At 46.7% G+C, this 1,153,433-nt stretch overlaps 3 protein-coding genes, 1 long non-coding RNA gene and 1 pseudogene across 5 annotated transcripts in view; 3 read left to right on the plus strand and 2 right to left on the minus strand.

Moving 5' to 3' along the window:
* Positions 1-11,167: 11,167 nt before the first annotated feature.
* LOC144807017 (uncharacterized) lies at positions 11,168-514,029 on the minus strand. 2 transcript variants are annotated; one of them, XM_078673060.1, is made up of 4 exons: positions 513,975-514,029; positions 503,117-503,236; positions 501,808-501,927; positions 11,168-14,774 (listed from the first exon to the last, which is right to left on the minus strand). In XM_078673060.1, exon 4 carries the CDS (start codon positions 13,399-13,401, stop codon positions 11,854-11,856), a length of 1,548 nt encoding a protein of 515 aa, XP_078529186.1. In that variant the 5' UTR covers positions 13,402-14,774; positions 501,808-501,927; positions 503,117-503,236; positions 513,975-514,029; the 3' UTR covers positions 11,168-11,853. The 2 variants fall into 2 exon arrangements, with proteins under 2 accessions (XP_078529186.1, XP_078529187.1); XM_078673061.1 differs by lacking the exon at positions 503,117-503,236 and having other exon boundaries at positions 513,975-514,028.
* Positions 53,829-70,483, plus strand: LOC144807043 (uncharacterized). The gene is made up of 3 exons (XM_078673062.1): positions 53,829-53,950; positions 66,811-66,979; positions 67,075-70,483. Exon 3 carries the CDS (start codon positions 68,062-68,064, stop codon positions 69,574-69,576), a length of 1,515 nt encoding a protein of 504 aa, XP_078529188.1. The 5' UTR covers positions 53,829-53,950; positions 66,811-66,979; positions 67,075-68,061; the 3' UTR covers positions 69,577-70,483.
* LOC144804802 (uncharacterized) lies at positions 332,192-333,964 on the plus strand (annotated as a pseudogene).
* A 159,268-nt stretch (positions 514,030-673,297) lies between the features above and the next one.
* On the minus strand, positions 673,298-739,178 carry LOC144807127 (uncharacterized). The gene is made up of 2 exons (XM_078673068.1): positions 739,109-739,178; positions 673,298-676,089 (listed from the first exon to the last, which is right to left on the minus strand). The coding sequence occupies exon 2, from the start codon at positions 675,371-675,373 to the stop codon at positions 673,523-673,525; it is 1,851 nt and encodes a 616-aa protein (XP_078529194.1). The 5' UTR covers positions 675,374-676,089; positions 739,109-739,178; the 3' UTR covers positions 673,298-673,522.
* Positions 739,179-784,945: 45,767 nt separating this feature from the next.
* Positions 784,946-1,153,433, plus strand: part of LOC144807988 (uncharacterized) — a 398,457-nt gene continuing 29,969 nt past the window's right edge. Inside the window, exons 1-2 of the long non-coding RNA XR_013606553.1 lie at positions 784,946-785,024; positions 1,138,986-1,139,055. This is a non-coding gene — a long non-coding RNA (uncharacterized LOC144807988). The remainder of the gene's footprint in view (positions 785,025-1,138,985; positions 1,139,056-1,153,433) is intronic.

Raw genomic sequence — 1,153,433 nt, forward strand, 5'->3', positions numbered from 1 at the left:
AGCTGAGGCAGTTGATGTCCTCCATTGGCATTGACATTAACATCATTTTATTTCTGAGGGATCTTTACCGTGATAATAATCACTAGGGGATTCATTTACAGGGTAGCATAGTATCCCTCACAATAACTCCAGGAGTCACAGTCCACACAATGTACATGCGTTGTTTCCCCCTAATTCCAACTTAACATGTATCCCCAACCACCTGCTCAAACCTCTCCCTGCTGATGCCAATGTGGTCCTCCGTCATCCCACAGACCATATTTTTGGCCCCTTTGAAACTGACCCATACTATAAAAATGCTGCAGTTGTAAATACATATCAACTACCATTTGTTGTGTTTGAAACATTTTATTGAATAATAAAACCTAATAAACATAAGCTGATTATTAAAGCAAAACAAAACATCAGTTGCCATACACATAAGAGACAAACGTTGTACATAGAAGTCAACAAACTGTAACACAGAAAAGTTATGTAGAGCACAATTCTTAATTTCGGGCAATCTTTAAAGTTCAACAATAGAAACGTTCACAAAGAACAGGAAAGGAAACAAAGAAGGTGGGATACAGTGGTTTCATTAATGTAATGCTTCCTACATATAGAAAAACAAATACTAATTATTTTCCTTAAGCAATAAAGTCCTCACATTAAAATACTAAGAGAAATATATTGAACAATGAACATTTCAGGTGTAATTAGAATTCAATTTGAATATTTTAACCTCCTCAGCATTATTTGACTCATGATTACAACCTGAAGGCTTTCTGGAAAGGAACCGCCTCATGGGGTTAAAAATCACATATTTTCCAACAATAGGATTACAATGATAAACATGAATTTCAATTCAATTTATTGATTTAGGCCTTTTTGGAGATCAACAATTTTAAATAAATTTTAAATCAAGCGCACGATTACCAAAAAGGCGTCCTGGCACTAGTTGAAACCTGACAGTACGGGATATAAAATACCTAAACATTGGCCTAGCAGTTAGATGAGAACATTAAACTATGGGCTGAAAAGAAAAGACTTATGTTCCTTCCTGAACTTCAATAGTTTAGGCTGACCTCAAATGATTGGATAGAGTTCCACCATTTGGAGGCGGAGTAGGAGAAACGTCTCCCTCCCCAATGAACACTTTTTATTCTGGGTACACATACATGCCTTGTATTGCTGTACCATAGAGTACGAGAAGGGGCATATCATTTGAACATCTTGTAGGAAGCGAGGGCCAACCTGATGCAGTGCCTTATGGGCACAGCATGAGGCTTTGAATTTAATTATTTCCCTAATAAACAGCCGATAGAGGTCTTAAATGGATTCAAAGGCTGAGCAGAATTTGGGGAGGTTCTTCAGCAGTCTTGCTGCCACATTTTGGACTGTTTGCCACTTATTGAGAAGACAACTGGGAGCCCATATCAAGTTCAATAAAATAATCCATTTTAGATTCGACAAGAGTCAGGATGACACTTTTCCTAAGCTCCATGGGAAGGAAGGCCAAGATTTTCTTTGAATCTTTTAACATAAGGAAACAGGAAGAGGTTACCTGATTGGAGTGGTCAATGAAAGTGAGTTTTGAGTCAAAGACGAATACCCAAATTTCTAGCCTTCCGGGCTGGGAGTGGAAGGGGCTCGAGACTGTGTGGCCACCAAAAGGTGTTCCAGAAGGAGGAATCCTTACAAAATAGCACTAACTCTGTTTTTTCCGCATCTAATTTTAAGAAATTCTTCTGCATCGATTAGCGATGCTAGTCATACTCGTTCTAAAATCTTTTGCCACTTTTCAGGTTCTGCAGTAACCGATACCACTATTTGGGTATCACTGACATAAAATAATGTAGAGAATTGTAATTTTAATACAATTCATGTTCGCAAGCACAAGGATAGGAAAAAAGCTTTCTAAATATACAAAAGAAAATTGGATGATTTTGAAAAACGCTCCGGGCCACACCCATCCAAATATAGCAGGAAGGATACACTGTGACTGCAATATTCTCTATGGAAATGTGCGCCTCTACAGGAGTTATATCTGAATTATCAAAAACATACCTCCTCCCAAAATGAAAATGTTACTGGGCCAACTGGAAAGTAAATGTAAAGTAATAAATATGCACTGTATCAATACTGAAGGCATTTTGGACAAACCGGGGTTAAATGTTTCAGAAGGCAACAATTCGATGAACCAGGCTACCAAAGCACAGGAATGCGGCGGGAGCCCCCAGCTCTGGGTCGGATTCCTGGAATGATGAACGCGCCGCAGGGAACAGATGAAAGGGGCACGCAGAGTTCTCGTAAACTACCTTGACTTATATGGTGCAAAAATCTAGGCGCTTTCATTATTTGGTATTACAACGCATAGATATAGAAGACAGATCCAACGCTCCTGACCTCAAAAGAATGGTTTCTTTAGCATTCAGAATTTTTTTTGTGCAAGGAGGGATTTAAAATTAACTATGTCGCCTGCAGAGTGTGCATGATTTGGTTCCCATTACTCCTTGCAAGAAGGAGCTCGTGAATTTGAGTCTCCACAGAGCTGCTGTGGGATCTCTGACGGGTCAGTTCATCTCGCCAAGCTATAAAGCAATTTATTTCTTCTTGGTTGATGCTCAGAAACCGGCAGACGAGGTCCATTTTTCATGGGTTTGTCGTAATCCAATCTGCCATAGCTTCCAGGCACAGGGTGATAAAAAAATAACGCCTTATTAAAAGAACAAAGATCGGTCAGCAGGTTTTACAGTTTTTTGTTAACCATTGAAAAAGTCCCAAAGAAAGAGAGAGGGAAAGGCAGAAAAGGGGAAGGTGATAAAGAGAGACAGCAAGGATAAACAAGCACAAGCGTGTGTTCAGAGTTTAAAGCCTTTACTACAAGCCTCGCACAGCAGAACATCCGCGCTGGTCCAGGCGAGACCTAAAAATGGTGTACGAACCAATATAAGTATAAAGTAGGGTTTTAATATACAAAACCATCCAGTGATCATATTAATCTTCATAGAGTGGTGAATTCACTGGTGGTACCTAAACGAATACATACATAGGAAATATAAGATGGGTTTGAAAAAAATCTAGGTCAGACATTTGAACAACTGTGCTAGCGTTACATTTCAAAGCTATTCAGTCCAGGACATACAAATCTGTCCGAACGCGACACAACCATATACTGTTTAGTCAATGTCTGTTATTCTTAGTATAGGTGAAAAATAAAATAATTTTTAGACAACATTCACTACAATAACAATATACTGTAGAAAGATTAATCCGCTGACGTCGGGAAATGTGCCTCAACTCACCGTGGCATGCGGCTCATGGTGACTCTCCGCCCAATAAAAGAATTATATGAAGTGGAGCATGGTAAGAAAATAAGTCTTCTGGAAGGTTGTAACAGTTCTAGGCATTTCAGAACAAGTGTAAGGATAAAGTGTGCCCATGTAGATTAAAAACCTTCCAAATACTCATAGGCGGTGTCTGCAATAGTGATTGACGTATTTTTGTATGGCTGTGAAGTCCCTAATAGGTTTCCCAAGCATGTTCTCAGTTGTCACTAAGGTTTATCGAGACAAGCGGGCAGCGTAATGGTGTTTAACACTAGGGGGAGACACGCCAAGACAATGGAGGCCGTTGTGTGTCTGCCTTGAAGTTTGTGTATCAATGCTTTTGATGGCTCTTGCCTCATAACAGGCGTGTGTTGCGGCAGCACAGGGTGAACAAAAGCAGAACCTAGTGCAGAAACTTCTATAGGAAACATGTGGTGTTATAGGGAAAAAAGACTCTTAGAGCTAGTTGGCCTAACACACAAGTACAGCATGCTTAGATTTCAGAAGCGACTGCCCCATTAAAATATGCAGCGGTAAGGCACATGATAACACGGCTTAATTTAAACATAGATGCAGCATTCTTCAAGTTGAAAACTGCGGACGTGTTTGATGTGCACTGCAATAACAAAGCTGGTAGAGTGGGTGCACAGTCCTACTGGAGGTTCCTTTTTAGCCAAAGAATAACAGATCTTAATGCATAGGACGACCCATCGAGAGATGGTACCTTTGTGCACTGCCAGACCTTTCTTGGTGCCCACATAATCCGCAAAGAGTTGATCTCCCACCCGGAAGTCTTTAGTGCGGTCAAGGTAGAAAGAGAGCACACGTTTTGGGTCCAGACAGTGGAATCTACCCTCCTCTTTGGAAGGGTGCAGAGGAGGGAAGAAGGTGGGCAATGTGATGGTCTGACCTATGTGGAAAGAGGTAATCACTTTGGGCAGAAAAGAGGGTTTAGTACAGAGGACTACATTGTCCGGATGGACTGCAAGAAAGGGAGGTCTGGAAGATAAGCCTGAAGCTCACTCACCCTGCGAGCAGAGGTGATGGCAAGCAAAAAAGCAGTCTTCAAAGGAGGCGAAGAGGACAATTATGTAGGGGCTCAAAGGGAGCACACATAAGATAAGTGAGGACAACAATAGGATCGATGGCCATGCTCAAGAGCTTGGGGTACCAGACTCTTTGTGCCCAGTCCGGAGCCACAAGAATGACTTGGGACCGGACGGGTTTGATCTTCTTAAGCAATTTGTGCAGAAGTGGTACAGGCGGAAAGGCTTACAGGAGGTAGCAACTCCACTCGTGACGAAAAGCGTTGCCGAGCGAGAGCCGCCTTGGAGACTCCAACACGCAGAACTGCTGACATTGCGTGTTCTCTTCGGTGGCGAATAGATCTAACCAAGGCTCTCCCCGCTGCTGAAAGAGACCTTGCACCACCTTTGAGTGAAGACACCATTTGTGATCCATCATGCACCAGCGGCGGAGTTTGACCGCCCGGGCGTTCAGGGAACCTGCCAGGTGTTGAACCACCAGAGGTATGCCCTGATGATCCAGCCATGTCCAAAGGAGGACAGCCTCTTGACATAGGGTTTGTTGCAGTACCACATGGCGGTGGTGTTGTCCCTGAACACCTGCACTGTCCTTCCTTTGACAGAAGGAAGGAATGCCTTCAGTGCAAGACAAATCGCCCGGAGCTCCAGAAGGTTGATGTGGTGCCTGGACTCTACCGGAGACCAGAGGCCTCTGATCTCCGCCTCTCCCATATGGCCGCCCCATCCCAGGAGTGACGCATCCGTCACTACTGTGAACTCAGGTTGGGGAAGGGAGAGGGATCTGCTGTTGACCCAATCCTGGTTCATGAACCACCATTGCAACTGACGTGCAGTCCCCTCCGAAATCTGAACGTCATCGGAAAGATTCCCCTCGTGCTGCACCCACTGGAACTTCAGGTCCCACTGCAGAGCATGTATATGCAATCTGGCATGATGCACCAGCAGGATGCAGGAGGCCATGAGGCCCAGCAGCCTCAGTGTCATTCTCACCGAAAACCGGGATGGAGGCTGAAACATCGGTATCATAGCCCGAATATCCTGGACTTGCTGCTAGGGAGGATAGGCCCAAAACTGCGCTGTATCCAGAACCGCTACGATGAAAAGGAGCTTATGGGAGGGAATCAGGTACGACTTCAGCACGTTAACTGTGAACCCCAGCGAATGCAGGAAGTCTGTCGTAGTCTGGAGGTGGTAGACAACAGTCTCGGCAAGCCCGCCTTTAACAGCTAGTCGTCGAGATAGGGAAAGACTGGAACCCCTGATCTGCGCAGATGAGCTGCGACCACCGCCATCACTTTCGTGAACACACGGAGGAGCTGGTAAGGAGAAAGGGGAGAGTAGTAAAGTGAAAATGCGTGTGGCCTACCGTGAACCGTAGGTAATGCCGGTGGGCAGGCAAGACGGGGATGTGAAAGTAAGTGTCCTGCAAGTCCAAGGCTACCATCAAATCTCCAGGGTCGGGGGCAGACGAGACCTGAGCCAAGGTTAACATCTTGAACTTCTCCTTTCCGGTGGAAGCGGTTGATGTCCCTGTGGTCTAAGATAGGACGCAGGCCTTTGTCCTTCTTGGGTACCAAGAAGTAGTGGGAGTAGCAACCACGACCTACTTCTGGCACAGGGACGCGTTCAATAGCTCCCTTGGCAAAGAGATCTGTAACTTCCTGGCAGAGAAGGGCAAAATGATCCTCCAACATGGGATGGAGTGTTGGTGGCATGGAGGGAGGGGTAGTCTCAAAGGGGAGGGAGAAGCCCTTTTGGACTATCTGCAAAACCCACCTGTCCGACGTGATGTTGAGCCAGTGGGGGACGTGATGGTAGATCCTGCCACCCACTGGAAACTTGTGGCCCTGGAAGATCGGACTAGGAAGGTTTGGAGGCTACTACAGAGGGGTCTTGGTGGACTGGCCTGCCCACTGGCCCCCAGACCCATGACGCCGGGTCCCATGTCCCCGACCATGCAGAGGCTGGGTAGCTTGCACAACCCTGTGGCTCTGGGTGGAACGCGGTGAGGCACTCCTTCTGCAGCCACGAAAGGCAGACTGCATGGGGTTTGAAGTTGTCGCGAGGCCCAAGGATCTGGCCGTAGCCCTAGAGTTCTTTAAACACCCGAGCGCCTTGTCACCAAACAGGCGACGGCCATCAAAGGGCATGTCCAAAAGGTTAGATTGTGTTAAATTGGGTGGGTCTGCACACCTATTTACTCAAACTATTGGTAATGTAAAATTACTCGATATTTTTTGCGTGCAGTGCTTGTGGGAGAAGGCACCTATCCCCCGGGAAAATTGTTTATAAGTGAGTCTAGAGGAACCTCGAGACTACAGCAGTGCACAGCTTTAGAGGCACTAAGGCCTTATGCTATTAAACAACATTCTTAAATGAAGATTTCAAAAGTTTCACAAACAATTTCACAAAAATGTTTTCACTGTTAATAAGCACATTTATTCACTCCAATGTACTCATGAATCTTGAATGCAACTCAGTATGTAAATGCAAACTCAAATGTAGATACATTTCTTGAAAAGCACATGTCGCAAATCAGTGAATTAAACATTTATACAACAACCCAATGCATTTCGGGTTCAATCTGAACCCTTCATCAGGGGAAAGGAACATATTTATACATATATATGATGTAAATTCCTCGGAGTCAGTCAGAGAGCGAATCTACAACAAAAAGAAATTTGATACATTCAGTAGCAGTGTAAAAAATATTCATAAATATAAATGTGCTTATTAACAGTGAAAACATTTTTGTGAAATTGTTTGTGAAACTTTTGAAATCTTCATTTAAGAATGTTGTTTAATAGCATAAGGCCTTAGTGCCTCTAAAGCTGTGCACTGCTCTAGTCTCGAGGTTCCTCTAGACTCACTTATAAACAAAAGGTTAGATTGGACATCACCAGAGAAGTCAGACGTTCTCAGCCAGGAGTAGCGCCTCAAGGCTACAGACGTGGAAACCGTTCTACCCAACGAGTTGGCGGTATCCAGCTTACACCGGATGGTGAACTTTGCTGCGTCTTGACCCTCAGCAACAGCTCGGGTGAGCACTGCCCAGGCCTCCTCTATGCACTGCGGCAGCACCTAAGCAATCAGTAGGGAATGCGCCCTTTGAGGATGAGACTTTGACCACCAAGCTCTCAGGGGTAGAGTGTTAGGAGAGGAATAATGGGTCGCCCAGGGCCGGGTGGTTGCATTGGGTAATCATCCTGTCCACAGAAGCTGCTGGGCTTGGACCAAGTTCCCAGAAGCATGTCAGTGAGGGGCTCATTAAAAGGCAGCAGGGGCTCCGAAGAGGCTGCTTCCGGATGAAGCACCTCAGTCAGAAGGGTTGTCCGGACAGCCACCGTAGGAAGCTTGAGGCCCAAGGTTTCAGCTGCCCTACGCAACACTACAGCGTAGGAGGCTCTCTCCTTTGTAGCCACGGTAGAGGGAGAAAGCATACCAAGGTCTGGGGAGGTATCCAGACCACTGGCATCACCCAACTCTATCTTGCCAGTCCGGCTCCTCAAGTTGGTCTGCTAGAGGGTCAATAGACTCCTCCCAGTCCCCCACAGGCTGCCACTCAGGGGGGTAGGGAATGCCACTGATGAACAGCAATACAAAAGTCTGGCACCGTGTCCATGTCGGAGTGAGGTTGGGGTTGATGCCAGTTGGGAGCACAATCGGAGTCTGGGTCGTCGCCACTGGAATCGGTGCCGGGGAAGGTACTGTGAGGCGACTAGCACCAATCCGGATCCAGGCCTAGATCCTTCGGGACCCTGCAGCGCCAGGGCCGGATCCGCCGGCATCGAAGGCCTACAGCCCCCAGCCGAGTCTGTGGGGCCCGAAGGCACGTCTGCGGAGTCGGGCTGCCCAAAGATGCTGTGCAGTGCTTCGTTAAATTGACGAAGCTGGGCAGGGGACACTCTGGGAAAGGTAGTGAAGCGTGGAGTCGCCCCATCGTGATACGAGGAAGGAGCCAGAGAGCGACAATGCTCCGGGTCCAGCGTCGCGTTGGCCGACGGACAGAGAGAAGGCGAAGAGCGACGATGAATCTTTGCCTTCTTTTTGTGCATCAAATTACTTGAGGAGTGCGAAGACTTCGAAGAGGAATGGTGATGACTCAGTGACTGGTCCCGCGACCTTCCTCTTGATGGGGACTTAGAGCTGACCGGAGCGGACTGCCGGGCCTTTAAATGCTTTTGGGACCGCTCCAGTAAAGACTGCAGGTTCATGGCTGGGCAGTTGGAGCACGACTTCAGCATCGTGGTCGCGCTCCAGGCACCAAAGGCACACGAGATGCGGAGCGGTGACTGACATCAACTTGTGACAGAAGTCACAGGGCTTGAAGCCGGTCCGACAATGGGACATCCCTTGTGCTACCAGAAGTCAAAGACTCAAAAAAAGAGGTCGACTAAAGTCGAAAAAGGGTTTAGTTAAAAACTGAGTAAAAGGCCCACCCTCTCCGGATCTGGGTTGGCTGGCGCAGAAAAAGACAGACGTCAGCACGCAAGTGTGGCGTCTAAGTAGACACTGTGACATCATCCTGGCGACTACAACGCCGGACACGGAGTCGACCAACCCCACCTACTGAAGCACAGGTGTACTGCTAAGAAAAAATATCTCTGGATCCAGTCTGAAGCCTGGGGGTAATTGTAAGGTAAGGAATCTATAACTAATAGTCTCTTTCAGATACAAGCATACTGGGACCGGTTTCGGGGTAAAACCCCTCATCGGCCAGGCTAGCTTGAATCCAGTGGCAAAGTAAGCAAGGGACCCATGTCTGGGCGTACCCTGCCGCCTTAGGGCAAACAAAGCAAACACAAGGAGATGATTGACGAACGGCTGAAACTTTTCAGACACTCGCCCCCAGTCACAGATCTGGGTTGAATCCATCATCGTTCTTAAGCTCACTTCTCCATCCCAGTTCAGGCCCAGCCATATAAGAATCAGTCTTAACCCTGTCAAAGTCAGACTTATTGAAGATCCCCGAAACCACACAAGGAAATGAAAATGGAGCAGAGGTAAAATCTTCCAAAGATACCAATTGTTCTCTGTTTGACGAAAATAACCTGATCAGTTTGAGAGCAGTACCGTTGATGCTTATACTTTCTAAACGGCTTACCAAAGAGAAATGGTTAACCGTATCAAATGTGGCCGAAAGATCCTATAGGATCAAGGCTGCATTAATCTCCTCTATCCACAATGGATCTGATCTCTTCAGTTACTGCCGATAAGGTTGACTCTGTACGGTAGTAGGGTCTAAACCCATGTTGAGCTGGTTCCAGACAGTCCGTATTTTCAAAAAAGATGGTGCTCTCCTGATTCATGGCCTTTTCTAAAATTTCGTCAGGAAGAGGAAGGACCAATCTGGGTCTGTGGTTCTTTACATCTGAGGGATCGAGGGAAGGAGTCTTTAAAAGGGGCAAAATCAAAGCCTTTTTCCAAGCGTCTGGAAAAAAGCCGGACTTGAGCACCATTGTAATAACAAACTGAGATGAGCAGAAATGGTAGCTGAAACTGAATGGAGGGCAAGAATCTGCAGAGTCCAAATTTCATAGTGTTGATAAGATTAGAGACTTTCTCTTCAGAGAGTGGGGTGAATGTACTCATTACCAGGAAATGGTAAGTTAGTTTATTCACCGTACGATTACTACACTGTATCTGTCCCTAAGGATTATCAGGTGTTATCTTAAAATTCAGGAATATTTTTTTTACTTTGGAAAAAAGAATTCGGTTAGTTCATCACAGCTTTTCGGCTGGGAGTTGCTACATTTTTATAATCAAAGGATGAAAGTGATTTAATTGTGTTGAACAATAGACTGTAAGTCTTCGTCCCAAATTGTTATTGCTGCCTACATTTTCTTTTACATTTCTTGAGATCATAGGAGTACCATGGCGCGGAAGGCGCAGGCAGATCATTAGACTTCAATCTAAAAGGCCGTACTTGACAAACTGTCTGGTAACAATGCGCGAGATGTTTAGCCTTAAGTAGCTCAAGATTTTCACTGATTAGAAGTAGCACTCAGTACAGAAAAGGTTGAAGACGCCTGTTGTAAACACTTAATATCCCCAAAATCAAATACTTTGAAAAATGCACACAAAAACCCCAGAAATGTGCTAAAAAACAAAGAGTTTCCATTGGGCCAGTCCTGTGAAAGGGGGCTCAACAAACGCCTCTCGTTCTACGCCCCGACTCGCCAACTCCACTCAGCCAGCCTCACCCTCGCCACCGTACCACGCACCAGAAGAACAACAACAGTCCGCAAATCTTTCTCCTACCTCGCTGCCAAGACGTGGAACTCCCTCCCCACCCACCTCCGACGGACCCACAACCTTCTCACCTTCAGGAGACACCTCAAGACCTGGCTGTTCGAGCAGTAGCAGCACCACCACCCCCCCCCACCCTCGGCGCCTTGAAACCCTCACGGGTGAGTAGTGCGCTCTATAAATGTACTGATTGATTGATTGATTTACACTTGCAATAATTGTCTAGGATAGATAGGACAGGCATGATGCAAATTGTGAAAGTGAGATGGGCACACATGTTACCTCCACCCTTTTCAAGTGGGAGTTCAAAAATATGGATCCAGCCCACAAGGTTCTGAGTTTCCAGAAGTGTACTGAACCCCAGACCGACCGGAGCCTTGAAGCAGCAAGAGTATATTGTAGTTATCAGACAGCTCAAGAGCTCTAGAACCAGCAGAATCTACCTTCCAAGACTCTACACAAGAACAAAAAGGAGTTAGAATAGCCTAGCCCTTTTGCATGTCACCCTACCCCACAGCACTGCCACCAACCCCCCCCCCAATAGCCTTGAAAACCATAGGCCCTTTCCCCAAAACACTGCCATCATCCGTTCCCACAAAACACTGGCCATTTCTGCTTGCCCTAAAATACTCCTCCACACTGACCCCTACCCTCAAAACACTACATGGCTACACTGAGATCTCTTTTCTGAGTATAACGTTTCTGGCTTTCCCCTCCTGTATAAGGCTTTATTTAGTCCAGTGTAAATTCTCTCATGTGAAATTACATTGTATTCAAGACTAAGGAGTTTTGTCCCGTGTGAGTTCGCTCATGTCAAGTGAGAAGTAATTTGTACCCAAAACTTTGCTTGCATTTCGAGCACTCATAAAGTTTTTCCCCAGAGTGAGATCGCTCATAAAGCATAACACTGTCTTTCAGATTCAAGCTTTTATGGCATAAGGATTTTCTCCAGTGTGGAGTTTCTCATGGTGAGATAGCGTTTTTCTCTGCAGCTTTTCTGGCATTCAGAACACTCATGAGGTTTTTCATCGTATGGAGTCGCTTATGGTTAGTGAGGCTGTGCCTATCAAATAGGAATTTCTGGCATTTACCGCATTGGTAATGTTTTCCCCCTGTGTGCGTCTGCTCATGTAGAGTGAGATTGAGTTTAAAATTGATGCTTTTCTGGCATTCGGAGCACTGAATTATTTTGATGGTGTGTTTTCTTATGGCGCTTGTAACCATCTCTACCTCTGAATCTTTTCGGACATTTAGAGCACTGATAGAAAAAATTCTCCAGTGTGGATTCTCACATGTTCAGTGAGATGAGATTTACGGCTGAAACATTTTTGACATTCGGAGCACTGATAAGGTTTTTCCCCAGTGTGGATTCTCATATGATGAGTGAGACTGTTTTTTCCAGTGAAAAATTTGTGGCATTCAGAGCACTGATAAGGTTTTTCCCCAGTGTGGGTTCTTATATGCCGAGCGAGATTCTTTCTTTCACTGAAACATTTCTGGCATTCAGAGCACTGATAAGGTTTTTCCCCAGTGTGGGTTCTTATATGATGAGTGAGACGGCTTTTTTCAATGAAACATATCTGGCATTCAGAGCACTGATAAGGTTTTTCCCCCGTGTGGGTTCTTATATGATGAATGAGACTGTGTTTTGTACTGAAACATTTGTGGCATTCAGAGCACTGATAAGGTTTTTCCCTAGTGTGGGTTCTTATATGCTGAGTGAGATTGCTTTTTACACTGAAACATTTGTCACATTCAGAGCACTGATAACGTTTTACCCTAGTGTGGAATCTGACATGTGCAGTTAGAAGTGATTTAAGTTTGAAATCTTTTAGGCATTCAGGGCAGTGATAAGGTTTTTCCCCAGTGTGGGTTATTATATGTTGAGAAAGACTTCTTTTGTCTCGGAAATATTTTTGGCATTCAGAGCACTGATAACGGTTTTCCCCAGTGTGGATCTTCATATGATGTGTGAGACTCCTTTTTTCACTGAAACATTTGTGGCATTCAGTGCACTGATAACGGTTTTCCCCAGTGTGGATCTTTATATGATGTGTGAGACTCCTTTTTTCACTGAAACATTTGTGGCATTCAGTGCACTGATAACGGTTTTCCCCAGTGTGAATCTTTATATGATGTGTGAGAATCCTTTTTGTACTGAAACATTTGTGGCATTCAGAGCACTGATAAGGTTTTTCCCCAGTGTGGAATCTCAAATGTTCAGTTAGAAGTGATTTACAATTGAAATGTTTTGGGCATTCAGAGCACTGATAAGGGTTTTCCCCAGAGTGGATTCTTCTATGCAAAGTGAGATTGTGTTTGTAAATGAAAGATTTCTGGCATTCAGAGCACTGGTAAGGTTTATCCCCAGTGTGGGCTCTTCTATGCTGAGTGAGAATGTTTTTTTGACTGAAACATTTCTGGCATTCAGAGCACTGGTAAGGTTTTTTGCCAGAGTGGGTTATTACATGTCGAGAAAGACTTGGTTTGTTCCAAAACCTTTTCTGGCATTCAGAGCACTGATAAGGTTTTTCCCCAGTGTGGATTCTCATATGAATAGTGAGATAAGATTTACGGCTGAAACTTTTTTGGCATTCAGCGCACTGGTAAAGTTTTTCCACAGAGTGGGTTAATGCATGTCGATATAGACTCGCTTTGATACTAAACTTTTTCTGGCATTCAGAGCACTGATAAGGTTTTTCCCCTGTGTGGATTCTCATATGCTCAGTGAGATAAGATTGACTCCTGAAACTTTTATGGCATACTTTGCACTGAGAGTGGTTTCCCCCAGTGTGCATTCTGTCAAATTCTGTGAGATAAGATTTATAGCTGTATCTTTTTTGGCACAAGTAACTTTTTTCCCCAATTTCAGTTATTTTGCCTTGATTGAGGCGGGTTTGAACACTGAATTTGTTCTAACAGTCCGTGTTTTTAGAAGGTGTATTCCTAGGGTTAATATCTCTATGTTTAGTTTTCTCTTACTATTATGCCACGGTAAGAGTGAACCTGATTTTAGAGTCGGGCTTGTTTAGATAATGTTCAGCATTTATCTCTAAAAGAAATTGCGTGTAATCTTCTTAACACTTGAATTGAGCAAAATATGTCTGGAAGCAGCCCTGTAACACCTGTTGAAATTGTTCTAGTAGATAATAGTCTTTAGGTAATAGCCTCTCCGGCAGTAAATTATTTTGTGACTGATGTTTCTCTCCAATCTATTTGTATAGGTTCCTAGCAATGCAGTAATGAGGTGTTGATCTGATATTTAATGATTAAACTGATAAGTACCTTTTTGCACTGACGTAAAGGTAGTAACTGAGGGTGTTAGAACATGCACAGTACTATTGTGGATCACCAGTCGCAGAACATCAGTTCCTTTTACCCTTTCTATGTTTGATGTAAGGTTAAGGTTTGTAGTTCCGAAGACGAGGATTTATTTACATTACCTATAGCGCAACGGTGCTCATCTAATCCATTTTTATAATTAACAGTTTTACATATCACTCATGCACAGCAGATAATGTTGAGGCGATTTACATAGAATTACAGAACAGTACACAATAAAAAGGAAACAATCTGAGATGGTCATGAACACAATAAAGTGGTGAATTTTTAAGGTTTTCGCAAGAGTGAGCAGAGTGGGCCGTGGTGTTCTATCCAGAGGCAGATAGTCTCAAACTTGTGTAACTGGTTAAAAACGGTTGTTGAACAGAGGTGATTTTTCAATCTTTTGCTTGTCAATGTGTCAGCTTCAGAGTCTTCTTTCAGCGTCTTTTCTTTGATGGTTTGCAGAAGATACCTTTTGTTATAACTTTCTTTTATGTAGTGTGTGCTTCCTCTCTAGAATTACAAGATGCTTTAGATGAACGTTATTCTGCCATGCTGAGGCAATTTGTCTTTCTGATAATATTTCAGATGAGGATGCTGAAGTGGTCTTTCTACATTATTTCTGATGCTGTGTGCACAGATATGGTTTTGCTCTGGGTTAATGAAATGCAAAATTAGAGACTTCACTTACAGGTATAGTACTTTCTTCGCCACACCTAGATTTTTGGAAATTATTTAAACGTAGAATGCTGGATGTCCTTCAATTTTTCAAAATAATCCTTCTTATGGCACAGACTTCAGTTGCCTGGTGCTAAATCTTGCTTTCTTCGTCCGTAATTTCAATCACCTATAGTATTAAAATGAAATAGTTAATACATGTACATTTCCAAACATATAATTTACAAGCCAAATTAATGCAGAATTTGGAAAATGTTGAGCTGTTTTTCCAGACAGAGCAGAGTGTAGAATGGTAGCATGAGAGTACTTGGATGTAGGAGGGAGGATTTGTAGAATTTTCAACATTTTATTAAGCTCACAAAGGATACATGTACCCTATGAAGTTGTAACATAGAATCCCAAAGGCAGATATTAAAGTCATATGGACTGGCACCAAACAGCTAATATAAAAATATATACTATTAATTAATTTGTAATGCAGATTTCTGGGACTGGAATGACTCCCCCACGGACAACAGGTGTTTTCCCCTGCCCTGAGTTACCACCTACTTGTATCTGGTATCCTGACTTTTGAGTTTTGGCCTCAGCCTCAAGCAAATCTATTGTGTGCTGCGAGGACTATGCCTAGACCTATCCCTCAACTATGGTCCAGAGTATGAATCAACAGCAATGAAATGAAGCCGTACTTTCATGTGTTCATTTTATTTCACTGGATTATCAGTTGTTAGGTTTTTCTGCACCTGGATTTACTGTGTGCAGAAAACCAGGACACAATTTTTTTCCAGACAGAAAAATTAGATTGCAAAGACGCATAAGACTCTGGGTGCAGCAGAAGCAGCCAAGACTTATGCTGTGTTTTTTTGCTAACTGGGAGAAACACACAATTCTTCCCTCTGTTGGTGTTCACAGTCGTTGTCGGCCTGTGATTCGGCATTGAGTGGAAAGCGTACCGAGTATTGCTGAGGGGCCGAGCCGAGGGGGAGTTGACGAGCAAGCGGAGCGGAGCCTGGGACGACTGCCCGCATTTGCTTTGTGACCGGTTCCTGCTCCCAAAGGTTTTTCCCGCTTCATTCGCGTCCTGTTATGCGGGCGCTTTAAGTTCTATGGATCTGCTGTGGGGGCAGGAACGGCCGCTGCCGGCACCGCGGTGCTAAGGCGCTGCTAGTGCTGCTGGTGCGGCGGCCGCTGCAGAGGTCAAAGGAGCCTAGGCCTGCGGTGCTGCTGGTGCGGTGGCTGCAGAAGGGCACAGAGGAGAATAGAGGAGCACAGAGGAGAATAGAGGAGCACAGAGGAGCCTTGGCCTGCCGCCTGATTTTACGTATTTACTAAGCATTGAGCAGAGTAGACAGAGCTGAGCCGAGGAGTGGAGGGAAGTGCCCACATCTGCCGTCTGTAGTGGGACTAGCTCTGGATTCCGCTCTTGCTCCTGAACGATTGCCAGCATTCTCCCTTGTACTCTTCTCAGAGATGAATAGCAACGAACAAGCAATGAACAGTGAGTGGTGAGTGACAAGTGGCAAGAGGTGTGTGGCGGGTGGCGAGTAGCTAAGATTGATCGGTCCCTAAGTCGCTGAGCCATTGGAGTCTGTAATAAGTCTGTAATACAAAATCTGAGAAATTATAGAAAGAGGAAAGTGACAATAGACTTAGACCCTCTTGAAGCACCCCTCGGCCCCTGAATTACTCCGCATGCCTAGACTACAGCCCTACCCGGTGCCCGGATGTTAATCAATCGGTTAATTAATTAATTAATTAAGTAACCAGCAGTACCGGCAGATTCTGTACGGAGGTGTGATTTTTGGGTGTTTTCCCTTGGAGGTGTTTGGTGGTGTTTTTGTCCTATGGTCTTGTCACTGGCCCGTTTGATTCTCTGACAGAAGCAAGACTTCTTTACCTTAGAGGGTGTATTATGAGCTCAGGAAAGGAGCAGCCACCTTTCCCTCCTATCAAAAGGAAAAGAAAAATACAACAAACACCAATATTAGATACGTTTAAAATAGAACAGGCAGGTGACATATAGTCCTTTAAATCATCTAAGGTCTATACATTTCGGGAACTGGGAAAGTCGCTGTCAAAGTTTGATTTTATGAAAGATCCAACTGGTGCTATGCTAACATTGCTAACTAACCCATGTGTTCTTCAAACTCCAATTAAACCACTGAGTAGAACAAAAATTATATCCCCTAAGCAAGGAGTAAGTGAACGAGGCCACCCTGAGTCTGAAGCTGAAGTCGAACGAATGTCAAATTCAACTAAGGACCAAGTCAACCACTGGGGTCGAATAATGGACCTAGAGATGTTAACTATTCCACTTACTGGTCATTCACAACAAAAGGACACAAAATGCACAAATATAACAATGGGAGATACTCAGCACTTACTACCAACTAGGCAGCCAATGCCAATAGAAGTGCAAGTAAAAATCAGAAAAGCTAACGGTATAGGGGAACCATCTAATTTGGGCCAAATAAATCAACGAGAGCAAGAAGCTCCAAATGAACTAAATGGTGGGGTGAAAATCATAAGGGAAGCCAATACCCCACTGAAATCAGATCTTACTCGTCTAAAATAAATTCAGGTAAAAACAGGACCAGCCGAAATGTAATCAAATGTAATCAAAATAACGGATCTCAAATTAATAAGGACGAATACAACAGCAACCCAGAAACTCTGCAGCGTTGGAGTACTCCGTATCAAAAAGACGTTTTCAATAGTAATTCACAATTCATTAATTCTTGTGACGAGGACATGATTTTCAAGGACAAGAAAAAGAGGAGTATAAGGACCTATCATTCATAAATGGGCAACATCATAGCCCAGGTACTCAGGTACCAGGAAGTGGGAACGAGGGAGCAATTTGGGATTTATTCTTCAAAACCTCGCAATTAACTCTGGAAGCTTTCACATATCAGTCCAACAAAAAGGAGGTCCAAATAGATCTTGAGTGCTACGGCCTCCTCTGTTGCCGGAATTGAGCAGAAGATAACAACGCAAAATAATCTAATAGTAAGGGCACAATCTCAGCCAATATCTACGTATGCAGAGTGTAGTTGTGCCCCACTAATGAGCAAACTAGCTACCATTCCGGATATTTAAAAAACAATAATTGACGATGTAAAAGGGAATTTTCCCTTGTATGCGCCTTGTAGAAAGCACGTTTGAATGAAACATGGAATGCATTGCAGCCAACAATCTATGCAACATCATAGCAGAGTGCAAGATAACTTGTGTTATTATTCCAGCAGAACGAAATGCCATTCCTAATGTGTACGTCATTTTAAAGACAAACCCAGAAAAATGTATGGTCAGTGTTGTTCTTCTGCCTGTTAAAAGACAATCTCCATTAATGTGTCAGGAAATAAAATACTATGAGAAATCCTACTCTATGGTAGGGTGCTGCCTGCCACCATATTGCAGGTTACTTCCAACATAATCTGATTTATACATACATACTCCAGGGTGCTGCCAGCTATCGGGTCTGCACACAGCAGACTGGAGCCACTCTGGGAGGAGGTAAGCTCTACATTTCATCTTAAGCCCTTAGGTTACAATCACAGCCTGAGGGGTCCAGAGAACTTTATCCGCGCTCTAACTGTGCCGAGCAGATGGACGTAGCCCAACATAGGCTGTGTTGTAGGCTGGGTGATGCCTGGCATCTTATTATCGTTGGCGGGAGGATGAAGCTCTGATAGGAGCTACTACAAGAAGAGCAGAAAAACAGGACTACAGATAGCCACAGAGTGACAACTGCCCAGAAGCTGAAGAAAGAACTCTGAAACAGCAAACCTCCAGGATAAGCAAATGATGGGAATGAAATGCAAACTGCAGCATTAAGGTCACACACTACAACATCATTCCCTTTAAACCAAAGATAACAGCCTACAATAAAAAACTAACCAAAAAGCAACAAAACTAGAAAATTCATTTCCAAATGCTGCAAAAGAGAAACAGTTAATACAAATGAACAATATTAAACTTTGTTGGTACCTTAGGAATGTGCTTGCTTCTGGCTTCACTCCATCTGCAGCAATAACGCTCTGAAAGGAGAAATTACTGCTATGAGTCTCAGAGTCTTCAGTATTACTGGTCTCAGTCATGAAGACTGTGGTGTCGGAAGATAACTTTCTCTTATTTGGCTTTATAGTTCCACCAGTCACGCCATCGCTTTTAGCAGACACGCTACTGTCAGCAGCATCATAACTTCAGGCAGATCAGTAAAGCGGATATCACCACTCACATTGGGTGAACAGACTCGTCTCTGCTACATACATGCACTCTTTTTTCGAATTTGCTTGTGGCTGTCAAAATACAAAGAGCTGCAATATATTCGCCACACTTTCCTGACTACCTTGTTTTAAAAAGTTATGAGATTCAAGCGCGATTCTTGGTTAGCCTGTAAACTGAAGTTTTTTAGAGGTTCTATTGCCACACAATACTCGTCCCATATTCCAATTTGTCCACAGGGTGCTTCAACCCTGGTAGGTTATCAACTGCCTGTTTTGCAGATAATTTTAGATAGTTTCTGTAAGAAAACTGAATTATTATTTGCGATAGATGAGGAACAATCACAACCGTTGTCAGAGTGAACTTTCAAAGCCATTTAATTAACCTAGGATCAACCCCTGGTACTTAAGCACCGAACAGGCAGGCTTAACTTAAGGTAGTATGTAAAATATGTATGCAGAAACCAAAAAAGTAAAAGTCAAAATGCAAAACAATAAAAAACCCAAACCGAAATAGAAAAATAAAGTAAAGTGTATTGAACAAAATGACACTAAAATGACAAAATCCAATAAGGAGAATGAGATATGAACTGTAACGCTGTAAGAATCACAAGGTGCCAATGGATGAGGGGCCCGGGCATGGATTAGTCTCTCTGGAGCTGACTGCCAAGTCAGAGGAAACCGGAGGCCACGAGCTGCAAGCACATGGTGCAGGAATTAGCCGCAGTGGTCTTAGAAGACATCTAGTGCTCCAGGCTCAGATAGGGGATTCACAGCAGGTTCGGGCGCAAAGTGCTTAGAGAATTGAGAACAAGCAGCAGATGCCCAGCAGGGCAATAGCAGACGGTCGAACGCAGCAAGGCCCGGACTAGACTGAAAGGAGTGACACCTCGGGCCCTCACCATCAAGCAACAGCATAGTGGAGCTCAGCGGGAGGTCAACCCGGTGACTGCCACCCACTGGGGCTGTGACCCCCACGAAAAGGTAGGCCGGTCTGGTGATGTGGTAAGAGATATAGCAGCCATGTCCTCAGCGAGAAGCAAGAAGGATCAGAATCTAAAAAATATGCTGACCAAGCTCCAGATGACCGGCAGCGGAGAAGGGAGGCTCTCCCCAACGACACAAATCAGCCAAGATGTAGACACCTCTGAAGCCCCAGTTACCCACGCCTTTTTAGAGTCGCTATTCGGTGCATTACAAGGCGACTTGCAGGTGCTGAAAAGGGAAATAGCGGGGGAGATGAAGGAGATAACCAATGGAGGCCACACGTTCCCAAACAGCATCAACGTCCCGCCTTTTGATAAGGCGCGATGCTGATGCCGTTGGGGACCGTATGGCCTCCATTGAGGATCAGAAGCAAGCCCGGGAAGAGGAGGTGGAGCATCTACAGCAAGAGATAGTCCGGCTCAAGGCTCAACAGATCGATCTCAAGGCACACACAGAAGACCTGGAGAATCGGTCTCGGCGAAACAACATTCGCGTGAAGGGAGTTCCACCTAAAGAAGAAGGGCCAGACATCACACAATACTTGCAGGGTCTCTGGGCGCCCCCACCGGATATTTTGGCTTACATTCCAGACTTTCAACTAAAAGAGTGTATGCTACGTGCTGCCAGGGACAAGCAACCACTAAGATATCAGGACCACTCCATAGCTTTGTACCAGGACCTGGCACTAATACCCCTTCAAAAGTGTAGGGAGTTCCGAGTGGCAACCCCACGTCTTCGAAATCAAGGAATACCGTATTTTTTGGGTCACCCTTTCCGGATGATTTTCATATGGCAGGGCAACCTCCTCCAGCTCAGATCCATGCAGGACACTTGCCAGGTGCTAGGCATCGAGAATCCAATCCAGGAGGAGACAGAGGGCCCACAGACCAAAACTCCTCGAGAAAGATGACATAAGGTCTACGGGAGGCGTAGCACAGAGCGAGCAACGAGACCGGACCCCAAGACCATGGCACAAGAAAGACTGGCAGTGCTGGAGACATTGTCGAAGGAGACATTCCCCCATGATGACACCGTGAACGACTGAGGGACAAACAAGTGACATTTGCAAGCCTGGGTGGGCAGTGAAGAAGTCTGCGGGGAGCGTAGAGACACGGGGAGTATAGAGACACAGGGAACAGGCCACACACGGCCCCAACTATTCCGACTTCCAAGGACGTGCACGCACGAATGGCAGGCACTGGACAATTTGAGGTTAATGGGTTTCTAAGTTGGGGTTAGGGAGGGGAGGGTGGAGAACTGGTAAGCAGGTTAATGGAGTTGAAGAGAGGATCACAGGGCAATGGAGGCCGGGCAGACGTTGGGAGCTCCGGGGGAAGAGGGATAACAGGGACCCAAATACAGGCCAAAGCTGATGCACTCACTATGACATGCTATTTCCCAGCCCACACTGAAAATTCTCACTCTCAACGCGAGAGGTCTCAACAATCTCAATAAAAGGAGGTCCATCCTTTCCTACCTGGATAACATGGAGGCAGATGTGTGCTTCCTCCAGGAGACACAGCTCCTCTCCAAAGATTGGCATAGAATGAGGTCACAACTCTTTCCCCAGCAGTTCTTTTCATCTACCCTGGATAAGACGGCGGGTGGCTATTTTAGTAGCCAAGCGTTTGAAGGGGACAGTAGGGGAAAAGGTGGCCGAAATCAAAGAGGTTGATGGGAGCAGGGCCTTCGATAGCGTAGGTGTTGGTATGAGTATTTTAGATGCCGAAATTGTGTCGCAAACTGGCAGATACTGCTTCTGCAATCACCCTTCACCTGATATACGATCAATCCAGGGGCTGCCTCAATTGCCTATAGATATAAACGGGTCCTCCCCCACCCCTCTATACCAATAACCATTTCAAATACCAACCCCACAAGGCATGGTGCTAATAGGTTAAACAGGCCCAGGGGATCGAATCAGAACAGGTTGTCTAGTACCTCGTGCATTAATGTTCCTGCCGCCCCAAGTATGAATGGCTAATCAGGATGTCCTGAGTCTGCCGCCCGCTGCTTGCCCTATGTGTTGGTACTGGCAGGAGTACCTACTTTAAAGAGGGATCAGCATGAGTCATGAGACCAGCTACGCATGAAATGTGCGGACTGGCTATCAAGGCATAGAAGCGTCCATGTATCCGAAATAAAGGATATTATTATGGCACGCAGAGTTGGGTGAGTCAGTGCATCTACAAAAAATATCAAAGGGGACAGCATTATAATTAACTTTCACAGACCTTCTTTGGTGAGACACCTACTAAGGGGTTGCAAATTCATAACACCTAATAGCACTAAAATATGCGCACTACCCCTTGGTTATTTCCTCAAACCAAGTCATGCTCCTTTCACAAACAATTTCTCTTGAATTACTACCTCTAATAGGTTCCAGGCCTTGTCTGGATTAGAGACACAAGACTGACTATGAACTTTTGGGGAAAATACTGATCCTGCTATTAGGTTACCTCATGCCCTGCCAGTAACTGACTGTACTATTCCCACAACCCACTTATCCCCCCTATGCAAACGAAGGCCTCAGCAAGTTCAGACCTTCGTATCTTAAGCTGGAATGTTGCAAGGTTGTACTCTAAACTTCACCAGCCAGATTGGGTACAACTCATTGAAGACCAAGATATCCTGTTGTGTTAGGAAACATGGGCCACACAAGAATTGCATATTGAGGGGTTTGAATGCCATATTATCCTAGCAACAACCCCCAAGCAGGGGGGGGGGGACTTTATCAATCTGGGTCAATATTACGACAGGAGGATGCATAAAAACTGTACATACAGATAACAATAATTTTCTAGGCATATTATTTAATAGGGGAATTTCCTTTTGGATAATTAATTTTTATAACAATGATTTTCATTCTGTTCCAAATATGCATTTTATAAATGTGATTACATTTATTGCATCTATTGGAAAATCCAAAGACTCTTTCAAGTCAGTAGGAATCTGTCTGGGTCAATTTTAATGCTAAGCTATCTTACTCATGGTCAAGCGAATATTCACACAGCAGCAGACAAACATGCAATAGGGGTAGAGAGCTAATGGACCATTTGAACACCCTTAACTTAATTATTGTTATAGAAATTGATGCAACTACAAAAGATAATGCTCCCTCCCCCAAACGACTTTCAGAGGGAGGGGCTGCTCATCTGCAATTAATAATGTTTTTTAGGCTCAGATAAGATGTTTACGTATTTGTAAAGTGCATAGCTGCCCGTAGGCTTCCCAGCGCTAAGAGAAACATAACTACGGTGGACTAAGTGAAGTTGCCTGAGATCGGGAGTTTTTAGGGAAAGAGCAATGTTTTGAGTCTTTTCCTGAATGCTAATTCGTTGGTTATCATGCGCATGTCCCTGGGTAGTGTGTTCCACATTTTAGGAACCAAGTGCTTGAAGGACCTTTCTCCCTATCTTGCTCTTTTTATTCTGCTGTGTTGCATAAGAAGATCCTCTGATGACCTTAGGGTCCTACTCGGGTTTGCCCTACCCAGACTTAACAACCCCACTGGCATCAGTGCGGCCCGCGGCCTTCGTTCGCACCATAGACCAAACTTTGCGCCCCCCAGGAAAATGTGAGTATCCGTGATCTAGATCAACAAAAGGCGGGAGTAGTTAGACACGAGGAGTAAACAGAAGCATGCATCTCTAAACGGCACAAACAGGAACCAATGAAAACAAGCATTGGCACAGCCAATAGGTCTTGTCTTTGGGACCTTATAAGTATTTACCCATGCAACAGTTGATGTTATTGCACCAAGGATATTGTGCTGGCTAACTAAACACTTATAAGGTCCCAAAGGTGAGACCTACTGGCTATGCCAATGCTTGTTTACCTGTTGGGCATTGGCTGACCGCTACCTGGTTACTGCGGCACTAGTGAGGTTGAGACATATTTGGTGGAGTTTTAGCCAAATCAGATTCTGCCGTGCATGCCCAAGCCTAGGTAGCAATGAAGCACAGTTGTTAGTGCTGACTGAGTGTGTTCTTTCACTGTGGGGAGAGGAGTTGGCCTAACGGCTAGGGCGCTCAACCTCGGACCTGGGGATCTGGGTTCGAGTCTTGGTAACGACGCTAAACATCCTGTGATTCTGGGCAAATCACTTAATCTCCCCGTGCCTAACAAAAATGAATGTGTGCCCACATGTAACGTAACTGGTGCTATGTAAGGCGCTCTGATACCTGATTTGGGTCAAGTTCGAGTTATATAAAACTCTGCACATTTTTTTTTTAAACTGTGCTACTTTTAATTGACGGGGCTGACCCCGTTTACTCTGGTGAAAGCTAAAAACGGAATTCAAGTCGATCTTCTCATCACACAGACTTTTCAGGCAAAAAAAAGTCAACGTTTGCTGAGGCCTTCAAAATAGTTACCCAACCACACCAATGAGTGTCAATGAACATTTTTGATACAAAATAATCATGTCTAATGATCGATGCAGGCAACAACAAAAAAAAATGAATGCCGTGACAGCACGCTCGAGACCCAACCAGCACCAGACAATCGTTCTCAGGTAATGCGGTGAGAATCTGGAACTCGCGTCCCTAGGGACCCGATTCCCATCAAAATCATTAAACAACTTGGTGACGGTGCTTTGGAGATTGTTACTAACCTTTTGAACTCCTCCCTTGATCTCGCCACTGTCCCAGCTCTATGGAAACATGCCATGGTCACGCCGCTTCTAAAAAAACCTACTGTAAACCCGGATACCCTTGCCAATTATAGACCCATATCCTTGCTTCCGGCCTTCTCTAAATGTTTGGAGAGACATGTGCATTCTGCTTTAGCCATTTTTGCAGAAGAAAACTCCTTATTGCACCCCTCTCAATCCGGCTTCAGGACCGGTTTCTCTACGGAAACCGCCCTGCTCAGAGTCACGGAACATATCCGAAAACTACTTGATCATGGTCAGACGGTCGCGCTCGTGCTATTAGACCTGAGCGCGGCCTTCGACACCATTTCCCACGAAACACTCGTTAAAGAACTGTACAAATACGTGGTAAGGCACTGGATTGGATCCGGTCCTTTCTGACAAACCGCACCTTCCAGATTACCTCTTCACGAGCCTCATCAGAGACCCTGTCGGTACCCCATGGAGTGCCTCAGGGGTCTATTCTTAGTCCTCTGTTTTTTAATTTATATCTCAGACCCCTGGCCGACCTTGTTGAAAAATCGGGTCTCACTCTTATGAGCTATGCCGACGACTCCCAAATCATTTTCTCCCTATCCGAATCCTGTCCCAATTCCCCTTCTCTACTCAAAGAAGGACTCCTATACCCACTCCAGTGACCCACGTTCGAAATCTAGGATTTATTCTGGATAACTCCTTATCCATGAATCAACAGGCCAGTAAAGTTACTGGTCTATGCCTCACCATAGTCAAATGGTTGAGGAAAATCCTCTGGATGCTGCCTGTTTCCACACAAAAGACCGTAGTCAATGCCCTTATTACATCTAGGCTTGACTACGGCAACATTCTATATCTGGGCGCAAATAAATCTGTAGTAGGTCGACTACAGGTGGCGCAAAACGCAGCAGTTCGCTTACTATGCAATATCCCCAAATTCGCCGGAGTTTCGAACCACCGTCGGGAACTCCATTGGCTCAGGATTGAAACCAGAATCCGCTTTAAAGCATTGAACTATATGTTCAAAATTAAAGCGGGCACTGCACCTAAATATCTTCTGACCCTCGCCCACCCCTACACCCCCAAGCGTAACCTCCGGTCGCAGTCGGCAGCTTTTTTCTGTGTACCGAGGTTCAAACGGGCAAGAGTAGGTGGTAGATCCTTCGCCCATCTGGGACCAGCACTTTGGAACACGCTGCCCCCCTTCATCCGAAAGGAGGAAAATTACGCCAGGTTCAGAAAGTCTGTTAAGACCTGGCTATTTGAACAATAATAACTTTATAGCCATCACCCCTCTCCTCTGTCCTCATACTAGCTGTGTCTAGGCGCCGGGAAACCCTTCTTGGGTAGCTGTTGCGCCCTACAAATGGATAAAATAAAGAAATAAATAAATTCCTCCTTCGCTCCGTGCCATCACCTCCATCCAGATCTTCAAAGCAGACCTCAAATCTCTTCTATTCCAAAGACACTTTCAGAACTAATTCTCTCCTTCAGACCCCGCCAGGAAGTTCTTTAGTCATTGTAATTTGTCATACATATGTATATTTGTGTTTGTACATCCTGTGCTTGCTGCGTTTGAGAGTGTGTTCCTTTTGCCTGCGTTGTTTTGATTCTATGGCATTCTATTTTTCGCCAAGAAGTTCTTTAGTCATTGTAAATTTGTCATATATACTCATATATTTTAATTTGTACATTCTGTGTTTGTTATTGTCTTCCTTTTGACTCTATGGCTTTGTTTGTTCTATTCCTGTAACGTAACTGGTTCTATTGCACAGAGCTCTGACACCGTCGGGTAAAGTCCGTGCTTTATAAAAATGCATTCAATAAAATAAGTAAATAAATAAATACCTCACCTGTGCTCCCTGCTGAGCCTGAGGCCAGGACCGAACCATGAGCACGGGGTTAAAAGGAGGCCTGTTCATGGACAACTGCGCATGCGCTGGGGTTAGACACTGCTTCCCACAGCGCGGGTTAAAGAGGCCTTGAATTAGCTACGCATGCGCTGAGGACAGACACTGTTTCTTGCAGCGGAGGGCTAGTTAAAGAGTGCCTAATGGATGAACAAGTGCGCATGCGCTGAGGAGAGCGTTTGCCTCCCACGGCGGAGCGCGGAATAAGGAGGGCCTATTGCATTATCAACTGCGAGCGCAGATTAAAGGAAGGCCTTGAATTAATTACGCATGCGCTGAGGACAGATACTTCCCTGCAGCGGAGCGTGGGTTAAAGAGGGCATGATGGGTGAACACCTGCGCATGCGCAGAGGACAGACAGCCCGTTAAGACAATTCAATGACAGTGTCCGCTCGGGGACACAATGAATGAGATACAACAACTGGCTCCCGCCGCGGAGCACGAGGCGCCTCGCGCCACAGCACAGGGTGAGAGGTATTGAAGTGCAAAGCTCCTCGGTTCGGCTCCTCTATTGGGGGTAAGTGTCTTTCCTGTGCGCAGGCGCAGTGAGACTGAGCGTCCTCTGTCCAGGGCAGTTCACAGTCTGTTCCCCGTGCAAGACCCCAACCCTCTGTGATTGCTCTGCGATAGGAAGTAGTGTCTTCGTTCCGCACATGCGCAGCTGCGACGCGTGGTCCTGCGCATGCATATCTGTGATGGATGTTTTGTTCTCGCGCGCGATGGTGGCTCGTGCAGCGGCGTGAGCGCGCGCGTCACTCGGGAGGGAAGAACACACCGGGCCCCACTCCTCACAGGCAGCCGGACTCAGGCGGGCCCCCGGTGCCCCTCGGGCCCCCGGTGCCCCCTCTCCCCCAGGCCCTGCAGCCCCCACTGACCAGCGCTCAAGCAGAGGTGAGGAGACCTCAAAGCGCCCAACCATGTGTGTGTGTTTTTTTAAATAATATTTTTATTGGATTTTAAGGTTTTTTTAAAAATATTTTTTGTTGTTTTTTATGAACAACAATAGGAGACAATGAAATCGCCATAGTCAAACAATTCCACAAAATCCCATTCCCCATGGGTGACGGCTGGTGTCTGATTGCTGGTGTTCGTTTAGGCCAGTGGTTCCCAAACTTTGTCAACCCACGGCTCCCCTGCCTTATTGGCCCTTGCCTGCGGCTCCCTTGCCTTATTGGCCGTTGGCTGCGGCTCCCTCGCCTTATTGGCCCTTGCCTGCAGCTCCCTTGCCTTATTGGCCTTTGGCTGCGGCTCCCTTGCCTTATTGGCCGTTGGCTGCGGCTCCCTTGCCTTATTGGCCGTTGGCTGCGGCTCCCCTGCCTTATTGGCCCTTGCCTGCGGCTCCCTTGCCTTATTGGCCGTTGGCTGCGGCTCCCTCGCCTTATTGGCCCTTGCCTGCGGCTCCCTTGCCTTATTGGCCTTTGGCTGCGGCTCCCTTGCCTTATTGGCCGTTGGCTGCGGCTCCCTTGCCTTATTGGCCGTTGGCTGCGGCTCCCCTGCCTTATTGGCCTTTGGCTGCGGCTCCCCAATATGGTATTTTTTTGGGGCGGTGGGTGGATGTAAACCCAGCTTCCATTTTTCTCCCTGAAAATAATTGGGATGAAGCTGACAAAGGTATTATAATGATTGATGTGGGGCACACTCTTGGAAACCAAATTTGGGGAGATGGGCGAGGGATAAAAAAACGTTTTGTCATTGGCACCATTTGCATGACCGCTAGGTGTAAGAGTGCCGCTGCTGTGAATCATTATTTTTCAAGGTGCGTTGTGTGTAAAAGCAGGTTCTCTGCAAATGTTTTGTTTTGCTTTGAGGGCTACAGGACATTTTATTTCCTTCTTAAGCAGTGCTTTATTTGTGCTACTGGTTTCCAATGCTCAGCACCGGCACTTAATTTATAGGGCCGGAACTATGCATTTTTAGGTCTCGCTGGTGTTAGCAGCGCATAGCGCTACTCCAGCAAAAAACCTATTGTTGTGGGTTTCCTGGGAATGGCTGAGAGAGGGTGTATACACGCATTACCTCGGCGATTTAACCTCGAAGACGGGCTTTGCTGGCGGGCTGACTCTCCTGGGCGCTCTCGCTCACACACCCGCTCTCCCACACACACACGCGTGCTTACGCACACTCACACACCACTCACCTGGATCTTTTGTCGCGACTACCCTGGTATCTCCGCCGCATCACCTGGCCTGGATTGATATGTTATGTTACTAGAAATCCAGTGTAAGTATCAATGGGGGCTAGCTAACTTTAAGAGGGAGAAAAGAAGTGACTCAGGTACGTCAGACAATACAAGGAAAGCGCAATGTTTTCCTTTGAAAGCCCTCACCCACCGACCTAGTCGGTGGCATGCTTCATCATCGGGCCCACCACAGTGGCACCGAATGTGCCCCGGGTGTGCTGCAACGCCAGGAGACTGCGGAGCTGGTATATTGCTGAGTGTGCAGTGAAGGGGTGAGAAGTGAAAGTTTAAAAAGCCATACGAGTGGTCCCAGCACCCGAGGGTTAACAATTGTTTAATAAACTGGGCCTTCGTTGGTTGTTTAAAAAGGCGAAAGGACAAAGTGGAGTGGTTAATGATCTCCCATGTCCTGTGTGGTCTACATGTTTCTGCCAGTGCCTTTTCTATTATAAGCTGGCTTTCCTCAGGACCAAAGAGATAGGTGAAAAAGTGCAATTAAATGATAGTCCTTCTGCGGCGCCCGGTATGAGCAGAAGGACGAATAGGTCCAAGGAGGAACCAGACCGAACTACTCGGTCTCTTTCTCTGCCAGGCGACCCATGAGGCTTTTTACAGTGAAATAACAGAACAAGCCTGAGGGAATCCCCCTCTAACAGCTACAGCGCCTTAGCGAGCGCAACACATAGCCAACAAAAACACAATCACTTAATATAGTTTATTTGTTTATCATTTAATTGCACTTTTTCACCTATCTCTTTGGTCCTGAGGAAAGCCAGCTTATAATAGAAAAGGCACTGGCAGAAACATGTAGACCACACAGGACATGGGAGATCATTAACCACTCCACGTTGTCCTTTCGCCTTTTTAAACAACCAACGAAGGCCCAGTTTATTAAACAATTGTTAACCCTCGGGTGCTGGGACCACTCGTATGGCTTTTTAAACTTTCACTTCTCACCCCTTCACTGCACACTCAGCAATATACCAGCTCCGCAGTCTCCTGGCGTTGCAGCACACCCGGGGCACATTCGGTGCCACTGTGGTGGGCCCGATGATGAAGCATGCCACCGACTAGGTCGGTGGGTGAGGGCTTTCAAAGGAAAACATTGCGCTTTCCTTATATTGTCTGACGTACCTGAGTCACTTCTTTTCTCCCTCTTAAAGTTAGCTAGCCCCCATTGATACTTACATATAAACCCAGGGGATACGGGCTAGCATATCTAGTCCTCTCTCTCTCCTTGATCTGAATACTAGAAATCCAGTAACATAACATAACATAACATAACACCCAACAGCCATGCGCCGAGACCGAGTGGAAGCGGACGCCGCGTCCCCAGCGCCTGTAGCAGCCGCCTCTGCTGACCCGGAAACACTCCAGCAGGCTCCCCACCCCCGGTACCCGGATGTGGGATTTAGCCATGGGTACGTCATTGTTCGAAGACGGGGACGCATTGTAATAGGATGAACTGAATGGGGGCAAATCAAGGTAATATCTGGGTTTTACTTGTTTCTTTTAGTTACAAGAGGATGAACTAAGGGAAGCTGTTCTGCTGGTCTTTGCTAACAAACAAGATTTGCCCAATGCCATGGCCGTAAGCAAGCTGATGGACAAGCTGGGACTGCAGACACTCCGTAGCCGAACTGTAAATAGCTATAAATTGCACATTTTAATATTCCACTATTTATTTGTTCAATTTCGTGATAGTTTTTGATCTTTGAACTCTTTGGTATCTGTTTATTTTGACCTTTTAGAGGCCTAGTTCTGCTGTCTGCCCTGAGACTGTACGGTCTTCGTAACATGAGATCGTGCTGAGCTTATTATGTCTGTGAATGCTACACAATATAAATGCAGTCTTAGTGTTTTAAAATCAGGAGCAGAGTCAGTGCAGTTCGTGTAACTTGAGTAATGGCACTTTTGTTGACTGACTGATATTGAATTGAAATACAGTTTTGATGTATTTGGCTGTGCTGGTAGAGCTTCTATGGTGTTCTGCTTTCATGATACCATGTAGCTCACATAATTAATCTGAGTGGGCTGAGGAAAGTCTCTGAATGCAAAGGTGCTTGTGTGTTTTTAGGTGTGTGTGTGTGTCTGTGTGTGCGAGTGAAATCTAAAAAATCCTTTTCATACTACTCTCCCCCCTCCACCCACACTCTTTCACCTTCTCTATGTGTGCATGTAAGAGAGCCGGATTCCTCTGTGGTTAATGGGGAAAATATGAGATAATCCTTGATAATCCTTAATCCTTGTAAATAACTTCTGTTTTATCTTCTTTCACGGTACATTTCATGTAGTGCCTTATGCTAACGTTCGTGCACTCTGCTAAATTAGTGTCTAAGACACAAGTCTGAATGTTATGCTGCCTTATGTAAAAGATTTTTCATGTCTCTCTTCAGTGTGAATGGGGTTTTGTGGAATGTTAGAACTGGTGGATGGTCTAGCATTTAGTTTGAAATGGGCATGTTGCAATAATTTCTAAAAATAAAATGGTGGTTGGAACTCATTCATAACAGCATGATCTCATAATGGTAGCTCTCCATAGCATCAAGTTTTAGCTCATCTGAGTGATTAATAAATAGTGCCAACCATATATCTAGAATTCTACAACCTACAATGACCTGAAAAATGATAGGGCTGGTTCACAAGCCTAAACTGAAAAAAGTCTTTCCTCTACAACAATCCTACTACCTTCAGCCAAAATCTTAAAATGGCAGGGAAGGCTGGTATGTGTAGGGTCAGTACAAACAAGCTGGCATGGCCCGTATTGTTCTTGCCACTTTGATGACCTCAGCACATCTGTCTTAGTACTTCACTGTATAAACGTCATTTGAAAGCGAAGACTGCATAAACTGTGCAGTTTGTCTCTATTAATCCATAAATGCAGATTGAAAAACAAAGACAAAAACTTGAATACTTCTTTTGTTTTTAGGTCAAGCCTGGGCAGCGCATGCGCAGCTCTTCGAGGCATACTGTATTAGAGTATGGACTTGAAGCTCCAGCTGTATTTTTCATTGGCTTGTCATTGTTTTGTAAATGCGGCCTTCTGATTCATCAGTAGGCTTGCTAGTCCCTCCTTAGTACCGCCTTGTCTTCATTTGTAACCTCCTACGAGGACTGACCCTTTTGCATCTGTTACACGGTATGTCTTATTTAGTCTGTAAGCACTAATTTCTTTAATGAGTTTTTCCTACTTCAGGCACGACATGCTTTCCTGCAACGTTCAGCGTGCCATGCGCACTTTCACTTTACAAGCTGCTCAGGACAATGGCAGTCGCTTCTTTGAAGTGAAACAGATCTTGCATTTACAAGAGTTTGAGCTATTGGCATTGTTAATGACAATGCCTTTTATTTGTGCTAGATAACAAAACCGATCAATAAAAGGTATTATCCTTTACAATGCCAATAGCTTAAACTCTTGCATATGCGAGACCTATTGCATTGCAAATGCTTGTTTCTACTCACTCCAGCAAGCTCAGCATCACCCCGGTGCCAGCTGCTGCATGTGTTCCAGTACTGGCTCCCAGTCGGATGACGGTTACTAGGAGCAGGTGGGGGATTCCATCAGACTGGTGGCTGCGCTAGACTGACTGCTGGCACCGAGAGGCCTGGCTGCATGAAAGCGCCACCGTATGGCCCCCTCGTGCAACTGAAGTGTGCCCCTTCTGCTTCGCATTGTCTGCACAGGGCCTAGTTTTACCTGTCTGAGGAGATGTGAGGTGCCTCTTATAACCCCACAGACCTCCACTCCGCTGTGTACAGTTGTGATTCCTCCCACGTCCCTGCTAAGAGGAGATTCCTTATACTGAAGCTGTGTCAAACTACACACTCTGTCTTGTCACTGCAGTCAGTGATCAAGTTTGACATCATAGTGAACTTATAGTGCAGAGGATGTCCACTCTAGTTTTCACAAGTGCACATTCATATTTCACAGGCTTCTCGCGCAGAAGTTACCAAATGTGCATTCCTGTCGCCTGCCTCGGTGATAGAATAAAATGGGCACAAAACAGTAATGGTAGTGCGTGAGAGCTGGGCGCAAATTGTGTCTGCTTAGATATTGCAGATTTTAGCATTTAGGTGTTGGCGATAGCTCCCAGTACATATACAATGGTAAAATCAAGGGCGCCACTTATGCCGTTTTTGAACACCAGGACTTAATGTTCTACACATTAAACACTGTTCTTAAGTAACACCTCTAACCTAAATCCTGGCAGCCCTGTCTACCAACTTGCTGACCTTGTGTGCCCCACGTAGGCCCCATCCTCCTCCCCTGAATGGCTCTGCCTGAACTCCTAATCACGCTGCTGCAGTGCTTACACATTTCCGTGCGGAATCTGAACTCCAGTTTCTCAGCTCCTGAACTGCATTACTGAAAGAATAAACAAAACTGCCACAAACACAAATCAGTGTCTGAAGCATCTTGCCCTTCACTGCAGGTATTACTTTTATTGTGTATCAGTCAGTGGTTCCCAAACTGTTTGCGGCGCCCGTGGCTACTTTTGATGGCGCACCTGGGTGCCGCGGCGCACAGATTGGGAACCACTGGTTTAGGCAGTCACACAGTCCTGTCGTTCTGCCACATACAGTCCGTGAGTGCGCACAAAATCAGGCTCAGCTGCACGGCGCGTGAGCCTGGCTGCAGCAATCCCCGTTTCCACGCTCCATTGGCATGATATTTACCTTCTACTATGTATGTCGTGCGCTTTACAAATGATTGATTGATTAGATGGGTCAAGAGAAGTAAAGAGAGATCAACAATGTGTATTGTCACAAAGAGGCATGGCAGTCCTAAAATAATTGGCGGGAGGGGAATTCCTCCTTTCGGAACTAGGGCCCTCACACCCCCAGCCAGCTAGGTGAATGAATAAAACTTTATTTGGTTACTCAAAACCATTAAATAAGACGTCAAACTTTAAGTAAACATTGTTATCATGTCAGAGGTAAAATAATGAAAGATGAAAAAGGAAAACACTTAAAAATAAATAAAAACATGATTAAAAAACTAAGTTCATTAGTCCGTTTCTTCGTAAGCTGAAATGTCTCATTGATTTAGCAGTTAGCGTCCGCTGGCCTAATTGTGCAGGGCCATCAACTTCCGGCGTGTCTGTTGAATAAATTTGCTGAACACAGCCATGTCTTTCACTGTTTCCATTGTGAATAGATAGTTGACCGCCTCCTTTATCGTTCTAATTCCTTGTCTGAGTAGAATTGGCTTTAAATAGCGGTTACGCTCAGCGGAAAGCCCCGGGCAGCAAAACAGGATGTGAGCGAAGCTTTCTTGTTTATACTTGCATAAGCGGCATTCAGAGTGCGTTGTCTCAAGTCTACTCGTGGAGTAAAGCTCTTTAAGGGGCAGATGGTGTAGTCGGAGCGCTAAAATCCTATTAACTGCCGCCTTGCCCACTGCTTGGATAAGGTGCGGTTTCGAGGTCTGTGCCAGCTGCGGGAGTATTAGCGATTCATGGAAGCCTCTTAGTTCCAATGCTTCCAGGTCAGTGATCCGTGAGCAGAGCCGGACTTGTCGTTTCGTTGCGCTTTTAATGGCGGCATAATTGAGTAACTCAGGGTCCCAGTTATCCACAGCAAGGTTCAGAGTTTCTTTAGCGGAGGAGAGAATATTTGACCACGGATCCTTTTCTTCTAGGAAAATGCTCTTTATGCTAGATTTCAGCGAGTTTTCTGGGGCCACGTTGTGAGATAAAAGTATTTGCTAATTGTGGCCAGTTCCTCAAGCTTTTGTTGTGTCAAGCCGAATTCGAGCCGCACCAGAGGGTTTCTGGTGCTAGAGGGTAGGTGGAATAGTTTTTTTATAGGTCGAGCAGCGGATTTTTTCCAGGGTGCTTGATAGTTTACCTGGAAAGGCCTGCTGAGCGTAATTTAATGATGGTATTAGCTTCGCCCTTAATACTCTCTGAATTGCTGTTGTCGTTGCTGTTGTCGTAGGGCTATGTAGAGTTGCATGCAGCTTCCCCAGGGCATACGAGATACTTTTCCCTTTTGCCCGTATTTTCTCTAGGTGTATTCCTGGCCGCCCTGTCTCGCAAAGCCAAATTCCCAAGTAAGTGTATTGTTGTGTGCAGTCCAACGTCCGTTGTCCTATCTTCCATTTTATCATTTTTTGTTTCGGAAAAGGACCAAATATTATTATTTTTGATTTGGCTGCATTCACGGTCAGTTTGTTTTTTGCATTGTAGATTCCCAAGGCCGTTAAGGCTTTTTGAAGCCCAATTTTAGTAGTACCAGATCATCAGCGTACTGCAGTAATTGAATCTTGGTATGCCCAAGACGGGGAGTTGCTAGTGATGCTCCCATCAAGGCTTTGCCCATGTCTGCGCTGTATAAGTTGAATAACATCGGGGCTAGTACGCATCCTTGCTTCAAGCCGCGATTGGTGTAAATTTTCTCTGAGGCTGACGTAGTTGACAGTTTAATTCTGACCCATGTGCTTGAATATAGGGATATAATTGATTTTAGTAAATGTGTGTCGATATTCCAGGTAGCCAGTTTCTGCCAAAGAATAGAGCGGTCGACACCAAGGCCGCAGTGTAGTCAATAAAACAGGCAAAGATTGGGAGAGATTTTCGTGCCACTGCCTTGTAACTTAGGTATGAGAGCGCTATGATGTTATCCACTGTTGAAGCTCCTGGTCTGAACCCTGTTTGATAGAATGGCAGGAGGCCTTCCTTACTGATCCAGTTTGCGAGTTCCATTAATAGGGTGGTGGCGTAGGCCTTTCCCTCAATATCAAGGAGTGCAATCATGTGGTAGTTTTGTGGATTTGATTTCGACCCTTTCTTATAAATGGGATGCAGGAGCGACCCACGCCAAGAATCCGGTACGTTCCCTGCCAATCGACATTCGGCGTATAACACGGACAGATTTTCGGACCAAAAGTCTGTGTCTTGCCTGAAAAGGGAGCCCGGCAGGCCGTTGAGTCCTGGCGCTCCATTGGGTGTGATTTTTTAAAATATTGTGTTGACTAACTTTTTTTCCATGTGTATGAATTTTTTGGGTTAGTCAGTTGTGTTACATTGTATAATTCTGTGTTTGAATGATTTAGGATGCCTTCCTCTTTGTATAAAAATGTCACGTGGGCTATCCAGATGTCGGAGTCAATTGAGTTCTCTCTCTGCATGTTCCCTTGATTTAGAGTATTAAGGTATTGCCAGAACTCTTGTGTTTTACTGGGACTTAACAGTCCGAAGATCTTTAGCCACTTTGCTTCAGTTTGTTTCCGTTTTTCCGCCCAAACTTGCTTTGAGTGTGATTTTGCTGTTTCCTGCAGGAGTTGTTTACCTTTAGTTTAACCGGTTTACAGGTAAGTCTTTTGTTTGATGCGCACTAGTTTTGTGCTTTCACGGATTGCAAGTATATCACCAAGGTTGTGCCTCGGGTAATAGTTAGTTTTACTTCTTTTCCCTTCTTGTAGGAGTATTACTAGATTGTGGGCAAGCTGGTCGCATTCTTTAATTATGCCCCTGTTTGTTTCCTTTAATGTGCCGTCCACCCATGCTTTTTTCCATTCCTCAAACTTATGTATAGGGCCTGCGTCCCATTTAATCCTTCTTATCAATATGTGCTGTTCAATACCGGTTGTCGATCCCAGTTGTTTAAGTGTGTAGTGGTTGTCTGCTGTCAGGTTTAAGGTTGTTATTAGAGCCACATGATCACTTTCCTTCGGCTGTGCTACTTTATACCCTGGCATTAGGCTCTGTAGCCGAGAGCTTAAAAGGATATAGTCAATTGTGGTAAGATTGTTGTAAGTTGGCGGACAGGGGTTTCCTGGAGAATCCTTTCTGAGTAGGGAGTGGGCTGATGCCAACCGATAGGCATGCAAGATAGCGTTGAATGCTTCCGTCGCGGGGGAACTGTAGCTTTCTACTGATTTATCTCCAATGTTATGTGTGTTGAAATGCCCGAGAATTATTGAGTCCATCTGGGCAAATTGTAAGAGGAGATTTTCGATGTCTTCTAATAACTCTGAGAGTTTTTCCTTTTTTCCCCGTCCATTAGGGTTATAATAAACATTGATCAGTAATATAGGCAATGTGCCCTTACTTGATGAAAGGCATTTCAAAAGGCCGGCCATATACAAATTTGACGTTGTTGTAATTTCCCTAAATTGTATCTTCTGTGAGAGCCTGATATATATGGAGATGCCGCCTGACGGTCTGCCGAAGATGTTTTCTTTAAGAGCTGGTTTGTGATAGTCCGCAAATCCCCTGATCGAAACTGGTTTAATAGCCCACGTTTCTTGCATGCAGATTATATCTATATCTGTGAAGAGTTGCGGGATATTGTGTTAATTTTAGTATCCCGGCTACGTTCCAGGACATAATAGATAAGTTCTGTTTCCCAGTTGTCTCCCTTTTCTGTTTTATACCTGGTAAATCTGCCTGCCAATGCGGTGGTGTAGTCTTAATTGCAACAGTGCGGAGTTTAGGAATTATGAGCTAAGGCTCGAGGCACCCAAGACCAATCTTCATTTGAGTTGTTCTGAATTGAGCGGCTCCGGGTACCTTTGCTAATGTTTGTAGTGACCTTGAGTAACCCATTGCTTGCCAATTTTGTATTCGTTCCACTTTCACTCTCATGGAGTATAGAGAGTGTTTTTAAGGGTGGGAGTGGCAACTCTGCTTTTGAGTTCTCTCTTTGTATGTCCGGTGTTCTAGGGTCAATTTGATACTGCAAGTGGGCATATTTCAAAGGCATAGGGTATTTTATTGTCGGCAGACTCGTGATCTTTATGCCCCAATCTTCCAATAATTGGTAGTTTCTTTTTAGTGTATGGATTATGTCTGGGTTTGAAAAAAGCAGTTCTGTTGATTCGTTAGTGTCACCTGGTCCTTGCATGAAAAAGGAAACAGTGTCGATGTCAGATGACTTTATATTTTCCAGGCCTGGAATGTTCGCATAGAGTTTTAGTAGGTTGCTGCGGTTGAGTATGTCCCACTTGCCCTGTGAGGCATATTCTGGCTGGAGATCATCCTGTGTATGTGGGATATGTGACTTATGTGTCCCTTTTATGGATGAATCTTGTCTAATTAAATCCTGACGGGTTTGCCGTGACACAGCATTGACTTCGTCATTTGCATAGTTTGCGGTGCCCGTTTTTGTTATCGGCAGCAGAACTTCGCTTGTTTCGTTTACTGCTATCTTGTTGAAGTCATTGGAGTCCTTCCAGCGTATTCTCTGGTTGTCTTCCTTTGGTGAGGTTCTGGTTTGGCTATGTAAGGCTTTATCCATTGCGTTGATTGGCGTTGGGCTGTCTCGATGTGGTACCTGGAATTCAGGCAGTGTCTGGCTGCCTGCCCGAGTAGTTTGTTCCTCATGAAGTTTGGGATGCCCGCTGGGTATTGCGGCACTTCTATCCCAATTTTTAGAGCATTGGCCTAGGCCTTCGTGCGTATTGCCAAGGGGTGGGTCAAGATTGATTTTAGTTGAATTGTTCGGCCAAATAGCTTTTCCGTCTAGGGTTGGAGGATTTTGTTGTGTGGTAGGCACAACGTTGTTTATACTGTGCATAGGGTTTTCATTCGTTTCCGGTAATAACCACAGCCTAATTGAGCTGTTTTGGTTATGATTGCTTTTTTTTTGTTTATTTAGCTTTTTAAATTTTTTCTTATTTTTCCGGGATAGGTGGCCAGTTTCAAGGCTTGTCACCTGCAAGCTGTTTAAGTTTGCTTGTTCTTTGGCAGCGGTGCTGCATTTGTCTGTAGTTGTTTGTAGTGTCCTGCTTGCTTCAGCTGCCGACATCTTTGTGATGTCCTGCTGGGGGTCTTTACCATTAGAGTCGACAGTCGTCTGTGTCCCGGATGGAGTGTTATCTGTATTTGCCGACTTCAAATTTTCGTTGCTACTATGCCTGCTGGATTCTGCTTTTAGATCTTCAATCAGTGTATTCATTATTACTGGCAGTTTTTCCAAGCAGAGCAGCACCGGACTACATCCACAGTCCTGTGGCTTGAATGTGGCTGTGGTATTTGCTTGGGCGCGTTGAATTAAAGAGTTCAAGGCTTCTAGTTTGGAATCTATGCCTGATATCAGGCCGGCGACTGTGTGAAGTAGGCTTATCTGGACGTCTAACTGGTCAGCGTGCATTATGGCTGCATTTACCATTGAGGACAAGACGTCATTAATCAGTACACGGTGATGATCCAGTTTAGCCGGCTGCTTCTCCGTTATGTGGTCCGCCCCCTGGTCTTGTTGATTGTATCTAATGCCGTTATGGTCAAATCCAGGCCTAACTAGGGTTGAATGGGATGTTGCAGAGTTTTGGAGTGGCTCTGCGTATGCACTGAGCGCTGAGGTACGAGTTTCGCCAACCCCCTTATTGTGGGGCAGCCCTGTTGCCTGCTGTGCTTTAGTCGAGCCATCGGCTGGAAAAACCCTTTGGGTGTCCCAGGTTTGTTGAGTTACTAAAGCCGGCGTTGTTGTTAGGCAAGGTCGGTGTAGTTTTTGTATGAGTTTTTGTATGAGCTGGTAGGCCACCCGGTGCTATGATTATTTTGGTGATAGCGGGGTTGCTGGGCCCTGCCAGACTTTTAGTATTTTGGAAAAAACTATTTCAGAATTCTAAAGGCAATTAATGAGTTCTGTCGTGTGATCAGATGGTAACCAAGTAGTCCAACAAATGCAAGTTTGTATCCCACCGCTGATCCACCACTGTGAGAAAGTGGCTCTATATATACTGGACCAGAATAAGGTACAGTGTGTATAGAGTCCACAGACCCCAGAGGTATAATGTAAATGTAAATGTAATTTGTACTTGTAAAACGTACTAATACCCCAACTGGGGTGTCCTGGCGCTGTAATTCGTACCACTGTGGAACCCTTCCTGTCTTTTCCCTGTTAAATGTCCACTCCTGGGCACCCCCAAGGTGAAGCCAGGCATCCGAGCGCTGTTGGGGCCGTTGCGGAGATTTGCAGAGTTGGACCCATGATTAGAATAGGCACAGAGGCGTGAATTATCAGGTCTGAGGAAATTGAGCCCAAGACCCGCGAGGCGGGAATTGAACCCTGGTCCCGGGCCAGACCTCTGCATCAGGGTCTGCCGCTCTAACCATTAAGCTACACTTCTCCTTAACAGAGGTTAAAGCCAGGTGTGACCTTACTCTCTAAAGTGGTAGCTGGGTCGAGCAGAAAGGCAGTACCAGAGGACAGTGTAAAGCATTTGTTGTACACACTCAGTCAGCAAGGGGTTTCACACACTCAAGGACTGAACTCCAGGCCAATTGTTTTTATATCAAAAGATATAGTTGTTTTATTTTTAGAACCAACAGGTATAAAAATATACTTTTCTCGATATGTGTTCTCTCATGTAATTACTTTGCAAAGAGGCAATAAACTTGGTAGACACAATAGGTACAGGGGTTGCAGTAGGCACCACAATTCTAAATACAATTTAGCATTGAGCTCAATGGGTTTTTCTACATAAATGCAGCTAATAACTTTATCGATTACTTTTGTAATCCCAGGACTGGATCCTAGATTCAGTCTTGGGGTCTAAGCTGGAAACAGTTTAGCAAAAACGATTTGGCTATTGCAATGATTTTGAAGAAATATAAAGCTATTTAAAAAGTTTACACGTAGAAAACTTTCAATGAAAATCTGGCAATGTTATCCAATGGGAGTAAAATCAAGTTACTTTTGTAATCCAGTACTGGGCTCCTAGGTACAGCACTGGGGTCTCAACTTCAAACAGGTAAGTAATTAAGTTTCAGTATTCGGTATGATTTCTAAAGAATATTTCAAGTTTTCAAAAGTAGACACTTAGAAGAAATTTAACAGAAAAGCACACAATGGAGTCCTATGGCGAAAATTCAAGTTACTAGTAACCCCGGCTGGGATTACTTCTGCGGTTCAGTACTGGGCTACAAGATGCAGTACTGGCTTCTCTCCTGAGCACAGGTGAGTACATCGGAATTCGGAATGCAGTTGATTTTATGGGAATATTTTAAGTTTCCAAAACTTCACACTTAGAAAATTTCTCGAGTCAACCCAGTCTATGTTATCCAATGGCAGGTAAGTTAGTTACCGGTTTCCAGGTGAGTACTCGACTGGTGAGGTTAGGGTTCTGGGCATGGACTCGGGGGTCCACCAGGGTCAGGTAGGTTCAGTTGGTTCACCCGCAGCGGCACAGGGGCGGCCGGGTGCAGGGGTAGTTAGGCTACCTCAGGTTGGTGGCTTCTGACTAGAAGGCCACGCGACTGTGGGAGCTGGGCTCCTGGTCACTTGCTCAGGGCAAATGGGGAAGTAGGATAGGGTACAGGTTGCACTGTCAGGGGCACTCGGGCAGCTGGGTGCTTTTGTTCCAAAAACTCATGTTCTTGATTGTTCATGTTTGTCAGTAGTTAATTAAACACGCCCAGGGGTTTTATCTCTTCAGTGACACAAGCTGCAAAAAAGGTTTCTTTGTCAGTGCAACAAAATATGAATGGCCGACGAGCCTCTGTCTGTCAAAGAATGGAAGGGCTGGGGAACTGTCAGTCATCTCACTGCTAAGCAGAGCAGTGTCATGCTTCACCCTCCGTCAGGCCTCTGATTTTAACCAACATTGCTTAGAACACTGGGACTTTAGAGCCCACCCTTTTAATGAGAAAAACAAAACTACAAGTCCCATAGGCAATAATGGTGGAGTGTGTCACACATGACCTGGCGCAACATCCGATTCAGCATATCCAGTTCCATTTTGACACAATATTGAATTTATATCCGTTGTTTTTATGGCAATGAGTCAACAGAATACTAAAAACGTGTCTTTTATTTTCAGGGTCAATTAAGTAATCGTCTCCAGCTTGGAAGCTCAGTTAATTCTTCAGTATTTGTCATTGATCTCCACGTGTGGCTGGTTTGGGTCTGCCCCTGCTTCATTCCCGATAACTCGCACAGGTAAGGAGCTTGTAGCAGCAACATGATAACCCCATACTCGTCTGTAAGAAGTGCGCTCTGAGGCAGGTATTCGATCATTTTTGTGAAACAAGCAAGCACCAATATTTACTATGTACATTTGTTAAAATAAAACACAATCAAATCACAGTATACTGTTCCAGAGGTTCAGTCCCAGAGACATTATCTGTAACTGAACGCAGTCACCCTAGGAAGCATGTGCTTTTAAGTCAAGTTGCGTTCACTCACCTGAAGGTGACATGCTTCATCATTGGGCAATACTCCTCACCAGGCCGGCGCTACAATGCCTGGTGGGCACCACAAGAGGGCACTTTGTCGGAGATCTTTTATTAAGTACGCCGGAGGAGCATAGTACAACAGAGGATGTTTGTGTCATAAGATGTGAGATTGGTGAAGTCTGAATATAAGATCAACTATCAGCCAGTTGCCGCAATATAGTTAATGTGATCATCCTGGTCCATGTTGAGATTAAAAACAGTGGCAGTTAAATTGAGGAACTACTTGCCCCTATCACTGTGTGAAAGTGTCGATCACCTATGGACCTGCTGGTAAGCTGGGGTCTATACTTCAGTTAAACATTTTCATGCCTTGTGTAGTCATGGAGCAATCTGTTGGCATTTCATCAACACCAAATATGGGAAAACAGGTAAATGTGACCTAATCTTCTCCACAGCGTGAGGAGCTCTGTAACTCAAAGCCCTGCACTGTGCATAGGTGATAAGGTGCCTATTAACATCTTACTGCCACAGGTGAGCGCTGTCTTACAGGGTGCACTAGATACGGTAACCCTCTTAAACTTCAGGACATATTGACTTATCCAATAGCAAGGACGCCGCATCAGAGGGAAACTGGTTTGAAAAGCACATGCTTCCTAGGGTGCCTGCGTTCAGTTAGAGGTAATGTCTATGGGACTGAACCTCCAGAACAGTATACTGTGAGTTGATGTATATGAAGAATGTTTATACTGGACTGTCATTTTCCTGGACTTTTCATGTGATATGTAAAATAAAACACAACACACCAACAAATCTATCATACATTTAATGCAAAATTAGCAAAAGGCAGGGGGTCCTGATGTTACCTGAGCCCAGGCGTTGCCTGTTAAACATATGGGAACCAAATGACCTTACACGTTCAGGGCAGAGTTGGGCTACAATGGGTATGATGGTGGCCAAGAGAAATATAGCACAGAGGTGAGGAAGAGCAGAAAGACCTGCTCTAACAGCATGGAGTAACGACATGGACGCAGCCATGATTGCGGAGAGGGTGGTGTTCAGTAGCAGGGGTTGTCCAAGAAAATGGACCAAAATTTGGGGGGTGTGGAACAAATACAGAGGAAATATTTGAGAGCCGCTACCGGACCAAGATGACAGCAGTACGGATTCAGAAGAAGACTGAGGTCCATAGTATAACTGTACAAAGTTCACTCCCGAATGCTATAAAAATGTACACTTCTGAATTTATCTTAATAGAAAATGTCTCTGATGGTAAGATACAATGCTCAGCTATATGTTTGTGCTTGAAACGGTTACACTGTGCTAACAGACAAAAACAAATTCAATTTTTGTTTGCAAAAGGCCAAGTAAACTAACAAGTGACAATTATCTTTGCAATGGACGAGAGCATCCACCTTAAAGCAAGTTGGAGTATATAATGCTAATGCTACACAATGTATTTTTTATAAACTTTTCTCCTAATACAAGTCAGTGAAACATGAACACATGATAGAAACAGTTACTGAAACAACACTAATGAGTAGGAGGCAGGATCTTCTCTCGAGTGGATTGTGAGGAGTCTGTGAGGTGCAGATAAAAGATAAAATGACAAGCTGCAGAATTCACTGTTTTCTAGAAATAACACTTCTGTTTGTCAATATTCAATTTACTACAAGATGCAGGAAAGTGTGCAGATGGACATACCTAAATAAAATGGTTCTGGGCCCTAATAGAATCATGTAACTTTGCAGGCATATTAAGGCGAACACTCACATCAAATTAATATAAGAATATTGTGTAATTTGGTAATGTAATATATCAATGCACGTTATAAATTTCATGTATAAACAATTATCGGTATTAAAGAAACCAGTATATCCAGTTATGCTTTCTCAATTCCTTCTTCCTAGAGGCCACCACTGCTGCTATCCAGCTGTATTCAGCAGTGTCACCTGTGACCTGGAATCCTGCACTTAATCAATACCAAAGGTCGTCAATGCTTCTAGCCAACTCTGGTCACTGGTGCCACTCGCACCCACACCACCCTTGGACCTGTTATTCTTTTAGCTAGCTCCAGTCAGTAGTGGCCCCTTTGACCTGTATGTAAGCCTACTAGCCAGCTCCTGTTAGTACTGGACACTGGGACCTGTTATCATTCTAGCCAACTTGAGTCATTAGTAGCACCTTGGGACTAGTGATCATACTAACCAGCTTCAGTCAGTATTGGCCCCCTGAGACCTATTATCCTGCTAAGTAATTCCAGTCAGTAGTGACCCCTGTACCTTAAATCCTGCAAATATTCAAAACCAGAGGTTAACTCTACTGCCAACCAATTCCAGTCAATATTGACATGTATTGTTACCCTGCTTGTAATAAATAACAGAGGCGAGCGTTGTTGCTAGCCAGCTCCAGTCACCAGTGCCCATCACATATTATCCTCAATAGGATCAATGCCCAAGGCCTGTGCAGCTGCTAACCTGCCCTAGTCAGTAGTGACCTCCCAGACCTGTTATTCTGCATATAATCAGCAAGGCTTTGGCCCTAATAACACTCACCCCACGTCCTTATGGTATATTAGCAATGTAATTTATTTACATCATACGGTAGGTACCGCACTATTTCACACAATCCCAAAAACAAAGAAAATCAAAATTTGTCTAACCATTCAGCACTCCACCTTGTCAAAAATGACCAAATCACACCAAGAACTATAGCCTGCCACATCACATGGCACACTCAGCCACAACATGACAAGATACCACGGCAGGGATTTGGGGCCATTAATCCTCTGTTCGAGGCATGTATGCTGTAGATGCACATGCTTTGCATACTCCTGCCATCTTGTGTTGGGTCTGGATGTTTGCAAGTTGTTTTTCTATGAAGAAGTCTTTCCAATCACGAGGAAAGATGACTCTACCTTTCGGTGATAGTGGGCATGGACATCGACTCCATTGTTAGATTGTTTTTTACCCCAAATTGGTTCGGATGTGTATTGCTGCGCTCCGAAACCGCTCTTTGGGTTTCCCGCAGTCCACTCTACCCTCAACTGTATTGTTTCAGTACCCGTTTTCCTGTTCTCCGTGTTTCAAATAGATCAACAAACTCTCCATGTTCGATAGAAAACCTCATGGGCAACCGTCGGGCCTTGCTGCTTAGGGCCAGTCAACTGCAAATGGAACGGACTCCATTCCATTTCTGTCCTGGGTGCCACGCCAAGTACCCTCGCAAAACATACATCAAGTTTGTAAATTGTGCCTCTCTCCAGCGCACAAGGAGAAAGACTGCGACACTTGTAAGTCGTTTCGGTCCAAGAGGACTCTAGCTGATCATCAGGCTCGACGGCGAGAGAGTCAGCATCAGAGCATTCAACACACTCTGGATATCTTCTGGGAAGAATCTGACCAAGACGAGATAGAAGCGTCTGCCGTAGAAGAAGATGCCCATCTCTATGCCAGTATGGTACAAAAGGGGGTGGTGATGAACGGAACATCTGAACCAATCAAACACTCACCCCCAGTCAACTGATCTGGGTTTAATCCATCACCGTTCTTTAGCCCTCTCTGCCACCCCAGTTCAGACATGGCCATATGCAAATCAGTCTGACCCTGTGCCTCATGGGAACAGTCCAGCCCGAACTGCCAAGCCATGCCTTCCCTGGACCGGAAACAAGCTTCGGAGGACCGGTTTCTGGCATTCTAGCCGTCTTCAGCCCAGCTTGTTTGCATCCAGTGGCAAAGTGAGCAAGGGACTCACGTCTGAGCATACCCTGCCAACATATGGTGAACAAAAGTCTTGTGGGAAATTCTGGCTTCATTCCGAAGACCCCAACAAAAAGTGTATCTACTGCCTCCACCCTGAACATCAGGTGAGAGATTGTAAAATCTGCAGGACTTTTCCTCAAAAGACTTTAAGAGACGGAGAGGGAGGTCAACTTCTGTGGTTACAGAAACTCAAGACTAAGGATATCGGATGTTGAGAGTGATTCCTCTCTCAGGACTGTCATCTCTAAGAAGAAGGCTTGTGAGGTGGAGATGATATCTGCTAAGGCTAAGGTGCTCAAAAAGACCACACCTCTACTCATGAAGGCCAGACTTCTTCCTCAAAAAGGGCTCCTGTTCCTTCTAAGTGACTACTTATGCCCTCTACGCCTCCGAAATCTAAGTTTCAGACGTCTAAGTCTCTTCTTGAGACAAATTTGCCTAAAAAATGGGTTCCTCATCGACGATGATTTCCGTCGCCACTGCTACAACGAAGACTTCCACCTTCTCTTCTCCTCAACCTACAATGATTATGTTGTCAGCGTCCTCTCCGTCGACATTTGTCATGGTGTCGGTGAAGCCTCGCTCGTCTGCCACCTCCTTCACTTCGTCATCGACAAAAAAGAGGTCTGTCTCTGGTCAGTCGTCGACGGATGCCTTCTCGTCGACGAGACGGTCGATGGCTCTCAAGGATCCACCTGCTTCGTCGACGGTTGCCTCGTCGACAGCACAGAAGCTTTTCCTTACGGAACTTCAACCCCTCTCTTTGTCGTCGACCGCTGAGTCGGTGGCGGCATCCTTGGTTCCACCTTCAGCTTTGATGTCTCTAGTCCCCTTGAAATCTTCAGCAACACTTTTGCCGCCTTCAGGAACGTCGGATGTTTCCTTTCTTCAACGTAGGAACTCTTCTTTGGATCTATTGCCGATTCAACCATCTCCAAATCTTTCTGTGGAGCTTTTTGACTATGGGGCTAATGAGGAGGTTTCGGAAGAGAATGACCGGTTCCGTGCTGCTTGTACTCCTTCTGAGCTTCTCATCAAATGACAAGATATTGATGATGACCAAGGATATGATTATTACCCTGAGCCAATACTCAACCACCACTTGTGAGCCAACTGTGCAGATGCCCATGTCTCTCATCTCTAATTTGCAACATGTGCTTGAGGACTACTACTGCCGATTTCCTCCCTGGGAGTCGGCCTCATCTGTCCCACAGATGCCTCTTCCTCTGCCTTCATCGATCATCAGGCCGCCACCTCCGGTGGCATCGATGTCTCATCTCCCTGAGGACGCACACACAACTGACGATGACAGCGAAGAAGGGGAGTGGGTGATAGATCCCTCCTTACTGAGTGGGACAATTATTAAATTCAGACTGCGTCATCTACTGACAAAACTGAAGAGCCGACCTGGCACACATCACTTTGTGCCATTCCCATGAACACTGCTCTAGGGATGTCTTACGCATATCTCGGGCAGTGAGTTAAAATTCACAGATTTATATATTGCGGCTCATCACCCGTGATGATTTCTAGATGCTGTCTATGGTCACGGGGTGATAAAGTGATTTGCCCAGAATCACAGAATGTTGCACTGAAGCAGAGACTCAAACCCGTATCCCCAGTTCCCAAGTCAGGGGAGTGTGCCTGCGCACTCTGTGGCTGAGAACAATGCCTTTCCTGGGTGGAGGTGTTCACTTCTCCCCTGGACAGGAAGAGCCATCCGTGGTGGCGAGCTTCAAAGGTCTTGCCCCCTTTGTAATGCGACCCCAGCCTCTCCTGTTCGAAGGAGCGGGCCTCCGTCGCGTCCTCACCCCCTTTTTGGCGGCAGGACAGGTGGGAAACCTTTGATAGAATAGGAGATGTGCCCCCCCTCTGTCAACTCCAGCCCTCGGGTGCTGGAGGCTAGGTCAAGTACACTTTTCAGTGCCCACCATCTTGAAGATGGTGGGGCATGTTCAGTTATGGCTAGGACTGTGGCCTCCTCTCACACAAGGTGGGCATGTTAGAGGACCTAGACACCCAGGCAAAGGGCCCATTGGACACTACTTGTCACTTTCTTGCATCGCCCTTAAATCAAGTTTTCAGGTGGCATCCCCAGTCCCTGAACTTCAGTTCCTGACCACCTAGTTCCCCTAAGCCGCTGTTACCTACTTGTAAGGAGCCTCTGTCCGATTGCCCCAGACCCCCTTCATTTGTATTGGGTTTCCAACCTTGAACTTGCACCTGCACCCGGGCTCCCACGTGCCGTTGGTGGTGTACTGTTGGTTCTGAAGTGAACCTTGTCCAATACTGACCTTAACTTATGAAGAATGGCCTTGTAAGTAGATGTTGGCTATACGTTTGTTGAATATTTTCTTCACCCCATAGGTTAACATTGCAAAGTCTGAAAATTGCACTAATTGTCCACTTTTTATATTGACCAGAATTTCTATAGCAAAACTTATTTACTCAAGATGAAATTCTGTGGTTCCGCAAAATAAATCTAACCAAGTGTCATTTTATAAATTGATCTTATATCCTGAATAATCTCTAAATATGTGAAAAATGTGTAGGATTCATTCACTCGAGAAGGCTGATTACGTGTCTTACAGCAAAACGTCAGCGTAGGGGGAGATTCTCTCATCCCACTCCTGATCAACTGGAATACCCCATATGAGAGGTCCTGGCGAACGTGAGAAGAACATAGGAGACAAGGAACATCCCTGTCGGACGGCAAAGACTCGGGAGACTGTTTTATTGGCGCGCATGCGCGCTAGAGGGGCCACATACAAGAGCTTGACAGCAGCGCAACTGGTTCAGCAAAGGATTCCCCTGTTGCATGTGGTATGCCATTAATGTGTCGGAGATATAAGCGCGTTCCCTGGTGTGGCATAAATCCCGATTGATCAGGATGAACCACTGTTGCAATTACTGTCCGCAGGCAGATCGCCAGAGCCTACGCAAGGACCTTAGTCTCAAAATTAAGCAGGGAGATAGGTCTATAAGACCCACACTCAGTTGCTGCTTCATCGTTTTTTGGGATGAACACCACCTCAGACATTCTTTGGTCCTCTGGGAGACACCCTTATTTTCAGGCAGTCTGAAACCTCCTCTGGAGGCACTCCCTGCTTTTATCCATCATGCTTTTATATAATTCTATGGGGAGCTCATTAGGCCCCGTCGCGTGCCCTGTTTGCAAGGTTACTATTGTTTTATTTATTTAGTCTACTGTCAGGTCTTGGTCTAGTGCATCTCGGTCCTCATTCGTTAGCATTGGCAGGGTCAGGTCTTTCAGGAAGTCTCTCCCAGTATTTCCGTCCCCTTGTTGTCAGTGTCCTCAAGGATCACTGGCTTGAATTCATCCTATAGCACGCAAGCTGATTCAACAGGCCGCCCGTTCACCTTAAAATAGAAGTCTGCTCCATCTCTCATACGAGCTTTGAACATCTTGTCGGGCACAGAGGAGGGAGTCGAGGGGGGGGCGGGCGTCGACAGAGTGCGAGGAGAGGTGAGGCGGGGGCAGCAGGCGGGCGGCGGCGCGGGGCTGGGAGAGTGAGGTGCAAGGAGGGGGGCTGGGAGAGTGAGGCGCAAGGAGGGGGGCTGGGAGAGTGAGGCGCAAGGACAGGGGCGGTGGGGGCTGGGAGAGTGAGGCGCAAGGAGGGGGGTGCGCGCGTCGAGGGTGCGATGCAAGGAATGTTAAGAGCGGGCAGGAGAGCAGCATCGACAGAGGGCACAGAGGAAGGTTCTAGACGAACATTGACAGTAGGGAGGCAATCCCCTTATGTTATTCAACAAGAGGGGGACAGAAGGGCTTTTGGAAGGTCCAGCATACATGCCCAGGCCATCACTAGAGAAGAGGGGACGCAGTTCCTTAGGTGGGTCAAGAGAAGTAAAGAGAGATAAACAATGTGTATTGTCACAAGGAGAAATGGCAGTCATAAAAATAATCGTCGGGAGGGGAATTCCTCCTTTCGGAACTAGGGCCCTCACACCCCCAGCCAGCTAGGTGCCATGCTCCATCATTTGGGCCTGCTCCTCGTTGGGCCGGCGCTGCAATACCTGACGGGCACCCAAAGAGGGGCTCTTTGGCAGAGATCTTTTGTTCTTTGGCGTTTGGTACAGTGGAGGTAAGTGACCTATAATGTGTAGATGAGATGTAATGGTAAGTGATTCAAACAGGTTGGGTAGTCCAAAGACTGACTTTTATTCAGGTTGGCTCACCACCTGGTTAAAAGGAAGAGTGGCGACTCTGAATTAATGGTTCGGGATAACTGCGCTCTACTCCTGAGGGGTCGACATGTTTGTTGCCTCATAGTCTGGAGGATCAGTGGCGATTCATCAGGACCTAGTGAAAAACTATCAGTTCGTATGTTACATGCATATTGTGCTGTGTGTTATGTAGTTGGCTCCTCATATGCAATGCATTATTTCGCTCTTCTCATTGAGTCCATAGTCGGTTGTGCCCAGACGTAGGATCGTTTTTACTTCGAAGCGCGATAGTATGGAATCAGTGCAACATCCTTTTACGTGTTTTAGGACTGTCCATTTTATGTCTTGTGTCCCATGTCTTTATTTCTTCGCAATGTCGTACCATGGGTGCATTATGGACTTTGCATTTAATTCTTGATCTGTGTTGAGTGATCCTCTTTTTTACTGCCTGAGTTGTTTTACCTACGTATGCAACCAGTCATAGGCATATTACACAATATATTAAGTTGGTACTATTGTAATTTGTGAATTCTTCATGTATGATACCTTTGCCTCAGTATTCAAATGTATCTCCTTCGATGGTACTCAAGCATGAGATGCAATTTCCACATTGGTGGTGTCCTTTAATGTGAGGTAGTGCTAGAATGGTCTGTATGAAACCTTTGGTCTCTTCACCTGTGTATTAGCACGTACCAGTTTGTCTTTGATGTTTTTGCCATCTGACAGCTGTCAGGGCCTCTGTTGGTTGCTGTCTTAATTCACAGAGTTTACCATGGGTTGGGAACAAAAGTCTGATCCAAGGGGTGTACTGAGCCAGATTACTTTTGTTTGCCATGGTGGTACTGTCTGCCACCTGGGATGTATCTGTGAACAAGTTTTTTTATATTTATTGTTTTGCATTTTGACTTTTACTGTTTTGGTTTCTGCATACATATTTTACATATTGTCCTATGTTAAGCCTGCCTGTTCCGTGTCTTAGGTACCAGGGTTTGACTCCAGGTTACTTTTAATGGCGTTGAGAATTCACTCTGACAGGGGTTGTGATTTTTCCTCTTTCACCACAAATAATAATTCAATTTCTTGCAGAAACTAGCAGAGTTTTTAGAAATTATCTGCAAATAGGCAGTTGATAACCTACCAGGGTTGAAGCACCTGGAATATGGGACGAGTATCGTGCGGGAACAGAACCTCTACAAAATTCAGTTTAGAGATAAACCAAGCTTCACGCTTGAACGTCACAACTTTTTAAAACAAATGTATTGCAGCTCTTTGCATTTTGACAGCCCCAAGCAAATTTGAGAACAGAGTGGATGTATATAGCAGAGACGAGTTTGTGTTTAACTGTTTATCTAAGAATTTGCAGGAGAGATTACTGAGCTGCAGGAACCCAACTGTCCCCGAGAGGTGAACATTCCTAAAAGCAGAGGGCGCTCCACGCTTTCATCTAGAACATTGACCTCTGAGGAGGGTGCATCACCAGTGAGTCTCATTCTTGGGACTGCTCTGGGTTGTTCTGTGAACTCCAGAGACCGAACAAAAAGGAATTGGGCTGGGAAAGCTCATTATGGCAGTTGTTACAGGTGTGGGTTTAAGGCACACGCGGGAAGTAATGGGAAATGCCCGGATCAAGGACAGTGTTGCAGTGTTGGGGCATTTTCAAGCAGTATGAGTGTATGCACTACTGTAAAAGTCTGCACAATTGATGTTAATGAGGAAGAACGTCTCCAGAGGGAATAACGTAGTTTTAGCAATTGATTCCATAGTTCGTTCCACCTTCATGCGACAGGTAATGTGTCCCTTGTGTATGGTTCATGCTGGTACGGTGTTGTTAAATGGAATGGCGGATTCAGGACTACCCATCAAGATTTTGTGTGATGTAGCCTTTGATAAAACTAGAGCTGTGAGAAACAGCTGACCAGCTCAAATATAAATCCTAAAGCCTTAGGTGAGCAGGATATCGATATATACTGGATTACTTTGTTAGTCTGCTGGAATGATTGGGTAAAAAGATTCACTCAAAAATGTATGTATCTATCAATGGAAGGTAAGGGTCGAGATGGCAGAATCAGACTAAGTTGGTTTCGCTATGAGGCCGGTTCCTGATAATCCAGCGGTGTTGAGTGACATGCCTGTATCGAATGTAGATTTTGATGCCAATGACATTAAGAATACTTTACTACATTCTCCTGATGTTTACCGAGTGGGAGCAGTGAATGGGTTGAGCATTGTATCAAACTTAAAGCTCAGGCAGTACCTCTCATTCATAGAGTGCGCTCTGTTTTTCTGAGGGTAGAGAGTGAGCTTACTGAACTCTTACATGATTTATGATACCAATTCCTCTGAATGGTTTTGCCAGTTTTTATTGTCCAGAAGAGGTCTGGGGGCATGCATCTTTTAAAGTTCACAGACCACAGCCCTTTGCTTTGAACCCTTAATGGTGTCAGTAAGGCCCCTGTAAGGTTGCTAAGGCTGTTTTTAAAATTACAACTTTGGCATCAAATTAGTACACAGAGACAGACACTACAGGGCTGGCTGCTTATCTAGAAAGCCACTTTTGGGTAGTTTGGGTGACGAGGATTTGGATGTTGATGAATGTTTGTGGTAGCGGTGTTAGACGCTTTCCATGATGTTGTTTGTGCTGACCCAGGAGTGGTGCAAGTTAACAAGGACTTCACACATGGTCTCCCCTGGGACTGGTGCTTAAGTGCTGAGGTGTTTGGGTGTGCTCAAGTGGCGGCAGAGCTAACTGTGACTCTGGGTATGGCTATGAGACCCGATTCTTTTGTTCTGCTTGGTAAGCCGAGACCGTACTTATTAATATTCACCCAATGTGAGTGGTGAGATCCGCTTTGCTGATCTGCCTGAAGTTGTGATGCTGCTGATAGTAGCGTGTCTGCTAAAAGCAATGGTGTGACTGGTGGATCTATGAAGCCAAATAAGAGAAAGTTATCTTCCGACATCACAGTCTTCGTGACTGAGACCAGTAATACTGAAGACTCTTGAGACTCACAGCAGTAATTTCTCCTTTCAGAGCATTATTGCTGCTGATGGAGTGAAGCCAAGAAGTAAGCACATTACTAAGGTACCAACAAAGTTTAATATTTTTTCAATTGTATTAACTGTTTCTCTTTTGCAGCATTTGGAAATGCATTTTCTAGTTTTGTTGCTTTTTGTTTCGTTTTTTCTTGTAGGCTGTTACCTTTTGTTTAAAGGGAATGATTTTGAGGTGTGTGACCTTAATGCTGCAGTTTGCATTTCATTACCATCATTTGCTTACCCAGGAGAATCTCCAGGGTGGAGGAGTTTTGCTGTTCCAGAGTTCTTTCTTCAGCTTCTGGGCTGTTGTCACTCTGTGGCGATCTGTGGTCCTGTTTCTCTGCTCTCCTTGTAGTAGCTCTTATCAGAGCTTCATCCTCCCGCCAATGATAATAAGATGCCAGGCATCACCCAGCACACAACACAGCCTATGATGTGCTACGTCTATCTGCTCGGCGCAGTTAAAGTGCGGATAAAGTTCTCCGGACCCATCTCGCTGTGAATGTACCCTACGGGCTTAAGATGAAATGAAGAGCTTACCTCCTTCCTGAGTGGCTCCAGACTGCTGTGTGCAGCCCCGATAGCTGGCAGCACCCTGGAGTATGTATGTATAAATCAGATTATGTTGGAAGTAACCTGCAATATAGTGGCAGGCAGCACCCTGCCATAGAGTAGGATTTCCTGGGTGTGAAGGGCGGCTGATTCCGATTGGGTGCTTGATAGTTTTCCAGAAACTCATGTTCTTGATTGTTCATGTAGTTAATGAAACATGCCTAGGCGTTTTATCTCTTCAGTTGACAGAAGCTGCAATAAAAGTTTCTTTGTCGTTGCAAAAAAATATGAAAGGCCGACGAGCCTCTGTCTGTCAAAGAATGGAAGGGCTGGGGAACTGATAGTCATCTCACTGCTAAGCAGAGCAGTGTCATGCTTCATCCTCCGTCAGGCCTCTGATTTTGACCAACATCGCTTAGAACACTGGGACTTTAGAGCCCATCCTTTTAATGAGAAAAACAAAACTACAAGTCCAATAAGCAATAGTGGTGGAGGGTGTCACACATGACCTGGCGCAACATCCGATTCAGCATATCCAGTTTCATTTTATAAGTATTTGACACAATATTGAATGTATAACATTTGTTTTTTATGGTCATGAGTCACCAGAATACTAAAAGCGTGTCTTTTATTTTGAAGGTCAATTAAGTAATGGTCACCAGCTTGGAAGCTCTGTTAATTCTTCAGTATTTGTCATTGATCTCCACATGTGGCTGGTTTGGGTCTACCCCCTGCATCGTTCCCGATACCTCGCACAGGTAAGGACTTTGTAGCAGCAATATGATAACCCCATACTCGTCTGTAAGAAGTACGCTCTGAGGCAGGTATCCGATCATTTTTGTGAAACAAGGAAGGGCCAATATCTGCTATGTACATTTGTTAAAATAAAACACAATCATATCACAGTATACTGTTCCGGCGGTTCAGTCCCAGAGTCATTATCTGTAACTAAACGCATACACCCTAGGAAGCATGTGCTTTTAAGACAAGTTGCGTTCACTTACCTGAAGGTGACATGCTTCCTCATTGGGCTATACTCCTCACCAGGCCGGCGCTACAATGCCTGGCGGGCACCACAAGCGGGCACTTTGTCGGAGATCTTTTATTAAGTACGCCGGAGGAGCATAGTAGGACAGAGGATGGTGTGTCATAAGATGTGAGATTGGTGAAAGTCTGAATATAAGATCAACTATCGACCAGTTGCCACAATATAGTTAATGTGATCATCCTGGTCCATGTTGAGATTAAAAACAGTGGCAGAGAAATTGAGGAACTAATGGCCCGTATCACTGTGTGAAAGTGTCGATCACCTATGGACCTGCTGGTAAGTTGGGGTCTATACTTCAGGTCAACTTTTTTCATGCTTTGTGTAGTCATGGAGCAATCTGTTGGCATTTCATCAGGACCAAATATGGGAAAACGGGTAAATGTGACCTAATCTTCTCCACCGCGTGAGGAGCTCTGTAACTCAAAGCCCTGCCCCGTGCATTGGTGATAAGGTGCCTATTAACATCTTACTACCACAGGTGAGCACTGTTTAACAGAGTGCACTAGATACGGTAACCTTCCTAAAATTCAGGACATACTGACTTATCCAATAGCAAGGACGCCGCATCAGAGGGCAACTGGTTTGAAAAGCCCATGCTTCCTAGGGTGCCTGCGTTCAGTTAGAGATAATGTATGTGGGACTGAACCTCCAGAACAGTATACTGTGAGTTGAATTATATGAAGAATGTGTATACTGGACTGTCATTTTCCTCGTCATCTCTTGTGATATGTAAAATAAAACACAACACACCGGGAGGCCAACAAGTCTATTATGAATTTAATGCAAAAATAGCAAAAGGCCAAGCAAACTAACAAGTCACAATTGTCTTTGCAATGGACGAGAGCATCCACCCTAAAGCAAGTTGGAGTATATAATGCTAATGCTACACAATGTATTTTTATACACTTTTCTCCTAATACAAGTCAATGAAACATGAACACGTGATAGAAACAGTTACTGAAACGACACTAATGAGTAGGAGGCAGGATCTTCTCTCGAGAGGAATGTGAGGAGTCTGTGAGGTGCAGATAAAAGATACACAGACAAGCTGCAGAATTCACTGTTTCTGGAAATAACACTTCTGTTTGTCAATGTTCAATTTACTACAAGATGCAGGAAAGTGTGCAGATGGACATCACTAAATAAAAGGGTTCTGGGCCCTAATAGAATCATGTAACTTTGCAGGTTATCATTCTAGCCAACTTGAGTCATTAGTAGGACTAATGATCATACTAACCAGCTTCAGTCAGTATTGGCTCCCTGAGACCTATTATCCTGGTAAGTAACTCCAGTCAGTAGTGACCCCTGTACCTTATATCCTACAAATATTCAAAACCAGAGGTTAACTCTACTGCCAACCAGTTCCAGTCAATATTGACATGTATTGTTACCCTGCCTGTAATGAATACCAGAGGCTAGCGTTGTTGCTAGCCAGCTCCAGTCACCAGTGCCCGTCACATATTATCCTCAATAGGATCAATGCCCAAGGCCTGTGCAGCTGCTAACCTGCCCTAGTCAGTAGTGACCTCCCAGACCTGTTATTCTGCATATAATCAGGAAGGCTTTGGCCCTAATAACACTCACCCCCACATCCTTACCGTATAATAGCAATGTAATTTATTTACATCATACGGTAGGTACCGCACTATATCACGCGATCCCACAAACAAAGTAAATCAAAATTTGCCTAATTGTTCAGCACTCCACCTTGTCAAAAATGACCAAATCACACCAAGCACTATAGCCTGCCACATCACATGGCACACTCATCCACAACATGACAAGATACCACGGCAGGGATTTGGGGCCATTAATCCTCTTTTCGAGGCTTGTGTGCTGAAGATGCACATGCTTTACATACTCCTGCCATCTTGTGTTGGGTTCGGATGTTTGCAAGTTATTTTCCTTTGAAGAAGTCTTTTCAGTCACGAGGTAAGGTGGCTCCACCTTTCGGTGATAGTGCGCATGGGCATCACTGCATTGTTAGATTGTTTTTTACCCCAAACGGGTTTGGATGTGTATTACTGCGCTGTGAAACCGCTCTTCAGGTGCCCCTCAGTGCGCAGTCCACTCTACCCTCAACGGTATTGTTTCAGTACACGTTTCCCTGTTCTCCGCGTTTCAAATCAATTGGCAAACTCTCCATTTTTGATAGAAAACCTCGTGGGCAACCGTCGGGCCTTGCTGCGTAGGGCCAGCCATCTGCAAATGGAACGGACTCCATTCTATTTCTGTCCTGGGTGCCGCACCAAGTACCCTCGCACCGACCGACATCAAGTTTGTAACTTGTGCATCTCTCCGGAGCACAAGAAGGAAGACTGCGACGCTTGCAAGTCGTTTCGGTCCAAGAGGACTCTACACGATCATCAGGCTCGATGATGAGAGAGACCACGTCAAAGCATTCAACACACTCTGGATATCTTCGGGGAAGAATCTGACCAACACGAGATAGAAGCGTCCGCCGTAGAAGAAGAGGCCCATCTCTATGCCAGAGCGCAATCGCTGGGGCATGCTGGGGCAGCCATGTGATTGCACTTCTATGTCATACCATTACCATAGGCGGCTGACCAAATGTATAGGTTATCTTGCGCCCTTCTGACATCTAAACAGGCCTAATAAAAAGCATTTGGGTGTCATCTCAATACTTAGTTGTGTGGCATGCACCAATTCTTTGACAGCTAGTTTGATCTCACATCAGAGTACTGGCTGATAGGTCTGACGACTCCAGGAGCAAAATAAATATCTGCATTTCCAACCCCAGATGGGTATTATCAGTTCACTGTAATGCCCTTTGGTTTGAAAAATGCATCTGCCACTTTTCAAAGGTTGTTGGACTAAGCCCTTGCTGGATTGGAATCCTTGAGTGCAGCATATCTACACAATATTGCTGTCTTTTGCTCCACCTGACAGGATCACCTGATTCACCTTAGGAAAGCACCGGGGACTCTGAGAAGTGCAGGCCTCGTTATCAAGGCATTCAAGTGCCAGATAAGGCAGGGAATGGTTGCATACTTGGGTCACTTTGTGAGTGGAGGCCAGGTTCAACCTTTGCAACCCAAGATCTAGACCATTCTGGACTGGGTGGCTCCAACTACCCAGACTCAAGTGAGGGCCTTCCTTGGCTTCCCTGGATTATGTCAAGCAATTAATTGTGCAGACTGATGCCTCTGAACATGGTATAGGAGCAGTGCTATCCCAAAAACATGACCACAGTCAAGATCAGCCACTGGCTTTCATCAGTAGAAGGCTAATCCCCAGGTAACAGCGTTGAAGTGCCATTTAGATGGACGCCTTTGCTATGGTTTGGTCCCTTGAGAAGTTTAGGTCAAACCTCTTTGGCTCCCCGCCATTCCTGAGGCCGCGGTGTTTCCCGGAGGAGCAACAGGTCCCCCACTCTTCGGTTCCTCCTTCTAACTTCCAGGTCTGACCTTTGCCCGCCCCGCTTGGCTTCGGTGACGGCCGCCTTAGTTTACAGCCGTCGCCCACAGAGGACCTGCTTTCTCCACTGTGGGGCCCTACGGAGGCGGGTGCGGCCTTCGCTCACGCAGTGTCCACAGCTCTGGGCTTTCTGCGCATGGGTGACCCGGTTGCTCATTTCCTGGCAGACCATCTTTTGGAGGTTCTCCACCAGGGCTCTGGTGGGAGTGGGCTATTGCTACCCTTTGAGGGTTCGCTCCTTTCTTCCCTGATGGAGACCTGGGGGCGTCCCGCCACAGGCGATCCGGTGCTCCAACACCTCCTGCACCGGCACCTTCCAGCGCCATGTGACCTGGCATGTCTTTCCCTCCACCCCTCTGCCTCCAGTCCACTTTTGCGGACTTCTTTTCCCTCCTTGCCGCTACTGTTGTCTCCGCCATCGCGGGAGGCCTGCTGGCTGGACTCTTGGGGACACAACATGTTCGTCTCGACCAGCGATGCTTTGCGGGCCCTTAACACCTTATGTGTGTTGGTTAGGGCCACCTCTTCTTTTTGGGACTCAGCTGAGTCCATGGGATTCGTCGCTTCACAGGAGACTGTTTAGGTCGACTTACGGCATCATGCGTTGGATGGCCGGGAGCTAGCAGCGTTTATTCTCCGCTCCGCTCTGGACATCTCGGAAGTGCTGGGCCATGCCATGGCTACCTCGGTCGCCCTCCATCGGCATGCTTTGCTTCGGGACAGTGTGTTCCCTGAAAATGTTCAGGAGCGGCTGGTTGATCTTCCATTCGATGGCACTCTGTTATTCCATGCCCCGGCAGACTCCGCCATCCAGAGGTTCTTGGCAGGGCTTCCTCCTCCTCCTCCTTCTCCTCCTCCTTCTCCTTCTCCCCCTCAGTGACTGCTGAGTTGATCTGGTTCTTGGACCTTCTTTTGGGCAGGTTGCCCTGGCTGTGAAGTGGGTTTTATGGCCACTCGAGTCCTCCTTGCTGAGACTGTTATCTGCACAGAATTGGCCCTGAGATTAGGCCTTCTGTTTTTCTCTTGGGCTGCTTGACAAGCTTCTGCGAGCTTTTCTTTTCCCCTCGTTTTTTCCTCTGCTGCGGAAGTTTCTTCCAAAGAGGGATCCCATGTCTTGGGGCTTAACGTACCCTATGTGGGGTAGTAGTAGCTGTTATATAGCTTGCGCTCTACTAGGGAGCTATGGTCGCCTTCGGACCTCTGCTCTCCATGGCATTTATGTATGTTGCTGATGCTTCTTTAGGTCGTGTGCGTGGCATTTCCTTGCCTTCATGCTCCTATCCTGGAGGCTGGGTTGGTTCTGTGTTTCTCCCTTTGTCAGGCGTAGCCTGCCCGGTCCTCCTGGGGCCCCGGGCTGTTCTTCCTGCTTCTGGTGGCTCATTAGTGCTGGCACCGCTCTGTCTGATCTGTTGCCTTCCGTCTATGGTGGGCTTGCCTTCTTTTTCCTCGTTTCCTTGGGCCCTCTAGGCTTTTCTTCTTCCTCTTCCTTGCCTTGGCATTGGATGGAAGCTCTGTTGCCTTGTAGGGGCGTGGGGTGCTTCGGCCTCCCTGGCCTTGCCCTTGGTTCCTCCGTTGAGAGTGAACAGGCTTTCTTCTTCTTTTTTCTTCTTCCCACACCGCTCTTGGGTTCGGTGGTGTTCTGCTTGTGGGGGGCTGGGAAGACGGGGCTCTTTGCCCTGTCCATTGGATTAGTCCCCTGTGGGACCCTCTGTCTTGTCCAGGCTGGTGGGGTCCTTCCGCAGACCCTCCTTTCCCTTGGGTATGGCTAGGGTATCTATTCTACGTTAAGGAATCTGTGGCTAGTAGTCTCTATCAGATGTACGAGTTACTTACCTTTGGTAACGATGTATCTGGTAGAGACGATTCTAGCGGCAGATTCCTTCACGGCCCGCCCTTCCTCCCCGTTCTGCGAGGACCCTTTGGCTTGCCCTTCTGCACTCGCCTCCCGGTGGATGGCTATGATGAGTGAGTGCATTCTTTCGATCTCTCGCCAAGACGTTGTCTTGCTTTGTTCCTTCCTCTTCCTTGGCAATGTAGAGACTGGGTCTATAGGTACTCCTGTGCCCCTCTGCTCTGGTTGCTCCAGGATTGAGGCTGGCGTTCTTTCGTCCCTCTTGTTCCTGAGGGTCCTGGCCACTCTGCTACCCTCTGGGTTTGGGTCATTTGGCCGTGCCCTGCCCTGGCTCCCTTGGGGGGGTTGTCGCACTCTATGCTGGGGTTGCTTTGGACGTCTGTCGTTCCCTGTTTGTCTTGGAACTTGCTCCCCTTCATGGGTCTTGGTCGGGGTTGTAGTCCTGCTGCATGTTGTCATGACATTTTGCATATTTTCCTTGTCTTAAGGGGGGTACTGTTTTCATACTGGCAGGGTGGCTGCTCAGGGCTGTGCTCTGTTCTTTCTTCTTTCCCTGTTTTGGGTACTGCAGTGTTGGCACTGGTCCTTATGGTGTTCTTCGACACCATTCCTTCTTTTCCATTTTTCTGCTGTTTCACACACTGGTCCCATGCTCCCACAGTTTCTCTGCTGGCTCCACGTTGTGGTGCGGAAAAGTTCTCCGAACAAAACTGGCGTTGGCGCGCCGGGGTGGGACTTATGTGACCTCGCTGACGTCACGTACGCGGACGACGCCTGGTCAGAGTCGCGTGATGCTGTCCCCCCGGCGCACAGGGATGCTGTGGCAAAATGTTTTCCAGATCCAGTTTCACGCCTGAGGATAATTCTACGTTAAGGATTCTGCGGCTAGAATCATCTCTACCAGATACATCGTTACCGAAGGTAAGTAACTCGTACAACAGGTACATCATAGAAAGACTGATGGACATATTGAAGCGGACCTAGAGATATATGCATAACACAGAAAATATAGAGGTCTTGATTTAGAGTTTGATGAGCAGGGTACTCCTTCACAAGCGCGTTGGAGTATCCTGTCCAACAAACGGATGGTCTGCCTGACCTAGTGCAAGTCAGGTGGATTGTCATGTGTGCAGCCTTACTCGGGTGCCGTCGGTGTAAATACATCGGACGGCCATTCCTTTTTAGATCAAACAGTCTGATGTATTTTTCTCTTATTCAGGACCACCAGAGAATACCTGGCAGTCGTGATGAGAATCTTTTTTTAAATGAACCCCACTTCCTGGGATAAAATTAATCAGGGAGAAAGTTCCAAGGGTGTGAGGGTGATTAGTTATTGGTTTTCAAAATCAAACTCCAGCTTTGGAAGCTTGTTTTTGAAAAACACAAGTTGGTGAATAGCCGCCTGAAACATGGCAGCCGCTCACCACCCCTGCAGTGCCTTCAGAGGAGCCACCATGGCTGCTGCTGCTCTGAAGGGCCAGAGAGCGCCACAGGGCCAGCAGAGATCTCTAACAAGTCGGGTGACCCTTTGGACTTTAAATCAAACCCATAGCTTTGACAAATGACAAATAGAGGAGTGGAGAAAATAGAGAGTTAATTAGAATGCTGCCGATATGTGATTTCTTGTATGTGAATAAGTAAATGACAAGACGCTGCTGTGTTCCTTACCTTAACGCAGACTTTTTTTAAAAAACCTGCTATATATGTCGCATTGGTTTATCTCCGCAATGTCAGCTGAGCAAGTTGCTGGTTATCTTAAATTATGTCATACTGGATTGTGGTCTAGAGAACTTACAAGGACCAAATGCTTCAGCTTGACAAAGCAAGGCAGTTTCAGTGCCGCCTCTATGTTCAGTGGAGTTCCGGGGCCACGGGATAGGCAACGGCTACTGGGTTGAGGTCACTTTCCTTTGATGTCATGTGACTCTCAAGTTAGCGAGGGCGAGCAGTCACAATATTCTCAGCCTTGTAATGTCGACCAGCTTGAACTCAGAGCTCAACAATAGATCAACAGACTTGATTTAATAAATGACCAGCACGCTGCTTATCTTGCCAAGACACAGGTACTTTTAAAAACTATTTTTATTGAACTTGTGCTCAATCGATGGTGTTGACAACGAAAATACGGTGCACATTAGTAAGAGTGATTAGAACGAAAGGGCAAAGTCTGCAAAAATGGAGTGAGTAACATAGCTTGGCTTTTCCTGATACTCCCTGGCCAAATCCCACTACATAAAACTAGATCGCAAGGATGGTACATATTTAACTTTCACTACTTCATGGCGCGTCACATGGCCCGGTAGCTCTACCATCCCTCCCATATCTTATCCCATTTACAAGGGCAGCCCCTGCTGAGATACACCCTGTGTCCACCCGTTGACAGCAATCAAGATCTGCTTCCCAATCCTCCACCCTGGGTGGGAGTGGGGGGTGTGGGGGTGTGGTGGTTGGCTGGCTCCCCAACCCCGTGCAATGTTACGCTTGCCAACCGCTGAAGCCAGGGCCAGTCATATTCTGCGAATACTATGCCATGTCACCTCACTCGTGATATTCAGGAGGTGCCATTTGGCCCCCATGGGGATCGCTAGGCCCATGACCTGGGACTTTATTCTCATGATCTCTACCCAGTAGCATTGAATTACCGGACAACTCCACACCGCATTAAAAAAGCCCCCCCCTAACATTCCCTTACACAGAGAGGTGGCCGCCCACCCTATTCGGTGCAACAAAGTTCTGGAGTAGTAGGTCCTATGTAGGATCTGTAGTTAAATTAGACCAAAACGAGTTCTAATTGCCACCTCCCTGGCACCCTGAATGGCCTCAACCCAATCGCCATCTCCAAGCGTGCCTAGATCCCTCTACCACACAGCTCTCCGCGTCCCCAAGGGATCCAGAGAACTGTAGATCAACTTCCTATAGATGGGCTTTTTCGGTCAGGGGATTAGTTAGTAGCTGGTCCTCCAGTGGGGATTCTTCAGGCAACTGACCCCCTTCCCGGATGTGACTTTGCAGAACGTGATCCACCTGCAAATATCAGAACCGTTTTTAGTCACCTAATTCATACTTTTGTTGTAGGATCGTGAAGGTCACAAGCGCCTGTCCCCTCCACACATCGCCCGGCCGTTCTAAGCTAATCAATCCCCATTTTGTGAAGCCCTGCAATCCTCCCACTGCACTTAAGAGATCACCATCATACAGTGGAGTAATTTCAGTCAGCTTACCTTCCCAGCCTAAATACCTGGTACCCTCTTTCCACACCTTTACCAATGTTTGGGTATGAGTAGGCAGGGTGCACTCATACTTTGTTTGATACAGCACCGGGGTGGGGTAACCTCTCTTGCCCATGGCCAATCTATCTACCCGGTAAGCAGGATCCTCACAGTCCGCAAAAACCCAGTTGTTGACTGCCACCAGCTGCGTGGCCCAGTAAACTTGTGAATGCTCCGGACCGCCAGTCCACCTTAATAAACTCCCCTCTGCACCTTACTCAGCGTGAAGTGCCACCATCCCACAACAGGAGCCGAAGTTCTCAGACTACCTTTTGAAAAAAAATGTCTGGTGGTATCTTAAAGGACGTTTTTTGCACAATGTACAGGAGGCCCTGGAGGGTCATCACTTTAAATAGGACCACCTGGCCCAGTAAGGAAAGCGGGAGAACCCGCAAGTGTGGGGGATCCCAGCGAAGACGGTCTAATTTCGGGAGTATGTTCCTGCCTGTGCTCTCTTGTAATTAACACAACCAAATATTTAAAGCCATGTAGTGCCACCCTAACTGTGCACCTAGAGTGCAGCCGCAGGGTCCCTGCCACCAGCAGGAATATTAAGGACTTCTTCCAGTTGATATTATCTCCTGAATAATCTCCAAGTATGTGAAAAATGTATAGGATTTGTTCACTCGAGAAGGCTGGCTACGTGTCATATAACAAAACGTCTGAGTAGACGGAGATTCTCACATCCCACTCCTGATCAACTGGAATACCCCATATGAGAGGTCCTGGTGAACCCAAACATGTGTGAAGAGCATAGGAGACAAGGAACATCCCTTTCAGATGGCAAAGACTCGGTAGACTGTATTATTGAGGCGCATGCACGCTAGAGGGGCCACATACAAGAGCTTAACAGCAGCGCCACTGGTTCAGCAAAGGAATCCCCTATTGCATATGGTACTCTATTAAGGTGTCGGAGATTTAAGCGCGTTCCCTGGTGTGGCATAAAGCCTGAATGATCCGGATGAACCACTGTTGCAATTACTGTCCGCAGGCAGATCGCCAGGGCGTTCGCAAGGACCTTAGTCTCAATATTAAGCGGGGAGATAAGTCTATAAGACCCACACTCAGTTGCTGGTTCGTCCTTTTTGGGATGACCACCACCACAGACGTTCTTTGGTCCTCCGGGAGACACCCTTATTTTCAGGCAGTCTGAAACCTACTCTGGAGGTACTACCTGATTTTATCCTTCATGCTTTTATATAATTCTAAGGGGAGCTCATCAGGCCCTGTCGCTTGCCCTGTTTGCAAGGTTCCTATTGTCTTATTTATTTAGTCTACTGTCAGGTCTTGGTCTAGTGCGTCTCGGTCCTCATTCGTTAGCATTGGCAGGGTCAGGTCTTTCATGAAGTCTCTCCCAGTATTTCCGTCCCCTTGTTGTCAGTGTCCTCAAGGATCCAGTTCCGTCCTTTGTCTTGTCTCTCTAACCATGTAAGCAACTCATTGGCTTTATCACCGACATCATAGAGACAATACTGGGTAGCCAGCGCATGAGTGCACACTATTTTCCATTAGTGCTCTTAATGTGTGCTGCTTCAGTTGATGGTGTAATGGGAGAGAAATTGATTCCCCACTTGCCAACCGAACCTCCAGGAAAGCACATTCCTTGTCCTGAGCCTCGCACTTCAATTTACGTTCCTTCGACATTCTCCCAATCAAGGCTTGTGTCTGGCCTCGAATCACTGCCTTAAATTCACCCTATAGCATGCAAGCTGATTCAACAGGCCGCCCGTTCTCCTTAAAATAGAATTCTGCTCTATCTCTCATACGACCTTTGAACGTCTTGTCTTTTAAATATCTCGGATCAACCCTTGGGGGTAGGATGAAGTCCACAATCGGCCCATCGAGTTGCACCTCCACCAGCGAATGGTCTGAGATTCCCCCTGCTATGTGCGTAGCAGCTCTAAAATCAACTTTATGGACAGTCTGGGTGAAAGGATGGTGCAGGCATGCCAGACTACTATGTGCTGTAGACAGGTGCATCCGGTTCTGATACCCTCTTCCCCTCTAGGGGCATTTAGGAGTATCATGAATATAGTATATGTGCAGTTCTGTCACCCCAATGCGTACATGCTCTGTCGTAAGCGTCTTATCCTTCCACAGGATGAGTCAGTCTTGCTTGGGTCTCTTTCCTGTTTCCCGGCACTTGACTGGCACGCCCGAACACTCGAGAGAGCAGTGACCCACCAGCAGGCTTTTGTGGAGAGCTTTTGTCCTGGATGTAGGGCTGCATACAGTAGGGCACCCACTCTGTCTTTTCTTTGCCTTTGCCTGAAGATCAGCAGTCCCAAGGTAGCAGTCACACCTGGCCTGTCGGTAAGTGCAAGCCCTCTGGAGGCCCGACCGTCAGCAATTAAGCCCACACTGTGGCCGGCTGGACCACAGGCGTAAGCTCAGACAGGGTGTTCGACACTGGAGCAGTTGTAGTCCCTCATGGGCCTCTGCCACAGAGTAGTCATAAATTCAGCAGCTAAAGGCCCAACACATGCTCTCCAGTAGATTTAGACCCTGTTGTGTTAGGAATTTGGCAAATGCAACCTTGAATGGGCCTGTTGGCAGCACACAATCGTCCAACTGGGCCTCAACAATCACTTTGTCGTAGAGTTTTATTTTTTGGCTTGAACTGTTGGGAGAGTCTTGGCGGGGCTGGGGGGGGAGTCCCTCAGACTAGCTGGTCCTGCTGGATGGCTTTCCGGCCTGCCCTACAGATAACGAGGATGTGTCGAACCTTGCCTCTTCCAGGACAGCCTTGTCCTCCCTTCCCTTTCTTACCAGACAGCCAGGCTTCTAGGCAGACTGACTTCTAGGCTCTTCAGGACAGGTACACAGCTTCTCCATTAAGTAATTCAGCCTGCAGGTGATGTCCCTTCAACTTAGATAAACTGTCAGGCTGACACCATCCCTGGTGTCACAGCAGGCACCTGAATACGTTGTAGAGCATTTTATTCCTTGGTAACAGAGGACTTTGAACTAGGGTATAAAAAGGGATAGATGGTCCCACTTGTATACACAAATGGCAGGCAGGAGATGCGGTTTACTCTGTCGCACTCTCACATTGCATTTATACTACGCACACCAACACCCTAAACACACACTTGATGTTAGCGCAAAATCTGGGCACAGGTATAGAAATGGAACATTACATGGGTGTGTCAGTAGGAAGCCACTACACTGACCATGATGCAAAGATCTCATCAGGCTATTGATCCTTACAACAGGGTGCATTGCCACCACCGCTCTATCTGGTAAACCCATGACAGTCCTCTAGCTTAAATAAGGGCACACTTGGTGTGACCCTCCAGGTCACAGGACCGGTCCAAGACCTCTCATAGTCCCTTGTTAGAAGTTGCACAATACTGGGGTGGCAGAAAAATTCAGTCTAATTTTCCTGTCTGGAAAAAAATGGTGTCCTGTTTTTCTGCACCCGGTACATCCAGGTGCCGAAAAACCTAACAAAGGATAATCAGATGGAATAAAATGAACACATGAAAGTACGCCTTAATTTCATTGCACTTGATTCATACTCTGGACTATAGTTGAGGGATATGTCTAGGCATAGTCCTCGCAATACACAATAGATTTGCGTGCGGCAGAGGCCAAACTCAAAAGTCAGGATACCAGATACAAGTAGGTGGTAACTCAGGGCAGGGGAAAATGCCTGTTGTCCGTGGAGGAGTCATTCCCTTCCCAGAAATATGCATTACAAATTAATTAATAGTGTATATGTTTTTAATATCTGTTTGCTGCCAGTCCATATGACTTTCATATCTGCCTTTGGGATTCTATGTTGCAACTCCATAGGGTACATGTATCCTTTGTGAGCTTAATAAAATGTTGAAAATTCTATAAATCCTCACTCCTACATCCAAGTACTCTCAGGCTACCTTTCTACACTCTGCTCTGTCTGAAAAACAGCTCAACATTTTCAAAATTCTGCAACTCTGCATTGATATGGCTTGTAAATTATATTTTTGGAAATTTTCATGTATTAACTATTTAATTTTAATACTATAGGTGATTGAAATTACTGACGAAGAAAGCAAGATTTAGCACCAGGCAACTGAAGTCAGTGCCATAAGAAGGATTATTTTGAAAAACTGAAGGTCATCCTGCCTTCTACGTTTAAACAATTTCCAAAATCTAGGTGTGGCGAGGAAGTGGGAGCTGAGTAAAGTACTATACTGTAAGTGATATCTCTAATTTAGTATTTCATTAACCCAGAACAAAGCCATATCTGTGCACAGAATAACGTTCATCTAAAACATCATGTAATCCCAGAGAGGAAGCACACACTGCATAAAAGAAAGTTATAACAAAAGGTTTCTTCTGAAGACCATCAAAGAAAAGACGCTGAAAGAAGACTCCGAAGCTGACACGTTAACAACCGAAATATTGGAAAATCACCTTTGTTCAACACCGTTTTTAACCAGTTACGCAAGTTTGAGACTATCTGCCTCTGGGTAGAAAACCACGACCCACTCTGCTCACTCTTGCGAAAACCTTAAAAAGTCACCACCTTATTGTGTTCATAACAATCTAAGATTGTTTCCTTTTTATTGTGTACTGTTCTGTAATTCTATGTAAATCGCCTCAACATTATCTGCTGTGCGTGAGTGATATGTAAAACTGTTAAAGATAAAAATGGATTAAATGAGCACAGTTGCGCTATAGCTAATGTAAATAAATCTTCGTCTTCAGAACTACAAACCTTAACCTTACACCAAACATAGAAAGGGTAAAAGGAACTGATGTTCTGAGACTCGTGATCCACAATAGTACTGTGCACGTTCTAATGCCCTCAGTTACTGCCATTACGTCAGTGCAAAAAGGTACTTATCAGCTTAATTATTAAATATCAGACTAACACCTTATCACTGCATTATTAAGAACCTATACAAATAAATTTGAGAAAGTCTTCAGTCACAAAATAAGTTGCTGCCGGAGAGGCCATAACCTAAAGACTATTATCTGCTAGAAACATTTCGACAGGTGTTACAGGGCTGCTTCCAGACATAGTTTGCTCAATTGAAGTGTTAAGAAGAATACACACAATTTCTTTTAGAGATAAATGCTGAACATTATCTAAACAAGCCTGACTCTAAAATCGGGTTCCCTCTTACCGTGGCATATAAGCAAGAGAAAACTAAATGTAGAGATATTAACTCTAGGAATACACCTTATAAAAACACTGGCTGTGAGAACAAATTCAGTGTTCAAAACCGCCTCAATCAAAGCAAAATAACCTAATTTGGGGGGAAAAGTTACATGTGCCAAAATAGACACAGCCATAAATCTTATCTCACAGAATTTGACATAATGCACACTGGGGGAATCCACTCTCAGTGCAAAGTATGCCAAAAAAGTTTCAAGCGTAAATCTTATCTCACTGAGCATATGAGAATCCACACTGGGGAAAACCACTCTCCGTGCAAAGTATGCCAAAAAACTTTCAGGCGTAAATCTTATCTCACTGAGCATATGAGAATCCACACTGGGGAAAAACCTTATCAGTGCTCTGAATGCCAGAAAAGGTTTAGTGTCAAAGCGACTCTATATGAACATGCTTTAACCCACTCTGCGGAAAAACCTTACCAGTGCGATGAATGCCAAAAAAGTTTCTGCCGTAAATCTAAACTCACTGAACATATGAGAATCCACTCTGAGGAAAACCCTTATCAGTGCTCTGAATGCCAGGAAAGTTTTTGTAACAAACCAAGCCTATTTCGACATGCATTAACCCACTGTGTGGAAAAACCTTATCAGTGCTCTGAATGCCAGAAATCTTTCAGTGACCAAAGGAGTCTCACTCTGCATATAAGAACCCACATTAGGGAAAAATCTTTTCAGTGCTCTGAATGCCAGAAATGTTTCAGTGTCCAAAGCAGTCTCACTCGGCATATAAGAACCCACACTGGGTATAAACCTTTTAAGTGCTCTGAATGCCAGAAATGTTTCAATTACAAAAGCACACTCACTGAACATACAAGAATCCACACTGGGGAAAACCCTTATCAGTGTTCTGAATGCCCAAAACATTTCAAACTTAAATCACTTCTAACTGCACATTTGAGATTCCACACTGGGGAAAAACCTTATCAGTGCTCTGAATGCCCAAAACATTTCAACCGTAAATCTATTCTAACTGCACATTTGAGATTCCACACTGGGGAAAAACCTTATCAATGCACTGAATGCCAGAAAAGGTTTAGTTTCAAAGCGACTCTATATCAACATGCATTTACCCACTCTGTGGAAAAACCTTATCAGTGCTCTGAATGCCAGCAATGTTTCAGTACAAAAAATAGTCTCACACGGCACATACGAATCCACACTGGGGAAAACCGTTATCAGTGCTCTGAATGCCAGAAATGTTTCAGTGAAAAACGCTCTCTCACGGTGCATATAAGAATCCACACAGGGGAAAAACCGTATCAGTGCTCTGAATGTCAGAAATGTTTCATAAACAAATGCAGTCTCACTAAGCATATAAGAATCCACACTGGGGAAAAACCTTATCAGTGCTCTGAATGCCAGAAATGTTTCAGTGACAAAATAAGACTCACTCAACATACAAGAATCCACACTGGGGAAAAACCTTTTCAGTGCTCTGAATGCCAGAAATGTTTCAGTGTAAAAAGCAGTCTCACTATGCATATAAGAATCCACACTGGAGAAAAGCCTTATCAGTGCTCTGAATGCCAAAAATGTTTCAGCCAAAAATCTCATCTCACTGGTCATGTGAAAATCCACACAAGAGAAAAAAATGTATCAGTGCTCTAAATGTCAGGAAAGATTCAGAGGTAGAGATGGTTACAAGCGCCATAAGAAAACACACCATCAGAATAATCAGTTCTCCGAATGCCAGAAAAGCATACATTTTAAACTCAATCTCACTCTACATGAGCAGACGCACACGGGGGAAAAACATTACCAATTTCTGTGAATGCCAGAAATTTCTATTTGATAGGCACAGCCTCACTAACCATAAGCGACTCCATACTGATGAAAAACCTTAAGAGTGCTCTGAATGCCAGAAAAGCTGCAGAAAAAACGCTATTTCACCATGCGAAGCTCCACACTAGAGAAAATCCTTATGCCATAAAAGGTTGAATCTGAAAGACAGTGTTATGCTTTATGAGCGATCTCACTCTGGGGAAAAACCTTATGAGTGCTCGAAATGCAAGCAATGTTTTGGCTACAAATTACTTCTCACTTGACATGAGCGAACTCACACGGGGGAAAAAAGCCTTATGTGTGTTCTGAATGTGAGATAAGGTTCAGTCTTGAATACAATGTCATTTCACATGAGAGAATTCACACTGGACTAAAGCCATATACAGGAGGGGAAAGCCAGAAACGTTATACTCAGAAAGGAGATCTCTCTAAACATGAGAAATGCATCCACACCAGGTGTAAAGTCAGGCGTATCTTGAGTTGCAGAAAAGCTTCTAGCAATCTGACTTTACATGAGAGAGCACATATTGTAGTTTCAATAGAATTCATCAAGAAACTCTTGCAGGATAACTTAGGCTGCCCGCATGCAACCTCCAAAGAAATTTCAGGCCTGGAAATATTTTTAATTGCAACAGAATCCACAATTTGAGTATCTGAAAGTTACAAAACTCTCAAGGTCTTTACTTAACACAGAGAAGTGTTAGTGCTTGCAAAAATCAACTAATTGCCCAACAAATCACAATAATAATGTCTTAAATTTTACTCCACCCAAAAGGTTTCTACTCACCCTTGTTTCTTAACATATGACTGATATCTATATATTCATGATAAGATTAAGCCTATGCGGAGATCCCTCACCCTTCTCCAACCTGCGTCACTCCTGGGTTGGGGCAGCCATATGGGAATGGCGGAGTCCAGGCACCACATCAACCCTCTGGAGCTCCGGGCGATTCGTCTTGCATTGAAGGCATTCCTTCTTTCTTTCAAAGGAAGAGTTGTGCAGGTGTTCACCTCCACCAGATTCCTGTAACAGACTGTTCGTTGGACATGGTCCAAACATCCTACACTTATCCATACAAGATTGGGCACTCTGATTCAGGTGCACTGACCTCTCTATACCCGTATACATATGGGACTGACCGCTTGCAACAGGATACATGCGTAGTACAAGGGACATGGTTTACACACCCATCACTCATTTCTACTATGGGCAATCTGGTTTTCGGGTGTGCTGATTTTCCTAATGGTTCTTTCGCCCTTGGGTATACAGCGCTGACCCTTTAAAAACACATGCCAGTACATCGTGGTATTTGCATTTAACTTCGATGGAGGCCCGTCTTTAGTGATTCTATTCCACGTGAAAAAGTGGCTGTGTGTGACAGAGGCAAGAAGCCTTCAGCATTTAGAGCGCGTTCATTCAGATTCATGCTGCCGGCATGGGACTACATTTCCCAAGTACTCGTGGTCACGTGACTGCATCAGAGCAATGCGATTATACAACCTGAGTCAGTTGCCACACACCAAATTCGGCTTTAGCTAGCTCCGGATCCTCTATTCGAGCAACAGCGATTACTCTGGACACCGTCCTCCATCTGCTGTGGTATAACGGATTGCTGGCACACTGTATACAGTTATGGGTCTCTGACCCTACGTTTGTTATATCTGTAATTTTTTCATCATCGAGTTCCCTGTATATAGAAATGGGTCCCTGAACCTACCTTTATGTTTAACTTGAATCTTTTGTGCATCAAGCGCGTCTTTTCATTTTTTTATTGTTATGAAAACGTAAAGAATGCTGCATTCCTGTTAAAGATATGGAAGTGTCAAAGCACACTCTCTCATGTCATAGGAAAGTTCTCAGTGCACATGTGGCAGGTGTTGTGTCTTGAAAACAAAGCACGCTGCCCCCATGCAGAGGTCAACTATTTAAAGCCCATTTACTCCATTGCATCGCAGCCTTGTTATTGCAGTGCACATCAAACACGTCCGCTGTTTTCAACTTGAAGAATGCTGCATCTATGTTTAAACTAGGCAGTGTTATCATGTGCCTTACCGCTGCATATTTCAATGGAGCAGTTGCTTCTGGAATCTAAGCATGCTGTTCTTGTGTGTTGGGCCAACTAGCTCTAAGTGTCTCTTTTTGCCCCACAACACCACATGTTTCCTTTGGAAGTTACTGCACTAGGTATTGCCTTTGTTCACCCTGTGCTGCCGCAACACAAGCTTGTTATGAGGCACGAGCCATCAAAAACATTGATACACAAACTTCAAGGCAGACACACGACTGCCTCCATGATCGTGGCGTGTCTCCCCCTAGTGTTAACCACCATTACGCTGCCCGCTTGTCTCGATAAACATTAGTGACATCTGAATACATGCTCGGAGAACGTATTAGGGACTTCACAGCCATACGAAAATACCTCAGTCACTATTGCAGACACCGTCTATGAGTATATGGACAGTTTTTAATCTACATGGGCACACTTTTTCCTTACGCTTGTTCTGAAATGCCTAGAACTGTTACAGCCTTCCAGAAGACTTATTTTCTTACCATGCTCACCTTCCTATAATTCTTTATTAGGGCGGAGAGTCACCCTGAGCCGCATGCCATGGTGAGTTGAGGCACATTTCCCGACGTCGGCGGACTAACTTTTTTTACAGTATATTATTATTGTAGTGAATTTTGTTGTCTATAAATTATTTTATTTTTCACCTATACTAAGAATAACAGACATTGACTATACAGTATATGGTTGTGTCCCGTTTATATGTATGTCTTGGACTGAATAGCTTTGAAATGTAACGCTAGCACAGTTGTTCAAATGTCTGACCTCGATTTTTTCAAACCATTCTTATATTTCCCATGTATGTATTCTTTTTGGTACCACCAGTGAATTAACCATTCTATGAAGATTAATATGATCACTGGATGGTTTTGTATATTAAAACCCTTCTTTATACTTATATTGGTTCATACACCATTTTTAGGTCTCGCCTGAGCCAGGCCGCATGCGTTGCTCTGCGAGGCTTTTAGTAAGGGCTTTAAACTCTGAACACGTGTGTGTGGTTAAACGATGGATTTGGGCTCAGATCTTTTGACTGGGGTGAATGTGTGACATTGATCCACATTCTGTCCATCATTGTTGTTTTTGCAGTAACCGCTCTAAGTGTACTGGGGATGCTCAGACGTGAGTCCCAGGCACTCCACACCACTGGAAGCAAGCTAGCCGGGCTGATGAGAGGTGTTACCTCGAAACCGGGCCGGTCCTCGGATGCTTGTTTCCGTTCTGGGAAGGACATGGCTTTTGTAGTTCGGACTGGACTGTTCCCATGGGGCACAGGGTCAGCGCTGATTTGCATATCGCCATTGTCTAACCCAGGGTGGTGTGGAGTGGAGTGGAAAAACGATGGATTTGGGCCCAGATCTTTTGACTGGGGTGAATGTGTGACATTGATCCACATTCTGTCCATCATTGTTGTTTTTATAAAAAAAAGGAGTTCTTTATCTATACTAAACCTCCAGAAACATTGGATTAACCAGTTATAAAGTCACGTCTAGCTTAGTTATTTTATAGTCTTCTTTTTAAGAGAAATTATTTCACATTGTTACTGGATCTGCATGGCTAAACACTTATAAGGTCCCAAAGGCGAGACCTATTGGCTATGCCAATGCTTGTTATTGATTGAGTACAGTGAGCAGCAGCACTTTTGATTAGGTCCCGAAGAAAGCCGCAAACACCTCTTTGGAGGGTTAATAGGCTGAAACATGTTGACCTCTTATTAACTTTCACTCTGCTGCCCCCACTACCCTGAGCTCATTTTTGTGGTATTTCGTATACCATTCTCTATAACAAAACATGCCTGAACTCCTCCCTCTCAGTGAGGGGGCTGTACCCTGTACTTTAACTAGGTATAATGGTGGGAGGAGGTTCTGAATGAGGAAGCATGCCAACTATGGTGGGTGAGGGAAATCTTCCCTTTAAAGGGATATTTCATCTTAGCTAGGTTTTCATTTGCAACAGTAATCCTCATAGACCCAAGGGTTTCTTGATTGTGGTGGAAATACATTTTTACCCCTTCATTGTACGTTTAAGCATAGACCATTGCTTGAAATGTTGTGATCAATGTAGGAAAAATACTCTGTGCACTGAGAAAATGTGTTAAAATAACGGAAAGTTGATAATTGCATTTAATACCTTCTCATACCTGGATTTATCTAGAAGAGAAGTCTGTTAATTCATGCAGATTTTTAATACCACAAGGTATAAGAAATTAGGGGATCTTTATCTGATATCTTTATCAGTAAATTATCTGAAATTATTGCACATATACTTTTGCAAGTATTATTTCTAAAGATAAAGGAAATTCTATATTTGTCTTTTCTAAACTAACTCCAGTGCGTTTAACTACAATAACCACCTCTCTCAAAGCAATATTGTGCTTGGTTTAGTGAGAAAGCTAAATGATCTAGGAGAAACCAGGACTGCGCGTCAGTATTTTTCTTAGGAAGCTTTAAGTTAGAGAGTGAAAACACTTTTTAGAATGCCCCAAAAATTGTGACAAAGATATTTCAGTATGTTTGACAAAAAGAATAGGTACATTTCATGACAATATGGAAATGGAAAATAAAATAATAGAAACAAATATTTACACCACATGACAAAAACATTAGAGATTACATTTCAACAATATATAGGAAATACTGAGGTTCATGTATTAATAATCCATTTGGTAAAAGTAGTTGCTTGTAGAGTCAGCACACTACTGTGTCTGTGATGGCTTTTAAATAAAGGCATTTTAATGCACCCCATTTTACTTTCAGGTACACAAATGTCCCCTTGGGTTACTACCTCCTGTTACTGTTTTTCAGCCCACGTATGGTTTCAAAGCTTAATACATACCTTAAGGATGTATTACGTATTTAGAAGGGACACTATTAACATTCCCCTTCCAAATTCTTAATTGTTAAATGGGCTTAGTACATTTCAAAAAGCGGTTTAGCATTTGCAAACTCTGGGAATTACCGAACCAGTGGATTTTTTAACAATAAAACCCTTGGTACATGAGTCAATTGTTCTCAATTCCCTCCAAATTAAGTTTGCTAATAATGTTAGTTGAATGATAACCGGTGCACGTACCTATTTAGTGTTAGTGTTGCTTCAGATCAAATAAAAACAATCACACATAACTCTTACACAATGCTTAAAGACAGAATTTCTGACATCCAGCTTTAATGTTTTCTTAAATATATTTGCAAATGTTGTCACTTAAACAGGAAAGCATCTAAACCGGTCTCTGGACATAAAATAGGTTGTAATCATAATCTTTCGATACATTTTCTGAGTTCCAGGAACAATGTGTGTTATCTGTGTTTACTCTAAACCACTATAATAAACATTTTCAATGCTTTTATATTTGATCTGTTTGTACAGGTTTCTATTGCAGACAATAATCTAGATTTAGACCAAGGATCTATTCCACCCATGGCTTTTAAAACCTAATTATTATTGATCTCTTTTAGTGTTATTGCAACTAAAACTGGAATAGAACTGATCTGAGAGATGGACCTTCAAATTCAATTTATTGAACAAACTATGGAGTTAAAATCTGAATAGATTAGTTCCACAAGCATTGCCTGACCACTGTATTTTATTTACATCAATAGATTACTAATCAGCACATGTTGTCTAAGTACAATTCACTCATCTTCAATTTTTCACGGAGCTCATGCTGTGTCTGTGTGAATTCTTTTAAAATATGACATTTAAATGTCCAAAAGTTTAGGAATTCTAGTTTCAAGCCTGGTCAAACCTTAATGAATGCTATACCTAAAGATGCCCTTCTGTTCCTACATTTTATTGTGCACCATGATTCAGAAATAGCATGTTTTTGCTTTCGGAGGTAAAGTTCTAAACATATTTATTGTTGTTGCCATCTGAAACATGATCACTAATTGGGAAGATAACAACAAGTGGTCCTGTGATGCTTGCTGGAATGGGAAGTGTTTAATCAAAAGGTGGATTGAATTCAAGTTTAGGTGACAATTTTACAAAAGTGTATGGATTTTGTATATATTTAAAATTGTTGATCTCTAAAAAGGCTTAAATCAAAAAATCGAATTGAAATTCAAGTTTATTATTTTAATCCTATTGTTAGAAAAGATGTAATTTTGAACCCCATGAGGTGGGTCTTTTCAAGAAAGCATTCAGGTTGTAATCAAATAATGCTGAGAAGGTTAAAATATTCAAATTGAATTCTAATTACACATGAAATGTTCATTGTTCAATATATCTCTCTTAGTATTTTAATGTGAGGACTTTATTGCTTAAGGAAAATAATTAGTATTTATTTTTCTATATGTAGCAAGCATTACATTAATGAAACCACTGTATCCCACCTTCTTTCTTTCCTTTCCTGTTCTTTATGAATGTTTCTATTGTTGAACTTTAACCCCTTCCACGCTCATGACGAGCTGGGCTCGTCATGAAGTAGCCTGCTGCTACACTGATGACGAGCCCAGCTCGTCATGAATGCATGAGGATCCCGGAATCCCAGCACAGCAGGGGAATTCCCATAGCATTCAAGTGGTTAAAGACCGCCCGAAATTAAGAATTGTGCTGTTCCTAACTTTGCTAAGTTACAGTTTGTTGATTTTTATGTACACCTTTCGTCTCTTATGTGTATGGCAACTGATGTTCTGTTTTGCTTTAATAATCAGCTTATGTTTATTAGGTTTTATTATTCAATAAAATGTTTCAAACACAACAAATGGTAGTTGACATGTGTTTACAACTGCAGCATTTTTATTGTATGGGCACTTTCAAAGGGGCCAAAAATATTGTCTGCGGGTTGACGGAGTACCACATTGGCATCAGCAGGCAGAGTTTTGGGCAGGTGATTGGGGGTATATGTAAGGTTGGAGTAGGGGGAACAAAGCATGTACATTGTGTGGACTGTGACTCCTAGAGTAATTGTGAGGGATACCATGCTACCCTGTAAATGAATCCCCTAGGGATTATTATCAACAAACTTTATTCGGTTTTATGAAAGAAAACCATAAAAGTCATACATAAAATGATAAAACATTTTCCAAGTTACAGATTGACAAATATAATATGTACAAGTTAATCAAAACACAAGATAAAAATTCATGAAGTACAGTACAGAAGTTAATCGCTGCTTGACCTGAGTCTAACAGCGAACCGTAAAAAGTAAAGCGTATGCAAAACAGTGTCATTAGAGAGCAGTTGTAAAAAGATAAGAGCTGGTCTCACCCTCCTAAAACCTGTTTTTTTGAGAATGGGAATAATAAATAACTTTCTAGGGACAGCATAAAAACTACAAAACATTATAAAGTGCATCATGTCCTGACGAGCCTCACTGTTGCAGCTACAGGACATGAGGCACTGGCCTCTGTGGAGGACGCGAGGGTGTGCCATGTGGTAATGGAAGAGGCTGAGCCAAAACCGGGTCATTGAAAATGATTATGGATGCTTTTAAGCCCTAGAAGATAAGGTTCGCTGGTTGGTACGGTTTTTAACACGATGTACATACGCACACTAGGCTTACACAGCTCATTTCCCTCTCTATCACAGTGGCTTATTCCTAAAAAACACTCTTTGACCAGAGAAAAGTCACTCTTACATCTGCGCTCAGGGTTAGCGAATAGTTCCTACCTACCCTGGAGAGGCCAACTCTTATATACTGGAGCTATCGGATGCGTGAGACACAGTCAAGTGAAAGGCATTCCCGTAGGATGTCTTTGCGAAGTGTATTTTCTTGCTTAGCCCAAATATTAAGCCACAAAACCAGGGGACGGAAAGCCAGTACATTTTAGAGGAAAGGCATTCTCAACTCTTTGTGCACGACATAAAACAAAGTGCTTTGTGGGACAGAAAGCGCCATTTGGAGGAAAGAGTTCCCAGTACTTTGCACTGCTCCTACCCCAATGTGGCCCAAAATCTCACTCCCATAACTAACCTTTGAGATATATTTGTCTTCATATGTCTTCAAAAGAGCCCCATTGGCTTCCCTTCCCCTCTGCTGGTAAAGTTAAAAAAAGCTGAAAAAGCTTTCACTAGATCCCCTTTCTTCAAAGTAAGCAAAGGGCACCAACTCAAGGAATTGTCAAACTCCCAAATAGGAGAAAACATTGGTCTTCGGTATTGATGAAAGTCAGAGTTTAATAGTGAACTGCTTAGCTTTACGAGGTCCCACCTGCATAATGAACGACTTGGCATGATGAAACAACAGATCCAAGTCCTCCATAAAAAGGGCAAAAGAATTCAGAAGAAGTTGTAGGCCCCTAGCTGTCCTTGCCAAGAGGATTGCGTTGTCCGCGTATAGGACTGGCAGGCTATGCTTGCCTACCTGGGGACAATCCGCATTTGTGGCCAAAAGGGCTTTCTCTAAGCAATTAATAGATAGGTTAAAAAGAAAGGGTGCTAAAATGCACCCCTGATGCACCCCTCTCTTGATGTCAAGCTGACTGGTCACTTTCAGGTCCTTTGAATAGCGGACAACCGCAGTTTAATTACGGTGAATAAAATGAAATAAAAGGCGGATATGGCGAGTGGACCTCTTACGGTGCGAAAATCATAAGCATCGTTCATTCGGACATAATTGTCGATCTGGGATGGCATTTACTGATGCTTCCTGCTCTTAACCTACTGTCAACAAGCAGCGACATACACAGATAAGGAGGCTTCCGTTTGATATTCAGTACTGACGAATACACTACATCTTATACCCAGCCACCATAAGGCTGGGACGGAATTATAACCAGTCAGAAGGCTTATTGACAATCTTCGATATTTGCAAGCCCTGAAGAAGTCATGGGTATTCCCAGTACGACGAAACAAGTGTTGGCGTGAAGTATTCCAAGATACCACACATTAAAGACCTTTGGAACCATCTATTTTGTTATTATTACGATATAACTGTACATGCAAACTGTATATCAATATTTTATATTGGTGTGATAGAGATTTGTAGAAATTGCTAATGATCCATGATCATATCTGGGGTAATTTGGATGATTAACCCTACTCTAGGCACCCAATACAAATATATTACTGCAGAACTACCACCTGAATAACGTGAAGCGCCACAGCTATCCAGGACATAATCATCCTACTTTGTACATAGTGAATAAAATGATGTTACTGTCAATGCCAATGGAGGACATCAACTGCCACAGCTTGGACCTATTGACACAGTTGAATGCTGAGGACAGGTCCATGAAGGCTAGGTATATGGGGCTGGAACGAGCCACAGTGTATTTGTTCAGAACCATGTGCAGGTTTAAACACTGTTCCACAGTGGAACGACCTGGGCGAATGCCGTTTTGGATATCGGATAAAAAGTTGTTTTCATCAACCCATGATGCAAGTGTGTCAAGTACCATGTGGCCGACAACCTTCACCACAGAGTCCAGCAGAGAAATGGGCCTATAACAGTAGGTACTGTCCTGTTATCCCTTTTTAAATGCTGGTACTATAATCGATAAAGCCCAAGAATCTGTGCGGCCAATCTGGACTGCAGTATTGATGACAGCTGTGAGGACAGGCACCCAGGTTTTTAAGTGGGCGATGTAGGGATCTGGTGGGATCCCATCTGGCACAGGGGCCTTGTTTTTAGATAGACCCAGACTACCGGCAATCACCTCTTGCGTGGTGAAAATAAGTTCCGACTTGCCTTCCACCCTTTCCTGCCCCTCAATTGGAGGGGTATGCGACTGGTAGATACCCTCGAAATGATGTACCCAATCGTCCTCTGTGATTTGGGCATCCAGTAAGTTAGCATTATTTCCAGATAGAAATGGGCTATTAATAATGCCCCAGAACTTTGAGCTATTACGCTCCACTAAATCGATCCAGGCCTCCTCCTTCAGGACAGACTCGCGAGTTGCTAGAGCAGTCTTATATCCTCTTCGTAGGCCTTTGACCGCCACCCGGTCTCGGGGTTTAACACCCAAGGCATGTCTCAGGTTCCTGGAAGCCTGGGAGCACGCCGAGTCAAACCATCATGGACCTGGTTGCTAACGGGCCCCGTAGAAACTTCCTTATGACAGTAGACATGGATCCAAATGCACCCATGATGTCCAGAGCACTTGCCTCATCGTCGAGGCAGGTGGCTAACTCGCTGCGACACCGAGTTAAAAGGGACTCGTGGAGTAGCTCTGGGACAATACACCCTCACTTTACGCTCCTTCCCGCTTCCACCTCTTTAAGGGGGACACCAGCCCCCCCGCCCACCTTGGTGTGTCCGTGTGTTCGGGTCTAGCCTGTTAAGACACAAATGGGGTTGTGGTCACTACATTCACTCGCCTGCACAGAAAAATCGGTAACCAGAGAGTAAAAGGGAATAGATACAAAGGTGAAATCAATAAAGGTCTCACACCCTCTCCCCGGAGGCAGCTTATTCATTACAGATGTTAAATCAATTTCAAGCAAGATGGAGTTAAGCTCAATACCCTGGGGAGTATTTTCCATGTGTAAGCCTGCTTGTCGTGCACAGCCCATAGCTTCCACTCCACCTTTCCTGATGTCCCCACACATATGAGTGTTAAAATCCCCTGTTAAAGTTTTTTTGTGATAACTCTGACCCTTCAAGATGCTATCCTGAAGTACAGACCCCAGCAGAGTTATATTGCCCTCATCGGGTGTGTAACTCCCGCGTTGTAAACGTTTACCCAGAAGTAGCTTGCTCTTTCCACTGGACAACAACATCACATTTAAATTGGGAGAGACATATAGAGCCAGAAGTAGGTAGCCTAATTCCGGTTGGTATCGGCCGAAATTACCGAATTTCGGTCGTTACCGACCGGAATTAGGCTACTGAGCTGTAGGTGGCCCAAATTACTAATTCGGTAATTTACAGATTCGGTATTTTAAGGAATTGGTAAATTACCGATTCCTTAAAATACCGAATTGGTAAATTACCGAATTAGCAATGTAGGGAGCACTCAAATGAGTGCTTTCCCCTATTTGAGATTCGTTATTTACCACCAACTACAAGTTGGTGGTAAATAATGAAAACCTTTGAAAAAGCATATTTTTTGCTTTTCCAACAGTGCCATGTTGCAGGCATACATACCCGTAGGGCATATATGTCTGCAACAGGTGCACACATACACAGTTGAGGGGTGCAACAGGGTGTCAAAGTGACACTCTGCCACCCTTCAATGTTTCCCCCTTTTACCGAATGAGTATTTACCGATTCGGTAATTGGCATTCATTCCTATGGGCCTCCAGGCCCATAGGAATGAATGGCAATTACCGAATCGGTAAATACCGATTCGGTAATTACCGACACTTACTTTAAAATACAAATTACCTACATCCCATTTACCAATTCTTAAATACCGAATCGGTATGATTCGGTATTTAAGAGTAGGTTAATCGAGATTACCTACATCTGGCCCATAGTGAGGTAGTGTAAGAAACTGGCTCTGTATACTGCACCAAAGTGAGGTACAGTGTGTATAGAGTCCAAGGGTCTCCTGAGGTAGGCAGAGGTTAAAGTTAGATAGAACCTTACTCTCTAAAGTGGTAGCTTGGTCGAGTAGTGAGGCAGTATCAGAGGACAGTGTTAAGCATTTGATGTACACACTCAGTCAGCAAATGGATTCACACTCAAGAACTGAACTCTAGGCCAATTGTTTTTGTATAACAAAATATACTGTTGTTTTATTTCTAGAACCAAGCAAGCCTGGCACAGGTAAGCATAAAAATACTTTGCAGTAATAATTTACTTGTATGAACACAGTTCAAGTATGCAGTAGAAATTGTTCTTTGTTTGATTTACAGGGGAGCAGTAGTATCTAACACTTAGCAAATACAGTACATTGAAATGAATAGGCTTTTTCAGTAAATTGCAGGTAAGTTACTTTTTACGTTGCTTTTCTAACTCATTGCTGGATACCTAGATTCAGAACAGGTACATTTCTTAGAAACAGGTAAGTAATTATGTTTTGGATATTCACATGATTTTTAAAGAATATTTTCAGTTTTCAAAACTCTACACTTGGAAACTTTTTGGAGCAGCACATTGAAATGAATGGGCTTCTACGATAAATTGCAGGTAAGTTACTTGTCGCATTACTTTTCTAACTCAATGCTCGATACCTAGATTCAGCACTGGGACATTCCCTAGAAACAGGTAAGTAAACACGTTTTGGTTATTAGTGCAATTTTTAAAGACTATTTTGAGGTTTCAAAACTCCACACTTTTATTTATTTATTTATTTAACTTTATTTTTGTTATTACAAAATATGAACATTCCCCCCACAGATGGCACCATATAAAAACTGTTGCATACAGAACGATAACCTCATTAAGGCACTGTCGGGTTACAAGTATCACAGGGCGAGAATCGGCCATGAGGAATACAATAAAAAACATACATTGCAATCAGGAGATAACGAAAATGAACATGAGGAAGTAGCCGATTGCCACCGACAATTCAGATCTAACAGTCCCCGTCACCCTCCCCCTCCCCATCGGCTCCTGATCCCTCGGCCCTGAACAGTTCCTCACTAGTCCCCTCAGAATCACTCAAGGTCAAACCGGCGGTACACATGACTCTCCAGGCCAGTAAGTCTTCCTGCAGTCTCTCATCCCTTCGCGCATGTTGCATATGAGTCTCCTCCGCCAGTGACCACTCCCGAACAGCCCTTAGCCATGTGGCAATCTCTGGAGCCCTCCGCCTCATCCAGGTAATGGCCACCCTAGGTCGCGCCAGGACCAACATAAGCTGCAATAGTTTGTAGGAGAGGTTCCTTTTCTTAGGCCTAGGAACCAGAGCCAACAGACAGTGGATCGTTGTCAAGTCTATCCTAAGGGCGGTAGCGGCGGCTATACATCCCACCACACCGCCCAGAAACTCCTCACTAAGGTGCAATCCCATGCCAAGTGCAAGAACCCCACCCTTTCTGCCCCGCATCTGGGACAGGTGTCCTCCCTATCAGGTGAAATGCTCTGCAACGAAACTTGGGTCAAGTAGGTGCGATGCATCAAATTAAAGTGTGTGAGCTTGAAGCTTGCATTGCATGATACTTTACGAGTTAGGCTCCCTATACGCTTGCGCTGACCGGCTTCCAGGGCCGCCCCAGATCTGTCTCCCAAGCGCTCCAAGCGGGCTGGACCGGGGGAACTGAGTCCTGACGCATGGCAGAATAAAGCAAGGAAATCAATCTACGACCCCTACCACAGGAGAGAATGATGTTCAGTGTATGGGAAGTCTTGGGCGTCTCGGGGAATTGGGGCCATGTCTCCCTCACCACCTCCTGAATGCCACAGTAGTGTAAGTATTGTCCCCCTCCCAGCCCAAAGGCCTCCGTAGCCTCTTCATATGAGACAAACAAATCGCCTGGGTAGACGTCAGCCAAAGTCGTGCAGCCTCCAGACCTCCAGTCCCTAAAGGACATGTGCTCCTCCATGGCTACTATGGGTGCCAGGATCCAAACCGGTAACTCCCTATGAAAGGGGGCCTGTCTCATCACCCGTTCCACAAACCTCTGCCAGATTTCAGCTGTGTGGCGCACCACATACGGTAGGGTCGAATCCGCTCCCCTCCCCTTCATCAACGCTACCTGTAGCATACGTTCGGTGGCCCTCCCAGCCAAGAGTTGCATCTCCCACCCGTCCGCGTCCGCGAACCACCTCACAGCCGGCAGCAGATGCGCTGCGTAATAATATAAATCAAACCTCGGAGCTTCCAGACCACCTTCCTCCCAGCTCGGAACCAAAGTATGTAACGCAACCCGGCTATGACGTCCCGCCCAAAGCAGTGACGTTAGCAGCGTATTGAGCGTGCAAACTATTCGCGGGGGAATAGGACAGAGTGAATTTTGTAGGACATAAAGCGTCCTGGGAAGCATCACCATCTTTGCGACAGCGAGCCGTCCCATGAGGGAGAGCGGCAAGGTATTCCAAAAGGATACCGAGCGCTGAAGAGACGTAAGGATCCGATCAAAGTTCCAAGCCAGCACCTGCGAATCTGACGGGGCCACCTGAATTCCAAGATACCGGAAGGCCTCCCGTTTCCAGCGCAGTCTAAGGTCCGGGAAGTCCGATACCGGTCCCACTCCGTAGCCCGCCAGGGGAAAGACCAAGGACTTACTGCGATTGATCCTCAGTCCCGAGGCTTCCCCGAAGCGGTCGAGGTGGTGCAACAATATGGGTAACGAATCACCTGGCGTCCTCAAATAGAAGAGGGAATCTTCCGCGTACAGACAGACCACATTACACGTGTCCCCCACCTGGATACCCCATTGCGCCATCTCCGCACGGACACGGACTGCCAAAGGCTCAATCGCCAGGGCAAAGAGGAGCGGCGAGAGGGGACACCCCTGCCGTATCCCCTGACCCCACATGCCACTCCTCCGAGCGCCCTGCAACCAACCTCACTCTGGTACAGGGGGCCGCATACAGTAGGCGGACCCAACGACAAAAATTGGGACCCATGCCCACCACGCGGAGGACCTCAGGAGGTACCCCCAATCAACAGTGTCGAACGCTTTGGCTATATCAATAGACACTATAACCAAGTGCTCCTCCCGATCACGGACTTCATGAAGAATGTGGTTCAACCGCCGCAAATTCATGGCAGTATTGCGTCCCGGGATAAACCGACACTGGTCAGAGTGTACCAGGTTTATCATATGCGGCGCCAACCTGGCCGCCAAAAGTTTTGTCAAAATCTTGACATCAGTGTTAATCATGGTGATGGGTCTGTATGCCGCCGGGTCACATTTGTCTCCACCCGGCTGTAAAATCATGCAGATCTCGCCCTGATTCATACTAGGCGGCAGGGCACCCCTCTCAAAAGCTTCAAGATACACTTGCAACGGGCATGGGGCAACGGTATCACTGAATGCCTAGTAAAATTCCGATGGAAAACCATCGCTCCCCGGGGATTTGGCCCTCGGAAGGCCGGCCATAGCAACTCGCACCTCCCCCAACGTCAACGCTGCATCCAAGTCCTCCACTGCATCCCTGGACAGGGTCTGCAAGGGTAAATCCTGCAAGTACGGCAGGTAAGAGTTTTCGGTGATTGCGGGGTCGGCCGCATATACCGTCCGCAAGTGTGACTGGAGGACCTGGAGGATGTCCTCCTCAGAGTGTACCACATGCCCCGCAGCGTCCCGTAGTGCTACTATCCTCTCCGGGGCGATTTCCCGCCGCAGAATCCAGGCCAACATCCGACCCGCCTTATCACCCTCTCCATGGAGACGCTGCCTGAATTGGCCTAATGTGTATTTATCGAGCCGATCTAAGATGTCATGAACACAGGCTGGGGACGCCCGTTCCGTCTCCCGCTGTGCCTCATCCGGGTCTGGCAATGTTTACAGCTATAATAAATTACCCTCAGCTTCCCGTAGGTCTCGGAGAAGCTGCCTCCTGACCCCATAGATGAGGCCCATACACTCACCCCGTATGACCGCCTTCAGGGCATCCCACTTGGTGGAATAGGTAAGGGACCCCTCCTGCCAGTTCAACTCTAAGTAGCTGTTGAGTGCATTTTGCACATGGTCTCTCGCTATCCGGTCCTGCAAAAGGTCCCCCGGCATCCTCCAGGTTCGGGGGCGGGAGGGTCGCCCCTCCCACATTACCGTGCACGCCACCGGGGAGTGGTCAGACATAAAGCAAACCTGATGAGTGAACGCCAGTGAGATGGAAGCATCTATACTGGAGACCAAAACCCTGTCTAGCCTTCTATGTGTGTTATGAGTCGGGGAGAAACGTGTATAGTTTTAGGGTCGGGTGTCGCTGGCGCCAAATATCTATCACCCCCAGGTTCCTCATTAGCTCGCTGAGCTGCTTTGTCATACGCGGCTTCGTGCCCACGCGGGGCGGGTATCTATCCATTACGGGGTCCAAGACGCAATTAAGTCCCCCAGCCAAAACAGAGGGGCCTCCATATCCGGAATCAGAACCTCCTAGAGGGTCAAGAAGAACCCGGGGTCATCTACGTTAGGGGCGTATGAATTCAATATTGTGAGGTCTCTCCCATCAAGCTTCGCCCTCAGTAGCAGGTATCTACCCTGTATATCTGAATAGCAAAGGGGACCCCGGGCGCCACCCAAATAAGTACCCCCCTAGCATAGGTAGAGAAGGAAAAATGAAACAGTTGGCCCGCCACTTTCTCCCCAATTCATCATCTAAATGGGTCTCCTGGAGGCATGCAATAGAGACCCCGTTTCTACGGAGGAATGAGAGGACTCTATGCCGTTTTGCGCACATGCCCAGCCCCCTCAAATTCCATGTTAAAAACTTATATCCCATGACCAGTCATCAGGCCCCTCCAGGACCCCAGCTCCACGTCCTGCAACCCTCCCCGTCTGTGCCCGAACTGTCATACAACTGATGCCTGAAACAGATCCCTCCAACAGCCCCCTCCACGAGCAATATTCCTTCAACAACTAAACATGCCGAATTGCCACCCCAACAATACTAAGGGAAAACCCACTCCCCCCCAGCAGCCCCCACCACAGTCAGCCCATTGAGCATACCTTGCGCCACTCAGACTTCCAGGTATTAAGGACTGGCGCCCAGCTGAACCTCAACCCCTCCCGAAGGCCACCCCCCACACAATCATTCCAGACCAGACACGGCACCCAATGCCCTTAAACAAATACAGATACAAGGACCAGCCAGCAAACAAGGATATGTCCTTCAGGGCCGGATCCCCGCCTCAGCGGGTGCTTCGCCAAGGGTCTCCGTTATCGTGTCGACTGTAGGCGGGAGAGCATCCAGAGGCGGCATCAAGGTGACCGGCACCAGCACATCGCCCTGTGGGTTGTCCGAACTGGCCGCCAAAAGATCCTCGGCTTCCCTAGATTCCAGGTGGAGGGCTCTGTCGTCCCCCACCATGACTCGTCGTAGTTCTGCACCGCCAGAGGCGCCAGTGGATCGCCTTCGTGTGGACCGTCGTTTCCTCGCGAGGCGCGTCCCCCACACAGTCCTGGATCGACCTCTTTCCTCCGGCGGGATTGCGTCGCCCCTGATTTCAAGCCACTCCCATACCTCTTCAGGCCTCTCAAAAAAGTGAGCTTCGCCTTGGGAGAGGACCTTAAGTTTTGCGGGATACAATAACATGTATTGGAGGCCCATGGTTCGTAGCTTCTGTTTAACTACCAAGAACGATTTACTCTGTTCCTGGACCTGGCGGGTGTAGTCCGGATAGACAGACACCTTAGAGTTTTCATATGTGACGTCTGCCGTTTCTCTAGCCGCCCTCAGGATACAGTCTCTGTCGCGATAATCCAAGATCTTCGCGATGAGGGCTCGTGGTGGAGCCCCAGGCCGCGGCGGTGGTACCAGCGCTCTATGGGCACGCTCGATCACGAATACGTCTTAAAGTCCAGTCGGGCAGAGCGTTGAGTGGATCCAGTGTTCCAAGAAGAGCTCCGCATTCCCCATCTCCGCCCGTTCCGGGATGCCGAGGACTCTGATGTTGCTGCGGAACGCCCTTCCTTCGGCATCCTCCGCCCTGCGCTCCAGCTCCCCCGTGGTGGCCGAGAGACGCATCACGGTCTGCTTAAGAGATGCCACCTCCTCTTGCAACTGAGCTATGTTCCCCTCCGCCTCAGTAACCTTATCGGTAACTTTGCGGAGATCCGCCCTCAGCAAATTTACGTCTATCGACACTGTCTCGATCTGCCGTTCCAGGGCGGTGTGGGATCCCGGTATGGCTATCAGCAGCTCCGCCCTGGTGGATTCGGCGGGTCCACCGGACATGTGCCCCCCGTCCTCCTGGCCGGTCTGACGCGTGATGCGCTGCGAAGTGAGGCGCGGTGTGGTATATTGGGTGATGGTGTTGGGCTGCGAAGCGCGGGCCATCCTGTCCTTGCACATCGTGCCCGTACAATATTTTTATGACTCAGAATACACTTAGGCTTCAGGTCAATGTGTTTTCGTTTGGGGGAGGGGCCCAGGGAAAAAAACACCTTTTTTTTTCTCGGATTGGTCAAAGGTCAGGCTACCAGCTTGACTCTTGTTGCACCAGTGCTGCTTCGGCTGCACCAGTGCTGCTTCGCCTGCACTGGTGCAGCTTCTCAGACTTGAGGCGTTGCACCAGTGCAGCATAGAAAAGAAACTTTTTAATAAAAGGATTTAAAACTAATTCAAGATATACATTATCTAAGGAATGTTATAAAAACTCAGATATGGAGAATAATTTTCATTTTCGTCCATTTTTGACCGTTTTGGAGCACTTTGAAGCACTGATGCAGCTTTGGGATTTTTATGGTTATTTTGATCAGAGATGCTCCTAATGTGTTTAAAATTCATGTGGGATGTATCCAAGACACTGCCATCACACCTATATAGTTTTTTTAATGATTTTGATGTATTAAAATTTTGACCTCCATAAGGGGGGAAAGGTTGAACTTTTACCCCGCTCGGAGTTCCATGACTTTCGTGACCTTGTCCCCCTGAAATTTAAAATTGCATTTTCAAAGTAATGTGTACAACTATTCATTCTGTGTCATTCATTGTGTGTTTAGCATGCTATTGAGCCACTGTAGCACTTGTTTTTTTTCATTTTTATGCCGTTTTGACCGTTTTTGAACACTTTGATGCTCCAAATGGTCTTTGGACTTAGTCACTTTTTGCTTCATGGAGACTTCAAAAGTGTTATAAAGTCATTTTGGAGGCACACAGGACAGTGCAAATGCACCTATATAGCAACCAGGACACTCCAATCACACCTATATAGTTTTTAAATGATTTTGATGAATTAAAAATTTTGACCTCGATGAGGGGTGGAAAGTTTGAACTTTTACCCCGCTCGGAGTTCCATGACTTCTGTGACCTCGTCCCCCTTAAATTTAAAATAGCATTTTCCAAGTAATTTGTAAATATATTCATTCTGGGTCATTCATTGTGTGTTTAGCTTGCTATTGGGCCAGTGTAGCACTTAGTTTTTTTCATTTTTATGCATTTGTGACCTTTTTTAAACACTTTCATGCACCAATGATGTCTTTGTACTTCGTCATTTTTCACTTCATGGAGACTTCAAAAGTGTTAGAAATTCATTTTGGAGGCACACAGAACAGTGCAAATGCAGTTACATAGCATTCAGGACACTGCAATTACACCTATATAGTTTTTAAAAGATTTTGATGTAATACAATTTTTGACCTCCATGTGGAGGGCCCTTAAGCTGAACTTTTACCCAGCTCGGAGTTCTATGACTTCCATGACCTTGTCCCCCTGAAATTGAAAATCGAATTTTCAAAGTGTTTAGTAAAACTGTTCATTCTGTGTCATTCATTATGTCTTTAGCCTGCTATTGGACCACTGCAGCACTATGTTTTGTTAATTTTAACCCAATGTTGACCTTTTTTGACCACTTTGATGCACCAGTGAAGTTTTTGGACTTAGTCATTTTTCACTTCATGGAGACTTCAAAAGTGTTAGAAATTCATTTTGTAAATACCTAGAACGGTGCAAATGCAGCCATATAGCATTCAGGGCACTACAATTACACCTATATAGTTTTTAAATGATTTTGATGCAATAACATTTTTGACCTCCATGGGGAGGGCACTCAAGCCAAACTTTTACCCCATTCCGAGTTCCACGACCTCGGGTGGAAAAAGTGACTTTGCCCCCTTAAACCCAAAAACTTCAAAAAGTCACCCCTGGAGGCCAGAAATGGGTCTTAGACACTCTTGGTATGTCATCTGAGGTATACTATGGTGTTCTTGGGTCCAGAACTAGAAATGTGATGTGACTCTGATATCTAGGGCCTATAATGGAAAAAATGAATTTGACACCAAACACCTCAAAATGTCTGAAATAGTACTCAGACATGTACCTGGAGGCTGGAAATGAGCCCTAGACACTCTTGCTATATCACCTGAGAAATAATATAGGGTCCTGGTGGCCACAGGGACCCAAAAACAGTCAGGTGGGTTGATACTGAAAATTAGCAAAAATCGTCCAAAAATTTTTTTGGACAAGATTTGCTAATTTTCCAAATAGCTCAGAATGGATATCAGAGACACTGTTTGAGTGCGCAAGATATGAATACACTTGTTAGAAAGGTCAGCTCTGATGCTTTCATGTGATATATATAACTTTGATATTATATAAAGTTTTTTTTCCGCTACCAGCCAAGGGAAACACCTGATATCGTACCCGATTTTGAGAACATTGGGCTGGGTGGAAAAAGTCACTTTGCCCCCTTAAACCCAAAAACTTCAAAAAGTCACCCCTGGAGGCCAGAAATGGGTCTTAGACACTCTTGGTATGTCATCTGAGGTATACTATGGTCTTCTTGGGTCCAGAACTAGAAATCTGATGTGACTCTGATATCTAGGAGCTATAATGGAAAAAAATGAATTTGACACCAAACACCTCAAAATGTCACAAATAGGAGTCAGACATGTACCTGGAGGCTGGAAATGAGCCCTAGCCACTCTTGTTATATAATCTGAGATATATTATGGGGTCCTGGTGGCTACAGGGACCTGAAAACAGTCATGAGGGTTGATACCGAAAATTAGCAAAAATCGTCAAAAAAAGTTTTTTTGACAATATTTGCTAATTTTCCAAATAGCTCAGAATGGATATCACAGTCACTTTGTGAGTACCCAGGACCTAAATATACTTGTTAGAAAGCTCAGATCTGATGCTTTCATTTGATCTATCTACCTTTGCTATTATCTGAAGTTTTTTTTTCAGCTTTCAGCCATGGGAAAAACCTGACATTGTACCCGATTTTGAGCACCTGCGGCTGGATGGAAGAAGTGACTTTGCCCCCTTAAACCCCAAAACTTCAAAAAGTCATCCCTGGAGGCCAGAAATGGGTCTTAGACACTCCTGGTATGTCATCTGAGGTATACTAAGGGGTCCTTAGGTCCAGAACTAGAAATTTGATGTGACTCTGAGCTCAATGTGATGTGACTCTGAGCTATATGGCCTATAATGGAAAAAATGAGTTTGACCCCAAACACCTCGAAATGTCACAAATAGGAGTCAGACATGTACCTGGAGGCTGGAAATGAGCCCTAGCCACTCTTGTTATATCATCTGAGATATATTATGGGGTCCTGGTGGCTACAGGGACCTGAAAACAGTCATACAAAGCAATTTGAATCCATACGAGGCAATTTTTAATTTGCGGCCATCTGGTCACCCTTTGAAATGGATAGGATATACTACAGAGGATGTAGTGCACTCTATTTCTTGAAGCATATGATGTACTGACTTAATTTCAATTGCAGTATGTAGCTAAGACATTTACAATTCATAGTGGTAACTCTCATGGTTGTGGCTTATAGGGACAAGGTACAAATCAAGTGTAACCTTCAGGTAAGTTTTTATTTTTCACTTTCATGTGTGTTGTAGAACACTTTATACTTTTGGCTATAATTCATAGTCTGTACATTATAGAGACATAATTTAAACAGCACTTTGTTCCTAGTGATGTGCATCTTACCCATGTGAATTATTATGTGTGTGGCGTATTGTAAAGTTGTCAAAATTTGAGGTTGAATGTATGACGTTTTTCAATACCGTCGCATGTACGAAAAAGTATGCCTTACATTTTGTCCCATACTTCTAAAACCATACAATCTGGATCCATAATTGGAAGTGCAGCATTAAGCTAACATGATGCCACTGTCCTGTGTTCATTTTCATGCATGTGGAAAGCTTCAAAGTGGTGTGAATCTTTCAGCGATTAAACACATATTTTAAAAAAAATTCCTCCAGCTTTTGCAAAATGTGTCACGTATGTTATGTCATCAGTCAAGATCCATATTAGATAGAGCTTGATTTCCAACTGCAACACATTCTATAACATAGCCTACTACAGTGTGCCATTTTATATGCATGTGGCTCACACACAAGGTGCATACAAAGCAATTTGAATCCATACGAGGCGATTTTTAATTTGCGGCCATCTGGTCACCCATTGAAATGGATAGGATATATTACATAGTATGTGGTGCACTATAAATCTTGAACCATATGAGGTACTGACCTAATTTCAATCACAGTATGTAGCCAAGACATCTACACTTTATAGTGGTAACTCTCATATTTGTGGCTTATAGGGACAAGGTACAAATCAAGTGTAATCTTCAGGAAAAGTTTTTATTTTTCACTTTCATGTGTGTTGAAGAACACTTTATGCTTTTGGCTACAAAATGTGAAGTTGAATGTATGATGTTTTTCAATAACGTCACATGTGTGAAAAAATATGCCTTACGTTGTGGCCCATAATTCTAAAACCATACAATCTGGATCCATAATTCTGAGTGCAGCATACAGTTACCATCATGCCACTGCCCTGTGGTCATTGTCATGCCTGTGCCATGCTTAGAAGTGGTGAGAATCATTCAGTGATTAAACGCATGTTTTATAAAATTTGCCTCCATTTTTTGCAAAATGAGTCACGTATATTGTGTCATCAGTCATGATCCATACTAGATAGAGCTTGATTTCCAACTGCAACACATTCTATAGCATACCCTACTACATTGAGTCATTTTAAATGCATGTGGCTTACACGTAAGGTACATACAACGCAATATGAATCCATACGACGCGATTTTCAATTTGCGGCCATCTGGTCGTCCCATTGAAATGGATAGGATATTATACATAGCAGAATGTGCCCTATAATTCTTGAAGCATATAAGTTAAAGACTTAATTTCAATTGCAGATTCTAGCTAAGATTCGTATGCATTATTGAACCAATTCTTATGCATGTAGCCCACATAGAAAGTGCACGAAATGGAAGTTGAATCCATACGAGGCGATTTTCAATTTCCGGCCATCTGGTCACCTGAATCTCAAAGATTATTGTTAATAATTCAGTGTGTTTTTATGCTATTTAGCTAATAATGCATGAACCTGTTTATTAACATGTGCATAATGAGATACCAAAGAGAAAATAATGAAAATGTATTGGTAAACCGTATTTTGGTAGACTTTAAAAAACCCCATTGAAAAACACATGCATCACCAATGCTGCTTTTTGCTTGTGCCTAAAACGAAAATGTGTTATTAAAAAGTGAATATAACACATAGAGATGTTTTTTCTTTTGTTTATGAAGCCTAATGTGAAGGCAGGTCACACCTATGTTTTACTTTGAAAAAATCTCTTTTCTAAAATTTACGGCGTTACCTTGTTTTTTAATATAGCTAAAAAACTATTGTTAAAGTCGCTTATAAAAAAGTGATCGTAAATGCTATTTTTTTTTTTTTTCAGCTTGAGGTTCAGTTTAATATGAGTCTTAATTTGATGTATCACTTGCCCTAGTAAACAATCCCCAAAGTCTATTTTTTTTTCAATTTTCCCAAGCTCAATGTTAAACACATGCATCACCAATGATGCAAAAAGTCAAGTCAGAAATTTCAAACAGCAATAAAAAAGTGAGAAAAACAGATATTTGAAAAATTCCTTTTGTTTATGCGGCCTTATGTCCAAAGCCATCCAACAAGAGCATTTTTTTTAATTCGGTCGATTTAAAAAAAATCTGCGAACTATTTTATTTCTCTCAAAAAAGTGCCAAAAAGTGACTTTTTGTGCAAAAAAGTGCCCGTATAATATTTTTTCATCTAATAAACTTTTTATGACTCAGAATACACTTAGGCTTCAGGTCAATGTGTTTTCGTTTGGGGGAGGGGCCCAGGGAAAAAAACACCTTTTTTTTCTCGGATTGGTCAAAGGTCAGGCTACCAGCTTGACTCTTGTTGCACCAGTGCTGCTTCGGCTGCACCAGTGCTGCTTCGGCTGCACTGGTGCAGCTTCTCAGACTTGAGGCGTTGCACCAGTGCAGCATAGAAAATAAACTTTTTAATAAAAGGATTTAAAACTAATTCAAGATATACATTATCTAAGGAATGTTATAAAAACTCACATATGGAGAATATTTTTCATTTTCGTCCATTTTTGACCGTTTTGGAGCACTTTGAAGCACTGATGCAGCTTTGGGATTTTTATGGTTATTTTGATCAGAGATGCTCCTAATGTGTTGAAAATTCATGTGGGATGTATCCAAGACACTGCAATCACACCTATATAGTTTTTAAATGATTTTGATGTATTGAAATTTTGACCTCGATAAGGGGGGAAAAGTTGAACTTTTACCCCGCTCGGAGTTCCATGACTTTCGTGACCTTGTCCCCCTGAAATTTAAAATTGCATTTTCAAAGTAATGTGTACAACTATTCATTCTGTGTCATTCATTGTGTGTTTAGCATGCTATTGGGCCACTGTAGCACTTGTTTTTTTTCGTTTTTATGCATTTTTGACCGTTTTTGAACACTTTGGTGCTCCAAATGGTCTTTGGACTTAGTCACTTTTTGCTTCATGGAGATTTCAAAAGTGTTAGAAAGTCACTTTGGAGGCACACAGGACAGTGCAAATGCACCTATATAGCAACCAGGACACTCCAATCACACCTATATAGTTCTTAAATGATTTTGATTAATTAAAAATTTTGACCTCCATGAGGGGTGGAAAGTTTGAACTTTTACCCCGCTCGGAGTTCCATGACTTCTGTGACCTCGTCCCCCTGAAATTTAAAATAGCATTTTCCAAGTAATTTGTAAATATATTCATTCTGGGTCATTCATTGTGTGTTTAGCTTGCTATTGGGCCAGTGTAGCACTTTGTTTTTTTCATTTTTATGCATTTGTGACCGTTTTTAAACACTTTCATGCACCAATGATGTCTTTGTACTTCGTCATTTTTCACTTCATGGAGACTTCAAAAGTGTTAGAAATTCATTTTGGAGGCACACAGAACAGTGCAAATGCAGTTACATAGCATTCAGGACACTGCAATTACACCTATATAGTTTTTAAAAGATTTTGATGTAATAAAATGTTTGACCTCCATGGGGAGGGCCCTTAAGCTGAACTTTTACCCAGCTCGGAGTTCCATGACTTCCAATACCTTGTCCCCCTGAAATTGAAAATCGAATTTTCAAAGTGTTTAGTAAAACTGTTCATTCTGTGTCATTCATTATGTCTTTAGCCTGCTATTGGACCACTGCAGCACTATGTTTTGTTAATTTGAACCCAATGTTGACCTTTTTTGACCACTTTGATGCACCAGTGAAGTTTTTGGACTTGGTCATTTTTCACTTCATGGAGACTTCAAAAGTGTTAGAAATTCATTTTGTAAATACCTAGAACGGTGCAAATGCAGCCATATAGAATTCAGGGCACTACAATTACACCTATATAGTTTTTAAATGATTTTGATGCAATAACATTTTTGACCTCCATGGGGAGGGCACTCAAGCTAAACTTTTACCCAGCTCCGAGTTCCACGACCTCGGGTGGAAAAAGTGACTTTGCCCCCTTAAACCCAAAAACTTCAAAAAGTCACCCCTGGAGGCCAGAAATGGGTCTTAGACACTCTTGGTATGTCATCTGAGGTATACTATGGTGTTCTTGGGTCCAGAACTAGAAATGTGATGTGACTCTGATATCTAAGGCCTATAATGGAAAAAATGAATTTGACACCAAACACCTCAAAATGTCTGAAATAGGACTCAGACATGTACCTGGAGGCTGGAAATGAGCCCTAGACACTCTTGCTATATCACCTGAGATATAATATAGGGTCCTGGTGGCCACAGGGACCCAAAAACAGTCAGGTGGGTTGATACTGAAAATTAGCAAAAATCGTCCAAAAATTTTTTTTGACAAGATTTGCTAATTTTCCAAATAGCTCAGAATGGATATCAGAGACACTGTTTGAGTGCGCAAGATACGAATACACTTGTTAGAAAGGTCAGCTCTGATGCTTTCATGTGATATATATAACTTTGATATTATATAAAGTTTTTTTTCCGCTACCAGCCAAGGGAAACACCTGATATCGTACCCGATTTTGAGAACATTGGGCTGTGTGGAAAAAGTCACTTTGCCCCCTTAAACCCAAAAACTTCAAAAAGTCACCCCTGGAGGCCAGAAATGGGTCTTAGACACTCTTGGTATGTCATCTGAGGTATACTATGGTCTTCTTGGGTCCAGAACTAGAAATCTGATGTGACTCTGATATCTAGGAGCTATAATGGAAAAAAAAGAATTTGACACCAAACACCTCAAAATGTCACAAATAGGAGTCAGACATGTACCTGGAGGCTGGAAATGAGCCCTAGCCACTCTTGTTATATAATCTGAGATATATTATGGGGTCCTGGTGGCTACAGGGACTTGAAAAAAGTCATGAGGGTTGATACCGAAAATTAGCAAAAATCGTCAATAAAAGTTTTTTTGACAAGATTTGCTAATTTTCCAAATAGCTCAGAATGGATATCACAGTCACTTTGTGAGTACCCAGGACCTAAATATACTTGTTAGAAAGCTCAGATCTGATGCTTTCATTTGATCTATCTACCTTTGCTATTATCTGAAGTTTTTTTTTCAGCTTCCAGCCATGGGAAAAACCTGACATTGTACCCGATTTTGAGCACCTTAGGCTGGATGGAAGAAGTGACTTTGCCCCCTTAAACCCCAAAACTTCAAAAAGTCATCCCTGGAGGCCAGAAATGGGTCTTAGACACTCCTGGTATGTCATCTGAGGTATACTAAGGGGTCCTTAGGTCCAGAACTAGAAATTTGATGTGACTCTGAGCTCAATGTGATGTGACTCTGAGCTATATGGCCTATAATGGAAAAAATGAGTTTGACCCCAAACACCTCGAAATGTCACAAATAGGAGTCAGACATGTACCTGGAGGCTGGAAATGAGCCCTAGCCACTCTTGTTATATCATCTGAGATATATTATGGGGTCCTGGTGGCTACAGGGACCCAAAAACAGTCATGAGGGTTGATACCGAAAATTAGCAAAAATCGTCAAAAAAAGTTTTTTTGACAAGATTTGCTAATTTTCCAAATAGCTCAGAATGGATATCACAGTCACTTTGTGAGTACCCATGACCTAAATATACTTGTTAGAAAGCTCAGATCTGATGCTTTCATTTGATCTATCTACCTTTGCTATTATCTGAAGTTTTTTTTTCAGCTTCCAGCCAAGGGAAGAACCTGACATCGTACTTGATTTTGAGCAACGTAGCCTGGATGGAAGAAGTGACTATGCCCCCTTAAACCCCAAAACTTCAAAAAGTCATCCCTGGAGGCCAGAAATGGGTCTTAGACACTCCTGGTATGTCATCTGAGGTATACTAAGGGGTCCTTAGGTCCAGAACTAGAAATTTGATGTGACTCTGAGCTCAATGTGATGTGACTCTGAGCTCTATGGCCTATATTGGGAAAAATGAGTTTGATCCCAAACACCTCGAAATGTCACAAATAGGAGTCAGACATGTACCTGGAGGCTGGAAATGAGCCCTAGCCACTCTTGTTATATCATCTGAGATATATTATGGGGTCCTGGTGGCTACAGGGACCTGAAAACAGTCATACAAAGCAATTTGAATCCATACGAGGCAATTTTTAATTTGCGGCCATCTGGTCACCCTTTGAAATGGATAGGATATACTACAGAGGATGTAGTGCACTCTATTTCTTGAAGCATATGATGTACTGACTTAATTTCAATTGCAGTATGTAGCTAAGACATTTACAATTCATAGTGGTAACTCTCATGGTTGTGGCTTATAGGGACAAGGTACAAATCAAGTGTAACCTTCAGGTAAGTTTTTATTTTTCACTTTCATGTGTGTTGTAGAACACTTTATACTTTTGGATATAATTCATAGTCTGTACATTATAGAGACATAATTTAAACAGCACTTTGTTCCTAGTGATGTGCATCTTACCCATGTGAATTATTATGTGTTAGGCGTATTATAAAGTTGTCAAAATTTGAGGTTGAATGTATGACGTTTTTCAATACCGTCGCATGTACGAAAAAGTATGCCTTACATTTTGTCCCATACTTCTAAAACCATACAATCTGGATCCATAATTGGAAGTGCAGCATTAAGCTAACATGATGCCACTGTCCTGTGTTCATTTTCATGCATGTGGAAAGCTTCAAAGTGGTGTGAATCTTTCAGCGATGAAACACATATTTTAAAAAAAAATCCTCCAGCTTTTGCAAAATGTGTCACGTATGTTATGTCATCAGTCAAGATCCATATTAGATAGAGCTTGATTTCCAACTGCAACACATTCTATAACATAGCCTACTACAGTGTGCCATTTTATATGCATGTGGCTCACACACAAGGTGCATACAAAGCAATTTGAATCCATACGAGGCGATTTTTAATTAGCGGCCATCTGGTCACCCATTGAAATGGATAGGATATATTACATAGTATGTGGTGCACTATAAATCTTGAACCATATGAGGTACTGACCTAATTTCAATCACAGTATGTAGCTAAGACATCTACACTTTATAGTGGTAACTCTCATATTTGTGGCTTATAGGGACAAGGTACAAATCAAGTGTAATCTTCAGGAAAAGTTTTTATTTTTCACTTTCATGTGTGTTGAAGAACACTTTATGCTTTTGGCTACAAAATGTGAAGTTGAATGTATGATGTTTTTCAATAACGTCACATGTGTGAAAAAATATGCCTTACGTTGTGGCCCATAATTCTAAAACCATACAATCTGGATCCATAATTCTGAGTGCAGCATACAGTTACCATCATGCCACTGCCCTGTGGTCATTGTCATGCCTGTGCCATGCTTAGAAGTGGTGAGAATCATTCAGTGATTAAACGCATGTTTTATAAAATTTGCCTCCATTTTTTGCAAAATGAGTCACGTATATTGTGTCATCAGTCATGATCCATACTAGATAGAGCTTGATTTCCAACTGCAACACATTCTATAGCATACCCTACTACATTGAGTCATTTTAAATGCATGTGGCTTACACGTAAGGTACATACAACGCAATATGAATCCATACGACGCGATTTTCAATTTGCGGCCATCTGGTCGTCCCATTGAAATGGATAGGATATTATACATAGCAGAATGTGCCCTATAATTCTTGAAGCATATAAGTTAAAGACTTAATTTCAATTGCAGATTCTAGCTAAGATTCGTATGCATTATTGAACCAATTCTTATGCATGTAGCCCACATAGAAAGTGCACGAAATGGAAGTTGAATCCATACGAGGCGATTTTCAATTTCCGGCCATCTGGTCACCTGAATCTCAAAGATTATTGTTAATAATTCAGTGTGTTTTTATGCTATTTAGCTAATAATGCATGAACCTGTTTATTAACATGTGCATAATGAGATACCAAAGAGAAAATAATGAAAATGTATTGGTAAACCGTATTTTGGTAGACTTTAAAAAACCCCATTGAAAAACACATGCATCACCAATGCTGCTTTTTGCTTGTGCCTAAAACGAAAATGTGTTATTAAAAAGTGAATATAACACATAGAGATGTTTTTTCTTTTGTTTATGAAGCCTAATGTGAAGGCAGGTCACACCTATGTTTTACTTTGAAAAAATCTCTTTTCTAAAATTTACGGCGTTACCTTGTTTTTTAATATAGCTAAAAAACTATTGTTAAAGTCGCTTATAAAAAAGTGATCGTAAATGCTATTTTTTTTTTTTTTCAGCTTGAGGTTCAGTTTAATATGAGTCTTAATTTGATGTATCACTTGCCCTAGTAAACAATCCCCAAAGTCTATTTTTTTCAATTTTCCCAAGCTCAATGTTAAACACATGCATCACCAATGATGCAAAAAGTCAAGTCAGAAATTTCAAACAGCAATAAAAAAGTGAGAAAAACAGATATTTGAAAAATTCCTTTTGTTTATGCGGCCTTATGTCCAAAGCCATCCAACAAGAGCATTTTTTTTAATTCGGTCGATTTAAAAAAAATCTGCGAACTATTTTATTTCTCTCAAAAAAGTGCCAAAATGTGACTTTTTGTGCAAAAAAGTGCCCGTACAATATTTTTTCATCTAATAAACTTTTTATGACTCAGAATACACTTAGGCTTCAGGTCAATGTGTTTTCGTTTGGGGGAGGGGCCCAGGGAAAAAAACACTTTTTTTTTCTCGGATTGGTCAAAGGTCAGGCTACCAGCTTGACTCTTGTTGCACCAGTGCTGCTTCGGCTGCACCAGTGCTGCTTCGGCTGCACTGGTGCAGCTTCTCAGACTTGAGGCGTTGCACCAGTGCAGCATAGAAAAGAAACTTTTTAATAAAAGGATTTAAAACTAATTCAAGATATACATTATCTAAGGAATGTTGAAAAAACTCAGATATGGAGAATATTTTTCATTTTCGTCCATTTTTGACAGTTTTGGAGCACTTTGAAGCACTGATGCAGCTTTGGGATTTTTATGGTTATTTTGATCAGAGATGCTCCTAATGTGTTTAAAATTCATGTGGGATGTATCCAAGACACTGCAATCACACCTATATAGTTTTTAAATGATTTTGATGTATTAAAATGTTGACCTCCATAAGGGGGGAAAGGTTGAACTTTTACCCCGCTCGGAGTTCCATGACTTTCGTGACCTTGTCCCCCTGAAATTTAAAATTGCATTTTCAAAGTAATGTGTACAACTATTCATTCTGTGTCATTCATTGTGTGTTTAGCGTGCTATTGGGCCACTGTAGCACTTGTTTTTTTTTCGTTTTTATGCATTTTTGACCGTTTTTGAACACTTTGATGCTCCAAATGGTCTTTGGACTTAGTCACTTTTTGCTTCATGGAGACTTCAAAAGTGTTAGAAAGTCACTTTGGAGGCACACAGGACAGTGCAAATGCACCTATATAGCAATCAGGACACTCCAATCACACCTATATAGTTTTTAAATGATTTTGATGAATTAAAAATGTTGACCTCCATGAGGGGTGGAAAGTTTGAACTTTTACCCCGCTCGGAGTTCCATGACTTCTGTGACCTCGTCCCCCTGAAATTTAAAATAGCATTTTCCAAGTAATTTGTAAATATATTCATTCTGGGTCATTCATTGTGTGTTTAGCTTGCTATTGGGCCAGTGTAGCACTTTGTTTTTTTCATTTTTATGCATTTGTGACCGTTTTTAAACACTTTCATGCACCAATGATGTCTTTGTACTTCGTCATTTTTCACTTCATGGAGACTTCAAAAGTGTTAGAAATTCATTTTGGAGGCACACAGAACAGTGCAAATGCAGTTACATAGCATTCAGGACACTGCAATTACACCTATATAGTTTTTAAAATATTTTGATGTAATAAAATTTTTGACCTCCATGGGGAGGGCCCTTAAGCTGAACTTTTACACAGCTCGGAGTTCCATGACTTCCATAACCTTGTCCCCCTGAAATTGAAAATCGAATTTTCAAAGTGTTTAGTAAAACTGTTCATTCTGTGTCATTCATTATGTCTTTAGCCTGCTATTGGACCACTGCAGCACTATGTTTTGTTAATTTTAACCCAATGTTGACCTTTTTTGACCACTTTGATGCACCAGGGAAGTTTTTGGACTTGGTCATTTTTCACTTCATGGAGACTTCAAAAGTGTTAGAAATTCATTTTGTAAATACCTAGAACGGTGCAAATGCAGCCATATAGAATTCAGGGCACTACAATTACACCTATATAGTTTTTAAATGATTTTGATGCAATAACATTTTTGACCTCCATGGGGAGGGCACTCAAGCTAAACTTTTACACAGCTCCGAGTTCCACGACCTCGGGTGGAAAAAGTGACTTTGCCCCCTTAAACCCAAAAACTTCAAAAAGTCACCCCTGGAGGCCAGAAATGGGTCTTAGACACTCTTGGTATGTCATCTGAGGTATACTATGGTGTTCTTGGGTCCAGAACTAGAAATGTGATGTGACTCTGATATCTAAGGCCTATAATGGAAAAAATTAATTTGACACCAAACACCTCAAAATGTCTGAAATAGGACTCAGACATGTACCTGGAGGCTGGAAATGAGCCCTAGACACTCTTGCTATATCACCTGAGATATAATATAGGGTCCTGGTGGCCACAGGGACCCAAAAACAGTCAGGTGGGTTGATACTGAAAATTAGCAAAAATCGTCCAAAAATTTTTTTTGACAAGATTTGCTAATTTTCCAAATAGCTCAGAATGGATATCAGAGACACTGTTTGAGTGCGCAAGATACGAATACACTTGTTAGAAAGGTCAGCTCTGATGCTTTCATGTGATATATATAACTTTGATATTATATAAAGTTTTTTTTCCGCTACCAGCCAAGGGAAACACCTGATATCGTACCCGATTTTGAGAACATTGGGCTGGGTGGAAAAAGTCACTTTGCCCCCTTAAACCCAAAAACTTCAAAAAGTCACCCCTGGAGGCCAGAAATGGGTCTTAGACACTCTTGGTATGTCATCTGAGGTATACTATGGTCTTCTTGGGTCCAGAACTAGAAATCTGATGTGACTCTGATATCTAGGAGCTATAATGGAAAAAAATGAATTTGACACCAAACACCTCAAAATGTCACAAATAGGAGTCAGACATGTACCTGGAGGCTGGAAATGAGCCCTAGCCACTCTTGTTATATAATCTGAGATATATTATGGGGTCCTGGTGGCTACAGGGACCTGAAAACAGTCATGAGGGTTGATACCGAAAATTAGCAAAAATCGTCAAAAAAAGTTTTTTTGACAATATTTGCTAATTTTCCAAATAGCTCAGAATGGATATCACAGTCACTTTGTGAGTACCCAGGACCTAAATATACTTGTTAGAAAGCTCAGATCTGATGCTTTCATTTGATCTATCTACCTTTGCTATTATCTGAAGTTTTTTTTTCAGCTTTCAGCCATGGGAAAAACCTGACATTGTACCCGATTTTGAGCACCTGCGGCTGGATGGAAGAAGTGACTTTGCCCCCTTAAACCCCAAAACTTCAAAAAGTCATCCCTGGAGGCCAGAAATGGGTCTTAGACACTCCTGGTATGTCATCTGAGGTATACTAAGGGGTCCTTAGGTCCAGAACTAGAAATTTGATGTGACTCTGAGCTCAATGTGATGTGACTCTGAGCTATATGGCCTATAATGGAAAAAATGAGTTTGACCCCAAACACCTCGAAATGTCACAAATAGGAGTCAGACATGTACCTGGAGGCTGGAAATGAGCCCTAGCCACTCTTGTTATATCATCTGAGATATATTATGGGGTCCTGGTGGCTACAGGGACCTGAAAACAGTCATACAAAGCAATTTGAATCCATACGAGGCAATTTTTAATTTGCGGCCATCTGGTCACCCTTTGAAATGGATAGGATATACTACAGAGGATGTAGTGCACTCTATTTCTTGAAGCATATGATGTACTGACTTAATTTCAATTGCAGTATGTAGCTAAGACATTTACAATTCATAGTGGTAACTCTCATGGTTGTGGCTTATAGGGACAAGGTACAAATCAAGTGTAACCTTCAGGTAAGTTTTTATTTTTCACTTTCATGTGTGTTGTAGAACACTTTATACTTTTGGCTATAATTCATAGTCTGTACATTATAGAGACATAATTTAAACAGCACTTTGTTCCTAGTGATGTGCATCTTACCCATGTGAATTATTATGTGTGTGGCGTATTGTAAAGTTGTCAAAATTTGAGGTTGAATGTATGACGTTTTTCAATACCGTCGCATGTACGAAAAAGTATGCCTTACATTTTGTCCCATACTTCTAAAACCATACAATCTGGATCCATAATTGGAAGTGCAGCATTAAGCTAACATGATGCCACTGTCCTGTGTTCATTTTCATGCATGTGGAAAGCTTCAAAGTGGTGTGAATCTTTCAGCGATTAAACACATATTTTAAAAAAAATTCCTCCAGCTTTTGCAAAATGTGTCACGTATGTTATGTCATCAGTCAAGATCCATATTAGATAGAGCTTGATTTCCAACTGCAACACATTCTATAACATAGCCTACTACAGTGTGCCATTTTATATGCATGTGGCTCACACACAAGGTGCATACAAAGCAATTTGAATCCATACGAGGCGATTTTTAATTTGCGGCCATCTGGTCACCCATTGAAATGGATAGGATATATTACATAGTATGTGGTGCACTATAAATCTTGAACCATATGAGGTACTGACCTAATTTCAATCACAGTATGTAGCCAAGACATCTACACTTTATAGTGGTAACTCTCATATTTGTGGCTTATAGGGACAAGGTACAAATCAAGTGTAATCTTCAGGAAAAGTTTTTATTTTTCACTTTCATGTGTGTTGAAGAACACTTTATGCTTTTGGCTACAAAATGTGAAGTTGAATGTATGATGTTTTTCAATAACGTCACATGTGTGAAAAAATATGCCTTACGTTGTGGCCCATAATTCTAAAACCATACAATCTGGATCCATAATTCTGAGTGCAGCATACAGTTACCATCATGCCACTGCCCTGTGGTCATTGTCATGCCTGTGCCATGCTTAGAAGTGGTGAGAATCATTCAGTGATTAAACGCATGTTTTATAAAATTTGCCTCCATTTTTTGCAAAATGAGTCACGTATATTGTGTCATCAGTCATGATCCATACTAGATAGAGCTTGATTTCCAACTGCAACACATTCTATAGCATACCCTACTACATTGAGTCATTTTAAATGCATGTGGCTTACACGTAAGGTACATACAACGCAATATGAATCCATACGACGCGATTTTCAATTTGCGGCCATCTGGTCGTCCCATTGAAATGGATAGGATATTATACATAGCAGAATGTGCCCTATAATTCTTGAAGCATATAAGTTAAAGACTTAATTTCAATTGCAGATTCTAGCTAAGATTCGTATGCATTATTGAACCAATTCTTATGCATGTAGCCCACATAGAAAGTGCACGAAATGGAAGTTGAATCCATACGAGGCGATTTTCAATTTCCGGCCATCTGGTCACCTGAATCTCAAAGATTATTGTTAATAATTCAGTGTGTTTTTATGCTATTTAGCTAATAATGCATGAACCTGTTTATTAACATGTGCATAATGAGATACCAAAGAGAAAATAATGAAAATGTATTGGTAAACCGTATTTTGGTAGACTTTAAAAAACCCCATTGAAAAACACATGCATCACCAATGCTGCTTTTTGCTTGTGCCTAAAACGAAAATGTGTTATTAAAAAGTGAATATAACACATAGAGATGTTTTTTCTTTTGTTTATGAAGCCTAATGTGAAGGCAGGTCACACCTATGTTTTACTTTGAAAAAATCTCTTTTCTAAAATTTACGGCGTTACCTTGTTTTTTAATATAGCTAAAAAACTATTGTTAAAGTCGCTTATAAAAAAGTGATCGTAAATGCTATTTTTTTTTTTTTTCAGCTTGAGGTTCAGTTTAATATGAGTCTTAATTTGATGTATCACTTGCCCTAGTAAACAATCCCCAAAGTCTATTTTTTTTTCAATTTTCCCAAGCTCAATGTTAAACACATGCATCACCAATGATGCAAAAAGTCAAGTCAGAAATTTCAAACAGCAATAAAAAAGTGAGAAAAACAGATATTTGAAAAATTCCTTTTGTTTATGCGGCCTTATGTCCAAAGCCATCCAACAAGAGCATTTTTTTTAATTCGGTCGATTTAAAAAAAATCTGCGAACTATTTTATTTCTCTCAAAAAAGTGCCAAAAAGTGACTTTTTGTGCAAAAAAGTGCCCGTATAATATTTTTTCATCTAATAAACTTTTTATGACTCAGAATACACTTAGGCTTCAGGTCAATGTGTTTTCGTTTGGGGGAGGGGCCCAGGGAAAAAAACACCTTTTTTTTCTCGGATTGGTCAAAGGTCAGGCTACCAGCTTGACTCTTGTTGCACCAGTGCTGCTTCGGCTGCACCAGTGCTGCTTCGGCTGCACTGGTGCAGCTTCTCAGACTTGAGGCGTTGCACCAGTGCAGCATAGAAAATAAACTTTTTAATAAAAGGATTTAAAACTAATTCAAGATATACATTATCTAAGGAATGTTATAAAAACTCACATATGGAGAATATTTTTCATTTTCGTCCATTTTTGACCGTTTTGGAGCACTTTGAAGCACTGATGCAGCTTTGGGATTTTTATGGTTATTTTGATCAGAGATGCTCCTAATGTGTTGAAAATTCATGTGGGATGTATCCAAGACACTGCAATCACACCTATATAGTTTTTAAATGATTTTGATGTATTGAAATTTTGACCTCGATAAGGGGGGAAAAGTTGAACTTTTACCCCGCTCGGAGTTCCATGACTTTCGTGACCTTGTCCCCCTGAAATTTAAAATTGCATTTTCAAAGTAATGTGTACAACTATTCATTCTGTGTCATTCATTGTGTGTTTAGCATGCTATTGGGCCACTGTAGCACTTGTTTTTTTTCGTTTTTATGCATTTTTGACCGTTTTTGAACACTTTGGTGCTCCAAATGGTCTTTGGACTTAGTCACTTTTTGCTTCATGGAGATTTCAAAAGTGTTAGAAAGTCACTTTGGAGGCACACAGGACAGTGCAAATGCACCTATATAGCAACCAGGACACTCCAATCACACCTATATAGTTCTTAAATGATTTTGATTAATTAAAAATTTTGACCTCCATGAGGGGTGGAAAGTTTGAACTTTTACCCCGCTCGGAGTTCCATGACTTCTGTGACCTCGTCCCCCTGAAATTTAAAATAGCATTTTCCAAGTAATTTGTAAATATATTCATTCTGGGTCATTCATTGTGTGTTTAGCTTGCTATTGGGCCAGTGTAGCACTTTGTTTTTTTCATTTTTATGCATTTGTGACCGTTTTTAAACACTTTCATGCACCAATGATGTCTTTGTACTTCGTCATTTTTCACTTCATGGAGACTTCAAAAGTGTTAGAAATTCATTTTGGAGGCACACAGAACAGTGCAAATGCAGTTACATAGCATTCAGGACACTGCAATTACACCTATATAGTTTTTAAAAGATTTTGATGTAATAAAATGTTTGACCTCCATGGGGAGGGCCCTTAAGCTGAACTTTTACCCAGCTCGGAGTTCCATGACTTCCAATACCTTGTCCCCCTGAAATTGAAAATCGAATTTTCAAAGTGTTTAGTAAAACTGTTCATTCTGTGTCATTCATTATGTCTTTAGCCTGCTATTGGACCACTGCAGCACTATGTTTTGTTAATTTGAACCCAATGTTGACCTTTTTTGACCACTTTGATGCACCAGTGAAGTTTTTGGACTTGGTCATTTTTCACTTCATGGAGACTTCAAAAGTGTTAGAAATTCATTTTGTAAATACCTAGAACGGTGCAAATGCAGCCATATAGAATTCAGGGCACTACAATTACACCTATATAGTTTTTAAATGATTTTGATGCAATAACATTTTTGACCTCCATGGGGAGGGCACTCAAGCTAAACTTTTACCCAGCTCCGAGTTCCACGACCTCGGGTGGAAAAAGTGACTTTGCCCCCTTAAACCCAAAAACTTCAAAAAGTCACCCCTGGAGGCCAGAAATGGGTCTTAGACACTCTTGGTATGTCATCTGAGGTATACTATGGTGTTCTTGGGTCCAGAACTAGAAATGTGATGTGACTCTGATATCTAAGGCCTATAATGGAAAAAATGAATTTGACACCAAACACCTCAAAATGTCTGAAATAGGACTCAGACATGTACCTGGAGGCTGGAAATGAGCCCTAGACACTCTTGCTATATCACCTGAGATATAATATAGGGTCCTGGTGGCCACAGGGACCCAAAAACAGTCAGGTGGGTTGATACTGAAAATTAGCAAAAATCGTCCAAAAATTTTTTTTGACAAGATTTGCTAATTTTCCAAATAGCTCAGAATGGATATCAGAGACACTGTTTGAGTGCGCAAGATACGAATACACTTGTTAGAAAGGTCAGCTCTGATGCTTTCATGTGATATATATAACTTTGATATTATATAAAGTTTTTTTTCCGCTACCAGCCAAGGGAAACACCTGATATCGTACCCGATTTTGAGAACATTGGGCTGTGTGGAAAAAGTCACTTTGCCCCCTTAAACCCAAAAACTTCAAAAAGTCACCCCTGGAGGCCAGAAATGGGTCTTAGACACTCTTGGTATGTCATCTGAGGTATACTATGGTCTTCTTGGGTCCAGAACTAGAAATCTGATGTGACTCTGATATCTAGGAGCTATAATGGAAAAAAAAGAATTTGACACCAAACACCTCAAAATGTCACAAATAGGAGTCAGACATGTACCTGGAGGCTGGAAATGAGCCCTAGCCACTCTTGTTATATAATCTGAGATATATTATGGGGTCCTGGTGGCTACAGGGACTTGAAAAAAGTCATGAGGGTTGATACCGAAAATTAGCAAAAATCGTCAATAAAAGTTTTTTTGACAAGATTTGCTAATTTTCCAAATAGCTCAGAATGGATATCACAGTCACTTTGTGAGTACCCAGGACCTAAATATACTTGTTAGAAAGCTCAGATCTGATGCTTTCATTTGATCTATCTACCTTTGCTATTATCTGAAGTTTTTTTTTCAGCTTCCAGCCATGGGAAAAACCTGACATTGTACCCGATTTTGAGCACCTTAGGCTGGATGGAAGAAGTGACTTTGCCCCCTTAAACCCCAAAACTTCAAAAAGTCATCCCTGGAGGCCAGAAATGGGTCTTAGACACTCCTGGTATGTCATCTGAGGTATACTAAGGGGTCCTTAGGTCCAGAACTAGAAATTTGATGTGACTCTGAGCTCAATGTGATGTGACTCTGAGCTATATGGCCTATAATGGAAAAAATGAGTTTGACCCCAAACACCTCGAAATGTCACAAATAGGAGTCAGACATGTACCTGGAGGCTGGAAATGAGCCCTAGCCACTCTTGTTATATCATCTGAGATATATTATGGGGTCCTGGTGGCTACAGGGACCCAAAAACAGTCATGAGGGTTGATACCGAAAATTAGCAAAAATCGTCAAAAAAAGTTTTTTTGACAAGATTTGCTAATTTTCCAAATAGCTCAGAATGGATATCACAGTCACTTTGTGAGTACCCATGACCTAAATATACTTGTTAGAAAGCTCAGATCTGATGCTTTCATTTGATCTATCTACCTTTGCTATTATCTGAAGTTTTTTTTTCAGCTTCCAGCCAAGGGAAGAACCTGACATCGTACTTGATTTTGAGCAACGTAGCCTGGATGGAAGAAGTGACTATGCCCCCTTAAACCCCAAAACTTCAAAAAGTCATCCCTGGAGGCCAGAAATGGGTCTTAGACACTCCTGGTATGTCATCTGAGGTATACTAAGGGGTCCTTAGGTCCAGAACTAGAAATTTGATGTGACTCTGAGCTCAATGTGATGTGACTCTGAGCTCTATGGCCTATATTGGGAAAAATGAGTTTGATCCCAAACACCTCGAAATGTCACAAATAGGAGTCAGACATGTACCTGGAGGCTGGAAATGAGCCCTAGCCACTCTTGTTATATCATCTGAGATATATTATGGGGTCCTGGTGGCTACAGGGACCTGAAAACAGTCATACAAAGCAATTTGAATCCATACGAGGCAATTTTTAATTTGCGGCCATCTGGTCACCCTTTGAAATGGATAGGATATACTACAGAGGATGTAGTGCACTCTATTTCTTGAAGCATATGATGTACTGACTTAATTTCAATTGCAGTATGTAGCTAAGACATTTACAATTCATAGTGGTAACTCTCATGGTTGTGGCTTATAGGGACAAGGTACAAATCAAGTGTAACCTTCAGGTAAGTTTTTATTTTTCACTTTCATGTGTGTTGTAGAACACTTTATACTTTTGGATATAATTCATAGTCTGTACATTATAGAGACATAATTTAAACAGCACTTTGTTCCTAGTGATGTGCATCTTACCCATGTGAATTATTATGTGTTAGGCGTATTATAAAGTTGTCAAAATTTGAGGTTGAATGTATGACGTTTTTCAATACCGTCGCATGTACGAAAAAGTATGCCTTACATTTTGTCCCATACTTCTAAAACCATACAATCTGGATCCATAATTGGAAGTGCAGCATTAAGCTAACATGATGCCACTGTCCTGTGTTCATTTTCATGCATGTGGAAAGCTTCAAAGTGGTGTGAATCTTTCAGCGATGAAACACATATTTTAAAAAAAAATCCTCCAGCTTTTGCAAAATGTGTCACGTATGTTATGTCATCAGTCAAGATCCATATTAGATAGAGCTTGATTTCCAACTGCAACACATTCTATAACATAGCCTACTACAGTGTGCCATTTTATATGCATGTGGCTCACACACAAGGTGCATACAAAGCAATTTGAATCCATACGAGGCGATTTTTAATTAGCGGCCATCTGGTCACCCATTGAAATGGATAGGATATATTACATAGTATGTGGTGCACTATAAATCTTGAACCATATGAGGTACTGACCTAATTTCAATCACAGTATGTAGCTAAGACATCTACACTTTATAGTGGTAACTCTCATATTTGTGGCTTATAGGGACAAGGTACAAATCAAGTGTAATCTTCAGGAAAAGTTTTTATTTTTCACTTTCATGTGTGTTGAAGAACACTTTATGCTTTTGGCTACAAAATGTGAAGTTGAATGTATGATGTTTTTCAATAACGTCACATGTGTGAAAAAATATGCCTTACGTTGTGGCCCATAATTCTAAAACCATACAATCTGGATCCATAATTCTGAGTGCAGCATACAGTTACCATCATGCCACTGCCCTGTGGTCATTGTCATGCCTGTGCCATGCTTAGAAGTGGTGAGAATCATTCAGTGATTAAACGCATGTTTTATAAAATTTGCCTCCATTTTTTGCAAAATGAGTCACGTATATTGTGTCATCAGTCATGATCCATACTAGATAGAGCTTGATTTCCAACTGCAACACATTCTATAGCATACCCTACTACATTGAGTCATTTTAAATGCATGTGGCTTACACGTAAGGTACATACAACGCAATATGAATCCATACGACGCGATTTTCAATTTGCGGCCATCTGGTCGTCCCATTGAAATGGATAGGATATTATACATAGCAGAATGTGCCCTATAATTCTTGAAGCATATAAGTTAAAGACTTAATTTCAATTGCAGATTCTAGCTAAGATTCGTATGCATTATTGAACCAATTCTTATGCATGTAGCCCACATAGAAAGTGCACGAAATGGAAGTTGAATCCATACGAGGCGATTTTCAATTTCCGGCCATCTGGTCACCTGAATCTCAAAGATTATTGTTAATAATTCAGTGTGTTTTTATGCTATTTAGCTAATAATGCATGAACCTGTTTATTAACATGTGCATAATGAGATACCAAAGAGAAAATAATGAAAATGTATTGGTAAACCGTATTTTGGTAGACTTTAAAAAACCCCATTGAAAAACACATGCATCACCAATGCTGCTTTTTGCTTGTGCCTAAAACGAAAATGTGTTATTAAAAAGTGAATATAACACATAGAGATGTTTTTTCTTTTGTTTATGAAGCCTAATGTGAAGGCAGGTCACACCTATGTTTTACTTTGAAAAAATCTCTTTTCTAAAATTTACGGCGTTACCTTGTTTTTTAATATAGCTAAAAAACTATTGTTAAAGTCGCTTATAAAAAAGTGATCGTAAATGCTATTTTTTTTTTTTTTCAGCTTGAGGTTCAGTTTAATATGAGTCTTAATTTGATGTATCACTTGCCCTAGTAAACAATCCCCAAAGTCTATTTTTTTCAATTTTCCCAAGCTCAATGTTAAACACATGCATCACCAATGATGCAAAAAGTCAAGTCAGAAATTTCAAACAGCAATAAAAAAGTGAGAAAAACAGATATTTGAAAAATTCCTTTTGTTTATGCGGCCTTATGTCCAAAGCCATCCAACAAGAGCATTTTTTTTAATTCGGTCGATTTAAAAAAAATCTGCGAACTATTTTATTTCTCTCAAAAAAGTGCCAAAATGTGACTTTTTGTGCAAAAAAGTGCCCGTACAATATTTTTTCATCTAATAAACTTTTTATGACTCAGAATACACTTAGGCTTCAGGTCAATGTGTTTTCGTTTGGGGGAGGGGCCCAGGGAAAAAAACACTTTTTTTTTCTCGGATTGGTCAAAGGTCAGGCTACCAGCTTGACTCTTGTTGCACCAGTGCTGCTTCGGCTGCACCAGTGCTGCTTCGGCTGCACTGGTGCAGCTTCTCAGACTTGAGGCGTTGCACCAGTGCAGCATAGAAAAGAAACTTTTTAATAAAAGGATTTAAAACTAATTCAAGATATACATTATCTAAGGAATGTTGAAAAAACTCAGATATGGAGAATATTTTTCATTTTCGTCCATTTTTGACAGTTTTGGAGCACTTTGAAGCACTGATGCAGCTTTGGGATTTTTATGGTTATTTTGATCAGAGATGCTCCTAATGTGTTTAAAATTCATGTGGGATGTATCCAAGACACTGCAATCACACCTATATAGTTTTTAAATGATTTTGATGTATTAAAATGTTGACCTCCATAAGGGGGGAAAGGTTGAACTTTTACCCCGCTCGGAGTTCCATGACTTTCGTGACCTTGTCCCCCTGAAATTTAAAATTGCATTTTCAAAGTAATGTGTACAACTATTCATTCTGTGTCATTCATTGTGTGTTTAGCGTGCTATTGGGCCACTGTAGCACTTGTTTTTTTTTCGTTTTTATGCATTTTTGACCGTTTTTGAACACTTTGATGCTCCAAATGGTCTTTGGACTTAGTCACTTTTTGCTTCATGGAGACTTCAAAAGTGTTAGAAAGTCACTTTGGAGGCACACAGGACAGTGCAAATGCACCTATATAGCAATCAGGACACTCCAATCACACCTATATAGTTTTTAAATGATTTTGATGAATTAAAAATGTTGACCTCCATGAGGGGTGGAAAGTTTGAACTTTTACCCCGCTCGGAGTTCCATGACTTCTGTGACCTCGTCCCCCTGAAATTTAAAATAGCATTTTCCAAGTAATTTGTAAATATATTCATTCTGGGTCATTCATTGTGTGTTTAGCTTGCTATTGGGCCAGTGTAGCACTTTGTTTTTTTCATTTTTATGCATTTGTGACCGTTTTTAAACACTTTCATGCACCAATGATGTCTTTGTACTTCGTCATTTTTCACTTCATGGAGACTTCAAAAGTGTTAGAAATTCATTTTGGAGGCACACAGAACAGTGCAAATGCAGTTACATAGCATTCAGGACACTGCAATTACACCTATATAGTTTTTAAAATATTTTGATGTAATAAAATTTTTGACCTCCATGGGGAGGGCCCTTAAGCTGAACTTTTACACAGCTCGGAGTTCCATGACTTCCATAACCTTGTCCCCCTGAAATTGAAAATCGAATTTTCAAAGTGTTTAGTAAAACTGTTCATTCTGTGTCATTCATTATGTCTTTAGCCTGCTATTGGACCACTGCAGCACTATGTTTTGTTAATTTTAACCCAATGTTGACCTTTTTTGACCACTTTGATGCACCAGGGAAGTTTTTGGACTTGGTCATTTTTCACTTCATGGAGACTTCAAAAGTGTTAGAAATTCATTTTGTAAATACCTAGAACGGTGCAAATGCAGCCATATAGAATTCAGGGCACTACAATTACACCTATATAGTTTTTAAATGATTTTGATGCAATAACATTTTTGACCTCCATGGGGAGGGCACTCAAGCTAAACTTTTACACAGCTCCGAGTTCCACGACCTCGGGTGGAAAAAGTGACTTTGCCCCCTTAAACCCAAAAACTTCAAAAAGTCACCCCTGGAGGCCAGAAATGGGTCTTAGACACTCTTGGTATGTCATCTGAGGTATACTATGGTGTTCTTGGGTCCAGAACTAGAAATGTGATGTGACTCTGATATCTAAGGCCTATAATGGAAAAAATTAATTTGACACCAAACACCTCAAAATGTCTGAAATAGGACTCAGACATGTACCTGGAGGCTGGAAATGAGCCCTAGACACTCTTGCTATATCACCTGAGATATAATATAGGGTCCTGGTGGCCACAGGGACCCAAAAACAGTCAGGTGGGTTGATACTGAAAATTAGCAAAAATCGTCCAAAAATATTTTTTGACAAGATTTGCTAATTTTCCAAATAGCTCAGAATGGATATCAGAGACACTGTTTGAGTGCGCAAGATACGAATACACTTGTTAGAAAGGTCAGCTCTGATGCTTTCATGTGATATATATAACTTTGATATTATATGAAGTTTTTTTTCCGCTACCAGCCAAGGGAAACACCTGATATCGTACCCGATTTTGAGAACATTGGGCTGGGTGGAAAAAGTCACTTTGCCCCCTTAAACCCCAAAACTTCAAAAAGTCACCCCTGGAGGCCAGAAATGGGTCTTAGACACTCTTGGTATGTCATCTGAGGTATACTATGGTCTTCTTGGGTCTAGAACTAGAAATCTGATGTGACTCTGATATCTAGGAGCTATAATGGAAAAAAAAGAATTTGACACCAAACACCTCAAAATGTCACAAATAGGAGTCAGACATGTACCTGGAGGCTGGAAATGAGCCCTAGCCACTCTTGTTATATAATCTGAGATATATTATGGGGTCCTGGTGGCTACAGGGACCTGAAAACAGTCATGAGGGTTGATACCGAAAATTAGCAAAAATCGTCAAAAAAAGTTTTTTTGACAAGATTTGCTAATTTTCCAAATAGCTCAGAATGGATATCACAGTCACTTTGTGAGTACCCAGGACCTAAATATACTTGTTAGAAAGCTCAGATCTGATGCTTTCATTTGATCTATCTACCTTTGCTATTATCTAAAGTTTTTTTTTCAGCTTCCAGCCATGGGAAAAACCTGACATTGTACCCGATTTTGAGCACCTTAGGCTGGATGGAAGAAGTGACTTTGCCCCCTTAAACCCCAAAACTTCAAAAAGTCATCCCTGGAGGCCAGAAATGGGTCTTAGACACTCCTGGTATGTCATCTGAGGTATACTAAGGGGTCCTTAGGTCCAGAACTAGAAATTTGATGTGACTCTGAGCTCAATGTGATGTGACTCTGAGCTATATGGCCTATAATGGAAAAAATGAGTTTGACCCCAAACACCTCGAAATGTCACAATTAGGAGTCAGACATGTACCTGGAGGCTGGAAATGAGCCCTAGCCACTCTTGTTATATCATCTGAGATATATTATGGGGTCCTGGTGGCTACAGGGACCCGAAAACAGTCATGAGGGTTGATACCGAAAATTAGCAAAAATCGTCAAAAAAAGTTTTTTTGACAAGATTTGCTAATTTTCCAAATAGCTCAGAATGGATATCACAGTCACTTTGTGAGTACCCATGACCTAAATATACTTGTTAGAAGGCTCAGATCTGATGCTTTCATTTGATCTATCTACCTTTGCTATTATCTGAAGTTTTTTTTTCAGCTTCCAGCCAAGGGAAGAACCTGACATCGTACCCGATTTTGAGCAACGTAGCCTGGATGGAAGAAGTGACTTTGCCCCCTTAAACCCCAAAACTTCAAAAAGTCATCCCTGGAGGCCAGAAATGGGTCTTAGACACTCCTGGTATGTCATCTGAGGTATACTAAGGGGTCCTTAGGTCCAGAACTAGAAATTTGATGTGACTCTGAGCTCAATGTGATGTGACTCTGAGCTCTATGGCCTATATTGGGAAAAATGAGTTTGATCCCAAACACCTCGAAATGTCACAAATAGGAGTCAGACATGTACCTGGAGGCTGGAAATGAGCCCTAGCCACTCTTGTTATATCATCTGAGATATATTATGGGGTCCTGGTGGCTACAGGGACCTGAAAACAGTCATACAAAGCAATTTGAATCCATACGAGGCAATTTTTAATTTGCGGCCATCTGGTCACCCTTTGAAATGGATAGGATATACTACAGAGGATGTAGTGCACTCTATTTCTTGAAGCATATAATGTACTGACTTAATTTCAATTGCAGTATGTAGCTAAGACATTTACAATTCATAGTGGTAACTCTCATGGTTGTGGCTTATAGGGACAAGGTACAAATCAAGTGTAACCTTCAGGTAAGTTTTTATTTTTCACTTTCATGTGTGTTGTAGAACACTTTATACTTTTGGCTATAATTCATAGTCTGTACATTATAGAGACATAATTTAAACAGCACTTTGTTCCTAGTGATGTGCATCTTACCCATGTGAATTATTATGTGTGTGGCGTATTGTAAAGTTGTCAACATTTGAGGTTGAATGTATGACGTTTTTCAATACCGTCGCATGTACGAAAAAGTATGCCTTACATTTTGTCCCATACTTCTAAAACCATACAATCTGGATCCATAATTGGAAGTGCAGCATTAAGCTAACATGATGCCACTGTCCTGTGTTCATTTTCATGCATGTGGAAAGCTTCAAAGTGGTGTGAATCTTTCAGCGATTAAACACATATTTAAAAAAAAATTCCTCCAGCTTTTGCAAAATGTGTCACGTATGTTATGTCATCAGTCAAGATCCATATTAGATAGAGCTTGATTTCCAACTGCAACACATTCTATAACATAGCCTACTACAGTGTGCCATTTTATATGCATGTGGCTCACACACAAGGTGCATACAAAGCAATTTGAATCCATACAAGGCGATTTTTAATTTGCGGCCATCTGGTCACCCATTGAAATGGATAGGATATATTACATAGTATGTGGTGCACTATAAATCTTGAACCATATGAGGTACTGACCTAATTTCAATCACAGTATGTAGCCAAGACATCTACACTTTATAGTGGTAACTCTCATATTTGTGGCTTATAGGGACAAGGTACAAATCAAGTGTAATCTTCAGGAAAAGTTTTTATTTTTCACTTTCATGTGTGTTGAAGAACACTTTATGCTTTTGGCTACAAAATGTGAAGTTGAATGTATGATGTTTTTCAATAACGTCACATGTGTGAAAAAATATGCCTTACGTTGTGGCCCATAATTCTAAAACCATACAATCTGGATCCATAATTCTGAGTGCAGCATACAGTTACCATCATGCCACTGCCCTGTGGTCATTGTCATGCCTGTGCCATGCTTAGAAGTGGTGAGAATCATTCAGTGATTAAACGCATGTTTTATAAAATTTGCCTCCATTTTTTGCAAAATGAGTCACGTATATTGTGTCATCAGTCATGATCCATACTAGATAGAGCTTGATTTCCAACTGCAACACATTCTATAGCATACCCTACTACATTGAGTCATTTTAAATGCATGTGGCTTACACGTAAGGTACATACAACGCAATATGAATCCATACGACGCGATTTTCAATTTGCGGCCATCTGGTCGTCCCATTGAAATGGATAGGATATTATACATAGCAGAATGTGCCCTATAATTCTTGAAGCATATAAGTTAAAGACTTAATTTCAATTGCAGATTCTAGCTAAGATTCGTATGCATTATTGAACCAATTCTTATGCATGTAGCCTACATAGAAAGTGCACGAAATGGAAGTTGAATCCATACGAGGCGATTTTCAATTTCCGGCCATCTGGTCACCCGAATCTCAAAGATTATTGTTAATAATTCAGTGTGTTTTTATGCTATTTAGCTAATAATGCATGAACCTGTTTATTAACATGTGCATAATGAGATACCAAAGAGAAAATAATGAAAATGTATTGGTAAACCGTATTTTGGTAGACTTTAAAAAACCCCATTGAAAAACACATGCATCACCAATGCTGCTTTTTGCTTGTGCCTAAAACGAAAATGTGTTATTAAAAAGTGAATATAACACATAGAGATGTTTTTTTCTTTTGTTTATGAAGCCTAATGTGAAGGCAGGTCACACCTATGTTTTACTTTGAAAAAATCTCTTTTCTAAAATTTACGGCGTTACCTTGTTTTTTAATATAGCTAAAAAACTATTGTTAAAGTCGCTTATAAAAAAGTGATCGTAAATGCTATTTTGTTTTTTTTTTCAGCTTGAGGTTCAGTTTAATATGAGTCTTAATTTGATGTATCACTTGCCCTAGTAAACAATCCCCAAAGTCTATTTTTTTTTCAATTTTCCCAAGCTCAATGTTAAACACATGCATCACCAATGATGCAAAAAGTCAAGTCAGAAATTTCAAACAGCAATAAAAAAGTGAGAAAAACAGATATTTGAAAAATTCCTTTTGTTTATGCGGCCTTATGTCCAAAGCCATCCAACAAGAGCATTTTTTTTTTAATTCGGTCGATTTAAAAAAAATCTGCGAACTATTTTATTTCTCTCAAAAAAGTGCCAAAAAGTGACTTTTTGTGCAAAAAAGTGCCCGTACAATATTTTTTCATCTAATAAACTTTGTATGACTCAGAATACACTTAGGCTTCAGGTCAATGTGTTTTCGTTTGGGGGAGGGGCCCAGGGAAAAAAACACCTTTTTTTTTCTCGGATTGGTCAAAGGTCAGGCTACCAGCTTGACTCTTGTTGCACCAGTGCTGCTTCGGCTGCACCAGTGCTGCTTCGGCTGCACTGGTACAGCTTCTCAGACTTGAGGCGTTGCACCAGTGCAGCATAGAAAAGAAACTTTTTAATAAAAGGATTTAAAACTAATTCAAGATATACATTATCTAAGGAATGTTATAAAAACTCAGATATGGAGAATATTTTTCATTTTCGTCCATTTTTGACCGTTTTGGAGCACTTTGAAGCACTGATGCAGCTTTTGGATTTTTATGGTTATTTTGATCAGAGATGCTCCTAATGTGTTTAAAATTCATGTGGGATGTATCCAAGACACTGCAATCACACCTATATAGTTTTTAAATGATTTTGATGTATTAAAATGTTGACCTCCATAAGGGGGGAAAGGTTGAACTTTTACCCCGCTCGGAGTTCCATGACTTTCGTGACCTTGTCCCCCTGAAATTTAAAATTGCATTTTCAAAGTAATGTGTACAACTATTCATTCTGTGTCATTCATTGTGTGTTTAGCATGCTATTGGGCCACTGTAGCACTTGTTTTTTTTTCGTTTTTATGCATTTTTGACCGTTTTTGAACACTTTGATGCTCCAAATGGTCTTTGGACTTAGTCACTTTTTGCTTCATGGAGACTTCAAAAGTGTTAGAAAGTCACTTTGGAGGCACACAGGACAGTGCAAATGCACCTATATAGCAATCAGGACACTCCAATTACACCTATATAGTTTTTAAAATATTTTGATGTAATAACATTTTTGACCTCCATGGGGAGGGCCCTTAAGCTGAACTTTTACCCAGCTCGGAGTTCCATGACTTCCATGACCTTGTCCTCCTGAAATTGAAAATCGAATTTTCAAAGTGTTTAGTAAAACTGTTCATTCTGTGTCATTCATTATGTCTTTAGGCTGCTATTGGACCACTGCAGCACTATGTTTTGTTAATTTTAACCCAATGTTGACCTTTTTTGACCACTTTGATGCACCAGTGAAGTTTTTGGACTTGGTCATTTTTCACTTCATGGAGACTTCAAAAGTGTTAGAAATTCATTTTGTAAATACCTAGAACGGTGCAAATGCAGCCATATAGAATTCAGGGCACTACAATTACACCTATATAGTTTTTAAATGATTTTGATGCAATAACATTTTTGACCTCCATGGGGAGGGCACTCAAGCTAAACTTTTACACAGCTCCGAGTTCCACGACCTCGGGTGGAAAAAGTGACTTTGCCCCCTTAAACCCAAAAACTTCAAAAAGTCACCCCTGGAGGCCAGAAATGGGTCTTAGACACTCTTGGTATGTCATCTGAGGTATACTATGGTGTTCTTGGGTCCAGAACTAGAAATGTGATGTGACTCTGATATCTAAGGCCTATAATGGAAAAAATTAATTTGACACCAAACACCTCAAAATGTCTGAAATAGGACTCAGACATGTACCTGGAGGCTGGAAATGAGCCCTAGACACTCTTGCTATATCGCCTGAGATATAATATAGGGTCCTGGTGGCCACAGGGACCCAAAAACAGTCAGGTGGGTTGATACTGAAAATTAGCAAAAATCGTCCCAAAAATTTTTTGGACAAGATTTGCTAATTTTCCAAATAGCTCAGAATGGATATCAGAGACACTGTTTGAGTGCGCAAGATACGAATACACTTGTTAGAAAGGTCAGCTCTGATGCTTTCATGTGATATATATAACTTTGATATTATATAAAGGTTTTTTTCCGCTACCAGCCAAGGGAAACACCTGATATCGTACCCGATTTTGAGAACATTGGGCTGGGTGGAAAAAGTCACTTTGCCCCCTTAAACCCAAAAACTTCAAAAAGTCACCCCTGGAGGCCAGAAATGGGTCTTAGACACTCTTGGTATGTCATCTGAGGTATACTATGGTCTTCTTGGGTCCAGAACTAGAAATCTGATGTGACTCTGATATCTAGGAGCTATAATGGAAAAAAAAGATTTTGACACCAAACACCTCAAAATGTCACAAATAGGAGTCAGACATGTACCTGGAGGCTGGAAATGAGCCCTAGCCACTCTTGTTATATAATCTGAGATATATTATGGGGTCCTGGTGGCTACAGGGACCTGAAAACAGTCATGAGGGTTGATACCGAAAATTAGCAAAAATTGTCAATAAAAGTTTTTTTGACAAGATTTGCTAATTTTCCAAATAGCTCAGAATGGATATCACAGTCACTTTGTGAGTACCCAGGACCTAAATATACTTGTTAGAAAGCTCAGATCTGATGCTTTGATTTGATCTATCTACCTTTGCTATTATCTGAAGTTTTTTTTTCAGCTTCCAGCCATGGGAAAAACCTGACATTGTACCCGATTTTGAGCACCTTAGGCTGGATGGAAGAAGTGACTTTGCCCCCTTAAACCCCAAAACTTCAAAAAGTCATCCCTGGAGGCCAGAAATGGGTCTTAGACACTCCTGGTATGTCATCTGAGGTATACTAAGGGGTCCTTAGGCCCAGAACTAGAAATTTGATGTGACTCTGAGCTCAATGTGATGTGACTCTGAGCTATATGGCCTATAATGGAAAAAATGAGTTTGACCCCAAACACCTTGAAATGTCACAAATAGGAGTCAGACATGTACCTGGAGGCTGGAAATGAGCCCTAGCCACTCTTGTTATATCATCTGAGATATATTATGGGGTCCTGGTGGCTACAGGGACCGGAAAACAGTCATGAGGGTTGATACCGAAAATTAGCAAAAATCGTCAAAAAAAGTTTTTTTGACAAGATTTGCTAATTTTCCAAATAGCTCAGAATGGATATCACAGTCACTTTGTGAGTACCCATGACCTAAATATACTTGTTAGAAAGCTCAGATCTGATGCTTTCATTTGATCTATCTACCTTTGCTATTATCTGAAGTTTTTTTTTCAGCTTCCAGCCAAGGGAAGAACCTGACATCGTACCCGATTTTGAGCAACGTAGCCTGGATGGAAGAAGTGACTATGCCCCCTTAAACCCCAAAACTTCAAAAAGTCATCCCTGGAGGCCAGAAATGGGTCTTAGACACTCCTGGTATGTCATCTGAGGTATACTAAGGGGTCCTTAGGTCCAGAACTAGAAATTTGATGTGACTCTGAGCTCAATGTGATGTGACTCTGAGCTCTATGGCCTATATTGGGAAAAATGAGTTTGATCCCAAACACCTCGAAATGTCACAAATAGGAGTCAGACATGTACCTGGAGGCTGGAAATGAGCCCTAGCCACTCTTGTTATATCATCTGAGATATATTATGGGGTCCTGGTGGCTACAGGGACCTGAAAACAGTCATACAAAGCAATTTGAATCCATACGAGGCAATTTTTAATTTGCGGCCATCTGGTCACCCTTTGAAATGGATAGGATATACTACAGAGGATGTAGTGCACTCTATTTCTTGAAGCATATGATGTACTGACTTAATTTCAATTGCAGTATGTAGCTAAGACATTTATAATTCATAGTGGTAACTCTCATGGTTGTGGCTTATAGGGACAAGGTACAAATCAAGTGTAACCTTCAGGTAAGTTTTTATTTTTCACTTTCATGTGTGTTGTAGAACACTTTATACTTTTGGCTATAATTCATAGTCTGTACATTATAGAGACATAATTTAAACAGCACTTTGTTCCTAGTGATGTGCATCTTACCCATGTGAATTATTATGTGTGTGGCGTATTGTAAAGTTGTCAAAATTTGAGGTTGAATGTATGACGTTTTTCAATACCGTCGCATGTACGAAAAGGTATGCCTTACATTTTGTCCCATACTTCTAAAACCATACAATCTGGATCCATAATTGGAAGTGCAGCATTAAGCTAACATGATGCCACTGTCCTGTGTTCATTTTCATGCATGTGGAAAGCTTCAAAGTGGTGTGAATCTTTCAGCCATTAAACACATATTTTAAAAAAAATTCCTCCAGCTTTTGCAAAATGTGTCACGTATGTTATGTCATCAGTCAAGATCCATATTAGATAGAGCTTGATTTCCAACTGCAACACATTCTATAACATAGCCTACTACAGTGTGCCATTGTATATGCATGTGGCTCACACACAAGGTGCATACAAAGCAATTTGAATCCATACGAGGCGATTTTTAATTTGCGGCCATCTGGTCACCCATTGAAATGGATAGGATATATTACATAGTATGTGGTGCACTATAAATCTTGAACCATATGAGGTACTGACCTAATTTCAATCACAGTATGTAGCTAAGACATCTACACTTTATAGTGGTAACTCTCATATTTGTGGCTTATAGGGACAAGGTACAAATCAAGTGTAATCTTCAGGAAAAGTTTTTATTTTTCACTTTCATGTGTGTTGAAGAACACTTTATGCTTTTGGCTACAAAATGTGAAGTTGAATGTATGATGTTTTTCAATAACGTCACATGTGTGAAAAATATGCCTTACGTTGTGGCCCATAATTCTAAAACCATACAATCTGGATCCATAATTCTGAGTGCAGCATACAGTTACCATCATGCCACTGCCCTGTGGTCATTGTCATGCCTGTGCCATGCTTAGAAGTGGTGAGAATCATTCAGTGATTAAACGCATGTTTTATAAAATTTGCCTCCATTTTTTGCAAAATGAGTCACGTATATTGTGTCATCAGTCATGATCCATACTAGATAGAGCTTGATTTCCAACTGCAACACATTCTATAGCATACCCTACTACATTGTGTCATTTTAAATGCATGTGGCTTACACGTAAGGTACATACAACGCAATATGAATCCATACGACGCGATTTTCAATTTGCGGCCATCTGGTCGTCCCATTGAAATGGATAGGATATTATACATAGCAGAATGTGCCCTATAATTCTTGAAGCATATAAGTTAAAGACTTAATTTCAATTGCAGATTCTAGCTAAGATTCGTATGCATTATTGTACCAATTCTTATGCATGTGGCCCACATAGAAAGTGCACGAAATGGAAGTTGAATCCATACGAGGCGATTTTCGATTTCCGGCCATCTGGTCACCCGAATCTCAAAGATTATTGTTAATAATTCAGTGTGTTTTTATGCTATTTAGCTAATAATGCATGAACCTGTTTATTAACATGTGCATAATGAGATACCAAAGAGAAAATAATGAAAATGTATTGGTAAACCGTATTTTGGTAGACTTTAAAAAACCCCATTGAAAAACACATGCATCACCAATGCTGCTTTTTGCTTGTGCCTAAAACGAAAATGTGTTATTAAAAAGTGAATATAACACATAGAGATGTTTTTTCTTTTGTTTATAAAGCCTAATGTGAAGGCAGGTCACACCTATGTTTTACTTTGAAAAAATCTCTTTTCTAAAATTTACGGCGTTACCTTGTTTTTTAATATAGCTAAAAAACAATTGTTAAAGTCGCTTATAAAAAAGTGATCGTAAATGCTATTTTGTTTTTTTTTTCAGCTTGAGGTTCAGTTTAATATGAGTCTTAATTTGATGTATCACTTGCCCTAGTAAACAATCCCCAAAGTCTATTTTTTTCAATTTTCCCAAGCTCAATGTTAAACACATGCATCACCAATGATGCAAAAAGTCAAGTCAGAAATTTCAAACAGCAATAAAAAAGTGAGAAAAACAGATATTTGAAAAATTCCTTTTGTTTATGCGGCCTTATGTCCAAAGCCATCCAACAAGAGCATTTTTTTTTTATTCGGTCGATTTAAAAAAAATCTGCGAACTATTTTATTTCTCTCAAAAAAGTGCCAAAAAGTGACTTTTTGTGCAAAAAAGTGCCCGTACAATATTTTTTCATCTAATAAACTTTTTATGACTCAGAATACACTTAGGCTTCAGGTCAATGTGTTTTCGTTTGGGGGAGGGGCCCAGGGAAAAAAACACTTTTTTTTTCTCGGATTGGTCAAAGGTCAGGCTACCAGCTTGACTCTTGTTGCACCAGTGCTGCTTCGGCTGCACCAGTGCTGCTTCGGCTGCACTGGTGCAGCTTCTCAGACTTGAGGCGTTGCACCAGTGCAGCATAGAAAAGAAACTTTTTAATAAAAGGATTTAAAACTAATTCAAGATATACATTATCTAAGGAATGTTATAAAAACTCAGATATGGAGAATATTTTTCATTTTCGTCCATTTTTGACAGTTTTGGAGCACTTTGAAGCATTGATGCAGCTTTGGGATTTTTATGGTTATTTTGATCAGAGATGCTCCTAATGTGTTTAAAATTCATGTGGGATGTATCCAAGACACTGCAATCACACCTATATAGTTTTTAAATGATTTTGATGTATTAAAATGTTGACCTCCATAAGGGGGGAAAGGTTGAACATTTACCCCGCTCGGAGTTCCATGACTTTCGTGACCTTGTCCCCCTGAAATTTAAAATTGCATTTTCAAAGTAATGTGTACAACTATTCATTCTGTGTCATTCATTGTGTGTTTAGCGTGCTATTGGGCCACTGTAGCACTTGTTTTTTTTCGTTTTTATGCATTTTTGACCGTTTTTGAACACTTTGATGCTCCAAATGGTCTTTGGACTTAGTCACTTTTTGCTTCATGGAGACTTCAAAAGTGTTAGAAAGTCACTCACTTTGGAGGCACACAGGACAGTGCAAATGCACCTATATAGCAATCAGGACACTCCAATCACACCTATATAGTTTTTAAATGATTTTGATGAATTAAAAATGTTGACCTCCATGAGGGGTGGAAAGTTTGAACTTTTACCCCGCTCGGAGTTCCATGACTTCTGTGACCTCGTCCCCCTGAAATTTAAAATAGCATTTTCCAAGTAATTTGTAAATATATTCATTCTGGGTCATTCATTGTGTGTTTAGCTTGCTATTGGGCCAGTGTAGCACTTTGTTTTTTTCATTTTTATGCATTTGTGACCGTTTTTAAACACTTTCATGCACCAATGATGTCTTTGTACTTCGTCATTTTTCACTTCATGGAGACTTCAAAAGTGTTAGAAATTCATTTTGGAGGCACACAGAACAGTGCAAATGCAGTTACATAGCATTCAGGACACTGCAATTACACCTATATAGTTTTTAAAATATTTTGATGTAATAACATTTTTGACCTCCATGGGGAGGGCCCTTAAGCTGAACTTTTACACAGCTCGGAGTTCCATGACTTCCATAACCTTGTCCCCCTGAAATTGAAAATCGAATTTTCAAAGTGTTTAGTAAAACTGTTCATTCTGTGTCATTCATTATGTCTTTAGCCTGCTATTGGACCACTGCAGCACTATGTTTTGTTAATTTTAACCCAATGTTGACCTTTTTTGACCACTTTGATGCACCAGGGAAGTTTTTGGACTTGGTCATTTTTCACTTCATGGAGACTTCAAAAGTGTTAGAAATTCATTTTGTAAATACCTAGAACGGTGCAAATGCAGCCATATAGAATTCAGGGCACTACAATTACACCTATATAGTTTTTAAATGATTTTGATGCAATAACATTTTTGACCTCCATGGGGAGGGCACTCAAGCTAAACTTTTACACAGCTCCGAGTTCCACGACCTCGGGTGGAAAAAGTGACTTTGCCCCCTTAAACCCAAAAACTTCAAAAAGTCACCCCTGGAGGCCAGAAATGGGTCTTAGACACTCTTGGTATGTCATCTGAGGTATACTATGGTGTTCTTGGGTCCAGAACTAGAAATGTGATGTGACTCTGATATCTAAGGCCTATAATGGAAAAAATTAATTTGACACCAAACACCTCAAAATGTCTGAAATAGGACTCAGACATGTACCTGGAGGCTGGAAATGAGCCCTAGACACTCTTGCTATATCACCTGAGATATAATATAGGGTCCTGGTGGCCACAGGGACCCAAAAACAGTCAGGTGGGTTGATACTGAAAATTAGCAAAAATCGTCCAAAAATTTTTTTTGACAAGATTTGCTAATTTTCCAAATAGCTCAGAATGGATATCAGAGACACTGTTTGAGTGCGCAAGATACGAATACACTTGTTAGAAAGGTCAGCTCTGATGCTTTCATGTGATATATATAACTTTGATATTATATGAAGTTTTTTTTCCGCTACCAGCCAAGGGAAACACCTGATATCGTACCCGATTTTGAGAACATTGGGCTGGGTGGAAAAAGTCACTTTGCCCCCTTAAACCCCAAAACTTCAAAAAGTCACCCCTGGAGGCCAGAAATGGGTCTTAGACACTCTTGGTATGTCATCTGAGGTATACTATGGTCTTCTTGGGTCTAGAACTAGAAATCTGATGTGACTCTGATATCTAGGAGCTATAATGGAAAAAAAAGAATTTGACACCAAACACCTCAAAATGTCACAAATAGGAGTCAGACATGTACCTGGAGGCTGGAAATGAGCCCTAGCCACTCTTGTTATATAATCTGAGATATATTATGGGGTCCTGGTGGCTACAGGGACCTGAAAACAGTCATGAGGGTTGATACCGAAAATTAGCAAAAATCGTCAAAAAAAGTTTTTTTGACAAGATTTGCTAATTTTCCAAATAGCTCAGAATGGATATCACAGTCACTTTGTGAGTACCCAGGACCTAAATATACTTGTTAGAAAGCTTAGATCTGATGCTTTCATTTGATCTATCTACCTTTGCTATTATCTAAAGTTTTTTTTTCAGCTTCCAGCCATGGGAAAAACCTGACATTGTACCCGATTTTGAGCACCTTAGGCTGGATGGAAGAAGTGACTTTGCCCCCTTAAACCCCAAAACTTCAAAAAGTCATCCCTGGAGGCCAGAAATGGGTCTTAGACACTCCTGGTATGTCATCTGAGGTATACTAAGGGGTCCTTAGGTCCAGAACTAGAAATTTGATGTGACTCTGAGCTCAATGTGATGTGACTCTGAGCTATATGGCCTATAATGGAAAAAATGAGTTTGACCCCAAACACCTCGAAATGTCACAATTAGGAGTCAGACATGTACCTGGAGGCTGGAAATGAGCCCTAGCCACTCTTGTTATATCATCTGAGATATATTATGGGGTCCTGGTGGCTACAGGGACCCGAAAACAGTCATGAGGGTTGATACCGAAAATTAGCAAAAATCGTCAAAAAAAGTTTTTTTGACAAGATTTGCTAATTTTCCAAATAGCTCAGAATGGATATCACAGTCACTTTGTGAGTACCCATGACCTAAATATACTTGTTAGAAAGCTCAGATCTGATGCTTTCATTTGATCTATCTACCTTTGCTATTATCTGAAGTTTTTTTTTCAGCTTCCAGCCAAGGGAAGAACCTGACATCGTACACGATTTTGAGCAACGTAGCCTGGATGGAAGAAGTGACTTTGCCCCCTTAAACCCCAAAACTTCAAAAAGTCATCCCTGGAGGCCAGAAATGGGTCTTAGACACTCCTGGTATGTCATCTGAGGTATACTAAGGGGTCCTTAGGTCCAGAACTAGAAATTTGATGTGACTCTGAGCTCAATGTGATGTGACTCTGAGCTCTATGGCCTATATTGGGAAAAATGAGTTTGATCCCAAACACCTCGAAATGTCACAAATAGGAGTCAGACATGTACCTGGAGGCTGGAAATGAGCCCTAGCCACTCTTGTTATATCATCTGAGATATATTATGGGGTCCTGGTGGCTACAGGGACCTGAAAACAGTCATACAAAGCAATTTGAATCCATACGAGGCAATTTTTAATTTGCGGCCATCTGGTCACCCTTTGAAATGGATAGGATATACTACAGAGGATGTAGTGCACTCTATTTCTTGAAGCATATAATGTACTGACTTAATTTCAATTGCAGTATGTAGCTAAGACATTTACAATTCATAGTGGTAACTCTCATGGTTGTGGCTTATAGGGACAAGGTACAAATCAAGTGTAACCTTCAGGTAAGTTTTTATTTTTCACTTTCATGTGTGTTGTAGAACACTTTATACTTTTGGCTATAATTCATAGTCTGTAAATTATAGAGACATAATTTAAACAGCACTTTGTTCCTAGTGATGTGCATCTTACCCATGTGAATTATTATGTGTGTGGCGTATTGTAAAGTTGTCAAAATTTGAGGTTGAATGTATGACGTTTTTCAATACCGTCGCATGTACGAAAAAGTATGCCTTACATTTTGTCCCATACTTCTAAAACCATACAATCTGGATCCATAATTGGAAGTGCAGCATTAAGCTAACATGATGCCACTGTCCTGTGTTCATTTTCATGCATGTGGAAAGCTTCAAAGTGGTGTGAATCTTTCAGCGATTAAACACATATTTTAAAAAAAATTCCTCCAGCTTTTGCAAAATGTGTCACGTATGTTATGTCATCAGTCAAGATCCATATTAGATAGAGCTTGATTTCCAACTGCAACACATTCTATAACATAGCCTACTACAGTGTGCCATTTTATATGCATGTGGCTCACACACAAGGTGCATACAAAGCAATTTGAATCCATACAAGGCGATTTTTAATTTGCGGCCATCTGGTCACCCATTGAAATGGATAGGATATATTACATAGTATGTGGTGCACTATAAATCTTGAACCATATGAGGTACTGACCTAATTTCAATCACAGTATGTAGCCAAGACATCTACACTTTATAGTGGTAACTCTCATATTTGTGGCTTATAGGGACAAGGTACAAATCAAGTGTAATCTTCAGGAAAAGTTTTTATTTTTCACTTTCATGTGTGTTGAAGAACACTTTATGCTTTTGGCTACAAAATGTGAAGTTGAATGTATGATGTTTTTCAATAACGTCACATGTGTGAAAAAATATGCCTTACGTTGTGGCCCATAATTCTAAAACCATACAATCTGGATCCATAATTCTGAGTGCAGCATACAGTTACCATCATGCCACTGCCCTGTGGTCATTGTCATGCCTGTGCCATGCTTAGAAGTGGTGAGAATCATTCAGTGATTAAACGCATGTTTTATAAAATTTGCCTCCATTTTTTGCAAAATGAGTCACGTATATTGTGTCATCAGTCATGATCCATACTAGATAGAGCTTGATTTCCAACTGCAACACATTCTATAGCATACCCTACTACATTGAGTCATTTTAAATGCATGTGGCTTACACGTAAGGTACATACAACGCAATATGAATCCATACGACGCGATTTTCAATTTGCGGCCATCTGGTCGTCCCATTGAAATGGATAGGATATTATACATAGCAGAATGTGCCCTATAATTCTTGAAGCATATAAGTTAAAGACTTAATGTCAATTGCAGATTCTAGCTAAGATTCGTATGCATTATTGAACCAATTCTTATGCATGTAGCCTACATAGAAAGTGCACGAAATGGAAGTTGAATCCATACGAGGCGATTTTCAATTTCCGGCCATCTGGTCACCCGAATCTCAAAGATTATTGTTAATAATTCAGTGTGTTTTTATGCTATTTAGCTAATAATGCATGAACCTGTTTATTAACATGTGCATAATGAGATACCAAAGAGAAAATAATGAAAATGTATTGGTAAACCGTATTTTGGTAGACTTTAAAAAACCCCATTGAAAAACACATGCATCACCAATGCTGCTTTTTGCTTGTGCCTAAAACGAAAATGTGTTATTAAAAAGTGAATATAACACATAGAGATGTTTTTTCTTTTGTTTATGAAGCCTAATGTGAAGGCAGGTCACACCTATGTTTTACTTTGAAAAAATCTCTTTTCTAAAATTTACGGCGTTACCTTGTTTTTTAATATAGCTAAAAAACAATTGTTAAAGTCGCTTATAAAAAAGTGATCGTAAATGCTATTTTGTTTTTTTTTTCAGCTTGAGGTTCAGTTTAATATGAGTCTTAATTTGATGTATCACTTGCCCTAGTAAACAATCCCCAAAGTCTATTTTTTTTTCAATTTTCCCAAGCTCAATGTTAAACACATGCATCACCAATGATGCAAAAAGTCAAGTCAGAAATTTCAAACAGCAATAAAAAAGTGAGAAAAACAGATATTTGAAAAATTCCTTTTGTTTATGCGGCCTTATGTCCAAAGCCATCCAACAAGAGCATTTTTTTTTTAATTCGGTCGATTTAAAAAAAATCTGCGAACTATTTTATTTCTCTCAAAAAAGTGCCAAAAAGTGACTTTTTGTGCAAAAAAGTGCCCGTACAATATTTTTTCATCTAATAAACTTTGTATGACTCAGAATACACTTAGGCTTCAGGTCAATGTGTTTTCGTTTGGGGGAGGGGCCCAGGGAAAAAAACACCTTTTTTTTCTCGGATTGGTCAAAGGTCAGGCTACCAGCTTGACTCTTGTTGCACCAGTGCTGCTTCGGCTGCACCAGTGCTGCTTCGGCTGCACTGGTACAGCTTCTCAGACTTGAGGCGTTGCACCAGTGCAGCATAGAAAAGAAACTTTTTAATAAAAGGATTTAAAACTAATTCAAGATATACATTATCTAAGGAATGTTATAAAAACTCAGATATGGAGAATATTTTTCATTTTCGTCCATTTTTGACCGTTTTGGAGCACTTTGAAGCACTGATGCAGCTTTTGGATTTTTATGGTTATTTTGATCAGAGATGCTCCTAATGTGTTTAAAATTCATGTGGGATGTATCCAAGACACTGCAATCACACCTATATAGTTTTTAAATGATTTTGATGTATTAAAATGTTGACCTCCATAAGGGGGGAAAGGTTGAACTTTTACCCCGCTCAGAGTTCCATGACTTTCGTGACCTTGTCCCCCTGAAATTTAAAATTGCATTTTCAAAGTAATGTGTACAACTATTCATTCTGTGTCATTCATTGTGTGTTTAGCATGCTATTGGGCCACTGTAGCACTTGTTTTTTTTTCTCGTTTTTATGCATTTTTGACCGTTTTTGAACACTTTGATGCTCCAAATGGTCTTTGGACTTAGTCACTTTTTGCTTCATGGAGACTTCAAAAGTGTTAGAAAGTCACTTTGGAGGCACACAGGACAGTGCAAATGCACCTATATAGCAATCAGGACACTCCAATTACACCTATATAGTTTTTAAAATATTTTGATGTAATAAAATTTTTGACCTCCATGGGGAGGGCCCTTAAGCTGAACTTTTACCCAGCTCGGAGTTCCATGACTTCCATGACCTTGTCCCCCTGAAATTGAAAATCGAATTTTCAAAGTGTTTAGTAAAACTGTTCATTCTGTGTCATTCATTATGTCTTTAGGCTGCTATTGGACCACTGCAGCACTATGTTTTGTTAATTTTAACCCAATGTTGACCTTTTTTGACCACTTTGATGCACCAGTGAAGTTTTTGGACTTGGTCATTTTTCACTTCATGGAGACTTCAAAAGTGTTAGAAATTCATTTTGTAAATACCTAGAACGGTGCAAATGCAGCCATATAGAATTCAGGGCACTACAATTACACCTATATAGTTTTTAAATTATTTTGATGCAATAACATTTTTGACCTCCATGGGGAGGGCACTCAAGCTAAACTTTTACCCAGCTCCGAGTTCCACGACCTCGGGTGGAAAAAGTGACTTTGCCCCCTTAAACCCAAAAACTTCAAAAAGTCACCCCTGGAGGCCAGAAATGGGTCTTAGACACTCTTGGTATGTCATCTGAGGTATACTATGGTGTTCTTGGGTCCAGAACTAGAAATGTGATGTGACTCTGATATCTAAGGCCTATAATGGAAAAAATTAATTTGACACCAAACACCTCAAAATGTCTGAAATAGGACTCAGACATGTACCTGGAGGCTGGAAATGAGCCCTAGACACTCTTGCTATATCACCTGAGATATAATATAGGGTCCTGGTGGCCACAGGGACCCAAAAACAGTCAGGTGGGTTGATACTGAAAATTAGCAAAAATCGTCCCAAAAATTTTTGGGACAAGATTTGCTAATTTTCCAAATAGCTCAGAATGGATATCAGAGACACTGTTTGAGTGCGCAAGATACGAATACACTTGTTAGAAAGGTCAGCTCTGATGCTTTCATGTGATATATATAACTTTGATATTATATAAAGGTTTTTTTCCGCTACCAGCCAAGGGAAACACCTGATATCGTACCCGATTTTGAGAACATTGGGCTGGGTGGAAAAAGTCACTTTGCCCCCTTAAACCCAAAAACTTCAAAAAGTCACCCCTGGAGGCCAGAAATGGGTCTTAGACACTCTTGGTATGTCATCTGAGGTATACTATGGTCTTCTTGGGTCCAGAACTAGAAATCTGATGTGACTCTGATATCTAGGAGCTATAATGGAAAAAAAAGATTTTGACACCAAACACCTCAAAATGTCACAAATAGGAGTCAGACATGTACCTGGAGGCTGGAAATGAGCCCTAGCCACTCTTGTTATATCATCTGAGATATATTATGGGGTCCTGGTGGCTACAGGGACCTGAAAACAGTCATGAGGGTTGATACCGAAAATTAGCAAAAATTGTCAATAAAAGTTTTTTTGACAAGATTTGCTAATTTTCCAAATAGCTCAGAATGGATATCACAGTCACTTTGTGAGTACCCAGGACCTAAATATACTTGTTAGAAAGCTCAGATCTGATGCTTTGATTTGATCTATCTACCTTTGCTATTATCTGAAGTTTTTTTTTCAGCTTCCAGCCATGGGAAAAACCTGACATTGTACCCGATTTTGAGCACCTTAGGCTGGATGGAAGAAGTGACTTTGCCCCCTTAAACCCCAAAACTTCAAAAAGTCATCCCTGGAGGCCAGAAATGGGTCTTAGACACTCCTGGTATGTCATCTGAGGAATACTAAGGGGTCCTTAGGTCCAGAACTAGAAATTTGATGTGACTCTGAGCTCAATGTGATGTGACTCTGAGCTCTATGGCCTATATTGGGAAAAATGAGTTTGATCCCAAACACCTCGAAATGTCACAAATAGGAGTCAGACATGTACCTGGAGGCTGGAAATGAGCCCTAGCCACTCTTGTTATATCATCTGAGATATATTATGGGGTCCTGGTGGCTACAGGGACCTGAAAACAGTCATACAAAGCAATTTGAATCCATACGAGGCAATTTTTAATTTGCGGCCATCTGGTCACCCTTTGAAATGGATAGGATATACTACAGAGGATGTAGTGCACTCTATTTCTTGAAGCATATAATGTACTGACTTAATTTCAATTGCAGTATGTAGCTAAGACATTTACAATTCATAGTGGTAACTCTCATGGTTGTGGCTTATAGGGACAAGGTACAAATCAAGTGTAACCTTCAGGTAAGTTTTTATTTTTCACTTTCATGTGTGTTGTAGAACACTTTATACTTTTGGCTATAATTCATAGTCTGTACATTATAGAGACATAATTTAAACAGCACTTTGTTCCTAGTGATGTGCATCTTACCCATGTGAATTATTATGTGTGTGGCGTATTGTAAAGTTGTCAAAATTTGAGGTTGAATGTATGACGTTTTTCAATACCGTCGCATGTACGAAAAAGTATGCCTTACATTTTGTCCCATACTTCTAAAACCATACAATCTGGATCCATAATTGGAAGTGCAGCATTAAGCTAACATGATGCCACTGTCCTGTGTTCATTTTCATGCATGTGGAAAGCTTCAAAGTGGTGTGAATCTTTCAGCGATTAAACACATATTTTAAAAAAAATTCCTCCAGCTTTTGCAAAATGTGTCACGTATGTTATGTCATCAGTCAAGATCCATATTAGATAGAGCTTGATTTCCAACTGCAACACATTCTATAACATAGCCTACTACAGTGTGCCATTTTATATGCATGTGGCTCACACACAAGGTGCATACAAAGCAATTTGAATCCATACAAGGCGATTTTTAATTTGCGGCCATCTGGTCACCCATTGAAATGGATAGGATATATTACATAGTATGTGGTGCACTATAAATCTTGAACCATATGAGGTACTGACCTAATTTCAATCACAGTATGTAGCCAAGACATCTACACTTTATAGTGGTAACTCTCATATTTGTGGCTTATAGGGACAAGGTACAAATCAAGTGTAATCTTCAGGAAAAGTTTTTATTTTTCACTTTCATGTGTGTTGAAGAACACTTTATGCTTTTGGCTACAAAATGTGAAGTTGAATGTATGATGTTTTTCAATAACGTCACATGTGTGAAAAAATATGCCTTACGTTGTGGCCCATAATTCTAAAACCATACAATCTGGATCCATAATTCTGAGTGCAGCATACAGTTACCATCATGCCACTGCCCTGTGGTCATTGTCATGCCTGTGCCATGCTTAGAAGTGGTGAGAATCATTCAGTGATTAAACGCATGTTTTATAAAATTTGCCTCCATTTTTTGCAAAATGAGTCACGTATATTGTGTCATCAGTCATGATCCATACTAGATAGAGCTTGATTTCCAACTGCAACACATTCTATAGCATACCCTACTACATTGAGTCATTTTAAATGCATGTGGCTTACACGTAAGGTACATACAACGCAATATGAATCCATACGACGCGATTTTCAATTTGCGGCCATCTGGTCGTCCCATTGAAATGGATAGGATATTATACATAGCAGAATGTGCCCTATAATTCTTGAAGCATATAAGTTAAAGACTTAATTTCAATTGCAGATTCTAGCTAAGATTCGTATGCATTATTGAACCAATTCTTATGCATGTAGCCTACATAGAAAGTGCACGAAATGGAAGTTGAATCCATACGAGGCGATTTTCAATTTCCGGCCATCTGGTCACCCGAATCTCAAAGATTATTGTTAATAATTCAGTGTGTTTTTATGCTATTTAGCTAATAATGCATGAACCTGTTTATTAACATGTGCATAATGAGATACCAAAGAGAAAATAATGAAAATGTATTGGTAAACCGTATTTTGGTAGACTTTAAAAAACCCCATTGAAAAACACATGCATCACCAATGCTGCTTTTTGCTTGTGCCTAAAACGAAAATGTGTTATTAAAAAGTGAATATAACACATAGAGATGTTTTTTCTTTTGTTTATGAAGCCTAATGTGAAGGCAGGTCACACCTATGTTTTACTTTGAAAAAATCTCTTTTCTAAAATTTACGGCGTTACCTTGTTTTTTAATATAGCTAAAAAACAATTGTTAAAGTCGCTTATAAAAAAGTGATCGTAAATGCTATTTTGTTTTTTTTTTCAGCTTGAGGTTCAGTTTAATATGAGTCTTAATTTGATGTATCACTTGCCCTAGTAAACAATCCCCAAAGTCTATTTTTTTTTCAATTTTCCCAAGCTCAATGTTAAACACATGCATCACCAATGATGCAAAAAGTCAAGTCAGAAATTTCAAACAGCAATAAAAAAGTGAGAAAAACAGATATTTGAAAAATTCCTTTTGTTTATGCGGCCTTATGTCCAAAGCCATCCAACAAGAGCATTTTTTTTTTAATTCGGTCGATTTAAAAAAAATCTGCGAACTATTTTATTTCTCTCAAAAAAGTGCCAAAAAGTGACTTTTTGTGCAAAAAAGTGCCCGTACAATATTTTTTCATCTAATAAACTTTGTATGACTCAGAATACACTTAGGCTTCAGGTCAATGTGTTTTCGTTTGGGGGAGGGGCCCAGGGAAAAAAACACCTTTTTTTTTCTCGGATTGGTCAAAGGTCAGGCTACCAGCTTGACTCTTGTTGCACCAGTGCTGCTTCGGCTGCACCAGTGCTGCTTCGGCTGCACTGGTACAGCTTCTCAGACTTGAGGCGTTGCACCAGTGCAGCATAGAAAAGAAACTTTTTAATAAAAGGATTTAAAACTAATTCAAGATATACATTATCTAAGGAATGTTATAAAAACTCAGATATGGAGAATATTTTTCATTTTCGTCCATTTTTGACCGTTTTGGAGCACTTTGAAGCACTGATGCAGCTTTTGGATTTTTATGGTTATTTTGATCAGAGATGCTCCTAATGTGTTTAAAATTCATGTGGGATGTATCCAAGACACTGCAATCACACCTATATAGTTTTTAAATGATTTTGATGTATTAAAATGTTGACCTCCATAAGGGGGGAAAGGTTGAACTTTTACCCCGCTCAGAGTTCCATGACTTTCGTGACCTTGTCCCCCTGAAATTTAAAATTGCATTTTCAAAGTAATGTGTACAACTATTCATTCTGTGTCATTCATTGTGTGTTTAGCATGCTATTGGGCCACTGTAGCACTTGTTTTTTTTTCGTTTTTATGCATTTTTGACCGTTTTTGAACACTTTGATGCTCCAAATGGTCTTTGGACTTAGTCACTTTTTGCTTCATGGAGACTTCAAAAGTGTTAGAAAGTCACTTTGGAGGCACACAGGACAGTGCAAATGCACCTATATAGCAATCAGGACACTCCAATTACACCTATATAGTTTTTAAAATATTTTGATGTAATAAAATTTTTGACCTCCATGGGGAGGGCCCTTAAGCTGAACTTTTACCCAGCTCGGAGTTCCATGACTTCCATGACCTTGTCCCCCTGAAATTGAAAATCGAATTTTCAAAGTGTTTAGTAAAACTGTTCATTCTGTGTCATTCATTATGTCTTTAGGCTGCTATTGGACCATGGCAGCACTATGTTTTGTTAATTTTAACCCAATGTTGACCTTTTTTGACCACTTTGATGCACCAGTGAAGTTTTTGGACTTGGTCATTTTTCACTTCATGGAGACTTCAAAAGTGTTAGAAATTCATTTTGTAAATACCTAGAACGGTGCAAATGCAGCCATATAGAATTCAGGGCACTACAATTACACCTATATAGTTTTTAAATGATTTTGATGCAATAACATTTTTGACCTCCATGGGGAGGGCACTCAAGCTAAACTTTTACCCAGCTCCGAGTTCCACGACCTCGGGTGGAAAAAGTGACTTTGCCCCCTTAAACCCAAAAACTTCAAAAAGTCACCCCTGGAGGCCAGAAATGGGTCTTAGACACTCTTGGTATGTCATCTGAGGTATACTATGGTGTTCTTGGGTCCAGAACTAGAAATGTGATGTGACTCTGATATCTAAGGCCTATAATGGAAAAAATTAATTTGACACCAAACACCTCAAAATGTCTGAAATAGGACTCAGACATGTACCTGGAGGCTGGAAATGAGCCCTAGACACTCTTGCTATATCACCTGAGATATAATATAGGGTCCTGGTGGCCACAGGGACCCAAAAACAGTCAGGTGGGTTGATACTGAAAATTAGCAAAAATCGTCCCAAAAATTTTTTGGACAAGATTTGCTAATTTTCCAAATAGCTCAGAATGGATATCAGAGACACTGTTTGAGTGCGCAAGATACGAATACACTTGTTAGAAAGGTCAGCTCTGATGCTTTCATGTGATATATATAACTTTGATATTATATAAAGGTTTTTTTCCGCTACCAGCCAAGGGAAACACCTGATATCGTACCCGATTTTGAGAACATTGGGCTGGGTGGAAAAAGTCACTTTGCCCCCTTAAACCCAAAAACTTCAAAAAGTCACCCCTGGAGGCCAGAAATGGGTCTTAGACACTCTTGGTATGTCATCTGAGGTATACTATGGTCTTCTTGGGTCCAGAACTAGAAATCTGATGTGACTCTGATATCTAGGAGCTATAATGGAAAAAAAAGATTTTGACACCAAACACCTCAAAATGTCACAAATAGGAGTCAGACATGTACCTGGAGGCTGGAAATGAGCCCTAGCCACTCTTGTTATATCATCTGAGATATATTATGGGGTCCTGGTGGCTACAGGGACCTGAAAACAGTCATGAGGGTTGATACCGAAAATTAGCAAAAATTGTCAATAAAAGTTTTTTTGACAAGATTTGCTAATTTTCCAAATAGCTCAGAATGGATATCACAGTCACTTTGTGAGTACCCAGGACCTAAATATACTTGTTAGAAAGCTCAGATCTGATGCTTTGATTTGATCTATCTACCTTTGCTATTATCTGAAGTTTTTTTTTCAGCTTCCAGCCATGGGAAAAACCTGACATTGTACCCGATTTTGAGCACCTTAGGCTGGATGGAAGAAGTGACTTTGCCCCCTTAAACCCCAAAACTTCAAAAAGTCATCCCTGGAGGCCAGAAATGGGTCTTAGACACTCCTGGTATGTCATCTGAGGTATACTAAGGGGTCCTTAGGCCCAGAACTAGAAATTTGATGTGACTCTGAGCTCAATGTGATGTGACTCTGAGCTATATGGCCTATAATGGAAAAAATGAGTTTGACCCCAAACACCTTGAAATGTCACAAATAGGAGTCAGACATGTACCTGGAGGCTGGAAATGAGCCCTAGCCACTCTTGTTATATCATCTGAGATATATTATGGGGTCCTGGTGGCTACAGGGACCGGAAAACAGTCATGAGGGTTGATACCGAAAATTAGCAAAAATCGTCAAAAAAAGTTTTTTTGACAAGATTTGCTAATTTTCCAAATAGCTCAGAATGGATATCACAGTCACTTTGTGAGTACCCATGACCTAAATATACTTGTTAGAAAGCTCAGATCTGATGCTTTCATTTGATCTATCTACCTTTGCTATTATCTGAAGTTTTTTTTTCAGCTTCCAGCCAAGGGAAGAACCTGACATCGTACCCGATTTTGAGCAACGTAGCCTGGATGGAAGAAGTGACTATGCCCCCTTAAACCCCAAAACTTCAAAAAGTCATCCCTGGAGGCCAGAAATGGGTCTTAGACACTCCTGGTATGTCATCTGAGGTATACTAAGGGGTCCTTAGGTCCAGAACTAGAAATTTGATGTGACTCTGAGCTCAATGTGATGTGACTCTGAGCTCTATGGCCTATATTGGGAAAAATGAGTTTGATCCCAAACACCTCGAAATGTCACAAATAGGAGTCAGACATGTACCTGGAGGCTGGAAATGAGCCCTAGCCACTCTTGTTATATCATCTGAGATATATTATGGGGTCCTGGTGGCTACAGGGACCTGAAAACAGTCATACAAAGCAATTTGAATCCATACGAGGCAATTTTTAATTTGCGGCCATCTGGTCACCCTTTGAAATGGATAGGATATACTACAGAGGATGTAGTGCACTCTATTTCTTGAAGCATATGATGTACTGACTTAATTTCAATTGCAGTATGTAGCTAAGACATTTATAATTCATAGTGGTAACTCTCATGGTTGTGGCTTATAGGGACAAGGTACAAATCAAGTGTAACCTTCAGGTAAGTTTTTATTTTTCACTTTCATGTGTGTTGTAGAACACTTTATACTTTTGGCTATAATTCATAGTCTGTACATTATAGAGACATAATTTAAACAGCACTTTGTTCCTAGTGATGTGCATCTTACCCATGTGAATTATTATGTGTGTGGCGTATTGTAAAGTTGTCAAAATTTGAGGTTGAATGTATGACGTTTTTCAATACCGTCGCATGTACGAAAAGGTATGCCTTACATTTTGTCCCATACTTCTAAAACCATACAATCTGGATCCATAATTGGAAGTGCAGCATTAAGCTAACATGATGCCACTGTCCTGTGTTCATTTTCATGCATGTGGAAAGCTTCAAAGTGGTGTGAATCTTTCAGCCATTAAACACATATTTTTAAAAAAATTCCTCCAGCTTTTGCAAAATGTGTCACGTATGTTATGTCATCAGTCAAGATCCATATTAGATAGAGCTTGATTTCCAACTGCAACACATTCTATAACATAGCCTACTACAGTGTGCCATTGTATATGCATGTGGCTCACACACAAGGTGCATACAAAGCAATTTGAATCCATACGAGGCGATTTTTAATTTGCGGCCATCTGGTCACCCATTGAAATGGATAGGATATATTACATAGTATGTGGTGCACTATAAATCTTGAACCATATGAGGTACTGACCTAATTTCAATCACAGTATGTAGCTAAGACATCTACACTTTATAGTGGTAACTCTCATATTTGTGGCTTATAGGGACAAGGTACAAATCAAGTGTAATCTTCAGGAAAAGTTTTTATTTTTCACTTTCATGTGTGTTGAAGAACACTTTATGCTTTTGGCTACAAAATGTGAAGTTGAATGTATGATGTTTTTCAATAACGTCACATGTGTGAAAAATATGCCTTACGTTGTGGCCCATAATTCTAAAACCATACAATCTGGATCCATAATTCTGAGTGCAGCATACAGTTACCATCATGCCACTGCCCTGTGGTCATTGTCATGCCTGTGCCATGCTTAGAAGTGGTGAGAATCATTCAGTGATTAAACGCATGTTTTATAAAATTTGCCTCCATTTTTTGCAAAATGAGTCACGTATATTGTGTCATCAGTCATGATCCATACTAGATAGAGCTTGATTTCCAACTGCAACACATTCTATAGCATACCCTACTACATTGTGTCATTTTAAATGCATGTGGCTTACACGTAAGGTACATACAACGCAATATGAATCCATACGACGCGATTTTCAATTTGCGGCCATCTGGTCGTCCCATTGAAATGGATAGGATATTATACATAGCAGAATGTGCCCTATAATTCTTGAAGCATATAAGTTAAAGACTTAATTTCAATTGCAGATTCTAGCTAAGATTCGTATGCATTATTGTACCAATTCTTATGCATGTGGCCCACATAGAAAGTGCACGAAATGGAAGTTGAATCCATACGAGGCGATTTTCGATTTCCGGCCATCTGGTCACCCGAATCTCAAAGATTATTGTTAATAATTCAGTGTGTTTTTATGCTATTTAGCTAATAATGCATGAACCTGTTTATTAACATGTGCATAATGAGATACCAAAGAGAAAATAATGAAAATGTATTGGTAAACGTATTTTGGTAGACTTTAAAAAACCCCATTGAAAAACACATGCATCACCAATGCTGCTTTTTGCTTGTGCCTAAAACGAAAATGTGTTATTAAAAAGTGAATATAACACATAGAGATGTTTTTTCTTTTGTTTATGAAGCCTAATGTGAAGGCAGGTCACACCTATGTTTTACTTTGAAAAAAATCTCTTTTCTAAAATTTACGGCGTTACCTTGTTTTTTAATATAGCTAAAAAACAATTGTTAAAGTCGCTTATAAAAAAGTGATCGTAAATGCTATTTTTTTTTTTTTTCAGCTTTAGGTTCAGTTTAATAAGAGTCTTAATTTGATGTATCACTTGCCCTAGTAAACAATCCCCAAAGTCTATTTTTTTTCAATTTTCCCAAGCTCAATGTTAAACACATGCATCACCAATGATGCAAAAAGTCAAGTCAGAAATTTCAAACAGCAATAAAAAAGTGAGAAAAACAGATATTTGAAAAATTCCTTTTGTTTATGCGGCCTTATGTCCAAAGCCATCCAACAAGAGCATTTTTTTTTAATTCGGTCGATTTAAAAAAATCTGCGAACTATTTTATTTCTCTCAAAAAAGTGCCAAAAAGTGACTTTTTGTGCAAAAAAGTGCCCGTACAATATTTTTTCATCTAATAAACTTTTTATGACTCAGAATACACTTAGGCTTCAGGTCGATGTGTTTTCGTTTGGGGGAGGGGCCCAGGGAAAAAAACACTTTTTTTTTCTCGGATTGGTCAAAGGTCAGGCTACCAGCTTGACTCTTGTTGCACCAGTGCTGCTTCGGCTGCACCAGTGCTGCTTCGGCTGCACTGGTGCAGCTTCTCAGACTTGAGGCGTTTCACCAGTGCAGCATAGAAAAGAAACTTTTTAATAAAAGGATTTAAAACTAATTCAAGATATACATTATCTAAGGAATGTTATAAAAACTCAGATATGGAGAATATTTTTCATTTTCGTCCATTTTTGACCGTTTTGGAGCACTTTGAAGCATTGATGCAGCTTTGGGATTTTTATGGTTATTTTGATCAGAGATGCTCCTAATGTGTTTAAAATTCATGTGGGATGTATCCAAGACACTGCAATCACACCTATATAGTTTTTAAATGATTTTGATGTATTAAAATGTTGACCTCCATAAGGGGGGAAAGGTTGAACTTTTACCCCGCTCGGAGTTCCATGACTTTCGTGACCTTGTCCCCCTGAAATTTAAAATTGCATTTTCAAAGTAATGTGTACAACTATTCATTCTGTGTCATTCATTGTGTGTTTAGCATGCTATTGGGCCATTGTAGCACTTGTTTTTTTTCGTTTTTATGCATTTTTGACCGTTTTTGAACACTTTGATGCTCCAAATGGTCTTTGGACTTAGTCACTTTTTGCTTCATGGAGACTTCAAAAGTGTTAGAAAGTCACTTTGGAGGCACACAGGACAGTGCAAATGCACCTATATAGCAATCAGGACACTCCAATCACACCTATATAGTTTTTAAATGATTTTGATGAATTAAAAATGTTGACCTCCATGAGGGGTGGAAAGTTTGAACTCTTACCACGCTCGGAGTTCCATGACTTCTGTGACCTCGTCCCCCTGAAATTTAAAATAGCATTTTCCAAGTAATTTGTAAATATATTCATTCTGGGTCATTCATTGTGTGTTTAGCTTGCTATTGGGCCAGTGTAGCACTTTGTTTTTTTCATTTTTATGCATTTGTGACCGTTTTTAAACACTTTCATGCACCAATGATGTCTTTGTACTTCGTCATTTTTCACTTCATGGAGACTTCAAAAGTGTTAGAAATTCATTTTGGAGGCACACAGAACAGTGCAAATGCAGTTACATAGCATTCAGGACACTGCATTTACACCTATATAGTTTTTAAAATATTTTGATGTAATAAAATTTTTGACCTCCATGGGGAGGGCCCTTAAGCTGAACTTTTACACAGCTCGGAGTTCCATGACTTCCATGACCTTGTCCCCCTGAAATTGAAAATCGAATTTTCAAAGTGTTTAGTAAAACTGTTCATTCTGTGTCATTCATTATGTCTTTAGCCTGCTATTGGACCACTGCAGCACTATGTTTTGTTAATTTTAACCCAATGTAGACCTTTTTTGACCACTTTGATGCACCAGGGAAGTTTTTGGACTTGGTCATTTTTCACTTCATGGAGACTTCAAAAGTGTTAGAAATTCATTTTATAAATACCTAGAACGGTGCAAATGCAGCCATATAGAATTCAGGGCACTACAATTACACCTATATAGTTTTTAAATGATTTTGATGCAATAACATTTTTGACCTCCATGGGGAGGGCACTCAAGCTAAACTTTTACCCAGCTCCGAGTTCCACGACCTCGTGTGGAAAAAGTGACTTTGCCCCCTTAAACCCAAAAACTTCAAAAAGTCACCCCTGGAGGCCAGAAATGGGTCTTAGACACTCTTGGTATGTCATCTAAGGTATACTATGGTGTTCTTGGGTCCAGAACTAGAAATGTGATGTGACTCTGATATCTAAGGCCTATAATGGAAAAAATTAATTTGACACCAAACACCTCAAAATGTCTGAAATAGGACTCAGACATGTACCTGGAGGCTGGAAATGAGCCCTAGACACTCTTGTTATATCACCTGAGATATAATATAGGGTCCTGGTGGCCACAGGGACCCAAAAACAGTCAGGTGGGTTGATACTGAAAATTAGCAAAAATCGTCCAAAATTTTTTTTTGACAAGATTTGCTAATTTTCCAAATAGCTCAGAATGGATATCAGAGACACTGTTTGAGTGCGCAAGATACGAATACACTTGTTAGAAAGGTCAGCTCTGATGCTTTCATGTGATATATATAACTTTGATATTATATAAAGTTTTTTTTCCGCTACCAGCCAAGGGAAACACCTGATATCGTACCCGATTTTGAGAACATTGGGCTGGGTTGAAAAAGTCACTTTGCCCCCTTAAACCCAAAAACTTCAAAAAGTCACCCCTGGAGGCCAGAAATGGGTCTTAGACACTCTTGGTATGTCATCTGAGGTATACTATGGTGTTCTTGGGTCTAGAACTAGAAATCTGATGTGACTGATATCTAGGAGCTATAATGGAAAAAAAAGAATTTGACACCAAACACCTCAAAATGTCACAAATAGGAGTCAGACATGTACCTGGAGGCTGGAAATGAGCCCTAGCCACTCTTGTTATATAATCTGAGATATATTATGGGGTCCTGGTGGCTACAGGGACCTGAAAACAGTCATGAGGGTTGATACCGAAAATTAGCAAAAATCGTCAAAAAAAGTTTTTTTGACAAGATTTGCTAATTTTCCAAATAGCTCAGAATGGATATCACAGTCACTTTGTGAGTACCCAGGACCTAAATATACTTGTTAGAAAGCTCAGATCTGATGCTTTCATTTGATCTATCTACCTTTGCTATTATCTGAAGTTTTTTTTTCAGCTTCCAGCCATGGGAAAAACCTGACATTGTACCCGATTTTGAGCACCTTAGGCTGGATGGAAGAAGTGACTTTGCCCCCTTAAACCCCAAAACTTCAAAAAGTCATCCCTGGAGGCCAGAAATGGGTCTTAGACACTCCTGGTATGTCATCTGAGGTATACTAAGGGGTCCTTAGGTCCAGAACTAGAAATTTGATGTGACTCTGAGCTCAATGTGATGTGACTCTGAGCTATATGGCCTATAATGGAAAAAATGAGTTTGACCCCAAACACCTCGAAATGTCACAAATAGGAGTCAGACATGTACCTGGAGGCTGGAAATGAGCCCTAGCCACTCTTGTTATATCATCTGAGATATATTATGGGGTCCTGGTGGCTACAGGGACCCGAAAACAGTCATGAGGGTTGATACCGAAAATTAGCAAAAATCGTCAAAAAAAGTTTTTTTGACAAGATTTGCTAATTTTCCAAATAGCTCAGAATGGATATCACAGTCACTTTGTGAGTACCCATGACCTAAATATACTTGTTAGAAAGCTCAGATCTGATGCTTTCATTTGATCTATCTACCTTTGCTATTATCTGAAGTTTTTTTTTCAGCTTCCAGCCAAGGGAAGAACCTGACATCGTACCCGATTTTGAGCAACGTAGCCTGGATGGAAGAAGTGACTATGTCCCCTTAAACCCCAAAACTTCAAAAAGTCATCCCTGGAGGCCAGAAATGGGTCTTAGACACTCCTGGTATGTCATCTGAGGTATACTAAGGGGTCCTTAGGTCCAGAACTAGAAATTTGATGTGACTCTGAGCTCAATGTGATGTGACTCTGAGCTCTATGGCCTATATTGGGAAAAATGAGTTTGATCCCAAACACCTCGAAATGTCATAAATAGGAGTCAGACATGTACCTGGAGGCTGGAAATGAGCCCTAGCCACTCTTGTTATATCATCTGAGATATATTATGGGGTCGTGGTGGCTACAGGGACCTGAAAACAGTCATACAAAGCAATTTGAATCCATACGAGGCAATTTTTAATTTGCGGCCATCTGGTCACCCTTTGAAATGGATAGGATATACTACAGAGGATGTAGTGCACTCTATTTCTTGAAGCATATGATTTACTGACTTAATTTCAATTGCAGTATGTAGCTAAGACATTTACAATTCATAGTGGTAACTCTCATGGTTGTGGCTTATAGGGACAAGGTACAAATCAAGTGTAACCTTCAGGTAAGTTTTTATTTTTCACTTTCATCTGTGTTGTAGAACACTTTATACTTTTGGCTATAATTCATAGTCTGTACATTATAGAGACATAATTTAAACAGCACTTTGTTCCTAGTGATGTGCATCTTACCCATGTGAATTATTATGTGTGTGGCGTATTGTAAAGTTGTCAAAATTTGAGGTTGAATGTATGACGTTTTTCAATACCGTCGCATGTACGAAAAAGTATGCCTTACATTTTGTCCCATACTTCTAAAACCATACAATCTGGATCCATAATTGGAAGTGCAGCATTAAGCTAACATGATGCCACTGTCCTGTGTTCATTTTCATGCATGTGGAAAGCTTCAAAGTGGTGTGAATCTTTCAGCGATTAAACACATATTTTAAAAAAAATTCCTCCAGCTTTTGCAAAATGTGTCACGTATGTTATGTCATCAGTCAAGATCCATATTAGATAGAGCTTGATTTCCAACTGCAACACATTCTATAACATAGCCTACTACAGTGTGCCATTTTATATGCATGTGGCTCACACACAAGGTGCATACAAAGCAATTTGAATCCATACGAGGCGATTTTTAATTTGCGGCCATCTGGTCACCCATTGAAATGGATAGGATATATTACATAGTATGTGGTGCACTATAAATCTTGAACCATATGAGGTACTGACCTAATTTCAATCACAGTATGTAGCTAAGACATCTACACTTTATAGTGGTAACTCTCATATTTGTGGCTTATAGGGACAAGGTACAAATCAAGTGTAATCTTCAGGAAAAGTTTTTTTTTTTCACTTTCATGTGTGTTGAAGAACACTTTATGCTTTTGGCTACAAAATGTGAAGTTGAATGTATGATGTTTTTCAATAACGTCACATGTGTGAAAAAATATGCCTTACGTTGTGGCCCATAATTCTAAAACCATACAATCTGGATCCATAATTCTGAGTGCAGCATACAGTTACCATCATGCCACTGCCCTGTGGTCATTGTCATGCCTGTGCCATGCTTAGAAGTGGTGAGAATCATTCAGTGATTAAACGCATGTTTTATAAAATTTGCCTCCATTTTTTGCAAAATGAGTCACGTATATTGTGTCATCAGTCATGATCCATACTAGATAGAGCTTGATTTCCAACTGCAACACATTCTATAGCATACCCTACTACATTGAGTCATTTTAAATGCATGTGGCTTACACGTAAGGTACATACAACGCAATATGAATCCATACGACGCGATTTTCAATTTGCGGCCATCTGGTCGTCCCATTGAAATGGATAGGATATTATACATAGCAGAATGTGCCCTATAATTCTTGAAGCATATAAGTTAAAGACTTAATTTCAATTGCAGATTCTAGCTAAGATTCGTATGCATTATTGTACCAATTCTTATGCATGTAGCCCACATAGAAAGTGCACGAAATGGAAGTTGAATCCATACGAGGCGATTTTCGATTTCCGGCCATCTGGTCACCCGAATCTCAAAGATTATTGTTAATAATTCAGTGTGTTTTTATGCTCTTTAGCTAATAATGCATGAACCTGTTTATTAACATGTGCATAATGAGATACCAAAGAGAAAATAATGAAAATGTATTGGTAAACCGTATTTTGGTAGACTTTAAAAAACCCCATTGAAAAACACATGCATCACCAATGCTGCTTTTTGCTTGTGCCTAAAACGAAAATGTGTTATTAAAAAGTGAATATAACACATAGAGATGTTTTTTCTTTTGTTTATGAAGCCTAATGTGAAGGCAGGTCACACCTATGTTTTACTTTGAAAAAATCTCTTTTCTAAAATTTACGGCGTTACCTTGTTTTTTAATATAGCTAAAAAACTATTGTTAAAGTCGCTTATAAAAAAGTGATCGTAAATGCTATTTTGTTTTTTTTTTCAGCTTGAGGTTCAGTTTAATATGAGTCTTAATTTGATGTATCAGTTGCCCTAGTAAACAATCCCCAAAGTCTATTTTTTTTTCAATTTTCCCAAGCTCAATGTTAAACACATGCATCACCAATGATGCAAAAAGTCAAGTCAGAAATTTCAAACAGCAATAAAAAAGTGAGAAAAACAGATATTTGAAAAATTCCTTTTGTTTATGCGGCCTTATGTCCAAAGCCATCCAACAAGAGCATTTTTTTTTTAATTCGGTCGATTTAAAAAAAATCTGCGAACTATTTTATTTCTCTCAAAAAAGTGCCAAAAAGTGACTTTTTGTGCAAAAAAGTGCCCGTACAATATTTTTTCATCTAATAAACTTTTTATGACTCAGAATACACCTAGGCTTCAGGTCAATGTGTTTTCGTTTGGGGGAGGGGCCCAGGGAAAAAAACACCTTTTTTTTTCTCGGATTGGTCAAAGGTCAGGCTACCAGCTTGACTCTTGTTGCACCAGTGCTGCTTCGGCTGCACCAGTGCTGCTTCGGCTGCACTGGTGCAGCATCTCAGACTTGAGGCGTTGCACCAGTGCAGCATAGAAAAGAAACTTTTTAATAAAAGGATTTAAAACTAATTCAAGATATACATTATCTAAGGAATGTTATAAAAACTCAGATATGGAGAATATTTTTCATTTTCGTCCATTTTTGACCGTTTTGGAGCACTTTGAAGCACTGATGCAGCTTTGGGATTTTTATGGTTATTTTGATCAGAGATGCTCCTAATGTGTTTAAAATTCATGTGGGATGTATCCAAGACACTGCAATCACACCTATATAGTTTTTAAATGATTTTGATGTATTAAAATTTTGACCTCCATAAGGGGGGAAAGGTTGAACTTTTACCCCGCTCGGAGTTCCATGACTTTCGTGACCTTGTCCCCCTGAAATTTAAAATTGCATTTTCAAAGTAATGTGTACAACTATTCATTCTGTGTCATTCATTGTGTGTTTAGCATGCTATTGGGCCACTGTAGCACTTGTTTTTTTTCGTTTTTATGCATTTTTGACCGTTTTTGAACACTTTGATGCTCCAAATGGTTTTTGGACTTAGTCATTTTTTGCTTCATGGAGACTTCAAAAATGTTAGAAAGTCACTTTGGAGGCACACAGGACAGTGCAAATGCACCTATATAGCAATCAGGGCACTCCAATCACACCTATATAGATTTTAAATGATTTTGATGAATTAAAAATTTTGACCTCTATGAGGGGTGGAAAGTTTGAACTTTTACCCCGCTCGGAGTTCCATGACTTCTGTGACCTCGTCCCCCTGAAATTTAAAATAGCATTTTCCAAGTAATTTGTAAATATATTCATTCTGGGTCATTCATTGTGTGTTTAGCTTGCTATTGGGCCAGTGTAGCACTTTGTTTTTTTTCATTTTTATGCATTTGTGACCGTTTTTAAACACTTTCATGCACCAATGATGTCTTTGTACTTCGTCATTTTTCACTTCATGGAGACTTCAAAAGTGTTAGAAATTCATTTTGGAGGCACACAGAACAGTGCAAATGCAGTTACATAGCATTCAGGACACTGCAATTACACCTATATAGTTTTTAAAAGATTTTGATGTAATACAATTTTTGACCTCCATGGGGAGGGCCCTTAAGCTGAACTTTTACCCAGCTCGGAGTTCCATGACTTCCATGACCTTGTCCCCCTGAAATTGAAAATCGAATTTTCAAAGTGTTTATTAAAACTGTTCATTCTTTGTCATTCATTATGTCTTTAGCCTGCTATTGGACCACTGCAGCACTATGTTTTGTTAATTTTAACCCAATGTTGAACTTTTTTGACCACTTTGATGCACCAGTGAAGTTTTTGGACTTGGTCATTTTTCACTTCATGGAGACTTCAAACGTGTTAGAAATTCATTTTGTAAATACCTAGAACGGTGCAAATGCAGCCATATAGAATTCAGGGCACTACAATTACACCTATATAGTTTTTAAATGATTTTGATGCAATAACATTTTTGACCTCCATGGGGAGGGCACTCAAGCTAAACTTTTACCCAGCTCCGAGTTCCACGACCTCGGGTGGAAAAAGTGACTTTGCCCCCTTAAACCCAAAAACTTCAAAAAGTCACCCCTGGAGGCCAGAAATGGGTCTTAGACACTCTTGGTATGTCATCTGAGGTATACTATGGTGTTCTTGGGTCCAGAACTAGAAATGTGATGTGACTCTGATATCTAAGGCCTATAATGGAAAAAATGAATTTGACACCAAACACCTCAAAATGTCTGAAATAGGACTCAGACATGTACCTGGAGGCTGGAAATGAGCCCTAGACACTCTTGCTATATCACCTGAGATATAATATAGGGTCCTGGTGGCCACAGGGACCCAAAAACAGTCAGGTGGGTTGATACTGAAAATTAGCAAAAATCGTCCCAAAATTTTTTTTGACAAGATTTGCTAATTTTCCAAATAGCTCAGAATGGATATCAGAGACACTGTTTGAGTGCGCAAGATACGAATACACTTGTTAGAAAGGTCAGCTCTGATGCTTTCATGTGATATATATAACTTTGATATTATATAAAGTTGTTTTTCCGCTACCAGCCAAGGGAAACACCTGATATCGTACCCGATTTTGAGAACATTGGGCTGGGTGGAAAAAGTCACTTTGCCCCCTTAAACCCAAATACTTCAAAAAGTCACCCCTGGAGGCCAGAAATGGGTCTTAGACACTCTTGGTATGTCATCTGAGGTATACTATGGTCTTCTTGGGTCCAGAACTAGAAATCTGATGTGACTCTGATATCTAGGAGCTATAATGGAAAAAAAAGAATTTGACACCAAACACCTCAAAATGTCACAAATAGGAGTCAGACATGTACCTGGAGGCTGGAAATGAGCCCTAGCCACTCTTGTTATATAATCTGAGATATATTATGGGGTCCTGGTGGCTACAGGGACCTGAAAACAGTCATGAGGGTTGATACCGAAAATTAGCAAAAATCGTCAAAAAAAGTTTTTTTGACAAGATTTGCTAATTTTCCAAATAGCTCAGAATGGATATCACAGTCACTTTGTGAGTACCCAGGACCTAAATATACTTGTTAGAAAGCTCAGATCTGATGCTTTCATTTGATCTATCTACCTTTGCTATTATCTGAAGTTTTTTTTTCAGCTTCCAGCCATGGGAAAAACCTGACATTGTACCCGATTTTGAGCACCTTAGGCTGGATGGAAGAAGTGACTTTGCCCCCTTAAACCCCAAAACTTCAAAAAGTCATCCCTGGAGGCCAGAAATGGGTCTTAGACACTCCTGGTATGTCATCTGAGGTATACTAAGGGGTCCTTAGGTCCAGAACTAGAAATTTGATGTGACTCTGAGCTCAATGTGATGTGACTCTGAGCTATATGGCCTATAATGGAAAAAATGAGTTTGACCCCAAACACCTCGAAATGTCACAAATAGGAGTCAGACATGTACCTGGAGGCTGGAAATGAGCCCTAGCCACTCTTGTTATAGCATCTGAGATATATTATGGGGTCCTGGTGGCTACAGGGACCCGAAAACAGTCATGAGGGTTGATACCGAAAATTAGCAAAAATCGTCAAAAAAAGTTTTTTTGACAAGATTTGCTAATTTTCCAAATAGCTCAGAATGGATATCACAGTCACTTTGTGAGTACCCATGACCTAAATATACTTGTTAGAAAGCTCAGATCTGATGCTTTCATTTGATCTATCTACCTTTGCTATTATCTGAAGTTTTTTTTTCAGCTTCCAGCCAAGGGAAGAACCTGACATCGTACCCGATTTTGAGCAACGTAGCCTGGATGGAAGAAGTGACTATGCCCCCTTAAACCCCAAAACTTCAAAAAGTCATCCCTGGAGGCCAGAAATGGGTCTTAGACACTCCTGGTATGTCATCTGAGGTATACTAAGGGGTCCTTAGGTCCAGAACTAGAAATTTGATGTGACTCTGAGCTCAATGTGATGTGACTCTGAGCTCTATGGCCTATATTGGGAAAAATGAGTTTGATCCCAAACACCTCGAAATGTCACAAATAGGAGTCAGACATGTACCTGGAGGCTGGAAATGAGCCCTAGCCACTCTTGTTATATCATCTGAGATATATTATGGGGTCCTGGTGGCTACAGGGACCTGAAAACAGTCATACAAAGCAATTTGAATCCATACGAGGCAATTTTTAATTTGAGGCCATCTGGTCACCCTTTGAAATGGATAGGATATACTACAGAGGATGTAGTGCACTCTATTTCTTGAAGCATATGATGTACTGACTTAATTTCAATTGCAGTATGTAGCTAAGACATTTACAATTCATAGTGGTAACTCTCATGGTTGTGGCTTATAGGGACAAGGTACAAATCAAGTGTAACCTTCAGGTAAGTTTTTATTTTTCACTTTCATGTGTGTTGTAGAACACTTTATACTTTTGGCTATAATTCATAGTCTGTACATTATAGAGACATAATTTAAACAGCACTTTGTTCCTAGTGATGTGCATCTTACCCATGTGAATTATTATGTGTGTGGCGTATTGTAAAGTTGTCAAAATTTGAGGTTGAATGTATGACGTTTTTCAATACCGTCGCATGTACGAAAAAGTATGCCGTACATTTTGTCCCATACTTCTAAAACCATACAATCTGGATCCATAATTGGAAGTGCAGCATTAAGCTAACATGATGCCACTGTCCTGTGTTCATTTTCATGCATGTGGAAAGCTTCAAAGTGGTGTGAATCTTTCAGCGATTAAACACATATTTAAAAAAAAAATCCTCCAGCTTTTGCAAAATGTGTCACGTATGTTATGTCATCAGTCAAGATCCATATTAGATAGAGCTTGATTTCCAACTGCAACACATTCTATAACATAGCCTACTACAGTGTGCCATTTTATATGCATGTGGCTCACACACAAGGTGCATACAAAGCAATTTGAATCCATACGAGGCGATTTTTAATTTGCGGCCATCTGGTCACCCATTGAAATGGATAGGATATATTACATAGTATGTGGTGCACTATAAATCTTGAACCATATGAGGTACTGACCTAATTTCAATCACAGTATGTAGCTAAGACATCTACACTTTATAGTGGTAACTCTCATATTTGTGGCTTATAGGGACAAAGTACAAATCAAGTGTAATCTTCAGGAAAAGTTTTTATTTTTCACTTTCATGTGTGTTGAAGAACACTTTATGCTTTTGGCTACAAAATGTGAAGTTGAATGTATGATGTTTTTCAATAACGTCACATGTGTCAAAAAATATGCCTTACGTTGTGGCCCATAATTCTAAAACCATACAATCTGGATCCATAATTCTGAGTGCAGCATACAGTTACCATCATGCCACTGCCCTGTGGTCATTGTCATGCCTGTGCCATGCTTAGAAGTGGTGAGAATCATTCAGTGATTAAACGCATGTTTTATAAAATTTGCCTCAATTTTTTGCAAAATGAGTCACGTATATTGTGTCATCAGTCATGATCCATACTAGATAGAGCTTGATTTCCAACTGCAACACATTCTATAGCATACCCTACTACATTGAGTCATTTTAAATGCATGTGGCTTACACGTAAGGTACATACAACGCAATATGAATCCATACGACGCGATTTTCAATTTGCGGCCATCTGGTCGTCCCATTGAAATGGATAGGATATTATACATAGCAGAATGTGCCCTATAATTCTTGAAGCATATAAGTTAAAGACTTAATTTCAATTGCTAAGATTCGTATGCATTATTGTACCAATTCTTATGCATGTGGCCCACATAGAAAGTGCACGGAACGGAAGTTGAATCCATACGAGGCGATTTTCGATTTCCGGCCATCTGGTCACCCGAATCTCAAAGATTATTGTTAATAATTCAGTGTGTTTTTATGCTATTTAGCTAATAATGAATGAACCTGTTTATTAACATGTGCATAATGAGATACCAAAGAGAAAATAATGAAAATGTATTGGTAAACTGTATTTTGGTAGACTCTAAAAAACCCCATTGAAAAACACATGCATCACCAATGCTGCTTTTTGCTTGTGCCTAAAACGAAAATGTGTTATTAAAAAGTGAATATAACACATAGAGATGTTTTTTCTTTTGTTTATGAAGCCTAATGTGAAGGCAGGTCACACCTATGTTTTACTTTGAAAAAATCTCTTTTCTAAAATTTACGGCGTTACCTTGTTTTTTAATATAGCTAAAAAACAATTGTTAAAGTCGCTTATAAAAAAGTGATCGTAAATGCTATTTTGTTTTTTTTTTCAGCTTGAGGTTCAGTTTAATATGAGTCTTAATTTGATGTATCACTTGCCCTAGTAAACAATCCCCAAAGTCTATTTTTTTTTCAATTTTCCCAAGCTCATGTTAAACACATGCATCACCAATGATGCAAAAAGTCAAGTCAGAAATTTCAAACAGCAATAAAAAAGTGAGAAAAACAGATATTTGAAAAATTCCTTTTGTTTATGCGGCCTTATGTCCAAAGCCATCCAACAAGAGCATTTTTTTTTTAATTCGGTCGATTTAAAAAAAATCTGCGAACTATTTTATTTCTCTCAAAAAAGTGCCAAAAAGTGACTTTTTGTGCAAAAAAGTGCCCGTACAATATTTTTTCATCTAATAAACTTTTTATGACTCAGAATACACTTAGGCTTCAGGTCAATGTGTTTTCGTTTGGGGGAGCATTGGTGATGCATGTGTTTTTCAATGGGGTTTTTTAAAGTCTACCAAAATACGGTTTACCAATACATTTTCATTATTTTCTCTTTGGTATCTCATTATGCACATGTTAATAAACAGGTTCATGCATTATTAGCTAAATAGCATAAAAACACACTGAATTATTAACAATAATCTTTGAGATTCGGGTGACCAGATGGCCGGAAATCGAAAATCGCCTCGTATGGATTCAACTTCCATTTCGTGCACTTTCTACGTGGGCCACATGCATAAGAATTGGTACAATAATGCATACGAATCTTAGCTAGAATCTGCAATTGAAATTAAGTCTTTAACTTATATGCTTCAAGAATTATAGGGCACATTCTGCTATGTATAATATCCTATCCATTTCAATGGGACGACCAGATGGCCGCAAATTGAAAATCTCGTCGTATGGATTCATATTGCGTTGTATGTACCTTACGTGTAAGCCACATGCATTTAAAATGACACAATGTAGTAGGGTATGCTATAGAATGTGTTGCAGTTGGAAATCAAGCTCTATCTAGTATGGATCATGACTGATGACACAATATACGTGACTCATTTTGCAAAAAATTGAGGCAAATTTTATAAAACATGCGTTTAATCACTGAATGATTCTCACCACTTCTAAGCATGGCACAGGCATGACAATGACCACAGGGCAGTGGCATGATGGTAACTGTATGCTGCACTCAGAATTATGGATCCAGATTGTATGGTTTTAGAATTATGGGCCACAACGTAAGGCATATTTTTTCACACATGTGACGTTATTGAAAAACATCATACATTCAACTTCACATTTTGTAGCCAAAAGCATAAAGTGTTCTTCAACACACATGAAAGTGAAAAATAAAAACTTTTCCTGAAGATTACACTTGATTTGTACCTTGTCCCTATAAGCCACAAATATGAGAGTTACCACTATAAAGTGTAGATGTCTTAGCTACATACTGTGATTGAAATTAGGTCAGTACCTCATATGGTTCAAGATTTATAGTGCACCACATACTATGTAATATATCCTATCCATTTCAATGGGTGACCAGATGGCCGCAAATTAAAAATCGCCTCGTATGGATTCAAATTGCTTTGTATGCACCTTGTGTGTGAGCCACATGCATATAAAATGGCACACTGTAGTAGGCTATGTTATAGAATGTGTTGCAGTTGGAAATCAAGCTCTATCTAATATGGATCTTGACTGATGACATAACATACGTGACACATTTTGCAAAAGCTGGATGAATTTTTTTTAAAATATGTGTTTAATCGCTGAAAGATTCACACCACTTTGAAGCTTTCCACATGCATGAAAATGAACACAGGACAGTGGCATCATGTTAGCTTAATGCTGCACTTCCAATTATGGATCCAGATTGTATGGTTTTAGAAGTATGGGACAAAATGTAAGGCATACTTTTTCGTACATGCGACGGTATTGAAAAACGTCATACATTCAACCTCAAATTTTGACAACTTTACAATACGCCACACACATAATAATTCACATGGGTAAGATGCACATCACTAGGAACAAAGTGCTGTTTAAATTATGTCTCTATAATGTACAGACTATGAATTATAGCCAAAAGTATAAAGTGTTCTACAACACACATGAAAGTGAAAAATAAAAACTTACCTGAAGGTTGCACTTGATTTGTACCTTGTCCCTATAAGCCACAACCATGAGAGTTACCACTATGAATTGTAAATGTCTTAGCTACATACTGCAATTGAAATTAAGTCAGTACATCATATGCTTCAAGAAATAGAGTGCACTACATCCTCTGTAGTATATCCTATCCATTTCAAAGGGTGACCAGATGGCCGCAAATTAAAAATTGCCTCGTATGGATTCAAATTGCTTTGTATGACTGTTTTCAGGTCCCTGTAGCCACCAGGACCCCATAATACATCTCAGATGATATAACAAGAGTGGCTAGGGCTCATTTCCAGCCTCCAGGTACATGTCTGACTCCTATTTGTGACATTTCGAGGTGTTTGGGATCAAACTCATTTTTCCCAATATAGGCCATAGAGCTCAGAGTCACATCACATTGAGCTCAGAGTCACATCAAATTTCTAGTTCTGGACCTAAGGACCCCTTAGTATACCTCAGATGACATACCACGAGTGTCTAAGACCCATTTCTGGCCTCCAGGGATGACTTTTTGAAGTTTTGGGGTTTAAGGGGGCATAGTCACTTCTTCCATCCAGGCTACGTTGCTCAAAATCGGGTACGATGTCAGGTTCTTCCCTTGGCTGGAAGCTGAAAAAAAAACTTCAGATAATAGCAAAGGTAGATAGATCAAATGAAAGCATCAGATCTGAGCTTTCTAACAAGTATATTTAGGTCATGGGTACTCACAAAGTGACTGTGATATCCATTCTGAGCTATTTGGAAAATTAGCAAATCTTGTCAAAAAAACTTTTTTTGACGATTTTTGCTAATTTTCGGTATCAACCCTCATGACTGTTTTCGGGTCCCTGTAGCCACCAGGACCCCATAATATATCTCAGATGATATAACAAGAGTGGCTAGGGCTCATTTCCAGCCTCCAGGTACATGTCTGACTCCTATTTGTGACATTTCGAGGTGTTTGGGGTCAAACTCATTTTTTCCATTATAGGCCATATAGCTCAGAGTCACATCACATTGAGCTCAGAGTCACATCAAATTTCTAGTTCTGGACCTAAGGACCCCTTAGTATACCTCAGATGACATACCAGGAGTGTCTAAGACCCATTTCTGGCCTCCAGGGATGACTTTTTGAAGTTTTGGGGTTTAAGGGGGCAAAGTCACTTCTTCCATCCAGCCTAAGGTGCTCAAAATCGGGTACAATGTCAGGTTTTTCCCATGGCTGGAAGCTGAAAAAAAAACTTCAGATAATAGCAAAGGTAGATAGATCAAATGAAAGCATCAGATCTGAGCTTTCTAACAAGTATATTTAGGTCCTGGGTACTCACAAAGTGACTGTGATATCCATTCTGAGCTATTTGGAAAATTAGCAAATCTTGTCAAAAAAACTTTTTTTGACGATTTTTGCTAATTTTCGGTATCAACCCTCATGACTGTTTTCAGGTCCCTGTAGCCACCAGGACCCCATAATATATCTCAGATTATATAACAAGAGTGGCTAGGGCTCATTTCCAGCCTCCAGGTACATGTCTGACTCCTATTTGTGACATTTTGAGGTGTTTGGTGTCAAATTCTTTTTTTTCCATTATAGCTCCTAGATATCAGAGTCACATCAGATTTCTAGTTCTGGACCCAAGAAGACCATAGTATACCTCAGATGACATACCAAGAGTGTCTAAGACCCATTTCTGGCCTCCAGGGGTGACTTTTTGAAGTTTTTGGGTTTAAGGGGGCAAAGTGACTTTTTCCACCCAGCCCAATGTTCTCAAAATCGGGTACGATATCAGGTGTTTCCCTTGGCTGGTAGCGGAAAAAAAACTTTATATAATATCAAAGTTATATATATCACATGAAAGCATCAGAGCTGACCTTTCTAACAAGTGTATTCGTATCTTGCGCACTCAAACAGTGTCTCTGATATCCATTCTGAGCTATTTGGAAAATTAGCAAATCTTGTCCAAAAAATTTTTGGGACGATTTTTGCTAATTTTCAGTATCAACCCACCTGACTGTTTTTGGGTCCCTGTGGACACCAGGACCCTATATTATATCTCAGGTGATATAGCAAGAGTGTCTAGGGCTCATTTCCAGCCTCCAGGTACATGTCTGAGTCCTATTTCAGACATTTTGAGGTGTTTGGTGTCAAATTCATTTTTTCCATTATAGGCCTTAGATATCAGAGTCACATCACATTTCTAGTTCTGGACCCAAGAACACCATAGTATACCTCAGATGACATACCAAGAGTGTCTAAGACCCATTTCTGGCCTCCAGGGGTGACTTTTTGAAGTTTTTGGGTTTAAGGGGGCAAAGTCACTTTTTCCACCCGAGGTCGTGGAACTCGGAGCTGTGTAAAAGTTTAGCTTGAGTGCCCTCCCCATGGAGGTCAAAAATGTTATTGCATCAAAATCATTTAAAAACTATATAGGTGTAATTGTAGTGCCCTGAATTCTATATGGCTGCATTTGCACCGTTCAAGGTATTTACAAAATGAATTTCTAACACTTTTGAAGTCTCCATGAAGTGAAAAATGACCAAGTCCAAAAACTTCACTGGTGCATCAAAGTGGTCAAAAAAGGTCAACATTGGGTTAAAATTTACAAAACATAGTGCTGCAGTGGTCCAATAGCAGGCTAAAGACATAATGAATGACACAGAATGAACAGTTTTACTAAACACTTTGAAAATTCGATTTTCAATTTCAGGGGGACAAGGTCATGGAAGTCATGGAACTCCGAGCTGGGTAAAAGTTCAGCTTAAGGGCCCTCCCCATGGAGGTCAAAAATTGTATTACATCAAAATCTTTTAAAAACTATATAGGTGTAATTGCAGTGTCCTGAATGCTATGTAACTGCATTTGCACTGTTCTGTGTGCCTCCAAAATGAATTTCTAACACTTTTGAAGTCTCCATGAAGTGAAAAATGACGAAGTACAAAGACATCATTGGTGCATGAATAGTTGTACACATTACTTTGAAAATGCAATTTTAAATTTCAGGGGGACAAGGTCACGAAAGTCATGGAACTCCGAGCGTGGTAAAAGTTCAACCTTTCCCCCCTTATGGAGGTCAAAATTTTAATACATCAAAATCATTTAAAAACTATATAGGTGTGATTGCAGTGTCTTGGATACATCCCACATGAATTTTAAACACATTAGGAGCATCTCTGATCAAAATAACCATAAAAATCCCAAAGCTGCATCAGTGCTTCAAAGTGCTCCAAAACGGTCAAAAATGGACGAAAATGAAAAATATTCTCCATATCTGAGTTTTTATAACATTCCTTAGATAATGTATATCTTGAATTAGTTTTAAATCCTTTTATTAAAAAGTTTCTTTTCTATGCTGCACTGGTGCAACGCCTCAAGTCTGAGAAGCTGCACCAGTGCAGCCGAAGCAGCACTGGTGCAGCCGAAGCAGCACTGGTGCAACAAGAGTCAAGCTGGTAGCCTGACCTTTGACCAATCCGAGAAAAAAAAGGTGTTTTTTTCCCTGGGCCCCTCCCCCAAACGAAAACACATTGACCTGAAGCCTAAGTGTATTCTGAGTCATAAAAAGTTTATTAGATGAAAAAATATTGTACGGGCACTTTTTTGCACAAAAAGTCACTTTTTGGCACTTTTTTGAGAGAAATAAAATAGTTCGCAGATTTTTTTTAAATCGACCGAATTAAAAAAAAAATGCTCTTGTTGGATGGCTTTGGACATAAGGCCGCATAAACAAAAGGAATTTTTCAAATATCTGTTTTTCTCACTTTTTTATTGCTGTTTGAAATTTCTGACTTGACTTTTTGCATCATTGGTGATGCATGTGTTTAACATTGAGCTTGGGAAAATTGAAAAAAAAATAGACTTTGGGGATTGTTTACTAGGGCAAGTGATACATCAAATTAAGACTCATATTAAACTGAACCTCAAGCTGAAAAAAAAAACAAAATAGCATTTACGATCACTTTTTTATAAGCGACTTTAACAATTGTTTTTTAGCTATATTAAAAAACAAGGTAACGCCGTAAATTTTAGAAAAGAGATTTTTTCAAAGTAAAACATAGGTGTGACCTGCCTTCACATTAGGCTTCATAAACAAAAGAAAAAACATCTCTATGTGTTATATTCACTTTTTAATAACACATTTTCGTTTTAGGCACAAGCAAAAAGCAGCATTGGTGATGCATGTGTTTTTCAATGGGGTTTTTTAAAGTCTACCAAAATACGGTTTACCAATACATTTTCATTATTTTCTCTTTGGTATCTCATTATGCACATGTTAATAAACAGGTTCATGCATTATTAGCTAAATAGCATAAAAACACACTGAATTATTAACAATAATCTTTGAGATTCGGGTGACCAGATGGCCGGAAATCGAAAATCGCCTCGTATGGATTCAACTTCCGCTTCGTGCACTTTCTATGTGGGCCACATGCATAAGAATTGGTACAATAATGCATACGAATCTTAGCTAGAATCTACAATTGAAATTAAGTCTTTAACTTATATGCTTCAAGAATTATAGGGCACATTCTGCTATGTATAATATCCTATCCATTTCAATGGGACGACCAGATGGCCGCAAATTGAAAATCGCGTCGTATGGATTCATATTGCGTTGTATGTACCTTACGTGTAAGCCACATGCATTTAAAATGACTCAATGTAGTAGGGTATGCTATAGAATGTGTTGCAGTTGGAAATCAAGCTCTATCTAGTATGGATCATGACTGATGACACAATATACGTGACTCATTTTGCAAAAAATTGAGGCAAATTTGATAAAACATGCGTTTAATCACTGAATGATTCTCACCACTTCTAAGCATGGCACAGGCATGACAATGACCACAGGGCAGTGGCATGATGGTAACTGTATGCTGCACTCAGAATTATGGATCCAGATTGTATGGTTTTAGAATTATGGGCCACAACGTAAGGCATATTTTTTCACACATGTGACGTTATTGAAAAACATCATACATTCAACTTCACATTTTGTAGCCAAAAGCATAAAGTGTTCTTCAACACACATGAAAGTGAAAAATAAAAACTTTTCCTGAAGATTACACTTGATTTGTACTTTGTCCCTATAAGCCACAAATATGAGAGTTACCACTATAAAGTGTAGATGTCTTAGCTACATACTGTGATTGAAATTAGGTCAGTACCTCATATGGTTCAAGATTTATAGTGCACCACATACTATGTAATATATCCTATCCATTTCAATGGGTGACCAGATGGCCGCAAATTAAAAATCGCCTCGTATGGATTCAAATTGCTTTGTATGCACCTTGTGTGTGAGCCACATGCATATAAAATGGCACACTGTAGTAGGCTATGTTATAGAATGTGTTGCAGTTGGAAATCAAGCTCTATCTAATATGGATCTTGACTGATGACATAACATACGTGACACATTTTGCAAAAGCTGGAGGAATTTTTTTTAAAATATGTGTTTAATCGCTGAAAGATTCACACCACTTTGAAGCTTTCCACATGCATGAAAATGAACACAGGACAGTGGCATCATGTTAGCTTAATGCTGCACTTCCAATTATGGATCCAGATTGTATGGTTTTAGAAGTATGGGACAAATGTAAGGCATACTTTTTCGTACATGCGACGGCACATCACTAGGAACAAAGTGCTGTTTAAATTATGTCTCTATAATGTACAGACTATGAATTATAGCCAAAAGTATAAAGTGTTCTACAACACACATGAAAGTGAAAAATAAAAACTTACCTGAAGGTTACACTTGATTTGTACCTTGTCCCTATAAGCCACAACCATGAGAGTTACCACTATGAATTGTAAATGTCTTAGCTACATACTGCAATTGAAATTAAGTCAGTACATCATATGCTTCAAGAAATAGAGTGCACTACATCCTCTGTAGTATATCCTATCCATTTCAAAGGGTGACCAGATGGCCTCAAATTAAAAATTGCCTCGTATGGATTCAAATTGCTTTGTATGACTGTTTTCAGGTCCCTGTAGCCACCAGGACCCCATAATATATCTCAGATGATATAACAAGAGTGGCTAGGGCTCATTTCCAGCCTCCAGGTACATGTCTGACTCCTATTTGTGACATTTCGAGGTGTTTGGGATCAAACTCATTTTTCCCAATATAGGCCATAGAGCTCAGAGTCACATCACATTGAGCTCAGAGTCACATCAAATTTCTAGTTCTGGACCTAAGGACCCCTTAGTATACCTCAGATGACATACCAGGAGTGTCTAAGACCCATTTCTGGCCTCCAGGGATGACTTTTTGAAGTTTTGGGGTTTAAGGGGGCATAGTCACTTCTTCCATCCAGGCTACGTTGCTCAAAATCGGGTACGATGTCAGGTTCTTCCCTTGGCTGGAAGCTGAAAAAAAAACTTCAGATAATAGCAAAGGTAGATAGATCAAATGAAAGCATCAGATCTGAGCTTTCTAACAAGTATATTTAGGTCATGGGTACTCACAAAGTGACTGTGATATCCATTCTGAGCTATTTGGAAAATTAGCAAATCTTGTCAAAAAAACTTTTTTTGACGATTTTTGCTAATTTTCGGTATCAACCCTCATGACTGTTTTCGGGTCCCTGTAGCCACCAGGACCCCATAATATATCTCAGATGCTATAACAAGAGTGGCTAGGGCTCATTTCCAGCCTCCAGGTACATGTCTGACTCCTATTTGTGACATTTCGAGGTGTTTGGGGTCAAACTCATTTTTTCCATTATAGGCCATATAGCTCAGAGTCACATCACATTGAGCTCAGAGTCACATCAAATTTCTAGTTCTGGACCTAAGGACCCCTTAGTATACCTCAGATGACATACCAGGAGTGTCTAAGACCCATTTCTGGCCTCCAGGGATGACTTTTTGAAGTTTTGGGGTTTAAGGGGGCAAAGTCACTTCTTCCATCCAGCCTAAGGTGCTCAAAATCGGGTACAATGTCAGGTTTTTCCCATGGCTGGAAGCTGAAAAAAAAACTTCAGATAATAGCAAAGGTAGATAGATCAAATGAAAGCATCAGATCTGAGCTTTCTAACAAGTATATTTAGGTCCTGGGTACTCACAAAGTGACTGTGATATCCATTCTGAGCTATTTGGAAAATTAGCAAATCTTGTCAAAAAAACTTTTTTTGACGATTTTTGCTAATTTTCGGTATCAACCCTCATGACTGTTTTCAGGTCCCTGTAGCCACCAGGACCCCATAATATATCTCAGATTATATAACAAGAGTGGCTAGGGCTCATTTCCAGCCTCCAGGTACATGTCTGACTCCTATTTGTGACATTTTGAGGTGTTTGGTGTCAAATTCTTTTTTTTCCATTATAGCTCCTAGATATCAGAGTCACATCAGATTTCTAGTTCTGGACCCAAGAAGACCATAGTATACCTCAGATGACATACCAAGAGTGTCTAAGACCCATTTCTGGCCTCCAGGGGTGACTTTTTGAAGTTTTTGGGTTTAAGGGGGCAAAGTGACTTTTTCCACCCAGCCCAATGTTCTCAAAATCGGGTACGATATCAGGTGTTTCCCTTGGCTGGTAGCGGAAATAAAACTTTATATAATATCAAAGTTATATATATCACATGAAAGCATCAGAGCTGACCTTTCTAACAAGTGTATTCGTATCTTGCGCACTCAAACAGTGTCTCTGATATCCATTCTGAGCTATTTGGAAAATTAGCAAATCTTGTCAAAAAAAATTTTGGGACGATTTTTGCTAATTTTCAGTATCAACCCACCTGACTGTTTTTGGGTCCCTGTGGCCACCAGGACCCTATATTATATCTCAGGTGATATAGCAAGAGTATCTAGGGCTCATTTCCAGCCTCCAGGTACATGTCTGAGTCCTATTTCAGACATTTTGAGGTGTTTGGTTTCAAATTCATTTTTTCCATTATAGGCCTTAGATATCAGAGTCACATCACATTTCTAGTTCTGGACCCAAGAACACCATAGTATACCTCAGATGACATACCAAGAGTGTCTAAGACCCATTTCTGGCCTCCAGGGGTGACTTTTTGAAGTTTTTGGGTTTAAGGGGGCAAAGTCACTTTTTTCACCCGAGGTCGTGGAACCCGGGTAAAAGTTTAGCTTGAGTGCCCTCCCCATGGAGGTCAAAAATGTTATTGCATCAAAATCATTTAAAAACTATATAGGTGTAATTGTAGTGCCCTGAATTCTATATGGCTGCATTTGCACCGTTCTAGGTATTTACAAAATGAATTTCTAACACGTTTGAAGTCTCCATGAAGTGAAAAATGACCAAGTCCAAAAACTTCACTGGTGCATCAAAGTGGTCAAAAAAGGTCAACATTGGGTTAAAATTAACATAACATAGTGCTGCAGTGGTCCAATAGCAGGCTAAAGACATAATGAATGACACAGAATGAACAGTTTTACTAAACACTTTGAAAATTCGATTTTCAATTTCAGGGGGACAAGGTCATGGAAGTCATGGAACTCCGAGCTGGGTAAAAGTTCAGCTTAAGGGCCCTCCCCATGGAGGTCAAAAATTGTATTACATCAAAATCTTTTAAAAACTATATAGGTGTAATTGCAGTGTCCTGAATTCTATGTAACTGCATTTGCACTGTTCTGTGTGCCTCCAAAATGAATTTCTAACACTTTTGAAGTCTCCATGAAGTGAAAAATGACGAAGTACAAAGACATCATTGGTGCATGAAAGTGTTTAAAAACGGTCACAAATGCATAAAAATGAAAAAAAACAAAGTGCTACACTGGCCCAATAGCAAGCTAAACACACAATGAATGACCCAGAATGAATATATTTACAAATTACTTGGAAAATGCTATTGTAAATTTCAGGGGGACGAGGTCACAGAAGTCATGGAACTCCGAGCGGGGTAAAAGTTCAAACTTTCCACCCCTCATGGAGGTCAAAATTTTTAATTCATCAAAATCATTTAAAAACTATATAGGTGTGATTGGAGTGCCCTGATTGCTATATAGGTGCATTTGCACTGTCCTGTGTGCCTCCAAAGTGACTTTCTAACACTTTTGAAGTCTCCATGAAGCAAAAAGTGACTAAGTCCAAAGACCATTTGGAGCATCAAAGTGTTCAAAAACGGTCAAAAATGCATAAAAACGAAAAAAAACAAGTGCTACAGTGGCCCAATAGCATGCTAAACACACAATGAATGACACAGAATGAATAGTTGTACACATTACTTTGAAAATGCAATTTTAAATTTCAGGGGGACAAGGTCACGAAAGTCATGGAACTCCGAGCGGGGTAAAAGTTCAACCTTTCCCCCCTTATGGAGGTCAAAATTTTAATACATCAAAATCATTTAAAAACTATATAGGTGTGATTGCAGTGTCTTGGATACATCCCACATGAATTTTAAACACATTAGGAGCATCTCTGATCAAAATAACCATAAAAATCCCAAAGCTGCATCAGTGCTTCAAAGTGCTCCAAAACGGTCAAAAATGGACGAAAATGAAAAATATTCTCCATATCTGAGTTTTTATAACATTCCTTAGATAATGTATATCTTGAATTAGTTTTAAATCCTTTTATTAAAAAGTTTCTTTTCTATGCTGCACTGGTGCAACGCCTCAAGTCTGAGAAGCTGCACCAGTGCAGCCGAAGCAGCACTGGTGTAGCCGAAGCAGCACTGGTGCAACAAGAGTCAAGCTGGTAGCCTGACCTTTGACCAATCCGAGAAAAAAAAAGGTGTTTTTTTCCCTGGGCCCCTCCCCCAAACGAAAACACATTGACCTGAAGCCTAAGTGTATTCTGAGTCATAAAAAGTTTATTAGATGAAAAAATATTGTACGGGCACTTTTTTGCACAAAAAGTCACTTTTTGGCACTTTTTTGAGAGAAGTAAAATAGTTCGCAGATTTTTTTTTAATCGACCGAATTAAAAAAAAATGCTCTTGTTGGATGGCTTTGGACATAAGGCCGCATAAACAAAAGGAATTTTTCAAATATCTGTTTTTCTCACTTTTTTATTGCTGTTTGAAATTTCCGACTTGACTTTTTGCATCATTGGTGATGCATGTGTTTAACATTGAGCTTGGGAAACTTGAAACAAAAATAGACTTTGGGGATTGTTTACTAGGGCAAGTGATACATCAAATTAAGACTCATATTAAACTGATCCTCAAGCTGAAAAAAAAAACAAAATAGCATTTACGATCACTTTTTTATAAGCGACTTTAACAATTGTTTTTTAGCTATATTAAAAAACAAGGTAACACCGTAAATTTTAGAAAAGAGATTTTTTCAAAGTAAAACATAGGTGTGACCTGCCTTCACATTAGGCTTCATAAACAAAAGAAAAAACATCTCTATGTGTTATATTCACTTTTTAATAACACATTTTCGTTTTAGGCACAAGCAAAAAGCAGCATTGGTGATGCATGTGTTTTTCAATGGGGTTTTTTAAAGTCTACCAAAATACGGTTTACCAATACATTTTCATTATTTTCTCTTTGGTATCTCATTATGCACATGTTAATAAACAGGTTCATGCATTATTAGCTAAATAGCATAAAAACACACTGAATTATTAACAATAATCTTTGAGATTCGGGTGACCAGATGGCCGGAAATCGAAAATCGCCTCGTATGGATTCAACTTCCATTTCATGCACTTTCTATGTGGGCCACATGCATAAGAATTGGTACAATAATGCATACGAATCTTAGCTAGAATCTGCAATTGAAATTAAGTCTTTAACTTATATGCTTCAAGAATTATAGGGCACATTCTGCTATGTATAATATCCTATCCATTTCAATGGGACGACCAGATGGCCGCAAATTGAAAATCGCGTCGTATGGATTCATATTGCGTTGTATGTACCTTACGTGTAAGCCACATGCATTTAAAATGACACAATGTAGTAGGGTATGCTATAGAATGTGTTGCAGTTGGAAATCAAGCTCTATCTAGTATGGATCATGACTGATGACACAATATACGTGACTCATTTTGCAAAAAATGGAGGCAAATTTTATAAAACATGCGTTTAATCACTGAATGATTCTCACCACTTCTAAGCATGGCACAGGCATGACAATGACCACAGGGCAGTTGCATGATGGTAACTGTATGCTGCACTCAGAATTATGGATCCAGATTGTATGGTTTTAGAATTATGGGCCACAACGTAAGGCATATTTTTTCACACATGTGACGTTATTGAAAAACATCATACATTCAACTTCACATTTTGTAGCCAAAAGCATAAAGTGTTCTTCAACACACATGAAAGTGAAAAATAAAAACTTTTCCTGAAGATTACACTTGATTTGTACCTTGTCCCTATAAGCCACAAATATGAGAGTTACCACTATAAAGTGTAGATGTCTTAGCTACATACTGTGATTGAAATTAGGTCAGTACCTCATATGGTTCAAGATTTATAGTGCACCACATACTATGTAATATATCCTATCCATTTCAATGGGTGACCAGATGGCCGCAAATTAAAAATCGCCTCGTATGGATTCAAATTGCTTTGTCTGCACCTTGTGTGTGAGCCACATGCATATAAAATGGCACACTGTAGTAGGCTATGTTATAGAATGTGTTGCAGTTGGAAATCAAGCTCTATCTAATATGGATCTTGATTGATGACATAACATACGTGACACATTTTGCAAAAGCTGGAGGATTTTTTTTTAAAATATGTGTTTAATCGCTGGAAGATTCACACCACTTTGAAGCTTTCCACATGCATGAAAATGAACACAGGACAGTGGCATTATGTTAGCTTAATGCTGCACTTCCAATTATGGATCCAGATTGTATGGTTTTAGAAGTATGGGACAAAATGTAAGGCATACTTTTTCGTACATGCGACGGTATTGAAAAACGTCATACATTCAACCTCAAATTTTGACAACTTTACAATACGCCACACACATAATAATTCACATGGGTAAGATGCACATCACTAGGAACAAACTGCTGTTTAAAATATGTCTCTATAATGTACAGACTATGAATTATAGCCAAAAGTATAAAGTGTTCTACAACACACATGAAAGTGAAAAATAAAAACTTACCTGAAGGTTACACTTGATTTGTACCTTGTCCCTATAAGCCACAACCATGAGAGTTACCACTATGAATTGTAAATGTCTTAGCTACATACTGCAATTGAAATTAAGTCAGTACATCATATGCTTCAAGAAATAGAGTGCACTACATCCTCTGTAGTATATCCTATCCATTTCAAAGGGTGACCAGATGGCCGCAAATTAAAAATTGCCTCGTATGGATTCAAATTGCTTTGTATGACTGTTTTCAGGTCCCTGTAGCCACCAGGACCCCATAATATATCTCAGATGATATAACAAGAGTGGCTAGGGCTCATTTCCAGCCTCCAGGTACATGTCTGACTCCTATTTGTGACATTTCGAGGTGTTTGGGATCAAACTCATTTTTCCCAATATAGGCCATAGAGCTCAGAGTCACATCACATTGAGCTCAGAGTCACATCAAATTTCTAGTTCTGGACCTAAGGACCCCTTAGTATACCTCAGATGACATACCAGGAGTGTCTAAGACCCATTTCTGGCCTCCAGGGATGACTTTTTGAAGTTTTGGGGTTTAAGGGGGCATAGTCACTTCTTCCATCCAGGCTACGTTGCTCAAAATCGGGTACGATGTCAGGTTCTTCCCTTGGCTGGAAGCTGAAAAAAAAACTTCAGATAATAGCAAAGGTAGATAGATCAAATGAAAGCATCAGATCTGAGCTTTCTAACAAGTATATTTAGGTCATGGGTACTCACAAAGTGACTGTGATATCCATTCTGAGCTATTTGGAAAATTAGCAAATCTTGTCAAAAAAACTTCTTTTGACGATTTTTGCTAATTTACGGTATCAACCCTCATGACTGTTTTCGGGTCCCTGTAGCCACCAGGACCCCATAATATATCTCAGATGATATATCAAGAGTGGCTAGGGCTCATTTCCAGCCTCCAGGTACATGTCTGACTCCTATTTGTGACATTTCGAGGTGTTTGGTGTCAAATTCTTTTTTTTCCATTATAGCTCCTAGATATCAGAGTCACATCAGATTTCTAGTTCTGGACCCAAGAAGACCATAGTATACCTCAGATGACATACCAAGAGTGTCTAAGACCCATTTCTGGCCTCCAGGGGTGACTTTTTGAAGTTTTTGGGTTTAAGGGGGCAAAGTGACTTTTTCCACCCAGCCCAATGTTCTCAAAATCGGGTACGATATCAGGTGTTTCCCTTGGCTGGTAGCGGAAAAAAAACTTTATATAATATCAAAGTTATATATATCACATGAAAGCATCAGAGCTGACCTTTCTAACAAGTGTATTTGTATCTTGCGCACTCAAACAGTGTCTCTGATATCCATTCTGAGCTATTTGGAAAATTAGCAAATCTTGTCAAAAATATTTTTGGGACGATTTTTGCTAATTTTCAGTATCAACCCACCTGACTGTTTTTGGGTCCCTGTGGCCACCAGGACCCTATATTATATCTCAGGTGATATAGCAAGAGTATCTAGGGCTCATTTCCAGCCTCCAGGTACATGTCTGAGTCCTATTTCAGACATTTTGAGGTGTTTGGTGTCAAATTCATTTTTTCCATTATAGGCCTTAGATATCAGAGTCACATCACATTTCTAGTTCTGGACCCAAGAACACCATAGTATACCTCAGATGACATACCAAGAGTGTCTAAGACCCATTTCTGGCCTCCAGGGGTGACTTTTTGAAGTTTTTGGGTTTAAGGGGGCAAAGTGACTTTTTCCACCCAGCCCAATGTTCTCAAAATCGGGTACGATATCAGGTGTTTCACTTGGCTGGTAGCGGAAAAAAAACTTTAGATAATATCAAAGTTATATATATCACATGAAAGCATCAGAGCTGACCTTTCTAACAAGTGTATTCGTATCTTGCGCGCTCAAACAGTGTCTCTGATATCCATTCTGAGCTATTTGGAAAATTAGCAAATGTTGTCAAAAAAGAAATTTGGACGATTTTTGCTAATTTTCAGTATCAACCCACCTGACTGTTTTTGGGTCCCTGTGGCCACCAGGACCCTATATTATATCTCAGGTGATATAGCAAGAGTGTCTAGGGCTCATTTCCAGCCTCCAGGTACATGTCTGAGTCCTATTTCAGACATTTTGAGGTGTTTGGTGTCAAATTCATTTTTTCCATTATAGGCCTTAGATATCAGAGTCACATCACATTTCTAGTTCTGGACCCAAGAACACCATAGTATACCTCAGATGACATACCAAGAGTGTCTAAGACCCATTTCTGGCCTCCAGGGGTGACTTTTTGAAGTTTTTGGGTTTAAGGGGGCAAAGTCACTTTTTCCACCCGAGGTCGTGGAACTCGGAGCTGGGTAAAAGTTTAGCTTGAGTGCCCTCTCCATGGAGGTCAAACATGTTATTGCATCAAAATCATTTAAAAACTATATAGGTGTAATTGTAGTGCCCTGAATTCTATATGGCTGCATTTGCACCGTTCTAGGTATTTACAAAATGAATTTCTAACACGTTTGAAGTCTCCATGAAGTGAAAAATGACCAAGTCCAAAAACTTCACTGGTGCATCAAAGTGGTCAAAAAAGGTCAACATTGGGTTAAAATTAACAAAACATAGTGCTGCAGTGGTCCAATAGCAGGCTAAAGACATAATGAATGACACAGAATGAACAGTTTTACTAAACACTTTGAAAATTCGATTTTCAATTTCAGGGGGACAAGGTCATGGAAGTCATGGAACTCCGAGCTGGGTAAAAGTTCAGCTTAAGGGCCCTCCCCATGGAGGTCAAAAATGTTATTACATCAAAATCTTTTAGAAACTATATAGGTGTAATTGCAGTGTCCTGAATGCTATGTAACTGCGTTTGCACTGTTCTGTGTGCCTCCAAAATGAATTTCTAACACTTTTGAAGTCTCCATGAAGTGAAAAATGACGAAGTACAAAGACATCATTGGTGCATGAAAGTGTTTAAAAACGGCCACAAATGCATAAAAATGGAAAAAACAAAGTTCTACACTGGCCCAATAGCAAGCTAAACACACAATGAATGACCCAGAATGAATATATTTACAAATTACTTGGAAAATGCTATTTTAAATTTCAGGGGGACGAGGTCACAGAAGTCATGGAACTCCGAGCGTGGTAAAAGTTCAAACTTTCCACCCCTCATGGAGGTCAAAATTTTTAATTCATCAAAATCATTTAAAAACTATATAGGTGTAATTGCAGTGTCCTGAATGCTATGTAACTGCATTTGCACTGTTCTGTGTGCCTCCAAAATGAATTTCTAACACTTTTGAAGTCTCCATGAAGTGAAAAATGACGAAGTACAAAGACATCATTGGTGCATGAAAGTGTTTAAAAACGGTCACAAATGCATAAAAATGGAAAAAACAAAGTTCTACACTGGCCCAATAGCATGCTAAACACACAATGAATGACACAGAATGAATAGTTGTACACATTACTTTGAAAATGCAATTTTAAATTTCAGGGGGACAAGGTCACGAAAGTCATGGAACTCCGAGCGGGGTAAAAGTTCAACCTTTCCCCCCTTATGGAGGTCAAAATTTTAATACATCAAAATCATTTTAAAACTATATAGGTGTGATTGCAGTGTCTTGGATACATCCCACATGAATTTTAAACACATTAGGAGCATCTCTGATCAAAATAACCATAAAAATCCCAAAGCTGCATCAGTGCTTCAAAGTGCTCCAAAACGGTCAAAAATGGACGAAAATGAAAAATATTCTCCATATCTGAGTTTTTATAACATTCCTTAGATAATGTATATCTTGAATTAGTTTTAAATCCTTTTATTAAAAAGTTTCTTTTCTATGCTGCACTGGTGCAACGCCTCAAGTCTGAGAAGCTGCACCAGTGCAGCCGAAGCAGCACTGGTGCAGCCGAAGCAGCACTGGTGCAACAAGAGTCAAGCTGGTAGCCTGACCTTTGACCAATCCGAGAAAAAAAAAGTGTTTTTTTCCCTGGGCCCCTCCCCCAAACGAAAACACATTGACCTGAAGCCTAAGTGTATTCTGAGTCATAAAAAGTTTATTAGATGAAAAAATATTGTACGGGCACTTTTTTGCACAAAAAGTCACTTTTTGGCACTTTTTTGAGAGAAATAAAATAGTTCGCAGATTTTTTTTAAATCGACCGAATTAAAAAAAAAATGCTCTTGTTGGATGGCTTTGGACATAAGGCCGCATAAACAAAAGGAATTTTTCAAATATCTGTTTTTCTCACTTTTTTTTTGCTGTTTGAAATTTCTGACTTGACTTTTTGCATCATTGGTGATGCATGTGTTTAACATTGAGCTTGGGAAAATTGAAAAAAAAATTAGACTTTGGGGATTGTTTACTAGGGCAAGTGATACATCAAATTAAGACTCATATTAAACTGAACCTCAAGCTGAAAAAAAAAACAAAATAGCATTTACGATCACTTTTTTATAAGCGACTTTAACAATTGTTTTTTAGCTATATTAAAAAACAAGGTAACGCCGTAAATTTTAGAAAAGAGTTTTTTCAAAGTAAAACATAGGTGTGACCTGCCTTCACATTAGGCTTCATAAACAAAAGAAAAAACATCTCTATGTGTTATATTCACTTTTTAATAACACATTTTCGTTTTAGGCACAAGCAAAAAGCAGCATTGGTGATGCATGTGTTTTTCAATGGGGTTTTTTAAAGTCTACCAAAATACGGTTTACCAATACATTTTCATTATTTTCTCTTTGGTATCTCATTATGCACATGTTCATAAACAGGTTCATGCATTATTAGCTAAATAGCATAAAAACACACTGAATTATTAACAATAATCTTTGAGATTCGGGTGACCAGATGGCCGGAAATCGAAAATCGCCTCGTATGGATTCAACTTCCATTTCGTGCACTTTCTATGTGGGCCACATGCATAAGAATTGGTACAATAATGCATACGAATCTTAGCTAGAATCTGCAATTGAAATTAAGTCTTTAACTTATATGCTTCAAGAATTATAGGGCACATTCTGCTATGTATAATATCCTATCCATTTCAATGGGACGACCAGATGGCCGCAAATTGAAAATCGCGTCGTATGGATTCATATTGCCTTGTATGTACCTTACGTGTAAGCCACATGCATTTAAAATGACTCAATGTAGTAGGGTATGCTATAGAATGTGTTGCAGTTGGAAATCAAGCTCTATCTAGTATGGATCATGACTGATGACACAATATATGTGACTCATTTTGCAAAAAATTGAGGCAAATTTTATAAAACATGCGTTTAATCACTGAATGATTCTCACCACTTCTAAGCATGGCACAGGCATGACAATGACCACAGGGCAGTGGCATGATGGTAACTGTATGCTGCACTCAGAATTATGGATCCAGATTGTATGGTTTTAGAATTATGGGCCACAACGTAAGGCATATTTTTTTTATATGCATATTGAAATTAGGTCAGTACCTCATATGGTTCAAGATTTATAGTGCACCACATACTATGGAAATCAAGCTCTATCTAATATGGATCTTGACTGATGACATAACATACGCGACACATTTTGCAAAAGCTGGAGGAATTTTTTTAAAAATATGTGTTTAATCGCTGAAAGATTCACACCCCTTTGAAGCTTTCCACATGCATGAAAATGAACACAGGACAGTGGCATCATGTTAGCTTAATGCTGCACTTCCAATTATGGATCCAGATTGTATGGTTTTAGAAGTATGGGACAAAATGTAAGGCATACTTTTTCGTACATGCGACGGTATTGAAAAACGTCATACATTCAACCTCAAATTTTGACAACTTTACAATACGCCACACACATAATAATTCACATGGGTAAGATGCACATCACTAGGAACAAAGTGCTGTTTAAATTATGTCTCTATAATGTACAGACTATGAATTATAGCCAAAAGTATAAAGTGTTCTACAACACACATGAAAGTGAAAAATAAAAACTTACCTGAAGGTTACACTTGATTTGTACCTTATCCCTATAAGCCACAACCATGAGAGTTACCACTATGAATTGTAAATGTCTTAGCTACATACTGCAATTGAAATTAAGTCAGTACATCATATGCTTCAAGAAATAGAGTGCACTACATCCTCTGTAGTATATCCTATCCATTTCAAAGGGTGACCAGATGGCCGCAAATTAAAAATTGCCTCGTATGGATTCAAATTGCTTTGTATGACTGTTTTCAGGTCCCTGTAGCCACCAGGACCCCATAATATATCTCAGATGATATAACAAGAGTGGCTAGGGCTCATTTCCAGCCTCCAGGTACATGTCTGACTCCTATTTGTGACATTTCGAGGTGTTTGGGATCAAACTCATTTTTCCCAATATAGGCCATAGAGCTCAGAGTCACATCACATTGAGCTCAGAGTCACATCAAATTTCTAGTTCTGGACCTAAGGACCCCTTAGTATACCTCAGATGACATACCAGGAGTGTCTAAGACCCATTTCTGGCCTCCAGAGATGACTTTTTGAAGTTTTGGGGTTTAAGGGGGCATAGTCACTTCTTCCATCCAGGCTACGTTGCTCAAAATCGGGTACGATGTCAGGTTCTTCCCTTGGCTGGAAGCTGAAAAAAAAACTTCAGATAATAGCAAAGGTAGATAGATCAAATGAAAGCATCAGATCTGAGCTTTCTAACAAGTATATTTAGGTCATGGGTACTCACAAAGTGACTGTGATATCCATTCTGAGCTATTTGGAAAATTAGCAAATCTTGTCAAAAAAACTTCTTTTGACGATTTTTGCTAATTTTCGGTATCAACCCTCATGACTGTTTTCGGGTCCCTGTAGCCACCAGGACCCCATAATATATCTCAGATGATATAACAAGAGTGGCTAGGGCTCATTTCCAGCCTCCAGGTCTGACTCCTATTTGTGACATTTCGAGGTGTTTGGGGTCAAACTCATTTTTTCCATTATAGGCCATATAGCTCAGAGTCACATCACATTGAGCTCAGAGTCACATCAAATTTCTAGTTCTGGACCTAAGGACCCCTTAGTATACCTCAGATGACATACCAGGAGTGTCTAAGACCCATTTCTGGCCTCCAGGGATGACTTTTTGAAGTTTTGGGGTTTAACCCTTTAGGTGTTGCCGTCGGCCAACGGTCGTCACAGGCACTACCTCCCCAGTGCTGCGTGCGACCGTTGGACGTCCAGTTCAGCACTGGATAATGGACAGCGCAGCACTGGGGAGGTATGTTTACGAGCTCCTAAGGTGTTAAGGGGGCAAAGTCACTTCTTCCATCCAGCCTAAGGTGCTCAAAATCGGGTACAATGTCAGGTTTTTCCCATGGCTGGAAGCTGAAAAAAAAACTTCAGATAATAGCAAAGGTAGATAGATCAAATGAAAGAATCAGATCTGAGCTTTCTAACAAGTATATTTAGGTCCTGGGTACTCACAAAGTGACTGTGATATCCATTCTGAGCTATTTGGAAAATTAGCAAATCTTGTCAAAAAAACTTTTATTGACGATTTTTGCTAATTTTCTGTATCAACCCTCATGACTGTTTTCAGGTCCCTGTAGCCACCAGGACCCCATAATATATCTCAGATTATATAACAAGAGTGGCTAGGGCTCATTTCCAGCCTCCAGGTACATGTCTGACTCCTATTTGTGACATTTTGAGGTGTTTGGTGTCAAATTCTTTTTTTTTCATTATAGCTCCAAGATATCAGAGTCACATCAGATTTCTAGTTCTGGACCCAAGAAGACCATAGTATACCTCAGATGACATACCAAGAGTGTCTAAGACCCATTTCTGGCCTCCAGGGGTGACTTTTTGAAGTTTTTGGGTTTAAGGGGGCAAAGTGACTTTTTCCACCCAGCCCAATGTTCTCAAAATCGGGTACGATATCAGGTGTTTCCCTTGGCTGGTAGCGGAAAAAAAACTTTATATAATATCAAAGTTATATATATCACATGAAAGCATCAGAGCTGACCTTTCTAACAAGTGTATTCGTATCTTGCGCACTCAAACAGTGTCTCTGATATCCATTCTGAGCTATTTGGAAAATTAGCAAATCTTGTCCAAAAAATTTTTGGGACGATTTTTGCTAATTTTCAGTATCAACCCACCTGACTGTTTTTGGGTCCCTGTGGCCACCAGGACCCTATATTATATCTCAGGTGATATAGCAAGAGTGTCTAGGGCTCATTTCCAGCCTCCAGGTACATGTCTGAGTCCTATTTCAGACATTTTGAGGTGTTTGGTGTCAAATTCATTTTTTCCATTATAGGCCTTAGATATCAGAGTCACATCACATTTCTAGTTCTGGACCCAAGAACACCATAGTATACCTCAGATGACATACCAAGAGTGTCTAAGACCCATTTCTGGCCTCCAGGGGTGACTTTTTGAAGTTTTTGGGTTTAAGGGGGCAAAGTCACTTTTTCCACCCGAGGTCGTAGAACTCGGAGCTGGGTAAAAGTTTAGCTTGAGTGCCCTCCCCATGGAGGTCAAAAATGTTATTGCATCAAAATCATTTAAAAACTATATAGGTGTAATTGTAGTGCCCTGAATTCTATATGGCTGCATTTGCACCGTTCTAGGTATTTACAAAATGAATTTCTAACACTTTTGAAGTCTCCATGAAGTGAAAAATGACCAAGTCCAAAAACTTCACTGGTGCATCAAAGTGGTCAAAAAAGGTCAACATTGGGTTAAAATTAACAAAACATAGCGCTGCAGTGGTCCAATAGCAGGCTAAAGACATAATGAATGACACAGAATGAACAGTTTTACTAAACACTTTGAAAATTCGATTTTCAATTTCAGGGGGACAAGGTCATGGAAGTCATGGAACTCCGATCTGGGTAAAAGTTCAGCTTAAGGGCCCTCCCCATGGAGGTCAAAAATTGTATTACATCAAAATCTTTTAAAAACTTTATAGGTGTAATTGCAGTGTCCTGAATGCTATGTAACTGCATTTGCACTGTTCTGTGTGCCTCCAAAATGAATTTCGAACACTTTTGAAGTCTCCATGAAGTGAAAAATGACGAAGTACAAAGACATCATTGGTGCATGAAAGTGTTTAAAAACGGTCACAAATGCATAAAAATGAAAAAAACAAAGTGCTACACTGGCCCAATAGCAAGCTAAACACACAATGAATGACCCAGAATGAATATATTTACAAATTACTTGGAAAATGCTATTTTAAATTTCAGGGGGACGAGGCCACAGAAGTCATGGAACTCCGAGCGGGGTAAAAGTTCAAACTTTCCACCCCTCTTGGAGGTCAAAATTTTTAATTCATCAAAATCATTTAAAAACTATATAGGTGTGATTGGAGTGTCCTGATTGCTATATAGGTGCATTTGCACTGTCCTGTGTGCCTCAAAAGTGACTTTCTAACACTTTTGAAGTCTCCATGAAGCAAAAAGTGACTAAGTCCAAAGACCATTTGGAGCATCAAAGTGTTCAAAAACGGTCAAAAATGCATAAAAACGAAAAAAAAACAAGTGCTACAATGGCCCAATAGCATGCTAAACACACAATGAATGACACAGAATGAATAGTTGTACACATTACTTTGAAAATGCAATTTTAAATTTCAGGGGGACAAGGTCACGAAAGTCATGGAACTCCGAGCGGGGTAAAAGTTCAACCTTTCCCCCCTTATGGAGGTCAACATTTTAATACACCAAAATCATTTTAAAACTATATAGGTGTGATTGCAGTGTCTTGGATACATCCCACATGAATTTTAAACACATTAGGAGCATCTCTGATCAAAATAACCATAAAAATCCCAAAGCTGCATCAGTGCTTCAAAGTGCTCCAAACGGTCAAAAATGGACGAAAATGAAAAATATTCTCCATATCTGAGTTTTTATAACATTCCTTAGATAATGTATATCTTGAATTAGTTTTAAATCCTTTTATTAAAAAGTTTCTTTTCTATGCTGCACTGGTGCAACGCCTCAAGTCTGAGAAGCTGCACCAGTGCAGCCGAAGCAGCACTGGTGCAGCCGAAGCAGCACTGGTGCAACAAGAGTCAAGCTGGTAGCCTGACCTTTGACCAATCCGAGAAAAAAAAAGTGTTTTTTTCCCTGGGCCCCTCCCCCAAACGAAAACACATTGACCTGAAGCCTAAGTGTATTCTGAGTCATAAAAAGTTTATTAGATGAAAAAATATTGTACGGGCACTTTTTTGCACAAAAAGTCACTTTTTGGCACTTTTTTGAGAGAAATAAAATAGTTCGCAGATTTTTTTTAAATCGACCGAATTAAAAAAAAATGCTCTTGTTGGATGGCTTTGGACATAAGGCCGCATAAACAAAAGGAATTTTTCAAATATCTGTTTTTCTCACTTTTTTATTGCTGTTTGAAATTTCTGACGTGACTTTTTGCATCATTGGTGATGCATGTGTTTAACATTGAGCTTGGGAAAATTGAAAAAAAATAGACTTTGGGGATTGTTTACTAGGGCAAGTGATACATCAAATTAAGACTCATATTAAACTGAACCTCAAGCTGAAAAAAAAAACAAAATAGCATTTACGATCACTTTTTTATAAGCGACTTTAACAATTGTTTTTTAGCTATATTAAAAAACAAGGTAACGCCGTAAATTTTAGAAAAGAGATTTTTTCAAAGTAAAACATAGGTGTGACCTGCCTTCACATTAGGCTTCATAAACAAAAGAAAAAACATCTCTATGTGTTATATTCACTTTTTAATAACACATTTTCGTTTTAGGCACAAGCAAAAAGCAGCATTGGTGATGCATGTGTTTTTCAATGGGGTTTTTTAAAGTCTACCAAAATACGGTTTACCAATACATTTTCATTATTTTCTCTTTGGTATCTCATTATGCACATGTTAATAAACAGGTTCATGCATTATTAGCTAAATAGCATAAAAACACACTGAATTATTAACAATAATCTTTGAGATTCGGGTGACCAGATGGCCGGAAATCGAAAATCGCCTCGTATGGATTCAACTTCCATTTCGTGCACTTTCTATGTGGGCCACATGCATAAGAATTGGTACAATAATGCATACGAATCTTAGCTAGAATCTGCAATTGAAATTAAGTCTTTAACTTATATGCTTCAAGAATTATAGGGCACATTCTGCTATGTATAATATCCTATCCATTTCAATGGGACGACCAGATGGCCGCAAATTGAAAATCGCGTCGTATGGATTCATATTGCGTTGTATGTACCTTACGTGTAAGCCACATGCATTTAAAATGACACAATGTAGTAGGGTATGCTATAGAATGTGTTGCAGTTGGAAATCAAGCTCTATCTAGTATGGATCATGACTGATGACACAATATACGTGACTCATTTTGCAAAAAATGGAGGCAAATTTTATAAAACATGCGTTTAATCACTGAATGATTCTCACCACTTCTAAGCATGGCACAGGCATGACAATGACCACAGGGCAGTGGCATGATGGTAACTGTATGCTGCACTCAGAATTATGGATCCAGATTGTATGGTTTTAGAATTATGGGCCACAACGTAAGGCATATTTTTTCACACATGTGACGTTATTGAAAAACATCATACATTCAACTTCACATTTTGTAGCCAAAAGCATAAAGTGTTCTTCAACACACATGAAAGTGAAAAATAAAAACTTTTCCTGAAGATTACACTTGATTTGTACCTTGTCCCTATAAGCCACAAATATGAGAGTTACCACTATAAAGTGTAGATGTCTTAGCTACATACTGTGATTGCAATTAGGTCAGTACCTCATATGGTTCAAGATTTATAGTGCACCACATACTATGTAATATATCCTATCCATTTCAATGGGTGACCAGATGGCCGCAAATTAAAAATCGCCTCGTATGGATTCAAATTGCTTTGTATGCACCTTGTGTGTGAGCCACATGCATATAAAATGGCACACTGTAGTAGGCTATGTTATAGAATGTGTTGCAGTTGGAAATCAAGCTCTATCTAATATGGATCTTGACTGATGACATAACATACGCGACACATTTTGCAAAAGCTGGAGGATTTTTTTTTAAAATATGTGTTTAATCGCTGAAAGATTCACACCCCTTTGAAGCTTTCCACATGCATGAAAATGAACACAGGACAGTGGCATCATGTTAGCTTAATGCTGCACTTCCAATTATGGATCCAGATTGTATGGTTTTAGAAGTATGGGACAAAATGTAAGGCATACTTTTTCGTACATGCGACGGTATTGAAAAACGTCATACATTCAACCTCAAATTTTGACAACTTTACAATACGCCACACACATAATAATTCACATGGGTAAGATGCACATCACTAGGAACAAAGTGCTGTTTAAATTATGTCTCTATAATGTACAGACTATGAATTATAGCCAAAAGTATAAAGTGTTCTACAACACACATGAAAGTGAAAAATAAAAACTTACCTGAAGGTTACACTTGATTTGTACCTTATCCCTATAAGCCACAACCATGAGAGTTACCACTATGAATTGTAAATGTCTTAGCTACATACTGCAATTGAAATTAAGTCAGTACATCATATGCTTCAAGAAATAGAGTGCACTACATCCTCTGTAGTATATCCTATCCATTTCAAAGGGTGACCAGATGGCCGCAAATTAAAAATTGCCTCGTATGGATTCAAATTGCTTTGTATGACTGTTTTCAGGTCCCTGTAGCCACCAGGACCCCATAATATATCTCAGATGATATAACAAGAGTGGCTAGGGCTCATTTCCAGCCTCCAGGTACATGTCTGACTCCTATTTGTGACATTTCGAGGTGTTTGGGATCAAACTCATTTTTCCCAATATAGGCCATAGAGCTCAGAGTCACATCACATTGAGCTCAGAGTCACATCAAATTTCTAGTTCTGGACCTAAGGACCCCTTAGTATACCTCAGATGACATACCAGGAGTGTCTAAGACCCATTTCTGGCCTCCAGAGATGACTTTTTGAAGTTTTGGGGTTTAAGGGGGCATAGTCACTTCTTCCATCCAGGCTACGTTGCTCAAAATCGGGTACGATGTCAGGTTCTTCCCTTGGCTGGAAGCTGAAAAAAAAACTTCAGATAATAGCAAAGGTAGATAGATCAAATGAAAGCATCAGATCTGAGCTTTCTAACAAGTATATTTAGGTCATGGGTACTCACAAAGTGACTGTGATATCCATTCTGAGCTATTTGGAAAATTAGCAAATCTTGTCAAAAAAACTTCTTTTGACGATTTTTGCAAATTTTCGGTATCAACCCTCATGACTGTTTTCGGGTCCCTGTAGCCACCAGGACCCCATAATATATCTCAGATGATATAACAAGAGTGGCTAGGGCTCATTTCCAGCCTCCAGGTCTGACTCCTATTTGTGACATTTCGAGGTGTTTGGGGTCAAACTCATTTTTTCCATTATAGGCCATATAGCTCAGAGTCACATCACATTGAGCTCAGAGTCACATCAAATTTCTAGTTCTGGACCTAAGGACCCCTTAGTATACCTCAGATGACATACCAGGAGTGTCTAAGACCCATTTCTGGCCTCCAGGGATGACTTTTTGAAGTTTTGGGGTTTAACCCTTTAGGTGTTGCCGTCGGCCAACGGTCGTCACAGGCACTACCTCCCCAGTGCTGCGTGCGACCGTTGGACGTCCAGTTCAGCACTGGATAATGGACAGCGCAGCACTGGGGAGGTATGTTTACGAGCTCCTAAGGTGTTAAGGGGGCAAAGTCACTTCTTCCATCCAGCCTAAGGTGCTCAAAATCGGGTACAATGTCAGGTTTTTCCCATGGCTGGAAGCTGAAAAAAAAACTTCAGATAATAGCAAAGGTAGATAGATCAAATGAAAGCATCAGATCTGAGCTTTCTAACAAGTATATTTAGGTCCTGGGTACTCACAAAGTGACTGTGATATCCATTCTGAGCTATTTGGAAAATTAGCAAATCTTGTCAAAAAAACTTTTATTGACGATTTTTGCTAATTTTCGGTATCAACCCTCATGACTGTTTTCGGGTCCCTGTAGCCACCAGGACCCCATAATATATCTCAGATGCTATAACAAGAGTGGCTAGGGCTCATTTCCAGCCTCCAGGTACATGTCTGACTCCTATTTGTGACATTTCGAGGTGTTTGGGGTCAAACTCATTTTTTCCATTATAGGCCATATAGCTCAGAGTCACATCACATTGAGCTCAGAGTCACATCAAATTTCTAGTTCTGGACCTAAGGACCCCTTAGTATACCTCAGATGACATACCAGGAGTGTCTAAGACCCATTTCTGGCCTCCAGGGATGACTTTTTGAAGTTTTGGGGTTTAACCCTTTAGGTGCTGCCGTCGGCCAACGGTCGTCACGGGCACTACCTCCCCAGTGCTGCGTGCGACCGTTGGACGTCCAGTTCAGCACTGGATAATGGACAGCGCAGCACTGGGGAGGTATGTTTACGAGCTCCTAAGGTGTTAAGGGGGCAAAGTCACTTCTTCCATCCAGCCTAAGGTGCTCAAAATCGGGTACAATGTCAGGTTTTTCCCATGGCTGGAAGCTGAAAAAAAAACTTCAGATAATAGCAAAGGTAGATAGATCAAATGAAAGCATCAGATCTGAGCTTTCTAACAAGTATATTTAGGTCCTGGGTACTCACAAAGTGACTGTGATATCCATTCTGAGCTATTTGGAAAATTAGCAAATCTTGTCAAAAAAACTTTTATTGACGATTTTTGCTAATTTTCTGTATCAACCCTCATGACTGTTTTCAGGTCCCTTTAGCCACCAGGACCCCATAATATATCTCAGATTATATAACAAGAGTGGCTAGGGCTCATTTCCAGCCTCCAGGTACATGTCTGACTCCTATTTGTGACATTTTGAGGTGTTTGGTGTCAAATTCTTTTTTTTCCATTATAGCTCCTAGATATCAGAGTCACATCAGATTTCTAGTTCTGGACCCAAGAAGACCATAGTATACCTCAGATGACATACCAAGAGTGTCTAAGACCCATTTCTGGCCTCCAGGGGTGACTTTTTGAAGTTTTTGGGTTTAAGGGGGCAAAGTGACTTTTTCCACCCAGCCCAATGTTCTCAAAATCGGGTACGATATCAGGTGTTTCCCTTGGCTGGTAGCGGAAGAAAAACTTTATATAATATCAAAGTTATATATATCACATGAAAGCATCAGAGCTGACCTTTCTAACAAGTGTATTCGTATCTTGCGCACTCAAACAGTGTCTCTGATATCCATTCTGAGCTATTTGGAAAATTAGCAAATCTTGTCAAAAAAAATTTTTGGACGATTTTTGCTAATTTTCAGTATCAACCCACCTGACTGTTTTTGGGTCCCTGTGGCCACCAGGACCCTATATTATATCTCAGGTGATATAGCAAGAGTGTCTAGGGCTCATTTCCAGCCTCCAGGTACATGTCTGAGTCCTATTTCAGACATTTTGAGGTGTTTGGTGTCAAATTCATTTTTTCCATTATAGGCCTTAGATATCAGAGTCACATCACATTTCTAGTTCTGGACCAAAGAACACCATAGTATACCTCAGATGACATACCAAGAGTGTCTAAGACCCATTTCTGGCCTCCAGGGGTGACTTTTTGAAGTTTTTGGGTTTAAGGGGGCAAAGTCACTTTTTCCACCCGAGGTCGTGGAACTCGGAGCTGGGTAAAAGTTTAGCTTGAGTGCCCTCCCCATGGACGTCAAAAATGTTATTGCATCAAAATCATTTAAAAACTATATAGGTGTAATTGTAGTGCCCTGAATTCTATATGGCTGCATTTGCACCGTTCTAGGTATTTACAAAATGAATTTCTAACACTTTTGAAGTCTCCATGAAGTGAAAAATGACCAAGTCCAAAAACTTCACTGGTGCATCAAAGTGGTCAAAAAAGGTCAACATTGGGTTAAAATTAACAAAACATAGTGCTGCAGTGGTCCAATAGCAGGCTAAAGACATAATGAATGACACAGAATGAACAGTTTTACTAAACACTTTGAAAATTCGATTTTCAATTTCAGGGGGACAAGGTCATGGAAGTCATGGAACTCCGATCTGGGTAAAAGTTCAGCTTAAGGGCCCTCCCCATGGAGGTCAAAAATTTTATTACATCAAAATCTTTTAAAAACTATATAGGTGTAATTGCAGTGTCCTGAATGCTATGTAACTGCATTTGCACTGTTCTGTGTGCCTCCAAAATGAATTTCTAACACTTTTGAAGTCTCCATGAAGTGAAAAATGACGAAGTACAAAGACATCATTGGTGCATGAAAGTGTTTAAAAACGGTCACAAATGCATAAAAATGAAAAAAACAAAGTGCTACACTGGCCCAATAGCAAGCTAAACACACAATGAATGACCCAGAATGAATATATTTACAAATTACTTGGAAAATGCTATTTTAAATTTCAGGGGGACGAGGTCACAGAAGTCATGGAACTCCGAGCGGGGTAAAAGTTCAAACTTTCCACCCCTCTTGGAGGTCAACATTTTTAATTCATCAAAATCATTTAAAAACTATATAGGTGTGATTGGAGTGTCCTGATTGCTATATAGGTGCATTTGCACTGTCCTGTGTGCCTCCAAAGTGACTTTCTAACACTTTTGAAGTCTCCATGAAGCAAAAAGTGACTAAGTCCAAAGACCATTTGGAGCATCAAAGTGTTCAAAAACGGTCAAAAATGCATAAAAACGAAAAAAAACAAGTGCTACAATGGCCCAATAGCATGCTAAACACACAATGAATGACACAGAATGAATAGTTGTACACATTACTTTGAAAATGCAATTTTAAATTTCAGGGGGACAAGGTCACGAAAGTCATGGAACTCCGAGCGGGGTAAAAGTTCAACCTTTCCCCCCTTATAGAGGTCAACATTTTAATACATCAAAATCATTTAAAAACTATATAGGTGTGATTGCAGTGTCTTGGATACATCCCACATGAATTTTAAACACATTAGGAGCATCTCTGATCAAAATAACCATAAAAATCCCAAAGCTGCATCAGTGCTTCAAAGTGCTCCAAACGGTCAAAAATGGACGAAAATGAAAAATATTCTCCATATCTGAGTTTTTATAACATTCCTTAGATAATGTATATCTTGAATTAGTTTTAAATCCTTTTATTAAAAAGTTTCTTTTCTATGCTGCACTGGTGCAACGCCTCAAGTCTGAGAAGCTGCACCAGTGCAGCCGAAGCAGCACTGGTGCAGCCGAAGCAGCACTGGTGCAACAAGAGTCAAGCTGGTAGCCTGACCTTTGACCAATCCGAGAAAAAAAAAGTGTTTTTTTCCCTGGGCCCCTCCCCCAAACGAAAACACATTGACCTGAAGCCTAAGTGTATTCTGAGTCATAAAAAGTTTATTAGATGAAAAAATATTGTACGGGCACTTTTTTGCACAAAAAGTCACTTTTTGGCACTTTTTTGAGAGAAATAAAATAGTTCGCAGATTTTTTTTAAATCGACCGAATTAAAAAAAAAATGCTCTTGTTGGATGGCTTTGGACATAAGGCCGCATAAACAAAAGGAATTTTTCAAATATCTGTTTTTCTCACTTTTTTATTGCTGTTTGAAATTTCTGACTTGACTTTTTGCATCATTGGTGATGCATGTGTTTAACATTGAGCTTGGGAAAATTGAAAAAAAATAGACTTTGGGGATTGTTTACTAGGGCAAGTGATACATCAAATTAAGACTCATATTAAACTGAACCTCAAGCTGAAAAAAAAAAAAATAGCATTTACGATCACTTTTTTATAAGCGACTTTAACAATTGTTTTTTAGCTATATTAAAAAACAAGGTAACGCCGTAAATTTTAGAAAAGAGATTTTTTCAAAGTAAAACATAGGTGTGACCTGCCTTCACATTAGGCTTCATAAACAAAAGAAAAAACATCTCTATGTGTTATATTCACTTTTTAATAACACATTTTCGTTTTAGGCACAAGCAAAAAGCAGCATTGGTGATGCATGTGTTTTTCAATGGGGTTTTTTAAAGTCTACCAAAATACGGTTTACCAATACATTTTCATTATTTTCTCTTTGGTATCTCATTATGCACATGTTAATAAACAGGTTCATGCATTATTAGCTAAATAGCATAAAAACACACTGAATTATTAACAATAATCTTTGAGATTCGGGTGACCAGATGGCCGGAAATCGAAAATCGCCTCGTATGGATTCAACTTCCATTTCGTGCACTTTCTATGTGGGCCACATGCATAAGAATTGGTACAATAATGCTTACGAATCTTAGCTAGAATCTGCAATTGAAATTAAGTCTTTAACTTATATGCTTCAAGAATTATAGGGCACATTCTGCTATGTATAATATCCTATCCATTTCAATGGGACGACCAGATGGCCGCAAATTGAAAATCGCGTCGTATGGATTCATATTGCGTTGTATGTACCTTACGTGTAAGCCACATGCATTTAAAATGACACAATGTAGTAGGGTATGCTATAGAATGTGTTGCAGTTGGAAATCAAGCTCTATCTAGTATGGATCATGACTGATGACACAATATACGTGACTCATTTTGCAAAAAATGGAGGCAAATTTTATAAAACATGCGTTTAATCACTGAATGATTCTCACCACTTCTAAGCATGGCACAGGCATGACAATGACCACAGGGCAGTGGCATGATGGTAACTGTATGCTGCACTCAGAATTATGGATCCAGATTGTATGGTTTTAGAATTATGGGCCACAACGTAAGGCATATTTTTTCACACATGTGACGTTATTGAAAAACATCATACATTCAACTTCACATTTTGTAGCCAAAAGCATAAAGTGTTCTTCAACACACATGAAAGTGAAAAATAAAAACTTTTCCTGAAGATTACACTTGATTTGTACCTTGTCCCTATAAGCCACAAATGTGAGAGTTACCACTATAAAGTGTAGATGTCTTAGCTACATACTGTGATTGAAATTAGGTCAGTACCTCATATGGTTCAAGATTTATAGTGCACCACATACTATGTAATATATCCTATCCATTTCAATGGGTGACCAGATGGCCGCAAATTAAAAATCGCCTCGTATGGATTCAAATTGCTTTGTATGCACCTTGTGTGTGAGCCACATGCATATAAAATGGCACACTGTAGTAGGCTATGTTATGGAATGTGTTGCAGTTGGAAATCAAGCTCTATCTAATATGGTTCTTGACTGATGACATAACATACGTGACACATTTTGCAAAAGCTGGAGGAATTTTTTTAAAAATATGTGTTTAATCGCTGAAAGATTCACACCACTTTGAAGCTTTCCACATGCATGAAAATGAACACAGGACAGTGGCATCATGTTAGCTTAATGCTGCACTTCCAATTATGGATCCAGATTGTATGGTTTTAGAAGTATGGGACAAAATGTAAGGCATACTTTTTCGTACATGCGACGGTATTGAAAAACGTCATACATTCAACCTCAAATTTTGACAACTTTACAATACGCCACACACATAATAATTCACATGGGTAAGATGCACATCACTAGGAACAAAGTGCTGTTTAAATTATGTCTCTATAATGTACAGACTATGAATTATAGCCAAAAGTATAAAGTGTTCTACAACACACATGAAAGTGAAAAATAAAAACTTACCTGAAGGTTACACTTGATTTGTACCTTGTCCCTATAAGCCACAACCATGAGAGTTACCACTATGAATTGTAAATGTCTTAGCTACATACTGCAATTGAAATTAAGTCAGTACATTATATGCTTCAAGAAATAGAGTGCACTACATCCAAGTCTTGGCACCCAAGGTGGTTCTTCCCTACTTTCCGATCTGACCATCCAGGTGGCGCCGGTCTTCGACTGAGATCTCTTCTGCTGGTCTGCCGTGCAGTGACAGTTTGGTCGAATTTACAACTTGGCAGTTGGAATCTGGACAGCCTATGATTGGTAAGAGCCGTTTTGCTGCGCCTATTGTAGGTTTTGGATGCCCTTGTATGGTAAGGTAGTCTTAGGAACACTTACCGTGGCATATTTGTGAAAGACTTGTCTACTTTGGATTTTGTTTGACTTTTGATTTGAATATGGGAATATATGTGTTGCAACTTGTTGGACCTGTGATAGGCAAGCCCAGCACAAAGGGGAGTAGCTTGGCTTGAGTGACAAGGCGGTAGAAGGCTGTTGTGTTAAGCCGGCTATGACCAAATAATAACTCCCTGCACACCACACAAAAAGAAGGACACCACACCACTGTTATAGAAAAATACGTTTCGTTAATGTAAAAGTTCTCTGGGTTTTAAGGAAGTTCACTTAGGTAATCACATTCACATTTCTTACATGGGTTTGATTAGCTGTGTACTGGTTTCTCAGGAATAAATAGTTGGACTCTAATAAATAAATATACTGGATAAATATCAGGATTCAATACATTAGAATAAATATCAGCAATGACTGGAATAAATATCAGCAATGACTGGAATAAATATCAGCAATGACTGGAATAAATATCAGCAATGACTGGAATAAATATCAGCAATGACTGGAATAAATATCAGCAATGACTGAACAGTTTCCTAGCAGGTTAGATACTGATCGTTTCACATAAATATCACAGGGTCATTCTGGTATCGCTGCCACCAATTAATCACTTTCAGGGTAAACACATTACGTTTGTCATTCAATGCGTAATGCGTGCTCTTACAGTTTTTGAAGTGTTCACGGGTTCGGGCTCTCTGGCACAAGATACGCGTGATAATCCCTTAGTTGCACTCACAACTCATTGCGCATATATCTGGAAGATAAAGGCATAAAATGACTACGGCAATTACACTCCGCGGCCAGCCGGTTCAATGCTACTGCTGCCGGAGGAGTCTGTGCGCTTCTGTCAGCGCAGGCGGGGTTTCCGAAGGCGGCTCCAGTTCACGAGTCTTGGGACCGTCGAACGGGCTGCCGGAGGGACCAAAACACCTGCGCGCACAGTTCAAAATGAGACCGCATCACAGTTCCACAACAACGCGGCAACTTCAGGGGTAGAGACGGCCCACCTCACTTCGGCGGTGCCGGTAAGCGCTCCAGTCAGTATGGCACTTCTCCCAAGGGCGAAGGGGGGTTCCAGGGGCTCCGCGATCCTCCCTCCGAGCTCACTCACGGGGGGTTCCTGCCCACACACCAGCTCCCAAGTCACCAGGGCAGGGCAGAGACAGTAATCTCGCCCAAATGAAGGCCAGCCTTTCCCCGCCCCAGCGCAGCACCTCACCTTCTATCCACAAACAGCGCGTCGACGGCGGTGGGTTCGGAGACGTCCGAACACCCGCCAGGAGGCACTTAAGTTGAAGGTGGCACTTTTAAGAGTTGCAGTTGCGATCTCACCACTGGGGGGCGGGGAGGCTCTAACTATGGCCAAAGTCTCTGAGGGGCAATTGGGCACTCGCTGACCAGGCGCTGAAGGCTAGAGGTCACTGCTCACGCTTCTGACTGGAACGCCAGTCAGGGTCCACGCCAGCAACCTCTGCTGCTCTTCTGCCTGCGCTATCAGCTGCCTCAGGGGGTTAACAGGGCAGGTGTCAATCTGGGGTCAAGTCCTCTTCTTCTGGTGTTCTTTGATCATTCTCTATCAAATCTAAATCTAAAATGGCCGCCAGGGACTGGGCCTTATATAACCCGTGCCCTAGGATGCCAGCACGAGCCAGAAGGTTCTAGAACCTTCTCTGGCTATGTCAATGACATGGCCCTTTCAAGGTATCTTTTTGGTCATTAGGAGCCACCGTACTGGGCTTCCTAAGGCAGCCATTTTGTGTACTTGTAACTCCTGAGGGGATTCCTGTCAGGTTTGCAGGTTACACAAAGTGCGCCAAAACCTTCAAAGGGTCAGAGGTCAGAGGGGCTCCAATGGGAGTCACTCTCATAGGGGACAATGGTGTCCACCATTTTAGGGTTGACAACCCCAGTTGGTTATGCCACTGGTTCCGTCAGGCGCCTTGTACATAGGTGCCAGGAACTTGGTGAGCAACTGGGCATCAAAGAGCATCTAGCCCCATGGGACAACACACAAAAAGGTCCTGGTAGACAAAGAAAAAGCGACAAATTTTAGGAGGCACGGGGGAACAAAATAAATCATAGTGTGAGGGGACACTCAGAAGCAGACAGGTCTAACACGCGTCCCCCCCAGCTGAAAGTGGGGAAAGCTACCCAACCCCTTGGGAGTTCTCAACACTAAGGCGGAAATACCTGGAGAGACCGTCTGCATTGGCGTGGTCAGCTCCGGGCCGATGTTCCACCCGAAAGTCCATTCCCTGTAGGGAGATAGACCACCTCAACAGTTTTGGGTTTTCCCCCTTCATCTGCATGAGCCAACGAAGGGGTCGGTGGTCTGTCTGAACCAGGAAGTGCGAACCAAACAGGTATGGTCGCAGCTTCTTCAGTGCCCAGACCACCGCAAAGGCTTCCCGCTCAATGGTACTCCATCTCTGTCCCCGGGGAAGTAGTCTCCGTGACAGGAAGACCACGGGTTGATCCAGACCCTCTTCATTGAGTGTTGGATCCATAATTGGAAGTGCAGCATTAAGCTAACATGATGCCACTGTCCTGTGTTCATTTTCATGCATGTGGAAAGCTTCAAAGTGGTGTGAATCTTTCAGCGATTAAACACATATTTTAAAAAAAATTCCTCCAGCTTTTGCAAAATGTGTCACGTATGTTATGTCATCAGTCAAGATCCATATTAGATAGAGCTTGATTTCCAACTGCAACACATTCTATAACATAGCCTACTACAGTGTGCCATTTTATATGCATGTGGCTCACACACAAGGTGCATACAAAGCAATTTGAATCCATACAAGGCGATTTTTAATTTGCGGCCATCTGGTCACCCATTGAAATGGATAGGATATATTACATAGTATGTGGTGCACTATAAATCTTGAACCATATGAGGTACTGACCTAATTTCAATCACAGTATGTAGCCAAGACATCTACACTTTATAGTGGTAACTCTCATATTTGTGGCTTATAGGGACAAGGTACAAATCAAGTGTAATCTTCAGGAAAAGTTTTTATTTTTCACTTTCATGTGTGTTGAAGAACACTTTATGCTTTTGGCTACAAAATGTGAAGTTGAATGTATGATGTTTTTCAATAACGTCACATGTGTGAAAAAATATGCCTTACGTTGTGGCCCATAATTCTAAAACCATACAATCTGGATCCATAATTCTGAGTGCAGCATACAGTTACCATCATGCCACTGCCCTGTGGTCATTGTCATGCCTGTGCCATGCTTAGAAGTGGTGAGAATCATTCAGTGATTAAACGCATGTTTTATAAAATTTGCCTCCATTTTTTGCAAAATGAGTCACGTATATTGTGTCATCAGTCATGATCCATACTAGATAGAGCTTGATTTCCAACTGCAACACATTCTATAGCATACCCTACTACATTGAGTCATTTTAAATGCATGTGGCTTACACGTAAGGTACATACAACGCAATATGAATCCATACGACGCGATTTTCAATTTGCGGCCATCTGGTCGTCCCATTGAAATGGATAGGATATTATACATAGCAGAATGTGCCCTATAATTCTTGAAGCATATAAGTTAAAGACTTAATTTCAATTGCAGATTCTAGCTAAGATTCGTATGCATTATTTTACCAATTCTTATGCATGTGGCCCACATAGAAAGTGCACGAAATGGAAGTTGAATCCATACGAGGCGATTTTCGATTTCCGGCCATCTGGTCACCCGAATCTCAAAGATTATTGTTAATAATTCAGTGTGTTTTTATGCTATTTAGCTAATAATGCATGAACCTGTTTATTAACATGTGCATAATGAGATACCAAAGAGAAAATAATGAAAATGTATTGGTAAACCGTATTTTGGTAGACTTTAAAAAACCCCATTGAAAAACACATGCATCACCAATGCTGCTTTTTGCTTGTGCCTAAAACGAAAATGTGTTATTAAAAAGTGAATATAACACATAGAGATGTTTTTTCTTTTGTTTATGAAGCCTAATGTGAAGGCAGGTCACACCTATGTTTTACTTTGAAAAAATCTCTTTTCTAAAATTTACGGCGTTACCTTGTTTTTTAATATAGCTAAAAAACAATTGTTAAAGTCGCTTATAAAAAAGTGATCGTAAATGCTATTTTGTTTTTTTTTTCAGCTTGAGGTTCAGTTTAATATGAGTCTTAATTTGATGTATCACTTGCCCTAGTAAACAATCCCCAAAGTCTATTTTTTTCAATTTTCCCAAGCTCAATGTTAAACACATGCATCACCAATGATGCAAAAAGTCAAGTCAGAAATTTCAAACAGCAATAAAAAAGTGAGAAAAACAGATATTTGAAAAATTCCTTTTGTTTATGCGGCCTTATGTCCAAAGCCATCCAACAAGAGCATTTTTTTTTTATTCTGTCGATTTAAAAAAAATCTGCGAACTATTTTATTTCTCTCAAAAAAGTGCCAAAAAGTGACTTTTTGTGCAAAAAAGTGCCCGTACAATATTTTTTCATCTAATAAACTTTTTATGACTCAGAATACACTTAGGCTTCAGGTCAATGTGTTTTCGTTTGGGGGAGGGGCCCAGGGAAAAAAACACTTTTTTTTTCTCGGATTGGTCAAAGGTCAGGCTACCAGCTTGACTCTTGTTGCACCAGTGCTGCTTCGGCTGCACCAGTGCTGCTTCGGCTGCACTGGTGCAGCTTCTCAGACTTGAGGCGTTGCACCAGTGCAGCATAGAAAAGAAACTTTTTAATAAAAGGATTTAAAACTAATTCAAGATATACATTATCTAAGGAATGTTATAAAAACTCAGATATGGAGAATATTTTTCATTTTCGTCCATTTTTGACAGTTTTGGAGCACTTTGAAGCATTGATGCAGCTTTGGGATTTTTATGGTTATTTTGATCAGAGATGCTCCTAATGTGTTTAAAATTCATGTGGGATGTATCCAAGACACTGCAATCACACCTATATAGTTTTTAAATGATTTTGATGTATTAAAATGTTGACCTCCATAAGGGGGGAAAGGTTGAACTTTTACCCCGCTCGGAGTTCCATGACTTTCGTGACCTTGTCCCCCTGAAATTTAAAATTGCATTTTCAAAGTAATGTGTACAACTATTCATTCTGTGTCATTCATTGTGTGTTTAGCGTGCTATTGGGCCACTGTAGCACTTGTTTTTTTTCGTTTTTATGCATTTCTGACCGTTTTTGAACACTTTGATGCTCCAAATGGTCTTTGGACTTAGTCACTTTTTGCTTCATGGAGACTTCAAAAGTGTTAGAAAGTCACTTTGGAGGCACACAGGACAGTGCAAATGCACCTATATAGCAATCAGGACACTCCAATCACACCTATATAGTTTTTAAATGATTTTGATGAATTAAAAATGTTGACCTCCATGAGGGGTGGAAAGTTTGAACTTTTACCCCGCTCGGAGTTCCATGACTTCTGTGACCTCGTCCCCCTGAAATTTAAAATAGCATTTTCCAAGTAATTTGTAAATATATTCATTCTGGGTCATTCATTGTGTGTTTAGCTTGCTATTGGGCCAGTGTAGCACTTTGTTTTTTTCATTTTTATGCATTTGTGACCGTTTTTAAACACTTTCATGCACCAATGATGTCTTTGTACTTCGTCATTTTTCACTTCATGGAGACTTCAAAAGTGTTAGAAATTCATTTTGGAGGCACACAGAACAGTGCAAATGCAGTTACATAGCATTCAGGACACTGCAATTACACCTATATAGTTTTTAAAATATTTTGATGTAATAAAATGTTTGACCTCCATGGGGAGGGCCCTTAAGCTGAACTTTTACACAGCTCGGAGTTCCATGACTTCCATAACCTTGTCCCCCTGAAATTGAAAATCGAATTTTCAAAGTGTTTAGTAAAACTGTTCATTCTGTGTCATTCATTATGTCTTTAGCCTGCTATTGGACCACTGCAGCACTATGTTTTGTTAATTTTAACCCAATGTTGACCTTTTTTGACCACTTTGATGCACCAGGGAAGTTTTTGGACTTGGTCATTTTTCACTTCATGGAGACTTCAAAAGTGTTAGAAATTCATTTTGTAAATACCTAGAACGGTGCAAATGCAGCCATATAGAATTCAGGGCACTACAATTACACCTATATAGTTTTTAAATGATTTTGATGCAATAACATTTTTGACCTCCATGGGGAGGGCACTCAAGCTAAACTTTTACACAGCTCCGAGTTCCACGACCTCGGGTGGAAAAAGTGACTTTGCCCCCTTAAACCCAAAAACTTCAAAAAGTCACCCCTGGAGGCCAGAAATGGGTCTTAGACACTCTTGGTATGTCATCTGAGGTATACTATGGTGTTCTTGGGTCCAGAACTAGAAATGTGATGTGACTCTGATATCTAAGGCCTATAATGGAAAAAATTAATTTGACACCAAACACCTCAAAATGTCTGAAATAGGACTCAGACATGTACCTGGAGGCTGGAAATGAGCCCTAGACACTCTTGCTATATCACCTGAGATATAATATAGGGTCCTGGTGGCCACAGGGACCCAAAAACAGTCAGGTGGGTTGATACTGAAAATTAGCAAAAATCGTCCAAAAATTTTTTTTGACAAGATTTGCTAATTTTCCAAATAGCTCAGAATGGATATCAGAGACACTGTTTGAGTGCGCAAGATACGAATACACTTGTTAGAAAGGTCAGCTCTGATGCTTTCATGTGATATATATAACTTTGATATTATATGAAGTTTTTTTTCCGCTACCAGCCAAGGGAAACACCTGATATCGTACCCGATTTTGAGAACATTGGGCTGGGTGGAAAAAGTCACTTTGCCCCCTTAAACCCCAAAACTTCAAAAAGTCACCCCTGGAGGCCAGAAATGGGTCTTAGACACTCTTGGTATGTCATCTGAGGTATACTATGGTCTTCTTGGGTCTAGAACTAGAAATCTGATGTGACTCTGATATCTAGGAGCTATAATGGAAAAAAAAGAATTTGACACCAAACACCTCAAAATGTCACAAATAGGAGTCAGACATGTACCTGGAGGCAGGAAATGAGCCCTAGCCACTCTTGTTATATAATCTGAGATATATTATGGGGTCCTGGTGGCTACAGGGACCTGAAAACAGTCATGAGGGTTGATACCGAAAATTAGCAAAAATCGTCAAAAAAAGTTTTTTTGACAAGATTTGCTAATTTTCCAAATAGCTCAGAATGGATATCACAGTCACTTTGTGAGTACCCAGGACCTAAATATACTTGTTAGAAAGCTCAGATCTGATGCTTTCATTTGATCTATCTACCTTTGCTATTATCTAAAGTTTTTTTTTCAGCTTCCAGCCATGGGAAAAACCTGACATTGTACCCGATTTTGAGCACCTTAGGCTGGATGGAAGAAGTGACTTTGCCCCCTTAAACCCCAAAACTTCAAAAAGTCATCCCTGGAGGCCAGAAATGGGTCTTAGACACTCCTGGTATGTCATCTGAGGTATACTAAGGGGTCCTTAGGTCCAGAACTAGAAATTTGATGTGACTCTGAGCTCAATGTGATGTGACTCTGAGCTATATGGCCTATAATGGAAAAAATGAGTTTGACCCCAAACACCTCGAAATGTCACAATTAGGAGTCAGACATGTACCTGGAGGCTGGAAATGAGCCCTAGCCACTCTTGTTATATCATCTGAGATATATTATGGGGTCCTGGTGGCTACAGGGACCCGAAAACAGTCATGAGGGTTGATACCGAAAATTAGCAAAAATCGTCAAAAAAAGTTTTTTTGACAAGATTTGCTAATTTTCCAAATAGCTCAGAATGGATATCACAGTCACTTTGTGAGTACCCATGACCTAAATATACTTGTTAGAAAGCTCAGATCTGATGCTTTCATTTGATCTATCTACCTTTGCTATTATCTGAAGTTTTTTTTTCAGCTTCCAGCCAAGGGAAGAACCTGACATCGTACCCGATTTTGAGCAACGTAGCCTGGATGGAAGAAGTGACTTTGCCCCCTTAAACCCCAAAACTTCAAAAAGTCATCCCTGGAGGCCAGAAATGGGTCTTAGACACTCCTGGTATGTCATCTGAGGTATACTAAGGGGTCCTTAGGTCCAGAACTAGAAATTTGATGTGACTCTGAGCTCAATGTGATGTGACTCTGAGCTCTATGGCCTATATTGGGAAAAATGAGTTTGATCCCAAACACCTCGAAATGTCACAAATAGGAGTCAGACATGTACCTGGAGGCTGGAAATGAGCCCTAGCCACTCTTGTTATATCATCTGAGATATATTATGGGGTCCTGGTGGCTACAGGGACCTGAAAACAGTCATACAAAGCAATTTGAATCCATACGAGGCAATTTTTAATTTGCGGCCATCTGGTCACCCTTTGAAATGGATAGGATATACTACAGAGGATGTAGTGCACTCTATTTCTTGAAGCATATAATGTACTGACTTAATTTCAATTGCAGTATGTAGCTAAGACATTTACAATTCATAGTGGTAACTCTCATGGTTGTGGCTTATAGGGACAAGGTACAAATCAAGTGTAACCTTCAGGTAAGTTTTTATTTTTCACTTTCATGTGTGTTGTAGAACACTTTATACTTTTGGCTATAATTCATAGTCTGTACATTATAGAGACATAATTTAAACAGCACTTTGTTCCTAGTGATGTGCATCTTACCCATGTGAATTATTATGTGTGTGGCGTATTGTAAAGTTGTCAAAATTTGAGGTTGAATGTATGACGTTTTTCAATACCGTCGCATGTACGAAAAAGTATGCCTTACATTTTGTCCCATACTTCTAAAACCATACAATCTGGATCCATAATTGGAAGTGCAGCATTAAGCTAACATGATGCCACTGTCCTGTGTTCATTTTCATGCATGTGGAAAGCTTCAAAGTGGTGTGAATCTTTCAGCGATTAAACACATATTTAAAAAAAAATTCCTCCAGCTTTTGCAAAATGTGTCACGTATGTTATGTCATCAGTCAAGATCCATATTAGATAGAGCTTGATTTCCAACTGCAACACATTCTATAACATAGCCTACTACAGTGTGCCATTTTATATGCATGTGGCTCACACACAAGGTGCATACAAAGCAATTTGAATCCATACAAGGCGATTTTTAATTTGCGGCCATCTGGTCACCCATTGAAATGGATAGGATATATTACATAGTATGTGGTGCACTATAAATCTTGAACCATATGAGGTACTGACCTAATTTCAATCACAGTATGTAGCCAAGACATCTACACTTTATAGTGGTAACTCTCATATTTGTGGCTTATAGGGACAAGGTACAAATCAAGTGTAATCTTCAGGAAAAGTTTTTATTTTTCACTTTCATGTGTGTTGAAGAACACTTTATGCTTTTGGCTACAAAATGTGAAGTTGAATGTATGATGTTTTTCAATAACGTCACATGTGTGAAAAAATATGCCTTACGTTGTGGCCCATAATTCTAAAACCATACAATCTGGATCCATAATTCTGAGTGCAGCATACAGTTACCATCATGCCACTGCCCTGTGGTCATTGTCATGCCTGTGCCATGCTTAGAAGTGGTGAGAATCATTCAGTGATTAAACGCATGTTTTATAAAATTTGCCTCCATTTTTTGCAAAATGAGTCACGTATATTGTGTCATCAGTCATGATTCATACTAGATAGAGCTTGATTTCCAACTGCAACACATTCTATAGCATACCCTACTACATTGAGTCATTTTAAATGCATGTGGCTTACACGTAAGGTACATACAACGCAATATGAATCCATACGACGCGATTTTCAATTTGCGGCCATCTGGTCGTCCCATTGAAATGGATAGGATATTATACATAGCAGAATGTGCCCTATAATTCTTGAAGCATATAAGTTAAAGACTTAATTTCAATTGCAGATTCTAGCTAAGATTCGTATGCATTATTGAACCAATTCTTATGCATGTAGCCTACATAGAAAGTGCACGAAATGGAAGTTGAATCCATACGAGGCGATTTTCAATTTCCGGCCATCTGGTCACCCTAATCTCAAAGATTATTGTTAATAATTCAGTGTGTTTTTATGCTATTTAGCTAATAATGCATGAACCTGTTTATTAACATGTGCATAATGAGATACCAAAGAGAAAATAATGAAAATGTATTGGTAAACCGTATTTTGGTAGACTTTAAAAAACCCCATTGAAAAACACATGCATCACCAATGCTGCTTTTTGCTTGTGCCTAAAACGAAAATGTGTTATTAAAAAGTGAATATAACACATAGAGATGTTTTTTCTTTTGTTTATGAAGCCTAATGTGAAGGCAGGTCACACCTATGTTTTACTTTGAAAAAATCTCTTTTCTAAAATTTACGGCGTTACCTTGTTTTTTAATATAGCTAAAAAACAATTGTTAAAGTCGCTTATAAAAAAGTGATCGTAAATGCTATTTTGTTTTTTTTTTCAGCTTGAGGTTCAGTTTAATATGAGTCTTAATTTGATGTATCACTTGCCCTAGTAAACAATCCCCAAAGTCTATTTTTTTTTCAATTTTCCCAAGCTCAATGTTAAACACATGCATCACCAATGATGCAAAAAGTCAAGTCAGAAATTTCAAACAGCAATAAAAAAGTGAGAAAAACAGATATTTGAAAAATTCCTTTTGTTTATGCGGCCTTATGTCCAAAGCCATCCAACAAGAGCATTTTTTTTTTAATTCGGTCGATTTAAAAAAAATCTGCGAACTATTTTATTTCTCTCAAAAAAGTGCCAAAAAGTGACTTTTTGTGCAAAAAAGTGCCCGTACAATATTTTTTCATCTAATAAACTTTGTATGACTCAGAATACACTTAGGCTTCAGGTCAATGTGTTTTCATTTGGGGGAGGGGCCCAGGGAAAAAAACACCTTTTTTTTTCTCGGATTGGTCAAAGGTCAGGCTACCAGCTTGACTCTTGTTGCACCAGTGCTGCTTCGGCTGCACCAGTGCTGCTTCGACTGCACTGGTACAGCTTCTCAGACTTGAGGCGTTGCACCAGTGCAGCATAGAAAAGAAACTTTTTAATAAAAGGATTTAAAACTAATTCAAGATATACATTATCTAAGGAATGTTATAAAAACTCAGATATGGAGAATATTTTTCATTTTCGTCCATTTTTGACCGTTTTGGAGCACTTTGAAGCACTGATGCAGCTTTTGGATTTTTATGGTTATTTTGATCAGAGATGCTCCTAATGTGTTTAAAATTCATGTGGGATGTATCCAAGACACTGCAATCACACCTATATAGTTTTTAAATGATTTTGATGTATTAAAATGTTGACCTCCATAAGGGGGGAAAGGTTGAACTTTTACCCCGCTCAGAGTTCCATGACTTTCGTGACCTTGTCCCCCTGAAATTTAAAATTGCATTTTCAAAGTAATGTGTACAACTATTCATTCTGTGTCATTCATTGTGTGTTTAGCATGCTATTGGGCCACTGTAGCACTTGTTTTTTTTTCGTTTTTATGCATTTTTGACCGTTTTTGAACACTTTGATGCTCCAAATGGTCTTTGGACTTAGTCACTTTTTGCTTCATGGAGACTTCAAAAGTGTTAGAAAGTCACTTTGGAGGCACACAGGACAGTGCAAATGCACCTATATAGCAATCAGGACACTCCAATTACACCTATATAGTTTTTAAAATATTTTGATGTAATAAAATTTTTGACCTCCATGGGGAGGGCCCTTAAGCTGAACTTTTACCCAGCTCGGAGTTCCATGACTTCCATGACCTTGTCCCCCTGAAATTGAAAATCGAATTTTCAAAGTGTTTAGTAAAACTGTTCATTCTGTGTCATTCATTATGTCTTTAGGCTGCTATTGGACCACTGCAGCACTATGTTTTGTTAATTTTAACCCAATGTTGACCTTTTTTGACCACTTTGATGCACCAGTGAAGTTTTTGGACTTGGTCATTTTTCACTTCATGGAGACTTCAAAAGTGTTAGAAATTCATTTTGTAAATACCTAGAACGGTGCAAATGCAGCCATATAGAATTCAGGGCACTACAATTACACCTATATAGTTTTTAAATGATTTTGATGCAATAACATTTTTGACCTCCATGGGGAGGGCACTCAAGCTAAACTTTTACCCAGCTCCGAGTTCCACGACCTCGGGTGGAAAAAGTGACTTTGCCCCCTTAAACCCAAAAACTTCAAAAAGTCACCCCTGGAGGCCAGAAATGGGTCTTAGACACTCTTGGTATGTCATCTGAGGTATACTATGGTGTTCTTGGGTCCAGAACTAGAAATGTGATGTGACTCTGATATCTAAGGCCTATAATGGAAAAAATTAATTTGACACCAAACACCTCAAAATGTCTGAAATAGGACTCAGACATGTACCTGGAGGCTGGAAATGAGCCCTAGACACTCTTGCTATATCACCTGAGATATAATATAGGGTCCTGGTGGCCACAGGGACCCAAAAACAGTCAGGTGGGTTGATACTGAAAATTAGCAAAAATCGTCCCAAAAATTTTTTGGACAAGATTTGCTAATTTTCCAAATAGCTCAGAATGGATATCAGAGACACTGTTTGAGTGCGCAAGATACGAATACACTTGTTAGAAAGGTCAGCTCTGATGCTTTCATGTGATATATATAACTTTGATATTATATAAAGGTTTTTTTCCGCTACCAGCCAAGGGAAACACCTGATATCGTACCCGATTTTGAGAACATTGGGCTGGGTGGAAAAAGTCACTTTGCCCCCTTAAACCCAAAAACTTCAAAAAGTCACCCCTGGAGGCCAGAAATGGGTCTTAGACACTCTTGGTATGTCATCTGAGGTATACTATGGTCTTTTTGGGTCCAGAACTAGAAATCTGATGTGACTCTGATATCTAGGAGCTATAATGGAAAAAAAAGATTTTGACACCAAACACCTCAAAATGTCACAAATAGGAGTCAGACATGTACCTGGAGGCTGGAAATGAGCCCTAGCCACTCTTGTTATATCATCTGAGATATATTATGGGGTCCTGGTGGCTACAGGGACCTGAAAACAGTCATGAGGGTTGATACCGAAAATTAGCAAAAATTGTCAATAAAAGTTTTTTTGACAAGATTTGCTAATTTTCCAAATAGCTCAGAATGGATATCACAGTCACTTTGTGAGTACCCAGGACCTAAATATACTTGTTAGAAAGCTCAGATCTGATGCTTTGATTTGATCTATCTACCTTTGCTATTATCTGAAGTTTTTTTTTCAGCTTCCAGCCATGGGAAAAACCTGACATTGTACGCGATTTTGAGCACCTTAGGCTGGATGGAAGAAGTGACTTTGCCCCCTTAAACCCCAAAACTTCAAAAAGTCATCCCTGGAGGCCAGAAATGGGTCTTAGACACTCCTGGTATGTCATCTGAGGTATACTAAGGGGTCCTTAGGCCCAGAACTAGAAATTTGATGTGACTCTGAGCTCAATGTGATGTGACTCTGAGCTATATGGCCTATAATGGAAAAAATGAGTTTGACCCCAAACACCTTGAAATGTCACAAATAGGAGTCAGACATGTACCTGGAGGCTGGAAATGAGCCCTAGCCACTCTTGTTATATCATCTGAGATATATTATGGGGTCCTGGTGGCTACAGGGACCGGAAAACAGTCATGAGGGTTGATACCGAAAATTAGCAAAAATCGTCAAAAAAAGGTTTTTTGACAAGATTTGCTAATTTTCCAAATAGCTCAGAATGGATATCACAGTCACTTTGTGAGTACCCATGACCTAAATATACTTGTTAGAAAGCTCAGATCTGATGCTTTCATTTGATCTATCTACCTTTGCTATTATCTGAAGTTTTTTTTTCAGCTTCCAGCCAAGGGAAGAACCTGACATCGTACCCGATTTTGAGCAACGTAGCCTGGATGGAAGAAGTGACTATGCCCCCTTAAACCCCAAAACTTCAAAAAGTCATCCCTGGAGGCCAGAAATGGGTCTTAGACACTCCTGGTATGTCATCTGAGGTATACTAAGGGGTCCTTAGGTCCAGAACTAGAAATTTGATGTGACTCTGAGCTCAATGTGATGTGACTCTGAGCTCTATGGCCTATATTGGGAAAAATGAGTTTGATCCCAAACACCTCGAAATGTCACAAATAGGAGTCAGACATGTACCTGGAGGCTGGAAATGAGCCCTAGCCACTCTTGTTATATCATCTGAGATATATTATGGGGTCCTGGTGGCTACAGGGACCTGAAAACAGTCATACAAAGCAATTTGAATCCATACGAGGCAATTTTTAATTTGCGGCCATCTGGTCACCCTTCGAAATGGATAGGATATACTACAGAGGATGTAGTGCACTCTATTTCTTGAAGCATATGATGTACTGACTTAATTTCAATTGCAGTATGTAGCTAAGACATTTATAATTCATAGTGGTAACTCTCATGGTTGTGGCTTATAGGGACAAGGTACAAATCAAGTGTAACCTTCAGGTAAGTTTTTATTTTTCACTTTCATGTGTGTTGTAGAACACTTTATACTTTTGGCTATAATTCATAGTCTGTACATTATAGAGACATAATTTAAACAGCACTTTGTTCCTAGTGATGTGCATCTTACCCATGTGAATTATTATGTGTGTGGCGTATTGTAAAGTTGTCAAAATTTGAGGTTGAATGTATGACGTTTTTCAATACCGTCGCATGTACGAAAAGGTATGCCTTACATTTTGTCCCATACTTCTAAAACCATACAATCTGGATCCATAATTGGAAGTGCAGCATTAAGCTAACATGATGCCACTGTCCTGTGTTCATTTTCATGCATGTGGAAAGCTTCAAAGTGGTGTGAATCTTTCAGCCATTAAACACATATTTTTAAAAAAATTCCTCCAGCTTTTGCAAAATGTGTCACGTATGTTATGTCATCAGTCAAGATCCATATTAGATAGAGCTTGATTTCCAACTGCAACACATTCTATAACATAGCCTACTACAGTGTGCCATTGTATATGCATGTGGCTCACACACAAGGTGCATACAAAGCAATTTGAATCCATACGAGGCGATTTTTAATTTGCGGCCATCTGGTCACCCATTGAAATGGATAGGATATATTACATAGTATGTGGTGCACTATAAATCTTGAACCATATGAGGTACTGACCTAATTTCAATCACAGTATGTAGCTAAGACATCTACACTTTATAGTGGTAACTCTCATATTTGTGGCTTATAGGGACAAGGTACAAATCAAGTGTAATCTTCAGGAAAAGTTTTTATTTTTCACTTTCATGTGTGTTGAAGAACACTTTATGCTTTTGGCTACAAAATGTGAAGTTGAATGTATGATGTTTTTCAATAACGTCACATGTGTGAAAAATATGCCTTACGTTGTGGCCCATAATTCTAAAACCATACAATCTGGATCCATAATTCTGAGTGCAGCATACAGTTACCATCATGCCACTGCCCTGTGGTCATTGTCATGCCTGTGCCATGCTTAGAAGTGGTGAGAATCATTCAGTGATTAAACGCATGTTTTATAAAATTTGCCTCCATTTTTTGCAAAATGAGTCACGTATATTGTGTCATCAGTCATGATCCATACTAGATAGAGCTTGATTTCCAACTGCAACACATTCTATAGCATACCCTACTACATTGTGTCATTTTAAATGCATGTGGCTTACACGTAAGGTACATACAACGCAATATGAATCCATACGACGCGATTTTCAATTTGCGGCCATCTGGTCGTCCCATTGAAATGGATAGGATATTATACATAGCAGAATGTGCCCTATAATTCTTGAAGCATATAAGTTAAAGACTTAATTTCAATTGCAGATTCTAGCTAAGATTCGTATGCATTATTGTACCAATTCTTATGCATGTGGCCCACATAGAAAGTGCACGAAATGGAAGTTGAATCCATACGAGGCGATTTTCGATTTCCGGCCATCTGGTCACCCGAATCTCAAAGATTATTGTTAATAATTCAGTGTGTTTTTATGCTATTTAGCTAATAATGCATGAACCTGTTTATTAACATGTGCATAATGAGATACCAAAGAGAAAATAATGAAAATGTATTGGTAAACGTATTTTGGTAGACTTTAAAAAACCCCATTGAAAAACACATGCATCACCAATGCTGCTTTTTGCTTGTGCCTAAAACGAAAATGTGTTATTAAAAAGTGAATATAACACATAGAGATGTTTTTTCTTTTGTTTATGAAGCCTAATGTGAAGGCAGGTCACACCTATGTTTTACTTTGAAAAAAATCTCTTTTCTAAAATTTACGGCGTTACCTTGTTTTTTAATATAGCTAAAAAACAATTGTTAAAGTCGCTTATAAAAAAGTGATCGTAAATGCTATTTTATTTTTTTTTCAGCTTGAGGTTCAGTTTAATATGAGTCTTAATTTGATGTATCACTTGCCCTAGTAAACAATCCCCAAAGTCTATTTTTTTTCAATTTTCCCAAGCTCAATGTTAAACACATGCATCACCAATGATGCAAAAAGTCAAGTCAGAAATTTCAAACAGCAATAAAAAAGTGAGAAAAACAGATATTTGAAAAATTCCTTTTGTTTATGCGGCCTTATGTCCAAAGCCATCCAACAAGAGCATTTTTTTTTAATTCGGTCGATTTAAAAAAATCTGCGAACTATTTTATTTCTCTCAAAAAAGTGCCAAAAAGTGACTTTTTGTGCAAAAAAGTGCCCGTACAATATTTTTTCATCTAATAAACTTTTTATGACTCAGAATACACTTAGGCTTCAGGTCGATGTGTTTTCGTTTGGGGGAGGGGCCCAGGGAAAAAAACACTTTTTTTTTTTTTCGGATTGGTCAAAGGTCAGGCTACCAGCTTGACTCTTGTTGCACCAGTGCTGCTTCGGCTGCACCAGTGCTGCTTCGGCTGCACTGGTGCAGCTTCTCAGACTTGAGGCGTTTCACCAGTGCAGCATAGAAAAGAAACTTTTTAATAAAAGGATTTAAAACTAATTCAAGATATACATTATCTAAGGAATGTTATAAAAACTCAGATATGGAGAATATTTTTCATTTTCGTCCATTTTTGACCGTTTTGGAGCACTTTGAAGCATTGATGCAGCTTTGGGATTTTTATGGTTATTTTGATCAGAGATGCTCCTAATGTGTTTAAAATTCATGTGGGATGTATCCAAGACACTGCAATCACACCTATATAGTTTTTAAATGATTTTGATGTATTAAAATGTTGACCTCCATAAGGGGGGAAAGGTTGAACTTTTACCCCGCTCGGAGTTCCATGACTTTCGTGACCTTGTCCCCCTGAAATTTAAAATTGCATTTTCAAAGTAATGTGTACAACTATTCATTCTGTGTCATTCATTGTGTGTTTAGCATGCTATTGGGCCATTGTAGCACTTGTTTTTTTTTCGTTTTTATGCATTTTTGACCGTTTTTGAACACTTTGATGCTCCAAATGGTCTTTGGACTTAGTCACTTTTTGCTTCATGGAGACTTCAAAAGTGTTAGAAAGTCACTTTGGAGGCACACAGGACAGTGCAAATGCACCTATATAGCAATCAGGACACTCCAATCACACCTATATAGTTTTTAAATGATTTTGATGAATTAAAAATTTTGACCTCCATGAGGGGTGGAAAGTTTGAACTCTTACCACGCTCGGAGTTCCATGACTTCTGTGACCTCGTCCCCCTGAAATTTAAAATAGCATTTTCCAAGTAATTTGTAAATATATTCATTCTGGGTCATTCATTGTGTGTTTAGCTTGCTATTGGGCCAGTGTAGCACTTTGTTTTTTTCATTTTTATGCATTTGTGACCGTTTTTAAACACTTTCATGCACCAATGATGTCTTTGTACTTCGTCATTTTTCACTTCATGGAGACTTCAAAAGTGTTAGAAATTCATTTTGGAGGCACACAGAACAGTGCAAATGCAGTTACATAGCATTCAGGACACTGCATTTACACCTATATAGTTTTTAAAATATTTTGATGTAATAAAATTTTTGACCTCCATGGGGAGGGCCCTTAAGCTGAACTTTTACCCAGCTCGGAGTTCCATGACTTCCATGACCTTGTCCCCCTGAAATTGAAAATCGAATTTTCAAAGTGTTTAGTAAAACTGTTCATTCTGTGTCATTCATTATGTCTTTAGCCTGCTATTGGACCACTGCAGCACTATGTTTTGTTAATTTTAACCCAATGTAGACCTTTTTTGACCACTTTGATGCACCAGGGAAGTTTTTGGACTTGGTCATTTTTCACTTCATGGAGACTTCAAAAGTGTTAGAAATTCATTTTATAAATACCTAGAACGGTGCAAATGCAGCCATATAGAATTCAGGGCACTACAATTACACCTATATAGTTTTTAAATGATTTTGATGCAATAACATTTTTGACCTCCATGGGGAGGGCACTCAAGCTAAACTTTTACCCAGCTCCGAGTTCCACGACCTCGTGTGGAAAAAGTGACTTTGCCCCCTTAAACCCAAAAACTTCAAAAAGTCACCCCTGGAGGCCAGAAATGGGTCTTAGACACTCTTGGTATGTCATCTGAGGTATACTATGGTGTTCTTGGGTCCAGAACTAGAAATGTGATGTGACTCTGATATCTAAGGCCTATAATGGAAAAAATTAATTTGACACCAAACACCTCAAAATGTCTGAAATAGGACTCAGACATGTACCTGGAGGCTGGAAATGAGCCCTAGACACTCTTGTTATATCTCCTGAGATATAATATAGGGTCCTGGTGGCCACAGGGACCCAAAAACAGTCAGGTGGGTTGATACTGAAAATTAGCAAAAATCGTCCAAAAATTTTTTTTGACAAGATTTGCTAATTTTCCAAATAGCTCAGAATGGATATCAGAGACACTGTTTGAGTGCGCAAGATACGAATACACTTGTTAGAAAGGTCAGCTCTGATGCTTTCATGTGATATATATTACATCCCACATGAATTTTAAACACATTAGGAGCATCTCTGATCAAAATAACCATAAAAATCCCAAAGCTGCATCAGTGCTTCAAAGTGCTCCAAACGGTCAAAAATGGACGAAAATGAAAAATATTCTCCATATCTGAGTTTTTATAACATTCCTTAGATAATGTATATCTTGAATTAGTTTTAAATCCTTTTATTAAAAAGTTTCTTTTCTATGCTGCACTGGTGCAACGCCTCAAGTCTGAGAAGCTGCACCAGTGCAGCCGAAGCAGCACTGGTGCAGCCGAAGCAGCACTGGTGCAACAAGAGTCAAGCTGGTAGCCTGACCTTTGACCAATCCGAGAAAAAAAAAGGTGTTTTTTTCCCTGGGCCCCTCCCCCAAACGAAAACACATTGACCTGAAGCCTAAGTGTATTCTGAGTCATAAAAAGTTTATTAGATGAAAAAATATTGTACGGGCACTTTTTTGCACAAAAAGTCACTTTTTGGCACTTTTTTGAGAGAAATAAAATAGTTCGCAGATTTTTTTTAAATCGACCGAATTAAAAAAAAAATGCTCTTGTTGGATGGCTTTGGACATAAGGCCGCATAAACAAAAGGAATTTTTCAAATATCTGTTTTTCTCACTTTTTTTTTGCTGTTTGAAATTTCTGACTTGACTTTTTGCATCATTGGTGATGCATGTGTTTAACATTGAGCTTGGGAAAATTGAAAAAAAAATTAGACTTTGGGGATTGTTTACTAGGGCAAGTGATACATCAAATTAAGACTCATATTAAACTGAACCTCAAGCTGAAAAAAAAAACAAAATAGCATTTACGATCACTTTTTTATAAGCGACTTTAACAATTGTTTTTTAGCTATATTAAAAAACAAGGTAACGCCGTAAATTTTAGAAAAGAGATTTTTTCAAAGTAAAACATAGGTGTGACCTGCCTTCACATTAGGCTTCATAAACAAAAGAAAAAACATCTCTATGTGTTATATTCACTTTTTAATAACACATTTTCGTTTTAGGCACAAGCAAAAAGCAGCATTGGTGATGCATGTGTTTTTCAATGGGGTTTTTTAAAGTCTACCAAAATACGGTTTACCAATACATTTTCATTATTTTCTCTTTGGTATCTCATTATGCACATGTTCATAAACAGGTTCATGCATTATTAGCTAAATAGCATAAAAACACACTGAATTATTAACAATAATCTTTGAGATTCGGGTGACCAGATGGCCGGAAATCGAAAATCACCTCGTATGGATTCAACTTCCATTTCGTGCACTTTCTATGTGGGCCACATGCATAAGAATTGGTACAATAATGCATACGAATCTTAGCTAGAATCTGCAATTGAAATTAAGTCTTTAACTTATATGCTTCAAGAATTATAGGGCACATTCTGCTATGTATAATATCCTATCCATTTCAATGGGACGACCAGATGGCCGCAAATTGAAAATCGCGTCGTATGGATTCATATTGCCTTGTATGTACCTTACGTGTAAGCCACATGCATTTAAAATGACTCAATGTAGTAGGGTATGCTATAGAATGTGTTGCAGTTGGAAATCAAGCTCTATCTAGTATGGATCATGACTGATGACACAATATATGTGACTCATTTTGCAAAAAATTGAGGCAAATTTTATAAAACATGCGTTTAATCACTGAATGATTCTCACCACTTCTAAGCATGGCACAGGCATGACAATGACCACAGGGCAGTGGCATGATGGTAACTGTATGCTGCACTCAGAATTATGGATCCAGATTGTATGGTTTTAGAATTATGGGCCACAACGTAAGGCATATTTTTTTTATATGCATATTGAAATTAGGTCAGTACCTCATATGGTTCAAGATTTATAGTGCACCACATACTATGGAAATCAAGCTCTATCTAATATGGATCTTGACTGATGACATAACATACGCGACACATTTTGCAAAAGCTGGAGGAATTTTTTTTAAAATATGTGTTTAATCGCTGAAAGATTCACACCCCTTTGAAGCTTTCCACATGCATGAAAATGAACACAGGACAGTGGCATCATGTTAGCTTAATGCTGCACTTCCAATTATGGATCCAGATTGTATGGTTTTAGAAGTATGGGACAAAATGTAAGGCATACTTTTTCGTACATGCGACGGTATTGAAAAACGTCATACATTCAACCTCAAATTTTGACAACTTTACAATACGCCACACACATAATAATTCACATGGGTAAGATGCACATCACTAGGAACAAAGTGCTGTTTAAATTATGTCTCTATAATGTACAGACTATGAATTATAGCCAAAAGTATAAAGTGTTCTACAACACACATGAAAGTGAAAAATAAAAACTTACCTGAAGGTTACACTTGATTTGTACCTTATCCCTATAAGCCACAACCATGAGAGTTACCACTATGAATTGTAAATGTCTTAGCTACATACTGCAATTGAAATTAAGTCAGTACATCATATGCTTCAAGAAATAGAGTGCACTACATCCTCTGTAGTATATCCTATCCATTTCAAAGGGTGACCAGATGGCCGCAAATTAAAAATTGCCTCGTATGGATTCAAATTGCTTTGTATGACTGTTTTCAGGTCCCTGTAGCCACCAGGACCCCATAATATATCTCAGATGATATAACAAGAGTGGCTAGGGCTCATTTCCAGCCTCCAGGTACATGTCTGACTCCTATTTGTGACATTTCGAGGTGTTTGGGATCAAACTCATTTTTCCCAATATAGGCCATAGAGCTCAGAGTCACATTACATTGAGCTCAGAGTCACATCAAATTTCTAGTTCTGGACCTAAGGACCCCTTAGTATACCTCAGATGACATACCAGGAGTGTCTAAGACCCATTTCTGGCCTCCAGAGATGACTTTTTGAAGTTTTGGGGTTTAAGGGGGCATAGTCACTTCTTCCATCCAGGCTACGTTGCTCAAAATCGGGTACAATGTCAGGTTCTTCCCTTGGCTGGAAGCTGAAAAAAAAACTTCAGATAATAGCAAAGGTAGATAGATCAAATGAAAGCATCAGATCTGAGCTTTCTAACAAGTATATTTAGGTCATGGGTACTCACAAAGTGACTGTGATATCCATTCTGAGCTATTTAGAAAATTAGCAAATCTTGTCAAAAAAACTTCTTTTGACGATTTTTGCTAATTTTCGGTATCAACCCTCATGACTGTTTTCGGGTCCCTGTAGCCACCAGGACCCCATAATATATCTCAGATGATATAACAAGAGTGGCTAGGGCTCATTTCCAGCCTCCAGGTCTGACTCCTATTTGTGACATTTCGAGGTGTTTGGGGTCAAACTCATTTTTTCCATTATAGGCCATATAGCTCAGAGTCACATCACATTGAGCTCAGAGTCACATCAAATTTCTAGTTCTGGACCTAAGGACCCCTTAGTATACCTCAGATGACATACCAGGAGTGTCTAAGACCCATTTCTGGCCTCCAGGGATGACTTTTTGAAGTTTTGGGGTTTAACCCTTTAGGTGTTGCCGTCGGCCAACGGTCGTCACAGGCACTACCTCCCCAGTGCTGCGTGCGACCGTTGGACGTCCAGTTCAGCACTGGATAATGGACAGCGCAGCACTGGGGAGGTATGTTTACGAGCTCCTAAGGTGTTAAGGGGGCAAAGTCACTTCTTCCATCCAGCCTAAGGTGCTCAAAATCGGGTACAATGTCAGGTTTTTCCCATGGCTGGAAGCTGAAAAAAAAACTTCAGATAATAGCAAAGGTAGATAGATCAAATGAAAGCATCAGATCTGAGCTTTCTAACAAGTATATTTAGGTCCTGGGTACTCACAAAGTGACTGTGATATCCATTCTGAGCTATTTGGAAAATTAGCAAATCTTGTCAAAAAAACTTTTATTGACGATTTTTGCTAATTTTCTGTATCAACCCTCATGACTGTTTTCAGGTCCCTGTAGCCACCAGGACCCCATAATATATCTCAGATTATATAACAAGAGTGGCTAGGGCTCATTTCCAGCCTCCAGGTACATGTCTGACTCCTATTTGTGACATTTTGAGGTGTTTGGTGTCAAATTCTTTTTTTTTCATTATAGCTCCTAGATATCAGAGTCACATCAGATTTCTAGTTCTGGACCCAAGAAGACCATAGTATACCTCAGATGACATACCAAGAGTGTCTAAGACCCATTTCTGGCCTCCAGGGGTGACTTTTTGAAGTTTTTGGGTTTAAGGGGGCAAAGTGACTTTTTCCACCCAGCCCAATGTTCTCAAAATCGGGTACGATATCAGGTGTTTCCCTTGGCTGGTAGCGGAAAAAAAACTTTATATAATATCAAAGTTATATATATCACATGAAAGCATCAGAGCTGACCTTTCTAACAAGTGTATTCGTATCTTGCGCACTCAAACAGTGTCTCTGATATCCATTCTGAGCTATTTGGAAAATTAGCAAATCTTGTCAAAAAAAAATTTTGGACGATTTTTGCTAATTTTCAGTATCAACCCACCTGACTGTTTTTGGGTCCCTGTGGCCACCAGGACCCTATATTATATCTCAGGTGATATAGCAAGAGTGTCTAGGGCTCATTTCCAGCCTCCAGGTACATGTCTGAGTCCTATTTCAGACATTTTGAGGTGTTTGGTGTCAAATTCATTTTTTCCATTATAGGCCTTAGATATCAGAGTCACATCACATTTCTAGTTCTGGACCCAAGAACACCATAGTATACCTCAGATGACATACCAAGAGTGTCTAAGACCCATTTCTGGCCTCCAGGGGTGACTTTTTGAAGTTTTTGGGTTTAAGGGGGCAAAGTCACTTTTTCCACCCGAGGTCGTGGAACTCGGAGCTGGGTAAAAGTTTAGCTTGAGTGCCCTCCCCATGGACGTCAAAAATGTTATTGCATCAAAATCATTTAAAAACTATATAGGTGTAATTGTAGTGCCCTGAATTCTATATGGCTGCATTTGCACCGTTCTAGGTATTTACAAAATGAATTTCTAACACTTTTGAAGTCTCCATGAAGTGAAAAATGACCAAGTCCAAAAACTTCACTGGTGCATCAAAGTGGTCAAAAAAGGTCATCATTGGGTTAAAATTAACAAAACATAGCGCTGCAGTGGTCCAATAGCAGGCTAAAGACATAATGAATGACACAGAATGAACAGTTTTACTAAACACTTTGAAAATTCGATTTTCAATTTCAGGGGGACAAGGTCATGGAAGTCATGGAACTCCGATCTGGGTAAAAGTTCAGCTTAAGGGCCCTCCCCATGGAGGTCAAAAATTGTATTACATCAAAATCTTTTAAAAACTTTATAGGTGTAATTGCAGTGTCCTGAATGCTATGTAACTGCATTTGCACTGTTCTGTGTGCCTCCAAAATGAATTTCGAACACTTTTGAAGTCTCCATGAAGTGAAAAATGACGAAGTACAAAGACATCATTGGTGCATGAAAGTGTTTAAAAACGGTCACAAATGCATAAAAATGAAAAAAACAAAGTGCTACACTGGCCCAATAGCAAGCTAAACACACAATGAATGACCCAGAATGAATATATTTACAAATTACTTGGAAAATGCTATTTTAAATTTCAGGGGGACGAGGTCACAGAAGTCATGGAACTCCGAGCGGGGTAAAAGTTCAAACTTTCCACCCCTCTTGGAGGTCAAAATTTTTAATTCATCAAAATCATTTAAAAACTATATAGGTGTGATTGGAGTGTCCTGATTGCTATATAGGTGCATTTGCACTGTCCTGTGTGCCTCCAAAGTGACTTTCTAACACTTTTGAAGTCTCCATGAAGCAAAAAGTGACTAAGTCCAAAGACCATTTGGAGCATCAAAGTGTTCAAAAACGGTCAAAAATGCATAAAAACGAAAAAAAAACAAGTGCTACAATGGCCCAATAGCATGCTAAACACACAATGAATGACACAGAATGAATAGTTGTACACATTACTTTGAAAATGCAATTTTAAATTTCAGGGGGACAAGGTCACGAAAGTCATGGAACTCCGAGCGGGGTAAAAGTTCAACCTTTCCCCCCTTATGGAGGTCAACATTTTAATACACCAAAATCATTTTAAAACTATATAGGTGTTATTGCAGTGTCTTGGATACATCCCACATGAATTTTAAACACATTAGGAGCATCTCTGATCAAAATAACCATAAAAATCCCAAAGCTGCATCAGTGCTTCAAAGTGCTCCAAACGGTCAAAAATGGACGAAAATGAAAAATATTCTCCATATCTGAGTTTTTATAACATTCCTTAGATAATGTATATCTTGAATTAGTTTTAAATCCTTTTATTAAAAAGTTTCTTTTCTATGCTGCACTGGTGCAACGCCTCAAGTCTGAGAAGCTGCACCAGTGCAGCCGAAGCAGCACTGGTGCAGCCGAAGCAGCACTGGTGCAACAAGAGTCAAGCTGGTAGCCTGACCTTTGACCAATCCGAGAAAAAAAAAGTGTTTTTTTCCCTGGGCCCCTCCCCCAAACGAAAACACATTGACCTGAAGCCTAAGTGTATTCTGAGTCATAAAAAGTTTATTAGATGAAAAAATATTGTACGGGCACTTTTTTGCACAAAAAGTCACTTTTTGGCACTTTTTTGAGAGAAATAAAATAGTTCGCAGATTTTTTTTAAATCGACCGAATTAAAAAAAAATGCTCTTGTTGGATGGCTTTGGACATAAGGCCGCATAAACAAAAGGAATTTTTCAAATATCTGTTTTTCTCACTTTTTTATTGCTGTTTGAAATTTCTGACGTGACTTTTTGCATCATTGGTGATGCATGTGTTTAACATTGAGCTTGGGAAAATTGAAAAAAAATAGACTTTGGGGATTGTTTACTAGGGCAAGTGATACATCAAATTAAGACTCATATTAAACTGAACCTCAAGCTGAAAAAAAAAACAAAATAGCATTTACGATCACTTTTTTATAAGCGACTTTAACAATTGTTTTTTAGCTATATTAAAAAACAAGGTAACGCCGTAAATTTTAGAAAAGAGATTTTTTCAAAGTAAAACATAGGTGTGACCTGCCTTCACATTAGGCTTCATAAACAAAAGAAAAAACATCTCTATGTGTTATATTCACTTTTTAATAACACATTTTCGTTTTAGGCACAAGCAAAAAGCAGCATTGGTGATGCATGTGTTTTTCAATGGGGTTTTTTAAAGTCTACCAAAATACGGTTTACCAATACATTTTCATTATTTTCTCTTTGGTATCTCATTATGCACATGTTAATAAACAGGTTCATGCATTATTAGCTAAATAGCATAAAAACACACTGAATTATTAACAATAATCTTTGAGATTCGGGTGACCAGATGGCCGGAAATCGAAAATCGCCTCGTATGGATTCAACTTCCATTTCGTGCACTTTCTATGTGGGCCACATGCATAAGAATTGGTACAATAATGCATACGAATCTTAGCTAGAATCTGCAATTGAAATTAAGTCTTTAACTTATATGCTTCAAGAATTATAGGGCACATTCTGCTATGTATAATATCCTATCCATTTCAATGGGACGACCAGATGGCCGCAAATTGAAAATCGCGTCGTATGGATTCATATTGCGTTGTATGTACCTTACGTGTAAGCCACATGCATTTAAAATGACACAATGTAGTAGGGTATGCTATAGAATGTGTTGCAGTTGGAAATCAAGCTCTATCTAGTATGGATCATGACTGATGACACAATATACGTGACTCATTTTGCAAAAAATGGAGGCAAATTTTATAAAACATGCGTTTAATCACTGAATGATTCTCACCACTTCTAAGCATGGCACAGGCATGACAATGACCACAGGGCAGTGGCATGATGGTAACTGTATGCTGCACTCAGAATTATGGATCCAGATTGTATGGTTTTAGAATTATGGGCCACAACGTAAGGCATATTTTTTCACACATGTGACGTTATTGAAAAACATCATACATTCAACTTCACATTTTGTAGCCAAAAGCATAAAGTGTTCTTCAACACACATGAAAGTGAAAAATAAAAACTTTTCCTGAAGATTACACTTGATTTGTACCTTGTCCCTATAAGCCACAAATATGAGAGTTACCACTATAAAGTGTAGATGTCTTAGCTACATACTGTGATTGAAATTAGGTCAGTACCTCATATGGTTCAAGATTTATAGTGCACCACATACTATGTAATATATCCTATCCATTTCAATGGGTGACCAGATGGCCGCAAATTAAAAATCGCCTCGTATGGATTCAAATTGCTTTGTATGCACCTTGTGTGTGAGCCACATGCATATAAAATGGCACACTGTAGTAGGCTATGTTATAGAATGTGTTGCAGTTGGAAATCAAGCTCTATCTAATATGGATCTTGACTGATGACATAACATACGCGACACATTTTGCAAAAGCTGGAGGATTTTTTTTTAAAATATGTGTTTAATCGCTGAAAGATTCACACCCCTTTGAAGCTTTCCACATGCATGAAAATGAACACAGGACAGTGGCATCATGTTAGCTTAATGCTGCACTTCCAATTATGGATCCAGATTGTATGGTTTTAGAAGTATGGGACAAAATGTAAGGCATACTTTTTCGTACATGCGACGGTATTGAAAAACGTCATACATTCAACCTCAAATTTTGACAACTTTACAATACGCCACACACATAATAATTCACATGGGTAAGATGCACATCACTAGGAACAAAGTGCTGTTTAAATTATGTCTCTATAATGTACAGACTATGAATTATAGCCAAAAGTATAAAGTGTTCTACAACACACATGAAAGTGAAAAATAAAAACTTACCTGAAGGTTACACTTGATTTGTACCTTATCCCTATAAGCCACAACCATGAGAGTTACCACTATGAATTGTAAATGTCTTAGCTACATACTGCAATTGAAATTAAGTCAGTACATCATATGCTTCAAGAAATAGAGTGCACTACATCCTCTGTAGTATATCCTATCCATTTCAAAGGGTGACCAGATGGCCGCAAATTAAAAATTGCCTCGTATGGATTCAAATTGCTTTGTATGACTGTTTTCAGGTCCCTGTAGCCACCAGGACCCCATAATATATCTCAGATGATATAACAAGAGTGGCTAGGGCTCATTTCCAGCCTCCAGGTACATGTCTGACTCCTATTTGTGACATTTCGAGGTGTTTGGGATCAAACTCATTTTTCCCAATATAGGCCATAGAGCTCAGAGTCACATCACATTGAGCTCAGAGTCACATCAAATTTCTAGTTCTGGACCTAAGGACCCCTTAGTATACCTCAGATGACATACCAGGAGTGTCTAAGACCCATTTCTGGCCTCCAGAGATGACTTTTTGAAGTTTTGGGGTTTAAGGGGGCATAGTCACTTCTTCCATCCAGGCTACGTTGCTCAAAATCGGGTACGATGTCAGGTTCTTCCCTTGGCTGGAAGCTGAAAAAAAAACTTCAGATAATAGCAAAGGTAGATAGATCAAATGAAAGCATCAGATCTGAGCTTTCTAACAAGTATATTTAGGTCATGGGTACTCACAAAGTGACTGTGATATCCATTCTGAGCTATTTGGAAAATTAGCAAATCTTGTCAAAAAAACTTCTTTTGACGATTTTTGCAAATTTTCGGTATCAACCCTCATGACTGTTTTCGGGTCCCTGTAGCCACCAGGACCCCATAATATATCTCAGATGATATAACAAGAGTGGCTAGGGCTCATTTCCAGCCTCCAGGTCTGACTCCTATTTGTGACATTTCGAGGTGTTTGGGGTCAAACTCATTTTTTCCATTATAGGCCATATAGCTCAGAGTCACATCACATTGAGCTCAGAGTCACATCAAATTTCTAGTTCTGGACCTAAGGACCCCTTAGTATACCTCAGATGACATACCAGGAGTGTCTAAGACCCATTTCTGGCCTCCAGGGATGACTTTTTGAAGTTTTGGGGTTTAACCCTTTAGGTGCTGCCGTCGGCCAACGGTCGTCACGGGCACTACCTCCCCAGTGCTGCGTGCGACCGTTGGACGTCCAGTTCAGCACTGGATAATGGACAGCGCAGCACTGGGGAGGTATGTTTACGAGCTCCTAAGGTGTTAAGGGGGCAAAGTCACTTCTTCCATCCAGCCTAAGGTGCTCAAAATCGGGTACAATGTCAGGTTTTTCCCATGGCTGGAAGCTGAAAAAAAAACTTCAGATAATAGCAAAGGTAGATAGATCAAATGAAAGCATCAGATCTGAGCTTTCTAACAAGTATATTTAGGTCCTGGGTACTCACAAAGTGACTGTGATATCCATTCTGAGCTATTTGGAAAATTAGCAAATCTTGTCAAAAAAACTTTTATTGACGATTTTTGCTAATTTTCTGTATCAACCCTCATGACTGTTTTCAGGTCCCTTTAGCCACCAGGACCCCATAATATATCTCAGATTATATAACAAGAGTGGCTAGGGCTCATTTCCAGCCTCCAGGTAGATGTCTGACTCCTATTTGTGACATTTTGAGGTGTTTGGTGTCAAATTCTTTTTTTTCCATTATAGCTCCTAGATATCAGAGTCACATCAGATTTCTAGTTCTGGACCCAAGAAGACCATAGTATACCTCAGATGACATACCAAGAGTGTCTAAGACCCATTTCTGGCCTCCAGGGGTGACTTTTTGAAGTTTTTGGGTTTAAGGGGGCAAAGTGACTTTTTCCACCCAGCCCAATGTTCTCAAAATCGGGTACGATATCAGGTGTTTCCCTTGGCTGGTAGCGGAAGAAAAACTTTATATAATATCAAAGTTATATATATCACATGAAAGCATCAGAGCTGACCTTTCTAACAAGTGTATTCGTATCTTGCGCACTCAAACAGTGTCTCTGATATCCATTCTGAGCTATTTGGAAAATTAGCAAATCTTGTCAAAAAAAATTTTTGGACGATTTTTGCTAATTTTCAGTATCAACCCACCTGACTGTTTTTGGGTCCCTGTGGCCACCAGGACCCTATATTATATCTCAGGTGATATAGCAAGAGTGTCTAGGGCTCATTTCCAGCCTCCAGGTACATGTCTGAGTCCTATTTCAGACATTTTGAGGTGTTTGGTGTCAAATTCATTTTTTCCATTATAGGCCTTAGATATCAGAGTCACATCACATTTCTAGTTCTGGACCAAAGAACACCATAGTATACCTCAGATGACATACCAAGAGTGTCTAAGACCCATTTCTGGCCTCCAGGGGTGACTTTTTGAAGTTTTTGGGTTTAAGGGGGCAAAGTCACTTTTTCCACCCGAGGTCGTGGAACTCGGAGCTGGGTAAAAGTTTAGCTTGAGTGCCCTCCCCATGGACGTCAAAAATGTTATTGCATCAAAATCATTTAAAAACTATATAGGTGTAATTGTAGTGCCCTGAATTCTATATGGCTGCATTTGCACCGTTCTAGGTATTTACAAAATGAATTTCTAACACTTTTGAAGTCTCCATGAAGTGAAAAATGACCAAGTCCAAAAACTTCACTGGTGCATCAAAGTGGTCAAAAAAGGTCAACATTGGGTTAAAATTAACAAAACATAGTGCTGCAGTGGTCCAATAGCAGGCTAAAGACATAATGAATGACACAGAATGAACAGTTTTACTAAACACTTTGAAAATTCGATTTTCAATTTCAGGGGGACAAGGTCATGGAAGTCATGGAACTCCGATCTGGGTAAAAGTTCAGCTTAAGGGCCCTCCCCATGGAGGTCAAAAATTTTATTACATCAAAATCTTTTAAAAACTATATAGGTGTAATTGCAGTGTCCTGAATGCTATGTAACTGCATTTGCACTGTTCTGTGTGCCTCCAAAATGAATTTCTAACACTTTTGAAGTCTCCATGAAGTGAAAAATGACGAAGTACAAAGACATCATTGGTGCATGAAAGTGTTTAAAAACGGTCACAAATGCATAAAAATGAAAAAAACAAAGTGCTACACTGGCCCAATAGCAAGCTAAACACACAATGAATGACCCAGAATGAATATATTTACAAATTACTTGGAAAATGCTATTTTAAATTTCAGGGGGACGAGGTCACAGAAGTCATGGAACTCCGAGCGGGGTAAAAGTTCAAACTTTCCACCCCTCTTGGAGGTCAACATTTTTAATTCATCAAAATCATTTAAAAACTATATAGGTGTGATTGGAGTGTCCTGATTGCTATATAGGTGCATTTGCACTGTCCTGTGTGCCTCCAAAGTGACTTTCTAACACTTTTGAAGTCTCCATGAAGCAAAAAGTGACTAAGTCCAAAGACCATTTGGAGCATCAAAGTGTTCAAAAACGGTCAAAAATGCATAAAAACGAAAAAAAACAAGTGCTACAATGGCCCAATAGCATGCTAAACACACAATGAATGACACAGAATGAATAGTTGTACACATTACTTTGAAAATGCAATTTTAAATTTCAGGGGGACAAGGTCACGAAAGTCATGGAACTCCGAGCGGGGTAAAAGTTCAACCTTTCCCCCCTTATGGAGGTCAACATTTTAATACATCAAAATCATTTAAAAACTATATAGGTGTGATTGCAGTGTCTTGGATACATCCCACATGAATTTTAAACACATTAGGAGCATCTCTGATCAAAATAACCATAAAAATCCCAAAGCTGCATCAGTGCTTCAAAGTGCTCCAAAACGGTCAAAAATGGACGAAAATGAAAAATATTCTCCATATCTGAGTTTTTATAACATTCCTTAGATAATGTATATCTTGAATTAGTTTTAAATCCTTTTATTAAAAAGTTTCTTTTCTATGCTGCACTGGTGCAACGCCTCAAGTCTGAGAAGCTGCACCAGTGCAGCCGAAGCAGCACTGGTGCAGCCGAAGCAGCACTGGTGCAACAAGAGTCAAGCTGGTAGCCTGACCTTTGACCAATCCGAGAAAAAAAAAGTGTTTTTTTCCCTGGGCCCCTCCCCCAAACGAAAACACATTGACCTGAAGCCTAAGTGTATTCTGAGTCATAAAAAGTTTATTAGATGAAAAAATATTGTACGGGCACTTTTTTGCACAAAAAGTCACTTTTTGGCACTTTTTTGAGAGAAATAAAATAGTTCGCAGATTTTTTTTAAATCGACCGAATTAAAAAAAAAATGCTCTTGTTGGATGGCTTTGGACATAAGGCCGCATAAACAAAAGGAATTTTTCAAATATCTGTTTTTCTCACTTTTTTATTGCTGTTTGAAATTTCTGACTTGACTTTTTGCATCATTGGTGATGCATGTGTTTAACATTGAGCTTGGGAAAATTGAAAAAAAATAGACTTTGGGGATTGTTTACTAGGGCAAGTGATACATCAAATTAAGACTCATATTAAACTGAACCTCAAGCTGAAAAAAAAAAAAATAGCATTTACGATCACTTTTTTATAAGCGACTTTAACAATTGTTTTTTAGCTATATTAAAAAACAAGGTAACGCCGTAAATTTTAGAAAAGAGATTTTTTCAAAGTAAAACATAGGTGTGACCTGCCTTCACATTAGGCTTCATAAACAAAAGAAAAAACATCTCTATGTGTTATATTCACTTTTTAATAACACATTTTCGTTTTAGGCACAAGCAAAAAGCAGCATTGGTGATGCATGTGTTTTTCAATGGGGTTTTTTAAAGTCTACCAAAATACGGTTTACCAATACATTTTCATTATTTTCTCTTTGGTATCTCATTATGCACATGTTAATAAACAGGTTCATGCATTATTAGCTAAATAGCATAAAAACACATGAATTATTAACAATAATCTTTGAGATTCGGGTGACCAGATGGCCGGAAATCGAAAATCGCCTCGTATGGATTCAACTTCCATTTCGTGCACTTTCTATGTGGGCCACATGCATAAGAATTGGTACAATAATGCTTACGAATCTTAGCTAGAATCTGCAATTGAAATTAAGTCTTTAACTTATATGCTTCAAGAATTATAGGGCACATTCTGCTATGTATAATATCCTATCCATTTCAATGGGACGACCAGATGGCCGCAAATTGAAAATCGCGTCGTATGGATTCATATTGCGTTGTATGTACCTTACGTGTAAGCCACATGCATTTAAAATGACACAATGTAGTAGGGTATGCTATAGAATGTGTTGCAGTTGGAAATCAAGCTCTATCTAGTATGGATCATGACTGATGACACAATATACGTGACTCATTTTGCAAAAAATGGAGGCAAATTTTATAAAACATGCGTTTAATCACTGAATGATTCTCACCACTTCTAAGCATGGCACAGGCATGACAATGACCACAGGGCAGTGGCATGATGGTAACTGTATGCTGCACTCAGAATTATGGATCCAGATTGTATGGTTTTAGAATTATGGGCCACAACGTAAGGCATATTTTTTCACACATGTGACGTTATTGAAAAACATCATACATTCAACTTCACATTTTGTAGCCAAAAGCATAAAGTGTTCTTCAACACACATGAAAGTGAAAAATAAAAACTTTTCCTGAAGATTACACTTGATTTGTACCTTGTCCCTATAAGCCACAAATGTGAGAGTTACCACTATAAAGTGTAGATGTCTTAGCTACATACTGTGATTGAAATTAGGTCAGTACCTCATATGGTTCAAGATTTATAGTGCACCACATACTATGTAATATATCCTATCCATTTCAATGGGTGACCAGATGGCCGCAAATTAAAAATCGCCTCGTATGGATTCAAATTGCTTTGTATGCACCTTGTGTGTGAGCCACATGCATATAAAATGGCACACTGTAGTAGGCTATGTTATGGAATGTGTTGCAGTTGGAAATCAAGCTCTATCTAATATGGTTCTTGACTGATGACATAACATACGTGACACATTTTGCAAAAGCTGGAGGAATTTTTTTAAAAATATGTGTTTAATCGCTGAAAGATTCACACCACTTTGAAGCTTTCCACATGCATGAAAATGAACACAGGACAGTGGCATCATGTTAGCTTAATGCTGCACTTCCAATTATGGATCCAGATTGTATGGTTTTAGAAGTATGGGACAAAATGTAAGGCATACTTTTTCGTACATGCGACGGTATTGAAAAACGTCATACATTCAACCTCAAATTTTGACAACTTTACAATACGCCACACACATAATAATTCACATGGGTAAGATGCACATCACTAGGAACAAAGTGCTGTTTAAATTATGTCTCTATAATGTACAGACTATGAATTATAGCCAAAAGTATAAAGTGTTCTACAACACACATGAAAGTGAAAAATAAAAACTTACCTGAAGGTTACACTTGATTTGTACCTTGTCCCTATAAGCCACAACCATGAGAGTTACCACTATGAATTGTAAATGTCTTAGCTACATACTGCAATTGAAATTAAGTCAGTACATTATATGCTTCAAGAAATAGAGTGCACTACATCCAAGTCTTGGCACCCAAGGTGGTTCTTCCCTACTTTCCGATCTGACCATCCAGGTGGCGCCGGTCTTCGACTGAGATCTCTTCTGCTGGTCTGCCGTGCAGTGACAGTTTGGTCGAATTTACAACTTGGCAGTTGGAATCTGGACAGCCTATGATTGGTAAGAGCCGTTTTGCTGCGCCTATTGTAGGTTTTGGATGCCCTTGTATGGTAAGGTAGTCTTAGGAACACTTACCGTGGCATATTTGTGAAAGACTTGTCTACTTTGGATTTTGTTTGACTTTTGATTTGAATATGGGAATATATGTGTTGCAACTTGTTGGACCTGTGATAGGCAAGCCCAGCACAAAGGGGAGTAGCTTGGCTTGAGTGACAAGGCGGTAGAAGGCTGTTGTGTTAAGCCGGCTATGACCAAATAATAACTCCCTGCACACCACACAAAAAGAAGGACACCACACCACTGTTATAGAAAAATACGTTTCGTTAATGTAAAAGTTCTCTGGGTTTTAAGGAAGTTCACTTAGGTAATCACATTCACATTTCTTACATGGGTTTGATTAGCTGTGTACTGGTTTCTCAGGAATAAATAGTTGGACTCTAATAAATAAATATACTGGATAAATATCAGGATTCAATACATTAGAATAAATATCAGCAATGACTGGAATAAATATCAGCAATGACTGGAATAAATATCAGCAATGACTGGAATAAATATCAGCAATGACTGGAATAAATATCAGCAATGACTGGAATAAATATCAGCAATGACTGAACAGTTTCCTAGCAGGTTAGATACTGATCGTTTCACATAAATATCACAGGGTCATTCTGGTATCGCTGCCACCAATTAATCACTTTCAGGGTAAACACATTACGTTTGTCATTCAATGCGTAATGCGTGCTCTTACAGTTTTTGAAGTGTTCACGGGTTCGGGCTCTCTGGCACAAGATACGCGTGATAATCCCTTAGTTGCACTCACAACTCATTGCGCATATATCTGGAAGATAAAGGCATAAAATGACTACGGCAATTACACTCCGCGGCCAGCCGGTTCAATGCTGCTGCTGCCGGAGGAGTCTGTGCGCTTCTGTCAGCGCAGGCGGGGTTTCCGAAGGCGGCTCCAGTTCACGAGTCTTGGGACCGTCGAACGGGCTGCCGGAGGGACCAAAACACCTGCGCGCACAGTTCAAAATGAGACCGCATCACAGTTCCACAACAACGCGGCAACTTCAGGGGTAGAGACGGCCCACCTCACTTCGGCGGTGCCGGTAAGCGCTCCAGTCAGTATGGCACTTCTCCCAAGGGCGAAGGGGGGTTCCAGGGGCTCCGCGATCCTCCCTCCGAGCTCACTCACGGGGGGTTCCTGCCCACACACCAGCTCCCAAGTCACCAGGGCAGGGCAGAGACAGTAATCTCGCCCAAATGAAGGCCAGCCTTTCCCCGCCCCAGCGCAGCACCTCACCTTCTATCCACAAACAGCGCGTCGACGGCGGTGGGTTCGGAGACGTCCGAACACCCGCCAGGAGGCACTTAAGTTGAAGGTGGCACTTTTAAGAGTTGCAGTTGCGATCTCACCACTGGGGGGCGGGGAGGCTCTAACTATGGCCAAAGTCTCTGAGGGGCAATTGGGCACTCGCTGACCAGGCGCTGAAGGCTAGAGGTCACTGCTCACGCTTCTGACTGGAACGCCAGTCAGGGTCCACGCCAGCAACCTCTGCTGCTCTTCTGCCTGCGCTATCAGCTGCCTCAGGGGGTTAACAGGGCAGGTGTCAATCTGGGGTCAAGTCCTCTTCTTCTGGTGTTCTTTGATCATTCTCTATCAAATCTAAATCTAAAATGGCCGCCAGGGACTGGGCCTTATATAACCCGTGCCCTAGGATGCCAGCACGAGCCAGAAGGTTCTAGAACCTTCTCTGGCTATGTCAATGACATGGCCCTTTCAAGGTATCTTTTTGGTCATTAGGAGCCACCGTACTGGGCTTCCTAAGGCAGCCATTTTGTGTACTTGTAACTCCTGAGGGGATTCCTGTCAGGTTTGCAGGTTACACAAAGTGCGCCAAAACCTTCAAAGGGTCAGAGGTCAGAGGGGCTCCAATGGGAGTCACTCTCATAGGGGACAATGGTGTCCACCATTTTAGGGTTGACAACCCCAGTTGGTTATGCCACTGGTTCCGTCAGGCGCCTTGTACATAGGTGCCAGGAACTTGGTGAGCAACTGGGCATCAAAGAGCATCTAGCCCCATGGGACAACACACAAAAAGGTCCTGGTAGACAAAGAAAAAGCGACAAATTTTAGGAGGCACGGGGGAACAAAATAAATCATAGTGTGAGGGGACACTCAGAAGCAGACAGGTCTAACACGCGTCCCCCCCAGCTGAAAGTGGGGAAAGCTACCCAACCCCTTGGGAGTTCTCAACACTAAGGCGGAAATACCTGGAGAGACCGTCTGCATTGGCGTGGTCAGCTCCGGGCCGATGTTCCACCCGAAAGTCCATTCCCTGTAGGGAGATAGACCACCTCAACAGTTTTGGGTTTTCCCCCTTCATCTGCATGAGCCAACGAAGGGGTCGGTGGTCTGTCTGAACCAGGAAGTGCGAACCAAACAGGTATGGTCGCAGCTTCTTCAGTGCCCAGACCACCGCAAAGGCTTCCCGCTCAATGGTACTCCATCTCTGTCCCCGGGGAAGTAGTCTCCGTGACAGGAAGACCACGGGTTGATCCAGACCCTCTTCATTGAGTGTTGGATCCATAATTGGAAGTGCAGCATTAAGCTAACATGATGCCACTGTCCTGTGTTCATTTTCATGCATGTGGAAAGCTTCAAAGTGGTGTGAATCTTTCAGCGATTAAACACATATTTTAAAAAAAATTCCTCCAGCTTTTGCAAAATGTGTCACGTATGTTATGTCATCAGTCAAGATCCATATTAGATAGAGCTTGATTTCCAACTGCAACACATTCTATAACATAGCCTACTACAGTGTGCCATTTTATATGCATGTGGCTCACACACAAGGTGCATACAAAGCAATTTGAATCCATACAAGGCGATTTTTAATTTGCGGCCATCTGGTCACCCATTGAAATGGATAGGATATATTACATAGTATGTGGTGCACTATAAATCTTGAACCATATGAGGTACTGACCTAATTTCAATCACAGTATGTAGCCAAGACATCTACACTTTATAGTGGTAACTCTCATATTTGTGGCTTATAGGGACAAGGTACAAATCAAGTGTAATCTTCAGGAAAAGTTTTTATTTTTCACTTTCATGTGTGTTGAAGAACACTTTATGCTTTTGGCTACAAAATGTGAAGTTGAATGTATGATGTTTTTCAATAACGTCACATGTGTGAAAAAATATGCCTTACGTTGTGGCCCATAATTCTAAAACCATACAATCTGGATCCATAATTCTGAGTGCAGCATACAGTTACCATCATGCCACTGCCCTGTGGTCATTGTCATGCCTGTGCCATGCTTAGAAGTGGTGAGAATCATTCAGTGATTAAACGCATGTTTTATAAAATTTGCCTCCATTTTTTGCAAAATGAGTCACGTATATTGTGTCATCAGTCATGATCCATACTAGATAGAGCTTGATTTCCAACTGCAACACATTCTATAGCATACCCTACTACATTGAGTCATTTTAAATGCATGTGGCTTACACGTAAGGTACATACAACGCAATATGAATCCATACGACGCGATTTTCAATTTGCGGCCATCTGGTCGTCCCATTGAAATGGATAGGATATTATACATAGCAGAATGTGCCCTATAATTCTTGAAGCATATAAGTTAAAGACTTAATTTCAATTGCAGATTCTAGCTAAGATTCGTATGCATTATTTTACCAATTCTTATGCATGTGGCCCACATAGAAAGTGCACGAAATGGAAGTTGAATCCATACGAGGCGATTTTCGATTTCCGGCCATCTGGTCACCCGAATCTCAAAGATTATTGTTAATAATTCAGTGTGTTTTTATGCTATTTAGCTAATAATGCATGAACCTGTTTATTAACATGTGCATAATGAGATACCAAAGAGAAAATAATGAAAATGTATTGGTAAACCGTATTTTGGTAGACTTTAAAAAACCCCATTGAAAAACACATGCATCACCAATGCTGCTTTTTGCTTGTGCCTAAAACGAAAATGTGTTATTAAAAAGTGAATATAACACATAGAGATGTTTTTTCTTTTGTTTATGAAGCCTAATGTGAAGGCAGGTCACACCTATGTTTTACTTTGAAAAAATCTCTTTTCTAAAATTTACGGCGTTACCTTGTTTTTTAATATAGCTAAAAAACAATTGTTAAAGTCGCTTATAAAAAAGTGATCGTAAATGCTATTTTGTTTTTTTTTTCAGCTTGAGGTTCAGTTTAATATGAGTCTTAATTTGATGTATCACTTGCCCTAGTAAACAATCCCCAAAGTCTATTTTTTTCAATTTTCCCAAGCTCAATGTTAAACACATGCATCACCAATGATGCAAAAAGTCAAGTCAGAAATTTCAAACAGCAATAAAAAAGTGAGAAAAACAGATATTTGAAAAATTCCTTTTGTTTATGCGGCCTTATGTCCAAAGCCATCCAACAAGAGCATTTTTTTTTTATTCGGTCGATTTAAAAAAAATCTGCGAACTATTTTATTTCTCTCAAAAAAGTGCCAAAAAGTGACTTTTTGTGCAAAAAAGTGCCCGTACAATATTTTTTCATCTAATAAACTTTTTATGACTCAGAATACACTTAGGCTTCAGGTCAATGTGTTTTCGTTTGGGGGAGGGGCCCAGGGAAAAAAACACTTTTTTTTTCTCGGATTGGTCAAAGGTCAGGCTACCAGCTTGACTCTTGTTGCACCAGTGCTGCTTCGGCTGCACCAGTGCTGCTTCGGCTGCACTGGTGCAGCTTCTCAGACTTGAGGCGTTGCACCAGTGCAGCATAGAAAAGAAACTTTTTAATAAAAGGATTTAAAACTAATTCAAGATATACATTATCTAAGGAATGTTATAAAAACTCAGATATGGAGAATATTTTTCATTTTCGTCCATTTTTGACAGTTTTGGAGCACTTTGAAGCATTGATGCAGCTTTGGGATTTTTATGGTTATTTTGATCAGAGATGCTCCTAATGTGTTTAAAATTCATGTGGGATGTATCCAAGACACTGCAATCACACCTATATAGTTTTTAAATGATTTTGATGTATTAAAATGTTGACCTCCATAAGGGGGGAAAGGTTGAACTTTTACCCCGCTCGGAGTTCCATGACTTTCGTGACCTTGTCCCCCTGAAATTTAAAATTGCATTTTCAAAGTAATGTGTACAACTATTCATTCTGTGTCATTCATTGTGTGTTTAGCGTGCTATTGGGCCACTGTAGCACTTGTTTTTTTTCGTTTTTATGCATTTTTGACCGTTTTTGAACACTTTGATGCTCCAAATGGTCTTTGGACTTAGTCACTTTTTGCTTCATGGAGACTTCAAAAGTGTTAGAAAGTCACTTTGGAGGCACACAGGACAGTGCAAATGCACCTATATAGCAATCAGGACACTCCAATCACACCTATATAGTTTTTAAATGATTTTGATGAATTAAAAATGTTGACCTCCATGAGGGGTGGAAAGTTTGAACTTTTACCCCGCTCGGAGTTCCATGACTTCTGTGACCTCGTCCCCCTGAAATTTAAAATAGCATTTTCCAAGTAATTTGTAAATATATTCATTCTGGGTCATTCATTGTGTGTTTAGCTTGCTATTGGGCCAGTGTAGCACTTTGTTTTTTTCATTTTTATGCATTTGTGACCGTTTTTAAACACTTTCATGCACCAATGATGTCTTTGTACTTCGTCATTTTTCACTTCATGGAGACTTCAAAAGTGTTAGAAATTCATTTTGGAGGCACACAGAACAGTGCAAATGCAGTTACATAGCATTCAGGACACTGCAATTACACCTATATAGTTTTTAAAATATTTTGATGTAATAAAATGTTTGACCTCCATGGGGAGGGCCCTTAAGCTGAACTTTTACACAGCTCGGAGTTCCATGACTTCCATAACCTTGTCCCCCTGAAATTGAAAATCGAATTTTCAAAGTGTTTAGTAAAACTGTTCATTCTGTGTCATTCATTATGTCTTTAGCCTGCTATTGGACCACTGCAGCACTATGTTTTGTTAATTTTAACCCAATGTTGACCTTTTTTGACCACTTTGATGCACCAGGGAAGTTTTTGGACTTGGTCATTTTTCACTTCATGGAGACTTCAAAAGTGTTAGAAATTCATTTTGTAAATACCTAGAACGGTGCAAATGCAGCCATATAGAATTCAGGGCACTACAATTACACCTATATAGTTTTTAAATGATTTTGATGCAATAACATTTTTGACCTCCATGGGGAGGGCACTCAAGCTAAACTTTTACACAGCTCCGAGTTCCACGACCTCGGGTGGAAAAAGTGACTTTGCCCCCTTAAACCCAAAAACTTCAAAAAGTCACCCCTGGAGGCCAGAAATGGGTCTTAGACACTCTTGGTATGTCATCTGAGGTATACTATGGTGTTCTTGGGTCCAGAACTAGAAATGTGATGTGACTCTGATATCTAAGGCCTATAATGGAAAAAATTAATTTGACACCAAACACCTCAAAATGTCTGAAATAGGACTCAGACATGTACCTGGAGGCTGGAAATGAGCCCTAGACACTCTTGCTATATCACCTGAGATATAATATAGGGTCCTGGTGGCCACAGGGACCCAAAAACAGTCAGGTGGGTTGATACTGAAAATTAGCAAAAATCGTCCAAAAATTTTTTTTGACAAGATTTGCTAATTTTCCAAATAGCTCAGAATGGATATCAGAGACACTGTTTGAGTGCGCAAGATACGAATACACTTGTTAGAAAGGTCAGCTCTGATGCTTTCATGTGATATATATAACTTTGATATTATATGAAGTTTTTTTTCCGCTACCAGCCAAGGGAAACACCTGATATCGTACCCGATTTTGAGAACATTGGGCTGGGTGGAAAAAGTCACTTTGCCCCCTTAAACCCCAAAACTTCAAAAAGTCACCCCTGGAGGCCAGAAATGGGTCTTAGACACTCTTGGTATGTCATCTGAGGTATACTATGGTCTTCTTGGGTCTAGAACTAGAAATCTGATGTGACTCTGATATCTAGGAGCTATAATGGAAAAAAAAGAATTTGACACCAAACACCTCAAAATGTCACAAATAGGAGTCAGACATGTACCTGGAGGCTGGAAATGAGCCCTAGCCACTCTTGTTATATAATCTGAGATATATTATGGGGTCCTGGTGGCTACAGGGACCTGAAAACAGTCATGAGGGTTGATACCGAAAATTAGCAAAAATCGTCAAAAAAAGTTTTTTTGACAAGATTTGCTAATTTTCCAAATAGCTCAGAATGGATATCACAGTCACTTTGTGAGTATCCAGGACCTAAATATACTTGTTAGAAAGCTCAGATCTGATGCTTTCATTTGATCTATCTACCTTTGCTATTATCTAAAGTTTTTTTTTCAGCTTCCAGCCATGGGAAAAACCTGACATTGTACCCGATTTTGAGCACCTTAGGCTGAATGGAAGAAGTGACTTTGCCCCCTTAAACCCCAAAACTTCAAAAAGTCATCCCTGGAGGCCAGAAATGGGTCTTAGACACTCCTGGTATGTCATCTGAGGTATACTAAGGGGTCCTTAGGTCCAGAACTAGAAATTTGATGTGACTCTGAGCTCAATGTGATGTGACTCTGAGCTATATGGCCTATAATGGAAAAAATGAGTTTGACCCCAAACACCTCGAAATGTCACAATTAGGAGTCAGACATGTACCTGGAGGCTGGAAATGAGCCCTAGCCACTCTTGTTATATCATCTGAGATATATTATGGGGTCCTGGTGGCTACAGGGACCCGAAAACAGTCATGAGGGTTGATACCGAAAATTAGCAAAAATCGTCAAAAAAAGTTTTTTTGACAAGATTTGCTAATTTTCCAAATAGCTCAGAATGGATATCACAGTCACTTTGTGAGTACCCATGACCTAAATATACTTGTTAGAAAGCTCAGATCTGATGCTTTCATTTGATCTATCTACCTTTGCTATTATCTGAAGTTTTTTTTTCAGCTTCCAGCCAAGGGAAGAACCTGACATCGTACCCGATTTTGAGCAACGTAGCCTGGATGGAAGAAGTGACTTTGCCCCCTTAAACCCCAAAACTTCAAAAAGTCATCCCTGGAGGCCAGAAATGGGTCTTAGACACTCCTGGTATGTCATCTGAGGTATACTAAGGGGTCCTTAGGTCCAGAACTAGAAATTTGATGTGACTCTGAGCTCAATGTGATGTGACTCTGAGCTCTATGGCCTATATTGGGAAAAATGAGTTTGATCCCAAACACCTCGAAATGTCACAAATAGGAGTCAGACATGTACCTGGAGGCTGGAAATGAGCCCTAGCCACTCTTGTTATATCATCTGAGATATATTATGGGGTCCTGGTGGCTACAGGGACCTGAAAACAGTCATACAAAGCAATTTGAATCCATACGAGGCAATTTTTAATTTGCGGCCATCTGGTCACCCTTTGAAATGGATAGGATATACTACAGAGGATGTAGTGCACTCTATTTCTTGAAGCATATAATGTACTGACTTAATTTCAATTGCAGTATGTAGCTAAGACATTTACAATTCATAGTGGTAACTCTCATGGTTGTGGCTTATAGGGACAAGGTACAAATCAAGTGTAACCTTCAGGTAAGTTTTTATTTTTCACTTTCATGTGTGTTGTAGAACACTTTATACTTTTGGCTATAATTCATAGTCTGTACATTATAGAGACATAATTTAAACAGCACTTTGTTCCTAGTGATGTGCATCTTACCCATGTGAATTATTATGTGTGTGGCGTATTGTAAAGTTGTCAAAATTTGAGGTTGAATGTATGACGTTTTTCAATACCGTCGCATGTACGAAAAAGTATGCCTTACATTTTGTCCCATACTTCTAAAACCATACAATCTGGATCCATAATTGGAAGTGCAGCATTAAGCTAACATGATGCCACTGTCCTGTGTTCATTTTCATGCATGTGGAAAGCTTCAAAGTGGTGTGAATCTTTCAGCGATTAAACACATATTTTAAAAAAAATTCCTCCAGCTTTTGCAAAATGTGTCACGTATGTTATGTCATCAGTCAAGATCCATATTAGATAGAGCTTGATTTCCAACTGCAACACATTCTATAACATAGCCTACTACAGTGTGCCATTTTATATGCATGTGGCTCACACACAAGGTGCATACAAAGCAATTTGAATCCATACAAGGCGATTTTTAATTTGCGGCCATCTGGTCACCCATTGAAATGGATAGGATATATTACATAGTATGTGGTGCACTATAAATCTTGAACCATATGAGGTACTGACCTAATTTCAATCACAGTATGTAGCCAAGACATCTACACTTTATAGTGGTAACTCTCATATTTGTGGCTTATAGGGACAAGGTACAAATCAAGTGTAATCTTCAGGAAAAGTTTTTATTTTTCACTTTCATGTGTGTTGAAGAACACTTTATGCTTTTGGCTACAAAATGTGAAGTTGAATGTATGATGTTTTTCAATAACGTCACATGTGTGAAAAAATATGCCTTACGTTGTGGCCCATAATTCTAAAACCATACAATCTGGATCCATAATTCTGAGTGCAGCATACAGTTACCATCATGCCACTGCCCTGTGGTCATTGTCATGCCTGTGCCATGCTTAGAAGTGGTGAGAATCATTCAGTGATTAAACGCATGTTTTATAAAATTTGCCTCCATTTTTTGCAAAATGAGTCACGTATATTGTGTCATCAGTCATGATCCATACTAGATAGAGCTTGATTTCCAACTGCAACACATTCTATAGCATACCCTACTACATTGAGTCATTTTAAATGCATGTGGCTTACACGTAAGGTACATACAACGCAATATGAATCCATACGACGCGATTTTCAATTTGCGGCCATCTGGTCGTCCCATTGAAATGGATAGGATATTATACATAGCAGAATGTGCCCTATAATTCTTGAAGCATATAAGTTAAAGACTTAATTTCAATTGCAGATTCTAGCTAAGATTCGTATGCATTATTTTACCAATTCTTATGCATGTGGCCCACATAGAAAGTGCACGAAATGGAAGTTGAATCCATACGAGGCGATTTTCGATTTCCGGCCATCTGGTCACCCGAATCTCAAAGATTATTGTTAATAATTCAGTGTGTTTTTATGCTATTTAGCTAATAATGCATGAACCTGTTTATTAACATGTGCATAATGAGATACCAAAGAGAAAATAATGAAAATGTATTGGTAAACCGTATTTTGGTAGACTTTAAAAAACCCCATTGAAAAACACATGCATCACCAATGCTGCTTTTTGCTTGTGCCTAAAACGAAAATGTGTTATTAAAAAGTGAATATAACACATAGAGATGTTTTTTCTTTTGTTTATGAAGCCTAATGTGAAGGCAGGTCACACCTATGTTTTACTTTGAAAAAATCTCTTTTCTAAAATTTACGGCGTTACCTTGTTTTTTAATATAGCTAAAAAACAATTGTTAAAGTCGCTTATAAAAAAGTGATCGTAAATGCTATTTTGTTTTTTTTTTCAGCTTGAGGTTCAGTTTAATATGAGTCTTAATTTGATGTATCACTTGCCCTAGTAAACAATCCCCAAAGTCTATTTTTTTCAATTTTCCCAAGCTCAATGTTAAACACATGCATCACCAATGATGCAAAAAGTCAAGTCAGAAATTTCAAACAGCAATAAAAAAGTGAGAAAAACAGATATTTGAAAAATTCCTTTTGTTTATGCGGCCTTATGTCCAAAGCCATCCAACAAGAGCATTTTTTTTTTATTCGGTCGATTTAAAAAAAATCTGCGAACTATTTTATTTCTCTCAAAAAAGTGCCAAAAAGTGACTTTTTGTGCAAAAAAGTGCCCGTACAATATTTTTTCATCTAATAAACTTTTTATGACTCAGAATACACTTAGGCTTCAGGTCAATGTGTTTTCGTTTGGGGGAGGGGCCCAGGGAAAAAAACACTTTTTTTTTCTCGGATTGGTCAAAGGTCAGGCTACCAGCTTGACTCTTGTTGCACCAGTGCTGCTTCGGCTGCACCAGTGCTGCTTCGGCTGCACTGGTGCAGCTTCTCAGACTTGAGGCGTTGCACCAGTGCAGCATAGAAAAGAAACTTTTTAATAAAAGGATTTAAAACTAATTCAAGATATACATTATCTAAGGAATGTTATAAAAACTCAGATATGGAGAATATTTTTCATTTTCGTCCATTTTTGACAGTTTTGGAGCACTTTGAAGCATTGATGCAGCTTTGGGATTTTTATGGTTATTTTGATCAGAGATGCTCCTAATGTGTTTAAAATTCATGTGGGATGTATCCAAGACACTGCAATCACACCTATATAGTTTTTAAATGATTTTGATGTATTAAAATGTTGACCTCCATAAGGGGGGAAAGGTTGAACTTTTACCCCGCTCGGAGTTCCATGACTTTCGTGACCTTGTCCCCCTGAAATTTAAAATTGCATTTTCAAAGTAATGTGTACAACTATTCATTCTGTGTCATTCATTGTGTGTTTAGCGTGCTATTGGGCCACTGTAGCACTTGTTTTTTTTCGTTTTTATGCATTTTTGACCGTTTTTGAACACTTTGATGCTCCAAATGGTCTTTGGACTTAGTCACTTTTTGCTTCATGGAGACTTCAAAAGTGTTAGAAAGTCACTTTGGAGGCACACAGGACAGTGCAAATGCACCTATATAGCAATCAGGACACTCCAATCACACCTATATAGTTTTTAAATGATTTTGATGAATTAAAAATGTTGACCTCCATGAGGGGTGGAAAGTTTGAACTTTTACCCCGCTCGGAGTTCCATGACTTCTGTGACCTCGTCCCCCTGAAATTTAAAATAGCATTTTCCAAGTAATTTGTAAATATATTCATTCTGGGTCATTCATTGTGTGTTTAGCTTGCTATTGGGCCAGTGTAGCACTTTGTTTTTTTCATTTTTATGCATTTGTGACCGTTTTTAAACACTTTCATGCACCAATGATGTCTTTGTACTTCGTCATTTTTCACTTCATGGAGACTTCAAAAGTGTTAGAAATTCATTTTGGAGGCACACAGAACAGTGCAAATGCAGTTACATAGCATTCAGGACACTGCAATTACACCTATATAGTTTTTAAAATATTTTGATGTAATAAAATGTTTGACCTCCATGGGGAGGGCCCTTAAGCTGAACTTTTACACAGCTCGGAGTTCCATGACTTCCATAACCTTGTCCCCCTGAAATTGAAAATCGAATTTTCAAAGTGTTTAGTAAAACTGTTCATTCTGTGTCATTCATTATGTCTTTAGCCTGCTATTGGACCACTGCAGCACTATGTTTTGTTAATTTTAACCCAATGTTGACCTTTTTTGACCACTTTGATGCACCAGGGAAGTTTTTGGACTTGGTCATTTTTCACTTCATGGAGACTTCAAAAGTGTTAGAAATTCATTTTGTAAATACCTAGAACGGTGCAAATGCAGCCATATAGAATTCAGGGCACTACAATTACACCTATATAGTTTTTAAATGATTTTGATGCAATAACATTTTTGACCTCCATGGGGAGGGCACTCAAGCTAAACTTTTACACAGCTCCGAGTTCCACGACCTCGGGTGGAAAAAGTGACTTTGCCCCCTTAAACCCAAAAACTTCAAAAAGTCACCCCTGGAGGCCAGAAATGGGTCTTAGACACTCTTGGTATGTCATCTGAGGTATACTATGGTGTTCTTGGGTCCAGAACTAGAAATGTGATGTGACTCTGATATCTAAGGCCTATAATGGAAAAAATTAATTTGACACCAAACACCTCAAAATGTCTGAAATAGGACTCAGACATGTACCTGGAGGCTGGAAATGAGCCCTAGACACTCTTGCTATATCACCTGAGATATAATATAGGGTCCTGGTGGCCACAGGGACCCAAAAACAGTCAGGTGGGTTGATACTGAAAATTAGCAAAAATCGTCCCAAAATTTTTTTTGACAAGATTTGCTAATTTTCCACATAGCTCAGAATGGATATCAGAGACACTGTTTGAGTGCGCAAGATACGAATACACTTGTTAGAAAGGTCAGCTCTGATGCTTTCATGTGATATATATAACTTTGATATTATATGAAGTTTTTTTTCCGCTACCAGCCAAGGGAAACACCTGATATCGTACCCGATTTTGAGAACATTGGGCTGGGTGGAAAAAGTCACTTTGCCCCCTTAAACCCCAAAACTTCAAAAAGTCACCCCTGGAGGCCAGAAATGGGTCTTAGACACTCTTGGTATGTCATCTGAGGTATACTATGGTCTTCTTGGGTCTAGAACTAGAAATCTGATGTGACTCTGATATCTAGGAGCTATAATGGAAAAAAAAGAATTTGACACCAAACACCTCAAAATGTCACAAATAGGAGTCAGACATGTACCTGGAGGCTGGAAATGAGCCCTAGCCACTCTTGTTATATAATCTGAGATATATTATGGGGTCCTGGTGGCTACAGGGACCTGAAAACAGTCATGAGGGTTGATACCGAAAATTAGCAAAAATCGTCAAAAAAAGTTTTTTTTACAAGATTTGCTAATTTTCCAAATAGCTCAGAATGGATATCACAGTCACTTTGTGAGTACCCAGGACCTAAATATACTTGTTAGAAAGCTCAGATCTGATGCTTTCATTTGATCTATCTACCTTTGCTATTATCTAAAGTTTTTTTTTCAGCTTCCAGCCATGGGAAAAACCTGACATTGTACCCGATTTTGAGCACCTTAGGCTGAATGGAAGAAGTGACTTTGCCCCCTTAAACCCCAAAACTTCAAAAAGTCATCCCTGGAGGCCAGAAATGGGTCTTAGACACTCCTGGTATGTCATCTGAGGTATACTAAGGGGTCCTTAGGTCCAGAACTAGAAATTTGATGTGACTCTGAGCTCAATGTGATGTGACTCTGAGCTATATGGCCTATAATGGAAAAAATGAGTTTGACCCCAAACACCTCGAAATGTCACAATTAGGAGTCAGACATGTACCTGGAGGCTGGAAATGAGCCCTAGCCACTCTTGTTATATCATCTGAGATATATTATGGGGTCCTGGTGGCTACAGGGACCCGAAAACAGTCATGAGGGTTGATACCGAAAATTAGCAAAAATCGTCAAAAAAAGTTTTTTTGACAAGATTTGCTAATTTTCCAAATAGCTCAGAATGGATATCACAGTCACTTTGTGAGTACCCATGACCTAAATATACTTGTTAGAAAGCTCAGATCTGATGCTTTCATTTGATCTATCTACCTTTGCTATTATCTGAAGTTTTTTTTTCAGCTTCCAGCCAAGGGAAGAACCTGACATCGTACCCGATTTTGAGCAACGTAGCCTGGATGGAAGAAGTGACTTTGCCCCCTTAAACCCCAAAACTTCAAAAAGTCATCCCTGGAGGCCAGAAATGGGTCTTAGACACTCCTGGTATGTCATCTGAGGTATACTAAGGGGTCCTTAGGTCCAGAACTAGAAATTTGATGTGACTCTGAGCTCAATGTGATGTGACTCTGAGCTCTATGGCCTATATTGGGAAAAATGAGTTTGATCCCAAACACCTCGAAATGTCACAAATAGGAGTCAGACATGTACCTGGAGGCTGGAAATGAGCCCTAGCCACTCTTGTTATATCATCTGAGATATATTATGGGGTCCTGGTGGCTACAGGGACCTGAAAACAGTCATACAAAGCAATTTGAATCCATACGAGGCAATTTTTAATTTGCGGCCATCTGGTCACCCTTTGAAATGGATAGGATATACTACAGAGGATGTAGTGCACTCTATTTCTTGAAGCATATAATGTACTGACTTAATTTCAATTGCAGTATGTAGCTAAGACATTTACAATTCATAGTGGTAACTCTCATGGTTGTGGCTTATAGGGACAAGGTACAAATCAAGTGTAACCTTCAGGTAAGTTTTTATTTTTCACTTTCATGTGTGTTGTAGAACACTTTATACTTTTGGCTATAATTCATAGTCTGTACATTATAGAGACATAATTTAAACAGCACTTTGTTCCTAGTGATGTGCATCTTACCCATGTGAATTATTATGTGTGTGGCGTATTGTAAAGTTGTCAAAATTTGAGGTTGAATGTATGACGTTTTTCAATACCGTCGCATGTACGAAAAAGTATGCCTTACATTTTGTCCCATACTTCTAAAACCATACAATCTGGATCCATAATTGGAAGTGCAGCATTAAGCTAACATGATGCCACTGTCCTGTGTTCATTTTCATGCATGTGGAAAGCTTCAAAGTGGTGTGAATCTTTCAGCGATTAAACACATATTTTAAAAAAAATTCCTCCAGCTTTTGCAAAATGTGTCACGTATGTTATGTCATCAGTCAAGATCCATATTAGATAGAGCTTGATTTCCAACTGCAACACATTCTATAACATAGCCTACTACAGTGTGCCATTTTATATGCATGTGGCTCACACACAAGGTGCATACAAAGCAATTTGAATCCATACAAGGCGATTTTTAATTTGCGGCCATCTGGTCACCTATTGAAATGGATAGGATATATTACATAGTATGTGGTGCACTATAAATCTTGAACCATATGAGGTACTGACCTAATTTCAATCACAGTATGTAGCCAAGACATCTACACTTTATAGTGGTAACTCTCATATTTGTGGCTTATAGGGACAAGGTACAAATCAAGTGTAATCTTCAGGAAAAGTTTTTATTTTTCACTTTCATGTGTGTTGAAGAACACTTTATGCTTTTGGCTACAAAATGTGAAGTTGAATGTATGATGTTTTTCAATAACGTCACATGTGTGAAAAAATATGCCTTACGTTGTGGCCCATAATTCTAAAACCATACAATCTGGATCCATAATTCTGAGTGCAGCATACAGTTACCATCATGCCACTGCCCTGTGGTCATTGTCATGCCTGTGCTATGCTTAGAAGTGGTGAGAATCATTCAGTGATTAAACGCATGTTTTATAAAATTTGCCTCCATTTTTTGCAAAATGAGTCACGTATATTGTGTCATCAGTCATGATTCATACTAGATAGAGCTTGATTTCCAACTGCAACACATTCTATAGCATACCCTACTACATTGAGTCATTTTAAATGCATGTGGCTTACACGTAAGGTACATACAACGCAATATGAATCCATACGACGCGATTTTCAATTTGCGGCCATCTGGTCGTCCCATTGAAATGGATAGGATATTATACATAGCAGAATGTGCCCTATAATTCTTGAAGCATATAAGTTAAAGACTTAATTTCAATTGCAGATTCTAGCTAAGATTCGTATGCATTATTGAACCAATTCTTATGCATGTAGCCTACATAGAAAGTGCACGAAATGGAAGTTGAATCCATACGAGGCGATTTTCAATTTCCGGCCATCTGGTCACCCTAATCTCAAAGATTATTGTTAATAATTCAGTGTGTTTTTATGCTATTTAGCTAATAATGCATGAACCTGTTTATTAACATGTGCATAATGAGATACCAAAGAGAAAATAATGAAAATGTATTGGTAAACCGTATTTTGGTAGACTTTAAAAAACCCCATTGAAAAACACATGCATCACCAATGCTGCTTTTTGCTTGTGCCTAAAACGAAAATGTGTTATTAAAAAGTGAATATAACACATAGAGATGTTTTTTCTTTTGTTTATGAAGCCTAATGTGAAGGCAGGTCACACCTATGTTTTACTTTGAAAAAATCTCTTTTCTAAAATTTACGGCGTTACCTTGTTTTTTAATATAGCTAAAAAACAATTGTTAAAGTCGCTTATAAAAAAGTGATCGTAAATGCTATTTTGTTTTTTTTTTCAGCTTGAGGTTCAGTTTAATATGAGTCTTAATTTGATGTATCACTTGCCCTAGTAAACAATCCCCAAAGTCTATTTTTTTTTCAATTTTCCCAAGCTCAATGTTAAACACATGCATCACCAATGATGCAAAAAGTCAAGTCAGAAATTTCAAACAGCAATAAAAAAGTGAGAAAAACAGATATTTGAAAAATTCCTTTTGTTTATGCGGCCTTATGTCCAAAGCCATCCAACAAGAGCATTTTTTTTTTAATTCGGTCGATTTAAAAAAAATCTGCGAACTATTTTATTTCTCTCAAAAAAGTGCCAAAAAGTGACTTTTTGTGCAAAAAAGTGCCCGTACAATATTTTTTCATCTAATAAACTTTGTATGACTCAGAATACACTTAGGCTTCAGGTCAATGTGTTTTCATTTGGGGGAGGGGCCCAGGGAAAAAAACACCTTTTTTTTTCTCGGATTGGTCAAAGGTCAGGCTACCAGCTTGACTCTTGTTGCACCAGTGCTGCTTCGGCTGCACCAGTGCTGCTTCGGCTGCACTGGTACAGCTTCTCAGACTTGAGGCGTTGCACCAGTGCAGCATAGAAAAGAAACTTTTTAATAAAAGGATTTAAAACTAATTCAAGATATACATTATCTAAGGAATGTTATAAAAACTCAGATATGGAGAATATTTTTCATTTTCGTCCATTTTTGACCGTTTTGGAGCACTTTGAAGCACTGATGCAGCTTTTGGATTTTTATGGTTATTTTGATCAGAGATGCTCCTAATGTGTTTAAAATTCATGTGGGATGTATCCAAGACACTGCAATCACACCTATATAGTTTTTAAATGATTTTGATGTATTAAAATGTTGACCTCCATAAGGGGGGAAAGGTTGAACTTTTACCCCGCTCAGAGTTCCATGACTTTCGTGACCTTGTCCCCCTGAAATTTAAAATTGCATTTTCAAAGTAATGTGTACAACTATTCATTCTGTGTCATTCATTGTGTGTTTAGCATGCTATTGGGCCACTGTAGCACTTGTTTTTTTTTCGTTTTTATGCATTTTTGACCGTTTTTGAACACTTTGATGCTCCAAATGGTCTTTGGACTTAGTCACTTTTTGCTTCATGGAGACTTCAAAAGTGTTAGAAAGTCACTTTGGAGGCACACAGGACAGTGCAAATGCACCTATATAGCAATCAGGACACTCCAATTACACCTATATAGTTTTTAAAATATTTTGATGTAATAAAATTTTTGACCTCCATGGGGAGGGCCCTTAAGCTGAACTTTTACCCAGCTCGGAGTTCCATGACTTCCATGACCTTGTCCCCCTGAAATTGAAAATCGAATTTTCAAAGTGTTTAGTAAAACTGTTCATTCTGTGTCATTCATTATGTCTTTAGGCTGCTATTGGACCACTGCAGCACTATGTTTTGTTAATTTTAACCCAATGTTGACCTTTTTTGACCACTTTGATGCACCAGTGAAGTTTTTGGACTTGGTCATTTTTCACTTCATGGAGACTTCAAAAGTGTTAGAAATTCATTTTGTAAATACCTAGAACGGTGCAAATGCAGCCATATAGAATTCAGGGCACTACAATTACACCTATATAGTTTTTAAATGATTTTGATGCAATAACATTTTTGACCTCCATGGGGAGGGCACTCAAGCTAAACTTTTACCCAGCTCCGAGTTCCACGACCTCGGGTGGAAAAAGTGACTTTGCCCCCTTAAACCCAAAAACTTCAAAAAGTCACCCCTGGAGGCCAGAAATGGGTCTTAGACACTCTTGGTATGTCATCTGAGGTATACTATGGTGTTCTTGGGTCCAGAACTAGAAATGTGATGTGACTCTGATATCTAAGGCCTATAATGGAAAAAATTAATTTGACACCAAACACCTCAAAATGTCTGAAATAGGACTCAGACATGTACCTGGAGGCTGGAAATGAGCCCTAGACACTCTTGCTATATCACCTGAGATATAATATAGGGTCCTGGTGGCCACAGGGACCCAAAAACAGTCAGGTGGGTTGATACTGAAAATTAGCAAAAATCGTCCCAAAAATTTTTTGGACAAGATTTGCTAATTTTCCAAATAGCTCAGAATGGATATCAGAGACACTGTTTGAGTGCGCAAGATACGAATACACTTGTTAGAAAGGTCAGCTCTGATGCTTTCATGTGATATATATAACTTTGATATTATATAAAGGTTTTTTTCCGCTACCAGCCAAGGGAAACACCTGATATCGTACCCGATTTTGAGAACATTGGGCTGGGTGGAAAAAGTCACTTTGCCCCCTTAAACCCAAAAACTTCAAAAAGTCACCCCTGGAGGCCAGAAATGGGTCTTAGACACTCTTGGTATGTCATCTGAGGTATACTATGGTCTTCTTGGGTCCAGAACTAGAAATCTGATGTGACTCTGATATCTAGGAGCTATAATGGAAAAAAAAGATTTTGACACCAAACACCTCAAAATGTCACAAATAGGAGTCAGACATGTACCTGGAGGCTGGAAATGAGCCCTAGCCACTCTTGTTATATCATCTGAGATATATTATGGGGTCCTGGTGGCTACAGGGACCTGAAAACAGTCATGAGGGTTGATACCGAAAATTAGCAAAAATTGTCAATAAAAGTTTTTTTGACAAGATTTGCTAATTTTCCAAATAGCTCAGAATGGATATCACAGTCACTTTGTGAGTACCCAGGACCTAAATATACTTGTTAGAAAGCTCAGATCTGATGCTTTGATTTGATCTATCTACCTTTGCTATTATCTGAAGTTTTTTTTTCAGCTTCCAGCCATGGGAAAAACCTGACATTGTACCCGATTTTGAGCACCTTAGGCTGGATGGAAGAAGTGACTTTGCCCCCTTAAACCCCAAAACTTCAAAAAGTCATCCCTGGAGGCCAGAAATGGGTCTTAGACACTCCTGGTATGTCATCTGAGGTATACTAAGGGGTCCTTAGGCCCAGAACTAGAAATTTGATGTGACTCTGAGCTCAATGTGATGTGACTCTGAGCTATATGGCCTATAATGGAAAAAATGAGTTTGACCCCAAACACCTTGAAATGTCACAAATAGGAGTCAGACATGTACCTGGAGGCTGGAAATGAGCCCTAGCCACTCTTGTTATATCATCTGAGATATATTATGGGGTCCTGGTGGCTACAGGGACCGGAAAACAGTCATGAGGGTTGATACCGAAAATTAGCAAAAATCGTCAAAAAAAGGTTTTTTGACAAGATTTGCTAATTTTCCAAATAGCTCAGAATGGATATCACAGTCACTTTGTGAGTACCCATGACCTAAATATACTTGTTAGAAAGCTCAGATCTGATGCTTTCATTTGATCTATCTACCTTTGCTATTATCTGAAGTTTTTTTTTCAGCTTCCAGCCAAGGGAAGAACCTGACATCGTACCCGATTTTGAGCAACGTAGCCTGGATGGAAGAAGTGACTATGCCCCCTTAAACCCCAAAACTTCAAAAAGTCATCCCTGGAGGCCAGAAATGGGTCTTAGACACTCCTGGTATGTCATCTGAGGTATACTAAGGGGTCCTTAGGTCCAGAACTAGAAATTTGATGTGACTCTGAGCTCAATGTGATGTGACTCTGAGCTCTATGGCCTATATTGGGAAAAATGAGTTTGATCCCAAACACCTCGAAATGTCACAAATAGGAGTCAGACATGTACCTGGAGGCTGGAAATGAGCCCTAGCCACTCTTGTTATATCATCTGAGATATATTATGGGGTCCTGGTGGCTACAGGGACCTGAAAACAGTCATACAAAGCAATTTGAATCCATACGAGGCAATTTTTAATTTGCGGCCATCTGGTCACCCTTTGAAATGGATAGGATATACTACAGAGGATGTAGTGCACTCTATTTCTTGAAGCATATGATGTACTGACTTAATTTCAATTGCAGTATGTAGCTAAGACATTTATAATTCATAGTGGTAACTCTCATGGTTGTGGCTTATAGGGACAAGGTACAAATCAAGTGTAACCTTCAGGTAAGTTTTTATTTTTCACTTTCATGTGTGTTGTAGAACACTTTATACTTTTGGCTATAATTCATAGTCTGTACATTATAGAGACATAATTTAAACAGCACTTTGTTCCTAGTGATGTGCATCTTACCCATGTGAATTATTATGTGTGTGGCGTATTGTAAAGTTGTCAAAATTTGAGGTTGAATGTATGACGTTTTTCAATACCGTCGCATGTACGAAAAGGTATGCCTTACATTTTGTCCCATACTTCTAAAACCATACAATCTGGATCCATAATTGGAAGTGCAGCATTAAGCTAACATGATGCCACTGTCCTGTGTTCATTTTCATGCATGTGGAAAGCTTCAAAGTGGTGTGAATCTTTCAGCCATTAAACACATATTTTTAAAAAAATTCCTCCAGCTTTTGCAAAATGTGTCACGTATGTTATGTCATCAGTCAAGATCCATATTAGATAGAGCTTGATTTCCAACTGCAACACATTCTATAACATAGCCTACTACAGTGTGCCATTGTATATGCATGTGGCTCACACACAAGGTGCATACAAAGCAATTTGAATCCATACGAGGCGATTTTTAATTTGCGGCCATCTGGTCACCCATTGAAATGGATAGGATATATTACATAGTATGTGGTGCACTATAAATCTTGAACCATATGAGGTACTGACCTAATTTCAATCACAGTATGTAGCTAAGACATCTACACTTTATAGTGGTAACTCTCATATTTGTGGCTTATAGGGACAAGGTACAAATCAAGTGTAATCTTCAGGAAAAGTTTTTATTTTTCACTTTCATGTGTGTTGAAGAACACTTTATGCTTTTGGCTACAAAATGTGAAGTTGAATGTATGATGTTTTTCAATAACGTCACATGTGTGAAAAATATGCCTTACGTTGTGGCCCATAATTCTAAAACCATACAATCTGGATCCATAATTCTGAGTGCAGCATACAGTTACCATCATGCCACTGCCCTGTGGTCATTGTCATGCCTGTGCCATGCTTAGAAGTGGTGAGAATCATTCAGTGATTAAACGCATGTTTTATAAAATTTGCCTCCATTTTTTGCAAAATGAGTCACGTATATTGTGTCATCAGTCATGATCCATACTAGATAGAGCTTGATTTCCAACTGCAACACATTCTATAGCATACCCTACTACATTGTGTCATTTTAAATGCATGTGGCTTACACGTAAGGTACATACAACGCAATATGAATCCATACGACGCGATTTTCAATTTGCGGCCATCTGGTCGTCCCATTGAAATGGATAGGATATTATACATAGCAGAATGTGCCCTATAATTCTTGAAGCATATAAGTTAAAGACTTAATTTCAATTGCAGATTCTAGCTAAGATTCGTATGCATTATTGTACCAATTCTTATGCATGTGGCCCACATAGAAAGTGCACGAAATGGAAGTTGAATCCATACGAGGCGATTTTCGATTTCCGGCCATCTGGTCACCCGAATCTCAAAGATTATTGTTAATAATTCAGTGTGTTTTTATGCTATTTAGCTAATAATGCATGAACCTGTTTATTAACATGTGCATAATGAGATACCAAAGAGAAAATAATGAAAATGTATTGGTAAACGTATTTTGGTAGACTTTAAAAAACCCCATTGAAAAACACATGCATCACCAATGCTGCTTTTTGCTTGTGCCTAAAACGAAAATGTGTTATTAAAAAGTGAATATAACACATAGAGATGTTTTTTCTTTTGTTTATGAAGCCTAATGTGAAGGCAGGTCACACCTATGTTTTACTTTGAAAAAAATCTCTTTTCTAAAATTTACGGCGTTACCTTGTTTTTTAATATAGCTAAAAAACAATTGTTAAAGTCGCTTATAAAAAAGTGATCGTAAATGCTATTTTTTTTTTTTTTCAGCTTGAGGTTCAGTTTAATATGAGTCTTAATTTGATGTATCACTTGCCCTAGTAAACAATCCCCAAAGTCTATTTTTTTTCAATTTTCCCAAGCTCAATGTTAAACACATGCATCACCAATGATGCAAAAAGTCAAGTCAGAAATTTCAAACAGCAATAAAAAAGTGAGAAAAACAGATATTTGAAAAATTCCTTTTGTTTATGCGGCCTTATGTCCAAAGCCATCCAACAAGAGCATTTTTTTTTAATTCGGTCGATTTAAAAAAATCTGCGAACTATTTTATTTCTCTCAAAAAAGTGCCAAAAAGTGACTTTTTGTGCAAAAAAGTGCCCGTACAATATTTTTTCATCTAATAAACTTTTTATGACTCAGAATACACTTAGGCTTCAGGTCGATGTGTTTTCGTTTGGGGGAGGGGCCCAGGGAAAAAAACACTTTTTTTTTTTTTCGGATTGGTCAAAGGTCAGGCTACCAGCTTGACTCTTGTTGCACCAGTGCTGCTTCGGCTGCACCAGTGCTGCTTCGGCTGCACTGGTGCAGCTTCTCAGACTTGAGGCGTTTCACCAGTGCAGCATAGAAAAGAAACTTTTTAATAAAAGGATTTAAAACTAATTCAAGATATACATTATCTAAGGAATGTTATAAAAACTCAGATATGGAGAATATTTTTCATTTTCGTCCATTTTTGACCGTTTTGGAGCACTTTGAAGCATTGATGCAGCTTTGGGATTTTTATGGTTATTTTGATCAGAGATGCTCCTAATGTGTTTAAAATTCATGTGGGATGTATCCAAGACACTGCAATCACACCTATATAGTTTTTAAATGATTTTGATGTATTAAAATGTTGACCTCCATAAGGGGGGAAAGGTTGAACTTTTACCCCGCTCGGAGTTCCATGACTTTCGTGACCTTGTCCCCCTGAAATTTAAAATTGCATTTTCAAAGTAATGTGTACAACTATTCATTCTGTGTCATTCATTGTGTGTTTAGCATGCTATTGGGCCATTGTAGCACTTGTTTTTTTTCGTTTTTATGCATTTTTGACCGTTTTTGAACACTTTGATGCTCCAAATGGTCTTTGGACTTAGTCACTTTTTGCTTCATGGAGACTTCAAAAGTGTTAGAAAGTCACTTTGGAGGCACACAGGACAGTGCAAATGCACCTATATAGCAATCAGGACACTCCAATCACACCTATATAGTTTTTAAATGATTTTGATGAATTAAAAATTTTGACCTCCATGAGGGGTGGAAAGTTTGAACTCTTACCACGCTCGGAGTTCCATGACTTCTGTGACCTCGTCCCCCTGAAATTTAAAATAGCATTTTCCAAGTAATTTGTAAATATATTCATTCTGGGTCATTCATTGTGTGTTTAGCTTGCTATTGGGCCAGTGTAGCACTTTGTTTTTTTCATTTTTATGCATTTGTGACCGTTTTTAAACACTTTCATGCACCAATGATGTCTTTGTACTTCGTCATTTTTCACTTCATGGAGACTTCAAAAGTGTTAGAAATTCATTTTGGAGGCACACAGAACAGTGCAAATGCAGTTACATAGCATTCAGGACACTGCATTTACACCTATATAGTTTTTAAAATATTTTGATGTAATAAAATTTTTGACCTCCATGGGGAGGGCCCTTAAGCTGAACTTTTACCCAGCTCGGAGTTCCATGACTTCCATGACCTTGTCCCCCTGAAATTGAAAATCGAATTTTCAAAGTGTTTAGTAAAACTGTTCATTCTGTGTCATTCATTATGTCTTTAGCCTGCTATTGGACCACTGCAGCACTATGTTTTGTTAATTTTAACCCAATGTAGACCTTTTTTGACCACTTTGATGCACCAGGGAAGTTTTTGGACTTGGTCATTTTTCACTTCATGGAGACTTCAAAAGTGTTAGAAATTCATTTTATAAATACCTAGAACGGTGCAAATGCAGCCATATAGAATTCAGGGCACTACAATTACACCTATATAGTTTTTAAATGATTTTGATGCAATAACATTTTTGACCTCCATGGGGAGGGCACTCAAGCTAAACTTTTACCCAGCTCCGAGTTCCACGACCTCGTGTGGAAAAAGTGACTTTGCCCCCTTAAACCCAAAAACTTCAAAAAGTCACCCCTGGAGGCCAGAAATGGGTCTTAGACACTCTTGGTATGTCATCTGAGGTATACTATGGTGTTCTTGGGTCCAGAACTAGAAATGTGATGTGACTCTGATATCTAAGGCCTATAATGGAAAAAATTAATTTGACACCAAACACCTCAAAATGTCTGAAATAGGACTCAGACATGTACCTGGAGGCTGGAAATGAGCCCTAGACACTCTTGTTATATCTCCTGAGATATAATATAGGGTCCTGGTGGCCACAGGGACCCAAAAACAGTCAGGTGGGTTGATACTGAAAATTAGCAAAAATCGTCCAAAAATTTTTTTTGACAAGATTTGCTAATTTTCCAAATAGCTCAGAATGGATATCAGAGACACTGTTTGAGTGCGCAAGATACGAATACACTTGTTAGAAAGGTCAGCTCTGATGCTTTCATGTGATATATATAACTTTGATATTATATAAAGTTTTTTTTCCGCTACCAGCCAAGGGAAACACCTGATATCGTACCCGATTTTGAGAACATTGGGCTGGGTTGAAAAAGTCACTTTGCCCCCTTAAACCCAAAAACTTCAAAAAGTCACCCCTGGAGGCCAGAAATGGGTCTTAGACACTCTTGGTATGTCATCTGAGGTATACTATGGTCTTCTTGGGTCTAGAACTAGAAATCTGATGTGACTGATATCTAGGAGCTATAATGGAAAAAAAAGAATTTGACACCAAACACCTCAAAATGTCACAAATAGGAGTCAGACATGTACCTGGAGGCTGGAAATGAGCCCTAGCCACTCTTGTTATATAATCTGAGATATATTATGGGGTCCTGGTGGCTACAGGGACCTGAAAACAGTCATGAGGGTTGATACCGAAAATTAGCAAAAATCGTCAAAAAAAGTTTTTTTGACAAGATTTGCTAATTTTCCAAATAGCTCAGAATGGATATCACAGTCACTTTGTGAGTACCCAGGACCTAAATATACTTGTTAGAAAGCTCAGATCTGATGCTTTCATTTGATCTATCTACCTTTGCTATTATCTGAAGTTTTTTTTTCAGCTTCCAGCCATGGGAAAAACCTGACATTGTACCCGATTTTGAGCACCTTAGGCTGGATGGAAGAAGTGACTTTGCCCCCTTAAACCCCAAAACTTCAAAAAGTCATCCCTGGAGGCCAGAAATGGGTCTTAGACACTCCTGGTATGTCATCTGAGGTATACTAAGGGGTCCTTAGGTCCAGAACTAGAAATTTGATGTGACTCTGAGCTCAATGTGATGTGACTCTGAGCTATATGGCCTATAATGGAAAAAATGAGTTTGACCCCAAACACCTCGAAATGTCACAAATAGGAGTCAGACATGTACCTGGAGGCTGGAAATGAGCCCTAGCCACTCTTGTTATATCATCTGAGATATATTATGGGGTCCTGGTGGCTACAGGGACCCGAAAACAGTCATGAGGGTTGATACCGAAAATTAGCAAAAATCGTCAAAAAAAGTTTTTTTGACAAGATTTGCTAATTTTCCAAATAGCTCAGAATGGATATCACAGTCACTTTGTGAGTACCCATGACCTAAATATACTTGTTAGAAAGCTCAGATCTGATGCTTTCATTTGATCTATCTACCTTTGTGTAGTAAAGAACCACTACATTTAGGGGTTTCCAAGTATGACTTTATTTCATCATAAGTAATAGGTGCTCCCAGCTTGGCGGCAGTCACGACTCTCACCAACGTTCTAACACACACTCCAGGAAGCAGAGTGGGCAGTACCAAGAGGGAGAGAAGGAGAGGGGTGTGAGAGGGGCAGGGAGGGAGAAGTTACAACACACCTTCCCCCCTAAAGGAAACAGAGGAGAGGAAGCTGAGAAGCTCCAGACGTGGGAGAGGGAATGACAGCGGGGGGTGCAAGGAGGAGGGGTGAAAGTAGGAGAGGTGGGAGCAGAGTGGGGAGGAGGCGGGTAGGAGGGAGAAGGACAAAGAAAGCAGGATCTAATAACAGCAACCAGAAGACAAATAACTGTGACACTAACACTAAACTAAGTGTGGAACTGACAGGAAACAGTCTAGAGCGTGTGGACCCTTTGGTCCGCTAGGATCCATAACGGGTCCTGACCTTGCCCCCCTCCCCTTAGGATGAACACCTTTTATACTACGGTAGGTGTAGCCGGTGGGGCCGGTCCCTTAAAGTCCACTTCTGCCACCCCGCCTCAGCGCCCCTATAGATAGCGGGATGAGTCTGGAGGCAGGGGTGGGAGGCAGGAAAGAGTGCAACCTCCATGTTTCCCTTAGACTCCTCTGAGTGTGAACATAATGTGCGGAAAATTCCAACTTGTAATTTTGTGCCCCTCCACAGGTCTTCATGTATCCGTCAGGAAGGGTGCCTAGGCGGTACCACTGTATTAGTCCTTGGAAGTAACTGGGGCACCGACACACCCCGCCTGAACACTCAGACCTGGTAGAGCTCTCTCTCTCTCTCAATGTCATCCGCGTTGACTGGTCTGGTCCCTCTCCTACCCTCCTTACCTTTGCCGTAGGCAGAGTCCAGACCTTTTCTTACTCCGTTTCAAACAATTCCAGATCATTGTCATCAGCGTCAGCTGACCTCAGTCTCTCATCCTGCTCACTTCCTTGACTCCCCTGGAAGAACTCTGTTGTATTTCCTGGGCCACGGCATTCCCTCTTGCTGTGATTGTTATCGAGTGGACCCTTCTTCCCTGACATGCCTTTTAGTGAGATACCTTTTAGCAATTCCTGCCTTTTCCCACTCTCACCCTCCATCTCACTGCCATGATGCCATGGAAAATATTTAGCTTTATCCTCATCCTTTTCCTCCAGCCAACTTAAATCCATTACTCTTTTCTGTCCACCATAGTCCACAATTTCATCCCTTGTTTCAATAATGAACTCATCCAATGTGGAACTCTGCCTCATCTCATTGCAAATAAAGTGGTTACTCCTACATTTTATTTTCCCTCGATCGAAAGTTTCATTTTCTGTGGACTCTCCCTTTCTCTCGACTTCTCCGTTTTTCGCAAATTCACTTCCTCCGCCTTTCCTCTCGCCTTTCCTTCGTATTTCTCTTTCATCCACCCAGCTTTGGTCCGTCTCTATTTTTCTTTTTAGTACATCCTCTACTACTACTTTTCTACAACCTTTATTGCCTGCCGTGTGGGCGATCCATGTTTCACCATTGGTTGTAACCATGCCGGCCACTCTCCCTTTAACTGTTTTAATTCGTCCCTGTCTGTGGAGGTCAATAACTCTTTCTTGTTCACATTTGTGTTCATATTCCTCCATCATTTTGTTCCTGGACTCTGACGATGTGATTCTTAGCCACGTCCCTTTGTGCTTGAATAGGTTACCCTTACATTCTATCCTTTGCCGTTCATTAGTTTTAGTGATTACACTTTCTCCTTTTCTTTTGAGATCTCCTTTTTCCCCACCTATTCCTTCTCTGTCATTGTTCTCATGTCTCTCAACTTCTTTTCCATACTTTTTATTATATGCAGCTTCCTCCATGTCACACGAACCCTTAGATGTCGGCGCATGAGTCTTCTGTGCTTCACTTTTAGTTCCCTGTACTCTTTGGATAAGCGCCCGTTCAATCTCATGTTCTTTTCTTCTTCCATTACCTTTTATTTTCAATTTCTTTTGATCCTTCCACCCTGGTATGGTGGATCCTCTTTCCGTTATATGTAGGGCACTCCAAGTATCCTTTCCCTCGTGCATTAAATCCTTTACTGTGTAACCTATTACGTTGAAGTTCTTCTCAGAGTATGTTTTTACGGATATGTTGGTCTCCTTAAATTCTTCCCCATTTCCTTTTGCTAATTCCCTATTCCATTCTGTCTTGTTAACCAACTTATATTGCTTTCCTGGAACTGAGACCTTTTCTGTCTTCACTCCACCTAGGGAGGTGGTACACTCCGGGTTTATTTTCCTAGTGTTAACTTCTTCTTGGCTATCCTTGATCACTTCAACCCTTTGTGCCTTTACCCACGAGACTTGTTTACCATAACCATCCCATGCGCACGAGATGTCTTTATACACATTTCTGTGTGGCCCCTTCGTAAGCATTTTCCTCGTTTCGCAGTACTTCTTCCGTCCTTCGGTTTCTAGACTGTGAAATGCTGGTTCAGCCCTTTCCTCTGGTATGAGAGCTACATCCTCTTTCTCAACAACTGATATGTGCATCTCAACATACCCTTTCCACTCACCCCATTCTGCCATGTTCCTTTTGTTTCCCTCCATACACGGCGCTGAGGGCGGAAAATTATACCTTAGGGCTCTCTCCATGTTATTTTCTACACTATATCTGGGGATTCACGTGGAGATATGATGTCCACCTTGAGCAGATAGGTGACGGTAGAAATGCACCTTGACGAGTTCTCTGTCGCCCTGAACCAATTAATAGTAATGCATTGGCTATGTGCGCTGGGGGTTGTAAAATGTGAAGGTCAAGTTACCTACCCCACCTTCTGTTGCCCTTCTAGTTCCCCTTCTCTGGAGTCACTGAAAAAGTGTTGAACGCGCCGTCAGTAGATCTGTGGCTCTTGAGAATTCACTGTCACATATACAAGGAGTTAGGGTGTCCCTGGGAGGACGTGCCGCCTCTAGTCAGTATTGATTCTGCCACAGAGGTTCCTTGCACAACCCTCATACAGCTCCATGCACAGCTGCTGTCCAGCTTCTTATGACTACCACTTAATGTGATACGTTCCCCGCTCCTCCCAACGTTTCCAAAGCTTTATGCGACTGTGAAGTAAAGCTACTGACCCGTGGCGATCCCTTTTCTCCAAGGTTTCTCACAAGTGTACTCTCCTCATTACTCCAATAATTGCTAGAGTACTTTCGTAGTCTTAAATTTCCAGGAAGAGGGGACTAGCTCACCCAGATTACATCTTCATAACACCTTTATTTACTAGTACCAGTGGCGATCCCTTTTCTCAGAGGTTTCTCACAAGTATACTCTCCTCATTACTCAGATAATTGCTAGAGTACTTTCGTATTCTTAAATTTCCAGGAAGGGTGGACTAGCTCACCCAGATTTCATCTTCATAACACCTTTATTTTCTAGTCTCAAATTTTTCTCACAAAGTCTTACCTCAACCGACAGGCTCCTTCCATGGAATAGATTCTGTCTGAGAACACTTCTCGGAGAGGTGCCGAGCACACCGTCTCCTCAGCACAGCTCACAGCAGAGGCCGTGTTCCAACCTTTTCCATTCCTCTGAAGAATTCCCCCGAATCTCAGCTGGCCCTCGTCGTCCGCTGGGCTAGGAACTGCCCTGGCTTGACCTACATGGCTATCCGCATGTCGCCTCTAACCTCTTTATCCCACGGCGGCGTGCCTCCTTTGAGAGGTTAGGTACACACCCCGGATATTCCGCCCCCTTCCGCAGCCTAAACTCCGCTGCTACACACTCAGGGACGTTTACACTTGTCCTCTTTCTTTGTCTTCGTCCTGCTTCGTGCTGTAGGGAAGTGACGCGATGCTCGGAAGAATGGCTACGATGTTCTCGGGCAGGAGTTTCTATCCTCAGGTGAGGACTTTGGCGTTTTCCTGAGCTCAATGTACTTTTTTTTTTTTTTTTTTTTTCTACTATCACCAATGTCGTCCACCGCTGAGCCCAGCTCTTCACATGCGCTTGGACGGCTCACCACACAGGCTTCCGCCGCATACTTGGGTCTCACTCCTTCCCCTTACACTCGGACCTTCACCTTATCCTGTGCTCCGCTCAGCTTTTATCCTTAGTACCAACTGCTCTCCTCACGATATTTCGCCAATTTCAAAGCTCCGCATATCGGGTCTTACTCCTCTTCACCGCCTCACTCTCATTGGGACGCCCAACCTAGATCGTCACTTCATTCGCCTCAGTTGCTCAACGTAACGTACTTTCACCTACTACCTCCTAACCAAGGCTCATATTTTCACTTCAATACGCGGTGAGAACGATATCAGCAATTTCGTCTCCCGCTCCTTTCAGCTTTCCACAAAAGCTTCAGCTGCTCACCTGACGAACTTTCTTTCCTTTCATAGTTCATCCACTCGGGTCTTACTCCTTTTCAGCTTCAGAGTCTCCTTTGAACGCCCGACGCAGCTTGTTCACTCATTTCATCATCTTATTTTCTCCAGAAACTGGTTGTACGAACCAGAAATACCAGCAGACATCAAATCAGGAAGAAACAGTTATTCCTTCACCACACAGCACCAGTTCGTTTACCCCAAACTTCACACCCGACTTCCATTTGCTTTACGGAATCGAGAATCTGACGTCCCCCGAACGGGAACACTTTAGTGGGTACAGTCTGGTTTACCGGTCTGCTCTCCAGTGAACTTCAAATTTAATCGATGAGTCCTTCATTTCAATTAACCACTCCGCTCAAGCTTAAAATTTGTCCAGGGGGGATAGACACCCAGCTGACCCTGGCTCAGCATCCCGCCCTCGTCGCCAGAAAATGTAGTAAAGAACCACTACATTTAGGGGTTTCCAAGTATGACTTTATTTCATCATAAGTAATAGGTGCTCCCAGCTTGGCGGCAGTCACGACTCTCACCAACGTTCTAACACACACTCCAGGAAGCAGAGTGGGCAGTACCAAGAGGGAGAGAAGGAGAGGGGTGTGAGAGGGGCAGGGAGGGAGAAGTTACAACACTTTGCTATTATCTGAAGTTTTTTTTTCAGCTTCCAGCCAAGGGAAGAACCTGACATCGTACCCGATTTTGAGCAACGTAGCCTGGATGGAAGAAGTGACTATGCCCCCTTAAACCCCAAAACTTCAAAAAGTCATCCCTGGAGGCCAGAAATGGGTCTTAGACACTCCTGGTATGTCATCTGAGGTATACTAAGGGGTCCTTAGGTCCAGAACTAGAAATTTGATGTGACTCTGAGCTCAATGTGATGTGACTCTGAGCTCTATGGCCTATATTGGGAAAAATGAGTTTGATCCCAAACACCTCGAAATGTCATAAATAGGAGTCAGACATGTACCTGGAGGCTGGAAATGAGCCCTAGCCACTCTTGTTATATCATCTGAGATATATTATGGGGTCCTGGTGGCTACAGGGACCTGAAAACAGTCATACAAAGCAATTTGAATCCATACGAGGCAATTTTTAATTTGCGGCCATCTGGTCACCCTTTGAAATGGATAGGATATACTACAGAGGATGTAGTGCACTCTATTTCTTGAAGCATATGATTTACTGACTTAATTTCAATTGCAGTATGTAGCTAAGACATTTACAATTCATAGTGGTAACTCTCATGGTTGTGGCTTATAGGGACAAGGTACAAATCAAGTGTAACCTTCAGGTAAGTTTTTATTTTTCACTTTCATCTGTGTTGTAGAACACTTTATACTTTTGGCTATAATTCATAGTCTGTACATTATAGAGACATAATTTAAACAGCACTTTGTTCCTAGTGATGTGCATCTTACCCATGTGCATTATTATGTGTGTGGCGTATTGTAAAGTTGTCAAAATTTGAGGTTGAATGTATGACGTTTTTCAATACCGTCGCATGTACGAAAAAGTATGCCTTACATTTTGTCCCATACTTCTAAACCCATACAATCTGGATCCATAATTGGAAGTGCAGCATTAAGCTAACATGATGCCACTGTCCTGTGTTCATTTTCATGCATGTGGAAAGCTTCAAAGTGGTGTGAATCTTTCAGCGATTAAACACATATTTTAAAAAAAATTCCTCCAGCTTTTGCAAAATGTGTCACGTATGTTATGTCATCAGTCAAGATCCATATTAGATAGAGCTTGATTTCCAACTGCAACACATTCTATAACATAGCCTACTACAGTGTGCCATTTTATATGCATGTGGCTCACACACAAGGTGCATACAAAGCAATTTGAATCCATACGAGGCGATTTTTAATTTGCGGCCATCTGGTCACCCATTGAAATGGATAGGATATATTACATAGTATGTGGTGCACTATAAATCTTGAACCATATGAGGTACTGACCTAATTTCAATCACAGTATGTAGCTAAGACATCTACACTTTATAGTGGTAACTCTCATATTTGTGGCTTATAGGGGCAAGGTACAAATCAAGTGTAATCTTCAGGAAAAGTTTTTTTTTTTCACTTTCATGTGTGTTGAAGAACACTTTATGCTTTTGGCTACAAAATGTGAAGTTGAATGTATGATGTTTTTCAATAACGTCACATGTGTGAAAAAATATGCCTTACGTTGTGGCCCATAATTCTAAAACCATACAATCTGGATCCATAATTCTGAGTGCAGCATACAGTTACCATCATGCCACTGCCCTGTGGTCATTGTCATGCCTGTGCCATGCTTAGAAGTGGTGAGAATCATTCAGTGATTAAACGCATGTTTTATCAAATTTGCCTCCATTTTTTGCAAAATGAGTCACGTATATTGTGTCATCAGTCATGATCCATACTAGATAGAGCTTGATTTCCAACTGCAACACATTCTATAGCATACCCTACTACATTGAGTCATTTTAAATGCATGTGGCTTACACGTAAGGTACATACAACGCAATATGAATCCATACGACGCGATTTTCAATTTGCGGCCATCTGGTCGTCCCATTGAAATGGATAGGATATTATACATAGCAGAATGTGCCCTATAATTCTTAAAGCATATAAGTTAAAGACTTAATTTCAATTGCAGATTCTAGCTAAGATTCGTATGCATTATTGTACCAATTCTTATGCATGTAGCCCACATAGAAAGTGCACGAAATGGAAGTTGAATCCATACGAGGCGATTTTCGATTTCCGGCCATCTGGTCACCCGAATCTCAAAGATTATTGTTAATAATTCAGTGTGTTTTTATGCTCTTTAGCTAATAATGCATGAACCTGTTTATTAACATGTGCATAATGAGATACCAAAGAGAAAATAATGAAAATGTATTGGTAAACCGTATTTTGGTAGACTTTAAAAAACCCCATTGAAAAACACATGCATCACCAATGCTGCTTTTTGCTTGTGCCTAAAACGAAAATGTGTTATTAAAAAGTGAATATAACACATAGAGATGTTTTTTCTTTTGTTTATGAAGCCTAATGTGAAGGCAGGTCACACCTATGTTTTACTTTGAAAAAATCTCTTTTCTAAAATTTACGGCGTTACCTTGTTTTTTAATATAGCTAAAAAACTATTGTTAAAGTCGCTTATAAAAAAGTGATCGTAAATGCTATTTTGTTTTTTTTTTCAGCTTGAGGTTCAGTTTAATATGAGTCTTAATTTGATGTATCAGTTGCCCTAGTAAACAATCCCCAAAGTCTATTTTTTTTTCAATTTTCCCAAGCTCAATGTTAAACACATGCATCACCAATGATGCAAAAAGTCAAGTCAGAAATTTCAAACAGCAATAAAAAAGTGAGAAAAACAGATATTTGAAAAATTCCTTTTGTTTATGCGGCCTTATGTCCAAAGCCATCCAACAAGAGCATTTTTTTTTTAATTCGGTCGATTTAAAAAAAATCTGCGAACTATTTTATTTCTCTCAAAAAAGTGCCAAAAAGTGACTTTTTGTGCAAAAAAGTGCCCGTACAATATTTTTTCATCTAATAAACTTTTTATGACTCAGAATACACTTAGGCTTCAGGTCAATGTGTTTTCGTTTGGGGGAGGGGCCCAGGGAAAAAAACACCTTTTTTTTCTCGGATTGGTCAAAGGTCAGGCTTGACTCTTGTTGCACCAGTGCTGCTTCGGCTGCACCAGTGCTGCTTCGGCTGCACTGGTGCAGCTTCTCAGACTTGAGGCGTTGCACCAGTGCAGCATAGAAAAGAAACTTTTTAATAAAAGGATTTAAAACTAATTCAAGATATACATTATCTAAGGAATGTTATAAAAACTCAGATATGGAGAATATTTTTCATTTTCGTCCATTTTTGACCGTTTTGGAGCACTTTGAAGCACTGATGCAGCTTTGGGATTTTTATGGTTATTTTGATCAGAGATGCTCCTAATGTGTTTAAAATTCATGTGGGATGTATCCAAGACACTGCAATCACACCTATATAGTTTTTAAATGATTTTGATGTATTAAAATTTTGACCTCCATAAGGGGGGAAAGGTTGAACTTTTACCCCGCTCGGAGTTCCATGACTTTCGTGACCTTGTCCCCCTGAAATTTAAAATTGCATTTTCAAAGTAATGTGTACAACTATTCATTCTGTGTCATTCATTGTGTGTTTAGCATGCTATTGGGCCACTGTAGCACTTGTTTTTTTTCGTTTTTATGCATTTTTGACCGTTTTTGAACACTTTGATGCTCCAAATGGTCTTTGGACTTAGTCATTTTTTGCTTCATGGAGACTTCAAAAGTGTTAGAAAGTCACTTTGGAGGCACACAGGACAGTGCAAATGCACCTATATAGCAATCAGGGCACTCCAATCACACCTATATAGATTTTAAATGATTTTGATGAATTAAAAATTTTGACCTCTATGAGGGGTGGAAAGTTTGAACTTTTACCCCGCTCGGAGTTCCATGACTTCTGTGACCTCGTCCCCCTGAAATTTAAAATAGCATTTTCCAAGTAATTTGTAAATATATTCATTCTGGGTCATTCATTGTGTGTTTAGCTTGCTATTGGGCCAGTGTAGCACTTTGTTTTTTTTCATTTTTATGCATTTGTGACCGTTTTTAAACACTTTCATGCACCAATGATGTCTTTGTACTTCGTCATTTTTCACTTCATGGAGACTTCAAAAGTGTTAGAAATTCATTTTGGAGGCCCACAGAACAGTGCAAATGCAGTTACATAGCATTCAGGACACTGCAATTACACCTATATAGTTTTTAAAAGATTTTGATGTAATACAATTTTTGACCTCCATGGGGAGGGCCCTTAAGCTGAACTTTTACCCAGCTCGGAGTTCCATGACTTCCATGACCTTGTCCCCCTGAAATTGAAAATCGAATTTTCAAAGTGTTTATTAAAACTGTTCATTCTTTGTCATTCATTATGTCTTTAGCCTGCTATTGGACCACTGCAGCACTATGTTTTGTTAATTTTAACCCAATGTTGAACTTTTTTGACCACTTTGATGCACCAGTGAAGTTTTTGGACTTGGTCATTTTTCACTTCATGGAGACTTCAAACGTGTTAGAAATTCATTTTGTAAATACCTAGAACGGTGCAAATGCAGCCATATAGAATTCAGGGCACTACAATTACACCTATATAGTTTTTAAATGATTTTGATGCAATAACATTTTTGACCTCCATGGGGAGGGCACTCAAGCTAAACTTTTACCCAGCTCCGAGTTCCACGACCTCGGGTGGAAAAAGTGACTTTGCCCCCTTAAACCCAAAAACTTCAAAAAGTCACCCCTGGAGGCCAGAAATGGGTCTTAGACACTCTTGGTATGTCATCTGAGGTATACTATGGTGTTCTTGGGTCCAGAACTAGAAATGTGATGTGACTCTGATATCTAAGGCCTATAATGGAAAAAATGAATTTGACACCAAACACCTCAAAATGTCTGAAATAGGACTCAGACATGTACCTGGAGGCTGGAAATGAGCCCTAGACACTCTTGCTATATCACCTGAGATATAATATAGGGTCCTGGTGGCCACAGGGACCCAAAAACAGTCAGGTGGGTTGATACTGAAAATTAGCAAAAATCGTCCCAAAAATTTTTTTGACAAGATTTGCTAATTTTCCAAATAGCTCAGAATGGATATCAGAGACACTGTTTGAGTGCGCAAGATACAAATACACTTGTTAGAAAGGTCAGCTCTGATGCTTTCATGTGATATATATAACTTTGATATTATATAAAGTTTTTTTTCCGCTACCAGCCAAGGGAAACACCTGATATCGTACCCGATTTTGAGAACATTGGGCTGGGTGGAAAAAGTCACTTTGCCCCCTTAAACCCAAATACTTCAAAAAGTCACCCCTGGAGGCCAGAAATGGGTCTTAGACACTCTTGGTATGTCATCTGAGGTATACTATGGTCTTCTTGGGTCCAGAACTAGAAATCTGATGTGACTCTGATATCTAGGAGCTATAATGGAAAAAAAAGAATTTGACACCAAACACCTCAAAATGTCACAAATAGGAGTCAGACATGTACCTGGAGGCTGGAAATGAGCCCTAGCCACTCTTGTTATATAATCTGAGATATATTATGGGGTCCTGGTGGCTACAGGGACCTGAAAACAGTCATGAGGGTTGATACCGAAAATTAGCAAAAATCGTCCAAAAAAGTTTTTTTGACAAGATTTGCTAATTTTCCAAATAGCTCAGAATGGATATCACAGTCACTTTGTGAGTACCCAGGACCTAAATATACTTGTTAGAAAGCTCAGATCTGATGCTTTCATTTGATCTATCTACCTTTGCTATTATCTGAAGGTTTTTTTTCAGCTTCCAGCCATGGGAAAAACCTGACATTGTACCCGATTTTGAGCACCTTAGGCTGGATGGAAGAAGTGACTTTGCCCCCTTAAACCCAAAAACTTCAAAAAGTCATCCCTGGAGGCCAGAAATGGGTCTTAGACACTCCTGGTATGTCATCTGAGGTATACTAAGGGGTCCTTAGGTCCAGAACTAGAAATTTGATGTGACTCTGAGCTCAATGTGATGTGACTCTGAGCTATATGGCCTATAATGGAAAAAATGAGTTTGACCCCAAACACCTCGAAATGTCACAAATAGGAGTCAGACATGTACCTGGAGGCTGGAAATGAGCCCTAGCCACTCTTGTTATAGCATCTGAGATATATTATGGGGTCCTGGTGGCTACAGGGACCCGAAAACAGTCATGAGGGTTGATACCGAAAATTAGCAAAAATCGTCAAAAAAAGTTTTTTTGACAAGATTTGCTAATTTTCCAAATAGCTCAGAATGGATATCACAGTCACTTTGTGAGTATCCATGACCTAAATATACTTGTTAGAAAGCTCAGATCTGATGCTTTCATTTGATCTATCTACCTTTGCTATTATCTGAAGTTTTTTTTTCAGCTTCCAGCCAAGGGAAGAACCTGACATCGTACCCGATTTTGAGCAACGTAGCCTGGATGGAAGAAGTGACTATGCCCCCTTAAACCCCAAAACTTCAAAAAGTCATCCCTGGAGGCCAGAAATGGGTCTTAGACACTCCTGGTATGTCATCTGAGGTATACTAAGGGGTCCTTAGGTCCAGAACTAGAAATTTGATGTGACTCTGAGCTCAATGTGATGTGACTCTGAGCTCTATGGCCTATATTGGGAAAAATGAGTTTGATCCCAAACACCTCGAAATGTCACAAATAGGAGTCAGACATGTACCTGGAGGCTGGAAATGAGCCCTAGCCACTCTTGTTATATCATCTGAGATATATTATGGGGTCCTGGTGGCTACAGGGACCTGAAAACAGTCATACAAAGCAATTTGAATCCATACGAGGCAATTTTTAATTTGAGGCCATCTGGTCACCCTTTGAAATGGATAGGATATACTACAGAGGATGTAGTGCACTCTATTTCTTGAAGCATATGATGTACTGACTTAATTTCAATTGCAGTATGTAGCTAAGACATTTACAATTCATAGTGGTAACTCTCATGGTTGTGGCTTATAGGGACAAGGTACAAATCAAGTGTAACCTTCAGGTAAGTTTTTATTTTTCACTTTCATGTGTGTTGTAGAACACTTTATACTTTTGGCTATAATTCATAGTCTGTACATTATAGAGACATAATTTAAACAGCACTTTGTTCCTAGTGATGTGCATCTTACCCATGTGAATTATTATGTGTGTGGCGTATTGTAAAGTTGTCAAAATTTGAGGTTGAATGTATGACGTTTTTCAATACCGTCGCATGTACGAAAAAGTATGCCGTACATTTTGTCCCATACTTCTAAAACCATACAATCTGGATCCATAATTGGAAGTGCAGCATTAAGCTAACATGATGCCACTGTCCTGTGTTCATTTTCATGCATGTGGAAAGCTTCAAAGTGGTGTGAATCTTTCAGCGATTAAACACATATTTAAAAAAAAATTCCTCCAGCTTTTGCAAAATGTGTCACGTATGTTATGTCATCAGTCAAGATCCATATTAGATAGAGCTTGATTTCCAACTGCAACACATTCTATAACATAGCCTACTACAGTGTGCCATTTTATATGCATGTGGCTCACACACAAGGTGCATACAAAGCAATTTGAATCCATACGAGGCGATTTTTAATTTGCGGCCATCTGGTCACCCATTGAAATGGATAGGATATATTACATAGTATGTGGTGCACTATAAATCTTGAACCATATGAGGTACTGACCTAATTTCAATCACAGTATGTAGCTAAGACATCTACACTTTATAGTGGTAACTCTCATATTTGTGGCTTATAGGGACAAAGTACAAATCAAGTGTAATCTTCAGGAAAAGTTTTTATTTTTCACTTTCATGTGTGTTGAAGAACACTTTATGCTTTTGGCTACAAAATGTGAAGTTGAATGTATGATGTTTTTCAATAACGTCACATGTGTCAAAAAATATGCCTTACGTTGTGGCCCATAATTCTAAAACCATACAATCTGGATCCATAATTCTGAGTGCAGCATACAGTTACCATCATGCCACTGCCCTGTGGTCATTGTCATGCCTGTGCCATGCTTAGAAGTGGTGAGAATCATTCAGTGATTAAACGCATGTTTTATAAAATTTGCCTCAATTTTTTGCAAAATGAGTCACGTATATTGTGTCATCAGTCATGATCCATACTAGATAGAGCTTGATTTCCAACTGCAACACATTCTATAGCATACCCTACTACATTGAGTCATTTTAAATGCATGTGGCTTACACGTAAGGTACATACAACGCAATATGAATCCATACGACGCGATTTTCAATTTGCGGCCATCTGGTCGTCCCATTGAAATGGATAGGATATTATACATAGCAGAATGTGCCCTATAATTCTTGAAGCATATAAGTTAAAGACTTAATTTCAATTGCAGATTCTAGCTAAGATTCGTATGCATTATTGTACCAATTCTTATGCATGTGGCCCACATAGAAAGTGCACGGAACGGAAGTTGAATCCATACGAGGCGATTTTCGATTTCCGGCCATCTGGTCACCCGAATCTCAAAGATTATTGTTAATAATTCAGTGTGTTTTTATGCTATTTAGCTAATAATGCATGAACCTGTTTATTAACATGTGCATAATGAGATACCAAAGAGAAAATAATGAAAATGTATTGGTAAACTGTATTTTGGTAGACTCTAAAAAACCCCATTGAAAAACACATGCATCACCAATGCTGCTTTTTGCTTGTGCCTAAAACGAAAATGTGTTATTAAAAAGTGAATATAACACATAGAGATGTTTTTTCTTTTGTTTATGAAGCCTAATGTGAAGGCAGGTCACACCTATGTTTTACTTTGAAAAAATCTCTTTTCTAAAATTTACGGCGTTACCTTGTTTTTTAATATAGCTAAAAAACAATTGTTAAAGTCGCTTATAAAAAAGTGATCGTAAATGCTATTTTGTTTTTTTTTTCAGCTTGAGGTTCAGTTTAATATGAGTCTTAATTTGATGTATCACTTGCCCTAGTAAACAATCCCCAAAGTCTATTTTTTTTTCAATTTTCCCAAGCTCATGTTAAACACATGCATCACCAATGATGCAAAAAGTCAAGTCAGAAATTTCAAACAGCAATAAAAAAGTGAGAAAAACAGATATTTGAAAAATTCCTTTTGTTTATGCGGCCTTATGTCCAAAGCCATCCAACAAGAGCATTTTTTTTTTAATTCGGTCGATTTAAAAAAAATCTGCGAACTATTTTATTTCTCTCAAAAAAGTGCCAAAAAGTGACTTTTTGTGCAAAAAAGTGCCCGTACAATATTTTTTCATCTAATAAACTTTTCATGACTCAGAATACACTTAGGCTTCAGGTCAATGTGTTTTCGTTTGGGGGAGCATTGGTGATGCATGTGTTTTTCAATGGGGTTTTTTAAAGTCTACCAAAATACGGTTTACCAATACATTTTCATTATTTTCTCTTTGGTATCTCATTATGCACATGTTAATAAACAGGTTCATGCATTATTAGCTAAATAGCATAAAAACACACTGAATTATTAACAATAATCTTTGAGATTCGGGTGACCAGATGGCCGGAAATCGAAAATCGCCTCGTATGGATTCAACTTCTATTTCGTGCACTTTCTACGTGGGCCACATGCATAAGAATTGGTACAATAATGCATACGAATCTTAGCTAGAATCTGCAATTGAAATTAAGTCTTTAACTTATATGCTTCAAGAATTATAGGGCACATTCTGCTATGTATAATATCCTATCCATTTCAATGGGACGACCAGATGGCCGCAAATTGAAAATCTCGTCGTATGGATTCATATTGCGTTGTATGTACCTTACGTGTAAGCCACATGCATTTAAAATGACACAATGTAGTAGGGTATGCTATAGAATGTGTTGCAGTTGGAAATCAAGCTCTATCTAGTATGGATCATGACTGATGACACAATATACGTGACTCATTTTGCAAAAAATTGAGGCAAATTTTATAAAACATGCGTTTAATCACTGAATGATTCTCACCACTTCTAAGCATGGCACAGGCATGACAATGACCACAGGGCAGTGGCATGATGGTAACTGTATGCTGCACTCAGAATTATGGATCCAGATTGTATGGTTTTAGAATTATGGGCCACAACGTAAGGCATATTTTTTCACACATGTGACGTTATTGAAAAACATCATACATTCAACTTCACATTTTGTAGCCAAAAGCATAAAGTGTTCTTCAACACACATGAAAGTGAAAAATAAAAACTTTTCCTGAAGATTACACTTGATTTGTACCTTGTCCCTATAAGCCACAAATATGAGAGTTACCACTATAAAGTGTAGATGTCTTAGCTACATACTGTGATTGAAATTAGGTCAGTACCTCATATGGTTCAAGATTTATAGTGCACCACATACTATGTAATATATCCTATCCATTTCAATGGGTGACCAGATGGCCGCAAATTAAAAATCGCCTCGTATGGATTCAAATTGCTTTGTATGCACCTTGTGTGTGAGCCACATGCATATAAAATGGCACACTGTAGTAGGCTATGTTATAGAATGTGTTGCAGTTGGAAATCAAGCTCTATCTAATATGGATCTTGACTGATGACATAACATACGTGACACATTTTGCAAAAGCTGGATGAATTTTTTTTAAAATATGTGTTTAATCGCTGAAAGATTCACACCACTTTGAAGCTTTCCACATGCATGAAAATGAACACAGGACAGTGGCATCATGTTAGCTTAATGCTGCACTTCCAATTATGGATCCAGATTGTATGGTTTTAGATGTATGGGACAAAATGTAAGGCATACTTTTTCGTACATGCGACGGTATTGAAAAACGTCATACATTCAACCTCAAATTTTGACAACTTTACAATACGCCACACACATAATAATTCACATGGGTAAGATGCACATCACTAGGAACAAAGTGCTGTTTAAATTATGTCTCTATAATGTACAGACTATGAATTATAGCCAAAAGTATAAAGTGTTCTACAACACACATGAAAGTGAAAAATAAAAACTTACCTGAAGGTTGCACTTGATTTGTACCTTGTCCCTATAAGCCACAACCATGAGAGTTACCACTATGAATTGTAAATGTCTTAGCTACATACTGCAATTGAAATTAAGTCAGTACATCATATGCTTCAAGAAATAGAGTGCACTACATCCTCTGTAGTATATCCTATCCATTTCAAAGGGTGACCAGATGGCCGCAAATTAAAAATTGCCTCGTATGGATTCAAATTGCTTTGTATGACTGTTTTCAGGTTCCTGTAGCCACCAGGACCCCATAATATATCTCAGATGATATAACAAGAGTGGCTAGGGCTCATTTCCAGCCTCCAGGTACATGTCTGACTCCTATTTGTGACATTTCGAGGTGTTTGGGATCAAACTCATTTTTCCCAATATAGGCCATAGAGCTCAGAGTCACATCACATTGAGCTCAGAGTCACATCAAATTTCTAGTTCTGGACCTAAGGACCCCTTAGTATACCTCAGATGACATACCAGGAGTGTCTAAGACCCATTTCTGGCCTCCAGGGATGACTTTTTGAAATTTTAGGGTTTAAGGGGGCATAGTCACTTCTTCCATCCAGGCTACGTTGCTCAAAATCAGGTACGATGTCAGGTTCTTCCCTTGGCTGGAAGCTGAAAAAAAAACTTCAGATAATAGCAAAGGTAGATAGATCAAATGAAAGCATCAGATCTGAGCTTTCTAACAAGTATATTTAGGTCATGGGTACTCACAAAGTGACTGTGATATCCATTCTGAGCTATTTGGAAAATTGGCAAATCTTGTCCAAAAAACTTTTTTTGACGATTTTTGCTAATTTTCGGTATCAACCCTCATGACTGTTTTCGGGTCCCTGTAGCCACCAGGACCCCATAATATATCTCAGATGATATAACAAGAGTGGCTAGGGCTCATTTCCAGCCTCCAGGTACATGTCTGACTCCTATTTGTGACATTTCGAGGTGTTTGGGGTCAAACTCATTTTTTCCATTATAGGCCATATAGCTCAGAATCACATCACATTGAGCTCAGAGTCACATCAAATTTCTAGTTCTGGACCTAAGGACCCCTTAGTATACCTCAGATGACATACCAGGAGTGTCTAAGACCCATTTCTGGCCTCCAGGGATGACTTTTTGAAGTTTTGGGGTTTAAGGGGGCAAAGTCACTTCTTCCATCCAGCCTAAGGTGCTCAAAATCGGGTACAATGTCAGGTTTTTCCCATGGCTGGAAGCTGAAAAAAAAACTTCAGATAATAGCAAAGGTAGATAGATCAAATGAAAGCATCAGATCTGAGCTTTCTAACAAGTATATTTAGGTCCTGGGTACTCACAAAGTGACTGTGATATCCATTCTGAGCTATTTGGAAAATTAGCAAATCTTGTCAAAAAAACTTTTTTTGACGATTTTTGCTAATTTTCGGTATCAACCCTCATGACTGTTTTCAGGTCCCTGTAGCCACCAGGACCCCATAATATATCTCAGATTATATAACAAGAGTGGCTAGGGCTCATTTCCAGCCTCCAGGTACATGTCTGACTCCTATTTGTGACATTTTGAGGTGTTTGGTGTCAAATTCTTTTTTTTCCATTATAGCTCCTAGATATCAGAGTCACATCAGATTTCTAGTTCTGGACCCAAGAAGACCATAGTATACCTCAGATGACATACCAAGAGTGTCTAAGATCCATTTCTGGCCTCCAGGGGTGACTTTTTGAAGTTTTTGGGTTTAAGGGGGCAAAGTGACTTTTTCCACCCAGCCCAATGTTCTCAAAATCGGGTACGATATCAGGTGTTTCCCTTGGCTGGTAGCGGAAAAAAAACTTTATATAATATCAAAGTTATATATATCACATGAAAGCATCAGAGCTGACCTTTCTAACAAGTGTATTCGTATCTTGCGCACTCAAACAGTGTCTCTGATATCCATTCTGAGCTATTTGGAAAATTAGCAAATCTTGTCAAAAAAAATTTTGGGACGATTTTTGCTAATTTTCAGTATCAACCCACCTGACTGTTTTTGGGTCCCTGTGGCCACCAGGACCCTATATTATATCTCAGGTGATATAGCAAGAGTGTCTAGGGCTCATTTCCAGCCTCCAGGTACATGTCTGAGTCCTATTTCAGACATTTTGAGGTGTTTGGTGTCAAATTCATTTTTTCCATTATAGGCCTTAGATATCAGAGTCACATCACATTTCTAGTTCTGGACCCAAGAACACCATAGTATACCTCAGATGACATACCAAGAGTGTCTAAGACCCATTTCTGGCCTCCAGGGGTGACTTTTTGAAGTTTTTGGGTTTAAGGGGGCAAAGTCACTTTTTCCACCCGAGGTCGTGGAACTCGGAGCTGGGTAAAAGTTTAGCTTGAGTGCCCTCCCCATGGAGGTCAAACATGTTATTGCATCAAAATCATTTAAAAACTATATAGGTGTAATTGTAGTGCCCTGAATTCTATATGGCTGCATTTGCACCGTTCTAGGTATTTACAAAATGAATTTCTAACACTTTTGAAGTCTCCATGAAGTGAAAAATAACCAAGTCCAAAAACTTCCCTGGTGCATCAAAGTGGTCAAAAAAGGTCAACATTGGGTTAAAATTAACAAAACATAGTGCTGCAGTGGTCCAATAGCAGGCTAAAGACATAATGAATGACACAGAATGAACAGTTTTACTAAACACTTTGAAAATTCGATTTTCAATTTCAGGGGGACAAGGTCATGGAAGTCATGGAACTCCGAGCTGGGTAAAAGTTCAGCTTAAGGGCCCTCCCCATGGAGGTCAAAAATTGTATTACATCAAAATCTTTTAAAAACTATATAGGTGTAATTGCAGTGTCCTGAATGCTATGTAACTGCATTTGCACTGTTCTGTGTGCCTCCAAAATGAATTTCTAACACTTTTGAAGTCTCCATGAAGTGAAAAATGACGAAGTACAAAGACATCATTGGTGCATGAAAGTGTTTAAAAACGGTCACAAATGCATAAAAATGAAAAAAACAAAGTGCTACACTGGCCCAATAGCATGCTAAACACACAATGAATGACCCAGAATGAATATATTTACAAATTACTTGGAATATGCTATTTTAAATTTCAGGGGGACGAGGTCACAGAAGTCATGGAACTCCGAGCGTGGTAAAAGTTCAAACTTTCCACCCCTCATGGAGGTCAAAATTTTTAATTCATCAAAATCGTTTAAAAACTATATAGGTGTGATTGGAGTGTCCTGATTGCTATATAGGTGCATTTGCACTGTCCTGTGTGCCTCCAAAGTGACTTTCTAACACTTTTGAAGTCTCCATGAAGCAAAAAGTGACTAAGTCCAAAGACCATTTGGAGCATCAAAGTGTTCAAAAACGGTCAAACATGCATAAAAACGAAAAAAAACAAGTGCTACAGTGGCCCAATAGCATGCTAAACACACAATGAATGACACAGAATGAATAGTTGTACACATTACTTTGAAAATGCAATTTTAAATTTCAGGGGGACAAGGTCACGAAAGTCATGGAACTCCGAGCGGGGTAAAAGTTCAACCTTTCCCCCCTTATGGAGGTCAAAATTTTAATACATCAAAATCATTTTAAAACTATATAGGTGTGATTGCAGTGTCTTGGATACATCCCACATGAATTTTAAACACATTAGGAGCATCTCTGATCAAAATAACCATAAAAATCCCAAAGCTGCATCAGTGCTTCAAAGTGCTCCAAAACGGTCAAAAATGGACGAAAATGAAAAATATTCTCCATATCTGAGTTTTTATAACATTCCTTAGATAATGTATATCTTGAATTAGTTTTAAATCCTTTTATTAAAAAGTTTCTTTTCTATGCTGCACTGGTGCAACGCCTCAAGTCTGAGATGCTGCACCAGTGCAGCCGAAGCAGCACTGGTGCAGCCGAAGCAGCACTGGTGCAACAAGAGTCAAGCTGGTAGCCTGACCTTTGACCAATCCGAGAAAAAAAAAGGTGTTTTTTTCCCTGGGCCCCTCCCCCAAACGAAAACACATTGACCTGAAGCCTAGGTGTATTCTGAGTCATAAAAAGTTTATTAGATGAAAAAATATTGTACGGGCACTTTTTTGCACAAAAAGTCACTTTTTGGCACTTTTTTGAGAGAAATAAAATAGTTCGCAGATTTTTTTTAAATCGACCGAATTAAAAAAAAAATGCTCTTGTTGGATGGCTTTGGACATAAGGCCGCATAAACAAAAGGAATTTTTCAAATATCTGTTTTTCTCACTTTTTTATTGCTGTTTGAAATTTCTGACTTGACTTTTTGCATCATTGGTGATGCATGTGTTTAACATTGAGCTTGGGAAAATTGAAAAAAAAATGAAACTTTGGGGATTGTTTACTAGGGCAAGTGATACATCAAATTAAGACTCATATTAAACTGAACCTCAAGCTGAAAAAAAAAATAAAATAGCATTTACGATCACTTTTTTATAAGCGACTTTAACAATTGTTTTTTAGCTATATTAAAAAACAAGGTAACGCCGTAAATTTTAGAAAAGAGATTTTTTCAAAGTAAAACATAGGTGTGACCTGCCTTCACATTAGGCTTCATAAACAAAAGAAAAAACATCTCTATGTGTTATATTCACTTTTTAATAACACATTTTCGTTTTAGGCACAAGCAAAAAGCAGCATTGGTGATGCATGTGTTTTTCAATGGGGTTTTTTAAAGTCTACCAAAATACGGTTTACCAATACATTTTCATTATTTTCTCTTTGGTATCTCATTATGCACATGTTAATAAACAGGTTCATGCATTATTAGCTAAATAGCATAAAAACACACTGAATTATTAACAATAATCTTTGAGATTCGGGTGACCAGATGGCCGGAAATCGAAAATCGCCTCGTATGGATTCAACTTCCATTTCGTGCACTTTTTATGTGGGCCACATGCATAAGAATTGGTACAATAATGCATACGAATCTTAGCTAGAATCTGCAATTGAAATTAAGTCTTTAACTTATATGCTTCAAGAATTATAGGGCAGATTCTGCTATGTATAATATCCTATCCATTTCAATGGGACGACCAGATGGCCGCAAATTGAAAATCGCGTCGTATGGATTCATATTGCGTTGTATGTACCTTACGTGTAAGCCACATGCATTTAAAATGACTCAATGTAGTAGGGTATGCTATAGAATGTGTTGCAGTTGGAAATCAAGCTCTATCTAGTATGGATCATGACTGATGACACAATATACGTGACTCATTTTGCAAAAAATTGAGGCAAATTTTATAAAACATGCGTTTAATCACTGAATGATTCTCACCACTTCTAAGCATGGCACAGGCATGACTATGACCACAGGGCAGTGGCATGATGGTAACTGTATGCTGCACTCAGAAATATGGATCCAGATTGTATGGTTTTAGAATTATGGGCCACAACGTAAGGCATATTTTTTCACACATGTGACGTTATTGAAAAACATCATACATTCAACTTCACATTTTGTAGCCAAAAGCATAAAGTGTTCTTCAACACACATGAAAGTGAAAAATAAAAACTTTTCCTGAAGATTACACTTGATTTGTACCTTGTCCCTATAAGCCACAAATATGAGAGTTACCACTATAAAGTGTAGATGTCTTAGCTACATACTGTGATTGAAATTAGGTCAGTACCTCATATGGTTCAAGATTTATAGTGCACCACATACTATGTAATATATCCTATCCATTTCAATGGGTGACCAGATGGCCGCAAATTAAAAATCGCCTCGTATGGATTCAAATTGCTTTGTATGCACCTTGTGTGTGAGCCACATGCATATAAAATGGCACACTGTAGTAGGCTATGTTATAGAATGTGTCGCAGTTGGAAATCAAGCTCTATCTAATATGGATCTTGACTGATGACATAACATACGTGACACATTTTGCAAAAGCTGGAGGAATTTTTTTTAAAATATGTGTTTAATCGCTGAAAGATTCACACCACTTTGAAGCTTTCCACATGCATGAAAATGAACACAGGACAGTGGCATCATGTTAGCTTAATGCTGCACTTCCAATTATGGATCCAGATTGTATGGTTTTAGAAGTATGGGACAAAATGTAAGGCATACTTTTTCGTACATGCGACGGTATTGAAAAACGTCATACATTCAACCTCAAATTTTGACAACTTTACAATACGCCACACACATAATAATTCACATGGGTAAGATGCACATCACTAGGAACAAAGTGCTGTTTAAATTATGTCTCTATAATGTACAGACTATGAATTATAGCCAAAAGTATAAAGTGTTCTACAACACACATGAAAGTGAAAAATAAAAACTTACCTGAAGGTTACACTTGATTTGTACCTTGTCCCTATAAGCCACAACCATGAGAGTTACCACTATGAATTGTAAATGTCTTAGCTACATACTGCAATTGAAATTAAGTCAGTACATCATATGCTTCAAGAAATAGAGTGCACTACATCCTCTGTAGTATATCCTATCCATTTCAAAGGGTGACCAGATGGCCGCAAATTAAAAATTGCCTCGTATGGATTCAAATTGCTTTGTATGACTGTTTTCAGGTCCCTGTAGCCACCAGGACCCCATAATACATCTCAGATGATATAACAAGAGTGGCTAGGGCTCATTTCCAGCCTCCAGGTACATGTCTGACTCCTATTTGTGACATTTCGAGGTGTTTGGGATCAAACTAATTTTTCCCAATATAGGCCATAGAGCTCAGAGTCACATCACATTGAGCTCAGAGTCACATCAAATTTCTAGTTCTGGACCTAAGGACCCCTTAGTATACCTCAGATGACATACCAGGAGTGTCTAAGACCCATTTCTGGCCTCCAGGGATGACTTTTTGAAGTTTTGGGGTTTAAGGGGGCAAAGTCACTTCTTCCATCCAGCCTAAGGTGCTCAAAATCGGGTACAATGTCAGGTTTTTCCCATGGCTGGAAGCTGAAAAAAAAACTTCAGATAATAGCAAAGGTAGATAGATCAAATGAAAGCATCAGATCTGAGCTTTCTAACAAGTATATTTAGGTCCTGGGTACTCACAAAGTGACTGTGATATCCATTCTGAGCTATTTGGAAAATTAGCAAATCTTGTCAAAAAAACTTTTTTTGACGATTTTTGCTAATTTTCGGTATCAACCCTCATGACTGTTTTCAGGTCCCTGTAGCCACCAGGACCCCATAATATATCTCAGATTATATAACAAGAGTGGCTAGGGCTCATTTCCAGCCTCCAGGTACATGTCTGACTCCTATTTGTGACATTTTGAGGTGTTTGGTGTCAAATTCTTTTTTTTCCATTATAGCTCCTAGATATCAGAGTCACATCAGATTTCTAGTTCTGGACCCAAGAAGACCATAGTATACCTCAGATGACATACCAAGAGTGTCTAAGACCCATTTCTGGCCTCCAGGGGTGACTTTTTGAAGTTTTTGGGTTTAAGGGGGCAAAGTGACTTTTTCCACCCAGCCCAATGTTCTCAAAATCGGGTACGATATCAGGTGTTTCCCTTGGCTGGTAGCGGAAAAAAAACTTTATATAATATCAAAGTTATATATATCACATGAAAGCATCAGAGCTGACCTTTCTAACAAGTGTATTCGTATCTTGCGCACTCAAACAGTGTCTCTGATATCCATTCTGAGCTATTTGGAAAATTAGCAAATCTTGTCCAAAAAATTTTTGGGACGATTTTTGCTAATTTTCAGTATCAACCCACCTGACTGTTTTTGGGTCCCTGTGGCCACCAGGACCCTATATTATATCTCAGGTGATATAGCAAGAGTGTCTAGGGCTCATTTCCAGCCTCCAGGTACATGTCTGAGTCCTATTTCAGACATTTTGAGGTGTTTGGTGTCAAATTCATTTTTTCCATTATAGGCCTTAGATATCAGAGTCACATCACATTTCTAGTTCTGGACCCAAGAACACCATAGTATACCTCAGATGACATACCAAGAGTGTCTAAGACCCATTTCTGGCCTCCAGGGGTGACTTTTTGAAGTTTTTGGGTTTAAGGGGGCAAAGTCACTTTTTCCACCCGAGGTCGTGGAACTCGGAGCTGTGTAAAAGTTTAGCTTGAGTGCCCTCCCCATGGAGGTCAAAAATGTTATTGCATCAAAATCATTTAAAAACTATATAGGTGTAATTGTAGTGCCCTGAATTCTATATGGCTGCATTTGCACCGTTCAAGGTATTTACAAAATGAATTTCTAACACTTTTGAAGTCTCCATGAAGTGAAAAATGACCAAGTCCAAAAACTTCACTGGTGCATCAAAGTGGTCAAAAAAGGTCAACATTGGGTTAAAATTTACAAAACATAGTGCTGCAGTGGTCCAATAGCAGGCTAAAGACATAATGAATGACACAGAATGAACAGTTTTACTAAACACTTTGAAAATTCGATTTTCAATTTCAGGGGGACAAGGTCATGGAAGTCATGGAACTCCGAGCTGGGTAAAAGTTCAGCTTAAGGGCCCTCCCCATGGAGGTCAAAAATTTTATTACATCAAAATCTTTTAAAAACTATATAGGTGTAATTGCAGTGTCCTGAATGCTATGTAACTGCATTTGCACTGTTCTGTGTGCCTCCAAAATGAATTTCTAACACTTTTGAAGTCTCCATGAAGTGAAAAATGACGAAGTACAAAGACATCATTGGTGCATGAATAGTTGTACACATTACTTTGAAAATGCAATTTTAAATTTCAGGGGGACAAGGTCACGAAAGTCATGGAACTCCGAGCGTGGTAAAAGTTCAACCTTTCCCCCCTTATGGAGGTCAAAATTTTAATACATCAAAATCATTTAAAAACTATATAGGTGTGATTGCAGTGTCTTGGATACATCCCACATGAATTTTAAACACATTAGGAGCATCTCTGATCAAAATAACCATAAAAATCCCAAAGCTGCATCAGTGCTTCAAAGTGCTCCAAAACGGTCAAAAATGGACGAAAATGAAAAATATTCTCCATATCTGAGTTTTTATAACATTCCTTAGATAATGTATATCTTGAATTAGTTTTAAATCCTTTTATTAAAAAGTTTCTTTTCTATGCTGCACTGGTGCAACGCCTCAAGTCTGAGAAGCTGCACCAGTGCAGCCGAAGCAGCACTGGTGCAGCCGAAGCAGCACTGGTGCAACAAGAGTCAAGCTGGTAGCCTGACCTTTGACCAATCCGAGAAAAAAAAGGTGTTTTTTTCCCTGGGCCCCTCCCCCAAACGAAAACACATTGACCTGAAGCCTAAGTGTATTCTGAGTCATAAAAAGTTTATTAGATGAAAAAATATTGTACGGGCACTTTTTTGCACAAAAAGTCACTTTTTGGCACTTTTTTGAGAGAAATAAAATAGTTCGCAGATTTTTTTTAAATCGACCGAATTAAAAAAAAAATGCTCTTGTTGGATGGCTTTGGACATAAGGCCGCATAAACAAAAGGAATTTTTCAAATATCTGTTTTTCTCACTTTTTTATTGCTGTTTGAAATTTCTGACTTGACTTTTTGCATCATTGGTGATGCATGTGTTTAACATTGAGCTTGGGAAAATTGAAAAAAAAATAGACTTTGGGGATTGTTTACTAGGGCAAGTGATACATCAAATTAAGACTCATATTAAACTGAACCTCAAGCTGAAAAAAAAAACAAAATAGCATTTACGTTCACTTTTTTATAAGCGACTTTAACAATTGTTTTTTAGCTATATTAAAAAACAAGGTAACGCCGTAAATTTTAGAAAAGAGATTTTTTCAAAGTAAAACATAGGTGTGACCTGCCTTCACATTAGGCTTCATAAACAAAAGAAAAAACATCTCTATGTGTTATATTCACTTTTTAATAACACATTTTCGTTTTAGGCACAAGCAAAAAGCAGCATTGGTGATGCATGTGTTTTTCAATGGGGTTTTTTAAAGTCTACCAAAATACGGTTTACCAATACATTTTCATTATTTTCTCTTTGGTATCTCATTATGCACATGTTAATAAACAGGTTCATGCATTATTAGCTAAATAGCATAAAAACACACTGAATTATTAACAATAATCTTTGAGATTCGGGTGACCAGATGGCCGGAAATCGAAAATCGCCTCGTATGGATTCAACTTCCGCTTCGTGCACTTTCTATGTGGGCCACATGCATAAGAATTGGTACAATAATGCATACGAATCTTAGCTAGAATCTACAATTGAAATTAAGTCTTTAACTTATATGCTTCAAGAATTATAGGGCACATTCTGCTATGTATAATATCCTATCCATTTCAATGGGACGACCAGATGGCCGCAAATTGAAAATCGCGTCGTATGGATTCATATTGCGTTGTATGTACCTTACGTGTAAGCCACATGCATTTAAAATGACTCAATGTAGTAGGGTATGCTATAGAATGTGTTGCAGTTGGAAATCAAGCTCTATCTAGTATGGATCATGACTGATGACACAATATACGTGACTCATTTTGCAAAAAATTGAGGCAAATTTGATAAAACATGCGTTTAATCACTGAATGATTCTCACCACTTCTAAGCATGGCACAGGCATGACAATGACCACAGGGCAGTGGCATGATGGTAACTGTATGCTGCACTCAGAATTATGGATCCAGATTGTATGGTTTTAGAATTATGGGCCACAACGTAAGGCATATTTTTTCACACATGTGACGTTATTGAAAAACATCATACATTCAACTTCACATTTTGTAGCCAAAAGCATAAAGTGTTCTTCAACACACATGAAAGTGAAAAATAAAAACTTTTCCTGAAGATTACACTTGATTTGTACTTTGTCCCTATAAGCCACAAATATGAGAGTTACCACTATAAAGTGTAGATGTCTTAGCTACATACTGTGATTGAAATTAGGTCAGTACCTCATATGGTTCAAGATTTATAGTGCACCACATACTATGTAATATATCCTATCCATTTCAATGGGTGACCAGATGGCCGCAAATTAAAAATCGCCTCGTATGGATTCAAATTGCTTTGTATGCACCTTGTGTGTGAGCCACATGCATATAAAATGGCACACTGTAGTAGGCTATGTTATAGAATGTGTTGCAGTTGGAAATCAAGCTCTATCTAATATGGATCTTGACTGATGACATAACATACGTGACACATTTTGCAAAAGCTGGAGGAATTTTTTTAAAAATATGTGTTTAATCGCTGAAAGATTCATACCACTTTGAAGCTTTCCACATGCATGAAAATGAACACAGGACAGTGGCATCATGTTTGCTTAATGCTGCACTTCCAATAATGGATCCAGATTGTATGGTTTTAGAAGTATTGGGACAAAATGTAAGGCATACTTTTTCGTACATGCGACGGTATTGAAAAACGTCATACATTCAACCTCAAATTTTGACAACTTTACAATACGCCACACACATAATAATTCACATGGGTAAGATGCACATCACTAGGAACAAAGTGCTGTTTAAATTATGTCTCTATAATGTACAGACTATGAATTATAGCCAAAAGTATAAAGTGTTCTACAACACACATGAAAGTGAAAAATAAAAACTTACCTGAAGGTTACACTTGATTTGTACCTTGTCCCTATAAGCCACAACCATGAGAGTTACCACTATGAATTGTAAATGTCTTAGCTACATACTGCAATTGAAATTAAGTCAGTACATCATATGCTTCAAGAAATAGAGTGCACTACATCCTCTGTAGTATATCCTATCCATTTCAAAGGGTGACCAGATGGCCTCAAATTAAAAATTGCCTCGTATGGATTCAAATTGCTTTGTATGACTGTTTTCAGGTCCCTGTAGCCACCAGGACCCCATAATATATCTCAGATGATATAACAAGAGTGGCTAGGGCTCATTTCCAGCCTCCAGGTACATGTCTGACTCCTATTTGTGACATTTCGAGGTGTTTGGGATCAAACTCATTTTTCCCAATATAGGCCATAGAGCTCAGAGTCACATCACATTGAGCTCAGAGTCACATCAAATTTCTAGTTCTGGACCTAAGGACCCCTTAGTATACCTCAGATGACATACCAGGAGTGTCTAAGACCCATTTCTGGCCTCCAGGGATGACTTTTTGAAGTTTTGGGGTTTAAGGGGGCATAGTCACTTCTTCCATCCAGGCTACGTTGCTCAAAATCGGGTACGATGTCAGGTTCTTCCCTTGGCTGGAAGCTGAAAAAAAAACTTCAGATAATAGCAAAGGTAGATAGATCAAATGAAAGCATCAGATCTGAGCTTTCTAACAAGTATATTTAGGTCATGGGTACTCACAAAGTGACTGTGATATCCATTCTGAGCTATTTGGAAAATTAGCAAATCTTGTCAAAAAAACTTTTTTTGACGATTTTTGCTAATTTTCGGTATCAACCCTCATGACTGTTTTCGGGTCCCTGTAGCCACCAGGACCCCATAATATATCTCAGATGCTATAACAAGAGTGGCTAGGGCTCATTTCCAGCCTCCAGGTACATGTCTGACTCCTATTTGTGACATTTCGAGGTGTTTGGGGTCAAACTCATTTTTTCCATTATAGGCCATATAGCTCAGAGTCACATCACATTGAGCTCAGAGTCACATCAAATTTCTAGTTCTGGACCTAAGGACCCCTTAGTATACCTCAGATGACATACCAGGAGTGTCTAAGACCCATTTCTGGCCTCCAGGGATGACTTTTTGAAGTTTTGGGGTTTAAGGGGGCAAAGTCACTTCTTCCATCCAGCCTAAGGTGCTCAAAATCGGGTACAATGTCAGGTTTTTCCCATGGCTGGAAGCTGAAAAAAAAACTTCAGATAATAGCAAAGGTAGATAGATCAAATGAAAGCATCAGATCTGAGCTTTCTAACAAGTATATTTAGGTCCTGGGTACTCACAAAGTGACTGTGATATCCATTCTGAGCTATTTGGAAAATTAGCAAATCTTGTCAAAAAAACTTTTTTTGACGATTTTTGCTAATTTTCGGTATCAACCCTCATGACTGTTTTCAGGTCCCTGTAGCCACCAGGACCCTATATTATATCTCAGGTGATATAGCAAGAGTGTCTAGGGCTCATTTCCAGCCTCCAGGTACATGTCTGAGTCCTATTTCAGACATTTTGAGGTGTTTGGTGTCAAATTCATTTTTTCCATTATAGGCCTTAGATATCAGAGTCACATCACATTTCTAGTTCTGGACCCAAGAACACCATAGTATACCTCAGATGACATACCAAGAGTGTCTAAGACCCATTTCTGGCCTCCAGGGGTGACTTTTTGAAGTTTTTGGGTTTAAGGGGGCAAAGTCACTTTTTCCACCCGAGGTCGTGGAACTCGGAGCTGTGTAAAAGTTTAGCTTGAGTGCCCTCCCCATGGAGGTCAAAAATGTTATTGCATCAAAATCATTTAAAAACTATATAGGTGTAATTGTAGTGCCCTGAATTCTATATGGCTGCATTTGCACCGTTCAAGGTATTTACAAAATGAATTTCTAACACTTTTGAAGTCTCCATGAAGTGAAAAATGACCAAGTCCAAAAACTTCACTGGTGCATCAAAGTGGTCAAAAAAGGTCAACATTGGGTTAAAATTTACAAAACATAGTGCTGCAGTGGTCCAATAGCAGGCTAAAGACATAATGAATGACACAGAATGAACAGTTTTACTAAACACTTTGAAAATTCGATTTTCAATTTCAGGGGGACAAGGTCATGGAAGTCATGGAACTCCGAGCTGGGTAAAAGTTCAGCTTAAGGGCCCTCCCCATGGAGGTCAAAAATTTTATTACATCAAAATCTTTAAAAAACTATATAGGTGTAATTGCAGTGTCCTGAATGCTATGTAACTGCATTTGCACTGTTCTGTGTGCCTCCAAAATGAATTTCTAACACTTTTGAAGTCTCCATGAAGTGAAAAATGACGAAGTACAAAGACATCATTGGTGCATGAATAGTTGTACACATTACTTTGAAAATGCAATTTTAAATTTCAGGGGGACAAGGTCACGAAAGTCATGGAACTCCGAGCGTGGTAAAAGTTCAACCTTTCCCCCCTTATGGAGGTCAAAATTTTAATACATCAAAATCATTTAAAAACTATATAGGTGTGATTGCAGTGTCTTGGATACATCCCACATGAATTTTAAACACATTAGGAGCATCTCTGATCAAAATAACCATAAAAATCCCAAAGCTGCATCAGTGCTTCAAAGTGCTCCAAAACGGTCAAAAATGGACGAAAATGAAAAATATTCTCCATATCTGAGTTTTTATAACATTCCTTAGATAATGTATATCTTGAATTAGTTTTAAATCCTTTTATTAAAAAGTTTCTTTTCTATGCTGCACTGGTGCAACGCCTCAAGTCTGAGAAGCTGCACCAGTGCAGCCGAAGCAGCACTGGTGCAGCTGAAGCAGCACTGGTGCAACAAGAGTCAAGCTGGTAGCCTGACCTTTGACCAATCCGAGAAAAAAAAGGTGTTTTTTTCCCTGGGCCCCTCCCCCAAACGAAAACACATTGACCTGAAGCCTAAGTGTATTCTGAGTCATAAAAAGTTTATTAGATGAAAAAATATTGTACGGGCACTTTTTTGCACAAAAAGTCACTTTTTGGCACTTTTTTGAGAGAAATAAAATAGTTCGCAGATTTTTTTTAAATCGACCGAATTAAAAAAAAAATGCTCTTGTTGGATGGCTTTGGACATAAGGCCGCATAAACAAAAGGAATTTTTCAAATATCTGTTTTTCTCACTTTTTTATTGCTGTTTGAAATTTCTGACTTGACTTTTTGCATCATTGGTGATGCATGTGTTTAACATTGAGCTTGGGAAAATTGAAAAAAAAATAGACTTTGGGGATTGTTTACTAGGGCAAGTGATACATCAAATTAAGACTCATATTAAACTGAACCTCAAGCTGAAAAAAAAAACAAAATAGCATTTACGATCACTTTTTTATAAGCGACTTTAACAATTGTTTTTTAGCTATATTAAAAAACAAGGTAACGCCGTAAATTTTAGAAAAGAGATTTTTTCAAAGTAAAACATAGGTGTGACCTGCCTTCACATTAGGCTTCATAAACAAAAGAAAAAACATCTCTATGTGTTATATTCACTTTTTAATAACACATTTTCGTTTTAGGCACAAGCAAAAAGCAGCATTGGTGATGCATGTGTTTTTCAATGGGGTTTTTTAAAGTCTACCAAAATACGGTTTACCAATACATTTTCATTATTTTCTCTTTGGTATCTCATTATGCACATGTTAATAAACAGGTTCATGCATTATTAGCTAAATAGCATAAAAACACACTGAATTATTAACAATAATCTTTGAGATTCGGGTGACCAGATGGCCGGAAATCGAAAATCGCCTCGTATGGATTCAACTTCCGCTTCGTGCACTTTCTATGTGGGCCACATGCATAAGAATTGGTACAAAAATGCATACGAATCTTAGCTAGAATCTACAATTGAAATTAAGTCTTTAACTTATATGCTTCAAGAATTATAGGGCACATTCTGCTATGTATAATATCCTATCCATTTCAATGGGACGACCAGATGGCCGCAAATTGAAAATCGCGTCGTATGGATTCATATTGCGTTGTATGTACCTTACGTGTAAGCCACATGCATTTAAAATGACTCAATGTAGTAGGGTATGCTATAGAATGTGTTGCAGTTGGAAATCAAGCTCTATCTAGTATGGATCATGACTGATGACACAATATATGTGACTCATTTTGCAAAAAATTGAGGCAAATTTGATAAAACATGCGTTTAATCACTGAATGATTCTCACCACTTCTAAGCATGGCACAGGCATGACAATGACCACAGGGCAGTGGCATGATGGTAACTGTATGCTGCACTCAGAATTATGGATCCAGATTGTATGGTTTTAGAATTATGGGCCACAACGTAAGGCATATTTTTTCACACATGTGACGTTATTGAAAAACATCATACATTCAACTTCACATTTTGTAGCCAAAAGCATAAAGTGTTCTTCAACACACATGAAAGTGAAAAATAAAAACTTTTCCTGAAGATTACACTTGATTTGTACTTTGTCCCTATAAGCCACAAATATGAGAGTTACCACTATAAAGTGTAGATGTCTTAGCTACATACTGTGATTGAAATTAGGTCAGTACCTCATATGGTTCAAGATTTATAGTGCACCACATACTATGTAATATATCCTATCCATTTCAATGGGTGACCAGATGGCCGCAAATTAAAAATCGCCTCGTATGGATTCAAATTGCTTTGTATGCACCTTGTGTGTGAGCCACATGCATATAAAATGGCACACTGTAGTAGGCTATGTTATAGAATGTGTTGCAGTTGGAAATCAAGCTCTATCTAATATGGATCTTGACTGATGACATAACATACGTGACACATTTTGCAAAAGCTGGAGGAATTTTTTTAAAAATATGTGTTTAATCGCTGAAAGATTCACACCACTTTGAAGCTTTCCACATGCATGAAAATGAACACAGGACAGTGGCATCATGTTTGCTTAATGCTGCACTTCCAATAATGGATCCAGATTGTATGGTTTTAGAAGTATTGGGACAAAATGTAAGGCATACTTTTTCGTACATGCGACGGTATTGAAAAACGTCATACATTCAACCTCAAATTTTGACAACTTTACAATACGCCACACACATAATAATTCACATGGGTAAGATGCACATCACTAGGAACAAAGTGCTGTTTAAATTATGTCTCTATAATGTACAGACTATGAATTATAGCCAAAAGTATAAAGTGTTCTACAACACACATGAAAGTGAAAAATAAAAACTTACCTGAAGGTTACACTTGATTTGTACCTTGTCCCTATAAGCCACAACCATGAGAGTTACCACTATGAATTGTAAATGTCTTAGCTACATACTGCAATTGAAATTAAGTCAGTACATCATATGCTTCAAGAAATAGAGTGCACTACATCCTCTGTAGTATATCCTATCCATTTCAAAGGGTGACCAGATGGCCTCAAATTAAAAATTGCCTCGTATGGATTCAAATTGCTTTGTATGACTGTTTTCAGGTCCCTGTAGCCACCAGGACCCCATAATATATCTCAGATGATATAACAAGAGTGGCTAGGGCTCATTTCCAGCCTCCAGGTACATGTCTGACTCCTATTTGTGACATTTCGAGGTGTTTGGGATCAAACTCATTTTTCCCAATATAGGCCATAGAGCTCAGAGTCACATCACATTGAGCTCAGAGTCACATCAAATTTCTAGTTCTGGACCTAAGGACCCCTTAGTATACCTCAGATGACATACCAGGAGTGTCTAAGACCCATTTCTGGCCTCCAGGGATGACTTTTTGAAGTTTTGGGGTTTAAGGGGGCATAGTCACTTCTTCCATCCAGGCTACGTTGCTCAAAATCGGGTACGATGTCAGGTTCTTCCCTTGGCTGGAAGCTGAAAAAAAAACTTCAGATAATAGCAAAGGTAGATAGATCAAATGAAAGCATCAGATCTGAGCTTTCTAACAAGTATATTTAGGTCATGGGTACTCACAAAGTGACTGTGATATCCATTCTGAGCTATTTGGAAAATTAGCAAATCTTGTCAAAAAAACTTTTTTTGACGATTTTTGCTAATTTTCGGTATCAACCCTCATGACTGTTTTCGGGTCCCTGTAGCCACCAGGACCCCATAATATATCTCAGATGCTATAACAAGAGTGGCTAGGGCTCATTTCCAGCCTCCAGGTACATGTCTGACTCCTATTTGTGACATTTCGAGGTGTTTGGGGTCAAACTCATTTTTTCCATTATAGGCCATATAGCTCAGAGTCACATCACATTGAGCTCAGAGTCACATCAAATTTCTAGTTCTGGACCTAAGGACCCCTTAGTATACCTCAGATGACATACCAGGAGTGTCTAAGACCCATTTCTGGCCTCCAGGGATGACTTTTTGAAGTTTTGGGGTTTAAGGGGGCAAAGTCACTTCTTCCATCCAGCCTAAGGTGCTCAAAATCGGGTACAATGTCAGGTTTTTCCCATGGCTGGAAGCTGAAAAAAAAACTTCAGATAATAGCAAAGGTAGATAGATCAAATGAAAGCATCAGATCTGAGCTTTCTAACAAGTATATTTAGGTCCTGGGTACTCACAAAGTGACTGTGATATCCATTCTGAGCTATTTGGAAAATTAGCAAATCTTGTCAAAAAAACTTTTTTTGACGATTTTTGCTAATTTTCGGTATCAACCCTCATGACTGTTTTCAGGTCCCTGTAGCCACCAGGACCCCATAATATATCTCAGATTATATAACAAGAGTGGCTAGGGCTCATTTCCAGCCTCCAGGTACATGTCTGACTCCTATTTGTGACATTTTGAGGTGTTTGGTGTCAAATTCTTTTTTTTCCATTATAGCTCCTAGATATCAGAGTCACATCAGATTTCTAGTTCTGGACCCAAGAAGACCATAGTATACCTCAGATGACATACCAAGAGTGTCTAAGACCCATTTCTGGCCTCCAGGGGTGACTTTTTGAAGTTTTTGGGTTTAAGGGGGCAAAGTGACTTTTTCCACCCAGCCCAATGTTCTCAAAATCGGGTACGATATCAGGTGTTTCCCTTGGCTGGTAGCGGAAATAAAACTTTATATAATATCAAAGTTATATATATCACATGAAAGCATCAGAGCTGACCTTTCTAACAAGTGTATTCGTATCTTGCGCACTCAAACAGTGTCTCTGATATCCATTCTGAGCTATTTGGAAAATTAGCAAATCTTGTCAAAATAATTTTTGGGACGATTTTTGCTAATTTTCAGTATCAACCCACCTGACTGTTTTTGGGTCCCTGTGGCCACCAGGACCCTATATTATATCTCAGGTGATATAGCAAGAGTATCTAGGGCTCATTTCCAGCCTCCAGGTACATGTCTGAGTCCTATTTCAGACATTTTGAGGTGTTTGGTTTCAAATTCATTTTTTCCATTATAGGCCTTAGATATCAGAGTCACATCACATTTCTAGTTCTGGACCCAAGAACACCATAGTATACCTCAGATGACATACCAAGAGTGTCTAAGACCCATTTCTGGCCTCCAGGGGTGACTTTTTGAAGTTTTTGGGTTTAAGGGGGCAAAGTCACTTTTTCCACCCGAGGTCGTGGAACCCGGGTAAAAGTTTAGCTTGAGTGCCCTCCCCATGGAGGTCAAAAATGTTATTGCATCAAAATCATTTAAAAACTATATAGGTGTAATTGTAGTGCCCTGAATTCTATATGGCTGCATTTGCACCGTTCTAGGTATTTACAAAATGAATTTCTAACACGTTTGAAGTCTCCATGAAGTGAAAAATGACCAAGTCCAAAAACTTCACTGGTGCATCAAAGTGGTCAAAAAAGGTCAACATTGGGTTAAAATTAACATAACATAGTGCTGCAGTGGTCCAATAGCAGGCTAAAGACATAATGAATGACACAGAATGAACAGTTTTACTAAACACTTTGAAAATTCGATTTTCAATTTCAGGGGGACAAGGTCATGGAAGTCATGGAACTCCGAGCTGGGTAAAAGTTCAGCTTAAGGGCCCTCCCCATGGAGGTCAAAAATTGTATTACATCAAAATCTTTTAAAAACTATATAGGTGTAATTGCAGTGTCCTGAATTCTATGTAACTGCATTTGCACTGTTCTGTGTGCCTCCAAAATGAATTTCTAACACTTTTGAAGTCTCCATGAAGTGAAAAATGACGAAGTACAAAGACATCATTGGTGCATGAAAGTGTTTAAAAACGGTCACAAATGCATAAAAATGAAAAAAACAAAGTGCTACACTGGCCCAATAGCAAGCTAAACACACAATGAATGACCCAGAATGAATATATTTACAAATTACTTGGAAAATGCTATTTTAAATTTCAGGGGGACGAGGTCACAGAAGTCATGGAACTCCGAGCGGGGTAAAAGTTCAAACTTTCCACCCCTCATGGAGGTCAAAATTTTTAATTCATCAAAATCATTTAAAAACTATATAGGTGTGATTGGAGTGCCCTGATTGCTATATAGGTGCATTTGCACTGTCCTGTTTGCCTCCAAAGTGACTTTCTAACACTTTTGAAGTCTCCATGAAGCAAAAAGTGACTAAGTCCAAAGACCATTTGGAGCATCAAAGTGTTCAAAAACGGTCAAAAATGCATAAAAACGAAAAAAAACAAGTGCTACAGTGGCCCAATAGCATGCTAAACACACAATGAATGACACAGAATGAATAGTTGTACACATTACTTTGAAAATGCAATTTTAAATTTCAGGGGGACAAGGTCACGAAAGTCATGGAACTCCGAGCGGGGTAAAAGTTCAACCTTTCCCCCCTTATGGAGGTCAAAATTTTAATACATCAAAATCATTTAAAAACTATATAGGTGTGATTGCAGTGTCTTGGATACATCCCACATGAATTTTAAACACATTAGGAGCATCTCTGATCAAAATAACCATAAAAATCCCAAAGCTGCATCAGTGCTTCAAAGTGCTCCAAAACGGTCAAAAATGGACGAAAATGAAAAATATTCTCCATATCTGAGTTTTTATAACATTCCTTAGATAATGTATATCTTGAATTAGTTTTAAATCCTTTTATTAAAAAGTTTCTTTTCTATGCTGCACTGGTGCAACGCCTCAAGTCTGAGAAGCTGCACCAGTGCAGCCGAAGCAGCACTGGTGCAGCCGAAGCAGCACTGGTGCAACAAGAGTCAAGCTGGTAGCCTGACCTTTGACCAATCCGAGAAAAAAAAAGGTGTTTTTTTCCCTGGGCCCCTCCCCCAAACGAAAACACATTGACCTGAAGCCTAAGTGTATTCTGAGTCATAAAAAGTTTATTAGATGAAAAAATATTGTACGGGCACTTTTTTGCACAAAAAGTCACTTTTTGGCACTTTTTTGAGAGAAATAAAATAGTTCGCAGATTTTTTTTAAATCGACCGAATTAAAAAAAAAATGCTTTTGTTGGATGGCTTTGGACATAAGGCCGCATAAACAAAAGGAATTTTTCAAATATCTGTTTTTCTCACTTTTTTTTTGCTGTTTGAAATTTCTGACTTGACTTTTTGCATCATTGGTGATGCATGTGTTTAACATTGAGCTTGGGAAAATTGAAAAAAAAATTTGACTTTGGGGATTGTTTACTAGGGCAAGTGATACATCAAATCAAGACTCATATTAAACTGAACCTCAAGCTGAAAAAAAAAACAAAATAGCATTTACGATCACTTTTTTATAAGCGACTTTAACAATTGTTTTTTAGCTATATTAAAAAACAAGGTAACGCCGTAAATTTTAGAAAAGAGATTTTTTCAAAGTAAAACATAGGTGTGACCTGCCTTCACATTAGGCTTCATAAACAAAAGAAAAAACATCTCTATGTGTTATATTCACTTTTTAATAACACATTTTCGTTTTAGGCACAAGCAAAAAGCAGCATTGGTGATGCATGTGTTTTTCAATGGGGTTTTTTAAAGTCTACCAAAATACGGTTTACCAATACATTTTCATTATTTTCTCTTTGGTATCTCATTATGCACATGTTCATAAACAGGTTCATGCATTATTAGCTAAATAGCATAAAAACACACTGAATTATTAACAATAATCTTTGAGATTCGGGTGACCAGATGGCCGGAAATCGAAAATCGCCTCGTATGGATTCAACTTCCATTTCGTGCACTTTCTATGTGGGCCACATGCATAAGAATTGGTACAATAATGCATACGAATCTTAGCTAGAATCTGCAATTGAAATTAAGTCTTTAACTTATATGCTTCAAGAATTATAGGGCACATTCTGCTATGTATAATATCCTATCCATTTCAATGGGACGACCAGATGGCCGCAAATTGAAAATCGCGTCGTATGGATTCATATTGCCTTGTATGTACCTTACGTGTAAGCCACATGCATTTAAAATGACTCAATGTAGTAGGGTATGCTATAGAATGTGTTGCAGTTGGAAATCAAGCTCTATCTAGTATGGATCATGACTGATGACACAATATATGTGACTCATTTTGCAAAAAATTGAGGCAAATTTTATAAAACATGCGTTTAATCACTGAATGATTCTCACCACTTCTAAGCATGGCACAGGCATGACAATGACCACAGGGCAGTGGCATGATGGTAACTGTATGCTGCACTCAGAATTATGGATCCAGATTGTATGGTTTTAGAATTATGGGCCACAACGTAAGGCATATTTTTTCACACATGTGACGTTATTGAAAAACATCATACATTCAACTTCACATTTTGTAGCCAAAAGCATAAAGTGTTCTTCAACACACATGAAAGTGAAAAATAAAAACTTTTCCTGAAGATTACACTTGATTTGTACCTTGTCCCTATAAGCCACAAATATGAGAGTTACCACTATAAAGTGTAGATGTCTTAGCTACATACTGTGATTGAAATTAGGTCAGTACCTCATATGGTTCAAGATTTATAGTGCACCACATACTATGTAATATATCCTATCCATTTCAATGGGTGACCAGATGGCCGCAAATTAAAAATCGCCTCGTATGGATTCAAATTGCTTTGTATGCACCTTGTGTGTGAGCCACATGCATATAAAATGGCACACTGTAGTAGGCTATGTTATAGAATGTGTTGCAGTTGGAAATCAAGCTCTATCTAATATGGATCTTGACTGATGACATAACATACGCGACACATTTTGCAAAAGCTGGAGGATTTTTTTTTTAAATATGTGTTTAATCGCTGAAAGATTCACACCCCTTTGAAGCTTTCCACATGCATGAAAATGAACACAGGACAGTGGCATCATGTTAGCTTAATGCTGCACTTCCAATTATGGATCCAGATTGTATGGTTTTAGAAGTATGGGACAAAATGTAAGGCATACTTTTTCGTACATGCGACGGTATTGAAAAACGTCATACATTCAACCTCAAATTTTGACAACTTTACAATACGCCACACACATAATAATTCACATGGGTAAGATGCACATCACTAGGAACAAAGTGCTGTTTAAATTATGTCTCTATAATGTACAGACTATGAATTATAGCCAAAAGTATAAAGTGTTCTACAACACACATGAAAGTGAAAAATAAAAACTTACCTGAAGGTTACACTTGATTTGTACCTTATCCCTATAAGCCACAACCATGAGAGTTACCACTATGAATTGTAAATGTCTTAGCTACATACTGCAATTGAAATTAAGTCAGTACATCATATGCTTCAAGAAATAGAGTGCACTACATCCTCTGTAGTATATCCTATCCATTTCAAAGGGTGACCAGATGGCCGCAAATTAAAAATTGCCTCGTATGGATTCAAATTGCTTTGTATGACTGTTTTCAGGTCCCTGTAGCCACCAGGACCCCATAATATATCTCAGATGATATAACAAGAGTGGCTAGGGCTCATTTCCAGCCTCCAGGTACATGTCTGACTCCTATTTGTGACATTTCGAGGTGTTTGGGATCAAACTCATTTTTCCCAATATAGGCCATAGAGCTCAGAGTCACATCACATTGAGCTCAGAGTCACATCAAATTTCTAGTTCTGGACCTAAGGACCCCTTAGTATACCTCAGATGACATACCAGGAGTGTCTAAGACCCATTTCTGGCCTCCAGAGATGACTTTTTGAAGTTTTGGGGTTTAAGGGGGCATAGTCACTTCTTCCATCCAGGCTACGTTGCTCAAAATCGGGTACGATGTCAGGTTCTTCCCTTGGCTGGAAGCTGAAAAAAAAACTTCAGATAATAGCAAAGGTAGATAGATCAAATGAAAGCATCAGATCTGAGCTTTCTAACAAGTATATTTAGGTCATGGGTACTCACAAAGTGACTGTGATATCCATTCTGAGCTATTTGGAAAATTAGCAAATCTTGTCAAAAAAACTTCTTTTGACGATTTTTGCTAATTTTCGGTATCAACCCTCATGACTGTTTTCGGGTCCCTGTAGCCACCAGGACCCCATAATATATCTCAGATGATATAACAAGAGTGGCTAGGGCTCATTTCCAGCCTCCAGGTCTGACTCCTATTTGTGACATTTCGAGGTGTTTGGGGTCAAACTCATTTTTTCCATTATAGGCCATATAGCTCAGAGTCACATCACATTGAGCTCAGAGTCACATCAAATTTCTAGTTCTGGACCTAAGGACCCCTTAGTATACCTCAGATGACATACCAGGAGTGTCTAAGACCCATTTCTGGCCTCCAGGGATGACTTTTTGAAGTTTTGGGGTTTAACCCTTTAGGTGTTGCCGTCGGCCAACGGTCGTCACGGGCACTACCTCCCCAGTGCTGCGTGCGACCGTTGGACGTCCAGTTCAGCACTGGATAATGGACAGCGCAGCACTGGGGAGGTATGTTTACGAGCTCCTAAGGTGTTAAGGGGGCAAAGTCACTTCTTCCATCCAGCCTAAGGTGCTCAAAATCGGGTACAATGTCAGGTTTTTCCCATGGCTGGAAGCTGAAAAAAAAACTTCAGATAATAGCAAAGGTAGATAGATCAAATGAAAGCATCAGATCTGAGCTTTCTAACAAGTATATTTAGGTCCTGGGTACTCACAAAGTGACTGTGATATCCATTCTGAGCTATTTGGAAAATTAGCAAATCTTGTCAAAAAAACTTTTATTGACGATTTTTGCTAATTTTCTGTATCAACCCTCATGACTGTTTTCAGGTCCCTGTAGCCACCAGGACCCCATAATATATCTCAGATTATATAACAAGAGTGGCTAGGGCTCATTTCCAGCCTCCAGGTACATGTCTGACTCCTATTTGTGACATTTTGAGGTGTTTGGTGTCAAATTCTTTTTTTTCCATTATAGCTCCTAGATATAAGAGTCACATCAGATTTCTAGTTCTGGACCCAAGAAGACCATAGTATACCTCAGATGACATACCAAGAGTGTCTAAGACCCATTTCTGGCCTCCAGGGGTGACTTTTTGAAGTTTTTGGGTTTAAGGGGGCAAAGTGACTTTTTCCACCCAGCCCAATGTTCTCAAAATCGGGTACGATATCAGGTGTTTCCCTTGGCTGGTAGCGGAAAAAAAACTTTATATAATATCAAAGTTATATATATCACATGAAAGCATCAGAGCTGACCTTTCTAACAAGTGTATTCGTATCTTGCGCACTCAAACAGTGTCTCTGATATCCATTCTGAGCTATTTGGAAAATTAGCAAATCTTGTCAAAAAAAAATTTTGGACGATTTTTGCTAATTTTCAGTATCAACCCACCTGACTGTTTTTGGGTCCCTGTGGCCACCAGGACCCTATATTATATCTCAGGTGATATAGCAAGAGTGTCTAGGGCTCATTTCCAGCCTCCAAGTACATGTCTGAGTCCTATTTCAGACATTTTGAGGTGTTTGGTGTCAAATTCATTTTTTCCATTATAGGCCTTAGATATCAGAGTCACATCACATTTCTAGTTCTGGACCCAAGAACACCATAGTATACCTCAGATGACATACCAAGAGTGTCTAAGACCCATTTCTGGCCTCCAGGGGTGACTTTTTGAAGTTTTTGGGTTTAAGGGGGCAAAGTCACTTTTTCCACCCGAGGTCGTGGAACTCGGAGCTGGGTAAAAGTTTAGCTTGAGTGCCCTCCCCATGGACGTCAAAAATGTTATTGCATCAAAATCATTTAAAAACTATATAGGTGTAATTGTAGTGCCCTGAATTCTATATGGCTGCATTTGCACCGTTCTAGGTATTTACAAAATGAATTTCTAACACTTTTGAAGTCTCCATGAAGTGAAAAATGACCAAGTCCAAAAACTTCACTGGTGCATCAAAGTGGTCAAAAAAGGTCAACATTGGGTTAAAATTAACAAAACATAGTGCTGCAGTGGTCCAATAGCAGGCTAAAGACATAATGAATGACACAGAATGAACAGTTTTACTAAACACTTTGAAAATTCGATTTTCAATTTCAGGGGGACAAGGTCATGGAAGTCATGGAACTCCGATCTGGGTAAAAGTTCAGCTTAAGGGCCCTCCCCATGGAGGTCAAAAATTGTATTACATCAAAATCTTTTAAAAACTTTATAGGTGTAATTGCAGTGTCCTGAATGCTATGTAACTGCATTTGCACTGTTCTGTGTGCCTCCAAAATGAATTTCTAACACTTTTGAAGTCTCCATGAAGTGAAAAATGACGAAGTACAAAGACATCATTGGTGCATGAAAGTGTTTAAAAACGGTCACAAATGCATAAAAATGAAAAAAACAAAGTGCTACACTGGCCCAATAGCAAGCTAAACACACAATGAATGACCCAGAATGAATATATTTACAAATTACTTGGAAAATGCTATTTTAAATTTCAGGGGGACGAGGTCACAGAAGTCATGGAACTCCGAGCGGGGTAAAAGTTCAAACTTTCCACCCCTCTTGGAGGTCAAAATTTTTAATTCATCAAAATCATTTAAAAACTATGTAGGTGTGATTGGAGTGTCCTGATTGCTATATAGGTGCATTTGCACTGTCCTGTGTGCCTCCAAAGTGACTTTCTAACACTTTTGAAGTCTCCATGAAGCAAAAAGTGACTAAGTCCAAAGACCATTTGGAGCATCAAAGTGTTCAAAAACGGTCAAAAATGCATAAAAACGAAAAAAAACAAGTGCTACAATGGCCCAATAGCATGCTAAACACACAATGAATGACACAGAATGAATAGTTGTACACATTACTTTGAAAATGCAATTTTAAATTTCAGGGGGACAAGGTCACGAAAGTCATGGAACTCCGAGCGGGGTAAAAGTTCAACCTTTCCCCCCTTATGGAGGTCAACATTTTAATACACCAAAATCATTTAAAAACTATATAGGTGTGATTGCAGTGTCTTGGATACATCCCACATGAATTTTAAACACATTAGGAGCATCTCTGATCAAAATAACCATAAAAATCCCAAAGCTGCATCAGTGCTTCAAAGTGCTCCAAACGGTCAAAAATGGACGAAAATGAAAAATATTCTCCATATCTGAGTTTTTATAACATTCCTTAGATAATGTATATCTTGAATTAGTTTTAAATCCTTTTATTAAAAAGTTTCTTTTCTATGCTGCACTGGTGCAACGCCTCAAGTCTGAGAAGCTGCACCAGTGCAGCCGAAGCAGCACTGGTGCAGCCGAAGCAGCACTGGTGCAACAAGAGTCAAGCTGGTAGCCTGACCTTTGACCAATCCGAGAAAAAAAAAGTGTTTTTTTCCCTGGGCCCCTCCCCCAAACGAAAACACATTGACCTGAAGCCTAAGTGTATTCTGAGTCATAAAAAGTTTATTAGATGAAAAAATATTGTACGGGCACTTTTTTGCACAAAAAGTCACTTTTTGGCACTTTTTTGAGAGAAATAAAATAGTTCGCAGATTTTTTTTAAATCGACCGAATTAAAAAAAAATGCTCTTGTTGGATGGCTTTGGACATAAGGCCGCATAAACAAAAGGAATTTTTCAAATATCTGTTTTTCTCACTTTTTTATTGCTGTTTGAAATTTCTGACTTGACTTTTTGCATCATTGGTGATGCATGTGTTTAACATTGAGCTTGGGAAAATTGAAAAAAAATAGACTTTGGGGATTGTTTACTAGGGCAAGTGATACATCAAATTAAGACTCATATTAAACTGAACCTCAAGCTGAAAAAAAAAACAAAATAGCATTTACGATCACTTTTTTATAAGCGACTTTAACAATTGTTTTTTAGCTATATTAAAAAACAAGGTAACGCCGTAAATTTTAGAAAAGAGATTTTTTCAAAGTAAAACATAGGTGTGACCTGCCTTCACATTAGGCTTCATAAACAAAAGAAAAAACATCTCTATGTGTTATATTCACTTTTTAATAACACATTTTCGTTTTAGGCACAAGCAAAAAGCAGCATTGGTGATGCATGTGTTTTTCAATGGGGTTTTTTAAAGTCTACCAAAATACGGTTTACCAATACATTTTCATTATTTTCTCTTTGGTATCTCATTATGCACATGTTAATAAACAGGTTCATGCATTATTAGCTAAATAGCATAAAAACACACTGAATTATTAACAATAATCTTTGAGATTCGGGTGACCAGATGGCCGGAAATCGAAAATCGCCTCGTATGGATTCAACTTCCATTTCGTGCACTTTCTATGTGGGCCACATGCATAAGAATTGGTACAATAATGCATACGAATCTTAGCTAGAATCTGCAATTGAAAGTAAGTCTTTAACTTATATGCTTCAAGAATTATAGGGCACATTCTGCTATGTATAATATCCTATCCATTTCAATGGGACGACCAGATGGCCGCAAATTGAAAATCGCGTCGTATGGATTCATATTGCGTTGTATGTACCTTACGTGTAAGCCACATGCATTTAAAATGACACAATGTAGTAGGGTATGCTATAGAATGTGTTGCAGTTGGAAATCAAGCTCTATCTAGTATGGATCATGACTGATGACACAATATACGTGACTCATTTTGCAAAAAATGGAGGCTAATTTTATAAAACATGCGTTTAATCACTGAATGATTCTCACCACTTCTAAGCATGGCACAGGCATGACAATGACCACAGGGCAGTGGCATGATGGTAACTGTATGCTGCACTCAGAATTATGGATCCAGATTGTATGGTTTTAGAATTATGGGCCACAACGTAAGGCATATTTTTTCACACATGTGACGTTATTGAAAAACATCATACATTCAACTTCACATTTTGTAGCCAAAAGCATAAAGTGTTCTTCAACACACATGAAAGTGAAAAATAAAAACTTTTCCTGAAGATTACACTTGATTTGTACCTTGTCCCTATAAGCCACAAATATGAGAGTTACCACTATAAAGTGTAGATGTCTTAGCTACATACTGTGATTGAAATTAGGTCAGTACCTCATATGGTTCAAGATTTATAGTGCACCACATACTATGTAATATATCCTATCCATTTCAATGGGTGACCAGATGGCCGCAAATTAAAAATCGCCTCGTATGGATTCAAATTGCTTTGTATGCACCTTGTGTGTGAGCCACATGCATATAAAATGGCACACTGTAGTAGGCTATGTTATAGAATGTGTTGCAGTTGGAAATCAAGCTCTATCTAATATGGATCTTGACTGATGACATAACATACGCGACACATTTTGCAAAAGCTGGAGGATTTTTTTTTAAAATATGTGTTTAATCGCTGAAAGATTCACACCCCTTTGAAGCTTTCCACATGCATGAAAATGAACACAGGACAGTGGCATCATGTTAGCTTAATGCTGCACTTCCAATTATGGATCCAGATTGTATGGTTTTAGAAGTATGGGACAAAATGTAAGGCATACTTTTTCGTACATGCGACGGTATTGAAAAACGTCATACATTCAACCTCAAATTTTGACAACTTTACAATACGCCACACACATAATAATTCACATGGGTAAGATGCACATCACTAGGAACAAAGTGCTGTTTAAATTATGTCTCTATAATGTACAGACTATGAATTATAGCCAAAAGTATAAAGTGTTCTACAACACACATGAAAGTGAAAAATAAAAACTTACCTGAAGGTTACACTTGATTTGTACCTTATCCCTATAAGCCACAACCATGAGAGTTACCACTATGAATTGTAAATGTCTTAGCTACATACTGCAATTGAAATTAAGTCAGTACATCATATGCTTCAAGAAATAGAGTGCACTACATCCTCTGTAGTATATCCTATCCATTTCAAAGGGTGACCAGATGGCCGCAAATTAAAAATTGCCTCGTATGGATTCAAATTGCTTTGTATGACTGTTTTCAGGTCCCTGTAGCCACCAGGACCCCATAATATATCTCAGATGATATAACAAGAGTGGCTAGGGCTCATTTCCAGCCTCCAGGTACATGTCTGACTCCTATTTGTGACATTTCGAGGTGTTTGGGATCAAACTCATTTTTCCCAATATAGGCCATAGAGCTCAGAGTCACATCACATTGAGCTCAGAGTCACATCAAATTTCTAGTTCTGGACCTAAGGACCCCTTAGTATACCTCAGATGACATACCAGGAGTGTCTAAGACCCATTTCTGGCCTCCAGAGATGACTTTTTGAAGTTTTGGGGTTTAAGGGGGCATAGTCACTTCTTCCATCCAGGCTACGTTGCTCAAAATCGGGTACGATGTCAGGTTCTTCCCTTGGCTGGAAGCTGAAAAAAAAACTTCAGATAATAGCAAAGGTAGATAGATCAAATGAAAGCATCAGATCTGAGCTTTCTAACAAGTATATTTAGGTCATGGGTACTCACAAAGTGACTGTGATATCCATTCTGAGCTATTTGGAAAATTAGCAAATCTTGTCAAAAAAACTTCTTTTGACGATTTTTGCAAATTTTCGGTATCAACCCTCATGACTGTTTTCGGGTCCCTGTAGCCACCAGGACCCCATAATATATCTCAGATGATATAACAAGAGTGGCTAGGGCTCATTTCCAGCCTCCAGGTCTGACTCCTATTTGTGACATTTCGAGGTGTTTGGGGTCAAACTCATTTTTTCCATTATAGGCCATATAGCTCAGAGTCACATCACATTGAGCTCAGAGTCACATCAAATTTCTAGTTCTGGACCTAAGGACCCCTTAGTATACCTCAGATGAGATACCAGGAGTGTCTAAGACCCATTTCTGGCCTCCAGGGATGACTTTTTGAAGTTTTGGGGTTTAACCCTTTAGGTGCTGCCGTCGGCCAACGGTCGTCACGGGCACTACCTCCCCAGTGCTGCGTGCGACCGTTGGACGTCCAGTTCAGCACTGGATAATGGACAGCGCAGCACTGGGGAGGTATGTTTACGAGCTCCTAAGGTGTTAAGGGGGCAAAGTCACTTCTTCCATCCAGCCTAAGGTGCTCAAAATCGGGTACAATGTCAGGTTTTTCCCATGGCTGGAAGCTGAAAAAAAAACTTCAGATAATAGCAAAGGTAGATAGATCAAATGAAAGCATCAGATCTGAGCTTTCTAACAAGTATATTTAGGTCCTGGGTACTCACAAAGTGACTGTGATATCCATTCTGAGCTATTTGGAAAATTAGCAAATCTTGTCAAAAAAACTTTTATTGACGATTTTTGCTAATTTTCTGTATCAACCCTCATGACTGTTTTCAGGTCCCTGTAGCCACCAGGACCCCATAATATATCTCAGATTATATAACAAGAGTGGCTAGGGCTCATTTCCAGCCTCCAGGTACATGTCTGACTCCTATTTGTGACATTTTGAGGTGTTTGGTGTCAAATTCTTTTTTTTCCATTATAGCTCCTAGATATCAGAGTCACATCAGATTTCTAGTTCTGGACCCAAGAAGACCATAGTATACCTCAGATGACATACCAAGAGTGTCTAAGACCCATTTCTGGCCTCCAGGGGTGACTTTTTGAAGTTTTTGGGTTTAAGGGGGCAAAGTGACTTTTTCCACCCAGCCCAATGTTCTCAAAATCGGGTACGATATCAGGTGTTTCCCTTGGCTGGTAGCGGAAGAAAAACTTTATATAATATCAAAGTTATATATATCACATGAAAGCATCAGAGCTGACCTTTCTAACAAGTGTATTCGTATCTTGCGCACTCAAACAGTGTCTCTGATATCCATTCTGAGCTATTTGGAAAATTAGCAAATCTTGTCAAAAAAAATTTTTGGACGATTTTTGCTAATTTTCAGTATCAACCCACCTGACTGTTTTTGGGTCCCTGTGGCCACCGGGACCCTATATTATATCTCAGGTGATATAGCAAGAGTGTCTAGGGCTCATTTCCAGCCTCCAGGTACATATCTGAGTCCTATTTCAGACATTTTGAGGTGTTTGGTGTCAAATTCATTTTTTCCATTATAGGCCTTAGATATCAGAGTCACATCACATTTCTAGTTCTGGAGCAAAGAACACCATAGTATACCTCAGATGACATACCAAGAGTGTCTAAGACCCATTTCTGGCCTCCAGGGGTGACTTTTTGAAGTTTTTGGGTTTAAGGGGGCAAAGTCACTTTTTCCACCCGAGGTCGTGGAACTCGGAGCTGGGTAAAAGTTTAGCTTGAGTGCCCTCCCCATGGATGTCAAAAATGTTATTGCATCAAAATCATTTAAAAACTATATAGGTGTAATTGTAGTGCCCTGAATTCTATATGGCTGCATTTGCACCGTTCTAGGTATTTACAAAATGAATTTCTAACACTTTTGAAGTCTCCATGAAGTGAAAAATGACCAAGTCCAAAAACTTCACTGGTGCATCAAAGTGGTCAAAAAAGGTCAACATTGGGTTAAAATTAACAAAACATAGTGCTGCAGTGGTCCAATAGCAGGCTAAAGACATAATGAATGACACAGAATGAACAGTTTTACTAAACACTTTGAAAATTCGATTTTCAATTTCAGGGGGACAAGGTCATGGAAGTCATGGAACTCCGATCTGGGTAAAAGTTCAGCTTAAGGGCCCTCCCCATGGAGGTCAAAAATTTTATTACATCAAAATCTTTTAAAAACTATATAGGTGTAATTGCAGTGTCCTGAATGCTATGTAACTGCATTTGCACTGTTCTGTGTGCCTCCAAAATGAATTTCTAACACTTTTGAAGTCTCCATGAAGTGAAAAATGACGAAGTACAAAGACATCATTGGTGCATGAAAGTGTTTAAAAACGGTCACAAATGCATAAAAATGAAAAAAACAAAGTGCTACACTGGCCCAATAGCAAGCTAAACACACAATGAATGACCCAGAATGAATATATTTACAAATTACTTGGAAAATGCTATTTTAAATTTCAGGGGGACGAGGTCACAGAAGTCATGGAACTCCGAGCGGGGTAAAAGTTCAAACTTTCCACCCCTCTTGGAGGTCAACATTTTTAATTCATCAAAATCATTTAAAAACTATATAGGTGTGATTGGAGTGTCCTGATTGCTATATAGGTGCATTTGCACTGTCCTGTGTGCCTCCAAAGTGACTTTCTAACACTTTTGAAGTCTCCATGAAGCAAAAAGTGACTAAGTCCAAAGACCATTTGGAGCATCAAAGTGTTCAAAAACGGTCAAAAATGCATAAAAACGAAAAAAAACAAGTGCTACAATGGCCCAATAGCATGCTAAACACACAATGAATGACACAGAATGAATAGTTGTACACATTACTTTGAAAATGCAATTTTAAATTTCAGGGGGACAAGGTCACGAAAGTCATGGAACTCCGAGCGGGGTAAAAGTTCAACCTTTCCCCCCTTATGGAGGTCAACATTTTAATACATCAAAATCATTTAAAAACTATATAGGTGTGATTGCAGTGTCTTGGATACATCCCACATGAATTTTAAACACATTAGGAGCATCTCTGATCAAAATAACCATAAAAATCCCAAAGCTGCATCAGTGCTTCAAAGTGCTCCAAACGGTCAAAAATGGACGAAAATGAAAAATATTCTCCATATCTGAGTTTTTATAACATTCCTTAGATAATGTATATCTTGAATTAGTTTTAAATCCTTTTATTAAAAAGTTTCTTTTCTATGCTGCACTGGTGCAACGCCTCAAGTCTGAGAAGCTGCACCAGTGCAGCCGAAGCAGCACTGGTGCAGCCGAAGCAGCACTGGTGCAACAAGAGTCAAGCTGGTAGCCTGACCTTTGACCAATCCGAGAAAAAAAAAGTGTTTTTTTCCCTGGGCCCCTCCCCCAAACGAAAACACATTGACCTGAAGCCTAAGTGTATTCTGAGTCATAAAAAGTTTATTAGATGAAAAAATATTGTACGGGCACTTTTTTGCACAAAAAGTCACTTTTTGGCACTTTTTTGAGAGAAATAAAATAGTTCACAGATTTTTTTTAAATCGACCGAATTAAAAAAAAATGCTCTTGTTGGATGGCTTTGGACATAAGGCCGCATAAACAAAAGGAATTTTTCAAATATCTGTTTTTCTCACTTTTTTATTGCTGTTTGAAATTTCTGACTTGACTTTTTGCATCATTGGTGATGCATGTGTTTAACATTGAGCTTGGGAAAATTGAAAAAAAATAGACTTTGGGGATTGTTTACTAGGGCAAGTGATACATCAAATTAAGACTCATATTAAACTGAACCTCAAGCTGAAAAAAAAAAAAAATAGCATTTACGATCACTTTTTTATAAGCGACTTTAACAATTGTTTTTTAGCTATATTAAAAAACAAGGTAACGCCGTAAATTTTAGAAAAGAGATTTTTTCAAAGTAAAACATAGGTGTGACCTGCCTTCACATTAGGCTTCATAAACAAAAGAAAAAACATCTCTATGTGTTATATTCACTTTTTAATAACACATTTTCGTTTTAGGCACAAGCAAAAAGCAGCATTGGTGATGCATGTGTTTTTCAATGGGGTTTTTTAAAGTCTACCAAAATACGGTTTACCAATACATTTTCATTATTTTCTCTTTGGTATCTCATTATGCACATGTTAATAAACAGGTTCATGCATTATTAGCTAAATAGCATAAAAACACACTGAATTATTAACAATAATCTTTGAGATTCGGGTGACCAGATGGCCGGAAATCGAAAATCGCCTCGTATGGATTCAACTTCCATTTCGTGCACTTTCTATGTGGGCCACATGCATAAGAATTGGTACAATAATGCTTACGAATCTTAGCTAGAATCTGCAATTGAAATTAAGTCTTTAACTTATATGCTTCAAGAATTATAGGGCACATTCTGCTATGTATAATATCCTATCCATTTCAATGGGACGACCAGATGGCCGCAAATTGAAAATCGCGTCGTATGGATTCATATTGCGTTGTATGTACCTTACGTGTAAGCCACATGCATTTAAAATGACACAATGTAGTAGGGTATGCTATAGAATGTGTTGCAGTTGGAAATCAAGCTCTATCTAGTATGGATCATGACTGATGACACAATATACGTGACTCATTTTGCAAAAAATGGAGGCAAATTTTATAAAACATGCGTTTAATCACTGAATGATTCTCACCACTTCTAAGCATGGCACAGGCATGACAATGACCACAGGGCAGTGGCATGATGGTAACTGTATGCTGCACTCAGAATTATGGATCCAGATTGTATGGTTTTAGAATTATGGGCCACAACGTAAGGCATATTTTTTCACACATGTGACGTTATTGAAAAACATCATACATTCAACTTCACATTTTGTAGCCAAAAGCATAAAGTGTTCTTCAACACACATGAAAGTGAAAAATAAAAACTTTTCCTGAAGATTACACTTGATTTGTACCTTGTCCCTATAAGCCACAAATATGAGAGTTACCACTATAAAGTGTAGATGTCTTAGCTACATACTGTGATTGAAATTAGGTCAGTACCTCATATGGTTCAAGATTTATAGTGCACCACATACTATGTAATATATCCTATCCATTTCAATGAGTGACCAGATGGCCGCAAATTAAAAATCGCCTCGTATGGATTCAAATTGCTTTGTCTGCACCTTGTGTGTGAGCCACATGCATATAAAATGGCACACTGTAGTAGGCTATGTTATGGAATGTGTTGCAGTTGGAAATCAAGCTCTATCTAATATGGTTCTTGACTGATGACATAACATACGTGACACATTTTGCAAAAGCTGGAGGAATTTTTTTAAAAATATGTGTTTAATCGCTGAAAGATTCACACCACTTTGAAGCTTTCCACATGCATGAAAATGAACACAGGACAGTGGCATCATGTTAGCTTAATGCTGCACTTCCAATTATGGATCCAGATTGTATGGTTTTAGAAGTATGGGACAAAATGTAAGGCATACTTTTTCGTACATGCAACGGTATTGAAAAACGTCATACATTCAACCTCAAATTTTGACAACTTTACAATACGCCACACACATAATAATTCACATGGGTAAGATGCACATCACTAGGAACAAAGTGCTGTTTAAATTATGTCTCTATAATGTACAGACTATGAATTATAGCCAAAAGTATAAAGTGTTCTACAACACACATGAAAGTGAAAAATAAAAACTTACCTGAAGGTTACACTTGATTTGTACCTTGTCCCTATAAGCCACAACCATGAGAGTTACCACTATGAATTGTAAATGTCTTAGCTACATACTGCAATTGAAATTAAGTCAGTACATCATATGCTTCAAGAAATAGAGTGCACTACATCCTCTGTAGTATATCCTATCCATTTCAAAGGGTGACCAGATGGCCGCAAATTAAAAATTGCCTCGTATGGATTCAAATTGCTTTGTATGACTGTTTTCAGGTCCATGTAGCCACCAGGACCCCATAATATATCTCAGATGATATAACAAGAGAGGCTAGGGCTCATTTCCAGCCTCCAGGTACATGTCTGACTCCTATTTGTGACATTTCGAGGTGTTTGGGATCAAACTCATTTTTCCCAATATAGGCCATAGAGCTCAGAGTCACATCACATTGAGCTCAGAGTCACATCAAATTTCTAGTTCTGGACCTAAGGACCCCTTAGTATACCTCAGATTACATACCAGGAGTGTCTAAGACCCATTTCTGGCCTCCAGGGATGACTTTTTGAAGTTTTGGGGTTTAAGGGGGCAAAGTCACTTCTTCCATCCAGCCTAAGGTGCTCAAAATCGGGTACAATGTCAGGTTTTTCCCATGGCTGGAAGCTGAAAAAAAAACTTCAGATAATAGCAAAGGTAGATAGATCAAATGAAAGCATCAGATCTGAGCTTTCTAACAAGTATATTTAGGTCCTGGGTACTCACAAAGTGACTGTGATATCCATTCTGAGCTATTTGGAAAATTAGCAAATCTTGTCAAAAAAACTTTTTTTGACGATTTTTGCTAATTTTCGGTATCAACCCTCATGACTGTTTTCAGGTCCCTGTAGCCACCAGGACCCCATAATATATCTCAGATTATATAACAAGAGTGGCTAGGGCTCATTTCCAGCCTCCAGGTACATGTCTGACTCCTATTTGTGACATTTTGAGGTGTTTGGTGTCAAATTCATTTTTTTCCATTATAGCTCCTAGATATCAGAGTCACATCAGATTTCTAGTTCTGGACCCAAGAAGACCATAGTATACCTCAGATGACATACCAAGAGTGTCTAAGACCCATTTCTGGCCTCCAGGGGTGACTTTTTGAAGTTTTTGGGTTTAAGGGGGCAAAGTGACTTTTTCCACCCAGCCCAATGTTCTCAAAATCGGGTACGATATCAGGTGTTTCCCTTGGTTGGTAGCGGAAAAAAAACTTTATATAATATCAAAGTTATATATATCACATGAAAGCATCAGAGCTGACCTTTCTAACAAGTGTATTCATATCTTGCGCACTCAAACAGTGTCTCTGATATCCATTCTGAGCTATTTGGAAAATTAGCAAATCTTGTCAAAAAAATTTTTGGGACGATTTTTGCTAATTTTCAGTATCAACCCACCTGACTGTTTTTGGGTCCCTGTGGCCACCAGGACCCTATATTATATCTCAGGTGATATAGCAAGAGTGTCTAGGGCTCATTTCCAGCCTCCAGGTACATGTCTGAGTCCTATTTCAGACATTTTGAGGTGTTTGGTGTCAAATTCATTTTTTCCATTATAGGCCCTAGATATCAGAGTCACATCACATTTCTAGTTCTGGACCCAAGAACACCATAGTATACCTCAGATGACATACCAAGAGTGTCTAAGACCCATTTCTGGCCTCCAGGGGTGACTTTTTGAAGTTTTTGGGTTTAAGAGGGCAAAGTCACTTTTTCCACCCGAGGTCGTGGAACTCGGAGCTGGGTAAAAGTTTAGCTTGAGTGCCCTCCCCATGGAGGTCAAAAATGTTATTGCATCAAAATCATTTAAAAACTATATAGGTGTAATTGTAGTGCCCTGAATGCTATATGGCTGCATTTGCACCGTTCTAGGTATTTACAAAATGAATTTCTAACACTTTTGAAGTCACCATAAAGTGAAAAATGACTAAGTCCAAAAACTTCACTGGTGCATCAAAGTGGTCAAAAAAGGTCAACATTGGGTTAAAATTAACAAAACATAGTGCTGCAGTGGTCCAATAGCAGGCTAAAGACATAATGAATGACACAGAATGAACAGTTTTACTAAACACTTTGAAAATTCGATTTTCAATTTCAGGGGGACAAGGTCATGGAACTCCGAGCTGGGTAAAAGTTCAGCTTAAGGGCCCTCCCCATGGAGGTCAAAAATGTTATTACATCAAAATCTTTTAAAAACTATATAGGTGTAATTGCAGTGTCCTGAATGCTATGTAACTGCATTTGCACTGTTCTGTGTGCCTCCAAAATGAATTTCTAACACTTTTGAAGTCCCCATGAAGTGAAAAATGACGAAGTACAAAGACATCATTGGTGCATGAAAGTGTTTAAAAACGGTCACAAATGCATAAAAATGAAAAAAACAAAGTGCTACACTGGCCCAATAGCAAGCTAAACACACAATGAATGACCCAGAATGAATATATTTACAAATTACTTGGAAAATGCTATTTTAAATTTCAGGGGGACGAGGTCACAGAAGTCATGAAACTCCGAGCGGGGTAAAAGTTCAAACTTTCCACCCCTCATGGAGGTCAAAATGTTTAATTCATCAAAATCATTTAAAAACTATATAGGTGTGATTGGAGTGTCCTGATTGCTATATAGGTGCATTTGCACTGTCCTGTGTGCCTCCAAAGTGACTTTCTAACACTTTTGAAATCTCCATGAAGCAAAAAGTGACTAAGTCCAAAGACCATTTGGAGCATCAAAGTGTTCAAAAACTGTCAAAAATGCATAAAAACGAAAAAAAACAAGTGCTACAGTGGCTCAATAGCACGCTAAACACACAATGAATGACACAGAATGAATAGTTGTACACATTACTTTGAAAATGCAATTTTAAATTTCAGGGGGACAAGGTCACGAAAGTCATGGAACTCCGAGCGGGGTAAAAGTTCAACCTTTCCCCCCTTATGGAGGTCAAAATTTTAATACATCAAAATCATTTAAAAACTATATAGGTGTGATGGCAGTGTCTTGGATACATCCCACATGAATTTTAAATACATTAGGAGCATCTCTGATCAAAATAACCATAAAAATCCCAAAGCTGCATCAGTGCTTCAAGGTGCTCCAAAACGGTCAAAAATGGACGAAAATGAAAAATATTCTCCATATCTGAGTTTTTATAACATTCCTTAGATAATGTATATCTTGAATTAGTTTTAAATCCTTTTATTAAAAAGTTTCTTTTCTATGCTGCACTGGTGCAACGCCTCAAGTCTGAGAAGCTGCACCAGTGCAGCCGAAGCAGCACTGGTGCAGCCGAAGCAGCACTGGTGCAACAAGAGTCAAGCTGGTAGCCTGACCTTTGACCAATCCGAGAAAAAAAAGGTGTTTTTTTCCCTGGGCCCCTCCCCCAAACGAAAACACATTGACCTGAAGCCTAAGTGTATTCTGAGTCATAAAAAGTTTATTAGATGAAAAAATATTGTACGGGCACTTTTTTGCACAAAAAGTCACTTTTTGGCACTTTTTTGAGAGAAATAAAATAGTTCGCAACAGCTGTGGAAGTGAAAGAAGTGTGTGTAAGGAACTCAAGGTGAAGGAGAATATAGAGAACAAACAAGTGAAAAACAAGGTGTACTCTGATATGGTAAATAGAGCTAAAGACAAGAGCATAGCACCTGGAGACTGGGTATTAGTAAAGAAGCCTGGGTTGGTAAGTAAGGGGGAATCCAGGCTCAGCAAACCCATGAAAATTGGCAGAGCATCAGGTGGTGCAGTTTTCATAGAAGGAGAAGGATGGCGTAGCAAAGACGATGTGGTGAGACTCAAACATGGGCAAGAAAAAATTATAATGAGGAATATGGAAGAAGGAGATACGAGTCTTAATGGAAGCGTTCTGGAATGGGAAGACATATCTAGCAGCACAGAACTGTTGCAATCATATGACAGCCAAGAGGGTTCATCTGCTTTGAGAGACAGTTCTAGAAATCGTTCTGATGGCAGTGGGAATACCTTTCTGGCTCAGGATGACCCTGTGCTAGAAAACAATGTAGAGGTAATTGGATCCTCTGTTACAGGAGTGAAGGACACAGAAATCAATCACACTGGGGGGTTGTCTTCCAGGGTGGGCAGAGTTATCAACTTGCCAACAAGGTTTAAGGATTATGTTATGGAATAAAACTTTTCCTGTTTTTTGATGGAGAAAGGGAGATGTTGTACATGTTATATTGTTCTGGGGGGTAATAAGTTTGTGTCCTCAGTATGTTTTCCCTTTCCATTAGGTAGCGTCACTCCGCGTCACTTGGAATGTTCTTATTTGTATTTAAGTGACGTCACCGTTATCTGTGTGACAGATGACTGCTGACTCCCGTAGTGACTGCCATTAATTCCCGCTCCCTGCGGGCCCTTGTAACTACAATAAATAATTCTTGTTAACAACACTTCTTCTTCTGTCGTGCTGTTACGCTACACTACCTCGGTCGATTTTGGGGCTGGGAGGCTCTCCCTCGAATTGGCAGAAGCGCGGCGGCCATTTTGGGAAGGGGAAGCGTTCAGTCACCAGCATAAAAGGCACTCCCCTCGCAAGATTTCGCCCTTTTCTGAGTGAGTGTGTGAGTCCCTCCTGAGGCGGAAGCCGGGAGGTTGCTGTGCGCTGTGACTCTGTGACTATTTAAAATATTTTACTGCTCCTATTAGCGCCGCATTTTAAACAAAGCGCTTGATTTCTTTGCACATTGCACATCGTTTTTACCTGCTCATAATTTTATTCCCGACGTGGTATCCTACCTAAATTGTTTTTCCCCGCACTGCCTTGCTCCCTGAGCCTACCTCGGTCGATTTTGGGGCTGGGAGGCTCTCCCTCGAATTGGCAGAAGCGCGGCGGCCATTTTGGGTAGGGGAAGCGTCCAGTCACCAGCATAAAAGGCAACGGTCATGACTCCGCGCAGCGTACGCGGTCAGCGGACGCGCCGGATCTGCGCCGGAGTCATGCCAGAGTCCTGCCCGTCTGCGCCCGTCCGCGATCAGGACGCGGCCGAGGCCAGGTACTCTGTGGATACCCCAACATCTTGCCTCAACACATATAGTAAGGAGTCTCTTTTATCGCTACAACACAAATGTTGTGCTCTCACTGTTTCTCTTCAAAGGGACTTAGCCCTATATCCAGAGTTGGGCATACCTTGCAATATGCTGAATGACACATTGGTCCCTTGCCCCTTTCATCAGCCGCCGTCTCAGGCCCCTAAATACACCAGCAATTTCTCCATTAAGGCTGGCCTAATTAATTGCCGCTCCCTGCCTAAACATTCTCTCGATATCGCCCAGTCTCTGATGGACAATAACTGGGATTTACTTTTTCTTACGGAAACATGGCTGGAGGATGAATCTAATCCGTCTTTATGCCTGGCCATTCCCCCGTAATATAATATCCTATGCGCCAATAGAGCGGGTCGCAACCGGGGAGATGGGGTAGCTATTATTTATAGATCCCAATGGACTATCTCTTCCTTCCCTTACACACAAATTGAACTGATTGAAGCCCTTCCCTTCTGTATTAAATTTTCTGAACACACCACACTGACAGGGCTACTGGTCTATCGCCCTCCTAAATCTAAGGCTTCCTACTTGACTATATTTTTGGACTATGTCCTTCAGGCTAGCTTACGCTATGCCAATTTTACCTTATTAGGAGACCTAAATTTACACGCAGAGGACTCTTCTGACAAGCTTTGCCTTAACTTTCTTTCTACTTTGAAAGATGCTGGATTAAGCCAACTGGTTTCTCAACCTACGCACAAAGCTGGTCATACTCTTGATCTTGTTTGCTCGAATTTCTCTAACATCCTGATTGAGGATCCCTATCCGGTGATTTGGTCGGACCACTTTTTTATCCCTTTTACTATTCACTTTTGCCAGCATGTGAGACCTAGAATTCCCCCTAAGGTGGTAGGACGTAATTGGAGTAAGATCTCCCCTGGCAGTGTTGCCCTACATCTTGTAAATACCACTCCCAAAGACGCCCCTGATTTAGATTCACGCCTGACTAACCTCAACTGCTGGGTCACCTCTGCTATTGACTCGCTCGCTCCTATGCGACCGATTAAAACTTTTCGAGCAGCTCCCTCCGCCCCATGGTACTCCGACGAGCTTCGCAAATATAAATCTTCTTGTAAGCTGTTGGAGCGCCGGTGGAGGTCATCCTATGCTACTGACACAAAATTTAAATATAAACTGGCCCTCAAAGAATACCGTAGGAAAATAATTGAGCATAAAAAACGTTACCTGGAGGAGAAAATTAATAAAGCGCATGGCTCGGCCAGGGAAATTTTTAACACAGTGAAGACTTTCACAGATCCCTTGGCTCTTAAACAGTGTCTTCCAGTCTCTCAGGCCCTTTGCTCCCGCCTCTCCGACTTCTTTGAAGACAAGATCGCGAAGATCTATGACACCTTCCCCAAGAATAATGATCTAGGGAGTGCTACGTCTTTACTTGACTGCATCGAGTCTTCCTCCACCTTTTTAGACTTTGAGGCAATCTCACTGGAACACTCACTGATGGAATTGTCTAGATGCCGCTCCGGCTCACCACTTGACCCTTGGCCAGCCAAGCAATATAAATCATTGGCCTCTTTTCTTAATCCCTTCCTCAACTACATCTGGAACGACTCGCTCAAAACCGGAATTTTCCCGGAGTCTTGGAAACATGCCCAACTGGTCCTGATCTTAAAGAAAGCTAATACAGATCCTAATGAGCCGGTGAACTATCGACCCATCTCTCTGCTCCCAGCCCCTGCCAAGGTCCTTGAAAAGCTAGCGCAGCAACAACTGGCAGGTTTCCTTGAATCCCACGGTCTACTTCATGAATCCCAACATGGTTTTAGAAAGTGCCATAGTACTGAGTCGGCCCTTATAGAAATGGCCGACTCTGTGCGGTCGAAACTGGATGGGGGTTCAAGAGCGGTGCTGGTGCTGTTTGACTTGTCGGCAGCATTCGACACCGTCTCTCACCCCATCCTGATTGACCGTCTTCGGTCAAAGGGCATTCAGGGGAAGGCCCTGGAGTGGCTGACCTCTTTTTTGTCTAATCGCACCCAGGCAGTCTATACTCACCCTTTTACTTCTGTTAGCCGTACCCTGAAATGGGGTGTCCCTCAGGGCTCGGCTTTGAGCCCACTATTGTTCAATGTTTATTTTTCTCCTCTGGCCGAACTCATTGCTAGGTCGGGCATTATAGCTACTTCCTATGCAGATGATATTCAGCTGCTTTTCTCCTATGAGAGTGCCACACAAACTACTTTTGATCCTTTGAAGAATTGTCTGCGGGACATTTCAAAATGGATGGACCATAACTGCCTCCGCATGAATGCGGCGAAAACGGAGGTTCTCTTTTTCCATCAACCCTCCCCTCTAGATGCAACTCTCTGGTGGCCACAGGAATCAGCCTTCCCCCTGTCCCTAAGGACTCTGTAAAAAATCTAGGGGTCAAGTGGGACTCAAATCTTTCCTTTAGTAACCAAATACGGACCGTTTCTGCCGCTTGTTTTTCCAAGATCAGGATGATTAGGAAATTCATCACCTATCTCCCCAGTGACACCAGGAAAACCATAGTCCAGGCATTGATTACATCTCACCTGGACGATGCGAACGGCCTGTATTTAGGGTTGCCCGCGGGCCTGCTACATCGGCTCCAGACAGTCCAGAATGCGGCGGTTCGGCTGGTCTGTGGGGTTTCCCTACGCACCCATATTTCGCCACATCGCAGAGCATTACATTGGCTACCAATCCATCAAAGAGCTGCATTCAAAGCCATGACCTTAGCCCATCGAGCAACTAGGGGTAGGGGATCGGCCTACCTCTCTGTTAGCATCCGTCCTTACTGTAACTCTCGGAACCTCCGTTCCAACTCCCAACATCTGCTTTCCATACCAAGATTCAGGAAAGCACGTTCTGGAGGTAAAACCTTCCAGGTCTGTGCCACAACTCTCTGGAACAAACTCCCGATCGCAATTAGGATGATCCAGGAAGAATTACCCTTCCGTAAGGCACTAAAAACTTTCCTCTTTTGTTAACCCCCCCAGGATTATCACTCTGCTTTCATTCAGAAGCGCCGGGACACCCCGTTGGGGTAGCTGCGCGCTATATAAAATACACAATAATAATAATAATAATGACTATGGTAAGGAGTCATCTGGTGTCCTCGGAGCAGGTGATGCCAGGCGTACTTCATGCCGCCGCAATGGCTGACGGCAGAATGGGTCACTATCCTGTGGCCGAGGTTCCCTTTGAGTGGGGAGGGGTTGCAGGTCCACTTCGAGTCGCCGTAAGCCCCGCCGTGCCAGTCGATTGTTTGCTGGGCAATGATATGGAGCACAATGCTTGGAAGGAGGTGGAATACCGGACTCATTCTGAGATGCTGGGTACACCTGATTGGGCCTGTGTGAGTACCAGGTCGGCGACTGCTCGAGAGGAGAAGTCGCAGGGGTCGGAGTCTGGAACAATGGCCCGCCCCGTAGTTGCTGATGAGGGAGCATGTCGAGGACAGGAGGAGCCTGCCTCGACGTCCGTGCCCTGTGAGGCGGATAGGCCACCTGCGGAGGAGAACCTGGAGTCCACGGAGGAGGACATGGTTCCGTTGGAGAACTTACCTATCCCCGCTGATTGGCGAGTGGAGGGAGGTCCGTCCAGGGAGGAACTGAGCAAGGGACAAAGGGAATGTCCCTCCCTCGAGGGTCTGAGGCAACAGGCTGAAGCCCAAGCAGCGGGTAACGAGTCTGGGAACTATCATGTTTACTGGGAGGATGGCCTTCTCTACAGTGAACCCAGGGCGCCAGTGCACGGATTGTCACGGGCCCTGGTAGTCCCACAGTGTTACCGAGCCTTCCTATTAGAGTTGGCTCATGAGATTCCCTTGGCAGGATACTTGGGTCAGGACAAGACCTTTGCCAGGCTTGTCCCCCACTTTTATTGGCCTCGAATGAGGGTGGCGTCCGACACATACTGTCGGTCGTGTGTGTCATGCCAAGCCAGTGGGAAAACAGGGATGAAGCAGAAAGCTCCCCTGGAACCACTTCCCATCGTTGGCACCGCCTTTGAAAGGGTGGGCATCGACATTGCTGGGCCCCTAGATCCACCGACAACCTCCGGTCACAGGTTTATCCTGGTACTGGTGGATCATGCCACAAGATATCCAGAGGCAATTCCTCTGAGAACCATCACTGCACCGGTGGTGGCAAAGGCCCTGATGGGGATCTTTACCCGAGTGGGTTTCCCCAAGGAAGTTGTGTCTGATAGGGGGACCAACTTCATGTCAGCATACATGCGGGTAATGTGGAAGGAGTGTGGAGTGACCTACCGGTTCACCACTCCTTATCACCCACAGGCCAATGGCCTTGTGGAAAGATTCAACAAGACGTTGAAGGGTATGATCAGAAGTCTACCCGAAAGCCTGCGGAGGAAATGGGACGTCCTCCTACCCTGTTTACTTTTTTCTTACAGGTAAGTGCCGCAGAAGGGAGTGGGCTTTAGCCCCTTCGAGCTTTTGTACGGGCACCCTGTACGTGGACCTCTCAGCCTGGTGAGGGACTCCTGGGAAAAGTCTCCCCGGAAAGTTCCCCAGGATGTGGTGAGCTACATGCTGGCCTTCCGGAGCCAAATGGCTAAGTTGTGGAAGCAAGCTTCTGACAACTTGGAAGCCAGCCAGGCAGTGATGAAAGCGTGGTACAACCACAACGCCCACCCAGTGGAGCTGGAGCCTGGACAGAAGGTGTGGGTGATGGAGCCGGGAGAGCTGAGCGCTCTTCAGGACCGTTGGACAGGCCCCTATGAGGTATTGGTAAAGATGGGCAAGTCTACCTACCTGGTGGACGTCAAGACCCCACGGCATCCCCATAGGGTGCTGCATGCCAATCGCCTCAAGCCCCACTATGAGAGGCCCGAAGTCATGTTAATCATGGTGACTGATGGATCGGAGGAAGAGGACACTGAGCCTCTCCCCGACCTGTTTGCGTCTCAAGAGAAGGATGGGTCAGTGGGGGGAGTGAAACTCTCACCATCCCTAACTCTGGAGCAGCAGGAGGAATGTCGCCAGGTCTTGGGGTCATTCTCTCCTCTGTTCGCCCTTGTCCCGGGTAAGACCCATCTGTGTGTTCATGACGTGGACACCGGTGACAGCCCACCTGTGAAGTCTAAGTCTTACCGGCTGTCGGACAAGGTGAAGACCAGCATCCGAAGCGAAGTAGCTAAGATGCTGGAGCTCGGAGTCATTGAACCTTCGAATAGCCCTTGGTCTAGCCCGGTGGTTTTAGTTCCCAAAGCTGCACCACCTGGCACCACGCCAGAATTGCGATTCTGCGTGGACTATCGAGGACTCAATTCGGTCACGAAGACCGATGCTCATCCGATCCCTCGGGCGGATGAACTAATTGACCGGTTGGGAGCTGCCCAATATCTGAGTACCATTGACCTCACAGCAGGGTACTGGCAGATTCCCATGACTGATGGAGCAAAGGAAAGGTCAGCCTTCTCCACACCTGATGGACACTACCAGTTCTGTGTGATGCCCTTTGGGCTCAAGAACGCTCCTGCAACATTCCAGCGACTGGTGAACACGATCCTCACTGGGAAGGAATCCTTCTCTGCTGCTTACCTGGACGACATTGCCGTCTTCAGTAGCAGGTGGGAGGATCACTTGCAGCACCTGCAAGACGTTCTCCAGGCCCTGGAACAAGCTGGTCTGACAATCAAGGCCAGCAAGTGTCAGATTGGGCAGAGGTTGGTGGTGTACTTAGGTCACTTGGTGGGCCGGGGAATGGTGCAACCCCTTCAGGCAAAGATTGAGGCAATCGTGGCCTGGGAACCCCCCAAGACCCAGACTGAGGTCCGAGCCTTCCTGGGCCTCACAGGTTACTACAGACGGTTCGTGAAGGGGTATGGCACTATCGTGGTTCCCCTTACTGAACTCACGGCCAAGAAGCAACCCAGGAGAGTCATCTGGACCGAGGCTTGCCAACGAGCCTTCGACACCCTGAAACAAGCATTGTGCAACGCTCCAATTTTGAAGGCTCCAGATTTCTCAAAGGAATTCATTGTCCAGACAGACGCATCCGACATTGGCATTGGGGCGGTGCTATCGCAACTCAATGAAGAGGGTCTGGATCAACACGTGGTCTTCCTGTCACGGAGACTACTTCCCCGGGGACAGAGATGGAGTACCATTGAGCGGGAAGCCTTTGCGGTGGTCTGGGCACTGAAGAAGCTGCGACCATACCTGTTTGGTTCGCACTTCCTGGTTCAGACAGACCACCGACCCCTTCGTTGGCTCATGCAGATGAAGGGGGAAAACCCAAAACTGTTGAGGTGGTCTATCTCCCTACAGGGAATGGACTTTCGGGTGGAACATCGGCCCGGAGCTGACCACGCCAATGCAGACGGTCTCTCCAGGTATTTCCTCCTTAGTGTTGAGAACTCCCAAGGGGTTGGGTAGCTTTCCCCACTTTCAGCTGGGGGGGACGCGTGTTAGACCTGTCTGCTTCTGAGTGTCCCCTCACACTATGATTTATTTTGTTCCCCCGTGCCTCCTAAAATTTGTCGCTTTTTCTTTGTCTACCAGGACCTTTTTGTGTGTTGTCCCATGGGGCTAGATGCTCTTTGATGCCCAGTTGCTCACCAAGTTCCTGGCACCTATGTACAAGGCGCCTGACGGAACCAGTGGCATAACCAACTGGGGTTGTCAACCCTAAAATGGTGGACACCATTGTCCCCTATGAGAGTGACTCCCATTGGAGCCCCTCTGACCTCTGACCCTTTGAAGGTTTTGGCGCACTTTGTGTTAACCTGCAAACCTGACAGGAATCCCCTCAGGAGTTACAAGTACACAAAATGGCTGCCTTAGGAAGCCCAGTACGGTGGCTCCTAATGACCAAAAAGATACCTTGAAAGGGCCATGTCATTGACATAGCCAGAGAAGGTTCTAGAACCTTCTGGCTCGTGCTGGCATCCTAGGGCACGGGTTATATAAGGCCCAGTCCCTGGCGGCCATTTTAGATTTAGATTTGATAGAGAATGATCAAAGAACACCAGAAGAAGAGGACTTGACCCCAGATTGACACCTGCCCTGTTAACCCCCTGAGGCAGCTGATAGCGCAGGCAGAAGAGCAGCAGAGGTTGCTGGCGTGGACCCTGACTGGCGTTCCAGTCAGAAGCGTGAGCAGTGACCTCTAGCCTTCAGCGCCTGGTCAGCGAGTGCCCAATTGCCCCTCAGAGACTTTGGCCATAGTTAGAGCCTCCCCGCCCCCCAGTGGTGAGATCGCAACTGCAACTCTTAAAAGTGCCACCTTCAACTTAAGTGCCTCCTGGCGGGTGTTCGGACGTCTCCGAACCCACCGCCGTCGACGCGCTGTTTGTGGATAGAAGGTGAGGTGCTGCGCTGGGGCGGGGAAAGGCTGGCCTTCATTTGGGCGAGATTACTGTCTCTGCCCTGCCCTGGTGACTTGGGAGCTGGTGTGTGGGCAGGAACCCCCCGTGAGTGAGCTCGGAGGGAGGATCGCGGAGCCCCTGGAACCCCCCTTCGCCCTTGGGAGAAGTGCCATACTGACTGGAGCGCTTACCGGCACCGCCGAAGTGAGGTGGGCCGTCTCTACCCCTGAAGTTGCCGCGTTGTTGTGGAACTGTGATGCGGTCTCATTTTGAACTGTGCGCGCAGGTGTTTTGGTCCCTCCGGCAGCCCGTTCGACGGTCCCAAGACTCGTGAACTGGAGCCGCCTTCGGAAACCCCGCCTGCGCTGACAGAAGCGCACAGACTCCTCCGGCAGCAGTAGCATTGAACCGGCTGGCCGCGGAGTGTAATTGCCGTAGTCATTTTATGCCTTTATCTTCCAGATATATGCGCAATGAGTTGTGAGTGCAACTAAGGGATTATCACGCGTATCTTGTGCCAGAGAGCCCGAACCCGTGAACACTTCAAAAACTGTAAGAGCACGCATTACGCATTGAATGACAAACGTAATGTGTTTACCCTGAAAGTGATTAATTGGTGGCAGCGATACCAGAATGACCCTGTGATATTTATGTGAAACGATCAGTATCTAACCTGCTAGGAAACTGTTCAGTCATTGCTGATATTTATTCCAGTCATTGCTGATATTTATTCCAGTCATTGCTGATATTTATTCCAGTCATTGCTGATATTTATTCCAGTCATTGCTGATATTTATTCCAGTCATTGCTGATATTTATTCTAATGTATTGAATCCTGATATTTATCCAGTATATTTATTTATTAGAGTCCAACTATTTATTCCTGAGAAACCAGTACACAGCTAATCAAACCCATGTAAGAAATGTGAATGTGATTACCTAAGTGAACTTCCTTAAAACCCAGAGAACTTTTACATAAACGAAACGTATTTTTCTATAACAGTGGTGTGGTGTCCTTCTTTTTGTGTGGTGTGCAGGGAGTTATTATTTGGTCATAGCCGGCTTAACACAACAGCCTTCTACCGCCTTGTCACTCAAGCCAAGCTACTCCCCTTTGTGCTGGGCTTGCCTATCACAGGTCCAACAAGTTGCAACACATATATTCCCATATTCAAATCAAAAGTCAAACAAAATCCAAAGTAGACAAGTCTTTCACAAATATGCCACGGTAAGTGTTCCTAAGACTACCTTACCATACAAGGGCATCCAAAACCTACAATAGGCGCAGCAAAACGGCTCTTACCAATCATAGGCTGTCCAGATTCCAACTGCCAAGTTGTAAATTCGACCAAACTGTCACTGCACGGCAGACCAGCAGAAGAGATCTCAGTCGAAGACCAGCGCCACCTGGATGGTCAGATCGGAAAGTAGGGAAGAACCACCTTGGGTGCCAAGACTCGGGTCTTCTCTGGCAGCGATCGCGTCCAAAGCGAAGTTCCAAACCTTCGTCACGACCAATCCTTCGGGCATCCGAGTCGTCGATGAGCCCCACGTGCCGGGCGCCAATTTGTCGTGCAGGCCTCAGCCAGACCCGCTAGTGCAAGGGGTTCGCCCTTCTGCGCACGAAGTCCTCAGACCCAAAAGGAAAAAGTTGGCACGGAAACTGGAAATGCAAAACATAATGTTTATTACACCTCATGAGGTGGTGCTAAAATTCAGACAGTACCCTTCGGCACTGCGAGAAGTAGCACACAGGGCTACTGAACGCATGGTTTATTTATACCCACACAGGTGCTCAGAAGAAGGCGGTACAAAGCATAAGAGCACATTTTATGTCCATACAAGGTAATATCGAGAAGCACAATCTATCAGTGGGAGGAGCTAACAGTCTTGGGGTCTCGGCTAACATATTTCAATCTAAGGCTAACCATTAACAGATGCGGACCCTAACGGTTAGCGGCAAAACACAGAGATGCTATTATTAGCCTGTTGCCAGGCAGATTCAAAGGCCATGAGCAGAAAGGTAGGACAACGCACATGGTCGGCACGAGGCAACGTGTGGCAGACAAAATGGCTGCCGTGAATCCAAAATGGATGCCGCTAAATGTCAAGATAACGGCCAGAACTAAGATGTCTTTTACTAACGCTCAATTTAATCGCTGCTAAATTACAACATCCTGCCGATTCCCCTCTCTCCACTTAATGCTGGCAGCAAAACGGCCAACTGGTAACAGGTGACTGTGAATATAGGAGGGGATATGAAGGGATGGCATGGCACTCTTTATCCTCTAACCCATCGTCTACTACAGGGCCTTCCTGACACCCGTTTTGCTCACAGGTTAGACATCCCTCCTCGCAGAGTGATTGGTAAGCAGCTGAGTTGAGGTTTTAGCAGGGAGTGACCTTGCAATGACAGAAAGTGCTCCTCTGCCCCAACCCAGAAATGCTTGTTTATTGATAGCAAAAAGCATTCTTGTTTCCAGGCCGAGACCTTAGTCAGGCCGCCTTTGTTCATGATCTATTGATAGCTGCTTCGCCTCATGGACGAATAACAAACCGTCTCATCTGCACAATGTATGTTCAGACCTTATGAGTTGGTCAAGGTGTAGTGATAGTGTTCTTACGAAGTGGAATTCGTAGGCAAAGTAGTTTCATGGAAACTAATCCTTCACTTTCACAGATGCAAATGCGTCAAAAGTCATCATGTTAAAATGGCAGCGTTTCTCCCTGGGCCTAACTGAGCCATGTGACAAACCGTCACAAGTAAGATTTTGAGAAGGGATAAAACAATAGTAGTTTTGAAGCAGTGAGTAGATAGTAGTTAAGCTGGAGAGATTTAGTAGTGAGGTTCAGCCGAGAAATGTATTTAATAAGGTGTTTAACATTCACGCCCATGAAGAGGCCAGATGTTGTGCAAGATGGATTGGCTGATTTGAGAATTGCAATGGGTTCTCAAGGTGAAAAAAAAAGAATTAAAGTGAGAGTGTTCAGCAAAGAGATAAAAGAGAGATGAGGGGCAGTAAGTGAAGTAGCGGGGTGCTCCCCAAAGTCGTGATCTTAGAGGAAAGTACGAAGTAAGGTTAGTGGTAGAGAGTGTGGAGTGAATGATGAGTGGGCTTAGTGATCAGATGATCAGGTGATCAGTGATCTTGAAAGTATGTGCACTTGATATTAGCAGCAGCTAGAGACTGTGTGTTTAGTGCATTTATGTTAGTGACAAGATTTTCTTGGTAAATTTGTCGGGAGGTCAGTAGAATGAATATAGAATTTTATAATGGTCTGGCGTAGGCCATATTAATTTGCTGCATGTGCAGTAGCCTACACATGTTTCTGTTTTCACCCTGGCATGTGCAGGTTGTCAGCTCATCTAGTTCTGTTTACTGATTATGTCAAATGCAGATCTAAATCACTTGTTGATTGGTCCATCCCATATGGTAGATCCTATTTTTTAATCCTCTCTTTTCTCCAGTGAGTTTGGTCAGTAACATACCAATCCAGGTACAGGAGAGAATCCGCTTTAACGCTCTATGCGTCGCCCATAAATCTCTGAAGGGAAACGGTCCACCCCTCATCAGGGCCCTGTTTAGACCTTACAAGGCCTCCAGAAGCCTTCGCTCTGACAAGCTCCACCTGGCCGAGGTTCCTAGAATAATGAGGGCCAGATCGGGTGGCTGCCTCTTCTCATACAATTCGGCCAAGCTTTGGAATTCCTTACCACTCTCTCTCCGGAAAGAATTGAACCACCTGGCTTTCCGGAAACAGCTGAAGACCTGGCTCTTCCCCTAAGGCCCTCCCCCCCACCCCCTTTAGTCCTGCCTCTGGGTAGCCAGGCTCTATATAAAAGCCTTTTTCAGTTCATTTCAATCCTGCCCCCTGCCCGTGCAGTTTCTTTATTACTTCCACTCTCTGTTTGTACTAAGGGTTTCAACCGAGATCTGTGTAACTTTGCAGCTTGTATAACATTTTGCCGACCACGGGTAACTATCAGCTACTCATCGCTAGCCTTAAAATAGACGCTTCCAATGCTGAGAAAGTGCCCTATTTAGAGTTTGGAGGACAGGGGACTCCTTCATAAGTGTGATGGGTCTCCCACCTCCCATGTTTGAAGTTCTATTAACGTTAACGATGTCCAAACTGCATGAGCAGATATGCCCCAGCAATATCCTTGTCGATTCTTGGATATTGCAAGTGACCAGGGAAGCTCTATAGTAAGTACATTGGCTGGACACTTGTCATTACGAGTTCCCCAGCCTCATGAAGGTTTCTCTGAAATACGGGATATTTGATACCAAACATCTCAGCATATTAAACCTGCATTGATTGCAGTGTCTGATTTATAAAAAATTGCACACAGAGTGCCGCGTAGAGGGGTCTCCTAAGATCTACCAATCCTTAGTGTGGTCATTGACTGGCCTGAGCCAGCCTGCTACCACCAGACAGTGTTCTGTCCTCATGGGGAGAGTGCCTGCACATGCCTTTCCTGGGTTGAGGTATTCACACCTCCCCCTGGTCAGCCAGAGCTATCTGTGGCAGGGATTTTCAAAGGCCTTGCCGCCTTGGTAATGCGACCCCAGCCTCTTCTGTTAGAGGGAGCAAGCAATCTTCCTGTCCTCACCCCCTTTTAGGTGCAAGGACAGGTGGGAAACCTTAGATAGAACAGGAGGTGCGCCCCCCGCCCCCTCTGTCAACTCCGCCCCTCAGGTGCTGGAGGCGAGGTGAAGTACACTTTGTAGTGCCCACTATCTTGAAGATGATGCGACTTATCCAATCAGGGCTAGGACTGTGTCCCCTTCGCACAGGAGGTGGGCATGATAGAGGGTATAGACACCCCAGGAAAGGGGCTCATTAGCCTCTACCTGTCACTCCCTTGTAACACCCTCCGGGATTAGTTAGCAGCAGGTCCTCCAGTAGGGATGCATCAGGCAACTGCCCCCCTTCCCGGATGTGACTTTGCAGAGCGTGACCACCTACAAATGTCAGAACAGTTTTTAGTCACCTATTTTATACTTTTGTTGTAGGATCGTGAAGGACACAAGCGCCTGTCCCCTCCACACATCGCCCAGCCGCTCTAAGCTAATCAATCCCCATTTTATGAAGCCCTGCAATCCTCCCACTGTACTTAAGAGATCACCATCATACAGTGGAGTCATTTCAGTCCGTTTACCTTCTCAGCCTAAACACTTGGTAGCCTCTCTACACACCCTTACCACTGTTTGGGTATGAGTAGGTAGGGCACACTCATACTTTCTTCGATACCGCACCGGGGTGGGGTAACCTCTCTTGCCCTTGGCCAATCTATCTACCCGGGAAGCAGGATCCTCACGGTCCGCAAAAACCCAGTTGTTGACTGCCACCAGCTGCGAGGCCCAGTAATACTTGAGAATGCTCCGGACCGCCAGTCCACCTTAATAAACTCCCCTCTGCAACTTACTCAGTGTGACGTGCCACCATCCCACAACAGGAGGCGAAGTTCTCAGACTACCTTTTAAAAAAAAATGTCTGGTGGGATCTTAAAGGAAATTTTTTGCACAATGTACAGGAGGCCCTGGAGGGTCATCACTTTAAATAGGGCCACCCAGCCCAGTAAGGAGAGCGGGAGCGCCCGCAAGTGTGGGGCATCCCATCAAAGTCCCTAATTTCGGGAGTATGTTCCTGCCTGTGCTCTCTTGTAATAAACACAACCAAATATTTAAAGCCATGTAATGCCTCGCGAACTACACACCTAGAGTGCAGCCGCAGGGTCCCTGCCACCAGCAGGAATGTTAAGGGCTTCTTCCAGTTGATATTATATCCTGAAATATCTCCAAGTATCTGAAAACTGTGTAGGATTCGTTCACTTGAGAAGGCTGGCTACATGTCATATAACAAAATGTCTGAGTAGACGGAGATTCTCACATCCCACTTCTTATCAACTGGAATACCCCATATGAGATTTCCTGGTGAACCCAAACATGTGTGAAGAGCATGGGAGACAAGGAACATCGGCGCATGCTCTCTAGAGGGTCCACATACAAGAGCTTAACAGCAGCGCCCCTGGTTCAGCAAAGGAATCCCCTATTGCATATGGTACTTCTTTAAGGTGTCGGAGATTTAAGCGCGTTCCCTGGTGTGGTATAAAGCCCGATTGATCAGGATGAACCACTGTTGCAATTACTGTCCGCAGGCAGATCGCCAGGGTGTTCGCAAGGACCTTAGTCTCAATATTAAGCGGGGAGATAGATCTATAAGACCCGCACTCAGTTGCTGGTTCGTCCTTTTTGGGATGACCGCCACCTTAGATGTTCTTTGGTCCTCCGGGAGACACCCTTATTTTCAGGCAGTCTGAAACCTACTCTGGAGGTACTCCCTGATTTTATCCATCATGCTTTTATATCATTCTAACGGGAGCTCATCAGGCCCCGTCGCTTGCCCTGTTTGCAAGGTTCCTGTTGTTTTATTTATTTAGTCTACTGTCAGGTCTTGGTCTAGTGCGTCTCGGTCCTCATTCGTTAGCATTGGCAGGGTCAGGTCTTTCCGGAAGTCTCTCCCAGTATTTCCGTCCCCTTGTTGTCAGTGTCCTCAAGGATCCAGTTCCGTCCTTTGTCTTGTCTCCCTAACCATGTAAGCAACTCATTGGCTTTATCAACGACATCATAGAGACAATGCTGGGTAGCCTGTGCATGAGTGCACGCTATTTTTCATTAGTGCTCTTAATGTGTGCTGCTTCAGTTGATGGTGTAATGGGAGAGAAACTGATTCCCCACTTGCAAACCGAACCTCCAGGAAAGCACATTCCTTGTCCTGAGCCTCGCACTTCAATTTACGTTCCTTCGACATTCTCCCAATCAAGGCTTGTGTCTGGCCTCGAATCACTGCCTTAAATTCACCCTATAGCATGCAAGCTGATTCAACAGGCCGCCCGTTCTCCTTAAAATAGAAGTCTGCTCTATCTCTCATACGACCTTTGAACGTCTTGTCTTTTAAATATCACGGATCAACCATTGGGGGTAGGGTGAAGTCCACAACCGGCCCATCGAGTTGCACCTCCACCAGCGAATGGTCTGAGATTCCCCCTGCTATGTGCGTAGCAGCTCTAAAATCAACTTTATGGACAGTCTGGGTGAAAGGATGGTGCAGGCATGCCAGACTACCATATGCTGTAGACAGGTGCGTCCGGTTCTGATACCCTCTTCCCCTCTAGGGGCATTTAGGAGTATCATGAATATAGTATAGGTGCAGTTCTGTCACTCCAGTCACCCCAATGCGTATATGCTCTGTTGTAAGTGTCTTACCCTTTCATAGGATGAGTCAGTCTTGTCTGGGTCTCTTTCCTGTTTCCCGGCAGCTTGTTGTGGAGCGCTTTTGTCCTGGATGTAGGGCTGCATTCAGTAGGGCACCCACTCTTCTTTTCTTTACAGTTGCCTGAAGATCAGCAGTCCCAAGGTAGCAGTCACACCTGGCCTGTCTGTAAGTGCAGCCCCCTCTGGAGGCCTGACCATCAGCAATTGAGCCCACATTGTGGCCGGCTGGACCACAGGCGTAAGCTTAGGCAGGGTGGTCGACACTTGAGTAGTTGTAGTCCCTCATGGGCCTCTGACACAGAGTAGTCAGAAATTCAGCAGCTAAAAGCCCAACACATTCTCTCCAGGAAGTCAGTAGATTCAGACCCTGTTGTGTTAGGAATTTGGCAAATGGAACCTTGAACACGCCGTTGGCAGCACACAATCTTCCAACTGGGCCTCAACAATCACTTTGTTGTAGAGTTTTATTTTTTGCCTTGAACTGTTAGGAGAGTCTTGGCGGGGCGGGGGGGAAGTCCCTCAGACTAGCTGGTCCTGCTGGATGGCTCTCCGGCCCGCCCTACAGATAACGAGGATGTGTCGGACCTTGCTTCTTCCAGGACAGCCTTGTCCTCCCTTCCCTTTCTTACCAGACAGGCAGGCTTCTAGGCAGACTTCTAGGCTCTTCATGACAGGTACACAGGTTCTCCATTAAGTAATGCAGCCTGCAGGTGATGTCCCCTCAACTTAGATAGGCTGACACCATCCCTGGTGTGACAGCAGGCACCTGAGTACTTTGTAGAGCACTTAATTCCTTGGTAACAGAGGACTTTGAACTCGGGTATAAAAGAGGGACAGATGGTCCCACTTGTATACACAACTGGCAGGCAGGAGATGCTGTTTACTCTGTCGCACTCTCACATTGCATTTATTCTACGCGCACCAACACCCTTAACACCCAGGCATAGAAATGGAGCATTACATGGGTGTGTCAGTAGGAAGCCACTACACTGACCATGATGCAAAGATCTCATCAGGCTATTGATCCTTACAACAGGGTGCATTGCCACCGCCGCTCTAGCTGTTAAACCCATGACAGTCCTCTGCCTTAAATAAGGGCACACTTGGTGTGACCCTCCAGGTCACAGGACCGGTCCAAGACCTCTCATAGTCCCTTGTTAGAAGTTGCACAATACTGGGGTGGCAGAAAAATCTCATGTAATTGTTTTGTGGTAGATTTATCCCAGTAACATGCAGTTCGAGGCATGTGGGCCGCTAAATTCATATCTTGTGCATAGATCGCCGCCTAGTGTTGGGTCCGGATGATTGCACCTTGTTGTCCTGGAAGAGTCTTTTGAGTATCACGAGATAGGTGGCTCCTCCCCTGGACTACAGTGCGCATGGGCATCTTCTCCATCCTCAGATTGTTTTTTTCCGCCATTGGGTTCGGATGTGTTCTGTGACTCGTGTTCGGAACCTAAGGAAAAACGTTAGTTTCTACAGGCCAAAAGGCCTTTGAAGCGTCGGTATTGTTCTTCGTTCGGTGCTGAGTTATATTGTCCGGTTCCCGGATACCTAAGCACGTGTGCTTTTGATGAACTTTTTAGGCCCGACCGAAGTTCTGACATCGGCGATGGAAACTGGGACCCCGTTCAAACGTTGTCCACTTTGTGACTCGAAGTACCCTTCATCAGACGTGCACCCGGTGTGCAGCGATTGTCTATCTCCAGACCACGACGAGGAGAGTTGCCGGGCTTGTGCGAAATTCAGGTCGGAAGGGGCGCTCGCTCTTCGACGTGAGGCGAGACCACCGGCGCGAGAGGCGCTAGAACCGGAGAATATCTTCGAGGCTGGGGACGACGAGGGCGTCCAAGAGGAGGAACCAGAACAACTCTCCGATCCGGCCTCCTATCAAGACTCTTACTACAGAGAGGTAGAAAATGTAGAAGACAATGAAGACGTCGAGGTAAGAGACGTCGTTATGAATATCGGAGTCGCGGAGGGCGACTCGAGTGATGAACAAGAACCTACCGACGTGTCGGGGGTCGAAAGTGACACTGTCTGGTCAAAGGCTCAGGTCGAAGCATCGCCGCAAGGACTTAGCCAAGATCTTTCTACTCATTCTACAGCCCCGCTATCTTGCCCGGCTAAGAATATATCAGAGCCATCGGTGGTTGCGCCTTCGAAAACGAAACTGAAACTGACTAAGGACAAATCGAAACTGAAACTGGTTCCTCCAGGATTCGTTTCTCAAAGCTTCGATCTTCCGGATTGTACTAAGGCTCAGAGTGTCATTGACCTTTCTAGGTCACATAAGGGTGCCAACCCGAAGATCGGCATGCCCAAGAGGGTGTCGAAAGCCGAAACAGACGGATCGTCGGCATCTAAGGCAGCCCTGAGGGGCGTGAACACTGAAGACGGACTCGAGTCGCAGCAGCCCCTCAGTCCGGAGGCATACAGGGATATGCTGGTGAAGCTTCTCGACGAGAAGGAGAAAATGGCCGCGTTGGAACGTGACGCATCAAGCCACCGCCATTTTGGGACACAAGGCGCCCCAACTAGATCGAAGTTGGAGACGGCCGCAAAGAAGGTCAAACAGACATCGGGGCACCCACCGATAGTATTTGGGTTGCCTCCGACCGCAAGACCCAAGATGTCTAAGCCAGTGCAGGGCCCCGACCCTGCGAAAACGATGTCCAGCTTTAAGGAACGGTACTGCACTCCTGAAAGCGCTAGTCTTACCCAACCCCCCTCCGAGGGGTCGAAGGGTTTGTACATTGACTCTGCAACCAGAAGACTCACCCTCGTGAAACGGAAGATCTTACCGGAAAAGGGGATGGAATCATATCGAATTCTCCTCAAAAAGAAACGAGGCTCTGCTGCCTCGCCAGTACTTTTCGAGCCTGTATGGCCTTACGAGCAGGCCTTTACGCATTCCCCCGCACTCACAGACGATGGTGGGGGTGATGGACAAAATGATGAACAATTTAATTACCCTGATGCATCTCAAGATGTGGGTCACGACCAAGGCACGTCGGACACACAGCAGTTCCAAGTGAAGACAGCACCCATGGAGGGTACTGCGGCCTTCAACGCCCTTATTGAAAGGGCGGCGTTGAATCACGATGTGGTCATGCATGCAGACCCGATTGAAGAGGACTTCTTGTTTGACACTTTCGCTACATCGGAAAGATCAGTGAAGACACTACCGATGCTCAAGGGTATCCTCAAGCATGCCACTGACATTTTCAAGGACACAACCAGAGCAAGGGTGGTGAACCCCCGTATTAGAGGAAATACAGGCCTGCCCCTGTGGACCCTACGTACATAAAGGGTCAACTGCCGTTGGACTCGCTGGTGGTGTCCAATGCCCGGAAGAGGGCGAACTCGCAGACGAGTGGTGATGCTCCTCCCCCCGAAAAAGAGTCTAAAGTGCTAGAGGCTTCTGGGAAGCGGGTTGCTGCGCATGCGGCTACCATTTGGAGGATAGCTAATACACAGGCCCTACTGGCCAGATATGACAGGGCACACTATGACACTCTAGAGCAACTATTACAACACTTGCCTGACGAGTATAAGGATGGGGCGGACATGTTGATTCAGGAAGGGAAACTGATTTCAAATGTGTCCATCAAGTGTGCGCTAGATGCAGCAGACACTGCAGCCAGGGCTATCAACACTAGCGTAATGTTGAGGAGACAGGCGTGGTTGAGGATTTCAGGTTTTAAGCCAGAAATACAAACAAGTCTACTGAATCACCCCATAAACCCAGATTCCCTATTTGGGCCTGACGTTGATACCATCCTTGAAAAAATAAAGAAAGATAATGAGACGGCTAAGTCTATGGGAGCTTTACAGTCTCAGCAGTTCAGGGGTGGTTCCTTTCGTCGCTCAAATAACAGAGGAACCTCGAGGGGGCAAACGTCTCAGCAGACACAGTTCAATAAAGGCGCTACACAGAACACCTTCAATAAGAACAAGAGGGGTGGATACCGTGGTAACAGCACCAAGGGCAGAGGACGCGGTAACAATAACGCCAGGTCCTCCGCAAATAACAAACAGTGACGTCTTGTCACTGCCCCCGGACCACATAACACCGGTCGGGGGGCGACTTCAACAGTTCCTGCCAGTCTGGGAAGGCATTACCACAGACAGGTGGGTGAGAAAACTTATCCAGTTCAGGTATTGTTTAGAACTGACATCCACTCCACCCGACATACCACCAAGACACCATCCTATGTCCGCAGAGCACATACTCTTATTACAGCAGGAGGTGCAAAAGGGGGCCATAGAGCTGGTGCCTTTAGAGGAGCACGGAACAGGGGTGTACTCTCTCTATTTCTTAGTCCCGAAGAAGGACGAGTCTCTCAGACCCATTTTAGACCTGAGACCCCTGAACCTGTACATCCTCTCAGGGCATTTTCATATGCTGACTCTGCAGCAGGTTCTGCCCCTGCTCAGTCAAGGGGATTTTCTGGCAACCTTGGATCTGAAGGATGCATATTTCCATATACCTATATATCAGGCACACAGGAAATACCTCAGGTTCACTATACAGAACAAACACTACCAGTTCAAGGTACTGCCTTTCGGAGTGACCACTGCTCCCCGAGTGTTCACCAAGTGCTTGGCGACGGTGGCGGCACACCTTCATAGACAACATAATCATGTTTATCCCTATCTGGACGACTGGCTTGTTCAAGCAAAGTCGCCCGAACAGTGTGTCGACCACGTGTCACGTACAATTCATCTTCTGCACAGCTTGGGATTTTCTCTAAACTATCCCAAGTCGCATCTGCAGCCCGCTCAAGTGCAACAGTACTTGGGAGCGACACTGGACACTGACAGCGTCAGCCCAGCCAACTCAGGTGCGGATCAACAGCATGCAAATGCTGATTCGCAGATTCAGACCTCAGCACTCACTTCAAGCGTGAGTGTTTTTGCAGTTGATAGGCATGATGGCCTCCTGCATATTCATAGTCTCGCACGCGAGACTGCACATGCGTCCGCTCCAAGAGTGTCTAGCACGGCAGTGGAACCAGGCTCAAGGACATTTGAAAGACCTAGTGTTGGTGACCGGTCGTGCATACAACTCTCTGCATTGGTGGAACCCACACAACCTTTGCAAGGGACGACCATTCCAGGAGCCTGTACCACAAATAGTGCTCACGACGGACGCATCCCTCCTGGGATGGGGGGCGCATCTCCTTCATTACACAGTGCAGGGACTATGGTCGGACCAACAGAAGAAGATGCATATCAACCTGTTGGAACTGATGGCGATCTTCATGGCGGTGAAGGCTTTCAAGATGCATCTGTGCTACAAGGTCGTGTTGATCCGGACGGACAACATGACGCAATGTATTACATTTAGAAGCAGGGAGGCACTCACTCTCCACAGTTCTCACCTGGCTCAGAGCATGTGGAAGTGGGCCATTCAGAGGAACATTTTCCTCATGGCGGAGAACCTCCCGGGACAGGACAGCCAGATGACGGATCTGCTCAGCAGGCACAGCCATCAGGTGCACGAGTGGGATTTTCATCCCTCGGTACTGCAGCCGTTCTTCCAGCAGAGTGGGGAAAACCAGAGATAGACCTGTTCGCCACAAACGAGAACGCAAAATGCCCAAGCTTCGCCGCCAGGTTCCCACACCCACGGTCTCAGGGCAATGCGATATGGATTAACTGGTCAGGCAGATTTGCGTACACTTTTCCGCCAGCCCCTCTCATACCTCTGGTGGCGCAGAAACTGAGACAACACTCGATGACCCTCATCCTGGTTGCTCCAACGTGGGTGAGGCAAGCATGGTACACCACGTTCCTAGAACTTTCCGTGGTGCCTCATCAAAGACTGCGTCTTACACCCAGTCTTCTCACCCAGAGCCATGGCGAGGTTCAGCACCCAGATCCGCAACAGTTAAACCTTGCAATATGGCTCCTGAAGTCATAAAATTTGGGTATCTAAATCTGCCCCCTGATTGTATGGACATCATTAAGGAGGCGAGGAGGCCTACGACTCGAGCATGCTATGCCGCCAAATGGAAACGTTTTGTCATTTATTGTTCCAACCATGACATTAACCCGCTAGATGCATCCACGCAGAACATCATTTGTTACCTGTTACACTTGTACAGATGCAATCTGGCGTACAGTTCCATCCGTATACATTTGGTGGCAATAGCGGCTTACTTGCAGAACAGACAACACCTGTCACTGTTCAGAGTTCCTGCCATAAAGGCTTTCATGGAAGGACTCAAAAGAGTCATTCCTCCCAGAAGACCACCTTCTCCAGTCTGGAACCTTAACTTAGTTCTGACCAGACTAATGGGACCTCCTTTCGAGCCCCTCCACTCTTGTGAGATTCAGTTCTTAACGTGGAAGGTGGCTTTTTTAATAGCGATTACGTCACTAAGACGGGTTAGCGAGCTGCAAGCCCTAACTGTTCAGGAACCTTTTATTCAAGTGCATGCTAATAGGGTAGTTCTACGCACCAACCCTAAATTCATGCCCAAGGTAGTCTCTCAGTTCCATATCAATCAGACCATAGAGCTACCGGTTTTCTTCCCTAATCCAGACTCAGTTGCAGAAAGATCACTGCACATGCTAGACGTGAAAAGAGCTCTCCTGTATTACATAGACAGGACAAAGGATTTTAGGAAGACTAAAATACTCTTTGTAGCTTTCTCACCACAGCACAAAGGCAAACCCATTTCCAAGGCAGGAATAGCCAGATGGATTGTGAAGTGTATTCAGATTTGTTATCAGAAGCTAAACGCACACTGACAGTCCTCCCGAGAGCGCATTCAACACGCAAGCTAGGGGCATCCATGGCTTTCCTGGGGAACATTCCATTAGAGGACATATGCAGAGCAGCCACATGGAATAACATACATACATTTACAAAACACTACTGTGTAGATGTGCATTCCAAGCAGCAAGCTTCTGTAGGACAGGCTGTTCTGAAGTCTCTTTTTCAGGCTGCTGCAGCTGGCTCGGGCAACCACCGCTAGGGGAGAAACTGCTATCCATTCTATGCACAAGATATGAATTTAGCGGCCCACATGCCTCGAACGGAATATGCTACTTACCAGTATGCATCTGTTCTTGGCATGTAGGGCCGCTAACATTCATATCGCCCTCCCATCCTCCCCGGTGCCTGTCGCAGCTGTAGCAGTCAGAATTATTTGCAAGCATGGTCATCAATTATGATATTTAAAACTCCATCCCTGCCACAATGGCGAAAAACAATCTGAGGATGGAGAGGATGCCTATGCGCACTGTAGTCCAGGGGAGGAGCCACCTATCTCGTGATACTCAAAAGACTCTTCCAGGACAACAAGGTGCAATCATCCGGACCCAACACCAGGCGGCGATCTATGCACAAGATATGAATGTTAGCGGCCCTACATGCCAAGAACAGATGCATACTGGTAAGTAGCATATTCCATTACCAGTTTGACGCAATTGATTGGGGAGTTGCCACAAGGAACAGATTCTTCTGCCTGTTAAACCGCATGCCATTCATTATTTCACAATGTTTTGGGGCTTTTATTTACCACTTGATTTAAGCAGGTGGTAGATATATGCATGTGGTTGGTTGGGGGGCGATGGGTGAAGCAGGGGAGGGAAGGGTAAAGAAATGTCTAACAAAGGGAAGAATTGTGTGTTTCCCCCAGTTAGTAAAAAAACAGCATACGTCTTGGCTGCTTCTGCTGCACCCACAGTCTTGTGGGTCTTTTCAGTCTAATTTTCCTGTCTGGACAAAAATGGTGTCCTGTTTTTCTGCACCCGTTACATCCAGGTGCAGCAAAACCTAACAAAGGATAATCAGGTGGAATAAAAGGACCACATGAAAGTACGCCTTAATTTCATTGCCCTCGATTCATACTCTGGACCATAGTTGAGGGATATGTCTAGGCATAATCCTCGCAATACACAATAGATTTGTGTGCGGCAGAGGCCAAACTCAAAAGTCAGGATACTAGATACAAGTAGGTGGTAACTCAGGGCAGGGGAAAAATGCCTGTTGTCCATGGAGGGGAAATTCCCGTCCCAGAAATCCAGATTAAAAATTAATTAATAGTATCCTTTTTAGGTCTCGCTATTCGATGCACACGCATTGAGCTTGCGAGGATATAGGGCCTTAACCAGAGTTTAACCAAAAAGCTGATTTGATACAGTGCACGTGGCTTTCAGGCGTGGCCTAAAGCACGTGCACAGCATCAAATCGGCTTTTTGTGTAAACATCTGTTACTTAGCTCCGCCAGCAGCTCTTCCCGCTCCGCCCCTTGCTCTCCGCCCCCTGCCTCCCCAGCCGCCAGCACCTCCCCTCATCCGTTCCCCAGCAGCATCTGTTCCCCAGCCTGCCGAGAGCAGCTCTTCCCGCTCCGCCCTCTCCCCACTCTCTCTCCCCTCACGACGCTCCTCCCGCTCCGCTCCGCCCCCCTCCCCACTCTCTCTCCCAGCACACCTCCCCTTCTAGCATACAGCACGGTATTCAGGCATCAGCTGGACATGTGGAAAATGTCCTAGATTCTTATAGTGCAACTTGTAGAGATTGCATAAACTGCTCGACACTATTTTGTTCTGTGATGTTGAGATCACTCACACTGACACATAGACCTTGGTCTACTCTTAGTCAATCAGCCTATAATCCACTTTACAGCAACACATCGCCCATAACAAGGATGCTCCGCCAGCAGCTCTTCCCCTCCCCACTCTCTCTCCCAGCACACCTCCCCCCGCTCCGCCCCTTGCTCTCCGCCCCCTGCCTCCCCAGCCGCCAGCACTCCACACTGACACAGCCTGCCGAGAGCAGATCTTCACGCTCCGCCCTCTCCCCACTCTCTCTCCCCTCACAACGCTCTTCCCGCTCCGCCCCCTCCCCACTCTCTCTACCAGCACACCTCCCCCTCCAGCATACAGCACAGAATTCAGGCATCAGCAGGACATGCGGAAAATTTCCCAGATTCTTATAGCGCAACTTGTAGAGATTGCATAAACTGCTCGGTAAATAGAGAAAGTTACACACTATTTTGTTCTGTGATGTTGAGATCACTCACACTGACACATAGACCTTGGTCTACTCTTAGTCGATCAGTTTATAATCCACTTTACAGCAACACATTGCCCATAACAAGGTTGCTCCGCCAGCAGCTCTTCCCGCTCCGCCCCTTGCTCTCCGCCACCTGCCTCCCCAGCCGCCAGCAACTCCCCTCATCCGTTCCCCAGCAGCATCTGTTCCCCAGCCTGCCGAGAGCAGCTCTTCCCGCTCCGCCCTCTCCCCACTCTCTCTCCCCGCCCACTCCCTTTCCCTCACTTCCCTCTCACTCTCTCCTCACTCCTCTCTCCTCCCTCACCCTCTCCCTCCCTCTCTCCTCTCTCCTCTCCCCCTCTCTCTCCTCTCTCCCTCTCTTTACCTTCCCTCTGCTCTAATTTTTCTCCCTCTCCCCATCTCCCCCTCTGCCTGCTCTCCTCTCTCCCTCCCTCCCCCCTCTGTCCTTCGCTCTCGTCCTCCCCCTCTCTTCTAAACCCTCCCTCTTTCCCTCTACCCTCTCTCCTTTTCCCTCTCTCCCTTTCCCTCTCTCCCTTTACCTCACTTCCCTCTCCCTCTCTCCATTTCCCTCTTTTACCTCTCCTCTCTCCCCATCTCTCTCTCTCTCCTCTCTCCCCCCTCTCTCTCCCCTCCGTCCTTCGCTCTCGATCCCCCCCTCTATTTGCTAAAATAATCACAAATCTAAAAACAAAATTAATACTTTTATTTAGAAGGGAAAAAAACGTAACAAAAAAAAAAACCTTTTCCACACCAAAAACTCTAAACTATCCTATGGCGAGACCTATTGCATTTCCAATGCTTGTTTAAATATCTGTTTGGTGCCAGTGCATATGACTTTAATTTATGCCTTTGGGATTCAATGTTACAAGTCTATAGGGTGCATATATCCTTAGGTGGCTTAATAAAATGTTGAAAATTCTATAAATCCTCACTCCTACATCCAAGTACTCTCAGGCTACCCTTCTACACTCTGCTCTGTCTGAAAAACAGCTCAACATTGTCAAAATTCTGCAACTCTGCATTGACTTGGCTTGTAAATTATATTTTTGGAAATGTTCTTGTATTAACTATTTAATTTTAATACTATAGGTGATTGAAATTACTGACGAAGAAAGCAAGATTTAGCACCAGGCAACTGAAGTCAGTGCCATAGGAAGGATTATTTTGAAAAACTGAAGGACATCCAGCCTTCTATGTTTAAACAATTTCCAAAATCTCGGTGTGGCGAGGAAGTGGGAGCTGAGGAAAGTACTATACTGTAAGTGAAGTCTCTAATTTAGTATTTCATTAACCCAGAGCAAAGCCCTATCTGTGCACAGAATAACGTTCATCTAAAACATCATGTAATTCCAGAGAGGAAGCACACACTGCATAAAAGAAAGTTATAACAAAAGGTATCTTCTGCATACCATCAAGGAAAAAAGACGCTGAGAGAAGACTCCGAAGCTGACACGTTAACAACCGAAAGATTGGAAAATCACCTTTGTTCAACAACCGTTTTTAACCAGTTACACAAGTTTGAGACTATCTGACTCTGGGTAGAAAACCACGACCCACTCTGCTAACTCTTGCGAAAACCTTAAAAATTCACCACTTTATTGTGTTCATAACCATCTCAGATTGTTTATTTTTTATTGTGTACTGTTCTGTAATTCTATGTAAATCGCCTCAACAGTATCTGCTGTGAATGAGTGATATGTAAAACTGTTGAATATAAAAATGGATTAAATGAGCACAGTTGCGCTATAGGTAATGTAAATAAATCCTCGTCTTCAGAACTACAAACCTTAACCTTACACCAAACATAGAAAGGGTAAAAGGAACTGATGTTCTGAGACTCGTGCACGTTCTAACGCCCTCAGTTACTGCCATTACGTCAGTGCAAAAAGGTACTTATCAGTTTAATTAATAAATATCAGACTAACACCTTATCACTGCATTGCTAAGAACCTATACAAATAGATTTGAGAAAATCTTCAGTCACAAAATAAGTTGCTGCCGGATAGGCTATAACCTAAAGACTATTATCTGCTAGAAATATTTCGACAGGTGTTACAGGGCTGCTTCCAGACATAGTTTGCTCAATTCAAGTGTTAAAAAGATTACACACAATTTCTTTTAGAGATAAATGCTGAACATTATCTAAACAAGCCTAACTCTAAAATCGGGTTCACTCTTACTGTGGCATATAAGCAAGAGAAAACTAAACATAGAGATATTAACTCTAGGAATACACCTTAAAAAAACACGGACTGTGAGAACAAATTCAGTGTTCAAAACCGCCTCAATCAAGGCAAAATAACCTAAGTCGGGGGAAAAAGTTACATATGCCAAAAAAGATACAGCCATAAATCTTATCTCACAGAATTTGACACAATGCACACTGGGGGAAACCACTCTCAGTGCAAAGTATGCCAAAAAAGTTTCAGGCGTAAATCTTATCTCACTGTGCATATGAGAATCCACACTGGAGAAAAACCTTATCAGTGCTCTGACTGCCAGAAAAGGTTTAGTGTCAAAGCGAGTCTATATCTACATGCATTAACCCACTCTGGGGAAAAACCTTACCAGTGCGCTGAATGCCCGAAAAGTTTCGCCCGTAAATCGAAACTCACTGAACATATGAGAATCCACTCTGGAGAAAAACCTTATCAGTGCGCTGAATGCCAGAAATGTTTCAGTGACAGAAGAGGACTTACTATACATACAAGGACCCACACTGGGGAAAAACCTTACCAGTGCTCTGAATGCCAGAAATGTTTCAGTGACAAAAGAAGACTTACTGAACATACAAGGACCCACACTGGGGAAAAACCTTACCAGTGCTCTGAATGCCAGGAAAGGTTTTGTAACAAACAAAGCCTTTCTCAACATGCAATAACCCATTCTGTGGAACAACCTTATCAGTGCTCTGAATGCCCGAAAGTTTTCAGTGTAAAACGTATTCTCACACAGCAGACAAAGATCCACACTGGGGCAAAACGTTATCAGTGCTCTGAATGCCACAAATGTTTCAGTGAAAAAAAGAGTCTCACTCGGCATACAAGAACCCACACTGGGGAAAAACCTTATCAGTGCTCTGAATGCCAGAAATGTTTCAATGACAAAAACAGTCTCACTCATCATATAAGAACCCACACTGGGGAGAAACCTTATCAGTGCTCTGAATGCCAGGAAAGGTTTTGTAACAAACGATGTCTTTCTCAACATGCAATAACCCATTCTGTGGAACAACCTTATCAATGCTCTGAATGCCAGAAATGTTTCAGTGTAAAAAGTAGACTCACACGGCACATACGAATCCACACTGGGGAAAAACCTTATCAGTGCTCTGAATGCCAGAAATGTTTCAGTGTAAAAATTAGACTCACACGGCACATAAGAATCCACACTGGGGAAAAACCTTATCAGTGCTCTGAATGCCAGAAATGTTTCAGTTTAAAAAGTAGACTCACACAGCATACAAAGATCCACACTGGGGAAAAACCTTATCAGTGCTCTGAATTCCAGAAATGTTTCACTGACAAAAGAACTCTTTCTCAACATACAATAACCCACACTGGGGAAAAACCTTATCCATGCTCTGAATGTCAGAAATGTTTTAGAGACAAACTCAGTCTCACTCAGCATATAAGAACCCACACTGGGGAAAAACCTTATCAGTGCTCTAAATGCCCAAAAGATTTCATACTTAAATCACTTCTAACTGCACATGTGAGAGTCCACACTGGCGAAAAACCTTATCAGTGCTCTGAATGCCCAAAAGATTTCACACTTAAATCACTTCTAACTGGGCATGTGAGATTCCACACTGGGGAAAAACCTTATCAGTGCACTGAATGTGACAAATGTTTCAGGGTAAAAAGCAATCTCACTCAGCATATAAGAACCCACACTGGGGAAAAACCTTATCAGTGCTCTGAATGCCAAAAATGTTTCGGGCAAAAAAACAGTCTCATTAATCATATAAGAACCCACACTGGGGAAAAACCATATCAGTGCTCTGAATGCCAAAAATATTTCTGCCAAAAAAACAGTCTCATTAATCATATAAGAACCCACACTGGGGAAAAACCATATAGGTGCTCGAATGCCAGATATGTTTCAGTAAAAAAGGCAGTCTCACTTACCATATAAGAACCCACACTGGGGAAATACCTTATCAGTGCTCCAAATGCCAAAAATGTTTCAGCCTTAAATGTAATCTCACTAAACATATGAGAATCCATACTGGAGAAGAAAATTATCAGTGCTCTAATTGTCAGAAAAGATTCAGAGGTAGAGATAATTTCAAGCGCCATAAGAAAACACACCATCAAAATATTTTAGTGCCAGAAAAGCATCAGTTTTAAACACAATCTCCCTCTACATGAGCAGACGCACACAGGGGAAAAACTTTACCAATGCTGTGAATGCCAGAAATTCCTATCTGATAGGCACAGCCTCACTAATCATAAGCGATTCTCCATACTGATGAAAAACTTTATGAGTGTTCTGAATGCCAAAAGAACTGCAGAGAAAAACGCTATCTCACCATGAGAAACTCCACACTGGAGAAAATCCTTACGCCAAAAAAGCTAGTATCTGAAAGTCAGAATCTGAAAGAAACACGTTAGTGTTAGATTCCTTACCTAAGAATTACCCCCAGGCGTCAGACTGGATACGGAAAGTTTTTCGTCAGCAGTACCCCTGCACGTCGGTAGGCGTCGTCTGCGGCTCCGTCGTCGGTGTCGTGATCGCCGGAATGATGTCGCTGGAGTACTTAGACGCCGCCCTCGTGCGCTGACGTCAGTTCTTCTTTTTTCCGCGCCAGCTAGCGCAGATCCGGGAAGAGCACGTAACTTTAGTCATTTTTTTACTAACTTTTTGGACATTTTTGTCTATCTTTGTCGAGTCGACTCGACTCCTGGTGCCAGTAGGGATGCCCGGTTTCAAGCTGTGTGACGCCTATCACCGACTGATGTCTGTTACCGACCCCCTCCGCCGGTGTTCCTACTGTTTGGGGGCGACCACAATGACAAGTCGTGCTCCGACTGCCGGGCCTTGACGTCGAAGGCTAGGCGGGAGCGTTCCCGTAAGCTACTTGAGCTCCGGCAGTCGACTCTGTGCCGCTTGAGGTCCCAGTCGGGGAGGAAGTCGAGGAACTGGTCGCGGAGCCGCAGTCATCACCGATCATCCGGATCCAAGTCCTCGCACTCGGGTAAGCCGAGGCATGTCAAAAAGAAGCAGTGAGGACTCCCCTCGCCACTCACGCGGCTCAGGAGTCGCATCCTGTCCCACACTCTCTGGTCCCTGGACTGAATGCGACTCTGGGCGATATTAGAGACTTCCTCGTGGCCAAGAGGACTCTCTTCCCGCCGTCGACACCTGCCGGCGTGGCTTCGGGCCCGCGGGTCCGACTGGGAGTCCTAACTTGCTGGCGGCTTCGGCCCCGGTGCCGTCAGCAACTTCGGTCTCGGCGTGCAGGACCCCGTGGGATCCAGGCCTAGATCCCGGTCGACGCCAGTTGACCTTATGACTCCTCCGCTGGTGCTGACCCCGGCGCCATCCTCGGACAACACTGTCTCTGGTTTTAGCCCCAGTCCCGGTTCGGCGTCGGAGCAGTGCCGTCCCCGATGTCGATGGGTGAGCCCTTCACCTATGACCCGGCTCTGTCATTTATGCAAGTGTGGCTCACTGGTTAGAGGAGGCAGACCCTGAAGCAGAGGTCAGACCCGGGACCAGGGTTCAATTCCCGACGCGGCAGGGTCTTGAGCCCAAATGTCCACGGACTCGACAATTCTCGCTTCGGTGCCTACTCGAATCACGGGTTCACACTCTGCAACTCTGGGCAATAGCTTGCTTAATCTCCACTACGGCCTCCCAGCGGCGGGATGCCTGGCTTTCACCTTGGGGATGCCCAGTAGGGATTATCTCACAGGGAAAAGCCAGGACGGGTTCCCAAAGCAAGCGCCTTGAGACCTATCGGTGATAAGGCGCTATATAAGAACCTTTGACATTTGACATGCCTGTTAATCAGGACACGGATCAAGGGGAGGACTGGGAGGGGTCTGAGGACCCTCTGGCACAGCAGTGCCAGTTAAGTCAGGACTGGGATGATGAGCTGGGGGATGCCAGTGGTCTAGACACTTCGCCTGACACTGGTTTTCTCTCTCCTCCCTCCGTGACTACGGAGGAGGGGGCTACTTATGCTGTGGTGTTGCGCAGGGCAGCCAAGGCCCTAGCCCTTGAGCTCCCTGCAGCAGCGTGAGGACTAACTTCCTCACCGAGGTGCTTCAACCGCCAGTCGTATATATATGGGGGGGTTTACCCAAAAATAGTCACTGGGACCTGGGTTGAATGAGTACTGAGAGAAAGGGGTCCCAGTGTGGAAGCAACAATGATTTTACCATTTCACACAAAAAAAATTCAAAAACAACAAATGAATCCACATTGTTTTAATTCACAATGAGGATGGGTATAACGAATATACAAAGTATCGTAGGTTGTACAGTGCCCAAGGGGGGAAGGAGGAAGTGATTGAGTGAGGATGGTGTGGTACGGGAGTTGTGACAGTAAAATCAACCTGAGTAACAAAATTACATTTGTATGTTAATTCAAATACAAAAATAGGACCAATGGTTCAATGCAGCAGTATATACATGTCATACTCCAGAAGTGCAATTAATGTCAAATTAGGTATGGAGTTGACAAATATCGGGTCAGTTGTCGACGTTTCGGCCCTCAATGTAACGCAGGGATTAGTGCAGCCCTTGCAGCAGGGTCTTCATCAGGACATGGAACTGGGCGGGCAACCTAATGAATATATATAAGTTCTATTAATAGTTCAGGCCCCAGTCCCTTTCTTTAATTATCAAAACTACGGCTACCAGCAACATCAATATAACCCTTTTTTAGGACAACGCCAAGCACCATGGCGTCCATCCCGTGGCAGAGGCAACAACCGGCGAGGTGGCCAGCAACGCGGCCAACAGAATACGAACAATTGGGACGGAGGACGAGGCCAGGCCCCGAAGCAAGTGCACTTTCAACCGGAACAGCATGGGGAGAGGGTAACCCGCAACAAAACCTACCGATGGTAGACACTCCTGAGATCCTGAGCCCCGTTATCAACATATCTCAACACAACTTGAGCGAGGATGAAATCAAAGTTCTAAACAAAGGGTTATCATATGTACCGACCCACAGACCTGATAACTTTACAATACGAACTGAACTCTTCAAGTTCTTTCGAAAAATACGGCTGAAACATTTTTTTCGCAATTCTGATGCACGGTCCAACCCTTCATTGACAGGATTACGAACACCATCTACCTTTGTACCGCACGCCAGTGCCATGTCACACAAAATACTGGCCTATGAGACCGTTGTTTGGAGAGATGTACAACAAATTCTGGATACAAAATCATTCACAAAGTACAACATCAGTAAAACTGAAAAGTTGGCCCTGCAATCACTCGCCCGCAACAACGATGTGGTGATTAAGCCAGCGGATAAAGGCGGCGCAATTGTGATCCAAGACATGTCCGACTACGAGTCCGAGATCTTGCGCCAATTAAACGATGGGACCAGTTACCAACTACTAAGATCGGATCCATCAAAAGCCACCGCCATTGAAATTCAGCAGCTGACGCAAGCTGGCCTGGACCAGAGTTTTCTGTCCGAACACGAATTTTTATATCTTAATCATTAACATCCACGACTGGCAACCATTTATACTATACCCAAAATACACAAAAGCATGGACCACCCCCCGGGACGCCCCATAGTCTCTGGCTGTGGGTCCATACTGGAACCACTTGGGAAGTATATCGATTTCTTCATTAAACCTCTCGCAGAGTCTACTCAATCATACCTGCGTGACACCATGCACACTATAAACATTGTCGAGAATCGATCCTTCGACCCACAGTGTCAAGTACTAGCTACATGCGATGTGGTATCGCTCTACACCTGCATCCCTCAACAGGAAGCTTTAGCTGTGATAACCAGGTGTCTAAACCAACGACCTGCTCCAGTGCAAGTTCCAACAGAGTTCATTGTAGCTCTTCTGACGATTGCAATGACAAAAAACCTTTTTATATTTAAAAATCAATTCTATCTTCAGATCTCTGGCGTAGCGATGGGGGCTCCCTTCGCCCCAGACGTGGCAATTCTATACATGGCGGCATTTGAAGATGATACTGTACTAAACAACTCCAATCCATTCAGAGACCAACTCAGTCTCTGGATGCGATATATTGACGACATACTGTTAATCTGGAGTGGCGACACTGAGGTATTATCATCGTTCTTCATATGGTTGAATCAACAATCACCCCATCTCAAATTCACAAGCCAATCGGACAACAAAACTATAAATTTTCTGGACATTACCATCTACGAGGAGTCTGGAACCTTATTCACTACACTCTATCGCAAACCTGCTGAGAGGAATTCACTGTTACAATATACCAGCCATCATCCTCGCGCACTCCGTGACAACTTGCCATTCGGACAGTTCCTCCATATCCGGAGGAACTGATCCAACAAAGATCACTATTTCAAGGAATCTGAGGACCTTGCGAACCGTCTTCAAGAACGGGGCTGTCCTAGACGGCTAGTCAAGAAGTCAAGGAAACGTGCCTGGTTTTATCTAAGAGATGAACTACTCACTCCAAAAGACAGGACAGAGGAACAAAATAACAGGATTGTGTGTGTGACAACGTTTTCGACTAAAAGCAATCAAATCAAACGCATTGTAAACCAACATTGGCAATTAATATCCGACGATGTCAATCAAATGGCTACACCATTACATGCTTTCAAAAAAGCCAAAAGTGTGAAGGATTATGTAGTGCGGTCCTTTCTACCAAGTCCTGATGACCCCACCATTACCTCATTATGGAATCTTCCACCAGTTGTTGGCCACTTCAGGTGTGGCCACTGCAAGGCCTGTGACACCACCATACCAACAAAGGAATTCGTACATCTCCAACACAGAATCAAACTCAAATTCCACAGCAATTGCAATACATCTAACATCATCTATGCGATAGTATGTCCATGCAAATTGATTTATATTGGCCAAACCCAACAAAAGGCTAAAGTAAGAATTCTCCAACATATGAGCAGGATCAGATGTGAGGTCCAGGGCGCCCCACTTGTAGACCATTTCAAACTCGCGTCACACCCCCCAGATAGTCTCCGGTGGGTGGTACTAGAAAAGGCAGTTTTGGGACCACGAGGTGGTAACATTGCTAGTATTCTAAATGTACGCGAAGTAAAGTGGATGCTTCTTTTTAATTCTATCCATAATGGACTCATGGAACAGGATAGCTCTTTTTCCCAGTTAGCAATATTACCCTAATATGTTCCTATGTAACTGACTACCCTGGGGTGGTAGCATAATCCTGAACTGATCTGACTCAGAACTGGCCTATACCCTCATGTGAGAGGTACGCCAAAAATAGCTAAAATCAGTTAGAATTAGTTAGATCCTTAAAGATGCTCCTCTTTGATTGGTTGTTACGCACTGCAATGGCTTCACCAATGTGTCTGGGGAATTCTATATCTAATCCTTTTTGCAATTATTGTCTGTGGTTTTTCTATGTCTGATTAATCATCATTTCATCATGTCAATGACCTTTTCGGCTATTATAGAGCACTTCAAACGAACTCCATTAATTGCCGCTAAAGTATTATAATCGTACTAAACGTGCAGTCTTTTTTCAATGTCTATTCATGACCCATAGTCACGTGACACCGTTCCCTAGGTTACTAACCTAACCAGGAAGCTCGTCTTGCGATTGCAGACGCAGACACGAGCGGGAGTACATGCCCGATTAAGTCGGCGTTCGGTGAGTTCCATCCGCCCTGCCACTCCAACTTTTGAGATCGTGATCTCCGATGAGATCCTACATTCACGATCATTTTTTAACTTATTGCCTCACAGATACCACGGAGTGATCCCCTTCAGACCACCTCTGGACTTATTGCCGAGCTACCGCATTAGGTAAGCGCCCTTTTCTCCACACGTCTCCGGTGTCGAGTCACTCCCACGGGACGGTGCTCGGTGAGCCTCATCCGCCCTGCCACTGCAGTCTTTGAGATCGTGATCCCCGATGAGATCCTCTATTCACGATCATTTTTTAACTTATTGCTTCACAGATACTACGGAGTGATCCCCTTAAGACCACCTCTGGACTTTTTGCTGAGCTACCGCATTACGTAGGTAAGCGCATGTTTCTCCACACGTCTCTGGTGCCGGATCACTCCAACAAGACGTTGCTCTGTAAAGTCTAACTCAATGTCTTGTTCCAGATACGGCCAAATCCACCGCCCGCGGGCCGGTCTCGACCTCCACCGCTCTCTCAATTTCACAAAGTGAGTACACAACGCTTGTGTATATGATGACCGGTAATCCATTTTGAGCCTCTGAAAAGAATAACAGTATGTTTATTCTGCTGCTCTCAGAACCTTCGGTTCCCACAATTCTAATTTAATTTGTCTCCCACCCTTAGTAATGAATATGACCCACGGCGACGAAAGCCCCTCACAGGAAGAGCAATAATCATAACGGTATGCTCTTTGTTGATGTGTGCTTTTTGTTACAACTCACAATTAAGTTGTGTCCCACGATTATTTTGAACTATTAATAGAACATATATATATTCATTAGGTTGCCCGCCCAGTTCCATGTCCTGATGAAGACCCTGCTGCAAGGGCTGCACTAATCCCTGCGTTACATTGAGGGTCGAAACGTCGACAACTGTCCCGATATTTGTCAACTCCATACCTAATGTGACATTATTTGCACTTCTGGAGTATGACATGTATATACTGCTGCATTGAACCATTGGTCCTATTTTTGTATTTGAATTAACATACAAATGTAATTTTGTTACTCAGGTTGATTTTACTGTCACAACTCCCTTACCACACCATCCTCACTCAATCACTTCCTCCTTCCCCCCTTGGGCACTGTACAACCTACGATACTTTGTATATTCGTTATACCCATCCTCATTGTGAATTAAAACAATGTGGATTCATTTGTTGTTTTTGAATTTTTTTGGTGTGAAATGGTAAAATCATTGTTGCTTCCACACTGGGACCCCTTTTTCTCAGTACTCAACCGCCAGTAAATGTAAATGTAAATTGATACTTGTATAGCGCACTACTCACCCGCAAGGGTCTCAAGGCGCTTGTACGAATACCGCTGTGGAACCCATCCTGGCTTTCCCTGTGAGGTGTCCACTCCTGGGCACCCCCAAGGTGGAGGCCAGGCATCCTTAGCGTTGTGGGGGCCATTGTGGAGATTAAGCAAGCTATTGCCCAGAGTTGCAGAGTGGGACTCCATGATTGGAATAGGCACCGAGACGAGAATTATCAGGTCCGTGGAATTTTTTAGCACAAGACCCGCCGAGGCGGGGAATTGAACCCTGGTCCCGGGCTAGACCTCTGCATCAGGGTCTGCCGCTCTAACCATTGAGCCACACTTCTCTGAGCCAGTCAGCTCTACGAAGCCTCTGCTGCCGTTTAATGAGGCCCTCACTGACTTTCTGATGGGCACTTGGTCCAAGCCCTCCACAGTTCTCCCTGTGGATCAGTACGTGGACCGACGCCAACGCCCGGCTCCGGGCGACCCCTGCTTCCTGTCCACCCACTCCACCCCCGAGAGTCTGCTTATCCAGGCCTCCACGTCCCAGACCGCATTCCCGACCGCTCTGCCATATCAGGAATCCAAAAGGCTAGATCAGTTTGGCAAGAAACTGTTCTTCTCGGTCAGCCTAGGATTGCGGTCCATTAACACTTCATGCCTTTTGGGCTGTTACACGCTCTCTCTGTGGGATACGGTGGCGGACGTGCTACCCCAGTGTCCGGCGGAGGCCCAGACACAGCTCGCCCAGGCTGTCGCTGACGGCCGAGACGCAGCACGGTATTCCATCCGATGTGGACTTGACACCACGGACTCGCTGGGCAGAGCAAATTCAACGACTGTGGCGATTACTCGTCACGCCTGGCTGAGGTTCGCCAGTTTTTCAGGGGATGTCCAGAACACACTCATGGACATGCCCTTTGATGGCCGTCTCCTCTTTGGCGACAAAGCAGATAGCGAGCTTGAGCGCTTTAAGGACTTCAGGGCTATGGCCAAGTCCTTGGGCCTGTCGGGCCAGCGCCAGCAAACTTCTGCTTTTCGTCTCTTTCGTGGCCACGGAAGGGGCACCCCCACACGTTTGTACAGCCTCAACGCGGTCGCGGACGTGCTGCCCGCCGTGGTGGAGCAGGGGGTCAGAGAGCCAGTCAGTCCACATCAGCTCCCACTTCTTCTGCCTCAAAGCCTTCCTAGTCTGAGCTTTCAGGCTCATTCCACGCCAGTCGGAGGCAGGATTTGCCATCATGTACTCCACTGGCGTTCCATCACTTCGGACAGGTGGGTGCTGCAAATCATCCGAAGGGGCTACTCCCTCCCCTTTGAGGCGACCCCTCTAGCCATGCCACCACAGTACCATGTCGGGGGATCACTTGCAACTTCTGCGAGAGGAAGTTACGGCCCTCTTGGCCAAGGGGGCCATCGAGCGCGTTCCTGGTCCAGAAGTAGGACGTGGTTGTTATTCCCACTACTTTCTGGTTCCAAAAAAGGGCAAAGGGGGCCTGTGCTCTATCTTGGAACTCAGGAGCGTCAACGGCTCCCTCCTGAAGGAGAAGTTCAAGATGCTGACTTTAGCTCAGGTTCTGGCTGCCGTAGACCCTGGAGACTGGATGGTAGCGTTGGACTTGCAGGACACCTATTTCCATATTCATGTCCTGCTGGCCCACCGGCGTTACATGCGGTTCATGGTAGGCCACGAGCACTTTCAGTTTACCGTGCTCCCCTTCGGCCTTACCAGTGCCCCCCGGGTATTCACTAAAGTGATGGCAGTGGTTGCAGCTCATCTGCGCAGATTAGGGGTTCCAGTCTTCCCCTATCTCGACCACTGGTTGTTGAAGGCGGGCTCGCCCCAGACAGTCATCTTCCACCTCCAGAGTACGGCCGGCCTCCTGCACTCGCTTGGGTTCTCCATCAACGTGCCGAAGTCACACCTGAGTCCCTCTCAGAAGATCTTCTTCATCGGAGCGGTTCTACACTCGGCGCAGTTTTGGGTGTATCCCCCCGAGCAGCAGGTTTGGGATATTCAGGCTCTTTCCAATCTTTCAGCCTATATCCAGAGTTTCGGTCAGAATGACCCTGCGGCTCCTGGGGCTGATGGCCTCCTGCATCCTGCTGGTACATCACGCCAGGTGGCGGATGCGGGCTCTCCAGTTGGACCTGACGTTCCAGTGGGCACAGCATCAGGGCAACCTGACTGAGCACGTTCTGATCTCGAAGGGCACTGCGAGACAGCTGCAGTGGTGGCTCATGGACCGCGATTGGGTCAGTGGCAGATCCCTCTCCCTTCCCCAACCGGAGCACACAGTGGTGACGGGTGCGTCCCTCCTGGGATGGGGTGGCCACATGGGACAGGCGGAGATCCGAAGCCTCTGGTCTCCGGCTCCATATCAACCTTCTGGAGCTGCGGGCGTTCCGACTTGCACTGAAGACATTCCTTCCCTCTGTCCAGGGAAGTATAGTGCAGGTGTTCACGGACAACACCACCGCCATGTGGTACTGCAACAAACAAGGCGGGGTGGGGTTGTGGACCCTATGTCAGGAGGCTCTGCGCCTCGGGACATGGCTGGAATATCAGGACATCACCATAGTGCTTCAACACCTGGCAGGTTCGCCGAACACCAGGGCGGACAAACTCAGCCGCCGGTGCTTGATCAATCACGAATGGCGTCTGTACTCGGACGTGGCGAAGGTCTCTTTCAGCAGTGGGGAGAGCCTTGGTTAGATCTATTCGCCACCGAAGAGAACGCGCAATGTCTTCAGTTCTGCGCGTTGAAATTTCCAAGGCGGCACTCGCTCGGCGACGCTTTTCGTCACGAGTGGAGTTGCGGTCTGTTGTACGCTTTTCTGCCTATCCCACTTCTGCCCAGAGTGCTGAAGAAGATCAGGCGCGACCGGGCCCAAGTCATCCTTGTGGCTCCTGATTGGGCACAAAGATACTGGTATCTCGAGCTACTCAGAATGTGAATCGATCCCCAGATTCGACTGCCTCTTCAGGAGGACCTTCTGTCGCAGCAGCAGGGAACGGTCCTCCAACCGAACCTGTCCAGCCTCCACCTCCATGCGTGGAGATTGAGCAGCGACAGTTGAGGCCATTTGACTTGCCTCCTGAAGTCTGTGATGCTATTCTGCCAGACAGACGTCCCCCCACAAAAACGGTATATGCCTGCAGGTGGAACAAATTTGTGGCATGATGCACAGCAAAGCTGTGGATCGTCTCTCTGCCCCTCTTTCAGAGGTTTTCCTCTTTCTTCTTTCTGTCGCCCAGCAGGGCTCTGTCCTGGGCACTATCAAGGGCTATCTTTCGGTCATTTCAGCCTTCTTGTGGCTTCCTGGTCAGCCTTCTATTTTCAAGTTCCTTGTTGTAAATAGATTCTTGAAAGGCATCACACACATGTTTCCTCCTGTTCCTTTCGTGATGCCTCAGTGGGACTTGAATCTGGTTCTTACCTTTTTGATGTGCGCTCCCTTTGAGCCACTTCATAATTGCCCTCTCTGTCTTCTGACCTAAAAACTGCTTTCCTGGTTGCCATCACCTCGGCCAGAAGAGTGAGTGAGCTCCAGGCTCTTAGCCTGCTTTCCTCTCTGTCCATCCGCACAAAGTTGTTCTGAGGACTCGTCCTTCTTTTCTACCCAAGGTGGTTACTGCCTTTCACATCGGACAGACCATTACCATGCCCACCATCTTTCCGCCTCCACATCTCTCGAAAGAGGAAGAGAGGCTCCACCGTCTGGACCTAAAACGCACGCTCTCCTTTTACCTGAACCGCACACAACAGTTCCAGGTGGACGGCCAACTCGTTGTTGGCTACGTGGGAGCTAAGAAGGGACAGGCAGTGCACAAGCGGACCATCTCTCGTGGGTCGTTTTGTGCATCAAGATCTGTTATTCCTTGGCTAAAAAGGAACCTCTTGTGGGGCTGCATGCCCATTCCACTCAGACTACAGCGGCTACTACTGCTTTGAGACGGGGAGTCCCTTGCAGGACATTTGTCAGGCAGCTACGTGGGCCTCGCTGCACACGTTTGCCAAACATTACTGCCTGGAGAGCCAAGGCCGGAGAGACTTATTCTTTGGCCGTTCTGTTCTCCAGGACTTCCTGGTGTGATTTTGGTTCGCAGACCCACCACCGGGGTTGGTATTGCTGGGGTATCTATTCTAAGGTAAGGAATCGAACACCAACGTGTTTCTTTCAGATGCACAATTTACTTACCATCGGTAACGATATATCTGTAAGAAACATTAGTTAGTGTTAGATTCCTTACCGCCCCACCCATCCTCCCCGTTTCTGCGAACCGATATCTAGGGTTCAGGAATATCCCTGTTAGGGCCCTAGTTTCATGGTACCAGTGTCTGCTTCTTGCATGGCTTTGCGTTCCTGGCGCGGAAAGCTATGTACAGAACTGACGTCAGCGAGGGTGGCATCTAAGTACTCCTGTGACGTCATTTCGGTGATCACGATGACGGACGCGGAGCCGCAGACGACGCCTACCGACACGCAGGGGTCACGAAAGTCAAATTCCACCAAGCAGCTCCAGCGCCTGTTCGTCGTACCAAACAACTGCAGCCAATGAATCCTGGGCTCGCTGTCAAACAAGTTCAAGTGTGACTCCTGATGAGACCATCACCATTGACTGTCTTGTCTGTGAGAAGCTGCTCCAGCCCTCCTGTGATGGTGGGCCGGAAGACCTTCACCGCCAAGTGAAATGCTCGCAACTCCAACAGCTCTGTCTCCCATATGGCCTTCCCATCCCATTCAAGAAGAGATACATGCGTCCCTGTTCCAGAAGTAGGTCGTGGTTGCTATTCCCACTACTTCTTGGTACCCAAGAAGGACAACGGCCTGCGTCCTATCTTAGACCTCAGGGACATCAACCGGTTTCCCCAGAAGGAGAAGTTCAAGATGTTAACCTTGGCTCAGGTCTTGTCTGCCCTCGACCCTGGAGATTTGATGGTAGCGTTGGACTTGCAGGATGCTTACTTTCACATCCCCATCTTGCCTGCCTACTGGCGCTACCTACGGTTCATGGTAGGCCACAAGCTTTTTCAGTTTACCACGCTCCCCTTTGGCCTTACCAGCGCCCCTAGGGTGTTCACGAAAGTGATGGCGGTGGTTGCAGCTCATGTGCGCAGATCAGGGGTTCCAGTCTTCCCCCTATCATGATGACTGGCTGTTGAAGGCAGGCTCGCCCAGGCTGTCATCTCCCACCTCTAGACTACAGCAGACTTCCTGCATTTGCTGTGGTTCACAGTTAACGTGCGGAAGTCGCACCTGATTCCCTCCCATAAGTCCTTTGAATCAGAGCGGTTCTGGCACAGCGCAGTTTTGGGTCTATCCTCCGGAGCAGCGAGTCCAGGATATTCAGACTATGATACCAAAGTTTCAGCATCCATCCCGGTTTTCTGTGAGAATGACACTGAGGCTGCTGGGCCTCATGGCCTCCTGCATCCTGCTGGTGCATCATGCCAGATGGCATATACGGGCTCTGCAGTGGGACCTGAAGTTCCAGTGGGCGCAGCACCAGGGGAATCTTTCCGATGACGTTCAGATCTCGGAGGGGACTGCAAGTCAGTTGCAGTGATGGCTCACGAACCAGGATTGAGTCAACGGCAGATCCCTCTCCCTTCCTCAACCTGAGTTCACAGTAGTGACGTATGCTTCACTCCTGGGACGGTGCGGGCATTTGGGAGAGGCGGAGATCAGAGACCTCTGGTCTCCGGCGGAGTCCAGGCACCACATCAACCTTCTGGAGCTATGGGCGATTCATCTTGCACTGAAGGCATTCCTTCCTTCTGTTAAAGTAAGAGTTGTGCAGGTGTTCACGTACAACACCACCGCCATGTGGTACTGCAACAAACAGGGCAGGGTGGGGTCGGGGACCCTATGTCAAGAGGCTCTTCACCTTTGGACATGGCTGGAACATCAGGGCATATCTCTGGTGGTTCAACAACTAGCAGGTTCACTGAACACCAGGACGGACAAACTCAGCCGCCGGTGCATGATGGATCACAAATGGCATATTTACTCGAAGATGGTGCAAGGTCTCTTTCAACAGTGGGGAGAGCCTTGGTTAGATCTATTCGCCACCAAAGAGAACATGCAATGTCAGCAGTTCTGCGTGTTAGAGTTTCCAAGGCGGCTCTCCCTCGGCTACCCTTTCCGTTGCGAGTGGAGTTGCGGCCTCCTGTACGCCTTTCCGCCGGTCCCAAGTCTTTCTTGTGGCTCCTGACTGGGCACGAAGAGTCTGGTACCCCGAGCTCTTGAGCATGGCCATCGATCCTATTGTTATCAGATTTCTGAAGTGCATTACTCATCTCTTACCTCCTTCTCCTTTCGTAATGCCCCAGTGGGACTTGAATCTTGTCCTCGCTTATCTTATGTGTGCTCCGTTTGAGCCCCTACATAATTGTCCTCTTTGCCTCGTTTGAAGACTGCTTTTTTACTTGCCATCACCTCTGCTCCCAGGGTGAGTGAGCTTAAGGTTTATCTTCCAGACCTCCCTTTCTTGCTGTGCACTCGGATAAAGTGGTCCTCCGTATAAGCCCTCTTTTCTGCCCAAAGTGATTGCCTCTTTCCACATAGGTCTGACCATCACATTTCCTACCTTCTTCCCGCCCACTGCACCCTTCCAAAGAGGAGGGGAGGTTCCACTGTCTGGACCCAAAACGTGCGCTCTCTTTATACCTTGACCACACTAAACACTTCCGGGTGGACTATCAACTCTTTGCTGATTATGTGGACACCAAGAAAGGTCGGACAGTGCACAAAGGTACCATCTCTCAATGGGTCGTCCTATACATTAGGATCTGTTATTTGGCTAGAAAGGAACCGCCAGTAGGACTGCGCTCCCACTCTACCAGGGCAATGGCAGCCACTACTGCTTTGGGACGTGGAGTTCCGCTGGTTGACACCTGTCACACAGCCACGTGGGCAACCCTGCACAAATTTACTATGCATTACTGCCTGGACAGCCAAGTCCGGAGATATGGCTATTTTAGCTGTTCTGTTCTCCAGGACTTCTTTGGGTGAACTTAGTTCCCCGGCCCTGCCTACAGGGTTGGTATTGCTGGGGTATTTATTCTAGGGTAAGGAATCTATAACCAATAGTCTCTTTCAGATGAACAAGTTACTTACCTTCGGTAACGATGTATATGTAAGAGACATATATTAGTTATAGATTCCTTACTGCCCCACCAATCCTCCCCATTCTGCACACTGACTTCTAGGGATAGGGATTCCCTTGCAGGGCCCTAGTTTTGTGCACCAATGGTCAGTGTCATGCATGGGTCTACGCTTCTGGCATTGACATTGTGTCAGAACTGAGGTTAGCGCTCTGGAGCGGAGTCTAAGTAGACACTGCGGCGTCATCCCGGCGACCACAGCGCTGATGACGGACGCGGAGTCGACCGATGCCACCTACCGACACGCAGGGGTACTGCTAAGAAAAAATGTCTTCGGATCCAGTCTGGCGCCTGAGGGTAATTCTAAGGTAAAGAATCTATAAATAATTTATGTCTCTTACAGATACTTCGTTACCGAAGGAAAGTAACTCGTTCTTTTTGTGCCTGCCAGGTATGGTGCATCAATTGAGGGCAGATAATGAACAACATTAAGATATAAAAAAAACTGGGTGGGTGCCAGTGCACAGCCTTGGCAAACACCTTAATTGATAAGAAATCGTTCAGTCACCTGGCCCTGGGTTCTCCAGAGAACCTGGGCATAATCGTGGATATCTTCTTCCTAAAGCCTGTCTGAAAGGAGGATACGTTGGCCTTAGCAGCAGTCCATTCCTCAATCTTGCTCAAGATCAGTTGGGCAGAATTTGTTTTTGCACAGTTGATCAAGCTGATCAGCCTGTAATTGGCTGGGTGGAATCTATCCCCCTTCTTATATATCGGGACGACTTCCGCTCCCTTCCAAGAGTCTGGTACTGGGGCACCACTGATAATGACATTAGTTAAGAAAAAGTTATACTAAGACAATTTATCTCTTTCTAGCAGAAGGATATAGGCTGGAATGCTGTTTAATCCTGGAGCTCTACCTCTGGTTATTACATCCAGAGCTGAGGATGTCGGCCAGGTTAAGGAAAGGGCCAAGTATAGCTATAAAGTTGTCTGTTTGCACAGTCCCCAGCACAGTGTCCGGCTCATTAAATGGAGTTATTGAATAAAGATTGTAGAAATGATCAACCCAGGTCTGGGGAGAAATGTTATTTTGCAGAGGTGAAGCAGAGACCTCTCTCCCCTCCACTTTACAAGTGCCCGAAACCTGGTGAAGTTCTTAAGAGAGCAAGCCAATTTGAGTTCCTGCCATCTTTCTTCCTCCCATTCTTTCGTAGCCCGAGCCTGGGCCCTTTTGTACCTCTCTCCACCCAGACTGATTTCTGTGATGTCCTTTGTGCAAAGTGCCTTACTCAGATATCTACTTGATAGTCTGAATTCCTTATTAAACCAATTGTTTACTTTAGGAAAATTTTATTTGTGGCAGTTAATAGGGACTATAAGGTAGGACAATATTTTCTTGGAGTTGTTGTGGAAGAAGTCATTGGCATGCCACACTCTTCGTTTTTGCAAATCGATTTTCCGAAGGTAGTGATAGATTGATCTTCACGTCGCCAGATGACCAAAATATCATTGATACACACATATAACTGAAATCCCAATTGGCACAGACAAACCATGGGAACAAAAGCAGTGATTGGTATAGGACCGGGCCTGAACACCATTTTCCCTTGTCCATGTAGGATAGTCCCAAATCTCGATTGGTTGCTATAGGAACAAGGGAGTTGTCCCTTCTCTGGCGGAGGCGGCCCCATTAGACTTGACCTTTTCCACGTGAGCAATTCTTCAGGGTGTGTGGTGCAGTGCCACAGGTCACCTAACATACAAGAGAATACGTATGGCTAACCATATAGAACTATGGCTTCTGATAACCAGGTGCCTTAGAATATGTGCCAGGGACACTGCCTGTTCTTTCCTATATTTTCCTATATATATTTTTTTATTGTCCTCTCATAAGCTCAGAAGAAGATTACCACCACCAGATACCTGTAACAGACTGTCCGTTGGGCATGGTCCAAACATCATACACTTATCCATACAAGATTGGGCACTCTGATTCGGGTGCACTGACTTCTCTATACCCTTAGACATATGGGGCTGACCGCTTGCAACAGGATACATGCGTAGTACAAGGGACATGGTTTACACACCCATCACTTGTTTCTACTATGAGCAATCTGATTTTCGGGTGTGCTGATTTTCCTAATGGGTCTTCTGCCCTTGGGTTTATGGCGCTGACCCATTAAAAACACATGTCAGTACATCGTGGCATTTGCATTTAACTTCGATGGAGGCCCGTCGTTAGTGATTCTATTCCACGTGAAGAACCCTGCTGCATGTGACAGAGGCACGAAAGCTGTCACCATTTAGTGCGCGTTCATTCAGATTCATGCTGCCGGCATGGGACTACATTTCCCAAGTACACATGGTCACGTGACTGCATCAGAGTGATTCGATTATACAACCTGAGTGAGTAGCCACACACCAAATTCGGCTTTAGCTAGCCCCGGAACCTCTTTTCAAATTACTCTGGGCACCGTCCTTCATCTGCAGTGGTATAACGGATTGCTGGCTCCTCGTATATAGGTATGGGTCTCTGACCCTACGTTTGTTATATCTGTAATTGTTTCTGCACCGAAGCAGCATGTTCCTTGTATGCATAAATGGGTCCCTGAACCTACCTTTTTGTTTAACTTGAATCTTTTGTGCCTTGAGCGCGTCTTTTCTTTTTTTCTTGTTATGAAAACGGAAAAGAATGTTGCATTCATGTTAAAGATATGGACGTTTCAAAGCACACTATCTCATATCGTAGGAAAGCTCTCAGTGCACATGTGGCAGGTGTTTTGTCTTGAAAACAAAGCACGCTGCCCCCATGCTGAGGTCAACAATTTTAAGCGCATTTCCTCCATTGCATCGCAGCCTTGTTATTGCAGTGCACATCAAACACGTCCACTGTTTTTATTTGAAGAATGTTGCATCTATGTTTAAACTAGGCAGTGTTATCATGTGCCTTACCGCTGCATATTTTGATCTAAGCACGCTGTACTTGTGTGTTAGGCCAACTAGCTCTAAGAGTCTTTTTTTCCCCATAACACCACGTTTGCTATGGAAGTTACTGCACTAGGTTCTGCCTTTGTTCACCCTGTGCCCCCTTAACACACGCCTGTTATGAAGCACGAGCCATCAAATGCATTGATACACAAACTTCAAGGCAGACACACGACTGCCTCTATGGTCCTGGTGTGTCTCCCCCTAGTGTTCAACACCATTACGCTGCCCGCTTGTCTCGATAGACCTTAGTGACATCTGAATACATGCTTGGGGAACCTATTAGGGACTTCACAGCCATACGAAAATACCTGATTCACTATCGCAGACACCCCCTATGAGTATTTGGATGGTTTTTAATCTACATGGGCACACTTTATCTTTACACTTGTTTGTAAAATGCCTAGAACACTTACAGCCTTCCAAAAGACTTATTTTCTTACCATGCTCCCCTTCCTATAATTATTTGATAGGGCGGAGAGTCACCCTGAGCCGCATGCCATGGTGAGTTGAGGCACATTTCCCAACGTCAGATGATTAACCCTTCTACAGTATATTGTTATTGTAGTGAATCTTGTTGTCTAAAAATTATTTTCTTTTTCACCTATACTAAGAATAACAGACATTGACTATACAGTTTATGGTAGTCCCGTTCAGATGGTTTTTTATGTCCTGGACTGAATAGCTTTGAAATGTAACGCTTGGACAGTTGTTCAAATTACTGACCTAGATTTTTTCTTATATTTCCTATGTATGTATTCTTTTAGGTACCACCAGTAAATTCACCACTCTATGTAGATTAATATGATCACTGGATGGTTTTGTACATTAAAACCCTTCTGTATACTTATATTGGTTCGTACACCATTTTCCGGTCTCGCCTGAGCCAGCGTGCATGCGCTGCTCTGCAAGGCTTTTAGTAAGGGCTTTAAATTCTGAACACACGCCCGTGCGTGTACTTTTTGTTTTTTTCATCACTAGCTATCAGCCTTTACATTTGTCTTTCTTAGAAAGACAGCATGCAATTGGCCAAAGGGGGGTGCATGTACCGCCTTCTCTCACCCCTGGACTAGGCAGCTCGGGAGCGAGCAGCAGCGCCATCTTTTTCCAGTTATACTGCCCGCGTCTCGCTGTCGCGTTAATTGGAAACAGATGGCGGTCGCGCCGGCCCTGGTGCACTTTTGCTCCAAATGTGGCGCTTTCACTTTCGCCGCCGACCTGGCGCGCGCGGCCTCGCTTGTTCATCCTTGCTGTCTCTCTTTGTCACCTTCCTCTTTTCTGCCTTTCCCTCTCTTGCTTTGGGACCTTTTCAATGTTTAACAAAAAGCTGTAAAACCTGCTGACCGATCGTTGTTCTTTTTTTTATCACCCTTTGCCTGGAAGCTATGGCAGATTGGAGTACGACGAACCAATGAAAAATGGACCTCGTCTGACGGTTTCTGAGCATTAACTAAGGAGAAATGAATTGTGTAATAGCTTGGACAGATGAACTGACCCATCAGAGATCCCGCAGCAGCTCTGTGGAGACTCAAATTCTCAAGCTCCTTGCAAGGAGTTCTGGGAACCAAATCATGCACACTCCGGAGCATGTCGTGCCCTCTGACCTTTTGCAGGCGATGTAGTTAATTTTAAATCCCTCCTTGCACAAAAATTTTTAGAATGCCTAAGAATCCATTCTTTTGAGGTCCGAAGCGTGGGGTCTGTCTTCTATATCTATGTGTTTTAATAACAAATAATGAAAGCGCCTAGGTTTTTGCACCATGTAGGTCAAGGTAGTTTACGAGAACGCTGCGTGCCCCTTGTATCTGTTCCCTGCGGCGCGTGCATCATTACAGGAATCCGACCCAGAGCTGGAGACCGCATTCCTGTGCTGTGGTAGCCTGGTTCATCGAATTGTTGCCTTCTGAAACATTTAACCCCCGTTTGTCCAAAATGCCTTCAGTATTGATACTGTGCCTTTTTATTCCTTTACATTTACTTTCCAGTTGGCCTTGTAACATTTTCTTTTTGGGAGGAGGTATGTTTTTGATAATTCAAATGTAAGTCCTGTAAAGGCGCACATTATTATTGTATGCTGTTTTTTATCTGCCTGGCACACAACATATAGACTGTTCACACACTTTCTGTAGTATGATTCGTTCTGGGCAGATAAACTCTAAGCCCCACTCTACTGCTATCCTCGTGTTAGTGCAGCCTGATGTAAACAGTAATTGTAATGTATTTGCATTTACATAACGCTTACTACCCGTGACGAACTTTGAAGCGCTCTTTCGGTGAGTAGCACGCTACTCCGGGATCCAAAAATGATTAGTGGTGAATTAGTATAGGGAAATATAGAAAATATTTTGGGAGCTGGACATGTTGGTCTGTTAGTTGGGTTCAAAAAGATAGTGGAGGGATAGAAGAGGGGAGGTTTTGCATTTATATAGTGCTTGCTACCCCTGATGAAGTGTTGAAGCGCTTTTCGGCAAGTAGCATGCTACTCCAGAACCCAAAAAGATGAATAGATAGATCAATTATGGTAGGTAGGTTGTTTTATTATATACAACTGAATGAAAATTAAAAAAATTCTGTTGTAAAGTTGTATCCAAGAGACAAGTATGGTCTCTGATAATAATGTAAACAATACGGATAAGTTTTAAGTTGGCTTGCCATCAAGGCTGATGCCTAGTAATGTTGATGCAAAGTCAGTTGCGCTAGACTATCTTAGACTCTTGTTGAATTGTAACATCCACCTTGTAGGTACTGCTGTTTGTATCAAGTCCACGTTGTAGGCAGACACAAACGCCTACATTGTGCACTATTTATATTAAGCATAATGTAGGTGAGCAGATGACAATAACCACTGTACAAGCTTGCTGGAATGGGAAGTGTTTAATCAAAAGGTGGATTGAATTTAAGTTTAGGTGACAATTTTAAAAATGTGTATGGAGTTTGTATATATTTAAAATTGTTGCTCTTCAAAAAGGCCTGAATCAATAAATTGAATTGAAATCCAAGTTTATCATTTTAATCATATTGTTGGAAAAGATGTGATTTTGAACCCCATGTGGTGGTTTCTTTCCAGAAAGCATTCAGGTTGTAATCATGAGTCAAATAATGCTGAGGAGGTTAAAATATTCAAATTACACATGAAATGTTCAGTGTTCAATATATTTCTCTTAGTTTTTTAATGTAAGGACTTTATTGCTTAAGGAAAATAATTAGAATTTGTTTTTCTATTTGTAGGAAGCATTACATTAATGAAATCACTGTATCCCACCTTCTTTCCTTTCCTGTTCTTCATGAACGTTTCTATTGTTGAACTTTAAAGATTGCCCAAAATTAAGAATCGTGCTCTACATAACTTTGTTGTGTTACAGAATGTTGATTTTTATGTATAACTTTTGTCTCATGTGTATAGCAACTGATTGTTTTGCTTTAATAATCAGCTTAGGATTATTAGGTCTTATTATTCAATAAAATGTTTCAAACACAACAAATGGTAGTTGATATGTATTTACAACTGCAGCAGTTTTATTGTATGGTCGCTTACAAAGGGGCCAGAAATATGGTCTGCGGGTTGACGGTGTACCACATTGGCATCAGCAGAAAGAGGTTTGGGCAGGTGATTGGGGGTATATGTTAACCCTGGGCGTAGTTCGCGAAGTAGCGCTACGCGAAGTGCACTTCGCACTACGCGAACTTCACGTAGCACTACGCGAGCTGCGTAGTAGCATGTTCGCACTGTGCAAGATGCGTTTTCAATGATTGCACGGTGCGGAGAAGCATCCGGCACTGTGCAAGCATTGAAAACGGCATCTTGCACAGTGCGAGCTGTAGTTTTCTGCTGCTCGAGTAGATGATTACTCGAGCAGCAGCTTTCTCAACGCGAACAGGTAGTTTCTCATTGAGAGCGGTCGCAAGCATGCGCAACCACTCACAATGAGAAACCTGACCTCCTCGCTTTGAGAATCTCGCCGGGATGTCATTTTGCTTGCTCGCGGTAGCGAACATGACGTTCTGGACCACGAACAAGCAAAAAATGACCGCTGCACTACGCTACGCTGCACTATGCATGCTCGCACTGTGCTACGTGCAGCTCGCGTACTGCGAAGTTGCGCAAACTTCGCAAACTCCGCGAGCGTAGGGTAGTGCTTCGCCCAGGGTTAGTATATGTAAGGTTAGAGTAGGGGGAACAAAGCATGTACATTGTGGAGACTGTGACTCCTGGAGTTATTGTGAGGGATACCATGCTACCCTCTAAATGAATCCCCTAGTGATTATTATCAACAAACTTTATTCGGTTTTATAAAAGATACCTATAAAAGTCATACATAAAATGATGAAACATCTTCCAAGTTCCAGATTGACAAATATAATATGTCCAAGTTAATCAGAACTTAAGATACAAATTCATGAATTACAGTACAGAAGTTAATCGCAGCTTGACCTGACTCTAACAGCGACCCGTAAAAAGTTAAGCGTATGCAAAACAGTGTCATTAGAGCAGTTATTAAAAGATAAGAGCTGGTCTCACCCTCCTAAAACCCGCTTTTTTGAGAATGGGAATAATAAATAACTTTCTAGGGACAGCATAAAAACTACAAAACATTATAAAGTGCATCATTTCCTGAGGAGACTCACTGATGCAGCTGCAGGGCATGAGGCACTGGCCTCTGTGGAAGCCGCAAGGGTGTGCCAAGAGGTAATGGAAGAGGTTGAGCCAAAACCGGGTCAATAGAAAACGATCATGGATGCTTTTAAGCTCTAGAAGATAAGGTTCGGTGGTTGGTACAGTGTTTAACACAATGTACTTACGCACACTAGGCTTACACCACTCATTTCCCTCTATATCACAGCGGCTCATTCTTAAAAATCACTCTTTGACCAGAGAAAGGTCCCTCTTACATATGCGCTTAGGGTTAATAAATAGTTCCTACCTACCCTGGAGAGCTAGGCCAACTCTTATATACTGGAGCCATCGGATGCTTGAGACATGGTCAAGTGAAAGGCATTCCCGTAGGACGTCTTTGCTACGTGTATTTTCTTGCTTAGCCCAAATATTAAGACACAAATCCAGGGAATGGAAAGCCAGTAAATCTGAGAGGAAAGGCATCGCCAACTCTTCGTGCACGACATAAAACGATGTGCTTTGTGGGACAGAAAGGGCCACCGCAGGAAAGAGTTTTCAGCACTTTGCACTGCCCCTACCCCAATGTGGCCCCATATCTCACTCCCATAACAAACCTTTGAGATATATTTGTCTTCATATGTCTTCAAAAGAGCCCCTATTGGCTTCCCTCCCACTCTGCTGGCAAAGTTAAAAACAGCTGCAAAAGCTTTCACTAGATCCCCTTTCTTCCAAGTAAGCGAAGGAGGCAGACATTATAGCACCTCCCCAGAGGCCCACTAGCTTAGCAGCAGGCATCAGCAGTGAATGTACTCTTTCCTGGTGGGCTGGAGCCTGCCATGGTCAGGTCACGAGAGCAGTCGGTCTGCAGCATCCTAGCGCGAGATATCAGTGACAACTCGGACGACTTCATGTCTGCACCCAGCAGACTAGCATTCAGGTGGACTTACAGCAGCCCTGAGCCTGGGTCTCAGTACGAGCACCACTGCCATGTCACCAGTGAAGCGCTCCGATGGGCAGACACGCTACCCCACGCACTTGTGAACTGACAGCCGGGGGGGTTCCTGCAATAGGGCCCAATTCAAAAATGTAAACTGAGACGAAAGTCTATCTATACTACTCGTAAATCCCCTTTGTGAATACCGAAAGTCGTAAAGTTAGACCTTTGTCTCAGTTTCCCTTTGTGAATCAGGCCCGGAGTCTGTACTGAAGTTCACTCTGACCGCTGCAGGCATATGTTTTAACAGTGGTAGGCCGTAAGTCCAATCAGTTTACACCAAAATGAGACAGAGGCATAGTTTTCTTCATTTATATCTCATTCATTTGAAACGGACGAAAATGTTATACAAGAGTGAAGGAAACATACACGAAAAATGTGAGATGGATGTTGTGTCTTCAGGGACTTCTTAGAGTTTGTCTTTGCTCAAATGGGTGTAATTTCTGATATTTATGTTCCCTATATGTTTCATTGCTTGATTTTCCTTGCGAAAAAGTGTCACTCATAATCATTGAAATGGCACTCATAATTACACTGAAATTATGAAAATGTCGCACATAGCGATCTGAAACCTTGGCAGCTCTGTGGATGTTTTCAAGATACGCTCATTCAAGTGCAGGCCTCACACTTGGTTGCTGCTAGAAAAGTAGTTATAGCTTCACTTGACGTGAGCATCTTCCAAAACCTGATATTGAGAACTAAAAGTCTATACAGAAAGTTGACATCTGGAGGTGACAGATTGTATTTCATGGGATAAATGAGAATATAGGTCAGTGGTGCAGTTTTTAAGACCTTTATCAGGTATTTTCAAATGCACAGTGTGGAACATAGCAAAGCAAACAGAGAAAAATGCCACACAGTTTTATGCACTAGATCAAATAAAATATGTGGCATAGTTCATGTGTCAAAGCAAACATTTTAAGGAAAGATTGCTAGCTATCCTATGTCTGTGGAAAATTCCTAATATTTAATATGGTTTGACATAATTGTTTTATTGTTTTTGCAAATGTTTTCTTTATTAATGGAAACAACTTACAATAAGACTAACAGTCCCAGCTCAGAGACAGGCAAAATTCCTATATTGAGATCCTACTAAAAGTGGGTCATGACAACGAAGCTCACACATGAGGCGGAGCTTCATAGTAGAAAATTGAAAACCAATTCTTGCCATGGGCACTTGGCCTGTTGGATCAGCTTAACAATTAGCTCTTCTGATATCTATGTTTAAACAACTGGCACCAACCTTGGCCCGTTTTTGTTAGGTGCTACATTCACATTGGGATAATTCACAGATCTCACCAGTACAAATTGCTTCCTGCCTCCAAAAATCTTTTTTTTTTAACTTTATTTTTTCAGTTTATGTAACAGATACAAAAAAAACCCCTCAATTTGCATCGTTACAACACATGTACGCAGCTCGACCCTCTCATTATGGCACTTGGGGATATAGGCTTCACCTGGATAGGTACGGACACATGAGGAATAACAGATTAGCAAGCAAATAAATAACATCATGAGGAAGCAGCCAGGCCACGCACAACTTCCTGTAATAAATAAACACTAGGAAACCCCCCTCCCTCCCCATCAGACCCCGACCCTATTGGCGACAACAATTCGTCACTTGCCCCATCAGACTCGCCCTGCGAAGACCGCCCTCTCTCCGCCAGTCCCGAGGTACACATGCTTCGCCAGGCAAGTAAATCTTCCTGCAGTTTCTCATCCCTCCGAGTGAGCTGCGTATGAGTTTCCTCAGCCAGGGACCACTCTCTCACATCTCTAAGCCAAGTGGGCACCTCTGGGGCCCTCTGTCCCATCCAAGTAATCGCCACCCTACGCCTGGCAAGCACCAACATCAGTTGCAATAGTTTATAGGAGAGTTTCCTTTTCTTGGGCTTGGGGACTAACGCCAGTAAACAACGCAAGGGATTCATTGCTATCTGAAGGCCTGTAGTGGTGACTATGTGATCTACCACGCCCGCCCAGAAACTCCTGATCAAAGGGCAGTCCCAGGCTAAATGCAGGAAGCCCGCTCCCCCTGCACTACATCTGGGGCAGCTGTCCCCCCTGTCTCCAGACAAGTGCCTCAACGAGATATGGGTTAGGTAGGTGCGTGCAGGAAATTAAAGTGTATCAATTTGAATCGTGCATTGCTCGATAACTTGCGTGTGAGGGACCCTATTCGCTTCCGCTGCCCCTGTTCCAGTGGAGCACCAAGATCTGCTTCCCATGCCGCCCAGGACGGCGGTACTGGTGGGGTGGAGTCCTGTTTCATAGCCGCATATAGCAGAGAGATTAGTCTACACCCCCTGCCGCAGGAAAGGAGAATGTTTAAGGTGTGTGTCATTGGTGGGGCATCCGGGCACTGAGGCCAGGTCACATTTACCACATCCTGCAGTCCCCGATAGTGCAGGTACTGCCCTCTTCCTAGGCCGAAGGCCTCCTCCGCCTGCTCATAAGTCAGGAAGGACTTGTTGGGGTAGAGAGCGGCCAGAACCTCGCATCCCCCCTCCAGCCAGTGTGAAAGGACATATGTTTTTCCATAGCAACAAAAGGGGCCAGTATCCATACCGGTAGCTCCCTATGGAATGGCGCCAGCCGCAAGACTCTCTCTCCAAACCGCTGCCAGATGCCCGCCGTGTGACGCACAACATAAGGCAGAGGTTCGTCCGCTCCCCTTCTCTGCATCAATGCGACCTGTAGCTCCTCTACGGTCGCTCTGCCCGCCAAAAGGCACGTCTCCCATTTATCCGCGTCTGCGAACCACCTGGCCGCAGGCTGTTGTTGTGCCGCGTAATAATATAATTTGAAGCACGGTGCCTCCAGGCCTCCCTCTTCATAGTTACTCACGACAGTGTGGAGAGCTACCCTGCTGAGCCGACCCGCCCAAAGCAGGGACGTGAGCAGCACGTTGAGAGTGCGAAAGACTCGTGGGGGCAATGGACACAGCGAATTCTGGAGGACGTATAGCGTCCTGGTAAGCATTACAATCTTGGCGACGGCTAGCCGTCCCATTAAAAAAGCAGCAAGGAATTCCAAAGGGACACCGATTGCTGTAGGGACTTAAGTATCTGATCGATATTCCGGGCCAGCAACTGTGAGTCCGCCGGGGCCACCTGAATTCCGAGATAACGGAATCCCTCCTGTTCCCGGCGCAGCCCGAGATCTGGCAAGTCTTCTAGTGGCACCGAGTCAAAGCTCCCCAGCGGGAAAATCAAAGACTTGCCGCGGTTGAGTTTCAGTCAGGTGGTGCAGCAATATCGGCAGTGCCTCTCTCGGAGCTGTCAAATAAAACAAGGCGTCATCCGCATATAAAGAGATGACACTGCATGTGTCTCCCACCTCGATGCCCCACTGTGCCATCTCTGTTCAGACTCGAAGAGCAAAGGGCTCTATGGCCAGGGCAAACAGGAGTGGTGAGAGGGGTCACTCCTGGCGTGTACCCCATCCTAGTCGCCACTCTTCCGACTGTGCAGCTCCAAGTCTTATCCTGGCACGAAGGGCCATATATAGGATGCAAATCCAGCTACAAAAGTTGGGGCCCAAACCCTCTGCCCGGAGGACCTCCAGTAGATACCCCCAATCGACTGTATCAAATGCTTTAGCGAGGTCGATCAACACCAGAACCATCTGCTCCTCCCCGCCACGCACCTCATGCATAATGTGATTTAATCGCCACAGGTTCATGGCCGTGTTGCGCCCTGGAAGAAACCCGCACTGGTCTGCATGTACCAGGTGGGACATATACGGCACCAGGCGCGTGGCTAATAGCTTGGTCAAGATCTTCACGTCTGTGTTGATCATCGTGATCGGACGATATGAAGAAGGGTCATGCTTGTCCTCCGCCCCCGGCTTCAGGATCATACAGATTCCCCCCTGTTAAAAATCCTTCGGTCGATTTAAAATGTCTGCAGGTTCAGTGCAAGAAGCAATGTGCAAATGTGCAAGTCAACACTATCTTTAATCATACCACCGCTAAGCCTTACAGTACGAGACCCTGATGCTGTTCTTGTGGATGATGGCGATTCCTCCTCCGACTCCATTGGTGTGGTCTCTGTGGGTTATCTTGTAGCCGTCTGGGATGGCTATGGCGCTGCCGGGTGCGGAAGAGTCGTTAAACCAGGTCTCTGTCAGGAAGGCGACGTCCGGGGATGTTGTGTCGAGCAGATCCCAGAGCTCGACGGCATGCTTGGGTGTGGAGCGGGTGCTCGGTAGTATGCATCGGAGGTGGTTGGGGTCTTTCTTGGCGGGTGGTTCGTCGGCTCTGAGGCTGGTGTAGCTGCAGTTCCGGCAGGTGAAGGGGCCTTGTGTGCGTTTCAGGGCAGCCTTGAAGCAGGTGTGGCTCCATCTGGAGTTGAGAGCGTGCAGAATGCTGGCGTCGTAGTGGCAGCGGTCGTCGTGGTGGGTCCGGCATCCAGGGTTTCTAGCTCTGGGGGCAGTGCAGGCGCGGACGGGCGCAGACGGGCTCGCCTTAGGCGCGCCTTCGGCGTGACAGCGGCGCAGCCGCGCATCGTCTGGCATATATGAGGAGGTGGGAGGGAGGAGCAGCTGGGAGACGGGGGCATGAATGGGCAGTGGGCAGTCAGGGGGGCAGTGCTGCAGGGGACGCAGCGGTGAAGCCGGTGAGGGACAACACGTAACAGAAGGAAAAGGGGCACAAAATCGAGGGTAAAACGAGTGGCACAAAGGGCAGGAGGGCACAAAAAACGAATGGAACAGAGGGAAAAAGGGCAAAATAATTTAGTTTAACAGAAGGCAAAAGGGGGAATTTAACAGAAGGCAAAAGGGTTTGAACTGGGCTTTGCACAGTGACACAAAATGTGCCCCCAGTGCAGACTTGCAAAGCACTCCTGGAGTGCACCCACCCAGCCTAATACACTAAAGCCTATTGTCCAGGCCTCCACTGCCGGAGTTTCGGTCAGCAGCAGGAGGCCAGACTCGTGTCTGTGGCTGCAGCATCCATTTTGTGATGCCAGGGCTCTTTAAAACTATTACTGGTTAGACCAGTGTGTACATGTCTCTCTCTCTAGATGGGTGAAATTCTACAACTGCTGCCAGGACTAGGGGGGGAAGCAGGGGGGGGGGTAGGATTTCAAAGTGTTTGCCACCAAACACAACATGTTTCCATGCAGCCATTCCAAAGTTTGCATTTACCGTGAGGTTATAATGCACTTAAAGAGTATATGGGCTGGCTGCATCACAGAACAGACTCAGAGAATAGGCTCCGAAAGCTGCAGAGGGGTCCTGCTCATGCATGAGCACCCTCTCACACAAAACCAAGCACCCTGCATTCAGGATTGTTAAGGCTTGCCATAGGAGTGACTGATAGGTTTATGTGTGTCAGTGATTGAAGGTAGATATAGGTAGCCTATTTCTTAGTAAGGGGTGCCTGTGCCACCTTACCAAGGCTGCAGTAGCAGTCCTGTGGTTCCATTTTGGAAGGCTTGCCAGGGGTGGCATAATACATGCTTCAGCCCATGGTAGGCCTCTGGGGTACCTATGCTCTTAGTACCTGGTGTACCATATACTAGGGACTCACAAGGGTACCCCAGTAACCAAACTGGAGTGTACCTATAGTACGTGGAATCAATTTAGAGAGGAAAGCAGACAGGCTGGGACCCTGGATAGCAGGATCACAGCCAAACTAAGTCCAAAGCCATCAAAACACTAGGAAAAAGTGGGGGCAACCATGTAGTCAGATTCCACCTTCCTACAGTTTACCTCTTTACCCCCCTGGACAGGCCTCATCTCTTATGCACCCCTGGACAGGCCTAACAACCTCTGCACCCCCATGGACAAACTTGTGCTCTTGTTTTATTTCGGTTGTTTATAAGACAGCTGTCAGGCTTCTTATGGTTTAAATGCTCTGAGTAGGTAACAAGCATATGGAGACGCCAGTATCTGCACCTAGGTACGTGCTTGTTAGCTGGTACGCTTTGTAAGATCTAATGACCACTCTATCTAATTGATTGGTTTTAATAGTGATGTATGTCATCTGTTTGCACTTGCATTTTACGTCAGATCATGGATGATTCGCAAAGTGTAGTAGTTTTTATATGAACTGTGCTTACGTTGTTTGAAGTGAATTAATATTGTTTTATTATGTGCTGTAAATATCAATGTTTTTATTGTTATGGCATAAACTGCTGACAATAAACTTTTGACATCAAGTACCATACCTGCAGGAATGCTCAGTAGGTTGTGAGAGGCTACATTTAACCCGGATTCCCTTACTCAGTGATGGTGCACTATACTTCAGCCTGTGGGTTAGGAATCTAAACCCTGTAGACCTGGCCCCTATGCCCCACAATTAGCATTATGCTCTTTACTCCTGCATTGGGTGAGGAGCAGTAGACACAGCTCGTGAGCCCCGGCCCCAATGGTTGCATTTCCCTACTTGTGCCCGTAATTTCGATTTTGCGTGAGGATAGGACAAGACACATCACTTGTCCCTTTAAGGTGACAATGGCAATTATTGTTCCCTTCAGCTCTGTATGGGAGAGGATCAGACTAGATACAACTTGCACCCCCCCTCAAGTTGGCAATACACTTGTTGTGCCATTTGCTCCTTTACATAATGAGGCTCAGACCCGACACAACATGTACCCCCAATACTAGACAGGCTTCTCAATGGAACTATTGTGTCAGAAGTCACCCCAGTTTGTGGGAGACGGGCTCTGGGAGTGGCCTTCAGCCTTGCCCGGTTTATCATACCCAGGCAAAGCTGTGATAGAGAATAGCTAAACAGAGAGAGAGGGTACGCTTTGCGATCCATCTTAAGAAACTGTTATCATACTGGTGCAAAGCTGGGATAGAGACTAGCTAAAGAGAGCAAGAAGGTACACTGTGCGATCCATCTTAGGAAACTGTTATAATACTGGGGCAAAGCTGCGATAGAGAATAGATAAACAGAGAGAGAAGTTACTCTGTGCGATCCATCGCAAGAAACTGTTAGCATACCAGGGAAAGCTGTGATAGAGAATAGCTAAACACTGAAAGAAGGTACGCTGTGCGATCCATCTTAAGAAACTGTTAGCATACTGGGGCAAAGTTGTGATACAGAATAGCTAAACACCAAAAGAAGGTACGCTGTGCGATCCATCGCAAGAAACTCTCAGCACACCAGGGCAAAGCTGTGACAGAGAATAGCTAAACACCGAGGGAAGGTATGCTGTGTGATGGATCTTAAGAAACTGTTATCATACTGGGGCAAAGCTGTGATAGAGGATAGCTAAACACCAAGAGAAGGTACGCTGTTCAATCGATCTTAAGAAACTCGATTTACCGGCTTTCTATTTACTGTTTGAGCTCAGTTTTAGCATAGAGCTTGGAAACAGAATTAGGATGGCGGGATGATAGAACTTGCAAATCATATTAGAAATGTTCATATTGTTTTCACTGACCATGACATGCACTACTGCATTGATTTTCGCATTCTGTTTAGTTACTGTTCATATTAAATACACTAAGCTTGGGTTTTAGAAGTAAACATTTTTAAGCATATCCCATGTTTCTTATTGCAATTTGTTTTTACTGTATATTTTATTGAGTTTACACGCTATATACCGGCCATTGGCCCGGAGGATACATTTTGATGGATAAATGTGACAATGCATACTTCTAATCGTGATTTCAGGAAAATTAGCAACAACAACAAAAACAGCGTTGCACAGCTCGTCTCAGCTTATTGCAATTTTGAGCGTTATTCACTTATGGAAAAGGGTTTCGGACTTCCACTTTGTCGCTGAACTCACCTAGTGAGACGGATAACCTGAAAACACTTCATGCACAGTACTGCTCAGTGGGTGGTGTATGGGTCGCAGTTCAAAGTGGTTTTCTAATAATATTAGTGCACTGAAATGAGTCCTTGCACAAGGGGGTTTGAAATCCAACCTAAGATTGTGACACTTTCATCCTTGAAAGTTTGAACTTTGCAAGCATCACTTGACTATGCTTTCCCACCCACAATAAAAGGCGCATTGATCTGTCTAGCCGATGAGTTATGAGTTAGAAAATCCCGCCTGATGGGCAGGAAAAGTAAGCCCGGGCAGATTTCATGGTAACTCAGCAAAGTGACAAAAAAACTCTGCTTCGCTACTCAGAGTACTGCGAGTGGCGGAGTGCGTTAGGGTTATGTCGTTTGCTGTGATTTTGAGTGTCGGGTGTTTGACCAGTACTGAAAAAACATTGCGAACAGCACCATGCGCAGTGAAAGAGGGCGCACGTAGATTCTCTACTCCAGCTGCAGCTTTCTGAAGGCGATCGGAAGGTTTCTTAATGTGAGTGGTCGCGACCTGCCGTGACCACTTGCATTGAAAAATCCGACCACCCATGTTCAGAAATCTCGAGAGGAGGTTGTTTTCCTCGCTCGCGCTCACCAACTAGACATTGGCGAGTAAGGAAAAATCTCGCTGGGAGGTGTATTTTCCTCACTCACACTCACCAACTTGACGTTGATGAGCACGAGTGAGGAAAAACTGCGCTCCGTGAAATTCTGCGTGTTCTCTGCAAACTGAGCGGAGATCACTGTTCAGGCTTATTTAAAAGAATATTTTAAACCATCTCTGAGTTCCATGACCCTAACAAGGAGCATTGTCATCAGCCTCGTTCTTCTACATGGTCACAGAACTACTTAGTGACTTGCAATATCCGTATAATGTATGGCAGAGGGTACTTTACCACTTGTGTAGCCTCTCTGCTTTAGATGTTCATCACTGGTTGCTATCAGAGACCATCAACACTCGCGGTGCACTAACACCATAGCATTTATGTATCACAGAATTAGCCTCTGTGGTAACAGGGCGATTTACATAATGAGGCTAGGAGCCTGATTATTCCTGGTCACAGAGTGCCACCATGTTCTTTACATACACCTCAGCTTGGTTACTAAAAGTATGATTCTGGTTGCAGACGGCACACAACCTTGTTTACACGGTGAGGAGTCACATTAGCCTGGTGCTTGTGTACATATGCACAAGTGAGCTGGGCTATAGATGGCACACATGCTCATTTACATACAAGACTGGTGGCTCCTGGTTGGAGACGGCACACTAGCGTGTTTACACAGGGAGGAGGATAGGCGCCTAGTGCTCCTTTACATATGTGGGACATGCAAGCTTGGTGGTGTCTGGTTACAGACAACGCACAGGAGCTTTAAAATTGGGAGAGGAGCTAAGTGATGAAAGAAAGCCAGGGTCTGGCAATCTGCAGCGTGATGGATATTCAGTCCAACCGCCATGATACATTATGTTTTACAGAATGTTCTCGGCTCCTCGTTGTCAACCATAATCCTGCTGACATCCGAACCAGGTCATGTGGAGTCTGGTGTGATCTCTGTCCTCTTTCAACTCTCTATATACCGATCCGTAAATACCATAGACCCTTCCAGCCACAGCTCCAGCTGGTTACAAGCTCCACACCGAGTAACAGGAAGACCTTTTAAGAGATCATGTGTCTGACTTATCAGGTCATAACATTGAATCACAAATGGAAACCAGTATACTGAACGTAGCTCCTCACATCACAATGTAAGAGGGATGAGAGATACTCAAGTGTGAACACGTTTCACCGTATATATACATATATATGTCTTATTAACATACCATGACTATCGCTGGAAGGCATCAGAGCTCTGCACATGGTCCAAAACGAAGACAGTCAACGTGTGATTAGAGGGTAGAAGGAAATAGCCATTATAATCAATTCATTTTCTAAAGATTGTAACTTCAGGTAAGCTATTCTGCATTGTCTTAAATCCATACTCTTCAAAATTGGTATTAAAAACCTTTTCCTAGGAAATGTATAAATTTACAAAATAAATAAAATACTATGCATCGTTGTTTGGGTTGAAATGTCATCGCATGGACATGGGAGTAGGTTTCTCGACCAGTCATTCATTTCTGGAAAGGTAATCTATTTATGGAAAGTCCAAAAACGAAAGCGAAAAAAGCATGCGGGCATAGCTTCCCTGTACCTGTTCCAAATAGGGTTGTATACCTGGGCGATTTTTCATCAAATGGCTATCCATGACGATTTTTAAAATCTCTTTCTTGAAGCCATCGCTTATTCTCTAGGTAGGTCAAACAATCTGCTTTTACGGTTTTTCTAGGGATTGTTACTATGGTCTCCGGTGTTTCAAAGAATTCAGGATGGCCGATTTTATTCGCCATTTTTTTAATATAACCAAATCAAGGTATAGTAGCAAATCCCCATATACCTGCCCCGTGCATAGTTGTTGATAGACATTTGGATTTGTAAATAGCTAGTAATTCAGGGACAGGTCTGCATCCTAATTTCCTAGAAAAATTAATCACTGCACCTATTTCTCTGGAAAACGTTAGTTTGCTTGCCTGAATAGGCATAGGTCCAAGAACCTGACCGGTCAAAGTTAATCTCCAGGTAGGCGAATTTGTCAGTGCTTTCAAATGTATTATTATTAATACAAATTTCGAATGTTTTAGTCATTTTATTCCACAATTCATTGTTTAAGTCCTACTGATATTCACGTTTAGACCCCTATCTTGCATAAAATTAACAAAATTAGTGACAGTTCTCCGCAACCCTATTTGCATCCGCACCATTATAAGTGCGTCGTCCGCATAAAGTAAAATGGGTCGGTGTATTTTTAATGATTGGACACTCCTGCCGGTGTCCCATCAAATATTGGCCAAGACTATTAATATATAATGAGAAAAGAAAGGGGGCGAGTACACAGCCTTGCCTCACTCCCTTTCTCATTTGAAACTTAGCTGAACACTCCCCCTGCCTCCCAAATCGAACACTTGCCCCTGCGTCCCTGTACAATTCCTTTTTAAATAAAAGCAAAGGTGGATCAACTTCCATCCCTTCAAGAAGACCCCATAACTATTTATGTTTTACACAGTCAAACGCTGAACTAAGGTCAATGAATGACAAAAATAGTTTCCCCTCCTTTGCTAATGTATATTTACTCATAATCAGGGTTAAATTGAGTCCTTGCTCTATCGTGCCAAGCCCCGATCGGAACCCATATTGCAGAATCAATAACACTCCTATCTCATCGGGCCATAATTGTAGTTTATTTTGAATTACCGTCCCTACTACTTTCAAGAGGGAATCAAACAGGAAAATCAGACAATAGCACCTTGGTTCGTTTCTAGCTCTCTTTTTTAAAAATGGGGATCACTATTGCGTCCAACCATGTGGGAATGAAACCGTGTCGACTACATCTAGCTAAAACATTAGCTAAAAGTGGGGCCCACAGCTCAATATTAGTTTTATATACATCCACAGAGACCCCATCCGGCCCGGTGCTTTACCAGATGCGCTCTCGTTTATGGCCCTAGTTACTTCCTCTAAAGAAAAACAAATATCTATGGGAAATACTGTAGACTGTACACTATCATCGGTCACCGTAACTACTGAGGATGCCTCATCATATCTGCTGGTCTCATCATTGTAGAGACCAGTAAAATACTGGACCCATTTATCCTCAGTAATGGCAATATCTACAATGTCAGTATCCCTGTTAGCAAGCAATGGTGCATTAACCGCTTTCCAAAAGCTATTATTATCTTTCCTTAAACATGCCTGGTGTAGCGTCTGCCACGTCTCCAATCTTAATTGTACCTTTCGCTTTTTTATCGCCTGCCGATATGTAATTCTAGCCTGTCTTATTTCCTCCCTATTTCTAATTTCCCTAAGCAATACTTTCTTCAAATGGATGTACGCCTTGCTACAGTCCCTATCAAAACAGCCCTGTGTCTTGTGCGTTCCCCGTTTCTGCTCCCTAATTAATAATTTCTGTACCTCTCGGTAATTTTAAGGAAGGCATTTAGAACATCTTCATCATCCCTTTCCTCGGAGAGACAAGCTTGAAGATCTTCTCTGGACCTTTAAACCATGGGATCCACTTTTGACCAATTTAAAGAATACACGTTTGTGCTGGGAAGATTGATATCAAAATGTTAGTGTAAGCCCTTATTCTTCTTGGTTCTATCAGAACTCTCTAGATCGAAGAAAATACTGATTGGATAATGATCACTCATTATAATACCATGGGTTTCAAAAGTACGGACATTTCTTGAGTACCTATTTGACACTTGAACAAAGTCAATAATTGAATTACAACCTCTACCATTAAAGGTAGGCTCAAAAGGTACTAAGGGAGTACACAACTCGTAGGCATATCCCAAGTCAAACTGAAAAACAATTTCATTTAACAAATCCTCCAGTGTTATACGTGAAAAATGGGCCAGCGTATCTTCTTTGTCTTTTCCTAGGCTACAAATACCCGCCCTCCCCTCCCCCATATAATACACATATCACCAGACATCTTGTCTTTCAAATTACTCAATGCTTGACGTAAATTCATTAGCACGCTCATTGTCTGAATTTTGGGGATATGATTATAGAAGTTGAGTAATACTGAACAGTGCCCTCCTACCATATTCATTACTTGGATCTGGTAATAATCAGTCTCAATTGTAAGTTTCAAGTTGGTCACCCCCACAGTGTTAGAGACATAAGTACATAATCCACCTTTGTTACACCCCTACTCACTGATGTCTGCCGGTGTATGAAAAGTTCGCTAGCCATGGATATGTTTTTCCTTAACTGTCCAGGTTTCTTGTAGACATATTATAGAATATTCTTCTACAAAGGTTAACCACTGAGGGTCTCTCACTTTTGTGGATAACCCAGCAATATTCCACAAAAGTATTTTGCGTGCCTTACCTGTGTCTTCCTTTTCCTGTCCCCCTCCTGGGATCTTCGTGTTCACTTCTCCGTTGGGGTTGTCCCACCCATTATTGATGGTACTGTATGTTTAGGACTTATTTCAGTATTTCCTTCAGAGTTAATTATGTTTACGTCAGTGTCCACACCCTCATTAATTTGATCTATTTTCAAATTGCAATCTATCCCAGTAACAAACGCAATCCCTTCACCAAGGAGCTGCTCCTGTAAGGTATCACCAGGGAATGGTAGATATTCCATCCTAGTTTGGCCATCCCCTCTCATATGCTGTACGCATGGTCAATCTTTATCTTCAAGTCTGGTTAACAAATCAAAACGATTATACAGCGGGACATTGCATGAGCTCGTCGTGTCAACATAGGGATCCCTTACATGGCTTTTAAAATGCTTCACAACCGGGGGCTGATAGAAAGTGCCTAGGGGTAAGACATTCATTTATGTATAACTAAAACGTACATTACCTGCCCCTGTGAGAGCTGCATGAACTAACATAGGGTCGCTAAAAGTCAAAACAATACAATCTCCCTGAAAGAAATTACGGCCATTTTCACCCATGTAACCCGTCTAACCATTTTGAATTTTTCAAATATTGCATCAGTAAGACTGTTTTTTTACCAAGCCAATAAAGAGATTTATTTTGAAGACCCTCCCACGTTTCATACAATGATGTATGCAGTGAAGGAACTTTGGCTAGCATTACTATGTATGGTGTTGCAGCCGGGGGTAAATCAAGAGGATTATATCCTAGGTTCTCTGGGGATTCCCTCGTCCCAATTGGGTGTCTCCCTGTTCTGATATTAACTCCTTTCTTCTCAATTATTGGCTTTTTATGATCATTATTGACTTGCGAATTATTACAAGGAGGTGTTGATCTGTGTGTGGCCAATCTTGCTGTACCAGACATGGGATCTGTGCTCGAGGTTTCTTCGGGTACATTACTGAGGGACAGGTTCCCTACATGTGGGATTAAGAGTGAGCTACGGGGATGCTTAGCATTACATTGCGTATTCACACCCCCAGTGGTAACCCTATTGTCTCTGCTTAAACATCCCTCTATAACAGCCACTCTCTCTATTCATTTCCCCAAAGCATTCATTTCCCCAAAGCACCAACCACATAATTATATAAATCATCAATTTTCCTTGTAATTTTATCAATTTCAAACGTTTGACCCTCAATTAGCATGTTCACGGTGGGTCTCCCTGAGCTAACAGACCTTCTAGGTTCGCCTGTTTTTAATTGTTTACCAGTATTTCTCCTTTTCTTAGATATTGTCACTTTACTTAGGCTCACAGGACACTTCCCAGCATGGTTTACTGATTGCATCCCCACAGATACATCAGGGTTCGTACTACGATTCGAGGATAGTTGGGGATCATCCTCTGGGTCACTCACATATATATAATCTGATGCATCCTGTATGCACCCATCCTCAACGCCCTGGGCAGCTTGCCAATCACATACTGCAGCAAGAGATTTATATGGGCAACTAACACGTGTATTACTTGCAGTTAGCGTACCCAACCTGCCTTGGGTAAGAGTCTATTCGACACTATTTATTTGTTCCTCTATGGCCCCCATTGCACCAGTCGAATAGGTCATCAAGGATTTTTGTCTCCCACTCTTGGGGCGATAGTGGGTGTGAAACCTGTCTTACTTTTACCCATTATTTTACTGTGTCCTAGCAAACATAAAGGAAATTCAAGATCCCCAAACACAATCCGATAAAATAAAATAGCACTCCAACCTTAGGGGGGTAGCCTAGCCCGGCCTCTGACGGTCTATGACGGGCAAAGCCAGGCCCTGTTCGCGTCGATGCTGCGGGACTGCCGTGATGCTTTTAAAGCCCCTCCAGGCACTCTCAATAAAGTGCAGAGTGCGTTATGGGCCAGGGGCCAGCAGCAGGGTTCAGGGCGTCGTGATTCGGTCTCCCCAATTCAAAAGTGTGGACTTGCATGTCTGCACACGCTTAAAAAGAGGTGGAGTCAAATTTACAAATGTAACTTACTGCAGCCAAACTGGAGCAATAGAAAATGCAGCACCACGCATAGCTAACCACTGGTAATGCAACACCCTCCCTTACAAAATAATGGAGGCAGAGACCTAACAAGCATTGACAAATCCAATAGGTCTCGGCAATTCGACTGCTACAGGAGTTTCAATGTGAGTGTCTTTTAGCTAAGGATTGTTCACCTTCTCATGATTTGAAAATGTGTGTAACAAACATGGTATAAAAAAATCTTTACACTGGATGGTATTTATCGCACTTGACAACGTTCTGATGCAGTAGAGTTGTATTTTATTTGGTGCTATAAATAGCTCACCAATTACAGACCACATGCAATAAGGGACTGAAATGTATAAGAAACACCATATGATGTGAATTCCTGCGATGTCACTTGGTCAAATGTTATGTGAGGTCACTGACTCAAAGACCAAGTAATGGTCACTTGCTATGATGTTGCTGTGCTCAAAGATCTGCTGGTGTGGGTTCAACCTGCTCTGAAATGTTGATATTCATTTTATATGAAATGATCTGTAGGAGGCTCGTCAACCCTAAATAGCTGATTTACGATGGTTGATAGAATGTTAGCAATGGGATTGCTGGTTGGCTGAGGTATGCAACCAAGCCGGGCAGGAACCACCACTCTCCACAGGGCAAGATAGATACACATTAAAAGATAACCTGTGTTCACCCTCTGGTAGCTTGGGACAGAGCAGTCAGGCATATCAAAAAATGTGTACACAATTGTCTTCACTGGGAACCAAACACCCCATTGTAGTGCTTGACAGTCACAGGTTAGCTGTCCTACTCAAGGGAGAGGGTGTGGGCTAGTAATCACCAATCACTGGCACGAAATGATAACACCCAATAACTGATTGTCCAGTCAGCACCTTCTCTTTAGAAAAAGCAGAAGTACATTTATTTAAAACACACTTCTAAAAACTACAAACCAGTTTACAACTATGTACATTGTCAGATGGAACATACATAGATGCCATTGCGTAATCACTGGGGACCCCTTAGATGAGTCACCCAAACATCTCAAGTTAGTTCAATCATTTGTTTTGTAATAAACACATACCTTTTGCAAAAATCATTCACATTACTGTGATAATCAATAAAACATTTGCAATCATTATGGTAACCCCATTAAGATTTTTTCAGTAATTAACCTTGTGTTTGAGTATTCTTTCATGGGTTTGATATGTAAGCTGCAATGGTAAAAACAACCCGTAGAGGCCATCACACTGAAAAAGCATTGCACTGCAACCATATAGTCAGCCTCTAGAGGGCATAAGATCAGCATCACATTTGTGGATTTCCAGGCCTTCCAGGTCTGATTAAATGCCATTAAATTACCATGCATGTGGCCCCTAGAGGTTGAAACACTACCGGCTGCAGAGTAAAAGCTACAGGAGTGGGAGAGCTCAAAAAGACACGGAAATCCAGAGGAAGTGATCATTTTGCAGTCCCCCAACTAAGGGTGAGGACTCTGACAGTACCTTTAAAAGAAAGGCTGCATTGTGTTGACTTTTTGGGGCTGGTCCCGTCATCCTGGGACCACAACAAGCAGAGATATGGGCCAAAAAGTGTTCAAACAGCAAGGCTCCGAAGGCATTATGGGGATATTTTCTGAGAAAGCAGTAAATACGGTAGCAGGGGCACTCTCGCTGTGCTGGGGAGACCTGCGCACGTTTTGTTCCTTTGTTTTCCTTTGTTATTTAAGCAGCCTCGTGTTGCGCTTCGTTTAGGGTAAAGAAGTCAGCAGATGAGACAGCACCTGCCAATTGATCTCAGTCTTCAGTTTTCATGCGCATTGAGAGGCGCTAATGCACTGTAAGGCGTGGTAGTGGGGGGGTAAAAAACGGTGTAAGGGATGAGAGAGACAGATGCAGAACACAGGGCGGAGCCGTTGTACAGAGAGCAGTCAGCTGATGAGACAGCATCTGACATTTGATTTCGGGCTTCAGTTTTCATGCACATTGTGAGGCACAAACGCGCTGTATGGTGGTGGCAGTGGGGGAGTGCAGGTAACCTGAATGGGGTGAAACAGACGGGCGGAACACAGGGCGGAACCATTGAGTATGATAACAGGCAGCAGATGAGACAGCATCTGACATTTGATCTTGGTGTTTGAATGGACAGCAAATATTATGAGATAAGAACAAGAATTTAATTCCTGTTTACAGCGGTGCTCCATAAACCGTGAGCGTTCGTCTCAAGTGCTCTGAATTAAAGAAAAAAGTAGCACTGAAAACAAATACTAAAATGGCAGCTGGGGATGGATAGTAGTAATTGGTCTATGCTCTAGTAGGTAGAGACATGACAAATGTATGCCATGGACAAATGGGGATACATCATATTAGATCGATGGTGGAGCCAGCAAATGGTAAGTCTGTGGGTGGGCTGAAGCCCATAAAGGAGATAAGCATGTCTCTTTGAGACAGCACAAGCAGTGTCTAGCCGAGACCTAGAAATAGAACCTCATAAGAAATAAAGGTACATTAAAATAATGTATTTTGTCTTTTCACAAAAAATTATTTCAATTAATTCTACACAAAACTTTTTTAAAGGCTCTGGCCCATCTGAACAGAGGCAATTTAGTAATTTAGAGTACATAATAAGAAAATACAGGGATTATACTTTCAGTGGGATTTTTCAACAAATCTTTAAAAAAACATTTTTAACACATTTAACATCAAATACATATTTAATTAAAATAAAAGTTAATAGTATTCAAGAACGTTGTTCTACATTTAAAGTATATAAAATTAATTTACAATAATATTTAACTTAAAAAAAAATCTTTTTTTTTATTTAAAAAACATTCAAAATATCCCATATATTTTTGCACAGGGAGATCTCCACCCTAGTTGAACATATTAAAGATTATAATTTTTCTTAAGATTAAATTAAAGGTTTCCCATCTGAAGTAACATTTTGTTTATGTATTAATAATTATTAAATGTGCTGAACACATGTAACTTGACTTTACTAATAATGAATGTTGTACTAGTGTTTACATTTTTAAAATGTATTAAAACATTAAACAATAATGAAATGTTTTCTTTAATTATTGTTTGCCATTAAATTACATTTATGTAGATTTTTTTAAACTAGTTTTAAATATTTAATTCAGCATTATTTCCTATGGGGTTTTATTTTATGTCCCTACCACCATTATTATTTATGGGAGTTTTCTGCAGTTCCAGTGGATGGCCATGTGTGATGTTGGACTTAATCCCGCTCTGAGCACAAGTACATTTACGATTGTTTTAGGTACATTATGTCTTAATGACATTAGAGTTGTGGTTTATAAACAGCAACGGGCTTACTCTTTAGTGGGTGAATGCCTGTCTTTTCTCTAAACCCCTCCCTATACTCCTCCTTAGTTCTGCCTTCATCCCTCCCCTTTATTTATAAGCATTTCCATTTTACAGCCACTCCCTCTGTCCCTTCCACATTTACTACTAAAAACTATACTAATGTGTGCAGAAACTGTGAAGTCGGGGCAGACAACTACACACAGAAAAAGATAGGAGAGGCAGAACAACCGCACGTAATTTGTGAAAAGCATTTTGTAGTTCTTTAGTAGTACTAAAAATGTACAACTCAGATTATCTGTGAGACTCTCTTGGGTATGTCTGATGTGATTTTAAAGCTCGGTAAACTGTCCTCAGCAGATGGGAAGTAGGTTCCATTTGTAACAAAAAAGGACCTGGAAAGAGGTCACTAAAGTGAATCTTTGTAATAGGAAGCTGTGTCCTATTGGAACAGAAGTCATTAGGACTATTTAGGGTGGTGACAGGAATGGTTAGCATATGGTTGGTCTTGTCTCTAGTGGCACAGAGACACAGAGACTGGAGAATGATGTGGTGGGATGTTGCTGAGATTAATGACCAGTCCTTCCATCAGTTTTACTTTTTTTCAATAATCAGTCACAAATTGCACAGGCATGAACAGACGTTGGTCTCATAGAGTCCTACGACAAAGGGACTTCTGCCGCAGGCACCTGCTGAGGCTCATTAAGGCTGGAAATAGTTTGAGGTTACTTGGATTCCAGATCCTTGGAGGCGTGGCCTCAAAGTTCAGGATCGAATGGACCTTGTGGGTCAGAGCCATGGCTTATTAACACTCAGGAAGCAAAATACACAGAATGGGATGAGGCCACAAATAGTCACTAAGGAATGAGGTTAATTCACAAATTTCTATCCCTCACTGAGCGCTTTTCTCAGTAAACAGTTTGTTGGACGATAAATTGATTGATGTCTTTGTGGCTGCTTCATGTGAAGGTTTTGCAATGCTGAGAGTTCCTCCTCAGAGCACCTTTTACTTTCCCACATTGTCTCTGTCATGTGGAGAGGTTGCTTTTATAACTGAAGTTTTTGTCTCACTGAGAGCGCTAATAATTTTTTTTCTCCCTGTGGATTTTCTCATGTTGAATCAAACTGAGTCTCCAGCAGATGCTTCCCTGGCATTTAGACCAATGACAAGGTTTTGCCCAGTGTGAGTTTTCTCATGTTGAGTGAGACCAGATTTCTGACTGAAGCTTTTCAAGCATTCAGAGCACTGATAAGGTCTTTGCCTAGAGTGAGTTCTTTCATGTCTAGTGAGATTGTTTTTCAATGTGAACCTTTTCTGGCATTTAGAGCATTGATACGGTTTTAGTCCAGTGTGAGTACTTTCATGATGAGTGAGACCAGATTTCTGACTGAAGCTTTTCAAGCATTTAAAGCACTGATAAGGTGTGTGCCCCGTGTGGGTTCTCTCATGGAGAGTGAGAGCAATTTTCTGTCTGAAGCATTTCTGACATTCAAAGCACTTATACGGTTTTAGTCCACTGTGAGTTCTTTCATGACGAGTGAGACCATGTTTGTGCCTGAAGCTTTTCCAGCATTCAGAGCACTGATAAGGTTTTTGCCCAGTGTGTATGCGCTCATGTTGAATGAGATTGGCCTTACAACTGAAGCTTTGTTGGCATTCTGAGCACTTATACGGTTTTAGTCCAGTGTGAGTTCTCTCATGTTGAGTGAGACCAGATTTCTGACTGTAGCTTTTCAAGCATTCAGAGCACTGATAAGGTGTGTACCCCGTGTGGGTTCTCTCATGGAGAGTGAGAGCTATTTTCTGTCTGAAGCTTTTCTGGCATTCAGAGCACTGATACGGTTTTAGTACAGTGTGAGTTCTTTCATGTTGAGTGAGACCATATTTGTGCCTGAAGCTTTTCCAGCATTCAGAGCACTGATAAGGTTTTTCCCCAGTGTGTATGCGCTCATGTTGAATGAGATTGGCCTTACAACTGAAGCTTTGTTGGCATTCAGAGCACTGATACGGTTTTAGTCCAGTGTGAGTTTTCTCATGTTGAGTGAGACCAGATTTCTGACTGAAGCTTTTCAAGCATTCAGAGCACTGGTACGGTTTTAGTCCAGTGTGAGTTCTTTTGTGACGAGTGAGACCAAATTTATGACTGAAGCTTTCCCTGCATTCAGAGCACTGAAAAGGTTTTTGCCCCGTGTGGGTCCTTTCATGTAAAGTAAGGCTGAATTTCCGACTGAAGCTTTTACAGCATTCAGAGCACTGATAATGTTTTTGCTCAGTGTGAGTTACCGCACGTTGTGAGAGAGTAGATTTCTGACTGAAGCTTTTCCAGCATTCAGAACACTGATACGGTTTGAGCCCAGTATGAGTTCTCTCGTGTTGAATGAGATGGTCTTTCTGACTAAAGCACTTCAGGGACTTAGTGCACTGATAAGGTTTGTGCCCAGTGTGGATTCTCACATGTTGAATGAGAACGCTTTTCCGACTGAAGCCTTTCTGGCATTCAGGACACTGATACGGTTTTTGTCCAGTATGAGTTCTCTTGTGTTTAGTGAGGTGGGATTGATAACTAAAGCTGTTCTCACATTCATTTCTCTTATTCAAATTGTTTGTATCTCCAAGTTGGGTTTGTTCCTGGCTACATGCCATCTTAAGTCTGAATCTAATTCCGGAGTCTGTACTTGTTTATGTTAAAACTCAACATTAACTTCTAAACTGCGCTGCTGAAGCTCTTCTTTACATTTGCATTTAACTAATTATAGCTTTTAATTGGAGATCAATGTTCTTATCTTTTGAAGCCAGCCTATCTAACTTGTCTTATAAACTTTCACTGAGAGGCCCATTATTTTTATTAAGATGCCCCTCATGGCTTCATTTTCTCCAAGTTATGCCCACAAGGATTCCTTCAAGTATAATTAAGCTCATTCTGACTACAGATTATCTCATTTAATTTAGGAGTTTTAAAAGCACTGATTGGGTCTTTGGGGATTAGTACTTACAAGTGATGTACATTTTTTATACAAGTAATGAACAGGCATTAAAACATGTTAGGGTAGTTCACAAATTATCAGTAGTGTAACACTGGCCCTTTTCAAGCTTCCTATTCGGTGAGGCCAAAAAGGTACACCATTAACTTTGGAGGTCTGGCACACTTGGAAATAACATAGATCAACCCAAGAGACAGAGTTGGTGGGAAAAATCTTTCTATATTGTCGATGTTAATCCAGTGTCTTTGCTGTAATGACATCTGAGAAGAACATTTTCAGTTATTTTTTAAAATACAATGTGTTCTCTCCTCCGAATCACAGGAGACGGAGACATAAGCTTGCTCGTGTAAACTGAGGTTATTAGCCTTCCTGACACTTCTGTCACAACACGTCTACGGATACTGATTTGCTGGGAGAGGCTTAGGTCTCCAAGGCATTTCTCATAAACCATCAGACAGAATTTGCAACACTGTGCTCTGTGTGAGGATCAGTTGTTGCCAATGTTCTTTGCTTGACCAATCGTGAAATGTTTCCTTTAAGAGAAAATATTTTTATAATTAGTAGTTGCAGTAGATTTTAAATTTACTTGCGGGTACAGTTATTATTTCAGAGGTTATTCAATCCCTGACACTTGGTAAATGTTCCTGGTCATTGTACTTCAAGGTTTGACAACAAATAATGATTGTAAGAAAGTCGATAAATCACTTTCACATTCAGCAGTTTCTTCCGCACCAAGTTCCTCACCATTCCTGGTGCATAAAACTAGTTTCTTCTTTAGAGATCAAGAATGTTCCTACTTTTCTCAAAATATCCCTTTTTAAAAATGTTTCCAAAATTGCGACATTTCTTTTTCTTTTTCTTGCCTCAGTGACCTGTAAAAATAGAGTTATAAATTATAAATGAGTTGCACTCCAAGGGGGTAAAACAGTTCATGGATACTGCAAAGACAGGGAACTTGGGAACACTGAAACGCAATGCAGTGAGAGCAAAAGTAGTGAATACTGTAGAAAGAAACACAAGTTACACATGCATCATGACACAGATTCTCAGAAGCATCCAACACCAACAATGTACTCTTCCTGTGATGACGACTGGCATCACACTAAGGTATTTGTACCGCCTTTAATGAATTATCAGATGTTGTGTACTCCCCTGCCCATTTAAAGGACTCTTCTATTCCTTATTTCAGGCATCCATGAAGGGACATTTCATTGAACAAAGGAATCTGCCTTGTTGTAATCACTGCTTTAAATGCCACTGGTGGAGCGTGATTATTTTATTAAGAGTGTTTTGGTCGATCAATTCCTTACCCTTGGGTGTGATACTAATACATAATACGTACTTAAGAAACATGACTAACAGTGTGCCTGGTGAAACATGTGAGAGTTTAAAACTGCATCGAAAAAGCATGCAGAAGGGTCACAAACTGGTTTGAGATTAATTCATTCATGAGAGAGAAACCTACTAATGTGCTATGAAAATAATAATAAAGGTAATAATGCAGTCTGTAGTGTTAACACAAAATATGATTATGAAAATGCTCAAGTAAAATGAGTCCTGCTTATGTTTTCTTTGAGATGCAATTCCGAGAGAAAGTGCTTGCACGTTTCTCAAAGAAATGTAATTAGGCTATGCTTACAAGTATAATGAAATGGTGTTTTTATATTATTTCTTATGCATCTCTAGTTCTTTACTGTTTTCAATATTCAGTAAGTTTTTTTCTTTAGAAAATAATGATTTAGTGGTTTTCCTTGTAGGCCGTAAACATTTATTTTGTCTTTCATTATTTCCTTCGAATAGACTAAAAATGTTGTCCTGATTGCACTGTAGCTACGAGTATTATCGCTGAAGTTTCTGTCCTACAGTTAAAAATGGACATCCTTTCTGTCAGAATAAAACTCTATTGACTTTGCTGAAAGCTCAGAAGAGAGAGTGTGAAGTGGACACGTCGAATTGCAAATGTATTTCTTATTTCCGAAGGGAAGTGATATTGCACATTCTTAACGCCTTGGCTGCTGCGCGAATTACGCTGCGGTGCTGGACATTCCAATCCCAGGCGTGGCTAGGACGGCACTGTCCGTCGCGCAAACATGCCCACCGTGACTTACAGTAGGGGTTAAAGAACAGTGAACACTGAACAAAGGTATTACGTATGGGTTATGGATGAATTGGTTTAGAGAACGATCACACAACGGTTGCACCATGGATTTTGACAAATGGCAATCATGCAAACTATGTAAAAGTTAGTTTGTTGGCAGGAACTGAAAACGTTTGGCGTATAATTGCCCCTTGGGAAAAGGACAGCATGATGCTATTTTCCCTTGCAAGTCCTGGGCCTCACATGCTGTTGGTCTGAACTCCGATTTTCCCCTGAACTGACATCTCCTGATTACCTCCGCACTTTACCGGCTGGTGAAGTTGAGCAGGTAAAATCTTTCAGCTGAAGAATTTATGACTCCAGCTATTGCACGCTGTGCTCTAGCGTTCTACTGGGTCCATCTCGTGTCCTGGTTCTGATGAATCTACAACCGATTCTTGGTTTCTATGATTCCAAATTGCAAATTCTATTTTGCAATGTGTTTTCGCTCTTTTTCTCTCTTCCTTCCCCAATAGGTGTTATTTGACTATGTATTTGGCCTGAGCTGTGAGGTGCTGTGATTTACCTGTATACAAAAGAATAACCGTTAATAAATTATTCTAGTGCATGTTTGTGCTTTGACCATTCAATCTTGAAGTTTAGAGAAAGATAACTTGATAACTATTCCATGTGTTTGTCCTTACTTATTGATGATTTTATTAATATTGTGTGAATATTATTAGCTAGGCGCGTCTTTATTACAGGTCCTCATGAAGGAATGGCTTTCCATCTCTAGTTATCTGAGTCCCTATTAGCTCATACGGAGGACCTTATGATTGTGATTACATTGTAGAGTTTCTATGGGCCAAACTATGTGTTATTGTGAATTGTGTTGCTGAGGATTGAGTTTACGATGTTGTGGGTAACCTACGTTTGAGATCACAAATTTTACACCTCTTCCCCTGGATCACCACCGTAGACTGAGGCTGTCTCCAGTTAGCTCAGTGGAATTCACCATTTCACATTGTGTGGAAGATAAGTACTTGCCTGGTGGCACAGAACTTGTCACACTCCTTTAACAGGACCCAGACACTGCAACACCTGAAAAAGGAAAATAAAGCAGCATAACGGGAAAGGAAACTAAAATTGGATATGAAAAGACAAACACTTTAGAAAACCAGAGGAATAAGGAAATAGAGGCTATCTTCCAGTCTTCTTCAAAGAGACCCAGTGTGGCATTGGAGGTGACAAACAGGACAGGAAAGGGTAGGCTGGGAGGAAGCAAAGAGGTAGAAGTCAGATCCAGAGAGGAAGGAGGAAGAATGAACAGACTTGGGAGAGTATAGAATCACATGGAATAGAGGAAACAACTATGTAGACAGTCAAGGGACTGGTGGTGAACAAGGGACGGAAGCGTGCTCCGGGACCAATGCTTCCCAACCTGAGAAGGGACTAGACCTGCGCTCGGATCCCACCACATTCATATTCCTTGAGGAATGTGGCTACATCAGGTGGGTGCCAGGGTTAGTGGGATCTCAAAAATTGATGGGGGAGGTTTGCGGGAACATGTGGTGGCTGGCCACTGCTACAACGACCATATGTGGTGGAACGTTTTGCCAGATAAACCTTAGTATTTATAATAGCCCTAATGTAAGAGGCACAAAGAAGAAAACTGTTATGAAGAGAATACACTGGCAGAGTTCAACAACTGTTTATTAGTTTTAACTCACCTTTTTTGCCTTATTTCCTATTCTGCTTCATTTCGAGTTTCCTCATTTCTTGCTCATAGCCTTCTACTGCCTCTACGCTTTCTGGCCCCTGATCTTCCCCGCCTCTTTTCCCGCTCCCGACTCCCAGCTGCACTTCCCTCCCCCTTCCCCTATTTAATAGCTGTTGGGCGCAGCAGGCATGCCGCTGGCACGCTAAAGGCAAGCTCATCTGCACCCATCTGCGCCCCTACCGCGGCCAGCACCAGGGACCCTGAATCTCCCACCTTCCACCGCTACGCGCCAGCTGCCCTCCTCGCACTCAATCTCGGAAGGCAAAACAGCTGCCAGCTGTCGTCGCCAAACACCACCCACAGCCAATTCTAACACCGCCGATATTCCTTCACTATCCACATCACACCCACTGCCTCCGTACCCACGCCGGACGCCCGTTCCACCAGATCCCTGAAGTGCATCCTCCTCAACGTGCGTGCCCTGCACAGACACGCCGTAGAGATCAGGTACCTCCTCAACACCTTCTCGCCAGATGTTGCCTTCTTCACAGAAACCTGGACAAACGCCACCTCTGCCCCAACATCGCCACTGCCATTCCCGACCGCTACAAGATCCAGAGGAAGGACCGCCCCCGCCGCCCTGGAGGAGGACTCACCCTCGCACACAAGAGCTCTCTCCGACTCTCTACCTCCAGCACGAGCGACTCCCTCTCCAACACCAAACACCTCCACTTCCAGATCCTGACCAGCCCCTGTACCATGATACGTGGCACCCTCGCTTCCAGACGCCCTGGGCCTCGTGCTCCTTTCACCACCACCATTGCCGACCTCATTGCACCCCAGGCCATCGCTTCCATGGACTACATACTAATCGGAGTCCTGAACTTCCAACTCGATAACCGCAGCGAACCCGACTCCACCGCCCTCCTGGACAACCTCACCAACCTCAGACTGAAGCAGCTCATCACCACCCCCACCCAAAAGGATGGACACACCCTCAATCCCATCTTTGCAGGAGGGACCAACTTCCAATTCAGTCACATTTTGCAACCTCTCTGGACAGATCACCACTGCATACACTTCTCTTTCAGCAGCACCACTGCACACAAGCCAACCCAGGCCCAGCTTGGAGTAACTGGAGCAAGGTCACAGAGGAGCACCTCAACTCCGCCCTCATCCTCAACCCCCCCGCTGCCACAACAAATACCAACTATGTAGCCACTGAACTACACTGTTGGATCACCAGCTGCGCAGATAAACTTGCACCCCTCCGCCACACCGACAGACAACGCCCCCTGAAGGCTGACTGGTTCACCACCGACCTCCAGTAAGCCAGACGCGCCTGCAGACGTCTCGAGGAACTTTGGAGAAACAGCAAAAACACTGAAGACCAGACCACTTACAAGCAAGCCATGACAGAATACCACCAACTCATAAGAGCCACCAAGAGGACCTTCATCCGGAACAAAATCCTCATCAACGCCAGCAACCCAAAGGAACTCTTCAACATCATCCAGCAGTTCACCAAACCCTCCAACGAAGCCATGGACATCACACTGTCCCAGGGCCTCTGGAACAAGCTCGGCTCCTACTTCCACCTGAAAATGAAGGCACTCTACGACAACTTCAGCTAATGGACTGCAGAAACTACCCTCCCCTCCAGCAACGAAATCTAGCCCACCATCACTGCCTGGTCAACGGTCACCATCGAAGACACCACCAGGACCATGAAGAGCTCTCACTCAGGAGCCCCCAAGGACCCTTGACCGCTGCACATCTTCCACAGAATCGCCACCGCCATTGCACCCGAACTACGCCGCACAATTAACGCCACTTTCGAATCCGGCATCTTCCCAAATGGCTGGAAGCAGGCTGAGGTCAAGCCCCTCCTCAAGAAACCCTCTGTGGACCCGACTGACCTGAAAAACTACCGGATCATCTCTCTCCTTCCCTTCGCAGCCAAAGTCACCAAGAAATTCGTCAAGGCCCAGCTGAAATCCTTCATCAACGAGAACGTCATTATAGACTCCTCCCAGTCCAGATTCCGCAGCAACTACAGCACCAAGACCGCCATCTTCACTGCCACCGGCGAAACCCGCAGGCTGCTCGACCAGGGCAACACCGCGGCCCTCATCCTGCTAGACCTCCCAGCAGCCTTTGAAACCGTCTCCCACTGTACTCTTGCAGCCAGACTCCACGAAGCCGGCATACGGGGAACCGCCCTTGACTGGATCCGCTTCTTTCTCGCAGGCAAAACCCAAAGGATCAGACTCCAACCCTTCCTCTCCAAACCCACAGAGATCAACTGCGGAGTACCCCAAGGATCATCGCTCAGCCCCACGCTCTTCAACATCTACATAGCCCGCCTCACCGCCATCATCAGACAGCACGGGCTCAGCATAGTAACCTATACCGAGCTCATCCTCTCCCTCACGGAGAACTCCGAAGACACCTGACTAAGCTTCCAGGAAGAATGAAAGACGTTGCAGCCTGGATGAGCAACAGCTGCCTAAAGCTCAACTCAGAGAAGACTGAGGTCCTCATCCTTGGACACTCCCCCTCCACTTGGGACAACACTTGGTGGCCCTCTGCCCTCGAAAACCCACCCACCCCGATGGACCACACCCGAAACCTAAGCATCATTCTAGACTCCTCCCTCACCATGAATCGCCAGATCAACGGCGTCGCCTCCACCTGTTTGAACTCCCTCCACATCCTTCAAGACCTTCAAGTAGATCTACCCCAGAATCCAGAAAGACTGTCACCCACACACTCATAATGAGCAGACTGGACTACGGAAACGTCTTCTACACTGGAATCAAAAAATCCCTGCTACACAAACTCCAGACCATCCAGAACACCGCAGCCAGACTCATCCTTGGCACCACCCAACACCTGCGAGACCTCCACTGGCTCCCGGTCGAGAAGAGAGTTACCTTCAAGCTACACACCCACGCCTACAAATCCCTCCAGAACATTGGACCCAAATAGCTCACCGAAAGAATTTCTTTCCATATACCCAAAAGAAACCTCCTCTCCGCTGACCTTGCCCTAGCAGAGACCCCGCGCATCCTCAGAACCAGATCAGGTGTAAGAGCCTTCGCCTACATCGCAGGCAAGTCCTGGAACGAGCTCCAAGTCAACATCAGATGCTCCCCTACCCTTCACAACTTCAGGAAAAGCCTCAAGACCTTGCTTTTGGGCTGACCGGGGGCTACACCTCCCACGCCATGAGACCGTCACAGGTAAGTAGCATGCTTTACAAGCCCCTGACTGATTGATTGATTGAGCTTCCATACCTTCAGGCCAACAGATAATAGATCATTCCAAATGTGGCAGGACAAAGGGGGAATGGAGGGTTGTACCAATTATAACAAAAACATCACACAATTTATGAAACTGGAGATAATTAACTTGACCCTGAAGTATACCAACATTTTAAAGGAAACATGCTTAAAACAGCTAGCATAAAAACAAATAAGGAAGAGGACTACATAAAAGCCATGTATTTATTTTATTTATTTATTTATTTTTAAGATCATAAGCTATATAGCTAGAGAATGGTCTGGAGAGGGAGTCAAATTCTTAAAGCTGAAGAGAGATAAAAAACAGCGACACAGAGAGAGACTTGAGAAGAAATAGAAGAAAAGGAAACAGAAGGCACTAGGAAACGTTACCTGACAGTTATCTTGTTTATTTCTCTGGAGAAGGCAGCCGCACCACCTGGCCCGTCCCAGAATACCTTGAAAGGAAGTAAAGAGACACTTCAACCAAGAGTTTATTTGCATCAAACATGAATCACACTTCATCTCATCTTCCAAAACAACTGTCCTTAACTTACAAAAGAAAACAAACTCTTGTTCTCTAAAAAACCATTGTAAAGCACCATTGGTCTATGAATAATAGAATATTTTTTAAAACATTTTTTCTCGTCTGGTATCTACGACCAAACCCACAACACTCAACATCCTCAAGATTTAAACCTTGCACTACAATGGATCACTGACAGAATATCGACAGCAAGAATATCGAGGTTCAAAAATATTGTGACAAAAATATTGTTGTCCAAAATATTGAAGTCCTATCTACATAATGGTAAGTACAAAAATATTGGAAAAAAAAGTTATGTTAAAAATATCGTTTCTTTAAAATGTGTAAAAAATAATGTAAACTGAAGTAAATAATACATATAATTTAAAAAACATAGTTAGACTTATTAGAAAATGTTTAATTCCTTGCATGCTGCCACGATTCTGCGCCGGTGCGGCACATTCCAATCGCGAGTGCGGTCATGACGGCCGGGAGCAGTCCTCAGCCCACGAGCACTGTGTGCCATGACGGATCCCGGCCGTCATCAGCATGAAAGGGGTTAAAAGTATAAATAATAAATATAATGTTAACAAAAATTATACATACATATATATACAATATAATATGTTACTTAATATTAATAAATAATTATTATAATAAATTATAAAAATGCTAGAAACATATTAAAAATAATAAATACATATACATACATATACCAGTAAAATAAAAATAAAAATAATATATATATATATAATAATTTAAAATATTAAATATTTTTAATCTTTTACAATTACATTTGACACTACATTAACAGCAACAGTAGGGAAAATGTTGGATAGCGGAGGGGATAAAATTGCTATTCTCACTTCAGGGAGTGCAACAGTAGGGAAAGTGTTGGATAGCAGTGGGGATAAAATTACTATTTCCACTTCAGTGAGTGCAACAGTAGGAAAGTGTTGGATAGCGGAGGTGAATATTTTATTGTTCCCACTCCAGCAAGTAAAACAGTAGGGAAACTGTTGGATAGCCTAGGGGAATGATGTACTATTCCCAATTCAGGAAGAGCAACATTAGGGAAAGTGTTGGATAGCAAAGAGGCAAATATTACCATATCCACTCCAGAGAGTCCAACAGTAGAGAAAGTATTGGATAGCGGCAGGGAATAATTTATTATTCCCACTCCAGCAAGTACAACAGTAAGGAAAGTGTTAGATAGCGGAGGGGAATAATTTACTATTACCACTCCAGCAGGTAGAACTGTAGGGAAAGTGTTAGATAGCGGAGTGGAAAAAATTACTTTTCCCACTCCAAAGAGTGCAACAGGAGGGAAAGTGTTGAATAGCAGAGTGGATAAAATTTCTATTTCCACTGCAGCAAATGTTGGATAACGGAGGGGAATAATTTACTTTTCCCACTCCAGGGAGTGCAACAGTAGAGAAAGGGTGGGATCGTGGAGGGGTAACAATCACTATTCCCACTCCAGAGAGTGCAACAGTAGGGAAAGTGTTGGATAGTGGAGGGGAATAATGTACTATTCACACTCCAGCAAGAACAACAGTAGGGAAAGTGTTGGATAGGGGAGGGGAATAATTTACTATTCCCACTCCAGCAGGTAGAACTGTAGGGAAAGTGTTGGATAGCGGAGGGGAATAATTTACTATTCCCACTCCAGGGAGTGCAACAGAAAGTGTTGGATATCAGAGGGGAATATTTTAGTATTCACACTCCATCGAGTGCAACAGTTGTGAAAGTGTTGAATAGCGGAGGGGATAAAATTGCTATTTCCACTGCAGCAAATGTTGGATAACGGAGGGGAATAATTTACTTTTCCCACTCCAGGGAGTGCAACAGTAGAGAAAGGGTGGGATCGTGGAGGGGTAACAATCACTATTCCCACTCCAGAGAGTGCAACAGTAGGGAAAGTGTTGGATAGTGGAGGGGAATAATGTACTATTCACACTCCAGCAAAACCAACAGTAGGGAAAGTGTTGGATAGCGGAGGGGAATAATTTACTATTCCCACTCCAGCAGGTAGAACTGTAGGGAAAGTGTTGGATAGCGGAGGGGAATAATTTACTATTCCCACTCCAGGAGGTGCAACAGTAGAGAAAGTGTTGGATGTCGGAGGGGAATAATTTACTATTTCCACTGCAGGGAGTACAACATTAAGGAAAGTGTTGGATAGCAGAGTAGATAAAATTACTATTCCCACTCCAGCAAGTACAGCAGTAGAGAAAGTGTTGGATAGCGGACGGGAATAATTTACTATTCCCACTCCAGCAAGAACAACAGTAGGGAAAGTGTTGGATAGCAGAGTGGAATTATTTACTATTCCCACTCCAGGGAGTGCAACAGAAAGTGTTGGATATCAGAGGGGAATATTTTAGTATTCACACTCCATCAAGTGCAACAGTTGTGAAAGTGTTGAATAGCGGAGGGGATAAAATTGCTATTCCCACTCCAGCAAGTGCAACAGTAGGGTAAGTGTTGGATAACGGAGGTGAATAATTTACTATTCCAACTCAAGCGAAATATTTAAAGTTAATTAACAAATTTACTATTACCACTCCAGCAGGTAGAACTGTAGGGAAAGTGTTGGATAGCGGAGTGGAATATTTTACTATTCCCACTCCAGAGAGTCCAACAGTAGAGAAAGTATTGGATAGCGGCAGGGAATAATTTACTATTCCCACTCCAGCAAGTACAACAGTAAGGAAAGTGTTAGATAGCGGAGGGGAATAATTTACTATTACCACTCCAGCAGGTAGAACTGTAGGGAAAGTGTTGGATAGTGGAGTGGAAAAAATTACTTTTCCCACTCCAAAGAGTGCAACAGGAGGGAAAGTGTTGGATAAAATTTCTATTTCCACTGCAGCAAATGTTGGATAACGGAGGGGAATAATTTACTTTTCCCACTCCAGGGAGTGCAACAGTAGAGAAAGGGTGGGATCGTGGAGGGGTAACAATCACTATTCCCACTCCAGAGAGTGCAACAGTAGGGAAAGTGTTGGATAGTGGAGGGGAATAATGTACTATTCACACTCCAGCAAGAACAACAGTAGGGAAAGTGTTGGATAGCGGAGGGGAATAATTTACTATTCCCACTCCAGCAGGTAGAACTGTAGGGAAAGTGTTGGATAGCGGAGGGGAATAATTTACTATTCCCACTCCAGGAGGTGCAACAGTAGAGAAAGTGTTGGATGTCGGAGGGGAATAATTTACTATTTCCACTCCAGGGAGTACAACATTAAGGAAAGTGTTGGATAGCAGAGTAGATAAAATTACTATTCCCACTCCAGCAAGTACAGCAGTAGAGAAAGTGTTGGATAGCGGATGGGAATAATTTACTATTCCCACTCGAGCAAGAACAACAGTAGGGAAAGTGTTGGATAGCACAGTGGAATTATTTACTATTCCCACTCCAGGGAGTGCAACAGAAAGTGTTGGATATCAGAGGGGAATATTTTAGTATTCACACTCCATCGAGTGCAACAGTTGTGAAAGTGTTGAATAGCGGAGGGGATAAAATTGCTATTCCCACTCCAGCAAGTGCAACAGTAGGGTAAGTGTTGGATAACGGAGGTGAATAATTTACTATTCCAACTCAAGCGAAATATTTAAAGTTAATTAACAAATTTACTATTACCACTCCAGCAGGTAGAACTGTAGGGAAAGTGTCGGATAGCGGAGTGGAATATTTTACTATTCCCACTCCAAAGAGTGCAACAGTAGAGAAAGTGTTGGATAGTGGTGGGGTAACAATTACTATTACTACTCCAGAGAGTGCAACAGTAGGGAAAGTGTTGGATAGTGGAGGGGAATAATTTACTATTCCCACTCCAGCAGGTAGAACTGTAGGGAAAGTGTTGGATAGCGGAGGGGAATCATTTAGTATTCCCACTCCAGGGAGTGCAACAGTAGAGAAAGTGTTGGATATCGGAGGGGAATAAATGACCATTTCCACTCCAGAGAGTACAACATTAAGAAAAATTGGTGGATAGCAAAGGGGTAAATATTACTATACGTACTCCAGAGAGTGCAACATTAGGGAAAGTATTGAATAGTGGAGGGGAATAATTTACTATTCTCACTCCAGCAAGTACAACAGTAAGGAAAGTGTTGGATAGCAGAGGGGAATAATTTACTATTACCACTCCAGCAGGTAGAACTGTAGGGAAAGTGTTGGATAGTGGAGTTGAATAATTTACTATTCCCACTCCAAGGAGTGCAACAGGAGGGAAAGTGTTGGATAGCAGAGTGGATAAAATTACTATTTCCACTCCAGCAAATGTTGGATAACAAAGGGGAATAATTTACTTTTCTCACTCCAGGGAGTGCAACAGTAGAGAAAGTGTTGGATAGTGGAGGGGTAACAATTACTATTCCCACTCCAGAGAGTGCAAAAGTAGGGAAAGTGTTGGATAGTGGAGTGGAATCATGTACTATTCCCACTCTGGCAAGTACAACAGTAGGGAAAGTGTTGGATAGCGGAGGGGAATAATTTACTATTCCCACTCCAGCAGGTAGAATTGTAGGGAAAGTGTTGGATAGCGGAGGGGAATAATTTACTATTCCCACTCCAGGGAGTGCAACAGTAGAGAAAGTGTTGGATATCTGAGGGGAATAATTTACTATTTCCACTCCAGGGAGTGCAACATTAAGGAAAGTGTTAGATAGCAGAGTAGATAAAATGACTATTCCCTCTCCAGCAAGTACAGCAATAGGGAAAGTGTTGAATAGCGGAGGGGAATAATTTACGATTCCCACTCCAGCAAGTACAACAGTAGGGAAAGTGTTGAATATCGGAGGGGAATCATTTACAATTCCCACTCCAGCATGTAGATCTGTAGGGAAAGTGTTGAATAGTGGAGGGGAATAATTTACTATTCCCACTCCAGGGAGTGCAACAGTTGTGAAAGTGTTGAAGAGGAGGTGAATAATTTACTATTCCCACTAACGCAAAATATTTAAAATTAAGTAACAAATCATTAAATAATTAAAAAAATTACCTCCCACAATACTGCCCTATAAAGGACACCATCAATAATGTGAAACATAACACTATTAACATAATGAATTCATAATTAAAATTAACAAACAATGTAAAAACAATCAATAATTAATTAAATCACACTATTAACACTATAAAACAACTTAAAGTAAATATTATAACACAAACATTTAACAAAATATTTTAAAATTAAATTACTTTGCAGCCTACTCCCCTATCAACCCATAACCCACTCTTAAAAAAAAGACACAAATAACATAATGAATAATTAATAAATAATTTGTAATGGCCAATTAATAAATAATTAACAATGAATTATACATCATAATTAACAGTATAACATTTTAAATACATAAATATAAAAAAATAAAAAATATAAATTAAATAATATTTATTTAATTATTTCCCACTCTACTCCCCTATAAACCCACAACCCCCTCCTAAAAAAGAACACAATTAACACATTTACCAAGTAATTATTAGTAATTAACAATCAATTAACTATTTAATAATACATTATTTACCACAATTAACAATTTAAAATCTTAAATACTTAATTATTAAGTAATAAATAACCTGAATTAATTAATTTTAATTAAATTACGTCCCACGCTATTCCCCTATAAACCAACAACCTTCTCCTAAAAAACACAATTAAGATATTTACTAATTAATTATTAATAAATAACGATCAAATAATAACTATTTAATAATAGATTATTTACCACATTAACAATATAAAATCTTAAATACTTAATTATTAAGTAATACAAAATATTAGTTATTTAATTATAATTAAATTACTTCCCACCCTATTCCCCTATAAACGCACAACCTGCTCCTAAAAAAATAACACAATTAAGATATTTACCATTAATTATTATTATTTTTTTTTTAAACCTTTATTGTGCAAGAAGAAAAGAACAAATACGGGCCCACAACCGTCAGGCCGGCCACGATACTTTGAAGCACAAGTGCAAGCAATACAGTTCCTCAGCGGTAGCGGATGACATAGCAACAATCAATGGACGTTACACTGAATAGAATCATGTCGCCGAGGAGAAGGAGCATTTAAGGTTAAGTTTTAAGGTTTTTTCGATCAAAATACAAAGCAGTGAAGAATAAGAAATAAGGAGAACTGAGTCCATACAATAGCATCACGGCATGGGCAGGCGGCCTCACAACTGGAAACAACAATGGAAGTTAAGACCTCGAGCAATATGGCGGCACGAAGTAAACCAAATCATCAGCCATCATTCACACACCATATACAGCGCCACCCCCTCCCCATTAACCCCTATCGCGGACCCAGAACAGAAACAGGTTAAGAAAGCGCAGAAAGATAGAAAAAATAAGGCCCATAGAAACTAAACGAAGTAAAATAAATCCCACCCCCCACCCTACACCAATGCGGAGGCTACGGCCTACCCCCCCGGCAGTGTGTCTGTCGCCCATTAAAGAACACGAAATACAGACAAAGACAAAGGAAGGAAAAAGGAAAATGGAAAGAAAAAGGAAAGAAAGACCCCTCACACTTGAAATATAGGGAGTAAGAAAAGAATAAACTAATCCACTACTCCCAGAAAAAGGAAGGTGGGGAGGAGCCCACCCAATATCAGAGCTCCCGGACTTCCCAGCCATATACAACCTCTACGCCGCGCACAACAGTAGATTCGGAGGACCGAGAACCAAAAGAGTGTCAGAATCAGGCACACCCAGAGCCCCGGGCCAGCACAAAACAACATAGCAAAATATGGTGCAGTCCGGGTCCTCGCCAGCCGAGCAAACAGTACCAATGAGGGAAACACCCACAGCCCGGCCAGAACGACAAAATCCCACCAGGCATGGCCGTCGCTGAGAAGAGGGCCAATTCCATATGCTCCCGGTCTCCCCAACCACAAGTAAACCTTCCACCCCGAACACAACAGTACAGCATGAAACACAGGAGAGAATGGGGAAAGTCATCTCACAGAACAGCAACATACAATGAAGAAGCGCCCCATCTCGAGTCCCACCCGCCAATCAAGCACATGTCCATAGAGAAAAATTCCCCCTAGCCCCGGCCAGTCCGAAAACGTATCCCAGAACATGGCTCCCTCGGAGGGCCCGCCCCAATCAAAATGAAGAGACAAAATGGCCGCACACGACAGAAAGAAGATGCCCAGAGACAAGATGGACTCCGCCAGTCCCAAACAGCGCCATCAATCAAAAGGAGCTGCCCCGGAGGAGGGCCCTAATGTCCGAGTCCCGGCCTCCACTACCAGCACCAGACCTAAAACACACCAATTATGCCAAAGCGAATACAAAAGTCATCACCACTAATGCGGAGTGATATCCCAAATAGAGCCCCTGCGTATATCAAGATAGCGCTCCAACCCGAGTCCCCTCCAGCCGGACAGAAACGAAATTCGAGCCCCCCAGCAATATCAAGCATCCCCGGACCCCCAGCCCGCAAGTACATCCATCCCGTTAGGAAGGGACAAAAATCAGACATATCAAGTGCAACCCAAAATAAAAAAGACCATGGAAATTAATAGCAATTGCATTCTGAAATAGGGAAGCACACATATGCAGCATAAGCAATATATCGACAAGTGTTATAGTCCGGGCACAGCCAGTCGATCAGGCCAAATCAGAGAGAGAGACAACATCAGCCCTGGCCGGAGCGTTGGAACCCCTCCAAGCATGGCCGCCGCTGCGAGTGCATTGCAGGCAGAACAAAGGAGCAAGATGGCCGCCCTCGGAATAGAAGAAGCAGAGGAAGAGGAAATGAGTGTTCCCAATCACCGACCATCACCGTGTCCAAGTTGACGAGCGCTCGTTGTAGGCAAACAGTCCAACAATGTAGAAAAAACCACGGTAGCACTTGCAGAGGCAAAGTCTCAGGTTTCGGAGTGGAAGGAGACCTCGCAACTGTAGCCTCGTCAAAAAGGGAACCCTCGACACTGTAGCCAAGGACAGAACGCTCCACAGTAGTCTCATTGCGCAACCTTGTATCCACCGCAGGAGAAATGAGAGGTATTAGGGGGCCAGCCAGCCACAGTCGTTCCTTGTAAGGCACCACACCGTCAATCTTCCGCTCCAGCTCACGGGCGTGTCGTCGCCAAGTCGCCCCTAGGTCTGCAAGGGCTGCCAGGATATCGCCATAATTCAGATCGTTCCCCGGCATCGGCCGGGTAGCAGTGCGCAGCGACGCCACCAGAGCATCCTCAAGCTCGCAAAGAGGCAGGGCAGCAAGGACTGGGGATACGGGAGCGACCGCTGTGTCGGTTCGGTAGTCAGGCGCCAATATCACCCCCGCAATGAGCTCACAGCGGAGAGGGGGGTCGACTCCATCACCAGGAGGGACGTTAGGCAGGGCCACCAAAGGAAACACGGCTCGTAGTCCGAGACCAGCGCGGTGTGAAAGCCCCCTCGTTTTCTGTCGATGTGGAGGGCACACGGCGGAGGGGGCGCTCTAAGATGGAGGCAGCTCAGACTGCCGGCCGCAGAACAAAGGAAGTGTCACTTGCACGGCCACAGCCTCGTAGGGACCCACTCCGTCGCCGAAGAAAGTTAAGCCAGTCAGCCTACCTCTGCAGCCGGCCACGGTATATTAAACTCCAGCCCTGCCCCAACTTGTCCCACCGAACATGACCAGCAGCGTCCGGCGGCAACGATCGGGGCAGAGTCAGGGGGCAGAGTCGGAAGTCGGCAAACTTTGCAAATCCTCAGCCAAAACAGCCGGCGGGGATGTCGGAGGAACGCGGGTAGCATCAACTCGTTCGTGGCCCTAGTTGCACACGTTGTAGGTGCATATAAATGCCAGGATTTCTTAAAAACAGCAGACGGTTTGCGGAGCCGGGAGCTCACAAGTCCGGTCCGTCCGCCATCTTGGCTCCTCCTCTACCATTAATTATTAATAATTAACAACCAATTAATAACTAATGAATAATAAATTATTATTTTTTTTTTTTTAAATATATCCTTTATTGGGTTCACAGGATAAAAGAAAACATGAATTGCACATTATACAGTATCATGCAGCTCGAGAACGTATACGTTGGTCTTGGAGCAAAGCACATAATACACTGTTACATCACATTGAATACAATGGTGGAATTATAGCTCAATCATGTCAGCCTCATTAGCATTAAGTAAAGGAAAAGCAAAAATAGAAATGATGGGGTGTGTGTGGGGTTGCCAAACTTGGAGGTGCGTGGTGTGTGGTGCGGTGGATGCATATCGATGCAATTGGGGGCTCAGAGGTGACATCGTAGCTGGCCCATGGTTGCTCTACCAGCTCGGGGAGGGCGGCGCGTCATCAGCAGTGGGTGTATGCTGCGGGTGGGGCGGGGGGGGGCCGTCCTGCCGGTCAGGTAGGATTGACAGCAGCGGGACCACCATCAGCAGTGCCTGGTGGTGCGTGTCCGTCTCCGTGCTCTCTGCTTGGGGAGGTGTCGCCTGTGGGGGCTCCCGGCGTCTGGCATTCTGTATGGAAGGAGTTTAGCATCCCGTCCCATTGTGTCGCAATGGGGAACTGCCGCAGTCCTGCCTTCTCCTCATTGTGGAGGGAAATGCTTTCCGCTTTTGCCCAGTTGTCCAGGGAGGCGCTCCAGTGTTCTGTCATGGGTGGTTCTGCGCGTTTCCAGTGTTTGGTGATTAGTCTCTTGGCCGCGATAAGGCCAAGATCCCAAAAACGGGAGGGCACTTTGTTCTGTTTGGTCCTATGGTAGAGGCCTAAGAGGCATGCTTCCCATGTGTGAGGAATCGGCATTGCCGTGCTCCGCTCTAGTATCGGCAACACTGACCGCCAGTATGTTTGGATCTGCGGACATTGCCACAGCACGTGTAGAAGGTCCGCCCCCTCTAGTGCGCATCTCGGGCAACCTGCCGCGGCTCCTGGGAAGTATTGGTTGATCTTGTCTGGGGAGAGGTATGCTCTGTGTAGTATATAGAACTGGATCTGCTTGAAGCGTGCGTTGCGGGGAATGTTCTTGGGGCTTGCTAGTACCACCGCCCACTCCTTGTCCGTCCAGGCTTTCCCCCTGTCTACTGCCCACTTATCTTGCAATGGCTGTAAGGTGCGTTGTGTGTGTGTTAACAGTGCTTGGGTCAACCAGTGCACCACATGTATGCCATTCCCCATGATATGAAGGTATTGTATCAGTTGGTGTGTGGGAGGTTCTTCAGTGATGTTTCCCCACTTTTGTGTGAATGCTCTAAGTATGGAAGCGTGTTGTAAGAACTGTCCCGCCGGTACTCCCGTGTCGGTGGCGAGTGTCGCGAAAGGGAGCAGGGCGCCGTCAGTGAATAAATCCGCCATGGTTTCTATTCCCGAGCGCGTCCAGTGCTCCAGAGCTGTTTCCGTGACCACGGTCGTAGTCTTGGGGGTACCTAGGAGTGGGAGCGCTTGGGCGTACGGTTTAGTGGCTTTGGTGAGCCGCAGGCATCGAGAGTAGCATTTTACAGCCACCGCTACATGTAGTTGGGTGTGCTTCCTAGCGCCCATCAGTGGGTGGAATAGTGAGTGTATCTGCAATGAGGATAGTGCATCCACAGCTGTGGCTGTGTCTTCCTGATGTCTGCCTGATAGCCAAGCCACTACCCATTGCAGTTGTGCCGCCAGGTAATAAAGTTCCAGGTTTGGGACCGCAAGGCCTCCATCGCTAACTGGAGTATACAATTTTGTCAGCGCTACTCTGGGTCTTCCCGTGCTCCAGATCAGTTCTCTTATCATGGTTTCTAGTTCCCTGAAGGTGCGGGCTGGGACGTATAGTGGAATGTTTGCAAAGTAATATAGGAGCCTGGGTAGGACAATCATTTTCGTTAATGTCACTCTGCTCGGCACATTAAATGGGAGAGTCTTCCAAAAGGCGATTTGGGTTCTTATAGATGTGATGGCTCGCGTCAGGTTTCCATCCAGGATATCTGGGGGATTTCTATATATATGTATTCCCAGGTATTTGAACGTGGTGTGGTGCCATGGCAACCTCTCACCGTTGATTCGGAGCTCAGGGTCTGGGGTGTTGGGAGCAAATGGGTACGCCTCCGATTTGGCCCAGTTGACCTTTAGGCCTGACATGATCTCGAATGTTCAGAAGATGTCCGAGAGTTCCAGTGGTAGGTGATTAAGATCTCTGATGTACAGGAGCAGATCGTCAGCGTATAGTGATATTATGTGTGTGCCATCTGCTAGTGGGATGCCCCATTGTGCGCCTCTGCTACGCAACATCTCAGCGAGAGGTTCCATCGCCAGCAAGAAGAGCAATGGGGACAGCGGGCAGCACTGTCTGGTGCCCCTTCTGACTCTGATGGTATCAGACAACAGCCCGCCTGTGCGTATTCTCACCTCAGGTCTCTGGTACAGTAGTCCGACTAGCTCGATGTATTTATCGCCCAGGTCGAACTTATGCAGGACTGCCAGTAGATAGGGCCATTCCACTGAATCGAAAGCTTTTTCGAGGTCTAAAATTAAGCAGGCCGATCCCGGCCAGTTCTGGTTCGCGTATTCCTGCACTCGGAACAGCCTCCTTATATTTTGGGAGGTGCACCTTGTTGGGACAAAGCCGTTCTGGTCTTTATGCACCAGGGCAGGTACCAAGGTCGCCAGCCTCCGGGCTAGTGTTGATGCTAGGATCTTGTAGTCCGTATTCAACAGTGCCAGAGGCCTGTCCGAGCCAAGGAGCGTGCCATCCCTGCCCGGCTTAAGGAGAGACACCAACGTTGCCTCATTCATCGACTTGGGCAAAGACGAGTCCTCTAGTGCAGCCGAGTATGTTCTGAGGAGTTCAGGGATTAGGATATCCGAGTAGGCCTTGTAGTATTCAGGCGGCAGCCCATCCGTACCTGGGGCCTTGCCATTGGAGAGGGCGAAGATGGCGTCGCGCAACTCATCTGCCGTTAACGGCGAGCCAAGGTCGTCTCGTTGGTCATCAGTCAAGGTGGGGAGCGTTATCCCGTCCAGGTACGCAGTGATACCCGGCTGTGGATTCTGCAGCTGCGACCGATACAGTGCATCGTAATGCGTCACAAAGGCGTCATGGATTTTCGCCTGTGTATATACCACTGGGCCGTTGGCTGGACGTATCGCCGTTACTGGTGAAGTTCGATCTTCACGCTGTATTAACCAGGCTAACAGTTTGCCGGGTTTGTCGCCGTAGCGGTGTGTGCGGGCCGAGTGGGCAGCATAGTTAACATGTTTTAACCTATCCACTAATCTGTCATGTTCCGCCTGCACCTCCAGTAGTCTGGCGTTTGCGCCCTCAGTTTCTTCCTGTTCTCCTTGCATTAGGTCCGTTTCCAGGCACCTTAGGTCTGCCTCAATCTGTCGTCTAGAATGAGCCTGTGTGCCTAGACACTGTCCCCTGAGGACCACCTTGAATGCGTCCCATTCTAGTTGGGGTGTGGATGCCGTTCCATTATTGTCTTCGAAGTATTGCATCGTTTGAGCACCTGTGGAGCTCCTAAATGTACCATCTAATAATAGATCAGGTTGCAGCCTCCAAGTGGGTATCGGCGGCCGTGGTTGCTCCCATGCTAGTTCTATAAGGTGTGGATTGTGATCTGAGTGTGTGCGGCCCATGTAATGTGCACCCCTGACAAATGGTAGAATCTCACTAGTGACCATGTATCTGTCTAGGCGTACGTGTAGGGCGTGTGCCCCCGAGTAGTATGAGTAGACTTTGGTGATGGGGTTACGGCTGCGCCACGCATCCTGCAAGTCCCATTGCGCTGACCAAGCCTGAAGGGCGTGTGCGGCATTTAGTGCCTGTGAGTTAGGTGGCGGGGGTGGGATCGGTCCAGGACAGGATCCAGAGTGCAGTTGTAGTCTCCTCCCAGCACCCATGGGGTGCCATGCCATGGTGCCAGTGTGTTCGACAGTTGTGTTAGGAAGTCCGTCAGTCCCGTATTGGGTGCATATACTGAGGCTAGTACCAGCGGGTTCCCGTCTAACCTGCCCTTGACTACCACATACCTCCCTCCGGGGTCTACATAAGATTCCAGTGCTGTCCATGGGGTGCCCGGTTTTACCCACACCAGCATCCCTCTAGCGTAAGATGAGTAGTGCGTGGCATATAATTGTCCCCGCCATCTGCGCCGCAAGGTGTTGGTTTCCGACTCACAGAGGTGCGTTTCTTGCAAGAGAACTATCTGTATGTGATGGCGTTTGAGGTATGAATAAATCTGGTATCGCCTAGATGGTGTGTGCATACCCCTCACATTCCATGTACATATTTTAATCGCAGACATTACAGTTCTTCAGCAGTTCTCCTTTCCCATCTCCCCGCCACACTCCCACGAGCCCCACAGTCCCCACCGTGCCAGTGATCCGCACAATGCTCATCAAGAGTGCATCCAGTCCAGCACACCACAGCATCAGAATGAAGGGGGGGGGGTAAGAAACACGGCTAATGGAACGGTTAGCCATTGAACGTGATGAACATATAGAATACCAAAAGGTCGGAGGCCAAACGTGCTTCCGTCCATGCTCTCAAGGAGAGCAACAAAGTCTAACTCTAAGGCGGCTGCTATGCAGTGCGCACTATAGCAATAGTTCTTAAGTTAACAAAATCCTTCTATGAAGGCCTCCCGCCTTCCCAGGGGGCATATGTCAGTCCAGACCGTACTTGCAATGCAGAGGGTCGTTCATACATGTATTAAACACCATACATTACGTGTTCTGGCTGGTTGGCTGCTTGGCAGGCGTTCCCTGGAACCGTGCGCCGACCGCGCACTAGCCTCTGTGCTGTCCCCAGGTCGCATATCCACTGAAAAGGAGTCAGGTGTGCTATCGGCTCCCAGGCCCCAGCCAGGGCCGGGTGCGTCGCCCACGGGCATGAGATGTCCAGTTGTCCACTGCGTCGTAGTGCAATTTGATATTCTCCTCGTGGTCAGCATCACAGTCCTCAGTGAGCATCTCCAGGGCGTCGTATCCTATGACTTAATGAGCTGACGTAGTCCGCCGTCTGAGGCGTGACGTCCGGCCCGGCGCCCGAGGCCTGAGAGTCTGGCACCCCATAGATGGCCTCGTCGTCGCTGGGAAGATCACGCGTACTGCCTACAGCCGGTTCGCTCTGTGTAGGGGAGCGGCTTAGTTCCATCACTAGGCGGAGGGCATCCTGCTTCTCCTGTTGTGTAGCCTCCACCGGGGGGGGGTGTCCTCGCCGCTCCACTCGCGCCTGTCTGTGCTCTCTGTCGAGGTCGGCGTCTCCTCCGGCTTCCGCCAGTTTGGTGTCTACCAGCGGGATCCGCAGCTGCCCTGGGGGCCGTGTCTGTGCCACTGTCCAGCCATGCCTCCACTTCGTTTGGGTCAGTGAAGAAGTGTGTCTGTTCGCCGGCCACCACTCTTAGTTTTGCGGGAAACAACAAAGAATACTGTAGGCCTTGTTGTCGCAGACGCCGTTTCACTGCCAGGAAGGAGTGCCGTTGTCTCTGCACCTGTACTGTATAGTCCGGAAAGAACATCACCGACGCGTTCTCAATCGGCACCTCTTGGAGTTTGCGTGCCTCGCGTAGGATTGAGTCTCTGTCTCTATAGTTCAAGATGCGGATTACCATGGGTCTCGGGTTAGAGCCTGTTGTCAAGGGCCTGGTAGGAACCCTGTGGGCACGTTCCACCATGAAGTGCGGCGAGAGTGATCCCTCCGGCAGTATATTTTTCAGCCATCGTTCCATGTGTTCCTCCGGATTCCTCCCTTCCCATTTCTCCGGAATACCGACCAATCGCACGTTGTTTCTTCGTGCCCTGCCTTCCGCATCCTCGGCCCTGTCTTCTAGGAATTCCACCCTGTTCAGTAGGTCCTGTATGTGTTTACTCGATTGTCCAACTTGGGGCGGAAGCTCCTCCATATTGCTTTCCAGGGACGTGGTGCGGTCCGCAAGTTTTTTGTGATCCGCCCGGAGGTGCGTGAGGTCTATGGCCACGCTATCAATTTTGGTGGCTAGGGAAGTGCGAGTGAGTTGGATGGACTCCTCCAGCCTTTCCATGGCCGCTAGCATGGTGTCAAGTTTGGCCGCTGTCTGGTCCTGATCGGCGGTCTTACCGGATTTGTCCATCTTGCCTTTGGAGTTTGCGCCTCCGGTTCCGGTCCGCGCCCTGGTCCCGTTAGACATCAGTGCCCTGGCCCGCGTTCAGCCCCTGCAGCGAGATCTGCAGCGATTCGGCCCCTGGAGGGTGGGTCGGGGGTGTGAGGCCGTGGAGGAAAGGAGGCCGGGTTGGTGACTTTATAGTAGCGGCCAGTGAGTGGCCAGCAGTCAGTGCTTCCGCTCGTGTGCTGGCGAGTGGTAGTGCTCAGTGGCAGTTAGCCACTCGTTCCGGTCCGTGTGCGCGGTTTGGCCCCAGAGCTTTCTCTCCAGACTGGGAATTCTGTGCGCCGTCCGGGCTTGCCGGCTGTCGATTGTCACTCTGGGGGCGCCTCGTCACTATTAGTGGTGTGGGCTGCGCTCACCTCGTGGTCTCGTTGCCGCTCTGTCCGGTTGGCCCCCTGCCGTGGGTATGCTTGCGGCCCGTCGTATGCAAGCAGTGGCCGGGTGGTCTATCTGCGGCTGCATATGTTGGCGTCGGCTCGTGGGTCGCGGACCAGGCCCTGGCCTTCCCTGCCACCCAAGTTGCTGTCGCTTACTCTCGCCGATTCCGCGTTGCGGGCGCCATGTTGTTTCCTGTCAGGGGTCCGGCTTCGGGTGCCTGTGCGTGCCGGTTCTGTGTGCACAGTATTGCCCCGGGGATCTCGCCCCAGATTGAGAGCGCTCTTGTTGGCCGATCTCGCGGTGCGTCGCTCGCTCCTCGGGTGAATTCGCGCCCCTTGCCGCTGCTGATGGCGTAGGTTTTGCGCGCTTCGTGCCGCCTTTGTCGTCTGGGTGTGTGGTCCTCGGCTGCAGTCGTCTGTGCCTGTGTGTGGTTCCCTCTCGTGGCCCCGTTCCCCTTGGTTACTCGAGCCGCTACCGCTCACCTCTTTCTTCCCTGCGGTGTTGGCTCCGTGGTGCTTATTATCGCGGGTCCAGTTCCGGGCGTCCCCTCGTGTCCGGTCCGGGCCTCCGGTTCCAGCGTTCTCCTCCTCCGTCCCCTGCCCGTCGGGTTGGTCCCAGGTCTCACTTTATACCGGACACAGTGCCCACTCGTGGTCGGGGACAAGCTCCAAATGTCCTGTCTGTAGGTGCTCTTGTCCCGCATGTGCCCGCTGTAGGCCGTACCTTCGGGCCTACCACTTCCGCCAGGGCCTCGGGGTGTCCTAGGTGTCTGCCGGGCCCGGAGGCGACGTGTGCGGCTGCGTCTCCTCAGGATGTCGCGGTGCGATTCAGCAGCACCGATCGCCGCCAAACTCGGACAGGTGCTGGGTCTTGGTGGGAGAGGTGTGGCGCAGCGGCCAAGGTGACTGACGCTGGAATCTGGGGATCAGGGTTCGATCCCCGGCTCCGGCGGCAGGTTAGCCCAGCACCATGTGACTCTGGGCAATAGCTCGCTTAATCTTCCCGACGGCCCCCAGCGCCTAGAGACCCTTACGGCTGATTGTGCGCTTTACAAATGTGGATTATTATTATTGGTGTGTGTTCACCGCGCCTGTGGTTTTAGGCCAGTTGAACAGGGTAATTTAACGGAGAACTACGCCGGGAAGGGGAGCTCGGCGCGGAGCTCTACCCGCAGGCGTCCATTCCAGTTGCGCGCGTAGCCACGCCCATGAATAATAAATTAATTATCACAATTCACAACATAAAATATTAAATACATAGGTATGAATTAAAAAAAATAATAATTAATTCATTATAATTAAAGTACTTCCCACCCTAGTCCCCTATAAACCCACAACCCGCTCCTAAAAAAAATAAGACAATTAAGATATTTAAAAAATAATTATTGATAATAAACAACAAAATAATAACTAGTTAATAATTATTGAATTACCACAATTAACAATATAAAATATTAAATACATAAATATTAATTGATCGACATTATTTATTAATTAATTATAATTAAATTACTTCCCACCCTATTCCCCTACAAAACCACACCCTGCTACGGAACAAAAAAAAGAAAATTGCAATTAATATAAATTAATAACTTCTAAAAATTATTATTCAATTTATTATAATTAAATTACTTCCCACCCTATTCCCCTATAACCCCACAACCCGCTATGGAACGAAAACACAAAATGTACTTTAAAAACAATTCATAACATTCTAAAAATTTAACACATATATTAAAAAACAAATGCAATACTTACACAACAAAATAAAACACATACATGTAAAATACACACTAACGATATTTTTAACAACAATATTTTTGCTAATGATATTCATTACTTCGATATTTTGAAAAACCATATTACTTATCTTCAACTCGATATTCTTGACAACGATATTCTGAATGTCGATATTTTTGTAGTCAGAGATTTTAGACTCGATATTTCTGCTACTCGATATTTCCAACTCAATATTATTTCTGTTCACCCACTACAATGGACACACAATGAACCATGATCACTTGCTGAAAAAGGTCTGAGTCAAAATACAGCACACCTACAGGTTGAACAAGGTCTGAGTCAACATACAGCGCACCCACAGACTGAACAAAGTTTGAGTGAAGAGACAACGCACCACCTGGCTTAACAAGGTCTAAGTGCACATACAGCTTAGACACAGGCTGAACAAGGTCTGAGTGAACACACAGCACACGCACAGGCTGAACAAGGTCAGAGTGAACATACAGCGTACCCACAGGCTGAACAAGGTCTGAGTCAAAATACAGCACACCTACAGGTTGAACAATGTTTGAGTCAATATACAACCCACCCACAGGCTGAACAAGGTCTGAGTGAACATACAGCGCACCCACAGGCTGAACAAGGTCTGAGTGAACATTAGGCCTGGGCGGTAAATTCCGTTCCGTTTGCGGAATTTGAGTAATTTTGCGTTCCGCGGAGAACGCGAAATTGACCAAAATTGTGCATTCCGCGACTTCGCCGAATTTTTTGCTTGTTAGCGTTCTAAAATGCATGTTCACGAGATATTTTCCCCCGAGCACGCAAACAGCGATGGTGAACAGTAAAAAAGCATCGCGAACAAGCAATCCCGCGTGTTCGCAGAATTTCTGCCTGTTCGCGGAGATTTTTTACCGTTTCACTGAGGTTTGCGTAACGCGATTACGCAAATTCCGCCCACCCCTAGTGAACATACAGCACACATACAGGTTGAACAAGGTCTGAGTCAGCATACAGTGCACCCACAGGCTGAACAAGGTCTGAGTCAACATACAGCCCACACACAGTCTCAGAGAGCAGGTCCGAACATCTAAGCCTGCTTCTTCATAACCCCATCTTTCCATTTAGAGCCCATGAAACATACAAATTGAATCAATCTGGTTGACAAATGTCATGTTAAAGTCCTTGTACATAATTCTGCCCACCCTCCATAAATGAGTGAACCACTCTCAGAGTTACAGAAACCTTGCACTCTGAGCAACAGCATTTCATGTTCAAGCTGATGCAGCGTGCAAACGAATGCTGACAAACGGCAGCAACAAGGCATCAATGCATCCAATCCCTGCTCTTAAGGTGAACCAGGAGTGGAAGGGAGGTGACCCAGCCCAAAGGGCACTGAAGACAGGTGGAGGCAGCAGGACACACGTCACCAACAACATGTGAGCCAAATGGCTGGTGGGCGATACCGGGGTCAGCAAGTCAGTGAGGGACATTCGAGATGGCAGGAACTCAAGGCACTACATTGTGAAGGAAACCAGGCAGCCTGTGAGCAAGTGAAAAAGATGCAGATTGGATGACGATTTGCAATCAGTGACCACTGCCCTGGAAGGGCAAGGAGTGAAGCAATGCTGTGTACGATCGGTGGGCACCCATTCCGTGGTCCATGGCCGGCAACAGTGACTGGAGGGCAGCACGGCTTCTCAGCACAGGAACGTGCAGGCATATGAGTGGACAGGGAAGCTGTACAAGGGCACACTGGTCATGCTAATATGGGTGAATGTATGTATGTATATGGTATTACTATAGCACAAACCCAGCAGAGACGCAATGGAGCACTGTATATGGTCAAAGACAAGCATAAAGTTAAGGCTTGATAGGAGACATATCTGGTTTGTGGACGGTTAATGCACTGCTCACCTCTCATCTTTTAGATGAACCTGGTGAAATCTTTTGAGATGAAACATATTTTTGATGGAGAGACGTTTGTTTGGAGGGCGATCTCACTGATTTGGGGCTGATTAGAGCACTCGAGGGCAGTCATGTGGGATAAGATATTGGGGTGCTCCTGACATTCTGACAGGTGAGGTCAGGGAATGTACCGGAGTGCTTTGCTTCTGTGCAGCTGCAGCACCGATGGGACTGCACTCGATGGAGAGTGTTAGAAGGGACGATCCCAGGGGGACAGGATATGCTCTCCCGACCACCCAGTGACCCACCTCTCCTATGAACGCTGCCGAGCACAGGCGGGAGGCCCTTGCAGGGGAGGGCTTCGTATCTAGGATCGTACACACTGAGCTTCCACCACACTTATGAACGGACACCATACCGTAAAGTTCAGTATACAAGGATCTTTATCAAACAGTAGATATGAGGTAAAACAAGTACGTATTTACAAGGCGATCTAGGGATTGTAAAGAGTCTCGGTTGTGAGGAATAGGGACGCGGGACAGTCACAGTACTGGGACCAGTACGAAGCATACCCTGCACACATCTCTCAATCCTCGAGCCGGGAGATACGGTAGATGGGGGGGGGCCGTACTGCTGCTCCACTCACTTCTATTTGAGCCAGGTCGTACAGGTAGCGTCGATGGTCCAGGCGGACCAGAGTACTCCTCGATCCACGACAAAGTTAGCAGGGCTCGATCCAGAGTGAACGGAGTGTCTGTGAGTTCTTGGGGAGCCGCGACCACGTCAGCAGGGCTCAAGATGTTCCGTGAATGTCCTTTTCCACGGGGATGAGCCGCGACGTCGTCAGCAGGGCTCGCACAAGTTACAAAGTTCCAGTATCGATCTTCTTCTCAAAATGACTGAGCCGCAACCAGGTCCGCAGGGCTCTCTTCTCCAGGATTCAACTGCCCGCTAGTTCTAGAGCGGGTCTTGTTATAGTCCGGTTCCCCTTTGAAGTCCGGACCCTCGGAGGCGGGGAGCTGATGCTTCGAGGCTGACCGTCGGGGTTTCTTGCCGGCTGGCTCTTTGATCCCTTGAGGATGCTTCTGGGGATTTCCAGACGCCTATCAGGGCCTGGAGCCAGCTCTCGGGGAGGTGTGAGGGAAACCAGTCTCACAGGGGAGGCCGGAGGTGTAATCGAAACCCTTTGGCCCTATCTCCCTCAGAGGGAACGTTCTACCCCCCAGCCGGGCATGGCGCGTCTGCTGCCTAAGTTTCGCTGGGGCCGGGGTCATGCAGGGAGCTATGGAGTCAGGGATCTCGGGAAGGGTGATGGCTACCGGGGGCCCTCTGGGGTGATGCGGTTTCTGGGTACCCGGTACCGGGAGGATAGATGGCGGGATGCGGGAATGGTCGTCCGTTTGGTAGGGTCCTGCAGGGAAAGGGGCAGACAGGGGACGGGACGACCAGGGGTTTCTGCTGCACAGGGATAACTGTTGGGCCGCTGGGGATCGGGGGGAACCACGCCACGAGGCCAGGTCCAACAGAGAGACTAACAGGAAGCGTTCAGTGTCCACCATCAGGAAATGTCCTATTCTGTCTGTCAGTTCTCGTGACAGATGAGCATGTAATAACTGGATCCGGGGAACTCTCTGGTCAAGAGGGTGGGTGGGGGCATGCGGCGCACACTGGTTTTATACAGACTGAAGGAGGGGCAAAATGAGCAACATTTCAAGGAAGTATTACCATATAGTATATCATGCAGAGTCAGGACAGGCCTCACCGTCTACCCCTTCAGGCCAGGTTTCACCCCAGCAGAGGACAGGCCTCACCTCTGCTCTGTACCAGCTGGACAGGCCTCACCTCTTCTACAGCCCCCGGGACAGGCTCCATCTCCTAAACGCCCACAAGCACAGGACAGGCCTAACCTCCTCTGCACCACATGGACAGGCTCCATCTCCTCTGCAACCTCCAAGCACAGGACAGCCCTCACCTCCAACTCACGCCAAACACAGGACAGGCCTCACCTCCTCTGCATCCCTTGGACAGGATTCACCTCCTCTGCACCCCTGGACAGGCCTCTCCTCCTCTGCACCCCTGGACAGGCCTCACCTCCTCTGCATCCCTTGGACAGGATTCACCTCCTCAGCACCTGGCACTGGCAAGTTAAACATGAACATCGGCCAGCTACAATTCGAAGAAGTATGGATTAATGCTCTTGATCAACGTAGATATTTCACCAAGCGCCAGGGAGAAAAGGCTCAACTTTAATCACCTGCTCCGGATCATGTGTAACCTATTAAGTGAGTATGAATGTCTGACAACTGGTGATTACAACACAAACCTCTTTCAAGACTCTCCAGACGAGCTAGACGCAATACGTCCTCCCATTATGGAACAAACAAAGCCTACCAGCAACAAATACAGTAAACTTGGTGAATACGTGTTACCACAGTTCAACATTCTGGGCTATATAACTTTGAATGGTCATTTCCCCATGGACGACCCTCCAAACTGGTCAAGAACAAATGGCTGCACTTATTCTATAGACTAAACAATATGCAATAAGGTGATGCTCCCACTGATCGAAAATAAATTGCACCATCGCTGCACGAGGTGATCGCGACCATCGAACCCAAGTAATTACCGTGTCACTTAGTATAGCTCAGCACGCCATGACAAGTCTGACAACAAAAGGAATTTTTACAGAGAACCTTAAAAAGTTAAAATGGTCAGATCCTTTGATAGCAACAATAATGACAGCATGCCGAGTCCAGTTAGCAACAAGGAGCCTTGATGATTCCCCGCTCTCTACATCATGGGTGTTCTTTTCTAGCCAACTGCTTAAAAAAAATGTGTACTCCTCACAAAAAACAAAAAGATGCAACTCAACCACTACATCTGCTGAAATGAGGAAATTAAAAAATCTACGTAACTCAGAATTGAGACATGTACGGAGGGGCCAGGGGAAGGACCAACTAATTAACATCTATAAACAAGCCGAAAAAGTACTCGGGCAAGCAATACTCCTAGAGACACAAAAAACGGTCTGACCAGTTCTGGTTAAGATTAGTCCATGCGAGTAAAAACCATAACTCAAAGACCTTTTGGTTCCTTTTGAACGGCAGAATAAACAGAGAAGGAGGTCAAAGTAGCGCTAATATCCGAAAGATGAATGGGCAACCTTTCTAACAGCCCATTTCAAAGTGTCTGATAAGGAAGCAGGCCTATTGACAGAACCCTTAAAATTGGTTACTCCAATCAACCTAAGTCAATTACAGCTTTCCCCTGGCAAAACACACGCCGGGACATCAGTACAACCCATAGACATGACCACTTGGATGCCACTAGATACTGATACTAAAGCTTTGCACCAGTGGGAGGTGCCCTTCCAAAAGGCATCAAAAGCATCAGATGCTCTGACTACTAGAACAAAGCGGTACAAAAGGGGGTGGTGATGGACGGAGCATCTGAACCAATCAAACACTCACACCCAGTTAACAGATCTGGGTTTAATCCATCACCGTTCTTTAGCCCACTCTGCCACCCCAGGTCACACATGGCCATATGCAAATCAGTCTGACCCTGTGCCTCATGGGAACAGTCCAGCCCGAACTGCCAAGCCATGCCTTCCCTGGACCGGAAACAAGCTTCCTAGGACCGGTTTCTGGCATTCCAGCCGTCTTCAGTCAGGCTTGCTTGAATCCAGTGGCAAAGTGAGCAAGGGACTTACGTCCGAGCATACCCTGCCAACTTATGGCAAACAAAGCGGTACATAAGGGGGTGGTGATGGACGGAGCATCTGAACCAATCAAACACTCACACCCAGTCAACAGATCTGGGTTTAATCCATCACCGTTCTTTAGCCCACTCTGCCACCCCAGGTCAGACATGGCCATATGCAAATCAGTCTGACCCTGTGCCTCTTGGGAACAGTCCAGCCCGAACTGCCAAGCCATGCCTTCCCTGAACCGAAAACAAGCTTCCCTGGACCGGTTTCTGGCATTCCAGCCATCTTCAGCCAGGCTTGCTTGAATCCAGTGGCAAAGTGAGCAAGGGACTCACGTCCGAGCATACCCTGCCAACTTATGGCGAGCAAAGCGGTACAAAAGGGGGTGGTGATGGACGGAGCATCTGAACCAATCAAACACTCACACCCAGTCAACAGATCTGGGTTTAATCCATCACCGTTCTTTAGCCTACTCTGCCACCCCAGGTCAGACATGGCCATATGCATATCAGTCTGACCCTGTGCCTCATGGGAACAGTCCATCTCGAACTGCCAAGCCATGCCTTCCCTGGACCGGACACAAGCTTCCTAGGACCGGTTTCTGGCATTCCATCCGTCTTCAGCCAGGCATGCTTGAATCCAGTGGCAAAGTGAGCAAGGGACTCACATCCGAGCATACCCTGCCAACTTATGGCGAACAAAGCGGTACAAAAGGGGGTGGTGATGGACGGAGCATCTGAACCAATCAAACACTCACACCCAGTCAACAGATCTGGGTTTAATCCATCACCGTTCTTTAGCCCACTCTGCCACCCCAGGTCAGACATGGCCATATGCAAATCAGTCTGACCCTGTGCCTCATGGGAACAGTCTAGCCCGAACTGCCAAGCCATGCCTTCCCTGGACCGGAAACAAGCTTCCTAGGACCGGTTTCTGGCATTCCAGCCGTCTTCAGCCAGGCTTGCTTGAATCCAGTGGCAAAGTGAGCAAGGGACTCACGTCCGAGCATACCCTGCCAACTTATGGCAAACAAAGCGGTACATAAGGGGGTGGTGATGGACGGAGCATCTGAACCAATCAAACACTCACACCCAGTCAAAAGATCTGGGTTTAATCCATCACCGTTCTTTAGCCCACTCTGCCACCCCAGGTCAGACATGGCCATATGCAAATCAGTCTGACCCTGTGCCTCTTGGGAACAGTCCAGCCCGAACTGCCAAGCCATGCCTTCCCTGGACCGGAAACAAGCTTCCTAGGACCGGTTTCTGGCATTCCAGCCGTCTTCAGCCAGGCTTGCTTGAATCCAGTGGCAAAGTGAGCAAGGGACTCACGTCCGAGCATACCCTGCCAACTTATGGCGAACAAAGCGGTACAAAAAGGGGTGGTGATGGACGGAGCATCTGAACCAATCAAACACTCACACCCAGTCAACAGATCTGGGTTTAATCCATCATAGTCCTTTAGCCCACTCTGCCACCCCAGGTCAGACATGGCCATATGCAAATCAGTCTGACCCTGTGCCTCATGGGAACAGTCCAGCCCGAACTGCCAAGCCATGCCTTCCCTGGACCGGATACAAGCTTCCTAGGACCGGTTTCTGGCACTCCAGCCGTCTTCAGCCAGGCTTGCTTGAATCCAGTGGCAAAGTGAGCAAGGGACTCACGTCCGAGCATACCCTGCCGACTTATGGCGAACAAAGCGGTACAAAAGGGGGTGGTGATGGACGAGCATCTGAACCAATCAAACACTCACACCCAGTCAACAGATCTAAGTATAGCTCAGCACGCCATGACAAGTCTGATAACAAAAGGAATTTTTACAGAGAACCTTAAAAAGTTAAAATGGTCGGATCCTTTGATAGCAACAATAATGACAGCATGCCGAGTCCAGTTAGCAACAAGGAGCCTTGATGATTCCCCGCTCTCTACATCATGGGTGTTCTTTTCTAGCCAACTGCTTAAAAAAAATGTGTACTCCTCCCAAAAAACAAAAAGATGCAACTCAACCACTACATCTGCAGAAATGAGGAAATAAAAAAATCTACGTAACTCAGAATTGAGACATGTACGGAGGGGCCAGGGGAAGGACCAACTAATTAACATCTATAAACAAGCCCAAAAAGTACTCCTAGAGACACAAAAAATGGTCTGACCAGTTCTGGTTAAGATTAGTCCATGCGAGTAAAAACCATAACTCAAAGACCTTTTGGTTCCTTGTGAACGGGAGAATAAACAGCGAAGGAAGTCAAAGTAGCGCTAATATACGAAAGATGAATGGGCAACCTTTCTAACAGCCCACTTAAAAGTGTCTGATAAGGAAGCAGGCCTATTGGCAGAACCCTTAAAATTGGTTCCTCCAATCAACCTAAGTCATTTACAGCTTTCCCCTGGCACAACACATGCCGGGACATCAGAGCAATCCATAGACATGGCCACATGGATGCCACTAGCAACTGATACTAAATCCTTGCACCAGCGGGCCGTGCCTTTCCAACAGGCATCAAAAGCATCAGATGCTCTGACTACTAGAACAGCACATATTATAATTAAAAGCCGCTCAGACAGGGATCCCGGGCCAAATGGCCTTCCACAGGCAGTGTACAAGCAGGGTACCGACGTCTGGGCCAAACGCCTGGCACCCCTTTTCGGTTATTGTTGGAGTAACCAGCTAATACTTGAGTCCTGGAGTCGAGCCATCATACAGCGAATTTATAAAGGTGGCCTGAGATCTGATCCGAAAACTTACAGGATGATTGCACTTTTAGACGTAAAATCCAAATACTATGCCAGTCTGTTGCTTCAAGATTTTTCACTGTGGCAAAAAACATCTCATACCCTTCAACCAGACGAGATTTGAGGCAAAATCAGGAAACAACTTGCTTGCAATATCAGTCCTGTTGAACAAAGCTGCGGCTTCAAAAATGCTAATTCACTACTGCTTTGTTGATTTCAAAGCAGTTTTCGAACATGTGCCTGGGGGTCAATTATCCAGTTACAATGAATACGTGGTTCCGTATAAACGGGGTGACGGCTCCCACATCTCCAGAAAAGAAAAAAATAACACGCGGAGTAAAACAAGGTTGTGTGTTGGGGCCTCTCCTTTTCAACCTCTTTATCCCGGATCTATCAGTCACTTGAAGATATGAACTCCCACCCGCCAAACTTGGGTGAACCAGGGTCGGTAACCCTTTGTACGCAGATGATCTTGCCCTGTTCAGCCACACCAGGGTCGGCTTGGAGAGGCTGCTTGATCACTTTTTCTTTTGCACCACCATAAATGATTTGGAATTAAATCAAGCCATCCTTACATCCATGAACCCAGAGAACCAGATGCTTAACATCCGGTTCACCAGGTTTGTTACAAGAGCAACAAAAAGGCTTACTCAATTTGAGAGCCGATGAGTCAATAATTATCAACAAGCACTGGGCCACTCCAACACCATAAAAATGCCAATTTACACAATTTCCCATACCCTTAAAGTTGATCTGTACAATGTAAGTGGGGTTGTTAGAAGGTGTTTAGTAAAGACGATAGACTAGCTCCCTTCTTTTAATAATGAGTTAAAATTTAACAAACGATTAGTGTCTTTTGACTGTAACATAATTGAAGTGGTCTTTGTTTCAGAACTCACCCTGTGAGGCAGCCCCACTTGAAGTAGAATGAACTTAGAGGGCCCACAAGATTTGAATAGGTGCTGACTAGGTTTTATGCAATGATTATTGTTGAATATCATAAGTTTCTACAATCTGCTGTCACTCATCACACCTTTATTGGCCCAAGGGCCGCATTTGGGTTTTTATAGATTGTGAGGAAACTATGTAGCATGAATTCAGAAATTAGTGAACCTCTTTTATTCTTTTTATTGTGTGCAAACATCTTAACCATCAATAGATATATGCTTTAGTATCTGTACGTCATTATTATACTGATTTTTACTAATCAAACAAAAAAGTAATCTATCTTTCCGCTGCACATCTATCCGGACATACCTCACCTACTCCTCATCCCTATCTGGGCAGCCTTAACCTCCTCTGCAACCCCAAGCACAGGACAGGCCTCTCTTCCTCTGCGCCGCCCCCCCTGGACAGGCCTCACCTGTACTGCACCCCGAGTCAGGGCAGGCAGTTTTGCTGCAACACCTGCACAGGCTTCAACCTCTCTGCAACCCTTTTGGACAGGCCTCACCTCCTCTGTACCCCCGTGGACAGGCCTCGCCTCCTCAGCACAGGACAGGCATCACCTCACCTGCACCCCCCCCACCCCCCTGTACAGGACAGGCCTCCCCTCTTCTGCACCCCCTGAACAGGCATCTGCACTCACCCCCAGACAGGCTTTTCCTGCTCTGCATTCCAGAACAGGCCTCACCTCTGGGACAGGCCTCACCTCGGGGACAGGCCGCACCTCCTCTGCACCCCCGGGACAGACCTCAACTCCTCTGCACCTCCGGGACAGTCATCACAGCCTCTGCACCCCCTGGACAGGCCTCGCTTCCTCTGTACCTCGTGGACAGGCCATGCCTCCTCTCCCCCCCCCATGGACAGGCCTTGGCTCCTCAGCACAGGACTTGCCTCACCTCCTCTGTACCCCCCCCCCCACTCCCTAGTATAGGCCAGGTCTCACCTCCTCTGTACCCACCTGGACAGGCCTAACATCCACAGCTCTCCAACTAGTGAGGAAAGGACTCACCACCTTTGCTCCCCTTCTCCTCTGTGCCCCATGGACAGGCCTCACCTCCTCTGCACCCCTGGACAGGCCTCTCCTCCTCTGGACAGGCCTCACCTCCTCTGCACCCCTGGACAGGCATCTCTGTGCTTCTCACAGGAGTTCTCGGTGATGGGTTCTCATTCAGGACAGAGGAGCCCAGAGTTCATTCCACCCCACACAGTGCCTCTGACTCCGCCCTGAGCCTCGGGGTGTTATGCACAGGCCAGAAGAGAGACACTGCACCCCTGGATAGGGCTCACCTCCTCTGCACTGCTGGACAGGCCTCACTTCATCTGCACCCCTGGACAGGACTCTCCTCTTCTACACCCCTGGACAGGCCTCCCCTCCTCTGCTTCCCAGGACAGGCCTCTCCTCCTCTTCACCCCTGGACAGGCCTCATCTCCTCTGCACCCCTGGACAGGCCTCTCCTCCTCTGCACCCCTGGACAGGCATCATCTCCTCTGCACCCCTGGACAGGCCTCTCCTCCTCTGCACCCCTGGAAAGGCCTCTTCGCCTCTGCACCCCTGGACAGACCTCACCTCCTCTGCACCCCTGGACAGGCCTCTCCTCCTCTGCTCCCCCTGGACAGGCCTCACCTCTGCACCCCTGGACAGGCCTCTCCTCCTCTCCTCCTCTGGACAGGCCTCTCCTCCTCTCCTCCTCTGGACAGGCCTCTCCTCCTCAGCACCCCTGGACAGGCCTCACCTCCTCTGCCCCTACTCTGGACAGGCCTCTCGGTGAAGGATTCTTATTAAGGACAGAGGAGCCCAGAGTTCATTCCACCCCATACAGCGCCTCTGACTCCGCCCTGAGCCTCGGGGTGTTATGCACAGGCCCCGAAGAGAGACACTGCTTCCACGGACAGGCCTGACCTCCTCTCCAACCCCCTGGACAGGTCTCACCACCTCTCACTTCCACTGCACCCCTGGAGAGGCCTCACCTCCTCTCCAACCCCCTGGACAGGTCTCACCACCTCTCACTTCCAAGGCTCCCCTGGACAGGCCTCACCTTCTCCGCTCCCCACTCAGGCTCAGCAGCAGGAGGAAGAGCTGAGCTCTCCTGACCTGACCATGAATGCCAGGGGGGAAATCTGATCCATGGATTAATAAATTGCAGCCAAGTGAGTTAGACGCTCTCCTACCTGAGGAGAAACCTGTCCAGGCTCTCTCCTCCTCCTGGGGGGGCAGATCTGGGGTCTGAGGGGGGGGTCTGTGAGGGTCTGTAGATGGAGCTAACTGCCCACCAGACAGGGCTCTTTCCTCCTCTGGAGCAGGCTGCACACACCAGGAGAGGCCGGAAGTGATGTCACCGCTGCTGGTGCTGTCTCTGCCACCACTGACCCGGAAGAGGAAACCCGTCTCCCTTTCATACAATGTGCAGCTCAGTGGGTTTCATCAGCAGGCGAGCAGCGCCCTCTGCAGGCCGTTGACGGAACCGCCGCCTCCAGGTTCCAGGAGTGAATACATTTCACACAAACAAGCCTTTATACATGCAAAGACCTGGGATTTCAGATGTCACAGACGTGAATGTTTTTAAGGGTCAGACAGTTCAAGTACAGGCCTCACACTTGGCTGCTGCTGTGGAAAAGTATTTATAGCTTCACTTCAGATGGGCATCTTCCAACCACTGATGTAAAGGACTTGAGAGTATTTACAGAAAGGTGACAACTGGAAGTGGCAGTCTGTATTTCAATGAATATATCTGTATTTCAATGAATATATCTGTATTTCAATGAATATATGGGTCAGTTTTGCAATGAAAATGGACAGCTTATATATTTTTTTAAATAATTTATTTGCAGGTTTTTCAAATGCATAGCGTGGTACATAGGAAAGTAAACAGAGGAAAATACCACGGAGTTTTAAACACCAGATCAAATAAAATTTGGCATAGGTCATGTGTCAAAGCGACAATTAAAAGAACAGTTTTTTTTCAATTTTCCTTTGTCTGTTGCTTATTCCTTATATTTGATATAGTTTTATATCCTCGAACAAGACTGAAATGTATGCTCTAATTAGGTTTTGAGTTTCTGATTTAAGAGCACAACTGTCTTCTAAATTATTAAGATAGCGGCCTCTTCCAGGCTTTGTTGTTTTGTTTACAGTAACCACCTCCCTCTCTCAACAAAGATTCACTGACAAAATAAAGCAATTTATCTTTGAAGCAATTAATTCCTAAGATAGAGATATCAAGTATGAACCAGAATTTACTCGCACAGTTTGCATTGTATCATAAAAATGAGTGGGTGTTACTGGTCTGAGGAACAGGGGAGGGGCATTTCACTACTCTAAAATATTGTACTCCTTCACATAGGCCCCTATATCACAGTACACTCGTCATCAATACACCATTGATTAGTGAGTGCATCAACTCTTTGTAGCATTGTCATGCAAGCAGCCTTGAGTGCCTCAACAGTTACATTAGTTTGGACGTGTATACATCAGAGCCCTCAAGCCTCACTCATCATGAGTGACACTCACACATTTGGAGGTCGGTCTGAAGTCTCACTCAAACCTGGTCCATTCTTCCAAACTATGGGGATTAACTACAACTTCACAAGTGTCTATTGGGCACAGAACAGACCCTCTGTCCCACATTTTGTTGGCAAAACCTTACTCATATTTCACCACGAGTACTGCACACAGTTCAGTAGAATGTTAAATTGAATGTCTATTTTAGTGAGACTTGGTTGTTAATTTTTATCACTTTACTCAAGAACTCTTGAAATCTAATAGTACTGTGGATTCTTTTTGTCGTTTATTGGTCTTGTGGTAACTCTATATAAAATATCCTTATTTTTTATATAAAACCTTGTGTGGTGTCCATTTGTAGTGTTGTCACTGGGTTACTATATGTGGTCACAAATGCTTAACTTAGAACGCCTCTGAGATAAAGCCTTGCTGCTCATGCCAAGCTACCAAGGGGGTGAGCAGGGGTTATTTTAGGAGTATAATCACCTTTTCCTGACTAGAGGAGAGGGTCCCTATTTGTCACAAGTACCTACCTGTGCCAACTAGAGAACCCCAATTCTAACATTGGTGGTCAGCGGAAGGGATTTCGATTTTGCATTTGTGACTCATGTACATTGATTGGTGAACACTACTTAGTGAGTGCAGAACATAACGCAACCACGTACTTCTGATACTTGTTTTAGCCAGAGATCTCCATTTTTTTAAAAATCCTGGAGGAGATAGCCTACGTTGCATCTGTTGATTGTGATTGGGAGAAAGAGAAACTAGAAAGTTACACCAACAAGCAGCTCAAAAGCTTCTGCAAAATGTTTAAAATTCCTCTGACCGGAGTCACCAAGAAGGAGCATTACCACAATGCGCTCAGGGCCTGGATGGCAGCAAGGGATGCCCTTGGTGATTTAGTGGATTATGAGGATGCAGAGCAGCAGCCTGGTGGGACACTGGGTCCTGAGAAGAGGGGTGCGCGCTCCTCAGAGGGTAGAAGTGTTTCTGCCCGAGGTCTGTCCCCAGAAGAGTTGGCAGAATGAAAAGAAAGCAGGATGCATGAAATGGAGATGGCCAAGCTCAAATTGAATGGGCAACTGGAGCTAGAAAGCAAGAAAATGGCTCTAGAAGTTGAACTAGAAAGCTAGAAGATGGCTCTAGAGGAAATGAGATTACAGTTGAATCATGACAAAGTTTTGAGGGAGTTGATCTGAAAGCCAGGAGTCTAGAGATTACTCCCTCTGGTGGCAGAACGCCGTCAGTGCCTGTGGAAGGTAGAGTGTACATCCCCAAAGATGTGGTCAAGGAGTTTTTTAAGAATGATGAGATGGGGCAGTGGTTCAGAGCCTATGAGGTAGCCATGTATTCCCACCGGGTCCCTGAGAGAGATTGGGGAGCGGGGTTGTGGGGAAGGTTCCTTAGTGAGGGGCGCGACACACTGAGGAGTGGCCTTCTGAAGTCAATAACTCCTATAGCCACATGAAAGAGGCACTCATGACTAGGTATGGTTTGACCCCTGAACTCTATAGGCAGAAGTTTAGGAAGTGCAAGAAGATAGAAAATAGTACCTGGGTAGAGTATGTCACCTTCTTTTGCAGAGCCCTGGATAGTTGGGTAAAGGGCAGCAAAGTGAATGATTTTCAAAGTCTCTTGGATTTGATTGCATGGGAGCACTTGTCTGAAAACTATTTTCCAGAGCTGCCCCAGCACCTGATTGATAGCAAGCTGACTAATCCTAGAAAGCTTGTTGAGGAGGCGGACCGCTGGGTCAGTACCAGGGTCCACAAGGGTCACATGGGAGACTCAGCCAAAGGTGGGCAGGGTCCCCTGCAGAGGAGTGGGGGGGACAAGGGTAAACAGATGGAGTTACGCAGAGGGCCCCAAAGTAATCCCCAATGGAACCAAGTGAAAAGTTCCCAGCCTCCCCCTGAGAGAAAGCCAGTGGTCCCGACAGGTACTCCTGTTCTACAGGGACCCCTGAGATGTTACAAATGTGGGGACCTGGGTCATAGGGCAAATGATCCCAGGTGCCGCCTGTTTGGTAAACCAGCACCCACTGGTGCCCCGCCCCGGCAGATGGCTAGTGTAGCCTTGGGGGAGGAGGTAGAAGTCCAAGGTGCGTGGGGACCCGCAGAAATGTCCCTTGTCTCCTTAGGAGACTGTGAGGTGGTCCATGAGAACCAACAGCCCAGTAACACTAAGAAATATGGGCAGCGTTTGACCGTCAATGGCCAAAGGGTGGAGGCTCTTAGGGACACAGGAGCCAGTGTGACAGCTGTCAGGTGTAACCTGGTGACTCAAGAGCAGATTGTCCCTCATGCATTTTGCCGAGTTGTTCACACCAACAACACAGAGAGTCATTGTCCAATGGCTCAGGTTCCCTTTGAGTGGGGGGGGGGTCTCTGGTACTCTTCAGGTAGCTGTGAGGCCCGACATGCCTGTTGACTGTTTGTTAGGAAATGACTTGGAGAGCTCCCCTTGGGAAAAGGTGCAGAAAACAACTCACTTGAAGATGGTTGGACTGCCTGACTGGGCGAGCGAGCGTGACCGCCCGGTCAATGTCAGCCAGTAGGGGTTCTCAAGATGACCTGGAGCCCGAGAGGGAGGCCCAGGAACCTGTTGAAGAGAGAAGTGGCGAGGGGCACGGGAAACCGGTCCCTGAAGTTCCCACGGCCCAGGAGGAGGTAGACCCTGAGGGGGGTGCCCTGGAGCCTACCGGGGAACAGATATCTGAACTGGGAGATCTGCCTGAGCTGACCCATTAGCAGCAAGAAGGAGGTCCCTCCAGGGAAGACTTCTTCAAAGAGCAGAGAGAGTGCCCTTCTCTTGTTGGCTTGCGGCAACAGGCTGCAAGCCAGGCAGCAGGTGATCAGTCAGGATCACACTTGATTTACCGGAGAATGGTCTCCTGTATAGTGAGCCTAAGGTTGCTGAACCTGGGTCAGTCCGTGTGCTGGTGGTACCCCAGAAGTTCAGAGCCTTCCTACTGGGGCTGGCTCAGGATGTGCCATTAGCAGGACATTTGGGGCAGGACAAGACCTTTTCATTGGCCCCAAATGCGCAAGAGTTCTGATACTCATTGAAGGACCTGTCAGACTTGCCAGGCAAGTGGAAAGAGTGGGAGGCAGCACAAGGCTCCTCTCCAGCCATTCCCTGTGGTCAGTACCCCCTTTGAGCGGGTGGGGATTGACATTGTGGGGCCACTTGACCCCAAGACAGCCATGGGCAACAGGTTCATCCTGGTCTTAGTGGACCATGCCACCCGATACCCAGAAGCCATACCTCTGAGGATAGTGACGGCCCCCGTGGTGGGAATGAGCACTGATGGGAATTTTTTCCCGAGTGGAATTCCCTCGCGAGGTAGTGTCTGACCAGGAGACCAACTTCATTTCTAAATATATGAAGTCCCTGTGGCAGGAGTGTGGTGTAACCTACAAGTTCATCACTCCTTACCACCCCCAAGGAAATGGGCTGGTTGAAAGGTTCAACCGGACCCTGAAGGGCATGATTATGGGTCTTGAGGAACCCATGAGGCGCAAGGGGGATGTCCTCTTACCATGCCTGCTCTTTGCATACCGGGAGGTGCCACTGAAATCTCTAGGGTTCAATCCCTTTGAGCTTCTCTATGGACACCCGGTCCGAGGACCTCTGAGTCTGGTTAAAGAAGGCTGGGAGCAATCTCCCAGAAAACCTCCCCAGGATGTATATAGTTGCATGCTGGCCTTTAGGAACAAGACCAGGCGCTTCAGTGAACTCGCTCAGGCGAATCTGGAGGCCAGCCAGGAGGAGATGAAGCGCTGGTATGACCAGAATGCCACTCTGGTAGAGCTTCAACCTGGACAGAAGGTGTGGGTCATGGCCCCAGTGGAGCCCTACGCGCTCCAGGATAAGTGGACCGGACCATTTGAGGTTGTGGAGCACAAAAGTTAAGTTACCTACTTGGTGGACTTGCGGTCTCCCAGGCACCCCTTGAGGGTCCTGCATGTCAACTGCCTTAAGCCCCACTTAGAGAGGTCTGAGGTGGGCATGCTCTTGGCAACAGATGCTGAAATGGAGGAGGATACTGAGCATCTTCCTGACCTCCTGTCAGCCTCAGAGCAAGATGGGTCAGTGGATGGTGTTAACCTCTCTTCCACCCTGACCCCTGAGCAACAGAATGACTGCCGCCAGTTGCTGGGACAGTTTTCTAATCTGTTCTCCCTGGTTCCTGGTGTCACAGATTGGTGCGTCCATGATGTGGACACAGGAGACAGCTTACCTGTGAAGCACAAGTCTTACTGACAGGGTGAGGGCTTGCATCAAAGAGGAGGTCTCAAAGATGCTTGCCCTTGGGGTGATTGAGTCATCTAGCAGTCCTTGGGCCAGCCCAGTGGTCTTGGCCCCAAAGGCTGCAGCGCCGTGTGCCACACCCGAACTCCGGTTCTGTGTGGACTACAGAGGACTCAATTCAGTTACCAAGACTGACGCGCACCCCATCCCCAAAGCTGATGAGCTCATTGATCGGCTAGGGGCTGCACGGTACCTCAGCACGTGTGGCTTGACGTCTGGGTACTTGCAGATCGCCTCGACTGATGGGGCCAAGTAGAGGTCCGCATTCTCCACACCAGATGGGCATTTCCAGTTCCGTGTTATGCCCTTTTTGATGAAGAATGCCCCTGCCACCTTTCAGAGGTTGGTCAACCAGGTGTTGGTTGGACTGGATGAGTTCAGTGCCGCCTACCTGGATGACATCGCAGTGTTCAGTGCCAGTTGGGAGGAACTTCTGTGCCACCTCTGGGAAGTGTTGATGGCGCTGCGGAAGGCAGGCCTCACGATCAAGGCAAGTAAGTGCCAGACCGAGCTGGGTTCTGTGTTGTACTTGGGACACCAAGTTGGGAGCGGCCAGGTGGCGCCCCTACAACCCAAGATTGAAACCATCCTGGCTTGGGAGCCACCCAAAACCCAGACAGAGGTGAGAGCCTTCTTAAGTCTCACAGGGTACTACAGGAGGTTTGTCAAGGGGTATGGCAACATTGTTGCACCCTTGACAGAGCTGACTTCCAAGAAGCAGCCCAAGAAAGTGATTTGGACTGACACCTGTCATAAAGCCTTTGAGGCCCTGAAAGCTGCCATGTGCACGGCGCTCGTGCTCCTGGCCCCAACTTCTCAAGAGTTCATTGTCCAGACAGACGCTTCAGAGCATTGTGTGGGGGCTGTTTTGTCACAGATGAATGAGGAGGGCCTAGATCAACCTGTAGCCTTTATCAGTAGAAGGTTACTTCCACGGGAACAGAGGTGGAGTGCTATTGAGCGTGAGGCATTTTCTGTGGTCTAGGCACTGAAGAAGCTGAGACCATACCTGTTTGGGACTCACTTCTGGGTTCAGACAGAACACAGGCCCCTCAGATTGTTGATGCAAATGAGGGGTGAGAATCCAAAGCTGTTGAGGTGGTCCATTTCCCTAAAGGGCATGGACTTTACGGTGGAACACCGTCCTGGTACAGGACACGCCAACGTTGATGGTCTGTACAGATTTTTCCACCTTAGTGAAGAGAACTCCCAGGAGTTAGGGTAGTTCTCCCCACTTTTCAGCTCGAGGGGACCCGTTTTAGACCTGGCACCATTGGCGTGGGTCTTCCTTCCATTTTTCGCTGATACCTCATGTATTTTTGCTGTGTTAGATGCTTTGGGCACTGTGCCACTGCTATCCAGTGCCACAGTGCAAGTGTTCCCTACTGTAAATTGCTGTATTAATCAGTGGTTCAATGTTTGGCTATTTGGTTTACTTGTTAGACTCTAGTACAGTGCACTGAGTGTGCCCAGGGCGTGTAAATCCATATGCTGCTGGTGGGCCAGCAGCACTGGTTGTACCACCCACAGAAAAAAGCCTTGTAAAATGTATCTAAGGTCTGCCATTGCAGAACCTGTGTGCAGTCTGGTACTGTCATGCTGAATGGGCAAGTGCACCCACCTGCCAGTCCCTAAACCTTCCCATTTCTTCATATTAGTCACTCCTATGATAGGCCCAAGGGCAGGGTGCATTGTAAGTATACGGTAGGACCAGCCCTGGTGTGTGTGGTATGTCCTAATAGTGAATTACAGCCATTTTAATGTTTCACTATTGCAAGGCTACCTGTTCTCCATAGGCCAGAATGGGCTGTTAGAATTGTTACATTTTATAATCCTAACAGGCTCAGAGAACATGGTAGAAATTAGAGTTTAGTATGCCTGGACTCAGAATAATAAAATACATCTTTTAGTGAAGTTTATTTTAATATTCTGTGTTCGCAAATACCACTTTTAGAAAGTAGGTATTTGCTTGTCTAACCATTCAAACCTGCCTCTGCTAGGATGTGAATTCCTTTGTCTGGTTTTGTTAGTGACAGGGCTGGGGGATTCCAAGACAGGCTGAGTTACCCAGTGGTGAATAGAGAGATCTGCAACTAGATGGGAGGGAGGAGTGCACATGATATCTGAATAGGGCTGTGCCTGCCTTCCACAATGCTGGCTCAACCTCCTGGGAAACGACTGATGTCTCTGCCCTGCACACTGAAAGAAGAGAAGGAGTCTTGTAAACAAAGTGCTCCAGGACTGTACTTGACTTCCACAATGCTGGCTCCACCTCCTGTGGGGCGTCTGATGTTTCTGCCCTGCACTGTGAAAGGAAAGGAGAAGTCTGGTAAACAGAGTGCTTCAGAACTGGTTTGGACTGGGCAAAGGCCCCTCTCCCCTCAGAGAACAAAGGATTTCTGGATATAAATATTGGGACCCTGACCCCATGAAATTAGATCACTTTGGACTACAAGAAGAAACCTTGACGGAGGAGAGGAACCTGAAGAAACTGAGGAGAGACTATTCCCAAGCTGAAGTGCTGCTTGGGGGATGGGCGTGCAGTGGTTGCCTTGCTGCCAAAGGAAGGAGAAAGGAACTTTGTGTACTTTGCTTTCAACTTGTGAAGGATCTCCAAGGGCTTGGAAAATAGCTTGCCTCCTGCTGAAGTCTCAGGGACAACAGACTTCACCCCCCCAGCTCCCCAGAGTTCTTGTGTTAGTGCCTGTCGCTGTTTTGGGCCTTCTGAGGAACTGCGTGTCGCAAGGAGCTGGAAACGCGACTCAACAAGAGGAAGCGTGTCGCCGTCGATGTGCCTGCCGTCGCAACTCCGGAGAAAGGAGGGTGTCACCGCTGGAACTGTTGCACTGCACCGCATCGGAGAAAAGTGTGCCGCAACAAAGAGGAAGCGTGTCGCCGTCGCTGGTGCTGCAGTCGCAATACCGAAGAAGGAGGGTGTCGCCGCTGTGGTTGTCGCACTGCACCGCATCAGGAGAAGAATCTCGCAATGAGGTTGGAGCGTGTCGCCGTCGCTGTGCCTGCCGTCGCAGTGCCTGCCATCGCAACTCCGGAGAAAGGAGTGTGTAGGCGCTGGAGCTGTCGCATTGCACCGCCTCGACCAAGAGCACCTCGCATCCCCCGAAAAACGTGCCACCTTCGGAGCTGCTGCCTTCGCATCTTGGATGCCGCCGCTGTAGTCCACGCATCGAACTGAGAACTTCTCGCATCCCCGAGAAGCGTGCTGCATCTGGAAGATCTTCACGTCTTTATTTCTTTGCACCTGAACTTTGCCCCATTCGCATCACTGCGACATTGCTTTGTCGTGGAAGCACAAACCAACCTAAGGTACATTCGGCGCAAAGTGTTGCATCTAAGAACTGAACTGCACAAAGCTTAAATCTACCATCTTAAAGTAATCATAGTGTGTAATTTTGTCATTTATGGTCTTGTGGTAACTCTCTATAAAGCATACTTATTTTTGATATAAAACCTGTGTGGTGTCCATTTGCAGTATTGTCACTGGGTTACTGTATGTAGTCACAACTGCTTAACTTACAACGCCTCTGAAATAAGCCTTAACTGCTTGCGCCACGCAACCTAGAGGGTGAGCAGGGTTTATTTTAGGAGTGTAATCCCCTTGTCTTGATTAGAGGAGAGGGTCCCTGCTTGTCACAAGTACCTACCTGTGCCAACCAAAGACCCCCAAATCTAACAACGGGGCAAACAAATAAAATATGAGCTATTGTTTCTGACTGTGTCGGGCAAAACGGACATTCCGTGCAGGAACCTGTACACCATTTACCAGTAAATGATTTAATAGGAAGGGTACCTATCCTAAATTGGTGGTACCATTTCCTATCACTGGGTACCGTAATAAGGTCCCAGTACCCTTCATAGTCAGATGCATGGTTGGTCTCTAGAAAGTCTCTTGACAGTGAGGGACTCGTCAGAGACAAAGCGTTTCATAGTGACCATGTTCCAGTATAGCCCCCTCAAATCCTTTCGAAATGGAAATGCACTATTTGTGGGATTTTGCCACAGCCAATTAAGGCCCATGTCAGTATAAGTGGCCTTTACATGCCTCAACCATGAAATTTTGCCCACAATATTGGCGTCCCTGATCTCAAGTAGGGCTTGTGCATACTGGGTGAGCTTGGGGGTAACCCAGAGCCTCCTCCAGTAGGCTACTGGTCTGAAGCGTGCCACATCCTCTAAAAACTGGCTTCCCAAATCATAATAGAACGGTATTAGTGGAGTAGATTGAGGCAAACCTGATATATACCCCTCATAAATGTATTTTGCGACGTGGTAAGTGCCGCTAGGTTGCTAAAAACCCATAATTCAGCCCCGTACAAAACCGAAGCTGAAATTTTTGTGTTATAGATTTTTAGCACAGGGGCAATTGGCTTCGTAAAGGATAAACGGTGTTCTTTCAGCAGAGCACCAGATAGTTGTGCATGTTTAAGTAACAGCTGATCCAAGTGTAGATTCCAATTTAGCCTAGAGCCTAGTGTGATGCCAAGATACGTAAAAACATGGGTCTGCTCAAGTGTAACATCGTTCATGCTGACTCTCCCTCTTAGTTTTTTGTTTGTGTAGCACCATGAACTTGGTCTTGTCTACGTTAATTTTGAGTCCATAATCCTGACACAACATCTCAAATCTCCCTAGGAGATCTGCAGGCCTGAAATTAACAGGGTGTCGTTGGCAAACATTAACAGGGGAATCTTCCTGCCATCTAAAGTCGGAGCATCAGTAGGATGGTCCATGAAGTACTGGGTCACCCTGTTGATATAAAGAGAAAAAAGAGTTGGTGCCAGTACACACCCCTGTCGAACCCCTCTAGCGATCGGGAATCTATCTGTCACTTGACCTTGCTGACCCCACCGAACTTGAGCAAAGTTTGCGTCGTGAAGTTTGATTAAAAAAGCCAGCCGGTACAAGGGCATTCCCTGTTCTGCAAGGACACTCCACAACTTGGCTCGCAGTACTAGATCAAAAGCCGACTTTTAGTCTACAAAAGCAGCATATATTCTACCTCCATTAAGGATCGCCTCGCGCCAATAAATTAAAACAAATCTAAAAACCTGGTCTATTGTTCTCTGATGTGAGCGAAACCTGGCCTGTAAAGGTGAGAGGATGTCAAACTCGTCACTCCACACAAGCCTGGCTGTCACCTTCTGGATGCAGTCGATTAAACTAATAGGCCTATAATTACCAGGATCCGATCTGTCCCCCTTTTGAAAAATCGGTATAATCTCCACACCCATCCATGACTCAGGGATTGGAGAACCCTTTGAAATGGCATTCACTAAGATCTGTATGTATGTTACCCACAGAGCCTTATTATACAAGAACAGGTCGGCAGGAACACAATCGAGTTCGGGCGCTCTGCCGCTCAGTACAGTATTAAGTGCAGCTTCAACTTTCTGCTTGGTAAAGTGCAGCGCAGGATTACCAACTTGGGTAATCAAAGGGCCCTGGGATAATTCACATTCTCGGGCATCATTGGCAAACCGTGTCTTAAAGTGCGAAACCCAGAGTTCGGGAGCTACATGGTTGTTCGGCGGTTGGCTCGGCTTTCCCTTACCCCACTTAACCAAGTGCCAAAATCCAACCATGTTCCTGTCTTGGCTAGTACAATACAGCTCTTAACAATGTTCCTCGTCCCATTCCTTTTTCGCTTTGTGTTGCGCTAACTTATACTCCACCCGTGCATCCTGGATCCTGTCCCTGTTCTTGGATCTTATCGCCATAGCTAATGCTTTAGATGCCACCCTACATGTTTTCCCATACCATGAGTCAGCCGATGCCTTATGCAGAGTTTTTTGTTTCTCCTATGTTAGATGTAAAAAAGCCCTTGAGCTTATTAAAAAGTTCAATATGAGCAGAAGTAACACTGGACTTATTTTCCTGTTACTCAAGACAATTTTGGAGGTCTGTGGTCGCCTTTGTCACCAAATTATTGATGGCCTCCAACTGATCCTCTTTCTTTAGTAGGTTCGACCATTTTACTCTTATGGTGTCGTTACTTAGATGTAATTCTACACCCACAGGAAAACCAACTTCTATGCAATTGCCTACTGGTACAAGTGCTAACACCAGGATATTATGATCACTTTCCACCCTATCATGGACAATCATATCTAAAAGACTAGGTCAATATTGAATAGTTTCTTACCTGTCGATGTAGTTTTGCAGCTTGAAGATATTTCTGGATTCACTATGCTGTGCATTATTCCGCGGTCTAGTGGTTGGGTCCGTAATCGTAGTCTTTTTTTTTTTTCGTACCCAGGTGGGCGTCGACGTCCCACCTTTTGGTGTCCTTCTGTGACGTCGGCATGCTTCCTGCGGAAGCTCCCACCCTTGGGCGCCATCTTCAGATTCTTTTTTTCTCGTTTTGTGTGTTTGCTAATCCTTGGCAATGTTCAAGTAAGTTATTTTTTTTATCCACTTTGTCATTAAAGGTATCTTGTTTCAGTATTCTCCTTGTTTTTTCACCACCTTATTCTCCAGCCTCATCTTTCTGGCGGAGGTGGGTGGGTTCGCTATTGAATCCAGAAAGATCTTCAAGCTGCAAAACTACACCGACAGGTAAGAAACTATTCGTTTTGCAGCGTGAATCTTTCTGGATTCACTATGCTGTGCATAGACTTTGTATCGGTTTGTTACTTTTGTGGCGGCTGGGTTGAAGATGAGCATTGACTGTTGAATATATGTGGAAGCACTTTCTGTCCTACTTTTGCTTCCTTGTTTATTTGTATATCCACACAGTAGTGCTTTGTGAACGTGTGCACTGATGCCCATGTTGCCGCCAGGCATATGTCCTGAATGGGTGTGTTAGCCAGGAAGGCTATTGTTGCTCCCTTTTTCCTAGTTGAGTGGCCCAGAGCCCCTTCCGCTAGTTCTTGGTCTGCCTGTTTGTGGCAGAACTGGATAGTTTGTGCAATCCATCGTGCGATGGTCCCCTTCGTTACTGGTCTACCCAGGGAACTGTTTGCGAAGGACACAAAGAACTGTTTTGTTTTTCTGTGTTCCTTCATTTTTTCTGTGTAGTGCATTACTGCCCTTTTAGCGTCCAGAGTGTGGAGTGCCCTCTCTGCGCGTGTGGTTGGTTTTTTAAAGAAGCTTGGTATTTGAACTGTTTAGTTGATGTGAAACCTAGACACCACCTTTGGCATGAAGTGTGGGTCTGTTCTCATCACCACCCTGTCATTGTGAATTTGTATGTAGGGTTCTTGTAGCGTTAACGCCTGTAGTTCGCTCACCCTTCGCAGTGAGGTGATAGCCACCAAGAAGGCTGTTTTCATTGTTAACATTTGTAGTGAAGCCTTATGAATTGGTTCAAAGGGCGCCTTCATGAGTTCCGTTAGGACTAGGTTAAGGTTCCATGCTGGCGGTGGCATCCTCTTAGGAGGTGCGATCCTTTTTGCCCCTTCCATGAATCTCTTTACTATCTGTGACGTAAAGAAGCTTGTCCCAGTCTCTCCTCTTGTGTAGGCCACAATCGCAGCTAGGTGTACTCTCAGCGAGGATGAGCTTAGCTTTGCCTTCAGCAGGTGCGTGAGGTACCTCAGTACTGTTGACTCTTGTCATTTTCCTGTGCAGTTTTTTCTTGCTGCACCATTGCGTGAACCTCTTCCATTTAGCCAAATAGCACTTTCGTGTGCTGGGCCTCCTTGACTCTCGCAGTACCCGCAGGGTGCTTTCTGGTAACCTTAGGTGTGCAAACTATGTCTTCAGGAGCCATGCTGCTAGGCTGAGGCTCTCTGGTTCTGGGTGAAGTACCTCTCCGTTTTGCATGGACAGTAGGTCTTTTCTTTTCCCGAGCTTGTGGAGTGCACCCTGTGCCATCTCCATTATCTGAGAGTACCACGTCTGCCTGGCCCATTGTGGTGCCACCAGGATCAGAGTCATGGTGCTGGTCCTGCACTTGTTGAGTACTCTGTATCAAAGGTATCGGGGGAAAAGCTTAAGCTAATGTCCTCGACCAGTCTATCCATAGGGCATTCCCCAGGGAACCCTCCCCTGGTCGCCTGGATGCGAAGCTTTGGCATTTTGCATTCTAGTGTGTTGCAAATAGGTCTATTGTTGGTGTCCCCCACCTTCTGAATAGCTTTAGCGTTTCCTGTGCATTCAGCTCCTACCCGTGGGATGCGGATATCGGTCTGTTGAGCCAGTCTGCTTCCACATTGTCTTTCCCTGGTAGGTGTATGGCTAGCAGGTCTATATTTAGTGGGATGGCCCATTTCCATATCTCCTGCGCTAGGTTAGACAGTGGCGGAGATTGAGTTCTTCTCTGTTTGTTGATGTAGAACATCATCGTTGTGTTGTCCGTCTGGATCAACACTCTCCGGTTGTACAGTTTCGTCTGGAAGGCTTTCAGGGCAAGGAACACGGTCTTTAGTTCTAGGTAGTTGATGTGTTTGACCGCATCCGCTGGAGTCCAAAGACCCCTCACTCTGAGCTTGCTCATGTGTGCCCCCATCCTTTCTGGGATGCGTCTGCGGTGATGGTCACTGTTGGGGTCGGTGGTGTTAGAGGCTTCCCTTTTGTTATGTTCTCCAAGTTCCACCACGACATTTCTTCCTGCACTGTTTGCGTTACAACCACTAGATCTTCCCAACTCCCTGTAGCTTGTGACCATTGTTCTTGCAGCCATTCTTGGAATGGTCTCATGTGGAGGCGTATGTTTGGTACCAAATGTTTGCATGAGGCCATCATGCCCATGACTTTGCTCGCTGTCCTCACTGTCAGAGCTCGCCCCTTCTGATAGAGGTGCGTCTCCTTGATTAGCGCTGCGTCCTTTTGTCGCTGGGGAACACCTTGCACTGTATGGTGTTGATCTGTGCTCCCAGGAAGATTTTTACTTGCTCTGGTTCCATAGAGGATTTCCTCCAGTGAATGGAGAATCCCAGGTCCATCAGAGTGTGTGTCATGTCTTGTGAGAACTTGCTTTTATTAGCCAGTCGTCTAGATAAGGGTATACATGGATCCCTTCCCTTCTTAGGTGCGCTGCCACTGCTGCGAGGCACTTTGTGAACACCCTTGGTGCGGATTTTAGGCCGAACTCTAGGGCTGTGAATTGGTAGTGATGCTTGTTGATGGTAAATCAGAGCAGGTGTTTGTGTCTCCTGTTCATTGGTATGTGCAGGTAGGCAACCTTTAGGTCTATGGTGGCTATGAAGTCTCCGAATCCTATTTGTGGAATGACCTCCTGTCGAGATGTCATTTTGAACTTTTGTGTCTTTATGTATTTGTTTAGGAATCTGAGGTCCAAGATGGGTCTTAGTGTTTCGTCCACTTTTGATACTAGGAAGAAAGTGGAGTACACCCCCTTGTTCCTTTCCTGGTATGGTACCGGTTCGATGGCCTCCTTTTGGAGCAGTTCCTGCGCTTCCTTTTGAAGCAGTTCGATTTCTTTTCCTGACTGCGTCCTCTTTTTTGGTCTTCTGTTTGGTGGAGTCCTTTCTAGTTCTATACAGTATCCGAACTGTATGATGTTCAGGATCCACTTGTCTGTTGTTATCTTCTTCCACTCTCTGAAGAAGAGACTTAGTCTACCTCCTACTGGTGTTACATGTTCTGTGATCTTTTTTCTGTGTAACCCATCTTTTGTTTTCTTGTGCTCCACGCTGGGAGGTCTCGTGTGGGTGGGCACCTGCTGTGTGACGGCGTCCCTTAGAGGTGGCTTGGTGGCCCCCTCTTTTGTTCTGACCACGTCCGTTTCCTCTCCCGCGAAAGGAGTGGCCTCTTTGGTGGTTGTGCCAGTTTTGTTTTTGGTGTCCCTGCTGCGTCTGGTTGTCACCCTGGCCGGACTGCTGGAAGGTTTGGTGCGACGTTCCCGGCTGGTTTCCCCCTCTGCCGTTCGGTCTCCGTGACGGGGTACCTATTTTCATCCCTCTGAATTGCAAGGCTCCCATGGACCTTGCAGTGTCGTTCTCTTTTTTTAAGCTGGGTGAGCTTGTCATCTACCGGTGCTCCAAAAAGTGTCTCTCCATTAAAAGGGGTGCTAAGGATGTTGTGCTGAACTTCCGGCTTGAATCCTGAGATTCTGAGCCAGGCTTGCCTTCTTTCAGTGATTCCCATTATCATCAGCCTGCTGGATGTGTCTGCTCCATCTAAGGCAGTCTTAAGGCATGCGTTTGCCACATTCTTCCCCTCTTCCACAAGGTACGTTGCCCTCTGCTGGTACTCCTCTGGGAGGTTCTTCACCAGCTGCCCAGTTTGGTCCAGGATTTGGTACTGGTGCCTATTTAGTAGGGCATTTGAATTTGCCATGCGCCAATGCATTGCTGCGGTTCTTTCAATTTTCCTCCCAGTCAGGTCCATCCTCCTGCTTTCCTTGTCTGGTGGTGGCCCTGTTGTTGTCGGCACATTTGCCCTTTTCCTTGCAGTCACAGTGATAATGGAGTCTGCTAGGACAGTCCCCTTGATGTAGGGGGGATCTTTTGTGGAGTGTTTGTATTTTTTCTCGGTTCTTGGCGTAACGGACCTGCATGTTGCTGGCTGTAGGAAGGTGGATACCTGACTATGGTTACCCCCAACTTTTTGCCTAGTGTTTAGCTGGTATTCGACTTAGTTGGCCTGGGATCCTGCTATTCAGGACCCCATGCTATCTGCTCTCTCTGTAAAATGGACTCCATGTACATGTATTGGATATTGGGTCACCCTTGTGAGACCCTGTATAGTGTACCATAGGTACCCAGGGCATAGGTGCACCCAAGGCCTACCAGGGGCTGCAGCATATATTATGCCACCCCTGGCTGGCCACCGAAATTGACACAACTGGCTGATCACTCAGCTGGGGCAAGGTCGTGTAATCACCCCTTGCTTAGGTATAGTATCCCTATACCTACCTTATATATAGACACATAGTAACCTATAAGTCACTCCTATGGCAGGCCTTAACAATCCTGGAGGCAGAGTGCTTGGTTACGTGTGAGATGGTGCTCTAGCATGAGCTGAGCCTGCTGCAGCTTTTGGAACCATGTCCTTATAGCTGTTCTATGATATTTCCATACCATATACTTTTAAGTGCATTATAATACTCGCGGTTAATGCTAACTTTGGTATGGCTTTATCCAAACATGTTTTGTAAGGTGTCATACGCTTTGGAATACTACCCCCTCGCCAATTCTAGTGACGGGGTGGCATTCCACCCTTCTAGAGGGAGAAGACATGTTAAAACTACTATACCCGGTTAAAGTTAACCAGAGCCCCAGCATCACAAAATGGATGCTGCTACCACAGACACAAGTCTGACCTCCTGCTGCTGGGAGTCCTTCCAGTCAGAGAGGCTTGAACAATAGGTTTCCTGCCTCGGGAGGTGTGAGCACCACCCCAGACAGGACTTTGTGTATTGGGACAGGGAGGGCTGAATAGGTTGAGACACTGCCTGAGGCACACTAGGTGCTTCATGCATACCCCAGTTCAAACCGGTTGCTTGGGCACTCCAGCCCCAGCTCTGGCTCTGGCGCGAAACTGGACAAAGGAGAGAGGTGTAACCACCCCCCTTCCTGGTCCCACCCATAGGAGGGACCTAGAAAGTAATCCAGCCGTTTTAGTTGTATAAAGGTAGGAGCTGAGTCCTTAGACTTTAGATTAATCCTAAACTGAACCTTGAAACGAAACTCTGGAACTTCGACATTCTGCTGAAGCTGAAGACTGAAGAATCTCCCTTGTGGGCAAGGAGTGACCACCCTGGGCAACCAGACACCATCCAGCAAATCAACGGCTTGCTTTGTCGTCATTCCCGCAAGAACCCGAGCACAGAGCCTGACAAGACCCAGACTTCCAGACGTCTCTGAGACCTCTCTTCACGACTGCAGCATAGCTGAGCTCCGTGGAGGCGACGAGACACGTGGGACTGGACATCTTGAAAAGCCTGCAACTTGCTAAAAGCACAGCTCCTGAGGCATCCTCGAAGCTGTGCACTGGGGATTGAGAAACCCCGAAACCGAGCTCCACCTGCACCGAAGACCAGCCCTCCACACTTCACGAGTTCTGCGTGGGACCCTTCTGCTTGTGTTCTGCTCGACGCGTTGTCCGGTTGCTGGCCCGTTGGCTAGTGACCTCTGTGACGACAATCCTTTTTATCTACATCGCTGGTCTGGTTGCTCCAGACTGGCCCTTGCTTCCCTGCAAAGGTGAAAAACCTTCGTGGGACAGCTCCTCTCCAGCACCAGTTCCTCCTCGACGCCTCCTGATCTGCGTGGCTGCAAAGACAAGCTTCAAGACACCTGATTGCTCCTCGACATTGTCTGGTTCCTTCCTGGTTCCACCCAGTCACTGGCTAGTGACTTAGACTCTGTCCCCTCTGCTTTCAGGCCTTCTACATCTTCGATCCACCCAGTCATCTTCCTCCTGGTCGCCTGCAGCATCTTTCTTCAAGGTCCCATAGGAATCAACGACGAAACCCGACACATGTTCACACCTATGCACCAGCCGTCCGTGGGTGATGTAACGCGAGTACTTCGGTGCTCCCAAGGGTATTGACTATCCAAGTGTCTAGGTTTTTACTTGTTTCCTCCTAGCTAGACCTGAGGTGTCCTAAATCGTTTTAAATCTAACTTCGAGATTCCCATTGACTTTGTATTGACTCCCGCGTGTGTGTAAAGACACTACATGCGCCGCCTGTGGGCCTCCTACTTCTAAACTAAGGTTCAGATAGTGTAGCCCCACGATTCCATAGGCCTTTCCTTTTCTCGTGACGTGGTACTTATACCACTTTCTTAATATATGGTTTCACGTGCCCCTAGGGCCTGGCTGTAAATTGTGCTATTTAAAGTATTTCTTCTAAGTAACTTGTTATGTGCTTTGACCTCTGATCTCATAAAGAGTTCAGAGGAGTGTGTTAGTAAATAAATACATATATATTTTATATATATCCAGTGTGGTGTCCTCTCATTTGTTATTCAAGGGGTTACATATGGTAAAACAGCTGGCTTTACATGCCCTCAAGAGTCTTTTAGCCTAAGACTGTTCTTTCCACGCTACCACTAGGATAGCTGGTCTATAAGGTTGACTTACAACCATCACCGTAAGGCTTGTTTGGACTGGTGCAAGGTGATCACTAGAATAGTGAACATCATATACCAGGCCAACTTCTCACACTGGCTCCTTGAACGCCTCCTTCCCCTGAGCCATGACACTCTCTAGCATTGGCAGATACTGGCTCCTGGTCTGTGTGGGGAGTAGGGTCTCTAACAAAAAGTCAGATTTCTGCTTTTTCCTCGTCCAGCTTGACCCCAAATGCCGTTGCCGCGTTCTTCACGACTATATTGTATGCCCCAATGTCGTCTGGCGACGAAGGCCTCGTAGGGTACGTGTCTACGCCCTCTTCTGGACTATCGGTGTCGAGGTCCTGCCATTCCAGGTCCTGTGTCCCAGAGGATGCCGACCCAAGGATTGTCCGTTGGTCGTCGTCACCCTCCTCCTCATAGAACTCCTCATCCTCCTGGTGTTCTTGAGCTTCGGGGCTTTTCGGCGGCTCTTCGGCCTCGAAATCCTCCTCCTCTTCTTCCTCTTTGGCGATTACTGTCGGTGTTTTCGACGGAATCGTGAATTGTTTGAGCCTTTCGTCAAACTCCCTTTTCCTTTGTAGGATGTTATCCATTTCGGCCTCGAGCCTTCTCTTCTTTCATTCCAGTTCAGCGTCCTGTTATGCGTCGGACTGTTTGGCTGGTCTTTTCGTTGAAAATTTTGATGTCGACATCGAAATGGGCTTCGGGTCCTGTGTCGATGCCGAGGCGGTCTTCGGGGCCCTTTCTTTCGAAGTCGAACGTTCCTTCTCGGGGACGTGCTTCAACGACGTTGGCTTTTCGCTGGTCTTCGCCGACTGGGAGTCCTTCTCGAAGGATCCGCTGGGCTCTTTGTCCTTGGATGCAGCTGCGGCCGTGGAGGTTTTCGATGCCAGTGCTCCCTACGAGGACTTTGACTCATTTTTTCGAGAGTCTGATTCAGACCTTCGATGGTCTGTCGGGGTTTTAGGGGTCGACGACTCTCCTACCTCTTTAGATGTTTTCTTATCGGTCTCTACGATCGTGTAGTCGGCGTCTTCTACAGCGATGTTATCTTCTTCGTTGGTTGATAGTCCCAGGTCTCGAAGGGACGGAGGTTGGCCCTTCCCCTGCATGGTGTAGTTGGCCCTTCTCTGTCGTTCTCTGATGCGGAGGGTCTTCGGTGTGAAGGCAGAGCAAGCGTTGCAATCCTTGCTCTCGTGGTCGACCGTTGCAAACCGGGTGCTGGTCCTTCTGGGCGTACTTGTGGTGGCAGTTACGGCAGAATTTAAAAGGTGTGTTGTCCATTTCTTGAGTTCAGGGGGCCCCCTGAGTGCGCATTCTCCATTGGACGTCAAAGTTTTCAAAGTTCTCCTTCCTCTTCGTTGTCCTGGCTTAAGTTTGTTCTTTCCTCGTCGTATTCTCAGTCTTTTCCTGCAAGTTTGACTCTTCTCTCATCTTTTTCCATCCAAAACTCTGGAGCCTCTCGGGAACGATCCAGACCCAACGGCGGAAAAAAGAATCTGAAGATGGCGCCCAAGGGTGGGAGCTTCCGCAGGAAGCATGCAGATGTCACGGAAGGACACCAAAAGGTGGGACGTCGACGCCCACCTGGGCTATGAAAAAAAACAAAAGAACAAAGAAAAGACTACGATTCCGGACCCAACCACTAGACCGTGGAATAATGCACAGCATAGTGAATCCAGAAAGATTCACGCTGCAAAATCCTTGTTAATGAGTATGTAGTCTATGGGAGTACACCTCAACCCGCTTCTATAAGTGGGGAGCCATGCTTGTCAGATTTCGCCCTCCCATGGACCGCCCTTAATCCATGCTCCAAGCAGAGCACGGATTCAGACCGAGTAAGGAAGGCATCCAAAGTCCCTGCAACTCCCACCCCCTCTTTGCGTGTGATCTTACTCATTTCCAAACTAAATATGTAGTGCCAATTATATTAAAAGAGTCTGCTTGTTTGCAAATATTGATGTTCTTTGACAAGTTATCACTCCCACTTAAGTGCAAACAATCCTTAACAAATGCTTACTTAAAGCCCCGGAGTAAATGTTGGAGGGGTGGCCCAACCCAGCCTCATCCAGTCACGGACGCGCCCAGGCACGCCCGTGCGCGTCCCACGCTGCGGGAGGCACAAAGGTCTTTTAAACTCCTCCTGGCACTTTGTAGTGACGCTGGTGGCGTGCGCCACTGAGGGATGCCGGGAGATGTAGTTCTCGGCCGTCCGCGTCTGGGCCAGCAGAGCCAGCGGTACGGCCGCCAGGTCCAGGTGATACAGGCAGCAGTACTGTTAAAGGTTAGACTGAAAATGTCAACATTATCGGCACCATCTTGCTCTCCTTGGGCCCATTCGTGCGCGTAAGCGGCAGCCATTTTGTGCACCATGGCCTCCCTGCCCTTCGCAGATAGCCAGCGTCTCTCTCTCTCCCGACCTCGCAGGCAACCCCCACGCGCGCTGACAACCCCCCCCTCCGCTCTCACATGTCTTGGGTCATAAACCCCTCTTCAGCGCGGCTCTGCCTCGGAACCCCATCCTGTTCCCAGCGCGACACTTCCCTTCATTCCTTTCATGGTCCCAGGCCCTTTGATGCAAACCCCCTTTTCCTGTGTGCCCGTTTGTCTTCCTCGTTCCCAGGCCACCACCTAAGCTCTGTGGATACTGTTTATTGCCCCCCCCGTACAGTAGGAAGCTTCCCTCATTAAAGGACCCTCGAGTTGATCAAAGCCCCCACCCTATGAGATCCGATCAAACCCCCCCACATTCCGTGAATCGGCGGAATGTCCAGCTGCGCGATAATCATCACCTGTTGTGACCGGGGTGGGGACTTCTGCTGTATATGTGTGTGGGAACGGGCTTGGAGCGGGGGTTCCGAGAATGTCTTTCCGTACATCAAAGCATTGCCAAGAATGTGTTGTATGTAATAAAGCAATAAACCTGTGTATAAGAGGCCAGGCCTCAGAGATGCGGTTGAGCACCTCGTGACGATACTTGCTGTCCGAACTGATGTGTTCTCCTCCGGAGAGAATAAAAACCCTTGTTTCCTGCCTTCCAGTCTCCAGCGCCTGCCTCTTCATTGGTTAATATCTTGTGGGTCTAGGAGGCGACACCGCCGGGCAATACTTAAGGATCTTTTAATCTGGTTGGTAGCCTGACCTTTAACAATTGGCGTCCCAAACGTGGGGCCCATCAGTGACTCGTGGATCCAGTGGGAGAGGTCCTGACGACAGAGTGAACGACTGCAACGATCGGGAGCGCGCCTGTCCGATAGACCCTCGTCTGACAGCCGATCATCCGAACTTCACTGGTTCCGAACAGACCTCTCTCGAGTGATCTACGGTCCTGACTGGGAACCATCAGGAGTGCCGCGAGGAATACGAGGAAAAGAGGACGATCGGGCGCTGGATTCGGAAGACAAGAAACTGTCCATGCGGTCCGGGTAAGGTCGTGTAAACACGACGAATTGCGAAAAGGTTATTTGAATTGTCTAGAAAATACTAGTATTACTCTTTGTTAATTTATTTGGAGATCCTCTGTCTGCAAACGGAGAAACAACAGGCTCTCCCTTTGCAAACAGTGGAGGATAGGTAATGCAACTGTCGTGTCTATCTTTCTCCCCCACTGATTAATTACTTGAAACTGAACTATTGTTCGCAGACTGTTTTCTGGAGATTCTCTGTCTGCAAACAGGAAAGAGCCCCTCTCCCCCCTCTTTTTACAGATAGTGAAAGGGTAGGTAACGCAGACCTTTGCGAGCCTACTTATTCTCCCCACTGAATTGTTTTTTTATTTTGATATTGGTTCATGAGGTATTCACTGCCTGCAAACAACGTAGAATAGAAATATTCTGTCCAGTCTTTGCACGCAGTGAGAAGATAGGCAGTGCTGACTTTTTGTCCCTCGTTGCGAGCCGTCATGTCTGTCTTCTCCCCACTGATCGGTAGCCTGTTTAGCCCGGACCGCTTATTAGAGATGAACCATCCGGCTCCACCGGAAGGCACCCCTAATAAGGACATGTTCATGAAGCATGGATTGATCGCTATAGCCTATAACAAACTGTGGCATAAATATACGAAAAAGAATGGAGAAAGTCAGTGGCCACTGATAGGATCCTTCGATGATGACAAAATAAACGCGCTAGAAACAGCCCTAGGTAAAAATAAGACAACGCCCACTATGCTTGATAGTTTCGGCATGTGGCGCAAAGAAACTGAACAACATAAAAGGAAAATTGAGAGTAGGTTGGAAAAAGAGCTGCGAAAAGCAGCCCACCTAGCTGCTCAGAAACTAGAAGGAGAGATAAAGGAAAGAGAGAAAGCCAAACAGAAACTAGAAATGGAAACATCAAGCCAGTGCCCGGTTAGAACGCCCCCCATGCTCTACCCTGATTTATCCTCGAGACAAAAACGAGCGAGCGATGATCTGCTGTTAGGCCCTCCGACCATCTACATGCCCCCTCCATATGCCCCTTCCCAACCCTTAGCACAACACCCACCACCCCCAGGTGCAAATGAGGGTAGTGCCACAGCTTCGGCCCCCATGGTATCTGTGCCGGCCGAACCCCTTGTACCAAATACTCCGCAAACGACAACGTTAGGCGACCCTGAGACCCGAGGGGCTGGTTCCGCAAGAATAAACAGACTAAGCAAAGATGAGCGAACAGGGATTGACAAGATAGTAAGAACACTGGTAGAAAGGAAGGAAGGTGAAGAGTATATCACGGATATGTTTAAATCGTATACAGGGAGTCACAGACGACACTTTACTGTACGACTGTGTTACCATGTCTTGAACGCATACGAGGACCGATATCGAGACCAAGGTCCCGAGAGCCTAACGACTCTGTACCGGAAGGTCGATATCGGGGATGAGGGCGAGTGTGATGTGACGGACCTCCTTACGCGTACGCTTGAGGTTTTCCGCCACCTCACTGAACGAGAATCGGGAACTAAACCCACGACATCCGTGGCGGCCGAACCACAAACTGAGCAACCTAGCACCATGATGCCAATACGAGAGGCTGCCCCTTACTGGGTTCCTCCACGAGGTGCAGGGACTCACGATGATGCAAACCACCAAGATGCAAAAGGAAGGGTAGTGTACAACTGGGTCTACCAGCCATGGGACCGGCAAGAGATTCTGACATTCCGGAAATCTCTGCCTGACCTACGTAAAAACCCCACTGCCTTCTATACTGAATTGGGTACAGCCCTAGGTTCAACGATTATGACCCTGGCTGACATCGACTTGTTTTTCGGGTTATGTCTACCAGCTGATGTGTGGAAGCAAATCCGGAAAGTCGACCACCATGAGCTGTTCGGACATACCTGGACACAACTCGAGGACATTGATAAACAACGAGGACCGGGACAAAAGCCTTTGAAATCCATTTTAGACCTTCCAGATAAAATCGTACAGAAATTAAAAACCCTGATTCCAGAAAAGAAAGTGGACTGGTCGATAGTAACGGCCTGTCGCCAGAAACCCCAGGAGGATGTATCGGAATACTTCTCCCGGTTCGAAACGGTGTTCTCCGATTACAGCGGCCAGGACATGACCACTGCAACCGGACACCATCTGTTTGTCCAGAATTATGTTAAGGGTCTGTCATCCGAGGTCTCCCAGAAACTGCAGGCTAGCGAGAGTAGTTGGGCAGCCTCCAAACCTACGGCTATCCTCCAGATGGCCCAATATTATGAACATCAGAAAAATGAAAACGATAGGGCAACAGAGAGAAAGAAGAAGGACTTGAAAGAGAGGGTGATGATGGCCCAGCTGCAAGGGGTGACTATAGGACGAGACCAATACCGGGGAAACTATCAGACGAACGCCCCTAAGTCCCAGGACCGTACTTCGACTCCCCACAGTGGACGTACAGACCTTAGAGAGGACCAGTGCGCTTTCTGTAAAGGAACTGGCCATTGGAAATCCCAGTGCCCAGTTCTTCTGGACATAATCAGAAACAAAGACCCCAAGGACATAGCAAATGGGCCGAGAAATAAGGGACAACAGCGAGGGCCCCCAAATGACACGACTAACGACAGATCAGGCAGACCAAATACATTTGATCGACCCAGACAGAACCAATACCAGCAATCTGACTATGATGACACCCACAACTTTCCATAGGACTGCCAAGGGCTAGGGAGGGATCCAGTCGAGCTCTATGTTGACCAGCAAGGCCCTTACGTCACTGCTAAGGTCCTGGGTACCAAGTCTCCATTTCTGGTAGACACTGGCGCAACACGTAGTGCGTTATCTAAACGACTGATTCCGGGGGCACCCTTGTCTGGCTCACTTATAACATCGACAGGTTTCGATGGAACGCCCTCCACTAACCCTTTGTCCGCCCCGATCCTCTTTGACGTAGAAAACAACCCCACTGACACCACGTTTTTGCTTTCCTCCAATAGCCCTGACGCCATTATGGGACTTGACCTATTGAAACACTTCCGAGCGACGATCAGATGTTCTCAAGACGGAGTTCGAGTTTTCCTTTACGACAACCCTGTCCTGCTTAGACATTGCCCTCTCCGACGCATGTTTTCCATCACCGACGCTGACACATCCCTGCTTGCCTCCATATCTATGGGCCAAGGCGGATTCGGACGTAGGGCGCATGTTGATCGACCCAGTGCACATTACTGTCCGACCAGACGCAACTCTCCCAAAACTTCCACAATATCGGATATCGCCCGAGGGCGAGAAGGCATTGGTAAAGATTGTTCAGTCGCTAGTCGACGCAGCAGTGGTAGAGGAAGTAGTTAGCAACGTTTGCAACAGCCCTATCTTGCCCATCATCAAGAAACAGGGAGAGGGAGATGAGAAAGCATACCGTTTTATCATTGACCTTCGAGAGATCAACAAAGTGGTGGTACCCCAGTACCCTGTGGTCTCGGACATCACCACCATCCTGACTTTGATTCCTTCTACTGCCACCACCTTCACTGTCATTGACCTCAAAAACGCATTCTTTTCCATCCCCATCCACCCAGACAGCCGATACCTCTTCGGCTTCACCCTAAAAAACCGCTCATATAGGTTCTGCCGAGCACCCCAGGGCTACACAGAAAGCCCTAGCATCTACAGCCAGGCCCTCAAGAGACAACTGGATCAAGTCCAGTTACCCGACGGAGTGGTGTTAGTGCAATATGTCGATGACATCCTCTTAGCAGCCGACACCACTCCATTAGCAGTCACAGCCACCATTCAACTCCTGCACTTCCTTGCGGAAAATGGCCACAAGGTCTCCAAGAAGAAGTTGCAATTCTGCCAACCCCAGGTCACTTACCTAGGCCACCTTTTGTCCAAAGAAGGAAGAAAACTCACTCCTGATCGAATCCAAACCATTCTCGATACTCCTGTCCCTAAGACCCAGAAGCAGGTTCGCTCCCTATTAGGCCTCACCTCCTTCTGCCGACAGTGGTTACCAAACTTTAGCCTCGTTGTGAAACCACTGCTTTCTCTGCTAGGTAAAGACGTCCCTTTCCCACTCCCTTGGACCCCTGAGTGTCAAACCTCCTTCACGGAACTACAAGATGCCCTTTGTTCGGCCCCCGTCCTAGGTACCCCTGATTACAAAAAGCCCTTCTCCCTTTACACTCACGAAAGGGAGGGGTGCGCTTTATCTGTCCTGACCCAGGCCATTGGCCCTAAGCAACGACCGTGCGCTTACTTCTCTGCCACTCTTGATCCTGTAGCCAGAGCCTTGCCTGCCTGCCTTCGAGCTGTAGCTGCTGCTGCGATCTCTATCCGACAGAGTGAGGGGATCGTGCTCTCGAATTCCCTCACGGTACTGGTACCCCATGCAGTCGACACCCTCTTGAACCAAACCAAGACGCAACACCTGACGAGTGCACGACTGACTGGATACGAACTGACTTTGCTTGCACCCCATATCGCCCTGAAAAGATGCACCACACTGAACCCGGCAACTCTGTTACCCTTGCCAGAGAACGATCCCAACGTGCACCCTGTACATGACTGCGTGACTCTTACGGACGAACAGACTAGAAGTAGGGTTGACCTCAGAGACACGGCTTTTCCTGACCCTGACGGAGAGCTGTGGGTGGACGGTTCTTGCATCAAACTCCCCGATGGCACCACTTCCGCTGCCAGCAGTCACCACGGCCCGAACTGTAGTTGAGACAGCCCGTATCACGCAACGATCTGCCCAGGCAGCGGAACTGATTGCCCTGACCCGAGCCTGCATCCTGGCAACAGGAACTACAGCGAACATTTACACCGACAGCCAGTATGCCTTTGGGGTGGTTCACCATTTTGGGCTCCTTTGGAGGGAAAGGGGATTCTTGACCTCAACCGGCACCCCCATTTTGCACGGGGATCTAGTCTCCGCCTTGATCGAGGCCGTCCTTCTCCCCAACAAGCTTGCAGTCGTCAAATGCCAGGCACACAAGAAGGTGACAGACATCATTGGGCAGGGAAATGCACTAGCCGACATCACTGCCCGAACGACAGCTGAAAATAGGACGACAACACATATGTACGTGACCAGGTCACAAGCAGAAAAATGGACTGACGCTAGAGACACTATTAGAGACATTCAAACGGCTAGCACACAACACGAGTTGACTGAATGGACACGGGTGGGATTGAAAGATGATGAAGGCTGCTGGCGGACAAGAGACACAAACAAATGGTTGCTACCTGATTCGTACCTGATTCCCATACTGGCTATGGCACACTCCCCTGCCCACATAGGATCAGCCCCCATGATTGAACTTGTCTCCAGGGTTTGGCACAATGATAAAATCACAGATTCCGCCAAACGTCTGGTCCAACAATGCTTGATATGCCTGCAACACAACCCCGGGAAAGGAACTGTAGTGCCCCGGGGAGGATTTGGGGTCCCAAACCACCCATTTGAGGTCCTGCAAATGGACTACATCCAGCTAGATAGGTGCCAAGGCCTGAAATATGTACTTGTCGTGGTGTGCGCCTTTAGCAAATGGGTGGAAGCATACCCAACCCGTGACAACACTGCTATGGCCACCGCAAAAGTACTGTTAAAGGAGTTTTTCCCCCGTTACGGCCTTTGTCGTATTTTATGGAGCGATAATGGCCCCCACTTCATAGCCAAAGTCATCCAGTTCATCTTAAAGGGGTTGGGCATCAAGCAGAAATTTCACGCAGTCTTTCACCCCCAGTCCGCTGGACTTGTTGAGCGACACAATGCCACACTAAAGCTTAAACTGGCCAAGATAGTAGCTACCACGGGTCTGAAATGGCCAGACGCCCTCCCACTAGCATTGCTATCGATGCGTTCCACCCCCACCAGACATCACTTAACACCTTACGAAGTTGTTTTCGGTCGACCCATGAGTATCTGGTCCGCACTGAAACCAACTTCCATTCATGACGTCCCGGACGTCCTAATGTCTGATTATCTGTATAAATTGACTGAAACTCTGTCTGTCATTCATCAGCAGGTGCAGCAGGCCATCCCCGATGCTTCCAGGGGTCCGGGTCACGCCATCCAACCTGGGGATTTCGTGCTGATCCGAAACTTTCAGCGGACGAAGAGTTTGGAACCCCGGTGGACGGGCCCCTGGCAAGTGTTAATCACCACCCGGACGGCTCTTCGTGTGGAGGGGAAGCGGCACTGGCTGCACGCGCACCACTGTAAGAAGGTCTCCCCGACCCTGGCCACGACAGAAAACATCGGCGACCAAGAAGAGCTCCTGAACAAGGACCGACCGTCACTAACCTGCTATCCTGATACCGAAGCACTTGAACTTTCAAAATTCTCTGATCCCACTGTGCCATCCAGAGAAGGGTATTTCCTGCGTCGAAAGGAGGGAGCTTCGGCTAAGTAGACCACAAACTAAGTTGAATCTCAAAACGGTGACCCAAAGCAATCAAGGGTTGCCTGGAGAGAAGCTAAACTAAGTCTGTGGTTCTGCCCACTACCGAGCACTTTGAAGATGAAGATGATGGAAGCGCCAGATAAGAAGATGATGGAAGCGCCAAATAAGAAGATGATGGAGACAACAGGAAATACCCACTACAGAAACCCAAGAACAGACAGACTCCACAGCTCAAAGACAATTGCACTCTTCATCGCAATCCTTTTTTGCTTTCTCCTCATGACCACACTCTGGATTGTGGAAGAAAATGCACCTGCTCACGAAACATTCCTGACCACTGCTCAGCCTACCACCATGAAGGAACATTATCTGATTTCGCTCTCTCCTCAACTCAGAGAGAGGCGAAAGGAGTTTTGGAATAACTCTTTCGTACAGCTCCTTCACCAGCACAATCTTGCCACCAATGCCACCAACTGTTGGATCTGTGGGTTGCTACCCCACGCCACTGGACACTCGATACCATTCATCCCCTCACCCTTCTCGGTTCATGGCTCCTGCCTTGCTTGGCTGATCCTCCTGCAAGAAAGCTATAAGGACAATGCCACCTCCAGCAAAACCGTAATGCATTTCTCCCACGGGGTCCGGCGAAACAAAACAAAGACACACTTCTGCCCGCAGACCTCCAACGACTCCATCCACATGGACATCCCTGCTAAAGAACGAATTGAAATGCAGGTGTTCAACAATCCAACCAGACCCACCTTCTCCTACCTGCGGAAACGAACGGCTGCCACTCTGACTGTGGCCCTATCAGTCATCAACGTCACAGGCCACATGTGCATAGAAGGACATGGGACACAGCTGGTGGGCCGCAGTGCTTGCCGGTTTACCAGAACTTTGGACACCACGGATCCACCTTCCTTTGTGTCGTCCCCAAACATGTATTTCGTCTGCGGCACAAAGGCCTACACCTGGCTCCCCAAAGGCTGGGGGGCACTTGTTTCATCTCCTTCGTCCTTCCTCCGACTTATGTGGCCCCAGCGAATCATCATAGGCAAAAACGAGCCAAGGACATTGAGCAAGCCGACTCAACAGGAGCGCAGTTCCTCGATGCTATGAAGGGACTTGTTCCTCTTTGGGGCCCGATGGCAAACAGCCGGGCCATCCGACATTTGACTCAGGCAGTTGAGACAACAATGAACATCACAGCTGGTATCTTTGCCAACAACACCGCCGAACTCCAAGCGGTCCGCTTGGTGGCCCTACAGAACCGCCTTGTCCTAGATGTGGTTCTTGCGGACCGTGGTGGAGCATGCCGCATTATTGGGTCCAGCTGCTGTACATACATACCGGACAACTCGCCCTCAGTGTACAAAGCCATCGAACATCTTCACAGACTCTCTTCAGAAGTCCACCAGGATCAGGAAGAATGGTCGCTTGGTGGTTGGTTCTGGAACACCGTTAAGAACTGGGGCTGGAGACTGTTCACCATTATCCTAATTCCTGTAGTAGTAATATGTGGCCTATGCTTAGGAATTCAATGTCTGCCACCCCTGTGTTCATTATGTGCAAACTGTATTTGCCCTAAGGCCGTGGACTTTGGAAACGAACGCATGGGAGCATTATATGATGCCGAGGTTGGGAATTTGATGAAGATTGACATTGAGTAGGCAAGTTGGCTAGATATGTTGAAAAGGGAGGACTGTTAAAGGTTAGACTGAAAATGTCAACATTATCGGCACCATCTTGCTCTCCTTGGGCCCATTCGTGCGCGTAAGCGGCAGCCATTTTGTGCACCATGGCCTCCCTGCCCTTCGCAGATAGCCAGCGTCTCTCTCTCTCCCGACCTCGCAGGCAACCCCCCGCGCGCTGACAACCCCCCCCTCCGCTCTCACATGTCTTGGGTCATAAACCCCTCTTCAGCGCGGCTCTGCCTCGGAACCCCATCCTGTTCCCAGCGCGACACTTCCCTTCATTCCTTTCATGGTCCCAGGCCCTTTGATGCAAACCCCCTTTTCCTGTGTGCCCGTTTGTCTTCCTCGTTCCCAGGCCACCACCTAAGCTCTGCGGATACTGTTTATTGCCCCCCCCCCGTACAGTAGGAAGCTTCCCTCATTAAAGGACCCTCGAGTTGATCAAAGCCCCCACCCTATGAGATCCGATCAAACCCCCCCACATTCCGTGAATCGGCGGAATGTCCAGCTGCGCGATAATCATCACCTGTTGTGACCGGGGTGGGGACTTCTGCTGTATATGTGTGTGGGAACGGGCTTGGAGCGGGGGTTCCGAGAATGTCTTTCCGTACATCAAAGCATTGCCAAGAATGTGTTGTATGTAATAAAGCAATAAACCTGTGTATAAGAGGCCAGGCCTCAGAGATGCGGTTAGAGCACCTCGTGACGATACTTGCTGTCCGAACTGATGTGTTCTCCTCCGGAGAGAATAAAAACCCTTGTTTCCTGCCTTCCAGTCTCCAGCGCCTGCCTCTTCATTGGTTAATATCTTGTGGGTCTAGGAGGCGACACCGCCGGGCAATACTTAAGGATCTTTTAATCTGGTTGGTAGCCTGACCTTTAACAGTACGGGATCCAGGGGTGAGTGTCAAGTAAGTCAAGACCCAACAGTAATATGGCCAACAAGTGAAAAACACGTCCCACGCTGCGGGAGGCATGAAGGTCTTTTAAATGCCTCCTGGCGCTTTATAGTAAAGCTGGTTGCGTGCGCCACTGAGGGATGCTGGGAGATGTAGTTCTCGGCCATCCGCGTCTGGGCCAGCAGGGTCAGTGGTACGGCCATCAGGTCCGGGTGATACAGGCAGCAGTACAGCATCCAGGGGTGAGTACCAAGTAAGTCAAGCCCCAACAGTAATATGGCCAACAAGTGAAAAACACGCCCGCGCTGCGGGAGGCACGAAGGTATTTTAAACGCCTCCTGGCGCTTTGTAGTGATGCTGGTGGTGTGTGCCACTGAGGGATGCTGGGAGATGTTCTCAGCCGTCCGCGTCTGGGCCAGCAGGGCCAGCGGTACGGCCGTCAGGTCCAGGTGATACAGGCAGCAGTACGGGATCCAGGGGTGAGTGCCAAGTAAGTCAAGACCCAACAGTATTATGGCCAACAAGTGAAAAACACGTCCCCATATTTGTTTACATACAATATCATATATGTCTGATTTATTATTCCTATTACAGCGCCTTGAGAAGGCCTATCCTAGACCAGTGTGTGGACAAAACCCATGCCGACAAATCAAGGACAAAGGGATTGGGACATGGTCTAGGGACACTAACAACAAATCCTACATCAAACCTCACATTTAACTGATGGAGAGCTATGAGCGACCTGAAGTGTAATACTGAGAAAAAGTAACCTGTAGAATTTCTGCAAATTAAAGTAAATTAAAAAAACGAATAAAGAACTACATATCCACCGCTGTGCGACATGGAAGGTGATTATTTCTCAATACAGCCCTTGTTTGTGATTACCTTACAGTGCTCACATTATCATCCGCGCTGGAAGAGATGGGAGCCTGGAATGTCTGGTCACAGAAGCTCATTTACATACAAAGGGGGGTGACAGCCTGTTCACAATGCACAGCACAACTTGTTTACGTAAAGTGCTAGTACACAGAACAGGGAAAAGTCTTGTGTCTCTTTTTTCATTTTCTTTAATATATCCTGCACCTCGCTCTCTTCTTCTATTTCTCTCATTTCAATTCATCATAAATTACTCAAATTCACTATTGCTTTATCAGCACGGCACAAGTCGGGGGGTAGCCACAGTTTGAAGGGGTCCCCCCACTATCATCTAGAAACAGGACTCCGTTCCACCTAGCTCCTTAGCCTGCGACTGATAATTGTTACTTTGTGCCCCAGCACTGCAGACACATGCATCTGAGTGTTTGTTTGTGTGAGTGGTGCAAGAGAGGAACAGAGAACATGACAAAATTAGCCCTTCTATTGCTTAATACATTGTAAATGTGAAACACTTTGGGGCTTAGGGGCTGGATAAAGAATAACGTCAGGAAACAAACGCAAATTAAAAGCATATTTTATTTATTCCTTAAAAAATGTTTAAAAATTAAATTTATAAGTTCCACATATCTATATAAAAATATTTATACTTTCAGTCATTTCCGAGTTTAGTTACAAACTAATAGTGGGAAAACACATGATGTATAAAAACTGAAACCAATTACATTATTTTGTTTCTTGTTTTTAAAACAGGCCCTCAACCTTTCACGTGAAAATTATTATAAGGGCCTGACATCACTTCTTGTGATGTCACTACATGTGACGTCACTGTGATTTGCATATGATAATGGGCTCCTTCACTATTTTCCTTACTTGTGCCCTGTTTATTGGCATGACATGGGTCTATAGGTATTCAAAATAAACATATAAATTCATAGGTGTTCAGCCCATTTCTCTGGTGATGTCACACATTGACATGTATTCGGTTGCTTCTTCTATTTTTAGGTGAGTACAAATAACGTGCCGTTTCCCCTCCTTCCATTTCTTTCTATTTCTCGCCCATTTCTTTGTCTCTCTCGCTCTCTTTATCTCTCACCCTCTGTCTCCCACACACTCCTATTAGCGATAGCTTCATGAATGTCACTGCCACTTCTGGCATTCCTACGACAAATCCTTTAGAACATTTGAGGACAAGGGACAATCAAGTGTGGAAGACGAGTTGCTGGGAGTGCAACTGATTGTCCTAGCACACATATGCTTTTGATGTGGGATTTCGCTATTTCACCACATTCTGCAAACAGAGTCGACTGCTTACAATGGCTCAATTCTGGTAAAAAGTAAGAGTTTGGAAAGTCACAAAATGAATAGGGAGAGCCCAGTCGGAGAGGAGCCATGGTTCACACTCAGTTATAAGGCCCGAGCTGATCCATCAACCGATAACAGTGTGTAAAAGATGCAGCAAACATTACTTAAAAACAAGGTATATGCTCTTTTATATCTAAAAATAGGTTATTTCTTGAACACCGTTGCTTCGCTTTAGTTCATTACATATTCTGCAGTGGCATTTGTTAATAGTAATACATACATTTTACCAATGAAGCTTCCATCTCCAGAGCCCTGACAACATGTCCACTTTGGGTGTGTTGGGTTTAAAGGTTTTATCACTAATCACACAAGTTAGCTGAAAATACCGCTGTTAGTCCCAGTATTGTTCAGTGTTGCTTTTACAGGTAGTGTGATCAGATGCAATTGAATGTTTTTCTTTGTATCTCTTCTTCACCAAATAAAAATCAAGAATGTTTCTTTTCTTTTAGTCCACAATGTGCTCGTCTCCCATTGTGTATCCTGATACATCATGTTGCTTTGCTTTGTGTATGGAAGTGAACAATCTGTGAACACAAACACTTTTATAACTCTGCAAATACTGTTTTCTGTTTTTCTTCTTTACTACTAGTCCAGTCTTCTATAATCTGGTATTTCAATGTCCCACATAATTTGAATTTAATCTTTTTCCGTAATTCATTCCTCTCATAATACTTGCACTGTTCAGCTCTTGTCTATGTCCTCCGATGGGTCAATATTATTTTTGATGTTCTTAAAATATTTTCGGATTCTCTGCATCCCTAGGATTATTTCCATTGAGTTAAGTGAAGCAGTGTATTCACACAGGGTTGTGTGGGATCGAAAATTGATAAAAGCCCTTCACACTTTCAGTGCCCTTCTATGTTTTCCCCCGTATGAGTTCGCTGATGGCTTTGTAGCTCTGATAATCGACTAAAACTCTTCCCACATTCATATAACTTGAATTATTTTTCTCCTGTGTGAGTTCATTGATGATACCTTAATGCTGAAGAGAAGTGAAAACTACTGTCACATTCACTACAATTATAGGGTTTTTCCCGTGTGCATTCGCTGATGTGTTTGGAGGTTTGATAAGTGACTAAAGCACTTTGCACATTCACTGCACTTGAATGGTTTTTCCCTGTGTGTGTTCGCTGATGAATCCTTAATGTTGAGTAACGACTAAAAATGCTTTCACATTCATTGCAACGATATGGTTTTTCCCCTGTGTGAGTTCGATGATGTGTTTCTAGATTTTCTAATTTACTAAAGCTCTTCCCACATTCACAGCATTTAAATGGCTTTTTTCCTGTGTGTTCGCTGATGATTTTGTAGGTGTGAAGACTTCCTGAAGCATTTTGCACATTCACTGCACTTGAATGGTTTTTCTCCTGTGTGTGTTCGCTGATGATTCCTTAATATTGAAGAGAAGCGAAAACTACTGTCACATTCACTGCAATGATAGGGTTTTTCCCCTGTGTGTGTTCGCTGATGTGCTTGGAGGTTTGATAACCGACTAAAGCTCTTCCCACATTCACTGCACTTGAATGCTTTTTCTCCTGTGTGAGTTCGCTGATGATTCCTTAATGCTGAAGAGCTGCGAAAACTACTGTCACATTCACTACAATGATAGGGTTTTTCCCCAGTGTGTATTCGCTGATGACTATTTAGGTCTGATAACTGACTAAAGCACTTTGCACATTCACTGCACTTGAATGGCTTTTCCCCTGTGTGTGTTCGTTGATGACTTTGAAGGTGTGATAATCGACTAAAGCTCTTCACACATTCACTGCACTTGAATGGTTTTTCCCCTGTGTGTGTTCGTTGATGTCTTTGTAGGTCTGATAAGTGACTAAAGCTCTTCACACATTCACTGCACTTGAATGGTTTTTCTCCTGTGTGTGTTCGCTGATGTCTTTGAAGACTTGATAACTCACTAAAGCACTTTGCACATTCACTGCACTTGAATTGCTTTTCCCCCATGTGTGTTTGCTGATGACTTTTTAGTTCTGATAACTGACGAAAGCACTTTGCATATTCACTGCACTTGAATGGTTTTTCCCCTCGGTGTGTCTGATTATGTCTTTGAAGGTGTGATAACCGACTAAAGCTCTTTGCACATTCACTGCACTTGAATGGTTTTTCCCCTGTGTGTATTCGCTGATGTGTTTGGAGATATAATGAGTGACTAAAGCTCTTTACACACTCACTGCACTTGAATGGCTTTTCCCCTGTGTGTGTTCTCTGATGACTTTGAAGGCTTGATAACTGACTAAAGCTCTTCCCACATTCAATGCAATGGTATGGCTTTTCCCCTGTGTGTGTTCGATGGTGTCTTTGTAGTTCTGATAACCGACTAAAGCTCTTGACACATTCACTGCACTTGAATGGCTTTTCCCCTGTGTGTGTTCGATGGTGTCTTTGTAGTTCTGATAACCTACTAAAGCTCATGACACATTCACTGCACTTGAATGTTTTTTTTCTTGTGTATGTTTGCTGATGAAGCTTGAGTGGTGATGACAAACTAAAGCTCTCGCTGCAGGTGTATGATTCTTCTTTCATGGTTAGTGTCTGTGGGTCAGTTATATATTTGTCTAAATCCCATGACTGTATTTCCTTCCTGATGGGCCAACATGGCTGATTAAGCATACACACTTTATATGCGTGCAGTATTTTGCGCATTTGATTTCTGTTTTAACATTAAATGCAATAGCCACCAAATATTTGCCACACTCCTAATTCGTAGAGGGTGTCTTTGTAGGTAATTGTGCCTTTAGATTGGATTATGGCTATGCACGCTTGAGGGTAAAGATGTATCTTCCTTCTGACCGGTGCAAATTAGGACAGTCTATTGTATTGTAGATAGAAGAACTCGTCTTTCCTTTACCTGTCAGTTGTCTGGCTCCGCTCTGTTTGCTCTTCTCTGGTTACTGTTGTTTTTCCAGAAAGAGTTTACAATTCACCTAGAGCACGGAATGATGGCTTGTCATCATATTAGAAAACAGAGACCTGCGGTAATCTCACCATACAGATCCCATGATCAAAGTTGGTATTGGACACTTGTTTATACAGGAGATGGTTTGTTATTGTTGTTGCCTTAATTTTCTTAAGGTCATTTCTTTATCTTGTGGCGTGGAGGTGTACAGTTCGGCCTCTTATAATCACTGAACTGCCCTTGATGCTTCATCCAGGATCTGTCAGTTTGTGTGCAGGTTCATCTGTCGCCGACTGTGCTGAATACTGTAGCTCATTATTTCTGCTATTATTGAAGATTTACAGCATTCGCTTCATTATTGATGGTCAATTCATACAGTCGAGGCTTGTTTTCTGTTGGATGTAAAGATAAAAAAAATTACTAAATTGAAACATATTGGAATTATAATTCCCAATGTTAACTGGTTGTAAAAGACATTTTGGGGGAGATTTACCAAATCTCCACGCAATGCAGAGCAGTCCTCCCCCCGCAAGGCTGCGATGCTCGACAGGGAGGGAGCAGGAAAGCACCATATTTTCAAAGATATGGCTCTCTTCTTCCCTTTCCCTTGCGTTGCGCCAGCACTGATTACAGCGGCCCTGCGCCATTCACACACCTTAGCACAACAGCGCTATGGTGTATGTCTGTGAGCCCAGCATAGGTTTTTGTACAGGACGGACACCCTTCCTGGACAAAATACTAGACACGAGGAAATACTTTTCGCACTTTGTATGTGTGTTGCAGATTGCAGCATGCATGCAAAGTCGGAAAAGGAAGGATAAATCAAAGCATTTCTCCTTCCTTTGCGCCTAGTTTAAAAGGGTGCAGTTTTTTCACGCTAAACCCAATCTACTGTATTTGGTAAATTGGTTTTAGCGTGAGAACCCTTGGGTGGTTGCACGGGAACGCCCATGCACCCCCCTTGACAGGCCCCCAAGGTGTGAAGTAATGCGAAGCAGTGATATGTACTGCTTCACATTACTTTTACGTTATTTCCAGCGCTAAACAAGAGTAGGGCTGGAAAGTAAATTAGGAAAAAAAGATTTTGTGCTGTTTTGTGCCACTTTTGTGACGAAAATACGGCACAAAATATTAGTAAATCTCCTCCTTCTTCTTTACCGCCTTAAAAACTTAGCAAGGAATTGTTCATCATACACAGATATTTAACTAAAAGTTCTGTTGATCAGGTGACATCTTATTAATGTCTGAAAAGGAGGTGATTTACCAGCGTTTACAGGCTAACTTAGCAAAGTAAGGGCGCCCCCGGAGCACCCAAGTGCTCGAGGTATAGCTTAAGATAGACGCATATGGTCAGGATTTCATTTAAACAACAATAGAGTTTAAAAAATGAGATGGATCAGGCTGGGCTGCAAAATTTCCAGTAACTTTTTCATGAGGTATACAACAAAAGTAACTCCAGTCACACACTTCTACTCATTCTTTTCCTATTCACTTAAGATCATCTCAAATACCACCTTCTGTCTTTACCCGCTGTTCATAAGCCACCTTTGACACTTTCAACAGCTCCCTTGGTTCAAGCATTTCTGGTTTCTCCTAACTTCGAAGATTGGAACATTATTGTCAGTTGAGGGGGTTTCCTATCGCCATAACATCTGTCCATCTCCCTGAAACTAGTGCAACTTACAGCGCTCGGTTCTGGCCCTGAAAGACAACTTTAATGAACAAGTCTTTAGTTCTTACTAAAGTAGATAAAGTTCTGTAAGATGCAGCTCCTTCCGGGGCTTTTGTGTCAAACAGAACAAGGGTTTCACTGTAAGGCCCATCCTTTACATTATAAGCGCAGATAAGGCAAACAAACGTTGATTCATATAATTTAATACTCAACGATATCAGTAATTTAGTACTGATAGAGAATCCATCACAACCAATAATTTACCCGACATATCCCCGCAGCAGATGTGTGCATATTACTCTTTTTTCCACCTGGCATCTGGCATGATGTTGTCCGTTTGGGGCCCTGGATGCCACTTTGTGACTGGATGGGCATTTGGCAGAGCGGGAGGAGGTGATAGTTATCCACGGGTGATGCGGCATTTCTACCTTTCCATATTTCTCATATTCAAGATTACCTAATTTCCTTTCCTTCGGCCCCCCTAATGCCGTCTGGCTATGCACTCACTCTGTGGGGTTCATCAGAAGTCAGATAATGACCTGATAGTCACAAGGCCATGGATCTCACTTCTTCTACAACACTTATTGCCGACATAGGGCCTAGTTAGGAGTTTGTCCAATGGATTATTGCCTCAAAACTAGGGGTGGATGATGAATTCCGTTCTGCCGGCAGACCTCACAAAGTTTTGCCCACTCTGTTCCAAAAAACTCCACGAAGTGATGCAGAACAGAGTTTTTTTTCTCAAGCGGATTGCCAACGGTAATGTGACGAGTGCTTGTGAGAAAATATAACGTGCTAGACCTCCTCCTGGTGAGATTTCCCATTGCGGGTGGTCGTGGCAGGTCGTGACCACTCGAGTGTAGAAATCTGCCATTCTCGTTGATGAAGTTGCCACTCGATTAGAATGTCAATTCGAGCGGCAGAAAGCAGCAGCGCCCTCTGGCACGACGCGTAGTGCCATTCGTGCTGATTTTACAGTGCGGGACAAAATCCTGGAGCAAAAAATCAGTAAGAGTCGCGCAACTTAGAAACGCTGCCACTAGCGGAAGTCCCCAGAGTGCAGCAGGTTTCCCTGTCACTTCGTGAAGTTAAGCGGAGTAAAACTCTGCGAACTACACCATGGCCTAATCAAAACGTGACAGATATCCTGTCTGCCTTATTATAATTGCCACAGGATGTAATGCATTTTTAATGGGGCGGGCAGGATACCTGTCACATTTGTGATGGAATAAACCATCCGCTGAAATCTAAATAAGGCCTTTAGTGTACATTGTGTCCAATGTGGCTAACTGGGCTTGAAGGATCTTGTAGTTTGTGGGTCTCTCACTGCTTTGAGGTCACAGCCAGGCAGGACCTCTGTCAGCAGCGCCTTGTGCAGATCTTCCTTTCAGGCTGCGGGCTCTGTCAGCTACGCCTTGTGTAGATCTTCCTTCCAGGCAGGACCTCTGTCAGCAGCGCCTTATGCGGTTCTGCCTTCCAGGCAGCGACTTCTGTCAGCAGCGCCTTATGCGGATCTTCCTTCCAGGCAGCGACTTCTGTCAGCTGCGCCACGGGCGGATCTTCCTTCCATTCAGGACTTCTGTCAGCTGCGCCTTGTGTATATCTTCCTTTCAGGCTGCGGCTTCTGTCAGATGTGCCTCGTGCAGATCTTCCTTCCAGGCAGGACTCCTGTCAGCTTTGCCCTGTGCAGATCTTTCTTCTAGACAGGGTTTTTGTCAGCTGTGTCTTGTGCAGATCTTCCTTCCAGGGAGGGCTTCTGTTGCTTGTACCTTGTGTAGATCTTCATTCCAAGCAGGGGCTTCTGTCAGCTGTGCATTGTGCAGATATTCGTTCCAGGTAGGGCTTCTGACTGCTGTGACCTGTGCAGAGCATCCTCCCAGGCTGGACTTCTGTCAACTGCGCCATGTGCGGGTCTTCATTCCAGGAGAAGGGGTCTAATGTTACTTGTGCCTTGTGCAGATCTTCCTTCCTAGGCAGAACTTCTGTCAGCTGTGCCCTGTGCAGATCTTCCTTCCAGGCATGGCTTGTGTCGCTTGCACCTTGTGTAGATCTTCCTCCCAGGCGGGACTTCCGTCAGCTGTGACCTGTGCAGATCTTCCTTTCTGGCGGCAGTGTATTTATTTATTTTCATTTCTTTAGTTTGTCAGATGGCCTTTTGGCTTCACCATTTCCTTCGTAGTTGCCACTAAACGGATTTCGGAGGCCAGCCTGCAATATGTCGAATTACGCTCCTCCACGCTGCTTTCACCAGTCCAGGTATTTTACCTCCTATCCACCACTCATCACCCTCACCTTGCCCAGTTCCATGCTCCCGCCGTCCACTCTCAATCCTCTTCACTGCGTCACCACCTTGAGGCAAAAGCAGGAGCTCATCCCTGTGTCACCAGCTACCATTTTGTGTTTTCTTTTTCCTGTTCCCACGAGTCTTGAGGGATCGTTGTATTTTTTTTACAATTTATTTTCTTATTGTCCTGCCCCGTTATAGTATTTTTTTTTACTTCAGGGCAGGTTACTAAGTTCCTTACTCCTGCAATGGCTGCTAGCAACATTTTTCTCATGTTGCTGGTATCCAATCATAGGGCTCGCTCTTGCAGGAGTCTGACTCCCGTGGGAGAGAGATAGCCCAAGGAAAAGTTTGTTGGGCCAATCAGAAAATTAAATTTTTTAATTGCTGCTCCCAACAGTCCAGATATATTCAATTATTTTACAACCATAATTTCACAAAAACTTCTGAACAGATTTATACCAAATCATAAAAAGCACAATTAGCGGACCATGGTCTAGCTTCCTGCCGAACTTGAGGCAATTCCATTCAGCAGTTTATGTAGAAGTCTATGGAAAAAGCATGGGGATTTTGCATTTTGGGACCCCCCTTTTTTCTCGGCCATCGCCTGATGAATTATCCCCCAACTTTCTATGCAAAAACTAGTCAAAAAGGAGGACCTTTTTTGAAAGTTTGTGGAGATTCATAAAACGGTCCCAAAGTTATTGGCAAGACAAAAAATGCTTTTCCTAAGGAAGAGCAGAAGTAACTAAATGAACATAGTGGAATTACTTAAAACAAGCTTTGACATAGCCAATAGGTCTCGCTTGTTGGACATTATAAGTATTTTGCCATGCAGCACATTATCCTGGGTGCTACACTATCTACTGTTACTTCATGGGCCAAAAACTTGCTGTTGGACACTAGCATAAGAGTCTAGCAAACAAAAAAAGTTGAAATTGTAAATCTTTTTTTTCTTTTTTTTTGTACAAAGCATACATACAATCTTACACAAACAAAACAGTGCATTGTGGATGATCATTTGCAAAGCCTGTAGGGTGGGTGGTTCATCTGGGAACATAGGGTATAAACGTTTGGGAGCTCCCTGTAGCCTATGATATGTGAATCTAAAAAGCAGTGTGGGGTTGCTTATATAGTCAAGTTTATCAAGGTCTATGAAGACGAAATTGTCGAATAGATCTTCCATTTTGTCTATTTCCACTTTATGAATTAGTTCCATTCCCACCTTGTCCGGGTGACAGATAACTCTGGATGGTGTTGCAGTACTAGTACTGGTGCATATAGCGGCAATCTATTTGCTAATTTGCACATTTTCTGCCAGGCCAGATTGGTGGTGCGGATTGTGTTTATCTTGTGTTTGCCCATATGTGTGCGTAGGTGTGGTAGAATTGTATGTAGTGGTATGGGGTATGTGTCACTTCCTGTTTCGACATGAGATATTTATGAGCACCGAGTCGCTGCTGCTTCAACTTGTCCCTGGTCATCTGTTAGTGCACAGGAGCACCAACGCGTTTTCAGCGAGCAAACATCCACCCTACTGCTTGAGGCGGGACTGCGAGGACCAGCGTGCAGCGCGGCGCTGATCGGCCGCAGCTGGTCCTCTTCCCGCCCCCTCCACCTGATCTTCCTATAACATCATTGGTAGTAACGCGCACACGGGACGCGCGCGGGGCTAAGGCCGGGCGAAGACCGGGCAAAGAGCGGGCCGTTTAAGGCCGTTCAAGGACGGCAGAGGACGGCCCTGGCCCTGAACCCCTGTATCTTCGCCCCGATTCCACCAATAAGGTAGGCTGAACTGTTTTCCAACTGCCTATCCTTCTGAGGCCCCTTTTGGCATCTGGCTTAGTATCACAGATGTCAACTATGCGTCACAAAACCAGAAGCTGCACTAAAAAAGCCATGGGGGTAACACAAGTGACCAGCCATATAGATCTCTTCATCTCAAGGGTAAATGAGACAATAGATAAGAGTATTGTTTTGCTGGAGAAAAGAGTCTCCCTGGACCTTATTAATGCTAAGCGCTCTTCCCTGGGCTCCCTTGCAAACGCAAACTCACCCTCTCAACAAGCCCTGAATAATTGCTCCTTACCCCTACCCATGTCTACCATTGGCACAGTTACAGTACCGAGTGCTGTCGACTTGTCAGTTACTTGTTCTGACACGGATCCGTCCTTCGTTGATCTGGAGGCGACCCCTGATCTGGAAGCCTGCCAGACATCTGAAGAGATGGAGCCAGGCCTGGATGGGCAAATTGCCAGGTCGACACCTTCTGTGCCGAGTGATTCTGGGGGAAAGACTACTATCATACCAACAAAGGTAGTGCCCAAGACCAAGATTCAGGAAAAATCCAAAGCCAAAGCTAGGAACCATAACTTGGTATCACCTACTCCACACCTGACGTCAGGCATTCCCTGTTGGGTGGAAAATATGGTTACAGATCTCAAACAGGACCTTGAGACCACAATAGCAGTACAAATAAAACCTCTAATCTCTAAACTCGACAGACTCACGTCGCTTATTAATTCAAAATGGCCTAATAAGACGAATGAGCCTGGGTCTGTTCAGCTACAAGGGATTAAAGAATCACTTCCTAACCCTCCACCCTGTGTCAAGCCCCCTAAAAATGTTTCCAACAAGGCGAAAATACCCTCAACCACCAAGGACCTACCTGCACTGCACCTGTCTCATACAGGGAATAACTCTGCACAACCCCCACTCCTATCCACCCCAAAGGTGGTGAGTGCTGCCCCGACCCTCAAACCAGCTGTTGGCAATAATTCTACTACCTCCCAAGCGAAGGATTCCACAGGAAAACTTATGAACCCTTCTGCTTCTCACTCTACAAACAATCTTGAAGCCCCTAAACTCAAGCAGGCACGTTATAAATCAATCAGCCTGCCACCAGAAGTTTCCCCTTTTGTGGTTGTGCTGACAGCCGTTCCCCCACTAAAGGAGGGTGTTAAAGAAACCTTTGTAGAGTTAAGAAACAAATGCACTCAGTGGTTTCAATTACACAAACCCTTACCCAATAATGTGAGCGGGGAAATCCTTACTGTGCGCAGAGGGGACTGGGTGGGTAGGAGTAAGAAAACAATACCAGGGGATGTAATTACAGTCAATTTCAGGGATATAGGGGCAGTGAGTTTTATTTGTAATACACCAAACAGTGGCCCTGCCACTCAAATTAACCCACTCCCCCTGTCTTATTTTCTCCCTATTCAACCAAGACCTAATCCTCATCGGCCTACTTTTCCAATCAATAGAGGGCCTGTATATCCCCTGCAACATGCCACTAAATATTGGCAGCAGCCATCCTTATCCCCACATCATGCTAGCCTCCAGTGGCAACAACCTTTCCAGCTCCTTCCACCCATATATCAACCTCCTCAGCAGTGGCAGCTACCCTTTCAACCTTTTCAGCCTCCACCACCTGCAAAGCATCAGTGGCAACAGCCATGGCAGGACTTGCCTTCCTCCTTTGACCCTCCATATTCACAGTTCGCCCACCCAAATAGGTACTGTGTGTTAGACGAAGTAGATTGACTTAGTTCTACGGGAGGTTTAGACATCTATTCCATTCCCACTAATAACGTTATAGAGGATGTATTGCCAGTTACACCCCTCCTCACGTGCTCAGTGGTGACACCACTTACATCGCCTCCCAATATACCAACTAGGGACAGCATTGACCCACCGAATTGTCAAACAACTGTCACTCCCGATGATGATCTAACACATGGTGAGCTAAAAATCCTTAGCTGGAATCTTGCAGGGATTTCTAGGAAATTAGGCCTTCCGGAGTGGAATGCCCTGGTTGACGCCCATAAGATCTGTGTATTCCAAGAGACCTGGACCACTGAGCCACTGCATCGTGTCGGGTTTGTTACTTTCTTTACACCAGCTGTAAAACCCAAGGCAGGGAAGGGGCGGCCATCAGGGGGGCTTATCATCTGGGTAAGTATTTTGCTTAATTGTCGGATAACTTAAAAAAAGGCAGGAACCCCAGATATCCTTGGTATCTCTTTATCGGGCCCACGTGGGGGAATACCTGTTGATCTCTATAATGTTTATGTTAGAGGATCCAATAATGGGTACATTTCACCTACGATAACGGAGCTTGAGGCCCAACTAGGGGATCAGAGTGGACCCGCCCATACTATAGTAGCAGGAGACTTCAACTGCACTTACGAGCCACTTCCCCTAGAAGGAATACCTGATCTAGGAGAAGAGGATAATAGGTGGGGTATCCCCACCCTTTCTATTCCACCTATCAAGCGCTGGACTCGTAGTGCAATACATCTAAATGCACTTACTTTAGAGTTCGGATTAAGAGCAGTAAATGGCCGCACACGCTCTGACCAGTTGGGTGCCTCTACTTTTAACAGAGTTGGTCACTCCTCAAGGATCGATTATATTTTATTGGACCGGGGACTCTGGAGTATGGTTATAGATATGGTTGTTATTCCTACTATAGAGAGTGACCATAACTCTCTCTCTTTAACTTTAATGAATTTTTGGTCCGCTGAAGCGTCGTCAGCTCCATTGAGTTGCCCACAGGAGATTATTGTCTCCTCTTGTGGAAGGCGCCTTAAATGGAATAAGATTATGTGTAACACTGATAAACTATCCACCATAGATGAAGTGGTTAAAGGCACACAAGATGAAATTGGTTCCTTAGATTTAACTAAGGCAGTAGACAAGGTTACTACTATTTTTGAAGCAGCCATAAAAACTGTAGGGGACCTATTTTGGACACAAGGGTCTGTAGGGAAACCCAAACCCTTATCTAAACCCAAAGGCAGGCATGACTGGTACTCGGCATCATGCAGAAAGGCCAAGTCATGCTTAATTGAGGCAGTTAAAAGGAAGTCCCCCCTACCAATTCAAACAGCCAGGAGAGAATATAAAAAGGCCTTGCGGATAGCTAAAAGGGAGTGGGAAGATGCCTACTGGCTAACCCTCAAAGAAGCAAGCATGAAAAAAGATTCCAAATGCTTTTGGGACACTATAAGGGCACGTAACAGACCAGATAGTGATCTTATAAGTTGTAACATTCCGAGCCAGGCGTGGGAGGTTCATTTTTCCAAACTTTACTCCTGTCACAATGGACCTAATGGGAGAGGGCCTGTTATATCCTCTCCTTATACTGATTATATGCCTTGCCCCAGCGACTCTGATTTTACACTTAAGGAAGTGGAATATGCAATAAGCTCTATTATTCCACAAAAAGCTGCTGGACCAGATGGTATTCCCGGGGATCTGCTAAAATCCGATAGTGCTAATTGGGGTAAATTGATTCACTCCCTCCTTGTTGCCATCTGTAGGGGTGCCCCCATTCCCTTATCAAGGAAGGGGGCGGAGGTGGTTCCCATTCATAAGAAAGGCCCAAGGGACGACCCTTCTAACTACAGGCCGATCAGCTTGCTAGATATCAGCCAAAAAGTTGTCGGTAAAGTTCTCCTACTCAGAATCCTCAACTGGGTGGAAGAATACAAAATTCTTACCGATTTCCAGGCTGGCTTTAGAGTAGGCACTGGAACGATTGAGCAAGCTTTTAGGCTCATGATGGTTTATTGGAAGATTGTAGTGATAGGCAAAGGCAGTCTTTATCTCGCATTTATCGATTTAAAGAGTGCCTTTGACCTTGTCCCCAGGGACTTATTATGGAAAGTACTGGCTGACATGGGGTTGCCACACTATCTACTATCCCTATTAGCCAGGCTACACCAGGACAGCTTTGCCCAAGTCAGGTGGGGCCCTGGAGGGGAGAAAACGGGTAGTATTCCGGTAGAGAGAGGGGTCCGCCAGGGATGTGTTCTGGCTCCCACCCTTTTCTCTCTTTACATCAATGGGGTGGTTGAGCATCTCCTCAAATTTCCATCTGACGAGCCATCCCTGGCTGGTCAACGCATACCGACCCTCCTCTTCGCGGATGATACGCTTTTAATCTCCAAAACTCCAATGGGACTGCAGAGGCTCTTGGACAATTTCCAATCATTTTGTACTGATCGAGGCCTGGTAATAAATACCAACAAAACGAAGTACCTTGTCCTCAATCCTCCGAAACAGCATGTGCGTTCCCCCACCCTAAACACTGAGCTCCTGGAAAGGGTAAAAGTTTTTGATTACCTTGGGATACGCATTTCAGACAAAATGGATTGGACGCCTCACCTAGATAAAATGTTGCTGAGCCACAAAAGGATTACAGGTGCCCTTTTGAGGGAGCAACGTTCTAGCTCAACAAAGCCAATAGGAACAGTCCTGGAGATCTATACAGCTAAAGGCGTCAGCTCTGCCCTCTATGGAGCGGAACTTTGGGGCTTTTCGTCTACCGACGCACTGCAAAGATCTGAGAACAAATTTTGCAGACAAATTATGTCCCTTCCACAAAGTACTCCAATACTTCCTTTATTTATGGACCTTGGCTGCACCGAGATTGGCGAAATCGCGAAATTTCGACCGTTACTATTATGGGCTCGCCTTTGGCGGGTAGAAGAACTCAGTGGATATGCTAATGGCCTTAAAGAAATCATGTCATCACCGAACTGGGATAAAATCAACTGGTTAAAAGACATGAAAACTTTATTGACCAAGTTGGGCCTACTCGAATCTTGGCTAAGTAGAACCTCACCCCCAAAGCATACACTTAAAAAGCTCTATCGGGACTGGATTTGTTCCCAAAGACATTCTAGCACGTCTCTGGGTAGGCTAACAGAGGACTTCCTGATGTTCAAAGACTGTCCCAGGCGGGAACCTTATCTGGACATAATTGGGAAACCCTTTGCTCGGGCCTTGTATTTTAGATTTAGAACGGGCACTTTACCACTGAACACTTTTACTAAAAGATGGAAATCTTGTATAGGCAAATCTGATTTATGTCCATCGTGCCTTGCTAAACCTGAGTCATTAGCGCATTTTTTGTTTGTCTGTGACGAATATGCTAATCCAAGAAGGGTGTGGCTGAAAAACCTATGCCGACAGCTGGGAACTAGGAGTCACGATGTGGCTATTAGGATACTTATTTCGGACAGTTATGTACCCTATGTTTGTGCCTTAGCCAAATTCTTATCTTGGGCCTGGGCTATCCGAGCCAAAAAGCTAAAACAATCTGTTTAATTCTTTTTTAAGAAAATATTTTAGTAATCGAAAATGTTGTTGCTTACCTTTTTTAAAAAACTAATTAGTTAAGTATTACTGAGCAAATAATTCCTGAAAACTATTGCTTGGACCAAAGTTATTTAACTTCTCTTTTTTAAAAATAGTATACTTAAATTGTAAATTTTTTATACATATATTGTTCTGCTTTTATGATAATGAATTTTTATCGAAATAAAGCTTTTTGACTTTGACTTTGGGTATGTGTCATCATCATCAACTGCCGTGTGTGGTAGATACCTAATTGGGTGGTACCAGTAGTGCGCATAGTGTGCTTGTGCGCACAGGTAGTATAGTAAAGAAATTGGGAACTTTGAAGCCGCCCTCTGAGTAGAGCAGAGTTAGTGTAGAGAGGTCGATATGTGCTGGTTTACCAGCCCATATGAGTCGGGTAATCATGGATGACAACCTGCGAAATACAGACGATGGCGGTGCGATGGGAATGTTGTTTAAGAGGTAAAGAAGTTTAGGTAGTATAACTATCTTAACAACAGCCATGCGGTCTGCCAGTGATAGAGGCAGTTTAATCCACCTCTCTACTTCATCCGCTTACTAGTCACCACACCATAGTTTTCACACACAACCACCGCAAGGTGCCGGTGATCCCAGATCCCCAAATATTTAATGGAATCTGTCTGCCATTCCAATGGGAATTCCGTCGGACAGGACCTTGTAGCGTCAGTTAAAGGTAGGATTTATCAGGAGTCCTGAATGTCCTCCGAATTAAATATATTCCCTAATTAGGGGAGATAGGTTAAACACGGGATCTCGGACATATAACACCATATCAGCAGCATACAGTGAAATATTCCAGGGGTGTTGCGGAAATTGCAAGGCTGTGGTCTTGTGTCATTCCCTTATTTTACACGCCAGGGGTTCCAATGCTATGGCAAATAGAAGCTGGAATAATGGGCATCCCTATCGAGTGCCCCGTGTAATGCTTAACGTGTCCGACACATATTGATTGACCCGTATCCTACCTACCGGTCTTGTGTATAGTATTTTCATCCATTGTAGAAAAATGGGGGGTAATCCCATTTTTGTAATACTGTAAATAGGTAAGTCCATTCAATTGAATCAAACACTTTTGCACCATCTAATAAGACTGCAGCGGCTTGTAAGTCGGGGTTAAGCTGGTGTGATAAGGCAAACAGGGTGCGAATGTTATGGGCTGTGGATCGGTGGTATGAATCCAGATTGGTCTGGGAAGATGATGTTAGGCATCAGCGTCTGGAGTCTGGTAGCAATCAATTTAGCTAAAATTTTAGTGTCAGTGCTAATCAGTGATAATGGCCTCTAGGAATCGCAATGGTATGGGTCCTTATCCGGCTTTAACAGAGCAATGATCATAGCTTCTCTTAAGGTAGGGGGCAGTATCTGTTTCTCATGGGCATCGCCATACATCTCAACCATATGTGGGGCTATTAAATCAACATATGCCTTGTAAAATCCGATGGTGAAGCCATCTGGGCCTGGAGCTTTGCCATTAGGTAGTGTTTTTATCACGGTCGTTACCTCTTCTACTGTAACTGCTTGTGAAAGGTATTCCCGTTGGGAATCTGAAAGCCAGGCTATGGCCACATCGTCAAGGTATTGTAATATGTCCGGTGATGTAGCTCTGTTACGCGAAGTATAGAGGTTTCTGTAAGTGTCCATGTAGGCTTGTAAAATACCTGCTGTGTCATAGTGTGTATTATCTAGAAGATCTACAATTTTAATCATGGTATGTGTGGTACGCCCTGTGCAAATTTTATGAGCTAATGTTCTTCCCGGTCTACCCCCTTCTCCATAAGATCGAGCCACGCCATGTTTAGCGACGTATTTAAGTTCTTGTTCAGCAAACTCTTGGGATTACGGTACAAATCACTCCCAGTATGGCCATGCCTTGGGTAGTGTCAAATCGTTCTTCTAGGTCTTTAAGTTTTGTTTACCGCTTTGTGACTTGTCGACGTGTATCTTTAAGTATGCACCCAAATTCATGAAATTGTAAATATTAACAAGCATTTGCAATGCAATAGGTCTGGCATTTGCCTTTCATTTATGTTTTCAAAACCAATATGTAAATAAAGGGCATTGTCATTTACAATGCCAAATGGTTCAAATTCTCACAAATGCGAGACCTATTGCATTGGAAATGCTTGTTTTAATTGACTGGGGTCAGTGGAAGGGTATTAGGGGCAGAGGGGGGAGGGGGGAAGAGTTAAGTTTAAAAGGTAAATGGAGCGGGTCGGTTTAAATGAAAAGGGCTGTAGGAATCCTCCCCGATAAATTAAAAATAAAAACGTACTCTCTCTGCATTTTAAATAACAAGCATTTGCAACACATGGACAACGGGAGAGAATACAAAGCAATGCAAATGGGCAGCCTGTGAAGATTTATGCCCCGATGAGTGATATAAGCTATGCGTGGCGTGGAGATGTTCTGAGGGCTGGAAGGGAGGGGCCCCAGAAGAGAGACTCCGGATGCGAGGCGCAGTATGTTTTAAGTGAATGTGCTTGTCCTGTGCTGGCTGGTGCTCAGGGAAACAAAAGAGAGGAAGGGGTTAAGGATGGCGGTATGGTGGGAGGGTGACTGAGGGAAACTGAGATAACCCACCCCTAAACAAAGCTAATGCATTTGGAGAGGCAATGTGACATGCAGACACCTCGAATATTAAAAGCACAGAGTAGAAGCTTAAATAGGTGGCAACAGGTTTTAATAACTTAAATAGCGTCTACTTAACAGAGATGACAGCACCTTGTAGTGTAGTTCATATTTCCCTCATAGGCTCCCCGTATTGGAATAATATACACTATAGTTTTGGCATAGGACTGAGGTCAGTATGCCTCTATCGAGTAGATTAAACTTAATTACTTGTAGTGCCAGCTAACTCAGAGATCACTAGAAACTTCTTGAATGAAGAGAAGGGATTAGTTTCTGACAACCGCATAAACATGACAAATTTGTTTCCCTTAGAATTGGAATAGTTCTCAGAATCGTGGAAACAATAGATAACAGTTTCACTCAGTGAATCGTGCAAGCTTCGTTTCTTCAGAGTTACACAAAAATAGATAGACGGGCGTTTCAATAAAAGAATTTATTGAACAGTCTTATTTCTCGTGCAAGAGATATGATCTGTCACAATCGTAAGACGGAATGCTAAATATAATACATACAGCGTGAGCAGTAAAAAGAAATAATACTGCAATAGCATGGTTTTTTAGCTATGACATATATTCCTATATACATACATAAATAACACAGGCTAAATTGCTTGTCTGGTGATTCTAAATAGTTCTACTCCATTGTACCTAACCTAAGTGTAGTACGAGGTAAGATGTAGGTGCTGTTTTATATAGTATAGCTAGCTATAGTTTTGTATTGCTAAGACTCCCTCTAGTACCACATGCAACAGGGATTCCTTTGCTAAAACCAGTGGCATTGCTGTCAAGCTTTTGTATGTGGCCCCTCTAGCGTGCATGTGCGTCAATAATACAGTCTCCCGAGTCTTTTCCGTCCGACAGGGATGTTCCTTGTCTTCTATGCTCTTCTCAGGTGCGTGGGTTCGCCAGGACCTCTCATATGGGGTACTCCAGTTGATCAGGAGTGGGATGAGAGAATCTCCCTCTACGCTGACGTTTTGCTATATGAGACGCATCCAGCCTTCTCGAGTGAACAAATCCTACAAATATTTCACATATTTGGAGATCATTCAGGATGGAGGATCAATTGGAAGAAGTCCTTAATATTCCTGCTGGAGGCAGGGACCCTGCGGCTGCACTCTAGGTGCACAGTTCGGGTGGCACTACATGGCTTTAAATATTATATTTGGGCGTAATCTGTCTTTCCTACTACCCCTTCTCTTTCCAACACTTTCTGTCCACTCATCACTGCTCACATCTTATGGGCCTCTTGCCTGTGTTCTTAGTGTTGTTGTTTTTAAAGGGTCCTGAAACTTCCCACAATAGATCAATGTTGCTATACATAATGAGTCACAGGGCGTTGTAGGCGACATGCTGTGTTCAAGCTTCTTTGCTACTGCTTCTCCATACTCTTGGAGACTCTCTTACAGTACGCTGCCGGCCCTAAATAGAGTTGTGGGCTTAACGTTGTGTACATCAGGACCTGTGTTCTGTTCTTTACCTACAAAATAAAAATGGATTTCAAACAAAATATTTGGGCGTGTTCATTACAAGAGAGCCACAGGCAGGAACATTCTCCCGAAATTAGACCGGTGTCGCAGGGATACCCCAAACTGGCACACTGTACATCGTGCAAAAAAAGTCCTTTAAGATCCCACCAGACATTTTCATTGAAAAGGTAGACTGAGAACTTCGGCTCCTGTTGTGGGATGGCGGCACGTTACGCTGAGTAAGGTGCAGAGGGGAGTTTAAGGTGGACTGGCGGTCTGGAGCATTCTCAAGTATTACTGGGCCATGCAGCTGGTCGCAGCCAACAACTGGGTTTTTGCGGACCGTGAGTAACCTGCTTACCGGGTAGATAGATTGGCCATGGGCAAGAGAGGTTACCCCACCCCGGTGCTGTATCAAAGAAAGTATGAGCGCACCCTATCTACCCATACCCAAACATTGGTAAGGGTGTGGAGAGAGGCTACCAAGTGTTTAGGCTGAGAAGGTAAGCGGACTGAAATTACTCCACTGTATGATGGTGATCTCTTAAGTGCAGTGGGAGGATTGCTGGGCTTCACAAAATGAGGATTGATTAGCTTAGAGCGACCGGGCGATGTGCGGAGGGGACAGGCACTTGTGTCATTCACGATCCTACAACAAAAGTATAAATTAGGTGACTAAAAACGGTTCTGACATTTGCAGGTGGATCACGCTCTGCAAAGTCACATTCGGGAAGGGGGGCAGTTGCCTGATGCATCCCCACTGGAGGACCAGCTGCTAACTAATCCCCTGACCGAAAAAGCAATCTCAACCATCTATAGGAAGTTGATCTACAATTCCCTGGATCCCTTGGGGACTCAGAGAGCTGTGTGGCAGAGGGATCTAGGCACACTTGGCGATGGCGATTGGGTTGAGGCCATTCAGGGTGCCAGGGAGGTGGCAATTAGAACTAGTTTTGGTCTAATTTAACTACAGATCCTACATAGGACCTACTACTCAAGAACCTTGTTGCACCGAATAGGGCGGGCGGCCACCTCTCTGCGTAAGGGAATGTGAGGGGGGGGTTTAATGTGGTGAATACTCGCCCTCGCTAACTTGAGAGTCAAGTACAAACAAGCATTTGCAATGCAATAGGTCTCACATTTACGTGAGTTTGAGCTACTGACATTGTAAATGACAATGCCTTTTATTTTTGTTTCCGTTTTTAAAACATAAATAAAAGGCATTATTATTTCTAAAGCCAATAGCTTAAACTCGCGTAAATGGCAAACCTATTGCATTGCAAATGCTTGTTGGTAATAGTTATGCAATTTTCCTCTGCAGTGTTTTTAATGTCTAGTCTCAGGAGTCTAATTTATTTTTTACCATTAGTATACATTTTACAAAAGCGGAGTCCAGAACTATATCTGTTGATTTTAGACATATTCTACCCGCTTGTCTATAGGACCGAATTCCACGCGTGTAAAAATGGCTCTTAAGTGTCCCCCTTCTTTCTTCATTCAAGTTAGGCCGTATGCAAAGGAGATAGATGGTATTTTCTTCTCCTTTTTTGCATAAATAGCACTGTGTTTATAGCGTGCTAGGTTTGAGCTTTAAAAACACCAAAGTATACATAAATACATATATTAAGCATGACATTCCCCCAGTATTCTTATGATTTCACACTCAACATCAAAAATGTCATCATAAATGCATCATCATTGACATTAAACAACCTTTAGCGTGGCATAACCAGCCATAACTGTGGAATTTAATAGATATCCAGGTTTTGAGTCATAACAACGTTTCTTCATTTTAGACTTTCGAGGGTTTTCAAAATATGGTCTCTTGGGAGCCAGACACGTTTACAGCGTTTTTTCTTTCATGCCACCTGGCTAGGACATTCATAAGTGGTGCCTCGATGACAAGTACCTTATGCAGCTCTCCCTAATTTGTATCCTGCGTGGAGCAGGAAGGAGCTGAGCGAGATATAATCCACTTCATCACTAGGTGTACAGTCGCATGTGTTAATCTGCAGCAAACCTCTTCAGCGCACAGACAAGCAGTGGCGTACGTAAGGTTTAGATTGTATATGGTATATAGATGTCTTCTTGTCCCTATTTGTACCCTTGCCAAACCCACCCATGTTTCAAATGCAGTGCAGTCATTAGTGTGATTGATATTATCATCCGTCAATTCATTGATGTTGCCTTTAGTGCTGTTGTTTATGATGACAGTTGTATGTTTATGACGCTCAACTTATGGTAGCTTAAATATCTATTACTGCCACATGCTCGTGGGTTAGGCTTTTTGGAACTTAATGATAACGGTTTTCAGGTGAAGTTTTTTTTGGAGACCGTCTTTTTTTCCATAAGTTTAGTACATAATATAGTAGAGAAAATAAATGTCCCTCAATAGGTTCCAGAGGTTAATGATGTATTTTGACCTGTGATTTGCATAGAAAGTTGTCTCCAGTCATGTCCTGTGAGTACCACAGCATCATACAACTACAGTCTGTGTACATGCCTTCCTTTCCTAGGAAGCTCTGTACTCAGTACACCTGTGCACAGAACATCACCGAGTTTTATATAGCACGAACTTGACCAGAAGATATCAAAACGCTTTACAAGAGCACCAGTTGCGTTCCAGACACACGCGTTAATTTTTGCCGGGCGCTGGGAGATGAAGTGATTTACCCAGAATCACAGTATGTTGAGCCGAGACTCGAACCCTGCTCCCCAGCTTCGAGATCGACCGCTCCAGCTATAAGGTCACATCCTCTTTATTCACATAGTATAGGTTGCAGCCAACCCTTGTTTATTTAGTGCAAAAATCGTAGCTTAAAGCTGTGCCCTATATGTAATGTCGTTTTAACATGGTCTGTAGGTTCTTCCTTGTGTGCTGTACTGATGTGGCTGGGGCTCTGCGCTGTCCATAGTACACACCAGGCTTTACCTGTGCATAGAATACCATGCTCTTCATTTAATTTCGTGCAAGTATGCAGCTGCTGACATTTGGCATCCCTGTGACGGGATTGTGGGCTGGTGCACAAATGTTGCTGCGGGACAGTTAGGCGTGACATCAGAGACTGCCTGGTACAAAGCTCAGTTACACTGCACAACATGTCTGCATTTGCGGAGGAGGACTTGATCTGAGCCACACGCATGTGCGCTCCACCCTGTGCCTCACTCCCTATTGTGGCAGCGGCATGGAGGGGGGTTGTGAGGTAGCGTTGGCTGCCCTTAAAAGACCGGGATCGTAGTGTGTGCATGAAATAAAAGCAAGGAGCGGAACGCTATTCTTAAAGCGTCCCGCGTTGCAAACAAATATATCATTTTTGTTGTTGTTGAATTAACCCGCATTTTAGGATTAAATATTTTAATTTTATTGAGCATGTCAACACAAGTTTAGTACAATACAGTTGTATGCGGTCGCCAGACAGCCAGACAACTAACAAAGAAGTCAATGTAACGCAAGGGAGCATGGTACAGTGCATAGCTTGCAGGTTTGTAATTATACACAGCAAGCCGCCTACAACCCGGTTTGGGACGGCCGCGTTTAAAAAGGGGCAAAGCAATTGTTCAAGCATCCTTCCCTACTAAATACAACCTGGAGGCGTGTTTAGAAGGCACAACCATGGCATGCAGCCTGTCGTCTGCTCCAGCTTTGCCCTGCATATCCCCATCGCCAACGCGTTGCACAGACTGTCCGAGATGCAAGGTGCCTCCGTCTTCGAACACACCCGGTAGACAGAATACCCACCCCCAACCATCCCAACCCCCTTTGAAGCCCAACAAACTACCCCCCCAATGCCCCCCCCTTCCCCATCAACTCCCCTCCCGCCACCCGTTTCCCTCCCCATGTGGTCCATGGTCGCCCCCGCTCTCAGTTCTCGGCTATTGCTACCAATCTAACGGATGGGCCCATCTTCCTTCTTCACCAAGTCAGTGTCAGTCAGCCTCAACAACCTAAGATACCGCGGACAAGTTACTTCTACAAATTCAGACGACAACGACAGGAGAGCTAGAAATGGCTTCCAGAGCTCCGCATATTTGGTCTCTTCTCCTGCGTTGCGTAGGGAAAGCCTTTCCATGCCTAGGACCATCCACAGGCGGTGGAGCCAACCTTGGTGTGTGGGAAGTTGCGCAGTACTCCAGTGCGCCAGGATGTTCTGTATCGCTGACCCTAGTGCGATGGCTATCAGACGACCTCTACGTGACTTCAATGGATAGGTCAAGGCGTTGGGCAGCCCTAGAATGACATAGGAGGGGAAGCGTGGGATTTCTGTGTCAAAGTGGGCGTCAACCTCGTTCAATACCTGTTGCCAGTAATCCTGTAGGAGCCTGCACTCCCAAAGTATGTGTGTTAATGTGCCCAGTTGACCACAACCCCGCCAGCATAATGGGTCCTTGCTACTATCCATTTCATACAGGCGCTCCGGAGTATAGTACCAATAGGTTGCCACCTTCGTGAGGGTGTCAGTAAGCCCCATATGGTAGGCCGAATGCTGCGCTCTATAGTATATTCCCTCCCATTCCTTATGCGTGAGTGCTCTCCCCATTTCCCTCTCCCAGCGTGTCCTACTCGCGCTGTAGGTGTATCTGTGTTTGAGCATGAGTGTCTTGTAGAGATCCGAGATTAGCTGCTTGTTAGTCGTACGCGAGATCAGCTAGCGTTCAAAGTCTGTCAGGCGCCTCTCCGCTTCGGATCTAATTGCGGGATGGCGGGCCCAATGTCTGACCTTGAAATACCGGAGTCTCTCGGATTCCAGGAGACCAAACTCCTGACGGAACTGTGGGAATGGGATCGCTCCCTCCGGTCCATATATATGGCAGAGAGCACGACAGCCAGCCGGCTTCCAACCTTCGAAGGCTATCTTGTCCATCCCTGGCTGAAAGTCGGGATTGTCTAGGAGGGGAGTGAGCGGCGATGGTATGGTGGTAAGGCCTTGCTAGACCCCCACCTGGTCCCAGATCTCTAACAGGACTCGCGTAATGAACGACGCGTATAGGTTGGGTGGTCTGTGCGCCCGGCGCATGAACGGTATCTCTTGCAAGGTTCTCCCGGCAACCGCTTGGTCTTGAAACAGCCAGTGTTTCCTAGATTCCCAGCGGACCCATTCTGCCAGAAAACGTAATTGCGTTGCTTGAAAGTACGTGGCTAGACTCGGGATCCCGATCCCTCCATGTTCCGGCGCTAGCATTTTTTTTAATTTTTTTTTTAAGCGATTTGTATTGCGCATACTTAACCCGAAGGTGTCAAGGCGCCTATCAAAAAAGATCAGAAAATTGCAACAGCACTACTACAGGTAGGCGCGTACAAAGAGGTGGGTCTTTAGGGCAGATCTAAAGGCTTGATGAGTGGGGAGAGACCTTACTTCAAGAGGGAGAGCATTCCACCATTTAGGGGCCAGATTGGAAAAAGCCTTGCCACCCCATCTGGTCTTCCGGACGCGAGGAACAGAGAGGAGAAATCTATTTGAGGAACGGAGGTTCCTACCAGGATTATGGTAGGACAAGATGGATCCAATGCCAGTGGGGCTGGTTTTAGCTAACGCCTTGTAGACCATACACATGGAGTTAAAAAGGATGCGGTCCACAACGGGAAGCCAGTGCAGCTGCTTCCGGGCAGCGATGGCAGAGGCACGTCGGGGAAGATCGAGAACAAATCTGGCTGCTGCGTTCTGAACCACCTGCAACCGCTGCAGCTGGCATTTATTAAGTCCAGCATACAGCGCATTGCAATAGTCCAGACGCGAGCCCAACAGGGCAACAGCCAGTTGCTTTCTTGCCTGTAAGGAGAGATAATGCCTAATTTTCCTTAGAATATGGATGATCCCCCAATAGGTTGATACAGTCCTGTTGACCTGTTGACACATGCTAAGGATAGGATCGATCATGACCCCCAGGTTTTTAGCTGAGGATGTAGGATCGGGACAGGCACCCAGCGAGTCCGGCCACCATTCAGCAGACCAGATATCTTCCCTTCCTCCAAACACCATCACCTCAGTCTTCTCCCCGTTCAGTTTCAAAGAATTGTGAATCATCCATTGGCCGACTGCCTCCATGCAAGATCTAAAGTTGGAGGCAGTCGACGTAACTGACTGGGAGAGAGAGACGAGGATCTGGGTATCGTCCGCATAGGAGACTACCTCCATCCCATAAGATCTGATAAGTCTGGCAAGGGGGGGTCACATAGATATTGAAAAGGGTAGGACTAAGCGCTGACCCTTGAGGGACCCCACAATGCACAGACAGGGATGGAGATAGAAACTGACCCAGCATCACCCTTTGCTCTCTATGATCGAGAAAGGAGGAAAGGAGTCCCAGGGCCGCCCCCCGAACTCCAATGTCCCTCAGTCGAGATGTTAAGACTGAGGGAGAAAGGGTATCGAAAGCAGCCGTGAGATCTAAAAGGATCAGGAGGGAGGTCTGTCCCCCATCAACCTGTGTGCGGATGTTATCAAGCACTATGGTGAGGGCAGACTCGGTGCTATGTTCCCTCCTGAATCCATGCTGGGAAAGATCCAAACAGCCGGAGCTCTCCACGAATGCAGCAAGATGTTTATTTAGGTGGGCTTCTAACATCTTTGCGGGAGCCGGGAGCAGTGAAATGGGGCGGAAGTTTTTTAATACCCCAGGGTCAAGGGAAGGCTTCTTGAGCAGAGGTTTTACCACAGCATTTTTCCACTGCTGGGGAAAAATGCCCTCCTTCATCGCCCTATTCATGATGTCGATCAAAGGGGGAAGGAGGGATTCTCTGCACTGCTTTAAGATCTTTAGCGGACAGACATCTAGCGGAGATCCAGATTTAGTTTTGTTAAGAAGGATCTCAAGATCTTGGCAAGAAAGGGGGGGAAAGGATTCAAGACCTATGAGCCAAGAAGAATCAACACCGTTAGATTCCAAGATAGCGGGCACCGGAGGCACAACGGTGGAAGATCTTTGGGACTCCAAGGCACTGAAAATGTCCAATATTTCGGACTGAAAGAAGGAGGCTATTTTGTTACAGAGCCCCTGGGAGGCAACCACCGGGTCTGGGGTCTGAAGAGAAGTGAGAGAGTCAACAATCCTGAAAAGCTCTTTAGGAGACGAAAGTGAGGAAGTGAGGGCCGTAAAATAATCCTGTTTGGTCTTAATCACTTCCAGTTTGTATCTTTTTAGCAGGATCTTATGGGCTTCTCTATCCTTAAGATTCTAGCTAGAGTGCCATAAGCGCTTTTGTCTCCTTACTTGTTGTCTAAGGAGCCTTAATTCTTCGGAGAACCAAGGGGCTGGAGGTCTTTTCCTGGCTGTATAGCAAGACCTAGCAGGAGCCAGATGATCCAGGGCCTCCGAAATGGTCTTTTCATATTGTAAGACCGCTGACGAAGCGTCCATCTCCTGAGAAGTGGACAAACTAGGTATCCACGGATGGAAAGAGTCTTCCTTGATGTTTTTAAAGTTCCTTCGTACTACCATAGTACCCGGGATCCTTCTAGTTGTGTTCTGGGTCGGATAGGTCAGACCAAAGGGAACGGCCAAATGATCCGACCATGAAAGATGGAGGGGGTTGGTAACTGTCAGCCTTTGATCACTAGAAAAAATTCCATCGAGCGTATGTCCAGCTCGATGAGTGGGTCCTTTCACCAATTGGGTGAGTCCACATGCCGACATAACTTCCAGGAGGGAGATGGTATCATGTGCCTCCAGCAACTCCAGGTGAAAATTAAAATCACCTAAAATAGTGAGATTTTGGCGGCCAAAATAAGGTTCCAGAATCTGAAACAATTTCAACCCAAAATCCGCTCTAGGGCCGGGAGGACGATAGAGCAGAATCCCTTTGAACGCAGGATTAGTATGGTCAGACAGGGAAAAGTTTAGTACTTGGAGCACATCCTTAGGGTCAGAGAGAGGTATGGTGTGACAGTGAAACCTATCCTTGTACAGGATAGCCAGGCCACCACCAACTCGGCCTATTCTGTCCTGTCGTGCTAGGCAGTAGCCCTCAGGAATTGCTTCCACAAGATCCGGACCTGAAGAATCTTTGGCCCAAGTTTCAGTAATAAAAACCCAAGAGGGTTTCCTTTCTGAAACAAACTCCTTAAAAACAATATTGTTTTTAACGAGTGAACGAGCGTTAATAAGAAAGCAAAAGTCGCTCGACACATTGGGCCCCACCAAAGAGCAGGACTCCAAGGGGCAGGGGGGGGAGGGAAGATTGAAACCCCCTAGATCTATCTGAGAGCAACCACACCCCAGGGGTAGTAAGAGATCTTCAGGGGTGCACCGATGGAAGCAAGGTGCAGATGGAGGTTTGAGCCGTAAAATATCCTGCAAGGAATATTTAGGCGAATGGAAGCCTACCTTAACCTGGCCAGCAGTCCAGCCATCCAGCCCGTCCTCAGCGCGGACGGGCGCAGACGGGCTGGACTCTGGCGTGACTCCGGCGTAGCGATGGCAGACACGCTGCGCGCACACGCTGCGCGTCATCATGACCAGTTTAAATAGGGCTCTAGCCAGTCCTCGTGACTGCTAGAGCGCGGGAGTGTCCAGCGTCTCCCTACCCCACCCAAGATGGCGCTCACCAAATTCAGAGCGCGAGGGACCGGCCCGCCAAAAGAGGCAGTGAGGAGCCAATTTAAATGCAGGAAATGCGACCGGGGACTTAAAAACAGGGGATAACGGTGTAAAATGAAAATAAAATAAAATGCCAAAAAACGGGACAATTAAAAGCAGAGGGTGTCAAAGACGAGCCTAGCTGTTGTAATGCTGCAAGCATTGCTATCTGCGACTTCATACGAGGCTTCCTCCCATTCCAAATAAATTGTGAGAGCTCGGACTGCATCAGTTTAATCCAACCCTTGGGCGGAGTTGGGGGTTTAGTGCGGAAGATATTGAGTATCTGGGGGAGAATCGTCATATTGACCGCCGCGACCTTGCCGAGCCATGACAGCGGATAGTATTTCCACTGTCCCAACTCGCGTCTGACCGTCCGTCGCAGGTGGGAGTAGTTAATATCGACCGTGGACTGAAGAGAAGGGGCTAATTGTATCCCGAGGTACGGGACCGCCTCCGTGGCCCATTGCAAAGGAAATGCGTCTTGAAGTGAGATGCGTGTGTTTGGTTCTAGAGACAGGTCCAGGGCCACTGACTTCGTCATGTTTACTTTGAAGCCCGACACTCGGCCAAACCTGGCAAGGTCGTCAAGGCAAGCTGGGAGAGAGCTCCGGGGTTCGGCAAGGGACAACAGAAGGTCGTCAGCATACAGACTAATGGTGTGGACATCCCCTCCAAACTTGATCCCCTTGACCTCTGGGCCCATACGAATCAACTGCGCCAACGGCTCCATATAGAGGGCAAACAGTAAGGGGGATAACGGGCATCCCTGTCTGGTGCCCCGTTCGATCTGAAATCGGGGTGAAGAGTAGCCGTTCACTCGGACCGTTGCAGAGGGATATTTATAGCAGTTCATACCTCTGGTTCTGAACGTGGGTCCCAACCCTGCCTTTATCAATACCTTCTCCAGGTAGGGCCAATGCACCCTATCGAATGCTTTCTCGGCATCGATAGCCAGCATCATGTATTCACCTTTCGTTCGGGAAGCTTTCTCTAGAAGATGGAGGGCTCTTTTGGTATTATCAGAGGTCTGTCGCTCCGGAATAAATCCGGACTGGTCCGGGTTAATTAGTCCCCCCATGCATGGGCCCAATCTGGCAGCGAGGATCCCCGTATAGAGTTTGAGGTCAACATTCAGGAGGGAGATGGGTCTATATGCTCCACAGTACGTGTGATCCTTGCCAGGCTTAGGTATAACCGCAATGGAGGCCTCAAGGAGATCCCCAGGGATCGCCCCCTCCTCCGCAAAGGAGGTAAAGAGTCTGGAAAGGAGCGGCGCCAGCTGAGCACAGAAGGTTTTGTAAAAACTCGCTGGGAAGCCGTCCGGGCCACGTGCTTTGCCTGTTTTAAGTCGGGAGATAGCTGAGATAACCTCCTCTGGCCGGACGTCCTTCTCCAGGAAGTCAATTTGGGCTTGCGTCAGGGCAGGCAGTGGGAGTGATGCCAGAAAATCCAGTTCAGCCTCCGGGTCAGGTGTAGCAGCCCTATATAGTTCGGCGTAGTAGGCACTAAAGGCCCCAGCTATTGCTTGATCCCCAGTGACAGGTAAACCATCATTCCCCTTCAGTTCCCGGACCTCCCGCTTCAGAGTGATGGCGCGTAACTTGTGCGCGAGGAGGCGTCCGCATCTGTACCCCAGTGTAATATGCATGTTTGAGCCTTAAGACAGCGTATTCCGCTCTGTCCAGATCTAAGGCCGCTAACTGCTGACGGGCAGCCTTCAATTGACGCCATATTCTTGGGGCCCCCGTCCTCCTATGCATCTGTTCTAGTGCCCTAGTTTTCTGAGTGAGCTCGTCTCTCTTGGCTTGGCGTTCAGCATTCTCCGCCGCCGATATCGAGATACACTCCCCCCTCACGACCGCCTTCAGTGCCGCCCCCTGGGTGGCCAATGTGGTGTCATCCATACTATTGTGGGACAGGTAGTCTTTTATCGCCCCTTGGATTTTGGCAACAGCCTCTCCCCTATGCAACAAGGATTCCCGCAGCCTCCACACCCTATTAGAGCGCAGTGTCGCCGGCCTGGACAGGGTGATAGTGACCGGCGCGTGGTCAGAGAGAGAGGCTGTACCGATCTCGACACTAGTGATAAGTGACTGCGTAGGTGGTGAGACAAGCAGATAATCCAGGCGCGCATATGTTTTGTGTGCAGCTGAAAAGTGAGTGTAGTCCCTCACCCTGGGATGGAGCGCGCGCCAGGAATCCACCAACCCCAGTTCCCGCAAACGGAGCAGGCCCGCTGGTGATAGCGCCCCCACCTGACTAGTGAGCTGGCATGACCTATCTAGCAGATTATCAAAGACTAAATTTAGGTCCCCTCCCAGTAAAAGGTGGCGGTCTACCGTGCCAGTGGCTTCGGTAAGCGCTTTATGCAGGAATTTCTCTTGACCCTCATTGGGCCCGTAGATGGAGCCAATCGTGTAATGCAAATCGCCAATCGCAAACCTATAAACCAACAATCGGCCTTTAATTTCCGCAATTTTACCCAGTACTTTGCCTCTAAACTTGCGCGCAACTAGGATTGCCACTCCGGCCCAAGAGGAGTAGAACTGAAGGGGGAATTTACTAGACTGAAGGCAGTGACAATCCTTAGCCAGTAGATGTGTTTCTTGTAGGAGGCAAATGTCTGCCTGGGATTGCTCCAGAAACAGTAGAACAGCTTTACGCTTTACCGGATTGTTCATTTCTCTCACATTCAGTGTGAGAACAACCACTTCACTCAACACCATCTATGGGAAAGTGGCCCCTGCTCCGCCATGATATCGGGCTCGCTCTGACCCGCTCGTGGAACCCAGCGTCAACCTCTGCACTAGCAGCCAACCTACTGGGACATCGAACATTCCACTCCTCTACTGACCATGGACCAACACCCATCCCCCCAAACCCATCCACCTTCCCCACCCCACCTCCGCCAACCAACCCAACAACCCCCCCTTCCCCCCTCCCCAAACTGTACAACTTAGAAAAGGAACGTGTCCATTGTCCACCCTTGACAGATCAGTGTGGAGAATAAGTTGGGGGAATGTGTCCGGATCCATTCAATCTCCCATCCGCCGCCGACCGCTGCTTCACTCCTTGCCCACGCCCAGGGACTCCCGGGCGTTGAGATCAGGGTTCACCCGTTATCTGTCGCCGCCAATTCCAACGCCGCCTTCTCGACCGCCGCTCGCTGACCCTCCTGGATCTCTTCTGGGGGTGGACGTCTAGGCCAGCGCCTCCTCCGTTGCTGCCGCCATTGACCCGTGGTCCCGGAAGCCGAGACCCCCCCCCTGCGTGGGAGCCGCCCTCTTCCTTGGGCTCCTCAATGCCCAGGAGTTGGCACGCTTCTCTGAGCGACCTCAGCTGGCACACTTTGGTGTCCCATTTGAACACCAGGCGGAACGGGTATCCCCAGCTGTACGGTATGTTGAGGCGTCGCAGCTCGTTGGTGACCGGCTTGAAGACCCTGCGTTTTTCCAATGTAATGGCGGCCAAGTCCTGGTACAGGGTTGGAGAGTGACCGCCATAGGAGATGGACTCCATCTGTCGAGCTTTGCGGAGGATCTCCTCCTTGGTTCGGAAGTCTTGGACGCAGACTAAAATGTCTGCCGAGAATGCAGCAGCAGCTCTGGGCGGGCCAGTCCGGTGTGCTCTGTCCAAGCGTATGTCCGTGTCCGCCGGCCTGCCCAAGATGTGGTTGAAGAGGCCTTGTTTGAAATGGAAAAGGTCGTCAGTGTCGGGGGAGTGCTTCACCCCTCGAATCCGAATGTTATGCCGCCGAGAGCGGTTCTCCAAATCCTCGGCGTGGGATTGTAGGTCGACCTGTTGATCATGTATGCGTATGATCTCCTGCTGCAGGGCCTCAATCTCACGATCTCTGCTATCGCTCTTCGCCTCCAGGTCCGCCACTCTCTCCCCTATGGCATCCGTGTCCCGGCGGAGGTCCCTAATCTCCTCCTTCAGTTCTGTTTTAAGGAGTCGGAGGTCCTCCCGCAGGCCACCGAACAGAGACTCCAGAAAAGGTTTAGTGATGGGTTCCTCCGCACAGTGCGACCCGGCACCGGGGGAGCCGGCCGCCATTTTGTCGGTTCTTGCTTGCTGCCCGGGAACGTGGGGCTCCGACTTCTTCCCCGCCGTGGTAGGGGTGAACAGGTCCTTGATTGATCTGTCTTTGTGCACTCTCGCCGTGGACATGTCCCCCGGACCCGTGACAGGCGAGGATCAACGCGACGTGGCACGCGGCTCCGGTGTAATCGTGCACAAGGGTCCAAATCTTTGCAGACGGGATCCCTATCCTCAGCCCGGGAGCTTTCCTGTGGAGCTAGCTAGCATACCCTCTTCAACTCTGGGGGCACCGGGTCCAGTCTCAGTCACCTCCCTGGGCCTCGCCGCTCAACCCCCACCGCAGGAGCCCGGGTGTAGCTCTCAACCCAGACCCCTTTGCCCGATCTCAGGCTCCAGGGGTGAACTGCCGCCAAGCTGCGACGCACCTCTGTCACTCCGGTGTGTGGATGTGTGTCCGTCAATGGTGGGGCAGGGCCGGGGCACCAACGGCGCCCGCCGTTGGTCGCGTTGCAAGATGGCGGCCAGTGGTATGCCGCTCCGTGGAGGCCCCGGGCCGACCAACCGACTCTCCAGGTCAGTGACGGACCCACCCGTATTGCCTGCTGCGTGTCCCCTCCGTCTGCTTCCTCGTCTCCCTGTTCGGCGGCCGCTCCACACCTCCGCAGCACTATGTCCCCGTGTTATGCAAATCAGGGGGGGCCTCGCAGAAACCCACCGCTCCTCACCTCCGGGCCCCCGCAGGTGGGTCCCGCATATGCGCTACTGGCGCCCGGCTGTTGGGTGTTGCCGCTCACTGGTCATCTCGAGTCTCTTTTCCCCCACGGGGCTGAAGGCGGCAGGCCTGCAGCAGCTCCCCCGGTAAAGAACCCCAGGGGGCCTCGCGCTGGATCGTGCGGGCCGGACCCGCCACCAGAGCACCGGACTGCGGTGAGCCGCGGCCCGCTCGGGATGCACCAATGCCGGGCACACAGCTCCGCCCACCTCGGCCTCGCTCTCGCCACTCCAGTCGTCACAAGCCCCGCCAGGCCGCTCCGGGTCAGCACGAACTCGGCGTTACCCAGGCGCCGCCGCCGTCCGGCCCGTGCCCCGCCGACAGTCGGCACCCAGGCACAGCAATCACGCCACACGGGAGTCCGAACCAGGGCAGGGAGGTGCTATTTAGAGTGCTATAAAGGATAAAGGACGCCGGCGGCGGGAGCTCCGAGAAGCACGTCAGCTCACACCGCCATCTTAGCCACGGCCCCCCAACCCTGTATTTTAAAAGGAAGACGCGCTGGCGTCAATCACGTTGTGCTGCGCTGGGAGAGAATAAAACATGCAATGTTAACACAAAAAGCACGCTGTGTGATCTAAATATATATATATATTTTTGTTATATTAACCCGTATTTTAAAAAGACACGCTGGCGCCATTACCGATGTGCTGCACTGGGAGAAGAAACAAGACGTGCGCGTGCACTGCCAAAATCGAAACCTGTCGTGGGGCGGGACTTCCATCTTCTGCGGGAAGACCGCGCCCACGGAGTGGCAGGCCAGAGGAGCAGTGGTGACGCGGGGCTCCCATGCCCGAAGGAGAGCCCCGCGGAGGCTGCTGAAGTCCGGAGTTGCGCCGATGTGGTGAGTGGGGCTTAGTTTTACTGGGGGTGGCGGTGGCGGCGGGGGGTGGTGTTCTCTGTGCGCTTGTGTGTGTGTGCGTTCGTGTGAGTGTGTGGCGGCGGGGGGGCGTTGGTGTGTGTCTCTGTATGTGTGCGCTCGTGTGTATGCGTGCGTGTATGTGCGCTCGTGTGTGTGCATGTGTGTGTCTCTGTGTGTGCGCTTGTGTGTGTGTGTGTGTGTGTGTGTGCGCGTGTGCGAAAGCAGGGGGAGATGTGGCTGTGTGTGTTGGAGGTTTTCAAGGGAGACAGGAGATGGTGAACGCGCGCGCGACCTGATCCGATTACGTCAGGCTGCGCGTGCACATCTCTTGTCTCCGTCTTAGCTCGTTGTAAGCAGAGCTGACGGCGATAGGTCTCGCGGCGAGAACGCGCTTCGCGCGCTTTCGCCAGGGCGAGACCTAAAAAGTGTTTACTTGGTCAGTTTGCACATCCTTACTAGGACAGGTCACATGACATCAAAGGAAAGTGACCTCAACCCAGTAGCCCCTGCCTATCCCGCGGCCCTGGAACTGGATTCAACATAGAGGCATGACTGAAAGTCCCTTGCTTTGTCAAGCTGAAGCATTTGGTCCTTGTATGTTTTCTAGACAACAATCCAGTATGACATAATTTAACATAACCAGTAAGTTGTTTAGCTGACATTGCAGAGATAAACCAATGCAACATTTATATAAGAGGTTTTTAAACAAAGGCTGTGTTAAGGTAAGGAAAACAGCAGTGTCTTGTCATTTACTTTTTCACATACAAGAAATCACCCTCACACCCTTAGAACTTTCTCCCTGATTAATTTTCTCCCAGGAAGTGTAAAAAGAAATTCTCATCACGACTGCCAGGTATTCCCTGGTGGCCCAGAATACGAGAAAAATACATCAGACTGCTTGATCTCGCCTTTACAAAAGTTAGAGCTATTGGCAATGTAAATGACAAATTTTTAATTTATGTGTTGGTTTTGAAAACAGATAAATAAGTGGCATTGTCATTTACAATGCCAATAGCTTAATCTCTTGCAAATGTGATACCTATTGCATTTGCACCCATACACACACAGAGCCACTCACACACACACACACATAGATGTGTTAGATGTGGATATGGTGGCGGTGGATGTGGTGGTGGTGGTGGATGTGGTGGTGGTGGATGTGGTGGATGTGGTGGAAGTGGTGGTGGATGTAGTGGTGGTGGGTGTGGTGGATGTAGTGGTGGTGGAAGTGGTGGTGGATGTGGTGGTGGATGTGGTGGTGGATGTGGTGGTGGTGGATGTGGTGGTGGATGTGGTGGTGGTGGATGTGGTGGATGTGGTGGGTGTGGTGGATGTGGTGGTGGATGTGGTGGTAGATGCGGTGGTGATGGTGGATGTGGTGGTGGATGTGGATGTGGAGGTAGATGTGGAGGTGGTGGTGGATGTAGTGGTGGTGGATGTGGTGGTGGTGGAGGTGGTGGTGGTGGGTGATGTGGTGGTGGTGGAGTACATGCCACAGCAAAGGTTAAATTACTGTGTGGCATAACAAGCACTGAGCAGGGCTACGGAGGTGGGTAATTAATGTTTGTTAGTCACTCTCCCCAATATCAGCTGTCGGCGGCACCAGGGTGCGTCGGAAAAAGTGGGGGGCTGCTGGTGTACTCGGTTTGCTTGCGCGGGACGGTGGGTTGTCAAGCAAGGCGCTACTGGGGGGCTGATTCAGGGCGGCAATGTGCGGGGGGTGGAGATAAGCGGGCAGCTGCAGGGCTCGTTGCGGCTTGAAGACCTAAAAAGAACGCCTAGGACACATTGCTACCATATCCTATGGTACAGTGCGGTGATTTGTTTTCTCATTGAGTAGAGAGAAGGCAAGGCGATGCACAAAGAAAGTAAATAAGCTGCAGAATATTGTGAAATACGGATGAGGTACAACAATTCAATAAAAGAGCCAGATACATCGATGCATGTGTCACACGCTAACAACAAAGCCAATGGAAAACGTCTTTCACACAAGTACAAGGCCATAATTGATGGAAATTTTATTTTTGTAAACTAGCAAGCACACGATTCTAAAACCAGTGGTCATTTATTATATCTGCGAATTCTTCAAAGTTGCCAACGCGAGAATCCAGAGAAAAAAAAGAACCTTAAATGCTTATTTTACCCAGGAGCGCAGCGCGGTCAGTAAGATTGGGGGTGCAAGCTTCAGATTGTCCAACAATCACATAGGCTAAATTACATTATATGCGAAGCAGGGCATAGGGAGAGGCTTATGCAGTCGTTGAAAGGGAGAGGAGTGTGGATTGTGGATTGTGGACGCATGGAACATTCACGTAACACAAGCAAGCGAGTTTACCAAAGGTGTGGAATACTGTCTGCAACCTCACCAGCTAAAAAACGAAATAGGGAGCGTTGGGTATTATAGTAAACACTTTGAAAAAAAACAGATAACGATGCTAACTTGCGATCATGGTCGGTAGAAATGTAGGACACTGTACAGTTTTGATCCTAAAACGAGCTGGAAGTCTGGGCATTTGTGAAGCGGATTAAAGGAAGAGTTTGTGAAGGTCACATGACAGCTGGGCGCATTTACTGCTAGTTGCTAGAAACACGCTGTTACGTAGTACGGATGCTCGGAAGTCTCTAGTGTTCAATGTGGGACGCGATAAAGTAAACAGGCCTCAGCCTCAAATTATCCAACTTCTAAACATATACGAGTTAAAGCTATTGGCATTGTAAATGGCAAAGCCTTTGATTTATGTTTTAAAAACCAACACGTAAATAAAAGTCATTTTTATTTACAATGCCAACAGCTTAAACGTTCGCAAATGCGAGACCTATTGCATTGAAAATGCTTGTTGTGCACTAGTGCAATGTTAATCTATCATCTACTAAAGCTTCCATGAGGCAGCAGACTGCACACCTGTTCCATTCACAGATTTGGGCCCAGCTTATGCCTTGGGTTTGCGTAGCGCGGTTTCAATGATGGAGAAGCATGGTTGAACGAGGGGAACATACTTCTGATTGGTGAATTTAAACTCTTATCCACGGAGGGATTTACTGGACAAACATATCTCATCTCTCTTTTCTAACCCCATATTTGTTCCTATCAAAATATGTATGTTTGTACCCGTCTCCATCAGTGCATCCTCTGGCTGCTCCTGCGTGGTCGAGCCAAGGCCGGTGGGATGGGCTGTGGGTAGAGGATAGGGGTGCAGGGAGAGGGTGCTTGACTGACGGGTGTGTGGGAAGGGGCAGAGACAGATTAAACACTCCCTGATTGTATTCTATTTTTTAAACAATGGAACAAGGTAAGCGTTAGAGACTGGGCAGAGGGGGCCAGGGGCATAAGTATAGGTGACTTCTGGGTGACCCGCGACGCAGTCTGGGGTGGATTTGAGGGATGGTCACTGTTTAGGGACATGGGGTTGATTTAATATGGTTTTCGGGAAAAGGTGATCGAGGCTGTGGGTAATGTTGAGGGTCATGGGATTTGGAACAGGGAGAAAAGGGTGGGCTAAAATGGGGGATGTGGCAGAGGTTAGGAGGGAAGTTAAACTGGTTCTGTACTGGAGTGAAAGATGGAGAGCTGGGGGCTACTGGGATGGTCGAAGGCCTGGTGCATGGAAGGCGCAAGCCGAGGCCATGCCACACCTGGACTCTATAGTACACAGGTGAAGCATGGGGGATGGGGCAGGAAGTTTGTCACGATCGTCTGATTACGACGACCGGCTATTTCATTAAATGGTTTCAGGGTAAACCCCTCCGCCCTCACCCCACCTCTCTTTCACCATACTCATTGGTAGCAAACACTGCCCAGGAGAAAGGAGGCTGTGCACGAAGCGCTATGCACAATCCTAGCTAACGCCTTCATTACGAAAGACATGGGAGAGGCATTGAAAGCTAACGCTTGGAGGCCATTACAGTGTCTGACATTCCGCAGTGGGTAACAAACAGGCGTGAGAATGAGCACCGGTCACAACCTTTACCTTCCACCGCAGAGAAGACCACCATCCTGTTACCACCGAACAGCTTCCAGCTCTTAGAAGGGATGTTCTTTACAGTGTGCGCTATACAAAAATGGTCGCTTCTCAATTCGGCAGCTAGAGTAAACACCTGCAAGAAATAACCCACCCGTTGTCACCCTTCCTGTTCCACCTACCACTCCCCCAGTGCCAAGGCGTGCCCCCCTGCATCCCAGAATCGCACCACGTCTCCCCTCTAGGCGCAATTATCACTTAGTTCCAAAATTTCCCCAGGCCACTGAATAAACCTTGGGAGACTCCCTGGGTGCTCTCCATCATATGCGGCATCCCCACGGTGTCACTGTTCACTTGTGTCGCGGTCCCCTTGTGTCGCGGACACCTTGTGTCACTGTACCCTTGTGTCGCGGGCCGATTCTGCACCGCTCTTGTTGCCCCATTGCATACGTGTCTGTCACGCTGCCCATATCGCCTCATGTCGTGACGTCACTGCCACGCTCGCAATCGCAGGTTACGGTGTAGCGGTCCCTCTGGATCACGTGCCGGGGATGCCCGATGCTGCCTCACATTGTGTGGTTTCGGTGACACTTGTTACCCCCGGCGGTTGTTTCATTGAGGCCCTAATGACAATGTCACCCTGCACCACAGGGCAGTGCCTGGGTGCCACTGCCACATTACAAAGTTTCATTTTAATGCCCCGCCTTTTGTCCCCTATAGAGGCATCCCTGGCATGCTGCTGCACTCTCACTGTCTTCCATTGTCACTGTGCGCCACTGTTGCCCCACTGGTATCTGCTACACTGACACACAACAGCCCTGTCGCGCTGTGTCACCTTGTAGAAACACTAATGTCACGTGTCCTGGTGTCTACGTGGACCAGTGACTCCCCCTACCACAGTGTCACAGTGACTCCTTGTAGCACCGTGGTGTGTCATCGCTGTGCCACACAGTTGTTGCTACAGGCGGGGGTGTCACCGTGGTACCTTGATGTCCTGTGTGCGGTGTCATTGATGTGTCCATTCACACGCAGCATCCTTACACAGCGTCGCTGCCCTCGGTGTCCCGTCGTGTCACCTGTAGTGCTGCGCTGCCCTGCAGCACCGTGTCGCGGCATCACTCGCTGACATGCCTCGTGACACGGTGCCGCTTTCACCCCATGTTGTGCTGTCTCTGCCACGTTGACCCCCACGGTGGTGTCTCTGGTGCGCCCTGTCGATCCACAGCGCAGTATCCCCGCCTTAGCAGTCACTGCACAACTGTGAGTCACTGTCACGACATGTTGGTCCACGTGCAGTATCACTGTGGACCGTGCGTTCATGTCCTGATGTTATATGTCTTGTCGTACCACACTGAGGTGACGCTTCCACTCTACGTCCGTGTGTTACCATCATGCCTTGCTGCCTGCCCAATGTGCGGTTTCAAGGCGCGCCCTGTCGCCCATGTCACGGAGTCACTGTCCTACCTCCTCCCTGCATGCTGGGGTCTTGTCTGTCATCCTTTGTCGTGATGTCCCTGTGATGCCTCTGCCCCCGTCAATGTTCCTTCTACTGTGTTGTGTCTGTGGCCCCTTGTCCCGGGGTCACTGTGATGTATCTGACCCCAACCCCCCCTCCCCCCCCCCCACCCCCTCCCTTGGCTCATGTTGCCTCTATTGTCCCTGCATATCCCGATGCCATTGTCATACCGCTGCGTCCCATTATGCGATGTTGGTATCGTCAAAGGCTGTCACCAATTTTGTGGTTTCACTGTCTGGACTTGTCTGCCCATACCGCAGTGCTGCTTTTAGCCCGTGACAGTGCCCCATCAAGCGGTGTCGCCCCATGTGGCGCGATTACATTATCATTTCATGTCGTGATCATTTCATGTCTTGATGCCATTGTCATTTCATGTTGCGGTGTCAATGATGTCGCACGCTTGCCGTTTGCACTTCTCTATGGTTTGCTCTCTATCTGTCCTTCGTAACATCTCCCCCTCCTTCCCCGCTTCAGTTCTTTCAGTCACTGCTCTTCCTTATCTCTCCAACTCAGCCCCATCTCCTACGCCCCGCCCCCGCTCTCAGGCGGCCCCCAAAGCCCACTCGGTGAAGCAGCTCACAACCATGCCGGTTTACACCCGTAACAGGGAATCGAGATGCAATCAATAAAACTGGTATCGCAGAAAATTAAAAACAGTGGTCAGAAAATATGATCACAATAATTGATAAAGCCAAAACACTAAATTCTATTGAAAACTCAAACGGCAATCATAGGACCTGATGAAAAGCTAGAATATTAACCTCTTAAAGAACAAGTACCTACCTCTCAGTGCCCTCACTGTGTTGCGAAACTTCTCGATGCCGGCCAGGAAGAGAGCAGTGATCGGCGCGTGGCGGGGACGCTGGCGCCGTGAACGTGCGCGCGACTGAATCCGCGCGTGGCCAGCACTTGTCGCTCCCTCTCCCATTAGGAATGCTGGGCGCGTGCCCAGCTCTTGTCTCCTTTTTGGCGGATTTGGCGGCTGACACGATTACAATAGTTCTCTGCCGAGAACGCGCTTTGCGCGTCTCTAGGCCGAGACCAAAAAAAGGAATGGCCGTCTGATGTATTTACACCGACGGTACCCAAGTAAGGCTGGATGTACCTGTTGTACGAGTTACTTACCTTTGGTGATGGTGTGTCTGGTCGAGACGATTCTAGCCGCAGATTACCTAAAGTAGAATTATCCACAGGCGTGAGACTGGATACGGAAATCTTTTTGCCACAGCATCCCTGCGCGCCTACGTCAATTTTGTTCGGATAACTTTTCCGCGCCTCAACGCAGAGCCAGCAGAGAAACTGGGAGCATGGGAACAGTGTGCGAAACAGCAGAAAAATGGAAAAGAAGGAATGATGACGAAGAACACCATAAGGATCAGTGCCAACACTGCAGTACCGAAAAGCAGGAAAAGAAGAAACAACAGAGCACAGCCCTGAGCAGCCACCCTGCCAGTATGAAAACACTACCCCCCTTAAGACAAGGAACATATGCAAAATGTCAATGACAACATGCAGCAGGACTACAATGTCGACCAAGACCCATCAAGGGAAGCCAGTTCCAAGACAAACAGGGAACGACAGAACCCCAGCACAGAGTGCAACAACCCCCCCAAGGGAGCCAGGGCAGGGCACTGCCAAATGCCCCAAACCCAGAGGGTAGCAGAGGGGCCAGGACCCTCAGGAACAAGAGGGACGAAAGAACGCCATCCTCAATCCTGGAGCAACCAGAGCAGAGGGGCGCCGGAGTACCTGTAGACCCAGCCTCTACATTGCCAAGGAAGGAACAAAGCAAGACAATGACTTGGCGAGAGAGCGAAAGAATGCACTCACTCATCATAGCCATCCACCGCGAGGCGAGTGCAGAAGGGCAAGCCAAAGGGTCCTTGCAGAACGGGGAGGAAGGGCGGGCCGTGAAGGAATCTGCGGCTAGAATCGTCTCTACCAGATACATCGTTACCGAAGGTAAGTAACTCGTACATCTGATAGAGACTACTAGCTGCAGATTCCTGAACGTAGAATAGATACCCTAGCCATACCCACGGGGAAGGAGGGTCTGCGGAAGGACCCCACCAGCGCTGGACATAACAGAGGGTCCCACAGGGAAATAGCTTAATGGACAGGGCGAAGAGCCCCGTCCCCCCAGGGGAGGGGGTGAACCCCCACAAGCAGAAAACCACTGACCCCAAGACGGGTGTGGGAAGAACAAGAAAGAAGAAGAACAAGAAAGCTAGTTCACTCTCAACAGAGGAACCAAGGGCAAGGCCAATGAGGCCAAAGCACCCCACGCCCCTACAAAGCAACAGAGCTTCCATCCAATGCTAGGGCAAGGAAGAGGAAGAGGAAAAGCCTAGAGGGCCCAAGGAAACGAGGAAAAAGAAGGCGAGCCCACCATAGACGGAAGGCAACAGACCAGACAGAGCAGAGGTGGCAGTAATAAGCTGCCGGAAGAACAGCCCGGGGGCCCCAGGAAGACCGGGAAGGCTATGCCTGACAGAGAGAGAAACACAGAACCAACCCAGCCTCCAGGACAGGAGCATGAAGGCGAAGAAATGCCTGGACACACTACTACGAGGGGTCCGCCCACACAACCCTAAGAAGAATAAGCAACATGCATAAATGCCATGGAGAGCAGAGACCCGAAGGTGACAAGAACTCCCTAGCAGAGTGCAAGTTATATAACAGCTACTACTACCCCACATAGGGTACATTAAGTCCCAAGATATGGGAACCCTCTTTGGAAGAAACTTCCGTAGCAGAGGAAAAAACGCAAGAGCCACGGGGAAAAAAACGTGCAGAAGGCTTGCCAAGCAGCCCAAGAAAAAAATAGAAGGCCTAATCTCAGGGCCAATTCTGTGAGGATAACTCAAGCACAAAAAAAAACCAAGCAAAAAAAAACACAGTACACAAAGGGCAGTCCAGCAGCCAACAAAGTCACAGTCTCAGCAAGGAGGACTCGAGTGGCCATAAAACACACCTCAAAGCCAGGGAAACCTGCCCAAAAGAAGGTCCAAGAACCAGATCAACTCAGCAGTCACTGAGGGGAGAACGAGAAGGAGGAGGAGGAGGAGGAGGAAGCCCTGCCAGGAACCCCTGGATAGCGGAGTCTGCCGGGGCAAGGAATAACAGAGTGCCATCGAATGGAAGATCAACCAGCCGCTCCCGAACATTTTCAGGGAACACACCGTCCCGAAGCCAAGCATAGCGACGGAGGGCGACCGAGGAAACATGGAATGGCCCAGCACCTCCGAGATATCCAGAGCGGAGCGGAGAATAAACGCCGCTACTTCCCGGCCATCCAACGCGTGATGCCGTAAGTCGACCTGAACAGTCTCCTGTGAAGCAGTGGATCCCAAGGACTCAGCCGAGTCCCACAAAGAAGAGGTGGCCCTAGCCAATACACATAAGGTGTTAAGGGCCCGCAAAGCATCGATGGTCGAGACGAACATGTTGCGCCCCCAAGAGTCCAGCCAGCGGGCCTCCCGGGATGGCGGAGACAGCAGTGGCGGCAGGGAGGGAAAAGCAGTCTGCAAAAGTGGACTAGAGGCAGAGGGGTGGAGGGGAAGACACGCCGGGTCACGCGGTGCTGGAAGGTGCCGGTGCAGGAGGTGTTGGGGCACCTGATCGCCTGTGGCGGGACACCCCCAGGTCCCCATCAGTGAAGAAAGGAGCAAACCCTCAAAGGGTAGCAATAGCTCCCTCCCACCAGAGCCCTGTTGGAGAACCTCCAAAAGATGGTCTGCCGAGAAATGAGTAACCGTGTCACCCATGTGCAGAATACCCACAGCCGTGGACATTGCGTGAGCGAAGGCTGCACCCGCCTCCATAGGGCCCGGCAGTGGAGAAAGCAGCTCCTCCGTGGGCGGCGGCTGTATACTAAGGCGGCTGTCCCCGAAGCCAAGCGGGGCGGGCAAAGGCCAGACCTGGAAGTTAGAAGGAGGACCCAAAGAGTGGGGGACCGTTGCACCTCCGGCATATACCGTGGCCTCTGGAATGGCGGGGAGCCGCCATTAAGTGACGCCGGTGAAAAAGCCATCACGCGACGGCCTGTCTTCGGTGAGGATGACACCAGCAGGTACCCAACCTCCGGAGAAGAGGGAGCATCCAAAGACGAATCCGTGACTAGACACCTGTCCGGCACCGTAGAGTTTGCAGCTTAAGGCAGGACGTCATCACCATCCGATGCCGAAGGAGACGCCGGACAGGGCTCCTCCAAGTCATGCAGCGCTGGGGACCGGAGCCGAAGTAGCCAAGGGGCGGTGCTGGAACGGCACCAACTCGACCTCCGACAAGGCAGCCGACTGCGTGGAGGGACGAGAAGGACCAGGGGAGTGACAAGAAGCCTCCGCCAGCCTCGACCCAGAATGTGACGTAGGTGGTCTGCCAACCCATGCGGCGCCGCCAGGGCCGATTCAACCTCCAACACGACCTCCGACGAGGCAATTGCCTGCATGGAGGGACGAGAGGGGCCCGGAGGGGGACGAAGGGTCCCCGTCCAGCCTCGACCCAGAGCGGGACGAGGGGGTCTACCGATCCCTGTGGCGCCACCTGGGCCAGCAGGTGCCGGCACCATAGCGGAGTCAGCTCAGCCGTGGACAAGGCCGTCACCTGTCTAGAGGGCCGAGCAGGGCTCAGGGATGTGACCCGAGCTCCGGTGACCTCCCGCGACACCACAGGGACTCCCAAGATGGAAGAGAAGAGAAATCCTTTTGTTTGTCAAAAACTAAACACTGGTTCTTGGGGCTAAAATAAGCGTCTTAAGAAAATTGAAAGCTGATGTTTACGTACCCAATTGTACTACTTATATACAAAGTTGAAAGTTAAGGGATTTTATATATTGAGTGGATACACTTATTGCTGCTGACATTTATTTGGGGTCATGTGGCACTTGCTGATATTGCACTTATTTTAAGATGCAGATTGTTGGACTTTGGCCCTTAGGGCAGGTTCACCCCTAGACTTTTTGCTTGAAATGGTGACCTGGAGATGGTGATTTTTGGATTCGGCGCACTTTCACTGTGTCCCAGTGGAAAGTGCGTGCGCACTCTGAGTGCATGTGCTGAGCTAGGCCTGCCCGCCCATAGGAATGCATGGGGAATGTATGTGTCCCTGGTAGTTCCTGATGCGTGGGGTGTACAGGCTTGAGTCTGGTATGTGTGAACTCGTGAGAGTGAATGCTGCGAGATGGTGTATGCAGCATGTATGTGTCTAGTAGCGAAGCGCCATTTCTAGACATGGCTGTACGTGTGCTGTGAGGGTGCTGGCGTGTGATTGGCTGGAGCTGGCTGGCATGCCAGGCTCCAGGAAGTCTGGATGGGTCTGCCCGGTGGTGAGTGGGAGATCTGCATGAGTAATGTGTGGGAGGAGTGTACCTGTGTCCTGGATGGGCTGGGTTTTCCCCACACAATGCTGGCTCCGCCCCCCTGTGGTGTGTCTAATGACCCAAGCCCTGCCAGTGAATAGAGAGGGTGGTTGAGGTAAACAGAGTACTCAAGAACCAGCTGCGACTGGTTCCGCCCCCACTCTGCACCCTTGAACAAAGGAATGCACTGTATAAAAATGGGGCTGTGTCCCCACAGAAGTTGTTCTCTTCCAGGATCCTGAGGGGGCTGTTGCTGCTGCTGGGCCAGAGGACCGCCACTTGGGGTGTCTCCCTGCCTGGAGACCCAGTGTGCTGGCTCTGGGCCCAGCCCTGCCCCCCTGCCTTGCTGAAGGACTCTGCTGGACCTTTATTTTACTTATAGCGCCTGGGAGCGCTCTATTTTGGTCCTCTAGCGCTTGAGAGCGCCGTATTTGGCATTTAGCGCAGGGAGCGCTGTAAATTGCCATTTAGCGCTGAGGAGCGCTTTGCCTGCCTAGCGAGTGCCCACCTCGCTTATTTTGGTTAATTTGCCCCCTGGCAGGTGCCCACCCTGCCAGGGACCTTGCCGCTATATTTTAAGTTTACCTCGAGGGAGCCCACTCCTCGGTAAACTCATCCCCCGCCTACGAGTGCCTGGAACGGGCCGCCGCGCTGCCCGCGACGACCCGGAAGTGGCTGGCCGGCCGGCCAATCCGAGCGCGGCCCGGACGGAAAGCCCGCCCCCGCGACCCGGAAGTCAGGCGGGCCGGGGACAGGACATAGAGGCAAACCGGAAGCTGACGGGAGCCCACCCCGTGCTCCGGTGCAAGAAGGGAGAAGAAGTGCCCAGACGCCAGCGCTGGTTCCAGCAGGGCTCTCCTGAGAAGGGGGAGAGCCCGCCTAAGCGTCTGGTGAGCGGAGCGGCGAGTGAGGAAGTCCGCCCGCACCAACCTGAGTTCACCGCCGGAGTCCCTGCTGCACACCGGTGAGTGGAGCTCTGTTTGACCCCCCTGCCCGACCGCGAGTGAAGAAGTCAGAAGGCAGGAGCCCCGGTGAGTGGGGCTCCGTGTTGGCAGTCCGCAGGGGGGGCATTGGTGTGGTGGGAGCCTGCGAGGCTCCTCTGAGGCCCCCAATTGTTTGCTCATGCCCAGAGAGGTTCCGGGAGCATTTCCTTGGAGCCCCGAGGTGCCCCGGGGGCATCAGTTGATTTAGAGCCCGGCGAGGCTCTTGGCAGGCATTGCCCCTTTAAGAGCCCAGAGAGGCTCAAGGTGCCACCTATGTTTTTAGAGCCCAGAGAGGCTCAGGGGGCATGATTGTGCTCGAGTCCCCAGGAGGGGGGACTCCAACAAAGCTTGCCACAGCTGTCTAGAGCCCTGAGAGGCTCAGGGGGACAATTTATTTCTTGAGAGCCCAGCGAGGCTCCCACATTGGCCCCATTGTTGTTCTTGAGCCCTGGAAGGCTCAAACCTCAATTGCACCAGTTGCCCAGCACTTTGTGGGCAACTGCTACGTTTAGGACCCTGACTTTGGACACAGGGCGTCCTAGCCACAACCAGGCCAGAGGGCCTAGGGACAGTCCCAGGTGGTGACTTACGTGAGTTTGGCGCAATTGTACTTTCTATGCACCTCTGAATGTATTGTTTATGCGTCATGTGCCTTTACACCTCTGAATGAATGTTATGCATTGCATCATGTGTTTTCCTCTTACACCCCTACAGGTATTGTGATACATAGGTGGTTGTTTTCTCCCTAGTACAGGTGGTGCTAGTGAGATCCTGGTTACCAGTAATTACTGGTTGTGCGCTCTATTGTTATATTGTGTGCTATTTTGTGCTAAAGTAATTTTACTTTCTGAAAGTGCTACTTCTGATTCCTGACAGTGGTCCAGGTGGCCCTGTCTTGTACATATCCCCTGTAAATTCTGCCCGTGCCTCTGGCACATTGTAAAGTGTGTGTTTTATCTAATGTGTTTTGGTGTAATACAAAGGCTATTTTTATATAACCTTGTGTGGAGTTTCCTTTGTGGTGGGCCTTTGGTTGTTGTTGCTGGGGTGCGTGCGCAAATACTTAACCTACATCGCCTCCAAGTTTAGCCTTGCTGCTCGCGCCACGTTACCTAGAGGGTGAGTAGGGGTTATCTTGGCGTGTAACTCCCTTGCCCTGACTTTGGTGTGGTGGTCTCTGACTGACTTTGGCGAAAGCCCTGGCCAGCCCGGGATCCCATTTCCAACATTGGCGGCAAGCGGTGGGATAAGGATTTGTGTTTGCGTTGTACCTTAGTAGTAACTGGCCATACCACAAAACTCTGCATTTAGATGACCACATTTTAGGGGATTGTATTGTTTTGGAAGTTTCATTATTTTCTTCTCCTGAAGAGTGTCATTTGATTGTGTTCAGTACATTTGTCCCCCGCCCTGCTTCCAGAGTTTGGTACCTGTGTCGCTTTTGGTCAGGTTGAGAAGTCAGGGGTGGTAGAAACTGCCTTACCGATCCGAGGGGAGGGTGTGTGTGGATGAATGGTGTGTTTTCCTGGACGCATGAGTATGAGTTCTCTTTGATAAGGAGATTGTTGAAGTTTTGGAATTGTGTCCTCTTACTTCAGATTGTTCAGTCCCCTGTGTTGCACGTGTCTGTGAGCATCTTGCCAAGATGGAGTCTGCTTTTAATGTCTGGGGTCTGTTTTTGCATGAACTGAGAGAGTTTTGCGAAGAGAGAGACATTGCAGTGAATGAGTCAGACACCCAGTCCCAACTTAGGGGTAACCTGATCCAATGGCAGAAGGATGACTGGGAGCGTGAGCACAGTGCGGAGAGGGCCCGGGTCTCACACCATGAGGGTGGTGGGTCAGAGGGGAGCCCTGAAGAGTCTGAGGAGGAAGAAGATGACAGCACAGGGACGCCAGCAGAGAGTGAGGACCCCATAGATAGGGAGTCCCTTGCTGGGTCCAGTTTAGGAGGCAGCGCCTCATCCCTTTCCCTGTCCCCAGAGGAGCTGGAAGATAGGAGGAGAGAAAGGGAGCACCAGCTGGCTTTAGAGAAGCTCAGGTTGGAGCATGCCCAGGCTATGGCACAGCTGGGCATTAGAAAGCAACAGCTGGAGGTTAAGAAGCAACAGCTGGAGACCGAGAGGGTCTTAGCGCAGGACAGGATAGAGGAGGCTGAGAGGGCCGCCACCAGAGGCAAAGTAGCTTTGGAGGGTAGACTATCCCCTGCGCGCAGTGTTGAGTTTCTGGATCCCCCAGGGAGGGTTGGGTCCAGTGGTGGCAGCTATTTAAATCACAGTGTAGAAATTCCCAGTTCCCAGAGTATGGTTCCTGTTTCCCCAGAGGAGGAGAATAGGTTGAGGTTTAGGAACCTTAGGAAACCGTCTCATCAGTCTTGGGAAGACTTTGAGGATGACTGTTGTAGAGCCCTGTGTGATTGGGTACGGGAGCCCACGAAATGTGATTGGGACCTATTGCTCGATATGTTTCTCAGAGAGCAGTTGCTCAGTTGTTGTTCACCAGGGTTGCGCCAACACCTGTTAGGGTGTGGATTGTCTGAACCATGTGAGCTGGCAGAGGAAGCAGACCGCTGGGAAGGGACCAGAGGTTCTGTAGAGTCATTGGTGAGTGACTCCAAAAGTAGTGGGTCAGGGATCTTCCAGCCCAGCGTGGTGGAAGAGGCTCAGTGTAGCCCAGCGAGGTCCCAGTATAGTGAGAAGGGTGGAGGGGCTGACTGCCTGGCTCAGTGGAGCAGGAGTCAGTGGGTGGCTGAGAGCCCCCAGAGGCCCGAAGCCCTGTCTCAGAACCTGGGTGGTTTCTTGAGGGAACACCAGGTTGGGGACCTAGGCTGTCCTGTTAGTCCACTTGAGGAAGATCTCCTAGTGAGTAGAGGACCTGGAGTGTCTGTAAACAGAGCTCCTGTGGTTCTAGATGCTGGCAGTACCGCTCCGGTAGGGAGGGTACAGGAGTCCAGAGTGAGGAGTGATTGGGGGAGTTCCCCAGTGGCTGGACCAGTGGGTCAGGGACTACCCAGTTGGGCTAGGTTCCCGTGTAGTGACCATGGTGACACCACTTCTGGTCTGGGGGATCTTCGCGCACTGTCAGGTGGACAGGGAGCGGGAGATCTGCGCCAGACAGACAGTCACACGACACATGGGCCATGTGTCAGCCTCAGGGGGATTGTGTGTGAGTCCCCAGAAGTCCTGGAGTGCCAGGCAATTGTTCCACCGAAGGTTCTAGACCAGAGGTTGGGAGGCCAGGTTCAGGATCAGCCTGACCTGAAGGGTAGGACGACTGTAACCAGTGTCCTGACCGGTTCTTCGTCCAGAGGAACTTCTCCAGGTGGGAGAGGGCAGACCTCTGGAAGGGGGTGCAGAGGGTGGGAGAGCCCACCTCTGACCCCGGTGCAACCTGAGTGGATAAGCCCTGGGTTGGAATGGCGTTCTAGGGGTACCCCTCGCAGAGGGAGGAGGAACCCTAGGAGAAGAGGTAGGGGGAGGAGAGCCTTCCCTGAGACTCCTGGTCCGCCTGAGGTTGTAGGCCCTAGGCTGGAGTACCAGTGGCAGTCTAGTCCTGTCTTGCAGACAGGAAGAGTGGAGAATGGCTCCTATGTGCCAGGGGTTACTACCCCCCGCTCTGCGAATTGGCATGGACCAGTGGCACCTGGGTGGCCCAGGGCCTGGTCCTGGCCGCGGACAACTTGGGAGTACCAGTGGGGTAGCCCAGTTGGTCCAGACAGTGTGTTTAGAAGGAATCCCATGGGTTCACCGTGGCATAGAACAGGAGGGTGTCCCTGCAGTTGCGGGCCCGCGTCCGTGTTCTATCGCCCCAAGCAGGGAAGTCCATCACGGTGGTGATTGGTCTCCCCTGCGTTTTGGCTGGAAGGGGGTTATGTTGGACTTTGGCCCTTAGGGCAGGTTCACCCCTAGACTTTTTGCTTGAAATGGTGACCTGGAGATGGTGATTTTTGGATTCGGCGCACTTTCACTGTGTCCCAGTGGAAAGTGCGTGCGCACTCTGAGTGCATGTGCTGAACTAGGCCTGCCCGCCCATAGGAATGCATGGGGAATGTATGTGTCCCTGGTAGTTCCTGATGCGTGGGGTGTACAGGCTTGAGTCTGGTATGTGTGAACTCGTGAGAGTGAATGCTGCGAGATGGTGTATGCAGCATGTATGTGTCTAGTAGCGAAGCGCCATTTCTAGACATGGCTGTACGTGTGCTGTGAGGGTGCTGGCGTGTGATTGGCTGGAGCTGGCTGGCATGCCAGGCTCCAGGAAGTCTGGATGGGTCTGCCCGGTGGTGAGTGGGAGATCTGCATGAGTAATGTGTGGGAGGAGTGTACCTGTGTCCTGGATGGGCTGGGTTTTCCCCACACAATGCTGGCTCCGCCCCCCTGTGGTGTGTCTAATGACCCAAGCCCTGCCAGTGAATAGAGAGGGTGGTTGAGGTAAACAGAGTACTCAAGAACCAGCTGCGACTGGTTCCGCCCCCACTCTGCACCCTTGAACAAAGGAATGCACTGTATAAAAATGGGGCTGTGTCCCCACAGAAGTTGTTCTCTTCCAGGATCCTGAGGGGGCTGTTGCTGCTGCTGGGCCAGAGGACCGCCACTTGGGGTGTCTCCCTGCCTGGAGACCCAGTGTGCTGGCTCTGGGCCCAGCCCTGCCCCCCTGCCTTGCTGAAGGACTCTGCTGGACCTTTATTTTACTTATAGCGCCTGGGAGCGCTCTATTTTGGTCCTCTAGCGCTTGAGAGCGCTGTATTTGGCATGAAGGCATTTTATCATTATACTGGTATAACCTTTATAGCATCATTATGATTATTGCCATCTGAGCTCTAAGACTGTAACATTGGTGATACGTAATCCACATCGGCAAGTGAAGCTCTGTGAGATCTAATGTTGTGCCTAGGACCACTCGTTTTATTGTCAAGTAGCTGAGAAGCCTGGTGTCATGGTTACGCCGCCTGCATACCAACCACTACCTCTGTTAAGCGAGCGCATCCCTTCCTTGGCTCATGAATTGCTGTTTCATGTCAGGGTCGAAGGCTGCGGTCGTGAAATACCTTGTACACATTGACCGAGGTGACATTTCTAGAAAGCAAATCCAAAACTCAAAATATGTCCATTTGGCAGAAAGGGAACTGAGGCACATCCAGATAGATATCTTTGCCCAGGATCACATTGTTGCTTTCTGAGTTGCACAACAGGTGATTGAGGCCGCCTTGGAGTTCGTGCACTCCTCTGTTGACATAGGATTGCTCAATGTTGGTTTATGCGGGGAGGGGGCGGGGCAAGAGTGAGAGGTGCGGTATTATGCATCTAGCCATTGATTACGTTTCTAGACAGCATCTGTTGAAATTTGAAGGAGATAATGTTTTTGTATGACACTCTATCGCTGTCGCATGGTTCGCATTTTATCATAAGGACTGCAGATGCTTGGGCTTTAACTGTTGCAAACATGTTCTCGGTTGAAAAAATTCCTTTACTGATTTCATATTAATTGAATACAGTATGTATTTATAAAGGCATATTCAGCCGATACAAGAGTTTTGCATCTTCTGTATGGGGATCGTTATAGCCTAGAATTGTCTATTTGCTCTTTTTTTTGTAGGCAGTTGTATGTAGTTCTAACCCGACCCGATGGTAATTGGAGCTCTTTACACAAGCACAGCACCGTATATCGCGCTTTAAAATAGCACCAAATCCCATGGAAGGGACTGATATTACACAAGGATCCAACACCACGCTTTAACATAGCGCCAGCTCGCCAGGAAAGGACTGAAGTGCTTACATAAGCACCACTTACACTATACCAGTCTCTATTGGCCCGCTACCACTCCATTGTCTCCAATGGGACTCCAATAATTCCAGAGCTCTGTTAACTTTATGCCAAAACATGTAGCTAATTGGCTATAGGCAATGCATGGCAGAAGGGCAAAGCATTGCCACGGCCTGCTCACACCTCTTTGTACTTCTACGGTGGGCACCTCATCTAGAGACTATTCTAATACGTAGAGCATTCTTGTGGACAAAGGACAGGCAGGGAAGGTGGCCTAATAATGCAAGCATTGGCATAGCCAATAGGTCTCGCCTTTGGGACCTTATAAGAACTTAGTTATGCAGCACAATATCCTTGGTGCAACAACATCAACTGTTGCATGGCTAAACATTTATAAGGTCCCTAAGGCGAGACCTATTGGCTATGCCAATGCTTGCATTATTAGGCCACCTTCCCTGCCTGTCCTTTGTCTACAAGAATGCTCTCCGTATTAGAATTTCTATTTCTTATTTCTTTTTCTGTTTCTCTCTATTCTTGGTTTATCTTTCTTTCATTTCTTAATTTAAGAGTGCTCAGCCTCCTAAAGCATTTTATTCATTCATTTGCATTTCTTCTTTCCTGCCATAGGGAGGACTGCACAGATATCCTCACGAGTAGGATTTTTTGAATTCTGCATGAACCTATTTACTAATGGTCCTAGTTGAAGGTGTCACTTAGAAGTTATATATATTTTTCTGATGTGAGGTAGGGTGGGTATGTGTGAGAATGTGTGTGGGAGAAAGAGACAGAGAGACAGTGTGTGTGTGTGTGTGTGTGTGTCTGTCTATGTCTGAGTGTGTGTGAGTATTTGAGCGTGGGGAGCCGGCTCTCACTATACTATACCAAAAAGGGGTATACATTATAATTTTCTGTGAAGAACCTACTTAACGCCACAACACCTTCATCGAATGGTCGGGTTTTGCCCAGATATATGCTTGCGCTGCAACAATGTGGGGGTTGATTTCTTACATTAACCATGGTCCTGCGATGCAATACACTCCTTCTGGCAACTAGCTGTCTCACAACTAAGTATTGAGCTGACACCCAAATGCTGTTTATTAGGCCTGTTTAGATGTCAGAAGGGCGTAAGATAACCTATACATTTGGTCAGTCGTCTATGGTACTGGCATGACGTAGAATTGCAATCACATGGCTGCCCCAGCATGCCCCAACGATTGCGTTTTGGCATAGAGATGGGCCTCTTCTTCTACGGCGGACGCTTCTATCTTGTCTTGGTCAGATTCTTCCCCGAAGATATCCAGAGTGTGTTGAATGCTTTGATGCTGCCTCTCTCGCCATCGAGCCTGATGATCGGGTAGAGTCTTCTTGGACCGAAACGACTTACAAGCGTTGCAGTCTTCCTCCTTGTGCTCCAGAGAAAGGCACAAGTTACAAACTCGATGTAGGTCGGTGCGAGGGTAATTGGCGTGGCACCCAGGACAGAAATAGGATGGAGTCCGTTCCATTTGCAGATGGCTGGCCCTACCCAGCAAGGCCCGGCGGTTGCCCTCGAGGTTTTCTATTGAAAATGGAGAGTTTGTCGATTGATTTGAAATGCGGAGAACAGGGAAACGCGTACTGAAACACTACCGTTGAGGGTAGAGTGGACTGCGCACTGAGGGGAACCCGAAGAGCGGTTTCGGAGTGCAGCAGTACACATCCGAACCCGATTGGGGTAAAAAACAATCTAACAATGGAGTCGATGCCCATGTGCACTATCACCGAAAGGTGGAGTCACCTTACCTCGTGACTGAAAAGACTTCTTCAAAGAAAAACAACTTGCAAACATCCGAACCCAACACAAGATGGCAGGAGTATGCAAAGCATGTGCATCTACAGCGCACATGCCTCAAACAGAGGATTAATCGCCCCCAAATCCCTGCCGTGGTATCTTGTCATGTTGTGGCTGAGTGTGCCATGTGATGTGGTAGACTATAGGGCTTGCTGTGATTTGGTCATTTTTGAACAGCGCTGAACGGTTAGGAACATTTTGATTTTCTTTGTTTTTGGGATCGTGTGAAATAGTGCGGTACCTACCGTATGATGTAAATAAATTACATTCCTAATATACCATAAGGATGTGGGGTGAGTGTTATTAGGGCCGAAGCCTTGCTGATTATATGCAGAATAACAGGTCCCGGAAGTCACTGCTGACTAGAGCAGGTTAGCAGCTGCACATGCCTTTGGAATTGATCCTATTGAGGATAATATGTGACGGGCACTGAAGACTGGAGCTGGCTAGCAACAACGCTGGCCTCTGGTATTCATTACAGGCAGGGTAACAATACATGTCAATATTGACTGGAACTGGTTGGCAGTAGAGTTGACCTCTGGTTTTGAATATTTGCAGGATTTAAGGTACAGGGGTCACTACTGACTGGAGTTACTTAGCAGGATAATAGGTCTAAGGGAGCCAATACTGACTGAAGCTGGTTAGTAGGATCACTAGTCCCAAGGTGCTACTAATGACTCAAGTTGGCTAGAATGATAACAGGTCCCAGGGGCCACTACTGACTGGAGCTGATTAGTAGGCTTACATACAGGTCCAAGGGGCCACTACTGACTGGAGCTAGCTAAAAGAATAACAGGCCCAAGGGTGGTGGGGGTGCGAGTGGCACCAGTGACCGGAGTTGGCTAGAAGCATTGACGACCTTTGGTATTGATTAAATGCAGGATTCCAGGTCACAAGTTGCACTGCTGAATACAGCTGGCTAGCAGCAGTGGTGGCCTCTAGGAAGAAGGAATTGAGAAAGCATAACTGGATATACTGGTTTCTTTAATACAGATAATTGTTTACACATCATACACATCACTGTCACAACGTGCATTGATGTATTACATTACCAAATTACAATATTCTTATATTAATTTGTTGTGACTGTTCGCCTTAATATGCCTGCAAAGTTACACGATTCTATTAGGGCTCAGAACCATTTTATTTAGTGAAGTCCATCTGCACACTTTCCTGTATCTTGTAGTAAATTGAACATTGACAAACAGAAGTGTTATTTCCAGAAACAGTGAATTCTGCAGCTTGTCTGTGTATCTTTGATCTGCACCTCACAGACTCCTCACATTCCTCTCGAGAGAAGATCCTGCCTCCTACTCATTAGTGTTGTTTCAGTAACTGTTTCTATCACATGTTCATGTTTCATTGACTTGTATTAGGAAAAAAGTGTATAAAAATACATGGGTAGCGTTAGCATTATATTCCTTATATACTCCAACTTGCTTTAGGGTGGATGCTCTCGTCCATTGCAAAGACAAGTGTCACTTGTTAGTTTGCTTGGCCTTTTGCTATTTTTGCATTAAATGTATGATAGATTTGTTGGCCTCCCAGTGTGTTGTGTTTTATTTTACATGTGGAGTGATGTGGCTCACTGGTTAGAGGCGGCAGACCCGTAAGCAGAGGACGGCCCGGGACCAGGGTTCGATTCCCGACGCGGCAGGGTCGTGGACCAGGGTCAGCGGGCTCGATAATTCTCGCCTCGGTGCCTACTCCAGTCAGGGACCACACTCGGCAACTCTGGGCATTAGCTTGCCTCATCTTCACAACGGCCCCCCAGACCGCCGGGGATGCTTGGTCGCACCTTAGAGATACCCATTAGGGACCATCTCTCAGGGTGAGCCAGGACGGGTTCCCCAGCGGTCGAAGCGCGGAGATACTCCTCCGGGAGTTGATTCTAGCGCTATATAAACCCACAATTAATTAATTCATTAATTAATAGCACAAGAGATGCTGAGGAAAATGACAGTCCAGTATACACATTCTTCATATAAATCAACTCACAGTATACTGTTCTGGAGGTTCAGTCCCGCAGACATTATCTCTAACTGAACGCAGGAACCCTAGGAAGCATGTGCTTTTCAAACCAGTGGCCCTCTGATGCAGTGTCCGTCCTCGTTATTGGATAAGTCCGTATGTCCTGAATTTTAGGAGGGTTACCGTATCTAGTGCACCCTGTTAGACAGCGCTCACCTGTGGCAGTAAGATGTTAATAGGCACCTTATCACCTATGCACGGTGCAGGGCTTTGAGTTACAGAGCTCCTCACGCTGTGGAGAAGATTAGGTCACATTTACCCATTTCCCTTATTTGGTCCTGATGAAATGCCAACAGATTGCTCCATGACTACACAAGGCATGAAAAACGTTGACCTGAAGTATAGACCCCAGCTTACCAGCAGGTCCATAGGTGATCGACACTTTCACACAGTGATAGGGGCCATTAGTTCCTCAGTTTCATTGCCACTGTTTTTAATCTCAACATGGACCAGGAAGATCACATTAACTATATTACGGCAACTGGTCGATAGTTGATCTTATATTCAGGCTTTCACCAATCTCACATCTTATGACACAACATCCTCTGTCCTACTATGCTCATCCGGCATACTTAATAAAAGATCTCCGACAAAGTGCCCTCTGGTGGTGCCCGCCAGGCATTGTAGCGCCGGCCTGGTGAGGAGTATAGCCCAATAATGAAGCATGTCACCTTCAGGTGAGTGAACGCAACTGGTCTTAAAAGCACATGCTTCCTAGGGTGTCTGCGTTCAGTTATAGATAATGTCGCTGGGACAGAACCTCCAGGACAGTATACTGTGATTTGATTGCGTTTTATTTTAACAAATGTACATAGCAGATATTGGCGCTTGCTAGTTTCACAAAAATGATCGGATACCTGCCTCAGAGCGCACTTCTTACAGACGAGTATGGGGTTATCATGTTGCTGCTACAAGCTCCTTACCTGAGAGAGTTATCGGGAACGATGCAGGGGGCAGAACCAAACCAGCCACACGTGGAGATCAATGACAAATACTGAAGAATGAACAGAGCTTCCAAGCTGGTGACCATTACTTAATTGACCCTGAAAATAAAAGACGTTTTTAGTATTCTGGTGACTCATGACCATAAAAACAAAGGTTATAAATTCAATATTATGTCAAATACTTAAAAAATGGAACTGGATGTGCTGAATCGATGTTGCCCCAGGTCATGCGTGACACCTTCCACCACTATTGCTTATGGGACTTGTAGTTTTGTTTTTCTCATTAAAAGGATGGGTTCTAAAGTCCCAGTGTTCTAAGCGATGTTAGTTAAAATCAGAGGCCTGAGTGAGGGTGAGTCTAAAATGGGTGAGCAACCCAATAAACCCTTGCGGGCTTGGCCAAAGAATATATTCAAAGAAATATGCCAGCAAGGGATTTAATTTGAGAATTTTGAATTTGGGCCACAGTAGAAGGTGAATCAATCAATTACCCACACTTGTATCAATTGGTGGCTGAGTTTGAATTGAAATTAAAGAAATTAAAGAAATATTGCTACCACACTAACAATATAAATAAACACAAAAGCCAGGGTTTTAGTCAAAAAGTTATTATTTTCTTTGCAATAATTAAAAAGGGTACTAGAAAATGCATTTGGGATAGAAGAGGAGCAACATGTATACTCCTACTATAAATCTCCAACGAAAGTCAATACTGCTAAGTAATGTCAATACAATGATTTCAAATCAAACAGATAAATGAAAATCAATGATGATAAATGAAAATCAGGCAGAATTAGACTTTATAGTCGACGTTTCGGTCTTTGGAAGTGATTTCATAAGACCATCATCAGGACTTCATTATTGTGCATTAAGAGTGATGACCCTAAAAAGAAATGTAAGATACACTGCCTAACTATCAGTGATGTTGGTCGAAGTTTATCAACAGAGTACTGTGGAACAGTTGAATCCAGGCCTTCAGACTGTATTTAGGCACTTGTGTAGATGTTATTTGAATATAATTATTTGAAATCCAAATATCGACTGCCAATTTAATTCCAGTAGGTGCAAGTGATCTTTGCACGATTTAGACAACCTTGGAAACCGGCACGGCTCGCGTTTGCGGCGTTGCGACGACAGCAATGTATAAACAGCTGAGTTTTATTTTAACAAATTTACATAGCAGATATTGGCGCTTGCTTGTTTCACAAAAATGATCGGATACCTGCCTCAGAGCGCACTTCTTACAGACGAGTATGGGGTTATCATGTTGCTGCTACAAGCTCCTTACCTGAGAGAGTTATCGGGAACGATGCAGGGGGCAGAACCAAACCAGCCACACGTGGAGATCAATGACAAATACTGAAGAATGCACAGAGCTTCCAAGCTGGTGACCATTACTTAATTGACCCTGAAAATAAAAGACGTTTTTAGTATTCTGGTGACTCATGACCATAAAAACAAAGGTTATAAATTCAATATTATGTCAAATACTTAAAAAATGGAACTGGATGTGCTGAATCGATGTTGCCCCAGGTCATGCGTGACACCTTCCACCACTATTGCTTATGGGACTTGTAGTTTTGTTTTTCTCATTAAAAGGATGGATTCTAAAGTCCCAGTGTTCTAAGCGATGTTAGTTAAAATCAGAGGCCTGAGTGAGGGTGAAGCATGACACTGCTCTGCTTAGCAGTGAGATGAATGACAGTTCCTCAGCCCTTCCATTTTTTGACAGACAGAGGCTCGTTGGCGATTCATATTTTTTTGCAACGAGAAAGAAACTTTTATTGCAGCTTGTGTCAACTGAAGAGATAAAACGCCTGGGCGTGTTTCATTAACTACTGACAAACATGAACAATCAAGAACATGAGTTTCTGGAAAACTATCAAGCACCCAATCAGAATCAGCCGCCCTTCACACCCAGGAGTTCTTGTAGCTTTGGAGAGAATGAATTGCACGGGGTATAAGAGGAACACTACATCGACTCAAAGCTCACTTCTCAGGGATGTACTGAAATGCCAGCCTCATGGCACACTTAGCCAGCTCTTCACCTCCTCCTCCTCAAACTGTTGACCCGCTATCAGGGCAAATGAGCCTGCAGCAAAGCATCGCTGGCTTGGTTCCACACCGGACCAGGCAATGTGGTCAACTCCATACTCCTCCAAGTCAGCATGCTCTCTGGTCGAGCCAGTCCTAACCCCACATGAATGTTCCCCATCACAACTATTTTAATGGTACTAAGTTATGTTTCTGCTAAAAGTAGGAGTCAAAAAGTGAAAGATTTTACTAGGAAATACGAAAGAGAAATCATGAAGTTTTTCAATATTTCAGAGTCTGCCACAGTACACAGGAGCATTATTTCTCTACAGCAGCAAATCATGTATGTGCCCTGTAGAAAGCTTGTTTGAATGAAACATGGAATTTATTGCAGCATACAATTCATGCAACAACATAGAGTGCAAGATAACTTGTGTTATTATTCCAGCAGAACGAAATGCCATTCCTAATGTGTACGTCATTTTAAAGACAAACCCAGAAAAATGTACGGTCAGTGTTGTTCCTCTGCCTGTTAAAAGACAATCTCCATTAATGTGTCAGTAACTAAAACACTATAAGAAACCCTACTCTATGGCAGGGTGCTGCCTGCCACTATATTGCAGGTTACTTCCAACATAATCTAATTTATACATACATACTCCAGGGTGCTGCCAGCTATTGGGTCTGCACACAGCAGTCTGGAGCCACTCAGGAAGGAGGTAAGCTCTTCATTTCATCTTAAGCCCTTAGGGTACATTCACAGCCTGATGGGTCCGGAGAACTTTATCCTCGCTCTAACTGCGCCGTCGTAGCCCAACATAGTCTGTGTTGTGTGCTGGGTGATGCCTGGCATCTTATTATCGTTGGTGGATGGATGAAGCTCTGATAAGAGCTACTACAAGAAGAGCAGAGAAACAGGACCACAGATCGCCACAGAGTGATAACTGCCCAGAAGCTGAAGAAAGAACTCTGGAACAGCAAACCTCCTACACCCTGGAGATTCTCCAGAGTAAGCAAATGATGGTAATGAAATGCAAATTGCAGCATTAAGGTCACTGTAACACTGGGCAGGGGACGGGAGGAAAAGAACCGGATAATGTTGAGTGGTGGCGTAGTGAACTGATGTCCTCCCCCTCTCTGACTCATTATCAGCATGACTGGAAAAGGGGAGAAGACTGTTCCTGGGAACTAGCCGACGAATTGGATGACGGCCCTTTAACTGGAAGACACACGAGTACGCAGCTCCGCCCCCTGATGACGGCGCGGGATTCCTAGTGGGTAAAAACGCGGAAGAAGATGTCCTGGCGTGTGACGTCACCGACCGAGGATCGAGAGTGGGAGAGCGGCCCGGTGGAGCAGAGAACGGAGCTTTTGGAGGCGAACCCGAGGACGACAGGAGTAAGCCAGGAGGCCACTGGATCCGTGAATCGCCGTGGCACACTCCCGAGGGAGGAGTGTGGCTACAACAGGTACGGCAGCGTTTGGCGGGCTGGGTAGGAAGAAGGGGTTCTTCTAAACCGTAGCCGCGTGTGTGCCACAATATATGCCCAACCTTTCTTTGTCCTCACCTTGTATATATATACCCCTCCTCACCAGTAATCACGCCTCTGCACCTTCGCACGTTTAATAAAGTGTTTAGCACCTTAGCACGGGTGTCTCCTGCACTTGCCCGGTTCCCTGTGGGACTGTCCAGAGATAGAGTACATATCCTGACGATCTGTACCTGTTTCTTTTCCCTGGCGGAGTCCAACTAGGAGTTAGGAAGAACGGAAAATCCCCTGAAGTCTGCTTCTTAACCATCTGAAAACAAGACCATAACCAGGCGCCATCACGGACCCCAGAGCTTTTCAGAGAGACACCTTGACAACCCGACATAAAAAGACGTTTTCCAAAATAAAACCTTACCTACCCCGAATTGGTCTTAGGTCTCTAATTGATCCCACGCCACAACTGGTCTCAGAAGTGGGATATCCCCCTTCCATCCCTCAACAGAAGATGGACCAAATCATACAACACCTTATAAAGGGACAAGAAAAGTTAGAATGGGCGGTAGAAAGACAAATGACGTCGGCTCAAGCAGACAGGGAAGTTTTCAAGAACACCATTACGGCCCAAATCGAAGGCTTAAATAAGGCGGTCCAACAACCCAGTGCTTCACCCGGTGGGGAACGAAGAGCCACCCGACGCATCCCTCGGGAATATCATTACAAAAATACAACGCAGGGGAGGATCCAGATGCCTTTCTGACTAACTTTGAAAGAGCAGCCCGGGCCTGTGGTTGGGCAGAAGAAAACTGGCCCTTCTTTCTGGCCCCATTGTTAACCGGGGAAGCTCAGGCTGCATACCAGGTGGCCAATGCCACAGGGAATACGCCATATCAAGAGATCAAAGAAATAATCATGGACCACTTAGGATTAGATTCAGAGGCCTATCGTGTACGGTTCAGGAAAGAAAAAGGAATTCCTGGTGAAAACCCCAAGACTCTATATCTCCGGTTAAAAATGGCAGCCGATAAGTGGCTGAAACCCGAGAGCAGGTCCAAAGAAGAGATAATGACTAGTATATACTTGGAACAGTTTCTGAAAGTGTTACCATACGGAAGCCAACGTTGGCTTAAGCAACATTCTGGCCTTACTGCCCAACAAGCCGTAGAGATGGCCACCAATTGTTCCCGAGCGCAGCCTAGGTCTCTCGCTTGGGACCAAGAAAAAACTACAAAGATGTCCGCAGTACCAAAACCCGAGAGGAAGTTCAAAGTCAGCCCAGAGCAGCCAAAAGTGAAACCCATAAGAAAGGAACCAGTTTTCAAAGGCCCCCAGTGCTTCGAGTGCGGCGAATGGGGCCATATCGCTAGACTGTGTCCCAGAAGAAAGGCCCCTGAAGAACCAATGGAGGTGGGGTACATACCCAAGGCCGTGATGTACACCGCTGAGATGGGACCATCTATGTAAGGGTAACGGTCAATCAACGACAAATAAGGGCTCTGTTGGATTCAGGATGCAGGCAGTCCGTGATCCAAAAGAAACTAGTGCTACCCCAACAGCTCACTGCAAAAGGACATTCCTATGCCCTGGTCCTAGTGGACTACACAACTAGGTTTCCGGAGGCCTTTCCCTTAAGAATCCCCAATGCTAAGAACATAGCCGAGAAATTGATAGAATTATTCTCGAGGGTGGGATTTCCAAAGGAAATCTCAACAGACCAGGGGACCCCGTTCGTCTCCAGACTGATGAAGGAAGTCTGTAAATTGCTAGATTTGTCTCACATAAAAACCTCAGCCTACCACCCCCAAACAGATGGGTTGGTAGAAAGGTACAACAGGACGTTGAAAACAACCCTAAGAAAAATGCTCTCCATTGAACACAAAGACTGGAACCAAGTCCTATTGTTAGCACTATATGTACTGAGGGCCCAGGTACAAAGTAGTTTAGGTTGCTCAGCCTTTGAACTGCTGTACGGCTGAGAACCTCGGTCCCTCTTGGAAATAACGAAGGACACTTGGGAACAAAAGAAACACCACGAACAGGAAACCCTACTAGAGTATACTCAACAGCTGTAGTCCTAGCTCAGTAAACTGAGAGATTTGGCATACTCTTCCTTAGAAAATAGCCAGAACAGGCAAAAGAAATATTATGACAAAGGCGAGAAATGGAGAACCCTAGAAAAGGGAGACTGGGTTTTAGTGTTGTTACCCTCCTCCACTAATAAATTCAGGAGTGAATGGCAGGGTCCCTATCCCATAGTAGACACCATAGGGAGAACCACTTACAGGGTCCAGATCTCCCCTTCGAGGAGGCAGACCTTTCACATCAATCTATTAAAAAAATGGATCGGTCCGATACCCAAGGTAGCTCGATTCGGAATCCCTACTGGGTCAGAGCAAAGCACCTTAGAACAACGGCCTGTTAATGAAGAACTTACATACCCCCAGAAAACTGAGCTCCAAAACACCTTACATCCCTTCTCTTCAATGTTTTCGGACCTGCCAGGATGAACACTTTTGATAGAGCACAAAATAGAAACAGAACCAGGGAAATGTGTTAAACAAAAACCCTACACGGTGCCGGCAGCATGACGACAGGATATAAAAAGGGAGGTACAGGACATGCTCAAGTTGGGGGTTATCCGTCTATCTAGAGGTAACTTGTCGTCCCCTATTGTAATGATTCCTAAACCGGACGGGACGACCCGGTTCTGTATGGACATTAGAGCTTTAAATAACATCTCCTCCTTTGATGCCTATCCCATTCCCCGGGTGGATGATTTAATAGAAAGGATAGGTGAAGCCAAGTTTATTACCATGCTAGACTTCACTAAGGGGTACTGGCAGGTACCCCTTAGGGAAGAAAATAAACGAAAGACTGCCTTTGCAACAGAGGAGGGCCTATATGAGTTCAACGTCTAGCCCGTTGGGCTGCATGGGGCGCCTGCGACCTTCCAGAGGTTGATGAATACCATCCTACACCCCTTTTCCTCCTTCTGTTCCGTCTATCTTGATGACATTGTAATTTTCAGCAATACCTGGTCAGACCACTTAACACACTTAACAGCTATTCTGGAAGCCCTACACAAGGCAGGGGTTACACATTAACTCAAAAAAATCTAGAGCGGCATACTCCAAGGTTAAATACCTGGGGTATATGTTGGGGGAAGGTGTTATTGCCCCTCAAGAAAAAAAAGTAAAAGCCATCATGAATACTCCCTTCCCCAAAACAAAGAGAGAGATACAAGCCTTTCTAGGCCTTATAGGCTATTACAGGAGATTTATAGACAACTTTGCGGTGACAGCAGCTACGCTCACAGATCTTTTAAGAAAGGATATTAAACCCTCTTCCATTCTAAATACTTCAGAGGAGGCTAAACAAGCCTTTAAGACCCTTACAGTGGCCATCACTACAAGCCCAATTTTGATAACTTCCAACTTCAGTAAACCTTTCTCTTTAGCCACGGATGCTTTGGACATGGGCTTAGGAGCTGTATTGTCCCAAATAGGAGAGGACGGATTAGAACATCCGATCCTCTACATTAGCCGGAAACTACATCCTAGGGAGTGCAAATATCCCACGATCGAAAGAGAATGCCTGGCGATAAGGTGGGCGGTGGAGAAATTAAAGTACTACCTAGAAGGCAAGCCTTTTGTACTTTATACAGATCACGCCCCGCTACAATGGATGAATAGGACCAAAGCCTATAACCCTGGAGTACTCAGGTGGTTCCTTTTTCTACAACCTTTTTCTTTTTCAATACAACATCGAAAGGGCACTGAGAATGGAAACGCTGATTTCCTATCCAGACAATTCATTCTTCCCAATCGGCAGAAACCAGGGGGGGAGGAATGTAACACTGGGCAGGGGACGGGAGGAACAGAACCGGATAATGTTGAGTGGTGGCGTAGTGAACTGACGTCCTCCCCCTCTCTGCCTCATTATCAGCATGACTGGAACAGGGGAGAAGCCTGTTCCTGGGAACTAGCCGACGAATTGGATCACGGCCCTTTAACTGGAAGACACACGAGTACGCAGCTCCGCCCCCTGATGACGGCGCGGGATTCCTAGTGGGTAAAAACGCGGAAGAAGATGTCCTGGCGTGTGACGTCACCGACCGAGGATCGAGAGTGGGAGAGCGGCCCGGTGGAGCAGAGAACGGAGCTTTTGGAGGCAAACCCGAGGACGACAGGAGTAAGCCAGGAGGCCACTGGATCCGTGAATCGCTGTGGCACACTCCCGAGGGAGGAGTGTGGCTACAACAGGTACGGCAGCGTTTGGCGGGCTGGGTAGGAAGACGGGGTTCTTCTAAACCGTAGCCACGTGTGTGCCACAACATATGCCCAACCTTTCTTTGTCCTCACCTTGTATATATACCCCTCCTCACCAGTAATCACGCCTCTGCACCTTCGCACGTTTAATAAAGTGTTTAGCACCTTAGCACGGGTGTCTCCTGCACTTGCCCGGTTCCCTGTGGGACAGTCCAGATAGAGTACATATCCTGACGATCTGTACCTGTTTCTTTTCCCTGGCGGAGTCCAACTAGGAGTTAGGAAGAATGGAAAATCCCCTGAAGTCTGCTTCTTAACCATCTGAAAACAAGACCATAACCAGGCGCCATCACGGACCCCTGAGCTTTTCAGAGAGACACCTAGACAACGTGACATAAAAAGACGTTTTCCAAAATAAAACCTTAACTACCCTGAACTGGTCTTAGGTCTCTTCTTGATCCCACGCCACAACTGGTGTCAGAAGTGGGATATCCCCCTTCCATCCCGCAACAGAAGATGGACCAAATCATACAACACCTTATAAAGGGACAGGAAAAGTTAGAATGGGTGGTAGAAAGACAAATGACGTCGGCTCAAGCAGACAGGGAAGTTTTCAAAAACACCATTACGGCCCAAATCGAAGGCTTAAATAAGGCGGTCCAACAACCCAGTGCTTTACCAAGTGGGGAACGAAGAGCCACCCGACGCATCCCTCCGGAGTATCATTACAAAAATACAATGCAGGGGAGAATCCAGATGCCTTTCTGACTAACTTTGAAAGAGCAGCCCGGGCCTGTGGTTGGGCAGATGAATAATGGCCATTCTTTCTGGTCCCATTGTTAACCGGGGAAGCTAAGGCTGCATACCAGGTGGCCAATGCCACAGGGAATACGCCATATCAAGAGATCAAAGAAATAATCCTGGACCACTTAGGATTAGATTCAGAGGCCTATCGTGTACGGTTCAGGAAAGAAAAAGGAATTCCTGGTGAAAACCCCAAGACTCTATATCTCCGGTTAAAAGTGGCAGCCGATTAGTGGCTGAAACCCGAGAGCAGGTCCAAAGAAGAGATAATGACTAGTATATACTTGGAACAGTTTCTGAAAGCGTTACCATACGGAAGCCAACGTTGGCTTAAGCAACATTCTGGCCTTACTGCCCAACAAGCCGTAGAGATGGCCACCAATTGTTCCCGAGCGCAGCCTAGGTCTCTCGCTTGGGACCAAGAAAAAACTACAAAGATGTCCGCAGTACCAAAACCCGAGAGGAAGTTCAAAGTCAGCCCAGAGCAGCCAAAAGTGAAACCCATAAGAAAGGAACCAGTTTTCAAAGGCCCCCAGTGCTTCGAGTGCGGCGAATGGGGCCATATCGCTAGACTGTGTCCCAGAAGAAAGGCCCCTGAAGAACCAATGGAGGTGGGGTACATACCTAAGGCCGTGATGTACACCGCTGAGATGGGACCATCTATTTAAGGGTAACGGTCAATCAACGACAAATAAGGGCGCTGTTGGATTCAGGATGCAGGCAGTCGTGATCCAAAAGAAACTAGTGCTACCCCAACAGCTCACTGCAAAAGGACATTCCTATGCCCTGGTCCTAGTGGACTACACAACTAGGTTTCCGGAGGCCTTTCCCTTAAGAATCCCCAATGCTAAGAACATAGCCGAGAAATTGATAGAATTATTCTCGAGGGTGGGATTTCCAAAGGAAATCTCAACAGACCAGGGGACCCCATTCGTCTCCAGACTGATGAAGGAAGTCTGTAAATTGCTAGATTTGTCTCACATAAAAACCTCAGCCTACCACCCCTAAACAGATGGGTTGGTAGAAAGGTACAACAGGACGTTGAAAACAACCCTAAAAAAATGCTCTCCATTGAACACAAAGACTGGGACCAAGTCCTATTGTTAGCACTATATGTACTGAGGGCCCAGGTACAAAGTAGTTTAGGTTGCTCAGCCTTTGAACTGCTGTACGGCTGACAACCTCGGTCCCTCTTGGAAATAACGAAGGACACTTGGGAACAAAAGAAACACCATGAACAGAAAACCCTACTAGAGTATACTCAACAGCTGTAGTCCTAGCTCAGCAAACTGAGAGATTTGGCATACTCTTCCTTAGAAAATAGCCAGAACAGGCAAAAGAAATATTATGACAAAGGCAAGAAAATGAGAACCCTAGAAAAGGGAGACTGGGTTTTAGTGTTGTTACCCTCCTCCACTAATACATTCAGGAGTGAATGGCAGGGTCCCTATCCCATAGTAGACACTATAGGGAGAACCACTTACAGGGTCCAGATCTCCCCTTCGAGGAGGCAGACCTTTCACATCAGTCTATTAAAAAAATGGATCGGTCCGATACCCAAGGTAGCTTGATTCGGATTCCCTACTGGGTCAGAGCAAAGCACCTTAGGACAACTGCCTGTTAATGAAGAACTTACATACGCCCAGAAAACTGAGCTCCAAAACACCTTACATCCCTTCTCTTCATTGTTTTCGGACCTGCCAGGATGAACACTTTTGATAGAGCACAAAATAGAAACAGAACCAGGGAAATATGTTAAACAAAAACCCTACAGGGTGCCGGCAGCATGACGACAGGATATAAAAAGGGAAGTACAGGACATGCTCAAGTTGGGGGTTATCCGTCCATCTAGAAGTAACTGGTCGTCCCCTATTGTAATGATTCCTAAACCGAACGGGATGACCCGGTTCTGTATGGACATTAGAGCTTTAAATAACATCTCTTCCTTTGATGCCTATCCCATTCCCCGGGTGGATGATTTAATAGAAAGGATAGGCGAAGCCAAGTTTATTACCATGCTAGACTTCACTAAGGGGTACTGGCAGGTACCCCTTAGGGAAGAAAATAAACGAAAGACTGCCTTAGCAACAGAGGAGGGCCTATATGAGTTCAACGTCTTGACCATTGGGCTGCATGGGGCGCCTGCGACCTTCCAGAGGTTGATGAATACCATCCTACACCCCTTTTCCTCCTTCTGTTCCGTCTATCTTGACGACATTGTAATTTTCAGCAATACCTGGTCAGACCACTTAACACACTTAACAGCATTTATGGAAGCCCTACACAAGGCAGGGGTTACACATTAACTCACAAAAATCTAGAGCGGCATACTCCAAGGTTAAATACCTGGGGAATATGTTGGGGGAAGGTGTTATAGCCCCTCAAGAACAAAAAGTAAAAGCCATCATGAATACTCCCTTCCCCAAAACAAAGAGAGAGATACGAGCCTTTCTAGGCCTTATAGGCTATTACAGGAGATTTATAGACAACTTTGCGGTGACAGCAGCTCCGCTCACAGATCTTTTAAGAAAGGATATTAAACCCTCTTCCATTCTAAATACTTCTGAGGAGGCTAAACAAGCCTTTAAGACCCTTACAGTGGCCATCACTACAAGCCCAATTTTGATACCTTCCAACTTCAGTAAACCTTTCTCTTTAGCCACGGATGCTTCGGACATGGGCATAGGAGCTGTATTGTCCCAAATAGGAGAGGACGGATTAGAACATCCGATCCTCTACATTAGCCGGAAACTACATCCTAGGGAGTGCAAATATCCCACGACCGAAAGAGAATGCCTGGCGATAAGGTGGGCGGTGGAGAAGATGTCCTGGCGTGTGACGTCACCGACCGAGGATCGAGAGTGGGAGAGCGGCCCGGAGGAGCAGAGAACGGAGCTTTTGGAGGCGAACCCGAGGATGACAGGAGTAAGCCAGGGGGCCACCGTATCCGTGGAAGACGGGGTTCTTGTAAACCGTAGCCGCGTGTGTGCCACAATATATGCCCAACCTTTCTTTGTCCTCACCGTGTAAATATACCCCTTCTCACCAGTAATCACGCCTCTGCACCCTCGCACGTTTAATAAAGTGTTTAGCACCTTAGCACGGGTGTCCCCTGCACTTGCCCGGTTCCTTTGTGGGAGAGTCCAGATAGAGTACATATCCTGATGACCTGTACCTTTTTCTTTTCCCTGGCGGAGTCCAACGAGGAGTTAGGAAGAACGGAAAATACCCTGAAGTCTGCTTCTTAACCATCTGGAAACAAGACCATAACCAGACGCCATCACGCACCCCAGAGCTTTTCAGAGAGACACCTTGACAACCTGTCATAAAAAGACGTTTTCCAAAATAAAACCTTACCTACCCTGAACTGGTCTTAGGTCTCTTCTTGACCCCACGCCACAGTCACACACTACAACATCTTTCCCTTTAAACCGAAGATAACAGCCTACAATAAAAAACTAACCAAAAAGCAACAAAACTAGAAAATGCATTTCCAAAAACTGCAAAAGAGAAACTGTTAATACAAATGAACAATATTAAACTTTGTTGGTACCTTAGTAATGTGCTTACTTCTGGGCTTCACTCCATCTGCAGCAATAACGCTCTGAAAGGAGAAATTACTGCTGTGAGTCTCAGAGTATTCAGTATTACTGGTCTCAGTCACGAAGACTGTGGTGTCGGAAGATAATTTTCTCTTATTTGGCTTCATAGATCCACCAGTCACGCCATCGCTATTAGCAGACAGGCCACTGTCAGCAGCATCATAACTTCAAGCAGACCAGCAAAGCAGATCTCACCACTCACATTGGGTGAACAGACTCGCCTCTGCTACATACATCCACTTTGTTCTCAAATTTGCTTGGGGCTGCCAAAATGCAAAGAGCTGCAATATATTCGCCACACTTTCCTGACTACCTTGTTTTAAAAAGTTGTGACATTCAAGCGTGATTCTTGGTTCATCACCAAGCTGAATTTTTTTAGAGGTTCTATTGCCACACAATACTATTCCCATATTCCAGTTTGTCCACAGGGTGCTTCAAGCCTGGTAGGTTGTCTCCTGCCTGTTTTGCAGATAATTTCAGATAGTTTCTGTGAGAAACTGAATTATTATTTACGGTAGATGAGGAACAATCACAACCGTTGTCAGAATGAACTTTCAAAGCCATTCAATTAACCTAGGATCAACCCCCTGGTACCTAAGCACGGAACAGGCAGGCTTAACTTAAGGTAATATGTCAAATATTTATGCAGAAACCAAAAAAGTAAAAGTCAAAATGCAAAACAATAAAAAACCCAAACCAAAATAGAAAAAAAAAAGTAAAATGTATTGAACAAAATAACACTAAAATGACCAATCCAATAAGGGGAATGAGATATGAACTGTAACGCTGTAAGAATCACAAGGTGCCAATGGATGAGGGGCCCGGGCATGGATTAGTCTCTCTGGAGCTGACTGCCAAGTCTGAGTGAACTTGTTCTCCCAGTTCAGCAGGAAGTCACTATACCGGAGAAAGGGCGTTAAGTGGAATGAAAAACCTTGTGATGGCTCCCAGAGGGACGTGGTCGATGTAATGAAGGGCATGGCTTAAAAACCCAAACTGAAAATACATGCTCGGCATAGTGTGTCGCCCCACTGGTATTTCGCTGCTTCGCCATTCCATCCATATACAACAAGTAACATTACATCTACTACAAGCCAGGACTATTGGCGTTGTCAATGGTTGTTAGTTGCATAAGATAAATATGCAACAGCGATGGCTTCAAAGCTTGAGGGGGGCTGCTAAGGGTGAGAGGGGGCTGCGAGAGGTGAGAGAACTGTAGCTGGTGTGAGAGCGGCGCTGCGAGGGTGTAATGGGTGCTGCGAGGGTGTAATGGGTGCTGCGAGGGTGTGATGGGCGCTGCGGGTGTGATGGGTGCTGCGAGGATGTGAGAGGCGCTGTGGGGTGGTGAGAGGACGCTGTGAGGGGTGCTGCTGGGGATGAGAGTGGCGCTACTGAGGGTGAGAGGGGCTCTGCTAGAAGTGAGAAAGAACTCCAGGTGGTGTGAAAGCTGCACTGCTTGAGCGAGAGAGGGCCTGGTGGGGGTAACAGATGTGCTGAAGAGGGAGCGAAAGGGCACTGTAGTAGACAAGCAGTAATTCGGGGGTTAGAAGGGTAACACAGGGTTCGGGGACGGCGGCTGCAGAGGGCAAGGGATGCCCTGCAAGGGGGGAGAGGGGACATTGCTGGTGGGAGAAGGACACTGACGTGTACCTGGGAGCTGTGCACGAGAGGGGATCGCTGCAGACTTCATCGAGGGCATTGAAGAGGGTGAGGCTGGGGGCACTACCACAGTGAGGAGTGCCACGGCAGTGGATAACAACAACAAAAGGATGGAGCGGATAGTGTGATAAGTGTGTAAACAGGCGCTCCTCTGGTGTGAGATTGGATGCCCCACGCAGGGAGGCCGGGCAGCGCGTCACTGGTTGAAGGTGTTACTCGGGGAGTGATCAGAGGTGCGCATCTGGTAGTGAGCCGTCACAGTGAGATCTTGAAAGGAGTGAGTTTGTATGGGAGGGGAAGTCCCTGTCTACCGGGACTGTGTGTGCACGCGTGTGGTTGAGGTGTGAATAGGGCGCACACTGCAAGAAGTCACTGTGGGGAGAGTGGATGTGTGCACGGGTGATAGTGAGTGTATGGAATCACCGTGTGAAGGTTGCTTCCGTGCAGGAGGTGAGGAAGCAAGGAGAGGGTGAACCAGTGTGTGTAATGACTGTCTGCTGGAGGGCTGTGTGCAGCGATGAAGGGCTGCTCGTTGAAGGTGTGTGCAGCGTGATTGTGAGGGGACTGTGAGTGCAGGTAGTGTCTGAGAACAACTGTCTGCCAGCAGTGCGTGATACGTCACCGATGCCCTGAAAACGCGCTGGCGATATATATATCGCTGTGACACCCCTCATGGAAAGTGCGTGCAAGGCGCGTGTCTTCAGAGAAATGTGTGCACCGGGAACCATTGTGCAGACATTATATCAGAGGGAGTGTGTCAGTGAGATTGTGCATAGAGAGGCTTCTTGCAGAAAGTCACTACAACAGAGTGTGTGCAGGGGGAGTGCGTGTATGGGGGTCACAAGTTAGGAAGTCACCACAGCCGATTAGGAAGTCACTGCAACAAAAGTGTGTGCAAAGGGGATCACCAGCTAGGTAGCCACTAGCCACTGCAGGGAGAGTGCGTGCAGGGTGAGTGCGTGCATGGTGAATACCAGCTAGGAAGTCACCGCAAGGAAAGTGTGTGCAAGGTAAGTGCGTGCATGGGGGGTCACTGGCTAGGAAGTTATTGCAACAAAAGTGTGTGCAGGGTGAAGGTATGCATGGGGGTCACCAGCTAGGAAGTCGCTTTAAGGAAAGTGTTTGCAGGGTGAGTGCATGCATGCGGGTCACCAGCTAGGAAGTCGCTTTAAAGAAAGTGTGTGCAGGATGAGTGCATGCATGGGGGTGTTACTGACTTGAAAGTTATGTGGCCTACACTGTCATCCACTCGAAAGGGTGCTCTGTTCTGTATTATTATATGTGTGGTATACGAGGCTCCTTGTCCACCACCACCACCATGTCCACCACCACCACATCCACCACCACTACATCCACCACCACAATGTCCACCACATCCACCAATACCACCATGTCCACCACCACCATGTCCATCACCACCACCACGGCCACCACCACATCTACGTCCACCACCACGTCCACCCCCACATCCACCACCGCATCCACCACCACCGCGTTCAACACCACTGCGTCCATCACCAGCACGTCCACCACCACCACATCCACCACCAACTCCACCCCAACCACCACGTCCACAACCACCACCATGTCCATCACCACCACATCCATCACCACCACGTCCACATCGTCCACCCCCACCATGTCCACCACCACCACGTCCACCACCACCACCTCCACCATGTCCACCACCACCACACCCACCACCACGTCCACCACGTCCACCACCACCATGTCCACCACCATCACCACGTCCACCACTAACACGTCCACCACCACCATGTCCACCACCACCACCATGTCCACCACCATCATCATGTCCACCACCACCACGTCCACCACGTCCACCACCATGTCCACCACCACCAAACCCACCACCCCGTTCACCACCACCATGTCCACCACCACCGCATCCACCACCACGTCCATCACCACCACCACATCCACCACCACCATTTCCACCACCACCACCTCGTGCACCACCACCACATCCACCACGTTCACCACCACCACACTCACCTCCACGTCAACCAGCACCACACCCACCACCACACGTCCACCACAACTACCACCACCACCACATCCACCACCACCACGTCCTTCATCACATCCACTACCACCACCTCCACTACCACCACCACGTCCACCACCACATCCACCACTACCACGTCCACCACTACCACGTCCACCACCATGTCCACCACCATCACGTCCACCACCACCACGTCCACCACCATCACCACGTCCACCACTAACACGTCCACCACCACCATATCCACCACCACCACCATGTCCACCACGTCCACCACCATCATCATGTCCACCACCACCACGTCCACCACGTCCACCACCATGTCCACCACCACCACATCCACCAACACCCCATCCACCACCCCGTTCACCACCACCATGTCCACCACCACCGCATCCACCACCACGTCCATCACCACCACCACATCCACCACCACCATTTCCACCACCACCACCTCGTGCACCACCACCACATCCACCACGTTCACCACCACCATGTCCACCACCACCACACCCACCTCCACCACCACATCAACCAGCACCACACCCACCACCACACGTCCACCACAACTACCACCACCACCACATCCACCACCACCACGTCCTTCATCACATCCACTACCACCACCTCCACTACCACCACCACGTCCACCACCACATCCACCACTACCACGTCCACCACTACCACGTCCACCACCATGTCCACCACCATCACGTCCACCACCACCACGTCCACCACCACCACCACGTCCATCACCACTACATCCACCACCACCGCATCTACCACCACCACGTCCACCACCACCATGTCCACCACCATGTCCACCACATCCACCACCACGTCCACCAAATCACTAACAACACCATGTCCACCACCACGTCCACCACTACATCCACCACCATCACGTCCACCACCATAACATCCACCACCACCACATCCACCACCATGTCCACAACAACCACATCCACCACCACCACATCCACCACCACCATGTCCACCACCACCATGTCCACCACCACCACCACCACGTTCACCACGAGGCCACCACCACGTCTACTACCACCACGTCCATCACCACCACATCCACCATGTCCACCACCACATCCACCATGTCCACCACCACGTCCACCACCACGTCCACCCCCACATCCACCACCACCATGCCACCACCACTATGCCCACCACCGCGTCCACCACCACCTCGTCAATCACCACCACGTCAACCACCACCATGTCCACCCCCACCCCCACCACCAGCATATCCACCACCACCAAGTCTACCACCACCACTATGTCCACCACCACATCCACCACCACCACCATCGCATCCACCACCACCATGTCCACCACCTTAAATTCATATGCAATGAATAACGTTAAAAGATTTTCCAGTGGCGCATCTGCAGAAAAGTCCTCTTCCTGTTGGAAACTAAGAGGAACTTAACCCATCACCCAAACAATACATTTACGAAAAAAATGGACTGAATGAGAGCCGTGGCGTGCGGCCTTGGTGCTACAGTAATATTACACGTGGAGGCCAAGAAACCAAGCGCGTAGAAGCCCTGAGAGCACGGCCGTCACGCCGCAGATGCGAGCACCGCGGCTGCCATCTGTGGGTTCTGCCCCGGTAGCTCGCGTGGTTTAATGTAACAGGCCATTGGCTTTGAATAGATCCCACAGGCTTCCCATGAGCGGGATACACTTACAGGGGCAGATTTAATCTTCCATGAAAAATCAGTGGGATGCCAGTGGAGCATGGGACAAAGAGGCGTGAGTGGTTTATAGCCGCTGCCAAAAGGACCACTGGACATAACTTCTTCAAACAGTATATGTCCATCTTCACCATTGACCCAGTAATGCACACCAGAACCGGAGTCGTCAAGGACAACTGTGGCAATCAAACTACACACACAGGTATCTAGGTAATCCATAGGATTGCTTCTGTTGTGGGGTGGGAAGGGGGAATTCCATAAATCTAATGCCATTTGAATATAATTAAATTGGGGACTTTACTGTAAGGAAAATAGTACTTCAAGGAAGTAAGCGGCCACTAAGGCATTTATTCCACACACATGTTTATTTGTTGACAGGAAAATACACTATGCAAAATGTTTCAGTAACTGACAGCTTTTGGTTAAACCTGGGCAGAATCATTCAAATTCAAACTTTGTTGACAACGAATTAGAAATGTATGGTTGTGTGTACAGCGCCCTAGGCCATAAGGGTCCACACAAAAGCTTCAAATTTAAGTTTTCTTATGTTACTAAAAAGACCATGAGACTGAAGATAACAAGCATTTGCAATGCAACAGGTAGCGCATTTACACGAGTTTAAGCTATTGGGATTGTAAATGACAAAGCATTTTATTTATGTTTTGAAACCCAAAACATAAATAAAAGGCATTGTCATTTACAATGCCAATAGCTCAAACTTGCGTAAATGTGAGACCAATTGCATTGCAAATGCTTATTCCAGTTTGTTGTGTGTCCAAACACCCATTTGGTAGCAAGTAGAAGGTTTACCCCAACTGCCTGGTATTTAGTAAACATCAAATGAATCGCTAGTGGGCTGCCAACTATCAGGGTCGCACTGAGATAGAGAATATTTACGGGCACCAAAATAAAAATGCTCACCATTAGTGAATAGCTGAAGAAGTGGCATCTATAAGCTAACTGTAATGCACAGCTATCATGCAAAAGGAAAATATTAATAGACTACTGCATAGAATATCTGTGCAATGCAGTAAAAAAAAGTACATAGATATGCAATTCAGATTCAGAGAGCACTATATTCATTCTATATCATGCATTACAATATTTTAGCTTTCTCCCACTGGAAACTTGCTCTGCCCAATGAAAGTCAATGTTAACATGTTCCCCCACGTTTTATTAAAACTCTCCCACATTGTTGTACCAAAATACATTTAAGACTTCTTTATTCATGTACATGAGGGTATACGCTGCTCATGTGCGTGCTTATATTACGTGAATCACGGTTCATTACCATTAAAGAGAGGCATACTAGATTTGCAATGTCCCTCTCTGTGACATTACTGCACACTGCCTATGCTAATTTGCAAACCCTGCCTCTCTAAAACCTATTTTTTGTTTTGTTTAGGGCTCGTGCCCCCTGTACTTTTCATTTTTGTACTTGCGGTTTGCTGTTTTCAGTATCTGTATGGACTTAAATATACAAAAATTATGTTATTACAATCCTTAAAATAGCAAATGTGTCACAAATTGTGACTTACGTGAGGACGGAGGGACAGGAGACTGATTAGTTAAGTGGTAATAATAATAATAATAATAATAATAATCCACATTTGTAAAGCGCACAATCACCCGTTAGGGTCTCTAGGCGCTGGGGGCCGTCGGGAAGGTTAAGCAAGCTATTGCCCAGAGTCACATGGTGCTGGACTAATCTGCCGCCGGTGCCAGGGATCGAACCATGATCCCCAGCTTCCGGAGTCAGTCGCCCTGGCCGCGGCGCCACACCTCTTCCACTTCCACTTCCAAGTGGTGAATAAATTCACCAGCCTCGTCACACTCACACTTCCTTGAAGACTTGACAAGCCTGTCTGCTCAACTGCGACCCCTTTTTGAAGAAAATGGAAATACACATGTAGCTGGGGTGGTCACCGGGAGGATCTAGATTAGTGATACTCAAAGTACGGCCCGGGGGGCGCATAAAGCCCTCCAGGTCTTTACATGTGGACCCCTGGGCAGCAGCAGCACTGGGCTGCTGTTTACTCGAGTCAGAACTAACATGAACAAGAAACGTACATATACAACAAACACTTATTTAAAGGTTAATTCCAGTTAGGAAAATGAAGTAACTAGGCCTTTAACTTTAGGAACACCTTCATTCTTAAAGGCAGCCACTAGATATACATGCTTTGTTTCCCTACCCCGACTTTACACCCTACTCGCATCAGTGCGACCCTCGGTCACACCACAGACCAAACTTTGCGGCCCCCGAGAAAATGTCTGTGAGTACCCGTGATCTAGATCATCAAAAGGCGGGAGTAGTTAGACAGGAGGACGAAACAGAAGCATGCATCTCTAAAAGGCACAAACAGGAACCAATGAAAACAAGCATTGGCATAGCCAATAGGTTGCACCTTTGGGACCTTATACGTGTTTAGCCATGCAACAGTTGATGTTGTTGCCCAAGGATATTGTGCTGGATAACTAAACACTTATAAGATCCCAGAGGCGAGACCTACTGGCGATGCCAATGCTTGTTTACCTGATGGGCATCGGCTGACCGCTGCCTGGTTACTGAGGCCCTAGTGAGGTTGAGTCATATTTGGGGGAGTTTTAGCCTCATCAGGTGATGCTGTGCAGGCCCAGGTACAATGAGGCGCAGTCGGTGCTGCTGGGAGTGCGTTCTTTCACTTTCGATTGGCGTGGCTGCCCCACTTTACTCTTATTTATTTATTTATTTATGCATTTTTATATAGCGCGGACTTTACCCGAAGGCGTCAGAGCGCTTCACAATAGGAACAGAAATGAAACATAATGAGAAACATTACAAAAGAACAGATTACTAAAACATACGTTACTTACATAAGGTAATAGTGACAATTGTGCGCAAACAAAATACTTGAGGTAGTAAAAATTGTGAGCAACCAAAAATACATGAGGTAGTAAAGGTAATAGTGACAATTGTGAGAGCCACAAACGGGATTCAAGTCGATCTTCTCACACAGACTTTTCAGGCGAAACAAATGTCCCCGTGTGCTGAGGCCTTGAAAAGAGCGACCCAACTCCAGCAGAGAGGGCCAATGAGCATTGTTGAGACAAAATAAGCATCGATCGATGCAACAACAAATGAACCCCGGAGAGCAGGCTCGAGACCCTCCAGCACCAGACAGTCTTTGTATCTCCTGATCTCACCTGGGGTTTCATGCGGGTGCTGTGCTCCCTGCTGTGGGTCCTGCTGCGGGTGCTGCGCTCCCTGCTGTGGGTCCTGCTGCGGGTGCTCTTCTCCCTGCTGTGGGTCTGGCTGAGCTTTCTGAGGCCTTTGAGTAACCCCAGGACTGAACTAGGAGCGCGGGTGAAAGAGGACCGTAGATGGACAACTGCGCATGCGCTGAGGACAGATAGTGCCTCCCGCGCGGAGCACGAGTGAAGGAAGGCCTTGAATAAACTGCGCATGCGCTGGGGACAGACACAATACTACTATCCCACCCAAGAAATCGATGCAAGAAAGATTCATAGCACCGGCCCCGACAGCAAGGAGCGCAGGAAGGGCGACAGCTCAGGGCCAGCACAGGTGGGACGGGGTCCGCGCAGGGACACAATGAATAAGAAACAATATCTACCTCCCGCCGCGGAGCACGAGGCGCCTCGCGCCACAGCACAGGGTGAGATGTATTTCACTGCAAAGCTTCCCTGTTCGGCTCCTCTACAGGGAGGGGGGAAGTGTCTTTCCTCTGCGCAGGCGCAGTGAGGCTGAAGGGCCAACTCGGCGATAGGAAAGAGTATCTTCGTTCCGCACATGCGCACCAGTGACGAGCGGTCCTGCGCGTGCGCAGTCGTGAGACGCCATGTTTTGTTCGCGCGCTTGTGGCTCGGCGTGGGCGTGCGCGTCCTCCGGGGGCAATAATAACACACCGGAACACACTCCTCACAGGCAGCCGGCCCCCAGCGTGCCCCCACCTCTACCTCCGGCCCTGCAGCCCCCACTGAGCGGTGCACAAGGAGAGGTGAGGCACTCTAATCCCAGTTTACAAGCTCCGTTGGTACTGTAGTCTTTGCGCGTGCTGGAGACAGTGTCTGTTTTCCGCGCATGCGCAGTTGCCCGGCGCGTGAGACTGACCATGCTAAGCCTGGCTGCAGAAATCCCCGTTGCTAAGGTGCAGTGGTCGCTTTGTATCTGGGACATGTCAACGGCCACCGGGGCTGGGGGGAGTTTGGAGCTGCTGCTGCAGCGCCCCCAGTGTGGTCATGGGACGGCGGGGGGAGCATTGAAGTGTTGAAGAAGCCGAGTCAGTCACCGGTCTGTAAAGAAGAGATATTCCAGGAAGCCGAGGTCATTTGTTGTAAGTTGATCTTTATTTTAGTTTAGGATATAAATTGGAGAACCCCACCAGGAGCGGTATGACATCTGCTCAGCCCAAACTTCAACTGACATTCAACACACCATTCGAACATTCATGCAATCAACATTCATACACACGCGCACAGGCTGAGCAGCACTCTACATCTTCTCCCTTGTTAACACAGAAAAGATGACCCTTCACAATATAATTATAAGATGTTACTATACAAGGTATTAAGCAAATATAAAATATAATTAAGAACATTTATATATTCAATAGAATTAAAATCAAGTGAAGAGGTGGAGTGAAATCCTTAAACTGTAAAATACGGTAAAACCATTTTCAGAACATGCAAAAAAGGACGTTGAAACAACACAACCCCTCTTCCCCCTTTTAATGAGACAATAAGTGAGCTAAAAGGGGAGTACGCAGAAGGTAGAGATACAAAGAAATGAGAAGAAAAATGAAAGCAAACGGTGTAAAGATCACTAGAAGAGAAAAAGATGAGAAGAAGAGTGAAAAATTTGTGCAGCAAAGAAGGCACAAAGACACAGCAGAGAAAAAGTTAACACAGCAAGAACCACCAAGACACACTGATTGGCCAGACCAGAGCGAAGGAAGCTTGAATGTTGAAAAAGAAAAACAAGTGCAGTATAGAGGAAACAAGACTTAGTAGAGTGGTTAAAATGTAAGGTGAAACATACACAAAAATTGTGGAAGAAACACAAGTAAAAGTAAAACATGAAGAGAAAGGCATCAAGTCTCCACACGTCTTTAAATAAGACCCATATATATATATATATAGCTGGAGAAAGCTTAGTGTGGATAGTGACGCACTTAAAAAGGAACTTGACCCTTTTTTTTTTTTTTTAAAAGAGACCCACACGTCTTATAAAAAGACCCAAATAAATATATAGCTAAAAAGCTTAGTGTGGATAATAGTACTGAAGAATGCATTTGCATTTTTAAAGAGACCACACGTCTTAAGGTAAGACCCATATACATATAGCTTAAAAGCTTAGTGTGGATAATAGTACTGAAGAATGCATTTGCATTTTTAAAGAGACCACACGTCTTAAAGTAAGACCCATATACATATAGCTTAAAAGCTTAGTGTGGATAATAGTACTGAAGAATGCATTTGCATTTTTAAAGAGACCACACGTCTTAAAGTAAGACCCATATACATATAGCTTAAAAGCTTAGTGTGGATAATAGTACTGAAGAATGCATTTGCATTTTTAAAGAGACCACACGTCTTAAAGTAAGACCCATATACATATAGCTTAAAAGCTTAGTGTGGTTTACAGAGTATAGAAGAAGGAACCACACGTCTTTAAAATAAGACCCATATAAATAACTTAAAAAGTTGGTGTGGTGGAATGCATTTGCATTCTTCCTTTCAAAATACTAGAACATTTTTAAAATATATATTCTTCCTCAAAAGAGACTGCATTTGCACTATAGCTCTCTTTTTTTTTTTTTTTTAAACAGTAGTGTTTTAGCCTACTTTAAAATATCAAAAATATTTGATGAAGCATGAAACTAAGTATGACTGTAAAATCATTTCATTTTTAAACATGCCCGTATATAAATCATGTAAAGATTATACTAAAATTACTCATTTTGAAATCACTACAAAATTCGAATAATTAAATACTTATAATAAATGTAACTATAAGGATAAAGCAACTGTAAAATTTATAGCAGAGAAAGGTGATAACATCTGCATAAAATAAAACTTCTGCTAAAAGAAACAGAGATAACACTTTACGGAACTTTCGACGTCTGCATTATCAACCTCTAATTCATATCATCATCAAAGTGCAACGATGGAAAATAACCATTAGGTGGTAGTGTTGTGACAAATAAAAGTATTGTACTTTGATAAACAGCAGATCGAGGTGATGAGTTTCCAGAGAAAACGACTCCAGTACTTGTGGAAAAATAATGGATAGAAAGTATGCCGGGAATCCGTGGAATGCAAGACTGGAGAAAGGGTGTCAGAGTAATGACGGAAACCAAGTGAAAATAAGGTTTGATGGTCTCGAATATATTCTGCATTTTGTTTATTGTATGAGGCTTAAAGTTCTGTTCAATAAAAATGAAAAAACTGCAGCTCGTGTATTTCCTTGAAGGAGTGCTCTCAAGCGTGAAGAGAATCCAATGATTGATGAAGTGTCACTGGTATTATCTATGTTCAGGATTGCTGAGCTTAATTGCTGTCGGAGGCTTTGAAAACTGAAAAACAATTGCAGAGCAAGTATTTTCTTGAGCTCGTGAACTTCAAACTGTATGCGATAAAGTTAATCGTATTTCATGTTCATAAATTGCGCGTTGCTGGGCAACAGTTTAACAATGCCTGAACACTTCCTGAAAGATGGAGGCACGCAGAGGATTACGTGATGACGTGCAAGAGAAGTCGTCACAGTGTAAGTAAGGTTTGATGCGTGGAGATGCCTCGCGCTGATTTCGAAAGAGGCAAACATCAACGGTAAGAGCGCGAGCAATATCTATGTGCTCTTAACTTTTAACATATTAGTAAAGTATAATTAAGAAAATGCTCACGTTAAACACTTGACACACTGCTGCTGAAGAAAATGTAAAACTCCCTTCTGCCTGCTGCTGAAGTAAAAGGAACACTCTTTTCTTCACTAAAAAGAGCAGGTCAGGAGAAAGCAGAAAACAAACAGTTGTACTCCGGTTGAGAGTCACTCGTTCAGTTTTCTTGTCATTATGCCGGTCAGTGAAAGGGTTGTTGCACCAGAGTACTTACAAGGTGGCAGGACGGTGTTGACAAGCAGCTGGCGCTTTATAGTTGCAGGTGATCGGTCTCGAAGGAATTGGTATGCCGAAAAACCAGTAGTGCGCCCTTTAAAGTTTAATTTTAGCCGCTTTCAAAATACACTTCACTGTCCTTGAGAAACTCTTTATCGGCAATAAGAGTTTTGTTTCAAATTATTACAGCTTTAAAGTTCAGATAAACGCTGCTATGAAAATAACTGGCACTTACTTCTAGGGCGACCGGTGAGAGGTCACTGGTGGGGTTCTGGGTGTCAGTACTTTGTTGGAGGTTTCCTTTTCAGTTTGGATCCTTTTCTTAAGGTTTCACTTTTCGTTCCGTTTCCTTTTTTTTTTTTAAATGTCTTTTAAATTTGCACGGAGGTCCGTTTCTGAAGCGTCGCCAAATGTAAAGATGAGAAATTCCAGGAAGCCGAGGTCATTTGTTGTAAGTTGATCTTTATTTTAGTTTAGGATATAAATTGGAGAACCCCACCAGGAGCGGTATGACATCTGCTCAGCCCGAACTTCAACTGACATTCAACACACCATTCGAACATTCATGCAATCAACATTCATACACACGCGCACAGGCTGAGCAGCACTCTACACGGTCACCCCTTGTACAGACCCTCCGAGGGATCATAAGAGGGTCAGTCACCGGTCACTCCTTGTACAGACCCTCCGAGGGATCATAAGAGGGTCAGTCACCGGTCACTCCTTGTACAGACCCCCGAGGGATCATAAGAGGGTCAGTCACCGGTCACTCCTTGTACAGACCCTCCGAGGGATCATAAGAGGGTCAGTCACCGGTCACTCCTTGTACAGACCCTCCGAGGGATCATAAGAGGGTCAGTCACCGGTCACTCCTTGTACAGACCCTCCGAGGGATCATAAGAGGGTCAGTCACCGGTCACTCCTTGTACAGACCCCCGAGGGATCATAAGAGGGTCAGTCACCGGTCACTCCTTGTACAGACCCTCCGAGGGATCATAAGAGGGTCAGTCATTTGATGGTTTTGCAGATTATGTTTTCTGAGAAAACCAAAGCCCCTGCAAGATGCCGCATTTGTCATACACCAGCAGAGATGCCAGGGTTTCAGATGTGTGACATTTTCTTAATTTCAGTGTAATTCTGAGTGACATTTCAACAACTATGAGTGACACTTTCTCACAAGCAAAATCAAGCAATGAAGACGAGGGAAACATACAATTATAAGAAATGACACCCATTTGAGCAACGAGAAACTCTGAAAAAGATCTTAAAATATATCTGCAAAGCCCCAGAAATTGAAGGGCACAGCCTAGTGCCCTTGTAACCTGTTCGGTCAGCGGTCAAAGACTCTCCGCATCAGGCAAGCCTCAGGAGAGTGAGACTGAGGCACACATAAGTTACAGTCAGCCAGGCTCACTGCTGCTCTCAAGCCTGTTAATACTGGACGAACGCTTAGTCAACAGTGAAGTCACTAAGATAGGTGGTAATTCAATTCAGTTGTATGCCTTTGGCCATTGCAGAAAAGCACTTGCCTTGTTGTGAGCTGTACGTATATTATTAAAACCAGCAGTGGAGATAAGATGCCATCTGTTTAAAAGATCGATAGCGGCCTTAAAGAGTTTCTCACAGAGGCTGGGGAGGAGGGCTCCAGTGGAGTTATTGAAAATCTATAACGCCAAGTGCCAGGCCATCGCTCTTTACGGAGCGGGAGTGTGGGGTCACACGGACATCAGATCCCTCCAGGTAATAGAAAATACCTTTATAAGATTTCTTTTAGCCACGCCAAGAGGCACGTCAACCTATGCCTCCCACATGGAATTGGGAATTCCCTATTTAGAGGACTTACTCAAAATTCAACCATTGATGTTGTGGCGTCGCATTTGGTTATCTGATAAAAATGCGCTAACTCAGTCAATTGTGGCTGACACAATGTCGCTCGATCAGTCCTCAAAGGTAAAGTGGCTCTGTTATATCAGAAACTTTTTTAAAGACCTCGGCCTTGAGAACTATTATCTGCAACCAGAGTCTATAGCTGGCATGTCGAGGAAGGGCCTGAAGCAACAAGCCCTTCATCACTTAGAAATAATGAGACTGACATCTGAGGCATCAAAACCATCAGTCATCCATGCGAATCTGGTGCAGACAACATATGGTATTCAACCGTATCTAACTTTGCAGATTAAAACATACGAGAGAATGCTGATGACCAGATTCAGACTGGATACCTTCTTTAGATTGGTTGCTTTCCCTCTGAATAAAGGCTGGGACCTAAGTTTGCCCCCACGTCCCTGCGATGGGAAATCTACTCAGACTAATATACATGTGATCATGTTCTGTAAATTTTATCATCCACACAGAAAAAGTTGGTTACTCCCCACATTTAGGCGTTGGGGCCTTAGACAATGTCGACCAGCATTCCTTTGATTGCAAATGTTAGAATCCGAAGATGTTTGTTATGCAGCTCTTAATTTTCTAAAATGTATTATGAATCATAGAAAAAATCTGTAAAACATCTCTCTGCAAACGTAACAATGATGAAATTTCACCATTTTAATATTTCTGTTTATTTTTATCGTATACTGCTCCTGTATGAATCTCCTTGGAATTTATTATATAACTTGCATTTTTGTATATTATATAAATTGTACTATTGATTGCTCCTTTTATGGTTTTCCTTGTGAAAAACCGAATAAAGAAAGAATTATTATTATTACATTATTATTTCCAGGGCTGGCTTGTTTGTTTGCTGGACCCCCAATGACCACCTTTGCTGCGGATTCCCTTACTACCACCCCATTAACAGTCCCCTCAATTCTCCATAACCACTGTAGCTCGGATGCATTTAACTAGGTTTATAGCGCCACTCATACAAGTGTAGGGTGTTAGAGCACTTTACATCACACACATACACTCATTCAAAATGTGTAAATCAGTGTATAGGAATGTTACTTAAGACAGAGAACTACAGGCATCCATACTGATAAACAGTATAGTTTAGGAGGACTTGGTCCGGAGAAGCAACAAACTCATAAATCAACATCTTACTCCGTGGTTGGGGGTTCTCTTTAATAATAACTGTTTATTTTTTTATCGAAATGACCCCTTTCTGCAACATTATAATAATGAAAGACTGAGGCGGGATCATAGCGCCCTAATCTGTACCTTCCAGTTTATTTCCAGCTCTTTTATGACAGTTATTAGTTCCCTGTTCTAAACTGGGATTTTAACTTTTACACATCAAGTAAAAAATGATCTCTCTAACTAAAGCACTGACCTATTTTCCATATATGCACTCCCTGATCCGCATGGATCGCGTATTTTGCAGTAGGAATATTAACCTGCTGTGCTACTTTATAATCAGTCAAAACTTCCACTGGAGAAAATGATCGTATTCCAAGAAGAACATTAATCCGAGTTATCGTGCCATTTTTATTGTTGTATGAACATTTCAGGAGGAAATGAAAGCGACAGCAGGTGCTTCTTAAACTTAAATACTTACAAACATGGTGAACACTACTTGTAGTTATCATTAAGATATTTGCTCAGAATAGACTGTAATCGTGCTCCATTGACCAAGTGCTGCCATCCACAGTTACCGTCTTAGAGCTCGAGCCTTGTAAACACTAGAGTAAAAGTCTCATACATTAATGGATATTTAGATATGGCTCTGAAGGCGCCCGAGGGTATCTTCCAGAGGCCAAGAGACCAGAAAAGAGGAACAGAGTGCCCTGAGGAAAAAGCAGAGACTAGACAATTCAAAGCTTTATCCGACACACGAGCTGTTCGCTTGAAGCTGGTACTGTCAGATATGTGTGTTTCTAAACAAAAGTGTTCGCCCCGATGATACCAGGCATGTTTAGTAAAGTAGCAATGGTTACCCCAACACTATCCAGGACATTTGGTAAAAAATTCTTATCACTAAATAAGACACTGCTGGCAGGCAGAGGCTCTAAATTATGGGAGCCACAACATTTGTAACTTTCAATTAACGTTCTTCAATGAATTTATGTTATGCATCCAGGAATTGCCATCCGCATATACTTACTTAATTATGCAGTGATGGCCGAGAGAGTACAGCTGCATTTTCCATGTCGGCCTCGCTTGTCTGATGCCTGACTGCCCGAGCTCGCTTGGGCCGGCTCAGTGTCAGCTGAGAGCTACAGACAGGGGTGCCAGTCCGGTTTGCATCAAGACCACGGTGCCCCCCGTGGTGTCGTCCGTGGGGGTCGGGCTCATGCTTAATTGCAGAACCACAGCAGTCCTCATTTCACAGCGAGCGGGCTCAGTGGAGAATTAACTGCTGCCCGCCCGGTGTCTACCAATGATTGGCGGAAGTAGCTGTGACGTCAGGAAAGTGCGGAATGCGCGCGGCTGCGCGGTGATTATTTCAACAATCGAATGCATGATGTGGGTTTACCCAGGCCACCCTCTAAGTGTGTGGAGCTGCACGTGCTGCGCGGCCGGCTGCTATGCCTTATTAATAATTAAACAGGCCAGGGCTCGACCGCAGCGCTTGACAGCTGAGGACCACGAGCCCTAATATGCGTTACCTCGTATTTCAGTGCGGTGATGCGGATCACCACACTGAAATGCGTTAGAGTCACGCCTGATTCGTGATACTTGGCAGAACTGCACCAGATACTCCTGCAGTGCAATTAGGATGATGATACTAAGATATGGGCTGTTGTTTCAAAATGTGATCTAGGGCCCCTATATGTTAAAAAATATCTCTAGCATGTCAGGACCAGCATTTGATCATGGCTTCCCCGCTCCCATATCCCACTGTTGTGCTCCCATATGCAAAGACTTACCTCCAATGTGCAGTAATCATATCTACAAAAACATCAGCGAACACATACAGAGGGAAAACCCTTTAAGTGCTGCTAGTCAATCATCAGTCTTAAAAAAGGCATCAGCAAACACACACCGGGGAAAAACCATACCATTGTAATGAATGAGGAAGTGGTTTTCATGACTCTTCCGCATTAAGGATTCATCAGCAAAATCACACAGGGGAAAAGCCTTTCCAGTGCAGTGAATGTGTGAAAAGCTTTAGTCAGCTATCAATCCTGCAGAGTCATCAGAGAACACACACGGGCAAAACCATACCATTGCAGTGAATGTGGAAGTAGTTTTAGTAACTGCTAAAACCTAAGGATGCATCAGAGGACACACACGGGGGAAAGCCATACAAGTGCACTGAATGCAGGAAAGGCTTTAGTCGCTCATCAGTTCTACACCACCATAAGCAAAAACACACCTTCATTGAACACACATGGAAATAATCCAAGAGATGCAGAGAATCTGGCAAGACCCTAAACAAACACATCAACAATAATACTGACCCATTTGTGGACACACACAGGAACATAAAAGTGCAGTTTGTGTGATGGAAGACTTGACTAGAAGGAAAGAAATAAAACGGAGATATTTGTGGTATTATGAAAGTGTCTATTCTCAGCAAATGTTCATTTCTCTACATGGAGGAAAAACCAAGAAGTACCGGGAAGCTTATTGGGAGACTCGCATAATGTGGAATAAAAGAAAAGAAACATTGTATCTTTTCGAGTGAAACAGACATAAAGAAAAGCATCCAAGCACAACTGATCACGCTACTGGTTAAAGCAACACTATGAACAATTCTTGGACCCATGGGTATTTTCAGCGAAATTTAGGGATTACTGATAAAAACCCGTTAACCCATAAACCCAAAACAAATGTACTCCCATGGAATGCTCATCCAAAAGTCAAAGGTAGTTCCTAATAGTGAACAGTGTAGTATACACGTCATCCACTCAGCAGGATTGTAAAGAGGCTTTACTCCAGGGGAGTGACACGCACAAGAAGAGCCAACACAGGCTGACGCACAACATGCAAAATAGGCAAGCTACTGACAACATTTATCAAACAATATCCTAGGATAAAAGCTAGATATGAGCATAGTTTTTGTTCTCTACACTAAATAATACAAACAACCACTTACTTAGTACATGCCGTTCACTCGTGTCTCTCTTTAATGAAGAGTGCTGTTACCACCAAATTTCCTGATACTCATTGTACGAAACATAGATGGAAGAAAGGCTGAGTCAGTCATACCGAGCTGACTCTGGTGTTCTGCCAGTTTATATTTCTATAAACCCTACCATGGGAAGGCAAGAATAACACTATTACGCTATAAACTCTAAAGTAGAAAATCACTTGTGGGAGGAAGGCAGCAACTTGAGTCAGTCACACGTAATAAAAGAGGCACATATTTCCCCTATTGGAATTTATATCATAAGACAAACATATATGTTCAAAATCTGACTCAATGCAGATGAATATAAAAGATATTTGAAAACTGTAGACTGTATGAAGTGCTTTTTTAGTGTCATCACTGCCAGACGTTCATGGGCATGTGGGATTATTTAGAAATCGTTTTGGTGTAATAGTGGAGGAAGAAGGTGTTAGACAGATGCTGATAACATAACATATAACAAATCGAAATTGATCAGCGTGTGGGGGCCATCGGTATATGTATTACACTGACAGCTGGACTACCTGATCAGGATTTTTGGTTTTTGTCCTCATCTTGCCAACTCTCTTGCTAGGGTTGATCTTACCCCACAAATGTCCGGGAGGGGACGGAGTACATCTCTGCAGAAGAATACTGCTGGTTCCACTTCCAACTCCTTTACGAAAAGGGGACCACAACACAGGAGAGGCCAGGACCCACATCATGTTTGGCTTAATCATTGGACCCACTGATGTTTTCTCTCCAATTTACCAACATTGTCCAGATCATATCCGGACTCCTTGGATCACAGGCCATATCAGACTGGCTCGTATAGATGAGAATTTTGAGGCACTCAGAAAAAGAAGGGGGACTTTCAGACTTCCAAAGCCTACATATCTCCCGCCTCGCTACCAAAACCGCATCGAAAATAAACTTGGGAACAGCAGAATGTATTCGTACATCTTCCTCTTGGTTGAGTCCAAAGAAAACAAGATGAGGGCTTACCTTAATCTGTTTACCTATTACTTCCCCAAGAAAATCACACACCGAGGTCCAGTAATAAGCGATCTTCGGATACAACATAAACATGCAGATCATCTGCTGATGGAAGCATACACCTTGGGAAGTTGTAGATATTACCTGTGACCTTTGATAGCTTCGCTGGGGACCAATAAACTCTATGGGTGGAAAACAGATGATTACGTTTAAACGAGGCGGGTTTTACCAGAGTCCAGCGACATTTGCTTCAAATGTCCATCCCCAAGCTCCTTTGCACATAAATTTGAGATTTCAATCTCGATCTTTTCATCCGCCTCCATCAAAGTCCAATACCAGAATGAGACTTCCTTTTCCCATCGGTCGACTCTCATGACCTTATCGAACTTAGAGTGGTAGAGTGAGGGCGGTATAGTGGTAGAGTGAGGGCGGTAAAGGGGTAGAGTGAGGGCGGTAGAGTGAGGGCGGTAGAGTGGTAAAGTGAAGGCAGTACAGTGAGGGCGGTAGAGTGGTAGAGAGGGCGGTAGAGTGAGGGCGGTAGAGTGGTAGAGTGAGGGCGGTAGACTGAGGGCGGTAGAGTGGTAGAGTGAGGGCGGTAGAGTGGTAGAGTGAGGGCGGTAGACTGAGGGCGGTAGAGTGAGGGCGGTAGAGTGGTAGAGTGAGGGCGGTAGCGTGAGGACGGTAGAGTGGTAGAGGGAGGGCGGTAGAGTGAGAGCGGTAGAGTGAGGGCGGTAGAGTGGTAGATTGAGGGCGGTAGAGTAGTAGAGTGAGGGCGATAGAGTGGTAGAGAGGGCGGTAGAGTGAGGGCAGTAGAGTGAGGGTAGTAGAGTGGTAGAGTGAGGGCTGTAGAGTGAGGGCGGTAGAGTGGTAGGGGGAGGGCGGTAGAGTGAAGGCAGTAGAGTGGTAGAGTGAGGGCGGTAGAGTGAGTGTGGTAGAGTGAGGGCGGTAGAGTGAGGGTGGTAGAGTGGTAGAATGAGGGCGGTAGAGTGAGGGTGTGAGGGCGGTAGAGTGAGGGCGGTAGAGTGGTAGAGTGAGGACGGTAGAGTGGTAGAGTGAGGGCGGTAGAGTGGTAGAGTGAGGGCAGTAGCTTGAGGGCGGTAGAGTTGTAGAGTGAGGGTGAGATAATGGTGGAGTGAGGGCGGTAGCGTGGTAGAGTGGTGAGGGTGTGTGTGTGAGGGTGTGTGTGAGGGTGAGGGTGTGTGTGAGGGTGAGGGGGTGTGTGAAGGTGTGTGTGAGGGTGAGTGGGTGTGGTGGTGTGAGGGAGTGGGGGTGTGAGGGTGTGTGAGGGTGAGGATGTGGGTGAACGGGCACTCTCAGCGGAGCAGAAGGCAAGAAAAACTAGTGCAATCAGGGGAGCAGAAGGCAAGAGACCAGGCACAATCAGGGGAGCAGAAGGCAAGAAAAACAAGTGCACTCAGGGGAGCAGAAGGCAAGAAAAACAAGTGCAATCAGGGGAGCAGAAGGCAAGAGAACGGGCACAATCAGGGGAGCAGAAGGCAAGAAAAACGAGGGCAATCGGGAGCAGAAGGCAAAAGAACAGGCACAATCAGGGGAGCAGAAGGCAAGAGAACGGGTACAATCTGGGGAGCAGAAGGCAAGAAAAACTAGTGCAATCAGGGGAGCAGAAGGCAAGAAGAAGGAGTATTACAGGAAATCACAATGATTGATTGTCTCTGTTATGTTCTTCTTTCCCACAGGGTCCTCCTCTTCAGTCCCTTAGGTGAGCCTCGGCCGCCATTGTCCCTCGGACAGAAGGAAAAGACTCAGGTAAGTGTTTTTGCTTTATGGTTTAGTCAAGGGAGGATGTGAGGGATAAATAATAACTATGCATCAATGTGAAGGGAGGGGGTAGAGCACAGCTTTCCAAACTTTTCTTGTTGGTGACTCACCCATTTGTGAAAAGAATTTCAGGGACACGGTAACGCGAGAAAGCGCAGCGAGCGAGCTCGAACTACCTATGGTGGGTTCGGGCCCCACACACACACACCCCACCCCACACACACACCCCTCCCCACAGACACCACCCCACAGACACACCACCCCACACCCCCCCCACATAAACCCCCCACACACAGCCCCACTCACCCAACACCAACCCCACACACATACACCCCACACACCCCCTCCACACATACACACCCCACCCCGCCCACCCCATCCCCACCCCCCCACACACACACACCCCACACACACACCCCCACACAGAGAGACTTGAGGGGCCCTGTTAAAGGGTACTAGTGAGGGAATCAGTGGTAGAGGTGGCCTTTCCCTCCATCTCTGTCTCACTCCCTCTCAGTCTCATTCCCTCTCTGTCTCACTCCCTCTCTCTCACTCCCTCTCTCGCACTCCCTCTCTGTCTCACTCCCTCTCTGTCTCACTCCCTCTCCCTCCAACTGTCTCCCTCCCTCTCTGTCTCCCTCCCTCTCTGTCTCCCTCCCTCTCTGTCTCCCTCCCTCTCTGTCTCACTCCCTCTCTGTCTCCCTCCCTCTCTGTCTCACTCCCTCTCCCTCCAACTGTCTCCCTCCCTCCCTCTCTGTCTCCCTCCCTCTCTGTCTCACTCCCTCTCTGTCTCACTCCCTCTCCCTCCAACTGTCTCCCTCCCTCTCTGTCTCCCTCCCTCTCTGTCTCCCTCCCTCTCTATCTCCCTCCCTCTCTGTCTCCTTCCCTCCCTCTCTGCCTCCCTCTCTCTCTGTCTCCCTCCCTCTCTGTCTCCCTTCATCTCTGTCTCCCTCCCTCTCTTGTCTTCCTCCCTCTCTCTCTATCTCTCACTCCCTCTCCCTCTGTCTCTCCCTCCGTCTCCCTCTGTCTCTCCCTCCGTCTCCCTCTGTCTCACTCTCTCTGTTTCCCTCTCTGTCTCCTCCCTGTCTATCGCACTCCTCCCTCTCTGTCGCCCTCCCTCTCTTGTCTCCCTCCCTCTTTGTCTCCCTCTCTCTCTCTCTCTCTCTCTCTCTCTCTCTCTCTGTCTCTCCCTCCGTCTCCCTCTGTCTCACTCTCTCTGTTTCCCTCTCTGTCTCCCTCCCTGTCTATCTCACTCCTCCCTCTCTGTCTCCCTTCATCTCTGTCTCCCTCCTTCTCTGTCTCCCTCTCTCTCTCTCTCTCTCTCTGTCTCTCCCTCCGTCTCCCTCTGTCTCCCTCTCTCTGTTTCATTCTCTGTCTCCCTCCCTGTCTATCTCACTCCCTCCCTCTCTGTCTCACTCTCTCTCTCTCTGTCTCACTCTATCCCTCTCCCCCGACCAAAATATTCTGTGGGTTCCATAAGGGTCTGTGACAAAGAGGAAAAAATGCTGCTTTCATTCTTAAATCTTTTTCATATTTTCCTGTATTGGTGGTGCCCAGGTGCGCAGCGCCCCTACCCACTCCCTCCCCCGCACTCCTCCATGCTCAGGGCTCACACGGGCATTCTCCATTGAACTGAATTGTTTCTGTTTTTGTTTTCGTAAGGTCACAAGCCGCAGCGTGCAGAAGGATGTAAATGTGAAAGCTTCTATAGGGCTTCTTGGCAGCTTTTCTTCCCAATGCACCGCAATCCCGGGGCTACCCCAAACCCCAGGCCAACCCCCTGGACCCAATAACCCACCGTATTCACTCATTGAAGGGCCCTTTGCCAAATGGACTATCCACAAATGAAGACCATTTAACATGCTAATAAGGCTTTGTTGTTATTCATATAAGAGCCCCTGCAGCGGCACTCTGCCTGTTGCTGGAAGGCCCGCGGGGTGATCTAAACAGCATACTAAAACCGGGACATTTGGATGTTTTACCGGGACGCTGTTGTAAAACCCGGACATCTCTCTACTTTGGAGAAAAGTGTCAGGACACTGGGACACTCCGCCAAAAATCGTGGTCACCCTACTTCAGTACCCTCTCCCCCCGCCCCGTCGTGTGTGACAGCCCGGGACCGCTCACAGCCGCACCCGAGCACTTCACAGGTCTTTAAGACCTTGTGCATGTTAATAGGGCTTTGTTGTTGCTTGGCCCCTTCTAAGAGCCCCTGCAGCTCAACTCTGCCAATGCGACACACCTACATATGGGTCGCGCCACATAGTTTGGAAAGCTGTGGTGTAGTGGTTGGAGCAACCAAAAGAAAAAGAGTATCCGATGATTTCTACTCTTGTCTCTGTTTCCTTCTCACTTATTTCCTTTTCCCTTGGTCCCTTTCACCCCACAGCCTCCCCTCCCGTCCCTCTCTTAATCAGCCCCTTTCCAAAAGCCCTGTAGACGCCCACGCACCTGGAAGAGCCACGTCATTCCGGGGCCGTGGCGTGGTGACTCTGCGTCCTTCAGTGAGGTCTGGTCTTCTGCTTCGGCTTTCCCTCCTCCGCCAGGTTCGGGTGTTCTGCCCGCCGACAAGCTGTTACATATACAAGGGGGTCCCAGTACAGATAACAGACAAACAATTGAATACTAAATGAAAATACAACTAAACTGAAGTCTTATCACACTTGTTTTTACTCACAGTGTGATAACATAGCAAAGGATTACACAAATTACAAAACCAATAAAGGCATTTCATAATCATCATAGAAAAATGTGTGCTCCAAGGGAAGAGGGGAGAAGGGGAGGCAGTGCAGGGTGAAGGTAAAATATAGCAGATCTTAACTCCTATCTAAAGAGTAAACATTTCTTCATAGTTTATAAAACAGTCCGTAATAGCCCTGGCTTCAAATGTGAGCCAGTTACAAAGAACGACATCAACTGTTCATGACCATTTAGTTAGACAACATGCTCAAAAAGCTCCTGCATGTATCGGGTTAACTGTTAGCGTAAGCCATTGTTGAGGTGAAAACAAAAGTCGACGTTTCGACCCCAATATGAAGGTAGGCGGCAGCTACAGCCTTAAAGTGCAGACAAGCTGTGACCTCCCTTGGGCTCCGGTTCGCTCTCTCGTAAGGCTGTTAGTCCTTCTCTGTCTTTCCGGTCTTCCCCCTCTTCCCCCACTGGTTTCTCCGCCTTGCATTCTCATGCCGCATGTAGCTGGACCAACTACTGACCAACCTGATGCGCTCTCCGCCCCCGCCTTCTTCAAGTGTGTATCCTCTGATGTCCGTCCTCAGCTCTGGCTTAAAGGGGCCGCCTGCCGATTCCCCTCTCTCCACTTCTTGATGACAGAAAAGCGGACGACTGGTAAAAGGGGACTGTGAATATAGGAGGGGAGAAATATATGAAGGGATGGCATGGCACTCCTTATCCTCTATCCCATCGTCTTCCACAGGGGCTACCTGACACACCCCACCCCCAGATGTTTCCCGTTTGGGGAAATGAGGGATGCGTGAAAGAAATTCAGCAACTTGGTATGCAGAGTATAAATGATGACAATTCTAAAACTAGTGCCCATCCTGGAATAAAAGAAGACACACCTAAAAATAGCTTATCCTAAAAACCCACCTTCCAAACACAAGATACCAAACAAAAGGAATATCTTAGGAGCTTCAGGTGATATCCCTAGTGTCTGATTACTGGTGTTTGTTTAGGTTTACAGGAGTCCAGATGTTACATAGCAAACCTTGTCTATGCATGCCGTGTATTTTTCATTCATTATTGTCGTATTTATGTAATTCACTCATCGCGTGCCAGAAGGTAGATGTATTTGGCTACAGTTGTTTATATAGCTCCAGACTAGATCTAGTCTGTGTCTCCTGCTCCACAGCTTGTACCCGTAAAAGTGCATCAATGTCTCCTTCCCTTGGGAGCAAATCCACTTGTATTCCAGTTTAAGCATATTTATTCTCATCGAATCACTTCCAAAATCCACTGTTCCGCAAGTAAATTCAAATTCAGTCTGCCCCAATTCATTTTGGGGGTTCTCCCTTCATCAGGGTAAGCATGTGAGGAATCTATCTTGTATGTTGTATGCAGAAAATAGTGACATAAGAATTAACTTGCAATGCAATCTAATCCTACAGATACATAAATTATTAGTTTACAACATGTCGTGGTAGAGCCTAACCGCATGTCTGCGTTTGTGTTATTCCAGGGTCTCCACCTTTTTCAATAGTGAGAGCTACTTCTGATCGAGGAGAATCATCCTGATCTGCTGCCTTTATCACGTGGCTTAGCTAAGGGTAGATAAATGCCAAGCAACTGAATTGCTGCCCCTAGAGCGCCCAGTCTTGCTGCAGTGAGCACATTGCATTTGTAGCACTGGGTTAGGAAAGGTTTACCTGTAGGGCCCCTAAGCCTTTGTAGCACTGTTAGGTTTACCTGTGGGACCCCAAGCATTTATGGTACTGGTAGGAACGGTGTATCTGTGGGGTCCCCAGGGACGCGTTATGTTAATTTTATTCTTATTAAGGAATCACATCTGAGAGGTCATGCAATACATGGGATGGCATTGTTCTCTCTGAGTGAGTGTGAAGACAGAAGACTTCTATCATCTGGTGAGTTGCCCTCCTGTTCATTGGCTCTTGTCCAGATCCTGGCCCTGGTTTAACAATTCAAGATTAATGTTCAGTAGTGGCAGTCACAATATAAGGACAGTGAGCAAGACCTGCTGTAGAGTTTTCGCTGTCCTAGGAAATATACGTGCGCTGATTGCAGTGTCCGATTTATTAAAAATTGCACACAGAGTACCCCTTAGAGGGGTCCCGTAAAATCTACCACTCCTTAGTGTGGTTACCGCCTGAGCCAGCCTGCTACCACCAGAGTGTATTCTGTCCTCATGGGGTAGAGTGCCTGTGCACTTCGAGGTCAATACCAATGCCTTTCCTGGGTGGAGGTGTTCACACCTCCCCTGGTCAGGAAGAGCCATCTGTGGCAAGGATTTTCAAAGGCCTTGCCGCCTTTGTAATGCGGCCCCAGCCTCTCCTGTTAGAGGGAGCAAGCGATCTTCCTGTCCTCACCCCCTTTTAGGCGCAAGGACAGGTGGGAAACCTTAGATACAACAGGAGGTGCAACCCCCGCTCCCTCTGTTAACTCCATCCCTCAGGTGCTGGAGGCGAGGTGAAGTACACTTTGTAGTGCCCACCATCTTGAAGATGATGGGACTTATCCAATCAGGGCTAGGACTATGTCCCCTTCCCACAGGAGGTGGGCATGATAAGAGGGTGTAGACACCCCATGAGAGGGGCCCATTAGCCTCTACCTGTCACTCCCTTTTAACACCCTTAAATCAAGATTTTAGGTGGCATCCCCAGACCCTGAATTTCAGTTCTTGGCGACCTAAGGGCACTGCAGCCTTCTCTGCTGGTGAGGATCTGTAGAGAACTATTTTCTTGGTCCCAGTCCTACTGGCCTGTCTGCATCCCTGGATGATCCAGAACCAAAAGTCAAGTCGTCTTGCAGCCCAGCGACCTCCAGAACCTTGGGAGGACTACCTGCCTTTGATAACGGGCAATTTAGTTTTATGTAGTGGGATTTGGCCAGGGAGTGTCAGGACAAGCCAAGCTATGTTACTCACTCTATATTTGCAGACTTTGTGTTTTTGGTCTAATCACTCTCACTAATGTGCACCGTATTTTCGGTGTCAACACCATCGATTGAGCACTTGTTCAATAAAAAGAGATTTACAAAGTACCTGTGTCTTGGCAAGATAAGCAGGGTGCTGGCCATTTATTCAATCGAGTCTGTTGTTGAGCTCAGAGTTCAAGCTGTCCTTTAATGTAAACAGGGTCATTGATTTGGCAGTATCAGTATCTGTAGTTAAATTAGACAAAACTGAGTTCTAATTGCCAACTCCCTGACACCCTGAATGGCCTCAACCCAATCGCCATCGCGCGTAGATCCCTCTCCCACACAGCTCTCCGCGTCCCCAAGGCATCCAGAGAATTGTAGATCAATTTCCTATAGATGGTTGAGATTGCTTTTTCGGTCAGATGATCAATTAGTAGCTGGTCCTCCAGTAGGGATGCATCAGGCAACTGTCCCCCTTCCCGGATGTGACTTTGCAGAGCTTGGCCACCTGCAAATGCCAGAACTGTTTTTAGTCACCTAATTTATACTTTTGTTGTAGGATCGTGAAGGAAACAAGCGCCAGTCCCCCCACACATCGCCCGGCCTCTCTAAACTAATCAATCCCCATTTTGTGAAGCCCTGCAATACTCCCACTGCACTTAAGAGATCACCATCATACAGTGGAGTCATTTCAGTCAGCTTACCTTCCCAGCCTAAATACCTGGTAGCCTCTTTCCACACCTTTACCAATGTTTGGGTATGAGTAGGCAGGGTGCACTCATACTTTCTTCGATACAGCACCAGGGTGGGGTAACCTCTCTTGTCCATGGCCAATCTATCTACCCGGTAAGCAGGATCCTCACAGTCCGCAAAAACCCAGTTGTTGACTGCCACCAGCTGCGTGGCCCAGTAATACTTGAGAATGCTCCGGACCGCCAGTCCACCTTAATAAACTCCCCTCTGCACCTTACTCAGCGTGACGTGCCGCCATCCCACAACAGGAGCCGAAGTTCTCAGACTATCTTTTGAAAAAAAATGTCTGGTGGGATCTTAAAGGACATTTTTTGCACAATGTACAGGAGACCGTGGAGGGTCATCACTTTAAATAGGGCAACCCAGCTTAGTAAGGAGAGCGGGAGCGCCCGCAAGTGTGGGGCATCCCAGCGAATTTCGGGAGTATGTTCCTGCCTGTGCTCTCTTGTAATGAACACAACCAAATATTTAAAGCTATGTAGTGCCACCCTAACTGTGCACCTAGAGTGCAGCCGCAGGGTCCCTGCCACCAGCAGGAATATTAAGGACTTCTTCCAGTTAGTATTATATCCTGAATAATCTCCAAGTATGTGAAAAATGTGTAGGATTCGTTCACTCGAGAAGGCTGGCTACGTGTCATATAACAAAACGTCTGAGTAGATGGAGATTCTCACATCCCACTCCTGATCAACTGGAATACCCCATATGAGAGGTCCTGGTGAACCCAAACATGTGTGAAGAGCATAGGAGACAAGGAACATCCCTGTCGGATGGCAAACACTCGGTAGACTGTATTTTTGAGGCGCATGCTCGCTAGAGGGGCCACATACAAGAGCTTAACAGCAGCGCCATTGGTTCAGCAAAGGAATCCCCTATTGCATATGGTACTCCATTAAGGTATCGGAGATTTAAGCGCGTTCCCTGGTGTGGCATAAAGCCCGATTGATCAGGATGAACCACTGTTGCAATTACTGTCCGCAGGTAGATCGCCAGTGCTTTTGCAAGGACCTTAGTCTCAATATTAAGCAGGGAGATAGGCCTATAAGACCCACACTCAGTTGCCGGTTCGTCCTTTTTACCGTCCCACTGCGTCAGCAGTGGGCGTGGCCTAAGAGTCCTTTTCTCAGGGCTTCCGTGGTTGCTCGTGGTTTTTCGTGCTTTTTTTGCTACGTGCATTGCTATTGGCCTTCGTGTGCCTGTGCTTTAGAAAGAGAACACGCAATAGGCCATAGGCGGTCGAGTAGCTCCGCTTATGGCGTATTGGTGTCTGTTACGCGCACCAGAAGGCCATATATCTTCAATTACCTCAGCCGTCACGGCGGAGATAATTCAAGACATATGGTGGCAGTGGCGCGCGCGCGCGTGCACCACTCGCCGGCGGTTTACGATTATGTTTCTTTCTTTTTTTTTTGCGGCTTCTGTTTTTTGTTGCGAGTTGCTCTCGTATCGGGCAAACTAATATCTGTTATGAGATCGAGTAGGCAGGGGTGCTGAGAGATAGACTCGTATATTATATTTAAATTATAATTAAAACTTTTAATTGAGAGACTAGATACATTTCATGCCCATGATTTATGTCAGCAAATGGGGCCGCTTAGCTGTCTATGAACTGAATAACAAGAGCACTTGGAGCCGGTGCTTGCTTTCCAGCTGGAGTTGGCAAACTGAAAAAATTCCAAATATGTATTTAGAGCACGGAGCTCTCTCTGTCAGCCTCTTCTCTGTGTCTACGCTGGGCTTAGGCAGGGTCAGTCTGCTCCCAGGGCATGGTTCTTGCGACACAGAGGGGCGCTGGGCTGGGGCAGGGTCAGTCATATTCTAGGGCATGGTTGTTGCAGACACAGAGGGGCGCTGGGCTGGGGCAGGGTCAGAGAGTGTTGAGTGCAGAGAGTGTTGAGGGCAGAGAGTGTTGAGGGCAGAGAGTGTTGAGGGCAGCGTGTTGAGGGCGTGCTGAGGGCAGCGTGCAGAGGGCAGCGTGCAGAGGGCAGCGTGTTGAGGGCGTGCAGAGGGCAGCGTGTTGAGGGCAGCGTGTCGAGGGCAGCGTGTTGAGGGCGTGCAGAGGGCAGCGTGTTGAGGGCAGCATGTTGAGGGCAGCATGTTGAGGGAACCGTGTTGAGGGCAGCGTGTTGGGGGCAGCGTGTTGAGGGCGTTCAGAGGGCAGCGTGTTGAGGGTAGCATGTTGAGGGCAGCATGTTGAGGGAACCGTGTTGAGGGCACCGTGTTGAGGGCTGCGTGTTGAGGGCACCGTGTTGAGGGCATGCAGAGGGCAGCGTGTTGAGGGCAGCGTGTTGAGGGCAGCGTGTTGAGGGCGTGCAGAGGGCAGCGTGTTGAGGGCAGCATGTTGAGGGCAGCATGTTGAGGGAACCGTGTTGAGGGCACCGTGTTGAGGGCAGCGTGTTGAGGGCACCGTGTTGAGGGCAGCATGTTGAGGGCATGCAGAGTGTGTGTGAGTGCAGAGTGTTGAGGGCAGCGTGTTGAGGGCAGCGTGTTGAGGGCAGCGTGTTGAGGGCAGCGTGTTGAGGGCGTGCAGAGGGCATAGTGTTGAGGGCAGTGTTGAGGGCGTGCAGAGGGTAGAGTGAGGGTGTGCAGAGGGCAGCGTGTTGAGGGCGTGCAGAGGGCATAGTGTTGAGGGCAGTGTTGAGGGCGTGCAGAGGGTAGAGTGAGGGCGTGCAGAGGGCAGCGTGTTGAGGGCAGCGTGTTGAGGGCATCGTGTTGAGGGCAGCGTGTTGAGGGCAGCGTGTTGAGGGCGTGCAGAGTGTGTGTGAGTGCAGAGTGTTGAGGGCGTGCAGAGTGTTGAGGGCAGTGTTGAGGGCGTGCAGAGGGCAGAAAAAAATGATTAGTGGTGAATTAGTATAGGGAAATATAAAATGTATTTGAGAGCTGTACATGTTGGTCTGTTGGTTGGGTTAAAAAAGATAGTGGGGGGATAGAAGAGGGAAGGTTTTGTATTTATATAGCGCTTGCTACCCCTGATGAAGTGTTAAAGTGCTTTTCGGCGAGTAGCATGCTACTCCAGATCCCAAAAAGATGAATAGACAGATCAATTATGGTGGGTAGGTTGTTTTATTGTATACACACAACTGTACAAAAATTAATAAAATTCTGTTGTAAAGTTGTATCCAAGAGGCAAGTATAGTCTCTGATAATAATGTATACAATACTGATAAGTTTTAAGTTGGCTTGCCATCAAGACTGATGCCCTGTAATGTTGATGCAAAGTCATCTGTGCTGGAGTATCTTAGACTCTTGTTGAATTGTACCATCCACCTTGTAGGTACTGCTATTTGTATCAGGTCCACGTTGCAGGCAGACACAAACGCCTAAATTGTGCACTATTTATATTAAGCATAATGTAGGTGAGCAGATGACAGTAACCACTGTACAAGCTGTATTAAGTGCTTAGAAGTAGAGTGACATAGAGGGCAATAAACACTCCACTAAATCTTTTGTATTATTATTAACAGTGCTCATAAGACCATACAATTCAATACCATGTACAAATAGCCCATTGGGGAACAGTTCAGGCATCATCTGGGGATTACACATCCGAGAAACACAAGTGTGTTTCATGAATACAAATTGACTCCTCCTCCAAGGACTGCACTGTATTATTCACACGAGCGAAAAGGCAAACAAGCAATCAGGAGGCGCATTGATCGTATACCCCCACCTGACAGGATGGTGACAGACCCCAACCACCTGCAGGGGAAACGTGCCACCTCACTTAATAGCTGCCAGACGCTTTACTATGTAAGCAGACTGGTGGTTTACAACTGCGCCTACGTTGGGGCACCACATGTTTTTCCAGCATAATCTGATGTACTGTGTGGGATGACAGTGATCCAGCCGGCTATAGGAAATTTGTCATAAACAACGCTACCCAACTCCACAATATACACCATCAATCAATAATCAATCCCAAGGCCCATAAATCTAACATGACATAATTTGCCCTACTGAATCATGTGACCTAATTAACCTATTCACAAATGATATACATTTATATACAACCGCGGTAAATGATTTCGTCATATTCACAAACCCTACAAATTAATTAAGCCACTGTGGCGATAAGATCTAGCTAATGGTAACCAAAACATATGAAATAACAAGGCCAGCTTGTTTTCCAAAGTAAGATTTTTATTAGCTACTCATTTGGAAAATTGTATTAGAATTTTATTTAGACCGTCTGGACCCTGTCCATTGCGGTCGCTCCTACACGCTTCCTGCTTCCAGACCCCGAGCGTGAGCCTCCTTCCAGCGCTGTTGGGAACTGCTGTGTGGTATTGTTTGGCTTGTAATTGCTGGCGCTTTCTACCATAACTAGCGCCGAGTCTCGCCCTCTGATTTGTGCATGCGCGAGCTATTGCAATTTAATTCGTGTTATTTTTGTTGAACACAAGGTGCTGCTTGGTACTGCTGCTTTCAATTGCATTATCGCTATTTGTTTATTGTTTCTGGAACTTCTGTGCCCACTGCCCCGTCTCACGTTCCACTCCCATTCCTCCATTCCATTTGGTGTGCACTCCCCTGGCCCACCTACCCTCCCCTATACCGCCTCCCAGCTGCCCCTCCCACCCACGAATACCTAGCTGACCTCCCCCCTCCCAACGCTGTGACCGTCTGGACCCTGTCCATTGCGGTCGCTCCTACACGCTTCCTGCTTCCAGACCCCGAGCGTGAGCCTCCTTCCAGCGCTGTTGGGAACTGCTGTGTGGTATTGTTTGGCTTGTAATTGCTGGCGCTTTCTACCATAACTAGCGCCGAGTCTCGCCCTCTGATTTGCGCATGCGCGAGCTATTGCAATTTAATTCGTGTTATTTTTGTTGAACAGAAGGTGCTGCTTGGTACTGCTGCTTTCAATTGCATTATCGCTATTTGTTTATTGTTTCTGGAACTTCTGTGCCCTCTGCCCCGTCTCACGTTCCACTCCCATTCCTCCATTCCATTTGGTATGCACTCCCCTGGCCCGCCTACCCTCCCCGATACCGCCTCCCAGCTGCCCCTCCCACCCACGAATACCTAGCTGACCTCCCCCCTCCCAACGCTGTGACCGTCTGGACCCTGTCCATTGCGGTCGCTCCTACACGCTTCCTGCTTCCAGACCCCGAGCGTGAGCCTCCTTCCAGCGCTGTTGGGAACTGCTGTGTGGTATTGTTTGGCTTGTAATTGCTGGCGCTTTCTACCATAACTAGCGCCGAGTCTCGCCCTCTGATTTGCGCATGCGCGAGCTATTGCAATTTAATTCGTGTTATTTTTGTTGAACACAAGGTGCTGCTTGGTACTGCTGCTTTCAATTGCATTATCGCTATTTGTTTATTGTTTCTGGAACTTCTGTGCCCTCTGCCCCGTCTCACGTTCCACTCCCATTCCTCCATTCCATTTGGTGTGCACTCCCCTGGCCCGCCTACCCTCCCCGATACCGCCTCCCACCCACGAATACCTAGCTGACCTCCCCCCTCCCAACGCTGTGACCGTCTGGACCCTGTCCATTGCGGTCGCTCCTACACGCTTCCTGCTTCCAGACCCCGAGCGTGAGCCTCCTTCCAGCGCTGTTGGGAACTGCTGTGTGGTATTGTTTGGCTTGTAATTGCTGGCGCTTTCTACCATAACTAGCGCCGAGTCTCGCCCTCTGATTTGCGCATGCGCGAGCTATTGCAATTTAATTCGTGTTATTTTTGTTGAACACAAGGTGCTGCTTGGTACTGCTGCTTTCAATTGCATTATCGCTATTTGTTTATTGTTTCTGGAACTTCTGTGCCCTCTGCCCCGTCTCACGTTCCACTCCCATACCTCCATTCCATTTGGTGTGCACTCCCCTGGCCCGCCTACCCTCCCCGATACCGCCTCCCAGCTGCCCCTCCCACCCACGAATACCTAGCTGACCTCCCCCCTCCCAACGCTGTGACCGTCTGGACCCTGTCCATTGCGGTCGCTCCTACACGCTTCCTGCTTCCAGACCCCGAGCGTGAGCCTCCTTCCAGCGCTGTTGGGAACTGCTGTGTGGTATTGTTTGGCTTGTAATTGCTGGCGCTTTCTACCATAACTAGCGCCGAGTCTCGCCCTCTGATTTGCGCATGCGTGAGCTATTGCAATTTAATTTGTGTTATTTTTGTTGAACACAAGGTGCTGCTTGGTACTGCTGCTTTCAATTGCATTATCGCTATTTGTTTATTGTTTCTGGAACTTCTGGGCCCTCTGCCCCGTCTCACGTTCCACTCCCATTCCTCCATTCCATTTGGTGTGCACTCCCCTGGCCCGCCTACCCTCCCCGATACCGCCTCCCAGCTGCCCCTCCCACGCTCCGCCCCCTATCCACCATTTAAGGCAGATGTTCCAACGCGCAGCGTCCACGCGCTGCGGCCGCGCCGAAGGTGCGCCAAAGGTAAGCCAGTCCGCGCCTGGACGGCGCCCAGAGCCAGACCCCCTGGTCCCCGCTTCACCCATCCTTCCTGCATTACATACAACGCCTCCTCCCTCATAGCACTCAACCCCGGCCGACACACTAACTGTGCCCAAGCAGCACCAGGACTCACTCATGGACCCTTCACCTGCCACTCCTGCAAATTCACCTGCGTCAAGCCCCAATCCAAATCCACAAACATCAAACAGAGAGCCAACACCAACCACCTCAAGTGCATCCTTCTCAACATTCGAACACTACTGGACAATGGAGACACAGTCGCCCTTATCCTCCTTGACCTCTCCGCAGCCTTCGACACAGTCTGCCATAGCACCCTGATACATCGCCTCAGAAATATCGGAATTCAAGGAAAAGCATTGGACTGGATCATTTCGTTCCTCGCTGGAAGAACTCAGAGAGTCCGCCTCCCCCCTTTTAAATCAGAGGCCACCGAAGTCATCTGCGGCGTCCCGCAAGGATCATCACTCAGCCCCACCCTCTTCAACGTCTACATGAGCCCCCTCGCAACCATCGCACGTCAACACAACCTCAACATCATCTCCTACGCTGATGACACTCAGCTGATCCTCTCACTCACCAAAGACCCTACCACCGCCAAAACCAACCTACACGAAGGGATGAAAGAAGTAGCCGAGTGGATGAAGCAGAGCCGTCTGAAACTGAACTCGGACAAAACGGAAGTCCTCATCTTAGGCTCATCCCCTTCCGCCTGGGACGACTCTTGGTGGCCAACGGCCCTAGGAAAAGCCCCCATACCGACGGACCACGCACGGAACCTGGGCATCATCCTGGACTCCTCACTCTCGATGACCAGACAAGTCAACGCCGTCTCATCTTCATGCTTCAACATCCTACGCATGCTCAAAAAAACATTTCACTGGATCCCCACCGAAACAAGAAAAACGGTCACCCACGCACTGGTTACAAGCCGTCTGGACTACGGAAATACCCTTTACGCCGGTTCCACCGCGAAACTACAGAGAAAACTCCAACGCATCCAAAATGCCTCAGCCAGACTCATACTAGACATCCCCCGCACAGACCACATTTCCGCTCACCTGAAAGACCTTCACTGGCTCCCCGTCAACAAGAGAATAACGTTCCGTCTCCTCACCCACGCACACAAAGCCCTATACGAACTTGGACCTGATTGTCTCAACACGCGCCTTTCCTTTTACACCCCCACCCGCCAGCTGCGTTCATCCAACCAAGCCCTCGCCGCTGTTCCGCGCATCCACAAAGCCACCATGGGAGGAAGATCCTTCTCCTACTTAGCGGCCAAGACCTGGAATTCCCTTCCCATCCACCTCCGCCTTACTCAAAACCACCTAGCCTTCAGAAAACAACTTAAAACATGGATATTCGATAAGTAAACCTCCCCCCCCCCTCCCTCAAGCGCCTTGAGACCCTATGGGTATGTAGTGCGCTATATAAATTCTGACTTGACTTGACTTGATTAAAGCATTTTTATTTGAATCATTGCATATAGTTATGACAGTTTTATTAGGAATCAAAAATATTATTGCATAATGGAAATCATCAGTTTAGCATTTTCAAAGTCCCTAACTAGGCTATCTAAAATAAATTTGTAAAGTAAAGTTTCAGAGGGCTCTTACGTGCTCCAAGAGAGTTCATCAGCACGAAACCCACGTCCAAAGGTCTGCAAGAAGAAGCGGTAACTCTTCCACGAGGCAAGAGTTTTTATACCTTTCTAGCTAAGCTAATCTAAGAAAATGTAATTTTCTCTGCTGAAAATGGAGTCCCATTGGTCCAAAAGTGACAAGCGACATGTCACCACATTTTAGAATCACAGTTCCGTCACGTTCTTTGAGACCATTGTCTTTATTTTTGAACAGCACAGTTTCCTCCAGTTTGCAACATTCAGTGTTGAGAAAGTTCTTGGCTTCCTCAGATACGCAAAGTTTGTTTCAAGCCTTTTTGCCGGTTCCTGGCCTTGGCCACACTCCACCAGGAGACTTTCAGTTCCGCGCGACAATTTTATTTCAAGGCAGGAGGGAAATCACTGTCAACATGGACTCTTTCTGGCTCCAGGCAGATTTTAGAAAATGTGAGTTTTTACTAGGCCCAAAGCTCAATTGAAACTAACATATAAACAAACACAAAAGAATAATTATTGCAAGAAATATAATTCGTTCTGTTGCCACCCGCCATTTCTAAAACTTAACCCATTAATCTAAATTACCTAGCTGTGAAGCACAAATAAAGCAGCGTTTTATATCTACCATTCTTCATTTAGTCCAGTAGGATTCTTTTATGCACCTATAGAGAATAGTGTGACATCACATAAACAGGGAAGCAAAATAAGCACATGCCATTTATTTTCAAACAGCTGCAGTTATTATGACAAAACAAAAGACACGATTAATTTATTATTTTTTTACAAACAAGGAAAAGCAACATAATGCACATTTATGAGCACACATATTAGTCCCCACGTGTTTTCTCAAGTGTAATGTAACTTAAACCTAAGTTGAATTATTTCACACACAGCACACAACGTTAGTATTTTTATTCAATATTATGGAAGTATAACTTTGCGAGTTGAAATAAAATTATTTCTAAATCTCGCTCCATCAACTCCCTCATCTGGTGATTAACCAATCACCACACCACACCCAAAAAATTTTAGCAAATTTTATTTCAACGAAAATGGTTCAATTTCATTCTGTTAGTAATTTCTAAAGACTAGTTTCAGCAAAATCCCTGCAACTTTCGTATTGAGCTCTACGCAACTCTTCTAGTTCTATTTCTCTCTCTTGTTCCTTCTTGATTTTATAAATCCTTTTATTTTCTTTCGTGTGCTTCCTTCTCCTGTGTAACATGCAACTGATCTTTGTCAAAACTATTACAAAAATTATCACAAACAAAGGTGTTAGAATCTTGCCAAGAACTGAACCACCAATTTCTTGAAACCAGGTTTTGATCGCCTCAAATCTTTTTTAAAGTCGTTCTGATAAATCATTCTCTTCTAGGGGAACAATCTCTGAGTGCATCTCTGATGTTTCTAATGTACTTTTCAATATTCTTGCTTTCGTCTGGTATATAGGTGCAACAGTGCTGTACGTGTAAAATGCCACAGACTCCTCCCTCTTTTGCTAAGAGTATGTCTAGTGCAAGGCGATTTTGCATCGCCATAGATCTAACCGCAATGACCTCAACATCCACTAACTGAAAACCACCAGCTGTGTCAGTGGACAATCTGTCAACAATTGTGGACAATTTTCTGATCCTTCCTGCATTCAGGGTTATACCTACTAAAGGTATCACTGCCTCAAAAATATCTCCCAACATTTCTGAAAAACTTTCTCTCTTGAATCTGCTTCCATAATTACTAATTTCAAAAGATCCCTCTGCATTTCTGTCCACATGAAAATTTTTTGGGAAAACGAGACCAACAAAACATGTCCCGTACCAGTGGTCTGGGAGATTATAATAAGCTTTATCTCCACAAACAAAATAAATCCCAGGAAAAATTGGATCTTTGTCACCTTTGAATCCCCAACCTCCCATGATTTGGTAAGTGTCCTCACAATTACTAGCTCCTACAAAATAATTATCAAAAAGAGTGTTATCTCTCCTAATGCAAAGCTTGCCACTAATTGGTTTATCTATGTGAATTGCAACATTATCAAAAGATTTGCCATTGAGTTTCTCATCCTCTTTCTGCCAGAACTTTGATTTGGTCTGTTTGACCATCTCATTTCTTTTATAAATCGCTCTTCTTTCCTCAACAAGGTTCAGGAAAGACTTCTCCTCAGCTCTCAATTTGCAAGTTAAATTATTTCTATAAGCGTACTCATAAGTAAGTTCATTAGTCACCAGGAAGAATTCCCTCATCTGTTTAGCTTTCTTGTGTTTATTCAAAGCATTTTCTATCTTAAGGTTAGCAAAAATCTCATCATAATTAGAATAATAGTATTCCAGACGACCAGTTTGATAAAATAAGCTAGCTATCACACTGCAAGTCATACCATAGGTAAGAGGAAGCATAATATATGTTACTCCCTCAGAAACAGACGCAGGCAGCTTTACACAAATGTAGCAGTCTTTAACACCCATAACTTTAACATACTCTCCCAAAAGCCTTGAAAATGTATTGCTAGAAAAATCACCAATAGACCTATCCTGATGGATATCCGGTCTATGATCAATAACCATGTTAGCTTTGTGTGTTGCACTATGTTTGTCTTGACTAACTGAAGCTTTACTTGTCATGTTCACTTTGTACCTCTCCTTATCGATCCCGAAAGGAAAGATGACAGCTAAAACTAACCAGAGCAGAATTAGTATGAGCACACACACCAGAGTCATCTTACAGCACTTCTTAAAAATGGTGCATCTTGAAGTAGCATGCGTCATAACATAAGGCATCTTTTTTTTTTTTTTAAAAGATAGAACAAGAATTTTTAAATTTCAAAATATCTAAACACCCCCCTTTTAAATTATTATTTTTTTTAATAATTATTTCCCTCTAACAAAGTTTCTTCGACCTTGCGTCACAAGTTTTTCTCCTTCAACTAAATACAATTTCTTCGACCTTGTGTCACCTAACACAATTTCTTTAGCCTTATGCCAAAAACAGAAACCTAAACTTAATCCTAAATTCTAACAGTTAGTACTTCAATCATTGTCACTAATTTCTTCAACTTCCTCCTGACTGCTACTGCCAATTTCAATAACAGGCGGAACAACGTTATAAGCCCATTCAGGAGACTTATATTTCTGATTTGGCTTTAAAACTCTCTTTGTCCTTCTAGTCACTACTTCTATTTTCCTTCCTTTTTCTGCCTTCTTTTCAGGATCACCTTGACTAGTGATTTCATTCACCTGCTCCTTTGATCTTTTCACTAATCTGACCCTTAATCTTCCGTTTTCACTCGGCCAAGTATCTCCTTTTCTCACAATTTTCTTTTTTTTGGCTCAGCCGCATTACATTCCGACTTCCATGATCTCTTTAGTCTTTCTTTCAAAGAACTCTCATCACTATCTCCAGAGTCACTGTCAGAAATTTGAATTCTAGACCCGGTATCTTCTCTAATCAGCGATTTCACTCCGTTAGGAACAGCACTCTTTCTTCCGTCACTGGTACTCGGTAATTCGTCTTCCTCTTCCTCTTCAATTACCTTCAACTTCCCAAATCCAGATTTTTCGTTCCTGCTTTCAGAGTTCGTCTGCTTTTCGATACTCTCCTGGTCTTTATTCTGAACTTGATTAGACTCTTTTGTTGATCCTTTTTCTTTTCTCTTAACTTTATCAAGTTCTTTTTCTCCTCCTGCTTCTTTGTCTGATTCTATGATTATCAGATCATTATCACCTTCAGAATCGACTTCAATTTTTTCCCAATCTTTTTCAGTCAAACCTCCATTCACAGATGGCTTTTTCAGATGTCGACCCCCCTGTCGATCTTCAGTATCTGGATTTCCTTCAGCTTCTTCCTCAGAATCTGAATCATCTGTTGTATCACTTTCTTCGTCAGAATTTTCAGGTGTAGGTATTGGAACGGTGTGACTAGGATGTATCCACCTCTTCAAACCTCTACACTTCACTGCATTCGTTGTCACAAGAATCACCTGCCTTGGTTTCTGCCACCTCGGGACCAAGCAGTTTCTTCTCCGATGTACTTTCGTTCTGACCCAATCTCCAGGTCTCAGATCATGTGTCTGCACTTTGTCCTTTGATTGTACTTCAGTTCCCACCTGATTAGACACAGAAGTTACTATGTCAGACAGCTTTTTGCAATACTCCAAAATCGCACTGTCATTAATGCTTAACAGTTTTCCTACTGGTACAAAAGCTTGCCTCATCACTCTGCCCATTATAATTTCGTGAGGACTCAGACCTGTCTTTTTGTCAGGTGTACTTCTCAAAGTCATCAGAACAAGTGGAAGAGCATCTGTTCACTTTATGCCTGTATCAAGACACATTTTCCCAATTCTGTTTTTAATTGTCCCATTTATCTGCTCAACTACTCCTGATGCCTCTGGTCTGTATGCACAATGTATTTTCTGCTCAATATTTAATGCTTCACAAATTAATTTCAAAAGTTTATTATCAAAATGTCCTCCTCCATCACTCTCAATGGTGACAGGGAAACCGTACCTCGGGATAATCTCACGGAGAAGCAACTTTGCCACTGTAACTGAATCACAATGACGTGCGGGAAATGCTTCTACCCATCTTGAAAACAAACATACAATCACCAAGACATATTTCAAGCAATTATGTATGGGCATCTCAATGAAATCCATCTGTAATCTGGTGAACGGACCACCCTCCCGACCTATGATCCCTGTTCCCACAATTGATTTCCTGTTTGGGTTCATTTGTTGGCAAGTCACACACCTCTGACAAAGAGATTCTGCAATTGTCCTGAACTTGGTATTAAACCATGTCTCTTTAAAAAGTCTGACCATAGAATCTCTTCCAATATGACCAGGACCATGATACATTCTGGCCATGTCAGAAATCATGCAATTTGGTAAAACTACCCTGCCATCTTTGTAAGTCAAGTTCAAGTTCAAGTTCAAAGATGCTTTATTCGGTTTGTAAAAGAAATACAACCATATAGCAGCATACACACAAGAGAATTTTAACACCATACTAAATTAAACTATCTCAAAAATAATCTTGCATAATAGCACTCATAATAAAAACATTTTAACAATATTAAAAATGCATAGTCATAGGATCAACAAATTTGGCAAAAGAACTTAACAATCCTACGATCTTTGGTTATGTGCAAATATACAATTTAAAGTGCTAAGTATTATCTCGGGATTAGTATATGAGCAAATTAACAATTCTAAAGTGTATATCCAATTAGCAGCACCTGAACTGACTATTGGCTTAAAATAATAATGAATAAACTGCAGGTAATAAGATAATCCTACACAAGAAAATATTGGTAGCAGCAATTAGTCCAACAACAATATATGTGCAAAATGCAATTATATGATTCAGCAGCATCGAATTCAAAGTGCACCATGGTTTTGTGCAAAATACAAATACGTAGTTCAGCAGCATCAAGTTTAAAGTGCATAGTACAATTAACAACTAACAAAATTCATACAATAATTGATTTTCTTGCAGAGATACATTTCTAAAATATAAGTAGCCACATAAAAGCATACATCTGAAGACTCTAGATTAAATACTAGTGACATTGCTGTTTGTAGATGATGCGTATTATATTTTAAAAAGGTGGGTTTCAAGTAATATTTCCTTAAAAAAGTATAAAAAGTACAAGATAGTATAAAGTGACATGTGCTCTGCTTTGATTTACCATCACATGGGCATACACAAGTTCCAGGTTTTTTGGGCACAGGAAAAGCCACAAGATGATGCGCAATTCCTAGGCGGAGACGGGTTAAAACAAAACGGTGGGATGGAATACTAACTGTTACAAGATAGGTTTGAAAGCCAACATTAATATTATATCGTTGGTAAAAAATGAATGTGCTCTGTTTAGTATATTTTTCCAGCCTGGTCTCTTCAGCATATTTCATAAACGAGACCTTCAACTCCCGTTTTGATAAAATAGGGTCCATTGTTAAATCATTATAAATGTCCAGTCCGTATACAGTTTTATACCAATAATGTATATGCTTCAGCCAAGGAATGTTCGATCGGCAATCAAGTTTAATACAGTCTGTTATTACGTCCTGTGTGAACCTGGTTTCCTCCTTTGCCCATATTGAGCGCCACAGGGATAGAGGACGAAGGGCAATTAGATCATTGATGTAGTACATATCTAATTCCTTGTGTATTAACTCTGTTGAAGCCATAACTGGAGCACAAATTAATCTTTTTAAAAACGCATTCTCCCTCACCTGGATAGATTTAGTACACTGTGCATCATACCCCCATACTCCAGCCCCATAGATAGCAGAGGAGATGCATCTAGCGTTAAAAAGGGTTAACATTTCACGAATTCTGCGATCCCCTAGTTTCGCTGCGAATCTAAAAATACAGTTTGTATTCCGGGCCATTTTGAAAAGGACACTATTTTGTTCATTTGTCCATTTCCCATTACCCGAAAAATTGATTCCTAAATAGCAAAAACTATTAACAGATTCTAATTTCTCTCCATCTAAGAAAAAAGGTTTGTGTTTTCTAGGTTTCTTACCACAAACCATAGTGACGGTCTTCCCTTTGTTAATTTTCAAATTCCTGTTCTTAATAAAAATTTGAAATTGGTCAATTAGTTGTTGTAGACCATTCTGTGTCCTAGAAAGGAGGACCGTATCGTCCGCATATAAAAGGACAGGGACGGGGTTACCATTTATAGTTGGAGCATCTGCATTAGTCAGTTTAAGAAATGTATCCACATGATTAATAAAAAGTGAAAATAATAAAGGAGCTAATACGCATCCTTGACGGATGCCTCGCTTGACTTCAAAGAAAGGAGTACACTCTCCATCTATTCCAAACCTTACTTTGCATGATAGATTATTATACAGGCGAGCTAGCAGATGGATAATTTCAGTAGGGGCACCCATAGATATTAATATGGGCCAGAGCAGTGCGTGTTCCACCAGATCGAACGCGGAACTCAAGTCGGCAAAGCATAGATAAAGATTACCTGATTTTGCTTTGGTATACTTGCCAACTATGAGTTCCAGGTTCACGCACTGCTCCAGTGTTCCTAATCCCCTACGAAACCCATACTGCACTGGAGACAGAATGTTGTTCTCCTCGGCCCAGGCTTCCAATCTCACTAAAAGGACTCGACTAAGGATTTTAACTGTCGAGTCCAAAAGAGAGATTGGACGATAGTTCCTAGCCTCTGACCTGGGTCCTTTTTTATAAAGGGGTATAATAATTGATTGGTCCCAGGTCAGTGGTAGATCATCTTCCACCACAGCATTAAAGTAACGAGTTAGGATTGGTGCCCATAATGTTATTTCATGCTTATAAAAGTCAATGGGTACCCCATCGGGCCCTGGGGCTTTACCACCCTTACTTTTTTTAATTGCATCTATCACTTCATTCATAGTTAAAAACAACTGCATTTTCTTCCAGTTAAAACATAAAATCGACCCATCAATTTTAAGATCCGAATTAAAAATCTCTGAGAAATGTACAATCCATGCAAGACAACTGACATGGGAACTAACCTCAGGGGTATTTTCATTCTTTAAGAATGGGCCATTTATTGTTTCCCAGAAAAGTTTATGGTTTTTAGTTACAGCGGCCATATCAAGTTTATTCCAGGCCTCGTCCTGTAGCTCCCTTTTCCTAAGTGCCAGGGCCAGTTTATAATTATTACGTTCTTCTCTGACTCTTTCTTTATTTCTAGGTCTAGCATTCAATACACTTTTTAGTCTTTTCAGAGTCTCAGCACAACTTTTATCAAACCATACAGTTTTGTTTCTTTTAACCCTTCTCTTTCTTTTTAACAGGGAATTTTCAACTGTACATGTAATTTTCATAAAGTTGGAGAGAACATCATGCGCTATCACATCAGGAGCAAGGCAATATTCGACCTCTCTGGTACATTTACAAATAATATCCTTTGTTAATTTATTGGGGTCAATTTTGATCCATTTAATTCTTGTTCCATTTGGTCTCTCAGCGGAAATCCCGTGAACAGCTTTACTACTCACAACACTTTTTTGACCCCAGCCCATTAGTTCCATAGAGATGCTGTTATGATCACTCACCGGCTGCTCTATTACCCAAACATTGGTAAAAATTAAGCCACTAGACACCAGAATGTGATCTATATTAGTATGGGCATCTCTCCCCCTAAAAGTTGGACAAATTTCATTATTTTTGTTTTTTATACAATCAAGCAGTTCCAAATTAAACTTGGCTATTAAATTATTCAATGCGCTGCCATAGTTACTGTGCGGGAAATGGTTAACATAAACACTGTCACCCCCTACATAATCCTCGTGATGACCACATATCCCCTTCCGGGCGTATCTGCAGGCTTGAATGTTAAAATCACCTGCCCACAGAACTATATAGTTATTCTTAGAAAGAGAGATTGCAGCTTCAATAGCACGTTCAACATCGGGGACAATCCTATCACGTTTGGGGCCCACAATGTTGTTGTAAAAATTCACAATTATTAAATCCCTACCATGGCTATGTTTTAGGCGCAATATAGACGCATGCTGACAGACTATAGAGTGTTCCCCAAGAATAAATTCTGTCAAGTTAGTTGAAACCATAGTCAGTAAACCTCCCTTAGCTCTACCAGCTTTCGAAGCCACTGCTGCCACATTGTAGGAGCTGTAACCTTCAACTTCTATTAATCCTGTATGCCATGTCTCTTGTAGACAGATAATGTCATAGCCACATGTGATGAAATTGTCCCAAAATGTAGTACCTAATTTGGAATTAATTCCAGCTATATTCCAGCTGTTAAATACAAGTGAGTCAGCATTACTAATCTCTGTACTTTCAATGTGATTAGACAAAACTGAAACTTCTAAACTTGCAATCAGAGGAACATTAGCGTTGTCATTGGTTACAGTTGATTCATTATCTGCAACATTGCCTATACATAACTCAGTACATGATGAAGCTACTTGCGTCTCAGTTATATTATTTACCCAGTTTTCATCACCCTGCTCTTTACCCTGAGTAGATGCTAATGTATCACCTGTTACGGTGCTTCCAGAGCTCGGGGTCGGCGGTAGTTCGCACAGTCAGTCATTCTCATCAAGTGAACTGAGCTGCTGGAATCTATTAAAAGTTGGGACCGCGAAGTTATCGTACAGGTTAGGCACTAGGTTGGGCACTAGGGAGGGACCATTAGGTACGACATTAGGATATTTAGTAGGGACCACTCTTGGATGCTGGAAGTTATATGTAGTGATATGTCTTCCTGACTGGTTCCTATAAAAATAATCAAGTGGGAACAATGTAATATTATATTCGTGATTCGATGGCATAGGTGCATGCAAAATCGAATCTCTTGCCCACTCAGTGGTCCTAAAATTTATAATTATACAGTCCCCGTCTATTTCCTTTTTGTTTGGCCCTACCCAGCCTACCCTCTGTGTAGTTATAATCTCTTCCGCACCTCGTAATGGAAATCCACAATTTTTTACCAACCAATGCAAGGTCTTATTTTTCAAAGTTTCTTGATTTTCGAATTGGTTAGGCAACAACTTGGGGACGTTCGCAAGTATTGCTACGAATGGTCTGCAATCAGGTGGCAAATTAATAGTAGCTGGAATAACATTGTTAATATGGCGCCTTAGTGCGGGTAAGCTCTTGTTAGTGGGGGCGGATTCATTGGTGTTACTTTGTCCCCCATCTACTTTTTGCCCTCGAGCTACCTTGGGGATGATGGTTGTTGGCCCTTGCCTTCCACTTGTAGAGGGTGCCGGATTTCCCTTCGCATTGGGCGCATTAGGAGCACAATTTACTGCTCTTGGTTTACTATTGCTCTGGTTCCCGGGATTTAAGTTAACTGAATGAGATATAACTTGTGTACCCAGTTGTTCAAGGACATCCAAGTTAGCTATTCCCAGTTTCTCAAGATTTTCTATTTTTTTACTTAAAATTCCCAGGGATTCCATCACTGGTAAAATGCAAACCTTTACTATTTTCTCGAGACGTTCAATAACTGCCTCGACATTAACAGTTTGCAATTCCAGGGACTTTATATCTTTTGCCTGTCTCCCTCCACCATTTTACTGTTTGTCACCTTCTCTTACATTGGGTTCTAAAATTTGTATAACCCTCTTCTTCTTCCGTCTGTATATTTTAGTCTGATTATTTATTATTAACCTTTTTCGACTTTGGGTTAATTTCCTTTTGGAGGGTACGGACTCACCGTCAGTTTCACTACTTAACAGGCTAGCATCACTGATTTGTACAGGTGGAGTGACAGAATTAGTAGTACAGCAATTCAAATCCCCATTAGTTACAGACACAATACTAGATATTTTTATTTTTTTATTTTTATTTTTTATTTTAGTAGTTTTGTATAGCGCTGACTGGACCCAAGGGTATCAGAGCGCTTCACAACAAATACAGTAAATGACATAATGAGCAGACTGAAACTTAGATATACATAATCTGTTGAAAGAATGTTTGTATCCAAAAGCTATTTTGATCTGCAGCCTTGATGTCAGACTTGGAATTTTGTTAAAGCTGGAGTGACAGAGGTCTCTCAGGTACCTCGAGTACGGTCGAGGAAGAAGTCTTTGAGGAGCCTCTTGAATTTTGGAAATGAGGAGATTGTTCTGATGTGGGGAGGAATGGAGTTCCAGATTTTGGGAGCGTTGCCAGCAAAAGATTTGGCTGTAGTTTTGAGCTTGCGCAGTTTGGGAGGGATGAGCAGTAGAGAGCTGGAGCTCCTTAGGTTTCTAGACTGGCCTGCTCTATTGAGTTTGGCGGCCAGGTATTCTGGTTTACCTGTATGCAGGGCTTTGTGCGTGATGCAGGCTGTTCTGAAACTGGCTCGAAACTCCACTGGGAGCCATCTGAGTTCTTTGAGGGCTGGAGAGATGTGCTCAAATTTCTTAATTCCGGAGACCATCCTTGCTGCTGCGTTGAGTGTCGTCTTCAGGGGGGCAAGATGGGATTTTGCTGTCCCTGTCAGGGTCGCAATTCCATAGTCTATTCTGGAGAGGACTAGGGCCTGGGTGGCCTGTTGAAGGTCTTTGGGTGGAAGGAAGGGTTTTATTTTGTATAGTAGTTTAAGGTTGAGAAAAGCACCTTTGGCAGATTTTGCGATGTGTTTCTTCATGTCGAGTTTTGGATCAAGGGTGATCCCTAGAGATTTCACTGAGTCTGCTAGGGAAAGGTTATCATTGAGGGCATCGATGGCTTTAAGCCATTCTTTGATTTGAGGGTTATCATCTTTGTTGGAGATGAGTAGTATTTCTGTTTTGTCTTGGTTCAGTTTCAAGTGATTGGTTGACAGCCAGTCTTGTATCTCCCTGAGGGTGTTGTTTAGTCTCTGGATGTCCTCAATAGAGGTTGTTTCCAGATACAGCTGCGTGTCATCCGCATATAGGTGAAAGGGGATGTTGGATTTTCTGAGTAGAGAGGTGAGGGGTTCGATATAGATGTTGAAGAGCTGTGGGGAGAGAACAGACCCTTGAGGAACACCTCTGATGACTGGATGTAGGTCGGATTCGAAGTTTTTGATTTTTATTCTCTGTGATCGGTTGTGAAGAAAGGAGGAGAACCATTGGAGGACTGTCTCTTGTAGACCAGCTCTTTCTTGAAGGACCCTTAGCAGTAAATTGTGGTTGACTGTATCGAATGCAGCCGATAGGTCAAGGAGGATGAGAAGGCAGCATTGATCCGCGTCGAGTGATTTGCGTAGGTCGTCAATGACGTTGAGGATTGCCGATTCGGTGCTGCATCCTTTTCTGAATCCTGATTGGAGGGGATCAAGAAGCTTGATGTTATCAAGGTGAAGGGTTAGCTGAGGGAGGACACATCTTTCCAATATTTTGGCCAAAAAAGGAAGGTTCGAGACCGGTCTGTAGTTGTTTAAGTCTTCTGTGTCTAGACCTGGCTTCTTTAGTAGTGGAGTGACTTGTCCTACCTTGAGGCAGTCTGGAACGGATCCGGAGCTCAAAGAGCTATTGATAATTTTGCACCATGTTGGAGCTAGGACTAGTTTTAGGTCTTTGGTCAAAAGAGGCGGTAGCTGGTCCAGGGAATGTGCTGAGGGCTTTGCTTTGGAGATAAGATTGACTATCTCTGCTTCCTGGATGGGAGTGAATGATGACCACTGTTGTGGAGATTTTGTGGAAGCGTTGACAATGTTTTTGGGCGTATTGATGTCAATGAGAGAGGTGGGGGTTGGGCCCAATGCTAGGTCTATCTTGACGATTTTGTCGTTAAAGAAGGTTGCGAAGCTGTCGCATCGAGCTTTGGATGCTTGAGATAACGGGGGAGTAGGTTTGGAGGTCTGATTCTTGATGATGTTGAAAAGCTCTTTGGGCCGTTTTTTTGCGTTATCTAGTGCAGAACAGAAGAAAGCTGACTTATTATTCTTGATATGATTTTTGTACATCCTGCGGGCTGCTTGGAGTTGCTCACGGTGGAGGGTTGAGGGATCATTCCTCCATGTTCTTTCAGCAGCTCTTAGGAGTCTTCTTTCATCGTTGATGTCGGAGGTGAACCATGATCTAGAGGGAATATTCCTAGCTTTCTTTAGTTTAATGGGAGCAATTTGGTCAAGGGTAAGCGTCAAATTAGTGTTGTAGAGAGAGGTGATATCGTTGGATGAGAGGTGGTCAGTGTCAGGAGGGAGCAGCAGGCTCATTCTTTCTTCTAGGACCGCTCGAGGAATTTGAGCTGTGTTCCTAACCCGTTTGGGAATGTCTCGTTTTAAAATAGAATTGTCCACTATTGGAAGGTTAATGTGAAAGAGGACTATGTGATGGTCAGACCAGTCGACTGGGAGGATGTGGTCGATGGTGATTGTTTTCTTTTCAGCAATAAAGGCGTCAAGGATGGCTCCTTTGTGGTGAGTTTCTTCTAGGCAATGTTGAGTTAGATTGTTCTCAAGAAGTAGGTTGTTTAAGGATTGAATGAGTGGATTCTTGGTTTCGTTCCATCTTAGATTAAGGTCGCCCAGGATTATGTAGTTAGAGCTGCCTAGAGCGCAGTGGGCAATCAAGTCTGAGAGGTGAACCGTGAATTCTGAAGAATTGCCAGGGGGATGATAAAGAAGTTGGCATAATGTGGGTCTGGAGTCCTGAGTTTTGATGTTGACTGAGAGGCATTCAAAGGAGCTGTAAGCGCAAGAGGAGAATTCCGTGATGGCGATGTTGTTCTTGTGGATGATTGCTATGCCTCCTCCTCTGTTCCCTAGCCTGTCCTTGTTGATCATCGAGAAACCAGGGGGGACTAGCATGTCCATGATAGGGTAGGAGAGATTGTTGAGCCAGGTTTCTGTTATGAATGCTATCTGTATGTCATGAGAGAGAATTGCTTCTGAAAGTTCGGATGAATGTTTGGAGGCTGATCTGCAGTTTATGAGCATGCAGTTGACGGGGGATTCTTCTCTAATATCGTTCGGTTGGGCTTTAGGCAGGAGGGAAAGGTGGGACGGGGGTCTGGGTGCTCTCAGGGGAGGGTGTTTGCTTCTGAAGCCCGTGATAACTTGGATCGTGGATTTTGGGGCTGTGGTAAAATACTCGCTGATAGGTCGGGTGTTATAGACAATCTACTCTCCCTAGTACAAGGAACAGTGGGTCCCGTAAACTGTGGTACATCAGAGTTAATTAAATCATACCTTGGCAAACCTACATATGATTCCAATAGAAGTGAATCATGTGACATTATAGTTTCATTTGGAATACTAACATGTACATTTTCTGTGTATGGGGTTTGATTAATTAAGCACATACTCGCTGGTAATGATAATCTTCTTTCTGTGCTTTCGATAGCATTGACAACAACGCCAATCGTTTGTTGCAACATCCTGTCGATGGCAGTTAAAGTAGGTAGGGGGGTCGGCGCCAGAGTTTGTTTTCTTGTGGTTGATCGAGTAAGCATAGGTGTCTTTTTAGCCGCTACCTTATTTTTGCTTTTGGCCTCCATCAGACCTATTACCCACTGCTTAGTATATTAGTAAAAATAATAACGCAAATGAATACCTTAGGTGGGCATGAGAGAGTGGATGTCAAGGGGGTGGCGCAGTCCAGTCTCTTTCAGTCTCTGAGGGCCTCAGAGGACCCGCCCTTTGCCCGGGCTTAGCCCGGCGCGTCCTCGCGGGACGAGGGAGTGGGTGGGTCTTTATGCGCCACCTGGCGCTGTGCAGTGATGGTAGGGGAGGCGTCCTGGAGCAAGGGCTGATGGGGGCTGTAGTTAGTAGCCTGCCCGACCGGCGGAGCCAAGCCCGGCCAGCCGGAAGCAGGTGTTGGTCCCAGACAGCGGAGCTAAGCCCGGCCACCCGACAGCCACGACCCACAGGCTGCTGCACGCCTCTGCGGAGCCCCAGGGACAAAGGTACGCTCGTCCGGCACGTTCTCCCTTCCGACAAGCAAGCCGCCACCCGGTCCTCGGCAGTGGGTGGGTCTTTATGCGCCACCTGGCGCTGTGCAGTGATGGTAGGGGAGGCGTCCTGGAGCAAGGGCTGATGGGGGCTGTAGTTAGTAGCCTGCCCGACCGGCGGAGCCAAGCCCGGCCAGCCGGAAGCAGGTGTTGGTCCCAGACAGCGGAGCTAAGCCCGGCCACCCGACAGCCACGACCCACAGGCTGCTGCACGCCTCTGCGGAGCCCCAGGGACAAAGGTACGCTCGTCCGGCACGTTCTCCCTTCCGACAAGCAAGCCGCTTTGTAAGTCCAAACTCCATCCTCATCTCTCGGCCTACATTCTGCTTTCAACCATGTGTCTTTTTCTTCATCATCAGCTTCATTTTGCAAATCTCTAATTTCATGCCATGTCTCAACAACAGATGTTAGCATAAATGAACTTGAACCATAATCCTTGTTTTTTCCCCGATTAATTGCATAATCATTCTTTGCACAGAATTTTGCAATACCATCTGCATAGGTATTACCTTTGGTGATAAAATCCTCACCTTTTTGATGTGCTGCGCATTTTACTACAGCAATTTCGTTTGGCAACTGAATGCCATCAATCAACCTCTTCATAAATTCTGCATTTTGAGACCAGATCTGTCCATAATCATGCACAACTCCGTACCCATATTGACTATCTGTGAATATGGTAACTCTCAAATCTACTGCAATTTCGCAAGCACGAATTAAAGCAACTAGTTCAGCCACCTGTGCTGAACGAATTCCTTCAAGACATGAAGCTTCTTCAACATCTGCTACTGTGCAGACCGAGTAGGCAGCTTTCAACACACCTCCTTCTGATCTTAAACAGGAGCCACCCACAAAAATAACCAAATCAGATTCAGGCAAAGGTACATCTTTGATGTCCTTCCTTGGCTTGGTGCAATATTCCATGACATCCAAGCACTCATGCTCTTCATCATTTTCATCAATATTCTCAGTATCAGGTAACAATGTGGAAGGATTTAAATTCACACACCTTGATATTGACACATTGTCTGCTCCCAGAATGATTTTCTCGTACTTGGTTAATCTGCTGCTTGTAAGGTGTTGTGTTTTACTTCTCGTAAGGAGAATTTCAACTGAATGAGGAACATAAACCTTTACAGGAAATCCCATTATAATTCATTCACTCTGCTCCAGGCTAACACTTGTTGCTCCAACTGCTTTTAGGCAACCTGGTAATGCTTTTGCAACTGGGGCAAGAACTGCTGAGAAATAAGCAATAGGTTTTTTCAGATTTCCATGTCTTTGAATCAACACAGACAAGGCAACAACCTTCCCTCTCACTGCAATACAGCTCCCGACGCTCTCGGTGGCGGTCGCTCCGCATGCTCCCTGCTGACCTGTGACCTAGCTGAACTGTGCACATCTGCTGCCTCCTGCCTGCGGTATCGTTGTTGAACTGTTGCCTACCTTAAGATCGTGCTCTGTGCACAACTGCTGCCTGCTGCCTGCGATATCATTTCTTACTGCTGCCTGCCTGCGATATCATTTCTTACTGCTGCCTGCCTTAAGATCGAACGCTGTACCTCGCTAATTGGCCCATTCAGTGTGTTATCATTTTTGTGCTCTCCTAGGCTGCACCGCTCGATTGGGTAATTTAGATCTGCAATTGTTTATTTAATAAATACGCTCGTCTCCCACAGCTTATCCCCACGTTGTGCCACACCCTGGTCCGGCTTCACTTTAGCGGCCATTTGGTGTTTGTTGTGCCTCGGAGACCGCCCTCTCCACCCCGACCCAGCCTCCCAGCTGCTCCTCCCTCCCACGAACTGGTTAGGCAAGCCCCGTCCCCAGTAGCGCTGTGACCATCCCGACGCTCTCGGTGGCGGTCGCTCCCCATGCTCCCTGCTGACCTGTGACCTAGCTGAACTGTGCACATCTGCTGCCTCCTGCCTGCGGTATCGTTGTTGAACTGTTGCCTACCTTAAGATCGTGCTCTGTGCACAACTGCTGCCTGCTGCCTGCGATATCATTTCTTACTGCTGCCTGCCTGCGATATCATTTCTTACTGCTGCCTGCCTTAAGATCGAACGCTGTACCTCGCTAATTGGCCCATTCAGTGTGTTATGATTTTTGTGCTCTCCTAGGCTGCACCGCTCGATTGGGTAATTTAGATCTGCAATTGTTTATTTAATAAATACGCTCGTCTCCCACAGCTTATCCCCACGTTGTGCCACACCCTGGTCCGGCTTCACTTTAGCGGCCATTTGGTGTTTGTTGTGCCTCGGAGACCGCCCTCTCCACCCCGACCCCGCCTCCCAGCTGCTCCTCCCTCGCCCCGCCCCCTCCCACCATCCACATATGACAGATGCTTTCCCACGCAGCGTCCACGCGCAGCGGATGCGCGCCGAAGGTGCGCCAAAGGTAAGCCCGTCTGCGCCCGTCCGCGCCTGGACCGCGCCCAGCGCCCGTCCCCCTGCTCTATGCCGCTCCCAACCCCCCAGAGTAACTTACGATGCCGCTACTCTCCTCGCCCTCAACCCCGGACGCACCCCACTATGCTGCGAAGCTACCCCAGGACGTACCTACGGCCCATTCTCCTGCCTCTCCTGTAAGTTCAACTGCGTCAGGACCCTCACCAAACACACTTCCTCCACACACAGCTCCGAACCCAACGACTTGAAATGCATCCTACTGAACACCCGCTCGGTCCACAGACATGCAACCGAACTCTGGGACCTAATCGACACTGCGTCACCTGACATCGCCTTCCTTACTGAAACATGGATGAATGCATCTTCTGCCCCCGACATCGCCATAGCCATACCGGACACTTACAAGATCATTCGAAAAGACCGCACCAATAAAAAAACTGGAGGAGGCATCGCCATCGTCCATAGAAACACCATCAAAATTACAACCAGCTCTGACGACAATCTTGCAACCGCTGAACACCTCCACTTTCAGATCCACACCGACCCCAGGACCACACTTAGAGGAACCCTCATTTACAGGCCCCCAGGCACCCGATCTCAATTCAGCGACGACATCACTGACTTCGTCAGCCCGCACGCCCTCGCCTCCGAGAACTACATTCTTCTAGGAGACTTCAACTATCACCTTGACAACATTCTCGACAACAACACCACCACCCTTCTGGACAACCTGTCCAATCTCGGACTCAAACAACTTGTTGACACCCCCACTCACATAGCCGGACACACGCTCGACCCTATCTTCACCTCCAGCAAGCACATCTCCTTCGATCATACTACAGCCCTCCACTGGACGGATCATAGCTGTGTTCACTTCAGCTACAAAACAACCCGGACCCACAACCGTCCACAACCCATTCCCCGAAGAAAATGGAACAAAATCACCACCGAACAACTCCTCACATCACTCAGCCAAGACACTCCCACCCTGGCAACGGACCCAGACCTAGCGGCCACCAACCTCAGGCAATGGATTACCCACAGTGCGGACGAACTAGCACCCCTGAAAAAACACCAGTCGAAATCATCCAGCAAAAAAGCTCCCTGGTTCAATGATGACCTTAAAAAATCCAAGAAGACATGCCGCACCCTGGAGAAGAATTGGAGAAAAGAACCAACTTCAGACAACATGGACTCCCTCAAGACAGCCACCCGCAAACACCACCAACTGATCCGATCCGCCAAGAAATCAGCACTTAAGGTCCGTCTCGACAACAATTCTCATAACAGCAAGGAACTCTTCAATATCGTCAAAGAATTCACCAACCCTCCCGCAGCATCCAACGACATCACTAACTCCCAAGACCTCTGCGATGCGCTATCCTCCTTCTTCTACAACAAAATTGCCGACATCCACAAGAGCTTCAAGAATACCCCCAATGACCAACTCACCCCACCCACTTCAGATCCCACCCCTCCAACTAACTACCTCAACTCCTGGAACCCAATCACCATTGAAGACACCATTCGCCTCATGAACTCAATCCACTCTGGCTCACCTTCTGACCCCTGCCCCCACTACATCTTCAACAAAGCTGACTCCATCATCGCTCCCCAACTCCGCGATGTCATCAACTGCTCCTTCGACTCCGCCACCTTTCCAGAAATATGGAAACACGCCGAACTCAGCGCCCTTCTGAAAAAACCAACAGCAGACCCCTCAGATCTGAAAAACTACCGACCCATTTCCCTCCTCCCTTTCCCGGCCAAAGTCATCGAGAAAGCCGTCAATAGCCAACTAGCAGCCTTCCTTGAATCCAACAACTCCCTGGATCCCTCACAGACCGGCTTTCGAGCCAAACACAGCACCGAAACCGCCCTCATTGCGGCGACCGACGACATCAGAGCACTCCTGGACAACGGCGAAACAGTGGCCCTCATTCTACTCGACCTCTCCGCCGCCTTCGACACTGTCTGTCACAACACCCTCATACAACGCCTCAAGAACATCGGCATACAAGGAAAAGCATTGGACTGGATCATCTCGTTCCTAGCCGGGAGAACACAGAGAGTCCGACTCCCCCCATTCTACTCAGAGCCCACCGAAGTCATCTGCGGCGTACCTCAAGGCTCCTCACTCAGTCCCACCCTCGTCAACGTCTACATGAGTCCCCTCGCCTCCATCGCACGTCAACACAACCTCAACATCATCTCCTACGCCGACGACACCCAGCTAATCCTTTCCCTCACCAAAGACCCCAACACCGCCAAAAACAACCTTCACGAAGGTATGAAAGAAGTAGCCGAATGGATGAAACAGAGCCGCTTAAAACTCAACTCAGACAAGACGGAGGTGCTCATCCTAGGATCCTCCCCCTCAGCTTGGGACGACTCCTGGTGGCCTTCCGCTTTGGGATCTGCGCCCACACCCACAGACCATGCACGTAACCTTGGCTTCATTCTAGACTCCTCCCTCTCAATGTCCAGACAAATCAACGCCGTATCGTCCTCCTGCTTCAACGTCCTTCGCATTCTCAAAAAGATCTTCCGCTGGATCCCCCTCGATACAAGAAAGACTGTCACCCATGCACTGGTCACGAGTCGACTGGACTATGGCAACACACTCTACGCCGGAATTACAACAAAATTGCAGAAAAAACTCCAGCGCATCCAAAACGCATCAGCGAGACTCATATTAGACATCCCGCGCCAAGAGCACATCACCGGTCACTTAAAAAACCTCCACTGGCTTCCCGTCAACAAAAGAATTACTTTCCGCCTTCTTACCCACGCACACAAGGCCCTCTATAATCTAGGACCCGAATGCCTCAACACCCGACTGTCCTTCTACTATCCCACCTGCCAACTAAGATCATCCAATCAAGCCCTCGCCGCAGTCCCGCGCATCCGAAAAACCACCATGGGTGGCAGATCCTTCTCCTTCCTGGCTGCCAAGACCTGGAACTCACTCCCCACCCACCTCCGCCTTACTCAGAATCACATCTCCTTCAGAAAAGAACTGAAAACTTGGCTATTCGATAAAAAGTAAACCCCTCCCTCCAGCGCCTTGAGACCCTCTGGGTGAGTAGTGCGCTTTATAAATACATGAACTTGAACTCAAAACCTTTTTCATAATCTGGCATACCCAGAGCTGGAGCTTCACACAGGCTTCTTTTTAATTTCTCAAAAGCTTCCAATTCAACATCAGTAAGTACAATTGGATCTTTTACATCTGATTTTGTCAATCTTTGCAGTGGTTTCGCAATTACTGAAAATCCACTGATCCATTGACGACAGTAACCAACCATTCCCAGGAACATTCTCACCTGTCTTTGTGTTTTTGGAGGTTGCATTCCCTGAATCATTTTAATTCTCTCAATTGTTACATGTCTCATTCCCTTTGCAATTCTATGACCAAGGTATTTCACTTCTTGTTTACAAAACTGCAACTTTGCAGGAGACACTTTATGTCCCTCATCTGCCAAATGATTTAATAGTGTAATCGTGTCTGTCACACAATTGTCTCTCGTCTTTGCTGTGATCAACAGATCGTCAATGTACTGCACCAATGTCGATCTGCCAGGTAGATTTAAATCTTCCAATGATCTTTTCAACAATTCATTAGAGATAGAAGGACTCTCTGTATACCCTTGAGGGATTCTACACCATGCGAGGGTTCTACTCTGGAACGGGAAAGCAAAGATTTCCTGGCTCTCTGGATGCAATGGAACAGTAAAGAATGCATTGCAAAGGTCAATGACAGTATACCATTCTGCATCATGCGGAATCTGGTAAAGAATGACAGCTGGGTTTGGAACAACTGGGCAACAAGGAACAACAATCTGATTAATTTTTCTCAAATCCTGAACGATCATATATGTTCCATTTGGCTTTTTGATCCCCATAATCGGTGAGTTACAAGGACTACTCTCAATCTCCTTCAGAACACCTTGCTTAATGAATTTCTCAATTACAGGAATAACACCTTCAATTGTCTCTGCTTTCATTTTGTACTGAGGAATATTTGGAAAATATATTCCCTGATTCACTGTGATTTTGACTGGATCGACATGTTTCATCAGACCCATCTCATTTCCAGTCAACTCCCAAATTTCAGAATTAACTGTCTCCTTCAATTCCTCAGGTAAGTGTTCTTTATCAAAGGTAGGAAACAATTTTTCTTCTTCTGCCTCAATCATTAGCATTGTTAACCTGTACAACCCATCTTCTTCCATGGTTTGTAATTCAATTCCACCAGGTGAACAATATATCCTGCAATTCATTTTACACAATATATCTCTCCCAAGTAAATTCACTGGACTGCTATTACAAACTACAAATCTGTGTTTGTCTTTGAAATTCCCTATTTCCACTTTCACAGGCTCAGTAAGGTCTGTTTTCATTTGCTGATTACTAACTCCGACCACTTGGATGGTATCCCCAGAGAGAGGTAGGTTTTCAATTTCCACTGATCTAACAGTAGAACGGGTAGCACCAGTGTCCACAAGAAAGGTAACTTCTACATCGTTCACCTTTCCGTTTACAAATGGACCATACTGGTCAACCTCAAGAGTGGCTCCAATTACACACTCTTCCCCCTCTCTCGGGCACTGTCAGAAGCCATCATCAGAATCACTTCCTTGTTTTCCTGTTAATAAAAATTGACCTGTTGCACACTGCAAATTTTGTCTTTGATTTCTTATTACCTGATCACATCCGCTGAACCCAATATCTGGATTGTATTTTTGACCTCCCCCACAGCCAGGAAAAGGAGGCTGTGGAATCTGAGGCAATGAAATCTGATTCTGCTGCTGGCTCGACTGCTGTTGTAGCTGTCGCTGAAGACTCACTTCATTAAACCGACGTTGTAGCTGTAGCTGTTGCTGCAGATCAACATCATTCTGCATCTGTGGGTTTAATGATGCATTCTTTAAATTTCTGGGTGGATTTTTGCATGACCCACCTCGCCGCAATTAAAACAAGGCATCTTTTGTTTTAATTCTTAAATTTTCGGATTAAACTTTGGTTTATTAAAATTATTGAAATTATTTTTAAACTTTCCCTGACCCTGATTCTGAGTCTGCACACAATTTCCATTTTTATTGTCAAGGCTTGCAATCTGTTGCTCAGCCACCTTCACTTGTGCCCACATTGCTTTCTCCTTTAACTTTTTCTGTTTAGCCTCCAACTCATCACTGCAATATTTTGCTTTCCTCAAAATATCGTCAACCGAATTTGATTGCCATCCGACAATATTTTTCCTAATCATTTCTCCAATTTCTGGTCTAAGACCATAGACAAATCTGTAAATAAAGTGGCTCATGTCCTTTTCATCTAATTTTTCATAGCCACTGTATTGTTTAAAAACCAATAATAACCTTTCATAAAATGAATGAACTGATTCTTTCGGTTCCTGGTTTGTCCTATCTATTTTAACCCAGTCCACTTCCTTTGGGGCAATTTTTTGTTTTAACCAGTAAATCACTTTTTCATACAATTCCATGACCTCGGGTGCTGGAGCACCTGTCTCTTTAATTTGATCTGGTTCAGCTTTCGGCCAGCTTATAGCAATCTTGCATTCTGTCCAAAGATCCGATGGAACAACAATGTCGAAAAATCCATCTAGATCAATCCACAGAACCTTTGAAACCTTAATAAACCTGTCTACCTGACGGTACCATTCCACAGGCTTTTCTCTCAGCCGAGGAAAATCATTGGTAAAGAGAAGAATATCTTGTCTCGACCAAGGAACATGCACATGTCCTCCACCAGCAATTTCTCTCATCGGAAACTGTTTAGACAAATTATCCAATCTGTCCAGTCTTTCATCTTCCCTCTTTTTGGTCCATTTCACTCTCCATTTACTCAATTCTCCCAATTTCCTGATGTAAACAATTAATTCTTTTATGTGAGTAATTCTCCCACCCGTATTTAAATTCCCAATATCTCTCTCAGTAAAGCCTAGTCTGTAGTGTTTTCCCAGGTTTTTCTGCTTGCTCAAATCGATTTCTAATTCTGCTGCCAGTTCTTCCAATTGATCGTATTTATTCTTTGTTTTCCATTGAATGCTTTTACTGATGAACAAGAGTTCATCATCACGATAAAATTTTAAACTATCAGGACCAATTGTGGCAATTATTAATTCTTCCAAATCTGCTTTTAATTTAGCAACATCAAGTTTTGAATTCAACTCATTTCTTTCAGGAGATTCAGCATCCGATTCTGCACCCATTGGTGTCTGGTTAAAAGAACCTTGATTAAAAGTCAAGTCAGGCATTTTTAATTTCTCATGATGTATTTCAGTCAAATCTGAATACATTTTTTCAGCTACCTTTTGAATTTCTGTATTTAATGGAACCATTAAACCTGGCTGTTCAATTTCTTTTTGATCAAATACAGGCTGAACAGGACCAATTGTTACTGGTACTGTCACTGCTTCCATATTTTTAGTTATTTGCCTAATTAATTCCTCTTTTAATCGCAAGTATTCTGAAGTATCTGCGACGTCTTCACTTCTCTCAGTTCTCATTAAATTTCTAGGGGCTTCCGTTTCCTTTGGAAAACAACTGTTTTCATTTAAAACATCAGAATCAGTTCTTGATTCAAATCGTTCTGGAGTTCCAAATGATTCAGAATTATTTGGGTACAATTTTGGTGATTCATTTATCGGAGGTGCACTAGGAGTGGTTCTAGTAGAAACCATTGGAGTGGACCATGAATGAGGCTGCCTCAATGGAGGATTTGGATTTTTATTCTTAGTCGTATAAATTTCTTAATACGACAGTGATATCTCTCTATAAATAATAGCTAACCCGCCTCCTCTGCCAGAGAGGCGGTCGACTCTTTTTATTGTATAACCTTGCGGAGTGGCCCAGACAATGGTTGGGTCAGCTTCCGGTTGGAGCCATGTCTCTGTCAAAAAGAGAACATCGGGCTCATGCTCTTCTATCAATAGGGATATCTCAGTGTAATGTTTGGATAAAGATCTGCAATTAAGAAGACATAGCTTCCAGCGTCTGTGGGTGGTGTGTTTTCCAGAGATAATAGGACATAGTTTTAAAATGCAGTGTTTGCAGTGAGTCGTAAGATCTAAATGTATGGAATGTAGGCATTTCGCATTGACAGCAGGTCTTAATTCAGTTAGTCTTAGGGGGTCATAGGTAATTAGACTTTTAGATCTAGAGTCAGAGGTCTGGGGCCCTGGGCGCGGCTGGACGCGGACTGGCGCAGACTGGCTTCTCTTAGGCGCCTCTTCGGCGCTTCCTCGGCGCTTCCGCTGCGCGTGTCCGCTGCGCTACAGCATCGTGTGCTTTATTATAGATTGGGTTCTTGTGAAAGCTAGAGCGTCACCTCGCAAGATGGCCGCCCGCAAATGGCACCACCAGGAAGTGCAATGCACTTTTTATTTCCCTCCACAACAAACAGCACAATGAGCTGCGGTGGTACAGGGAATCAGTGCGTGGTTACAGCGGAGTTACAAAGTGTACAGAACAGTTTTTTAAAATGTGAGTATCAAATTAAAAATGATGGCAACAGTGTAACAAATAATATCCCCCAAGCGCTAGCGCAACGAAGACCTGAGGCTTCAGAATCAACCTTTAAAACTTTTACCATGAGTATACCTTTACCACGCATACCTTTGCGTTGTAATGGCATGCGATGTAAAGGCATAGTTGTGGTAAAAGTTTGCGTTGTCATAACTTGCGGGGTCATTGAATTTGCTTTGTAAACATTTTGTGGTGATGGTATGTGGAGTGTTTGTTAGCGGGGTAACATCATATATTCCTTCAAAACTATTCAAAGTACATAGGCACAAATTGCAGTTAGTCAAATAGAAGTTAGGTCAAAGTGCTAAGCCCAAAGTACAGAGAATCATGAACTTGGAGCGTTCAGAGACAAAACTGACAGAGATTCACCTTCCAAGAATGGGGGCATTCAGAAAACTCTTCAGCTTTCTCTGTGGATCCTGGTAATTCTTTATTCTAGCAGAGAATGAAACAGAAAAGTTAATTATGTGGTGTGGTACAATGTCACGTTAACGATGGTGTAAGGACGTGGCGTGACCACTCACCTGAAATCTCAGGATGTCTGCAGGGGCGATGAACGATGTATGCTCCCAATACCTCTTGGAACTCCTCTCAGTGCTGAGATAAAACACAATCCACTGCAGGGCTTCCCAAAGGGAAGGGGAAGTGGATGAGAAATAAGAGAAGAAAAACAAACACTGCTTCTTCACTCAACATGGTCCAGCCGTGTAGCGTCTGGCCGCAACAAATGGGTACACTCCCTGTCCCCTCCAAAACAGCACGCAACCGTGGCGTCATCTTTGACGACCAGTTGTCCATGAAGCAACATGTGGTCAAAATCTCCTCCACTTGTATCACTATCATTAAGTGGCTTAGAAAGATCATCTGGATGCTACCTCAGGAAACACAGAAAACCGTGGTCCAGGCTTTAATTACATCCAGACTGGACTATGGCAAGGTTCTTTTCCTGGGGGCTTGCAAGGAGGTGACTCAGAAACTACAGACTGTGCAGAACATGGCGGTCCGTCTACTCTGCAAATTACCTAACAAGTCCTCCACATCCACTTCTCTAAGAAGCCTTCATTGGCCCCGTATTGAAAGTCGTACTAAGTTCAAGGCCCTCTGCTTTATGCATAGAATCAACGCAGGTAGGGCCCCACATTATCTTAGAACCTTAGTTCATCAATACTGACCCTCTCGCACCCTCCGCACGTCCAACCAGCACAGGTTTCAGGTTCCTAGGATCAAGAGAGCCAGAATGGGTGGCCGCTCTTTTGCTTTTCTGGCCCCCTCCCTATGGAATTCTCTTCCTCTTTCCCTGCGCACTGAACCTAGTTACCTTAAGTTCTGGAGGGATGTGAAAACATGGTTATTTAACCAATAGGCATCCCTTATCCTGAGTCACTATTCTGCTGGTGCACTCCCCTCTTCCGGTTCCTAGCACCGGGAAACCTCCGGGTAGCTGTGCGCTCTATAAACTTAAATATAATAATAAGTTAGGGGGTTGGACATACTCTGGGGACCCACCTATGGGAGGGTCTGAGAATAGGGGTGGTTACACCCAATCCCTTTGTCCAGTTTCGCACCAGAGCAGGGGCTGAGTGCCCCTGCTACCGGTTTGAACTGGGGTATGCACAGGGACAACAAGTGTGCCCCCAGCACTGTCGGAACAGCATTCTCTGAATGCACCCACCCAATCCCAATACACTAAAGCCTGTCTGGGAGGTGGTTACACCTCCCTGTGACAGAAAACCTATTGTCCTGACCTCCCCTGCCGGAGTTTCGTCCAACAGCAGGAGGTCACACCCGTGTCTGTGGCAGCAGCATCCCTTTTGTGATGCCAGGGCTCTTTTAAATTATTACCCTTTAGAGCAGTGTGTACATCGCTCTGCCTCTAGAAGGGAGGAATTCTACCCCCGCCGCCAGGACTGGTGGGTGGGGGATAGGATTGCAAAGTGTTTGACATCAAACATGACATATTTCCATGCAGCCATTCCAAAGTTAGCCTTTACCGCAAGGTTATAATGCTCTTAAGAGTTTATGGTTTGGCTGCATCACAGAACAGCCTCAGAGAATAGATTCTGAAAGCTGCAGAGGTGTCCTGCTCATCCATGGGCACCCTCTCACACAAAACCAAGCAAGGCGCCTTCAGGATTGATAAGGCCTGCCATAGGAGTGACTTATAGGTTTATATGTATCATTGATTTATGGTAGATATAGGTAACCTATTTCTTAGTAAGGGGTGCATGCACCCCCTTACCCAGGCTGCAGTAGTACCTGTGGTGCCAATTTGGAAGGCTCCCAGGGGTGGCTTAATACATGCTTCAGCCCCTGGATGGCCTCTGGGGTACCTATGCCCTTAGTACCTCAGGTACCATATACTAGGGACTCACATGGGTAACTCAAAAAACAATTTTGGGGTGTACCTAAAGTACATGCAATCAATTTAGAGAGGAAGCAGCAAGGCTGGGGTCCTGGATAGCAGGGCCCAGCTAGACTAAAGTAAAAAAACTGTGAAACACCAGCAAAAAGTAGGGGTAACCATAGTAAGCAGATCCTACTCTCCTACAATATTTGTTCATCCCTAATTGGTATATTTCATTTAATTGAAAATCTCTAGTACAGTGGTACTACTTATACTTGGACTTAAATGAAATGCTGCTAGTGGGCCTGCAGCATGGTTTGTGCCACCCACAGTAGTCTTTTAACCATGTCTCAGACCTGCCATTGCAGAGCATGTGTGTGCAATTTTACACTGCCATGGCAACCTTGGCAAAATAAACCTTTTGCCAGGCCCAAACCTTCTATCTTTATACATATACGTTACCCTTAAGGTAGGCCCTGGACAGCCCAGGGGGCAGGGTGCAATGTATTTAAAAGGCAGGACATACATTTCTAGGTTATACATGTCCTGGTAGTGAAAAAATTATAAATTAAAATTTGTTTGTCATTACTGCAAGGTTTATATCTCCTAGGATACCATTGGGATTACCTTATCACAGTTTAATAAGTGTAATTCCCAATTGGGAAGAAATAAAGCATTCAAGTCTGATGTCACTGGAATCACAATGTAAAATCCAAACTGATGGTGAAGTTGGATTTTAAATAGCAATACTTTTCGAAAGTTCCTGAAACAAGAATGACCGTTTATGACTTTAATTACCAACACATTTAAATCAATGTATTGGGCACAAAACTTAATTAGCATTGCCACATAATTATTCTCTTACATTTTTCACAGATTTATAACAAGTGCATTCAAAACCAACATGTCATAGACTTTGGAACCCAAAACCACTGGTGAAACTCGGGTAGCTGCTTTTCAAAGACACAACAATAGTGAACACACTTGGAAAAACAATAACTAGCATTCAAATCATACATTTAGGCCATAGCAATATGCATACAAATAATTATTTTTGGATTAAAACATTGAGTGAATAATTATACTATTAATGTTATCCCAGTTCCTACATTCAAGAAGTAAGTTTTCATTACCTTACTCTACACTCCTACACAAAAAACTAGAGGTTGGAGAAACTTGGGGACCCTAGTTTTCTTTCTCTTTTCATCAGGTTCCCTTTGTCCCATACTTTTCTTACCAACTCCCTGTTTCGAACCCAATCCTTAAGGGTTCTCCCCAGGAACATGAACTGGGTGACACTGTAAATAAAAAAGGGACATGGTGAGCTACATGAATGTGGTGGAAAATTTGTTTCTTGTAAAATTCCCAAGAGAATGTCCTTCAAGCCATTGAAATATATCCGGAAACAAGCCCAAACCACATTTCGTCCTGACTGAGTTTATCATTGATTTGGCAAGACTGGCCTTAAGGAAAAATTACTTTACACTTAAAGATAATTTCTTCTTCCAAATCAAAGACACTGGGATGAGATGTTCCTTCACCCCAGAGCTGGCGGTTCAAGGACAAGTTTGTCTACAATAACAATATCTGTAGACACCATGTCATAAGCTGGCATCGATACATAGATGACATTCTTTGCACCTGGACAGGAGAGGAACACTCCCTTGACCAGTTTTTCAATTGGCTGAATAACAGCTCTCCCGACATCAAGTTCAGTATGACCAAAAGTAAGAAATATATCATATTCATAAATATAGAAATGCTGGGCATTCAAAGACAGATAACAGCAGCTTTGCACTGCAAGACAACTGACAGTTGTTAGAAATGAGGGTCTTTAGTTGGCAGAGGTAGGTACCTTTGTCCATATAGGGAACCTTGCTTCTAGTCAGGGTAAGGGGGATACACTCCTAAAATAACCCCTGCTCACCCCCTTGGGGTAGCTGGCACGAGCAGACAGGTTTATCTCAGAGGCAGTGTGTAAAGCATTTGTGAACACATACAGTAATACAGTCAAAACACTACAAATGGACACCACACGAGTTTAGAAAAATAGCAAATCTTTATCTAAACCAACAAGACCATATACGATAAAATCCAACATACAATACTTTTGAAAAATAGTCCTTGTGTAAAATAACCTTTAAATTGCAGGAAAATCAATAAAACACAGTTAGTCTGACTCAGTATCTTCTCCTGAGACTAACGTAATATTGAATACAACAAAGTCTAACAATTCCAGCTGACTGCGTTGATACGGGCCAGCTAACGCGTCAACAGACTCGGACACAGTACCTTTCTTGTTGCGATCAATATGTCAGTGCGAGACGGTCGGGGCAAACGTTGAGGTCGCGTTGTGAAGCGGAGCATTGCAGTGGGCGATGTCCTCATGATTCGGTGCAGGCAGCGGCTTGTTGACGAAGTCTGAGAGACCAGGGCTTCGTTTGAAGGGTGAGAAGGTGCTCGCCGCGGTGCTGGCAGGTCAGAGTGCGAAGACAGAGCCGGTCAATGTTCGGGTCGGGTAGCAACGGCGTCAATGACGTCCTTGCAGCTTGTAGCAAAGCTTTGCGGAGTACGTAGCCCTCATAATGTGGTGCAAGAAGCGGCTCGTTGACGGAGCCAGTGAGACCAGGGCTGCGTTGTTAAGCGAGTCGTTGCTCTCGGCGGGGCTTTCAGTACACAGGATCCTGCGACAGACTTGGTGAAGGAGTCGGTTACCCTTTTCTTCTGTGGAGACAATCGGAGACAGTTTCCACGGATGTGGTGAGGACTTTGCTGTTCATGAGGCCACTAGAACTGGGGGCAAGCTCAGTTTCAAGCCCTTGGAGGTCTTCTTCAAGCAGGTGACAAAGCAAGCAGCAAAGTCCTTCTTCTCCTTTCCTTGGCAGCAAGTAGCCACTGCAGGCCAACCCCAGACACCAAACAGCACAGGGGCAGCATTCCTCCTCAGCTTCCCCAGCTCTTCTCCTTGGCAAAGGTTCCTCTTGAGTTCCCAGAAGTGACCTAAAAGTCTGGGATCTGGGCCGCTCTTTTTATATATAAAAATCCATTGTTCTCTAAAGGCAGAGAGTGTCTGTACCCAGCCAGAACCAGTTCTGTCCTCACTGGTGCAGCTTCCTGGCAGGAGGTGGAGACGGCATTGTTGAAGGCAGACCAGGCCCAGGAAGGTGAAAGGGAATCTCACCCACTATTCCAAATGCAGCCCAGGTCTATTCAGCCCAGCCCTGACACATCAGACGTCTGCAGCCACAGCCCTCTACATCCCCCTGTCATCCAAAAGACAGACATGCAATACACAACCCTAGTAGAGGCATACTGGATAGTTAGGCAAGAAAATACCTACTTTTTAAATGTGGTATTTTCAAACACTGAATGTTACAAGCATTGGCATAGCCAATAGGTCTCCCTTTTGGGCCCTTATAAGAATTTAGTTATGCAGCACAATATCCTTGTTCCAACAAAATTAACTGTTGCTTGGCCAAACACATTTAATGTCCCAAAACGAGACCTATTGGCTATGCCTGGAGATCGAACAGGGCAATCTGAGCCCTTTAATAAGGCCCAGGCATGTGGTCCTTTAATGTGCAATTCTGAACAGGAACATCTGGTAAGCCACTCTTCAAAGTGCAGGGGGAGGGTAAAACACAAATAATGCAGGCGAGGTCACAAAAGAAGCAACAGTAGATGAACAAACCCTGTCTGCGTCTGACTTTTCACTGATGCATTTAAAGGACACCTTTGCCCCCACCACCCTTCAGAGAGAACAAACTACGCATGGCCCGCTGAGGGGCTCCGAAAGAATTTGGCGTATGCTAATTGTTTTAATACCTAATAAAAAAGAATATATAATGAGACAGAAAGGCCTATCACAACTGAAATAATGGCTTCAAGTCTAGCGGAGAAGCAGGACGCACTGTTTATTGTAGCGCCACATGTTGCTACGCGCACGCCCTGGAGTGCTAACATTTCCCCCACCTGCAAGCAGTGGTAGAAGTGGGCAAGAACGGAAGGGCACGGCGTGCCCCTACTTCTAAAAATTATTCCAGTCCGTTCCCCTACTTCTTACTCTCAAAAAAGCATCCCGGGACGGCAAGAATAGTCCTCCTTAAAAACAATCACTTTTTTTTTCTCCATTAGATTCCAGGGGCTGCGCGCACTTCTCTGTGAACTCCAGAGGCTGCAGCAGCCCCTCCCTGAGCTCGCACAGACCGAGGGCAGGCCCATTGTCATTCCTATTGAGGCCGATTAGCCCCTTTCGAATGACAATGCGCCTGCCGTGCTCACTTAAAACTTGGCTATTCCGTAAAGTATTTGGCTCTGACACATAATGTCTGTCTGCTCTCCCCGGACTATTAGTGCCATGATACCTTCGGGTGAAAGTGCACTCTATAAATTTCATGACTGTAACCATATTTAATGAGTACCAATGGGAGAATACGTGACTACTTCCACTCTTGTTTAGCAAGGTATGTTTTTCCCACAATTACTTGGCACCTTTGTGAGTGTAAAGTCCCCTTTCAAACTCCCCAAGAAGATCCAGTAGCGAAGCGAGCATTTGCTTCTGTTAGTCACTACAAGACTTGTGAACCTGAAAATGATGGTGGTAGAGCTGCAGGACCCCCTTTTGCCCTCTGTGGCTGTCCAGGAAAGCATAATGTCTGCAACAGCAGGAATGAGTGGCACGAGGTTGTAATTCCTGTTCACTCTTTGACTCCAGGCAGAGACCTCTTGCCAATGGTTGGCATCTTTTGGCACCTGTTACACAATTACAAAAGCGTGAGGTTCTGGGGCACTTTGATAAGAAGAAAGCCTACTTGTACTACACAAAAACATAGAAATATTGCAGAAACAGCCTGGAGTGGCGGGATGATAGAAAAGCATCCCTGATATACCTTTCAGTAGATACTGTGCAGAGCAGTGACGGGACAGAAGAGGCAACAGGAAAGGAGAAGTAATAGGGCAGGAGAGGTCACCGGAGCAGGAGAAGTGACGGGCAGGAGAAGTGATGGGACAGGACAAGAGATGGGGCAGGAGAAGTGAAGGGGCAGGAGCGGTGATTAGGCATGGGCAGGAGAAGTAACCGGGCAGGAACAGTGAACGGGGCAGGAACACTGAACGGGGCAGGAGCAGTGAACGGGGCAGGAGCAGTGAACGGGGCAGGAGCAGTGAACGGGGCAGAAGTGACGGTGCAGGAAAAGTGACAGGACAGGAGAAGTGACTGGGCAGGAGAAGTGACGGGCAGGAGAAGTGACCGGGTAGGAGAAGTGACCGGCAGGTGACGTGATGGACACGTGACATCATGACGGGCAGGTGACATGACAGGGCAGGAGAGGTGACCAGGCAGGAGAAGTGACTGGGCAGGAGAAGTGATCGGGCAGGAGAAGTGACGGCTAGGTGACGTGACAGGGCAGGAGAGGTGATGGGACAGGAGAGGTGATGTGGCAGGAGAGGTGACAGGGCAGGAGAGGTGACGAAGCAGATAAGTGATGGGGCAGGGGCGGTCATTAGGCATGAGCAAGACCTGTAACCGGGCAGGAGCGGTGAACGGACAGGAGCAGTGAACGGGGCAGGGGCAGTGAACAGGGCAGGAGAAGTGACGGGCAGGAGAAGTGAAGCACCAGGAGAAGTGACGGGGCAGGAGAAGGGAGAGGGCCGGGAAATTGACGAAGCAGGAGTGTTGATCGAGCATGAGCAGGAGTAGTGACTGGACAGGAGCAGTGAAAGGGCAGGAGCAGGCATTTCCCAGGGCGGCTGGAAGGGTAGGGGGCCAGTTTAGTTTGGTGGGACTGGTTTTGTACAAGTGCAGGAGTTTTAAAAACACTGCAAAGTTCTTCATATATTCAGCAGGTTTCGGTCAACAATACAAGTGCCAAGATAACTTTGGTGATCAATGTACCTGTTAGAGAGAGATGAGAGCATGTTTTGTCTAGTGGCTGTTTTACTCATCTAAGGTAGCACAGAGGGGTAATATGCCTGCTGCAAAGAACATGTACCATGCATATCAAAGAGCAATATTTTATGTGCATAGTTCAGTGGGTACTGCTTTGTGTTCACTTCCTGAATGAAAGGACACTTGAATACATATGGCCTGGCAGTTCGGGCTGGGCTGTTCACATTGGGTGCAGGATCAAGACTGATTTGCATATGGCTGGGTCCAAACTGGAATGGCATGGTGTGCAAAAACGATGGATTTAGGCCCAGATCTTTGTACTGGGGTGAATGTATGACATTGTTCTGAATTCTGTCCATCAGTTGTTCTATTTGCTTTTGCCACCTAGATTGGGAAGGATATGCTCAGACGTGAGTCCCATGCTCTCCACACCACTGGAGTCAAGCTATCCTGGCTGATGAGGGCTGAAAGCCCGAAACCGGTCCCAGGATGCTTGTTTCCAGTCCAGGGAGGACCTGGCCTGGCAGTTCGGGCTGGACTGTTCCCATTGGGTGTAGGATCAAGACTGATTTCCATATGGCTGGGGCCAGACTGGAATGGCGAGCAAAGAAACTATGGAGTTAGGCCCAGATCTCTGTACTGGGGTGAATGCATGACATTGTTCTGCATTCTGTCCACTAGTTATTCTTTTTGCTATATTATGATTGAGCTGCTACTTGGCTGACATGAATGTGAAGGAGCCTTTGTGGATTTCCGTGAGTCTAGATTCTCCTGAAGAGTCCCTTTCTCTTCTGAGCCCTGCTTAACACATGTGTACAGGAGGAGCCCTGTATTCATGACCTCAATGTTTGAGACAAAAAATAATCATGGATTTCTGAACAATGAGAGTAAAAGCATTAAGGTAACATGTTGTTCCTACTTATATTTCGCACGCTTTACATAAACCAGTATTCCCTATGAGTGTTTGCTTTTTCCTGAATTAATCCTCTCAAATAAACATGTTTATCCATTGTTTGAATTAAATAGCGTTATAAGCTGTAACGGGTCAGTGAAATGCTAAACGTACAAAAAATTGGCATGTTTTGCTATTTCTAGCCACACCCCTGACTCCGCCCACTGATTCAATCTTCGGTTATTCCCACCCTCTGATTCTCCACCCACAGTTCCCCTACTTTTTTTTCCCACTTCGACCACTGCCTGCAAGTGCTAGCTCCAAATTAATTTTGAGGAAAGACGCAGCGTCATTTCAACATTCTTTTAATTGGGAATCCCGACAGAACACATTGACACCGGTGCTGATGACGCAATCAACTGCACAAAGTGTCTGAGCCAAACAGGCTTTTATGTAAGCAAAAGGTAATGTAAAAAAAACTGCAACATTACAAAGACAACAAGGACACTTCAAGAAAAGGGGCACCAACAGCCAGCAGGCCACGGTGTGTGTTATCACCAAGTAGTGAGATCGGCTGATGGCGGGCCTGTCTGCTTCTCTGTCCTGGATAGGAGCCAGTGGAAGGTGGAGCCTGCACTGAAGTGCTGAGAACAATCACACCCTTTGGAGGCGCACTAAAGTGTGCCACAAAAAATGGCACACTTTCAGTGCACTTCTTGAAGGCAGCCATCTGGAGGGGAGAAAGCGGATCTCTATCGACTCCTCAGATATTCACCCGCAGACGGGTGCATTACTCCTTGCACCCCTATGCAAGGTGGCCTCTCTCCCGTCTTTAAAGTGCAGGTGGCATGCCGCCTGCACTGAGACACATGGAGGCTTTGAAGCAGCCACTCCGTATTTCACTTGAATGTGCTGCGCCCAGGGCAGCGTGAGTTTGTGCCTTCTTTGTAATAGGATGCACTGTCCTTATTTGGGCTTGCCACACATTTTGAAAGGTTTAACATGGTGCAAACAGGGAAAGTCAGCCGTATGCATAGAACGGCCCCGAGATAACCAAAAAGGTGTCCCACATTTGCAAATATGGCAGTTTTGAACTGGGACAGACATCTTGTATAGGTGTTTTGCAAGGTATGGTAAAATGCATGGATTCAATCTTTTTGCTGGAAATATTTGTGATAATATAATAGAAATTCCAACAGTAAAACCCGGAGCCAGCAGACCATAAAACAGGCGTACAGAAATCCTAAAAGATCGGTTCATACCCACATCTATCGGATCAGTCCCTCTGGCACTGCCTGATTTGATTACCCTATAGCCCAGCCCGACCCTGGTTATTTACATAATAATGCAAAATTCCCACCAAAATTGGGAAAAATTATGCGAAATGCAGTGGCCAACATTTGGCGCCACATTTCAGTGTGAATGTGTCCTCCCGTCCAAGAATAGTACAGAGGCACAAGTGCCACGAACAAAAGTCACTCATTGTCTGTGCCTGTGCCGTTCCTGTGCTTCCATGGTAAAATTGAGCCATAAGGGTGGAACTTCGTGTAACAAGCAATTTATGAAATTACGCAAAACTACTCCAGCGTAATGGGAATTTCGGTTTGGCCTAGCGTTCTGCACCACTCAAAGTAAACTTTTCAATCATCAATTAGTTGGGGTGCTTTAGGGTACTTTAAGAAAGAGGCTAAAATACTTTCTTCTCTGGGGGCAGAAATGGATGGCAGGGCTGGGGCTACGCAGGTATCTTCTTCCCACAGTGCGACGTGAAACCCTGACTGTTTGACGGGGTGAGAAGTGGTGGGAGATGGTCTGGGTGCACTAATGATTCCAAAGCATGGATGGAAGCGCCGTCTGCGGCTGTGGGCCTTCCGTCGGATTACTTTCCATTTCTGCGCCTCTTCTCTGGTTTATGCGTGGAGAGGGTGCTGGGAGTTTAGGAAGTCTGCTCATTCTGCTTGTCACATACACCTTCTACTACTCTGAGGATACATTCGTTTTCACTGTGTTCCAATCTTGTTGGATTAGGATGACATTATTTTAAGGCTGCGCTTTACTGCATCACATGCCACGTCGTGGCCTCCGGCCTTTGCATCGCTATCAAAGGGACTGCCTGATGCTGGCAGCTGCTGTTGATGATACAACTAGCTGTAGGGACAGCTGGCCTCCTTGTGCAGGGAGCAGGAAGAGGCCTAAAGGCCACGACTGTGAAGTTTGGGCAAGCCAGCCACACCGGGAGCTTTCACACTCTGCTCTCCATTTCTAGAATTAAACCGAGCATTCAACTCGCTGAGCTACATCGCCAGAATGACGTCAAGATTTCCCAACTGGGAGCAGAGTGAAGAACTATAGAGCCGACAAAGAAAATGAACACTACCCTGTTAAATGTGACAACACGCAACTCTACGTCATGTTAAGCCAATGCGCTCGAAACACACCGACCGAGATAGAAGGCTGAAAGTAAACATCACTCTTTGCAAATGAAATCAAATAAACGGGGGGTTTTCTGCTAAAACTGAGATCCTGAGCAGCCACACTTAATTATCAAAGCCCTGTTCTGTCGAGTCTGCCAAACGAAGCAAAAGAAATGCGAGCAGCGCTTCAAAGGGATGGGCTAAAAAGGAGGGGGGCATGCAAGGAGCACCGGAGCCTTAATGAGCATGAGGAATGCCATATGGCACCTCTGCTCAAGCATGTGCCCGAGCACATGCACTTCAAGCTGTAGCCAGCAGCATTTTTTGGGTTGCTTTTTCTGTAGCCCTTCTTACATAAGGTCTGGCCAGACCATCGCAAGCAATGGGTCAGGCTCGACCTAAAAATCACCCTCACTAAAAGATGTATTTTAACATTCTGAGTTCAGGCATACTAAACTTTATTTTCCCACCTTGTTCTCAGGGTCAGTTATGTTAAATGTTAAATGTTGTATACTTGTAAAGCGCACAGCTGCCCCAGCAAAGGGGCGTCCCGGCGCTGTATACCGCTGGGGAACCCGTCCTGGCTTTCCCTGTGGGGATGTTATAAACAAACTCCCCATTCTGTCCTATGGGAACAGGTAGCCTTGCAATTAACACTGGGCATAGCACTACGCTTCGCTCACGGAGCATGTATAGTTCGTATTACTATGCACTACGCAAAATGCACGTAGCAAATAACACGTAGCATAGCAGCAATATCAACAATACCCACAAATGCTGTGATAAAGCAATTTTACATGCTAGAAAGCATGTACCCAATTCATAAAAATGAAATGTGAATGAAAATATTAGGCAATGAGAGAGGTGATGATTTTGGGTTCCCCCTAACCTAGGGGGAAAACCAAGCAGATACCTTAAACACAAAGAGCATATCATACTGGTGAACGATTCAGTGGTGGTCCCTTCCTCCTGAGACCACCCCAAGCACAGTTATGGGCCAAAATACCAAACGAAAGGCCCTGCAAAGCATTATGGAACGAGATTAGCAGTGGGCAGTGACTATTATAGGTGTCGACGTCTCTCCTACCTCTTTAGATGTTTTATTATTGGTCTCTACGACCGTGTAGTCATATGGTCCCTCAGCGATGTTGTCCTCTTCGTTGCTGGAGAGGCACAGTTCCCGAAGCGACGGAGGTTGGCCTTTGCCTTGCATGTTGTAGTTGGCTCTTCTCTGCCTCTCTCTAACCCTGAGAGTCTTCGGGGTGAAGAAGGAGCAGGCGTTGCAATCCTTGCTCTCGTGGTTGACGGGCAGGCAGAGGTTGCAAACCGGGTGCTGGTCCTTCTGCGCGTATCTGTGGTGGAAGTGACGGCAGAATTTAAAAGGGGTTTTGTCCATTCCTGCGCTCTGCGGGCCCCCTGTGTGCGCATCCTCAGTTGGACGTCGAAGTTCTCGAAGATCTCCTCCTTCTTCATCGTCCCGGCTCACTGGTCTTGTTTCTCAATGTAATCTCCAATCTTTTTCGGTCGAATTCGGTCTTTTTCCCTCTTCTTTCCTCCAAAAACTCTGGAGCCTCTCAGTAACGATCCAGACCCAACGGCGGAAAGAATATGAAGATTGCGCCCAAAGGTGGGAACTTCTGCAGGAAGCATGCCAACGTCACAGGAAATACACCAAAGGGTGGGACGTTGACGCCCGCCTGGGCTGTGAAAAAAAAAAAAAAAAAAAAAGAGAAAAGACTTTGATTCCGAACCCAACCAGTAAACCGCGGAATAATGCACAGCATAGTGAATCCAGAAAGATTCACGCTGCAAAACTGATCGTGTGGAGATTTACCAGGCAATTCCTTTGTATATGTAGACCTGCTACAGACAGCAGCGAAGGAAGTGGGTTCAAACCATAAAACCATAAACTAACTGTAGTGATGGTTTTGCCATTTTCTGTTTGTCTCTGGAGGCTGTGCTCGTCCTTTGATATATCTGCCCTCATAAACTGGAGCGTGGCTCGACTCCAGCATTAAAGGCACTAGGGCACAATGGACGACATGGAGCTTGTTACTGACTGGACAGAGCATCGAGAGGTATTGTTGCACATTTCTACTTGCACCTGCACTTTATAATATGCTCGCTTAGGTGTGGGCCATCTATTGAGGGTTAATTTCCATCGGGCTGTCAGCAAAACTGTAATTATTTGGTAAAATCCTCATTTTTTTTAACATAATAGAAAACGCCTGTCAGCAGGCTTGTGCTCTTCTTTTATTTCTGTTGTTTATAACACCGCTTTTAGGCATCCTAGCAGGTTTACATGCACTGAGTAGGCAACAAGCAGACGGAGATGCCGGTATCTGCACCTAGGAATGCGCTTGTAAGCTGGTACGCTTTGTAAGATCTAATGACCGCTCTATCTAATTGATTGGTTTTAATAGTGATGTACGTCATCCGTTTGCACTTGCACTTTAAGTCAGATCATGGATTATGTGCAAAGTGTAATATTTATATGAACTTGTCTTAAGTGAATAAGAATTGTGATTGTTTTATTATGTGCTGTAAATATCAATGTTTTAGGCGTTATGACATAAACCACTGACAATAAACCTTTGCCATCTATTACCAAACCTGCAAGAATTGCTCAGTGGGTTTTGCGCTGCTAGATTTAACATGGATGTCTATGGAAGTGTGTCCCTCCAGAAAGCGCAGTAGATCATAGGGGTGTCAAGAAAGGTTTATTCAAGCATCACAGCTACAGAGACCCCATCCATCATCAAGCTAAGACCAATTCCCATGGCCTAGCAACCATCCCCACATTCCAGAATATCATGACAGAGGATGTCACACCTTCTTAAAAGGAAACAACTATGAATGAAAAGGATACAAAAAACATCATAGAGAATGCAGTTACGATCTTTCAAAAACTCAATAAAGCGATTTTATAGGCATGGAGAAAACTGGGGTGCATGGCAAATGGGAAAGAGAACACTTTAAGAGACACAATCGTGCAAACGTCAGGGAATACATTTCAAGCAAAGTGGTGCTTGATTTGGGTTTAACGATTCTATCCACCAGCACCTTGACATCAATGTTCTTGTTTTTATCACCTGAACTGTCTTTGTGTATGACATCAACACGCGCTTTTGAATGCTCATGACTTTTGGCTATGGTCAGCACTTCTTGAAGCGATGGTGTGTCTTTTTGCCACAGGGCGTGTCTCGTTTTGTCGGGGGGCATCACAAGATAAACTGATCTCTTAAGCGCTCCTCTAAAGCTGCACCAACATTGCTAGTGGAAGCCAATTTGCGCAAGGTAGTTATGTACTTTTTGACTGACTCATCCTGCCTTTGCATCCTTCTCCCAAAGTGATATCATTCAAGGACAGTACTCACTTTGGGGAGGTAGTGCAAGTCCAACTTTTTGATGCAGATCTCGCATTCATTAAGAGTGGCAGAGGCACTATAAGAAAGTTCAGGAAGGTGTTCAAAGAATTCTTGTCCCTTAGAGCCCAAACAATGCATTAACCATGAGGCTTTCCTCTCTGCACTTAAGGAAGTGCCAAAGACACAAGCATAATGTGTGAAAACCTTCTTCCACGCGAGAGGAGGAACTCCTGGAGATGTCAAAAAGAAGGGAGGGGCAGTGACATTTTGCATTATGTATGTACTATGTTTTTACCTAGTTACTACTTAAGGGTGAACTTGAGTGATCTGTTTACAGTGCGCAATATCCACAAATCTTATAAGCTGAGCGCATCAGCGACACTGTGTGAAACTTCAACAATAAAAATTTAGTCCAATGTGCTCAATCCCAGAAACTTTATTTGCTGTGAGTAAAGGGGGTCGGTGGCAGCTCCCTCCTGCGCTCGTTTGGTGACCTAAGGGGACACCTGAATAGTTGAAGGGCATACTTGCTGTTGCTGTACTCGCGCTTCCTGGTGCTTTAGCCTTACCTGGAAGGATCACACGCCAGATCTCAGTGACCTGTCCTACCCACCCTGGTCCGACGCGGTAGCTAGTACCGTTGCGCGGAGGGCGTGGTAGGTATAGTCAGGCACTTCCAGTTTGGAGGGTTAGCGCTGTAGCTGCAGGGGAGAATCCTGCATAAATTCCACATGACCCAGCCACCGCGCAGCGGACACATGCAGCGGGCGCGCCGCCGGCACGCTGAAGGCGCGCCAAAGGCAAGCCCTTCTGCAGCCGTCCGTGGCCGGACGGGGCTCGGAGCCAGGACCCCTGGAGGAGTTCAGGTAGGCCTTACCTACTCACGGCAGGAGTTGTTTGCTTTCTGCACTGGTACTGTGTCTAAATGTAGACACAGTATGGACCTTCATGCGAGAGACTACATTGAGAAGTGTACACACTGTGGGTATTCGATTAGCCACTGTGTTGGACCTGGCCTCGTGGCGTGGTTCCCCCCCGTTCCTCAGCACCCCTAGCCCTGCACCCAGAAGCCCCTGGTCGTCCTGTTCCCTGTACGCCCAAACTCCCTGCACGACCGCGCAGCCGACACCAAGAACTGCATGCCCCCGTCCTCCTTCCTGGCTCCGAGCGCCCAGAACCTGCATCACCCCACAGGGCCCCCGGCAGCCATTTTCCCTCCCCGAGGTCCCTGACTCCCTGGGCCTAGCATGACCCTGGCCCCAGCGAAACTTAGGCTCCAGACGCGCCAGTCCCGGCTGGGGGGTAAAGGGCTCCCCGAGTTAGATAAGACAGGGAGTTTCGATTGCACCTCCGGCCTCCCCCGAGAGACTGGTTTCTCTCACACCTCTGGCCTTCCCCTGTGGTCTGGGTTCGATCGCACCTCTGACCTCCCCGAGTGCTGGCTCCAGACCCCGCTGGGCGTCTGGGAATTCCCAGACGCATCTTCAAAAGGATCAAAGAGCCAACCGCCGGACCTCGCCAACGACCAGCCCCCAAGGCATGAGACCTCCGCCTGCGAAGGGTCAGGACATCAAAGGGCCAGTGGACTATATCAATGCCCGCCCAACAACTGGCGGGCAGTTGTATCCTGGACAAGAAAGCCCTGCTGATCTGATCTCGGCTGACCCTTGGGGAAAACGGAAACTTCTAACTCTTCGAGTCCTGCTGACGCTGTTGCGGCTCCTTCTCGTAACAACGGAACTGGAACATCGGAGCCCTGCTGACGCTGTTGCGGCTCGTCCTCGTAAAGACGGAACTAGAACATCAGAGCCCTGCTGACCTCGTCGCGGCTCGAGCTTGAACCTTAAGAGACCTTCACGGAACATCCTGAGCCCTGCTGACGTGGTCGCGGCTCCTCAAGAACTGACCTCCGGATCAAGCCCTGCTGACCTCGTCGCGGCTCGAGGAGTACTCTGGTCCGGCTGGACCATCGACGCTACCAACACGACCTGAGTCGACTCGAAGTGAGTGAAGCAGCCAGTACGACCATCATCTTCCATATCCCCCGGCTCGAGGATTGAGAGCTGTGCGCAGGGTACGCTTCGTGCTGGCCTAAAGACTGAGACTGTCCCGCTTCCCTCTTCCCGAATTCCTGAGACCTTACGATCCCTCGATCGCTTGTAAATGAGAGTGCTGAGTCCTTTTTACTGTTGAGAAAGAACTTGATTACTGAAAACCTACGGTGTGGTGTCCGTTAGTAAGTGTGGTATGAGCTCAGTGTGTACGATCCTAGACTCGAAGTCCTCCCCGGTGAGGATCTCACGTTAAGACTCGGCATTATTTGTGGGAGAGGTGGGTCACAGAGTGGTCGGGAGGGCATAGCCTGACCCTCTGGGATCGCCCCTTCTAACATTGGTGGCAAGCGACAGGATAAGAGCCTACGTCTAGGGATCGTACAGTAAAACGACTGACACACTACCCGAACGAAGAACAACCATGAGTCTCATTGTAACAAGCGAAAAGACCACATTCCAGAAGGACCTTCTGGAAGAGTATACCCGCCGAGAACTGAAGCAATTTGGCAAAGACTTCCATATCGCTACCACTGGTTTAAGTACCAAAGAGGACTTCCAAAAAGCCCTGACAGCCTGGGTAGAGGCAGAAGCCCTTCTTCCCCCGCCAGAAGCAGACGGTGGAGAGGGAGGGCCACAAACCGAAAACCGCGACCAAGAGGGTGAGAGAATCAACTCCCTGACGCGGAGTCCTAGCGCGGAGAGAGGTCTGTCGCCGGAGGAGATGACAGACCGAGAACGCACTCGAAGCCACGAGCTAGAGCTGGCACGCCTGAAAATGGAAGAGGAGCTCAAGTTGGCCGAAAAGAAACTGGCCATAGAACAATTACGGCTGTAAGGAGAACTGGAGGAGAAGAAGCTCCAGAGGGAGCATGAAGGGAAGAAACTCCAGCTGGAGCACGAGCGTGGCCTGAAAGAGATCGAACTAAAGGCCCGGAGCGAAGACAACCGAACCTCGGGGAACCGAGAAGCCGTTCCCCCGGCGGAACCAAAAGTCCACATCCCCAAGGATGTGGTGAAAGAGTACTACAAGAACGACGATATCCAGCAATGGTTCAAGGCCTACGAAGTCACCATGACCTCCCACCGAGTTCCGCAGAAGGATTGGGGAGCTGGGTTGTGGGGTCGATTCCTGAGCGAGGGGAGAGACACCCTGCTCGATCTGCCGTCCACAGTGCAGACCTCCTACAGCCACATGAAAGAGGCCCTCCTCACGAGATACGGGCTCACCCCCGAGATGTATCGCCAGCGGTTCAGAGAGTGCAAGAAGATCCCTGGCACCACGTGGGTGGAGTACGTGAACTTTTACAGTCGAGCCTTGGAAGGGTGGATCAAGGGCAGCAAGGTGACCACTTTTGAAGGACTCATTGATCTCATCGCCTATGAACACTTATCCACCAACTGCTTTGTAGAACTGAGACAGCACCTTCTGGACAGCAAGTTGGCAGATCTCCGGAAGCTGGCGGTCGAAGCAGATCGCTGGGTGAGCATCAGAGTCCCACGGGGGCCCGTGGGAGACTATGGCCGAAACGAGCAAGGATCTTCCCGCCAGAGGGGGGGGGGGTCAGGGTAGACAAAGGGGGTCCCAGGTAGGGCCCCAACGAAGCCCCCCCAGAAACCAGTCCGGAACCTCTCCTCCCACGGCGAGAGCAGGATTCCCCCCAGCTAGACAAGGGCCCAGAATCAGTACAGCCTGCTACAGGTGTCAGCAAACAGGGCATTATGCCAGCGACCCCCAGTGCCCCCTGCTCAAGAAACCCGCTGCTGCAAGTCCCCCCGCGTGCCAGCTAGCCACAGTAGCCTTAGAAGAGGAAAAGATAGAGGACCCAGAGGGGTGGGAACCAGCAGCCATGTCATTAGTCTCCCTGGGGGATATGGAAATGGTCCCCGGAGCCACACTGCCAGACAACACAGAAAAGTACAGACAGCAGGTGACCGTCAACGGCCACCGCATAGGGGCTCTCCGAGACACAGGGGCTAGCATTACTGTAGTAAGGTGTCACCTAGTAACAGAAGAACAAATTATACCCCACACCTCCTGCAGGGTGATCTCAGCTGACAATTCTGTCCGGACCTGCTGCGTAGCTCAGGTCCCGTTCGAGTGGGAGGGTGTCTCCGGGAAATTACGAATAGCGGTCCGCACCGACATGCCCGTGGACTGCCTACTGGGTAACGACCTGGAGAGTTCCCCGTGGAAGCAGGTAGAGCGAAGGACTCACCTAGAGATGGTGGGCCTGCCCGAGTGGGCATGCGTGAGCACCCGATCCATTACCGCCCGAGTGTCCACCACCGGGGGGTGGAATCCGTGAACCCTCGCCCAGTCTCTGATGACTCAGAGGGCAGTGGGCGACCCGAGGTCCCCGAGCTTCCCCCCGGTGAGAGCATTGACCCCGGCACAGGTCCCCTAGGTCCTGACGTCGAACAGACCCCGAACTTGGACCACCTTCCTGAGTTAGCCCAGTGGCGCCAGGAAGGAGGACCTTCCCGAGAAGAATTCTGCCTGGAACCGACCTCCTGTCCTTCCCTGGTTGGGCCGCGGCAGCAGGCCGCCGCCCAGGCCGCCGGTGACCAGTTCGGCTCCCACCTTGTCTATTGGGAAAACGGCCTCTTGTACAGTGAACAGAAGTCCGCCGAGCTAGGGTCAGCCCGGGTGCTGGTGGTACCCCTACGCTTCCGCGGCTTCCTCCTGAACCTGGCCCATGATGTGCCCCTAGCGAGACACCTGGGGCAAGACAAAACCTACCACCGCCTGGTCACTCACTTTTACTGGCCCCGCATGCGCTCCGATGTGGAGGCCCACTGCAAGTCCTGCCCCACGTGTTAGGCCAGCGGGGAGAGCGGGGGGAGGCGCAAGGCTCCCCTCCAACCCTTCCCCGTTGTCAGTACCCCCTTTGAACGGGTGGGAATAGATATCGTGGGGCCTCTAGACCCCCGGACCTCCTTAGGCCACCGGTTTATCCACGTCCTGGTGGATCACGCCACCCGATACCCCGAGGCCATTCCCCTCCAAACGGTGATGGCTCCCGTAGTGGGCCAGGCCCTCATGGGGATCTTCTCCCGGGTGGGATTCCCGCGAGAAGTGGTGAGCGACCGAGGGACGAACTTCATCTCCAAGTACATGAAGTCCCTCTGGCAACAGTGTGGGGTGACGTTCAAGTTCACCACCCCATACCACCCCCAAGGTAACGGCCTGGTTGAGCGATTCAACCGGACCCTCAAGGGAATGATCATGGGTCTCGAGGAGCCCCTGAGATGCAAGTGGGATGTTCTCCTCCCCTGCGTATTGTTCGCTTACCGAGAAGTACCCCAGAAATCCTTGGGGTTTAGCCCCTTCGAGCTGCTCTACGGGCACCCTGTCCGGGGGGCCCTCAGCCTGGTCTAGGAAGGTTGGAAAACGGCAGCCCAGGATCCCCCTCCAGGTGTGTTTCGATAAATCCTGGCCCTCCGAAACCAGACTCGGAAGTTCCGAGAACTGGCAGAGGCAAACCTCGAGGCCAGTCAGGAAGAAATTAAACGTTGGTATGACCAGAATGCCACACTGGTCGAGCTTCAGCCCGGACAGCAGGTCTGGGTGATGGCCCCAGTGGAACCTTGTGCCCTGCAGCACAAGTGGACAGGGCCCTTCAAGGTGGTGGAACGCAAGAGCCAGGTTACCTATCTCATTGATGTGCAGTCCCCCAGGAACCCGTTGAGGGTCCTTCATGTGAACCGCCTCAAACCCCACTTCATGCGGTCCGAGTTGAGTTTGCTCCTCGCCACCGATGACGGAGCGGAAGAGGACACGGAGCCTCTCCCCGATCTCCTGTGTGCGAAGGAAAAAGATGGCTCCGTAGAGGGAGTGAGTCTCTCCTCCTCCTTCACCCCAGAGCAGCGCGAGGACTGTCGCCATTTACTGAGACAATTCTCGGACCTTTTCTCCCTCATCCCCGGTGTCACCAGTTGGTGCGTCCACGATGTGGACACCGGGGATAGCCCTCCGGTACGGCACAGAGCCTACCGCGTCCCTGACAGAGTCCGGGCCTGCATCAAGGCCGAAGTTTCCAAGATGCTAGCCCTAGGAGTGGTCGAAGCCTCTGACAGCCCATGGGCCAGCCCCGTGGTCCTGGTTCCGAAGGCGGCCGCCCCCGGCGCTGTTCCCGAGCTGAGGTTCTGCGTAGACTACCGCGGACTCAACGCAGTCACCAGAACCGACGCCCACCCCATTCCCCGAGCAGACGAGCTCATTGACCGCCTAGGGTCTGCTCGCTATCTCAGCACCTTCGACTTGACCAGCGGATACTGGCAGATTGCCCTCACAGAGGGGGCCAGAGAGAGATCCGCCTTCTCCACCCCGGATGGTCACTACCATTTCCGGATGATGCCCTTCGGAATGAAAAATGCCCCCACCACCTTCCAGAGGCTGGTTAACCAGGTACTGGCTGGGTTGGAGGAATTCAGCGCCGTGTATATTGATGATATCGCGGTGTTCAGCTCCCACTGGTCCGAGCACCTCCAACACCTCTGGGAGGTGTTGATGGCCCTGCAGAGGGCGGGTCTCACCATTAAGGCCTGCAAATGTCAAATCGGACAAGGGTCCGTGGTCTACCTGGGGCACGAGGTTGGGAGCGGCCTAGTGGCACCCCTTCAGCCCAAGATTGATGCGATTGTGGCCTGGGAGGCCCCCACAACCCAGACGGAAGTGCGGGCGTTCCTAGGGCTCATGGGGTACTACCGAAGATTCATAAAAGGGTATGGCAGCATCGTAGTCCCCCTCACGGAGTTGACCTCCAAAAACCAGCCGAAGAAAGTTAGCTGGACCCCTGCCTGCCAAGAGGCGTTCGAAGCGTTGAAATTCGCCATGTGCACTGCCCCTGTATTACAAGCCCCTGACTACTCCCGAGAGTTCGTGGTCCAAACGGACGCGTCCGAGCATGGCATCGGAGCGGTCCTATCTCAGGTGAACGAAAGCTGCCTAGACCAGCCAGTGGCATTCATTAGCCGGTGGCTACTCCCTCGAGAGCAAAGGTGGAGCACCATCGAGCGGGAGGCCTTTGCGGTGGTTTGGGCCCTGAAGAAGCTTAGGCCCTACCTGTTCGGTACTCACTTCCGGGTCCAAACCGACCACCGACCAATCCGGTGGCTAATGCAAATGAGAGGGGAGAACCCCAAACTGTTGCGATTGTCCATCTCCCTCCAGGGGATGGATTTCACTGTTGAGCACCGGCCTGGTGTTGACCACGCCAACGCAGACTGCCTGTCCCGATTCTTCTGCCTCAGTGAGAAGAACCCCCAAGGGGGTGGGTAGTTCTCTCTGCCTTTCAGCTGGGGGGACGCATGTTGGACCTGGCCTCGTGGCGTGGTTCCCCCCGTTCCTCAGCACCCCGTTAGCCTAGCCCTGCACCCAGAAGCCCCTGGTCGTCCTGTTCCCTGTACGCCCAAACTCCCTGCACGACCCCGCAGCCGACGACCAGCCCCGCATGCCCCCGTCCTCCTTCCCGGCTCCGAGCGCCCAGTACCTGCATCACCCCACAGGGCCCCTGGCAGCCATTTTCCCTCCCCGAGGTCCCTGACTCCCTGGGCCTAGCATGACCCTGGCCCTAGCGAAACTTAGGCTCCAGACGCGCCAGTCCCGGCTGGGGGGTAAAGGGCTCTCCGAGTGAGATAAGACAGGGAGTTTCGACTACACCTCCGGCCTCCCCCAAGAGACTGGTTTCTCTCACACCTCTGGCCTTCCCCTATGGGCTGGGTTCGATCGAACCTCTGGCCTCCCCGAGTGCTGGCTCCAGACCCCGCTGGGCATCTGGGAATTCCTAGACGCATCTTCAAAAGGATCAAAGAGCCAACCGCCGGACCTCTCCAATGACCAGCCCCCAAGGCATGAGACCTCCGCCTGCGAAGGGTCAGGACATCAAAGGGCCACTGGACTATATCAAGGCCCGCCCAACAACTGGCGGGCAGTTGTATCCTGGACAAGAAAGCCCTGCTGATCTGATCGCGGCTGACCCTTGGGGAAAACGAAACCTTCTAACTCTTCGAGCCCTGCTGACGCTGTCGCGGCTCCTTCTCGTAACAACGGAACTGGAACATCGGAGCCCTACTGACACTGTCGCGGCTCGTCCTCGTAAAGACGGAACTAGAACATCGGAGCCCTGCTGACCTCGTCGCGGCTCGAGCTTGAACCTTAAAGAGACCTTCACGGAACATCCTGAGCCCTGCTGACGTGGTCGCGGCTCCTCAAGAACTGACCTCCAGATCAAGCCCTGCTGACCTCGTCGCTGCTCGAGGAGTACTCTGGTCCGGCTGGACCATCGACGCTACCAACACGACCTGAGTCAACTCGAAGTGAGTGAAGCAGCCAGTACGACCATCATCTTCATATCCCCCGGCTCAAGGATTGAGAGCTGTGCGCAGGGTACGCTTCGTACTGGCTTAAAGACTGAAACTGTCCCGCTTCCCTCTTCCCGAATTCCTGAGACTTTACTATCCCTCGATCGCTTGTAAATGAGAGTACTGATTCCTTTTTACTTTTGATAAAGAACTTGATTACTGAAAACCTACGGTGTGGTGTCCGTTCGTAAGTGTGGTGTGAGCTCAGTGTGTACGATCCTAGACTCGAAGTCCTCCCCGGTGAGGACCTCACGTTAAGACTCGGCATTATTTGTGGGAGAGGTGGGTCACGGAGTGGTCGGGAGGGCATAGCCTGGCCCTCTGGGATCGCCCCTTCTAACACACTGTGTTCGTACAGGACAGACTGATAGGGAGCTTAGCTGTGCCCTAATTAATTGTAAATTGAAAATACAAACAATGTATAAACATCACTAATAAGGAAATTATGTTTACAGATCACTGACGGCCGTGAATTAATAAACACGTGCTACCAGAATAACCAAAGAACAATATGTCCCAGAAAATTATTTGAAGGACGAGCTTTTTTCTTAAACTTAAAGTAAGGAAAGTGTGTCGCAAATTTAAAATATTAAGCCCATAAACTAGGATAAAAAACTCAAATTAGAAATTTCGCACTATTAATATGCATTCTATTCATTTTTTCAGAAAGAAGATGTATACCTGTTTTTAATTCATTCTGTCCTGATGAAGGTGCATTCAGTATAATAAACGCACCGAAACGCGTCGACTCTTTGGACCTTTTTTAAAAAACTGTGATAAAATGTTTTTTTATTAATTTGTGGTATTATTGTATTTTAATTTTTGAATGCATACTATAAAGTGGTGACTCTGTGTTAGATAACCGTAATACGGAATTGTTAGCTATTAGATATACATTTGTACCAGAGGACCACGGTGTTAAATTATACAGTGTATTTAAAATGAATGCCTAAATATGAATTTCTATAAAATAAACTTTGAGTAAAAAGTACAAATATCCTAGTGTGGAGACTTAAATTCTGACCTCTTGAATTTGTCAAATGTAAATGTCAAATACAGCCAATTGCTACGGATAGGCCTCATGGTCACCTTGTGAAATAAGTACCCAGAAAGGAATCTTTTCTTTGATATAACTTTTGACCCAGTCCTTTCTGGTCCTTGGGAAACTCTCTTTTTTGTGAGATACTAATTAATTGTAGGTCACTCAAGAAACACAGAAATACGGGACCTTCTGATTGACAGTCAGTTGGACATTCTTTTCATAACGGAAACCTGGTTAGATGAGGATTCGGCCCCTGAAATATTGGACACCTTGCCCCATGGATATGTGATATGAAGGTTGGATAGATGCTGCGGGAGGGGGGGGGGATCGTGGTGATCCATAAGGGCAATATTAAATGTACTATGGAGCCAGTAACCATATCCTATAGTGAAGCTGGCGCTTTTTCCATAACAGTATCGAATAATAATAAAAACATTTATTAAGCGCCTTGTTACACAGGAAGACAGTGCGTCCCCGCGCTGTGGGTGCATACCGACAGAACTCCGAACGAAAGCTCAGCCACCCGGGGGGGAGAAGAGCAAAAAGCAGCAGAATGACTAGACCGTGGGGAACAAGTACGTTTTCAGTTTCAACCTGAAGCGTGCTTCCGAAGGCTCCATCCGGAGCTCGAGTGGGAGTTCGTTCCAGTATTTGCTGGCAAGGAACCTGAAGGATCTACCTCCCATCCGAGCACGGCGGATGCGCGGGACTGTCATCTGCATGCTCCCCATAGATCTCAGCGACCGTATAGGGCGATATATGGTCATCATATTCTGGAGGTATGTGGGGCCACGGCCGTGAGCGATGCGTTGGGTAATGCATAGGGTTTTAAACCGAATGCGTTCCTGCCTGGGAAGCCAGTGCAAGATATGAAGTGCCCGCTTACCAGATGACCTCCTAGGCAGTTTTAAAACTAGCGTAGCCGTCGCATTCTAGACACATTGGAGTTGGCTCAGGCCCTTTCTACTAAGCCCACAGAGCAGTGAGTTCCCATAATCGAGGTGTGGGGTGACTAGGGTGTGCACCAGGGTTTTCCTAGCTTTAACAGGAAGAAGATCTAAGATCTTACGGAGGACCTTGAGTGTACCGTAACATTTCCCGGCTACAATCCTCACATGTTGGGAGTAAGATAGGTTTGAATCTAAGATAACACCCAGATTTTTCACCGAGGTGGATGGGGTGGGCATAGTACCCAAGTCAGCTGGCCACCAGGCTGAGGTCCAGACGGAGGGAGACGGACCGATAATCAGAAGTTCCGTCTTATTGCCATTAAGGCGCAAGACAATGACCCTTCATCCAGCCAGCCATAGCCACGAGACAGGAGGAAAAGTTCTCTGCGGTCCCAACTGGGTTATGAGATAACGTTATCACCAGTTGGGTATCATCTGCATACGAGAAAATATCCACCCCATAAGACTCCACCAGTCTTGCAAGGGGTTCCATATATAGATTGAACAGCGTGGGGCTCAATATAGAGCCCTGCGGAACCCCTTGTCTAAGAGATCTCCGACTGGATTTGTGTGGGAGGCAATGAATTTGAAATTTCCTGTCCGCCAGAAAGGAGCTAAACCAATCATAGGCTTGGCCCGCTATTCCTATCTCACTCAGGCGTACTAGAAGACCCAAGTGCGACACAGTGTCAAAAGCCGCACTCAGGTCCAATAGTATCAGTGCCGCAGTGTGACCGTCGTCCACTTTCCGTCGGAGCAGTTCGGTGGAGAAGAGGAATACTTCGCCCTAAAACCCGATTGGGAGGAGTAAAGAATAAGATTGTCCTCCACAAAGCTCACAAGTTGGTTGTTCACCAATTTCTCAACTACCTTCGCACAAAAAGGCAGAAGGGATATGGGGCGGAGGTTATCTAGCTGAGACATACTCAAAGTGGCCTTCTTTTTGATAGGAACGACCAGGGCCAGCTTCCATTCCTCAGGCACCTGACTTTCTCGGAATGACAAGGTGGCCAGATTGCCAATATGGTCACTCAGGAGCTGTAGATGGTTTCTGAGGATCTTGGCAGGAGCGACATCCATAGGGGATCCGGATTGGATATCCGAGATAGTATTTATCAATTCCTCCAGCGGAGGAACCCTAAATTCCTCTACAGTGCAGCTCTTCCTGGGTCCATCATCAATGACCTTAGCAGAGGTGTCCGCTGTTGTACTCTGCTGAAAAGATTCATAGATCTTTACACACAAAGTAATCCGCTATATTTTCGCATGTCTCTTCAGAGGGAACGTCTTCGGTCATAGTCGCCGAGAGGGACGTTAACTCCTTATATATTAGGAAGAGCTCTTTGTATGAGTTGTCCGAATTCTCAATCCTCTCTTTGATGTGGTCCCTTTTCACCTTTCTTATCAAGTTATGGTGCGCCCTAAGGCTATTCCTGTAAGCTTCTTTGTGGGTGATAACGTAATCTCTCCGCCATCGGCATTCAAGCACCTTACATTTGGCCTTAGCTGCGCACAGCTCCTCATTGTACCACGGGGCTGATCTGGATCCACGTGCAGGGGCTTTTTGGGTCCATGGGGCAACCCTATCCAGGGACTTAGCTATCCAATCCTCAAACTCCTTCCAGGCTCCCCTGAGAGTCTGATGCAACGGAGGGATTTCCTGATTAAGGGCAGTGTCAAATATTTCATGGTTGAATTTCCTCCAGTTCCTGCATCTGGGAAAAGGTAGACGCTTAGGTTTGTCCGCTCTACTCAAGCCCTGCACACTAAACGGGACGAGGTAATGGTCAGACCATAAAATCCTAACTGGGGGAGATACTTTAATATCGTCCCAGTTCGCAAAGATGGGATCAAGAAGATGCTCCGCTTGATGGGTTGGCCTTCCATCCGATAACCTAAACATCAGGGCTTTTAGAGAGGTGATTACAGATTGTGCCTCCGTACAGTCAGAATCCTCAAAATGTAGGTTGAGATCACCTACTATGAGGAATCTATTATACCTGAGGGCAGGCTGAGTTACCGTTTCAAGGAGACTGTCCACAAATTGCGAGGACCCCCCAGGAGGGCGATAAATAAGGTAGCCCATAATAGTCCACTCCGGGGAGACTTTTATGGAGAAAAGGCCCGCCTCACAGTTGCTAATCGATACTTGCTTTAAGGAGCACTCAAGATCGATTTTGTGAACAATCGCTATGCCCCCCCCCCCTTTTTGGATACCTCTATCAATTCTGATAAGACCATATGAAGGTGGAAGGGCCTCCCGAATGTCAGGGGCAGAGGTCTCATCAAGCCAGGTTTCCGTAAGAAATAACAGGTCATGTTGGCAATCAGTGAGAAGGTCATAAATATTCAGGCAATGTTTTTTAAATGATCGACAGTTCAATAAGTACATAGAGAGTTGGTCTACTCGCTTCATCCTCGCCAAATCTGTGGTGGGGAGAAAGTGAGAGCCGCTACACCTAGGGGGCATACACTCAGGCAACATACCCAGAGTGCAGTCTGCTTTGACCGTGGGACGAAGTAGAGTTAGTTCTTCCCTCGAATATCGCAGAGCTCTTACCCGTTCCATGGGGGCAGATACAGGGGGCCTGGCCCCTGGCCGCGGCAGGTCGCGGACGGGCGCAGACGGGCTTGCCTTGTGCGCGCCTTCGGCGCGCACTCGGCACGCCCGCTGCGCACGTCTGCTGCGCGGGCGCTGACCCATCTATCTAAAATAGGGGTGGGTTTAGCAAGAACTACAGCGCTAACCCGAGCGCAGGAGTCACCGGAAGTGGTAGGTTCCTCACCCTCCGCTCAAACGCCCACAATGGACGCGGCGGACCGGGGTGGGATCAAGGAGCAGGTAGGGTTTTAGTTACAAGGCTGATAGTGCAAATAAAGATCAGATCAGTGCAAACAATTCACAGTCAGTTTTAAAAAGGCAATTTAATCACGCATGAAAAATGTTAAAATACACGGGCTAAATCGCACCGCGCTTCACCCTCGTACTGAGGCTATCCCCAGAGTTCGCTCACGGAGGTGACTGTCTCTGCCACCGACAGCCAACAACCACAGTAACACAATAACTACATAATTAAAGGTCTTCTTGTTTATAGACCTCCGGGAGGCAGCAATCAATTTTCTGCTAGCCTCATACATAATATACTGGCCCCAGCCATGCGGTATGAGAAATTCATTCTGTTAGGGGATCTTAACCTGCATTTCGACGATGACTCCAATGCCCTGGCCCAAGAGGTTCGTCAAGATTTGTTAACCCTGAAATTAGTATTAACTTTTCCCTAGGGGCTAGTTTGTGGACGGGGTCACGGAAGCTGTAAGGTGGGATGCTGGGGGCATTGACTAGCGCGGGGACACACTGGTTAGTGTAACCAGGCGCAGTATAAACTCAGGATTATTATTATTTATTATCAGCTGAACCCTTAGCCTGATTACTGATGGCACATATTTATACAGGGAGTCTGGTGCTCAATTCCATGTGTAGATGTGAGTCTGGCGGTGCCTGATAACTGAAAGGCACACATTTGTTTACATACAATTTCATATATGTCTGATTTATTATTCCTATTACAGCGCCTTATACCTTGAGAAGGCCCATCCTAAACCAGTGTGTGGACAAAACACATGCCGACAAATCGAGGACAAAGGGATTGGGACATGGTCTAGGGACACTAACAACAAATCCTACATCGAACCTCACCTTTAACTGATGGAGATGGAGAGCAAAGAGGATATAAAGCGATATACTGAAATAAGTAACCTGGAGAATTGCTGCAAATTAAAGTAAATTAACTAATAATGAACTACATAACCACAGCTGTGAGACCTGGAAGCCAATTATTTCTCAATAGAGCCATTGTTTGTGATCACCTTACAGTGCTCACATTATCATCCACGCTAGAAGAGATGGGAGCCTAGGGTGTCTCGTTACAGAAGCTCATTTACATACAAAGGGGGGTGACAGCCTGTTCACAACGCACAGCATAACTTGTTTACGTAAAATGATTGTACACAGAACATGGTAAAATCTTGTGTCTCTTTCTTTTTCTTCAATATGTCCTGCACCTCGCTCTCTTCTTCTCTTTTCAATTAATCGTAAGTTACTCAAATTCACTATTGCTTTTTCAGCATGGCACAAGTCGGGGGTAGCCACAGTTTGAAGGGGTGCCCCCACTATTATCTAGAAAAGGGCCACAGTTCCACCTAGCTCTTTAGCCTGCGACTTGGAATTGTTACTTTGTTTCTTGCATCTGCAGACACAGGCCTCAGAGTGTTTGTAACTGTCTGTCCCACTAGCAGTGATCCCTTTATTTTTTTGTGTGAGTGGTGCATGAGAGGAACAGAGAAATCAGCCCCTCTAATGCTTAATACACTATAAATGTGAAACACTTTGTGGCTTAGGGGCTGGATAAAGAACGCCAGGAAACAAACACAAATTAAAAGCACTTTTGATTTATTAGCTGAAAACTGTTTAAAAATGTAATTTACAAGTTCCACATATCTGTTTAAAAATATTTACACTTTCAGTCATTTCCGAGTTTAGTTACAAACTGATAGTGGGAAAAACACATGATGTATAAAAACTGATACCAAAAACTTCTTTTTACAATATTTTATGTTTCTTGTGTTTTGTTTTTAAAACAGGCCGTCGATCTTTCATGTGAAAATTATTATAAGGGCCTGACATCACTTCTAGTGATGTCACTACTTGTGACATCATTGTGATTTGCATATGATAATGGGCTCCTTCACTATTTTCCTTAATTGTGCCCTGTTTATTCCATGACATGGGTCTATAGATATTAAAAATAATTATATAAATTCACAGGTGTTCAGCCCGTTTCTATGGTGATGTTACACATTGACAAGTTTTCGGCTGCTTCTTCTTTTTTTAGGTGAATACAAATCACCTGCCGTTCCCCCTCCTTCCATTTCTTTTTCTTTATCACCCCCTTTCTTTGTCTCTCTCGCTCTCTGTATCTCTCCCCCTCTCTATCTCCCACACACTCCTGTTAGCTTTAGCTTCATGAATCTCACTGCCACTTCTGGGATTCATATGACAAATCCTGAGGAACATTCCAGGACAAAGGACAATCAGTGTGGAAGACGAGTTGCTCGGAGTGCAACAGATTGTCCTGGCACATATATGCTTTTGATATGGAATTTCGCTATTTCACCACACTCTTCAAACAGAGTCTGCTGCTAACAGTGGCATAATTCGGGTAAAAAGTAGAGTTTGGCACGGCAGAAAATGAATAGGGAGAGCCAAGTCGGAGAGGAGCCATGGGTCACACTTAGTTATAAGGCCTGAGACACGAGCTGATTCATCAACCGAAAACAGTCTGTAAAAGATGCAGCAAAAGTTACTTAAAAACAAGGTATATGCTCTGTTATATCTGAAAATAGGTTATCTTTTGAACACCTGTGCTTCGCTTGAGTTCATTACATATACTGCAGTGGCATTTGTTAATAGTAATACATACATTTTACCAATGAAGCTTCCATCTCCAGAGCCCTGACAACATGCCTACTTTGGGTGTGTTGGGTTTATAGATTTTATCACTAATCCTACAAGATAGCTGAAAATACAGTGGTTAGTCCCTGTATTGTTCAGTGTTGCTTTTACAGGAAGTGTGATCAGGTGTGATTGAATTTTTTTCTTTGTATCTCTTCTTCATCAAATAAAAATCAAGAATGTTTCTTTTCTTTTAATCCACATTGTGCTCGCTTCCCACTGTGTTTCCTGGTGCATCATGTTGCTTTGCTTTGTGTACGGAAGTGAACAATCTCTGGAAACAAACACTTTTATAACTCTGCAAATACTGATATCTGTTTTTCTTCTTTACTGCTAGTCGGGTCTTCTATCAAAAGCCCTTCACACTTTCAGCGCCCTTCTATGTTTTCTCCCTGTGTGTTCGATGATGACTTTGTAGCTCTGATAATCGACTAAAGCTCTTCCCACATTCATTGCACTTAAATGGCTTTTCTCCTGTGTGAGTTCGCTGATGATTCCTTAATGCTGAAGAGAAGCGAAAACAACTGTCACTTTCACTACAATGATAGGGGTTTTTCCCCGTGTGTGTTCGCTGATAACTCCGAAGTTGTGATAACCGACTAAAGCACTTTGCAGATTCATTGCACTTGAATGGTTTTTCTCCTGTGTGAGTTCGCTGATGATACCTTAATGCTGAAGAGTCGCAAAAACTACTGTCACATTCACTACAATGATGGGGATTTTCCCCCCGTGTGTGTTCGCTGATGACTTTGTAGGTCTGATAATCGACTATAGCTCTTCAAACATTCACTGCACTTGAATGGCTTTTCCCCTGTGTGTGTGTTCGCTGATGAAATTGAAGGTGTGATGACTGACTGAAGCTCTTTACACATTCACTGCACTTGAATGGCTTTTCCCCTGTGTGTGTTCGCTGATGTCTTCGAAGTTTTGATAGCGCACTAAAGTACTTTGCACATTCAGTGCACTTGAATGGCTTTTCTCCTGTGTGTGTTCGGTGATGTCTTTGAAGGCGTGATAACTCACTAAAGCTCTTTACACATTCACTGCACTTGAATCGCTTTTCTCTTGTGTGTGTTTGCTGATGAAATTGAAGGTGTGATGACTGACTAAAGCTCTTTACACATTCACTGCACTTGAATGGCTTTTCCCCTGTGTGTGTTCGCTGATGTCTTCGAAGACTTGATAACTCACTAAAGCACTTTGCACATTCAGTGCACTTGAATGGCTTTTCCCCTGTGTGTGTTCGCTGATGAATTTGGAGGTTTGATAAGTGACTAAAGCACTTCACACATTCACTGCACTTGAATGGCTTTTCCCCTGTGTGTGTTCGCTGATGTCTTCGAAGACTTGATAACGCACTAAAGTACTTTGCACATTCAGTGCACTTGAATGGTTTTTCCCCTGTGTGTGTTCGCTGATGAATTTTGAGGTTTGATAAGTGACTAAAGCTCTTCAAACATTCACTGCACTTGAATGGCTTTTCCCCTGTGTGTGTTCGCTGATGTCTTCGAAGTTTTGATAGCTCACTAAAGTAATTTGCACATTCAGTGCACTTGAATGGCTTTTCTCCTGTGTGTGTTCGGTGATGTCTTCGAAGGCTTGATAACTGACTAAAGCTCTTTACACATTCACTGCACTTGAATCGCTTTTCTCTTGTGTGTGTTTGCTGATGAAATTGAAGGTGTGATGACTGACTAAAGCTCTTTACACATTCACTGCACTTGAATGGCTTTTCCCCTGTGTGTGTTCGCTGATGAATTTGGAGGTTTGATAAGTGACTAAAGCACTTCACACATTCACTGCACTTGAATGGCTTTTCCCCTGTGTGTGTTCGCTGGTGACTTTGTAGTTCTGATAACCTACTAAAACTCTTGACACATTCACTGCACTTGAATGGTTTTTGTTCTGTGTACGTGTGCTGATTAAGCTTGAGTAGTGATGACAAACGAAAGCTCTTGCTGCATTTGTATGATTCTTCTTTCTTGGTTAGTGTCTGTGGGTCGGGTATATATTTGTTTACATCCCATGACTGCATTTCCTGATGGGCCGACATGGCTGATAAAGCACTTGTGTTTTTTCACACACTTTATATGTGTGCAGTATTTTGCACGTTTGATTTCTGTTTTAACAATAAAATGCGGTAGCCACCAAATATTTGCCACACTCCTAATATGTAGAAGGTGTCTTTGTAGGTGATTGTGCCTTTAGATTGGATTATGGCTATGCACGCTTGCCGGTAAAGATGTATCTTCCTTTTGGCCGGTGCAAATTGGGACAGTCTGTTGTATTGTAGATTAAGAACTCCTCTTTCCTTTACCCGACAGTTGTCTGGCTCCGCTCTGTTGTGCTCTTCTATGGTTGATGTGGTTTGTCCAGAAAGAGTTTACAATTCACCAAGAACACGGAATGATGGCTCGTCTTCATTTTACAAAACAGAGCACTACAGTAATCACATCATACCGATCCCATGATTAAAGTTGGTATTTGACACTTGTGTATACAGGAGGCGGTTTGTTATTGTTGTTGCCTTAATTTTCTTAAGGTCATTTCTTCATCTCGTCGCATGGAGGTGCACAGCTCAGCCTCTTACAATCACTGAACTGCCCTTGACTGCTTTATCCGGGATCTGTCAGTTTGTGTGCAGGTTCCTCTGTCGCCGACTGTGCTGAATACTGTAGCTCATTATTTCTGCTATTATTGAAGATTTACAGCATTCGCTTCATTATTGATGGTCATTTCATACATTCAAGGCTTGTTTTCTGCTGGATGTAAAGATATTTAAAATTACTAAATTGAAACATAATGGAATGATAATTCACAATGTTTAACTGGTTGTAAAAGACATTTTGGGGGAGATTTACCAAATCTCCACGCAATGCAGTGCAGCCCCCCCCCCGCGCGAGGCTACGATGCTCGACAGGGAGGGAGCAGGAGAGCACCATATTTTCAAAGATATGGCTCTCACCTTCCCTTTCCCTTGCACCAGCACTGATTACAGCAGCACTGCATCAAACATACACCTTAGCACCAGAGCACTAGGGTGTGTGGCTCTGTGAGTCGAGCATCGGTGTTGTACAGGAAGGACACCGTTCCTGTACAAAATCCTATGTCAGACATGAGGGCAGGCTTTTTCCACTTTGTATACGTGTTGCACAGTGCAGCACGCATGCAAAGTCAGAAAAGGAAGGATAAATCAAAGCATTTCTCCTTCCTTGCGCCCAGTTTAAAAGGGTGCATGTTGGACAGGCCTCGTGGCTGGGCCGTCCCCCCTCCGCCCAACGGGGCCCGGACCCCGGCTCCCCCTGCATCTCCGGCAAGAGCCACCCCGGCGACCCCCCGAGGCAACCCACAACCCGTCCACAACGGGACTCCAGCTCCTAACCCTCCCGTACCGGCTGGCCCTGGGCTCCATCAGCACCATAGCCCCGGCCCAGCCGCCATCTTTGGACACTACAGCACGAGGCCGCGTGGCCTCGACTCGACCCCAACCCCGGGCCTGGCCAGGCCCCGACATCGAGGCACCAACGTCCACACAGGAGGTAAAGAGACCACTTGGCAGGTCAATGGAAGAAGGAGTCGTCAACGGCTCTCCTCCCCCAGGTGTCGATCACCCCCGGCCTCCCTGGGCGCTGGCTCCACCCCCCTGCTGGGTGTCTGGACTCCCTCATCCCGGACCTCCCGACCTCCAGGCGCGAGGGTCCGGACATCAAAGGGGACCAGACCTATAACTGGGGCAGCTCCAAGCCAGGAAGGCAGTTGTATCCTGGAGTCGAGAGACACCGAGAAGAACTCATCCTTGATGGACTGCTGGTGCTGCCGCAGCCCTGCCCTGTGAACCCTTCATCTTGGCCTGCTGGCGCTGCCGCGGCCCTCTGCAACGTGAACCCTCGCCTTGGCCTGCTGGCGCTGCCGCGGCCCTCTGCAACGTGAACCATCGCCTTGGCCTGCTGGCGCTGCCGCGGCCCTCTGCAACGTGAACCATCGCCTTGGCCTGCTGGCGCTGCCGCGGCCCTCTGCAACGTGAACCATCGCCTTGGCCTGCTGGCGCTGCCGCGGCCCTCTGCCACTTGAACCATCGCATTGGCCTGCTGGCGCTGCCGCGGCCCGACCTTGAAGACTCCTAAGCTCGAGGATTGTGAGCTTCCCTCTTGCCACCCCCTGTACCGATCCGGTACCAAGACTGTCCCGCTACCCCCTTTCCCTACAGAGACTAGAATTGAGGGGACCCTCGAGTCCTGAATCCCCTGTATCGCTGATAACCTTGCCGCAAGAACCCTATATAAAGAGAGTTGATCTCATCCTTGTGTGGTGTCTATCTGTGGGGGGGAAGTGACTTGTCTGTACGATCGCCGGAGACGGCCCTCATCGGAGGCCTCTCCCCCAGTACTCGGCCGACCCTCCGGGTCCCCGTCTAACATTGGTGGCCAGCGGCGCGATCCGAACCTACGCGTAATCGTACAGAGGGTCACTCGCCCCACAACACACAACCACCATGACGACAAAAGAGAGCGGAACAACGGAAAAATTCCAGATGGAAAAGCTAGAAGAATACAACCACAGAGAACTGAAACAATTTTGCATAGAACTAGGCATTTCAACCACAGGACTGAGCACGAAAGAGGACTTCAAACGAGCCCTGGAATCTTGGGCAGAGACGGGTACGACCGTACCCCAAACACGAAGCCACGAGACACCCGAAACAAGCCCCACGCCGACGGAAGAAAGAAGATCGGGTCTCTCCCCTGAGGAGGTCCGGGAACGGGAAAAAAGCAGGCTCCATGAATTAGAACTGGCACGACTTCGCTTAGATGGAGAGCTCAAATTGGCGGAACAAAAAATAACGTTGGAACACTTACGGCTCCGAGAGGAGCGAGAAGAGAAACAAAGGCAGAGAGAGCTAGAAGAGAAGAAGCTAGCCTACGAACATGAGCGCAACCTCAAAGAACTAGAGCTTCGGAAGCAGAACAAGGAGCTCGGGACCCCTGAGCGCACGAACACTCCTGCCACGACAGACCCCAAGGTCCACATCCCCAAAGATGTCGTCAGAGAGTACTACAAGAACGATGATATCCAGCAATGGTTCAAAGCGTACGAGGTAGCCATGACCTCCCACCGGATTCCCCGGAGCGACTGGGGAGCCGGGTTATGGGGGAGGTTTGTCAACGAAGGGCGAGACGCCCTGCTGCAACTCCCGGACCATCTGATGACATCCTACGACCACATGAAAGCCGCCCTCCTCACTCGATACGGACTCACACCCGAGATGTACCGCCAGCGGTTCCGCGACTGCAAACGGATCCCGGGTACAACTTGGGTGGAGTACGTGAACTTCTTTAGCCGGGCCTTCGAGGGGTGGGTCAAGGGCAGCAAAGTGACCACCTACGAGCAACTCTTTGACCTTATTGTGTGGGAGCACCTTTCTAACAACTGCTTCATCGAACTCAGGCAGCACCTCCTGGACAGTAAACTAACGGAACCTCGGCAACTCGCCGCCGAAGCTGACCGATGGGAAAGCACCCGAGTTGGCCGAAACGGGCCCAGCGAACCGAACAGAACTGCCCAAGGGCCCCATCGCCCCCGTGGGGGAGGAGGAGGCCAGGGTCGGGGTAGAGACACCGGCCCGGTGACTCCCACAAGCAACCCCCCGCCCCCGGCTAGCAGGGGAAACCCCCCGATGCGACCAGGCTTCCGAGCCAACATTACTTGCCACCGATGCCAGCGACCCGGCCACTACGCCAATGATCCCAACTGCCCAAAGAACCCGAACACTATACCCCGCCAGGTCGCTGCGGCCGCCCTGGGGGAAGAGCAAACCCCAGAAGACCAAGAAGAGTACGAGACCGACCAGCCTGAGTGGGAACCGACCGCCATGTCCCTGGTTTGCTTAGGGGAACGAGACCGGATCCCTCGGGCCCCCCTTCCCGCCAACACGCAGAAGTACAGCCAGTGGGTCAACATTAATGGCCGCCGGGCGGAAGCCCTCCGCGACACCGGGGCCAGTGTGACCGCAGTCCGCTGTCATCTGGTGGCCCCGGACCAGATCTTGCCGAACATTCTTTGCCCTGTCCGGTCGGCCGACAACTCAGAAAGCCTATGTCAAATGGCCTACGTCCCCTTCGAATGGGGAGGAGTATCCGGGATGCTGAAAGTAACTGTCCGCGATGATGCCCCTGTGGATTGCCTCCTGGGGAACGATCTCGAAAGCTCTCCCTGGGCAGCAGTCGAACGGAGAGAGCACCTGGGGATGCTGGGCCTCCCCGAATGGGTATGTGTTACGACCCGGTCCATGACTGCCCGTGCCGTCCCCAGTCCAGAGGAACCCAAGTGGCCGGAGCCTCCTCCCGCGCTTGTCCCAGAGGAGGCCACCCCAGAAGCAAGTCCCCCGGCCCAAACCGAAGAAGGACTCAGTCGGCTCCAGGACCTCCCCGACCTGGCCCAGTGGCGTCAAGAGGGGGGTCCCACCCAGGAACAATTCCGACAAGAACAAAGAACCTGTCCCTCCCTCGAGGGACTCCGGCAGCAAGCCCTCGCCCAGAGCGCAGGGGACACCTCGGGGGCCCACTGGGTCTACTGGGACAATGACTTGCTCTACAGTGAGCAAAGGATTGCAGAACTGGGGGCCAGTCGGGTGCTGGTGGTGCCCCTTCGCTTCAGAGATTTCCTCCTGAACTTAGCCCACGATGTACCCCTTGCCGGACACCTGGGACAGGACAAAACATACGACCGCCTTGTGACCCACTTTTACTGGCCCCGAATGCGAAAGGATGTCACCAACCACTGCAGGGCCTACCCCACCTGCCAGGCCAGCGGAAAAAGTGGCCGAAAAACCAAAGCACCCTTACAGCCTTTTCCCGTCGTCACCACCCCGTTCGAACGGGTGGGAATAGACATCGTGGGGCCCCTGGACCCCCGAACAGCCCAAGGACACCGGTTCATCCTGGTCCTGGTGGACCACGCCACCCGCTATCCCGAGGCCATCCCTCTTCGGACCGTGACGGCGCCCGTGGTAGGCCGGGCCCTGATGGGGATCTTCTCCCGGGTGGGCTTCCCCCGGGAGGTCGTCAGCGACAGGGGCACGAACTTCATCTCGAAATACATGAGGTCTCTCTGGCAACAGTGCGGGGTCACCTACAAATTCACGACCCCCTATCACCCGCAAGGAAATGGATTGGTCGAGCGGTTTAATCGCACTCTCAAGAGAATGATCATGGGCCTGGAAGAACCCCTCCGTCGCCAGTGGGACGTGCTACTCCCATGCCTCCTGTTCGCATACCGAGAGGTCCCTCAAAAATCCCTGGGCTTCAGCCCATTTGAACTCCTGTACGGACACCCCGTCCGGGGTCCCCTCAGCCTAGTCAAAGAAGGTTGGGAGAGGCCCCCCCAGAAAACTCCCCCTGACATATACAAGTATCTCTTGGCCCTTCGCAACCAGACCCGGCGATTCAGGGAGATCACCAAAGCCAACCTTGAAGCCAGTCAGGAAGACATGAAGAAATGGTATGATCAGCACGCCTCCTCCATCGAGTTCGAGCCAGGACAGCAGGTCTGGGTGATGTCCCCAGTCGAACCCTGTGCCCTACAGGACAAATGGTCCGGACCCTTCAAGGTGATCGAACGCAAGGGGCCCGTCACCTACTTAATCGACATGGAAACCTCCCGGAACCCCCTACGGGTCCTCCACGCCAACAGACTCAAGCCCCATTTTGTACGCTCAGAACTCAGCCTCCTGATGGCTACTGATAATGGGACGGAAGAAGACTCCGAGCCCCTTCCTGACCTGCTGAGGACCCTCGAGCAGGATGGCTCAGTGGAAGGGGTCAGACTCTCCGAGGCCTTGTCCCCAGAGCAACGCCAAGACTGTCAAGCTCTCCTGACACGATTCACATCCTTGTTCTCTCTCACCCCCGGGGTCACCCCCTGGTGCCTTCACGATGTGGACACCGGGGACAGCCCCCCTATTCGACACAGGGCGTACCGCGTGCCAGATCGGGTGCGCGCCTGCATCCAGACCGAGGTATCCAAGATGCTGGCCCTAGGAGTGATCGAACCCTCTGACAGCCCCTGGGCCAGCCCAGTCGTCCTGGTCCCCAAGGCGGCCGCCCCGGGCGTTGCCCCTGAGCTCCGGTTCTGTGTGGACTACCGGGGACTGAATGCCGTTACCAGGACCGACGCTCACCCTATCCCCCGGGCAGATGAGCTAATTGACCGTATGGGGGCCGCCCGCTACCTGAGCATCTTCGATTTAACAGCGGGCTACTGGCAAATCGGCCTCACCCCTCAGGGCCCAAGAACGATCCGCCTTCTCTACCCTGGACGGACACTACCACTTCAGGGTGATGCCATTCGGCATGAAAAATGCTCCGGCAACATTTCAACGACTCGTGAACCAGGTACTGGCGGGCCTCGAAGAATTCAGCGCCTCCTACCTGGACGACATCGCTGTGTACAGTCACCACTGGACCGACCACCTCCGCCACCTGCGGGAAGTTCTACACGCCCTACGGCAGGCCGGGCTCACCATCAAGGCCAGCAAATGTCAGGTTGGGCAAGGGTCCGTGACCTACCTAGGACACCAAGTGGGAAGCGGTCTGGTGGCCCCCCTCCAGCTCAAGATCGCTGCCATCCAGGCCTGGCAACCCCCCACGACCCAAACCGAGGTCCGGGCCTTCCTGGGACTCACCGGGTACTACCGGCGGTTTGTGAAGGACTATGGCAGCATCGTGGGGCCCCTCACGGAGCTCACATCCAAGAAGAACCCCAAAACAGTCAACTGGACTCCGGACTGCCAATCGGCCTTCGAGAAGCTGAAGGCCGCCATGTGCACTGCCCCCGTGCTCCAGGCTCCCGACTATGGCCGGGAATTCATTGTACAGACGGACGCCTCCGATCATGGCGTGGGGGCCGTCCTCTCCCAACTCAACACCGAGGGAGTCGATCAGCCAGTGGCCTTCATCAGCCGACGCCTGCTGGCCCGGGAACAGCGCTGGAGCACCATCGAGAGGGAGGCCTTCGCCGTAGTATGGGCCCTCAAGAAGCTCCGGCCCTACCTCTTCGGCACCCACTTTCGGGTACAGACAGACCACCGACCCCTGCAATGGCTGATGCAGATGCGGGGGGAAAACCCGAAACTGTTGCGCTGGTCCATCTCCCTGCAGGGGATGGACTTCACTGTGGAGCATCGTCCAGGCCAGGACCACGCCAACGCAGACGGCCTGTCACGCTTTTTCCGCCTCGGCGAGGAGAGTCCCCAAGAGGATGGCTGACTCTCCCTGCCTTCAGATGGGGGGGACGCATGTTGGACAGGCCTCGTGGCTGGGCCGTCCCCCCTCCGCCCAACGGGGCCCGGACCCCGGCTCCCCCTGCATCCCCGGCAAGAGCCACCCCGGCGACCCCCCGAGGCAACCCACAACCCGTCCACAACGGGACTCCAGCTCCTAACCCTCCCGTACCGGCTGGCCCTGGGCTCCATCAGCACCATAGCCCCGGCCCAGCCGCCATCTTTGGACACTACAGCACGAGGCCGCGTGGCCTCGACTCGACCCCAACCCCGGGCCTGGCCAGGCCCTGACATCGAGGCACCAACCTCCACACAGGAGGTAAAGAGACCACTTGGCAGGTCAATGGAAGAAGGAGTCGTCAACGGCTCTCCTCCGCCAGGTGTCGATCACCCCCGGCCTCCCTGGGCGCTGGCTCCACCCCCCTGCTGGGTGTCTGGACTCCCTCATCCCGGACCTCCCGACCTCCAGGCGCGAGGGTCCGGACATCAAAGGGGACCAGACCTGTGAGAAGTTGGCCTGGTAGGGGATGTTTCCAATTCTGGAACCACCTACTACCTGACCAAACAATCCCTTATGGTGTCTGGTTGTAAGTCAACCTTATTAGACAAGCTATCCTAGGGGTAGCATGGACTAAGCAGCCTAAAGGCTTAACTTAAGAGGTCGTGTTAAGCGAGCTGTTTTACCACATACAATCCTGTAATACCAAATGAAAGGACACCACACAAGTATATATTATAAAAATATATGTGTTTATTACTAAAAACAATCCCCAGTATTCTTTATGAATAAAGGGGCACAAGCGTTAAATCAAAAGCACTGTTTAAACATACAAGTTGCACAATTATGGATGAGGGCGGGTGGCCACTCAAACCATATACTAAACAAGTGGTATAAGAGAGGCCACTCGAACAGTGGTTAGGCCTAGGGCCTAGGGAATCGCTGGGAGCAGTCAGGACAAGCAATGCTGAAGTCGGGAATGGCCCTCGGGATTCGGGAGATGTGCGGAAAGCGCACGCATGCACCAATGTTAACCAATGGTGCATAAAAGTCATAGAGTTAAAGTTTAAGGACACTTCCGCTGAACCTAGAGGAACAAAACTTAACACACAGACCCTAGAGGTGTGCACCAGTGTGGGAACACCGGCGGAGCAAAGTTACCTCACCCACAGGAAGTGGGTGCACAGGGTCGAAGTGGCGTCGGGTTTTGACACGCAGGCTCTTGGTGCTTGAAGCTGAAAGGGCTGCAGGCGGGTTAAAGATGAAGTGTCCGGTGGAGTCCAAGGGTGGACTCAAGTTGTAGAGTACCTGAAAGCAGAGGGGACAGAGTCTAGGTCACTCAGCAGTGACCAGGGTGGAACCAGGACGGAACCAGGCAATGTCGGGCGCAATCAGGTGGTCGTCGAGGAGCTTCTCTCCGCTGTCACGTGGGCTGTGGGGCATCTGCGATGTCCAGGAGCAGGTCACGATCTGTCCCACGCAGGCTCTCACCGTCGGTGCAGTCGGCTTCAAGTTTGGAGCAAACAAGCCTTGGCAAGAGCAATCCACGCGGGATCGGAAGATTGCTTCTCACTCGGACCAGGAAGGTCAGAGTCGGGGCTCCTTTTCAGGGGAGCTGGTGTGGATCTGGAGCAACCAGATTCACGAGTCTTCTTTGTAGTTTCGTCGGCACAGGGACCACAAGCCAGCTGGCAAGTGACCGGGCCAACGCGTTGAGCCAAATAGAGCCAAAGGGCCCCACACAGCACTCGTCGAGTGTGGATGGCTGAACTTCGGCTCAGGAGCAGCTCAGGGTGGGGGCTTCTCAAACCCCGGTGCACAGCTTCGAGGGTCACTCGTGGGCTGCACGGTCAGCATCTCGTGGTCAATTCAAGATGGCGTGCCCCACGCTTCCGGTCGCCTCCACGGGTCTCAGCTCTGCAGGGACTGTGGATCGGGCTTTTGGAAGGCAGGCAAGCTTGATCTCGTCGATCTCAGTCGCTCGAGTTCCGGCGGGAACTGCAACTAAGTAGACGTCGAGGGCTGGATGGTGCCTGCTGCTGCAGGGTGGTCACTCCTTGACCACAAGGGAGATTCTTCGGGCTTCCACGTTGAGATGGAGGTCCAAGGGTCCAGAGTTTCGTTTCAAATGTTTCTTCCAGGAAATCTGATGTGCATTGGCACTGCTCCCACTCTTATTCCAATCTGGGGGGCGTGATTACCTGCTAGGTCCCCTCCTATGGGTGGGACCCAGGAAGTGGGTGGATACACCCCTTCCTTTGATCCAGGCCGCCCTGGCACGAGGGCTGGAGTGCCCCAGAACCGGTTTGGCCGGATTATGCAAGGGGCAGCCTTGTGCGCCCCAGGCAGTGTCTGGTTTCTTTCAAACCTCCCTGCTACAATCCACTATCTCCTGTCTGGAGGGTGGTGACACCCTCCTGTGACAGGAAACCCTTTGTCCAGGCCCCATCTGCTGAGTTTTGGTCAACTGCAGGGGTCCAGACATTTGTCTGTGGCAGAGGCATCCATTTTGTGGATCTTAAGGTCTTTGGAGAAATTAACCGCATTTAGTAAAGGAACATGTCTTACCCCTCTAGAGGGGTGGAATGCCATCCCCGTCGCCAGAACTGGCGAGGGGATGGTATTCCAAATCGTATGACACCTTACACGACATGTTTTGATAAAGCCAAACCAAAGTTGCTATTTAACCGCGAGGATTATAAGGCACTTAAGAGTATATGGTATGGCATTATCCTGAAACAGCTTAGGGAGTTGTTCCCGACAGCTGCAGACAGGCTCAGCTCATGCTAGAGCTCCATCTCACATAAAACCACGCACCCTGCCTCCAGGATTGATGAGGCCTTCCATAGGAGTGGCTCACAGGTTTACATGTGTCCAGATATAGGTTTAGATATAGGTATACCATATCTAAGCAAGGGGTGATTACACCACCTTACCCCAGCTGAGTGATCAGCCAGTTGTGTCAATTTAAGAACCAGCCAGGGGTGGCAAAAGATATGCTGCAGCCCCTGGTAGGCCTTGGTGGCCCCTATGCCCTGGGCACCTATAGTGCATTATACAGGGGCTGACAAGGAGTCCATTTCCAATTGGTATGTGCCTATAGCACATGTGTCATTAATTTAGTGAGAGAACAGCAGGCTGGGGGTCTGATCAGCAGGCCCACAGCCTCAGTAGTCGAAAACCAGTGAAGCAAAAAGCAAAAATTTGGGGTGACCATAGGATAGCAGACCCTACTCTCCTACAAGACCTATAACTGGGGCAGCTCCAAGCCAGGAAGGCAGTTGTATCCTGGAGTCGAGAGACACCGAGAAGAACTCATCCTAGACGGACTGCTGGCGCTGCCGCAGCCCTGCCCTGTGAACCCTTCATCTTGGCCTGCTGGCGCTGCCGCGGCCCTCTGCAACGTGAACCCTCGCCTTGGCCTGCTGGCGCTGCCGCGGCCCTCTGCAACGTGAACCATCGCCTTGGCCTGCTGGCGCTGCCGCGGCCCTCTGCAACGTGAACCATCGCCTTGGCCTGCTGGCGCTGCCGCGGCCCTCTGCAACGTGAACCATCGCCTTGGCCTGCTGGCGCTGCCGCGGCCCTCTGCCACTTGAACCATCGCCTTGGCCTGCTGGCGCTGCCGCGGCCCGACCTTGAAGACTCCTAAGCTCGAGGATTGTGAGCTTCCCTCTTGCCACCCCCTGTACCGATCCGGTACCAAGACTGTCCCGCTACCCCCTTTCCCTACAGAGACTAGAATTGAGGGGACCCTCGAGTCCTGAATCCCCTGTATAGCTGATAACCTTGCCGCAAGAACCCTATATAAAGAGAGTTGATCTCATCCTTGTGTGGTGTCTATCTGTGGGGGGGAAGTGACTTGTTTGTACGATCACCGGAGACGGCCCTCATCGGAGGCCTCTCCCCCAGTACTCGGCCGACCCTCCGGGTCCCCGTCTAACATTGGTGGCCAGCGGCGCGATCCGAACCTACGCGTAATCGTACAGAGGGTCACTCGCCCCACAACACACAACCACCATGACGACAAAAGAGAGCGGAACAACGGAAAAATTCCAGATGGAAAAGCTAGAAGAATACAACCACAGAGAACTGAAACAATTTTGCATAGAACTAGGCATTTCAACCACAGGACTGAGCACGAAAGAGGACTTCAAACGAGCCCTGGAATCTTGGGCAGAGACGGGTACGACCGTACCCCAAACACAAAGCCACGAGACACCCGAAACAAGCCCCACGCCGACGGAAGAAAGAAGATCGGGTCTCTCCCCTGAGGAGGTCCGGGAACGGGAAAAAAGCAGGCTCCATGAATTAGAACTGGCACGACTTCGCTTAGATGGAGAGCTCAAATTGGCGGAACAAAAAATAACGTTGGAACACTTACGGCTCCGAGAGGAGCGAGAAGAGAAACAAAGGCAGAGAGAACTAGAAGAGAAGAAGCTAGCCTACGAACATGAGCGCAACCTCAAAGAACTAGAGCTTCGGAAGCAGAACAAGGAGCTCGGGACCCCTGAGCGCACGAACACTCCTGCCACGACAGACCCCAAGTGACTTGTCTGTACGATCGCCGGAGACGGCCCTCATCGGAGGCCTCTCCCCCAGTACTCGGCCGACCCTCCGGGTCCCCGTCTAACAGTGCAGTTTTCACACGCTAAACCCAATCTACTGTATTTGGTAAATTGGGTTTAGCGTGAGAAACCTTGGGTGGTTGCACGGGAACGCCCATGCACCCCCCTTGACAGGCCCTCATGGTGTGAAGTAATGCGAAGCAGTGATATGTGCTGCTCCTCATTACTCCTACGTTATTTCCAGTGCTAAACAAGAGTAGCGCTGGGAAGTAAATAAGGGGAAAAAAATTGCGCTGTTTTTTGTGATGCAAACACAGCACAAAATATTAGGAAATCTGCCCCTTCTTTATATCGCCTTTTAAACTTAGCAAGGAAAAGTTTATCATACACAGATATTTAACTAAAAGTTCTGTTGATCAGGTATCAACTTATTAATGTCTGAAAGGGAGGTGATTTACCAGTGTTCACAAACTAACTCAGCAAAGTAAGGGCGCTCACGGAGCACCCAAGTGCTCAGAGTTAAAGCTTAAGATAGACGCACATGGACAAGATTTACTTGAAACAACAATAGATTTTAGAAAAAGAGATGGCTCAGGCTGGGCTGCAAAATTTCCAGTAACTTTTTCACAAGGTGTACAACAAAAGTAACTCCAGTCACACACTTCTTCTCGTTCCTTTCCACTTAAGATCATCTCAAATACCAACTCCTGTCTTTACCTCGCTGTTCATAAGTCACCTTTGACACTTTCAACAGCTCCCTTGGATCAAGCATTTCTGGTTTCTTCAAACCTGGAAGATTGGAACATTATTGTGGGTTGAGGGGGGTTTCCTATCGCCATAACATCTGTCCATCTCACTGAAACTAGTGCAGCTTACAGCACCCGGTTCTGGCCCTGAAAGACAACTTTAAAAAGCAAGTCTTTAATTCTTCCTAAAGTAGATAAAGTTCTGTAAGATGCAGCTCCTTCCGGGGCTTTTGTGTAAAACAGAACGAGGGGTTCAATGTAAGGCCCATCCTTTACATTATAAGTGCAGATAAGGCAAACAAACGTTGATTCATATAATTTAATATTCAACGAGATCAGTCATTTAGTACTTATAGAGAATCCATCACAACCAATAATTTACCTGACATATCCCCGCAGCAGATGTGTGCATATTACTCTTTTCCCCCCCTTTTCCAACATTACATGGCATCTGGCATGACGTTGTCAGTTTGGGGCCCAGTATGCCACTTTGTGACCGGATGGGCATTTGGCAGAGCGGGAGGAGGTGTCAGTTATCCACAGGTGATGCAGCATTTCTACCTTTCCATATTTACCAACTTCTAGTTTATCTCATTTCCTGTCCTTCGGTCTCTCTACTGCCCTCTGGCTGCACACTCACTCTGTGAGGTTCATCAGAAGTCAGATAATGGCCTGATACTCACAAGGCCGTGGCTCTCACTTCTACAACACTTATTGCGGACAAAGGGCCTAGTTAGTGGAGTGGGGGGATGCAAGACATTTGCCAGGCGGCTACGTGGGCCTCGCTGCACACGTTTGCAAGACACTACTGCCTGGACAGTCAAGTCTGGAGGGATGGCTTCTTTGGCCGTTCCGTCCTCCAGGACTTTCTGGTGTGATTATTGGTTCGCAGACCCACGACCAGGGTTGGTATTGCTGGGGTATCTATTCTAAGGTAAGGAATCTATCACTAACGTGACTCTTTCAGATGCACAAGTTAGTACTTGTGTAACGATATATCTGTAAGAGACATTAGTTAGTGATAGATTCCTTACTGACCCACCCATCCTCCCCGTTCTGCGAACCGATATCTAGGGTTAAGGTCATCCCCTTTCAGGGCCCTAGTTTCAATGGCACCAGTGTTGGTTTTAGCATAGCTCTGCGTTTCTGGCGCGGAAAAGCTGTGTCTAAGAACTGACTTCAGCACGCGGAGGCGGCGTCTAAGTACTCCGACGACATCATCACGCCGCCCACGACGCCGACGACGGACGCGGAGCCGCAGACGACGCCTACCGACGCGCAAGGGTACTGCTACGCAAACATTTCCGGATCCAATCTGACACCTGGTGTCCGCTAGTGAGAGCAGACTGATTCTTGGAACTCTATTTTACATGGGTATGCCTGGCTATTCATTCTCATGACACTAACAAAAGCGTAGATCGACCTCAGTAGGATGAAAGGCTTGCTTAACATCCCGAGCCCAAAATTCTCCTTAATCCGGCTCACTACTCCCCAACCTGCCCTCTGCAGGTCTGGCGCTGCCACAAGATGCCGAAACTCTTCCCAAGACCACACACATGAGTCCTACCCCCTCTACGATGCCCTTGAGTATGACTGACTATGAGGAATGAAGGGAAGGTAGTGCATGAGCGAGATGCTGCTGACAGTAGGTGAAAGGGGTAACAGAGTGAGGAGGAGCTGAGCTGTGGGCACCCTCAGGAGAGAGGCTGAAACTGGAGCCTCTGCAGTGGATTAGACATACTAGGGGTGCTCTAAGCTTGGCCTGCCTTATCAGCCCTACTCCACTATTGCCCTGTGGCCTTAAATACTGAACAGCTGTCTTTATTCGCTCTTCAGCGATATCAGCTAAAAGCCGGACTAGGGCAGGAATCTGGAGTTCTTGACCGACATGGACTAAACACCTGTGTCTCTGGGTGAATGCTTTTTGTTTCCAGGCAAAACACACATTTTTCAACATTGACTGATCACACCTCCCGACCCCTTCCAAACAGAGGCACACCGCCCTAACAAGTATTGGAGCGGTGCATTTCCAGCTCTAGCTGCGGCTGCTGACCGAAGCGCAGGGCGCGACCTGGATCGACGCCAAGTACAGTGATACTTTTACATTAAGATAAAAACAGTTATTCAATTTTAAATTAAAAAAATTATATATTTTGTTTAAAAAAATCATATATTGAAAGAATTCACTTATCAATTAAGGGGCACTATTAAACCCTTATGCAAAGAGTTTAAGTACATTTTGTTAGAAGAAAAAAAAAGGCCAACTGACTTATTAATGTAAATGAGGCTAGAGATATCCTTAAAAGGCAGCCCTGTCAAACACTGAGCTCATGGTATATATCGTATGTCTCTACGATGAGCAACACGCTACTTTTATAGAGCCTGTGCTGGCGCACCTGTCAATCTTTTTTAGCGATCCCCCAATGACCTCTTTCTCCATAGATTCACTCACTACCACCCTCCAACAGTGTACTCCATCTCTCAAGCGCCCCTCTCACACACCATGAATTTGTTGTAAAGCACTACTCACACCAGAGTATGGTGTCAGAGCACTTTACGTGACACATGTACATTATACAGAGATAATGAATCAAATGTGTGTATATCAGTATATAAAAAGAGTGTTTAGTCTGGAGAAGCACAAACTCAGGATTTAAACCATACCCCAGTGGTTGGGATTGGCTCCAGTGGTTGGGATTGGCTCCAGTGGTTGGGATTGGCTCCAGTGGTTGGGATTGGCTCCAGTGGTTGGGATTGGCTCCAGTGGTTGGGATTGGCTCCAGTGGTTGGGATTGGCTCCAGTGGTTGGGATTGGCTCCAGTGGTTGGGATTGGCTCCAGTGGTTGGGATGGGCTCCAGTGGTTGGGATTGGCTCCAGTGGTTGGGATTGGCTCCAGTGGTTGGGATTGGCTCCAGTGGTTGGGATTGGCTCCAGTGGTTGGGATTGGCTTCAGTGGTTGGGATTGGCTCCAGTGGTTGGCATAGGCTCAAATGGTTGGGGTTAGCATTACTAATAAGACTCTATTTCTGCCTAGGCAAACCGTTTTAGCAACATTAGGATAATGAAAGCCCGGAAAAAAAGAAGACCGTTCTAACCTATACCGTGCAGTTTCATGCAGCTCTTTGATAATTCATAGGTCACTGTGCTATATTAGGATTGTGAGCTATGAATTGCAAGTAACAAAAAGATCTCTCTGACAAAAGCAGTAACCACTTGAGCCATCCACATAAATTCAGCTCTGTGATTTGCATGGTACACGTCCTTTGCAGCAGGTGTATTAACCCTCTACACTACTTTATAAAAACTCAAAACTGCCACTATACAGAGTTCCATCTCTCTCCTGCAGGAACATTAATCACCAGAGTCATTTTGCCATTTTCCTTAAAATTGCTGAACACACTGCACAACCCTAAAACCAGACTTGCTCAACAGGCATACTGACGTCACGTATTAGAAGGCGCTCTCGCATGCGATAATGAACACGCGCACAGCTTAAAGGAAGCATAGGTCCCTGCTACTGTGTTTCAAGTTATAGACATCTAAAAAAAAATCATCCTTACCAAAAATGAAAAGATTAAGCAACAATAGGACCCGACAAAGGGCCATATGTAGGTAAATCAAGAATACCGAATCCTTAATACCAAATTTTACCGAATCGGTATTAAGAATTCGGTATATGCGATGTAGATAAAAAATCGGTAAACATTACCGATTCGTTAAAATTCGGTAATAAATACCGAATCGGAATGAATCGGTAAAAAACAAAAATACCGAAATTCCAATACCGAATCGGAATTACAGAATTAATTACCGAATCGGTAAATACCGATTCGGTAATTTAAAAATTCGTTATTCGAAGAATCAGCCAATCCTGTGTCACACAATCACCTCCCAAACAGTAAGTGGCCACACCCAGGCAGCTGCACAGGACCTGGAGCTCACTGTGAGGCAGGCAGTCAGGTGAGCTGAGGAGCCAGAAGCCACAGAGCCTCACAGCTACAAACAAGAAAACTAAGAATGTCAGCCAGGACCATTACAGGCTTTTTGGACCGCAGTCCCACCAGGTGCCCGAATCACAGAAGATTCATCCCTCTCCATGACCAGACAAGTCAACGCCGTCTCCTCGTCGTGCTTCAACACCCTGCGCATGCTACGCAAGATCTTCCGATGGATCCCCACCGAGACCAGGAAGACGGTCACCCAAGCCCTAGTCACCAGCCGTCTGGACTACGGCAACTCCCTCTACGCCGGAACCACCGCCAAACTCCAGAAGAGACTCCAGCGGCTCCAGAACACCTCAGCACGACTCATCCTGGACATCCCCCGCCGCAGCCACATCTCCGGACACCTGGGAGACCTGCACTGGCTCCCGGTCAACAAGAGAATCACCTTCCGTCTCCTCACCCACGCACACAAAGCCCTACACAACCAAGGCCCAGGATACCTCAACCGCGGTCTCAACTTCTACGCTCCCACGCGCCAGCTCCGATCGACCAGCCACGCCCTCGATGCCGTCCCCCGCATCCGAAGAACCGCCACAGGAGGAAGGTCCTTCTCCTACCTGGCCGCCAAGACTTGGAACTCCCTTCCGACCCACCTCCGCCTGACCCAAGACCACCTCGCCTTCAGGAAGCAGCTCAATACCTGGCTGTTCGAACAGTAGCGGACCCCCTCCCCCCAGCGCCTTGAGACCCCCCGGGTGAGTAGTGCGCTATATAAATGATATGATTGATTGATTGATTGAAGATTGCAAAAAACACAGTTGATGGACAGAATGTAGAACAATGTCATACATTCACCCCAGTACAAGGATCTGGGCCTAAATCCATCGTTTTTTTGCACTCCACACCACCCTGGGTTAGACACTGGCTATATGCAAATCAGCTCTGACCCTGTGCCTCATGGGAACAGTCCAGTCCGAACTACCAAGCCATGTCTTTCCCATACCGGAATCAAGCAACCAAGGACCGGTTTCTGGCTATCAGCCTTCATCAGCCTGGATAGCTTGACTCCAGTGGTGTGGAGAGCCTGGGACTCACGTCTGAGCATACCCAGCACACTCGGGGTGAAAATTACAAAAAACACAGTTGATGGACAGAATGTAGAACAATGTCATACATTCACCCCAGTAAAAAGATCTGGACCTAAATCCATCATTTTTTTTTGCACTCCACACCACCCTGGGTTAGACACTGGCTATATGCAAATCAGCTCTGACCCTGTGCCTCATGGGAACAGTCCAGTCCGAACTACCAAGCCATGTCTTTCCCAGACCGGAATCAAGCATCCAAGGACCGGTTTCTGGCTATCAGCCTTCATCAGCCTGGATAGCTTGACTCCAGTGGTGTGGAGAGCCTGTGACTCACGTCTTAGCATACCCAGCCCACTCGAATCACAGAAGAGGCAAATCTATAGTGGCATTCGGGACAAAATAAATGCCATAGGTGTGACCCAGCATACCATTGAGGACGTCAGGAAGAGGTGGTACGACCTCAGGAAGACAGCAAAAGCAAGGATGGCAGAGAGGCAGAGGCAGGCTGCCAAAACAGGTGGAGGAAAGAACCGAGCACCAGCACCAACACCACTGGAACTAATGGTGGAGTCCACCATTCAGCCGGAGAGTGTGAGTGGCGTGGGAGACGCAGACAGCTCTGCCAGAGCAGCAAGGAAACAAGGTAAGAAGCATGCCCAGCATGCTGTGCTACCCCCTCCCCAACCCCAATCCCCATAGTGGCATAGGGGCTCCCACTCCACTCCATGTCTTACTCATTACCTGCTATGCATTATGGGGGATGTAGTCAGAGTGAACTTATGTATAGGACAGTCAGGCTAGCAAACACAATAGCTTGTTAAAGTAATTGGCTATGTCAGGACAACCACTGTGATCTGTAGGCATGATGTTTAATGTAATTCAAATGCAGACAGAGCAGTGAGTATATCTACATTTGTGTCATTAGAGGCGAGACATCTCGCAGTGCTGCAGAGGATACAGAGCAAAGACAGCCAGGCCAGAGGAGAGGCAACATGAGGAGGAAAGCATGCCTGCAGGGACCACAAGCTCGGCGTAATCACAGCCACCAAATCCATAACCACAGGCATCACCACAGCGCCAGGGAACACCGCCATCCCCTCGTACCCAGTCCCCATTGCGACGATCACCAACACCACCACAGTCACGCAGGAGGCATGCCGTTGCCACCCTCCAGAGTCGTCAGAGGAGGGCAGAGGGGGGCACCAAAGTCCAATCCATGAGGGAGGCAACAGGGAGAGGGCTGGTACTCCATCCGAGGGTGCCCACAGTTCATCTCGACGCCGCAGTGCGCCTTCACAAGATCGGGATTTAAGGACCTGCCAGCGACAGATTTGCTCCTTCCTGACAAAAGTAACTCAGACAGTCAACCTGACGCCAAACTCTTTGGAAACCGGAAATCTCATCTGCGGAGCACCTCAAGGTTCAACCCTCAGCAGGACCTTCATCAACACTTACATAACCCCACCGGCCAACATCATCTGTGCCCACTACATCAACATCCTCTCCAACAACGACAACACACAACGCATACTGTCCCTCTTGGACAAAACCCACAACACAAGGAACAAGTGCACCACCTACATGATGGAAGAAGCCACCTGGATAACTCCTGTATCATAGTACACTCCTCATCGACGCATGATGAGAGAGTGCAGCAACCCTTTGTAGCATTGTCACACACGTGATCCTGGGTGCTTCGGTCACTCACACATTTGGAGGTGGAGCTGAAGTCTCACTCAGACCCGGCTAATTCTTCTAACTATGGAGAAGAAGTAGAACTTCACATGTGACGTTGCTCAGACGTCTGCTGTGTGCCCAGTAGTACCCGACTATTCTGCACTGAGCAGACCGTATTTTCAGCCAGTGATCCTAAAGATATGTGTATAGAGAAGAGAGGCCAAGAAAAGTGACTGACAGCCCCGTAAACATCTGCCAAGACAGACACCCTGCTAAGAGACACACTGCAGACACGCCTCATAAAGGTACATACAAAGCCTACAAAGACAACCCTACCCTAGACTCAGGTACACACACCAACCCTGCAGACACACCTCCTCCTGCAGAGGTACATTAAAAACACAGGCACGTACGTTCCACTGCTTGACAAGCCTGCACCCTGCCAGACCCAAGGTCTGTGCCCACACACACACAATCTCTGCAGCAGGTAATGCCACAAGCCAACCTATGCCACAGGAAACTATTGCAGTGACTGAAGCTCCTGCCAAGTCTGAGAGATGGAAACATTGGCAAAGGGAGTGAAGTGGCACGGGGTAGCAGGGTAGCACTGACACTCAACTGACTGCGGGACAGGCTTCAGACATAGGGATAGGGTTGTGCAAGTCAACAAATTAACAGGGACAGCCGAGCAAAGAGTGCAAAGATTCCTCACAGTGCAGTAAGATGCAGTGCTGTGTGTAGATTCCTCATGGTGCAGTAAGATGCAGCGCAGTGTGTGGATTCCTCATGATGCAGTAAGATGCAGCACAGTGTGTAGATTCCTCATAGTGCAGTAAGATGCAGTGCAGTGTGTATATTCCTCATGGTGCAGTAAGATGCAGTGCAGTGTGACAGGTTTCTCATAGTGCAGTAAGATGCAGTGCAGTGTGTAGATTCCCCATGGTGCAGTAAGATACAGTGCAGTGTGTAGATTCCTCATGGTGCAGTAAGATGCAGTGCAGTGTGTAGATTCCTCATGGTGCAGTAAGATGCAGTGCAGTGTGTAGATTCCACATGGTGCAGTAAGATGCAGCGCAGTGTGTAGATTCATCATGGTGCAGTAAGGTGCAGTGCAGTGTGTAGATTCCTCACAGTGCAGTAAGATTCAGCGCAGTGTGTAGATTCCTCACAGTGCAGTAAGATGCAGCGCAGTGTGTAGATTCCTCATGGTGCAGTAAGATGCAGCGCAGTGTGTAGATTCCTCATGGTGCAGTAAGATGCAGTGCAGTGTGACAGGTTTCTCATAGTGCACTAAGATGCAGTGCAGTGTGACAGGTTTCTCATAGTGCAGTGAGATGCAGTGCAGTGTGTAGATTCCTCATGGTGCAGTAAGATGCAGTGCAGTGTGTAGATTCCTCATGGTGCAGTAAGATGCAGTGCAGTGTGTAGATGCCTCATGGTGCAGTGTGTAGATTCCTCATGGTGCAGTAAGATGCAGTGCAGTGTGTAGATTCCTCATGGTGCAGTAAGATGCAGTACAGTGTGTAGATTCCTCATGGTGCAGTAAGATGCAGTGCAGTGTGTAGATTCCTCATGGTGCAGTAAGGTGCAGTGCAGTGTGTAGATTCCTCACAGTGCAGTAAGATGCAGCGCAGTGACCGTCCTGACCTGGTCAGAACCGGTCGCTCCACTCGCTCATTGGTGTGCCTTACTTGTGCCCCCGATCTCGCCTGCAATTGTGCCTGGTATCGTATCGATATTGTTTATTAACCTGTATTTGTGCCAGATTGTGCCCCCGATCTCGCCTGCATTGTTTTGGTGCCATTTGTTGTGCTTCTTAACCCTCCCCTCTCCCTGCCGCTGCTCCCTCGCGGCCCCACCCCCGTTCCCTCCAGCATCCCCGGACCTCGCCACCCCGCTCCCGCCTCCCAGCTGCTCCTCCCTCCCACTGGTAAACATAAGGGAAGTCCCGCGAGGTGAAGAGCTGTGACCCTACTGACCTGGTCAGAACCGGTCGCTCCACTCGCTACTTGCTGTGCCTTACTTGTGCCCCCGATCTCGCCTGCAATTGTGCCTGGTATCGTATCGATATTGTTTATTAACCTGTATTTGTGCCAGATTGTGCCCCCGATCTCGCCTGCATTGTTTTGGTGCCATTTGTTGTGCTTCTTAACCCTCCCCGCTCCCTGACGCTGCTCCCCCGCGGCCCCACCCCCGTTCCCTCCAGCATCCACGGACCTCGCCACCCCGCTCCCGCCTCCCAGCTGCTCCTCCCTCCCACTCGTAAACATAAGGGAAGTCCCGCGAGGTGAAGAGCTGTGACCGTCCTGACCTGGTCAGAACCGGTCGCTCCACTCGCTCCTTGGTGTGCCTTACTTTTGCCCCCGATCTCGCCTGCAATTGTGCCTGGTATCGTATCGATATTGTTTATCAACCTGTATTTGTGCCAGATTGTGCCCCTGATCTTGCCTGCATTGTTTTGGTGCCATTTGTTGTGCTTCTTAACCCTCCCCGCTCCCTGCCGCTGCTCCCTCGCGGCCCCACCCCCGTTCCCTCCAGCATCCCCGGACCTCGCCACCCCGCTCCCGCCTCCCAGCTGCTCCTCCCTCCCACTGGTAAACATAAGGGAAGTCCCGCGAGGTGAAGAGCTGTGACCGTCCTGACCTGGTCAGAACCGGTCGCTCCACTCGCTCCTTGGTGTGCCTTACTTGCGCCCCCGATCTCACCTGCAATTGTGCCTGGTATCGTATCGATATTGTTTATTAACCTGTATTTGTGCCAGATTGTGCCCCCGATCTCGCCTGCATTGTTTTGGTGCCATTTGTTGTGCTTCTTAACCCTCCCCGCTACCTGCCACTGCTCCCACGCGGCCCCACCCCCGTTCCCTCCAGCATCCCCGGACTTCGCCACCCCGCTCCCGCCTCCCAGCTGCTCCTCCCTCCCACTGGTAAACGTAAGGGAAGTACCGTGAGGTGAAGAGCTGTGACTGTCCTGACCTGGTCAGAACCGGTCGCTCCACTCGCTCCTTGGCGTGCCTTACTTGTGCCCCCGATCTCGCCTGCAATTGTGCCTGGTATCGTATTGATATTGTTTATTAACCTGTATTTGTGCCAGATTGTGCCCCCGATCTCGCCTGCATTGTTTTGGTGCCATTTGTTGTGCTTCTTAACCCTCCCCGCTCCCTGCCGCTGCTCCCCCGCGGCCCCACCCCCGTTCCCTCCAGCATCCCCGGACCTCGCCACCCCGCTCCCGCCTCCCAGCTGCTCCTCCCTCGCTCCGCCCCCCTCCACTCTCCACTTATGACAGAGTGGCAAACGCGCAGCGGGCGCACCCTATGCGCGCCGAAGGCACGCCAAAGGTAAGCCCGGCTGCGCCCGTCGCGCCTGGACCGCGCCCAGCGCTATACCCCCTTGCTCCCGCAGAGGCCATCTCTCCCCCAAAACATACGCCGCCGCAACCCTCACTGCAATCAACACTGGCCGACTCCCCGATTGCCACCGAGCCACCCCAGGACGCACCCATGGACCCTTCACCTGCCAAGCCTGCAAGTTCTGCTGCATCAGGACCCACACTACAACCGCACACGCCAAACAGTGCTCCAACAACAACCACCTGAAGTGCATCCTGCTCAACACCCGTTAGGTCCACAGACACGCCATTGAACTATGGAACCTACTCAACACCATAACTCCGGACGTCGCCTTTCTCATGGAAACCTGGATGAACGCCTCATCAGTGCCCGACATTGCCATAGCCATCCCGGACGGATACAAGATCATCCGAAGGGACCGCATCAACCAAACAGGAGGAGGCATCGCAATCGTCCACAAGAACACCATCCGCATCTCGACCAATTCCGACGACACCCTCACAGCCACCGAACACCTTCACTTCCAGATACACACCGACCCCAAGACCACACTGAGAGGCACCCTCATTTACAGACCCCCAGGACCCCGCACACAATTCAGCGAAGATATCACTGACTTTGTCAGCCCACACGCCCTCCCCTCCATTGACTACATTCTCCTAGGGGACCTCAACTTCCACCTGGAGAATTACAACGACAACAACACCACCACCCTGCTGGACAACCTCGCCAATCTCGGACTCAAACAACTGGTGAACACCCCCACCCACTACGCCGGACACACGCTCGACCCAATCTTCTCCTCCAGCAAGCACATCTCCTTCAGCCACTCCACCGGACTCCACTGGACAGACCACAGCTGCGTCCACTTCAGCTTCAGAAAGAACACAACTCACCATTTCCCGCGACAGGTCCCCCGCAGAAACTGGAACAAAATTACCGCCGACCAGCTCACCACTTCACTGAATCAAAACGCTCCCGCCAGATCAACGGACCCAAATGAAGCAGCCATCAATCTCACTCAGTGGATCACCCACTGTGCTGATGACCTAGCACCCCTGAAAAACAATCCCAACAATCCAGGAAGTAAAAAAGCCTCCTGGTTCTACGACGACCTCAAGAACTCCAAAAAGAACTGCCGCACCCTCGAGAAAGCCTGGCGAAGAAACCCATCCACAGACAACATGACCGCCCTCAAGAACGCCACCCGCAAACACCACCAGCTGATCCGCACCACCAAGAAGTCAGCATTTAAGGATCGACTAGACAACAACGCCCACAACAGCAAGGAACTCTTCAGCATCATCAAAGAGCTCACCAATCCCAGCGCCGGCAACAACGGCATCACTCCCTCTCAAGACCTCTGCGACTCTCTCGCCTCGTTCTTTCACAGCAAGATCGCAGACATACACAACAGCTTCGGCGACCAGACCACTGCCCCTACCACTGAACTGAAACCCCCCACCGCCACCCTCCGCGCCTGGACCCCGATCAGCACCGAAGACACCATCCGCATGATGAACTCCATCCACTCCGGATCGCCTACCGACCCATGCCCCCATCACATCTTTAACAAGGCAGACTCCGCCATCGCACCCCAACTCCGGGACATCATCAACTGCTCCTTCAACACCGCGACCTTCCCGGAGAGCTGGAAGCATGCCGAACTCAGCGCACTTCTGAAGAAACCTTCAGCAGACCCCACCGAACTCAAGAACTACCGCCCCATCTCGCTCCTCCCATTCCCCGTCAAAGTCATAGAGAAGACCGTCAACAAGCAGCTCGCCGCCTTCCTTGAGTCTAACGGTTCCCTCGACCCTTCACAGTCCAGCTTCCGAGCCAACCATAGCACCAAGACTGCCCTCATCGCAGCCACAGACGACATCCGAACCCTACTCGACAACAGGGAATCAGCGGCCCTCATCCTCCTGGACCTCTCCGCAGCGTTCGACATGGTTTGCCACCGCACCCTAGTACAACGCCTCAGAAACGTCGGGATACAAGATAAGGCATTGGATTGGATCATCTCGTTCCTAGCCGGAAGAACCCAGAGAGTCCGCCTCCCCCCTTTCAGATCAGAGGCCACCGAAGTCATCTGTGGCGTACCACAAGGATCATCACTCAGCCCCACCCTCTTCAACGTCTACATGAGCCCCCTCGCATCCATCGCACACCAACACAACCTAAACATCATCTCCTACGCGGACGACACTCAGCTAATCCTCTCCCTCACCAAAGACCCAACCACAGCCAGAACCAACCTACATGAAGGGATGAAAGAAGTAGCCGAGTGGATGAAGAACAGCCGCCTAAAACTGAACTCAGACAAGACAGAAGTCCTCATCCTAGGATCATCCCCCTCTGCCTGGGACGACTCCTGGTGGCCCCCGGCCCTTGGCAGCGCACCCAAACCAACGGACCATGCTCGCAACCTGGGCTTCATCCTAGACTCCTCCCTCTCGATGATCAGACAAGTCAACGCCGTCTCATCATCATGTTTTAACATCCTACGCATGCTCCGAAAGATCTTCAGATGGATCCCCATCGAAACAAGATAGACGGTCACCCAAGCACTTGTCACCAGCCGACTGGACTACGGTAACACCCTCTACACCGAAACCACAGCCAAACTGCAGAAAAGACTCCAGCGCATCCAGAACGCCTCCGCTCGACTCATTCTGGACATACCTCGACAAAGCCACATAGCCGAACACCTAAGAGACCTTCACTGGCTCCCCGTCAGCAAGAGAATCGCGTTCCATCTCCTCACCCACGCACACAAGGCCCTCCACGACCTAGGACCCAAATACCTCAACAATCGCCTAACCTTTTACACTCCCACCCGCCAACTGCGATCATCCAATCAAGCCCTCGCCACGATTCCACGCATCCGAAGAGCCACCATGGGAGGAAGATCCTTCTCCTACCTGGCGGCGAAGACCTGGAACTCCCTCCCCACCCACCTCCGTTTTACCCAGGACCACCTTTCCTTTAGAAAACAACTCAAAACCTGGCTGTTCGATCAATAGCGATCCCCTCTCAGTGCAGTAAGTAGATTCCTCACGGTGCAGTAAGATGCAAAGCAGTGTGTAGATTCCTCACGGTGCAGTAAGATGCAGTGCAGTGTGTAGATTCCTCATAGTGCAGTAAGATGCAGCGCAGTGTGTAGATTCCTCATGGTGCAGTAAGATGCAGTGCAGTGTGTAGATTCCTCATTTTTTCTTTATTTTTTTTATTTTTTTAAAAGACCTTCATTGCACAGTTCTGAGGTGACACAGCAAGTAGCCTACAACCCTCAGGGGGCCCGCCGCGTTTAGTGCAGTTTCTCTTCAACAATGGTGGGTGAACACAGCCGTTCAGCCAACAACCCTGGGGTCCGGCGGCGTGATAGAGAAAAGCGTGCACTGATCAAATAGTTTACATATCAGATAAATTACAGGTCTATGGTTTTTGATGTTTTTTCGCTGTTTTTGGGTTGAATATATGCTACCGGCATCTCGGCATCATAGGTAGTAATGCGTGTTACATGTGTCAGCAAGAGGCTGTGGATGCAACATTACAGAAACCATACATCAATTGCAGTTTATACAGCGACACAGTGACCGCATAGAGCAACAGTGATACATGTGAAGATAGGAGAGTAGTCGTGGACAGTGGCAACATTGTGAGCTGACAGCTGAAGCCGCTATCGGCGTGCCTCGTATCCTAGTATGTGTGTCGCCGCCCGATATTAACGAGATTGCAAGGGGGGTTAGGTGTCTATGGTAGCAGTAATAGGTTGTCATCGCAGTGCAGGGCAACATGTACCCCGGTCATTCTCTGCAGTCTACTTGCAGCACGCCGTGTGTCATGGTAGTGCAAAGGAACTATAGAATACCAGACGAAGTGTAGTTACCAATATCATATACGCAAATTTTGTGGAGTCGAGTCAACGGAGAAAGGACTCTGGTTTTGTAAACATAACCGATATATGAACAAGAATGCGAAACAAATCAGGGGGGAAGAGATAGGGAGAAAGACAAATAGCAGTCTAGGATGTCTGTGTGCGTATAGATAAGGAGGGGGCTTTGCTACTGAGGGTAGGGCTAGTCATGATGAGAGCGAGGGGGGAGCGCGGAGGAGCCGCGAGGAGGGCCAGCGTATAGACGCTAGAGTAATATCATCTGGTTGCGGCACAGTCGCCGGCTATGTTTAAAGCGCGAGGTAGGGTGGGGTGGGGTGTTCTCTCCTAGTGGCAGGAAATAGGAGAGGTGAAAAGACAGCGTAACTGTGTGTAGCATGTAGCTAAGCGGTAGCGTCCGTGGGCATGCGGAACGGTAGGCACGGTGTGGTGTGGTGTGCATCCACGCATTGGTGCTTCATGAGGACTGCGTATGCTGTGGCATGTGCCTTGTGCAGATAGGGAAGGGGGCGGTGGGCGCATGCAGCCATTTTTGTGTCCCTTGTCCACAGGTTGTGTCGAAAGAGGGTCCTAGTTTAAGTGATACCGTGTTCCAGGCTTGTTTGCTGGAAGGATTTCAGAGTATCATCCCAAAGCTGTGCGATGGGGAACTTCCTGAGCCCCGCTGTCTCCTCTCGGCATAGGACGGTGCCTCCCGCCCGCGCCCAGTTAGTAAAAGAAGTATACCAGTGTCGTATGTGTGGAGGTTTGCTGTTCTTCCAGCGCTTGGTGAGGAGGCATTTGGCTGTTATGAGTCCCAGGTCCCAAAACCTAGTCGGTACCTTGTTCAGTTTGGTCCTTTTATAGAGCCCCAGGATGCAGGCCTCCCATGTATGCGGTGAATTTACGACTGTGCATTGCGTTAGCAGTGTCGTGATCGTGTCCCAGTAGGACTGGATGCTGGGGCACAGCCAGAGCATGTGTAGGAAGTCTGCTCCCACTAGGGAGCATCTCTGGCAGGCAGCGTCAGTGACCATGAGGTACCGGTTGATCTTATCCGGCGACAGGTAGGCGCGGTGCAAGATATAGAACTGTATGATCTTGAAGCGGGGGTTGCGTGGGATATTGATCGGACCGCTCAACACCATTGCCCATTCTTTGTCCGTCCAGTCCCTCCCTCTGTCTGCCGCCCATTTGTCTTTCAGCTGTAGGGTGGAGGGCTGTGTATGTACCAAGAGGGCTTGTGTGAGCCAGTGCACTATGTGGGTGCTGTTGCCCATGACATGCAAGTACTGCATGAAGTGGTGCATCGGCGGTTCCTCCGACATGTCCCCCCAGGCATCCGCCAGCGTGCGTATCAGCGACGCATGCAGTAAGAACTGCCCGGCCGGTAAGCCTGTGCTCGCAGTGAGTTCAGCAAAAGTAAGCAAGGCGCCGTCTGTATAAAGGTCTCCTAAGGTTTCCACACCCGCCCGTGTCCATCTCTCCAACATGGCTTCCATCATCACGTCGTCTTCTCTGGGAGTGCCCAGCAAAGGGAGTGTTGGGGCGTACGGTGTCGCCACTCGGGTAAGTCTCAGGCAGCGCAGGAAGCACTTGCGTGGCACTGCTAGGTGGAGTTGTGCAGGGCGCGGGGCCTTAGTCAGGGGATGGAACAATGTGCACAGCTGTGCTTGGGTCCAGGTAGTGGTGTCCGTGGCAGCGTCCTCTAACGTCTCGCCACACAACCATCCCGACACCCATTGTAGTTGCGCTGCCAGGTAGTATAATTCCAGGTTGGGGACCGCGAGGCCTCCAGAGCCAGTGGTCATGTACATTTTCGCCAGCACCACACGGGGACTGCCTGCATTCCAGATAAGGCCGCGAAGTAGAACCTCCAGTTCACGGAACACCCTGGTAGGGACGTAAGTCGGGATATTGGCAAAGTAATACAAGAGTAGTGGCAGAACAATCATTTTAGCCAGCGCCACACGGCTAGGCACATTCAAGGGCAGAGTTTTCCAGAAGGTTATTTGTGCGCGTATGGAGGAGATCGCTCTCATCAGATTCCCGTCCAGGATGTCCGACGGGTTCCTGTACACGTGGATCCCCAGATACTTAAACGTGGTGGGATACCAGTCGAGCTTCTCGCCACCGTTCCGGACATCACACGCAGGCGTGTCCGAGCTGAAGGGGTAGACAAAAGACTTGGACCAGTTGACTCTCAAGCCTGACACAGCTTCGAAGGTCCGGAATATCCCAGTTAAGGTCCCCGGGGCGTTGGCGAGATCCCTGACATACAGGAGGAGGTCGTCCGCATAGAGCGAGACTGCATGTATTCCGTCCGCCATTGGGATTCCCCATTCCTCCCCTTGCGTTCGTAGTATCGTGGCCAGGGGTTCCATAGGAATGGAAAAAAGCAGGGGGGCCAGAGTGCAACTCTGTCTGGTGCCCCTCCGCACTCAAACAGTATCTGAGAGGAGTCTGCCTATGCGTATTCGGACGGTGGGTCGTTGATATAGCAAGCCGACCATATCCGTGAAACCATCCCCCAGGTCGTATTTCATGTGTAGATTCCTCATGGTGCAGTAAGATGCAGTGCAGTGTGTAGATTCCTCATGGTGCAGTAAGATGCAGCGCAGTGTGTAGATTCCTCACGGTGCAGTAGGATGCAGCACAGTGTGTAGATTACTCATGGTGCAGTAAGATGCAGCGCAGTGTGTAGATTCCTCATGGTGCAGTAAGATGGAGTGCAGTGTGTAGATTCCTCATGGTGCAGTAAGATGCAGTGCAGTGTGTAGATTACTCATGGTGCAGTAAGATGCAGTGCAGTGTGTAGATTACTCACGGTGCAGTAAAATGCAGTGCAGTGTGTAGATTACTCATAGTGCAGTAAGATGCAGCGCAGTGTGTAGATTCCTCACGATGCAGTAAGATGCAGCGCAGTGTGTAGATTCCTCACGGTGCAGTAAGATGCAGCGCAGTGTGTAGATTCCTCACAGTGCAGTAAGATGCAGTGCAGTGTTTAGATTCCTCATGGTGCAGTAAGATGCAGTGCAGTGTGTAGATTCCTCACAGTGCTGTAAGATGCAGTGCAGTGTGTAAATTCCTCATGGTGCAGTAAGATGCAGCGCAGTGTGTAGATTCCTCATGGTGCAGTAAGATGCAGCGCAGTGTGTAGATTCCTCATGGTGCAGTAAGATGCAGCGCAGTGTGTAGATTCCTCATGGTGCAGTAAGATGCAGCGCAGTGTGTAGATTCCTCACGGTGCAGTAAGATGCAGTGCAGTGTGTAGATTCCTCATGGTTCAGTAAGATGCAGCGCAGTGTGTAGATTTCTCATGGTGCAGTAAGATGCAGCGCAGTGTGTAGATTCCTCATGGTGCAGTAAGATGCAGCGCAGTATGTAGATTCCTCATAGTGCAGTAAGATGCAGCGCAGTGTGTAGATTTCTCATGGTGCAGTAAGATGCAATGCAGTGTGTAGATTCCTCATGGTGCAGTAAGATGCAGCACAGTGTGTAGATTTCTCATGGTGCAGTAAGATGCAGTGCAGTGTGTAGATTCCTCATGGTGCAGTAAGATGCAGTGCAGTGTGTAGATTCCTCATGGTGCAGTAAGATGCAGCGCAGTGTGTAGATTCCTCATGGTGCAGTAAGATGCAGCGCAGTGTGTAGATTCCTCATGGTGCAGTAAGATGCAGCACAGTGTGTAGATTCCTCATGGTCCAGTAAGATGCAGCGCAGTGTGTAGATTCCTCATGGTGCAGTAAGATGCAGCGCAGTGTGTAGATTCCTCATGGTGCAGTAAGATGCAGCGCAGTGTGTAGATTCCTCATGGTGCAGTAAGATGCAGCGCAGTGTGTAGATTCCTCATGGTGCAGTAAGATGCAGCGCAGTGTGTAGATTCCTCATGGTGCAGTAAGATGCAGCGCAGTGTGTAGATTCCTCATGGTGCAGTAAGATGCAGTGCAGTGTGTAGATTACTTATAGTGCAGTAAGATGCAGCGCAGTGTGTAGATTCCTCATGGTGCAGTAAGATGCAGCGCAGTGTGTAGATTCCTCATGGTGCAGTAAGATGCAGTGCAGTGTGTAGATTACTTATAGTGCAGTAAGATGCAGCGCAGTGTGTAGATTCCTCATGGTGCAGTAAGATGCAGCGCAGTGTGTAGATTCCTCACAGTGCAGTAAGATGCAGCGCAGTGTGTAGATTCCTCACGGTGCAGTAAGATGCAGTGCAGTGTGTAGATTACTTATAGTGCAGTAAGATGCAGCGCAGTATGTAGATTCCTCATGGTGCAGTAAGATGCAGCGCAGTGTGTAGATTTCTCACAGTGCAGTAAGATGCAGCGCAGTGTGTAGATTCCTCATGGTGCAGTAAGATGCAGCACAGTGTGTAGATTCCTCATGGTGCAGTAAGATGCAGTGCAGTGTGTAGATTACTTATAGTGCAGTAAGATGCAGCGCAGTGTGTAGATTCCTCATGGTGCAGTAAGATGCAGCGCAGTGTGTACATTCCTCACAGTGCAGTAAGATGCAGCGCAGTGTGTAGATTCCTCATGGTGCAGTAAGATGCAGCGCAGTGTGTAGATTCCTCATGGTGCAGTAAGATGCAGTGCAGTGTGTAGATTCCTCATGGTGCAGTAAGATGCAGCGCAGTGTGTAGATTCCTCATGGTGCAGTAAGATGCAGTGCAGTGTGTAGATTACTTATAGTGCAGTAAGATGCAGCGCAGTGTGTAGATTCCTCATGGTGCAGTAAGATGCAGCGCAGTGTGTAGATTCCTCACGGTGCAGTAAGATGCAGCGCAGTGTGTAGATTCCTCATGGTGCAGTAAGATGCAGCGCAGTGTGTAGATTCCTCATGGTGCAGTAAGATGCAGTGCAGTGTGTAGATTCCTCATGGTGCAGTAAGATGCAGTGTGTAGATTCCTCATGGTGCGGTAAGATGCAGCGCAGTGTGTAGATTCCTCATGGTGCAGTAAAATGCAGTGCAGTGTGTAGATTCCTCATGGTGCAGTAAGATGCAGCGCAGTGTGTAGATTCTTCACAGTGCAGTAAGATGCAGCGCAGTGTGTAGATTCCTCACAGTGCAGTAAGATGCAGTGCAGTGTGTAGATTCTTCACAGTGCAGTAAGATGCAGCGCACAGGTCCAGGATTATTCAGTCTATTTCTACAAACACAGCAGAAGGTGCTGACAATCTCCTACCTGAGCAGAGACCTGCGCAGACGTGTCCAGGCTCTCTCCTCCTCCTGGGGGGAGGGGGTCGGGGGGTGGGAGTAGATCTGGGGTCTGGGGGGGGGCAGATCTGGGGTCTGAGGGGGGCTGGGGCAGATCTGGGGTCTGAGGGGGGCAGATCTGGGTCTGTTAGGGTCTGTAGATGAAGGTAACTGCTCACCAGACAGGGCTCCTTCCTCTTCGGCAGCAGGCTGCACACAGGGGGGAGAGACAGGAAGTGATGTCACCACTGCTGCTGGTGCTGTCTCTGCCGCCGCTGACCTGGAAGAGGAAACCCTTCTCCTTCCATCCCATGTGCAGCTCCGAGGGTTTCATCAGCAAGCGAGGAGCGCCATCTGGTGGCTGCTGATGAAACCGCCGCCTCCAGCAGTGAAACAAGCAATGGCACCTGTAAACACACAGACATGGGTGTTATGGGAAACAAGCATTGGCACCTGTAAAAACACAGACATGGGTGTTATGGGAAACAAGCATTGGCACCTGTAAAGACACAGACATGGATGTTATGGGAAACAAGCATTGGCACCTGCAAACACACAGACATGGGTGTTAAGGGAAAAAAGCATTGGCACCTGCAAAGAAACAGACATGGGTGTTATGGGAAACAAGCATTGGCACCTGCAAAGACACAGAGAAGTGGCTGTTATGGGAAACAAGCATTGGCTCCTGTAAACACACAGACGTGGGTGTTATGGGAAACAAGCATTGGCTCCTGTAAAGACACAAACGTGGGTGTTATGGGAAACAAGCATTGGCTCCTGTAAACACCCAGACGTGGGTGTTATGGGAAACAAGCATTGGCTCCTGTAAAGACACAGACATGGGTCTCGTATGGGAAACAAGCATTGGTGCCTGTAAACACATAGATATGGGTGAGATACTCACAGTCCAAGGGCAGGCCTCGCCCTTGCATGGTGTGCTCTTGAGGAGCCTCAGATTCAGACCCTCATGCCAGCTCTGCCCGATCCCTCAGTGAAATACCAGCAATGTGTTAATTTTTTAAACTTCTGCAAAGGAACAGACATGATATTCAGGAGTGAATTGAAATGAGGACTTGTATTTCATTCAATGTGTGCAATGTAGACACAGCTGCTGCAATGAGGCTGAGCAGCGTTTCTAATGTTCCTGTTCCTGGGGTGATTCTTTATATTTGACAGGGCAGTGAATCCCCAAACCATAGCTGCCAAGGTTTCAGATTGCATGTGTGACATTTTCATAATTTCAGTGAAAGTATTAGGGACCATTTCTCCCTTTTCCGTCTTCATACTGCTTTCCAAAAAAGGTTTTTGTTTTGGTGTTTATAAAAACAGAAGAGTTCAGGTCTTACAAGCAATATTCTGCTTAGGCCGCATGTGGAGAGCAGGGCGCGTGCACACTCCAGTACGGATTACAGCGCTAGGTCAGGTGTAACATGAAAACAAAGTACAGAACTCCTATGATCGCTTTTAGGTGACCTTGAGACGCCACAATGTACTAAAGAAACAGCCCATGAAAATAAAATGCAATCGTTTAGACAAAAACGCAGTCATGTAGATAAGAACCGGAGTATGTTTCAAAACAAGAGAGGTTCGGTATTAAATACACTCGTATCACTGCTAAACAATTCCCAAGCAGGCCTCTGCAACAGGTTATGAAATAATTGCATAACATTATGATGTGAATGCAGAGCCCGCACACTGCCCAGATTAACAGAAGGGCCCTGCACACATTTGTTTTCAGAAGTTGCTGTCACGGAGAGCTACTACATAGATACTGAGCACGTGAGCTATGCTGAATTAAGTTCGCTAGAAGAAACCAAGAGAACCTGTTTACTAAATAGATTAATTCAGTCAAAAAACAAAGCTACATTGGCACAACTTAGCTGAATAGCTTAGACCTGTGGTTCCCAAACTGTGCGCCGCGGCACCCCAATGCGCCGTAATGAGATGCCAGGGGCGTCGCGCACAGCAGGGTGACCACTTTTATCTGTCATTTTGGCCCTCACAGTGAGCAGCGCTGCTCCCCTGTGAGAGGCCTCACCCCCGCTGCTGGAGCCGCCTCGCACTCCTCCAGGAGCACAAGGGCAGCCCCTCCCGCCCATTGAAATTCTGTATGGGGCTGATTGCCACGTACAGAATGACAATGGGGCAGCCAGGGGTGTTCAAGCATGTGGTGGTGGCCTCCTACCTCAGTGTAGAGCAAGGCATTCTGTTATATAAAAGGTAAAACGCCCATGCTGCAATGTTAGAGAACACTTCATTTAAAGAAGCCTGTGAAATAAGTTTAAAAGAACAGGTTATCGTTCTTTCACTGTCTCATCATTTTTTAACTGAAGTATTTTCAATATTATATTCAACAAAGCCATGTTTGCTGCTTTTTTATTTTAAGGAACTAGCAACCATTGACAAAGCCAATAGTCCTGGCTTGTTGTTGGTGCAATGATACTTGCTGTATTATATATCTGGATGCAATGACAGAAACAACATAACACCAGTCGGGCGCAACACTATGCTAAGTGCAGATTTTTAGCCTAGGTGTTTTAAACTGTGCTCCTAATTACATCCAACACCCCCGTTGAAGAGACCCCCCAGTTTTTTTACACCGCTTAAAGCCCTGGAAACAACACCATGTTACAGTAACCTCACATCCTGGCACTGTGCATCATGCATGACTTCTACGTTTTCAGTCTGCCTATGTGCAGGAGCATAGTGAACTCTCCCCCACTGCACCCCACCCCTTGCTGTAGTTTGTTCTTGATAGGCCTCTTCTGCCTGCAACTCTGCAGACAAAGGCTCAGCTCATAATGTGGAAAGGTGGGTGAGTAAATAAGTGAAGGAATGTCTGAATGGCTGGATGGATTACTGAAAGGATGAATGCATGAATGAAAGGGGAAATGGATAGATAATGAAAGAAAGGATGGATGGATGAGTGAATAAGTGGAAGTATGGATGAGAGAAAAGGTAAATAGATGGATGTATGGGTGGAAAGGTAGATGGATGGGTAAAAGTGTGGATGGGTGTGTGAAAGGATGGATGGATGAGTGAAAGGGCAGCTGATGGGTAAGTGAATTGGTGGATGGGTGTGTGAAAGGATGGATGGATGGATGAATGAAAGGGTAGATGATGGGCAAGTGAATGGGTGGATGGATGAATTGATAAGTGAAATGGTGAATGATGGATGAGTGAAAGAGTGGATGTAAGGATTGATGAGTGAGTGAAAGGGGGTAGATGGACAAAAGGATGGATGGATGAGTAAAGTGAAAGGGTGGATGGATGAGAGAACGGATGGTTGGATGAGTGAAAGAATGTGTCCCAATTACTTTAAGGAAGATAACAGGAGGTACATACCACCCACCCACCGATAAAGAAATGGTGGGGAGCCACGGCCAACTGCCGATTAGGTTAAGGGAGCCACAGGTCAAACAAGTTTGGGAACCACTGGCTTAGACAATTGTGACAAATGGGGCCTCTGTCTTTACAACAATGGAATAAGACACCTGCAATGTATTCGCATGTCTTGTAAAAAATAAAACTCTGCCACACACGCTAGTTACATGAGGAAAGAGAGCGCACAACGGGAACGTCGTACCACACATAAATCAAGGACAGTTTGCAATTAAAGACATTTTTACTTTTTAAGCAACGCTACAAATTGAAGATATTTTCCATTCTTATTGAACGATGCCACTCCAGTAAGCGAAAACATAGCCGGGACTGCATAGAAGAGGGTTTCGCTGCGAATAAGCAGCACAACCTTTTACTATTTAGTACAAACAACTCAGGTCACAAACTGGCTCTGAAAGTATTAGGAACGGCAGCACTGGCAGCGCGCTAGCGCTATTAATAAAATGTAAAATACACTTTAAAGAAAACTGATACCTCTCGAGCAGAAGCAATTGTACGGACCGGACCTCGTCGCAATGACTACCTCCGACAATCAACTCTCTCCCGTTGCTTTGCACCACATCAGGGTTTGCATTTCCCTGTTGATTTCTTGTCCATCACCCCCTTCAGAGGCTCACTCATAAAACAAGGAAAGAAGCAGGTTGTAGTCTCAATAAAGTCATGAGAAAGAACCATCAGGTGTGACCCACACATGGGTCTCTCACTTAGTGGATGGGTCTGATGGAGGGGGTATTTCACCCACACAGGGGTCTCTCACTCAGTGGATGGGGTCTGAGGACGGAGGGGGTATTTCACCCACACAGGGATCTCTCACTCAGTGGAGGGGGTCTGAGGATGGAGGGGGTATTTCAACCACACAGGGGTCTCTGACTCAGTGGATGGGGTCTGAGGATGGAGGGGGTATTTCACCCACACAGAGGTCTCTCACTCAGTGGATGGGGTCTGAGGATGGAGGGGGTATTTCACCCACACAGGGACGGTGGCGAGGGCAAGGTCAGCGGAGCAAAGCTGGCGGTTCGGGGTGTAGAAGCTGAGTCGTCTGCAGAGGTACGCTGGTCTGGTGTTGTGGAGTGCCTTGTATGCGTGGGTGAGGAGCTTGAAGGTGATCCTCTTGTTGACGGGGAGCCAGTACAGGTCTCTCAGGTGGGATGTGATGTGGCTGTGGTGGGGGATGTCGAGGCTGAGGCTTGCAGAGGCATTCTGTATGCGTTGTAGTTGTTTCTGGAGTTTGGCCGAGGTTCCTGCGTAGAGGGCGTTGGCGTAGTCCTGCCTGCTGGTGACGAGGGCCTGGGTGCCTGTCCTTCTTGTTCCGGTGGGGATCCATCTGTAGATCTTGCAAAGCATGCAGAGGCTGTTGAAGCAGGAGGAGGATACAGCGTTGACTTGCTGAGTCATTGACAGTGATGAGTGCAGGATGGACCCCAGATTGCGTGCGTGGTCAGTGGGAGTCGGTGCAGCTCCCAGTGTGGCCGACCATCAGGCGTCGTCCCAGGTGGACAGGGTGCAGCGGTCTTGTCCGAGTTCAGTTTCAGGCGGCTGTTCTTCATTCATTCGGTGACGGCCTTCATTCCTTCGGGGAGGTTGGTTTTGGCAGTGGTGGGGGCCTTGGTGAGGGAGATGATCAGCTGGGTGTTGTCGGCATATGAGATGATGTTGAGGTCATGCGATCGGGCTATGTGGGTGAGAGGTGTCATGTAGATGTTGAAGAGTGTCGGGCTGAGGGATGATCCTTGGGGTACGCCGCAGATGATCTTGGTGGCTTTAGATCGGAACGGAGGGAGGCGGACACTCTGTCTTCTGCCAGTGAGGCAGGAGGTGGTCCAGTCCAGGGCTTTGTCGTGGATCCCTGCGTTGTGGAGGCGTGTGCGTAGGGTGTGGTGGCAGACGGTGTCAAAGGCGTCCGAAAGGTCCAGGAGGATGATGGTCGCGGTTTCTCCATTGTCCAGCAGGTTCCTGATGTCATCGGTGGCGGTGATGAAGGCAGTTTAGATGCAGTGGTCGCTGCGGAATCCGGATTGGATGGGTCCAGGATTGTTGTTCTCCTCGAGGAAGAGGGTCAGTTGCCTGTTGACAATCTTCACAATGACTTTTGCTGGGAACGGGAGTAGGGAGATGGGCCGGAAGTATTTGAGGTCCTTAGGGTTCGCCTTGGATTTCTTGAGTAGGGCGTTGATCTCTGCCTGCTTCCAGCTCTCCGGTAAGGTGGCGGTCTCGAAGGAGTTGTTGATGATCATGCCGGAGATGGGGTGCAATGGTGGAGCTTGCTTTATTGAAGATGTGGTGCCGGCAGGGGTCTGATGGTAAGCCGGAGTGGATGGTGTTCATGATTTTGATGGTGTTGTCGTCGTTGACGTGTGTACAGGAGAGCAGGGGGTTGGTGTGGCTGGGGGCGGTGAGTCGGAGGTGTCGGTGGCTGTTGGGGGGCCTGGTTGTTGAAGCTGTTGTGGATGTCTACGATCTTACAGTGGAAGAAGGTGGCTAGGGAGTCGCATAGGTCTTGCGACGGCACGTGTTGTCAGGATGTTGTTGGAGTTGGAGCTGGGGTTGGAGAGTTCCTTCATGATGTTGAAGAGCTCTTTGCTGTTGTGTGCGTTGTTGTAAAGCGTTCCTTAAAAAAAAGTCCTTTTGGCAGTTTGAATGAGTTGGTGGTGTCTGCGGATGGCACTCTTTTGGGCTGCATTGCTGTCCGGTGTCTGTTCGTGGTGCCACTTCATCTCGACCCTTCAACAGGTCTGCTTGGATGCCTGGAGGTCGGCGGTGAACCAGCTGGCTTTTCTGTTGGTGCATCTGTTTGAGGGTTTCTTGATCGGGGCGAGAGTGTTGGCACAGTCGTCGATCCATTGCCTGAGGTTGCGGGTAGCAGTATTGGTGTCGGTTTAAACAACAAAAAAGCATCAAGGGTACAAGGCAATATGACCACACCTATCTACAATTTGGTCTCGTGTGTACAATGAGTATGGGTGCCAAGAACCTGAAGCCACATACCCCTAGGCGTCCCAGGGCATTCACCCCAAATTTCACAACAAAACACAATGGTTCAGCACTCTACAGTGAATAATATTGAGCCAATAAATTTTGAAGAATCCGTTCAGTGGGGCTTACAAATTTCTTTTATTCTTATTTCTTCATGCAAAGCATAGCCAACGAGTTTCGTCCAGAGGACTTCTTCAGGGCTACAAAATTAAATATACAGAAATATACATATTACAAACCACTATTTACAGATAAAAACAGATATTTTAATACTTCAATACACCATAACTTCAAAATACATGATTACTTAGTACAAGTTAAAAAAATGAGACTTTTGCTTTGTAAGCGGACTAGAGTCACCTACTAGACGGATTTCCCTACATGTTCATATTCGTTTTACAAAACACATCGAGCACAGTAATATTTCAAAATTTAACAGAAGGAGAGAAAGAGAGCCTATTTACATATTTCTTTGACTTTACATTTCCAATGGGAAGGAGCTGATCATACATATGTATGTTATGTTTACTTATCAAGTAGATACTATGTTGATCCTAGAATTTTCTATGTTATTTTAATTTCAGATTTTTAAAACATTGCTTACCAAAGGTAGTAAATAGATGTCAACTGTTGATTTTAACGACCAATAGGTGCATTCACGGATGTAATGGTTCAGAGACGCAAAAGTGTGCAGGGATGGCCACCTAGTGTATAGAGAGGAATGTTCTTCTTACTCATACTGATATTTTATGGACATTATGATTGTCCCAGTATTCAACACTAAGGTTTCTACATACCTTGTCAATATGTTATTTGTACGTCCTTCGATTATTTGCTTCAATATGTTTAGCAACAAAGGGTTCCTTGGATTGTTCAAGGTTTCTCAACCAGTAATTGTGGCGCTTGTAATCCCCCTTTGTAAAAGGATAAATAAATAAAGTTGTGTATAGACGTTGTTTGCATTATAAGTCCTACACATATTTATGTTAAAAGCATAGAGAAGCACTGAGCCACCAAACGTGTGTTGTTAACCATCACGTAATGATAACGATCAGGAAATACCAGATGTAGGGTGCACTGCTCCTCCGAGCATCCACGGACAGTCTCAAGAGCCCAAGAAACCCGCAATCAAACAAGGGTCCCACCAGCGGCCACAGAGCATATTACGTGCTCCACAGCCGCCGGCAGACCAGCATCAAAACACGGGCAACCAAGCTCCAGGACATCCCCCGGGTGCACCAATTCGCACCGCCCTCAACTAGTATTTCACCGGTCATGTTTTCAATTCGGGAATGGCCGCGACTTACAAAACAATCATAAAATATAAGAAGCCCGTGCTCAAACAACCACTTATAAAAGGATACTACTAGAGTCCAAATCAGTGGGAATACCAAGTGTTAACAGAGTTGTGCTCCAAGACATATCGCTTTGCTGTGAAGCAAGCTCCGTTCGTGGTGACATCGGTTATAATTTGTAACCCCGAGCCTGCACATAAATGATCATTAAATACAATTCTAGATAAAAAATAGAGTACCAAAGGAAGCAATTATTTAAACAGGACCGTTGGATTCCAAAGCAATAGAGACACCCAACAATGAAGCAAAGTGCTCCCAAGATTGGTTCTATTTCGTAATATATAATGCTCATGGCAAAGTTAAAGACTAGTCTACTATAAGTGGAGCCATTTTTAAGTCAAAATTCATCCCCACCCTTAAGGTCCTCACTTACTTAAAAATAGTGGGCCCGATTCACAGAATGAACTTAAGACTCAATCCTAAACTTACTACTATTTTGGTATTCACAGAATAAACTTACTACTTTTGGTATTCACAGAAGTTAGGATTTTGTCTTAAGTTTGTTTTAAGACAGACTTAAGACAGACTTAAGACAAAATCCTAACTTCTGTGAATACCAAAAGTAGTAAGTGCATTCTGTGAATACCAAAATAGTAGTAAGTTTAGGATTGAGTCTTAAGTTCATTCTGTGAATCGGGCCCTAAGTCATCATCCTTCATACATCACCGCTTTCAGGAAAAGTCGATACACACTCATCTCAAAATCGCGGGTTTAAATATCCCGCAATTTGCACTCAGCTTCCAAGTGGTAACGAGACCACTCGATTAGAGTCGCCATCTTGAAGTCGACATATATACATGTAGTATGATTGAGGCACACAAAATAGATGTCTTTTAAAGAGGTTAAAGGGAACGGTTCATCAAGATTAAGTACTTTTCTAAGTTAGGAATCAAGACATGTCCGTTGTATACAAAGGGAAATGATCGTGTAACTAAGTCCGATTTATAGACGCCATTTTGGAACGGTCAATCATTCTCTGTATTAGGAAAAATAAGGAATAAGGAAAAATTCTTCAAAATGTATTGGCTCATTATTATTCACTGTGGAGTGCTGAACCATTGTGTTTTGTTTAGTATTGGTGTTGGTGGTGTCAGTTGGTGGGTTTCGGGCAAGGGTGGCGATTAGCTGATCTTTGGTGACTTTTGCTCCAGCTGCAGCGTGGGGTCCGTTGTGTGTGGTGGTGCATGGTGGGTTTCTTGAAGGTGAAGTGGATGCAGCGGTGGTCGGTCCAGTGGAGTTTGGTGGTGTGGTTGAAGTTGACATAGTTGCTCGCGGAGAAGATGCTGTTGAGTATGTGTCCTGCAGAGTGGGTGGGAGTCGTGACTAGCTGTTTGAGTCCGAGGTTGTCGAGGTTGTCGGGCAGGGTGGTAGAGCTGCTGTTGAGGTGGAAGTTCAGGTCTTCGAGGCGGATGTAGTCCGTGAATGCAAGGGCGTGCATGCTGATGAAGTCGGGGATGGAGTCGCTGCACTGTGGCCAGGGGGGTCTGTAGACGAGGGTTCCTCTGATGGTGGTATTGGGGTCGATGTGGATCTGGAAGTGCTGGTGTTCGGCAGTGCTGAGAATGTCGTCGGTGCTGGTCAAGATTCTGAGGGTGTGCCTGTGGATGATGGTGATTCCTCCTCCTTCTCTGTTGGTACGGTCCCTGCGGGTGATCTTGTAGCCTTCCGGGATGGCTATGGCGATGTCGGGTGAAGGGGAGGGGTTCATCCAGGTCTCCGTCAGGAATGTATTGTCCGGAGAGAATGAGTCGGGTAGGTCCCAGAGTTCAATGGCGTGCTTCTGGGCAGAGCGGGTGTTGAGTAGTATGCATCTGAGGTGGTGGCGTATTGAAGGCTGGTGAAGCTGCAGCTCCGGCAGGAGAAGGATCCTTAGGTGCGCTTCAGGGTGGCCAGGAAGCAGGGGTATAATCGGCCGGTGTTGAGTGCGTGGAGGGTGCTGGCGTTGTAGTGGCGTTCGAGGTGGCCAGGTGGTCTGGCGCTGGGTGCGGTCCAGGCACGGACGAGCGCAGGCAGGTTTGCATTTGGCGTGCTTTCGGTACGGCTGCCATTAGAAGGGGAGGTGGGAGGGAGGAGCAGGGGACGCATCGGCGGGAAGGGGAGAGGAAGGCTGGAATGCTGGAGAGCTACAGAGCGAAAATGGGAACAGAAGCAAAGAATACAAAGAAAAGGAATACAACAGTGGGCACAAAATAATACAGCAGCAGAATACAAAAAAGTAATACAACAGTGGGGAACAGATACCGCAAAAAGTAATACAACATCAGACAAATAACAAGGAAAAAGGAACAGAGCGAACACACAGATACTTACGGCTCACCACTGGGCCAACAGGGATGAGGTGCAGGAGCGAGCCTGCGGGTGGAGGAGGATCTTGAACTCGCAGCAGTGGGGAGCGACTTGCCTGGATCAGGGTCAAGGGTTGCTCCTTTATCTCACTCTTGATTCATGGCTCTTTAATCCACCACCAGCTACTCTCGGCTCCTTTATCTCACTCTTGATTCGACCGCGTGGCTCTTTAATCCACCCCAAACACTCTCGGCTCCTTTATCTCACTCTTGATTCCACCTCCTGGCTCTTTACTCCACCCCCAGACACTCACGGCTCCTTTATCTCACTCTTGTTTCCACCTCATGACTCTTTAATCGACCACCCGACACTCTTTAATCCACCCCCAGACACTCTTGGCTCCTTTATCTGACTCTTGATTCCATCTCATGGCTCTTTAATCCACCCCCAGACACTCTTGGCTCCTTTATCTCACTTTTGATTCCACCTCATGCCTCTTTAATCCACCCCAGACACTCTTGGCTCCTTTATCTGACTCTTGATTCCACCTCATGGCTCTTTAATCCACCCCAGACACTCTCGGCTCCTTTATCTCACCCTTGATTCGACCTCATGGCTCTTTAATCCACCGCAAGACACTCTCGGCTCCTTTATCTCACTCTTGATTCCACCTCGTGGCTCTTTATCCACCCCCAGACACTCTTTAATACACCCCCAGACAAACTCGGCACCTTTATCTCACTCTTGATTCTACCTCTTGGCTCTTTAGTCCACCCCTGACACTCTCTGTATCTTTATCTCACTCCTGTAGGTCCCTGCATTCTCGCTTTGGCACTTTTTTCTTCTTTCTCTTCCTCTTTCTTCCCGCTCGTGTGTTTTTCAATCCCTCGTTATGGGTCAAAGTCTGATGAGGGAAAATAAGTGCCAGCCTCCAAAACGAGTGTGCAGATGGGCCCCACCTGCGACCGGCCGGCTCAAATTAAGCTTTAATCAACATCTTACCCCTTGGTTGATAAATGAAAAAATTTCGGGCAATCGGGCAGGGTGAGGGGAAGAAGAAAAACAGGCAGGAAGGAGAAGAACGAAAGGAAAGAAATACAAAAAAGAGAATGCTAAAGTAAGAGAATACGTGCAAGTCACTCCATGACCGCATCTCCTCGACCCATCACTGTGGACTTCTGATACAGCGAATATCTGCGTCTTAGCTGTTGCTTCTTGCTCAAACGTTATGGTGGCCTCATGATCCTACGGGTGGGGTAATCTGGCCTGGCTCATGGTGGTCTCATGATCCTATGAGTGGGGTGTAATCTGCTCTGGCTCGTGGTGGCCTCATGATCCTACGGGTGGGGTAATCTGGTCTGGCTCATGGTGGTCTCATGATCCTATGGGGGTAATCTGGTCTGGCTCAGGGTGGTCTCATGATCCTACGGGTGGGGTAATCTGGCCTGGCTCATGGTGGTCTCATGTTCCTATGAGTGGGGTGTAATCTGCTCTGGCTCGTGGTGGCCTCATGATCCTACGGGTGGGGTAATCTGGTCTGGCTCATGGTGGCCTCATGATCCTACGGGTGGGGGGTAATCTGGTCTGGCTCATGGTGGTCTCATGATCCTACGGTGGGGGTAATCTGGTCTGGCTCAGGGTGGTCTCATGGTCCCAAGGGTGGGGGGGGTAATCTGGTCTGGCTGATGGTGGTCTCATGATCCTACGGGTGGCGTAATCTGGCCTGGCTCATGGTGGTCTCATGATCCTATGGGTGGGGTGTAATTTGCTCTGGCTCATGGTGGTCTCATGATCCTACGGGTGGGGGGTAATCTGGTCTGGCTCAGGGTGGTCTCATGATCCTATGGGTGGGGGGGTAATCTGGCCTGGCTCATGGTGGTCTCATGATCCTACGGGTGGGGTAATCTGGCCTGGCTCATGGTGGTCTCATGATCCTATGGGGGGTAATCTGGTCTGGCTCATGGTGGTCTCAGGATCCTATGGGGTGGGGTAATCTGGTCTGGCTCATGGTGGTCTCATGATCCTATGGGGGGTAATCTGGTCTGGCTCATGGTGGTCTCATGATCCTACGGGTGGCATAATCTGGCCTGGCTCATGGTGGTCTCATGATCCTACGGGTGGGGGGTAATCTGGCCTGGCTCATGGTGGTCTCATGATCCTACAGGTGGGAGGTAATCTGGCCTGGCTCATGGTGGTCTCATGACCCTACAGGCGGGAGGTAATCTGCTCTGGCTCATGGTGGCCTCATGATCCTCTGGGGGTAATCTGGTCTGGCTCATGGTGGTCTGATGATCCTACGGGTGGTGGGTAATCTGGTCTGGCTCTAGGTCGTCTCATGATCCTGTGGGTGGATTCCTCTGGCCTGGCTCATGGTGGTCTCATGACCCTACAGGTGGGAGGTAATCTGCTCTGGCTCATAGTGGTCTCATGATCCTCTGGGGGTAATCTGGTCTGGCTCATGATGGTCTCCTGATCCTACAATGGGGGGGGGGTAATCTGGTCTGGCTCATGGTGGTCTCATGGTCCTATGGGTGGGATAATCTGGTCTGGCTCATGGTGGTCTCATGATCCTATGAGTGGGGTGTAATCTGGTCTGGCTCTGGGTGGTCTCATGGTCCTACGGTAGGGGGTTAATCTGGCCTGGCTCATGGTGGTCTCATGGTCCTACGGTGGGGTGTAATCTGCTCTGGCTCATGTGGGTCTCATGGTCCTACAGTAGGGGGTGTAATCTGGTCTGGCTCATGGTGGTCTCATGGTCCTACGGTAGGGGGTTAATCTGGTCTGTCTCATGGTGGTCTCATGATCCTATGGGTGGGATAATCTGCTAAATTATGTGAATAGATTGAATAAAGTGTGATTGTTCTATCTTTGCTTTTTAACTGTATTTTCCAAATTGTCGAAGTCGTGTCAGCAAATGTCAAAACTGTACATTTCTGGTTAATGGACCGTTCTTGGAGAGCGGCGGCATCCACACAGTCATCGAGTTAGTATTTTTCAGAAATCAGTCTACAGCAAAGCATTGTTACTAGTTACCTGCTGTTCCCCCAGGTTCCTGGTCTATTAGTTTGGGCATACATTTGTTCTCTTTATAGCATTACTTTGTTTACTGTGCGGTAACATGGGATTCCCTCCTCCACACTTCCACTAAGCGTTATTGCATGGATTCAGAGGAAAGGAGGGATGGCCAGTTCAGATGTTCAGTGCTTCAGGGTCTTTAACAGCTTTATTTTCCACTGTAATGATTCTTTGTGTGGTTCCAGAATCATGGAAGTCTTCCATAACTGTGGTGATTCACAAGAAAGGGGGGAGAGATGACCCCTCCAACTTTCAGCTAATTTCCTTCATAGACAACATCAGGAAAATCTTTGAGAAACTCTTACAGTCACGACTCGAGACATGGACAGAGGAGAACTATATTCTCTCTAACCTTCAGGCCGGATCCTGAAAAGGCCAAAGTAGAATCGACCCGGCTCTGAGGTTGTACATGATCTGTATGAAGTACGTGTCCCTGGAAACTTCCCGCTCTTCGTGGTCTTTGGAGACCTAAAAACAGGATTCTATTCTGTAGCCGCTCCGTCCTTCGGAGTCTTCTGGAGGAAGGAAGATCCCAAGCAACTATTTGAGTATCCGAAAGGATCTGCCCCGCGGCAATCATTCCAGAGTAAGATTCAGTATAAAAGAATGCACAGAGAAGTTTGAAATAAACATTGGCGTTGGGCAGGGTTGCGTACTTGCCCCAGCTTTATTCAACATTCACATCAATGGAACTGATTCTCTCGGGAATCTTGGTCTCCATGTTCCGATATTGGAGAAGGAGAATATTCCGATCCCGCTGGTTGCAGATGATACAGTAATATTAGCGCATACTGAAAAATCAATGCATCAACTTTTGGAAGGCTTCGAACTATTCTCTAAAGTACAGAAGTTAATAATCAATAAAGAGAAAAATATATGATAATTAATCCTAAATCAAAGTTATTGTTGACATTCAGGATTGATAGTAAACCAACTAAGCTAATTAAAACATGGCTACCTCGGCATAGGAATGGATGACCATTTATATTGGAAAGCTCATCTGGCGAAGTCGGAAACAAACTTGTCGCCACAATTCTACATTTTGCTAACTCAAGCAGCAAGAGACCAATAAAACTAGCACTGACACATTCAAGACAAATGCACGGGTGGCCTGCTCTTATGGTGCTAACTGTGGGATTTTACGAAAGTTCACGTTGTTCAAAAACTTGGAAAATGTTCTTGAGATGTGTACTGAACATGGCTCCTGGCACCCAGTGGCAGTATTAAGAGCTCTGCTCTGCTCTAGCCTTGTGCTGACTCTGCCTCCGGGGGCAGAGTCAGCACAAGGCTAGAGCGTAGCCTCCACGCGGCTCTGCATCTACTAGAAGTGGTTCCCCCGCTGGAATCAGAGCATTCTTACACGACAGATCGTGAAGAGCACACTTCTCATATAATTATGAGAAAGGGATTACCGCACAAATTGTGTGAGTAGTATTATATGTGTATATAAATTTTGTTTATTTTGTTTTGTAAGTCCTGATGAAAGCTCTACAGACCTTCGGGCCCAAAGAGCTGAAACATGTCGACAACCTTCTTTTTATAATACTGCATGGCCCAGTAACTCGGCCAAAACTTAGTATATAAAATCCTTTTTAACTAATGGAAATTTGCCTTGCAATAAACTTATTTTGGCATATTTTTTCATTTTTAACAACTTTTTGTGGGAAAATCCTTTTTGTCTCTGGACACTGCACTCGAGACTGGAGGTGCCTCTGGATGAGGCAAGCAGTACACACAAATAGGAATAACCCTATGATAACTGCGTGAATGTCAATGTGGGGCGGATGAAACAAATATACCGCTTTTCCATCTATACATTGACTTCTCTGAGGGTTTCCTTATTTACACTGAACCGAAGGTTGAGCAGTGTTACAAGTGTCTATTTTTGTTGATTAAATAATATATTACTTTTGGGGAAAGAAACGGACACACAAAATCCTCATCCCTCCCTGTTGATTAAATATCTTTATATTTCATGTTCAGATTAGGAACTCTTCCGGTGGGGGCCTTTGCTAAATCATGGGTAAAGCCCCTGGAGGCGGAGCTGACACATGTCCCAGTACATAAGGGGGCCCGAGTCATTTATGCGTTTTATGCTGCCGTGTGATATGTCGCTTAAAATCCAAAGGTACTACCTACGTCCTCTTTTTCTAAAACGTAATCTGAGATGCTGCAGTGCAGCACTTTTCTTATGTTATAGAACTGATCGTATGGAGATTTGCCAGGCAGTTGCTTCGTATATGCAGACCTACTACTAACAGCAGCGAAGAAAGTGGGTGCAAACCATAAACCAACTGTAGTGATGGTTTTGCCATTTTCCGAGTTGTCTCTGGGGGCTGTGGTCGTCCTTTGATATATCTGCCCTCATAAACTGGAGTGTGGCTCGACTCCGGTTTTAAAGGCACTCGGGCAAAATGGACGACCAGGAGCCCCTTATTGACTGGACAGAGCATCGAGAGGTATTGTTGCACATTTCTACTTGCACCTGCACTTTATAAAATGCTCGCTTAGGTGTTGGACGTCTATTGGCCCATATCTGAGGGTTAATTTCCATAGGGCTGTCAGCAAAACTGTAACTATTTGGTCAAATCCTCGTTTTTGTAACATAATAGATAACGTTTGCGCAGCAGGCTTGTGCTCTTGTTTTATTTCTGTTGCTTATAAGACAGCTTTCAGGCTTCCTAATAGGTTTAATTGCTGAGTGGGCAACAAGCAGACGGAGACGCCGGTGTCTGCACCTCGGTATGCGCATGTTATTTGGGACGCTTTGTAAGATCTAATGACCGCTCTATCTAACTGATTGGTTTTAATAGTGATGTACGTCATCCGTTTGCACTTGCAGTTCACGTCAGATCATGGATTATGCGCAAAGTGTAGTATTTATATGATCTATGCTTAAGTCATTTTAAATGAACAAGAATTGTGATTGTTTTATTACGTGCTGTAAATATCAATGTTTTAGGCGTTATGGCCAATGTTCCCTCTAATTTTTTTCCTCTGTGTGCGGCAGTGGAGGGTCTCGGTGCGCTGCAACCATGGCTATGTGCGCCAGGAACCGAACCTCGCGTGTCTGCAGCGACAAATGCCACTCGTTTTTGGTGCCCTCCTGCCCTCTGCCCCACTCGTTTTTGGTGCCCTTCTGCCCTCTGCCCCACTCGTTTTTGGTGCCCTTCTGCCCTCTGCCCCACTCGCTTTTGGTGCCCTTCTGCCCTCTGCCCCACTCGCTTTTGGTGCCCTTCTGCCCTCTGCCCCACTTGTTTTTGGTGCCCTCCTGCCCTCTGCCCCACTCGTTTTTGGTGCCCTACTGCCCTCTGTCCCACTCACTTTTGGTGCCTTCCTGCCCTCTGCCCCACTCGCTTTTGGTGCCCTTCTGCCCTCTGCCCCACTCGCTTTTGATGCCCTTCTGCCCTCTGTCCCACTCGCTTTTGGTGCCCTCTGCCCCACTCGCCTTTGGTGCCCTTCTGCCCTCTGCCCCACTCGCTTTTGGTGTCCTCCTGCCCTCTGCCCCACTCACTTTTGGTGCCCTTCTGCCCTCTGCCCCACTCGTTTTTGGTGCCCTTCTGCCCTCTGCCCCATTCATTTTTGGTGCCCTCCTGCCCTCTGTCCCACTCACTTTTGGTGCCCTCCTGCCCTCTGCCCCACTCGCTTTTGGTGCCCTTCTGCCCTCTGCCCCACTCGCTTTTGGTGCCCTCCTGCCCTCTGCCCCACTCGCTTTTGGTGCCCTTCTGCCCTCTGCCCCACTCGTTTTTGGTGCCCTCCTGCCCTCTGTCCCACTCGCTTTTGGTGCCCTCCTGCCCTCTGCCCCACTCGCTTTTGGTGCCCTTCTGCCCTCTGCCCCACTCGCTTTTGGTGCCCTCCTGCCCTCTGCCCCACTTGCTTTTGGTGCCCTTCTGCCTTCTGCCCCACTCGTTTTTGGTGCCCTCCTGCCCTCTGTCCCACTCGCTTTTGGTGCCCTCCTGCCCTCTGTCCCACTCGTTTTTGCTGATGTTTTATTTTAGTTTTCGTGGTTGCTTTTACTCAGGGCGCCACTCAGCACGGGCAGCATTGTTTGGCAGAGCAGCGCGCTCTTCACAGGCAGGCCCCTCCCTGTTAGTGCACTTCTTAGAGTTTCCTGTTGCTCAAATGGGTGTCATTTTTGATAATTATATGTTTCCCCATATGTTTCATGCTTGATTTTTGCTTCCGATAAAGTGTCACTCATAGTTGTTGAAATGTCACTCGAAATTACAATGAAATTATGAAAATGTGACACATAGCAATTTGTGGCGCTTGAGGCTATGAGGGAGGGCGGGGTAGACTCTGGCCTTTTGTTTATGTATTGCTGTTAATCAGAGCCCCTTCACAGGCTCCGATTAACAGTAATACTTAAATAAAAGGCCAGAGTCTTTCCCGTGCTTTTCTAACAAAAGCGTAGGCAGTTTCCAAACACACGCTCTTTTGTTAGGAAAGCGCAGGGAAGACTCTGGCCTTTTGTTTAAGTATTGCTGTTAATCAGAGCCCCTTCACAGGCTCCGATTAACAGTAATACTTAAACAAAAGGCCAGAGTCTTTCCCGCGCTTTTCTAACAAAAGCGTAGGCAGTTTCCAAACACACGCTCTTTTGTTAGGAAAGCGCGGGGAAGACTCTGGCCTTTTGTTTAAGTATTACTGTTAATCGGAGCCCGTGAAGGGGCTCTGATTAACAGCAATACTTAAACAAAAGGCCAGAGTCTACCCCGCCCTCCCTCATAGCCTCAAGCGCCACAAGCCCTCCCCCCACCTCCTTACCTGCACGCCTCACGACCGCTCCGCCGCATTCGCGCCGCTCTCTTTCAAAGCGGCCGGCGGCTTGACTTCCTGACTGTGTGCGCGCTCCACGCTAGGTGGTGCGTGGTGAGGTCAGGAGCGGTGCGAGCGCGCGCGCACACGCCTTAGAGGGAACGGTGGTTATGGCATAAACCGCTGACAATAAACCTTTGCCATCAAGTACCACACATGCAGGAATGCTCAGTGGGTTGTGCGCTGCTAGATTTAACATGGACGTCTGTGGAAGTGTGTCCCTCCAGAAAGCAGAGTAGATCATACGGGGGTCAAGAAAGGTTTATTTAAGTATCACAGCTACAGAGACCCCATCCTTCTTCAAGCTAAGACTGAATGACAAATGTCTCTATCCCAGCCCACGGCCCAGCACCCATCCTCACATTCCAGAGTATCATGACACAGGACGACACACCTTCTCCCCCCTTACACATTCTAAACTTAAAGAAAATAAAAGGAAACTTAACTATGAATGCAAAGGATACAAAGAACATAATAGAGAATGCAGGTAGGATCTTTGAAAAACTCAACAAAGCAATTTTATAGGCAAAGAGAAAACTGGGGTGCATGGCAAATGGGAAAAGAGCTCACTTTAAGAAACACAATCGTGCAAACGTCGGGGAATACATTTCAAGCAGAGTGGCCCAGAGCCCCTTTCTCCTGCAACAGGCTCTTCCACCTCAGAGCCCGAATCAGGCTCACTCGTCTTTATTGCATTTTTGAAAACCTTGATAACCTTAAACGGAAGACTGAATTTGGATTTGGGAGACTTGATCTTGACCCAGTCTCCCACGTCGACCACTGTTCTCTTCACAGCCCTCCTTTTATCATACAAGATCTGTATTTTTTTCATCACCTCTTTCTCTCTTTCCAGTCCTCAATATTGCCTACTGTTAGACCTGGTAGCATTGGCATGAGACTCCCTTCCACTTCTAGTACTGCCATGTCGACTTGGTAAGTGCACCCACTGACCAGTCCCTAAACCTTCCCTTTTCTGCATGGTAGCCACCCCTAAGGTAGGCCCTAGGGCAGGGTGCATTGTATGTGAGCACTGTGCCACTGCTATTCAGTGCCACAGTGCAAGTGCTCCCTATGTTAATTTGATGTCATGGATTAATGACTCTATGATTGGCTTATTTGGTTTACATGTCAGACCCTAGTGCAGTGCACTGCGTGTGCCCAGGGCCTGTAAGTCAAATGCTGCTGGTGGGCTTGCAGCACTGATTGTGCCACCCACAGAAACAGCTTGTAAAGTGTGCCTCAGGCCTGCCATTGCAGAGCCTGTATGCAGTCTAGTACTGCCATGTGGACTTGGTAAGTGCACCCACTCACAGAATTACGTTCATAATTTCTCACAGGGGTTCATTGGGCACATATACACAATAGTAAGCACGGTTATTTTGTCTCACTATCACTTGTGTCACCACTTTCTTGTGGTTCTTGAAAAGGAGAACAAACACTGTTTTTTCCTGTCTTTTCTTTACTTCTTACACACTCAGAGAGAGAGTTTCCGATGATGAGAAGTGGGTGAGCTGGCGATTGTTAGTCAGCAACCCCGTTGGCGGTTCTACCATGAGGCACTCTCTCCCTTCTCTCACATTTTTTCACTGCTGGAAGGTGGGGAGTCTGGATGGTAGCAGTTGTTGTTTTTAGTGAGACACTGTGACAAACAAGAGTAGTTGAACTGTACACACTCGAGGGAATTGAGAAGAGTAATGAAAACCCTGGATTTGTTATTTACGTTAGGACTAAGTGTATTTTAGGTGAGGCCTTATGTTGTTTATAAAGTGCACCCACTGACCAGTCTCTAAACCGTCCCTTTTCTACATTTTAGCCACCCCTAAGGTAGGCCCTAGGGCAGGGTGCATTGTATGTGAAAGGTAGGTCATGCACTGATGTGTGTAGCATGTCCTGGTAGTGAATTACAGCCAATTTTGTTTTTCACTACTGCAAGGCTACCTGTCCCCATAGGCCAGAATGGCAGTTTGGTTATAACACCTTATAATCTTAACTATCCCAGGGAACATGGTAGAAAAACAAATTTAATATGCCTGAACTAAGAATGATAAAATACATCTTTTAGTGAAGTTGGTTTTAAACATTCTGTGTTTGAAACTACCACTTTTCGAAATAGGTATTTTCTTGCCTAACCATCCAAGCCTGCTTCTGCAAGGCTGTGTATTCCATGTCTGGTTTGTGAGTGACAGGGGCTGAAGGGGCTCCAGGAGATAGGGTGAGTCAGCACTGGGCTGAATAGACCTATCTGCATGTAGAGTGGTGGGGGGAGTAGCACCTGGGCCTGAATAGGGCTGTGTCTTCCTTCCACAATGCTGGCTCCACCTCCTGTGGTGTGTCTGATGACCCTGGCCCATCCCGACAAAGGAAGAAGTTGTGCACTGGCAGGATGCACCCAGAACAGGTTTATACTAGGTACAGACACTCTCTGCCTTCAGAGACAAGCATTTGTGTGCATAAAAAGGGGGACCAAGACCCCAGAACTTTAGATCACTTCTGGGAAACAAGGAGAAGAACAAGAGAATCAGCAGGAGTTTATTGACTACCCCTATACCAGTGTGTTGTTTTCTTGGGATGGCCTGCAGTGGTTTCTTTATTGCCAAGGAAAGGAGAAAATACTTTTATTGAAACTTTCATCATCTTACAGAAAATCTAAGGGCTAGAATTTGAGCTTGCCTCCTGTCTGAAGTCTCAGGGATACAAAGACTTCACCCCATCTGGAACTTGCTTTTCTGGCTGCTACAGAAGGAAATTGTTAAACCGACTTACAACGTAGACCCGACGCCTGCCGCCATGCCATATCATCGCCAACAAGCGACATCGTAGCCTGCCACAAGCCCTGAGCACTGCTCCGACTTTGTGACGTACACCCGATGTCAGCTGCTATGCTGCATCGCCTCCAAAGCCGACATCGTTGTGGAGCCGATCCTCGATGTGGGTGGTCAAGAATCCATCGACATCGTGACATTGTACAGAACCGTGGTTTCGGCGCTATCGTAAGGAACCAACGCCTCTCCTGCTTTGTGCAAGCATTGAGGACCTGACGCGTCGCCTCCCCTGAAGCAAGGAACCGACGCAGCACAGCGCCAACTGCGCTGCGAGCTGTTTTTGTTTTCACTTTTTCCAAGGTACTGTTCTTTGTGGGTCTGTTTTGACTACGCGCTCGAAGCCGCGCACCTCACGTTTGGCGCCGTACTTTGGGATTTCTCTGACCTCGACGTCGTGATAACTCAAGTTGGGGTTATCTGTTGCTAAAAACTGCGTTTAATTGAATAACCTATTTTTTAGCTACTTCTACCATCTTATTTCTGCTTATAGTATTGTGGATTTTTGTCGTTTGAGTCTTGTGTTAAGTCTATATTAAGAATACTTATTTTTATAAAACCTGTGTAGTGTACATCTGTAGTGTTTTCCCTGTATTACTGTAAATGTTCACAAATGCTTCACACACTGCCTCTGAGATAAACCTTCCTGCTCGTGCCAAGCTATCACAGGGTTGAGCAGGGGTTATTTTAGGAGTGTCACCCCCTTACTCTGACTAGAATCAAGGGTCCCTATTTAGACAAAGGTGCAAGCCTTTGCCGACTAGAGAGTCTGAGACCCCCAGTTCTAAAACCCACCTTTTCATCCACTAACGTTCTTTTGATCATTACCCACAACAGAGTGACCTCCATGTTGGGGACCCTTCCTTTAAATAAACAAAAGGGAGTTTCACCAGTGGACGAACAAGAAGTGAAACTATCTATACTCTCTAATCTACTTCCTCATGGCCAACTCCCAACTTTCACCACAGACAAAAGCTTGTTTCAGAGTCTCTTTAACAACCTTGACAAACCTTTCCACCACACCATTGCTTTGTGGATGGTACAGGGACACCTTCTTATGCTTGATCCCCCTGGAACTCAGAAACTCTTCCATGAGTAAGGTTGTGAACTGAACACCATTGTCTGACAAGAGTGTTAACTGGAAACCCTCACGTTCAAATAACTCTTCTAGAAACTCAATCACTTCACCAGACTCAACGGAATAAACCACCTTTGATATCAGGCCAATGGGAAAACATATCAATACACACGATCAAATAGAGATCCAGAGGCTTCAACTTCACAGGTCCCAAAATATCTATAGAAGTGTCCACCACGGAGACGTCGGAAGCGCCGGAGGGACTCGGCAGCGGTGACTCACATCTAGGAGTTTCCATGACGGACTTGTGATTTTTGACACGCCGTCTTTTTTGATGCTCGACGGTATAACTACCATTCTCGAGCATAAGGTTCTCATATGAAAAAATGGAGGATTGAGAATAGAGACCCAACTATTTGCCCTGACGAAATTGCCAATGACAAGGCAATGAAACATGTCGGTCCAGTCACAAAAATTAATGGTATCAATTTAACCTTTTTTTAAAAGGTGAAGTTTGGCAGCACCAGAATAAAATTGATTCAGCCAGCCAAACCTCACAATTTTATACTTGTTGGTTGTTGGGTGTAGGTACTTGTTAATTTTTTCTGAGCACTTTTCTCTGTCCTACTAGGCAGTGTATTTGTACACTCCTTGTCTGTTTCTTTCTCTATTCTGTCTTGTGCACATTCTTTTTGCACTTGTTTCATCCTCCCAGCAAGGAAAGTAACCGATGATGAGAAGTGGGTATACCGGTCATTAATAAACCGGGAACCCCCTCGGGTGTTACGTCCATGAGGCACTTTCCTTGCTTTCTCACATATTTTCTTTATGTGGTTCATCCTGTGCACATCCTTTTTGTATATCTTAAGGCATGTCCGGACCTGTAACACAGCATTGGTTTAATTTAACTTTTTGTTGGTGAGCCAATATGAGGTATGGCCCCTTTAGTTACAGAGTTTGAGATTTATATCATGCAGGCTGAATAGGGCTTCTTGTTTCAGATTCGTTGAGTGGGGGGCTGCCCTATATAGCCTTTTTTTCCCCCTTACATCCCTTTTTGATTGATTCACCACGGACCAGTAGCCTGTTCCCTAATAACCATGGTTTGAATTATAATATGGCCTGTATGTCCCCTGCGCGTACCCTACCATTTTGGTATAGCTACATGTCACCCACGCATTACCCATTCATCGTCTGCCATGTTAAAGCCCCTACATTGAGTCTCATTTAATCGCCATGTTTTTCTGCCACCAAGTTGAAAAGGCACACTTTGCGTTTTCCAGCAGTACACCACATATTTGCTGCTTGGCCACTTCAGATAAAGAGGCCCAGCCCGGGGCCTCAAACTATATCGGTCAAAGAGCTGATTTAACAAACTGCATTCCGGCCTCGAGCAGGAGGCTAAACCAAGCACATCTGCAGAGATAAGGCCCAGCCTTCCTGCCGCCACTTAAAGATAAACAGAGCTCACGACAAGGAAGTTTTCAAGACAGCTACACAATGGATGGACAGGAAGGGCCTAACGAACCTGCATCGCTAGTTCACTGGTATGAAGCAACCACTCTCTCACAGATAACCACGGTGAGGACTTTCTGCAAGTCTAAATCGATCATGTGATATTCCCTCCCCTCTCTCTCTCTGAAATCAACCCTTCGCTAATCACACACAAATGAATTCCTTCCTCCAATTATTGACCTCCAAACCTCTCAACATCATCTGTCAGTTCATACTCCATATCACGAGTCTTGACAGACAGTCTGCCAGAACTGTAGAGCCACGACCCACTTCCGTATCCCATGGGAGACAAAGTCAATACCTTTCTTGGAGAAGACCTCCCTAAGAGGTTTGTGGTCAGTACGAATTCTGAACCTTTTCCCCCACAAATCCTTTCTCAGCTTGCGCACTGCCCAGGAAAAACCCAGAGCTTCTTTCTTCACAACAGAACAGTTGCATTCAGCACCCCTCAAGGGCCTAGAGAGGAAAATAATCATTTTAACCTCCCCATCAACCTTTTGCAAAAGAACTGCTCCTAACCCCTTTGAGCTGGCATCAGTGATGAGATAAGATACCTTTGTGGGGTCAAAACTTCCTAGACAAGGTGCTTCATTCAGATCTTTCTTAATGCACTCAAACTCTTCATCACAGCCCTTGGACTAAACAAATGTGCCTCCCTTCTTGAGGAGAGACCTCAAACAAGAGGTTTTCCCTGCAAAATTCGGAATCAATCAATCAATCAATCACTCAGTGAATTTGTATAGCGCGCTACTCACTCGCTAGGGTCTCAAGGTGCTGGGGGGAGGGGGAGTTGCTACTGCTCGAACAGCCAGGTCTTGAGTTGTTTCCTGAAGGAGAGATGGTCCTGGGTCCGCCGTAGGTGGGTGGGGAGGGAGTTCCATGTCTTGGCCACCAGGAAGGAGAAGGATCTTCCTCCGGCGGTGGCTCTGCGGATTCGTGGGACGGTGGCGAGGGCGAGGCTGGCAGAATGGAGCTGGCAGGTGGGTGGGTAGAATGTCAGGCGGCAGTTGAGGTATTTGGGGCCCATGTCGTGGAGAGCCTTGTGTGCGTGGGTGAGGAGTTTGAACGTGATACTCTTTCTGACGGGGAGCCAGGGCAGGTCTTTCAGATGGGCAGAGATGTGGCCATGATGGGGGATGTCCAGGATGAGTCGTGCAGAAGCGTTCTGTATCCGTTGGAGTCTTTTCTGGAGTTTGGCTGTGGTGCCAGCGTAGAGAGTGTTCCCGTAGTCCAGTCGACTGGTGACGAGGGGCTGGGTGACCTTCTTCTTGGTTTCGGTGGGGATCCACCGGAAGATCTTTCGGAGCATGCGCAGGGTGTTGAAAGAGGATGACGAGATGGCGTTGACTTGTTTGGTCATCATGAGGGCGGAGTCCAGGATGAAGCCCAGGTTGCGTGCATGGTCCGTTGGCTTGGGGGCGGTGCCCAGGGCAAGGGGCCACCAGGAGTCATCCCAGGCATAGGTTGATGGTCCCAGGATGAAGACTTCCGTCTTGTCTGAGTTCAGTTTCAGACGGCTGAGCTTCATCCATTCCGTGACGTCTTTCATTCCTTCCTGGAGGCTGGCTCTGGCGGTGGCAGGGTCGTTGGTGAGGGAGAGGATCAGCTGGGTGTCATCAGCGTAGGAAATGATGTTTAGGTTGTGTTGGCGTGCGATGGCTGTGAGGGGGCTCATGTAGACATTGAAGAGGGTGGGGCTGAGCGAGGATCCTTGCGGAACGCCGCAGATGACTTCGGTGGCCGTAGAACGGAATGGGGGAGGTGGACTCTCTGGGTTCTTCCGGCAAGGAACGAGATGATCCACTCCAGGGCCGTTCCTTGGATTCCGGTGTTGCTGAGGCGCTGTATTAGGGTGCGATGGCATACGGTGTCGAAGGCTGCTGAGAGGTCCAGGAGGATGAGGGCAGCTGTTTCCCCGTTGTCGAGCAGGGACCTGATGTCGTCGGTAGCTGCGATGAGGGCGGTCTCGGTGCTGTGGTTTGCTCAGAAAACCGGACTGCGAGGGGTCGAGGGATCCGTTTGTCTCGAGGAAGGCAGAGAGTTATTTGTTGACGGTCTTCTCGATGACTTTGGCAGGAAAAGGGAGGAGCGAGATGGGGCGGAAGTTCTTGAGGTCCGTGGGGTCCTCGGCATGTTTCCAGCTCTCCGGGAAGGTGGCGGATGCGAAGGAGCTGTTAATGATGTCCCGGAGTTGGGGTGCGATGATGAAGTCAGCTTTGTTAAAGATGTGGTGAGGGCAGGGGTCAGTTGGGGAGCCGGAGTGGATGGTGTTCATCGTGCGGGTGGTGTCTTCGGTGCTGACCGGGGTCCAGGTGCAGAGGGTGGTGGTGGGGGCACTGGTTCGGTGGTTGGGTGCGTGGTCTGTGCACCGAAGCTGTTGTGTATGTCGGCGATCTTGCGGTGAAAGAACGAGGCGAGTGAGTCTCAGAGGTCTTGCGAGGGTGTGATGTCGTTGTTACAGGCGCTGGGATTGGAGAGCTCTTTAACGATGCTGAAGAGTTCCTTGCTGTTGTGGGTATTGTTGTCCAGTCGTTCTTTGAATGTTGTCCTCTTGGTGGTTCGGATCAGCAGGTGGTGTTTGCGGGTGGCATTCTTGAGGGCTGTCATGTTTTCTGTTGTCTGGTCGTGGCGCCAGGCTTTCTCGAGGATGCGGCAGGTTTTCTTGGAGTTTTTGAAGTCGTTGGTGAACCACGAGGCTTTCTTGCTGCCGGGTCTGCTGGGAGGGTTCTTCAGAGGTGCGAGGTCATTGGCGCAGTTGGTGAGCCACTGTGTGAGGTTGCGGGCTGCTTCGTTGGGGTCCGTCGTGTTGGTGGGAGGGTTCTGGCTGAGGGAGGTGGTGAGCTGGTCGGCGGTGATCTTGCTCCAGCTTCTGCGGGGACCCTGTTGCGGGTGGTGGTGGGTCGTGGTTCTCCTGAAGTTGAAGTGGACGCAGCTGTGATCTGTCCTGTGTAGTCCGGTGGAGTGGCTGAAGGAGATGTGCTTGCTGGAGGAGAAGATGGGGTCAAGCGTGTGGCCGGTGTAGTGGGTGGGGGTGTTCACCAGTTGCTTGAGTCCGAGGTTGGCGAGGTTGTCCAGCAGGGCGGCGGTGTTGCTGTCATTGTTGTTCTCCAGGTGGAAGTTGAGGTCCCCTAGGAGGATGTAGTCTGAGGAGGTGAGGGCGTGCGGACTGATGAAGTCTGCGATGGCTTCGCTGAATTTTGTGCGTGGGCCCGGGGGTCTGTAGATGAGAGTGCCTCTGAGGGTGGTCTTGGGGTCGGTGTGTATCTGGAAGTGGAGGTGCTCGGCGGAGGTGAGGGTGTCGTCGGAGTTGGATGATGTTTCTGTGGACGATGGCGACGCCTCCTCCGGTTTGGTTGACGCGGTCCCTCCGGGTGATCTTGTATCCGTCCGGGATGGCTATGGCGATGTCGGAACAAACTTGTGATAAAATTCAGCCATGCTTAGAAACTTTACAAACTCTTCTTTTTTCAAAGGGTTGTGCAAATTACAAATGGTGCTTACCAATGAGTGTTTAGGTTTGATGCCTGCATCGGACACAAAATGCCCAAGGTACTTTAATTCTTCGACATCAAATTTGCACTGGTCAGCAATAAGGGTAAGGTCAGCATCACATAACTTCTCAATACTGACCTCAGCCTCCCATTATGTTCCTCAAGATCCACACCAAAGATGAGCACATCATCTGGGTACACCTTGAAACCCTGAAGGCTTCTACGAATGCCCTCCATCGCCCTCTGAAAAACTGAGGCCGCAGAAAACAGTCCGAAAGGCATTCTTAGAAACCTAAAGGTTTACCCAGGAGGTAAGGTCCTGGGAAGAGGAGTGAATGCTCTGAATGTTCTGAAGAGGAGTGAAGGCCGGCCTGGTGATAGGCGGAGGTCAAGTCCGAGGAAGAAAAATGCCTTGCCCACTCAAGAGAACACAGCATTTTAGTTATGTGGGTGAAAGCATAATGATCAACAATAACTGCTTTGTTGAGCTCCCTCAAGCTGACACAGAGCCTAGCCTCCCCATTGGCTTTGCGGGCCATAACAACAGGAGAGACCCACTCCATTGCTTCAACTTCTTGAATGATAAACTTGGCTAAGAGATTGCCTAACTCAACTTTAATGCTCTCCCTTACTTACATAGGTGCATTTCTGACCTTAGCTGTTTTTGGAACAGCGTTAGATTTGACCTTTATCCAATGTACATAGTTTTTTAAACAAACACAGTCCACCAGCAAAGACCTCAAGGAATTCCTTGATCCAGTCTTGATTAGCATTACTAACAACCCTAACTGGTGGTAATTCTTTTAGGCAGACAGATCTCATTGGGATAAAGGCAGCTATGTAGATCACGTTGATGGAAGCAACTTATGAGCGAGTCCCGCTTCATCGACACATAGATTTTACATGGGATAACTCTCCCTTTGAAGTCAATTGTGCCCCAGAAATAACCCAGCAACTCAATAGCCACCATACCTTAACCTTTTGGTCTAATGTCTGGCTTCAACAGGGTGAGTTTGCCCAGCAGATTATACTCATAAAATGTTTTGGGGACTAGCGGTATCTTGGCCCCAAAGTCGAAGAGCATGCTCACTGGAGCATCATTGATCAAAACTGGCTCCTGAGGGCCATCTCCAGCATTCCCTGTGACAGGGAGAACATTGTTTCCTTCCAAATCTTCTTCATAAAGATAAATTTCCCTGACTTTTTTATGCCCGTGGCCCGTTCTGCAGCTCTTTGAGATGTGACCTTTTCCCTCACAAGTTTTGCGCATGGCCTTCCAGCCTGGGCAGTCTTTAACCTGTTGACTGTGGCGCGAATTTCACCGCTGTGCGGGCATATTAATGAGTGGGTGCAGTTCGGACAGCCCCTAGTCGTCCTCCGCACATGCCCACTGTGACGTTAGGGGGCCGTCCGACGCACGCAACGGGTTAAAGTTGGCCATATGGCCAGATTTGCCACACCTGAAGCACTTCCTCTGAAAATTCTTTGTGTTAAAGGGCTTTGAAGTGGTGTTCAATTATTGTTTAACAAATCTATCCACCAATACCTTGACATTAATGTTCTCCTTTTTATCACCTGTACTGTCTTTGCGTATAATATCAACACACACTTTTGAATGCCCATGACTTTTGGCATGGTCAGTACTTCTTGAAGCGATGGCGTGTCTTTTTGCCACAGGACATGTCTCGTTTTGTCGAGGGCGCATCCTAACATAAACTAATCTCTTAAGCAATCCTCTAAAGTAGCACCAAAATTGCACGTGGAAGCCAATTTGCGCAAGGTAGTTATGTACTGTTCGACCGACTCATCCTGCCTTTGCATCCTTCTCCCGAAGTGATATCGTTCAAGGACAGTACTCACTTTGGGGAGGTGGTGCAAGTCCAACTTTTTGAAGCAGATCTCGTATTCATTAAGAGTGTCGGAGTCCCTATCAGAGAGTTCAGGAAGGTGTTCAAAGAATTCTTGTCCCTCAGAGCCCAAACAATGCATTAACAATGAGGCTTTCCTCTCTGCACTTAAGGAAGTGCCACAGACACGAGCATAATGTGTGGAAACCTTCTTCCACTTCAGCCACGAGAGAGGAGGAACTCCTGGAGATGTCAACAAGAAGGGAGGGGCAGTGACATTTTGCATGATGTACGATGTTTTGACCTAGTTACTACTTAAAGGTGATCTTCAGTGATCTGCGTCCAGTGCACAATATCCACAAACCTTATAAGCTGTGCGCATCCGCGGAACTGCGTGAAACTTCAGCAATTAAAATTTAGGCCAATGCGCACAATGCCAGAAACTGTATTTGCTGTGAGCATCAGTAGAACGATCAGCCCAATTACTGATGGCACATATGTATTCAGGGAGGAGTCACTTTAGTTTGGTGCTCAATTCCATGTGTAGATGTGAGTCTGGTGGTGCCTGATAACTGAAAGGCACACATTTGTTTACATACAATTTTATATATGTCTGATTTATTATTCCTATTACAGCGCCTTCTACCTTGAGAAGGCCCATCCGAGACCAGCGTGTGGACAAAACCCATGCCGACAAATCAAGGACAAAGGGATTGGAACATGGTCTAGGAATACTTACAATAAATCCTACATCAAACCTCACGTTTAACTGATGGAGAGCTATGAGCGACCTGAAGCGTAATACTGAGAAAAAGTAACCTGGAGAATTGCTGCAAATTAAAGTAAATAAAAAAACTAATACAGAACTACATAACCACAGCTGTGAGACCTGGAAGCCGATTGTGTCTCAATAAAGCCCTAGTTTGAGATTACCTTACAGTGCTCACATTATCATCCGCGCTAGAAGAGATGGGAGCCTGAGGTGATTTACATACAAAGGGGGTGACAGCCTGTTCACAACGCACAGCACAACTTGTTTACGTAAAGTGCTAGTACACCGAACAGGGTAAAGTCTTGTGTCTCTTTTTTCATTTTCTTTAATACATCCTGCACCTCGCTCTCTTCTTCTCTTTCTCTCATTTCAATACGTCATACATTACTCAATTTCACTATTGCTTTACCAGCATGGCACAAGTCGGGGGGTAGTCACAGTTTGAAGGGTTCCCCCTACTATTATCTAGAAACGGGACTCAGTTCCACCTAGCTCCTTAGCCTGCAACTGGTAATTGTTACTTTGTGCCCCAGCACTGCAGACACAGGCCTCTAAGTGTTTGTTTGTGTGATTGGCGCAAGAGAGGAACAGAGAACTTGACAAAAGTAGCCCTTCTATTGCTTAATACATTGTAAATGTGAAACACTTTGGGGCTTAGGGGCTGGATAAAGAATAACGTCAGGAAACAAGCGCAAATTAAAAGCACATTTTATTTATTGGCTGAAAACTGTTTAAAAATGTAATTTCCAAGTTCCACATATCTGTTTAAAAATATTTATACTTTCAGTCATTTCCGAGTTTAGTTACAAACTGATAGTGGGAAAAACACATGATGCATAAAAACTGAAACCAAAAACCTATTTTTATATTATTTTATGTTTCTTGTTTCTTGTTTTTAAAACAGGCCGTCAACCTTTCACGTGAACATTATTATAAGGGCCTGACATCACTTCTTGTGATGTCACTACATGTGACGTCACTGTGATTTGCATATGATAATGGGCTCCTTCACTATTTTCCTTACTTGTGCCCTGTTTATTGGCATGACATGGGTCTATAGGTGTTAAAAATAAACATATAAATTCTCAGGTGTTCAGCCCGTTTCTCTGGTGATGTCACACTTTGGCATGTATTCGGCTGCTTCTTCTATTTTTAGGTGAGTACAAATAACGTGCTGTTCCCCCTCCTTCCATTTCTCTCTTTTTCTCCCCCTTTCTTTGTCTCTCTCGCTCTCTTTATCTCTCCCCCTCTCTATCTCCCACACACTCCTGTTAGCGTTAGCTTCATGAATGTCACTGCCACTTCAGGCATTCATACGACAAATCCTTCAGAACATTTGAGGACAAGGGACAATCAAGTGTGGAAGATGAGTTGCTGGGAGTGCAACTGATTGTCCTGGCACATTTATGCTTTTGATGTGGGATTTCGCTATTTCACCACATTCTTCAAACAGAGTCTACAGCTTACAATGGCTCAATTCTGGTACAAAGTAGAGTTTGGCAAGTGACAAAATGAACAGGGAGAGCCAAGTCGGAGAGGAGTCACGGGTCCCACTTAGTAATCAGGCGCGAGGCACGAGCTGATCCATCAACCGATAACAGTGTGTAAAAGATGCATCAAACATTACTTAAAAGCAAGGTATATGCTCTTTTATATCTAAAAATATTTTTTTCTTGAACACCTGTGCTTCTCTTTATTTCATTACATATACTGCAGTGGCATTTGTTAATAGTAATACATGCATTTTACCAATGAAGCTTCCATCTCCAGGGCCCTGACAACATGTCCACTCCGGGTGTGTTGGGTTTATAGGTTTTATCATTAATCCGACAAGTTAGCCGAAAATACCACTGTTAGTCCCAGTATTCTTCAGTGTTGCTTTTACAGGTAGTGTTTTTCTTCTTTACTGATATTCGAGTCTTTTATCATCTGGTATTTCAATGCCCTACATAATTAGAATTTTATCTTTTTCCGTAATTCATTCCTCTCACAATAACTGCACTGTTTTGCTCTTTTCTATGTCCTCAGAAGGGTCAATATTATTTTTGATGTTCTTAAGTTCTTTCCGGAATCTCTGCATCTCTAGGATTATTTCCATGTGAGTTAAATTAAGGAGTGTATTCACTGAGGGCTGCGTGGGATCGAAAATTGACAAACACCCTTCTCACTTTCAGTGCCCATCTATGTTTTCCCCCTGCGTGTTCACTGATGACTTTGTAGCTCTAATCGTCGACTAAAGCAATTCCCACATTCATTGCACTTGAGTGGCTTTCCCCCTGTGTGTGTTTGTTGATGTTTTCCCAGTGTTGATAACTGACTAAATCTCTTCAAACATTCACAGCAATCATATAGTTTTTTCCCGTGCGTATTCGCTGATGTGTTTGTAGGTCTGATAATTGACTAAAGCTCTTCCCACATTCAATGCACGTGAATGGTTTTTCTACTGTGTGAGTTCGCTGATGATACCTTAATACTGAAGAGAAGCAAAAACTGCTATCACATTCACCGCAATGATAGGGTTTTTCCCCCCTGTGTGTCCGCTGATGTTTTTGGAGGTTTGATAATCGACTAAAGCTCTTCACACATTCACTGCAGTTTAATGTTTTTTTCCCCTGTGTTCACTGATGATTTTGTAGGTGGGGTGACTTTGCACTTCAGTGGCTTTCCCCCTGTGAGTGTTTGTTGATGTTTTCATGAGTTGAAAACTGACTAAAGCTCTTCATCATTCCCAGCAATCAATGAGTTATTTTACCTACAGAATTAAGTTTGGGAAACCATCTTTTTTTCAATTATACACAACGATGAAAACTGAAGAAACACACAGAATGTTCAAATGAAATTGAAATAGGTATTGTTACTGTTTCTGTAAAAGCTCAATGCTATCCCTTGCTCAGACATCGTGGGTGTTTTCATATTCCCTTTTCTAAAATCTCACTTCTGTCTATTCTTGTAAGGCAAAATAGGGTCCCTTATATCAGATTGCATGCATCACCTGGAATGTGGTATAATAGTTCATAATGATGCAATTGTCTCCATGATCTATAATATCTGATCACTAAGTATTACATGTAAATACCACTTTTTATATTGGAATTCTCACTCTTCTTCTTTTTCTTCTTCCTTATTACCCCTTCCCCCCTACCTTTTCTGACATATACACATATGTTACTTAGTTATATTCTTCTCTAAGGAAACTCTGAACTTAGTTTAGAAGCTTTGCCTTGGTATTTTAATCCAATCAAAAAATGAAAAATAATTCTTTTAAAATCTGCAATTTGAAGACTCCCCTAGCTCCACTTATTCCTCTGCACTCTTTGGTTTCTTTACTTCTGCTCTCTTGGGGTCACTCAAACTACAGAGAAATCTTTTGATAAAATACACTTTATTTTTATTTACAGCGTTGAGAAAGCCCTGGCGCCACTCGCCACACAGGGCGAAACACGTGTCGGCTGTTTGTGTTCAATCTTGAATCAATAAAGGACTTGTTTGGAAAAACTTTAATGAAAATTGAATGATTTTTTTACGTCTGAACTGCACTTTGCATCCAAGGAAAAAGGATTTAGCCTCAAATTAATACATCTACACAACAGGAATACATACTCATACTTTTCTCAACACTTTTCCAATTTTGAAGCTCATAGGGTCCAGAGCTTTGAGTATGATTCCCTTGCCTCTATAAAAATTGTGAAAACTGATATAGGCCTGGAATCCTTGGACCTATTGTTTTTGTTGAAAATCATATCGTTTTTCCCATGTGTGTGTTCGCTGATGTCTTTGTAGGTCTGATATTTCACTAATGCTCTTCCAATATTCATTGCACCTGAATGGTTTTTCTACTGTGTGTGTTCGCTGGTGATACCTTAATGCTGAAGAGCTGCAAAAACTACTGTCACATTCACTACAATGATAGGGTTTTTTCCCCATGTGTGTTCGCTGCTGACTTTTTAGGTCTGATAACTGACTAAAACTCTTTACATATTAATTGCACTTGAAAGGTTTTTCCCCTGTGCGTGTATGCTTATGTCTTTGAAGGTGTGATAACCAACTAAAGCACATTGCACATTCACTGCACTTGAATGGTTTTTCCCCTGTGTGTGTTCGCTGATGTCTTTGAAGGTGTGATAACCGACTAAAGCACTTTGCACACTCACTGCACTTGAATGGTTTTTCCCTCGTGTGTGTTCGATTATGACGTTGAAGGTGTGATAACAGACTAAAGCACTTTGCAGATTCACTGCACTTGAATGGTTTTTCCCCAGTGTCTGTTCGATTATGACGTTGAAGATGTGATAACAGACTAAAGCACTTTGCACATTCACTGCACTTGAACAGTTTTTCCCCCGTGTGTGTTCGCTGATGTCTTTGAAGGTGTGATAACTGACTAAAGCACTTTGCACATTCACTGCACTTGAATGGTTTTACCCCGTGTGTGTTCGATTATGACGTTGAAGGTGTGATAACAGACTAAAGCACTTTGCACATTCACTGCACTTGAACGGTTTTTCCCCCGTGTGTGTTCGCTGATGTCTTTGAAGGTGTGATAACTGACTCAAGCACTTTACACATTTACTGCACTGGAATGGTTTTTCCCCTGTGTGTATTTGCTGATGTGTTTGAAGGTGTGATAAGTGACTAAAGCACTTTGCACATTCACTGCACTTGAATGGTTTTATCCCTGTGTGTGTTCCCTGATGATACCTTAATGCTGAAGAGTTGTGAAAACTACTGTCACATTCACTACAATGATAAGGTTTTTCCCCAGTGTGTGTTCGCTGATGACGTTTTCGGTCTGATATCTGACTAAAGCTTTTTGCACATTCACTGCACTTGAATGGTTTTTCCCCTATGTTTATTCGCTGATGATTTTGAAGGTTTGATAAGTGACTAAAGCACTTTGCATATTCACTGCACTTGAATAGTTTTTCCCCTGTGTGTGTTCGCTTATGTCTTTGAAGGTGTGATAACCGACTAAAGCACTTTGCACATTCACTGCACTTGAATGGTTTTTCCCCTGTGTGTGTTCGCTGATGTCTTTGAAGGTGTGATAACCGACTAAAGCACTTTGCACACTCACTGCACTTGAATGGTATTTCCCTCGTGTGTGTTCGATTATGACGTTGAAGGTGTGATAACAGACTAAAGCACTTTGCACATTCACTGCACTTGAATGTTTTTTCCCCCGTGTCTGTTCGATTATGACGTTGAAGGTGTGATAACAGACTAAAGAACTTTGCACATTCACTGCACTTCACCGATTTTTCCCCCTTGTGTGTTCGCTGATGTCTTTGAAGGTGTGATAACTGACTAAAGCACTTTGCACATTTACTGCACTTGAATGGTTTTTCCCCTGTGTGTATTCGCTGATGTGTTTGAAGGTGTGATAATTGACTAAAGCACTTTGCACATTAACTGCACTTGAATGTTTTTTCCCTGTGTGTGTTCCCTGATGATACCTTAATGCTGAAGAGTCGTGAAAACTACTGTCACATTCACTACAATGATAAGGTTTTTTTCCCCGTGTGTGTTCGCTGATGACGTTTTCGGTCTGATATCTGGCTAAAGCTCTTCCCGCATTCATTGCACTTGAATGGTTTTTCCCCTGTGTGTATTCGTTGATGATTTTTAAGGTTTGATAAGTGACTAAAGCACTTTGCACATTCACTGCACTTGAATGGTTTTTCCCCTGTGTGTGTTCGCTGATGATACCTTAATGCTGAAGAGTCGTGAAAACTACTGTCACATTCACTGCACTTGAATAGTTTTTCCCACATGTGTGTTCGCTGATGACGTTTTCGTTTTGACATCTGACTAAAGCTCTTCCCACATTCATTGCATTGGAATGGTTTTTCCCCTATGTGTATTCGCTGATGTTCTTGGAGGTTTGATAAGCGACTAAAGCACTTTGCACATTCACTGCACTTGAATGGTTTTTCCCCTGTGTGTGTTCGCTGATGGCTTTGAAGGTTTGATAATAGACTAAAGCACTTTGCACATTCACTGCACTTGAATGGTTTTTCCCCTGTGTGTGTTCGCTGATGAGTTTTTCGGGCTGATATCTGACGAAAGCTCTTCCCACATTCACTGCACTTGAATGGTTTTTCCCCCGTGTGTGTTCGATTATGACGTTTTCGGTCTGATATATTACTAAAGCTCTTCCCACATTCATTGCACTTGAATGGTTTTTCCCCTGTGTGTATTCGCTGATGTTTTTGAAGGTTGGATAAGTGACTAAAGCACTTTGCACATTCACTGCACTTGAATGGTTTTTCCCCTGTGTGTGTTCGCTGATGATACCTTAATGCTGAAGAGTCGCGAAAACTACTGTCACATTCACTGCACTTGAATAGTTTTTCCCACATGTGTGTTCGCTGATGACGTTTTCGTTTTGACATCTGACTAAAGCTCTTCCCACATTCATTGCATTTGAATGGTTTTTCCCCTATGTGTATTCGCTGATGTTCTTGGAGGTTTGATAAGTGACTAAAGCACTTTGCACATTCACTGCACTTGAATGGTTTTTCCCCTGTGTGTGTTCGCTGATGGCTTTGAAGGTTTGATAATAGACTAAAGCACTTTGCACATTCACTGCACTTGAATGGTTTTTCCCCTGTGTGTGTTCGCTGATGAAACCTTAATGCTAAAGAGTCGCGAAAACTACTGTCACATTCACTACAATGATAAGGTTTTTCCCCCGTGTGTGTTCGCTGATGACGTTTTCGGTTCGATGTCTGACTAAAGCACTTTGCACATTCACTGCACTTGAATGGTTTTTCCCCTGTGTGTGTTCGCTGATGGCTTTGAAGGTTTGATAATTGACTAAAGCACTTTGCACATTCACTGCACTTGAATGGTTTTTCCCCTGTGTGTGTTCGCTGATGAAACCTTAATGCTGAAGAGTCGCGAAAACTACTGTCACATTCACTACAATGATAAGATTTTTCCTCCGTGTGTGTTCGCTGATGCCGATTTCGGTCTGATATCTGACTAAAGCACTTTGCACATTCATTGCACTTGAATGGTTTTTCCCCTGAGTGTATTCGCTGATGTTGTTGGAACTTTGATAAGTGACTAAAGCACTTAGCACATTCACTGCAATGATATGGCTTTTCCCCCGTGTGTGTACGCTGATGTATCTGTAGGGTTGATAACTGACCAAAGCTCTTTACACATTCACTGCACTTGAATGTTTTTTCTCCTGTGTAGGTTTGATGATGAAGCTTGCCTAGTGATGACAAACTAAAGCTCTTGCTGCATGTGTATGATGCTTCTTTCTTGGTTAGTGTCTGTGGATCGGGTATATATTTGTCTACAACCCATGACTGCATTTCCTGATGGGCCGACATGGCTGATAAAGCACTTGGGTTTTTCTCACACACTTTATATGTGTGCAGTATTTTGCACGTTTGATTTCTGTTTTAACAATAAAATGCGATAGCCACCAAATATTTGCCACTCTCCTAATGTAGAAGGTGTCTTTGTAGGCGATTGTGCCTTTAGATTGGATTATGGCTATGCACGATTGCGGGTAAAGATGTATCTTCCTTCTGGCCAGTGCAAATCGGGACAGTCTGTTGTATTGTAGATATAAGAACTCCTCTTCCCTTTACCCGTCAGTTGTCTGGCTCCACTATGTTGTGCTCTTCTCTGGTTACTGTGGTTCGGCCAGAAAGAGTTTACAATTCACCTAGAGCACGGAATGATGGCTTATAATCATCTCAGAAAACAGAGCACTGCGGTAATCACATCATACCGATCCCATGATCAAAGCTGGTGTTGGACACTTGTTTATACAGGACGCGGTTTGTTATTGGTGTTGCCTTCATTTTCCTAAGGTCATTTCTTCATCTTGTGGCGTGGAGGTGCACAGCTCAGACTCTTACAATCACTGAACTGCCCTTGATGCTTCATCCGGGATCTGTCAGTTTGTGTGCAGGTTCCTCTGTCGCCGACTGCGCTGATGATTTCCTGAATATTGGAGCTAATTATTTCTGCTATTATTGAAGAGTTACAGCCGTCGCTTCATTATTGATGGTCATTTCATAACTTCAAGGCTTGTTTTCTGTTGGATGTAAAGATATTTAAAATTACTAAATGGAAACATAATGGAATGAGAATTCAGAATGTTTAACTGGTTGTAAAAGACACTCCACACAATGCAATACAGCCCTCCCCCACGAGGCTACGCTACGTGGCGCAACAGTAAGGGAACAGGAGAGCACCATATTTTCAGAGATATGGCTCTCTCCTTTACTTTCCCTAGCGCCGTCACTGATTACAGAGGGCCTGTGCCATGCACACACCTTAGCACCAGAGCACTAGGGTCTGTGGGTCTGTGAGTACAGCATGGGTTTTGTACAGGAAGGACACCCTTCCTGTACAAATTACTATGCCTCGACATGAGGGAAAGCTTTTACCATTTTTCATACGTGTTGCACAGTGCAGCACACATGCAAAGTCAGAAAAGGAAGAAGAAATGAAAGCATTTCTCCTTCCTTGCACCTAGTTTTGTGGTTGCACGAGAACGCCCATGCACCACCCTTGGCAGGCCCCATGGCACAAAGTAATGCGAAACAATTGTATGCGCAGTGTCACATTACTTTAACGTTATTTCCAGTGCTAAACAAGTTTAGCGCTGGAAAGTAAATTAGGAAAAAAGATTTTGCGCCATTTTGTGCCTCTTTTGTGACGCAAACACAGTGCAAAATATTAGTAAGTCTCCCTCTTCTTCTTTATTGCTTTTGAAACTTAGCAAGGAATATTTCATCATACACAGATATTTAACTAAATGTTCTGTTGATCAGGTGACATCTTATTAATGTCTGGAAAAGAGGTGATTTACCAATGTTTACAGAGTAACTGAGCAAAGTAAGGGCACTCACGGAGCACCCAAGTGCTTGAGGTATAGCTTAAGATAGACGCATATGGTCAAGATTTCATTTAAAGAACAGTAGAGTATAGAAAAAGAGATGGATCAGGCTGGGCTGTAAAATTTCCCTAACTCTTTACGAAGTATACAACAAAAGTAACTCCATTTACACACTTTTTCTCATTCTTTCCGATTTACTTAAGATCATCTCAAATACCAACTCCTGTCTTTACCTCGCTGTTCAAAAGTCACCTTTGACACTTTCAACAGCTCCCTTGGTTCAAGCATTTCTGGTTTCTTCTAACCTGGAAGATTGGAACATTATTGTGAGTTGAGGGGTGTTTCCTATCGCCATAACATCTGTCCATCTCCCTGAAACTAGTGTAGCTTACAGCACCCGTTTCTGGCCCTGAAAGACAACTTTAAAAAGCAACTCTTTAGTTCTTCCTAAGTTAGATAAAGTTCTGTAAGATGCAGCTCCTTCTGGAGTTTTTGTGTAAAACAGAGCGAGGTGTTCACTGTAAGGCCCGTCCTTTACATTATAAGCGCAGATAAGGCAAACAAACTTTGAGTCATATAATTAAATATTCAACGATATCAGTCATTTACTACTTATAGAGAATCCATCACAACCAATAATTTACCCGATATATCCCCGCAGGAGATGTGTGCCTATTACTCTTTTCCCCCCTTTTCCAACATTACATGGCATCTGGCATGATGTTGTCCTTTTGGGGCCCAGGATGCCATTTGTGACCGGATGGGCATTTTGAAGAGTGGCAGGATGTGTCAGTTATCCACAGGTGATGCGGCATTTCTACCTTTCCATATTTCTCATATTCAAGTTTACCTAATTTCATGTCCTTTGGCCCCCCCTACTGCCCTCTGGCTGCACACTCACTCTGTGGGGCTCATCAGAAGTCATATAACTGCCTCATACTCACAAGGCCATGGATCTCACTTCTACAACACTTATTGCAGACAAAGGGCCTAGTTAGGAGTTTGTCCAACAGATTATTGCCTCAAAACTAGGAGTTGGTGAAGAATTCCACTCTGCCGCCGTAGCTCGTAATGCAGAACGGAGTTTTTTTCTAAAGTGGTTCGCCAACGGTAATGTGGCGAGCGCTTGTGAGAAAATATAACGCGCTAGACCTCCTGCTGGTAATAGTTCTCATTGCGGGATGTCACGGCAGGTCGCGACCACTCGTGGGTAGAACTCTGTCATTCTCGTTGATGAAGCTGCCACTCGATTAGAATGTCAATTAGAGAGACAGAGGCAGCAGCGCCCTCTGGCACGAAGGGAAGTGCTGTTCGTGCCTCAAAACTAGGGTTGGGTGAAGAATTACGCTCTGCCGGCAGACCTCGCAAAGTTTTGCCACGCGGAGTTGGTCCAAAAAACTCCATGCAGAACGGAATTCTTTTCTCAAGCGGTTCGCCACCGGTAAGGTGGCGAGCGCTTGTGATAAAATATAACACACTAGACCTCCTCCTGGCGAGATTTCTCATTGCAGGAGGTCACAGCAGGTCGCGATCACTCGAGTGTTAAAATCAGCCATTCTCGTTGATAAAGCTACCATTCGATTAGAATGTCAATTAGAGCGGCAGAAAGCAGCATCGCCCTCTGACACGACGAGTAGTGCTGTTCGTGCTGATTTTACTGTGGGGGTTATACTCCTGGCACTAAAAATCAGTGAGAGCAGCGCAACTTAACAAACTATGCCACTAGCAGAAGTTTGCTGAGTGCGGCGGAGCTTCCCTGGCACTTCGTGGAGTTCCGCTGAGTAAAACTCTGCAAACTACATCAAGGCATTATCAAAACGTGACAGATATCCTGTCTGCCTTCTTATAATTGCCACAGGACGTAATGCATTTTTAATAGGTCGGGCAGGATACCTGTCACATATGTGATGGAATAAACAATCCGCTGAAATCTAAATCAGGCCTTTGATGTACATTGCGTCCAGTCTGGCTAGCTGGGCTTCAAGTATCTTGTGGTTTGTGGGTCTCTCACTGCTTTGAGGTTACCACCAAGCAGACCTTCTGTCAGCTGTGCCCTGTGCAGATCTTCATTCCAGGCAGGACCTCCGTCAGCTGCGCCTTGTGCGGATCTTCCTTTCTAGACAGGTCTTCTCTCAGCTGTGCCCTGTGCAGATCTTTCTCCCAGGCAGGGTCTTCTGTCAGCTGCGTCTTGAGCGGATCTTCCTTCCAGGCTGGACTTCTGTCAGCTGTGCCCTGTGGAGATCTTCCTTCCAGGCTGGACTTCTGTCAGCTGTGCCCTGTGCAGATTTTCCTTCCAGGCTGGACTTCTGTCAGCTGCGCCCTGTGCAGATTTTCCTTCCAGGCTGGACTTCTGTCAGCTGTGCCCTGTGCAGATTTTCCTTCCAGGCTGGACTTCTGTCAGCTGTGCCCTGTGCAGATCCTCCTTCCAGGTGGGGCTTCTGTCAGCGGTGCCCTGTGCAGATCTTCCTTCCAGGCTGGACTTCTGTCAGCTGCGCCTTGAGCGGATCTTCCTTCCAGGCGGGACCTCTGTCAGCTGTGCCTTGTGCAGATCTTTCTTTCTAGACAGAACTTCTGTCAGCTGTGCCCTGTGCAGATCTTGCTTCTAGATAGGACGTCAGTCAGCTGCACCTTTTGCAGATCTTTCTTCCAGACGGGGGCTTCTGTCAGCTGTGCCTTGTGCAGCTCTTCCTTCCAGGCAGGGCTTCTGACAGCTGTGCAATGTGCAGATCTTCCTTCCAGGGTGGACTTCTGTCAGCTGTGCCCTGTGCAGCTCTTCCTTCCAGGCAGGGTTTCTGACAGCTGTGCAATGTGCAGATCTTCCTTCCAGGCAGTGCTTCTGTCAGCTGTGCCTTGTGCAGATCTTCCTTCCAGGCAGGGCTTCGTTCCTCAATGATCAATTCAAAGGTCGGGAGAGGTAGAACTGGTCTAGGTCATCTTCTTTATTGTAGTTCAACTGGTCAAGCCACAGAGGTCGAGCTCTGAGATGAAGGAGCGTCTGGATTTTCTGAGCTCCGTAGAGCATTGAGACAGTTCTAACGCATCCAGCACACACTACAAGACTCCAAGAGTCAACGCTACAAGTGCTGCTCCAAGGTTTGATTCAACCACAGTATCTGAACATCCCCTGGCAAATGCCAACTAGAGGATAAACAGCCAGCCTGCACCAGCAGAGTGCAGAAAGCTTTTCAAGCACCTCGAGGTACATGGACTTTTATATCTGCCGTAACTGAAGATGTTAATTCTTGGTAACATCAATCCCCTTTGGACAAGGTCCTCCATTTTCCTATCAGAATGTAACTCATCCTGCGCAGGCACAAACCCTCAAGTCCGTATTGCATGAAGCTAGGTGGTTCTCACGCAAAAGAGGGCCCTCCACAAATTGCTGACATTTTCTTACACCCCCTGGACAGCCGTGGCAACACACAGACCAACTACACCCCCTCAGGGATCACCAGTCCATCTGCCAGGATCAAGACTCAGATCTTTAAACCTTCTCTGTTACCGTCTTTGGAACGGCCTGTCTCTGGGATTCGTGGAAGAAAAGAACATTAAGTGACACGCACTGCACAGATGTGTAAATAAATCTACCATTATCATTCCATGAACCATTGTCCTACTGCCGATGTTTTGACATGGATGTTTTGCCGTCTATCACAGCAGATTCTTCATTTAAAATCTTACTCATCAGTTAGTTTTCCATCATACCTACTTACCTATGTACTGTTTCTGACCCTACGACATCTCTGGCAGACATGCTGTGCTGTCTGCTGCTACATAAATGGGAAGTAGATTGCTACTGCTGTAGCGTAGTTCCTATATTCCCAATAGGCTCTGTTCATTGGAATAATATATCCTGTAGATTAGACGTAGGACTGAGGTCGACTAGGTCTCTATCGAATATACTAAACTTAATACTGATTGCCAGCTAGCTCAGAGGTCACTAGAAACTTTCTCGAATTCACAAGAAGGGATTAGTTTCTGACAACCGCATAAACATGACAAATTTGTTTTCCAAGAATAAGAAACATATCTCTAAAGTGGCGGAAACAATAGATAAGTACTTCATTCAGTCAATCCTGCATGCTTCGTTTCAACAGAGTTTGTAGAGAAATAGAGAGACGGGCATTTTCAATAAAAAGGTTTTTTGAACAGTCTTCTTTCTCATACAAGAAAAGTGAACTGCTACAATTGTTAAGCAGACTGCAAAGTGTAATGTGTACAGTGAGAATAGTATTGTAAAACAATACTGTAAGAGCATTGTATGGTTTCTAAGCCATTTAAAAATACATACATAAATACACCGGCTAAAATACTCAACTGGTGCTTCTGAAATACGCCAACTTCAATGTACCTAACCTAAGTTTAGTACGAGGGAAGAAGTAAGTATTGTGTAGCTAGGTTTTGTTTTCTTTGCCAAGAATCTATCCAAGATTTCTCTAGGTTCTAATCAGCTCCATACCATAGTTAGAATGAAGGAGGTCTGGTATTTCTGTCTCGGGACTCGATTTCCCAACAACCCGCAAGGGGAGCTTGGAAACACTGGAGCTGGATTCTCAGCAGGAGAAGAGATAGCTTCCTGATCAGTGCGTCAGCTGGAGGGTCGGCTTCCGTCGGCACTTGCTGTAGCGAGCTCCGTCGGGCAAGTAGATAGTCGAACTGCTACGAACCACTGTGTCTCGCTAGAGCAAGTGGAGGTATATTTACACCTTGAAGGTGTCTAGGAATGCCATAGTTTGACATAAAGTCGGGCATAATAACGTCAGAAAAGAACCCCTAGGGAATAGTTGTTCTTTGCAAAGTACATGAGTTCTTGGACAAATCAATATTCGAGCAAGGGGAAGTTCCCTAACTGCTTAAGCTGATTTTCCAAGAAATCGTTGTGACGTTTGGTATGAGTGGAAGTAGCCATGCCTGTATTTGGTCTGAATGGGGTATGTCTAAATAAGGACTTGATTTCTATGCCTATATAAGGGCAATGTGAATTGTACCTATATAAGGGCATGAATCGGGAAAATTCACTTGGACCCTAAAACGCCACACAACACCCACTCCACTTTATTATGTATGACATTACTAAGTTCTAATGACACAATGTTATCCCAGTGCACTCAAGTAAAGTGGTTCAACAAAGGTTTTTGAATGTCGGTTGGCGCAACAACTGTTACACGCGGTGTCCTTTTTCTATTGCTCTGCTTTGGGTCGAAGTCATCATGTTCCTCAACACGTGATTAGGGTTTTCACGTCATTCCGTTCTGTTTATCTCCACACATTGACGCTGTTTGCATGTCCGCATACTTGGTTAACAAACGGAGCGCCAAGACACGGCTCACCCGGTCACCGATGTAAGTCTTGTATAACCTGTTACCGCATGCTGCATTATGTTTGTTTTGTAACATTTAGAGTGCCGTTTTTTTCTTGTTTTTTTTTCTCGCTTATTATGGAGCATGTGTAGTTCGTATTTTACGTCCGTATTTTACGTTCGGCGCTGAAACACAGATAAAGTACTTCTTTTATCTTGGGAATCTTGAAGGCGTTCGTCTCTTTCTTGCACTTTATTTTGGCTTCGCTGCACTTTTGAGTACTTTCATGTTTTCACAACGTGCATGTATACACTGGCAGGCGCTTTCGATAATTTCACTTTGCACTTCTAAAAGCTGTCACGCTGGCGCGTAAAAACTCGTAGCGCTTTGTTGTTAGTAGAGTGGAGTCTATAATTTGGTCCTGTATTATTTACTCTACAGACCCCTGATGAAGGGTCGCTGCTGATGGACCCGAAATGCATTGGGTATTTTGCAAGACCGTCATGAATTGCGGATTTATATCATAAGAATATTATTATGAACTGATCAAACCTTCTGAATAAATATGGTGAAATAATTATCTGAATTGTGGATTTACGTTACTTTCAAGTATTGAAGATAGTGAAGAAACCTTGGAGTTTCATTGGAAATTGAGCGCGCATCTTTGTGGATAGGTGATCCTCTCCACACCAAGTTTTTTAATTACTAAGTTCTAATCACATAAAAACATATCTAAACATGATGCTCTAAAACCTACCCAAAATACATAAAAATGCATTGGCTGTACATGAAAAAGAGCATTTGTGCTGTATGCATTTCAAAGCAATGTTTCATTCAAAGCATATATTTTTGACATTTGAAAATGCTATCCGAATGAATCATGAAAATACATTTATGAAATGGCTCCTCAATACAGAAAAAAAGTCGAGCAGATTATATGAACTGTTTGTATGAGGACAAGGTCAAATGTCTCTTGGAAGTCTATCAAAGAAATCCAGTTCTCTATGAATAGTTCTACTTTAAGCAGATTACTTGGTGCCAAAAAATTAAAAAATAAGAATTTGGAAAAACAAAAAAGAATCATAGAAAAAATAGAGTCCCAAAGTTAGAACTTTGTTTTAAAAAATGAAGGTCGAATTCAGAGTCTCTCAGAACACTGCGTGCCAAATCAAAAGTCAGTGTTAAGGCTTGGAGAAAACATCAAGTCTTCTAAGTCTGTACAGAATTTGTCTACCATTTTGGGTGAAAGTTGGATTACCTCGTTAAGCAGATTAACCGCACATAGATGTGAACCATTACTGTCAGCGTCCGTCGCATTAGCAATGTTTGAAGTAGATGGTACCTGTGCGCCTGTTGTTCCTCGTACCTCACCATTAGCATGTTGCGTCTGTGAGATCTCAATGAATGCAGTCATCAGGATTGGTAGCCACTGGGAACAACACAGTTCATGAGCCGTTACTGGTCCAAGCAAAGTATCAACTTCCATTGGCATGACTGATGGGAGTGTCAGACAGATGTCTAGCACGCATTCCTCTCCACATAGCAGGCATCGTAGAACAGGTAAGATGCAATCTAGCCATATTGGTCTGAATGATAGAAACCATGTGGTATTCAATTCTCTTAAACAAGTTATTCCCAAAATTTGGATTATGCGCTCACGACACCTCATCGCCAAAAGAGTGTTCTCCAAGGTGATCTGGGCGTCGTTGGTGAGTTGGCTTGCCATATCAGAGCAGAAGGAGCAAAAATAGTATCCCAGCTGCAAGCCCCAAAACGAGAGGCAGTCTGCCAAACACCGAGTGCACGTGATGGAGCAAGGTGGAAAAACAAAATTTTGTGTGTTCCTTGTAAAGTCAATGTTCCATAACATTAACAGTTACTAATGGTGTGTTGTGATGAATTAATCAACAATAGTATAAGATGCACGCACATGAACACATGGGAATACTAATTTGCCCGCATGAAGCAATATAATTAACTAATTTGTATTGTTATTGTGATGTGAATTAATACACAGTTTAAATATAATTAAACGCAGCATAAATGTGCTTATTGTACACGTTAATGTGCCAGAAAGTCGTCAGATATGTAAGTATGAAACGCATTTATGTGGCTTACTTGCTAGGCAATAACTAATGGGGAAACATTAGTACGGTGGGAGGTATTAGAAGAGACAATACCATGTATGATAATTATTTTGTGGGTGCAAGTCAATGCAAGGATACCTATAGAATTTTAGGGGGTTGGGGATTTAAAGAAGGAAATGATCCTGTTTTTACTGGAATATATTTTATTTGTGGGAATAGAGCTTACTATAGGTTACCTGACCACTGGTATTGGACCTGTTATGTGGGCTTGGTCTTTCCTAAACATTTTCATGTAGATAAAGGTACTAATGATAAGCATGAGATAGGTAAAGTATTAAGTCGAAAAAGAAGAGAAAATGTGATGGAAATAAAAGGTGATGTTTTCGGAGCACTGATACCAGCAGTGGGAATTTCGTTTAATACAAATAGAATCAGAAAATTGTCCACAATAGTTGATCCTCTGTCAACAGACACCGCAGGAGGATTCCTGATGGTTGATACTGAAATGGTTGCCATGAGAGCTATGGTAATGCAAAATCGACTTGCCCTTGATATAATTTTAGCAAAAGAGGGCGGAGTCTGTGGAATTTTAAGAGTGCAACATTGTTGTACTTACATTCCTGATAAAAGTCAAAACCTTGAGAAGTATATTACAAATATTACAGATTTACATAGAGAAATTGAACCACTGGAGGTTGAAGGTGTTCTCGAAAAGTTGGGTAAAAGTTTTACAGCAATTAAGCATTGGTTCCAAGAAATAGGTAGTTCAATTATAGGTAAAATACTAATTCCAATAACAATTTTAGTGATAGTGATTTTCCTGATAAGATTATGCTGTATATGCAAAGGTAGAAGCGATTTTAGAAAGGCAATAAAGAAGACAATTCAAGAAAGAAATGCAAGAGAAAGACAAAAGAATGAAATAGAAATGGAAGAAATCAGAGAGAAGATTTTTAAAGATTCAAAAGAGAAAGATACTAGAGTGTAGATCATATTAATATAAGAATTCAAAACATGTTCTGCTAAATTTTTCAAAATGTTAAGAGATGTTTTGGTGATAAAATCACCAGATGAGGGAATTGATGGAGCAAGGTGGAAAAAAGCAATATAATTAACTAATTTGTATTGTTATTGTGATGTGAAATATTGCACAGCTTAAATATAAATAAACGCAGCATAAATGTGCTTATTGTACACGTTATTGTGCCAGTAAGTTGTCAGATATGTAAGTATGAAACGCATTTATGTGGCTTACTTGCTAGGTAATAACTAATGGGGAAACATTAGTACAGTGGGAGGTAAACAGAAGGGCTTTAGTTCCATAATTAACATGAATTTGTGTTTGTTTCTACGATAGTTTCAAAAGTGGCCTCTGAGGCCTAACGAAAACATGGCTGCTCGGGTAAACTGCGAGCAAGTGCTGGACTGCGCATGCGCGCCCAAAGCTTGCAAGTGAGAGTGAACTGCCTGTGCTCGGATGGGAAGTTCAAGGCTACTGTGCCCTGGAAGCCAGGATGATTGCCAAAACATGGACATTCGAGTGTTCTGAACGTGGGAAAGAATAACGAAGTAACCAGTCGAGGATGTGACTAGGCCAGAGACTGTTTAAAGCAAAGCTTTATTATTAATTTGCTGATTCTCTGTGAATATGTTGTTGTAATGGTGAGGAGATGCTCACCCATCCTAAATTTGTCCAATCAGAACCCGAGTTGGTGGTGTTAGATACTTTTAGATAGATTAAGTTAGGAAATTAGTGTATAAAAACCCCTGATTTTGCTTAGAGGGGGTCGCTCTTTTCAATTTCATCTCGAAGTGCTGTCGGATTGCAGATTGATTCCTGGATGTAAGAACTCTTTGATTTATTGCTTGTTTTCTTTGCAGGACTGAAGGATAAGATGAGGGCGTTAGTTAGGGATGTTAGGAGAGAATGAATTGGGAACTATCTTTTCTTTGCTAAACTTTCAACTGACTTCTGAAATAAATGACTATTTTCCGAGCTCAAATAAAATGATCATTTTGAAATAAAGTTTAAATTTTACTTAATAAAGACTAAATAAATGCCTAAATGTCAGACATACTAAAGTTTGCTTTTAATAAAGTAAGGTAAAAAGAAAGTTAAAAGTTGGTCTTGTAATTTTTCCTACGCCTGATTTTCTTTCTAGCAGATCCATTGCCACTATGGTGGTGTGTCTGAATAAAATTCATGTTTGTTAAAACCATGGTAAATTGTTTAAACTATAGGTAAATAAATGACTAGTTAAATAGGTTTAGACACTCCGCCAATGCTACAGCATTACTCCTTGGTTATTTTCACCAATCCATGAAGTTGAATTAAATGAGTAGAGAAAGTAAGCAGTTTTATGGGCCCCACTGGTGAATGAATGCGTGTTCGGAGGTTTCAGGGAAATGGTGATTTTGATTTAGAAATAATTTTTGGAGTTCCGCTGGAGCACACGAAGTTTGGAAATATGCCTAGGACTGCTTGAAAAGGTGCTAACAGTCCCGAAAAAACTGTCTTAAAAACATGTACAATACCACTCATATCAGACATGTTTAAGATATAACCTAACATTTCCGAGAAATGTTTAGGGCAGTTTGTTGTTAAAAGGGCATGTATCTCTGCAGAAGTCCTTTCAACTTGCAGATTATACATCTCTTTGGCCGAGGTCAGTGGCACAGATTTCTGTAAAAGAACGGCTTTCAGTCTAGTAAAGTATCAATTCGTATAGAAGAGATGTTCAGTGATGCCCATAACGGCGACTCCCCGTCTGTCTTTGTTTTAGGAAACAATACTTGCATACAACAAGTGACCCTGGCTGACACAGTTACGAGATAGGCTATTCCTGGCAACATGCCACAGCAGCTGTGATCATTCAACACAATATAACTTCCATTAGAAAGTTGCCTAAAAATTGGATCAATCACCACAGCTGGTGAACCTTGCAGGTGGCAGGATAAGTTATTTGTGGAACCATCGCAGGCCCTGTGTAAATTAATATCCCGACATATGAGTGAACCGCTTAGTGCATTTTCCCAATTTTTACCACTAAGAAACACTTCTTTCCCCCCACTACAACATCTGTGTGTATAAGGTAAATCCCAGGATGTCTTGATGTATTCTTTACTCAACCTTTCACATAGGCCTGCAGGTATATGTTTTAAGCAATACTGAAAATGGAAAATCGTCATAGGCAGAGTGATTGTACTGTGTATTATGCATTCTGTCGCTGGTTTCTCAGAAACAGTTAATGGCAATCTTTCCAGTTTTTCAATGCTCACCACCGTATAGTCTGCTCCCCTCTGTGCCAGTGTGATTTGTTTATCTGTAAGGTCAAATTCAGAAAACAATGACGTGGTGTTGAGTAGATGCCAAGGCACATAGCCTGAACAAAGGTTTTGAAACGTCTAGCCCAGTAGCATTATAGAACGCAATTGTGATTGACCATGTTGCAACATGACCAAGTCCTGTTCCATTATGTCTATGGCAGACGATAGTATGCAGTCCAAAGAATATATATACTGGATGACAGAGTCATTAACCCATTGTCAACTATAGAGAGAGATTTCTCTAAGATAATACGATCAATTTCTCGTATACGTTCTGCAGTCTCTGCTTGTGTAATCTTCCATGCTTCATTATAAGCAGCATAGATACCGGCGTATATGAAACGACTATGACGCGGTTTAGTAGATCCTTGTAAAAAGTCCCTTATATCAACGCCATCTTTAAGTAAAGATAAGTGTTGTTTTACTTCCTTTAGTGTAGATTTGTGTAGCCACTCAAGGCGCAGTTTCCCCACATTGTATGATGTTACTATCCCTGGATGTTGTCTCTGGATATAGCTTGGTTCTGGCCTAGTGAATGTGAACCCTTGTGTCTTTTTCAGGAATCTATCTTGATAGTTGTTTGTGTCTGTGGGCCAGATTAACCATTTATTTCCAAGTAGGATCTGTTCTGTTTTGAAAAACAATAGTTTGTACGTCGACCACCCCTTCTGTAGTGTTTTTACTATCAGGTGTCGGTGTAGGTATGGACGGATTGTTTAAATCTTTTATCTTGGCTAACCCAAGACAAGATGTCTGTTGTACAGTGTCATTCAAACACATTATTTGCTTAGTATTAGTCAGCATACTTTTCATTCCTGTCTTATTAACATTTTTAAAGTAAAATGTTTGTGGATTTGAAACATTAAAACCTGAAAAGTACGAACATTTGTTATAACATTTCTTTGAGCTACTCTTTGGTGGCTTAGGACAATGTTCCCATTGGTTATAAGTTAATACATTTCTAGGATTTGCAGATTTATGCAAGAAATGATGACCAGAGTGATTATAACAATACATTTGTTTGTAATCCGATGAACCTTCTAACTATTCATGATTTGTGAATTTTGCAGACATTTCAAAGTCTGACATCATATTATTAACAGTCTCAAAGTTCCAATCATCAGAAAAGGTACTAGATGAAACAAAGTCACTCAAAGAAACCTTGATTTGATGTGGAATCTTCAACAGCTCTGCAGGACCAAGGATGTCATAATCAGTTCTGTCCCAAGCTATACCACCTGGTATAGGAACGGCTGTGATGCTCACTGATGACAAGTCTTAGTTCACGATGAGATGATTTGTGTGGTTTAAGGAGTAATTTGATGTTCTTACTTACTGTGTCCTTTTCAACATATCTTCCATGTATTACCATTCCCAAGGTAAATACAAGAGTCAACCAAAGTAGAAGAAATAGTATTCTACCCGCTCCCTTAGAAACGCTGCTTACTTTAGCTGATACTAGGAATTACCATCGTTTAATATTGCATTTTAATCGCCGATTTTTAAAACTTTTAAAACTTGTCTAAATTGTTATTTCCACACTGTTAGCACTCAGCATACCTCCCCAGCTCCTTGCATTTATTTTACACCGCTTGTAGAAGGTCTCAGCTGACCTTAGGGCTGAAACTCGATCTATAGGTATAACATCCCCTACGGCGGCCATCTTAGGTGGGAGGCGACAGCAGTGAGAGCGCTCTAGCTATCCACTACTTAAGAATACGGTCGCTCTCCGCGCTAGCGGACGCGCTTTGCGGAAGCGCCTCGTTTAGCGCCGGAGTCACGCCTGAGTCAGCCCGTCTGTGCCCGTCCGCGCCACGGACGTGCAATAGGACCATGGCGTTATCATCACCTATCAGTAAGGAACACTCACAGGTATTACATGTGGTGGAAGTAACTGCTAATACAAGCACTGCATATACATCTGACTATATGCAAACTCTACGATTTCCCAAGTCACCTCGGTGTACTCTGCTGAATCTAGGTCAAAGTGATGTATGTCAAAACTGCCCCCTTTATTTAAATCCAGTAAGAGCAAAAGTGTTTGAAGCCAGATCTAGCAGTCAATCCCCTGGAGACACTCCGACATTCTTTTCTTTTCTAAGTTTGAATTGTCGCTCTCTTCCAGGACATAAGACAGAAATATTTAATCTGCTACTTGACGAGACGCCTGATGCCTTGTTTCTGACAGAGACATGGCTTCAGGACAGTTCGGGACCCGATATTGCAACAGCTCTCCCGGACACATACGCTATTATAAGACAGGATAGGCCAAAAAAATTAGGTGGTGGTATAGCTATCATTTTTAAGAAAAATTACAACTGTGAAATTAGCCCGCTCCCATGTTTAGGGTGTGAGGGTGCTATTTTTAAGCTTCTGCTAGCCCCCAATTATACCTTTTCAGGCGCCCTTCTCTACCGTCCGCCAGGGCCAGTATCTAACTGGCAAGCTGCCTTGTTGGATCTGCTTACCCCGCTGGTAATGAAGGCGGCCAACTTTACAATCATTGGCGATCTAAATGTGCACTTGGATAATGCCAACTGTACAATCGCAACTGACTTTATCTCTGATTTTGCCTCCCTCAATTTAATCTTGAAAAATACTGGACCCACGCATCGTGCAGGGCACTTATTGGATCCCATTTTCTCCAATATCCTGGATATGATTACATTCCCTGCCCTTCCCATCCCATGGTCTGATCACTTCCTAGTAAAATTTTCCATTCGAACTAATTTAGGAAAAAACGAAAATATATCAACTATCGCTCAATATATTAGGAAGTGGAAAAAACTGGACATTAATACTTTAAATACCTTTCTTGAAACTAATGGCCCATGTACAAAATCAGACATTAAAAGCCTTTCTTTTTCAGTACAGAATTGGCTCATGACAGCCATTGATTCTTGCCTACCTAAAACAAAATTAAGAGGCCATACCCGTCATCCTCCTGCCCCTTGGTTTAATGACACTCTAAAGGAAGAAAAAACGAAATGCAAAAGTGCGGAACGCAATTGGCGGAAAACCTATTCCCTGGAAGCAAAACAAACTTATAAATCTAAATTGACGCACTATCAGATGTTATGTAGAAGAGCAAAAACAGATTATGTCTGTATGACAATTACGGAGGCGTTAAACAAATCAAAAACATTGTTTAATGTTGTAAAAGAGCTTGCAGGATCTAACACTGTTCAAAAACCACCCGATTTAAACAAAAAACAGTGTGACCAGTTAGCTTCCTTCTTTGTCAACAAAGTGGACAAAATTCATAAGGGCATAGAGCTCGCACAAAAAGATCAACACCAGCTTAATACGATCATTTCTAGTGATCCAATTATGGAAGTTGGCGATGCTTCCAAAGAGTTGGACTCTTGTGTCATTGACAAAAGACATGCAACCTTAGAATGTTGGCCACCGCTAAATGCCGACATGGTTATCAATTTACTAAATACGATCAAATCCGGCTCACCAAAGGACCCCTTACCCTGCTCTGTCCTAAAACAATTGAATAGAAATGTATTGACGTTCATTACAGATCTACTTAATGCCTCTCTTCAGGAAGCATACGTTCCAGCAGAATGGAAGCATGCTATGGTCCACCCATTGTTGAAGAAGGCTGGAGCAGATCCAAATATGCCCTCCAACTTTAGACCAATATCTCTTCTGCCTATCTTTTCAAAAATCTTGGAAAAGCACGTGCATCAGGTGCTGTCGGAATTCATAAAAACACACGATCTCCTTCCTTTACAACAATCTGGATTCCGTGTAGGTTTTTCTACGGAAACGACGTTGCTTGGAGTCACAGAAAACATCCGCGCCATGATAGACAGAGGAGAAACTGTGGCACTCATATTATTAGACCTGAGTGCCGCGTTCGACACTGTTTCACATGTGGTGCTGTTACGAACACTCTCCTCCATAGGTATTCATTGCGCAGCCATAAATTGGATTGAGTCACTGTTAAGCAATCATACGTTTCAAGTTTTTTCTCAGTCTGCCTGCTCTGAGACTTTACTTCTTAAACATGGAGTACCACAGGGCTCAATTTTAAGTCCACTGCTTTTTAATTTGTATATGAGTCCTCTTGCGAGATTAGTTGAGGTGACAGGTTTGAATATGTTTTCATATGCTGACGACTCACAGCTCCTTTTCTCTCTTTCTTCAGCCGAAAGTAACCATCCTTCCATGCTAAAATTAGGGTTAGGTAAGATCGCTGGATGGATGCAGGATAATTTTCTTAAGCTTAACGGCGAGAAAACGGAGCTAATTATTCTTGGACAAAATAGAGAGGCCTGGGGACCACAACATTGGCCATCTGAAATGGGCCCTCCTCCTATACCTGTTTCACAGGCACGTAACTTGGGAGTCATCATTGACGAATCTTTAGATATGCACCAGCAAGCCGTTAAGACTTCTGCTACATGTTTTGCAGTCTTAAAATGGCTAAAGAAGATCTGCTGGATGCTCCCTGATGGCACCAAAAAAACTGTCATCAATGCCTTGATTACTTCAAGGCTAGATTATAGTAATGTGCTGTACCTAGGGGCAAAGAAAGCTACAATCAGAAGGCTGCAATTAGTACAAAACGCAGCGGCGAGACTTCTTTTCAAAATCCCTATGTCCTGCCCCACTACTAAATACATCCGTGACCTTCATTGGTTGAAAATTGAAAATAGGATTAGGTTCAAATCCCTATGCTTTATGCACAAAATTTCAACTGGAACTGCTCCTAAATATCTGCGGAACCTTGTGCATCCTTACTTACCTTCGAGAGTTCTTAGATCAGCAACCGCTAATAATTTTATTATTCCCAAAATCAAATTATCACGGATGGGGGGAAGATCCTTTGCCTTCTTAGGCCCATCCCTCTGGAACAAGATGCCTCATTCCTTACGTTCGGAAGTCAGCCATGTGAAGTTTAGGAAAGCATTAAAAACGTGGCTTTTTAACATCTGATATTGACTGGCAAAATACGCATTTCTGAATTACTAGCGCCGGGAAACCCCTTGGTGGGTAGCTGTAGCGCTATACAAATTAAATAAATAAATAAATAAAATAAAGAAATAGTACAACCAACACAATCCAAAGTTTAATCCATGGTGAAACCAGATAAGTCTTTTCCAGTTGATGAAAAAGGTCTGTTGCTTTTGGGCAGTGTATTATCTTACTGCTCACTCATTCCGCTAGAGGACAATTGAAAGCCGATTTTTAGCGAACGAAAACCTTTTAAGAATTGTATTGTAATAATTTGTAATACTTGTGTATTTTAACTTTAGAAATCTACAGGCAGCACACTTGTTACTTACCCGCATTTTCTCCAGCACACACGCGCTCGATACCTGCCGTTTCAGGGCAAGGCACCGAGCTCTAGGGATTTAGTGGCGGCCTTCTTAGGGCGGGACAGAGCGGCGAGAGCGCTCTAGGCTCAGTGATAAAAGGAGCCCTCAAACATTGTCTTGCGGATTAGCGAGCACTTGGGCAGTGTATTATCTTACTGCTCACTCATTCCGCTAGAGGACAATTGAAAGCTGATTTTTAGCGAACGAAAACCTTTTAAGAATTGTATTGTAATAATTTGTAATACTTGTGTATTTTAACTTTAGAAATCTACAGGCAGCACACTTGTTACTTACCCGCATTTTCTCCAGCACACACGCGCTCGATACCTGCCGTTTCAGGGCAAGGCACCGAGCTCTAGGGATTTAGTGGCGGCCATCTTAGGGCGGGACAGAGCGGCGAGAGCGCTCTAGGCTCAGTGATAAAAGGAGCCCTCAAACATTGTCTTGCGGATTAGCGAGCACTTGGGCAGTGTATTATCTTACCGCTCACTCATTCCGCTAGAGGACAATTGAAAGCCGATTTTTAGCGAACGAAAACCTTTTAAGAATTGTATTGTAATAATTTGTAATACTTGTGTATTTTAACTTTAGAAATCTACAGGCAGCACACTTGTTACTTACCCGCATTTTCTCCAGCACACACGCGCTCGATACCTGCCATTTCAGGGCAAGGCACTGAGCTCTAGGGATTTAGTGGCGGCCATCTTAGGGCGGGACAGAGCGGCGAGAGCGCTCTAGGCTCAGTGATAAAAGGAGCCCTCAAACATTGTCTTGCGGATTAGCGAGCACTTGGGCAGTGTATTATCTTACTGCTCACTCATTCCGCTAGAGGACAATTGAAAGCCGATTTTTAGCGAACGAAAACCTTTTAAGAATTGTATTGTAATAATTTGTAATACTTGTGTATTTTAACTTTAGAAATCTACAGGCAGCACACTTGTTACTTACCCGCATTTTCTCCAGCACACACGCTCTCGATACCTGCCGTTTCAGGGCAAGGCACCGAGCTCTAGGGATTTAGTGGCGGCCATCTTAGGGCGGGACAGAGCGGCGAGAGCGCTCTAGGCTCAGTGATAAAAGGAAACAGCCTTCTCCGCGATAGCGGACGCGTTTTGAGCGGACGCGCCTCGTCTTCGCCGGAGTCCAGCCAGAGTCAGCCCGTCTGTGCCCGTCCGGGCCAGTCCGGGTCATAGGGCACAATCCTCTGCCCCTACACTATCCGGTATGTTAACAGGTGCCAATCTCAGGGCGTTACGCCCCAATAACCATGACAACTGCATAACCCTGAATCCTTTATTAGCTGGCGTACAAACATGCCCTAAATGCACCCTTTCTTTGACTAACTATCAGCCCTATTCTGACATCTCCCAGGGTACTGTTTTCAAATCTTACCAGCAGGGAGACAGTCCAAACAACTTTATATTCTACTTGGTAAATTGCCGTTCACTTCCACAACATAAATTAGATATTTTTCATCTTTTAATGGAAAAAAAGCCCATTGCCATATTTTTAACCGAGACTTGGCTTCATGACGGATCAGGTCCAGACGTTGCAACTGCCCTCCCCCCGAGCTATGCTATTGTAAGGAGGGATCGGACAGGCCAAACAGGAGGTGGTATTGCCATTATTCATAGTAGAGATTTTGTGTGCAACTTTGAACCTGCAGACATTCCTAACTGCGAAGCTGCATCTTTTAAAATTACTCTCAGCCCTAATTTTACCTTTTCTGGAGTACTGATCTATCGACCGCCAGTTAATAATCCTTCTTGGTCAGACAACTTGGTAAACTTCATCCTACCCCAACATCTCAATGCTCAAAATTTTACTGTACTTGGAGACTTGAATCTTCATTTAGAAGATGACAATAACAAGACCTTCAAAAACTTAATAGACGATTTTATGGTTTTAAATATGACTTTACGTAATGAGGGTCCAACCCACAAAGCTGGACACTTGTTAGACCGTATTATATCAAATATGAAAGAACTCGCATGGTTAAACACTACTCCTGTTCCCTGGTCAGACCATTTCCTTTTACGTTTCGCTATCTCACTTAAACCTACCAAATGTCCTGTTACGACTCCTTCAGAATCTTTCAGGAGAAATTGGAAATCTCTAAACCTGGAGGATCTTAACAATGCTTTGAGGAAGGATCACCCATGCTTAGATGGAGATATGGAAAGTATAGCAGAGGCTACACAAACATGGTTAAATGGTGCAGCGGATACCTGCCTGCCTCTATCCCGGTGCAAAGGAAAAACACATCGCCCCCCTGCCCCCTGGTATACAGAAGCTCTTAAGAAAGAAAAATCTACATGTAAGACTCTGGAGAGGCAGTGGCGTAAAAACTATGAACTTCATCAGAAAGAAGTTTACCGAAAGGCCAGAAATAGCTATCATTCAGCATGCATGAGAGCTAAAGCATGCTATGTTACTACTAGCATTAACATGGCAGTAAACAAATCCCAGACTCTCTTCAATACTGTAAAAGAGTTGGCTGGTGAGAATGCTAGAGCGGAGCCTACCCCTCTCAATACCCAGCAGTGCCAGGACTTGGCTTCTTTTTTCACCGACAAGATTGACAACATTGTCTCTAATATCAAAAAGGACAGTACGATCATACACAAACAACATAACACCTCCCAAGGCCCCAGAGGAAATTGTCATCTTGAAGCATGGCCTCCCATTAATCTGGATACACTGAAGGAATTATTAAAATCGATCAAATCAGGTTCCCCACGTGACCCTATTCCTATCAGTATTATGAGTAAATTAGAGGACTCTGCCATGTTTTCCATAGCTGAGATACTGAACGCCTCCATTGAGCAGGCCACAGTTCCTTCTCTATGGAAACATGCTATGGTTAGTCCTCTACTTAAAAAGCCGGCTGCAGACCCTATGATATTGGCCAATTATCGTCCAATATCATTACTGCCTGCCTTTTCAAAAATTTTGGAGAGGCATATCCATAAGGCACTTTCAACTTATGTGGAAAATAACGAGCTTCTTCATTCATCTCAATCTGGGTTTAGGGGTGGTTATTCCACCGAGACGGCTCTGCTCGGGGTCACAGAAAAGATCAGGGAGCTCATGGATGATGGCCAAACGGTAGCATTGGTCCTGTTGGATCTAAGTGCAGCCTTCGACACCCTTTCTCACTCCATACTGCTTGACAGGCTGGGGGAGAATGGTGTCGAAGGCAAAGCACTGGAGTGGATTAGTTCATACTTATCCCTCCGCACCTTTCAGATCTCCTCCTCAGAGGCATGCTCTGAGGTATTCCACTCTCCTCATGGTGTGCCACAGGGATCGATCCTGAGCCCTTTGTTTTTTAATTTGTACCTACGACCTTTGGCCAATGTTGCAGAAAAGTTTGGTCTTATTTTAATGACTTATGCAGACGATTCTCAAATCCTGTTTTCACTTTCCAAATCTGACTCGTCTGCTCCATCTGCATTAAAGATAGGCCTGCAGGAAATATTTAGTTGGATGTCAGCTAATCAACTTAAATTAAATGGGGAGAAAACAGAGGTCCTCCTCTTAGGGAATAGTAAAGATCTCTGGAGTGACCCCCATTGGCCATCATCATTAGGTAAACTTCCACCCCCAGCCTCTCAGGTTAGAAACGTTGGGGTCATCATAGATGACAATCTATCTATGACTCAACAAGCTAATAAAGTGGCAGGCATTTGTTTTACCATTCTTAAATGGCTTCGCAAAATTGTCTGGATGTTACCACCTACTACCCAGAAGACCGTGGTCAATGCCTTAGTGACATCTCGGCTTGATTACGGTAACATCTTGTACCTGGGCTCAAACCAAGCAGTAATAAGACGTCTGCAACTGGTGCAAAACGCTGCTGCCAGACTGCTTTGCAGAATCCCTAGATCCGCTAGGATCACCAAACATCTTAGGGACCTCCATTGGCTCAGGGTGGAAAACCGGATTCGTTTCAAAACCCTGACCTACCTATTTAAAATCAAAGCTGGCACTGCCCCCAAATACCTTCAAGACCTTGCTAAACCCTACCTCCCAAATCGCAGTCTGCGTTCTTGCACTGCTGCGAACTTTGCGGTACCGAGGTTCAAACGGGCTAGAATAGGTGGGAGATCTTTCTCCTATTTGGGCCCAACCTTGTGGAATACATTACCCATTCATATACGCAAGGAGGAAAGCTTTATGAATTTCAGAAAAAGTGTAAAAACCTGGCTGTTCGACAAATAAGTGCATTTAATATTCTCTATCCAGTTGTGTGTTGTGTTTTGCTGGTCCGGCGCCGGGAAACCCTTTGTGGGTAGCTGTGCGCCTTACAAGTGTTATAAAATAAATAAAATAAATAAATTGCTCATTCTTTAAAAGTGTGGTTGTCTGTAAGAAGGCCAAAATTTCTTCTTGTCCGTGATCTTTTCTCTGACTAGATCCTCAATCTTTGGAATCCAGGCAAGCCTTACTGGGATGGGTGGTTTCTCTTCAGTGGTCTTTGGCTTCAGTAACACGTTGCTTTGGCTTTTCCTTATTTCATTTAAGTCCTGCAAAACAGCCAAACGATCTTTGATATCAAAGGGTTTTTGTTCTACCACTGAAGTGTGACAATCGAGGTCCTCAACAATCATTCTAGTTCCAAAAAGGATTTCATGTGGAGATATTCCCCCTAGAGTACTTCTTGGCAGATTGTTAAGACTACGTTGGACACCTATTAGATGTTTGACCCACCCGTCACCCGAGCCTAATACCCTAGCTGTTATAGATTGCTTTATGTCCCGGTGTTTTCTTTCCACTACAGAATTTCCCTCAGGGTGGAATGGACTAGAATACCGCAATGCAATGCCCAGATTGGCCATGGCCTCCTTGTAAGCTTTTGATTTAAACGCAGAACCCTGGTCAGAATGTAGCGTACCGACTGCGTATGTGCAGATAAAGACTTGCAAATATTTTATTACAGTTCGAGCATCAGCCGAGCGCTGAGGCCTCATCCAAATGAATCTGTCTTAATAGTTGTGGGACCGAAATTCGTCCATTGGGACGTCTGCATGTAGATAGTCTAATGCTGTCTAACAATGGTGTCTGTACTGGGCTGGCTACACTGTAGTCAGGTATCTGGTGGTGTTCTCTGCTGCGATCTCTGTTGCAGTTATGACAGTTAATTACAAAAGTGTGAATGTGACCATTCATCCCTAGCCACCAGTATGTCTCTTTTAATTCTAGTATAGTATCAGAGATCAAAATCCTCCGATGCGTGGTATTAAGTATAGGGATTTTGGCGCCACTAGGTAGATTTGCACAAATTATAACTCATGGAAGATTTATGTCAACTGTGCTCAAGGGTGTGGAGAACCACTCAACTCCACAAGATAAAGCAAAAGCTCTCTATGGACCTACTTAACTCCCAAGCACACGTTATGTTTTCAAAAGGTTTCCCCGTTAGTACAAGACACAATAATTATAATACAAGACATAGACAATTTCTTTTGTGTTTCGTCGCAATTGGGGCGTGATCCCGCGACTTCATCAAGGCTAAGTCCTTCAAAGTGTAGAAAATATGAATGTGGTGATAATTCCAACCCACATTGGGTTTCCAAGTAAATTTGCGTTGTTCCAGATACAACTCCAATATTCAACTATTCTTTGCCATTGACGTTGTTTTCCATGAAATCCAAGAATACGGCATCCCATGTGATATCCGAGTGTCCACCGAGTACGATAGATATCACCACATTCATAATTTCTACACTTTGAAGGGCTTAGCCTTGATGAAGTCGCAGGATCACGCTCCAATTGCAACGAAACACGTGTTGGCTGTGGCTGAAATCAAAGAATAAAAAGCCTGAAAAGAAAGTATTAAAAGAAACTGTCTATGTCTAGTATTATAATTATTGTGTCTTTGTACTAACGGGGAAACCTTTTTGAAAACATAACGTGTGCTTGGGAGTTAAGTAGATTCAGAGATACCCTGATGTATCAGACCCTCCCCCAAATGTGCTTTGTGTAACACGACAATCTGCTGAATCTCTTGAAACACAGAATGGGTTTGTCTGGAAGTGTATTTAACTGGTTCGCCTCTTTCCTCCAAAACAGATTCCAAAGATTCAAGGTCAACCAATCCGTGTCCTTCCCCTCGTCTGTCACTCTGGGAGTTCATCAAGGCTCCTCCCTCTCTCCCACCCTATTCAACCTTTTCATGGAACCCCTCACTGATCTTCTCAAGCCTCTCCAAGATACGCTTCCACATGTATGCTGACGACACCCAAATTTACATCAAAATTCACTCTCTGGAAGACATCAAATCACTCAACTCCACACTACAAAAAACCCATATTTTGCTGGCCGAAAACCACTTGAAACTTAACTCCCTCAAAACGGAATTCCATGTAATCGCTCACCCTAACAAAACTCACAGACTGGATGAAGCACCTAACAGCTCTCAATGGACAACCGATCATAGTCGACTAAGCAAAATCTCTAGGGGTAACGCTGGTCAATAACCTCAAGATGCTGAAACACATCAGCGCCTCAACAAAGGGAGCCGACTTCCACCTAAAGACCCTGCAAAAACTGAAATCCTATCTGCTTGCCTTCGATTTCAAACAAGCAGTTCAAGCCTTAGTTATCCCCCGCATGGAACACAGTGCAGTAACCTTATGTGGACTCCCGAGATCATCAACAGCCCCGCTAAGAGCCACGATCAACTCAGCTGTGAGACTCATCACAGGTTCTAAGAGAAACACCCCCTTATCCCCAGACCTGAGAGCCCTCAACTGGCTATCGTGTGAAGCCAGAATTCATTTAAACATTGCTTGTATGACACACAAGGCTCTGTACCACAATGACCCACAATACCTAGCTCAGAAACTGGTGCTCTAAGCGGGCAGCAGAGCTTCCAGGAATGCCAAGACTCTTCTCCTGCAACCTCAACGATTTGCCAAGAAAAAAACGTATAACCGGTCCTTCTCCGGTATGGCTCCAAGGATATGGAACTCTCTGCCCAGTGAAACTAGAATGAACCCTTCCTCTGATTCCTTCAAAAGAGAAGTGAAAGCTATCCTCATGGCTCAATCCACGTGAACTCTATGTGCTATTCACTGTACTATATCACTTGCTTCTCTTCGCTTATATTCTTCGTCCTGTTTATCTTTGCTGTTTTGCACTAGCCTCGCACTGCCTTCTCTTGATCTAGATGTATGTATTACTTACTTATTTCGTGGTTCACTATATCATAATATATACTTTATATATTTCTACTTGTCATGTAAAGCGCTCTGATACTCGCAAGAGTCTTGTTCGCGCTATATAAAACCTTCAAAATAAAATAAATAAATAAAAGCTACTCTACGTTTCCTGTTTGGAATTACTCTATCCCCCACTCCAAGAATTCGAGCAAAAGGAACGGAGTTTGCGTCAATTATGTATGAGTATTTGAGTGGATAGTTTTGAGGTAACGCTGCATCGCTGCCTTTGCTTGTGGCATTGACAGCTAGCATTATTTTGCCGTATATTTTAGTTTTTGAACCCGTGATTGCAGCTACGGAAGCCGTTTGCACAGCTGCCTTTGTGGCTTCATCAGCTAATGAATTCCCTGCAACGTGAACGCCATCACGTTGATGACTCAGTGTATGTATCACGTGAGTCTTTTGTAGTTCTTGTCGTAACTGAACTACCTGTTCCCAAAGAAACTTATGCTCAATTGTGCCACCTTTTGCATCTTTGAAACCGTTTTGAACCCAGTTCTGCAAGTATTCATTGTAAGATTGGACTCAGTAATAGAAATCGCACACTATAAGTGTCGGGAATTCGCGATCAGTATTTTCAAGCGCCATCTTGAATGTTTGTAGGTCAGCTCGCTGAGCTGTACAATCTCCAAGAGATTGAGTTTTGGTGACCATAGGTCGGAATTTGCCATCTCGCCAGCGACCTTTAACGATTGTGCATGCAGAACTATAAGCTTGTTTACCCCCAATAGCGGGCTGTGCTGATCCGTCAGTATAAATGATACATTCATACTGTTCCAGAGGCAGAATATCAGTAGGCAGAGGACATTCTTGTTCATATTGTAGAAATTCTTGTGTTTTTAAATAGGGGTCAAAAACGTATTCAACGTCTGATGCAGCAAGAGAATTAACCCATTGTATCCATCTTGGATATAAGGCTTTAGCATTTGGAATGCTCGCTTTTGTTACTGCCTCTAAGGCAGGTACAGGAGTAACGACCATTATGCGCTTACCTTGTGCGAGGGCTCTCTCTTTTGCTACTGAAGTTTGAACCGCTGTCAGAATTTTTTCTGTAGAAGTGAATTTCATTTCTGCTTGTGTGTACAGATGTGATTTATAAGCTATTGGTACTTTTTCTCCTTCATTAAAGGTTAAGTACGTGAATCTGCATCTTCCTGGAATGATTCGGATCACTAAGTTGCAGGCGTTTACGCGTGTTTGTAAGTGTGTTATTGCCAACATGTCCGTTTGGACTGAATGCAAAATTTCTGTGTGTTTTTGAGTCCAATTAATTGTTTTAAAATCAGATTTGTTTAATTCGTAGAGAGGTTTAACCCTTTCTGCATAATTTAGAATGTACGTTCTTCAGAAATTTAGGAAACCTAGAATCGACTGTAAGTTTTTCCGCATTTTTGGAGGTTGGAGCAGCGCACATTTCTCTAGAAAGTTTGCTGCCAGGCATTTGCCTACACTTGATAACTTATATCCTAGAAAAAGGACGTTTAAGGGGGCAATTCTCGATTTCTTGAAATTGAATCTGTACCCTTCAAAGGCAAAGTCCAATACTATGCTGTTCACCCTGTTCAAGTGCCTGTCCAAGTCATCGTCTGTAAGATAGATGTCATTGACATATGATAGAGCTTCGTCATCATATGTTTGTAGTAAATCTGTTACTCTGGCTGAAAATAACCCTGGACTATTCTTGAATCCCTGTGGGAGAGGACAGAAGTGACTATGTGTCCCCATAATTGAGAAAGCGGTCAAGTACCTACTTTCCGGTGCGATGTTTTGACAGAAGAAACTGTTTGAAATATCTAATGTGGTTTTATATTTTTTACGCACAATTTTATTCATTAGTGCTGCACTATGTGCATTTTGTACTGCAAAAGTATTACAGCAAGAGTTTAAATGTCTGTAATCCAAAACTAGACGATATGTATTGTCTGGTTTGGAGACAGGAAACAAAGGATTGTTCATTGACGAGGTGCATGTTTCAATCACCCCTTGGTATTCAAGTTGATCTAAGATCTCCCTGACCTGTTTTGTAGCTTCTTGCTTAACTGGATACTGCCTTTGTGCAGTTGGTTGATTTTTCAATTGGATTTTATGGTGAGGAGAATCCTCATCCCATCCTACATGATTTTTATATAATGCAGGAGCCTTGGCCACTGCCCATTTTCTGGCATATGTATATTTTTTATGATTTGGAATATGGTTGGAGAAGGCTGGCATAATTATTTCTTTGCCATGTGGACACTCCCTGACAAATTCAGGTGGCCAGTCTTGTTCAGCTAGAAGAATGTCATAACCCTGAGAAAGCTTCTCCCAAAAGAATGCTCTTATTTTTCTAGGTATGTCCCCCTCCATCCGGAGTGTTATTTCATATAACTTGTGGGGGACACTAACCCTGGTATCCGCAGTTTCAACTTGGATATACTCAATCAAGTCCACTATCTCCAGATGATCCTTCAAGATCTTGCGAGCTATGGTGACATCTGCTGCGCTGTCCAACATCGTTTGAGCCAATTCCCCGTTCTTGAGTTGTGTCCTCAAGATCCTCGGCATGTCTGATTTTTAGACCTGCTACCTTCTTTTTGGTGAATTGAGTTTTCTTATTTTTCTGAACATGTTGATCGTCTTTGGACTTCACATGTTCTTCCTTTTGTTCTGACCGAACTCTTCTTTTGGATTTCTGTGATGAAGTCTGAAAGGTACGAGAGGAACGTGTATCAATATCTTGATATCTATCAGGTTTTCTCAGATTATCCCTATTCCTGAGGTTATACCTCCCTTCAGAGGGCTCCTTTTGAGGAGACCTTCCTCTGCATTGAGAACACTTCTCTTTAGGAGTTTGTTTAGTGTTCTTCTTTTTGGGAATAATAAGAGTGTTTTTAATAAAGACCTTTTCAGGACTTTCAGTCAGGTGGGGTTTCACTGGTTTACCACCCAAACTGTCTCTACCTAGTTCTTCATAGGAGTTTTCAATTATTCTGGCCAGTTCTTGTGGTTGCTCAGTTACATCAAATTCCCTTAACTTTTGGCGGATCGCCACTGATGCTGCTTGATTGATTGATTGTTTGTGGGTTTCTAAAGCGCTAGAATCGACTCCCGAAGGAGTATCTCTGCGCTGTGGACCGCTGGGGAACCCGTCCTGGCTTTCCCTGTGAGATGGTCCCTACTGGGTATCTCCAAGGTGAAACCAGGCATCCCCGGCGTATGTGGGGGGCCGTTGTGGAGATGAGGCAAGCTAATGCCCAGAGTTGCAGAGTGTAATCCCTAGTTAGAGTAGGCACCGAGGCGAGAATTATCGAGTCCGTTGACCCTGGTCCAAGACCCTGCCACGTCGGGAATTGAACCCTGGTCCCAGGCCGTCCTCTGCTCCCGGGTCTGCCGCCTCTAACCAGTGAGCCACACCACTCCACTTCAGCTTTAATATAAGCTAATATTATTGTTGAGACCTGTTTGAAATCTTTCAGTAATTTCATACCTAAATTTAAAGCAGGCTATGCCCCGTATTCATTTTGAATCTGTTTCAGGACGTCTGATATTACCGCCATAGAAGGAACACCATGTGTTTTAGTGGAGATTGCAGCAAAGACTGTACCCCAAGTGTCACAGTCCTCCAGGTGTGGTGCCATCCCCATTGGTAAACAGATTGTTAGAATTCTGTGTTTCTCATGAGGTGTACTACCAGGAAATACCGCCTCTATTTGAGTAATCTTTTGAGCTATCCAGAATGGAATGTGTTCCCTTTTTGTGGGTAATTTACCGATGACTGATTGTATAGTCTGTGGTGTAATTTTATTTGTGTTCCCCTGGTGAGGGGTGTGTTGTGGAATCCTTATAGGAGGTTGGATTGTTAGAGTCCGCATTACATATTGAACCAATTGTCTATGGATTTTGATTAGTTCTTTTAGTTGAACTAATAGCTGGGCACCTGACATTTCCTCAATGGCAGGATGTGGTGTATAGCTGGATAATACCGGCCATGTTGCTCCTGGTCTACCTAGTCGACCGAGCCTGGTAATGTGATTTATATGTTTTAGGGCGCCTTTAAACCAGAGTGCATGCTCTTGGTAAGTTAGTTGAATTTCAATATCCTCGAAAGGAACGTATTCCGTCGAAGGTTCCTCTTCTTTGAAGAAGTGAAACACATGTGATACTGGATTTGCTTCAGGGAAGATAATCCATGAATATAATATCTCGGTCTGACGATATTCGTGTGCCTCAATTACAAAAATGACCCTACCACCTCTTGATGATAGGCCATTTGTTATAAGTGTTATAGTGATGGCTTTCCTTAAATTTTCTGGGATTATTATAGCATCATCGTCGTCTTCATTAATGCCTGTTACGTCAAAAGCTGCTGGCTTTACTGCAGCTCCACCAGTTGCGGTGTTGTCGCCGTTAACTGACATTTTTGTTGACTGAAAGTTTGCAGAGCAAGTTTCAAGGAAACAAAGATAAAGTGCACAATATTTTGGAACACTGTATCCTTCAACGTTGAACAAACCAAAAACTAATGCATAGGATTTTTTTCGTACTACTCAGTTATGGCGGATATTTTATCCTTTTACCCACTCCAGACGTCTATTGGAGTGTTTTACGGAAAAAAGGGGTCTCTGAAAAAAGCACAATTGAGTTACTTTAGTGTCTAGCGTTACATTAGTGCCTTACCAAACGTTGGGCGCCATGTAGTGTAGTTCCTATATTCCCAATAGGCTCTGGGCTTTGGAATAATATATCCTATAGATTAGACGTAGGACTAAGGTCGACTAAGTCTCTGTCGAATATACTAAACGTAATAGTGAGTGCCAGCTAACTCAGAGGTCACTGGAAACTTTCTCGATATTCACAAGAAGGGATTAGTTTGTGACAACCGCATAAACATGACAACTTTGTTTCCCAAGAATAAGAAATATATCTTTAGAGTCGCGGAAACAATAGGTTAGTATTTCACTCAGTCAATCGTGCATGCTTTGTTTCAACAGAGTTTGTGGAGAAAAAGAGAGACAGGCGTTTTCAATAAAAAGGTTTATTGAACAGTCTTCTTTCTCATACAAGAAAAGTGAACTGCTACAATCGTTAATCAGACTGCAAAGTATAATGCGTACAGCGAGAATAGTATTATAAAATAATACTGTAAGAGCAGTGTATGGTTTCTAAGCCATATAAAAATACATACATAAATACACAGGCTAAAATACTCAACTGGTGCTTCTAAAATACGCCTACCCCGATGTACCTAACCTAAGTCTAGTACAAGGGAAGACGTAAGTATTGTGTAGAATAGGTTTAGATTTCTTTGCCAAGAATCTATCCAAGATTTCTCTAGGTTCTAATCAGCTCCATACCTTAGTTAGAATGAAGGAGGTCTGGTATCTCTGTCTCGGGACTCGATTTCCCAACACCCCGCAAGGGGAGCTTGGAAACACTGGAGCTGGATTCTCGGCAGGAGAAGAGACAGCTTCCTGATCAGTGCGTCAGCTGGAGGGTTGGCTTCCTTTGGCACTTGCTGTAGCAAGCTCGGTCGGGCAAGTAGATAGTCGAACTGCTCCCAACCACTGTGTCTTGCTAGAGCAAGTGAAGGTATATTTATACCTTGAAGGTGTCTAGGAATGCCAAAGTTTTACCTAAAGTCGGTCATAATAATATCAGGAAAGAATCCCTAGGGAATAGTTGTTCTTTGCAAAGTACATGAGTTCTTGGACAAATCAATATTCGAGCAAGGGGAAGTTCCCTAACAGCTTAAGCCGATTTTCCAAGAAATCGTTATGATGTTTGGTATGCTTGGAAGTAGCCATGCCTGTATTTGGTCTGCATGGGATATGTCTAAATAAGGACTTGATTTCTATGCCTATCTAAGGGCAATGTGAATCGTACCTATATAAGGGCATGAATCGGGAAAATTCACTCTGAACCTAAAACGCCACACAACACTGCAGGAAGAGGGCAGTGTCCTTGCAGTCAGATGCACTTGATTGGGATAAAAGGTACCATGTTTGTTAGAAAAGCTGCAACTATTAGAAAAATAACATACCAAAAGCAGCGCGTATAATGCAATACCAGACCAGGTACTAGAAAAACGTGATGCAAACAATGCAATAACACAGGCCAGGCGTTGTGACAACCTGACGCAAACTATGCAATAACACAGACCAGGCACTAGAAGAATCTAATGCAAACAATGCAATAACACAGGCCGGGTACTAGACGCAAACAATGGAATAACACAGGCCAGGCAGTAGGATTGATGCAAACAATGCAATAACACAGGCCGTGCACTAGATGCAAACAAGGCAATAACAGGGGCCAACCACCTTGAGAATCTGATGCGAGCAATGCAGTAACACAGGGCAGGTACTAGAAAAATCTGATGCAAAAAATGCAATAACACAGGCCAGGCACTAGAAGAATCTGATGCAAACAATGCAATAACACGGGCCAGGCACCAAGATAATCTGATGCAAACAATGCAATAACACAGGCCAGGCACTGGGAGAATCTGAAGCAAACAATGCAATAACCCTGGCCAATCACTGTGAGAATCTGACGCAAACAATGCAATAACACAGAACAGGCGCTATGGCACATTTCATTCACTCATTCAAGCTGCTTAACTGCAGGTCTCCGGACTCCATATCAGCAACTCTAAAGGCAAACACTGTTGAAGCAAAGGGAGGGGGAGAGCCCTATGATCCTCTAGAGCCTAGGCCGCTCACTAGAAAACGACGACAAAGGACAGGACTCTAACAGGATAAACTGATCCAACTCAAATATGAGGTCAACGTATTATTTATCGCCTTAATGGTGAAAAAAAATGCGATAACACAGGCCAGGTTCGAGGAGAATCTGATGCAAACAATGCAATAACATGGGCCAAGCACTAGGAAAATCTGACACAAACAATGCAATAATACAGGCCTGGCACCAGAATTGATGCAAACAATGCAATAACACACACCAGGCACCAGAAGAATCTTATGTAAATAATGCAATAACACACACCAGGCACCAGAAGAATCTGATGTAAACAATGCAATAACACGGGCCAGGCACCAAGAGAATCTGATGCAAACAATGCAATAACACAGGTCAGGCACCAAGAGAATCTGATGAAAACAATGCAATAACACAGGCCAGGCACTAGGAGAATCTGATGCAAATAATACAATATGACGGGCCAGGCACCAGAAGAATCTGATGCAAACAATGCAATAACACAGGCTAGGCATCAAGAGAATCTGATGCAAACAATGCAATAACACAATCCAGGCACTATGAGAATCTGATGCAAACATTGGAATAACACAGATCAGGTACTAGGAGAATCTGATGCAAACAATGCAATATCACAGGCCAGGCACTAGGATTGATGCAAACAATGCAATAACACAGGCCAGGCACGAGGAGAATCTGAAGCAAACAATACAATAACACAGGCCAGGCACTAGAAGAATCTGATGCAAACAATGCAATAACACAGTCCAGGCACTATGAGAATCTGATGCAAACAGTGCAATAACACAGATCAGGTAACTAGGAGAATCTAATGCAAACAATGCAATAACACGGGCCAAGAACTAAGAGAATCTGACACAAACAATGCAATAGCACAGAACAGGCTCTTGGATTGAAGCAAATAATGCAATAACACTGGCCAAGCAGTAGGAGAATCTGACACAAACAATGGAATAACACGGGCCAGGCACTAGGGTTGAAGCAAATAATGCAATAACACGGGCCAGGCACTAGGATTGATGCAAATAATGCAATAACATGGGCCAAAAACTAAGAGAATCTGACACAAACAATGCAATAACACAGGCCAGGCACGAGGAAAATCTGATGCAAACAATGCAATAACACGGGCCAAGCATTAGAAGAATATGATGCAAACAATGCAATAACACAGGCCAAGCACTAAGAGAATAAATTTCAAGTTCAAGTTCAACATTTGTATAGCGCACTACTCACCCAGAGGGTCTCAAGGCGCTTAAGGGTGGGGGGGGTTAGGTTACTTGTCGAATAACCAGGTTTTTAGTTGTTTTCTGAAGGAGAGGTGGTTCTGTGTAAGGCAGAGGTGGGTGGGGAGAGAATTCCAGGTTTTGGCCGCTAAGTAGGAGAAGGATCTTCCCCCCATGGTGGATCTTTGGGTGCGTGGAATCGCGGCGAGGGCTTGATTGGACGATAGTAGTTGGCGGGTGGGGGTGTAGAAGGTCAGGCGCGTGTTGAGGTATTCGGGTCCTAGGTCGTAAAGGGCTTTATGTGCGTGGGTGAGGAGACGGAAGGCTATTCTCTTGTTGACGGGGAGCCAGTGGGGGTCTTTCAGGTGACCGGAAATGTGAGCTTGGCGGGGGATGTCTAGGATGAGTCTGGCTGAGGCGTACTGGATGCGTTGGAGTTTTTTCTGTAGTTTGGCTGTGGTTCTGGCGTACAGGGTGTTCCCGTAGTCCAGACGGCTTGTGACTAGTGCATGGGTGACCGTCTTTCTTGTTTCGGTGGGGATCCAACGGAAGATTTTTTTGAGCATACGTAAGATGTTGAAGCATGATGATGAGACGGCGTTGACTTGTTTGGTCATTGAGAGGGAGGAGTCCAGGATGAAGCCCAGGTTGCGCGCGTGTTCCGTTGGTTTGGGTGCGTTTCCTAGGGCCGGTGGCCACCATGAGTCATCCCAAGTGGAGGGGGATGATCCTAAGATGAGGACTTCTGTTTTGTCTGAGTTCAGTTTTAAACGGCTGTTCTTCATCCATTCTCCCACTTCTTTCATGCCGTCGTGTAGGTTGGTTTTATCGGAGTTTGGGTCTTTGGTGAGGGAGAGGATTAGCTGGGTGTCGTCTGCGTATGAGATGATGTTGAGGTTGTGTTGGCGCGCGAGGGATGAGAGGGGACTCATGTATACGTTGAAGAGGGTGGGACTGAGTGATGATCCTTGTGGAACGCCGCAGATGACTTCAGAGGCTTCCGATTTGAAAGGGGGGAGGCGGACTCTCTGGGTTCTTCCAGCGAGGAATGAGATGATCCAGTCCAATGCTTTTCCTTGTATTCCGATATTGCTGCGGCGTTGTATAAGGGTGCTATGACAGACTGTGTCGAAGGCTGCGGAGAGGTCGAGTAGGATGAGGGCGGCTGTTTCTCCGTTGTCCAGTAGAGTTCGAATGTCGTCTGTTGCTGAGATGAGGGCGGTCTCGGTGCTGTGTTTGGCCCGGAAGCCGGACTGTGATGGGTCGAGGGAGCCGTTGGATTCGAGGAAAGCGGCAAGCTGATTGTTGACGGTTTTCTCAATGACTTTGGCAGGGAAAGGGAGGAGCGAGATGGGGCGGTAGTTCTTAAGTTCAGTGGGGTCTGCTGTGGGTTTCTTCAGGAGGGCGCTGAGTTCGGCATGTTTCCAGCTTTCCGGGAAGGTAGCGGAGTTGAGGGAGCAGTTGATGACATCTCGGAGATGGGGTGCGATAATGGAGTCTGCTTTGTTGAAAATGTGGTGGGGATAAGGGTCGGTTGGCGATCCTCAGTGGATGGAGTTCATCAGGCAGATGGTGTCTTCAGTGGTGATTGCGTTCCAGGCGTAGAGGTTGTTGGTGGGGGGTTTTTGTTCGGAGGTGGGTGGGGTGGACTGGTCGCCAAAGCTGTTATGTATGTCAGCGATCTTGTTGTGAAAGAACGAGGCTAGAGAGTCGCAGAGGTCTTGAGAGGGAGTGATGTCGTTGGTGCCGGCAGTGGGGTTAGTAAACTCTTTGACGATGTTGAATAGTTCCTTGCTGTTGTGGGCGTTGTTGTCGAGTCCATTCTTGAATGCTGATTTCTTGGTGGTTCTGATCAGTTGGTGGTGTTTGTGGGTGGCGTTCTTGAAGGTGGCCAGGTTGTCGGTGGTTGGGTTTTTTCGCCATGCTTTCTCAAGGGTGCGACAGATCTTCTTGGATTTCTTGAGGTCATCATTGAACCAGGGGACTTTTTTGCTACCTTGTATGATTTGATGGTTTTTCAAGGGTGCTAATTCATCAGCGCTGTCGGTGATCCATTGTGTGAGGTTGATGGCTGCTTGGTTTGGGTCTGATGATTTGGTAGGAGGATTTTGGTGAAGCGATGTGAAGAGCTGGTCGGTGGTAATTTTATTCCAGTTTCTGAGAGGGATTGGTTGTGGGTGGTTGTGGTCTTTTTGTAGTTGAAAAGAATGCAGCTGTGGTCCGTCCAATGGAGTCCTGTGGCATGGTTGAAGGAGATGTGCTTGCTGGAGGAGAAGATTGGGTCGAGCGTGTGCCCGGCATAGTGGGTGGGGGGTGTCAACAAGTTGTTTGAGTCCGAGATTGGCGAGGTTGTCCAGAAGGGTGGTGGTGTTGCTGTTGTTGTTCTTTTCTAGGTGGCAAGCTAATGCCCAGAGTTGCAGAGTGTAATCCCTAGTTAGAGTAGGCACCGAGGCGAGAATTATCGAGTCCGTTGACCCTGGTCCAAGACCCTGCCACGTCGGGAATTGAACCCTGGTCCCAGGCCGTCCTCTGCTCCCGGGTCTGCCGCCTCTAACCAGTGAGCCACACCACTCCACTTCAGCTTTAATATAAGCTAATATTATTGTTGAGACCTGTTTGAAATCTTTCAGTAATTTCATACCTAAATTTAAAGCAGGCTATGCCCCGTATTCATTTTGAATCTGTTTCAGGACGTCTGATATTACCGCCATAGAAGGAACACCATGTGTTTTAGTGGAGATTGCAGCAAAGACTGTACCCCAAGTGTCACAGTCCTCCAGGTGTGGTGCCATCCCCATTGGTAAACAGATTGTTAGAATTCTGTGTTTCTCATGAGGTGTACTACCAGGAAATACCGCCTCTATTTGAGTAATCTTTTGAGCTATCCAGAATGGAATGTGTTCCCTTTTTGTGGGTAATTTACCGATGACTGATTGTATAGTCTGTGGTGTAATTTTATTTGTGTTCCCCTGGTGAGGGGTGTGTTGTGGAATCCTTATAGGAGGTTGGATTGTTAGAGTCCGCATTACATATTGAACCAATTGTCTATGGATTTTGATTAGTTCTTTTAGTTGAACTAATAGCTGGGCACCTGACATTTCCTCAATGGCAGGATGTGGTGTATAGCTGGATAATACCGGCCATGTTGCTCCTGGTCTACCTAGTCGACCGAGCCTGGTAATGTGATTTATATGTTTTAGGGCGCCTTTAAACCAGAGTGCATGCTCTTGGTAAGTTAGTTGAATTTCAATATCCTCGAAAGGAACGTATTCCGTCGAAGGTTCCTCTTCTTTGAAGAAGTGAAACACATGTGATACTGGATTTGCTTCAGGGAAGATAATCCATGAATATAATACCTCGGTCTGACGATATTCGTGTGCCTCAATTACAAAAATGACCCTACCACCTCTTGATGATAGGCCATTTGTTATAAGTGTTATAGTGATGGCTTTCCTTAAATTTTCTGGGATTATTATAGCATCATCGTCGTCTTCATTAATGCCTGTTATGTCAAAAGCTGCTGGCTTTACTGCAGCTCCACCAGTTGCTGTGTTGTCGCCGTTAACTGACATTTTTGTTGACTGAAAGTTTGCAGAGCAAGTTTCAAGGAAACAAAGATAAAGTGCACAATATTTTGGAACACTGTATCCTTCAACGTTGAACAAACCAAAAACTAATACATAGGATTTTTTTCGTACTACTCAGTTATGGCGGATATTTTATCCTTTTACCCACTCCAGACGTCTATTGGAGTGTTTTACGGAAAAAAGGGGTCTCTGAAAAAAGCACAATTGAGTTACTTTAGTGTCTAGCGTTAAATTAGTGCCTTACCAAACGTTGGGCGCCATGTAGTGTAGTTCCTATATTCCCAATAGGCTCTGGGCTTTGGAATAATATATCCTATAGATTAGACGTAGGACTAAGGTCGACTAAGTCTCTATCGAATATACTAAACGTAATAGTGAGTGCCAGCTAACTCAGAGGTCACTGGAAACTTTCTCGATATTCACAAGAAGGGATTAGTTTGTGACAACCGCATAAACATGACAACTTTGTTTCCCAAGAATAAGAAATATATCTTTAGAGTCGCGGAAACAATAGGTTAGTATTTCACTCAGTCAATCGTGCATGCTTTGTTTCAACAGAGTTTGTGGAGAAAAAGAGAGACAGGCGTTTTCAATAAAAAGGTTTATTGAACAGTCTTCTTTCTCATACAAGAAAAGTGAACTGCTACAATCGTTAATCAGACTGCAAAGTATAATGCGTACAGCGAGAATAGTATTATAAAATAATACTGTAAGAGCAGTGTATGGTTTCTAAGCCATATAAAAATACATACATAAATACACAGGCTAAAATACTCAACTGGTGCTTCTAAAATACGCCTACCCCGATGTACCTAACCTAAGTCTAGTACAAGGGAAGACGTAAGTATTGTGTAGAATAGGTTTAGATTTCTTTGCCAAGAATCTATCCAAGATTTCTCTAGGTTCTAATCAGCTCCATACCTTATTTAGAATGAAGGAGGTCTGGTATCTCTGTCTCGGGACTCGATTTCCCAACACCCCGCAAGGGGTGCTTGGAAACACTGGAGATGGATTCTCGGCAGGAGAAGAGACAGCTTCCTGATCAGTGCGTCAGCTGGAGGGTTGGCTTCCTTTGGCACTTGCTGTAGCAAGCTCGGTCGGGCAAGTAGATAGTCGAACTGCTCCCAACCACTGTGTCTTGCTAGAGCAAGTGGAGGTATATTTATACCTTGAAGGTGTCTAGGAATGCCAAAGTTTGACCTAAAGTCGGTCATAATAATATCAGGAAAGAATCCCTAGGGAATAGTTGTTCTTTGCAAAGTACATGAGTTCTTGTACAAATCAGTATTCGAGCAAGGGGAAGTTCCCTAACAGCTTAAGCCGATTTTCCAAGAAATCGTTGTGATGTTTGGTATGGGTGGAAGTAGCCATGCCTGTATTTGGTCTGCATGGGATATGTCTAAATAAGGACTTGATTTCTATGCCTATCTAAGGGCAATGTGAATCATACCTATATAAGGGCATGAATCGGGAAAATTCACTCTGAACCTAAAACGCCACACAACACTGCAGGAAGAGGGCAGTGTCCTTGCAGTCAGATGCACTTGATTGGGATAAAAGGTACCATGTTTGTTAGAAAAGCTGCAACTATTAGAATAATAACATACCAAAAGCAGCGCATATAATGCAATACCAGACCAGGTACTAGAAAAACGTGATGCAAACAATGCAATAACACAGGCCAGGCGTTGTGACAACCTGACGCAAACTATGCAATAACACAGACCAGGCACTAGAAGAATCTAATGCAAACAATGCAATAACACAGGCCGGGTACTAGACGCAAACAATGGAATAACACAGGCCAGGCAGTAGGATTGATGCAAACAATGCAATAACACAGGCCGTGCACTAGATGCAAACAAGGCAATAACACGGGCCAACCACCTTGAGAATCTGATGCGAGCAATGCAGTAACACAGGGCAGGTACTAGAAGAATCTGATGCAAAAAATGCAATAACACAGGCCAGGCACTAGAAGAATCTGATGCAAACAATGCAATAACACGGGCCAGGCACCAAGATAATCTGATGCAAACAATGCAATAACACAGGCCAGGCACTGGGAGAATCTGAAGCAAACAATGCAATAACCCTGGCCAATCACTGTGAGAATCTGACGCAAACAATGCAATAACACAGAACAGGCGCTATGGCACATTTCATTCACTCATTCAAGCTGCTTAACTGCAGGTCTACGGACTCCATATCAGCAACTCTAAAGGCAAACACTGTTGAAGCAAAGGGAGGGGGAGAGCCCTATGATCCTCTAGAGCCTAGGCCGCTCACTAGAAAACGACGACAAAGGACAGGACTTTAACAGGATAAACTGATCCAACTCAAATATGAGGTCAACGTATTATTTATCGCCTTAATGGTGAAAAAAAATGCGATAACACAGGCCAGGTTCGAGGAGAATCTGATACAAACAATGCAATAACATGGGCCAAGCACTAGGAAAATCTGACACAAACAATGCAATAATACAGGCCTGGCACCAGAATTGATGCAAACAATGCAATAACACACACCAGGCACCAGAAGAATCTTATGTAAATAATGCAATAACACACACCAGGCACCAGAAGAATCTGATGTAAACAATGCAATAACACGGGCCAGGCACCAAGAGAATCTGATGCAAACAATGCAATAACACAGGTCAGGCACCAAGAGAATCTGATGAAAACAATGCAATAACACAGGCCAGGCACTAGAAGAATCTGATGCAAATAATACAATATGACGGGCCAGGCACCAGAAGAATCTGATGCAAACAATGCAATAACACAGGCTAGGCATCAAGAGAATCTGTTGCAAACAATGCAATAACACAATCCAGGCACTATGAGAATCTGATGCAAACAGTGGAATAACACAGATCAGGTACTAGGAGAATCTGATGCAAACAATGCAATATCACAGGCCAGGCACTAGGATTGATGCAAACAATGCAATAACACAGGCCAGGCACGAGCAGAATCTGAAGCAAACAATGCAATAACACAGGCCAGGCACTAGAAGAATCTGATGCAAACAATGCAATAACACAGTCCAGGCACTATGAGAATCTGATGCAAACAGTGCAATAACACAGATCAGGTAACTAGGAGAATCTGATGCAAACAATGCAATAACACGGGCCAAGAACTAAGAGAATCTGACACAAACAAGGCAATAGCACAGAACAGGCTCTTGGATTGAAGCAAATAATGCAATAACACTGGCCAAGCAGTAGGAGAATCTGACACAAACAATGGAATAACACGGGCCAGGCACTAGGGTTGAAGCAAATAATGCAATAACACGGGCCAGGCACTAGGATTGATGCAAATAATGCAATAACATGGGCCAAGAACTAAGAGAATCTGACACAAACAATGCAATAACACAGGCCTGGCACGAGGAAAATCTGATGCAAACAATGCAATAACACAGGCCAAGCACTAAGAGAATAAATTTCAAGTTCAAGTTCAAAATTTGTATAGCGCACTACTCACCCAGAGGGTCTCAAGGCGCTTGAGGGAGGGGGGGGGGGTACGTTACTTGTCGAATAACCAGGTTTTTAGTTGTTTTCTGAAGGAGAGGTGGTAATGTGTAAGGCAGAGGTGGGTGGGGAGAGAATTCCAGGTTTTGGCCGCTAAGTAGGAGAAGGATCTTCCCCCCATGGTGGATCTTTGGGTGCGTGGAATCACGGCGAGGGCTTGATTGGACGATAGTAGTTGGCGGGTGGGGGTGTAGAAGGTCAGGCGCGTGTTGAGGTATTCGGGTCCTAGGTCGTAAAGGGCTTTATGTGCGTGGGTGAGGAGACGGAAGGCTATTCTCTTGTTGACGGGGAGCCAGTGGGGGTCTTTCAGGTGACCGGAAATGTGAGCTTGGCGGGGGATGTCTAGGATGAGTCTGGCTGAGGCGTACTGGATGCGTTGGAGTTTTTTCTGTAGTTTGGCTGTGGTTCTGGCGTACAGGGTGTTCCCGTAGTCCAGACGGCTTGTGACTAGTGCATAGGTGACCGCCTTTCTTGTTTCGGTGGGGATCCAACGGAAGATTTTTTTGAGCATACGTAAGATGTTGAAGCATGATGATGAGACGGCGTTGACTTGTTTGGTCATTGAGAGGGAGGAGTCCAGGATGAAGCCCAGGTTGCGCGCGTGGTCCGTTGGTTTGGGTGCGTTTCCTAGGGCCGGTGGCCACCATGAGTCATCCCAAGCGGAGGGGGATGATCCTAAGATGAGGACTTCTGTTTTGTCTGAGTTCAGTTTTAAACGGCTGTTCTTCATCCATTCTCCCACTTCTTTCATGCCGTCGTGTAGGTTGGTATTATCGGAGTTTGGGTCTTTGGTGAGGGAGAGGATTAGCTGGGTGTCGTCTGCGTATGAGATGATGTTGAGGTTGTGTTGGCGCGCGAGGGATGAGAGGGGACTCATGTATACGTTGAAGAGGGTGGGACTGAGTGATGATCCTTGTGGAACGCCGCAGATGACTTCAGAGGCTTCCGATTTGAAAGGGGGAGGCGGACTCTCTGGGTTCTTCCAGCGAGGAATGAGATGATCCAGTCCAATGCTTTTCCTTGTATTCCGATATTGCTGCGGTGTTGTATAAGGGTTCTATGACAGACTGTGTCGAAGGCTGCGGAGAGGTCGAGTAGGATGAGGGCGGCTGTTTCTCCGTTGTCCAGTAGAGTTCGAATGTCATCTGTTGCTGCGATGAGGGCGGTCTCGGTGCTGTGTTTGGCCCGGAAGCCGGACTGTGATGGGTCGAGGGAGCCGTTGGATTCGAGGAAAGCGGCAAGCTGATTGTTGACGGTTTTCTCAATGACTTTGGCAGGGAAAGGGAGGAGCGAGATGGGGCGGTAGTTCTTAAGTTCAGTGGGGTCTGCTGTGGGTTTCTTCAGGAGGGCGCTGAGTTCGGCATGTTTCCAGCTTTCCGGGAAAGTAGCGGAGTTGAGGGAGCAGTTGATGACATCTCGGAGATGGGGTGCGATAATGGAGTCTGCTTTGTTGAAAATGTGGTGGGGACAAGGGTCGGTTGGCGATCCTGAGTGGATGGAGTTCATCAGGCAGATGGTGTCTTCAGTGGTGATTGGGTTCCAGGCGTAGAGGTTGTTGGTGGGGGGTTTTTGTTCGGAGGTGGGTGGGGTGGACTGGTCGCCAAAGCTGTTATGTATGTCAGCGATCTTGTTGTGAAAGAACGAGGCTAGAGAGTCGCAGAGGTCTTGAGAGGGAGTGATGTCGTTGGTGCCGGCAGTGGGGTTAGTAAACTCTTTGACGATGTTGAATAGTTCCTTGCTGTTGTGGGCGTTGTTGTCGAGTCGATTCTTGAATGCTGATTTCTTGGTGGTTCTGATCAGTTGGTGGTGTTTGTGGGTGGCGTTCTTGAAGGTGGCCAGGTTGTCGGTGGTTGGGTTTTTTCGCCATGCTTTCTCAAGGGTGCGACAGATCTTCTTGGATTTCTTGAGGTCATCATTGAACCAGGGGACTTTTTTGCTACCTTGTATGATTTGATGGTTTTTCAAGGGTGCTAATTCATCAGCGCTGTCGTTGATCCAATGTGTGAGGTTGATGGCTGCTTGGTTTGGGTCTGATGATTTGGTAGGAGGGTTTTGGTGAAGCGATGTGAAGAGCTGGTCGGTGGTAATTTTATTCCAGTTTCTGCGAGGGATTGGTTGTGGGTGGTTGTGGTCTTTTTGTAGTTGAAAAGAATGCAGCTGTGGTCTGTCCAATGGAGTCCTGTGGCATGGTTGAAGGAGATGTGCTTGCTGGAGGAGAAGATTGGGTCGAGCGTGTGCCCGGCATAGTGGGTGGGGGGTGTCAACAAGTTGTTTGAGTCCGAGATTGGCGAGGTTGTCCAGAAGGGTGGTGGTGTTGCTGTTGTTGTTCTTTTCTAGGTGGAAGTTGAGGTCTCCCAGTAGGATGTAGTCCTCGGAGGAGAGGGCGTGTGGGCTGATAAAGTCGGTGATGTCTTCGCTGAATTGTGTGCGGGTCCAGGTGGTCTGTATATGAGGGTGCCTCTGAGTGTGGTCTTGGGGTCGATGTGAATTTGGAAGTGAAGGTGTTCGGCAGCTGCGAGGGGGTCGTCAGAACTGGTCGTGATGCGGATGGTGTTCTTAAGGACGATGGCGATGCCTCCTCTTGTTTGGTTGATGCGGTCCTTTCGGATGATTTTGTAGCCGTCTGGGATGGCTATGGCGATGTCTGGCGCTGAAGAGGCGTTCATCCAGATTTCTGTAAGAAAGGCGATGTCCGGCGATGTGGTGTCGAGTAGGTTCCAAAGTTCAGTTGCGTGTCTGTGTACTGAGCGGGTATTGAGCAGGATACACTTCAGGTGGTTAGTTACGGGGCTCTGTTTGGAGTTTGTGGATTTGGTGTGGGTCCTGATGCAGTTGAACTTGCAGGAGTGGCAGGTGAAGGGTCCATGGGTGTGTCCTGGTGTGGCTTGGTAGCAGTCTGGGAGACGGCCGGGGTTGAGTGCAGAAAGGGTAGCGGCGTTGTACGTTATGTGGGTGGAGTGGGTTTTACGGGGGCAGGGGGTCTGGCGCTGGGCGCGGTCCAGGCGCGGACGGGCGTAGACGGGCTTACCTTTGGCGCACCTTCGGTGCGCATAGGGCGCGTCCGCAGCGCGTAGGCTGTTCTGACATAAGTGGATAGTGGAGGGGGGCGGAGCGAGGGAGGAGCAGCTGGGAGGCGGGAGCGGGGTGGAGAACCGGGCAGGGAGGCACAACAAACAAACAACAAAATGGCAGCAGGCCAAAAGTGAAACAGGACGAGATTGGGGCACATCCTGAAAATCGCTATTAAATGGGCAGTGGCACCGGCACAATCAGGCACAAAAAATTAAAGTAGGCAAAGCGAGCAGTGCACAGATGAATAATAAGTGAAGATCAGTCTAGCAGTAAAGCGCTACGAAAACGATATAATCAGGCACAATAAATTGCAGGAAGCAGTGCGCAATTGAAATCAAAGGCAATGAGCAGTTTGGCAGTAAGCGCTACGATACCAATGAAAGGGCAGGGAGCAGCGTGAGGAGCGACCGCTTCTGAGAAGTCAGGACGGTCACAGAATCTGATGCAAACAATGCAATAACACGGACCAGGCACTTGGATTGAAACAAATAATGCAATAACACAGGCCAAGCAGTATGAGAATCTGACACAAACAATGCAATAACATGGGCCAGGCACTAGGGTTGAAGCAAATAATGAAATAACAACGGCCAAGCAGTAGGAGAATCTGACACAAACAATGCAATAACATTGGCCAGGCACTTGGATTGAAGCAAATAATGAAATAACACGGGCACGGCACTAGGAGAATCTGATGCAAACAATGCGATAACACAGGCCAGACTCGAGGAGAATCTGATGCAAACAATGCAATAACACAGGCCAAGCAATATGAGAATCTGACGCAAACAATGCAATAACACAGGCCAGGTACTAGGAGAATCTGATGCAAACAATGCAATAACACGGACCAGGCACTTGGTTTGATGCAAATAATGCAATAACACAGGCGAGGCACTATGAGAATCTGATGCAAACAATGCAATAACACAGGCCAGGCACAAGGAGAATCTGATGCAAACAATGCAATAACACGGCCAAGAACGAAGAGAATCTGGCACAAACAACGCAATAACACGGACCAAGCACTTGGATTGATGCTAATAATGCAATAACACAGGCGAGGCACTTGGAGAATCTGGCACAAACAATGCAATAACACAGGTCAGGCACTAGGATTGATGCAAACAATGCATTAACACAGGCCAGGCACTGGAAGAATCTGATGCAAGCAATGCAATAACACAGGCCAGGCACTAGGAGAATCTGAAACAAAAAATGCAGTAACACAGGCCAGGCACTAGGAGAATATGATGCAAAAAATGCAATAACACTGGTCAGGCACTAGGATTGATGCAATCAATGCAATAACACAGGCCAGGCACTATGAGAATCAGACACAAACAATGCAATAACACAGGCCAGGCACTATGAGAATCTCACACAAACAATGCATTAACACGAGCCAGGGACTAGGCGAATCTGACAAAAACAATGCAATAACATGGTATACACCCATTACAACGCATTTTTTACAACGCACTACCATTACAACGGAACTTTTACAACGCAAATACTATTACAACGCCATTATTTACAACGCATGTTTTTACAACGCAGGTACTTTTACAACGCATACCATTACAACGTAAGTATTGGTAAGTATATAATTATATTTAAAATGTTATATGTTAGGTTTTTTTTAAAGGGGTATTTTTAGGGTTCAGGGTCAGTTTTGGGTTTTTGGGTAAAGGGGTATTTTTAGGGTTCAGGGTCAGTTTTGGGTTTTTGGGTAAAGGGGTATTTTTAGGGTTCAGGGTCAGTTTTGGGTTTTTGGGTAAAGGGGTATTTTTAAGGTTTAGGGTCAGTTTTCAGTTTTTGGGTAAAGGGGTATTTTTAGGGTTCAGGGTCAGTTTTCAGTTTTTGGGTATTTTTAGGGTTCAGGGTCAGTTTTCAGTTTTTGGGTAAAGGGGTATTTTTAGGGTTTAGGGTCAGTTTTCAGTTTTTGGGTAAAGGGGTATTTTTAGGGTTCAGGGTCAGTTTTCAGTTTTTGGGTAAAGGGGTATTTTTAGGGTTTAGGGTCAGTTTTCAGTTTTTGGGTAAAGGGGTATTTTTAGGGTTCAGGGTCAGTTTTCAGTTTTTGGGTAAAGGGGTATTTTTAGGGTTTAGGGTCAGTTTTCAGTTTTTGGGTAAAGGGGTATTTTTAGGGTTTAGGGTCAGTTTTCAGTTTTTGGGTAAAGGGGTATTTTTAGGGTTCAGGGTCAGTTTTCAGTTTTTGGGTAAAGGGGTATTTTTAGGGTTCAGGGTCAGTTTTCAGTTTTTGAGTAAAGGGGTATTTTTAGGGTTCAGGGTCAGTTTTCAGTTTTTGGGTAAAGGGGTATTTTTAGGGTTTAGGGTCAGTTTTCAGTTTTTGGGTAAAGGGGTATTTTTTGGGTTCAGGGTCAGTTTTGGGTTTTTGGGTAAAAGGGTATTTTTAGGGTTCAGGGTCAGTTTTGGGTTTTTGGGTAAAAGGGTATTTTTAGGGTTCAGGGTCAGTTTGGGGTTTTTGGGTAAAGGGGTACAGGGTAAAAATAAAAAAAAATTAAATTTAAATTAAATTAATTAAATGAAATTAAATTAAATTAAATTAAATACAATTACATTAAATTATATTAATTTTAAATAATATACAATTAAAAAAATTATATATACTTACCAATACTTACGTTGTAATGGTATGCGTTGTAAAGGTACCTGCGTTGTAAAAAAATGCGTTGTAAATACATGCGTTGTAATAGTATTTGCGTTGTAAAAGTCCCGTTGTAACGGTATGCGTTGTAAAAGTATGCGTTTTAACGTCATATATCCCAATAACATGGGCCAGGCACTAGCGTTGAAGCAAATAATGCAATAACACAGGCCAGGCACCAAGAGAATCTCACACAAACAATGCATTAACACGAGCCAGGGACTAGGAGAATCTGACAAAAACAATGCAATAACATGGGCCAGGCATTAGCGTTGAAGCAAATAATGCAATAACACAGGCCAGGCACCAAGAGAATCTGATGCAAACATTGCAATAACACAAGCCAGGCACCAAGAGAATCTGATGCAAACAATGCAATAACACGGGCCAAGCACCAAGAGAATCTGATGCTAACAATGCAATAACACGGGCCAACCACTATGAGAACCTGAAGCAAACAATGCAATAAACTGGGCCAAGAACTAAGGGAATCTGACACAAACAATGCAATAACATGAGGTTCCGTGAAAATCGTTACGGTGTTTTGGGCATTGCCGAACATGGACGAGTTTGATATCTATGAACCGCAAATGGCGAGTTCGGTAAGTGTACGCGTGTTCGCTACACTACTTGACACGGTTCGCCTAAATTACGTGTTTCTTACCTGAACCCTCGGGTTCCATTTTAGATACGGCATCCATTTTGTTTCTTGCCCTCACGTAGTCAGCGATCAGGCAACTGTTCGCCTCATGACCCCTTTAGTTCCCAAGCCATACGGAAGACGCATATTCCTTTCACACGTCTTTATGACCGGAGGAATGACACTGCAGAGGCAAATGGCTCAGCTTGAGGGTAATCTTGCCGTGCCGGCCTATTGTTTCAGCCGTGCATGTGCTGTGATCAAGCTCTTTGATCCTACGATCATGTTTCCAATATTACCCCACACTCTTTTCTCTAGATGTGTCTGACTTCCTAGCAGCTGTTCTTGTCTCTTTTCTCTTGCTCATTTACAACTCAAGTGGAATGTGCCTAATGGTGGGAAGATGTGCTTTTACAGTTGGGAACCGGTAATATTACTGTGGTTATGTTCCGGGGTTCTGAAAACATGAAAGCGATCCTTTTGAGTTTATTGTGGGAACTGAGATGTAACCTTTTGTTCACATGTTGTGCAATGGCAAAACCTTGTATAAAAGAGAGCGACTCACATATGCAATTTGAAGCAGACTCGTAGAACCTACACGCTGTTGTACTTCTAGTGACTTTTGCCTCCCTGCAGTAATAAACTCTGATCTTTGACGCCGAAGGAAGTCTCCCGTGCCTCTGTCTTTAGTGCGCCGAAACAGGTATCCCACGAAGGTTATAGGTGTTGTTCCCTGGCACCGCTGGGCCTTAATTAGCCTAGTCCTTCAGTTGGCGCCCAACTCGGGGCGACATCGGCGGTACCGGTCCAAAGCCTGACGATTGTGAGGAACTTCGTGTGAAATCTCCGAGGAAAAGGTGCACCCCGCTTCATCGATCCTGTTGTCGAAATAAGTGGTCGGAAGATTTTTCCCGCGAAGATTCCCGCCTCCTGACGGCTGCGACGGACCGATGCCCTGACTGTCGACCTGTTTTCGACGCCCGGTGTAGACCTTTCGTACAAGCGAGACGATAGACGGGCCTTCCTGGTGACGCCATTGAAGCTCTCAGTTAAGTATTTGTGGGTCGCTCCCAGTCCTTAGTGGTTGTTGCAGCTTTTTTAAGCTTTGTTGTATGCATGGTTCCATTGCATTTGTGGTTCTTAGTTGTTGGTCCTTAGTTGTTATTTGACGATTGCAATTGCCAAAAACCGAGGGTTTTGTCTTTCACGAAGATTTAGTACTTCGGTAACCCTTGAAGTTTGATACTAGGTGAGCGTGCACGATGCCTAGCCATAGTGGATTTCTTGGTTTTCTTAAATGTTGCAACAAGGATTCCCGATTGGAGGACTCGTGTCCGATACCTCCAGTTGGAACTCCGATATATGAGCTCTATAGTCGACATGGTGTGGGTCCTATTATTTATAATAAATATTGGGTCCGTTACACGAAAAGAGATGGTGTCCTTAGTTGGCCACCGCATGGAAGTTTTGAACTTACGATTTTAGATAATCTTGAAGCTAAATTATTTAAAAGGAAAGCTAGGCCAGCTATGTTTGATTCTTTTCGGTTGTGGCGTAAAGAGGCCAAGCAGAAAGAAATCAAACGGCTTAAAAAGGATCGAAGAGAAGGGTTTGTTCCAATAATGCAAGTTGTACAACAATGTCAGCGAGATAAAGAAGAAAAAGAAATAGAAGTTTCTACTAGATTACATCACATGAGGATAGACAAATGTTATCCGGTTTTACCAACTAGTCCTGATAAGAAAGAGGAGGATCCGAAGGAGGATCCCCTGTTAACGTATTTCATGAACTCGCCACCTCCTTATGCACAGGGTGCTACAGCCCCTGTAGCTCCTCCAGTTGTCCCGCCTGTCGTTCCTCCTGTTGTCCCTCCTGTTGTTCCGGCGGCTGCTGGTCAGCCCGTTGTTGATCCTACGTTTGTCCCACCACCTGTTCCTATTCCTACTGCACCTTTGCCTGTACCTCCTCAACCGCTAGTGTCTGCTACTTCGACTGTCTCGTCTGTCTCTGCTGTTCCTACGTTCACTTCTAATATTGTCGCTCCTGTTCTTTTTCCTTCTCCTCCTTCTGCTCGTACCCGTATTCCTAATACTGTTGCTACGCTCTATTCACCACTATCTGGATCGATACTACCACCCAGTGTTTCTGAAACTTCTCAGAGACGAAGTCAAATCCCTGGTGGAAGGGAGAGAGAGACGTTAGTGACAATGGCACATAGGTGGATAAGACATCCTGTTAATTACCCTCCACGTGTGGTCTTCGACACATTTTCTCAGTTTAATGAGCCTACACAGAGATTCGTGTTCGAAGAAATGTGTAACTTTTTGAGGGAGCAATGGTATAATGATGATTTAGATACCGTACCGCCCGATGTGACTGAGCTTCAGAGTCAATTTTCGAACGGTATGATCGTAGGTGGAGATGTACGACGTGCCTTAGAGCGATTGTTAGCATTTAGATCCACCATGCCTTCTCAAGTATCGTTTGATAACGACCTAGAAACTTGGAAAGCGGCTCCTGGTCAGTATCCTATGCGAGAGGTTCCGCCACTTTGGGTGCCAGGTGATCCACAAGCTCACCCTCCGGTTTTACCGCACTTCCGAAGAGTTTGGATACACCTCCCATGGAAACGATCCGAAGTTTTGCAAGTGAAGCAATCTTTGCCAGATCCGCGTAAGAATCCGGCTGGTTACTATAAGGAGTTATCCCAATTGGTGGACGCTTCTGTTATGAACCTTGCCGACATCGACATGCTGTTTGGTAATGTCGTACCGCAACCGGTTTGGGCGAAAATTCGCCAAGCAAATCATGCAAACGAGTTAGGTGGTGATTGGGCAGCACTATTAGCGGCTGATGGATTACAAGTTGGTGGGGCTAAGCCTGATCAGTTAATTTTAGATTTACCTCAGAAAATCATTACACTCATGAAAACTCTCATGCCGGCGATGAAGGTGAACTGGGATAAATTAGCAGCTTGTAAACAGAAGAAGGATGAGAGTGTCTCTGATTTCTTTACGAGGTTCGAAGAGGCATTTGTTGATCATAGTGGTCAGGACATGGGTACTGAGGGAGGTCAACGGTTATTTGTTGACAAATTTGTAGCGAATTTGTTGCCTGAACTATGCAACAAATTGAAAAATTCAGAAAGTGCATGGGCTGTTTCAACCACTGCACAGATATTAGCAACGGCTCAATATTATGAAAATAGGGAGAAAGAAGAAAGTGATCGTTCAGACAAGAAAACGAAAGAGCTTAAAACGAAGGTTCTGTTGCAGCAAGCGTATCCTCCACGTTCGAATCACAATGATTCGCAACAGCAGTATAGGCCGCAGTCACAGTCCTCCAGAACGCAGTCACGATCTGATTCCTCTGACTATAGATCTACACTTGGGTATAATCAGTGCGCATATTGTAGAAGAGAGGGACATATAAAATATGATTGCCCGGCTTTGCGTGATCGACTTAATGGTATATCGGCACGTGGTAGTCGTGGTGGTCCTCAACAAGCATCTCGAGGTAGAGGCCGCGGTACCATTCACAATCAGAATGATCGCCCTCAGAATTCATCAGATACGAATAATTGTTTTGACCAGCGAAATGCGGGGTCAGTTAGATCTACACAGTATCATGTGGACGATTACTACGCAGAACATGAGACTGTTGCAAACGATCATTACTAGGACAGCCACCGACAAAGAGAGGGAGTAGTATCAGTTCCGGTTGATCAGAGTGGGCCTTACGTCGCAGTAGCTACTTCTGGCGTAGTTGAGCCTTTTCTGTTAGACACTGGTGCGACGAAAAGTTCCATCATGCATTCGAAACTCCTTGGCGCACCTTTGTCTGGCTTAACAAATGTTTCCGTTGGATTTTCTGGCGCCCCTGTTAGCAATCCTGTTTCCAGCCCTTTGCCACTTACGATTGGCCCTCGTGAGCTGGAGGCTCCATTGATTCTATCTACTGGTTGTGGTGAGAATCTTTTGGGTTTGGATTTGTTAAAACGGTTATATGCGACTTTGTATTGCTCCCCTGGAGGAGTGGAGCTTACATTAGGTCGGAGAGTAATCTCTCCTATGTACTTGTCGGTCGATAAATTCCCACCGCAATTGAGCTCCCTTCCTGCGTCTCTATGGGCCACAGGTCCCAATGACGTGGGTCTCTTGGACATCCCCCCTTATATGATCAAGCTGAAACCAAATGTGCGACTGCCACGTATACCACAGTATCGTATCTCCATTGAGGGAGAACGAGCGCTATTAGCGATTGTACACGACCTGATCAAAAAGGATGTTGTTGAAGAAACTCGAGGAAATGTGTGTAATAGTCCTGTACTACCAATTTTAAAACGCACTGATCCATCTAAACCTCCTGTGTATCGTTTCATAATTGATTTGAGAGAAGTGAATAAAATAGTGATCCCACAGTTTCCCGTGGTCCCTGATATAACGGCTTTGTTGACCCTGATTCCAGCTTCTGCCTCCTGGTTCACGGTGATCGACCTGAAGAATGCTTTCTTTAGTATCCCGATCGCCGAGGAAAGCAGAGACCTATTCGGATTTTCATTAGGTGGTCGCAGTTTCAGACTAAAACGCGCACCACAAGGCTATTGTGAAAGTCCGTCGATCTATAGCCAAGCACTTAAAAGTCAATTGGATGCATTTGTGTTACCGACGGGTGCGGCTTTGATTCAATACGTTGACGACCTATTAGTGGCAGCTGATACGGAGGCTATTTGCAAAACGGCTACAGTATCATTATTGCACTATCTACATGACTTACATCACAAGGTGTCACCTTCCAAGCTGCAATATTGTTGCCAAGAAGTAACCTACTTAGGTCACTTATTGTCGAAAGAAGGGAGAAGGTTGACCCCAGAGAGAATTGCAGCGATTTCTCGAATGACTGTGCCAAAAACTCAGAGAGATGTACGTGCCTTTCTAGGTATTACGTCATACTGCAGACAGTGGATTCCAAATTTTTCACTATTGGCGAAACCATTGTTAGCTCTCACGTGCAAGGATGTTCCAACTCCTTTGCCATGGACTGAAGAGTGTCAGAAAAGTTTCTCTGAATTACGTGATGCGTTGTGTTCGGCTCCTGTGTTGGGTACTCCTGATTACAGTAAGCCGTTTACACTGTACGTTCACGAGAGGGATGGTTGTGCGTTGAGTGTTCTGGCGCAACAATTTGGTGACAAACAGCGCCCATGCGCATATTTTTCTTCGACCTTAGACCCAGTAGCTAGAGCTTTGCCGAGTTGTTTAAGAGCAACAGCGGCAGCTGCGGCGTCCATTCGACAATCCGCAGGTCTGGTCATGGATAATATGCTTACGGTGATGGTTCCTCATGCAGTTGACACTCTCTTGAACCGAACAAAAACTCAACATTTGACAAGCGCAAGGTTGTCTGGGTATGAGTTGACGTTACTGGCTAACCACATACGCATAAAAAGATGTAATGTGTTGAACCCAGCAACATTGTTACCGATCAACATGGAGTCAAGTGGTGAAGCACCACATGACTGTTATCTGAGAACTGAGGAGGAAACAAAGGGTTGTATTGACCTGAAAGATACTCCATTGGTAGATCCCGATGGTACTTTATATGTGGATGGTTCCTGTTTTAAGTTGTCGAATGGTGATGTGACGACCGCGTATGCTGTAGTGACATTGAGTACGGTTGTAGAAACTGCAAGATTGAGTCAGAATTCGGCTCAGGCTGCTGAGCTGATCGCCTTGACGAGAGCGTGTGTGTTATCCAGAGGAAAACGGGTGAATGTGTTTACCGACAGCCAGTATGCTTTTGGTGTGGCGCACAGTTTTGGGCGATTGTGGAGAGAAAGAGGATTTTTAACGTCGCATGGCACGAAGATTCAGCATGGACAGCTTGTGAACGACCTTCTAGATACACTTACATTGCCTAGCAGGTGGCCATAATCAAATGTAGTGCGCATCGGAAAGTGACGGATGATGTTGGTCGTGGTAATGCGTTTGCAGATGAGATTGCTAAGGAGACAGCTAAAGATCTGACAAATCGAATGTATGTTACGAGTTCAGTGAGATGGCCAACGGAGACTAGTATGTGTGAAGACACAGTTGAGAGTGTGAAAGGAATACAGAATGAGGCCACTGAGACGGAAAAGACAAAGTGGAAAGAGAGCACGGGGAGACTGGATGAGAATGGATGTTGGGTTGATTTGTCAGAGAAACAGAGATGGATGTTACCGGATGCATATGTGCTCGCAGTTGTTACAATGGCTCATGGTACAGCACATATAAGCGCAAAAGGCATGTGCAAGTTGTTGTCCCCTGTATGGAAGAATGATGGTATTACTAAATGTGCAGAGAGAGTGGCTAAGAATTGTATGGTGTGTTTGATGTATAATCCCGGCAAGGGCACTCCCACTCCTCCTGGTCATTTCGCCCCTCCTACATGCCCTTTCGAAGTTATCCAGTTGGACTTCATCCACATGGAGAGATGCAACAATTTGAAGTATGTCTTGGTCGTAGTATGTGCGTTCTCCAGATGGATTGAGGCTTACCCCCTCAAGGATAATACTGCCCTGTCCACAGCAAAAATTCTGCTCAAAGAGTATTTCCCTAGGTATGGAATGCCTCGGATTGTGTGGTCGGACAACGGAAGTGAGTTTGTGGGGAGTGTGATGAAGAGTGTGTGTCGTGGCTTAGGGATAGTACAGAAATTTCATAGTGCTAATCATCCTCAGTCAGCGGGCTTGGTGGAAGGATACAATGGCACCCTGAAACTAAAACTTGCTAAAATTCAGGCAACAACTGGTTTATCATGGCCAGATGCTTTGCCTCTAGCTCTCTTATCGACCAGGGCAACTGTGCACTCTCGAGTAGAGCTTAGCCCATATGAGATTGTGTTCGGCCGTCCTGCTAATATTTGGGGAGTCCCGAGGCCTAAAGAATTTGATAGAATTGAATATCCAATGTTGATTGATTATCTTCATGATCTGACTGCTAAATTGAGTTTGATTCATCAACAGGTCTTTGAGGCTCTGCCATCACAAACAGAGGGTCCTGATCATCGGCTCCAGCCAGGGGACTGGGTTTTGACCCGTAACTTCGGCCGAAAACGGAACCTTGAGCCGAGGTTTATGGGACCTTTCCAGGTGCTACTGGCAACGAGGACGGCAGTTCGGCTAGAGGGACGGAAGCACTGGGTGCATGCCACCCACACCAAGAAGGTCCCGTTTCCTTTGCCGGCGGATACTTGGATGAGAAGAGGTTTTTCCTCGTCTGAAACCGACGCTCCACAACGTTTGGTCCCGTTCAGCGAAGCTCAGCCAATATCTGACACCCCTGTTGATCCCCCTCTAACAATTTCCTTCCCGTCAACTTCGGAGAAGTCGAGTGCTAAACAATTGCCTGAACGATCGTACACTCATTTGCCATCCAATCCACTGTTTGAAGATCAGACTCGCCCTGGGAGCAGCCGATACTTTTTCCGTCCACGCACAAAAGACTAATAAAATAATTTTTTTAATTAATTTTTGGAATTCACATTTGCCTGAACATTGTGGACATTTTATATTGTGTACCTTTTTTTTTTTTTTTTCGTGCAGCCAAAGAACCTTATAGTAAATTGAATGTTCAATTTATCTAGAACCTATCATCTGGGTTGGCCGTAGGGCCGTGCGGGTACTTTCTTCTGTTTAGCAGCTATCGACACTAGGTCGGTTTCTTTTGTCAATTTCTGGGAACTCCTGGGGATTGATAATCGCTACTCAGAACAAAGTGCGTCAAGAACGTCGCTGACGGTCGTTAGAGGATGGAATTTTCTAAGCTGTCGAAAGAAGAGAAAATGTCGGCGCAAAGATCTACGTTAAATAAGGTGTTTCGTACAAGATGTTTTTTGCTACAGGTTTTCATGTTGTTCCTGACTGTATCTATGCTGCTAGTGGGTGGAGTATATTTTGGTTTTCAATCACTGTTGCCTTCTACTATACCTACTCCTCCTTCTCATGATCTAAATTTCGTCTCTACTGTTTCTCCACATTCTTTTCACATACTGCCCCAACATGAGCAAGTCAGACGTGCAGAATTTAGAAACAATTCTTTTGTGCAACTTTTGCATCAGCATCAGTTGGTGGTAAATACTACAAATTGTTGGGTGTGTGGGCTAATGCCACATACCATGGACAGGGGTATCCCGTATTTCGTTCTTCCGTACAGCCCCCAAGGGTCAGCCCGAGCATTTCAAACTATGTTTCGTAGTGCACTAGATTCCTACCCCCATCGAGAGCCACGCTCAGCTAACTTTGGTCCTGGCCCGTACCACAAGTCTCTGGCGATAGCTATTGCTGATTTAGATAGAGATATTTTTGACGCATCGCTTATCCCAGAGGAGGAGGTGCGAGCCTATAGGGAACTAAGTGAGACTGAGTATAGTGTATCAGTGGGTGATAGGCAGCTTAAAAGCTCATCTCCAATCTGGATTGTACCTCACCTAGGCCACTTTTGTCTGCAAGGTCGTGGCCGAAATCCAAAAGCCCAGCTTGGGAAGAGCGCTTGTGTGGATACTTACGTTCTACCGATGCTCTCTTCCCCTGTCTTCCTAACTGCCAAGGGTACCTATTTTGTATGTTATGATCGAGCATTTACCTGGTTACCTCATGACTTCTCGGGTACCTGCTATATTGCAAATCTCTTGCCTCCGACTTTACCGAACTAGAGTTGAGAGAGGTGTTATTAGCAGAGAAGATACTACCGGTCAAGAGGCAGGAGACTTCTTTAAGGGGTTCCTACCGTTTTGGGGCCCTATGGTCAACAGCAGAAATCTGAGGCAGTTAACTCGTGTAGTAGAGTCAATTGCTAACATAACCGCAAGTGCCCTTGGTAATTTGACAGCGGAGCTTCCAGCGGATAGGCTTATGACGTTACAGAACCGTATGGTTCTAGACATTGTTCTAGCAGATAGAGGAGGTGTGTGCAAGGTCATTCATTCGAGCTGCTGTATATTCATACCTGATAACGCTCCAACGGTTTATCAAGCCATCTCCAAGTTGCACAAAATCTCGGAGTCCATACACGTGGACGAGGGAGATTGGACGCTTCTAGGATGGTTTTGGGGCCTGATGTCGACCTGGGGTTGGAAGATTCTGATGATTATAGGGGTTGTTGTGACGTTCCTGTTCACGTGTTGTCTTTGTGTACAGTGTGGTCCTGCCTTATGTGGCCTTTGGGCTACAACGTGTATAAGAAGGCCATCTGTTACCAATGAGGCATTGATGGATAGAATAATGTTTCAGCAACATCTGAATGATCTGATGAACATCGAGATCGATTATGATTTCGACTAGTGCTTGCCTACATGAGGTCAAAAGGAGCGTCCGAGGTTCCGTGAAAATCGTTACGGTGTTTTGGGCATTGCCGAACATGGACGAGTTTGATATCTATGAACCGTAAATGGCGAGTTCGGTAAGTGTACGCGTGTTCGCTACACTACTTGACACGGTTCGCCTAAATTACGTGTTTCTTACCTGAACCCTCGGGTTCCATTTTAGATACGGCATCCATTTTGTTTCTTGCCCTCACGTAGTCAGCGAGCAGGCAACTGTTCGCCTCATGACCCCTTTAGTTCCCAAGCCATACGGAAGACGCATATTCCTTTCACACGTCTTTATGACCGGAGGAATGACACTGCAGAGGCAAATGGCTCAGCTTGAGGGTAATCTTGCCGTGCCGGCCTATTGTTTCAGCCGTGCATGTGCTGTGATCAAGCTCTTTGATCCTACGATCATGTTTCCAATATTACCCCCACACTCTTTTCTCTAGATGTGTCTGACTTCCTAGCAGCTGTTCTTGTCTCTTTTCTCTTGCTCATTTACAACTCAAGTGGAATGTGCCTAATGGTGGGAAGATGTGCTTTTACAGTTGGGAACCGGTAATATTACTGTGGTTATGTTCCGGGGTTCTGAAAACATGAAAGCGATCCTTTTGAGTTTATTGTGGGAACTGAGATGTAACCTTTTGTTCACATGTTGTGCAATGGCAAAACCTTGTATAAAAGAGAGCGACTCACATATGCAATTTGAAGCAGACTCGTAGAACCTACACGCTGTTGTACTTCTAGTGACTTTTGCCTCCCTGCAGTAATAAACTCTGATCTTTGACGCCGAAGGAAGTCTCCCGTGTCTCTGTCTTTAGTGCGCCGAAACAGGTATCCCACGAAGGTTATAGGTGTTGTTCCCTGGCACCGCTGGGCCTTAATTAGCCTAGTCCTTCAAACAGGGACCAGGCACTTGGATTGAAGCAAATAATGCAATAACACAGGCAAGGCACTAGGAGAATCTGATGCAAACAATTCGATAACACAGGCCAGGTTCGAGGAGAATCTGATGCAAACAATGCAATAACACTTGCCAGGCACGAGGAGAATCTGATGCAAACAATGCAATAACACAGGCCAAGCACTATGAGAATCTGATGCAAACAATGCAATAACACGGGCCAAGAACTAAGAGAATCGGACACAAACAACGCAATAGCACGAACCAGGCACTTGGATTGGCGCAAATAATGCAATAACATAGGCGAGGCACTAGGAGAATCTGGCACAAACAACGCAATAGCACGAACCAGGCACTTGGATTGGCGCAAATAATGCAATAACACAGGTCAGGCACTAGGAGAATCTGACGCAAACAATGCAATAACACGGGCCAGGCACTAGGAGAATCTGAAACAAACAATGCAGTAACACAGGCCAGGCAATACAAAATCAGACACAAACAATGCAATAACACGAGCCAGGGACTAGGAGAATCTGACTGTTAGAATTGGGGGTCCCTGTTTGGCGCAAGTATTCACTTGTGACAAGCAGGGACCCTCTCCTCTAAGTCAGGGCGAAGGATGACCCCTTAGAATTACCCTTGCTCACCCTCTAGGTGCGTGGCGTGAGCAGCCAAGGCTATTCTCCAGGCGTTTCTTAGTTAAGCATTTGTAATCACACACACAGTAAACATACCAATCCCCCACAAATGGACAACAGGCTGTAGATATATAAAAATACATTCTCTTTATGTAAAAATATATATATGCAGGTAAGACTTATCACAAGACCAATATAACGATTTTTGTTAGGCCACAAGATCATAGAAAATGGCAAGTGTTCTTTTGAATTAATAGCTGCTTCCTTTTAGTCTCTTTTGCTTAAAATAGTTCTTTTTGTGGCAGTTCAGTTACTCTTTTAGAAAGGATTATGCCACAGTTCTTGTTATGCAATATTGGGGGCCTCTTGCCCCGTTCCTGGAAGGTAGGGCGCTCCCAAGCGCCTCTGTGGGCTTCGCAGCGCTCCTCTGTGCTCCACACGGAAGAAAACCCCGGGCCCTACCAATGCTCACGCATCTCGCGGCGCGGGTTGAATGGAGACCAGAGAGGGGCCTCGAGAAACCCTGGGCCTTTTCCGGAGGTGGGGGCTGAGCTGCGGAGCAGCAAGCAGGCGATGAGAGGAGCCTCGAGGAACCCCGGGCCTTTTCCGGAGGTGGGGGCTCTCGGCTGCGGTGAGGAGCAGGGAGGCGATGAGAGGAGCCTCCTGGGCCAAGGCACAGGGAAGGCCTTAGTACACAGTTACAGGCTGACGGGGAAATAAAACGTTGCGGGCCCGAGCCCGGTTTGAATTCCTTTGTTGGGGGTATCCTTGGATCTTTACAATTCGGCAGGTGCATACACACAGGCAGGCGCGGCCCACGACCCTGGTACAGATGGTACTGGGGTCTCCCAACCAGGGGGGCAGCATGGCCTGTAAAGTCTTTGGTTTGGCGAGCGGGGACAGCAGGACATGTGACACGTGCAGGCTGCAGTCTCGGCTTAGGTCACCGTCCGCAAAGGAATTCCGGCGGGAGGGGTGAGTGAGCGCTCAGCGCGCTCCAGTGGCAGGCAGGGGCAGAGGAGCAGGCAGCCTGACCCGGGGGCAGAGAGCGACTCCAAGGAGCGAGGCTCTCACGAGTGAAGGGCAGGCGAGCTCATAAGTGCCACAGCCCTAGGAGGGGCCGATGGGGGCGCAGACTCAACTCCAGCGGGAGCTACACATGGCTCGAAGGTTAAAACGAGCGAAGACACAAATAACCCACTGGTCCTGGGGTTCAAGTCAGGGGGCAAGCTCAGACATGCCCTTGGAGAAAGTTTCAGCACAAGTCTACAAAGTCTTTTCAGCAAGTCCTCTCCTCTCCTTCCTCAGCAAGGCAAGCAGCAGGCCAGTCCTTCCAGCATCTTCTTCTCATTCTAGTTGGGCAGAGGTTCACTGTGGGAAACAGGATTCTGATTCACAAGGAGCAGGGCTCCTACTTTTATACAGCATTTTCTTTGTTCTTACAGGCCAAGGGGGCCTCTGCATAACTTCTTTCAGTCTCTGAGCACTTGTTGGGTGTACTCTGGTTTCTGCTTTCAGTGTGAGGGGCAGGCACATCAGACGCTCCACAGGAGTTGGAACCGGCATTGTGTGAACAGGGGCAGCCAGGAGTACCTTGTTGACAGTGCTTCTCCCTTTCTGTGCCAGGTGTCGGCTGAGTCATCAGTCGCTCCCCAGGGGGCGGAGCCAGCATTGTGGTGGCAGAGCACAGCCCTATTCAGAGTCCAGGGGCACTCCCACCTCCCACCAAGGTGTAATCCTGGCATTCACCACCTGTCATCCCCCAGCCCTGTCACTCACATAACCCAGACAGTCAGATACACATCCTAGCAGAGGCGGGCTGACATGGTTAAGCAAGCAAATGTTAGCTTTCTAAAAGTAGCATTTGCAAACACAGGATATTAAATAAACTTTACTAAAAGAAGTATTTTATTATTCTGAGTTCAGGCATACTAAACTTTACTTTCTACCATGTTCCCTGAGCCTGCTGAGATTATAGAGTGTAATAATTCCAGCAGCCCATCTTGGCCTAAGAGAACAGGTAGCCTTACAATAGTGAAAAACGAATTTGGCTGTAATTCACTATTAGGACATGCCACACACATCAGAGCATGTCCTACTTTATACTTACAATGCACCCTGCCCTTGGGCCTACCATAGGGGTGACTAATATGAAGTTAAGGGAAGGTTTAGAGGCTGGCAAGTGTGTGCACTTGCCCAGCCAGCATGACAGTACCAGACTGCACGCAGGTTCTGCAGTGGCAGACCCTAGACACATTTTGAAAGGCTGCTTCTGTGGGTGGCGCAACCAGCGCTGCAGGCCCACTAGCAGTATTGGCATTTACAAGCCCTGGCACTCCTGGTGCACTTTACTGGGGACTGACAGTAAATCCAATGAACCAATCATGGAAATCAATCACAGTTACACTTTATATAGGGAGAGCATATGCACTTTAGCACTGGTCAGCAGTGGTAAAGTGCCCAGAGTCATTAAACCAACAAAAACAGGTCAGAGAGAATATTGGAGGAAGGCAAAAAGTTCAGGGATGACCCTGCCAAGAGGGCCAAGTCCAACACTGACAAAAACAATGCAATAACATGGGCCAGGCACTAGCGTTGAAGCAAATAATGCAATAACACAGGCCAGGCACCAAGAGAATCTGATGCAAACAATGCAATAACATGGGCCAACCACTATGAGAATCTGATGCAAACAATGCAATAACACGGGCCAGGCACCAAGAGAATCTGATGCAAACAATGCAATAACACGGCCCAAGCACCAATAGAATCTGATGCAAACAATGCAATAACATGGGCCAACCACTATGAGAATCTGATGCAAACAATGCAATAACACAGGCCAGGTACTAGGAGAATCTGATGCAGGTGAGCATGTAATACCTGGAGGGATCCAGGGTACTGTGTGGACAGGAGGATTGGAGGGCAAAGACTAGTTTCATATGGACTGAAGCATGGGCAAAATGAGCAATGTTTTAAGGAAGTATTACCATAGAGTAAATCATGCAGAGTCATTTTTTTTGGGCCCAAGTATGGGATATTACGTACCAAGGGGTGTCAGAGAGATTATAATCTTCCCTACAAGGGCCATCTGCTTTACAAAGAATTTCAATACGAGGAGTGACTCTAAAAAGCAGCGACGGGACATGCAGTGAGAAGAGAGAATGCAGAGTATCACTAACGTTATGGAACAGCGCACAACTTTAGAGGCTACTTAGATACAGGGAGACACCTGAAATGGGCTCTGCACCTCACATGAATCCAGAACACGAAAGTGCCTTTACACACAGACCAAACATCCTAGGAGGGGCCAAGGGGAGACATAACATTTAATCCCGGTTTTACCACTTTACCTAAAAGATGCTGGAAATATCACCAAATGTTATTTCACGACAGGGCCACTATACAGGTCATTATTCTGGGATTGTAGTCCCTCGGCCTCCCCCTCACAATCACCACCACCCCACGTGCGGTTTACTGCACTAGGAAACTGTGCAACCAGGAGACTCTGTGTTTAACCCTGACCTACAATTTGTGAAATAGTGAGCTTCAGGAATCACTAAGTAAATTTATGCCTCTCCCCCCATTTATGTCCAAGATCAGGGGTATTTACAGCCATCTGAAAGTTGTAAGTAAAACTGTTCTTTTAAAAATGGGCCCAGACTGTGGTGATGCATCTTTAACTAAAGATTCCTTCCAGCGGCTCCTGGAATGTTGTTGTTGATGCGTTGCCAGGAGTTTTCCCAGCAGTTATGTTTCTGGTGCAGTTGGGTGAGTGGTGAATAAATCTTACCCTTAGCCTACCGATGACATGAGAGTTTGATTACTACGTAGACATTGCCTCTGGTGGGAGGGAGGGGTACACAGCGCCCACTCTCATGGACTATTCACCAGAATGTAACGTGGCCAAGTAATAACCTTTGGAAAAAGTAGTTCTGTGTTCATCAGACGGAAACTGTTTAGTACTAGGCAAACCCTACTCTTTCTTTCCCTTATCTGACAATGTATGTACCTTGAAGGAGGCTAGATGGAAGAAATAAACATGAAAGGCATGTTCCCAGCTCAAACCACCAGCATGGATTTCATTCACTCATTCAAGCTGCTTAACTGCAGGTCTCCGAACTCCATATCAGCATCTCTAAAGGCAAACACTGTTGAAGCAAAGGGAGGGGGAGAGCCCTATGATCCTCTAGAGCCTAGGCCGCTCACTAGAAAACGACGACGAAGGACAGGACTCTAACAGGATAAACTGATCCAACTCAAATATGAGGTCAACGTATTATTTATCGACTTAATGGTGCAAAAGTCATTCTGGAATTAAATCAATACTATTTGAATAATCAATGTTCAATTTATAATAGAGGCATTGCTGTGCTGAAATAAAGGAAATCAGCGGCAACAATAGCTATTCTCACAACAAAGTGTACTTATTTCAAGTTTGGTTTGCATATTTTACAAGAAGGGGATAAAGCGAAAACTGATAGACAACATTATAAAGCTTACCAACTTGTCTTATAAAGGTTACTGGTACTTGTAGAACAACACAAAGGTTAAGGAAAAGCAGAAGTATCAAGGTAGACAGTGTATCCGCAATGGCGGACAATAAACCCTTATTAATAGTGACCACATAACAACCGTCTCCAGGTAGGATCGCCTAATTATAAAAGACCTGCTAATATGGTGAACGACTACAGCGCATCAAACTCTGACTATGACATTGGTCTATCAAAACATTTGAATTCTGAGTTTGTTCTTCTCGTTAGGTGTTGATCCTGGAAGATGTAGGCTGATGGATTTTGGGCTTGTGCTTTATGCACGCTTCAGGAATTTGCGGAACGAATGTCACCCAAACATCGCACCATGTTGAGGAGGGAGGCCACTGGGGTGAGAGTTGGTCGCTTAAAATGGAGCGCCACAATAAATTAACTGTTCAAAGAAGCACTGGGGTTACCAGCTTCTCAAAAGGGCATGTCCTCTGTTTAGATAGCTGTCCAGAGGGCTAGAGACCTGGGATGGGCCATCAATGTAAGCAATGGCCCAGAGTCGCCGTGGCTAACTTGTAACTTCTGGGTCAGTTTGCTTGTTTGGTGGCGGCAAAGAATCGTAGTATGCTGATATAATTCTTTTTAAGATTACTGCGAGGGTGTTATCAGTACTTCTTTAATGCAGTATTTTCATGGAAACCTTAAAAAAAGGTTAACACTAGCTACAGTATGATTGTGGTTACTAAAAATGTAACATCTGATAGCACAGTAAGAATTTGCACGTTTTCTCTTTTTGCAAATTATGCTTGACTGATCTTATACTCTGTACAGCCCATCCTATAATTTGTGTAGCCTATTTTATATTTTGGTGAATTCTTTCTTTAAACTATTGGCTTTCCTATTCAAAGTGCTGTCTCTCACGCGCAGACCTCACAGCACTGTAAAAATATACAAGTCACTATTCCCTAGTGCACCAACCAGGATTCAAATTAGCGACCCTCCAGTTTGAGACGCAGACATCAGAAATTATAACACTAAGCCCAGTGCCCCAGGCGATCTGAATGGCGTCTGAGTTGAGCCCATTTACGTAAACGCAGGCCATTGGCTGTGTGTCCAGCAGCATCATACATGATCTTAAACTCCCTGACATACCAAGCCGCCTACACATCTCGATCATAAAAGGCTACTCCAGGGAGTCAAACGCCTTCTCGGCATCAGCTGACTTCATGTTTGGGTTTACCTGATGCAGCACTGCAAATACTGCAAATACCGTCCGTAGATGAACGGCTGTGGATTTATGTGGGACAAATCCCAACTGTACAGGGGAGACTATTTTCTCTAGTAGGAAGGATAGCCGAGTCGCATCACCTCAGGCAGTAATTTATTATCACTGTTATGCAGTGGCAGAGGGCGATAAGATGTACACTTACAGGGTTTCTTCCAGGCTTAGGGGGTACTGAAATGACTGCATCACTTATAGATGCCAGCGACACACCACCCTTCAATGCCTCGGCATAGGCCTCCTGGATAGGCCGCACCTCCACTGCACCCCCGGCCCAGGACAGGCCTCAACTTCTCTTCACCCCCTGAACAGGTCTCACCTCCTCAGCACAGTACAGGCCTCACCTCTTCTGCACCCCCTGGACAGGTGTCATGGTGCAGGAAAAAGGAATCAAAGCTCTTCTTTGTCTCGCTGTATCTGCCATTGAACCGGCATTGCAAAGATCACCTGCTCGCAAAAGGTCGCGGGTCATTATAGCGCGGAACCGGGCATTCTCCGCTGTACTACCAACAGGGAGGACCACGGTGGAAGTTGCCGGTCTAGTCCTGAGTTCCTGGACACGGGCGTGAGGTCTAGACCTGCTGTGAAGTGCGCCGGTTGATTTTAGAACCGAGACACTTCACCAACGGATTTTCAGAGATTAGTCACGTTCTTTCTGTAGTCTAGTTAGATAGAAATAGTGCAATTTTGTGCCAGGATTAGGCGCAGGTTAGAGCACTTCGGTGCGTCGGTTATTAGTTCGGTAATTTAAAACTAGAGAGAAATACCAATTTAAAGTAAATAGGAAAAAAGAAATATAAAGAGAAGAATTAATTCTTACCCATTGAATACTTCAGTTCTTAATTTCTTTGTTGCTTGATTGACGCCGGAGGCTCCAGAAGGTTTCTAAGGGAGAAGTAAGACGAATTCAGAAGATAAGAAAGTAAGGCAGAGAGTGAATGAACGAATGAGTGAAAAAGAATAAATGAACTCACAGAGTTAAAGGGTGGTAAAATGTTGTTTATAATGCAGGTTACCAAAGAATAAAATACTTATATTGAAGAATAGATGAGGAGCAAAAGACATAGGCACTCTGAGTAAGGAAATAGAGAGAAAGAGAGTAAGAAAGTGGAAAAGGAATTGAAGGAAATTAGTAATGGTGTGCTTTTCCTTTACAGCGATTTCCAGTCATACTTGAAGATGGAGTAAGAAAGGAATAAAATGGAGTAAGGCAGAAAGGAAGTGTAGAGTGGAAGAGCCAGAAGGTCAGGCAGTCTCTTCTCTGTCCCATTCCTCTTTCCCCCGGCTGGGTTCGCACGGCCACTAGTTAACTCTTCAGTTGGTGGCTGTGGGAAAACCAGTGGTGGAATTTGAAAAATCTCATCATTCTGCTCCTGGGAGTGTCGGCACTGTCAGTAAACACAACCCTTGACAACAGATCTCACCTCCTCTGCACCCCCTGGACAGGCCTCACCTCCTCTGCACCCCTTTGGACAGGACTCATCTCCTCTGCACCCCCTTGGACAGGACTCACCTCCTCTGCACCCCTGGACAGGCCTTGCTTCCGCTGCACCCCTGGACAGGCCTCTCCTCCTCTGCACCCCTGGACAGGCCTTACCTCCTCTGCCCCTCCTCTTGACAGGCCTCTCGGTGAAGGATTCTCTTTAAGGACAGAGGAGCCCAGAGTTCATTCCACCCCATACAGCGCCTCTGACTCTGCCCCGAGCCTCGGGGCGCTATGCACAGGCCTCACCTCCTCTGCACCCCTGGACAGGTCTCACCTCCTCTGCACCCCTGGACAGGCCTCACCTCCTCAGGACAGACCTCACCCCCTGTGACCCCTGTACAGACCTCACCTCCTCTGACCCCTGGACAGGCCTCTCTTCCTCTGCACCCCTGGACAGGCCTCTCCTCCTCTGCCCCCCTGAACAGGCCTCTCCTCCTCTGCCCCCTGGACAGGCCTCTTCTCCTCTCCTCCTCTGGACAGGCCTCTCCTCCTCTGCACCCCTGGACAGGCCTCTCCTCCTCTGCACCCCTGGACAGGCCTCTCCTCCTCTGCACCCCTGGACAGGCCTCTCCTCCTCTGCAACCCCGGACAGGCCTCACCTCCTCTGCACCCATGGACAGGCCTCACCTCCTCTGCATCCCCGGACAGGCCTCACCTCCTCTCCACCCCTGGACAGGCCTCACCTCCTCTGCACCCCTGGACAGGCCTCTCCTCCTCTGCACCCCTGGACAGGCCTCGCCTCCTCTGCTCCCCTGGACAGGCCTCTCCTCCTCTGCACCCCTGGACAGGCCTCTCCTCATCTGCACCCCTGGACAGGCCTCACCTCCTCTGCACCCCTGGACAGGACTCTCCTCCTCTGCACCCCTGGACAGGCCTCTCCTCCTCTGCAACCCCGGACAGGCCTCACCTCCTCTGCACCCATGGACAGGCCTCTCCACCTCTGCCCCTTCTCTGGACAGGCCATACCTCCTCTCCCCCCTGGACAGGCCTCTCCTCCTCTGCCCCTCCTCTGGACAGGCCTCTCCTCCTCTGTACCCCTGGACAGTCCTCTCTCCTCGGCACCCCTGGACAGGCCTCACCCCCCTGCACCCCTGGACAGTCCTCTCCTCCTCTGCACCTCCTCTGGGCAGGCCTCACCTCCTCTGCACCCCTGGACAGGCCTTTCCTGACTCCTCCTCTAGACAGGCCTCTCCTCCTCTCCCCCTCCTCTGGGCAAGCCTCTCCTCCTCTGCCCCTCCTCTGGACAGGCCTCTCGGTGAAGGATTCTCATTAAGGACAGAGGAGCCCAGAGTTCATTCCACCCCATCCAGCGCCTCTGACTCCGCCCTGAGCCTCAGGACGCTATGCACAGGCCTTGAAGAGAGACACTGATCCCCTGGACAGGCCTCACCTCCTCTGCCCTCCTGGACAGGCCTCTCCTCCTCTGCATCCCTGGACAGGCCACTCCTCCTCTGCACCCCTGGACAGGCCTCACCTCCTCTGCACCCCTGGACAGGCCTCTCCTCATCTGCACCCCTGGACAGGCCTCACCTCCTCTGCACCCCTGGACAGGACTCTCCTCCTCTGCTCCCCTGCACAGGCCTCGCCTCCTCTGCTCCCCTGGACAGGCCTCTCCTCCTCTGCACCCCTGGACAGGCCTCTCCTCATCTGCACCCCTGGACAGGCCTCACCTCCTCTGCACCCCTGGACAGGACTCTCCTCCTCTGCACCCCTGGACAGGCCTCTCCTCCTCTGCAACCCCGGACAGGCCTCACCTCCTCTGCACCCATGGACAGGCCTCTCCACCTCTGCCCCTCCTCTGGACAGGCCATACCTCCTCTCCCCCCTGGACAGGCCTCTCCTCCTCTGCCCCTCCTCTGGACAGGCCTCTCCTCCTCTGTACCCCTGGACAGTCCTCTCTCCTCGGCACCCCTGGACAGGCCTCACCCCCCTGCACCCCTGGACAGTCCTCTCCTCCTCTGCACCTCCTCTGGGCAGGCCTCACCTCCTCTGCACCCCTGGACAGGCCTTTCCTGACTCCTCCTCTAGACAGGCCTCTCCTCCTCTCCCCCTCCTCTGGACAAGCCTCTCCTCCTCTGCCCCTCCTCTGGACAGGCCTCTCGGTGAAGGATTCTCATTAAGGACAGAGGAGCCCAGAGTTCATTCCACCCCATCCAGCGCCTCTGACTCCGCCCTGAGCCTCAGGACGCTATGCACAGGCCTTGAAGAGAGACACTGATCCCCTGGACAGGCCTCACCTCCTCTGCCCTCCTGGACAGGCCTCTCCTCCTCTGCATCCCTGGACAGGCCACTCCTCCTCTGCACCCCTGGACAGGCCTCACCTCCTCTGCACCCCTGGACAGGCCTCTCTTCCTCTGCTCCCCTGCACAGGCCTCACCTCCTCTGCCCCTCCTCTGGACAGGCCTCACCTCCTCTGCCTCCTGGACAGGCCTCTCCTCCTCTGCCCCTCCCCTGGGCTGGCCTCCCCTCCCCTGGACAGGCCTCTCCTCCTCTGCACCCCTGGACAGGCCTCTCCTCCTCTGCCCCTCCTCTGGACAGGCCTCTCGTGAAGGATTCTCATTAAGGACAGAGGAGCCCAGAGTTCATTCCACCCCATCCAGCGCCTCTGACTCCGCCCTGAGCCTCGGGGCGCTATGCACAGGCCTAGAAGAGAGACACTGATCCCCTGGACAGGCCTCTCCTCCTCTGCACCTCTGGACAGGCCTCAATTCCTCTGCTCCTCCTCTGGACAGGCCTCTCCTCCTCTGCCCCTCCTCTGAACAGGCAGCTCCTCCTCTGCCCCTCCTCTGGACAGGCCTCTCGGTGAAGGATTCTCATTAAGAACAGAGGAGCCCAGAGTTCCTTCCACCCCATCCAGCACCTCTGACTCCGCCCTGAGCCTCGGGCGCTATGCACAGGAGAGAAACTGCTCCTCTGGACTGGCCTCACCTCCTCTGCACCCCTGGACAGGCCTCTCCTCCTCTGCCCCTCCTCTGGACAGGCCTTTCCTCCTATGCACCCCTGGACAGGCCTCTCCTCCTCTGTCCCTCATCGGGACAGGCCTCTCGGTGAAGGATTCTCATTAAGGACAGAGGAGCCCAGAGGTCATTCCACTCCATCCAGCGCCTCTGACTCCACCCTGAGCCTCGGGGCGCTATACACAGGCCCCGAAGAGAGACACTGCTCCCCTGGACCTGCCCAGAGGCGCCCCCCCCGGGGGCAGGACGGTGGCTTGGACCCAGGCACTTTAATCCCAGTCCCCAGAATCGAGGCGCTACACACGAGGCACGTGTTTATCCTCAGAATGAGGGAATGAGGGGAATGTCCTGATCCATTTCCATCTTTCAGCCCCTTTAATGTATGGAATAGCGTCACTTGACAAGGTGAATCTATAATCATTTTGCATTTTTCACCCCACCCCTCCCCCACGCAGACAGGAGTAAGAGTTAATACATCACCTACTTCTCAAAGTTCTTTACATTATTTCATGTAAGGCAATAAACTGCTTCCATCTCACATTTCGGATGACAATAGAATTTACTACAAAAGACTAAAATAATCCCGGAAAAAAAGATTTATCCTAAGGTGATTTGTGCAGATTCAATAAAGTGAAAATTCTTACTCCATCTTCAATCTTCACTTTGAGTTTGAATCCAGACACGGAGAGGGGTCCCAGATTTTCATACCTTTTTTATGCTGATTCCTCCCTTTTCGCCTATATATGGCTGTTTCTAGACATTGCTAACCACCTACCAAGTCATTGTTGAAAAGTCGGTGCATTAGCATCCACCCAGGCAGCCGCAATACACATTTGTAAAACCGTCATAGAAATAAAAATCAGTTCATGCCCTGCCTTACGCCGATTAGTCTCAAAAGTCCCGAGCAGGATTACACACTCAGGGGCTTGAAGTACTGGGTTTTTCGGAACCTGTAACCCAGCGGTGCCAGGGACAACACCCTAAGACTTCGATTCCTTCCTGTTCTAGACTACAGAAACACAGAGTCTTCTTGGTGAAGTCAAAGATCGAATTTATTGGCTGCAACCAAGTAACATGTATCCTAGAAGTACAACACGGTGTATATTCTCAGGAGACTGCTCAATCTTACAAAGCCAGCCTTCTCTTTTTATACAAAATATTACGCTTTAGGCAAACATTCTTTGTTTTACAGTTGACCATTCACATATTTTCACTACAAAGAAAAAGCAGAGTCATGATGACAAGCCCATATTTCAGTTTGTCCAGCCCACAATCAATTATCCGGCAAGGCCCAGTATTTCATCAGATATCGACGGACCCCCAATAAAAACGGGCACCTCCTCCTCGTAAAGCAAGTTATAAAGTAGGAAACAGGGACAGGTGTGTGCAAGATTAGGCGTGGTTTGTGTGCGATGAAAAGGTTTATGGCATGTTGTGCCTTGATACTATCTCGTTCGGCCACAGGGAGAGGAACTGACCGAACAGGTTTGGCCTTGGGCAGTGGAGTCAGCTTGCCCAGGTCACAGAGAAGTCAGCAAAGGTGTACGTGTCCTTTAGAATCGTGTTTGGCCTTAGTCATCTGCCTATGTGAGGGCAACTCACAAAATGGCTGTCGTACACAAAATGGAACCCAAGGGTTCAGGACGAAAACTACGATTTCAGGGTGAAATCATCACTCGAACATAACGAAAATGCTTGTGCATAGTGTACTAGCCATTCTTGGTCTTCTGATATCAAAATCGTCATGATACGACGATGTTTATAACACAGGTCCAGAATTTTAAGTACTACAGACCCTCCTTTTGCCCTTACATAGGCAAGAAACCTATACTCACGCTAATCTGAGTCCAGGTCTATATTCCTAAAGTCATTGAGATGTTGCTGTAGCATCATCCTATTACTTAGCTCGTCCCTTGATACAGGTTTCCTTACACACGATGTAGCACAGAGGCCACATATTGCAGGAGCACACTGTACGCACAGACAGAACAGGAAAAGAATGGATAAGATCATCCCAATGACCATCAGAATTTTCCATCCCCAGGCGGATATCAGTTCCCAGAACCATCCCATCAACGACCAATCTCCTTTATCCACATGAATAGATTCGGAAATCTTATGCAGTTTGGAGATGTCCTGGTACACTGTTGTAGCGTTTACTGGAATGAAAACACAGCAACTCGATTGGATCACTCTACATACCCCACCTCGGTCTGCAAGTATGACGTCTAACGCGACCCTGTTCTGAAGGGTCATAAGACGATCTGATTGGAGCTCAGCAGTCAAGTTACTAAGAGCACCTGTAGTTTCAACTACGGTGGACTCAACCACCCTTGTCAATTGCCTTATGTTCCTGCTGTTAACCATGGGTCCCCAGAACGGCAGAAAACCCTTCACGAAGTCTCCAAATTCTTGTCCTGCAGTGTCCTCTTTACTGAAGACACCTCTAACTATCCTTGTCTTGTGTTAATCTGCCGCAGCTGTGTAGGTGGGAGGCAACAGGAACGAAACAAAACATGTGCCCGAAAAGTCAGGGGGCAACCATGTATAGGCTCTATCATGGCAGATGAAATAGGTACCCTTAGCTGCTAGGAACGAATGGGAAGTCTGAGACGCAAAAACATACGTTTCAGTGCAGATGCTCTTCCCTAACTGAGCTCTGGGATTCTTGCCAGTACCTTGCAGACATAAGTGACCCTGATGGGGTACAATCCAAATCGGGGAAGATCTCTTAGCTTGCTGTTTCTCACTCAGAGTAACTCCATATCCTGTCACGTTCCATCCTATATAAACTAGTGTCTCATCTCTCGGGATAGTCTCATAGGAAATATCTTCCCTAATCATGTCTACAATACCCTTAACTAGAGCACTATTCCTAGGATTGTCTTTCACAGAACGTAGGGGGTAGACTTCATGTGCGTAGATGAACATTGTTCTGTATGCCCACACAGAACCATTGTGACTGAATGGCAGGACCATGTAAGGGATACCTTTATCAATAGTATGGGGCATAAGACCACACACCCAACAGTTAGTCGTGTTCATTACTAGTTGGTGTTGGTGTAAAAGCTGAACAAAGGAGTTATTAATAAACTCTAATCTCCTAGCGGATTCATGTTCAGGAAGAGGTTGAAAAGAATGTGAGGAAACAGTAGAAGAAGGAGGTATGGGCGATGTAGTGGGTGCAAATGTCACTCGAAAAGAGAATAAAACATATCCTATTAAAAACATCATTACACTGAATAACATGAAAATACATAGTATCAAAAAGCGTTTCGTGGTCATCAGTCTACATATTCTGGATTTAAAGTTCATAGTTTTGGCAGGTCTCTCCATCTCGAAAAACTCCATCCTCTCTAAAATGCTGCTCGCGATGGTAGGGTGTTCTATGCTAAGGAATGCTTCTGTCAGTCCAGGGCAACTCCCTTAGACCAACCAGAACTGTCGACCTAACGTCTTCAGCTGCACCCCAAAGACTTGGGCAACCGCGACCCTACAGGGGAATGTGGATGGTGGTTCGAAAAACAAAAATAAAAAAAGTTTCTCAGATGGGAGAGCTGCACTTTCAAAAATAGCAAAGAAAAGGAATATTTTTATTAGTTCATAGTTCTCGGCCTCAGATTATATCGTTTCTTCCCGGGTATTGTCTGGTCTTGGAAAAGGAGTTCAGGCTCTGTAGTGTCCAATCAAATTGACGGTGGCACAGCTTCTTGCAAGAGATTGTCACTTTCTTTTTCAGAAATTGTTCCTTTTATACGTGCATCACTGAAAGGCAGAAAACGGGGCACAGTTTCGGTCTCTGAGTCAGCGACATCCTCCTGGACCCACCGGTCGTACGGCAGAGGCAAAGGTACCCTCTTGCAGTGTACACCGTGGATCCAGTGTTTCTTTCCTTCCACTCGAACGGCTGATCTCGTTGAGAGAAGACCTAGGTGAGGGCCGGTCTACCGGGGCTGGTCATTCTTTGTTCGCTGGAAATTCTTGACCAGCACCCAGGATCCAGGATCGATCTGGTGTCCTTGAGCTTCAGAGACCTGAGGAAGAGTATCGTGAACCTGTTGGTGTAAAACACGCAATTTAGCCGTCAATTCATACAAATAGTCAAGCAGTACAGGGTGTTCGATTTCACTGAATTTTGTCGGCCTTGGCACTCCCCATATGTTGGCCGGACGGCCGAACACTATTTCATACGGACTAAGTCCCACTCGCGAATGCACAGTCATTCTGGTTGATAGGAGTGCTAAAGGCAGAGCGTCAGGCCATTTAAGACCAGAGCTCGCTTGGACCTTGGCTAATTTTAGCTTTAGCGTGCCATTATAGCATTCTACTAGTCCAGCTGATTGGGGGTGATTTGCAGCGTGAAATTTCTGCTGGATGCCTAGCCCTTCACATACTTTATTCATCATTCGACCCACAAATTCACTCCCATTGTCACTCCAGACCATTCTCGGCATTCCAAATCTAGGGGAAAATTCTTTGACAAGGGCTTTAGCTGTGGATAAGGCAGTGTTGTCTTTCAGGGGATATGCTTCTACCCATCTCGAAAAGGCACAAACAACAACGAGTACGTATTTCAAATTGTTGCACCTTTCCATGTGGATGAAATCTAGCTGCAAAACCTCGAACGGATACGTTGGAGGTGCAAAATGACCAGCTGGAGTTGGGGTTCCCCTACCAGGATTGTATTTCAGACACACCATGCAATTCTTGACCACATTCTCTGCACACTTAGGAATTCCAGCATTTTACCAAACTGGAGCCAACAACTTACAAATCCCTTTCACACTGATATGGGCCATTCCATGGGCCATTGTAACCACTGCAAGCACATACGCATCGGGTAACAACCATCTCTGATGCTCTGACAATTCAATCCAACAACCATTGGCATCCATTTTACCCGTACTTTCTCTCCACACACTCAATTCCTTCTCTGTAGCTTCAGCTTGAATAGACTTCACACTCTCTATCGTATCTTCACACATTCCAACATCACCAACCCATCTTGCAGGGCCTGCAACATACATTCGACTCATCACATTCCTTGCTGTTTCTTTAGCGACTTCATCAGCAAATGCATTTCCACGACCAACATCATCAGTCACCTTCTTGTGTGCACTGCATTTTACAATCGCAACTTGTAACGGCAAAGTAAGTGATTCGAGAAGCTCATTCACCAACTGACCATGCTGTATCTTAGCTCCATGCGAAGTCAGAAATCCACGTTCTTTCCACAATCGTCCAAAACTTCGACAACACACATGCTCTTGTAAGTGCAATCAACTCTGCTGCTTGAGCTGAATTATGTGGGATACGTGCAGCTTCAACAATCGTATGCAAAGTCGTGACAGCATATGCTGCAGTCGTATCACCATTCGGAAGCTTGAAGCAAGAACCATCCACCCATAATGTACCATCACATTTCACAAGAGGAGTGTCCTGGAGATCTATTCTCCCTTTTGTTTCTTCTTCTGTTCTGAGAAAACAATCATGCTGTTCAGAAGCATCTGTCTCTGCTACAATCGGCATCATAGTGGCTGGATTAAGCGTGTTGCATCTTTTTATGTGCACATGACTCGCTAAAAGGGTCAACTCATAACCTGACAACCGGGCACTAGTTAAATGCTGTGTCTTGGTTCTGTTTAACAACGTGTCCACTGCATGTGGAACCAGCACAATCAATGTATTATTCATCACTAAACCAGCAGACTGTCGAATAGAAACAGCTGCTGCCGCTGTGGCTCTCAAACAACTCGGCAATGCTTTAGCTACCGGGTCCAAAGTCGACGAAAAATACGCGCATGGACGCTGCTTGTCTCCGAACAACTGTGTCAACACCGACAATGCACAACCTTCTTTCTCATGGACATACAATGTAAAGGGCTTACTGTAGTCGGGGGTACCCAACACAGGAGCCGAACATAATGCATTGCGCAATTCGGAAAAACTTTTCTGACACTCTTCAGACCATGGGAGGGGATGCGATGTATCTTTACAGGTTAATGCCACCAGAGGTTTGGCCATCAAATAAAAATTCGGTTTCCATTGTCTGCAATATGATGTAATACCCAAGAAAGCACGCACTTCTCTCTGTGTCCTTGGTACACTCACTTTCGCAATTGCCTGAATTCTTTCTGGGGTCAGTTTCCTTCCCTCCTTCGATAAGAGATGACCTAGGTAGGTCACTTCTTGTCGACAATATTGCAGTTTCGAGAGCGACACTTTGTGATGCAAATCACACAAATGACGCAGCAAAGACAACGTGGCTTCTTTACAGATCTCCTCAGTATCTGCAGCAAGAAGCAAATCATCAACGTACTGAATAAGGGTAGCGCCATCAGGTAAAACAATCGTATCAAGTTGTGTTTTTAGATTTTGACTATATATCGATGGACTTTCACAGTAGCCTTGAAGAGCGCGTTTGAAGCGGAAGCTTCGTCCTCCTAAACTGAAGCCAAAAATATCCCTACTCTCCTCGGCAATCGGGATGCTGAAGAAAGCATTATTCAAGTCAATCACCGAGAACCAAGTGGCGGAAGCTGGAATCATAGTCAATAGGGCAGTGATATCAGGAACAACTGGAAATTGTGGCACAACTATCTTATTGACCTCTCTAAGATCAATCACGAACCTGTACACAGGTGGCTGGGAAGGATCAGTACGTTTCAAAACAGCAGAACAGGGCGATTGCAAACGTTACCTCTTGTCTCTTCAATTACGTCTTTTTCAATCAAATCGTAAATGATCGCTAGCAATGCTTTTTCACCTTCACTAGAGATCTTGTATTGGGGAATGCGTGGCATTTTCACATTGGCTTTCAATGTCACAACATATGGCGGTATTTCCAAAAGACCCACATCATTAGGACCAGTAGCCCAAAGAATATCGGGAAGAAATGACAATTCTGTCGGCAGTTTGTCCTTCGACAAATACATTGGAGCGATCACTTTCTTACCCAGTGTACGTTGTACTCCCGAGGGAGAACAATATAATGTCGCATACAATCTTTTCAACAAATCCAGTCCTAACAAGTTTTTACCACAACCGGTCGTCAGAATAAGGGTGCTTCGAATTCGCACGGTCCAACAGAAAGGGACATAGGACTAGAAACTGGGTTCCTAACCGGGGTGCCAGAAAAACCTACTGAAACATTCGTTTCGCCAGACAAAGGTGCGCCAGGGAGTTTTGAGTGCATGATAGAACTCTTTGTAGCACCAGTATCCAACAGAAAAGGCTCTGACACACCTGATGTAATCACCTCAACGTAAGGTCCACTCTGATCTACTGGAACTGAAACAACTCCCTCTCTTTGTCTATGGCTGTCCTAGCAATCATTACCTTCCATATTCTCACCTTCTGCATAGTAGTCATCGGCATAGTACTGAGTCGTCCTACCAGACGCGTTATTCTGCTGATCAAACCTATTCATTGAATTTTGAGGCGGAAGGGAACGTGCGTTCTGGGGGAAATTTCCACGTCCTCTACCTCTAGGCGCTTGTTGAACACCTCGACCTCGTGTACCAGAAACACCATTCATACGCTGTAACAAAATAGGACAACTATACTTGAAATGACCCTCTTCCTTACAATATGAACACTGATTGGGACCTACAGGAACACGTGGTTGAGAAAACTCGACCCTTTGCGAGTTCCTCTGATACTGTTGAGGTTGCTGATAGTTATTCTGGCCACCACGTGGCGGATACGCTTGCTGTAACAGAACCTTCGTTTTTAACTCTTTAGTTTTCTTGTCTGCTCTATCCTTTTCATCTTTATCTCGATTTTCATAATACTGTGCAGTAGCCAATATCTGTGCTGAAGAGGAAACGGCCCATGAACTTTCTGAATCTTTTAACTTCTTACATAACTTTGGGAAGTAAATTATGCACGAACTTGTCAACGAACAACCGTTGACCACCTTCTGTACTCATATCTTGACCGCTGTGGTCGACAAACGTTTCTTCGAACCTGGTGAAGAAATCAGACACTGTTTCATCTTTCTTCTGCTTACACGCAGACAATTTATCCCAATTCACACGCATCGCAGGCATTAAAGTTTTCATGTAATTAATGATCCTACCAGGGAGGTCTGCTACTAAAGGCTCGGGTTTAGCACCACCAACTTGTCGGCCATCTGCAGCACTAATATTAGACCATGAGTCACCTAACTCTTGATCATGATCTGCATGACGAATCTTTCCCCATAAAGGCTGTGGAACAACATTTCCAAACAACATGTCTATATCGGCTAAATTCATAATACAAGAGCCTGCGGTCTGTGACAATTCCTTGTAATACCCTGCAGGATTTTTACGGGGATCCGGCAATGTCTGTTTAAGAGCCAAGACTTCAGCTCGCTTCCATGGAACATGTACCCAAACACGCTGAAAATGTGCTGGAACAGCGTCAACGTTATTAGCTACATCAGCCGCAACGGCGTCCTTCCATACTGGAGGAACTTCTCTCATTGGGTATTGTCTCACCTTCTTCTTAACAGAGGAATCAGACTCAAACAACGACCGAGAAACACCTTCACTCCTGAAGGATAACAATGTCGCAACTGCTTTCTCAACATCGGAACCCACAATTGTTCCCTTTGCAAACTCGAACCGTACACGGCACAACTCAGGCGGATTAGGCTCTAAATCATTTCCCTCCAAATCTTCACAAAGGAAAGTACACATTTTCTCAAAAACGTACCTCTGTTTAGGTGCTTCCCACTGATGGAAGACATCCATAACAGACTCTAGCTCATACCTTATGGGGTCGGTAACCCATTTATGTGCCAAATAATTCAATGTTTCCTTCTCCCTAGAATCAGGCAGTTGGCTACGTAACTGTTTACGCTCTGAGACAGGGGTTACACTTGTTGCTCCAAAGAGAGGATATAGAAGGCTAGCAACAGTGCTAGTCATTCTCTGGCGAACAGAGGGAGAAGTCGATGAAAGGACAGTCGGAAAAGCAGAGTGAGGCAAGGCAGACGCAGAGGCAGTGTCAGGAGGAATACCAGGAGTGGTAGTTGATATAGTGGTCAAAGTAGTAGGAAGTAAAGGCAGAGCTGATGGCAAAGTCGGTGGCCCTTGAGGAGGCTGCACTGGAGGAATAGGAGCCAACTGAAGAACAGCTGGTGGCTGTGGAGGAGCAGGAGGCAAAACAACCAAAGGTTGCGCAACTAAAGGTTGCGGAGGTGCCGTAGCATTCTGCGCATAGGGGGTGGCGAACTCAATAAATGTGACATTAGGGGGTCTTTTTCAAGTTCTTTTGCTGCATCTTGCTGAGGAGGCGGCAAAACTGGATAGCATTTATCGATTACCATTTTACGTTGCCTGTGCAACTGCTCGCTCATATGTTCTTCTTCGTTATCTTTAAACTGCATAGCAGCTTGCATTATCGGGGTATCCCTTTCTCTCTTATTTTTCTTTGCTAATTTAATTTCCTTCTGTTTGGCTTCCTTACGCCATAGGCGGAAAGAGTCAAACATCGCCGGCCGGGCTTTCTTCCTAAAAAGTTTGACCTCGAGGTTATCTAGGATTTCCGTGTCAAAGCTACCGTATTGGGGCCATTTTAAAACTCCATCCTTTCTGGTGTATTGGATCCATACTTCATTGTATGCGATGGGGCCTACTCCATGTTTCACATACAGTTCATAGGTCGGAGTTCCAATCGGAGGAACCGGACACGAGTCCTCCAATCGGGAATCCCTATTACAACCAAGACAAAACAAATTTCCAAGTCTGCTAAGACCAGGCATCTTCGCTCTCTAGTCTAGCTTGAAACTTCAAAGGATTATCGAATACGATATTCTCGTGAATACATGAGTCCTTCGGCTTTGGTACTTGCAAGTTCCAAATCAAAGATCCCCAGGGGATACCCAAACTAAGAACCAAACTAAGGACTGGGAGACGTTCCACTTATACTTAACTGAGGTATCGATGGCGTCACCAGAAGACTCGTCTATCGTTTCGCTCTACCAAACATCAATGGTCCAAAACAGGGCGATAGTCAGGGCAGCAGTCCTTCGTATCCGTCGGGAAGCGGGGAACCTCGCAGCAAAGACTTTCGGACCACGTCGACATGCAGGGGTCGATGAAGTGGCGGCCTTCCTCCAGAATTTTCACACGAAGCGCCTCACGAACCTCTGGCTTGGACCGGTACCGCTGATATCGCCCCACGTTGGGCGCCAGATGAAGTACTGGGTTTTTCGGAACCGGTAACCCAGCGGTGCCAGGGACAACACCCTAAGACTTCGAGTCCTTCCTGTTCTAGACTACAGAAACACAGAGTCTTCTTGGTGAAGTCAAAGATCGAATTTATTGGCTGCAACCAAGTAACAGGTATCCTAGAAGTACAACACAGTGTATATTCTCAGGAGACTGCTCAATCTTACAAAGCCAGCCTTCTCTTTTTATACAAAATATTATGCTTTAGGCAAACATTCTTTGTTTTACAGTTGACCATTCACATATTTTCACTACAAAGAAAAAGCAGAGTCATGATGACAAGCCCATATTTCAGTTTGTCCAGCCCACAATCAATTATCCGGCAAGGCCCAGTATTTCATCAGATATCGACGGACCCCCAATAAAAACGGGCAACTCCTCCTCGTAAAGCAAGTCATAAAGTAGGAAACAGGGACAGGTGTGTGCAAGATTAGGCGTGGTTTGTGTGCGATGAAAAGGTTTATGGCATGTTGTGCCTTGATACTATCTCGTTCGGCCACTGGGAGAGGAACTGACCGAACAGGTTTGGCCTTGGGCAGTGGAGTCAGCTTGCCCAGGTCACAGAGAAGTCAGCAAAGGTGTACGTGTCCTTCAGAATCATGTTTGGCCTTAGTCATCTGCCTATGTGAGGGCAACTCACAAAATGGCTGTCGTACACAAAATGGAACCCGAGGGTTCAGGACGAAAACTACAATTTCAGGGTGAAATCGTCACTCAAACATAACGAAAATGCTTGTGCATAGTGTACTAGCCATTCTCGGTCTTCTGATATCAAAATCGTCATGATACGACGATGTTTATAACACGGGTCCAGAATTTTAAGTACTACAGGCTGATTCTGATGCGGGTGATTTCCGACACACTTGGATCTGGAGAGTCCGACCGACCAAGTACGATGCATCCGGATGCCTCCAGATACGATTTGGTTGGACTCCCATTGACTTCAATGGGAGCACATGTTCCTAACCGCATTATAATTGGGCACTGGGTCGCTCCCGATACTTTTTGGAAGGAGCAAATGTCATTAGGAGGCCTTCCTAACCGCATCAGAATCAGGCCCTGGGTGGGAATGCTTTCCAACCCGCATCAGAATCAGCCCCTATGTGTTATTTCAGTTTTTAACACTTCTGATGGAAACTGTGTGATATCTTTATAAAATTTCTGCAAAACCTGACATGATGCAAAAATATGAACACTCTCTGCATTACAGACTGCACAGCGAGGACAACATGTTCCCTTCCCTCAACCCCATTTCGAGATTTTGTCAAGTGTATCATGCAAAAAGAAACACCTTTTATAAAACTGTGCCTGTAACCTAGCAGCTATCAAAACCGACTGCAATAACTCATGAGCATAAAAAATGTCTCGTCGGACACTCCTACCTTCACCTTTCATTTTTTGGAGGTTTGTCCATATCATCTGGGAGGGCTGCTTACTTTATTTTGGATTATCCTTTCAATAATTTAAACTTTCCCAAATTTAGCCTGTCCCCCTCCTTTCCGTTCAAGAAGATCTCTAATTTGAAGAAATGTTAAAAAATCCCACCAATTCAAAGTAAAATCTTCTTTCAGTTCTTCGAAGGATCGAAGACCAGTCGGGGAAAAGAAACAGACAATTCTATTTACTCCCGCTCTCTTCCATTTTCCTATACAAGTGTCTCTAAATACTTCTGGGAGTGTAAAATTATTATTTAAGGGTGTGTGGAATGATAATCTTCCAATGCCACATGCTCTCAGCATGGCGCTGCATTCTTTAAAAACACTAAAGATGGTCTTGAACCGGACTGTCTTGTAGTAGCTGTGATGCAACTGATGCCACAGACAGCCACTGGTTTCTTTCCTTAATATAAGTTTAAAGGGTGAGGGGATCTTATCCACCTGCCCATTGTCCATCATCATTCTTTAGCTCACTCCGCCACCTCAGTGCAGACATGGCCATATGCAAATCAGTCTGACACTGTGCCTCATGGGAACAGTCCAGCCCGAACTGCCAAGCCATGTATTCCCTGGACCGGAAGCAAGCATCCTAGGACCGGTTTCTGGTTAATCAGTCGTCGTCAGCCAGGCTAGCTTGAATTCAGTGGCAAAGTGAGCACGGGACCCACGTCTGGGCATACCCTGCCAACTTAGGGCCAACAAAGCGATACCAAAGGGGATGATGGATGGAGTGTTGAACATTGTAAGCACTCACCCCCAGTCAACTGATCTGGGTTTAATCCAACATCATTCTTTAGCTCACTCCGCCACCCCAGTTCAGACATGGCCACATGCCCTGAAGGCATGCCAAAGGCAAGCCAGTCTGCGCCCATCCATGCATGGACGATGCCCAGTGACAGGAACCCTGGTGTCCCCACTCCTGCTACTATCTACTGTGACCCTCCGCAACCTCAATCTTAGCCACCCTTCCACATGCTGGTGCCTCACAGCCCCACCAACATCGAGGGAGAGTTCTCTTGCGCTTCCTGCAAGTTTTCATGTACTTATCCACACCCAACACTAACCGCATCCGCACCAGCAGCAACCAACACCCCACTCTCTCGCACACACAGTCTCGCAACTAGTCACACAACACTCCGCACTCAAATGCAAGTTCATCAACATCCGCTCACTCACCAACCAAGCCACAGAGATCTGGGACCTACTGCACAACAAAACACTGACCTACTTTTCCTCACGGAAACCTGGCTGAACCCTGCATCAGCACCTGGCATCTCCGCAGCCACCTCCCCCCCCAGGTGTAAGATCACCAGGCAAGACAGACTTCACAAGCTCAGAGGCGGAATCACCATCATCCAGAAGAACTCCATTAGCTGCACCACCTCCAAAGACACATCACAGCCAACTTCACCCTAAGGGGCATTTTCATCTGCAGACCACTAGGACCGCACACAAACTTCACTGGCTCCATAGCGGACATCGTCACACCACTAGCCCTGGACACTAGCAATATCATCCAACTCAGAGACGAGAAGTTCTATCTGGAAGGCCACACCAACTCCAACTAAAAATAAGACTTTGCAAACACGGGTCTAACCCAAAGAGTACAGGGACCAAACCAAGTCGCTGGACACCTCCTGAATCCTATTTTCACCACCTTTAACAACATCAGATTCGAGGAGCCCTCACCAGTCTCCTGGACAGACCAGGCCCTCATCAAGTTCAGCATCCTGGTCCAACACACACACCCCCACCAGACCAGCCCGCAAAAACAAGAACAGCCTCACTGACAAGGACTGGAACAGTGCTCTCACTTACAATTACTACTCCAGGAAATGATCGGAGTAATCCCTTCTTTCCTGAGCTCCCGCGATAAACTGGATTACTCAGTTTTGTTGACGGAGTTTGTTGGCCAACGTTTCTTCAGCTGAGCTCTTTGGTGGTGAGTACGCTCACGCTGTGAGTGATCCAGCCTTCACTTGGGACAGAGTGGATGCCCCCTAGTGAGGGCTGAGAGAGGCAGAGAGAGCTGATTCCTTGGCGTTTCAAGCCTCGTCATAGTTTTGGTTCTTACTCGAAGTAAGAGACTAAATGTACCCTAATTTCTTGTGCTACCACTAAAGACCATTATTAGTCGAAACAATTCCAGGGAAGGCAGCTCCATAGAGACAAACCCGTTTGACTGAAGAGTAAAGAACATGATTCATGAATATTATTGTTCAGTTCATATAACTATCTTTCGCAGCCAGATGACTTAACCTGGGGCATTGAAATATTGAAGAAGAGGGAGAGAAATGTTTAATGAAACTCTTTACGGAATGTATCCTTGTAGCAGTGTCTAGAATCGGGTGTAGCTAAGGTGTTAAAAGGTTAGCGTTGAACAAGTGACTTCACCTGATCACCTTTATCTTACAGCCTAATTTTAAGAGAGCCAGTATAGAAGCAGAAACCCTCAAAAAAGCAGATTAGAGAGAGAGAGAGAGAGAGAGAGAGTTCTTCTAAGTTCACCAAACAGGGTAAAAAACCTATTCCTTCAAAAGCGGGGGAAGTTTTAAGGGGAACTCAAAACTCAAGTTCCATCTGAATATTATGTGTGTTCTCTTTTTGAAATCTCGCTCCTCGCAGTTTCTATCTCCTAAACCCCTCCCCTTTCCCTTGCCTGGCCACTCCAATACTCTGCGCTAATACAGCATTCAGAGTTGGTGGTGCCTGGGGGTGGATCTCTCAATGTTACTATAGACCCCAAGGAAGAACTGATTGAGAGAAAGACACCACTGTCCTCCCACTGCTGAAGAAACCCCCTCAAACCCTTAAACACTCACCAACCACAGGCCAATCCCCCTGCTACCATTCTCGGTTTACGTCCTGGAGAAAATGGTCAACAGACACTTTGTTGAATACCTCAAGGACCACCAGCTCCACAAAACCACTCAGTCTGGTTTGAGCCCCAACCACAGCTTGGAAACTGTCCACATCCCCGCCATGGATGACATCTGCATGACTCTGGACACAAGAGACATGGTGATCTCATTCTCCTGGTCCTCTCTGTAGAGTTTGAGACAGTCTCCCACCCCATCCTTATCCAACGCCTCCAGGAGATCAGAATCCAACGAGACACACTCCGATGGATCTGCTTCTTCCTGACTGGAAGAACCAAGTCAGTCATCCTGTCACCGTACACGGTGCATGCCGGTGGCCTTGTCTGCTGAGTTCCACGCAGATCTTCCTGGAGCCTGACCCTCTTCAATGCATACATGATCCCTTTAGCTAGAATCATCCACTCTCATAACATTAACGTCCTCTCGCACACTGACACACAACTGTCTCTCATGGCCAAGATGCCCAGTACCCGGATGAAGTTTTATTCCTGTATGACTGGAATTGCCCACTTGGTGAAGATCAACTGTCTAAAACACTGACGGACTTAAACCGCGATCTTCGGGAAAAGAACGTCAGCATGGGACTCCACCTGGTGGCTACTAAAGATAGGATAAACATCTACCCTCACCACCCATGCCAAGAATCTCAGGATCGTCATAGACAGCAAACCTTGACCCGTCAGATCAACGTAATCGCCTCCAAATGCTTCAACTCCCTCCACATCCTCTGCAAGACCTTAAAGGGGATCCTCACAGAATGCAGAAAGACCGTCACCCATGCACTCATAACGAGCAGACTGGACTACGGCAACACCCTCGATGCCGGAATCAACAAAACCCTGCTACACAAACTCCAGACCAACCAGAACACCTCAGCCAGACTCGTCCTCTGAATCATATTCTAGTATGGGGACCTTCAAATTTAGAGATGTACAAACAGTTTTGTAAATTGGCCATTGTGACAGAAATTCACAGATGAAAATGTTGTCACAAAAGGAATTTTTGTCCTACTCATTTTCAATATTTCGTTATTTCAACAGTCAGCATATTTGGGAAAATCTTGAGGGATCTACACATATGACCCCTTTCTGAATTCTGATTTCTGTCTACTTTCATAAATCTGCAGCTTTCCTGGATCCCCTCCCCCCCCCCTGGGTTTCACAGTGGATTACACCAAAAACTGGAAGAAAGTTGAGAGCACAAAAAATAGGCAAAATGGGCTAAAACTGTTGTAAAGATGGTGACCTTAGCACAGCAAATGTATGATGATGTCATTTATAGGAAAAAAACAGTTATCTCCGGAGCACTTTTTCCCTATTTTTTCAAAAAATTTAAATGCTATATTTTGCCTTTTTCCTGGGTCCCCTCCAGGGAAATCCAAAAACCCTGGGTACCTTTACAATCCCCTGGATGTTAGACATAAGAGGGTGCCAAATTTGCCATGGGTACCTTTTGTGAAAAAAAGTTATGTACCCTAAGCACAAACTACCCAAAATATGTTAAAAGAAAGTGCTCAGCGCGTGGGGGAGGGGAGAGAGAGGGGCCAGAATTTAAGGGGTCAATGTGAGCAGTTAACAAACATTTCAGGTAGATTTATTTTCCAGAGCGAACAATTAGGGGAATTTTTCAGAAGAAAACTACTAATCCAAACAAATCTGTGGTATTTGCACATTGGATCTTTCGTTAGTTGAAAGGGTTCTTTAAACATGAAGCTCCTGGTTTGATCGGAGTCAATTACAGGGCAGAAGTTACACAACATTGTGGAAAACAGAGGCAACATTGAGCACAGGGGTGCAGTAACATTTGTTGTACATGCACATGCAGTGTATACCTTTGAACTGTTTTATTCATGGGTGAACTTTGGTCCTATAGATGCCGGTACTACGCTTTCCACTCCTACAAAGATGCAGCCGTTCCTACTCAGCCCCAAGCATATCACGACTCGGTGGACCCTTTCACCCATCCAGTTCATAAGATAGGTTTGTTGGTCACTTAGCCCCCACATACCTCAGAATGTCAGACAGGGTTCCCTAAAGTGGGATTACCTGATACCGTACTGGCTCGGTACACACAGTGTCCTATATAGGTGACTCAGACAGTATGTATTGCAGAACAAAGCATGCAGAGCGGGTCGAGTGGGACCTGTACCACAGACACAGGGTTCCATACAAGCAATCTGTCCACGGACTATAAGCGCCACTACGGGCAAAGTGCCCGTAAAAAGCAACAACACTGCCTTCTGGATCGCTTGCAACACCAACCAGAGGAGCAGCATTGTGGCGATGAGACGTCCCCTTGGAATGGTACCATCTTCAGAGGCGTACAACACCTGGGAAAGTATCTACACTGCTACGCAAGGCACACCCTCATTGGTGGTACTACCTGATGAACTAAGGAAAGTATAAATGAGTACAAGGCAGCACCAGCCCTAGATCTAGGAATGAGATGAAGTATCAACCGTACTACCCATGGCACGCTGTCATGGGTGGTACTAGCCGATGTACTAAGGCAAGAACAAATGAGTACAAGGCTGCACCCTCCCTAGATCTAGGAATGAGATGAAGTATCAACCGTACTACCCATGGCACGCCGTCATTGGCGGTACTACCTGATGTACTAATGCAAGAACAAATGAGTACAAGGCTGCACCCTCCCTAGATCTAGGAATGAGATGAAGTATCAATCGTACTACCCATGGCACGCCGTCATGGGCGGTACTACCCGATGTACTAAGGCAAGAACAAATGAGTACAAGGCTGCACCCTCCCGAGATCTAGGAATGAGATGAAGTATCAACCATACTACCCATGGCACGCCGTCATGGGCGGTACTACCCGATGTACTAAGGCAAGAACAAATGAGTACAAGGCTGTACCCTCCCGAGATCTATGAATGAGATGAAGTATCAACCGTACTACCCATGGCACGCCGTCATTGGTGGTACTACCTGATGTACTAAGGCAAGAACAAATGAGTACAAGGCTGCACCGGCCCTAGATCTAAGAATGAGATGAAGTTTCAACCGTACGACCCATGGCACGCCGTCATGGGCGGTTCTACCTGATGTACTAAGGCAGAGGTCTTCAAACTGGGGGGCTCGCCCCCCTGGGGCTCCGTGGATGCATATCCAGGGGGGGCGCCAATGTCTCCGTAAAGACTTGTAAATCTTGTAAATAGAGATGGCCTGGAAGCGCAAACTTGTTTATTTGTCCTGTTTCTACGCTATCATTTGCATGCAGCCAAAGGCCATAAAAAAGCATGAGGACTGTGATTACAAGTGTAATGGCGAAGAGGTCCGTTACTAGCATGCCAGGAACAACATTTTTCAGTACCTAGTTTGATGTGGTGTAACCATGTTAACTGCGTATAAAATAATGCACACACTTTGGATGAAAAATAAATGCTAATTATTCTGTGGGAAAGGATGAAATCTAAGCTGGTTAGTGCAATCACTTCAGGTTGGTGCAGTGGGGAATAGTGACTTTTGTTTTTATAGTGCTACAAGCTACCTGTCTTTGCCAGAAAGTACTGTGAATGTGTCAATGTTGTATAATTTAATTACACACAGCATGAGACAGGCTGCAGCAAAAGATTTAGGCCCACATTTAAAAAGACTTTGTATCAGGTTTGTGTTACTTTTTTTAACAGAAACTTGACGCAAAGTGTGTTGGTATTTACAATCCAGCGTTAATCCCGATTTGGCTTGGATTGTACCTAAACATTATGCAGGTCTGTGCAGCAACGCTCTTGGACCCAGATTTAATAATGCTTTGCAACAGGTTTGTTTTACTTGTGTAATGTAAACCTGATGCAGAGTGTTACACTGGGACTTACTATCCAAAGCAAGTCAGGAATGACATTGGATAGCTTGCATCAAAGGGGTGTTCCATTGTTAGCGCATGGGTGTCTTTACAAAAAAGACACTTGAGCTCCTATTCTTTGCTAGCAAATGGAACCATTGCTGCAGAGGGGACAATGTGAGGGAACAATTTTTTTGTGTGAAAGGGATAGAGGGCCTATGTTAAGATTGGAGTGATGGCCAGGCATGGTGGGGAAGGGGTGAAAGAGGCACACAAGACAGACTACTACTACAGGAAAGAAGCTATCATTAGTGAAGCAAGTGGTGTTGCATTGGGGCTGATGAGTGTGTGAAGCTCACAACTGTCCCAATTTTGGGGAGCAGTGTTTGTTGATCATATTCTGTTTTTGGTTCAAGCATTTACTCTCTTATAAGTCTCATATTACTGTACATTAGGAGCTACAGGAAAAGTACCCCTAAAACTGTCTCAAACCTCTGTGCTTATCCCTGTGGTTCCAGCTCCTGCAGTTCTTTTCATACATTTTTGAAAGGGGGGGCCCGAGTTCAAAATAGTTTGCTTAGGGTGGCTCAGCGCAGAAAAGTTTGAAGACCTCTGTACTAAGGCAAGAACAGCCCGGATAGAAGAGCCCATCTCAGACCCGAGGTCCCCGGATAGAAGAGCCAAGCTCAGCCCCAGGGCCCCCAGATAGAAGAGCCGGGCTCAGCCCCAGGGGCCCCGGATAGAAGAGCCCAGCTCAGCCCCAGGACCCCTGGATAGAAGAGCCCAGCTCAGCCCCAAGGGCCCCGGGATAGAAAAGCCTAGCTCAGCCCCAGGGGCCCCCCGGATAGAAGAGCCCAGCTCAGCCTCAGGGCCCCCAGATAGAAGAGTCCAGCTCAGCCCCAGGGGCTTCTGAATAGAAGGGCCCAGATCAGCCCCAGGGGCCCCCGGATAGAAAAGCCCAGCTCAGCTCAGCCCCAGGGCCCCCAGATAGAAGAGTCCAGCTCAGCCCCAGGGGCCTCCGGATAGAAGGGCCCAGATCAGCCCCAGGGGCCCCCGGATAGAAGAGCCCAGCTCAGCTCAGCCCTAGGGCCCCCCCCCCGGATAGAAGAGCCCAGCTCAGCCCCCAGATAAAAGAGCTCAGCTCAGCCCCAGGGGCCCCCGGATAGAAGGGCCCTGCTCAGCCCCAGGGGCCCCGGATAGAAGAGCCCAGCTCAGCCCCAGGGGCCCCCCAGATAGAAGAACCGAGCTCAGCCCCAGGGGCCCCCGGATACAAGAGTCCAGCTCAGCCCCAGGGGCCCTGAGATAGAAGAGCTCAGCTCCGCCCCAGGGGCCCCGGATAAAAGAGCGCTCAGCCCCAAGGCCCCCGGATAGAAGAGCCCAGCTCAGCCCCAGGGGCCCCCAGATAGAAGTGCCCAGCTCAGCCCCAGGGGCCTCGGGATAGAAGAGCCAAGCTCAGCCCCAGGGGCCCCTAGATACAAGAGCCCAGCTCAACCCCAGGGGCCCCGGATAGAAGAGCCCAGCTCCACCTCAGGGACCTGGATAGAAGAGCCCAGCTCAGCCCCAGGGGCTCCAGATAGAAGAGCCCAGCTCATCCCCAGAGGCGTCCGGATAGACGAGCCCATCTCAGCCCAATGGGCCCCCGGATAGAAGAGCCCAGCTCAGCCCCAGGACCCCCGGATAGAAGAGCCCAGCTCAGCCCCAGGGCCCCCGGATATAAGAGCCCAGCTCAGCCCACCAGGGCCCCTGGATAGAGGAGCCCAGCACAGCCCCAGAGGCCCCCAGATAGATAAGCCAAGCTCAACCCCAGGGGCCCCGGATAGAAGAGCCCACCTCAGCCCCGGGGTCCCCAGATATAAGAGCCGAGCCCAGCCCCAGGGCCCCCAGATAGAAGAGCCAGCTCAGCCCCTGGGGCCCCCGGATAGAAGAGCCCAGCTCAGCCCCAGGGCCCCCGGATAGAAGAGCCCAGCTCAGCCCCAGGGCCCCCCCCGGATAGAAGAGCCCAGCTCAGCCCCAGAGGCCCCGGATAGAAGAGCCCAGCTCAGCCCCGAGGCCCTGGATAGAAGAGCCCAGCTCAGCCCCAGGGCCCCCGGATAGAAGAGCCCAGCTCAGCCCCAGGACCCCCCTGGATAGAAGAGCCCAGCTCAGCCCCAGGGGCCCCCGGATAGAAGAGCCCAGCTCAGCCCCAGGGGCCCCCGGATAAAAGAGCCTAGCTCAGCCCCAGGGGCCTCCCGGATAGAAGAGCCCAGCTCAGCCCCAGGCCCCCGGATAGAAGAGCCCAGCTCAGCCCCGGGGCCCCCGGATAGAAGAGCCCAGGTCAGCCCCAGGGGCCCCAGATAGAAGGGCCCAGGTCAGCCCCAGGATAGAAGAGCCCAGCTCAGCCCAGCTCAGCCCCGTGGCCCCCAGATAGAAGAGCCCAGCTCGGCCCCAGGGGCCCCAGATAGAAGAGCCCAGCTCAGCCTCAGGGGCCCCGGATAGAAGAGCCCAGCTCAGCCCCAGGGGCTCCCGGATAGAAGAGCCCAGCTCAGCCCCAGAGGCCCCCCGGATAGAAGAGCCCAGCTCTGCCCCAGGGGCCCAAGATAGAAGAGCCCAGCTCAGCCCCAGAGGCCCCCCGGATAGAAGAGCCCAGCTCAGCCCCAGGGGCCCCGGATAGAAGAGCCCAGCTCAGCCCCAGGGGCCCCCGGATAAAAGAGCCCTGCTCAGCCCCAGGGGCCCCCGGGTAGAAGAGCCCAGCTCAGCCCAGGGGTCCCTAGATAGAAGAGCCCAGCTCAGCCCCAGGGGCCCCCGGATAGAAGAGCCCAGCTCAGCCCCAGGGGCCCCGGATAGAAGAGCCCAACTCAGCCCCAGGAGCCCCCCAGATAGAAAGGCCCAGCTCAGCCCCAGAGGCCCCCAGATAGAAGAGCCCAGCTCAGCCCCAGAGGCCCCCAGATAGAAGAGCCCAGCTCAGCCCGGCTCCTGCAGAGATTCCCTCCAGGATTATTCAGTCTATTTCTACAAACACAGCTGAAAGTGCTGACAATCTCCTACCTGAGCAGAGACCTGTGCAGACATGTCCAGGCTCGCTCCTCCTACTGGGGGGCTGTGGGGAGGAGGGGTCAGATCTGGGGGGTGGTGAGGGGGGGCAGGGGCAGATCTGGGGTCTGAGGGGGGATCTGCAGATGAAGGTAACTGCTCACCAGACAGGGCTCCTTCCTCCTCTGCTCCAGGCTGAACACACAAAGAGAGGTAGGAAGTGATGTCAGCATTTGCTGCTGGTGCTGTCTCTGCCGCCGCTGACCCGGAAGAGGAAACCCTTCTCCTTTCATCCAATGTGCAGCTCAGTGGATTCATCAGCAGGCGAGGAGCTCTCTCTGGTGGCCGCTGACGGAACCGCCGCCTCCAGCAGGGAAACAAGCATTGGCGCCTGTAAAGACACAGACTTGGGTGTTATGGGAAACAAGCATTGGCTCCTGTAAACACACAGACATGGGTGTTATGGGAAACAAGCATTGGCTCCTGTAAAGACACAGACATGGGTGTTATGGGAAACAAGCATTGGCTCCTGTAAAGACACAGACATGGATGTTATGGGAAACAAGCATTGGCGCCTGCAAAGACACAGACATGGGTGTTATGGGAAGCAAGCATTGGCACCTGTAAATACACAAACATGGGTGTTATGGGAAACAAGCATTGCCGCCTGTAAACACACAAACATGGGTGTTATTGGAAACAAGCATTGGCGCCGGCAAACACAAAGACATGGGTGTTATGGGAAACAAGCATTGGCGCCTGTAAAGACACAGACATGGGTGTTATGGGAAACAAGCAGTGGCTCCTGTAAAGACACAGACATGGGTGTTATGGGAAACAAGCATTGGCTCCTGTAAAGACACAGACATGGGTGTTATGGGAAACAAGCACTGGCGCCTGCAACACACAGACATGGGTACTATGGGAAACAAGCATTGCCGCCTGTAAACACACAAACATGGGTGTTATGGGAAGCAAGCATTGGCACCTGTAAATACACAGACATGGGTGTTATGGGAAACAAGCATTGCCGCCTGTAAACACACAAACATGGGTGTTATTGGAAACAAGCATTGGCGCCGGCAAACACAAAGACATGGGTGTTATGGGAAACAAGCATTGGCTCCTATAACCACACAGACATGGGTGTTATGGGAAACAAGCACTGGCGCCTGCGAACACACAGACATGGGTACTATGGAAAACAAGCATTGGCGCCTGCAAAGACACAGACATGGGTGTTTGAGTCCATGACAGGGTCTCGTATGAGAAACAAGCATTGGCGCTGGCAAAGACACAGACGTGGGTGCTAAGACACTCACAGTCGGAACACTTCTACTTCCTGGTTTCTTAAGCAAACACCAAGCAGGGTCCATCTTCGACTACTTTTGAGAAATGTCACTCGAGGGGATTTAATTCAGTGTAATCTCACGCATCCTTAGCTCTTTCAAATTTTAGTTTTTGTTTCTGTTTTGTTTCTTGTGCATCGAGGTCTGTGCATGAGACTGGCTTCTCTGAGCCAAAGCAGGGACCAGAGCTGCACACCTGTGTGTGTGTGCGTGTAGCTGTGTGTGTGTGTCTGTGTGTGCGTGTGTGTGTGTGTCTGTCTGTCTGGGTTTGTGTTACTATACTTGTGGGGACTTGGGTGTGATAACACACTCACGCTGTGGGGACTTGATTGCACTGTGGGGACCTGAACCCAGGTCCCCACAAGGCAATGCCCTTTAAATAACAAAAAATGACGTCAGGAACATCTGTGTCAATTTTTACAACTTTAAAAGCAATTGCCTTGTGGGGACCTGTGTTTCATGAAGTGTGTTTATTTTTTTGCTCGCTCTGCCTCTGTAGAAAGGAGAAGGTACTGCAGGCTGAAACACACTTTGCATTTAAACACACTTTCTTCACCAGGAACACATGCTAGCAGCAGAAAGCACAGACATTTGAAGGAAAAAGCTGCATAACACAGTGTTAAAAATATTTTTCCTGCAAAGTAACCTTTTCCCTCTTTATTAAAGTAAACCTTTATTTACATGAAGCTTTTGAATTCAGACCATTTGTGTCTAAAATTGTTAGCTGTTTTATAAACATTTCTAAAAGCAATTTGGGTCAGTTTCGAGTTAAGAACCTGTGAAAGTGCCTTGATACCGCTTCAGGATAGTCAGTGCTATATAGATCGACTTACAATATAATACGATCAACACAGAGCTGAAAATTACAAATTACGCAGTTGTAATTAATCTTGTTAAATAGATAAATACGTTATGAATTCAGGGTAGCACATGAATGTAATAATTTGGACAGCTGACGTTGCAGAATAACTACTTTTATCCTGTCTGAACTTTCTTTGATTGTACACAACCAAAATATATAATACAAGCCACTTTTGTTAGTTTAGTAATATTGATTACCTATTTTGGTGAAAAGCCTTTTTACAACAGTAAGTGATTAATAAATATGAAACGTAAAGACTTCACAAATACTTAATTTGATGATAACTACATCCTGTTTAAACTATCTTGAACACACTTGAGGAACTGCTGATGTCGACGAAAAACGGCAGACAATGGCCCATTGTTCAGTTTAGACACAATTTATTATAGCAGAGTAATACAGCACATTTTGTAAGTATTAAGTGTTCACATTCGTTATTTACATATATAGTGTAAATAAACATAAGCACGTTGCCATTCTTAAGTGACTTCTGAGTGTGTAGATGCGAGAATTGTTAACTTGATTGGTTTACTGCAAAAAGGTCAAACTTTGCGCAGTGTGCGCGCACACGGGGCTCTCTTTGGGATCCTCTGCTCTGTGTCTCTTTACATTACAGAGTTTGAGAGCAGGCAGCTGAGGTGTGGTTGTGGCAGGAGTAGGCGCTGATCCATAAAAGCGGCCGCTTTGGAGTGACTTTCGCCTACACACACCTCGGATAAAGGGTTCATTAGCATATCTATAGCAGGTGGGCAGACGTCCCATCCCCCAGAGCAGCCCCTGTGCTTTCAGCATTCTCCCCAGAAAAGCTTTAAGAACCGGTTTTCAGCCTCAGAGTTCCCAGTCGTGGGAAGTAAACGGTGGTAACACAGAGAGGCCTTACAGGTGCGCAGTCACCAAGAAGCCTTAACACTGTTTAGAAATAAAATATATTTATAATAAAAGAACTGAAAAGTTAAGTTAAATTGCTCCATTATTATTCTCTGCATGAAAGGGTGCTTTTCGTCCTTCAGTTTCCTACTTCCTATTTTTTTTTAATGGACAGAAATATTACTATAAATGATGACTTTTATTTGGTAAGATAGTTTACCCGACTGCATGTTAAGTTAATCATTTGTGCACTTAGCAATTCAAAGAGGGCACTGAAGGTTGTTAGTAACCCCAGCAGTAGGCAACAGTCTAACATTTGAGCACATTTTTGTTTTTTGTGATCATACACAGGCTCTTTGCATCACATCACATTACCATCAGCCTCGAGTTGAAACAGAATGATGGTACACAATTTAAGAAAATAGCTCTTAAGTGACCATCGTTCTATGGGTCGAGCCAGGATTTCACACAAATGCCCTCATTAACGACTTATTTTATAATCTTCCATAATATAAATGTACAGCAATACCGTCTCTGTGTAAACTCTATTTTTATTTATTTTACTTCTCAGAATGATCAACAGACGCAATCCAGCTGCATGAGGTGTTGATATACTCTATAATCGCACCATCTGACACAGTAGTGTAACCTGAAAGATAGCTCCACTGTCTGTCTATATGCCCTGTATTTTACAGTTTATCTGAGCCCTGCAGTTGTAAGCAGAGGCTGTGTGATGTACGTTATCGAAGAGGAAAGTATTGCAAGTGCAGAGTGTAAGAACTGTATTTGAAGGGATAGCTCTGCTGTCATATATCTGGATTTTGCACCTTTAGGATCCTTCATGGGTCACTGATTATTGTAATCAGTAGACTAGGCTTAGACCATGGGTACTCACAAACATTTTCCCAGGGCCTGCAAAGTTTGGTCGTTTGTGTGACCGAGGGCCGCAATGATGCCAGTGTAGGGGAAGCAAAGCATGTATATTCAGTGGCTGAACAAAACTGCTCAATGTGAAACCGGAATACCTAGGATGAATCCTGACTTCTCCACTTGACCAAATTGTGTGACCCTGGGCAATTGTTTTTTTTTTCCCCTCTGTTTTCTTTATTATCATATAAGAGGAACTTGAAATACATGACCTAAGGATGCATGCTATTCAAAACCATCTCCTGTGCTTGGATGTAGTCACTAATGGCAATGAAATACTTCTGAATGCACTGCTATACTTTGATTTACTAAGGTGAAATAGTTCTACAGGTCAATTAAATACACTTTTAGAATTTTGAAAAGACTATCGTATTTTTACACATTTGCTGTCTTTAAAAATGAAGGTGTTCCTAAAGTTAAGGGCCTTGTTACTGCCTTTCCCTAAGTGCAGGTAACCTTTAAATGCGTTCTTGCTATATATTTAACATTTTTCTTCATGTTAGTGCTGAGTCGAGTAAACAGCATCCCAGTGCTGCTGCCCAGGGGCTGCATATAAAGGTCAGGAGGGCCGTCATTGCACACCAGGCACCGGCACTTTCCAGGGGACTACATCCCCCAACAGGCCCAGCGGCTGGCACCGCCAACGCACACCAGCAGTGCCAGGAGGCACATAAAGCCAGCTCAGGGCACCTGCGGCATGGGAGCCCGTCATTGCACACCAGGCGCCGGCACTTTCCAGGGGACTACATCCCCCAACAGGCCCAGCGGCAGGCACCGCCAACATTTCCCCACAGCGCCACGAGGCACATAAAGGCAGCTCAGGGCTCCTGCGGCATGGGAGCCCGTCATTGCACACCAGGCGCCGGCACTTTCCAGGGGACTACACCCCCCAACAGGCCCAGCGGCAGGCACCGCCAACGCACACCAGCAGTGCCAGGAGGCACATAAAGGCAGCTCAGGGCACCTGCGGCATGGGAGCCCGTCATTGCACACCAGGCGCCGGCACTACATCCCCCAACAGGCCCAGCGGCAGGCACCGCCATGTCTCCACAGCGCCACAAGGCACATAAAGGCAGCTCAGGGCTCCTGTGGCGCAGGAGCCCGTCATTGCACACCAGGCACCGGCACTTTCCAGGGGACTACATCCCCCAACAGGCCCAGCAGCAGGCACCGCCGTGTCTCCACAGCGCCACGAGGCACATAAAGGCAGCTCAGGGCTCCTGTGGCGCAGGAGCCCGTCATTGCACACCAGGCACCGGCACTTTCCAGGGGACTACATCCCCCAAAAGTCCCATCGGCTAGCACCGCCAACGTGTTCCAGCAGCACCAGGAGGGACATAAAGGCAACTCGGGCTCCTGTGACTCCTGCGGCACGAGATGCTCGCTGGCCAAGGGTGGGCCCATATACGCCTGTCAAAGTCCGGAGGAGGCTGGGCTGGGACTCCCCTCTAACCCCAGTAGTTCAGGTCGTCTGGAGCCTGCATCAAGCTGGGTATGAAAGTTCCAACCCTGAATTCTAGTCTAACTATCTCTATTATTGACTCATTTTTGCCAAAGCTTCTAATGCCATATCTAAAGAGATAGCCCTTACGGAGCGCAGACTCTCTCTGGGGGACGGTGCCCACGGCTCCAATGATGGGCTTACAGTACTCTTTACCAGTACACCTGCTTCCTCAGAACTCAGTATAGAGCCCAAGTCACGGCTTAACATTCAGGGGGCTGCCGAACATTGTGACCTCCCATCAAATATCACTGCACCTGTTATTGACATTCCTCCCTCCCGCACTCACTAACCTCACTGTCCCCAAGCCCCCTCCCTTTCTGACTACGAACGGTAAGAGGAAGAAAGGTCCCACTAAAGAATCTCCCTCAACCCGAGCAAAGAAACTCAGGAAATCATCTCCTCAACAACCAAGATCTAAGACAGGTTCTGATGTTTATGAACTCCCACGGTCGCTGGTCCCATTGGAAGACTCTCTCTATTAATTAGCCTGATATTATCATAATTGGATAATATTGAACAAAAAATGGAGGAGTTACTAGGCCCCAGTAAAGTTCCAACACAGCCACCCCTTACACAATAACAACTATTACACCCTATGCACACAACAAATAATCCTGTTTGTACCCTTTGTTCTCAGTCAGGATGATCATTAATCGTGGCCAATCAAGGGTGTGTCCCGCAAGTAGGGACACTACAAAGAGGGGGCATTCAGTTATTGTCAAGTGAACCTATCAACACTCCCTTCCCATTATCTGTAACACCCACCTCTCAGAAACCTGTGATCAGATTGGTTATCCCTAACCCTCCTGAGGGCGCTGGAAAAACCATTCAAAGATATGTCAAGTAGCCATCATTTGATCTCACGCAGAAATATTCTAAACCTCAATACCTTGATCTCCCACCCACAGCCCGCCCATCTATATTAGTTTTATTGAATGTTCCTGCTCTTAATTTCTCACAAAGTGAATCTATCACCCAGCTCATGGCCGAAGCACGCCACTGGTTAAACATTCACATGAGGCCAGGACCTCTGATATGGAACCATCTCTTAATGGCGTGAAGAACCTCTTGGGTGGGCCCTTCTCCAAAATCTTATGAAGGCGATTGTGTTGTTTTAAACTTTGACAGCCCCCATTTGGTAAGAGATTTACTCTCACAACCCATAGCTGATCCGAACCTATTTACTATGATCGTCTCCTCTCCTCTGGATTTCTTGTATAAACTACAAACCCTGCATCTGGGAGGGGTCCAGCATACAGTTTCAGATCGCCATCCACATGTGAACAGGATTCCAATGATTAATCCTGTACATTATTCCACCTCCAATAGATTTGCCCCTTTATCAGGTCTAGATTCTTCTGATTGACATACGGGTGAAAACCAGTTGTCTAACAGAATACAGTTTGAAGGGGTGAAGCAAATGGATGTTTGCCAGCTCTTACCGCGGGAAAGGAACATCAGAGTTGTGCTGTCTCACACATATCAGCTCCCGACCAATGCACTAATTTATCTCTTATTAGGGACACACAGACCTAACATACTCTTTTGCATCCTGGAACATAGCTGGATACAGCAGCAAGCGTAACAATGAGGAATGGCTTTCTGTTTTGTCCAATTACCAGATTATCCTTATCCAAGAAACCTGGGAGACAGACCCAATATACATCGATGGATATAGGTCTTTTCAAACTTTGGTCTTACCATCTACAGGGATTAGGCCCAGGGGTGTCTTATTAACACTGATTTCCAACGTGGTGGCACTTAAAGTCCGGACATATATAAATAATTCTCCAAATTTTCATTTTCTGGTTATTAAAGGCACTGACACCTGGGATCTATTATTTGGTAAACTATTATAATAACAACTTTTTGGACCCAGTAGTGGTACCCCAATCTCTGGATAATTTGTTAGAGGATTTAGTGGAGTCTCATCTCAAACCCCTATATGTAATTTGGTTGAGAGATTTTAATTTGAAACCTTGCTCTCGAAATTCTGCAGAGCTATGCGGAATTTTGGATCACAAAAATGTCTGTATCCCCCATTTTCATCACGACACTCAGGGGAACGTCCTCAATACCGTACTAGTGAAATGGTAACTTTTGATCCATAACGCTATAGATACACACACGGGGACCTTCGTTCCAACTTTTCATAGAGGTGAATATCTATCTACTCTAGATTATATCATCTAATCTGAGATCCTAAATTCAAGGCTTTCAAAACCAAAATCTAACTTCACTGAATTTAGTGATCCTGCCACACTGTCCAGTGGTCTGTTATGGCTGGTGCCTTAGTCCCAAAACGGCCCCAAATTTCCCAAACCGATTATAAGTAGATCTAACGGCATCACTTTGAAATGGGAGAAGGTTGATGTGGTCACTCTTTTCATTACTTTTGTTTCGGCTAACCCGGAGGGCATAAAAACCTGTCAGGATCCATCACAAGACCAGATCTGTATAGCTGAGGCGTTTAACAAGTTACTAATGTATCTAAAATCATAATTGATACGCCCGCCCTCTACTAGAGAGTCCATATCTCATCGATAGTTTGTTAAGAATTGCACGATTGCTTCCTCAAATCTGCGCTAGGCACTCAAGTCATCACCTAGGAATGCAGATCAGATTCACGTGCTGAGGAAAACCTATAAGCTAGCCAGGACAAACAGGCTGAGACAGCTGAAACTAGAGCAATGGGACAATCTAAAGAAATCTTCTTCCCTTCGAGTTCGCACGGCCTTCTGATAAGTTATCAATACTCCCTGCATGTATGACAATAATGGTCCATCCTTAGATACCAATATTGAAGAAGATTCTTGGGCAAAACGCTTTCAGGGTATTTTTCATGGGATAGAGGAATCTACAGGCGCAAATGTTAGCCTTACTATTGATTCCCCTATGCGCCTCTTATTTGACATTGATGAAATCAAACTTGCCCTGACCCAATCTCCTTCTGGCAAAGCACAGGGGCCCGGTGGGGTACCTATACATGTTTTTCTAGCCAATATCCCTTTTTGGTCTCCTCTATTAACTGTGGCTCTTAACGCCATACCTGAGACTGGTACTCCCCCTCCTCCTGGAATAAATCAGTAATCATCCTGATACACAAAAAAGGGAATGCTTCGGTCACTGCAATTATCGTCACATTTATTTGCTCAAAAGCTCAGCCAAACTAATGGGTCAGTTATTGTTAAATAAACTAGAAATATGGGCAGAGGAAAGGGACATCCTCACAGAAGTTCAGTATGGGTTTAGGCAGGGTAGGGGAACACTGGACCAAAATCTCAACTTGACTCACAATTGGTAAATACACGAGAGCAAAAAATGCACAAATTTATCTGGCATTCATGTATTTACGCAAGGCCTTCGACTGTGTGGTTCACAGCAAGCTATGGGAAGTGTTAAAGGAGATGGGAGTGGAGGAAATTAATATTAACTTTATTAGGGGGCTATATCTGGATGCTACCGATGTGGTACGATACAGGAAAACGGTGAATGCACCAAACCGTTTAAAATTGAAAGGGGTGTCAGGCAAGGCTGTATCCTGGCCCCCTTTCTGTTTGCTCTCTATAAAAATAAACAAAATGACGTCCTGATCAAGAGTGCGAAAGATACCCCGCTAGTTCCATCTTCTGCTCTTCCTATCCTCTACGCAGACGATGCTGTCCTGCTGGCAAGGACACCCATGGCATTACAAAAACTAATCACACACTAAACAGATTTTATGCATAACCTAGATCTGCACGTTAATAAAACTAAATCCTACGTCATGGCAATAGGCAGCGACAAAAAGAAGAAAATTAGATATACATTAGTTGGGGAAATAATGAAGCAGGAACATTGTTTTAATTATTATGGGGTTGTTTTTGATAACAAAAAAACCTTTGGAAGGAGATGATGCAAAATCAAGTTAATTTAATGATTCAAAGTATCGAAGCCTTATTTGATTTTCCCAAAAACTAGGCCATAAGCCGATACTTGAAATGTCTACTATCTGTATGGCAAAAACACTCCCAATGGCCATGTTCAGAGCAGCAATATGGGGTATCACTGACGTAATACCACCCCAAGTACAAGAAGATAAATTCATAAAAAGACTGTTGTGAATTTCACAATCAAGCAATATTGTTATAAACCATAAAGAAGCTGGTATGCCTTTTATGACAGATGCCATAATATTAGCACCACTTTTTCTCTGGCTATCAGTTTGGAAAAGGGAATCGGTGGGTTTTAACCACAAATTCTTCAAAGATGTCCTGAATTTGGACTATGCCCACAGAATCCCCTGGATATCATATGTCAGAAAACCCCTTATTTCTTTGGATCTTGGGTTTTTGTATGATACCCCACATCTTTGCAAACATTTCCCCAAATCAATACTAAAGGTGATCTTTCCAAATCAAGTCACACAGGATAGGTGGAATACCCACAAAGGGAAACAAACCGTAAAGTTGTATGCATCTATACCGCAGATATTAAATCATTCGCACTCATACCTGCGGATAGTTCAGAATACCCTGCATCGATTCATTCTGACTAGATTCAGACTGAACCGTATTGCATTAATGCTTGGTTATCCAAATAATCAATTGGTTCTTAAGAACTTACTGCCTTGTCCTTGTGACAAAAAGACAGCCCAATCGACTTTCCACCTCCTCCTTGCCTGCCCATTATATCTAAAAGAGAGGAAGGTTTTTATAGTCCCGCTTTTAAGAAAACTATCAACGTGAACTGTAGCCTCAGCTCTCTTTTTATTTTACTCATTAGATACCCCATTGCTCTGTTTTGCACTAGCCTCCTTTTTACTGGCTGCTTTAGGAACTAACAAGGCCTTTAGCACTACTCTTATAGCACCATAAAATTAATTCTCTTACCATCATATTCGGCCTTTTTATATCGTGTGAATGTACTTTTAGATCTAACCTATTTTAAGTGAAGGATATTATTGTGGGCTCAGTATTGTTTTTAAATTTCGAATATATTGCATATCTAATTTTAATGTATTCTATGATGGCTTTTTATATGTGAACTTTCATGCATTTAATGAAGTGCGAAATAAAGTTGAATGGTGAGGAGTATCACTGGCTTAGACTACAGAAACATTACTCAAAGAGCACTGTTAGTGAACTCTTCTACGGCAACAGATGTTTGAATGTTTTCCATTAAGATTTTAATACATTAACACCTTAAACAACCAGGCAGCACTAAGTACTCTCAGTATTTCAATCATGAATTATTTGTGACAGATGCAATGTAAAATAATATAAAAGTAATCAGATCTAAGGACTTTAGGGTCGGGGGACACAAGACAAAATGATGGTAAGTAAGAGTTTACACAGACATTACATCATCAGGGTGGCTCCACCATTGGACCCACGTTTCTGTGGTGCGCTTTGGGGTTTGTAAACCAGTTCCTCTGATTTTGCACAAAAATCCATGTCTCTGGTCCATTTACACAGTTCAGAGGCCTCTACACATCATCAGGGATGGGCCACATCTCTCTTGGTGACCTGCAGGTCAATTGCAACGAAGGCATGGATATGGTGAGGACCCACCTGGGCCCAGATTTGCTAACATTTGATGCAATGCAATGCAGAAAGACAACTTGCTGTGCAGCGTCAAATGGAGAGAGCAGGAATGCACCATATGTACAAAGACATGGCGCTTTCCTGCTCTCTTTCTGCGCTTGCGCACTGAGTGCTGCCTAGCTCCAACTCAGGCACTCTTGTGCCATGTTGCAAGGGTGCCTGCATTACAGGCAACGTTGTTTTTGTGCAAGAAGTGACATCTTTCTAAAAATCCTCAGAGGCATTTTCTTCTTTCTATGTGTGCTGCAAAATAAAGCATACATAGAAAGAAGAAATAACGAGGATAAATAAACATATTTCTCCTTGTTACACCTCTGTTCGGATGACATAGCATTTTGACGCATTGCCAGGTTTACTATCCTTAGTAAATCTGGGAATACACTAAAATCCATGGGTGGATGCTTGGGAACGCCCACACTCCACCCATTGAATGCCTTCCCAACACAGCGTAATGAAGGGGACGATTTGTGCTGCCTTGAGTTACTCTGCATTTACTAAGCCACGCAAGATGGTTTTGAGTGGCTTAGTAAATATCACTTCAACCCTTGCGTTGCTTGGCATCACCTCGTGTGATGCAATGGCAATGCCAGGGCTTAGTAAATATCACTTCAACCCTTGCGTTGCTTGGCATCACCTCGTGTGATGCAATGGCAATGCAAGGGCTTAGTAAATATCACTTCAACCCTCGCGTTGCTTGGCATCACCTCGTGTGATGCAATGGCAATGCAAGGGCTTAGTAAATATCACTTCAACCCTTGCGTTGCTTGGCATCACCTCGTGTGATGCAATGGCAATGCCAGGGCTTAGTAAATATCACTTCAACCCTTGCGTTGCTTGGCATCACCTCGTGTGATGCAATGGCAATGCCAGGGCTTAGTAAATATCACTTCAACCCTTGCGTTGCTTGGCATCACCTCGTGTGATGCAATGGCAATGCAAGGGCTTAGTAAATATCACTTCAACCCTCGCGTTGCTTGGCATCACCTCGTGTGATGCAATGGCAATGCCAGGGCTTAGTAAATATCACTTCAACCCTTGCGTTGCTTGGCATCACCTCGTGTGATGCAATGGCAATGCCAGGGCTTAGTAAATATCACTTCAACCCTTGCGTTGCTTGGCATCACCTCGTGTGATGCAATGGCAATGCAAGGGCTTAGTAAATATCACTTCAACCCTTGCGTTGCTTGGCATCACCTCGTGTGATGCAATGGCAATGCAAGGGCTTAGTAAATATCACTTCAACCCTTGCGTTGCTTGGCATCACCTCGTGTGATGCAATGGCAATGCCAGGGCTTAGTAAATATCACTTCAACCCTTGCGTTGCTTGGCATCACCTCGTGTGATGCAATGGCAATGCCAGGGCTTAGTAAATATCACTTCAACCCTTGCGTTGCTTGGCATCACCTCGTGTGATGCAATGGCAATGCCAGGGCTTAGTAAATATCACTTCAACCCTTGCGTTGCTTGGCATCACCTCGTGTGATGCAATGGCAATGCAAGGGCTTAGTAAATATCACTTCAACCCTCGCGTTGCTTGGCATCACCTCGTGTGATGCAATGGCAATGCAAGGGCTTAGTAAATATCACTTCAACCCTCGCGTTGCTTGGCATCACCTCGTGTGATGCAATGGCAATGCAAGGGCTTAGTAAATATCACTTCAACCCTCGCGTTGCTTGGCATCACCTCGTGTGATGCAATGGCAATGCAAGGGCTTAGTAAATATCACTTCAACCCTCGCGTTGCTTGGCATCACCTCGTGTGATGCAATGGCAATGCCAGGGCTTAGTAAATATCACTTCAACCCTCGCGTTGCTTGGCATCACCTCGTGTGATGCAATGGCAATGCAAGGGCTTAGTAAATATCACTTCAACCCTCGCGTTGCTTGGCATCACCTCGTGTGATGCAATGGCAATGCAAGGGCTTAGTAAATATCACTTCAACCCTTGCGTTGCTTGGCATCACCTCGTGTGATGCAATGGCAATGCAAGGGCTTAGTAAATATCACTTCAACCCTCGCGTTGCTTGGCATCACCTCGTGTGATGCAATGGCAATGCAAGGGCTTAGTAAATATCACTTCAACCCTCGCGTTGCTTGGCATCACCTCGTGTGATGCAATGGCAATGCAAGGGCTTAGTAAATATCACTTCAACCCTTGCGTTGCTTGGCATCACCTCGTGTAATGCAATGGCAATGCAAGGGCTTAGTAAATTTGAAACCAGGTGTCTATCGGCCCCAATAGGATCATTTTTGGGCGAGTTATATTTCTCGCCCAATGGTGGACACAAAGTTAAAGAGTACAGTGTTCCAGTATCTGACCTCAAAAGGGCTCAACCAAACCATATGAAGCCAGCCCCTGCTTGGTAATATCTGATTTCCCCACGTGCCACAGTCTAGCAGGTGTGTAATAAAAAGAATGGAGGTATTTGAACTGGATTAAATGCAGGCACGAGGACATGGCAGTCTGGGAAGTCATCCATCTCACCCAGGTCGGCTTCCCATATCCTCCTTAGTGTCATCAATGGGTCTGGGGCATTATTCACTAACACTCGATGCTGATTAGAATTAGCTTTCTGCTCTAGTACACCTTAGGTCACTTTAGCTTTGATGAGATGAAACTCTCCCGGGTTGCGACGCCTGATGAGTTAATGCAGGTCTTACCTGAAGATAGAAAAAAATGGGATGTATGACGTTACAACGCAGGCTATTACAACACCTGCCTTTACAACGCGGTTTTTACATCGCAAACCTTTACAACGCATAGCGCTTAGAGGTGCTGGATAGTGGTAAGTATAATTTTCTATTCCAACTCCAGTCCCCGTGGACACTAGGGAAGGTGTTGGATAGAAAATTAAACGTATTCCCTATCCTAGAGCGCCCCCCAGCGCAATGCGTTGTAATGGTTTGCGTTGTAATGACCGCATTGTAATGGTAGTGCGTTGTAATAGTTTCGTTGTAAAGGTTGTTCACCAAAAAAATGGCATAGAAAAGTGTTTAGTGACCTTTTCATAAGATTTAATGTGATTGGTATACTATATATCTATGATGGTAGACATTCTAGTGAGGTTCTTCTTGATAAATGCAATTATGCTGCATTACCTGGGGAATTCATGTGCCATGCCAAAGTGGGGTGGCTGCAGTGGAAATGGCATCCAATTTGTAAGACCTCAATGCATCATGATAATAGACTAATGGCGGTTGGGCAGTAGTAGTGGGAAACAGCCATTACAACATGGCTGTAACCACGCAGTACCTTTACCAAACATGCATTACAAGTCATGCACTGTTACCACACATAGCCAATACCACACATTTTTTACAGCGCATATGCCTTTACCACGCATGCCCTTAAAAACAAATTAACGTTGTAAATATATGAATGGTAAAGGCATGTATTTTGCACTGGTGGTAAGGGCATATGTTGGTAATGGTGGTAAAGGCACCGGCGTGGTCAAGGCTATCGACTTCGTTAGAGGAAATGGAGAGCCACTTCTGCTTCCTCTTGACAACCTCGGCCGCACCTCACCTCAGAAGAACTGCCTTGTCATCCTGTGGAGGTAAGGGGGAGTGGGCCTGGGGCAGGGGGGTACGGATTTGGGATTTAGACTGGTGCTGATTTATTTATTTTATCCTGGAGGGTGTGGAGTCTGGTTTTAGGGCTCATAGTTTGAGTAATTTTAAAAAGGGCTTGGGGCCTGGGAGGGGTCATGCTGGGGTCCAGTTTGAGGTCTTAGGGCAGGAATCGGGTAATTAAAAAAAATGGATGGGGCCATAGGGGTCGCGTTGGGGTCTAGTTTTAGTTCTCAGGGTAGGGGTCAGGTGAATCTAAAAGAGCCTGGGGGTGTGTTTGGGGTATACTTTTGGGGCCCTGGGCCTGGGGATTGGGGATTTTAACAAGGGCTAGGAGTCGGGGGTTTGTGCTAGGGCTGGTTTGAGGGTAGGGGTCTGTAAAAACCTGTACCATGCATAGGCCTTTAACATGCATGCCTTTATAACAAAATTTGTTGTAAAGGCACGTGTGGTAAAGGCATAATCATTATAAGACATGCCTGGTAAAGGCATACGTTGCAACTGAATGCATTGTTCCATCATAAATTCAGTAGTAGAAGGTAGTAGTAAAACACATTCTGAACAATGGCCTGTAAAAGTCTAGTGCTTTCGGTCTTCACTTTCTTGGTCACTAAGTAGTGGTAAAAGTATTAAATAGCACAAGAAATTGTGATATTCTTCCCTGAATTTGACTGTTTTTCATTAGTTTTTCCAAATCCCTGATACATGTGAGGGCCAAACCCACATGCGTCCCACTACTCGCACAGTAGACACTTGTATGATGTCAGCATCCAAACTCAGGGCCGAACTGGCCGTAGCGGGCACCGGGCAATCCCCCAGTGCGCCACACGTGTGGGGGGCCAGTTTGGGGGCCCTGGGGGCCGTTTTTGCAGCATAGCTGCAAGATCGGCCCAGTAACAAAATCGGCCAAAAACCAGCCCTGGCAAAGAGCTCGGCGGCACCTCCAACAGGAGGGGAGGGGGCAGCCGGCTGAGCACTATGCCAGGCCGGTTTTAGTTCCCAGTCCGGCCCTGTCCAAACTCGAGCAGTTCTCTTCCAGTTCAGACTGCAGCCCTGCACACATTTACTGTTTGTTCAGGAAGCAAAATTCAATTGTAAGCATATGTATAAAAAATTGTGTAAATTAATTCCTGGGTGTGCCAGGACTAGTCTCGTTTCTTTAGTGAAAGCGAGATGTGTGATGCATAGGCCCTGCGTACAAAAAAGTAACCAGAGCTAACCGTCCTGCTCTATCTGATCCAGGATAACACAGGAGCATACAACGTGATATGTGAAACTGGCTTAATCCCAGGTGTCTGCGGTTGATTTGAGCAAATACAGGAGCACATTTTCTAAGTGTTTTTTTGGAATACTAGATTGAGAATCACTTAATTAACCCATCAAGCACTTTCATTTTCATAGATCAAGTTAACAATATTAGCCTCTCATCCCTTCCGGTTTTTTTCTTTGCATTTTATGGCCTGCAATCCTGCATTTGTAATAGCAAAAGAAATCTGTAATTTGCAGAATTCAAAGAAAAACACTTTTGCTACTACATGATTTAAAGAAGATATTATTCAAAGAAAACATTTACAGAGAATATAAACATTTTACGTTTCATGTGCACTTAATAATTTTCCTAAAAGCGGATTACAATTGCTAGTTGATTTGTACACTACGGGGCAGATTTATGAAGGCCTTGCGGAGCCGGTGCGTCACTTTATTTGGCGCTACGGCGGCCCAAACAATGCGCCCTATTTACAACGTGACGCATCTAGGAGATGCGTCACGTTGTAAAGCCCTGCGCCATAAGGAGGCGTTCCTGCGCAGGGGTGGCGTTCCTGTTTGAAGCAGGCGTAGGTCTTGACGCAGCATTGTGGAGATGGGGCACCCCCGAGCCTTGCTGGAGCTGCGTCGCGCTTGCGACGCAGCTCCAGCAATGCGCCACCTTTACGGCACAGATGGGTCACACATCTGTGCCGTTTTTGCCCCATGGTGCGCCGCATTGTAAATGCGGCGCACCATGGGTGGCGGAGCAGCAGCGCAGAATGACTGGCGCATCCCTGGGGATGCGCCAGTCATCATAAATCTGCACCTACGTTTTCAACCCGATGCATAAAGGTGTCCAAATGCCCATTTACAAGCATTCCCTTCTCCTGTCTTTTGCTTAGCAGAGAACACTATTTAGTTCATGTACCTATGCAAAAGCTTTTCCTTCTTAAAAAGGGAAGGCCCCTTTTAGTGCCCCATCTTCTGTAGCAGGCCCCATCCCTTGCAATGGTGAGGTGAGAGTTTCTATTGTAGCGCCTGTGGCTTAAGAGCAGATGTGAATGGGCGCTGTCCCAGCTCTGCATAACTCTCTTCAGCTGCGACCTATTTCACCTCTTGGCTACCCCAGCAACACAGAGCCATGGCTTCATGAGGAGGGGGCGTAGCCGCCTATGCTGATCCCTGGCCCTTTCCCTCATAAGCATATTTTGTTTCATTTTGTTCTTTTTGCAATCACCCGAGACAGTGGTGGTAAGTAAATGTAACACCAAATGCTGTTCCTAGAAAAATAATCATTTTCAAAACTGTGTTTAGGCTGCACAAAATGTAGTATAGCCACTTCGTTTCACTTTAACTAGATAAAGCTCAGAAGCATTCCCAGAATAAATAAACAACATGATTTTTGTCCAAAGATTCGGGAGGAGGCATGGAGGCATGAAAACGAGGTTTGGAACGCGCCACACTGACATGAAAGCGAGTCTTGGGATTCGCTATACTAGCGCGAAAGCGAGGCTTGGAACTCACTCGCAGTGCGAAGCACTTCCGGGTGAACCTAGGAAGCGACTAAATGAATGCGAAATGCCGCGATAGGCAGAACTAAGGGGCAGAGAGGAGGTACCCCGGAAGTTATTCCGCGAAGGGCCACTGAGGGGACAGAAGAATAGATGTAAACATAGAGGGTCAGGCTCCAGCATTGTGGCGGTTTGGAAAAGGACAGCACTCACGGTGAGGAGGGGAAGCGTCGTGGAAGGAGAGCAATATTAGTCAGATAATGCCAAGGGGAATTAAACGCCCTAACACCAGTATTTCCTCTTGTCTTCCTTCTCCTTAGAGCAAGCACCAACAGCACCCGGAGGGCAAGAGAGATAAATATCACTCAAAGGCAGGGACTCCACGTCCGGCCCAGGCTTTGTGTACAGGTGAGGCATGGCTCCCCCTAGGGATTACCAACAAGTGTGGAGATGTGCAATAAACAGCAAACTGAAATGAGACCCCTTTTTTTAAACAGAAATAGCCTCGAGGAGGCTGTGAATCTGTCTGAAAAGACTGAGAAGACATCACGCAAATGTGGCTTTAACCCGTTTCTTGCTTCGAACGTTCAGCGCCAGTGCCGTTGGACGCGCGCAGCACTACGGAGGTAGAGCTCCCAATGGCCAACGGCAGCACTGAAGGGGTTAAAGTAGGTATAGAGTTGATAACAATAGACAAAAGACACTCGGTATATCTGGTTGTTTGTTAAGAATTAGCACTAAAACATCTATTTCTCTTTAGATGAGAGCCGGATTTTAAATGATTTTTAATGGATCGAACATATTAATAGTACTGTACTTAAAGAAGCGAATACATCAGAAACACATACACAAGGTGTCGTGAAAGCTAAGGTAATGATTTTCTGTCTGTTTAAAGAACAGCGTTTAGCCCACTTTAAAAAGGAAGGAAAGAATAATAATGAAGTATAACTTACCCTTCGGAAACCCGTAGGTCATGGTCCCAAAATCCAAGACATTGTGGATATTGATGAGAGGAATGACTAACATGAGATAAGGTCACCCACATTTGTTTTACTGTAGTGCCTCCAAAGCATGTTTCCAGTATAAGTTGCAAGATTGTATCCAATGGTACAGGCAGGTCTTTTCGCCCCCATTACCAAACCCATTTTCCTGCTACCCTGGATCTAGTGAAAGAGCAGATATACGTAGAGGCGACCTTTGGGATGGAACAGCGGGTGACCAATAGATAAAAGGGATACAGCCCATTTATCAGAACGATCGAATCAAATATAGTTGTGACAATATTGTATAAATAAAGATAGGAGACAAGATCCCTTAAGAATGGTTTTCTAGCTAGTGAGGAATGTGTACCCAAGAAATGCGTAGTTGGAATATGTTCATACAACTATGTTTAACAAGCATTGGAAATGCAATAGGTCTCGCATTAGAAAAGTTGGAGCTATTGGTTTTGTAAATGACAATTTTTTTTGGGGGTGGGTCTTGAAAATAGCAAAATTAATATCTTTGTCATTTACAATGCCAATACTTTTAACTTTTTCAAATGCGCCACCTATAGCATTTGTAATGCAACATGTTTTGTATGTACGTGACTTACATGTATTCATATAACAAATACAAATGGCTTTTAATTTTTTTAAATAATTAATACTTAAATAAAAGTTCTTGTAATTTATAATAGCAATAGCTTAAACTATTGTAAATAACTTTTGTGAAGAATATGTTCAGTGTATTTTATTATGACGAAAATGCAAGAACAGAGGTGAAATATTAATTGATTTTACAAATAACAATGGCTTTTAATTTTTTTTCTAATAATTAATACTTAAATGAAAGTAATTGTAATTTATAAAGGCACTAGCTTAAAGTAAATCCAAAAAAAACAAGTTATGGGTGAGGTGGTTTTCTGCGAGTTGCTGCTGCCACTCTCTGATAGCAGCCGCAATGTTCTTTATTAATTTTTCCATCGGACCATAAACTGTATGTAAAGGGGTAGAAATAGAGTTGGAGTCTCGACGATTGGGAGGTGCACTGTAGTGGAGTATTCCTTAAATACTGGAGCTGACGAAGTGTGCTCAGTGTACGAAGATAGATGCCCCTTTTGAAAGCTGCTGTAACGCCTGCAATACTACTGCTGGTCCCTAGATGGAGTGTGGTGAGGCGGTTTGCTGCCAGTTGCTGCTGCCACTCTCTGATAGCAGCCGCAATGTTCTTTATTAATTTCTCCATCGGACCATAAACTGTATGTAAAGGGGTAGAAATAGAGTTGGAGTCGCGACGATTGGGAGGTGCACTGTAGTGGAGTATTCCTTAAATACTGGAGCTGACGAAGTGTGCTCAGTGTACGAAGATAGATGCCCCTTTTGAAAGCTGCTGTAACGCCTGCAATACTACTGCTGTTCCCTAGATGGAGTGTTAGGTGGAAAATAGCAGCCACAATAACATTAATTAACGTGAATAAATTACAACCAATACACTTGAAGACGGAGGTCAAGGAAGGGAGGACGAGGGGGCAAACAAAGTCAAGAGCGAGGGAGAGGAAATAAGAAACCCCACCCCCCTCTGAAATAGAACAATATATAATTGCATGAAATAAATAAATAAATACCCGATTGTTTCTAAGAAGTGCCGGTACTGTCCAAGTAAAAGTATCAGAAGGAGAGCTTCTTACATAACCGAGGGCAGGACAAGAGAGGCGGTGGTGGGGGGAGAGACGGACAGAAGAAGAGAGACCGACATACGAGGAGAGAAGGGGGTATCTTGAGAGAGAGAAAAAAGAAGGGACAGAGTGGGGGACGAATCAGAGGAGCGAGCAAGTTGTATAAATATGAGAGCGAGAAAGAACGAGGGTGAACTATAGAAAGAAAGAGGGCTGACAGACAGATATAGACGGAAAACGAGAGTACGAGTGAAAGGGCGAGAGAGGTAATGAGTGAATGGGAGAGAAGGGAAAATATATAGAAAAAAAGAAAAGAAGACACGGCCGGCCGGCCGTGAAACTGAAAGCACGGCCGGCCGGCCGTGAAAAAGCCTTTGATGCAGCAGGGGGTAATTAGGGGAGGAGAATGGCTGGGCTGAGGCAGAGCGCAAAGCCTTTGATGCAGCAGGGGGCGGGGCGGGAAGAGCTGCTGGCGGCACCAAGCTGGCGATTTGATGCTGTGCACGCGCATTTTAACTAATTGCGCTTGCGCATTGAGTTAAAATTACACATGCACTGCATCAAATCGCCAGTGTAGGTAAGCTCTGTTTAAGCCCCTATAGTCTCGCTCTGCTCAATGCGCATGCGCATTGACAGGCGAGACCTAAAAAGGAAATGTATAGGAGGAATGTGCACCCAAGATAATGTGCAGTTGGAATATGTCCATACAGCTATATTGAATAGGAAATGTATAGAATGGGACAATGTGAGATTGCCTTGTTTTCTAAAACAACTATTTAATTGTGTTTTTCTACAGGAATCAAACTAAAGTGGCAACCTACCAGTGCCTATCAGGGCTCGACAAATCCACAAGACCGCTGGCATTTCGAGGTAAATTTTATGAGGTCGAGCTTTTTTTAGGTCCTACTCGCCTTTTCTGGCGAGTAGGAAAACATACTAGCTCTTGTTCTCCCTCTTTTAAAATGGAGCAAATGTGACAAGATAACAAGATTTAAAGGCCTTTTTATTGCTCACAAACCAAATGAGCAATAAAGATGCCTTTAAATCTTTTTATCTTGTCACGTTTGCTCTGCTTTCAGGGACGGAGGTGAAGTAGGTTACTGTTAGGTCAAGGGGACTTTTAAAGGTACTAGACCTGCAGGACTAGTACCATTGTTCAGATTTTTCGAGCCCTGCCTATAAAAAGAGAGACATATATAACTGTCTTGATAAAGATGAACTATCGTATATAAACCATCGACGCCTCATTGTACACAATCAATGGAAATAGCCTAACCTGTAGATATGAAATATTGGGCATATTTAGGAAAAGCTAAGAAGTATTGTTAACCCTGATGTGTGATTTCATGACAAAAAATAGTGTCTGTCTTTTGTCTCTCCCTGTGGTCTAGTGCCTATTAGTATTTAGCTTGGGCAATTTAGGTGTAGTATTGTTTAGGTTCAAACTTTTTTTAATGGAATAATATTTTTTGCTTGATTGTTGAGATACTGTTCGATGTATATGTAATATTACTGCATATGTTTTTAATGGCAATGAATTTTTAGTACTGACTGTTATAATGTTTAGGATGTTGACTTTAACAAAAAATAAAGAAATTATAGTATTTACTTACCTTATAATCAATGGTGTTGGTATTAGGTGTACATTCTAATACATGGGCTGCAATCTGTGTGAAGAGCACACAGATTAGTTTAAGAAAGTTTTTGTCCACCAAGGGATTTTCCTTTTTCTACTGAGATGTAGGTAAGACACCGCTCTAGCAGGCCTTATAGTGCATGATGTTTTATGGATATCTCCTGAGAGGGCATATCTACATGAGCAGATATGCCCCTACAATATCCTTGTCGATTCCTGGATATGCCCCTACAATATCCTTGTCGATTCCTGGATTTTGTAAGTGACCAGGGAAGCTCTATAGTAAGTACATTGGCTGGACACTCGTCATTACAAGTGCCACAGCTCCATGAAGGAAGCACTGAAATATGGGATATTTGGTACCAAACATCTCAGCATAATAAACCTGCACTGATGCAGTGTCCGATTTATTAAAAATTGCACACAGAGTGCACCTTAGAGGGGTCCCCTAAAATCTACCAATCCTTAGGGGGGTCACCAACTGGCCTGAGCCAGCCTGCTACCACCGGACAGTGTTCTGTCCTCATGGGGAGAGTGCCTGTGCACTTTGAGGTCGATAATGCCTTTGTTGGGTGGAGGTGTTCACACCTCCCCCTGGTCAGGAAGAGCCATCTGTGGCAGGTGGGTCAGGAGTGACAAAACTCTTTTGTGTCCTCTGACTTGTGAGGCCAATGAAAGTGAGGGACAAGCCTGTCCCAAGTCTTACTTTGGCCTAGGTGTCCTGCTAAAGGGATGTCATGTGCCAGTGTCAGTAGGAAGCCCCTAAACTTCAGAGGTAGAAATGGCCAACCTCCTGGTGACACCAGGCTTGGGGTCTCTATCCTCTGAGTAAAGGAGTCCTTCATCCCAGTAGATCCGTGGGACCCACTGGCACTCTCATCAGCCTCAGCAGCAACTTGCTGGCTGAGGGGTTCAAGAGAGGGGCAGGTTTGCTGCTCCTGGCTCAGATCAGGCCTGGAAGGGCCCCCTGTCCCCAAGAACTCAACCTGATCAGATATAAGTTCCTCTGAGACAGTACCTTCACAGGGACCGTGATCATCTCCCTCAGTAGACACTGGTCCTCCTTCTGAGCCTGGGGGGAAGACACAGTCTTACCCCTCCTGGTCCATTCTTCCAGGATCCAGGGTCTGTTCAGTGGATGTCTGTTTGGCCTGTGACCTAGTCGGCAGCAAACACATCTGCAGAGATGCCCAGCATTGCTGCATGAGTCCTTAGGTCTACTTCAGCCCATGCTGAAGATTCTAAATCCTTGCCCAATAAGCATTCCAAGGTCTGAACTAACCACAATTTTTTTAGCGCCTGTGAACCCTTCCCAGCTGAAATTAACAACTGCCAAGTAATGATCAGCCCTGACATTGTTAACTTTGATCACTTCCTACATCTCACCAAGTTTGATTTGATTAGGGTCCACCATAGTGACACTGGCACCTGTGTCCCTGTATGCTATGGCCTCCTTACCATTAATCAAAGGCTGCTGCCTGCATTTTCCGAAGTTACTTGGACTGACAAATAAGGTGACCATATTTATTTATATTTATTTATTTATTTATTTATTTATTCATATATTTATAAAGCTCAACATTTATCCCAGGGTATGTCACGGCGCTAAGGGTTACGGTAGTGAGTAGGTGGGTGAGGGCCAGATATCAGTCTTTAGGGAATACGTGTGTTTTGAGTTTTCTCCTGAAGGCGTTGTACTGTTTAGTCAACTTAAGTTCGACTGGGAGCTCGTTCCAATGCCGTGCTGCCAGATGGGAAAAGGTACGGCCTCCTGTTCTAGACTTATTTATCTTTTTTGTTTCGGCCAGAGCAAGGTGTTGCGATCTTAGTGGTCTAGTGGGAATATAAAAGTGTATTTTGTTCTGAAGGATCATGGGGCCTGTGTCATGGAGTGTCCTGTGAGCATGACCAAGGAGCTTGAAGCAGGCTCTTTGACGCATGGGCAGCCAGTGGGGTTGCTTTAGGCAGTCCTTTGCTTAACTGTGTTTGCCTTTGTTGCACACTAGTTTTTCTACAGCATTCTGCACCACCTGTAAACGTTTAAATAGGTAGTCTGGCATGCCCACGAAAAGGACATTGCCATAGTCGAACCTGCTGACTAGCAGGGCCTGTGTGACTGTTTTCCTGCTTTCCAGGGGGATCCACAGGAATAACCTTTTTAGGAGTTTCAGGGTGGTGAAGCTTTTCCCAAATAGAGTTCGTACGTGGGCCTGCATAGATAGTGTGTCGTCAATAGTTACACATGGGTTTTTGGCACAGTGCTTGGGTGTGGGGGCATCTCCTAAAGAGGAGGGCCATCAGGAAGAGTCCCAGATGTGTTTGGCTTCTCCGAGAAGCAGGATTTTGGTTTTGTCTGCATTTAGCTTTAGGCAGTGGTCTACCATCCAGTCAGCCATTTCGGTAAGGCAGCTAGTAAGTTTAGTTTTGGTATCTTCATGCCCCTTCCCTATGGTGATTGTAAGTTGTGTATCATCCGCATAGGAGCAAACCCCAAAGCCCAATTTTGTCCCAATTTGTGCCAGAGGTGAGACATAGGCGTTGAACAGCGTGGGGCTGAGGGATGCTCCCTGCGGGAGACCACATTTCAGTTGTTTCTGTTTAGATGAGAAGGCTCCTAGCTGGACCGTTTGGGTTCTGTTGCACAGAAAAGAACTGAGCCATTCAAGGGCTTTTCCATTTATCCCTTTTTCCAGTAGGGGTCCAGTAGGTTGTTGTATTCTAGGCATTTGGATAGCTGTCTATTAATCAGCTCCACCAACACTTTGGAGAGATACAGGAGTTGAGATATGGGTCTGTAGTTGACCGGGTTTGTCACATCTGTACCTGCTTTTTTTAGCAGCGGGGTCACAATCGCTTGTTTCCATGTTTCTGGGAGAGTTGCTGCTTCTAGGGAGTTGTTGAAAAGCTGCTTGATAGCTGGGGCGAGGGAGGGTATGATCTGTCTTAACCCTTTCTATGCTGATGACGGAACCGCTCCGTCATCAGCTGCGGTGGCGCTGTGCTGATGACGGAGCGGTTCCGTCATGGCCCGGCCGCCGCTCCTGCGCGGTGCGAATTCCGCGCCTGCGCTGGGCGTTCTATTGAGCAGGCGGGGCCATGACAGATCCGCTCCGTCATGAGCACAGCGCAACCGCGGCTGGTGACGGATTGGTTCCGTCACCAGCATGCGGTCTCCGCGCGGCCGCCCCGCCCCCTTAGCGCTGTGGCGGAATAGCCGCCGCAGCGATGCGGTTAAAATAAAATGTGGGCAGGATTCAAGGGGGGATCCAGATTTGATATCGTTCATGGTTCTGGCAACTTCTGCTTCTGAAATTGGGGTGAAGCTATTTAGTTGGGCGTGATTATTCAAGGGGGGGTCTGAATCTCCCCTGCTAGTGGGGGCCACTGGGGTGTTTAGGTCCAATGTTGAGTAGATTTTCTCTACTTTATCTGTGAAAAAATTACTCCTCATTTCACAGTTTTCTGTTGAACGGTGCAATGTTTGGGACATGCAGGCGGGTTTACACAGTTCTTTTACGGTTTTATATAGCTCTTTGGTTGAGTTGCTATTTTCGTTGATTCTTTGTGCATAGTGTGTCCTTTTTGCCTTTTTTGTATGGCATGATTGTAAGTTTTGAGAACAGTTTTGTAGATTAACTTTTCAGCATCTAGTCGGGACATTCTCCAGGTGTGTTCCTTGACTGACTGACTGACAGACTGAATTATTTTTAGAGCGCTCTTATGCCGAGGCGTCTTGGCGCTGTGGGACGGAGAGAGAGAAGTTGGAATTAGGGCAGCACAAAAAGCCAGGTCTTCAGTGCCTTTCTAAACTTAGCTATGCTCTTTTCGGAACGAAGCAAGTATGGTAAACTGTTCCAGAGCTTTGGGACTTGATGGGAGAAAGATCTGCCGCCCCAACGGACTCTCCTAGTCCTAGGAATGCACAGTGGATTTTGGGAACTGGATCTGAGTGAACGCTCAGGTATGTACGGGGAAAGGAGATTAGAGAGCTGTTTGGAGGTCTGCCCATAAAGGGATTTGTGGGCCAGGCACATGACCTTGAATTGAATTCTTCTCCTGACCGGAAGCCAATGTAGTTCACTAATTGCTTTAGAAGTGGGATGTCGTTTAGGGAGGTTAAGCAGTACTCTGGCCGCAGCATTTTGAATTGACTGGAGGCGGTTAAGTTGTTTTTCTCCGGCCCCTATGTACAGGGCGTTACAGTAATCTACCCTGGACATGATCAGAGCTGCCACCACTGTCTTCCTCAGGGGGAAAGGGATGTTGGGCAGGATTTTTCGAAGGACCTTAAGTGTAAAGAAACAACCCGATGTGACCTGGTTTATTTGGGCTGTGCAGGAAAGGTCCTTATCCATTATGAAACCGAGGTTTCTGACCTTGTCGGCCGGAGTCGGGCAGGTGCCAGCTTCAGAGGGCCACCATAGATCGTTCCAAATGGAGGGTTTTTGGCCAAACTCGATGACCTCCGTTTTTCCAGTGTTAAGTTTGAGGAAGTGAGCGTTCATCCATAACTTAACATCCGATATACAGTTCCTGAAACTGGTGGCTGTGGCTTCTACTGTGTGCGCCAGTGAGACCACCAGTTGGGTGTCGTCGGCATAAGAGACTAAATGCAGGCCATGGGTTTTTATCAGTGCAGCTAGGGGATTGACATAGAGATTAAAAAGGGTTGGTGACAAAGCCGAACCCTGAGGGACTCCACATGGTAGAAGGAACTCCTTAGAAAGGAGACCATCCCAGTGAATTTGATGAATGCGTGCCTCTAAAAGGAATGAAGCAATTTTAGGGCGGTATGTGTAATGCCCATCATTGTTAGTCTATTTACAAGGACGTCATGATTAACGGTGTCAAACGCCGCTGTCAGATCCAATAAGATCAGAGCGGCTCTGCCTCCCTTGTCCATGGTTTGACGAATGTCATCAGATGCTATAATCAGAGCAGTTTCCGTTGAGTGACAGGCCCTGAAACCATGTTGTGTGAGGTCTAATAGGTGGCTGTCTTCAAGGTGTTTGGTAAGTTCTTGATTCATTGCAGTTTCAAGAATTTTAGCAGGAAGGGGCAAACACGATATAGGACGGTAATGTTTAGCTTCCTTAGGATCCATGGTCTCCTTTTTAAGGATGGGCCTGATACACGCCTTCCTCCAACTGCTGGGAAATTGGCCGGAGTTAATTGCAGTGTTAAGGAGGGGAGTTAAGGCTAAGCTGATAGTTTCAGGGACCAAATGTAGGATGTGAGGGGGACATGGGTCTAGCGGTGACTCAGATTTAGTCTGCAGGAGCAAGGTGGCAACCTGATCGTAGCTAAGCTGGGAGAATTTGGGGAATTCTGGAACTGATAGCTGTTGGTCTATTTCATGGGGGACCTCTTCACACGTGGGAAGCAAGCGAAGGTCATCATAGACTGTCTGGACTTTCTGCTGAAAGAATTTTGCTATAGTTTCCACAAAATCTCGGTGAGGCTTAAAAATGGTTTCTCTGCGGCTTTTAGCTAGGTGTGTGATGGTTTTAAATAATTCCTTTGAGGAGTTTGCGGACTCTTGGATTTTCTTTGTATAGAAAGCAGCCTTAGCTTGCTCTATAGCGAGCTTATAATCATGTAGAGTGGCCGTATACTCCTTTCTAGACTGGGAACTGTAGTCATTTCGCCACAGCCTCTCGGCCCTCCTGCATTTCAGTTTTATCAATTTAACCTCAGGGGTGTACCATTGTGAGGTTGCTGAACGAATCTTAGGTTTTTTGGATTCTTCCGGGGCTAGCTTGTCCATTGCCTGTGTGAGCCAGGTGTTAAATTTGCGGGCTCCATCGTTACTGTCCGTGCTAGCTAAAGTGGATAGATCCCTGCTGAGTGTATTTGCTAGGGATGTAGCTTCTAATTTTTTCCATGGACGGGATTTAGTCGGAAGTACAAGGTCCTTTCTCCTTGCATTTGTCAACGTAAATGCAAGGTTGAAGTTTATTACAGCGTGATCGGACCAGGGGAGAGGCGTAGTGGAGGTGATCTGGATGTGGTGGTTATTGGTAAAAATTGAATCTAGCGTATGACCAGCTGTGTGGGTTGGTCCAGCCCTTAGATGGGTTAGTCCGTAGCTATGGAAGTTATCTATAAGGGTGGTGGTTTCATTGGAGTTATTGTCTTCGAGGTGAAAATTAAAATCTCCCAGAACAGTAAAGGTGGGATGGTCTGATGTGGACTCCAGGAAGGTTAGAAGGGCATTGGTAAATGGACCTCTGGGTCCTGGGGGTCGGTATATCAGAAGTCCGGTAAATATAAGTTGGTTGTTATATTTGACCGAAAAAGATATAGCCTCTGCTTCTAGTCCCGGCTGATGGAGAATGTGTAGTTTAAAGATAGACCGGTGAATGATGGCTACCCCTCTACCAGTGGTTCCCTGTCTGTCCACATGTGCCACAGAGTAATCTGTGGGCACTGCGATGTTCCAGTCTGGCCCAGATGAATCTGTGGCCCACGTTTCAGTCAGGAAGGCCAGATCGATCTCGTTGTTTGAGATGAGGGATTCAATTTCATATTTGTGTTTTGGCATTGACCTGACATTTAGAAGTATGTTTTTTAAGGATTTGATATTCGGTTTAAAACACCAGTGCGGGGGTGGAGCAGGGGGTAGAGAGAAGTTGCCCTGGGTATAGTATTGGGTTCGCTGGATGCGAGATAAGGTATTGTGTAGCCGCACAGTCCGCATTTGCGAGTGTACGGCATGCCTCTGTCAGAGGGTTTAGCCAGATGTTCAAAATCGTTGCGTCTTAGGTTAATAAGCGTTTCTTTGGAGTAGACATGTTTCATATGAGCTAGTGGGTTTTGGGCAGGGGCTAGGGCCCTGGGCGCTGGCCCGGCGCGGACGGGCGCAGACGGGCTTGCCTACTGCGCGCCTTTGGCGCGCTGCCGGCGCGCCCGCTGCACTTCCGGAAGAGCATAGGGCTAAATAGGCTCGTAGGGCTCGTGGGGCGGAAGTCGCGACAGCTAGATCGCGTCCTACTAGTCACGCCACACCTAAGATGGCGGCTAAGTGACAGATGGATTCTTGAGCAACCCTATTATCCCTCCGCTTCAAACGGGACTTCCCGCGGCGGACCAGGGATTAGGGTGTCAGGTAAGACAAACGTACAATTCTGCAATCAATTGTGCGCGTTCGGGTTACAATCAAAATAGTGACAACATGTGCGAGTTAAATTTTAAAACAATGTAAAACGTTGTAGTCACGATTTTACAATTAAAATATTCGCAGTGTTTAGAAAGGCGCTAGCCGCTCTGCTTACTCCGCCTTGATTTTGCATTTCTTTGTACGTGTTTTGATTTCTGAGGTATACCATTTTTCAGAGGTGGTTCTTTTTATGGATTTAGATTTGATTAAGGGGGCACATAAGTTCAAAGTGTGGGTGATCTCCGTGTCTAGATTCAGAGCACCTTTGTTGGTGAGGGGAGTACCTAGGTGTTCTAGGTTGGTGTTTGTTGGCCAGTGGAGTTTAAATGATTCTGGAGTTACCAGTTTCCAAGGTCTGTAAAAGTCGGGTGCAGGTAGAGAAGGTCTAGCGGATAACGCAGGCAGAGCAAATGAAAAGGAGACAAGGGAGTGGTCCGTCCATGTCACGGGTTGAATCTCCTCAATCGAGGTAGTTTCAATGTTGGAGAACAGTAGGTCCAATGTGTGGCCTGCATTATGAGTGGGACCTTGGATCCATTGTTTAAATTGGAGAATTTGCATGTCATTGTTTAGATGTGTGGCAGCTAAGCTGTCTGGTTTGTCGAAGTGAATGTTAAAATCTCCGATCCCCAGAAAGTTTTTGTATTTGAGACAGACAGGGAATAGTTGTGTGAGCAGCTTCGCGCTGAAGTCTGCATGATATCCGGGGGGATTATACATCACTGCTCCTCCTAATAGGGTGTGATTACCCTTAGCTACTTGGAATGCTAGTAATTCGTGCTCATCAAGCTGGGCTACTGTGAGTGGGAGGCAGTTGATGTTGTTCCTAAATATTATTGCAAGTCCCCCTCCTCTTTTCCCTTGCTTATCTTGACATATGATTTTATATTTCGGAGGGGGGAATGCGTTGGCTATATCAGGGCAGTTGTTCTCATCTAGCCAGGTTTCAGTTATAAACACTAAGTTGGGGTTCATTTCGTTAATAATGTTCCAGATCTCCTCGGAGTTTTTGTGGAGGGATCTGAACTATAGGCATTTGGTTCTTAGGCCGCTATTCACCGTTTTGGGTGTGGATTCTATGTGTGCTAGGCTGCACCATTTGCATTTTAAGCATGTGAATGGTCCTTTGATGTTTTCAGGAGAAGCTCTAAAGCATTCTTCGTGGTTGCTTGGGGCATGCCTGTTGAGGTCAGTGAGGAACATCTGTGGAATAGGTTTGCGAGTATCGCAGGTCCGTGCTGCGAGTAGCAGGGGTCCTGGCCCCTGGCCCCGGTCAGGAGCGGATGGGCGCAGACGGGCTTGCCACCATCACAGACAAGTACAGCCCGTGCTGGAGTTCTGGCTAAGACAGAACCCACCTCGGAGCCCAAGGTTAACCCTACTATTGCCTTGTTCCCTGTACCACCACTTGTACCTGTGCTAGGTGGTGAAGTTACCTTAGGGGCAGTGGTAATAGGTGGAGTTGAATCCTTGGCTTTTGGACAATTGACATCTTTTGTCCAATGGGTCTTTTCTTTACATAAATAGCACCAAGGTTTATTTTTGCCTTTACCTTTGTTAGACTGTGATACCTCTCCCCCCTAGATTTAGGTTTATGGGGCCCCAATGAAGACTTCAGATCTTTACCTTTCTCCAAACCCCCATCCGGAGTCTTGGAATCTTGCTTCTTTTGGTCACCACCAGTGTTCTGGGTTTTCTGCTTCACCCTGGTTCTGACCCACTTATATGCCTTCTTTCCCAATTCTTGGGGAGAAGTCAAATCTGAGTCAACCAGGTACTGATGCAATAACGAACTTTGGCAATTATTAAGTATCTTCTCCCTCATAATTTATTATACAATCCTACAAAATCATGCTGCCAAGCAACCAGCCTTACAGAGCCTTAATAGCACTGTTCACAAAGTCCACCCAGGCCTGAGTCTGTGCCTTCTGGGTGTCTCTGAACTTAATCTTGTATTGCTCAGTGGTTAAGCCAAACCCATCAATGAGAGCACTCTTCAGAACTGAATAATTGTCAGCATCTTCTTGTCTAACAGTGAGGGGCTTATCTCTATTGTCAGCAAAGGAGAGCCGCGAGATAGCTGCCCACTGCTCTTGAGGGACCCTCTGTACTTTACATGCCCTCTCTAAAGCAGGTCTCCATTTGTGGATGTCATCCCCAACATGGTAGAGAGGGACAATCTTGCTCAGGTTCCTGTTGTCAAATTAATGTTTCTTAACTCTAGGGATACTGTTGCTGCCACCATGGGACTCTAGTCCCAACTTTTTTTCTAGCTCTCTAGACTTCCAGGGACTTTTTGTCAAGTGCAGTTGCTCTTGCCTGACTCTAAACCTAGCTTTCTCAAGCTCAAGTAACTGTTATTCTCTATCTAAAGAGTGATCCCTTTAGCTGGATACAGAGGTCCCTACTGAGTGCCATGAGCGATCTCATTCTGCAAATGGGGATCTAGATCTCCTTGGTAAACTCTGCTCTCTTCCGGGAGGGGTGAAGATTGGCTCCCCTGAGCCATCTCCCTGATCCTCTGGAATATCTGAACAGTCCAGGTGGGAACCTTCAGGTTCCTCCTGCCAGGGTTTGAGTCTAAGTCATAAAAGGTGTCACCTCCTGACATGTCCTCATTCCTTGACCCACCCACTCTCTCCAGCTCATCTGACCCAGGGGTCTTCCTAAGGTCATTTATGAGTAACACCTCAGTCAGGCGTTGAGTGTTGGCTGCTCGCCCTGTCTTCAGCTTTCTAGAGGCACACAGGGCTTTCAATTCCTGGAATGAAAGCTCACGGTATCTAGAGGGCAGAGAGCCACTGGTTTCTCCTTTAGTAAACATACTAAGTGTGGTGTGGTGTGTGCACCTACCTAACCTAATGGGAAACTAAACTCTCTTAGGTTGGGGAAAGGTGTGCTAAACCCTTGACTTCTCAACCCCAAGTTCAGTAGAACTTACTTATCCAAGCTAGCATTATAGGTACCGAGTACTTGTGGTTTTCCAGTTAATCAATACAAAGATGTATGTGGTAAAATAATGCAGGGGTGAATCCCAACGGCTGCACACCAATGTGAGAAGTTGGTCTGGTATATGCTGTCCACTAGTTAAAGTGGGCACCTTGCTCCAGTCCAAACATCCCTTATGATAATTAGGTTAATGATAACCTTAGAAAGCTATCCAAGTGGTATCTGTGGAGAGCACCTGTTAGGATTAGTCTTGAAGGAATGTTAAGCAGCTTGTTTTACCAGAATGCAACCTTATAGTATTGGTTGAATGAAAGGTAAACCACACAGTAGTTATAAAAATATGTATTTATTAATATAACACTCTCTAGTATCCTCTATTTGAGGATACAACACACAGCACGCAATACTTTAGCAATTAAACAATCATAAGTAGCACAATACACAGTGGGCTCCAGGGGAAGACCAAACCATATACTAAAATAGTGGAATAAGAACCACGACTTGAGTCAAGACAATGTCTAGGGGGTGTAGAATCGCACAACCCCAAGGAACGACCCAAGGTGAGTACATAGTAACCCCACGGAGGACGCGTGCTCCGTACAACTCTATGGGAGAGTTGCGGTTGAATTTTTAAAGATTAAGGACCCTTCCCAGTGGATTACGAAGAAGCCCTTTGGAACTTAGAATGTTGGAGAGACGTGGATACCGTAGTACCAGTGTTACCTATCCCAGGGAAGCTGGGTGCATAGGGCTGAAGTGGTGTCGGAAAACGATGTCGTTCTCAATGGGAGACTTCAAGGAAATGCCTCTGCTGGAAGGAAGAAGAATGTCCAGTGGAATCCACAAGTGGATTCTTGATGGAAGGAACCTGAAAGCAAAGGGGACAGAGTTTGGGTCATTCAGGAGTGACCAGGGGCTCTGGAGACGAATGCCCACCGATGTCGGGTGTTGGAAATGGGATCCCTGGCTGGCCAGGGCTTTCGCCAAAGTCAGTCAGAGACCACCACACCCAAGTCAGGGCAAGGGAGTTACACGCCAAGATAACCCCTACTCGCCCTCTAGGTAACGTGGCGCGAGCAGCAAGGCTAAACTTGGAGGCGATGTAAGTTAAGTATTTGCGCACGCACCCCAGCAACAACAACCAAAGGCCCACCACAAAGGAAAACTCCACACAAGGTTATATAAAAATAGCCTTTGTATTATAATAAATATACATCAGATAAAACACACATCTTGTTACACTGTGCCAACAGGCACGGGTAGAATTTACAAGGGATATTGTACAGGACAGGGCCACTTGGACCACTGTCAGGGGTATCAGCACTTTTAGAACTTTGTAGAAATAAAAATCAGTGTAGCACACAAGATAAAAATAGAGCACACCACCAGCAATCACTGGTAACAGGACCTCACTAGCACCACCTGTACTAGGGAGAAAACAACCACCTACACATCACAGTACCTGTAGGGGTGTAAAAACAAAACACATGATGCATTAACATTCAGAGGTGTAGCAATAACATTGCGCAAAACTCAGATCAGTCACCACCTGTGACAGTCCCTGTGTCCCAATGTCAGGGGCCTAAACGTAGCAGTTGCCCACAAAGTGCTGGGCAACTGGTTCAGGGAAAGTTAGGGCAACGTTGGAGCCTCTCTGGGCTCAAGAACCGCTGCTGTGGCACTGTGGGGCCTCACTGGGCTTCTGGACAAAAAATGGCGCCCTGAGCCTCGCTCAGGCACTTTTTTCCAGAACCACTGCCCCAGAGTGCCAAAGCAGCGGTTCTTGAGCCCAGAGAGGCTCCAACGTTGCCCTAACTTTCCCTGAACCAGTTGCCCAGCACTTTGTGGGCAACTGCTACGTTTAGGCCCCTGACATTGGGACACAGGGACTGTCACAGGTGGTGACTGATCTGAGTTTTGCGCAATGTTATTGCTACACCTCTGAATGTTAATGCATCATGTGTTTTGTTTTTACACCCCTACAGGTACTGTGATGTGTAGGTGGTTGTTTTCTCCCTAGTACAGGTGGTGCTAGTGAGGTCCTGTTACCAGTGATTGCTGGTGGTGTGCTCTATTTTTATCTTGTGTGCTACACTGATTTTTATTTCTACAAAGTTCTAAAAGTGCTGATACCCCTGACAGTGGTCCAAGTGGCCCTGTCCTGTACAATATCCCTTGTAAATTCTACCCGTGCCTGTTGGCACAGTGTAACAAGATGTGTGTTTTATCTGATGTATATTTATTATAATACAAAGGCTATTTTTATATAACCTTGTGTGGAGTTTTCCTTTGTGGTGGGCCTTTGGTTGTTGTTGCTGGGGTGCGTGCGCAAATACTTAACTTACATCGCCTCCAAGTTTAGCCTTGCTGCTCGCGCCACGTTACCTAGAGGGCGAGTAGGGGTTATCTTGGCGTGTAACTCCCTTGCCCTGACTTGGGTGTGGTGGTCTCTGACTGACTTTGGCGAAAGCCCTGGCCAGCCAGGGATCCCATTTCCAACATTGGTGGCAGCGGTGGGATGTAAGCAGACGATGACTCAACCGAGGGGTTGGCTCCCTCGAGTTGATCCACAACGGGGCGATCAATGCCGGGTGGGCACCGGCCGAAGCAATCAAGGCGGCGCCAGGCAAACCTAAAGCGCTCCAAGCGCTATATGTGGAAAATAAAGCGCTCCCTCGCTAGGACACCAATAAAGCGCTCACAGGCGCTTGCGGGGGCAAAATACAGCGCTCCCAGCGCTGGGACAAAATCAAGCGCTCCCAAGCGCTAGAGGACCAAAATAGAGCGCTCCCAGGCGCTATAAGTAAAATAAAGGTCCAGCAGAGTCCTTCAGCAAGGCAGGGGGCAAGGCTGGGCCCAGAGCCAGCACACTGGGTCTCCAGGCAGGGAGACACCCCAAGTGGCGGTCCTCTGGCCCAGCAGCAGCAACAGCCCCCTCAGGATCCTGGAAGAGAACAACTTCAGTGGGGACACAGCCCCATTTTTATACAGTATTTCCCTTTGTTTGAGATGCAGGGTGGGGGGAAAACCAGTTTCAGCTGGCTTTGGAGCACTCTTGATGGCCCAACCACCCATTTCTTTCACTGGGGAGGCTAGGGTCGTTAGACACACCACAGGGGGGCGGAGCCAGCATTGTGTGGGGAAAACCCAGCCCATCCAGGACACAGGTACACTCCTCCCACACATCACTCATGCTAATCTCCCACTCACCACCGGGCAAACCCATCTAGACTTCCTGGAGCCTGGCATGCCAGCCAGCTTCAGCCAATCACGCTCCAGCACCCTCACAGCACATGCGCACATATCTCAATGTCCAGAAGTAGCACTTCCCTTCTAGACACATACATGCCGCAGACACCATCTCGCAGCATTCACTCTCACGAGTTTACACATACTAAACTCGAGCCTGCACTCCCCACGCATCAGGAACTACCATGGACACACACATTCCCCATGCATTCCTATGGGAGGGCAGGCCAGCCATACTACACGCACGCACTTTCACTCTGGGACCCAGGGGAAAGTGCGCAGAGACCCAAAAATCACTGACACAGGGTCACACATAAGGCAAAAAGTTTAGGGGCGAACCTGCCCTGCGGGCCAAGTCCAACACAACCCCCTTCCAGCCAAAACGCAGGGGAGAACAATCACCACCGTGATGGACTTCCCTGCTTGGGGCGATAGAACACGGACGCAGGCCCGGGCCTCACTGGGCTTCTGGACAAGAAATGGCGCCCTGAGCCTCGCTCAGGCACTTCTTTCCAGAACCACTGCCCCAGAGTGCCACAGCAGCGGTTCTTGAGCCCAGAGAGGCTCCAAAGTTGCCCTAACTTTCCCTGAACCAGTTGCCCAGCACTTTGTGGGCAACTGCTACGTTTAGGCCCCTGACATTGGGACACAGGGACTGTCACAGGTGGTGACTGATCTGAGTTTTGCGCAATGTTATTGCTACACCTCTGAATGTTAATGCATCACGTGTTTTGTTTTTACACCCCTACAGGTACTGTGATGTGTAGGTGGTTGTTTTCTCCCTAGTACAGGTGGTGCTAGTGAGGTCCTGTTACCAGTGATTGCTGGTGGTGTGCTCTATTTTTATCTTGTGTGCTACACTGATTTTTATTTCTACAAAGTTCTAAAAGTGCTGATACCCCTGACAGTGGTCCAAGTGGCCCTGTCCTGTACAATATCCCTTGTAAATTCTACCCGTGCCTGTTGGCACAGTGTAACAAGATGTGTGTTTTATCTGATGTATATTTATTATAATACAAAGGCTATTTTTATATAACCTTGTGTGGAGTTTTCCTTTGTGGTGGGCCTTTGGTTGTTGTTGCTGGGGTGCGTGCGCAAATACTTAACTTACATCGCCTCCAAGTTTAGCCTTGCTGCTCGCGCCACGTTACCTAGAGGGCGAGTAGGGGTTATCTTGGCGTGTAACTCCCTTGCCCTGACTTGGGTGTGGTGGTCTCTGACTGACTTTGGCGAAAGCCCTGGCCAGCCAGGGATCCCATTTCCAACATTGGTGGCAGCGGTGGGATGTAAGCAGACGATGACTCAACCGAGGGGTTGGCTCCCTCGAGTTGATCCACAACGGGGCGATCAATGCCGGGTGGGCACCGGCCGAAGCAATCAAGGCGGCGCCAGGCAAACCTAAAGCGCTCCAAGCGCTATATGTGGAAAATAAAGCGCTCCCTCGCTAGGACACCATTAAAGCGCTCACAGGCGCTTGCGGGGGCAAAATACAGCGCTCCCAGCGCTGGGACAAAATCAAGCGCTCCCAAGCGCTAGAGGACCAAAATAGAGCGCTCCCAGGCGCAAGTAAAATAAAGGTCCAGCAGAGTCCTTCAGCAAGGCAGGGGGCAAGGCTGGGCCCAGAGCCAGCACACTGGGTCTCCAGGCAGGGAGACACCCCAAGTGGCGGTCCTCTGGCCCAGCAGCAGCAACAGCCCCCTCAGGATCCTGGAAGAGAACAACTTCAGTGGGGACACAGCCCCATTTTTATACAGTATTTCCCTTTGTTTGAGATGCAGGGTGGGGGGAAAACCAGTTTCAGCTGGCTTTGGAGCACTCTTGATGGCCCAACCACCCATTTCTTTCACTGGGGAGGCAAGGGTCGTTAGACACACCACAGGGGGGCGGAGCCAGCATTGTGTGGGGAAAACCCAGCCCATCCAGGACACAGGTACACTCCTCCCACACATCACTCATGCTAATCTCCCACTCACCACCGGGCAAACCCATCTAGACGTCCTGGAGCCTGGCATGCCAGCCAGCTCCAGCCAATCACGCTCCAGCACCCTCACAGCACATGCACACATATCTCAATGTCCAGAAGTAGCACTTCCCTTCTAGACACATACATGCCGCAGACACCATCTCGCAGCATTCACTCTCACGAGTTTACACATACTAAACTCGAGCCTGCACTCCCCACGCATCAGGAACTACCATGGACACACACATTCCCCATGCATTCCTATGGGAGGGCAGGCCAGCCATACTACACGCACGCACTTTCACTCTGGGACCCAGGGGAAAGTGCGCAGAGACCCAAAAATCACTGACACAGGGTCACACATAAGGCAAAAAGTTTAGGGGCGAACCTGCCCTGCGGGCCAAGTCCAACATCGGGTGCTTCTGGTGAGATGAGGGGGTACTTGATTCTTCAGCTGCAGGGACAAGGAGACATCGAGGACGACCAGGAGCCAGATGTGAGCTGACCCGGATGTCGAGTGCTGAGGGGTCAGTGTCCGGCGGGAACACCAACAAGCCTTGGCAATGGCAACCCACGAAGATGGTCAAGATTGGTTAGGGTCTGGCCCAACAAGGACCATGAGACTCACCAGGAGCAAAGGAAGTCCGGGCAAGCCTGGAGCAACCAGGGGAGCCCAAATAAAGCAGTGTTGACCCTCAAGAGGACCCACATGCTGGAGGCACAGGAGTCGCGAGGGGACCTCGGGCAATTTCACAAAATCTCAGTTCCTAGGGCACAAGAGTGTGAGGAGGCCGAAGTCCTTGGTAGGAAATGTGCGCACAGGTTGGGGCTGACACCCCAATGCACAAATTTGGGGAATGCCAACAAGCATATGCACTTGCAAATGAACGCGGTGAACAGGGGTATGGGTTATGCGGTCCCCACGAGGGATACTGGCCTCAAACTCGGTGAGAGGGCAGCTCGACCTCAGGGAACTTGGCAACCTGCCTCCTGTGTTGTTGGAGCCTTCGGAATCCGCAGGAGCTCAGGATCAGCAGAATGGTTAATTGTGTTACATGCCTGTGAATGCAGAGGAGTGACTCCTTCACTCCAAGGGAGATACTTCCGTAGTCTTTGATGCTCCACAGGGTCCTACACTGATCCTGTATGGTGCAGGGGAGTGACTCCTTCACTCCAAGGGAGATACTTCTGTAGTCTTTGATGCTCCACAGGGTCCTACACTGAACCTGTATGGTGCAGGGGAGTGACTCCTTCACTCCAATGGAGATACTTCCGTAGTCTTTGATGCTCCACAGGGTCCTACACGGAACCTGTATGGTGCATGGGAGTGACTCCTTCACTCCAAGGGAGATACTTCCGTAGTCTTTGATGCTCCACAGGGCCCTACACAGAACCTTATGGTGCATGGGAGTGACTCCTTCACTCCAAGGGAGATACTTCCGTAGTCTTTGATGCTCCACAGGGTCCTACACGGAACCTGTATGGTGCAGGGGAGTGACTCCTTCACTCCAAGGGAGATACTTCCGTAGTCTTTGATGCTCCACAGGGTCCTACACGGAACCTGTATGGTGCAGGGGAGTGACTCCTTCACTCCAAGGGAGATACTTCCGTAGTCTTTGATGCTCCACAGGGTCCTACACGGAACCTGTTTGGTGCATGGGAGTGACTCCTTCACTACAAGGGAGATACTTCCGTAGTCTTTGATGCTCCACAGGGTCCTACACGGAACCTGTTTGGTGCATGGGAGTGACTCCTTCACTACAAGGGAGATACTTCCGTAGTCTTTGATGCTCCACAGGGTCCTACACGGAACCTGTATGGTGCAGGGGAGTGACGCCTTCACTCCAAGGGAGATACTTCTGTAGTCTTTTATGCTCCACAGGGTCCTACACTGATCCTGTATGGTGCATGGGAGTGACTCCTTCACTCCAAGGGAGATACTTCCGTAGTCTTTGATGCTCCACAGGGTCCTACACGGAACCTGTATGGTGCATGGGAGTGACTCCTTCACTCCAAGGGAGATACTTCCGTAGACTTTGATGCTCCACAGGGTCCTACACGGAACCTGTATGGTGCATGGGAGTGACTCCTACACTCCAAGGGAGATACTTCCGTAGTCTTTGATGCTCCACAGGGTCCTACACGGAACCTGTATGGTGCATGGGAGTGACTCCTTCACTCCAAGGGAGATACTTCTGTAGTCTTTGATGCTCCACAGGGTCCTACACGGAACCTGTATGGTGCATGGGAGTGACTCCTTCACTCCAAGGGAGATACTTCCGTAGTCTTTGATGCTCCACAGGGTCCTACACGGAACCTGTATGGTGCATGGGAGTGACTCCTTCACTCCAAGGGAGATACTTCCGTAGTCTTTGATGCTCCACAGGGTCCTACACGGAACCTGTATGGTGCATGGGAGTGACTCCTTCACTCCAAGGGAGATACTTCCGTAGACTTTGATGCTCCACAGGGTCCTACACGGAACCTGTATGGTGCATGGGAGTGACTCCTTCACTCCAAGGGAGATACTTCCGTAGTCTTTGATGCTCCACAGGGTCCTACACTGATCCTGTATGGTGCATGGGAGTGACTCCTTCACTCCAAGGGAGATACTTCCGTAGTCTTTGATGCTCCACAGGGTCCTACACGGAACCTGTATGGTGCATGGGAGTGACTCCTTCACTCCAAGGGAGATACTTCCGTAGTCTTTGATGCTCCACAGGGTCCTACACGGAACCTGTATGGTGCATGGGTGTGACTCCTTCACTCCAAGGGAGATACTTCCGTAGTCTTTCATGCTCCACAGGGTCCTACACGGAACCTGTATGGTGCATGGGAGTGACTCCTTCACTCCAAGGGAGATACTTCTGTAGTCTTTGATGCTCCACAGTGTCCTACACGGAACCTGTATGGTGCCGGGGAGTGACTCCTTCACTCCAAGGGAGATACTTCTGTAGTCGTTGATGCTCCACAGGGTCCTACACTGATCCTGTATGGTGCATGGGAGTGACTCCTACACTCCAAGGGAGATACTTCCGTAGTCTTTGATGCTCCACAGGGTCCTACACAGAACCTGTATGGTGCATGGGAGTGACTCCTTCACTCCAAGGGAGATACTTCCGTAGTCTTTGATGCTCCACAGGGTCCTACACGGAACCTGTATGGTGCATGGGAGTGACTCCTTCACTCCAAGGGAGATACTTCCGTAGTCTTTGATGCTCCACAGGGTCCTACACTGAACCTGTATGGTGCACGGGAGTGACTCCTTCACTCCAAGGGAGATACTTCCATAGTCTTTGATGCTCCACAGGGTCCTACACGGAACCTGTATGGTGCATGGGAGTGACTCCTTCACTCCAAGGGAGATACTTCCGTAGTCTTTGATGCTCCACAGGGTCCTACACGGAACCTGTATGGTGCCGGGGAGTGACTCCTTCACTCCAAGGGAGATACTTCCGTAGTCTTTGATGCTCCACAGGGTCCTACACTGAACCTGTATGGTGCACGGGAGTGACTCCTTCACTCCAAGGGAGATACTTCCATAGTCTTTGATGCTCCACAGGGTCCTACACGGAACCTGTATGGTGCCGGGGAGTGACTCCTTCACTCCAAGGGAGATACTTCCGTAGTCTTTGATGCTCCACAGGGTCCTACACTGAACCTGTATGGTGCCGGGGAGTGACTCCTTCACTCCAAGGGAGATACTTCCGTAGTCGTTGATGCTCCACAGGGTCCTACACTGATCCTGTATGGTGCATGGGAGTGACTCCTACACTCCAAGGGAGATACTTCCGTAGTCTTTGATGCTCCACAGGGTCCTACACGGAACCTGTATGGTGCATGGGAGTGACTCCTTCGCTCCAAGGGAGATACTTCCGTAGTCTTTGATGCTCCACAGGGTCCTACACTGAACCTGTATGGTGCATAGGAGTGACTCCTTCACTCCAAGGGAGATACTTCCGAAGTCTTTGATGCTCCACAGGGTCCTACACGGAACCTGTATGGTGCATGGGAGTGACTCCTTCACTCCAAGGGAGATACTTCCGTAGTCTTTGATGCTCCACAGGGTCCTACACTGAACCTGTATGGTGCACGGGAGTGACTGCTTCACTCCAAGGGAGATACTTCCGTAGTCTTTGATGCTCCACAGGGTCCTACACTGAACCTGTATGGTGCCGGGGAGTGACTCCTTCACTCCAAGGGAGATACTTCCGTAGTCTTTGATGCTCCACAGTGTCCTACACGGAACCTGTATGGTGCCGGGGAGTGACTCCTTCACTCCAAGGGAGATACTTCTGTAGTCGTTGATGCTCCACAGGGTCCTACACTGATCCTGTATGGTGCATGGGAGTGACTCCTACACTCCAAGGGAGATACTTCCGTAGTCTTTGATGCTCCACAGGGTCCTACACAGAACCTGTATGGTGCATGGGAGTGACTCCTTCACTCCAAGGGAGATACTTCCGTAGTCTTTGATGCTCCACAGGGTCCTACACGGAACCTGTATGGTGCATGGGAGTGACTCCTTCACTCCAAGGGAGATACTTCTGTAGTCTTTGATGCTCCACAGGGTCCTACACGGAACCTGTATGGTGCATGGGAGTGACTCCTTCACTCCAAGGGAGATACTTCTGTAGTCTTTGATGCTCCACAGGGTCCTACACTGAACCTGTATGGTGCAGGGAAGTGACTCCTTCACTCCAAGGGAGATACTTCCGTAGTCTTTGATGCTCCACAGGGTCCTACACGGAACCTGTATGGTGCATGGGAGTGACTCCTTCACTCCAAGGGAGATACTTCCGTAGTCTTTGATGCTCCACAGGGTCCTACACGGAACCTGTATGGTGCATGGGTGTGACTCCTTCACTCCAAGGGAGATACTTCCGTAGTCTTTGATGCTCCACAGGGTCCTACACGGAACCTGTATGGTGCATGGGAGTGACTCCTTCACCCCAAGGGAGATACTTCCGTAGTCTTTGATGCTCCACAGGGTCCTACACGGATCCTGTATGGTGCAGGGAAGTGACTCCTTCACTCCAAGGGAGATACTTCCGTAGTCTTTGATGCTCCACAGGGTCCTACACGGAACCTGTATGGTGCATGGGAGTGACTCCTTCACTCCAAGGGAGATACTTCCGTAGTCTTTGATGCTCCACAGGGTCCTACACGGAACCTGTATGGTGCATGGGTGTGACTCCTTCACTCCAAGGGAGATACTTCCGTAGTCTTTCATGCTCCACAGGGTCCTACACGGAACCTGTATGGTGCATGGGAGTGACTCCTTCACTCTAAGGGAGATACTTCTGTAGTCTTTGATGCTCCACAGTGTCCTACACGGAACCTGTATGGTGCCGGGGAGTGACTCCTTCACTCCAAGGGAGATACTTCTGTAGTCGTTGATGCTCCACAGGGTCCTACACTGATCCTGTATGGTGCATGGGAGTGACTCCTACACTCCAAGGGAGATACTTCCGTAGTCTTTGATGCTCCACAGGGTCCTACACGGAACCTGTATGGTGCATGGGAGTGACTCCTTCACTCCAAGGGAGATACTTCTGTAGTCTTTGATGCTCCACAGGGTCCTACACGGAACCTGTATGGTGCATGGGAGTGACTCCTTCACTCCAAGGGAGATACTTCCGTAGTCTTTGATGCTCCACAGGGTCCTACACGGAACCTGTATGGTGCATGGGAGTGACTCCTTCACTCCAAGGGAGATACTTCCGTAGTCTTTGATGCTCCACAGGGTCCTACACGGAACCTGTATGGTGCATGGGAGTGACTCCTTCACTCCAAGGGAGATACTTCCGTAGACTTTGATGCTCCACAGGGTCCTACACGGAACCTGTATGGTGCAGGGAAGTGACTCCTTCACTCCAAGGGAGATACTTCCGTAGTCTTTGATGCTCCACAGGGTCCTACACGGAACCTGTATGGTGCATGGGAGTGACTCCTTCACTCCAAGGGAGATACTTCCGTAGTCTTTGATGCTCCACAGGGTCCTACACTGATCCTGTATGGTGCAGGGAAGTGACTCCTTCACTCCAAGGGAGATACTTCCGTAGTCTTTGATGCTCCACAGGGTCCTACACGGAACCTGTATGGTGCATGGGAGTGACTCCTTCACTCCAAGGGAGATACTTCCGTAGTCTTTGATGCTCCACAGGGTCCTACACGGAACCTGTATGGTGCATGGGTGTGACTCCTTCACTCCAAGGGAGATACTTCCGTAGTCTTTCATGCTCCACAGGGTCCTACACAGAACCTGTATGGTGCATGGGAGTGACTCCTTCACTCCAAGGGAGATACTTCTGTAGTCTTTGATGCTCCACAGTGTCCTACACGGAACCTGTATGGTGCCGGGGAGTGACTCCTTCACTCCAAGGGAGATACTTCTGTAGTCGTTGATGCTCCACAGGGTCCTACACTGATCCTGTATGGTGCATGGGAGTGACTCCTACACTCCAAGGGAGATACTTCCGTAGTCTTTGATGCTCCACAGGGTCCTACACGGAACCTGTATGGTGCATGGGAGTGACTCCTTCACTCCAAGGGAGATACTTCTGTAGTCTTTGATGCTCCACAGGGTCCTACACAGAACCTGTATGGTGCATGGGAGTGACTCCTTCACTCCAAGGGAGATACTTCCGTAGTCTTTGATGCTCCACAGGGTCCTACACGGAACCTGTATGGTGCATGGGAGTGACTCCTTCACTCCAAGGGAGATACTTCCGTAGTCTTTGATGCTCCACAGGGTCCTACACGGAACCTGTATGGTGCATGGGAGTGACTCCTTCACTCCAAGGGAGATACTTCCGTAGACTTTGATGCTCCACAGGGTACTACACGGAACCTGTATGGTGCCGGGGAGTGACTCCTTCACTCCAAGGGAGATACTTCCGTAGTCTTTGATGCTCCACAGGGTCCTACACTGAACCTGTATGGTGCACGGGAGTGACTCCTTCACTCCAAGGGAGATACTTCCGTAGTCTTTGATGCTCCACAGGGTCCTACACGGAACCTGTATGGTGCCGGGGAGTGACTCCTTCACTCCAAGGGAGATACTTCCGTAGTCTTTGATGCTCCACAGGGTCCTACACTGAACCTGTATGGTGCCGGGGAGTGACTCCTTCACTCCAAGGGAGATACTTCCGTAGTCGTTGATGCTCCACAGGGTCCTACACTGATCCTGTATGGTGCATGGGAGTGACTCCTACACTCCAAGGGAGATACTTCCGTAGTCTTTGATGCTCCACAGGGTCCTACACGGAACCTGTATGGTGCATGGGAGTGACTCCTTCACTCCAAGGGAGATACTTCCGTAGTCTTTGATGCTCCACAGGGTCCTACACTGAACCTGTATGGTGCATAGGAGTGACTCCTTCACTCCAAGGGAGATACTTCCGAAGTCTTTGATGCTCCACAGGGTCCTACACAGAACCTGTATGGTGCATGGGAGTGACTCCTTCACTCCAAGGGAGATACTTCCGTAGTCTTTGATGCTCCACAGGGTCCTACACTGAACCTGTATGGTGCACGGGAGTGACCCCTTCACTCCAATGGAGATACTTCCGTAGTCGTTGATGCTCCACAGGGTCCTACACTGATCCTGTATGGTGCATGGGAGTGACTCCTACACTGCAAGGGAGATACTTCCGTAGTCTTTGATGCTCCACAGGGTCCTACACGGAACCTGTATGGTGCATGGGAGTGACTCCTTCACTCCAAGGGAGATACTTCCGTAGTCTTTGATGCTCCACAGGGTCCTACACTGAACCTGTATGGTGCATGGGAGTGACTCCTTCACTCCAAGGGAGATACTTCCGAAGTCTTTGATGCTCCACAGGGTCCTACACGGAACCTGTATGGTGCATGGGAGTGACTCCTTCACTCCAAGGGAGATACTTCCGTAGTCTTTGATGCTCCACAGGGTCCTACACGGACCCTGTATGGTGCATGGGAGTGACTCTTTGATGCTCCACAGGGTCCTACACGGAACCTGTATGGTGCATCGGAGTGACTCCTTCACTCCAAGGGAGATACTTCCGTAGTCTTTGATGCTCCACAGGGTCCTACACGGAACCTGTATGGTGCATGGGAGTGACTCCTTCACTCCAAGGGAGATACTTCCGTAGTCTTTGATGCTCCACAGGGTCCTACACTGATCCTGTATGGTGCATGGGAGTGACTCCTACACTCCAAGGGAGATACTTCCGTAGTCTTTGATGCTCCACAGGGTCCTACACGGAACCTGTATGGTGCATGGGAGTGACTCCTTCACTCCAAGGGAGATACTTCTGTAGTCTTTGATGCTCCACAGGGTCCTACACGGAACCTGTATGGTGCATGGGAGTGATTCCTTCACTCCAAGGGAGATACTTCCATAGTCTTTGATGCTCCACAGGGTCCTACACGGAACCTGTATGGTGCATGGGAGTGACTCCTTCACTCCAAGGGAGATACTTCCATAGTCTTTGATGCTCCACAGGGTCCTACACTGAACCTGTATGGTGCATGGGAGTGACTCCTTCACTCCAAGGGAGATACTTCTGTAGTCGTTGATGCTCCACAGGGTCCTACACTGATCCTGTATGGTGCATGGGAGTGACTCCTTCACTCCAAGGGAGATACTTCTGTAGTCTTTGATGCTCCACAGGGTCCTACACTTATCCTGTATGGTGCATGGGAGTGACTCCTTCACTCCAAGGCAGATACTTCCGTAGTCTTTGATGCTCCACAGGGTCCTACACTGATCCTGTATGGTGCCGGGGAGTGACTCCTTCACTCCAAGGGAGATACTTCCGTAGTCTTTGATGCTCCACAGGGTCCTACACTGAACCTGTATGGTGCATGGGAGTGACTCCTACACTCCAAGGGAGATACTTCCGTAGTATTTGATGCTCCACAGGGTCCTACACGGAACCTGTATGGTGCATGGGAGTGACTCCTTCACTCCAAGGGAGATATTTCCGTAGTATTTGATGCTCCACAGGGTCCTACACGGAACCTGTATGGTGCATGGGAGTGACTCCTACACTCCAAGGGAGATACTTCCGTAGTATTTGATGCTCCACAGTGTCCTACACGGAACCTGTATGGTGCATGGGAGTGACTCCTTCACTCCAAGGGAGATACCTCCGTAGTCTTTGATGCTCCACAGGGTCCTACACGGAACCTGTATGGTGCAGGGGAGTGACTCCTTCACTCCAAGGGAGATACTTCCGTAGTCTTTGATGCTCCACAGGTTCCTACACGGAACCTGTATGGTGCATGGGAGTGACTCCTTCACTCCAAGGGAGATACTTCCGTAGTCTTTGATGCTCCACAGGGTCCTACACTGAACCTGTATGGTGCATGGGTGTGACTCCTTCACTCCAACGGAGATACTTCCGTAGTCTTTGATGCTCCACAGGGTCCTACACTGAACCTGTATGGTGCCGGGGAGTGACTCCTACACTCCAAGGGAGATACTTCCGTAGTCTTTGATGCTCCACAGGGTCCTACATGGAACCTGTATGGTGCATGGGAGTGACTCCTTCACTCCAAGAGAGATACTTCCGTAGTCTTTGATGCTCCACAGGGTCCTACACGGAACCTGTATGGTGCATGGGAGTGACTCCTTCACTCCAAGGGAGATACTTCCGTAGTCTTTGACGCTCCACAGGGTCCTACACTGAACCTGTATGGTGCATGGGAGTGACTCCTTAACTCCAAGGGAGATACTTCCGTAGTCTTTGATGCTCCACAGGGTCCTACACTGAACCTGTATGGTGCCGGGGAGTGACTCCTACACTCCAAGGGAGATACTTCTGTAGTCTTTGATGCTCCACAGGGTCCTACACGGAACCTGTATGGTGCATGGTAGTGACTCCTTCACTCCAAGGGAGATACTTCCGTAGTCTTTGATGCTCCACAGGGTCCTACACTGAACCTGTATGGTGCCGGGGAGTGACTCCTTCACTCCAAGGGAGATACTTCCGTAGTCTTTGATGCTCCACAGGGTCCTACACTGAACCTGTATGGTGCCGGGGAGTGACTCCTTCACTCCAAGGGAGATACTTCTGTAGTCGTTGATGCTCCACAGGGTCCTACACGGAACCTGTATGGTGCATGGGAGTGACTCCTTCACTCCAAGGGAGATACTTCCGTAGTCTTTGATGCTCCACAGGGTCCTACACTGATCCTGTATGGTGCATGGGAGTGAGTCCTTCACTCCAAGGGAGATACTTCCGTAGTCTTTGATGCTCCACAGGGTCCTACGCAGAACCTGTATGGTGCAGGGGAGTGACTCCTTCACTCCTAGGGAGATACTTCCGTAGTCTTTGATGCTCCACAGGGTCCTACGCGGAACCTGTATGGTGCATGGGAGTGACTCCTTCACTCCAAGGCAGATACTTCTGTAGTCTTTGATGCTCCACAGGGTCCTACACGGAACCTGTATGGTGCCGGGGAGTGACTCCTTCACTCCAAGGGAGATACTTCCGTAGTCTTTGATGCTCCACAGGGTCCTACACGGAACCTGTATGGTGCATGGGAGTGAGTCCTTCACTCCAAGGGAGATACTTCTGTAGTCTTTGATGCTCCGCAGGGTCCTACACTGAACCTGTATGGTGCAAGGGAGTGACTCCTTCACTCCAAGGGAGATACTTCCGTAGTCTTTGATGCTCCACAGGGTCCTACACTGATCCTGTATGGTGCATGGGAGTGACTCCTGCACTCCAAGCAAGATACTTCCGTAGTCTTCGATGCTCCACAGGGTCCTACACTGAACCTGTATGGTGCAGGGGAGTGACTCCTTCACTCCAAGGGAGATACTTCCGTAGACTTTGATGCTCCACAGGGTCCTACACGGAACCTGTATGGTGCATGGGAGTGACTCCTTCACTCCAAGGGAGATACTTCCGTAGTCTTTGAGGCTCCACAGGGTCCTACACTGAACCTGTATGGTGCATGGGAGTGACTCCTTCACTCCAAGGGAGATACTTCCGTAGTCTTTGATGCTCCACAGGGTCCTACACGGAACCTGTATGGTGCATGGGAGTGACTCCTTCACTCCAAGGGAGATACTTCCGTAGTCTTTGATGCTCCACAGTGTCCTACACGGAACCTGTATGGTGCATGGGAGTGACTCCTACACTCCAAGGAAGATACTTCCGTAGTCTTTGATGCTCCACAGGGTCCTACACTGAACCTGTATGGTGCAGGGAAGTGACTCCTTCACTCCAAGGGAGATACTTCCGTAGTCTTTGATGCTCCACAGGGTCCTACACTGAACCTGTATGGTGCAGGGAAGTGACTCCTTCACTCCAAGGGAGATACTTCCGTAGTCTTTGATGCTCCACAGGGTCCTACACGGAACCTGTATGGTGCATTGGAGTGACTCCTACACTCCAAGGGAGATACTTCTGTAGTCTTTGATGCTCCACAGGGTCCCACACTGATCCCGTATGGTGCATGGGAGTGACTCCTTCACTCCAAGGGAGATACTTCTGTAGTCTTTGATGCTCCACAGGGTCCTACACTGATCCTGTATGGTGCATGGGAGTGACTCCTTCACTCCAAGGGAGATACTTCTGTAGACTTTGATGCTCCACAGTGTCCTACACTGATCCTGTATGGTGCATGGGAGTGACTCCTTCACTCCAAGGGAGATACTTCTGTAGTCTTTGATGCTCCACAGGGTCCTACACTGAACCTGTATGGTGCATGGGAGTGACTCCTTCACTCCAAGGGAGATACTTCCGTAGTCTTTGACGCTCCACAGGGTCCTACACGGAACCTGTTTGGTGCATGGGAGTGACTCCTTCACTCCAAGGGAGATACTTCCGTAGTCTTTGATGCTCCACAGGGTCCTACACGGAACCTGTATGGTGCATGGGAGTGACTCCTACACTCCAAGGGAGATACTTCCGTAGTCTTTGATGCTCCACAGGGTCCTACACTGAACCTGTATGGTGCATGGGAGTGACTCCTTCACTCCAAGGGAGATACTTCCGTAGTCTTTGATGCTCCACAGGGTCCTACACTGATCCTGTATGGTGCAGGGAAGTGACTCCTTCACTCCAAGGGAGATACTTCCGTAGTCTTTGATGCTCCACAGGGTCCTACACGGAACCTGTATGGTGCATGGGAGTGACTCCTTCACTCCAAGGGAGATACTTCCGTAGTCTTTGATGCTCCACAGGGTCCTACACGGAACCTGTATGGTGCATGGGAGTGACTCCTTCACTCCAAGGGAGATACTTCCGTAGTCTTTGATGCTCCACAGGGTCCTACACAGAACCTGTATGGTGCATGGGAGTGACTCCTTCACTCTAAGGGAGATACTTCCGTAGTCTTTGATGCTCCACAGGGTCCTACACGGAACCTGTATGGTGCATGGGAGTGACTCCTTCAATCCAAGGGAGATACTTCTGTAGTCTTTGATGCTCCACAGGGTCCTACACGGATCCTGTATGGTGCATGGGAGTGACTCCTTCACTCCAAGGGAGATACTTCCGTAGTCTGTGATGCTCCACAGGGTCCTACACGGAACCTGTATGGTGCATGGGAGTGACTCCTTCACTCCAAGGGAGATACTTCTGTAGTCTTTGATGCTCCACAGGGTCCTACACGGAACCTGTATGGTGCATGGGAGTGACTCCTTCACTCCAAGGGAGATACTTCCGTAGTCTTTGATGCTCCACAGGGTCCTACACTGAACCTGTATGGTGCCGGGGAGTGACTCCTTCACTCCAAGGGAGATACTTCCGTAGTCTTTGATGCTCCACAGGGTCCTACACGGATCCTGTATGGTGCATGGGAGTCACTCCTTTACTCCAGGGGAGATACTTCCGTAGTCTTTGATGCTCCACAGGGTCCTACACGGAACCTGTATGGTGCATGGGAGTGACTCCTTCACTCCAAGGGAGATACTTCTGTAGTCTTTGATGCTCCACAGGGTCCTACACTGATCCTGTATGGTGCATGGGAGTGACTCCTTCACTCCAAGGGAGATACTTCCGTAGTCTTTGATGCTCCACAGGGTCCTACACGGAACCTGTATGGTGCATGGGTGTGACTCCTTCACTCCAAGGGAGATACTTCCGTAGTCTTTCATGCTCCACAGGGTCCTACACGGAACCTGTATGGTGCATGGGAGTGACTCCTTCACTCCAAGGGAGATACTTCTGTAGTCTTTGATGCTCCACAGGGTCCTACACGGAACCTGTATGGTGCATGGGAGTGACTCCTTCACTCCAAGGGAGATACTTCCGTAGTCTTTGATGCTCCACAGGGTCCTACACGGAACCTGTATGGTGCATGGGAGTGACTCCTTCACTCCAAGGGAGATACTTCCGTAGACTTTGATGCTCCACAGGGTCCTACACGGAACCTGTATGGTGCATGGGAGTGACTCCTTCACTCCAAGGGAGATACTTCCGTAGTCTTTGATGCTCCACAGGGTCCTACACGGAACCTGTATGGTGCATGGGAGTGACTCCTTCACTCCAAGGGAGATACTTCCGTAGTCTTTGATGCTCCACAGGGTCCTACACTGATCCTGTATGGTGCAGGGAAGTGACTCCTTCACTCCAAGGGAGATACTTCCGTAGTCTTTGATGCTCCACAGGGTCCTACACGGAACCTGTATGGTGCATGGGAGTGACTCCTTCACTCCAAGGGAGATACTTCCGTAGTCTTTGATGCTCCACAGGGTCCTACACGGAACCTGTATGGTGCATGGGTGTGACTCCTTCACTCCAAGGGAGATACTTCCGTAGTCTTTCATGCTCCACAGGGTCCTACACGGAACCTGTATGGTGCATGGGTGTGACTCCTTCACTCCAAGGGAGATACTTCCGTAGTCTTTGATGCTCCACAGGGTCCTACACGGAACCTGTATGGTGCATGGGAGTGACTCCTTCACTCCAAGGGAGATACTTCCGTAGTCTTTGATGCTCCACAGGGTACTACACGGAACCTGTATGGTGCATGGGAGTGACTCCTTCACTCCAAGGGAGATACTTCTGTAGTCTTTGATGCTCCACAGTGTCCTACAGGGAACCTGTATGGTGCCGGGGAGTGACTCCTTCACTCCAAGGGAGATACTTCTGTAGTCGTTGATGCTCCACAGGGTCCTACACTGATCCTGTATGGTGCATGGGAGTGACTCCTACACTCCAAGGGAGATACTTCCGTAGTCTTTGATGCTCCACAGGGTCCTACACAGAACCTGTATGGTGCATGGGAGTGACTCCTTCACTCCAAGGGAGATACTTCTGTAGTCTTTGATGCTCCACAGGGTCCTACACGGAACCTGTATGGTGCATGGGAGTGACTCCTTCACTCCAAGGGAGATACTTCTGTAGTCTTTGATGCTCCACAGGGTCCTACACGGAACCTGTATGGTGCATGGGAGTGACTCCTTCACTCCAAGGGAGATACTTCTGTAGTCTTTGATGCTCCACAGGGTCCTACACGGAACCTGTATGGTGCATGGGAGTGACTCCTTCACTCCAAGGGAGATACTTCTGTAGTCTTTGATGCTCCACAGGGTCCTACACTGAACCTGTATGGTGCATGGGAGTGACTCCTTCACTCCAAGGGAGATACTTCCGTAGTCTTTGATGCTCCACAGGGTCCTACACTGATCCTGTATGGTGCAGGGAAGTGACTCCTTCACTCCAAGGGAGATACTTCCGTAGTCTTTGATGCTCCACAGGGTCCTACACGGAACCTGTATGGTGCATGGGAGTGACTCCTTCACTCCAAGGGAGATACTTCCGTAGTCTTTGATGCTCCACCGGGTCCTACACGGAACCTGTATGGTGCATGGGAGTGACCCCTTCACTCCAAGGGAGATACTCCCGTAGTCTTTGATGCTCCAGAGGGTCCTACACGGAACCTGTATGGTGCATGGGAGTGACTCCTACACTCCAAGGGAGATACTTCCGTAGTCTTTGATGCTCCACAGGGTCCTACACGGAACCTGTATGGTGCATGGGAGTGACTCCTTCACTCCAAGGGAGATACTTCCGTAGTCTTTGATGCTCCACAGGGTCCTACACGGAACCTGTATGGTGCATGGGTGTGACTCCTTCACTCCAAGGGAGATACTTCCGTAGTCTTTGATGCTCCACAGGGTCCTACACGGAACCTGTATGGTGCATGGGAGTGACTCCTTCACCCCAAGGGAGATACTTCCGTAGTCTTTGATGCTCCACAGGGTCCTACACTGATCCTGTTTGGTGTAGGGAAGTGACTCCTTCACTCCAAGGGAGATACTTCCGTAGTCTTTGATGCTCCACAGGGTCCTACACAGAACCTGTATGGTGCATGGGAGTGACTCCTTCACTCCAAGGGAGATACTTCCGTAGTCTTTGATGCTCCACAGGGTCCTACACGGAACCTGTATGGTGCATGGGTGTGACTCCTTCACTCCAAGGGAGATACTTCCGTAGTCTTTCATGCTCCAGAGGGTCCTACACAGAACCTGTATGGTGCATGGGAGTGACTCCTTCACTCCAAGGGAGATACTTCTGTAGTCTTTGATGCTCCACAGTGTCCTACACGGAACCTGTATGGTGCCGGGGAGTGACTCCTTCACTCCAAGGGAGATACTTCTGTAGTCGTTGATGCTCCACAGGGTCCTACACTGATCCTGTATGGTTCATGGGAGTGACTCCTACACTCCAAGGGAGATACTTCCGTAGTCTTTGATGCTCCACAGGGTCCTACACGGAACCTGTATGGTGCATGGGAGTGACTCCTTCACTCCAAGGGAGATACTTCTGTAGTCTTTGATGCTCCACAGGGTCCTACACGGAACCTGTATGGTGCATGGGAGTGACTCCTTCACTCCAAGGGAGATACTTCCGTAGTCTTTGATGCTCCACAGGGTCCTACACGGAACCTGTATGGTGCATGGGAGTGACTCCTTCACTCCAAGGGAGATACTTCCGTAGTCTTTGATGCTCCACAGGGTCCTACACTGAACCTGTATGGTGCACGGGAGTGACTGCTTCACTCCAAGGGAGATACTTCCGTAGTCTTTGATGCTCCACAGGGTCCTACACTGAACCTGTATGGTGCCGGGGAGTGACTCCTTCACTCCAAGGGAGATACTTCCGTAGTCGTTGATGCTCCACAGGGTCCTACACTGATCCTGTATGGTGCATGGGAGTGACTCCTACACTCCAAGGGAGATACTTCCGTAGTCTTTGATGCTCCACAGGGTCCTACACGGAACCTGTATGGTGCATGGGAGTGACTCCTTCACTCCAAGGGAGATACTTCCGTAGTCTTTGATGCTCCACAGGGTCCTACACTGAACCTGTATGGTGCATGGGAGTGACTCCTTCACTCCAAGGGAGATACTTCCGAAGTCTTTGATGCTCCACAGGGTCCTACACGGAACCTGTATGGTGCATGGGAGTGACTCCTTCACTCCAATGGAGATACTTCCGTAGTCTTTGATGCTCCACAGGGTCCTACACGGACCCTGTATGGTGCATGGTAGTGACTCTTTGATGCTCCACAGGGTCCTACACGGAACCTGTATGGTGCATCGGAGTGACTCCTTCACTCCAAGGGAGATACTTCCGTAGTCTTTGATGCTCCACAGGGTCCTACACGGAACCTGTATGGTGCATGGGAGTGACTCCTTCACTCCAAGGGAGATACTTCCGTAGTCTTTGATGCTCCACAGGGTCCTACACTGATCCTGTATGGTGCATGGGAGTGACTCCTACACTCCAAGGGAGATACTTCCGTAGTCTTTGATGCTCCACAGGGTCCTACACGGAACCTGTATGGTGCATGGGAGTGACTCCTTCACTCCAAGGGAGATACTTCTGTAGTCTTTGATGCTCCACAGGGTCCTACACGGAACCTGTATGGTGCATGGGAGTGACTCCTTCACTCCAAGGGAGATACTTCCGTAGTCTTTGATGCTCCACAGGGTCCTACACGGAACCTGTATGGTGCATGGGAGTGACTCCTACACTCCAAGGGAGATACTTCTGTAGTCTTTGATGCTCCACAGGGTCCTACACTGAACCTGTATGGTGCAAGGGAGTGAGTCCTTCACTCCAAGGGAGATACTTCCGTAGTCTTTGATGCTCCACAGGGTCCTACACGGAACCTGTATGGTGCATGGGAGTGACTCCTACACTCCGAGGGAGATACTTCCGTAGTCTTTGATGCTCCACAGGGTCCTACACTGAACCTGTATGGTGCATGGGAGTGACTCCTTCACTCCAAGGGAGATACTTCTGTAGTCGTTGATGCTCCACAGGGTCCTACACTGATCCTGTATGGTGCATGGGAGTGACTCCTTCACTCCAAGGGAGATACTTCTGTAGTCTTTGATGCTCCACAGGGTCCTACACTTATCCTGTATGGTGCATGGGAGTGACTCCTTCACTCCAAGGCAGATACTTCCGTAGTCTTTGATGCTCCACAGGGTCCTACACTGATCCTGTATGGTGCCGGGGAGTGACTCCTTCACTCCAAGGGAGATACTTCCGTAGTCTTTGATGCTCCACAGGGTCCTACACTGAACCTGTATGGTGCATGGGAGTGACTCCTACACTCCAAGGGAGATACTTCCGTAGTATTTGATGCTCCACAGGGTCCTACACGGAACCTGTATGGTGCATGGGAGTGACTCCTTCACTCCAAGGGAGATATTTCCGTAGTATTTGATGCTCCACAGGGTCCTACACGGAACCTGTATGGTGCATGGGAGTGACTCCTACACTCCAAGGGAGATACTTCCGTAGTATTTGATGCTCCACAGGGTCCTACACGGAACCTGTATGGTGCATGGGAGTGACTCCTTCACTCCAAGGGAGATACCTCCGTAGTCTTTGATGCTCCACAGGGTCCTACACGGAACCTGTATGGTGCAGGGGAGTGACTCCTTTACTCCAAGGGAGATACTTCCGTAGTCTTTGATGCTCCACAGGTTCCTACACGGAACCTGTATGGTGCATGGGAGTGACTCCTTCACTCCAAGGGAGATACTTCCGTAGTCTTTGATGCTCCACAGGGTCCTACACTGAACCTGTATGGTGCATGGGTGTGACTCCTTCACTCCAACGGAGATACTTCCGTAGTCTTTGATGCTCCACAGGGTCCTACACTGAACCTGTATGGTGCCGGGGAGTGACTCCTACACTCCAAGGGAGATACTTCCGTAGTCTTTGATGCTCCACAGGGTCCTACATGGAACCTGTATGGTGCATGGGAGTGACTCCTTCACTCCAAGAGAGATACTTCCGTAGTCTTTGATGCTCCACAGGGTCCTACACGGAACCTGTATGGTGCATGGGAGTGACTCCTTCACTCCAAGGGAGATACTTCCGTAGTCTTTGACGCTCCACAGGGTCCTACACTGAACCTGTATGGTGCATGGGAGTGACTCCTTAACTCCAAGGGAGATACTTCCGTAGTCTTTGATGCTCCACAGGGTCCTACACTGAACCTGTATGGTGCCGGGGAGTGACTCCTACACTCCAAGGGAGATACTTCTGTAGTCTTTGATGCTCCACAGGGTCCTACACGGAACCTGTATGGTGCATGGTAGTGACTCCTTCACTCCAAGGGAGATACTTCCGTAGTCTTTGATGCTCCACAGGGTCCTACACTGAACCTGTATGGTGCCGGGGAGTGACTCCTTCACTCCAAGGGAGATACTTCCGTAGTCTTTGATGCTCCACAGGGTCCTACACTGAACCTGTATGGTGCCGGGGAGTGACTCCTTCACTCCAAGGTAGATACTTCTGTAGTCGTTGATGCTCCACAGGGTCCTACACGGAACCTGTATGGTGCATGGGAGTGACTCCTTCACTCCAAGGGAGATACTTCCGTAGTCTTTGATGCTCCACAGGGTCCTACACTGATCCTGTATGGTGCATGGGAGTGAGTCCTTCACTCCAAGGGAGATACTTCCGTAGTCTTTGATGCTCCACAGGGTCCTACGCGGAACCTGTATGGTGCAGGGGAGTGACTCCTTCACTCCTAGGGAGATACTTCCGTAGTCTTTGATGCTCCACAGGGTCCTACACGGAACCTGTATGGTGCATGGGAGTGACTCCTTCACTCCAAGGCAGATACTTCTGTAGTCTTTGATGCTCCACAGGGTCCTACACGGAACCTGTATGGTGCCGGGGAGTGACTCCTTCACTCCAAGGGAGATACTTCCGTAGTCTTTGATGCTCCACAGGGTCCTACACGGAACCTGTATGGTGCATGGGAGTGAGTCCTTCACTCCAAGGGAGATACTTCTGTAGTCTTTGATGCTCCACAGGGTCCTACACTGAACCTGTATGGTGCAAGGGAGTGACTCCTTCACTCCAAGGGAGATACTTCCGTAGTCTTTGATGCTCCACAGGGTCCTACACTGATCCTGTATGGTGCATGGGAGTGACTCCTGCACTCCAAGCAAGATACTTCCGTAGTCTTCGATGCTCCACAGGGTCCTACACTGAACCTGTATGGTGCAGGGGAGTGACTCCTTCACTCCAAGGGAGATACTTCCGTAGACTTTGATGCTCCACAGGGTCCTACACTGAACCTGTATGGTGCATGGGAGTGACTCCTTCACTCCAAGGGAGATACTTCCGTAGTCTTTGATGCTCCACAGGGTCCTACACGGAACCTGTATGGTGCATGGGAGTGACTCCTTCACTCCAAGGAAGATACTTCCGTAGTCTTTGATGCTCCACAGGGTCCTACACTGAACCTGTATGGTGCAGGGAAGTGACTCCTTCACTCCAAGGGAGATACTTCCGTAGTCTTTGATGCTCCACAGGGTCCTACACTGATCCTGTATGGTGCATGGGAGTGTCTCCTTCACTCCAAGGGAGATACTTCCGTAGTCTTTGATGCTCCACAGGGTCCTACACGGAACCTGTATGGTGCATGGGAGTGACTCCTACACTCCAAGGGAGATACTTCTGTAGTCTTTGATGCTCCACAGGGTCCCACACTGATCCCGTATGGTGCATGGGAGTGACTCCTTCACTCCAAGGGAGATACTTCTGTAGTCTTTGATGCTCCACAGGGTCCTACACTGATCCTGTATGGTGCATGGGAGTGACTCCTTCACTCCAAGGGAGATACTTCTGTAGACTTTGATGCTCCACAGTGTCCTACACTGATCCTGTATGGTGCATGGGAGTGACTCCTTCACTCCAAGGGAGATACTTCTGTAGTCTTTGATGCTCCACAGGGTCCTACACTGAACCTGTATGGTGCATGGGAGTGACTCCTTCACTCCAAGGGAGATACTTCCGTAGTCTTTGACGCTCCACAGGGTCCTACACTGAACCTGTTTGGTGCATGGGAGTGACTCCTTCACTCCAAGGGAGATACTTCCGTAGTCTTTGATGCTCCACAGGGTCCTACACGGAACCTGTATGGTGCATGGGAGTGACTCCTACACTCCAAGGGTGATACTTTCGTAGTCTTTGATGCTCCACAGGGTCCTACACTGAACCTGTATGGTGCATGGGAGTGACTCCTTCACTCCAAGGGAGATACTTCCGTAGTCTTTGATGCTCCACAGGGTCCTACACTGATCCTGTATGGTGCAGGGAAGTGACTCCTTCACTCCAAGGGAGATACTTCCGTAGTCTTTGATGCTCCACAGGGTCCTACACGGAACCTGTATGGTGCATGGGAGTGACTCCTTCACTCCAAGGGAGATACTTCCGTAGTCTTTGACGCTCCACAGGGTCCTACACGGAACCTGTTTGGTGCATGGGAGTGACTCCTTCACTCCAAGGGAGATACTTCCGTAGTCTTTGATGCTCCACAGGGTCCTACACGGAACCTGTATGGTGCATGGGAGTGACTCCTACACTCCAAGGGTGATACTTTCGTAGTCTTTGATGCTCCACAGGGTCCTACACTGAACCTGTATGGTGCATGGGAGTGACTCCTTCACTCCAAGGGAGATACTTCCGTAGTCTTTGATGCTCCACAGGGTCCTACACTGATCCTGTATGGTGCAGGGAAGTGACTCCTTCACTCCAAGGGAGATACTTCCGTAGTCTTTGATGCTCCACAGGGTCCTACACGGAACCTGTATGGTGCATGGGAGTGACTCCTTCACTCCAAGGGAGATACTTCCGTAGTCTTTGATGCTCCACAGGGTCCTACACGGAACCTGTATGGTGCATGGGAGTGACTCCTTCACTCCAAGGGAGATACTTCCGTAGTCTTTGATGCTCCACAGGGTCCTACACGGAACCTGTATGGTGCATGGGAGTGACTCCTTCACTCCAAGGGAGATACTTCTGTAGTCTTTGATGCTCCACAGTGTCCTACACGGAACCTGTATGGTGCCGGGGAGTGACTCCTTCACTCCAAGGGAGATACTTCTGTAGTCGTTGATGCTCCACAGGGTCCTACACTGATCCTGTATGGTGCATGGGAGTGACTCCTACACTCCAAGGGAGATACTTCCGTAGTCTTTGATGCTCCACAGGGTCCTACACAGAACCTGTATGGTGCATGGGAGTGACTCCTTCACTCCAAGGGAGATACTTCTGTAGTCTTTGATGCTCCACAGGGTCCTACACGGAACCTGTATGGTGCATGGGAGTGACTCCTTCACTCCAAGGGAGATACTTCTGTAGTCTTTGATGCTCCACAGGGTCCTACACGGAACCTGTATGGTGCATGGGAGTGACTCCTTCACTCCAAGGGAGATACTTCCGTAGTCTTTGATGCTCCACAGGGTCCTACACTGATCCTGTATGGTGCAGGGAAGTGACTCCTTCACTCCAAGGGAGATACTTCCGTAGTCTTTGATGCTCCACAGGGTCCTACACCGAACCTGTATGGTGCATGGGAGTGACTCCTTCACTCCAAGGGAGATACTTCCGTAGTCTTTGATGCTCCACAGGGTCCTACACGGAACCTGTATGGTGCATGGGTGTGACTCCTTCACTCCAAGGGAGATACTTCCGTAGTCTTTGATGCTCCACAGGGTCCTACACGGAACCTGTATGGTGCATGGGAGTGACTCCTTCACCCCAAGGGAGATACTTCCGTAGTCTTTGATGCTCCACAGGGTCCTACACTGATCCTGTATGGTGCAGGGAAGTGACTCCTTCACTCCAAGGGAGATACTTCCGTAGTCTTTGATGCTCCACAGGGTCCTACACGGAACCTGTATGGTGCATGGGAGTGACTCCTTCACTCCAAGGGAGATACTTCCGTAGTCTTTGATGCTCCACCGGGTCCTACACGGAACCTGTATGGTGCATGGGTGTGACTCCTTCACTCCAAGGGAGATACTTCCGTAGTCTTTCATGCTCCACAGGGTCCTACACGGAACCTGTATGGTGCATGGGAGTGACTCCTTCACTCCAAGGGAGATACTTCCGTAGTCTTTGATGCTCCACAGGGTCCTACACGGAACCTGTATGGTGCAAGGGAGTGACTCCTTCACTCCAAGGGAGATACTTCTGTAGTCTTTGATGCTCCACAGGGTCCTACACGGAACCTGTATGGTGCATGGGAGTGACTCCTTCACTCCAAGGGAGATACTTCCGTAGTCTTTGATGCTCCACAGGGTCCTACACGGAACCTGTATGGTGCATGGGAGTGACTCCTTCACTCCAAGGGAGATACTTCCGTAGTCTTTGATGCTCCACAGGGTCCTACACGGAACCTGTATGGTGCATGGGAGTGACTCCTTCACTCCAAGGGAGATACTTCCGTAGACTTTGATGCTCCACAGGGTCCTACACGGAACCTGTATGGTGCAGGGAAGTGACTCCTTCACTCCAAGGGAGATACTTCCGTAGTCTTTGATGCTCCACAGGGTCCTACACGGAACCTGTATGGTGCATGGGAGTGACTCCTTCACTCCAAGGGAGATACTTCCGTAGTCTTTGATGCTCCACAGGGTCCTACACTGATCCTGTATGGTGCAGGGAAGTGACTCCTTCACTCCAAGGGAGATACTTCCGTAGTCTTTGATGCTCCACAGGGTCCTACACGGAACCTGTATGGTGCATGGGAGTGACTCCTTCACTCCAAGGGAGATACTTCCGTAGTCTTTGATGCTCCACAGGGTCCTACACGGAACCTGTATGGTGCATGGGTGTGACTCCTTCACTCCAAGGGAGATACTTCCGTAGTCTTTCATGCTCCACAGGGTCCTACACAGAACCTGTATGGTGCATGGGAGTGACTCCTTCACTCCAAGGGAGATACTTCTGTAGTCTTTGATGCTCCACAGTGTCCTACACGGAACCTGTATGGTGCCGGGGAGTGACTCCTTCACTCCAAGGGAGATACTTCTGTAGTCGTTGATGCTCCACAGGGTCCTACACTGATCCTGTATGGTGCATGGGAGTGACTCCTACACTCCAAGGGAGATACTTCCGTAGTCTTTGATGCTCCACAGGGTCCTACACGGAACCTGTATGGTGCATGGGAGTGACTCCTTCACTCCAAGGGAGATACTTCTGTAGTCTTTGATGCTCCACAGGGTCCTACACGGAACCTGTATGGTGCATGGGAGTGACTCCTTCACTCCAAGGGAGATACTTCCGTAGTCTTTGATGCTCCACAGGGTCCTACACGGAACCTGTATGGTGCATGGGAGTGACTCCTTCACTCCAAGGGAGATACTTCCGTAGTCTTTGATGCTCCACAGGGTCCTACACGGAACCTGTATGGTGCATGGGAGTGACTCCTTCACTCCAAGGGAGATACTTCCGTAGACTTTGATGCTCCACAGGGTACTACACGGAACCTGTATGGTGCCGGGGAGTGACTCCTTCACTCCAAGGGAGATACTTCCGTAGTCTTTGATGCTCCACAGGGTCCTACACTGAACCTGTATGGTGCACGGGAGTGACTCCTTCACTCCAAGGGAGATACTTCCGTAGTCTTTGATGCTCCACAGGGTCCTACACGGAACCTGTATGGTGCCGGGGAGTGACTCCTTCACTCCAAGGGAGATACTTCCGTAGTCTTTGATGCTCCACAGGGTCCTACACTGAACCTGTATGGTGCCGGGGAGTGACTCCTTCACTCCAAGGGAGATACTTCCGTAGTCGTTGATGCTCCACAGGGTCCTACACTGATCCTGTATGGTGCATGGGAGTGACTCCTACACTCCAAGGGAGATACTTCCGTAGTCTTTGATGCTCCACAGGGTCCTACACGGAACCTGTATGGTGCATGGGAGTGACTCCTTCGCTCCAAGGGAGATACTTCCGTAGTCTTTGATGCTCCACAGGGTCCTACACTGAACCTGTATGGTGCATAGGAGTGACTCCTTCACTCCAAGGGAGATACTTCCGAAGTCTTTGATGCTCCACAGGGTCCTACACGGAACCTGTATGGTGCATGGGAGTGACTCCTTCACTCCAAGGGAGATACTTCCGTAGTCTTTGATGCTCCACAGGGTCCTACACTGAACCTGTATGGTGCACGGGAGTGACTGCTTCACTCCAAGGGAGATACTTCCGTAGTCTTTGATGCTCCACAGGGTCCTACACTGAACCTGTATGGTGCCGGGGAGTGACTCCTTCACTCCAAGGGAGATACTTCTGTAGTCTTTGATGCTCCACAGTGTCCTACACGGAACCTGTATGGTGCCGGGGAGTGACTCCTTCACTCCAAGGGAGATACTTCCGTAGTCTTTGATGCTCCACAGGGTCCTACACTGAACCTGTATGGTGCACGGGAGTGACTCCTTCACTCCAAGGGAGATACTTCCGTAGTCTTTGATGCTCCACAGGGTCCTACACGGAACCTGTATGGTGCATGGGAGTGACTCCTTCACTCCAAGGGAGATACTTCCGTAGACTTTGATGCTCCACAGGGTCCTACACGGAACCTGTATGGTGCAGGGAAGTGACTCCTTCACTCCAAGGGAGATACTTCCGTAGTCTTTGATGCTCCACAGGGTCCTACACGGAACCTGTATGGTGCATGGGAGTGACTCCTTCACTCCAAGGGAGATACTTCCGTAGTCTTTGATGCTCCACAGGGTCCTACACTGATCCTGTATGGTGCAGGGAAGTGACTCCTTCACTCCAAGGGAGATACTTCCGTAGTCTTTGATGCTCCACAGGGTCCTACACGGAACCTGTATGGTGCATGGGAGTGACTCCTTCACTCCAAGGGAGATACTTCCGTAGTCTTTGATGCTCCACAGGGTCCTACACGGAACCTGTATGGTGCATGGGTGTGACTCCTTCACTCCAAGGGAGATACTTCCGTAGTCTTTCATGCTCCACAGGGTCCTACACAGAACCTGTATGGTGCATGGGAGTGACTCCTTCACTCCAAGGGAGATACTTCTGTAGTCTTTGATGCTCCACAGTGTCCTACACGGAACCTGTATGGTGCCGGGGAGTGACTCCTTCACTCCAAGGGAGATACTTCTGTAGTCGTTGATGCTCCACAGGGTCCTACACTGATCCTGTATGGTGCATGGGAGTGACTCCTACACTCCAAGGGAGATACTTCCGTAGTCTTTGATGCTCCACAGGGTCCTACACGGAACCTGTATGGTGCATGGGAGTGACTCCTTCACTCCAAGGGAGATACTTCTGTAGTCTTTGATGCTCCACAGGGTCCTACACGGAACCTGTATGGTGCATGGGAGTGACTCCTTCACTCCAAGGGAGATACTTCCGTAGTCTTTGATGCTCCACAGGGTCCTACACGGAACCTGTATGGTGCATGGGAGTGACTCCTTCACTCCAAGGGAGATACTTCCGTAGTCTTTGATGCTCCCCAGGGTCCTACACGGAACCTGTATGGTGCATGGGAGTGACTCCTTCACTCCAAGGGAGATACTTCCGTAGACTTTGATGCTCCACAGGGTACTACACGGAACCTGTATTGTGCCGGGGAGTGACTCCTTCACTCCAAGGGAGATACTTCCGTAGTCTTTGATGCTCCACAGGGTCCTACACTGAACCTGTATGGTGCACGGGAGTGACTCCTTCACTCCAAGGGAGATACTTCCGTAGTCTTTGATGCTCCACAGGGTCCTACACGGAACCTGTATGGTGCCGGGGAGTGACTCCTTCACTCCAAGGGAGATACTTCCGTAGTCTTTGATGCTCCACAGGGTCCTACACTGAACCTGTATGGTGCCGGGGAGTGACTCCTTCACTCCAAGGGAGATACTTCCGTAGTCGTTGATGCTCCACAGGGTCCTACACTGATCCTGTATGGTGCATGGGAGTGACTCCTACACTCCAAGGGAGATACTTCCGTAGTCTTTGATGCTCCACAGGGTCCTACACGGAACCTGTATGGTGCATGGGAGTGACTCCTTCGCTCCAAGGGAGATACTTCCGTAGTCTTTGATGCTCCACAGGGTCCTACACTGAACCTGTATGGTGCATAGGAGTGACTCCTTCACTCCAAGGGAGATACTTCCGAAGTCTTTGATGCTCCACAGGGTCCTACACGGAACCTGTATGGTGCATGGGAGTGACTCCTTCACTCCAAGGGAGATACTTCCGTAGTCTTTGATGCTCCACAGGGTCCTACACTGAACCTGTATGGTGCACGGGAGTGACTGCTTCACTCCAAGGGAGATACTTCCGTAGTCTTTGATGCTCCACAGGGTCCTACACTGAACCTGTATGGTGCCGGGGAGTGACTCCTTCACTCCAAGGGAGATACTTCTGTAGTCTTTGATGCTCCACAGTGTCCTACACGGAACCTGTATGGTGCCGGGGAGTGACTCCTTCACTCCAAGGGAGATACTTCTGTAGTCGTTGATGCTCCACAGGGTCCTACACTGATCCTGTATGGTGCATGGGAGTGACTCCTACACTCCAAGGGAGATACTTCCGTAGTCTTTGATGCTCCACAGGGTCCTACACAGAACCTGTATGGTGCATGGGAGTGACTCCTTCACTCCAAGGGAGATACTTCTGTAGTCTTTGATGCTCCACAGGGTCCTACACGGAACCTGTATGGTGCATGGGAGTGACTCCTTCACTCCAAGGGAGATACTTCTGTAGTCTTTGATGCTCCACAGGGTCCTACACGGAACCTGTATGGTGCATGGGAGTGACTCCTTCACTCCAAGGGAGATACTTCCGTAGTCTTTGATGCTCCACAGGGTCCTACACGGAACCTGTATGGTGCATGGGAGTGACTCCTTCACTCCAAGGGAGATACTTCCGTAGTCTTTGATGCTCCACAGGGTCCTACACGGAACCTGTATGGTGCATGGGTGTGACTCCTTCACTCCAAGGGAGATACTTCCGTAGTCTTTGATGCTCCACAGGGTCCTACACGGAACCTGTATGGTGCATGGGAGTGACTCCTTCACCCCAAGGGAGATACTTCCGTAGTCTTTGATGCTCCACAGGGTCCTACACTGATCCTGTATGGTGCAGGGAAGTGACTCCTTCACTCCAAGGGAGATACTTCCGTAGTCTTTGATGCTCCACAGGGTCCTACACGGAACCTGTATGGTGCATGGGAGTGACTCCTTCACTCCAAGGGAGATACTTCCGTAGTCTTTGATGCTCCACAGGGTCCTACACGGAACCTGTATGGTGCATGGGTGTGACTCCTTCACTCCAAGGGAGATACTTCCGTAGTCTTTCATGCTCCACAGGGTCCTACACGGAACCTGTATGGTGCATGGGAGTGACTCCTTCACTCTAAGGGAGATACTTCTGTAGTCTTTGATGCTCCACAGTGTCCTACACGGAACCTGTATGGTGCCGGGGAGTGACTCCTTCACTCCAAGGGAGATACTTCTGTAGTCGTTGATGCTCCACAGGGTCCTACACTGATCCTGTATGGTGCATGGGAGTGACTCCTACACTCCAAGGGAGATACTTCCGTAGTCTTTGATGCTCCACAGGGTCCTACACGGAACCTGTATGGTGCATGGGAGTGACTCCTTCACTCCAAGGGAGATACTTCTGTAGTCTTTGATGCTCCACAGGGTCCTACACGGAACCTGTATGGTGCATGGGAGTGACTCCTTCACTCCAAGGGAGATACTTCCGTAGTCTTTGATGCTCCACAGGGTCCTACACGGAACCTGTATGGTGCATGGGAGTGACTCCTTCACTCCAAGGGAGATACTTCCGTAGTCTTTGATGCTCCACAGGGTCCTACACGGAACCTGTATGGTGCATGGGAGTGACTCCTTCACTCCAAGGGAGATACTTCCGTAGACTTTGATGCTCCACAGGGTCCTACACGGAACCTGTATGGTGCAGGGAAGTGACTCCTTCACTCCAAGGGAGATACTTCCGTAGTCTTTGATGCTCCACAGGGTCCTACACGGAACCTGTATGGTGCATGGGAGTGACTCCTTCACTCCAAGGGAGATACTTCCGTAGTCTTTGATGCTCCACAGGGTCCTACACTGATCCTGTATGGTGCAGGGAAGTGACTCCTTCACTCCAAGGGAGATACTTCCGTAGTCTTTGATGCTCCACAGGGTCCTACACGGAACCTGTATGGTGCATGGGAGTGACTCCTTCACTCCAAGGGAGATACTTCCGTAGTCTTTGATGCTCCACAGGGTCCTACACGGAACCTGTATGGTGCATGGGTGTGACTCCTTCACTCCAAGGGAGATACTTCCGTAGTCTTTCATGCTCCACAGGGTCCTACACAGAACCTGTATGGTGCATGGGAGTGACTCCTTCACTCCAAGGGAGATACTTCTGTAGTCTTTGATGCTCCACAGTGTCCTACACGGAACCTGTATGGTGCCGGGGAGTGACTCCTTCACTCCAAGGGAGATACTTCTGTAGTCGTTGATGCTCCACAGGGTCCTACACTGATCCTGTATGGTGCATGGGAGTGACTCCTACACTCCAAGGGAGATACTTCCGTAGTCTTTGATGCTCCACAGGGTCCTACACGGAACCTGTATGGTGCATGGGAGTGACTCCTTCACTCCAAGGGAGATACTTCTGTAGTCTTTGATGCTCCACAGGGTCCTACACGGAACCTGTATGGTGCATGGGAGTGACTCCTTCACTCCAAGGGAGATACTTCCGTAGTCTTTGATGCTCCACAGGGTCCTACACGGAACCTGTATGGTGCATGGGAGTGACTCCTTCACTCCAAGGGAGATACTTCCGTAGTCTTTGATGCTCCACAGGGTCCTACACGGAACCTGTATGGTGCATGGGAGTGACTCCTTCACTCCAAGGGAGATACTTCCGTAGACTTTGATGCTCCACAGGGTACTACACGGAACCTGTATGGTGCCGGGGAGTGACTCCTTCACTCCAAGGGAGATACTTCCGTAGTCTTTGATGCTCCACAGGGTCCTACACTGAACCTGTATGGTGCACGGGAGTGACTCCTTCACTCCAAGGGAGATACTTCCGTAGTCTTTGATGCTCCACAGGGTCCTACACGGAACCTGTATGGTGCCGGGGAGTGACTCCTTCACTCCAAGGGAGATACTTCCGTAGTCTTTGATGCTCCACAGGGTCCTACACTGAACCTGTATGGTGCCGGGGAGTGACTCCTTCACTCCAAGGGAGATACTTCCGTAGTCGTTGATGCTCCACAGGGTCCTACACTGATCCTGTATGGTGCATGGGAGTGACTCCTACACTCCAAGGGAGATACTTCCGTAGTCTTTGATGCTCCACAGGGTCCTACACGGAACCTGTATGGTGCATGGGAGTGACTCCTTCACTCCAAGGGAGATACTTCCGTAGTCTTTGATGCTCCACAGGGTCCTACACTGAACCTGTATGGTGCATAGGAGTGACTCCTTCACTCCAAGGGAGATACTTCCGAAGTCTTTGATGCTCCACAGGGTCCTACACGGAACCTGTATGGTGCATGGGAGTGACTCCTTCACTCCAAGGGGAGATACTTCCGTAGTCTTTGATGCTCCACAGGGTCCTACACTGAACCTGTATGGTGCACGGGAGTGACCCCTTCACTCCAAGGGAGATACTTCCGTAGTCGTTGATGCTCCACAGGGTCCTACACTGATCCTGTATGGTGCATGGGAGTGACTCCTACACTGCAAGGGAGATACTTCCGTAGTCTTTGATGCTCCACAGGGTCCTACACGGAACCTGTATGGTGCATGGGAGTGACTCCTTCACTCCAAGGGAGATACTTCCGTAGTCTTTGATGCTCCACAGGGTCCTACACTGAACCTGTATGGTGCATGGGAGTGACTCCTTCACTCCAAGGGAGATACTTCCGAAGTCTTTGATGCTCCACAGGGTCCTACACGGAACCTGTATGGTGCATGGGAGTGACTCCTTCACTCCAAGGGAGATACTTCCGTAGTCTTTGATGCTCCACAGGGTCCTACACGGACCCTGTATGGTGCATGGGAGTGACTCTTTGATGCTCCACAGGGTCCTACACGGACCCTGTATGGTGCATGGGAGTGACTCTTTGATGCTCCACAGGGTCCTACACGGAACCTGTATGGTGCATCGGAGTGACTCCTTCACTCCAAGGGAGATACTTCCGTAGTCTTTGATGCTCCACAGGGTCCTACACGGAACCTGTATGGTGCATGGGAGTGACTCCTTCACTCCAAGGGAGATACTTCCGTAGTCTTTGATGCTCCACAGGGTCCTACACTGATCCTGTATGGTGCATGGGAGTGACTCCTACACTCCAAGGGAGATACTTCCGTAGTCTTTGATGCTCCACAGGGTCCTACACGGAACCTGTATGGTGCATGGGAGTGACTCCTTCACTCCAAGGGAGATACTTCTGTAGTCTTTGATGCTCCACAGGGTCCTACACGGAACCTGTATGGTGCATGGGAGTGACTCCTTCACTCCAAGGGAGATACTTCCATAGTCTTTGATGCTCCACAGGGTCCTACACGGAACCTGTATGGTGCATGGGAGTGACTCCTTCACTCCAAGGGAGATACTTCCATAGTCTTTGATGCTCCACAGGGTCCTACACTGAACCTGTATGGTGCATGGGAGTGACTCCTTCACTCCAAGGGAGATACTTCTGTAGTCGTTGATGCTCCACAGGGTCCTACACTGATCCTGTATGGTGCATGGGAGTGACTCCTTCACTCCAAGGGAGATACTTCTGTAGTCTTTGATGCTCCACAGGGTCCTACACTTATCCTGTATGGTGCATGGGAGTGACTCCTTCACTCCAAGGCAGATACTTCCGTAGTCTTTGATGCTCCACAGGGTCCTACACTGATCCTGTATGGTGCCGGGGAGTGACTCCTTCACTCCAAGGGAGATACTTCCGTAGTCTTTGATGCTCCACAGGGTCCTACACTGAACCTGTATGGTGCATGGGAGTGACTCCTACACTCCAAGGGAGATACTTCCGTAGTATTTGATGCTCCACAGGGTCCTACACGGAACCTGTATGGTGCATGGGAGTGACTCCTTCAGTCCAAGGGAGATATTTCCGTAGTATTTGATGCTCCACAGGGTCCTACACGGAACCTGTATGGTGCATGGGAGTGACTCCTACACTCCAAGGGAGATACTTCCGTAGTATTTGATGCTCCACAGTGTCCTACACGGAACCTGTATGGTGCATGGGAGTGACTCCTTCACTCCAAGGGAGATACCTCCGTAGTCTTTGATGCTCCACAGGGTCCTACACGGAACCTGTATGGTGCAGGGGAGTGACTCCTTCACTCCAAGGGAGATACTTCCGTAGTCTTTGATGCTCCACAGGTTCCTACACGGAACCTGTATGGTGCATGGGAGTGACTCCTTCACTCCAAGGGAGATACTTCCGTAGTCTTTGATGCTCCACAGGGTCCTACACTGAACCTGTATGGTGCATGGGTGTGACTCCTTCACTCCAACGGAGATACTTCCGTAGTCTTTGATGCTCCACAGGGTCCTACACTGAACCTGTATGGTGCCGGGGAGTGACTCCTACACTCCAAGGGAGATACTTCCGTAGTCTTTGATGCTCCACAGGGTCCTACATGGAACCTGTATGGTGCATGGGAGTGACTCCTTCACTCCAAGAGAGATACTTCCGTAGTCTTTGATGCTCCACAGGGTCCTACACGGAACCTGTATGGTGCATGGGAGTGACTCCTTCACTCCAAGGGAGATACTTCCGTAGTCTTTGACGCTCCACAGGGTCCTACACTGAACCTGTATGGTGCATGGGAGTGACTCCTTAACTCCAAGGGAGATACTTCCGTAGTCTTTGATGCTCCACAGGGTCCTACACTGAACCTGTATGGTGCCGGGGAGTGACTCCTACACTCCAAGGGAGATACTTCTGTAGTCTTTGATGCTCCACAGGGTCCTACACGGAACCTGTATGGTGCATGGTAGTGACTCCTTCACTCCAAGGGAGATACTTCCGTAGTCTATGATGCTCCACAGGGTCCTACACTGAACCTGTATGGTGCCGGGGAGTGACTCCTTCACTCCAAGGGAGATACTTCCGTAGTCTTTGATGCTCCACAGGGTCCTACACTGAACCTGTATGGTGCCGGGGAGTGACTCCTTCACTCCAAGGGAGATACTTCTGTAGTCGTTGATGCTCCACAGGGTCCTACACGGAACCTGTATGGTGCATGGGAGTGACTCCTTCACTCCAAGGGAGATACTTCCGTAGTCTTTGATGCTCCACAGGGTCCTACACTGATCCTGTATGGTGCATGGGAGTGAGTCCTTCACTCCAAGGGAGATACTTCCGTAGTCTTTGATGCTCCACAGGGTCCTACGCAGAACCTGTATGGTGCAGGGGAGTGACTCCTTCACTCCTAGGGAGATACTTCCGTAGTCTTTGATGCTCCACAGGGTCCTACGCGGAACCTGTATGGTGCATGGGAGTGACTCCTTCACTCCAAGGCAGATACTTCTGTAGTCTTTGATGCTCCACAGGGTCCTACACGGAACCTGTATGGTGCCGGGGAGTGACTCCTTCACTCCAAGGGAGATACTTCCGTAGTCTTTGATGCTCCACAGGGTCCTACACGGAACCTGTATGGTGCATGGGAGTGAGTCCTTCACTCCAAGGGAGATACTTCTGTAGTCTTTGATGCTCCACAGGGTCCTACACTGAACCTGTATGGTGCAAGGGAGTGACTCCTTCACTCCAAGGGAGATACTTCCGTAGTCTTTGATGCTCCACAGGGTCCTACACTGATCCTGTATGGTGCATGGGAGTGACTCCTGCACTCCAAGCAAGATACTTCCGTAGTCTTCGATGCTCCACAGGGTCCTACACTGAACCTGTATGGTGCAGGGGAGTGACTCCTTCACTCCAAGGGAGATACTTCCGTAGACTTTGATGCTCCACAGGGTCCTACACGGAACCTGTATGGTGCATGGGAGTGACTCCTTCACTCCAAGGGAGATACTTCCGTAGTCTTTGAGGCTCCACAGGGTCCTACACTGAACCTGTATGGTGCATGGGAGTGACTCCTTCACTCCAAGGGAGATACTTCCGTAGTCTTTGATGCTCCACAGGGTCCTACACGGAACCTGTATGGTGCATGGGAGTGACTCCTTCACTCCAAGGGAGATACTTCCGTAGTCTTTGATGCTCCACAGTGTCCTACACGGAACCTGTATGGTGCATGGGAGTGACTCCTACACTCCAAGGAAGATACTTCCGTAGTCTTTGATGCTCCACAGGGTCCTACACTGAACCTGTATGGTGCAGGGAAGTGACTCCTTCACTCCAAGGGAGATACTTCCGTAGTCTTTGATGCTCCACAGGGTCCTACACTGAACCTGTATGGTGCAGGGAAGTGACTCCTTCACTCCAAGGGAGATACTTCCGTAGTCTTTGATGCTCCACAGGGTCCTACACGGAACATGTATGGTGCATGGGAGTGACTCCTACACTCCAAGGGAGATACTTCTGTAGTCTTTGATGCTCCACAGGGTCCCACACTGATCCCGTATGGTGCATGGGAGTGACTCCTTCACTCCAAGGGAGATACTTCTGTAGTCTTTGATGCTCCACAGGGTCCTACACTGATCCTGTATGGTGCATGGGAGTGACTCCTTCACTCCAAGGGAGATACTTCTGTAGACTTTGATGCTCCACAGTGTCCTACACTGATCCTGTATGGTGCATGGGAGTGACTCCTTCACTCCAAGGGAGATACTTCTGTAGTCTTTGATGCTCCACAGGGTCCTACACTGAACCTGTATGGTGCATGGGAGTGACTCCTTCACTCCAAGGGAGATACTTCCGTAGTCTTTGACGCTCCACAGGGTCCTACACGGAACCTGTTTGGTGCATGGGAGTGACTCCTTCACTCCAAGGGAGATACTTCCGTAGTCTTTGATGCTCCACAGGGTCCTACACGGAACCTGTATGGTGCATGGGAGTGACTCCTACACTCCAAGGGAGATACTTCCGTAGTCTTTGATGCTCCACAGGGTCCTACACTGAACCTGTATGGTGCATGGGAGTGACTCCTTCACTCCAAGGGAGATACTTCCGTAGTCTTTGATGCTCCACAGGGTCCTACACGGAACCTGTATGGTGCATGGGTGTGACTCCTTCACTCCAAGGGAGATACTTCCGTAGTCTTTCATGCTCCACAGGGTCCTACACGGAACCTGTATGGTGCATGGGAGTGACTCCTTCACTCTAAGGGAGATACTTCTGTAGTCTTTGATGCTCCACAGTGTCCTACACGGAACCTGTATGGTGCCGGGGAGTGACTCCTTCACTCCAAGGGAGATACTTCTGTAGTCGTTGATGCTCCACAGGGTCCTACACTGATCCTGTATGGTGCATGGGAGTGACTCCTACACTCCAAGGGAGATACTTCCGTAGTCTTTGATGCTCCACAGGGTCCTACACGGAACCTGTATGGTGCATGGGAGTGACTCCTTCACTCCAAGGGAGATACTTCTGTAGTCTTTGATGCTCCACAGGGTCCTACACGGAACCTGTATGGTGCATGGGAGTGACTCCTTCACTCCAAGGGAGATACTTCCGTAGTCTTTGATGCTCCACAGGGTCCTACACGGAACCTGTATGGTGCATGGGAGTGACTCCTTCACTCCAAGGGAGATACTTCCGTAGTCTTTGATGCTCCACAGGGTCCTACACGGAACCTGTATGGTGCATGGGAGTGACTCCTTCACTCCAAGGGAGATACTTCCGTAGACTTTGATGCTCCACAGGGTCCTACACGGAACCTGTATGGTGCAGGGAAGTGACTCCTTCACTCCAAGGGAGATACTTCCGTAGTCTTTGATGCTCCACAGGGTCCTACACGGAACCTGTATGGTGCATGGGAGTGACTCCTTCACTCCAAGGGAGATACTTCCGTAGTCTTTGATGCTCCACAGGGTCCTACACTGATCCTGTATGGTGCAGGGAAGTGACTCCTTCACTCCAAGGGAGATACTTCCGTAGTCTTTGATGCTCCACAGGGTCCTACACGGAACCTGTATGGTGCATGGGAGTGACTCCTTCACTCCAAGGGAGATACTTCCGTAGTCTTTGATGCTCCACAGGGTCCTACACGGAACCTGTATGGTGCATGGGTGTGACTCCTTCACTCCAAGGGAGATACTTCCGTAGTCTTTCATGCTCCACAGGGTCCTACACAGAACCTGTATGGTGCATGGGAGTGACTCCTTCACTCCAAGGGAGATACTTCTGTAGTCTTTGATGCTCCACAGTGTCCTACACGGAACCTGTATGGTGCCGGGGAGTGACTCCTTCACTCCAAGGGAGATACTTCTGTAGTCGTTGATGCTCCACAGGGTCCTACACTGATCCTGTATGGTGCATGGGAGTGACTCCTACACTCCAAGGGAGATACTTCCGTAGTCTTTGATGCTCCACAGGGTCCTACACGGAACCTGTATGGTGCATGGGAGTGACTCCTTCACTCCAAGGGAGATACTTCTGTAGTCTTTGATGCTCCACAGGGTCCTACACGGAACCTGTATGGTGCATGGGAGTGACTCCTTCACTCCAAGGGAGATACTTCCGTAGTCTTTGATGCTCCACAGGGTCCTACACGGAACCTGTATGGTGCATGGGAGTGACTCCTTCACTCCAAGGGAGATACTTCCGTAGTCTTTGATGCTCCACAGGGTCCTACACGGAACCTGTATGGTGCATGGGAGTGACTCCTTCACTCCAAGGGAGATACTTCCGTAGACTTTGATGCTCCACAGGGTACTACACGGAACCTGTATGGTGCCGGGGAGTGACTCCTTCACTCCAAGGGAGATACTTCCGTAGTCTTTGATGCTCCACAGGGTCCTACACTGAACCTGTATGGTGCACGGGAGTGACTCCTTCACTCCAAGGGAGATACTTCCGTAGTCTTTGATGCTCCACAGGGTCCTACACGGAACCTGTATGGTGCCGGGGAGTGACTCCTTCACTCCAAGGGAGATACTTCCGTAGTCTTTGATGCTCCACAGGGTCCTACACTGAACCTGTATGGTGCCGGGGAGTGACTCCTTCACTCCAAGGGAGATACTTCCGTAGTCGTTGATGCTCCACAGGGTCCTACACTGATCCTGTATGGTGCATGGGAGTGACTCCTACACTCCAAGGGAGATACTTCCGTAGTCTTTGATGCTCCACAGGGTCCTACACGGAACCTGTATGGTGCATGGGAGTGACTCCTTCACTCCAAGGGAGATACTTCCGTAGTCTTTGATGCTCCACAGGGTCCTACACTGAACCTGTATGGTGCATAGGAGTGACTCCTTCACTCCAAGGGAGATACTTCCGAAGTCTTTGATGCTCCACAGGGTCCTACACGGAACCTGTATGGTGCATGGGAGTGACTCCTTCACTCCAAGGGGAGATACTTCCGTAGTCTTTGATGCTCCACAGGGTCCTACACTGAACCTGTATGGTGCACGGGAGTGACCCCTTCACTCCAAGGGAGATACTTCCGTAGTCGTTGATGCTCCACAGGGTCCTACACTGATCCTGTATGGTGCATGGGAGTGACTCCTACACTGCAAGGGAGATACTTCCGTAGTCTTTGATGCTCCACAGGGTCCTACACGGAACCTGTATGGTGCATGGGAGTGACTCCTTCACTCCAAGGGAGATACTTCCGTAGTCTTTGATGCTCCACAGGGTCCTACACTGAACCTGTATGGTGCATGGGAGTGACTCCTTCACTCCAAGGGAGATACTTCCGAAGTCTTTGATGCTCCACAGGGTCCTACACGGAACCTGTATGGTGCATGGGAGTGACTCCTTCACTCCAAGGGAGATACTTCCGTAGTCTTTGATGCTCCACAGGGTCCTACACGGACCCTGTATGGTGCATGGGAGTGACTCTTTGATGCTCCACAGGGTCCTACACGGAACCTGTATGGTGCATCGGAGTGACTCCTTCACTCCAAGGGAGATACTTCCGTAGTCTTTGATGCTCCACAGGGTCCTACACGGAACCTGTATGGTGCATGGGAGTGACTCCTTCACTCCAAGGGAGATACTTCCGTAGTCTTTGATGCTCCACAGGGTCCTACACTGATCCTGTATGGTGCATGGGAGTGACTCCTACACTCCAAGGGAGATACTTCCGTAGTCTTTGATGCTCCACAGGGTCCTACACGGAACCTGTATGGTGCATGGGAGTGACTCCTTCACTCCAAGGGAGATACTTCTGTAGTCTTTGATGCTCCACAGGGTCCTACACGGAACCTGTATGGTGCATGGGAGTGACTCCTTCACTCCAAGGGAGATACTTCCATAGTCTTTGATGCTCCACAGGGTCCTACACGGAACCTGTATGGTGCATGGGAGTGACTCCTTCACTCCAAGGGAGATACTTCCATAGTCTTTGATGCTCCACAGGGTCCTACACTGAACCTGTATGGTGCATGGGAGTGACTCCTTCACTCCAAGGGAGATACTTCTGTAGTCGTTGATGCTCCACAGGGTCCTACACTGATCCTGTATGGTGCATGGGAGTGACTCCTTCACTCCAAGGGAGATACTTCTGTAGTCTTTGATGCTCCACAGGGTCCTACACTTATCCTGTATGGTGCATGGGAGTGACTCCTTCACTCCAAGGCAGATACTTCCGTAGTCTTTGATGCTCCACAGGGTCCTACACTGATCCTGTATGGTGCCGGGGAGTGACTCCTTCACTCCAAGGGAGATACTTCCGTAGTCTTTGATGCTCCACAGGGTCCTACACTGAACCTGTATGGTGCATGGGAGTGACTCCTACACTCCAAGGGAGATACTTCCGTAGTATTTGATGCTCCACAGGGTCCTACACGGAACCTGTATGGTGCATGGGAGTGACTCCTTCACTCCAAGGGAGATATTTCCGTAGTATTTGATGCTCCACAGGGTCCTACACGGAACCTGTATGGTGCATGGGAGTGACTCCTACACTCCAAGGGAGATACTTCCGTAGTATTTGATGCTCCACAGTGTCCTACACGGAACCTGTATGGTGCATGGGAGTGACTCCTTCACTCCAAGGGAGATACCTCCGTAGTCTTTGATGCTCCACAGGGTCCTACACGGAACCTGTATGGTGCAGGGGAGTGACTCCTTCACTCCAAGGGAGATACTTCCGTAGTCTTTGATGCTCCACAGGTTCCTACACGGAACCTGTATGGTGCATGGGAGTGACTCCTTCACTCCAAGGGAGATACTTCCGTAGTCTTTGATGCTCCACAGGGTCCTACACTGAACCTGTATGGTGCATGGGTGTGACTCCTTCACTCCAACGGAGATACTTCCGTAGTCTTTGATGCTCCACAGGGTCCTACACTGAACCTGTATGGTGCCGGGGAGTGACTCCTACACTCCAAGGGAGATACTTCCGTAGTCTTTGATGCTCCACAGGGTCCTACATGGAACCTGTATGGTGCATGGGAGTGACTCCTTCACTCCAAGAGAGATACTTCCGTAGTCTTTGATGCTCCACAGGGTCCTACACGGAACCTGTATGGTGCATGGGAGTGACTCCTTCACTCCAAGGGAGATACTTCCGTAGTCTTTGACGCTCCACAGGGTCCTACACTGAACCTGTATGGTGCATGGGAGTGACTCCTTAACTCCAAGGGAGATACTTCCGTAGTCTTTGATGCTCCACAGGGTCCTACACTGAACCTGTATGGTGCCGGGGAGTGACTCCTACACTCCAAGGGAGATACTTCTGTAGTCTTTGATGCTCCACAGGGTCCTACACGGAACCTGTATGGTGCATGGTAGTGACTCCTTCACTCCAAGGGAGATACTTCCGTAGTCTATGATGCTCCACAGGGTCCTACACTGAACCTGTATGGTGCCGGGGAGTGACTCCTTCACTCCAAGGGAGATACTTCCGTAGTCTTTGATGCTCCACAGGGTCCTACACTGAACCTGTATGGTGCATGGGAGTGACTCCTTCACTCCAAGGGAGATACTTCCGTAGTCTTTGATGCTCCACAGGGTCCTACACTGATCCTGTATGGTGCATGGGAGTGAGTCCTTCACTCCAAGGGAGATACTTCCGCAGTCTTTGATGCTCCACAGGGTCCTACGCAGAACCTGTATGGTGCAGGGGAGTGACTCCTTCACTCCTAGGGAGATACTTCCGTAGTCTTTGATGCTCCACAGGGTCCTACGCGGAACCTGTATGGTGCATGGGAGTGACTCCTTCACTCCAAGGCAGATACTTCTGTAGTCTTTGATGCTCCACAGGGTCCTACACGGAACCTGTATGGTGCCGGGGAGTGACTCCTTCACTCCAAGGGAGATACTTCCGTAGTCTTTGATGCTCCACAGGGTCCTACACGGAACCTGTATGGTGCATGGGAGTGAGTCCTTCACTCCAAGGGAGATACTTCTGTAGTCTTTGATGCTCCACAGGGTCCTACACTGAACCTGTATGGTGCAAGGGAGTGACTCCTTCACTCCAAGGGAGATACTTCCGTAGTCTTTGATGCTCCACAGGGTCCTACACTGATCCTGTATGGTGCATGGGAGTGACTCCTGCACTCCAAGCAAGATACTTCCGTAGTCTTCGATGCTCCACAGGGTCCTACACTGAACCTGTATGGTGCAGGGGAGTGACTCCTTCACTCCAAGGGAGATACTTCCGTAGACTTTGATGCTCCACAGGGTCCTACACGGAACCTGTATGGTGCATGGGAGTGACTCCTTCACTCCAAGGGAGATACTTCCGTAGTCTTTGAGGCTCCACAGGGTCCTACACTGAACCTGTATGGTGCATGGGAGTGACTCCTTCACTCCAAGGGAGATACTTCCGTAGTCTTTGATGCTCCACAGGGTCCTACACGGAACCTGTATGGTGCATGGGAGTGACTCCTTCACTCCAAGGGAGATACTTCCGTAGTCTTTGATGCTCCACAGTGTCCTACACGGAACCTGTATGGTGCATGGGAGTGACTCCTACACTCCAAGGAAGATACTTCCGTAGTCTTTGATGCTCCACAGGGTCCTACACTGAACCTGTATGGTGCAGGGAAGTGACTCCTTCACTCCAAGGGAGATACTTCCGTAGTCTTTGATGCTCCACAGGGTCCTACACTGAACCTGTATGGTGCAGGGAAGTGACTCCTTCACTCCAAGGGAGATACTTCCGTAGTCTTTGATGCTCCACAGGGTCCTACACGGAACATGTATGGTGCATGGGAGTGACTCCTACACTCCAAGGGAGATACTTCTGTAGTCTTTGATGCTCCACAGGGTCCCACACTGATCCCGTATGGTGCATGGGAGTGACTCCTTCACTCCAAGGGAGATACTTCTGTAGTCTTTGATGCTCCACAGGGTCCTACACTGATCCTGTATGGTGCATGGGAGTGACTCCTTCACTCCAAGGGAGATACTTCTGTAGACTTTGATGCTCCACAGTGTCCTACACTGATCCTGTATGGTGCATGGGAGTGACTCCTTCACTCCAAGGGAGATACTTCTGTAGTCTTTGATGCTCCACAGGGTCCTACACTGAACCTGTATGGTGCATGGGAGTGACTCCTTCACTCCAAGGGAGATACTTCCGTAGTCTTTGACGCTCCACAGGGTCCTACACGGAACCTGTTTGGTGCATGGGAGTGACTCCTTCACTCCAAGGGAGATACTTCCGTAGTCTTTGATGCTCCACAGGGTCCTACACGGAACCTGTATGGTGCATGGGAGTGACTCCTACACTCCAAGGGAGATACTTCCGTAGTCTTTGATGCTCCACAGGGTCCTACACTGAACCTGTATGGTGCATGGGAGTGACTCCTTCACTCCAAGGGAGATACTTCCGTAGTCTTTGATGCTCCACAGGGTCCTACACTGATCCTGTATGGTGCAGGGAAGTGACTCCTTCACTCCAAGGGAGATACTTCCGTAGTCTTTGATGCTCCACAGGGTCCTACACGGAACCTGTATGGTGCATGGGAGTGACTCCTTCACTCCAAGGGAGATACTTCCGTAGTCTTTGATGCTCCACAGGGTCCTACACGGAACCTGTATGGTGCATGGGAGTGACTCCTTCACTCCAAGGGAGATACTTCCGTAGTCTTTGATGCTCCACAGGGTCCTACACAGAACCTGTATGGTGCATGGGAGTGACTCCTTCACTCTAAGGGAGATACTTCCGTAGTCTTTGATGCTCCACAGGGTCCTACACGGAACCTGTATGGTGCATGGGAGTGACTCCTTCAATCCAAGGGAGATACTTCTGTAGTCTTTGATGCTCCACAGGGTCCTACACGGATCCTGTATGGTGCATGGGAGTGACTCCTTCACTCCAAGGGAGATACTTCCGTAGTCTGTGATGCTCCACAGGGTCCTACACGGAACCTGTATGGTGCATGGGAGTGACTCCTTCACTCCAAGGGAGATACTTCTGTAGTCTTTGATGCTCCACAGGGTCCTACACGGAACCTGTATGGTGCATGGGAGTGACTCCTTCACTCCAAGGGAGATACTTCCGTAGTCTTTGATGCTCCACAGGGTCCTACACTGAACCTGTATGGTGCCGGGGAGTGACTCCTTCACTCCAAGGGAGATACTTCCGTAGTCTTTGATGCTCCACAGGGTCCTACACGGATCCTGTATGGTGCATGGGAGTCACTCCTTTACTCCAGGGGAGATACTTCCGTAGTCTTTGATGCTCCACAGGGTCCTACACGGAACCTGTATGGTGCATGGGAGTGACTCCTTCACTCCAAGGGAGATACTTCTGTAGTCTTTGATGCTCCACAGGGTCCTACACTGATCCTGTATGGTGCATGGGAGTGACTCCTTCACTCCAAGGGAGATACTTCCGTAGTCTTTGATGCTCCACAGGGTCCTACACGGAACCTGTATGGTGCATGGGTGTGACTCCTTCACTCCAAGGGAGATACTTCCGTAGTCTTTCATGCTCCACAGGGTCCTACACGGAACCTGTATGGTGCATGGGAGTGACTCCTTCACTCCAAGGGAGATACTTCTGTAGTCTTTGATGCTCCACAGGGTCCTACACGGAACCTGTATGGTGCATGGGAGTGACTCCTTCACTCCAAGGGAGATACTTCCGTAGTCTTTGATGCTCCACAGGGTCCTACACGGAACCTGTATGGTGCATGGGAGTGACTCCTTCACTCCAAGGGAGATACTTCCGTAGACTTTGATGGTCCACAGGGTCCTACACGGAACCTGTATGGTGCATGGGAGTGACTCCTTCACTCCAAGGGAGATACTTCCGTAGTCTTTGATGCTCCACAGGGTCCTACACGGAACCTGTATGGTGCATGGGAGTGACTCCTTCACTCCAAGGGAGATACTTCCGTAGTCTTTGATGCTCCACAGGGTCCTACACTGATCCTGTATGGTGCAGGGAAGTGACTCCTTCACTCCAAGGGAGATACTTCCGTAGTCTTTGATGCTCCACAGGGTCCTACACGGAACCTGTATGGTGCATGGGAGTGACTCCTTCACTCCAAGGGAGATACTTCCGTAGTCTTTGATGCTCCACAGGGTCCTACACGGAACCTGTATGGTGCATGGGTGTGACTCCTTCACTCCAAGGGAGATACTTCCGTAGTCTTTCATGCTCCACAGGGTCCTACACGGAACCTGTATGGTGCATGGGTGTGACTCCTTCACTCCAAGGGAGATACTTCCGTAGTCTTTGATGCTCCACAGGGTCCTACACGGAACCTGTATGGTGCATGGGAGTGACTCCTTCACTCCAAGGGAGATACTTCCGTAGTCTTTGATGCTCCACAGGGTACTACACGGAACCTGTATGGTGCATGGGAGTGACTCCTTCACTCCAAGGGAGATACTTCTGTAGTCTTTGATGCTCCACAGTGTCCTACACGGAACCTGTATGGTGCCGGGGAGTGACTCCTTCACTCCAAGGGAGATACTTCTGTAGTCGTTGATGCTCCACAGGGTCCTACACTGATCCTGTATGGTGCATGGGAGTGACTCCTACACTCCAAGGGAGATACTTCCGTAGTCTTTGATGCTCCACAGGGTCCTACACAGAACCTGTATGGTGCATGGGAGTGACTCCTTCACTCCAAGGGAGATACTTCTGTAGTCTTTGATGCTCCACAGGGTCCTACACGGAACCTGTATGGTGCATGGGAGTGACTCCTTCACTCCAAGGGAGATACTTCTGTAGTCTTTGATGCTCCACAGGGTCCTACACGGAACCTGTATGGTGCATGGGAGTGACTCCTTCACTCCAAGGGAGATACTTCTGTAGTCTTTGATGCTCCACAGGGTCCTACACGGAACCTGTATGGTGCATGGGAGTGACTCCTTCACTCCAAGGGAGATACTTCTGTAGTCTTTGATGCTCCACAGGGTCCTACACTGAACCTGTATGGTGCATGGGAGTGACTCCTTCACTCCAAGGGAGATACTTCCGTAGTCTTTGATGCTCCACAGGGTCCTACACTGATCCTGTATGGTGCAGGGAAGTGACTCCTTCACTCCAAGGGAGATACTTCCGTAGTCTTTGATGCTCCACAGGGTCCTACACGGAACCTGTATGGTGCATGGGAGTGACTCCTTCACTCCAAGGGAGATACTTCCGTAGTCTTTGATGCTCCACCGGGTCCTACACGGAACCTGTATGGTGCATGGGAGTGACCCCTTCACTCCAAGGGAGATACTCCCGTAGTCTTTGATGCTCCAGAGGGTCCTACACGGAACCTGTATGGTGCATGGGAGTGACTCCTACACTCCAAGGGAGATACTTCCGTAGTCTTTGATGCTCCACAGGGTCCTACACGGAACCTGTATGGTGCATGGGAGTGACTCCTTCACTCCAAGGGAGATACTTCCGTAGTCTTTGATGCTCCACAGGGTCCTACACGGAACCTGTATGGTGCATGGGAGTGACTCCTTCACTCCAAGGGAGATACTTCCGTAGTCTTTGATGCTCCACAGGGTCCTACACGGAACCTGTATGGTGCATGGGTGTGACTCCTTCACTCCAAGGGAGATACTTCCGTAGTCTTTCATGCTCCACAGGGTCCTACACAGAACCTGTATGGTGCATGGGAGTGACTCCTTCACTCCAAGGGAGATACTTCTGTAGTCTTTGATGCTCCACAGTGTCCTACACGGAACCTGTATGGTGCCGGGGAGTGACTCCTTCATTCCAAGGGAGATACTTCTGTAGTCGTTGATGCTCCACAGGGTCCTACACTGATCCTGTATGGTGCATGGGAGTGACTCCTACACTCCAAGGGAGATACTTCCGTAGTCTTTGATGCTCCACAGGGTCCTACACGGAACCTGTATGGTGCATGGGAGTGACTCCTTCACTCCAAGGGAGATACTTCTGTAGTCTTTGATGCTCCACAGGGTCCTACACGGAACCTGTATGGTGCATGGGAGTGACTCCTTCACTCCAAGGGAGATACTTCCGTAGTCTTTGATGCTCCACAGGGTCCTACACGGAACCTGTATGGTGCATGGGAGTGACTCCTTCACTCCAAGGGAGATACTTCCGTAGTCTTTGATGCTCCACAGGGTCCTACACTGAACCTGTATGGTGCACGGGAGTGACTGCTTCACTCCAAGGGAGATACTTCCGTAGTCTTTGATGCTCCACAGGGTCCTACACTGAACCTGTATGGTGCCGGGGAGTGACTCCTTCACTCCAAGGGAGATACTTCCGTAGTCGTTGATGCTCCACAGGGTCCTACACTGATCCTGTATGGTGCATGGGAGTGACTCCTACACTCCAAGGGAGATACTTCCGTAGTCTTTGATGCTCCACAGGGTCCTACACGGAACCTGTATGGTGCATGGGAGTGACTCCTTCACTCCAAGGGAGATACTTCCGTAGTCTTTGATGCTCCACAGGGTCCTACACTGAACCTGTATGGTGCATGGGAGTGACTCCTTCACTCCAAGGGAGATACTTCCGAAGTCTTTGATGCTCCACAGGGTCCTACACGGAACCTGTATGGTGCATGGGAGTGACTCCTTCACTCCAAGGGAGATACTTCCGTAGTCTTTGATGCTCCACAGGGTCCTACACGGACCCTGTATGGTGCATGGGAGTGACTCTTTGATGCTCCACAGGGTCCTACACGGAACCTGTATGGTGCATCGGAGTGACTCCTTCACTCCAAGGGAGATACTTCCGTAGTCTTTGATGCTCCACAGGGTCCTACACGGAACCTGTATGGTGCATGGGAGTGACTCCTTCACTCCAAGGGAGATACTTCCGTAGTCTTTGATGCTCCACAGGGTCCTACACTGATCCTGAATGGTGCATGGGAGTGACTCCTACACTCCAAGGGAGATACTTCCGTAGTCTTTGATGCTCCACAGGGTCCTACACGGAACCTGTATGGTGCATGGGAGTGACTCCTTCACTCCAAGGGAGATACTTCTGTAGTCTTTGATGCTCCACAGGGTCCTACACGGAACCTGTATGGTGCATGGGAGTGACTCCTTCACTCCAAGGGAGATACTTCCGTAGTCTTTGATGCTCCACAGGGTCCTACACGGAACCTGTATGGTGCATGGGAGTGACTCCTACACTCCAAGGGAGATACTTCTGTAGTCTTTGATGCTCCACAGGGTCCTACACTGAACCTGTATGGTGCAAGGGAGTGAGTCCTTCACTCCAAGGGAGATACTTCCGTAGTCTTTGATGCTCCACAGGGTCCTACACGGAACCTGTATGGTGCATGGGAGTGACTCCTACACTCCGAGGGAGATACTTCCGTAGTCTTTGATGCTCCACAGGGTCCTACACTGAACCTGTATGGTGCATGGGAGTGACTCCTTCACTCCAAGGGAGATACTTCTGTAGTCGTTGATGCTCCACAGGGTCCTACACTGATCCTGTATGGTGCATGGGAGTGACTCCTTCACTCCAAGGGAGATACTTCTGTAGTCTTTGATGCTCCACAGGGTCCTACACTTATCCTGTATGGTGCATGGGAGTGACTCCTTCACTCCAAGGCAGATACTTCCGTAGTCTTTGATGCTCCACAGGGTCCTACACTGATCCTGTATGGTGCCGGGGAGTGACTCCTTCACTCCAAGGGAGATACTTCCGTAGTCTTTGATGCTCCACAGGGTCCTACACTGAACCTGTATGGTGCATGGGAGTGACTCCTACACTCCAAGGGAGATACTTCCGTAGTATTTGATGCTCCACAGGGTCCTACACGGAACCTGTATGGTGCATGCGAGTGACTCCTTCACTCCAAGGGAGATATTTCCGTAGTATTTGATGCTCCACAGGGTCCTACACGGAACCTGTATGGTGCATGGGAGTGACTCCTACACTCCAAGGGAGATACTTCCGTAGTATTTGATGCTCCACAGGGTCCTACACGGAACCTGTATGGTGCATGGGAGTGACTCCTTCACTCCAAGGGAGATACCTCCGTAGTCTTTGATGCTCCACAGGGTCCTACACGGAACCTGTATGGTGCAGGGGAGTGACTCCTTTACTCCAAGGGAGATACTTCCGTAGTCTTTGATGCTCCACAGGTTCCTACATGGAACCTGTATGGTGCATGGGAGTGACTCCTTCACTCCAAGGGAGATACTTCCGTAGTCTTTGATGCTCCACAGGGTCCTACACTGAACCTGTATGGTGCATGGGTGTGACTCCTTCACTCCAACGGAGATACTTCCGTAGTCTTTGATGCTCCACAGGGTCCTACACTGAACCTGTATGGTGCCGGGGAGTGACTCCTACACTCCAAGGGAGATACTTCCGTAGTCTTTGATGCTCCACAGGGTCCTACATGGAACCTGTATGGTGCATGGGAGTGACTCCTTCACTCAAAGAGAGATACTTCCGTAGTCTTTGATGCTCCACAGGGTCCTACACGGAACCTGTATGGTGCATGGGAGTGACTCCTTCACTCCAAGGGAGATACTTCCGTAGTCTTTGACGCTCCACAGGGTCCTACACTGAACCTGTATGGTGCATGGGAGTGACTCCTTAACTCCAAGGGAGATACTTCCGTAGTCTTTGATGCTCCACAGGGTCCTACACTGAACCTGTATGGTGCCGGGGAGTGACTCCTACACTCCAAGGGAGATACTTCTGTAGTCTTTGATGCTCCACAGGGTCCTACACGGAACCTGTATGGTGCATGGTAGTGACTCCTTCACTCCAAGGGAGATACTTCCGTAGTCTTTGATGCTCCACAGGGTCCTACACTGAACCTGTATGGTGCCGGGGAGTGACTCCTTCACTCCAAGGGAGATACTTCCGTAGTCTTTGATGCTCCACAGGGTCCTACACTGAACCTGTATGGTGCCGGGGAGTGACTCCTTCACTCCAAGGGAGATACTTCTGTAGTCGTTGATGCTCCACAGGGTCCTACACGGAACCTGTATGGTGCATGGGAGTGACTCCTTCACTCCAAGGGAGATACTTCCGTAGTCTTTGATGCTCCACAGGGTCCTACACTGATCCTGTATGGTGCATGGGAGTGAGTCCTTCACTCCAAGGGAGATACTTCCGTAGTCTTTGATGCTCCACAGGGTCCTACGCGGAACCTGTATGGTGCAGGGGAGTGACTCCTTCACTCCTAGGGAGATACTTCCGTAGTCTTTGATGCTCCACAGGGTCCTACACGGAACCTGTATGGTGCATGGGAGTGACTCCTTCACTCCAAGGCAGATACTTCTGTAGTCTTTGATGCTCCACAGGGTCCTACACGGAACCTGTATGGTGCCGGGGAGTGACTCCTTCACTCCAAGGGAGATACTTCCGTAGTCTTTGATGCTCCACAGGGTCCTACACTGAACCTGTATGGTGCAAGGGAGTGACTCCTTCACTCCAAGGGAGATAATTCCGTAGTCTTTGATGCTCCACAGGGTCCTACACTGATCCTGTATGGTGCATGGGAGTGACTCCTGCACTCCAAGCAAGATACTTCCGTAGTCTTCGATGCTCCACAGGGTCCTACACTGAACCTGTATGGTGCAGGGGAGTGACTCCTTCACTCCAAGGGAGATACTTCCGTAGACTTTGATGCTCCACAGGGTCCTACACGGAACCTGTATGGTGCATGGGAGTGACTCCTTCACTCCAAGGGAGATACTTCCGTAGTCTTTGATGCTCCACAGGGTCCTACACTGAACCTGTATGGTGCATGGGAGTGACTCCTTCACTCCAAGGGAGATACTTCCGCAGTCTTTGATGCTCCACAGGGTCCTACACGGAACCTGTATGGTGCATGGGAGTGACTCCTTCACTCCAAGGAAGATACTTCCGTAGTCTTTGATGCTCCACAGGGTCCTACACTGAACCTGTATGGTGCAGGGAAGTGACTCCTTCACTCCAAGGGAGATACTTCCGTAGTCTTTGATGCTCCACAGGGTCCTACACTGATCCTGTATGGTGCATGGGAGTGTCTCCTTCACTCCAAGGGAGATACTTCCGTAGTCTTTGATGCTCCACAGGGTCCTACACGGAACCTGTATGGTGCATGGGAGTGACTCCTACACTCCAAGGGAGATACTTCTGTAGTCTTTGATGCTCCACAGGGTCCCACACTGATCCCGTATGGTGCATGGGAGTGACTCCTTCACTCCAAGGGAGATACTTCTGTAGTCTTTGATGCTCCACAGGGTCCTACACTGATCCTGTATGGTGCATGGGAGTGACTCCTTCACTCCAAGGGAGATACTTCTGTAGACTTTGATGCTCCACAGTGTCCTACACTGATCCTGTATGGTGCATGGGAGTGACTCCTTCACTCCAAGGGAGATACTTCTGTAGTCTTTGATGCTCCACAGGGTCCTACACTGAACCTGTATGGTGCATGGGAGTGACTCCTTCACTCCAAGGGAGATACTTCCGTAGTCTTTGACGCTCCACAGGGTCCTACACGGAACCTGTTTGGTGCATGGGAGTGACTCCTTCACTCCAAGGGAGATACTTCCGTAGTCTTTGATGCTCCACAGGGTCCTACACGGAACCTGTATGGTGCATGGGAGTGACTCCTACACTCCAAGGGTGATACTTTCGTAGTCTTTGATGCTCCACAGGGTCCTACACTGAACCTGTATGGTGCATGGGAGTGACTCCTTCACTCCAAGGGAGATACTTCCGTAGTCTTTGATGCTCCACAGGGTCCTACACTGATCCTGTATGGTGCAGGGAAGTGACTCCTTCACTCCAAGGGAGATACTTCCGTAGTCTTTGATGCTCCACAGGGTCCTACACGGAACCTGTATGGTGCATGGGAGTGACTCCTTCACTCCAAGGGAGATACTTCCGTAGTCTTTGATGCTCCACAGGGTCCTACACGGAACCTGTATGGTGCATGGGAGTGACTCCTTCACTCCAAGGGAGATACTTCCGTAGTCTTTGATGCTCCACAGGGTCCTACACGGAACCTGTATGGTGCATGGGAGTGACTCCTTCACTCCAAGGGAGATACTTCCGTAGTCTTTGATGCTCCACAGGGTCCTACACTGAACCTGTATGGTGCCGGGGAGTGACTCTTTCACTCCAAGGGAGATACTTCCGTAGTCTTTGATGCTCCACAGGGTCCTACACGGATCCTGTATGGTGCATGGGAGTCACTCCTTTACTCCAGGGGAGATACTTCCGTAGTCTTTGATGCTCCACAGGGTCCTACACGAAACCTGTATGGTGCATGGGAGTGACTCCTTCACTCCAAGGGAGATACTTCTGTAGTCTTTGATGCTCCACAGGGTCCTACACTGATCCTGTATGGTGCATGGGAGTGACTCCTTCACTCCAAGGGAGATACTTCCGTAGTCTTTGATGCTCCACAGGGTCCTACACTGATCCTGTATGGTGCAGGGAAGTGACTCCTTCACTCCAAGGGAGATACTTCCGTAGTCTTTGATGCTCCACAGGGTCCTACACGGAACCTGTATGGTGCATGGGAGTGACTCCTTCACTCCAAGGGAGATACTTCCGTAGTCTTTGATGCTCCACAGGGTCCTACACGGAACCTGTATGGTGCATGGGAGTGACTCCTTCACTCCAAGGGAGATACTTCCGTAGTCTTTGATGCTCCACAGGGTCCTACACAGAACCTGTATGGTGCATGGGAGTGACTCCTTCACTCTAAGGGAGATAGTTCCGTAGTCTTTGATGCTCCACAGGGTCCTACACGGAACCTGTATGGTGCATGGGAGTGACTCCTTCAATCCAAGGGAGATACTTCTGTAGTCTTTGATGCTCCACAGGGTCCTACACGGATCCTGTATGGTGCATGGGAGTGACTCCTTCACTCCAAGGGAGATACTTCCGTAGTCTGTGATGCTCCACAGGGTCCTACACGGAACCTGTATGGTGCATGGGAGTGACTCCTTCACTCCAAGGGAGATACTTCTGTAGTCTTTGATGCTCCACAGGGTCCTACACGGAACCTGTATGGTGCATGGGAGTGACTCCTTCACTCCAAGGGAGATACTTCCGTAGTCTTTGATGCTCCACAGGGTCCTACACTGAACCTGTATGGTGCCGGGGAGTGACTCCTTCACTCCAAGGGAGATACTTCCGTAGTCTTTGATGCTCCACAGGGTCCTACACGGATCCTGTATGGTGCATGGGAGTCACTCCTTTACTCCAGGGGAGATACTTCCGTAGTCTTTGATGCTCCACAGGGTCCTACACGGAACCTGTATGGTGCATGGGAGTGACTCCTTCACTCCAAGGGAGATACTTCTGTAGTCTTTGATGCTCCACAGGGTCCTACACTGATCCTGTATGGTGCATGGGAGTGACTCCTTCACTCCAAGGGAGATACTTCCGTAGTCTTTGATGCTCCACAGGGTCCTACACGGAACCTGTATGGTGCATGGGTGTGACTCCTTCACTCCAAGGGAGATACTTCCGTAGTCTTTCATGCTCCACAGGGTCCTACACGGAACCTGTATGGTGCATGGGAGTGACTCCTTCACTCCAAGGGAGATACTTCTGTAGTCTTTGATGCTCCACAGGGTCCTACACGGAACCTGTATGGTGCATGGGAGTGACTCCTTCACTCCAAGGGAGATACTTCCGTAGTCTTTGATGCTCCACAGGGTCCTACACGGAACCTGTATGGTGCATGGGAGTGACTCCTTCACTCCAAGGGAGATACTTCCGTAGACTTTGATGCTCCACAGGGTCCTACACGGAACCTGTATGGTGCATGGGAGTGACTCCTTCACTCCAAGGGAGATACTTCCGTAGTCTTTGATGCTCCACAGGGTCCTACACGGAACCTGTATGGTGCATGGGAGTGACTCCTTCACTCCAAGGGAGATACTTCCGTAGTCTTTGATGCTCCACAGGGTCCTACACTGATCCTGTATGGTGCAGGGAAGTGACTCCTTCACTCCAAGGGAGATACTTCCGTAGTCTTTGATGCTCCACAGGGTCCTACACGGAACCTGTATGGTGCATGGGAGTGACTCCTTCACTCCAAGGGAGATACTTCCGTAGTCTTTGATGCTCCACAGGGTCCTACACGGAACCTGTATGGTGCATGGGTGTGACTCCTTCACTCCAAGGGAGATACTTCCGTAGTCTTTCATGCTCCACAGGGTCCTACACGGAACCTGTATGGTGCATGGGTGTGACTCCTTCACTCCAAGGGAGATACTTCCGTAGTCTTTGATGCTCCACAGGGTCCTACACGGAACCTGTATGGTGCATGGGAGTGACTCCTTCACTCCAAGGGAGATACTTCCGTAGTCTTTGATGCTCCACAGGGTACTACACGGAACCTGTATGGTGCATGGGAGTGACTCCTTCACTCCAAGGGAGATACTTCTGTAGTCTTTGATGCTCCACAGTGTCCTACACGGAACCTGTATGGTGCCGGGGAGTGACTCCTTCACTCCAAGGGAGATACTTCTGTAGTCGTTGATGCTCCACAGGGTCCTACACTGATCCTGTATGGTGCATGGGAGTGACTCCTACACTCCAAGGGAGATACTTCCGTAGTCTTTGATGCTCCACAGGGTCCTACACAGAACCTGTATGGTGCATGGGAGTGACTCCTTCACTCCAAGGGAGATACTTCTGTAGTCTTTGATGCTCCACAGGGTCCTACACGGAACCTGTATGGTGCATGGGAGTGACTCCTTCACTCCAAGGGAGATACTTCTGTAGTCTTTGATGCTCCACAGGGTCCTACACGGGACCTGTATGGTGCATGGGAGTGACTCCTTCACTCCAAGGGAGATACTTCTGTAGTCTTTGATGCTCCACAGGGTCCTACACGGAACCTGTATGGTGCATGGGAGTGACTCCTTCACTCCAATGGAGATACTTCTGTAGTCTTTGATGCTCCACAGGGTCCTACACTGAACCTGTATGGTGCATGGGAGTGACTCCTTCACTCCAAGGGAGATACTTCCGTAGTCTTTGATGCTCCACAGGGTCCTACACTGATCCTGTATGGTGCAGGGAAGTGACTCCTTCACTCCAAGGGAGATACTTCCGTAGTCTTTGATGCTCCACAGGGTCCTACACGGAACCTGTATGGTGCATGGGAGTGACTCCTTCACTCCAAGGGAGATACTTCCGTAGTCTTTGATGCTCCACCGGGTCCTACACGGAACCTGTATGGTGCATGGGAGTGACCCCTTCACTCCAAGGGAGATACTCCCGTAGTCTTTGATGCTCCAGAGGGTCCTACACGGAACCTGTATGGTGCATGGGAGTGACTCCTACACTCCAAGGGAGATACTTCCGTAGTCTTTGATGCTCCACAGGGTCCTACACGGAACCTGTATGGTGCATGGGAGTGACTCCTTCACTCCAAGGGAGATACTTCCGTAGTCTTTGATGCTCCACAGGGTCCTACACGGAACCTGTATGGTGCATGGGTGTGACTCCTTCACTCCAAGGGAGATACTTCCGTAGTCTTTGATGCTCCACAGGGTCCTACACGGAACCTGTATGGTGCATGGGAGTGACTCCTTCACCCCAAGGGAGATACTTCCGTAGTCTTTGATGCTCCACAGGGTCCTACACTGATCCTGTTTGGTGCAGGGAAGTGACTCCTTCACTCCAAGGGAGATACTTCCGTAGTCTTTGATGCTCCACAGGGTCCTACACGGAACCTGTATGGTGCATGGGAGTGACTCCTTCACTCCAAGGGAGATACTTCCGTAGTCTTTGATGCTCCACAGGGTCCTACACGGAACCTGTATGGTGCATGGGTGTGACTCCTTCACTCCAAGGGAGATACTTCCGTAGTCTTTCATGCTCCACAGGGTCCTACACAGAACCTGTATGGTGCATGGGAGTGACTCCTTCACTCCAAGGGAGATACTTCTGTAGTCTTTGATGCTCCACAGTGTCCTACACGGAACCTGTATGGTGCCGGGGAGTGACTCCTTCACTCCAAGGGAGATACTTCTGTAGTCGTTGATGCTCCACAGGGTCCTACACTGATCCTGTATGGTGCATGGGAGTGACTCCTACACTCCAAGGGAGATACTTCCGTAGTCTTTGATGCTCCACAGGGTCCTACACGGAACCTGTATGGTGCATGGGAGTGACTCCTTCACTCCAAGGGAGATACTTCTGTAGTCTTTGATGCTCCACAGGGTCCTACACGGAACCTGTATGGTGCATGGGAGTGACTCCTTCACTCCAAGGGAGATACTTCCGTAGTCTTTGATGCTCCACAGGGTCCTACACGGAACCTGTATGGTGCATGGGAGTGACTCCTTCACTCCAAGGGAGATACTTCCGTAGTCTTTGATGCTCCACAGGGTCCTACACTGAACCTGTATGGTGCACGGGAGTGACTGCTTCACTCCAAGGGAGATACTTCCGTAGTCTTTGATGCTCCACAGGGTCCTACACTGAACCTGTATGGTGCCGGGGAGTGACTCCTTCACTCCAAGGGAGATACTTCCGTAGTCGTTGATGCTCCACAGGGTCCTACACTGATCCTGTATGGTGCATGGGAGTGACTCCTACACTCCAAGGGAGATACTTCCGTAGTCTTTGATGCTCCACAGGGTCCTACACGGAACCTGTATGGTGCATGGGAGTGACTCCTTCACTCCAAGGGAGATACTTCCGTAGTCTTTGATGCTCCACAGGGTCCTACACTGAACCTGTATGGTGCATGGGAGTGACTCCTTCACTCCAAGGGAGATACTTCCGAAGTCTTTGATGCTCCACAGGGTCCTACACGGAACCTGTATGGTGCATGGGAGTGACTCCTTCACTCCAAGGGAGATACTTCCGTAGTCTTTGATGCTCCACAGGGTCCTACACGGACCCTGTATGGTGCATGGGAGTGACTCTTTGATGCTCCACAGGGTCCTACACGGAACCTGTATGGTGCATCGGAGTGACTCCTTCACTCCAAGGGAGATACTTCCGTAGTCTTTGATGCTCCACAGGGTCCTACACGGAACCTGTATGGTGCATGGGAGTGACTCCTTCACTCCAAGGGAGATACTTCCGTAGTCTTTGATGCTCCACAGGGTCCTACACTGATCCTGTATGGTGCATGGGAGTGACTCCTACACTCCAAGGGAGATACTTCCGTAGTCTTTGATGCTCCACAGGGTCCTACACGGAACCTGTATGGTGCATGGGAGTGACTCCTTCACTCCAAGGGAGATACTTCTGTAGTCTTTGATGCTCCACAGGGTCCTACACGGAACCTGTATGGTGCATGGGAGTGACTCCTTCACTCCAAGGGAGATACTTCCGTAGTCTTTGATGCTCCACAGGGTCCTACACGGAACCTGTATGGTGCATGGGAGTGACTCCTACACTCCAAGGGAGATACTTCTGTAGTCTTTGATGCTCCACAGGGTCCTACACTGAACCTGTATGGTGCAAGGGAGTGAGTCCTTCACTCCAAGGGAGATACTTCCGTAGTCTTTGATGCTCCACAGGGTCCTACACGGAACCTGTATGGTGCATGGGAGTGACTCCTACACTCCGAGGGAGATACTTCCGTAGTCTTTGATGCTCCACAGGGTCCTACACTGAACCTGTATGGTGCATGGGAGTGACTCCTTCACTCCAAGGGAGATACTTCTGTAGTCGTTGATGCTCCACAGGGTCCTACACTGATCCTGTATGGTGCATGGGAGTGACTCCTTCACTCCAAGGGAGATACTTCTGTAGTCTTTGATGCTCCACAGGGTCCTACACTTATCCTGTATGGTGCATGGGAGTGACTCCTTCACTCCAAGGCAGATACTTCCGTAGTCTTTGATGCTCCACAGGGTCCTACACTGATCCTGTATGGTGCCGGGGAGTGACTCCTTCACTCCAAGGGAGATACTTCCGTAGTCTTTGATGCTCCACAGGGTCCTACACTGAACCTGTATGGTGCATGGGAGTGACTCCTACACTCCAAGGGAGATACTTCCGTAGTATTTGATGCTCCACAGGGTCCTACACGGAACCTGTATGGTGCATGGGAGTGACTCCTTCACTCCAAGGGAGATATTTCCGTAGTATTTGATGCTCCACAGGGTCCTACACGGAACCTGTATGGTGCATGGGAGTGACTCCTACACTCCAAGGGAGATACTTCCGTAGTATTTGATGCTCCACAGGGTCCTACACGGAACCTGTATGGTGCATGGGAGTGACTCCTTCACTCCAAGGGAGATACCTCCGTAGTCTTTGATGCTCCACAGGGTCCTACACGGAACCTGTATGGTGCAGGGGAGTGACTCCTTTACTCCAAGGGAGATACTTCCGTAGTCTTTGATGCTCCACAGGTTCCTACACGGAACCTGTATGGTGCATGGGAGTGACTCCTTCACTCCAAGGGAGATACTTCCGTAGTCTTTGATGCTCCACAGGGTCCTACACTGAACCTGTATGGTGCATGGGTGTGACTCCTTCACTCCAACGGAGATACTTCCGTAGTCTTTGATGCTCCACAGGGTCCTACACTGAACCTGTATGGTGCCGGGGAGTGACTCCTACACTCCAAGGGAGATACTTCCGTAGTCTTTGATGCTCCACAGGGTCCTACACTGAACCTGTATGGTGCCGGGGAGTGACTCCTACACTCCAAGGGAGATACTTCTGTAGTCTTTGATGCTCCACAGGGTCCTACACGGAACCTGTATGGTGCATGGTAGTGACTCCTTCACTCCAAGGGAGATACTTCCGTAGTCTTTGATGCTCCACAGGGTCCTACACTGAACCTGTATGGTGCCGGGGAGTGACTCCTTCACTCCAAGGGAGATACTTCCGTAGTCTTTGATGCTCCACAGGGTCCTACACTGAACCTGTATGGTGCCGGGGAGTGACTCCTTCACTCCAAGGGAGATACTTCTGTAGTCGTTGATGCTCCACAGGGTCCTACACGGAACCTGTATGGTGCATGGGAGTGACTCCTTCACTCCAAGGGAGATACTTCCGTAGTCTTTGATGCTCCACAGGGTCCTACACTGATCCTGTATGGTGCATGGGAGTGAGTCCTTCACTCCAAGGGAGATACTTCCGTAGTCTTTGATGCTCCACAGGGTCCTACGCGGAACCTGTATGGTGCAGGGGAGTGACTCCTTCACTCCTAGGGAGATACTTCCGTAGTCTTTGATGCTCCACAGGGTCCTACACGGAACCTGTATGGTGCATGGGAGTGACTCCTTCACTCCAAGGCAGATACTTCTGTAGTCTTTGATGCTCCACAGGGTCCTACACGGAACCTGTATGGTGCCGGGGAGTGAGTCCTTCACTCCAAGGGAGATACTTCTGTAGTCTTTGATGCTCCACAGGGTCCTACACTGAACCTGTATGGTGCAAGGGAGTGACTCCTTCACTCCTAGGGAGATACTTCCGTAGTTTTTGATGCTCCACAGGGTCCTACACGGAACCTGTATGGTGCATGGGAGTGACTCCTTCACTCCAAGGCAGATACTTCCGTAGTCTTTGATGCTCCACAGGGTCCTACACGGAACCTGTATGGTGCATGGGAGTGAGTCCTTCACTCCAAGGGAGATACTTCTGTAGTCTTTGATGCTCCACAGGGTCCTACACTGAACCTGTATGGTGCAAGGGAGTGACTCCTTCACTCCAAGGGAGATACTTCCGTAGTCTTTGATGCTCCACAGGGTCCTACACTGATCCTGTATGGTGCATGGGAGTGACTCCTGCACTCCAAGCAAGATACTTCCGTAGTCTTCGATGCTCCACAGGGTCCTACACTGAACCTGTATGGTGCAGGGGAGTGACTCCTTCACTCCAAGGGAGATACTTCCGTAGACTTTGATGCTCCACAGGGTCCTACACGGAACCTGTATGGTGCATGGGAGTGACTCCTTCACTCCAAGGGAGATACTTCCGTAGTCTTTGATGCTCCACAGGGTCCTACACTGAACCTGTATGGTGCATGGGAGTGACTCCTTCACTCCAAGGGAGATACTTCCGTAGTCTTTGATGCTCCACAGGGTCCTACACGGAACCTGTATGGTGCATGGGAGTGACTCCTTCACTCCAAGGGAGATACTTCCGTAGTCTTTGATGCTCCACAGTGTCCTACACGGAACCTGTATGGTGCATGGGAGTGACTCCTACACTCCAAGGAAGATACTTCCGTAGTCTTTGATGCTCCACAGGGTCCTACACTGAACCTGTATGGTGCAGGGAAGTGACTCCTTCACTCCAAGGGAGATACTTCCGTAGTCTTTGATGCTCCACAGGGTCCTACACTGATCCTGTATGGTGCATGGGAGTGTCTCCTTCACTCCAAGGGAGATACTTCCGTAGTCTTTGATGCTCCACAGGGTCCTACACGGAACCTGTATGGTGCATGGGAGTGACTCCTACACTCCAAGGGAGATACTTCTGTAGTCTTTGATGCTCCACAGGGTCCCACACTGATCCCGTATGGTGCATGGGAGTGACTCCTTCACTCCAAGGGAGATACTTCTGTAGTCTTTGATGCTCCACAGGGTCCTACACTGATCCTGTATGGTGCATGGGAGTGACTCCTTCACTCCAAGGGAGATACTTCTGTAGACTTTGATGCTCCACAGTGTCCTACACTGATCCTGTATGGTGCATGGGAGTGACTCCTTCACTCCAAGGGAGATACTTCCGTAGTCTTTGACGCTCCACAGGGTCCTACACGGAACCTGTTTGGTGCATGGGAGTGACTCCTTCACTCCAAGGGAGATACTTCCGTAGTCTTTGATGCTCCACAGGGTCCTACACGGAACCTGTATGGTGCATGGGAGTGACTCCTACACTCCAAGGGTGATACTTCCGTAGTCTTTGATGCTCCACAGGGTCCTACACTGAACCTGTATGGTGCATGGGAGTGACTCCTTCACTCCAAGGGAGATACTTCCGTAGTCTTTGATGCTCCACAGGGTCCTACACTGATCCTGTATGGTGCAGGGAAGTGACTCCTTCACTCCAAGGGAGATACTTCCGTAGTCTTTGATGCTCCACTGGGTCCTACACGGAACCTGTATGGTGCATGGGAGTGACTCCTTCACTCCAAGGGAGATACTTCCGTAGTCTTTGATGCTCCACAGGGTCCTACACGGAACCTGTATGGTGCATGGGAGTGACTCCTTCACTCCAAGGGAGATACTTCCGTAGTCTTTGATGCTCCACAGGGTCCTACACGGAACCTGTATGGTGCATGGGAGTGACTCCTTCACTCCAAGGGAGATACTTCCGTAGTCTTTGATGCTCCACAGGGTCCTACACTGAACCTGTATGGTGCCGGGGAGTGACTCTTTCACTCCAAGGGAGATACTTCCGTAGTCTTTGATGCTCCACAGGGTCCTACACGGATCCTGTATGGTGCATGGGAGTCACTCCTTTACTCCAGGGGAGATACTTCCGTAGTCTTTGATGCTCCACAGGGTCCTACACAAAACCTGTATGGTGCATGGGAGTGACTCCTTCACTCCAAGGGAGATACTTCTGTAGTCTTTGATGCTCCACAGGGTCCTACACTGATCCTGTATGGTGCATGGGAGTGACTCCTTCACTCCAAGGGAGATACTTCCGTAGTCTTTGATGCTCCACAGGGTCCTACACGGAACCTGTATGGTGCATGGGTGTGACTCCTTCACTCCAAGGGAGATACTTCCGTAGTCTTTCATGCTCCACAGGGTCCTACACGGAACCTGTATGGTGCATGGGAGTGACTCCTTCACTCCAAGGGAGATACTTCTGTAGTCTTTGATGCTCCACAGGGTCCTACACGGAACCTGTATGGTGCCGGGGAGTGACTCCTTCACTCCAAGGGAGATACTTCTGTAGTCGTTGATGCTCCACAGGGTCCTACACTGATCCTGTATGGTGCATGGGAGTGACTCCTACACTCCAAGGGAGATACTTCCGTAGTCTTTGATGCTCCACAGGGTCCTACACGGAACCTGTATGGTGCATGGGAGTGACTCCTTCACTCCAAGGGAGATACTTCTGTAGTCTTTGATGCTCCACAGGGTCCTACACGGAACCTGTATGGTGCATGGGAGTGACTCCTTCACTCCAAGGGAGATACTTCCGTAGTCTTTGATGCTCCACAGGGTCCTGCACGGAACCTGTATGGTGCATGGGAGTGACTCCTTCACTCCAAGGGAGATACTTCCGTAGTCTTTGATGCTCCACAGGGTCCTACACGGAACCTGTATGGTGCATAAGAGTGACTCCTTCACTCCAAGGGAGATACTTCCGTAGACTTTGATGCTCCACAGGGTACTACACGGAACCTGTATGGTGCCGGGGAGTGACTCCTTCACTCCAAGGGAGATACTTCCGTAGTCTTTGACGCTCCACAGGGTCCTACACGGAACCTGTTTGGTGCATGGGAGTGACTCCTTCACTCCAAGGGAGATACTTCCGTAGTCTTTGATGCTCCACAGGGTCCTACACGGAACCTGTATGGTGCATGGGAGTGACTCTTTGATGCTCCACAGGGTCCTACACGGAACCTGTATGGTGCATCGGAGTGACTCCTTCACTCCAAGGGAGATACTTCCGTAGTCTTTGATGCTCCACAGGGTCCTACACGGAACCTGTATGGTGCATGGGAGTGACTCCTTCACTCCAAGGGAGATACTTCCGTAGTCTTTGATGCTCCACAGGGTCCTACACTGAACCTGTATGGTGCAAGGGAGTGAGTCCTTCACTCCAAGGGAGATACTTCCGTAGTCTTTGATGCTCCACAGGGTCCTACACGGAACCTGTATGGTGCATGGGAGTGACTCCTACACTCCGAGGGAGATACTTCCGTAGTCTTTGATGCTCCACAGGGTCCTATACTGATCCTGTATGGTGCCGGGGAGTGACTCCTTCACTCCAAGGGAGATACTTCCGTAGTCTTTGATGCTCCACAGGGTCCTACACTGAACCTGTATGGTGCATGGGAGTGACTCCTACACTCCAAGGGAGATACTTCCGTAGTATTTGATGCTCCACAGGGTCCTACACGGAACCTGTATGGTGCATGGGAGTGACTCCTTCACTCCAAGGGAGATATTTCCGTAGTATTTGATGCTCCACAGGGTCCTACACGGAACCTGTATGGTGCATGGGAGTGACTCCTATACTCCAAGGGAGATACTTCCGTAGTATTTGATGCTCCACAGGGTCCTACACGGAACCTGTATGGTGCATGGGAGTGACTCCTTCACTCCAAGGGAGATACTTCCGTAGTCTTTGATGCTCCACAGGGTCCTACACGGAACCTGTATGGTGCATGGGAGTGACTCCTTCACTCCAAGGGAGATACCTCCGTAGTCTTTGATGCTCCACAGGGTCCTACACGGAACCTGTATGGTGCAGGGGAGTGACTCCTTCACTCCAAGGGAGATACTTCCGTAGTCTTTGATGCTCCACAGGTTCCTACACGGAACCTGTATGGTGCATGGGAGTGACTCCTTCACTCCAAGGGAGATACTTCCGTAGTCTTTGATGCTCCACAGGGTCCTACACTGAACCTGTATGGTGCATGGGTGTGACTCCTTCACTCCAACGGAGATACTTCCGTAGTCTTTGATGCTCCACAGGGTCCTACACTGAACCTGTATGGTGCCGGGGAGTGACTCCTACACTCCAAGGGAGATACTTCCGTAGTCTTTGATGCTCCACAGGGTCCTACATGGAACCTGTATGGTGCATGGGAGTGACTCCTTCACTCCAAGGGAGATACTTCCGTAGTCTTTGATGCTCCACAGGGTCCTACACGGAACCTGTATGGTGCATGGGAGTGACTCCTTCACTCCAAGGGAGATACTTCCGTAGTCTTTGATGCTCCACAGGGTCCTACACGGAACCTGTATGGTGCATGGGAGTGACTCCTTCACTCCAAGGGAGATACTTCCGTAGTCTTTGATCCTCCACAGGGTCCTACATGGAACCTGTATGGTGCATGGGAGTGACTCCTACACTCTAAGGGAGATACTCCCGTAGTCTTTGATGCTCCACAGGGTCCTACATGGAACCTGTATGGTGCATGGGAGTGACTCCTTCACTCCAAGGGAGATACTTCTGTAGTCTTTGATGCTCCACAGGGTCCTACACGGAACCTGTATGGTGCATGGGTGTGACTCCTTCACTCCAAGGGAGATACTTCCGTAGTCTTTGATGCTCCACAGGGCCCTACACGGAACCTTATGGTGCATGGGAGTGACTCCTTCACTCCAAGGGAGATACTTCCGTAGTCTTTGATGCTCCACAAGGTCCTACACGGAACCTGTATGGTGCATGGGAGTGACTCCTACACTCCAAGGGAGATACTTCCGTAGTCTTTGATGCTCCACAGGGTCCTACACGGAACCTGTATGGTGCATGGGAGTGACTCCTTCACTCCAAGGGAGATACTTCCGTAGTCTTTGATGCTCCACAGGGTCCTACACAGAACCTGTATGGTGCATGGGAGTGACTCCTTCACTCCAAGGGAGATACTTCTGTAGTCTTTGATGCTCCACAGGGTCCTACACTGATCCTGTATGGTGCATGGGAGTGACTCCTACACTCCAAGGGAGATACTTCTGTAGTCTTTGATGCTCCACAGGGTCCTACACGGAACCTGTATGGTGCATGGGAGTGACTCCTTCACTCCAAGGGAGATACTTCTGTAGTCTTTGATGCTCCACAGGGTCCTACACTGAACCTGTATGGTGCAGGGGAGTGACTCCTTCACTCCGAAGGAGATACTTCTGTAGTCTTTGATGCTCCACAGGGTCCTACACGGAACCTGTATGGTGCATGGGAGTGAGTCCTTCACTCCAAGGGAGATACTTCTGTAGTCTTTGATGCTCCACAGGGTCCTACACTGAACCTGTATGGTGCATGGGAGTGACTCCTTCACTCCAAGGGAGATACTTCTGTAGTCTTTGATGCTCCACAGGGTCCTACACGGATCCTGTATGGTGCATGGGAGTGACTCCTACACTCCAAGGGAGATACTTCTGTAGTCTTTGATGCTCCACAGGGTCCTACACGGAACCTGTATGGTGCATGGGAGTGACTCCTTCACTCATAGGGAGATACTTCCGTAGTCTTTGATGCTCCACAGGGTCCTACACTGAACCTGTATGGTGCAGGGGAGTGACTCCTTCACTCCAAGGGAGATACTTCCGAAGTCTTTGATGCTCCACAGGGTCCTACACTGAACCTGTATGGTGCCGGGGCGTGACTCTTTCACTCCAAGGGAGATACTTCTGTAGTCTTTGATGCTCCACAGGGTCCTACACTGAACCTGTATGGTGCATGGGAGTGACTCCTTCACTCCAAGGGAGATACTTCCGTAGTCTTTGATGCTCCACAGGGTCCTACACGGATCCTGTATGGTGCATGGGAGTGACTCATTCACTCCAAGGGAGATACTCCCGTAGTCTTTGATGCTCCAGAGGGTCCTACACGGAACCTGTATGGTGCATGGGAGTGACTCCTACACTCCAAGGGAGATACTTCTGTAGTCTTTGATGCTCCACAGGGTCCTACACGGAACCTGTATGGTGCATGGGAGTGACTCCTTCACTCCAAGGGAGATACTTCCGTAGTCTTTGATGCTCCACAGGGTCCTACACTGAACCTGTATGGTGCCTGGGAGTGACTCCTTCACTCCAAGGTAGATACTTCTGTAGTCGTTGATGCTCCACAGGGTCCTACACTGATCCTGTATGGTGCATGGGAGTGACTCCTTCACTCCAAGGGAGATACCTCCGTAGTCTTTGATGCTCCACAGGGTCCTACACGGAACCTGTATGGTGCAGGGGAGTGACTCCTTCACTCCAAGGGAGATACTTCCGTAGTCTTTGATGCTCCACAGGTTCCTACACGGAACCTGTATGGTGCATGGGAGTGACTCCTATACTCCAAGGGAGATACTTCCGTAGTATTTGATGCTCCACAGGGTCCTACACGGAACCTGTATGGTGCATGGGAGTGACTCCTTCACTCCAAGGGAGATACTTCCGTAGTCTTTGATGCTCCACAGGGTCCTACACGGAACCTGTATGGTGCATGGGAGTGACTCCTTCACTCCAAGGGAGATACCTCCGTAGTCTTTGATGCTCCACAGGGTCCTACACGGAACCTGTATGGTGCAGGGGAGTGACTCCTTCACTCCAAGGGAGATACTTCCGTAGTCTTTGATGCTCCACAGGTTCCTACACGGAACCTGTATGGTGCATGGGAGTGACTCCTTCACTCCAAGGGAGATACTTCCGTAGTCTTTGATGCTCCACAGGGTCCTACACTGAACCTGTATGGTGCATGGGTGTGACTCCTTCACTCCAACGGAGATACTTCCGTAGTCTTTGATGCTCCACAGGGTCCTACACTGAACCTGTATGGTGCCGGGGAGTGACTCCTACACTCCAAGGGAGATACTTCCGTAGTCTTTGATGCTCCACATGGTCCTACATGGAACCTGTATGGTGCATGGGAGTGACTCCTTCACTCCAAGGGAGATACTTCCGTAGTCTTTGATGCTCCACAGGGTCCTACACGGAACCTGTATGGTGCATGGGAGTGACTCCTTCACTCCAAGGGAGATACTTCCGTAGTCTTTGATGCTCCACAGGGTCCTACACGGAACCTGTATGGTGCATGGGAGTGACTCCTTCACTCCAAGGGAGATACTTCCGTAGTCTTTGATCCTCCACAGGGTCCTACATGGAACCTGTATGGTGCATGGGAGTGACTCCTACACTCTAAGGGAGATACTCCCGTAGTCTTTGATGCTCCACAGGGTCCTACATGGAACCTGTATGGTGCATGGGAGTGACTCCTTCACTCCAAGGGAGATACTTCTGTAGTCTTTGATGCTCCACAGGGTCCTACACGGAACCTGTATGGTGCATGGGTGTGACTCCTTCACTCCAAGGGAGATACTTCCGTAGTCTTTGATGCTCCACAGGGCCCTACACGGAACCTTATGGTGCATGGGAGTGACTCCTTCACTCCAAGGGAGATACTTCCGTAGTCTTTGATGCTCCACAAGGTCCTACACGGAACCTGTATGGTGCATGGGAGTGACTCCTACACTCCAAGGGAGATACTTCCGTAGTCTTTGATGCTCCACAGGGTCCTACACGGAACCTGTATGGTGCATGGGAGTGACTCCTTCACTCCAAGGGAGATACTTCCGTAGTCTTTGATGCTCCACAGGGTCCTACACAGAACCTGTATGGTGCATGGGAGTGACTCCTTCACTCCAAGGGAGATACTTCTGTAGTCTTTGATGCTCCACAGGGTCCTACACTGATCCTGTATGGTGCATGGGAGTGACTCCTACACTCCAAGGGAGATACTTCTGTAGTCTTTGATGCTCCACAGGGTCCTACACGGAACCTGTATGGTGCATGGGAGTGACTCCTTCACTCCAAGGGAGATACTTCTGTAGTCTTTGATGCTCCACAGGGTCCTACACTGAACCTGTATGGTGCAGGGGAGTGACTCCTTCACTCCGAAGGAGATACTTCTGTAGTCTTTGATGCTCCACAGGGTCCTACACGGAACCTGTATGGTGCATGGGAGTGAGTCCTTCACTCCAAGGGAGATACTTCTGTAGTCTTTGATGCTCCACAGGGTCCTACACTGAACCTGTATGGTGCATGGGAGTGACTCCTTCACTCCAAGGGAGATACTTCTGTAGTCTTTGATGCTCCACAGGGTCCTACACGGATCCTGTATGGTGCATGGGAGTGACTCCTACACTCCAAGGGAGATACTTCTGTAGTCTTTGATGCTCCACAGGGTCCTACACGGAACCTGTATGGTGCATGGGAGTGACTCCTTCACTCATAGGGAGATACTTCCGTAGTCTTTGATGCTCCACAGGGTCCTACACTGAACCTGTATGGTGCAGGGGAGTGACTCCTTCACTCCAAGGGAGATACTTCCGAAGTCTTTGATGCTCCACAGGGTCCTACACTGAACCTGTATGGTGCCGGGGCGTGACTCTTTCACTCCAAGGGAGATACTTCTGTAGTCTTTGATGCTCCACAGGGTCCTACACTGAACCTGTATGGTGCATGGGAGTGACTCCTTCACTCCAAGGGAGATACTTCCGTAGTCTTTGATGCTCCACAGGGTCCTACACGGATCCTGTATGGTGCATGGGAGTGACTCATTCACTCCAAGGGAGATACTCCCGTAGTCTTTGATGCTCCAGAGGGTCCTACACGGAACCTGTATGGTGCATGGGAGTGACTCCTACACTCCAAGGGAGATACTTCTGTAGTCTTTGATGCTCCACAGGGTCCTACACGGAACCTGTATGGTGCATGGGAGTGACTCCTTCACTCCAAGGGAGATACTTCCGTAGTCTTTGATGCTCCACAGGGTCCTACACTGAACCTGTATGGTGCCTGGGAGTGACTCCTTCACTCCAAGGTAGATACTTCTGTAGTCGTTGATGCTCCACAGGGTCCTACACTGATCCTGTATGGTGCATGGGAGTGACTCCTTCACTCCAAGGGAGATACCTCCGTAGTCTTTGATGCTCCACAGGGTCCTACACGGAACCTGTATGGTGCAGGGGAGTGACTCCTTCACTCCAAGGGAGATACTTCCGTAGTCTTTGATGCTCCACAGGTTCCTACACGGAACCTGTATGGTGCATGGGAGTGACTCCTTCACTCCAAGGGAGATACTTCCGTAGTCTTTGATGCTCCACAGGGTCCTACACTGAACCTGTATGGTGCATGGGTGTGACTCCTTCACTCCAACGGAGATACTTCCGTAGTCTTTGATGCTCCACAGGGTCCTACATGGAACCTGTATGGTGCATGGGAGTGACTCCTTCACTCCAAGGGAGATACTTCCGTAGTCTTTGATGCTCCACAGGGTCCTACACGGAACCTGTATGGTGCATGGGAGTGACTCCTTCACTCCAAGGGAGATACTTCCGTAGTCTTTGATGCTCCACAGGGTCCTACACGGAACCTGTATGGTGCATGGGAGTGACTCCTTCACTCCAAGGGAGATACTTCCGTAGTCTTTGATCCTCCACAGGGTCCTACATGGAACCTGTATGGTGCATGGGAGTGACTCCTACACTCTAAGGGAGATACTCCCGTAGTCTTTGATGCTCCACAGGGTCCTACATGGAACCTGTATGGTGCATGGGAGTGACTCCTTCACTCCAAGGGAGATACTTCTGTAGTCTTTGATGCTCCACAGGGCCCTACACGGAACCTTATGGTGCATGGGAGTGACTCCTTCACTCCAAGGGAGATACTTCCGTAGTCTTTGATGCTCCACAGGGTCCTACACGGAACCTGTATGGTGCATGGGAGTGACTCCTACACTCCAAGGGAGATACTTCTGTAGTCTTTGATGCTCCACAGGGCCCTACACGGAACCTTATGGTGCATGGGAGTGACTCCTTCACTCTAAGGGAGATACTTCCGTAGTCTTTGATGCTCCACAGGGTCCTACACGGAACCTGTATGGTGAATGGGTGTGACTCCTTCACTCCAAGGGAGATACTTCCGTAGTCTTTGATGCTCCACAGGGCCCTACACGGAACCTTATGGTGCATAGGAGTGACTCCTTCACTCCAAGGGAGATACTTCCGTAGTCTTTGATGCTCCACAGGGTCCTACACGGAACCTGTATGGTGCATGGGAGTGACTCCTACACTCCAAGGGAGATACTTCCGTAGTCTTTGATGCTCCACAGGGTCCTACACTGATCCTGTATGGTGCATGGGAGTGACTCCTTCACTCCAAGGGAGATACTTTTGTAGTCTTTGATGCTCCACAGGGTCCTACACTGATCCTGTATGGTGCATGGGAGTGACTCCTTCACTCCAATGGAGATACTTCCGTAGTCTTTGATGCTCCACAGGGTCCTACACTGAATCTGTATGGTGCATGGGAGTGACTCCTTCACTCCAAGGGAGATACTTCCGTAGTCTTTGATGCTCCACAGGGTCCTACACAGAACCTGTATGGTGCATGGGAGTGACTCCTTCACTCCAAGGGATATACTTCTGTAGTCTTTGATGCTCCACAGGGTCCTACACTGAACCTGTATGGTGCATGGGAGTGACTCCTATACTCCAAGGGAGATACTTCCGTAGTATTTGATGCTCCACAGGGTCCTACACGGAACCTGTATGGTGCATGGGAGTGACTCCTTCACTTATAGGGAGATACTTCCGTAGTCTTTGATGCTCCACAGGGTCCTACACGGAACCTGTATGGTGCATGGGAGTGACTCCTTCTCTCCAAGGGAGATACTTCCGTAGTCTTTGATGCTCCACAGGGTCCTACACGGAACCTGTATGGTGCATGGGAGTGACTCCTTCACTCCAAGGGAGATACTTCTGTAGTCTTTGATGCTCCACAGGGTCCTACACTGAACCTGTATGGTGCAGGGGAGTGACTCCTTCACTCCAAGGGAGATACTTCTGTAGTCTTTGATGCTCCACAGGGTCCTACACGGAACCTGTATGGTGCATGGGAGTGAGTCCTTCACTCCAAGGGAGATACGTCTGTAGTCTTTGATGCTCCACAGGGTCCTACACTGAACCTGTATGGTGCATGGGAGTGACTCCTTCACTCCAAGGGAGATACTTCCGTAGTCTTTGATGCTCCACAGGGTCCTACACGGATCCTGTATGGTGCATGGGAGTGACTCCTACACTCCAAGGGAGATACTTCTGTAGTCTTTGATGCTCCACAGGGTCCTACACGGAACCTGTATGGTGCATGGGAGTGACTCCTTCACTTATAGGGAGATACTTCCGTAGTCTTTGATGCTCCACAGGGTCCTACACTGAACCTGTATGGTGCAGGGGAGTGACTCCTTCACTCCAAGGGAGATACTTCCGTAGTCTTTGATGCTCCACAGGGTCCTACACTGAACCTGTATGGTGCCGGGGCGTGACTCCTTCACTCCAAGGGAGATACTTCTGTAGTCTTTGATGCTCCACAGGGTCCTACACTGAACCTGTATGGTGCATGGGAGTGACTCCTTCACTCCAAGGGAGATACTGCCGTAGTCTTTGATGCTCCACAGGGTCCTACACGGATCCTGTATGGTGCATGGGAGTGACTCATTCACTCCAAGGGAGATACTCCCGTAGTCTTTGATGCTCCAGAGGGTCCTATACGGAACCTGTATGGTGCATGGGAGTGACTCCTACACTCCAAGGGAGATACTTCTGTAGTCTTTGATGCTCCACAGGGTCCTACACGGAACCTGTATGGTGCATGGGAGTGACTCCTTCACTCCAAGGGAGATACTTCTGTAGTCTTTGATGCTCCACAGGGTCCTACACGGAACCTGTATGGTGCATGGGAGTGACTCCTTCTCTCCAAGGGAGATACTTCCGTAGTCTTTGATGCTCCACAGGGTCCTACACGGAACCTGTATGGTGCATGGGAGTGAGTCCTTCACTCCAAGGGAGATACTTCTGTAGTCTTTGATGCTCCACAGGGTCCTACACTGATCCTGTATGGTGCAGGGGAGTGACTCCTTCACTCCAAGGGAGATACTTCCGTAGTCTTTGATGCTCCACAGGGTCCTACACGGAACCTGTATGGTGCATGGGAGTGACTCCTTCACTCCAATGGAGATACTTCCGTAGTCTTTGATGCTCCACAGGGTCCTACACGGAACCTGTATGGTGCATGGGAGTGACTCCTTCACTCCAAGGGAGATACTTCCGTAGTCTTTGATGCTCCACAGGGTCCTACACGTAACCTGTATGGTGCATGGGAGTGACTTCTTCACTCCAAGGGAGATACTTCCGTAGTCTTTGATGCTCCACCGGGTCCTACACGGAACCTGTATGGTGCATGGGAGTGACCCCTTCACTCCAAGGGAGATACTCCCGTAGTCTTTGATGCTCCAGAGGGTCCTACACGGAACCTGTATGGTGCATGGGAGTGACTCCTACACTCCAAGGGAGATACTTCTGTAGTCTTTGATGCTCCACAGGGTCCTACACGGAACCTGTATGGTGCATGGGAGTGACTCCTTCACTCCAAGGGAGATACTTCCGTAGTCTTTGATGCTCCACAGGGTCCTACACGGAACCTGTATGGTGCATGGGAGTGACTCCTTCTCTCCAAGGGAGATACTTCCGTAGTCTTTGATGCTCCACAGGGTCCTACACGGAACCTGTATGGTGCATGGGAGTGAGTCCTTCACTCCAAGGGAGATACTTCTGTAGTCTTTGATGCTCCACAGGGTCCTACACTGATCCTGTATGGTGCAGGGGAGTGACTCCTTCACTCCAAGGGAAATACTTCCGTAGTCTTTGATGCTCCACAGGGTCCTACACGGAACCTGTATGGTGCATGGGAGTGACTCCTTCACTCCAAGGGAGATACTTCTGTAGTCGTTGATGCTCCACAGGGTCCTACACGGAACCTGTATGGTGCCGGGGAGTGACTCCTTCACTCCAAGGGAGATACTTCCGTAGTCTTTGATGCTCCACAGGGTCCTACACGGAACCTTTATGGTGCATGGGAGTGACTCCTTCACTCCAAGGGAGATACTCCCGTAGTCTTTGATGCTCCACAGGGTCCTACACGGAACCTGTATGTTGCATGGGAGTGACTCCTTCACTCCAAGGGAGATACTTCTGTAGTCTTTGATGCTCCACAGGGTCCTACGCGGAACCTGTATGGTGCATGGGAGTGACTCCTTCACTCCAAGGGAGATACTTCCGTAGTCTTTGATGCTCCACAGGGTCCTACGCTGAACCTGTATGGTGCAGGGGAGTGACTCCTTCACTCCAAGGGAGATACTTCTGTAGTCTTTGATGCTCCACAGGGTCCTACGCGGAACCTGTATGGTGCATGGGAGTGACTCCTTCACACCAAGGGAGATACTTCTGTAGTCTTTGATGCTCCACAGGGTCCTACGCGGAACCTGTATGGTGCATGGGAGTGACTCCTTCACTCCAAGGGAGATACTTCTGTAGTCTTTGATGCTCCACAGGGTCCTACACGGAACCTGTATGGTGCCCGGGAGTGACTCCTTCACTCCAAGGGAGATACTTCCGTAGTCTTTGATGCTCCACAGGGTCCTACACTGATCCTGTATGGTGCATGGTGTGGTTCTAAAAATCCGGACCCTGGTGTTTTCCCGATATCGAGGTCCAATACCCGTGTCACAAAACCTCAACGTACCAAGACGATTTTGGTATCTATGAACCGATAATAATTAGGACGTCATTCCTATGTATTTGCGTCACGATCGAGGGTTGCCAACACCCCAAAATCGTAGTTTCCGTCCCCATCCCTTAAACTCCATTTTGTGAACGGCATCCATCTTGCATCTTGCCCTCATGTTAAGTCCATTAAAGGTTGAGCTTGATCAAAAGGGACACGTCCACCTTTCGTGACTTCCCCCTGACCTGTCCCAACTGACTCCATTGCCTTAGGCCAAACCTATTTGGGCAGCTCCTCGCCCAGTGGCCGAATACGATAGCATCAATACATAACATTCCACAAACCATTCACTTCATACAGACCATGCTTTCTGCAAACATGCACCTGTCCACATTCCTTGTTTATGGCCAGTTTTATGACTGGGTTGTACCTTTCTTTATTTAAGGTTTCATCGATATCTGATGGGAGTTCCAGGCCTAACTGGGTAATCTATCAACAAACTGGACATCTAAAATATGGGCTTGCTTACATGACTCCGCTCTTTGTATTATTGTAGAAATATGTGTATAGCCATATCATAAACTCAGGAATTCTTGCTTGCAGCTATTATTTTTGTATATAAGGAGACGGCTGGTTCTGTAAAAACGAACAGTCTCCCGAGAACCTACTCTCCGTGTGGTGTACTTCTGGGACACGTGTTACTTGGTAGCTACCAATAAAACTTGATCTTTGACGGTAACTAGAAGACTCAGTGTTTCTGTGGTCCGGAACAAGGGAGAACTCAGAGGTCTTCGGGTGCTACCCCCTGGCACCACCGGGTTCCTAAAAACCCGGCACGTCAGTGGGAGTGACTCCTTCACTCCAAGGGAGATACTGCCGTAGTCTTTGATGCTCCACAGGGTCCTACACTGAACCTGTATGGTGCATGGGAGTGACTCCTTCAATCCAAGGGAGATACTTCTGTAGTCTTTGATGCTCCACAGGGTCCTACACTGAACCTGTATGGTGCATGGGAGTGACTCCTTCACTCCAAGGGAGATACTTCCGTAGTCTTTGATGCTCCACAGGGTCCTACACGGATCCTGTATGGTGCATGGAAGTGACTCATTCACTCCAAGGGAGATACTTCTGTAGTCTTTGATGCTCCACAGGGTCCTACACGGAACTTGTATGGTGCATGGGAGTGACTCCTTCACTCCAAGGGAGATACTTCTGTAGTCTTTGATGCTCCACAGGGTCCTACACAGAACCTGTATGGTGCCGGGGAGTGACTCCTTCACTCCAAGGGAGATACTTCCGTAGTCTTTGATGCTCCACAGGGTCCTACACGGAACCTGTATGGTGCATGGGAGTGACTCATTCACTCCAAGGGAGATACTTCTGTAGTCTTTGATGCTCCAGAGGGTCCTACACGGAACCTGTATGGTGCATGGGAGTGACTCCTTCACTCCAAGGGAGATACTTCCGTAGTCTTTGACGCTCCACAGGGTCCTACACTGAACCTGTATGGTGCATGGGAGTGACTCCTTAACTCCAAGGGAGATACTTCCGTAGTCTTTGATGCTCCACAGGGTCCTACACTGAACCTGTATGGTGCCGGGGAGTGAGTCCTTCACTCCAAGGGAGATACTTCTGTAGTCTTTGATGCTCCACAGGGTCCTACACTGAACCTGTATGGTGCAAGGGAGTGACTCCTTCACTCCAAGGGAGATACTTCCGTAGTCTTTGATGCTCCACAGGGTCCTACACTGATCCTGTATGGTGCATGGGAGTGACTCCTGCACTCCAAGGGAGATACTTCCGTAGTCTTCGATGCTCCACAGGGTCCTACGCGGAACCTGTATGGTGCATGGGAGTGACTCCTTCACTCCAAGGGAGATACTTCCGTAGTCTTTGATGCTCCACAGGGTCCTACACGGAACCTGTATGGTGCATGGGAGTGACTCCTTCACTCCAAGGGAGATACTTCCGTAGTCTTTGATGCTCCACAGTGTCCTACACGGAACCTGTATGGTGCATGGGAGGGACTCCTACACTCCAAGGAAGATACTTCCGTAGTCTTTGATGCTCCACAGGGTCCTACACTGAACCTGTATGGTGCAGGGAAGTGACTCCTTCACTCCAAGGGAGATAGTTCCGTAGTCTTTGATGCTCCACAGGGTCCTACACTGATCCTGTATGGTGCATGGGAGTGTCTCCTTCACTCCAAGGGAGATACTTCCGTAGTCTTTGATGCTCCACAGGGTCCTACACGGAACCTGTATGGTGCATGGGAGTGACTCCTTCACTCCAAGGGAGATACTTCTGTAGTCTTTGATGCTCCACAGGGTCCCACACTGATCCCGTATGGTGCATGGGAGTGACTCCTTCACTCCAAGGGAGATACTTCTGTAGTCTTTGATGCTCCACAGGGTCCTACACTGATCCTGTATGGTGCATGGGAGTGACTCCTTCACTCCAAGGGAGATACTTCTGTAGACTTTGATGCTCCACAGTGTCCTACACTGATCCTGTATGGTGCATGGGAGTGACTCCTTCACTCCAAGGGATATACTTCTGTAGTCTTTGATGCTCCACAGGGTCCTACACTGAACCTGTATGGTGCATGGGAGTGACTCCTTCACTCCAAGGGAGATACTTCCGTAGTCTTTGACGCTCCACAGGGTCCTACACGGAACCTGTTCGGTGCATGGGAGTGACTCCTTCACTCCAAGGGAGATACTTCCGTAGTCTTTGATGCTCCACAGGGTCCTACACGGAACCTGTATGGTGCATGGGAGTGACTCCTACACTCCAAGGGAGATACTTCCGTAGTCTTTGATGCTCCACAGGGTCCTACACTGAACCTGTATGGTGCATGGGAGTGACTCCTTCACTCCAAGGGAGATACTTCCGTAGTCTTTGATGCTCCACAGGTTCCTACACGGAACCTGTATGGTGCATGGGAGTGACTCCTTCACTCCAAGGGAGATACTTCCGTAGTCTTTGATGCTCCACAGGGTCCTACACGGAACCTGTATGGTGCATGGGAGTGACTCCTTCACTCCAAGGGAGATACTTCCGTAGTCTTTGATGCTCCACAGGGTCCTACACGGAACCTGTATGGTGCATGGGAGTGACTCCTTCACTCCAAGGGAGATACTTCCGTAGTCTTTGATGCTCCACAGGGTCCTACACGGAACCTGTATGGTGCATGGGAGTGACTCCTTCAATCCAAGGGAGATACTTCTGTGGTCTTTGATGCTCCACAGTGTCCTACACGGATCCTGTATGGTGCATGGGAGTGACTCCTTCACTCCAAGGGAGATACTTCCGTAGTCTGTGATGCTCCACAGGGTCCTACACGGAACCTGTATGGTGCATGGGAGTGACTCCTTCACTCCAAGGGAGATACTTCCGTAGTCTTTGATGCTCCACAGGGTCCTACACGGAACCTGTATGGTGCATGGGAGTGACTCCTTCACTCCAAGGGAGATACTTCCGTAGTCTTTGATGCTCCACAGGGTCCTACACTGAACCTGTATGGTGCCGGGGAGTGACTCCTTCACTCCAAGGGAGATACTTCCGTAGTCTTTGATGCTCCACAGGGTCCTACACGGATCCTGTATGGTGCATGGGAGTCACTCCTTTACTCCAGGGGAGATACTTCCGTAGTCTTTGATGCTCCACAGGGTCCTACACGGAACCTGTATGGTGCATGGGAGTGACTCCTTTACTCCAAGGGAGATACTTCTGTAGTCTTTGATGCTCCACAGGGTCCTACACTGATCCTGTATGGTGCATGGGAGTGACTCCTTCACTCCAAGGGAGATACTTCCGTAGTCTTTGATGCTCCACAGGGTCCTACACGGAACCTGTATGGTGCATGGGTGTGACTCCTTCACTCCAAGGGAGATACTTCCGTAGTCTTTCATGCTCCACAGGGTCCTACACGGAACCTGTATGGTGCATGGGAGTGACTCCTTCACTCCAAGGGAGATACTTCTGTAGTCTTTGATGCTCCACAGGGTCCTACACGGAACCTGTATGGTGCCGGGGAGTGACTCCTTCACTCCAAGGGAGATACTTCTGTAGTTGTTGATGCTCCACAGGGTCCTACACTGATCCTGTATGGTGCATGGGAGTGACTCCTACACTCCAAGGGAGATACTTCCGTAGTCTTTGATGCTCCACAGGGTCCTACACTGAACCTGTATGGTGCACGGGAGTGACTCCTTCACTCCAAGGGAGATACTTCCGTAGTCTTTGATGCTCCACAGGGTCCTGCACGGAACCTGTATGGTGCATGGGAGTGACTCCTTCACTCCAAGGGAGATACTTCCGTAGTCTTTGATGCTCCACAGGGTCCTACACGGAACCTGTATGGTGCATGGGAGTGACTCCTTCACTCCAAGGGAGATACTTCCGTAGACTTTGATGCTCCACAGGGTACTACACGGAACCTGTATGGTGCCGGGGAGTGACTCCTTCACTCCAAGGGAGATACTTCCGTAGTCTTTGATGCTCCACAGGGTCCTACACTGAACCTGTATGGTGCACGGGAGTGACTCCTTCACTCCAAGGGAGATACTTCCGTAGTCTTTGATGCTCCACAGGGTCCTACACGGAACCTGTATGGTGCCGGGGAGTGAATCCTTCACTCCAAGGGAGATACTTCCGTAGTCTTTGATGCTCCACAGGGTCCTACACTGAACCTGTATGGTGCCGGAGAGTGACTCCTTCACTCCAAGGGAGATACTTCCGTAGTCGTTGATGCTCCACAGGGTCCTACACTGATCCTGTATGGTGCATGGGAGTGACTCTTACACTCCAAGGGAGATACTTCCGTAGTCTTTGATGCTCCACAGGGTCCTACACGGAACCTGTATGGTGCATGGGAGTGACTCCTTCACTCCAAGGGAGATACTTCCGTAGTCTTTGATGCTCCACAGGGTCCTACACTGAACCTGTATGGTGCATGGGAGTGACTCCTTCACTCCAAGGGAGATACTTCCGTAGTCTTTGATGCTCCACAGGGTCCTACACGGAACCTGTATGGTGCATGGGAGTGACTCTTTGATGCTCCACAGGGTCCTACACGGAACCTGTATGGTGCATGGGAGTGACTCCTTCACTCCAAGGGAGATACTTCCGTAGTCTTTGATGCTCCACAGGGTCCTACACGGAACCTGTATGGTGCATGGGAGTGACTCTTTGATGCTCCACAGGGTCCTACACGGAACCTGTATGGTGCATCGGAGTGACTCCTTCACTCCAAGGGAGATACTTCCGTAGTCTTTGATGCTCCACAGGGTCCTACACTGAACCTGTATGGTGCATGGGAGTGACTCCTTCACTCCAAGGGAGATACTTCCGTAGTCTTTGATGCTCCACAGGGTCCTACACGGAACCTGTATGGTGCATGGGAGTGACTCCTTCACTCCAAGGGAGATACTTCCGTAGTCTTTGATGCTCCACAGGGTCCTACACTGATCCTTTATGGTGCATGGGAGTGACTCCTACACTCCAAGGGAGATACTTCCGTAGTCTTTGATGCTCCACAGGGTCCTACACGGAACCTGTATGGTGCATGGGAGTGACTCCTTCACTCCAAGGGAGATACTTCTGTAGTCTTTGATGCTCCACAGGGTCCTACACGGAACCTGTATGGTGCATGGGAGTGACTCCTTCACTCCAAGGGAGATACTTCCGTAGTCTTTGATGCTCCACAGGGTCCTTCACGGAACCTGTATGGTGCATGGGAGTGAATCCTGCACTCCAAGGGAGATACTTCTGTAGTCTTTGATGCTCCACAGGGTCCTACACGGAACCTGTATGGTGCATGGGAGTGACTCCTTCACTCCAAGGGAGATACTTCCGTAGTCTTTGATGCTCCACAGGGTCCTACACGGAACCTGTATGGTGCATGGGAGTGACTCTTTGATGCTCCACAGGGTCCTACACGGAACCTGTATGGTGCATCGGAGTGACTCCTTCACTCCAAGGGAGATACTTCCGTAGTCTTTGATGCTCCACAGGGTCCTACACGGAACCTGTATGGTGCATGGGAGTGACTCCTTCACTCCAAGGGAGATACTTCCGTAGTCTTTGATGCTCCACAGGGTCCTACACTGATCCTTTATGGTGCATGGGAGTGACTCCTACACTCCAAGGGAGATACTTCCGTAGTCTTTGATGCTCCACAGGGTCCTACACGGAACCTGTATGGTGCATGGGAGTGACTCCTTCACTCCAAGGGAGATACTTCTGTAGTCTTTGATGCTCCACAGGGTCCTACACGGAACCTGTATGGTGCATGGGAGTGACTCCTTCACTCCAAGGGAGATACTTCCGTAGTCTTTGATGCTCCACAGGGTCCTTCACGGAACCTGTATGGTGCATGGGAGTGAATCCTACACTCCAAGGGAGATACTTCTGTAGTCTTTGATGCTCCACAGGGTCCTACACTGAACCTGTATGGTGCAAGGGAGTGAGTCCTTCACTCCAAGGGAGATACTTCCGTAGTCTTTGATGCTCCACAGGGTCCTACACGGAACCTGTATGGTGCATGGGAGTGACTCCTACACTCCGAGGGAGATACTTCCGTAGTCTTTGATGCTCCACAGGGTCCTACACTGATCCTGTATGGTGCCGGGGAGTGACTCCTTCACTCCAAGGGAGATACTTCCGTAGTCTTTGATGCTCCACAGGGTCCTACACTGAACCTGTATTGTGCATGGGAGTGACTCCTACACTCCAAGGGAGATACTTCCGTAGTATTTGATGCTCCACAGGGTCCTACACGGAACCTGTATGGTGCATGGGAGTGACTCCTTCACTCCAAGGGAGATATTTCCGTAGTATTTGATGCTCCACAGGGTCCTACACGGAACCTGTATGGTGCATGGGAGTGACTCCTACACTCCAAGGGAGATACTTCGTAGTATTTGATGCTCCACAGGGTCCTACACGGAACCTGTATGGTGCATGGGAGTGACTCCTTCACTCCAAGGGAGATACCTCCGTAGTCTTTGATGCTCCACAGGGTCCTACACAGAACCTGTATGGTGCAGGGGAGTGACTCCTTCACTCCAAGGGAGATACTTCCGTAGTCTTTGATGCTCCACAGGTTCCTACACGGAACCTGTATGGTGCATGGGAGTGACTCCTTCACTCCAAGGGAGATACTTCCGTAGTCTTTGATGCTCCACAGGGTCCTACACTGAACCTGTATGGTGCATGGGTGTGACTCCTTCACTCCAACGGAGATACTTCCGTTGTCTTTGATGCTCCACAGGGTCCTACACTGAACCTGTATGGTGCCGTGGAGTGACTCCTACACTCCAAGGGAGATACTTCCGTAGTCTTTGATGCTCCACAGGGTCCTACATGGAACCTGTATGGTGCATGGCAGTGACTCCTTCACTCCAAGGGAGATACTTCTGTAGTCTTTGATGCTCCACAGGGTCCTACACGGAACCTGTATGGTGCATGGGTGTGACTCCTTCACTCCAAGGGAGATACTTCCGTAGTCTTTGATGCTCCACAGGGCCCTACACGGAACCTTATGGTGCATGGGAGTGACTCCTTCACTCCAAGGGAGATACTTCCGTAGTCTTTGATGCTCCACAGGGTCCTACACGGAACCTGTATGGTGCATGGGAGTGACTCCTACACTCCAAGGGAGATACTTCCGTAGTCTTTGATGCTCCACAGGGTCCTACACTGATCCTGTATGGTGCATGGGAGTGACTCCTTCACTCCAAGGGAGATACTTTTGTAGTCTTTGATGCTCCACAGGGTCCTACACTGATCCTGTAAGGTGCATGGGAGTGACTCCTTCACTCCAATGGAGATACTTCCGTAGTCTTTGATGCTCCACAGGGTCCTACACGGAACCTGTATGGTGCATGGGAGTGACTCCTTCACTCCAAGGGAGATACTTCTGTAGTCTTTGATGCTCCACAGGGTCCCACACTGATCCCGTATGGTGCATGGGAGTGACTCCTTCACTCCAAGGGAGATACTTCTGTAGTCTTTGATGCTCCACAGGGTCCTACACTGATCCTGTATGGTGCATGGGAGTGACTCCTTCACTCCAAGGGAGATACTTCTGTAGACTTTGATGCTCCACAGTGTCCTACACTGATCCTGTATGGTGCATGGGAGTGACTCCTTCACTCCAAGGGATATACTTCTGTAGTCTTTGATGCTCCACAGGGTCCTACACTGAACCTGTATGGTGCATGGGAGTGACTCCTTCACTCCAAGGGAGATACTTCCGTAGTCTTTGACGCTCCACAGGGTCCTACACGGAACCTGTTCGGTGCATGGGAGTGACTCCTTCACTCCAAGGGAGATACTTCCGTAGTCTTTGATGCTCCACAGGGTCCTACACGGAACCTGTATGGTGCATGGGAGTGACTCCTACACTCCAAGGGAGATACTTCCGTAGTCTTTGATGCTCCACAGGGTCCTACACTGAACCTGTATGGTGCATGGGAGTGACTCCTTCACTCCAAGGGAGATACTTCCGTAGTCTTTGATGCTCCACAGGGTCCTACACTGATCCTGTATGGTGCAGGGAAGTGACTCCTTCACTCCAAGGGAGATACTTCCGTAGTCTTTGATGCTCCACAGGTTCCTACACGGAACCTGTATGGTGCATGGGAGTGACTCCTTCACTCCAAGGGAGATACTTCCGTAGTCTTTGATGCTCCACAGGGTCCTACACGGAACCTGTATGGTGCATGGGAGTGACTCCTTCACTCCAAGGGAGATACTTCCGTAGTCTTTGATGCTCCACAGGGTCCTACACGGAACCTGTATGGTGCATGGGAGTGACTCCTTCAATCCAAGGGAGATACTTCTGTAGTCTTTGATGCTCCACAGTGTCCTACACGGATCCTGTATGGTGCATGGGAGTGACTCCTTCACTCCAAGGGAGATACTTCCGTAGTCTGTGATGCTCCACAGGGTCCTACACGGAACCTGTATGGTGCATGGGAGTGACTCCTTCACTCCAAGGGAGATACTTCCGTAGTCTTTGATGCTCCACAGGGTCCTACACGGAACCTGTATGGTGCATGGGAGTGACTCCTTCACTCCAAGGGAGATACTTCCGTAGTCTTTGATGCTCCACAGGGTCCTACACTGAACCTGTATGGTGCCGGGGAGTGACTCCTTCACTCCAAGGGAGATACTTCCGTAGTCTTTGATGCTCCACAGGGTCCTACACGGATCCTGTATGGTGCATGGGAGTCACTCCTTTACTCCAGGGGAGATACTTCCGTAGTCTTTGATGCTCCACAGGGTCCTACACGGAACCTGTATGGTGCATGGGAGTGACTCCTTTACTCCAAGGGAGATACTTCTGTAGTCTTTGATGCTCCACAGGGTCCTACACTGATCCTGTATGGTGCATGGGAGTGACTCCTTCACTCCAAGGGAGATACTTCCGTAGTCTTTGATGCTCCACAGGGTCCTACACGGAACCTGTATGGTGCATGGGTGTGACTCCTTCACTCCAAGGGAGATACTTCCGTAGTCTTTCATGCTCCACAGGGTCCTACACGGAACCTGTATGGTGCATGGGAGTGACTCCTTCACTCCAAGGGAGATACTTCTGTAGTCTTTGATGCTCCACAGGGTCCTACACGGAACCTGTATGGTGCCGGGGAGTGACTCCTTCACTCCAAGGGAGATACTTCTGTAGTTGTTGATGCTCCACAGGGTCCTACACTGATCCTGTATGGTGCATGGGAGTGACTCCTACACTCCAAGGGAGATACTTCCGTAGTCTTTGATGCTCCACAGGGTCCTACACGGAACCTGTATGGTGCATGGGAGTGACTCCTTCACTCCAAGGGAGATACTTCTGTAGTCTTTGATGCTCCACAGGGTCCTACACGGAACCTGTATGGTGCATGGGAGTGACTCCTTCACTCCAAGGGAGATACTTCCGTAGTTTTTGATGCTCCACAGGGTCCTGCACGGAACCTGTATGGTGCATGGGAGTGACTCCTTCACTCCAAGGGAGATACTTCCGTAGTCTTTGATGCTCCACAGGGTCCTACACGGAACCTGTATGGTGCATGGGAGTGACTCCTTCACTCCAAGGGAGATACTTCCGTAGACTTTGATGCTCCACAGGGTACTACACGGAACCTGTATGGTGCCGGGGAGTGACTCCTTCACTCCAAGGGAGATACTTCCGTAGTCTTTGATGCTCCACAGGGTCCTACACTGAACCTGTATGGTGCACGGGAGTGACTCCTTCACTCCAAGGGAGATACTTCCGTAGTCTTTGATGCTCCACAGGGTCCTACACGGAACCTGTATGGTGCCGGGGAGTGAATCCTTCACTCCAAGGGAGATACTTCCGTAGTCTTTGATGCTCCACAGGGTCCTACACTGAACCTGTATGGTGCCGGAGAGTGACTCCTTCACTCCAAGGGAGATACTTCCGTAGTCGTTGATGCTCCACAGGGTCCTACACTGATCCTGTATGGTGCATGGGAGTGACTCTTACACTCCAAGGGAGATACTTCCGTAGTCTTTGATGCTCCACAGGGTCCTACACGGAACCTGTATGGTGCATGGGAGTGACTCCTTCACTCCAAGGGAGATACTTCCGTAGTCTTTGATGCTCCACAGGGTCCTACACTGAACCTGTATGGTGCATGGGAGTGACTCCTTCACTCCAAGGGAGATACTTCCGTAGTCTTTGATGCTCCACAGGGTCCTACACGGAACCTGTATGGTGCATGGGAGTGACTCTTTGATGCTCCACAGGGTCCTACACGGAACCTGTATGGTGCATGGGAGTGACTCCTTCACTCCAAGGGAGATACTTCCGTAGTCTTTGATGCTCCACAGGGTCCTACACGGAACCTGTATGGTGCATGGGAGTGACTCTTTGATGCTCCACAGGGTCCTACACGGAACCTGTATGGTGCATCGGAGTGACTCCTTCACTCCAAGGGAGATACTTCCGTAGTCTTTGATGCTCCACAGGGTCCTACACTGAACCTGTATGGTGCATGGGAGTGACTCCTTCACTCCAAGGGAGATACTTCCGTAGTCTTTGATGCTCCACAGGGTCCTACACGGAACCTGTATGGTGCATGGGAGTGACTCCTTCACTCCAAGGGAGATACTTCCGTAGTCTTTGATGCTCCACAGGGTCCTACACTGATCCTTTATGGTGCATGGGAGTGACTCCTACACTCCAAGGGAGATACTTCCGTAGTCTTTGATGCTCCACAGGGTCCTACACGGAACCTGTATGGTGCATGGGAGTGACTCCTTCACTCCAAGGGAGATACTTCTGTAGTCTTTGATGCTCCACAGGGTCCTACACGGAACCTGTATGGTGCATGGGAGTGACTCCTTCACTCCAAGGGAGATACTTCCGTAGTCTTTGATGCTCCACAGGGTCCTTCACGGAACCTGTATGGTGCATGGGAGTGAATCCTGCACTCCAAGGGAGATACTTCTGTAGTCTTTGATGCTCCACAGGGTCCTACACGGAACCTGTATGGTGCATGGGAGTGACTCCTTCACTCCAAGGGAGATACTTCCGTAGTCTTTGATGCTCCACAGGGTCCTACACGGAACCTGTATGGTGCATGGGAGTGACTCTTTGATGCTCCACAGGGTCCTACACGGAACCTGTATGGTGCATGGGAGTGACTCCTTCACTCCAAGGGAGATACTTCCGTAGTCTTTGATGCTCCACAGGGTCCTACACGGAACCTGTATGGTGCATGGGAGTGACTCTTTGATGCTCCACAGGGTCCTACACGGAACCTGTATGGTGCATCGGAGTGACTCCTTCACTCCAAGGGAGATACTTCCGTAGTCTTTGATGCTCCACAGGGTCCTACACTGAACCTGTATGGTGCATGGGAGTGACTCCTTCACTCCAAGGGAGATACTTCCGTAGTCTTTGATGCTCCACAGGGTCCTACACGGAACCTGTATGGTGCATGGGAGTGACTCCTTCACTCCAAGGGAGATACTTCCGTAGTCTTTGATGCTCCACAGGGTCCTACACTGATCCTTTATGGTGCATGGGAGTGACTCCTACACTCCAAGGGAGATACTTCCGTAGTCTTTGATGCTCCACAGGGTCCTACACGGAACCTGTATGGTGCATGGGAGTGACTCCTTCACTCCAAGGGAGATACTTCTGTAGTCTTTGATGCTCCACAGGGTCCTACACGGAACCTGTATGGTGCATGGGAGTGACTCCTTCACTCCAAGGGAGATACTTCCGTAGTCTTTGATGCTCCACAGAGTCCTTCACGGAACCTGTATGGTGCATGGGAGTGAATCCTGCACTCCAAGGGAGATACTTCTGTAGTCTTTGATGCTCCACAGGGTCCTACACGGAACCTGTATGGTGCATGGGAGTGACTCCTTCACTCCAAGGGAGATACTTCCGTAGTCTTTGATGCTCCACAGGGTCCTACACGGAACCTGTATGGTGCATGGGAGTGACTCTTTGATGCTCCACAGGGTCCTACACGGAACCTGTATGGTGCATCGGAGTGACTCCTTCACTCCAAGGGAGATACTTCCGTAGTCTTTGATGCTCCACAGGGTCCTACACGGAACCTGTATGGTGCATGGGAGTGACTCCTTCACTCCAAGGGAGATACTTCCGTAGTCTTTGATGCTCCACAGGGTCCTACACTGATCCTTTATGGTGCATGGGAGTGACTCCTACACTCCAAGGGAGATACTTCCGTAGTCTTTGATGCTCCACAGGGTCCTACACGGAACCTGTATGGTGCATGGGAGTGACTCCTTCACTCCAAGGGAGATACTTCTGTAGTCTTTGATGCTCCACAGGGTCCTACACGGAACCTGTATGGTGCATGGGAGTGACTCCTTCACTCCAAGGGAGATACTTCCGTAGTCTTTGATGCTCCACAGGGTCCTTCACGGAACCTGTATGGTGCATGGGAGTGAATCCTACACTCCAAGGGAGATACTTCTGTAGTCTTTGATGCTCCACAGGGTCCTACACTGAACCTGTATGGTGCAAGGGAGTGAGTCCTTCACTCCAAGGGAGATACTTCCGTAGTCTTTGATGCTCCACAGGGTCCTACACGGAACCTGTATGGTGCATGGGAGTGACTCCTACACTCCGAGGGAGATACTTCCGTAGTCTTTGATGCTCCACAGGGTCCTACACTGATCCTGTATGGTGCCGGGGAGTGACTCCTTCACTCCAAGGGAGATACTTCCGTAGTCTTTGATGCTCCACAGGGTCCTACACTGAACCTGTATTGTGCATGGGAGTGACTCCTACACTCCAAGGGAGATACTTCCGTAGTATTTGATGCTCCACAGGGTCCTACACGGAACCTGTATGGTGCATGGGAGTGACTCCTTCACTCCAAGGGAGATATTTCCGTAGTATTTGATGCTCCACAGGGTCCTACACGGAACCTGTATGGTGCATGGGAGTGACTCCTACACTCCAAGGGAGATACTTCGTAGTATTTGATGCTCCACAGGGTCCTACACGGAACCTGTATGGTGCATGGGAGTGACTCCTTCACTCCAAGGGAGATACCTCCGTAGTCTTTGATGCTCCACAGGGTCCTACACAGAACCTGTATGGTGCAGGGGAGTGACTCCTTCACTCCAAGGGAGATACTTCCGTAGTCTTTGATGCTCCACAGGTTCCTACACGGAACCTGTATGGTGCATGGGAGTGACTCCTTCACTCCAAGGGAGATACTTCCGTAGTCTTTGATGCTCCACAGGGTCCTACACTGAACCTGTATGGTGCATGGGTGTGACTCCTTCACTCCAACGGAGATACTTCCGTTGTCTTTGATGCTCCACAGGGTCCTACACTGAACCTGTATGGTGCCGTGGAGTGACTCCTACACTCCAAGGGAGATACTTCCGTAGTCTTTGATGCTCCACAGGGTCCTACATGGAACCTGTATGGTGCATGGCAGTGACTCCTTCACTCCAAGGGAGATACTTCTGTAGTCTTTGATGCTCCACAGGGTCCTACACGGAACCTGTATGGTGCATGGGTGTGACTCCTTCACTCCAAGGGAGATACTTCCGTAGTCTTTGATGCTCCACAGGGCCCTACACGGAACCTTATGGTGCATGGGAGTGACTCCTTCACTCCAAGGGAGATACTTCCGTAGTCTTTGATGCTCCACAGGGTCCTACACGGAACCTGTATGGTGCATGGGAGTGACTCCTACACTCCAAGGGAGATACTTCCGTAGTCTTTGATGCTCCACAGGGTCCTACACTGATCCTGTATGGTGCATGGGAGTGACTCCTTCACTCCAAGGGAGATACTTTTGTAGTCTTTGATGCTCCACAGGGTCCTACACTGATCCTGTAAGGTGCATGGGAGTGACTCCTTCACTCCAATGGAGATACTTCCGTAGTCTTTGATGCTCCACAGGGTCCTACACGGAACCTGTATGGTGCATGGGAGTGACTCCTTCACTCCAAGGGAGATACTCCTGTAGTCTTTGATGCTCCACAGGGTCCTACACGGAACCTGTATGGTGCATGGGAGTGACTCCTTCACTCCAAGGGAGATACTTCCGTAGTCTTTGATGCTCCACAGGGTCCTTCACGGAACCTGTATGGTGCATGGGAGTGAATCCTGCACTCCAAGGGAGATACTTCTGTAGTCTTTGATGCTCCACAGGGTCCTACACGGAACCTGTATGGTGCATGGGTGTGACTCCTTCACTCCAAGGGAGATACTTCCGTAGTCTTTCATGCTCCACAGGGTCCTACACGGAACCTGTATGGTGCATGGGAGTGACTCCTTCACTCCAAGGGAGATACTTCTGTAGTCTTTGATGCTCCACAGGGTCCTACACGGAACCTGTATGGTGCCGGGGAGTGACTCCTTCACTCCAAGGGAGATACTTCTGTAGTTGTTGATGCTCCACAGAGTCCTACACTGATCCTGTATGGTGCATGGGAGTGACTCCTACACTCCAAGGGAGATACTTCCGTAGTCTTTGATGCTCCACAGGGTCCTACACGGAACCTGTATGGTGCATGGGAGTGACTCCTTCACTCCAAGGGAGATACTTCTGTAGTCTTTGATGCTCCACAGGGTCCTACACGGAACCTGTATGGTGCATGGGAGTGACTCCTTCACTCCAAGGGAGATACTTCCGTAGTTTTTGATGCTCCACAGGGTCCTGCACGGAACCTGTATGGTGCATGGGAGTGACTCCTTCACTCCAAGGGAGATACTTCCGTAGTCTTTGATGCTCCACAGGGTCCTACACGGAACCTGTATGGTGCATGGGAGTGACTCCTTCACTCCAAGGGAGATACTTCCGTAGACTTTGATGCTCCACAGGGTACTACACGGAACCTGTATGGTGCCGGGGAGTGACTCCTTCACTCCAAGGGAGATACTTCCGTAGTCTTTGATGCTCCACAGGGTCCTACACTGAACCTGTATGGTGCACGGGAGTGACTCCTTCACTCCAAGGGAGATACTTCCGTAGTCTTTGATGCTCCACAGGGTCCTACACCGAACCTGTATGGTGCCGGGGAGTGAATCCTTCACTCCAAGGGAGATACTTCCGTAGTCTTTGATGCTCCACAGGGTCCTACACTGAACCTGTATGGTGCCGGAGAGTGACTCCTTCACTCCAAGGGAGATACTTCCGTAGTCGTTGATGCTCCACAGGGTCCTACACTGATCCTGTATGGTGCATGGGAGTGACTCTTACACTCCAAGGGAGATACTTCCGTAGTCTTTGATGCTCCACAGGGTCCTACACGGAACCTGTATGGTGCATGGGAGTGACTCCTTCACTCCAAGGGAGATACTTCCATAGTCTTTGATGCTCCACAGGGTCCTACACTGAACCTGTATGGTGCATGGGAGTGACTCCTTCACTCCAAGGGAGATACTTCCGTAGTCTTTGATGCTCCACAGGGTCCTACACGGAACCTGTATGGTGCATGGGAGTGACTCTTTGATGCTCCACAGGGTCCTACACGGAACCTGTATGGTGCATCGGAGTGACTCCTTCACTCCAAGGGAGATACTTCCGTAGTCTTTGATGCTCCACAGGGTCCTACACGGAACCTGTATGGTGCATGGGAGTGACTCCTTCACTCCAAGGGAGATACTTCCGTAGTCTTTGATGCTCCACAGGGTCCTACACTGATCCTTTATGGTGCATGGGAGTGACTCCTACACTCCAAGGGAGATACTTCCTTAGTCTTTGATGCTCCACAGGGTCCTACACGGAACCTGTATGGTGCATGGGAGTGACTCCTTCACTCCAAGGGAGATACTTCTGTAGTCTTTGTTGCTCCACAGGGTCCTACACGGAACCTGTATGGTGCATGGGAGTGACTCCTTCACTCCAAGGGAGATACTTCCGTAGTCTTTGATGCTCCACAGGGTCCTTCACGGAACCTGTATGGTGCATGGGAGTGAATCCTACACTCCAAGGGAGATACTTCTGTAGTCTTTGATGCTCCACAGGGTCCTACACTGAACCTGTATGGTGCAAGGGAGTGAGTCCTTCACTCCAAGGGAGATACTTCCGTAGTCTTTGATGCTCCACAGGGTCCTACACGGAACCTGTATGGTGCATGGGAGTGACTCCTACACTCCGAGGGAGATACTTCCGTAGACTTTGATGCTCCACAGGGTCCTACACTGATCCTGTATGGTGCCGGGGAGTGACTCCTTCACTCCAAGGGAGATACTTCCGTAGTCTTTGATGCTCCACAGGGTCCTACACTGAACCTGTATTGTGCATGGGAGTGACTCCTACACTCCAAGGGAGATACTTCCGTAGTATTTGATGCTCCACAGGGTCCTACACGGAACCTGTATGGTGCATGGGAGTGACTCCTTCACTCCAAGGGAGATATTTCCGTAGTATTTGATGCTCCACAGGGTCCTACACGGAACCTGTATGGTGCATGGGAGTGACTCCTACACTCCAAGGGAGATACTTCCGTAGTATTTGATGCTCCACAGGGTCCTACACGGAACCTGTATGGTGCATGGGAGTGACTCCTTCACTCCAAGGGAGATACCTCCGTAGTCTTTGATGCTCCACAGGGTCCTACACAGAACCTGTATGGTGCAGGGGAGTGACTCCTTCACTCCAAGGGAGATACTTCCGTAGTCTTTGATGCTCCACAGGTTCCTACACGGAACCTGTATGGTGCATGGGAGTGACTCCTTCACTCCAAGGGAGATACTTCCGTAGTCTTTGATGCTCCACAGGGTCCTACACTGAACCTGTATGGTGCATGGGTGTGACTCCTTCACTCCAACGGAGATACTTCCGTTGTCTTTGATGCTCCACAGGGTCCTACACTGAACCTGTATGGTGCCGTGGAGTGACTCCTACACTCCAAGGGAGATACTTCCGTAGTCTTTGATGCTCCACAGGGTCCTACATGGAACCTGTATGGTGCATGGCAGTGACTCCTTCACTCCAAGGGAGATACTTCTGTAGTCTTTGATGCTCCACAGGGTCCTACACGGAACCTGTATGGTGCATGGGTGTGACTCCTTCACTCCAAGGGAGATACTTCCGTAGTCTTTGATGCTCCACAGGGCCCTACACGGAACCTTATGGTGCATGGGAGTGACTCCTTCACTCCAAGGGAGATACTTCCGTAGTCTTTGATGCTCCACAGGGTCCTACACGGAACCTGTATGGTGCATGGGAGTGACTCCTACACTCCAAGGGAGATACTTCCGTAGTCTTTGATGCTCCACAGGGTCCTACACTGATCCTGTATGGTGCATGGGAGTGACTCCTTCACTCCAAGGGAGATACTTTTGTAGTCTTTGATGCTCCACAGGGTCCTACACTGATCCTGTATGGTGCATGGGAGTGACTCCTTCACTCCAATGGAGATACTTCCGTAGTCTTTGATGCTCCACAGGGTCCTACACGGAACCTGTATGGTGCATGGGAGTGACTCCTTCACTCCAAGGGAGATACTTCTGTAGTCTTTGATGCTCCACAGGGTCCTACACAGAACCTGTATGGTGCATGGGAGTGACTCCTTCACTCCAAGGGAGATACTTCTGTAGTCTTTGATGCTCCACAGGGTCCTACACTGATCCTGTATGGTGCATGGGAGTGACTCCTACACTCCAAGGGAGATACTTCTGTAGTCTTTGATGCTCCACAGGGTCCTACACGGAACCTGTATGGTGCATGGGAGTGACTCCTTCACTCCAAGGGAGATACTTCTGTAGTCTTTGATGCTCCACAGGGTCCTACACTGAACCTGTATGGTGCAGGGGAGTGACTCCTTCACTCCGAAGGAGATACTTCTGTAGTCTTTGATGCTCCACAGGGTCCTACACGGACCCTGTATGGTGCATGGGAGTGAGTCCTTCACTCCAAGGGAGATACTTCTGTAGTCTTTGATGCTCCACAGGGTCCTACACGGAACCTGTATGGTGCATGGGAGTGACTCCTTCACTCATAGGGAGATACTTCCGTAGTCTTTGATGCTCCACAGGGTCCTACACTGAACCTGTATGGTGCAGGGGAGTGACTCCTTCACTCCAAGGGAGATACTTCCGTAGTCTTTGATGCTCCACAGGGTCCTACACTGAACCTGTATGGTGCCGGGGCGTGACTCCTTCACTCCAATGGAGATACTTCTGTAGTCTTTGATGCTCCACAGGGTCCTACACTGAACCTGTATGGTGCATGGGAGTGACTCCTTCACTCCAATGGAGATACTTCCGTAGTCTTTGATGCTCCACAGGGTCCTACACGGATCCTGTATGGTGCATGGGAGTGACTCATTCACTCCAAGGGAGATACTCCCGTAGTCTTTGATGCTCCAGAGGGTCCTACACGGAACCTGTATGGTGCATGGGAGTGACTCCTACACTCCAAGGGAGATACTTCTGTAGTCTTTGATGCTCCACAGGGTCCTACACGGAACCTGTATGGTGCATGGGAGTGACTCCTTCACTCCAAGGGAGATACTTCCGTAGTCTTTGATGCTCCACAGGGTCCTACACTGAACCTGTATGGTGCATGGGAGTGACTCCTTCACTCCAAGGTAGATACTTCTGTAGTCGTTGATGCTCCACAGGGTCCTACACTGATCCTGTATGGTGCATGGGAGTGACTCCTTCACTCCAAGGGAGATACCTCCGTAGTCTTTGATGCTCCACAGGGTCCTACACGGAACCTGTATGGTGCAGGGGAGTGACTCCTTCACTCCAAGGGAGATACTTCCGTAGTCTTTGATGCTCCACAGGTTCCTACACGGAACCTGTATGGTGCATGGGAGTGACTCCTTCACTCCAAGGGAGATACTTCCGTAGTCTTTGATGCTCCACAGGGTCCTACACTGAACCTGTATGGTGCATGGGTGTGACTCCTTCACTCCAACGGAGATACTTCCGTAGTCTTTGATGCTCCACAGGGTCCTACACTGAACCTGTATGGTGCCGGGGAGTGACTCCTACACTCCAAGGGAGATACTTCCGTAGTCTTTGATGCTCCACAGGGTCCTACACTGAACCTGTATGGTGCAGGGGAGTGACTCCTTCACTCCAAGGGAGATACTTCCGTAGTCTTTGATGCTCCACAGGGTCCTACACGGAACCTGTATGGTGCAGGGGAGTGACTCCTTCACTCCAAGGGAGATACTTCTGTAGTCTTTGATGCTCCAGAGGGTCCTACACAGAACCTGTATGGTGCATGGGAGTGACTCCTTCACTCCAAGGGAGATACTTCTGTAGTCTTTGATGCTCCACAGGGTCCTACACTGATCCTGTATGGTGCATGGGAGTGACTCCTACACTCCAAGGGAGATACTTCTGTAGTCTTTGATGCTCCACAGGGTCCTACACGGAACCTGTATGGTGCATGGGAGTGACTCCTTCACTCCAAGGGAGATACTTCTGTAGTCTTTGATGCTCCACAGGGTCCTACACTGAACCTGTATGGTGCAGGGGAGTGACTCCTTCACTCCGAAGGAGATACTTCTGTAGTCTTTGATGCTCCACAGGGTCCTACACGGACCCTGTATGGTGCATGGGAGTGAGTCCTTCACTCCAAGGGAGATACTTCTGTAGTCTTTGATGCTCCACAGGGTCCTACACGGAACCTGTATGGTGCATGGGAGTGACTCCTTCACTCATAGGGAGATACTTCCGTAGTCTTTGATGCTCCACAGGGTCCTACACTGAACCTGTATGGTGCAGGGGAGTGACTCCTTCACTCCAAGGGAGATACTTCCGTAGTCTTTGATGCTCCACAGGGTCCTACACTGAACCTGTATGGTGCCGGGGCGTGACTCCTTCACTCCAATGGAGATACTTCTGTAGTCTTTGATGCTCCACAGGGTCCTACACTGAACCTGTATGGTGCATGGGAGTGACTCCTTCACTCCAAGGGAGATACTTCCGTAGTCTTTGATGCTCCACAGGGTCCTACACGGATCCTGTATGGTGCATGGGAGTGACTCATTCACTCCAAGGGAGATACTCCCGTAGTCTTTGATGCTCCAGAGGGTCCTACACGGAACCTGTATGGTGCATGGGAGTGACTCCTACACTCCAAGGGAGATACTTCTGTAGTCTTTGATGCTCCACAGGGTCCTACACGGAACCTGTATGGTGCATGGGAGTGACTCCTTCACTCCAAGGGAGATACTTCCGTAGTCTTTGATGCTCCACAGGGTCCTACACTGAACCTGTATGGTGCATGGGAGTGACTCCTTCACTCCAAGGTAGATACTTCTGTAGTCGTTGATGCTCCACAGGGTCCTACACTGATCCTGTATGGTGCATGGGAGTGACTCCTTCACTCCAAGGGAGATACCTCCGTAGTCTTTGATGCTCCACAGGGTCCTACACGGAACCTGTATGGTGCAGGGGAGTGACTCCTTCACTCCAAGGGAGATACTTCCGTAGTCTTTGATGCTCCACAGGTTCCTACACGGAACCTGTATGGTGCATGGGAGTGACTCCTTCACTCCAAGGGAGATACTTCCGTAGTCTTTGATGCTCCACAGGGTCCTACACTGAACCTGTATGGTGCATGGGTGTGACTCCTTCACTCCAACGGAGATACTTCCGTAGTCTTTGATGCTCCACAGGGTCCTACACTGAACCTGTATGGTGCCGGGGAGTGACTCCTACACTCCAAGGGAGATACTTCCGTAGTCTTTGATGCTCCACAGGGTCCTACACTGAACCTGTATGGTGCAGGGGAGTGACTCCTTCACTCCAAGGGAGATACTTCCGTAGTCTTTGATGCTCCACAGGGTCCTACACGGAACCTGTATGGTGCAGGGGAGTGACTCCTTCACTCCAAGGGAGATACTTCTGTAGTCTTTGATGCTCCAGAGGGTCCTACACGGAACCTGTATGGTGCATGGGAGTGACTCCTTCACTCCGAGGGAGATACTTCCGTAGTCTTTGATGCTCCACAGGGTCCTACACGGAACCTGTATGGTGCAGGGGAGTGACTCCTTCACTCCAAGGGAGATACTTCCGTAGTCTTTGATCCTCCACAGGGTCCTACATGGAACCTGTATGGTGCATGGGAGTGACTCCTACACTCTAAGGGAGATACTCCCGTAGTCTTTGATGCTCCACAGGGTCCTACATGGAACCTGTATGGTGCATGGGAGTGACTCCTTCACTCCAAGGGAGATACTTCTGTAGTCTTTGATGCTCCACAGGGCCCTACACAGAACCTTATGGTGCATGGGAGTGACTCCTTCACTCCAAGGGAGATACTTCCGTAGTCTTTGATGCTCCACAGGGTCCTACACGGAACCTGTATGGTGCATGGGAGTGACTCCTACACTCCAAGGGAGATACTTCTGTAGTCTTTGATGCTCCACAGGGCCCTACACGGAACCTTATGGTGCATGGGAGTGACTCCTTCACTCCAAGGGAGATACTTCCGTAGTCTTTGATGCTCCACAGGGTCCTACACGGAACCTGTATGGTGCATGGGTGTGACTCCTTCACTCCAAGGGAGATACTTCCGTAGTCTTTGATGCTCCACAGGGCCCTACACGGAACCTTATGGTGCATGGGAGTGACTCCTTCACTCCAAGGGAGATACTTCCGTAGTCTTTGATGCTCCACAGGGTCCTACACGGAACCTGTATGGTGCATGGGAGTGACTCCTACACTCCAAGGGAGATACCTCCGTAGTCTTTGATGCTCCACAGGGTCCTACACGGAACCTGTATGGTGCAGGGGAGTGACTCCTTCACTCCAAGGGAGATACTTCCGTAGTCTTTGATGCTCCACAGGTTCCTACACGGAACCTGTATGGTGCATGGGAGTGACTCCTTCACTCCAAGGGAGATACTTCCGTAGTCTTTGATGCTCCACAGGGTCCTACACTGAACCTGTATGGTGCATGGGTGTGACTCCTTCACTCCAACGGAGATACTTCCGTAGTCTTTGATGCTCCACAGGGTCCTACACTGAACCTGTATGGTGCCGGGGAGTGACTCCTACACTCCAAGGGAGATACTTCCGTAGTCTTTGATGCTCCACAGGGTCCTACACTGAACCTGTATGGTGCAGGGGAGTGACTCCTTCACTCCAAGGGAGATACTTCCGTAGTCTTTGATGCTCCACAGGGTCCTACACGGAACCTGTATGGTGCAGGGGAGTGACTCCTTCACTCCAAGGGAGATACTTCCGTAGTCTTTGATCCTCCACAGGGTCCTACATGGAACCTGTATGGTGCATGGGAGTGACTCCTACACTCTAAGGGAGATACTCCCGTAGTCTTTGATGCTCCACAGGGTCCTACATGGAACCTGTATGGTGCATGGGAGTGACTCCTTCACTCCAAGGGAGATACTTCTGTAGTCTTTGATGCTCCACAGGGCCCTACACAGAACCTTATGGTGCATGGGAGTGACTCCTTCACTCCAAGGGAGATACTTCCGTAGTCTTTGATGCTCCACAGGGTCCTACACGGAACCTGTATGGTGCATGGGAGTGACTCCTACACTCCAAGGGAGATACTTCTGTAGTCTTTGATGCTCCACAGGGCCCTACACGGAACCTTATGGTGCATGGGAGTGACTCCTTCACTCCAAGGGAGATACTTCCGTAGTCTTTGATGCTCCACAGGGTCCTACACGGAACCTGTATGGTGCATGGGTGTGACTCCTTCACTCCAAGGGAGATACTTCCATAGTCTTTGATGCTCCACAGGGCCCTACACGGAACCTTATGGTGCATGGGAGTGACTCCTTCACTCCAAGGGAGATACTTCCGTAGTCTTTGATGCTCCACAGGGTCCTACACGGAACCTGTATGGTGCAGGGGAGTGACTCCTTCACTCCAAGGGAGATACTTCCGTAGTCTTTGATGCTCCACAGGGTCCTACACTGAACCTGTATGGTGCCGGGGCGTGACTCCTTCACTCCAATGGAGATACTTCTGTAGTCTTTGATGCTCCACAGGGTCCTACACTGAACCTGTATGGTGCATGGGAGTGACTCCTTCACTCCAAGGGAGATACTTCCGTAGTCTTTGATGCTCCACAGGGTCCTACACGGATCCTGTATGGTGCATGGGAGTGACTCATTCACTCCAAGGGAGATACTCCCGTAGTCTTTGATGCTCCAGAGGGTCCTACACGGAACCTGTATGGTGCATGGGAGTGACTCCTACACTCCAAGGGAGATACTTCTGTAGTCTTTGATGCTCCACAGGGTCCTACACGGAACCTGTATGGTGCATGGGAGTGACTCCTTCACTCCAAGGGAGATACTTCCGTAGTCTTTGATGCTCCACAGGGTCCTACACTGAACCTGTATGGTGCATGGGAGTGACTCCTTCACTCCAAGGTAGATACTTCTGTAGTCGTTGATGCTCCACAGGGTCCTACACTGATCCTGTATGGTGCATGGGAGTGACTCCTTCACTCCAAGGGAGATACCTCCGTAGTCTTTGATGCTCCACAGGGTCCTACACGGAACCTGTATGGTGCAGGGGAGTGACTCCTTCACTCCAAGGGAGATACTTCCGTAGTCTTTGATGCTCCACAGGTTCCTACACGGAACCTGTATGGTGCATGGGAGTGACTCCTTCACTCCAAGGGAGATACTTCCGTAGTCTTTGATGCTCCACAGGGTCCTACACTGAACCTGTATGGTGCATGGGTGTGACTCCTTCACTCCAACGGAGATACTTCCGTAGTCTTTGATGCTCCACAGGGTCCTACACTGAACCTGTATGGTGCCGGGGAGTGACTCCTACACTCCAAGGGAGATACTTCCGTAGTCTTTGATGCTCCACAGGGTCCTACACTGAACCTGTATGGTGCAGGGGAGTGACTCCTTCACTCCAAGGGAGATACTTCCGTAGTCTTTGATGCTCCACAGGGTCCTACACGGAACCTGTATGGTGCAGGGGAGTGACTCCTTCACTCCAAGGGAGATACTTCTGTAGTCTTTGATGCTCCAGAGGGTCCTACACGGAACCTGTATGGTGCATGGGAGTGACTCCTTCACTCCGAGGGAGATACTTCCGTAGTCTTTGATGCTCCACAGGGTCCTACACGGAACCTGTATGGTGCAGGGGAGTGACTCCTTCACTCCAAGGGAGATACTTCCGTAGTCTTTGATCCTCCACAGGGTCCTACATGGAACCTGTATGGTGCATGGGAGTGACTCCTACACTCTAAGGGAGATACTCCCGTAGTCTTTGATGCTCCACAGGGTCCTACATGGAACCTGTATGGTGCATGGGAGTGACTCCTTCACTCCAAGGGAGATACTTCTGTAGTCTTTGATGCTCCACAGGGCCCTACACAGAACCTTATGGTGCATGGGAGTGACTCCTTCACTCCAAGGGAGATACTTCCGTAGTCTTTGATGCTCCACAGGGTCCTACACGGAACCTGTATGGTGCATGGGAGTGACTCCTACACTCCAAGGGAGATACTTCTGTAGTCTTTGATGCTCCACAGGGCCCTACACGGAACCTTATGGTGCATGGGAGTGACTCCTTCACTCCAAGGGAGATACTTCCGTAGTCTTTGATGCTCCACAGGGTCCTACACGGAACCTGTATGGTGCATGGGTGTGACTCCTTCACTCCAAGGGAGATACTTCCGTAGTCTTTGATGCTCCACAGGGCCCTACACGGAACCTTATGGTGCATGGGAGTGACTCCTTCACTCCAAGGGAGATACTTCCGTAGTCTTTGATGCTCCACAGGGTCCTACACGGAACCTGTATGGTGCATGGGAGTGACTCCTACACTCCAAGAGAGATACTTCCGTAGTCTTTGATGCTCCACAGGGTCCTACACTGATCCTGTATGGTGCATGGGAGTGACTCCTTCACTCCAAGGGAGATACTTTTGTAGTCTTTGATGCTCCACAGGGTCCTACACTGATCCTGTATGGTGCATGGGAGTGACTCCTTCACTCCAATGGAGATACTTCCGTAGTCTTTGATGCTCCACAGGGTCCTACACTGAATCTGTATGGTGCATGGGAGTGACTCCTTCACTCCAAGGGAGATACTTCCGTAGTCTTTGATGCTCCACAGGGTCCTACACAGAACCTGTATGGTGCATGGGAGTGACTCCTTCACTCCAAGGGAGATACTTCTGTAGTCTTTGATGCTCCACAGGGTCCTACACGGAACCTGTATGGTGCATGGGAGTGACTCCTACACTCCAAGGGAGATACTTCTGTAGTCTTTGATGCTCCACAGGGTCCTACACGGAACCTGTATGGTGCATGGGAGTGACTCCTTCACTCCAAGGGAGATACTTCCGTAGTCTTTGATGCTCCACAGGGTCCTACGCTGAACCTGTATGGTGCAGGGGAGTGACTCCTTCACTCCAAGGGAGATACTTCTGTAGTCTTTGATGCTCCACAGGGTCCTACGCGGAACCTGTATGGTGCATGGGAGTGACTCCTTCACACCAAGGGAGATACTTCTGTAGTCTTTGATGCTCCACAGGGTCCTACGCGGAACCTGTATGGTGCATGGGAGTGACTCCTTCACTCCAAGGGAGATACTTCTGTAGTCTTTGATGCTCCACAGGGTCCTACGCGGAACCTGTATGGTGCATGGGAGTGACTCCTTCACTCCAAGGAAGATACTTCCGTAGTCTTTGATGCTCCACAGGGTCCTACGCGGAACCTGTATGGTGCATGGGAGTGACTCCTTCACTCCAAGGGAGATACTTCCGTAGTCTTTGATGCTCCACAGGGTCCTACACGGAACCTGTATGGTGCATGGGAGTGACTCCTTCACTCCAAGGGAGATACTTCCGTAGTCTTTGATGCTCCACAGGGTCCTACACGGAACCTGTATGGTGCATGGGAGTGACTCCTTCACTCCAAGGGAGATACTTCTGTAGTCTTTGATGCTCCACAGGGTCCTACACGGAACCTGTATGGTGCATGGGAGTGACTCCTTCACTCCAAGGGAGATACTTCTGTAGTCTTTGATGCTCCACAGGGTCCTACACGGAACCTGTATGGTGCATGGGAGTGACTCCTTCACTCCAAGGGAGATACTTCTGTAGTCTTTGATGCTCCACAGGGTCCTACACGGAACCTGTATGGTGCCCGGGAGTGACTCCTTCACTCCAAGGGAAATACTTCCGTAGTCTTTGATGCTCCACAGGGTCCTACACTGATCCTGTATGGTGCATGGTGTGGTTCTAAAAATCCGGACCCTGGTGTTTTCCCGATATCGAGGTCCAATACCCGTGTCACAAAACCTCAACGTACCAAGACGATTTTGGTATCTATGAACCGATAATAATTAGGACGTCATTCCTATGTATTTGCGTCACGATCGAGGGTTGCCAACACCCCAAAATCGTAGTTTCCGTCCCCATCCCTTAAACTCCATTTTGTGAACGGCATCCATCTTGCATCTTGCCCTCATGTTAAGTCCATTAAAGGTTGAGCTTGATCAAAAGGGACACGTCCACCTTTCGTGACTTCCCCCTGACCTGTCCCAACTGACTCCATTGCCTTAGGCCAAACCTGTTTGGGCAGCTCCTCGCCCAGTGGCCGAATACGATAGCATCAATACATAACATTCCACAAACCATTCACTACATACAGACCATGCTTTCTGCAAACATGCACCTGTCCACATTCCTTGTTTATGGCCAGTTTTATGACTGGGTTGTACCTTTCTTTATTTAAGGTTTCATCGATATCTGATGGGAGTTCCAGGCCTAACTGGGTAATCTATCAACAAACTGGACATCTAAAATATGGGCTTGCTTACATGACTCCGCTCTTTGTATTATTGTAGAAATATGTGTATAGCCATATCATAAACTCAGGAATTCTTGCTTGCAGCTATTATTTTTGTATATAAGGAGACGGCTGGTTCTGTAAAAACGAACAGTCTCCCGAGAACCTACTCTCCGTGTGGTGTACTTCTGGGACACGTGTTACTTGGTAGCTACCAATAAAACTTGATCTTTGACGGTAACTAGAAGACTCAGTGTTTCTGTGGTCCGGAACAAGGGAGAACTCAGAGGTCTTCGGGTGCTACCCCCTGGCACCACCGGGTTCCTAAAAACCCGGCACCTCAGTGGGAGTGACTCCTTCACTCCAAGGGAGATACTGCCGTAGTCTTTGATGCTCCACAGGGTCCTACACTGAACCTGTATGGTGCATGGGAGTGACTCCTTCAATCCAAGGGAGATACTTCTGTAGTCTTTGATGCTCCACAGGGTCCTACACTGTACCTGTATGGTGCATGGGAGTGACTCCTTCACTCCAAGGGAGATACTTCCGTAGTCTTTGATGCTCCACAGGGTCCTACACGGATCCTGTATGGTGCATGGGAGTGACTCATTCACTCCAAGGGAGATACTTCCGTAGTCTTTGATGCTCCACATGGTCCTACACGGAACCTGTTCGGTGCATGGGAGTGACTCCTTCACTCCAAGGGAGATACTTCCGTAGTCTTTGATGCTCCACAGGGTCCTACACGGAACCTGTATGGTGCATGGGAGTGACTCCTACACTCCAAGGGAGATACTTCCGTAGTCTTTGATGCTCCACAGGGTCCTACACTGAACCTGTATGGTGCATGGGAGTGACTCCTTCACTCCAAGGGAGATACTTCCGTAGTCTTTGATGCTCCACAGGGTCCTACACTGATCCTGTATGGTGCAGGGAAGTGACTCCTTCACTCCAAGGGAGATACTTCCGTAGTCTTTGATGCTCCACAGGTTCCTACACGGAACCTGTATGGTGCATGGGAGTGACTCCTTCACTCCAAGGGAGATACTTCCGTAGTCTTTGATGCTCCACAGGGTCCTACACGGAACCTGTATGGTGCATGGGAGTGACTCCTTCACTCCAAGGGAGATACTTCCGTAGTCTTTGATGCTCCACAGGGTCCTACACGGAACCTGTATGGTGCATGGGAGTGACTCCTTCACTCCAAGGGAGATACTTCCGTAGTCTTTGATGCTCCACAGGGTCCTACACGGAACCTGTATGGTGCATGGGAGTGACTCCTTCAATCCAAGGGAGATACTTCTGTAGTCTTTGATGCTCCACAGTGTCCTACACGGATCCTGTATGGTGCATGGGAGTGACTCCTTCACTCCAAGGGAGATACTTCCGTAGTCTGTGATGCTCCACAGGGTCCTACACGGAACCTGTATGGTGCATGGGAGTGACTCCTTCACTCCAAGGGAGATACTTCCGTAGTCTTCGATGCTCCACAGGGTCCTACACGGAACCTGTATGGTGCATGGGAGTGACTCCTTCACTCCAAGGGAGATACTTCCGTAGTCTTTGATGCTCCACAGGGTCCTACACTGAACCTGTATGGTGCCGGGGAGTGACTCCTTCACTCCAAGGGAGATACTTCCGTAGTCTTTGATGCTCCACAGGGTCCTACACGGATCCTGTATGGTGCATGGGAGTCACTCCTTTACTCCAGGGGAGATACTTCCGTAGTCTTTGATGCTCCACAGGGTCCTACACGGAACCTGTATGGTGCATGGGAGTGACTCCTTTACTCCAAGGGAGATACTTCTGTAGTCTTTGATGCTCCACAGGGTCCTACACTGATCCTGTATGGTGCATGGGAGTGACTCCTTCACTCCAAGGGAGATACTTCCGTAGTCTTTGATGCTCCACAGGGTCCTACACGGAACCTGTATGGTGCATGGGTGTGACTCCTTCACTCCAAGGGAGATACTTCCGTAGTCTTTCATGCTCCACAGGGTCCTACACGGAACCTGTATGGTGCATGGGAGTGACTCCTTCACTCCAAGGGAGATACTTCTGTAGTCTTTGATGCTCCACAGGGTCCTACACGGAACCTGTATGGTGCCGGGGAGTGACTCCTTCACTCCAAGGGAGATACTTCTGTAGTTGTTGATGCTCCACAGGGTCCTACACTGATCCTGTATGGTGCATGGGAGTGACTCCTTCACTCCAAGGGAGATACTTCTGTAGTCTTTGATGCTCCACAGGGTCCTACACGGAACCTGTATGGTGCCGGGGAGTGAATCCTTCACTCCAAGGGAGATACTTCCGTAGTCTTTGATGCTCCACAGGGTCCTACACTGAACCTGTATGGTGCCGGAGAGTGACTCCTTCACTCCAAGGGAGATACTTCCGTAGTCGTTGATGCTCCACAGGGTCCTACACTGATCCTGTATGGTGCATGGGAGTGACTCTTACACTCCAAGGGAGATACTTCCGTAGTCTTTGATGCTCCACAGGGTCCTACACGGAACCTGTATGGTGCATGGGAGTGACTCCTTCACTCCAAGGGAGATACTTCCGTAGTCTTTGATGCTCCACAGGGTCCTACACTGAACCTGTATGGTGCATGGGAGTGACTCCTTCACTCCAAGGGAGATACTTCCGTAGTCTTTGATGCTCCACAGGGTCCTACACGGAACCTGTATGGTGCATGGGAGTGACTCTTTGATGCTCCACAGGGTCCTACACGGAACCTGTATGGTGCATGGGAGTGACTCCTTCACTCCAAGGGAGATACTTACGTAGTCTTTGATGCTCCACAGGGTCCTACACGGAACCTGTATGGTGCATGGGAGTGACTCTTTGATGCTCCACAGGGTCCTACACGGAACCTGCATGGTGCATCGGAGTGACTCCTTCACTTCAAGGGAGATACTTCCGTAGTCTTTGATGCTCCACAGGGTCCTACACTGAACCTGTATGGTGCATGGGAGTGACTCCTTCACTCCAAGGGAGATACTTCCATAGTCTTTGATGCTCCACAGGGTCCTACACGGAACCTGTATGGTGCATGGGAGTGTCTCCTTCACTCCAAGGGAGATACTTCCGTAGTCTTTGATGCTCCACAGGGTCCTACACTGATCCTTTATGGTGCATGGGAGTGACTCCTACACTCCAAGGGAGATACTTCCGTAGTCTTTGATGCTCCACAGGGTCCTACACGGAACCTGTATGGTGCATGGGAGTGACTCCTTCACTCCAAGGGAGATACTTCTGTAGTCTTTGATGCTCCACAGGGTCCTACACGGAACCTGTATGGTGCATGGGAGTGACTCCTTCACTCCAAGGGAGATACTTCCGTAGTCTTTGATGCTCCACAGGGTCCTTCACGGAACCTGTATGGTGCATGGGAGTGAATCCTGCACTCCAAGGGAGATACTTCTGTAGTCTTTGATGCTCCACAGGGTCCTACACGGAACCTGTATGGTGCATGGGTGTGACTCCTTCACTCCAAGGGAGATACTTCCGTAGTCTTTCATGCTCCACAGGGTCCTACACGGAACCTGTATGGTGCATGGGAGTGACTCCTTCACTCCAAGGGAGATACTTCTGTAGTCTTTGATGCTCCACAGGGTCCTACACGGAACCTGTATGGTGCCGGGGAGTGACTCCTTCACTCCAAGGGAGATACTTCTGTAGTTGTTGATGCTCCACAGGGTCCTACACTGATCCTGTATGGTGCATGGGAGTGACTCCTACACTCCAAGGGAGATACTTCCGTAGTCTTTGATGCTCCACAGGGTCCTACACGGAACCTGTATGGTGCATGGGAGTGACTCCTTCACTCCAAGGGAGATACTTCCGTAGTCTTTGATGCTCCACAGGGTCCTACACTGAACCTGTATGGTGCATGGGAGTGACTCCTTCACTCCAAGGGAGATACTTCCGTAGTCTTTGATGCTCCACAGGGTCCTACACGGAACCTGTATGGTGCATGGGAGTGACTCTTTGATGCTCCACAGGGTCCTACACGGAACCTGTATGGTGCATGGGAGTGACTCCTTCACTCCAAGGGAGATACTTCCGTAGTCTTTGATGCTCCACAGGGTCCTACACGGAACCTGTATGGTGCATGGGAGTGACTCCTACACTCCAAGGGAGATACTTCTGTAGTCTTTGATGCTCCACAGGGCCCTACACGGAACCTTATGGTGCATGGGAGTGACTCCTTCACTCCAAGGGAGATACTTCCGTAGTCTTTGATGCTCCACAGGGTCCTACACGGAACCTGTATGGTGCATGGGTGTGACTCCTTCACTCCAAGGGAGATACTTCCGTAGTCTTTGATGCTCCACAGGGCCCTACACGGAACCTTATGGTGCATGGGAGTGACTCCTTCACTCCAAGGGAGATACTTCCGTAGTCTTTGATGCTCCACAGGGTCCTACACGGAACCTGTATGGTGCATGGGAGTGACTCCTACACTCCAAGAGAGATACTTCCGTAGTCTTTGATGCTCCACAGGGTCCTACACTGATCCTGTATGGTGCATGGGAGTGACTCCTTCACTCCAAGGGAGATACTTTTGTAGTCTTTGATGCTCCACAGGGTCCTACACTGATCCTGTATGGTGCATGGGAGTGACTCCTTCACTCCAATGGAGATACTTCCGTAGTCTTTGATGCTCCACAGGGTCCTACACTGAATCTGTATGGTGCATGGGAGTGACTCCTTCACTCCAAGGGAGATACTTCCGTAGTCTTTGATGCTCCACAGGGTCCTACACAGAACCTGTATGGTGCATGGGAGTGACTCCTTCACTCCAAGGGAGATACTTCTGTAGTCTTTGATGCTCCACAGGGTCCTACACTGATCCTGTATGGTGCATGGGAGTGACTCCTACACTCCAAGGGAGATACTTCTGTAGTCTTTGATGCTCCACAGGGTCCTACACGGAACCTGTATGGTGCATGGGAGTGACTCCTACACTCCAAGGGAGATACTTCTGTAGTCTTTGATGCTCCACAGGGTCCTACACGGAACCTGTATGGTGCATGGGAGTGACTCCTTCACTCCAAGGGAGATACTTCCGTAGTCTTTGATGCTCCACAGGGTCCTACGCTGAACCTGTATGGTGCAGGGGAGTGACTCCTTCACTCCAAGGGAGATACTTCTGTAGTCTTTGATGCTCCACAGGGTCCTACGCGGAACCTGTATGGTGCATGGGAGTGACTCCTTCACACCAAGGGAGATACTTCTGTAGTCTTTGATGCTCCACAGGGTCCTACGCGGAACCTGTATGGTGCATGGGAGTGACTCCTTCACTCCAAGGGAGATACTTCTGTAGTCTTTGATGCTCCACAGGGTCCTACGCGGAACCTGTATGGTGCATGGGAGTGACTCCTTCACTCCAAGGAAGATACTTCCGTAGTCTTTGATGCTCCACAGGGTCCTACGCGGAACCTGTATGGTGCATGGGAGTGACTCCTTCACTCCAAGGGAGATACTTCCGTAGTCTTTGATGCTCCACAGGGTCCTACACGGAACCTGTATGGTGCATGGGAGTGACTCCTTCACTCCAAGGGAGATACTTCCGTAGTCTTTGATGCTCCACAGGGTCCTACACGGAACCTGTATGGTGCATGGGAGTGACTCCTTCACTCCAAGGGAGATACTTCTGTAGTCTTTGATGCTCCACAGGGTCCTACACGGAACCTGTATGGTGCATGGGAGTGACTCCTTCACTCCAAGGGAGATACTTCTGTAGTCTTTGATGCTCCACAGGGTCCTACACGGAACCTGTATGGTGCATGGGAGTGACTCCTTCACTCCAAGGGAGATACTTCTGTAGTCTTTGATGCTCCACAGGGTCCTACACGGAACCTGTATGGTGCCCGGGAGTGACTCCTTCACTCCAAGGGAAATACTTCCGTAGTCTTTGATGCTCCACAGGGTCCTACACTGATCCTGTATGGTGCATGGTGTGGTTCTAAAAATCCGGACCCTGGTGTTTTCCCGATATCGAGGTCCAATACCCGTGTCACAAAACCTCAACGTACCAAGACGATTTTGGTATCTATGAACCGATAATAATTAGGACGTCATTCCTATGTATTTGCGTCACGATCGAGGGTTGCCAACACCCCAAAATCGTAGTTTCCGTCCCCATCCCTTAAACTCCATTTTGTGAACGGCATCCATCTTGCATCTTGCCCTCATGTTAAGTCCATTAAAGGTTGAGCTTGATCAAAAGGGACACGTCCACCTTTCGTGACTTCCCCCTGACCTGTCCCAACTGACTCCATTGCCTTAGGCCAAACCTGTTTGGGCAGCTCCTCGCCCAGTGGCCGAATACGATAGCATCAATACATAACATTCCACAAACCATTCACTACATACAGACCATGCTTTCTGCAAACATGCACCTGTCCACATTCCTTGTTTATGGCCAGTTTTATGACTGGGTTGTACCTTTCTTTATTTAAGGTTTCATCGATATCTGATGGGAGTTCCAGGCCTAACTGGGTAATCTATCAACAAACTGGACATCTAAAATATGGGCTTGCTTACATGACTCCGCTCTTTGTATTATTGTAGAAATATGTGTATAGCCATATCATAAACTCAGGAATTCTTGCTTGCAGCTATTATTTTTGTATATAAGGAGACGGCTGGTTCTGTAAAAACGAACAGTCTCCCGAGAACCTACTCTCCGTGTGGTGTACTTCTGGGACACGTGTTACTTGGTAGCTACCAATAAAACTTGATCTTTGACGGTAACTAGAAGACTCAGTGTTTCTGTGTTCCGGAACAAGGGAGAACTCAGAGGTCTTCGGGTGCTACCCCCTGGCACCACCGGGTTCCTAAAAACCCGGCACCTCAGTGGGAGTGACTCCTTCACTCCAAGGGAGATACTGCCGTAGTCTTTGATGCTCCACAGGGTCCTACACTGAACCTGTATGGTGCATGGGAGTGACTCCTTCAATCCAAGGGAGATACTTCTGTAGTCTTTGATGCTCCACAGGGTCCTACACTGTACCTGTATGGTGCATGGGAGTGACTCCTTCACTCCAAGGGAGATACTTCCGTAGTCTTTGATGCTCCACAGGGTCCTACACGGATCCTGTATGGTGCATGGGAGTGACTCATTCACTCCAAGGGAGATACTTCCGTAGTCTTTGATGCTCCACAGGGTCCTACACGGAACCTGTTCGGTGCATGGGAGTGACTCCTTCACTCCAAGGGAGATACTTCCGTAGTCTTTGATGCTCCACAGGGTCCTACACGGAACCTGTATGGTGCATGGGAGTGACTCCTACACTCCAAGGGAGATACTTCCGTAGTCTTTGATGCTCCACAGGGTCCTACACTGAACCTGTATGGTGCATGGGAGTGACTCCTTCACTCCAAGGGAGATACTTCCGTAGTCTTTGATGCTCCACAGGGTCCTACACTGATCCTGTATGGTGCAGGGAAGTGACTCCTTCACTCCAAGGGAGATACTTCCGTAGTCTTTGATGCTCCACAGGTTCCTACACGGAACCTGTATGGTGCATGGGAGTGACTCCTTCACTCCAAGGGAGATACTTCCGTAGTCTTTGATGCTCCACAGGGTCCTACACGGAACCTGTATGGTGCATGGGAGTGACTCCTTCACTCCAAGGGAGATACTTCCGTAGTCTTTGATGCTCCACAGGGTCCTACACGGAACCTGTATGGTGCATGGGAGTGACTCCTTCACTCCAAGGGAGATACTTCCGTAGTCTTTGATGCTCCACAGGGTCCTACACGGAACCTGTATGGTGCATGGGAGTGACTCCTTCAATCCAAGGGAGATACTTCTGTAGTCTTTGATGCTCCACAGTGTCCTACACGGATCCTGTATGGTGCATGGGAGTGACTCCTTCACTCCAAGGGAGATACTTCCGTAGTCTGTGATGCTCCACAGGGTCCTACACGGAACCTGTATGGTGCATGGGAGTGACTCCTTCACTCCAAGGGAGATACTTCCGTAGTCTTTGATGCTCCCCAGGGTCCTACACGGAACCTGTATGGTGCATGGGAGTGACTCCTTCACTCCAAGGGAGATACTTCCGTAGTCTTTGATGCTCCACAGGGTCCTACACTGAACCTGTATGGTGCCGGGGAGTGACTCCTTCACTCCAAGGGAGATACTTCCGTAGTCTTTGATGCTCCACAGGGTCCTACACGGATCCTGTATGGTGCATGGGAGTCACTCCTTTACTCCAGGGGAGATACTTCCGTAGTCTTTGATGCTCCACAGGGTCCTACACGGAACCTGTATGGTGCATGGGAGTGACTCCTTTACTCCAAGGGAGATACTTCTGTAGTCTTTGATGCTCCACAGGGTCCTACACTGATCCTGTATGGTGCATGGGAGTGACTCCTTCACTCCAAGGGAGATACTTCCGTAGTCTTTGATGCTCCACAGGGTCCTACACGGAACCTGTATGGTGCATGGGTGTGACTCCTTCACTCCAAGGGAGATACTTCCGTAGTCTTTCATGCTCCACAGGGTCCTACACGGAACCTGTATGGTGCATGGGAGTGACTCCTTCACTCCAAGGGAGATACTTCTGTAGTCTTTGATGCTCCACAGGGTCCTACACGGAACCTGTATGGTGCCGGGGAGTGACTCCTTCACTCCAAGGGAGATACTTCTGTAGTTGTTGATGCTCCACAGGGTCCTACACTGATCCTGTATGGTGCATGGGAGTGACTCCTTCACTCCAAGGGAGATACTTCTGTAGTCTTTGATGCTCCACAGGGTCCTACACGGAACCTGTATGGTGCCGGGGAGTGAATCCTTCACTCCAAGGGAGATACTTTCGTAGTCTTTGATGCTCCACAGGGTCCTACACTGAACCTGTATGGTGCCGGAGAGTGACTCCTTCACTCCAAGGGAGATACTTCCGTAGTCGTTGATGCTCCACAGGGTCCTACACTGATCCTGTATGGTGCATGGGAGTGACTCTTACACTCCAAGGGAGATACTTCCGTAGTCTTTGATGCTCCACAGGGTCCTACACGGAACCTGTATGGTGCATGGGAGTGACTCCTTCACTCCAAGGGAGATACTTCCGTAGTCTTTGATGCTCCACAGGGTCCTACACTGAACCTGTATGGTGCATGGGAGTGACTCCTTCACTCCAAGGGGGATACTTCCGTAGTCTTTGATGCTCCACAGGGTCCTACACGGAACCTGTATGGTGCATGGGAGTGACTCTTTGATGCTCCACAGGGTCCTACACGGAACCTGTATGGTGCATGGGAGTGACTCCTTCACTCCAAGGGAGATACTTCCGTAGTCTTTGATGCTCCACAGGGTCCTACACGGAACCTGTATGGTGCATGGGAGTGACTCTTTGATGCTCCACAGGGTCCTACACGGAACCTGCATGGTGCATCGGAGTGACTCCTTCACTCCAAGGGAGATACTTCCGTAGTCTTTGATGCTCCACAGGGTCCTACACTGAACCTGTATGGTGCATGGGAGTGACTCCTTCACTCCAAGGGAGATACTTCCGTAGTCTTTGATGCTCCACAGGGTCCTACACGGAACCTGTATGGTGCATGGGAGTGACTCCTTCACTCCAAGGGAGATACTTCCGTAGTCTTTGATGCTCCACAGGGTCCTACACTGATCCTTTATGGTGCATGGGAGTGACTCCTACACTCCAAGGGAGATACTTCCGTAGTCTTTGATGCTCCACAGGGTCCTACACGGAACCTGTATGGTGCATGGGAGTGACTCCTTCACTCCAAGGGATATACTTCTGTAGTCTTTGATGCTCCACAGGGTCCTACACGGAACCTGTATGGTGCATGGGAGTGACTCCTTCACTCCAAGGGAGATACTTCCGTAGTCTTTGATGCTCCACAGGGTCCTTCACGGAACCTGTATGGTGCATGGGAGTGAATCCTGCACTCCAAGGGAGATACTTCTGTAGTCTTTGATGCTCCACAGGGTCCTACACGGAACCTGTATGGTGCATGGGTGTGACTCCTTCACTCCAAGGGAGATACTTCCGTAGTCTTTCATGCTCCACAGGGTCCTACACGGAACCTGTATGGTGCATGGGAGTGACTCCTTCACTCCAAGGGAGATACTTCTGTAGTCTTTGATGCTCCACAGGGTCCTACACGGAACCTGTATGGTGCCGGGGAGTGACTCCTTCACTCCAAGGGAGATACTTCTGTAGTTGTTGATGCTCCACAGGGTCCTACACTGATCCTGTATGGTGCATGGGAGTGACTCCTACACTCCAAGGGAGATACTTCCGTAGTCTTTGATGCTCCACAGGGTCCTACACGGAACCTGTATGGTGCATGGGAGTGACTCTTTGATGCTCCACAGGGTCCTACACGGAACCTGTATGGTGCATCGGAGTGACTCCTTCACTCCAAGGGAGATACTTCCGTAGTCTTTGATGCTCCACAGGGTCCTACACGGAACCTGTATGGTGCATGGGAGTGACTCCTTCACTCCAAGGGAGATACTTCCGTAGTCTTTGATGCTCCACAGGGTCCTACACTGATCCTTTATGGTGCATGGGAGTGACTCCTACACTCCAAGGGAGATACTTCCGTAGTCTTTGATGCTCCACAGGGTCCTACACGGAACCTGTATGGTGCATGGGAGTGACTCCTTCACTCCAAGGGAGATACTTCTGTAGTCTTTGATGCTCCACAGGGTCCTACACGGAACCTGTATGGTGCATGGGAGTGACTCCTTCACTCCAAGGGAGATACTTCCGTAGTCTTTGATGCTCCACAGGGTCCTTCACGGAACCTGTATGGTGCATGGGAGTGAATCCTACACTCCAAGGGAGATACTTCTGTAGTCTTTGATGCTCCACAGGGTCCTACACTGAACCTGTATGGTGCAAGGGAGTGAGTCCTTCACTCCAAGGGAGATACTTCCGTAGTCTTTGATGCTCCACAGGGTCCTACACGGAACTTGTATGGTGCATGGGAGTGACTCCTACACTCCGAGGGAGATACTTCCGTAGTCTTTGATGCTCCACAGGGTCCTACACTGATCCTGTATGGTGCCGGGGAGTGACTCCTTCACTCCAAGGGAGATACTTCCGTAGTCTTTGATGCTCCACAGGGTCCTACACTGAACCTGTATTGTGCATGGGAGTGACTCCTACACTCCAAGGGAGATACTTCCGTAGTATTTGATGCTCCACAGGGTCCTACACGGAACCTGTATGGTGCATGGGAGTGACTCCTTCACTCCAAGGGAGATATTTCCGTAGTATTTGATGCTCCACAGGGTCCTACACGGAACCTGTATGGTGCATGGGAGTGACTCCTACACTCCAAGGGAGATACTTCCGTAGTATTTGATGCTCCACAGGGTCCTACACGGAACCTGTATGGTGCATGGGAGTGACTCCTTCACTCCAAGGGAGATACCTCCGTAGTCTTTGATGCTCCACAGGGTCCTACACAGAACCTGTATGGTGCAGGGGAGTGACTCCTTCACTCCAAGGGAGATACTTCCGTAGTCTTTGATGCTCCACAGGTTCCTACACGGAACCTGTATGGTGCATGGGAGTGACTCCTTCACTCCAAGGGAGATACTTCCGTAGTCTTTGATGCTCCACAGGGTCCTACACTGAACCTGTATGGTGCATGGGTGTGACTCCTTCACTCCAACGGAGATACTTCCGTTGTCTTTGATGCTCCACAGGGTCCTACACTGAACCTGTATGGTGCCGTGGAGTGACTCCTACACTCCAAGGGAGATACTTCCGTAGTCTTTGATGCTCCACAGGGTCCTACATGGAACCTGTATGGTGCATGGCAGTGACTCCTTCACTCCAAGGGAGATACTTCTGTAGTCTTTGATGCTCCACAGGGTCCTACACGGAACCTGTATGGTGCATGGGTGTGACTCCTTCACTCCAAGGGAGATACTTCCGTAGTCTTTGATGCTCCACAGGGCCCTACACGGAACCTTATGGTGCATGGGAGTGACTCCTTCACTCCAAGGGAGATACTTCCGTAGTCTTTGATGCTCCACAGGGTCCTACACGGAACCTGTATGGTGCATGGGAGTGACTCCTTCACTCCAAGGGAGATACTTCCGTAGTCTTTGATGCTCCACAGGGTCCTACACTGAACCTGTATGGTGCATGGGTGTGACTCCTTCACTCCAACGGAGATACTTCCGTTGTCTTTGATGCTCCACAGGGTCCTACACTGAACCTGTATGGTGCCGTGGAGTGACTCCTACACTCCAAGGGAGATACTTCCGTAGTCTTTGATGCTCCACAGGGTCCTACATGGAACCTGTATGGTGCATGGCAGTGACTCCTTCACTCCAAGGGAGATACTTCTGTAGTCTTTGATGCTCCACAGGGTCCTACACGGAACCTGTATGGTGCATGGGTGTGACTCCTTCACTCCAAGGGAGATACTTCCGTAGTCTTTGATGCTCCACAGGGCCCTACACGGAACCTTATGGTGCATGGGAGTGACTCCTTCACTCCAAGGGAGATACTTCTGTAGTCTTTGATGCTCCACAGGGTCCTACACGGAACCTGTATGGTGCATGGGAGTGACTCCTTCACTCCAAGGGAGATACTTCTGTAGTCTTTGATGCTCCACAGGGTCCTACACTGAACCTGTATGGTGCAGGGGAGTGACTCCTTCACTCCGAAGGAGATACTTCTGTAGTCTTTGATGCTCCACAGGGTCCTACACGGAACCTGTATGGTGCATGGGAGTGAGTCCTTCACTCCAAGGGAGATACTTCTGTAGTCTTTGATGCTCCACAGGGTCCTACACGGAACCTGTATGGTGCATGGGAGTGACTCCTTCACTCATAGGGAGATACTTCCGTAGTCTTTGATGCTCCACAGGGTCCTACACTGAACCTGTATGGTGCAGGGGAGTGACTCCTTCACTCCAAGGGAGATACTTCCGTAGTCTTTGATGCTCCACAGGGTCCTACACTGAACCTGTATGGTGCCGGGGCGTGACTCCTTCACTCCAATGGAGATACTTCTGAAGTCTTTGATGCTCCACAGGGTCCTACACTGAACCTGTATGGTGCATGGGAGTGACTCCTTCACTCCAAGGGAGATACTTCCGTAGTCTTTGATGCTCCACAGGGTCCTACACGGATCCTGTATGGTGCATGGGAGTGACTCATTCACTCCAAGGGAGATACTCCCGTAGTCTTTGATGCTCCAGAGGGTCCTACACGGAACCTGTATGGTGCATGGGAGTGACTCCTACACTCCAAGGGAGATACTTCTGTAGTCTTTGATGCTCCACAGGGTCCTACACGGAACCTGTATGGTGCATGGGAGTGACTCCTTCACTCCAAGGGAGATACTTCCGTAGTCTTTGATGCTCCACAGGGTCCTACACTGAACCTGTATGGTGCATGGGAGTGACTCCTTCACTCCAAGGTAGATACTTCTGTAGTCGTTGATGCTCCACAGGGTCCTACACTGATCCTGTATGGTGCATGGGAGTGACTCCTTCACTCCAAGGGAGATACCTCCGTAGTCTTTGATGCTCCACAGGGTCCTACACGGAACCTGTATGGTGCAGGGGAGTGACTCCTTCACTCCAAGGGAGATACTTCCGTAGTCTTTGATGCTCCACAGGTTCCTACACGGAACCTGTATGGTGCATGGGAGTGACTCCTTCACTCCAAGGGAGATACTTCCGTAGTCTTTGATGCTCCACAGGGTCCTACACTGAACCTGTATGGTGCATGGGTGTGACTCCTTCACTCCAACGGAGATACTTCCGTAGTCTTTGATGCTCCACAGGGTCCTACACTGAACCTGTATGGTGCCGGGGAGTGACTCCTACACTCCAAGGGAGATACTTCCGTAGTCTTTGATGCTCCACAGGGTCCTACACTGAACCTGTATGGTGCAGGGGAGTGACTCCTTCACTCCAAGGGAGATACTTCCGTAGTCTTTGATGCTCCACAGGGTCCTACACGGAACCTGTATGGTGCAGGGGAGTGACTCCTTCACTCCAAGGGAGATACTTCTGTAGTCTTTGATGCTCCAGAGGGTCCTACACGGAACCTGTATGGTGCATGGGAGTGACTCCTTCACTCCGAGGGAGATACTTCCGTAGTCTTTGATGCTCCACAGGGTCCTACACGGAACCTGTATGGTGCAGGGGAGTGACTCCTTCACTCCAAGGGAGATACTTCCGTAGTCTTTGATCCTCCACAGGGTCCTACATGGAACCTGTATGGTGCATGGGAGTGACTCCTACACTCTAAGGGAGATACTCCCGTAGTCTTTGATGCTCCACAGGGTCCTACATGGAACCTGTATGGTGCATGGGAGTGACTCCTTCACTCCAAGGGAGATACTTCTGTAGTCTTTGATGCTCCACAGGGCCCTACACAGAACCTTATGGTGCATGGGAGTGACTCCTTCACTCCAAGGGAGATACTTCCGTAGTCTTTGATGCTCCACAGGGTCCTACACGGAACCTGTATGGTGCATGGGAGTGACTCCTACACTCCAAGGGAGATACTTCTGTAGTCTTTGATGCTCCACAGGGCCCTACACGGAACCTTATGGTGCATGGGAGTGACTCCTTCACTCCAAGGGAAATACTTCCGTAGTCTTTGATGCTCCACAGGGTCCTACACGGAACCTGTATGGTGCATGGGTGTGACTCCTTCACTCCAAGGGAGATACTTCCGTAGTCTTTGATGCTCCACAGGGCCCTACACGGAACCTTATGGTGCATGGGAGTGACTCCTTCACTCCAAGGGAGATACTTCCGTAGTCTTTGATGCTCCACAGGGTCCTACACGGAACCTGTATGGTGCATGGGAGTGACTCCTACACTCCAAGGGAGATACTTCCGTAGTCTTTGATGCTCCACAGGGTCCTACACTGATCCTGTATGGTGCATGGGAGTGACTCCTTCACTCCAAGGGAGATACTTTTGTAGTCTTTGATGCTCCACAGGGTCCTACACTGATCCTGTATGGTGCATGGGAGTGACTCCTTCACTCCAATGGAGATACTTCCGTAGTCTTTGATGCTCCACAGGGTCCTACACTGAATCTGTATGGTGCATGGGAGTGACTCCTTCACTCCAAGGGAGATACTTCCGTAGTCTTTGATGCTCCACAGGGTCCTACACAGAACCTGTATGGTGCATGGGAGTGACTCCTTCACTCGAAGGGAGATACTTCTGTAGTCTTTGATGCTCCACAGGGTCCTACACTGATCCTGTATGGTGCATGGGAGTGACTCCTACACTCCAAGGGAGATACTTCTGTAGTCTTTGATGCTCCACAGGGTCCTACACGGAACCTGTATGGTGCATGGGAGTGACTCCTACACTCCAAGGGAGATACTTCTGTAGTCTTTGATGCTCCACAGGGTCCTACACGGAACCTGTATGGTGCATGGGAGTGACTCCTTCACTCCAAGGGAGATACTTCCGTAGTCTTTGATGCTCCACAGGGTCCTACGCTGAACCTGTATGGTGCAGGGGAGTGACTCCTTCACTCCAAGGGAGATACTTCTGTAGTCTTTGATGCTCCACAGGGTCCTACGCGGAACCTGTATGGTGCATGGGAGTGACTCCTTCACACCAAGGGAGATACTTCTGTAGTCTTTGATGCTCCACAGGGTCCTACGCGGAACCTGTATGGTGCATGGGAGTGACTCCTTCACTCCAAGGGAGATACTTCTGTAGTCTTTGATGCTCCACAGGGTCCTACGCGGAACCTGTATGGTGCATGGGAGTGACTCCTTCACTCCAAGGAAGATACTTCCGTAGTCTTTGATGCTCCACAGGGTCCTACGCGGAACCTGTATGGTGCATGGGAGTGACTCCTTCACTCCAAGGGAGATACTTCCGTAGTCTTTGATGCTCCACAGGGTCCTACACGGAACCTGTATGGTGCATGGGAGTGACTCCTTCACTCCAAGGGAGATACTTCCGTAGTCTTTGATGCTCCACAGGGTCCTACACGGAACCTGTATGGTGCATGGGAGTGACTCCTTCACTCCAAGGGAGATACTTCTGTAGTCTTTGATGCTCCACAGGGTCCTACACGGAACCTGTATGGTGCATGGGAGTGACTCCTTCACTCCAAGGGAGATACTTCTGTAGTCTTTGATGCTCCACAGGGTCCTACACGGAACCTGTATGGTGCATGGGAGTGACTCCTTCACTCCAAGGGAGATACTTCTGTAGTCTTTGATGCTCCACAGGGTCCTACACGGAACCTGTATGGTGCCCGGGAGTGACTCCTTCACTCCAAGGGAAATACTTCCGTAGTCTTTGATGCTCCACAGGGTCCTACACTGATCCTGTATGGTGCATGGTGTGGTTCTAAAAATCCGGACCCTGGTGTTTTCCCGATATCGAGGTCCAATACCCGTGTCACAAAACCTCAACGTACCAAGACGATTTTGGTATCTATGAACCGATAATAATTAGGACGTCATTCCTATGTATTTGCGTCACGATCGAGGGTTGCCAACACCCCAAAATCGTAGTTTCCGTCCCCATCCCTTAAACTCCATTTTGTGAACGGCATCCATCTTGCATCTTGCCCTCATGTTAAGTCCATTAAAGGTTGAGCTTGATCAAAAGGGACACGTCCACCTTTCATGACTTCCCCCTGACCTGTCCCAACTGACTCCATTGCCTTAGGCCAAACCTGTTTGGGCAGCTCCTCGCCCAGTGGCCGAATACGATAGCATCAATACATAACATTCCACAAACCATTCACTACATACAGACCATGCTTTCTGCAAACATGCACCTGTCCACATTCCTTGTTTATGGCCAGTTTTATGACTGGGTTGTACCTTTCTTTATTTAAGGTTTCATCGATATCTGATGGGAGTTCCAGGCCTAACTGGGTAATCTATCAACAAACTGGACATCTAAAATATGGGCTTGCTTACATGACTCCGCTCTTTGTATTATTGTAGAAATATGTGTATAGCCATATCATAAACTCAGGAATTCTTGCTTGCAGCTATTATTTTTGTATATAAGGAGACGGCTGGTTCTGTAAAAACGAACAGTGTCCCGAGAACCTACTCTCCGTGTGGTGTACTTCTGGGACACGTGTTACTTGGTAGCTACCAATAAAACTTGATCTTTGACGGTAACTAGAAGACTCAGTGTTTCTGTGGTCCGGAACAAGGGAGAACTCAGAGGTCTTCGGGTGCTACCCCCTGGCACCACCGGGTTCCTAAAAACCCGGCACCTCAGTGGGAGTGACTCCTTCACTCCAAGGGAGATACTGCCGTAGTCTTTGATGCTCCACAGGGTCCTACACTGAACCTGTATGGTGCATGGGAGTGACTCCTTCAATCCAAGGGAGATACTTTTGTAGTCTTTGATGCTCCACAGGGTCCTACACTGAACCTGTATGGTGCATGGGAGTGACTCCTTCACTCCAAGGGAGATACTTCCGTAGTCTTTGATGCTCCACAGGGTCCTACACGGATCCTGTATGGTGCATGGGAGTGACTCATTCACTCCAAGGGAGATACTTCTGTAGTCTTTGATGCTCCACAGGGTCCTACACGGAACTTGTATGGTGCATGGGAGTGACTCCTTCACTCCAAGGGAGATACTTCTGTAGTCTTTGATGCTCCACAGGGTCCTACACGGAACGTGTATGGTGCCGGGGAGTGACTCCTTCACTCCAAGGGAGATACTTCCGTAGTCTTTGATGCTCCACAGGGTCCTACACGGAACCTGTATGGTGCATGGGAGTGACTCATTCACTCCAAGGGAGATACTTCTGTAGTCTTTGATGCTCCACAGGGTCCTACACGGAACTTGTATGGTGCATGGGAGTGACTCCTTCACTCCAAGGGAGATACTTCTGTAGTCTTTGATGCTCCACAGGGTCCTACACGGAACGTGTATGGTGCCGGGGAGTGACTCCTTCACTCCAAGGGAGATACTTCCGTAGTCTTTGATGCTCCACAGGGTCCTACACGGATCCTGTATGGTGCATGGGAGTGACTCATTCACTCCAAGGGAGATACTTCTGTAGTCTTTGATGCTCCACAGGGTCCTACACGGAACTTGTATGGTGCATGGGAGTGACTCCTTCACTCCAAGGGAGATACTTCTGTAGTCTTTGATGCTCCACAGGGTCCTACACGGAACTTGTATGGTGCATGGGAGTGACTCCTTCACTCCAAGGGAGATACTTCTGTAGTCTTTGATGCTCCACAGGGTCCTACACGGAACGTGTATGGTGCCGGGGAGTGACTCCTTCACTCCAAGGGAGATACTTCCGTAGTCTTTGATGCTCCACAGGGTCCTACACGGAACCTGTATGGTGCATGGGAGTGACTCATTCACTCCAAGGGAGATACTTCTGTAGTCTTTGATGCTCCACAGGGTCCTACACGGAACTTGTATGGTGCATGGGAGTGACTCCTTCACTCCAAGGGAGATACTTCCGTAGTCTTTCATGCTCCACAGGGTCCTACACGGAACATGTATGGTGCATGGGAGTGACTCCTTCACTCCAAGGGAGATACTTCCGTAGTCTTTGATGCTCCACAGGGTCCTACACGGAACCTGTATGGTGCATGGGAGTGACTCCTACACTCCAAGGGAGATACTTCCGTAGTATTTGATGCTCCACGGGGTCCTACACGGAACCTGTATGGTGCATGGGAGTGACTCCTTCACTCCAAGGGAGATACTTCCGTAGTCTTTGATGCTCCACAGGGTCCTACACGGAACCTGTATGGTGCATGGGAGTGACTCCTTCACTCCAATGGAGATACTTCCGTAGTCTTTGATGCTCCACAGGGTCCTACACGGAACCTGTATGGTGCATGGGAGTGACTCCTTCACTCCAAGGGAGATACTTCCTTAGTCTTTGATGCTCCACAGGGTCCTACACGGAACCTGTATGGTGCATGGGAGTGACTCCTTCACTCCAAGGGAGATACTTCCGTAGTCTTTGATGCTCCACCGGGTCCTACACGGAACCTGTATGGTGCATGGGAGTGACCCCTTCACTCCAAGGGAGATACTCCCGTAGTCTTTGATGCTCCAGAGGGACCTACACGGAACCTGTATGGTGCATGGGAGTGACTCCTACACTCCAAGGGAGATACTTCTGTAGTCTTTGATGCTCCACAGGGTCCTACACGGAACCTGTATGGTGCATGGGAGTGACTCCTTCACTCCAAGGGAGATACTTCCGTAGTCTTTGATGCTCCACAGGGTCCTACACGGAACCTGTATGGTGCATGGGAGTGACTCCTTCTCTCCAAGGGAGATACTTCCGTAGTCTTTGATGCTCCACAGGGTCCTACACGGAACCTGTATGGTGCATGGGAGTGAGTCCTTCACTCCAAGGGAGATACTTCTGTAGTCTTTGATGCTCCACAGGGTCCTACACTGATCCTGTATGGTGCAGGGGAGTGACTCCTTCACTCCAAGGGAGATACTTCCGTAGTCTTTGATGCTCCACAGGGTCCTACACGGAACCTGTATGGTGCATGGGAGTGACTCCTTCACTCCAAGGGAGATACTTCTGTAGTCGTTGATGCTCCACAGGGTCCTACACGGAACCTGTATGGTGCCGGGGAGTGACTCCTTCACTCCAAGGGAGATACTTCCGTAGTCTTTGATGCTCCACAGGGTCCTACACGGAACCTTTATGGTGCATGGGAGTGACTCCTTCACTCCAAGGGAGATACTCCCGTAGTCTTTGATGCTCCACAGGGTCCTACACGGAACCTGTATGTTGCATGGGAGTGACTCCTTCACTCCAAGGGAGATACTTCTGTAGTCTTTGATGCTCCACAGGGTCCTACGCGGAACCTGTATGGTGCATGGGAGTGACTCCTTCACTCCAAGGGAGATACTTCCGTAGTCTTTGATGCTCCACAGGGTCCTACGCTGAACCTGTATGGTGCAGGGGAGTGACTCCTTCACTCCAAGGGAGATACTTCTGTAGTCTTTGATGCTCCACAGGGTCCTACGCGGAACCTGTATGGTGCATGGGAGTGACTCCTTCACACCAAGGGAGATACTTCTGTAGTCTTTGATGCTCCACAGGGTCCTACGCGGAACCTGTATGGTGCATGGGAGTGACTCCTTCACTCCAAGGGAGATACTTCTGTAGTCTTTGATGCTCCACAGGGTCCTACGCGGAACCTGTATGGTGCATGGGAGTGACTCCTTCACTCCAAGGAAGATACTTCCGTAGTCTTTGATGCTCCACAGGGTCCTACGCGGAACCTGTATGGTGCATGGGAGTGACTCCTTCACTCCAAGGGAGATACTTCTGTAGTCTTTGATGCTCCACAGGGTCCTACACGGAACCTGTATGGTGCATGGGAGTGACTCCTTCACTCCAAGGGAGATACTTCTGTAGTCTTTGATGCTCCACAGGGTCCTACACGGAACCTGTATGGTGCATGGGAGTGACTCCTTCACTCCAAGGGAGATACTTCTGTAGTCTTTGATGCTCCACAGGGTCCTACACGGAACCTGTATGGTGCCCGGGAGTGACTCCTTCACTCCAAGGGAAATACTTCCGTAGTCTTTGATGCTCCACAGGGTCCTACACTGATCCTGTATGGTGCATGGTGTGGTTCTAAAAATCCGGACCCTGGTGTTTTCCCGATATCGAGGTCCAATACCCGTGTCACAAAACCTCAACGTACCAAGACGATTTTGGTATCTATGAACCGATAATAATTAGGACGTCATTCCTATGTATTTGCGTCACGATCGAGGGTTGCCAACACCCCAAAATCGTAGTTTCCGTCCCCATCCCTTAAACTCCATTTTGTGAACGGCATCCATCTTGCATCTTGCCCTCATGTTAAGTCCATTAAAGGTTGAGCTTGATCAAAAGGGACACGTCCACCTTTCGTGACTTCCCCCTGACCTGTCCCAACTGACTCCATTGCCTTAGGCCAAACCTGTTTGGGCAGCTCCTCGCCCAGTGGCCGAATACGATAGCATCAATACATAACATTCCACAAACCATTCACTACATACAGACCATGCTTTCTGCAAACATGCACCTGTCCACATTCCTTGTTTATGGCCAGTTTTATGACTGGGTTGTACCTTTCTTTATTTAAGGTTTCATCGATATCTGATGGGAGTTCCAGGCCTAACTGGGTAATCTATCAACAAACTGGACATCTAAAATATGGGCTTGCTTACATGACTCCGCTCTTTGTATTATTGTAGAAATATGTGTATAGCCATATCATAAACTCAGGAATTCTTGCTTGCAGCTATTATTTTTGTATATAAGGAGACGGCTGGTTCTGTAAAAACGAACAGTCTCCCGAGAACCTACTCTCCGTGTGGTGTACTTCTGGGACACGTGTTACTTGGTAGCTACCAATAAAACTTGATCTTTGACGGTAACTAGAAGTCTCAGTGTTTCTGTGGTCCGGAACAAGGGAGAACTCAGAGGTCTTCGGGTGCTACCCCCTGGCACCACCGGGTTCCTAAAAACCCGGCACCTCAGTGGGAGTGACTCCTTCACTCCAAGGGAGATACTGCCGTAGTCTTTGATACTCCACAGGGTCCTACACTGAACCTGTATGGTGCATGGGAGTGACTCCTTCAATCCAAGGGAGATACTTCTGTAGTCTTTGATGCTCCACAGGGTCCTACACTGAACCTGTATGTGCATGGGAGTGACTCCTTCACTCCAAGGGAGATACTTCCGTAGTCTTTGATGCTCCACAGGGTCCTACACGGATCCTGTATGGTGCATGGGAGTGATTCATTCACTCCAAGGGAGATACTTCTGTAGTCTTTGATGCTCCACAGGGTCCTACACGGAACTTGTATGGTGCATGGGAGTGATTCCTTCACTCCAAGGGAGATACTTCTGTAGTCTTTGATGCTCCACAGGGTCCTACACGGAACCTGTATGGTGCCGGGGAGTGACTCCTTCACTCCAAGGGAGATACTTCCGTAGTCTTTGATGCTCCACAGGGTCCTACACGGAACCTGTATGGTGCATGGGAGTGACTCATTCACTCCAAGGGAGATACTTCTGTAGTCTTTGATGCTCCAGAGGGTCCTACACGGAACCTGTATGGTGCAGGGGAGTGACTCCTTCACTCCAAGGGAGATACTTCTGTAGTCTTTGATGCTCCACAGGGTCCTACACGGAACCTGTATGGTGCATGGGAGTGACTCCTTCACTCCAAGGGAGATACTTCCGTAGTCTTTCATGCTCCACAGGGTCCTACACGGAATATGTATGGTGCATGGGAGTGACTCCTTCACTCCAAGGGAGATACTTCCGTAGTATTTGATGCTCCACAGGGTCCTACACGGAACCTGTATGGTGCATGGGAGTGACTCCTTCACTCCAAGGGAGATATTTCCGTAGTATTTGATGCTCCACAGGGTCCTACACGGAACCTGTATGGTGCATGGGAGTGACTCCTACACTCCAAGGGAGATACTTCCGTAGTATTTGATGCTCCGCAGGGTCCTACACGGAACCTGTATGGTGCATGGGAGTGACTCCTTCACTCCAAGGGAGATACCTCCGTAGTCTTTGATGCTCCACAGGGTCCTACACGGAACCTGTATGGTGCAGGGGAGTGACTCCTTCACTCCAAGGGAGATACTTCCGTAGTCTTTGATGCTCCACAGGTTCCTACACGGAACCTGTATGGTGCATGGGTGTGACTCCTTCACTCCAACGGAGATACTTCCGTAGTCTTTGATGCTCCACAGGGTCCTACACTGAACCTGTATGGTGCCGGGGAGTGACTCCTACACTCCAAGGGAGATACTTCCGTAGTCTTTGATGCTCCACAGGGTCCTACATGGAACCTGTATGGTGCATGGGAGTGACTCCTTCACTCCAAGGGAGATACTTCCGTAGTCTTTGATGCTCGACAGGGTCCTACACGGAACCTGTATGGTGCATGGGAGTGACTCCTTCACTCCAAGGGAGATACTTCCGTACTCTTTGATCCTCCACAGGGTCCTACATGGAACCTGTATGGTGCATGGGAGTGACTCCTACACTCTAAGGGAGATACTCCTGTAGTCTTTGATGCTCCACAGGGTCCTACATGGAACCTGTATGGTGCATGGGAGTGACTCCTTCACTCCAAGGGAGATACTTCTGTAGTCTTTGATGCTCCACAGGGTCCTACACTGAACCTGTATGGTGCAGGGGAGTGACTCCTTCACTCCAAGGGAGATACTTCCGTAGTCTTTGATGCTCCACAGGGTCCTACACTGAACCTGTATGGTGCCGGGGCGTGACTCCTTCACTCCAAGGGAGATACTTCTGTAGTCTTTGATGCTCCACAGGGTCCTACACTGAACCTGTATGGTGCATGGGAGTGACTCCTTCACTCCAAGGGAGATACTTCCGTAGTCTTTGATGCTCCACAGGGTCCTACACGGATCCTGTATGGTGCATGGGAGTGACTCATTCACTCCAAGGGAGATACTCCCGTAGTCTTTGATGCTCCAGAGGGTCCTACACGGAACCTGTATGGTGCATGGGAGTGACTCCTACACTCCAAGGGAGATACTTCTGTAGTCTTTGATGCTCCACAGGGTCCTACACGGAACCTGTATGGTGCATGGGAGTGACTCCTTCACTCCAAGGGAGATACTTCCGTAGTCTTTGATGCTCCACAGGGTCCTACACGGAACCTGTATGGTGCATGGGAGTGACTCCTTCTCTCCAAGGGAGATACTTCCGTAGTCTTTGATGCTCCACAGGGTCCTACACGGAACCTGTATGGTGCATGGGAGTGAGTCCTTCACTCCAAGGGAGATACTTCTGTAGTCTTTGATGCTCCACAGGGTCCTACACTGATCCTGTATGGTGCAGGGGAGTGACTCCTTCACTCCAATGGAGATACTTCCGTAGTCTTTGATGCTCCACAGGGTCCTACACGGAACCTGTATGGTGCATGGGAGTGACTCCTTCACTCCAAGGGAGATACTTCCGTAGTCTTTGATGCTCCACAGGGTCCTACACGGAACCTGTATGGTGCATGGGAGTGACTCCTTCACTCCAAGGGAGATACTTCCGTAGTCTTTGATGCTCCACAGGGTCCTACACGGAACCTGTATGGTGCATGGGAGTGACTCCTTCACTCCAAGGGAGATACTTCCGTAGTCTTTGATGCTCCACAGGGTCCTACACGGAACCTGTATGGTGCATGGGAGTGACTCCTTCACTCCAAGGGAGATACTTCTGTAGTCTTTGATGCTCCACAGGGTCCTACACGGAACCTGTATGGTGCATGGGAGTGACTCCTTCACTCCAAGGGAGATACTTCTGTAGTCTTTGATGCTCCACAGGGTCCTACACGGAACCTGTATGGTGCATGGGAGTGACTCCTTCACTCCAAGGGAGATACTTCTGTAGTCTTTGATGCTCCACAGGGTCCTACACGGAACCTGTATGGTGCCCGGGAGTGACTCCTTCACTCCAAGGGAAATACTTCCGTAGTCTTTGATGCTCCACAGGGTCCTACACTGATCCTGTATGGTGCATGGTGTGGTTCTAAAAATCCGGACCCTGGTGTTTTCCCGATATCGAGGTCCAATACCCGTGTCACAAAACCTCAACGTACCAAGACGATTTTGGTATCTATGAACCGATAATAATTAGGACGTCATTCCTATGTATTTGCGTCACGATCGAGGGTTGCCAACACCCCAAAATCGTAGTTTCCGTCCCCATCCCTTAAACTCCATTTTGTGAACGGCATCCATCTTGCATCTTGCCCTCATGTTAAGTCCATTAAAGGTTGAGCTTGATCAAAAGGGACACGTCCACCTTTCGTGACTTCCCCCTGACCTGTCCCAACTGACTCCATTGCCTTAGGCCAAACCTGTTTGGGCAGCTCCTCGCCCAGTGGCCGAATACGATAGCATCAATACATAACATTCCACAAACCATTCACTACATACAGACCATGCTTTCTGCAAACATGCACCTGTCCACATTCCTTGTTTATGGCCAGTTTTATGACTGGGTTGTACCTTTCTTTATTTAAGGTTTCATCGATATCTGATGGGAGTTCCAGGCCTAACTGGGTAATCTATCAACAAACTGGACATCTAAAATATGGGCTTGCTTACATGACTCCGCTCTTTGTATTATTGTAGAAATATGTGTATAGCCATATCATAAACTCAGGAATTCTTGCTTGCAGCTATTATTTTTGTATATAAGGAGACGGCTGGTTCTGTAAAAACGAACAGTCTCCCGAGAACCTACTCTCCGTGTGGTGTACTTCTGGGACACGTGTTACTTGGTAGCTACCAATAAAACTTGATCTTTGACGGTAACTAGAAGTCTCAGTGTTTCTGTGGTCCGGAACAAGGGAGAACTCAGAGGTCTTCGGGTGCTACCCCCTGGCACCACCGGGTTCCTAAAAACCCGGCACCTCAGTGGGAGTGACTCCTTCACTCCAAGGGAGATACTGCCGTAGTCTTTGATACTCCACAGGGTCCTACACTGAACCTGTATGGTGCATGGGAGTGACTCCTTCAATCCAAGGGAGATACTTCTGTAGTCTTTGATGCTCCACAGGGTCCTACACTGAACCTGTATGTGCATGGGAGTGACTCCTTCACTCCAAGGGAGATACTTCCGTAGTCTTTGATGCTCCACAGGGTCCTACACGGATCCTGTATGGTGCATGGGAGTGACTCATTCACTCCAAGGGAGATACTTCTGTAGTCTTTGATGCTCCACAGGGTCCTACACGGAACTTGTATGGTGCATGGGAGTGACTCCTTCACTCCAAGGGAGATACTTCTGTAGTCTTTGATGCTCCACAGGGTCCTACACGGAACCTGTATGGTGCCGGGGAGTGACTCCTTCACTCCAAGGGAGATACTTCCGTAGTCTTTGATGCTCCACAGGGTCCTACACGGAACCTGTATGGTGCATGGGAGTGACTCATTCACTCCAAGGGAGATACTTCTGTAGTCTTTGATGCTCCAGAGGGTCCTACACGGAACCTGTATGGTGCAGGGGAGTGACTCCTTCACTCCAAGGGAGATACTTCTGTAGTCTTTGATGCTCCACAGGGTCCTACACGGAACCTGTATGGTGCATGGGAGTGACTCCTTCACTCCAAGGGAGATACTTCCGTAGTCTTTCATGCTCCACAGGGTCCTACACGGAACATGTATGGTGCATGGGAGTGACTCCTTCACTCCAAGGGAGATACTTCCGTAGTATTTGATGCTCCACAGGGTCCTACACGGAACCTGTATGGTGCATGGGAGTGACTCCTTCACTCCAAGGGAGATATTTCCGTAGTATTTGATGCTCCACAGGGTCCTACACGGAACCTGTATGGTGCATGGGAGTGACTCCTACACTCCAAGGGAGATACTTCCGTAGTATTTGATGCTCCGCAGGGTCCTACACGGAACCTGTATGGTGCATGGGAGTGACTCCTTCACTCCAAGGGAGATACCTCCGTAGTCTTTGATGCTCCACAGGGTCCTACACGGAACCTGTATGGTGCAGGGGAGTGACTCCTTCACTCCAAGGGAGATACTTCCGTAGTCTTTGATGCTCCACAGGTTCCTACACGGAACCTGTATGGTGCATGGGTGTGACTCCTTCACTCCAACGGAGATACTTCCGTAGTCTTTGATGCTCCACAGGGTCCTACACTGAACCTGTATGGTGCCGGGGAGTGACTCCTACACTCCAAGGGAGATACTTCCGTAGTCTTTGATGCTCCACAGGGTCCTACATGGAACCTGTATGGTGCATGGGAGTGACTCCTTCACTCCAAGGGAGATACTTCCGTAGTCTTTGATGCTCCACAGGGTCCTACACGGAACCTGTATGGTGCATGGGAGTGACTCCTTCACTCCAAGGGAGATACTTCCGTAGTCTTTGATGCTCCACAGGGTCCTACACGCAACCTGTATGGTGCATGGGAGTGACTCCTTCACTCCAAGGGAGATACTTCCGTACTCTTTGATCCTCCACAGGGTCCTACATGGAACCTGTATGGTGCATGGGAGTGACTCCTACACTCTAAGGGAGATACTCCCGTAGTCTTTGATGCTCCACAGGGTCCTACATGGAACCTGTATGGTGCATGGGAGTGACTCCTTCACTCCAAGGGAGATACTTCTGTAGTCTTTGATGCTCCACAGGGTCCTACACTGAACCTGTATGGTGCAGGGGAGTGACTCCTTCACTCCAAGGGAGATACTTCCGTAGTCTTTGATGCTCCACAGGGTCCTACACTGAACCTGTATGGTGCCGGGGCGTGACTCCTTCACTCCAAGGGAGATACTTCTGTAGTCTTTGATGCTCCACAGGGTCCTATACTGAACCTGTATGGTGCATGGGAGTGACTCCTTCACTCCAAGGGAGATACTTCCGTAGTCTTTGATGCTCCACAGGGTCCTACACGGATCCTGTATGGTGCATGGGAGTGACTCATTCACTCCAAGGGAGATACTCCCGTAGTCTTTGATGCTCCAGAGGGTCCTACACGGAACCTGTATGGTGCATGGGAGTGACTCCTACACTCCAAGGGAGATACTTCTGTAGTCTTTGATGCTCCACAGGGTCCTACACGGAACCTGTATGGTGCATGGGAGTGACTCCTTCACTCCAAGGGAGATACTTCCGTAGTCTTTGATGCTCCACAGGGTCCTACACGGAACCTGTATGGTGCATGGGAGTGACTCCTTCTCTCCAAGGGAGATACTTCCGTAGTCTTTGATGCTCCACAGGGTCCTACACGGAACCTGTATGGTGCATGGGAGTGAGTCCTTCACTCCAAGGGAGATACTTCTGTAGTCTTTGATGCTCCACAGGGTCCTACACTGATCCTGTATTGTGCAGGGGAGTGACTCCTTCACTCCAATGGAGATACTTCCGTAGTCTTTGATGCTCCACAGGGTCCTACACGGAACCTGTATGGTGCATGGGAGTGACTCCTTCACTCCAAGGGAGATACTTCCGTAGTCTTTGATGCTCCACAGGGTCCTACACGGAACCTGTATGGTGCATGGGAGTGACTCCTTCACTCCAAGGGAGATACTTCCGTAGTCTTTGATGCTCCACCGGGTCCTACACGGAACCTGTATGGTGCATGGGAGTGACCCCTTCACTCCAAGGGAGATACTCCCGTAGTCTTTGATGCTCCAGAGGGTCCTACACGGAACCTGTATGGTGCATGGGAGTGACTCCTACACTCCAAGGGAGATACTTCTGTAGTCTTTGATGCTCCACAGGGTCCTACACGGAACCTGTATGGTGCATGGGAGTGACTCCTTCACTCCAAGGGAGATACTTCCGTAGTCTTTGATGCTCCACAGGGTCCTACACGGAACCTGTATCGTGCATGGGAGTGACTCCTTCTCTCCAAGGGAGATACTTCCGTAGTCTTTGATGCTCCACAGGGTCCTACACGGAACCTGTATGGTGCATGGGAGTGAGTCCTTCACTCCAAGGGAGATACTTCTGTAGTCTTTGATGCTCCACAGGGTCCTACACTGATCCTGTATGGTGCAGGGGAGTGACTCCTTCACTCCAAGGGAGATACTTCCGTAGTCTTTGATGCTCCACAGGGTCCTACACGGAACCTGTATGGTGCATGGGAGTGACTCCTTCACTCCAAGGGAGATACTTCTGTAGTCGTTGATGCTCCACAGGGTCCTACACGGAACCTGTATGGTGCCGGGGAGTGACTCCTTCACTCCAAGGGAGATACTTCCGTAGTCTTTGATGCTCCACAGGGTCCTACACGGAACCTTTATGGTGCATGGGAGTGACTCCTTCACTCCAAGGGAGATACTCCCGTAGTCTTTGATGCTCCACAGGGTCCTACACGGAACCTGTATGTTGCATGGGAGTGACTCCTTCACTCCAAGGGAGATACTTCTGTAGTCTTTGATGCTCCACAGGGTCCTACGCGGAACCTGTATGGTGCATGGGAGTGACTCCTTCACTCCAAGGGAGATACTTCCGTAGTCTTTGATGCTCCACAGGGTCCTACGCTGAACCTGTATGGTGCAGGGGAGTGACTCCTTCACTCCAAGGGAGATACTTCTGTAGTCTTTGATGCTCCACAGGGTCCTACGCGGAACCTGTATGGTGCATGGGAGTGACTCCTTCACACCAAGGGAGATACTTCTGTAGTCTTTGATGCTCCACAGGGTCCTACGCGGAACCTGTATGGTGCATGGGAGTGACTCCTTCACTCCAAGGGAGATACTTCTGTAGTCTTTGATGCTCCACAGGGTCCTACGCGGAACCTGTATGGTGCATGGGAGTGACTCCTTCACTCCAAGGAAGATACTTCCGTAGTCTTTGATGCTCCACAGGGTCCTACGCGGAACCTGTATGGTGCATGGGAGTGACTCCTTCACTCCAAGGGAGATACTTCCGTAGTCTTTGATGCTCCACAGGGTCCTACACGGAACCTGTATGGTGCATGGGAGTGACTCCTTCACTCCAAGGGAGATACTTCTGTAGTCTTTGATGCTCCACAGGGTCCTACACGGAACCTGTATGGTGCCCGGGAGTGACTCCTTCACTCCAAGGGAGATACTTCCGTAGTCTTTGATGCTCCACAGGGTCCTACACTGATCCTGTATGGTGCATGGTGTGGTTCTAAAAATCCGGACCCTGGTGTTTTCCCGATATCGAGGTCCAATACCCGTGTCACAAAACCTCAACGTACCAAGACGATTTTGGTATCTATGAACCGATAATAATTAGGACGTCATTCCTATGTATTTGCGTCACGATCGAGGGTTGCCAACACCCCAAAATCGTAGTTTCCGTCCCCATCCCTTAAACTCCATTTTGTGAACGGCATCCATCTTGCATCTTGCCCTCATGTTAAGTCCATTAAAGGTTGAGCTTGATCAAAAGGGACACGTCCACCTTTCGTGACTTCCCCCTGACCTGTCCCAACTGACTCCATTGCCTTAGGCCAAACCTGTTTGGGCAGCTCCTCGCCCAGTGGCCGAATACGATAGCATCAATACATAACATTCCACAAACCATTCACTACATACAGACCATGCTTTCTGCAAACATGCACCTGTCCACATTCCTTGTTTATGGCCAGTTTAATGACTGGGTTGTACCTTTCTTTATTTAAGGTTTCATCGATATCTGATGGGAGTTCCAGGCCTAACTGGGTAATCTATCAACAAACTGGACATCTAAAATATGGGCTTGCTTACATGACTCCGCTCTTTGTATTATTGTAGAAATATGTGTATAGCCATATCATAAACTCAGGAATTCTTGCTTGCAGCTATTATTTTTGTATATAAGGAGACGGCTGGTTCTGTAAAAACGAACAGTCTCCCGAGAACCTACTCTCCGTGTGGTGTACTTCTGGGACACGTGTTACTTGGTAGCTACCAATAAAACTTGATCTTTGACGGTAACTAGAAGACTCAGTGTTTCTGTGGTCCGGAACAAGGGAGAACTCAGAGGTCTTCGGGTGCTACCCCCTGGCACCACCGGGTTCCTAAAAACCCGGCACCTCAGTGGGAGTGACTCCTTCACTCCAAGGGAGATACTGCCGTAGTCTTTGATGCTCCACAGGGTCCTACACTGAACCTGTATGGTGCATGGGAGTGACTCCTTCAATCCAAGGGAGATACTTCTGTAGTCTTTGATGCTCCACAGGGTCCTACACTGAACCTGTATGTGCATGGGAGTGACTCCTTCACTCCAAGGGAGATACTTCCGTAGTCTTTGATGCTCCACAGGGTCCTACACGGATCCTGTATGGTGCATGGGAGTGACTCATTCACTCCAAGGGAGATACTTCTGTAGTCTTTGATGCTCCACAGGGTCCTACACGGAACTTGTATGGTGCATGGGAGTGACTCCTTCACTCCAAGGGAGATACTTCTGTAGTCTTTGATGCTCCAGAGGGTCCTACACGGAACCTGTATGGTGCAGGGGAGTGACTCCTTCACTCCAAGGGAGATACTTCCGTAGTCTTTGATGCTCCACAGGGTCCTACACGGAACCTGTATGGTGCATGGGAGTGACTCATTCACTCCAAGGGAGATACTTCCGTAGTCTTTCATGCTCCACAGGGTCCTACACGGAACATGTATGGTGCATGGGAGTGACTCCTTCACTCCAAGGGAGATACTTCCGTAGTATTTGATGTTCCACAGGGTCCTACACGGAACCTGTATGGTGCATGGGAGTGACTCCTTCACTCCAAGGGAGATATTTCCGTAGTATTTGATGCTCCACAGGGTCCTACACGGAACCTGTATGGTGCATGGGAGTGACTCCTACACTCCAAGGGAGATACTTCCGTAGTATTTGATGCTCCGCAGGGTCCTACACGGAACCTGTATGGTGCATGGGAGTGACTCCTTCACTCCAAGGGAGATACCTCCGTAGTCTTTGATGCTCCACAGGGTCCTACACGGAACCTGTATGGTGCAGGGGAGTGACTCCTTCACTCCAAGGGAGATACTTCCGTAGTCTTTGATGCTCCACAGGTTCCTACACGGAACCTGTATGGTGCATGGGAGTGACTCCTTCACTCCAAGGGAGATACTTCCGTAGTCTTTGATGCTCCACAGGGTCCTACACTGAACCTGTATGGTGCATGGGAGTGACTCCTTCACTCCAAGGGAGATACTTCCGTAGTCTTTGATGCTCCACAGGGTCCTACACTGAACCTGTATGGTGCCGGGGAGTGACTCCTACACTCCAAGGGAGATACTTCCGTAGTCTTTGATGCTCCACAGGGTCCTACATGGAACCTGTATGGTGCATGGGAGTGACTCCTTCACTCCAAGGGAGATACTTCCGTAGTCTTTGATGCTCCACAGGGTCCTACACGGAACCTGTATGGTGCATGGGAGTGACTCCTTCACTCCAAGGGAGATACTTCCGTAGTCTTTGATGCTCCACAGGGTCCTACACGCAACCTGTATGGTGCATGGGAGTGACTCCTTCACTCCAAGGGAGATACTTCCGTACTCTTTGATCCTCCACAGGGTCCTACATGGAACCTGTATGGTGCATGGGAGTGACTCCTACACTCTAAGGGAGATACTCCCGTAGTCTTTGATGCTCCACAGGGTCCTACATGGAACCTGTATGGTGCATGGGAGTGACTCCTTCACTCCAAGGGAGATACTTCCGTAGTCTTTGATGCTCCACAGGGTCCTACACTGAACCTGTATGGTGCCGGGGCGTGACTCCTTCACTCCAAGGGAGATACTTCTGTAGTCTTTGATGCTCCACAGGGTCCTACACTGAACCTGTATGGTGCATGGGAGTGACTCCTTCACTCCAAGGGAGATACTTCCGTAGTCTTTGATGCTCCACAGGGTCCTACACGGATCCTGTATGGTGCATGGGAGTGACTCATTCACTCCAAGGGAGATACTCCCGTAGTCTTTGATGCTCCAGAGGGTCCTACACGGAACCTGTATGGTGCATGGGAGTGACTCCTTCTCTCCAAGGGAGATACTCCCGTAGTCTTTGATGCTCCAGAGGGTCCTACACGGAACCTGTATGGTGCATGGGAGTGACTCCTACACTCCAAGGGAGATACTTCTGTAGTCTTTGATGCTCCACAGGGTCCTACACGGAACCTGTATGGTGCATGGGAGTGACTCCTTCACTCCAAGGGAGATACTTCCGTAGTCTTTGATGCTCCACAGGGTCCTACACGGAACCTGTATGGTGCATGGGAGTGACTCCTTCTCTCCAAGGGAGATACTTCCGTAGTCTTTGATGCTCCACAGGGTCCTACACGGAACCTGTATGGTGCATGGGAGTGAGTCCTTCACTCCAAGGGAGATACTTCTGTAGTCTTTGATGCTCCACAGGGTCCTACACTGATCCTGTATGGTGCAGGGGAGTGACTCCTTCACTCCAAGGGAGATACTTCCGTAGTCTTTGATGCTCCACAGGGTCCTACACGGAACCTGTATGGTGCATGGGAGTGACTCCTTCACTCCAAGGGAGATACTTCCGTAGTCTTTGATGCTCCACAGGGTCCTACACGGAACCTGTATGGTGCATGGGAGTGACTCCTTCACTCCAAGGGAGATACTTCCGTAGTCTTTGATGCTCCACCGGGTCCTACACGGAACCTGTATGGTGCATGGGAGTGACCCCTTCACTCCAAGGGAGATACTCCCGTAGTCTTTGATGCTCCAGAGGGTCCTACACGGAACCTGTATGGTGCATGGGAGTGACTCCTACACTCCAAGGGAGATACTTCTGTAGTCTTTGATGCTCCACAGGGTCGTACACGGAACCTGTATGGTGCATGGGAGTGACTCCTTCACTCCAAGGGAGATACTTCCGTAGTCTTTGATGCTCCACAGGGTCCTACACGGAACCTGTATGGTGCATGGGAGTGACTCCTTCTCTCCAAGGGAGATACTTCCGTAGTCTTTGATGCTCCACAGGGTCCTACACGGAACCTGTATGGTGCATGGGAGTGAGTCCTTCACTCCAAGGGAGATACTTCTGTAGTCTTTGATGCTCCACAGGGTCCTACACTGATCCTGTATGGTGCAGGGGAGTGACTCCTTCACTCCAAGGGAGATACTTCCGTAGTCTTTGATGCTCCACAGGGTCCTACACGGAACCTGTATGGTGCATGGGAGTGACTCCTTCACTCCAAGGGACCAAGGGAGATACTTCTGTAGTCGTTGATGCTCCACAGGGTCCTACACGGAACCTGTATGGTGCCGGGGAGTGACTCCTTCACTCCAAGGGAGATACTTCCGTAGTCTTTGATGCTCCACAGGGTCCTACACGGAACCTTTATGGTGCATGGGAGTGACTCCTTCACTCCAAGGGAGATACTCCCGTAGTCTTTGATGCTCCACAGGGTCCTACACGGAACCTGTATGTTGCATGGGAGTGACTCCTTCACTCCAAGGGAGATACTTCTGTAGTCTTTGATGCTCCACAGGGTCCTACGCGGAACCTGTATGGTACATGGGAGTGACTCCTTCACTCCAAGGGAGATACTTCCGTAGTCTTTGATGCTCCACAGGGTCCTACGCTGAACCTGTATGGTGCAGGGGAGTGACTCCTTCACTCCAAGGGAGATACTTCTGTAGTCTTTGATGCTCCACAGGGTCCTACGCGGAACCTGTATGGTGCATGGGAGTGACTCCTTCACACCAAGGGAGATACTTCTGTAGTCTTTGATGCTCCACAGGGTCCTACGCGGAACCTGTATGGTACATGGGAGTGACTCCTTCACTCCAAGGGAGATACTTCTGTAGTCTTTGATGCTCCACAGGGTCCTACGCGGAACCTGTATGGTGCATGGGAGTGACTCCTTCACTCCAAGGAAGATACTTCCGTAGTCTTTGATGCTCCACAGGGTCCTACGCGGAACCTGTATGGTGCATGGGAGTGACTCCTTCACTCCAAGGGAGATACTTCCGTAGTCTTTGATGCTCCACAGGGTCCTACACGGAACCTGTATGGTGCATGGGAGTGACTCCTTCACTCCAAGGGAGATACTTCCGTAGTCTTTGATGCTCCACAGGGTCCTACACGGAACCTGTATGGTGCATGGGAGTGACTCCTTCACTCCAAGGGAGATACTTCTGTAGTCTTTGATGCTCCACAGGGTCCTACACGGAACCTGTATGGTGCATGGGAGTGACTCCTTCACTCCAAGGGAGATACTTCTGTAGTCTTTGATGCTCCACAGGGTCCTACACGGAACCTGTATGGTGCATGGGAGTGACTCCTTCACTCCAAGGGAGATACTTCTGTAGTCTTTGATGCTCCTCAGGGTCCTACACGGAACCTGTATGGTGCCCGGGAGTGACTCCTTCACTCCAAGGGAGATACTTCCGTAGTCTTTGATGCTCCACAGGGTCCTACACTGATCCTGTATGGTGCATGGTGTGGTTCTAAAAATCCGGACCCTGGTGTTTTCCCGATATCGAGGTCCAATACCCGTGTCAAAAAACCTCAACGTACCAAGACGATTTTGGTATCTATGAACCGATAATAATTAGGACGTCATTCCTATGTATTTGCGTCACGATCGAGGGTTGCCAACACCCCAAAATCGTAGTTTCCATCCCCATCCCTTAAACTCCATTTTGTGAACGGCATCCATCTTGCATCTTGCCCTCATGTTAAGTCCATTAAAGGTTGAGCTTGATCAAAAGGGACACGTCCACCTTTCGTGACTTCCCCCTGACCTGTCCCAACTGACTCCATTGCCTTAGGCCAAACCTGTTTGGGCAGCTCCTCGCCCAGTGGCCGAATACGATAGCATCAATACATAACATTCCACAAACCATTCACTACATACAGACCATGCTTTCTGCAAACATGCACCTGTCCACATTCCTTGTTTATGGCCAGTTTTATGACTGGGTTGTACCTTTCTTTATTTAAGGTTTCATCGATATCTGATGGGAGTTCCAGGCCTAACTGGGTAATCTATCAACAAACTGGACATCTAAAATATGGGCTTGCTTACATGACTCCGCTCTTTGTATTATTGTAGAAATATGTGTATAGCCATATCATAAACTCAGAAATTCTTGCTTGCAGCTATTATTTTTGCATATAAGGAGACGGCTGGTTCTGTAAAAACGAACAGTCTCCCGAGAACCTACTCTCCGTGTGGTGTACTTCTGGGACACGTGTTACTTGGTAGCTACCAATAAAACTTGATCTTTGACGGTAACTAGAAGACTCAGTGTTTCTGTGGTCCGGAACAAGGGAGAACTCAGAGGTCTTCGGGTGCTACCCCCTGGCACCACCGGGTTCCTAAAAACCCGGCACCTCAGTGGGAGTGACTCCTTCACTCCAAGGGAGATACTGCCGTAGTCTTTGATGCTCCACAGGGTCCTACACTGAACCTGTATGGTGCATGGGAGTGACTCCTTCAATCCAAGGGAGATACTTCTGTAGTCTTTGATGCTCCACAGGGTCCTACACTGAACCTGTATGGTGCATGGGAGTGACTCCTTCACTCCAAGGGAGATACTTCCGTACTCTTTGATCCTCCACAGGGTCCTACATGGAACCTGTATGGTGCATGGGAGTGACTCCTACACTCTAAGGGAGATACTCCCGTAGTCTTTGATGCTCCACAGGGTCCTACATGGAACCTGTATGGTGCATGGGAGTGACTCCTTCCCTCCAAGGGAGATACTTCTGTAGTCTTTGATGCTCCACAGGGTCCTACACGGAACCTGTATGGTGCATGGGTGTGACTCCTTCACTCCAAGGGAGATACTTCCGTAGTCTTTGATGCTCCACAGGGCCCTACACAGAACCTTATGGTGCATGGGAGTGACTCCTTCACTCCAAGGGAGATACTTCCGTAGTCTTTGATGCTCCACAGGGTCCTACACGGAACCTGTATGGTGCATGGGAGTGACTCCTACACTCCAAGGGAGATACTTCCGTAGTCTTTGATGCTCCACAGGGTCCTACACTGATCCTGTATGGTGCATGGGAGTGACTCCTTCACTCCAAGGGAGATACTTTTGTAGTCTTTGATGCTCCACAGGGTCCTACACTGATCCTGTATGGTGCATGGGAGTGACTCCTTCACTCCAATGGAGATACTTCCGTAGTCTTTGATGCTCCACAGGGTCCTACACTGAATCTGTATGGTGCGTGGGAGTGACTCCTTCACTCCAAGGGAGATACTTCTGTAGTCTTTGATGCTCCACAGGGTCCTACACGGAACCTGTATGGTGCAGGGGAGTGACTCCTTCACTCCAAGGGAGATACTTCCGTAGTCTTTGATGCTCCACAGGGTCCTACACTGAATCTGTATGGTGCCGGGGAGCGACTCCTTCACTCCAAGGCAGATACTTCCGTAGTCTTTGATGCTCCACAGGGTCCTACACTGAACCTGTATGGTGCACGGGAGTGACTCCTTCACTCCAAGGGAGATACTTCAGTAGTCTTTGATGCTCCACAGGGTCCTACACTGATCCTGTATGGTGCATGGGAGTGACTCCTTCACTCCAAGGCAGATACTTCCGTAGTCTTTGATGCTCCACAGGGTCCTACACTGAATCTGTATGGTGCATGGGAGTGACTCCTTCAGTCCAAGGGAGATACTTCCGTAGTCTTTGATGCTCCACAGGGTCCTACACTGAACCTGTATGGTGCCGGGGAGCGACTCCTTCACTCCAAGGCAGATACTTCCGTAGTCTTTGATGCTCCACAGGGTCCTACACTGAACCCAGTATGGTGCACGGGAGTGACTCCTTCTCTCCAAGGGAGATACTTCCGTAGTCTTTGATGCTCCACAGGGTCCTACACGGAACCATAATGGTGCAGGGGAGTGACTCCTTCACTCCAAGGGAGATACTTCCGTAGTCTTTGATGCTCCACAGGGTCCTACACTGAACCTGTATGGTGCAGGGGAGTGACTCCTTCACTCCGAAGGAGATACTTCTGTAGTCTTTGATGCTCCACAGGGTCCTACACGGAACCTGTATGGTGCATGGGAGTGAGTCCTTCACTCCAAGGGAGATACTTCTATAGTCTTTGATGCTCCACAGGGTCCTACACTGAACCTGTATGGTGCATGGGAGTGACTCCTTCACTCCAAGGGAGATACTTCCGTAGTCTTTGATGCTCCACAGGGTCCTACACGGATCCTGTATGGTGCATGGGAGTGACTCCTACACTCCAAGGGAGATACTTCTGTAGTCTTTGATGCTCCACAGGGTCCTACACGGAACCTGTATGGTGCATGGGAGTGACTCCTTCACTCATAGGGAGATACTTCCGTAGTCTTTGATGCTCCACAGGGTCCTACACTGAACCTGTATGGTGCAGGGGAGTGACTCCTTCACTCCAAGGGAGATACTTCCATAGTCTTTGATGCTCCACAGGGTCCTACACTGAACCTGTACGGTGCCGGGGCGTGACTCCTTCACTCCAAGGGAGATACTTCTGTAGTCTTTGATGCTCCACAGGGTCCTACACTGAACCTGTATGGTGCATGGGAGTGACTCCTTCACTCCAAGGGAGATACTTCCGTAGTCTTTGATGCTCCACAGGGTCCTACACGGATCCTGTATGGTGCATGGGAGTGACTCATTCACTCCAAGGGAGATACTCCCGTAGTCTTTGATGCTCCAGAGGGTCCTACACGGAACCTGTATGGTGCATGGGAGTGACTCCTACACTCCAAGGGAGATACTTCTGTAGTCTTTGATGCTCCACAGGGTCCTACACGGAACCTGTATGGTGCATGGGAGTGACTCCTTCACTCCAAGGGAGATACTTCCGTAGTCTTTGATGCTCCACAGGGTCCTACACTGAACCTGTATGGTGCATGGGAGTGACTCCTTCACTCCAAGGTAGATACTTCTGTAGTCGTTGATGCTCCACAGGGTCCTACACTGATCCTGTATGGTGCATGGGAGTGACTCCTTCACTCCAAGGGAGATACCTCCGTAGTCTTTGATGCTCCACAGGGTCCTACACGGAACCTGTATGGTGCAGGGGAGTGACTCCTTCACTCCAAGGGAGATACTTCCGTAGTCTTTGATGCTCCACAGGTTCCTACACGGAACCTGTATGGTGCATGGGAGTGACTCCTTCACTCCAAGGGAGATACTTCCGTAGTCTTTGATGCTCCACAGGGTCCTACACTGAACCTGTATGGTGCATGGGTGTGACTCCTTCACTCCAACGGAGATACTTCCGTAGTCTTTGATGCTCCACAGGGTCCTACACTGAACCTGTATGGTGCCGGGGAGTGACTCCTACACTCCAAGGGAGATACTTCCGTAGTCTTTGATGATCCACAGGGTCCTACATGGAACCTGTATGGTGCATGGGAGTGACTCCTTCACTCCAAGGGAGATACTTCCGTAGTCTTTGATGCTCCACAGGGTCCTACACGGAACCTGTATGGTGCAGGGGAGTGACTCCTTCACTCCAAGGGAGATACTTCCGTAGTCTTTGATGCTCCACAGGGTCCTACACGGAACCTGTATGGTGCAGGGGAGTGACTCCTTCACTCCAAGGGAGATACTTCCGTAGTCTTTGATGCTCCACAGGGTCCTACACGGAACCTGTATGGTGCATGGGAGTGTCTCCTTCACTCCAAGGGAGATACTTCCGTAGTCTTTGATGCTCCACAGGGTCCTACATGGATCCTGTATGGTGCATGGGAGTGACTCCTACACTCTAAGGGAGATACTCCCGTAGTCTTTGATGCTCCACAGGGTCCTACATGGAACCTGTATGGTGCATGGGAGTGACTCCTTCACTCCAAGGGAGATACTTCTGTAGTCTTTGATGCTCCACAGGGTCCTACACGGAACCTGTATGGTGCATGGGAGTGACTCCTTCACTCCAAGGGAGATACTTCCGTAGTCTTTGATGCTCCACAGGGTCCTACACTGAACCTGTATGGTGCAGGGGAGTGACTCCTTCACTCCAAGGGAGATACTTCTGTAGTCTTTGATGCTCCACAGGGTCCTACACGGAACCTGTATGGTGCATGGGAGTGAGTCCTTCACTCCAAGGGAGATACTTCCGTAGTCTTTGATGCTCCACAGGGTCCTACACGGAACCTGTATGGTGCATGGGAGTGACTCCTTCACTCCAAGGGAGATACTTCCGTAGTCTTTGATGCTCCACAGGGTCCTACACTGAACCTGTATGGTGCATGGGAGTGACTCCTTCACTCCAAGGGAGATACTTCTTTAGTCTTTGATGCTCCACAGGGTCCTACACGGAACCTGTATGGTGCATGGGTGTGACTCCTTCACTCCAAGGGAGATACTTCCGTAGTCTTTGATGCTCCACAGGGTCCTACACTGAACCTGTATGGTGCCGGGGCGTGACTCCTTCACTCCAAGGGAGATACTTCTGTAGTCTTTGATGCTCCACAGGGTCCTACACTGAACCTGTATGGTGCATGGGAGTGACTCCTTCACTCCAAGGGAGATACTTCCGTAGTCTTTGATGCTCCACAGGGTCCTACACGGATCCTGTATGGTGCATGGGAGTGACTCATTCACTCCAAGGGAGATACTCCCGTAGTCTTTGATGCTCCAGAGGGTCCTACACGGAACCTGTATGGTGCATGGGAGTGACTCCTACACTCCAAGGGAGATACTTCTGTAGTCTTTGATGCTCCACAGGGTCCTACACGGAACCTGTATGGTGCATGGGAGTGACTCCTTCACTCCAAGGGAGATACTTCCGTAGTCTTTGATGCTCCACAGGGTCCTACACTGAACCTGTATGGTGCATGGGAGTGACTCCTTCACTCCAAGGTAGATACTTCTGTAGTCGTTGATGCTCCACAGGGTCCTACACTGATCCTGTATGGTGCATGGGAGTGACTCCTTCACTCCAAGGGAGATACCTCCGTAGTCTTTGATGCTCCACAGGGTCCTACACGGAACCTGTATGGTGCAGGGGAGTGACTCCTTCACTCCAAGGGAGATACTTCCGTAGTCTTTGATGCTCCACAGGTTCCTACACGGAACCTGTATGGTGCATGGGAGTGACTCCTTCACTCCAAGGGAGATACTTCCGTAGTCTTTGATGCTCCACAGGGTCCTACACTGAACCTGTATGGTGCATGGGTGTGACTCCTTCACTCCAACGGAGATACTTCCGTAGTCTTTGATGCTCCACAGGGTCCTACACTGAACCTGTATGGTGCCGGGGAGTGACTCCTACACTCCAAGGGAGATACTTCCGTAGTCTTTGATGATCCACAGGGTCCTACATGGAACCTGTATGGTGCATGGGAGTGACTCCTTCACTCCAAGGGAGATACTTCCGTAGTCTTTGATGCTCCACAGGGTCCTACACGGAACCTGTATGGTGCAGGGGAGTGACTCCTTCACTCCAAGGGAGATACTTCCGTAGTCTTTGATGCTCCACAGGGTCCTACACGGAACCTGTATGGTGCAGGGGAGTGACTCCTTCACTCCAAGGGAGATACTTCCGTAGTCTTTGATGCTCCACAGGGTCCTACACGGAACCTGTATGGTGCATGGGAGTGTCTCCTTCACTCCAAGGGAGATACTTCCGTAGTCTTTGATGCTCCACAGGGTCCTACATGGATCCTGTATGGTGCATGGGAGTGACTCCTACACTCTAAGGGAGATACTCCCGTAGTCTTTGATGCTCCACAGGGTCCTACATGGAACCTGTATGGTGCATGGGAGTGACTCCTTCACTCCAAGGGAGATACTTCTGTAGTCTTTGATGCTCCACAGGGTCCTACACGGAACCTGTATGGTGCATGGGAGTGACTCCTTCACTCCAAGGGAGATACTTCCGTAGTCTTTGATGCTCCACAGGGTCGTACACTGAACCTGTATGGTGCAGGGGAGTGACTCCTTCACTCCAAGGGAGATACTTCTGTAGTCTTTGATGCTCCACAGGGTCCTACACGGAACCTGTATGGTGCATGGGAGTGAGTCCTTCACTCCAAGGGAGATACTTCCGTAGTCTTTGATGCTCCACAGGGTCCTACACGGAACCTGTATGGTGCATGGGAGTGACTCCTTCACTCCAAGGGAGATACTTCCGTAGTCTTTGATGCTCCACAGGGTCCTACACTGAACCTGTATGGTGCATGGGAGTGACTCCTTCACTCCAAGGGAGATACTTCTTTAGTCTTTGATGCTCCACAGGGTCCTACACGGAACCTGTATGGTGCATGGGTGTGACTCCTTCACTCCAAGGGAGATACTTCCGTAGTCTTTGATGCTCCACAGGGCCCTACACGGAACCTTATGTTGCATGGGAGTGACTCCTTCACTCCAAGGGAGATACTTCCGTAGTCTTTGATGCTCCACAGGGTCCTACACGGAACCTGTATGGTGCATGGGAGTGACTCCTTCAATCCAAGGGAGATACTTCTGTAGTCTTTGATGCTCCACAGGGTCCTACACGGAACCTGTATGGTGCATGGGAGTGACTCCTACACTCCAAGGGAGATACTTCCGTAGTCTTTGATGCTCCACAGGGTCCTACACTGATCCTGTATGGTGCATGGGAGTGACTCCTTCACTCCAAGGGAGATACTTTTGTAGTCTTTGATGCTCCACAGGGTCCTACACTGATCCTGTATGGTGCATGGGAGTGACTCCTTCACTCCAATGGAGATACTTCCGTAGTCTTTGATGCTCCACAGGGTCCTACATGGAACCTGTATGGTGCCGGGGAGTGACTCCTACACGCCAAGGGAGATACTTCCGTAGTCTTTGATGCTCCACAGGGTCCTACACTGAATCTGTATGGTGCATGGGAGTGACTCCTTCACTCCAAGGGAGATACTTCCGTAGTCTTTGATGCTCCACAGCGTCCTACACAGAACCTGTATGGTGCATGGGAGTGACTCCTTCACTCCAAGGGAGATACTTCTGTAGTCTTTGATGCTCCACAGGGTCCTACACTGATCCTGTATGGTGCATGGGAGTGACTCCTACACTCCAAGGGAGATACTTCTGTAGTCTTTGATGCTCCACAGGGTCCTACACGGAACCTGTATGGTGCATGGGAGTGACTCCTTCACTCTAAGGGAGATACTTCTGTAGTCTTTGATGCTCCACAGGGTCCTACACTGAACCTGTATGGTGCAGGGGAGTGACTCCTTCACTCCAAGGGAGATACTTCTGTAGTCTTTGATGCTCCACAGGGTCCTACACGGAAACTGTATGGTGCATGGGAGTGACTCCTTCACTCATAGGGAGATACTTCCGTAGTCTTTGATGCTCCACAGGGTCCTACACTGAACCTGTATGGTGCAGGGGAGTGACTCCTTCACTCCAAGGGAGATACTTCCGTAGTCTTTGATGCTCCACAGGGTCCTACACTGAACCTGTATGGTGCCGGGGCGTGACTCCTTCACTCCAAGGGAGATACTTCTGTAGTCTTTGATGCTCCACAGGGTCCTACACTGAACCTGTATGGTGCATGGGAGTGACTCATTCACTCCAAGGGAGATAATCCCGTAGTCTTTGATGCTCCAGAGGGTCCTACACGGAACCTGTATGGTGCATGGGAGTGACTCCTACACTCCAAGGGAGATACTTCTGTAGTCTTTGATGCTCCACAGGGTCCTACACGGAACCTGTATGGTGCATGGGAGTGACTCCTTCACTCCAATGGAGATACTTCCGTAGTCTTTGATGCTCCACAGGGTCCTACACTGAATCTGTATGGTGCGTGGGAGTGACTCCTTCACTCCAAGGGAGATACTTCTGTAGTCTTTGATGCTCCACAGGGTCCTACACGGAACCTGTATGGTGCAGGGGAGTGACTCCTTCACTCCAAGGGAGATACTTCCGTAGTCTTTGATGCTCCACAGGGTCCTACACTGAATCTGTATGGTGCCGGGGAGCGACTCCTTCACTCCAAGGCAGATACTTCCGTAGTCTTTGATGCTCCACAGGGTCCTACACTGAACCTGTATGGTGCACGGGAGTGACTCCTTCACTCCAAGGGAGATACTTCAGTAGTCTTTGATGCTCCACAGGGTCCTACACTGATCCTGTATGGTGCATGGGAGTGACTCCTTCACTCCAAGGCAGATACTTCCGTAGTCTTTGATGCTCCACAGGGTCCTACACTGAATCTGTATGGTGCATGGGAGTGACTCCTTCAGTCCAAGGGAGATACTTCCGTAGTCTTTGATGCTCCACAGGGTCCTACACTGAACCTGTATGGTGCCGGGGAGCGACTCCTTCACTCCAAGGCAGATACTTCCGTAGTCTTTGATGCTCCACAGGGTCCTACACTGAACCTGTATGGTGCACGGGAGTGACTCCTTCTCTCCAAGGGAGATACTTCCGTAGTCTTTGATGCTCCACAGAGTCCTACACGGAACCTGTATGGTGCAGGGGAGTGACTCCTTCACTCCAAGGGAGATACTTCCGTAGTCTTTGATGCTCCACAGGGTCCTACACTGAACCTGTATGGTGCAGGGGAGTGACTCCTTCACTCCGAAGGAGATACTTCTGTAGTCTTTGATGCTCCACAGGGTCCTACACGGAACCTGTATGGTGCATGGGAGTGAGTCCTTCACTCCAAGGGAGATACTTCTATAGTCTTTGATGCTCCACAGGGTCCTACACTGAACCTGTATGGTGCATGGGAGTGACTCCTTCACTCCAAGGGAGATACTTCCGTAGTCTTTGATGCTCCACAGGGTCCTACACGGATCCTGTATGGTGCATGGGAGTGACTCCTACACTCCAAGGGAGATACTTCTGTAGTCTTTGATGCTCCACAGGGTCCTACACGGAACCTGTATGGTGCATGGGAGTGACTCCTTCACTCCAAGGGAGATATTTCCGTAGTATTTGATGCTCCACAGGGTCCTACACGGAACCTGTATGGTGCATGGGAGTGACTCCTACACTCCAAGGGAGATACTTCCGTAGTATTTGATGCTCCACAGGGTCCTACACGGAACCTGTATGGTGCATGGGAGTGACTCCTTCACTACAAGGGAGATACCTCCGTAGTCTTTGATGCTCCACAGGGTCCTACACGGAACCTGTATGGTGCAGGGGAGTGACTCCTTCACTCCAAGGGAGATACTTCCGTAGTCTTTGATGCTCCACAGGTTCCTACACGGAACCTGTATGGTGCATGGGAGTGACTCCTTCACTCCAAGGGAGATACTTCCGTAGTCTTTGATGCTCCACAGGGTCCTACACTGAACCTGTATGGTGCATGGGTGTGACTCCTTCACTCCAACGGAGATACTTCCGTAGTCTTTGATGCTCCACAGGGTCCTACACTGAACCTGTATGGTGCCGGGGAGTGACTCCTACACTCCAAGGGAGATACTTCCGTAGTCTTTGATGCTCCACAGGGTCCTACATGGAACCTGTATGGTGCATGGGAGTGACTCCTACACTCCAAGGGAGATACTTCCGTAGTCTTTGATGCTCCACAGGGTCCTACACGGAACCTGTATGGTGCATGGGAGTGACTCCTTCACTCCAAGGGAGATACTTCCGTAGTCTTTGATGCTCCACAGGGTCCTACACGGAACCTGTATGGTGCATGGGAGTGACTCCTTCACTCCAAGGGAGATACTTCCGTACTCTTTGATCCTCCACAGGGTCCTACATGGAACCTGTATGGTGCATGGGAGTGACTCCTACACTCTAAGGGAGATACTCCCGTAGTCTTTGATGCTCCACAGGGTCCTACATGGAACCTGTATGGTGCATGGGAGTGACTCCTTCCCTCCAAGGGAGATACTTCTGTAGTCTTTGATGCTCCACAGGGTCCTACACGGAACCTGTATGGTGCATGGGAGTGACTCCTTCACTCCAAGGGAGATACTTCTGTAGTCTTTGATGCTCCACAGGGTCCTACACGGAACCTGTATGGTGCATGGGAGTGACTCCTTCACTCCAAGGGAGATACTTCTGTAGTCTTTGATGCTCCACAGGGTCCTACACGGAACCTGTATGGTGCATGGGAGTGACTCCTTCACTCCAAGGGAGATACTTCCGTAGTCTTTGATGCTCCACAGGGTCCTACACTGAACCTGTATGGTGCCGGGGAGTGACTCCTACACTCCAAGGGAGATACTTCCGTAGTCTTTGATGATCCACAGGGTCCTACATGGAACCTGTATGGTGCATGGGAGTGACTCCTTCACTCCAAGGGAGATACTTCCGTAGTCTTTGATGCTCCACAGGGTCCTACACGGAACCTGTATGGTGCAGGGGAGTGACTCCTTCACTCCAAGGGAGATACTTCCGTAGTCTTTGATGCTCCACAGGGTCCTACACGGAACCTGTATGGTGCAGGGGAGTGACTCCTTCACTCCAAGGGAGATACTTCCGTAGTCTTTGATGCTCCACAGGGTCCTACACGGAACCTGTATGGTGCATGGGAGTGTCTCCTTCACTCCAAGGGAGATACTTCCGTAGTCTTTGATGCTCCACAGGGTCCTACATGGATCCTGTATGGTGCATGGGAGTGACTCCTACACTCTAAGGGAGATACTCCCGTAGTCTTTGATGCTCCACAGGGTCCTACATGGAACCTGTATGGTGCATGGGAGTGACTCCTTCACTCCAAGGGAGATACTTCTGTAGTCTTTGATGCTCCACAGGGTCCTACACGGAACCTGTATGGTGCATGGGAGTGACTCCTTCACTCCAAGGGAGATACTTCCGTAGTCTTTGATGCTCCACAGGGTCCTACACTGAACCTGTATGGTGCAGGGGAGTGACTCCTTCACTCCAAGGGAGATACTTCTGTAGTCTTTGATGCTCCACAGGGTCCTACACGGAACCTGTATGGTGCATGGGAGTGAGTCCTTCACTCCAAGGGAGATACTTCCGTAGTCTTTGATGCTCCACAGGGTCCTACACGGAACCTGTATGGTGCATGGGAGTGACTCCTTCACTCCAAGGGAGATACTTCCGTAGTCTTTGATGCTCCACAGGGTCCTACACTGAACCTGTATGGTGCATGGGAGTGACTCCTTCACTCCAAGGGAGATACTTCTTTAGTCTTTGATGCTCCACAGGGTCCTACACGGAACCTGTATGGTGCATGGGTGTGACTCCTTCACTCCAAGGGAGATACTTCCGTAGTCTTTGATGCTCCACAGGGTCCTACACTGAACCTGTATGGTGCCGGGGCGTGACTCCTTCACTCCAAGGGAGATACTTCTGTAGTCTTTGATGCTCCACAGGGTCCTACACTGAACCTGTATGGTGCATGGGAGTGACTCCTTCACTCCAAGGGAGATACTTCCGTAGTCTTTGATGCTCCACAGGGTCCTACACGGATCCTGTATGGTGCATGGGAGTGACTCATTCACTCCAAGGGAGATACTCCCGTAGTCTTTGATGCTCCAGAGGGTCCTACACGGAACCTGTATGGTGCATGGGAGTGACTCCTACACTCCAAGGGAGATACTTCTGTAGTCTTTGATGCTCCACAGGGTCCTACACGGAACCTGTATGGTGCATGGGAGTGACTCCTTCACTCCAAGGGAGATACTTCCGTAGTCTTTGATGCTCCACAGGGTCCTACACTGAACCTGTATGGTGCATGGGAGTGACTCCTTCACTCCAAGGTAGATACTTCTGTAGTCGTTGATGCTCCACAGGGTCCTACACTGATCCTGTATGGTGCATGGGAGTGACTCCTTCACTCCAAGGGAGATACCTCCGTAGTCTTTGATGCTCCACAGGGTCCTACACGGAACCTGTATGGTGCAGGGGAGTGACTCCTTCACTCCAAGGGAGATACTTCCGTAGTCTTTGATGCTCCACAGGTTCCTACACGGAACCTGTATGGTGCATGGGAGTGACTCCTTCACTCCAAGGGAGATACTTCCGTAGTCTTTGATGCTCCACAGGGTCCTACACTGAACCTGTATGGTGCATGGGTGTGACTCCTTCACTCCAACGGAGATACTTCCGTAGTCTTTGATGCTCCACAGGGTCCTACACTGAACCTGTATGGTGCCGGGGAGTGACTCCTACACTCCAAGGGAGATACTTCCGTAGTCTTTGATGATCCACAGGGTCCTACATGGAACCTGTATGGTGCATGGGAGTGACTCCTTCACTCCAAGGGAGATACTTCCGTAGTCTTTGATGCTCCACAGGGTCCTACACGGAACCTGTATGGTGCAGGGGAGTGACTCCTTCACTCCAAGGGAGATACTTCCGTAGTCTTTGATGCTCCACAGGGTCCTACACGGAACCTGTATGGTGCAGGGGAGTGACTCCTTCACTCCAAGGGAGATACTTCCGTAGTCTTTGATGCTCCACAGGGTCCTACACGGAACCTGTATGGTGCATGGGAGTGTCTCCTTCACTCCAAGGGAGATACTTCCGTAGTCTTTGATGCTCCACAGGGTCCTACATGGATCCTGTATGGTGCATGGGAGTGACTCCTACACTCTAAGGGAGATACTCCCGTAGTCTTTGATGCTCCACAGGGTCCTACATGGAACCTGTATGGTGCATGGGAGTGACTCCTTCACTCCAAGGGAGATACTTCTGTAGTCTTTGATGCTCCACAGGGTCCTACACGGAACCTGTATGGTGCATGGGAGTGACTCCTTCACTCCAAGGGAGATACTTCCGTAGTCTTTGATGCTCCACAGGGTCGTACACTGAACCTGTATGGTGCAGGGGAGTGACTCCTTCACTCCAAGGGAGATACTTCTGTAGTCTTTGATGCTCCACAGGGTCCTACACGGAACCTGTATGGTGCATGGGAGTGAGTCCTTCACTCCAAGGGAGATACTTCCGTAGTCTTTGATGCTCCACAGGGTCCTACACGGAACCTGTATGGTGCATGGGAGTGACTCCTTCACTCCAAGGGAGATACTTCCGTAGTCTTTGATGCTCCACAGGGTCCTACACTGAACCTGTATGGTGCATGGGAGTGACTCCTTCACTCCAAGGGAGATACTTCTTTAGTCTTTGATGCTCCACAGGGTCCTACACGGAACCTGTATGGTGCATGGGTGTGACTCCTTCACTCCAAGGGAGATACTTCCGTAGTCTTTGATGCTCCACAGGGCCCTACACGGAACCTTATGTTGCATGGGAGTGACTCCTTCACTCCAAGGGAGATACTTCCGTAGTCTTTGATGCTCCACAGGGTCCTACACGGAACCTGTATGGTGCATGGGAGTGACTCCTTCAATCCAAGGGAGATACTTCTGTAGTCTTTGATGCTCCACAGGGTCCTACACGGAACCTGTATGGTGCATGGGAGTGACTCCTACACTCCAAGGGAGATACTTCCGTAGTCTTTGATGCTCCACAGGGTCCTACACTGATCCTGTATGGTGCATGGGAGTGACTCCTTCACTCCAAGGGAGATACTTTTGTAGTCTTTGATGCTCCACAGGGTCCTACACTGATCCTGTATGGTGCATGGGAGTGACTCCTTCACTCCAATGGAGATACTTCCGTAGTCTTTGATGCTCCACAGGGTCCTACATGGAACCTGTATGGTGCCGGGGAGTGACTCCTACACGCCAAGGGAGATACTTCCGTAGTCTTTGATGCTCCACAGGGTCCTACACTGAATCTGTATGGTGCATGGGAGTGACTCCTTCACTCCAAGGGAGATACTTCCGTAGTCTTTGATGCTCCACAGCGTCCTACACAGAACCTGTATGGTGCATGGGAGTGACTCCTTCACTCCAAGGGAGATACTTCTGTAGTCTTTGATGCTCCACAGGGTCCTACACTGATCCTGTATGGTGCATGGGAGTGACTCCTACACTCCAAGGGAGATACTTCTGTAGTCTTTGATGCTCCACAGGGTCCTACACGGAACCTGTATGGTGCATGGGAGTGACTCCTTCACTCTAAGGGAGATACTTCTGTAGTCTTTGATGCTCCACAGGGTCCTACACTGAACCTGTATGGTGCAGGGGAGTGACTCCTTCACTCCAAGGGAGATACTTCTGTAGTCTTTGATGCTCCACAGGGTCCTACACGGAAACTGTATGGTGCATGGGAGTGACTCCTTCACTCATAGGGAGATACTTCCGTAGTCTTTGATGCTCCACAGGGTCCTACACTGAACCTGTATGGTGCAGGGGAGTGACTCCTTCACTCCAAGGGAGATACTTCCGTAGTCTTTGATGCTCCACAGGGTCCTACACTGAACCTGTATGGTGCCGGGGCGTGACTCCTTCACTCCAAGGGAGATACTTCTGTAGTCTTTGATGCTCCACAGGGTCCTACACTGAACCTGTATGGTGCATGGGAGTGACTCATTCACTCCAAGGGAGATAATCCCGTAGTCTTTGATGCTCCAGAGGGTCCTACACGGAACCTGTATGGTGCATGGGAGTGACTCCTACACTCCAAGGGAGATACTTCTGTAGTCTTTGATGCTCCACAGGGTCCTACACGGAACCTGTATGGTGCATGGGAGTGACTCCTTCACTCCAATGGAGATACTTCCGTAGTCTTTGATGCTCCACAGGGTCCTACACTGAATCTGTATGGTGCGTGGGAGTGACTCCTTCACTCCAAGGGAGATACTTCTGTAGTCTTTGATGCTCCACAGGGTCCTACACGGAACCTGTATGGTGCAGGGGAGTGACTCCTTCACTCCAAGGGAGATACTTCCGTAGTCTTTGATGCTCCACAGGGTCCTACACTGAATCTGTATGGTGCCGGGGAGCGACTCCTTCACTCCAAGGCAGATACTTCCGTAGTCTTTGATGCTCCACAGGGTCCTACACTGAACCTGTATGGTGCACGGGAGTGACTCCTTCACTCCAAGGGAGATACTTCAGTAGTCTTTGATGCTCCACAGGGTCCTACACTGATCCTGTATGGTGCATGGGAGTGACTCCTTCACTCCAAGGCAGATACTTCCGTAGTCTTTGATGCTCCACAGGGTCCTACACTGAATCTGTATGGTGCATGGGAGTGACTCCTTCAGTCCAAGGGAGATACTTCCGTAGTCTTTGATGCTCCACAGGGTCCTACACTGAACCTGTATGGTGCCGGGGAGCGACTCCTTCACTCCAAGGCAGATACTTCCGTAGTCTTTGATGCTCCACAGGGTCCTACACTGAACCTGTATGGTGCACGGGAGTGACTCCTTCTCTCCAAGGGAGATACTTCCGTAGTCTTTGATGCTCCACAGAGTCCTACACGGAACCTGTATGGTGCAGGGGAGTGACTCCTTCACTCCAAGGGAGATACTTCCGTAGTCTTTGATGCTCCACAGGGTCCTACACTGAACCTGTATGGTGCAGGGGAGTGACTCCTTCACTCCGAAGGAGATACTTCTGTAGTCTTTGATGCTCCACAGGGTCCTACACGGAACCTGTATGGTGCATGGGAGTGAGTCCTTCACTCCAAGGGAGATACTTCTATAGTCTTTGATGCTCCACAGGGTCCTACACTGAACCTGTATGGTGCATGGGAGTGACTCCTTCACTCCAAGGGAGATACTTCCGTAGTCTTTGATGCTCCACAGGGTCCTACACGGATCCTGTATGGTGCATGGGAGTGACTCCTACACTCCAAGGGAGATACTTCTGTAGTCTTTGATGCTCCACAGGGTCCTACACGGAACCTGTATGGTGCATGGGAGTGACTCCTTCACTCCAAGGGAGATATTTCCGTAGTATTTGATGCTCCACAGGGTCCTACACGGAACCTGTATGGTGCATGGGAGTGACTCCTACACTCCAAGGGAGATACTTCCGTAGTATTTGATGCTCCACAGGGTCCTACACGGAACCTGTATGGTGCATGGGAGTGACTCCTTCACTACAAGGGAGATACCTCCGTAGTCTTTGATGCTCCACAGGGTCCTACACGGAACCTGTATGGTGCAGGGGAGTGACTCCTTCACTCCAAGGGAGATACTTCCGTAGTCTTTGATGCTCCACAGGTTCCTACACGGAACCTGTATGGTGCATGGGAGTGACTCCTTCACTCCAAGGGAGATACTTCCGTAGTCTTTGATGCTCCACAGGGTCCTACACTGAACCTGTATGGTGCATGGGTGTGACTCCTTCACTCCAACGGAGATACTTCCGTAGTCTTTGATGCTCCACAGGGTCCTACACTGAACCTGTATGGTGCCGGGGAGTGACTCCTACACTCCAAGGGAGATACTTCCGTAGTCTTTGATGCTCCACAGGGTCCTACATGGAACCTGTATGGTGCATGGGAGTGACTCCTACACTCCAAGGGAGATACTTCCGTAGTCTTTGATGCTCCACAGGGTCCTACACGGAACCTGTATGGTGCATGGGAGTGACTCCTTCACTCCAAGGGAGATACTTCCGTAGTCTTTGATGCTCCACAGGGTCCTACACGGAACCTGTATGGTGCATGGGAGTGACTCCTTCACTCCAAGGGAGATACTTCCGTACTCTTTGATCCTCCACAGGGTCCTACATGGAACCTGTATGGTGCATGGGAGTGACTCCTACACTCTAAGGGAGATACTCCCGTAGTCTTTGATGCTCCACAGGGTCCTACATGGAACCTGTATGGTGCATGGGAGTGACTCCTTCCCTCCAAGGGAGATACTTCTGTAGTCTTTGATGCTCCACAGGGTCCTACACGGAACCTGTATGGTGCATGGGAGTGACTCCTTCACTCCAAGGGAGATACTTCTGTAGTCTTTGATGCTCCACAGGGTCCTACACGGAACCTGTATGGTGCATGGGAGTGACTCCTTCACTCCAAGGGAGATACTTCTGTAGTCTTTGATGCTCCACAGGGTCCTACACGGAACCTGTATGGTGCATGGGAGTGACTCCTTCACTCCAAGGGAGATACTTCTGTAGTCTTTGATGCTCCACAGGGTCCTACACGGAACCTGTATGGTGCCCGGGAGTGACTCCTTCACTCCAAGGGAGATACTTCCGTAGTCTTTGATGCTCCACAGGGTCCTACACTGATCCTGTATGGTGCATGGTGTGGTTCTAAAAATCCGGACCCTGGTGTTTTCCCGATATCGAGGTCCAATACCCGTGTCACAAAAACCTCAACGTACCAAGACGATTTTGGTATCTATGAACCGATAATAATTAGGACGTCATTCCTATGTATTTGCGTCACGATCGAGGGTTGCCAACACCCCAAAATCGTAGTTTCCAACCCCATCCCTTAAACTCCATTTTGTGAACGGCATCCATCTTGCATCTTGCCCTCATGTTAAGTCCATTAAAGGTTGAGCTTGATCAAAAGGGACACGTCCACCTTTCGTGACTTCCCCCTGACCTGTCCCAACTGACTCCATTGCCTTAGGCCAAACCTGTTTGGGCAGCTCCTCGCCCAGTGGCCGAATACGATAGCATCAATACATAACATTCCACAAACCATTCACTACATACAGACCATGCTTTCTGCAAACATGCACCTGTCCACATTCCTTGTTTATGGCCAGTTTTATGACTGGGTTGTACCTTTCTTTATTTAAGGTTTCATCGATATCTGATGGGAGTTCCAGGCCTAACTGGGTAATCTATCAACAAACTGGACATCTAAAATATGGGCTTGCTTACATGACTCCGCTCTTTGTATTATTGTAGAAATATGTGTATAGCCATATCATAAACTCAGGAATTCTTGCTTGCAGCTATTATTTTTGTATATAAGGAGACGGCTGGTTCTGTAAAAACGAACAGTCTCCCGAGAACCTACTCTCCGTGTGGTGTACTTCTGGGACACGTGTTACTTGGTAGCTACCAATAAAACTTGATCTTTGACGGTAACTAGAAGACTCAGTGTTTCTGTGGTCCGGAACAAGGGAGAACTCAGAGGTCTTCGGGTGCTACCCCCTGGCACCACCGGGTTCCTAAAAACCCGGCACCTCAGTGGGAGTGACTCCTTCACTCCAAGGGAGATACTGCCGTAGTCTTTGATGCTCCACAGGGTCCTACACTGAACCTGTATGGTGCATGGGAGTGACTCCTTCAATCCAAGGGAGATACTTCTGTAGTCTTTGATGCTCCACAGGGTCCTACACTGAACCTGTATGGTGCATGGGAGTGACTCCTTCACTCCAAGGGAGATACTTCCGTAGTCTTTGATGCTCCACAGGGTCCTACACGGATCCTGTATGGTGCATGGGAGTGACTCATTCACTCCAAGGGAGATACTTCTGTAGTCTTTGATGCTCCACAGGGTCCTACACGGAACTTGTATGGTGCATGGGAGTGACTCCTTCACTCCAAGGGAGATACTTCTGTAGTCTTTGATGCTCCACAGGGTCCTACACGGAACCTGTATGGTGCCGGGGAGTGACTTCTTCCCTCCAAGGGAGATACTTCCGTAGTCTTTGATGCTCCACAGGGTCCTACACGGAACCTGTATGGTGCATGGGAGTGACTCATTCACTCCAAGGGAGATACTTCTGTAGTCTTTGATGCTCCAGAGGGTCCTACACGGAACCTGTATGGTGCAGGGGAGTGACTCCTTCACTCCAAGGGAGATACTTCTGTAGTCTTTGATGCTCCACAGGGTCCTACACGGAACCTGTATGGTGCATGGGAGTGACTCCTTCACTCCAAGGGAGATACTTCCGTAGTCTTTCATGCTCCACAGGGTCCTACACGGAACCTGTATGGTGCATGGGAGTGACGCCTTCACTCCAAGGGAGATACTTCTGTAGTCTTTGATGCTCCACAGGGTCCTACGCGGAACCTGTATGGTGCATGGGAGTGACTCCTACACTCCAAGGGAGATACTTCCGTAGTATTTGATGCTCCACAGGGTCCTACACGGAACCTGTATGGTGCATGGGAGTGACTCCTTCACTCCAAGGGAGATATTTCCGTAGTATTTGATGCTCCACAGGGTCCTACACGGAACCTGTATGGTGCATGGGAGTGACTCCTTCACTCCAAGGGAGATATTTCCGTAGTATTTGATGCTCCACAGGGTCCTACACGGAACCTGTATGGTGCATGGGAGTGACTCCTACACTCCAAGGGAGATACCTCCGTAGTCTTTGATGCTCCACAGGGTCCTACACGGAACCTGTATGGTGCATGGGAGTGACTCCTTCACTCCAAGGGAGATACTTCCGTAGTCTTTGATGCTCCACAGGGTCCTACACGGAACCTGTATGGTGCATGGTAGTGACTCCTTCACTCCAAGGGAGATACTTCCGTAGTCTTTGATGCTCCACAGGGTCCTACACGGAACCTGTATGGTGCATGGGAGTGACTCCTTCACTCCAAGGGAGATACTTCCGTACTCTTTGATCCTCCACAGGGTCCTACATGGAACCTGTATGGTGCATGGGAGTGACTCCTACACTCTAAGGGAGATACTTCCGTAGTCTTTGATGCTCCACAGGGTCCTACATGGAACCTGTATGGTGCATGGGAGTGACTCCTTCCCTCCAAGGGAGATACTTCTGTAGTCTTTGATGCTCCACAGGGTCCTACACGGAACCTGTATGGTGCATGGGTGTGACTCCTTCACTCCAAGGGAGATACTTCCGTAGTCTTTGATGCTCCACAGGGCCCTACACGGAACCTTATGGTGCATGGGAGTGACTCCTTCACTCCAAGGGAGATACTTCCGTAGTCTTTGATGCTCCACAGGGTCCTACACGGAACCTGTATGGTGCATGGGAGTGACTCCTACACTCCAAGGGAGATACTTCCGTAGTCTTTGATGCTCCACAGGGTCCTACACTGATCCTGTATGGTGCATGGGAGTGACTCCTTCACTCCAAGGGAGATACTTTTGTAGTCTTTGATGCTCCACAGGGTCCTACACTGATCCTGTATGGTGCATGGGAGTGACTCCTTCACTCCAATGGAGATACTTCCGTAGTCTTTGATGCTCCACAGGGTCCTACACTGAATCTGTATGGTGCGTGGGAGTGACTCCTTCACTCCAAGGGAGATAATTCTGTAGTCTTTGATGCTCCACAGGGTCCTACACGGAACCTGTATGGTGCAGGGGAGTGACTCCTTCACTCCAAGGGAGATACTTCCGTAGTCTTTGATGCTCCACAGGGTCCTACACTGAATCTGTATGGTGCCGGGGAGCGACTCCTTCACTCCAAGGCAGATACTTCCGTAGTCTTTGATGCTCCACAGGGTCCTACACTGAACCTGTATGGTGCACGGGAGTGACTCCTTCACTCCAAGGGAGATACTTCCGTAGTCTTTGATGCTCCACAGGGTCCTACACTGATCCTGTATGGTGCATGGGAGTGACTCCTTCACTCCAAGGCAGATACTTCCGTAGTCTTTGATGCTCCACAGGGTCCTACACTGAACCTGTATGGTGCCGGGGAGCGACTCCTTCACTCCAAGGCAGATACTTCCGTAGTCTTTGATGCTCCACAGGGTCCTACACTGAACCTGTATGGTGCACGGGAGTGACTCCTTCTCTCCAAGGGAGATACTTCCGTAGTCTTTGATGCTCCACAGGGTCCTACACGGAACCTGTATGGTGCATGGGAGTGACTCCTTCACTCCAAGGGAGATACTTCTGTAGTCTTTGATGCTCTACAGGGTCCTACACTGAACCTGTATGGTGCAGGGGAGTGACTCCTTCACTCCGAAGGAGATACTTCTGTAGTCTTTGATGCTCCACAGGGTCCTACACGGAACCTGTATGGTGCATGGGAGTGAGTCCTTCACTCCAAGGGAGATACTTCTGTAGTCTTTGATGCTCCACAGGGTCCTACACTGAACCTGTATGGTGCATGGGAGTGACTCCTTCACTCCAAGGGAGATACTTCCGTAGTCTTTGATGCTCCACAGGGTCCTACACGGAACCTGTATGGTGCATGGGAGTGACTCCTTCACTCCAAGGGAGATACTTCCGTAGTCTTTGATGCTCCACAGGGTCCTACACGGAACCTGTATGGTGCATGGGAGTGACTCCTTCACTCCAAGGGAGATACTTCCGTAGTCTTTGATGCTCCACAGGGTCCTACACGGAACCTGTATGGTGCATGGGAGTGACTCCTTCACTCCAAGGGAGATACTTCCGTAGTCTTTGATGCTCCACAGGGTCCTACACGGATCCTGTATGGTGCATGGGAGTGACTCCTACACTCCAAGGGAGATACTTCTGTAGTCTTTGATGCTCCACAGGGTCCTACACGGAACCTGTATGGTGCATGGGATTGACTCCTTCACTCATAGGGAGATACTTCCGTAGTCTTTGATGCTCCACAGGGTCCTACACTGAACCTGTATGGTGCAGGGGAATGACTCCTTCACTCCAAGGGAGATACTTCCGTAGTCTTTGATGCTCCACAGGGTCCTACACTGAACCTGTATGGTGCCGGGGCGTGACTCCTTCACTCCAAGGGAGATACTTCTGTAGTCTTTGATGCTCCACAGGGTCCTACACTGAACCTGTATGGTGCATGGGAGTGACTCCTTCACTCCAAGGGAGATACTTCCGTAGTCTTTGATGCTCCACAGGGTCCTACACTGATCCTGTATGGTGCATGGGAGTGACTCCTACACTCCAAGGGAGATACTCCCGTAGTCTTTGATGCTCCAGAGGGTCCTACACGGAACCTGTATGGTGCATGGGAGTGACTCCTTCACTCCAAGGGAGATACTTCTGTAGTCTTTGATGCTCCACAGGGTCCTACACGGAACCTGTATGGTGCATGGGAGTGACTCCTTCACTCCAAGGGAGATACTTCCGTAGTCTTTGATGCTCCACAGGGTCCTACATGGAACCTGTATGGTGCCGGGGAGTGACTCCTACACGCCAAGGGAGATACTTCCGTAGTCTTTGATGCTCCACAGGGTCCTACACTGAATCTGTATGGTGCATGGGAGTGACTCCTTCACTCCAAGGGAGATACTTCCGTAGTCTTTGATGCTCCACAGCGTCCTACACAGAACCTGTATGGTGCATGGGAGTGACTCCTTCACTCCAAGGGAGATACTTCTGTAGTCTTTGATGCTCCACAGGGTCCTACACTGATCCTGTATGGTGCATGGGAGTGACTCCTACACTCCAAGGGACCCTGTGGAGCATCAAAGACTACAGAAGTATCTCCCTTGGAGTGAAGGAGTCACTCCCATGCACCATACAGGATCAGTGTAGGACCCTGTGGAGCATCAACGACTACAGAAGTATCTACCTTGGAGTGAAGGAGTCACTCCCATGCACCATACAGGATCAGTGTAGGACCCTGTGGAGCATCAAAGACTACAAAAGTATCTCCCTTGGAGTGACTCCTTCACTCCAAGGGAGATACCTCCGTAGTCTTTGATGCTCCACAGGGTCCTACACGGAACCTGTATGGTGCAGGGGAGTGACTCCTTCACTCCAAGGTAGATACTTCTGTAGTCGTTGATGCTCCACAGGGTCCTACACTGATCCTGTATGGTGCATGGGAGTGACTCCTTCACTCCAAGGGAGATACTTCTGTAGTCTTTGATGCTCCACAGGGTCCTACGCGGAACCTGTATGGTGCATGGGAGTGACTCCTTCACTCCAAGGGAGATACTTCCGTAGTCTTTGATGCTCCACAGGGTCCTACACTGAACCTGTATGGTGCATGGGAGTGACTCCTTCACTCCAAGGGAGATACTTCCGTAGTCTTTGATGCTCCACAGGGTCCTACACTGAACCTGTATGGTGCCGGGGAGTGACTCCTACACTCCAAGGGAGATACTTCCGTAGTCTTTGATGCTCCACAGGGTCCTACATGGAACCTGTATGGTGCATGGGAGTGACTCCTTCACTCCAAGGGAGATACTTCCGTAGTCTTTGATGCTCCACAGGGTCCTACACGGAACCTGTATGGTGCATGGGAGTGACTCCTTCACTCCAAGGGAGATACTTCCGTAGTCTTTGATGCTCCACAGGGTCCTACACGCAACCTGTATGGTGCATGGGAGTGACTCCTTCACTCCAAGGGAGATACTTCCGTACTCTTTGATCCTCCACAGGGTCCTACATGGAACCTGTATGGTGCATGGGAGTGACTCCTACACTCTAAGGGAGATACTCCCGTAGTCTTTGATGCTCCACAGGGTCCTACATGGAACCTGTATGGTGCATGGGAGTGACTCCTTCACTCCAAGGGAGATACTTCCGTAGTCTTTGATGCTCCACAGGGTCCTACACTGAACCTGTATGGTGCCGGGGCGTGACTCCTTCACTCCAAGGGAGATACTTCTGTAGTCTTTGATGCTCCACAGGGTCCTACACTGAACCTGTATGGTGCATGGGAGTGACTCCTTCACTCCAAGGGAGATACTTCCGTAGTCTTTGATGCTCCACAGGGTCCTACACGGATCCTGTATGGTGCATGGGAGTGACTCATTCACTCCAAGGGAGATACTCCCGTAGTCTTTGATGCTCCAGAGGGTCCTACACGGAACCTGTATGGTGCATGGGAGTGACTCCTTCTCTCCAAGGGAGATACTCCCGTAGTCTTTGATGCTCCAGAGGGTCCTACACGGAACCTGTATGGTGCATGGGAGTGACTCCTACACTCCAAGGGAGATACTTCTGTAGTCTTTGATGCTCCACAGGGTCCTACACGGAACCTGTATGGTGCATGGGAGTGACTCCTTCACTCCAAGGGAGATACTTCCGTAGTCTTTGATGCTCCACAGGGTCCTACACGGAACCTGTATGGTGCATGGGAGTGACTCCTTCTCTCCAAGGGAGATACTTCCGTAGTCTTTGATGCTCCACAGGGTCCTACACGGAACCTGTATGGTGCATGGGAGTGAGTCCTTCACTCCAAGGGAGATACTTCTGTAGTCTTTGATGCTCCACAGGGTCCTACACTGATCCTGTATGGTGCAGGGGAGTGACTCCTTCACTCCAAGGGAGATACTTCCGTAGTCTTTGATGCTCCACAGGGTCCTACACGGAACCTGTATGGTGCATGGGAGTGACTCCTGCACTCCAATGGAGATACTTCCGTAGTCTTTGATGCTCCACAGGGTCCTACACGGAACCTGTATGGTGCATGGGAGTGACTCCTTCACTCCAAGGGAGATACTTCCGTAGTCTTTGATGCTCCACAGGGTCCTACACGGAACCTGTATGGTGCATGGGAGTGACTCCTTCACTCCAAGGGAGATACTTCCGTAGTCTTTGATGCTCCACCGGGTCCTACACGGAACCTGTATGGTGCATGGGAGTGACCCCTTCACTCCAAGGGAGATACTCCCGTAGTCTTTGATGCTCCAGAGGGTCCTACACGGAACCTGTATGGTGCATGGGAGTGACTCCTACACTCCAAGGGAGATACTTCTGTAGTCTTTGATGCTCCACAGGGTCGTACACGGAACCTGTATGGTGCATGGGAGTGACTCCTTCACTCCAAGGGAGATACTTCCGTAGTCTTTGATGCTCCACAGGGTCCTACACGGAACCTGTATGGTGCATGGGAGTGACTCCTTCTCTCCAAGGGAGATACTTCCGTAGTCTTTGATGCTCCACAGGGTCCTACACGGAACCTGTATGGTGCATGGGAGTGAGTCCTTCACTCCAAGGGAGATACTTCTGTAGTCTTTGATGCTCCACAGGGTCCTACACTGATCCTGTATGGTGCAGGGGAGTGACTCCTTCACTCCAAGGGAGATACTTCCGTAGTCTTTGATGCTCCACAGGGTCCTACACGGAACCTGTATGGTGCATGGGAGTGACTCCTTCACTCCAAGGGACCAAGGGAGATACTTCTGTAGTCGTTGATGCTCCACAGGGTCCTACACGGAACCTGTATGGTGCCGGGGAGTGACTCCTTCACTCCAAGGGAGATACTTCCGTAGTCTTTGATGCTCCACAGGGTCCTACACGGAACCTTTATGGTGCATGGGAGTGACTCCTTCACTCCAAGGGAGATACTCCCGTAGTCTTTGATGCTCCACAGGGTCCTACACGGAACCTGTATGTTGCATGGGAGTGACTCCTTCACTCCAAGGGAGATACTTCTGTAGTCTTTGATGCTCCACAGGGTCCTACGCGGAACCTGTATGGTACATGGGAGTGACTCCTTCACTCCAAGGGAGATACTTCCGTAGTCTTTGATGCTCCACAGGGTCCTACGCTGAACCTGTATGGTGCAGGGGAGTGACTCCTTCACTCCAAGGGAGATACTTCTGTAGTCTTTGATGCTCCACAGGGTCCTACGCGGAACCTGTATGGTGCATGGGAGTGACTCCTTCACACCAAGGGAGATACTTCTGTAGTCTTTGATGCTCCACAGGGTCCTACGCGGAACCTGTATGGTGCATGGGAGTGACTCCTTCACTCCAAGGGAGATACTTCTGTAGTCTTTGATGCTCCACAGGGTCCTACGCGGAACCTGTATGGTGCATGGGAGTGACTCCTTCACTCCAAGGAAGATACTTCCGTAGTCTTTGATGCTCCACAGGGTCCTACGCGGAACCTGTATGGTGCATGGGAGTGACTCCTTCACTCCAAGGGAGATACTTCCGTAGTCTTTGATGCTCCACAGGGTCCTACACGGAACCTGTATGGTGCATGGGAGTGACTCCTTCACTCCAAGGGAGATACTTCCGTAGTCTTTGATGCTCCACAGGGTCCTACACGGAACCTGTATGGTGCATGGGAGTGACTCCTTCACTCCAAGGGAGATACTTCTGTAGTCTTTGATGCTCCACAGGGTCCTACACGGAACCTGTATGGTGCATGGGAGTGACTCCTTCACTCCAAGGGAGATACTTCTGTAGTCTTTGATGCTCCACAGGGTCCTACACGGAACCTGTATGGTGCATGGGAGTGACTCCTTCACTCCAAGGGAGATACTTCTGTAGTCTTTGATGCTCCTCAGGGTCCTACACGGAACCTGTATGGTGCCCGGGAGTGACTCCTTCACTCCAAGGGAGATACTTCCGTAGTCTTTGATGCTCCACAGGGTCCTACACTGATCCTGTATGGTGCATGGTGTGGTTCTAAAAATCCGGACCCTGGTGTTTTCCCGATATCGAGGTCCAATACCCGTGTCAAAAAACCTCAACGTACCAAGACGATTTTGGTATCTATGAACCGATAATAATTAGGACGTCATTCCTATGTATTTGCGTCACGATCGAGGGTTGCCAACACCCCAAAATCGTAGTTTCCATCCCCATCCCTTAAACTCCATTTTGTGAACGGCATCCATCTTGCATCTTGCCCTCATGTTAAGTCCATTAAAGGTTGAGCTTGATCAAAAGGGACACGTCCACCTTTCGTGACTTCCCCCTGACCTGTCCCAACTGACTCCATTGCCTTAGGCCAAACCTGTTTGGGCAGCTCCTCGCCCAGTGGCCGAATACGATAGCATCAATACATAACATTCCACAAACCATTCACTACATACAGACCATGCTTTCTGCAAACATGCACCTGTCCACATTCCTTGTTTATGGCCAGTTTTATGACTGGGTTGTACCTTTCTTTATTTAAGGTTTCATCGATATCTGATGGGAGTTCCAGGCCTAACTGGGTAATCTATCAACAAACTGGACATCTAAAATATGGGCTTGCTTACATGACTCCGCTCTTTGTATTATTGTAGAAATATGTGTATAGCCATATCATAAACTCAGAAATTCTTGCTTGCAGCTATTATTTTTGCATATAAGGAGACGGCTGGTTCTGTAAAAACGAACAGTCTCCCGAGAACCTACTCTCCGTGTGGTGTACTTCTGGGACACGTGTTACTTGGTAGCTACCAATAAAACTTGATCTTTGACGGTAACTAGAAGACTCAGTGTTTCTGTGGTCCGGAACAAGGGAGAACTCAGAGGTCTTCGGGTGCTACCCCCTGGCACCACCGGGTTCCTAAAAACCCGGCACCTCAGTGGGAGTGACTCCTTCACTCCAAGGGAGATACTGCCGTAGTCTTTGATGCTCCACAGGGTCCTACACTGAACCTGTATGGTGCATGGGAGTGACTCCTTCAATCCAAGGGAGATACTTCTGTAGTCTTTGATGCTCCACAGGGTCCTACACTGAACCTGTATGGTGCATGGGAGTGACTCCTTCACTCCAAGGGAGATACTTCCGTACTCTTTGATCCTCCACAGGGTCCTACATGGAACCTGTATGGTGCATGGGAGTGACTCCTACACTCTAAGGGAGATACTCCCGTAGTCTTTGATGCTCCACAGGGTCCTACATGGAACCTGTATGGTGCATGGGAGTGACTCCTTCCCTCCAAGGGAGATACTTCTGTAGTCTTTGATGCTCCACAGGGTCCTACACGGAACCTGTATGGTGCATGGGTGTGACTCCTTCACTCCAAGGGAGATACTTCCGTAGTCTTTGATGCTCCACAGGGCCCTACACAGAACCTTATGGTGCATGGGAGTGACTCCTTCACTCCAAGGGAGATACTTCCGTAGTCTTTGATGCTCCACAGGGTCCTACACGGAACCTGTATGGTGCATGGGAGTGACTCCTACACTCCAAGGGAGATACTTCCGTAGTCTTTGATGCTCCACAGGGTCCTACACTGATCCTGTATGGTGCATGGGAGTGACTCCTTCACTCCAAGGGAGATACTTTTGTAGTCTTTGATGCTCCACAGGGTCCTACACTGATCCTGTATGGTGCATGGGAGTGACTCCTTCACTCCAATGGAGATACTTCCGTAGTCTTTGATGCTCCACAGGGTCCTACACTGAATCTGTATGGTGCGTGGGAGTGACTCCTTCACTCCAAGGGAGATACTTCTGTAGTCTTTGATGCTCCACAGGGTCCTACACGGAACCTGTATGGTGCAGGGGAGTGACTCCTTCACTCCAAGGGAGATACTTCCGTAGTCTTTGATGCTCCACAGGGTCCTACACTGAATCTGTATGGTGCCGGGGAGCGACTCCTTCACTCCAAGGCAGATACTTCCGTAGTCTTTGATGCTCCACAGGGTCCTACACTGAACCTGTATGGTGCACGGGAGTGACTCCTTCACTCCAAGGGAGATACTTCAGTAGTCTTTGATGCTCCACAGGGTCCTACACTGATCCTGTATGGTGCATGGGAGTGACTCCTTCACTCCAAGGCAGATACTTCCGTAGTCTTTGATGCTCCACAGGGTCCTACACTGAATCTGTATGGTGCATGGGAGTGACTCCTTCAGTCCAAGGGAGATACTTCCGTAGTCTTTGATGCTCCACAGGGTCCTACACTGAACCTGTATGGTGCCGGGGAGCGACTCCTTCACTCCAAGGCAGATACTTCCGTAGTCTTTGATGCTCCACAGGGTCCTACACTGAACCTGTATGGTGCACGGGAGTGACTCCTTCTCTCCAAGGGAGATACTTCCGTAGTCTTTGATGCTCCACAGGGTCCTACACGGAACCTGTATGGTGCAGGGGAGTGACTCCTTCACTCCAAGGGAGATACTTCCGTAGTCTTTGATGCTCCACAGGGTCCTACACTGAACCTGTATGGTGCAGGGGAGTGACTCCTTCACTCCGAAGGAGATACTTCTGTAGTCTTTGATGCTCCACAGGGTCCTACACGGAACCTGTATGGTGCATGGGAGTGAGTCCTTCACTCCAAGGGAGATACTTCTATAGTCTTTGATGCTCCACAGGGTCCTACACTGAACCTGTATGGTGCATGGGAGTGACTCCTTCACTCCAAGGGAGATACTTCCGTAGTCTTTGATGCTCCACAGGGTCCTACACGGATCCTGTATGGTGCATGGGAGTGACTCCTACACTCCAAGGGAGATACTTCTGTAGTCTTTGATGCTCCACAGGGTCCTACACGGAACCTGTATGGTGCATGGGAGTGACTCCTTCACTCATAGGGAGATACTTCCGTAGTCTTTGATGCTCCACAGGGTCCTACACTGAACCTGTATGGTGCAGGGGAGTGACTCCTTCACTCCAAGGGAGATACTTCCGTAGTCTTTGATGCTCCACAGTGTCCTACACTGAACCTGTACGGTGCCGGGGCGTGACTCCTTCACTCCAAGGGAGATACTTCTGTAGTCTTTGATGCTCCACAGGGTCCTACACTGAACCTGTATGGTGCATGGGAGTGACTCCTTCACTCCAAGGGAGATACTTCCGTAGTCTTTGATGCTCCACAGGGTCCTACACGGATCCTGTATGGTGCATGGGAGTGACTCATTCACTCCAAGGGAGATACTCCCGTAGTCTTTGATGCTCCAGAGGGTCCTACACGGAACCTGTATGGTGCATGGGAGTGACTCCTACACTCCAAGGGAGATACTTCTGTAGTCTTTGATGCTCCACAGGGTCCTACACGGAACCTGTATGGTGCATGGGAGTGACTCCTTCACTCCAAGGGAGATACTTCCGCAGTCTTTGATGCTCCACAGGGTCCTACACTGAACCTGTATGGTGCATGGGAGTGACTCCTTCACTCCAAGGTAGATACTTCTGTAGTCGTTGATGCTCCACAGGGTCCTACACTGATCCTGTATGGTGCATGGGAGTGACTCCTTTACTCCAAGGGAGATACCTCCGTAGTCTTTGATGCTCCACAGGGTCCTACACGGAACCTGTATGGTGCAGGGGAGTGACTCCTTCACTCCAAGGGAGATACTTCCGTAGTCTTTGATGCTCCACAGGTTCCTACACGGAACCTGTATGGCGCATGGGAGTGACTCCTTCACTCCAAGGGAGATACTTCCGTAGTCTTTGATGCTCCACAGGGTCCTACACTGAACCTGTATGGTGCATGGGTGTGACTCCTTCACTCCAACGGAGATACTTCCGTAGTCTTTGATGCTCCACAGGGTCCTACACTGAACCTGTATGGTGCCGGGGAGTGACTCCTACACTCCAAGGGAGATACTTCCGTAGTCTTTGATGATCCACAGGGTCCTACATGGAACCTGTATGGTGCATGGGAGTGACTCCTACACTCTAAGGGAGATACTCCCGTAGTCTTTGATGCTCCACAGGGTCCTACATGGAACCTGTATGGTGCATGGGAGTGACTCCTTCCCTCCAAGGGAGATACTTCTGTAGTCTTTGATGCTCCACAGGGTCCTACACGGAACCTGTATGGTGCATGGGTGTGACTCCTTCACTCCAAGGGAGATACTTCCGTAGTCTTTGATGCTCCACAGGGCCCTACACAGAACCTTATGGTGCATGGGAGTGACTCCTTCACTCCAAGGGAGATACTTCCGTAGTCTTTGATGCTCCACAGGGTCCTACACGGAACCTGTATGGTGCATGGGAGTGACTCCTACACTCCAAGGGAGATACTTCCGTACTCTTTGATCCTCCACAGGGTCCTACATGGAACCTGTATGGTGCATGGGAGTGACTCCTACACTCCAAGGGAGATACTTCCGTAGTCTTTGATGCTCCACAGGGTCCTACACTGATCCTGTATGGTGCATGGGAGTGACTCCTTCACTCCAAGGGAGATACTTTTGTAGTCTTTGATGCTCCACAGGGTCCTACACTGATCCTGTATGGTGCATGGGAGTGACTCCTTCACTCCAATGGAGATACTTCCGTAGTCTTTGATGCTCCACAGGGTCCTACACTGAATCTGTATGGTGCGTGGGAGTGACTCCTTCACTCCAAGGGAGATACTTCTGTAGTCTTTGATGCTCCACAGGGTCCTACACGGAACCTGTATGGTGCAGGGGAGTGACTCCTTCACTCCAAGGGAGATACTTCCGTAGTCTTTGATGCTCCACAGGGTCCTACACTGAATCTGTATGGTGCCGGGGAGCGACTCCTTCACTCCAAGGCAGATACTTCCGTAGTCTTTGATGCTCCACAGGGTCCTACACTGAACCTGTATGGTGCACGGGAGTGACTCCTTCACTCATAGGGAGATACTTCCGTAGTCTTTGATGCTCCACAGGGTCCTACACTGAACCTGTATGGTGCAGGGGAGTGACTCCTTCACTCCAAGGGAGATACTTCCGTAGTCTTTGATGCTCCACAGTGTCCTACACTGAACCTGTACGGTGCCGGGGCGTGACTCCTTCACTCCAAGGGAGATACTGCCGTAGTCTTTGATGCTCCACAGGGTCCTACACTGAACCTGTATGGTGCATGGGAGTGACTCCTTCAATCCAAGGGAGATACTTCTGTAGTCTTTGATGCTCCACAGGGTCCTACACTGAACCTGTATGGTGCATGGGAGTGACTCCTTCACTCCAAGGGAGATACTTCCGTACTCTTTGATCCTCCACAGGGTCCTACATGGAACCTGTATGGTGCATGGGAGTGACTCCTACACTCTAAGGGAGATACTCCCGTAGTCTTTGATGCTCCACAGGGTCCTACATGGAACCTGTATGGTGCATGGGAGTGACTCCTTCCCTCCAAGGGAGATACTTCTGTAGTCTTTGATGCTCCACAGGGTCCTACACGGAACCTGTATGGTGCATGGGTGTGACTCCTTCACTCCAAGGGAGATACTTCCGTAGTCTTTGATGCTCCACAGGGCCCTACACAGAACCTTATGGTGCATGGGAGTGACTCCTTCACTCCAAGGGAGATACTTCCGTAGTCTTTGATGCTCCACAGGGTCCTACACGGAACCTGTATGGTGCATGGGAGTGACTCCTACACTCCAAGGGAGATACTTCCGTAGTCTTTGATGCTCCACAGGGTCCTACACTGATCCTGTATGGTGCATGGGAGTGACTCCTTCACTCCAAGGGAGATACTTTTGTAGTCTTTGATGCTCCACAGGGTCCTACACTGATCCTGTATGGTGCATGGGAGTGACTCCTTCACTCCAATGGAGATACTTCCGTAGTCTTTGATGCTCCACAGGGTCCTACACTGAATCTGTATGGTGCGTGGGAGTGACTCCTTCACTCCAAGGGAGATACTTCTGTAGTCTTTGATGCTCCACAGGGTCCTACACGGAACCTGTATGGTGCAGGGGAGTGACTCCTTCACTCCAAGGGAGATACTTCCGTAGTCTTTGATGCTCCACAGGGTCCTACACTGAATCTGTATGGTGCCGGGGAGCGACTCCTTCACTCCAAGGCAGATACTTCCGTAGTCTTTGATGCTCCACAGGGTCCTACACTGAACCTGTATGGTGCACGGGAGTGACTCCTTCACTCCAAGGGAGATACTTCAGTAGTCTTTGATGCTCCACAGGGTCCTACACTGATCCTGTATGGTGCATGGGAGTGACTCCTTCACTCCAAGGCAGATACTTCCGTAGTCTTTGATGCTCCACAGGGTCCTACACTGAATCTGTATGGTGCATGGGAGTGACTCCTTCAGTCCAAGGGAGATACTTCCGTAGTCTTTGATGCTCCACAGGGTCCTACACTGAACCTGTATGGTGCCGGGGAGCGACTCCTTCACTCCAAGGCAGATACTTCCGTAGTCTTTGATGCTCCACAGGGTCCTACACTGAACCTGTATGGTGCACGGGAGTGACTCCTTCTCTCCAAGGGAGATACTTCCGTAGTCTTTGATGCTCCACAGGGTCCTACACGGAACCTGTATGGTGCAGGGGAGTGACTCCTTCACTCCAAGGGAGATACTTCCGTAGTCTTTGATGCTCCACAGGGTCCTACACTGAACCTGTATGGTGCAGGGGAGTGACTCCTTCACTCCGAAGGAGATACTTCTGTAGTCTTTGATGCTCCACAGGGTCCTACACGGAACCTGTATGGTGCATGGGAGTGAGTCCTTCACTCCAAGGGAGATACTTCTATAGTCTTTGATGCTCCACAGGGTCCTACACTGAACCTGTATGGTGCATGGGAGTGACTCCTTCACTCCAAGGGAGATACTTCCGTAGTCTTTGATGCTCCACAGGGTCCTACACGGATCCTGTATGGTGCATGGGAGTGACTCCTACACTCCAAGGGAGATACTTCTGTAGTCTTTGATGCTCCACAGGGTCCTACACGGAACCTGTATGGTGCATGGGAGTGACTCCTTCACTCATAGGGAGATACTTCCGTAGTCTTTGATGCTCCACAGGGTCCTACACTGAACCTGTATGGTGCAGGGGAGTGACTCCTTCACTCCAAGGGAGATACTTCCGTAGTCTTTGATGCTCCACAGTGTCCTACACTGAACCTGTACGGTGCCGGGGCGTGACTCCTTCACTCCAAGGGAGATACTTCTGTAGTCTTTGATGCTCCACAGGGTCCTACACTGAACCTGTATGGTGCATGGGAGTGACTCCTTCACTCCAAGGGAGATACTTCCGTAGTCTTTGATGCTCCACAGGGTCCTACACGGATCCTGTATGGTGCATGGGAGTGACTCATTCACTCCAAGGGAGATACTCCCGTAGTCTTTGATGCTCCAGAGGGTCCTACACGGAACCTGTATGGTGCATGGGAGTGACTCCTACACTCCAAGGGAGATACTTCTGTAGTCTTTGATGCTCCACAGGGTCCTACACGGAACCTGTATGGTGCATGGGAGTGACTCCTTCACTCCAAGGGAGATACTTCCGCAGTCTTTGATGCTCCACAGGGTCCTACACTGAACCTGTATGGTGCATGGGAGTGACTCCTTCACTCCAAGGTAGATACTTCTGTAGTCGTTGATGCTCCACAGGGTCCTACACTGATCCTGTATGGTGCATGGGAGTGACTCCTTTACTCCAAGGGAGATACCTCCGTAGTCTTTGATGCTCCACAGGGTCCTACACGGAACCTGTATGGTGCAGGGGAGTGACTCCTTCACTCCAAGGGAGATACTTCCGTAGTCTTTGATGCTCCACAGGTTCCTACACGGAACCTGTATGGTGCATGGGAGTGACTCCTTCACTCCAAGGGAGATACTTCCGTAGTCTTTGATGCTCCACAGGGTCCTACACTGAACCTGTATGGTGCATGGGTGTGACTCCTTCACTCCAACGGAGATACTTCCGTAGTCTTTGATGCTCCACAGGGTCCTACACTGAACCTGTATGGTGCCGGGGAGTGACTCCTACACTCCAAGGGAGATACTTCCGTAGTCTTTGATGATCCACAGGGTCCTACATGGAACCTGTATGGTGCATGGGAGTGACTCCTTCACTCCAAGGGAGATACTTCCGTAGTCTTTGATGCTCCACAGGGTCCTACACGGAACCTGTATGGTGCAGGGGAGTGACTCCTTCACTCCAAGGGAGATACTTCCGTAGTCTTTGATGCTCCACAGGGTCCTACACGGAACCTGTATGGTGCAGGGGAGTGACTCCTTCACTCCAAGGGAGATACTTCCGTAGTCTTTGATGCTCCACAGGGTCCTACACGGAACCTGTATGGTGCATGGGAGTGTCTCCTTCACTCCAAGGGAGATACTTCCGTAGTCTTTGATGCTCCACAGGGTCCTACATGGATCCTGTATGGTGCATGGGAGTGACTCCTACACTCTAAGGGAGATACTCCCGTAGTCTTTGATGCTCCACAGGGTCCTACATGGAACCTGTATGGTGCATGGGAGTGACTCCTTCACTCCAAGGGAGATACTTCTGTAGTCTTTGATGCTCCACAGGGTCCTACACGGAACCTGTATGGTGCATGGGAGTGACTCCTTCACTCCAAGGGAGATACTTCCGTAGTCTTTGATGCTCCACAGGGTCCTACACTGAACCTGTATGGTGCAGGGGAGTGACTCCTTCACTCCAAGGGAGATACTTCTGTAGTCTTTGATGCTCCACAGGGTCCTACACGGAACCTGTATGGTGCATGGGAGTGAGTCCTTCACTCCAAGGGAGATACTTCCGTAGTCTTTGATGCTCCACAGGGTCCTACACGGAACCTGTATGGTGCATGGGAGTGACTCCTTCACTCCAAGGGAGATACTTCCGTAGTCTTTGATGCTCCACAGGGTCCTACACTGAACCTGTATGGTGCATGGGAGTGACTCCTTCACTCCAAGGGAGATACTTCTTTAGTCTTTGATGCTCCACAGGGTCCTACACGGAACCTGTATGGTGCATGGGTGTGACTCCTTCACTCCAAGGGAGATACTTCCGTAGTCTTTGATGCTCCACAGGGTCCTACACTGAACCTGTATGGTGCCGGGGCGTGACTCCTTCACTCCAAGGGAGATACTTCTGTAGTCTTTGATGCTCCACAGGGTCCTACACTGAACCTGTATGGTGCATGGGAGTGACTCCTTCACTCCAAGGGAGATACTTCCGTAGTCTTTGATGCTCCACAGGGTCCTACACGGATCCTGTATGGTGCATGGGAGTGACTCATTCACTCCAAGGGAGATACTCCCGTAGTCTTTGATGCTCCAGAGGGTCCTACACGGAACCTGTATGGTGCATGGGAGTGACTCCTACACTCCAAGGGAGATACTTCTGTAGTCTTTGATGCTCCACAGGGTCCTACACGGAACCTGTATGGTGCATGGGAGTGACTCCTTCACTCCAAGGGAGATACTTCCGTAGTCTTTGATGCTCCACAGGGTCCTACACTGAACCTGTATGGTGCATGGGAGTGACTCCTTCACTCCAAGGTAGATACTTCTGTAGTCGTTGATGCTCCACAGGGTCCTACACTGATCCTGTATGGTGCATGGGAGTGACTCCTTCACTCCAAGGGAGATACCTCCGTAGTCTTTGATGCTCCACAGGGTCCTACACGGAACCTGTATGGTGCAGGGGAGTGACTCCTTCACTCCAAGGGAGATACTTCCGTAGTCTTTGATGCTCCACAGGTTCCTACACGGAACCTGTATGGTGCATGGGAGTGACTCCTTCACTCCAAGGGAGATACTTCCGTAGTCTTTGATGCTCCACAGGGTCCTACACTGAACCTGTATGGTGCATGGGTGTGACTCCTTCACTCCAACGGAGATACTTCCGTAGTCTTTGATGCTCCACAGGGTCCTACACTGAACCTGTATGGTGCCGGGGAGTGACTCCTACACTCCAAGGGAGATACTTCCGTAGTCTTTGATGATCCACAGGGTCCTACATGGAACCTGTATGGTGCATGGGAGTGACTCCTTCACTCCAAGGGAGATACTTCCGTAGTCTTTGATGCTCCACAGGGTCCTACACGGAACCTGTATGGTGCAGGGGAGTGACTCCTTCACTCCAAGGGAGATACTTCCGTAGTCTTTGATGCTCCACAGGGTCCTACACGGAACCTGTATGGTGCAGGGGAGTGACTCCTTCACTCCAAGGGAGATACTTCCGTAGTCTTTGATGCTCCACAGGGTCCTACACGGAACCTGTATGGTGCATGGGAGTGTCTCCTTCACTCCAAGGGAGATACTTCCGTAGTCTTTGATGCTCCACAGGGTCCTACATGGATCCTGTATGGTGCATGGGAGTGACTCCTACACTCTAAGGGAGATACTCCCGTAGTCTTTGATGCTCCACAGGGTCCTACATGGAACCTGTATGGTGCATGGGAGTGACTCCTTCACTCCAAGGGAGATACTTCTGTAGTCTTTGATGCTCCACAGGGTCCTACACGGAACCTGTATGGTGCATGGGAGTGACTCCTTCACTCCAAGGGAGATACTTCCGTAGTCTTTGATGCTCCACAGGGTCCTACACTGAACCTGTATGGTGCAGGGGAGTGACTCCTTCACTCCAAAGGAGATACTTCTGTAGTCTTTGATGCTCCACAGGGTCCTACACGGAACCTGTATGGTGCATGGGAGTGAGTCCTTCACTCCAAGGGAGATACTTCCGTAGTCTTTGATGCTCCACAGGGTCCTACACGGAACCTGTATGGTGCATGGGAGTGACTCCTTCACTCCAAGGGAGATACTTCCGTAGTCTTTGATGCTCCACAGGGTCCTACACTGAACCTGTATGGTGCATGGGAGTGACTCCTTCACTCCAAGGGAGATACTTCTTTAGTCTTTGATGCTCCACAGGGTCCTACACGGAACCTGTATGGTGCATGGGTGTGACTCCTTCACTCCAAGGGAGATACTTCCGTAGTCTTTGATGCTCCACAGGGCCCTACACGGAACCTTATGTTGCATGGGAGTGACTCCTTCACTCCAAGGGAGATACTTCCGTAGTCTTTGATGCTCCACAGGGTCCTACACGGAACCTGTATGGTGCATGGGAGTGACTCCTTCAATCCAAGGGAGATACTTCTGTAGTCTTTGATGCTCCACAGGGTCCTACACGGAACCTGTATGGTGCATGGGAGTGACTCCTACACTCCAAGGGAGATACTTCCGTAGTCTTTGATGCTCCACAGGGTCCTACACTGATCCTGTATGGTGCATGGGAGTGACTCCTTCACTCCAAGGGAGATACTTTTGTAGTCTTTGATGCTCCACAGGGTCCTACACTGATCCTGTATGGTGCATGGGAGTGACTCCTTCACTCCAATGGAGATACTTCCGTAGTCTTTGATGCTCCACAGGGTCCTACATGGAACCTGTATGGTGCCGGGGAGTGACTCCTACACGCCAAGGGAGATACTTCCGTAGTCTTTGATGCTCCACAGGGTCCTACACTGAATCTGTATGGTGCATGGGAGTGACTCCTTCACTCCAAGGGAGATACTTCCGTAGTCTTTGATGCTCCACAGCGTCCTACACAGAACCTGTATGGTGCATGGGAGTGACTCCTTCACTCCAAGGGAGATACTTCTGTAGTCTTTGATGCTCCACAGGGTCCTACACTGATCCTGTATGGTGCATGGGAGTGACTCCTACACTCCAAGGGAGATACTTCTGTAGTCTTTGATGCTCCACAGGGTCCTACACGGAACCTGTATGGTGCATGGGAGTGACTCCTTCACTCTAAGGGAGATACTTCTGTAGTCTTTGATGCTCCACAGGGTCCTACACTGAACCTGTATGGTGCAGGGGAGTGACTCCTTCACTCCAAGGGAGATACTTCTGTAGTCTTTGATGCTCCACAGGGTCCTACACGGAAACTGTATGGTGCATGGGAGTGACTCCTTCACTCATAGGGAGATACTTCCGTAGTCTTTGATGCTCCACAGGGTCCTACACTGAACCTGTATGGTGCAGGGGAGTGACTCCTTCACTCCAAGGGAGATACTTCCGTAGTCTTTGATGCTCCACAGGGTCCTACACTGAACCTGTATGGTGCCGGGCGTGACTCCTTCACTCCAAGGGAGATACTTCTGTAGTCTTTGATGCTCCACAGGGTCCTACACTGAACCTGTATGGTGCATGGGAGTGACTCATTCACTCCAAGGGAGATAATCCCGTAGTCTTTGATGCTCCAGAGGGTCCTACACGGAACCTGTATGGTGCATGGGAGTGACTCCTACACTCCAAGGGAGATACTTCTGTAGTCTTTGATGCTCCACAGGGTCCTACACGGAACCTGTATGGTGCATGGGAGTGACTCCTTCACTCCAATGGAGATACTTCCGTAGTCTTTGATGCTCCACAGGGTCCTACACTGAATCTGTATGGTGCGTGGGAGTGACTCCTTCACTCCAAGGGAGATACTTCTGTAGTCTTTGATGCTCCACAGGGTCCTACACGGAACCTGTATGGTGCAGGGGAGTGACTCCTTCACTCCAAGGGAGATACTTCCGTAGTCTTTGATGCTCCACAGGGTCCTACACTGAATCTGTATGGTGCCGGGGAGCGACTCCTTCACTCCAAGGCAGATACTTCCGTAGTCTTTGATGCTCCACAGGGTCCTACACTGAACCTGTATGGTGCACGGGAGTGACTCCTTCACTCCAAGGGAGATACTTCAGTAGTCTTTGATGCTCCACAGGGTCCTACACTGATCCTGTATGGTGCATGGGAGTGACTCCTTCACTCCAAGGCAGATACTTCCGTAGTCTTTGATGCTCCACAGGGTCCTACACTGAATCTGTATGGTGCATGGGAGTGACTCCTTCAGTCCAAGGGAGATACTTCCGTAGTCTTTGATGCTCCACAGGGTCCTACACTGAACCTGTATGGTGCCGGGGAGCGACTCCTTCACTCCAAGGCAGATACTTCCGTAGTCTTTGATGCTCCACAGGGTCCTACACTGAACCTGTATGGTGCACGGGAGTGACTCCTTCTCTCCAAGGGAGATACTTCCGTAGTCTTTGATGCTCCACAGAGTCCTACACGGAACCTGTATGGTGCAGGGGAGTGACTCCTTCACTCCAAGGGAGATACTTCCGTAGTCTTTGATGCTCCACAGGGTCCTACACTGAACCTGTATGGTGCAGGGGAGTGACTCCTTCACTCCGAAGGAGATACTTCTGTAGTCTTTGATGCTCCACAGGGTCCTACACGGAACCTGTATGGTGCATGGGAGTGAGTCCTTCACTCCAAGGGAGATACTTCTATAGTCTTTGATGCTCCACAGGGTCCTACACTGAACCTGTATGGTGCATGGGAGTGACTCCTTCACTCCAAGGGAGATACTTCCGTAGTCTTTGATGCTCCACAGGGTCCTACACGGATCCTGTATGGTGCATGGGAGTGACTCCTACACTCCAAGGGAGATACTTCTGTAGTCTTTGATGCTCCACAGGGTCCTACACGGAACCTGTATGGTGCATGGGAGTGACTCCTTCACTCCAAGGGAGATATTTCCGTAGTATTTGATGCTCCACAGGGTCCTACACGGAACCTGATGGTGCATGGGAGTGACTCCTACACTCCAAGGGAGATACTTCCGTAGTATTTGATGCTCCACAGGGTCCTACACGGAACCTGTATGGTGCATGGGAGTGACTCCTTCACTACAAGGGAGATACCTCCGTAGTCTTTGATGCTCCACAGGGTCCTACACGGAACCTGTATGGTGCAGGGGAGTGACTCCTTCACTCCAAGGGAGATACTTCCGTAGTCTTTGATGCTCCACAGGTTCCTACACGGAACCTGTATGGTGCATGGGAGTGACTCCTTCACTCCAAGGGAGATACTTCCGTAGTCTTTGATGCTCCACAGGGTCCTACACTGAACCTGTATGGTGCATGGGTGTGACTCCTTCACTCCAACGGAGATACTTCCGTAGTCTTTGATGCTCCACAGGGTCCTACACTGAACCTGTATGGTGCCGGGGAGTGACTCCTACACTCCAAGGGAGATACTTCCGTAGTCTTTGATGCTCCACAGGGTCCTACATGGAACCTGTATGGTGCATGGGAGTGACTCCTACACTCCAAGGGAGATACTTCCGTAGTCTTTGATGCTCCACAGGGTCCTACACGGAACCTGTATGGTGCATGGGAGTGACTCCTTCACTCCAAGGGAGATACTTCCGTAGTCTTTGATGCTCCACAGGGTCCTACACGGAACCTGTATGGTGCATGGGAGTGACTCCTTCACTCCAAGGGAGATACTTCCGTACTCTTTGATCCTCCACAGGGTCCTACATGGAACCTGTATGGTGCATGGGAGTGACTCCTACACTCTAAGGGAGATACTCCCGTAGTCTTTGATGCTCCACAGGGTCCTACATGGAACCTGTATGGTGCATGGGAGTGACTCCTTCCCTCCAAGGGAGATACTTCTGTAGTCTTTGATGCTCCACAGGGTCCTACACGGAACCTGTATGGTGCATGGGAGTGACTCCTTCACTCCAAGGGAGATACTTCTGTAGTCTTTGATGCTCCACAGGGTCCTACACGGAACCTGTATGGTGCATGGGAGTGACTCCTTCACTCCAAGGGAGATACTTCTGTAGTCTTTGATGCTCCACAGGGTCCTACACGGAACCTGTATGGTGCATGGGAGTGACTCCTTCACTCCAAGGGAGATACTTCTGTAGTCTTTGATGCTCCACAGGGTCCTACACGGAACCTGTATGGTGCCCGGGAGTGACTCCTTCACTCCAAGGGAGATACTTCCGTAGTCTTTGATGCTCCACAGGGTCCTACACTGATCCTGTATGGTGCATGGTGTGGTTCTAAAAATCCGGACCCTGGTGTTTTCCCGATATCGAGGTCCAATACCCGTGTCACAAAAACCTCAACGTACCAAGACGATTTTGGTATCTATGAACCGATAATAATTAGGACGTCATTCCTATGTATTTGCGTCACGATCGAGGGTTGCCAACACCCCAAAATCGTAGTTTCCAACCCCATCCCTTAAACTCCATTTTGTGAACGGCATCCATCTTGCATCTTGCCCTCATGTTAAGTCCATTAAAGGTTGAGCTTGATCAAAAGGGACACGTCCACCTTTCGTGACTTCCCCCTGACCTGTCCCAACTGACTCCATTGCCTTAGGCCAAACCTGTTTGGGCAGCTCCTCGCCCAGTGGCCGAATACGATAGCATCAATACATAACATTCCACAAACCATTCACTACATACAGACCATGCTTTCTGCAAACATGCACCTGTCCACATTCCTTGTTTATGGCCAGTTTTATGACTGGGTTGTACCTTTCTTTATTTAAGGTTTCATCGATATCTGATGGGAGTTCCAGGCCTAACTGGGTAATCTATCAACAAACTGGACATCTAAAATATGGGCTTGCTTACATGACTCCGCTCTTTGTATTATTGTAGAAATATGTGTATAGCCATATCATAAACTCAGGAATTCTTGCTTGCAGCTATTATTTTTGTATATAAGGAGACGGCTGGTTCTGTAAAAACGAACAGTCTCCCGAGAACCTACTCTCCGTGTGGTGTACTTCTGGGACACGTGTTACTTGGTAGCTACCAATAAAACTTGATCTTTGACGGTAACTAGAAGACTCAGTGTTTCTGTGGTCCGGAACAAGGGAGAACTCAGAGGTCTTCGGGTGCTACCCCCTGGCACCACCGGGTTCCTAAAAACCCGGCACCTCAGTGGGAGTGACTCCTTCACTCCAAGGGAGATACTGCCGTAGTCTTTGATGCTCCACAGGGTCCTACACTGAACCTGTATGGTGCATGGGAGTGACTCCTTCAATCCAAGGGAGATACTTCTGTAGTCTTTGATGCTCCACAGGGTCCTACACTGAACCTGTATGGTGCATGGGAGTGACTCCTTCACTCCAAGGGAGATACTTCCGTAGTCTTTGATGCTCCACAGGGTCCTACACGGATCCTGTATGGTGCATGGGAGTGACTCATTCACTCCAAGGGAGATACTTCTGTAGTCTTTGATGCTCCACAGGGTCCTACACGGAACTTGTATGGTGCATGGGAGTGACTCCTTCACTCCAAGGGAGATACTTCTGTAGTCTTTGATGCTCCACAGGGTCCTACACGGAACCTGTATGGTGCCGGGGAGTGACTTCTTCCCTCCAAGGGAGATACTTCCGTAGTCTTTGATGCTCCACAGGGTCCTACACGGAACCTGTATGGTGCATGGGAGTGACTCCTTCACTCCAAGGGAGATACTTCCGTAGTCTTTCATGCTCCACAGGGTCCTACACGGAACCTGTATGGTGCATGGGAGTGACTCCTTCACTCCAAGGGAGATACTTCTGTAGTCTTTGATGCTCCACAGGGTCCTACGCGGAACCTGTATGGTGCATGGGAGTGACTCCTACACTCCAAGGGAGATACTTCCGTAGTATTTGATGCTCCACAGGGTCCTACACGGAACCTGTATGGTGCATGGGAGTGACTCCTTCACTCCAAGGGAGATATTTCCGTAGTATTTGATGCTCCACAGGGTCCTACACGGAACCTGTATGGTGCATGGGAGTGACTCCTTCACTCCAAGGGAGATATTTCCGTAGTATTTGATGCTCCACAGGGTCCTACACGGAACCTGTATGGTGCATGGGAGTGACTCCTACACTCCAAGGGAGATACCTCCGTAGTCTTTGATGCTCCACAGGGTCCTACACGGAACCTGTATGGTGCATGGGAGTGACTCCTTCACTCCAAGGGAGATACTTCCGTAGTCTTTGATGCTCCACAGGGTCCTACACGGAACCTGTATGGTGCATGGTAGTGACTCCTTCACTCCAAGGGAGATACTTCCGTAGTCTTTGATGCTCCACAGGGTCCTACACGGAACCTGTATGGTGCATGGGAGTGACTCCTTCACTCCAAGGGAGATACTTCCGTACTCTTTGATCCTCCACAGGGTCCTACATGGAACCTGTATGGTGCATGGGAGTGACTCCTACACTCTAAGGGAGATACTTCCGTAGTCTTTGATGCTCCACAGGGTCCTACATGGAACCTGTATGGTGCATGGGAGTGACTCCTTCCCTCCAAGGGAGATACTTCTGTAGTCTTTGATGCTCCACAGGGTCCTACACGGAACCTGTATGGTGCATGGGTGTGACTCCTTCACTCCAAGGGAGATACTTCCGTAGTCTTTGATGCTCCACAGGGCCCTACACGGAACCTTATGGTGCATGGGAGTGACTCCTTCACTCCAAGGGAGATACTTCCGTAGTCTTTGATGCTCCACAGGGTCCTACACGGAACCTGTATGGTGCATGGGAGTGACTCCTACACTCCAAGGGAGATACTTCCGTAGTCTTTGATGCTCCACAGGGTCCTACACTGATCCTGTATGGTGCATGGGAGTGACTCCTTCACTCCAAGGGAGATACTTTTGTAGTCTTTGATGCTCCACAGGGTCCTACACTGATCCTGTATGGTGCATGGGAGTGACTCCTTCACTCCAATGGAGATACTTCCGTAGTCTTTGATGCTCCACAGGGTCCTACACTGAATCTGTATGGTGCGTGGGAGTGACTCCTTCACTCCAAGGGAGATAATTCTGTAGTCTTTGATGCTCCACAGGGTCCTACACGGAACCTGTATGGTGCAGGGGAGTGACTCCTTCACTCCAAGGGAGATACTTCCGTAGTCTTTGATGCTCCACAGGGTCCTACACTGAATCTGTATGGTGCCGGGGAGCGACTCCTTCACTCCAAGGCAGATACTTCCGTAGTCTTTGATGCTCCACAGGGTCCTACACTGAACCTGTATGGTGCACGGGAGTGACTCCTTCACTCCAAGGGAGATACTTCCGTAGTCTTTGATGCTCCACAGGGTCCTACACTGATCCTGTATGGTGCATGGGAGTGACTCCTTCACTCCAAGGGAGATACTTCCGTAGTCTTTGATGCTCCACAGGGTCCTACACTGAACCTGTATGGTGCACGGGAGTGACTCCTTCACTCCAAGGGAGATACTTCCGTAGTCTTTGATGCTCCACAGGGTCCTACACGGAACCTGTATGGTGCATGGGAGTGACTCCTACACTCCAAGGGAGATACTTCTGTAGTCTTTGATGCTCCACAGGGTCCTACACTGAACCTGTATGGTGCATGGGAGTGACTCCTACACTCCAAGGGAGATACTTCCGTAGTCTTTGATGCTCCACAGGGTCCTACACAGAACCTGTATGGTGCATGGGAGTGACTCCTACACTCCAAGGGAGATACTTCTGTAGTCTTTGATGCTCCACAGGGTCCTACACGGAACCTGTATGGTGCATGGGAGTGACTCCTTCACTCCAAGGGAGATACTTCTGTAGTCTTTGATGCTCTACAGGGTCCTACACTGAACCTGTATGGTGCAGGGGAGTGACTCCTTCACTCCGAAGGAGATACTTCTGTAGTCTTTGATGCTCCACAGGGTCCTACACGGAACCTGTATGGTGCATGGGAGTGAGTCCTTCACTCCAAGGGAGATACTTCTGTAGTCTTTGATGCTCCACAGGGTCCTACACTGAACCTGTATGGTGCATGGGAGTGACTCCTTCACTCCAAGGGAGATACTTCCGTAGTCTTTGATGCTCCACAGGGTCCTACACGGAACCTGTATGGTGCATGGGAGTGACTCCTTCACTCCAAGGGAGATACTTCCGTAGTCTTTGATGCTCCACAGGGTCCTACACGGAACCTGTATGGTGCATGGGAGTGACTCCTTCACTCCAAGGGAGATACTTCCGTAGTCTTTGATGCTCCACAGGGTCCTACACGGAACCTGTATGGTGCATGGGAGTGACTCCTTCACTCCAAGGGAGATACTTCCGTAGTCTTTGATGCTCCACAGGGTCCTACACGGATCCTGTATGGTGCATGGGAGTGACTCCTACACTCCAAGGGAGATACTTCTGTAGTCTTTGATGCTCCACAGGGTCCTACACGGAACCTGTATGGTGCATGGGATTGACTCCTTCACTCATAGGGAGATACTTCCGTAGTCTTTGATGCTCCACAGGGTCCTACACTGAACCTGTATGGTGCAGGGGAATGACTCCTTCACTCCAAGGGAGATACTTCCGTAGTCTTTGATGCTCCACAGGGTCCTACACTGAACCTGTATGGTGCCGGGGCGTGACTCCTTCACTCCAAGGGAGATACTTCTGTAGTCTTTGATGCTCCACAGGGTCCTACACTGAACCTGTATGGTGCATGGGAGTGACTCCTTCACTCCAAGGGAGATACTTCCGTAGTCTTTGATGCTCAACAGGGTCCTACACGGATCCTGTATGGTGCATGGGAGTGACTCATTCACTCCAAGGGAGATACTCCCGTAGTCTTTGATGCTCCAGAGGGTCCTACACGGAACCTGTATGGTGCATGGGAGTGACTCCTACACTCCAAGGGAGATACTTCTGTAGTCTTTGATGCTCCACAGGGTCCTACACTGATCCTGTATGGTGCATGGGAGTGACTCCTTCACTCCAAGGGAGATACTTCCGTAGTCTTTGATGCTCCACAGGGTCCTACACTGAACCTGTATGGTGCATGGGAGTGACTCCTTCACTCCAAGGTAGATACTTCTGTAGTCGTTGATGCTCCACAGGGTCCTACACTGATCCTGTATGGTGCATGGGAGTGACTCCTTCACTCCAAGGGAGATACTTCTGTAGTCTTTGATGCTCCACAGGGTCCTACGCGGAACCTGTATGGTGCATGGGAGTGACTCCTTCACTCCAAGGGAGATACCTCCGTAGTCTTTGATGCTCCACAGGGTCCTACACGGAACCTGTATGGTGCAGGGGAGTGACTCCTTCACTCCAAGGGAGATACTTCCGTAGTCTTTGATGCTCCACAGGGTCCTACACGGAACCTGTATGGTGCATGGGAGTGACTCCTACACTCCAGGGGAGATACTTCCGTAGTCTTTGATGCTCCACAGGGTCCTACACTGATCCTGTATGGTGCATGGGAGTGACTCCTTCACTCCAAGGGAGATACTTTTGTAGTCTTTGATGCTCCACAGGGTCCTACACTGATCCTGTATGGTGCATGGGAGTGACTCCTTCACTCCAATGGAGATACTTCCGTAGTCTTTGATGCTCCACAGGGTCCTACATGGAACCTGTATGGTGCCGGGGAGTGACTCCTACACGCCAAGGGAGATACTTCCGTAGTCTTTGATGCTCCACAGGGTCCTACACTGAATCTGTATGGTGCATGGGAGTGACTCCTTCACTCCAAGGGAGATACTTCCGTAGTCTTTGATGCTCCACAGCGTCCTACACAGAACCTGTATGGTGCATGGGAGTGACTCCTTCACTCCAAGGGAGATACTTCTGTAGTCTTTGATGCTCCACAGGGTCCTACACTGATCCTGTATGGTGCATGGGAGTGACTCCTACACTCCAAGGGAGATACTTCTGTAGTCTTTGATGCTCCACAGGGTCCTACACGGAACCTGTATGGTGCATGGGAGTGACTCCTTCACTCCAAGGGAGATACTTCTGTAGTCTTTGATGCTCCACAGGGTCCTACACTGAACCTGTATGGTGCAGGGGAGTGACTCCTTCACTCCAAGGGAGATACTTCTGTAGTCTTTGATGCTCCACAGGGTCCTACACTGAATCTGTATGGTGCATGGGAGTGACTCCTTCACTCCAAGGGAGATACTTCCGTAGTCTTTGATGCTCAACAGGGTCCTACACGGATCCTGTATGGTGCATGGGAGTGACTCATTCACTCCAAGGGAGATACTCCCGTAGTCTTTGATGCTCCAGAGGGTCCTACACGGAACCTGTATGGTGCATGGGAGTGACTCCTACACTCCAAGGGAGATACTTCTGTAGTCTTTGATGCTCCACAGGGTCCTACACGGAACCTGCATGGTGCATGGGAGTGACTCCTTCACTCCAAGGGAGATACTTCCGTAGTCTTTGATGCTCCACAGGGTCCTACACGGAACCTGTATGGTGCATGGGAGTGACTCCTTCTCTCCAAGGGAGATACTTCCGTAGTCTTTGATGCTCCACAGGGTCCTACACGGAACCTGTATGGTGCATGGGAGTGACTCCTTCACTCCAAGGGAGATACTTCTGTAGTCTTTGATGCTCCACAGGGTCCTACGCTGAACCTGTATGGTGCAGGGGAGTGACTCCTTCACTCCAAGGGAGATACTTCTGTAGTCTTTGATGCTCCACAGGGTCCTACGCGGAACCTGTATGGTGCATGGGAGTGACTCCTTCACACCAAGGGAGATACTTCTGTAGTCTTTGATGCTCCACAGGGTCCTACGCGGAACCTGTATGGTGCATGGGAGTGACTCCTTCACTCCAAGGGAGATACTTCTGTAGTCTTTGATGCTCCACAGGGTCCTACGCGGAACCTGTATGGTGCATGGGAGTGACTCCTTCACTCCAAGGAAGATACTTCCGTAGTCTTTGATGCTCCACAGGGTCCTACGCGGAACCTGTATGGTGCATGGGAGTGACTCCTTCACTCCAAGGGAGATACTTCCGTAGTCTTTGATGCTCCACAGGGTCCTACACGGAACCTGTATGGTGCATGGGAGTGACTCCTTCACTCCAAGGGAGATACTTCCTGTTAGAATTGGGGGTCTCTGGTTGGCGCAAGTAGGTACTTGTGACAAGCAGGGACCCTCTCCTCTAAGTCAGGGCAAAGGATGACCCTTCAGAATTACCCTTGCTCACCCTCTAGGTGCGTGGCGTGAGCAGCCAAGGCGATTCTCCAGGCGTTAGTCAGTTAAGCATTTGTAGACACACACACAGTAAAATATACCAATCCCCCCACAAATGGACACCAGGCTGTGAGTATATAAAAATACGCTTCTTTATGTAAAATATATATATCTCTTAGGTCAGACTTATCACAAGATCAAATAACGTTTCTGGGGTGCCCACAGGTTGTAAATAGGCAAGCTTTCTTTGTTGTAATTCAAAATGTACTTTCAGTCTTTAAAACGGATGTTTCCCTGCAGTGTACCTTCCAGGAGGGTTCTCTTGAGTCCTGGGGAATATTGGGGGTCACACTGCTCCTTTCCAACTGGTTGCAGCCTGCCCAGGGGTTCCGGGATACTCTTGGCCTGTTCCGGGCCGAGATCGGGGCCCGACCGCCCAAAGCTCACGCTTCCCGCGTGGGACGCGTTCGGCCCTGCCGGGACTGGTGATGCGCACGGCCCCCACGGGTCTGGGGGACTCAGGCGGGGGTTAGTGCTGGCCTCAGGGCGGCCCACGGAAGGCAAGGGCCAAAGGACCTGGGGCCGCTCCTGTCACTGTGGCCGGGGCGCTGGATGTAGCCTGTGATTTCCCTCGCCCGCCTGGATCGGATTCCAGCGGGAGGGGCTGGAGCGCTCGCACAGAGCGGAGCGGCGCCGCGAGCAGGCACACAGAGAGCGGTGCGAGTCAGCTGCGAAAGGCGGCTCGCACCACAGCTGATTTGGAGGCCGGGGGCACTCGTAGGCAGGGCGGCTGGCACAACGAAAAGGGGGAAAACAAACGTTGCGGGCCCCGAGCCCGTTGACGGTCTCGGTGGCGGCTTTCCTCCGGGGACAAAGGCGAGGTGCCCAGCGGCTCAGGCAGAGCGAGGCTGGCACCCGAGGCGTCCGTCCAGTTCGGAGGTCTGTCCCCTGGGTCTGTTTTGCGTCCGGTAGGGATTTCTGGCGGGAGGGTGACGCACAGCAGCGGGCCCTCTTAGGCGGTCGACACAGCGATCCCCTCAGCGGGGGAAGAGCGGCTCAACGGAGCGGAGCTCTTCCTCGGCGGGGACGAGGAGACACAGTCGGTCACGGCCTCAGGGAGGGGCTGGGGGGGCACCACAGCAGCGAGCCTTCCAGGCGGTCAACACAGCGATCTCCTCAGCGGGGGGAGAGCAGCTCAACGGAGCGGAGCTCTTCCTCGGCGGGGACGAGGAGACACAGTCGGTCACGGCCTCAGGAAGGGGCTGGGGGCACCAAGGTCACAGCTCCGGCAGTAGTAGATATCCCGGTTAATTACCGGCAGACGAGCAGAGGCAGGTTGAGCCAGATGGTCCTGTGGCTCAGGTCAGGGGGCAAGCTCAGTCAAGCCCTTGGAGAATGTTTAAGCACAAAGCAGCAAAGTCTTTTCTTATCAAGTCTTTTCCTCTCCTTTCTCAGCAAGGCAAGCAGCAGGCCAGTTCTCCCAGCGTCTCTTCTCCTTCTAGTCGGGCAGAGGTCCTTCGTGGTGAAACAGGATTCTAATTTACAAGGAGCAGGGCTCCTACTTTTATACACAGTTTCTTTTGTTCTTACAGGCCAGGGGGGCCTTTGCATAACTGCTCTCAGCTCCTGAGCACTTGTGGTGGGTACTTCTGCTGCTGCATTCAGTGTGAGGGCAGGCACATCAGCCGCTCCCCAGGGGGGCGGAGCCGGCATTGTGAAGACAGGGGCAGCCTGAGCACTCTGTTGACAAGCTTCGGTCTTTCCTGGGCCAGGTGCAGGCTGAGTCATCAGTCGCTCCCCAGGAGGGCGGAGCCAGCATTGTGGTGGCAGAGCACAGCCTGATGCATCATTCAGGGGAAACTCCCACCACCCACTAAGGTGTCATCTGGCTATTCACTACCTGTCAACTCCCAGCCCTGTCACTCACACACACCAGACAGTCAGATCCACATCCAAGCAGAGGCGGGCTGAAATGGTTAGGCAAGCAGATGCTAACTTTCTAAAAGTAGCATTTGCAAACACAGGATATTAAAATAAACTTTACTAAAAGAAGTATTTTATTATTCTGAGTTCAGGCATACTAAACATTAATTTCTACCATGTTCCCTGAGCCTGCTGGGATTATAGAGTGTAATAATTCCAGCAGCCCATCTGGCCTAGAAGGGAACTGGTAGCCTTACAATAGTGAAAAACGAATTTGGCAGTAATTCACTATTAGAACAGGCCACACACATCTGGGCATGTTCTACCTTATACTTACAATGCACCCTGCCCTCAGGCCTACCATAGGGGTGACTAATATGAAGTTAAGGGAAGGTTTAAGGGGCTGGCAAGTGTGTGCACTTGCCCAGCCAGCATGACAGTACCAGACTGCACGCAGGTTCTGCAATGGCAGACCCTAGACACATTTTAAGGCTGCTTCTGTGGGTGGCGCAACCAGCGCTGCAGGCCCACTAGCAGTATTGGCATTCACAAGCCCTGGCACTCCTGGTGCACTTTACTGGGGACTGACAGTAAATCCAATGAACCAATCAGGTATATCAATCACATGTACACTTTACAGTAGGGAGCACTTACACTGCGGCACGGGTTGGCCGTGGCGCAGTGCCCTGAGTCGCGGACACCAGCAAAAACATCTGAGGCACAACAGCAAAAAGTGGAAGGGAAACTCACGCCAAGGTGCCAGGTCTAACACTTCCGTAGTCTTTGATGCTCCACAGGGTCCTACACGGAACCTGTATGGTGCATGGGAGTGACTCCTTCACTCCAAGGGAGATACTTCTGTAGTCTTTGATGCTCCACAGGGTCCTACACGGAACCTGTATGGTGCATGGGAGTGACTCCTTCACTCCAAGGGAGATACTTCTGTAGTCTTTGATGCTCCACAGGGTCCTACACGGAACCTGTATGGTGCATGGGAGTGACTCCTTCACTCCAAGGGAGATACTTCTGTAGTCTTTGATGCTCCACAGGGTCCTACACGGAACCTGTATGGTGCCCGGGAGTGACTCCTTCACTCCAAGGGAGATACTTCCGTAGTCTTTGATGCTCCACAGGGTCCTACACTGATCCTGTATGGTGCATGGTGTGGTTCTAAAAATCCGGACCCTGGTGTTTTCCCGATATCGAGGTCCAATACCCGTGTCACAAAACCTCAACGTACCAAGACGATTTTGGTATCTATGAACCGATAATAATTAGGACGTCATTCCTATGTATTTGCGTCACGATCAAGGGTTGCCAACACCCCAAAATCGTAGTTTCCGTCCCCATCCCTTAAACTCCATTTTGTGAACGGCATCCATCTTGCATCTTGCCCTCATGTTAAGTCCATTAAAGGTTGAGCTTGATCAAAAGGGACACGTCCACCTTTCGTGACTTCCCCCTGACCTGTCCCAACTGACTCCATTGCCTTAGGCCAAACCTGTTTGGGCAGCTCCTCGCCCAGTGGCCGAATACGATAGCATCAATACATAACATTCCACAAACCATTCACTACATACAGACCATGCTTTCTGCAAACATGCACCTGTCCACATTCCTTGTTTATGGCCAGTTTTATGACTGGGTTGTACCTTTCTTTATTTAAGGTTTCATCGATATCTGATGGGAGTTCCAGGCCTAACTGGGTAATCTATCAACAAACTGGACATCTAAAATATGGGCTTGCTTACATGACTCCGCTCTTTGTATTATTGTAGAAATATGTGTATAGCCATATCATAAACTCAGGAATTCTTGCTTGCAGCTATTATTTTTGTATATAAGGAGACGGCTGGTTCTGTAAAAACGAACAGTCTCCCGAGAACCTACTCTCCGTGTGGTGTACTTCTGGGACACGTGTTACTTGGTAGCTACCAATAAAACTTGATCTTTGACGGTAACTAGAAGACTCAGTGTTTCTGTGGTCCGGAACAAGGGAGAACTCAGAGGTCTTCGGGTGCTACCCCCTGGCACCACCGGGTTCCTAAAAACCCGGCACCTCAGTGGGAGTGACTCCTTCACTCCAAGGGAGATACTGCCGTAGTCTTTGATGCTCCACAGGGTCCTACACTGAACCTGTATGGTGCATGGGAGTGACTCCTTCAATCCAAGGGAGATACTTCTGTAGTCTTTGATGCTCCACAGGGTCCTACACTGAACCTGTATGGTGCATGGGAGTGACTCCTTCACTCCAAGGGAGATACTTCCGTAGTCTTTGATGCTCCACAGGGTCCTACACGGATCCTGTATGGTGCATGGGAGTGACTCATTCACTCCAAGGGAGATACTTCTGTAGTCTTTGATGCTCCACAGGGTCCTACACGGAACTTGTATGGTGCATGGGAGTGACTCCTTCACTCCAAGGGAGATACTTCTGTAGTCTTTGATGCTCCACAGGGTCCTACACGGAACCTGTATGGTGCCGGGGAGTGACTCCTTCACTCCAAGGGAGATACTTCCGTAGTCTTTGATGCTCCACAGGGTCCTACACGGAACCTGTATGGTGCATGGGAGTGACTCCTTCACTCCAAGGGAGATACTTCCGTAGTCTTTGATGCTCCACAGGGTCCTACACGGAACTTGTATGGTGCATGGGAGTGACTCCTTCACTCCAAGGGAGATACTTCTGTAGTCTTTGATGCTCCACAGGGTCCTACACGGAACCTGTATGGTGCCGGGGAGTGACTCCTTCACTCCAAGGGAGATACTTCCGTAGTCTTTGATGCTCCACAGGGTCCTACACGGAACCTGTATGGTGCATGGGAGTGACTCCTTCACTCCAAGGGAGATACTTCTGTAGTCTTTGATGCTCCACAGGGTCCTACACGGAACCTGTATGGTGCCGGGGAGTGACTCCTTCACTCCAAGGGAGATACTTCCGTAGTCTTTGATGCTCCACAGGGTCCTACACGGAACCTGTATGGTGCATGGGAGTGACTCCTTCACTCCAAGGGAGATACTTCTGTAGTCTTTGATGCTCCACAGGGTCCTACACAGAACCTGTATGGTGCCGGGGAGTGACTCCTTCACTCCAAGGGAGATACTTCCGTAGTCTTTGATGCTCCACAGGGTCCTACACGGAACCTGTATGGTGCATGGGAGTGACTCATTCACTCCAAGGGAGATACTTCTGTAGTCTTTGATGCTCCAGAGGGTCCTACACGGAACCTGTATGGTGCAGAGGAGTGACTCCTTCACTCCAAGGGAGATACTTCTGTAGTCTTTGATGCTCCACAGGGTCCTACACGGAACCTGTATGGTGCATGGGAGTGACTCCTTCACTCCAAGGGAGATACTTCCGTAGACTTTCATGCTCCACAGGGTCCTACACGGAACCTGTATGGTGCATGGGAGTGACTCCTTCACTCCAAGGGAGATCCTTCTGTAGTCTTTGATGCTCCACAGGGTCCTACGCGGAACCTGTATGGTGCATGGGAGTGACTCCTACACTCCAAGGGAGATACTTCCGTAGTATTTGATGCTCCACAGGGTCCTACACGGAACCTGTATGGTGCATGGGAGTGACTCCTTCACTCCAAGGGAGATATTTCCGTAGTATTTGATGCTCCACAGGGTCCTACACGGAACCTGTATGGTGCATGGGAGTGACTCCTACACTCCAAGGGAGATACTTCCGTAGTATTTGATGCTCCACAGGGTCCTACACGGAACCTGTATGGTGCATGGGAGTGACTCCTTCACTCCAAGGGAGATACCTCCGTAGTCTTTGATGCTCCACAGGGTCCTACACGGAACCTGTATGGTGGATGGGAGTGACTCCTTCACTCCAAGGGAGATACTTCCGTAGTCTTTGATGCTCCACAGGTTCCTACACGGAACCTGTATGGTGCATGGGAGTGACTCCTTCACTCCAAGGGAGATACTTCCGTAGTCTTTGATGCTCCACAGGGTCCTACACTGAACCTGTATGGTGCATGGGTGTGACTCCTTCACTCCAACGGAGATACTTCCGTAGTCTTTGATGCTCCACAGGGTCCTACACTGAACCTGTATGGTGCCGGGGAGTGACTCCTACACTCCAAGGGAGATACTTCCGTAGTCTTTGATGCTCCACAGGGTCCTACATGGAACCTGTATGGTGCATGGGAGTGACTCCTTCACTCCAAGGGAGATACTCCCGTAGTCTTTGATGCTCCACAGGGTCCTACACGGAACCTGTATGGTGCATGGGAGTGACTCCTTCACTCCAAGGGAGATACTTCTTTAGTCTTTGATGCTCCACAGGGTCCTACACGGAACCTGTATGGTGCATGGGTGTGACTCCTTCACTCCAAGGGAGATACTTCCGTAGTCTTTGATGCTCCACAGGGCCCTACACGGAACCTTATGGTGCATGGGAGTGACTCCTTCACTCCAAGGGAGATACTTCTGTAGTCTTTGATGCTCCACAGGGTCCTACACGGAACCTGTATGGTGCCCGGGAGTGACTCCTTCACTCCAAGGGAGATACTTCCGTAGTCTTTGATGCTCCACAGGGTCCTACACTGATCCTGTATGGTGCATGGTGTGGTTCTAAAAATCCGGACCCTGGTGTTTTCCCGATATCGAGGTCCAATACCCGTGTCACAAAACCTCAACGTACCAAGACGATTTTGGTATCTATGAACCGATAATAATTAGGACGTCATTCCTATGTATTTGCGTCACGATCGAGGGTTGCCAACACCCCAAAATCGTAGTTTCCGTCCCCATCCCTTAAACTCCATTTTGTGAACGGCATCCATCTTGCATCTTGCCCTCATGTTAAGTCCATTAAAGGTTGAGCTTGATCAAAAGGGACACGTCCACCTTTCGTGACTTCCCCCTGACCTGTCCCAACTGACTCCATTGCCTTAGGCCAAACCTGTTTGGGCAGCTCCTCGCCCAGTGGCCGAATACGATAGCATCAATACATAACATTCCACAAACCATTCACTACATACAGACCATGCTTTCTGCAAACATGCACCTGTCCACATTCCTTGTTTATGGCCAGTTTTATGACTGGGTTGTACCTTTCTTTATTTAAGGTTTCATCGATATCTGATGGGAGTTCCAGGCCTAACTGGGTAATCTATCAACAAACTGGACATCTAAAATATGGGCTTGCTTACATGACTCCGCTCTTTGTATTATTGTAGAAATATGTGTATAGCCATATCATAAACTCAGGAATTCTTGCTTGCAGCTATTATTTTTGTATATAAGGAGACGGCTGGTTCTGTAAAAACGAACAGTCTCCCGAGAACCTACTCTCCGTGTGGTGTACTTCTGGGACACGTGTTACTTGGTAGCTACCAATAAAACTTGATCTTTGACGGTAACTAGAAGACTCAGTGTTTCTGTGGTCCGGAACAAGGGAGAACTCAGAGGTCTTCGGGTGCTACCCCCTGGCACCACCGGGTTCCTAAAAACCCGGCACCTCAGTGGGAGTGACTCCTTCACTCCAAGGGAGATACTGCCGTAGTCTTTGATGCTCCACAGGGTCCTACACTGAACCTGTATGGTGCATGGGAGTGACTCCTTCAATCCAAGGGAGATACTTCTGTAGTCTTTGATGCTCCACAGGGTCCTACACTGAACCTGTATGGTGCATGGGAGTGACTCCTTCACTCCAAGGGAGATACTTCCGTAGTCTTTGATGCTCCACAGGGTCCTACACGGATCATGTATGGTGCATGGGAGTGACTCATTCACTCCAAGGGAGATACTTCTGTAGTCTTTGATGCTCCACAGGGTCCTACACGGAACTTGTATGGTGCATGGGAGTGACTCCTTCACTCCAAGGGAGATACTTCTGTAGTCTTTGATGCTCCACAGGGTCCTACACGGAACCTGTATGGTGCCGGGGAGTGACTCCTTCACTCCAAGGGAGATACTTCCGTAGTCTTTGATGCTCCACAGGGTCCTACACGGAACCTGTATGGTGCATGGGAGTGACTCATTCACTCCAAGGGAGATACTTCTGTAGTCTTTGATGCTCCAGAGGGTCCTACACGGAACCTGTATGGTGCAGGGGAGTGACTCCTTCACTCCAAGGGAGATACTTCTGTAGTCTTTGATGCTCCACAGGGTCCTACACGGAACCTGTATGGTGCATGGGAGTGACTCCTTCACTCCAAGGGAGATACTTCCGTAGTCTTTCATGCTCCACAGGGTCCTACACGGAACCTGTATGGTGCATGGGAGTGACTCCTTCACTCCAAGGGAGATACTTCTGTAGTCTTTGATGCTCCACAGGGTCCTACGCGGAACCTGTATGGTGCATGGGAGTGACTCCTACACTCCAAGGGAGATACTTCCGTAGTATTTGATGCTCCACAGGGTCCTACACGGAACCTGTATGGTGCATGGGAGTGACTCCTTCACTCCAAGGGAGATATTTCCGTAGTATTTGATGCTCCAGAGGGTCCTACACGGAACCTGTATGGTGCATGGGAGTGACTCCTACACTCCAAGGGAGATACTTCCGTAGTATTTGATGCTCCACAGGGTCCTACACGGAACCTGTATGGTGCATGGGAGTGACTCCTTCACTACAAGGGAGATACCTCCGTAGTCTTTGATGCTCCACAGGGTCCTACACGGAACCTGTATGGTGCAGGGGAGTGACTCCTTCACTCCAAGGGAGATACTTCCGTAGTCTTTGATGCTCCACAGGTTCCTACACGGAACCTGTATGGTGCATGGGAGTGACTCCTTCACTCCAAGGGAGATACTTCCGTAGTCTTTGATGCTCCACAGGGTCCTACACTGAACCTGTATGGTGCATGGGTGTGACTCCTTCACTCCAACGGAGATACTTCCGTAGTCTTTGATGCTCCACAGGGTCCTACACTGAACCTGTATGGTGCCGGGGAGTGACTCCTACACTCCAAGGGAGATACTTCCGTAGTCTTTGATGCTCCACAGGGTCCTACATGGAACCTGTATGGTGCATGGGAGTGACTCCTACACTCCAAGGGAGATACTTCCGTAGTCTTTGATGCTCCACAGGGTCCTACACGGAACCTGTATGGTGCATGGGAGTGACTCCTTCACTCCAAGGGAGATACTTCCGTAGTCTTTGATGCTCCACAGGGTCCTACACGGAACCTGTATGGTGCATGGGAGTGACTCCTTCACTCCAAGGGAGATACTTCCGTACTCTTTGATCCTCCACAGGGTCCTACATGGAACCTGTATGGTGCATGGGAGTGACTCCTACACTCTAAGGGAGATACTCCCGTAGTCTTTGATGCTCCACAGGGTCCTACATGGAACCTGTATGGTGCATGGGAGTGACTCCTTCCCTCCAAGGGAGATACTTCTGTAGTCTTTGATGCTCCACAGGGTCCTACACGGAACCTGTATGGTGCATGGGAGTGACTCCTTCACTCCAAGGGAGATACTTCTGTAGTCTTTGATGCTCCACAGGGTCCTACACGGAACCTGTATGGTGCATGGGAGTGACTCCTTCACTCTAAGGGAGATACTTCTGTAGTCTTTGATGCTCCACAGGGTCCTACACGGAACCTGTATGGTGCATGGGAGTGACTCCTTCACTCCAAGGGAGATACTTCTGTAGTCTTTGATGCTCCACAGGGTCCTACACGGAACCTGTATGGTGCCCGGGAGTGACTCCTTCACTCCAAGGGAGATACTTCCGTAGTCTTTGATGCTCCACAGGGTCCTACACTGATCCTGTATGGTGCATGGTGTGGTTCTAAAAATCCGGACCCTGGTGTTTTCCCGATATCGAGGTCCAATACCCGTGTCACAAAAACCTCAACGTACCAAGACGATTTTGGTATCTATGAACCGATAATAATTAGGACGTCATTCCTATGTATTTGCGTCACGATCGAGGGTTGCCAACACCCCAAAATCGTAGTTTCCAACCCCATCCCTTAAACTCCATTTTGTGAACGGCATCCATCTTGCATCTTGCCCTCATGTTAAGTCCATTAAAGGTTGAGCTTGATCAAAAGGGACACGTCCACCTTTCGTGACTTCCCCCTGACCTGTCCCAACTGACTCCATTGCCTTAGGCCAAACCTGTTTGGGCAGCTCCTCGCCCAGTGGCCGAATACGATAGCATCAATACATAACATTCCACAAACCATTCACTACATACAGACCATGCTTTCTGCAAACATGCACCTGTCCACATTCCTTGTTTATGGCCAGTTTTATGACTGGGTTGTACCTTTCTTTATTTAAGGTTTCATCGATATCTGATGGGAGTTCCAGGCCTAACTGGGTAATCTATCAACAAACTGGACATCTAAAATATGGGCTTGCTTACATGACTCCGCTCTTTGTATTATTGTAGAAATATGTGTATAGCCATATCATAAACTCAGGAATTCTTGCTTGCAGCTATTATTTTTGTATATAAGGAGACGGCTGGTTCTGTAAAAACGAACAGTCTCCCGAGAACCTACTCTCCGTGTGGTGTACTTCTGGGACACGTGTTACTTGGTAGCTACCAATAAAACTTGATCTTTGACGGTAACTAGAAGACTCAGTGTTTCTGTGGTCCGGAACAAGGGAGAACTCAGAGGTCTTCGGGTGCTACCCCCTGGCACCACCGGGTTCCTAAAAACCCGGCACCTCAGTGGGAGTGACTCCTTCACTCCAAGGGAGATACTGCCGTAGTCTTTGATGCTCCACAGGGTCCTACACTGAACCTGTATGGTGCATGGGAGTGACTCCTTCAATCCAAGGGAGATACTTCTGTAGTCTTTGATGCTGCACAGGGTCCTACACTGAACCTGTATGGTGCATGGGAGTGACTCCTTCACTCCAAGGGAGATACTTCCGTAGTCTTTGATGCTCCACAGGGTCCTACACGGATCCTGTATGGTGCATGGGAGTGACTCATTCACTCCAAGGGAGATACTTCTGTAGTCTTTGATGCTCAACAGGGTCCTACACGGAACTTGTATGGTGCATGGGAGTGACTCCTTCACTCCAAGGGAGATACTTCTGTAGTCTTTGATGCTCCACAGGGTCCTACACGGAACCTGTATGGTGCCGGGGAGTGACTCCTTCCCTCCAAGGGAGATACTTCCGTAGTCTTTGATGCTCCACAGGGTCCTACACGGAACCTGTATGGCGCATGGGAGTGACTCATTCACTCCAAGGGAGATACTTCTGTAGTCTTTGATGCTCCAGAGGGTCCTACACGGAACCTGTATGGTGCAGGGGAGTGACTCCTTCACTCCAAGGGAGATACTTCTGTAGTCTTTGATGCTCCACAGGGTCCTACACGGAACCTGTATGGTGCATGGGAGTGACTCCTTCACTCCAAGGGAGATACTTCCGTAGTCTTTCATGCTCCACAGGGTCCTACACGGAACCTGTATGGTGCATGGGAGTGACTCCTTCACTCCAAGGGAGATACTTCTGTAGTCTTTGATGCTCCACAGGGTCCTACGCGGAACCTGTATGGTGCATGGGAGTGACTCCTACACTCCAAGGGAGATACTTCCGTAGTATTTGATGCTCCACAGGGTCCTACACGGAACCTGTATGGTGCATGGGAGTGACTCCTTCACTCCAAGGGAGATATTTCCGTAGTATTTGATGCTCCACAGGGTCCTACACGGAACCTGTATGGTGCATGGGAGTGACTCCTTCACTCCAAGGGAGATATTTCCGTAGTATTTGATGCTCCACAGGGTCCTACACGGAACCTGTATGGTGCATGGGAGTGACTCCTACACTCCAAGGGAGATACCTCCGTAGTCTTTGATGCTCCACAGGGTCCTACACGGAACCTGTATGGTGCATGGGAGTGACTCCTTCACTCCAAGGGAGATACTTCCGTAGTCTTTGATGCTCCACAGGGTCCTACACGGAACCTGTATGGTGCATGGTAGTGACTCCTTCACTCCAAGGGAAATACTTCCGTAGTCTTTGATGCTCCACAGGGTCCTACACGGAACCTGTATGGTGCATGGGAGTGACTCCTTCACTCCAAGGGAGATACTTCCGTACTCTTTGATCCTCCACAGGGTCCTACATGGAACCTGTATGGTGCATGGGAGTGACTCCTACACTCTAAGGGAGATACTTCCGTAGTCTTTGATGCTCCACAGGGTCCTACATGGAACCTGTATGGTGCATGGGAGTGACTCCTTCCCTCCAAGGGAGATACTTCTGTAGTCTTTGATGCTCCACAGGGTCCTACACAGAACCTGTATGGTGCATGGGTGTGACTCCTTCACTCCAAGGGAGATACTTCCGTAGTCTTTGATGCTCCACAGGGCCCTACACGGAACCTTATGGTGCATGGGAGTGACTCCTTCACTCCAAGGGAGATACTTCCGTAGTCTTTGATGCTCCACAGGGTCCTACACGGAACCTGTATGGTGCATGGGAGTGACTCCTACACTCCAAGGGAGATACTTCCGTAGTCTTTGATGCTCCACAGGGTCCTACACTGATCCTGTATGGTGCATGGGAGTGACTCCTTCACTCCAAGGGAGATACTTTTGTAGTCTTTGATGCTCCACAGGGTCCTACACTGATCCTGTATGGTGCATGGGAGTGACTCCTTCACTCCAATGGAGATACTTCCGTAGTCTTTGATGCTCCACAGGGTCCTACACTGAATCTGTATGGTGCGTGGGAGTGACTCCTTCACTCCAAGGGAGATACTTCCGTAGTCTTTGATGCTCCACAGGGTCCTACACTGAATCTGTATGGTGCCGGGGAGCGACTCCTTCACTCCAAGGCAGATACTTCCGTAGTCTTTGATGCTCCACAGGGTCCTACACTGAACCTGTATGGTGCACGGGAGTGACTCCTTCACTCCAAGGGAGATACTTCCGTAGTCTTTGATGCTCCACAGGGTCCTACACTGATCCTGTATGGTGCATGGGAGTGACTCCTTCACTCCAAGGCAGATACTTCCGTAGTCTTTGATGCTCCACAGGGTCCTACACTGAACCTGTATGGTGCCGGGGAGCGACTCCTTCACTCCAAGGCAGATACTTCCGTAGTCTTTGATGCTCCACAGGGTCCTACACTGAACCTGTATGGTGCACGGGAGTGACTCCTTCTCTCCAAGGGAGATACTTCCGTAGTCTTTGATGCTCCACAGGGTCCTACACGGAACCTGTATGGTGCAGGGGAGTGACTCCTTCACTCCAAGGGAGATACTTCCGTAGTCTTTGATGCTCCACAGGGTCCTACACTGAACCTGTATGGTGCAGGGGAGTGACTCCTTCACTCCAAGGGAGATACTTCCGTAGTCTTTGATGCTCCACAGGGTCCTACACGGAACCTGTATGGTGCATGGGAGTGACTCCTACACTCCAAGGGAGATACTTCTGTAGTCTTTGATGCTCCACAGGGTCCTACACTGAACCTGTATGGTGCATGGGAGTGACTCCTACACTCCAAGGGAGATACTTCCGTAGTCTTTGATGCTCCACAGGGTCCTACACAGAACCTGTATGGTGCATGGGAGTGACTCCTACACTCCAAGGGAGATACTTCTGTAGTCTTTGATGCTCCACAGGGTCCTACACGGAACCTGTATGGTGCAGGGGAGTGACTCCTTCACTCCGAAGGAGATACTTCTGTAGTCTTTGATGCTCCACAGGGTCCTACACGGAACCTGTATGGTGCATGGGAGTGAGTCCTTCACTCCAAGGGAGATACTTCTGTAGTCTTTGATGCTCCACAGGGTCCTACACAGAACCTGTATGGTGCAGGGGAGTGACTCCTTCACTCCGAAGGAGATACTTCTGTAGTCTTTGATGCTCCACAGGGTCCTACACGGAACCTGTATGGTGCATGGGAGTGAGTCCTTCACTCCAAGGGAGATACTTCTGTAGTCTTTGATGCTCCACAGGGTACTACACTGAACCTGTATGGTGCATGGGAGTGACTCCTTCACTCCAAGGGAGATACTTCCGTAGTCTTTGATGCTCCACAGGGTCCTACACGGAACCTGTATGGTGCATGGGAGTGACTCCTTCACTCCAAGGGAGATACTTCCGTAGTCTTTGATGCTCCACAGGGTCCTACACGGAACCTGTATGGTGCATGGGAGTGACTCCTTCACTCCAAGGGAGATACTTCCGTAGTCTTTGATGCTCCACAGGGTCCTACACGGATCCTGTATGGTGCATGGGAGTGACTCCTACACTCCAAGGGAGATACTTCTGTAGTCTTTGATGCTCCACAGGGTCCTACACGGAACCTGTATGGTGCATGGGATTGACTCCTTCACTCATAGGGAGATACTTCCGTAGTCTTTGATGCTCCACAGGGTCCTACACTGAACCTGTATGGTGCAGGGGAATGACTCCTTCACTCCAAGGGAGATACTTCCGTAGTCTTTGATGCTCCACAGGGTCCTACACTGAACCTGTATGGTGCATGGGAGTGACTCCTTCACTCCAAGGGAGATACTTCCGTAGTCTTTGATGCTCAACAGGGTCCTACACGGATCCTGTATGGTGCATGGGAGTGACTCATTCACTCCAAGGGAGATACTCCCGTAGTCTTTGATGCTCCAGAGGGTCCTACACGGAACCTGTATGGTGCATGGGAGTGACTCCTACACTCCAAGGGAGATACTTCTGTAGTCTTTGATGCTCCACAGGGTCCTACACGGAACCTGTATGGTGCATGGGAGTGACTCCTTCACTCCAAGGGAGATACTTCCGTAGTCTTTGATGCTCCACAGGGTCCTACACTGAACCTGTATGGTGCATGGGAGTGACTCCTTCACTCCAAGGTAGATACTTCTGTAGTCGTTGATGCTCCACAGGGTCCTACACTGATCCTGTATGGTGCATGGGAGTGACTCCTTCACTCCAAGGGAGATACTTCTGTAGTCTTTGATGCTCCACAGGGTCCTACGCGGAACCTGTATGGTGCATGGGAGTGACTCCTTCACTCCAAGGGAGATACCTCCGTAGTCTTTGATGCTCCACAGGGTCCTACACGGAACCTGTATGGTGCAGGGGAGTGACTCCTTCACTCCAAGGGAGATACTTCCGTAGTCTTTGATGCTCCACAGGGTCCTACACGGAACCTGTATGGTGCATGGGAGTGACTCCTACACTCCAAGGGAGATACTTCCGTAGTCTTTGATGCTCCACAGGGTCCTACACTGATCCTGTATGGTGCATGGGAGTGACTCCTTCACTCCAAGGGAGATACTTTTGTAGTCTTTGATGCTCCACAGGGTCCTACACTGATCCTGTATGGTGCATGGGAGTGACTCCTTCACTCCAATGGAGATACTTCCGTAGTCTTTGATGCTCCACAGGGTCCTACATGGAACCTGTATGGTGCCGGGGAGTGACTCCTACACGCCAAGGGAGATACTTCCGTAGTCTTTGATGCTCCACAGGGTCCTACACTGAATCTGTATGGTGCATGGGAGTGACTCCTTCACTCCAAGGGAGATACTTCCGTAGTCTTTGATGCTCCACAGCGTCCTACACAGAACCTGTATGGTGCATGGGAGTGACTCCTTCACTCCAAGGGAGATACTTCTGTAGTCTTTGATGCTCCACAGGGTCCTACACTGATCCTGTATGGTGCATGGGAGTGACTCCTACACTCCAAGGGAGATACTTCTGTAGTCTTTGATGCTCCACAGGGTCCTACACGGAACCTGTATGGTGCATGGGAGTGACTCCTTCACTCATAGGGAGATACTTCCGTAGTCTTTGATGCTCCACAGGGTCCTACACGGAACCTGTATGGTGCATGGGAGTGAGTCCTTCACTCCAAGGGAGATACTTCTGTAGTCTTTGATGCTCCACAGGGTCGTACACTGAACCTGTATGGTGCATGGGAGTGACTCCTTCACTCCAAGGGAGATACTTCTGTAGTCTTTGATGCTCCACAGGGTCCTACACTGAACCTGTATGGTGCAGGGGAGTGACTCCTTCACTCCAAGGGAGATACTTCTGTAGTCTTTGATGCTCCACAGGGTCCTACACTGAATCTGTATGGTGCATGGGAGTGACTCCTTCACTCCAAGGGAGATACTTCCGTAGTCTTTGATGCTCAACAGGGTCCTACACGGATCCTGTATGGTGCATGGGAGTGACTCATTCACTCCAAGGGAGATACTCCCGTAGTCTTTGATGCTCCAGAGGGTCCTACACGGAACCTGTATGGTGCATGGGAGTGACTCCTACACTCCAAGGGAGATACTTCTGTAGTCTTTGATGCTCCACAGGGTCCTACACGGAACCTGTATGGTGCATGGGAGTGACTCCTTCACTCCAAGGGAGATACTTCCGTAGTCTTTGATGCTCCACAGGGTCCTACACGGAACCTGTATGGTGCATGGGAGTGACTCCTTCTCTCCAAGGGAGATACTTCCGTAGTCTTTGATGCTCCACAGGGTCCTACACGGAACCTGTATGGTGCATGGGAGTGACTCCTTCACTCCAAGGGAGATACTTCTGTAGTCTTTGATGCTCCACAGGGTCCTACGCTGAACCTGTATGGTGCAGGGGAGTGACTCCTTCACTCCAAGGGAGATACTTCTGTAGTCTTTGATGCTCCACAGGGTCCTACGCGGAACCTGTATGGTGCATGGGAGTGACTCCTTCACACCAAGGGAGATACTTCTGTAGTCTTTGATGCTCCACAGGGTCCTACGCGGAACCTGTATGGTGCATGGGAGTGACTCCTTCACTCCAAGGGAGATACTTCTGTAGTCTTTGATGCTCCACAGGGTCCTACGCGGAACCTGTATGGTGCATGGGAGTGACTCCTTCACTCCAAGGAAGATACTTCCGTAGTCTTTGATGCTCCACAGGGTCCTACGCGGAACCTGTATGGTGCATGGGAGTGACTCCTTCACTCCAAGGGAGATACTTCCGTAGTCTTTGATGCTCCACAGGGTCCTACACGGAACCTGTATGGTGCATGGGAGTGACTCCTTCACTCCAAGGGAGATACTTCCGTAGTCTTTGATGCTCCACAGGGTCCTACACGGAACCTGTATGGTGCATGGGAGTGACTCCTTCACTCCAAGGGAGATACTTCTGTAGTCTTTGATGCTCCACAGGGTCCTACACGGAACCTGTATGGTGCATGGGAGTGACTCCTTCACTCCAAGGGAGATACTTCTGTAGTCTTTGATGCTCCACAGGGTCCTACACGGAACCTGTATGGTGCATGGGAGTGACTCCTTCACTCCAAGGGAGATACTTCTGTAGTCTTTGATGCTCCACAGGGTCCTACACGGAACCTGTATGGTGCCCGGGAGTGACTCCTTCACTCCAAGGGAGATACTTCCGTAGTCTTTGATGCTCCACAGGGTCCTACACTGATCCTGTATGGTGCATGGTGTGGTTCTAAAAATCCGGACCCTGGTGTTTTCCCGATATCGAGGTCCAATACCCGTGTCACAAAACCTCAACGTACCAAGACGATTTTGGTATCTATGAACCGATAATAATTAGGACGTCATTCCTATGTATTTGCGTCACGATCGAGGGTTGCCAACACCCCAAAATCGTAGTTTCCGTCCCCATCCCTTAAACTTCATTTTGTGAACGGCATCCATCTTGCATCTTGCCCTCATGTTAAGTCCATTAAAGGTTGAGCTTGATCAAAAGGGACACGTCCACCTTTCGTGACTTCCCCCTGACCTGTCCCAACTGACTCCATTGCCTTAGGCCAAACCTGTTTGGGCAGCTCCTCGCCCAGTGGCCGAATACGATAGCATCAATACATAACATTCCACAAACCATTCACTACATACAGACCATGCTTTCTGCAAACATGCACCTGTCCACATTCCTTGTTTATGGCCAGTTTTATGACTGGGTTGTACCTTTCTTTATTTAAGGTTTCATCGATATCTGATGGGAGTTCCAGGCCTAACTGGGTAATCTATCAACAAACTGGACATCTAAAATATGGGCTTGCTTACATGACTCCGCTCTTTGTATTATTGTAGAAATATGTGTATAGCCATATCATAAACTCAGGAATTCTTGCTTGCAGCTATTATTTTTGTATATAAGGAGACGGCTGGTTCTGTAAAAACGAACAGTCTCCCGAGAACCTACTCTCCGTGTGGTGTACTTCTGGGACACGTGTTACTTGGTAGCTACCAATAAAACTTGATCTTTGACGGTAACTAGAAGACTCAGTGTTTCCGTGGTCCGGAACAAGGGAGAACTCAGAGGTCTTCGGGTGCTACCCCCTGGCACCACCGGGTTCCTAAAAACCCGGCACCTCAGTGGGAGTGACTCCTTCACTCCAAGGGAGATACTGCCGTAGTCTTTGATGCTCCACAGGGTCCTACACTGAACCTGTATGGTGCATGGGAGTGACTCCTTCAATCCAAGGGAGATACTTCTGTAGTCTTTGATGCTCCACAGGGTCCTACACTGAACCTGTATGGTGCATGGGAGTGACTCCTTCACTCCAAGGGAGATACTTCCGTAGTCTTTGATGCTCCACAGGGTCCTACACGGATCCTGTATGGTGCATGGGAGTGACTCATTCACTCCAAGGGAGATACTTCTGTAGTCTTTGATGCTCCACAGGGTCCTACACGGAACTTGTATGGTGCATGGGAGTGACTCCTTCACTCCAAGGGAGATACTTCTGTAGTCTTTGATGCTCCACAGGGTCCTACACGGAACCTGTATGGTGCCGGGGAGTGACTCCTTCACTCCAAGGGAGATACTTCCGTAGTCTTTGATGCTCCACAGGGTCCTACACGGAACCTGTATGGTGCATGGGAGTGACTCCTTCACTCCAAGGGAGATACTTCCGTAGTCTTTGATGCTCCACAGGGTCCTACACGGAACTTGTATGGTGCATGGGACTGACTCCTTCACTCCAAGGGAGATACTTCTGTAGTCTTTGATGCTCCACAGGGTCCTACACGGAACCTGTATGGTGCCGGGGAGTGACTCCTTCACTCCAAGGGAGATACTTCCGTAGTCTTTGATGCTCCACAGGGTCCTACACGGAACCTGTATGGTGCATGGGAGTGACTCCTTCACTCCAAGGGAGATACTTCTGTAGTCTTTGATGCTCCACAGGGTCCTACACGGAACCTGTATGGTGCCGGGGAGTGACTCCTTCACTCCAAGGGAGATACTTCCGTAGTCTTTGATGCTCCACAGGGTCCTACACGGAACCTGTATGGTGCATGGGAGTGACTCCTTCACTCCAAGGGAGATACTTCTGTAGTCTTTGATGCTCCACAGGGTCCTACACGGAACCTGTATGGTGCCGGGGAGTGACTCCTTCACTCCAAGGGAGATACTTCCGTAGTCTTTGATGCTCCACAGGGTCCTACACGGAACCTGTATGGTGCATGGGAGTGACTCATTCACTCCAAGGGAGATACTTCTGTAGTCTTTGATGCTCCAGAGGGTCCTACACGGAACCTGTATGGTGCAGGGGAGTGACTCCTTCACTCCAAGGGAGATACTTCTGTAGTCTTTGATGCTCCACAGGGTCCTACACGGAACCTGTATGGTGCATGGGAGTGACTCCTTCACTCCAAGGGAGATACTTCCGTAGTCTTTCATGCTCCACAGGGTCCTACACGGAACCTGTATGGTGCATGGGAGTGACTCCTTCACTCCAAGGGAGATACTTCTGTAGTCTTTGATGCTCCACAGGGTCCTACGCGGAACCTGTATGGTGCATGGGAGTGACTCCTACACTCCAAGGGAGATACTTCCGTAGTATTTGATGCTCCACAGGGTCCTACACGGAACCTGTATGGTGCATGGGAGTGACTCCTTCACTCCAAGGGAGATATTTCCGTAGTATTTGATGCTCCACAGGGTCCTACACGGAACCTGTGTGGTGCATGGGAGTGACTCCTACACTCCAAGGGAGATACTTCCGTAGTATTTGATGCTCCACAGGGTCCTACACGGAACCTGTATGGTGCATGGGAGTGACTCCTTCACTCCAAGGGAGATACCTCCGTAGTCTTTGATGCTCCACAGGGTCCTACACGGAACCTGTATGGTGGATGGGAGTGACTCCTTCACTCCAAGGGAGATAATTCCGTAGTCTTTGATGCTCCACAGGTTCCTACACGGAACCTGTATGGTGCATGGGAGTGACTCCTTCACTCCAAGGGAGATACTTCCGTAGTCTTTGATGCTCCACAGGGTCCTACACTGAACCTGTATGGTGCATGGGTGTGACTCCTTCACTCCAACGGAGATACTTCCGTAGTCTTTGATGCTCCACAGGGTCCTACACTGAACCTGTATGGTGCCGGGGAGTGACTCCTACACTCCAAGGGAGATACTTCCGTAGTCTTTGATGCTCCACAGGGTCCTACATGGAACCTGTATGGTGCATGGGAGTGACTCCTTCACTCCAAGGGAGATACTTCCGTAGTCTTTGATGCTCCACAGGGTCCTACACGGAACCTGTATGGTGCATGGGAGTGACTCCTTCACTCCAAGGGAGATACTTCTTTAGTCTTTGATGCTCCACAGGGTCCTACACGGAACCTGTATGGTGCATGGGTGTGACTCCTTCACTCCAAGGGAGATACTTCCGTAGTCTTTGATGCTCCACAGGGCCCTACACGGAACCTTATGGTGCATGGGAGTGACTCCTTCACTCCAAGGGAGATACTTCCGTAGTCTTTGATGCTCCACAGGGTCCTACACGGAACCTGTATGGTGCACGGGAGTGACTCCTTCAATCCAAGGGAGATACTTCTGTAGTCTTTGATGCTCCACATGGTCCTACACGGAACCTGTATGGTGCATGGGAGTGACTCCTACACTCCAAGGGAGATACTTCCGTAGTCTTTGATGCTCCACAAGGTCCTACACTGATCCTGTATGGTGCATGGGAGTGACTCCTTCACTCCAAGGGAGATACTTTTGTAGTCTTTGATGCTCCACAGGGTCCTACACTGATCCTGTATGGTGCATGGGAGTGACTCCTTCACTCCAATGGAGATACTTCCGTAGTCTTTGATGCTCCACAGGGTCCTACATGGAACCTGTATGGTGCCGGGGAGTGACTCCTACACGCCAAGGGAGATACTTCCGTAGTCTTTGATGCTCCACAGGGTCCTACACTGAATCTGTATGGTGCATGGGAGTGACTCCTTCACTCCAAGGGAGATACTTCCGTAGTCTTTGATGCTCCACAGCGTCCTACACAGAACCTGTATGGTGCATGGGAGTGACTCCTTCACTCCAAGGGAGATACTTCTGTAGTCTTTGATGCTCCACAGGGTCCTACACTGATCCTGTATGGTGCATGGGAGTGACTCCTACACTCCAAGGGAGATACTTCTGTAGTCTTTGATGCTCCACAGGGTCCTACACGGAACCTGTATGGTGCATGGGAGTGACTCCTTCACTCCAAGGGAGATACTTCTGTAGTCTTTGATGCTCCACAGGGTCCTACACTGAACCTGTATGGTGCAGGGGAGTGACTCCTTCACTCCAAGGGAGATACTTCTGTAGTCTTTGATGCTCCACAGGGTCCTACACGGAACCTGTATGGTGCATGGGAGTGACTCCTTCACTCATAGGGAGATACTTCCGTAGTCTTTGATGCTCCACAGGGTCCTACACTGAACCTGTATGGTGCAGGGGAGTGTCTCCTTCACTCCAAGGGAGATACTTCCGTAGTCTTTGATGCTCCACAGGGTCCTACACTGAACCTGTATGGTGCCGGGGCGTGACTCCTTCACTCCAAGGGAGATACTTCTGTAGTCTTTGATGCTCCACAGGGTCCTACACTGAACCTGTATGGTGCATGGGAGTGACTCCTTCACTCCAAGGGAGATACTTCCGTAGTCTTTGATGCTCCACAGGGTCCTACACGGATCCTGTATGGTGCATGGGAGTGACTCATTCACTCCAAGGGAGATACTTCCGTAGTCTTTGATGCTCCACAGGGTCCTACACTGAACCTGTATGGTGCATGGGAGTGACTCTTTGATGCTCCACAGGGTCCTACACTGAACCTGTATGGTGCATGGGAGTGACTCCTTCACTCATAGGGAGATACTTCCGTAGTCTTTGATGCTCCACAGGGTCCTACACTGAATCTGTATGGTGCCGGGGAGTGACTCCTTCACTCCAAGGCAGATACTTCCGTAGTCTTTGATGCTCCACAGGGTCCTACACGGAACCTGTATGGTGCCGGGGAGTGACTCCTACACGCCAAGGGAGATACTTCCGTAGTCTTTGATGCTCCACAGGGTCCTACACGGAACCTGTATGGTGCATGGGAGTGACTCCTTCACTCCAAGGGAGATACTTCCGTAGTCTTTGATGCTCCACAGGGTCCTACACTGAACCTGTATGGTGCCGGGGAGTGACTCCTTCACTCCAAGGGAGATACTTCCGTAGTCTTTGATGCTCCACAGGGTCCTACACTGAACCTGTATGGTGCCGGGGAGTGACTCCTTCACTCCAAGGGAGATACTTCCGTAGTCTTTGATGCTCCACAGGGTCCTACACGGAACCTGTATGGTGCATGGGAGTGACTCCTTCACTCCAAGGGAGATACTTCCGTAGTCTTTGATGCTCCACAGGGTCCTACACGGAACCTGTATGGTGCCGGGGAGTGACTCGTTCACTCCAAGGGAGACACTTCCGTAGTCTTTGATGCTCCACAGGGTCCTACACGGAACCTGTTTGGTGCATGGGAGTGACTCCTTCACTCCAAGGGAGATACTTCCGTAGTCTTTGATGCTCCACAGGGTCCTACACGGAAACTGTATGGTGCATGGGAGTGACTCCTTCACTCCAAGGGAGATACTTCTGTAGTCTTTGATGCTCCACAGGGTCCTACATGGAACCTGTATGGTGCCGGGGAGTGACTCCTTCACTCCAAGGGAGATACTTCCGTAGTCTTTGATGCTCCACAGGGTCCTACACTCAAACTGTATGGTGCATGGGAGTGACTCCTTCACTCCAAGGGAGATACTTCCGTAGTCTTTGATGCTCCACAGGGTCCTACACTGAACCTGTATGGTGCAGGGGAGTGACTCCTTCACTCCAAGGGAGATACTTCCATAGTCTTTGATGCTCCACAGGGTCCTACACTGATCCTGTATGGTGCATGGGAGTGACTGCTACACTCCAAGGGAGATACTTCTGTAGTCTTTGATGCTCCACAGAGTCCTACACGGAACCTGTATGGTGCATGGGAGTGACTCCTTCACTCCAAGGGAGATACTTCTGTAGTCTTTGATGCTCCACAGGGTCCTACACGGAACCTGTATGGTGCATGGGAGTGACTCCTTCACTCCAAGGGAGATACTTCTGTAGTCTTTGATGCTCCACAGGGTCCTACACGGAACCTGTATGGTGCATGGGAGTGACTCCTTCACTCCAAGGGAGATACTTCCGTAGTCTTTGATGCTCCACAGGGTCCTACACGGAACCTGTATGGTGCATGGGAGTGACTCCTTCACTCCAAGGGAGATACTTCCATAGTGTTTGATGCTCCACAGGGTCCTACACTGAACCTGTATGGTGCAGGGGTGTGACTCCTTCACTCCAAGGGAGATACTTCTGTAGTATTTGATGCTCCACAGGGTCCTACACGGAACCTGTATGGTGCATGGGAGTGACTCCTTCACTCCAAGGGAGATACTTCTGTAGTCTTTGATGCTCCACAGGGTCCTACACTGATCCTGTATGGTGCATGGGAGTGACTCCTTCACTCCAAGGGAGATACTTCCGTAGTCTTTGATGCTCCACAGGGTCCTACACGGAACCTGTATGGTGCATGGGTGTGACTCCTTCACTCCAAGGGAGATACTTCCGTAGTCTTTCATGCTCCACAGGGTCCTACACGGAACCTGTATGGTGCATGGGAGTGACTCCTTCACTCCAAGGGAGATACTTCTGTAGTCTTTGATGCTCCACAGGGTCCTACACGGAACCTGTATGGTGCCGGGGAGTGACTCCTTCACTCCAAGGGAGATACTTCTGTAGTCGTTGATGCTCCACAGGGTCCTACACTGATCCTGTATGGTGCATTGGAGTGACTCCTACACTCCAAGGGAGATACTTCCGTAGTCTTTGATGCTCCACAGGGTCCTACACGGAACCTGTATGGTGCATGGGAGTGACTCCTTCACTCCAAGGGAGATACTTCTGTAGTCTTTGATGCTCTACAGGGTCCTACACGGAACCTGTATGGTGCATGGGAGTGACTCCTTCACTCCAAGGGAGATACTTCCGTAGTCTTTGATGCTCCACAGGGTCCTACACGGAACCTGTATGGTGCATGGGAGTGACTCCTTCACTCCAAGGGAGATACTTCCGTAGTCTTTGATGCTCCACAGGGTCCTACACGGAACCTGTATGGTGCATGGGAGTGACTCCTTCACTCTAAGGGAGATACTTCCGTAGACTTTGATGCTCCACAGGGTACTACACGGAACCTGTATGGTGCCGGGGAGTGACTCCTTCACTCCAAGGGAGATACTTCCGTAGTCTTTGATGCTCCACAGGGTCCTACACTGAACCTGTATGGTGCACGGGAGTGACTCCTTCACTCCAAGGGAGATACTTCCGTAGTCTTTGATGCTCCACAGGGTCCTACACGGAACCTGTATGGTGCCGGGGAGTGAATCCTTCACTCCGAGGGAGATACTTACGTAGTCTTTGATGCTCCACAGGGTCCTACACTGAACCTGTATGGTGCCGGGGAGTGACTCCTTCACTCCAAGGGAGATACTTCCGTAGTCGTTGATGCTCCACAGGGTCCTACACTGATCCTGTATGGTGCATGGGAGTGACTCCTTCACTCCAAGGGACATACTTCCGTAGTCTTTGATGCTCCACAGGGTCCTACACGGAACCTGTATGGTGCATGGGAGTGACTCCTTCACTCCAAGGGAGATACTTCTGTAGTATTTGATGCTCCACAGGGTCCTACACGGAACCTGTATGGTGCATGGGAGTGACTCCTTCACTCCAAGGGAGATATTTCCGTAGTATTTGATGCTCCACAGGGTCCTACACTGAACCTGTATGGTGCATGGGAGTGACTCCTTCACTCCAAGGGAGATACTTCCGTAGTCTTTGATGCTCCACAGGGTCCTACACGGAACCTGTATGGTGCATGGGAGTGACTCCTTCACTCCAAGGGAGATACTTCCGTAGTCTTTGATGCTCCACAGGGTCCTACACGGAACCTGTATGGTGCATGGGAATGACTCCTACACTCCAAGGGAGATACTTCCGTAGTATTTGATGCTCCACAGGGTCCTACACTGATCCTTTATGGTGCCGGGGAGTGACTCCTTCACTCCAATGGAGATACTTCCGTAGTCTTTGATGCTCCACAGGGTCCTACACTGAATCTGTATGGTGCATGGGAGTGACTCCTTCACTCCAAGGGAGATACTTCCGTAGTCTTTCATGCTCCACAGGGTCCTACACGGAACCTGTATGGTGCATGGGAGTGACTCCTTCACTCCAAGGGAGATACTTCCGAAGTCTTTGATGCTCCACAGGGTCCTACACGGAACCTGTATGGTGCATGGGAGTGACTCCTTCACTCCAAGGGAGATACTTCCGTAGTCTTTGATGCTCCACAGGGTCCTACACTGAACCTGTATGGTGCATGGGAGTGACTCCTTCACTCCAAGGGAGATACTTCTGTAGTCTTTGATGCTCCACAGGGTCCTACACTGAACCTGTATGGTGCATGGGAGTGACTCCTTCACTCCAAGGGAGATACTTCCGTAGTCTTTGATGCGCCACAGGGTCCTACATGGAACCTGTATGGTGCCGGGGAGTGACTCCTTCACTCCAAGGGAGATACTTCCGTAGTCTTTGATGCTCCACAGGGTCCTACACGGAACCTGTATGGTGCATGGGAGTGACTCCTTCACTCCAAGGGAGATACTTCCGTAGTCTTTGATGCTCCACAGGGTCCTACACAGAACCTGTATGGTGCATGGGAGTGACTCCTTCACTCCAAGGGAGATACTTCTGTAGTCTTTGATGCTCCACAGGGTCCTACACTGATCCTGTATGGTGCATGGGAGTGACTCCTACACTCCAAGGGAGATACTTCTGTAGTCTTTGATGCTCCACAGGGTCCTACACGGAACCTGTATGGTGCATGGGTGTGACTCCTTCACTCCAAAGGAGATACTTCTGTAGTCTTTGATGCTCCACAGGGTCCTACACTGAACCTGTATGGTGCAGGGGAGTGACTCCTTCACTCATAGGGAGATACTTCCGTAGTCTTTGATGCTCCACAGGGTCCTACACGGAACCTGTATGGTGCACGGGAGTGACTCCTTCACTCCAAGGGAGATACTTCCGTAGTCTTTGATGCTCCACAGGGTCCTACACTGAACCTGTATGGTGCATGGGAGTGACTCCTTCACTCCAAGGGAGATACTTCTGTAGTCTTTGATGCTCCACAGGGTCCTACACTGAACCTGTATGGTGCATGGGAGTGACTCCTTCACTCCAAGGGAGATACTTCCGTAGTCTTTGATGCTCCACAGGGTCCTACACAGATCCTGTATGGTGCATGGAGTGACTCCTACACTCCAAGGGAGATACTTCTGTAGTCTTTGATGCTCCACAGGGTCCTACACGGACCCTGTATGGTGCATGGGAGTGACTCCTTCACTCATAGGGAGATACTTCCGTAGTCTTTGATGCTCCACAGGGTCCTACACTGAACCTGTATGGTGCATGGGAGTGACTCCTTCACTCCAAGGAAGATACTTCCGTAGTCTTTGATGCTCCACAGGGTCCTACGCGGAACCTGTATGGTGCATGGGAGTGACTCCTTCACTCCAAGGGAGATACTTCCGTAGTCTTTGATGCTCCACAGGGTCCTACACGGAACCTGTATGGTGCATGGGAGTGACTCCTTCACTCCAAGGGAGATACTTCCGTAGTCTTTGATGCTCCACAGGGTCCTACACGGAACCTGTATGGTGCATGGGAGTGACTCCTTCACTCCAAGGGAGATACTTCTGTAGTCTTTGATGCTCCACAGGGTCCTACACGGAACCTGTATGGTGCATGGGAGTGACTCCTTCACTCCAAGGGAGATACTTCTGTAGTCTTTGATGCTCCACAGGGTCCTACACGGAACCTGTATGGTGCATGGGAGTGACTCCTTCACTCCAAGGGAGATACTTCTGTAGTCTTTGATGCTCCACAGGGTCCTACACGGAACCTGTATGGTGCCCGGGAGTGACTCCTTCACTCCAAGGGAGATACTTCCGTAGTGTTTGATGCTCCACAGGGTCCTACACTGATCCTGTATGGTGCATGGTGTGGTTCTAAAAATCCGGACCCTGGTGTTTTCCCGATATCGAGGTCCAATACCCGTGTCACAAAACCTCAACGTACCAAGACGATTTTGGTATCTATGAACCGATAATAATTAGGACGTCATTCCTATGTATTTGCGTCACGATCGAGGGTTGCCAACACCCCAAAATCGTAGTTTCCGTCCCCATCCCTTAAACTTCATTTTGTGAACGGCATCCATCTTGCATCTTGCCCTCATGTTAAGTCCATTAAAGGTTGAGCTTGATCAAAAGGGACACGTCCACCTTTCGTGACTTCCCCCTGACCTGTCCCAACTGACTCCATTGCCTTAGGCCAAACCTGTTTGGGCAGCTCCTCGCCCAGTGGCCGAATACGATAGCATCAATACATAACATTCCACAAACCATTCACTACATACAGACCATGCTTTCTGCAAACATGCACCTGTCCACATTCCTTGTTTATGGCCAGTTTTATGACTGGGTTGTACCTTTCTTTATTTAAGGTTTCATCGATATCTGATGGGAGTTCCAGGCCTAACTGGGTAATCTATCAACAAACTGGACATCTAAAATATGGGCTTGCTTACATGACTCCGCTCTTTGTATTATTGTAGAAATATGTGTATAGCCATATCATAAACTCAGGAATTCTTGCTTGCAGCTATTATTTTTGTATATAAGGAGACGGCTGGTTCTGTAAAAACGAACAGTCTCCCGAGAACCTACTCTCCGTGTGGTGTACTTCTGGGACACGTGTTACTTGGTAGCTACCAATAAAACTTGATCTTTGACGGTAACTAGAAGACTCAGTGTTTCCGTGGTCCGGAACAAGGGAGAACTCAGAGGTCTTCGGGTGCTACCCCCTGGCACCACCGGGTTCCTAAAAACCCGGCACCTCAGTGGGAGTGACTCCTTCACTCCAAGGGAGATACTGCCGTAGTCTTTGATGCTCCACAGGGTCCTACACTGAACCTGTATGGTGCATGGGAGTGACTCCTTCAATCCAAGGGAGATACTTCTGTAGTCTTTGATGCTCCACAGGGTCCTACACTGAACCTGTATGGTGCATGGGAGTGACTCCTTCACTCCAAGGGAGATACTTCCGTAGTCTTTGATGCTCCACAGGGTCCTACACGGATCCTGTATGGTGCATGGGAGTGACTCATTCACTCCAAGGGAGATACTTCTGTAGTCTTTGATGCTCCACAGGGTCCTACACGGAACTTGTATGGTGCATGGGAGTGACTCCTTCACTCCAAGGGAGATACTTCTGTAGTCTTTGATGCTCCACAGGGTCCTACACGGAACCTGTATGGTGCCGGGGAGTGACTCCTTCACTCCAAGGGAGATACTTCCGTAGTCTTTGATGCTCCACAGGGTCCTACACGGAACCTGTATGGTGCATGGGAGTGACTCCTTCACTCCAAGGGAGATACTTCCGTAGTCTTTGATGCTCCACAGGGTCCTACACGGAACTTGTATGGTGCATGGGAGTGACTCCTTCACTCCAAGGGAGATACTTCTGTAGTCTTTGATGCTCCACAGGGTCCTACACGGAACCTGTATGGTGCCGGGGAGTGACTCCTTCACTCCAAGGGAGATACTTCCGTAGTCTTTGATGCTCCACAGGGTCCTACACGGAACCTGTATGGTGCATGGGAGTGACTCCTTCACTCCAAGGGAGATACTTCTGTAGTCTTTGATGCTCCACAGGGTCCTACACGGAACCTGTATGGTGCCGGGGAGTGACTCCTTCACTCCAAGGGAGATACTTCCGTAGTCTTTGATGCTCCACAGGGTCCTACACGGAACCTGTATGGTGCATGGGAGTGACTCCTTCACTCCAAGGGAGATACTTCTGTAGTCTTTGATGCTCCACAGGGTCCTACACGGAACCTGTATGGTGCCGGGGAGTGACTCCTTCACTCCAAGGGAGATACTTCCGTAGTCTTTGATGCTCCACAGGGTCCTACACGGAACCTGTATGGTGCATGGGAGTGACTCATTCACTCCAAGGGAGATACTTCTGTAGTCTTTGATGCTCCAGAGGGTCCTACACGGAACCTGTATGGTGCAGGGGAGTGACTCCTTCACTCCAAGGGAGATACTTCTGTAGTCTTTGATGCTCCACAGGGTCCTACACGGAACCTGTATGGTGCATGGGAGTGACTCCTTCACTCCAAGGGAGATACTTCCGTAGTCTTTCATGCTCCACAGGGTCCTACACGGAACCTGTATGGTGCATGGGAGTGACTCCTTCACTCCAAGGGAGATACTTCTGTAGTCTTTGATGCTCCACAGGGTCCTACGCGGAACCTGTATGGTGCATGGGAGTGACTCCTACACTCCAAGGGAGATACTTCCGTAGTATTTGATGCTCCACAGGGTCCTACACGGAACCTGTATGGTGCATGGGAGTGACTCCTTCACTCCAAGGGAGATATTTCCGTAGTATTTGATGCTCCACAGGGTCCTACACGGAACCTGTGTGGTGCATGGGAGTGACTCCTACACTCCAAGGGAGATACTTCCGTAGTATTTGATGCTCCACAGGGTCCTACACGGAACCTGTATGGTGCATGGGAGTGACTCCTTCACTCCAAGGGAGATACCTCCGTAGTCTTTGATGCTCCACAGGGTCCTACACGGAACCTGTATGGTGGATGGGAGTGACTCCTTCACTCCAAGGGAGATAATTCCGTAGTCTTTGATGCTCCACAGGTTCCTACACGGAACCTGTATGGTGCATAGGAGTGACTCCTTCACTCCAAGGGAGATACTTCCGTAGTCTTTGATGCTCCACAGGGTCCTACACTGAACCTGTATGGTGCATGGGTGTGACTCCTTCACTCCAACGGAGATACTTCCGTAGTCTTTGATGCTCCACAGGGTCCTACACTGAACCTGTATGGTGCCGGGGAGTGACTCCTACACTCCAAGGGAGATACTTCCGTAGTCTTTGATGCTCCACAGGGTCCTACATGGAACCTGTATGGTGCATGGGAGTGACTCCTTCACTCCAAGGGAGATACTTCCGTAGTCTTTGATGCTCCACAGGGTCCTACACGGAACCTGTATGGTGCATGGGAGTGACTCCTTCACTCCAAGGGAGATACTTCTTTAGTCTTTGATGCTCCACAGGGTCCTACACGGAACCTGTATGGTGCATGGGTGTGACTCCTTCACTCCAAGGGAGATACTTCCGTAGTCTTTGATGCTCCACAGGGCCCTACACGGAACCTTATGGTGCATGGGAGTGACTCCTTCACTCCAAGGGAGATACTTCCGTAGTCTTTGATGCTCCACAGGGTCCTACACGGAACCTGTATGGTGCACGGGAGTGACTCCTTCAATCCAAGGGAGATACTTCTGTAGTCTTTGATGCTCCACAGGGTCCTACACGGAACCTGTATGGTGCATGGGAGTGACTCCTACACTCCAAGGGAGATACTTCCGTAGTCTTTGATGCTCCACAAGGTCCTACACTGATCCTGTATGGTGCATGGGAGTGACTCCTTCACTCCAAGGGAGATACTTTTGTAGTCTTTGATGCTCCACAGGGTCCTACACTGATCCTGTATGGTGCATGGGAGTGACTCCTTCACTCCAATGGAGATACTTCCGTAGTCTTTGATGCTCCACAGGGTCCTACATGGAACCTGTATGGTGCCGGGGAGTGACTCCTACACGCCAAGGGAGATACTTCCGTAGTCTTTGATGCTCCACAGGGTCCTACACTGAATCTGTATGGTGCATGGGAGTGACTCCTTCACTCCAAGGGAGATACTTCCGTAGTCTTTGATGCTCCACAGCGTCCTACACAGAACCTGTATGGTGCATGGGAGTGACTCCTTCACTCCAAGGGAGATACTTCTGTAGTCTTTGATGCTCCACAGGGTCCTACACTGATCCTGTATGGTGCATGGGAGTGACTCCTACACTCCAAGGGAGATACTTCTGTAGTCTTTGATGCTCCACAGGGTCCTACACGGAACCTGTATGGTGCATGGGAGTGACTCCTTCACTCCAAGGGAGATACTTCTGTAGTCTTTGATGCTCCACAGGGTCCTACACTGAACCTGTATGGTGCAGGGGAGTGACTCCTTCACTCCAAGGGAGATACTTCTGTAGTCTTTGATGCTCCACAGGGTCCTACACGGAACCTGTATGGTGCATGGGAGTGACTCCTTCACTCATAGGGAGATACTTCCGTAGTCTTTGATGCTCCACAGGGTCCTACACTGAACCTGTATGGTGCAGGGGAGTGTCTCCTTCACTCCAAGGGAGATACTTCCGTAGTCTTTGATGCTCCACAGGGTCCTACACTGAACCTGTATGGTGCCGGGGCGTGACTCCTTCACTCCAAGGGAGATACTTCTGTAGTCTTTGATGCTCCACAGGGTCCTACACTGAACCTGTATGGTGCATGGGAGTGACTCCTTCACTCCAAGGGAGATACTTCCGTAGTCTTTGATGCTCCACAGGGTCCTACACGGATCCTGTATGGTGCATGGGAGTGACTCATTCACTCCAAGGGAGATACTTCCGTAGTCTTTGATGCTCCACAGGGTCCTACACTGAACCTGTATGGTGCATGGGAGTGACTCTTTGATGCTCCACAGGGTCCTACACTGAACCTGTATGGTGCATGGGAGTGACTCCTTCACTCATAGGGAGATACTTCCGTAGTCTTTGATGCTCCACAGGGTCCTACACTGAATCTGTATGGTGCCGGGGAGTGACTCCTTCACTCCAAGGCAGATACTTCCGTAGTCTTTGATGCTCCACAGGGTCCTACACGGAACCTGTATGGTGCCGGGGAGTGACTCCTACACGCCAAGGGAGATACTTCCGTAGTCTTTGATGCTCCACAGGGTCCTACACGGAACCTGTATGGTGCATGGGAGTGACTCCTTCACTCCAAGGGAGATACTTCCGTAGTCTTTGATGCTCCACAGGGTCCTACACTGAACCTGTATGGTGCCGGGGAGTGACTCCTTCACTCCAAGGGAGATACTTCCGTAGTCTTTGATGCTCCACAGGGTCCTACACTGAACCTGTATGGTGCCGGGGAGTGACTCCTTCACTCCAAGGGAGATACTTCCGTAGTCTTTGATGCTCCACAGGGTCCTACACGGAACCTGTATGGTGCATGGGAGTGACTCCTTCACTCCAAGGGAGATACTTCCGTAGTCTTTGATGCTCCACAGGGTCCTACACGGAACCTGTATGGTGCCGGGGAGTGACTCGTTCACTCCAAGGGAGACACTTCCGTAGTCTTTGATGCTCCACAGGGTCCTACACGGAACCTGTTTGGTGCATGGGAGTGACTCCTTCACTCCAAGGGAGATACTTCCGTAGTCTTTGATGCTCCACAGGGTCCTACACGGAAACTGTATGGTGCATGGGAGTGACTCCTTCACTCCAAGGGAGATACTTCTGTAGTCTTTGATGCTCCACAGGGTCCTACATGGAACCTGTATGGTGCCGGGGAGTGACTCCTTCACTCCAAGGGAGATACTTCCGTAGTCTTTGATGCTCCACAGGGTCCTACACTGAAACTGTATGGTGCATGGGAGTGACTCCTTCACTCCAAGGGAGATACTTCCGTAGTCTTTGATGCTCCACAGGGTCCTACACTGAACCTGTATGGTGCAGGGGAGTGACTCCTTCACTCCAAGGGAGATACTTCCATAGTCTTTGATGCTCCACAGGGTCCTACACTGATCCTGTATGGTGCATGGGAGTGACTGCTACACTCCAAGGGAGATACTTCTGTAGTCTTTGATGCTCCACAGGGTCCTACACGGAACCTGTATGGTGCATGGGAGTGACTCCTTCACTCCAAGGGAGATACTTCTGTAGTCTTTGATGCTCCACATGGTCCTACACGGAACCTGTATGGTGCATGGGAGTGACTCCTTCACTCCAAGGGAGATACTTCCGTAGTCTTTGATGCTCCACAGGGTCCTACACGGAACCTGTATGGTGCATGGGAGTGACTCCTTCACTCCAAGGGAGATACTTCCATAGTGTTTGATGCTCCACAGGGTCCTACACTGAACCTGTATGGTGCAGGGGTGTGACTCCTTCACTCCAAGGGAGATACTTCTGTAGTATTTGATGCTCCACAGGGTCCTACACGGAACCTGTATGGTGCATGGGAGTGACTCCTTCACTCCAAGGGAGATACTTCTGTAGTCTTTGATGCTCCACAGGGTCCTACACTGATCCTGTATGGTGCATGGGAGTGACTCCTTCACTCCAAGGGAGATACTTCCGTAGTCTTTGATGCTCCACAGGGTCCTACACGGAACCTGTATGGTGCATGGGTGTGACTCCTTCACTCCAAGGGAGAGACTTCCGTAGTCTTTCATGCTCCACAGGGTCCTACACGGAACCTGTATGGTGCATGGGAGTGACTCCTTCACTCCAAGGGAGATACTTCTGTAGTCTTTGATGCTCCACAGGGTCCTACACGGAACCTGTATGGTGCCGGGGAGTGACTCCTTCACTCCAAGGGAGATACTTCTGTAGTCGTTGATGCTCCACAGGGTCCTACACTGATCCTGTATGGTGCATTGGAGTGACTCCTACACTCCAAGGGAGATACTTCCGTAGTCTTTGATGCTCCACAGGGTCCTACACTGATCCTGTATGGTGCATGGGAGTGACTCCTTCACTCCAAGGGACATACTTCCGTAGTCTTTGATGCTCCACAGGGTCCTACACGGAACCTGTATGGTGCATGGGAGTGACTCCTTCACTCCAAGGGAGATACTTCCGTAGTCTTTGATGCTCCACAGGGTCCTACACGGAACCTGTATGGTGCATGGGAGTGACTCCTTCACTCCAAGGGAGATATTTCCGTAGTATTTGATGCTCCACAGGGTCCTACACTGAACCTGTATGGTGCATGGGAGTGACTCCTTCACTCCAAGGGAGATACTTCCGTAGTCTTTGATGCTCCACAGGGTCCTACACGGAACCTGTATGGTGCATGGGAGTGACTCCTTCACTCTAAGGGAGATACTTCCGTAGACTTTGATGCTCCACAGGGTACTACACGGAACCTGTATGGTGCCGGGGAGTGACTCCTTCACTCCAAGGGAGATACTTCCGTAGTCTTTGATGCTCCACAGGGTCCTACACTGAACCTGTATGGTGCACGGGAGTGACTCCTTCACTCCAAGGGAGATACTTCCGTAGTCTTTGATGCTCCACAGGGTCCTACACGGAACCTGTATGGTGCCGGGGAGTGAATCCTTCACTCCGAGGGAGATACTTACGTAGTCTTTGATGCTCCACAGGGTCCTACACTGAACCTGTATGGTGCCGGGGAGTGACTCCTTCACTCCAAGGGAGATACTTCCGTAGTCGTTGATGCTCCACAGGGTCCTACACTGATCCTGTATGGTGCATGGGAGTGACTCCTTCACTCCAAGGGACATACTTCCGTAGTCTTTGATGCTCCACAGGGTCCTACACGGAACCTGTATGGTGCATGGGAGTGACTCCTTCACTCCAAGGGAGATACTTCTGTAGTATTTGATGCTCCACAGGGTCCTACACGGAACCTGTATGGTGCATGGGAGTGACTCCTTCACTCCAAGGGAGATATTTCCGTAGTATTTGATGCTCCACAGGGTCCTACACTGAACCTGTATGGTGCATGGGAGTGACTCCTTCACTCCAAGGGAGATACTTCCGTAGTCTTTGATGCTCCACAGGGTCCTACACGGAACCTGTATGGTGCATGGGAGTGACTCCTTCACTCCAAGGGAGATACTTCCGTAGTCTTTGATGCTCCACAGGGTCCTACACGGAACCTGTATGGTGCATGGGAGTGACTCCTACACTCCAAGGGAGATACTTCCGTAGTCTTTGATGCTCCACAGGGTCCTACACTGATCCTTTATGGTGCCGGGGAGTGACTCCTTCACTCCAATGGAGATACTTCCGTAGTCTTTGATGCTCCACAGGGTCCTACACTGAATCTGTATGGTGCATGGGAGTGACTCCTTCACTCCAAGGGAGATACTTCCGTAGTCTTTCATGCTCCACAGGGTCCTACACGGAACCTGTATGGTGCATGGGAGTGACTCCTTCACTCCAAGGGAGATACTTCCGAAGTCTTTGATGCTCCACAGGGTCCTACACGGAACCTGTATGGTGCATGGGAGTGACTCCTTCACTCCAAGGGAGATACTTCCGTAGTCTTTGATGCTCCACAGGGTCCTACACTGAACCTGTATGGTGCATGGGAGTGACTCCTTCACTCCAAGGGAGATACTTCTGTAGTCTTTGATGCTCCACAGGGTCCTACACTGAACCTGTATGGTGCATGGGAGTGACTCCTTCACTCCAAGGGAGATACTTCCGTAGTCTTTGATGCTCCACAGGGTCCTACATGGAACCTGTATGGTGCCGGGGAGTGACTCCTTCACTCCAAGGGAGATACTTCCGTAGTCTTTGATGCTCCACAGGGTCCTACACGGAACCTGTATGGTGCATGGGAGTGACTCCTTCACTCCAAGGGAGATACTTCCGTAGTCTTTGATGCTCCACAGGGTCCTACACAGAACCTGTATGGTGCATGGGAGTGACTCCTTCACTCCAAGGGAGATACTTCTGTAGTCTTTGATGCTCCACAGGGTCCTACACTGATCCTGTATGGTGCATGGGAGTGACTCCTACACTCCAAGGGAGATACTTCTGTAGTCTTTGATGCTCCACAGGGTCCTACACGGAACCTGTATGGTGCATGGGTGTGACTCCTTCACTCCAAAGGAGATACTTCTGTAGTCTTTGATGCTCCACAGGGTCCTACACTGAACCTGTATGGTGCAGGGGAGTGACTCCTTCACTCATAGGGAGATACTTCCGTAGTCTTTGATGCTCCACAGGGTCCTACACGGAACCTGTATGGTGCACGGGAGTGACTCCTTCACTCCAAGGGAGATACTTCCGTAGTCTTTGATGCTCCACAGGGTCCTACACTGAACCTGTATGGTGCATGGGAGTGACTCCTTCACTCCAAGGGAGATACTTCTGTAGTCTTTGATGCTCCACAGGGTCCTACACTGAACCTGTATGGTGCATGGGAGTGACTCCTTCACTCCAAGGGAGATACTTCCGTAGTCTTTGATGCTCCACAGGGTCCTACACAGATCCTGTATGGTGCATGGGAGTGACTCCTTCACTCATAGGGAGATACTTCCGTAGTCTTTGATGCTCCACAGGGTCCTACACTGAACCTGTATGGTGCAGGGGAGTGACTCCTTCACTCCAAGGGAGATACTTCCGTAGTCTTTGATGCTCCACAGGGTCCTACACTGAACCTGTATGGTGCCGGGGCGTGACTCCTTCACTCCAAGGGAGATACTTCTGTAGTCTTTGATGCTCCACAGGGTCCTACACTGAACCTGTATGGTGCATGGGAGTGACTCCTTCACTCCAAGGGAGATACTTCCGTAGTCTTTGATGCTCCACAGGGTCCTACACGGATCCTGTATGGTGCATGGGAGTGACTCATTCACTCCAAGGGAGATACTCCCGTAGTCTTTGATGCTCCAGAGGGTCCTACACGGAACCTGTATGGTGCATGGGAGTGACTCCTACACTCCAAGGGAGATACTTCTGTAGTCTTTGATGCTCCACAGGGTCCTACTCGGAACCTGTATGGTGCATGGGAGTGACTCCTTCACTCCAAGGGAGATACTTCCGTAGTCTTTGATGCTCCACAGGGTCCTACACTGAACCTGTATGGTGCATGGGAGTGACTCCTTCTCTCCAAGGGAGATACTTCCGTAGTCTTTGATGCTCCACAGGGTCCTACACGGAACCTGTATGGTGCATGGGAGTGACTCCTTCACTCCAAGGGAGATACTTCTGTAGTCTTTGATGCTCCACAGGGTCCTACACGGATCCTGTATGGTGCATGGGAGTGACTCCTTCACTCCAAGGGAGATACTTCTGTAGTCTTTGATGCTCCACAGGGTCCTACGCGTAACCTGTATGGTGCCGGGGAGTGACTCCTTCACTCCAAGGGAGATACTTCCGTAGTCTTTGATGCTCCACAGGGTCCTACACTGATCCTGTATGGTGCATGGGAGTGACTCCTACACTCCAAGGGAGATACTTCCGTAGTCTTTGATGCTCCACAGGGTCCTACACTGAACCTGTATGGTGCAAGGGAGTGACTCCTTCACTCCAAGGGAGATACTTCCGTAGTCTTTGATGCTCCACAGGGTCCTACACTGATCCTGTATGGTGCATGGGAGTGACTCCTTCACTCCAAGGGAGATACTTCCGTAGTCTTTGATGCTCCACAGGGTCCTACACTGAACCTGTATGGTGCAGGGGAGTGACTCCTTCACTCCAAGGGAGATACTTCCGTAGTCTTTGATGCTCCACAGGGTCCTACACGGAACCTGTATGGTGCATGGGAGTGACTCCTTCACTCCAAGGGAGATACTCCCGTAGTCTTTGATGCTCTACAGGGTCCTACACGGAACCTGTATGTTGCATGGAAGTGACTCCTTCACTCCAAGGGAGATACTTCCGTAGTCTTTGATGCTCCACAGGGTCCTACACTGAACCTGTATGGTGCTGGGGAGTGACTCCTTCACTCCAAGGGAGATACTTCCGTAGTCTTTGATGCTCCACATGGTCCTACACGGAACCTGTATGGTGCATGGGAGTGACTCCTTCACTCCAAGGGAGATACTTCCGTAGTCTTTGATGCTCCACATGGTCCTACACGGAACCTGTATGGTGCATGGGAGTGACTCCTTCACTCCAAGGGAGATACTTCCGTAGTCTTTGATGCTCCACAGGGTCCTACACGGAACCTGTATGGTGCATGGGAGTGACTCCTTCACTCCAAGGGAGATACTTCCGTAGTCTTTGATGCTCCACAGGGTCCTACACGGTACCTGTATGGTGCATGGGAGTGACTCCTACACTCCAAGGGAGATACTTCCGTAGTCTTTGATGCTCCACAGGGTCCTACACTGAACCTGTATGGTGCAGGGAAGTGACTCCTTCACTCCAAGGGAGATACTTCTGTAGTCTTTGATGCTCCACAGGGTGCTACACTGATCCTGTATGGTGCATGGGAGTGACTCCTTCACTCCAAGGGAGATACTTCCGTAGTCTTTGATGCTCCACAGGGTCCTACACGGAACCTGTATGGTGCATGGGAGTGACTCCTTCACTCCAAGGGAGATACTTCCGTAGTCTTTGATGCTCCACAGGGTCCTACACTGAACCTGTATGGTGCATGGGAGTGACTCCTTCACTCCAAGGGAGATACTTCTGTAGTCTTTGATGCTCCACAGGGTCCTACACTGAACCTGTATGGTGCATGGGAGTGACTCTTTGATGCTCCACAGGGTCCTACACTGAACCTGTATGGTGCATGGGAGTGACTCCTTCACTCATAGGGAGATACTTCCGTAGTCTTTGATGCTCCACAGGGTCCTACACTGAATCTGTATGGTGCCGGGGAGTGACTCCTTCACTCCAAGGCAGATACTTCCGTAGTCTTTGATGCTCCACAGGGTCCTACACGGAACCTGTATGGTGCCGGGGAGTGACTCCTACACGCCAAGGGAGATACTTCCGTAGTCTTTGATGCTCCACAGGGTCCTACACGGAACCTGTATGGTGCATGGGAGTGACTCCTTCACTCCAAGGGAGATACTTCCGTAGTCTTTGATGCTCCACAGGGTCCTACACTGAACCTGTATGGTGCCGGGGAGTGACTCCTTCACTCCAAGGGAGATACTTCCGTAGTCTTTGATGCTCCACAGGGTCCTACACTGAACCTGTATGGTGCCGGGGAGTGACTCCTTCACTCCAAGGGAGATACTTCCGTAGTCTTTGATGCTCCACAGGGTCCTACACGGAACCTGTATGGTGCATGGGAGTGACTCCTTCACTCCAAGGGAGATACTTCCGTAGTCTTTGATGCTCCACAGGGTCCTACACGGAACCTGTATGGTGCCGGGGAGTGACTCCTTCACTCCAAGGGAGACACTTCCGTAGTCTTTGATGCTCCACAGGGTCCTACACGGAACCTGTATGGTGCATGGGAGTGACTCATTCACTCCAAGGGAGATACTTCCGTAGTCTTTGATGCTCCACAGGGTCCTACACGGAAACTGTATGGTGCATGGGAGTGACTCCTTCACTCCAAGGGAGATACTTCCGTAGTCTTTGATGCTCCACAGGGTCCTACACTGAAACTGTATGGTGCATGGGAGTGACTCCTTCACTCCAAGGGAGATACTTCCGTAGTCTTTGATGCTCCACAGGGTCCTACACTGAACCTGTATGGTGCAGGGGAGTGACTCCTTCACTCCAAGGGAGATACTTCCATAGTCTTTGATGCTCCACAGGGTCCTACACTGATCCTGTATGGTGCATGGGAGTGACTGCTACACTCCAAGGGAGATACTTCTGTAGTCTTTGATGCTCCACAGGGTCCTACACGGAACCTGTATGGTGCATGGGAGTGACTCCTTCACTCCAAGGGAGATACTTCTGTAGTCTTTGATGCTCCACAGGGTCCTACACGGAACCTGTATGGTGCATGGGAGTGACTCCTTCACTCCAAGGGAGATACTTCTGTAGTCTTTGATGCTCCACAGGGTCCTACACGGAACCTGTATGGTGCATGGGAGTGACTCCTTCACTCCAAGGGAGATACTTCCGTAGTCTTTGATGCTCCACAGGGTCCTACACGGAACCTGTATGGTGCATGGGAGTGACTCCTTCACTCCAAGGGAGATACTTCCATAGTGTTTGATGCTCCACAGGGTCCTACACTGAACCTGTATGGTGCAGGGGTGTGACTCCTTCACTCCAAGGGAGATACTTCTGTAGTATTTGATGCTCCACAGGGTCCTACACGGAACCTGTATGGTGCATGGGAGTGACTCCTTCACTCCAAGGGAGATACTTCTGTAGTCTTTGATGCTCCACAGGGTCCTACACTGATCCTGTATGGTGCATGGGAGTGACTCCTTCACTCCAAGGGAGATACTTCCGTAGTCTTTGATGCTCCACAGGGTCCTACACGGAACCTGTATGGTGCATGGGTGTGACTCCTTCACTCCAAGGGAGATACTTCCGTAGTCTTTCATGCTCCACAGGGTCCTACACGGAACCTGTATGGTGCATGGGAGTGACTCCTTCACTCCAAGGGAGATACTTCTGTAGTCTTTGATGCTCCACAGGGTCCTACACGGAACCTGTATGGTGCCGGGGAGTGACTCCTTCACTCCAAGGGAGATACTTCTGTAGTCGTTGATGCTCCACAGGGTCCTACACGGAACCTGTATGGTGCATGGGAGTGACTCCTTCACTCCAAGGGAGATACTTCCGTAGTCTTTGATGCTCCACAGGGTCCTACACGGAACCTGTATGGTGCATGGGAGTGACTCCTTCACTCCAAGGGAGATACTTCCGTAGTCTTTGATGCTCCACAGGGTCCTACACGGAACCTGTATGGTGCATGGGAGTGACTCCTTCACTCCAAGGGAGATACTTCCGTAGACTTTGATGCTCCACAGGGTACTACACGGAACCTGTATGGTGCCGGGGAGTGACTCCTTCACTCCAAGGGAGATACTTCCGTAGTCTTTGATGCTCCACAGGGTCCTACACTGAACCTGTATGGTGCACGGGAGTGACTCCTTCACTCCAAGGGAGATACTTCCGTAGTCTTTGATGCTCCACAGGGTCCTACACGGAACCTGTATGGTGCCGGGGAGTGAATCCTTCACTCCGAGGGAGATACTTCCGTAGTCTTTGATGCTCCACAGGGTCCTACACTGAACCTGTATGGTGCCGGGGAGTGACTCCTTCACTCCAAGGGAGATACTTCCGTAGTCGTTGATGCTCCACAGGGTCCTACACTGATCCTGTATGGTGCATGGGAGTGACTCCTTCACTCCAAGGGACATACTTCCGTAGTCTTTGATGCTCCACAGGGTCCTACACGGAACCTGTATGGTGCATGGGAGTGACTCCTTCACTCCAAGGGAGATACTTCTGTAGTCTTTGATGCTCCACAGGGTCCTACACTGAATCTGTATGGTGCATGGGAGTGACTCCTTCACTCCAAGGGAGATACTTCTGTAGTCTTTGATGCTCCACAGGGTCCTACACTGATCCTGTATGGTGCATGGGAGTGACTCCTACACTCCAAGGGAGATACTTCCGTAGTCTTTGATGCTCCACAGGGTCCTACACGGAACCTGTATGGTGCATGGGAGTGACTCCTTCACTCCAAGGGAGATACTTCCGTAGTCTTTGATGCTCCACAGGGTCCTACACTGAACCTGTATGGTGCATGGGAGTGACTCCTTCACTCCAAGGGAGATACTTCCGAAGTCTTTGATGCTCCACAGGGTCCTACACGGAACCTGTATGGTGCATGGGAGTGACTCCTTCACTCCAAGGGAGATACTTCCGCAGTCTTTGATGCTCCACAGGGTCCTACACGGAACCTGTATGGTGCATGGGAGTGACTCTTTGATGCTCCACAGGGTCCTACACGGAACCTGTATGGTGCATCGGAGTGACTCCTTCACTCCAAGGGAGATACTTCCGTAGTCTTTGATGCTCCACAGGGTCCTACACGGAACCTGTATGGTGCATGGGAGTGACTCCTTCACTCCAAGGGAGATACTTCCGTAGTCTTTGATGCTCCACAGGGTCCTACACTGATCCTGTATGGTGCATGGGAGTGACTCCTACACTCCAAGGGAGATACTTCCGTAGTCTTTGATGCTCCACAGGGTCCTACATGGAACCTGTATGGTGCATGGGAGTGACTCCTTCACTCCAAGGGAGATACTTCTGTAGTCTTTGATGCTCCACAGGGTCCTACACGGAACCTGTATGGTGCATGGGAGTGACTCCTTCACTCCAAGGGAGATACTTCCGTAGTCTTTGATGCTCCACAGGGTCCTACACGGAACCTGTATGATGCATGGGAGTGACTCCTACACTCCAAGGGAGATACTTCTGTAGTCTTTGATGCTCCACAGGGTCCTACACTGAACCTGTATGGTGCAAGGGAGTGACTCCTTCACTCCAAGGGAGATACTTCTGTAGTCTTTGATGCTCCACAGGGTCCTACACGGAACCTGTATGGTGCCGGGGAGTGACTCCTTCACTCCAAGGGAGATACTTCTGTAGTCGTTGATGCTCCACAGGGTCCTACACTGATCCTGTATGGTGCATTGGAGTGACTCCTACACTCCAAGGGAGATACTTCCGTAGTCTTTGATGCTCCACAGGGTCCTACACGGAACCTGTATGGTGCATGGGAGTGACTCCTTCACTCCAAGGGAGATACTTCTGTAGTCTTTGATTCTCCACAGGGTCCTACACGGAACCTGTATGGTGCATGGGAGTGACTCCTTCACTCCAAGGGAGATACTTCCGTAGTCTTTGATGCTCCACAGGGTCCTACACGGAACCTGTATGGTGCATGGGAGTGACTCCTTCACTCCAAGGGAGATACTTCCGTAGTCTTTGATGCTCCACAGGGTCCTACACGGAACCTGTATGGTGCATGGGAGTGACTCCTTCACTCCAAGGGAGATACTACCGTAGACTTTGATGCTCCACAGGGTACTACACGGAACCTGTATGGTGCCGGGGAGTGACTCCTTCACTCCAAGGGAGATACTTCCGTAGTCTTTGATGCTCCACAGGGTCCTACACTGAACCTGTATGGTGCACGGGAGTGACTCCTTCACTCCAAGGGAGATACTTCCGTAGTCTTTCATGCTCCACAGGGTCCTACACGGAACCTGTATGGTGCCGGGGAGTGAATCCTTCACTCCAAGGGAGATACTTCCGTAGTCTTTGATGCTCCACAGGGTCCTACACTGAACCTGTATGGTGCCGGGGAGTGACTCCTTCACTCCAAGGGAGATACTTCCGTAGTCGTTGATGCTCCACAGGGTCCTACACTGATCCTGTATGATGCATGGGAGTGACTCCTTCACTCCAAGGGACATACTTCCGTAGTCTTTGATGCTCCACAGGGTCCTACACGGAACCTGTATGGTGCATGGGAGTGACTCCTTCACTCCAAGGGAGATACTTCTGTAGTCTTTGATGCTCCACAGGGTCCTACACTGAATCTGTATGGTGCATGGGAGTGACTCCTTCACTCCAAGGGAGATACTTCTGTAGTCTTTGATGCTCCACAGGGTCCTACACTGATCCTGTATGGTGCATGGGAGTGACTCCTACACTCCAAGGGAGATACTTCCGTAGTCTTTGATGCTCCACAGGGTCCTACACGGAACCTGTATGGTGCATGGGAGTGACTCCTTCACTCCAAGGGAGATACTTCCGTAGTCTTTGATGCTCCACAGGGTCCTACACTGAACCTGTATGGTGCATGGGAGTGACTCCTTCACTCCAAGGGAGATACTTCCGAAGTCTTTGATGCTCCACAGGGTCCTACACGGAACCTGTATGGTGCATGGGAGTGACTCCTTCACTCCAAGGGAGATACTTCCGTAGTCTTTGATGGTCCCTAGGGTCCTACACGGAACCTGTATGGTGCATGGGAGTGACTCTTTGATGCTCCACAGGGTCCTACACGGAACCTGTATGGTGCATCGGAGTGACTCCTTCACTCCAAGGGAGATACTTCCGTAGTCTTTGATGCTCCACAGGGTCCTACACGGAACCTGTATGGTGCATGGGAGTGACTCCTTCACTCCAAGGGAGATACTTCCGTAGTCTTTGATGCTCCACAGGGTCCTACACTGATCCTGTATGGTGCATGGGAGTGACTCCTACACTCCAAGGGAGATACTTCCGTAGTCTTTGATGCTCCACAGGGTCCTACACGGAACCTGTATGGTGCATGGGAGTGACTCCTTCACTCCAAGGGAGATACTTCTGTAGTCTTTGATGCTCCACAGGGTCCTACACGGAACCTGTATGGTGCATGGGAGTGACTCCTTCACTCCAAGGGAGATACTTCCGTAGTCTTTGATGCTCCGCAGGGTCCTACACGGAACCTGTATGGTGCATGGGAGTGACTCCTACACTCCAAGGGAGATACTTCTGTAGTCTTTGATGCTCCACAGGGTCCTACACTGAACCTGTATGGTGCAAGGGAGTGAGTCCTTCACTCAAAGGGAGATACTTCCGTAGTCTTTGATGCTCCACAGGGTCCTACACGGAACCTGTATGGTGCATGGGAGTGACTCCTACACTCCGAGGGAGATACTTCCGTAGTCTTTGATGCTCCACAGGGTCCTACACTGAACCTGTATGGTGCATGGGAGTGACTCCTTCACTCCAAGGGAGATACTTCTGTAGTCGTTGATGCTCCACAGGGTCCTACACTGATCCTGTATGGTGCATGGGAGTGACTCCTTCACTCCAAGGGAGATACTTCCGTAGTCTTTGATGCTCCACAGGGTCCTACACTTATCCTGTATGGTGCATGGGAGTGACTCCTTCACTCCAAGGGAGATACTTCCGTAGTCTTTGATGCTCCACAGGGTCCTACACTGATCCTGTATGGTGCCGGGGAGTGACTCCTTCACTCCAAGGGAGATACTTCCGTAGTCTTTGATGCTCCACAGGGTCCTACACTGAACCTGTATGGTGCATGGGAGTGACTCCTACACTCCAAGGGAAATACTTCCGTAGTATTTGATGCTCCACAGGGTCCTACACGGAACCTGTATGGTGCATGGGAGTGACTCCTTCACTCCAAGGGAGATATTTCCGTAGTATTTGATGCTCCACAGGGTCCTACACGGAACCTGTATGGTGCATGGGAGTGACTCCTTCACTCCAAGGGAGATACTTCTGTAGTCTTTGATGCTCCACAGGGTCCTACACAGAACCTGTATGGTGCATGGGAGTGACTCCTTCACTCCAAGGGAGATACCTCCGTAGTCTTTGATGCTCCACAGGGTCCTACACGGAACCTGTATGGTGCAGGGGAGTGACTCCTTCACTCCAAGGGAGATACTTCCGTAGTCTTTGATGCTCCACAGGTTCCTACACGGAACCTGTATGGTGCATGGGAGTGACTCCTTCACTCCAAGGGAGATACTTCCGTAGTCTTTGATGCTCCACAGGGTCCTACACTGAACCTGTATGGTTCATGGGTGTGACTCCTTCACTCCAACGGAGATACCTCCGTAGTCTTTGATGCTCCACAGGGTCCTACACGGAACCTGTATGGTGCAGGGGAGTGACTCCTTCACTCCAAGGGAGATACTTCCGTAGTCTTTGATGCTCCACAGGGTCATACACTGAACCTGTATGGTGCCGGTGAGTGACTCCTACACTCCAAGGGAGATACTTCCGTAGTCTTTGATGCTCCACAGGGTCCTACATGGAACCTGTATGGTGCATGGGAGTGACTCCTTCACTCCAAGGGAGATACTTCCGTAGTCTTTGATGCTCCACAGGGTCCTACACGGAACCTGTATGGTGCATGGGAGTGACTCCTTCACTCCAAGGGAGATACTTCCGTAGTCTTTGATGCTCCACAGGGTCCTACACGGAACCTGTATGGTGCATGGGAGTGACTCCTTCACTCCAAGGGAGATACTTCCGTAGTCTTTGATCCTCCACAGGGTCCTACATGGAACCTGTATGGTGCATGGGAGTGACTCCTACACTCTAAGGGAGATACTCCCGTAGTCTTTGATGCTCCACAGGGTCCTACATGGAACCTGTATGGTGCATGGGAGTGACTCCTTCACTCCAAGGGAGATACTTCTGTAGTCTTTGATGCTCCACAGGGTCCTACACGGAACCTGTATGGTGCATGGGAGTGACTCCTTCACTCCAAGGTAGATACTTCTGTAGTCGTTGATGCTCCACAGGGTCCTACACTGATCCTGTATGGTGCATGGGTGTGACTCCTTCACTCCAAGGGAGATACTTTTGTAGTCTTTGATGCTCCACAGGGTCCTACACTGAACCTGTATGGTGCATGGGAGTGACTCCTTCACTCCAAGGGAGATACTTCTGTAGTCTTTGATGCTCCACAGGGTCCTACACTGATCCTGTATGGTGCATGGGAGTGACTCCTACACTCCAAGGGAGATACTTCTGTAGTCTTTGATGCTCCACAGGGTCCTACACGGAACCTGTATGGTGCATGGGAGTGACTCCTTCACTCCAAGGGAGATACTTCTGTAGTCTTTGATGCTCCACAGGGTCCTACGCGGAACCTGTATGGTGCCGGGGAGTGACTCCTTCACTCCAAGGGAGATACTTCCGTAGTCTTTGATGCTCCACAGGGTCCTACACGGAACCTGTATGGTGCATGGGAGTGACTCCTTCACTCCAAGGGAGATACTTCCGTAGTCTTTGATGCTCCACAGGGTCCTACACTGAACCTGTATGGTGCCGGGGAGTGACTCCTTCACTCCAAGGGAGATACTTCCGTAGTCTTTGATGCTCCACAGGGTCCTACACGGAACCTGTATGGTGCATGGGAGTGACTCCTTCACTCCAAGGGAGATACTTCCGTAGTCTTTGATGCTCCACAGGGTCCTACACGGAACCTGTATGGTGCCGGGGAGTGACTCCTTCACTCCAAGGGAGACACTTCCGTAGTCTTTGATGCTCCACAGGGTCCTACACGGAACCTGTATGGTGCATGGGAGTGACTCCTTCACTCCAAGGGAGATACTTCCGTAGTCTTTGATGCTCCACAGGGTCCTACACGGAAACTGTATGGTGCATGGGAGTGACTCCTTCACTCCAAGGGAGATACTCCCGTAGTCTTTGATGCTCCACAGGGTCCTACACTGAAACTGTATGGTGCATGGGAGTGACTCCTTCACTCCAAGGGAGATACTTCCGTAGTCTTTGATGCTCCACAGGGTCCTACACTGAACCTGTATGGTGCAGGGGAGTGACTCCTTCACTCCAAGGGAGATACTTCCATAGTCTTTGATGCTCCACAGGGTCCTACACTGATCCTGTATGGTGCATGGGAGTGACTGCTACACTCCAAGGGAGATACTTCCGTAGTCTTTGATGCTCCACAGGGTCCTACACGGAACCTGTATGGTGCATGGGAGTGACTCCTTCACTCCAAGGGAGATACTTCTGTAGTCTTTGATGCTCCACAGGGTCCTACACGGAACCTGTATGGTGCATGGGAGTGACTCCTTCACTCCAAGGGAGATACTTCTGTAGTCTTTGATGCTCCACAGGGTCCTACACGGAACCTGTATGGTGCATGGGAGTGACTCCTTCACTCCAAGGGAGATACTTCCGTAGTCTTTGATGCTCCACAGGGTCCTACACGGAACCTGTATGGTGCATGGGAGTGACTCCTTCACTCCAAGGGAGATACTTCCATAGTGTTTGATGCTCCACAGGGTCCTACACTGAACCTGTATGGTGCAGGGGTGTGACTCCTTCACTCCAAGGGAGATACTTCTGTAGTATTTGATGCTCCACAGGGTCCTACACGGAACCTGTATGGTGCATGGGAGTGACTCCTTCACTCCAAGGGAGATACTTCTGTAGTCTTTGATGCTCCACAGGGTCCTACACTGATCCTGTATGGTGCATGGGAGTGACTCCTTCACTCCAAGGGAGATACTTCCGTAGTCTTTGATGCTCCACAGGGTCCTACACGGAACCTGTATGGTGCATGGGTGTGACTCCTTCACTCCAAGGGAGATACTTCCGTAGTCTTTCATGCTCCACAGGGTCCTACACGGAACCTGTATGGTGCATGGGAGTGACTCCTTCACTCCAAGGGAGATACTTCTGTAGTCTTTGATGCTCCACAGGGTCCTACACGGAACCTGTATGGTGCCGGGGAGTGACTCCTTCACTCCAAGGGAGATACTTCTGTAGTCGTTGATGCTCCACAGGGTCCTACACTGATCCTGTATGGTGCATTGGAGTGACTCCTACACTCCAAGGGAGATACTTCCGTAGTCTTTGATGCTCCACAGGGTCCTACACGGAACCTGTATGGTGCATGGGAGTGACTCCTTCACTCCAAGGGAGATACTTCTGTAGTCTTTGATGCTCCACAGGGTCCTACACGGAACCTGTATGGTGCATGGGAGTGACTCCTTCACTCCAAGGGAGATACTTCCGTAGTCTTTGATGCTCCACAGGGTCCTACACGGAACCTGTATGGTGCATGGGAGTGACTCCTTCACTCCAAGGGAGATACTTCCGTAGTCTTTGATGCTCCACAGGGTCCTACACGGAACCTGTATGGTGCATGGGAGTGACTCCTTCACTCCAAGGGAGATACTTCCGTAGACTTTGATGCTCCACAGGGTACTACACGGAACCTGTATGGTGCCGGGGAGTGACTCCTTCACTCCAAGGGAGATACTTCCGTAGTCTTTGATGCTCCACAGGGTCCTACACTGAACCTGTATGGTGCACGGGAGTGACTCCTTCACTCCAAGGGAGATACTTCCGTAGTCTTTGATGCTCCACAGGGTCCTACACGGAACCTGTATGGTGCCGGGGAGTGAATCCTTCACTCCGAGGGAGATACTTCCGTAGTCTTTGATGCTCCACAGGGTCCTACACTGAACCTGTATGGTGCCGGGGAGTGACTCCTTCACTCCAAGGGAGATACTTCCGTAGTCGTTGATGCTCCACAGGGTCCTACACTGATCCTGTATGGTGCATGGGAGTGACTCCTTCACTCCAAGGGACATACTTCCGTAGTCTTTGATGCTCCACAGGGTCCTACACGGAACCTGTATGGTGCATGGGAGTGACTCCTTCACTCCAAGGGAGATACTTCTGTAGTCTTTGATGCTCCACAGGGTCCTACACTGAATCTGTATGGTGCATGGGAGTGACTCCTTCACTCCAAGGGAGATACTTCTGTAGTCTTTGATGCTCCACAGGGTCCTACACTGATCCTGTATGGTGCATGGGACTGACTCCTACACTCCAAGGGAGATACTTCCGTAGTCTTTGATGCTCCACAGGGTCCTACACTGAACCTGTATGGTGCCGGGGAGTGACTCCTTCACTCCAAGGGAGATACTTCCGCAGTCTTTGATGCTCCACAGGGTCCTACACGGAACCTGTATGGTGCATGGGAGTGACTCTTTGATGCTCCACAGGGTCCTACACGGAACCTGTATGGTGCATCGGAGTGACTCCTTCACTCCAAGGGAGATACTTCCGTAGTCTTTGATGCTCCACAGGGTCCTACACGGAACCTGTATGGTGCATGGGAGTGACTCCTTCACTCCAAGGGAGATACTTCCGTAGTCTTTGATGCTCCACAGGGTCCTACACTGATCCTGTATGGTGCATGGGAGTGACTCCTACACTCCAAGGGAGATACTTCCGTAGTCTTTGATGCTCCACAGGGTCCTACACGGAACCTGTATGGTGCATGGGAGTGACTCCTTCACTCCAAGGGAGATACTTCTGTAGTCTTTGATGCTCCACAGGGTCCTACACGGAACCTGTATGGTGCATGGGAGTGACTCCTTCACTCCAAGGGAGATACTTCCGTAGTCTTTGATGCTCCACAGGGTCCTACACGGAATCTGTATGATGCATGGGAGTGACTCCTACACTCCAAGGGAGATACTTCTGTAGTCTTTGATGCTCCACAGGGTCCTACACTGAACCTGTATGGTGCAAGGGAGTGACTCCTTCACTCCAAGGGAGATACTTCTGTAGTCTTTGATGCTCCACAGGGTCCTACACGGAACCTGTATGGTGCCGGGGAGTGACTCCTTCACTCCAAGGGAGATACTTCTGTAGTCGTTGATGCTCCACAGGGTCCTACACTGATCCTGTATGGTGCATTGGAGTGACTCCTACACTCCAAGGGAGATACTTCCGTAGTCTTTGATGCTCCACAGGGTCCTACACTGAACCTGTATGGTGCATGGGAGTGACTCCTTCACTCCAAGGGAGATACTTCTGTAGTCTTTGATGCTCCACAGGGTCCTACACTGAACCTGTATGGTGCATGGGAGTGACTCTTTGATGCTCCACAGGGTCCTACACTGAACCTGTATGGTGCATGGGAGTGACTCCTTCACTCATAGGGAGATACTTCCGTAGTCTTTGATGCTCCACAGGGTCCTACACTGAATCTGTATGGTGCCGGGGAGTGACTCCTTCACTCCAAGGCAGATACTTCCGTAGTCTTTGATGCTCCACAGGGTCCTACACGGAACCTGTATGGTGCCGGGGAGTGACTCCTACACGCCAAGGGAGATACTTCCGTAGTCTTTGATGCTCCACAGGGTCCTACACGGAACCTGTATGGTGCATGGGAGTGACTCCTTCACTCCAAGGGAGATACTTCCGTAGTCTTTGATGCTCCACAGGGTCCTACACTGAACCTGTATGGTGCCGGGGAGTGACTCCTTCACTCCAAGGGAGATACTTCCGTAGTCTTTGATGCTCCACAGGGTCCTACACTGAACCTGTATGGTGCCGGGGAGTGACTCCTTCACTCCAAGGGAGATACTTCCGTAGTCTTTGATGCTCCACAGGGTCCTACACGGAACCTGTATGGTGCATGGGAGTGACTCCTTCACTCCAAGGGAGATACTTCCGTAGTCTTTGATGCTCCACAGGGTCCTACACGGAACCTGTATGGTGCCGGGGAGTGACTCCTTCACTCCAAGGGAGACACTTCCGTAGTCTTTGATGCTCCACAGGGTCCTACACGGAACCTGTATGGTGCATGGGAGTGACTCCTTCACTCCAAGGGAGATACTTCCGTAGTCTTTGATGCTCCACAGGGTCCTACACGGAAACTGTATGGTGCATGGGAGTGACTCCTTCACTCCAAGGGAGATACTTCCGTAGTCTTTGATGCTCCACAGGGTCCTACACTGAAACTGTATGGTGCATGGGAGTGACTCCTTCACTCCAAGGGAGATACTTCCGTAGTCTTTGATGCTCCACAGGGTCCTACACTGAACCTGTATGGTGCAGGGGAGTGACTCCTTCACTCCAAGGGAGATACTTCCATAGTCTTTGATGCTCCACAGGGTCCTACACTGATCCTGTATGGTGCATGGGAGTGACTGCTACACTCCAAGGGAGATACTTCTGTAGTCTTTGATGCTCCACAGGGTCCTACACGGAACCTGTATGGTGCATGGGAGTGACTCCTTCACTCCAAGGGAGATACTTCTGTAGTCTTTGATGCTCCACAGGGTCCTACACGGAACCTGTATGGTGCATGGGAGTGACTCCTTCACTCCAAGGGAGATACTTCCGTAGACTTTGATGCTCCACAGGGTACTACACGGAACCTGTATGGTGCCGGGGAGTGACTCCTTCACTCCAAGGGAGATACTTCCGTAGTCTTTGATGCTCCACAGGGTCCTACACTGAACCTGTATGGTGCACGGGAGTGACTCCTTCACTCCAAGGGAGATACTTCCGTAGTCTTTGATGCTCCACAGGGTCCTACACGGAACCTGTATGGTGCCGGGGAGTGAATCCTTCACTCCGAGGGAGATACTTCCGTAGTCTTTGATGCTCCACAGGGTCCTACACTGAACCTGTATGGTGCCGGGGAGTGACTCCTTCACTCCAAGGGAGATACTTCCGTAGTCGTTGATGCTCCACAGGGTCCTACACTGATCCTGTATGGTGCATGGGAGTGACTCCTTCACTCCAAGGGACATACTTCCGTAGTCTTTGATGCTCCACAGGGTCCTACACGGAACCTGTATGGTGCATGGGAGTGACTCCTTCACTCCAAGGGAGATACTTCTGTAGTCTTTGATGCTCCACAGGGTCCTACACTGAATCTGTATGGTGCATGGGAGTGACTCCTTCACTCCAAGGGAGATACTTCTGTAGTCTTTGATGCTCCACAGGGTCCTACACTGATCCTGTATGGTGCATGGGACTGACTCCTACACTCCAAGGGAGATACTTCCGTAGTCTTTGATGCTCCACAGGGTCCTACACTGAACCTGTATGGTGCCGGGGAGTGACTCCTTCACTCCAAGGGAGATACTTCCGCAGTCTTTGATGCTCCACAGGGTCCTACACGGAACCTGTATGGTGCATGGGAGTGACTCTTTGATGCTCCACAGGGTCCTACACGGAACCTGTATGGTGCATCGGAGTGACTCCTTCACTCCAAGGGAGATACTTCCGTAGTCTTTGATGCTCCACAGGGTCCTACACGGAACCTGTATGGTGCATGGGAGTGACTCCTTCACTCCAAGGGAGATACTTCCGTAGTCTTTGATGCTCCACAGGGTCCTACACTGATCCTGTATGGTGCATGGGAGTGACTCCTACACTCCAAGGGAGATACTTCCGTAGTCTTTGATGCTCCACAGGGTCCTACACGGAACCTGTATGGTGCATGGGAGTGACTCCTTCACTCCAAGGGAGATACTTCTGTAGTCTTTGATGCTCCACAGGGTCCTACACGGAACCTGTATGGTGCATGGGAGTGACTCCTTCACTCCAAGGGAGATACTTCCGTAGTCTTTGATGCTCCACAGGGTCCTACACGGAATCTGTATGATGCATGGGAGTGACTCCTACACTCCAAGGGAGATACTTCTGTAGTCTTTGATGCTCCACAGGGTCCTACACTGAACCTGTATGGTGCAAGGGAGTGACTCCTTCACTCCAAGGGAGATACTTCTGTAGTCTTTGATGCTCCACAGGGTCCTACACGGAACCTGTATGGTGCCGGGGAGTGACTCCTTCACTCCAAGGGAGATACTTCTGTAGTCGTTGATGCTCCACAGGGTCCTACACTGATCCTGTATGGTGCATTGGAGTGACTCCTACACTCCAAGGGAGATACTTCCGTAGTCTTTGATGCTCCACAGGGTCCTACACTGAACCTGTATGGTGCATGGGAGTGACTCCTTCACTCCAAGGGAGATACTTCTGTAGTCTTTGATGCTCCACAGGGTCCTACACTGAACCTGTATGGTGCATGGGAGTGACTCTTTGATGCTCCACAGGGTCCTACACTGAACCTGTATGGTGCATGGGAGTGACTCCTTCACTCATAGGGAGATACTTCCGTAGTCTTTGATGCTCCACAGGGTCCTACACTGAATCTGTATGGTGCCGGGGAGTGACTCCTTCACTCCAAGGCAGATACTTCCGTAGTCTTTGATGCTCCACAGGGTCCTACACGGAACCTGTATGGTGCCGGGGAGTGACTCCTACACGCCAAGGGAGATACTTCCGTAGTCTTTGATGCTCCACAGGGTCCTACACGGAACCTGTATGGTGCATGGGAGTGACTCCTTCACTCCAAGGGAGATACTTCCGTAGTCTTTGATGCTCCACAGGGTCCTACACTGAACCTGTATGGTGCCGGGGAGTGACTCCTTCACTCCAAGGGAGATACTTCCGTAGTCTTTGATGCTCCACAGGGTCCTACACTGAACCTGTATGGTGCCGGGGAGTGACTCCTTCACTCCAAGGGAGATACTTCCGTAGTCTTTGATGCTCCACAGGGTCCTACACGGAACCTGTATGGTGCATGGGAGTGACTCCTTCACTCCAAGGGCGATACTTCCGTAGTCTTTGATGCTCCACAGGGTCCTACACGGAACCTGTATGGTGCCGGGGAGTGACTCCTTCACTCCAAGGGAGACACTTCCGTAGTCTTTGATGCTCCACAGGGTCCTACACGGAACCTGTATGGTGCATGGGAGTGACTCCTTCACTCCAAGGGAGATACTTCCGTAGTCTTTGATGCTCCACAGGGTCCTACACGGAAACTGTATGGTGCATGGGAGTGACTCCTTCACTCCAAGGGAGATACTTCCGTAGTCTTTGATGCTCCACAGGGTCCTACACTGAAACTGTATGGTGCATGGGAGTGACTCCTTCACTCCAAGGGAGATACTTCCGTAGTCTTTGATGCTCCACAGGGTCCTACACTGAACCTGTATGGTGCAGGGGAGTGACTCCTTCACTCCAAGGGAGATACTTCCATAGTCTTTGATGCTCCACAGGGTCCTACACTGATCCTGTATGGTGCATGGGAGTGACTGCTACACTCCAAGGGAGATACTTCTGTAGTCTTTGATGCTCCACAGGGTCCTACACGGAACCTGTATGGTGCATGGGAGTGACTCCTTCACTCCAAGGGAGATACTTCTGTAGTCTTTGATGCTCCACAGGGTCCTACACGGAACCTGTATGGTGCATGGGAGTGACTCCTTCACTCCAAGGGAGATACTTCTGTAGTCTTTGATGCTCCACAGGGTCCTACACGGAACCTGTATGGTGCATGGGAGTGACTCCTTCACTCCAAGGGAGATACTTCCGTAGTCTTTGATGCTCCACAGGGTCCTACACGGAACCTGTATGGTGCATGGGAGTGACTCCTTCACTCCAAGGGAGATACTTCCATAGTGTTTGATGCTCCACAGGGTCCTACACTGAACCTGTATGGTGCAGGGGTGTGACTCCTTCACTCCAAGGGAGATACTTCTGTAGTATTTGATGCTCCACAGGGTCCTACACGGAACCTGTATGGTGCATGGGAGTGACTCCTTCACTCCAAGGGAGATACTTCTGTAGTCTTTGATGCTCCACAGGGTCCTACACTGATCCTGTATGGTGCATGGGAGTGACTCCTTCACTCCAAGGGAGATACTTCCGTAGTCTTTGATGCTCCACAGGGTCCTACACGGAACCTGTATGGTGCATGGGTGTGACTCCTTCACTCCAAGGGAGATACTTCCGTAGTCTTTCATGCTCCACAGGGTCCTACACGGAACCTGTATGGTGCATGGGAGTGACTCCTTCACTCCAAGGGAGATACTTCTGTAGTCTTTGATGCTCCACAGGGTCCTACACGGAACCTGTATGGTGCCGGGGAGTGACTCCTTCACTCCAAGGGAGATACTTCTGTAGTCGTTGATGCTCCACAGGGTCCTACACTGATCCTGTATGGTGCATTGGAGTGACTCCTACACTCCAAGGGAGATACTTCCGTAGTCTTTGATGCTCCACAGGGTCCTACACGGAACCTGTATGGTGCATGGGAGTGACTCCTTCACTCCAAGGGAGATACTTCTGTAGTCTTTGATGCTCCACAGGGTCCTACACGGAACCTGTATGGTGCATGGGAGTGACTCCTTCACTCCAAGGGAGATACTTCCGTAGTCTTTGATGCTCCACAGGGTCCTACACGGAACCTGTATGGTGCATGGGAGTGACTCCTTCACTCCAAGGGAGATACTTCCGTAGTCTTTGATGCTCCACAGGGTCCTACACGGAACCTGTATGGTGCATGGGAGTGACTCCTTCACTCCAAGGGAGATACTTCCGTAGACTTTGATGCTCCACAGGGTCCTACACTGAACCTGTATGGTGCACGGGAGTGACTCCTTCACTCCAAGGGAGATACTTCCGTAGTCTTTGATGCTCCACAGGGTCCTACACGGAACCTGTATGGTGCCGGGGAGTGAATCCTTCACTCCGAGGGAGATACTTCCGTAGTCTTTGATGCTCCACAGGGTCCTACACTGAACCTGTATGGTGCCGGGGAGTGACTCCTTCACTCCAAGGGAGATACTTCCGTAGTCGTTGATGCTCCACAGGGTCCTACACTGATCCTGTATGGTGCATGGGAGTGACTCCTTCACTCCAAGGGACATACTTCCGTAGTCTTTGATGCTCCACAGGGTCCTACACGGAACCTGTATGGTGCATGGGAGTGACTCCTTCACTCCAAGGGAGATACTTCTGTAGTCTTTGATGCTCCACAGGGTCCTACACTGAATCTGTATGGTGCATGGGAGTGACTCCTTCACTCCAAGGGAGATACTTCTGTAGTCTTTGATGCTCCACAGGGTCCTACACTGATCCTGTATGGTGCATGGGAGTGACTCCTACACTCCAAGGGAGATACTTCCGTAGTCTTTGATGCTCCACAGGGTCCTACACGGAACCTGTATGGTGCATGGGAGTGACTCCTTCACTCCAAGGGAGATACTTCCGTAGTCTTTGATGCTCCACAGGGTCCTACACTGAACCTGTATGGTGCATGGGAGTGACTCCTTCACTCCAAGGGAGATACTTCCGAAGTCTTTGATGCTCCACAGGGTCCTACACGGAACCTGTATGGTGCATGGGAGTGACTCCTTCACTCCAAGGGAGATACTTCCGCAGTCTTTGATGCTCCACAGGGTCCTACACGGAACCTGTATGGTGCATGGGAGTGACTCTTTGATGCTCCACAGGGTCCTACACGGAACCTGTATGGTGCATCGGAGTGACTCCTTCACTCCAAGGGAGATACTTCCGTAGTCTTTGATGCTCCACAGGGTCCTACACGGAACCTGTATGGTGCCGGGGAGTGAATCCTTCACTCCGAGGGAGATACTTCCGTAGTCTTTGATGCTCCACAGGGTCCTACACTGAACCTGTATGGTGCCGGGGAGTGACTCCTTCACTCCAAGGGAGATACTTCCGTAGTCGTTGATGCTCCACAGGGTCCTACACTGATCCTGTATGGTGCATGGGAGTGACTCCTTCACTCCAAGGGACATACTTCCGTAGTCTTTGATGCTCCACAGGGTCCTACACGGAACCTGTATGGTGCATGGGAGTGACTCCTTCACTCCAAGGGAGATACTTCTGTAGTCTTTGATGCTCCACAGGGTCCTACACTGAATCTGTATGGTGCATGGGAGTGACTCCTTCACTCCAAGGGAGATACTTCTGTAGTCTTTGATGCTCCACAGGGTCCTACACTGATCCTGTATGGTGCATGGGAGTGACTCCTACACTCCAAGGGAGATACTTCCGTAGTCTTTGATGCTCCACAGGGTCCTACACGGAACCTGTATGGTGCATGGGAGTGACTCCTTCACTCCAAGGGAGATACTTCCGTAGTCTTTGATGCTCCACAGGGTCCTACACTGAACCTGTATGGTGCATGGGAGTGACTCCTTCACTCCAAGGGAGATACTTCCGAAGTCTTTGATGCTCCACAGGGTCCTACACGGAACCTGTATGGTGCATGGGAGTGACTCCTTCACTCCAAGGGAGATACTTCCGCAGTCTTTGATGCTCCACAGGGTCCTACACGGAACCTGTATGGTGCATGGGAGTGACTCTTTGATGCTCCACAGGGTCCTACACGGAACCTGTATGGTGCATCGGAGTGACTCCTTCACTCCAAGGGAGATACTTCCGTAGTCTTTGATGCTCCACAGGGTCCTACACGGAACCTGTATGGTGCATGGGAGTGACTCCTTCACTCCAAGGGAGATACTTCCGTAGTCTTTGATGCTCCACAGGGTCCTACACTGATCCTGTATGGTGCATGGGAGTGACTCCTACACTCCAAGGGAGATACTTCCGTAGTCTTTGATGCTCCACAGGGTCCTACACGGAACCTGTATGGTGCATGGGAGTGACTCCTTCACTCCAAGGGAGATACTTCCGTAGTCTTTGATGCTCCACAGGGTCCTACACGGAACCTGTATGCTGCATGGGAGTGACTCCTTCACTCCAAGGGAGATACTTCCGTAGTCTTTGATGCTCCACAGGGTCCTACACGGAACCTGTATGGTGCATGGGAGTGACTCCTTCACTCCAAGGGAGATACTTCCGTAGACTTTGATGCTCCACAGGGTACTACACGGAACCTGTATGGTGCCGGGGAGTGACTCCTTCACTCCAAGGGAGATACTTCCGTAGTCTTTGATGCTCCACAGGGTCCTACACTGAACCTGTATGGTGCACGGGAGTGACTCCTTCACTCCAAGGGAGATACTTCCGTAGTCTTTGATGCTCCACAGGGTCCTACACGGAACCTGTATGGTGCCGGGGAGTGAATCCTTCACTCCGAGGGAGATACTTCCGTAGTCTTTGATGCTCCACAGGGTCCTACACTGAACCTGTATGGTGCCGGGGAGTGACTCCTTCACTCCAAGGGAGATACTTCCGTAGTCGTTGATGCTCCACAGGGTCCTACACTGATCCTGTATGGTGCATGGGAGTGACTCCTTCACTCCAAGGGACATACTTCCGTAGTCTTTGATGCTCCACAGGGTCCTACACGGAACCTGTATGGTGCATGGGAGTGACTCCTTCACTCCAAGGGAGATACTTCTGTAGTCTTTGATGCTCCACAGGGTCCTACACTGAATCTGTATGGTGCATGGGAGTGACTCCTTCACTCCAAGGGAGATACTTCTGTAGTCTTTGATGCTCCACAGGGTCCTACACTGATCCTGTATGGTGCATGGGAGTGACTCCTACACTCCAAGGGAGATACTTCCGTAGTCTTTGATGCTCCACAGGGTCCTACACGGAACCTGTATGGTGCATGGGAGTGACTCCTTCACTCCAAGGGAGATACTTCCGTAGTCTTTGATGCTCCACAGGGTCCTACACTGAACCTGTATGGTGCATGGGAGTGACTCCTTCACTCCAAGGGAGATACTTCCGAAGTCTTTGATGCTCCACAGGGTCCTACACGGAACCTGTATGGTGCATGGGAGTGACTCCTTCACTCCAAGGGAGATACTTCCGCAGTCTTTGATGCTCCACAGGGTCCTACACGGAACCTGTATGGTGCATGGGAGTGACTCTTTGATGCTCCACAGGGTCCTACACGGAACCTGTATGGTGCATCGGAGTGACTCCTTCACTCCAAGGGAGATACTTCCGTAGTCTTTGATGCTCCACAGGGTCCTACACGGAACCTGTATGGTGCATGGGAGTGACTCCTTCACTCCAAGGGAGATACTTCCGTAGTCTTTGATGCTCCACAGGGTCCTACACTGATCCTGTATGGTGCATGGGAGTGACTCCTACACTCCAAGGGAGATACTTCCGTAGTCTTTGATGCTCCACAGGGTCCTACACGGAACCTGTATGGTGCATGGGAGTGACTCCTTCACTCCAAGGGAGATACTTCTGTAGTCTTTGATGCTCCACAGGGTCCTACACGGAACCTGTATGGTGCATGGGAGTGACTCCTTCACTCCAAGGGAGATACTTCCGTAGGCTTTGATGCTCCACAGGGTCCTACACGGAACCTGTATGATGCATGGGAGTGACTCCTACACTCCAAGGGAGATACTTCTGTAGTCTTTGATGCTCCACAGGGTCCTACACTGAACCTGTATGGTGCAAGGGAGTGACTCCTTCACTCCAAGGGAGATACTTCTGTAGTCTTTGATGCTCCACAGGGTCCTACACGGAACCTGTATGGTGCCGGGGAGTGACTCCTGCACTCCAAGGGAGATACTTCTGTAGTCGTTGATGCTCCACAGGGTCTTACACTGATCCTGTATGGTGCATTGGAGTGACTCCTACACTCCAAGGGAGATACTTCCGTAGTCTTTGATGCTCCACAGGGTCCTACACGGAACCTGTATGGTGCATGGGAGTGACTCCTTCACTCCAAGGGAGATACTTCTGTAGTCTTTGATTCTCCACAGGGTCCTACACGGAACCTGTATGGTGCATGGGAGTGACTCCTTCACTCCAAGGGAGATACTTCCGTAGTCTTTGATGCTCCACAGGGTCCTACACGGAACCTGTATGGTGCATGGGAGTGACTCCTTCACTCCAAGGGAGATACTTCCGTAGTCTTTGATGCTCCACAGGGTCCTACACGGAACCTGTATGGTGCATGGGAGTGACTCCTTCACTCCAACGGAGATACTACCGTAGACTTTGATGCTCCACAGGGTACTACACGGAACCTGTATGGTGCCGGGGAGTGACTCCTTCACTCCAAGGGAGATACTTCCGTAGTCTTTGATGCTCCACAGGGTCCTACACTGAACCTGTATGGTGCACGGGAGTGACTCCTTCACTCCAAGGGAGATACTTCCGTAGTCTTTCATGCTCCACAGGGTCCTACACGGAACCTGTATGGTGTCGGGGAGTGAATCCTTCACTCCAAGGGAGATACTTCTGTAGTCTTTGATGCTCCACAGGGTCCTACACTGATCCTGTATGGTGCATGGGAGTGACTCCTACACTCCAAGGGAGATACTTCTGTAGTCTTTGATGCTCCACAGGGTCCTACACGGAACCTGTATGGTGCATGGGAGTGACTCCTTCACTCCAAGGGAGATACTTCTGTAGTCTTTGATGCTCCACAGGGTCCTACGCGGAACCTGTATGGTGCCGGGGAGTGACTCCTTCACTCCAAGGGAGATACTTCCGTAGTCTTTGATGCTCCACAGGGTCCTACACGGAACCTGTATGGTGCATGGGAGTGACTCCTACACTACAAGGGAGATACTTCTGTAGTCTTTGATGCTCCACAGGGTCCTACACTGATCCTGTATGGTGCATGGGAGTGACTCCTTCACTCCAATGGAGATGCTTCCGTAGTCTTTGATGCTCCACAGGGTCCTACACGGAACCTGTATGCTGCATGGGAGTGACTCCTTCACTCCAAGGGAGATACTTCCGTAGTCTTTGATGCTCCACAGGGTCCTACACGGAACCTGTATGGTGCATGGGAGTGACTCCTTCACTCCAAGGGAGATACTTCCGTAGACTTTGATGCTCCACAGGGTACTACACGGAACCTGTATGGTGCCGGGGAGTGACTCCTTCACTCCAAGGGAGATACTTCCGTAGTCTTTGATGCTCCACAGGGTCCTACACTGAACCTGTATGGTGCACGGGAGTGACTCCTTCACTCCAAGGGAGATACTTCCGTAGTCTTTGATGCTCCACAGGGTCCTACACGGAACCTGTATGGTGCCGGGGAGTGAATCCTTCACTCCGAGGGAGATACTTCCGTAGTCTTTGATGCTCCACAGGGTCCTACACTGAACCTGTATGGTGCCGGGGAGTGACTCCTTCACTCCAAGGGAGATACTTCCGTAGTCGTTGATGCTCCACAGGGTCCTACACTGATCCTGTATGGTGCATGGGAGTGACTCCTTCACTCCAAGGGACATACTTCCGTAGTCTTTGATGCTCCACAGGGTCCTACACGGAACCTGTATGGTGCATGGGAGTGACTCCTTCACTCCAAGGGAGATACTTCTGTAGTCTTTGATGCTCCACAGGGTCCTACACTGAATCTGTATGGTGCATGGGAGTGACTCCTTCACTCCAAGGGAGATACTTCTGTAGTCTTTGATGCTCCACAGGGTCCTACACTGATCCTGTATGGTGCATGGGAGTGACTCCTACACTCCAAGGGAGATACTTCCGTAGTCTTTGATGCTCCACAGGGTCCTACACGGAACCTGTATGGTGCATGGGAGTGACTCCTTCACTCCAAGGGAGATACTTCCGTAGTCTTTGATGCTCCACAGGGTCCTACACTGAACCTGTATGGTGCATGGGAGTGACTCCTTCACTCCAAGGGAGATACTTCCGAAGTCTTTGATGCTCCACAGGGTCCTACACGGAACCTGTATGGTGCATGGGAGTGACTCCTTCACTCCAAGGGAGATACTTCCGCAGTCTTTGATGCTCCACAGGGTCCTACACGGAACCTGTATGGTGCATGGGAGTGACTCTTTGATGCTCCACAGGGTCCTACACGGAACCTGTATGGTGCATCGGAGTGACTCCTTCACTCCAAGGGAGATACTTCCGTAGTCTTTGATGCTCCACAGGGTCCTACACGGAACCTGTATGGTGCATGGGAGTGACTCCTTCACTCCAAGGGAGATACTTCCGTAGTCTTTGATGCTCCACAGGGTCCTACACTGATCCTGTATGGTGCATGGGAGTGACTCCTACACTCCAAGGGAGATACTTCCGTAGTCTTTGATGCTCCACAGGGTCCTACACGGAACCTGTATGGTGCATGGGAGTGACTCCTTCACTCCAAGGGAGATACTTCTGTAGTCTTTGATGCTCCACAGGGTCCTACACGGAACCTGTATGGTGCATGGGAGTGACTCCTTCACTCCAAGGGAGATACTTCCGTAGGCTTTGATGCTCCACAGGGTCCTACACGGAACCTGTATGATGCATGGGAGTGACTCCTACACTCCAAGGGAGATACTTCTGTAGTCTTTGATGCTCCACAGGGTCCTACACTGAACCTGTATGGTGCAAGGGAGTGACTCCTTCACTCCAAGGGAGATACTTCTGTAGTCTTTGATGCTCCACAGGGTCCTACACGGAACCTGTATGGTGCCGGGGAGTGACTCCTGCACTCCAAGGGAGATACTTCTGTAGTCGTTGATGCTCCACAGGGTCTTACACTGATCCTGTATGGTGCATTGGAGTGACTCCTACACTCCAAGGGAGATACTTCCGTAGTCTTTGATGCTCCACAGGGTCCTACACGGAACCTGTATGGTGCATGGGAGTGACTCCTTCACTCCAAGGGAGATACTTCTGTAGTCTTTGATTCTCCACAGGGTCCTACACGGAACCTGTATGGTGCATGGGAGTGACTCCTTCACTCCAAGGGAGATACTTCCGTAGTCTTTGATGCTCCACAGGGTCCTACACGGAACCTGTATGGTGCATGGGAGTGACTCCTTCACTCCAAGGGAGATACTTCCGTAGTCTTTGATGCTCCACAGGGTCCTACACGGAACCTGTATGGTGCATGGGAGTGACTCCTTCACTCCAACGGAGATACTACCGTAGACTTTGATGCTCCACAGGGTACTACACGGAACCTGTATGGTGCCGGGGAGTGACTCCTTCACTCCAAGGGAGATACTTCCGTAGTCTTTGATGCTCCACAGGGTCCTACACTGAACCTGTATGGTGCACGGGAGTGACTCCTTCACTCCAAGGGAGATACTTCCGTAGTCTTTCATGCTCCACAGGGTCCTACACGGAACCTGTATGGTGTCGGGGAGTGAATCCTTCACTCCAAGGGAGATACTTCTGTAGTCTTTGATGCTCCACAGGGTCCTACACTGATCCTGTATGGTGCATGGGAGTGACTCCTACACTCCAAGGGAGATACTTCTGTAGTCTTTGATGCTCCACAGGGTCCTACACGGAACCTGTATGGTGCATGGGAGTGACTCCTTCACTCCAAGGGAGATACTTCTGTAGTCTTTGATGCTCCACAGGGTCCTACGCGGAACCTGTATGGTGCCGGGGAGTGACTCCTTCACTCCAAGGGAGATACTTCCGTAGTCTTTGATGCTCCACAGGGTCCTACACGGAACCTGTATGGTGCATGGGAGTGACTCCTACACTACAAGGGAGATACTTCTGTAGTCTTTGATGCTCCACAGGGTCCTACACTGATCCTGTATGGTGCATGGGAGTGACTCCTTCACTCCAATGGAGATGCTTCCGTAGTCTTTGATGCTCCACAGGGTCCTACACTGAATCTGTATGGTGCATGGGAGTGACTCCTTCACTCCAAGGGAGATACTTCCGTAGTCTTTGATGCTCCACAGGGTCCTACACTGAACCTGTATGGTGCATGGGAGTGACTCCTTCACTCCAAGGGAGATACTTCCGTAGTCTTTGATGCTCCACAGGGTCCTACACGGAACCAGTATGGTGCATGGGAGGGACTCCTACACTCCAAGGGAGATACTTCCGTAGTCTTTGACGCTCCACAGGGTCCTACACGGAACCTGTATGGTGCATGGGAGTGACTCCTTCACTCCAAGGGAGATACTTCCGTAGTCTTTGATGCTCCACAAGGTCCTACACTGGTGCATGGGAGTGACTCCTTCACTCCAAGGGAGATACTTCCGTAGTCTTTGATGCTCCACAGGGTCCTACACGGAACCTGTATGGTGCATGGGAGTGACTCCTTCACTCCAAGGGAGATACTTCCGTAGTCTTTGATGCTCCACAGGTTCCTACACGGAACCTGTATGGTGCCGGGGAGTGACTCCTACACTCCAAGGGAGATACTTCTGTAGTCTTTGATGCTCCACATGGTCCTACACGGAACCTGTATGGTGCATGGGAGTGACTCCTTCACTCCAAGGGAGATACTTCCGTAGTCTTTGATGCTCCACAGGGTCCTACACGGAACCTGTATGGTGCATGGGAGTGACTCCTTCACTCCAAGGGAGATACTTCTGTAGTCTTTGATGCTCCACAGGGTCCTACACTGAATCTGTATGGTGCATGGGAGTGACTCCTTCACTCCAAGGGAGATACTTCTGTAGTCTTTGATGCTCCACAGGGTCCTACACTGATCCTGTATGGTGCATGGGAGTGACTCCTACACTCCAAGGGAGATACTTCCGTAGTCTTTGATGCTCCACAGGGTCCTACACGGAACCTGTATGGTGCATGGGAGTGACTCCTTCACTCCAAGGGAGATACTTCCGTAGTCTTTGATGCTCCACAGGGTCCTACACTGAACCTGTATGGTGCATGGGAGTGACTCCTTCACTCCAAGGGAGATACTTCCGAAGTCTTTGATGCTCCACAGGGTCCTACACGGAACCTGTATGGTGCATGGGAGTGACTCCTTCACTCCAAGGGAGATACTTCCGTAGTCTTTGATGGTCCCTAGGGTCCTACACGGAACCTGTATGGTGCATGGGAGTGACTCTTTGATGCTCCACAGGGTCCTACACGGAACCTGTATGGTGCATCGGAGTGACTCCTTCACTCCAAGGGAGATACTTCCGTAGTCTTTGATGCTCCACAGGGTCCTACACGGAACCTGTATGGTGCATGGGAGTGACTCCTTCACTCCAAGGGAGATACTTCCGTAGTCTTTGATGCTCCACAGGGTCCTACACTGATCCTGTATGGTGCATGGGAGGGACTCCTACACTCCAAGGGAGATACTTCCGTAGTCTTTGATGCTCCACAGGGTCCTACACGGAACCTGTATGGTGCATGGGAGTGACTCCTACACTCCAAGGGAGATACTTCTGTAGTCTTTGATGCTCCACAGGGTCCTACACTGAACCTGTATGGTGCAAGGGAGTGAGTCCTTCACTCAAAGGGAGATACTTCCGTAGTCTTTGATGCTCCACAGGGTCCTACACGGAACCTGTATGGTGCATGGGAGTGACTCCTACACTCCGAGGGAGATACTTCCGTAGTCTTTGATGCTCCACAGGGTCCTACACTGAACCTGTATGGTGCATGGGAGTGACTCCTTCACTCCAAGGGAGATACTTCTGTAGTCGTTGATGCTCCACAGGGTCCTACACTGATCCTGTATGGTGCATGGGAGTGACTCCTTCACTCCAAGGGAGATACTTCCGTAGTCTTTGATGCTCCACAGGGTCCTACACTTATCCTGTATGGTGCATGGGAGTGACTCCTTCACTCCAAGGGAGATACTTCCGTAGTCTTTGATGCTCCACAGGGTCCTACACTGATCCTGTATGGTGCCGGGGAGTGACTCCTTCACTCCAAGGGAGATACTTCCGTAGTCTTTGATGCTCCACAGGGTCCTACACTGAACCTGTATGGTGCATGGGAGTGACTCCTACACTCCAAGGTAAATACTTCCGTAGTATTTGATGCTCCACAGGGTCCTACACGGAACCTGTATGGTGCATGGGAGTGACTCCTTCACTCCAAGGGAGATATTTCCGTAGTATTTGATGCTCCACAGGGTCCTACACGGAACCTGTATGGTGCATGGGAGTGACTCCTTCACTCCAAGGGAGATACTTCTGTAGTCTTTGATGCTCCACAGGGTCCTACACAGAACCTGTATGGTGCATGGGAGTGACTCCTTCACTCCAAGGGAGATACCTCCGTAGTCTTTGATGCTCCACAGGGTCCTACACGGAACCTGTATGGTGCAGGGGAGTGACTCCTTCACTCCAAGGGAGATACTTCCGTAGTCTTTGATGCTCCACAGGTTCCTACACGGAACCTGTATGGTGCATGGGAGTGACTCCTTCACTCCAAGGGAGATACTTCCGTAGTCTTTGATGCTCCACAGGGTCCTACACTGAACCTGTATGGTGCATGGGTGTGACTCCTTCACTCCAACGGAGATACTTCCGTAGTCTTTGATGCTCCACAGGGTCCTACACTGAACCTGTATGGTGCCGGTGAGTGACTCCTACACTCCAAGGGAGATACTTCCGTAGTCTTTGATGCTCCACAGGGTCCTACATGGAACCTGTATGGTGCATGGGAGTGACTCCTTCACTCCAAGGGAGATACTTCCGTAGTCTTTGATGCTCCACAGGGTCCTACACGGAACCTGTATGGTGCATGGGAGTGACTCCTTCACTCCAAGGGAGATACTTCCGTAGTGTTTGATGCTCCACAGGGTCCTACACGGAACCTGTATGGTGCATGGGAGTGACTCCTTCACTCCAAGGGAGATACTTCCGTAGTCTTTGATCCTCCACAGGGTCCTACATGGAACCTGTATGGTGCATGGGAGTGACTCCTACACTCTAAGGGAGATACTCCCGTAGTCTTTGATGCTCCACAGGGTCCTACATGGAACCTGTATGGTGCATGGGAGTGACTCCTTCACTCCAAGGGAGATACTTCTGTAGTCTTTGATGCTCCACAGGGTCCTACACGGAACCTGTATGGTGCATGGGAGTGACTCCTTCACTCCAAGGTAGATACTTCTGTAGTCGTTGATGCTCCACAGGGTCCTACACTGATCCTGTATGGTGCATGGGTGTGACTCCTTCACTCCAAGGGAGATACTTTTGTAGTCTTTGATGCTCCGCAGGGTCCTACACTGAACCTGTATGGTGCATGGGAGTGACTCCTTCACTCCAAGGGAGATACTTCTGTAGTCTTTGATGCTCCACAGGGTCCTACACTGATCCTGTATGGTGCATGGGAGTGACTCCTACACTCCAAGGGAGATACTTCTGTAGTCTTTGATGCTCCACAGGGTCCTACACGGAACCTGTATGGTGCATGGGAGTGACTCCTTCACTCCAAGGGAGATACTTCTGTAGTCTTTGATGCTCCACAGGGTCCTACGCGGAACCTGTATGGTGCCGGGGAGTGACTCCTTCACTCCAAGGGAGATACTTCCGTAGTCTTTGATGCTCCACAGGGTCCTACACGGAACCTGTATGGTGCATGGGAGTGACTCCTACACTCCAAGGGAGATACTTCTGTAGTCTTTGATGCTCCACAGGGTCCTACACTGATCCTGTATGGTGCATGGGAGTGACTCCTTCACTCCAATGGAGATGCTTCCGTAGTCTTTGATGCTCCACAGGGTCCTACACTGAATCTGTATGGTGCATGGGAGTGACTCCTTCACTCCAAGGGAGATACTTCCGTAGTCTTTGATGCTCCACAGGGTCCTACACTGAACCTGTATGGTGCATGGGAGTGACTCCTTCACTCCAAGGGAGATACTTCCGTAGTCTTTGATGCTCCACAGGGTCCTACACGGAACCTGTATGGTGCATGGGAGTGACTCCTACACTCCAAGGGAGATACTTCCGTAGTCTTTGACGCTCCACAGGGTCCTACACGGAACCTGTATGGTGCATGGGAGTGACTCCTTCACTCCAAGGGAGATACTTCCGTAGTCTTTGATGCTCCACAAGGTCCTACACTGGTGCATGGGAGTGACTCCTTCACTCCAAGGGAGATACTTCCGTAGTCTTTGATGCTCCACAGGGTCCTACACGGAACCTGTATGGTGCATGGGAGTGACTCCTTCACTCCAAGGGAGATACTTCCGTAGTCTTTGATGCTCCACAGGTTCCTACACGGAACCTGTATGGTGCCGGGGAGTGACTCCTACACTCCAAGGGAGATACTTCTGTAGTCTTTGATGCTCCACATGGTCCTACACGGAACCTGTATGGTGCATGGGAGTGACTCCTTCACTCCAAGGGAGATACTTCCGTAGTCTTTGATGCTCCACATGGTCCTACACGGAACCTGTATGGTGCATGGGAGTGACTCCTTCACTCCAAGGGAGATACTTCCGTAGTCTTTGATGCTCCACAGGGTCCTACACGGAACCTGTATGGTGCATGGGAGTGACTCCTTCACTCCAAGGGAGATACTTCCGTAGTCTTTGATGCTCCACAGGGTCCTACACGGAACCTGTATGGTGCATGGGAGTGACTCCTACACTCCAAGGGAGATACTTCCGTAGTCTTTGATGCTCCACAGGGTCCTACACAGATCCTGTATGGTGCATGGAGTGACTCCTACACTCCAAGGGAGATACTTCTGTAGTCTTTGATGCTCCACAGGGTCCTACACGGAACCTGTATGGTGCATGGGAGTGACTCCTTCACTCCAAGGGAGATACTTCCGTAGACTTTGATGCTCCACAGGGTACTACACGGAACCTGTATGGTGCATGGGAGTGACTCCTACACTCCAAGGGAGATACTTCCGTAGTCTTTGATGCTCCACAGGGTCCTACACTGATCCTGTATGGTGCATGGGAGTGACTCCTTCACTCCAAGGGAGATACTTTTGTAGTCTTTGATGCTCCACAGGGTCCTACACGGAACCTGTATGGTGCATGGGAGTGACTCCTTCACTCCAAGGGAGATACTTCCGTAGACTTTGATGCTCCACAGGGTACTACACGGAACCTGTATGGTGCATGGGAGTGACTCCTACACTCCAAGGGAGATACTTCCGTAGTCTTTGATGCTCCACAGGGTCCTACACTGAACCTGTATGGTGCAGGGGAGTGACTCCTTCACTCCAAGGGAGATACTTCTGTAGTCTTTGATGCTCCACAGGGTCCTACACGGAACCTGTATGGTGCATGGGAGTGACTCCTTCACTCATAGGGAGATACTTCCGTAGTCTTTGATGCTCCACAGGGTCCTACACGGAACCTGTATGGTGCATGGGTGTGACTCCTTCACTCCAAGGGAGATACTTCTGTAGTCTTTGATGCTCCACAGGGTCCTACACTGAACCTGTATGGTGCATGGGAGTGACTCCTTCACTCCAAGGGAGATACTTCCGTAGTCTTTGATGCTCCACAGGGTCCTACACAGATCCTGTATGGTGCATGGAGTGACTCCTACACTCCAAGGGAGATACTTCTGTAGTCTTTGATGCTCCACAGGGTCCTACACGGAACCTGTATGGTGCATGGGAGTGACTCCTTCACTCATAGGGAGATACTTCCGTAGTCTTTGATGCTCCACAGGGTCCTACACTGAACCTGTATGGTGCAGGGGAGTGACTCCTTCACTCCAAGGGAGATACTTCCGTAGTCTTTGATGCTCCACAGGGTCCTACACTGAACCTGTATGGTGCCGGGGCGTGACTCCTTCACTCCAAGGGAGATACTTCTGTAGTCTTTGATGCTCCACAGGGTCCTACACTGAACCTGTATGGTGCATGGGAGTGACTCCTTCACTCCAAGGGAGATACTTCCATAGTCTTTGATGCTCCACAGGGTCCTACACGGATCCTGTATGGTGCATGGGAGTGACTCATTCACTCCAAGGGAGATACTCCCGTAGTCTTTGATGCTCCAGAGGGTCCTACACGGAACCTGTATGGTGCATGGGAGTGACTCCTACACTCCAAGGGAGATACTTCTGTAGTCTTTGATGCTCCACAGGGTCCTACTCGGAACCTGTATGGTGCATGGGAGTGACTCCTTCACTCCAAGGGAGATACTTCCGTAGTCTTTGATGCTCCACAGGGTCCTACACGGAACCTGTATGGTGCATGGGAGTGACTCCTTCTCTCCAAGGGAGATACTTCCGTAGTCTTTGATGCTCCACAGGGTCCTACACGGAACCTGTATGGTGCATGGGAGTGAGTCCTTCACTCCAAGGGAGATACTTCTGTAGTCTTTGATGCTCCACAGGGTCCTACACTGATCCTGTATGGTGCAGGGGAGTGACTCCTTCACTCCAAGGGAGATACTTCCGTAGTCTTTGATGCTCCACAGGGTCCTACACAGAACCTGTATGGTGCATGGGAGTGACTCCTTCACTCCAATGGAGATACTTCCGTAGTCTTGATGCTCCACAGGGTCCTACACGGAACCTGTATGGTGCATGGGAGTGACTCCTTCACTCCAAGGGAGATACTTCCGTAGTCTTTGATGCTCCACAGGGTCCTACACGGAACCTGTATGGTGCATGGGAGTGACTCCTTCACTCCAAGGGAGATACTTCCGTAGTCTTTGATGCTCCACAGGGTCCTACACGGATCCTGTATGGTGCATGGGAGTGACTCATTCACTCCAAGGGAGATACTCCCGTAGTCTTTGATGCTCCAGAGGGTCCTACACGGAACCTGTATGGTACATGGGAGTGACTCCTACACTCCAAGGGAGATACTTCTGTAGTCTTTGATGCTCCACAGGGTCCTACACGGAACCTGTATGGTGCATGGGAGTGACTCCTTCACTCCAAGGGAGATACTTCCGTAGTCTTTGATGCTCCACAGGGTCCTACACGGAACCTGTATGGTGCATGGGAGTGACTCCTTCTCTCCAAGGGAGATACTTCCGTAGTCTTTGATGCTCCACAGGGTCCTACACGGAACCTGTATGGTGCATGGGAGTGAGTCCTTCACTCCAAGGGAGATACTTCTGTAGTCTTTGATGCTCCACAGGGTCCTACACTGATCCTGTATGGTGCATGGGAGTGACTCCTTCACTCCAAGGGAGATACTTCCGTAGTCTTTGATGCTCCACAGGGTCCTACACGGAACCTTTATGGTGCATGGGAGTGACTCCTTCACTCCAAGGGAGATACTCCCGTAGTCTTTGATGCTCCACAGGGTCCTACACGGAACCTGTATGTTGCATGGGAGTGACTCCTTCACTCCAAGGGAGATACTTCTGTAGTCTTTGATGCTCCACAGGGTCCTACGCGGAACCTGTATGGTGCATGGGAGTGACTCCTTCACTCCAAGGGAGATACTTCCGTAGTCTTTGATGCTCCACAGGGTCCTACGCTGAACCTGTATGGTGCAGGGGAGTGACTCCTTCACTCCAAGGGAGATACTTCTGTAGTCTTTGATGCTCCACAGGGTCCTACGCGGAACCTGTATGGTGCATGGGAGTGACTCCTTCACTCCAAGGGAGATACTTCTGTAGTCTTTGATGCTCCACAGGGTCCTACGCGGAACCTGTATGGTGCATGGGAGTGACTCCTTCACTCCAAGGGAGATACTTCCGTAGTCTTTGATGCTCCACAGGGTCCTACGCGGAACCTGTATGGTGCATGGGAGTGACTCCTTCACTCCAAGGGAGATACTTCCGTAGTCTTTGATGCTCCACAGGGTCCTACACGGAACCTGTATGGTGCATGGGAGTGACTCCTTCACTCCAAGGGAGATACTTCCGTAGTCTTTGATGCTCCACAGGGTCCTACACGGAACCTGTATGTTGCATGGGAGTGACTCCTTCACTCCAAGGGAGATACTTCTGTAGTCTTTGATGCTCCACAGGGTCCTACACGGAACCTGTATGGTGCCGGGGAGTGACTCCTACACGCCAAGGGAGATACTTCCGTAGTCTTTGATGCTCCACAGGGTCCTACACGGAACCTGTATGGTGCATGGGAGTGACTCCTTCACTCCAAGGGAGATACTTCCGTAGTCTTTGATGCTCCACAGGGTCCTACACTGAACCTGTATGGTGCCGGGGAGTGACTCCTTCACTCCATGGGAGATACTTCCGTAGTCTTTGATGCTCCACAGGGTCCTACACTGAACCTGTATGGTGCCGGGGAGTGACTCCTTCACTCCAAGGGAGATACTTCCGTAGTCTTTGATGCTCCACAGGGTCCTACACGGAACCTGTATGGTGCATGGGAGTGACTCCTTCACTCCAAGGGAGATACTTCCGTAGTCTTTGATGCTCCACAGGGTCCTACACGGAACCTGTATGGTGCCGGGGAGTGACTCCTTCACTCCAAGGGAGATACTTCTGTAGTCTTTGATGCTCCACAGGGTCCTACACGGAACCTGTATGGTGCATGGGAGTGACTCCTTCACTCCAAGGGAGATACTTCCGTAGTCTTTGATGCTCCACAGGGTCCTACACGGAAACTGTATGGTGCATGGGAGTGACTCCTTCACTCCAAGGGAGATACTTCCGTAGTCTTTGATGCTCCACAGGGTCCTACACTGAACCTGTATGGTGCATGGGAGTGACTCCTTCACTCCAAGGGAGATACTTCCATAGTCTTTGATGCTCCACAGGGTCCTACACTGAACCTGTATGGTGCAGGGGAGTGACTCCTTCACTCCAAGGGAGATACTTCCATAGTCTTTGATGCTCCACAGGGTCCTACACTGATCCTGTATGGTGCATGGAAGTGACTCCTACACTCCAAGGGAGATACTTCTGTAGTCTTTGATGCTCCACAGGGTCCTACACGGAACCTGTATGGTGCATGGGAGTGACTCCTTCACTCCAAGGGAGATACTTCTGTAGTCTTTGATGCTCCACAGGGTCCTACACGGAACCTGTATGGTGCATGGGAGTGACTCCTTCACTCCAAGGGAGATACTTCTGTAGTCTTTGATGCTCCACAGGGTCCTACACGGAACCTGTATGGTGCATGGGAGTGACTCCTTCACTCCAAGGGAGATACTTCCGTAGTCTTTGATGCTCCACAGGGTCCTACACGGAACCTGTATGGTGCATGGGAGTGACTCCTACACTCCAAGGGAGATACTTCTGTAGTCTTTGATGCTCCACAGGGTCCTACACGGAACCTGTATGGTGCATGGGAGTGACTCCTTCACTCCAAGGGAGATACTTCTGTAGTCTTTGATGCTCCACAGGGTCCTACACGGAACCTGTATGGTGCATGGGAGTGACTCCTTCACTCCAAGGGAGATACTTCTGTAGTCTTTGATGCTCCACAGGGTCCTACACGGAACCTGTATGGTGCATGGGAGTGACTCCTTCACTCCAAGGGAGATACTTCCGTAGTCTTTGATGCTCCACAGGGTCCTACACGGAACCTGTATGGTGCATGGGAGTGACTCCTTCACTCCAAGGGAGATACTTCCATAGTGTTTGATGCTCCACAGGGTCCTACACTGAACCTGTATGGTGCAGGGGTGTGACTCCTTCACTCCAAGGGAGATACTTCTGTAGTCTTTGATGCTCCACAGGGTCCTACACGGAACCTGTATGGTGCATGGGAGTGACTCCTTCACTCCAAGGGAGATACTTCTGTAGTCTTTGATGCTCCACAGGGTCCTACACTGATCCTGTATGGTGCATGGGAGTGACTCCTTCACTCCAAGGGAGATACTTCCGTAGTCTTTCATGCTCCACAGGGTCCTACACGGAACCTGTATGGTGCATGGGAGTGACTCCTTCACTCCAAGGGAGATACTTCTGTAGTCTTTGATGCTCCACAGGGTCCTACACGGAACCTGTATGGTGCCGGGGAGTGACTCCTTCACTCCAAGGGAGATACTTCTGTAGTCGTTGATGCTCCACAGGGTCCTACACTGATCATGTATGGTGCATTGGAGTGACTCCTACACTCCAAGGGAGATACTTCCGTAGTCTTTGATGCTCCACAGGGTCCTACACGGAACCTGTATGGTGCATGGGAGTGACTCCTTCACTCCAAGGGAGATACTTCTGTAGTCTTTGATGCTCCACAGGGTCCTACACGGAACCTGTATGGTGCATGGGAGTGACTCCTTCACTCCAAGGGAGATACTTCCGTAGTCTTTGATGCTCCACAGGGTCCTACACGGAACCTGTATGGTGCATGGGAGTGACTCCTTCACTCCAAGGGAGATACTTCCGTAGTCTTTGATGCTCCACAGGGTCCTACACGGAACCTGTATGGTGCATGGGAGTGACTCCTTCACTCCAAGGGAGATACTTCCGTAGACTTTGATGCTCCACAGGGTACTACACAGAACCTGTATGGTGCCGGGGAGTGACTCCTTCACTCCAAGGGAGATACTTCCGTAGTCTTTGATGCTCCACAGGGTCCTACACTGAACCTGTATGGTGCACGGGAGTGACTCCTTCACTCCAAGGGAGATACTTCCGTAGTCTTTGATGCTCCACAGGGTCCTACACGGAACCTGTATGGTGCCGGGGAGTGAATCCTGCACTCCGAGGGAGATACTTCCGTAGTCTTTGATGCTCCACAGGGTCCTACACTGAACCTGTATGGTGCCGGAGAGTGACTCCTTCACTCCAAGGGAGATACTTCCGTAGTCGTTGATGCTCCACAGGGTCCTACACTGATCCTGTATGGTGCATGGGAGTGACTCCTTCACTCCAAGGGACATACTTCCGTAGTCTTTGATGCTCCACAGGGTCCTACACGGAACCTGTATGGTGCATGGGAGTGACTCCTTCACTCCAAGGGAGATACTTCTGTAGTCTTTGATGCTCCACAGGGTCCTACACTGAATCTGTATGGTGCATGGGAGTGACTCCTTGTGAGAAGTTGGCCTGGTAGGGGATGTTTCCAATTCTGGAACCACCTACTACCTGACCACACAATCCCTTATGGTGTCTGGTTGTAAGTCAACCTTATTAGACAAGCTATCCTAGGGGTAGCATGGACTAAGCAGCCTAAAGGCTTAACTTAAGAGGTCGTGTTAAGCGAGCTGTTTTACCACATACAATCCTGTAATACCAAATGAAAGGACACCACACAAGTATATATTATAAAAATATATGTGTTTATTACTAAAAACAATCCCCAGTATTCTTTATGAATAAAGGGGCACAAGCGTTAAATCAAAAGCACTGTTTAAACATACAAGTTGCACAATTATGGATGAGGGCGGGTGGCCACTCAAACCATATACTAAACAAGTGGTATAAGAGAGGCCACTCGAACAGTGGTTAGGCCTAGGGCCTAGGGAATCGCTGGGAGCAGTCAGGACAAGCAATGCTGAAGTCGGGAATGGCCCTCGGGATTCGGGAGATGTGCGGAAAGCGCACGCATGCACCAATGTTAACCAATGGTGCGTAAAAGTCAAAGAGTTAAAGTTTAAGGACACTTCCGCTGAACCTAGAGGAACAAAACTTAACACACAGACCCTAGAGGTGTGCACCAGTGTGGGAACACCGGCGGAGCAAAGTTACCTCACCCACAGGAAGTGGGTGCACAGGGTCGAAGAGGCGTCGGGTTTTGACACGCAGGTTCTTGGCGCTTGAAGCTGAAAGTGCTGCAGGCGGGTTAAAGATGAAGTGTCCGGTGGAGTCCAAGGGTGGACTCAAGTTGTAGAGTACCTGAAAGCAGAGGGGACAGTGTTCAAAGTCACTGGCCAGTGACCACCGTGGAACCAGATTGGAACCAGGCAAAGTCGGGTACAAACAGGTGATGAGGGGTTGCTTCTCTCTGCAGCCACGTGGACACGAAGAGGTCAAGGACGTCCAGGAGTCGATCACGAGCTGTCCCTCAAAGGCTCTAGCTGATGGCGGTGTCGGCAACTCGATTGAAGCAAACAAGCCTTGGCTAATGCAAGCCACGGGGAAAGTGAAAAAGGCGTATTACTCGGACTAGCAAGGTCAGAGCGGGTACTCCTTTCTACAGGAGTGAGGGCAGGTCTGGAGCAACCAGACCCACAGTGTAAATCATAGGTTTCTTCGCCAAGATGGCCGCTGACCACGTGACAAGCGGCCGGGATGGCGAGTCGAGTGGCACAAAGCAAAAGGGCCCCACGCAGATCGTGGAGATGCTGGAGGGCTGATCTTTGGTGCAAATGCTGCTCGATTGTGGGGCTTCTCAAACCCCAAAGCACAGAGTCGAGGGTGCCTCGGGTGCTGCGCAGTCAGCGTCTCGGGGGTCTTTCAAGATGTCCGCTCCCACGTCTCTCGGTGCCTCCACGGGTCCCTTCTTTGCAGGGACTGTGGATCGGGCTGGGAGAAGTCTGGGAAGCTGGGTCTTGTCAGGCTCTGCACTCGGGCTCCGGCGGGAGGCGGCGGCAAAGCAGACGTCGAGGTGCTGGGTGGTGCCTGTGTTCACAGGGTGGCCCCTCCTAGGCCACAAGGGAGATTCTCTTCAGTCTTCTATCATCAGAATGTCGAAGTCCAGTCGTCTTCTTAGTTTAAAGGTGATTTCAGGATGATCTGCTGTGCTAGGGCACTGCTCCCACTCTTATTCCAATCTGAGGGGTGGATCTCCTGCTAGGTCCCTCCCTATGGGTGGGACCAGGAAGGGGGGTGGTTACACCCCCTTTCCTTTGTCCAGGTCTCACTGGAGCTGGGGCTGGGCTGCCCCAGAACCGGTTTGACCGGATTATGCAAGGGGAAGCCTTGTGCTCCCCAGGCACTGTCTGGTTTCTTTCAAACCTCCCTGCTACAATACACTATCTCCTGTCTGGAGGGCGGTGACACCCTCCTGTGACAGGAAACCCTTTGTCCAGGCCCCATCTGCTGAGTTTCGGTCAACTGCAGGGGTCCAGACATTTGTCTGTGGCAGAGGCATCCATTTTGTGGATCTAAGGTCCTTTTTGAAATTAACCGCATTTAAGCAAAGTAACATGTCTTACCCCTCTAGAGGGGTGGAATGCTATCCCCGTCGCCAGAACTGGCGAGGGGATAGTATTCCAAATCGTATGACACCTTACACGACATGTTTTGATAAAGCCAAACCAAAGTTGCTATATAACCGCGAGGATTATAAGGCACTTAAGAGTATATGGTATGGCCTTATCCTGAAACAGCTTAGGGAGTTGTTCCCGACAGCTGCAGACAGGCTCAGCTCATGCTAGAGCTCCATCTCACATTAAACCACGCACTCTGCCTCCAGGATTGATGAGGCCTTCCATAGGAGTGGCTCACAGGTTAATATGTGTCCAGATATAGGTTTAGATATAGGTATACTATATCTAAGCAAGGGGTGCTTACACCACCTTACCCCAGCTGAGTGATCAGCCAGTTGTGTCAATTTAAGAACCAGCCAGGGGTGGCAAAAGATATGCTGCAGCCCCTGGTAGGCCTTGGTGGCTCCTATGCCCTGGGCACCTATAGTGCATTATACAGGGGCTGACAAGGAGTCCATTTCCAATTGTGGTATGTACCAAGGGTACATGGAATCCATTTTACAGAGAGAGCAGATGGCCTGGGGCCCTGATTAGCAGGGAACCAGGTCAACTAAGTCAAAAAACCAGCTAAACACAGGCAAAAAATCTGGGGTAACCATAGTCAGGTAGCCACCTTCCTACATAACCCCCCCCCAAACGAAAGGAGATAAGGCTATCCTTGGCCAGGTAAGCCTATATTGCCTGAGTGGCCATATAAGGAAGTACCTGCACTAGCATGGGTACCCCCTGTCTCATGGTCCACTAAGCAGTCCCTCACCCTTTGGGTATTAGAGGGTCTCCACCATAGGGAATCACTACCTTGGGTGTGTTTATGCAAAGTTAAAGGCTGGTTTGGATATGGAGTATTGAAGTGAGGCTCTACTAATTTAGGGCTTAGCTTCCTCCAATTATCTTCCACCATGTGTGCCTTTCTTTCTTTAACTGAGTTGCACTGTGCTCTCAGGGTCAACCTCTGGCTACCTAAAGCTGGAGGCTGGGTCCCTCTGTTTGGCTTGCTGGAGGGACAGTTCAGGTTTGGGCCCCTTGGGTCCCAGGTTTGGCTGTGCCCAACAGAATCCATCTGTGGGAGGTCCCTAACTGTTTTTAAGGGGGCTCCCTTAGGAGTTTTTAAAGTTTTCACCTTACTAGGGCTACTAGTTTTGGTGCACCTAATCTTTTGATGGGGGTGCTTTATTTGACAGGGGGCCCTCTGGGTCTCACTGTCCTTCTTGTCCTCTGCAGCCCCGGGCTGGCTAAGGCAAGGTAGAGAGGGGCAGGTTACCTGCTCCAGACTGGGTCCCACCTGAGAAGGGTCCACTGACATCAGAGGTTCTGTCAGGCTAGGCCCAACCACCTCTGGGGCAGTTCCTTCATCGGGGGTAAGATCAGTTCCCTGAGGAGGCTGATCCTGTCCTAAAGTCTGGTGAGGGGGAGATTTCTCTTCCTCCTCCATGCTCTCAGTTTGTGTGGAGTTATCCATCATTTCAGGCTTCACAACACACATATCAGTTTGAGTTTGGGCTGTGGCCATCACAGCCCCACCAACCTTTTCAGGAGGAGACTCAGTTTGGGTTTCTGCTGTTATCATAACAGCTTTGCTATTCTGTTCAGGAAGAGCTTTTGCTAAAGATGGGGCAGAGAGTTTCTCAGCCCTACCAACCTTTTCAGGAAGGACATCTTGAATTGGGGCTGTAGCCATTACAGCCCCACTAACCTTTCCATTGGAATTCACCATTCTAGAATGGGTTTCCTGTTCAACCTCAGCCCAGGCTGAGATCTCCAAATCATTACCAAGTAGGCAGTCTACAGGCAAGTTTGATGACACTGCCACTCTCTTTGGGCCAATAACACCTCCCCAGCTGAGACTTACTACTGCCATGGGATGATTTGTTTGGATTCCATCAATGTTTGTAACCTGGTATGTGGCACCAGGTAAAAGTTGCTTAGAGGGGACTATGCCATCAGCCACCATGGTGATACTAGCCCCTGTGTCTCTAAAAGCTTCAACTTTCAAACCATTGATGATGGGTTCTTGTCTATACTTGCTCAAAGTATTTGGGCAAGCAGAGAAGTTGGCAAACCCCATGCCAGTCTCATAAACAAGATCATTGGGTGATGGGGACCTGGATAGGCCAGGGTCCACCTGGGCTCCAACAGTAAACCCACCCAGATTCCTGGGTGTGCTTCCACTTCCTGGGGGATTACTGCTGACAGTAACAGGAGGTGTTGAAGCTGGCTTTGGAGGTATATTTTCTTTATTGTTATTCTTGGGACAACAGTTGTCTGTTTTGTAATGCCCCACCTGTTTACAGGCATAACAATAAGGCTTTTTCTCAGTTGAAGAAGTGTCTTGGGACCCACCCCCATTCTTGGAGTTTTGGGGCCCTGGGGAAGTCTTTTCTTTATTTTTATCCCCACCCTTATCTTGAGGCTTGGTAGACTCCTTCTTCTGGTTACTGTCCTGATTCTTAGGCCTAATCCTGGTTCTGACCCATTTGTCTGCCTTCTTTCCCAATTCTTGGGGAGAGGTCAGATCAGAGTCCACCAGGTGCTGGTGTAAGAGCTGGTTCTGACAATTACTTAGGATCTGCTCCCTCATAATCAAATTATACAATCCTGTAAAGTCATGTACTTTGCTGCCATGTAGCCAACCCTCCAGAGCCTTAGTTGCACAATCAACAAAATCAGTCCAGTCCTGAGTCTGTGTCTTCTGGGTGTCTCTGAACTTCAACCTGTACTGTTCAGTGGTTAAGCCAAACCCATCTATTAGGACACTCTTCAGGACTTTGTAATTGTTTGCATCCTCATGTCTGACAGTGAGGAGCTTATCTCTCCCTTTCTCTGAAAAGGAGTACCATAAGATTGCTGCCCACTGTTCCTCAGGAACCTGCTGTACCATGCAGGCTCTCTCAAGAGCAGTTATCCACTTGTGGATATCATCCCCTTCCTTGTAGGGGGGCACAATCTTTGTCAGGTTTCTACTATCATAGGACCTGGGTTTCTCTTTAGGAATATTGCTGCCACCAGTGGCATCTAAGCCACACAATTTTTGCTCTCTTGCCAAGGCAAGTTTAGCTTGAGCCAAGGCTACCTCCTCCCTCTCTATCTGGAGTTTGACAGCCCTCATTCTGGCCCTATGCTCTAGCTTTTGAGAAGCACTCATGCCTCTCTGTGATTCTCTGGAGGCACTAGAAACATGAGAGTCCCCTGAGGGAGATCTCACTCTTCTGTTGCCTGGGAGAATAACATGTTGGGTCCTGGGGAGGTGCTGGCCCTCTCCATTCCCCAGTAGGTCCAAGTTGGCCTGGCTAAGCCTGGCAACTGGAACCTGGCTACCCTGATCCTGAACTTCTAAGTCCTCAACATCTGAGTCCTCATCTAAGTCATCATCATCCTCCTCTTCAGGGGGATCAGTAATATGGGGGTTCCCTCCACTTCCTGTGTCTAGGGAAGCTGCCTTTGCCTTCTCTAAGTCATCCTGTTCTAGGATTTCTACCAGGATTAGGCAGGTGGGGCTTCTGCCCCTTTTTAACCCTCTTGCTTTGCACAAGGCAATCAAGTCTCTGCGGGTTAGTTTGTCATATCCAAAAGTTGCCTGGGTAGGGTCAACTGTCACAGGATTAGACCCTGAGGCTTTTCCTGTGTCAGACATGGTTACTAGTGAGGTGTAAGTGGTGCACTTACCTACACTAAGTGTTTTCCTACTGTACCTTGCTAGTTAGTTGTAGTCAGGGTGTGCTAATCCCTTCAACCTACAACTACTAAGTTCAGTAGAACTTAATATGCTAAGCTTTTGATTTTATATGTACCTAGAGGTACTTGATGTGATCTTTCAATTTGATATAAAGATTGCAATGGTAAAACAACAGCAAGCTCAAATCCGCACCGCTGCTCACCAATGTGAGAAGTTGGCCTGGTAGGGGATGTTTCCAATTCTGGAACCACCTACTACCTGACCAAACAATCCCTTATGGTGTCTGGTTGTAAGTCAACCTTATTAGACAAGCTATCCTAGGGGTAGCATGGACTAAGCAGCCTAAAGGCTTAACTTAAGAGGTCGTGTTAAGCGAGCTGTTTTACCACATACAATCCTGTAATACCAAATGAAAGGACACCACACAAGTATATATTATAAAAATATATGTGTTTATTACTAAAAACAATCCCCAGTATTCTTTATGAATAAAGGGGCACAAGCGTTAAATCAAAAGCACTGTTTAAACATACAAGTTGCACAATTATGGATGAGGGCGGGTGGCCACTCAAACCATATACTAAACAAGTGGTATAAGAGAGGCCACTCGAACAGTGGTTAGGCCTAGGGCCTAGGGAATCGCTGGGAGCAGTCAGGACAAGCAATGCTGAAGTCGGGAATGGCCCTCGGGATTCGGGAGATGTGCGGAAAGCGCACGCATGCACCAATGTTAACCAATGGTGCGTAAAAGTCAAAGAGTTAAAGTTTAAGGACACTTCCGCTGAACCTAGAGGAACAAAACTTAACACACAGACCCTAGAGGTGTGCACCAGTGTGGGAACACCGGCGGAGCAAAGTTACCTCACCCACAGGAAGTGGGTGCACAGGGTCGAAGAGGCGTCGGGTTTTGACACGCAGGTTCTTGGCGCTTGAAGCTGAAAGGGCTGCAGGCGGGTTAAAGATGAAGTGTCCGGTGGAGTCCAAGGGTGGACTCAAGTTGTAGAGTACCTGAAAGCAGAGGGGACAGTGTTCAAAGTCACTGGCCAGTGACCACCGTGGAACCAGATTGGAACCAGGCAAAGTCGGGTACAAACAGGTGATGAGGGGTTGCTTCTCTCTGCAGCCACGTGGACACGAAGAGGTCAAGGACGTCCAGGAGTCGATCACGAGCTGTCCCTCAAAGGCTCTAGCTGATGGCGGTGTCGGCAACTCGATTGAAGCAAACAAGCCTTGGCTAATGCAAGCCACGGGGAAAGTGAAAAAGGCTTATTACTCGGACCAGCAAGGTCAGAGCGGGTACTCCTTTCTACAGGAGTGAGGGCAGGTCTGGAGCAACCAGACCCACAGTGTAAATCATAGGTTTCGTCGCCAAGATGGCCGCTGACCACGTGACAAGCGGCCGGGATGGCGAGTCGAGTGGCACAAAGCAAAAGGGCCCCACGCAGATCGTGGAGATGCTGGAGGGCTGATCTTTGGTGCAAATGCTGCTCGATTGTGGGGCTTCTCAAACCCCAAAGCACAGAGTCGAGGGTGCCTCGGGTGCTGCGCAGTCAGCGTCTCGGGGGTCTTTCAAGATGTCCGCTCCCACGTCTCTCGGTGCCTCCACGGGTCCCTTCTTTGCAGGGACTGTGGATCGGGCTGGGAGAAGTCTGGGAAGCTGGGTCTTGTCAGGCTCTGCACTCGGGCTCCGGCGGGAGGCGGCGGCAAAGCAGACGTCGAGGTGCTGGGTGGTGCCTGTGTTCACAGGGTGGCCCCTCCTAGGCCACAAGGGAGATTCTCTTCAGTCTTCTATCATCAGAATGTCGAAGTCCAGTCGTCTTCTTAGTTTAAAGGTGATTTCAGGATGATCTGCTGTGCTAGGGCACTGCTCCCACTCTTATTCCAATCTGAGGGGTGGATCTCCTGCTAGGTCCCTCCCTATGGGTGGGACCAGGAAGGGGGGTGGTTACACCCCCTTTCCTTTGTCCAGGTCTCACTGGAGCTGGGGCTGGGCTGCCCCAGAACCGGTTTGACCGGATTATGCAAGGGGAAGCCTTGTGCTCCCCAGGCACTGTCTGGTTTCTTTCAAACCTCCCTGCTACAATACACTATCTCCTGTCTGGAGGGCGGTGACACCCTCCTGTGACAGGAAACCCTTTGTCCAGGCCCCATCTGCTGAGTTTCGGTCAACTGCAGGGGTCCAGACATTTGTCTGTGGCAGAGGCATCCATTTTGTGGATCTAAGGTCCTTTTTGAAATTAACCGCATTTAAGCAAAGTAACATGTCTTACCCCTCTAGAGGGGTGGAATGCTATCCCCGTCGCCAGAACTGGCGAGGGGATAGTATTCCAAATCGTATGACACCTTACACGACATGTTTTGATAAAGCCAAACCAAAGTTGCTATATAACCGCGAGGATTATAAGGCACTTAAGAGTATATGGTATGGCCTTATCCTGAAACAGCTTAGGGAGTTGTTCCCGACAGCTGCAGACAGGCTCAGCTCATGCTAGAGCTCCATCTCACATTAAACCACGCACTCTGCCTCCAGGATTGATGAGGCCTTCCATAGGAGTGGCTCACAGGTTAATATGTGTCCAGATATAGGTTTAGATATAGGTATACTATATCTAAGCAAGGGGTGCTTACACCACCTTACCCCAGCTGAGTGATCAGCCAGTTGTGTCAATTTAAGAACCAGCCAGGGGTGGCAAAAGATATGCTGCAGCCCCTGGTAGGCCTTGGTGGCTCCTATGCCCTGGGCACCTATAGTGCATTATACAGGGGCTGACAAGGAGTCCATTTCCAATTGTGGTATGTACCAAGGGTACATGGAATCCATTTTACAGAGAGAGCAGATGGCCTGGGGCCCTGATTAGCAGGGAACCAGGTCAACTAAGTCAAAAAACCAGCTAAACACAGGCAAAAAATCTGGGGTAACCATAGTCAGGTAGCCACCTTCCTACACTCCTTCACTCCAAGGGAGATACTTCTGTAGTCTTTGATGCTCCACAGGGTCCTACACTGATCCTGTATGGTGCATGGGAGTGACTCCTACACTCCAAGGGAGATACTTCCGTAGTCTTTGATGCTCCACAGGGTCCTACACGGAACCTGTATGGTGCATGGGAGTGACTCCTTCACTCCAAGGGAGATACTTCCGTAGTCTTTGATGCTCCACAGGGTCCTACACTGAACCTGTATGGTGCATGGGAGTGACTCCTTCACTCCAAGGGAGATACTTCCGAAGTCTTTGATGCTCCACAGGGTCCTACACGGAACCTGTATGGTGCATGGGAGTGACTCCTTCACTCCAAGGGAGATACTTCCGTAGTCTTTGATGCTCCACAGGGTCCTACACGGAACCTGTATGGTGCATGGGAGTGACTCTTTGATGCTCCACAGGGTCCTACACGGAACCTGTATGGTGCATCGGAGTGACTCCTTCACTCCAAGGGAGATACTTCCGTAGTCTTTGATGCTCCACAGGGTCCTACACGGAACCTGTATGGTGCATGGGAGTGACTCCTTCACTCCAAGGGAGATACTTCCGTAGTCTTTGATGCTCCACAGGGTCCTACACTGATCCTGTATGGTGCATGGGAGTGACTCCTACACTCCAAGGGAGATACTTCCGTAGTCTTTGATGCTCCACAGGGTCCTACACGGAACCTGTATGGTGCATGGGAGTGACTCCTTCACTCCAAGGGAGATACTTCTGTAGTCTTTGATGCTCCACAGGGTCCTACACGGAACCTGTATGGTGCATGGGAGTGACTCCTTCACTCCAAGGGAGATACTTCCGTAGTCTTTGATGCTCCACAGGGTCCTACACGGAACCTGTATGGTGCATGGGAGTGACTCCTACACTCCAAGGGAGATACTTCTGTAGTCTTTGATGCTCCACAGGGTCCTACACTGAACCTGTATGGTGCAAGGGAGTGACTCCTTCACTCCAAGGGAGATACTTCTGTAGTCTTTGATGCTCCACAGGGTCCTACACGGAACCTGTATGGTGCCGGGGAGTGACTCCTTCACTCCAAGGGAGATACTTCTGTAGTCGTTGATGCTCCACAGGGTCCTACACTGATCCTGTATGGTGCATTGGTGTGACTCCTACACTCCAAGGGAGATACTTCCGTAGTCTTTGATGCTCCACAGGGTCCTACACGGAACCTGTATGGTGCATGGGAGTGACTCCTTCACTCCAAGGGAGATACTTCTGTAGTCTTTGATTCTCCACAGGGTCCTACACGGAACCTGTATGGTGCATGGGAGTGACTCCTTCACTCCAAGGGAGATACTTCCGTAGTCTTTGATGCTCCACAGGGTCCTACACGGAACCTGTATGGTGCATGGGAGTGACTCCTTCACTCCAAGGGAGATACTTCCGTAGTCTTTGATGCTCCACAGGGTCCTACACGGAACCTGTATGGTGCATGGGAGTGACTCCTTCACTCCAAGGGAGATACTTCCGTAGACTTTGATGCTCCACAGGGTACTACACGGAACCTGTATGGTGCCGGGGAGTGACTCCTTCACTCCAAGGGAGATACTTCCGTAGTCTTTGATGCTCCACAGGGTCCTACACTGAACCTGTATGGTGCACGGGAGTGACTCCTTCACTCCAAGGGAGATACTTCCGTAGTCTTTGATGCACCACAGGGTCCTACACGGAACCTGTATGGTGCCGGGGAGTGAATCCTTCACTCCAAGGGAGATACTTCCGTAGTCTTTGATGCTCCACAGGGTCCTACACTGAACCTGTATGGTGCCGGGGAGTGACTCCTTCACTCCAAGGGAGATACTTCCGTAGTCGTTGATCCTCCACAGGGTCCTACACTGATCCTGTATGGTGCATGGGAGTGACTCCTTCACTCCAAGGGACATACTTCCATAGTCTTTGATGCTCCACAGGGTCCTACACAGAACCTGTATGGTGCATGGGAGTGACTCCTTCACTCCAAGGGAGATACTTCCGTAGTCTTTGATGCTCCACAGGGTCCTACACGGAACCTGTATGGTGCATGGGAGTGACTCCTTCACTCCAAGGGAGATACTTCCGTAGTCTTTGATGCTCCACAGGGTCCTACACTGATCCTGTATGGTGCCGGGGAGTGACTCCTTCACTCCAAGGGAGATACTTCTGTAGTCTTTGATGCTCCACAGGGTCCTACACTGAATCTGTATGGTGCATGGGAGTGACTCCTTTACTCCAAGGGAGATACTTCTGTAGTCTTTGATGCTCCACAGGGTCCTACACTGATCCTGTATGGTGCATGGGAGTGACTCCTACACTCCAAGGGAGATACTTCCGTAGTCTTTGATGCTCCACAGGGTCCTACACGGAACCTGTATGGTGCATGGGAGTGACTCCTTCACTCCAAGGGAGATACTTCCGTAGTCTTTGATGCTCCACAGGGTCCTACACTGAACCTGTATGGTGCATGGGAGTGACTCCTTCACTCCAAGGGAGATACTTCCGAAGTCTTTGATGCTCCACAGGGTCCTACACGGAACCTGTATGGTGCATGGGAGTGACTCCTTCACTCCAAGGGAGATTCTTCCGTAGTCTTTGATGGTCCCTAGGGTCCTACACGGAACCTGTATGGTGCATGGGAGTGACTCTTTGATGCTCCACAGGGTCCTACACGGAACCTGTATGGTGCATCGGAGTGACTCCTTCACTCCAAGGGAGATACTTCCGTAGTCTTTGATGCTCCACAGGGTCCTACACGGAACCTGTATGGTGCATGGGAGTGACTCCTTCACTCCAAGGGAGATACTTCCGTAGTCTTTGATGCTCCACAGGGTCCTACACTGATCCTGTATGGTGCATGGGAGTGACTCCTACACTCCAAGGGAGATACTACCGTAGTCTTTGATGCTCCACAGGGTCCTACACTGAACCTGTATGGTGCAAGGGAGTGAGTCCTTCACGCCAAGGGAGATACTTCCGTAGTCTTTGATGCTCCACAGGGTCCTACACGGAACCTGTATGGTGCATGGGAGTGACTCCTACACTCCGAGGGAGATACTTCCGTAGTCTTTGATGCTCCACAGGGTCCTACACTGAACCTGTATGGTGCATGGGAGTGACTCCTTCACTCCAAGGGAGATACTTCTGTAGTCGTTGATGCTCCACAGGGTCCTACACTGATCCTGTATGGTGCATGGGAGTGACTCCTTCACTCCAAGGGAGATACTTCCGTAGTCTTTGATGCTCCACAGGGTCCTACACTTATCCTTTATGGTGCATGGGAGTGACTCCTTCACTCCAAGGGAGATACTTCCGTAGTCTTTGATGCTCCACAGGGTCCTACACTGATCCTGTATGGTGCCGGGGAGTGACTCCTTCACTCCAAGGGAGATACTTCCGTAGTCTTTGATGCTCCACAGGGTCCTACACTGAACCTGTATGGTGCATGGGAGTGACTCCTACACTCCAAGGGAAATACTTCCGTAGTATTTGATGCTCCACAGGGTCCTACACGGAACCTGTATGGTGCATGGGAGTGACTCCTTCACTCCAAGGGAGATATTTCCGTAGTATTTGATGCTCCACAGGGTCCTACACGGAACCTGTATGGTGCATGGGAGTGACTCCTTCACTCCAAGGGAGATACTTCTGTAGTCTTTGATGCTCCACAGGGTCCTACACGGAACCTGTATGGTGCATGGGAGTGACTCCTTCACTCCAAGGGAGATACCTCCGTAGTCTTTGATGCTCCACAGGGTCCTACACGGAACCTGTATGGTGCAGGGGAGTGACTCCTTCACTCCAAGGGAGATACTTCCGTAGTCTTTGATGCTCCACAGGTTCCTACACGGAACCTGTATGGTGCATGGGAGTGACTCCTTCACTCCAAGGGAGATACTTCCGTAGTCTTTGATGCTCCACAGGGTCCTACACTGAACCTGTATGGTGCATGGGAGTGACTCCTTCACTCCAAGGGAGATACTTCTGTAGTCTTTGATGCTCCACAGGGTCCTACACGGAACCTGTATGGTGCATGGGAGTGACTCCTTCACTCCAAGGGAGATACCTCCGTAGTCTTTGATGCTCCACAGGGTCCTACACGGAACCTGTATGGTGCAGGGGAGTGACTCCTTCACTCCAAGGGAGATACTTCCGTAGTCTTTGATGCTCCACAGGTTCCTACACGGAACCTGTATGGTGCATGGGAGTGACTCCTTCACTCCAAGGGAGATACTTCCGTAGTCTTTGATGCTCCACAGGGTCCTACACTGAACCTGTATGGTGCATGGGAGTGACTTCTTCACTCCAAGGGAGATACTTCCGAAGTCTTTGATGCTCCACAGGGTCCTACACGGAACCTGTATGGTGCATGGGAGTGACTCCTTCACTCCAAGGGAGATACTTCCGTAGTCTTTGATGCTCCACAGGGTCCTACACGGAACCTTTATGGTGCATGGGAGTGACTCTTTGATGCTCCACAGGGTCCTACACGGAACCTGTATGGTGCATCGGAGTGACTCCTTCACTCCAAGGGAGATACTTCCGTAGTCTTTGATGCTCCACAGGGTCCTACACGGAACCTGTATGGTGCATGGGAGTGACTCCTTCACTCCAAGGGAGATACTTCCGTAGTCTTTGATGCTCCACAGGGTCCTACACTGATCCTGTATGGTGCATGGGAGTGACTCCTACACTCCAAGGGAGATACTTCCGTAGTCTTTGATGCTCCACAGGGTCCTACACGGAACCTGTATGGTGCATGGGAGTGACTCCTTCACTCCAAGGGAGATACTTCTGTAGTCTTTGATGCTCCACAGGGTCCTATACGGAACCTGTATGGTGCATGGGAGTGACTCCTTCACTCCAAGGGAGATACTTCCGTAGTCTTTGATGCTCCACAGGGTCCTACACGGAACCTGTATGGTGCATGGGAGTGACTCCTACACTCCAAGGGAGATACTTCTGTAGTCTTTGATGCTCCACAGGGTCCTACACTGAACCTGTATGGTGCAAGGGAGTGAGTCCTTCACTCCAAGGGAGATACTTCCGTAGTCTTTGATGCTCCACAGGGTCCTACACGGAACCTGTATGGTGCATGGGAGTGACTCCTACACTCCGAGGGAGATACTTCCGTAGTCTTTGATGCTCCACAGGGTCCTACACTGATCCTGTATGGTGCATGGGAGTGACTCCTTCACTCCAAGGGAGATACTTCCGTAGTCTTTGATGCTCCACAGGGTCCTACACTGAACCTGTATGGTGCATGGGAGTGACTCCTTCACTCCAAGGGAGATACTTCTGTAGTCGTTGATGCTCCACAGGGTCCTACACTGATCCTGTATGGTGCATGGGAGTGACTCCTTCACTCCAAGGGAGATACTTCCGTAGTCTTTGATGCTCCACAGGGTCCTACACTTATCCTGTATGGTGCATGGGAGTGACTCCTTCACTCCAAGGGAGATACTTCCGTAGTCTTTGATGCTCCACAGGGTCCTACACTGATCCTGTATGGTGCCGGGGAGTGACTCCTTCACTCCAAGGGAGATACTTCCGTAGTCTTTGATGCTCCACAGGGTCCTACACTGAACCTGTATGGTGCATGGGAGTGACTCCTACACTCCAAGGGAAATACTTCCGTAGTATTTGATGCTCCACAGGGTCCTACACGGAACCTGTATGGTGCATGGGAGTGACTCCTACACTCCAAGGGAAATACTTCCGTAGTCTTTGATGCTCCACAGGGTCCTACACGGAACCTGTATGGTGCAGGGGAGTGACTCCTTCACTCCAAGGGAGATACTTCCGTAGTCTTTGATGCTCCACAGGTTCCTACACGGAACCTGTATGGTGCATGGGAGTGACTCCTTCACTCCAAGGGAGATACTTCCGTAGTCTTTGATGCTCCACAGGGTCCTACACTGAACCTGTATGGTGCATGGGTGTGACTCCTTCACTCCAACGGAGATACTTCCGTAGTCTTTGATGCTCCACAGGGTCCTACACTGAACCTGTATGGTGCCGGTGAGTGACTCCTACACTCCAAGGGAGATACTTCCGTAGTCTTTGATGCTCCACAGGGTCCTACATGGAACCTGTATGGTGCATGGTAGTGACTCCTTCACTCCAAGGGAGATACTTCCGTAGTCTTTGATGCTCCACAGGGTCCTACACGGAACCTGTATGGTGCATGGGAGTGACTCCTTCACTCCAAGGGAGATACTTCCGTAGTCTTTGATGCTCCACAGGGTCCTACACGGAACCTGTATGGTGCATGGGAGTGACTCCTTCACTCCAAGGGAGATACTTCCGTAGTCTTTGATCCTCCACAGGGTCCTACATGGAACCTGTATGGTGCATGGGAGTGACTCCTACACTCTAAGGGAGATACTCCCGTAGTCTTTGATGCTCCACAGGGTCCTACATGGAACCTGTATGGTGCATGGGAGTGACTCCTTCACTCCAAGGGAGATACTTCTGTAGTCTTTGATGCTCCACAGGGTCCTACACGGAACCTGTATGGTGCATGGGTGTGACTCCTTCACTCCAAGGGAGATACTTTTGTAGTCTTTGATGCTCCACAGGGTCCTACACTGAACCTGTATGGTGCATGGGAGTGACTCCTTCACTCCAAGGGAGATACTTCTGTAGTCTTTGATGCTCCACAGGGTCCTACACTGATCCTGTATGGTGCATGGGAGTGACTCCTACACTCCAAGGGAGATACTTCTGTAGTCTTTGATGCTCCACAGGGTCCTACACGGAACCTGTATGGTGCATGGGAGTGACTCCTTCACTCCAAGGGAGATACTTATGTAGTCTTTGATGCTCCACAGGGTCCTACGCGGAACCTGTATGGTGCCGGGGAGTGACTCCTTCACTCCAAGGGAGATACTTCCGTAGTCTTTGATGCTCCACAGGGTCCTACACGGAACCTGTATGGTGCATGGGAGTGACTCCTACACTCCAAGGGAGATACTTATGTAGTCTTTGATGCTCCACAGGGTCCTACACTGATCCTGTATGGTGCATGGGAGTGACTCCTTCACTCCAATGGAGATGCTTCCGTAGTCTTTGATGCTCCACAGGGTCCTACACTGAATCTGTATGGTGCATGGGAGTGACTCCTTCACTCCAAGGGAGATACTTCCGTAGTCTTTGATGCTCCACAGGGTCCTACACTGAACCTGTATGGTGCATGGGAGTGACTCCTTCACTCCAAGGGAGATACTTCCGTAGTCTTTGATGCTCCACAGGGTCCTACGCGGAACCTGTATGGTGCATGGGAGTGACTCCTACACTCCAAGGGAGATACTTCCGTAGTCTTTGACGCTCCACAGGGTCCTACACGGAACCTGTATGGTGCATGGGAGTGACTCCTTCACTCCAAGGGAGATACTTCCGTAGTCTTTGATGCTCCACAGGGTCCTACACTGATCCTGTATGGTGCATGGGAGTGACTCCTACACTCTAAGGGAGATACTTCCGTAGTCTTTGATGCTCCACAGGGTCCTACACGGAACCTGTATGGTGCATGGGAGTGACTCCTACACTCCAAGGGAGATACTTCCGTAGTCTTTGATGCTCCACAGGGTCCTACACTGATCCTGTATGGTGCATGGGAGTGACTCCTTCACTCCAAGGGAGATACTTTTGTAGTCTTTGATGCTCCACAGGGTCCTACACGGAACCTGTATGGTGCATGGGAGTGACTCCTTCACTCCAAGGGAGATACTTCCGTAGTCTTTGATGCTCCACAGGGTCCTACACTGATCCTGTATGGTGCATGGGAGTGACTCCTACACTCCAAGGGAGATACTTCCGTAGTCTTTGATGCTCCACAGGGTCCTACACTGATCCTGTATGGTGCATGGGAGTGACTCCTTCACTCCAAGGGAGATACTTTTGTAGTCTTTGATGCTCCACAGGGTCCTACACGGAACCTGTATGGTGCATGGGAGTGACTCCTTCACTCCAAGGGAGATACTTCCGTAGTCTTTGATGCTCCACAGGGTCCTACACTGATCCTGTATGGTGCATGGGAGTGACTCCTTCACTCCAATGGAGATACTTCCGTAGTCGTTGATGCTCCACAGGGTCCTACACTGAATCTGTATGGTGCATGGGAGTGACTCCTTCACTCCAAGGGAGATACTTCCATAGTCTTTGATGCTCCACAGGGTCCTACACGGATCCTGTATGGTGCATGGGAGTGACTCATTCACTCCAAGGGAGATACTCCCGTAGTCTTTGATGCTCCAGAGGGTCCTACACGGAACCTGTATGGTGCATGGGAGTGACTCCTACACTCCAAGGGAGATACTTCTGTAGTCTTTGATGCTCCACAGGGTCCTACTCGGAACCTGTATGGTGCATGGGAGTGACTCCTTCACTCCAAGGGAGATACTTCCGTAGTCTTTGATGCTCCACAGGGTCCTACACGGAACCTGTATGGTGCATGGGAGTGACTCCTTCTCTCCAAGGGAGATACTTCCGTAGTCTTTGATGCTCCACAGGGTCCTACACGGAACCTGTATGGTGCATGGGAGTGAGTCCTTCACTCCAAGGGAGATACTTCTGTAGTCTTTGATGCTCCACAGGGTCCTACACTGATCCTGTATGGTGCAAGGGAGTGACTCCTTCACTCCAAGGGAGATACTTCCGTAGTCTTTGATGCTCCACAGGGTCCTACACAGAACCTGTATGGTGCATGGGAGTGACTCCTTCACTCCAATGGAGATACTTCCGTAGTCTTTGATGCTCCACAGGGTCCTACACGGAACCTGTATGGTGCATGGGAGTGACTCCTTCACTCCAAGGGAGATACTTCCGTAGTCTTTGATGCTCCACAGGGTCCTACACGGAACCTGTATGGTGCATGGGAGTGACTCCTTCACTCCAAGGGAGATACTTCCGTAGTCTTTGATGCTCCACAGGGTCCTACACGGATCCTGTATGGTGCATGGGAGTGACTCATTCACTCCAAGGGAGATACTCCCGTAGTCTTTGATGCTCCAGAGGGTCCTACACGGAACCTGTATGGTACATGGGAGTGACTCCTACACTCCAAGGGAGATACTTCTGTAGTCTTTGATGCTCCACAGGGTCCTACACGGAACCTGTATGGTGCATGGGAGTGACTCCTTCACTCCAAGGGAGATACTTCCGTAGTCTTTGATGCTCCACAGGGTCCTACACGGAACCTGTATGGTGCATGGGAGTGACTCCTTCTCTCCAAGGGAGATACTTCCGTAGTCTTTGATGCTCCACAGGGTCCTACACGGAACCTGTATGGTGCATGGGAGTGAGTCCTTCACTCCAAGGGAGATACTTCTGTAGTCTTTGATGCTCCACAGGGTCCTACACTGATCCTGTATGGTGCATGGGAGTGACTCCTTCACTCCAAGGGAGATACTTCCGTAGTCTTTGATGCTCCACAGGGTCCTACACGGAACCTTTATGGTGCATGGGAGTGACTCCTTCACTCCAAGGGAGATACTCCCGTAGTCTTTGATGCTCCACAGGGTCCTACACGGAACCTGTATGGTGCATGGGAGTGACTCCTTCACTCCAAGGGAGATACTTCTGTAGTCTTTGATGCTCCACAGGGTCCTACGCGGAACCTGTATGGTGCATGGGAGTGACTCCTTCACTCCAAGGGAGATACTTCCGTAGTCTTTGATGCTCCACAGGGTCCTACGCTGAACCTGTATGGTGCAGGGGAGTGACTCCTTCACTCCAAGGGAGATACTTCTGTAGTCTTTGATGCTCCACAGGGTCCTACGCGGAACCTGTATGGTGCATGGGAGGGACTCCTTCACACCAAGGGAGATACTTCTGTAGTCTTTGATGCTCCACAGGGTCCTACGCGGAACCTGTATGGTGCATGGGAGTGACTCCTTCACTCCAAGGGAGATACTTCCGTAGTCTTTGATGCTCCACAGGGTCCTACACGGAACCTGTATGGTGCATGGGAGTGACTCCTTCACTCCAAGGGAGATACTTCCGTAGTCTTTGATGCTCCACAGGGTCCTACACGGAACCTGTATGGTGCATGGGAGTGACTCCTTCACTCCAAGGGAGATACTTCCGTAGTCTTTGATCCTCCACAGGGTCCTACATGGAACCTGTATGGTGCATGGGAGTGACTCCTACACTCTAAGGGAGATACTCCCGTAGTCTTTGATGCTCCACAGGGTCCTACATGGAACCTGTATGGTGCATGGGAGTGACTCCTTCACTCCAAGGGAGATACTTCTGTAGTCTTTGATGCTCCACAGGGTCCTACACGGAACCTGTATGGTGCATGGGTGTGACTCCTTCACTCCAAGGGAGATACTTTTGTAGTCTTTGATGCTCCACAGGGTCCTACACTGAACCTGTATGGTGCATGGGAGTGACTCCTTCACTCCAAGGGAGATACTTCTGTAGTCTTTGATGCTCCACAGGGTCCTACACTGATCCTGTATGGTGCATGGGAGTGACTCCTACACTCCAAGGGAGATACTTCTGTAGTCTTTGATGCTCCACAGGGTCCTACACGGAACCTGTATGGTGCATGGGAGTGACTCCTTCACTCCAAGGGAGATACTTATGTAGTCTTTGATGCTCCACAGGGTCCTACGCGGAACCTGTATGGTGCCGGGGAGTGACTCCTTCACTCCAAGGGAGATACTTCCGTAGTCTTTGATGCTCCACAGGGTCCTACACGGAACCTGTATGGTGCATGGGAGTGACTCCTACACTCCAAGGGAGATACTTATGTAGTCTTTGATGCTCCACAGGGTCCTACACTGATCCTGTATGGTGCATGGGAGTGACTCCTTCACTCCAATGGAGATGCTTCCGTAGTCTTTGATGCTCCACAGGGTCCTACACTGAATCTGTATGGTGCATGGGAGTGACTCCTTCACTCCAAGGGAGATACTTCCGTAGTCTTTGATGCTCCACAGGGTCCTACACTGAACCTGTATGGTGCATGGGAGTGACTCCTTCACTCCAAGGGAGATACTTCCGTAGTCTTTGATGCTCCACAGGGTCCTACGCGGAACCTGTATGGTGCATGGGAGTGACTCCTACACTCCAAGGGAGATACTTCCGTAGTCTTTGACGCTCCACAGGGTCCTACACGGAACCTGTATGGTGCATGGGAGTGACTCCTTCACTCCAAGGGAGATACTTCCGTAGTCTTTGATGCTCCACAGGGTCCTACACTGATCCTGTATGGTGCATGGGAGTGACTCCTACACTCTAAGGGAGATACTTCCGTAGTCTTTGATGCTCCACAGGGTCCTACACGGAACCTGTATGGTGCATGGGAGTGACTCCTACACTCCAAGGGAGATACTTCCGTAGTCTTTGATGCTCCACAGGGTCCTACACTGATCCTGTATGGTGCATGGGAGTGACTCCTTCACTCCAAGGGAGATACTTTTGTAGTCTTTGATGCTCCACAGGGTCCTACACGGAACCTGTATGGTGCATGGGAGTGACTCCTTCACTCCAAGGGAGATACTTCCGTAGTCTTTGATGCTCCACAGGGTCCTACACTGATCCTGTATGGTGCATGGGAGTGACTCCTACACTCCAAGGGAGATACTTCCGTAGTCTTTGATGCTCCACAGGGTCCTACACTGATCCTGTATGGTGCATGGGAGTGACTCCTTCACTCCAAGGGAGATACTTTTGTAGTCTTTGATGCTCCACAGGGTCCTACACGGAACCTGTATGGTGCATGGGAGTGACTCCTTCACTCCAAGGGAGATACTTCCGTAGTCTTTGATGCTCCACAGGGTCCTACACTGATCCTGTATGGTGCATGGGAGTGACTCCTTCACTCCAATGGAGATACTTCCGTAGTCGTTGATGCTCCACAGGGTCCTACACTGAATCTGTATGGTGCATGGGAGTGACTCCTTCACTCCAAGGGAGATACTTCCATAGTCTTTGATGCTCCACAGGGTCCTACACGGATCCTGTATGGTGCATGGGAGTGACTCATTCACTCCAAGGGAGATACTCCCGTAGTATTTGATGCTCCAGAGGGTCCTACACGGAACCTGTATGGTGCATGGGAGTGAGTCCTTCACTCCAAGGGAGATACTTCTGTAGTCTTTGATGCTCCACAGGGTCCTACACTGATCCTGTATGGTGCAGGGGAGTGACTCCTTCACTCCAAGGGAGATACTTCCGTAGTCTTTGATGCTCCACAGGGTCCTACACAGAACCTGTATGGTGCATGGGAGTGACTCCTTCACTCCAATGGAGATACTTCCGTAGTCTTTGATGCTCCACAGGGTCCTACACGGAACCTGTATGGTGCATGGGAGTGACTCCTTCACTCCAAGGGAGATACTTCCGTAGTCTTTGATGCTCCACAGGGTCCTACACGGAACCTGTATGGTGCATGGGAGTGACTCCTTCACTCCAAGGGAGATACTTCCGTAGTCTTTGATGCTCCACAGGGTCCTACACGGATCCTGTATGGTGCATGGGAGTGACTCATTCACTCCAAGGGAGATACTCCCGTAGTCTTTGATGCTCCAGAGGGTCCTACACGGAACCTGTATGGTACATGGGAGTGACTCCTACACTCCAAGGGAGATACTTCTGTAGTCTTTGATGCTCCACAGGGTCCTACACGGAACCTGTATGGTGCATGGGAGTGACTCCTTCACTCCAAGGGAGATACTTCCGTAGTCTTTGATGCTCCACAGGGTCCTACACGGAACCTGTATGGTGCATGGGAGTGACTCCTTCTCTCCAAGGGAGATACTTCCGTAGTCTTTGATGCTCCACAGGGTCCTACACGGAACCTGTATGGTGCATGGGAGTGAGTCCTTCACTCCAAGGGAGATACTTCTGTAGTCTTTGATGCTCCACAGGGTCCTACACTGATCCTGTATGGTGCATGGGAGTGACTCCTTCACTCCAAGGGAGATACTTCCGTAGTCTTTGATGCTCCACAGGGTCCTACACGGAACCTTTATGGTGCATGGGAGTGACTCCTTCACTCCAAGGGAGATACTCCCGTAGTCTTTGATGCTCCACAGGGTCCTACACGGAACCTGTATGTTGCATGGGAGTGACTCCTTCACTCCAAGGGAGATACTTCCGTAGTCTTTGATGCTCCACAGGGTCCTACGCTGAACCTGTATGGTGCAGGGGAGTGACTCCTTCACTTCAAGGGAGATACTTCTGTAGTCTTTGATGCTCCACAGGGTCCTACGCGGAACCTGTATGGTGCATGGGAGGGACTCCTTCACACCAAGGGAGATACTTCTGTAGTCTTTGATGCTCCACAGGGTCCTACGCGGAACCTGTATGGTGCATGGGAGTGACTCCTTCACTCCAAGGGAGATACTTCTGTAGTCTTTGATGCTCCACAGGGTCCTACGCGGAACCTGTATGGTGCATGGGAGTGACTCCTTCACTCCAAGGGAGATACTTCCGTAGTCTTTGATGCTCCACAGGGTCCTACGCGGAACCTGTATGGTGCATGGGAGTGACTCCTTCACTCCAAGGGAGATACTTCCGTAGTCTTTGATGCTCCACAGGGTCCTACACGGAACCTGTATGGTGCATGGGAGTGACTCCTTCACTCCAAGGGAGATACTTCCGTAGTCTTTGATGCTCCACAGGGTCCTACACGGAACCTGTATGTTGCATGGGAGTGACTCCTTCACTCCAAGGGAGATACTTCTGTAGTCTTTGATGCTCCACAGGGTCCTACACGGAAGCTGTATGGTGCCGGGGAGTGACTCCTACACGCCAAGGGAGATACTTCCGTAGTCTTTGATGCTCCACAGGGTCCTACACGGAACCTGTATGGTGCATGGGAGTGACTCCTTCACTCCAAGGGAGATACTTCCGTAGTCTTTGATGCTCCACAGGGTCCTACACTGAACCTGTATGGTGCCGGGGAGTGACTCCTTCACTCCATGGGAGATACTTCCGTAGTCTTTGATGCTCCACAGGGTCCTACACTGAACCTGTATGGTGCCGGGGAGTGACTCCTTCACTCCAAGGGAGATACTTCCGTAGTCTTTGATGCTCCACAGGGTCCTACACGGAACCTGTATGGTGCATGGGAGTGACTCCTTCACTCCAAGGGAGATACTTCCGTAGTCTTTGATGCTCCACAGGGTCCTACACGGAACCTGTATGGTGCCGGGGAGTGACTCCTTCACTCCAAGGGAGATACTTCCGTAGTCTTTGATGCTCCACAGGGTCCTACACGGAAACTGTATGGTGCATGGGAGTGACTCCTTCACTCCAAGGGAGATACTTCCGTAGTCTTTGATGCTCCACAGGGTCCTACACTGAACCTGTATGGTGCATGGGAGTGACTCCTTCACTCCAAGGGAGATACTTCCATAGTCTTTGATGCTCCACAGGGTCCTACACTGAACCTGTATGGTGCAGGGGAGTGACTCCTTCACTCCAAGGGAGATACTTCCATAGTCTTTGATGCTCCACAGGGTCCTACACTGATCCTGTATGGTGCATGGAAGTGACTCCTACACTCCAAGGGAGATACTTCTGTAGTCTTTGATGCTCCACAGGGTCCTACACGGAACCTGTATGGTGCATGGGAGTGACTCCTTCACTCCAAGGGAGATACTTCTGTAGTCTTTGATGCTCCACAGGGTCCTACACGGAACCTGTATGGTGCATGGGAGTGACTCCTTCACTCCAAGGGAGATACTTCTGTAGTCTTTGATGCTCCACAGGGTCCTACACGGAACCTGTATGGTGCATGGGAGTGACTCCTTCACTCCAAGGGAGATACTTGCGTAGTCTTTGATGCTCCACAGGGTCCTACACGGAACCTGTATGGTGCATGGGAGTGACTCCTACACTCCAAGGGAGATACTTCTGTAGTCTTTGATGCTCCACAGGGTCCTACACGGAACCTGTATGGTGCATGGGAGTGACTCCTTCACTCCAAGGGAGATACTTCTGTAGTCTTTGATGCTCCACAGGGTCCTACACGGAACCTGTATGGTGCATGGGAGTGACTCCTTCACTCCAAGGGAGATACTTCTGTAGTCTTTGATGCTCCACAGGGTCCTACACGGAACCTGTATGGTGCATGGGAGTGACTCCTTCACTCCAAGGGAGATACTTCCGTAGTCTTTGATGCTCCACAGGGTCCTACACGGAACCTGTATGGTGCATGGGAGTGACTCCTTCACTCCAAGGGAGATACTTCCATAGTGTTTGATGCTCCACAGGGTCCTACACTGAACCTGTATGGTGCAGGGGTGTGACTCCTTCACTCCAAGGGAGATACTTCTGTAGTCTTTGATGCTCCACAGGGTCCTACACGGAACCTGTATGGTGCATGGGAGTGACTCCTTCACTCCAAGGGAGATACTTCTGTAGTCTTTGATGCTCCACAGGGTCCTACACTGATCCTGTATGGTGCATGGGAGTGACTCCTTCACTCCAAGGGAGATACTTCCGTAGTCTTTCATGCTCCACAGGGTCCTACACGGAACCTGTATGGTGCATGGGAGTGACTCCTTCACTCCAAGGGAGATACTTCTGTAGTCTTTGATGCTCCACAGGGTCCTACACGGAACCTGTATGGTGCCGGGGAGTGACTCCTTCACTCCAAGGGAGATACTTCTGTAGTCGTTGATGCTCCACAGGGTCCTACACTGATCATGTATGGTGCATTGGAGTGACTCCTACACTCCAAGGGAGATACTTCCGTAGTCTTTGATGCTCCACAGGGTCCTACACGGAACCTGTATGGTGCATGGGAGTGACTCCTTCACTCCAAGGGAGATACTTCTGTAGTCTTTGATGCTCCACAGGGTCCTACACGGAACCTGTATGGTGCATGGGAGTGACTCCTTCACTCCAAGGGAGATACTTCCGTAGTCTTTGATGCTCCACAGGGTCCTACACGGAACCTGTATGGTGCATGGGAGTGACTCCTTCACTCCAAGGGAGATACTTCCGTAGTCTTTGATGCTCCACAGGGTCCTACACGGAACCTGTATGGTGCATGGGAGTGACTCCTTCACTCCAAGGGAGATACTTCCGTAGACTTTGATGCTCCACAGGGTCCTACACGGAACCTGTATGGTGCACGGGAGTGACTCCTTCACTCCAAGGGAGATACTTCCGTAGTCTTTGATGCTCCACAGGGTCCTACACGGAACCTGTATGGTGCCGGGGAGTGAATCCTTCACTCCGAGGGAGATACTTCCGTAGTCTTTGATGCTCCACAGGGTCCTACACTGAACCTGTATGGTGCCGGAGAGTGACTCCTTCACTCCAAGGGAGATACTTCCGTAGTCGTTGATGCTCCACAGGGTCCTACACTGATCCTGTATGGTGCATGGGAGTGACTCCTTCACTCCAAGGGACATACTTCCGTAGTCTTTGATGCTCCACAGGGTCCTACACGGAACCTGTATGGTGCATGGGAGTGACTCCTTCACTCCAAGGGAGATACTTCTGTAGTCTTTGATGCTCCACAGGGTCCTACACTGAATCTGTATGGTGCATGGGAGTGACTCCTTCACTCCAAGGGAGATACTTCTGTAGTCTTTGATGCTCCACAGGGTCCTACACTGATCCTGTATGGTGCATGGGAGTGACTCCTACACTCCAAGGGAGATACTTCCGTAGTCTTTGATGCTCCACAGGGTCCTACACGGAACCTGTATGGTGCATGGGAGTGACTCCTTCACTCCAAGGGAGATACTTCCGTAGTCTTTGATGCTCCACAGGGTCCTACACTGAACCTGTATGGTGCATGGGAGTGACTCCTTCACTCCAAGGGAGATACTTCCGAAGTCTTTGATGCTCCACAGGGTCCTACACGGAACCTGTATGGTGCATGGGAGTGACTCCTTCACTCCAAGGGAGATACTTCCGTAGTCTTTGATGCTCCACAGGGTCCTACACGGGACCTGTATGGTGCATGGGAGTGACTCTTTGATGCTCCACAGGGTCCTACACGGAACCTGTATGGTGCATCGGAGTGACTCCTTCACTCCAAGGGAGATACTTCCGTAGTCTTTGATGCTCCACAGGGTCCTACACGGAACCTGTATGGTGCATGGGAGTGACTCCTTCACTCCAAGGGAGATACTTCCGTAGTCTTTGATGCTCCACAGGGTCCTACACTGATCCTGTATGGTGCATGGGAGTGACTCCTACACTCCAAGGGAGATACTTCCGTAGTCTTTGATGCTCCACAGGGTCCTACACGGAACCTGTATGGTGCATGGGAGTGACTCCTTCACTCCAAGGGAGATACTTCTGTAGTCTTTGATGCTCCACAGGGTCCTACACGGAACCTGTATGGTGCATGGGAGTGACTCCTTCACTCCAAGGGAGATACTTCCGTAGTCTTTGATGCTCCACAGGGTCCTACACGGAACCTGTATGGTGCATGGGAGTGACTCCTACACTCCAAGGGAGATACTTCTGTAGTCTTTGATGCTCCACAGGGTCCTACACTGAACCTGTATGGTGCAAGGGAGTGACTCCTTCACTCCAAGGGAGATACTTCTGTAGTCTTTGATGCTCCACAGGGTCCTACACGGAACCTGTATGGTGCCGGGGAGTGACTCCTTCACTCCAAGGGAGATACTTCTGTAGTCGTTGATGCTCCACAGGGTCCTACACTGATCCTGTATGGTGCATTGGTGTGACTCCTACACTCCAAGGGAGATACTTCCGTAGTCTTTGATGCTCCACAGGGTCCTACACGGAACCTGTATGGTGCATGGGAGTGACTCCTTCACTCCAAGGGAGATACTTCTGTAGTCTTTGATTCTCCACAGGGTCCTACACGGAACCTGTATGGTGCATGGGAGTGACTCCTTCACTCCAAGGGAGATACTTCCGTAGTCTTTGATGCTCCACAGGGTCCTACACGGAACCTGTATGGTGCATGGGAGTGACTCCTTCACTCCAAGGGAGATACTTCCGTAGTCTTTGATGCTCCACAGGGTCCTACACGGAACCTGTATGGTGCATGGGAGTGACTCCTTCACTCCAAGGGAGATACTTCCGTAGACTTTGATGCTCCACAGGGTACTACACGGAACCTGTATGGTGCCGGGGAGTGACTCCTTCACTCCAAGGGAGATACTTCCGTAGTCTTTGATGCTCCAGAGGGTCCTACACGGAACCTGTATGGTACATGGGAGTGACTCCTACACTCCAAGGGAGATACTTCTGTAGTCTTTGATGCTCCACAGGGTCCTACACGGAACCTGTATGGTGCATGGGAGTGACTCCTTCACTCCAAGGGAGATACTTCCGTAGTCTTTGATGCTCCACAGGGTCCTACACGGAACCTGTATGGTGCATGGGAGTGACTCCTTCACTCCAAGGGAGATACTTCCGTAGTCTTTGATGCTCCACAGGGTCCTACACGGAACCTGTATGGTGCATGGGAGTGACTCCTTCTCTCCAAGGGAGATACTTCCGTAGTCTTTGATGCTCCACAGGGTCCTACACGGAACCTGTATGGTGCATGGGAGTGAGTCCTTCACTCCAAGGGAGATACTTCTGTAGTCTTTGATGCTCCACAGGGTCCTACACTGATCCTGTATGGTGCATGGGAGTGACTCCTTCACTCCAAGGGAGATACTTCCGTAGTCTTTGATGCTCCACAGGGTCCTACACGGAACCTTTATGGTGCATGGGAGTGACTCCTTCACTCCAAGGGAGATACTCCCGTAGTCTTTGATGCTCCACAGGGTCCTACGCGGAACCTCTATGTTGCATGGGAGTGACTCCTTCACTCCAAGGGAGATACTTCTGTAGTCTTTGATGCTCCACAGGGTCCTACGCGGAACCTGTATGGTGCATGGGAGTGACTCCTTCACTCCAAGGGAGATACTTCCGTAGTCTTTGATGCTCCACAGGGTCCTACGCTGAACCTGTATGGTGCAGGGGAGTGACTCCTTCACTCCAAGGGAGATACTTCTGTAGTCTTTGATGCTCCACAGGGTCCTACGCGGAACCTGTATGGTGCATGGGAGGGACTCCTTCACACCAAGGGAGATACTTCTGTAGTCTTTGATGCTCCACAGGGTCCTACGCGGAACCTGTATGGTGCATGGGAGTGACTCCTTCACTCCAAGGGAGATACTTCCGTAGTCTTTGATGCTCCACAGGGTCCTACACGGAACCTGTATGGTGCATGGGAGTGACTCCTTCACTCCAAGGGAGATACTTCCGTAGTCTTTGATGCTCCACAGGGTCCTACACGGAACCTGTATGGTGCATGGGAGTGACTCCTTCACTCCAAGGGAGATACTTCCGTAGTCTTTGATCCTCCACAGGGTCCTACATGGAACCTGTATGGTGCATGGGAGTGACTCCTACACTCTAAGGGAGATACTCCCGTAGTCTTTGATGCTCCACAGGGTCCTACATGGAACCTGTATGGTGCATGGGAGTGACTCCTTCACTCCAAGGGAGATACTTCTGTAGTCTTTGATGCTCCACAGGGTCCTACACGGAACCTGTATGGTGCATGGGTGTGACTCCTTCACTCCAAGGGAGATACTTTTGTAGTCTTTGATGCTCCACAGGGTCCTACACTGAACCTGTATGGTGCATGGGAGTGACTCCTTCACTCCAAGGGAGATACTTCTGTAGTCTTTGATGCTCCACAGGGTCCTACACTGATCCTGTATGGTGCATGGGAGTGACTCCTACACTCCAAGGGAGATACTTCTGTAGTCTTTGATGCTCCACAGGGTCCTACACGGAACCTGTATGGTGCATGGGAGTGACTCCTTCACTCCAAGGGAGATACTTATGTAGTCTTTGATGCTCCACAGGGTCCTACGCGGAACCTGTATGGTGCCGGGGAGTGACTCCTTCACTCCAAGGGAGATACTTCCGTAGTCTTTGATGCTCCACAGGGTCCTACACGGAACCTGTATGGTGCATGGGAGTGACTCCTACACTCCAAGGGAGATACTTATGTAGTCTTTGATGCTCCACAGGGTCCTACACTGATCCTGTATGGTGCATGGGAGTGACTCCTTCACTCCAATGGAGATGCTTCCGTAGTCTTTGATGCTCCACAGGGTCCTACACTGAATCTGTATGGTGCATGGGAGTGACTCCTTCACTCCAAGGGAGATACTTCCGTAGTCTTTGATGCTCCACAGGGTCCTACACTGAACCTGTATGGTGCATGGGAGTGACTCCTTCACTCCAAGGGAGATACTTCCGTAGTCTTTGATGCTCCACAGGGTCCTACGCGGAACCTGTATGGTGCATGGGAGTGACTCCTACACTCCAAGGGAGATACTTCCGTAGTCTTTGACGCTCCACAGGGTCCTACACGGAACCTGTATGGTGCATGGGAGTGACTCCTTCACTCCAAGGGAGATACTTCCGTAGTCTTTGATGCTCCACAGGGTCCTACACTGATCCTGTATGGTGCATGGGAGTGACTCCTACACTCTAAGGGAGATACTTCCGTAGTCTTTGATGCTCCACAGGGTCCTACACGGAACCTGTATGGTGCATGGGAGTGACTCCTACACTCCAAGGGAGATACTTCCGTAGTCTTTGATGCTCCACAGGGTCCTACACTGATCCTGTATGGTGCATGGGAGTGACTCCTTCACTCCAAGGGAGATACTTTTGTAGTCTTTGATGCTCCACAGGGTCCTACACGGAACCTGTATGGTGCATGGGAGTGACTCCTTCACTCCAAGGGAGATACTTCCGTAGTCTTTGATGCTCCACAGGGTCCTACACTGATCCTGTATGGTGCATGGGAGTGACTCCTACACTCCAAGGGAGATACTTCCGTAGTCTTTGATGCTCCACAGGGTCCTACACTGATCCTGTATGGTGCATGGGAGTGACTCCTTCACTCCAAGGGAGATACTTTTGTAGTCTTTGATGCTCCACAGGGTCCTACACGGAACCTGTATGGTGCATGGGAGTGACTCCTTCACTCCAAGGGAGATACTTCCGTAGTCTTTGATGCTCCACAGGGTCCTACACTGATCCTGTATGGTGCATGGGAGTGACTCCTTCACTCCAATGGAGATACTTCCGTAGTCGTTGATGCTCCACAGGGTCCTACACTGAATCTGTATGGTGCATGGGAGTGACTCCTTCACTCCAAGGGAGATACTTCCATAGTCTTTGATGCTCCACAGGGTCCTACACGGATCCTGTATGGTGCATGGGAGTGACTCATTCACTCCAAGGGAGATACTCCCGTAGTATTTGATGCTCCAGAGGGTCCTACACGGAACCTGTATGGTGCATGGGAGTGAGTCCTTCACTCCAAGGGAGATACTTCTGTAGTCTTTGATGCTCCACAGGGTCCTACACTGATCCTGTATGGTGCAGGGGAGTGACTCCTTCACTCCAAGGGAGATACTTCCGTAGTCTTTGATGCTCCACAGGGTCCTACACAGAACCTGTATGGTGCATGGGAGTGACTCCTTCACTCCAATGGAGATACTTCCGTAGTCTTTGATGCTCCACAGGGTCCTACACGGAACCTGTATGGTGCATGGGAGTGACTCCTTCACTCCAAGGGAGATACTTCCGTAGTCTTTGATGCTCCACAGGGTCCTACACGGAACCTGTATGGTGCATGGGAGTGACTCCTTCACTCCAAGGGAGATACTTCCGTAGTCTTTGATGCTCCACAGGGTCCTACACGGATCCTGTATGGTGCATGGGAGTGACTCATTCACTCCAAGGGAGATACTCCCGTAGTCTTTGATGCTCCAGAGGGTCCTACACGGAACCTGTATGGTACATGGGAGTGACTCCTACACTCCAAGGGAGATACTTCTGTAGTCTTTGATGCTCCACAGGGTCCTACACGGAACCTGTATGGTGCATGGGAGTGACTCCTTCACTCCAAGGGAGATACTTCCGTAGTCTTTGATGCTCCACAGGGTCCTACACGGAACCTGTATGGTGCATGGGAGTGACTCCTTCTCTCCAAGGGAGATACTTCCGTAGTCTTTGATGCTCCACAGGGTCCTACACGGAACCTGTATGGTGCATGGGAGTGAGTCCTTCACTCCAAGGGAGATACTTCTGTAGTCTTTGATGCTCCACAGGGTCCTACACTGATCCTGTATGGTGCATGGGAGTGACTCCTTCACTCCAAGGGAGATACTTCCGTAGTCTTTGATGCTCCACAGGGTCCTACACGGAACCTTTATGGTGCATGGGAGTGACTCCTTCACTCCAAGGGAGATACTCCCGTAGTCTTTGATGCTCCACAGGGTCCTACACGGAACCTGTATGTTGCATGGGAGTGACTCCTTCACTCCAAGGGAGATACTTCTGTAGTCTTTGATGCTCCACAGGGTCCTACGCGGAACCTGTATGGTGCATGGGAGTGACTCCTTCACTCCAAGGGAGATACTTCCGTAGTCTTTGATGCTCCACAGGGTCCTACGCTGAACCTGTATGGTGCAGGGGAGTGACTCCTTCACTCCAAGGGAGATACTTCTGTAGTCTTTGATGCTCCACAGGGTCCTACGCGGAACCTGTATGGTGCATGGGAGGGACTCCTTCACACCAAGGGAGATACTTCTGTAGTCTTTGATGCTCCACAGGGTCCTACGCGGAACCTGTATGGTGCATGGGAGTGACTCCTTCACTCCAAGGGAGATACTTCTGTAGTCTTTGATGCTCCACAGGGTCCTACGCGGAACCTGTATGGTGCATGGGAGTGACTCCTTCACTCCAAGGGAGATACTTCCGTAGTCTTTGATGCTCCACAGGGTCCTACGCGGAACCTGTATGGTGCATGGGAGTGACTCCTTCACTCCAAGGGAGATACTTCCGTAGTCTTTGATGCTCCACAGGGTCCTACACGGAACCTGTATGGTGCATGGGAGTGACTCCTTCACTCCAAGGGAGATACTTCCGTAGTCTTTGATGCTCCACAGGGTCCTACACGGAACCTGTATGTTGCATGGGAGTGACTCCTTCACTCCAAGGGAGATACTTCTGTAGTCTTTGATGCTCCACAGGGTCCTACACGGAAGCTGTATGGTGCCGGGGAGTGACTCCTACACGCCAAGGGAGATACTTCCGTAGTCTTTGATGCTCCACAGGGTCCTACACGGAACCTGTATGGTGCATGGGAGTGACTCCTTCACTCCAAGGGAGATACTTCCGTAGTCTTTGATGCTCCACAGGGTCCTACACTGAACCTGTATGGTGCCGGGGAGTGACTCCTTCACTCCATGGGAGATACTTCCGTAGTCTTTGATGCTCCACAGGGTCCTACACTGAACCTGTATGGTGCCGGGGAGTGACTCCTTCACTCCAAGGGAGATACTTCCGTAGTCTTTGATGCTCCACAGGGTCCTACACGGAACCTGTATGGTGCATGGGAGTGACTCCTTCACTCCAAGGGAGATACTTCCGTAGTCTTTGATGCTCCACAGGGTCCTACACGGAACCTGTATGGTGCCGGGGAGTGACTCCTTCACTCCAAGGGAGATACTTCCGTAGTCTTTGATGCTCCACAGGGTCCTACACGGAAACTGTATGGTGCATGGGAGTGACTCCTTCACTCCAAGGGAGATACTTCCGTAGTCTTTGATGCTCCACAGGGTCCTACACTGAACCTGTATGGTGCATGGGAGTGACTCCTTCACTCCAAGGGAGATACTTCCATAGTCTTTGATGCTCCACAGGGTCCTACACTGAACCTGTATGGTGCAGGGGAGTGACTCCTTCACTCCAAGGGAGATACTTCCATAGTCTTTGATGCTCCACAGGGTCCTACACTGATCCTGTATGGTGCATGGAAGTGACTCCTACACTCCAAGGGAGATACTTCTGTAGTCTTTGATGCTCCACAGGGTCCTACACGGAACCTGTATGGTGCATGGGAGTGACTCCTTCACTCCAAGGGAGATACTTCTGTAGTCTTTGATGCTCCACAGGGTCCTACACGGAACCTGTATGGTGCATGGGAGTGACTCCTTCACTCCAAGGGAGATACTTCTGTAGTCTTTGATGCTCCACAGGGTCCTACACGGAACCTGTATGGTGCATGGGAGTGACTCCTTCACTCCAAGGGAGATACTTGCGTAGTCTTTGATGCTCCACAGGGTCCTACACGGAACCTGTATGGTGCATGGGAGTGACTCCTACACTCCAAGGGAGATACTTCTGTAGTCTTTGATGCTCCACAGGGTCCTACACGGAACCTGTATGGTGCATGGGAGTGACTCCTTCACTCCAAGGGAGATACTTCTGTAGTCTTTGATGCTCCACAGGGTCCTACACGGAACCTGTATGGTGCATGGGAGTGACTCCTTCACTCCAAGGGAGATACTTCTGTAGTCTTTGATGCTCCACAGGGTCCTACACGGAACCTGTATGGTGCATGGGAGTGACTCCTTCACTCCAAGGGAGATACTTCCGTAGTCTTTGATGCTCCACAGGGTCCTACACGGAACCTGTATGGTGCATGGGAGTGACTCCTTCACTCCAAGGGAGATACTTCCATAGTGTTTGATGCTCCACAGGGTCCTACACTGAACCTGTATGGTGCAGGGGTGTGACTCCTTCACTCCAAGGGAGATACTTCTGTAGTCTTTGATGCTCCACAGGGTCCTACACGGAACCTGTATGGTGCATGGGAGTGACTCCTTCACTCCAAGGGAGATACTTCTGTAGTCTTTGATGCTCCACAGGGTCCTACACTGATCCTGTATGGTGCATGGGAGTGACTCCTTCACTCCAAGGGAGATACTTCCGTAGTCTTTCATGCTCCACAGGGTCCTACACGGAACCTGTATGGTGCATGGGAGTGACTCCTTCACTCCAAGGGAGATACTTCTGTAGTCTTTGATGCTCCACAGGGTCCTACACGGAACCTGTATGGTGCCGGGGAGTGACTCCTTCACTCCAAGGGAGATACTTCTGTAGTCGTTGATGCTCCACAGGGTCCTACACTGATCATGTATGGTGCATTGGAGTGACTCCTACACTCCAAGGGAGATACTTCCGTAGTCTTTGATGCTCCACAGGGTCCTACACGGAACCTGTATGGTGCATGGGAGTGACTCCTTCACTCCAAGGGAGATACTTCTGTAGTCTTTGATGCTCCACAGGGTCCTACACGGAACCTGTATGGTGCATGGGAGTGACTCCTTCACTCCAAGGGAGATACTTCCGTAGTCTTTGATGCTCCACAGGGTCCTACACGGAACCTGTATGGTGCATGGGAGTGACTCCTTCACTCCAAGGGAGATACTTCCGTAGTCTTTGATGCTCCACAGGGTCCTACACGGAACCTGTATGGTGCATGGGAGTGACTCCTTCACTCCAAGGGAGATACTTCCGTAGACTTTGATGCTCCACAGGGTCCTACACGGAACCTGTATGGTGCACGGGAGTGACTCCTTCACTCCAAGGGAGATACTTCCGTAGTCTTTGATGCTCCACAGGGTCCTACACGGAACCTGTATGGTGCCGGGGAGTGAATCCTTCACTCCGAGGGAGATACTTCCGTAGTCTTTGATGCTCCACAGGGTCCTACACTGAACCTGTATGGTGCCGGAGAGTGACTCCTTCACTCCAAGGGAGATACTTCCGTAGTCGTTGATGCTCCACAGGGTCCTACACTGATCCTGTATGGTGCATGGGAGTGACTCCTTCACTCCAAGGGACATACTTCCGTAGTCTTTGATGCTCCACAGGGTCCTACACGGAACCTGTATGGTGCATGGGAGTGACTCCTTCACTCCAAGGGAGATACTTCTGTAGTCTTTGATGCTCCACAGGGTCCTACACTGAATCTGTATGGTGCATGGGAGTGACTCCTTCACTCCAAGGGAGATACTTCTGTAGTCTTTGATGCTCCACAGGGTCCTACACTGATCCTGTATGGTGCATGGGAGTGACTCCTACACTCCAAGGGAGATACTTCCGTAGTCTTTGATGCTCCACAGGGTCCTACACGGAACCTGTATGGTGCATGGGAGTGACTCCTTCACTCCAAGGGAGATACTTCCGTAGTCTTTGATGCTCCACAGGGTCCTACACTGAACCTGTATGGTGCATGGGAGTGACTCCTTCACTCCAAGGGAGATACTTCCGAAGTCTTTGATGCTCCACAGGGTCCTACACGGAACCTGTATGGTGCATGGGAGTGACTCCTTCACTCCAAGGGAGATACTTCCGTAGTCTTTGATGCTCCACAGGGTCCTACACGGGACCTGTATGGTGCATGGGAGTGACTCTTTGATGCTCCACAGGGTCCTACACGGAACCTGTATGGTGCATCGGAGTGACTCCTTCACTCCAAGGGAGATACTTCCGTAGTCTTTGATGCTCCACAGGGTCCTACACGGAACCTGTATGGTGCATGGGAGTGACTCCTTCACTCCAAGGGAGATACTTCCGTAGTCTTTGATGCTCCACAGGGTCCTACACTGATCCTGTATGGTGCATGGGAGTGACTCCTACACTCCAAGGGAGATACTTCCGTAGTCTTTGATGCTCCACAGGGTCCTACACGGAACCTGTATGGTGCATGGGAGTGACTCCTTCACTCCAAGGGAGATACTTCTGTAGTCTTTGATGCTCCACAGGGTCCTACACGGAACCTGTATGGTGCATGGGAGTGACTCCTTCACTCCAAGGGAGATACTTCCGTAGTCTTTGATGCTCCACAGGGTCCTACACGGAACCTGTATGGTGCATGGGAGTGACTCCTACACTCCAAGGGAGATACTTCTGTAGTCTTTGATGCTCCACAGGGTCCTACACTGAACCTGTATGGTGCAAGGGAGTGACTCCTTCACTCCAAGGGAGATACTTCTGTAGTCTTTGATGCTCCACAGGGTCCTACACGGAACCTGTATGGTGCCGGGGAGTGACTCCTTCACTCCAAGGGAGATACTTCTGTAGTCGTTGATGCTCCACAGGGTCCTACACTGATCCTGTATGGTGCATTGGTGTGACTCCTACACTCCAAGGGAGATACTTCCGTAGTCTTTGATGCTCCACAGGGTCCTACACGGAACCTGTATGGTGCATGGGAGTGACTCCTTCACTCCAAGGGAGATACTTCTGTAGTCTTTGATTCTCCACAGGGTCCTACACGGAACCTGTATGGTGCATGGGAGTGACTCCTTCACTCCAAGGGAGATACTTCCGTAGTCTTTGATGCTCCACAGGGTCCTACACGGAACCTGTATGGTGCATGGGAGTGACTCCTTCACTCCAAGGGAGATACTTCCGTAGTCTTTGATGCTCCACAGGGTCCTACACGGAACCTGTATGGTGCATGGGAGTGACTCCTTCACTCCAAGGGAGATACTTCCGTAGACTTTGATGCTCCACAGGGTACTACACGGAACCTGTATGGTGCCGGGGAGTGACTCCTTCACTCCAAGGGAGATACTTCCGTAGTCTTTGATGCTCCACAGGGTCCTACACTGAACCTGTATGGTGCACGGGAGTGACTCCTTCACTCCAAGGGAGATACTTCCGTAGTCTTTGATGCACCACAGGGTCCTACACGGAACCTGTATGGTGCCGGGGAGTGAATCCTTCACTCCAAGGGAGATACTTCCGTAGTCTTTGATGCTCCACAGGGTCCTACACTGAACCTGTATGGTGCCGGGGAGTGACTCCTTCACTCCAAGGGAGATACTTCCGTAGTCGTTGATCCTCCACAGGGTCCTACACTGATCCTGTATGGTGCATGGGAGTGACTCCTTCACTCCAAGGGACATACTTCCATAGTCTTTGATGCTCCACAGGGTCCTACACGGAACCTGTATGGTGCATGGGAGTGACTCCTTCACTCCAAGGGAGATACTTCTGTAGTCTTTGATGCTCCACAGGGTCCTACACTGAATCTGTATGGTGCATGGGAGTGACTCCTTTACTCCAAGGGAGATACTTCTGTAGTCTTTGATGCTCCACAGGGTCCTACACTGATCCTGTATGGTGCATGGGAGTGACTCCTACACTCCAAGGGAGATACTTCCGTAGTCTTTGATGCTCCACAGGGTCCTACACGGAACCTGTATGGTGCATGGGAGTGACTCCTTCACTCCAAGGGAGATACTTCCGTAGTCTTTGATGCTCCACAGGGTCCTACACTGAACCTGTATGGTGCATGGGAGTGACTCCTTCACTCCAAGGGAGATACTTCCGAAGTCTTCGATGCTCCACAGGGTCCTACACGGAACCTGTATGGTGCATGGGAGTGACTCTTTGATGCTCCACAGGGTCCTACACGGAACCTGTATGGTGCATCGGAGTGACTCCTTCACTCCAAGGGAGATACTTCCGTAGTCTTTGATGCTCCACAGGGTCCTACACGGAACCTGTATGGTGCATGGGAGTGACTCCTTCACTCCAAGGGAGATACTTCCGTAGTCTTTGATGCTCCACAGGGTCCTACACTGATCCTGTATGGTGCATGGGAGTGACTCCTACACTCCAAGGGAGATACTACCGTAGTCTTTGATGCTCCACAGGGTCCTACACGGAACCTGTATGGTGCATGGGAGTGACTCCTACACTCCAAGGGAGATACTTCTGTAGTCTTTGATGCTCCACAGGGTCCTACACTGAACCTGTATGGTGCAAGGGAGTGAGTCCTTCACGCCAAGGGAGATACTTCCGTAGTCTTTGATGCTCCACAGGGTCCTACACGGAACCTGTATGGTGCATGGGAGTGACTCCTACACTCCGAGGGAGATACTTCCGTAGTCTTTGATGCTCCACAGGGTCCTACACTGAACCTGTATGGTGCATGGGAGTGACTCCTTCACTCCAAGGGAGATACTTCTGTAGTCGTTGATGCTCCACAGGGTCCTACACTGATCCTGTATGGTGCATGGGAATGACTCCTTCACTCCAAGGGAGATACTTCCGTAGTCTTTGATGCTCCACAGGGTCCTACACTTATCCTGTATGGTGCATGGGAGTGACTCCTTCACTCCAAGGGAGATACTTCCGTAGTCTTTGATGCTCCACAGGGTCCTACACTGATCCTGTATGGTGCCGGGGAGTGACTCCTTCACTCCAAGGGAGATACTTCCGTAGTCTTTGATGCTCCACAGGGTCCTACACTGAACCTGTATGGTGCATGGGAGTGACTCCTACACTCCAAGGGAAATACTTCCGTAGTATTTGATGCTCCACAGGGTCCTACACGGAACCTGTATGGTGCATGGGAGTGACTCCTTCACTCCAAGGGAGATACTTCCGTAGTCTTTGATGCTCCACAGGGTCCTACACGGAACCTGTATGGTGCATGGGAGTGACTCCTTCACTCCAAGGGAGATACTTCCGTAGACTTTGATGCTCCACAGGGTACTACACGGAACCTGTATGGTGCCGGGGAGTGACTCCTTCACTCCAAGGGAGATACTTCCGTAGTCTTTGATGCTCCACAGGGTCCTACACTGAACCTGTATGGTGCACGGGAGTGACTCCTTCACTCCAAGGGAGATACTTCCGTAGTCTTTGATGCACCACAGGGTCCTACACGGAACCTGTATGGTGCCGGGGAGTGAATCCTTCACTCCAAGGGAGATACTTCCGTAGTCTTTGATGCTCCACAGGGTCCTACACTGAACCTGTATGGTGCCGGGGAGTGACTCCTTCACTCCAAGGGAGATACTTCCGTAGTCGTTGATCCTCCACAGGGTCCTACACTGATCCTGTATGGTGCATGGGAGTGACTCCTTCACTCAAAGGGACATACTTCCATAGTCTTTGATGCTCCACAGGGTCCTACACGGAACCTGTATGGTGCATGGGAGTGACTCCTTCACTCCAAGGGAGATACTTCTGTAGTCTTTGATGCTCCACAGGGTCCTACACTGAATCTGTATGGTGCATGGGAGTGACTCCTTTACTCCAAGGGAGATACTTCTGTAGTCTTTGATGCTCCACAGGGTCCTACACTGATCCTGTATGGTGCATGGGAGTGACTCCTACACTCCAAGGGAGATACTTCCGTAGTCTTTGATGCTCCACAGAGTCCTACACGGAACCTGTATGGTGCATGGGAGTGACTCCTTCACTCCAAGGGAGATACTTCCGTAGTCTTTGATGCTCCACAGGGTCCTACACTGAACCTGTATGGTGCATGGGAGTGACTCCTTCACTCCAAGGGAGATACTTCCGAAGTCTTTGATGCTCCACAGGGTCCTACACGGAACCTGTATGGTGCATGGGAGTGACTCTTTGATGCTCCACAGGGTCCTACACGGAACCTGTATGGTGCATCGGAGTGACTCCTTCACTCCAAGGGAGATACTTCCGTAGTCTTTGATGCTCCACAGGGTCCTACACGGAACCTGTATGGTGCATGGGAGTGACTCCTTCACTCCAAGGGAGATACTTCCGTAGTCTTTGATGCTCCACAGGGTCCTACACTGATCCTGTATGGTGCATGGGAGTGACTCCTACACTCCAAGGGAGATACTACCGTAGTCTTTGATGCTCCACAGGGTCCTACACGGAACCTGTATGGTGCATGGGAGTGACTCCTACACTCCAAGGGAGATACTTCTGTAGTCTTTGATGCTCCACAGGGTCCTACACTGAACCTGTATGGTGCAAGGGAGTGAGTCCTTCACGCCAAGGGAGATACTTCCGTAGTCTTTGATGCTCCACAGGGTCCTACACGGAACCTGTATGGTGCATGGGAGTGACTCCTACACTCCGAGGGAGATACTTCCGTAGTCTTTGATGCTCCACAGGGTCCTACACTGAACCTGTATGGTGCATGGGAGTGACTCCTTCACTCCAAGGGAGATACTTCTGTAGTCGTTGATGCTCCACAGGGTCCTACACTGATCCTGTATGGTGCATGGGAGTGACTCCTTCACTCCAAGGGAGATACTTCCGTAGTCTTTGATGCTCCACAGGGTCCTACACTTATCCTGTATGGTGCATGGGAGTGACTCCTTCACTCCAAGGGAGATACTTCCGTAGTCTTTGATGCTCCACAGGGTCCTACACTGATCCTGTATGGTGCCGGGGAGTGACTCCTTCACTCCAAGGGAGATACTTCCGTAGTCTTTGATGCTCCACAGGGTCCTACACTGAACCTGTATGGTGCATGGGAGTGACTCCTACACTCCAAGGGAAATACTTCCGTAGTATTTGATGCTCCACAGGGTCCTACACGGAACCTGTATGGTGCATGGGAGTGACTCCTTCACTCCAAGGGAGATATTTCCGTAGTATTTGATGCTCCACAGGGTCCTACACGGAACCTGTATGGTGCATGGGAGTGACTCCTTCACTCCAAGGGAGATACTTCCGTAGTCTTTGATGCTCCACAGGGTCCTACACGGAACCTGTATGGTGCATGGGAGTGACTCCTTCACTCCAAGGGAGATACCTCCGTAGTCTTTGATGCTCCACAGGGTCCTACACGGAACCTGTATGGTGCAGGGGAGTGACTCCTTCACTCCAAGGGAGATACTTCCGTAGTCTTTGATGCTCCACAGGTTCCTACACGGAACCTGTATGGTGCATGGGAGTGACTCCTTCACTCCAAGGGAGATACTTCCGTAGTCTTTGATGCTCCACAGGGTCCTACACTGAACCTGTATGGTGCATGGGAGTGACTCCTTCACTCCAAGGGAGATACTTCTGTAGTCTTTGATGCTCCACAGGGTCCTACACGGAACCTGTATGGTGCATGGGAGTGACTCCTTCACTCCAAGGGAGATACCTCCGTAGTCTTTGATGCTCCACAGGGTCCTACACGGAACCTGTATGGTGCAGGGGAGTGACTCCTTCACTCCAAGGGAGATACTTCCGTAGTCTTTGATGCTCCACAGGTTCCTACACGGAACCTGTATGGTGCATGGGAGTGACTCCTTCACTCCAAGGGAGATACTTCCGTAGTCTTTGATGCTCCACAGGGTCCTACACTGAACCTGTATGGTGCATGGGAGTGACTCCTTCACTCCAAGGGAGATACTTCCGAAGTCTTTGATGCTCCACAGGGTCCTACACGGAACCTGTATGGTGCATGGGAGTGACTCCTTCACTCCAAGGGAGATACTTCCGTAGTCTTTGATGCTCCACAGGGTCCTACACGGAACCTTTATGGTGCATGGGAGTGACTCTTTGATGCTCCACAGGGTCCTACACGGAACCTGTATGGTGCATCGGAGTGACTCCTTCACTCCAAGGGAGATACTTCTGTAGTCTTTGATGCTCCACAGGGTCCTACACGGAACCTGTATGGTGCATGGGAGTGACTCCTTCACTCCAAGGGAGATACTTCCGTAGTCTTTGATGCTCCACAGGGTCCTACACTGATCCTGTATGGTGCCGGGGAGTGACTCCTTCACTCCAAGGGAGATACTTCCGTAGTCTTTGATGCTCCACAGGGTCCTACACTGAACCTGTATGGTGCATGGGAGTGACTCCTACACTCCAAGGGAAATACTTCCGTAGTATTTGATGCTCCACAGGGTCCTACACGGAACCTGTATGGTGCATGGGAGTGACTCCTACACTCCAAGGGAGATACTTCCGTAGTCTTTGATGCTCCACAGGGTCCTACACGGAACCTGTATGGTGCATGGGAGTGACTCCTACACTCCAAGGGAAATACTTCCGTAGTCTTTGATGCTCCACAGGGTCCTACACGGAACCTGTATGGTGCAGGGGAGTGACTCCTTCACTCCAAGGGAGATACTTCCGTAGTCTTTGATGCTCCACAGGTTCCTACACGGAACCTGTATGGTGCATGGGAGTGACTCCTTCACTCCAAGGGAGATACTTCCGTAGTCTTTGATGCTCCACAGGGTCCTACACTGAACCTGTATGGTGCATGGGTGTGACTCCTTCACTCCAACGGAGATACTTCCGTAGTCTTTGATGCTCCACAGGGTCCTACACTGAACCTGTATGGTGCCGGTGAGTGACTCCTACACTCCAAGGGAGATACTTCCGTAGTCTTTGATGCTCCACAGGGTCCTACATGGAACCTGTATGGTGCATGGGAGTGACTCCTTCACTCCAAGGGAGATACTTCTGTAGTCTTTGATGCTCCACAGGGTCCTACACGGAACCTGTATGGTGCATGGGTGTGACTCCTTCACTCCAAGGGAGATACTTTTGTAGTCTTTGATGCTCCACAGGGTCCTACACTGAACCTGTATGGTGCATGGGAGTGACTTCTTCACTCCAAGGGAGATACTTCTGTAGTCTTTGATGCTCCACAGGGTCCTACACTGATCCTGTATGGTGCATGGGAGTGACTCCTACACTCCAAGGGAGATACTTCTGTAGTCTTTGATGCTCCACAGGGTCCTACACGGAACCTGTATGGTGCATGGGAGTGACTCCTTCACTCCAAGGGAGATACTTATGTAGTCTTTGATGCTCCACAGGGTCCTACGCGGAACCTGTATGGTGCCGGGGAGTGACTCCTTCACTCCAAGGGAGATACTTCCGTAGTCTTTGATGCTCCACAGGGTCCTACACGGAACCTGTATGGTGCATGGGAGTGACTCCTACACTCCAAGGGAGATACTTATGTAGTCTTTGATGCTCCACAGGGTCCTACACTGATCCTGTATGGTGCATGGGAGTGACTCCTTCACTCCAATGGAGATGCTTCCGTAGTCTTTGATGCTCCACAGGGTCCTACACTGAATCTGTATGGTGCATGGGAGTGACTCCTTCACTCCAAGGGAGATACTTCCGTAGTCTTTGATGCTCCACAGGGTCCTACACTGAACCTGTATGGTGCATGGGAGTGACTCCTTCACTCCAAGGGAGATACTTCCGTAGTCTTTGATGCTCCACAGGGTCCTACGCGGAACCTGTATGGTGCATGGGAGTGACTCCTACACTCCAAGGGAGATACTTCCGTAGTCTTTGACGCTCCACAGGGTCCTACACGGAACCTGTATGGTGCATGGGAGTGACTCCTTCACTCCAAGGGAGATACTTCCGTAGTCTTTGATGCTCCACAGGGTCCTACACTGATCCTGTATGGTGCATGGGAGTGACTCCTACACTCTAAGGGAGATACTTCCGTAGTCTTTGATGCTCCACAGGGTCCTACACGGAACCTGTATGGTGCATGGGAGTGACTCCTACACTCCAAGGGAGATACTTCCGTAGTCTTTGATGCTCCACAGGGTCCTACACTGATCCTGTATGGTGCATGGGAGTGACTCCTTCACTCCAAGGGAGATACTTTTGTAGTCTTTGATGCTCCACAGGGTCCTACACGGAACCTGTATGGTGCATGGGAGTGACTCCTTCACTCCAAGGGAGATACTTCCGTAGTCTTTGATGCTCCACAGGGTCCTACACTGATCCTGTATGGTGCATGGGAGTGACTCCTTCACTCCAATGGAGATACTTCCGTAGTCGTTGATGCTCCACAGGGTCCTACACTGAATCTGTATGGTGCATGGGAGTGACTCCTTCACTCCAAGGGAGATACTTCCGGAGTCTTTGATGCTCCACAGGGTCCTACACAGAACCTGTATGGTGCATGGGAGTGACTCCTTCACTCCAAGGGAGATACTTCTGTAGTCTTTGATGCTCCACAGGGTCCTACACTGATCCTGTATGGTGCATGGGAGTGACTCCTACACTCCAAGGGAGATACTTCTGTAGTCTTTGATGCTCCACAGGGTCCTACACGGAACCTGTATGGTGCATGGGTGTGACTCCTTCACTCCAAAGGAGATACTTCTGTAGTCTTTGATGCTCCACAGGGTCCTACACTGAACCTGTATGGTGCAGGGGAGTGACTCCTTCACTCCAAGGGAGATACTTCTGTAGTCTTTGATGCTCCACAGGGTCCTACACGGAACCTGTATGGTGCATGGGAGTGACTCCTTCACTCATAGGGAGATACTTCCGTAGTCTTTGATGCTCCACAGGGTCCTACACGGAACCTGTATGGTGCATGGGTGTGACTCCTTCACTCCAAGGGAGATACTTCTGTAGTCTTTGATGCTCCACAGGGTCCTACACTGAACCTGTATGGTGCATGGGAGTGACTCCTTCACTCCAAGGGAGATGCTTCCGTAGTCTTTGATGCTCCACAGGGTCCTACACGGATCCTGTATGGTGCATGGAGTGACTCCTACACTCCAAGGGAGATACTTCTGTAGTCTTTGATGCTCCACAGGGTCCTACACGGAACCTGTATGGTGCATGGGAGTGACTCCTTCACTCATAGGGAGATACTTCCGTAGTCTTTGATGCTCCACAGGGTCCTACACTGAACCTGTATGGTGCAGGGGAGTGACTCCTTCACTCCAAGGGAGATACTTCCGTAGTCTTTGATGCTCCACAGGGTCCTACACTGAACCTGTATGGTGCCGGGGCGTGACTCCTTCACTCCAAGGGAGATACTTCTGTAGTCTTTGATGCTCCACAGGGTCCTACACTGAACCTGTATGGTGCATGGGAGTGACTCCTTCACTCCAAGGGAGATACTTCCGTAGTCTTTGATGCTCCACAGGGTCCTACACGGATCCTGTATGGTGCATGGGAGTGACTCATTCACTCCAAGGGAGATAATCCCGTAGTCTTTGATGCTCCAGAGGGTCCTACACGGAACCTGTATGGTGCATGGGAGTGACTCCTACACTCCAAGGGAGATACTTCTGTAGTCTTTGATGCTCCACAGGGTCCTACTCGGAACCTGTATGGTGCATGGGAGTGACTCCTTCACTCCAAGGGAGATACTTCCGTAGTATTTGATGCTCCACAGGGTCCTACACGGAACCTGTATGGTGCATGGGAGTGACTCCTTCTCTCCAAGGGAGATACTTCCGTAGTCTTTGATGCTCCACAGGGTCCTACACGGAACCTGTATGGTGCATGGGAGTGAGTCCTTCACTCCAAGGGAGATACTTCTGTAGTCTTTGATGCTCCACAGGGTCCTACACTGATCCTGTATGGTGCAGGGGAGTGACTCCTTCACTCCAAGGGAGATACTTCCGTAGTCTTTGATGCTCCAGAGGGTCCTACACGGAACCTGTATGGTGCATGGGAGTGACTCCTTCACTCCAATGGAGATACTTCCGTAGTCTTTGATGCTCCACAGGGTCCTACACGGAACCTGTATGGTGCATGGGAGTGACTCCTTCACTCCAAGGGAGATACTTCCGTAGTCTTTGATGCTCCACAGGGTCCTACACGGAACCTGTATGGTGCATGGGAGTGACTCCTTCACTCCAAGGGAGATACTTCCGTAGTCTTTGATGCTCCACAGGGTCCTACACGGATCCTGTATGGTGCATGGGAGTGACTCATTCACTCCAAGGGAGATACTCCCGTAGTCTTTGATGCTCCAGAGGGTCCTACACGGAACCTGTATGGTGCATGGGAGTGACTCCTACACTCCAAGGGAGATACTTCTGTAGTCTTTGATGCTCCACAGGGTCCTACACGGAACCTGTATGGTGCATGGGAGTGACTCCTTCACTCCAAGGGAGATACTTCCGTAGTCTTTGATGCTCCACAGGGTCCTACACGGAACCTGTATGGTGCATGGGAGTGACTCCTTCTCTCCAAGGGAGATACTTCCGTAGTCTTTGATGCTCCACAGGGTCCTACACGGAACCTGTATGGTGCATGGGAGTGAGTCCTTCACTCCAAGGGAGATACTTCTGTAGTCTTTGATGCTCCACAGGGTCCTACACTGATCCTGTATGGTGCATGGGAGTGACTCCTTCACTCCAAGGGAGATACTTCCGTAGTCTTTGATGCTCCACAGGGTCCTACACGGAACCTTTATGGTGCATGGGAGTGACTCCTTCACTCCAAGGGAGATACTTCTGTAGTCTTTGATGCTCCACAGGGTCCTACGCGGAACCTGTATGGTGCATGGGAGTGACTCCTTCACTCCAAGGGAGATACTTCCGTAGTCTTTGATGCTCCACAGGGTCCTACGCTGAACCTGTATGGTGCAGGGGAGTGACTCCTTCACTCCAAGGGAGATACTTCTGTAGTCTTTGATGCTCCACAGGGTCCTACACGGAACCTGTATGGTGCATGGGAGGGACTCCTTCACACCAAGGGAGATACTTCTGTAGTCTTTGATGCTCCACAGGGTCCTACGCGGAACCTGTATGGTGCATGGGAGTGACTCCTACACTCCAAGGGAGATACTTCTGTAGTCTTTGATGCTCCACAGGGTCCTACGCTGAACCTGTATGGTGCAGGGGAGTGACTCCTTCACTCCAAGGGAGATACTTCTGTAGTCTTTGATGCTCCACAGGGTCCTACGCGGAACCTGTATGGTGCATGGGAGGGACTCCTTCACACCAAGGGAGATACTTCTGTAGTCTTTGATGCTCCACAGGGTCCTACGCGGAACCTGTATGGTGCATGGGAGTGACTCCTTCACTCCAAGGGAGATACTTCTGTAGTCTTTGATGCTCCACAGGGTCCTACGCGGAACCTGTATGGTGCATGGGAGTGACTCCTTCACTCCAAGGGAGATACTTCCGTAGTCTTTGATGCTCCACAGGGTCCTACGCGGAACCTGTATGGTGCATGGGAGTGACTCCTTCACTCCAAGGGAGATACTTCCGTAGTCTTTGATGCTCCACAGGGTCCTACACGGAACCTGTATGGTGCATGGGAGTGACTCCTTCACTCCAAGGGAGATACTTCTGTAGTCTTTGATGCTCCACAGGGTCCTACACGGAACCTGTATGGTGCATGGGAGTGACTCCTTCACTCCAAGGGAGATACTTCTATAGTCTTTGATGCTCCACAGGGTCCTACACGGAACCTGTATGGTGCATGGGAGTGACTCCTTCACTCCAAGGGAGATACTTCTGTAGTCTTTGATGCTCCACAGGGTCCTACACGGAACCTGTATGGTGCCCGGGAGTGACTCCTTCACTCCAAGGGAGATACTTCCGTAGTCTTTGATGCTCCACAGGGTCCTACACGGAACCTGTATGGTGCATGGGAGTGACTCCTTCACTCCAAGGGAGATACTTCTGTAGTCTTTGATGCTCCACAGGGTCCTACACGGAACCTGTATGGTGCATGGGAGTGACTCCTTCACTCCAAGGGAGATACTTCTGTAGTCTTTGATGCTCCACAGGGTCCTACACGGAACCTGTATGGTGCCCGGGAATGACTCCTTCACTCCAAGGGAGATACTTCCGTAGTCTTTGATGCTCCACAGGGTCCTACACGGAACCTGTATGGTGCATGGGAGTGACTCCTTCACTCCAAGGGAGATACTTCCGTAGTCTTTGATGCTCCACAGGGTCCTACACGGAACCTGTATGGTGCATGGGAGTGACTCCTTCACTCCAAGGGAGATACTTCTGTAGTCTTTGATGCTCCACAGGGTCCTACACGGAACCTGTATGGTGCATGGGAGTGACTCCTTCACTCCAAGGGAGATACTTCTATAGTCTTTGATGCTCCACAGGGTCCTACACGGAACCTGTATGGTGCATGGGAGTGACTCCTTCACTCCAAGGGAGATACTTCTGTAGTCTTTGATGCTCCACAGGGTCCTACACGGAACCTGTATGGTGCATGGGAGTGACTCCTTCACTCCAAGGGAGATACTTCTATAGTCTTTGATGCTCCACAGGGTCCTACACGGAACCTGTATGGTGCATGGGAGTGACTCCTTCACTCCAAGGGAGATACTTCTGTAGTCTTTGATGCTCCACAGGGTCCTACACGGAACCTGTATGGTGCCCGGGAGTGACTCCTTCACTCCAAGGGAGATACTTCCGTAGTCTTTGATGCTCCACAGGGTCCTACACGGAACCTGTATGGTGCATGGGAGTGACTCCTTCACTCCAAGGGAGATACTTCTGTAGTCTTTGATGCTCCACAGGGTCCTACGCGGAACCTGTATGTTGCATGGAAGTGACTCCTTCACTCCAAGGGAGATACTTCTGTAGTCTTTGATGCTCCACAGGGTCCTACGCGGAACCTGTATGGTGCATGGGAGTGACTCCTTCACTCCAAGGGAGATACTTCCGTAGTCTTTGATGCTCCACAGGGTCCTACGCTGAACCTGTATGGTGCAGGGGAGTGACTCCTTCACTCCAAGGGAGATACTTCTGTAGTCTTTGATGCTCCACAGGGTCCTACGCGGAACCTGTATGGTGCATGGGAGGGACTCCTTCACACCAAGGGAGATACTTCTGTAGTCTTTGATGCTCCACAGGGTCCTACGCGGAACCTGTATGGTGCATGGGAGTGACTCCTTCACTCCAAGGGAGATACTTCTGTAGTCTTTGATGCTCCACAGGGTCCTACGCTGAACCTGTATGGTGCAGGGGAGTGACTCCTTCACTCCAAGGGAGATACTTCTGTAGGCTTTGATGCTCCACAGGGTCCTACGCGGAACCTGTATGGTGCATGGGAGGGACTCCTTCACACCAAGGGAGATACTTCTGTAGGCTTTGATGCTCCACAGGGTCCTACGCGGAACCTGTATGGTGCATGGGAGTGACTCCTTCACTCCAAGGGAGATACTTCTGTAGTCTTTGATGCTCCACAGGGTCCTACGCGGAACCTGTATGGTGCATGGGAGTGACTCCTTCACTCCAAGGGAGATACTTCCGTAGTCTTTGATGCTCCACAGGGTCCTACGCGGAACCTGTATGGTGCTTGGGAGTGACTCCTTCACTCCAAGGGAGATACTTCCGTAGTCTTTGATGCTCCACAGGGTCCTACACGGAACCTGTATGGTGCATGGGAGTGACTCCTTCACTCCAAGGGAGATACTTCCGTAGTCTTTGATGCTCCACAGGGTCCTACACTGATCCTGTATGGTGCATGGGAGTGACTCCTACACTCCAAGGGAGATACTACCGTAGTCTTTGATGCTCCACAGGGTCCTACACGGAACCTGTATGGTGCATGGGAGTGACTCCTACACTCCAAGGGAGATACTTCTGTAGTCTTTGATGCTCCACAGGGTCCTACACTGAACCTGTATGGTGCAAGGGAGTGAGTCCTTCACGCCAAGGGAGATACTTCCGTAGTCTTTGATGCTCCACAGGGTCCTACACGGAACCTGTATGGTGCATGGGAGTGACTCCTACACTCCGAGGGAGATACTTCCGTAGTCTTTGATGCTCCACAGGGTCCTACACTGAACCTGTATGGTGCATGGGAGTGACTCCTTCACTCCAAGGGAGATACTTCCGTAGTCGTTGATGCTCCACAGGGTCCTACACTGATCCTGTATGGTGCATGGGAGTGACTCCTTCACTCCAAGGGAGATACTTCCGTAGTCTTTGATGCTCCACAGGGTCCTACACTGATCCTGTATGGTGCCGGGGAGTGACTCCTTCACTCCAAGGGAGATACTTCCGTAGTCTTTGATGCTCCACAGGGTCCTACACTGATCCTGTATGGTGCCGGGGAGTGACTCCTTCACTCCAAGGGAGATACTTCCGTAGTCTTTGATGCTCCACAGGGTCCTACACTGAACCTGTATGGTGCATGGGAGTGACTCCTACACTCCAAGGGAGATATTTCCGTAGTATTTGATGCTCCACAGGGTCCTACACGGAACCTGTATGGTGCATGGGAGTGACTCCTTCACTCCAAGGGAGATATTTCCGTAGTATTTGATGCTCCACAGGGTCCTACATGGAACCTGTATGGTGCATGGGAGTGACTCCTTCACTCCAAGGGAGATACTTCCGTAGTCTTTGATGCTCCACAGGGTCCTACACGGAACCTTTATGGTGCATGGGAGTGACTCTTTGATGCTCCACAGGGTCCTACACGGAACCTGTATGGTGCATCGGAGTGACTCCTTCACTCCAAGGGAGATACTTCTGTAGTCTTTGATGCTCCACAGGGTCCTACACGGAACCTGTATGGTGCATGGGAGTGACTCCTTCACTCCAAGGGAGATACTTCCGTAGTCTTTGATGCTCCACAGGGTCCTACACTGATCCTGTATGGTGCATGGGAGTGACTCCTACACTCCAAGGGAGATACTTCCGTAGTCTTTGATGCTTCACAGGGTCCTACACGGAACCTGTATGGTGCATGGGAGTGACTCCTTCACTCCAAGGGAGATACTTCTGTAGTCTTTGATGCTCCACAGGGTCCTACACGGAACCTGTATGGTGCATGGGAGTGACTCCTTCACTCCAAGGGAGATACTTCCGTAGTCTTTGATGCTCCACAGGGTCCTACACGGAACCTGTATGGTGCATGGGAGTGACTCCTACACTCCAAGGGAGATACTTCTGTAGTCTTTGATGCTCCACAGGGTCCTACACTGAACCTGTATGGTGCAAGGGAGTGAGTCCTTCACTCCAAGGGAGATACTTCCGTAGTCTTTGATGCTCCACAGGGTCCTACACGGAACCTGTATGGTGCATGGGAGTGACTCCTACACTCCGAGGGAGATACTTCCGTAGTCTTTGATGCTCCACAGGGTCCTACACTGATCCTGTATGGTGCATGGGAGTGACTCCTTCACTCCAAGGGAGATACTTCCGTAGTCTTTGATGCTCCACAGGGTCCTACACTGAACCTGTATGGTGCATGGGAGTGACTCCTTCACTCCAAGGGAGATACTTCTGTAGTCGTTGATGCTCCACAGGGTCCTACACTGATCCTGTATGGTGCATGGGAGTGACTCCTTCACTCCAAGGGAGATACTTCCGTAGTCTTTGATGCTCCACAGGGTCCTACACTTATCCTGTATGGTGCATGGGAGTGACTCCTTCACTCCAAGGGAGATACTTCCGTAGTCTTTGATGCTCCACAGGGTCCTACACTGATCCTGTATGGTGCCGGGGAGTGACTCCTTCACTCCAAGGGAGATACTTCCGTAGTCTTTGATGCTCCACAGGGTCCTACACTGAACCTGTATGGTGCATGGGAGTGACTCCTACACTCCAAGGGAAATACTTCCGTAGTATTTGATGCTCCACAGGGTCCTACACGGAACCTGTATGGTGCATGGGAGTGACTCCTACACTCCAAGGGAAATACTTCCGTAGTCTTTGATGCTCCACAGGGTCCTACACGGAACCTGTATGGTGCAGGGGAGTGACTCCTTCACTCCAAGGGAGATACTTCCGTAGTCTTTGATGCTCCACAGGTTCCTACACGGAACCTGTATGGTGCATGGGAGTGACTCCTTCACTCCAAGGGAGATACTTCCGTAGTCTTTGATGCTCCACAGGGTCCTACACTGAACCTGTATGGTGCATGGGTGTGACTCCTTCACTCCAACGGAGATACTTCCGTAGTCTTTGATGCTCCACAGGGTCCTACACTGAACCTGTATGGTGCCGGTGAGTGACTCCTACACTCCAAGGGAGATACTTCCGTAGTCTTTGATGCTCCACAGGGTCCTACATGGAACCTGTATGGTGCATGGGAGTGACTCCTTCACTCCAAGGGAGATACTTCTGTAGTCTTTGATGCTCCACAGGGTCCTACACGGAACCTGTATGGTGCATGGGTGTGACTCCTTCACTCCAAGGGAGATACTTTTGTAGTCTTTGATGCTCCACAGGGTCCTACACTGAACCTGTATGGTGCATGGGAGTGACTCCTTCACTCCAAGGGAGATACTTCTGTAGTCTTTGATGCTCCACAGGGTCCTACACTGATCCTGTATGGTGCATGGGAGTGACTCCTACACTCCAAGGGAGATACTTCTGTAGTCTTTGATGCTCCACAGGGTCCTACACGGAACCTGTATGGTGCATGGGAGTGACTCCTTCACTCCAAGGGAGATACTTATGTAGTCTTTGATGCTCCACAGGGTCCTACGCTGAACCTGTATGGTGCCGGGGAGTGACTCCTTCACTCCAAGGGAGATACTTCCGTAGTCTTTGATGCTCCACAGGGTCCTACACGGAACCTGTATGGTGCATGGGAGTGACTCCTACACTCCAAGGGAGATACTTATGTAGTCTTTGATGCTCCACAGGGTCCTACACTGATCCTGTATGGTGCATGGGAGTGACTCCTTCACTCCAATGGAGATGCTTCCGTAGTCTTTGATGCTCCACAGGGTCCTACACTGAATCTGTATGGTGCATGGGAGTGACTCCTTCACTCCAAGGGAGATACTTCCGTAGTCTTTGATGCTCCACAGGGTCCTACACTGAACCTGTATGGTGCATGGGAGTGACTCCTTCACTCCAAGGGAGATACTTCCGTAGTCTTTGATGCTCCACAGGGTCCTACGCGGAACCTGTATGGTGCATGGGAGTGACTCCTACACTCCAAGGGAGATACTTCCGTAGTCTTTGACGCTCCACAGGTTCCTACACGGAACCTGTATGGTGCATGGGAGTGACTCCTTCACTCCAAGGGAGATACTTCCGTAGTCTTTGATGCTCCACAGGGTCCTACACTGATCCTGTATGGTGCATGGGAGTGACTCCTACACTCTAAGGGAGATACTTCCGTAGTCTTTGATGCTCCACAGGGTCCTACACGGAACCTGTATGGTGCATGGGAGTGACTCCTACACTCCAAGGGAGATACTTCCGTAGTCTTTGATGCTCCACAGGGTCCTACACTGATCCTGTATGGTGCATGGGAGTGACTCCTTCACTCCAAGGGAGATACTTTTGTAGTCTTTGATGCTCCACAGGGTCCTACACGGAACCTGTATGGTGCATGGGAGTGACTCCTTCACTCCAAGGGAGATACTTCCGTAGTCTTTGATGCTCCACAGGGTCCTACACTGATCCTGTATGGTGCATGGGAGTGACTCCTTCACTCCAATGGAGATACTTCCGTAGTCGTTGATGCTCCACAGGGTCCTACACTGAATCTGTATGGTGCATGGGAGTGACTCCTTCACTCCAAGGGAGATACTTCCGGAGTCTTTGATGCTCCACAGGGTCCTACACAGAACCTGTATGGTGCATGGGAGTGACTCCTTCACTCCAAGGGAGATACTTCTGTAGTCTTTGCTGCTCCACAGGGTCCTACACTGATCCTGTATGGTGCATGGGAGTGACTCCTACACTCCAAGGGAGATACTTCTGTAGTCTTTGATGCTCCACAGGGTCCTACACGGAACCTGTATGGTGCATGGGTGTGACTCCTTCACTCCAAAGGAGATACTTCTGTAGTCTTTGATGCTCCACAGGGTCCTACACTGAACCTGTATGGTGCAGGGGAGTGACTCCTTCACTCCAAGGGAGATACTTCTGTAGTCTTTGATGCTCCACAGGGTCCTACACGGAACCTGTATGGTGCATGGGAGTGACTCCTTCACTCATAGGGAGATACTTCCGTAGTCTTTGATGCTCCACAGGGTCCTACACGGAACCTGTATGGTGCATGGGTGTGACTCCTTCACTCCAAGGGAGATACTTCTGTAGTCTTTGATGCTCCACAGGGTCCTACACTGAACCTGTATGGTGCATGGGAGTGACTCCTTCACTCCAAGGGAGATGCTTCCGTAGTCTTTGATGCTCCACAGGGTCCTACACGGATCCTGTATGGTGCATGGAGTGACTCCTACACTCCAAGGGAGATACTTCTGTAGTCTTTGATGCTCCACAGGGTCCTACACGGAACCTGTATGGTGCATGGGAGTGACTCCTTCACTCATAGGGAGATACTTCCGTAGTCTTTGATGCTCCACAGGGTCCTACACTGAACCTGTATGGTGCAGGGGAGTGACTCCTTCACTCCAAGGGAGATACTTCCGTAGTCTTTGATGCTCCACAGGGTCCTACACTGAACCTGTATGGTGCCGGGGCGTGACTCCTTCACTCCAAGGGAGATACTTCTGTAGTCTTTGATGCTCCACAGGGTCCTACACTGAACCTGTATGGTGCATGGGAGTGACTCCTTCACTCCAAGGGAGATACTTCCGTAGTCTTTGATGCTCCACAGGGTCCTACACGGATCCTGTATGGTGCATGGGAGTGACTCATTCACTCCAAGGGAGATAATCCCGTAGTCTTTGATGCTCCAGAGGGTCCTACACGGAACCTGTATGGTGCATGGGAGTGACTCCTACACTCCAAGGGAGATACTTCTGTAGTCTTTGATGCTCCACAGGGTCCTACTCGGAACCTGTATGGTGCATGGGAGTGACTCCTTCACTCCAAGGGAGATACTTCCGTAGTATTTGATGCTCCACAGGGTCCTACACGGAACCTGTATGGTGCATGGGAGTGACTCCTTCTCTCCAAGGGAGATACTTCCGTAGTCTTTGATGCTCCACAGGGTCCTACACGGAACCTGTATGGTGCATGGGAGTGAGTCCTTCACTCCAAGGGAGATACTTCTGTAGTCTTTGATGCTCCACAGGGTCCTACACTGATCCTGTATGGTGCAGGGGAGTGACTCCTTCACTCCAAGGGAGATACTTCCGTAGTCTTTGATGCTCCAGAGGGTCCTACACGGAACCTGTATGGTGCATGGGAGTGACTCCTTCACTCCAATGGAGATACTTCCGTAGTCTTTGATGCTCCACAGGGTCCTACACGGAACCTGTATGGTGCATGGGAGTGACTCCTTCACTCCAAGGGAGATACTTCCGTAGTCTTTGATGCTCCACAGGGTCCTACACGGAACCTGTATGGTGCATGGGAGTGACTCCTTCACTCCAAGGGAGATACTTCCGTAGTCTTTGATGCTCCACAGGGTCCTACACGGATCCTGTATGGTGCATGGGAGTGACTCATTCACTCCAAGGGAGATACTCCCGTAGTCTTTGATGCTCCAGAGGGTCCTACACGGAACCTGTATGGTGCATGGGAGTGACTCCTACACTCCAAGGGAGATACTTCTGTAGTCTTTGATGCTCCACAGGGTCCTACACGGAACCTGTATGGTGCATGGGAGTGACTCCTTCACTCCAAGGGAGATACTTCCGTAGTCTTTGATGCTCCACAGGGTCCTACACGGAACCTGTATGGTGCATGGGAGTGACTCCTTCTCTCCAAGGGAGATACTTCCGTAGTCTTTGATGCTCCACAGGGTCCTACACGGAACCTGTATGGTGCATGGGAGTGAGTCCTTCACTCCAAGGGAGATACTTCTGTAGTCTTTGATGCTCCACAGGGTCCTACACTGATCCTGTATGGTGCATGGGAGTGACTCCTTCACTCCAAGGGAGATACTTCCGTAGTCTTTGATGCTCCACAGGGTCCTACACGGAACCTTTATGGTGCATGGGAGTGACTCCTTCACTCCAAGGGAGATACTTCTGTAGTCTTTGATGCTCCACAGGGTCCTACGCGGAACCTGTATGTTGCATGGGAGTGACTCCTTCACTCCAAGGGAGATACTTCTGTAGTCTTTGATGCTCCACAGGGTCCTACGCGGAACCTGTATGGTGCATGGGAGTGACTCCTTCACTCCAAGGGAGATACTTCCGTAGTCTTTGATGCTCCACAGGGTCCTACGCTGAACCTGTATGGTGCAGGGGAGTGACTCCTTCACTCCAAGGGAGATACTTCTGTAGTCTTTGATGCTCCACAGGGTCCTACGCGGAACCTGTATGGTGCATGGGAGGGACTCCTTCACACCAAGGGAGATACTTCTGTAGTCTTTGATGCTCCACAGGGTCCTACGCGGAACCTGTATGGTGCATGGGAGTGACTCCTACACTCCAAGGGAGATACTTCTGTAGTCTTTGATGCTCCACAGGGTCCTACGCTGAACCTGTATGGTGCAGGGGAGTGACTCCTTCACTCCAAGGGAGATACTTCTGTAGTCTTTGATGCTCCACAGGGTCCTACGCGGAACCTGTATGGTGCATGGGAGGGACTCCTTCACACCAAGGGAGATACTTCTGTAGTCTTTGATGCTCCACAGGGTCCTACGCGGAACCTGTATGGTGCATGGGAGTGACTCCTTCACTCCAAGGGAGATACTTCTGTAGTCTTTGATGCTCCACAGGGTCCTACGCGGAACCTGTATGGTGCATGGGAGTGACTCCTTCACTCCAAGGGAGATACTTCCGTAGTCTTTGATGCTCCACAGGGTCCTACGCGGAACCTGTATGGTGCATGGGAGTGACTCCTTCACTCCAAGGGAGATACTTCCGTAGTATTTGATGCTCCACAGGGTCCTACACGGAACCTGTATGGTGCATGGGAGTGACTCCTACACTCCAAGGGAGATACTTCTGTAGTCTTTGATGCTCCACAGGGTCCTACACGGAACCTGTATGGTGCATGGGTGTGACTCCTTCACTCCAAAGGAGATACTTCTGTAGTCTTTGATGCTCCACAGGGTCCTACACTGAACCTGTATGGTGCAGGGGAGTGACTCCTTCACTCCAAGGGAGATACTTCTGTAGTCTTTGATGCTCCACAGGGTCCTACACGGAACCTGTATGGTGCATGGGAGTGACTCCTTCACTCATAGGGAGATACTTCCGTAGTCTTTGATGCTCCACAGGGTCCTACACGGAACCTGTATGGTGCATGGGTGTGACTCCTTCACTCCAAGGGAGATACTTCTGTAGTCTTTGATGCTCCACAGGGTCCTACACTGAACCTGTATGGTGCATGGGAGTGACTCCTTCACTCCAAGGGAGATGCTTCCGTAGTCTTTGATGCTCCACAGGGTCCTACACGGATCCTGTATGGTGCATGGAGTGACTCCTACACTCCAAGGGAGATACTTCTGTAGTCTTTGATGCTCCACAGGGTCCTACACGGAACCTGTATGGTGCATGGGAGTGACTCCTTCACTCATAGGGAGATACTTCCGTAGTCTTTGATGCTCCACAGGGTCCTACACTGAACCTGTATGGTGCAGGGGAGTGACTCCTTCACTCCAAGGGAGATACTTCCGTAGTCTTTGATGCTCCACAGGGTCCTACACTGAACCTGTATGGTGCCGGGGCGTGACTCCTTCACTCCAAGGGAGATACTTCTGTAGTCTTTGATGCTCCACAGGGTCCTACACTGAACCTGTATGGTGCATGGGAGTGACTCCTTCACTCCAAGGGAGATACTTCCGTAGTCTTTGATGCTCCACAGGGTCCTACACGGATCCTGTATGGTGCATGGGAGTGACTCATTCACTCCAAGGGAGATAATCCCGTAGTCTTTGATGCTCCAGAGGGTCCTACACGGAACCTGTATGGTGCATGGGAGTGACTCCTACACTCCAAGGGAGATACTTCTGTAGTCTTTGATGCTCCACAGGGTCCTACTCGGAACCTGTATGGTGCATGGGAGTGACTCCTTCACTCCAAGGGAGATACTTCCGTAGTATTTGATGCTCCACAGGGTCCTACACGGAACCTGTATGGTGCATGGGAGTGACTCCTTCTCTCCAAGGGAGATACTTCCGTAGTCTTTGATGCTCCACAGGGTCCTACACGGAACCTGTATGGTGCATGGGAGTGAGTCCTTCACTCCAAGGGAGATACTTCTGTAGTCTTTGATGCTCCACAGGGTCCTACACTGATCCTGTATGGTGCAGGGGAGTGACTCCTTCACTCCAAGGGAGATACTTCCGTAGTCTTTGATGCTCCAGAGGGTCCTACACGGAACCTGTATGGTGCATGGGAGTGACTCCTTCACTCCAATGGAGATACTTCCGTAGTCTTTGATGCTCCACAGGGTCCTACACGGAACCTGTATGGTGCATGGGAGTGACTCCTACACTCCAAGGGAGATACTTCTGTAGTCTTTGATGCTCCACAGGGTCCTACTCGGAACCTGTATGGTGCATGGGAGTGACTCCTTCACTCCAAGGGAGATACTTCCGTAGTATTTGATGCTCCACAGGGTCCTACACGGAACCTGTATGGTGCATGGGAGTGACTCCTACACTCCAAGGGAGATACTTCTGTAGTCTTTGATGCTCCACAGGGTCCTACACGGAACCTGTATGGTGCATGGGTGTGACTCCTTCACTCCAAAGGAGATACTTCTGTAGTCTTTGATGCTCCACAGGGTCCTACACTGAACCTGTATGGTGCAGGGGAGTGACTCCTTCACTCCAAGGGAGATACTTCTGTAGTCTTTGATGCTCCACAGGGTCCTACACGGAACCTGTATGGTGCATGGGAGTGACTCCTTCACTCATAGGGAGATACTTCCGTAGTCTTTGATGCTCCACAGGGTCCTACACGGAACCTGTATGGTGCATGGGTGTGACTCCTTCACTCCAAGGGAGATACTTCTGTAGTCTTTGATGCTCCACAGGGTCCTACACTGAACCTGTATGGTGCATGGGAGTGACTCCTTCACTCCAAGGGAGATGCTTCCGTAGTCTTTGATGCTCCACAGGGTCCTACACGGATCCTGTATGGTGCATGGAGTGACTCCTACACTCCAAGGGAGATACTTCTGTAGTCTTTGATGCTCCACAGGGTCCTACACGGAACCTGTATGGTGCATGGGAGTGACTCCTTCACTCATAGGGAGATACTTCCGTAGTCTTTGATGCTCCACAGGGTCCTACACTGAACCTGTATGGTGCAGGGGAGTGACTCCTTCACTCCAAGGGAGATACTTCCGTAGTCTTTGATGCTCCACAGGGTCCTACACTGAACCTGTATGGTGCCGGGGCGTGACTCCTTCACTCCAAGGGAGATACTTCTGTAGTCTTTGATGCTCCACAGGGTCCTACACTGAACCTGTATGGTGCATGGGAGTGACTCCTTCACTCCAAGGGAGATACTTCCGTAGTCTTTGATGCTCCACAGGGTCCTACACGGATCCTGTATGGTGCATGGGAGTGACTCATTCACTCCAAGGGAGATAATCCCGTAGTCTTTGATGCTCCAGAGGGTCCTACACGGAACCTGTATGGTGCATGGGAGTGACTCCTACACTCCAAGGGAGATACTTCTGTAGTCTTTGATGCTCCACAGGGTCCTACTCGGAACCTGTATGGTGCATGGGAGTGACTCCTTCACTCCAAGGGAGATACTTCCGTAGTATTTGATGCTCCACAGGGTCCTACACGGAACCTGTATGGTGCATGGGAGTGACTCCTTCTCTCCAAGGGAGATACTTCCGTAGTCTTTGATGCTCCACAGGGTCCTACACGGAACCTGTATGGTGCATGGGAGTGAGTCCTTCACTCCAAGGGAGATACTTCTGTAGTCTTTGATGCTCCACAGGGTCCTACACTGATCCTGTATGGTGCAGGGGAGTGACTCCTTCACTCCAAGGGAGATACTTCCGTAGTCTTTGATGCTCCAGAGGGTCCTACACGGAACCTGTATGGTGCATGGGAGTGACTCCTTCACTCCAATGGAGATACTTCCGTAGTCTTTGATGCTCCACAGGGTCCTACACGGAACCTGTATGGTGCATGGGAGTGACTCCTTCACTCCAAGGGAGATACTTCCGTAGTCTTTGATGCTCCACAGGGTCCTACACGGAACCTGTATGGTGCATGGGAGTGACTCCTTCACTCCAAGGGAGATACTTCCGTAGTCTTTGATGCTCCACAGGGTCCTACACGGATCCTGTATGGTGCATGGGAGTGACTCATTCACTCCAAGGGAGATACTCCCGTAGTCTTTGATGCTCCAGAGGGTCCTACACGGAACCTGTATGGTGCATGGGAGTGACTCCTACACTCCAAGGGAGATACTTCTGTAGTCTTTGATGCTCCACAGGGTCCTACACGGAACCTGTATGGTGCATGGGAGTGACTCCTTCACTCCAAGGGAGATACTTCCGTAGTCTTTGATGCTCCACAGGGTCCTACACGGAACCTGTATGGTGCATGGGAGTGACTCCTTCTCTCCAAGGGAGATACTTCCGTAGTCTTTGATGCTCCACAGGGTCCTACACGGAACCTGTATGGTGCATGGGAGTGAGTCCTTCACTCCAAGGGAGATACTTCTGTAGTCTTTGATGCTCCACAGGGTCCTACACTGATCCTGTATGGTGCATGGGAGTGACTCCTTCACTCCAAGGGAGATACTTCCGTAGTCTTTGATGCTCCACAGGGTCCTACACGGAACCTTTATGGTGCATGGGAGTGACTCCTTCACTCCAAGGGAGATACTTCTGTAGTCTTTGATGCTCCACAGGGTCCTACGCGGAACCTGTATGTTGCATGGGAGTGACTCCTTCACTCCAAGGGAGATACTTCTGTAGTCTTTGATGCTCCACAGGGTCCTACGCGGAACCTGTATGGTGCATGGGAGTGACTCCTTCACTCCAAGGGAGATACTTCCGTAGTCTTTGATGCTCCACAGGGTCCTACGCTGAACCTGTATGGTGCAGGGGAGTGACTCCTTCACTCCAAGGGAGATACTTCTGTAGTCTTTGATGCTCCACAGGGTCCTACGCGGAACCTGTATGGTGCATGGGAGGGACTCCTTCACACCAAGGGAGATACTTCTGTAGTCTTTGATGCTCCACAGGGTCCTACGCGGAACCTGTATGGTGCATGGGAGTGACTCCTACACTCCAAGGGAGATACTTCTGTAGTCTTTGATGCTCCACAGGGTCCTACGCTGAACCTGTATGGTGCAGGGGAGTGACTCCTTCACTCCAAGGGAGATACTTCTGTAGTCTTTGATGCTCCACAGGGTCCTACGCGGAACCTGTATGGTGCATGGGAGGGACTCCTTCACACCAAGGGAGATACTTCTGTAGTCTTTGATGCTCCACAGGGTCCTACGCGGAACCTGTATGGTGCATGGGAGTGACTCCTTCACTCCAAGGGAGATACTTCTGTAGTCTTTGATGCTCCACAGGGTCCTACGCGGAACCTGTATGGTGCATGGGAGTGACTCCTTCACTCCAAGGGAGATACTTCCGTAGTCTTTGATGCTCCACAGGGTCCTACGCGGAACCTGTATGGTGCATGGGAGTGACTCCTTCACTCCAAGTGAGATACTTCCGTAGTCTTTGATGCTCCACAGGGTCCTACACGGAACCTGTATGGTGCATGGGAGTGACTCCTTCACTCCAAGGGAGATACTTCTGTAGTCTTTGATGCTCCACAGGGTCCTACACGGAACCTGTATGGTGCATGGGAGTGACTCCTTCACTCCAAGGGAGATACTTCTATAGTCTTTGATGCTCCACAGGGTCCTACACGGAACCTGTATGGTGCATGGGAGTGACTCCTTCACTCCAAGGGAGATACTTCTGTAGTCTTTGATGCTCCACAGGGTCCTACGCGGAACCTGTATGGTGCATGGGAGGGACTCCTTCACACCAAGGGAGATACTTCTGTAGTCTTTGATGCTCCACAGGGTCCTACGCGGAACCTGTATGGTGCATGGGAGTGACTCCTTCACTCCAAGGGAGATACTTCTGTAGTCTTTGATGCTCCACAGGGTCCTACGCGGAACCTGTATGGTGCATGGGAGTGACTCCTTCACTCCAAGGGAGATACTTCCGTAGTCTTTGATGCTCCACAGGGTCCTACGCGGAACCTGTATGGTGCATGGGAGTGACTCCTTCACTCCAAGGGAGATACTTCCGTAGTATTTGATGCTCCACAGGGTCCTACACGGAACCTGTATGGTGCATGGGAGTGACTCCTACACTCCAAGGGAGATACTTCTGTAGTCTTTGATGCTCCACAGGGTCCTACACGGAACCTGTATGGTGCATGGGTGTGACTCCTTCACTCCAAAGGAGATACTTCTGTAGTCTTTGATGCTCCACAGGGTCCTACACTGAACCTGTATGGTGCAGGGGAGTGACTCCTTCACTCCAAGGGAGATACTTCTGTAGTCTTTGATGCTCCACAGGGTCCTACACGGAACCTGTATGGTGCATGGGAGTGACTCCTTCACTCATAGGGAGATACTTCCGTAGTCTTTGATGCTCCACAGGGTCCTACACGGAACCTGTATGGTGCATGGGTGTGACTCCTTCACTCCAAGGGAGATACTTCTGTAGTCTTTGATGCTCCACAGGGTCCTACACTGAACCTGTATGGTGCATGGGAGTGACTCCTTCACTCCAAGGGAGATGCTTCCGTAGTCTTTGATGCTCCACAGGGTCCTACACGGATCCTGTATGGTGCATGGAGTGACTCCTACACTCCAAGGGAGATACTTCTGTAGTCTTTGATGCTCCACAGGGTCCTACACGGAACCTGTATGGTGCATGGGAGTGACTCCTTCACTCATAGGGAGATACTTCCGTAGTCTTTGATGCTCCACAGGGTCCTACACTGAACCTGTATGGTGCAGGGGAGTGACTCCTTCACTCCAAGGGAGATACTTCCGTAGTCTTTGATGCTCCACAGGGTCCTACACTGAACCTGTATGGTGCCGGGGCGTGACTCCTTCACTCCAAGGGAGATACTTCTGTAGTCTTTGATGCTCCACAGGGTCCTACACTGAACCTGTATGGTGCATGGGAGTGACTCCTTCACTCCAAGGGAGATACTTCCGTAGTCTTTGATGCTCCACAGGGTCCTACACGGATCCTGTATGGTGCATGGGAGTGACTCATTCACTCCAAGGGAGATAATCCCGTAGTCTTTGATGCTCCAGAGGGTCCTACACGGAACCTGTATGGTGCATGGGAGTGACTCCTACACTCCAAGGGAGATACTTCTGTAGTCTTTGATGCTCCACAGGGTCCTACTCGGAACCTGTATGGTGCATGGGAGTGACTCCTTCACTCCAAGGGAGATACTTCCGTAGTATTTGATGCTCCACAGGGTCCTACACGGAACCTGTATGGTGCATGGGAGTGACTCCTTCTCTCCAAGGGAGATACTTCCGTAGTCTTTGATGCTCCACAGGGTCCTACACGGAACCTGTATGGTGCATGGGAGTGAGTCCTTCACTCCAAGGGAGATACTTCTGTAGTCTTTGATGCTCCACAGGGTCCTACACTGATCCTGTATGGTGCAGGGGAGTGACTCCTTCACTCCAAGGGAGATACTTCCGTAGTCTTTGATGCTCCAGAGGGTCCTACACGGAACCTGTATGGTGCATGGGAGTGACTCCTTCACTCCAATGGAGATACTTCCGTAGTCTTTGATGCTCCACAGGGTCCTACACGGAACCTGTATGGTGCATGGGAGTGACTCCTACACTCCAAGGGAGATACTTCTGTAGTCTTTGATGCTCCACAGGGTCCTACTCGGAACCTGTATGGTGCATGGGAGTGACTCCTTCACTCCAAGGGAGATACTTCCGTAGTATTTGATGCTCCACAGGGTCCTACACGGAACCTGTATGGTGCATGGGAGTGACTCCTACACTCCAAGGGAGATACTTCTGTAGTCTTTGATGCTCCACAGGGTCCTACACGGAACCTGTATGGTGCATGGGTGTGACTCCTTCACTCCAAAGGAGATACTTCTGTAGTCTTTGATGCTCCACAGGGTCCTACACTGAACCTGTATGGTGCAGGGGAGTGACTCCTTCACTCCAAGGGAGATACTTCTGTAGTCTTTGATGCTCCACAGGGTCCTACACGGAACCTGTATGGTGCATGGGAGTGACTCCTTCACTCATAGGGAGATACTTCCGTAGTCTTTGATGCTCCACAGGGTCCTACACGGAACCTGTATGGTGCATGGGTGTGACTCCTTCACTCCAAGGGAGATACTTCTGTAGTCTTTGATGCTCCACAGGGTCCTACACTGAACCTGTATGGTGCATGGGAGTGACTCCTTCACTCCAAGGGAGATGCTTCCGTAGTCTTTGATGCTCCACAGGGTCCTACACGGATCCTGTATGGTGCATGGAGTGACTCCTACACTCCAAGGGAGATACTTCTGTAGTCTTTGATGCTCCACAGGGTCCTACACGGAACCTGTATGGTGCATGGGAGTGACTCCTTCACTCATAGGGAGATACTTCCGTAGTCTTTGATGCTCCACAGGGTCCTACACTGAACCTGTATGGTGCAGGGGAGTGACTCCTTCACTCCAAGGGAGATACTTCCGTAGTCTTTGATGCTCCACAGGGTCCTACACTGAACCTGTATGGTGCCGGGGCGTGACTCCTTCACTCCAAGGGAGATACTTCTGTAGTCTTTGATGCTCCACAGGGTCCTACACTGAACCTGTATGGTGCATGGGAGTGACTCCTTCACTCCAAGGGAGATACTTCCGTAGTCTTTGATGCTCCACAGGGTCCTACACGGATCCTGTATGGTGCATGGGAGTGACTCATTCACTCCAAGGGAGATAATCCCGTAGTCTTTGATGCTCCAGAGGGTCCTACACGGAACCTGTATGGTGCATGGGAGTGACTCCTACACTCCAAGGGAGATACTTCTGTAGTCTTTGATGCTCCACAGGGTCCTACTCGGAACCTGTATGGTGCATGGGAGTGACTCCTTCACTCCAAGGGAGATACTTCCGTAGTATTTGATGCTCCACAGGGTCCTACACGGAACCTGTATGGTGCATGGGAGTGACTCCTTCTCTCCAAGGGAGATACTTCCGTAGTCTTTGATGCTCCACAGGGTCCTACACGGAACCTGTATGGTGCATGGGAGTGAGTCCTTCACTCCAAGGGAGATACTTCTGTAGTCTTTGATGCTCCACAGGGTCCTACACTGATCCTGTATGGTGCAGGGGAGTGACTCCTTCACTCCAAGGGAGATACTTCCGTAGTCTTTGATGCTCCAGAGGGTCCTACACGGAACCTGTATGGTGCATGGGAGTGACTCCTTCACTCCAATGGAGATACTTCCGTAGTCTTTGATGCTCCACAGGGTCCTACACGGAACCTGTATGGTGCATGGGAGTGACTCCTTCACTCCAAGGGAGATACTTCCGTAGTCTTTGATGCTCCACAGGGTCCTACACGGAACCTGTATGGTGCATGGGAGTGACTCCTTCACTCCAAGGGAGATACTTCCGTAGTCTTTGATGCTCCACAGGGTCCTACACGGATCCTGTATGGTGCATGGGAGTGACTCATTCACTCCAAGGGAGATACTCCCGTAGTCTTTGATGCTCCAGAGGGTCCTACACGGAACCTGTATGGTGCATGGGAGTGACTCCTACACTCCAAGGGAGATACTTCTGTAGTCTTTGATGCTCCACAGGGTCCTACACGGAACCTGTATGGTGCATGGGAGTGACTCCTTCACTCCAAGGGAGATACTTCCGTAGTCTTTGATGCTCCACAGGGTCCTACACGGAACCTGTATGGTGCATGGGAGTGACTCCTTCTCTCCAAGGGAGATACTTCCGTAGTCTTTGATGCTCCACAGGGTCCTACACGGAACCTGTATGGTGCATGGGAGTGAGTCCTTCACTCCAAGGGAGATACTTCTGTAGTCTTTGATGCTCCACAGGGTCCTACACTGATCCTGTATGGTGCATGGGAGTGACTCCTTCACTCCAAGGGAGATACTTCCGTAGTCTTTGATGCTCCACAGGGTCCTACACGGAACCTTTATGGTGCATGGGAGTGACTCCTTCACTCCAAGGGAGATACTTCTGTAGTCTTTGATGCTCCACAGGGTCCTACGCGGAACCTGTATGTTGCATGGGAGTGACTCCTTCACTCCAAGGGAGATACTTCTGTAGTCTTTGATGCTCCACAGGGTCCTACGCGGAACCTGTATGGTGCATGGGAGTGACTCCTTCACTCCAAGGGAGATACTTCCGTAGTCTTTGATGCTCCACAGGGTCCTACGCTGAACCTGTATGGTGCAGGGGAGTGACTCCTTCACTCCAAGGGAGATACTTCTGTAGTCTTTGATGCTCCACAGGGTCCTACGCGGAACCTGTATGGTGCATGGGAGGGACTCCTTCACACCAAGGGAGATACTTCTGTAGTCTTTGATGCTCCACAGGGTCCTACGCGGAACCTGTATGGTGCATGGGAGTGACTCCTACACTCCAAGGGAGATACTTCTGTAGTCTTTGATGCTCCACAGGGTCCTACGCTGAACCTGTATGGTGCAGGGGAGTGACTCCTTCACTCCAAGGGAGATACTTCTGTAGTCTTTGATGCTCCACAGGGTCCTACGCGGAACCTGTATGGTGCATGGGAGGGACTCCTTCACACCAAGGGAGATACTTCTGTAGTCTTTGATGCTCCACAGGGTCCTACGCGGAACCTGTATGGTGCATGGGAGTGACTCCTTCACTCCAAGGGAGATACTTCTGTAGTCTTTGATGCTCCACAGGGTCCTACGCGGAACCTGTATGGTGCATGGGAGTGACTCCTTCACTCCAAGGGAGATACTTCCGTAGTCTTTGATGCTCCACAGGGTCCTACGCGGAACCTGTATGGTGCATGGGAGTGACTCCTTCACTCCAAGTGAGATACTTCCGTAGTCTTTGATGCTCCACAGGGTCCTACACGGAACCTGTATGGTGCATGGGAGTGACTCCTTCACTCCAAGGGAGATACTTCTGTAGTCTTTGATGCTCCACAGGGTCCTACACGGAACCTGTATGGTGCATGGGAGTGACTCCTTCACTCCAAGGGAGATACTTCTATAGTCTTTGATGCTCCACAGGGTCCTACACGGAACCTGTATGGTGCATGGGAGTGACTCCTTCACTCCAAGGGAGATACTTCTGTAGTCTTTGATGCTCCACAGGGTCCTACACGGAACCTGTATGGTGCCCGGGAGTGACTCCTTCACTCCAAGGGAGATACTTCCGTAGTCTTTGATGCTCCACAGGGTCCTACACGGAACCTGTATGGTGCATGGGAGTGACTCCTTCACTCCAAGGGAGATACTTCTGTAGTCTTTGATGCTCCACAGGGTCCTACACGGAACCTGTATGGTGCATGGGAGTGACTCCTTCACTCCAAGGGAGATACTTCTGTAGTCTTTGTTGCTCCACAGGGTCCTACACGGAACCTGTATGGTGCCCGGGAATGACTCCTTCACTCCAAGGGAGATACTTCCGTAGTCTTTGATGCTCCACAGGGTCCTACACGGAACCTGTATGGTGCATGGGAGTGACTCCTTCACTCCAAGGGAGATACTTCCGTAGTCTTTGATGCTCCACAGGGTCCTACACGGAACCTGTATGGTGCATGGGAGTGACTCCTTCACTCCAAGGGAGATACTTCTGTAGTCTTTGATGCTCCACAGGGTCCTACACGGAACCTGTATGGTGCATGGGAGTGACTCCTTCACTCCAAGGGAGATACTTCTATAGTCTTTGATGCTCCACAGGGTCCTACACGGAACCTGTATGGTGCATGGGAGTGACTCCTTCACTCCAAGGGAGATACTTCTGTAGTCTTTGATGCTCCACAGGGTCCTACACGGAACCTGTATGGTGCATGGGAGTGACTCCTTCACTCCAAGGGAGATACTTCTATAGTCTTTGATGCTCCACAGGGTCCTACACGGAACCTGTATGGTGCATGGGAGTGACTCCTTCACTCCAAGGGAGATACTTCTGTAGTCTTTGATGCTCCACAGGGTCCTACACGGAACCTGTATGGTGCCCGGGAGTGACTCCTTCACTCCAAGGGAGATACTTCCGTAGTCTTTGATGCTCCACAGGGTCCTACACGGAACCTGTATGGTGCATGGGAGTGACTCCTTCACTCCAAGGGAGATACTTCTGTAGTCTTTGATGCTCCACAGGGTCCTACGCGGAACCTGTATGTTGCATGGGAGTGACTCCTTCACTCCAAGGGAGATACTTCTGTAGTCTTTGATGCTCCACAGGGTCCTACGCGGAACCTGTATGGTGCATGGGAGTGACTCCTTCACTCCAAGGGAGATACTTCCGTAGTCTTTGATGCTCCACAGGGTCCTACGCTGAACCTGTATGGTGCAGGGGAGTGACTCCTTCACTCCAAGGGAGATACTTCTGTAGTCTTTGATGCTCCACAGGGTCCTACGCGGAACCTGTATGGTGCATGGGAGGGACTCCTTCACACCAAGGGAGATACTTCTGTAGTCTTTGATGCTCCACAGGGTCCTACGCGGAACCTGTATGGTGCATGGGAGTGACTCCTTCACTCCAAGGGAGATACTTCTGTAGTCTTTGATGCTCCACAGGGTCCTACGCTGAACCTGTATGGTGCAGGGGAGTGACTCCTTCACTCCAAGGGAGATACTTCTGTAGTCTTTGATGCTCCACAGGGTCCTACGCGGAACCTGTATGGTGCATGGGAGGGACTCCTTCACACCAAGGGAGATACTTCTGTAGGCTTTGATGCTCCACAGGGTCCTACGCGGAACCTGTATGGTGCATGGGAGTGACTCCTTCACTCCAAGGGAGATACTTCTGTAGTCTTTGATGCTCCACAGGGTCCTACGCGGAACCTGTATGGTGCATGGGAGTGACTCCTTCACTCCAAGGGAGATACTTCCGTAGTCTTTGATGCTCCACAGGGTCCTACGCGGAACCTGTATGGTGCTTGGGAGTGACTCCTTCACTCCAAGGGAGATACTTCCGTAGTCTTTGATGCTCCACAGGGTCCTACACGGAACCTGTATGGTGCATGGGAGTGACTCCTTCACTCCAAGGGAGATACTTCCGTAGTCTTTGATGCTCCACAGGGTCCTACACGGAACCTGTATGGTGCATGGGAGTGACTCCTTCACTCCAAGGGAGATACTTCTGTAGTCTTTGATGCTCCACAGGGTCCTACACGGAACCTGTATGGTGCATGGGAGTGACTCCTTCACTCCAAGGGAGATACTTCTATAGTCTTTGATGCTCCACAGGGTCCTACACGGAACCTGTATGGTGCATGGGAGTGACTCCTTCACTCCAAGGGAGATACTTCTGTAGTCTTTGATGCTCCACAGGGTCCTACACGGAACCTGTATGGTGCCCGGGAGTGACTCCTTCACTCCAAGGGAGATACTTCCGTAGTCTTTGATGCTCCACAGGGTCCTACACGAAACCTGTATGGTGCATGGGAGTGACTCCTTCACTCCAAGGGAGATACTTCTGTAGTCTTTGATGCTCCACAGGGTCCTACACGGAACCTGTATGGTGCATGGGAGTGACTCCTTCACTCCAAGGGAGATACTTCTGTAGTCTTTGATGCTCCACAGGGTCCTACACGGAACCTGTATGGTGCCCGGGAGTGACTCCTTCACTCCAAGGGAGATACTTCCGTAGTCTTTGATGCTCCACAGGGTCCTACACTGATCCTGTATGGTGCATGGTGTGGTTCTAAAAATCCGGACCCTGGTGTTTTCCCGATATCGAGGTCCAATACCCGTGTCACAAAACCTCAACGTACCAAGACGATTTTGGTATCTATGAACCGATAATAATTAGGACGTCATTCCTATGTATTTGCGTCACGATCGAGGGTTGCCAACACCCCAAAATCGTAGTTTCCGTCCCCATCCCTTAAACTCCATTTTGTGAACGGCATCCATCTTGCCCTCATGTTAAGTCAATTAAAGGTTGAGCTTGATCAAAAGGGACACGTCCACCTTTCGTGACTTCCCCCTGACCTGTCCCAACTGACTCCATTGCCTTAGGCCAAACCTGTTTGGGCAGCTCCTCGCCCAGTGGCCGAATACGATAGCATCAATACATAACATTCCACAAACCATTCACTACATACAGACCATGCTTTCTGCAAACATGCACCTGTCCACATTCCTTGTTTATGGCCAGTTTTATGACTGGGTTGTACCTTTCATTATTTAAGGTTTCATCGATATCTGATGGGAGTTCCAGGCCTAACTGGGTAATCTATCAACAAACTGGACATCTAAAATATGGGCTTGCTTACATGACTCCGCTCTTTGTATTATTGTAGAAATATGTGTATAGCCATATCATAAACTCAGGAATTCTTGCTTGCAGCTATTATTTTTGTATATAAGGAGACGGCTGGTTCTGTAAAAACGAACAGTCTCCCGAGAACCTACTCTCCGTGTGGTGTACTTCTGGGACACGTGTTACTTGGTAGCTACCAATAAAACTTGATCTTTGACGGTAACTAGAAGACTCAGTGTTTCTGTGGTCCGGAACAAGGGAGAACTCAGAGGTCTTCGGGTGCTACCCCCTGGCACCACCGGGTTCCTAAAAACCCGGCACCTCAGTGGGAGTGACTCCTTCACTCCAAGGGAGATACTGCCGTAGTCTTTGATGCTCCACAGGGTCCTACACTGAACCTGTATGGTGCATGGGAGTGACTCCTTCACTCCAAGGGAGATACTTCTGTAGTCTTTGATGCTCCACAGGGTCCTACACGGATCCTGTATGGTGCATGGGAGTGACTCATTCACTCCAAGGGAGATACTTCTGTAGTCTTTGATGCTCCACAGGGTCCTACACGGAACTTGTATGGTGCATGGGAGTGACTCCTTCACTCCAAGGGAGATACTTCTGTAGTCTTTGATGCTCCACAGGGTCCTACACGGAACCTGTATGGTGCCGGGGAGTGACTCCTTCACTCCAAGGGAGATACTTCCGTAGTCTTTGATGCTCCACAGGGTCCTACACGGAACCTGTATGGTGCATGGGAGTGACTCATTCACTCCAAGGGAGATACTTCTGTAGTCTTTGATGCTCCAGAGGGTCCTACACGGAACCTGTATGGTGCAGGGGAGTGACTCCTTCACTCCAAGGGAGATACTTCTGTAGTCTTTGATGCTCCACAGGGTCCTACACGGAACCTGTATGGTGCATGGGAGTGACTCCTTCACTCCAAGGGAGATACTTCCGTAGTCTTTCATGCTCCACAGGGTCCTACACGGAACCTGTATGGTGCATGGGAGTGACTCCTTCACTCCAAGGGAGATACTTCCGTAGTCTTTGATGCTCCACAGGGTCCTACACTGAACCTGTATGGTGCCGGGGAGTGACTCCTTCACTCCAAGGGAGATACTTCCGTAGTCTTTGATGCTCCACAGGGTCCTACACGGAACCTGTATGGTGCATGGGAGTGACTCCTTCACTCCAAGGGAGATACTTCCATAGTCTTTGATGCTCCACAGGGTCCTACACGGAACCTGTATGGTGCATGGGAGTGACTCCTTCACTCCAAGGGAGATACTTCCGTAGTCTTTGATGCTCCACAGGGTCCTACACGGAACCTGTATGGTGCATGGGAGTGACTCCTTCACTCCAAGGGAGATACTTCCGTAGTCTTTGATGCTCCACAGGGTCCTACACTGATCCTGTATGGTGCGTGGGAGTGACTCCTTCACTCCAAGGGAGATACTTCCGTAGTCTTTGATGCTCCACAGGGTCCTACACGGAACCTGTATGGTGCATGGGAGTGACTCCTACACTCCAAGGGAGATAATTCTGTAGTATTTGATGCTCCACAGGGTCCTACACGGATCCTGTATGGTGCATGGGAGTGACTCCTTCACTCCATGGGAGATACTTCCGTAGTCTTTGATGCTCCACAGGGTCCTACACTGATCCTGTATGGTGCATGGGAGTGACTCCTACACTCCAAGGGAGATACTTCTGTAGTCTTTGATGCTCCACAGGGTCCTACACGGAACCTGTATGGTGCATGGGAGTGACTACTTCACTCCAAGGGAGATACTTCCGTAGTCTTTGATGCTCCACAGGGTCCTACACTGATCCTGTATGGTGCATGGGAGTGACTCCTACACGCCAAGGGAGATACTTCTGTAGTCTTTGATGCTCCACAGGGTCCTACACTGATCCTGTATGGTGCATGGGAGTGACTCCTACACGCCAAGGGAGATACTTCTGTAGTCTTTGATGCTCCACAGGGTCCTACACGGAACCTGTATGGTGCATGGGAGTGACTCCTTCACTCCAAGGGAGATACTTCCGTAGTCTTTGATGCTCCACAGGGTCCTACACGGAACCTGTATGGTGCATGGGAGTGACTCCTACACTCCAAGGGAGATAATTCTGTAGTCTTTGATGCTCCACAGGGTCCTACACGGATCCTGTATGGTGCATGGGAGTGACTCCTTCACTCCATGGGAGATACTTCCGTAGTCTTTGATGCTCCACAGGGTCCTACACTGATCCTGTATGGTGCATGGGAGTGACTCCTACACTCCAAGGGAGATACTTCTGTAGTCTTTGATGCTCCACAGGGTCCTACACGGAACCTGTATGGTGCATGGGAGTGACTACTTCACTCCAAGGGAGATACTTCCGTAGTCTTTGATGCTCCACAGGGTCCTACACTGATCCTGTATGGTGCATGGGAGTGACTCCTACACGCCAAGGGAGATACTTCTGTAGTCTTTGATGCTCCACAGGGTCCTACACGGAACCTGTATGGTGCATGGGAGTGACTCCTTCACTCCAAGGGAGATACTTCCGTAGTCTTTGATGCTCCACAGGGTCCTTCACGGAACCTGTATGGTGCATGGGAGTGACTCCTTCACTCCAAGGGAGATACTTCTGTAGTCTTTGATGCTCCACAGGGTCCTACACTGATCCTGTATGGTGCATGGGAGTGACTCCTACACTCCAAGGGAGATACTTCCGTAGTCTTTGATGCTCCACAGGGTCCTACACGGAACCTGTATGGTGCATGGGAGTGACTCCTTCACTCCAAGGGAGATACTTCTGTAGTCTTTGATGCTCCACAGGGTCCTACACGGACCCTGTATGGTGCAGGGGAGTGACTCCTTCACTCCAAGGGAGATACTTCTGTAGTCTTTGATGCTCCACAGGGTCCTACACGGATCCTGTATGGTGCATGGGAGTGACTCCTTCACTCCAAGGGAGATACTTCCGTAGTCTTTGATGCTCCACAGGGTCCTACACTGAACCTGTATGGTGCATGGGAGTGACTCCTTCACTCCAAGGGAGATACTTCCGTAGTCTTTGATGCTCCACAGGGTCCTACACGGAACCTGTATGGTGCATGGGAGTGACTCCTTCACTCCAAGGGAGATACTTCTGTAGTCTTTGATGCTCCACAGGGTCCTACACTGATCCTGTATGGTGCATGGGAGTGACTCCTACACTCCAAGGGAGATACTTCCGTAGTCTTTGATGCTCCACAGGGTCCTACACGGAACCTGTATGGTGCATGGGAGTGACTCCTTCACTCCAAGGGAGATACTTCTGTAGTCTTTGATGCTCCACAGGGTCCTACGCGGAACCTGTATGGTGCCGGGGAGTGACTCCTTCACTCCAAGGGAGATACTTCCGTAGTCTTTGATGCTCCACAGGGTCCTACACGGAACCTGTATGGTGCATGGGAGTGACTCCTACACTCCAAGGGAGATACTTCTGTAGTCTTTGATGCTCCACAGGGTCCTACACTGAACCTGTATGGTGCAAGGGAGTGACTCCTTCACTCCAAGGGAGATACTTCCGTAGTCTTTGATGCTCCACAGGGTCCTACACGGAACCTGTATGGTGCATGGGAGGGACTCCTTCACTCCAAGGGAGATACTTCCGTAGTCTTTGATGCTCCACATGGTCCTACACGGAACCTGTATGGTGCATGGGAGTGACTCCTTCACTCCAAGGGAGATACATCCGTAGTCTTTGATGCTCCACAGGGTCCTACACGGAACCTGTATGGTGCATGGGAGTGACTCCTTCACTCCAAGGGAGATACTTCCGTAGTCTTTGATGCTCCACAGGGTCCTACACGGTACCTGTATGGTGCATGGGAGTGACTCCTACACTCCAAGGGAGATACTTCCGTAGTCTTTGATGCTCCACAGGGTCCTACACTGAACCTGTATGGTGCAGGGAAGTGACTCCTTCACTCCAAGGGAGATACTTCTGTAGTCTTTGATGCTCCACAGGGTCCTACACTGATCCTGTATGGTGCATGGGAGTGACTCCTTCACTCCAAGGGAGATACTTCCGTAGTCTTTGATGCTCCACAGGGTCCTACACTGAACCTGTATGGTGCATGGGAGTGACTCCTTCACTCCAAGGGAGATACTTCTGTAGTCTTTGATGCTCCACAGGGTCCTACACTGAACCTGTATGGTGCATGGGAGTGACTCCTTCACTCCAAGGGAGATACTTCCGTAGTCTTTGATGCTCCACAGGGTCCTACACGGAACCTGTATGGTGCATGGGAGTGACTCCTTCACTCCAAGGGAGATACTTCCGTAGTCTTTGATGCTCCACAGGGTCCTACACTGAACCTGTATGGTGCATGGGAGTGACTCCTTCACTCCAAGGGAGATACTTCTGTAGTCTTTGATGCTCCACAGGGTCCTACACTGAACCTGTATGGTGCATGGGAGTGACTCCTCCACTCCAAGGGAGATACTTCCGTAGTCTTTGATGCTCCACAGGGTCCTACACTGAATCTGTATGGTGCCGGGGAGCGACTCCTTCACTCCAAGGCAGATTCTTCCGTAGTCTTTGATGCTCCACAGGGTCCTACACGGAACCTGTATGGTGCCGGGGAGTGACTCCTACACGCCAAGGGAGATACTTCCGTAGTCTTTGATGCTCCACAGGGTCCTACACGGAACCTGTATGGTGCATGGGAGTGACTCCTTCACTCCAAGGGAGATACTTCCGTAGTGTTTGATGCTCCACAGGGTCCTACACTGAACCTGTATGGTGCCGGGGAGTGACTCCTTCACTCCAAGGGAGATACTTCCGTAGTCTTTGATGCTCCACAGGGTCCTACACTGAACCTGTATGGTGCCGGGGAGTGACTCCTTCACTCCAAGGGAGATACTTCCGTAGTCTTTGATGCTCCACAGGGTCCTACACGGAACCTGTATGGTGCATGGGAGTGACTCCTACACTCCAAGGGAGATACTTCTGTAGTCTTTGATGCTCCACAGGGTCCTACACTGAACCTGTATGGTGCAAGGGAGTGACTCCTTCACTCCAAGGGAGATACTTCCGTAGTCTTTGATGCTCCACAGGGTCCTACACTGAACCTGTATGGTCCATGGGAGTGACTCCTTCACTCCAAGGGAGATACTTCCGTAGTCTTTGATGCTCCACAGGGTCCTACACTGAACCTGTATGGTGCAGGGGAGTGACTCCTTCACTCCAAGGGAGATACTTCCATAGTCTTTGATGCTCCACAGGGTCCTACACTGATCCTGTATGGTGCATGGGAGTGACTCCTACACTCCAAGGGAGATACTTCTGTAGTCTTTGATGCTCCACAGCGTCCTACACGGAACCTGTATGGTGCATGGGCGTGACTCCTTCACTCCAAGAGAGATACTTCTGTAGTCTTTGATGCTCCACAGGGTCCTACACTGAACCTGTATGGTGCATGGGAGTGACTCCTTCACTCCAAGGGAGATACTTCCGTAGTCTTTGATGCTCCACAGGGTCCTACACGGAACCTGTATGGTGCATGGGAGTGACTCCTTCACTCCAAGGGAGATACTTCCGTAGTCTTTGACGCTCCACAGGGTCCTACACGGAACCTGTATGGTGCATGGGAGTGACTCCTTCACTCCAAGGGAGATACTTCTGTAGTCTTTGATGCTCCACAGGGTCCTACACGGAACCTGTATGGTGCATGGGAGTGACTCCTTCACTCCAAGGGAGATACTTCCATAGTGTTTGATGCTCCACAGGGTCCTACACTGAACCTGTATGGTGCAGGGGTGTGACTCCTTCACTCCAAGGGAGATACTTCTGTAGTCTTTGATGCTCCACAGGGTCCTACACGGAACCTGTATGGTGCATGGGAGTGACTCCTTCACTCCAAGGGAGATACTTCCGTAGTCTTTGATGCTCCACAGGGTCCTACACTGAACCTGTATGGTGCATGGTAGTGACTCCTTCACTCCAAGGGAGATACTTCCGTAGTTGTTGATGCTCCACAGGGTCCTACACTGATCCTGTATGGTGCAGGGGAGTGACTCCTTCACTCCAAGGCAGATACTCCCGTAGTCTTTGATGCTCCACAGGGTCCTACACGGAACCTGTATGGTGCATGGGAGTGACTCCTTCACTCCAAGGGAGATACTTCCGTAGTCTTTGATGCTCCACAGGGTCCTACACTGAACCTGTATGGTGCATGGGAGTGACTCCTTCACTCCAAGGGAGATACTTCCTTAGTCTTTGATGCTCCACAGGGTCCTACACGGAACCTGTATGGTGCATGGGAGTGACTCCTTCACTCCAAGGGAGATACTTCCGTAGTCTTTGATGCTCCACAGGGTCCTACATTGAACCTGTATGGTGCATGGGAGTGACTCCTTCACTCCAAGGGAGATACTTCTTGAGGTTCCGTGACGATTTGACTCGTGTTTTTAACATTGTCGTAAATACATAATTTTGGTATCAGTGAACCGCAAATGATCCATTTAGTATACCCTGGTATTTTCGCGATGCTACGAGCAAGAGCACTCCTGTTACCAACACATTTGTGATTTACCCATGGCATCCATCTTAGAACACGGAAGCCATTTTGTATTCCTTGCCCTCACATAGTCAATGGACACGCAATGACCTCTTTTTATTTAAGGACACGTAGGCCTTAACCGGCGATTCACCTTGCTAGTGACACGTGCACCTTAGGCCAGCAACGCTGTGGCAGCATGACTCGGCAAGAACTGCCTCCCCAGCCTGAGGCCAGTCCTGCTATACTGGTTCTTGTGTCCGTTGGCCTGATCATGATTAGGTGGCCGAAGCTGGTAACCGTGCCCATTTACGACCCACAAACATTTCTTATCCTGTCTTTCTATCTTCTGCACCTGGCTCTGCTCCTTTCCTTCTGGGCCTTTATTGGGGGGAGGTAACGAAATTTACGATGAGGCGGTCCGGGTCTTGAATGAAGAATTGACATGGGATTATGATGGACTAGTGGGAACCCCTCATTTGTAATGTTTTGACATCAGATACTGTTGACGATTCCTGTGCAACGCCAAATATTTATTGTTTAAGACACGAATGTTTAGAACTGTGGTAACATGTAAAGAATTTGCCTGAAGCCCAATATTTAGTATATAAGGAGCAACCCTCTTTGTACAAATCGAACAGGCTCCTAGATACTGCCCATGTGTAGTTTCTGTGACTTCTGTGTCCCTGCAGTAATAAACCTTTGGTCTTTGACGCCACCATCGAGAAGCCCGTGTTTCTGTTTGTTTGTGCACCAAGACAGGTGGAACTCCGGGGTCTTCGGGTGTTATCCCTGACACCTCTGGACGGAACCAAAAAGTCCAGAACTCCAATTGGCGCCCAACGTGGGGCGACGTCATTCGGTACCGGTCCAAAAGCCTGAAGAGTTCGAGGAGCTTCGTGTGAAGATTTCAGAGGGAGGCGCCCCACTTCATCGATCCCGGCATATCGCAAAAGTGGCCCCGACGTTCTCTTCCACGAGGGTTCCCGTTCAGACGGCTGCAGTGGTCCGTTGCCTTGACCGTCGCCCTGTCTTGGACCCGAGGTGCAGTCCTCAGTACGGCGAAACGTGACGGGTTTCTCCTTGGTGACGTCTTCAGTGCCTCAGTTAAGTATTCAGTGGCTGCTAGTTGGTTATTTTGTAAGGGTTGCTCCTATTTGGATAATCCTTTTAGTTCTCAGTTCAGTTCAGTTCTGTAAGATTATCACTGGTTATTCTGGTTACGATAATCATTCTGTTCAGTTCAGGTATCGATACATTTGTCAGTTCTGGTAGGCCTAAGTTCTTGATTCGAGTGCGCATCTTTTCTGTTTGTGTCTTGTTTGTTTTGTGTTCCGGATTATAAAATGGTAAGTCGGAAAAATTGTATGTTGTCTTGTTTTAGTTGCAACAGTGATTCCCAGTTGGAGGACTCGTGTTTGGTTCCTCCGATTGGAACTCCCCTTTATGATCTTTATTGCAAGTTTGGTGTGGGCCCTATCTCTTATAACGAGATATGGATCCACTACACAGAGAAAGATGGTGTCCTTAGTTGGCCACTACATGGTAGTTTTGAACCTGAAGTTCTCGATAATCTAGAAAGAAAGTTGTTTAAGAAGAAAGCCCGGCCGGCAATGTTTGATTCTTTCCGTTATTGGCGAAAAGAATCTAAACAGAGAGAAATTAAAAAGTTGAAGAAAAAACAGAAAGAGCAAGAGTTGACTTTAGAACAGTCTGCTAGGCAGCTGCAACTCAACGAGTCTGAGAAAGCAATGGAGGTGGCCGATAGAGAGCGTAATTTAGCGATAGACAAGTGCTATCCTGCTTTACCATCGAGTACGGCTAAGATAGTAGAGGACCCTGAAAAGGATCCCCTGTTGTCTTACTTGGCAATTACTCAGTCTATATCAGAGTCAGAGTCTAATTCTATGCTCATTAGGTCAGTGACATGTTGTTGTATCATCATCCTGTCTCGTGCCTTTTCTCCTAATGCAGGTGGTTTTCTGAAACAGGTTGCAGCACAGAGGCTACACAGAGCGGGACCACATTGGATAATAAGACAGCACGAGAACAGAAATACTAGGATGACACCAATAACCATCAGAACCTTCCATCCCCACGCTGATACCAGAGTCCAAAACCACTCCATGAAGGACCAGTTTCCCTTATCTACGTGTATAGAGTCGGAAATCTTATGCAGCTTAGAGATTGCTTCATAGACTGTTGGAGCATTATTTGGAATAAAAACACAGCAGCTCGATTGGATCATTCTGCATACCCCACCTCGATCTGCAAGTATTACGTCTAGAACCATACGGTTCTGCAACGTCATGAGACGATCCGCCTGAAGCTCAGCTGTTAAGTTACTAAGGGCACCAGCAGTTTCTGTAATAGTAGATTCAACTACTCGTGTTAGTTGACGAAGATTTCTACTATTGGCCATAGGCCCCCAAAACGGAAGGAAACCTTTGAAAAAGTCTCCAGCTTCTTGACCAGCGGTATCTTCCTTGCTGAAGACACCTCTTGCTACTCTGGTTTTGTGATAATCTGAAGAGGCAGTGTATGTCGGGGGTAACAATCGAGCAATATAACATGAACCTGAAAAGTCAGCAGGCAGCCATGTATATGCTCTGTCCTGACAAATGAAGTAGGTACCCCTATCAGTCAGAAAGGCAGGGGAGGAGTTAGACGGAAATACGTAAGTCTCAACGCACTCACTCCTCCCTAGCTGAGCTCTCGGATTTCTCCCATTTCCTTGCAAACAGACCTGACCTCGGTGAGGCACGACCCAAACTGAAGTGGAGCTTTTACGCTTGCTTTCTCCCAAACTAAGGCGATACTCTGTAGAGTTCCAACTCAAATACACCAGTAATTCATCTCTAGGATAAGATGGAGTATTATTGACGTCTTTAATCATATCAATAATTCCCTGGACTAAAGCTTTGTTGGCTGAGTTGTATTTAGTGGACCGTGGTGGACGCGGAGGATAGGTCTCAAGGGCATATGAAAAAATGGTCTGAAAGGCCTGAAATGATCCATTATAGCTGAAAGGCAAGACTAGATAGGTCAACGCCGTCACCTCTAGCTGCTTCAACACCCCCTGCATCCTCCAAAAGACCTTCAAATGGATCCCTCCCGAAAAAAGGAAGATGGTCACCCACACACTCATACCCAGCAGACTGGACAACGGAAACACCCTGTACGCCGGGATCAACAGGTCTCTGCTCCACAAACTCCAGACCATACAGAACACCGCAGCCAGACTCTTCCTCTGCATCCCTCGACACGAACACATCACCCAACACCTGCGTAACCGCCACCAGCTTACCGTGGAGACGATAGTTACTTTCAAGAAACTCACCCATGCCTACAAATGCCTCCACAACACTGGCCCCCAATACCTCAACGAAAGGATCTCCTTCTATGTACCCAAGAGAAACCTCCGATCTGCCGACCTCGCCGAAACCCCACGCAGCAGAAAAGCGAGAACAGGTGGAAGAGCCTTCTCATCGCGGCCAAGACCTGGAACAAGCTTCCAATCGACATCAGACGTTCCCCCTCCGTGAACATCTTCAGGAAGACACTCAAGACCTGGCTCTTTGACTGAAAAGAGCTGCCCCCCCCCCCCCCCCCAGCGCCTTGAGACCCTCATGGGTGAGTAGCGCGCTTACAAGTCCCCTGATTGATTGATTAGATCTAAAAGACGCCTACTTTCATATTCCAATTCATCCCGCTCATCGCAAATATCTCATGTTTATGATAGCAGGCGAACATTACCATTACAAGGTACTTTCATTCGGCGTCACCACGGCCTCCAGAGTGTTCACCAAATGTCTCGCAGTAGCAGCTGCTCATCTCAGAACACAATGTCTTCCCTTACCTGGACGACTGGCTTATCGAAGCGAGCACTTACCAAAACTGTATACTACACACTCAGACAACAGTACACCTACTTCACCAGTTGGGTTTTACAATAAATGCACAAAAATCTCACCTGTATCCGGCACAAGTGCAATCTTATCTGGGAGCTTCCATCAACACTCTCAAAGCTCTAGCCACTTCAAATATAGCCCGGATTCACAATATCCAGGTCACACTATTACAATTTCAACCCAACCAATCATTACCAGCCAGAGTCTTCATGCTGCTGCTGGGAATGATGGCATCCTGCGTTGCAATCGTACCTCATACAAGGCTTCACATGTGTCCTCTGCAGCAATGTCCAGCGAGTAAGTGCAGTCAATCACAGGGTCTATTAACCGATCTAGTGTTGGTAGACAGTCGCACCCATCGCTCTCTGCAGTGGTTGAACCCTCAAAACTTAGCAAAAGGGCGGCCTTCCGTAGACCTGATTCCACAGACTATACTCACAACAGACGCATCATTAACAGGTTGGGGTGCCCATTTCAATATTACACAGTACAGGGCTGTGGTCGGACGAATACAAACATCTTCACATCAACTACCTGGAACTTCTAGCAGTGTTCCTAGCACTCAAAGCTTTTCTCACCCAACTTGTAGGCAAGACTGTCTTAGTACGCACGGAAAACATCACAGCAATGTACTACCTACAGAAACAGGGAGGGACTCCCTCTCTCCAGCTGTCACGCTGTGCACAAAGCATTTGGAATTGGGCGATTCACCCAAATAATCCATCTCCTAGCAGAACACCTCCCAGGGGTAGGCCATCAGATTGCAGCCCTGCTGAGCAGACACAGGCAGCAAGTCCACAAGTGGGAAATTCATCCCCAAGTTCTTCTTCCCTACTTTCAAAAGTGGGCTTTTCTACAAATAGATCTGTTTGCAACAGTACACAATGCAAAATTCCCAAACTTTGCATCTAGGTTCCCACAACCAGCATCCAAAGGCAATACCCTATGGATGATTTGATCAGTTATATTTGCTTATGCTTTTCCGCCTCTCCTCCTAATTCCATTACTTGTTCGGAAACTCAGACAAACTTCCCTCACACAGATCTTAATAGCCCCCACATGGGCTCGCAACCTTGGTACACCACCCTGTTAGAACTCTCAGTGGTTCCACATCAAAAGCTACATCTCACACCTTGTCTCCTAACTCAGATCCATGGGGAAGTCGGACATCCAATTCCCAGAGAACTCAACCTAGCGATTTGGCTCCTGAAGTCATAGAGTTTGGTTATTTACAACTACAACGAGACTGTATGAATATTCTCAAGGAAGCTTGAAAGCCGACTACTAGAGCATGTTATGCAGCAAATGGAAGCGTTTTGTTTCCTATTGTAACAACAACAATATCAATCATCTTGATGCGTTTGTGCAGAATAATTTGTTAACTGTTGCATTTACAGCAATGTAGATTAACTTAGACATCCATTTGTTTACACCTGGGAGTCGTAGCTGCATACTTGCAAAATAGACAACACCTATCTCTCTTCAGAGTACCAGTGATTAAAGTCTTCATGAAAGGATTAAAAAGGGTTATACCGCCAAGTATTCCCCCTGCTCCGGAGTGGAACTTAAACATAGTCCTTCCAAGGCTAATGGGCCCGCCTTTTGAACCAATGCACAAATGTCAATTACAATTCCTATCATGGAAAGTTGCTTTCCTCATAACGATAACCTCACTAAGGACAGTTGATGAACTTCAGGCATTACCTATACAAGAGCCTTTCTTTCAACTTCACAAAGATTGAATGGTTCTACAACTAATCCAAAATTTCTCCTTAAAGTAGTTTCTGCTTAGGGGTAATTCATGTGCGAAATCAAATTAAAATAATATAACATTAGCATTTTCATTATTAATTGAACCATCGTAATTCTTGTATAGAATTTATGTGCAATGATAATAGAAGCAGATAAAAGTAATTAGCAGTATAAGCACATTGAACAACATAAATAGTTCCACCATCTTTCTAAAACAATGTACATATGCAAGCATAGAACAACTGTATGTAGCTTTTTCCTACAATGCTTTCCCGTGTGTGTGTCTGTGTGTCTGTCTCCCATTCCCTGTAGGGAGAGTATGTAGCTCCCCATTCTAGAAGAGCCAGTCAAGAAGGAGCACACTGCATTGAATAATTTCTTGGTATGCACTTTTTATTAGTATTACAGGAAATCACAATGATTGATTGTCCTGTTATATTCTTCTTTCCCACAGGGTCTTCCACTTCAGTCCCTTAGGTGAGCCTCGGCCGCCGTCGTCCCTCGGACAGAAGGAAAAGACTCAGGTAAGCGTTTTTGCTTTGTGGTTTAGTCAAGGGAGGATGTGAGGGATAAATAATAGCTATGCATAAATGTGAAGGGAGGGGCTAGAGGTTGGAGCAACCAAAAGAAAAGGAGTAGCCGATGATTTCTGCTCTTGTCTTTCTCATCATCATCATTATACTTTTATTCGATACATATATCATAAAAAGTACAAACATAAAATACAAACATATATGTTTACAAATATTACACTTTTTTTTTTTTTTAAAGAGAAACCACTTCGTCATTACACGAAAAATTATTAAAACAGAGTAGGAATAATACATTTAAGAGTCAAATGGGGATATTGACTGTAGACGTATGTTGCAACAACCTTAACCTGATGATCCATGCACATGCTAAAAACTTTGCAACCCCACAAACGGTAACCATACAAGTGGTATTGGAGACAATAATTCGTAGGGCTGTTTTGTGATCCCTAACTCCAAGATTTTTAAAAACTGGCTTTAACCATTTGTTCCTAGCCTGAATATAAGCTTTACAGGCAAAGAGAAAGTGACCTAAAGATTCTTCCGGGCAGGAACAACCCGGACACTTCCTATCCTCTTACCTCCTCCTACCCCACCCTGTCGTAAAGTTTTTAAGAGGGAGAGTGCCATGTCTAAATTTCAGATAGAGAGTCCTATCACGGGGAATCTGAATAAAATCCAAAAGCGGTTCTAACTTGGTAATAGGCTTATGGGATAAAAAATTCTCGGTTAATTGGCCCCAATTTGGGTTGTGCAGAGCCTTAGCCTCTATCCAGTCCCAATAGAGTTTTTTTACCGTTTGTTTCGGTGGGGGAGATTGGGAAGCCCAAGCGTCGCTTAAACCCACGCTAATTGTAAGCTTCTTTAAATCGTTTAGCCACTTGATCCTGCCCGAAATGTTTAGATTTAATAATTCGTCAAACACTAAAGCATAATTAGCTAATTCCGGGGTCATCCTGAGGCGCACCCAAAATAATAGAGGACGTAGCTGGACAATGTCACAAATGGACCTCCTACCCAGATCGGCAAATAATGGTTTTAGTGGGGTTGAGACTGGAAGCGAGACCAAGTCTCTCATAAACTTATTCTCGGCATCACAAGAGCTTTAGTATTCTCAGTACCCCATATTTCTGAACCATAGACTGCAGATGCTAACGCCTTTCCCTCGTAGACTGACAGGGCAGGGGCTATTGGTCTACTCACTGAAAGGCGCTGGTTCTTTAAAATAGCGCCGGATACTCTTTTAAGGTTTAAAGTCATTTTACTCAAATGGGATTCCCAGTTCATTTTATTACTAATTCTAACCCCGAGGTAGTCGAACTCATCTACTACCTCTAGAGGTGACCCATTCAAGGAAAGATGAATCTTCCTATGGTTCCTTTTTAAAGTCATAACCATTAATTTCGTTTTTGTGGTATTTATCGTTATCCAGTATTGGGGTATCTTTCATAGATTCACATGCCTGAATCATTCCCCGTCGTCGAGGCGGGAGTCCCACGGTAAATAAAAAAGCAGTGCCAAAAGCACTTTGCAGTAGTAGGCCCTAGAAAAAAGGCCTGAGGCCTATATTATAGTAGCCTATCTACCTCCTTATGCTAAAAGACCCAAAGTCTTTGCTCCAACCAATCAGCTCACAGCACCCTCTAGAACCTTCCCTGCAGAGCCAGCTCTCCTCAGATTTTCACCGCACGTCGTGTGGAAGGGAGTCTCCCTGAGTCTTGACTCAGTTTTTTCTTCAGAGCTTCAAGATGTCTGACAAGAAGGCCTTGTTCAGACCCTGTAGAACATGTGAGAAGAAGAGGGTCCATGTGGATGACTTACACAAGGACTGCATTTATTGCCTATATCCCAAGCATGAGGCAAAGACCTGTAAGATCTGTGTTACCTTCCCTGCCAAGACCTTAAGGGATAGGGAGGCCAGAGTCCTTTTGTGGCTTAAATCCTCTTCCAAGGATGATGATGACAGAGCCTCTACCTCTAGCAAGAGGGCGAGGTCTCAAGAGGATAAGATAAGTGAGGGGAGAAAGCATGTTAAGGCCTCCCACTCTTCTTCAGGCTCTTCACAGAGATCCAAACATTCTGTCTCTGGAGCCTCAGCCACCAACGATCCGGCAAAGAAAACAGTGAGTAAGACTTCTACTGTCTCCTCTCCAGTTACCACTGTCTCCACGTCAACCTCTTCTTCTATGGATATGATATCCACTACGTCTATCACTACACCTATTGTGTCTACTAAAATCAGTATCGTGACAAAAAGAACTCTCGTAGACGACTCGTCGACGAAGACGCCGTCATCATCAAAAAACTCGTCATCTAAGAAGAGCCCGTTGACGAAGTCGGCGACGCCGCCGTCGACGACTGCCTCGTCGACGAAGAAAGCATCAACGTCTATCCCGTCGACGACGAGCCCGTCATTGGTTGCCTCGTCGACGACCGTCCCGTCGATGGTGGCTCCATCGACGACGAGTCCATCGACGATTGTCCCGTCGACGTCCAGCCCGTCGACGACAGTCCCGTCGACGGCAAGCCTATCGTCGACGATGCCCTCGTCGACGATAAATCCGTCGACGACGACATCTTTTCAACAAATGGATGCGCCTTGGTCTCCGGGGTCATCAAGGTCGATGGAACCAGCTTTATTAAGACCTGCCACTGGGAATCAGGCCTTTTGTACGCCAATAGCGACAAAAAACTTTCAACTGGTGTCTTTTAAGAGGCAACAAGGTTCATACATATCTCCACTTCTGCCTTCTCATCTTCTGGAAACCTATGCGGACGATGAAGAAGATGACTATGAGGATGATGATGATGAGGGTGCTTTTGGTGTGGCACGTCATCCATCCGAGCTTGTCATCAAGTGCCAAGATGATGATGAGGAGGATTCATACGCTGAGCACTATTACCAAGGGGATATCATAGTGCCTCACTCATTGGATCATCAGAGAAGGCCTAGAGTCCCGGAAGTCACTCAGTTGCCGCCTAATTTGATACAGGATTTACAGGCTATGCTGGCGGATTACAAACAGCGTTTTCCTCCGCAAGTACCTCAATCTGACACGGTAGCTCCTCCTCGGCAACAGCCACCGGCTTCTCCAATTGTGGACACTCCACAACCGGTCTTGCCTCCACAAACTCCGGATTCATCATCAGAAGAGGAGGTAGAAGATGGAGAGTTGCCTAACATTCCTTCATCGGACCCATGGGATGAATATGTTATTCCCATGCCGTCCCCTCCGACTCCACAACCTTCGGATTCACCGCCTGATGATGTAGGTGGTTTTCACAACCTGATGCAGAGGGCATCAACCAGGTTTAAGCTCCCTGTTACAGTGGAGCAAACGGAGTGTTTTCTCCATGACTTTAAAGAGGAAACAAGGAAGATATCTAGAGCCATTCCCATAGTTGAGTTTATTTGGAAGGAAGGCATAAAGATAATGGAAAACCCCGCATCTGTGCCTGCTGTGTTACCCAGAATAGAAAAGAAATATCGTGCCCCGCTTTCTAGTCCGGCGTGTCTTATTGGCCATCCACGCCCGGATTCAGTAATCTCTCAAGCGGCGCAGCAAAGGTCAAAGAACCCAGCTACCCCTATTTCTACTCCACCAGATAAAGAGGGACGAAGATTAGACCTTATTGGGAAGAAGTTCTCCACTATGGCTGCAGCATCCATCAGGATAGCAAATTCAATGGCGATTATTGGACGCTACGATCGCCAAATGTGGTCGGAGATGGCTAGATTCATAGAGCTATTGCCAGAGGACTCAAGGCAAGAAGCCAGGAAAGTTTTAATGGAAGGAGAGCGGGCAGCGGAAGAATCCATCGACTGCGCTCTAGATATGGCGAATACGAACTTCAGGCAGTTGGCTGGAGCAGCCGTCCTGAGACGTCAAGGGTGGTTAAAAGCCACTACGTTTCGTCCGGAGGTTCAGTTGAAAATTCTGGACATGGCTTATGACGGAAAGTCTCTCTTTGGTAAACATGTTGATGAGGCTCTCCAGACGATTAAAACTGACACGGATACCGCAAAGTCGCTAGGATCCTTACAATATAAAAGAGGTTCGTTCAGAGGAGCTAGAGGACGAGGTTATTCTTCCAGGGGAAGTTATTACCAACAAGGCAGACAGTATCAACCACAATACCGTCAAAACTACCAGTCTTCTTACAGACAATCTGGATCGGCTGGTTTCTCTCGTCAAGGAGGAAGAAGGCGCGCAAACAACCAAGGACGAGACAGTCACAAGAAACAGTGAGAGCAATTGGGCGCCGCCTCCAACCCCTTACCTTCCCGTGGGCGCGAAAATATCTGCTTTTCAACAACAATGGCAGAATATAACATCGGATCGGTGGGTGTTAGACTTGATCCAACATGGTCACACCCTAGAGTTCATCACCAAACCTCCACCAACTCCGCCCAGGGGCCCCCCTCCCCCTCGTCTTCACTTATTGTTCAAGGAGGTTCAAGCTATGCTACTCAAGAACGCAGTAGAAAAGGTTCCAATCCATCAGAGAGGGACGGGTTTCTATTCCCGTTTTTTCCTCATAAAAAAGAAAACCGGGGAATGGCGACCGATCCTAGACCTGCGCAATCTGAACAAATATCTCAAGAAGCAGGGATTTCGAATGGTCACCCTCTCGGACATTCTCAGTTGCCTCAACGAGGGAGATTACATGGCCTCCTTGGACATGGAAGACGCATACTTCCACATCCCAATCCACCCAAACCATCGGAAGTACCTCCGTTTCACTGTGGCAGGCGCCCATTATCAATTCAAAGTTCTCCCATTCGGCCTCAAGTCGGCCCCAAGGATTTTCACGAAGTGCCTGGCCCCGGTGGCAGCAGCTCTTCGGGCAGCAAAAGTGCAGGTCTTCCCGTATTTGGACGACTGGCTAGTCAAAGGTCCATCAGAAGCCAAAGTGAGAGCCGACATTACGGCATGCTGCAATCTCTTCGCATCGCTAGGCCTCACAATCAACAAAACCAAGTCTCAGATGCATCCGGAACAAAGCCTGTTGTTCCTAGGAGCTTGCCTAGACACGGTGGAATGCAAGGCATCCTTGTCTCGAGAGAGACAACTCCGTCTGCAGGTGTTAGCCAGAAAGCTGGCAAGAAGAAAGTCACTTTCAGTTCGCCTATATGCATCACTTCTGGGGATGTGTTCTTCAGCCATCAACCTCATTCCATTGGTGCGTCTAAAGATGCGACCGCTGCAAGAGGAGCTAAACTGTCAATGGCATCAAGCGACAGGTTCATTCGAGGACACCATCACAGTCACCAACAGGATGGTACACGCACTCCAATGGTGGTCTCAGATCAGCAATCTGGAGCAGGGGCTTCCATTCTTGCAGAATCCTCCGGATTTTATTCTTACAACGGATGCGTCCATGGAGGGTTGGGGTGGTCACCTCCAGGAACTGCAAGTGCAGGGACGATGGTCTCAGCAAGACAAGAGATGCCACATCAACAGCCTAGAGCTGAAAGCCATTTGTCTGTCTCTTCAAGCGTTCCTCCCCAGGATAGTGGGATCCTCGGTCTTAGTCAGAACGGACAACACCACAAGCATGTTTTATATCAACAAGCAGGGAGGAACGAGATCGGCAACACTATCCAAACAAGCCCAAGAGCTATGGAGGTGGTTAACAGTTCACAACATAACCCTCAAAGTGGAGCATGTCAGAGGCCTCTACAACACCTTGGCAGACAAACTGAGCAGAACTTTGTCAGAGTGCCACGAGTGGGAACTGGACAACGGCCAGTTGAACTATGTGTTTCAGAGATGGGGCAAACCCAGGTTGGACCTATTTGCGACCCAACAGAACAAGAAATGCCGGTTCTACGCCAGCAGGTATCCTCAACAGGGGTCAAGGGGGAATGCCCTTTCGATGCGATGGTCAGGGACATATGCATACGCTTTCCCTCCGATCCCTCTGATTCCACGAGTGGTGCGCAAAATGAAAGTGGAGAGTTGTCGCCTTCTCCTCATTGCTCCCAAGTGGCCTCGCCAGTATTGGTTTCAGGAACTCATGCTACTTTCTCAGGAGCCACCGATCAAGCTGCGGGTAGTTCCGAAGCTACTATCACGCAACGAGGGTCAGGTACTTCACCCAGATCCTCAATCACTGAAATTGCACGCATGGCTCCTAACTTCTTAGAATTTGAGCATCTTCAAATTCCTCAGGAATGCCGGGACATTCTAGAGAAGGCAAGAGCCCAGAGTACATTAAAGACTTATCGTCTCAAGTGGAAGCGTTTTTGCGCATGGTGCATCTCTAGTGCTTTGCACCCTATAGAGGCATCGGCAGAAAAGATATTGCCCTATTTGTTACACTTAGCGCAATCTGGCCTTTCTTTTTCATCAATAAAGGTCCACTTAGCGGCTTTATCCAGGTACAGAAAGAGGACCAATGCTCAGTCACTCTGCTCTTCATCGCTAATCAAGCAATTTATGAGAGGTCTGTTCCGGGCTTATCCACCAGTCAAGCCCTCACCACCGGAATGGGAGCTCAACACGGTTCTATCACAACTGATGAAACATCCGTTCGAGCCTATCCATAGAGCCGACCTAAAGTTCTTAACATGGAAGGTTGCTTTATTATTGGCGCTAACTTCCGCAAGAAGAGTGGGAGAAATTCAAGCTTTCACTATAAAGGAGCCCTTTTTGCATTTCTCCCAGGACTATGTCACTTTACGAACAAATCCAACATTCATACCGAAAGTGCCTTCCCAGTTTCATTTAAATGAACCTGTCAAGCTGAAAGTTTTCTTTCCAAACCCGTCAACCCCGGCTGAAAAGACATTGCATTCTTTAGACATCAAGAGATGCTTAAAATTCTATCTTCAGAGAACCAAAACTTTGAGAAGATCAGATCAATTGTTTGTGGCTTATGGTCAAAATACTTTGGGGAAAGCGGTCACTAAAGCCACAATTTCAAGATGGATCGCATCCGCGATTCAATTCTGCCACGTCAAGGCTAATCGACCATTGACAAGGTCTGTTCGATCTCACTCCACAAGAGCTGTAGCAGCGTCTGCGGCTTTATTTGCAGGAGTGACGCTTGAGAACATTTGCCGTGCTGCGACATGGAAGAATGTCCACACGTTTACAAGACACTACTGCCTACAATCAGCAAATCAGGATGATGCGGCAGTAGGTCAAGCTGTTTTACGTCACCTGTTTCCATAAGGAGAATGTTCAGGTACTGATGTTCACTTATTTCATTTAAAGTATATGCTTTTATTAGATTGTATTTATATATATATGAAAGCATTTAACATGTTGTGTTTTTGTTGTATGATGCCTAAGATTTCTTTCCAGAAAGAAAATGCGTAATGTCAATGTTGAACTTGAACGTGATGTAGTAATGGTTCAATCTCTAAGCGTTTGTTGGTTGTTGACGATACACTCATGGGGGTGCACTGCAATAAGTCTCCCACCATCCGCAACCGACTTTGCCTGGCTTACTGCTTGCTATTCTGATTCAGGCATGTGAATCTATGAAAGATACCCCAATACTGGATAAGAAAACAAGTTACTTACCTGTAACTTCAGTTATCCAGTATTGGTATCTTTCATAGATTCACATGCAACCCACCCTCCTCCCCGGAGAGTCAGTTCTCTAAGTTTGGGATACTTGTTCCCACTTGTGCTACGAAAATCTGAGGAGAGCTGGCTCTGCAGGGAAGGTTCTAGAGGGTGCTGTGAGCTGATTGGTTGGAGCAAAGACTTTGGGTCTTTTAGCATAAGGAGGTAGATAGGCTACTATAATATAGGCCTCAGGCCTTTTTTCTAGGGCCTACTACTGCAAAGTGCTTTTGGCACTGCTTTTTTATTTACCGTGGGACTCCCGCCTCGACGACGGGGAATGATTCAGGCATGTGAATCTATGAAAGATACCAATACTGGATAACTGAAGTTACAGGTAAGTAACTTGTTTTCTTAGTCCCCGAACTTGACAAAATGCACTAAAACGATCAAGGAGGAATTGCAGGCCTTTGGGGGTTTTGGATAACAGAAGGGTGTCATCGGCAAAGAGGAGTGATGGTGTTTTCTCCCCGGCGATAATAGGAGCGTCTGCCGGTATTTCTCTCAAATGATCCACCACTCCATTTATGAACAGAGAAAACAAGGTCGGGGCCATCACACACCCCTGCCGCACCCCTCTGTTAACAGGGATACTCTTAGTGAGTTGCCCCTGAATCCCCCACCGAATCCTAGCAAAATTACCCTCATGTAATTGGATTATGAATTGCAACAGGTAGGACGGGAATCCCATGTCCATTAAAACCTCCCAAAGTTTAGCACGGGGAATTACATCAAAAGCGGTTTTTAAATCTATAAAGGCCAGGTAAAGACTCCCTCTGGCTATTTGCACCGATTTCCAAAAGACCGCACAGAATCTAAAAACCTGGTCCATAGCACCTACGTTGCTTCTAAAACCTGCCTGGAAGTGAGACAAGATGTTGTTTTCCATTAACCAACACTCTGTCCGGTTTATAATGACCCTGCCAACTACTTTTTGAATGGTATCAATTAAACTAATTGGTCTGTAGTTGGCAGGGTCCTCTCTTGCTCCCTTTTTAAAAATAGTAATGACCTCAGCACCCTTCCAGGAATCGGGTACTTGGTGGCCGGACTGGATGAGATTCATAATTTTAGCAATAAAGTCTGCCCAAACTATGGGGTCATACAACAGGAGGTCCCCCGGGATTCCGTCAGGGCCAGGAGCCTTACCCGGAATTATTTTGTGGATTGCATCCTGGACTTCGCGGGGCGTGAACAACTCATCTACACTGTCACAATTCGATTTGTGCAAACGGCCAGTGCCCGGAGCAGGAGATGTTGGCACATCTTCCATACTACCTTCACCGTATAACTTGGAAAAGTGAGAGTGCCATTGGCGCTCTGTGATGTGGTTGGGAATGGGCTCAGCCCCTCGCCTGTCAAGGGTATTTATTAGTTTCCAGAACACAGTGGAGTTTTTACCATATGCTGCATCTTTCAACGCCTGCCAGTGGTCCTCTTCCCATTTCTTTTTAGCTGTCGCAATGCTTTTGCGATAGTCAAGTCTTGCAACTCTTGCAGCTGTTGGATCCTTACTTTTTATTGCCAAGGAAATTGCTTTCCTCTTTTCCCTACAATTAGTTGTGTACCAGGGATTACCCTTACTTTGAGTATGCTTAGTCTGATTCTGCGCCTTAGATTTTTTAATAAAAAACATACCAATCTCTCCTATTAGGTTCGTATACTTGGCTGCTGTGATGGACCCCTGAGAATGGGGGACTGTTGGAGTGACTGGTGACAGGTCACTCGATGCAGCCAGGACTAGAACCTTGATGTTGTCTAGTTTCCTTTCATCACACCTGACTGTATTCCATTTAAGCTTACGATTACAGTTAGAGGGAACTACTTCTTTGGTAATCATCTCTTTAGGACCACTATTGTTAACCTTATCTCCCCAATAAATTTCCATACATAGAGGATTATGGTCGCTGTCTGTCCTTTGACTGACCTTCATATCCACTAGGTTGACCCATGACTGAACATCCAAGAGGATGTAGTCAATCCGCGATGGGCTGCCTAATCGATTAAAAGTCATTGCTCCCTCGCGATCTGATAATGTACGACCATTTAGGGCCCGTAGGTCATGATCTAAAACCAGGGCATTTATCTGAATTACTCGTGCAGACCACTTCTTAATTGGAACCAGAGCTAAAGATGGTATAAGCTTGTTCCCAACTTCATTGTGTCAACCCAAAAAATCTTCCTCATCCAGGGGCTCAAAGGTGCAGTTAAAATCACCCCCCACCAATATTTTGGATTTAGTGGGGAGCGTAGATAACCTATTATCTAACAACTCCAATATAGGTGAGGTTTGACCACCCGGTGAGCCTCTGGCGTAAACACAAAAAAGTTCTAAGACATTATTACCAGACAGACTTTTAAGAGTAATGTGCAGAATATCATTTGAGGGAATATTATTGACAATAGTGACACAGTTCAAATCTATCCTAACCCAGATGAGTAAACCTCCCGATGGGCGTCCTTTCCCCATTGAAACGGCAGGAATAAAGAATGTAGAATATCCATTTTTATATTCTGGCCGGACACACCAGGTTTCTTGGAACATACAAATATGATAGTCATTTAAAAAATTATTCCACGCAGGGTTAACAAGATTTTTTTTAGACCTGCTATGTTCCAAGACAGGATCTTAATTGGGGAAAGGGATGATGATAGATCTTTAGATGGTGTCACAGTATCGATTTCCCTTACTATTATATCTGAACTAGTACTAGCCTGATTGAGTGGTGCCTCCCTGCCGTGGTTGTTAAGTCCGGGGCCCGGGGAAGTGAGTACCCCTCTCTCATTGGGAAGTTCAGGGGGCTGAGGTGGTGGTCAGTCCACCCCTTCTAACCCACTATATCGATTATAGCACGGGAATAGAGGGTGGTTGAGCTGCGGACCCAACCCTTCTCCATTCAGCTGGGGAACACCCATCCATTGTCTCCCCGCCCTCCCTGGAACTAGATTCCAGCCTTCCTCTTCAACCCCCCCCACTTTTGGGGGATCTGGTAGGTAAGATTCTCCCTCCTATTTCTCCCTCTCCCCAGCCCTCTATTAGACGGCCTCAGCCAGCTCCACCTGGCGTCTTGATGGCCCTCTTCGGTGTAGAAGAATGACAATGGTTTGGCCAATACCGCGGACTTGTTATCACAAGGAGGAAAGGAGCAGATAAATTCCACCAATCGTGGGTCCTCAAACGTGATAACGACGCAGTCACCCTTTATACTTTTCTTATTCCCACCTACCCAAGGAGCCCTCTCTACCATGAGAATGTTCTTATTTATTCCAGAAGGTGGCGGATAATTTTTGTCAAGCCAATGGCAGATTTTATTTTTAATTGCCCAAAAGGGCTCTGAAACAGAAGGGGCCTGTTCAGGAATGCCGGTCAAAACAACCACAAATGGACAGGCATCAGGTGGTAAATTGATACTTCGGCGTATGTTGGAATTTCTTGGCTGTGGTGGTGGAATAATGAGAGCTGGGGTACTAGGAGCCTTACCCTTCACAACACGGGGACACACAGAGGTAGGGGGTTTATTGATACTAGTTGTATTGTTCGCCGATAATGGAATATTAGGCAAACAAGTTGTAGATACAGTGGTGGCCCCTGAAGGAGGGTTTTTGATGGTAGGGACTTTATTAGGAACAGAAGATGTTACAACAGAGGTGGAAGGAATGGGGTTGTCCATCTTAGATTCTTGTATTGAGAGAATAGACTCAAGTTGATGTTCGATGTTCACAAGTCTAGTCTCTAAAGGCAAGAGTAATGATTTAATAAGGATGGACATAGAGTTCATAAGAGAATCATTCCCACCCTCTGGGTCAATTGAAGAATCATTGCTACCACTTGCGTCCAGAATACTGGCCAAACTGCTATCAGGGGTTGTGTCATCTGGGACACCCAATGATAATAAATGAGGGGTGGAATCCAGCATATCGATCTCCAAATGGTCATTTGAAGCCAGAGGGATCCTTTCCTCTACCACCCGGACACCCGTGTTAACCTCCCCGTCAATTTGTCCCATGGCCTCTTGTGCATTAATGATAGGGGTGTCAGTTATAGAGTTCAGAGTATTTAGAGCTGTCATGATAGAGCCCGAGCTACCCACTTGTAGGGGTTCATTCTCTCGATGGATTTCCACTGCTGTAGATACTATATTATTCGACATGGGGGTAACAATAGGGGTAACAATAGATGGTATACTCATAGGGGGAAGATCAGTGGGTAGTGGTGGTAAACACAAAGCGGGAAGTGGGCCGGCAGCAAGCTGGCTGGAGAGAGGAGCAGAATTATTTAATCCTTGGATCGGGGAACAGGCTAAGGCAATATTGCCTAATGATGATCTTTTGGCTTGGACAAGATCCATCGAAACCCTCCTTTCCATAAGTGAAATTCCCTGGTCAATCAGAGTATTAGTGCGGGAGATGAAGTTATCTAGGGTACCAATAACTTTTTTGGTTTTAGCATTGCCCGCTCTCTGACTTCGTGTTTTGCAGGTAGACATAATAATTGTTAGAAAATCGCTCCTACACTAAAAGAGGAAGCAGGGTGAAAAGGGGAATAAAAATACTAGACAAATACCAAACTGCGGATTGATTAAAATATGTATGACACAGTAGGTCAGCTATAAATAATCGGTAAAATAACAATTGAAAAGGTGGTTACTTGTCTTGGAACCCAAAGGAGACGACCCTCGCTAGTAAAAGGTGAAGAGGCCTGCCCAGGCCAGGCTCTACAGGCCTCGGAGGGCCACAGAGGGCCCGCCCTTTGCCCGGGCTTAGCCCCGGGCGCTCCCGCGCGCTTCCGCCCAGCGGTGACCTCTATCACTTATGTAGACCTAGGGCGGGGGCGTTGCCGGCAGGGAGAGCAGCCTCAGGTGTGGCGAGCAGGGACTCCTGGGAAGTTGAGTCCCTGCTGTACTGCTCGCAGCCCTGCCGGTACCTAAAGTCGATGTCAATCTCGGTATCCCCGCAGCCCCAAAGTTCCTGACGGCGCAGCGGGACCCGCGGAGCGGGTCCTGCAAGTCGTGGGCGAAGGTCCTAGTAAAAATCCTGCTCCCAGCGGTAACAGTCCAAACGCAGCTTTGCAATCCTCGTTAAATGATTCCCGCAGTCAGGTTCCACCAGCGGGGTTTTAAAGGGGCGGGGGCATTGCCGGCAGGGAGAGCAGCCTCAGGTGTGGCGAGCAGGGACTCCTGGGAAGTTGAGTCCCTGCTGTACTGCTCGCAGCCCTGCCGGTACCTAAAGTCGATGTCAATCTCGCTATCCCCGCAGCCCCAAAGTTCCTGACGGCGCAGCGGGACCCGCGGAGCGGGTCCTGCAAGTCGTGGGCGAAGGTCCTAGTAAAAATCCTGCTCCCAGCAGTAACAGTCCAAACGCAGCTTTGCAATCCTCGGTAAATGATTCTTGTCTTTCTTTTCCGTCTCACTTATTTCCTTTCCCCTGGGTCCATTTCACCCCTCAGCCTCCCCTCCCGTCCCTCTCTTACTCTGCCCCTTTCCAAAACCCCGTAGACGCCCAAGCACCTGGAAGAGCCACGTCCCTCCGGGGCCATGGCGTGGTGACTCCACGTCCTTCAGTGAGGTCTGGTAGTAGATCATGTCTCCAGGTATTCTGAGGCTATTACCCTCAGGACTACCACTGCCCCTGCAGTGGCTAGGGCCCTCATTAGCATCTTTATCAGGGTGGGCTTCCCTAAGGAGGTGGTGTCATACAGAGGTACCAACTTCATGTCTGGCTTCTTGAAACACATGTCGAAGGAGTGTGGTGTGAATTACTGGTTCACTACCCTCTACCACCCACAATGTAATGGCTTTGTTTTGTTTTGTTTTTTTAGAACTTTATTTTAATTTGTCAACATACAACCTGGCAGTCAGTATACATAGACATATCATACCAATATGTTCCTCGTAAGTAGGTTAATCAAGAAGCAGTCAATAATTTCACATGCACTTATCTGCTTTCCCGTTCTCCGGGTGATCAATAAGTATCCCATTTCCCTAATTGGAAATGTACCTTATAATTATCATGTGGAGACACCTCCCTGCTCGTCCCCAGTGTCTTAGTGTTCTGCCTCATCAGTTTTAGAGCCAGAGTCTGTCTGTCGTCACTCGGGAAGCAGGAGCTTGGAGTTATCTGTATGAGCACGGCAAGTGTTTAGTGTATCCTCAAATTTGTCATCCTTTCTGCTAAGGCGCATATGTTTCTCCTCAGCTAGGGCTCAGTCGAGCGCATCTCTATGCCAGAGCGCAATCGTTGGGGCATGCTGGGACAGCCATGTGATTGCAATTCTACGTCATGCCAGTACCATAGGCGACTGACCAAATGTATAGGTTATCTTGCGCCCTTTTGGCATCTAAACAGGCCTAATAAACAGCATTTGGTTGTCAGCTCAATATTTAGTTGTGTGGCATGCTCCATTTCTTCGACAGCTAGTTGCCAGGAGGAGTGTATTGCATCGCAGGGCCATGGTTAATGTAAGAAATCAGCCCCCACAGTGTTGCAGCGCAGGCGTATATCTGGGCAAGACACAACCATTCGATAAAGGTCTTGTGGTATTAAGTAAGTCCTTCGCAGAAAATTATAATGTATCATTCGAAAATGGGCATTACTAGAAACCATGCATGTTAGTTCACAGGACCGCTGCCAGTCTTGATCTTCCTTTGGAATGTCAAAGTCTAAATTCCAGGCCTCTCGGGTCCGTGTATAGTGTGAAGTGTCTACTGTACTGTTTAAAATGCAGCCCTTTAGGGGTGCAAGGGGTCGTGGCTCCTCCTCTTCCTTTCGGGGATGTTACAACCAATATCAGCA

Source organism: Lissotriton helveticus, chromosome 1_2, assembly GCF_964261635.1.
Source record: "Lissotriton helveticus chromosome 1_2, aLisHel1.1, whole genome shotgun sequence".
Lineage (NCBI taxonomy): Eukaryota > Metazoa > Chordata > Amphibia > Caudata > Salamandridae > Lissotriton > Lissotriton helveticus.

Excerpts from the sequence above, each read along its gene's own strand:
- LOC144807043 (XM_078673062.1), top strand. The coding sequence starts at position 68,062 with ATGTGCCAAAATAGACACAGCCATAAATCTTATCTCACAGAATTTGAC.
- LOC144807017 (XM_078673060.1), bottom strand. The coding sequence starts at position 13,401 with ATGCACACTGGGGGAAACCACTCTCAGTGCAAAGTATGCCATAAAAGT.
- LOC144807127 (XM_078673068.1), bottom strand. The coding sequence starts at position 675,373 with ATGTCGGCCCATCAGGAAATGCAGTCATGGGTTGTAGACAAATATATA.